The following is an 867,198-nucleotide window of genomic DNA, read 5'->3' as shown; positions in this document are numbered from 1 at the left end:
CTGTTTAAATCAAACCAGACAGCTCACCATGTGTAGCATATCATTATTTCATGAGCACAAATTGTACTAATTGAGTTGAGTGATCAGAACAATGTTTACTTCCTGTGAAAGAAAGCAGCTTAATGGCATATCTAGCCTTGTCTGACTAGGTGTTTCTCAGTCCACCTACAAAAACAAGGAGGCATCTGTGAAAGAAAATTATATCCCATTTTAGATCACAAAAGGGTACATCATTGTTAGACTTCTGGTTACACTATATAGTTGGAGATTGAGCAGTACAGGCCAGTGTTCCCTTTTTTGGTGCACAGTCCTTTAAGTAGCTGCATAACCCATTCAAATGTTCGAGCATATGTGGTTTCTCCTGTCTAAAAGTCAGTGAGAGGCCTATGTGGGACTCCAGACCGCTGCGCAGCTTAGTGGGAACATTGATGGCCATTTACTTTTTAGTACCAATGTATGCAAACAAAAATTTTAATTAAGGTTAAAGGTTTAAAAAAAGTGACAGCCAGCTCTTCACACAGCAGCTATACTACAACAGAAGCTGTGGCAAAGCTCTGGAGCACAGTAATGTGACAGCCAAGTGTAGCAGTCAGAGTCATGTTACAGTGCCACCTACGGGCATCACAGGGAAACAGCATAAAATGTAGACATCTCAACATTGCATTCCTGTAAGAATGTTTACACAGGATTTTGCTGTATAACACACCTGTATACTGATTTTAATGTATTACTATCTAGTCATGTTGCAAATGATTGGGCTTATACGTGCTGGAGTTTAGAAGAATGGGAGGGGATCTCATTGAAACTTATAAAATTCTAACAGGACTAGACAGACTAGATGGAGGGGAGTCCAGAACCAGGGGTCACAGTCTAAGGATAAGGGGTAAGCCATTTAGGACAGAGATGGAGGAATTTCTTCACAGAGTGGTGAACCTGTGGAAATTCTCTACCACCGAAGGCAGTTGAGGCCAATTCATTAAATATATTCAAGAAGGAATTAGATATATTTCTTAAGGCTAAAGGGATATGGGGAGAAGGCAGGGACAGGGTACTGAGTTTGGATGATCAGCCATGATCTCATTGAATGGCGGAGCAGGCTCGAGGGGCCGAATGGCCTACTATCTTATTTCTACTTTTAACCCCAGAAACGGGTGAGATGTTAATTTTAAAAACCTCAAACCCGCCCACTTACCATTTTAACTGGTGCAGGAAGCAGGCAACCAACGTGCTCCCAGGAGGCGGGTCACTTATTTAAATATTTTAATGAGGCTGCGTGTGCCAGATTTTATCTCTCTCCCAGCTTTAACGCTGGCTGGCCAGGTTTCCCTGGCCTCGGAAACCAACAGCTTAAGGGAGGCGTGGACTGCTGCATGAAAGAGGCAAGAGCTTTCCCCTTCACCCCCCCCCCCCCCCCCCAAACAAACCTAGTCCCCACTCCATGCAGTCAACACCCCCCCCCCCCCCCCCCCCCCGGGTGATCAGACAACCCCACTATGACCAGGTAGTGGGTGTTGCCACACTGAGTGGCAGGGAAGGAGCAGCCAACAACTGTAGGTTGCATTTTCCAGGAGTGGGTTTTGGGGATAATGCAGCTCCCTCCCCCTCCCCTATGTCTTTGCTTCCCCCATCACACCCTACCCATTCAAACTACCCCGCTCACCTTTCCTACCACATCTGCCATGAACTACCCAGTGAAGCATTGGTATCCTCACTCCACTGTCACTCAACTCATCATTAATCCTCCATCCATTCTCACCCACCCCCCACCAAAAGCAGGTGGCGAGGCCAAAAACTGTCCAACCCAGTCTTGCTTTTAAATTTCATCGATTGTTTTCAAATGTCACATTCGAATGGGAAAAACACCCCATTTTTGAAAAGTTGATTATTTTAAAAATCTTATTTTTCAAAAATAAGTTTTAGGATGAGGAAAAACCATCTCGGCTTAATACCTCCAAGATATTCATCGTTCCTCGAACTACTGCTCTCGCCGCATCTGAGCTCCACGCTCAACGCCATGCGGCGCCACATGAACACACTCGACTTCTCTCTTCAGCAACACCGGCACACTCGATCTCAAAGCTGTCCGGGTCCACAGTTCCATTTCATCCTTCGACTCATCCGACGCTTCAACAAAAAACTTTTCTTCTTCCTTTCCGATGTCAAGGATCGCAAGCTTCATCAACTCTTGGACACCAACGCCCCTCCGGAACCTTCTTCCCCTTCACTTTCCTCTGACCCCCCTTCCCCCAATCCCACCCCCTGCCGCGTTTTCACTATCCCCTCTGACCTTCCACTCTCTGACCCTGAACGATCAGTCCTCAGCAAAGGCCTGAGCTTCATCCCCCTTACGCCCCCACCTCAATGAATTTCGAGCTCGGCACGATGTTGAGCTCTTTTTCCGCCGCCTTCGTCTCCGTGCCCACTTCACTGGCCAGGAGTCTTCCCCCCGCACAACTGACCCTTTCTCCCGCTTGCAGAATTCCCGTTCTACCTGGACCCCTCCCCCTGGCCTCTTACCCTCTCTAGATCTTTTCATCGCTAACTGCTGCCGTGACATCGGCCGTCTCCATTTCTCTGCTCCCCTCACTCACTCCAACCTACCTCCCTCTGAACTTGCAGCACTCCATTCTCTTAGATCCAACCCTGACATTGTCATTAAACCCGCTGACAAGGGTGGTGCTGTTGTTGTTTGGCGTACTGACCTCTACCTAGCGGAAGCTGAACGCCAACTCTCCGACACCTCCTCCTACCTCCACCTGGACCATGACCCCACTACCGAACATCAAACCACCGTTTCCAAGACTGTCACTGACCTCATCTCCTCTGGAGATCTTCCCCCTGCTGCCACCAACCTCATAGTTCCCCAACCCCGCACAGCCCGCTTCTACCTCCTTCCCAAGATCCACAAACAGGACTGCCCTGGTAGACCCATCGTTTCAGCCTGTTCTTGCCCTACAGAACTTATCTCTTCCTATCTTGACTCTATCTTTTCTCCCCTTGTCCAGTCTCTTCCCACCTACATCCGCGACTCTTCGGACGCCCTCCGCCACTTTAACAGTTTCCAGTTTCCTGGCCCCAACCGCTTCCTTTTCACCATGGACGTACAATCCCTCTACACCTCCACCCCCCACCCGGATGGCCTGAGGGTGCTCCGCTTCTTCCTTGAACAGAGGCCCGACCAGTCCCCATCCACCACGACCCTCCTCCGCCTGGCTGAACTTGTTCTCACATTGAACAACTCCTTTAACTCCACTCATTTCCTCCAAATCAAAGGTGTTGCCATGGGTGCCCGCATGGGTCCTAGCTATGCCTGCCTTTTCGTGGGCTATGTGGAACAATCTTTGTTCCAGTCCTACTCGGGTCCCCTCCCTCACCTCTTTTTCCGATACATTGATGACTGTATCGGTGCCGTTTCCTGCTCTCGCCCCGAACTTGACAATTTCATTCACTTTGCCTCCAATTTCCACCCTTCCCTCACCTTCACATGGTCCATCTCGGACTCTTCCCTTCCCTTCCTCGACTTCTCCGTCTCCATCTCTGGGGATAGGTTATCGACCAATATTTACTACAAGCCCACTGACTCCCACAGCTACCTGGACTACACTTCCTCCCACCCCGCTTCCTGTAAGGACTCTATTCCATTCTCCCAGTTTCTCCGCCTCCGCCGTATCTGCTCCGACGACGCCACCTTCCACACCAGTGCTTCAGACATGTCTTCCTTTTTCCGCAACCGAGGATTCCCCTCTACTGTGGTTGACACTGCCCTCGACCGTGTCAGTTCTATCTCCCGCACTTCTGCCCTCACCCCTGCCCCTCCATCCCGGAACCACGATAGGGTTCCCCTTGTCCTCACCTTTCACCCCACCAGCCTCCACATTCAACGGATCATCCTCCGGCATTTCCGCTACCTCCAAAGTGATCCCACCACCAAACGTATCTTCCCCTCCCCGCCCCTTTCAGCATTCCGCAGGGACCGCTCCCTCCGAGACACCCTAGTCCACTCCTCTATCACCCCAAACAGCCCTTCCTCTTCGCCTGGCACCTTCCCGTGCAAGCGGAGGAGACGTAACACCTGCCCCTATACCTCCCCCCTTCCCACTGTCCAGGGCCCCAAACACCCCTTCCAGGTGAAACAGCGATTTACTTGTACTTCTCGCAATCTAGTATACTGTATTCGCTGCTCACGATGCGGTCTCCTCTACACTGGGGAGACCAAACGCAGATTGGGTGACCGCTTTGCGGAACACCTCCGTTCAGTCCGTAAGGGTGACCCCGAGCTTCCGGTCGCCTGTCATTTTAATTCACCGCTCCATTCCCACTCGGACCTCACCGTCCTTGGCCTCTTGTATTGTTCCACGGAAGCGCAACGTAAACTCGAGGAACAGCACGTCATCTTCCGATTAGGTAGTCTGCAGCCTTCCGGACTCAATATCGAGTTCAACAATTTCAGATCATAAGCTCGGCCCCCATTTCATTTTCTCTTGTAATTGTTCCACTCCTTTCCCCCCCCCCCTTTTCCTTTTGTTTCTCTCACACACCTGGCAGCTATCTTTTGCCCTGCCAGTACACTTTACACCTAATCCCAGCCTATTACTATCTCGTCTAGCTTCTAATCTCTTTTACTTCTTTTGTTTCTTTTATTCTTTTGTCCGATCGCAGCCCTGCCTCCGATCTAGTTTCTTTTCTTTCCAGTTTTGAAGAAGGGTCCAACCCGAAACATCAACTCAAACTTCTCTCCACGGATGTTGCCTGACCTGCTGAGTTTTTCCAGCATTTTCTGTTGTTATTTCGGATTTCCAACATCTGCAGTATTTTGCTATCGTACACTTGAAGCTTGAATTCTCTTGCTCTCAGCCCATTTAAAAAAAATCTCTAATACAGGTAGACTATCCTTTATCCGAAAACCTCGACCAGCCATGTTTCAGTTTTCAGAAAATTTCAGATTTTGGAAGGTATTTTATAAGGCTGGGAAATTTGTCGGGGGTGGGGGTCGGCTGGGGGTCGGGGTCGTGCGCACGACTTACGCTGAACGAAACCTTTCGGTTTTCAGAGGATTTCGGTTTTCAGAAGTGCAGATAAAGGATACACTATCCCTTATCCGAAAGGGTGGGGGGTCAGCGGGGGTCGTGCGCACGACTTACGCTGAACGACAAAACCTTCGGTTTTTAGAGGGTTTCGGAAGTTCGGATAAAGGGTAGTCTACCTGTACAGGTACTTCCTATCTACAAAACTGTACTTCCTATCTACAAAACTTTACATTGTTTTCACATTTGTGTCTCAACTTTTTCCACCTTTATAATGGAAACTGCCTCTAAACTTGTACAGTAATTACATTCTCCCAGAAATAGTGGCACTGCCACATCTCAGTTTTATATTGCAGAGAAATTCCAGTGTTCCAACTTTGCTTTCCAAATTGTTTTGTAGAAGAATATAGGAACAGGATTAGGCCACTCAGCCCCTCGAGTCTGTTTCACCATTCAATTAGATCACAGCGGAGCTATATCTTAACCATCTACCCACCATGGGTTTGTAACCCTGAATACCCTTGCCTAACAAAAATCTATCACTCAGTTTTGAAATTTTCAATTGACCTAGTCTCAACAGATTTTGGGGGGCAAGTGATTCCAGATTTCCATTGAAGTGCTTCCTGACATCACCCCTGAATAGCCTAGCTTTAATTTTAAGGTTATGCCCCTTGTTCTGGACTCCCTCGCCAAAGGAAATGGTTTCTGTCTACCCTATCAAATCCTTTAATCATCTTAAATAACTCAATTAGATCATCCCTTAATCTTTTATAATCCAGGGAATGCAAGCCTAGTCTGTGCAACCTGTCCTGACCCTTTTAACCCCAGTGTCATTCTGGTGAATCTGCACTGCACCCCCTCCAAGGCCAATGTATCCTCCGAGGTACAGTGCACAGAACTGAAAGCAGTACTCTAAATGGAGTCTAACCAGAGCTTTACATAATTAGAACGCAACTTCCACCCCTTTGTATTTCACCGCCTAATAATTTCCTACCCATATCAATAGATTGCCTCCAATTCCATTGGCTCTCATTTTAACAGTCTCTTATGTGGAACCTTATTGAATGGCATCTGAAGTCCATGTAAATACCATCCATAGACATTCCCTTAGCTACCACCTCAAATAATTCAACTAGGTTTGTTACACATGACTTACCCTTTACAAATCCATGCTGGCTCTCTGATCAGTTCATATTTGTCCAAATGCTCGGTCACTCTGTCCCTAATAATAGATTCTAGCAACTTCCCCACAACAGACATTAGACTAATAGGTCTATAATTTCCTAGTTTATCTCTCTTACTCTTAAATAATGGAGTGACATTGGCAATTTTCCAATTCAAGGGGACAATTCTGGAGATCATGACTAGAGCATCTATAATTTCCTCACCTACTTCTTTTAATACCCTGGGGTGGAAACCATTAAATCCTGGAGATTTGTTTATCTTTAGTCTCATTATTTTCTCCAGTACTATTTTTTAAAAACTTATTAAATCTAGGAAGTTCCTCCTGTTGATTTATTTTTACTTTTCCTTGTATTTTTGGTAGTTTAACCTCATCCTCTACTATGAAGACTGATATAAAAGTATTTAGCAAGACTGCCATTACCTGATTTTCAAATCCAATATTACCTACGTTGGTCTTTAAGGGTCCACAATACTCTTAGCCACCCACCCTATTTCTCTTAATATACTTGTACAAATCTTGGTGTCTTTGATATCCCTCGCAAGTTTTTTCTCATTCTCTTTTTGCAACTCTTACTACTTTTTTTATCCCTTTGCTGTTCTTTATTATATCTCTGTCTGTGGGATCTCTGCAGTTCTTTGCATTCACACAAGCCCTTTCTTTGGGTTTTATGCTATCTCTCACTTCTCTTGTTGACCAAGATACATACATAGTTAATTTTAATTATAAAGAACAAAATGTATGAGTTTAAAAATGGAGACTGAATTACATCTGCATGCTTTGGTCCAATTATTTCCCTCAAATTACTGATGCATCCCAAGAAACTGGGTACAAGGCACAACCTGAATTCAGCCAATGGCAAAATATCAAGTCCCAAGCCCATACATTCACATAAAAACTTTAATGACTGCATTAAAAGGCACAAAAGACATGGATCAATGTAATTGTTATTGTAAAATATATTTGTTTAAACCCTTATTTTAGACATTAGAAATCTCAGTTATTAAGAAAGTGGTAGATGAAAAATTCAGAAAGCATTTTGAGCAATTTGCAGGTAGATCACCACTCAATGGCTAGCTTGAGTAATTACAGATAACAAGTTTAAGTAGCTGGTTTCCATTGTAAATAGACATAGGAATTCATAGTTGGGGGGAAAAAAGTTGATTACAAATGTGGCGAGAACAGGAAGTAAGGTTTTGTACACAGCAAGTGCACAATGTTTAATAATGTAGAGATCGATGCAGCCTCACCTTCAGCGGCCGTCAGATTATCAGCTCCACAATCTCCCTCTCCACACCCACCCACTCACCACCTCACACTCTTTCCACCCCCAATTCTCTTCTTGTATTCTCTTCCCTCCCTCCACATACATGTCCCCCTCACACACAAATGCACTCTCCCCACAGCACTCTACTGTCCAAACACAGATGCATTCGCGCTCACTTTTATGGTCCCTTACTCTTTATTCACTTTCAAGGCAATGTCTAAAAAGAAAACACTTCTGTCCACACAGACAGTACCTTTAAACAGATGTTATTTTATTGCTATTGTAGATGATTATATAGTCCAGTAAGAAAATAAATCCACAAAAGCCACTCCACAATGTAATTCAATGAATTACTGCAATTGGATGTGTGTATATATACAGAACCTTTTTTGAAGTTATATTTTACACAGTAAAGACCAACACAATTTTGGTAGTAGTCATCTGCTTTGGTCCAGAATAGACCATCTTAAAAAAAAATTCTCACAGAACCCTGAGATTAGTAACGTGTAAAATGGATTCACATTACAATGTTTTTGTGAAACATATGCTTAACGTTGGAATGTAATTTTAAAATCTGCAACTGCAGCATTAATAGAAAGCTATGCACAATTAACAATAGTCAAAGCACGGGATCAATTTATTTTTGGCTTCACTTCAGTTATGGTTTTAAGTCCATTCCATATCTTTCAGCTTCTTTCTCAAAATTAAAGTACATGTCTTTCATACTTTCTTCATCAGACATTTTTGTCGAGTCTGAAGTATCGTCAGCAGCTTTTTGCCCACCTGTGAAGTCAAAAGAATTTTCCTCGTAGTCGTCGATGTCTCCTTGCTGACCTTCCATGTGTTCCGAATGGCCAATGTCCAACAAGCTCTCTGTTCGGTGGGGGGAAAATGTCAGAAGGTGTGAAGAAATGGTGGGATCACAAGTTTACAGTGACAGCACATTACACACACTTACAACTACAGGGCACATTGTACAATACAGTACAAACAAGAAGGATAATCAGAGAAGATGGCATATAAAGAACCAGAAGGAAGAAGTTTAACAAACCAACAAGCCTTCCAAGATTAATTCCGAGCCATTGTTTACATAGTAAGCACATCAGCTGCCTTTCCCCCTCAGCCGGGGAATGGTGGAAAGCCTCCAGTAAAAGGTACAGAGTGAGGGGAGAAAAAGCTTTCTGTTTAATATCATCATGGAGGATACAGTTGTGATCTACAATCCCATTTCCAAAAAAGTGTATTTTTCCTTGATCTACAAATAGATGTTTTCTTAATTTTCCAGGGAGGGGGTGGACAGAGAAAGCTGTGTGCTTAGTAATCGACTGATGCAGCCCATTTGACTAGTCAGGGCTGTGCTGAATCACCACCTCACAGTGTTTTCCCTGCTGGTGGTCCACAACTAGAAGAAACCTGTGGCCTCTCGCAAACCATCTCATCATTTTACATCAGTTCACACACTGAATTTGATGCTATTCAAATTAGTCACTACAATGCTGCAGATGAGTCCTACAAACTATTTGCCCAGGCCGAATGTCTAATAATAGTCAGACACACTCGGCTAAGTATCCCACAAGAATGCGCTCATCAAACCTTGTTCTGCAGTACCTAGTTCAGCCAGGGAGGAAGACTTGGGGCTCCAGAGGCACACAGAGCTTCAACCAGCATTGCTCACCAAGATGTGACATTTAACGGCCTCATAAACCACTTGACAGCTTAACGTCTCCAACACGCGCCAGCATCTCTCTCAATGCAGCGAACCTTCAGTACAGCATTGGACCGTCTTTAGATCACATGCTCAAGTCCTGTCGCACAGCTTGCGCCCACAACCTACTGACATACTCTACCACTAATCAATTGGGGAGGGAGAAAGAGGATCTTCTATATTGTGCAACTAAATTTTATGTGGTATCTTGGCCACACAGCTATAATAGCTGTACCAGGGCCCGGATTGAGCCACATTCATCCCCCAGCAGAGTTTTATTAGAAAATTTAAACGATTGCTTTATTAGGGGAAATAATCCTATCCCTGTACCTCCACAAGACCAAGTGATAATTTTTGAAATAGAAGGCTTTGATGCTGAAGGAGCCGTTGGAACTCATGGCACGATTAATGTGGATCCCCAGAACCAGGGGATACAGAATATCCTGTGGGATAATCAAACGAATACTCCAAATCCAATAAATTCCTTAATGATAAGGTGCACACCCGCACAATTGGGAGGCCTAATGAACGGTGCCCAACAAGGTGGTGGCAACCATGGCCGAATAGCAGGACCCAGAGCAGCCTATGCTCCTGGGGGGCCATGGATTCCAGTTAAGGTGGCAAGCTCATGATGAAATAAATGACCCCAATCTTCGAGAAAACTATAGACAGCTTAGAATCCATTATAATCAATGCCGACAGGCACTAGCTCACTCATATCTAAATGCTGGAGGTGCAATGATTAATGGTCCAGTAAACCAACCCCAGCAACCACAAATTGCACCCCTAGGTCAAGTAAACCTTAAGTTCTATCTACACAATGTGTGGTAGACCGGAAAAAACCTGCTGGATTCCAACTAACCTTGATAAATTGGAAACCTGTTGCCAAGATTGGAATGCCCAACACCTGAGGCAACTACTGCAAATGATACTAAGTTCAGACTTAATTCCCCCATTAAACCAGTGTAACAACTGGGTTCAAATATATACCTATGTTCTCGTGACAACTCAGGGAGGGCATGTAATGGGTTCCATCAGGGAAATACTCATTAATACACCACAACTAAAAGGCTGGTAGCTGCCTACAGATTAGGCAAAGTACTTACACAGGATAATTGGGACATTGGCCAGGCAACCATGAACAATCAATACCAAAATACAGCCCTCAAACTTGCCTGTGAGGGTGCTCTAAATGATTATCGCGATAACCAACAAAGATGGGATAATGTCAATCGCATTATCCAATTAAATCATGACCTCTTAGGTCTACCCCAAACTAAACCTATAATGAGATCAGAAACTAGGGATAAAAAAAAATGGAGAAGGTATCTTTGGTACTCAGAAAGAAGGACTGTATAGACCCAAGTCTCAAGTCCACCCTGCCCAGACACAAACTCATGGCTCGGGACCCCCAAGAGGGTATTCCAAAAGGTTTACACCCCCAACCCGCCCACAATATGAGACAGATTTCTCCCCATAAAGATGGGATAGACGAGGGGCTAAACCTCGAAAGGAAAGCAAAGGACAGTGGACTCCCTATGGGGACAGCTTTTACACTGGCCAAAGAGCCATGGGGAGGGTACCGAGAAAACCAAAATTGGGATCAAAAAGATTCCCGGCAGAACCAACGTCCACCTCAACAGGAGGATCGTCAAGAAAGTAAACGGTCCGATAAACCCCATCAGGGATCTGGAAAACATGAAATCCCCAAGAGGAAGAAACAAAAATCAGTTAAAATAATTGAAGATAAAGCAGCAAATGAACCTCAGCATTTTGAGGATGATCAATCCCAGCATTGAAGGCCTGGCACCCAGCCAGGACCTTTTGAATTCCCCTATGCCTTGACAACCTTGCCCACAAACGAACACAGCTTGATTAAACTTGTCCAGAAGGGGGAAGTAAAGACCTCCTTGAGCAACTCATTAATAAATATTATCTTTTAACTACAAAGCCATCCAAAATTAATGTGGAAAGATAGAATATCTCTCCATCATGGAGGATGATGAAAAGGAAGAGAGAATCAGATAAATACTCATAAGACCGCTTACAGAATACCATCAAGTTATTTACTGTGATGGAACGTCAATGGCGATTAAAAAAGACACCCCAGCAATCCTCAGCTAGGATGGGGATAGTAGTAGGGATTTTGAGATTCCTATTCTTTATATCCAAAAGAATTACTGTTTAAACCCCTTGGCCATAAGACAGTGCAATATGCTGAAGCCGCAGCATTACGGTATGTTTTAAAGAAAGCAGATTTTATTAAACCCACACTGAGGGAAGAAATTCTCCATTCGAGAATGGAGAAAAAGTGTCAGGTGATTCATATAAACGGGCATACCACTGGAACAGTACACTCAAAAGGAAACAGCTTTACAGACGAACAAGCGAAACGTTCAGTCTGCATGATACCCCCTCGAGAGGGGCCTGCCAATGTTAGTGTAATCACTAGGGCAGAACGGGCAGCTAATCAGGATGAGGAACTGATTCAGCTATTAGACCCAATAACAGAGAATCCACCAGAATGTCCACCAAGGTACTTTTACTCAGAAACCCCTACGGGTATTGTACTAGTTAAGATGCCCAAAGGAAACCGAGAAGTACCCCCGAGCAACAAACGAGAACAGCTTGTAAAAGCAGCTCACCAGGGCATACATAAGTCAATCATATTGTAGTGCCAGAATAACATTCGGCAAATTGACCCTCTTATATTGGTGGCCAGGCATGCTTAAAGCCTGTAAAACATAGGTGGCAAATTGTGAGCCATGCTATTCGACTAATAAGTCATCACTAAATTAAGCCACCACCATTGGCTCCTGTGAAAGCTGATGAGCAAATGGGAAAATTCTTTATTGAATTTATTTGACCACTTTCCCCATTTTTGGGATATAGGCTTGTTCTCGTTTGTGGGATGGATGCACTTCCTTCTGCTGACTGGTCCCCACAAACTGTTTCGGAAAACACACTCGCCAGGGCTATTTCTGATATAATTACTGTAGCTGGTGCAACCAAAATCTTGCACTCCGTTAAAGGCGGAGCCTTTGTCTCTAAGGTCTTCAAAGACTATTGCAAACAATGGGGGATTGGGTTAGAGCACAGCCACATCATCTGCAATCAGCGGGGCTGGTGGAATGTAAAAAATCGGGAAGTAATAAAGTCAAACTGTTGAGAATCAGGGAAATAAGTGGACCACCAGCATTCCGGAGGTACAGCTATCACTCAATAATGTGCCCACATCTGCATCAGGGACAGTGTCCCCCAAGAAATTCCATATTATCTGATGTATGGGGTTGAGATGCATACACTGCTTACCCATAGTTCTTTTATTGCCTCTACACACGGAGTCCTTGACCCAACAGCGACAGTTAGGAAAAAAAAAGTAAGAAAGGAGATTCATCGAAATGATCAGAAGGGAAGCAAATAGGCAGAAAAAATTGAAATAAAGTATGGCAACCCATAGTAAGAGAATGGGTACAGGAAAAGAAGTTCGAGCAGAAACCTGGTTTAAGACTGAAGTGGAAAAACCTGCTCAAATACAGTCAGTTATTAACGAAAGAACAGTTCAAATATATATTAACCAGCCGAATGGCGAGTCTATTTTTAAACCTGTCTCCATAGACAATCTCAAAAGATGTCCTGCGGGATACCGAAAAGGAGGAATACAAGGTGCAGTCGTACATTGTCTTTAAAGACCCAGCTTGGAGCACGACATAGGAAATGGATGCGATCGAAATACTGACGATGGGAAGTCAGAAGGGGTCATCGACACTTCTACACGTTGCTTGGCAACGCATCAGGAATTGGATTTGCGAAAAGCAACAACCGAAACAAGGAAAGATCAACGAGTTACTTCAGCGAAGGAGGAAGACACTGCGGATAAAGGAGGAATCAACTGAGTGCATGGCAAGGCCTTTACCACAACACACATCGGTACACACGCCGGATCGAAGGGACAGCGTGTCAAGCTTCCTTCAACTAGTTTCCACTGACATTTTCTTGACTCGTATGAATAACTCCTCTACAGAATGTACATCTACCGATTGGACATTTTAAGGACATTGCTGTTTCGCTAATAGCATGACTATGTACTTATCCTTTTAAATTGTGTACAATTTAAAAGACAAAACATTGTCCTAGGATGACTTCAAAGGAATTTTCATGTAGCACATGATTGTACATCTTGTAAAATTAATATGCTATTGTAACCTCATGAGCAATATTGACCAGACTCTGCCCTGAAGTTATTAGCTCATCTTTTGGTCAAGGCGGGGGTGTGAAGGAATAGCCATGATTCAGAGAAATACACGATACTATGAACAGAATTCTGATAATAAAAGACATACTGGGTTTAAAAGACACAAGTCTCAGCAGACAGGCTGTAAACAGAAATATAGGCTTCTGAGAAAAGGTCAGTTGATAACAAAGTTGTAAACAAGCTTTGAAATGGGAATTAGTTAAATATTCTAAAACAATGAAAGATTGAAGCAAACCATTGGTGCTTCCGAAAGGTCTAGAGTTTGGAGGTAACACAATGAAAATGCCCAGTTTAAAGTGTGAAGAGCTAACATGTAAAACAGAAATACAAACATTAAAAGAGGCATGTGCCTTTGAAACATGACATCAAGTAAAGAAACCTGGTCAAATAGTTTTATGTTAAACTTGGAAAACAGGAACCATAAGATTAAATATGCAACCAATTGAGATAGCTAGAAAACAAGTAAACACACAGTTAAAGTGGTTTTGATTTACATATTGTAAATATAATACCAACAAGGACACTTTGAAGATACGACTTCAATAGAGACACCAAGCAATTGCATTGTGTTTGTATTGAACTTGGAGCAGTAAGGAAAGACACAATGTCTGGTAAAAACCAGTGAAGCCAATATTATGAATTGAATGAAGAATCTTCGATAAGAATGACATCAAACAAAAACCATTGCTGTCATTGTTTTTATGATGGTTTTTGGAACACCTAAAAAGGTAGAGAAATAATTATGCATGCAATAGTTGAATTGACAGTAAGATGGAAAGCATTCGAAAGAGGTATCAATAAAGACAATTAGCTGACATCAGCAGAGATCAAAGAAGAAACCACTGCCAAAAGGGTATAAAAATAAGACCTTTTTTAACAGAAGTCAGAACACGCTGAACGGGCAAAGCGTTTCTCAACTTTCCAGAGGCATCTCTGTAAGTCTTTAACTATGAGTCTCGGGAAGTCAAAGTGATTGATTTTGGTGGATGTTCTGGATTTAGGAATAAGTAAGAGATAAGAAATGTAACGAAGTAAAGATTTGAGAATAAGGATCTCTGAGAAATAAGAAATGTAAGCTAATTGTATTTTGAATTGTTAATGTTGCGACTGAGTCAACAGATGTTAACTGAATGTCGGCTCTTAAATAAAACTATATTTTTAGAATTGTCTCAGAGTAATTCTGTATAAGCTCGCGAACCCACAAATTCTGTACACTCTTTTGTAAGGAGTTGCAGAATTCTGGGGGGTATTCCGGACCCTCAGAATATCCGGAAGGTTACAGTCTAGTTCGACTTATTAAAAGTACTATCTGGAGGACGGTAACATCTTCAGCTGTTCCGTTCCTTTAGGGAGAGATAGCCTGAACCTTTAGACCCATTTAAGCGTCTTATGGAATTCGGCTATCTCTAACTTAAGTTGAAGGTGAACGTCTGGGGAATACGCCTGATCTGGGATAGCCCAAAAGGGCTAGGACTGTAATTATCCCTTCAGTCCCTGGAAGAATATCAGAACACAGAGCTTAAGGCAGGAAGCAAGGCACAAGGCAAGCGCCAGCTGTGAGCGACTCGTACTGACCCCACTGCATTAGTTGTGTACAAGCAGTCCAAAAACAATGATATGGCCCCAAAATACACTCCCATCTGAAGTGATCTATTGGTATCCTTACCACTTCACAATTTTGCAAGATGGGAAAACTTGCCTTGGCATTGAACAGCGTCAACTTCACTCAATTGGCGTGACTCTCACTCAACTCAGGGTTGTGGGTTCAAGACCCACCATAAACGTGAGCTCAAGACCCACCATAAACTTGAGCTCAATCAAAGAAGACTCTTCAGTGCAGTACTGAAAGAGTCAAAGCTTCTGCCTTTTGGAGTCATTACACTGATTCCCTGTGACTGCATAGGCGAGTGTAAAAGATCCCATGGCACGATTCAAAGAGGAACAGGGAGTTTTCCTGGTGTCCTGGGCAGCATTCCTCTCTCAGACACCACCAAGTCATTCATTTGCACTTAAGTGAAGATGATTTGAGCCTTTATATCTCCTATTTAATCTGGGTATGGTCCCTTTTATCCTGTGATGTGTTTCCCCCCCACCACCAACCCCGCAATCAAGTATCCTCATCGTTGACTTTTCTATTCTTACACTGAATCTAATTATATTGCAAAGCATATGGGATCTTGGGCTTCATAAATAGGGGTATTGAGTACAGAAGTAGAGAAGTTATGCTGAACCTTTATAAAGTGCTGGTTGGGCCACAGCTAGAGTATTGCGTCCAGTTCTGGTCACCACACTTTAGGAAGGATGTGAAGGCCCTTGAGAGGGTGCAGAGGAGATTTACCAGAATGGTTCCAGGGATGGGGGATCTTAGCTATAAGTACAGGTTGGAGAAGCTGGATTTGTTTTCATTAGAGCAAAGGAGGTTGAGGGGTGATTTGATAGAGGTGTACAAGATTATGACGGGTTTGGATAGGCTAGACGGGGAAAGGCTGTTCCCACTAGTTGATGGTACAAGGACTAAGGGACACAGATTTAAGGTTTTGGGCAAGAGATACAGGGGGGGGATGCGAGGAAAAACTTTTTTACGCAGCGAGTGGCGAGGACCTGGAATTCACTGCCGATGGCAGTGGTGGAAGCGGAGACACTCAATGTTTTCAAGGGGAGACTGGATAGGCACTTGAGGGAAATAAACTTGCAGGGCTACAGGGATAGAGCGGGGGAATGGGACTGACTAGATTGCTCTACAGAGAGCCGGCACGGACTTGATGGGCCGAATGGCCTCCTTCTGTGCCGTATGACTCTATGATTGTGGTCACTGCTTCCAAAGTGTTCCCCTACCTTCAGGTCACCCAGGTACTCCACCTTATTACTTAGAGCCAGGTAAAGTTGTGCTTTCCTCTTTGCTGGAGTAGCAACACACTGACTGAGAAAACAGTCCTAAAAAATACTGCAAAGACAAAAAAACCTCACCTTTCTCACCCTAAATATCTCCCCTATTTTAGTCAGCTTTGGGATTAAAATCTTACAATTCTACTTCTCTAATTGGTCGACAAATTTCCTCCTTGATTGCACCGTATTGTGATTGCTCACCACTCCTCAGCTCTAGACAAAACGGACTGTCTGGATCACTTCTCTATTTAAATGCTTATGCTCCAGCGTTGACATGGCCTCGAATTACTAGCGCTACCCCCTCCCTCCCCTTACGCATTGTCAAACATGCTGTTCGAGTCAACGTAAAGATCCCATGGCTCTATTCGAAAAAGAGCAGAAACGTCGCCCAATGTCCTGGCCAACACTGCTCTCTCAACCAAGACCACCCAACAAACACAGAGCAACATCTGCTGGTTGTGGGACCTTGCTGTGCGTAAACTGGTTGCCATGTTTGTTTACATAAGTGACTGCATTTCAAATGTAATTCCATACCTGCGAAGCACTTTGGACATAATGAAGACAGGATGCGGCACCACATTAATGCAAGTTCCTTTCTTTGGTTCCCTATTCCTCCCCAGGTAATCCAGACCCAGTTTCTGCACTGTGTCTTATTCCTATTATATCATGACTTTCTATTGTAATAAATTACTATAGCTCCCAATGTTCTTTTTTATTTTCTGTCAATATTATACATACATTCAGTTTGGATTCCTTTGGTCTAGCAGTCTTTGTTTTCTCACATCCTGAAGAATTAGCTTATTTCTGCATTTAAGGCCATGAACGAACGCGCACACACAGACTTGAAACGAGAATTATTCATCAAGGGATGCAGAAAGGAAGCGAGAACGATTCCTGTCTGAAGACTTCAGTAAGCATCCCTCCAACCTTCCCAGCTGCATAGAATCATGGAAATTTACAGCACTGAAGGAGGCCATTCGGCCTGCCGTGCCTGTGCCGGCTCGTGCTTCATCCCACGCCCCCACCTTTTGTCCGTAACCCTGTAGATCCCTCGCCCTCCAGTACCTGTCCAACTCCCTTTTAAAATTAGTTATGGAATCAGCTTCCACCACCTTTTTCAGGTCGAGCGTTCCCAATCCCAACAACTGAGTGAAAAAATTTCTCATCTCCCCTCGAGATCTTTTTCCAATAATTTTGAATCTTGCCTCACTGAGTATGTGGAGAAGATCATCACAAATGACGATACAATCTTAAGAGGTTTCCAAAAGGAAGCAGCTGCCGACCAAACAATCCACTCAATGATTCAGAAGAGCACGCCCAAACAAGTGAGCTCCTTCAGATATGCCTCTCAGTCTGAACATCTCGGCTCTCGTCTCCCTCACTGCCCCTCCCAATGTTTCTACCTCCTCTTCTGAAGACGGACTCATAATGGATTGCAGTTGTACTCTCTTTTCCCTTTCTTTATGCACGAGCCTAGACAGAATCTATTGGACATTTATCATAGAAAGCATCAGAGCAGAGACTGTTCCTGTCCTCACAGCAGGCAAGTGGGTACGCATTCCACGGATAATCACTGGACACCCAGCAGGAGCAAAAATCCTGGTCTATTTTCCCCACCTTTGCATCGCAAAATTGTAGTGCCAACCCCCACAATTCAGCTGCCCAGTTGTGATTTAGCTAGTTCAGAACAAACTACGGATCAAACCAGAATTTCCTATGGCTGAGTGCCTGACTGTGCATTTACCCACTGACACCGAGCGGTCTTAGATCTTAGAATATTCAAATAAGTTAGTGTTAACAATTCATTAAAACAGTAGAGAGAGGGGGGGAGGGGGCAGCAGAGCGAGGGTGGAAAGAGAGTGAGACTTGTATGGCACCTTGTAACTATTGAAGTGGACTGACTTAGACAGGTAAACAGGGCAACCATTTTCGGCACAACAATATTCCATTAACCTACGACCAGTTGATCTGCTTTGTGACCGTGTTGAGTCAGGGAGCCATGTTGACCAGTATAATGGGAGATCTCATTGCTCCAAGTACCATGAGATTTGATTCCTTCTCTGAAGGCCGACACCGCCAACATTGCGGCGCTTGCCGAGACGTGCATTGGAGTGCCAGCCTACATTATGTGCTCAACTCTCGGCAGCGGGGCTCCCGATTCGGAGGCAAATGTGCAAAACCAACTCGTGTAAAAAAAAAAAAAGGATAAAACAGTGACGAGCTGCTCATCTCAAATCATGTACACTGCAGGATTTTGTGGCTTTGATAAAAGATGGCAAAGTGAAACTCGCTGAAGTCATTAAGTGCCTCACCAATAAACCAACACATGCAATGATTACGAGAAAGCATGACTACTCTACCTTGTCCATCGAGAATGATGTCCATGACGCCATGCTTGACCTTCATGTGCCGGCTTAAATTCCCTTTGAGGGTAAACTTGCTTGAACAGTATGGGCATTTGAAGGGTTTGCTGTCTGAATGAAGATGCATGTGACCCAGTAGATTGTACATCCGATTGAATTCTTTTCCACAGACCTGAAAAAAAAAAACATGAAAACACCCATTAATCTCATTTAAAGCAGAACCCCCCCCCCCCCCAAAATTAGAACACTGCCAGAGGGGGCATTCCACATATACGGCCAATCTTAACCTCTGCTTGCAATACATGAAAAAGTAATCTTTTTCCCCCACCTCTACTCACGTTCTAGTTTATTGGCTCATATTGAACAGCACAAAGCCGCAGTCCTCTTCAAACAGCAATGAGTTGTACTATACGTTACTGATACAAGTTGAACTACTGCAGTGACTGAGAATTAAACTTTGTCACATTGTAATATTAATCATACACGGCAACATACTTAGCGGTAGAACTATGAACACATTACAGAAAGGCATATATATGAGGGACATAAGCAGCTCTATTGTATTGTTAGTGCTAAAATTGATAAGAAATGTTACTGTAAAACTACTGAACTAGATCAAAAGCTCCCAAGAGTATTTATTTCAGTATTTGGACAGCTTTGATATTTAATTACATCAAATTATGCAGTTTGCTACAGTAAAGGGAACAGAGGGACTCAAAGGGTGTCAGGAGGGAGCAGGTTACAATTTGATGTTTCTCACAACCTACAATGCAATACTGACCACGGTTCCAGTTTCAATGTCCAATCTGATCTCCGGCAAGGCAGCAGTGGGCACTAGGATTAGTCGCAGTATTGGTAGGCTAAAAAACACCTGTAAGCCTTGGTCCTGATTACTACCCACTGAGCTTGTGGGAAAGTCAGCCCTTGAGGTGGTGACGGGTCTCGACATGGTTACACAAGACAGGAATGCACAGGATCAGAGAAAGGACCTTTGTGATCTATCTGACTAGTCACAATGCTCTCCTGCCTCTCTTCTTTCCCCATGTCCCCAATGGACTAGTCCACTGCCACCTATTGTACAAACTCTTAACGAATAGCCACTACAGCAAGCTACCAGAGGGCTGCCTGGGCCCGCAGAACTTGTTTTATATTCGTTCATGGGATGTGGGCATCGCTGGCAAGGCCAGCATTTATTGCCTATCCCTAGTTGCCCTCGAGAAGGTGGTGGTGAGCCACCTTCTTGAACCGCTGCAGTCCTGTGGTGAAGGTACTCCCAGTGCTGTTGAGGAGGGCGTTCCAGGATTCCAACCCAGCGGCGATGAAGGAACAGCCGATATATTCCCAAGTCAGGATGGTGTGGGGCTTGGAGGGGAACTTGAAGTGATGGTGTTCCCATGCGCCTGCTGTCCTTGTCCTTCTAGCTGATAGAGGGCACGGGTTTGTAACTGTAACCTTGCAGGAGTAAGTGCTTCAAGAAAAGTGAATTTTAAAAAAGTGTGCTTTCTTTAAATCCGTTCCTGGGACGTGGGTGAGACGGGCAAGTCCACAGATTGCCCATCCCTAGTCGTGGGCCTTCTGTAGTGATTTTTTTTTTTACAACCGAGTGATTTGCTCAGAATATTCCTCACTTCGAAAGCCACAAACTTAAAAAAAAGTCACAACAACAACTTGCATTGCTATAGTGTCTTTAATGTAGCAAAACATGCCAAGGCGCTTCACAGGAGCGTTATCAAACAAAATCTGACACTGAGCCACATAAGGAGCTATTCGGGCAGATGAGGTAGGTTTTAAGGAGCATCTTAAAGGAGGAAAGAGAGGTAGAGGCGCGGAGAGGATTAGGGAGAGAATTCCAGAGCTTAGGATCCAGGCAGCTGAAGGTACGGCCGCCAACGGTGGAGCGACTGAAATCGGAGATGCTCAACAGGCTAGAATTATAGATCTCGGAGGGTTGTGGGGCTGGAGGAGATTTCAGAGATAGAGAGGGGCAAGGCCATGGAGGGATCTGAAAACAAGGATGAGAATTTTAAAAACTGAGGCATTGCTTAACAGGAAGCCACTGTAGATCAGCAAGCACAGGGGTGATGGGTGAACGGGACCTGGTGTAAGTTAGGACACGGGCAGCAAGTTTTGGATGACCTCAAATTTACGGAGGGTAGAACATGGGAGGCTGGCCAGGAGTGCTTAGGTGTTAAGTCTAGAGGTAACAAAGGCATGGATGAGGGTTTCAGCAGCAGATGAGCAGAGGCAAGGGCGGAGACGGGCGACATTACAGAGGCGGAAATAGGCGGTCTTAGTGATGGCGCGGATATGTGGTCAGAAGCTCATCTCGGGGTTAAATACAACACCAAGGTTGCGGGAACAGTCTGGTTCAGCCTCAGACAGTTGCCAGGGAGAGGGATGAGTCGGTGGCTAGGGAACGGAGTTGGTGGCGGGGACCGAAGACAATGGCTTCGGTCTTCCCAATATTTCGCTGGAGGAAATTTCTGCTCATCCAGTCAGACAATTTAGAGACAGTGGAGGGGGGGGTCGAGAAAGGTGGTGAAGTAGAACTGGGTGTCAGCGTACCTGTGGAACTCGACGTCGTGTTTTCCGATGATGTCGCCAAGGGGCAGCATGTAGATGATAAATAGGAGGGGGCCCAAGGACAGCTCCTGGGGGGGGGGGGGGGGGACTCCAGAGGGAACAGTGTGGGATCAAAATACAATCGTTTCTATTTGTATTGATAGTTCTAAATTGCGTACCAGTCACAGAAGTTGCCGAACTACAACATATTTTTGGGGGTGAACTCGAGTAATCTAACAGTTCTTGCTCAGCTGGCACTGGTACCGAGCTGCAGCCAGCACTTGGGTAGGCCAGACCGGATAGGGATAGCAGCTTCCCTGAAGGACATTAGCAAACCAGTGGAGTTTTCAACGAGAATCATGGTCATGTTTCCGCCCGCAACCCCCCCCCCCCCCCACCCAACCCCTCCATCCTCACAACTCACAAATGATCAGATTTACTGAATTCAATTTCACAAACGGTCACGGTGGGAGGTGAACTCTTGGTTGCTAGTCCGGCACCATAATGACTGCACTCCCATACACTTATACTGCACTTCTTCCCAACTGTAAGCGAAATCAAATTCATTAACAGGTCAGAGAGCCATGGCCGACAGGACATCTTGTACTAACGGATTGTGGCGCATGTAAGAAAATAAAGTTTACAGGTATATCTCTGGCAGTGTTGTCCAATGCGTTAGCCACTAGGTACACGTGGCTAATTGCATTTCTGTTTAGTAAATTTAAAAAAAAAAAAATCAGTAATGGGCATCGTCGTTGGTCATGTGATCTCATTACTCATTCACACGGTGTGTGCATACGGTAAAAATGGAAAGACAGAAAGCAGAGTGCGAGTGTTTTTTGATCGTTGACTGCTTTACTTCCTTGGTTACTGGATGGTAGTACACGGACATAGGAACAGGAGTAGCCCATTTAGCCCCTCGAGCCTGTTCCGCCATTCAATAAGATCATTCCTGAACTGTGGCCTAACTCCATATACCTGCCTTTGCCCCCTATCCCTTAATACCTTTGGTTAACAAAAAATCTCTCTCAAATTTAAAATTAACAACTGATCTAGCATCAATTGCTATTTGCAGAAGAGAGTTTCAAACTTCTACCACCCTTTGCGTACAGAATATTCATGTAAATATACCCGAAGTACATTTACCTGTATTGTGAGAATGTGAGGCAGATTCTACTAAATTACTGCATGTGCCTAAAACGGTGTGGCCGTGGCCACGTCTGTGGCTAGTCAGCAATTTCTATCAGACAACACTATCTTGGGGAATTGTACCATGAACTATCTGCAATTCAGAAGGATTGAAAACTGTTCTGATGATTAGGAGTCACAAAAACAAGGCCCAAACAAAACTGAGAGGAGACTCTTGTCGTACAGTACTTTGTAATTTTAACAGTTTCCAATTCAACAATTCATTTAGATTTCTGCTCACTACGAGTGCCGGCAGCAGCACTGGGATGCCACTGTGCACAATGTCGGATTACTACCACCACCACCTTCTCAAGGGCAATTAGGGATGGGCAATAAATGCTGGCCTCGCCAGCGACACCCGCATCCCTTGAACGAATAAAAAAACTACCTGTTAGAGCACTCAAGTTCATCAAACAATATTCCACAGTTGTTTAGGAAATGTCTGTGACTAGTGCACCAATTTAGAACTGTATCAATACAAAGTACTAGAAAATGTTTATATTTCGATTACATTTGTTGTTTTGCCAAGTTTTTAAAAGGCCTGTGGTTTTCAAAGGCGAGGAATAGAATACTTGTCCACTTTTGGTATCCGGTGCCCTTGGTGTTCCCAGCTCAGTTACCCAATGGGCCCTATGTAGAACACTTCCATGATGCACCTCCGCACCAATCCCAAAGGAACACCTCCCATATTACCAATGGTGCATTTCTAATCTCATACTTGCCACCCCTCATGCCCTTAAATTAGCACAATGGCAAAGTATGAGTCATGTACTGTGACCTGATGCTCACAAGCAGCAGAGACCAGACTACCCAAACTCATTTCACACAGGCATATTTGTTTGAGCTGAATTTGACCCAGGTCACCAAAAGAAAGACAAGGTAGCATAATAACAGATGTTGGCACCTGCCCCCCGCTCCCCCCCCCCAACCCTCATGTCCAAAATAGCCCAGCCCCCCACAATTCCTCTGTACCAGACCTTTCCCACCCCCTGCCCCCATGTCACAACCCAAAACACTCAGCTAAGAAATTAGTAGGAATGCTGCTTTAGAAAGAAAAGACTTTCATTTATATAACGCCTTTCACAACCACCGGACGACCCAAATCGCTTTACAGTCAATAAAGTACTTTTTGGAGTGTAGTCACTGTTGTGATGTAGGAAACGTGGCAGCCAATTTGCACACAGCAAGCTCCCATAAACAGCAATGTGATAATGACCAGATAATCTGTTTTCGTGATGTTGATTGAGGGATAAATATTGGCCAGGACACCGGGGATAACTCCCCTGCTCTTCTTCGAAATAGTACCATGGGATCTTTTACAGCCACCCAAGAGAGCAGACGGGGCCTCGGTTTAACGTCTCATCTGAAAGACAGCACCTCCAACAGTGCAGCACTCCCTCAGTACTGCGCTACAGTGTGGGCCTAGATTTTTGTGCTCAAGTCCGAATGGGGCTCAAACCCACAACCTTCCGACAGAACTTTAGGGGCAAAAAAAGGACAAAGATGGGATGGACACAGCTACAGTTAATCAGAAGAAAACAATAAAACTTGTAAGCAACCCTTATTTTTCAAACATAAATGGCCATATTTACCCAGCACCAGCTAACACACTCCTCTACAGAACAGAGAAAGGATCGAGAACCAAAGCACACCACTGACCATCTTCTGGCTAATCAACATCTAAAATTGGACATATAGCATCAAACCGCAACTGTGTCATGCATCTGCGGGGCAATAAAATCACAAAAGCCCCCCCAAAAATCTTCAGTCAACTGCTGGGTCATATGTGCATACACCCCCTGCCCACATTGCTTTACTACTGGATGCCCTGCTCCTCTCTGCCCAGACTGGCGAGCTGCCTGTAAGCATCTGGCTGGTATTGGAGAAACAGGGCCAACTGAAAAATCAGCTGATTCCATCGGAAGGGCATCAAGCTGCCTGATAAAAGTCGCACCACGTGTTTACCCAATAACTTTTCCTGTAAATTTGCTTTTCACATTCTGGGGAAAGACATGATCTGTCTCACTGGCTGACTTATACCATGACCCCGAACTAAATAGTTGAGAATGTGTGAAACTAACGGAAAAAATTCATTCTGCGGCTGGTTTTCAAACCACTTGGTGAAACTCAAGCAAAGCGAGCGGCATGAGAGAGGAGGAGGGGGAAAGAGAGAAGCTGTATAAAATGCAAGGGAGCAGAAAGAACATGTGCAAGAGACAGCATGAGTGACAGACTGACACAAAAAGCAAGAACTAGAGACAGAAACAGCAACACGCACACAATAGACTTACACACAAGGGGGAGCGAGGGTCAGAGATAAACCCAGAGAGATAACAAGGGAAAGAGGCTAAATTGCAGCATGCTTCGTTTCTTTGCTTGCATTATTGTGGGAGGGGTCTCTGGCTGAATATATTTCCAAGTCACCTTTGGGATTCTCCGTAGGGAAGCTGGCTGAACATGACAATTGCAGGGGGATCAGTCTCTTGCCCCATTCCAAATATCCGACTCAAACTCAACCACCAGCTTTCAAAACTATCAAATGGCTCCTTTTCAAAGGTAATTTGAAGTGGTTGGCTAGCACTCATTTCCCAAGGCTCCCCTGAAATGGTAGCTCCTCCTGTTTCTCATCAGTACGTCTGCAAATACTTGCGATTTTCCAGCTGGTTTAGCTCCTTCAGACAAATCAACTCCTCACTATTAATTTGTTCTAATACGGTACACCCACTTGCAACCTGTGCCTCAACTATACATCTTCCCCTCAACATTATTAGTGGATAGAAATTGCAAAAAGTACCAGTGTGGTATTCTTTTCTCTTACCTTACATTTAAATGGTTTGACTGGTGAATGAACAATCATGTGGGTCTTCAAAGTTTGTTTCTGAACAAAAGTTTTGAAGCAGATGTGACACTGATAAGCTCTGACACTGGTGTGAATCAGCATGTGCCTCTTCAGGTTTGCTTGAAGGGTGAATTCACGTCCACATACCTCACACTTGAACTCTTTTACTCCCTGATGGAGGGGAGAAGATGCAGCAGGTAAGACTGGGGCCTTTAGGACTTAGAATCATTCGTCATTTCAATAAAAACGGATCACAATCCATAAATTTAGCAGATCATTTTGAAATACAAAATCGACTTACTCCTGAAAAATGAAGGTAAAAAGAAAAAAAGATAAAAATGAAATCAGAGTTACAAAATGGGAAGTGCACATGGGGAGGAGTAATAAGACAAAGAAAAGCAGATTGAGAGGTTTGCAAAGTGGCTGCAAAGATGCTACCACAGTGTAGCAGTATTGGGGGGACGAGGGGTTGAATGCATTGTCCCAGAGCGGAGATATATATTCTTGTGTCCACAGTGCCTCTACAGCGAGATGCTGATCCCAACCATACCACCAAACTGCAATCGTGTTCTTCGACAGAGCAATGAGAAAGTGGAATGCAAGTCAACTCGGCTGACTGTGTACCTCAGAGTGAGCTGAGAAGCAGATTCTTCTTTGCTGTAGAATGCTGGAGTAGAGGGAACAACATAAACCAGAATAACACTGCCACTGGACCACCCCAAGTAGACACAAATAGAATTTTGGATCTGAAATGAATGGTAACTCGACTCCAGCCAGTTGCCTGCAAGAGAAGGGTTTGAAATTATGCTACGAGTCAAGTTGAATTCAGAAACACTGATGCTGAAGATTGGAAAATTAAAGCTAACTGAAATGCACAGTATGAATCCAACACTAGACAGGCTGCTAAAAAATTCAGTGGCTCAGAGGAAACAATGCAATGGGAATTGGCCTAGATTTCTTTTGGAATTCTTTTGGCTTTCCCATGAGTTATTTATGGAAATTTAAACAAGTTAATGACTGCACTGTGCTGCTGTTAGAACCCTGGATGAGGAAAAAAAAATAGAATACAATCAGATCTAGATGCCGTGGGGGAATGGACCCACACTTGGCAGATGACATTTAGTGTAGATGAATGTAGTGTTATGCATGTGGCTGGGACTAACACCAAGCATGTACATACTATACAAAGCTCCGAACTAAAGTCTGTTGAGCAGGAAAGAGGCTTACATATTATAGTATGAGTCTCTAAAAGGTCTCTAAATCAATGCCATGAGGCTGTAGTAAAATCGAAGAGTATTGCTAGGACAACAACAACTTGCATTTATATAGCACCTTTAATGTAGTAAAACGTCCCAAGACGCTTCACAGGAGTATTAAAAGACAAAAAATTTGACACCGAGCCACATAAGGAGAAATTAGGGCAGGTGACCAAAAGCTTGGTCAAAGAGGTCGGTTTTAAGGAGCATCTTAAAGGAGGAGAGGTAGCGAGGCGGAGAGGTTTAGGCAGGGAATTCCAGAGCTTAGTGCCTAGGCAACAGAAGGCACGGCCACCAAAGGTTGAGCGATTATAATCAGGGATGCTCAAGAGGGCAGAATTAGAGCGCAGATATCTCGGGGGGTTGTGGGGCTGAAGGAGATTACAGAGATAGGAAGGGGCGAGGCCATAGAGGGATTTGAAAACAAGGATGAGAATTTTGAAATCGAGGCGTTGCTTAACCGGGAGCCAATGTAGGTCAGCAAGCACAGGGGTGATGGGCGAACGGGACTTGGTGCGAGTTAGGACACGGGCAGCCGAGTTTTGGATGACTTCAACTTTCCGTAGGGTAGAATGTGGGAGGCCAGCCAGGAGTGCGTTGGAATAGACAAGTCTAGAGGTAACAAAGGCATGGATGAGGATTTCAGCAGCGGATGAGCTGAGGCAGGGGCGGAGACGGGCGATGTTACGGAGGTGGAAGTAGGCGGTCTTAGTTATGCCGCAAATATGTGGTCAGAAGCTCATTTCAGGGTCAAATATGACACCAAGGTTGCGAACAGTGTGGTTCAGCCTCAGACAGATGTTAGGGAGAGGGATGGAGTCAGTGGCTAGGGAACGGAGTTTGTGGCGGGGACTGAAAACAAAGGCTTCGATCTTCCCAATATTTAATTGGAGAAAATTTCTGCTCATCCAAAACTGGATGTCGGACAAGCAGTCTAACAATTTAGAGACCATGGCGGGGTCGAGAGAAGTGGTAGTGAGGTAGAGCTGGGTGTCGTCAGCGTACATGTGGAAACTGACGCTCCAATATAGGACGATCCAATATAAAACAGAAAAGCATCATAACGTAGTCGCACGAGTGCTTGGTTCGGCCTCAACTAGAATACTGTGTCCAGTTTTGATCCTCTCACAGAATGGGTGAAATCGAAGCCGTGGAAAAGATTAGGAAGAGGGCCACTAGATTGCTAACTAGTTTTAAAGCCTTTAGTTATCATGATAGGCTTAAAGAGCTGGGTCTTTTTACACTAGAAAAGGGTAGACCTTTGTGGATAGAAACATAAAAGATAGGAGCAGGAGTAGGCCATTCGGCCCCTCGAGCCTGCTCTGCCATTCAATGAGATCATGGCTGATCATCCAAATTCAGTACCCGGTCCCTGCCTTCTCCCCATATTCCTTGATCCCTATAGAAACATAGAAGATAAAAAAAGGGATATTTGATTGAGTTATTTAAAACAATGAAGGGAGTAGACTGTGTCTGTGTGGAGAGACTATTTTGGATTAGGTTAGGGAGAACCAGAGGACATGCGTATAAGTTAAGGAAGCAGAGAACTAGGTTAGATGTCAAGAGGTGGTTCTTTTCACAGAGGGTCATTGACCTCTGGAATAAGTTGCCAGCTCATTCAGCGAGTTCAGATTCACTGCAACCATTCAACAGGGAGCTGGAGGAGTTCCTGACCCAGGCCGATACAAACAGTAGGTGGGATGGTGGGTGATGCACGCGGTCACTGCGGTCCCCTGGAGCTCGTTTTGATCCACTTTAACGGATTGGAAAGGGCTCTTTTGTGAATTATTCTTTTCCCTGAATTGGCCCATTTTTTTTTTTTTTTAATCTGTTTTTTTTATTTGTCCCTTTCAGGGGATGACATCACTACTGGTGGGTGGAAGTAATGGGGGGTCAGGATGTTTAATTACAGCATGACTGTATGGGACGGGCTCGGTGGACCAGCTCGTCTTTTCCTGTCCGTTATTTTCGTAGGATCATATCGAATTCTGTCACCCAGAGCAGGCTGCAAGTTTAAGACCAAGCACAATGAATTCTTCACTCAAAAAAGGTACAAGGTGTTGCAATAAGAAAAAGGTAATTAGACTGTAAGGTGAAGCAGTAACAGAAGGCCATGTTAGTGGTTAGCTCGCCCACTAAAAATAAGCGCACTTTTTTCCCCCCGATTCCATCCTTTCTTTTAGATTCTCATTCTTCATAACTTCTGCCCCAATGACTGTACTTTCCACAGCAAGGCTTCTGAAATATCCCATTTCTTCTGCTACAGTTTTGCCTCATCCACAGCCAACCCATTCCCTACATATCTGCACTCCTTTCACTTTCACCTCCTCTCAACCACAGAGCCTCTTGACCTGACCTTCCTTTCCACTAGCCTCTGCATGTACCACCTACATCAGGAGTCCCACCAGCCCAAGGGGAGCACTCCCTCCACGACATCTTCGTTCATCCTTCCATCATCGGCATTCCTAACTGCTTCTCCCTTTTAATTCCCCAGCAGATGCTACACCTACCCATTCATTCCTTTGCACTCCATTTTCTGGTGCTTTCCTCCCCACCTTTTCTAGCAATTTATATGCACATCTTGTGCCATGTGGGAACTGCAGGACGCTTTCGGTGTCCTGGACAACCACGTCAGCTGGAGGAGCTCAAGCTCCAGGTTTCAGAGCTTGAGCAGCAGCTGGCGTCACTGCAGTGCATCCGTGAGGCTGAGAGCTACATTGATAGCACGTTTCAGGAGGTGATCACCTCGCAACGTAAAAGTGTGCAGGCAGAGAGGGAATGGGTGACCGTCAGACAGACGAGGAGGACCAGGCAGGTAGGGCAGGAGTCCCCCCCCACCCCCCACTCTCCAACCAGTATACTGGTGAGGGCAATGGTTCCTCTGGGGAGCACAGCCAGAGCCAAGTCCACAGCACTATTGTACAGGTTGTGGAGGGGGGTGGGAGGAGAGGAGGAAGATTGGGAAGGCAATAGTGATAGGAGATTCGATAGTTGGGGGAATAGACATGCGTTTCTGCAGCCGCAGACGTGATTCCAGGATGGTATGTTGCCTCCCCGGTGCCAGGGTCAAGGATGAGTGGGGGAGGGTGAACAGCCAGAGGTCATGGTCCATATTGGTACCAACGACATAGGTAGAAAGAGGGATAAGGTCCTGCAGGCAGATTTTAGAGAGCTAGGAAAAAGATTAAAAAGCAGGACCTCAAAAGGAAGTAATCTCCGGATTACTCCCGGTGCCACAAGCTAGTGAGTATAGAAATAGGAGGATAAAGCAGGTGAGTGCGTGGCTGGAGAGATGGTGCAGGAGGGAGGGCTTTAGATTCCTGGGACATTGGGACTGGTTCTGGGGGAGGTGGGACCTGTACAGGCCAGACAGGTTGCACCTCAATGAAGCCGGGACCAATGTCCTCACAGGGGAGGGTTTGCTAATCCTTTTGGGGATGGTTTAAACTAATTTGGCAGGGGAATGGGTACCAGGATGTAGTATTAGAAAGGAGAAACAAGGTGCACAAAGGATGGGGAGAGACAGATAGCACTAGAGTAAGAAATAGTACGGTATTAGGTGGGGTCAGACTAAGAGAATACAAGAAGGTCTAAGATAGGTTTACAGTGCATGTGTGCGAATGCACGAAGCGTGGTAAATAAGGTTGGTGAGCTGCGGGCGCAAATAGACACCTGGGAATAGGATGTGACGATAACGGAAACCTGGTTCAAAAAAGGGCAGGATTGAGCACTGAATATTCCTGGATACAAAGTGTTCAGGAAAGATGGGGAACGAAAGAAGAGAGGTGGGGTGGATTGATTAAGGAGAATATTACAGTGCTGGAGAGAGAGGATGTCCTGGAGGAGTCAAGAACAGAATCTATTTGGTTAGAGTTGAGAAACACTAGAGGTGCCATTACACGACTAGGTGTATTCTATAGGCCGCCAACTAATGGGAAGGATATAGAGGGGCAAATTTGCAGGGAAATTACAGAGAGATGCAAGAACTATAGAGTAGTAATAATGGGGGGCTTCAACTATCCTAATATACACTGGGATAGTAATAGTGTAAAGGGCAGAATGGAGGAAGAATTTCTGAAGTGTGTTCAGGAGAACTTTCTTTATCGGTATGTTTCTGGCCCAACGAGGAAGGAGGCATTACTGGATCTGGTTCTGGGGAATGAGGTGGGTTAAGTAGAGCAAGTGTCAGTAGGGGAACATTTAGGGAACAGCGATCACAGTATAAGGTTTAGATTAACTATGGAAAAGGACAGGGAGCAATCTAGAGTAAAAATACTTAATTGGAGGGTTGAGAATGAATCTGGCCTGGGCAAATTGGAATCAAAGATTGGCAGGCAAAACTGTAATCTGCCTTTAAAGAGTAGATGGTTTGGGTACAGTCGAGGTACATTCCCAAGAGGGGAAAAAGTAGGGCAACTAAAGTCAGAGCTCACTGGATGACAAAAGAGAGAGAAAGATGAAGCAGATAAAGGGAGCGTAGGACAGATGTCAGGTTGCGAATACAAGTGAGAACCAGGCTGACTATAGAAAGTTCAGAGGGGAAGTGAAAAAGGAAATAAGACGGGCAAAGAGAGAGTATGAAAATAGATTGGCAGCTAACATAAAAGGGAATCCAAAAGTCTTCTAGTAAACGGGTAGTAAGAGGCGGGGTGGGGCCGATTAGGGACCAAATTGGAGACCTACACATGGAGGCAGAGGGCATGGCTGAGGTACTAAATGAGTACTTTACATCTGTCTTTACCAAAGAAGAAGCAGCTGCCAAAGTCATAGTGAAAGAGGAGGTAGTGGAGATACTGGATGGGATAAAAATTGATAAAGAGGAGGTACTAGAAAGGCTGGCTGTACTTAAAGTAGATAAGTCACCAGGACCGGATGGGATGCATCCGAGGATGCGGAGGGAAGTAAAGGTGGATATTGCGGAGGTGCTGGCCATAATCTTCCAATCCTCCTTGGATACGGGGGTGGTGCCAGAGGACTGGAGAATTGCAAATGTTACACCCTTGTTCAAAAAAGGGTGTAAGGATAAACCCAGCAACTACAGACCAGTCAGTTTAACCTCGGTAGTGGGGAAGCTTTTAGAAACAATAATCAGGGACAAAATTAAGAGCCACTTGGACAAGTGTGGATTAATTAAGGAAAGCCAGCACGGATTTGTTAAAGGCAAACCGTGTTTAACTAACTTGATAGAGCTTTTTTAAGGAGGTAACAGAGGACTGATAAGGGCAATGCGGTAGATGTGGTGTACATGGACTTCCCAAAGGTGTTTGCTAAAGTGCCACATAATAGGCTTGCCAGCAAAGTTGAAGCCCATAGAATAAAAGGGACAGTGGCAGCATGGATACTAAATTGGCTAAGTGACAGGAAACAGAGAGTAGTGGTGAACGATTGTTTATCGGACTGGAGGAAGGTATACAGTGGTGTTCCCCAGGGGTCGGTACTAGGACTACTCCTTTTCTTGATGTATATTAATGACTTAGACTTGGGTGTACAGGGCACAATTTCAAAATTTGCAGTTGACACAAAACTTGGAAATATAGTGAACAGTGAGGAGGAGAGTGATAGACTTCAAGAGGGCATAGACAGGCTGGTGGTATGGGCGGACACATGGCAGATGAAATTTAACACAGAAATGTGCAAAGTGATACATTTTGGCAGGAAGAACAAGGAGAAGCAATATAAACTAAAGGGTACAGTTCTAAAGGGGGTGCATGAACAGAGCGACCTGGGGGTATATGTGCACAAATCATTGAAGGTGGCAGGGCAGGTTGAGAAAGCAGTTAAAAAAGCATGTGGGATCCTGGGCTTCATCAATCGAGGCATAGAGTACAAAAGCAAGGAAGTTATGATGAACCTTTATATGTAAAACACTGGTTCGACCTCATTTGGAGTATTGTGTCCAATTCTGGGCAGCGCACTTTAGGAAGGATGTGAAGGCCTTAGAGGGTGCAGAAAAGATTTACCAGAATGGTTCCAGGGATGAGGGACTTCAGTTATGTGGATAGACTGGAGAAGCAGGGGTCGATCTCCTTGGAGCAGAGAAGGCTGAGAGGAGATTTGATTGAGGTGTTCAAAATAATGAGGGGTCTAGACAGGGTAGATAGAGAGAAACTGTTCCCATTGGCGGAAGGGTCGAGAACCAGAGGACACAGATTTAAGGTGATTGGCAGAAGAACCAAAGACGACATGAGGGAAAACTTTTTACGCAATGAGTGGTTAGGATCTGGAATGCACTGCCTGCGAGGGTGGTGGAGGCAGATTCAATCGTGGCTTTCAAAAGGGAATTCATCAGTACCTGAAGGAAATGTTTTTGCGGGGCTACGGGGAAAGGGCGGGGGAGTGGGTCTAGCTGAAGTGCTTTTGCAGAGAGCCGGTACGGGCTCGAAGGGCCAAATGGTCTCCTTCTGTGCTGTAACCATTCTATGATTCTATATGTACTTTGTCCAGTCCAGAAATGCCATACTCATTGTTCACAGTGCTGTCTCTATAAGTAGGGAAATAAAATGCAAAACAGAGTTTGCCAAACATCTCAGTTCCTGCTACAATGATGACCTTGGCCACCCCGTGGGTCATCTCTTCAGCTCCCCTCCCACCTCTAACCTTTTCATCTTCAGACTCCTACAGTGCTCAGCACAAATTTTTGAGGCAGAAGTTTGCCTTTCTTGTGGGCACTCTGCAGTACTCCGATTTGAAGCTTAATTTTTGTCAACTTCACACCTTTAGCTGTCTCCCTCATTTTCCTCTCCATTTCGCTCAATAGTTTTCTATTTTGCTCCCTTCCATTTGTGCTTTGTTTAAACTCACCTTTTATCTTTCACATGCCTGATTAAGATCAGGCTGATGAGTGTGTATATCATCCAGGATTTTTGTTACCTCTAGCTTATTTTAAATCTATTCCTAGGCTATTACATCTATTGGCAACCGCTCTTGTGCTGATTGATTCTGAAACATTCAGACGTTGATTAGAGAAGCGTGCAATAAGGGCACAGCAGTCATCATGGGTGACTTTAATCTACATATAGATTGGACTAACCAAATTAGTAACAATACTGTGGAGGAGGAATTCCTGGAGTGTTTACGGGATGGTTTCCTGGACCAATATGTCGAGGAACCAACCAGAGATCAGGCCAACTTAGACTGGGTATTATGTAACGAGAAAGGATTAATTAGCAATCTTGTTGTACGAGGCCCCTTGGGTCGGAGCGATCATAACATGATCGAATTCTTCATTAAGATGGAGAATGAAGTAGTTGACTGAGACTGGGGTCCTGAATTTAAATAAAGGAAACTACGATGGTCTGAAGCGCAAGTTGGGTAGGATTGATTGGGGAATGTCACTCAAAGGGTTGACGGTGGATAGGCAATGGCAAACATTCAAAGAATAACTACAGAATTTGTTCATCCCAGTTTGGCATAAAAATAAAACAAAAAAGGTGACTCAACCGTGGCTAACAAGGGAAATTAGGGATAGCATAAGATCCAAGGAGAGGACATATAAATTGGCCAGAAAAAGCAGTAAACTTGAGGATTGGGAGCAGTTTAGGATTCAACAAAGGAGGACAAAGGGATTAATTAAGAAGGGGAAAATAGAATATGAGAGTAAGCTTGCAGAGAACATAAAAACTGACTGTAAAAGCTTTTATAGATATGTGAAGAGAAAAAAACTGGTGAAGTCAAATGTGGGTCCCTTGCAGTCAGAATCAGGGGAATTTATAATGGGGAACAAAGAAATGGCAGACCAATTAAATACATATTTTGGTTCTGTCTTCACAAAGGAGGACACAAATAACCTCCCAGAGATGTCGGGGAACAGAGTCTGATGAAAGGGAGGAACTGAAAGAAATCAGTATTTGTAGGGAAATGGTGTTAGGGAAATTGATGGGATTGAAGGCCGATAAATCCCCAGGGCCTGATAATCTACATCCTAGGGTACTTAAGGAAGTGGCCCTAGAAATAGTAGATGCATTGCTGATCATCTTCTAACATTTGATGGAATCTGGAACAATACCCATGGATTGGAGGGTAGCTAATGTAACCCCACTATTCAAAAAAGGTGGTAGAGAGAAAATGGGGAATTACAGACCGCTAAGCCTGACATCGGTAGTGGGGAAAATGCCAGAGTCCATTATAAAAGATGTAATAGCAGAGCACTTGGAAAACAGTGACAGAATCGGACAAAGTCAACATGGATTTACAAAAGGTAAATCGTGCTTGACTAATCTACTGGAATTTTTTGAGGTTGTAACTGGTAAAATAGATAAGGGAGAACCAGTGGATGTGGTGTATTTGGACTTTCAGAAGGCTTTCGATAAGGTACTGCATAAGAGATTAGCATGTAAAGTTAAGGCACATGGGGTTGGGGGCAAGGTATTGACTTGGATAGAGAACTGGTTGGCAGACAGAAAGCAAAGAGTTGGAATAAACGGGTCTTTTTCCGATTGGCAGGCAGTGACTAGTGGGGTACCGCAGGGATCGGTCCTTGGACCCCAGCTATTCACAATATATATTAAATGATCTAGACAAGGGAACTAGATGTAATATCTCCAAATTTGCAGACGACACAAAGCTGGGTGGGCGTGTGTGCTGTGAGGAGGATGCCGAGAAACTCCAGGATGATTTGGACAGGTTGGGTGATTGGGCAAAAGCATGGCAGATGCAATATAACTTGGATAAATGTGAGGTTATCCACTTTGGTGGCAAAAACAGGAAGGCAGATTATCTGAATGGCAATAGATTGGGAGAAGGGGAAGTGCAACAAGACCTGGGTGTCCTTGTGCACCAGTTGCTGAAGGTAAGCATGCAGGTGCAGCAGGCGGTTAAGGCGGCAAATGGTATATTGGCCTTAGTAGCGAGAGGGTTTGAGTACAGGAACAAGGATGTCTTGCTGCAGTTGTACAGGGCCTTGGTGAGACAACAGCTTGAGTATTGTGTGCAGTTTTGGTCACCTTATCTGAGGATGTTCTTGCCATGGAAGGAGTTCAGCAAAGATTCACCAAGCTGATACCTGGGATGGCAGGAATGACGTATGAGGAGAGATTGGGACGATTGGGCTTGTACTCGCTGGAGTTTAGAAGAATGAGAGGGGATCTCATTGAAACTTATAAAATTCTGACAGGACTGGACAGACTAGATGCAGGAAGGATGTTCCCGATGGTCGGGGAGTCCAGAACCAGGGGTCACAGTCTAAGAATAAGGGGTAAGCCATTTAGGACAGAAATGAGGAGGAATTTCTTCACCCAGAGAGTGGTGAACCTGTGGAATTCTTTACCACAGAAGGCAGTAGAGGCCAATTCATTAAATATATTCAAGAAGGAGTTGGATATATTTCTTAAGGCCAAAGGGATCAAGGGGTATGGGGAGAAAGCAGGGACCGGGTACTGAATTTGGATGATCAGCCATGATCGCATTGAATGGCGGAGCAGGCTTGAGGGGCCGAATGGCCTACTCCTGCTCCTATCTTATGTTTCTATGTTGTTGCGAGCTTTACCCTAACCTTCTTGTTTTGGTTGGTCCTTCAAACAAAGCGCTTACCCTCCCTTTCCAGCTCTGATAAAGGGCCTTCACCCAAAATATTAACCTAGACATTCTTTCAGCTGTTGATGCATCATTTCAACATTTTCTATTTCGAACTTTCAGCATTTGAAGTTTTTTCACCCCCTTTTCCGAAACAGGAATTGCAACAAAGACTGTCCATGTTTCCATTTATACTGAACGTTCTAAGTGCAGAGCTCCCATCAGTAGCTGCTGATGGGCTTCACAAATGAAGCCGTATTCAGATTGCTTATTTCTAACCCAGTCGCCTTCAACTCATTTTAAACAAGGCCTACCTTCAAAACAAAAAGAGTTCGACTCTTCTACTGAGTTTTGTTCAAGAATGAGAAGAGCAGAAAAAGAGATGGGAGATCCTGTTTAAAGATACTTTAATTACATCACAACCAAGAGAAGCAGGGTGGCGGCAGTTAGATTTGATGGCCTGGTTATATTTTCCCACCCCTCCCCCCCCTTATTGTTCCTGCTCCTGACCCCTTGAGATGACTGACTCGTGCTGGAATACAGTTCCACAGGCAAGGGAACCAAAACCTAACTTTGCTTATTATAGCATAGTGGGGTGGGATGGAAGAGCAGCGTTCCCGCTAAGCTGCGTGGCCACGCAGCAGGGTCTGGAGATCGACCGCTCACCGGCTTTTATATGGGAGAAACTGCACATCCGCAAAAATGTGAATGGGCCACGCCGCCACTTAGAGACCGTGTACCAATAAAAAATAAGAGGGAATATTGGGGAAGAGGAGTAAGAATTTAAATATCCACATATTGGGAGTCTTTTTAAGGTTACTGCACACAGTAAAAGCAGTACAAGTAAAGGAAGAAGCTTAATATAAAATTCTACTGTATCTTCCCTCACAGCTCTGGGTCACAATTATATACGGGATTAGGCGGTCCTTGGTATGCAAGTGCTAGGTTTAGTTCCGCCACATAGAACCAATTTGAAAAAACCCCAGAAGTTATAACCAAATTAATTTAATAGTATTTCAAGCTTTTACTGAGTCAGCGTGATTAAATACGTGGGGTTACGGGGATAGGGTGGGATGTGTGTTGGTGTAGGGGTTACGGGGATCGGGTGGGATATGTGTCGGTGCAGGCTCGATAGGCCGAAATGGCCTCTATCTGCACTGTGGGGTTTCTGTGATTCTGTGATTACTAAATATGGCATTAACTAGCAGGACCAAAATCTATGCAGTTCCATTTCTGCAGTGTCATTGTGCTCTGGTATTGTGGTTGGCCTATTTGTTCTCATGCTGAAGAAATGTTCAGCCATCAAATTGGCAAATCTGCTTTAAAGCTACTTTGATGCCATTTAAACAGCCAACCATTCCCAACTGGCTGAAGTAATATTAAATCCTCTACATTGTGGAAACAATTCAAGCTTGAATCAATGAGGAGCGAGCTTGCACCATCTCTAAAAGGTAGTCAGCTAGATTAGGAAAAAAAGACAGCTATACTACAATGAACAGCAAGAATGGCTTTTAAAGTTCATCCATCTTCATTTTTGTTCCCAAGGTTTCTGCAAATCTCTACCGACAGGAATCGCTTCGATAGCAACTACGATTTACAAACAGAACAGTTGAGTGGTCTTACCTTGTGAGTAAGCGAATGCTGCTTCAGGTGATGAGGCTGGGTAAATTCCATTCCACATTCAGTGCAGACATACGGGCGGATATTCTGATGTTTCATCATGTGGTTCTGGAGCTGACTTCGGTAACTGAAAGTTTTGTTGCACTCTGTGCATTCATACGGGGTGGGGCCTTGATGTGCAACAAGGTGTCTCTTTAGCTGAATGAGGGTCACAAAATCCAAGCCACATTCAATACAAACATGACATCTGCCATTTTCATGCTTTGCTTCGTGGGCCTTCAGCTCACTGGGATAGGCAAAGCCACGGCCACAGACTCTGCAGCTGTACGGTTTGATGTCAGTGTGCAGTAACATGTGCCGTTTAAGGTGGCTTGTCTGCGTGAAGGCTTTGTCACATACCTCGCACTTGTGCGGTCGAATGCCTTCGTGAGTAAGAAGGTGCATCTGTAAATGACTTGGCTGCTTAAAAAGCTTGTGACAATGTTGACATTCATGAGGCTTAATGCCACTGTGGCCCAATATGTGAGTGACCAAGTTATATTTGGAAGTGTACGATTTTTCACACAACCGACACTGCCATCGTTTCTGCCCTTCCCCAACGTCGATGCAATAGGAGTCATCAATCTGTACATTAATATCCAACCGATCTATTTGAGCTCTTCTGCTTCGATCGTCCTGCTGAGGAACAGACATCTCTGCTTCATATGCCACTTGGCCTTGCCACACAAAGTTACGGTTCGCCTCAGTCACCGACTCTTCTTGAAATTGTTCTTCCATTTGGCCTAAAGTCGGCGATTTATTTGTTTCAAAATAGCCGCTCATTAGTTTTTCCCCTTCAGTTCCAAGCTTCTCCTGCTGATCGGCAGAATTACAGTGGAGGTTTTCCTTATAGTTTGGAGGAAAGGCAACAGTCTGAACATCTAGAGTCCTTTCACGAAGAGGGCGATGCATTTGTTTCCTTTTGAAGTTACTTATGTCAATCATTTTTATTCCATTTCTGTACAGAACACTATTGGACAGAATGCTATTGGACTGATTCTCTGCATCGTACTCCACCTCGACAGTTTCTTCCTTACAATTCTCATCATTTTTTTCAGCGTGTACTAGTTTCACGGGCTGCCTTTTCCTCCTCCTCGCCTGCCTTTCAAAAGGTACAAAGCCATTCTCCACCTCTAAACTGTCATCATCTTGTTGTTCATAACAGTCGGACGTGTGGATCTCATCCAGTCCGGGGCTTTGCTCTGTTGTCATGTGTTCAAGTACAGTATTCTTATTAATTGATGTATCTGGCATATGATAAATCCCATTCTCTCGGAATGGAAAGTTAAAAGGACCATTCTGACTAACAAGACCCAAAGTAACTGCTTGCGCAAAGGATAGTATCACAACAGGATCGGTTTGAGTTCCAGTATTTACAAGGTGATCCATGACTTTTCAATGCATTACCAACCGTTCCCCAAAGAGATATCTGAAAAAGTTACAGAAATATAGCCAAAAGTCAATTTATAAAAAAAATTTTTTTTTTTTTTTTTAAAGGCCTAATGTAACAATTTGCTGTTATTAAATTGATTTTAATATTATATTCAGGAATAGTAAAATAGAGTTCCTTTGTTTTATTCTAAAATATACACTGCACAATTAAAACTATACATTTTCCAATAAAAAAATATTTTATGCAAACTAGAGCATCAATCACATAGGGCCCAAAGTGTACAGAAAACAATTGAGACAACAGAATTAAGTGTACAAGTCTCTCAATTTTCCAGTTAAGTGCTAGTTATGCATTTTATAATGCAAGTTTCTGAAATTGTTATCAAGACTAAGTAATTATACTGAAGTTACACAGTTGATGTATCTGGCATGTGGTCCCTATAAAGACCACCACGAAATGCTCCAGCTCCCAAAACAGGATTGGAGATGCAATTTAGACATGGGATCTAAAGTATAATTTTCCATTATCTTTCAGTTAGTGATGTACTTGCCTCTGCATCAGAAGGTTTTATGTTGAAGTCCCATTTGTACCCATACAGAGTACAGATATGTGTAGTGTCAAAGAGGCACTATCCATTACATACAATGATGGTCTTATCTGCTTTTTCTGCTGGACATTAGAGCATCCTGTGCACTCACGAAAATTGGAGGAATTAACCTAGTGTTTTGCCCACTGTTCCCAGGAATAGCCCCTTAGGACCCTGCTTTCCCATAGGATCCCAAAGTGAATATATAAAACCGATTTGGGTACCCCAGACCAAATATTAATTTTAAATCTGCGATTCACATTTTTCTCCTTCTAGATCTGTGATAGTTTGCTTTCTGGACTTTGAATTTTCTAAAGCATAAACCAGAATACCAACTTGATTGTAAAGAAAGACTTGCATTTATATAGCGCCTTTCACGACCTCAGGACGTCCCAAAGCGCTTTACTGCCAATGAAGTACTTTTGAAGTGCAGTCACTGTTGCAATGTAGGAAACGCGGCAGCCAATTTGCACACAGCAAGGTCCCACAAACAGCAATGTGATAATGACCAGATAATCTGTTTTAGTGATGTCGAGGGATAAATATTGGCACCGGGGATAACTCCCCTGCTCTTCCTCAAAATAGTTGCCATGCGATCTTTTACGTCCACCTGAGTGAGCAGGCGGGGCCCTCGGTTTAACATCTCATCTGCAAGATGGCACCTCTGACAGTGCAGCACTCCCTCAGCACTGCACTGGAGTGTCAGCCTAGATTTTTGTGTTCCCATCTCTGGCGTGCGACCCACAGCCTTCTGCCTCAGAGGCGAGTGCGCTACCCACTGAGCCACAGCTGATACAGAAATCAGAAAGTATTAACATGGAGAAAACTGGGCCATTAAATTTTGGGGGGGGGGGGGGGGACATGAACAAAAACAAGCTCCATTAGGAAAGGCGAAAAAACATAACAGATACCCTACTTCCACCCCGACTAAGATCATCTCGCTCATTCCCACTTCACAGTCTTCAAGTTAAAGGATTAAATGTCCTTTAAAAAAGAAACCTTTGTTCGACACTTCAATTTCATGTGGCATGTAATTTTAAAACTACAACAGGAACATTTTGCTTACTATTCATTACTAATGCTTCACCCACAAGCGTACATGAACATACCAATGTGAAAGAGCACAATTCAGAAGAGAATCAAGAAATACTCGGGTATAAAAATATAATCAAAATGAAGCAGCTCTGGAATCGTGTAGTCACACAACTGTAGCACAGAACTGTCCAATACTGCATGCTCGACTAATACTGGTAGCCCGTGCACCACACAGTATGAAGTACAAAGTGAAGCATTTCACTTCAGAAATCAACAAAAACTGACAGTTCTGCAGCAAACTAGCCTCCAGCTGAAGAAAGACAGAACACCATTTACAACAGTTTCTTAATGGATCCAATACTAGAAAGATTTGGAATCCCAACCTATAGGCTAAATAAAAACAGGTGTAGACAGGGGAGGGGGGGGGGGGGGGGAAGAAATGAGGAAAAGGGGAAGGAGAAGGTGGGAGGAAAAGTTAAAGGGAAGTGTGGTTTTATCAAACCAGAAATAAAAACCTAGAATCAATGCAGCACGCCGTGTTCCATATTGGCTACAAGATTGCAGCCCTCCCCCAATAGGTACAGAAAGAGAAAAATTCCACCTTCTTCCATCGGGGGTTAATGTCAATCAGACACAATTTGTATGTTTATTTTCTTAGTTGTAACCAATTGACAAGAATTCAAGAGTAGAGATCAGCATACAGAGAATACAAACCAATCTTGAAGGATTGATTGTACCTTTGCTACAAAAACCAGAATATCCCCAATGATACAGGGAAGCTTTTTTTTTTGAGGGGGTGTGTAGAAGGGGGCAATGTAGGAGACTTCTTTACACAAGAACATAAGAAATAGGAGCAGGAGTCGGCCATTCGGCCCCTCAATCCTGCTCCGCCATTCAATAAGATCATGGCTGATCTTCTACCTCATCTCCACTTTCCTGCACTATCCCCATATCCCTTGATTCCCTTAATATTCAAAAATCTATCGATCTCTGTCTTGAATATACTCAACGACTGAGCCTCCACAGCCCTCTGGGGGTAGAGAATTCCAAAGATTCACCACCCTCCGAGTGAAGAAATATCTCATCTCAGTCCTAAATGGCCGACCCCTTATTCTGAGACTGTGACCCCTGGTTCTAGACTCCCCAGCCAGGGGAAACATCCTCCCTGCATCTACACTGTCAAGCCCTGTAAGAATTTTATATGTTTCAATGAGATCACCTCTCATTCTTCTAAACTCTAGGGAATATAGGCCTAGTCTACTCAATCTCTCTTTTTCCCCCCACCCCCTTTGCAGTTTTTCCACCTGCCCTCTCTCGAAAGCCTCGATTCCTTGCTGGCAAGAGTCTCCAGGTGCTACACACCTTTTGGCATCAAACCTAGTGGCCATTCTTCACCAATCAGCTGCAACAGTGAATGCTGGCTGGCTATTTCACTGTGGGAAACATCACGGCCAAATCCAATTGTGTCCTTACCTTTCCCGTGTGTAGACCTTTGGACAGCAATCAGGAGCAGGAACTCCAGCTGGTTGTTGGAGGAAACAAAAGGAAAATGTAGTGCCCCTATTCTTGTCCTAGCTGACATCAGCTAGTGCTAGCTCAGCATAGGCTGGCGATTAAACCGGAGACCTTCATGCCAAAAATAGGTAGAGAATTTCAAGGCACTGCATCTTCATGTAAACTTTTGATACCAGATGGTACATTTGGAGTTTCTTTTTAAAACAAAAAGGTACACGTCAGCATAGTTCCAAAAAAGTCTCGACACTTCGTTCCACACTGACGTATAAATGGAAATCTAACAGGAAGCGCTTCTGAACTTCCACTTCCTTTTACATACCCCCAGAAAGTTCATACATCACTGGTGACAGGGGCGAACTTTCAGTTCATTAGAACGTTTGATACAACGCACTTTGGTTTGTAGCAGACTACAGACTTATTACTGCATGTATATTCATGACACATGCTTAACAGATACATTAGGAATACTAATACAAATTTGGAGAAGTCTGTTATTAATAGGTTACAAAAGAATATTTATGCTAAGCTAGAATATGACTGCAGTGGAGCTGATTAATAGAACAGCATTTCTGAAAAAGTACAAGCAACAGATATGCTGTACGAGTATGGATTTTCAGTCCATACAATGAAAAAGAAGCAACTATGACAGTCTCTGCAATTTTTCAAGATAAGGAACAGTGACAAGACATGACAGCAACCTTACTGACAGCCTGTACCTTGCAACAAATGAATTCAAGGCAAGGCGGTCAGTTTACAGTTGGGTGTATGAAGGCATTAAGAAACCAATATATGTTTCACTTCAGAATGAAAGAGATCACCCCCCCCCCCCAAAAAAGGGAAAGGGAGAACCATAGGCAGTTTACAATACAGAAGGAGTCCATCTGACACATTGTGCCTCTGTCGGCACTTTGCTAAAGCAATCCAAAACTAATCGTACTGCCCTGTTCTCCCCATAGCCTTGTATTTTCCTCTACCTCCAAACGCCTTTAACAGGTAGCCTCACAGGATAAAAAGGTGCTGGAGACACCATAAAAAGATTTTTTTTTTTTTTAAGTTTACATTAGTTTTAAAAGACAGCTAGTATGAACTGTTAGTACTGTCAATTCACATTCAAATAGAATAGTTCTGCACTCAAAATGCAGTATTCATTATAGCTGAATATCCACTTGCTTAATGACCAGCAATCAGAGTCTACTTACTGTAATGGAAACACTTATGTAAATTCAACACACACAGAAAGTGATGGTAACTTAACTGCAGCGCCTGAGGGAACAGACTGAAGCAACAAAAATACAGGCTATGTAGAAAGGATACCAATTCTAAATCAAACGTACTGTGGTACAGCATAACTAAAGGGAGCACCTCCACTCTGTCATTCTCAGTGGGATCAGTTGTAAATTAATAATCACGCACTATTGATTTTTATTTGCTCAAGTAGAAATACGCAGATTTTTTTTTTAAACTTCAATCATTTTCTAAGTGAACCAATTCTAACAAGGGGGAGATACAACCTTGACTTCAAATCACTCGAGCAAACCTATTCCATTTTAGATTTAAAACTCTTACCTGTAATAAATAATTTTCTCCAAGTAGTCTGGCACTGACCTTGGGGTAAGTATTTCCCATTCAGGTAAAAATCTACATAGTGGCATTTCAGAGAAGACATTTTGAACACTAACTTTAATAACACTCTAGGGTTGAAGAGTGATGTTTAATTGGCCAATTAAACTATTGCATTAAAACTGGTCAGCAATGATACGCTTTAAAAAAAAGTCAACTACACATCGGAAAAGTTGTGAAATTTCCAATACTGTACATGAGAAAATACAGCAATCTCATGATTATTACATAAAATTTGTAGCTGATGGGGTTACAGTACATTGTCCTAGAAATGGAAAACTATTCCAACCACATCAAACATATTTCACTTTTCAAAAACTTGCAGTTTTCTTTTCAGGATTGGGGAAATGAAGGCCTTTAAATTACTCAATGCGTGGGGTATGGCATTCTCTCTCCACTATTTTAACAGAAGCATCAAACTTGTTTACTTTAGATGGGTTAGCGCCTCTTGAAATACCAAGAAGGAATTTCACACAAGTATGTAATTTCAAGGCCAAAATAAATTTCTATTCAGCTTCCTGTTTAAAAAAAAGTGTAGCGGCTCCTCCCCCTGATGTTGTACATTTTGTGGATTTACCTCACTACATTTCTCATAACACCCCCAACATCGAACTCCCGAAGCACTCAGGAGGTCAGGCAGCATCTGTGGAGAGGGTTAACGTCGCAGGTCAATCACCTCTCTTGTTGATCTAAAACATGAAACCTACCTTCCTCTCTCCACAGTTGCTACCTGACCTGTTGAGAATTTCAAGCATTTTCCTTTTGTTGTGTTTCAGATTTTGAGCATCTGCAGTATTTTGCTTTTCAACATCTCACACTTCCTGGTAGGATTTTGTTATGACTATAGTCAGGCTCTAAGAAATTCACAGAGAATATAAAAAGGTACTGATGTGCTAAATATGCTATTTCTCGAAAATCTACATCCATTAAGTTATAGGAACCACCTGATGTGCAGCTTTCATGTGCAGGAATACATCAAGACCACACTAACGTGAATATATTTTGAACATGTAAAATTATCAATGAAGCCTGAAATGCCCTTTGTGTTAACATACTGTAATGGTCTAAGATGGAACGCGGGGTATTAGTGCATGTCTTTTTTTTTAAATATGGAGGGGAAAAGTTTGACATTTTTTCTATTATACTTCATTCCCATTGCAGCCCTCCCCTACCATTTGACAGAAGACAAATATGAATGTAGATCAGCCATTCCTGCTCTTTTTTGTTTACCATCCCACAGATCAAATGTTTTTGTATAGAGCAGGCCAGAGGGAAACCTCTGGTTAGAACGTTGGAATTCAGCACAATCTGGCTTAGCCCCATCTTCTAGTCTCACTCACACCTAGTGAAACACTTGTTACAACCTCCGGATAAACCAAAGTTTCCTGTATGTCCGGAAACCTCGATCTACCGGCAGAAATCAGGAGCCGTTTTGTTAGGTTTTTTTTCCTTCTCGTGGCTTTGTTTTCAACAGTCGGGCTCTGGAAAGTCTCTCTGAAGCTGTTGCTAAGCTACAGAGACGCTTCCAAGGTACAGGCCGACTGTTTACAAGCTGTTGCTAAGCAACAGTGGTTGTTGTCAGATACGGAGATGAAAACCTCCGTATGCTTCAACATTAACTTTGTATGTCCGGCAGTTTTGATAGATCGGCAACAGCTCGGTCCCGTCGGTGCCGGATATAACAAAGTTTCCTGTACTTGGTAGCACTCTGCTAATGTCTTTTAAAACTAGCCTTTGCCCCCCCCCCCCCCACCCACCTCCCAGCCCCATCCCCATCTACAAAAAGCAGCAGACATTAAGCCCAATGTGCTGGCCATTGAAGATTTTGCCACGACATCGGTTGCTTAGCAGCAGCCTACCAGGAGACTTTGATCCATGTTTACACAACACCAACTCTGGATTCACTCTGGAATCAGCCTAAACTCCAGCAGAGATGGCAATGGAATTAAGGGTTTGTTACCCTGAGCAAGCTTCGGCAATTAAAAAAATCTCAAGCTGAAAAAATTAAATGGTTGAAGTCTCTAAACAGACCTTTGGAATACCAGCAGCATTTCCTATTAATTACTACAGTGAGGCAGAGTCTTTGGGATGAGACACTTTTTCCAGTTGTAAGAGAAAGCAAAGAACAAAGAAGTGAACACAAGGATTAATAAGAAATAACTATGAATCCAGCCAAGACAAATTTCAAAATACTAGTTTATATTTCTAGCAATAGTATAGAGAACAGCCCACACCAGGACACTCACTGTAATATAATCAAAAGTATTTTACTTCACTATTGAATCTATTATTTCCACTCATTTGGATTTAGGGACAAGTCAACTTAATCAGAAAATTAGTTTACTTTGCAAATGTAAACATCAATCTTTGCTTATTCCTGTCTGACTAAAAGAACATAACAGAAAGAACTTAAGAAAATCCAACTGTTGTCTGAAAAAAAAGTATTAAACAGGAAGTCATTTTGTTTGGGGAGCAGGGTGCTCAGATGCCAAACAAGCTAAAATAAACCAAGAAACTTATAATGGCCATCGCAATCCCGGAGATAAGATTACTACCCTGTAATCTTGCTCCATATAATAGCTCAACAGCACTGCAACCTCTACCATCAAGAAAGACATGAATAGAAATGTAATGGGAACACCAACATCCTCCAAATCACACAACACCCAGGCTTAGCCGTACATCGCCATTCCTTCCTCACTGTTGGGTCAAAATCCCTGCCCAACAGTACTGTGAGGGCACCATCAATGTGAACTGTAGTGATTCAAGAAGGTGGCCCATCACCACCTTCTCAGGGCTAGTAGGGATGAGCTAAGAAATGTGGCCTTGCCAGTCGTCCCTACGCCCCAAGAATAAATATTTAAAATATTTTTTTTGGAGGAGGCAGTATATTCATATTTCTGATCGCCCACTGCATCTACACCAATGAATTAACGGTTACATTATAACCAATGTGTATACACAGTGAGAATCCACAAGTGATTTCCAAAAGGAAAATGTTATATAGCAGAATAGTGACTGTTACAAGTTAAATAAAACTACCCTGTAGTCCATTTAAGAGCTACATTGATGCAGGTCTGTATGAAGATTGCCCATTGTTTTGCTGCAGATGGGAGAAGATGTTAAATATCCTAAGGAACAAGGGCGAGGGAGTTTTACCCTCAAGAAAAAGGTGTTGTACATTTGAGCGCAACTAAATACTAGATGCTACTCCGATGAGGAAACCGAACGTGTAAACTGCAAAACTGAGCACGTGCTCGCAACAAGTTATGAAAGCTACAAAGACAAAAAAACACCAAGTGGTTCAAGTAGTAGCAACAACTGAGAGACGAGCGAGACTCCATCCGTACTGTCGACTTGGAATGGAGGACAGTGAACCATTTGATGAATAGATCTGCAATCTCATCCTTTAACTCAACTCGCCTATCTCGAAGTCTCGGACACGTACAGGCCATCATCCATTATTTAGCTGATCATACTCTGGGCAATATTGCACTCTGATTGCAAAGAGATAGTGTGGAGCCTCTCGATTGGGGATGCCTTGACAGGTTTCAGAGTATCCCCCCGTGACATGCAATGGTTCACACTGCACTGTTCTTAATCACAGCCAAGACCAGTTCTAGTTTGTAGTGAAATAACAGTTTTGAGAATCAATACATAATCTCAACCTTCAATTCACTCAATTTCCCAGTATAGTACATTTCCCTACGTTATTGTTTGATGTACTTATCAAAAGTAAAATAAAGCCAACACCGACGACGACAACAACTTGCATTTATATAGCGCCTTCAACGTAGTAAAACGTCCCAAGGCTCTTCACAGAAATGTTATCAAACAAAATTTAACGCCGAGCCACATGAGGAGATATTAGGACAGGTGACCAAAAGCTTGGTCAAACAGGTAGGTTTTAAAGAGCATCTTAAAAGGAGAGAGGGGTGGTGTTCGAGGGGTTTAGGGAGGAAATTCCAGAGCTTAGGGCCCAGGCAGCTGAAGGCACGGCCACCAACGGTGGATCAATGAAAATCAGGGATGCACAAGAAGCTAGAATTGGAGGAGCGCAGAGATCTTGGAGGGTTGTAGGCAACGTTCCCGCTAAGCTGCGCGTCCATGCAGCTGTCTTGAGGTCCCGCACAGGCCACTTACTGGCTTTTTTTATGGGTGTGCAAAATTGTGAATAGGCCACGCAGCCTGGTAAAGGGACCGCACATCAAAAAAAATTAGGGGGAACATTGGTTGTGGGGCTGGAGGAGGTTACAGAGATAGGATGGGGCAAGGCCATGGAGGGATTTGAAAACAAAGATGATTTTAAATTCAAGGCACTGCTGGACCAGAAGCCAAGTATTTATCTTGTGAATACTGTATTTAAAGTTTACATCCAAGGTAATAAGCCTGAAAAATCAATTAGAATGGTATTCAATTTTCTACAGCATTTATCTCCAACTTTCTTTATTCAATTCATCTGGCAGATCTGTATCCCTATCAGCTAAGTTCTTTTCAGTCTCTAGCCATTAGATGCTGTGCATGGGTTATGTTTTTGGGTCTTTCTTACCCTTTACGCTCTAGCTTTTCCCCCCCCTAGATGTGTCCCAGCTCCCTATAACTTCTGAATATCTTCACAAGCTTTAATAACCTAGGTAAAATTTCACTATCATGGGCATGTTAATGAATAGAAAAACCTGTTACTTTGGCTACTGGAATTATCCTGCACCTTCGTGGGATTTTTCCTCCATCTACAAAAAATGTTGTTTCAGATTTGAACTATTAATTTATTTAACAATGAAATAAACATTTACAGCAAGTATATTATCTGGCTCCTCAAAAAGGAAAATAAAAGTTGCAATCATTATACTAAATAATTATTCTTTTGAATTAATGTTTCATATACAAAGGGATGATTTCTTATGCGTTTCTTAAAACTGCAGTAAAAGATTTGCATTTATATAGCACCTTCCACGACCACCGGACATCCCAAAGCACTTTACAGCCAATAAAGAACTTTTTTTGAAGTGTAGTCACTGCTGTAATGCAGGAAACACGGCAGTCAATTTGCGCTCAGCAAGCTCCCACAAACAGGAAGTGATAATGACCAGATAATCTATTTTAGTGATGCTGATTGAGGGATAAATATTGGCTAGGACACCGGGGATATCTCCCCTGCTCTTCTTCGAAATAGTGCTATAGGATCTTTTAGATCCACTTGAGGGGGCAGATGGGGCCTCGGTTTAACATCTCCTCCGAAAGACGCCACCTCCGACAGTGCAGCACTCCCTCAGCACTGCACTGGAGTGTCAGCCTGGATTTTTGTACTCAAGTCTCTGGAGTGGGACTTGAACCCACAACCTTCTGACTCAGTAGAAAGTGTAATCTATCTTTCTCTCAGGATTCCAACCAATCCTCTCAATTCTACTCACCTCAGTGTTTTAAAAACTGTTTCAGCTCTGTAAATAGTTTCTGGGGCTTCCTGGATTTAAATAACTGAACTAAATTCGAAAAGGGGATGCCAGTGATACCCACAATTGATCCATTCACACAGCAGTGCCAACATTTGAATGACATGGCTTAGTTCCTTTCTCAAGTCTTAAAGACAACTGACCATACCTCGACATTTGTATTGATTCAATCGGGGGCAAGATTTCAGAGTACATATATGTTTTATTTTTATTCTTTATGTATTGTGGCTGGATTTAGAGACAGTTATCAAATCAAGACAAAATCATTTTTGTCAACAAGTACTGTACTTTAACATTCAAATTACAGCCAATGTAGATGCAAATAAGTCACTTAAGATCTCTCTTCTGGTCCCCATCTGCTTTGTATGAAAGCAGGAAAGCTTTCTTTTTTGAGTTTCTGCAGCAATTTAAGCACAAACCCTTCCCCCATCCCAAAAATCTCAACATTATTCAGGAAAATAAAAAAGAAAGCCTGAATAGAGAGAGGGAAAGAAAAGAGAACGGGAACAAAAGAGAAAGAACTACAGAAAGGGAGTGAATGAAAGAAGAGAAGCTTTGAAAAGAGAATACAGACAGCTTGCAGACAGTGCACACAAAAGAAAGCTGAAAGGAGAGAGAGAGATGTAGAAGATAAAAAAAATTCTAATCACAAATAGCAGAAATTAAAAGAAAAACATTTTCCAGGCTCCTTCTAAAGTAACACATCACAGGCAGCTACATCTGAAGGCAACTAACAAAGAGAAATTAATTGTGACAATAAAAATGCAAACATCTTTATGAAAAGATGAAAGGCTGCTCTCATTCACTTGTATGTTTGGCTTTGGCAATTACGGAGTTTTCAGAAAGTTGGCTCCTTTCCCCACGGCCCTCTGCAATCCCTTGAAACCAAAAGCTCTGTCTCTCCTGGGATGAGTTTTCTCTCTCTCTCTCTCTCTCTCTGTGTGGAGACGCCATTTATTCTCTCTATGGCATGAGGGAATGTGGAAGTGAAAGACATGTTGAGGAGGAGGAGTAGGAGGAAACTGTCCTCTCCCCACCTAACTTAAAGCAGCCGCTGTCCACTAGCCCAACACACAGAGAGAGTGAGAGAGAGAGAGAGTGGGGAGGGGGAAACAAGGCACTAACCTGGTCAATGCAGGCGGGCGAGCCGCAGGAAACACCCCGTCCTCTTCGCCTTTAATATGAAGCCAGTGAGAAAGATCCGCACCGTCTGCCGGAAGGAAGGAAGGAGAGAGATTGGGGGGCGGGGGTGGTGGTGGTGAGATTAAAGGGATGAAGACACCGGCAGGCCGCCGGTCCCCCCCTCCACCCACCCAACCCTGGACCGGGGCCTGTGGGCCCAGCCCGGGCCCGACCCCGCCTCCCCCTTTTGTGCTGCCCTCAGCTGGGGGGTTGGGTTTTATTTTATTCAGACCGGTTCACCTCACAAGCCGGGATCTCATGTAAGCCCAGCCCAGCCCCTTCCCTCTCCTCCCCCGGAGGCCTGCGGCCCGCTCCCCGGCTAACTCAGCTCCGCCCGGCCGCCGCCGCCGCGGCCCGAAAGAGAAAAGGCAAGGGGAGCGGCAACCGCCGCCGCCGGCGTCTCCTCAGCCGCTGACATGGCGGGCCGAGCCGCTGCTATAGATTGTTTTTTTCTCTCACACACTCTCTCTCTCCGCTCCCTCCCTCACTCGGACTCGCACTCAGCCCCACAACCCAAGCTGGCGGGCCGGGTCGGGCCGCGCCGCTTAGTGACAGTCCCTCTCGTCCAATCGGCGCCGGCGGCGCTGACGTCGGCGACCAATCAGCTGGCGGCGGGGGCGGGCGCTTGAGGAGAGCCAGGTTCGGCTGGCACTGCGGATGTCGCCGTCTGGACAGAGAGCGTGTCCACAAATAGCAGACTGCCCAATGGATGAATATTATATATATTGGACAAATAGTGTAAAAGTTATATATATGTATATATAGAATCAGACAACACAAAAGGAAGCCATGTAAAAGATTATTTATACAAAAGGAGGCCATTCGGCCCATCCTGCCTATGCTGGCTCTTTGAAAGAGCTATTCCAATTAGTCCCATTCCTCACTTGCTCTTTCCCCATAGCCCTGCAAATTTTTCCCTTTTTATGTATTTATCCAATTCCCTTCTGAAGTCTGTTACTATCCTCCTCACTGTTTACTACATTTCCCAGCTTTGGGTCATCTGCAAACTTTTGAAAGTTACTATTGAATCAGCTTCCACCACTCTTTCAGGCAGTGCATTCCAGATCACAACAACTCACTGAGTAAAAACATTTTTCCTCATCTCCATCCCCCCCCCCCCCCCCCCCACTGGCTTTTCTTGTCAATGTATCTTAAATCTCTGTGTCCTCTGGTTGCCAACCCTCCTGCCAGTGGAAAGACTTTCTCCCTATCTACTCTATCAAACTCCTCATAATTTTGAACACCTCTATTAAATCTCCTCATAACCTTCTTTGCGCGAGGAGAACAATCTCAGTTTCTCTAATCTCTCCACATAACTGAATTCCCTCATCCCCTGTACCATTCTGGTAAATCTGCTCTGCACCCTCTCCAAGGCCTTGACATCCTTTCTAAAGTGTAGTGCCCAGAACTGCTCAAAAGCCTGAAAATAACAAGGGACCACATACACCTTAATTCATCCGACAGCTTGTGTTATTCCATACAATGCCCTCTCCACATAAATACATTTGCAATACTCTAACTGAGATCTAACCAGTGATTTATAAAGGTTTACCATCACTTCTTTGCTTTTGTCCTCTATGCCTCTATAAAGACAAGGATCCCATATTCTATTTTCACAGCTTCATTAACTTGTTCTGCCACCTCCAAAGATTTGTATCTGTGAGCCTCCTGGTCTCGCTGTTCCTGCACCCACTTCAAAATTGTACCATTTAGTTTATACTGCCTCTCCTCATCTGTCCTTCCAAAATTCATCACTTCACACATCCCTGAATCGAATGTCATCTGCCATGCGTCTGCCCATTTCCCTAGCCTGTCTTTGTCCTTCTGAAGTCCGTTACTATCCTCCTCACTGTTTACTACATTTCCAAGCTTTGTGTCATCTGCAAACTTTGAAATGATGCCCTGTATACCCAAGTCCAGGTTATTAATATATATCAAAAAGAGCCGTGGTCCCAACACGGACCCCCGGGGGACACCATAATATATAAATTGAACAAATAGTGTAAAAGTTATTATATATACACATGTACATTGCCATCCTTGAATGCGGTTCCATTCATTATGTCGCTGATTTGAATTTCCAATCAGAAAACCTCAGCACACGCGGATTCAGTGAAGCGTGAGGAACTGCATTCAATGAAATGCAAACTTTTCACCTCTAGTGCGAATTGTGGAGAACTGTTACTTTAGTCTAAAGACAAGCATAGTTAAGGTATTGGTAAATAACATTGGAGGGAATCTACAATTAGTGCAATTAACAGTTTTTGTCATTCGCCATTCTCTTCTGAAGTACATTACAAATGAACCCAAATGTGACAAATTGTAATAATCATTTATCAATGTCCATATTTCATAATTAAAAATTAAATAATTCTGGCACAATTCATATGTGATACTGTTACAACGAAATAAAGGAACCATCTACAATTATGCTAAAATATACTTTCCAATCACATTGTTTGGTAGGTACATTGGAATAAAACAATGAACTTGATTTAAATTGGTGTGGAGATGCCGGTGTTGGACTGGGGTGGACAAATGTAAGAAGTCACACAACACCAGGTTATAGTCCAACAGCTTTATTTGAAATCACAAGCTTTCGGAGCGCTGCTCCTTCGTCAGGTCACCTGCCGAAGGAGCAGAGCTCTGAAAGCTTGCGATTTCAAATAAAGCTGTTGGACTATAACCTGGTGTGTGACTTCTTACATTTGATTTAAATTGTTTTATACAACTGCTAGCCAAAAGCACTAAGTTGCCCCAAGGATTGTCTCTTTTTATCTGTGTCTATTGCTTCCTCGGTTCAGGTTCTTAGCCTATTTGCCTTCGTCCCTTGCCTGAGGCTCTGACTCTCTCTGCCCTCCTCCTCCTCTCCATTCGCTTCACCGCTTCTCTCACATGTTCTCCATTCATCCACACTCCCTCTTTCTTGCTCGTCATCGCCAACTTCTGCTTCACTCCTCTGTCCCCATCCCCACTGCCCTCCGTTTACTGAAATATCGTAACTTCTCCGACAACAACTATTACTTCCGGTCTTAACTTTTGTTTATTATCTTCTAAACTTCCTTGATTTATTTTACTTCTCTCACTGCCAGCTGTCTGCACTGACCTTGAACTGTTCTTGTTGATTCGTCTCTTTTTTTTAAACTACTCCGCTGACTTTTTACGTATCTATGGCGGGGGGGGGGGGGGGGGGGGGAGTTGTTGCTGTTTTTTGCTTGTCAATTTCTTTCTATTTGAGTAAACTGCCTTCACTTTTGATTATTTTTCTCTAACTCTACTGTGAAGCGTTTCAAAATACACCTTCTCTCTTAAACTCACTGGTCAGACTGACGGCCGGGAGCCTCGGCTCGCTTTACTGTGCAGGGACATTATCAGACCCAGCACACAAAGTCCTGGTTCAAGCTGTGTCTCTGCGCTCAGCCACGCACACAAGCTGCTCCATTTACCTGGCTGGCATTCGTAAGATCTCCGTTTCGGTGCTTAAGCATTGAGATGCTGGTCCAAAGGTTAAATTCGCACACTATATATAGAGAGGGAGGGAGAGAGGCTGAGAGATAGAGAAGAGACACAGAGAGGGGGAGGGAGACTGAGAGACCGAGAAGAGAGGGAGAGAGCAGGGAGCGACAGAGAGAAAAACAGAGTGAGAGACAGAGAATTAAAAAGATTCCATCGCCATTCTCTAAAGCATAAGGGGATTTCTTTGTGAGAAAATACTGTATCAGAGAGACAGACACAGAGAGGGTCAGACACAGAGAGAGAGAGAATACAACATAATCTATTACATTCTCTAGAGCATAAAGGAATTTCTTTGTGCGAAAATTCTGTATCAGAGACAAAGGGAGACAGACAGAAAGACAATAAAAATATTCGATCACCATTCTCTAGAGCATAAAGGAATTCTTTGTGAGAAAATTCTGTATCAGAGAGAGAGAGAGAGACAGAGAGGGAAAATAAAAAGAATTCTATCACCATTCTCTAGAGCATAAGGGAATTTCTTTGCGAGGAAATTCTGTACCATTCTACAGATATTTTCTCACAATCAAAGAAATTCCCTCAGAGCCTGGTGATAGATTTTTTTTACTGTCTCTCCAGAAATATTTATGTAATATACCAGTCGATCTCATCTGGTGTTGCACACGGAGAGTTGAGGCCAAGTGTAGTCTTCAAGTGAAGTAGGGTTAGAGGTGATTTGGACCAGTGCGTGCAGACGCAATTCAACTCCTATTTATAACTCATATAATTTTGTCCTCATTTTTATATTTCAATTATAAATTCCTTTGTTCTTGTTTATAATGGAAACTGCCTACCTTGTAATTATCTCTTTTCTTCTCTTAGGCAGTCCCTGGGAACCGAGGATGACTTGCTTCCACATTAAAAATGAGTTCTCAGGTGACTGATGAGTCCAATGCGGGACCTACAGTCTCTGTCACAGGTGGGGCAGACGGTGGTTGAAGGGGCGGGTGGGTGGGGGTGCTTGGGTTGACATGCGCTCCTTGCGCTGCCTGCGCTTGGCTTCCGCTTGCTCCCGGCGAAGAGACTCGAGGTGTTCGGCGCCTTCCCGGATGCTTCTCCTCCACTTTGTGCGGTCTTGGGCCAGGGATTCCCAGGTGTCGGTGGGGATGTTGCACTTTTTCAAGGAGGCTTTGAGGGTGTCCTGGAAGCGTTTCCTCTGCCCACTTGGGGCTCTCTTGCCGTGCCGGCACCCCCACCCCCACCCCCAGTCTCTATTAGTGGGGGGAAGGGGAACTGTAATTATAGTTCCCCTTCCATTGGCAGTTTCCATTACAAGTAAGGACATGAGAAATATAGTAGAAAAAGTTGACAGGAAATGCATGGCCAGTATGACAGCCCTTATGCACAAGGAAAGCAGAACCTATTTCACATACAGTAGTTAAAAACCTCACTAGAATTAATTTCTGCAAACCTTCTTCAATTGAAAAGAAAATTCAAAGAACTGCTATTCACTTTATTGGTCTTCAGATTAAGCCATAGCAATGTGACAAATCATAGTGGCATCAGTACCGCAGCTTTATATTTCCCTCTGTTCACTAGCTTTAACAAATCCATAACTGTCTTTACAAATAGCAGTCTTGAAATGATACAGTGAGATACTAGAATAGGAGCACTCAAAGGCCTTGTATGAAATTCCCTCCTGCACTATTTTAACAGAGGCTGATTAATGTTTCTGTCAAAAAAGTGGAGGAAGGAATTTCATAAATTACATTGAACATTTGTACGCCAGTATCCCATGGCCTAACTTCAAGACCAATGTGTTTGCAAATTCGTTAAAGCTAATAAGCAGTGGAAAGTATCAGGACCATTCGTGAATTATGGAATCTCCTTCACTTGTGAATTAAACATTCAGAAATAGAACAGCTTTCTATGTGTCTTTTATCTACCTCTTGGATACTGCTACACACACACAGAAACCAACTTTTTTCATGCCATGAAGAAATAAAAATGAACAGAAAATGTGATCATGTAATAGTATTTTAGGAACACTTTTTATACAAACATGGTCCCAATATGAATTGTGCTACTGTCATTTGCTACCACCCCACCTCCCCCGCACCCCTGTGATCTATTCGAATTATTTTCTAAAGATCTCTGATGGGTCTTTGCTAGTGTGTGTCCAAGTCTTTGATCTACTCAACATATAAGAACCTATGTACTCTAGATTCAGGCGACATGTCTGAGACATATTGGTGGGTGCCAACACACTATCATTTTGAATGTGGAAAGCACTGTACAGGGGAAAAAACACTAAAAAGAGAGCACTGAGGGCAGAACAGAATATGGCAGCAAGGAATCCTATCAGAACATGAGAATAACGTGAGTCAAAGGGAAAACTCTTCAGTGGCTGGAGTCACAACTGACATAAAGGAAGATGGTTATGGTTCTCAGAGAGCAATCATCACAATCCCAGAATACTGCTGCAGGAGTTTCTCAGGAAAGTGACGTCAACCCAACCATCTTCAGCTGCTTCAACAATGACCTTCCCTCCATCATAAGATCAGGAGCGGGGCTGTTCACTGATTCTACAGTTATCAACTCAATTCATAACTCCTAGAATAATGAAGCAGCCCATGTCAGCCTACAGCAGGACTTGGACAACTTCCAGATTTGGGCTGACAAGTGGCAGGTAACATTTTTGCTACATAAATGGCAGGTAACATAAGAACATAAGAAATAGGAGCAGGAGTAGACCAATCGGCCCCTCGAGCCTGCTCCGCCATTCAATAAGATCATGGCCGATCTGATCCTAACCGTCAATCTCTATCACAGAACTATCTCCTGAAACTAACAGAATTAGACACACGAAATAGGAGCAGGATCAGGCTACATGGCCCCTGGGCCCGCTCCGCTACCCACAGGGTCATGACCGATCCGAACCTAGACTCATGTCCAAATTCCTGCCCGCTCCCTGTAACCCTTAATTCCCTTTACTTCTAGGAAACTGTCTATTTCTGTTTTAAATTTATGTAATGATGTAGCTTCTACAGCTTTTTGGGGCAGCATATTCCATGGACCTACCACCCTCTGAGTGAAGTAGTTCCTCCTCATCTCAGTTTTGAAAGAGCAGCCCCTTATTCTAAGACTATGCCCCTAGTTCTAGTTTCACCCATCATCGGGAACATCCTCCCCGCATCCACCCGATCCAACCCCTTCACAATCTTATATGTTTCAATAAGATCACCTCTCATTCTTCTGAACTCCAATGAGTAGAGTCCCAATCTACTCAACCTCTCCTCATATGTCCATCCCCTCATCCCCGGGATTAACCGAGTGAACCTTCTTTGTACTGACTCGAGAGCAAGTATGTCTTTTCTTAAGTATGGACACCAGAACTGTATGCAGTATTCCAGGTGCGGTCTCACCAATACCTTGTACAACTGAAGCAATACCTCCCTATTTTTATATTCTATCCCCCTAGCAATGAAAGCCAACATTCCATTGGCCTTCTTAATCACTTGCTGCACCTGCATACTAACCTTTTGAGTTTCGTGCAACAGGACCCCCAGATCCCTTTGTACTTCAGTACTTTCCAGTTTCTTGCCATTAAGATAATAAATTGCTCTACGATTTTTCCTGCCAAAGTGCATAACCTCACACTTTCCAGTATTGTATTCCATCTGCCAAATCTCTGCCCACTTACTTAGCCTGTCTATGTCCCCTTGCAGGTTTTTTATGTCCTCCTCACTCACTACTTTCCCTCCCATCTTAGTATCATCTGCAAACTTTGATATGTTACACTCGGTCCCCTCCTCCAAATTGTTAATATAGATTGTAAAGAGTTGGGGACCCAGCACTGACCCCTGCGGAACACCACTAGTTACTGATTGCCAGTCTGAGAATGAACCATTTATCCCAACTCTCTGCCTTCTGTTAGATAGCCAATCCTCTATCCATGCCAGAATATTACCCCCAATCCCGTGATTTTTTATCTTAAGCAATAATCTTTTGGAAGTCTAAATACACTACGTCCACTGGTTCCCCTTTACCCACCCTATATGTTACTTCCTCAAAGAACTCCAGCAAATTTGTCAAACATTTATCTCCAACAAGAGAATGCTCAACCATCTCCCCCTGACCTTCAATTGAAGGGATAATTACTAGTCCTAGTCCCTTTCAGGCTACCCCAGATCAGGCGTATTCCCCAGATGTTCACTTTCAACTAAAATTTGAGGTAGCCGAATCCTAAAGATGCTTAATTGGGTCTAAAGGTCCGGACTATCTCTCCCTAAAGGAAAGGAACAGCCTGAAGATGTTACCATCCTCCAGATAGCACTTTTAATAAGTTTAGCTAGACTGTAACGTTTTGGATATTATGAGGGTTCAGAAAACTCCCTCAGAATTCTGCAACTCCTCACCAAAGAGTGTGCAGAGATTGAGTTTGCGAGTTTGATACAGAAGTATTATGTGAGACAATTCTAAAAATATATAGATTTATTAAAGAACCGACATGTAATTACAGTAGGTGTTTCAATTGCAACATTAACAGTTCCAAAAACAGAAACCTTACAATTCTATTATCAGAGATCCTTATTCTCAAATCTTAACTTCACTACATTTTTACAGTTCTTAGTCTTTATTCCAGGATATCCACCAAAATCAAATACATTTGATACCCGAGGTACAAAGAGGTGTAGACTTACAGAGCCTGCCTCTGAAGCCGAGAATCGTTTTGCCCCTTCAAGCGAGTCTATCATCCCATTTGAAAGTTCAATTTTTATACCTTTTTGCAGTGGTATTTCCTTTGAAGTTTTCTGCTGATGTAAGCTAATTATCTCTAGTCATTGTTCTGCTGACCCCTGCTAATTTTACAGTTAGATCAGCTGGTAGCATTAAGAATTATGTCTCTTTTTTTCTCTACCCTAGGTGTTCGAAGCTTATCATAAAAAACGGTGTAACCAGCAGGTGCATCTATTTGATGTCATTCTTACCAAGGTCTTCTGTTTGTGTCTTTTTACGATGTGTAAGTTGAAAGTCCTCAACCAGGGTGATCTATGCAATTCTTATTTACCTCAGCTGGTTGCAACACAGAATCGTGTCTCCTGTGTTTCATTTGACATAATTATTACGAAGGCATATGTTTCTTAATCTTATGTGATTCTTTCCAAAGTGTAATTTAGGACACCTTAACAGGGTGTACCATTGAGTTCTTTCCAAAGCTTCAGACTTCAGGAACCTTTAACCTTCTGTTTCAACAAGGCTATTGATTCAGTGTCAACAACTTATCTTATCTCAATAGCCTGTATGCTGTTTACAGCTTTAGATTGTTGAAGCTTCCAGATTTCCAGACCTAGTATGTCATGTTTTAATAAAGTCATAGAAACATAGAAACATAAAAGATAGGAGCAGGAGTATGCCATTCTGCCCCTCGAACCTGCTCCGCCATTCAATGAGATCATGGCAGATCATCCAAACTCAGCACCCTGTCCCTGCCTTCTCCCCATATCCCTTGATCCCTTTAGCCTTAAGAAATAAATCTAACTCCTTCTTGAATATATTTAATGAATTGGCCTCAACTGCCTTCTGTGGTAGAGAATTCCATAGGTTCACCATTCTCTGGGTGAAGAAATTCCTCCTCATCTCTGTCCTAAATGGCTTACCCTTATCCTTAGACTGTGACCCCTGGTTCTGGACTCCCCCGCCACCGGGAACATCCTTCCTGCATCTAGTCTGTCTAGTCCTGTTAGAATTTTATAAGTTTCTTAGAATTATTTTATAGAATGGTGTATTTTTCTGAATAGGTATATTGCTTATTCCTCCACACAATAGCACCATCATCACCGAGTCCACCACCATCAATTTCTTGGGGATGACCACTGACTAGTAGCTTAACTGGACCAACATTATCAACACTGCAGCTACAAGAGCAGGGCAGAGGCTGGGTACCCATGATTAATAGCTCACACATCCTGACATCTCAAAGCATCTTTGCCATCTACAAGGCTCGAGTCAGGAGTATGATGGAATAGTCACCACTTGCACAGAAGGTGCAGCCCCAATAATGCTCAAGAACCTTGATACTATTCAGGATACAGCAGTTTGCTTGTTTGACACCCTTGCTTTGGATTCATAATGCATCCCTCCATCACTGGGGCACTGTCACTGCTAGATGTACCATCTAGAGGATGCACTGCAGCAACATGCCAAGCATACTTTGACAGCACCTCCCTCACCTGCAACCTCTACCATCAAGAGCTCCAAGATCCCCTCCGAATCACATACCATCCTAACTTTTACATATATTGCCATTCCTTCATCATCGCTGGGCAATATCCTGGAATTCTCTGCCATTGTGGGAACACCATCAACACTGCAGCAGTTCAAGGAGAAGGCCCAGCTCCACCTTCTCAGGGCAACTAGAAATGGGCAATAAATGCAGCCTAGCTGGAATCCCCCACATCCTGAGAATGTCTTTCTAGTCCTGGTTAAACCTTTACGTCTGCTCTCTCAAGCAGACGTAAAAGATCCCATGGTACTATTTTGAAGAAGAGCAGGGGAGTTATCCCCGGTGTCCTGGCCAATATTCATCCCTCAATCAACATCACAAAAAAATACAGATTATCTGGTTATTATCAGATTGCTATTTGTGAGACTTTGCTGTGTGCAAATTGGCTGCTGCGTTTCCTACATTACAACAGTGACTACTCTACAAAAGTACTTCATTGGCTGTGAAGCACTTTTGGATGTCCTGAGGTCATGAAAGGTGCTATATAAATGCAAGCACGGCTTTCTTTTTAACAAGTAAAAGGAAAAGAACTACGAAAAAGACTCTGGGCATTCAGAAAACCATAAAGATCCCAGTGCCTCAAAAAATTATTATAGATACATGCCATTTAAAATCTTCACCCCTGCAATAAACTAGTTCAAAAGTAAATTTGTGTTTTGCTGTGCTAGTAATGCTTGAGTAAAATAATTTTATATTAATTGAGAACATTTTATTTGAATAGCATTTAATTTGATTGTGTGTTAAAACATATCTGTTGTATCTTGACAATGTGTGTTGAGCATTCATCATGCAGTTTCTACATGCACGTAACATTGTGTTATCATGAAGGGATAATTACTAATCCTAGCCCCTTTAGGGCTACCCCGGATCAGGCGTATTCCTCAGACGTTCACTTTCAACTAAAGTTTGAAGTAGCTGAATCCTAAAGACGCTTAATTGGGTCTAAAGGTCCGGACGATCTCTCCCTAAAGGAAAGGAACAACTTGAAAATGTTACTGTCCTCCAGATAGCAAGTTTAGCTAGACTGTAACGTTTCAGATATTATGAGGGTCCGGAAAACTCCCCCAGAATTCTGCAACTCCTTGCCAAAGAGTGTACAGAGATTGAGTTTGCGAGTTTGATACAGAAGTATTACGTGAGACAATTCTAAAAATATATAGATTTATTAAAGAACCGACATATAATTTACAGTTGGTGAGTCAATCGCAACATTAACAGTTCCAAAAACAGAAAGCTTACATTTCTATTATCAGAGTACCTACTCTCAAATCTTAACTTCGCTACAGTTTTACAGTTCTTAGTTTTATTCAGGATATCCACCAAAATCAAATACAGTACCTTTGATCCCCGAGGTACAAAGAGTTGGAGACTTACAGAGCTGGCTCTGAAGCCGAGAATCGCTTTGCCGCTTTAAGCGAGTCTACTATCCCATTTGAGAGTTCAACATTTATACCCTTTTTCAGTGGTATTTCCTTTAAGGTTTTCTGCTGATGTAAGCTAATTATCTCTAGTCATTTTTCTGCTGACCCCTGCAGTTCTTACAGTCACCTCAGCTGGTAGCACTATAGAACCATGTCTCTCCTCTAGGTGTTCTAAATTTATCATAAAAAACGGTGTAACAGCAGGTGTGCTTTACTTGGTATCATTTTTACGAAGGCAGATGTTTGTTACTTTTATGTGCTTCTTTATGAGGTGTAAGTTAGAACACCTTATACAGGGTGAACTATTGTCTTGTTCCCAAAGGTTCAGACTGTCAGGAGCCTTTAACCTTCTGTTTCTATAAGGTTATTGATTCAGTGTCAACATCTTATCTTATCTCTATAGCCAGAATGCTATCACAGCTTTTTCATAGTTAGGTTTCTAGATTTCCAGACCCAGTTTGTCATGTTTTAATAAGGCCAGAACTCTTTCATAGAATGGTGTATTTTTCTGAATAGGTTATATGGCTTATTCCTTCACAATCATACCTATCCCTTAGACATCACATTTCATATGCACTCACATACAGTGTTTCCGACCCTGTATACAGCTTCACAACAAATGTGACCAATACGTCAACAACATAAAATTTATACCAGACAGTGCAAAGAAAGACCTGGATGGTTTCTCTGTTTCATTTCAATTTTTAATGTTATTTATTCCATTATTATTTTCTTTCTCAAATTGTGACTAGTGAAAATGTAGATCAGAATTGAGTCCTTTAAAACATTTGAATCATTTTTCAGAGGTAGTTAAGATTTGTGTGCTGGATAAAGTCATAAGACAAGAGTGGGTCAATCCAAGAATTCTAGTGTTCTGTTTACATTCTGTGGCAGCAGTTGATATATGGTCAAGGTCAGATCATTCTAGCTCTATACAGAACCAATATGTGGATGCTGTTGTTTAAAATATAAAGGCAACATGGCAAATAGACAGCTATTATGGTCTGTTCCATAACAGTGTTTGGGCTAAACAGGTTATCTTGTCACTCCTTCATCTGCTGGTTGTAGAACCTTTCTGTTCTTTCCATTTCAGGCACCCAGTGAAAGCATTTCCTGGTAAAGAAAGAAAGACTTGCATTTATATAACGTCTTTCACGACCTCGGGACGTCCCAAGGCACTTTACAGCCAATTAAATACTTTTGAAGTGTAGTCACTGTTGTAATGTAGGAAACAACATGAGTCAGGTGCAGAGTTTTTCTATGTTAAAGGTGCTATATAAATACATGTTGTTGTATGTCATATATCACACACATGCTGGATCCACCCTCTGAATAAACAAAAAATACAAGCACATTCATAAAGCCACGATTAAACTCTGATTGACTGGGTTTACTTAGAGCCATTAGACTTTTAGCTTTAAAGGGACAGACCACTTAAACACAGATCCACCCGAGCAGCAGTCTAATACATGCAGCAATTGTATGTTATGTGGTATAACATGTCTGTCATTATAAAGCAGTGTATCATCTAATGTACTGTGAGCAATGCTGTAGGAGATCTAAGAATGCCTTACAAATTTGACCACTAGCTACAAAGGCAGTCAGATATCAGGTTTCAACTAAACACTTTGTTAAATAAAACAAACCAGTTGATCTCCTTATAATAAGTTGGATAAAATTGTTGCCTTTTTTTATACTTTTGGTACTTCAAAGTGTGACATCTGAAATCTAACACTCTCAAAACTTTTGTTTCGATAGATGTATACATTACAGTCTCAAGATGTTTTCGGTTACGCTAAAGTAACATTGTTTATTGAATTACTTAAAAAATACAATGTTTGTGAGCCTGTAGCACCTGAATGCTAGTTCTGACGAATCAAAGCTAGATGGGAAAGTAAGCTGTGAAGAGGATGCAAAAAGGCCACAAAGGGATAAAGACAGGTTAAGTGATTGGGCAAGAAGGCGGCAGATGGAGTATAATGTAGGGAAGTGTGAAATTATCCACTTTGGTAGAAAGCAGAATTTTTTTTAAAAGGTGAGGGATTAGTAAATGTTGGTATTCAGAGGGATTTGGGTGTCCTTGTACACAAATCATAGAAAATTAACATGTGGGTACAGCAAACAATTGGGAAGGCAAATGGTATGTCCGTCTTTATTGCAAGGTGGTTGGAGTATAGAGTATGGAAGTCTTGCTGCAATAATATAGGGCTTTGGTGATGCCACACCTGGAGTACTGTGCACAGTTTTGATCTCTGTACCTAAGGAAGGATATACTTGCCTTAGAGTGGGTGCAACGAAGGTTCACTAGATTGATTCCTGGGTCGAGAGGGCTGTCCTATGAGGAGAGATTGAGTAGAATGGGCCTATATTCTCCGGAGTTTAAAAGAATGAGAGGTGATTTCATTGAAACATATAAAATTCTTAGAAGGCTTGACAGGGTAGATGATGAGAGGCTGTTTCCCCTGGCTGGGAGTCTAGAACTAGAGGCCATAGTGTCAGGATAAGGGGTCATCCATGTAGGACTGAGATGAGGAGAAATTTCTTCACTGAGAGGGATGTGAATCTTTGGAATTCTCTACCCCAGAGGGCTGTGGATGCTCAGTCAATGAGTATATTTGTAATGTATATACCTTTAAGGGGGGGAACTACTTTGTACAGCTCATGTATACTGTAGTACCGGCAGTGACCACACCTGTATATAGCACTGAGTAGTAATCTGTACAGTCAGTTCAACTGTGAGCCACGTTGAGTAAACACCTGTTGTACCGTTTCTGCTGCAGTCTGTGTCTTATTATACCCAGACACAACAATATTCACAGCTGAGATCGACAGATTTTTGGGCACTAAGGGAATCTATGGATATGGGGATAGTGCAGGAAGGTGGAGTTGATGTAGAAGATCAGCCATGATCTTATTGAATGGCGGAGCAGGCTCGAGGGACCATATGGCCTACTCCTGCTCTTATTTTTTGTGTTCTTGTGAATATTTCTGTAAAAAAATCTTTCATATTTTTCTTTTCCTTTTCCCACTTGGTAAATATGATGCCAATGACATTTTGGTTTATTTTTGTTGAAACTGTAAGATAAATAATTGAGACTGGAAGGGATTACTTCTTTCTTTAGTGCAATGCTGGCTCTCTCCTCAGCCCACATGGCTCTTTATTCTCTCGCTCTTTCCTTTTCCTCTCTTTTTTAGTCAAGTCTCATCTCAACTCTTTTATCTTTGCATCGTCCCTCATCTATTTCTTCTCTGTTCTCCCTCATGTTACATTCTTGTTTAAACTAAATTCCCTCAGTTTCTTTCATGTTTTTTCCCAATGTCCCTGCGCTTTATTGGATTCCATGAGTACAATCAAAATATTGCCGAGGAACTATTAAGTAAACATATTAATACATGCCTGACTAATTGAAATGTGTTCAAAAAACAACAAACCTCTAGAATAATGTTCAGGAATGCTGGAAGGGTGGAACAGCACCATCAGTTTCTGATCTGCAGTTCACTATTAATCTCAGCACTGTAACATATCATTCATCAAATAACAGTAAGTAGAATAGACAATCTAAAAGAATGAAAGACGTGCATTTATATAGCACCTTTCACAACCTCAGGACTTCCCAAAGCACTTTACAGACAATGAAGTATTTTTGAAATGTTGTAATGTAGGAAACTAAACACCCAACTTGCGCACAGCAAGCCCCCACAAACAACGACGTGATAATGGCCAGATAATCTGTCTTTTGGTTGAGGGATAAATATTGGCCAGGACACCGGGGAGAACTCCCCTGCTCGTCTTGGAATAGGCCGTGGGATCTGTTACATCCACCCGAGAGGACAGACAGGGCCTCGGTTTAACGACAGTGCAGCGCTCCCTCAGCAATGCACTGGAGTGTCAGCCTGGATTATATGGCCAAGGCCCTGGAGCGGGGCCTAAACCCACACCCTTCGAACTCATAGGCGCGAGTGCTACCACTGAGCCATGGCTGGCACTTAATCTAGTAAGGAGAAAAGCTGACTGGTGAGGTCAAACTTTGTTTCGCATTCAGATTGGGCAGATGGTGGGCGGGGCATCCGCTTTGCTCACCCGACGACGTTGGCAGAAGATCTAATTGATTTTCGTTCTCGGGTCCTCATTTAAAGATGAGGGGCAAGCTGCCAGCACTAATTGCACTGACGATGGGCAGTTAGCTACTCATATTTAAATATTAGAAGGATGGGCGACTGACTTCAAAATCCACCACACGGCTGTGCAAGTGTGGACTGTGAGCAGGATTAGTTTCAGCATTTTTGGAATGAAGGAAGGAGGAGGAAGAATGGGCACAGGTTAGAAGATTGAACTGAATATATCTTTGACATCCCCTGTGTCAGTCTATGGCCAAGAGTCTGGGTAAATGACCTTCTCACAGACTACTACAAAGGCTGCGCTGTGGAGAAAAGGCGAGTAAGCGGAGTTGAGGTACAGATCCACCATGATCTAATAGAATGGTGGAACATTGGCTTGTGTGGAGCATAAACACTGGCATAGACCAGTTGGACTAAATGGCCTGTTTCTGAGCTGTAAATTCTATGTAATTCTATGTGACAGTGTGGAGGAGTCCTCTACTAACCCGTGGGAAGCTCTGGCACATGTGATTGACACTCTGCAGTCAACCATGGACCATGTGGTCACCTCAATGAATGCTGCATCTGAGACCTCTTAGCAGAAATATGTGGCACCAGTCGTAGCAACTCCAGGATGCTGGGGCCATGCATGCTCTGGGCTCAACCATCTCCTCCCCCACTGACAGGCTGGGAACCCAATACATTGGTGCTTCAGTCGCATCATGGATCTCCTACAGTCTGCTCTCCTGCAGATCAGTGGGAGTGTTGAGCCGCAGTCCCATAGCAAGGGCAGTTGTGCACTGGAAGTACAATATGTCGCTGTCTCTCAGGTTGAAAGCGTGCCTGCACCCTCGCCACGCCCTGAACCAATGCCTGCCCTCGTGCCAGAAAGCCAGCTGAGCCGGAATGCCCCGGTAGCCACCAAGATACTGCAGTTGGTAGCCAGGTCTTCTTAGGTCCAAGCTCCTAGAGGTCACAGAAAATGAGCACTTCAAGAGCCCTCATCTGAGCCACAGAAGCTTTCCACCTCCCATGCTGATGCCACCATGGGAACACCTCATAAGCATAGTAGAGTAGGTAAGAGATCACGTAAGAAAAGCACTATGGGCTCACACCTGGGTGATAATTAGTCTGTAGGAATTTTTGTAAGCCAGTAAAATTATAAACCGTGTTGAAACCTTTGTAGCATGAATGTTCTTGCAGTAGCTGGTGACCCTGCAATGTTAGATGACAAGTTTATCAACATTGGTTTTTGGGCGTAAGTAATTTATTGGAGGGCGGAAGGACTGGGACAGATTGGACCCCTCCGGAGGGTCGCTGCCCTAAGCTTGACATGTATGCTCAAGCTGTCAGGAGATGCATCAACGCCAGATTCATCAGCCGCACTCACAAGACAGTCCAGAATGTCACCCGAGCACAACGCAACGCCATCCACGCTCTCAAGACCAACCGCAACATCGTCATCAAACCAGTCAAAAGGAGGAGCCATCGTCATACAGAACAGAACGGACTATTGCAAAGAAGCATACCGACAACTGGACAACCAGGAACACTACAGACAGTTACCCGCAGATCCGACCAAAGAACACACCCGCCAACTCAACAGACTGATCAAGACCTTCGATCCAGACCTTCAAAGCATCCTACGCGCTCTCATCCCACGTACTCCCCGCGTGGGAGACTTCTACTGCCTCCCAAAGATACACAAAGCCAACACACCTGGACGTCCTATCATATCAGGCAACGGAACCCTGTGTGAGAACCTCTCTGGATACGTCGAGGGCATCCTGAAACCCATCGTACAGGGAACCCCCAGCTTCTGTCGCGACACTACAGACTTCTTACAGAAACTCAGCACCCACGGACCAGTTGAACCAGGAACACTCCTTGCCACGATGGACGTCTTGGCACTCTACACCAGTATCCCCCACGATGACGGCATCGCTGCGACAGCCTCAGTACTCAACACCAACAACAGCCAATCTCCAGACGCCATCCTACAACTCATCCACTTCATCCTTGACCACAATGTCTTCACCTTCGACAACCAGTTCTTTACCCAAACACACGGAACAGCCATGGGGACCATCTTCATGCACAAGTTCGAGCAAGACTTCTTCGCTGCACAGGACCTCCAACCAACGCTATACACCAGATACATCGACGACATTTTCTTCCTATGGACCCACGGCGAAGAATCGCTGAAAAGACTACACGATAACATCAACAAGTTCCATCCCACCATCAAACTCACCATGGACTACTCCTCAGAATCGGTTTCATTCTTGGACACACGAATCTCCATCAAAGATGGGCACCTCAGCACTTTCACTCTACCGCAAGCCCACGAACAACCTCAGGATGCTCCACTTCTCCAGCTTCCACCCTAACCACGTTAAAGAAGCCATCCCCTATGGACAAGCCCTGTGAATACACAGGATCTGCTCAGACGAGGAGGAACGCGATGGACACCTACAGATGCTGAAAGACGCCCACGTAAGAACGGGATATGACGCTCGACTCGTCGATCGACAGTTCCGACGGGCCACAGCAAAAAATCGCATAGACCTCCTCAGAAGACAAACACGGGACACAACCAACAGAGTACCCTTCGTCATCCAGTACTTCCCTGGAGTGGAAAAACTACGCCATGTTCTTCGCAGCCTTCAACATGTCATCGATGACGATGAACACCTCACTAAGGCCACCCCCACGCCTCCACTACTCACCTTCAAACAGCCGCCTAACCTCAAACAGACCATCGTTCGCAGCAAATTACCCAGCTTTCAGGAGAACAGCGACCACGACACCACACAACCCTGCCACGGCAACCTCTGCAAGACATGCCAGATCATCAACACAGATACCATCATCACACGTGAGGACACCACCCACCAGGTACATGGTACATACTCATGTGACTCGGCCAACGTTGTCTACCTCATACGTTGCAGGAAAGGATGCCCCGGAGCATGGTACATCGGCGAGACCATGCAGACACTGCGACAATGGATGAACGGACACCGCGCAACAATCGCCAGCCAGGAGTGTTCCCTCCCAGTCAGGGAACACTTCAGCAGTCAAGGACATTCAGCCTCCGATCTTCGGGTAAGCATTCTCCAAGGCGGCCTTCGAGACACATGACAACGCAAAATCGTAGAGCAGAAACTGATAGCCAAGTTCCGCATTCTTGAGGATGGCCTCAACCGGGATCTTGGGTTCATGTCACGCTACATGTAACCCCACCTGACGTAGGGTCATCCAGACTCGAGTCGTCGTTGGCTTGTTCTCGCTACACAGATGCGGCCGGACCTGCTGTGATTTCCAGCAAAAAAAATGTTTTTTTGTCTGTTTTTTGTTTTTCATACAGATCCCAGCATCTGCAACATTTGACCCCTTGTGACCCCACCTCATTGTTCTTTGATGTAATGTTTTCCTGACTGACCTGTTTGGACACCATTCACACCTTTGATTGCTGTGATTATCTCTCTGCCGAGATGTGATAAATGGCAGTTAGAAAGATTACCTGTAATCATCTGGCATTATTCTCTGACTATATAAGCTGTGTCTTTATGCATCTCTCCACTTCACCTGACGAAGGAGCAGCACTCCGAAAGCTTGTGATTTCAAATAAAACTGTTGGACTATAACCTGGTGTTGCATGACTTCTTACATATGGCTGTTAATGCAGGAGGAGGGGGCAGGTTTGTTCAGCTGAATTGCTCATCAGTAAGCTGCTGCTGAAGAGCTCTGGCTGCAGGCTGATGTTGGTGCCCTCCCAGTTCTTCACCATACTTGATGTCATCTGTGTTGCCTCCATCATCCAGTGGTGGCTCAATATGTTGTCTCCATTGCAGGGCAAAGTTATGCATCATGCAACAAACCACAATGATACAGGCCAGTCTCTCTCTGAGCTGTATTGGAGGAAGCCAGCAGCCCTATCAGGCAGTGGAAGTGTTGCTTGCGGACTCCAGTGGTTTCCTTGATGAGTGAATCTGGTTGTAGGGCAGTTCAGCCGGTGAGTGTCAGGGGGTAGTCATGACCCAAGTGTGCAGGGAATATAACCCTTGTCTCCGAGCCGCCAGCATTTCACTTGCTCTTCAGAGGAAAAGAGTTTGCAGGGGGATGAATGATTGTCGCAAGATAAAATCATCATGGCAGCTGCCAGGAAAGAGGACACAGACCGGTATGATGTACAGCTGGTGATCACACACCAGTTGCATATTAATGGAATTGAAACCCATGCGATTTGTGAAGGCAGCTGGCTCGTCTGTTGGAGTCTGCAAGCCGTTGCATATGCATTCAATGAGATCACGGACATGGGGAATCCTGCAATCCGCACAAACACCAAAGCTCTATCTTGCTGTTTCAGTTGTGATTGGGAACATGATGAAAACATTTCCTTTAGCAAACATGGCATCAGACACCTGCTTGATGCAAGAATGGATTGCAGACTGATTGACGTTATGATATTCCCTTTTGCAGCCTGGAAGAAGCCGGAGGCAAAGAAGTTGAATGCCGTCGCAACCTTGGCTGCAACAGGCAATGCAGTACCAGCTGTGGCAGTGGTTTACAGGTCTTGTTCCAGGAGGCAACATGGGTCTAGGACAACCTCCTTACACCCTGCTCCTCAGAGAAGTGTAGGTATGTAACTCTGAGCCTATACACCTTAGTGAGAGGATAAGGATGTCTCTTCCTCTGTGGTGTTCCTGTAGTGCCCAAGATGCACCCACCAGTCCTACACAAAAGAAGTGCCCTCCCATTGACCTCACATTCTCTGGAGTACGCAATCAGCAACATAACGGCCAGGATTGTGGCCCATTTAAATTTGGGGCCACTGTTCTTACAAACCTTCATCAGGAGCCATGAATGGGATCTGGATGAGCTGTTAAGGGTCTGTAGATGATGGGATATTTATGGAGGGAGGGAAAGATAAGGATAAGATTGTTAATGTAATGAGCAGATTTGGAAGTCAAGAGAAGATCCCCTGTATGAGAATGGCCGAATCTCTTCTTCAGCTGGAAATGGATTGTCCTTTGCATTCTCTTCAGGTTGCTGCTGTTCCTCTTGCTGATTGCTTGACTATCTGTCAGGGTCTTCCCCCTTTGGGGCCTCCATGATGAGGCATCTTTGTAAAGCATCCATCAATTGCTCCTCCTCTTCTTTCATTAAACAAAGACACGGGGGAAATCCCAATGGGAAACCCAGTGTGTTCCATCTGAAATGGAGGCGCAACATGGCAGCTCTATAGAAAATGGTGAAGAGCAGGTGGAAAAGTTGATGCCAAGAAACAAACCAAAAAAACGACTCCTTCAGGAATGAGATGATGCTGTAAATGTTGATCACGCGCTCCTTAAAGTCTCTTCCACCTTCTCCAGGGCAGCTAACACCCCTGGATGCCCGTTTTGTACAGGTGCAAAGAGGAAAAACACAAATGAGGTAGAAATGATGGTAATTGGGGCGTGTGACATCATGACATCATTTTTGCGTGGAACCGCCAATAAATGGAAGGGCACCTCCTGCAGCCAATGAAATTAATAGTGGGAAATGGAGCAGGAGCAAAAAGGCGCGGAGATGTGGCGAATCCAATTGGAAAATTTAGGCGGCTCAAGTGCCGTTGCACAGATATGTGGTAAAGAGCGAAAGATAAGAAGAAGCAAAGATTAAACTAAAGTTTTATATATTTCTTAACCTTCACTGTAGAAGGCTGTCCCCTAAATATATGGACAGTTAATATCCTGTCGTTTGTCAGAGAAAGGGAGGTAAATAGTTTTTTTACTACCTGTACTAGAGCTTCTTAAATTACTTGCGTTTGATAAAAACCATTCTGTCTCCTTTTCAGAAAATTACAATCCTGCTTTTAGAAAAACTTGTGAAGAAATGTAAATCGGCAAACAACAAGAATGAAACTTTTTTTTTGTTCGTTTGTGGGATGTGGGCGTCGCTGGTATGGCCGGCATTTATTGCCCATGAGAAGGTGGTGGTGAGGCTCGCTAGGCCATTTCAGAGGGCAGTTAAGAGCCAGTCACATGTGCTGTGGGTCTGGAGTCACATGTAGGTCAGACCAGGTAAGAACAGCAGATTTCCTTCCCTAAACCAATTGAGTTTCACAACAATCCAGTAGCTTCATGGCCACTTTTACTAGTACAGTACTAGCTTTTTATTCCAGATTTATTTAATTAACTGAATTTAAATTCCCCAGCTGCTGTGGTGGGTATTTAAACTCATATCTCACAGATCATTAAGTCCAGGCTTCTGGATTACTGGTCCATTAACATAACCACTATGCTACCGTACTCCTAAGGTACCATTTACCCAGAACTTCTTTACCCAGAGAGTGGTTAGAACTTGGAACACGCTACCACAAGGAGTGGTTGAGGTGAATAGCACAGATACATTTAAGGGGAAGCTAGATAAACACATGAGGGGAAAATGAATTGAAGGTTATGCTGATAGGGATGGGAGGAGGCTCATGTGGAGCAAACACTGGCAAAGACCAGTTGGGCCAAATGGTCTGTTTCTGTGCTGTACATTCTATGTAATTAACCAAGGTTAACATTCAAACAGAAAATCTTTGAAACAGGAGCTTGGGAACAGTGGAATTTACAGTGTTTTTTTTTAATTCAATTCTGTTTGGAAAATCCTGTCTGGCCTCTCCCAAGTTATCTGGCGTGGGAGTTAAATAATTATACATCAAAGGGCTCCTTTTGAAGAGAGCTTCAGTTACACTTTCAACGCCCTTTCCCTCCCAGTTGACTCAAAGAATTACAAGTGATGCAGAGACAATTAAAGGCAGCATCCGAAACACTTTACTCATATCTGTTCACCGCATGAGGGAAGCCTTCACTTACTGAAAGCTATCATTTTGTTAACTTCTCTGAGCAATTCATTAGCTCAATGAATTCTAACTTAAAGCAGGAACAATGCTGGCTACTACATGTAAAATTATAGGTTGCACACCAATAACACTCAGGCAAAAGGAAACTAAAACTACTCATTTCAAGGAACTCTTTATCATACCCAATGGCATTGATGTGGCTCTGGTTGCAACAAGGTCAGTAGAAGATTTGGCTGCTCATGGCATGGAAATGAGACTGACTGTGTGAAGCTGGTCTAATGAGAGAACATGAAGATTGTATTAAAGGTTTCACTTTAGTATTCTAAATCTGCATGTCAATAAATCTCTGTCATACTTTTAAATGCGACTTAATTAGAAGTTGACTCACCAAGTTCTATCCTAACTTCATAAAGCATAATATGGTAGAATTTCTGCTCCTTCTTGGGATGGAGGTCAGGTGGCCCGGGAGTTGAAGCTCTGGAAATTGTGGTGGGATCTGACTGTGACACATTCCCATCCTTTGAAAGCTGATACTGCGAATCTCAATGAGGGGAGGAATGAACGTTCAACCCTTTCCCTTCCCCTGTCATGACATCAGTTTGGGGTCTTTATTGAGGGCTTCCAACCCTCCCATGAAAATCCTGTTGTATAAACCAACAAAATGGCCACTAGAAAGTGGGCGAACACTGTTCTGGGCTACAAGTGGGCCTCACCACAACAACTTGCATTTATATAGCGCCTTTAATGCCCCAAGGCGCTTCACAGGAGCTTTATCAAACAAAATTTTACACTGAGCCACATAAGGAGATATTAGGGCAGATGGCCAAAAGCTTGGTCAAAGAGGTAGGTTTTAAGGAGCATCTTAAAGGAGGAGAGAGAGGCGGAGAGGTTTAGGGAGGGAATTCCAGAGCTTAGGGCCAAGGCAGCTGAAAGCATGGCCGCCAATGGTGGAGTGATGAAAATCGGGGATGCGCAAGAGGCCCGAATTGGAGGAGTGCCGAGATCTCGGAGGGATGTGGGGCTGGAGAAGGTTACAGAGATGGGAGGGGCGAGGGCCATGGAGGGATTTGAAAACAAGGATGAGAAATTTAAAATCGAAGATTTGAAATAGCAATCAATCTCAGTGACCCAAGGCGAGGAATGAAGAAGCTGTTCTGGGACCTTTGAGTCTTTGGCCAGACCAAGGACTATGTCCTCCTTCCATTGAGTTTTAAATCACACCCATAGTAATTAAAGCAGCTATTAAGATTCACAGCTGGATTTTGTAAATCTTTAACACATCAGAAACGGCTTCTGCTGCCACACTGGTCGCGTTCCTTTAAAACTGCCAGTGCTTGACTTTAATTACAGTCGCCAATAATCTTTGCAGTAGATCAATCTCAGTGTCTGCATCCATTTATATTATCCCATCTTTCTACCATTCTGAAGAGCTTGAGATTCAGAAAATGTCTTTTGAAATCACAAATGCACATATATTTGACTTCAGATGAAGCTAAAACTGAGCCAAGCAGAATTGCAATTCAGTTGAGTATTCCAGTCTGTCAAACTAACCCTCAGGTGGGATCAAAGTACAAAATCTGTTTAGAATTATATTTATTAAAAATCTTCCATAGGATGTACAATTCCTCTCTGCTGTCTCAATTTTTGGTCACGCTTTTGTGTTCACATCTACCACTGTAATCCATTATGTCAACATCCAATTATTCTCTGCGCACATTGTAGTTGCAGGTGCTGATCACTAGGTGACTCTGTGGAGCCAGTTTCTGACGTTTCTCTCCCAACTCAATCCCCATCTTGTAGATTAAAAAAATATATATTCAACTGACCATGAACAACATCACAGACAATTTACAGGTAATATATTCAAAATCTTATGCTTGCATGCACTTTGTTCTTCCTTTTTTAATGCTGATGTCCACATTTCTAATGCAAAGTGCATAAGTTAAAGATGCTCTATAAATACAAGTAACTGTTGTTAACTTGTCATGATGTATTTAATTCCCGAGCCATCAATTCCATCCCCTTCCCTGGCCACTGTCGCAGGCTGAACAGACTGTTCACAACTTCGGCGTCCTATTTGACCCTGAGTTGAGCTTCTGACCCCATGTCCTCTTCATCACATTGACTGCCTATTTCAACCTCCGTAATATCGCCCCTGCCTCAGCCGTCTGCTACTGAAACCCTCCTCCGTGCTTTGGTTACCTCCAGACTCGACTGTTCCAGTGGCCTCCTGGCCGGCCTTCTGTAAAGTCCGCGCCTCAATAATACACAGACTTCGGGAGAACAGTTTAACAGGTACTTTACTGAACAAGAGGCAGCGTGAAACTGAAACTACAGAAGCCTGCTAGGGCCTTTTATACAGGGGTGGTCACTGCCGGTACTGCAGTCTAAGACCAGTTATTCCCTTAAAGGTACATACACAACAATTCCTCCCCTTTTAGATAAACAGTATATAACATTCATTTAACAACTAAATAATAACTAATTACAATTACAATTTTCTCAGTAATATATACATCAACTGAAATAGTCATTTATAAGTTCAGTCTTTGAGGAGGCTTCCTGATCCGGACTGGATAGCGCCTTTCTCGAGTATCCTGTTCTGGCGGTAGAGTCAATTCTGGCTCATTGTCATTGGTTGGTTCGTCAGCTTCTAATACCCCTGCTTCTGAGGTAGACGCAATCTGTACTTCGGGCTCATTACCAGGTGCACATGCTTGTGGTACAGGTTTGGCTTGTTCCTGTGACTCTAGAATCTGGTCAGCATGGCGTCTCACGATGCTCTCTCCAACGTCCACTGTGTACATTAGTGGTCCCTGCTGTGTGCATATCGTGCCTGGCTGCCATTTTTCTGTTCGGTAGTCGCAGGCCAAGACTGGTTGCCCTATCTTGAAGCTCCTGGTTGGCTTCTCATTTATGTGCTGGAACTGCTTATCCTCAACATCTCGTCTTATGTTTGGTTTGAGCAAATCCAAGCGACATCTTAGTCTCCGGTTGAAAAACAGTACGGCTGGAGTTTGGTTGGTTACTGCATGTGTCGCATTCCGGTAAGCAAACAGGAAGTTATCCACTTTGTGTTGCAGTGGTATGTCGTCATTATACATTGCCTTTATGGCCTTTTTAAAGGTCTGAACAAACCTCTCAGCCAATCCATTTGTGGCTGGATGATATGGGGCAGATGTGTAATGTTTCACCCCATCATTCTTCAGGAACCTCCGGAAATCCTCAGACACAAACTGTGGGCCATTGTCGGAACAGATCTGTTCTGGCAACCCATTCCTGGCGAAGATGGTCCTTAGGACTGCAATAGTTTTCTCCATGGTGGTGGAGGACATTTTAATGACCTCTGGCCATTTCGAATGGGCATCCACAGCGATTAGAAACATTGAGTCCATAAATGGACCAGCGAACTCAATGTGTACCCGTTGCCATGGAGATGAGGGCCACTCCCATGGATGTAGCGGGGCCTGTGGTGGAGCGTTTTGGACCTTCTGGCATCCTGTGCATCTCTTGGTCATATCCTCGATTTCTTTATCGATTCCCGGCCACCACACAAACGCCCTGGCTAGGCTCTTCATTTTTACCTCTCCCAGATGACCCTCGTGAAGCTCATTGAGTACTCTATCGCTCAACTTGGGTGGTGTAATGATATCAGCAAATAGTGATGATATTTGTCTGTGTTTGATTACTTATGCCTTACAGCATATTTGTCTGTGTTTTTGATTACTTGTGCCTGACCAGCAGAGGTCATGTGAGAGACAAGCAGTCCAGAGGAGTTTTACTTTCAGTTTCATTCTAGATGCATCTCAGCATAGTGTGTTCTGTAAAAAGCTGTAGAAAGTCTTGAACAAGACTTTAGATTAAACAACATTCTCTTTCAGAAATGAGTCTTTATTGAACCCAAAAAGAAATCAAAACATGATGTCAGAAGTGGCTGAAAGAGAAAAAATCTGAAGTTAGCAACTTGATGGGGCAGTGAACGCAGTTGTGGCAAGTAAGCGAAATCAGCTCTCCACATATTAGCAAGCCAGAAGAGAACATCGTTGCTTACCATTAGAGAATAGCTAACGAAGTGAAAAAATGGAAGGTTTACTCCCACCGGCGACGCTTCAATTGACAGGTAATGTGGCTGAAAATTGGAGAAGATTCAAACAACGTGTAGGGTTGTATTTATCAGCAATCGGAGCTGATGATAAAAGTAATAAACAGAAATCGTCACTGTTCTTACATGTCGTGGGTGATGCAGCGCTGGAGGTATATAATAATTTCATATTTGCTGTTGATGGCGACAAAATGAAGCTAGATAAAATAATGGAACAGTTTGAGGCCTACTGCATACCTAAACGCAACGTGACCTTTGAGAGGCACAAATTTTTCACATGTGTACAGAAAATCGGCGAGACTATTGATCAGTATGTGACTGAACTGAGAAACTGAAGCAAATCGTGTGAATTTGGGGGACTGACAGACTCGCTGATAAAAGACAGACTGGTGTGTGGTATTCTAGATAATGGTCTAAGGGAAAGACTGCTAAGAGAGCAAGATCTAGACCTGGGAAAAGCCATAGCACTGTGTAGGGTTACAGAGACTGTGAAGTTGCAGGCAAAGGAGCTGTTCAGTGACAGTAGCTGCAACGTGGATGCAGTGAGAAAGAACGGATACAAACCGTTTAACAAAGAGAGCGCCAATGTGAAAAAAGAGACGTGGCCAGCAAACGAAAATGAAAGGGACAATCGGAAGTCATGTAGTCGATGTGGTACACAGCATCCACCAAGAAAGTGTCCAGCATATGGTAAAACATGCAATAGATGCAACAAAAACAACCATTATGCCCGTTGCTGTAAGAACCAAGCGCAACAAAGCAAGGTCCATACAGTAGATGAAAGTGAGATAGAGGAATTCAATGTAGATGTTGTGTCTGAAAACAAAAAAGAAGAAAGAGACTGGATATTGACACTAAAAGTGAATGACATACACATTCCATTTAAATTGGATACTGGAGCACAAGTTAATGTGATATCAGAGACCGATTTTAAGAGAATTAGACCCAGACCAAAGTTACATGGAATACAAGTGAAAGTGACCGGATACTCAGGTACTGATATACCAGTGAAAGGAAAATGCATTGTCAAAGTAACACACAAGGACAGAGAGCACACGCTAGCATTAATCGTGGTGCCAAAGGATGTGCAAGCCATACTAGGGTTAAAAGCCTGTGAGAGACTGAACCTGGTAAAGAGAGTCCTCGTTGTGGAAAGCGAAGGAGAGACAGTCTATGATGAACTCATGAAAGAGTACAAAGACCTATTTAAGGGTCTAGGCTGCATTCCAGGAGAACACACGATCAGAGTAGATAAAAGTATGACACCGGTCATACATCCATGCAGAAAAGTTCCGTTTGCTCTTCAAAAGCAACTGAAGGCAGAGTTGGACAGGATGGAAAGCCTGAACATGATTCAGAAGATAGATGAGCCAACTGAGTGGGTGAGTTCCCTCGTCGTAGTGGACAAAAAGAATGGAAAGCTCAGAATTTGCCTGGATCCAAGAGATCTAAACAGAGCAATAAAGAGAGAGCACTTCAAGCTTCCTACACGTGAGGAAATCATGGCACAGTTTGCAAATGCAAAATATTTCAGCAAGTTAGATGCGTCCTCAGGATTTTGGCAGATGAAGCTGGACGAAGCAAGTTCAAGACTGTGCACGTTCAACACTCCATTTGGCAGATACAGATTCCTAAGGTTACCATTTGGCATTGCCTCAGCTCCTGAAGTGTATCACAAGACTATCCATATGACCTATGAGCACCTGGAGGGAGTTGATACATCAATGGATGACATCATAGTATGGGGAACCACGAGAACTGAGCATGACGAGAGACTGGAAAAAGTGCTGGAAGCAACAAGGAAAACAAACCTGAAGCTGAATAGAGAGAAATGCCAGCTCGGGGTGACAGAACTGACATTCATGGGAGATATCCTTAGCAGTGAGGGCATCAAACCAGATCCCAGAAAGGTGTCCGCCATTGAGAATATGCCAAGGCCACAATGCAAAAAGGACGTGCAGAGGTTTAATGGAATGATCAACTACATGGGTAAATTCATATCCAACCTCTCAGAAAAAATAGCGCCACTGAGAAGACTAACTGAAAAGAACATAGAATGGGAATGGAATCATGAGCATGAGAAGTCATGGAGCGATCTAAAGAAACTGCTCACAGAGGAACCAGTTCTGAGGTTTTATGACCCAGCGAGACCCATCAAGATATCATCAGATGCATCACAGAGTGAGCTCGGTGCCGTTCTTCTGCAACAATATGACTACTGGCAACCTAATGCATATGCATCGCGCTCAATGACAGACGCGGAGACGCGATATGCTCAAATAGAAAAGGAGCTGCTCAGCATCACATACGCCTGTGAAAGATTTCACCAGTTTGTGGCAGGACAAGCAATCAGTGTAGAGACTGACCATAAGCCCTTGATTGCATTGTTCCAAAAGCCACTAAATAGCTGTCCGCTTAGAATACAAAGAATGATGATCAGGCTGCAACGCTATACATTGAATGTTGCGTACACACCGGGTAAGCTGATGTATACAGCAGACATGTTGTCCAGAGCTGTTGACCCAAGTGAGCCCGCAAACACCACAATGGATGAAAAAGTGAACGCCTACGTGGACATGATCACAAGTGCACTGCCCATAGCAGATGCAAAAATGGAGCTCATAAAGACTGAGACAAACAAAGATGAAACAATGAGACGACTGAGAAAAAGCATCTTGGATGGATGGCCCAACATGAAGCAAGACTGCTCACCTGATATAGCAGAGTACTGGAACTGCAGGGCGGAACTATCAGTGGTCGAAGACATCATCTACAAAGGAAGTAAAATAGTTATCCCAAAGAGTCTGAGAAGAGAGATGCTAAAAAAGATCCATGGAGGACATCTGGGAATCGAAAAGTGTAAGAAAAGAGCACGAGAGGTGATGTACTGGCCACGAATCAACCAAGATGTGACAAATGAGGTGTCAAACTGCACAATATGCCTGAAATATCGAGCAAGCAATCCGGTAGAACCACTAAAGCCACACCCAGCACCAGACAGACCTTACCAGAAGGTAGGCGCTGACCTATTCGTATGTCAAGGGAAGGACTATCTTGTCATCACAGACTATTACTCCCTGTATCCAGAGGTTTGTAGACTGTACACCACCACTGCAGAAGCTGTGATAAGAAGTATGAAAGCCATATTCTCCAGACATGGCGTGGCAAGCGAGGTCTTCACAGACAACGGACCCCAGTTTAACAATGCAAATTTCCGACACTTTGCCAAAGAGTGGGACTTTGTCCACACAACGTCAAGTCCTCACTATCCACAGTCCAATGGACTAGTGGAAAAATCGGTCCAGACAGTGAAAAGACTGATGTACAAGGCAAAAGACAGTGGAACTGACTTCTACCAAAGCATGCTTGTATACCGCACAACGCCGCTCGAGTGTGGTATGTCACCAGCCCAACTCCTGATGGGACGTCGGCTAAGGTCAAACCTACCCATCCCAGAGAACCTCCTGAAAACAAAAGAGGGGGAGAAAGTGAGGAAGTTCAAAGAGCAACAGAAAGAAAAGCAAAAGTACTACTATGACAGAGGAACACAAAACCTACCTGAACTCCACACTGGTGACCAAGTAAGGTTGAAAGACAAAACAAACACATGGACTCAGAAGGGAACTGTCCTGAGTGAAGTTCAACCAAGATCATACACCATTCAGACAGATGAGGGTGCTGTTCTGAGAAGAAATCGTCGAGATCTTCTCATGGGACCAGCCACAGCAGGTCAAGAGACTGATACTGGTGAACAACCTGATCACACAGCTGAGAACCAATCATCTGAGGCAACAACTCAGATTCAAGGACAATCAATCAGAAAATCCTCAAGACACGTGAAGCCTCCTGAGAGACTCATTGAGCAAATTTAAGGACTATTGTTAAAGAAGGAAGTAATGTTATCTTATTCTTTCTTCAAGTTCTAGTGTATTGACATATTTCATGTGAACACACAAAGCAAGGGTAAAAAACCTTGATCATGATAATGATAATGTAAGTTCATTAAATGTTGTTAGTTAAAAGTAAAATACTTTTGTTTTAAGAAAGGGAGATGTAATGATATCAGCAAATAGTGATGATATTTGTCTGTGTTTGATTACTTATGCTTTACAGCATATTTGTCTGTGTTTTTGATTACTTGTGCCTGACCAGCAGAGGTCATGTGAGAGACAAGCAGTCCAGAGGAGTTTTACTTTCAGTTTCATTCTAGATGCATCTCAGCATAGTGTGTTCTGTAAAAAGCTGTAGAAAGTCTTGAACAAGACTTTAGATTAAACAACATTCTCTTTCAGAAATGAGTCTTTATTGAACCCAAAAAGAAATCAAAACAGGTGGAATTACCACTCGGGATCCACACATCAAGGTTCCCCGGCACACTGACAGCTGTTCCCTCCTTGGCGAGAATGCTGGCAACAGTGAGTCGCCATATGCTGGCCATCCCTTCACCGTCAAATCATAGGCCCGAGAGAGTGTCGGGTCATTTCGGGTTTCCTTCTCAATACTTGCGTTTGTAACAGGCAACCATTCGACTATGGTCGCATGGAATATCTCCACAGGGTCCACTGCAGATGCTTCTTCTGCCGTAGGCAACGGTAGGCGCGACAGCCCATCAGCGTTTCCATGTTGTTTCGTACCTTTGTACTCTATGTCATACTGATGTGCCCCTAGAAAAAGTGACCATCTTTGCAGCCGTTGCGCCGTCATCACCGGAACGCCCTTCTTTGGGTTAAAAATTGAGACCAGGGGTTGATGATCAGTCAGTAGGGTGAATTTCTGCCCGTGCAGATAGTGATTGAACTTCTTCACCCCCCACACCAGGCTGAGGGCCTCCCTGTCAATCTGGGCGTAGTTACGCTTGGCTGAGGTTAACGAGCGCGATGCAAAGGCTATTGGCCTCTCTGAACCGTCGCGGAATTTGTGTGACAGCACCGCTCCAATGCCGTAAGGTGACGCATCACATGCCAACCGAATCGGTAGTGTTGGGTTGTAGTGGGCCAATACTTCTTTTGAAGTGATTTGGCATTTACATTCCTGAAAGGCACGCTTACACTCATCACTCCATTTCCATGGTACACCAGTTTGAAGGAGGGCGTTCAGTGGGTGCAGAATTGTAGATAAATTCGGCAAGAACTTATGGTAGTAGTTCACCAACCCGAGGAACGACCTCAGTTGCGACACATTTTCCGGTGCTGGAGCCTTGACTACAGCCTCAATCTTGTCCGGCGACTTATGCAACCCTTCCTCATCAATCATGTGGCCACAATACGAGATTTGTCTCCTGAAGAACTCGCATTTGGGGCGGTTGGCTCGTAGCCCATATTCCTGCAATCTCGTGAGCACCTGTTCCAGGTTGGCAAGGTGTTCATTGTCATTTTCACCCGTAACCAGGATGTCGTCCAAATAACACTGGGTCCCCGGGATCCCTTGCAGGACTTGTTCCATTGCCCTCTGCCACATAGCCGGGGCCGATGCTACCCCAAATACCAGTCGATTGTACTGGTAAAGGCCTTTGTGAGTGTTTATCGTGAGGTATTTCCTAGATGCTTCTTCTACCTCCATTTGTAGATACGCTTGAGCCAGGTCAATCTTTGTAAAACGTTTCCCTCCAGATAGTGAGGCGAAAATATCTTCTATCCGCGGAAGCGGATACTGTACTGTGTGCAGGACTGGGTTCACAGTCACCTTGAAGTCCCCACAGATGCGAACCTTCCTTGGCTCCCCAGGCGTGCTGCTAAATGCTTTCTTCATTACAGGAACGATGGGTGTGGCCCACTCGCTCCAGTCCACCTTAGACAGCACCCCCGAATGCTCCAGACTCTCCAGTTCAGCTTCCACAGCTGGGCGTATCGCGTATGGCACCGGTCTGGCCTTGAAAAATGTTGGGGTTGCGTTATCCTCAATCTTTATGGTTGCCTTTACTCCTTTTAGAGTCCCAAGTCCTTGTTGGAACACCTCTTCCGCGTCAGATAGAATTTGTGACAGACGTCCAGGTGCGACGTCATCATCTTTTTTGTCAGTCACAGTTAGTGCCAGAATGGAATGCCAATCCAATTGTAGTTTTCGGATCCATTCACGTCCCAATAATGGTGGTCCTCCATCTCGTAGTATATACATGTATAGTTTCTGTGTTTCCTTTCCGTTATATTCAACTGGCACCCTTATTTTTCCTCTGGGGTAGACCTTTTGCCCCGTGTATGTCTTCAATACAATGGACGTGTCCTTTAAGGGTATGTGTGAGAATAGCCGCTCATAGTCTCGTCGATTCATGACAGTTAGGGCTGATCCTGTGTCCAATTCCATCTTTACTGGGGACCCTGCTATCATGAGGGTGACCCAAATGGTTTGGTGATCTTCTTTTGTGATCACGTTGTGTAACTTTAAACAACTTAGTCGCCTGCTCCCGGAGTCCTTATCACTCTCCTGATCTTCTGAACTACTATCTGTCAGTTTCTTTACTTTCCTGTACTGTTCCTTAGTAGTTCTTGTCATGTCGGTCTTCTTTCCCGACCTGCAGGCTCTTGCTATATGTCCCATTTTCCCGCATTGCCTGCATATTTTGTCTTTAAACCAGCAGTCCTTCTGCTCATGGGTTGTTCTGCCGCAGCGATAGCACGTTTCGGCTCCATACACCATTTCGTTAGCGCTGTATTCTTGTGGTTTCTGTTGTATTTCCGCAGCTCCCCGTGCTGCTGCTTCGTAGGATACTGCCACGCTGAAAGCCTGTTCTAGCGTCAGGTCCTTTTTTGAAAGTAGTCGTTTCTGGGTTCCTTCACTCTGGAGCCCACAGACAAACTTATCCCGTAAGGTGTCTGCCAGTCCTGCTCCGAACTGGCAGTGCTTCGATAACTTGCGTAGTTCCGTAAGATAGTCAGCATTGCTCTCATCTTTGTGCTGGTTTCTTTTATGGAACTTGAATCTTTCTGCTATCAGCAGTGGTGTAGGGCTTAGGTGTTCCTGTAAGATATGAACAATCTCCTCAAAACTTTTCTCCATTGGTTTAGCTGGGGTAATTAAATTCCGCAATAGGCCGTACGTACTCGCACCCATCAGATTTAATAATACCGACGCCCTCTTTCCATCAGCCACCTCATTTGCCTTGCAGTACACTTCAATTCTTTCCACATACGTGGCCCAGTCTTCTACCTCGTTGTCGAAAGCAGTGATACTGCCACTTTTCGGCATCTTGGGCGATTTAAAATGGCGCCTCCCGCGCTTTTGCTTCTTCCCCGATGGAATAAAATGGCGCCTCCCGCGCTTTTGCTTCTTCCCCAACGGGATAAAATGGTGCCTCCCGCGCTTTTGCTTCTTCCCCTTACTGCCACGCTGCTCCTAGCGTTCTACGGGGTAATGGCGGCGACCCGCAGCTTCGGCGCGTCTCGCTTTCCTTCCCCCCCCGTTTAGTTTCTCTCCGCTGTCCTGTTCTCAAGCACCGACCGCGCCCTGTGCGCTCCACCCTCTCTCTCTTGTTTTCTTTTCCCGGCGACGCTGCGCGGCCTGATTTGTAGAGCCGCTCGATCTAGCTTGAGCCCGCCGCAGTCCGGAAGGGTCAGCGCGCTACCTGCTACCAGCACGATTCGCTGGAACCACAGTCTCTCCTGCAATTCTCCGAACACCGATGGATTCTTTGGGCGGTTGCCCTCGGTCGACACCCGTTGCTCAGACTACGACCTTCCAGGACCTTCCTTTCAGGCGAGATCCCCGTGAGATGATGCCACACTGCAGGTGAGTTCGAACTTACTCGTCGCCACTGTAAAGTCCGCGCCTCAATAATACACGGACTTTGGGAGAACAGTTTAACAGGTACTTTACTGAACAAGAGGCAGCGTGAAACTGAAACTACAGAAGCCTGCTAGGGCCTTTTATACAGGGGTGGTCACTGCCGGTACTGCAGTCTAAGACCAGTTATTCCCTTAAAGGTACATACACAACACCATCCATCTTCCAATCCTTCATAACCTTGAGCTCATCCAAAACTCTGCTGCCCGTATCCTAACTCGCACCATGTCCCGTTCACCCAGCACCCTTGTGCTTGCTGACCTACATTGGCTCCTGGTCCACTAACACCTCGAATTTAAAACTCTCATCCTAATGTTCAAATCCCTTCATGGCCTTACCTCTCCCTATCTCTGTAATCATCTCCAACCCTACAACCCTCCAAGAACTCCGCATTCCTCCAATTCTGGCCTCTTGTGCATCCCCAAATTCCTTCGCCCCTCCATTGGCAGGCATGCTTTCAGCTGTCTAGGCCCTAAGCTCTGCAATTTCCTCCCTAAACGTCTCTGTTTCTCTCTCCTCCTTCAAAACTCTCCTTAAAACCTACCTCTTTGATCAAGCTTATTAAAGGAGAGAGAGGTAGCGAGGCGGAGAGCTTTAAGGAGGGTATTCCAGAGCTTAGGGCCGAGGTAGCTGAAGGCGCAGCCGCCAATGGTGGAGTGATTAAAATCAGGGAAGCGCAAGAGGCCAGAATTGGAGGAGCGCAGATATCTCGGAGGGTTGTAGGGCTGGAGGAGGTTACAGAGATAGGGACGGGTAAGGCCATGGAGGGATTTGAAAACAGGGATGAGAATTTTAAAATCGGGGCGTTGCCGGACCTGAGCTAATGTCGGTCAGTGTGCACAGGGGTGATGGGCGAACGGGACTTGATGCAAGTTAGATACAGGCAGCAGAGTTTTGGATGGGTTCAAGTTTATGGAGGCTGGAAGATGGGAGGCCGGCCAGGAGTGCGTTGGAATAGTCAAGCCTAGAGGTAACAAAGGCATGGATGAGGGTTTCAGCAGCAGATGAGCTGAGGCAGGGGCAGAGACGGGCAATGTTACGAAGGTGGAAATAGGCAGTCTTGGTCATGGAGTGGATAAGTGGTCGGAAGCTCATCTCAGGGTCAAATACGACACCAAGGTTGGATGCATAACAAAATCGCAGAATCTCTTAATATTTCCCTAAGATCAGACCACCAAATCACAAAGAGCTCCTGTCCTGCTAATGAGAATCTTAGGAAAAGGTGTTTGCAAACAATCACATTCAAGGTGCATTTTTGATGGCGCTAACACAAACCAGACAGTGAATTTACTTACAATTCAATGACATGACAGATTAATGATATATTTTAACCATATTCAGGTATACCCTTGACACTGTAGTGTTGATTTGAAGCATATCACCTGGTTGCTTCCACTTATACCAGACAGCCATTATTGACAACACATGACCACAAAAGCTCAATTATGTCTGATATCAATCCGTAAAACCTTTCTTGTAAAAGAACTCCAGACACTCAAATATCTTTGCTTTTACAGGACACAAGGCTTCGCATTATTGATGACAGTTTGCTACCTATAAAGAGAATTAATAATTTTGTTAATGGGGATGATGTTGAAACATGGCGCAAAGGCTGAAAGCTCAGAATAAACCATCTTTCTATTAACCCCCTAGAATCATAGAATCTTACAGCAGAGAAGGAGGTCATTTGGCTCGTCGTGTCTATGAAAGAGCTTTGAACGAGATGTCCAATTTAGTCCCACACTCCAGCTTTTTCCCCATAACCCTGTACATTAGTCCTCTTCAAGTACATGTCCAATTGCCTTTTGCAAGTTCCTATGGAATCTGCTCCACCACCCTTTCAGGTAGTGCGTTCCAGATCTTAACAACCCTCTGTGTGAAAAAAATTCTCCTAATTTCTCCTCTAGTTCTTTTGCCAATTACTTTAAATCTGTAGCAAAATGCTGAGGATGCTGAAAATCTGAAATAATAACAGAAAGTGCTGGAAACACTCAGCAGGTCAGGCAGCATCGAGGAGAGGAGAAACAGAGTCAATGTTTCAGGTTGAACCCTTCGTCAGGACTGGAAAAGGTTCGGGAGGAGAGATTTATTAAGCAGGGGCAGGGAGGAGGGGAGGAAAGAACAAAGGGAAGGCCTGTGATAGGGTGGAAGGCAGGAGAGATTGAATGACAAAAGGGATGATAGTATAAGGCAAAAGGAGAGGTAATGGGACAAGTTAAGAAACAAAAGATGGCTCTAGATGATGTGTGGATGATGATGGCAGCAACACTAACAGCTATCATGTGAAGAAACATGAGAAAAAAAAGAAAGCACGACAGGGACCAATTTATAGTCTGAAATTGTTGAACTCTGTGTTAAGTCCAGAAGGCTGTAAAGTGCCTAATGGAAAGATGAGGTGCTGTTCCTCGAGCTTACGTTGAGCTTCGTTGGAACAATGCAAGAGGCCGAGGACGGTGAGGTCAGAGTGGGAGTGGAGGGGAGAATTAAAGTGACAGGCGACCGGAAGCTCGGGGTCACGCTTGCAGACTGAATGGAGGTGTTCGGCAAAACTTTAAATCTGTGACCTCTGGTTACCGACCCACTTGTCAGAGGAAATAGTTTCTCCCTACTTGCTCTATCAAAAACCCTCATACAGTAATTTTGAACACCTCTATTAGGTCTCCCCTTAACCTTCTCTGCTGTAAGGAGAACAATCCCAGCTTCTCCAATACGTCCACATGACTGAAGACCCACATCCTTGACATCATCCTGGTAAACTTCTGCTGTACCTTCTCCAAGGCCTTGACATCCTTCCTAAACTGTGATGCCCAGAAGTTTACACAATACTCCAGCTGAGGCCTAAACAGAGATTTGTAAAGATTTAGCATGACTTCCCTTGTTTTTGAATTCAATGCCTCTATTTACAAAGCCAAGTATCCCATACGCTTTCTTAACCACCTTATCAACTTGCCACCTACAACGATTTGTGAATATGCACCCCAGGTTCCTCTGCTCTTGCAACCTCAGCTCAAAATAGTACCATTTTTGGATACTGCCTTGCCATGTTGTTCCTCCCAAAGTGCATCACTTCACACTTATCCACATTAAATTGCATCCGCCGTGTGTCTGCCCATTTCATCAGTCTGTCTATGTCATCCTGAAGTCTGCTGCTATCCTGCTCACTATTTACTATGTTGCCAAGTTGTGTTTCATCCGCAAACTTTGAAATTGTACTCCCTATACCCAAATCCAGGTCATTTATATATAACAAGAAAAGCAATGGGTCCTAATACCAACCCCTGGGGGACCCCACTGCATACTCCTCTCCAGTCAGAAAAAAATCCGTTCACCTCTACCCTCTGCCTCTTCTCCCTGAGCCAGTTACATACCCAAGTTACCCCTTCCTTAGCTACAGCTGCTAATCAATATATTATTCTTAAATGGATAAAACAGCACAAATGTTACAATTTGTAGAAGTATATTTTAAAATTCCACTCACTGTTGTATTGCACAGATATTCTAAGTGCTTTCTGCTATTTACATTTGTATAATGCAAGTTGATAGAATATTGGGTGGGATTAAAAAGCTCAGGTGTTAGAGGGGTAAAGAGGCAAGTAGGGTTGGGGGGCAGTATGGCTAATCTTGCTGGGTAAATGACACATAGAAACATAGAAGATAGGAGCAGGAGTAGGCCATTCGGCCCCTCGAGCCTGCTCCACCATTTAATGAGATCATGGCTGATCATCCAAATTCAGTACCCTGTCCCTGCCTTCTCCCCATACCCCTTGATCCCTTTAGCCTTAAGAAATATATCTATTCCTTCTTGAATATATTTAATGAATTGGCCTCAACTGCCTTCTGTGGTAGAGAATTCCACAGGTTCACCACTCTCTGGGTGAAGAAATTCCTCCTCATCTCAGTCCTAAATGGCTTACCCCTTATCCTTAGACTGTGACCCCTGGTTCTGGACTCCCTGGCCATCGGGAACATCCTTCCTGCATCAAGTCTGTCTAGTCCTGTTAGAATTTTATAAGTTTCAATGAGATACCCTCTCATTCTTCTAAACTCTAGCGAATATAAGCCTAATCGACCCAATCTCTCTTCATACATCATTCCTGCCACACCGTAGTGTTGATGCCAGTTGTGTGGGTTGCCATTCTGAAATGAAGTGGTAAAACTTGACACGTTAAACCAGTCCTTCTCATGTCGTGTACAGGGATACACTGTGCAGGTTGGGCAGAGGCTCTATTGGTCACAGTTACAATGCAGAGTTCATATCTTCTTGCGGCCAGCCACTAAGCCTTCTCTCACCTTGGAAGAGCTTGGTAATGTTGCTTTAGCCCAGAATGCACAAATCAAGTGTTCCTAGGGGGAAGCAGGTGACTCTTCTTCAAAATAGTGCCACAGGATCTTTTACATCTCTCTGGGAGGGCAGACAGGGCCTCGGTTCAACATATCATCTGAAAGAGAGTGGAGCACTCCCTCAGTATGCACTGGAGTGTCAGCAGATTGTGGGGGCAAAATTCGGCTCCTTTGCATCTGCTGCAATTGAATACGGATTCAAGATGCAAGTTGAGAAACATGGGTGATGGGGAGAAGTCCCAGAAAACATCTTAGAATTAGTGAATGGAGGACAATAGACCTCAGAGGGTCAAATCAGGGACAGTTCCACACTAAGAACTGGGTTGAGGCTGCCCAAACTCATTTCACATGGGATTTTGGGAAGCCAACAAATGCAGGAGTCTTTCAACCAATTGGTTCAAGTTAGATTGAAACCCAGGTCTCAAAGGTGAAAGGTTAGTGTGCTAACCCATCGTGCCATGCAGTTCCTTATACGCATTATGTTTTATGTATGGTCTATACATCCCCTCTAACGGCAAAGCTTATCTGAACAAAGAAAATCCCACAGAATAGTGTGAAGCCAACAAATAATAGATACAAATGAGCTTGACGGTGAATTATCTTTAGGCATTTTTGAGGTTATGCCCTTCAGCCTTTCTTGTCAGACTGAGCTCGGCTATGAGCATGAAGAGGTGGGCAGTCTCCCACATCAGATCTCTGGGGGGTTGAACCCCTCTGGCACACAGTGGCCACCAGACAGTTTCCGATAAATCCTGGCACAGTATTGACATTATTACACTTTCACATACATTGTTCCAGGCTCACTTCAGGAGTGTGTTCAAAATCTTTCAGATCCCTTTCCATACACAAAGTGTCTTATCTGCTGCGGACATTTGGTTCCAAAACGAATGATTAACAACAGTTTCTGTCACCAGCAATATTACCTCTTCTGAAATTCTCTATCCCTTTGAAACCTTTTCTAGCAACTTCTGTTTGCCTTGTGTAAAGACAAGTGCATATTTATATTCAGAAACCATTTTTTTTTTTTTTTATTCGCTTACGGGATGTGGGCGTTGCTGGCAAGGCCAGCATTTATTGCCCATCCCTAGTTGCCCTCGAGAAGGTGGTGGTGAGCCGCCTTCTTGAACCGCTGCAGTCCGTGTGGTGAAGGTGCTCCCACAGTGCTGTTAGGGAGGGAGTTCCAGGATTTTGACCCAGCGACGATGAAGGATCAGCGATATACTTCTAAGTCAGGATGGTGTGTGACTTGAAGGGGAACTTGGAGGTGGTGGTGTTCCCATACGCCTGCTGCCCTTGTCCTTCTATGTGGAAGAGGTTGCGACTTTGGGAGGTGCTGCCGAAGAAGCCTTGGCGAGTTGCTGCAGTGCATCTTGTAGATGGTACACACTGCAGCCATGGTACGCCGATGGTGGAGGGAGTGAATGTTTAAGATGGTGGATGGGGTGCCAATCAAACAGGCTGCTTTGTCCTGGATGGTGTTGAGCTTCTTGAGTGTTGTTTCTTATTATTCGACCATGGCTTTTTCTTAGTTCTGATTACTGAGTGCAAATTTCCCTTGTGGGATTAGACAGTGGAAAGCAATTTTATGAATGTTTTTTCACAATGATAAACCTTTTCACACGGCAAAGGAAAACCAAGATCTGATTCTTTCTCGGTCTTGCTCCATTTCTGCATCTCTTTCTCGTGTTATCTATCTGTCAATCACACTTTGCCCAGTCTCTCTCTGTCTGTGAGAGTGTCTCCATATCTCCTCATGTCTATTTCTCTCTGCTTCTTCACAAGCTGTATCTGCTCTATCTTGGCCTTGCTGTCTCCGCTCCAGCTGCAGTGTGATCTTAACACAGGAAGAGCGTTTATCATAAGAAAGAAAAACCAAGGCAAGCTTGAAGCATGTGGTAGCCATACTGAATTTCCAAAGGATGCTCATATTTCAGCTTTATCTTGATGACATTGTGGCTATTAAGTAGCCTGAATATCAAGGCCACAGTCTACAATTGAACAAAACTGAGTATTGAGCCAGGAATCGGTGCAAAGTACCACTTGTGAGAGCTGTGTGCTTCACAAACAATAACAGTGTCGTTAAGCCAGTAATATTATGGTGAATTCACACATCACGGCCGCGATTTTGCCGGCGCTCAGAGTGCAGGTTCGGAGGCGGGTCCGCTGTCAAAATCGAAATGATTGACAGCAGGTTGGGAGCCCGCTCCGAACCCGCCTCCATGTAAATTTCCAAAGTGTCGGGTCTGCGATTTCAGAACAGACCCGACACCAAGCGGCGGGGGAGGCATTTAAGATAGTTAACTGCTTGATAAACGCTTGTTAACTAATATTTTGCCAGCCTATTTCTATTTTACCACTTTTTTAACGGGCTTCACGTCGTTCAGAGATCATGTCAGGTAAGTAGGTCGGGTTCTCTATGTCTCCCCATTGCTATGAATAGGTGACAGCTGCAAAAGTGGTATGAAAGCTACCATTTCTCAGCTGTTCACTTTCCAATGTCAGAAGCTTGAGCCTTCAGGACTTGGAAGACACTTTTGAACTTTTTGCAGTTTGGAAGTGTTTGGAGTAAACTCTCTATCCACTGTCACCTCCTTGGAGCAAGCTCTCTCACCACTGACAGATCGCTTCTGTCATCTCAACTTCAGCTGCCATCTACTCCAGCAACATTGGTGCCCTTAAATAATCTCACCTTGGTCCTCTGAATCCCTCCACGATTAGCCCCAACACCATCATCACCAGGCACACCAACATCACCAACCTTCTCCGCAATCACGCAATCACAGGACACAGGGCATCAGCACCTGATCATATTGCTGCCTGGGAGGCCAGTGATGGCATCAACATGGCCAGATGTACTTCACTTGACGCTGTACACCCTGACTGCCACATGATGTGCCAGGTTGACATCACCCCACACCAGCACCATAAAGCATCCCTATAATGTCCAAGCCATTCCTTTCATACTCATCACAATTGGTGCAGGCGTTGAGGGGGCGGGAGAGTTATGTCTCAACATTCACTGGAACTCACTAAGACACTTCCAAAGGTGAGCACAGATCTGTCCAATAAGGTAAAGTGTTGAAAATATAGATTTCAATGTTTGGCAACACATTAACAGAAACTTCACATGAACATTGGCTAAACCATCCAGGTGCCTACCCTTGTGTGTTGTTAGTTGGTGTGCTTGCAGTAGGTTGAGGGTGAGTGTGAGGGGTAGCTAGTGAGATGGGGAAGTGATAATGTAAATAGAGAGGGATGGGTGGAGGTGCAAGGTAAGTTAGTGTGAGTAAAGATGTGCAGGAGTAGGATACGGAAGGCAGAGTGATGGGGATGTAATGAGTGGCACAGCAGGATGAGGTTGAGCGTGGCTTGGCGGTAACGTTTCATGAGCTGCTCAGACCATTGAAAGGGTTGCGCCACTGCAGCCTGGTCCTCCTGACGACATCCCTGCTTCTGCCCTCCTGTGCAATGTGCAACCAGGCTGCGATGCTCTTCTGGGGAGGTCTCTTCCGCCCATGGGAAGGGAAGAGAACATCCCTGCATGCTGTGACTCCCTCCAGTCATGGAGAACCTGGGTGCAGCCGTGCACCTTTGTACAGTCATTGTCAGTGTTTGCAGCACCTCAATGCTGTAGAACACGGACAGCACAACTGTCAAGGTCAATTTGAACATGGCCCCTTTAAGGAAACCGGCTGCCAACACGTCATCAAATTATGTCATCAGACCCGCTTCCTCTAATTGGCCGGGAACCTCGCAGGGCGGGCTTAACAAGCCCAATCAACGAAAAATCGCTTGGAGAGTGCGGGCTGCAGTCGGCAGTGGGCTGGGACCACGACACCGACCCCAGTCGCCCCAGACCCACCACGGTCGGCGAAATCGTGGCCCACAAGTTTAGTATCAGTGGAAATTCGAAACCACTTCACACAATCACTAAACTTGCAGTTTAAATCAAGTGTGAAGCCTGAAATGACTGAAGTGAAACTCTGTCCGCTAACAAGTCCCTGTCCTCTGCTTTCCTCCACAATCCAGAAGCTGCTGTTGGAATTGTGTGCATGTGTGTGCACATCTGTGTGTGTGTGCATTTGTTTGTGAGTGAGTCTGTGTGTGGTTCTGTGTGTGTGTGTGTGTGTGTGTGGTTATTTGTGTGTGTTTGTGTGGACATCGGGTGAGGACAGGATTAGGTTTGGCTTTCACCCCACCAGCCTCCACATTCAACGGACCATCCTCCGCCATTTCCGCCACCTCCAGCGTGATCCCACCACCAAACACATCTTCCCCTCACCTCCCCTTTCAGCATTCCGAAGGGCCCATTCCCTCCGCGACACCCTGGTCCACTCCTCAATCACCCCCCAACAGCCCTCCCCCTTCCCACGGCACCTTCCCGTGCAAGCGCAAGAGATGCAACACCTGCCCTTTTACCTCCTCCCTTCCCACTGTCCAGGGCCCCGAACACTCCTTCCAAGTGAAACAGCGATTTACTTGTACTTCTTGCAATTTAGTATACTGTATTTGCTGCTCACGATGCGGTCTCCTCTGAACTAGGGAGATTAAACGCAGATTGGGTGACTGCTTTGCAGAACACCTCCGTTCAGTCCGTAAGCGTAACCCCGAGCTTCCGGTCGCCTGTCACTTTAATTCTCCGCTCCACCCCCACTCAGACCTCACCGTCCTCGGCCTCTTGCATTGTTCCAACGAAGCTCAACGTAAGCTCGAGGAACAGCACCTCATCTTTCGATTAGGCACTTTACAGCCTTCTGGACTCAACACAGAGTTCAACAATTTCAGACTATAACCTCTGCTCCTATTTTTTCAGTTGGCAGCTGTTGATGATTCTGCCATTCCCATTTACACCTCTTCTAGACCCATCTTTTGTTTCTTTTCTTGTCCCATTACCATTTCCTTTTGCCTTGCACCATCATCCCTTTTGTCTTTTAATCTCTCCTGCCTTCCATCCTATCACAGACCTTCCCTTTTGTTCTTTCCTCCCCTCCCACCTCTCACTGCCCTTGAACTTGCTTAAAAATCTGTTACATCTCCAATTTTTTCCAGTTCCGACGAAGGGTCATCGACCTGAAACGTTAACTCTGTTTCTCTCTCCACGGATGCTGCCTGGCCTGTTGAATATTTCCAGCATTTTCTGTTTTTATTTCATATTTCCAGCATCCGCGGCATTTTGCTGTTGTTGAAGTAATAATAGAGAGCGTTCAGAGCATGAGTGTGAGGACCAGCTTAATGTATAACTCTGATCCCTGCACCCCTCTCACTGTGATGAGCAATGATGAGAGAGCACTAGTTTGAAAGGCAAGCCTAGTGGGCAGGAGGACAACTTGCAGACACATCAAGTAGGGGAGAAAACATAGGTCTGGAAAGAAGGGGTCACATGGAGCATTCAGGAGGGAGAATTCCGAAATGGATCAGTGGGTGACGGGCATCAGAAGCACAGGCCTAGCATGAAGTCTGCTTGACGCAGATAAAGCAAGGGAGGATAGTTGGGGAGCCTTCCGGACTCAACATCGAGTTCAACAATTTCAGATCATAACCTCGGCCCCCATTACATTTTTGCTTATATTTTATCCACATCTTTCTTTTGGCCCTTTCCCCCCCCTCTCTTTTTTCTCTCTCCCACATGGCAGCTGTCTCTCATTCTGCCAGAACATTTCACACCTAATCTAGAGCCGTCTTTTGTCTCCACTAGTCCGATCACCATCTCGTCTCGTTTTGAATACCTCTTAATGTCTCTCCACTTCTTTCGTTCACTCCCAGCCCTGCCTTTCGATCTATTTCATTTCCTTTCCAGTTTTGAAAAAGGGTTTTGACCCGAAACGTCAACTCTATTTTCTCTCCACGGATGTTGCCTGGCCTGCTGAGTTTTTCCAGCATTTTCTGTTGTTATTTCGGATTTCCAGCATCTGCAGTATTTTGCTATCGTACGAGGATTGTTGTGGAGTGGGGAAGGATGGGATTGAAGCTTGGGAATGGGGAAAATCAGAGGCATCGCTATCATTTTTCCCAATTGATTAAATTCCAGGATTCAGATACTAACTCCTGTTATTGTGCTGCCGAGGGAGCCACTGCAACCTTTACTGCACCAGAAAAGCAGATGTGAACCATGGGATTCAATTTACTGCAAAAGATTAATAGGCACAACTGTCGACTCATTATCAATTCAGTGAGGTGCAAGACCCATGAAAAAGTTAATGAATTTCTTGCTCAAATGATACACGATCAAAAGAGTCAACACCAGCAGCAGTTTTAAAAAATAGCTTACTTATCTGGACAAAAGCAAAATACTGCGGATGCTGGAAATCTGAAATAAAAACAGAAAATGCTGGAGATACTCAACGGGTCAGGCAGCATCAACACCTCTAACTTTTTCCAGTTCTGACGAAAGGTCATCGACCTGAAAGGTTAACTCTGTTTCTCACTCCACAGATGCTGCCTGACCTGCTGAGTATTTCCAGCATTTTCTGTTTTTATTACTTATGTGGTAGTTCATTTGTAAACGTTTCAATGTCATCTCCCATATTCCCTATGCTGAACAAAAATAGTTGAATTCAGTAGTACTGTCATTCCATTCGACTATACTTGTTTGCCTTATTTAGCAATTGTTTTTTATATTAATTCACGGGATGCGGGCGTCACTGGCAAGGCCAGCATTTATTGCCCATCCTTAGTCACGCTGAAAAGGTACATTAGTGAACCGGTTTTCATGACAATCCGACAACTTCATAAAAACAGAAAACGCTGTAAATGCTCAGCAGGTCAGGCAGTATCTGTGGAAAGAGGAACAAAGCTAATGTTTCAGGTTGATGACCTGTCGTCAGAACTTTCATGATCACTTTTAACTGATACCACCATCTTTTAAACTGAATTTAAATTCTCAAACTGCAATGGTGGGATTCTGAACTACACATTCTGTGGATTACGAATCCAATTTGAGAATGCTTATCACACGATTCAGCTTTTTTTGTTGGGCCCTATGTTTGCGGATTCTATTTTGGTTCAATACACGATTCCTCTGTTTCTGTTCCTACACCTCGTATTTCTGCTTCTCTCAGTTCCTTTTATATTTATGATGATGATCTCTCAGAGGTTCCTTACTTCCCAGTGGTGGTTTCATCTGGGTTTGGAGACACTTTGCATCTGTGTTTCTTTCGGTGTCCGTTTATTTATACTGAACCCATTTCCGCTTGTATCCCTCTCGCGTGTATTATTTCTATCCCTCAGTTTTGGTGCTGATTTGTGTGCCTCTATCTTATTTTTCAGTCTTTATTTATACTGCTTCCTTTCTCTTTTCACAATGCCTTCTTCCCCTGTACTTTTGGTTTTGAAAAAAGAATCCGTTTCTACTTTCCTTCTCTTATTTCTCTTCCTTTGCCTCTCTCACAGAGCCTTTTTGTGCTACTTTTCTTTGGGTTCCCCATTCTGTGTTCCGTTTATTTTGCCTTTCTATTTTGCTATTAAGTACAGCCTCCAGTAGACCACAGTGTGGGATCTTCCTGCCCCTCTCTGCTCACAGGGGTGACAGCCCCTTGATCTCTGCTTCTTCTCCTCTCCATCAATATCATGAACGATAAGAAGCTACAATCTAAAGGTTCATGACTTTAACTCAAATCGCCATTCTTCACCGCAACAAACTCTAATAATTGAAACAAAGATGGCCGCAGCCACTAGGCCAGCAGCGGAGAGCACGGATTTGGAGACGCTAAAGGCAGCTCCACGCGGAAGGAAAGCGTGCTTCATGCTGCCGCTGCTCTCGTTGACTACTTCCTGGCTCACCAGCAGTTGATTTCCAGGCCAGCAAGTTACGCCACAAGCAAGGTCTGCCCACCTTAGGAGTGTGGAGGCGGTGATACAGAACACCAACAGTGGGTGGAAACTAAGAAGGGCACTATCTGTGACTCAGTGTGTCGCACTCTCGCCTCTGAGGCCAGGAGGTTGTGGGTTCAAATCCCACTCTGTGAGACTTCAGCATAAAATCTAGGCTGACACTAGTACTGAGGGAGCGCTGCACTGTCGGAGGTGCCGTCTTTTGGATGAGAAGTTAAACCGAGGCCCCGTCTGCCCTCTCAGGTGGATGCAAAAGAGCAGAGGAGTTTTCCCCGGTGTCCTGGACAATATTTATCCCTCAACTAACATCACTAAAAACAGATTATCTGGCCATTATCTCATTGCGGTTTGTGGGACCTTGCTGTGTGCAATTTGGCTGCCGCGTTTCCTACCTTACAACAGTGACTGCACTTCAAAGGTACTGCATTGAATGTAAAGCGCTTTGGGATGTCCTGTGGTCATTAAAGGCCCTGTATAAATGCAAGTCTTTCCTTTCTTTCTTTCTTCCTTTCTTTTTCTTTATTTCTTTCTTTCTTTCGTTCTTTCTTTCTTTCAATACAGCAAGTGCAGAGAAATCTCATGACGTCAAGAAAGTTGATTGCAATGGAACCAATATTGTGCGCTGTAGAACATCATAAAGAGAGGTCGCCTTTTTTTATGTTCAGTCAACAGGATTGGAAGAGTCCAGTTGCTATAGCTACAGGTGACAAAGATGGTGGGCCCTAAAAAGAAATAAAATGAATGAAGCTGTCACCTCAAAGGCAGACGATATAAAGAGATGGGTTCTGTAATTATGAATGAATGAGCACAGGAAACCTGCAGCAGGAAACAGCATATATGAGAACAATGTAGTGATAAAATGGGGGAAGGTCAGCTCATTTTTTCCTTCCTGTAGGGCTCGTGCAGGAATATAACTGACAAAACAAATCATATGAGAATGTGCAGCACAGTTAGCCACAGCAGCAGACATGAAACTAAATATATGCAACGTGCACCCTATTAAGCATCAGCTGTGGCTCAGTGGGTAGCACTCTTGCCGCTGGGTCGGAAGGGCGTGAGTTCAAGTCTCACTCCTAGTAGCACATACTCTAGGCTGGCATTACAGTGTAGTACGGTACTGAGAGAGCTGCAGTGGTGGAGGTGCCATTTTTCTGATGAGGCATTAAACTGAGGCCCTCTCAGGTGGACGTAAAAGATCTGTGGCACTATTCGAAGAGGTGCAGGGGAGTTTTCCTGCTGTTCTGGCCGTAATTTATCCCTCAACGAACACCTAAAACAGATTATCTGGTTATTTATTTCATTGCTGTTTGTGGGAGCTTGCTGTGCGCACATTGGCTGCCGGGTTCCCTACTTTCCAATAATGACTACACTTCAAAAGTGTTTTGAGATGTGAAAGGTGCTATTTAAATGCAAGCTCTTTCTTTCCTCACCACAATCTGTAACGGAGTGATCCTGCCATCATTCTGCTTGTTGTGGGCGAAAGTGGCAGATACAAGAGCAGGGGATGGAGTGGCATTGGCCAGTACTGTGAGAAACCGCTGCCCGCCTTGTGAAAAGTGCATGTTTGAATTTATTTAGCCCGCGGCAATCAGTGAAGTTTTCCCTCCCCAAAGGTAAGGAGTCACCACCCATGTTAGATCCGTGTATCTTAATGTTGTGTCCTTCAATAATCAGACAACAGACTGCAGGAAACGATCAATAGGTGTTTACTGAATGAGGGTTCAAACTGCAACTGACTGTACAGAGCACTACTCAGGGTTTATATACCAGTGTGGTCACTGCTGGTACTACAGGATACAGGAGCTGTAAAAAGTAGTTCTCCCCCTTAAAGGTACATACATTGCAACCCACAACCAGGTATGAGCTCGTGTTGCAGTGGGTGCCTAAAAGAGGATTGCAGGATTCAAATTTATGCAGGATTCCTTTCTACATTTCTAGTGTCAGCCATGGCTCAGTGGGTAGCACACTCACCTGAGTCAGCAGGTTGTAGGTTCAAGTCCCACTCCAGGGACCTGAGCATTAGGCTGACACTCCAGTGTAGTACTGAGGGAGTGCTGCACTGTCGGAGGTGCCATCTTTTGGATGAGACGTTAAACCGAGGCCCTGTCTGCCCTCTCAGGTGGACGTAAAAGATCCCATGGCGCTATTTCAAAGAAGAGCAAGGGAAGTTATCCCCAGTGTTCTGGCCAACATTTATCCCTCAATCAACATAACAAAAAAGGTTATATGGCCGTTATCACATTACTGTTTGTGGGAACTTGCTGTGTGCAAATTGGTTGCTGTGTTTCCCACATTACAACAACAGTAACTACATTCCAAAAATACTTCATTGGCTGTAAAGCGCTTTGAGGCGTCTGGTGGTCGTGAAAGGCGCGGTAGAAATACAAATCTTTCTTTCTACATCAATTGTATTGCTTTGATGGGAAATACATCGCAGCATGTATGCCACAGCTAACTTTTCCTCTTGTGTTCTCTTAGCAGATGAAAGCGCCACCCTAGTGCCATAGGAGGTTGGCAGTCAGGGGCAGGACATGTCCAAATGACCACAGTTGCCTCTACTGTCACTTACAGAGCACATCCCTTAGTCATAACAGCAGAAACAAGTTAGTTTCTGAGAACGGGTAACCCCGTAAAAGTAGTACAGTACAAGGTCAAGGGGTACAACTTGCTGCTGCTCCTGTGTTCCTTAGGGATGGAGACATCTGTGCAGATCCCTTGGAATGGAAGACGACCATGTGGGTGCAGAAAGGTCACATGGGACATTGTCACAGTGTTTAGGGAATGACTATGTGTTGTTGCAAGGGTGCTTGACCCATATGCTCACTAATATAGGCCAACTGGCTAGTAGCATGGAGCAGGAGTTAGCCCACATGCAGGCTGATATGGTGCACGTTACATCCTCAATCTCTGAGGGAAAAGATATGGCATGTGAAAGCTTGGTCCCTGCACAGACAGGTTTTTTTCATTATCAGGGTATGGACATTGCTGCCCTTGAGAAGGTGCTGGTGGGCTTTTTCCTTGAACCGCTGCAGTCCAAGTGGCGAAGGTACTCCAACAGTGCTGTTAGGAAGGGAGCGATATACGCCCAAGTCAGGATGGTGTGTGATTTGGAGGGGAACTTGGAGATGGTGGTGTTCCCATGCACCTGCTGCCCTTGTTCTTCTAGGTGGAAGAGGTCGCGGGTTTGGGAGGTGCTGCCGAAGAAGCCTTGGCGAGTTGCTGCAGTGCATCTTGTAGATGGTACACACTGCAGCCACGGTACGCCGGTGGAGGGAGTGAATGGTTAAGCTACAGGAAACTTTGTGCTATCCGGCACCGATGGGACCGAGCTGTTGCCGTTCCCTCAAAACTGCCGGACACACCAGCATTAATGTTGAAGCATACGGAGCTTTTCATCTCCGTATCTGACAACAAACACTGTTGCTTAGCAACAGCTTCTAAACAGTCGGCCCGTACCTTGGAAGCGTCTCTGTAGCTTAGCAACAGCTTCAGAGAGACTTTGCAGAGCCTGACTGTTGAAAAAAAAGCCACGAGAAGAAAAAAAACCTAACAAAACGGCTCCTGATTTTTGCCGGTGGCTCGAGCTTGCCGGACATTTAGCCTCCGGATAACACAAAGTTTCCTGTACTTTGTTAAGTTACGTTGGATGCAATGTTCCCGTTAAGCTGTGGAGTCCACGCAGCACTCTAGAGGTCCCACGCAGTCCACGCAGCACTCTGGAGGTCCCGCGCAGTCCACGCAGCACTCTGGAGGTCCCGTGCAGTCCACGCAGCACTCTGGAGGTCCCGCGCAGTCCACGCAGCACTCTGGAGGTCCTGCGCAGTCCATGCAGCACTCTGGGGGTCCCGCGCAGTCCACGCAGCACTCAGGAGGTCCCGCGCAGTCCACACAGCACTCTGGAGGTCCCGCGCAGTCCATGCAGCACTCTGGAGGTCCCGTGCAGTCCACGCAGCACTCTGGAGGTCCCGCGCAGTCCACGCAGCACTCTGGAGGTGTCAGGGTCCCAGCTACATGTTCCTCTGCTGGCCACCAGAGGGCGGTTTAGGAGGCCTCAGTACACTGCTGCCATGTCTCTGTACCTCTCTCCTCACCTGTGTCTCATTAGAGTAATTGTCTCATCACAGTAATCAGGCCCGTTATTTAAGCTGACTATTTCCAGCCCCAGTCACTCAGTCTTGAGTTCTCATGCCTGCAAGTCACAGGTTAGTTTCTAGTCCTTGCCCTGCGTTTTGTATACTCGCTTTGGTTTCTCTGAATTGTTACTTTGGTCTTTTGTGTGAAGAATTCTCTGTACGTCCTGTATTTGAAGAGCCTTCTGCTAAAGCATCTTTTGAGCTTTACTCCGTCTCAGTTCTCTGGCTGTCGGTCTGCACTTGGGTCCACTACCACACCCGTAACAGCAAGACTGAGCCATCAACATGGACCCAGCAGAAACCAGCCAGCCAAGGGAGGAGATTCATCAACTGCGCTCTGCTCTGATGAGCCAGGCAGCCACGGTTGGGAGGCATGACCGACTGCTGCGGGATTCACCGGGAGAGCCCTCGCTTGGGCCACGGCCATGTGGGGGCGACAAATCCCTGCCTGCTCCAACTGTCGGACGTTCACCGAGGAGATGAGGCGAGTCTTCGACCATTCAGTTAGCGGGCGAGAGGCGGCCAATAGACTGCTCCATCTCCATCAGGAGAATCATAGTGTATCGGACTACTCCATGGAATTCCGTCCTCTCGCCACGGCACTTTGAGTCACCTGGGCGTATTGAATCTCCTGGGCATATTGAATCACCTGGGCATAATGAGAAGTACTGTTGGGCTTTCTGGCTTTTGGGTGAACTGCAGGAAATACAGAGACAGAGTGATCTCCTGGACGAATTTCGATCGCCTAGATGGGTCGGAGAGGAATTTCCCAGATTTTTTCTCCCAAATTGGCCATTGGGTTTTTATCTGGTTTTTCGCCTCTCCCGGGAGATCACATGGGTTCGGGTGGGATGGAGAGTGGAAGTAAATTTGAGGGATCCATCCATCCTTCCATGTCTCCCGTCTCAAACCTGTGTGAACCAGTCCCCTATCTCCAGCCACCAGACCACCTCCAGCCCCTCGACTAGTAGGGGGCCAGCCCACCTACACTGTCCGCCGTCTCCTCTTCTCCCGTCGGGTCCTCGGGGCACTCCAGTATTTGGTGGACTGGGAGGATTACGGCCCCGGGGAGCGCTCCTGGGTTCCGGCTCGGGACATCCTGGATCCTGGGCTTATCCGGCAGTTCCACTGGCGCTAGCCAGAGGCTACTGTGGGTACGTCTGGTGCTGTCCCTAGTGGCGGGGGTACTGTCAGGGTCCCAGCTACATGTTCCTCTGCTGGCCGCCAGAGGGCGGTTTAGGAGGCCTCAGTACACTGCTGCCATGTCTCTGTACCTCTCTCCTCACCTGTGTCTCATTAGAGTAATTGTCTCATCACAGTAATCAGGCCTGTTATTTAAGCTGACTATTTCCGGCCCCAGTTGCTCAGTCTTGAGTGCTCATGCCCGCACGTCACAGGTTAGTTTCTAGTCCTTGCCCTGTGTTTTGTACACTCGCTTTGGTTTCTCTGAATTGTTACTTTGGTCTTTTGTGTGAAGAATTCTCTGTACGTCCTGCATTTGAAGAGCCTTCTGCTAAAGCATCTTTTGAGTTTTACTCCATCTCAGTTCTCTGGCTGTCGGTCTGCACTTGGGTCCACTACCACACCTGTAACAGGAGGTCCCGTGCAGTCCACGCAGCACTCTGGAGATTGCACGCAGGCCGTGCACCAGCTTTTATGAGAACATTTGAATGGGCCGCGCATGCCTCAAAAAATGAGGGAAGATTGTTTGGATGTGTTGGGTATTGAGGCCATCTAGGACTCTTTGGTGGGTGACAATCCTCGGGGATGGAATGTAAGAGCTGATGTAGTTGCAAACACTGGGAATCTGTCTTTTGGATTACAGAGCAGTGCCCATGCACAACAGGTCACATTTAGCACTCCTGATGGCGAGTCTCCTGTGCAGTCAGAGTCCGGAGCAACTATCATTCACGGAGGAACATCAACATCATTGAAAGAATTTTGAAATCAGCATTTTGTGAATTGATTATGTATTGAAGTGCTTCACTTACATTTATATAATTACTAAAAGTCACGTGTCTAGCAGGCACTTTTTGTTTATCATACATACTTCCTGTCTCTCAATTTTGTCAGACAGGGGTATAATGCCTGGTTATTACTTTTAATTGGAAGTTGTGTCTACTTACGAGGAGTGAGCCTTTTACTTGGTGGTAGTATACCCGCTACTGAATCAAGAAGGTGAGGGGATCGAGCCCCACTCCAGACAACCCGGGTGAGCAGAAATTAGAATATGGTCTCTATATACTGGACTCTGACTGCACAGGAGACTCGCCATCAGGAGTGCTAAATCTGACCTGCTGTTGACATCCAGTGGGGTACTCGTGTCTGGATGGAGCGGATACTGGCTTGGTGATAGCATTCCCGCCTCTCAGTCAGAAGGGATAGGTTTGCGCCCCGACCAGCGGAGACCGAACGCCTGGTTCAAGCCCCACTCCAGACAACCCCATCGAGTGGAGATTAGAACAGGGTCTCTAAATACTGGGTTGACATCCAATAAGGGTATTCTTGACCGATGGGTGCGAGTGACCACCCCACCCCTCACCTCTATCAAAGGGTAGATGGGGCTCTTTAGCCTTGGTTGCAGCCCACCTAGGAAAAGATACACGGAAGATAAAAACTGAGAGGAAGGCAACGGGAAACGACCTCCGCTACACTGCTCTAGTAAGTGCTTCAAGAATTTAATGTGTGAGACTAGAGTTAGGATCTGCTCAAGGGCAGAACACAATGGATAGACAGTTGGATGTACGCTTACCCTTCAGCCCTCAAGGCTAGGTGGTGCTGTTGCTCCTCCAAGCTTCAACTCTCAGCTCTGTTACTGCAGATAAGTTTCTTTTATTTAAAACTTACCAGCTTTTAATATTTTCTGCCAGGCAATTTTGATTTAAAGCTTATTTAAATGTATAAATTACTAGTAGTCAAGACCAAGTTGGATTTTTCAGATCAAATAGGAATAGATGACGGGGGAAGGCAAGGAATTGGCCAGGGGCATGGAGGGAAGAGGGCAAGAAAGAATTTTTAAAAATAATTGTTTATGGAATGTGGGGGTCGCTGGCAAGGCCAGCATTTATCGCCCATCCCTAGTTGCCCTTGAGAAGTGGTGGTGAGTCGCCTTCTTGAACCGCTGCAGTCTGTGTGGTGAAGGTACTCCCACAGTGCTGTTAGGGAGGGAGTGCCAGGATTTTGACCCAGTGACAATGAAGGATCGGGGATATATTTCCAAGTCAGGATGGTTTGTGACTTGGAGGGGAACTTGGAGGTGGTGGTGTTCCCATGCACCTGCTGCCCTTGTCCTTCTAGGTGGAAGAGGTCGCGGGTTTGGGAGGTGCTGCCGAAGAAGCCTTGGCGAGTTGCTGCAGTGCATCTTGTAGATGGTACACACTGCAGCCACAGTGGTGCAGGGAGTGAATGTTTAAGGTGGTGGATGGGGTGCCAGTCAAGCGGTCTGCTTTGTCCTGGATGGTGTCGAGCTTCTTGAGTGTTGTTGGAGCTGCACTCAGCCAGGCAAGTGGAGAGTATTCCATCACACTCCTTACTTGTGCCTTGTAGATAGTGGAAAGGCTTTGGGGAGTCGGGAGGTGAGACACTCACCGCAGAATACCCAGCCTCTGACCTGCTCTTGTTGCCACAGTATTTATGTGGCTGGTCCAGTTAAGTTTCTGGTCAATGGTGACCTCCAGGATGTTGATGGTGGGGGATTTGGCGATGGTAATGCCATTGAATGTCAAGGGGCGGTGGTTAGACTCTCGCTTGTTGGAGATAGTCTTTGCCTGGCACTTGTGTGGCGCAAATGTTACCTGCCACTTATCAGCCCAAGCCTGAACGTCATCCAGGTCTTGTTGCATGTGGGCATGGACTGCTTCATTATCTGAGGAGTTGTGAATGGCGCTGAACACTGTGCAGTCATCAGCCAACATCCCCATTTCTGACCTTATGTTGGAGGGAAGGTCATTGATGAAGCAGCTGAAGATGGTTGGGCCTAGGACACTGCCGTGAGGATCTCCTGCAGCGATGTCCTGGGGCTGTGATGATTGACATTCAACCACTACAACCATCTTACTTTGTGCCAGGTATGACTCCAGCCACTGGAGAGATTTCCCCCTGATTCCCATTGACTTCAGTTTTACTGGGGCTCCTTGATGCCACACTCGGTCAAATGCTGCCTTGATGTCAAGGGCAGTCACTCTCACCTCACCTCTGGAATTCAGCTCCTTTGCTCATGTTTGGACCAGGGCTGTAATGAGGTCGGGAGCCGAGTGGTCTTAGCGGAATCCAAACTGGGCATCAGTCAGCAGGTTATTGGTGAGTAAGTGCTGCTTGATAGCACTGTCGATGACACCTTCCATCACTTTGCTGATGATTGAGAGTAGACTGATGGGGCAGTAATTGGCCGGACTGGATTTGTCTTGTTTTTTGTGGATAGGACATACCTGGGCAGTTTTCCACATTGTCGGATAGATGCCAGTGTTGTAGCTGTACTGCAACAGCTTGGCTAGAGGCACGGCTAGTTCTGGAGCACAAGTCTTCAGCACGATAGCCGCGATGTTGTCGGGGCCCATAGCCTTTGCTGTATCCAGTGCGCTCAGCCATTTCTTGATATCACATGGAGTAAATCGAATTGGTTGAAGACTGGCTTCTGTGATGGTGAGGACCTCAGGGGTAGGCCGATATGGATCATCCACTTGGCACTTCTGGCTGAAGATGGTTGCAAATGCTTTAGCCTTGTCTTTTGCAATCACGTGCTGGTGAAGGGATAATTACTAGTCCTAGCCCCTTTAGGGCTACCCTGGATCAGGCGTATTCCTCAGACGTTCACTTTCAACTAAAGTTTGAGGTAGCCGAATCCTAAAGATGCTTAGTTGGGTCTAAAGGTCCGGACTATCTCTCTCCCTAAAAGAAATGAACAACCCGAGAATGTTATCATCCTCCAGATAGTGCTTTTAATAAGTTTAGCTAGACTGTTGCTGCTGATGGCCCACAGCACCTCATGGATGCCCAGTTTTGAGCTGCTAGATCTGTTCTGAATCTATCCCATTTAGCACGGTGGTAGTGCCACACAACACGATGGAGGGTGTCCTCAGTGTGAAGACGGGACTTCGTCTCCACAATGACAGTATTGGTAGCAGTGACCACCGCACAGTCATGGACAGATGCATCTGCGACAGGTAGATTGGTGAGGACGAGGTCAAGTAGGTTTTTCCCTCGTGTTGGGGAGGCAGACGATATAGGGGAGGATGTAGGGGATATGGAGGAAGTACAAATAAAGAATTACATAGAATGTACAGCACAGAAACAGAATGTACAGCACAGAAACAGGCCATTCAGCCCAACAGATCCAATGCCGGTGTTTATGCTCCACACGACTCCCCTCCCACCCCTCTTCATCTAACCCGATAGACATAATCTTCTATTCCTTTCATGTGTTTAACTTCCTCTTAAAGGCTTCTATGCTGCTCAACTCAACTACTCCTTGTGGTAGCAAGTTCCACATTCTAACCACTCTCTGGGTAAAAATTCCCTTTTCGGTTTATTAGTGACTATCTTACATTAATGGCCCCTAGTTTTGGTCTCGCCCACAAGTGCAGATGTCTTCTCTACGTTTACCCTATTGAACCCTTTCAGGTTTAGCGGCGCAAGGAGGTGTTAGGGAGGGGAGGGGGTTGGGTGCAATCAGGCAAGGAGAAAAGAAGAGGGAAAAAAAGAGAGAAAGCAGCAGAATAGAGAGAGAAACACACAACGGAAAGAGAGAAAGCAGAAGAGAAGCAAAAGGCGAGGAGGGGGGCGGGTGGGGGGAGAGAGAAGCACCAACAAGCGGATGACAGTGACAGGTAAGAGAGGCGGTTTGCTCCAACTTACCGTGAGCAACATCACAGCAGAGCCACGAGCCTCGCGTTCAGTGCACACTTCCTGCTTGTCACAGTTAGTTCCTGTGTCACGATGTTGCAACACCTGGTTTTCACGATTGAGTTGCATCTAGTGATCGGCGAGGAATGCTCTTGAACTTCTTAAACTGGGCATTCTGACATTGCAACAGTGACTACACTTCAGGAATAAAAAAAAGTACTTCATTGGCCATTGTGTTCTGGCCTCGGGCAGAACCTGACTCAAGTCCAACACATGTGATTTTTGAGACATTCTGAGGTGGTGAAAAACGCTATATAAACGCAAGTCTTTCTTCTCTAAACTGAGAACTGCGTACTGCACCATTCCTTACCTCTCAGACCTCCCAACACTAGGTGGCACTGCTGCTGCTGCAAGCTCCACTTCACTAGATGGCACTGCAGGCATATGGAAGATAGTTTTATTAAACTTTCCTTATTGTCCCCTGGACCTGGCTGCAGTGCAGGAAAGATTGAATGATCTGACCAGGACTGACAAGGTAAGGCTCTCCTACAAATCTCTCATACTCTCTGGACATCACTGCAGGACCCGACTTTAGCCTCAGCACAATCAATTCTTCATAGGAACAGGAGTAGGCCATTCAGCCCCTCGAGCTTGTTCCGTCATTCCATTGGATCATAGCTGACCGATACCATCATTCCATTTACTTGACTTAATTCCATATCCCTTACTACCCTTACCTATCAAAAGTCTATTAATCTGTTTTTAAATTTTTTATTGACCTAGCCTCAAGAGGCTTTTCGGGGAGAGAGTTCCCCAAAGTGCTTTACAGCCAATGAAGTACTTTTGAAGGAGACACTCACTAGAAAGAGACACACTATAAGGAGGTTGGGACCCAGGGGCGAGGCCGAGTCCCAGGAGCGAGGCCGAGTCCCAGGAGCGAGGCCGGGGCCCAGGAGCGAGGCCGGGGCCCAGGAGCGAGGCCGGGGCCCAGGAGCGAGGCCGGGATCCAGGAGCGAGGCCGGGAGCGGGGCCGGGGGCCGGGAGCGGGGCCCAGGGGCGAGGATGAGCCCAGCAGCGAAGTCGAGTCCCAGGAGTGGCGCAGCGTGGACCAGCAGCGGGGTCGGGAGGACCACACCGCAGCCTATGAAATCCAGGCAGAGAGGACCTGCAGGGAGGAGGACAGTAGGGGTATGTTTGTGCGTGTGTGCTAGGCCGATGATCCAGGAGCTAATAAGTCGCAAGCGCAAGGCATTCCCGATCTGGAAACAGCAAGAGAACTCGAAAGCAAGAAAGCAGCTCTACAGACGCCTGAAGGCCGAGGTCCAACAAAAAACTCGTGACCTAAAGAACAGATGGTGGGTGGAGAAAGCGTAGGAGATCCAGCAGCTAGCCGACAACCACGACGTGCATGAATTCTTCAGCGCAGTCAAGACCACTTACGGCCCAAGCATCCAAGGTCCTACCCCACTGCGGGCCAAGAATCTCCTTAACCGAGACTCTGTCTTCGACGTGAGTGTCCTCAACTCCATCCCGCAGCATGCTACCCGCCACCACCTCAGCACAACCCCAGCCTGACATGAGGTTAAAAAGGCCATCCGACAACTGAAGAACAACCAGGCCTCCGGAGCGGATGGAATCCCCGCCGAGGCACTAAAACATGGCGGAGAAGTACTATTGGCGTGAATACATGAACTCAGTTCTCTTATCTGGAAGGAGGAGAGCATGCCAGGGGATCTCGGACGCCGTAATCGTGACCATCTTCAAGAAAGGTGACAAGTCCGATTGCGGTACTTACAGAGGAGTCTCCCTGCTGTCTGCCACAGGGAAGGTCATCACAAGAATCCTCCTCAATCACCTTCACCCAGTGGCTGAAGAGCTCCTCCCAGAGTCGCAATGCGGATTCCGCCCATTAAGGGGCACAATGGACATGATCTTCACCGCATGTCAACTACAAGAGAAATGCAGGGAACAGCACCAACCACTGTACATGGCCTTCTTTGACCTCACAAAGGCCTTCGACACCGTCAACCATGAGGGATTATGGAGTGTCCTCCTCAAATTTGGCTGCCCTCAAAAGTTTGTCACCATCCTCCGCCTGCTTCACGACGACATGCAAGCCGTGATCCTGACCAACGGTTCCACCATAGACCCAATTCATGTACAGACTGGGTCAAGCAAGGCTGTGTCATCACACCAACGCTCTTCTCGATCTTCCTGGCTGCAATGCTCCATCTCCCCCTCAGTAAGCTCCCTGCTGGAGTGGAGCTAATCTACAGAACAAATGGGAAACTGTTCAACCTCCGTCACCTCCAGTCCAGATCCAAGGTCGTCCCATCCTCTGTTGTCGAATTACAGTACGCAGACGACGCTTGCGTCTGTGCTCATTCGGAGGTTGAACTCCAAACCATCGTCAACACCTTCACCGAAGCGTACGAGAGCATAGGCCTTACACTAAACATCCGTAAGACAAAGGTCCTCTACCAACCTGCCCCCGCCACACAGTACTGCTCCCCGATTATCAAAATCCATGATGAGGCCTTGGACAACGTGGACCACTTTCCATACCTCGGGAGCCTACTGTCAACAAGGGCAGACTTCGATGACAAAGTCCAACACCGCCTTCAGTGTGCCAGTGCAGCCTTCGGTCACCTGAGGAAAAGAGTGTTTGAAGACCAGGACCTCAAACTCAGCACCAAGCTCATGGTCTACAGAGCAGTAGTGATACCCACCCTCCTGTATGCCTCAGAGACATGGACCATGTACAGCAGGCACCTCAAAGCACTGGAGAGTTACCACCAATGCTGCCTCCGCAAGATCTTGCAAATCCATTGGCAGGATAGGCGCACCAATGTCAGTGTTCTCGCTCAGGCCAACATCCCCAGCATCGAGCGTGGTCAAAGCTTCGATCAGCTCCGATGGACGGGTCACATTGTCCGCATGCCCGGTACGAGACTCCCAAAACAAGTGCTCTACTCGGAGCTCCGACATGGCAAGAGAGCCCCAGGTGGGCAGAGGAAATGCTTCAAGGACACCCTCAAAGCCTCCTTGGAAAAGTGCAACATTCCCACCGACACCTGGGAATCCCTGGCCCAAGACCGCACAAAGTGGAGGAGAAGCATCCGGGAAGGTGCCGAACACCTCGAGTCTCTTCACTGGGAGCAAGTGGAAGCCAAGCGCAAGCAGCGCAAGGAGCGCACGTCAACCCAAGCACCCCACCCACCCGCCCCTTCAACCACCGTCTGCCCCACCTGTGACAGAGACTGTAGGTCCCGCATTGGACTCAGCAGTCACCTGAGAACTCATTTTTAATGTGGAAGCAAGTCATCCTCGGTTCCGAGGGACTGCCTAAGAAGAAGAAGACTTTTGAAGTGTAGTCATTATTGTAATGTAGGAAACGCGGCAGCCAATTTGCGCACAGCAAGCTCCCACAAACAGCAATCAGATAATCTCTTTTTTTGTGATTTTGGTTGAGGGATAAATATTGGCCAGGACACCGGGGAGAACTCCTCTGCTCTTTGAACAGTGTCAAGGGATCTTTTACGTCCATCTGAGAGCAGACGGGGCCTCGGTTTAACGTCTCATCCGAAAGACGGTACCTCCGACAGTGCAGCACTCCCTCAGCACTGCACTGGAGTCTCAGCCTTTGGGACGTCCTGAGGTCGTGAAAGGCGCTGTCTAAATGGCAGCTCTTTTGATTTTCTTGTATAAACAGAACGATTTTTCTTTCCGTTGAAGTGGCCAATTAGGAATATTGAATGCATAATTCACCTCACTGCTGTGTACTTACCCAGGCAGTGAGCTCTAGTTTATCATACTTCACTGGCTAGAGTCAACACGCTCTGGCCGATGTGAAACTCCTGCCTCCTAGTCCCAGGGTCCTACCAGTTTTCCTGAGGGTACTACGCACGTTCTAAATTTTCCTTTGGAAATCCAGCCAACCTAGTTAGGTCATACTTCAATCTGAGTAAACATTTAATCAGCGGGGGTTGAAGTGAGTTAGACCAATATGTAAGTGGCAAAATGATAGCATATGAAATGTAATAGTGTCAATTACTAACTGGTGGAAGAACAAAGTGGGTGGCACAAATACCTAATGAGTGCTGTTAAAATAACTAGGAGTGGAGTTGAAAGAGGCCTCACGGTATTTGACTTGGCACTCAGAGTGTTCAATCAATGCAGATGAGCAATCAACATAGCAAACAATACGCTGAACTATGCAGCTACAACAGCTGAGTACAATTTGGAGGAAGCCATGCTTAAACTGTCCAGTGTGCGGATCGGAACACATCTTGAGTACTGTGTCCCGTTGTGGTCAATGAGGTACAAGAGAGATCTTTACGTCCTGCATGCAATGTAGAAAAGAGACATGAGGCTGATCCTAGTGTCCGAGGACTCAGTTTTGTGAAAAAAGTTGAGAAATTTGAGACTTTCAGATTTTGAAGATCAATGAAAGGTGACCGTAATAACAACAACTTGCATTTATATAGTGCCTTTAACAACAACAACTTGCAATTATATAGTGCCTTTCACGTAGTAAAATGCCCCAAGGCGCTTCACAGGAACGTTATCAAACAAAATTTGACTCCGAGCCACATAAGGAAATATTAGGACAGGCGACCAAATGCTTGGTCAAAGTGGTAGGTTTTCAAGAGTGTCTTAAAGGAGGGGAGAGAGAGGTGGAGAAGCAGAGAGGCGAAGAGGTTTAGGGAGACAGCTGAAGGCACGGCCGCCAATGGTGGAGCGATGGAACTCAAAGATGCGCATAAGGCCAGACTTGTAGGAGCGCAGATATCTCGGGGGGGGGGGGGTTGTAGGGCTGGAGGAGGTTACAGAGGTAGGGAGGGGTGAGGCCATGGAGGGATTCGAAAGTGAAGATGAGAATTTTTAATTTGAGGCGTTGCTGGTCCGGGAGCCAATGTAGGCTCAATCAATCGCTTCTCCGGGTATCATCGCTACCTAGTTTGTAGCGCGAAGCAGATCGAGTGCGAATTAGCTGGAATCTAGTCTTAACATAGTAAAACGCCCCAAGGTGCTTCACAGGAGCGTAATCAAACAAAATTTGACACCAAGCCAATAAGGAGATATTAGGACAGATGGCCTAATATCTTGATCAAAGAGGAAGGTTTTAAGGAGAGAGAGGTAGAGAGGCAGAAAGGTTTAGAGAGAGAATTCCAGGGCTTCGGGCCTAGGCAGATAAATGCATGACCGCCAATGAAAATTTGGAATGTGCAAGAGGCTGGAATTGGAGGAGCGCAGAGATCTCGGAGGGATGTAGGGCCGGAGGAAGTTATAAAGATGGGGAGTTAGGATGCGGGCAGCAGAGTTTTGGATGAGCGCATGCTGCCGGAGGGTGCTAGGTGAGGGGCCGGCCAGGAGAGCAAATGTGCTAGAAATGGTCAATCTTAAAGACTACCTCAAATGTAATGGGACATGGGGGCACAGGTTCAAACTAGAAAACAACAAAATTAAAATGGATGTCAGGAAGTTCTTCGCATGAAGGCTCCCAAGTAGGGTCATGGAGGCAAACATTCTGGAATCATTGAAGCAACGGTTTGATACTGTATTGGGGGAACCGTAGTGATTGTCTGGATGGATGGGCTAGTTTGGGCAGAATGACCTGCTCCTCTGCTTCCGACTGAACCAAGTCTCAGGTTCGTCCAGTTGGTAGAGGTGTGACCTCGGGGGTCAGGAATTCGTGGGCTCCTCTATTCCAGGACTCAACCACGTTGTCGAATCAGTCCGAGGGGTTGTTGGAAATGCTGCCCTTCAGATGAGATGTTAGAAATGTCATGATACAGGAAGTTGGCTGGCACAGTGGGTGAGACACCGGCCTTTGGGTTCAAATATCTTCATCTTCTTAGGCAGTCCCTCGGAACCGAGGATGACTTGCTTCCACATTAAAAATGAGTTCTCAGGTGACTGATGAGTCCAATGTGGGACCTACAGTCTCTGTCACAGGTGGGGCAGACGGTGGTTGAAGGGGCGGGTGGGTGGGGTGCTTGGGTTGACTTGCGCTGCTTGCGCTTGGCTTCCACTTGCTCCCAGTGAAGAGACTCGAGGTGTTCGGTGCCTTCCCGGATGCTTCTCCTCCACTTTGTGCAGTCTTGGGCCAGGGATTCCCAGTTGTCGGCGGCGATGTTGCACTTTTTGAAGGAGGCTTTGAGGGTGTCCTTGAAGCGTTTCCTCTGCCCACCTGGGGCTCTCTTGCCGTGCCGGAGCTCCGAGTAGAGCGCTTGTTTTTGGAGTCTCGTATCGGGCATGCGGACGATGTGACCCGTCCATCGATGATGGGCTGAATGTTTCTTCTGTCTGCAGGGGTTCCATGTAAGATGGATTTGGGTAGTTGCAACCCAGTTCCCAGTGGACACGAACTTGCCAATTTCACCCAGGTGGGCCTATGGTTGATTGGCACGGAAACTGGGGGAAATTGCCACCCTGGTGCAGTAGGCAGTGAAGCTGGAGCTGAGGCACATTATTGGGGCACGGTAGAAGGAGCATTACTCTGCATCTGGCTGTGCTGTACCAACAAAGGAGTGCTGCTTTCTAACACTAGGCACCTGAAATGGCAAGTGTTCAATTGCCCAGCACTGTTCCCACTCACCTTGATGAGCACAACATTTATTTTTTAAAAAGGGTCCCATAGCTCAATGCAACAAGAATTCTGGCCGACATTGTTCCTTCAACCAACACCAACGAAAAGAACATTTGTGGAGTCCTGCTGTGCACGAAATAGCTGCCAAGTAGAAGTAATAAGCTCTGGTCTGGAGCGACAGGCAAAATGCGCATGGGACACGGGAAATTTGCGTTACACCGGCGTGACAAAGCTTAGAAGAGACATGGCCTGGTCATAAACAGAGGACCTTCCCCCCCCCCCCCCCCTTAATCCAGGTGCCTTGTATCTAATCGATCAGAAATAGTCACACTCAATACACTCGGTGCCTCAATGTTACAATAAAATGTTACTATATCTAATTAACCAACTGTCAGCCCTCAGTGGAAAACTTCAACAGCCTCACTGAGCACTAAATCACTCCTTAAAGCAAGGCTCACAAACCCAACAGAAATTGTCCTTTTTTTTTTCATTATTCGTTTCTGGGATCTGGGCGTCGCTGGCAAGGCCAGCATTTATTGCCCATCCCTAATTGCCCTTGAGAAGGTGGTGGTGAGCTGCCTTCTTGAACCGCTGCAGTCCGTGTGGTGATGGTACTCCCACAGTGCTGTTAGGGAGGGAGTTCCAGGATTTTGACCCAGCGACAATGAAGGAACGGCCGATATATTTCCAAGTCAGGATGGTTTGTGACTTGGAGGGGAACTTGGAGGTGGTGGTGTTCCCATGTGCCTGCTGCCCTTGTCCTTCTAGGTGGAAGATGTCGCGGGTTTGGGAGGTGCTGCCGAAGAAGCCTTGGCGAGTTGCTGCAGTGCATCTTGTAGATGGTACACACTGCAGCTACGGTGCACCGGTGGTGGATGGGGTGACAATCAAGTGGGCTGCGTTGCCCTGGATGGTGTCAAGCTTCTTGAGTGTTGTTGGAGCTGCACTCATCCAGGCAAGTGGAGAGTATTCCATCACACTCCTGACTTGTGCCTTGTAGATGGTGGAAAGGTTTTAGGGAGTCAGGAGGTGAGACACTCGCCGCAGAATACCCAGCCTCTGACCTGCTCTTGTAGCCACGGCATTTATGTGAGACTCCCCCTGCAGGTTCAATGGGTGCAGGCACTGATCCCTGCTCTGTGCTGAGTCCCTGATGGTTCACTGGGTAAAGGCTCTGCTCTTTGCTCCATAACAACGTGCTTTCCTCCAAGCACTGTGCAATCAAAACGTACAATGGTTTCACCAAATTCGTATCTGCATGTGTACTCTCAGAAAATTATTAACAACAACTACAACAATTTGCATTTATGAAGTGCTTTCAACGAAGAAAAATGTCCCAAGGCACATCACAAGAAAAATGGACAGTGAGTCAAAAGGAGATATTCGGAAAGGTGACCAAAGGCTTGGTCAAATAGGCGGGTTTTAAGGAGGGTCTTCTAGATAGACAGGGAGGAGAGGGAACTCCAAAGCGTTGAGTCTGGGTGGCTGAAGGCACGGCTGCCAGTGGTGGGACGATGGGAGTGGGCTTGTGGGAAGGGGGAGGCATGGGGATGCACAGGAGGCAAGAGTCAGAGGAATGGGAGAATTCAGGGTGTTGTTGGGCTGTAGGAAGTTACAGAGATAGGGATGGGGGGCGAGGCCATGGAGGGATTTAAAAACGAGGATGAGAATTTTAAACATAATAAATCTCACATCCATTTTAACTATTTATTCTAAGAGTTTTTCCTGATCATAGCCAAGCATATAACATGAACTACATCTACTGGTATTGCACAGTCTAGGATAAGAGCTGTATTTACTAATACTACAGGCTACACATCTAAACTGTAGCAGTGAGCCCATCACATTTGACACTGTGCCTAGTGTTGTTATGGAAACAGGGTCAGGCTGTAGAAGAAACACAATGTGCAGACGTATAATTGAATCCCCTCCACCAATATGGATTGAAGAGGAAGAAGATAATTTCTCCATCTCTCTCCCTCTCTTAACAAAGGTATTTTATTTTTTTTTAAACGAGAAAATGTTGGAGGTAAACAGCAGCTCCTACAGTCTGTGTGAAGAGAAAAGACAACTTAACATTTGAAAGATGCCGACTAACCAGCCGCAGATTTCCAGTGTTTTCTGTTTTTAAGGTTATGTTAGTAAAATATTAATGATTTTTACTGACTACTCAGAAAAGGAGCTAATTGCAGTCCACAATCAACAATTACATAAAATATAAAATTAAATAACTTCTAGCATAATAATCTGGGTGAAGTCTAATATTTAATCTAATTTGTTGAGTGCAAGAACTCACCCAGATCCTTATCACTTCAGTTAAACGGGTTCCAAGAACTCGTATTAAGAGCACATCAGGGCAACACATATAAAATCATTCCGATCTTTCCCCCACCTCACTTCATGAACACTTTCTTCGTCTGACTTAGCTACAGCACAATATTTCAGCGTCAGCCAGACAATACCATTTCTTTTATTCAATAAATATATCAAACGGAGTGGAATTCTGACTTATTCTTTGTAGATTATCTGTAAATACAATGCTGGTCCTGACATCGTAATAAATCTCCCTCCTTAAAGCGGTTTCCGAGCGTTCTGTGGTCCCACCTTGAGAAGCAATGGGGCAAACGAGGAAACCATTCTGCAAAGCTATATCCACAGCCATGAGATCCTCAAGAGCTGAGCACCATGGAGCTTCTGAAGGACATGCAGGGGATCCCACGAGTTCTGGACCTATTAAAGAGCACTAGGAAGAGTGACATGAATCTTGTCATTCATGTGAAAATGACTTATGTAATAATGCTGGGCGGCCTGCTGGTGGCGCTGTCCAGGGAGAGTATAAATACTCGGGCATGGGCCCAGCTTGCTCAGGACATTCTTTAACAGGAACTAGTGAAGGACACAACTAGATCTCCATGTTGAAAAACAGTTGATTAAAGCCTTGTTTAATACTCCGACCAAGGGCCTAGTAGTTTTCTTACATCAAATAGTAGCTAATCAGCTTTAATACTGGAGATGGGGGGGGGGTGAGGGAGGGTGGTGGAGTTAGATCAATAGTCTTGATTAGCTTTGGGAATCAGGGAGTATTTCTTCCTCCCTTTACCGGCAGTTTTCTCCCCTTGCTCTCCTCAATGAGCCATTGCAGAGTACGGTTTCACAGATAGGAAGAGGAGGAGGCCATTCAGCCCCAAGAGCCTGTTCCTCCATTCAGTTAGATCATGGCTGATCTTTACCTCAGCCCCATTTATCCGCCTTTGCCCCATATCCCTTAATACCTTTGGTTAACAGAAATCTATCAATCTCAGATTTAAAATTAACAATTGGTCTAGCATCAATTGCCATTTGTGGAAGACAGTTCCAAACTTCTACCACCCTTTGTGTATAGAAACATTTCCCAACTCCACTCCTGAAAGCCCTGGCTCTAATGTTTATGGTATGTCCCCTAGCCCTAGACCCCCCAACCAGCAGAAATAGTTTCTCTCTATCTATCCTATCAGTTCCCCTTAATATCTTGAAAAATTCAATCAAACCACTCCTTAATCTCCTAAATTCCTGTGAATACAACCCTAGTTTATTAACAAAAATCTATCAATCTCAGTCTTGAAAGCTTCAATTAAACCAGTGCCCACAGCCTTTTGGGGGAGAGAGTTCCAGATTGGTGTTAGAGACTGTGGGGTTGATTTATATCACACAGGAGGAGGTTGGTGTCCTTCACTCAAGGTACCGTACCCCATTTGCATTCCTCATATGCAAGTGTCAATGGACGCTTTGACTGTGGCGCACGTTACAACCAAGCCTGGTTCTGTCCTCACTCAGAGTCCACGCATACATAATTCCAGCAGTGATAGGTGATGTAATAAATCTCACTACGCACTTGGTTCGAGTATAAAGCAAGGCTTTAATCAACTTGTTTCAGAACATGAAGGTCTAGTTGTACTTCACTAGTTCCTGTTTACAAAATGCCCTGGGAAAGCTGGGCCCACGCCCGAGTATTTATACTCCTTGGACGGCGCCACCAGCTGGCCGTCCAGTGTTATTTCATGAGTCTTTCTTCATGGATCATAAGATTCATAACAATAGGGATCAAGAGTAGGAACCCTGGGCAATCGTAGCCTGGCAATTTCCTTGGACCTGCTCCTGCTTTGTCACCATAGCTTTGTCGGAGGTGTGTTGGAACCCCGTTTAAAGAAAGAACTTACATTTATATGGCGCCTTTCATGACCTCAGGATGTCCCAAAGCGCTTTACAGCCAATGAAGTACTTTTGAAGTGTAGTCACTGTCGTAATGTAGGCAATTTGTGCACAGCAAAGTCCCACAAACAGCAATGAGATAATGGCCAGATAATCTGTTTCTTAGTGATGTTGGTTAAGGGATAAATATTGGCCAGGACATTGGGGAAAACTCCCCTGATCTTCCAAGAGTGGCCCTGGGATCTTTGAGGTCCACCTGAGAGAGCCTCAGTTTAACATCTCAGCTGGAAGACAGATTTACACGTGTAAACAGGCCGCACTTCTGGCAAACCTACGGCAGCGATGCAGGAGCAGCTCCGAGGAAATACACCCCTATCGTGTTCTTACCATCAACCTGGCTCAGATCAGCCAACTCCGCATGGCCCAGCCCAGCTATTGAACCCAGGACCTTTCTGGTCTGTATGAGCTCACCTCTCACTGATTCAGCCAGCTGAACCACTGGGGAAGCACGTGAGGTAGTACTTAGGCGGAAAGTCTCTCGGGTAATTAAACAGATGGGCTACAGCCTATGATTGGGTAAATTGTAGGTGGCCTGTGGAAGGAGTGGGCTTCGTGGATCTGTTGGCTTCTCTTATTCCATGCTTTGATGCCTGTTGAATGTAATTGCAGCAGAACAAGCGTCTCCTTTCTGACCCGCAAGTCCCAATGATGGTTGTGTTTGCCTGTGCTCCTTAGTGTAGATGAAACTGCTCTTCAAGGGTGTGGCATAGTTTCTTTGCTTAGGAGAGTGGATAAGAGCATCTTCTATTTGGACCAACTTCTCACAAATGCCTTAGTTTAGGACAGACTGCATTAAGAGATAAAAACAGAAAATGCTGGAAATACTCAGCAGGCCAGGCAGCAACTGTGCAGCGAGAAACAGAGTTAACATTTCAGGTCGATGACCCTTCGTCAGAACTGGAAAAAGTTGGAGATGGAACAGAATTTAACCAGGTGCGGAGGCAGGGAAAGTGGGGGAGGGGAGGAAAGAACAAAAGGGACGGTCTGTGATAGGGTGGAAGGCAGGAGAGATTAAATGTTGCAAATGGGAATGGCAGAATCATCAACAGCTGCCGTCTGAAAAATGGGGGCAGGGGTTATAGTCTGAAATTGTTGAACTCAATGTTGAGTCCAGAAGGCTGTAAAGTGCCTAATCGAAAGATGAGGTGCTGTTCCTCGAGCTTACGTTGAGCTTCGTTGGAACAGTGTAATAGGCCGAGGACAGTGAGATCAGAGTGGGAGTGGAGCGGAGAATTAAAGTGACCGGCGACCGGAAGCTCGGGGTGACGCTTACGGACTGAACGGAGGTGTTCCGCAAAGTGGTCACCCAATCTGCGTTTGGTCTCCCCAATGTAGAGGAGACCGCATCGTGAGCAGCGAATACAGTATACTAGATTGCAAGAAGTACAAGTAAATCACTGTTTCACCTGGAAGGAGTGTTTGGGACCCTGGACAGTGGGAAGGGAGGAGGTAAAAGGGCAGGTGTTACATCGCCTGTGCTTGCACAGGAAGGTGCCGGGCGAAGGGGAAGGGGTGTTGGGGGTGATTGAGGAGTGGACTAGGGTGTCGCGGAGGGAGCGGTCCCTTCGGAATGCTGAAAGGGGAGGTGAGGGGAAGATGTGTTTGGCGGTGGGATCACGCTGGAGGTGGCGGAAATACCAGAGGATGATCCGTTGAATGTGAAGGCTGGTGGGGTGAAAGGTGAGGACAGGGGGATCCCTATCATGGTTCAGGGAGGGAGGGGAAGGGATGAGAGCAGAAGTGCGGGAAATAGAACGGACACGGTCAAGGGCCGTGTCAACCACAGTAGAGGGGAATCTTCGGTTGAGGAAAAAGGAAGACATGTCGGAAGCACTTGTATGGAAGGTGGCATCGTCATAGCAGATGCGGCGGAGATGGAGAAACTGGGAGAATGGAATAGAGTCCTTACAGGAAGCGGGATGGGAGGAAGTGTAGTCCCGGTAGCTGTGGGAGTCAGTGGGCTTGTAGTGGATGTTTGTCAATAGCCTATCCCCAGAGATGGAGACATAGAAGTCGAGGAAGGGAAGGGAAGAGTCGGAGATGGACTATGTGAAGGTGAGGGAAGGGTGGAAATTGGAAGCAAAGTGAGTGAAATTTTCTAGTTCAGGGCGAGAGCAGGAAACAGCACCGATACAGTCATCAATGTACCGGAAAAAGAGGTGAGGGAGGGGACCCGAGTAGGACTGGAACAAAGAATGTTCCACATATTCCACGAAAAGGCAGGCATAGCTGAGACCCATGCGGGTTCCCATAGCAACACCTTTGGAGGAAGTGAGTGGAGTCAAAGGAGAAATTGTTCAATGTGGGAACAAGTTCAGCCAGGCGGAGGAGGGTGGTGGTGGATGGGGACTGGTTGGGCCTCTGTTCAAGGAAGAAGCGGGGCGCCCTCAGGCCATCCTGGTGGGGGATGGAGGTGTAGAGGGATTGGACGTCCATAGTGAAAAGGAAACGGTTGGGGCCAGGAAACTGGAAACTGTTAAAGTGGCATAGGGCGTCGGAAGAGTTGCGGATGTAGGTGGGAAAAGACTGGACAAGGGGAGAAAAAAGAGTCGAGATAGGGAGTGGTTGAAGCGAATAGTATAGATGCATTTAAGGGGAGTGTTAGATCCGTGGTTCTGAGAGTATGATGTTTTTCAATAACTACACGGATGCTATAACTTAACAATCAACAGGTGTTTACTGGAGTAGGGCAGTCTCAAGACTGGGGGTAAAGAGGCATGCGCAAGGCTTATATACAGGTGTGGTCACTGCCGGTACTACAGTATACAGGAGCTGTAAAAGTAGTTCTCTCTTAATAAAGGTACATACACTACAATTCCTCGTGTTTTAGATTAGTAGTACCCATAATATTCAAATAACAATTAACACTTTAACATGTACATTAAACAACAATAGTCCATTTATAGATTCAGTCTTTGGGGCGGCTTCCTGATCCTTTCGGGATAGCACCTTTCCTGAGGTTCTTGTTCTTGGTGCGGAGGCGATTCTGGCCCCTTTTCGTCGGTTAGTTCATCGGTTTCCACTGCTACTGGTTCTGAGGTAGATGCTACTGGTATGTCGGGTTCATCCCCAGGTACTCGAGACATGGGGTTGACTCGTTCCTGTGACGCTAAGATCTGATCGACGTGGCGTCTCACAATGTTCTCCCCGACATCCACTGTGTACATTAATGGCCCCTGCCTTGTGCATATCGTTCCGGGTTGCCATTTCTCTGTTCGGTAGTCACGGGCCAAGACTGGTTGTCCTACATTGAAGCTCCTTGTCGGCTTCTCATTGATGTGCTGGAATTGTTTATCCTCAACATTTCTTCGCACATTTGGTCTGAGCAAATCCAGACGAGATCTCAACCTTCGGTTAAAGAACATCATGGCCGGGGTTTGGTTGGTGACTGCATGTGTCGCATTTCTGTAGGCTAATAGGAAATTGTCCACCTTATGCTGTAGTGGAATTTCATCGTTGCACATGGCCTTTATCGCCTTTTTAAAGGTTTGTACGAACCTCTCAGCCAATCCATTTGTGGCTGGATGATATGAGGCGGATGTGTAATGCCTGACCCCATTCCTTCTCATAAATTTCCGAAACTCTTCGGACACAAACTGTGGTCCATTATCAGAGCAAATCTGCTCTGGCAAGCCGTTCCTGGCAAATATGGTCCGTAGGACTGCAATTGTTTTCTCTGTAGTGGTTGAGGACATTTTTATCACCTCAGGCCATTTCGAGTGAGCATCCACTGCTATTAAGAACATTGAGTCCATGAATGGACTAGCAAAATCAATGTGCACCCGTTGCCATGGAGAGGAGGGCCACTCCCATGGGTGTAGAGGGGCATGTGGTGGTGCATTTTGGACCTTCTGGCATCCTGAGCAGCTCTTGGTTAGGTCCTCGATTTGTTGATCGATCCCCGGCCACCACACATAAGCCCTAGCAAGGCTTTTCATTTTCACCCCTCCCAGATGACCTTCATGAAGCTCATTTAGCACTCTCTCCCTTAACTTGGGTGGAATCACCACTCGGGATCCACACATCACTGTCCCCTGGCATACTGACAGCTGTTCTCTTCTGGATGAGAATGCTGGCAACAGTGAGTCGCCATGTGTTGGCCATCCCTTCACCGTCAAATCATATACCCGAGACAGTGTCGGATCATTGCGGGTCTCCTTCTCTATATCCGCGTTCGTTACTGGCAATCGTTCAATTATTGACGAATAAAATATCTCGATAGGGTCCACTGCTGGTGCTTCCTCTGCAGTAGGCAGTGGCAGGCGTGATAGCCCATCAGCGTTTCCATGCTGTTTCGTGCCTTTATATTCTATTTCATATTGATTCGCCCCTAGAAACAGGGACCATCTTTGTAACCGTTGTGCAGTCATCACTGGAACACCCTTCTTAGGATTAAAGATGGAGACAAGTGGTTGGTGGTCAGTCAGCAAGGTGAACTTCTGCCCATGCAGATAGTGGTTGAATTTTTTTACTCCCCATACTAGGCTGAGGGCCTCCCTGTCAATCTGGGCGTAGTTGCGCTCGGCTGAGGTTAGTGACCGAGACGCAAAGGCTACTGGCCTCTCCAACCCGTCTGGGAATTTGTGCGACAGCACCGCTCCAATGCCGTAGGGTGATGCATCACATGCCAAACGAATTGGTAGTGCTGGGTTGAAATGGGCCAACACCTCTTTTGATGTGATCAATTCTTTACACTTCTGGAAAGCTCGTCTACGTTCGTCATTCCACTTCCATGGTACCCCTGTTTGCAGTAGGGTGTTCAGTGGGTGTAATACCGTGGACAAATTTGGTAAGAACTTATGGTAGTAGTTTACCAGCCCGAGGAACGACCTCAGTTGTGACACATTTTCCGGTGCTGGAGCCTTGACTACTGCCTCAATCTTTTCAGGGGACTTATGTAACCCCTCTTCATCGATGACGTGGCCACAATACGAGATCTGCTTCTGGAAAAACTCGCACTTGTGGCGATTAGCTCGTAGCCCATATTCCTTTAATCTGGTGAGCACCTTCTCCAAGTTGGCGAGGTGATCACTGTCATTTTCGCCCGTGACCAGGACGTCGTCCAAATAACACTGGGTCCCTGGAATCCCTTGCAGGACTTGATCCATCGCCCTTTGCCAAATAGCCGGAGCTGATGCTACCCCGAACACCAGCCGGTTGTATTGATAGAGACCTTTATGAGTGTTGATCGTGAGGTATTGTTTCGAGGCTTCTTCTACCTCCATTTGCAAGTACGCCTGGGCTAGATCAATTTTGGTGAAGTGTTTACCTCCAGATAGCGAGGCGAAAATATCCTCAATTTGTGGAAGCGGATATTGTACCGTGTGAAGGACTGGGTTGACTGTCACCTTAAAATCCCCACAGATGCGGACCTCCTTTGGTTCCCCAGGCGTATTACTCAACGACCTCTTCATTACAGGAATGATGGGTGTAGCCCACTCACTCCAGTCTACTTTGGACAGTACTCCTGAACGTTCCAACCCTTCCAGCTCTGCTTCGACGGCTGGTCTGATCGCATAAGGCACTGGTCTGGCCTTAAGAAACCTTGGGCTTGCATTTTCCTCTATTTTAATCATTGCTGTTATGCCTTTTAGTGTTCCGAGTCCCCCCTGGAACACTTCTTTTGCGTCAGTTAGCATTTTTGACAGTCGTCCAGGTGTGACGTCGTCATCCTTTTTGGCCTCAACCTTCAGTGCCTGTATGGAATGCCAATCTAATTGTATCTTCCGGATCCATTCACGTCCTAGCAGTGGTGGTCCTCCATCTGGCAATACATATAAGTCCGTTTTAGGTATTTCCTGGCCTTTGTATATCACTTTCACCCTTATTTTTCCTTTGGGGTAGACTTTTTGCCCTGTGTACGTCTTCAAGACAATCTCTGTAGCTTTCAAGGGTATATGTGAAAATAGCCGCTTGTAGTCCCTTTGGTTTATGACTGTTAGGGCTGATCCTGTGTCCAATTCCATTTTCACTTGGACTCCGTCTATCTTGAGTGTAACCCAGATAGTCTGGTGATCCTCCATTTTGGTTACCTTATGTAGTTTCAGACAACCCAGCTCCTTGCTTCCGGAGTCTGTGTCACTTTTCTGTTCGTCTGAACTACTGTCCATCACCTTGTGTACCTTTTTGTACTTCTCCTGTGGAGGTTTCTTGCTGTTGGTTTTCTTCCCAGACCTGCAGACTCTTGCTATGTGTCCTGCTTTTCCACACTGTCTGCACACTTGGTCCTTGAACCAACAATCCTTCTGGTCGTGTGCTGTTCTGCCGCAGTGATAACACTTCCCTGTTTCATAGGACATTTCATTGGTGCCATATTCTTGCGGTCTCCGTTGTATCTCTGCAGCGCCCCTTGCGGCTGCTTCGTGTGATACTGCCATACTGAAAGCCTTGTCCAGCGTAAGATCCTTTTCTGATAGAAGCCGTTTCTGGGTTCCTTTACTTTGAAGCCCACACACAAACTTGTCCCTTAACGTATCTGCTAGTCCCACTCCAAACTGGCAGTGTTTCGATAGCTTGTGCAGTTCCGTTAAGTACTGAGCATTGCTTTCGTCTTTGTGTTGGTTCCTTTTATGGAACTTAAATCGTTCTGCTATCAGCAGCAGTGTGGGGTTTAAGTGGTCCTGTAGGATTTCTACTATGCTTTCGAAATTCTTATTCACAGGCTTCTCTGGGGTTATTAGGTTTCGCAGTAACCCATAAGTTTTTGCACCCATGGAATTTAACAAAACCAGTGCTTTCCTAGCATCTGGCACTTCATTCGCCCTGCAGTACACCTCAATACGTTCCACATATGTCGCCCAATCTTCGACTTCATTGTCGAACGTAGAGATACTGCCACTCTTCGGCATCCCTGGGTGTGATTTAACTGTCAAAAATGGCGTCTCCCGCACTTTCCCTTCTTCTCCGCTGGCACAAAATGGCGTCTCCCGCGGTTTCCTTTCATCCCGCGCTCACCCTTCTTCTCTGCTGCAGCTTCTAAAAATGGTGTCTCCCGCGCTCTTCCTTCTTCTCCGCGGCTCAATGACGTCTCCCGCGCTCTCCCTTCTTCTCCCCGCGGACACTGTTCAGCCCTTGAGCCCTGGCTGCGCTCTGCGTGTTTTTTTTTCTGTGCACCTTTCCCGTTTCCGCCGCTCCGTCCTGAACCCGGCTGCTGCTTTACCCTCTCTCTCTCCGTTTTGTTTTTCCTCGACGCCGCTCGGTTTTCAACCCCTGGCTGCGCCCTGTGCGCTTCACCGTCTATCTTACCCCGTCGACGCTGCTCGGCTTTTTCTCTGCCGTCGGTCGGCTCCAGCCGCCGCTGTCCGGGAAGGGTCTGCGCTGTACCTGGTACCTGTCGTCAGTCTGTTGCTGATCGTCGTGGCTGGGGAACCAAGCCCGGCTCTCCACAGCCTCCCCTGCGATGTTCACTCTCTGCCGGACGACTGGGCGGTTGCTCATGGTCGACGCCCGTGTTTCGGGCCTCGACTTTCTTCCACCGCCCTCCCGGAGCGAATCCTCGAAGGGAAATGCAGAGTTGCAGGTAGATTTGAATCGACACTCGTCACCACTGTTAGATCCGTGATTCTGAGAGTATGATGTTTTTCAATAACCACACGGATGCTGTAACTTAACAATCAACAGGTATTTACTGGAGTAGGGTAGTCTCAAGACTGGGGGTACAGAGGCATGCTCAAGGCTTATATACAGGTGTGGTCACTGCCGGTACTACAGTATACAGGAGCTGTAAAAGTAGTTCTCTCTTAAAGGTACATACACTACAGGGAGGCTGGACAAGCATATGAGGGAGAAGGGAATAGAGGGTTATGCTGATAGATTTAGATGAGGAAAGACGGGAGGAGGCTCGAGTGGAGCATAAACGCCGGCATGGACTGGTTGGGCCGAATGGCCTGTTTCTGTGCCTATGTAATGTAAATAGAGCACAGAATAAATACACATTCACACAAGGTTTATGTGTTTTTTTTTGTGAATACTCTTTCTGACCACTATTCCCACCGAATAAACCCACTGGGCAATACCGCTGCAATTTCTCCAGCAGGCTGGAGTGGGTATGTCTGGGTCTGGACAGCAAGGGGAGCTCCAGTCTTGTCTAACAGGGTTGTTGGGGCGGTGGGTTAAACCAGGCAAGGCTGACTCTCGGTGGGGCAGTGATTCTCGCTCTGCACCGAGGTGGCTCCTCGTCTCCACCTCCAGTATTACTATTTTTATTCTCCACCTCCCCAGGTTGATTTTTTCAAGCCAGTGCAGCCTCCTCAGGCTCGGCAGCTTGCAACCAACCTGCCCCCCGCTGCAAAAAAAAAGAACATTTCGGCATCCAGCCTCTGGAGAAGAGGGCAGCGTCGCTCCTTCAAGACCCGAAAGGTATGCAAAAGGCAGATTGCTAACTTTGCACTGCACGTGGACTATTAATTTTATTTGCACCGACATTTCCTGCTCGCATCACACACACACACACAAATAAAACCGAGTGAGATGCAATTGCAAATATAAAAGGGGTGGAGGGAGCCGGTTACCGGGCTGTAACACGCCCTGTGTCTCGGTTCACGCTTTGAGATGCAATCATTGTATTTTTTTGCATTTTTTTTAACGGTGCACTTTTTGCATTTAGATTTGTACAAGGTTCGTGTTCATTGTTATTGAAAGCATTTGCACAGCTCTCGCTCGCTCCAATTGCACCGAGTTACAAAGTCGTCATTTATAGGTTTCTTTTTAAGCATGGTCCTAACATGAAAATATTATGTGCAACAAAAAAGGTGCGAGTCGAATTGTTTTGTCTGACAATGCACATAATCCCCATGTTCTTTAAACATTGCTACCTCTCTGTGGTGTTATGGTGAGGGTCTATTAGGGACTTCTTTCAAATTCTACAGTGTTAAACCTAGCAACACACACAGTCATGCAATGAAATCACACACAATGCAAGCATCGTACAGCAAAAAAAACATGTGCACTGGACCTTTCAGATACCTCCATACATGCAGGGACCCGCACAAGCTGTAAATCAAATCAGGAATGGCAGCTCGACAGATTGCTTTATTATTATATAATAAAAAAAGAAGTGAGCTCTCCCGGTTAGCTCGTGTTGTGAATTATTTAAATCAGAGGCAAGCCTTTCTCCTTTATTATGCCAGCCAGTGGTTCAGTGGGTCTCACACCTTGCCTCGCAGGCAGAAGGTTGTGGGTTCAAAGTCCCACCCCAGAGACTTGAGCACAAAAATCCAGGCTGACACTCCAGTGGGAGTCACTGTCAGAGGTGCGGTCCTTTGGATGTGGCGTTAAACCGTCTGCCCTCTCAGGTGGATGTAAAAAATCCCACAGGCACTATTTCGAAGAAGAGCAGGGGAGTTCTCCCCGGTGTCCTGGCCAATAACTATCCCTCAGCTAACATGTGAAACAGGTCATTATCGGTTTGCTGTTTGTGGGAGCTTGCTGTGCGCACATTGACTGTTGTGTTTCCTACAGTACAACAGTGACTACACTTCATTGGCTGTAAAGCGCCTTGAGACGTCCTGGGGTCATGAAAGGCGCTACAGGAAACTCTTTGGTATCCGGCACCGACGGGACCGGGATGGTGCCGGTTGATTAAAATTCCGGATGACGGAGAGGGTTATCTACCGAGGCTATTTTTAACAAACAAAAATTTAAAAAATCAAGAAATGTGCAGTGTACAGTAATTGGGTACTCACCTACAGAATGTTGTGTTAAATGGATGGTGGAAGATGCTGGATTAAGTACAGTACTGCCAGTTGAGGGTAATCCATAACTCTTTAATGACTTCTGACAGCGCCAAGAAGCCGAGTAGTGGCAGTTTGGGGAACTACCCCCACTGACTAACTCGGCCACCGCGGGAGACTCGGACTCGGCAACATTGCCGGTTATTGAGATGTTGTTTTCGGAATATGAATTTTGCCGGTTATTAGAGAATTACGGATATTTAGGTGCCGTTTAAACGAGAGTTTCCTGTATATAAATGCAAATCTTTTTAATTTAGTGAAAAGAAATGAGCTTTCAGTTGCTCATGTTGTACATTATTTAAATTAAAGGTAGGATTGCCCCCTTTTTGTTTTAAATAGGATTAGTTTCTCTATACCTAAATTTTGGACTCTTAGCCTCACACTATCCTTGGCCAAGAGACCAGCTTTGTCAGTGTCACTTTAAAACCTGCTGGAAGATGGGATAGAGAAGCCTCGCATGACCTTTGAACCCCCCTTTTTTGGCTCTCTGTGCGTGGGGAAGCATTTAAATTCTGCTTCATCATAACAACCCCACTGAGAGCGGACGCCCGGTGGTGTATGGGAGGGGTGGGAAGGGTTAACACGCATGTTGTGTCCAGCGGAACTCCCCACTATTTCATAGGTTCTACCGCAGAAAAGGTCGCGGGGCGTGCCATCTCGACCAATAATTGTCTCTAAACTTTCAACCTCCCATAACCCACTAACATCTTTGCCTTTTTGCAATGGTGCTGCTAGTTGCTATGTATCCTTTGTTCCTTTTCCCTAAATATACAGCGATTTCCAAATTTAAACAGAAACTCTGAACCTGAAACTATCCCATGGGAAATGAGCAGATGAATGCTTAGGGGGAAAAATTCGGTTGGTTAACGCCTCCCGTTAGTGCCTCCGGGGGGCGCTAGCAACTTAGCGCCCAAGCGCGGTGACTTTAGCGCCGCTGACGAAATTGACCAGTCGTTTTGCTCTGGCGCTAAACACTACCGCCATGATCTCCTGCGCCCGCAGATCGTGACGTCAGTCGAGCGTGCAACGCCCCGGACTGGAAATTGAGTCGCGCCTTTATGCCTGCCGCTAGGAACGACAGGTGGAGGGGAACGTTTTCAAGTCGGGAAGGGGCTGGGGGAGCACTATTTAAAGGCGGGCACTTCCTGCCTTTTCTTGTCGGCAAAATTTTTGGTACACGCAGGTTGAGAGGGAGAGAGACGTCTGGAGAGATTTAACGCTGTCCTAAGGAGTTTTGGTCCTCAGCACCACTTTTGAGGTTCCTAAGCGCCGAGCTCTTTCCCTGGACCTATCCATTAGTGCTTCCAACACAATTGCTTTAGAGGTCTCTCCAGGCCGAGATTCAAGGCTGCAATGAGCAGGGTGTGGCTGGCCAGAAAGATGGCCCCTCCCCTTTAAGAACTGGACGGCGCCAATCTGTCTGGCTTCCATGGTAACGGACATCGCCTGAGCTTCAGTAGCGTTCTGAGGGAGCGCCTCGCTCCCTGACGTTAGCGCCTTAAGAGAGGTGTGCAGCGCCTGATTTAGCGCTCAAATCACCTCCAGGGGCGATAGAGACGAATTTTGCAGTCGGAGGCGATAATTAATGTCAGGCGCTAAACTTTGTGCCCGGCCGATATTAGCGCCCCAAAATGGGCGATACCCAATTTTTCCCCCTTAATCTCTAAAACCCCGGCAGAGGTGTTAACCTATTTAAAATAATGTATTGAAACCTCCGCTGAAGTAGTACAGACCAATGTGTTAGTGTTTGTAATTTCAGGGTTTATGGGGCTAAATTGAATAGCCCTCGAAAACAGGCACTGGGATTGCGAAGCATGATTACCCCATGTCCATTCAATATAATGCAGGCAGCTCACCATCTTTGTGCTATCTGCTCATTATCATGATTTCTGCATGCAGCCAGCACTGTTCATTGGCTGCCACATCAGCAGGGGGCCCAATATCATTACTTACCAGCACTGCTTAAAGCTAGCCTGCACCTCTTAAAGGGGAGGTGCATTGTGGCTGCTGGAGGTGTTGACATCATTTGGAATAGTGTACTGTGCCACAAAGAACAATGGCTGACCATGGGAGAGAGAGGGCACCAAGGTTTCCTGACGCTGCACTGGAGGTCTTGGTGGAGGAGGTGGAAAGGAGGAGAAATGTCCTGTATCCATAGGGGGGCAGGAGGCTCTCCAGACACATGTTGAAAAGGCAGTGGGAACAGATAGCCATGGAGGTCAATGCCAGGAGTTTAGCCCCGAGGACCTGGATGCAGTGCCTCAAGAAGTTTAATGACCTCACACGAGCAGTCAAGGTCAGTGAATGCATCTTCAAATACCATATCCTACCAACTGCAGCACTAGCCTCACACACTGCTCAATTCACCACACCCTCCCTCACTCACCTACCAACAATCTCTATCAGGGCTAACATTCATATGCTTCACCTCGCCCACACACACTTAGCACTGTTGCAAGCCTCACACCCACACCTCACAGCTTGCACACACTGTCAGCTATTCAACCATGGCAGCCACATCACCCAAACACATTGCCGACACTCACCGACACACTTCCCTTTCTCTTGCACGAGAAGGTGGCGCACAACTGAAGGCAGCAGGAACTAGCCAGGGAGGGAGAGGCACGCCTGCATGCTCCAACCCCCATGGAGGAGACGGTGCTGGCCTTTATGAGAAGGGCCATTGCTGAGGCCATGGCAAGTGGTGGGGCTGAAGTCATTGAAGATGAATGTGAGTGAGTGCAAAAGACAAGGCTGAAGGACAGAAAACAGCGAGTTGTGGTACATGGCTGTTTTTCAGACTGGAGGATGGTAGACAGTGGTGTTCCCCAAGGGTCAGTGCTGGGGCCACTGCTTTTTTTGATATATATAAATGACGTGGATATTGGAATACAAAGTAGGATTTCTAAATTTGCCGATGAACCAAACTTGGGGGTGTGGCACACAGTGATGCTGATACCAATCGACTGCAACAGGACATAGAAAGGCTCGCGGAATGGGCGGACAAGTGGCAGATGGAATTTAATACAGAGAAGGGTGAGGTGATGCATTTTGGCAGAAGGAACAGGGAGAAGCAATATACACTTAATGGCACAGTTTTAAAGAGTGTGCAGGGAAAGAGTTAATGTGCATAGGTCCCTGAAGGTGGCAGGACATATTGAGAGAGTGATTAGCAAAGCATATGGGATCTTGGGTTTCATAAATAGAGATATTGAGGACAAAAGTAGAGAAGTTATGCTGAATCTTTATAAAGCGCTGGTTAGGCCACAACTGGAGTATTGTGTCCAGTTCTGGTCACCACACTTTAGGAAGGATGTGAAGGCCCTTGGTGCAGAGGAGATTCACCAGAATGGTTCCGGGGATGGGAGATCTTAACTACAAGGGCAGGTTGGAGAAGCTGGATTTGTTTTCATTAGAGCAAAGGAGGTTGAGGGGTGAAATAACAACAGTAAAATGCTGGAGATACTCAGCAGGTCAGGCAGCATCTGCGGAGAGAGAAACAGAGTTAACGTTTCAGGTCGATGACCCTTCGTCAGAACTGGAAAAAGTTGGAGATGGAACAGATTTTAAGCAGGTGTGGGGGCAGGGAGAGGGGGGAGGGGAGGAAAGAACAAAAGGGAAGGTCTGTGATAGGGTGGAAGGCAGGAGAGATTAAAAGACAAAAGGGATGATGGTGCAAGGCAAAAGGAGATGGTAATGGGACAAGTTAAGAAACAAAAGATGACTCTAGATGAGGTGTAAATGGCAATGGCAGAATGATCGATAGCTGCCATGTGAGAGAGAGAGAAAAAAAAATGAAAAAAAAGATAGGTTATGGTCTGTACACCTGCCCTTTTACCTCCCCCCTTCCCACTGTCCAGGGCCCCAAACACCCCTTCCAGGTGAAACAGCGATTTACTTGTACTTCTTGCAATTTAGTATACTGTATTCGCTGCTCACGATGCGGTCTCCTCTACATTGGGGAGACCAAACGCAGATTGGGTGACCGCTTTGCGGAACACCTCCGTTCAGTCCATAAGGGTGACCCCGAGCATTTTCTGTTTTTATTTAAGATTTCCAGCATCTGCAGTATTTTGCTTTTGTATTAGAGATTGAGGGGTGATTTGATGGAGGTGCACAAGATTATGACGGGTTTGGATAGGCTAGACGGGAAAAGGCTGTTCCCAATAGTTGATGGTACAGGGACGAGGGGACACAGGTTTAAGCTTTTGGGCAAGAGATACAGGGGGATGTGAGGAAAAACTTTTTTATGCAGCGAGTGGTGAGGACCTGGAATTCGCTGCTGACGGAAGTGGTGGAAGCGGAGACACTCAATGTTTTCAAGGGGAGACTGGATAGGCACTTGAGGGAAATAAACTTGCAGGGCTACGGGGATAGAGCGGGGGAATGGGACTGACTTGATTGCTCTGCAGAGAGCCGGCATGGACTCGATGGGCCGAATGGCCTGCTTCTGTGCAGATGTGACTCTATGAAGCGTTTGCAACCATCTTCAGCCAGAAGTGCCGAGTGAATGATCCATATCTGCCTACACCTGAGGTCCCCACCATCACAGAAGCCAGCCTTCAGCCAATTCGATTCACTCCACGTGATATCAAGAAATGGCTTAGCGCACTGGATACAACAAAGGCTATGGGCCCCGACAACATCCCAGCTACCGTGCTGAAGACTTGTGCTCCAGAACTAGCCAAGCTGTTCCAGTACAGCTACAACACTGGCATCTATCCGACAATGTGGAAAACTGCCCAGGTATGTCCTGTCCACAATAAGCAGGACAAATCCAACCCGGTCAATTACCGCCCCATCAGTCTACTCTCAATCGTCAGCAAAGCGATGGAAGGTGTCATCGAAAGTGCTATCAAGCGGCACTTACTCACCAATAACCTGCTCACTGATGCCCAGTTTGGGTTCCGCCAAGACCACTCGGCTCCCGACCTCATTACAGCCTAGATCCAAGCATGGACAAAGGAGCTGAATTGGTGAGGTGAGAGTGACTGCCCTTGACATCAAGGCAGCATTTGACCGAGTGTGGCATCAAGGAGCCCTAGTAAAACTGAAGTCAGTGGGAATCGGGGGGGAAAACTCTCCAGTGGCTGGAGTCATACCTAGCACAAAGGAAGATGGTTGTGGTGGTTGAAGGTCAATCATCACAGCCCAGGACATCGCTGAGGAGTTCCTCAGCGAGAGTCTAACCACCTCCCCTTGACATTCAATGGCATTACCATCGCCGAATCCCCCACCATCAACATCCTGGGGGGTCACCATTGACCAGAAACTTAACTGGACCAGTCACATAAATACTGTGGCAACAAGAGCAGGTCAGAGGCTGGGTATTCTGCAGCACGTGTCTCACCTCCTGACTCCCCAAAGCCTTTCCACCATCTACAAGGCACAAGTAACGAGTGCGATGCAATACTCTCCACTTGCCTGGATGAGTGCAGCTCCAACAACACTCAAGAAGCTCAACACCATCCAGGACAAGACAGCCTGCTTGATTGGCACCCCATCCACCACCTTAAACATTCACTCCCTCCACCACTGACATACCGTGGCTGCAGTGTGTACCATCTACAGGGGAACACCACTGCCTCCAAGTTCCCCTCCAGGTCACACACCATCCTGACTTAGAAGTATACCGCCGATCCTTCATCATTGCTGGGTCAAAATCCTGGAACTCCCTCCCTAACAGCACTGTGGGAGTTCCCTCACCACACGGACTGCAGCGGTTCAAGAAGACCACCTTCTCGAGGGCAATTAGGGATGGGCAATAAATGCTGGCTTTGCCAGCGACGCACACATCTCATAAACAAATTTTAAAAAATCTACATACCTAATACTGCTCCTCCCATACCATTTCTCCTTCATCCTACAATCTCTTCTGACTTACAAGCTGCAGATGGAGTAACCATGCGCCTCTTACTTTCTCCTCTCCCATCACCACAACACTAGCCTTGTCCCTTTGTTCTTTCAGATACCCAGGAACAGCAACCTGGCCAGGCAGTGGAGGAAGACCAAGAAGACAGTGATGATGAAGACACACCAACACTTGATTTCACACTCGCAGCCACCAGCTCAGATACTGACCCTGCGCGTATCTTAGAGGATAGAATAGAGGCGGAATCTGCACGTGGTGAGACACCGGGCACAAGTGCGCTGCAGCCAGGGCAGGGGGAAAGGATAGCGCAGGTGCCATCTCGCCAGATTGACGTCACGATCCACCAGCTCTGCATACTTCCGGGGGACATTAAGTGTGTGTGCGCTAACCGCTTTAGCAAGTTGGCGTCCAGTGCGCTTCGAGTCAGAAGTGCGCGCGCGTGCCGCGGACGCCATTTTGGAACCCTAAGGGCATTCGTAGCACCCAAAAAACGGGCGCTACCACCGAGCCCAATTTCTCGCCCTCAGTATTTTAAATTTAAATCTGGGAAGGTTGAAACAATAAATAAACATTCACCCCGTAAAGCTAGTTTTGTCCACAGTCCAAGCATTATCTGCACTCTCGTGGACTCCACACCCCAGTCTCTGGTGGAGGTGAATAAACACAGGTGATATCTCCAAGGTAAATCTCTGGGTTTAGGGGAGAAATTTCAATCTGGAACATCAATCCAGTTCCTCAACTTGCACCACTGAACCCTGAGCAGTTACATACTAAAGCCAACTCCATTGTCTCAGGAACCACCATGCTCCTTACTGTACTTGATTATTACATAGAATTACATAGAATTTACAGCAGAGAAACAGGCCATTAGGCCCAACTGGTCCATGCCGGTGATTATGCTCCACACGGGTCTCCTCCCCTCTATCTGCATTACCTTCTATTCCATTTTCCCACATGTGCTTATCTAGCCTCCCTTTAAATGTATCTATGCTATTCGACTCAACCACTCCTTGTGGTAACGAGCTCCACATTCTCCCCACTCTCTGGGTAAAGAAGTTAAAACTCATTAAAACACAAGAACTATAAATCGCACAATACAATAGCGCCGAGTGAGGTCTGATCCTTACTCTCTTGTCTATTCTTATCCTTATAATCTTCAGTCTTACATAACATTAATTGCTTTTCCTGACACTCTGCTCTGTGTATGTAATATTCTAGGAGCCTGTGTCCAAATCTTATCAAGGCCTCGAATTTTATATTAAAGAGGGGTCCCCCCTATCTGTAGCTGGAATGCCTAAGCAAAGCTTAAGATTCATAGCAGGGACACCTTAGGAGAATTTGATCTCAAACTGGATAGTGCCTTTTTGGGTAGCTTGTCCTCAGTATAGGCCTCCTGCCCCCGTGATCTCCAATGCCCAATCAACACATCGGTCCTTCCTCTGGAGGTCATTGTGGTGGCCAGAGAACCTGACCTCTTTTTTTTAAAGGCAGCCAGAAACTCTTCGCACCGTGGCTGCAGTGTGTACCATCTACAAGATGCACTGCAGCAACTCACCAAGGCTTCTTCGGCAGCACCTCCCAAACCCGCGACCTCCACCACCTAGAAGGACAAGAGCAACAGGTGCATGGGAACACCACCACCTCCAAGTTCTCCTCCAAGTCACACACCATCCCAACTTGGACATATATCGCCGTTCCTTCATCGTCGCTGGGTCAAAATCTGGCAAGTCGCTCCCTAACAGCACTGTGGGAGTACCTTCACCACATGGACTGCAGCGGTTCAAGAAGAAGGCCCACCACCACCTCAAGGACAACTGGGGATGGGCAAAAGATGCTGGCCTTGCCAGTGATGCCCGACTCCCGAAGAGTGATAAAAAAAAAAACTGGCTGGGGGCTCCTGATAACCCGCCTGGGACCTCAGCGCTCACCCAATGCATCGTGTGCTCTGCACTGGGAGCACCTGCAAGCGATGCTAATAGACTGACCTCACATCATGGGGCGACGTCAGCTATATTGGACACAGGTGTTTGAAATGCCCGAGCAGCAATATTCCTAGAAACATATAATCGACCCAAAATATCTATAAAGTCATTTATAGAATCATACAACAATTTCCCCCTATTTACTGTGTCAAAACCCTTCACAATTTTGAATACCTCTAATAAATCTCTCATTAACCTTCTCTGCTCTAGGGAGTACAATCCCAGCTTCTCTAGTCTCTCCACACAATTGAAATCCATCACCCCATGTATAATTCTGGTAAATCTCCTCTGCACCCTCTCCAAGGCCATGACATCCTTTCTAAAGTTTGGTGCCCAGAATTGAACACAATGGGCCGGATTTTCCGATCGGAGGCTTCCTGCGTTCGGATGCCTCCGATCTGGAAATATCTACGCACTTATCTGCTGGTTCAGTAGGTCCCGAGACTTCCGATCCTGGGCCTCTCCTGGTCCGATCACGCGGAGGCCCAGGTATCCCAAGGGCGCAGTTGGTCGGCAAGCGTCCCTGGGATCACGTGGGTCATGGGGAACCAATCAAAGAAGGGAATCCCCTTCACACTTTTGACAGGTCTCCAAAGTATGAATGGGGATCATATTAAAAAATAGTTAAATATTAAATAATTTTTTTTTAATCACGTATTTAAAATTAGTTAAAATTACAAAAATTTAATCTTGAAAAAAAATTAAAGTTTATTACAGGGCTAAAAATAAACACCTCTTTAAAAGTATTTTAAAATTATAAATGAGTGAAATTAAAAAAAAAACTCTTATGCTGGTAAAAGCAGGCCTTACGCAGGCTTTTACCAGGCGTGAGATTTTTAAAGGTTTTCAGCGGGCGGAGGTTCTGCAGAAAGCGGAACTCTCTGCCCGCGGAGCCCCTTCTACCGGGCAGGCGGAGGATCTGTCAAGAGGACATTGACTACACCATGATAAGGTTCCCCTTGTCCTCACCTTTCACCCCACCAGCCTCCACATTCAACGGATCATCCTCCGCCATTTCTGCCACCTCCAGCGTGATCCCACCACCAAACACATCTTCCCCTCACCTCCCCTTTCAGCATTACGAAGGGACCGCTCCCTCTGCGACACCCTGATCCACTCCTCTATCACCGCCAACACCCCTTCCCCTTCGCCTGGCACCTTCCAGTGCAAGCGCAGGAGATGCAACACCTGCCCTTTTACCTCCTCTCTTCCCACTGCCCATGGCCCCAAAGACTCCTTCCAGGTGAAACAGCGATTTATTTGTACTTCTTGCAATCTAGTATACTGTATTCGCTGCTCACGATGCGGTCTCCTCTACATTGGGGAGGCCAAACACAGTTTTGGTGACCGCTTTGCCGAACACCTTTGTTCAGTCCGTAAGGGTGACCCCAAGCTTCCGGTCGCCTGTCACTTTAATTCTCCGCTCCACTCCCACTCTGGTTTCTCCGTCCTCGGCCTATTACATTGTTCCAATGAAGCTCAACGTAAGCTCGAGGAACAGTACCTCACCTTTCGATTAGGCACTTTACAGCCTTCTGGACTCAACATTGAGTTCAACAATTTCAGACTATAACCTCAGCCCCTATTTTTTTTCACATGGCAACTGTTGATGTTTCTGCCATTCCCATTTACACTTCATCTAGAATCATCTTTTGTTTCTTAACTTGTCCCATTACCATCACCTTTTGTCTTGCACCATCATCCCTTTTGTCTCTGAATCTCTCCTGCCTTCCATCCTATCACAGACTTTCCCTTTTGTTCTTTCCTCTCCACCCCTCTCTCCCTGCCCCTACATTTGCTTAAAAACCTTTTACATCTCCAACTTTTTCCAGTTCTGACGAAGGGTCATCGACCTGAGACGTTAACTCTGTTTCTCTCTCTACAGATGCTGCCTGACCTGCTGAGTATTTCCAGCATTTTCTGTTTTCACTACACTAAAGAACTTCATTGGTGTAAAGCGCTTTTGAGATGTCCTGAGGTCATGAAAGACACTATATAAATGCAAGTTCTTTCTTTCTTTCTTTCTTTCTTTCTTTCTTAACTGTAGCGTTGGTACGAACCAGTTTCATTACAGTTGTAGCTTAAGTCCAGAGTTAGGGTCCCACCGGACACTGGAGTGAGACTCCCCTTTGCGGGGAGAGCTTTGCTCTGCTTCGCTGTGGAGTCAAGTCCAGATTTACATTGCTCAAGTTGAGCAGTGGTGCGAGGCGGAAACCACTTCACACCAACTCTAACCTTGTACAGATACAGGAAACTTTCTGGTATCCGGCACGGACGGGACCGACGTGTTGCCAGTTCATCAACAATTCCGGATAACCGAACGCTATAGTTAAAACATACGGAGCTTCTGAGCTCCGTATCTAGCAACAAACCCTGTTGCTTAGCAACAGCTTCAAAACAATCAGCAAAGCTTGCAAGCGTCTCTGTAGCTTAGCAACAGCTTCAGTTAGACGCTTGCACAGCCAGAAATGAGTAAAAAAAAGTAACTAAAAGTAAAAAAAGTTAACTGAACCGACTCCTGAATTTTGCCGGTTAACCGACATTTCCGGTTATTTAGTGGCCGGTTATTCGAAAGTTTCCTGTACATGCATTCTAACACTACGTATATTGATACGGCTAACTGATGGGGCCAGTGCGCTTAAACCCTCAGAGGAGATGTTTGCTGACGCTCGGAATGTTCGCTAATCCCTGGCTGAAAGGCTCTCTCTGCGAAGCATCTTCTGAGGTTTGCAAACACGGGTCCATTTGATTACTTGCTTGTCGTGTAGTTATATAATCAATGTTCTAATTACGCTCCTGCTGTAACAAAATAATGACTACTTTAAGGGCAACAAAGAAAGTGATGTGAACGAAAGCCTGTGAGAATTACAGCTGCAACACGTCGAGTGTCTGCTGCTGGACAGATGTTCGCCGGCGGCTGCACATTGCAATTTTGATTCACACTGTTCCGAGGGCTGACTTTCAGCTATTGAGCCAAGCCAACAAAATAAACCAAAACAAAGACCCGATTTTAACTCGGGACAGGAATCGGGGTACGGGTGGGCCGAAATGGGGAGGCAGGGTGAATCTTCCGCTCTCCCTCGGAGCGTGAGGCCCAGGAGATCTTAACTCCTGGGCCTAATTAGTCTGCTCCGATACCGACCCCTGCCCGAAGCCGGCAGGAATAATGTCAAGTTTAGCTGGCTAGTGGACTAATTAAAACTGAGCGTAACCAGTTCAAGGCCTAGAAATTCGGTGGCCTGCGCCACCAGTTAGCGCCTAAAGAGGGGACCCAGTGGTTATAGCGCCACTGGCCACGCCTCCTGCGAAATTTAGTGGGGCGCTAATGGCGGCGTTAGCCTGTAGCGCTGCGCCACCACCAATGACGTCATTGGTGTGCGCAGCGCCCCGCTACCGCCCCGAACTCGATATTGGGTCGCACCCCCCCCCCCCACGTAGTGCCGGTCGCAATTCGCGACCGGTTCAGGGGGGCCTACCTGTGGCGGTAGTGGCGCTAATTAAAGGGGCGGTGCGGGGCGGCCATTTTTTTCGCTGGCTGCCTGCCAGCACCTCCTCGCGCCGCCGTCCCTGGCCTCCTGATCCCCCCCCCCCTGGGTAGTGCCGGCTGTGTCCCAAGAGCCCGGCATGTCTCCTTGGTGCCGGGCTCTTTTGCCGGCACTCGCGATCAGAGATCACGCTGGTGCAGGCCCCTCCCCTTTAAGAAGGGGAGGAAAGCCTGCAGTACCGCGCTGCGGCAAGTTGCGCTGTGATATTCAGTTTCAGCGCCCCAAGAGGGACGCGGGGCGCCTCGAGCAGCGCCCCGCTTCCGTTTGGGGCGCTCAAACTGAATATTCCGCTGGCGCTCCCGGCTCCTCCTGGGGTGGGACTTCCGGCGCCTTGGGGCGCCACCGAATTTTTAGCCCCAAGACTCCAAATCTGTAGTTTGATATTTTTTATTTTACTGCCAAATTTTCGCTGCGTCCCTCTTGCTGCACAACCTGGTCCATTGAATGTTGTGATGAGTGTCATCTGGCTCAAGAGACACAGTTAGAACAATGATGCTCCTTTTTAATTTTCCGGGACCACAGTTGATCTCAGGTTTTAGTTCAGCTTTGGCTCAGTCGGCAGCACGCTCACCTCTGAGTCAGAAGGTTGTGGGTTCAAGTCCCACTCCAGAGACTTGAGCACAATAATCTAGGCTGACACTCCAGTGCAGTGCTTAGGGAGTGCTGCACTGTCGGAGATGCCGTCTTTCGGATGAAATGTTAAACCGAGGCCCCGTCTGCTCTCTCAGGTGAACGTAAAAGATTCCATGGCATGATTTGAAGGAAGAGCAGGGGAATTATCCCCGGTGTCCTGGCCAATATTTATCCCTCAACCAACATCACTAAAAAAAAAATCCAGATTTCTCTACCACAGAAGGCAGTTGAGGCCAATTCATTAAATATATTCAAGAAGGAGTTAGATATATTTCTTAAGGCTAAAGGGATCAAGGGATATGGGGAGAAGGCAGGGACAGGGTACTGAATTTGGATGATCAGCCATGATCTCATTGAATGGCGGAACAGGCTCGAGGGGCCGAATGGCCTACTCCTCCTCCTATCTTCTATTAATTTGTTCATCAGAAATTTCTTCTTCACACAAAGAGTGAACAACACATGGAGCCATGTGGGAGTTTGCTTTGTGCATTTCCTACATTACAACAGTGGCTACACTTCAAAAAGTACTTTATTGGCTGTAAAGCACTTTGGAACATCCTGAGGTCATGAAAGGCGCTATATAAATGTAAGTCTTTCTTTAATACTCTTTGAATTTTACAGCACGGTCGGAGGTCATTCAGCCCATCACACCAGTGCCAGCTCTCAGAAAGAAAGGTTGCCGTTTAAAATGTTCCTTTTTATTTTTCACATATTCACATCCCTTTTCGAAAGCGTTTACGGATTCTGCTTCCGCCACTGTTTCTGGCCGTGCATTCCATATCCGAACGATGTGTGTAAAAAAATAAAAAATAAAGTCCCCTAGTCAGTCTTCATTCTTTTGGTGATTGACCTTGCGTTCACAGCTTCTAATTACCGACTCACTGACCACTGTTCATAATTTTTCCCAATTTATCCTTTCAAAACCCTTCACTAATTCGAACACTTCTATCAGACTTTTTGAACAGAGCTGCAGAATGAGTTCAATATCTTTATAGTGCCATCAAAATATTGTGAAACCCTTGTGACTACATTTCATTAGGATTTAAATTTCAGAGAGTATGCGGATTTAAAGAAATCACTAAAAAAAATTAAATTTCAATGAAAATTAATGTCACACCAAAGCTTGAAACTGGTAAATATATTCAAAAGCATTAAATTTGAACCTACAGATGAAATTATTTTGTTAATCAATAATATCCTTTCACAGCTCATGAGAGATGAGAACTCTAGTACACAGGGGAAGCTCCTGTCAATCATTAAAACCGAGGAGAACTTATAGATGATCGGCTGTAAAGTGACTCCTCTAATTAACAAAGCACTTTGGGGAAGGAATTCCATTTCTGCGCTCAACAGCCCGCGATTTCCTGGCCGTCCTATAATCAAATGGAAATTATGGGCTGGCAACGGCAGAACTGGAACGCTAAACAAGATCTCTTAATTGAAACGTGTTATATAATTCAAGATTATGAATGTAATACTTACAATACATTAAAAAAAATTGATTGCCTGTGTTCTTAATTAAACTGTTCCCCGAGCACATTTAAATTGCTGCAGTGAATATATTGTGTCACAATTCGGCAAAGTTACAAAGCCAGTTAGATTTTGAACCTTTTGTACATATTCGGTGTTTAGCTGCTTTGTTACTGGTTGTTGCTGCCTGGGGCATCGCCTCTAGCTCTACGCGATGAAAATAAAGCACACATACATCTTACTGAAAGGGGGTCATTAAACTCTGATAACTTGATAACTGCAATTAAATTTCCTACATTAGAACAGTGACTACACTTGAAAAGTAATTCAATGGCTGTGAAGCGCTTTGGGACATCTTGCGGTTGTGAAAGGCGCTATATAAATGCTTTTCTTTCTTTCCTTCCTTCCTCCCTCCCTCCCTCCCTCCCTCCTTTTCATAGGAGGGAGGGAAGAAGGAAGGAAAGAAAGAAAAGTGTGAATCAAAATTGCAATGTGCAGCCGCCGGCGAACATCTGTCCAGAAGCATTAGAGTACTGGACGAATGTTCCATTCTTATCTATCTAATTGTAGCCAGAGAATCACCTGCAACGGCTTCTCTTCCCGCTCCCGCATCGTTACCTCTGGTGTCCCCCAAGGATCTATCCTTGGCTCCCTCCCTATTTCTCATCTACATGCTGCCCCTCGGTGACATCATCACAAAACACAGCGTCAGTTTCCACATGTACGATGATGACACCCAGCTCTACCTCACCGCCACCCCACTTGACCCCTCCACTGTCTTTAAATTGTCACATCCAGTACTGGATGAGCAGAAATTTCCTCCAACTAAATATTGGGAGGCCTGAAGCCATTGGGCAGGATTTTCATTGGGCCATGGAGGCGGGATTGGAGGCGTGTGGGGGGTTAAAATTGCAAAAACTGGCGTGCGGGCCCAACCCCGCCTCCATGCAATTTTAATTAATTTGTGTCTAATGGTCCCGTCCGCGTCCCGCCTCCAAGAGGCGGGATAGGCTGTTAAGCCCCTTAACAAGCACTAAATTGCCTCTATAATGGCATTTTGAAAGGCCTTTGCAATTTTAACCTTTTTCCCACGTGAAACACGCCTGTTCTGAAACACGACGGTGAAACCTGGCGGGAGCGCAATTGGATTGCTGACTATCAGCTGCTGCTCAACCATTAAAGAGGAGATTTGATCAGCCATCATTTGCAGGTGGCAGGACTTTGTAGTCTCAGGTCTGGGGGAACTTTTAGAAGGCATAACCACAGCTGTGGAAGTTTGGAGCCTGACACCCATCTCCAGTGTGACCTCCTGGGAAACCCTTCTCACCACCATCACTGAGCGCTTCCTCAACTGAGGCATATACCAGAAGCATGGGAGCCATTTCTTTCCTTCACTTCTGTACATTAGATGAGGACAAACACCAGCCTCAGCACCAGCAGAACCAGGAACAACAGCAGCACCAACAGCAGCAGCACCAACAGCAGCAGCAACAACAGGAGCGCCAAGCTGCTGCTCACCCACCTGAAGATGCACAGGCCAGAAGGGGCCAGCGCATGGAAGCCCGTAGGCGCAGGAGATACCCCCCAAACAGGGTCTACAGACACAGGGTCAGCTACCTCAACATGTCTGAGCAGCAGTGCCAAAGGCGGCTCTGACTTTCACGAGAGGTAGTGGGTTACATCTGCGCAATGCTGCAACAACACCTGCAGGCCAGAGGACCAGGTGGACAACCCTTACCAGTGGCCGTCAAAGTCACCACCGCACTCAACTTTTTTGCTTCAGGCTCATTCGAGGGATCAGCAGCAGACATCAGCGGCATCTCCCAGGCGGCCGCACACACTTGCATCACGCAGGTGACCGATGCCCTCTTTGCCATCGCGCACAATCACATCCATTTCACCAAGGATCAAGCAAGTGTCACGGCGCGTGCGGTTGGATTAGATAATCTGGCAGGCTTTCCAAGGGTGCAGGACGTCGTTGACTGCACACATGTGGCCCTTAAGGCACCCCATCGCAATCCAGGTATTTTTGTCAACCGCAAGGGCTTCCACTCCCATAACGTTCAGCTGGTGTGTGACCATAAGAAGGAAATTTTGCATGTTTGTGCCAAGTACCCTGGCAGTTGCCATGACTCCTTCATACTGCGCCAGTCTAGTGTGCCTCCGCTATTCAGTCCACCAGACCAACTTAACGGATGGCTACTTGGAGACAAGGGCTATCCCCTGAAGACGAGGCTAATGACGCCATTGAGGAGACCATCCAACGAAGCTGAGGAGAGCTACAACTCCAGCCACATGTCCACCAGAGCCATAATCGAGCAAACCATCGGTTTGCTGAAGATGCGCTTCAGACGCCTGGATAGATCAAGTGGAGCCCTGCAGTACTCAGCAGCCAGGGTCTCCAGAATCGTCGTGGTTTGCTGTGCACTTCACAACATGGCACAGCGTTGTGGCTTGCAGATTCCTGAGGACCAAGTGGCTCCTCACATATCCTCCTCAGATGAGGAGGAAGAGACCGAAAACGAACATCTTGCAGAAGCCCATCAACCAGCGGCAGCAGTACGCGAGAACATTGCTGCCCGGGATGCAAGGAATGCACTCATCTTGGCCAGATTTGCTTAGCCTAGCCAATCAAGCACTTTTGCCTCGCAGCTTCTTACCTGAGCATCGACAATGGCCAAGGACCAGCGGATTACTAGCAATTGCAAGTAATCCTAAGCCCTCAATGTGAAAGTCCCATTCGTGAAATGACACGCGCCACAACTACAGCAGTAGCCATCAGATTTTTTATTTACATTATTCATCTGATGGCTTTTTCACAGAAAACATCAAATTTCACCCAAGTGACTACCCTTGTGACTATTTGTGCAGTATCTTTCTCTTAATGCGTGCTCCTACTTGGTGCTTCCCCTGTGGCTTCAGCAGATGTGGAGGCCCCTTGCTCGCTTTCCTGCTGCTCCTGTCTCGACACCTTTGGCGGGCGTCCACTGGGGTTGCGAACCTGTGAGGGTTCGGCAACAGTCTGCTGCTCCTGTGGCTGTGCAGGGGTTGAGACGTCGATCTCAGATGGGTGTGGACTCTGGTGGGACTCTGACTGAGGGCTCTGCAGTGCCATGGAAGTGTGAGCACTTGGAGAGGAGCCCCCACTTCCTTGATGTCTGCCACCAACTTCCTTCTCATGGGTCAGGTCCCCCTCAGCGCTTGCAAGTGTCTTGAGAGCACCTTGCTGCACATCAGGGTGGCCATGGGGACCCGTATCTGCACTGGCAGTCCTACTCAGAAGGACCTCCATTAAGGTCTGGTTTCTCTGTTCAATAGATGACCATCGCTCCTCCAGAGATGTCATTCTATTCTGAACACACACCATGTTTTCTGAACTCTGGCGACTTACCACCTCCATGGAGGTTGCCACCCTTTCCATGGTGATGCGTTCATGCGCCAATGACTCCATGAAGGCTCTGCTCATGTTCGCTATGGACTCCTCCATTCGCTCCACACTTGCAGCGACCCTGGAGACAAAACCTGCCAGAGACTCCTGCATCTGTTCCTGGAGTTCCAGCACCGCTGATCTTATGGATGGACCCAGAGGCAGAGGGTCGACATGCAGCTGAGCTGAGCTGGCAGAGTCCTGCGCCCTCCGACTAGGACTCTCCACTGCTCTCCCTGTCTCCACAATCTGCTGATGCTCACTTGTGAGCTGTGATACACCAGGTGACAACACTACCCTATGTCCCGAAGGTCCCACCGAGGTGTGAGTGTCTGTGCTGGTGCTGGGTGCGCTGAATTCTGCTGACGCTGCGCCCTCAGAGGTTGCAGCTTTTTCTAAGGAGTCTTGAGGCTCATGCTGTTCCTCCTGGCTAGTGGGGACGGGTGCTTGCGATGGTTCTGTGGGGGAGTAAAGGAAAGAGTCAGAGATGTGATGCCAAAGTTACATGCACATTGCATATTGCAGATGATCATTAGTCCATCTGTTAGAGCTTCAGAATCATTATCAGCGACTCATGCAATGTCAATGAGAGAGATGGAAAACTATTCTGTCACCAGCTTGCTGTGATGCACCCCTCTGTCCATCCCCCACTTGCGCATCGTCCTCCACTCCTACGATCTTCAGGACCGCCTCCTCCCAGGGGGTGAGGTGGGCTACTGAGGGTGGCCCTCCTCCTGTCTTCGCTCTTTCTCGCTTATTGTGAGCTCTCTTTTCCTGCAATGAGGTAGACAAGTGGAGGTTGAGTGAGAATGAAGGAGTGAGTGTAGAGATTCCATAGCATAGATACTTAGAAGGAGACAAAGATGGAGTGAGGTGGCAAGACCAAGGGCCCTCCCTGTCTGTTGTCAGTTGTTTTCATAGCATCAGAGTGATAGGGAGTGTGAGGGCTGCATAGTCGAATAGTTAGGTGAATGTGACCATAGTGTGAGAGGAAATGGGTAAGGGTGCACGGATGTCAATGTCAAGTGGGATGTGGAGGAAGAGATTGCTAAAGCTGAGTGCTGGTAAGGAGAGGCAATGGGGATCAGATTGAGGGTGATTGGAAATTCATACTCACTTTTCCAGTGCGCAGAAGGTCATGAAATCTCTTCCTGCATTGAATCCAGGTTCTGCGGGTTACTGATAATGATTTGACCTCATCTGCCACCTGGACCCACACAGCCTTGGTCTGCTGGGGAGGCTTCATCCTCCCTGAAGAAGGGAAGAGCACCTCGTTATGAGCTCTTGCTCCCTAAACTAAAGCCTGCAAGACAACGTCATCAAACCTTGGAGCAGCCCTAGCTCTCTCGCTGGCCATTCTGCCTCCAGGTCCCTGTAGCATGAAAGGCCAAAAGGTTGGCAGTCTGCAGAAGAAGCAAGGCTTGTTGCAGACCTTAAATGCAGCAGCAGTGATGACGTCATCGGAGGCGACATTCAGACTGGAAAAACTCATTGGCCATGGGTTCCCACACATTGGAACTCAATTGGCCAATCAAGTTAAAATCGCATCAATCTCCCACATCGATTTAGATTCGGGTGGATAACACGAAATGCGGATTATACGACCCCAGCCCACCCCTGAATTAAAATCCAGCCCGTTGTCTTCGGTCCCCGCCACAAACTCCATTCCCTAGCCACCAACTCATCCCTCTCCCTACCATTTGTCTGAGACTGAACCAGACTATTTGCAACCTTAGTGTCATATTTGACCCTGAAATGAGCTTCCGACCACATATCCACACCATCACTAGGACCGCCAATTTCTAGTCTGTATCATTGCCCGACTCCGCCCCTGCCTCAGCTCATCCGCTGCTGAAACCCTCATCCCTACCTTTGTTACCTCCAGACTTGACTATTCCAATGCACTCCTGGCTGGCCTCCCACGTTCTACTTTACGTAAACTTGAGGTCATCCAAAACTCGGCTGCCCGTGTCCTAACTCGCACCAAGCCCTGTTCACCCATCACCCCTGTGCTCGCTGACCTACATTGGCTCCCGGTTAAGCAACACTTCGATTTTAAAATTCTCATCCTTGTTTTCAAATCCCTCCGTGGCCTCGCCCCTCCTTGGCCCCGATTTTCGGCTTGTGTGGGAAATGGTCGGGTTTCCCCGAATGTGGGGTTTCTGACACACATAAAAAAGTGTCAGCCAGCTCCACGCAATTTTCCCTCAAGTGGCCAAATAATTCCCAGCATGTGGGAAGCCTTGCTAATTGTCCAATTCGAGTCAGAAATCCCCACAGTATGATGTCATCATTCGTGGTGCTTTCAAGGTCCATAGCAAGCACTGCATCCTCTGAAGGCTTCCAAACGAACCATACAGGATGGCAGAGGAGCCTGCAGCAGCTGTGGCCAGTGCCAGACCCCGAGCTGCCTCCAAATTCGACGAGGCTTCACTGCAGGCATTATTGCATGGGGTTAGGACCCACAGGGAGGTCCTCTTCCCTAGGTCAGGGAGGAAGAGGCCTCCCACTGAGACCAATGCTGCATGGATGCAGGTGTCAGCAGATGCCAACTCGCTGGGAGTCACCAGAAGAACCTTGGCATTACATCTCTAACTGCTTCCTTTACTCCCCCACAGTACCATCCAGAGCCCCCGTCCTCACTGTGGAGGAGGAAGAGGCTGTGCAGCCAGACTCCTCAGAGGAAGCTCCAACCTCTGAGGGCATAACGTCAGCGGAAGTAAGCGCACCCCGCACCAGCGCAGACACTCACACCTCGGGGGGACCTTCGGGACATAGAGTAGTGTTGTCACCTGGTGTTTCACAGCTCACAAATGAGCCTCAGCAGATTCTGGAGACAGGGACAGCAGTGGAGAGTCCTCGTCGGAGGGCGCAGGACTCTGCCAGCTCAGCTCAGCTGCGCTGCATGTCGACCCTCTGCCTCTGGGTCCATCCGCAAGAGAAGAGGTGATGGATCTCCATGCACAGATGCAGGAGTCTCTGGCAGGTTTTGTCTCCAGGGTCGCTGCGAGTGTGGAGCGAATGGAGGAGTCCATAGCGACCATGAGCAGAGCCTTTGTGGAGTCATTGGCGCATGAACGCATCACCATGGAAAGGTTGGCAACCTCCATGGAGGAGATAACTCGCCAGGGTACGGAAAACATGGTGAGTGCTCATAAGAGAATGACATCTCTTGAGGAGCGTTAGCCATCTGTTGAACAGAGAAACCAGATCTTCATGGAAGTCCTTCTGAGTAGGACTGCCAGTGCAGAAACTGGTCCCCATGGCCCCCTAAAGCGCAGCAAGGTGCTCTCAAGCCACTTCCAAGCGCTGGCCCCTTCTGGCCTGTGCAGCTTCAGGTGAGTGAGCAGCAGCCTGGTGCTCCTGTTGCTGATCCTGCTGTTCCTGGTTCTGCTGCTGCCGCCTCTGCTGCTGGAGATCCTCTAATGGCAAGAAGGGAAGGAAAAAAAGGCGTCCCATGCTTCTCGTACATGTCTCCGCTGAGGAAGCGCTGAGTGAGGGTGGCGAGAGGGGCTTCCCAGGAGATCACATTGGAGAAGTGTGTGAGGCTCCAACCTTCCACAGCTGTGTCTAAGCCTTGAAGAAGTAGCCCCAAACCTGCAACAACAAGGTCCTTCAACATACAAGTGCTGTCCCTTTAAATCGCAGCTTCTCCAATTGACCTGCAGCTGACAGCAAGCAAGCCGGCCAGCTTCACGCCAGGTCTCATCATCGGGGTTCCCCGCAGGCGTGTTTCAGGTGGGGAAAGCCCCAAAGTCGCAACGGCCCTGGAAAATCTACTTCAACAAGGTAATAATTGGTCATTAGTGTGCCGACGACCAGTCCCGCCAGCGGCGGCCGGGACTGAAGCGGGTCGCGCAGAAACGGCGGTCCGAAAGTCAGACGGGGCGGGGAATCAGGTGGGGGGGGTCCCGACCCGCTTTTTCGGTGAATTTCGGCCCCCGGCCGCATGAAAAGCCGCCCGACGGCTGCCAGAAAATTGACCCCCTTATCTCTAATCTCCTTCAGCCCCACAACCTCCCTCCCCCCTGCGCTTCTCAAATTCTGGCCTCTTGAGCATCCATGATTCTAATCGCTCCACCATTGGTGGCCGTGCCTTCAGCTGCCAAGGCTCTAAGCTCTGGAATCCCTCCCTAAACCTTTCCGCCTCGCTACCCCTTTCCTCCTTTAAGACGCTCTTTAAAATCTACCTCTTTGACCAAGCTGCCCTAACTTCTCCTTATGTGGTTCGGTGCCAAATTTTGTTTTGGAACGCTCCTGTGAAACGTTTTACTACGTTAAAGGCGCTATATAAATACAAGTTGTTGTTTACATTAAGTGTCGATCTTGGGAGTTTAATTTCAATATGCTTAGGGCACCAGGTAATTACAGCAATCTTTATACAGACAGCTTGGCTAATAAATGATATTAAGAGAATGATATATAAGTAAACTAGATTTGCATTTTTATTAAATTTTCTTCACGTTCCAGCCCAAATATGTAAATTAAACTAACCCGAATAATTGACACGTATATTTCTGTGCTTAGACTTTATAGTCGCATCATATTTCATTGCAGTCGCTCTTTGACTGATTTAAACCTCGTCGGTGACAGTTGAATTTGAATGTGACAGAAGTGCTGTCAGTGTGAATTAGCCGAACTTGAGACCATTATTGTGGGTCAGCTGAAGTGTGCCTTGCAGCTCAGTGAATAGTTTGTCACCCCCGTACTGTCATGTTGGCACGACTCCATGTGTTGTTTATTGGAGGTGGGCTCATTATCATCTCAGAGCAGTTTCACCTTCGGGAGGCTACAGAGTTAAGACTAATAAACGATGTTTAGAGCGAGTGATTTGTCGCAGTAATTGGTTTGTTCTCCTTCAGCAAATGCGGATGCTGGAAATCTGAAACAAAACCGGAAAATGCTGGCAAGCACTCAGTAGGGCAGGCTGCACCTGTGGAGAAAGAAACAGAAGAAGCTAGGGTCAAGGATGTCACCGAACGGCTGCAGAGCATTCTGGGGGGAGAGGGTGACCAGCCAGAGGTCGTGGTCCATATCGGTACCAATGACATAGGTAGAAAGAGGGATGAGGTCCTGCAAGCAGAGTTTAGGGAGCTAGGAGTCAGATTAAAAAACAGGACCTCAAAGGTAGTAATCTCCGGATTACTCCCGGTGCCACGTGCTAGTGAGCCCAGAAATAGGAGGATAGAGCAGATGAATGCGTGGCTTGAAGGATGGTGCAGGAGGGAGGGTTTTAGATTCCTGAGGCATTGGGACTGTTTCTGGGGGAGGTGGGACCTCTACAAGACGGACGGGTTGCACCTCAACAGAGCTGGGATCAATATCCTCGCGGGGGGGGGGGGGGGGTTTGCTAGTGCTGTTGGGGAGGGTTTAAACTAGCTTGGCAGGGGGATGGGAACCTAAGAATAGAGTCAGTAGGGAGGGAAGAAAAACTGGAATTGGAAAACATAAACGTAGGAAGTAAATTGGAAGGACAGAGGAATCAAGGGCTAGATAGTAGTCAACAAGGAGGTCTGCCTGTACTAAATGGTATTTACTTCAATGCAAGGAGTATAGCGAACAAGGCAGATGAGCTGAGGGCACAGGTAGATACTTGGGGCTATGATATTATAGCTGTTACAGAGACGTGGCTGAAAGAGGGGCAGGTATGGCAGCTCAACATTCCTGGTTACAGGATTTTCAGATGGGATAGAGAGGGAGGTAAAAAGGGAGGGCGGGGGGTCGCGGTATTGATTAAAGAAACTATTACAGCTGTGAGGAGGGATGATATGTTGGAGGGATTATCAAACGAGGCCATATGGGTCGAATTGAAAAACAAAAAAGGGGCGATCACACTGCTGGGAGTGTACTACAGACCCCCCAACAGTGAGAGGCAGATAGAAGAGCAAATATGTAGACAAATTTCTGAGAAGTGCAAGAACTATAGGGCAGTAATAGTAGGGGATTTCAACTACCCCAATATTAACTGGGATAAAATTAGTGTGAAGGGTATAGAAGGTGCGGAATTCCTAAAATGCATCCAGGAGTATTTTTTTAGCCAGTATGTAGCAAGCCCAACAAGGGAGGGGGCGGTTCTGGACTTAGTTTTAGGGAATGAAGCTGGGCAGGTAGAAGGTGCATTAGTGGGGGAGCATTTTGGTGCTAGTGACCATAATTCAGTTAGATTTAAGGTGGTTATGGTAAAGGACAAGGATAGACCAGGAATAAAAATTCTAAATTGGGGAAAAGCTAATTTTGCGAATCTCAGAGGGGATTTAGCCATAGTGGACTGGAAACAGCTACTTGAAGGTAAATCAGTGTCAGAGCAGTGGGAGGCATTCAAGGAGGAGATCCGGACGGTTCAGACCAAACATGTGCCCTTAAAGAAAAAAGGTGGGACTAACAAATCTAGAGCCCCCTGGATGTCTAGGGACATACAGGGTAGGATAAAGAAAAAAAGGGAGGCATATGACAGATACCGAGGGCTAAATACTGCAGAATCTTTAGAGGAGTACAGAAAGTGCAGGGGTGCAATTAAAAAGGATATTAGATAAGCAAAGAGAGAGCATGAAAAATTCTTGGCAAGTCAAATCAAGGAAAACCCAAAGATGTTTTATAAATATATTAAGAGTTAGAGGATAACTAAAGAAAGGGTAGGATCTATTAGAGATCATGAGGGTAATCTGTGTGTGGAGGCGGGAGATGTCGGTAGGGTTCTTAATGAATACTTTGTGTCTATTTTCACAAAGGAGAGGGGCGAAGCAGACATTGCTATCGGGGAGGAGGAGTGTGAAATATTACAGGAAACTCTCGATTTACCGGCACCGAAATAACCGGAAATCTCTGTTAACCGTCAAAATTCAGGAGTAGGTTCAGGTAAGTTTTACTTCATATTAGTGGACGTTCCTGGATCTGTGGCCGTGTAACCGGGGTTTCTGCACCTGTTGCTATGCAACAGGGACGCCTGGATCTGTGGCCGTGTACGGGGCCCTCGTACCTTTTACTATACCTCTCTGTAATCTGGACTTTTTGATAAACCGGCACCACGCCGGTCCTGTTGGTGCCGGATAAAAAAGAGTTTCCTGTAGATGAAATAAACATAGTGAGAGAGGAAGTATTAAGGGGTTTAGCAGCTTTAAAAGTGGATAAATCCCTAGGCCTGAATGAAATGTATCCCAGGCTGTTAAGCGAAGCAAAAGAGGAAATAGCAGAGGCCCTGACCATTATTTTCCAATCCTCTCTGGCTTCAGGTGTGGTGCCAGAGGACTGGAGGACTGCTAATGTGGTACCCTTGTTTAAAAAGGGAGAAAAGGATAGACCGAGTAATTACAGGCCAGTCAGCCTAACCTCAGTGATGGGAAAATTATTGGAAAGAATTCTGAAGGACAGGATAAGCCTTCATTTAGAAAAACACGGATTAATCAAGGATAGTCAGCACAGATTTGTTAAGGGAAGGTCGTGTCTGACAAACTTGATTGAATTTTTTGAGGAGGTAACAAGGAGGGTAGATGAGGGTAGTGCATTTGATGTAGTGTATATGGACTTTAGCAAGGCTTTTGATAAGGTTCCACATGGCAGACTGGTCACAAAGTTAAAAGTCCATGGGATCCATGGCAAAGTGTCAAGTTGGATTCAAAACTGGGTCGGAGACAGGAAGTAGAGGGTAATGGTTGATGGGTGTTTTTGTGACTGGAAGGCTGTTTCCAGTGGGGTTCCGCAGGGCTCAGTACTAGGTCCCTTGCTTTTTGTGGTATATATCAATGATCTAGACTTGAATATAGGGGTTATGATTAAGAAGTTTGCAGATGATACTAAAATCGGCTGTGTGGTTGATACTGAAGAAGAAAGCTGTAGACTGCAGGAAGATATCAGTAAATTGGTCAGGTGGGCAGAACAGTGGCAAATGGAATTCAATCCGGAGAAGTGTGAGGTAATGCATTTGGGGAGGGCTAACAAGGAAAGGGAATACACATTAAATGGTAGGACACTGAGTAGTGTAGAGGAACAAAGGGACCTTGGAGTGCATGTCCACAGATCCCTGAAGGTAGCAGGCCAGGTAGATAAGGTGGTTAAGAAGGCATACGGAATGCTTGCCTTTATTAGCCGTGGCATAGAATACAAGAGTGGGGGGGGGGGGGTTATGCTTCAACTGTATAAAACACTAGTTAGGCCTCAGCTAGAGTACTGCGTGCAGTTCTGGTCACCACAATACAGGAAAGATGTGATTGCATTAGAGAGGGTACAGAGGAGATTTGCAAGGATGTTGCTGGGAGCAGAGAATCTTAGCTATGAGGAAAGACTGGATAGTCTGGGTCTGTTTTCCTTAGAACAGAGGAGGCTGAGGGGAGACCTTATTGAGGTGTATAAAATTATGAGGGGCATAGATAAAGTGGATAGAAAGGTCCTATTTCCTTTAGCAGAGGGGTCAAAACCAGGGGGCACAGATTTAAAGTATGTGGTAAACCACTTTTACCGTTCACTATCGTTACACTATAGTTATCACTGTTAGATCGTTTCCCTATAGTTATCACTGTTCACATTGTTGTATCACTGTACGAGGTCGCCTCTTGTCACGCTGCTATACCTGGGCTGACCACTGCCGACTCCGCCCATGGCTCCACCTACCTGCCCAGGTATAAAGGTGGTCGACTGGCTGGTATTCCTCCTTCTTGGATCCGATCACCCACGAGGGTGGGCTCTTATTTAGTCAATAAAAACCTATAGTTACTTTCTTAACTCGTCGCTTTTCATTGGACGAATTGATAGGTATATCAATTTTATTGACTAAATTTTAAAATGTCGTCACTTGAGCAGCCAAACAACCAGTCAACGGAGCAGCCAAACGACCAGCCAGACGCCCAGCTACAACAGCCACAGCAGCCGGCTTGGCTGCGAGCCCTCAAACCACCGTACCTGGATCTAAACCCACAAGCAACAAACGCAGCCCTCGACTTCAAACACTGGCTGTGCTGCTTCGAATCCTACCTGGAAGAATCCGGCGTCCCTCAGAGATCCAAACTAAGAGTTCTGACCGCCCAAGCGAGCCCTAAAGTATACGCACTCATCCAGGACATTACTACTTACGAGGCCGCTATCAACTTACTGAAACAGCAGTACCGGAGCCCGGTAAATTCCATGTATGCCAGACACCTCCTAAGATCCCGCCCGCAACAGCCAGGAGAGTCTGTAGCTGAATTTTTACGGGCGCTACGAACACTCGGCAGGGACTGTGACTTTAAAGCAGTATCGGCTGCAGAAAACACTGAAGATAACATCCGCGATGCCTTCGTGAAAGGCCTTCGGTCCGACTACTCACGGCAGAGACTGCTGGAATCAAAGGACCTCGACCTGAACACAGCTGCAGCCTTGGCCTACTCCCTAGAAGTGACCCAGCGGGACCTCGAGGTGTATTCCAGGTACAGTTCGCGACTCTGGGACTCGGGCCCGACCCCGACCGCAATACCCCTCGTAGCGCCGCCCCCGGGACCTACCTCAGCGTCGGCGTCCCGGACCCGATCGGGACCGCCACCCCCGGTACCGGCTGCGACTTCGGACCCCCGCGACCGGGCCGCCGGCTGCTTCTTCTGTGGGCAGGCGAAACACCCGAGGTCGCGCTGCCCAGCCAAAAACGCGACGTGCTCCAGCTGCCTGAAGAAAGGCCACTTCGCGAAGGCCTGCAGAGGGAGAGCAGCAGAGGCCAGCAGTGCCTCATGCGAACTGTGGGGGCGGCCATCTTTTATCAAGGCCGCGTAACACCTGCGGCCTATCCACCCTCAAGGTCCTGCCACCTTCCCTGTTCGCTAACCTCACCCCCGACTGCAAACCCGTCGCTACCAAGAGCAGGCGGTACAGCGCCGGGGACAGAGCTTTCATTAGCTCTGAGGTGCAGCGTCTCCTGAAGGAGGGCATCATCGAGGGGAGCAGCAGCCCCTGGCGTGCCCAGGTTGTAGTCGTTAAGACCGGCAATAAAAACCGCCTGGTCATCGACTACAGCCAAACCATAAACCGGTACACCCAGCTGGACGCATACCCCCTTCCTGCATATCTGATATGGTCAATCAGATTGCTCAATACCGGGTATTCTCTACCATCGACCTTACGTCGGCCTACCACCAACTCCCTATCCGCCCCGAGGACCGCCAGTATACCGCCTTCGAGGCGAATGGCCGCCTCTACCACTTCCTTAGGATCCCCTTTGGCGTCACCAACGGGGTTTCGGTCTTCCAAAGGGAGATGGACTGGATGGTTGACCAGAACGGGCTGCAAGCCACGTTCCCCTATCTAGATAACGTCACCATCTGCGGCCGCGACCGGCAAGACCATGACGCTAATCTGGAAAGATTCCTCCGTACGGCCCAACGGCTGAACCTCACCTACAATAAGGAGAAATGTGTGTTTAACACCTCGCGCCTTGCCATCCTCGGCTGCGTAGTAGAGAACGGAATCATCGGCCCCGATCCCGAAAGAATGCATCCCCTCATGGAGCTACCCCTTCCCCACTGTCCAAAGGCGCTGAAGAGAACCCTAGGGCTCTTCGCCTACTATGCCCAATGGGTGCCGAATTATGCGGACAAAGCCAGACCGCTCATGAAGTCCACCTCCTTCCCCCTTACGGAAGAAGCGCGCGCGGCCTTCTCCCTCATCAGGGGAGACATTGCTAAGGCCACTATGCACGCAGTGGATGAGTCCATCCCCTTCCAAGTGGAGAGCGATGCATCCGACTTCGCCCTAGCCGCTACCCTCAACCAGGAGGGGAGACCGGTGGCCTTCTTCTCAAGGACCCTACAGGGCCCTGAGATCCGACACTCTTCGGTCGAGAAGGAGGCCCAGGCGATTGTGGAGGCGGTACGCCGCTGGAGGCATTACCTCGCAGGCAAGCGATTTACCCTCCTCACCGACCAGCGTTCGGTCGCTTTTATGTTTAATAACAAGCTGAGGGGTAAAATCAAGAACGACAAGATCTTGAGGTGGAGAATCGAGCTATCCACCTACGATTATGATATCTTGTACCGGCCTGGTAAGCTGAACGAACCCCCTGACGCTCTATCGCGAATTACATGCGCCAACGCGCAAATTGATAGACTTCAGACCCTCCACAACGACCTCTGCCACCCCGGGGTCACCAGGCTTTACCACTTCATTAAGGCCCGCAACCTGACCTACTCCATCGAGGAGGTCAGGACCATGACCAGGAACTGCCAGACCTGTGCTGAGTGCAAACCGCACTTCTTTAGGCCGGACAGAGCAAGCCTGATCAAGGCCACCCGCCCCTTCGAGCGCTTGAGCATCGATTTTAAGGGGCCCCTCCCGTCCTCTGACCGTAATGTGTACTTCCTCAACATTGTTGATGAGTACTCCCGTTTCCCCTTTGCCTTCCCCTGCCCAGACATGACCAGCACCACGGTCGTTAAATGCCTGAACGACCTCTTTGCCTTGTTCAGGTTCCCAAACTATATACATAGTGACCGGGGCTCCTCCTTCATGAGCGAGGAACTCCGTCAGTTCCTACTAGCGAGAGGCATCGCCACTAGCAGGACCACCAGCTACAACCCCCGAGGGAACGGCCAGGTGGAAAGAGAGAACGCGACGGTATGGAAGGCCGTCCTCTTAGCCTTAAAGTCTAAGGGCCTCCCAACCTCTCGCTGGCAGGAGGTCCTCCCGGCGGCGCTGCATTCCACCCGGTCACTACTTTGCACGGCCATTAACGCCACCCCCCATGAACGAATGTTTGTTTTCCCCAGGAAGTCGACTACGGGAACCACGCTACCAACCTGGCTGACCTCTCCGGGGCCTGTCTTGCTGCGAAAGCACGTGAGGGCCCATAAAACGGACCCCCTGGTCGAGAGGGTGAACCTCCTGCACGCCAACCCCCAGTACGCCTACGTGGCATACCCAGACGGGCGGGAGGACACAGTCTCCTTACGAGACCTCGCACCCTCGGGCACTCCGGAGACACCACCGCTACCCCCCCCCCACCACCCCCCCAATTCCAGCCCAGGTAGACGGTACGCCAGAACCCCAAGAGCCTTCGCCTACCTCGCAGACGCCAGCATTAACACCGGAGAACGCAACACCGCCGCTGCGACGATCAGACAGGCTTACGAGGCCTCCGGACAGACTGACATACCAGAACTGGTAGTACACTTCACCCCGCCGGACTCAAATCTAAACAAGGGGTGAATGTGGTAAACCACTTTTACCGTTCACTATCGTTACACTATAGTTATCACTGTTAGATCGTTTCCCTATAGTTATCACTGTTCACATTGTTGTATCACTGTACGAGGTCGCCTCTTGTCACGCTGCTATACCTGGGCTGCCGACTCCGCCCATGGCTCCACCTACCTGCCCAGGTATAAAGGTGGTCGACTGGCTGGTATTCCTCCTTCTTGGATCCGATCACCCACGAGGGTGGGCTCTGTTATTTAGTCAATAAAAACCTATAGTTACTTTCTTAACTCGTCGCTTTTCATTGGACGAATTGATAGGTATATCAAAGTAATTGGTGGAAGTTTTAGAGGGGATTTGAAGGGAAATTTCTTCACCCAGAGGGTTGTGGGGGTCTGGAACTCACTGCCTGAAAGGGTGGTAGAGGCAGGAACCCTAACCACATTTAAAAAGTACTTGGATGTGCACTTGGGATGCTCTAACCTGCAGGGCTACGGACCAAGAGCTGGGAAGTGGGATTAGGCTGGATAGCTCTTTGTTGGCCAGTGCGGACACGATGGGCCGAAATGGCCTCCTTCCGTGCTGTAACTTTCTATGATTCTATGAGTTAACGTTTCAGAGAATAGTGCCAGAGGACTGGCGGACAGCTAATGTGATTCCTACATTTAAATAGGGAAATAGAACAAATCCAGGGAACTATAGACCAGTTAGCTTAACGTCAGTGGTAGGAAAGGTAATGGAATCTTTACTCAAAGATGTAATAGAAAAACATCGAGAAACCGAAAATAGAATAAAGAGTAGTCAGCACGGATTCCAAAAGGGAAGATCATGTTTGACCAACCTTATTGAATTCTTTGAAGAAGTAACAGAAAGGGTATTGCAGTAGGTGTAATATATTTGGATTTTCAAATGGCCTTCGATAATGTAGCGCATAGTAGATTCATGGCTAAGGTAAGAACATGTGGAGTCGGGGGCCAAGTAGCAGAATGGATAGCAAGCTGGCTACAAAACAGGAAACAGAGAGTAGGGGTTAAGGGTGGCTACTCAGACTGGCAAATGGTGAGAAGTGGCGTTCCACAGGGATCGGTGCTGGGAGCACTGTTGTTCATAATTTACATAAACGATTTGGACTCGGGAATCGGAAGTACAATTTCTAAATTTGCAGACGACACCAATTTGGGAGGTGTAGTTTATACAAAGGAAGAATGCAACAAAATACAAGAAGACATTAATAAGCTTGCGGAATCGCCGTGCAATTAACAAATTAATTTCAATATAGAGTGAGGTGGTGCATTTTGGTAGGAAGAATAAGGAGGCCACGTACTGCTTGGATAATAAGTCTAAATGGGACAGAGGAACAAAGGGATCTAAGAGTACAGATACACAAATCACTAAAAGTAGCGACGCAGGTTAATAAGGCCATAAAAAAGCAAACCAAGCACTGGGGTTTATCTCTAGAGGGATAGAATTGAAAAGCAGAGAAGTTATGTTAAACTTGTATCGAACCTTGGTTGGACCACACTTAGTGCACAGTTATGGTCTCCATATTACAAAAAGGATATAGAGTCATTGGGGAAGTTGCAAAAAGAGATTCACAACGATGATACCAGAATTTAGAGGATATACTCATCAGGAGAGGCTGAACAGGCTGGGGCTCTTTTCTGTAGAAAAGAGAAAGCTGAGGGGTGACCTGATCGAGATCTTTAAGATAATGGCCCAGAAATTCGGGTCGGGGGCTTCCCGCGGGTGCAAGCCCCCGACCTGCACTTACTTTGCGCGCCGGCCATTGAGCAGTGGGCCCCGTGGGATTCCGATCCTGGGCCTGCTCCAACTGCCGGCGCGCAGTGCTTGCGTATCCCAGGGGCGCAGTTAGTTCGGTGCGTCCCCTGGGATCACGTGGGCCATGGGGAGCCAATCGGAGCAGGGAACGCTTCATTCATAAGTTTGACAGGACGTGCTGTCAAACTTATAAATACTATAAGCCCCAAAACATCACTAAATCTTCAAATAAATTTTTTTTTAAATCAAATTTTTTAAATAAACTATAAATTACATGAAATAACTATTTTAAACAATATAAATTTTTGAAAAAAATAATTAAATTTTCTAACGGGGCTAAAAATAAACTTACCTTTCTTTAAAGTATTTATAAAAATAATAAACCTGTGGAAAAAATGTTTTAATTTTAATTAATTCACCACTTACCTTGTAAAAAGCAGGCCTTGCGACTGCTTTTTATATGTGTAACTTCTGGAGTCTTACCCTCCCAGGAAAAACTGCAAAAAAACCGTAAGTTCGATGCGCACGCGCAGCCTCTCCTGTGCACGCGTTCGACCTCTGAACCCCTTCATTCAGGGGAACGGAAGTGCCGGTTTCCTGTGCATGCGCAGTGTATGCAGGAAACCGGCACTTCCATTGGGCCTACGGGTGAGTACCCCGTGCGTACTCACTCGTGGAGACCTGAATTTCTGGGCCAAAGAAAGGGTTCGAAAGGGTAGATGTCGAGAAATTGTTTCCGCTTGTGAGGGACTCCAAAACTAGAGGTCATACATATAAAAGGGTCACTAATAAATCCAGTAGGGAATTCAGGAGAAACTTCTTTATCCAGAGAGTGGCTAGAATGTGGTACTCGCCACCACAACGAATAGTTGAGGCAAATAGCGTAGATGCATTTAAGGGGAAGCTAGATAAGCATGTGAGGGAGAAAAGCATAGAAAGATATGCTGATAGGGTGAGATAAAATAGGGTAGGATGAGGCTCGTGTGGAGCATAAATAATGGCTTAGACCAGTTGGGCTGAATGGCCTGTTTCTGTGCTGTACACGTGATGTAACTCAATGTGAATATGGTGTATAAATGCACCTGAAGAGCTCCGAATCCCTGTTTCGACTGAAATTCCCATTTGGCTTTACTTAAGAGGATTGATGCCATTATGGATTTCGAGGCACATTGCATGACAGCGCTGCGAGACATGGATCCACAATCATTGCTAAACATCCAGGGAGTGGATAACCTTGCACCCACCAGCAACACCAAGAGGGATTTCAAATAAATAATGATTCAAGATTGGCCCTCACTTAAATCGCGTCTACAGAGCAACGTGAAGTATTTTGTACGTCCCACCTTCTTGTTCTTACAGCAACAAGTAGCTGCGGTCTGTACTGGCCAGAGGCATTCCTAAGAGGTGGCGGTTTCTTGTTACAACATCACAAGGCTTCAAACTGAGGAAGTGAGAGCAGGTATGGAAGAGCCAGTGTAAATTAGCTCCCCAAACCCGCAGTGAGCTCAAGAGTGATTCATTCTCAGTTTTCTTAGAAGTGTGAGTGCGAACTATGTCAGGAGCTGGAAGTTGCGTTGTAGCTCATGGGCTGTCGTGCATGCTTTTGGGAGGCAGGCACCTCACAGCCGATTCCATCACCTTGCCGAAAATTTTGTTTACACCGATATGATGAGCGTTTATGAAAGATTCTTCGGCACAGTTTCACTCTTGATATAACGTTGTAGTATCTTACGCTAAGCTTTCAATGTGTACTCCCGATCTGAATGTGTACAGCGGTTAGTTAGTTAGTGTGATCGACCTACAAATTGGCGTGACCTGCCAATAACCCCGCAGGATGTGAGATCAGCAATATTCTGTTGTGTTCTATTTAAATGGTTTGTAATGGAAATTACTGTAGGTTATGTTGCCGGACAGCTCCATGTGTTTTGACCATTCTACAGTTCTGTAAGCCAACTTGCTTACAGTTATATATAATCACCTCATTAGCTAACTATTAGCTTGTGAAATAATTCATTATTGGAAGACTAGCAACATATACATTACTGGGAGACTTTAAAAAAAAAATAATTCTTGGGATGTGGGCGTCGCTTGCAAAGCTAGCATTTATTGTCCATCCTTAGTTGCCCTTGAGAAGGTGGTGGTGGGCTGCCTTCTTGAACCACTGCCGTCCGCACGGAGAAGGTGCTGTTAGGGTGGGAGTTCCAGGATTTTGACCTAGTGACGATGATGGAACGGTGATATACGTCCAAGTCAAGATGGTGTGTGACTTGGAAGGGCAGTTGGAGGTAATGGTGTTCCCATGCGCCTGCTGCCCTTGCCTTTCTAGGTCACGGGTTCGGGAAGTGCTGCCGAAGAAGTTGTAGCGAGCTACTGCAGTGCACCCTGTACACGATGGTGGAGGGGATGGATGGTGAGGCTCTGTACTATTGGGAGACTGGCAAGATATGCATTACTGGGAGATTTGCAACATACACACTGCTGAGACACGGTGTCCTGGGCCCCTCAATCAACATCACCAGGAACAGGTTAACTGGTCATTCCTCTCATTGCTGTTTGTGGGAGCTTGCTGTGCACACGTTGGTTGCTGCAATGTCTACCTAACAACAGTGGTGATATTTGAAAAGTAATTCATTGGTTCTGAAGTGTCCTGAGGGTGTGAGAAGGTGCTATATAAATGTAAGCTCTTGTATAAAAGTAGCAAGGAAAGAGAACGTTCTATATCCTTTATTGTAAGTGAACTGTGTTTTCTAGACATCCTAAGGCTATATAGCGGAGAAGGAAGGTCCGTTAATCATATTTGCTGAAGGCCAATGAAGCCTTTGTTCTGTCTCTGGATAAGGTTAAACCACTTTGCATTAAGATTAACTTGGGTTTCTGTTCAACTGAGTAATCTTGTAAACCGCACTAAGCTGACCCAGGCTCTGAGTCCTGTGCCATTGCCAGTTTATCCTATTGATGGGAGAAGGTGACAGTGCAACATTGGTAGACAATTCATTTCATTTATTGGAAACGGACGTCCCAAAAACAAATGCTTTTGATTAGTTTAATTATCCCGAATATTTCTGTGCCCACTTACAACAGTAGCTTCTCCTCTGCGGTATCACCAGCTCTTAATGAATAGGTAATGTAGTAGCAATCCAGCTTGCCATAAACCTTGGTGGGGAGGAACTGGGTGATGCTCAACAATGATAAAAATCAGCACAGCGCTTCATCCCAAATGTTTAGCTGAATTTTTCATGGAATCTGGAAAATCCCAGATATGAGAATAGTGCATAATATGTGACAGTGACTTGTAGCGTCAGAGTCTGATGCTGTTTGAATTTGCTGCATGTTAATGACAAATGCATTTAGAGTCATAGGGCTGGATTTTACCAGCCCTAAGGAGGCAGGTTTGGAGGCGGGGCTGCTGGAAAAGTCAAAAAGAATAGAAGCGGGTCCCGAACCCACTCCTAACCCATCTCCAACCAATCTTCCTGGGAGTCGGGTCCTCGATTTGCGCTGGGACCCGACTCCTAGCGGCGGGAAGAGGATTATAGCCACTTAACTGCTTGTTAACAGGTAGTTAACACGCAGTTAAGAGGCGTTTCCCAATTTTTCGACTGCTGCTGCGGGCTTCCCGACGTCGGGGAACCCCGCCAGGGTAAGTGAGGCATGCTGTAGGTCTGTTGTTATGTTGGTGTCTGGATGACAGCTGCAGAAGTGGTGTGAATGAAGGATGCAATGGGACAGTGGTTAGTATAAGACGTAAGGAAATGTTGTGAAAGTAATTTTTAATGTGGTTAGATGTTTCTGCAGGTGACAAGCTGTGAAGTGTTTGTGTAGCCTCATCTCAAAAGGAGAAGTGACAGATGGCTTCTGCAATCTCAGCTGCAGCTGCCATCTGTTTTATCCTAAGGAGAGAGTAATTGGAGAGCCTAGGTGCAAGGGCTCACCTGTGTACAATGCTGTCAAACACTGTTAAGTCATCTGTCAAACAAGTGTGGTGCATATGCCTTTAAGAAAACCATCAGATGAAGCGTCATCAACTGATGTCATCTGACACCGGCTTATCCTTAATTAGCCGGCAAGCCCGCAGGGCGGGCTTAACAAGGCCAATCAGGGGAAAATAGCGTTTGTTTATCAGACGTCGCTGGGGGCGGGACTAGAACCCGGGAGGCAGCAGACCCGCCCCCAACACGTCTCGGTGAGTAAAATCCAGCCCATAGAGTCACACAGCACAGAAGGAGGTAATTCTGCCCATCGTGCCTGTGCTGGGTCTTTGGAAGAGCTATCCAATTAGTCCCACTCCTCTGATCTCTCAACATAGCCCTACAATATTTTTTCTTTTCAAGTATATGTCAATTCCCTTTTGAATGTTATTATTGAATCTGCTTCCTCCACCCTTTCAGGCAGTGCATTGCAGATCATAACAACCCGCTGCGTAAAGAAAATTCTCCACATCTCCTCTACGGTTCTTTTGCCAATTATCTTAAATCTGTGTCCTCTGGTTACTGACCCTCCTGCCAGTGGAAACAGTTTCTTCTTATTTACTCTCTCAAAAGCCATTATAATTTTGAACACCTCTATTAAATCCAGTAATGCCAACCCCACCGTCTCAGGAGACAAACTCTTACAAACCATGAGATTTGGTAAGAAATCATGACTTGCTATTTTTTGGTTTATAAGCCTCATTAGTGGCATTTTATATCTCTAACAGTTCACAGCTCTTCACCAAAAACAATATTACTGCATCTGAAAATGCTTTACAAAAAACCTTTAAAAAAATCCTACCCGTTACCACCACCCTTCGTGAGTTGAGGTAAATTTTCATTGAAAATCGTGTGTTTCACGATTAATTCGCGGGAGTTGTATATTCTATTTAATAAATAGCTGCAATTACTTGTGTTTGACCTTTTATAACGGGCCAGGTTTGAAGCTAAATAACACAAACGTGCACCAGATCTGACATTAAGTGCAAGTGAAAGCCACGAGAGGTATGCCCACTGTTGGTTTAAAAGTGTGAACCATTCATATGAAAGAAAGAAAGATGCATTTATATAGCGCCTTTCACGACCGCCAGACGTCTCAAAGCGCTTTACAGCCAATGAAGTACTTTTGAAGTGTAGTCACTGTTGTTATGTGGGAAATGCAGCAGCCAGTTTGTGCACAGCAAGCTCCCACAAACAGCAATGTGATAATGACCAGATACTCTGTTTTTGTTATGTTGGTTGAGGGATAAATGTTAACCAGGGAATAACTCCCCTGCTCTTCTTCGAAATAGTGCCATGGGATCTTTTACATCCACCGCAGAGAGCAGACAGGGCCTCTGTTTAATGTCTCATCTGAAAGACAGCACCTACGACAGTGCAGCACTCCCTCAGTACTGCACTGGGAGCGTCAGCCTAGCTTTATATACTCAGTCCCTGGAGTGGGACTTGAACCCACAACCTTCTGACTCAGAAGCGAGTGTGCTACCCACTGAGCCACGGCTGACACTTGATCCTCATGGACAAATCACCTCCCAGATGTTCAAGTGGGCGAGCAATCTTTCACTTCCCTTTGATGTAAAAATCTCACTCTTAACATTTCTTGCTGGCAGCAACCCTGTAATGTTTACACAGCAAAATAAAATTTTAAAAACCTACCAAAATCCAGTACTCGCTGTGTGCCCGGAGTCTATTTTTGATTGGCTATTGGTTCGAAATCCTCCCGTTGCTCCAACTTCCTGATTTAAACAATGGCGAGGAAAATGAAAATTATGACTTTTGATCGCAAGATCGCGAGTTGGAGCCAATTTTTATTAAAAATCCCGTGTCTTGCAATTAATTCGTGAGAGTTGGCATTACTGTAAATCCCCATTTAACCTGTGCTCCAAGGAGAACAATCCCAGCTTCTCTAGTCTCTCCACATAACTGAAGCCCCTCATCCCTGGTAGCATTCCATTACTGGTTGGCTACCTAAAGGGTTGAAGTGGATGTTGAAGTATCTGTGAGCTACAAGAGCTTTGATGTTTCATTGCCGTGTGAAGTAGAGAGAGAGAATGCTCCGCTGTCCCTGTTGCTCTATCCTGCTCTGAACATGTATACTTAGAGAGGGGCCTGGACATTTCCTTGGAGCACCCAATGCTATGCTAGCGAAGAGGTGTCGTTGATTTAACCACTTCATTTCAATTTCCTTCAACAGTGCACCTAAGTCAGTAAATACTTTTGGTTAACTGCTCAAAATTCCTTCACTTGGGCCTTTTCCTTTTAGAACAAGTTGTTTTCCCTCCACTTCACATATTCAGCTTTTCATGTTCCTCACCATTCTGCTTCATTTCCTCTCTGTCTCCAGACTAGTCACTGCTTTTGAGAGAGAGAGAGAGGAATGCCTCCTTAACGAATTGTTATTTTCACCCAACTGTCCTGTTGGGAGCAGCAGGCTCTCTTAACGTTACCAAGCTGTTCGCAGGCACTGTCGTCGGACTCTAGAACTGAAATAAGGGGAAAGAGAATCCACGTGGATTCAAATCTGAATGGCTGCAATGAACACCAAGGATATAATCACGAGTCAGCCGTATCAGAGAGGAGTCTGCAATTATTTTTGATAGTTTTACTTTTCTTTCAACCAGTATTGTCTATGTACGCTGATGGGGTGAGATGAAGAGGGGTGGGAGGAGGCTCGTGTGGAGCATAAACACCGACATGGACCAGTTGGGCCGAATGGCCTGTTTCTGTGCTGTAGGCTCGATGTAATTCTACGTAAATTTTATTGCAATAAGTTCTTAGTCCCCTTATTGTGTTTTTTTTATAACTCTGAACTAATTCCCTGATGATACCCTGCTGTGAATCATGACTTTATTCAGCAGTGATGACAGCAGAAAGTCTCCTACAGCCTTTGATGAATGTAGTTTTAATGATATTTTTAAGTGGTATTAGTTTTGTTTAAAAGGATTGAGGATAGAGTATATATTACAGTAGAGCAGGAGTATGAGGTTATGATTTTAAAATTGGCATTCAGTTGACAGTCAATGAAAGGCTAGAGCTTTGCTCCTGTTTTTATGATTTGTTATGAACCTCTGCAGTAAATTACACTGCAATTACTCACTCCAACTATCGTTAATTCCACATATAGGGGAAACTAGATCAACACCTGAGGGAGAAGGGAATAGAAAGTTGTGCTGATGGGGTGAGATGACGAGGGGTGGGAGGAGGCTCGTGTGGAGCAGAAACACCGGCACGGACCAGTTGGGCCGAATGGCCTGTTTCTGTGCTGCACATTCTTTGTTTCTGGTAAATCTCCTCCGCACCCTCTCCAAGGCCTTGGCATCCTTCCTAAAGCGTAGTGCCCAAAATTGGACGCAACACTTCTGCTGAGGCCTAACCAGTGATTTATAAAGGTTTAGTATAACTTCCTTGCTTTTGCACTCTGTGCCTCTATTTATAAAGCCTGGGATCCCGTATGCTTTTTTGACAGTCTTGTCAACTTGTCCTGCCACCTTCAAAGACCTTCCCGTATGTCTGTGGTGATTGCTAATGTGCACTTAATTATTAATGTGTTGTGAGACTGGGATCAGAAAAGAAGATCGCAACCTCTGCCTGTGTCTTTGAGTTCAGCTGTTCCAAGTTGCGTCTACCCTGTGCGCTGAATAAGTTTCCATTCTTCTTCCGATGGGCCAGGTGTTGGCTTCCGACTTGCAAACCCCTCGTATGGACAGTCAGAATTCGGATGCTCTGAGCCACGTGGGTTTAGCAGCGCTTGGACTCGGGACTGCCCGGGTTGAGTTCACGAGGCGGAAGGTACTAACTTACCAGCTGGTCGTTCCAGCTGAGACTTAGGGGAAAAATTCAGTTGCTTGCGCCTCCCATTAGCGCCTTAAGAGGGCGCTAATGGGGTGCAAAGCAACTAACGCCCGGGCGCAGCGATGTTTGCGCCGCTCATGAAATTAACTAGACATTTTGCGGCGGCGCTAAACACTACCGCCACGATCTCCTGCGCTGGCAGATCGTGACGTCAGTTGAGTGTGCAACGCCCCGTTAGCGCCCCAGACTGGATATTGAGTGGCGCCCCCTGCCTTACCGCCTGCCGCTAGCAACGACAGGTTGAGGGGAGCGTTTTGCAGTCAGAAAGGGACTGGGGGAGCGCAATTTAAAGGCGGCCGCTTCCTGTCTTTTTTTGTTAGTAGCATTTTTGCACCACGCATTCTGAGAGAGAGAGAGAGAGACTTCTGGAGAGATTCAACGCTGTGTGAAGGAGTTTTGAGTACTGAGCAGCACTTTGCAGGTTCATTTTGATTTGCCCTTCCTTGCATCGCCAGCGCTCTGAGGTAGCGCCTCACTCCTCGGCCTTTGCGCCTTAAGACAGGTGTGAAGCGCCTGATTTAGCGCTCCAATCACCTCCAGGGGCGATAAAAGCCAAGTTTGCCGTCGGAGGCGATAATTAGCGCCAGGCGCTAAACTTTGCGCACGGCCAATAATGGCGCCCCAAACGGGGCGATACTGAATTTTTCCCCCTTTGTGTCCTGCGGCAAGGAGTGTAGGAGATTTGCTTCAGCTATTTATGCCAGCTTGTTGCCAATTTGCTGCATCGCTGATCAGGCAGATTCTGAGGTCAGGAAATTAGATTTGGTTTGCGCCAAGCAGCAGAGGGTAAATAGCTCTGTGCTAACTGTGCCACGACCACATTCTGTGATTCAGCTGCAAAAACACATGGACGTGTACAACTGTGGTACAAGCAATGCTTCAGTAACCCTCAGTTATCCTGAGTGTGGCAGCGATGCTAATCTGAGCCTGACACGGATGGTTCCTGCACCTTTCAGCACGGAGGATTTGGCGTACTTTGGGTTACGCCACCAAGGCGGGTAGATGGAGCTAAGATACAGGTCAGCCATGATCTAATCTAATGGCGGAACAGGCTTGAGGGGCTGAATGGCCCTTCCTCTTCCTGTAGTGTAACTGCAGTGTGACTTAGCCATTCTGAGTCACACTTTCTGATTTTTAGATTTACTTGCCCGTTATAGACTGCATGAGGGCAATTTTAACCTAACTTGACCTCGTCCTCACCAATCTACCTGTCATAGATGCATCTGTCCATGACAGCATCGGTAGCAGTGACCACCGCACAGTCCTTGTGGAGACGAAGTCCCATCTTCACACCTGAGGACACCCTCCATCGTGTTGTGTGGCACTACCACCGTGCTAAATGGGATAGATTCAGAACAGACCGAGCAGCTCAAAACTGGGCATCCATGAGGTGCTGTGGGCCATCATCAGCAGCAGAATTGTATTCCACCACAATCTGTAACCTCATGGCCCGGCATATCCCTCACTCTACCATTACCATCAAGCCAGCGGACTAACCCTGGTTCAATGAGGAGTGTAGAAGAGCATGCCAGGAGCAGCACCAGGCGTACCTGAAAATGAGGTGCTAACTAATGTTCCCTCCCTGTAATTTTTTTTTGAGTCACATGGCTCCTTTAACAGGCTTCGCGGCCATTTCAAAAATCCGCTTATTTAAAAGCTGGTGAGCCGGCTGTGCAGCTTAAAGGACACATTGGGGCCAACTTGGTGAAGCTACAACACAGGACTACATGCATGCTAAACAGCGGAAGCAGCATGCTATAGACAGGGCTAGGCGATCCCACAACCAATGGATCAGATCAAAGCTCTGCAGTCCTGCCACATCCAGTCGTGAATGGTGGTGGACAATTAAACAACTAACGGGAGGAGGAGGCTCCGTGAACATCTCCATCCTCAACGATAGCGGAGCTCAGCATGTGAGTGCAAGAGACAAGGCTGAAGCGCTCGCAATCATCTTCAGCCAGAAGTACTAAGTGGATGATCCATCTCGACCTCCTCCTGAGGTCCCCACCATCACAGAAGCCAGTCTTCAGCCAATTCGATTCACTCTGTGTGATATCAAGAAATGGCTGAGCACACTGGATACAGCAAAGGCCCAGACAGTATGTAGTGCTGAAGACTTGTGCTCCAAGCTGTTCCAGTACAGCTAAACACTGGCATTTACCTGACAAAGTGGAAAATTGCCCAGATATGCCCTGTTCACAAAAAACAGGACAATTACTTCACCATCTACAAGGTACAAGTAAGGAGTGTGATGGAATACTCTCCACTTGCCTGGATGAGTGCAGCTCCAACAACACTCAAGAAGCTCGACACCATCCAGGACAAAGCAGCCCGCTTGATTGGCACCCCATCCACCACCTTAAACATTCACTCCCTCCACCACTGGCGTACCGTGGCTGCAGTGTGTACCATCTACAAGATGCACTGCAGCAACTCACCAAGGCTTCTTTGGCAGCACCTCCCAAAACCGCGACCTCTTCCACCTAGAAGGACAAGGGCAGCAGGCGCATGGGAACACCACCACCTCCAAGCTCCCCTCCAAATCACACACCATCCTGACTTAGAAGTATATCGCCGATCTTTCATCGTCGCTGGGTCAAAATCCTGGAACTCCTTACCTGACAGCACTGTGGGAGTATCTTCACCACACAGACTGCAGCGCTTGAAGAAGGCGGCTCACCACCACCTTCTCAAGGGCAATTAGGGATGGGCAACAAATGCTGGCCTTGCGGCGCCCACATCCCATTATCGAATTTTTAAAAATCAGTCCACTCTCAATCATCAGCAAAGTTATGTAAGGTGTAGTCGACAGGGCTATCAAGCTGCACTTACTCACCAATAACCTGCTCATCTACGCTTAGTTTGGGTTTCGCCAGGACCACTCAGCTCTAGACCTCATTACAGCCTTGGTTCAAACATGGACAAAGGAGCTGAATTCCAGAGGTAAGGTGAGAGTGACTGCCCCTGACATCAAGGCAGCATTTGACCAAGTGTGACATCAAGGAGCTCTAGTAAAACTGAAGTCAATGGGAATCAGGGGGAAAACTCTCCACTGGCTGGAGTCATACCTAGCACAAAGGAAGATGTTTGTGGTCGTTGGAGGCCAATCATCACAGCCCCAGGACATCACTGCAGGAGTTGCTCAGGGCAATGGCCTAGGCACAACCATCTTCAGCTGCTTCATCAATGACCTTCCCTCCATCATAAGATCAGAAATGGGGATGTTTGCTGATGACTGCACAGTGTTCAGTGCCATTTGCAATTCCTCAGATAATGAAGCAGTCCATGCCCATATGCAGCGAGACTTGGTCAACATCCAGGCTTGGGCTGATAAGTGGCAAGTAAGATTCGTGCCACACAAGTGCCAGGCAATGACCATCTTCAACAAGAGAGAGTCTAACCACCTCCCTTTGACATTCAGTGGCATTACCATCGCTGAATCCTCGACCATCAACCTCCTGGGGATCACCACTGATCAGAAACTTAACTGGACCAGCCACATAAATACTGTGGTAACAAGAGCAAGTCAGAGGCTAGGTATTCTGTGGCAAGTGACTCACCTCCTGACTCCCCAAAGCCTTTCCACCATCTACAAGGCACAAGTCAAGAGTGTGATGGAATACTCTCCACTTGCCTGGATGAGGACAGTTCTAACAACACTCAAGAACCTTGACACCTCATCCACCACCTTAAACATTCACTCACTCACTCCATCACCGGCGCACCGTGGCTGCAGTGTGTAGCATCTACAAGATGCACTGCAGCAACTTGCCAAGGCTTCTTCAGCAGCACCTCCCAAACCCGGTGACCTCTTCCACCTAGAAGGACAAGGGCAGCAGGCGCATGGGAACACCACCGCTTGCAAGTTCCCCTCCAAGTCACACACCATCCTGACTTGGAAGTATATCGCCGATCCTTCATCGTCGCTGGGTTAAAATCCTGGAACTCCCTCCCTAACAGCACTGTGGGAGTACCTTCACCACACGGACTGCAGCGGTTCAAGAAGGTGGCTCACCACCACCTTCTCAAGGGCAACTAGGGATGGGCAATAAATGCCGGCCTTGCCAATGACGCCCACATCCCATGAATTAATTTTAAAAAACCCGCCCGTCGGGAAACTCACGAGATCGGGTGCAACACAGGTTTTACACCCCGTCTGATTTTACTCTCCATTGATGTCAGTAGAGTACTATCGGGCAGAGTGGAAATCCCAGCGTTCCACCCGATCCCGTGGGTTTCCCGCCTGGCGAGTTAAGACAAAATTACCCCTGTGATTCTGATTCACTGTTGCAAAGCACAGCAACACTGCATGGATTGTCTTTACACTGCATGGATTGTCTTTACACTGCATGGATTGTCTTTACACTGCATGGATTGTCTTTACACTGCATGGATTGTCTTTACACTGCATGGATTGTCTTTACACTGCATGGCTGGTTTTGTTGGAAGTTAAGTAAAACTCTAAAGGGTAATAAGAAAGAAAGACTTGCATTTATATAGTGCTTTTTACGACCAGGTCTTGTCCAGGTCTTGCTGCATGCGGACATCCAATAAAGTACTTTTGAAGAGTAGTCACTGATGTAATGTGGGAAACGCGGCAGCCAATTTGCGCACAGCAAGCTCCCACAAACAGCAACGAGATAATGACCAGATACAGGAAACTTTGTGCTATCCGGCACCGACGGGACCGAGCTGTTGCCGTTCCCTCAAAACTGCCGGACACTCCAGCGCTAATGTTGAAAGATACGGAAGCTTTTGAGCTCCGTATCTGTCAACAAACCCTTAGCAACAGCTTCTAAACAGTCCAAGCGTCTCTGTAGCGTCTCTGCAGTTTAGCAACAGCTTCAGCAGACCTTGCAGAGCTTGACTGTTGAGGAAAAAAGCAACGAGAAGAAAAAAAAACTTACGAAAATGGCTCCTGATTTTTGCCGGTGGCCTCCGGATAACACAAAGTTTCCTGTAATCTGTTTCAGTGATGGTGATTGAGGGATAAATATTGGCCAGGACACCGGGGAGAACTCCCCTGCTCTTCTTTGAAATAGTGCCGTGGGATCTTTAATGTCCAACTGAGAGAGCAGACGGGGCCTCGGTTTAACGTCTCATCTGAAAGACGGCACCTCCGACAGTGCAGCACTCCCTCAGCACTGCACTGGAGTGTCAGTCTATATTTTTGTGCTCAAGTCTCTGGAGTGGGACTTGAACCCACAACCTTCTGACTCAGAGGTGAGAGTGTTACCCACTGAGCCACAGCTGAAAATAAGGCTAGAAATAGCCTGCCTGTATTTAAATACATTGGATTTTTCTCGTGGCCTGTGACAGATCACATGTAAATAAATAAATGCTGGACTCACACCAGATCACACTGAGATGCTGACACATTTCTTTTACTGGCGCTCTTCTGTTGGACTCCAAGGATTTGCAAATTAAGCCGTCCCTGGTCTTTACACCATTGTTTTCCTCCCTTGATCTCTGCCACTGATTCCCCCTTATATTAAAACTCTGTATTTTCAGCCTTTTTCAAACCTCCCTCTTGACCAGTGATGACCATAATACCGTCTGCGGGCCAAATGCCACCTGTCTTTTCACCTATGACCTTTAATTAGAGTAAGAAGTCACACAACACCAGGTTACAGTCCAACAGCTTTATTTGAAATCACAAGCTTTCGGAGCGCTGCTCCTTCTTCAGGTGAAGTGGAGAAATGCATAAAGACACAGCTTATATAGTCAGAGAATCATGTCAGATGTTTACAGGTAACCTTTCCAACTGCCATTTATCGCACCTCGGCAGAGAGATAATCACAGCAGTCAAGGGTGTGAATGGTGTCCAAACAGGTCTTTAACAGGGCTTTAATTAGAGTGACCGCTCTGTGTCTCATTCAAGGCCTCCCCGGCTCTTGGACGTTGCTGGAACTGGGAGTCAGTGTTGTCTCCTTTCGGTGAATAGGGTGGACAGGAGAGAAAGGAAAGGCAATGCGAGAGGAGGTAGCTGTACCTCAGCATCCTTATCAGAAGTCAAATGACCCTGGTGAAACCTTTGAACCTGTAGTCTTAATAGAGGCATGGGCCTAGAAATCCATCCTCGCACGGGCGCTAATTGGCCTCCTTAGCCTGCAATATGGCGGGCAGGAAGTGCACGCTAATTACGAGCTGGAAGTGCATCACCCGCCATGTTGGTAAAGGCCAACATATCGGTGTGCAGAGTCCATACCCGAAACAGGCGTTCGGCACATTGCAAATGAAAATAAGGTGCTTAACGCTTGTTTTGAGGCCCCCACTGCAAAATTGATTTGACCTGAGGCACCTGCTGCACTCAGGATTTTGAGGGGCTTAGAATAGAACTTGGGAAAATAAAATGGACAACAATATTGGCAGAATGGATTGTTAGCTGGCTTCAAGACAGAAAGCAGAGAGTAGGGGTAAAGGGTAGCTATTCACAGTGGCAGAAGGTGGGTAGTGATGTTCCACAAGGATCAGTGCTGGGACCACTGTTGTTCACAATTTACATTAACGATTTAGACTTTGGAATCAAAAACACAATTTCTAAATTTGTGGAAGACACCAAATTGGGGGGGATAGTTAATACTGAGGAGGACTGCAACAAATTACAGGAGGACATTAATAAGCTTGCAGAATGGGCATATAATTTGCAAATGAAATTCAACACAGATAAATGTGAGGTATTACATTTTGGTAGAAAGAATAGGGAGGTCACTTATTACTTGGAGGGTGTGAGTCTAGGTGGGGTAGAGGAGCAAAGGGATCTCGGAGTACAAATACACAAATCACTAAAAGTAGAAACACAGGTTAACAAGGCCATAAAAAAAGCAAACCAGGCACTAGGGTTTATTTCTAGAGGGATAGAATTGAAAAGTAGTGAAGTTATGCTAAACTTGTATCGAACCTTGGTTAGACCACACTTGGAGTACTGCGTGCAGTTCTGGTCGACATATTATAAAAGTGATATCGAGGCACTGGAGAGGATGCAGAGAAGATTTACAAGGATGATACCAGAAATGCGAGGGTGTACATATCAGGAAAGGATGAACAGGCTGGGTCTCTCTTCGCTTGAAAAAAGAAGGCTGAGGGGTGACCTAATAGAGGTCTTTAAAATTGTGAAGGGTTTTGATAGAGTGGATACAGAGAGAATGTTTCCACTTGTGGGGAAGAGCATAACTAGAGGCCATCAATATAAGATAGTCACCAAGAAATCCAATAGGGAATTCAGAAGAAACTTCTTTACCCAAAGAGTGGTGCGATGTGGAACTCGCTACCACAGGGAGTGGTTGAAGTGAATAGTTTAGATGCATTTAAGGGGAAGCTAGATAAGCATATGAGGGAGAAGGGAATAGAGGGTTATGCTGATAGATTTAGATGAGGAAAGAAGGGAGGAGGCTCGAGTGGAGCATAAACGCCGGCATGGACTGGTTGGGCCGAATGGCCTGTTTCTGTGCTGTAAATCCTCTGTAATCCTATGTAAAGCAGGCCTACATATGGCCTAACAGGCAGTCCTTAAAGGAACCGCGGCAGGTCGCCACCAACAAGGTAAGTGTTTAAAATATACTTACCTGAATGCATCTTCCGGCCCTACATGGAAAGAACGCGCGTCACTGCCAGTGACTGATCGCCGTCGTTACATCTCCCCACCACCCCCGGCCACCGCTGACACCCGACCTGAACGCCCCCCTTCCTCACTTACCTGAGGGAAACCACAACGCCCTCAGCAGCCCGACCTTCTATCGCTCTTCATCAGCAAGCTGACCCACCCAATAGAAATGAAGCCCGAGGCCCAGATTCGGGGGTGCCTCCTGCGGCCTCACCACTCAGGCGCAGGAATGCGCAGCGTGCGAACCCGAGTTATAGGTGCGGCTGAAATTTCTAGTTCTCTGTCACGCTATCAATTTCTACTCGCCTGGCTGAGGGGAGCCCACTTGAAGTTGGAAGCTCACTGTGTGGGGATAGCTGGGCACATCTCTGAGAGTGTCCGGCGAGGAAAGCACTCCCTCGGATTACAGCCCTTGACAAAAAGTTAGTGCAGGACGCTGTAAGTCGTGATTCAGTTCTGATCGTAGTGCCTAATTTCCTATAATTTAATCGTTGATCACTGTTACACTCAGTTTAATAATGACATCCTGGAGAACAGTGAATTGGAAACTGCATTTCCACCTCCGGGACCTAAGTTTGAAATCCATCCCAGACTTATGAATCTTTTGTTTCTTAATTCGTCCCATTACCATCTCCTTTTGCCTTGCACCATCCTTCCTTTTGTCTTTTTAATCTCTCCTGTCTTCCATCCTATCACAGACCTTCCCTTTTGTTCTTTCCACCCCTCCCCACTTTTCCTGAACTTATTTAAAAATCTGTCACAACGCTAACTTTTTCCATTTCTAACGAAGGGTCATCGACCTGAAACGATGGGGTCGATTTTCTGGCAGCCGGCGGGCAGCTTTTCATGCGGCCGGGGGCCGAAAATCAGCGAAAAAGCGGGTCGCGACCCCCCCCCGCCTGATTCCCCGCCCCGTCCGACTTTCGGACCACCGTTTCTCCCCGACCCGCTTCAGTCCCGGCCGCCGCTGGCGTGACTGGTCGTCGGAACACTAATGACCAATTATTACCTTGTTGAAGTAGATTTTCCGGGGCCCTTGCGACTTTCAGGGGTTCCCCACGCTAAACACGCCTGCGGGGAACCCCGCTGATGAGACCTGGCGTGAAGCTTGCCGGCTTGCTTGCTGTCAGCTGCAGGTCAATCGGAGAAGCTGCGATTTAAAGGGACAGCATTTGTATGTTGAAGGACCTTGTTGTTACAGGTTTGGGGCTACTTCTTCAAGGCTTAGACACAGCTGTGGAAGGTTGGAGCCTCACACACTTCTCCAATGCGATCTCCTGGGAAGCCCCTCTCGCCACCCTCACTCAGCGCTTCCTCAGCGGAGGCATCTACGAGAAGCATGGGACGCCTTTTTTTCCTTCCCTTCTTGCCATTAGAGGATCTCCAGCAGCAGAGGCAGCAGCAGCAGAACCAGGAACAGCAGGATCAGCAACAGGAGCACCAGGCTGCTGCTCACTCACCTGAAGCTGCACAGGCTAGAAGGGGCCAGCGCTTGGAAGTGGCTTGAGAGCACCTTGCTGTGCTTTAGAGGGCCATGGGGACCCGTTTCTGCACTGGCAGTCCTACTCAGAAGGACTTCCATGAAGATCTGGTTTCTCTGTTCAACAGATGGCCAACGCGCCTCAAGAGATGTCATTCTCTTATGAGCGCTCACCATGTTTTCCGTACCCTGGCGAGTTATCTCCTCCATGGAGGTTGCCAGTCTTTCCATGGTGATGCGTTCATGCACCAATGACTCCACAAAGGCTCTGCTCATGGTCGCTATGGACTCCTCCATTCGCTCCACACTCGCAGCGACCCTGGAGACAAAACCTGCCAGAGACTCCTGCATCTGTGCATGGAGATCCATCACCTCTTCTCTTGCGGATGGACCCAGAGGCAGAGGGTCGACATGCAGCGCAGCTGAGCTGAGCTGGCAGAGTCCTGCGCCCTCCGACGAGGACTCTCCACTGCTGTCCCTGTCTCCAGAATCTGCTGAGGCTCACTTGTAAGCTGTGAAACACCAGGTGACAACACTACTCTGTGTCCTGAAGTTCCCCCCGAGGTGTGAGTGTCTGCGCTGGTGCTGGGTGCGCTTACTTCTGCTGACGCTGCGGCCTCAGAGGTTGGAGCTTCCTCTGAGGAGTCTGGCTGCACAGCCTCTTCCAACTCCACAGTGAGGACGGGGGCTCTGGATGGTACTGTGGGGGAGTTAAGGAAGGAGTTAGAGATGTAATGCCAAGGTTCTTCTGGTGACTCCCAGCGAGTTGGCATCTGCTGACACCTGCATCCATGCAGCATTGGTCTCAGTGGGAGGGCTCTTCCTCCCTGACTAGGACATTCAGCCTCCGATCTTCGGGTAAGCATTCTCCAAGGCAGCCTTCGAGACACACGACAACGCAAAATCGTTGAGCAGAAACTGATAGCCAAGTTCCGCACCCATGAGGACGGCCTCAATCGGGATCTTGGGTTCATGTCACGCTACATGTAACCCCACCTGACGTAGGGTCATCCAGACTCGAGTCGCCGTTGGCTTGTTCTCTCTACACAGATGCGGCCGGACCTGCTGTGAGTTCCAGCATATAAAATGTTTTTTTCTGTTTTTTTGTTTTTCATACAGACCCCAGCATCTGCAACATTTGACCCCTTGTGACCCCACCTCATTGTTCTTTGATGTAATGTTTTCCTGACTGACCTGTTTGGACACCATTCACACCTCTGATTGCTGTGATTATCTCTCTGCCGAGGTGTGATAAATGTCAGTTGGAAAGATTACCTGTAAATATTTGACATTATTCTCTGACTATATAAGCTGTGTCTTTATGTATTTCTCCACTTCACCTGACGAAGGAGCAGCGCTCCGAAAGCTTGTGATTTCAAATAAAGCTGTTGGACTATAACCTGGTGTTGTGTGACTTCTTACATTTGTCCACCCCAGTCCAACACCGGCATCTCCACACCATCCCTGACTAGGGGAAGAGGACCTCCCTGTGGGCCCTAACCCCATGCAATAATGCCTGCAGTGAAGCCTCGTCGAATTTGAAGGCAGCTCGCGGTCTGGCACTGGCCACAGCTGCTGCAGGCTCCTCTGCCATCCTGTATGGTTCGTTTGGAAGCCTTCAAAGGATGCAGTGCTTGCTATGGACCTTGAAAGCACCACGAATGATGACATCATACTGTGGGGAATTCTGACTCGAATTGGACAATTAGCAAGGCTTCCCACATGCTGGGAATTAATTGGCCACTTGAGGGAAAATTGCGTGGAGCTGGCTGACACTTTTTTATGTGTGTCAGAAACCCCACATTCGGGGAAACCCGACCATTTCCCACACAAGCCGAAAATCGGGGCCGTTAACTCTGTTTCTCTCTCCACAGATGCTGCCTGACCTGCTGAGTATTTCCAGCATTTTCTGTTTTTATTTATGGGGATGTAAGTTTTTTCCCGTCTGCTAGTTCGAAGGGTCCTTTGTTAAATGTGTTAACTCCAGTTCCTAGTGGGCACTGGTCGGCAAACTCGCTCAACGAGGCCACAGTGCAAGAAATGGGTACCAATGTCACACAAGGTGCAGTAGGGGGTTTCTTGTGAGGTTAGGGCTGAGGCAGGTTGTGGGGGAAGAGCAGAGGGAGGTCAGCTCTGCCTCTGGCAGTGCTGCACCTGACCTGGTAGTACAGGAAACTTTTTTTTATCCGGCACCGACGGGACCGACGTGGTGCCGGTTCATCAAAAATTCCGGATAACCGAACGCTATAGTAAAAGATACGGAGCTGAGAGCTCCGTATAAAGCAACAAACCCTGTTGAACAGGTTCAGAACAATGGCCACAAGTTCCAAGCGTCTCTGTAGCTTAGCAACAGCTGCAGCCACACCCTTGCACAGCAACAGATCGAGGAAGGCAAGTAATAAAACTTACCTGAACCTACTCCTGAATTTTGCCAGTTAACTGAGATTTCCGGTTATTTAGGTGCCGGTAAATCGAAAGTTTCCTGTACTTGATACCTTCAATGGGAAGTATTCCAGTCTCGAGCTTGAACATCTTGAGTAAAAAGAAATTGACGCTCATTCTTCCTCATTGATTCTCCCTCCATTTACAGATTGATAAGCCATCACACACACATGGGGGAGTTTACTGGACTCTGTTTCTCATTAAAATGTTCCTCTTGTATCGGCCTCATCAGCTGAAGGCGGTCATGTGGCTTGCACTATACATAAGTCTTTGTTTTAAATTCCCTGTTCCCTTCTTTTCCAGGAATGTAGAGTGCTGGACAAAATGTGGAGCACTTGAGAGCAATGAGCCTATTCATTAAATGTAGAGGAGGAACCAGATTGCTAAGCTGTATCCAATTTGGTAATTTATCGTAATCAAGTCTGCACCAACACAGATGCTAACCTGGTGCATGTGGTAACAGATATTCAGACCCTACCGAAATATTGTCCTCTCTCTTCCCCCCCACCCCCTCCATAACCCTCAAAAAGGAACAAAATGGCAAACTGCTGTGTGTCTGTATCGAGTTAGGGCACTTTTCAAATGAACCCCATCAGCCCCCAAACTATCTATAATGATCAACTTCAGATCCTTAGAAATCTCTACGTGAATGTACATTGGATTTAAACATGGGATATAAAAACAAGTTATTTTCATAGCTTGCTGAACCTTTCTGAAATTGATCTACTTTCTTCCTTTACATAAAGGCAATGATAATTTTTACATTGGTACAAATGTTGAAGATGAGCACTGTCAACATCTTTGTATCTTAAGCAAACAGTGTTCAAAATTGGCAAAGGTCATGGCTTATAATACCTAATATGAACCAACCATGACGGCAAACACCAGCTGCTGAAATTAAACACTGAAATGTCAGTTAACTCTAGACTTGAAACATTGCAACTTAGGTTTAAAATCATAGGAACACAGCGAGGGGAAAATACTTTGCAGTCCAGTAATTTGAGACATGGAGTATTGTGTACAATTCTGGGCAGCACACTTTAGGAAGGATATCAAGGCCTCAGAGACAACGTTCCCTCTAAGCGCAGCTCTCTGCCGGTCCTGCGCAGCCCGGAACCGGCTTTTTCAATGTTAAAGTTTGCGCATGTGAATGGGCCGCGCAGCCCCTTAAAGGGGCCACGCACCCAAAAAAAAATGATGGGGAACATTGCTTAAGAGAGGATGCAAAGGATATTTACCAGAATGGTACCAGAGATGAGGGCCTTCAGTTATGTGGAGAGACTAGAGAAGCTGAGGTTGTTCTCCTTAGAGCAGAGAAGGTTAAGGGGAGATTTAATAGAGATATTCAAAATGATGAGGGGTTTTGATAGAGTAAATAAGGAGAAATTGTTTCCAGTGGTATGAGGGTCGGTAACTGGAGGAGTCAGATTGAAGGTAATTTGCAAAAGAACCGGAGGGGAGATGAGAATTATTTTACGTAGCAATTTGTTATGATCTGGAATGCACTGCCTGAAAGGTTGGTGGAAGCAGATTTAGTACTAACTTTCAAAAGGGAATTGGATAAATACTTGAAGGGGAAAAAAATTGCAGGGCTGTGGGGAAAAAGCAGGGGAATGGGACTAATTGTAAAGCTCTTTCAAAGCACGATGGGCCGAATGGCCCCTTGTTGTATGGTTCTATGACATGGACTTTGGACCTGTGGTTCCCAAAGCTCTCCACCACTGGGGATATACTCACCTCATGTCTGGGTCTGTTGTAGACTAATTGATAGAGATTGATTGTTATGATTCGTCAACAACTCCATTATCGTATCATGCGACTACCAGGATGGTAGAAGGCGAACTAGAGGCATCTCGGTCTTTTTTCATCTAGCAATTCCTATGTTATATCTGAATGATTCCAAAACCTATACCTCCGAATCACCAACTCTCCCAAATATCTGTTGAATGATGTTTAGATGATTTCAGATCCTGCCTCCCTGGGCACTCTGTTCCAGATGTTCATCATCATCTGTGTAAATTAGTTAAATCTAAACTGTCTGTGCCATTTCTATCTTTAGAACATAAGAACATAAGAAATAGGAGCAGGAGTAGGCCATTCGGCCCCTCAAACCTGCTCCGCCATTCAATAAGATCATGGCTGATCTGATTTTGACCTCAACTCCAGTTTACTGCCCGTTTCCCTAACCCTTTACTCCCCTGTAGCTCAAATATCTGTCTATCTCCGCCTTGAATATATTCACTGACTCCGCCTCCACGGCGCTCCGGGGTAGAGAATTCCAAAGATTCACGACCCTCTGAGAGAAGAAATTCCTCCTCATCTCCGTCTTAAATGGGCGACCCCTTATCCTGAAACTATGACCCCTAGTTCAAGATTCCCCCATGAAGGGAAACATAATCTCAGCATCTACCCTGTCAAGCCCCTTCAGAATCTTATCTGTTTCAATAAGATCACCTCTCGTTCTTCTAAACTCCAACGAGTATAGGCCGAAACCTGCTTAATCGTTCCTCATAAGACAACCCTTTCATCTCAGGAATCAGCCTAGTGAACCTTCGCTGAACACCCTGCAATGCAAGTATATCCCTCCTTAAATAAGGAGACCAGGGGGAAAAATTCAGTCCTGCCCCCTTTGGGGCGCTAACTTCACTGGGACGCTACTTTTAGCACCCTGGAAAAATTAGCTCCCCCGCGGCCACAATTGAGTGGTAGCGCCTAAAGAGGGAAGCGGGACGCTACTGGAAGCGCCCGCCTCCCTCTTGGGGCTTGCGAGGGAATATCACGGCGCTACGTGCCGCAATATTGCAGGCCTTCCTCCCCTTCTGAAAGCGCGACCCAGGGCCCAGCTGGGCCACCTGGGATCAGAATAGCGGCAAAAGAACCCGGCACTCAAGAGAAGTGCCGGGCTCATGGAGCGTAGCCGGCACTCCGCAGGGGGGGCGGGTCAGGAGGCCGGGGACGGGAGCGGAGGCAGGTGTTGGCAGGCGGCCAGCGACAAAAATGGCCGCCTGGCACCTCGCCTTTAAACAGCCCCACCCCGGCCGCAGGTAGGCCCCCCTGACCCCGTCAGACACGGCATCTGGTGGTAAGTCGGGGCGCTACCGAAGATCGTGGCCGGGGCGCGAGCGGGGCGCTGCGCACGGCGATGATGTCATTGCCGGTGGTGCAGCGCCACGGGGCGCTAACGGTTACCGCCGCTGCTATCCTCCTGCTGAATTTTGCGGGAGGCATTGGCAGCGCCGCGCCTGGGCACTAGTTGCTTTGCGCCTCCTGTTAGCGTCCTCTTAGGGCGCTAACGTGAGGCGCAAAGCAACCGAATTTTCCCCCCCAAAACTGTACGCAGTACTCCAGGTGTGGTCTCACCACTGCTACAGTTGTAGCAGGACTTCCCTACTTTTATATTCCATCCCCTTTGCAATAAAGGCCAATATTCCATTTGCCTTCCTAATTACTTGCTGTACCTGCTTGCTAACATTTTGTGTTTCATGTACGAGGACCCCCAGATCCCTCTGTACCGCAGAATTTTGTAGTCTCTCTCCATTTAAAGAATATTTTGCTTTTCTATTCTTCCTACCAAAGTGGATAACTTCACATTTTCCCACATTATACTTCATCTGCCAAATGTTTGCCCACTCACTTAACCTATCTATATCCCTTTGCAAACTCTTTGGGCTCGATTTTCCAAGCCCCGTGGAGGCGGGTTTGGAGGCGGGAGTGGTGGGAAAATTGCAGAATCGGGGGGCAGGAACCCATCCCGCCCCCAACCCGCCTCCGCGCCAATGTCCCAGGAGGCGGGTACCCGACCTGCGCTGGGAGCCGCCTCCCCGAGGCGGGAAGGGGATTAGTGCCAATTAACTGCCTGTTAACAGGTAGTTAACAGGCAGTTTTTTGCCTAATCCCTATTTTTAGCCCTGAAGTGTGGGCTTCCCGACGGCTCCGAACCACGCCAAGTTAGCGAGGCGGACCGTCGGTCTGCAGGGGTTGGAGGGGCAGAGATGTCCGTTGTGCAGGTGAGTGATGGGTGCATGTGTGCAGAGGTAAGTGTGTGAGGTGTGTGTAAAGTGTTTTAATAAGTTTTACTTACCTTTACTTTCTCCTGCAGGTTTCCTTCCTTCAGTTCTCGGGAGTCCCTCAGCTCACCGGCACAGAAAGCAGAACGGCCGCTGAACTGTCAAAAGCTGCAGCCTCTGCTTTCTGGTCTGGAGAGCTCTCTAAATGAGTCTGAGTAGAAGGATTCAAGTTAGAAGACAGATTGTCAGTGTTTGACAGCTTCACAGAGCTGTCAAACGCTGATTTTTCATCTGTCAAAAGCTCTTGACAGATGAAATGTCAATCGCTGACGTCACCAGTAACCAGGTGTCCCTTAATTGGCCTGCTGAGCCCGCTGGGCGGGCTTAACAAGGTCAATCAAGGGAAAATAGCGTGGGTTGGCCACAAGTCAATGGAGGCGGGACTCCAACCCTAAAAGTGGGAGTCCCGCCTCCAAAAGCTCCCCATTGATAAAATCTTGCTTTCCCACCTATCTTTGTATCGTCAGCAAATTTGGCTACAGTACACTCGGTCCCTTCATCCAAGTCATTAATATAGATTGTAAATAGTTGAGGCCCCAGCACTGATCCCTGTGGCACCCTGCTACTGTAGTTACAGTTTGCCAACCTGAAAATGACCCATTTATCCCGACTCTCTGTTTCTGTTAGTTAGCCAATCCTCTACCCCCAACCCCGTGAGCTCTTATCTTGTGCAGTAACCTTTTATGATCATCTTTGGGCAACAGTGACTCTGGCCCTCGATCTCCTTGCTACTGAGCAACGCTGATGCCACAGTAGGTTGCAGAAGATAATAAATGAAGAAGCTATGTCTGGACATTTCTCATAAATGATATGAAGATGGAAAATTCTAGTAATATCTATTCTTTATTAAATTTTGTGCATGGGGCATGCATTCTATTGAATACTGCCATGTACGCCTCCTCTAATGGGAAACCCCATTATAAAAGTGTCCACATTTACCTTTAGTACCTGTTATTCCTGTAGGTGGCACTGTGATATGACTTTCAAAGGTGACACAGTTTCCCTGTCACATAACGCTTGCCGTCACATAACACTTGATATCACACAAACCCTGACCTAATGAGAGCTTGATTAAAAAAACTGCTTTGTGTCTGCCTGTCTGAGCCCCCCCGCCCCCCACCCCGCCCCAATGTTAGCCATCTTGGTAAAGGTAAGTAAGTAGCAGGTAAGGACTACATTTTCCTTTAAATCTAAGCTTTTAAAAGTTTACGTTTCCTGGCACTCCCAACACCGCCATCGCTCCGTGAGGCATTTTTAGACCTCGTCTGTCCTGCTGCTGCTGGTCACGAGCCTGTCCTGCTATTGCTCCCACCGGCAATTTGGCCAACCTGTCTGATATCTAGCTCCCTTTCCCCCTTGGTTTGGTCGCTATTTTAAGAACATTTCTTAACTTGAATTCAAATTTACTTCATTTTTGTTCTGGGAACCACAGCCATTCTATGCATGCTCGTGTCTGTCAGTGGATCTGCTTGCATCATTTGAAAGAAGCACTGCAAAGTGTTCAACCATTGCAAAAGTTGACTTGTGACTAAATTTTAGACGACTTAAATACCAGTATCTTCCTCAGATGGTGGTAGATTCAAGTCCCACTCCAGAGACTTGAGCACAAAATCTAGACTGACTGAGGGAGTGCTGCACTGTCGGAGGTGCCGTCTTTCAGATGAGGGTTAAACCGAGGCCCTGTCTGCCCTCTCAGGTGAAGTTAACAGATCCCACGGCATTATTTGAAGAAGAGCAGGGGAGTTCTCCTTGGTATCCTGGCCAATGTTTACATAGGATTTACAGCACAGAAACGGGCCATTCGGCCCAACCAGTCCATGCCGGCGTTTATGCTCCACTCGAGCCTCCTCCCGTCTTTCCTCATCTAAATCTATCAGCATAACCCTCTATTCCCTTCTCCCTCATATGCTTATCTGCCTCCCCTTAAATACATCTATACTATTCACTTCAACCACTCCCTGTGGTTGCGAGTTCCACATTCTCACCACTCTCTGGGTAAAGAAGTTTCTTCTGAATTCCCTATTGGATTTCTTGGTGACTATCTTATATTGATGGCCTCTAGTTTTGCTCTTCCCCACAAGTGGAAACATTCTCTCTGTATCCACGCTATCAAAACCTTTCATAATTTTAAAGACCTCTATTAGATCACCGCTCAGCCAATGCAAGAGAAAAGAGACCCGGCCTGTTCATCCTTTCCTGATATGTATAACCTCACATTTCTGGTATCATCCTTGTAAATCTTTTTTGCATCCACTCCAGTGCCTCTATGTCCTTTTTATAATATGGTGACCAGAATTGTACACAGTACACTAAGTGTGGTCCAACCAAGGTTCGATACAGGTTTAACATAACTTTTCTGCTTTTCAATTCTATCCCTCTAGAAATGAACCAGAGTGCTTGGTTTGCTTTTTTTTAATGACCTTATTAACCTGCATCGCTACTTTTAGTGATTTGTGTATATCCCTCAACCAACATCTAAAACAGATACAAAACGTTAACTCTGTTTCTCTCTCCACAGATGCTGCCTGACCTGCTGAGTATTTTCAGCATTTTCTGTTGTTATTTCAGATTTCCAGCATCCGCAGTATTTTGCTATTATATTAACGTATGGTTCACTGCCACCTCTCCTCTAGGAATGCCCACCTTGAAGAAGTTCTGCTCTTCTCTCCGACGGGAGTTCCGTTTGTCTATTCAACCTTGTTCTTTTTCCAGTTCTGATGAAGGGTCCCAGACATGAAACGTTAACTCTGTTTCTCTCTCCACGGATGCTGCCTGGCCTGCTGAGTATTTCCAGCATTTTCTGTTTTTATTACAGAGTTAACGTTTCAGGTCGATGACCCCTTTGTCTGATGAAGGGCCATCGACCTGAAACGTTAACTCTGTTTCTCTCTCCACAGATGCTGCCTGACCTGCTGAGTATTTCCAGCATTTTCTGTTTTTATTTCAGATTTCCAGCATCCGCAGTATTTTGCTTTTGTATCTAAAACAGATTATCTGGTCATTTATCTCCTTGCTGTTTGTGGGACCTTGCTGTGCGCAGATTGGCTGCCGCGTTTCCTACATTACAACACTTCAAAAGTACTTCATCGGCTGTAAAAGCGCTTTGGGGGGTGTCCTGAGTTCGTGAAAGGCGCTATATAAATGCAAGTTCTTTCTTTAAATATAAAACAAATTGGCAAAGTCAAATCGCATTGTCGTCACATTGTGGGCTGAGGCTTAGATGTAAACAACTTGTTCACAGTGCAAGTACAGTTGGGTAAACTCCAACCAAACTGCTTGAAGCATTGTGGTGAGGTATGTGCCTCATTAGGGTCAGGCGTTGGTCTTATTTGTATGATTGACAGGAGACCACATTCCTTCTGGTTACTGTGGGGGAGGTTGTGAAACGGCTTTACTTTCTTTTACTTGTTCCGAAGTTTGACGACAGCATCCACTTAGAAATAAGCTCAGCATAATAATTGATGCAACATTTTTTTTTTGCAAAGTATTCTCAGATGCTAGCTCCTAATTCCTAACACTTGCCTCAAAATGTCTTCCTGGGGGGTAAAAATATCCTTTGAACAGTAATGGTTTAAATAATGAGTGTGTGTGATCCGAGTCCAAATCCTTCTGGCATCCTTTTAACGGTAGGGGACAGCAACCTAACGGTTATGGTCCCAGTCTGGCAATCTCGGAGGTCAGGAGTTCAGATCCCACCATAGCAATCTATGAAAGTGAATTCAATAATGGTGGGCTGGTAGTGGGAAATTAACTAAATGGTTAATGCCTTTCAGGGAAGGAAACTATCTGAAATAAAAACAGAAAATGCTGGATATGCTCAGCAGGTCAGGCAGCATCTGTGGGGAGAGAAACAGAGTTAACGGCCCAGAAATTCGGGTCGGGGGCTTCCTGCGGGTGTAAGCCCCCGACCTGCACTTACCTTGCGCGCCGACAGTTGAGCTGTAGGGCCCCGTGGAATTCCGCTCCGGGGCCTGGCCCAGCTGCCGGCGTGCTGTGCTTGCGTGTCCCAGGGGCGTAGTTAGTGCGATGCGTCCCCTGGGATCACGTGGGCCATGGGCAGCCAATCGGCACAGGGAAAAGCCCATTCATAAGTAGTGACAGGAAGACCTGTACAAATACTACGGCCCCAAAATAGTAGTAAACCTTCAAATAAATTTTTAAAAATCATCACACTTTTTAAATAAACTATAAATTACATTAAATAACTATTTTAAACAATTTAAATTTTTGAATTTTTTTTTTAAATATTCAAACGGGGCTAAAAATAAACTTACCTTGCTTTAAAGTATTTAAAAATAATAAACCTGTGGAAAAAATGTTTTAATTTTAATTAATTGACCACTTACCTTTTAAAATGCAGGCCTTACGCCTGGTTTTTACATTTCTAAAATCTAAAGACTTACTCTCAGGGAAAAACCTGTAAAAAAAAACGTAAGTTCAAAGCGCACGCGCAGACTCCCGCGCACACGCGTTCGACCTCTGAACCCCTTCGTTCAGAGGAATGGAAGTGCCGGTTTCCCGCGCATGCGCAGTACCCCGTGCGTACTCACCCGTGGAGACCCGAATTTCTGGGCCAACATTTCAGGTCGATGACCCTTCGTCAGGTCAGGTCGAAGGGTCATCGACCTGAAACGTTAACTCTGTTTCTCTCTCTACAGATGCTGCCCGACGTGCTGAGTATTTCCAGCATTTTCTGTTTTTATTTCAGATTTCCAGCATCCGCAGTATTTTGCTTCTGTATTAAGGAAACTATCTGGTTTGGCTTATATGTAACTCCAGCCTAGCACTATGTTGTTGACCCTTGATGCCCTCTGAAGAGGCCTGGCAGGGTGACCCAGTTATTAACAACCACTTTCAAGTTCAGTAATAAAAAAACACCCATCACTTACAAGGCCACCACCTTCCCTGGACAACTGAGGGTGGGCAATAAAGGAGACCTTCTCTGTGTAACCCATATTCCATGAGCAAACAAAGAAATGGCCATGTCCCTGAATTTCCCCTGTAAATAACAGCCCATAACTTAAATATAAAGCACAGCTCCTTATACTTTCGAAACAATGACCAGGTAACGTGGTTAATCTGCTGACTGTAGCCACATATTTCTTGTTCCACAGAAGCTGGAGCACTTTTAAGCTGATAAGTGACCATCAAAGCTACCTGTGTCTCAGGAGTTCACATGGAGGGTTTCTCAGCCACTGACACAGGACAACCTGACGATTTCACTCTATTCATTGAATCCCAGGCCTGCGGGGATGCAAAGGTGCCCGTATAACTCCCGAGTCAAGTCCCGATCGGACCCTGGAATGCAACGATAGAAAGAAGCAGCCTTGCAACGGCTAGGCCTGTACAACGCGCGGAGCATAACTGAGGTGTGGTGTCAAGCCAGGTAGGCCGCTGGACCTCTTGTCTATTTTATAAGTTTAAGCAGAAACCTCTTTGAGAACATGTTTACTCCCAAAACATTTCAAATTTACCGACGGGAGCAAAGCTGTATGGTGGTGGGAGCACGATTCGCTGACAGGACAGCCTGCAGTGTAACTGTTTTGTTGGTCGAGATTTGCTGACTGGTATAGATATGACCCAAAAGTATTGTCAATATAGGAACAGGAGGAGGCCATTCAGCCCCTTGAGCCTGAATCATGGCTGATCTGCACCTCAACCCAATTTACCCGCCTTTGATCTATATCCCTTGATAACCTTACCTAACAAATGTCTATCGACCTCAGGCTTGAAAGCTTCAATTCTCCCAGCACCCACAGCCTTTTGGGGCAGAGAATTCCAAATTTTTACTACACTTTGGGCTAGATTTTCAGGGAGCCGTCAGGCAGGGTTTCAGGCGTGGGGCGGGGGGGGGGATATCCCGAATTTGGGGGTCCTGGCACCATCCCGCCCAAAACCCCGCCCCACGTAAGTTTCAGGGGCGGCGGCTACCCGCCCCACACTGGGACCCGCCGAAACCAGGCGGGAAGGGATTAGTGCCAATTAACTGCCTGTTAACAGGTAGTTAACAGGCAGTTTTTAGCCTAATCCCTATTTTGAGGGATTTCGTGTGGGTTTCCCGATGGCTCCAAACCACGCCAGGTTAGAGCAGCGGGCCGTCGGGCTGAATGAGTTGGAGGGGTTGCGCTGTCGGTGCTCAGGTGAGTGATGGGTGCATGAGTGTAAAGGTAAGTGTGTTTGGTGTGTCTAAAGTGTGTAAAGAACTTTTACTTACCTGTACTTACCTTAACAGCGTTTCTTCCTGTAGGCGTCGGGAGCCCATCACTCAGCCGGCACTTAAATCTGAACGGCTGCGATCTGTGAAAAGTGACAGCCTTCAGCTTTGAGTGCTGCTGAGAGTTCTAACTGAGTCTGTGCAGAAGGACTCATGTTAGAACTCAGACTGTCAGTGTTTGACAGCTTCAAACAGCTGTGAGACACTGATATTTCATCTGTCAAGACCTCTTGACAGATGAAATGTCAATCCCTGACGTCACCTGTAACCGGGTGGCCCTTAATTGGCCTGCTGAGCCCGCTGGGCAGGCTCAACAAGGTCAATCAAGGGAAAATCGCGCGGATTGGCTGGACGTCGAAGTAGGCGGGTCAAAAACCCGAAAGGGGAAGTCCCGCCTTCTTCCCGACAGGTTCGGGAAAATCTGTGAAGCTGTCAAACACTGACAATCTGACTTCTAACTTGAGTCCTTCTCCACAGACTCAGTTAGAAATCTCTCCAGAACAGAAAGCTGAATGCTGCAGCTTTTGACAGCTCGTGGCCATTCTGCTTTCTGTGCCGGTGAGATGAGGGACTCCCGAGACCTGAAGGAAGGAAACCTGCATTAGTAAGTAAAGGTAAGTAAAACTTATTTAAACACTTTACACACACCAAACACACTTACCTCTGCACTCATGCCCCATCTCTCACCTGAACACCGGCCATCTCGAACCCTTCAGCCCGACGGTCCGCCTCACTAACTTGTCGTGGTTTGGAGCCGTCGGGCTGCCCACACCTCAGGGCTAAAAATAGGGATTAGGCCAAAAACTGCTTGTTAACTACCTGTTAACAGGCAGTTAATTGGCACTAATCCCCTTCCCGCCTCGGGGAGGCAGCTCCCAGCACAGGTCGGGTACCCGCCTCCTGGGAAACGGGCACGGAGGCGGGTTGGGGGTGGGAAGGATTCGTGCCCCCCTGATTCTGCAATTTTGCCCCCACTCCCGCCTCCACGGGGCTTGGAAATTCGAGCCCAATGTGTGTATTATCTTGTTCTTTGGTGAAATTTACATTATAGATACACTCAGTATTTGGGCTGTTTAATATTAATCACAGTTCTGTCATGTTCCTAGACAGTCATTTTAATCACCATTTATGGGAATTATGGCATCAATCAAGTTATGAAGCCACGACCAAAACTGAACACTGATACTGAAGGAGGTTAGTGAGGCGGTTGTGGAACACGAACCACGATGTTTCTTAATTCCTTTCAGGTGGGAGCTGTGCCAAAAGGCTCGAGGGCAAGAAATGTTATAGCTCTGATCGAACAAAAATGAGGGGGGGGGAAAGGAGAGGATTAAATCCCTGTCAGCCTTAAATCAGCAGTAAGGAAATTACTGAAGACAACAATTAGAGGTAAAATAAATGAATAATTAAAAGGGCACAGGTTGGTTGGGGATTTTTGAATCGTAAGTCACGTTCGACTAACCCGAAGGATTTTTCTGAGGGAATAACAGAAAATATGGACAGGGTTGTGGTAGATATCGCTCATAGTGATTTCTAAAAAGGTCGTACGGTCATCGGTTGGCGTGAAATGAGTTGGGCACAAGAACAATTGTGTTGTGCAGTCTTGTGAATTCTAACTGTGTCCTGGAGAGGCAGATATTTTGTGAGCAATTGTGTAGGAACATTCAGTTTAACTTCTCTCTTAGGCAGTCCCTCGGAACCGATGATGACTTGCTTCCACATTAAAAATGAGTTCTCAGGTGACTGATGAGTCCAATGCGGGACCTACAGTCTCTGTCACAGGTGGGGCAGACGGTGGTTGTTGCCTTTCCAGAAGAAGGTGTAACCATCGCCTTGCTCCTTGAGCTGGCCTTCCCCTGCCCACCGGGTCTCACTTAGGGCGGTGATGTCAATGTCGAAACGTCTGAGCTCCCGGGCAACGATAGCAGTACGGCGTTCCGGTCTGTCGCTGTTGGGGTTGTCCATGAGGGTCCCGAAGTTCCAGGTCCCGAACTTCATTTTAAAGGGTGGAAGATGCCTGTGCGTGAATTCTTTTAATGTGGGGTGGCCGTTGCACACCAGCTACCACACAGGTCTTGACAGAGCAAGGTCTTGGTTCAATGGCAAGGGGATCCAAGACGATTGGAGACCAGGCTCTGCTACAACGGCCTAGCACACACACACACAAATATACTGCTGCTGTCCTCCTCCCTCCTTCCCGCAGGCCCTCTCTGCATGGGTTTCGTAGGATGCATTGTGGTCCACCCTATCTCGCTGTTGGCCCGTGCCGCACCTTCCCTGGACCCTGACCCCGCTGCTGGTCCACGCTGCGCCACTTCTGGGCCTTGACCTCGCTGCTGGGCTCGTCCTCGCTCCTGGGTCCCGGCCAGCAAGTCACTGATGTTGATGCTAAATCAGTGTCTGCTCGAGCTGCGAGTATGCATGAACTTTGGATTCAATGCTTCACCTTATGTTCAGGTCATTTTACTACACTGGAAAACCTCTTGTGCAGTTTTACTGTTAAAGATGCAACAGGTAGTTATGTAACTTTTTAACAGATGTATACGAGGTATTTAAGGTGTCAGCCAGTGGCTCAGTGGGTAGCGCTCTCGCCTTTGAGTTAGAAAGTTGTGGGTTCAAGCCCCACTCCAGAGACTTGAGCACATAATCCAGGCTGACACTTCAGTGCAGTGCTGAGGGAGTGCTGCACTGTCGGGGGTACCGAGGCCCTGTCTACCCTTTTTAGGTGAACGTAAAAGATCCCATGGCAGCATTTTGAAGAAGAGCAAATGAGTTCTCCCCCGTGTCCTGGCCAATATTTATCCCTCAATCAACATCAATAAAAACAGATTATCAGGTCACTTGTTGTTGTAATGGAGGGAAATGTGACAACCAATTTGCGCACAGCAAGGTCCAACAAACTACACTTCAGAAAGTACTGAATTGGCTGTTAAGCACTTTGAGATGTCCTGAGGTCGCTATATAAATGTAAATCTGTTCTTTCTATATTGAATTGAAATTCGGTGGTAATTTATACAGCTGCTGCAGCAGGAATGGAATAAACTAGTTCTTTTGGTTCCATTCCAGCTCGTTGTAGATTCTTTTCAGCGGAGACCTCAGTCGCAGGCTCGGAATACACCAGGTGAATGGCAATTTCATTTCTCCCCAGTCCCAAACAACAGGAAAGCGGTACAACGCTCAGCGTGTAGCTCTTTTCAACACGGCCTCCCACAGTCTAATCTCCCTCCATTGTCAGCAATTTACCGTCACCAAACCCAGTCCAGTTTAAGTGTTTAGAGCTCATCCGTCAATAAAAAAAAATCAAGGCTTTAGCCTCCTCGTTGCTCAGTTTACTCTTTGCCTGTCCTGACTACGAAGGTTTAAAGGTCTGTTTGTGCACGTCATGAGGAGCCGCTGGGAGTGACTCCGGTTGCTTTCAGCAGCTGTGGTATTCCAACACTGGACTATAAGGTAGACTCAGGCCTCGATTCTAACTGCCCTCCGCCGCCCTCCAGCAAGAATGGTGCGTGGAAAGGGATAAGATTCGACCCGATTTCCCGCTCTCGCCCGTCAGCCCTAACACCAGACCTGCCGGTTTCGGGCAGGAAATTGTCCTGGATTGTTTAAATGGGCCGGGCCTCCCCCTGAGCTCCCTGTGGGAGTTTCCCTCCCGCTCGCACCCCTGCTTGTCCCAAACATGCCCCTTTGGTAAAGATCGAGGCCTCAGAATCGGTATTGAGTGATTGCTTCAAAGTACTGCCGCCAGGATCTATAGAGTGGAGACCAGTCAATTCCCCACAGGAATGTCTGGGAAATCTGAGTGCCAGTCATAAGAACGTAAGAAATTGGAGCAGGAGTAGGCCATTCGGCCCTTCGAGCCTGCTTCGCATTCAATAAGATCATGGCTGATCTTCTACTTCATCTCCACTTTCCTGCACTATCCCCATATCCCTTGATTCCCTTAATATCCACAAATCTATCAATCTCTGCCTTGAATATACTCAACGACTGAGCCTCCACAGCCCTCTGGGGTAGAGAATCCCAAAGATTCACCACCCTTTGAGTGAAGAAATTTCTCCTCATCTCAGTCCTAAATGGCTGACCCTTATTCTGAGACTGTGACCTCTGGTTCTAGACTCCCCAGCCATGGGAATCAACCTCCCAGCATCTACCCTTTAAGAATTTTACATGTTTCAATGAGATCACCTCTCATTCTTCTAAACCCTAGGAACTATAGGCCCAGTCTTCTCAATCTCTCCTCATGGGACAATCCACTCATCCCAGGAATCAGCCTAGTGAACACCTTGTTGTACGCTCTCTAAGGCAAGTATATCCTTCCCTAGGTAAGGAGAGACAAGACCTGTCTTGCTGACTTCCTACCAGCTGGCTAAAGCTAGAATGATATTGGCCGAAGCCTGGGAGTAGATTTCTAGCCTGTCCGCCTGATGGGAAGGTTATTTGGTGTGGGGAGAATCTTTTAAGGGAAAAAATTTTATTCTGATAATCCCTCCCCAGTCTTGGATGAAAAACAATCCTTCTTTATGCGTAAACCAGAATGTTTCTGCAGTTTCAAAGACTACTTACGACAGCACGCTAGTTAGTGAATGTGTTCTGTCATCCTTAATCCTCTGTTTTGTGGCAGCTAATTCTCAGTGGGTAGCACTCTCACCTCTGAGTCAGAAGGTCACAGGTTTAAGCCCCATTCCAGAGAGTTAAGCACAAAATCTAGTCTCACACTTCAGTGCAGCACCGAGGGAGCGCTGCGCTGCCGGAGGTGCCCTCTTTAAGATGAGACGTTAAAACGAGGCCCCAGTGTCCTGGCAAACATTTATCCCTCAACCAACATCACCAAAAACAGATTAATGATCATTTACCTCATTGCTGTTTGTGGGAGCTTGCTGTGTATAAATTGACAGCTGCGCTTTCCTACATTACGACAGTGACTGCACTTCATTGGTTGTAAAGTGCTTTGGGACGAAGTTGTGAAAGATGCTGTATAAATCCAAATCCTTTCTTCTAGTTGGTCATCCCTAGTGTAACTGGCTGGCGAGTTAAATGTATAATTTTGCCTCTGCATTTCAAATGCGAGTTATTTGAAAATTGCACAGAAGTTTGACCCTGTCTGACACTTTTAGATAAAGAGACCCATTGATTTTAGCAGTTCACTTTCAATAGTGGAATCATAATGGGGCTGAATATGCAGTGCTTGGCACCATAGCGCTAATGATCCGCACTCGGCGCAGGCAACCCATAATGATCAGGCAGTGGGACCTGCTGTACGTCATTGCGCATAATGTGGGAGAATATGGCAGGGGAAGTGCCTGTGGCTCCGAGGCCTGTGCTAGGTTCATTAACACGATTTTTGGAGGCCTTAATGGAGCTCCTTGCCCCAAAGTGCAATCTTGGCACCTGAACATCTTGGCAGTCAGTCGCTGAGGGAGCGCGTGGCACTGTCAGAAGGGCCGTCGTTCGGATGAGACGTTAAACCGAGGCTCTCTCAGGTGAACTTAAAAGACCCCCACGGCACTATTTCGAAGAAGACCGGGGAAGTTATCCCCGGTGTCCTGGGCAATATGTATCCCTCAACCAATACCACTAAAACAGATGACCTGTTCACTTATTTCATCGCTGTTTGTGGGAGCTTGCTGTGCACAAATTGGCGGCCACGTTTCCTACATTACAACAGTGACTATACTTCAAAAGTACTTGATTGGCTGTAAAGTGCTTTGAGGTCGTGAAAGGTACTATATGAGTGAAAGTCCTTTCTTTCTTTGCTGTCTGCCTGGAAATCCATCGTGCCTCATTTGCCAGTAAAAGAAATCAGTCTTGTTGCCACAACATGGTAAGATATCTGTAAAACAACAGCGACAGAAGTAAATCATATGAAAGTAGCACAAGTTATGTTTATTCTGACTCCTGGGAGAATGTGGGGAAAAGCGAGTTAATTGATGACAAATCTGCTCAGCGTTCCGGCCAAGTTGCTGCTTCATGCTGTATCAATCATGACGGAACTTTTGTGCGGAAGACTAAAGATAACACACAAGTGACAAAACAGAGCTGATGAGCTGTGTCGAGTTGGAGGTTGGTATTGCAGCTGAATACTGCTGCTGAATACAGTGCCACGTAATTCGGGTTGGTCCTGTCAGTTTTGGGTGTATTGGCTTTGAAAGTTTACCAGCTTTGTGTAGAGACAGCCTTTAGCTGCACTGTGATTATCTCCTATTGTCTGTACTGTGCATTACACTTATCTCCATGATGGCAGTTCTTGTACTGGTTTCTGATTTCTCAGCCTGTCAGGTCAATTTATGAGGAAAGGTCACATATATCTAGGCTTGTACGCCCTGGCGTGTAGAAGATGAAGAGGTGATATAATCGATGTGATAGGATAGAGAGAAACTATTTCCTCTGGTGGGTGGTGGGGGGGGGGGGGCGTGGGTGGAGTCCAGTGTGGGGGGGGGGGGGGGGGGGAGTCCAGAACAAGGGGATACAAAACATACAAGTGATTCGGCCGTGGTCTGCTCACAGAGGAACAGGAGGAGGCCATTCAGCCCCTCCTGCCTGTTCCGCCATTCAATTAGATCATGGCTGATCTGCATCTTAACTCCACTTACTTGCCTTGGTTCTGTAACCTTTAATACCCTTGCCTAACAAAAATCAAAAATCAATCAATCTCAGTTTTCCAATTTTCATTAACCCCACAGCCGCAACAAGTTTTTGGGGGAGAGAGTTCTGGATTTCCACTACCCTGTGTGTGAAGAAGTGCTTCCTGACATCCCCCCTGAATGGCCTGGCTCTAATTTTAAGGTTATGCCCCCTTGTTCTGGACTCCCCCTGTCCCCGTCCCCCCCCACCAGAGGAAATAGTTTCTCTCTATCCTATCACATCGATTATATCACCTCTTCATTTTCTACCTGCCAGGGCGTTCAAGCCTAGATATATGTGACCTTTCCTCATAATTTAACCCTTTTAGCCCCGGTATGATTCTGGTGAGTCTGCGCTGCACCCCCTCCAAGGCCGATATAGCCTTCCTGAGGTGCGGTGTCCAGCTCTGAATGCAGTACTCCAGATGCGTTTGAAATACTGTAATATCTACTGTTCTGACCTCCCACCACTGGTGGTGCTATGGTGTCAGTCGCCCAGGTCGGCCCACTATTTTGGCCTCTTGTAACAGACATAGCTAGATCACGGTAAGTTGGAGGAAGTATTGACCTCGGGTTACTTGAGTGTTCTGCCAGACTCCTGCCTTAACTCCGGAATCTACCGGAAAAGGGCAGGGACCCAGTTGCGCTGAGTCCCTGCTGAGTTTGGGAAGTCCCAGTTGGCCTTTAAGGGGCAGAGCCTCTGCCCTGCTCTTCCAAGGTCACTAATGCCAAGGGGGCAGAGCGAAGGGTGGGCACTCCCTACACCAGGTGTTCCCGATTCCCCTGCTCAGAGGGGGCCCGGCGCATTAATGGAGGCCGGTACCTTAGGAGAGATGATGCATGCTGGTCTCTGTGGGGGGGGCGGGGATGTTTCCAGAAAAGGGGCATGTCCTAACACCATACACAGAGGTCGCAGGAGTGATGGACAGGGTGCCGAGGGGTGGTGTGGAGGGAAATACATGGAAAGAGGCTTCAAGGGGATATCGACAGGCTCAGTGAGTGGACGAGAACATGGCAGATGGAATATAATGTGGATAAATGTGAAGTTATCCACTTTGGTAGAAAAAACAGAATGGCAGAGTATTTCCTAATTGGTGAAAGATTGGGGAATGCAGATGCTCAAAGGGACCTGGGTGTCCTTGTACATGAGTCACTGAAAGTGAATGTGCAGGTGCAGCAAGCCATTAGGAAGGCAAATGGTATGCTGGCCTTCATTACAAGAGGATTTGAGTACAGGAGTAAAGAAATCTTACTCCAATTATATAGGGCCTTGGTGAGACCACACCTGGAGTACTGTGTACAATTTTGGTCTTACCTAAGGAAGGATATACTTGCCATAGAAGGAGTGCAACAAAGGCTCACGAGTTTGATTCCTGGGATGGCGGGACTGTCGTATGAGAAGAGATTGAGTAAACTAGGCCTGTATTCTCTTGATATCAGAAGAATGATAGGGGATCCCATTGAAGCATACCAAATTATTACAGGGCTTGATAGGGTGGATGCTGGGAGAATGTTTCCCTTGGATGGGGAGTCTAGAACTAGGGCCACAGTCTCAAGATAAAGGGTAGGCCATTCAGGACTGAGACGAGAAGAAATTTCTTCACTCAGAGGGTGGTGAATCTTTGTAATTCTCTACCCCAGTGGGCTGTGGAGGCTCAGTCATTGGGTATATTCAAATCAGAAGTCGATAGATTTCTGACTAGTAAGGGCATCAAGGGATAAGGCGATAAGGCCGGTGAATGGAGTTGAGGCAGAAGATCAGCCATGATCTCATTGAATAGCGGAGCAGGCTCGAAGGGCCGAATGGCCGACTCCTGCTCCTATTTCTTATGCACTTATGTTCTTATGACATACACGCCCATGGTGGTGGGCAAGAGCCGGATTTTGCAGCTGCATGATGGTGGGCACCAGGGATTCGCCCATCATGGTGCAGCCACTGTCTGGCTGAAGCCCTCTTCCTTTACCTCCGCCCCCCATGAAATTAAGGTGCGCTCCCGCTAAGTCCAGTGAGGTCGGTGCTGGAGGGCACCGGTGGACATGATCCCAGCAGAAGTGCTAGGATCGCGGCCCACAGATTTCCGAGGCCATCGTGTCCTTTAGCTGTGTTTGTCATAACAGGCCAACATGGTGGGCCGAGATGGGCTACTCATGTCATAGCACCACCGGTGGTGGGAGGTCAGTATAGTAAACTTTACTGTGTTTCTCTTAACAGTAATAGAAGCGGGTGTTAGCATTATGCTCGGGACATTATGAATGTCAGAAAAGAGTTACAAAATTGTGACATTAGAAAATAGGCATGACAAACAGAAAGTCTCAAAGATTTGGTTGCTTGTATATATATATATATTATACAGGTAGACTATCCTTTATCCGAAAACCTCGGGACCAGCCGTGTTTCGGTTTTCGGAAAATTTCGGATTTCGGAAGGTATTTTATAAGACTGGGAAATTTGTCGGGGGTGGGTCGGCGGGGGTCAGGGTCGGCGGGGGGTCGGGGGTGGGGGTCGGCGGTGGGGGTCGGCGGGGGGGTCGGCGGGGGTCGGCAGGAGTCGGGGTCGGCGGGGGGGTCCACGGGGGGCGGGGGTCCGCGGGGGGTCGTCGGCAGGGGTCGGGGTCGTGCGCACGACTTACACTGACCCTCTGCTCAGCGTAAGTCGTGCGCCACTGGTCATGTCGTGCGCACGACTTACGCTGAACGAAAAAACCTTCGGTTTTTAGAGGGTTTCGGGTTTCGGAAGTTCGGATAAAAGGTAGTCTACCTGTATATATATTTATGTCTGTGTTTGGATCACTAATATGCTTATGTCAGAAGTAGTCTACTTTTATAAAAAATTCTCATCCTTGTATTCAAATCCCTCCATGGCCTCGCACTTCCCTATCTCTGTAACCTCCTCCAGCCCTACAACCCTCCGAGATCTCTGCGCTCCTCCAATTCTGGCCTCTTGTGCATCCTCGACTTCCTTTGCCCCACCATTGGCGGCCGTGCCTTCAGCTGCCTATACCCTAAACTCTGGAATTCCCTCCCTAAACCTCTCTACCGCTCTCTCCTCCTTTCAGATGCTCTTTAAAACCTACCTCTTTGACCAAGCTTTTGGTTATCTGCCCTAATGTCTCCTTATGTGGCTCAGTGTCAAATTTTTGTCTGAGGATTGGGAGCAGTTTAGGATTCAGCAAAGGGATTAATTAAGAGGGGGAAAATAGAGTATGAGAGTAAGCTTGCAGGGAACATAAAAACTGACTGTAAAAGTTTCTATAGATATGTGAAGAGAAAAAGATTGGTGAAGTCAAGCGTAGGTCCCTTGCAGTCAGAATCAAGGGAATTTATAATGGGGAACAAAGAAATGGATGACCAATTTAAATACATACTTTGGTTCTGTCTTCACAAAGGAGGACACAAATAACCTCCCAGAGATGTCGGGAACATAGGGTCTAATGAGAGGGAGGAACTGAATGAAATCAGTATTTGTAGGGAAATGGTGTTAGGGAAATTGATGGGATTGAAGGCCGATAAATCCCCAGGGCCTGATAATCTACACCCTAGGATAATTAAGGAAGTGGCCCTAGAAATAGTAGATGCATTGCTGGTCATCTTCCAAAATTCTATAGATTCTGGAACAGTTCCCATGGATTGGAGGGTAGCTAATGTTACCCCACTATTCAAAAAAGGAGGTAGAGAGAAAACGGGGAATTATAGACCGGTAAGCTTGACATCGGTAGTGGGGAAAATGCTAGAGTCCATTATAAAAAATGTAATAGTAGAGCACTTGGAAAACAGTGACAGGATCAGACAAAGTCAACATGGATTTACAAAAGGTAAATCGTGCTTGACTAATCTACTGGAATTTTTTGAGGATGTAACTGGTAGAATAGATAAGGGAGAACCAGTGGATGTGGTGTATTTTGGAAACATAGAAACATAGAAGATAGGAGCAGGAGTAGGCCATTCGGCCCCTCGAGCCTGCTCCGTCATTCAATGCGATCATGGCTGATCATCCAAATTCAGTACCCTGTCCCTGCTTTCTCCCCATATCCCTTGATTCCTTTAGCCTTGGACTTTCAGAAGGCTTTCGATAAGGTCCCGCATAAGAGATTAGCGTGTAAAGTTAAAGCACTTGGGTTTGGGGGTAAGGTACTGACTTGGATAGAGAACTGGTTGGCAGACAGGAAGCAAAGAGTTGGAATAAATGGGTCTTTTTCCGAGTGGCAGGCAGTGACTAGTGGGGTACTACAGGGATCAGTGCTAGGACCCCAGCTATTCACAATATATATTAATGATCTAGCCGAGGGACTAGATGTACAGGAAACTTTCTGGTATCCGGCACTGACGGGACCGAGCTGTTGCCGTCCCATCAAAACTGCCGGACAACCCAGTGCTAATGTTAAAACATACGGAGCTTCTGAGCTCCGTATCTAGCAACAAACCCTGCAACAGCTTCAAAACAGTCAGCCGTAGCTTGCAAGCGTCTCTGTAGCTAAGCAACAGCTTCAGCTAGACCTTGCAGAGCCTGACTGGAGAAAAAAAGCAACGAAAAGAAAAAAAACTTATCTGAATCGACTCCTGAATTTTGCCGGTGGATAGAGCTTTCCAGACATTTAACCTCCGGATAAATAAAAGTTTCCCGTAATATCTCCAAGTTTGCAGATGACACAAAGCTGGGTGGGCGTGTGTGCTGTGAGGAGGATGCCGAGAAACTTCAGTATGATTTGGACAGGTTGGGTGATTGGGCAGATGCATGGCAAATGCAGTATAATGTGGATAAATGTGAGGTTATCCACTTTGGTGGTAAAAACAGGAAGGCAGATTATTATCTGAACGGCAATAGATTGGGAGAAGGGGAAGTGCAACGAGACCTGGGTGTCGTTGTGCACCAGTCGCTGAAGGGAAGTATGCAGGTGCAGCAGGCGGTTAAGAAGGCAAATGGTATGTTGGCCTTCGTAGCGAGAGGATTCGAGTACAGGAGCAAGGATGTCTTGCTGCAGTTGTACAGGGCCTTGGTGAGACCACACCTTGAGTATTGTGTGCAGTTTTGGTCGCCTTATCTGAGGAAGGATGTTCTTGCCATGGAGGGAGTGCAGCGAAGATTCACCAGACTGATACCTGGGATGGCAGGAATGACGTATGAGGAGAGATTGGGTCGATTGGGCTTATATTCGCTGGAGTTTAGAAGAATGCGAGGGGATCTCATTGAAACTTATAAAATTCTAACAGACCTAGACAGACTAGATGCAGAAAGGATGTTCCCGATGGCGGGGGAGTCCAGAACCAGGGGTCACAGTCTAAGGATAAGGGGTAAGCCATTTAGGACTGAGATGAGGAGGAATTTCTTCACCCAGAGAGTGGTGAACCTGTGGAATTCTGTACCACAAAAGGCAGTTGAGGCCGATTCATTAAATATATTCAAGAAGGAGTTAGATATATTTCTTAAGGCTAAAGGGATCAAGGGATATGGGGAGAAAGCAGGGACAGGGTACTGAATTTAGATGATCAGCCATGATCTCATTGAATGGCGGAGCAGGCTCGAGGGGCCGAATGGCCTACTCCTGCTCCTGTCTTCTATGTTTCTATGATAACGCGCCTGTGAAGTGCCTTGGGATGTTTTACTATGCTAAATGCAAGTTGTTGTTGTTGTAGGAGCATGTCTCCTCATATCCAGCTCCAGGTAATGCTTTCTAGCAACTGCCAACTCAAGTCTCAGTTTCTCCTGTGTTATATGGCTGGTATCTGCCTTCCGCATGGTGGAACGACCCACACAAGGAAACATGCTTTGTGCCAGCCACCTTGAAGTTGTAGATGTCCAAATCCAGTGCTGTATACCAGGCTTACACATTACCAACTGCTTAATCTAGGTCCCCGTGCATGGGGCTTCGGCAGAAGCATGCCTCTCAAGCACCTGGACTTCCCTCCTTTCAGGTTCCTCAGTGGTCAGTTGGTGTAGAGTGGGGTGCTCCCTCCTTGCAGCCATTTCCCCTATTTGCCACAAATGCTTCTCACAGCTTGGTTCTGGATGTCGCGCGTAGACCGAAGAGGTTCTGGAACTGTGAAGGGGCCACAGTTTGGACCCGTGCCGTATACGCTACACCTGCATTGGGACTTTGCTGTCATTGAAGAACGACGAGCAAGACCAAAGTTCCTTTGCCCCTTCGGAGCGCAGCCCAGGCAGAAGTTGGAACCCGCCAGGATCCTGAGGAACTATCTTTAATCAACAATGGGAGTCTTTGTGAATGATACTCAGGAATGTGACTCTTGAAACAGTGCAGCCTACATCGGGGAGGAAGAGAGGGGGCTTGGTGAGGAGGTGATCGTCATTGTTTGAAGAGTTCCATCAGTGGTAAAACAACTGCAAATACTACAAAATCAATTAATAGTTTAATTATTAATCATGAGTTTAATCTTAATTGCATTTACAGGCAGGTGTAATCTGTGTTTCCTTATAGATCATCTATAACTGTCAATATTATCACAAGGCTACTAAGGGTATATTTTATTCACCTCTTCCCTAAAACACACTCTAGTTATTTTTACTCCCCTTCCAACATCAGGTGTTAATAGTGTCATTCTGGTGTGGTTTTGTGCTATTGGATTTTCATCTCCTCCTGCCATTATTTTCGACTTTACCGTTTCTATCCTCTCTCTCTCTCTCTCCCTGTATTATTCTCTCTCCAGCCTTTCTCTGTGTTAAATTCCATCATTGATTTTTCCTGACGTCTGCTTTCTTGAGATTTGCCTTCAATTTCTTATTTTTTTCACAATCCTTTTTGCTTTTTATCTCCAAGTCCCATCAGCCTCGCCTCTTGATCTATCCTTCAATGTCCTGTATTTCAATTCCTTCCTCCTTTCTGCCTATAAATGTCTACCACTTCCCCCATCACTGCCCTTCAGTATTTACTGTTTTCCCGCTGCCTGTCACTCTCAGCATCATATCCAATGCATTTTATGGTACAGTATAGTAGGCTGATGGAATTATCAAAATCTCCAGTTTGCAGAGCTGCAGAAATTTCAGTAGAAAGAAAATTTATCTTCAAAACCCAGTCACAAATATAAATTTATTGCAATCTGCTAACAATGGAAAAAATAAGAGAACAATTATATTTTTAAGGATGTGAAATCTCTATTTGGATCCCCACTTACCATCTGCAATGAGGGGTTGGGCTAGCAGTCTGCTCCTGGGACTTTGTAAATGTTTCTCTAAATAGTCACAGAGTGAAAAGTAGGAGCAACAGGTCCTTTTTGATTTTTTTCCTCCCTTTGGAATACAAAAGGGGAGGAAGTGATGCTTCAGTTCGACAGAGCCTTGGTCAGACCCCATCTGGTGTACTGAGTTCAGATTTAGGCCCCGGACCTCAGGAAGGAGATATTGGAGGCGGTGCAGCGCAGATTCACCAGAATGATGCACTGCAGCAACTCGCCAAGGCTTCTTCGACAGCACCTCCCAAACCCGCGACCTCTTCCACCTAGAAGGACAAGGGCAGCAGGCGCATGGGAACACCACCACCTCCAAGTTCCCCTCCAAGTCACACACCATCCTGACTTAGAAATATATCGGTCGTTCCTTCATCGTCGCTGGGTCAAAATCCTGGAACTCCCTCCCTAACAGCACTGTGGGAGTACCTTCACCACAGGGACTGCAGCGGTTCAAGAAGGCGGCTCACCACCACCTTCTCAAGGGCAATTGGGGATGGCCAATAAATGCCGGCCTTGCCAGCGACGCCCAGATCCCATAAGCGAATAATAAATCCAAGCTTTTTATCTTCATAGAACAGCTATTTCTCTATATGTTGATTAATCATGCATTAAAAGTCTTGCTCAGAGCATGCGCTTTCTATAATATCACACTTAACTTCCCGTGACACTATTTCTGTCACACTTCAACTTTCCTCCCAGGCGGAGATTATCGCGTTGTATTTCTCCTTGCTGAGTCTTCCCACTGGGTGGTGCTGTGGCTTCAATTAGCCGAGCTGATCATGTGACCGACTCCTGCCGTGGTCCTTCCCGCGGTGACTCCCAGGACCATCGCATTTGTCCGCCGTGGTTGCCAGCACTGCATCGCCCCTTGTTGCCTCTCGTCCCACCACCCCCCCGTTCTCCTTGCTGGTGCGTCCTCCTCCTCCATTCCACCAATGTATTTATCTTGCTCCAGTGGGCAAGGGAGACACTAATTGTTTGGAAAAAATTCAAAAAGAACATTTTCTTTGGACAGATCTCTTACGGATTCCTTTCCAAAGTCCTTGACCTGAGATGTGCACCCCCTCTCCCGCTTCCAACCCAGCATCACTTTGCAGCAATACAACCTCTGATCACTATGAGCAATGCCAAGTGGGATCTGTTAAATGCATTAAAAACTGAGAGCGTGCATCACACTTCAAATGTTGGACTTCAAAAGTTTCAAAAGTATAAAAAAAGAGGAAGAAAGACAGGTATTTCATTCTGTTTCTTTTTTCCCTGACCTGGAGCTGTAAATTTACACACGTCTTCCGATCTGGAAACTTCCCTCACTGGACAGCGATTGAACCCTGACTGACCTCAGGCTGGTTTTACTTCACAGCACTGAGGCTTTGTGGCCTTAGGAGAACAGGCCACCTTAAACGTACCTCCACCTAAGCAGCAGGTTATAATGGCTCCTGCCGCCAGTGCAACGGCACATCGTTCGACCTGAGTTCTCTCCTGGCCAAGGGAGTGTGATCCCAGCCAGGCAGTATAAATCGGGAGCTGCCGGCCGCAAATTCCTTCCCTGCTAACCAACCTCAGACTTGTAGGGAAGTACAGGAAACTCTCTTTTAACCGGCACCTAAATATCTGGAAATCTCCCTTAACTGGCAAAATTCAGGAGTAGGTTCAGGTAAGTTTTACTTCATATTAGTGGCCGTGTAACCGGGGTTCCTGCACCTGTGGCTGTGTAACCGGGGTTCCTGCACCTGTGGCCCTGCAACAGGGACTCCTGGATCTGTGGCCGTGTAACCGGGACTCCTGCACAAGTGCCGTGTAACCGGGGCTCCTGCACCTGTGGCTGTGTACGGGGCTCTCGTACCTTGGTAAGTATAGCTCTCTGTAATCCGGACTTTTTGATCAACCGGCACCACGCCGGTCCCGTTGATGCCAGATAAGAAAGAGTTTCCTGTATAACCACCGCCTAACTGACTGTACAGAGCACGTTTGCAGTTTGAAGGAAGGGTGCCTCTGTAAGAACTTCCACCATTGGAATACGAATGAATGAATTCATTTGTGAATGATGCAGACACCTTTTGGAAGGGCCCAGACCCGCATTACTCTTAATTAGATGTTGTATGTTACTGCAATTGTATGAAATAAAATGCCAAGCCCATTAGTTACTCAGCATCTCCTTCACATTCCTTTTGCATACGAGGTCTTCACTGCTTAAGCGTGAATGCGGGCAAATTGGAAATCCAACAATGAATCTTTTCAGCAATTTTTTTTCTGTTTATGGACTCGGTCAGATGTGGATTGAGGAAGGTTTGGAGGCAGGACATTCTCCCACAATTCCTTGTATTGTGTACCAGCGGAATGCATTGTTAGGTCAGGTGTGGCATGGGTCGGCCCAATTACTGCCGACCTCTGGGAGTGTTTCGTGCTGTGGATTTTGTCCCATTTTGAACAGAGTTTCACTTACTGTCAGAAAGAAGTGAAGAAGAAATAAAAAGATTTAAATCAAGGTCCCGGCGGGCAGGGGGGTGGGTGGGAAGCGGGGGGCGGGGGAGAAAACCGCACTGTAACAACAGCCAGGGAAGGGGAAAAAATAACTGCAGGGAGGTGGAGTTGAAGTGAACTAGAAAACAAAGACCAGCTGGGAAAGATAAGTGGGATCATGGAGTAGTACTTCATGCAACATCAGTGCCTTTTAATGATGTTTATCACATCTTAATGAACACAAGCTCTTAAAGCCAGAGCACTATCCACATTGTTTTAATCCTTTTTCATGAAACGCTGTGTGAGAGCACAGCAAATAAAGAATTCACTGTTCCAACTATCAGATATCCTGTGGTATTGCAATCAGGCGGATTGCGTGCTGCTTTGTAATAACAGGGATGGCACGCCATAAAATACAAAACGCATTATTCCAGTTAAGGGTAGGGACTTATTGCCGTACAATATCCTGCCATAAATTCAGAGATTTTCATACGTCAGCGCAACTACAGTTGTGCAGAGCCTTGCTCAGACCCAATCTGCAGTAACTGCGTTCAGTTCTGGGCACCGCACCTCAGGCAGGATGTATAGGCCTTGGAGGGGGTGCAGCACAGATTCACCAGAATGATACCGGGGCTTAGAGGGTTCAGTTATGAGGACAGGTTGCATAAGCTTGGCTTGTGTTCTCTTGAATATAGTAGATTAAGGGAAAATCTGATCGAGGTATTTAAAATGTTAATAAGGATTCAATAGGTAGTTACAGAGAACCTCTTTCCTCTGATGATCAACAACAATAACACCTTGCATTTATATAGCACTTAAAACATCCCAAGGTGCTTCACAGGAGTGTAATCAGACAAAGATTGATACCGAGCCAAAGGAGGAGATATTAGGACGGGCGACTAAAAGCTTGGTCAATGAGGTAGGTTTTAAGGAGGGTCTTAAAAGAGGAGAGAGAGGCGGAGAGGTGTAGGGAGGGAATTCCAGAGTTCAGGGCCTTGGTAGCTTAAGGCACGGCCGCCAGTGGTGGAGCGATTAAAATCGGGAAGTGCAAGCGGCCAGAATTGGAGGAGCGCAGAGATCTTGGAGGGTTGTAGGGCTGGAAGAGGTTACAGAGATAGGGAGGGCGAGGCCATGGAGGGATTTGAACACGAGGATGAGAATTTTAAAATTGAGGTGTTGACGGACCGGGAGTCAGTGTAGGTCAGTGAGCTCAGGGGCAACGGGACTTGGTGCGAGTTAGGATATGGGCAGCTGAGTTCTGGATGAGCTCAAGTTCACGTAAGGTGGAAGGTGTAAGGCTGACCAGGAGAACATTGGAATAGTCAACTCTAGAGGTAACAAAGGCATGGATGAGGGGTTCAGCAGCAGATGAGCTGTGGCAGGGGCGGAGTTGTATGATGTTATGGAGGTGGAAGTAGGCGGTCTTAGTGAGGGAGAGGATATGGGGTCGGAAGCTCAACTCGGGGTCAAGTACGACACCAAGGTTGCAAACAGTTTGGTTCAGCCTCAAGACAGTTGTCAGGGAGAGGGATGGAGTTTGTGGCGGGGATCGAAGACATTGGCTTCAGTCTTCCTTCAGTCTGCCCAATATTTAGTTGGAGGAAATTTCTGCTCATCCAGTTCTGGATGTCGGACAAGCAGTCTGACTATTCAGAGACAGTGGAGGGGTCGAGAGAGGCGGTGGTGAGGTAGAGCTGCATGTAGATGATAAATAGGAGGGTGCCAAGGATAGATTCTTGGGGGACTCTAGAGGTAACAGTGCGGGAGCGGGAAGAGAACCATTGCAGGTGATTCTCTGGCTACAACTGGATAGATAAGAATGGAACTAGGAGAGAGGAGTCCCACCCAGCTGGACGACGGAGGAGAGGTGTTGGAGGAGGATGGTGTGGTCAACCGTGACAAAGGCTGTAGACAGGTCGAGAAGGACGAAGAGGGATAGTTTACCAGGGTCACAGTCATATAAGGATGTCATTTTGATAAGGGCCGTTTCAGTACTTTGCCAGGGGCGGAAACCTGATTGGAGGGATTCAAACATGGAATTGCGGGAAAGATGGGCACAGATTTGGGAGGCGGCAACACGTTCAAGGACTTTGGAGGAAAAGGGGAGGTTGGAAATGCGGTAGTTTGCAGGGACAGTGGGGTCAAGGGTGGGTTTTTTGAGGAGGGGTTGATGACAGCAGATGTGAAGGGGAGGGGGAACAGTACCTGAGGAGAGGGAACCTTTAACAATATCAGCTAACAAGGGAAGTTGGGTTGTAAGCAGTTTGGTGGGAGTAGGTTCGAAGGAGCAGAAGGCGGGCCTCATGGACAAGATGAGCTCGGAGAGGTCATGAGGAGAGATTGGAGAGAAACTAGAGATAGATGCAAGTTCAGGGCTAGGGCAGGGGGGAACCTTAGAGGAAGTTTGGCCCGGTGGGCTGGGGAAGGGAGGGAAGCGGCAGAGGCAGTTGAATGGATGGTCTCAGTCTTAGTGACAAAGAAGCTCCTCGCACTTGTTGGAGGTGAGAGTGGAGGAGGCAGGGGAAAGGAAAGAATGAGGGGGGTCATAATCTTAAAATTAGAGCTTGGCCATTTAGGAGGGAAATCAGGAAGCACTTTTTCACACAAAGGAATAGAAATCAGGAATTCTCTGCCCCAAAATGCTGTGGAGGCTGGGTCTACTGGAGCTTTCCAGGCTGAGATCGAGAGATTTTTTGTTGGGTAATGTTATCAAGGGATACGGTGCTAAAGCAGGCCAATGGAGCTGAGGTACAGATCAGCCATGAGCTGACAATGGCGGAGCAGGCGCGAGGGGCTGAATGGCCCACTCCTGTTCCTATGTTCCCTGTCAATTTCTTTACTCAGTGGCACGTCGGTTGAAATCGGCCGTATAGTTTACAGTGCCAGTGCTTGGGCTCTCAGCTTGCTGGAGTGAAGGAAGTTCCCGGCTGGTTAGTGTAATGGCTGCTTGTACAGTCAGTGCACGCTCTGTTTAGTGGCAATTTAATCCACGCTCTAAATTGAAACAGTACCGGTGTGTTCAGCGCTTTGCGGACTGTACAGCCAGTTGTTCCGGTGACTGGCTGGAAACCTACTTCAAGGTTAGGTGGGCTGAGAGAAGCAGGATACGGTCACTATAAAACATGGCCCAGACTGCTGATGAGAGCTGAAGTGCCGGTGAGGGGGAAAACCAGACTGGTTCGCAAGGAATGTATTTTCCACAACGGCCCTCTGATTTACAATAATCTTTGCTGCAGCAAATCATTTTTCTTAATTAAAAATTATATCCTAAGGCATTTCACTGGACGTTTCTCTCCCTCTGTCGGTTTCAATATTCTCATCCTTGCGTTCAAATCCCTCCGTGGCCTCGCCACCTCTCCCGATCTCTGTAACCTCCTCCAGCCCTGCAACCCTCCGAGATCTCTGCGCTCCTTCAATTCTGCCCTCTTGTGCATCCCCGATTTTCATCGCTCCACCATCGGCGGACGTGCCTTCAGCTGCCTGGGCCCTAAGCTCTGGAATTTCGTCCCTAAGCCTCTCCGCCTCGCTCACTCGTTCTCCTCCTTTAAGACGCTTTTTAAAACCTACCTCTTTGACCACGCGAATGAAGGAACAGCAATATAAGTCCAAGGCAGGATGGTGTGTGACTTTGATGGGGAACCTGGAGGTGATGGTGATCCCATGATATTGATACTCTTGTCCTTTTTGCTGGTACAGGTCGTGGGGTTGTCAAAGTAAGCTTGGTGATTTACTGCATTGCATCCTTTTGGCTTTTCATACAGTACACTGATGTTTGGATGGGCTTTATCCTGGGTGGTGTTGAGCTTCTTGAGTATTTTCTCAGCAGCACCCATCGAGAAGAGGGGCAAGTGTTCCATCACACTCCTGACTTGTACCTTGTAGATGGTGGAGAGGCTTTGACTGGTCAGGAGGTGATTTGCAGAGTATTAACGGCAGCATTGGTGCAGTTAAGCTTCTGGTTCACTGATGGTCCTGTGATGATGGCGGGACTTGGCGATAGTGGTGCCACTGAAGGTCAAGGGGAGTTGGTTGGGATTTCTCTTGTTAGATAGGGTCATTACCTGACAATTATGTGGGGTGAATTTACCTGTCACTTGTGAGTCCAAACCTGGATGTTGTGCAAGTCCTGCTTTAGGCTGGTATGGGTTGCTTCAGTATTGGAGGAGTTGTGAATGGATTTGAATATTGTGAAATCAGTCATGAACAGCCCCACCCAGCTCTGACCTTATGGAGGGAAGGCCATTGATGAAGCAGCTGAAAATGGTTGGAACAAGGACACTTCGCTGAGGAACTCCTGCAGTGTTGTCCTGGGGCTGTGATGACCTATCCTCTGAGAACCACAACCATCTTCCTGTGTGTCAGGTGTGACTCCGGCCACTGTACAGTTTTTCCCTTGGCCGACATTCACCTCAGTTTTGCTAAAGCTATTTGGTGCCATATTTGGTTGAATATTACTTACGTCAAAATCGATAGTGACAGTTGGGTTTTCAACTGACCACCCAGATCACCACTTTCCCACACGTTATTTCAGCAGTCACTCCTCCACATCCAACCCACTAGTTTACAGAGGCAGTCGGTCCCTCCAGGCCCATTTTACAGAGACATTGGGGGTGATTTTAACTCAGGTGTGGGATGGTGTCGTGTTATCCGAATTTCGTGTTTCCCACACGAATCTAAATGGATGTGGGAGATTGATGCAATTTTAACTCAATTGGCCAATTGATTTTCAACGTGTGGGAAGCCTTTGCAAATGGGTTTTTCATGACTGAAAGTCCCCTCCGATGACGTCATCATTGCTGCTGCACTTAAGGTCCACAGCAAGCCTTGCTTCTTCTGCAGACTGCCAAGCTTCTTGACTGTGCAGTGTGAGGGAGCTGCAGTAAATATGACAAGCGGGAGGGCCAGATCAGCTCCTTGCTATGACGAGGTGACACTGCAGGCATTAGTGGATGGGGCTAGGGCCAACAGGGAGGTGCTCTTCCCTTTATCAGGGAGGAAGAGGCCTCCCACTCAGACCAAGGCTGTGTGGATGCAGGTGGCTGAGGAGGTCAACTCCTTGGGAGTCACCCGCAGAACCTGGATACAGTGCAGGAAAAGATTTCATGACCTTCAGCGCACTGGAAAAGTGAGTATGAATTTCCCATCACCCTCAATCTGAGCCCCATTGCCTTTCCTCACCAGTACTCAGCTTTAGTAATCTCTTCCTCCACATCCCACTTGACACTGACATCCATGCACCCTTACCCATTCCCTCTCTCTGCTCATATTCACATAACTATTCGACCATGCAGCCCTCACACTCCCTATCACTCTGATGCTTTAAACACAACTGACAACACACAGGGAGGGCCCTTGGTCTTGCAACCTCACTCCATCTTTGTCTCCTTCTAAGTATCTATGCTATGCAATCTCTACACTCACTCCTTCATTCTCACTCAACCTCCACTTGTCTCCCTCATTGCAGGAAAAGAGAGCTCACAACAAAAGAGAGCGAGCCAGGACAGGAGGAGGGACAGCCTCAATAGCCCACCTGACCCCCTGCCCCCTGGGAGGAGGCCGTCCTGGAAGTTATGGGAATAGAGGATGATTCGCGCGTGGGGGACGGACAGACGGGTGTAACACAGCAAGCTGGTGACAGAAAAGTTTCCCATCTCTCTCTTTGACATTGCATGAGTCGCTGATAATGATTGTGAAGCTGTAATAGATGGACTTATCAGCATCTGCAAAAAGCTATGTGCATGTAGCCTTTGCATCACATCTCTGACTCTTTCCTTTACTCCCCCACAGGACCATCACAAGCATCCGCCCCCCCTAGCCAGGAAGAAGAGGCTGAGCAGCCAGACTCCTCAGAGGAAGCTGCAACCTCTGAGGGCGCAGCATCAGCAGAATTCAGCGCACCCAGCACCAGCGCAGACACTCACACCTCGGTGGGACCTTCGGGACATAGAGTAGTGTTGTCACCTGGTGTATCACAGCTCACAAGTGAGCATCAGCAGATTGTGGAGACAGGGACAGCAGTGGAGAGTCCTAGTCGGAGGGCGCAGGACTCTGCCAGCTCGGCTCGGCTCAGCAGCATGTCGACCCTCTGCCTCTGGATCCATCCATACGATCAGAGGTGATGGAACTCCAGGAACAGATGCAGGAGTTTCTGGCAGGTTTTGTATCTAGGGTCGCTGTGAGTGTGGAGCGAATGGAGGAGTCCATAGCGAACATGAGCAGAGCCTTTGTGGAGTCATTGGCGCATGAACGCATCACCGTGGAAAGGATTGCTACCATAGAGGAGAGGATGGCTACGGCCATGGAGGAGCTTAGTCGCCAGGGTATGGAAAACATGGTCATTGTTCAGAATAGAATGACATCTCTTGAGGAGCGATGGGCATCTATTGAACAGAGAAACCAGACCTTCATGGAAGTCCTTCTGAGTAGGACTGCCATTGCAGATACGGGTCCCCATGGCCCCCCTGATGTGCAGCAAGGTGCTCTCCAGGCGCTGGCCCCTTCTGGCCTGTGCAGCTTCAGGTGGGTGAGCAGCAGCCTGGCGCTCCTGCTGCTGTTGCTGGTGGTGCTGTTGTTCCTGGTTCTGCTGCTGCCGCGGCTGGTGCTCGAGCTCCTCTAATACCCAGAAGGGAAGGAAATACATGGCTCCCATGCTTCTGGTATATGCCTCCGTTGAGGAAGCGCTGAGTGAAGGTGGCGAGAGGGGTTTCCCAGGAGGCCACACTGGAGATGGGTGTGAGGTTACAACCTTCCACAGGTGTGGTTAAGCCTTCTAAAAGTTGCCCCAGACCTGAGACCACTAAGTCCTGCCAACTGCAAATGATGGCTGATCAAATCTCCTCTTTAATGGTTGACCTGCAGTTGATAGTCAGCAATCCAATAGTGCTGCCGCCAGGTTTCACATTCGTGTTTCCCACCAGGCGTGTTTCATGTGGGAAAAGGGTTAAATTCGCAAGGGCCTTTCAAAATAGGATTATAGAGGCTATTTAGTGGTTGTTAAGGGCCTTAACGACCAGTTCCGCCTGTTGGATGCGGGACCGAGTCGGGACCATCAGACACATCTGAGTTAAAATTGCTCGGAGTTGGGAACCAGGGTGGGGGGGGATCCCGCCCGCCAGATTTTGCGATTTTAACCCCCCGCACGCCTCCAAGCCCGCCTCCACGGCTCAATGAAAATCGAGCCCATTGTGATTGCCTCCAGTTCTCCACCCTGTAAATAAAGTCATTTGTTCCTCTTCCAACACACACAGTTCATATTGGACTACACTGCACCCCCGCTCGGCCCGACCCCCAGTTCAAACTGGCACTCTCACTCCCCCCAAGTCCAAGCTTGATTCACCCTCCCAACACTTCAAGATCAATCTGACACTCTCCTCCCATCCAACCTTTCAATTAATATGGGCATTCTCCCCCTCCCTTATCAATTGATGCTAGAACCTTCCTTCCTCATCCCAAAGCACCAGTCCCAGCTTCTCCCCTCTTTCCTCTTCCCCATCTCCATTCCTCTTTTCTTCAAGACCCACTTTTCCTTTTTTTTCTCCATGCTGCTCATCCCTGAGTCCAGCCCGTGACTAGAATTGATTCAGAACACTTCCAACTGCAGGTGAGAGTCCCTGTCCTTGTGAGAATTCCTGGCTGCAGGATACAGTGGATGGAATCTCTTCTCTGGTTGGCACGACATTGAGAAGGGAGAGGACATGGTCCACAGTCTGCGCTGATTTTCATCCGTGAATGAGGATGTGCGGACTGGCCCCGCAAAACACTGGCATTTATGTCAAACATGGATGGTTGGGATTTACGGGTCTGTGAAAGTAATGGCCTGAATGGCCTTTTCGCATTCCTTGCTTTCTTATGTTCTTATTTGTCAATGATCTTTTATGGAGCATTGACCAATGGGAAACAATTCCATGGTGGTCAAATAGATATAAAGACTGCTCAAAAGTGAATCTGAAATGGTGCAAATTAGACGTAAGTGGGAACAACTTGCTCAAGATAGGAAAGCACGGCGAGTAACCATCCATGAAGGCACCTCCTGCTACGAGGCCCGTCTCATTGCTGATGCTGATGGTAAACACCAGCTGAAGAAGTCTCGCCTGAAAAATTGAGATCCCCAACCTGGTGTATCCGGGATCCACTGTTCAATCTGCGGACACTCATTCTGAGCAAAAATAAGTCTCATCGGACATCAAAGAACTGGCTACAGAAAATGAGATGAAATTTCGGCTGTCTCCTTTGATATCGAAGGATGAACGAACAATCAGAGAATCATACAATAGAATCCTAGAATGGTTACAGCACGGAAGAAGGCCATTCGTCCCATCTAGCCCATGCCGTCTCTCTGCAAGAGCACTTCAGCTAGTCCCACTGTCCCGCCCTTTCCCCGCAGCCCTGCAAATTTCTTTCCTTCATACACTTCTCCAATTCCCTTTTGAAAGCCATGACTGAGTCTGCCTCCACCACCCTTTCAGGCAGTGCATTCCAGACCTTAACCACTCGCTGCGTAAAAAAGTTTTTTCTTACGTCGCCTTTGATTCTTTTGCCAATCTGTGTCCTCTGGTTCTTGATGCTTAGAGTCATACAGTCATAGAGTCATAACGGCACAGAAGGAGGCCATTTGGCCCATCGAGTCCTTGCCGGCTCTCTGTAGAGCAATCCAGTCAGTCCCATTCCCCCGCTCTATCCCCGTAGCCCTGCAAGTTTATTTCCCTCAAGTGCCTATCCAGTCTCCCCTTGAAAACATTGAGTGTCTCCGCTTCCACCACTTCCGTTGGCAGCGAGTTCCAGGTCCTCACCACTTGCTGCGTAAAAAGGTTTTTCCTCACATCCCCCCTGTATCTCTTGCCCAAAACCTTAAATCTGTGTCCCCTAGTCCTTGTACCATCAACTAGTGGGAACAGCCTTTCCCCCGTCTAGCCTGTCCAAACCCATCATAATCTTGTACACCTCCATCAAATCACCCCTCAACCTCCTTTGGTCTAATGAAAACAAATCCAGCTTCTCCAACCTGTCCTTGTAGCTAAGATTCCCCCATCCCCGGAACCATTCTGGTAAATCTTCTCTGCACCCTCTCAAGGGCCTTCATATCCTTCCTAAAGTGTGATGACCAGAACTGGACGCAATACTCCAGTTGTGGCCTAACCAGCGCTTTATAAAGGCTCAGCATAACTTCTCTACTTTTGTACTCAGTACCTCTATTTATGAAGCCCAAGATCCCATATGCTTTGCTAACCACTCTCTCAATATGTCCTGCCACCTTCAGGGACCTATGCACATTAACTCCCAGGTCCCTCTGTCCCTGCACACTCTTTAAAACTGTGCCATTAAGTGTACATTGCTTCTCCCTGTTCTTTCTGCCAAAATGCTTGTGCCAATGGGAACAGTTTCTCTCTCTCTACTCTGTCCAGACCCCTCATGATTTTGAACACCTCTATCAAATCTCCTCTCAATCTTCTCTGCTCCAAGGAGAACAACCCCAACTTCTCCAGCCTATCAACGTAACTGAAGTCCCTCATTCCTGGAATCATTCTCACAAATCTTTTCTGCACCCTCTCTAAGGACTTCACATTTTTCCTAAAGTGTGGTGCCCAGAATTGGACACAATACTCTAGTTGGGGCCGGACCAGTGTTTTATACAGGTTCATCATAACTTCCTTGCTTTTGTACTCTATACCTCTATTCATGAAGCCCAGGATCCCATAAGCCTTTTTAACTGCTTTCTCAACCTGCTCTGCCACCTTCAACGATTTGTGCACACATACCCCCAGGTCTCTCTGTTCATGCACTCCCTTCAGGATTGTACCATTTAGTTTATATGTCCTCTCCTCATTCTTTCTACCAAAATGTATCACTTCACACTTTTCTGCGTTAAATTTCATCTGCCACATGTCCGCCCATTTCACCAGCCTGTCTATGTCTTCCTTTGAGGATTTGAGTAAGGACAGGAGTAAAGAAGTCTTACTCCAATTATATAGGGCCCTGGTGAGACCACACCTGGAGTACTGTGTACAATTTTGGACTCCTTACCTAAGGAAGGATATACTTGCCATAGAGGGAGTGCAACGAAGGTTCACGAGATTGATTCCTGGGATGGCGGGACTGTCGTATGAGAAGAGATTGAGTAAACTAGGCCTATATTCTCTTGAATTCAGCAGAATGAGAGGGGAGCTCATTGAAGCATACAAAATTATTACAGGGCTTGATAGGGTGGATGCTGGGAGAATGTTACCCTTGGCTGGAGAGTCTAGAACCAAGGGACACAGCCCAAGGGTAGGCCATTCAGGACTGAGATGAGAAGAAATTTCTTCACTCAGAGGGTGGTGAATTTTGGTAATTCTCTACCCCAGAGGGCTGTGGAGGCTCAGTCATTGGATATATTCAAAACAGAAGTCGATAGATTTCTGACTAGTAAGGGCATCAAGGGATATGGCGATAGGGTGAATGGAGTTGAGGCAGAAGATCAGCCATGATCTCATTGAATGGCGGAGCAGGCTCGAAGGGCCGAATGGCCTACTCCTGCTCCTATTTCTTATCTTATGTTCCTGAAATCTATCGCTCTCCTCCTCACTGTTCACTATACTTCCAAGTTTTGTGTCATCTGAAAATTTTGAAATTGTGCCCTGTACACCCACGTTCAAGTCATTAATATATATCAAGAAAAGCAGTGGTCCTAGAACCGACCCCTGGGGAACACCACTGTATCCCTTCCTCCAGTCCGAAAAACAACCGTTCACCACTACTCTCTGTTTCCAGTCACTTAGCCAATCTCGTATCCACGCTGCCACTGTCCCTTTTATTCCATGGGCTTCAACTTTGTTGGCAAGCCTATTATGTGGCACTTTGTTGAACTCCTTTTGGAAATCCATGTACACTACATCAACTGCATTACCCTCATCAACCCTTTCTGTTACCTCATATCCATACATTCAATACCTGTGGAATTCTCTACCACAGAAGGCAGTTGAGGCCAATTCATTAAATATATTCAAGAAGGAGTTAGATATGTTTTTTAAGGCTAAAGGGATCAAGGGATATGGGGAGAAAGCAGAGACAGGGTACTGAATTTGGACGATCAGCCATGATCTCATTAAATGGCGGAGCAGGCTCAAGGGGCCGAATGGCCTATTCCTGCTCCTATCTTCTATGTTTCTATGTTTCATCAAAAAACTCAATCAAGTTCTTGTGATGCAATGTGTGCACGTCACTGAAGAATAACACAAGCAATTCTAGGCTGAGAGGCTCGATGGGCTCCTTCATTGCTCTTCCAGAAAGTGTGACAGTGGCTAAGCGATGACCGCGAGTTTGCCTCCCTCGCTGTGAGGAGGCTTCTAACTTCCTGTAGTAGCCTGGCTGAGATCAGCAAGGATGTAGAGAATCAAACCTGTGCTGCAGTGCCTCCAATGGCCAGAGGTTGTAATTACTGTGTGACAATTTCTGTGGGTCTTCCCCCGATCTCCTACTGTAACTTTGGTGGAAACCCTGGAGAAACTGTGGCAAGAGCCAGTTACGCCGCTTCTCAGAGGGGGTGCCACCAATCTCCCGCCGGAGAATCCCTGGGGGAATTCCAGGCAAGGGACGGGCTTTATTCCCCGGGAAACAACAACAAAAACAGCTTGTATTTACATAGCGCTGTTAACGTAGCAAAACATTTCGAGGCACTTCACATGAGCGCAATCAAGCAAAATTTGACACCGAGCCACATCAGGAGATATTAGTACAGATGATCAAAAGCTTGGTCAAAGAGGTAGGTTTTAAGGAGTGTCTTAAAGGAGGAGAGCGAGGTCGAGAGGCGGAGAGGGTTAGGCAGGGAATTCCAATGCTTAGGGCCTAGGCAGCTGAAGGCACGGCCGCCAATGGTGGAGCGTTAGAATCGAGCATGCTCAAGAACTGGAAGAGCGCAGAGATCTCAGAGGGTTGTAGGGCTGGAGGAGGTTACAGAGATAGGGAGGGGCGAGGCCATGAAGGGATTTGAAAATAAGAATGAGAATTTTAAAATCGAGGTGTTGCCGGACCAGAGGCCAATGTAGGTCAGCGACAAAACGGTTCCCAATAGTTGTGGGACACCTCCTCTACATTGGGGAGACCAAGCGCAGATTGGGTGACCGCTTTGCGGAACACCTCCGTTCAGTCTGTAAGGATGACCCCGAGCTTCCGGTCGCCTGTCATTTTAACTCACCGCCCCATTCCCACTCAGACCTCACCATACTCGGGCTCTTGCATTGTTCCATGGAAGCTCAGCGTAAGCTCGAGGAACAGCACCTCACTGTCCGATTAGGCACTTTGCAGCCTTCCGGACTCAATATCGAGTTCAACAATTTCAGACCATAACCTCGGCCCCCATTACATTTTTACTTATATTTTTTATCCACACCTTTATTTTGGCCCTCCCCCCCTTTTTCTCTCTCCCACATGGCAGCTGTCTCCCATTCTGCCCGCACATTTCACACCTAATCTAGAGCCGTCTTTTGTCTCCACTAGTCCTATCACCATCTCGTCTCGTTTTGAATACCTCTCAATGTCTCTTCACTTCTCTTTTGTTCTTTCCCAGCCCCTAAACTGGCCTTTTAATCTGTTTCATTTCCTGTGCTTCTTCAGTCTTGACGAAGGGTTTCGACCTGAAACGTTGACTCTATTTCTCTCTCCACGGATGTTGCCTGGCCTGCTGAGTGTTTCCAGCATTTTCTGTTGTTAGTCATGGGACACTGTCGACAAGCTGTCCAGTGATCTATTGCCCAATGGCACAGCTGTACTAACCTGGCTCCATGACTAACTGTTCTTGCACGCGTGCTGTTGGGAGACTGATGCAGCGTCAGTGGCAGATGGTCCACCTCCCTGAACCTGCAGGTAGTTTGTACAGTACTGAGAACTGAGCATGATTTTAGAGGTGTCTTGTCTTTATCAAAATCTCTACGCAGCAGCAGCATTGACTGACCTTCATGGGGGGGGGTGGGGGGCGGTGGTAGTTGTGGGTGGTTGAAGAACTGAAACCTCAGAATGAAAGGTAATTTGGAGAACCTGATTATTTGAAGTGCAATAATGACACAACCCAACACAATTATACACACACACACACACACACACACGCGCGCGCCTACAGAATGTTAAATGATGCTGGATAGATATCAAAATAAACATGAGGCAGTAGACAGCAGCATTAGATCCCGTCTTTGTGTACTAGCCGTTCTTCTGATCGACACAGCCTTCAGTATTTAATGAAGTACTGTTCATTTTGTCATTTGTAAAATTCCCTTCGGAACTTTTATGCTGTCTCCAGACTGTACCTTCAGCTTAGCTGCCACATGCCAATTCTGCAGTGTGACAAAGACAGGGAGAGTGTAACCCCGGGGCTGTCAGACACGTATCGCACCTGGTTTTCATCTTGCATTGTTGCTATTTGCATTTGGGGCTAAAAGGGTTAAATTATGAGGGCAGGGTTGCACAGACTAGGCTTGCATTCCCTTGAGTGTAGAAGAGTAAGGGGTGATCTAACTGAGGTGTTTAAAATGATTAAAAGTATTAGATAGGGTAGAGAGAGAGAAACTCTTTCCTCAGGTGGGGAGAGTCTAGAACAGGGGTTCCCACTGGGTGTCAGGGAGACTCATTTCTGCAAAGGACAACCTCTCCAAACGCTCTCGCACTTTTTTTTACTGAAAACCACTCTCAACTCACTTTGCCTGGCACATCAGTTTCTGCTAGTCTTCCAGGAAACTTCATTTAAAGGGACAAGGCACCTTCACCTCTCATCATGACCACATATGGAGCAAGACTCTATGGGGGAGAAATTGGGTGAGTAGCGCCAGCTGTTAGCGCCTAAAGAGGCAGTCAGTGGCTGTAGTGCCACTGGCTGCGTCTGCGGCGATATTCAGTAGGGGCGCTAATGGTGGCGTTAGGCATTTGCGCTGCACCGCCACCGATGACGTCATCAGTGTGCGCAGCGCCCCATTCGTGCCCTGTTCGCGATATTTGGTAGCGAACGCCGCAGTTGCGCCGCTCGCTACCCATGCCCGGTTCACGGGGCCTTACTGTGCCGGCAGCGGCGCAAGTTAAGGTGGAGGTGCGGGGCGGCCGCTTTTTCGGCGGCCGCCTGCCAGCACCTCCGTCCCCGGCCTCCTAACCACCCCGCCCCCCGCAGCATTGCCGGCTGTTTTCCGAGAGCCCGGCACTTCTCCTTGGTGCCGGGCTCATTTGCCGGCACTCGCGAGCGGGGATCGCGCTGTTGCAGGCACCTCCCCCTTAACAGTGGGAGGAAGGCCTGCAGTACCGCAGCGTGCCGTGCCGCAGCATGTGGCGCTGCAGCACGTTGCGCTGCGATAATCAGTTTCAGCGCCCTAAGAGGGACGTGGAGCGCCTCGAGCCTCGCCCCGTGTCCCTCGAGGGGCACTGAAACTGAATTTCTGGCGATCGGTATTACTCCGATCGCTGCGCTAAATCCTGCGCTCCGCCGACTTTTGCGCCACTTTGGCGCCCCAACCCAATTTCTAGGCATGACACAAAAAGGCATGAACCATTGGCCGGAATTTGAATTTGGAGGCAGGCAGGGAGCGGGGTGGCTGGAAAGCAGTTGGGAAACCCGGGAGGACGGGTTGCCCTCAGGCTCTGACGAATTTAACGGCAGGACCTGATTAGCATTTTGATTCTCTGTTTCCCGCCCGCAGCCAGCCAGGTGGGAAGGCGCTCACCTCCTGGATCCAGCAGTCCTCGCCTCCCTTTAGCTGGCGGGTTCCCCGAGGCCCGGGAAACCTGACCAGCCAGAGTTAAATTTAAAATGGCGCTTCCAAATGAGGCACGCAGCCTCATTATAATATTGAAAGTGCCAAGCCGCCTCCTAGGAGCAGGTTGGCTGACCGCCCCCCCCCCCCCCCGCCCTCCCCCAGTCCCGCCTCTGTTAAGACTGGAAGTGGGCAGGTTGGGGGTTGGGATTCAGATTTTTAACTCTTTAATCTCCCACCTGACCTCAACCCACCCGTTTTTTGGGTTAAAATTCCCCCCCTCCCCCCACCCGCCATTGTCTTCTCTCCCTCCAAAAATGATGTCTTCTAACCAGCACCACAGAATGACAAATGGAGGGAGGGCCACCATCACCTGGCTCTGACTCCAAACTATCCTCTTCCATTTCCTCCTCCTCCTCCTGTTCATAACATCAAGATAACAGGGTTGCCATTGAGAAGTCTGTGTCTAGAGTGTAAACCAGGACTGAAAGGCGATGAGCAAAAAGTCCGGATTCACCATGCAAAAGTACTAGAAAGATCACTGTCCACAGCCTTTAGGAGAAAGACAGAGCAAGGCTCCTCAGTGTGGTATCTGCCTCAAGGGTACCTTGCTCTGAAATAGTGCCGGTAATTATTTGGGGCAGGTTTGGGACGGGAATGGAGGTTAAATGGGGGCAGCAGGGTTCGCCACGCTCCCTGGACCTCATTTAAATGCGATGGAGTTTGAATCGCCAACTCTGATTGGACGTATTCCTGGAGGATTCATCACCTGACCTCTCACCTTTAACCGCCCCGCCCGGTCAAACAGGCTTTTAATCCACCCAACGCCAATATTTTTATAACTAATAAACAGGCTATTAAAAATGCAAACCAAGCACTAGGGTTTATTTCTAGAGGGCTAGAATTGAAAAGTAGGGAAGTCTTGGTTAAGAAAGACTTGCATTTATATAGCGCCTTTCACAGCCACCGGACGTCTCAAAGCGCTTTACAGCCAATGAAGTATTTTTTGAAGTGGAGTCACTGTTGTAATGTCGGAAACACGGCAGCCAATTTGCGCACAGCAAGCTCCCACAAACTGAAATGTGATAATGACCAGATCATCTGTTTTTTTGTTATGTTGGTTGAGGGATAAATATTGGCCAGGACACACTTAGACCACACTTAGAGTACTGCGTGCAGTTCTGGTCGCCATATTATAAAAAGGATATCGAGGCACTGGAGAGGGTGCAGAGAAGATTTACAAGGATGATACCAGAAATGCGAGGGTATACATATCAGGAAAGGATGAACAGGCTGGGTCCCTTTTCTCTTGAGGGGTGACCTAATAGAGGTCTTTAAAATTATGAAAGGTTTTGATAGAGTGGATACAGAGAGAATGTTTCCACTTGTGGGGAAGAGCAAAACTAGAGGCCATCAATATAAGATAGTCACCAAGAAATCCAATAGGGAATTCAGAAGAAATTTCTTTAGAAACATAGAAGATAGGAGCAGGAGTAGGCCATTTGGCCCCTCGAGCCTGCTCCGCCATTCAATTCGATCATGGCTGATCCTCCAAACTCAGTACCCTGTCCCTGCCTTCTCCCCACATCCCTTGATCCCTTTAGCCTTAAGAAATACATCTAACTCCTTCTTGAATATATTTAATGAATTGGCCTCAACTGCCCTCTGTGGTAGAGAATTCCACAGGGTCACCACTCTCTGGGTGAAGAAATTCCTCCTCATCTCTGTCCTAAATGGCTTACCCTTTATCCTTAGACTGTGACCCCTGGTTCTGGACTCCCCCGCCATCGGGAACATCCTTCCTGCATCTAGTCTGTCTAGTCCTGTTAGAATTTTATAAGTTTCAATGAGATCCCCTCTCCTTCTTCTAAACTCCAGCAAATATAAGCCCAATCGACCCAATCTCTCCTCATGTGTCATTCCTGCCATCCCAGGTATCAGTCTGGTGAATCTTCGCTGCACTCCCTCCATGGCAAGAACATCCTTCCTCAGATAAGGCGACCAAAACTGCACACAATACTCAAGGTGTGGTCTCACCAAGGCCCTGTACAACTGTAGCAAGACATCCTTGTTCCTGTACTCGAACCCTCTTGCTACGAAGGCCAGCATACCATTTGCCTTCTTAACCGCCTGCTGCACCTGCATGCTTACCTTCAGCGACTGGTGCACAAGGACACCCAGGGTCTCGTTGCACTTCCCCTTCTCCCAATCTATTGCCGTTCAGATAATAATCTGCTTTCCTGTTTTTGCCACCAAAGTGGATAACCTCGCATTTATCCACATTATACTGCATCTGCCCAATCACCCAACCTGTCCAAATCATACTGGAGTTTCTCGGCATCCTCCTCACAGCACACACGCCCACCCAGCTTTGTGTCGTCTGCAAACTTGGAGATATTACATCTAGTTCCCTCGTCTAGATCATTAATATATATTGTGAATAGCTGGGGTCCTAGCACCAATCCCTGCGGCACCCCACTAGTCACTGCCTGCTACTCAGAAAAAGAGCCGTTTATTCCAACTCTTTGCTTCCTGTCTGCCAGCCAGTTCTCTATCCAAGTCAGTACCTTGCCTCCAATCCCATGTGCTTTAACTTTACCCGGGACCTTATCGAAAGAAAGCCTTCTGAAAGTCCAAATACACCACATCCACTGGTTCTCCCTTATCTATTCTACCAGTTACATCCTCAAAAAATTCTAGTAGATTAGTCAAGCACGATTTACCTTTTGTAAATCCATGTTGATTTTGTCCGATCCTGTCACTGTTTTCCAAGTGCTCTGCTATTACATCTTTTATAATGGACTCTAGCATTTTCCCCTCTACCGATGTCAGGCTTACCGGTCTATAATTCCCCGTTTTCACTCTACCACCTTTTTTGAATAGTGGGGTAACATTAGCTACCCTCCAATCCATGGGAACTGTTCCAGAATCTATAGAATTTTGGAAGATGACCAGCATTGCATCTACTATTTCTAGGGCCACTTCCCTAAGTACCCTAGGATGTAGATTATCAGGCCCTGGGGATTTATCGGCCTTCAATCCCGTCAATTTCCCCAACACCATTTCCCTACAAATACTAATTTCATTCAGTTCCTCCCTCATTAGACCCTATGTTACCCGACATCTCTGGGAGGTTATTTGTGTCCTCCTTTGTGAAGACAGAACCAAAGTATGTATTTAATTGGTTTGCCATTTCTTTGTTCCCCATTGTAAATTCCCCTGATTCTGACTGCAAGGGACCTACGCTTGACTTCACCAATCTTTTTCTCTTCACATACCTATAAAAGCTTTTACAGTCAGTTTTTATCCAAAGAGTGGTGAGAATGTGGAACTCGCTACCACAGGGAGTGGTTGAAGCGAATAGTATCGATACATTTAAGGGGAGGCTAGACAAGCACATGAGGGAGAAGGGAATCGAGGGTTATGCTGATTGATTTAGATGAGGAAATACAGGAGGAGGCTCGAGTGGAGCATAAACACCAGCATGGACTGGTTGGGCCGAATGGCCTGTTTCTGTGCCGTATATCCTGTGTAGAAGTGTTCAAAGAAAGTGGAAAAAAAGTTATTTTTATTTAATGCCCCCATATGATTTTTCTCCCGGGTGTTGCTCACAGCAGTGTCCTAGAGATTAAACTTTAATTCCTGGAGGCCTGTCACTATTTAATCCCCTGATCTTTCAGGCTCTTTAAATGCTGTTGATGGGCTGAGATGCCTTTTTGAGCCTTTCTAAAGACGCAGAATTTTTGTCACCCTATTATAAAAACACTTGCCTTTCATTGTGTCCATCCCTTTAAATTTCATTTACCCACCGTGCTCCACTCTCTGCCTCTAATCCAGACCCCACACCCACACAAACCTGCACCTGGCTTTGTGAATAATTAAACAAACCATGATGGATGAAACGTGTGTGCTATTAATAGCGTGTTACAATGTGGCGTCAATCCACACGGCCCCATTAAATTCTAGAAAGCTGGCACAACAACTTGGGGATGGGGAGGCCGTCAGGACCATTTCACTACTTGAAGTGGAGAATTAATCTCCCTTTTATTGCCAGCGGCAGAACGTGCAGTTAAACTGAAGTCCAAAGAAAAATGTTTTTGGCAATCAGGTCGTTATTAAAGGCGAAGGGGAATCCCAGGTAAAATATTGCCTTTCTTGTGGCAAAAAGAAAATCTGATGTGAAAGTATAAATGTGAACAGTGTGTCGTACGAGAGATTTACGTGTCCGTATCAAATCCGTCGGTCCGCTATTCCGATGATGGTCTTCACCAAAGTTACCACCTCCGTTAAAACAGACAAAGCAGATTGATCTGATAGTAACGTACAGTGGAACTTCCATCCCATAATGTGCTCTGTACAAAGGGAACATGCAGAGAGAGGGAACCCAGGCTGCTGGGAGAGGTCAGCAGTCAGTTGAACCCGCTTGTACAATTGCTACATAATTAATTAATTTGCAGCGACCCAGCATCTGTGTTACAGGATGGAATTCCATTTTTAATCCTACAGTTCATTTTCTTCCGTGCAAGCCGAGCCAGCACTATGACATGAAATTCAAGCTCGTTATCTTGTTTCTAGAGAGTAGATAGGTTGTTGTCAGCTGTGGCTCAGTAGGCAGCACTGTCGTCTCTGAGTCAGGAAGTCGTGGGTTCGTGGTCCCACTCCAGAGACTTGCAGCACATTAATCCAGGCTGACACACTCAGTTTTGTACTGAGGGGAGCGCCGCAATGTCGGAGGTGACGTTCTTCGGATGAGATGTTAAACCGAGGCCCCGCCTGCCCTCTCTGATGGACGTAAACGATCCCACTGAACTATTTCGAAGAAAAGGAGGGGAGTTCTCCCCCCCGGTTTTCTGGCCAGTGTTTATTCCTCAACCGACATCACTAAAACAGATTATCTGATCATTATCACATTGCTGTGTGTGGGAGCTTGCTGTGCGCATATTGGCTGCCGCGTTTCCTACATTACAACAGTGACTGCACTTCAAATAGTACTTCATTGGCTGAGGTCGTGAAGTCTATAAATGTCTTTCTCTTTGATTTTTGATTCAGATAATGTTATAGTAACAAACAGCATTGACATTAATTGTAAAGTGATTAGGAATAGATTAACATGGCAATCATGCAAGCAAGCCTGTGTGTACAGCACTTTTTAATATTCCTGTCAGGTGTTTAAACCTGTGAAGCTATTTTGCTCCCTATTTCGTGGAGAGATAATTTGATTCTGTTTTTTTTGCATAGTTCATAAATAAGGCAGATGGGAAAGTGCAGTCTCCACGGGTGAAGGGTTGGGGCCAATCATCTCTGTCAAATAGGACATCAATGTCCCCATGTGCGTGAGGAATAAAAATCAGATGTATGTGATCCAAAAAGATTCGAAGTAACAGGGTTTAGTATCTAGCTGAGCCTAATTACATCCATCCAACCTGAGTTACAGCTGGTTGATATTAGCAGAGCCACATAAAAATTCTAGAAAGAAAGACTTGCATTTAGATAGCACTTTTCACGACCTCAGGATGTCCTGAAGCGCTTCACAGCCAATGAATAATTTTTTTTTCGAAGTGTAGTCACTGTTGTAATGTAGGAAACGCGGCAGCCATTTTGTGCACAGCCGGGTCCCATTGAGCTTCCACTGAGATAACGACCAGAAAATCTGTTTTTAGGTGTTGGTTGAGGTATAAATATTGGTCAGGATACCGGGAAGAACACCCCTGCTCTCCTTCGAAATAGTGGTCGTGGGATCTGTTCCGTCCACCTGAGAAGAGCAAACGGGGCCTCGGTTTAACGTCTCATCCGAAAGGCAGCACCTCCGACAGTGCAGCACTCCCTCAGTACCCCGCTGGAGTGTCAGCCTAGATCATCTGCTCAAGTCCCTGGAGTGCAGGACTGATAGATACACATCCCAGCCAAATACCGATCGCTTGGAGGTGCAGCTCTGTGTGAGGTGGACCTGTGACTATCATTTTTTATGTCATTTTTAACAGTATATAAATGACAAGCTTCTTTGCAACCCAGTATTATATAAATCAAACCAACCCTTGCACAGAATCATGTTGATTCACCAAATGACACTGAAACTGACAGGGTCTAGGAAGAACACAGGGGTCATTTAATCTTTGATGTGGCATTTTCAAAATGACATATAATTATTTCTGCTCTTTCGATTGGTGCGCTTTTGACTGACGCATGTCGCAGCGATCTGGATAGTAACACGAAGCCAGTCACATTTTAAAACCGCTAACCCAAGCTGTATTACATAAATAATAAGAAAGAAAGACTTGCATTCATATCGCACTTTACAGCCAATGAAGTACTTTTGAAGTGTAGTCACTGTTGAAATGCGGCATCCAATTTGCGCACAGCAAGGTCCCACAAACCGCAACGTGATAATGACCAGATAATCCTTTTTTTCCCCATGATGTTGGTTGAGGGATAAATATTGGCCAGGACACTGGGGAGAACTCTAGCTCTGCCTCGAAATAGTGCCATGGGAACTTTTATATCCACTTGAGAGAGCAGACGGGGCCTCGGTTTAAAACCTCTTCTGAAAGGCAGCACCTCTGACAGTGTAGCACTCCCTCAGTACTGCACTGGAGTATCAGCCTTGATTTTGTACTCAAGTCCCTGCAGTGGGGCTTTGAACTTACAACCTTCTGACTCATAAGCAAGAGTGCTACCCACTGAGCCACAGCTAACGCTTAGAAAATTGTGAACGATTTGATTAATTTCAACAATTCTGCCTGATTTATAAAGGATATTTAAAGATGGGTTACCCGTTAAAGGATGACCAGTTGATGAACTTGTAGTGAGGCCTCAGTGATTTGAGAATGATTTGAGTTTGGGCTGTGTGTACGGTAGATGAAGATAACTGTGCATGTTTGGAGTTCGGAGCTTTTTGGGAAGGTGTCCTGCCAGCTGGTTGTCGGATGAGTTGAAACAGAGTCCCGGTTGCCTTAGGGAGTCTTCCAGTTGTCTAGAGGTAGAATAATTGACAATGGTGAAACTCAATTTTAATTGCATATCATGATCATGAATTTATTCATGAGCTGGATGTTGTTTTAAAAACAAAGTAAACAGAGCACGTAGCACATCAAATGAAAAGGCGCATTTCACTGTAGTAAGAACATAAGAAATAGGAGCAGGAATAGTCGACTCGGCCCCTCGAGCCTGCTCAGCCATTCAATAAGGTCATGGCTGATCTTGGGCTCAAAGCTACTAAGTACATAAACAATTTCATAAATCAATACTTATAAGTTTATGAATTATAAGTTTTAACATTATTCCCCTCAGATTAAGAAATGTTGAGTGCAGTTCACAATATGTTTAACAGTCCCTATAGGGAAATATTTGTGAGAGACTTCACTTCTGACTGTTGACAAGTTTGCGATTTTGTATGTTCATATTATGCATCATAAGTTAAGGTTCGCTGTAAAAATTCAGCATGCATTTCAGCTAGTAGAATTCTGCTGTCCCCAAAGTGTTTACTAACTGAAGTGACAGACTTTCATTTATGGAGTTTCCTTTTTTGATTAGAAGTTAACCATGTGTACAATAGCAAAATACTGCGGATGCTGGAAATCTGAAATAACAGCAGAAAACGCTGGAAAAACTCAGCAGGCCAGGCAGCATCCGTGGAGAGAGAAACAGAGTTAACGTCTCAGGTCGATGACCTTTCGTCAGAACTGGAAAAAGCTGGAGTCTTGACCATATGTCTTGGCCTTCCAGTTTGCCAAAGGGCACAATAACCAAGTGTTTCTAGAGCACATGCCCTGCCCTCCTCTCTCCCTCCTCCCCCTGTCCTCCTCTCCCTCCTCCCCATTCCCTCCTCTCCCTCCTCCCCATTCCCTCCTCTCTTCCCATTTCTCATCCTCATACTACAGCTGACCACTTCAGTGGTCAATGATCCTCGGGCACAAAGTGCTGGCTTGCCTCCCCCTAAAGGTTCACTCAAGATGGAGGTGCAGTAGCGCCTAACACTGCAACGGACCAAAACCCCACCCACAGTTCCGCACACTCCCAGCACAACACGCTGTACATGAATGGAAGCAAAATATTGATATGGGAAAGAGCTGAGCTCGCTCTTCGGGCCCAGGTCAGCTCACTCAGGCACAGGCTCCTTGGGAACGGTGTTCTCTGGCCTGTCTGGCCAGGATCAGATGATCAGCCCCTTCAAGCGGGCAATGCATTGGCCAACTGGAGAAGCATCATAGATGAGAAATGGGAAGAGAGAGAGGAGGGAATGGGGAGGAGGGAGAAGAGGGCAGGGGGAGGAGGGAGAGAGGAGGACAGGGAGGAGGGAGAGAGGAGGGCAGGGGGAGGAGGGAGAGAGGAGGGCAGGAGGAGGAGGGAGAGAGGAGGACAGGGAGAGAGGAGGGCAGGGGGAGGAGGGAGAGGAGGACAGGGGGAGGAGGGAGAGGGTGGAGAATGGGGGACGGGGAGGAGAATAGGGGATGGGAGGTGGAGCCAGACTGACAAATGATCTCAGTGGGATGGGGAGAACAAGGTGAGAAACCATTTAGGCAGGGATTGGGGGAGGTCAAGATGCATAAATTCTATCAGTGGGTAGAGGGCTGTTAATTGTGTAGATAGGAAATGTTGTTCCAAGGACATTTACCTCTCGCGTGGCCAGGATCACATTATCTAGGAAGGAGCGATGTCTTCAGTGTCTTTTAACATGGAACCATCTATGGATTTTACTCTAGTACTGCATAATATATAGAAATAATAGCTCCTCTCCCATGGCCCGGTAAAGGGTAGCGGAAGCCCAGAGTCCTTGGGCTAGAAAGGGAAAAATCAACGCACACGTCTCTTGATCTCTATCTGGTAATCCCACCTACCTCCTTCCCCATTGAAAAGTGTGTGAATGCTGCTGTTCGTCCCCCCCCGCCCCCACATTCACCCCACCCACACCAGAAAATCCTGCTGGTGATTGGTTGAATTCTTTGCTGTCTAGGTTCACACCTAAAGCATACTCACCAGGGTGAGGTTCTGGGGACCTGATGGTATTCATTGAATCAGAATGTAGAGGAAGCTGTCGCCTTGACAGACAAAAAATAATTCAGATTCAGCACGTGCCTCAAATTACTGATCAACGTACTCCACATCGAATCATGCAGCACAGAAGGAGGCCATTCGGCCCATCGTGCCTTTGCCGGCTCTTTGAAAGAGCTATCCAATTAGTCCCACACTTCCCTGCCCTTCCCCCACAGCCCTGCAAGATTTTCCTTTTCAATTATTTATTCAATTCCCTTTTGAAAATTGCTATTGAATCTGCTTCGACCGCCCTTTCAGGCAGCGCATTCCAGATCACAATATCAACATTAGTAAGAAAAAAAGAAAGACTTGCATTTATTTAGCACCTTTCACCACCACCAGATGTCCCAAAGTGCTTTAAAGCCAGTGTAGTACTTAACGTGACAGCCAGTTTGCGCACAGTAAGCTCCCACAAACAGCAATGAGATAAATGACCAGATAATCTGTTTTAGTGATGTTGGTTGAGGAAGAAATGTTGGCCAGGACACCAGGGAGAACTCACCTGCTCTTCTTCAAAATAGTGCCACCGGATCTTTCACGTCCACTTGAGAGGACAGACTTAGTTTAACGTCTCATCTGAAAGATGGCACCTCCGACAGTGCAGCACTCCCTCAGTACTGCGCTGGAGTGTCGGCCTAGATTTTGTGCTCAAGTCTCTGGAGTGGGACTTAAACCCACAACCTTCTGGTGTTGTGTGACTTCTCACATTTGTCCACCCCAGTCCAACACCGGCATCTCCACATCATGGCTACTTCTGACTCAGAGCGAGAGTGCTACCCACTGAGCCACGGCTGAAACCTAATGATGCAGACACTGCTTGTAATTCTGGTCAACTGCAGGCTGTGCATGGTTTTCAGCCTCTCTTGGGTTCTCCAGTAGATCCTCAGATAGTACAGGGGCTCCAGTCTTATGCTCGGTGCGAATCCATGTGCCGATGATTCACCAATTGATAACGGTGCAGGTGGCTCAGTATCTTTGCCGGTGTCTGTGGCGTTTGTGAGCGTGGACTATGGAACAATGTGTGGTTCTGTGGATGTCTGTACACCGCACGAGTCAGACATATAAGAACATAAGAAATTGGAGCAGGAGTCGGCCATACGGCCCTTGGAGCCTGCTCCGCCATTCAATAAGATCATGGCTGATCTTCGACCTCAACTCCACTTTCCTGCACTATCCCCATATCCCTTGATTCCCAAAAATCTATCTCAGCCTTGAATATACTCAATGACTCAGCATCCACAGCCCTTTGAGGTAGAGGATTCCAAAGATTCACAACCCTCTGAGTGAAGAAATTCCCCCTCATCTCAGTCCTAAATGGCCGACCCCTTATTCTGAGACTATGCCCCCTAGTTCGAGACTCCCCAGTCAGGGGAAACAACTTCTTAGCATCTACTCTGCCAATCCCCCTCAGAATCTTAAATGTTTTAATGAGATCACCTCTCATTCTTCTAAACTCCAGAGTATAGGCCCAATCTACTCCAACTCTCCTCATATGATAACCCTCTCGACCCAGGAATCAATCTAGTGAACCTTTGTTGCACAGCCTCTAAGGCATCACAGAATCCCCACAGTGCAGATAGAGGCCATTTCGGCCCATCGAGCCTGCACCGACACATGTCCCACCCTATCCCCGTAACCCCCGGTATTTAATCCCCTAACACTAAGGGTCAATTTATCATAGCCAAATCAACCTAACCCGCACATCTTTGGACTGTGGGAGGAAACCGGAGCACCCGGAGGAAACCCACGCAGACACAGGGAGAATGTGCAAACTCCACACAGACAGTCGCCCGAGGCTAGATTTGAACCCGGGTCCCTGGCGCTGTGAGGCAACAGTGCTAACCACTATGCCACCGTGCCCCCCTAATGTATGTCCTTTCTCAGATAAGGAGACCAAAACTGTGCACAGTACTCCAGGTGTGGTCTCACCAAAGCCCTGTACAAATGTAGTAAGTCTTCCTTACACTTGTACTGCAACCCCCTTGCAATTAATGCAACATGCCATTTGCCTTCCTAATTGCCTGCTAACTTTCTGTGTTTCCTGTACAAGGACACTTAAATCTCTCTGAACACCAACATTTAATAGCTTCTCACCATTTAAAATATATTCTGTTTTTCTATTCCTACCAAAGTGAATAACCTCACATTTTCCCACATTATACAGGAAACTTTGGTTTATCCGGAGGTTGTATGTCCGGAAACCTCGATCTACCGGCAGAAATCAGGAGCCATTTTGTTAGGTTTTTTTTCTTCTCGTGGCTTTGTTTTCAACAGTCGGGCTCTGGAAAGTCTCTCTGAAGCTGTTGCTAAGCTACAGAGACGCTTCCAAGGTACGGGCCGACTGTTTACAAGCTGTTGCTAAGCAACAGTGTTTGTTGTCAGATACGGAGATGAAAACCTCCGTATGCTTCAACATTAACTTTGTATGTCCGGCAGTTTTGATAGATCGGCAACAGCTCGGTCCCGTCGGTGCCGGATATAACAAAGTTTCCTGTAATCCATCTGCCACCTTACTGCCCACTCACTTAACCTGTCTGCATCCCTTTGCAGGCTTTTTGCGTCCTCCTCACAGCTTACTTTCCCACCTCACATTGTATCGTCAGAAAACTTGGATACATCGCACTCGGTCCCTTCATCTAAGTCATTGATAGAGATTGTAAATAGCCTCTAGCTGAGGCTATTTACAATCTATATTGATCTGACTTGATTTGAGGCCATTGAAATTAAGGAAAAATAATGGAGGAAATGCTTTGTTGTGTTCAGAGCAAACTACAGGAAACTTTTTTATCCGGCACCAACGGGACCGGCGTGGTGCCGGTTGATCAAAAAGTCTGGATTACAGAGAGATATACTTACCAAGGTACGATAGCCCCGTACACGGCCACAGGTGCAGGAACCCCGGTTACACGGCCACAGATCCAGGTGTCCCTGTTGCATGGCAACAGGTGCAGGAACCCCGGTTACACAGCCAAAGATCCAGGAACCCCGGTTACACGGCCAAAGATCCAGGAACCCCGGTTACACGGCCAAAGATCCAGGAACCCCGGTTACACGGCCACTAATATGAAGTAAAACTTACCTGAACCTACTCCTGAATTTTGCCGGTTAAGAGAGATTTCCGGTTATTTAGGTGCCGGTAAAAAGAGAGTTTCCTGTATGTTCACTTATTTCTAACCGGGCTTCTCCCAACAGCCTGACGTTCCTGTTGCAGTTGCCTGAGCAGCACATGTCTTAAGCTGTAGCCGATACCATCTAACGTATGTACCAGCTGAAGGCCGGCACAGTGTATACCATTGAGGGATCAAATTCACTTCAGATGAGGGTGATCTGTATTTAATTCACTCTCCCATATAAATGGGCCATACATCTCCCAAATAAAAGTCTCTCACAGACTTGGAAGGGTTTTGAAGTAAAATGACGACGGGATTAGAATATTTGCAGCTTACTTGCAGATAAATAGCAATGGCATAATTGAATAAACAATTCATAATGGCATATTCTGTAAGGGATGGCGGTACTACTGTGTATTTCATTGTATTGCATTGACCTTGTAACCTCAAAATGCAGATACTAATTTGAGTAATCATTAACTGCAGCTTCATTTTCTTTCTGCTGTGATCGTATAACAGGGTTCAGGAGCAGCACCACTGAGAAGCCCAGAGGAGGTTCCTTTGATGAAGGGCAGACAGCATTGATACTGTGTTGACTGAGAACTGCGGAGTTACAGAGCTCTCACTGTAAGTTGCTGTGTTCATTGATTGCGATCATTATCTTGCACAGACAGCGAGAGATCAGGCCTTTACCACATCGAGTTAATCCCAGTAACAGAGTCTGTTGACTGTGAAATCTGAACTGGAAAAGCTGATTAGCACGAGTGGGAAAGAATGAAGACGTTAATCCAAGTGAACCTTCATTCAGGGGCACTCGTTTACAAACTCAGCGTTTCCAAAACGCCAATTCGCAAGTTATTTTTTTACAAAGAATTACGTAGAGTTTACAGCACAGAAACAGGCCATTTGGCCCAACCGATTAATGCTGGCGTTTATGCTCCACACAAGCCTCCTCCCACCCTACTTCATCTCACCCTGTCAGCATAACCTTTTCTCAGCGAGGAACTTGATTATTTTCGTTAATGAAACCATGGAAAGATTCATTCTGCAGTATCGTTAGGGGGCCAAATGGCACAGCGAGTTAGGCGGGCTCTAGGGAACTCTACACCTAGCTACACCTAATCCAGGAACGATTGAATAGAAGGTGGTGAATGTTGCATTCACCAGCACTAATATCCTTCCCTTTTGAATATCCACCAACAAAATCAATGAATAAATTGATTAAAATGTAATGTTTTAAAATGTAACATTTGAAATGAATTTTGTTCATTCCAAACCAAACAGCCTTTGTCAACAGGATTGATTTTGGTCGATACATAACCGAGTGAGTCGTGAAATAAATTGCATTTAATAGAAACAGGAATGATCAACTAGGCATTTCAATTCAAGCCGGAGCTGCCCTTTGAGGGAACAACCTGTAAAATTAAGAGGTAGACGCAGAAACCTGGTACGTTGGGCAGCTGTATGGGAACTTCACCGATCAAAAGTTTTACCCTTTGACGTTATAATTATTAATTTAATAACTATTTAAGAATTTTATATATACAAGTGGCAGATGGAATTTAATACAGAGAAGTGTGAGGTGATGCATTTTGGCAGAAGAGATAGGGAGAGGCAATATAGACTTAATGACACAGTTCTAAAGAGTGTGCAGGGACAGAGGGACCTGGGAGTTCATGTGCATAGGTCCCTGAAGGTGGCCGGACATATTGAGAGAGTGGTTAACAAAGCATATGGGATCTTGGGCTTCATAAATAGAGATATTGGGCAGGATTTTAACTCAGGAGTCGGGTAGGAGGCGGGACTACAACTTTCGGGGTTGTAGTCCCGCCTCCATCGAGATGCGGCCAATCCACGCGATTTTAACTTGATTGACCTTGTTGAGCCCGCCCAGCGGGCTCAGCAGGCCAATTAAGGCCAACCGGCAACAGGTGACGTCACAGACTGAAATTTCATCTGTCAAGAGCTTTTGACAGATGAAATATCCGTGTTTCACAGCTGTTTGAAGCTGTCAAACACTGACAGTCTTACTTCTAACCTGAGTCCTTCTCCACAGACTCAGTTAGAAATCTCTCCTGTACAGTAAGCTGAAGGCTGTCACTTTTGACAGTTCGCAGCCATTCTGCTTTCTGTGCCGGTGAGATGATGGACTCCCGGGACCTAAAGGAAGGAAGGCCGAAAAGGTAAGAAAAGGTAATTTAAACTTCTTTAATCACTTTAGACACACCAACACACTTACCTTTGCACTCATGCACACATCATTCACCTGAACACCGACATCTCGACCTCTCCAAGTCCTTCAACCCGACGGCCCGCCTCCTCTAACTTGGCGTGGTTTGGAGCCGTCGGGAATCCCACACTTCAACCTTAAAACGAGGGATTAGGCTAAAAACTGCCTATTAACTACCTGTTAACAGGCAGTTAATTGGCACTAATCCCTTCCCGCCTCGGGTAGGCGGGTCCCAATGCGGGGCGGGTACCCGCCTCCTTTGAAACTCCTTTGAAAGGAGGTGAAGTTTCCTTGAGAGGGTGCAGAGGAGATTTACCAGAACGGTCCCAGGAATGAGGAATTTTAGCTACAAGGTTAGATTGTAGAAGCTGGGGTTGTTCTCCTTGGAGCCAAGGAGGTTGAAGGGTGATTTGATAGAGGTATACAAGATTATGACGAGTTTGGATAAGGCTAACAGAGAAAGGCTGTTCCCAGTAGCTGATGGTACAAGGACTAGGGGACACAGATTCAAGGCTTTGGGCAAGAGATATAGGGGGGAACGTGAGGAAGAACTTTTTTACGCAGGGAATGGTAATGACCTGGAACTTGCTGCGACGAGGGTGGTGGAAGCGGAGACACTCAGTGATTTCAAAAGGAAATTGGATAGGCACTTGAGGAAAATAAACTTGTAGGGCTATGGGGATAGAGCGGGGGAATGGGACTGACTGGATTGCTTTACAGAGAGCCGGCATGCACTCGATGGGCCGAGTGGCCTCCTTCTGTGCCGTAATAACTCTATGACTCTATGTCCACGTGCACATTTCTGTCTACAAAACCATACTTCCTGTTGTCATGTTTTTATCATACTTCTGTGTCCTGGCCAATATTTATCCATCAATCAATAACACTAAAAAACAGATTATCTGGCCATTAGCACATGATGTTTGTGGGAGCTTGCTGTGCCCAAATTGGCTGCCGTGTTTCCCACATTACAACAGTGACTACACTTCAAAAAAGTACTTCATTGGCTGTAAAGTGCTTTGGGACGTCCGGTGGTCGTGAAAGGCGCTATATAAATGCAAGTCTTTCTTTAAAATGGGAGTTGCCTATGTAAACTTTTCCTGCTGCAGTTACACCCTCCCACCAGTGGTAAGCATAGAGCAGGGAGGCTTTTGTAAGGATCCCACCCTTCAAAGATGTTGTTGGTGGTGCGGTAGCACCTCAGACTTGCATCTCCGAGCTCCCCACACTCACTTGTAGAGAAACACCTATGTTCCAATCAACTCTACTGCATTACTTCCCAGATTGCTACAAGTTTATGGCCATATTTAACGATAAGTAATAGTGCAAACTCAAAAGGATGAAATATTAGACCAAAAAGGACTCCAGAGCTTCACGTCACCGAGAACCAGAAGAGTAATTGGCGCCTGCACTAATTACAGGATCTGAAGTGCATGAAGGCTCGAGCATCTTTGAAGGGTGGGATCCTTACAAAAGCCTCCCTGCTCTACGTTTACCGTTCGCCTGATGGGTTTACAAGAAAGGAAGGGTCTGTTTTGTCAGGTTGTAGCTGAAGAGGTGTTTTGACTGAAACCATGGTTACACAATATGTTCTTAAAGGTGGAGCTTTCTCTGCCTATCCTCGTGCACCCTTTGGGGGCGGTTTTGGGAAAAAAGTGCACCGAAGTTAAAAAAAAGCCGAAACGTTTTCAGATGTTTATAATATATAATGGGTGACCTTCCACCTCTCTCTAACGACCCCCATTACCAGCCCATACAGAGATGGGTTTGCTGCTTGTCCTCCAGTCAATAAGCAGTGGGGTTATACCCTGCACACTGCAGTTTGAAAGTCAGTGGGAATGACCTGAAACGTTAACTCTGTTTCTCTCTCCACGGATGCTGCCTGAGCTGCTGAGTATTTCCAGCATTTTCTGTTTTTATTTCAGATTTCCAGCATCCGCAGTATTTTGCTTTTGTATTAGGAATGACAAGATGGCTGGTGGCGTAGTGGTTATGTCACTAGACTAGTAAGCCAGAAGCTTAGTCAAATGCTCTGAGAATATGGGTTCAAACCCCACCACGGCAGCTGGTGGAATTTAAATTCAATTCAATTTAATTCTGGAATTAAATGTTAGTCTTAGTAATGGTGACCATGATTCGATTGTTGCAAAAACCCATCTGGTTCACTAATGTCCTTTAGGGAAGGAAATCAGCTGTCCTTACCTGGTCTGGCCTACATGTGACTCCAGACCCACAGCAATGTGGTTGACTCTTAATGCCCTCTGAACTGGCCTAGCAAGCCACTCAGTTGTAAACAACTGACCTACACCATATGGACCTGCAGCGGTTCAAGAAGGCAGCTCACCGCCATCTTCTCAAGGGCAATTAGGGATGGACACTAAATGCAGGCCCAGCCAGCCAGCGACGCCCACATCCCATCAATGAATTAAAAAAAACATTTATTCGAACTGGTAATCCGTCTGGTGATGGTTTTTCATCCCCTATGGCCAGTGCCGCCAGCATGCAATGAGTGAGGGGGGGCCAGGAAATCGGGGATGGAGGTCGTCTCTCTCATCGGCTCCCAGCCCATTGTGTATCATCTTCCATTTGGGCCAGTCTGTTTTGGTCCTGCCCAGAATGGGCAAGAGCCCGATTTTAATATGCAAATCGACATTAATGATATTGAAATTAGCACAGGCACAGTTACCCAGTTTCCTTGCAAGGGATGTGCTGTGGATGTGCTCAGATTGCCATCCATGTATGGGCTCTTTGTAATAGAAATGTCTGGCCTGTTCAGTCTGCGGAACTCCCTGTTTGAAGGGGGTTTGGATCACGTATAAAAATGGACTTGAGCCGTAGGTTTCTGATAGCTGTTTAAGTGTTTGTTTTTGGTATTTTGTTTGTTTTTGAAGGATTTTGCCTTGTATTTTTTGCCAGCAATATTTATCATTGTCACAGTTAAAACTCTGGGCATTGCAATGGGCATTCCTCCCTTTTGTGGCTGCCTGGAGTCGGATGAAAGGAGGGATTCAGATTTATTTGCACCAGAGGCAGATTGCCCATACAGTTGTGTCTATAAATCAATCACGCCTGGGGAATGTCATGTGTGAGAAAAACTGTTTTTTGGAGGATGTACTTTACTAATCAGGTTGGTGATAGAAGTGCACCATCTGTTCCAAGCTGACCTGCAGACTACGCCCACCACAGGGAAGTGTTCTGTGTGAGGGCAGATCTCTGGGCAGCTCCCAGGACAGTGAAGCCCTGCATAACAATTCTCGCCGTCTGGTCCACTAGTATTAGAAGCTGGAGAAGACATCTTGCTGTAGACTGGAGCCCACAGCCTCTATAGCAACAGTAAAAAGTAAAGAAGAAAGACTTGCATTTATATAGCACCTTTCACCACCACCGGACATCTCAAAGCGCTTTACAGCCAATGAAGTACTTTTTTGAAGTGGAGTCACTGTTGTAATGTAGGAAATGCGACAGCCAATTTGCGCACAGCAAGCTCCCACGAACAGCACTGTGATAATGACCAGATTATCTGTTTTTTAGTGATGTTGATTGAAGGATAAATATTGGCCAGGACACCGGGGTTAACTCCCCTGCTCTTCTTCGAAATAGTGCCATGGGATCTTTTACGTCCACCTGAGAGGGCAGACGGGGCCTCGGTTTAACGTCTCATCCAAAAGACAGCACCTCTGACAGTGCAGCACTCCCTCAGTACTACACTGGAGTGTCAGCCTAGATTTTTGTGCTCAAGTCTGAGTATTCTGCATTTTGAGCATTCGAAAGAGATACAGTACTATGATTGGGCTTAGGACCTGCTTCACTAGAGGTCTCTCTACAGATGCTACATCCTCCTTGCTGGACTGCAGTCTGCACAGCTTGGGGTAGTGGGACTCTTCCAGTCACTGCCAGATCTTGCTGGGTACCTTGCCTGATCTGTAATGACAGGAAGAAACAATGGTGCTCAGATAGTGTCCTTTTAAATGTAGGGTCCATGATGCCCGAATGCTCGGGCTGTACAGGAGGGGAGGGATAGGAGCTGACCTTCTGGCCATCACGTTACTGCTCCTCTTCTGCACCCTCTTTTAACTGAATATGTAAATACAATGGGGTTGGATATAATTGAACTGGCGCTTGCTATAGAAGGAATGAGTGATGCAGGGTGTTATGAGGTACTACCTTCTGACCACTGACTGCAAAACATCCCTTCAATAACAGTGTCAGCCATGGCTCAGTTGGTAGCACTCTCGTCTCTGAGTCAGAAGGTTGTGGGTTCCAAGTCCCACTCGAGAGACATGAGCACAAAATCAAGGCTGACACTCCAGTGCAGTTCTGAGGCAGTGCTGTGCTGTTAGAGGGGCCGTCTTTCGGATGAGCCATTAAACCCTGGCGGTGTAATGCCCAATGTTTATCCCTCAACCAACACCTAAAACAGATTATCTGGTCATCATCTCATTGCTGTTTGTGGGAGCTTGCTGTGTGCAAATTGATTGCCGCATTTCCTACATTACAACAGTGACTCCACTTCAAAGTACAGGAAACTTTGTGTTATCCGGAGGCGAACCGTCCGGCAAGCTCGAGCCACCGGCAAAAATCAGGAGCCGTTTTTTATTCTTTTCGTTTCTTTTCTTTGCTTTTTTTGAACAGTCAAGCTCTGCAACGTCTGTAGCTAAGCAACAGCTCTGGAGTGTACGGCAGTTTTGAGGGAACGGCAGCAGCTCGGTCCCGTCGGTGCCGGATAGCACAAAGTTTCCTGTACTTTGTTGGCTGTAAAGCGCTTTGGGATGTCCTGAGGTTGTGAAAGACTCTTCCTTTCTTTCCTTCCTTTCTTTCTTGTAAATGAACATGCATCATGTGGGTATGTTGTGATATACATAGAATATACAGCACAGAAACAGGCCATTCGTCCAACTAGTCTGTGCTGGTGTTTATACTCCACACGAGTCTCCTCCCTCCTTGGAACAGAGGAGGCTGAGGGGAGACCTTATTGAGGTGTATAAAAATATGAGGGGCATCGATAAAGTGGATAGAAAGGACCTATTTCCCTTAGCAGAGGGGTCAAAAACCAGGGGGCACAGATTTAAAGTAATTGATGGAAGGTTTAGAGGGGATTTGAGGGGAAATTTCTTCACCCAGAGGGTTGTTGGGGTCTGGAACTCACTGCCTGAAAGGGTGGTAGAGGCAGGAACCCTAACCACATTTAAAAAGTACTTGGATGTGCACTTGGGATGCTCTAACCTGCAGGGCTACGGACCAAGAGCTGGGAAGTGGGATTAGGCTGGATAGCTCTTTAGAAACATAGAAACACAGAAGATAGGAGCAGGAGTAGGCCATTCGGCCCCTCGAGCCTGTTCCGCCATTCAATGAGATCATGGCTGATCATCCAAACTCGGTACACTGTACCTGCCTTCTCCCCATACCCCTTGATACCTTTAGCTCTAAGAAATATATCTAACTCCTTCTTGAATATATTTAAAGACTTGGCCTCAACCGCCTTCTGTGGTAGAGAATTCCACAGGTTCACCACTCTCTGGGTGAAGAAATTCTTCCTCATCTCTGTCCTAAATGGCTTACCCCTTATCCTTAGACTATGACCCCTGGTTCTGGACTCTCCGACCATCGGGAACATTCTACCTGCATCTAGTTTGTCCAGACCTGTCAGAATCTTATAAGTTTCGATGAGATCCCCTCTCATTCTAAACTCCAGCAAGTATAAGCCCAATCGACCCAATCTCTCCTCATATGTCATTCCTGCCATCCCAGGGATCAGCCTTGTAAATCTTCGCTGAACTCCTTCCATGGCAAGAACACCCTTCCTCAGATAAGGCGACCAAAACTGCACACAATACTCAAGATGTGGTCTCACCAAGGCCCTGTACAACTGCAGCAAGACATCCTTGCTCCTGTACTCAAACCCTTTCGCTATGAAGGCCAACATACCATTTGCCTTCTTCACCGCCTGCTGCACCTGCATGCTTACCTTCAGCGACTGGTGCACAAGGACACCCAGGTCTCGTTGCACTTCCCCTTCTCCCAATCTATTGCCATTCAGATAATAGTCTGCCTTTCTGTTTTTGACACCAAAGTGGATAACCTCGCATTTATCCACATTATATTGCATCTGCCACGCTTCTGCCCAATCACCCAACCTGTCCAAATCATCCTGGAGTTTCTCGGTATCCTCCTCGCAGCACACACGCCCACCCAGCTTTGTGTCATCTGCAAACTTGGAGATATTACATCTAGCTCCCTTGTCTAGATCATTAATGTATATTGTGAATAGCTGGGGTCCAAGGACCGATCCCTGCAGTACCCCACTAGTCACTGCCTGCCACTCGGAAAAAGACCCATTAATTCCTACTCTCTCTGCTTTGTTGGCCGGCGCGGACACGATGGGCCGAAATGGCCTCCTTCTGTGCTGTAACTTTCTATGATTCTATGATTCTCTGATCTACCTCATCTCAGCCTTTCAGCACATCTTTCTATTCCCTTTTCTCTCATGTACTCGTCTAGTTTCCTTTTGAAAGCATCTAAGCTATTTGCCTCAACCACTCTCTGAGTAAAGAAATTTCTCTTTATTTTCCTGTTGGATTTATTAGTGACTATCTGGTATTAATGGCCCCTAGTTTTGTAGGGTTTCTTTTTGGAATCAACTTTCCAAGTGCAGGGAAGTTCTCCCCGGTGTCCTGGCCAATCCTTATCCCTCAACCAACATCAAATTATGATTGAACAAACATAAAAATCAAATTATCTGGTGACTACACGTCAAAAGTAATTCATTGGCTGTAAAACGCTTTGGGGCGTCCTGAGCTCATGAAATGATCTATATAAATCCCAAGTTCTTTTCTTCCTTTCATGTTCATAATAAAGTGGCTCCTGCTCCAGCGTGGGTATAAGAACATAAGAAATAGGAGCAGGTGTAGGCCATTTGGTTGTGAGGCTTGGATAGAGCAAGTAGCTGCTGTGATGATTCAACAGGGAGGGAGGAAGTTGTTCACAGCACGCATAATTTATCCATGTACTTGGTACAGTGACTAGCCTTACCTTGACAGATCATCCTCAGGCTGTTAAGCTTCTTCCTCCTCCACTCCCACATCCTTTGGCTGCAGGCCCCAGCATTGGCTGTCACTTCCTGCCGCACAGACTGGGCGATGCTACTGTGGGGAGGGTGTCCCAAAGAGGACAAACCTCTTTTGCGGCACTTTCCTCGCAAGCACCACCAAAGCAGCGTCGCAAAATTGAGGTGTTCCGCCCTCTAGTTCCAGGTTTGTGCACAACAAGAATAAAGCATCCCTTTAGATTGCAGCTGCAGCCTTTTTAAGAGTTGCAGCCATGTGCTATGTCTTGCCTCTCCCCTTCCCACTGACAATGAGCTGCCGTTGGCATGCCAAGTCCAGTCTGTGCATACTTAAAAGGCCTACCTGACTGGTAAGGTCAGCCTAGCGTGGTGGGCTCTAACGTTGCAGCGTTAAAGGACTCGTTGCTTGCGTGCCAGAGCTGAAAATGGGCCATAATGATTTCAATTGAAAACGGCAATTGATGTGAGATCAATTGTTAATTTTAAATTGGAGACTGATAGCTTTTTGTTATCTAAAGGTATTAAGGGATATGGGCAAAGGCAGGGTATATGGCTTTAGGTCGCAGATCAGCCATGATCTCATTGAATGGCAGAACAAGCTCGAGAGGCTGAATGGCCTCCTCCTGCTCCTATGTCATAGAGTCATAACGGCACAGAAGGAGGCCATTCAGCCCATCGAGTCCGTGCCGGCTCTCTGTAGAGCAATCCAGTCAGTCCCATTCCCCCGCTCTATCCCCGTAGCCCTGCAAGTTTATTTCCCTCAAGTGCCTATCCGGTCTCCCCTTGAAAACATTGAGTGTCTCCGCTTCCACCACTGCCATCGGCAGCGAATTCCAGGTCCTCACCACTCGCTGCGTAAAAACGTCTTTCCTCACATTCCCCCTGTATCTCTTGCCTAAAACCTTAAATCTGTGTCCCCTAGTCCTTGTACCATCAATTAGTGGAAACAGCCTTTCCCCGTCTAGCCTATCCAAACCCATCATAATCTTGTACACCTCTATCAAATCACCCCATAGCCTCCTTTGCTCTAATGAAAACAAATCCAGCTTCTCCAACCTGTCCTTGTAGCTAAGATCCCCCATCCCCGGAACCATTCTGGTAAATCTCCTCTGCACCCTCTCAATGGCCTTCACATCCTTCCCAAAGTGTGGTGACCAGAACTGGACGCAATACTCCAGTTGTGGCCTAACCAGCACTTTATAATCAGCATAACTTCTCCACTTTTGTATTCAGTATCTCTATTTATGAAGCCCAAGAGCCCATATGCTTTGTTAACCACTCTCTCAATATGTCCCACCACCGTCAGAGACCTAGGCATATTAACTCCCAGGTCCCTCTGTCCCTGCACACTCTTCAAAACTGTGCCATTAAGTGTATATTGCCTCTCCCTGTTCCTTCTGCCAAAATGCATCACATCACCTCACACTTCTCTGTATTAAATTCCATCTGCCACTTGTCTGCCCATTCTGCTTGCCTTTCAATGTCCTGTTGCAGTCGATTGATATCATCCTCACTGTTTATTCCTATGTTCCTTACAGAAATCAGCATACGATCACTAATAATACTAATAGCAGAGGCAGATATACAGATCAGGCCCAAAGTAGTTACTGTACTGAAATAACAACAGAAAATGCTGGAAAAACTCAGCAAGTCAGGCAACATCCGTGGAGAGAAATTTGAGTTGACGTTTCGGGTTTGACCCTTCTTCAAAACTGGAGAGAAAAGGAACTGTTACTGTACTGAGTTTGAAATAATGACTGCTATTTTGTATCATGTTTATATTTAGACTTATCCTTATTATATTTTTTTCTCTCTCTGGCTAATTATAGTGTAAAATGATTCATACAATTAGCAGTTGGACATTTCACAATTTCATTGGACCTTTGTTGGTGTGACCGTCTGCACATTGGGTCCCGTGACCGGGGCGGGAGGTTGCTGGGATTGTTCTGAGGTACTTTGCTTGTCTCGGTGCCCAGACCACCCACTGTCAGCAGAAATGGGTAATAAGAGACCCATCTTTAGTCAAAGGAGAAGGTTATTGTAGAACTAGTTGATAGCCTCGTGCAGTTAAGCACTGTGTTGACATTTGTCTTGCTGAAGATTGCAGAGTGAACGGGGTTAATTTGGACTAATTTGGATAACGGTGTAAAACGGTGATTGTGTTTCGGCAGCCTGTTTTATCGGTCTCCTGTCCAATATTTATCCCTCAACCAACATCACTAAAAAAACAAATTATCTGATCATTATCACATTGTTGTTTGTGGGAGCTTGCTGTGCGCAAATTGGTTGCCGCGTTTCCTACATTACAACAGTGACTCCACTTCAAAAAGTACTTCATTGGCTGTAATGTGCTTTGGGACATCCAGTGGTCGTGAAAGGCGCTATAGAAATGCAAGTCTTTCTTTTTTCTTTTCATGGAAAATACAGATCGTCAGCAAGTAAACTTTTCTGGCTGGTGATTAAGCGCGGTAATGCTTTGGAATTTCAACAAATTAGGAGAGAAAATCATCTTTTTAAGCCAAAAGTCATCAGCGCTGGCATTTGAGGTGATTTCTGGGTCAGGTGAGCTGGCAATCTGGATGAAAGAGAAGTAAAACAATGCCTTGACATTCCGTTCCACTCATGAATACTTAAACCTGGCACAATGCACATTCCAGTGTGGTTTACGTTGGGACAAGGGGACCCTGGGCTGATCAGAGCACTGAGCCGCACCTCGTGCTTTAGCTCTCTGATGGGTCATGCTGCAAAGGGACATTCTAGTCAAACTAATCACTCTTTTGCTTCAGTAGATGGCCATGTTACTGCAATGACATTGTGTTCCTTTGATTGGTACATTTGCAGAGATGTGCACTGAAAATCCTATGTTTTCTGAGGATGCCATATCAGTGTTTTACTGTATTCTGCCAACATACTAAAAAAAATCTAATAAATATAATTCTTATATAATATAGTAAAAAAATCTTTCCTCTGCGTGCACTCCCTGTCTACTTTTCCTATTACAAATTTCTATAAAGAAAGACTTGCATTTCTATAGCACCTTTCATGACCTCAGGACGTCCCAAAGTGCTTTACAGCCAATGAAGTACTTTTGAAGTGTAGTCACTGTTGTAATACAGGAAACTTCGCGATATCCGGCACCGACGGGACCGAGCTGCTGCCGATCTATCAAAACTTCCGGATAGACCAGCGCTAATGTTGAAGGATACGGAGGTTTTCATCTCCGTATCTGACAACAAACACTGTTGCTTAGCAACAGCTTGTAAACACTTGGCCCGTACCTTGGAAGCATCTCTGAAGCTGTTGCTAAGCTACAGAGACGCTTTCCAGAGCCTGACTGTTAAAAAAAATACTAGGAGAAGAAAAAAAACCTAACCAAACCGGCTGCTGATTTCTGCCGTTAGATCGAGGTTTCCAGACATACAACCTCCGGATAAACCAAAGTTTCCTGTATAGGAAATGCGGCAGCCAATTTTTGCCCAGCAAGGTCCCGCAAACAGCAATGTGATAAATGACCAGACAATCTGTTTTCAGCGATGTTGTTTAACGTCTCATCTGAAAGACGGCCCCTCTGACAGTGCTGCACTCCCTCAGCACTGCCCTGGAGTGTCAGACTAGATTTTTGTGCTCAGTACTCTGGAGTGGGACTTGAACCCACAACCTCCTGACTCAGAGGCTGACTCTGATGGACCGAGAAGTGTAGACATAATTCAGCCCCCATTTTAAAATCATACATTCTGTCCTTATTGCTGTTATTAATTCCTATGCCCACATTTCTAATGGATACTGCCTACGCAAACTTGTCATGCTGTAGTGACACCCTCCCTCCCCCCATTTCAGCACTGCTGAAAAGAGGGTGCACCTGCAGCGCAAGCAAGTTACAGAGGAAGCTCCCATTATAAATGTGGAAACAGGAATTTATAATAGAAATATATAGAAATAAGGACAGCATGTCTCAGCTGTGGCTCAGTGGGTAGCACCCTCACCTCTGAGTCAGATGGCTGTGGGTTCAAGTCCCACTCTGTTATGTTCATTAATAACTAGTCGTTTTTATTAAGAACAGCTAGCTTTTGCTAGACACTTTATTGAGCACATGTGGACTAGGTACAGTATCTGTAGAGGCCTCCATCTTGACTGCTGCCTTGTGGGTAGCCTAGTGCATCCTGGGTAGCCCACTCTTATATACATACAGCACCACCTAGTGTACCATTCCAGAATGACAGGTTACTGATCATTACACACTCCAGAGACTTGAGCACAAAAATCTAGGCTGACACTTCAGTGCGGTACCGAGGGAGTGCTGCACTGTTGGAGTGTGCCATCTTTCGGATGAGACGTTAAACTGAGGCCATGTCTGCCCTCTCAGGTGAACGATAAAGATCCCATGGCACTATCTCGAAGAAGAGCAGGGGAGTTCTCCCCGGTGTCCTGACCACGATTTATCCCTCAATCAAACATTAAAACAGATTACCTGGTCATCGTCTCATTGCTGTGTGTGGGATCTTGCTGTGCACAAATTGGCTGCCGCATTTCCTACATTACAGCAGTGACTACACTTCAAAAAGTACCTGAGGTTGTGAAAGGCACTATATAAATGCAAGGGTTTCTTTATGTATGACTTTAAAATGGGATCTGAATTATGTCGGCAGACCTTGGTCCAATTATCCCCAGGGCTCTAACCCAGCTTCACCTGAAAACTACACTTGATCTTGACTCCCTGAGCGTGAAATTGGTCTTTGCAGTAGCCCATAGCAAATCGACATTCCTGTTTTACACCCCGCCCGATTTGCTTTCCCAGTGAAGTTAATGGAAAAGAACATCGGGGCGCAGTTTAAACGGGAATGCCGATTCGCCATTGCCCGTTTCGTGCTACCGCCCAAAACCAATTTTTTTTATTCGTTCAGGGGATGTGGGCATCGCCGGCAAGGCCAGCATTTATTGCCCATCCCTAATTGCCCTCAAGTGGCTTCCTGGGCCATTCCAGAGGTCGGTTAAGAGTCAACCACATTGCTGTGGGCCTGGACTCACATATAGGCCAGACCGGGTAAGGACAGCAGATTTGCTTCCACTAAAGTACATTTTGTGAACTCAATGGGTTTTTATGACAATCTGATAGTTTCATGGTCATGGCTTTTTGTTCCAGATTTATTTAATTTACTGAATTTACATTCACCAGCTGCCGTGGTGGGATTTGAACTTTTGTCACCGGATTAACTAGTCCAGCAACATTACTACTATGCTACCATTCCCTTTCACTCCCAGTATTTCCAACTAATCAGAGCCAGATCTCCAATTAAGCAGGTATGAATTTGTAATGTGAAATGATCCAAATCATGGCAATTCCAGTTCATTCACAAATATCCAAATTTGGATGAATGTTTTGGGGCTCTTTAAAAAAAAACTAAGTATAAATGCCGAGATGTGAGGTGTGTTATACACGAAACCTCTCTGTGGTAGTCCCCCTAGTTGGAGGTTGAGAGGTTTGACTGATATACTGACTCTGATTTCATCAGAGCTCACCCCTGTTTCACTCTGGTCCCAGTGGTATTGCTCTCGAGTACCTCACTTTACACGTACCCCTCATACTGATGGGCAGATGCCAGCTGAAGCAATGACGGACATTTCCCAAGCCAGTGTAGACCCATTCTACCAAAAGCAACAGAATAAGGAAGTAACAGACAAACAACTAACAACAACAACTTCTTACATTTCCTTTTAACATAGGAAAACAACAGGAGTGCTATCAGACAAAATCTGACACTGAGCCACATAAGGAGCACCAAGTCCCGTTTGCCCATCACCCCTGTGCTCGCTGACCAACATTGGCTCCCGGTTAAGCAACGCCTCGATTTTAAAATTCTCATCCTTGTTTTCAAATCTCTCCATTGCCTCGCCCCTCCCTATCTCTGTAATTTCCTGTAGCCCCACAACCCCCCGAGATCCCTGCGCTCCTCCAATCCTGGCCTCCTGAGCAGCCCCGATTTTAATCGCTCCACCATTGGCGGCCGTGCCTTCAGCTGCCTGGGCCCTAAGCTCTGGAATTTCCCCCCTAAACCTCACTGCCTCTCTACCTCTCTTTCCTCCTTTAAGACGCTCCTTAAAACCTACCTCTTTGACCAAGCTTTTGGTCATCGACTCTAATATCTCCTTATGTGGCTCGGTGTCAAATTTTGTTTTATAACGCTCCTGTGAAGCGCCTTGGGACGTTTTATGACATTAAAGGCGCTATATAAATACAAGTTGCTGTTGTTGTTGAGATGTTCGGATAGATGACCAAAAGCTTGGTACAGTATAAGAATGCAGAATATATAATAAGCAAGGAAGTTGACTACTGTGGTGCTGTGTATTGGCAACATTCAGTCAAATTTTGAGATATTTTATAGTTTAAAAATAATGGTCTAGAAATTGAGTGGGGTTAGCGCCCATTTTGAGGCGCTAGAGGGCCTAGCGCCGCAAGTACAGCCGATTGAGAAATTCACTTGGGCGCTGCCATCGGCGTTAGCCGGTTGCGCTGCGCCGGCACCGATGACGTCATCGGTGTGCGCAGCGTCCCGGTTGCCGTGGCAACGCGCCCGAACGCCGAAATTGAGTTGCGGCCGCCTCGCCCGTGGCAGCCGCAACCAACGATTTTTCAAAAGTTCGCTACGGGTCTTAGCGCCGGCGCATTAAGGTCGCGCGGCGGCCGGCCGCTTTCCCGGCGGCCGCCTGCCCGCACCTCCCTCCCCGGACTCCTCCAACACCCCCCCGCGGCACAGATGCGTGTGGGCCGCGAGCCCGGCACTTCTCCGAGGTGCCGGGCTCATTTTTCTCCACAGATCAACGGCCAGCGGTCGGGTGCAGGCAGCTCCTCCTTAACGGAAGGAGGAGGCCTGCACTTCCCCAGCCTGCCGCACCGCATCGGGTGCCGCAGCGGCGGATTAGCGCCGCAATGCGGCAGTCAGCGCCCATTGCGAGGCGCTGACACCCTCCAGTAGCGCCGGCAGCCGTCTGGGCGCGGCGCTACTGAATTTTTGGCGCGCGCAGGGGGACTTAGCGCTGGCGCTAAATTTCCGGCGCTAAAGCCCTGGCGCGGCGCCAACTCAATTTCTAGGCCAATGTTTTTTAAGGAGTGCCTTAAAGGAGGAGAGAGAGGTGGAGAGGTTTAGGGAGGGAATTCCAGAGCTTGAGACCTAGACAGCTAAAGGCACGGCCGCCAATGGTGGAGAGAAGGTAGTGGGGGAGGCACAAGAGGCCAGCGTTGGTGTTTATAATAGGAATAAATAATACACACAATGATATTTCCCTCACCCACACCCCTGATTTTAACGATGGAATTCCCTACTCACTATCACTCCTGCCTCATGGGACTTGTGTTGGTATTGTACTTTTATTAATGTTTAAATTACCCTTTAGATTACATCTTTAAAATTCATCGGCTGTGTGGAAATCAGGATCTTTTCCCTTTGACAAGTTAAAGCAAGCTGAGATCGCAAAAATAAGGGGTAATTTTCCGGGCCCACCTTTCCACAGGGACCCTCACCAGTTGGCAGCACGAACCGAATATTCAGACACGTGAGGCCCATGGAAATCTTGATCGGAAGATCACGGGGCAATGCCTGCCCAAATGTAGGATGTGGTCTCTTGGCAGTGCAGACTCCTGAAATTACTCCACTGTATGCACTGTGCATTCAGTGAGGCAGGTGGGCCAGATCGGTTTTTATAGTGCCATAATTTCAAAGAAAGGTGCTGGGCCTTTCCTTATTTCTTGCATATAAATAGTAATGAAGCAACATATGGTAGCAAACCAAACCCAAATGTGAAATAACTGATTGAAGAACTTAATTTAAAAAATCACTTTTGTCCTGCTGCAGCTAGTTATTTCTTCTGAGCCTTGGCCCAGTGGTTGCACTCGTGCCTCTGAGTCAGAAGGTCATGGGTTCAAGCCCCACTCGAGAGATTGGACATTTCGGTGCAGCGCTGAGGGAGTGCTGCACTGTCGGAGGTGCCGTCTTTTGGATGAGACGTTAAACTCAGGCCCCCGACTGCTCTCTCAGGTGGACATAAAAGATCCCATGGCACTATTTCAAAGAATAGCAGGGGGGTTCTCTCGGTATCCTGGCCAATATTAATCCCTCAACTAACAATTTGGAAAAAAATAACAGATTGTCTGGCCATTTATCTCATTGCTGATTATGGGACCTTGCTGTGCGCAATTTTGGCTGCTGCATGTCTCTACATTACAACAGTGACTACATTTAAAAAGTAATTAATTGGCTGTGAAGTGCTTTGGGACGCCCTGAGGCTGTGAAAGGCGCTATATAAATGCAAATTCTTTAATTATTTTTTCTTTCTTTTAAACATGTTTTAAAAAACTCCCATTTTACCCCTTTCACTGTTTTACTGCTCCACCACCATTTTGAAGAAGCTCAACCAGCTGTACCATGGACTCATGTATTTGCACCAGGGTACACCGGGAATTGTAAGGAAAAGATTGGGCTTAGCTATGATGCTTCATGTAGTTGAATAGCATGCTGACACTCATTTTCAAGACTCGTGTGTGAGTGAGGTACTGGAGGATCCTTGTCACCCATTGTAACCAAGCTAAATGTCAACGTGTTCAGCACATGAGGGGAGAAAATCACTGAGAAAAGTACACTAAAAAGAGTTGCTGATTCAAGAATTGTAGTCAGTGAAGACGCTGACAAGGAGGAAATGGAAAATGAAGGGAATGAGAAAATAACATGGAAATATTGAACAATCGATAAAATGGGTTGGAAAAGCAGGAATCAGCCTACGCCAAGAATGAAATATTCACAAAATTGGCCAATGGAAGATCACAGATATTAGTCTTACGGGCAGATGCCACCCACACTATTTACAAAGAGGTATTGAGCACTCCAACCTCAGCAAGGTGCCAGGACATGAGGCTCCGCTGGAAACAGCTGTAGTGGTGCCTGCTGGCTGTGAGGACAACAGCACTGCTATTAATGGTGTTGGAAAAAAGAATCTTGATGGTCACTGAACGAGAGAAATTCACAGCACAGAAGGAGCCCATTCAGCCCAGTGTGCCTGTGACGACTCTTTGCTAGACCAGTCCTTAAGGCTAGTTTGATTGTCTCCAAGATGGATTGCCTGAACCCACCCAGACACACACAGCTGTGTCTGTAGATCCAAGCCAACGTGGGAATGTCACACTTCGGACTATCTGAACTCAAGAGTGTACAGGTAAAAGGAATGCGGTGGATGAATTTTAAGAAGGTGTTTGACAAGACTTGTTATAACAATTAAGGCACAAGGTGATGTGGCTGCATAAACAGAGGGATGGCTGGGTGCCAGGAAACAAAGAGCAGGATTAGTTGAATGTTTTGTTTGAGGTTTTGGATTGTGGGTAGTAGTATGTGCAACAACAACAACAACTTGTATTTATATAGCGCTTTTAACGTAGTAAACCATCCCAAGGTGCTTCACAGGAGTATTTTAAGACAAAAAAGGGATCTGTGCTCTGTTTTCCATTTATATAAATGATTTGAACATAGGCACAAGAGGATGATATTGACACTTTCTGATGATACCAAAGTAAAGGGCATGGCAACCTGAAGAAGATTCAGGAGGACAGAGATAGTCTGGCAAAGTGGGCAGATAGGTGGCAGATGCAGTCAAACAAGAAGGAAAGACGATTTGCATTTATATAGCGACTTTCACAAACTCAAAGCACTTTACAGCCAATTAAGTACTTTTGAAGTGTTGTCACTGTTGTAATGGAAACTCAATGCAGGAAACTATGAAGTAGTACACTTTTGGGAAAAAAACAGTGAAAGAAATTTTACCGTAAGTGATAAGATTCTTAAGAATGGAGCAACAAAGATGTAGGGGTGTAGATGGATAAATCTTTAAAGATAGAAATGGACTTTAAAAAAGGCAAATGGGATTGTGGGATTTATTAATAGACAAATTGAATATAAAAACAAGCATGATATTGAATTTGTAGAAGATATTGATGATTCCACAGTTATAGTATTAGAGTTTTAGAGTGCAGTTATACAGTTAGTTCTGCGTGCAGTTCTGGGCACCCCATTATAGGAAGGATAGTAAACAATATTCAGAGTTAGGTAGTCAATGGCCACCTTGCATTTGTCGATCATTGCAGTGAGTGCAAGAAAAAGGTTGAGAATGAAATGGATATAGGAACTCAAACAAGGATGATGCTAATATTACTTTTGGATGGAAAGAACTATAGAAACACAACTTTAAAAGGAGATATTAGAATTTAAAGGGGGAGAAATTCGGTTGGTAGCGCCAGCGATTAGCGCCTAAAGAGGCCGAGAAGTGGGGCGCTAACCAACTAGCGCCCGGGCGCAGCAAACCCTGCGGCTCTTCCCATATTGAGCGGACATTTTGCGCCAGCGCTAAACCTTAGCGCCCGCTCACGGACGCAGGCAGATCATGACGTCATTTCAGTGTGCAACGCCTTTTGGGCGCCCCGGACCGGAAATTCAGTGGCGCCCCCCTCCGTTCCGCCTGGCGCTAACAAGGACAAGTTGAGGGGACCGTTATGCTGTCTGAAAGGGACTAGGGGAGCGCTATTTAAGGGGGGAACACCTCCTGCCTTTTTTGAAGGTGACATTTTTGCACCACACATTGTGAGAGAGTGAAACAGACTTCTGGAGAGACTCCACGCTGTGTGAAGGAGTTTTGCAGGTTGGTTTTGATTTGCCCTTGTATCGAATTAGAAGAGACTGTGGGGGCTGCACTCTGAGCTCTTTTCCTGGTTCTCTCCATTGTTCTTTCCAGCAGATTTGATGTACAGGTCTCTCCAGGCTGAGATTCAGGCCGAGATTCAAGGCTGCAATGAGCAGGATGTGGATGGAGAGCAAGGCAAGATCAACCCTCCCCTTTAAGAAAAAATCAGAAAATGCAGGAGAAGCTCAGCAGGTCAAGCAGCATCTGTGAAGAGAGAAACAGATTTAACGTTTCAGGTCGATGACCATTTGTCAGAACTCCCCTTTAAGAATTGGATGGTGCCAGTGTGTCTGTGTTCCATTGCTGACTGAAATCACATGAGCTTCGCCAGCACTGTGAGGTAGCGCCTCACTCCGCCGGGTTAGCGCCTTAAGACTACTGTGCAGCGCCTGATTTAACGCCGCAATCACCTTCAGGGGCGTTGCAACCCAATATCGCTCGAGGTGGCGATAAATTGCGCCTGGCGCTAAATTTTGCGCACCGCCAATACTAGCGTCCCAAACGGGGCGATACCGAATTTCTCCCCCAAAGTGTTTAATCCCCATTAGTACAATGTTCATTAATTTAGCAGCAATTCAAAAATGGTAAAATGCCACCAGACTTTACACCCACAAGACGGAAGCAGAAATCCAGAATTTCCTGCATATGGTACGAGATTCATTTCTGTTGCTCAAAGGGAATTCTTCCATTCCCTTTCTCTTAATGTCTAATTCAGTATTGTACAGAGACAATTTAAATTAAGTTGGGTGACAAAAGAATAGGATTGTAATTGGAAATGTTCATTCCATTGATCAATAAGTGAAAAAAACGAATCAAAAAATTGTTCTTCTGGGGTTTAGCGGCTGTTTTGTCAGGAAGCAAAAGCTCAGCTCCATGCAGGCCCAATTATAAGAGACTTTCAATCTCCATAAGGGTTTCCAACTCCACTGGGAACCTGAGTTTGTATTTATTGCAGTGCGATTCAGCTAAAGGTATTTTACCAGTAAAGCTCTTTAGGCATTGACCTGAAGTCTCCCTTGTCTGGCCTTGTGACCGATAAACACCCAGATTCACTAATCCTAAAGGGTACTTGATAACTCTGTTGCCCCAGAACTTTTGCGAGGTGGCCTTAACAGTTCCTAACGAGCAAAGCATTTTTTCCCCACTAGTTTTCTTTCACCCATTTTAGGACAAGAGTAAGACATCAGTTGTGCTAATGAAGAGCCCAGTGGCCATTTTTTGCTGTTTTTGGTTTCCTGTTTGCTCAAGTCTACTATTTTGAAGCTGGCTGGCTTCAGGACAGAAAGCAGAGAGTAGGAGTAAAGGGTAGTTATTCATAGTGGCAGAAGGTGGGTAGTGATGTTCCACAAGGATCAGTGCTGGGACCACTGTTGTTCACAAGGATGAACAGGCTGGGTCGCTTTTCTCTTGAAAAGAGAAGGCTGAGGGGTGACCTAATAGAGGTCTTTAAAATTATGAAAGGTTTTGATAGAATGGATACAGAGAGAGTGTTTCCACTTGTGGGGAAGAGCAGAACTAGAGGCCATCGATATAAGATAGTCACCAAGAAATCCAATAGGGAATTCAGAAGAAACTTCTTTACCCAGAGAGTGGTGAGAATGTGGAACTTGCTACCACAGGGAGTGGTTGAAGCGAATAGTATAGATGCATTTAAGGAGAGGCTGGACAAGCATATGAGGGAGAAGGGAATAGAGGGTTATGCTGATAGATTTAGATGAGGAAAGACGGGAGGAGGCTCGAGTGGAGCATAAACGCCGGCATGGACTGGTTGGGCCGAATGGCCTGTTTCTGTGCCGTATATCCTATGTAATTTTTCTTAAAATTAACAACCAGCGTAGAGTATTCCACTTTCACCTTGGTGACGGCATAAAACCAGATCAGGATGAAGCCATGTCAAACCACGTCACTTACACCAGCTGAACCTCTCAGCGGGATTTCAATCGTTGCCAGGTACAGGAAACTTTCGATTAACCGGCCACTAAATAACCGGAACGCTCTATCCACTGGCAAAATTCAGGAGTCGGTTCAGATAACTTTTTTTACTTTTAGTTACTTTTTTTACTCATTTGTGGCTGTGCAAGCGTGTAGCTGAAGCTGTTGCTAAGCTACAGAGACGCTTGCAAGTTGTGCCGATTGTTTTGAAGCTGCAACAGGGTTTGTTGCTTTAGACGGAGCGCTGAGCTCTGTGGGGGAGAAATTGGGTGAGTAGCGCCACCTGTTAGCGCCTAAAGAGGCAGGCAGTGGCTGTAGCGCCACTGGCTGTGCCTCCCGCGATATTCAGGAGGGGCGCTAATGGTGGCGTTAGCCTGTTGCACTGCGCCGCCACCGATGACGTCATTGGTGTGCGCAGCGCCCCATTCGTGCCCCGTTCGCAATATTTGGTAGCGAACGCCGCAGTTGCGCCGTTCGCTACCCGCGCCCGGTTCACGGGGCTTTACTGTGCTGGCAGCGGCGCAAGTTAAGGTGGAGGTGCGGGGCGGCCGCTTTTTCAGCGGCCACCTGCCAGCACCTCCGTCCCCGGCCTCCTAACCACCCCGCCCCCCGTGGCATTGCCGGCTGTTTCCCGTGAGCCCGGCACTTCTCCTTGGTGCCGGGCTCAAGTGCACCATCTGTTCCAAGCTGACCTGCAGACTACGCCCACTACAGGGAAGTGTTCTGTGTGAGGGCAGATCTCTGGGCAGCTCCCAGGACAGTGAAGCCCTGCATAACAATTCTCGCCGTCTGGTCCACTAGTATTAGAAGCTGGAGAAGACATCTTGCTGTAGACTGGAGCCCACAGCCTCTATAGCAACAGTAAAAAGTAAAGAAGAAAGACTTGCATTTATATAGCACCTTTCACCACCACCGGACATCTCAAAGCGCTTTACAGCCAATGAAGTACTTTTTTGAAGTGGAGTCACTGTTGTAATGTAGGAAATGCGACAGCCAATTTGCGCACAGCAAGCTCCCACGAACAGCACTGTGATAATGACCAGATTATCTGTTTTTTAGTGATGTTGATTGAAGGATAAATATTGGCCAGGACACCGGGGTTAACTCCCCTGCTCTTCTTCGAAATAGTGCCATGGGATCTTTTACGTCCACCTGAGAGGGCAGACGGGGCCTCGGTTTAACGTCTCATCCAAAAGACAGCACCTCTGACAGTGCAGCACTCCCTCAGTACTACACTGGAGTGTCAGCCTAGATTTTTGTGCTCAAGTCTGAGTATTCTGCATTTTGAGCATTCGAAAGAGATACAGTACTATGATTGGGCTTAGGACCTGCTTCACTAGAGGTCTCTCTACAGATGCTACATCCTCCTTGCTGGACTGCAGTCTGCACAGCTTGGGGTAGTGGGACTCTTCCAGTCACTGCCAGATCTTGCTGGGTACCTTGCCTGATCTGTAATGACAGGAAGAAACAATGGTGCTCAGATAGTGTCCTTTTAAATGTAGGGTCCATGATGCCCGAATGCTCGGGCTGTACAGGAGGGGAGGGATAGGAGCTGACCTTCTGGCCATCACGTTACTGCTCCTCTTCTGCACCCTCTTTTAACTGAATATGTAAATACAATGGGGTTGGATATAATTGAACTGGCGCTTGCTATAGAAGGAATGAGTGATGCAGGGTGTTATGAGGTACTACCTTCTGACCACTGACTGCAAAACATCCCTTCAATAACAGTGTCAGCCATGGCTCAGTTGGTAGCACTCTCGTCTCTGAGTCAGAAGGTTGTGGGTTCCAAGTCCCACTCCAGAGACATGAGCACAAAATCAAGGCTGACACTCCAGTGCAGTTCTGAGGCAGTGCTGTGCTGTTAGAGGGGCCGTCTTTCGGATGAGCCATTAAACCCTGACGGTGTAATGCCCAATGTTTATCCCTCAACCAACACCTAAAACAGATTATCTGGTCATCATCTCATTGCTGTTTGTGGGAGCTTGCTGTGTGCAAATTGATTGCCACATTTCCTACATTACAACAGTGACTCCACTTCAAAGTACAGGAAACTTTGTGTTATCCGGAGGCGAACCGTCCGGCAAGCTCGAGCCACCGGCAAAAATCAGGAGCCGTTTTTTATTCTTTTCGTTTCTTTTCTTTGCTTTTTTTGAACAGTCAAGCTCTGCAACCTCTGTAGCTAAGCAACAGCTCTGGAGTGTCCGGCAGTTTTGAGGGAACAGCAGCAGCTCGGTCCCGTCGGTGCCGGATAGCACAAAGTTTCCTGTACTTTGTTGGCTGTAAAGCGCTTTGGGACGTCCTGAGGTTGTGAAAGACTCTTCCTTTCTTTCCTTCCTTTCTTTCTTGTAAATGAACATGCATTATGTGGGTATGTTGTGATATACATAGAATATACAGCACAGAAACAGGCCATTCGCCCAACGAGTCTGTGCTGGTGTTTATACTCCACACGAGTCTCCTCCCTCCTTGGAACAGAGGAGGCTGAGGGGAGACCTTATTGAGGTGTATAAAAATATGAGGGGCATAGATAAAGTGGATAGAAAGGACCTATTTCCCTTAGCAGAGGGGTCAAAAACCAGGGGGCACAGATTTAAAGTAATTGATGGAAGGTTTAGAGGGAATTTGAGGGGAAATTTCTTCACCCAGAGGGTTGTGGGGGTCTGGAACTCACTGCCTGAAAGGGTGGTAGAGGCAGGAACCCTAACCACATTTAAAAAGTACTTGGATGTGCACTTGGGATGCTCTAACCTGCAGGGCTACGGACCGAGAGCTGGGAAGTGGGATTAGGCTGGATAGCTCTTTGTTGGCCGGTGCGGACACAATGGGCCGAAATGGCCTCCTTCCGTGCTGTAACTTTCTATGATTCTCTGATCTACCTCATCTCAGCCTTTCAGCACATCTTTCTATTCCCTTTTCTCTCATGTACTCGTCTAGTTTCCTTTTGAAAGCATCTAAGCTATTTGCCTCAACCACTCTCTGAGTAAAGAAATTTCTCTTTATTTTCCTGTTGGATTTATTAGTGACTATCTGGTATTAATGGCCCCTAGTTTTGTAGGGTTTCTTTTTGGAATCAACTTTCCAAGTGCAGGGAAGTTCTCCCCGGTGTCCTGGCCAATCCTTATCCCTCAACCAACATCAAATTATGATTGAACAAACATAAAAATCAAATTATCTGGTGACTACACTTCAAAAGTAATTCATTGGCTGTAAAACGCTTTGGGGCGTCCTGAGATCATGAAATGATCTATATAAATCCCAAGTTCTTTTCTTCCTTTCATGTTCATAATAAAGTGGCTCCTGCTCCAGCGTGGGTATAAGAACATAAGAAATAGGAGCAGGTGTAGGCCATTTGGTTGTGAGGCTTGGATAGAGCAAGTAGCTGCTGTGATGATTCAACAGGGAGGGAGGAAGTTGTTCACAGCACGCATAATTTATCCATGTACTTGGTACAGTGACTAGCCTTACCTTGACAGATCATCCTCAGGCTGTTAAGCTTCTTCCTCCTCCACTCCCACATCCTTTGGCTGCAGGCCCCAGCATTGGCTGTCACTTCCTGCCGCACAGACTGGGCGATGCTACTGTGGGGAGGGTGTCCCAAAGAGGACAAACCTCTTTTGCGGCACTTTCCTCGCAAGCACCACCAAAGCAGCGTCGCAAAATTGAGGTGTTCCGCCCTCTAGTTCCAGGTTTGTGCACAACAAGAATAAAGCATCCCTTTAGATTGCAGCTGCAGCCTTTTTAAGAGTTGCAGCCATGTGCTATGTCTTGCCTCTCCCCTTCCCACTGACAATGAGCTGCCGTTGGCATGCCAAGTCCAGGCTGTGCATACTTAAAAGGCCTACCTGACTGGTAAGGTCAGCCTAGCGTGGTGGGCTCTAACGTTGCAGCGTTAAAGGACTCGTTGCTTGCGTGCCAGAGCTGAAAATGGGCCATAATGATTTCAATTGAAAACGGCAATTGATGTGAGATCAATTGTTAATTTTAAATTGGAGACTGATAGCTTTTTGTTATCTAAAGGTATTAAGGGATATGGGCAAAGGCAGGGTATATGGCTTTAGGTCGCAGATCAGCCATGATCTCATTGAATGGCAGAACAGGCTCGAGAGGCTGAATGGCCTCCTCCTGTTCCTATGTCATAGAGTCATAACGGCACAGAAGGAGGCCATTCAGCCCATCGAGTCCGTGCCGGCTCTCTGTAGAGCAATCCAGTCAGTCCCATTCCCCCGCTCTATCCCCGTAGCCCTGCAAGTTTATTTCCCTCAAGTGCCTATCCGGTCTCCCCTTGAAAACATTGAGTGTCTCCGCTTCCACCACTGCCATCGGCAGCGAATTCCAGGTCCTCACCACTCGCTGCGTAAAAACGTCTTTCCTCACATTCCCCCTGTATCTCTTGCCTAAAACCTTAAATCTGTGTCCCCTAGTCCTTGTACCATCAATTAGTGGAAACAGCCTTTCCCCGTCTAGCCTATCCAAACCCATCATAATCTTGTACACCTCTATCAAATCACCCCATAGCCTCCTTTGCTCTAATGAAAACAAATCCAGCTTCTCCAACCTGTCCTTGTAGCTAAGATCCCCCATCCCCGGAACCATTCTGGTAAATCTCCTCTGCACCCTCTCAATGGCCTTCACATCCTTCCCAAAGTGTGGTGACCAGAACTGGACGCAATACTCCAGTTGTGGCCTAACCAGCACTTTATAATCAGCATAACTTCTCCACTTTTGTATTCAGTATCTCTATTTATGAAGCCCAAGAGCCCATATGCTTTGTTAACCACTCTCTCAATATGTCCCACCACCGTCAGAGACCTAGGCATATTAACTCCCAGGTCCCTCTGTCCCTGCACACTCTTCAAAACTGTGCCATTAAGTGTATATTGCCTCTCCCTGTTCCTTCTGCCAAAATGCATCACATCACCTCACACTTCTCTGTATTAAATTCCATCTGCCACTTGTCTGCCCATTCTGCTTGCCTTTCAATGTCCTGTTGCAGTCGATTGATATCATCCTCACTGTTTATTCCTATGTTCCTTACAGAAATCAGCATACGATCACTAATAATACTAATAGCAGAGGCAGATATACAGATCAGGCCCAAAGTAGTTACTGTACTGAAATAACAACAGAAAATGCTGGAAAAACTCAGCAAGTCAGGCAACATCCGTGGAGAGAAATTTGAGTTGACGTTTCGGGTTTGACCCTTCTTCAAAACTGGAGAGAAAAGGAACTGTTACTGTACTGAGTTTGAAATAATGACTGCTATTTTGTATCATGTTTATATTTAGACTTATCCTTATTATATTTTTTTCTCTCTCTGGCTAATTATAGTGTAAAATGATTCATACAATTAGCAGTTGGACATTTCACAATTTCATTGGACCTTTGTTGGTGTGACCGTCTGCACATTGGGTCCCGTGACCGGGGCGGGAGGTTGCTGGGATTGTTCTGAGGTACTTTGCTTGTCTCGGTGCCCAGACCACCCACTGTCAGCAGAAATGGGTAATAAGAGACCCATCTTTAGTCAAAGGAGAAGGTTATTGTAGAACTAGTTGATAGCCTCGTGCAGTTAAGCACTGTGTTGACATTTGTCTTGCTGAAGATTGCAGAGTGAACGGGGTTAATTTGGACTAATTTGGATAACGGTGTAAAACGGTGATTGTGTTTCGGCAGCCTGTTTTATCGGTCTCCTGTCCAATATTTATCCCTCAACCAACATCACTAAAAAAACAAATTATCTGATCATTATCACATTGTTGTTTGTGGGAGCTTGCTGTGCGCAAATTGGTTGCCGCGTTTCCTACATTACAACAGTGACTCCACTTCAAAAAGTACTTCATTGGCTGTAATGTGCTTTGGGACATCCAGTGGTCGTGAAAGGCGCTATAGAAATGCAAGTCTTTCTTTTTTCTTTTCATGGAAAATACAGATCGTCAGCAAGTAAACTTTTCTGGCTGGTGATTAAGCGCGGTAATGCTTTGGAATTTCAACAAATTAGGAGAGAAAATCATCTTTTTAAGCCAAAAGTCATCAGCGCTGGCATTTGAGGTGATTTCTGGGTCAGGTGAGCTGGCAATCTGGATGAAAGAGAAGTAAAACAATGCCTTGACATTCCGTTCCACTCATGAATACTTAAACCTGGCACAATGCACATTCCAGTGTGGTTTACGTTGGGACAAGGGGACCCTGGGCTGATCAGAGCACTGAGCCGCACCTCGTGCTTTAGCTCTCTGATGGGTCATGCTGCAAAGGGACATTCTAGTCAAACTAATCACTCTTTTGCTTCAGTAGATGGCCATGTTACTGCAATGACATTGCGTTCCTTTGATTGGTACATTTGCAGAGATGTGCACTGAAAATCCTATGTTTTCTGAGGATGCCATATCAGTGTTTTACTGTATTCTGCCAACATACTAAAAAAAATCTAATAAATATAATTCTTATATAATATAGTAAAAAAATCTTTCCTCTGCGTGCACTCCCTGTCTACTTTTCCTATTACAAATTTCTATAAAGAAAGACTTGCATTTCTATAGCACCTTTCATGACCTCAGGACGTCCCAAAGTGCTTTACAGCCAATGAAGTACTTTTGAAGTGTAGTCACTGTTGTAATACAGGAAACTTCGCGATATCCGGCACCGACGGGACCGAGCTGCTGCCGATCTATCAAAACTTCCGGATAGACCAGCGCTAATGTTGAAGGATACGGAGGTTTTCATCTCCGTATCTGACAACAAACACTGTTGCTTAGCAACAGCTTGTAAACACTTGGCCCGTACCTTGGAAGCATCTCTGAAGCTGTTGCTAAGCTACAGAGACGCTTTCCAGAGCCTGACTGTTAAAAAAATACTAGGAGAAGAAAAAAAACCTAACCAAACCGGCTGCTGATTTCTGCCGTTAGATCGAGGTTTCCAGACATACAACCTCCGGATAAACCAAAGTTTCCTGTATAGGAAATGCGGCAGCCAATTTTTGCCCAGCAAGGTCCCGCAAACAGCAATGTGATAAATGACCAGACAATCTGTTTTCAGCGATGTTGTTTAACGTCTCATCTGAAAGACGGCCCCTCTGACAGTGCTGCACTCCCTCAGCACTGCCCTGGAGTGTCAGACTAGATTTTTGTGCTCAGTACTCTGGAGTGGGACTTGAACCCACAACCTCCTGACTCAGAGGCTGACTCTGATGGACCGAGAAGTGTAGACATAATTCAGCCCCCATTTTAAAATCATACATTCTGTCCTTATTGCTGTTATTAATTCCTATGCCCACATTTCTAATGGATACTGCCTACGCAAACTTGTCATGCTGTAGTGACACCCTCCCTCCCCCCATTTCAGCACTGCTGAAAAGAGGGTGCACCTGCAGCGCAAGCAAGTTACAGAGGAAGCTCCCATTATAAATGTGGAAACAGGAATTTATAATAGAAATATATAGAAATAAGGACAGCATGTCTCAGCTGTGGCTCAGTGGGTAGCACCCTCACCTCTGAGTCAGATGGCTGTGGGTTCAAGTCCCACTCTGTTATGTTCATTAATAACTAGTCGTTTTTATTAAGAACAGCTAGCTTTTGCTAGACACTTTATTGAGCACATGTGGACTAGGTACAGTATCTGTAGAGGCCTCCATCTTGACTGCTGCCTTGTGGGTAGCCTAGTGCATCCTGGGTAGCCCACTCTTATATACATACAGCACCACCTAGTGTACCATTCCAGAATGACAGGTTACTGATCATTACACACTCCAGAGACTTGAGCACAAAAATCTAGGCTGACACTTCAGTGCGGTACCGAGGGAGTGCTGCACTGTTGGAGTGTGCCATCTTTCGGATGAGACGTTAAACTGAGGCCATGTCTGCCCTCTCAGGTGGACGATAAAGATCCCATGGCACTATCTCGAAGAAGAGCAGGGGAGTTCTCCCCGGTGTCCTGACCACGATTTATCCCTCAATCAAACATTAAAACAGATTACCTGGTCATCGTCTCATTGCTGTGTGTGGGATCTTGCTGTGCACAAATTGGCTGCCACATTTCCTACATTACAGCAGTGACTACACTTCAAAAAGTACCTGAGGTTGTGAAAGGCACTATATAAATGCAAGGGTTTCTTTATGTATGACTTTAAAATGGGATCTGAATTATGTCGGCAGACCTTGGTCCAATTATCCCCAGGGCTCTAACCCAGCTTCACCTGAAAACTACACTTGATCTTGACTCCCTGAGCATGAAATTGGTCTTTGCCAGTAGCCCATAGCAAATCGACATTCCTGTTTTACACCCCGCCCGATTTGCTTTCCCAGTGAAGTTAATGGAAAAGAACATCGGGGCGCAGTTTAAACGGGAATGCCGATTCGCCATTGCCCGTTTCGTGCTACCGCCCAAAACCAATTTTTTTTATTCGTTCAGGGGATGTGGGCATCGCCGGCAAGGCCAGCATTTATTGCCCATCCCTAATTGCCCTCAAGTGGCTTCCTGGGCCATTCCAGAGGTCGGTTAAGAGTCAACCACATTGCTGTGGGCCTGGACTCACATATAGGCCAGACCGGGTAAGGACAGCAGATTTGCTTCCACTAAAGTACATTTTGTGAACTCAATGGGTTTTTATGACAATCTGATTGTTTCATGGTCATGGCTTTTTGTTCCAGATTTATTTAATTTACTGAATTTACATTCACCAGCTGCCGTGGTGGGATTTGAACTTTTGTCACCGGATTAACTAGTCCAGCAACATTACTACTATGCTACCATTCCCTTTCACTCCCAGTATTTCCAACTAATCAAAGCCAGATCTCCAATTAAGCAGGTATGAATTTGTAATGTGAAATGATCCAAATCATGGCAATTCCAGTTCATTCACAAATATCCAAATTTGGATGAATGTTTTGGGGCTCTTTAAAAAAAAACTAAGTATAAATGCCGAGATGTGAGGTGTGTTATACACGAAACCTCTCTGTGGTAGTCCCCCTAGTTGGAGGTTGAGAGGTTTGACTGATATACTGACTCTGATTTCATCAGAGCTCACCCCTGTTTCACTCTGGTCCCAGTGGTATTGCTCTCGAGTACCTCACTTTACACGTACCCCTCATACTGATGGGCAGATGCCAGCTGAAGCAATGACGGACATTTCCCAAGCCAGTGTAGACCCATTCTACCAAAAGCAACAGAATAAGGAAGTAACAGACAAACAACTAACAACAACAACTTCTTACATTTCCTTTTAACATAGGAAAACAACAGGAGTGCTATCAGACAAAATCTGACACTGAGCCACATAAGGAGCACCAAGTCCCGTTTGCCCATCACCCCTGTGCTCGCTGACCAACATTGGCTCCCGGTTAAGCAACGCCTCGATTTTAAAATTCTCATCCTTGTTTTCAAATCTCTCCATTGCCTCGCCCCTCCCTATCTCTGTAATTTCCTGCAGCCCCACAACCCCCCGAGATCCCTGCGCTCCTCCAATCCTGGCCTCCTGAGCAGCCCCGATTTTAATCGCTCCACCATTGGCGGCCGTGCCTTCAGCTGCCTGGGCCCTAAGCTCTGGAATTTCCCCCCTAAACCTCACTGCCTCTCTACCTCTCTTTCCTCCTTTAAGACGCTCCTTAAAACCTACCTCTTTGACCAAGCTTTTGGTCATCGACTCTAATATCTCCTTATGTGGCTCGGTGTCAAATTTTGTTTTATAACGCTCCTGTGAAGCGCCTTGGGACGTTTTATGACATTAAAGGCGCTATATAAATACAAGTTGCTGTTGTTGTTGAGATGTTCGGATAGATGACCAAAAGCTTGGTACAGTATAAGAATGCAGAATATATAATAAGCAAGGAAGTTGACTACTGTGGTGCTGTGTATTGGCAACATTCAGTCAAATTTTGAGATATTTTATAGTTTAAAAATAATGGTCTAGAAATTGAGTGGGGTTAGCGCCCATTTTGAGGCGCTAGAGGGCCTAGCGCCGCAAGTACAGCCGATTGAGAAATTCACTTGGGCGCTGCCATCGGCGTTAGCCGGTTGCGCTGCGCCGGCACCGATGACGTCATCGGTGTGCGCAGCGTCCCGGTTGCCGTGGCAACGCGCCCGAACGCCGAAATTGAGTTGCGGCCGCCTCGCCCGTGGCAGCCGCAACCAACGATTTTTCAAAAGTTCGCTACGGGTCTTAGCGCCGGCGCATTAAGGTCGCGCGGCGGCCGGCCGCTTTCCCGGCGGCCGCCTGCCCGCACCTCCCTCCCCGGACTCCTCCAACACCCCCCCGCGGCACAGATGCGTGTGGGCCGCGAGCCCGGCACTTCTCCGAGGTGCCGGGCTCATTTTTCTCCACAGATCAACGGCCAGCGGTCGGGTGCAGGCAGCTCCTCCTTAACGGAAGGAGGAGGCCTGCACTTCCCCAGCCTGCCGCACCGCATCGGGTGCCGCAGCGGCGGATTAGCGCCGCAATGCGGCAGTCAGCGCCCATTGCGAGGCGCTGACACCCTCCAGTAGCGCCGGCAGCCGTCTGGGCGCGGCGCTACTGAATTTTTGGCGCGCGCAGGGGGACTTAGCGCTGGCGCTAAATTTCCGGCGCTAAAGCCCTGGCGCGGCGCCAACTCAATTTCTAGGCCAATGTTTTTTAAGGAGTGCCTTAAAGGAGGAGAGAGAGGTGGAGAGGTTTAGGGAGGGAATTCCAGAGCTTGAGACCTAGACAGCTAAAGGCACGGCCGCCAATGGTGGAGAGAAGGTAGTGGGGGAGGCACAAGAGGCCAGCGTTGGTGTTTATAATAGGAATAAATAATACACACAATGATATTTCCCTCACCCACACCCCTGATTTTAACGATGGAATTCCCTACTCACTATCACTCCTGCCTCATGGGACTTGTGTTGGTATTGTACTTTTATTAATGTTTAAATTACCCTTTAGATTACATCTTTAAAATTCATCGGCTGTGTGGAAATCAGGATCTTTTCCCTTTGACAAGTTAAAGCAAGCTGAGATCGCAAAAATAAGGGGTAATTTTCCGGGCCCACCTTTCCACAGGGACCCTCACCAGTTGGCAGCACGAACCGAATATTCAGACACGTGAGGCCCATGGAAATCTTGATCGGAAGATCACGGGGCAATGCCTGCCCAAATGTAGGATGTGGTCTCTTGGCAGTGCAGACTCCTGAAATTACTCCACTGTATGCACTGTGCATTCAGTGAGGCAGGTGGGCCAGATCGGTTTTTATAGTGCCATAATTTCAAAGAAAGGTGCTGGGCCTTTCCTTATTTCTTGCATATAAATAGTAATGAAGCAACATATGGTAGCAAACCAAACCCAAATGTGAAATAACTGATTGAAGAACTTAATTTAAAAAATCACTTTTGTCCTGCTGCAGCTAGTTATTTCTTCTGAGCCTTGGCCCAGTGGTTGCACTCGTGCCTCTGAGTCAGAAGGTCATGGGTTCAAGCCCCACTCGAGAGATTGGACATTTCGGTGCAGCGCTGAGGGAGTGCTGCACTGTCGGAGGTGCCGTCTTTTGGATGAGACGTTAAACTCAGGCCCCCGACTGCTCTCTCAGGTGGACGTAAAAGATCCCATGGCACTATTTCAAAGAATAGCAGGGGGGTTCTCTCGGTATCCTGGCCAATATTAATCCCTCAACTAACAATTTGGAAAAAAATAACAGATTGTCTGGCCATTTATCTCATTGCTGATTATGGGACCTTGCTGTGCGCAATTTTGGCTGCTGCATGTCTCTACATTACAACAGTGACTACATTTAAAAAGTAATTAATTGGCTGTGAAGTGCTTTGGGACGCCCTGAGGCTGTGAAAGGCGCTATATAAATGCAAATTCTTTAATTATTTTTTCTTTCTTTTAAACATGTTTTAAAAAACTCCCATTTTACCCCTTTCACTGTTTTACTGCTCCACCACCATTTTGAAGAAGCTCAACCAGCTGTACCATGGACTCATGTATTTGCACCAGGGTACACCGGGAATTGTAAGGAAAAGATTGGGCTTAGCTATGATGCTTCATGTAGTTGAATAGCATGCTGACACTCATTTTCAAGACTCGTGTGTGAGTGAGGTACTGGAGGATCCTTGTCACCCATTGTAACCAAGCTAAATGTCAATGTGTTCAGCACATGAGGGGAGAAAATCACTGAGAAAAGTACACTAAAAAGAGTTACTGATTCAAGAATTGTAGTCAGTGAAGACGCTGACAAGGAGGAAATGGAAAATGAAGGGAATGAGAAAATAACATGGAAATATTGAACAATCGATAAAATGGGTTGGAAAAGCAGGAATCAGCCTACGCCAAGAATGAAATATTCACAAAATTGGCCAATGGAAGATCACAGATATTAGTCTTACGGGCAGATGCCACCCACACTATTTACAAAGAGGTATTGAGCACTCCAACCTCAGCAAGGTGCCAGGACATGAGGCTCCGCTGGAAACAGCTGTAGTGGTGCCTGCTGGCTGTGAGGACAACAGCACTGCTATTAATGGTGTTGGAAAAAAGAATCTTGATGGTCACTGAACGAGAGAAATTCACAACACAGAAGGAGCCCATTCAGCCCAGTGTGCCTGTGACAACTCTTTGCTAGACCAGTCCTTAAGGCTAGTTTGATTGTCTCCAAGATGGATTGCCTGAACCCACCCAGACACACACAGCTGTGTCTGTAGATCCAAGCCAACGTGGGAATGTCACACTTCGGACTATCTGAACTCAAGAGTGTACAGGTAAAAGGAATGCGGTGGATGAATTTTAAGAAGGTGTTTGACAAGACTTGTTATAACAATTAAGGCACAAGGTGATGTGGCTGCATAAACAGAGGGATGGCTGGGTGCCAGGAAACAAAGAGCAGGATTAGTTGAATGTTTTGTTTGAGGTTTTGGATTGTGGGTAGTAGTATGTGCAACAACAACAACAACTTGTATTTATATAGCGCTTTTAACGTAGTAAACCATCCCAAGGTGCTTCACAGGAGTATTTTAAGACAAAAAAGGGATCTGTGCTCTGTTTTCCATTTATATAAATGATTTGAACATAGGCACGAGAGGATGATATTGACACTTTCTGATGATACCAAAGTAAAGGGCATGGCAACCTGAAGAAGATTCAGGAGGACAGAGATAGTCTGGCAAAGTGGGCAGATAGGTGGCAGATGCAGTCAAACAAGAAGGAAAGACGATTTGCATTTATATAGCGACTTTCACAAACTCAAAGCACTTTACAGCCAATTAAGTACTTTTGAAGTGTTGTCACTGTTGTAATGGAAACTCAATGCAGGAAACTATGAAGTAGTACACTTTTGGGAAAAAAACAGTGAAAGAAATTTTACCGTAAGTGATAAGATTCTTAAGAATGGAGCAACAAAGATGTAGGGGCGTAGATGGATAAATCTTTAAAGATAGAAATGGACCTTAAAAAAGGCAAATGGGATTGTGGGATTTATTAATAGACAAATTGAATATAAAAACAAGCATGATATTGAATTTGTAGAAGATATTGATGATTCCACAGTTATAGTATTAGAGTTTTAGAGTGCAGTTATACAGTTAGTTCTGCGTGCAGTTCTGGGCACCCCATTATAGGAAGGATAGTAAACAATATTCAGTTAGGTAGTCAATGGCCACCTTGCATTTGTCGATCATTGCAGTGAGTGCAAGAAAAAGGTTGAGAATGAAATGGATATAGGAACTCAAACAAGGATGATGCTAATATTACTTTTGGATGGAAAGAACTATAGAAACACAACTTTAAAAAGAGATATTAGAATTTAAAGGGGGAGAAATTCGGTTGGTAGCGCCAGCGATTAGCGCCTAAAGAGGCCGAGAAGTGGGGCGCTAACCAACTAGCGCCCGGGCGCAGCAAACCCTGCGGCTCGTCCCATATTGAGCGGACATTTTGCGCCAGCGCTAAACCTTAGCGCCCGCTCACGGACGCAGGCAGATCATGACGTCATTTCAGTGTGCAACGCCTTTTGGGCGCCCCGGACCGGAAATTCAGTGGCGCCCCCCTCCGTTCCGCCTGGCGCTAACAAGGACAGGTTGAGGGGACCGTTATGCTGTCTGAAAGGGACTAGGGGAGCGCTATTTAAGGGGGGAACACCTCCTGCCTTTTTTGAAGGTGACATTTTTGCACCACACATTGTGAGAGAGTGAAACAGACTTCTGGAGAGACTCCACGCTGTGTGAAGGAGTTTTGCAGGTTGGTTTTGATTTGCCCTTCCTTGTATCGAATTAGAAGAGACTGTGGGGGCTGCACTCTGAGCTCTTTCCCTGGTTCTCTCCATTGTTCTTTCCAGCAGATTTGATGTACAGATCTCTCCAGGCTGAGATTCAGGCCGAGATTCAAGGCTGCAATGAGCAGGATGTGGATGGAGAGCAAGGCAAGATCAACCCTCCCCTTTAAGAAAAAATCAGAAAATGCAGGAGAAGCTCAGCAGGTCAAGCAGCATCTGTGAAGAGAGAAACAGATTTAACGTTTCAGGTCGATGACCATTTGTCAGAACTCCCCTTTAAGAATTGGATGGTGCCAGTGTGTCTGTGTTCCATTGCTGACTGAAATCACATGAGCTTCGCCAGCACTGTGAAGTAGCGCCTCGCTCCGCCGGGTTAGCGCCTTAAGACTACTGTGCAGCGCCTGATTTAACGCCGCAATCACCTTCAGGGGCGTTGCAACCCAATATCGCTCGAGGTGGCGATAAATTGCGCCTGGCGCTAAATTTTGCGCACCGCCAATACTAGCGTCCCAAACGGGGCGATACCAAATTTCTCCCCCAAAGTGTTTAATCCCCATTAGTACAATGTTCATTAATTTAGCAGCAATTCAAAAATGGTAAAATGCCACCAGACTTTACACCCACAAGACGGAAGCAGAAATCCAGAATTTCCTGCATATGGTACGAGATTCATTTCTGTTGCTCAAAGGGAATTCTTCCATTCCCTTTCTCTTAATGTCTAATTCAGTATTGTACAGAGACAATTTAAATTAAGTTGGGTGACAAAAGAATAGGATTGTAATTGGAAATGTTCATTCCATTGATCAATAAGTGAAAAAAACGAATCAAAAAATTGTTCTTCTGGGGTTTAGCGGCTGTTTTGTCAGGAAGCAAAAGCTCAGCTCCATGCAGGCCCAATTATAAGAGACTTTCAATCTCCATAAGGGTTTCCAACTCCACTGGGAACCTGAGTTTGTATTTATTGCAGTGCGATTCAGCTAAAGGTATTTTACCAGTAAAGCTCTTTAGGCATTGACCTGAAGTCTCCCTTGTCTGGCCTTGTGACCGATAAACACCCAGATTCACTAATCCTAAAGGGTACTTGATAACTCTGTTGCCCCAGAACTTTTGCGAGGTGACCTTAACAGTTCCTAACGAGCAAAGCATTTTTTCCCCACTAGTTTTCTTTCACCCATTTTAGGACAAGAGTAAGACATCAGTTGTGCTAATGAAGAGCCCAGTGGCCATTTTTTGCTGTTTTTGGTTTCCTGTTTGCTCAAGTCTACTATTTTGAAGCTGGCTGGCTTCAGGACAGAAAGCAGAGAGTAGGAGTAAAGGGTAGTTATTCATAGTGGCAGAAGGTGGGTAGTGATGTTCCACAAGGATCAGTGCTGGGACCACTGTTGTTCACAAGGATGAACAGGCTGGGTCGCTTTTCTCTTGAAAAGAGAAGGCTGAGGGGTGACCTAATAGAGGTCTTTAAAATTATGAAAGGTTTTGATAGAATGGATACAGAGAGAGTGTTTCCACTTGTGGGGAAGAGCAGAACTAGAGGCCATCGATATAAGATAGTCACCAAGAAATCCAATAGGGAATTCAGAAGAAACTTCTTTACCCAGAGAGTGGTGAGAATGTGGAACTTGCTACCACAGGGAGTGGTTGAAGCGAATAGTATAGATGCATTTAAGGAGAGGCTGGACAAGCATATGAGGGAGAAGGGAATAGAGGGTTATGCTGATAGATTTAGATGAGGAAAGACGGGAGGAGGCTCGAGTGGAGCATAAACGCCGGCATGGACTGGTTGGGCCGAATGGCCTGTTTCTGTGCCGTATATCCTATGTACGTAGAGTATTCCACTTTCACCTTGGTGACGGCATAAAACCAGATCAGGATGAAGCCATGTCAAACCACGTCACTTACACCAGCTGAACCTCTCAGCGGGATTTCAATCGTTGCCAGGTACAGGAAACTTTCGATTAACCGGCCACTAAATAACCGGAACGCTCTATCCACTGGCAAAATTCAGGAGTCGGTTCAGATAACTTTTTTTACTTTTAGTTACTTTTTTTACTCATTTGTGGCTGTGCAAGCGTGTAGCTGAAGCTGTTGCTAAGCTACAGAGACGCTTGCAAGTTGTGCCGATTGTTTTGAAGCTGCAACAGGGTTTGTTGCTTTAGACGGAGCGCTGAGCTCTGTGGGGGAGAAATTGGGTGAGTAGCGCCACCTGTTAGCGCCTAAAGAGGCAGGCAGTGGCTGTAGCGCCACTGGCTGCGCCTCCCGCGATATTCAGGAGGGGCGCTAATGGTGGCGTTAGCCTGTTGCACTGCGCCGCCACCGATGACGTCATTGGTGTGCGCAGCGCCCCATTCGTGCCCCGTTCGCAATATTTGGTAGCGAACGCCGCAGTTGCGCCGTTCGCTACCCGCGCCCGGTTCACGGGGCTTTACTGTGCTGGCAGCGGCGCAAGTTAAGGTGGAGGTGCGGGGCGGCCGCTTTTTCAGCGGCTGCCTGCCAGCACCTCCGTCCCCGGCCTCCTAACCACCCCGCCCCCCGCGGCATTGCCGGCTGTTTCCCGTGAGCCCGGCACTTCTCCTTGGTGCCGGGCTCATTTGCCGGCACTCGCGAGCGGGGATCGCGCTGTTGCAGGCACCTCCCCCTTAACAGTGGGAGGAAGGCCTGCAGTACCGCAGCGTGCCGTGCCGCAGCGTGTGGCGCTGCGGCACGTTGCGCTGCGATAATCAGTTTCAGCGCCCTAAGAGGGACGTGGAGCGCCTTGAGCCTCGCCCCGTGTCCCTCGAGCGGCACTGAAACTGAATTTCTGGCGATCGGTATCACTCCGATCGCTGCGCTAAATCCTGCGCTCAGACGACTTTTGCGCCACTTTGGCGCCCCAACCCAATTTCTAGGCCTGTATCTTTTAACTATAGCGTTCGGTTATCCGGCATTGTTGATGGACCGGCACCAGCTCGGTCCCGTCTGTACCAGATACCAGAAAGTTTCCTGTATTTGCTATTCTCTGAGGTTTCATTTACTCTTTGCACACTGTGCATTAAATCATAGACTCATACAACGCAGTAGGAGGCCATTCGGCCCATCGTGTCTGTGCCAGATCTTTGAAAGAACTATCCAATTAGTTCTACTCCCCTGTTGTTTCCCCAAAGCCCTGCAATTTTCTCCTTTCCAATTCCCTTTTGAAAGTTACTATTGAATCTGCTTCCATCACCCTTTCAGGCAGCGCATTCCAGATCATAACAACTCACTGCGTAAAGAAAATTCTCATTTCCCCTCTGGATTTTTTCCCCAATTGTCTTAAATCTGTTTCCTCTGGTTCTTGACCCTCCTGCCAGTGGAAACAGTGTCTCCCTATCTACTCAATCAAAACCCCTCATGATTTTGAACACCTCTATTAAATCCCCCCTTAACCTTCTCTGCTCTGAGGAGAACAATCCCAGCTTCTCCAGTCTCTGCACAGAGCCACATTCCCTCATCCCTGGTACCATTCTGGTCAATCTCCTCTACACCCTCTCCAAGGCCTTGACACCCTTCCTGAAGTGTGCTGCCCAAAATTGGACACATTGGGGGTGATTTTGCCAATGGGGAGCTTTTGGAGGCAGGACTCCCACTTGTCGGGTTTCAGACCCGCCTCCATCAACTTCTGGCCAACCCACGCTATTTTTAGTTGATTGACCTTGTTAAGTCCACCTAATGGGCTTAGCAGGCCAATTAAAGGAAAGCCGGTTACAGAAAACGTCAACGTATGATGTTTCATCTGTCAAAAATTTTTGTGGGAGTTCCTTCACCACACGGACTGCAGTGGTTCAAGAAGGCAGCTCACCACCACCTTCTCGAGGGCAACTCGGGATGGACAATAACTGCTGGCCTTGCCAGCGACGCCCACATCCCATAAACGAATTTAAAAAATGAATTGTCATCATTTGACAGCTTTGTGAAGCTGTCAAACAGTGACATTCTCTGTAGTTTGATGAGGTCTTGAATTCACGACCTCATCAAACCTTTTTCTTTTGCAGAAATGAGATGGTTGTTGCATTGGAGAATGCAACGGTCATCTGTCATCTCTCCGCATACCCACCGACTGAAGCCTGCAGGAAGAAACAAAGGTAAGTACACTTTTTCTAAGACTTTCCACTTACCTCAGATACTCACCTCTCCACACTTGCACCCATCACTTACCTTCACTGCGCACTTTTGCACCCCTCCGCCTGCCGCAGACCCACTACTCGCCTCGGTGACCCTGGCGGGGTTCGGAGCCTTCGGGAAGCCCGCACTTGTGAGGGCAAAAAGGGGATAATCCTATTTTCTGCCTGTTAACTACCTGTTAACATGCAGTTAAGTGTCTGTAATCCCTTCCCGCCTCCAAGGAGACGGGAACCGGCGTGGGACGGCTACCCGCCTCCTGGAAAAATGGCACAGAGGCAGGTTGGGGGCGGGTTGGGCACCCTCCCCGAGATTCTGCCATTTTTCCAGCAGTTCCGCCTCCATACCCGCCTCCCCAACACTGGCAAGATCGCGCCCAATACTCTAGCTGAGGCCTGACCAGTAATTTATAAAGGTTTACCATGACGTCCTGGTGTTTGTACTCTATGCTTCTATTAATAAAGCCAAGGATTCTTTATGCATTTTAACAGCCTTCTCAACTTATCCTGCCATCCTCAATGATTTGTGTACCTACACCCCCAGGTCTCTCTCTTCCTGCACCCCCTTTAAAATTGTACCATTTAATTTATATTGCCTCTCACTTTTCCTTCCAAAATACATGATTTTACACTGCATTAAACACCATCTGCCATGTGTCTGCCCATTTCACCAGCCTGTCTTATGTCTTCCTGAAGTCTGTGCTACTATCCTCCTCACTGTTTACTACATTTCCAAACCTTGTGTCATCTGCAAATTTTGAAATTGTGGCCTGTGTATCCAAGTCATTAATATGTATCAAAAAGCGCAGTGGTCCTAATACCAACCCCTGGGGAACACCACTGTACACTTTCCTCCAGTCTGAAAAACAACCGTTCACCACAACTCTCTGCTTTCTGTGTCTTAGCCAATTTCGTATCTACGCTGTCACAATCCCTTTAATCCCATGGGCTTCAATCTTGCTAACAAGTCTATTATGTGGCACTTTATCAAACACCAAATGGGAGTTAGATTTTACTTGGGTTATTTTTACATACCCACAGGAACACAGGTTTACTCGCCATACATTCTCGGAGTTTGAAAGTGTTACAACTAACACACAACCGAGCGTTCATACAACGGAAGAGTCAGTAAAACAAATGGCAATAACAGTGCTGAATATCGTCTCGTAACCTCCTTCACAGACACATAAGGGAAATAACAGATTACAATGGCCTAGAAATTGGGTATAGCCCCGCTTGAGGCGTTAGAACTGGCGGAGCGCTAAGTTTATAGCCAGATGAAAGTTATCGCTGCCTGGCGAGATATTGGGTTGCATCGCCCCCAAAGGGGATTGAGGCGCTAATTCAGCCGTTGCACGGTGCTCTTAAGGCGCAAAAGTTCAGGCGCTACTCAATATCGACGCGGACGGGCGCAGCGCAGGTGATCTCAATTATGGGAAACCACGAGACCTCCAGGCGCCGGCCGGCTCTTAAAGGGGTGGGTCAATCAGCCTGAGCTTCAACACCCAACGCCCTGTAGGCCTCAGAATCGGCGCTCGCCCTTGTCTGGCGGTACAAACTTGTTCAGCATGGAGAAGGTTAGACAGAGAGCAGAGCGCTTCAGCACTGAGGCTCTGGACCACTTGGTGGCTGCAGTTGAACGCCGTCGAGATGTCCTGTATCCGGATAATGGCAAGAGGCCGAATCAGAAGGCTTACCGACGATCTTGGAGGGAGGTTGCTGTGAGGGTCAACTCCAGCAGCATGGCGACCAGGACCCCTGTTCAGTGCAGGAAGAAATTCAACGACCTCACACAGATCGTTAGGGTGAGTGATGGTTTAGCAAACTTCTGATTCCCTCCATCTGCAGCTGACTTCGGGCACCCTGCTACAATGATGCCCCAATGGCCATCTGTCAACATGCACCCATGGCCCTTTCTGGGCACACACATGGACAGATGTCTCAAGGCCTCATGTAAGGGCTCTTGCACCATGGGGGGCATGCGATGATGTCTCAAGGCCTCATGTAAGGGCTCTTGCACCATGGGGGGCATGCGATGATGTCTCAAGGCCTCATATAAGGGCTCTTGCACCATGGGGGGCATGCGATGATGTCTCAAGGCCTCATGTAAGGGCTCTTGCACCATGGGGGGCATGCGATGATGTCTCAAGGCCTCATGTAAGGGCTCTTGCACCATGGGGGGCATGCGATGATGTCTCAAGGCCTCATGTAAGGGCTCTTGCACCATGGGGGGCATGCGATGATCTCTCAAGGCCTCATGTAAGGGCTCTTGCACCATGGGGGGCATATGATGATGTCTCAAGGCCTCATGTAAGGGCTCTTGCACCCTTCTTTCCCCTGCAGTCCAAGCTGGCGATGATCCGAAAGGAGCAGCGTCGAACCGGTGGCGGACCTCCACAAGTGGTCACTCTCATGGATCTGGAGGAGAGAGTGCACCAGATACTTGGAGGACGTCTGTCTGGTCCTGTGACCACTGCATCTGCCGACCCCATTACCGACAGCGAGGGTAAGACTCTCACCTTTTTCACCTGTTGCCTTCCACTTGGTCCCCCCGCCAGCATGCATCCTCAGTGTGCAGCCATGTCAGAGCCTTGTCGCAATCTGGCATGCCTTTCAGCAAAGCTGTCCTTTTGCTAAAGCCACTCTTCCACCTCCCACTTTCAGATGAAGCAGCACCAACTCGGGCTCAACGCGCTGAAGCTGCCAGTGCCAGTGCCACCGGAGGCGAGGACCAGGAGGAATCCGGACCAGCCGTTGCAGAATCCGGGGAGCTGACACATCTGCAGACTGGGGATAGTAGTCCCCTGGAGGGGATGGGGGGGGCGCTCTGAGGATGAACCAGTTGCCAGACCAAGCGGCATGCAGCAACGCACGGGGGATAGGCAAGTTCGGCCACCGTCTCCCCGGAGGGCAAGGCAGGTCGTGATGACTGCTGCACAGAGTGCAGATGAGGTGCGTCGCCTGGCTGAGACGAGCAAACAGGCCCGGGTCAGACACACGAAGCTGATGGCTGCAGTCGAGAAGATGCCTGAGTCAATAGATTCATTGGCTAAGAGTATGTTGGACTTCGGGGCAACAATGGAGAGGACTCTCCAGGGCTTTGGGGCAACAATGGACAGGACTCTCCAGGTGTTCGGGGCAACAATGGACAGGTCTATCCAGGGCTTCGGGGCAACAATGGACAGGACTATCCAGGGCTTCGGCCCAACTATGGAGAGGACTGTCCACGGCTTTGAGTCGGCTATGGAAAGGACTGTTCAGGGCTTCGGACAATCCCTGGAAAGGTCTGTGCAGGGCTTGTCCGAGGCAGTGGAGCGGTCTGCACCTGCATTGTCCGAAGCAATGGGAAGAACTGTCCAGGCCTTCTCCGAAGCACTGGCACCTGGCACCAGGTCCTCACTGTTGCCACGCAGTCACATGCTGGGCTCCTCCACAGCCAGATTGACGCAACGCGATCTCTCACTGTAGCCACCCTCTCTGCATCAGTTAGGATCACCCCGGGCCCTTCCAGTCCCATACAAGGCCAGGAATCAGTGGAGCATGCGATTGTGGCGGATGAGCCGAGCCGCTCCCCTCAGATAGCCAGTGTGTCGTCCGACCATGGTGCAGGTGTCCTCTCTCGGCAGGAGACCATTGCACATGCCAGCGCTGGGACGCCTGCATTGCAGCTGCCACCACTTGCAGGCCACACTGCTTCCAGCCATGGTCACATCAAGCATCCTGCGTCCGCACCCTCCAAGCCCAGAGGTCGGCCAGGCCGTCCCTCAGGGGCTTCTGCGCTTCCAGACAGTCAGCAGGCGTCCCCCAGCCTTGAGGCCGCCACTGGGGTCCAATTACGTAGGAGCAGCAGGGAGGGAAGGGGCCGGGCGCGAAAGAGAAGTCGTTCTCCCTCAAGGGGCCAGTTGTAGAGGGAGGTGCTGAGACGTTTGTCCAAATTCAAGGACACCCTCACCTGTTGTTATATTTGCAGAAGGTTTGTTGAGTTTTGCGGCTTTGCCGAACAGTTCACAGTTATTTTGAAAGTTATGGTTTCTGTTGACATTACGTTGTTTAGCTGTAATGAAAGACTTTTGTGCCAATAAACAGAAGTTTCAATGTGGCATGGTGCATGTGACTAGTTTCAGTGATGCTGGCATTCAGAGGCCCTCAAACATCCAAAGTGCGCATGAGTTAAGACTCTCATCATTCCGCCACAGGGGTCTCGACACGAGTCCAGATGAGCCTCTGATGTATGGCCCTTCCACTTTCAGCAGCCCTTCCATCTTCCTCCTCCTCCTCCTCCTCCTCCGCCTGCTCTTCCTCCTCCTCATCCTCCTCCTTCGACTCCTCCTCTTCCGCCTCCTCCTCCTCCGCCTGCTCTTCCTCCTCCTCCTCCTCCGCCTGCTCTTCCTCCTCCTCCTCCTCCTCCTCCTCATACTCCTCCGCCTGCTCTGCTGGTCGTTGAGGGACAGCTGGAATTGGCTGGGTGCATCGATTCACCAAGTTGTGGAGCATGCAGCAGACGACGACGATGTGTCCCACTTGCTGCGGCGAGTACTGCAGGTATCCCCCCGAATCTTCCAGACATTGGAAACGCTTTTTGACAACACCAATAGTGTGCTGTTTACTGTGCCTGGTCGCCTGATGGCCGCTGCTGATCAGCTCTTCTGCTGGGATGTCGGCCACACGGAGTGTTGTCATCAGCCATGGCCAGAGAGGATAGCCCTTGTCCCCAGTAAGCCAGCCTCGTCTTCGAGTCAGCCCCTCAAAAAGGTAACAAACTGAGGTCAACCGCAGGATAAAGGCATCGTGGCTGCACCCTGGGAAATGCGCGGTGACTGCCATGATGATTTGGCGGTGGTCACAGACCAGCTGCATGTTGAGGGAGTGGAACCCCTTGCGGTTGCGGAAGTCCTAAGGATGATGGCAAGGCGCCCTCAAAGCCACGTGTGTGCTGTCACTCGCCCCCTGCACCATGGGGAAGTCCGCAATAGAAGCGACACCCTGCGCGCCCTCCGCCTGCTTGTGCAGGGTCCGAGGGAAGCTAATGAATTGACGCCTTCGCCTATAAAGGGCATCTGTAACTTGCCGGATGCAACAGCGGACTGCAGCCTGAGCGACAGTCGCAATGTCCCCAATGGCTGACTGAAAGGATCCGTTGGCATAAAAATGGAGGCCATCAGTCAGTTTAGCCATCACGGACAGAGAGGTTCTGCAGCGTTCACGCGGCTGCAGATCCTGACCAAGCAGGTGGCACAGATCAGTAACAATGTCCCTCTAGAATCGGAGCCTTCCCAAACACTGCTCCTCCGACATGTCAAGGCTTGTCACCTGCTGCCTAAAGACCCTCGCAGCTTCCCGTCGGATTGGCCGACCTCCATTGCCCCTCCTCCTTCTGGCCAATCCCGGCCCTCCCGCCATCTCTCTGCCCCTTCACAGTGTTGGGCGATGAGGCCGTCGCCCTCCAAACAAGCTCTCATTCTGATGCCAGTTGGTCAAAAGGCTTTTAGGTGTAGTGCTGCAAGTGCTTCGGACAGGTTTGAAGGTCCCAAGTACTGTAAAGCTAAATTCCCAGAACTCCGCTCCACATTAGCTCGCCAACTCTCTCTAGCAGCGATCGCAATGAGCAGGCCAAGTGGCAGAAGATTCTGCACTAGAGCTGTCCCCTTTAAATAGCGCCCCCCTACTCCGAGAAGGGCCTGTTAGCCCTCCCTCGAACTGTCACTAATAGCGCTGGGCGCTAAGGCTCCGGGCGCCACCCAATATGCGCTCAGGCGCTCCTAAAAGGCGTTGCACACTGAAATGACATCATGATCTGCTTGCGCTCGCGGGCGCGCGCAAACACTTAGCGCAGGCGTTAAATATCTAGTCAATATCTGAGTTGTCGCTATCTTCATAGCGAACGCCCCAACATAGCGTATCGCCCCAATTCTAGGTCTCTTTAGGCGCTCAGCGCCGGCGCTACTAACCGAATTTCTAGGCCAATGTGTTTCTGGAGTGACTGATTTCAGCACTGATGGAAGAATAAGGTGTAGGAAGGCCCACTTCACAGATAAGGCCATGGAAATCACAGGACTGAACAGATGACCTTCATAGTTCAGAACAGCAGTGCAAGAACAGAGCGGGCGTGGGAGTCAACCACATTAGGAAGTTTATGTGGATGGTGTTTGATTTAAAGAAAAGGCCCAGAGTATGGAGTAATGAGGATCGCTGTTGATTATTTTTTTATTATTCATTTATGGGATGTGGGCGTCGCTGGCAAGACCAGCATTTATTGCCCATCCCTAGTTGCCCTTGAGAAGGTGGTGGTGAGCCGCCTTCTTGAACCGCTGCAGTCCGTGTGGTGAAGGTGCTCCCACAGTGCTGTTAGGGAGGGAGTTCCAGCATTTTAACCCAGCGACGTTGAAGGATTGGCAATATATTTCCAAGTCACGATGGTTTGTGACTTGGAGGGGAACCTGGAGGTGGTGGTGTTCCCATGTGCCTGCTGCCCTTGTCCTTCTAGGTGGAAGAGGTCGCAGATTTGGGAGGTGCTGCCGAAGAAGCCTTGGTGAGTTGCTGCAGTGCATCTTGCAGATGGTACACACTGCAGCCACGGTACGCCGGTGGTGGAGGGAGTGAATGTTTAGGGTGGTGGATGAGGTGCCAATCAAGTAGGCTACTTTGGCCGGGATGGTGTCAAGCTTCTTGAGTGTTGTTGGAGCTGCACTCATCCAGGCAAGTGGAGAGTATTCCATCACACTCCTGACTTGTGCCTTGTAAATGGTGGAAAGGCTTTGGGGAGTCAGGAGGTGAGACACTCGCTGCAGAATACCTAGCCTCTGACCAGCTCTTGTTGCCACAGTATTTATGTGGCTGGTCCAGTTAAGTTTCTGGTCAATGGTGACCCCCAGGATGATGATGGTGGGGGATTCGGCGATGGTAATGTCGTTGAATGTCAAGGGGAAGTGGTTAGACTCTCGCTTGTTGGAGATAGTCATTGCCTGGCACTTGTGTGGCACGAATGTTACCTGCCACTTAACAGCCCAAGCCTGAATGGCATCCAGGTCTTGTTGCATGCGGGCATGGACTGCTTCATTATCTGAGGAGTTGTGAATGGTGCTGAACACTGTGCAGTCATCAGCGAACATTCCCATTTCTGACCTTATGTTGGAGGGAAGGTCATTGATGAAGCAGCTGAGGACGGTTGGGCCTAGGACACTGCCCTGAGGAACTCCTGCAGCGATGTCCTGGGGCTGTGATGATTGACCTTCAATCACCACAACCATCTTCCTTTGTGCTAGGTATGACTCCAGACAGTGGAGTGTGTAGTGTATGTGCCTTTAAGAGCCCCATATGTGCTGTAATGGCCACTCGGGCTATATAAGCCTGTATATTGTGTTATATCCGTTAGTACCCCTCCAGACTTTGCTTAGTAAACACCTATGAACCAACTCCTGTCTTCAGTGTCTCTATCAACACACGGACACTACAGTGGCGACGAAGTGGAAACGGACTTACCTGCAATTCGGCAGCACCTCAAGGACATCAATTCCTCTGGCGTCCAGAAGAATCAAGAAGTGAAAGAAGCTTTTGTTTCACCAGCTGGCCAAGCTGGTGGCAGGTACTGCGGTAATCCTTCCTGGGCGTCAGGCTGGGGCTCCAGCGGCTGGCTCTACAGCTGGGCCAAGCAGCGAAAGCGGAGGCAAGCAGTAACAGACGGGGAGGGAGCACTCGGGAGACGGCCGCGGCTGCAAGCAGGTCGGCGTTCAGACCTACAGGGATAGTCCGGCGGGAATGAGTCTCCAACTGTAAATAAATAAATAAAATAAAAAAAGAACGGAAACCGCGGGAAACAGCGTTGTCATCGGCAGCAGCGGCGGGAAAGCGCTGGAAGCGCCATATCTTTTCTGCAGAAAAGAAAGAAAAGCGCGGGAAGCGCCATATCTTTTCTAAAATGCCTAATTCTGGCAATATTGATGCTTTTGATAACGAGATAGAGGATTGGACCACATATGTGGAAAGAGTGGAGGTATATTGCACCGCAAATGGAATAGAAGATGAGAAAAAAGCTTCAGTACTTCTGGATCTAATGGGCGCAAAGACATACAAGCTGTTAGAAAACTTAATCACTCCAGCCGAACCGATGGACAAGAATTTTAAGGAGATTGTTGATACCCTACACTGCCACTTCGAGGCAGGACTGGCAGATTCTCTGCGAGACAAATTCGTCTGCGGTCTCCTAAGTGTAGGAACACAAAAAAGGCTATTTTCTGAGAAAGATTTAACACTGGACAAGGCTTTCAGTGCAAGAGGAGCTGCAGAGATACAGCAAAGGCCACAGGACTTCGGCACCCATGAAATGACACGGAGTTTCGAGAGATGTTATCGCTACGGCAAATCCACCCATGACCAGAGGGACTGCTGGTTCAAGGACAAAGCATGCAGGCAATGCGGAAAGATGGGACATGTTACACGTGTGTGCCGATCTGGAAAAAAAAAATCCACTAACAGGAAAAGAATCAATGAGGAAAAGCACAGAAAGGTACAAATGATGACGGACAGTAGCTCCGAAGACCAGAAGTGCGATAGCAACTCCGGGAACAAGAGACTAAGCTCTCTCAAATTACAGAATGTAATTGCCAAAGAAGATTACCAGACCATTTGGGTTACCCTCGCAATAGCAGGGTCCCCAGTTAAAATGGAGCTAGATACAGGATCAGCTCTGACCGTCATAAATCGACGGGATTACGAGCGGCTATTTCCGCATATACCTTTAAAAGACACATCCATTATCTTGAAAACATATACGGGGCAGAAAGTATACCCCAAAGGAAAAATAAGGGTGCCTGTTGTATACAACGGCAAGGAAATACAGAAGTTGTATTTATACGTTCTACAAGATGGTGGTCCACCGCTGTTGGGACGTGAATGGATCAGGAAAATACGTTTAGACTGGCACTCCATTCAGGCACTGACGGTGACCAGTAAGGAAAAAAATGATGATGACATCATACCTGAACGATTAAAAGACATCTTGGCCAACGCCAAGGAAGTGTTTCAAGAGAAACTAGGAACCTTGAAAGGCATCACCGCCTCAATAAAAGTGGAAGATGCAGCAATTCCCAAGTTTTTTAAGGCAAGACCGGTGCCATACGCAATTCGTCCAGCAGTCGAGGCAGAGCTGGAGAATTTGGAAAAGGCAGGCATATTATCTAAAATAGATTGGAGCGAGTGGGCAACACCCATCGTCCCAGTCATGAAGAAAGCATTGAAGAATGATAAATCTGAAGAACAGAGAAAAATTCGCATCTGTGGAGACTTCAAGGTGACTGTAAACCCGGTCCTTCACACGGTACAGTATCCTCTTCCGAGGATAGAAGATATTTTCGCCTCACTATCCGGAGGGAAACGTTTCACCAAAATTGACTTGGCACAGGCATATCTACAGATGGAGGTTGAAGAGGCCTCTAAAAAATATCTCACGATAAATACACACAAAGGTCTGTACCAGTACAATGGAGTGGTTTTCGGAGTAGCATCCGCTCCAGCTATTTGGCAAAGAGCTATGGAGCAAGTCCTCCAAGGGATTCCGGGGACTCAATGCTACCTAGACGACATCCTTGTAACAGGAGAAAACGACAACGAGCACCTTGCCAATTTAGAGCAGGTGCTCACTAGGCTGAGAGAACGGGGCCTACGAGCAAATCGCCCCAAGTGCAAATTTTTCCGAAATCAAATATCATATTGTGGCCACATAATAAATAAGGAAGGGTTGCATAAGTCACCTGAAAAAATTGAAGCGGTCATAAAAGCCCCAGCACCTGAAAATGTTTCACAATTAAGGTCGTTCCTGGGATTAATAAATTACTATCATAAATTTTTACCGAACTTATCAACTCTTCTACACCCTCTTAATGAACTGCTACAAACAGGAGTAATTTGGAAATGGAACGAAGACTGCAAACGTGCCTTCCATAAATGCAAAGACTTAATCACATCCAAAGAAGTTTTGGCTCATTACAACCCATCACTGCCAATCAGACTGGTGTGCGATGCATCCCCTTATGGCATAGGAGCAGTATTATCGCATAAATTCCCTGATGGCTCGGAACGGCCGATAGCTTTTGTGTCATGCTCATTGAACTCAGCTGAGCGTAACTATGCCCAAATCGACAGGGAAGCACTCAGCCTGGTATGGGGAGTAAAGAAATTCAACCATTACCTACACGGACAAAAATTTACCTTGTTGACTGACCATCAACCCCTCATCTCCATATTCAACCCTAAAAAGGGTGTTCCCATTATGACAGCGCAAAAGCTACAGAGGTGGTCCCTTTTTCTAGGGGCACACCAATACAACATAGAATACAAAGGATCAAAACAGCATGGGAATGCTGACGGTTTATCGCGCCTACCGTTGCCAACGGTAGAAGAGGCACCTACAGTAGACCCAATGGAGATGTTCCACTCTACCATAGTGGAATGTCTACCAGTAACAAATTCTGCCATTGAAAGGGAAACGAGAAATGACCCGACTCTTTCACGGGTCTACGATTTAACAGTGTAGGGATGGCCAGGACATGGCGAACCACTGTTGCCAGCATTCTCGCAAAGAAGAGAACAGCTGTCAGTGTGCCGAGGAACCTTGATGTGTGGATCCAGAGTGGTGATTCCACCCAAACTCCAGGATAAAGTGCTAAAGAAGCTTCACGAGGGGCATCTGGGTGGAGTGAAAATGAAGAACCTAGCCAGGGCGTTTGTATGGTGGCCAGGTATCGATGGAGACATCGAAGAAATGACCAAGAGCTGCCTAGGATGCCAGAAGGTCCAAAACGCTCCACCACAAGCCCTTCTACATCAATGGGAGTGGCCCTCATCTCCCTGGCAAAGGGTACACATCGACTTTGCTGGTCCATTTATGGACTCAATGTTCTTAATCGCGGTTGATGCACACTCCAAGTGGCCGGAGGTAATAAAGATGTCCTCCACCACCACGGAAAAAACCATCACAGTATTAAGGACCATATTTGCCAGGAATGGGCTGCCGGAACAGATCTGTTCTGATAATGGACCGCAATTTGTGTCCGAAGAATTCAGGAAGTTCTTAAAAAACAATGGGGTTAAGCACTACACGTCCGCCCCATACCATCCTGCCACCAATGGATTGGCTGAAAGGTTTGTCCAGACCTTCAAGAAGGCCATAAAGGCCATGGGTAATGAAGACATAAAACTTCAGCACAAGGTGGATAACTTCTTGTTGGCGTACAGGAATGCAACACATATGGTTACCAACCAAACTCCCGCCATGATGTTCTTCAATAGATGTGCGAGTTAGGTTGATTGGTTATGATAAATTGACCCTTAGTGTTAGGGGGATTAAATACGTGGGGATAGGGTGGGATATGTGTCGGTGCAGGCTCGATGGGCCGAAATGGCCTCTATCTGCACTGTGGGGTTTCTGTGATTCTGTGATTCTGTGAAACCTAAGATGCCGGCTGGATTTGGTCAAGCCCAACATCAGAAGGGACGTGGAGAACCGGCAGTTTCAAGGCATGAATGAAAGGCCAACTAGAACCTTCCAGATAGGTCAACAATTTTGGCCCGGGACTACCGTACCGAGAAATGGCAGCCTGGAACTATCTGCACACGACTAGGACCACTGATGTATACCGTGGACATCGGAGAAAGCATAATAAGGCGCCATGCTGACCAAATCATAGAGTCATCCGAAAAGGGACAACCTACACCACAACTCTATACGCCGAACGATGAAGTAGAGATACCCATATCTACCTCCGATCCGGTGATACTGGAACCCGATGAACCCGACACTGGCATTCAAGCCGAATCAGCCTTGCCAAAAGAACCTACTACACCACCAGAAACTACTACACCACCGAGGCGTTACCCGGACCAAGTCAGGAAGCCTCCAGAGAGACTGACTTATAATTAATTAACTACAGCAATGTGTATATTATTTTTCTTATAACATGTAATTAATAATTACTTAAAATATGATGTACTGGTTAGCTAAAAGGGGAGGAATTGTGGTGTATGTGCCTTTAAGAGCCCCATATGTGCTGTAATGCCGGTAATGGCCACTCGGGCTATATTGTGTTATATCCGTTAGTACCCTTCCAGACTTTGCTTAGTAAACACCTATGAACCAACTCCTGTCTTCAGTGTCTCTATCAACACACGGACACTACAGAGTGTTTTCCCCCCGACTCCCACTGACTTCAGTTTTACTAGGGCTCCTTGTTGCCACACTCGGTCAAATGCTGCCTTGATGTCAAGGGCAGTCACTCTCACCTCATCTCTGGAATTCAGCTCCTTTGTCCATGTTTGGACCAAGGCTGTAATGCGGTCAGGAGCCGAGTGGTCTTGGCGGAACCCAAACTGGGCATCAGTGAGCAGGTTATTGGTGAGTAAGTGCCGCTTGATAGCACTGTTGATGACACCTTCCATCACTTTCCTGATGATTGAGAGTAGACTGATGGGGTGGTAATTGGCCGGATTGGATTTGTCCTGCTTTTTGTGGACAGGACATATCTGGGCAGTTTTCCACATTGTCAAATAGATGCCAGTGTTGTAGCTGTACTGGAACAGCTTGGCTAGAGGCGCAGCTAGTTCTGGAGCACAAGTCTTCAGCACGATAGCCGGGGCCCATAGCCTTTGCTGTATCCAGTGCACTCGGCTGTTTCTTGATATCACACGGAGTGAATCAAATTGGATTGTCTTACACTGCTATATATATATAGAGAGAGGTATTGCTTTACATTGTTATTTGTTATACTCGTAGAAATCTTCATCTAAGAATTTGCCATGTTTTCCTGACTAGTTTCAGAGAAGCATTTAGTTAATCTATAAATGCAGAACAAAAGAGAGATAATGAGGATATTTCATAACTATTACAACAGGATAAGAAGGGTATAACATATTTAGAAAAGATAGAGAAGGTAAAAGGGGAGGTGGAGTAGCTGTACTTATTAGGGATAACATAATGGCAGTAGAAAAAAGGGGCGTAGATATCATCAAGACAAATATGATAAGACAAGAATCCATATGGATAGAGATAAAAGATAATAAAGGATCAATCACACTAATAGGTGTAGTCTACAGACCACCTAATAGTGGAAGGGAGGTGGAGGAAGAAATATGCAGAGAAACTAGAGAAATTAGTAAAAAACATAGAATAATAATCATGGGGGATTTCAACTACCCTGATATTAATTGGACAGAAGAGGTAGGTAAAGGGGATAAGGGAATGGAGTTTCTACAATGTCTATAGGACTCCTTTCTAACCCAATATTTAAAAAGCCCAACAAGGGAGGATTCGCTATTGGATCTAGTTATAGAGAATGAGCCAGAGCAGATAAGAGAAGTAAAAGTAGGGGAACATAAAGGCAATAGTGACCATAATATAATACGCTTTAAGATGACAATAGAGGACATAAGTGTGACAAAAACCAGGTTAATAGATTGGAGAAAAGCTGATTTTATGGGGCTGAGAATAGAACTTGAGAAGATAAAATGGGCAACAATATTGGCAAACAACGATGTAGAACGACAATGGGAAACATTTAAAGCAGTGTTCAACAGAGTGCAGGAAAAATATATTCCGCTAAAAGGAAAGAACAAACTAAACAATAATGAGATTCCATGGATGAATAAAGACATAAGGGAACAATTGAGGGTAAGGAAAGAGGCATACATTAAGTACATGGACAGCAGAGGAGTGCATGATAAGAGAGAATATGAAGGGATTAGGAGGGAAGTCAAAAAAAACAATTAGGAAGGCAAAGAGGAACTATGAAATTAAATTATCAAGGAACATAACACAAAATAGTAAAATATTTTACAGGCACATCAATAAAAAAGGAAGGTTGGGGTGGGAATAGGGCCATTAAGGGATAGACAGGACAATACCACAGGTAATGATAGAGAGATGGCAGAAATATGAAATAATTATTTCGCTTCAGTATTTACCAGGGAGATAGAACAGGTGGACATGACATTGGATGATGAGATGAGTAATGAGATAAGTGCATTTAAAATAAAAAAGGGGATATATTAAATAAACTAATCAAACTCAAAGAGGATAAAACCCCTGGTCCGGATGGATTGCATCCACGCATTTTAAAAGAATCTAGGGAAGAGATAGCAGAGGCATTACTACACATATTTAATAATTCATTAGAAAAAGGTGTAGTGCCAGAGGACTGGTGGATAACTAACGTAATACCTATATTTAAGAAGGGGGATAGAACATGTCCAGGGAATTATAGACCAGTCAGCTTAACATCGGTGGTAGGAAAAATAATGGAATCCCTACTAAAGGAGAGAATAGAAGAACATCTAGAAACGAAAAATATAATAAGGAATAGTCAGCATGGATTTCAAAAGGCAAAATCTTGCTTGACCAACCTCATTGAATTTTTTGAAGAGGTAACAGAGAGAGTAGACAAGGGTAATGCAGTAGATGTAATTTATCTAGATTTTCAAAAGGCCTTCAATAAGGCACCCCATAATAGACTGATGAACAAGGTCAGAGAATTCGGAGTCAGGGAACTAGCAGCAGAATGGATTTCTAGCTAGCTTCGAGACAGAAAGCAGAGCGTGGGAGTAAAGGGTAGCTATTCACAGTGGCAGAAGGTGGGTAGTGGTGTTCCACAAGGATCAGTGCTGGGACCACTGCTGTTCACAATTTACATTAATGATTTAGACTTAGGAATCAAAAACACAATTTCTAAATTTGCGGATGATACCAAATTGGGGGGATAGTCAATACTGAGGAGGACTGCAACAAATTACAGGAGGACATTAATAAACTTGCGGAATGGGCAAATAATTGGCAAATGAAGTTCAACACAGATAAATGTGAGGTATTAATATTTTGGTAGGAAGAATAGGGAGGTCACTTATCACTTGGAGGGTGCAAGTCTAGGTGGGGTAGAGGAACAAAGGGATCTCGGGAGTACAAATACACAAATCTCTAAAAGTTGCGTCACAGGTTAGCAAGGCAAAAAAAAAGCAAACCAAGCACTAGGGTTTATTTCTAGAGGGATATAATTGAAAAATAGGGAAGTTATGCTAAACCTGTATCGAACCTTGGTTAGACCACACTTAGCATACTGCATGCTGTTCTGGTCACCATATTATAAAAAGGATATAGAGGCACTGGAGAGGGTGCAGAGAAGATTTACAAGTGTCAGCTGTGGCTCAGTTGGTAGTGCACTCGCTCCTGAGTCAGAAGTTTGTGCGTTTCAAGTCCCACTCCAGGGATTTGAGCACATAAAATCTAGGCTGACACTCCAGTGGAGTGCTGCACTGTCAGAGGTGCCGTCTTTCGGATGAGCTGTTAAACCAAGCCTCTCGGGTGGGTGTAAACGATCCCATGGCACTATTTCGAAGAAAACCAGGTGAGTTATCCCCCGTGTCCCGGCCAATGTTTATCCCTCAGCCAACATAACAAAAACAGATTATCTGGTCATTATCTCATTGCTGTTTGTGGGAGCTTGCTGTGTGCAAATTGGCTGCTGCGTTTCCTACATTACAACAGTGACTTCACTTCATTGGCTGTAAAGTGCTTTGAGATGTCTGGCGGTCATGAAAGGTGCTATATAAATGTAAGTCTTTCTTTCTCAGGGCAATTAGGGATGGGCAATAAATGCTGGCCTTGCCAGCGACGCCCACAATGGGTAATAGTTCTGCCACTTTTCACACTGTTCCTGAGGTCCAGGTAGGTGATATATTGATGTTATTCACTTTGTTTCAGTGCAGTAGTGAGTCCTACCGCTGTGCCTCCTATAGCCTCAAACCACTGTCTTTTACTGTTCCTGCTCCTCCAAAGTACCTGGCCTTGAGATACTTGATGCAACACCCATCCTGCAGAAATCACCAAATTAATGTCCTCTTGATGAGTTCTGTCAGCTTTATCCTGCACAGCTGACCCTGTGTACTGTGCCAACTCACCTCGAGGCTTTCACACTAGCTTCAGTTTTTGCAAATTTAATATGATGTGCGAACCAAGCAAAACCTGAATAAATTTGCATGTTTCTTATTAATGACGGCTTAAGAAATAAAGAATGCGTTGGCGTCAAGTTAGTGTGCCAACGTATGTTCGGCCTCCTTACTCCCCTTCCTGGAGAAATGTTGGGCACACGTTAATGCCCGCTCCGTTAATGCCAACTTCCGAAATCACCAGCTTAACCTGCCTTCTGAGCGGCAGAGCTCATGTGCAAATGCTTCATAAAGCAGTGCTACATTCCCCAGTGTTATTTTTATTCAAGCATTAAACAAGTTAGGACGTCAGCCATGGCTCACTGGGTAGCACTCTCGTCTAGTCAGAAGATTGAGGGTTCAATACCCCACTCCAAAGACTTGAGAACATAATCCAGGCCGACACTCCAGTGCAGTGCTGAGGGAGTGCTGCACTGTCGGAGGTGCCGTCTTCAGATGAAGCGGTCTACCCTCTCAGGTGGACATAAAAGATCCCATGACACTATTTCAAAGAAGAGCAGGGGAGTTATCCCTGGTGTCCCGGTCAACAATTATTCTTTAACCAACATCACTAAAACAGATTATCGAGTCATTTATCACATTGCTGTTTGTGGGAGCTTCCTTTGCGCAATTTGGCTGCCGCGTTTCCTACAGTACAGTACAACAGTGACTGCACTTCAGAAGTACTTCATTGGCTGTAAGCGCTTGCGACATCCTGAGGTTGTGAAAGAAGAAGTCTTTCTTTATTTAATACCTGTCTAAAAGTCACACATACAGGTGGGTAGTACGAGCATGTATGTCATTTCTGATTGCTGAAATTCACACTCCAATTAGTGCAGGAACGCACATGAAACCCCTAAATAACTGAAACTCGTTAGCTGCAATTTTAATGCTGAACCTGGATTTCTAGGAGATGTAGTAGCAAACGACCTCTTGTTTGAAAGCCCTTTATGGGATGAAACTGCCCGACAACCCTCCGAGATCTATGCACTCCTCCAATTCTGGCCTCTGGTGCATCCCCCATTGCCAGCTGTGGCTCAGTAGGTAGCACACTTACCTCTGAGTCAGAAGGTTGTGGGTTCAAGTCTCACTCCAGGGACTTGAGCACATAAAGCTAGGCTGACACTCCGGTGCACTACTGAGGGAGTGCTGCTCTGTTGGAGGTGCCGTCTTTCGGATGAGACATTAAACCGAGGCCCCGTCTGCTTTCTCAGGTGGACGTAAAAGATCCCATGGCACTATTTTGAAGAAGAGCAGGGATGTTATCCCTGGTTTCTTGGCCAATATTTATCCCTCAACCAACATAACAAAGACAGATTATCTGGTCATTATCACATTGCTGTTTGTGGGAGCTTGCTGTGCGCAAATTGGCTGCCGCGTTTCCCACATTACAACAGTGACTACACTCCAAAAATACTTCATTGGCTGTAAAGCGCTTGGAGACGTCCGGTGGTCGTGAAAGGCGCTATATAAATGCAAGTCTTTCTTTTAATCGCTCCACCATTGGCGGCCATGCCTTCAGCTGCCTGGGCTCTAAGCTCTGGAATTCCCTCCCTAAACCTCTCCACCTCTCCTTTAAGATGCTCCTTCAAACCTACATCTTTGACCAAGCTTTCGGTCACCTGTCTTGATAGCTCCTTCTGTGGCTTGGTGTCAAAAATGTCTTTTTTGATACCGCCCTTGTGAAGTGCCTTGGGACGTGTTGCTATGTTAAAGACGCTATGTAAATACAAGTTGTTGTTGTTAGCATGCAAGCATGTGAGTCACCTGTAATTTCCGTGGCGGTTCTCCAGCGGGAGATTGGCAGAAACAGCACAAACGGCTAAAAGTGTCCGACTGTCTTCTCTCTAAGGGTTAAGCCAATCTGCCTCCAAAGTCACGGTAGGAGATCAGGAGCTCCCTGTGGAAATTCCGGGCCAATGTGTTTGTATAACATTCCGTGGTCTGCTATTTTAATTATGAATAGAGGAATTCGATGCCAGTGTGTGATCAAGTGCCCCTTGTGTCAGGATGGCCAGCACCTGTATCACCCCTTCGTGCTCTCGACACCTATTCACCCTAGTCCACTAAAGGCAGTTCAACACTCCTTGCACACTTTTATTGTTAGGTTCACAAAGACGCACTTATCACAGATCATCACACACGTCTCTGTGCTAATATTGCACAGGGCGATTTTAAGCCATTAATATGTGAGCTGTAGGAATAGTAATTCAGACTGTAAACTAACTTATCCTAGATCAATGAACCTTCTAATTCTCATAAAACGAATACTTGTAAGAAACACATCAAACTCCAGCTGTGTTCAAGTCGTTAATTACTCTTTGTCTTTGTACTAAATGCTTGTGGGTCTGGCACAGACTAAATGGGGAGAGAACCTTCACTCTCATTAAACCTTAAAAACATTTCATGTGGTATTAGTTACAAAAGTTAACTCTCCATTGATATTTTTGCTTTGTCATCATGTGCCCCCAGTATGTATGAAATTAATGGAGCTTCCACTGTTATCTGTTAGGAACATGGGAACAGGAGTAGGCCATTCAGCCCCTCAAAGCTATTGGCTTCAGTTGCTTCACTGCCTGTATCCCATTCCACGCCAAGTCCCGTTCACCCACTGTCCCTGTCCTCACTGACCTACAATGGCTCTCAGTCCCCCCACTGCCCACAATTTAAAATTCTCATCCTCAGGTATCCCTTCATGACCTCACCTCCCCGCCCATCTCTGTAACCTCTTCCAGCCCTGCAGCTTCCCCAGAAGTCTCCATTCCTCCAACTGTGATCTCTGGTGCATCCTCCCCTCCCGCCCGCCCCCCCCCCCCCAACTTTCCCCTACTGTTGCCGGTCGTGCCATCAATAGGCCCCATGATCTGGAATTCCCTCCTTAAGCCCTTCTGCCTCTCCACCTCTCTGTCCTCCTTTAAGACCCTCCTGAAAACCAAGCTTTCGGTCACCTCTCCTAACATCTCCTTCTATCCCCATGGCGCTATTTCGAAGAAGAGCAGGGGGGAGTTCTCTCGTGTGTCCTGGCCAATATTTATCCCTCAACCAACATCACTAAAAACAGGTTATCTGGTCATTATCACATTGCTGTTTGTGGGAGTTTGCTGTGCCGCATTTCCTACATCACACTCCCAAAGAACTTCATTGGCTGTAAAGCGCATTGGGACGTCCTAAGGTCGTGAAAGGCGCTACATAAATGCAAGTCTTTCTTTCTTGTCTTTGGCTCCACATCAGCTTGTTGTCCGAGTTATTCCTCTGTGAAGTGCCTTGGGATGTTTTCCTACAAACGTTGTTTGCAGACTCCCATCCAGGCAATACATCAGAGGGTCAACGATCCACTTCTGTGTTCCGGGTGCAGAACATCGAAATCCAGAAGCACGTTTAGGAGTTTTGAACATGAAGGATATTGCTCCTGTTATGAGAACCGATATAAATGGCTGGGGGTGGTGGGCTGGGTTGCGTAATGGGCATGCTACCCCCCCACACTCAACACTTCAATATACGTTCTAAGCATGCAATGGGAGCAAAGAAGTGGATAATTAGCCCTCTAATTGCCAGCATATTTATTTACATAAAACTGGTAAATGACTGACTCCATTAGATTTTTTAATTTACCTTTCAAGTCATACATGCAGACATTTCAAAGTCGACTGTTTGGGGAAATCTGTGTTTGTTCTGCTTCAGAGAAACGGGGGCCAGTGCTTTCTTTCTGTGCTGTATAACTCTATGACTCTGGTGGATGCTGTTTTATTCCAGCATTTATTTCAGCACTGTGCCCCTTCTGGGAGTGATGTATATGGACAGAATGTCAGTCGGGCTAAATCCAGTCACTCCCAGCAGTTCCATTGTGTTCTTTATTGAATTCTAAAGGCTTAATATGGTGTTGATGGGCAGTCCAATTGCTGTGTATTGTCAGACATCGTTAATTCCCCTCCCCCACTCGTCGCCGCTCCTCCATGATTACAAATGCTATTTTTTTCCCTTCAGCACACCCAGCTACAAGAGTGCGAGCTGTTCTGTCAATCTATGCAGTCCAATCCATTCTGGGAATTGCACAAGATTTACAACAGATATTTATAGTTAATATTATTGTGCAAAATCATAGTGAAGATTGTTTTCTTTCCTCGTGTTTAATGGATCAGTCATTGGCATCAGGTCAAGTGCTTGTTGCATGAAATATCGGAATAGGAATTCCTTTCTCTGAGGTAGACTTAATATTTAACTGTTATTGATTGCTAGCATAATCTGTGAGTTACACTACCATGGTGCTCATTCTCCACGATAGGCCTCGGTAAATCTCTTCAACACAGCAACCTGGAATCGGATGTGTCTGAATGCAAAGCTGTGAGATGAGTTGAGTATAGGTACCACACAGACACCCACATACACTCATACATACACACAGATTCACCCCCCCACACACAGACACACACTCACATACACTCACACACACTCACACACAGACTCGCTCGCACAGACACACACACACAGACCCACACAGATACATGCACACTCATACACACACACAGACTCGCTCGCACAGACACACACACACAGACCCACACAGATACATGCACACTCATACACACACACAGACTCGCTCGCACAGACACACACACACAGACCCACACAGATACATGCACACTCACACACACGCACAGACACACACACACAGACCCACACAGATACATGCACACTCATACACACACACACACACACACACACACACAGACACACACACACAGACCCACATAGATACATGCACACTCATACACACACACAGACTCGCACGCACAGACACACACACTCGCAGACTCACACATATACATGCACACTCGCACAGACTCGCCCACAGACCCACACACATAATCACACAGACTTACACACACACACACAGACCCACATAGATACATGCACACTCATACACACACACAGACTCGCACGCACAGACACACACACTCGCAGACTCACACATATACATGCACACTCGCACAGACTCGCCCGCAGACCCACACACATAATCACACAGACTTACACACACACTCACACACCCACACTCACAATCTAGAAAATGGCAGTCTGTGTCAATGAGAAAACCTGGCATTTTAAAGTAGAATAATTTCTCTGTGACACAGAGCCATCTTTAAACATGAAGCACGATGCACAAGAATGGCTGATGAGAAAGTGTCTCAATGGAAATAAGTTGATTGATTTCCTTTTTGAATGTGAAATATCTGGAACCCTGAAAGAACCCAACATTACTGAGTATGTGAAAGAGAGTACTTTTTCTCTCCCTGCTTCCAGTCTTTGTTATAGTAATTAATAATTGCTCGTCCTAACTGTGATGTAATGATATGCTCTTTTGTTTGTTGTAACACAGCAAGTTCTCGTCAATATGAATTATCAGAACAAATGAGAGTTTCCTTGGTGAATTATGGTAACATTTAGTATTTTTTAAACGAGATTATTTGCAGTTGATTAAAATAATTTCCCTGAGCTGGATGTAGCTCGCTCGCCTCAACATTACCCAGCTAAAAAATACAATACATATTTATAGGCAGAATGTCACTCGGGCTAATTTCGGTTACTGTTCGCAGTTCCGTTGTGTTATTTATTGATATTCTGTTGATGAACAGTCCAGTTGGCTTCTATGGTTTCAACCTTAAACCAGATTTCTTAAAGTACATCTGGGTAGACACATTGTAAAGTGCCTCAGTTAAAATTATGATTCCTATCTATAGTTGTTTCAGGCGTTGCTATGCCCTACCTGCTTTGACCATTTTGATTTGAACATTAAGTATTATAAATTAGCTTGAGAATTCTTACTGAGTTATATTGTAATAATCACTTGCCACACTGGAAGAGTTAAGAGCATGAGGAATAGGAGCAGGCCATTCAGCCCCTCGAGCCTGCTCCGTCATTCAATTAGATCGTGGCTGATCTGCAACTCAACTTCATTTTTTTTGCTCCATATCTTTTGATACCCTTACCGAACAAAAATCTGTCGATCTCAATCCTGATCGCTCCAATTATCCCCCAGCATCCACAGCCTTTTGGGGGAGAGAATGCCTGATTTAAATTATGTTGCAAGAAGCTTACTGTCACCCTTTGCTCAGTAGTACCAGTCTTGCTCTTGAGCCAGAAGATGACTGTTGCAGTGCAGGCTAATGCGACAGCCAATTTTCACACAGCCAGCCCCACAAACAGCAATAAGATAAATTCAATTCAATTCAATTTTATTTGTCATATATGCAGCAGACGTGTGTACTGCACAATGAAATGTTGATTTTTACAAGTCCTCCCAACATTGGAATAAATATGGCATAACAATGATAAATATACTAATAGAAATACAGTAATAATAAATAAAACAACAGTAATAAATAATAATAAATTATTCGTTCATGAGTCTTATGGCCTGGGGGTAGAAGCTGTTTCGAAACCTGCTGGTACGAGACCGTATGCTTCGGTATCTCTTACCGGACGGGAGCAGGGCGAAGAGGTTGTGGCTGGGGTGGCTCGCGTCTTTAATGATTCTCAGGGCCTTCCTCCGGCACCTCTCGGGGTAGATATCCTGCACAGCAGGTAGTTTAATTCCTATAGTGTGTTGTGCAGCTTTCACCACCATCTGTAGAGCCTTGCAGCCTGTGGCGGTGCAGTTGCCATACCAGGTAGTGATGCAGCCGGACAGGATACTCTCGATGGTGCACCGGTAGAAGTTGGTGAGAATCTGGGGGGCCATTCCAAATGACAAAATCATCTGTTTATTACTGTTGGTTGAGGGACATATATCGCCCAGGACTCTGGGAGAATTGCCCTGCTCTTCTTCAAGAATAGTGAATAAGATCTTTTATGTCCGTCTGAGCAGGCACATGGTGACCTCAGTTTTAATACTGTATCCAAAAGACAGCACCTCCGACAGTGCATCACTCCCTCAGTACGCAGTGAAGTGCAAACCTAGATTACATGCTTGAGTCTCTGGAGTGGGGCTTGAACCGGAGTTCTGCTGACTCCGAGGCAAGAGAGCTACCACTGAGCCAAGGCTGATGGTTACGAACATGCAAACTCTACAAAATTGACGAGCAGGAAAGGCCCAGCTGGTCCATCAAGCCTGTCCTTTTAGTCATTGCAAAGTGCTTCACAGCCAATGAATTACTTTTGAGGTGTGGTCAGAATTGTTTTGTAGACAAACGTGGCAGCCAATTTGGAATGAGAAATAAAAACAGTAAAATGCTGGAAATACTCAGCAGGTCAGGCAGCATCTGTGGAGAGAGAAACAGAGTTAACGTTTCAGGTCGATGACCCTTCGTCAGAACTGGAAAAAGTTGGAAATGGAACAGGTTTTTAAGCAAGTGTAGGGGCAGGGAAAGGGGGGAGGGGAGGAAAGAACTAAAGGGAAGGTCTGTGATAGGATGGAAGGCAGGAGAGATTAAGAGACAAAAGGGATGATGGTGCAAGGCAAAAGGAGATGGTAATGGGACAAGTTAAGAAACAAAAGATGGCTCTAGATGAAGTGTAAATGGCACTGGCAGAATGATTGATAGCTGCCATGTGAGAGAAAAAAATGAAAAAAATTTGGAGTGAGTGTTGGGCGGGAGGTCTCGCTGCTCTTCCTCGCAAAAGTGCCCTGGGATCTTTTCCGTTCACCAAGACAGGTAACATTTCCACCAACGCATCACTCCCTCAGTACTGCACTGGAGTGCAGACCTAGATTACATGCTCAAGCCTCTGGAGTAAAACTTGAACAACAATAACAACCTGCATTTATATAGCACCTTTAACATAGTAAAACATCCCAAGGTGCTTCACAGGAGCGTAATCAGGCAAAAACTAATATGGAGCCAAAGAAGGAGATATTAGGACAGGTGACCAAACGCTTGGTCAAAGAGGTAGGTTTTAAGCCATGTCTTAAAGGAGGAGAGGGAGGTGGAGAGGCAAAGAGGTTTGGGGAGGGAATTACAGAGCTTAATACCTAGATGGCTGAAGGCACGGCTGCCATTGGTGGGGTGACGGAAGTGGGGGACGAGCAAGAGGCCAGAATTGGAGGAGCGCAGAGTTCTCGGAGGGTTGTAGGGCTGGAGGAGGTTACAGAGATGGGGAGGAGGCAAGGCCATGGAGGGATTTGAAAACAAGGATGAGAATTTTAAAATCGAGGTGTTGGTGGAACGGGAACTCATGTAGGTCAGCGAGCACAGGTGATGGGTGAATGGGAATTGATGCTCGTTAGAACATAAGAAATAGGAGCAGGAATAGGCCACTTGGCCCCTCGAGCCTGCTCCGCCATTCAGTAAGATCATGGCTGATCTTGGGCTCGAAGTCACTTCCCTGCCCGCTCCCCATAACTCTTCACTCCCTTATCGTGCAAAAATCTGTCTATCTCCACCTTAAATGTATTTAATGACCCAGCCTCCACGGCTCTCTGGGGCAGAGAATTCCACAGATTTACGACCCTCTGAGAGAAGGATACGGGCAGCAGAGTTTTGATCCACAACCTTCTGATTCAGAGGCAAGATTGCTACTACTGAGCCAGACTAACACTTAAGTGCTGCTTTCTTCATCGCGCAGTTGTGTGCGCAGGCCCGTGTTTCCTGGGCCTCCGTGCTTTCTAAGTGTAGCTGTATGCGTGCTGCCTACTCCCATAGTGCAAACTTTGAAAATGAGGCTGACAAATGAATTCATTGTGGGAGAGACATGCCGAGTATTAGCAAGAAAGGAAATGATAGAACGATTCAAGTAGACATTCAAATTGTGTGTCAGATGTGCACAGCGAGTGAGACACATACAGAAGGGAGAAGACCGAAGAACAGACTTAACAAAGAAGACAAGGCAGAAAGAACGAGAAAGATTTGGACAGACAGGTACTGAGACCAGAAGAAAATTTGTGTGCGACAGACATGAAATGAATGCGAGATAAGGCTACCTAGTCAATGCTAAACGGCGTCAGCCATGGCTAAGTGGGTAGCACTCTCACCTCTGTCAGAAGATTGTGGATTCATAGACCCACTTCAGAGACTTGAGTACAAAATCTAGGCTGACACTCAAGTGCAGCACTGAGGGAGTGCAGCACTGTTGGAGGTGCTGTCTTTCAGGTGAGCCGTTAAACCCCGTCTGCTCTCTCAGGTAGATGTTGGAGATCCCAGGGCACTATTTCAAAGAAGAGCAGGGGAGAAAACACAAAGGTTATGGGTGAACGGGACTTGGTGAAAGTTAGGATACGGGCAGCAGAGTTTCGGATTCGCTCAAATTTATGGAGGGTGGAAGATGGGCGGCCAACCAGGAGAGTGTTGGAATCGTCGGGCGGAATGTCCTAGCTCCTCCCTGAGAAAATGACACGTTGAGCTGGCTCAGGGTCACTGAATGTGTGGGACCTCCTATCTTCCTGGGGAACAGTAAAATCCTCTATTAAAACTATAGAGCCTGTGGCCTAGAAATTCGGTGGCGCCCCGTTTGGAAATTCAGTTTGAGCACCCCAAGAGGGACTCGGGGCGCTGCTCGAGGTGCCCCGCGTCCCGCTTGGGGCGCTCAAACTGAATATCGCAGTGCAACGTGCCGCAGCGCCACACGCTGCGGCACGGCGCGCTGTGGTACTGCAGGCCTTCCTCCCCTTCTTAAGGTGGAGGGGCCTGCACCAGCGCAATGACCGATCGCGAGTGCAGGCAAAAGAGCCCGGCACGGAGGAGAAGCGCCGGGCCCTCGGGACACAGCCGGCACTGCCCGGGGGGCGGGGGGGGATCAGGAGGCCGGGGACGGCAGCGCGAGGAGGTGCTGGCAGGCGGCCACCGAAAAAAATGGCCGCCCCGCACCTCCCCCTTAATTTACGCCACTACCGCCGCAGGTAGGCCCCCCTGAACCAATCGCAATTTGCGACCGGCGCTACGGGGGGGGCGCGACCCAATATCGCGATCGGGGCACTGCGCACACCGATGACATCATCGGTGGCGGCGCAGCGCTACAGGCTAACGCCGCCATTGGCGCCCCGCTAAATATCGCGGGAGGCGTGGCCAGTGGCGCTAAAGCTACTGAGTGCCCTCTTTAGGCGCTAACTGGTGGCGCAGCCCACTGAATTTCGCGGCCTGTATGTTTATGGAAGACTTCCTCTACTGGGATAGCCCCACCTCTGTGGCGTTATCTGGGTTGCTCTTATTCCCCAGCGACAGAAACCATTGTTGCTTTTATACTGTTGTTTATTTATTGATATTGAAAGACCAGCATCCACCAGCGAGCCCTTGATGTCGAGACCGCAAAGTTCAACTCCCTTAACTCAGTGGCAGGATCGTAGACCCGTGAGAAAATGGGCCTGAGATGGGATGCCAGAAGATCCCGATCTCCACATGAGTTTCGTGTTGAATTTGGGAGAGTTGATGGTCTGCATTTAAGTGGTGCGACATTTAGCTGAGCCATGGAAGATATCGTCCCGCCAAGCAACAGGAACCCTTGAAGGGTTGCAGCTAACTACACAGTAAAATTGAGCAGTATTGCTACCACTGAATATATAGACGGAGCTAACGACTATTTGTTTTTGTATATCTTTTGTGTAAGCATATAATTAGTTTCCGTGGAATTAAAGGAGAGGCTGGAGTTTCAAACACCAGAGTAACTAGCTGAGATCATATTTGATCGCGGCCTTGTTGGCCCCAGAACTGCTTTGGCTGACTGTGTTGGCGGGGCCTGTGCTGGGTGTAGAGTCCTGGAGGACTGGGCAAGCTGTCTCCGTCTAACAGGGGCGGGGCGACTAGTCACAGGTGTGCTTGTCTCAGCCAAGGCCACATGTTTGTTCTTGACTTTTGCCGTGCATTTAATCAGAGCTTTCCATGGCTTGTGGGGTTTTTTCCAAAGCGATAGTAAGGTAGCTCCTGTTTGTTTTTTTGCTTCTTGCTGCTGGATGGAATGTGACTCATGCAGGTGTTGGTGGTAGAAACAGTGATAATCGCCCCGGCATGACAGTGAAGTTAAGACTGAACTGAACAGTGTTGAAAACCTAGTTTTTCTGTGGTAATTTAAGATGCCATTTTGGCTGCAAAATACAGAAAATGTAAATTAGTTTTTGCTTGATTTTTTTTTTAAATGTTGAGATGTATTTCCTCAGTCTAAATCTCTACAACAACAACAACTTGTATTTAAATAGCGCCTTTAACATAGTAAAACGTCCCAAGGTGCTTCACAGGAGTATTAAAAGACAAAAAAATTGAAACCAAGTCACATAAGGATAAATTAGGGCAGGTGACCAAAAGCTTGGTCAAAGAGGTAGGTTTTAAGGAGCGTCTTAAAGGCGGAAAGAGAGGTAGAGAGGCGGAGAGGTTTAGGCAGGGAATTCCAGAGCTTAGGGCCTAGGCAACAGAAGGCACAGCCACCAAAGGTTGAGCGATTATAATCAGGGATGCTCAAGAGGGCAGAATTAGAGGAGCGCAGATATCTCGGGGGTTTGTGGGGCTAAAGGAAATTACAGAGATAGGAAGGGGCGAGGCCATGGAGGGATTTGAAAACAAGGATGAGAATTTTGAAATCGAGACGTTGCTTAACCGGGAGCCAATGTAGGTCAGCGAGCACAGGGGTGATGGGCGAACGGGACTTGGTACCAGTTAGGACATGGGCAGCCGAGTTTTGGATGATCTCAAGTTTACATAGGGTAGAGTGTGGGCGGCCAGCCAGGAGTGCGTTGGAATAGTCAAGTCTAGAGGTAACAAAGGCATGGATGAGGGTTTCAGCAGTGGATGAGCTGAGGCAAGGGCGGAGACGGGCGATGTTACCGAGGTGGAAATAGGCGTTCTTAGTTATGCTGCGGATATGTGGGCGGAAGCTCATTTCAGGGTCAAATATGACACCAAAGTTTAATAAAATTAGGGGTTACAGAGTTCAGCAGAATAAAAGGGAGATTGATTGTAAAGCATAGAATACTTCTTTTAAGAAACAATTGTTGGCTAGAAATGACTGTTGTCGATATTAGTGGATGAAAGTTTAATCCATTTGTACGACAATCTTTAACATAGAATTACGCGGATGATGGGCCTTCAATAACCACAAAACTAGAAGTTATAGACTTAAACAAGTTGGCTTTTAATCACTAAGATCAGAGCTAACATCTCAACACGCCGACTGGTTCACAGGAATGAGTCATACAGATCCTGGGATCTTTATGTAAGAGAAGTCAGGGACGGAGCCAAGAGCCAAGACCTGGAACCTCCCAGGTTAGTCGGGAAAGAGGAAGTGAAACTATACACAGTGGGGGAGGGTAATATACATGAGTGCAAAACGAATACAGAATCAAGACAAACAGATTTCATTACATTCACCCCTTCTATAGATTTAATCCATCGGGGTGATGTTTCTTAAAAGTTGGTATAAGTGAGTCTGTCAGGAGGCTTTGCAGTTCTCAGTGATCGGCGCAAAGCCGGTTGGGGTGCCTCTAGGGGAGTGGATTCTGGTTCCTCCGCTGTCCGGGCCTCCACAGTGTCTTCCAGGTTATCTGCAGTGTCCTCCAGGTTAAAGTTGGGTATTGATACCTCTGGGCGTCCTGTCTCTTTGTAGTGTAGGTCTTCATCGGGTAGTCTCCCATCGTTCACTCCGCTCCCCGAGGGAGCGAGGTCTTTCATGGAAACAGTGTCCTCTCGCCCGTCAGAGTATTCGATATAGGCGTACTGAGGGTTTGCATGGAGGAGCTGTACCTTTTCCACAAGAGGGTCCGTTTTATGGCCTCTCACGTGCTTCCGCAATAGTACTGTCCCCGGAGACGTCAGCCACGCGGGTAGAGATATGCCCGAGGTGGATTTCTGGGGGAAAACGAACATCTTTTCGTGAGGGGTAGCGTTAGTGGCAGTACATAACAGAGACCTTATGGAGTGGAGCACGTCTGGGAGGACTTCCTGCCAGCGGGAGGTCGGAAGGCCTTTTGACTTTAAGGCTAACGTGACAGCCTTCCAAACAGTAGCATTCTCCCTTTCCACTTGCCCATTACCCCGGGGGTTGTAGCTAGTGGTTCTGCTAGTGGCTATCCCCTTCGAGAGCAAGAACTGGCGCAGCTCGTCACTCATGAATGACGTCCCCCTATCGCTGTGTATGTAGTTCGGTATGCCAAACATGCAGAATAGATTACAGAGACACTTGATGACCGTGGCATTGGTCATGTCTGGGCAGGGAATGGCGAAGGGGAAGCGGGAATATTCATCAATGATATTGAGGAAGTATACGTTACGGTCGGCAGAGGGAAGGGGTCCCTTGAAGTCCAGACTTAGGCGCTCGAATGGCCGTGTGGCTTTGATAAGGTGTGCATGGTCAGGCCTGTAGAAACGAGGCTTGCATTCCGCACAGATGCGGCAGGCTCTGGTCATTGCCCTGACCTCCTCGATGGAGTGGGGCAGATTGCGGGACTTTATAAAATGGTATAGTCGGGTGACCCCTGGGTGACAGAGGTCGTTGTGGAGACCCTGTAATTTGTCCGTATGAATGCTGGCACACATTCCCCGCGATAGGGCATCTGGGGGTTCATTAAGGGCTCCCGGCCTGTACATAATATCATAGTCGAACGTGGATAGTTCGATCCTCCACCTGAGTATTTTGTCATTCTTGATTTTCCCCCTTTGTTATTAAACATGAAAGCCACCGACCGCTGGTCGGTGAGCAGGGTGAAACGTTTGCCGGCTAGGTAGTGTCTCCAGTGCCGCACTGCCTCCACTATAGCCTGTGCCTCCTTCTCGACAGAAGAGTGCCTGATTTCAGGTCCCTGAAGGGTTCGGGAGAAGAAGGCCACAGGTCTCCCAGCCTGATTGAGGGTCGCAGCTAAGGCAAAGTCTGACGCATCGCTTTCGACTTGAAAGGGAATACATTCGTCCACTGCACACACTGCAGCCCTTTCAATGTCCTGTTTAATACTGGTGAAAGCCTCCCGAGCTTCAGCTGATAGTGGGAAGGACGTCGATTTAATGAGGGGTCGGGCCTTATCAGAGTAATTGGGCACCCATTGGGCATGATACAAAAAAAATCCCAGGCACCTTTTTAAAGCTTTGGGATTGTGTGGCAGGGGCAGTTCCTTTAGGGGGCGTAATCGGTCAGGGTCCAGTCCAATTACCCCATCTTCCACCACACAGCCGAGGATACAGAGACAGGTTGTGTTGAAGACACATTTGTCTTCGTTGTAGGTTAGATTCAGCTTTAGGGCAGTTTTTAAAAATCTCGCAAGATTTAGATCGTGGTCTTGCTGGTTGTGCCCGCAGATAGTGACATTGTCCTGATAGGGGTAGGTAGCTTGTAGTTTATTCTCGTCAACCATGCAGTCCATCTCACATTGGAAGACTGAGACCCCATTTGTTACCCCGAAGGGCACTCTGAGAAAATGGTAGAGGCGCCCGTTCGCCTCGAAGGCGGTGTATGGGCGGTCCTCCGTTCTAATGGGGAGCTGGTGATACGCGGAATTGAGGTCGATAGTCGAGAAGACTCGGTATTGCGCAATCTGGTTGACCATTTCTGATATGCGGGGTAAAGGGTAGGCGTCCAGCTGGGTATAAATATTAACAGTCTGGCTGTAGTCAATTACCATCCGTTTCTTTTCGCTATTTTTAACTATGACTACTTGGGCACGCCACGGGCTGGTACTGCATTCAATAATGCCTTCCCGCAGGAGTCTGTCCACTTCCGCCTTGATAAAGTGTCTGTCTTCCAGACTGTACCGTCTACTTTTGGTCGCTATGGGCCTACAGTTCGGAGCGAGATTAGCGAATCAAGAGGGCGGGCTGATTTTTAAGGTTGATAGGCCACAGACTGTGAGTGGCGGCTGGGACCCGCCATATGCTAGCGTGACACTTTCGTGGGGGCACTGGAAGTCCAGGCCCAAGATTACATTAACACAGAGTTCTGGCATCACGAGGAGTTTAAAATCCTTGTAGTCCGTGCCTTTTACAGTCAGTGTTACTACACAGTAGCCCAAAATGTCCGAAGTGTGGGGCTTAGCAGCCATAGCAATTCTGCTCTGTGTAGGGGTTACCGTTAATGAGTGCCGCCGTACCAGGCTAGGGTGGATAAAACTCTCGGTACTCCCACAGTCAATTAAACATTTCGTTAAATTCCCGTTTACCTGTATGTCCATCATGGATTTTGTCAACGGGTGTGGCCTGGATTGATCCACTGTGATCGAAACCACTGTTGGGCCCTGGGCGGCCGTTGAGTCGGGAAAAGATGGCGGATCCCAAGATGGCGGCCCACACGGCACGCACGAGGCGGTGACGGAGTTGGAAATCGGATTCTCCCTGCAGACTTTGCTAAAATGCCCCTTTTTCTTACGTTTGAAGCATGTAGCGTCCTTCGCTGGGCATCGTTGTCTGGGGTGCTTGGCCTGGCCGCAGAAGTAGCATTTCGGGCCTCGAGATATTGCCGCTGTAGTAGGACTCCTGGGTGAACTTCTGTGTGGGGACTCCGGCGGCGTAGAGCTGGTCTGAGACCTGGATGGGGAAGATGGCTGATTCCAAGATGGCGGCCCCCTCAGCGCGCACGAGGCGGTGAGGGCTGCATGGCCGGAAGAATAAGAGTCAGAGTTTTTCTGGGCCACGTCCAGCGATCGCGCAGTGGCCACTGCCTTTTTTAAGTCCAGGACCTCCTTCTCCAGCAGTCTCTGCCGGATATAATTCGATTTGAGGCCCGTGATGAAGGAATCGCGGACCAATTCGTCAGAGTACGCGTTGGCCGTCACGGCCTTGCAGTTACAGTCCCGGACCAGGTCCTTTAGGCCCTGTAAGAAATCGTCCATTGATTCCTCTGGTCGCTGCCTGCGTGTAGCCAGCAGATGTCTGGTGTACACTTCGTTTACCGGCCTCTGGTATTGGGCCTTCAGGATAGTGATGGCCTCTGTGTAAGAGGTGGCGTCCCAGATGAACGAATAAATCCGATGACTTACGCGAGTAGTCAGTAGACTCAGTTTATCTACCTCGCTAGCGGATGAGGCCCCCGCGAAGAGTTCGAAGCATTTGAGCCAGTGTCCAAATTGATTTGATGCTTCAGCAGAATGTGGATCCAAGTCCAGACGCTCTGGTTTTAGGAGTCGATCCATCCTGGTACTCTTTAGTGATTAAAATTGATGGGCCTTCAATAACCACAAAACTAGAAGTTATAGACTTAAACAAGTTGGCTTTTAATCACTAAGATCAGAGCTAACTTCTCAACACGCCGACTGGTTCACAGGAATGAGTCATACAGATCCTGGGATCTTTATGTAAGAGAAGTCAGGGGCGGAGCCAAGAGCCAAGACCTGGAACCTCCCAGGTTAGTCGGGAAAGAGGAAGTGAAACTATACACAGTGGGGGAGGGTAATATACATGAGTGCAAAACGAATACAGGATCAAGACAAACAGATTTCATTACAGCAGATTTTACAGCCCAGAAACAGGCCATTCGGCCCAACTGGTCCGTGCCGGTGTTTATGCTCCACACGACCCTACTTCATCTCACCCTATCAGCATGTCCTTCTATCCCTTTCTCCCTCATGTGGTTATCTAGGTTCCCCTTAAATGCATCTTTTTCTCCACTACTTGGAAATATTCGGCAGTCCACGTATTTTAAGATGGGTTACGGCCAATGTTCCCTTCTGGAAGTCCCGCGCAGCCGGCTCACTGGCTTTTAAAAAGAAAAGACGCGCACGTGCGGAATTTTGAATGGCCCGTTGAAAGGGGCCGTGCAGTCCAAAAAAAAATTAGAGGGAACATTGGTTACAACCGCCACTTGGTTAACAGGCAAACGTATGCAAATATCATTACCAGCTTATTTTTTGCAAGATTAGTGAAGTGCATCAATTTGAGAGCACAAGTGCACATCCAACTCATTAATTATCCCACTATTCGCTGAAGCAGTTGTATATTTGTATGCTTGATTTTCTGTAATGATTGGACAAACCAGCTCTTAATTCCTGATCAAAATTCGAGGTGAATGGCCATGAAAGGCAACCTGCTGTGTCACATTCCTGTGCTGCTGTTCACAGTTGCCGTGTTCTTAACCGCACACAGCGCCATGAGGGACAAGTTATTTTATCCACTCTCCCCAAGGGATCGTCCATTCAGAACTTTGCGTGGTTGTGAGGCGATGCTTGAACTCGGCACACCTCAATCAGCGGTTCAGCCTTGTGCCCAAGCCCATGAGCCGATTGTGTGGTGACAGATTTACTGTCAACCAGTGTGACGAGCCATTTTCTTGTTTCAACAGCCGTGTCACTGCATTGAGTAGACTAATTAGTCATCAAGATCAGGACGTTTTAGGAGACTCGTGCACTAACTTGGCAACCTAGCTGACAGAATTTGTTTGATGCAAAATGGCTGTTTGCAGTTACACAAATCATGGGAACTAGTCACAAGGTTCCTCACATCCGACTGATATCGGGGAGGAATTTTAACTCCTTCCCCTCCGCCTGGCAGAAGCAGGGCCGGGAGCAAGTTAAAATGGAGCGGAGAACTTACCCAGTGCAATTGGGGTCGATTTTCATTGACCCGTGGAGTCAGGATTGGAGGCGTGCGGGGGGTTAAAGTCCTGAATTCGGGGGTCCCGACACCATCCCGCCCCCAACCCGCCTCTATGTAAGTTTCAAAGGAGGCGGGTACCCGCCCCGCACTGGGACCCACCTACCCGAGGCGGGAAGGGATTAGTGCCAATTAACTGCCTAATCCCTATTTTAAAGCTTGAAGTGTGGGATTCCCGACGGCTCCAAACCACGCCAAGTTAGAGGAGTCGGGCCGTCGGGTTGAAGGACTTGGAGGGGTCGAGATGTCGGTGTTCAGGTGAGTGATGGGTGCATGAGTGTAAAGTGTGTTTGGTGTGTCTAAAGTGTGTAAAGAAGTTTAAATTACCTATACTTACCTTTTCAGCCTTCCTTCCTCTAGGTTTCGGGAGTCCATCATTTAACCGGCACAGAAAGCAGAATGGCTGCGAACTGTCAAAAGTGACAGCCTTCAGCTTTCTGTGCCGGTGAGATTTCTAACTGAGTCTGTGGAGAAGGACTCAGGTTAGAAGTAAGACTGTCAGTGTTTGACAGCTTCAAACAGCTGTGAAACACTGATATTTCATCTGTCAAAACGTCTTGACAGATGAAATTTCAGTCTGTGACGTCACCTGTTGCTGGGTGGCCCTTAATTGGCCTGCTGAGCCCGCTGGGCGGGCTCAACAAGGACAATCAAGTTAAAATCGCGTGGATTGGCTGCATCTCGATGGAGGCGGGACTACAACCCCGAAAGTTGCAGTCACGCCTCCTTCCCAACTTCTGAATGAAAATCACCCCCATTGTGTTCTGATCTGGCCGACTGCAGTTTTAAACTGTAGGCGGTAGGGTCATCTGGCCTGGAGCTGATGGGGTCCTTCTATAAATATGAAGATCGGGCTTCGATGACATCATTGGGGCCTGACGGCAATATTAACCTGAGGCCTGAGCGGGGCACTGGTATTGGTTTCCCTGACAGGAAGGTAAGTCTTTTATTTGTGGGCCGGGATAAGCAGTTCTCTGCTTCCCATAAGGAAATCTTGGGTCTCCTGTGACCGCAATCCCTGGCGAAACTCCTTCCTGATCACCAGCCTTAGTGCAGGGGAGCGTTCCCTCTGGCCTCCGACGGAGGTTTCCTGTTCCCCCCCTCCCTTCCCCAGACGGTAGGGCAGCCGCTTCCCGCAGACTTCCAGGCCGGTTTGGTTGGGAAGTGGGCCAGCGGTAAGCCAATGGGGCCCGGCCGTCAAATCGGCTGGGCCTCCCTGTTGCCGCTCCCGGATGGGTTGGCCAATCACTGGGCCTGCAACCCTCAGATCTCTCTTCCTGAGAGGGTGGCTAGGAAGCTGAGCCCCAGACCACTGCCAGCGACCTCGAGGAGGTAGAGGTTACTGGCAGGCTGCACCTGCCTGTCTGATCGTCACCTTCCCCTGATACAGAGATGTTGTAGCCTCTGTCCCGCATCTCCCTGCTTGGAGGAATTGAGTTGGTTGGTGATCGGACCTGTGATGCTCCCTTTCTGTAGGGCAGTTGATTGGTGCTCAATGTGAAATGCCATCTCCCCATCCCCTCCCCCATCAGTTTAACGGTCTTTCAGTCACATATTCAACTAAAAGAGAGCACAGTACGTAATGGAATGCAAAGCTGTCCAAATGTATAATTTGTAAGGTTGGAACTGTGATGCGACCAAGTGCTGTCATGTTGAAGCAGTGTGAAATACCATCCTATTTCTGTGGTCATGTAGAATGAATTAAATTACAAAAGCCCTGGGGAATTTTTACCTTTGAAATAAAGACTTGCATTTCTATAGCGCCTTTCATCACCTCAGGATGTCCCAAAGTGCTTTACAGCCAATGAAGTACTTTTGAAGTGAAGTCACCGTTGTAACGTAGGAAACACGACTGCCAATTTGCGCACAGCAAGGTCCCACAAACAGCAATGCGATAATGAGCAGATAATCTGTTCTAGTTATGTCGATTGAGGGATATTAGCCAGGACACCGGGGAGAACTCCCCTGCTCTTCTTCGAAATCGTGCCGTGGGATCTTTTACATTCACCTGAGAGGGTAGACGGAGCAGTCCCTTATTGCTGCATTGGAGTGGTAAGTTTAAACAATCTAAATGCAAAAATAAATGACACGACAAAAATGTATATCCACTTTATATTTTTAATCATTTTGTTTTGTTACTTGGGTGTTAGTCACTGCTGAGTGTGGTAATTTATTTCAGCAAAGATAAAAATTATGTCTGACTGTTCCCCCAAAAAATGGCCTCCATGTGCTGCCATTTCAAAGTACTGTACACCTGCGTAATAACTACACGGGATCATTGTCCGAGTGTTAGCTGATTAGAGAGGGATAGCTTTCTACATTGCACGTTTGGGAGTATGGGAATGGTATCTGTTGTCATGCTGATGAGTTAAATCACCCCACCACCAATGTTCCCGTTAAGCTGGAGGTCCCGCGCAGGCCAATAACCAGCTTTCCAATGGAAAAACCGCGCATGCGCGGAGACTTGAATGTGTCGCGCAGCCCTTTAAAGGGGCCGCACATTCTCTCCCTCCACCACCGGCGCACCGTGGCTGCAGTGTGTACCATCTACAAGATGCACTGCAGCAACTCGCCAAGGCTTCCTCGGCAGCACCTCCCAAACCCGCGACCTCTTCCACCTAGAAGGACAAGGGCAGCAGGCACATGGGAACACCACCACCTCCAAGTTCCCCTCCATCCTGACTCGAAAGTATATCGCCGTGCCTTCATCGTCGCTGGGTCAAAATCCTGGAACTCCCTCCCTAACAGCACTGTGGGAGTACCTTCACCACACGGACTGCAGCGGTTCAAGAAGGCAGCTCACCACCACCTTCTCAAGGGCAACTAGGGATGGACAATAAATGCCGGCCTTGCCAGCGATGCCCACATCCCATGAAAGATTTTTAAAAATTCACTAATAACAAATTACAGTCACCATTGCCCACCATTACTTTTGTGAGTGCTTAGTCTTGCAAGTTGTATCTTTATACAAACATACGGGTAGGAAAAGACCAGCTGGCCCATCAAGTCTGCTCCACGCTCGTGATGGCTGGAGCATCATGACGAGACACTTTCTACCCACCCCCCCACAACCCCTCCCCACCACAGCCACTTAATCTCCTGGGAGATGCAATTAAAAGAAACCCAGGGCCAATAAGGGAAATAAAACTCCTCTTCGACCCCCTCAGGTGATCGAAACTAGTCCAGGAGATCACACGGTCCATGTGTCACCTGTAAAACCATTTACCTTCTATAAGATGCGATCTCTCTCCTAGAAAGTATTAATTTCAGATTTAGACATTTTAATGCGTCAGCGTGTGGAATGAATGATCTTCATGTCATTTTTTATTACTCCATATCTGCTTTGTCTCTGCAGTGTGATAGATGCTTTGTTCAAGAAATAAAGAAGTATATTTAATAAAGGCCCTAAATCCTGACAGAAAACTGCTTTCTCCCTAAGCAGAACCAAGGATTGTTGTCCAGGTACTGAGAGTGAATACTAAATATTTTATACAGTGACTAATTTGTTTCTAAGCTCGTCTTCTCAAATGGTACGCAGAGGCCAAAATGGAGAAATCCTTTATCTTCACGCGCTCCTCACTTTCCATTGAAACAAGCCTTGTCCCCAGACCGCCGAGCGCTTGAACCCAGTATGATAGCTGTTTTACGGGGTTGGAACGGTACCAACTAGGGATAACAGACAACTTTCCAATAAGCAAAGCTAAAACATTTTAGCTTTACAACAGGGAGATATGTTGAGTAGGCAATTAAATAGTTTGATTGTTAAAGCATGTGCGTCAGTTAATCCACCCAAGGTCTCATTGTTGAGCTGTATAGTCAGTCAGGTCTCCACATGTAAAAAGTAGATCAGGATGCATCGTGTTTGGCTTTATAGCAGCTCCCTCCCTTTAGTCTCTTATCTGACAATTCAATTAAATAAAGAGAGGGTGAAAGAGCATTGGTGTGTCATCATCCAACTTAATTGGCAAAATGGATTTAGTCAAGTAACACACACTTTTAATTGAAGAATTGACCTGAGGGCTGGAAGGAAGGAAATGCTGTTGTAAGCTGAACGGAGGTAACTGGAAGGTGCATCTGAAAAGATGTGTTAGTACTGCTCCAAACCAGCTGGCAAAAACCGATGAGTTAAGTGTTATATCCGCTCGGGGATCAGAAGAAGTGTAGATGATTTTTTTTAAAAAGAGCTCGGCTATCTTGGAGAGCAACGTCTTCAAGAGCAGAAAGTCAATATCCTTCGACCCTTTGTTGAAATAGCAAAGGATGAAGTTGAACGAGACACAGACTCCAGAGACCTCAGCACATAATCCCGGCTGACACTTCAGTGCAGTGCTGCACTGTCGGAGGTGCCGTCTCTCTGATGAGATGTTAAACCGAGGCCCTCTCAGGTGGACGTAAAAGAGCTCACGGAGAAGAGCAGGGCAGTTCTCCCCGGTTGTCCTGGCCAACATTTATGCCTCAACCAATTCCTAAAACAGATTATCTGGTCATTATCTCATTGCTGCTTGTGGGAGCTTGCTGTGCGCAAATTGGCTGCTGTGTTTCCTACATTACAACAGTGAATACACGTCATTTCTAATTTTTAAAAAAATCTGTGGAATAATTGTGAATGGGAGAGCATTGGAAGCCTGTGAGACCCTCAAAAGCGCCTCAAAACCACATGGGAATCCTTGAGTGATTTAGAAATTCAGAAAGCTGCAAGTGTGTTAAAGCCCATGGTACTATGAACCTCATCATTAATAGCCATTGGAGTTTTAATGCTGTACCTGGTTGCTTGCTGATTACATTGAGGCCACCATTACCCACTAAGTGGAATAGCACCCATGTATGTTACTTATGACAGGAAGGGGAGATTCTACAGTATTATAGTACTCTAAATGAGAATTCTTCCCATAAAATTCCTTGGGAAATGAAAGGAACAAGAAATTTTCTTGTGAAATAATACACTGGCCTTTGCGGAGAAATAGCACGCAGGGTATACATTATAATGTACTTGAAGTATATGTCTTAAAATGAATACAGTTGAAATGGGTTTAATGAGATTCACTGAACTACAAGAAATATCGTTCTTTTGTACACCGAACATACAGTACACTAACTGAGACAATGGTGATCATAAGAACATAAGAAATAGGAGCAGGAGTAGGCCATTGAATATACTCAACGACTGAGCATCCACAGCTCTCTGGGGTAGAGAATTCCAAAGATTCACAACCCTTTGAATGAAGACATTTCTCCTCATCTCAGTCCTAAATGGCCGACCCCGTATTCTGAGATTGTGACCCCTAGTTTTATACCTCTTCAGCTAAGGGAAACATCCTCCCAGCATCTATCCGGTCAAGCCTCTTAAGAATTTTATACATTTCAATGAGATCACCTCTCATTCTTCTAAACTCTAGGGAATATAGGCCTAGTCAATTCAATCTCTCCTCATAGGACAATCTCCCATCCCAGGAATCAGTCTGGTGAACCTTCGTTGCACTCCCTCTATGGCAAGTATATCCTTCCTTAGGTAAGGAGACCAGAACTGTACACAGTACACCAGGTGTGGTCTCACCAGGGCCCTGTATAATTGCAGTAAGACGTCTTTAGTCTTATATGTCAATCCTTTTGTAATAAAGGGTAGCGTACCGTTTGCTTTCCTTATTGTTTGCTGTACTTTTAGTAGCCATGGTGTGGAGATGCCGGTGTTGGACTGGGGTGGACAAATGTAAGAAGTCACACAACACCAGGTTATAGTCCAACAGCTTTATTTGAAATCACAAGCTTTCGGAGCGCTGCTCCTTCGTCAGGTGAAGTCTGAGCAGCGCTCCAAAAGCTTGTGATTTCAAATAAAGCTGTTGGACCATAACCTGGTGTTGTGTGACTTCGTACTTTTAGTAACAACAGCATTAAAATTGGAAGCTTCAAAGAGCGAAGTACAAAGCTTTAATTCAGCAATCTTTAATTCCAGTCGACAAATTAGAAAGAAGGAAGAATGTAAATGCTGACCCTTATTAACAATAACAACAAATTGCATTTATATAACACCTTTAATGTAGTAACATGTCCCAAGGTGCCTCACAAGAGCGTCATTGGATAAAGAAATTGTCACCAAGCCAAAGAAGGAGACATTAGGACAGGTGACCAAAAGCTTTGTTAAAGAGGTAGGTTTTAAGGAGCGTCTTAAAGGAGGAAAGCGAGGTGGAGTGGTTTAGGAAGGGAATTTCAGAGAATAGGGTCTAGACACCTGAAGGCACGGCCGCCAATGGTGGGGTGAAGGAAGCCAGGGATGCACAAGAGGTCAGAATTGGAGGTACTCAGAGTTCTCAGAGGGGTTGTCGGGCTGGAGGAGGTTTCAGAGATAGGGATGGACAATGCCATGGAGGCATTTGAACACCAGGATGAGAATTTTAAATCTGAAACGTTGGTGTATCAGGAACCAGCGTAGATCAGCAAGAATAGGGGCGATGAGCAAGCCGGACTTGGTACGAGTTAGGATATGGGCAGCAGAGTTTTGGATGAGCTCCAGCCTGTGGAGGGTGGGCGGCCAGCAGAGCATTATTAAATTCTGGCTGTACTTTGCTGCATCAGATAATTCGGTATAAAAGTGCTTGGTGATGATGTTGCCGATGACGTCAGTGGTTTAAAGAAAGAACCTTTCTCCGTTGTGCATCCACAGTAAATGAAAGGCTCTGCATGAATCGAGGTGGCTTGTTTTTCCCAGGTAACAGAAGTTTTCAAGTGGCTGCTCAGTTCACGTGATCGAGCTGATGTCTGAGACACGAGCACTTGAACAGAAACATATTGTTCTGTGCTTGGTGATGGAGCTTTGTACATTTTTTTCATTAGGTCAATTTTTGTTTACTTCAGAAAAAAAAAATCCCAATTCATGTCATTGTTTTCAGAAATCCATGTGCAAAATTGAAGTATGACCATTTCAGATTATTGTTCACTGAAATATGGATACATGAGGGCTAATTTTACAAAATTAGGACTTTATAGTTGTCAGGAATGACCCAGGTTCTGCCTCGCCTCGCCACCAGAGGGCACCATGAACTCTTAATTGTTTCCTTCTTTCTTCCTAATCGTACTCCCCTGTGCATGGTTATATGCCTGCTATTTAAGTGGTGCTTAGTTTTATGTCCCGTGCTTAGTCTTGAGTTTCACACTGCCTTGTGATCCTCTTGCCGGCCTGCTAGCCTGTATCTGTGCTGTTGTTATTTTGTTTGTTTCTAGTAAAGTCTATCTTTGTGTTTGCAACCTGAGTTTGCCTTCCTGCAGTTGGGTTTACCCAGTGCCACTCGTCACAGCAAGACTGAGCCAAACATGGACCCAGCAGAGAGGGACCAATGGCCACGACGAGTATTTGAACATCTACAACTGATCTTGGATGAACTGCGGTGCTTCGCCACGTCGTTCTCCCGAAGCCAGAAACAGCTGGAGGCCCTCGTCATTGCTTTCCATCAGAGTTAGGCGACCCAAGCCCAGCACCGTTACCCGCTCCTTCGGTTTCGCTTCCCCCTCTGAAAGAACCCCGATTACCTGCACCCGAGCGCTATGACGGTAACCCTGGAGGATGTCGAGGCTTTCTAACCCAGTGTTCCCTGGCTTTCGAGCTGCAAGGTTCATTGTTTCCCACTGACCGTTCCCGAGTAGCCTACATCGTTTCGCTACTCACCGGCAAAGCACTTACCTGGGCTACGGCCGTCTGGGAACAGCAAACTCCGGCATGTTCAAACTACCAACTTTTCACTGAGGAAATGAGAAAGGTCTTTGATCATCCTGTCAGTGGGAGAGAGGCATCTAACAAACTGCTTCGGCTTCGCCAGGGGGCTCGTAGCATTGCGGACATCGCCATTGAGTTTCGCACTCTCGCGGCGGAGAGCCAATGGAATTCGGAGGCGCTCATCGCCGCTTTTCGCCATGGTCTCACGGATGAAATCAAGGACGAACTGGCTTCCAGAGATTCGGTGAGTGATTTGGAGTCTCTCTTCGATATGTCCATTTGAGTGGATAATCGTCTCCGTGAGAGGCGAAGAGAACGCCGCTCCTTTTTCACCCCACTTCCGGAAACAAGAGCCTTCCCTGCTTCGAAGCCATCCGAGAGCCTTCGAGCCATCCCGAGTCCATCTTTGACTGCTCCAGAGGAGCCCATGCAGTTGGGAGTAGCTCGTCTCTCGCAGCCTGAACGTGATCGCCGAATGAGAGAGGGATCTTGCCTCTATTGTGGGGAACCGGGCCACTTTCGCTCTTCTTGTCCAGAGTTGGTGGGAAAAGCCAGGGCTCATCCAGGACGGAGGGCCCTGAGATGAGCGTAACCGTCCCTCCCAGCCCCACTGTTTCTAGGGTCCTGCTGGCACCTTCCCTTTTCTGGGGCAATCAACAACATGATCTTAAGGCCCTGGTGGATTCTGGGGCCGATGGTAACTTCATGGACCTGGGTTTAGCTAAACAGCTCAAGATTCCCCTGACCCATCCAGTTCACCCCCTCACTGTTATCGCCCTGGATGGAAGACCCCTGGGCTCCGGAACTATCCACCATCTTACTGCCCCCCGTGTTTGGGCGTGGAAGGATAACATTTTGAGACCATCCAATTCTCCCTTATCCACTCTCCCGAGTTTCCATTAGTTCTGGGTTACCCTTGGTTGACCTGCCATAATCCACGCATGGATTGGGCCGCCGGCCGGCTTACGGAATGGGGCTCCGCCTGCCATACCACTTGGCTTCGCTCCAAGTCTCCTTCCCAGCCCCAGGAGCCCCCATCTCACACTGAATTGTCCCGAGTGTCTCCCGAGTATGAGGATTTAAGAGAGGTTTTTAGTAAGGTTCGAGCCACACCACTTCCCCCTCATAGGCCATATGACTGTGCCATTGACCTCCTGCCTGGGACATGCCCACCTAGGGGTAGGATCTTCTCTCTTTCTGCTCCAGAGACCGCCGCCATGGAGGATTACATCCGTGACGCCCTCGCCGCTGGCTTCATCCGTCCGTCCACCTCTCCTGCTGGTGCCGGTTTTTTCTTCGTGAGTAAGAAAGATGGAGGTCTCCGCCCCTGCATCGACTACCATGGCCATATCAAGATTACTATAAAGAACCGTTATCCTCTTCCGCTCATGTCGACGGCCTTCGAGCTACTACAGGGAGCCACAGTCTTCACAAAATTGGATTTCCGCAATGCCTACAACCTCATCCATGTCCGCGAAGGGGACGAGTGGAAGACGGCATTCAACACACCTACTGGGCACTATGAGAACCTGGTCATGCCCTTTGGATTGACCAACGCCCCTGCTGTGTTCCAGGCGCTCATCAACGACGTCCTCCGAGACATGCTGAATCGCTTTGTCTTTGTCTACCTGGATGACATTCTCATTTTCTCCAAAACTCTTCACGATCATGTCCAGCATGTAAGGCAAGTCCTGCAACGTCTGCTTAACAACCTCTTGTTTGTCAAGGCTGAGAAGTGTGAGTTTCACGTTTCCACAGTTTCATTCCTGGGCTTCATCATCTCCAGCGGCAATATCCAAATGGACCCTGGCAAGACCCAAGCTGTCCGAGATTGGCCACCACCCACCTCTCTCAAACAGGTGCAACGTTTCTTGGGGTTTGCTCATTTCTATCAGGAACTTCGGCACCATTGCTGCCCCTCTCAACGCCCTCACCAAAACCGCTTCCACCCGCTTCAGTTGGTCCGCTGAGGCTGCGCAGGCTTTCGAGGATCTCAAGCGGCGCTTCACGTCGGCTCCTGTCCTCATGATTCCGGATTCCTCACTCCCCTTCATTGTCGAGGTGGATACCTCTGATATTGGAGTGGGTGCCGTGTTGTCCCAGCGGTCTAACGACAACAAACTGCACCCTTGCGCCTTCTTTTCTCGCCGACTCACTCCTGCAGAGCGAAACTATGATATTGGAAACAGGGAACTACTAGCAGTTAAGTTGGCACTGGAGGAGTGGAGACATTGGTTGGAGGGGTCTAAACACCCGTTCATTGTCTGGACTGACCATAAGAATCTGGCCTATATCCAGGAGGCCAAACGGCTTAACTCTCGTCAAGCTCGCTGGGCACTGTTTTTCAATCATTTCGACTTTGTCCTGTCATATCGTCCAGGGTCCAAGAATCTCAAGCCTGATGCTTTCTCCAGGCAATTTGATCCACCTGAGCGGGAGAGACAACCAGAACCTATTCTTCCAACTTCTCGAATTGTAGCACCGGTTCGCTGGGGGATTGAGACGCTGGTCAGAAAGGCGCAACAGAGGGAGGCAGACCCTGGCAACGGCCCACCGGGTCGCCTTTTTGTCCCCAACACGGCACGCTCACAAGTTCTGCAGTGGGGGCATTCGTCTCAACTCACCGGTCATCCAGGCACATCCAGGACGCTGGAGTTTCTTCGCAGAAGGTTCTGGTGGCCCACCATGGAGGGGGACATAAAGGCGTTCGTGGCAGCTTGTGCTACTTGTGCACGAAACAAGAACCCTCAATCCCGCCCCCATGGTTTGCTGCATCCTCTCCCCATTCCCACCCGCCCCTGGTCACACCTCTCTGTGGATTTCATCACAGGCCTTCCACCATCTCAAGGCAACACTGTCATTCTGGTCATCGTGGATCGCTTCTCCAAAGCCTGTCACTTTCTACCCTTGCCCAAGCTTCCCTCAGCCCAAGAGACAGCCGAGCTCATGGTCCAGCATGTTTTCAGGTTGTTCGGTTTGCCTCTTGACATCGTCTCTGACCGTGGTCCACAATTCGCCTCCGGGTTTTGGAGAGCTTTCTATAAGCTCATTGGAACTACTGTCAGCCTTCCCTCGGGTTTCCACCCTCAGTCTAACGGTCAAACGGAACGGATCAATCAAGACCTGGAGACGACCCTGAGGTGTCTCGTGTCTGCTAACCCTGCGACCTGGAGCCATCACATCGTCTGGGCTGAGTACGCGCACAACACCTTGCGCTGCTCCTCCACAGGAATGTCGCCTTTCGAGTGCCAGTTCGGTTTTCAGCCTCCACTGTTCCAGGAGCAGGAGCTCGAGGTGGGGGTTCCCTCCACGGAGAAGTTTGTCCAGCGCTGTCGACGGACCTGGAGGAGAGCGCGGCTGGCTTTACAACAAGCTTCTTGGCAACGACGGATCCAGGCCAACAAGCGGCGCAGACCGGCTCCTTCATTCCGTCCTGGTCAGAGGGTCTGGCTTTCTACTCAGGATCTCCCGCTGCGGGTGGAGTCCCGCAAGCTGGCGCCCCGTTTCATCGGTCCCTTCACGGTGTTGAGGAAGGTCAACCCGGTGTCCTACCGTCTCCAGCTGCCTCGCTCCATGCGGATTCATCCCACCTTCCACGTCTCCCGGCTCCAGCCAGTGGCCATCAGTTCCCTGGCGCCCGCCATGAGGCCTCCCCCTGCTCCCCGCATCATCGACGGCCAGCCTGCCTACACGGTCCGTCGCCTGATGGACTCTCGCCGGGTTTGCGGGGGCCTCCAGTTCCTGGTGGACTGGGAGGGATATGGTCCGGACCGGAACATCCTGGATCGCGACTTGGTGCAGGACTTTCTTCGTCATCGCCATGGACCTTCTGGGGGCACGTCGGGGGCCGTTCCTAGGGGCGGGGGGTCCTGTCAGGAATGACCCAGGTTCTGCCTCGCCTCGCCACCAGAGGGCACCATGAACTCTTAATTGTTTCCTTCTTTCTTCCTAATCGTACTCACCTGTGCATGGTTATATGCCTGCTATTTAAGTGGTGCTTAGTTTTATGTCCGGTGCTCAGTCTTGAGTTTCGCACTGCCTTGTGATCCTCTTGCCGGCCTGCTAGCCTGTATCTGTGCTGTTGTTACTTTGTTTGTTTCTAGTAAAGTCTATCTTTGTGTTTGCAACCTATCCTCTGCCTGAGTTTGCCTTCCTGCAGTTGGGTTCACCCAGTGCCACTCGTCACAATAGTGGGAAATCGCGGGCAAGCTCCCCACAGTTTTCTGTCCATTAAAATGAACAGCCAGAAAATCACAGGCAGCCTGGCCACGATTTCCTGGTGTGAGCTTTCAAAGGGCGAGGCTCCGCACAGGGAGTGTGCGTTTGAAAAATCGACCCTCGAGGATTGTGTCGTGTCTTTGAAACCAAGGTTCTCAGCTCTTGGTGGCACAGCAGATCAGTGTTCTCACAGCTCCTCGGCTTCCCCACAAGTCCCTAAGTGATTAGATCACAATTTCAGCTAACTTGTTGGGTAATGGGAAAGAGACACAAATCTGCCTCTTTGCTGAAAGCAGTGGATGGGAACAATACACTAGGGAGGGGAAATAAAGATTTTTTTTTTAAAGAACTGGAGCCAATAATTTAGTTGAAACCCAGTGTCATAGAGTCATAGTCATAGAGTTATACAGCACGGAAAGAGGCCCATTGCGTCCGCGCCGGCCATCAAGCCCTGTCTAATCTAATCCCATTTTCCAGCATTTGGTCCGTAACCTTGTATGCTACGGCATTTCAAGTGCTCATCCAAATGCTTCTTGAATGTTGTGAGGGTTCCTGCCTCTACCACCCTTTCAGGCAGTGAGTTCCAGATTCCAACTACCCTCTGGGTGAAAAAGTTTTTCCTCAAATCCCCTCTAAACGTCCTGCCCCTTACCTTGAACCTATGCCCCCTTGTTATTGACCCCTCTACTAAGGGGAAAAGTTCCTTTCTATCTACCCTATCTATGCCCCTCATAATTTTGTACACCTCAATCAGGTCCCCCCTCAGCCTTCTCTGCTCCAAGGAAAACAACCCCAGCCTGTCCAGTCTTTCTTCATAGCTGAAGCGCTCCAGCCCAGGTAACATCCTGGTAAATCGCCTCTGCACCCTCTCCAAAGCAATCACATCCTTCCTATAGTGCGGCGACCAGAACTGCACACAGTACTCCAGCTGTGGCTTTACCAGCGTTTTGTACAGCTCCATCATAACCTCCCTGCTCTTATATTCTATGCCTTGGCTAATGAAGGCAAGTATCCCATATGCCTTTTTAACCACCTTATCCACCTGTTCTGCTGCCTTCAGGGATCTATGTACATGCACACCAAGGTCCCTCTGATCCTCTGTCTTTCCTAGGGTCCTACCATTCATAGTGTATTCCCTTGCCTTGTTAGTTCGTCCAAAATGCATCACCTCACACTTTTCAGGGTTAAATTCCATTTGCCACTGTTCCGCCCATCTGACCAACCCATCTATATCGTCCTGTAGCCTGAGGCTTCCCTCCTCGCTATTTACCACCCCACCAATTTTCGTGTCATCTGCGAACTTACTGATCATACCTTTTACATTCACATCCAAATCATTAATGTAGACCACAAACAGCAAGGGACCCAGCACCGATCCCTGCGGTACCCCACTGGACACAGGCTTCCAGTCACAAAAACAACCTTCCACCATCACCCTCTGCCTTCTGCCACTAAGCCAGTTTTGGATCCAATGTGCCAAGGCACCCTGGATCCCATGGGCTCTTACCTTCCTGACCAGTCTCCTATGCGGGACTTTATCAAAAGCCTTACTGAAATCCATGTAAACCACATCCACTGCACTACCCTCATCCACACACCTAGTCACCCCCTCGAAAAATTCAATCAAATTGGTCAGACATGATCTTCCCTTGACAAAGCTTGTCCTTCTAGGTGCTTCATATAGATGGTGAGGAAATGAATTAAAACTGCAGCAGGTTTCCCCTCACTCCCTGCGTAACTGGATTTTGGCACTAGCCATTTGTTGAACGAACCGGCATAGACATTGTCCTGTATTATTTCAAAGTGCTTGTATCATCTTTTACTTGAGCTAACATGAAAGGTAATTTGATCATTTTGGCACTCATGGCATTGCGATGTTCTGTGACACGTGGAGGCTCACTGTTCAAATTAATTGGTATTTTAGATATTTGAACTCGTGCAGTCAGTCTAGATAGTATCAACAAAAACACTCCAGTTTTTAAAAAATTCATTCACGGGATGTGGGTGTCGCTGACAAGGCCAGCATTTATTGCCCATCCCTAATTGCCCTTGAGAAGGTGGTGGTGAGCCGCCTTCTTGAACTGCTGCAGTCCGTGTGGTGAAGGTACTCCCACAGTGCTGTTAGGGAGGGAGTTCCAGGATTTTGACCCAGCGACGATGAAGGAACGGCGAAATATTTCCAAGTCAGGATGGTGTGTGACTGGGAGGGGAACTTGGAGGTGGTGGTGTTCCCATGCGCCTGCAGCCCTTGTCCTTCTAGGTGGTAGAAGTCGCGGGTGTGGGAGGTGCTGCCGAAGAAGCCTTGGCGAGTTGCTGCAGTGCATCTTGTAGATGGTGCACACTGCAGACACGGTGCGCTGGTGGTGGAGGGAGTGAATGTTTAAGGTGGTGGATGGGGTTCCAGTCAAGCGGGCTGCTTTGTCCTGGATGGTGTTGAGATTCTTGAGTGTTGTTGGAGTTGCTCTCTTCCAGGCAAGTGGAAAGCATTCCATCACACTCCTGATTTGTGCCTTGTAGGTAGTGGAAAGGTTTTGGGGAGTCAGGAGGTGAGTCACTTTGGATAGGAGGAGCTCCTTCAGAGCAACACATTGGTGCTAGGCATTGGGGGAAATCAGCGTAGCAGAAAGGGAAATTCAGGTGGGATGTCCTCACCAGACCACACTTGTGCACTTACGGTGTCAGCCTTGGCTCAGTGGGTAGCACTCTCGCCTCTAAGTCAGAAGAAGGTTGGTTCAAGTCCCACTCTATAAACGTGAGCACATAATCTTAGCTGACACTTCCAGTGCAGTACTGAGGGAGCGCTGCACTGACGGAGGTGCCATCTTTTGGATGAAACGTTAAACCGAGGCCCCCTCTGCCCTCTCAGGTAGGTGAAAAAGATCCCACGGTACTGTTTGAAGAAGAGATGGGGAGTTCTCCCAGTGCCCTGGCCAATATTGATCTCTGAGCCAACAGCACTAAAAGCACAGATTATCTGAGCGATTGTCTCACTGTTTGTGGGACCTTGCTGTGTGTGTAATTGGTTGCCTCGATTTATCCTCAGGATGTGGGTGTCACTGGCAAAACTGGCATTTATTGCCCATCTGACTGGCTTAACTGCCCTCTGAGTGGCTGAGCAAGAGTCAACCACATTGGTGTGGAACTGAAGTTATATATAGGCCAGACCAGGTAAGGATGGCAGGTTTCCTTCCCATTAGTGAACCAGTTGGATTTTTATAGCTTCATGGTCATTTTTACTGTATTTTGAGTTCAAATTCTCAATCTACCATGTTGTGGTACTAGTACAGGCCTCTGGATTATTAGAAACATAGAAGATAGGAGCAGGAGTAGGCCATTCGGCCGATGGGCCGAAGGGCCTCTTTCTGTGCTGTATAACTCTATGACTCTATGACTCAATGCGATCATGGCTGATCATCCAATTTCAGTACCCGGTCCCTACTTTCTCCCCATACCCATTGATCCCTTTAGCCTTAAGAAATATATCTAACTCCTTCTTGAATATATTTAATGTATTGCCCTCTACTGCCTTCTGTGGTAGAGAATTCCACAGGTTCACCATTCTCTGGGTGAAGAAATTCCTCCTCATTTCTGTCCTAAATGGCCTACCCCTTATCCTTAGACTGTGACCCCTGGTTCTGGACTCCCCGACCATCGGGAGCATCCTTCCTGCATCTAGTCTGCCCAGTCCGTTCAGAATTTTATACGTTTCAATGAGCTCCCCTCTCATTCTTCTAAACTCCAGCGAGTACAAGCCCAATCGACCCAATCTCTCCTCATACATCATTCCTGCCATCCCAGGTATTAGTCCAGTAACGCAACCACTACACCACGTACGCCAACATTACAACAGTGACTACACTTCAAAAGTACTTCATTAGCTGGGCAGCACTTTGGGACGTTCTGAAGCTGTGAAAGGCGCTGATATAAATTCTTTGCAATGACAGATGCCATTTTAATCTTTCCAAAGCTTATTGTCTCCCTCCTCTTCCTGAGGTTATCCAAAATGATGGCTTTTGTGTGCCAGGAATTTTGTTTAAATGCGATTCAAAACAAAGACTTTATAAATACTGACCTGTGTTTATTTAAAACAAGGGCAGAAAGCTCACCAGATCAGAAGCCACAAGCAGTCCCTCCCAAAATGACAGAATTCCTCGCTAGCTAACATATGTCTTCACATGAAAGCGATCATGTTTGTGACAAGCAACCTTCATCTACACATTCCATAGTGGCAATGTAGCTTCCATTGCTTCCTCATATCAAGATCTGCCTCGTGCACCAGATGTTCCCGCACTGATAATGTGTGCTGGCGTCCACTGAGCTTGAGCTTTGTGCCAGAAGGAAGAGATAATCAGATTTCCTTTTGGAGCAGCTGTGCACTGAACGATGAATGACGCCTTGTGTAGAAGGGAACGAAGACCAACCCCAAGCGTTGGCTTTTGATAAAAATCTTCAGCTCGTATCATGCGGGTTGCTTAGGATCGCTAGCTGGTGGCAGCGGAGTCCACTTAACCTTATCAGAGGGCTTGGAGAAGCCTCGTGTGGAGGCATTGTTCCCTAACTTTGGCCTCGTTCTGTTTGAAGTTCACTGCTGTTGAATGTTTGGGTGCATGGAGGAGTCACCAGTGCATGTCGAGAACTTGTAATCAGATGTCCCGGTATAGGGGGGTTGTGTGCGCGTGTAACCGAGATGAAAGGAGCAGAAATTGCTCACCTGCGCAGAGGTAAAGACTTAGATTATGAACAAGTTCAACATCTGTAAAAAAAAAAAAGTTAACATTAATGGAACCCTCTGGGTGAGGCTCCATAGTGGCCTTATGTACTATAACGGACATTTTTAAAAACAAGGAGGCGAAATTCAGATGTTTACTGGTGGGAAGCAGCAGTTTTGAAACATGCACTTTCTGAGAGTCCAGTTCCATTAGTGAGTTCATAACTACAGCCAGGCATTCTTCCTTTTTTTTTTAAAAGAAGAATTTCAACCGAGTGGATTTTTACCTTTGACTTATGTTTTATAGAATCTCCAGTCTCTCAAAGCTTAGAATCATTGAATCTTACAGCACAGAAGGAGGCCATTCGGCCCATTGTGCCTGCGCCGGCTCTCTGAAAGAGCGATCCAATTAGTCCCACTCCCCTACTCTTTCCCCATAGCAACTGTTTCGTTTTCCAGTCTATATCTACTTCCCCATTTGAAAGCTACGATTGAATCTGCTTCCACCGCCCTTTCAGGCAGCGCATTCCAGATCACAGCAACTCGCTGAGTAAAATTTTTTCTCATCTTCCCCCCCCCCCCGCCCCTATTTTCTAAATCTTAAATCTGTGTCCTCTGGTTACCGACCCTCCTGCCAGTGGAAACAGTTTCTCCCTATCTACTTTGTCAAAATTCATAATTTTGAACACAAACTCCTCATAGTTTTGAACATATTCCTGTAATATTCTCAAAATCCAACTGGAACATAATCACTGAAGGGGCTTTCACCTCCTGCTAAACTGCTTCCCGCTTGAGGAATTTCCAAAATTGCATTCCTTCGCTTATTTGTACAATGAAGTTTTAAATTTATTTTGGAAGCTCGAAATGTAGATCCATTTTTCCAATTACTTCATTATTAGTTTGTTAAAAACACATTGCTTTAGATAGCAGTGGAGTCATTGTATGTTTTTCAGGAGAATACACTGATATGGGGGGTGGGTCGACTTCGACCTTTGGGCGCAGGTCTGGCAGCAAAGAGGCTCCCCACCCCACCATTTTGTGGCCCCGTCCTCATTTAATTCTGGCAGGTGAGCTGCTGGGCGCCAAACAGGCCTCTCTCTGGATTGAGACCTCAAGATTGGGCCGGGACAGCTGTTAGTAATGTACATTGTGGGGGTGGGGTGGGGCAGGGGGTTTACGATCACGAAGGGTGGAGGTCCCGGGGCAGCAGCGGCCCAGACTATTTATGACGGCCCCGGAGGTGCTCCAAGGCCCACAGAAATAATTGGACTCTTTGGCAGTCCGTTTCAGTTCCATCACCTGTGGAGCTGGTCAGAGTGTACAGGGCGCAGGCGGCAGAGGTCAATGGGGAGGAGAATTGGACGCGGTGTAAAATGGGCTGCTGACTCGCTGCCGCCCCGTTTCCCACCCAGCTGGAACAGTTACAATCCACTCCCACGCCTTAGACACCATTGCTCTGTAGGGTTGTGTTGTGACATTTGCGAGGTGGAGTCTTGCTGTCTGGGCTTCCAGGATGGAAATCCAAATTGCCTTGGTACCTGAGGCTGAACATCACATAGAATTATATTGACAGCACAGAAACAGGCCATTCGGCCCAACTGGTCTGTGCCAGTGTTTATACTCCACAGGAACCCCCACCCCCGCACTCTAATTACCTTTTCGCACCCTGCCCCCATCTCTTTCTTTTCTCTTCTCCCTCGTGTGTGCATCAAGTCTCCCCTTAAATGCATCAATGTCACCTGCTTCAACCCCTGCAGCGAGCTCCACATTCTCATCACTCTCTGTGTCACTTGTTCCAACTGGCATATGTGTTGTTTGACTCGTATGTTTGTGCAGGATGCGAGATGGTGCTTCATCACAACAGGGGGTTGCACCTTCTCACCACAGCCTCTCCAGCATTCAGCCGTCAGGGAAGGGTGGTATTAGCAAAGTTGGTACAGTATATATGATGTATGATTTTGAGTGGCACCCCCTGTATTTTGTTGGATGTGGTGATTTGGGAAAGATTATTTCTAAACTTTCCTCCATACTTGCTCTGCTAACTACTGGCCTATATCTTGCTCTCAGTACAGGTAGACTATCCTTTATCCGAACTTCCGAAAACCGAAACCCTCTAAAAACCGAAGGTTTTTTCGTTCAGCGTAAGTCGTGCGCACGACATGACCAGAGTGGCGCACGACTTACGCTGAGCAGGGCAGCGGGTCACTGAGTTCCCTCCTGGGTAGGAGATTGCAGGCCGAGCCGGGCAGTTGTGAAGGAGGTATACCGGGAGAGTGAACCCAACAATACAGCGGCCTGTCCGATATTCTTTTCTCCCCCCCCCGCCGACCCCCACCCTTTCGGATAAGGGATAGTGTATCCTTTATCCGCACTTCCGAAAACCGAAATCCTCTGAAAACCGAAAGTGTTTTCGTTCAGCGTAAGTTGTGCGCACGACGCCGACCCCCACCCCGACCCCCCGCCGACCCCCACCCCCGACAAATTTCCCAGTCTTATAAAATACCTTCTGAAATCCGAAATTTTCCGAAAACCGAATCACGGCTGGTCCCGAGGTTTTCGGATAAAGGATAGTCTACCTGTACCTCCTTTGTACTTTCTATGAAGATTGATAACATGGCGATAAAGGCAGCATTTAAAGTTCAAGAGGTGTAGTTCTTAAGCAGTTGGTCTTGCATTATAGCTTGTAGAATGTTTTTGAACCTTGAAGAAAGTGGTTGATTTTGAGGTTCTAGAGCAAGTCCAGTAGTCCTGGAGTTTGTTTGGAAAGTCATGATCTCGTCCTTCATGTGCCAGCTTCCAAACTGATTGTAGTAATCAATTCCAAGAGTTCTTGACTTTAGTCTTCAACATTCTGATGCTCTTGGAGCTTGTGTTGGAGATCCCATAGCGCCTTCTTGTCTCTTGATAAACCTTTTTTTTTGGCCAAAGCACACAAACATACGAAAAGGATCGACGGGAAAAGACCAGCCAATCCATTCAGCTTGCTCCAGACAGTCGTGAGGTCTTAAGCATGATGATTCCCCCACCCTCCACCAGCCATATAATCCCCTGGGAGAGACAAAAATAATCCCATGGCCAATTTAGGGAACACAAAGTCTGGAAAATTCCTCTGCGACCAACTTAGGTGATCAGAACTAGTCCAGGAGATCATATTGACCATGATTTATATTTCTTAGTATTCCACCTATCCATTGTATGCTGTGATCTCCACCCCAGGCAGGAACCAGTCCAGTTCTCTATTGAAGGTTTGCAGCGAATCAATACTCAGCACATGACCTGGCCTACCGTCCTGACATCTAACCTAGTTCTGCCTTTTGTGTAACTTATACGCGTGACCCCCACCCCCTCTGACCTAATTAATTGAAAAATTGGTGGGGGTACGGTTTTAAGGAAGGGCGGGATTGATGTGGTCGGCGGGCAAAGGTAGAGGGGCGGCGAGGGAGATTTTAACCTCTGGGCCTCATCTGCACAATTGGCGTCAAGTCTCCCGCCTGAACCCGGCAGAAAGGGCTACGGCGGCTGGGAGCGGGATTCCCGGTGAGAAGAGGTTCCGGCCGGTGACCCGGTTGAATAGTCCCTGGCACTAAAGGTGAAGCGGTTGGCGGCGAGGTGGGGCTTGGACGGCGGAGGCGGGGAAGCTGTGGGCCACGGGAGGCCCAGGATTTCCTCCTCCTCCTTCTAGCCCCCACACACACACACAAAAAATTAAAGACACCTAACTTTCTTTTACATTCAGGAAAGGACGAGAGATAATTGGAAGTAAAATGACAGTGAAATGCTGTCACTGCTGATGTTTTTTTTAATCTTTACTGAATCACTCTGGATAGAACAGAGCGCTCGGAGAGTAACTACAGGAAGGGCAGCACCAGGGCCTAATGTGTTTGCACCGGTAATGTTCACAGATGCTGGGATTTATCAGTCAGAAATAATTGCTTTTTCAGCAACTCCATTGGAGCTTTCTTATCTAAATGATTTTTTAGGGGCTGGCACTGAAATTATTATTTCCACATATCTTCAGATGAAAGACTCTGATGAAGATAATTGAAATTCTCAGAGGTTTAACAAAAAAAATCTTGTAAGAAAAACAGATGATGACGTGCTTGCTCACTTGTTATAGATTATGGAAGAGGCTTCTTGTTAGTTAATGCTGTTGAGGGAAACTATGTGTTCACCTTTCATCCGAGAGCAGGATATGAATTCAGGTAGGATAACCTCCTCCTGCAAACACTAGGCTGGAACATTCTGTATCTGTACAGCACGCCGGGTGATTGGTATTTGTGAGCGTTCGGCTGGCCAATATTGTTTTAACATTTTCTCATTGTGTGAATAGCAGTAATAAAGCAGGAGATAAAGAGCAATCATCTCTCTGGTGGGAGTACCTTGCACAGTTTGTGAGCCTGGTAACTGTGTGACCGACTTCTGAAAGTCTGTCTCCCCAGAGTGACGGAATGCCTCATCGACTCCGCACCAATGAGAAGCTCTTCTCACTCTGGACGCTTCTTTCCTCTCAGAACAGTGGAACAGTGCTGCTGCAGTCTGATGGTTCCGGTAAATTTTATATCCTGCAAGTGTTAAAAGGATCAATTGTACAAGCAGGATGTGTTGGATCTTTGCTTGCTTGCATTTCTACAGCGCCTTTCATAACCTCAGGACATCTCAAAGCGCTTTACAGCCAATGAAGTACTTTTGATGTGTAATCACTGTTGCAATGTAGGAAACGTGGCAACCAATTTGCGCACAGCAAGCTCCCACAAACAGCGATGTGATAATGACCAGATAATCTGTTATTTTTTAGTGATTTTGTGGGATAAATATTGGCCATGACACAGGGGAGAACTTCCCAGCTCTTCTTCAGATATTGCCGTGGGATCTTTCACGTCCACCTGAGAGAGCAGACGGGGCCTCGGTTTAACGTCTCATCCAAAAGACGGCACCTCCGATAGTGCAGCACTCCCTCGGTACTGCACTGGAGTGTCGGCCTAGGTTTTGTGCTCAAGTCTCTGGAGTGGGACTTGAACCCGCACCCTTTTGACTCAGAGGTGAGAGTGCTACCCACTGAGCCACGGCGAGACTAACATTATTTCACCACATAAGGAGGTCATTCGGCGCTTTACGTCAAGTGGCAGCTTGGCTCAGTTGGTAACACTCTCACTTCTTCTGAGTAAGAAGGTTGTGGGTTCAAGCCCCACTCTGGGACGTGAGCACAGAATCTAATCTGACATTTCAGTGCAGTACTGAGGGCGTGCTGCACTGTCGGAGGTGCTGTCTTTCAGAAGAGATGCTAAAGTGAGGTCCCGTCTATCTGTTCAATTGGTCATTCGGCACTGTTGAAAGAATTGCAAGTTCTCCCAACCCCCCAAAAGCATATTAACTGTCCATTCATCTCATTTGCAGTTTGCAGGACCTTGCTGTGCACTAATGGCTGCATTTCAAGAGTAATTCATTGGTTGAGAGGCCCTTTGAGATGTTGAAAGAATGCCAGTTCTTCACATGGTGCCTGTGCTAGGTCCACATTCGAGCTATCTGCTTCTAGTTGTATTTCCCTGCTGTTTCTCCATTCTCTTTAGTGTTATTTTCATGCGGATCCTTGCGGATTCACATTGGGGGTAACACTTGGCTATTGGCTGATTTATAGTATCAGATTTATCGGGGGACTTCATACCATTCTGGTCCTTTTCCAGATACAAGTTCACAGAGGATGAAATGGACAGTTTGGAATTTTTTTTTTTCATTTGATGCTAGCTTTTGTTTTCTTCTTTACAAGAATGCATGTGTTGCTTGATTGGGTCGACTAGGCCTGTATTCACTAGAGTTTAGAAGAATGAGAGGGGATCGCATTGAAAGGTATAACATTCTGACAGGGCTAGACAGACTGGATGCAGGGAGGATGTTTCCTCTGGCTGGGGGGGTCTAGAACGAGGATACGGGGTAGGACATTTAGGACTGAGATGAGGAGAAATTTCTTCACTCAGAGGGTGGCGAACCTGTGGAATTCTCTACCACAGAAGGCTGTGGAGGCCAAGTCACTGAATATATTTAAGAAGGAGATAGATAGATTTCTAGACACAAAAGGTATCAAGGGGTATGGGGAGAGGGCGGGAATATGGTATTGAGATAGAGGATCAGCCATGATCTTATTGAATGGTGGAGCAGGCTCGAAGGGCCGAATGGCTGACTCCTGCTCCTATTTTTCTATGTTTCTATGTTGGAGCAACAGTGAGCCTGGGATCTTTTGAAGAGATGCGCGGATGTGAACCTTGGCCAAATGGTCATTGAATTCCTGGTAAGGTGCCTTGGTACACACGGTGTCCTTCCAGAGATCAGGGGCCAGACCCGCAGAAGGGTACAAGCCTGGAACGCTGACTGTCGGTTTCTTCCATAGATGCTGACTGACCAGCTGTGTGGCCCCCAGCCTTTCCTCTTACCTTGCTTCTCCCGAGATTCCTTCCCTGCTTAATCCACTGTTGGGAGCATCAGCAAATGCTGCCAGCTTTAGTCACGTTTAACTTGTAATGGTTTTGAAAAGCCACTTAAAGGTAACTCGTGCCAACTTCTGCAGCCCTTGACTTCATGCAAACAACAACAACTTGCATTTATATAGCGCCTTCAATGTAAAACGTCCCAAGGTACTTAACAAGAGCGTTATCAGTAAACCTTTTTGAAACTGAGCCACAGAAGGAGCTATCAGGACGGATGACCAAAAGCTTGGTCAAAGAGGTAGCATCTCAAAGGAGGAGCGAGAGGTAGAGAGGCGGAGAGGTTTAAGGAGGGACGTCCAGAGCTTAAATGAAGGAAAAAACCAACGCATTTACATTATGACCATGACGTTGGAGCAGACTTAGTCACCAGAGTCTGTAATGGTGGGTGATTATTATTTGGGTGTTTAACAGCATGGGTGGAAGGCAGTGTCATACTGGGGGAGAGAATGTTGGAGAGGGAACAGGATATATGAGGCACAGTAAGGAAAGGGTTAATCAGACTGTCCTGGCGTCTGCTAACGTTACACTGCTATTGATTTCTCTTTATATTGCAGCAATAGTAACCTTTAGCCTTGGCAGGGAAGTTTGTGTCAATTTAAAGGATCACTGGGCTATTAAGCCAGGGCTGACCTTAAAGCAATGGTCAGTTTAATCACTTCAGTAAACCTTATTAAAAGACAGTGCATACATTTCAGAGAACTTTAATCAGTTGACAAGTGCAGGAAAAAAAACAATTAGTTCTGCAAAGGAAAACTGAATCAAAGCCAGACATACAATGTTAAAATCTCACTTGGTGGAACAGCGATTGTTATAAATCTCATCATTCATCAGGAAACTACTCGTGAAATAACGCTGGACGGCCAGCTGGTGGCGCCATCCAAGGGGTATAAATACTTGGGCGTCGGCCCCAGCTTTCTAGGGACATTTTGTAAGACAAGGAACTAGTGAAGTACAACTAGACCTCCATGTTCTGAAACAAGTTGATTAAAGCCTTGCTTTATACTCAAACCAAGTGCGTAGTGAGTTTTATTATGTCAGCGATTATATGTAACCAGGGTGAAACTATAGACAGATAACAACCCTGGGGGGCTGAATCGGTCTACGGAAAAATAACTTGTTAAAACTAAAGTTACTGCTAAAGGATAAGTCAGTTAAATTCTCCTTATATGGAGTTGTATTTTAACTTTGATATAATTATGTAATGCAGAATTGAGTAGATTGTCATGTGGAAGGAGTAACAGAAATGTATAAAAATTGGCTGTTAGTAATGAATATTTGGAGTCGTAAAGGCCGAAGAAAGGCCTGAGCTCAGAACTGTAACACGTTTGAATCCCTAACCAGCCACCATTGGGCTTGGTTGTGAGTACAGTGAAACCTATACAAATGGACACCCCCAAAAAATGGACTGCTGCACAAAATGGACACTTACTGACGGTCCCAAATAACTTACATCGTAATAGATACAAGCTGCACCTTGAAACCACGGACATTCGCAAATTACAAACTATGGACAGCCTTCAATGCACCGTCCGTTTCCAACTTAAAACACGAGACATGCAGGTCAGCGCGAGGTGGCAACGAGTGAAAGAAACGGCTTTTGTGGAATGGCGTTCTCTTTACCCAGCATCTATAGCGGCAGAGAAACCGCTCTATCTCTGGGATTGAATGCTCGCACGGCTCAGTCCCAGGGATAGAGCGGTTTCTCTGCCGCTACGGATGCTGGGTAACGAACGCCTCATTCTACCTCACCTTCAGTTTACACTCAGGTGACCATTGCACTGGGCTCCACGGTGACATCACACCCACTGCCGCAGTGAGACGGGACCGGCTGTTCAGGACTCTGGGAATAATGAGCTACACGAGCACAGGTGTCGGGAACAATCGAGGGTCGAGAGTCAGGAGGAATCGTGGGGAGCTCAGGAGTCAGCAATCGAGGGGCCTCGGGATTTGGGATTTGGGGAGTGATGGAGACTGAGGAATGGGGGCTGAGGGAGAGAGGGAGACTGAGGAATGGGGACTGGGGGAGGGAGGGAGACTGGGGAATGGGGGCTAGGGGAGAGGGAGACTGGGGAATGGGGGCTCGGGGAGAGGGAGACTGCGGAATGGGGACGAGGAGAGAGAGGGAGACGGGAATGGGGGCTAGGGGAGAGGGAGACTGGGGAATGGGGGCTAGGGGAGAGAGGGAGACTGGGGAATGGGGGCTAGGGGAGAGAGGGAGACTGGGGAATGGGGGCTCGGGGAGAGAGGGAGACTGGGGAATGGGGGCTCGGGGAGAGATTTTGAATGGTGGCTCGTGATCAGGCATCACATGATCAGGTGTCACCTGGTCAGAGCATCGCATATCCAAACCTTCAGGAATGCCTCCAACCAGAGTTCGCAACCCCAGACATCTCACTCCACCAGTACGTCAGGTACTGACAGCCCCTACCCACCCCCGCAGCATTAGAAGCTGCTGGACACACGGAGGGAGGGGGGTCCCGGGCAGGGGCCTGCAGGACATTAATCCACCACCCCACCTCCCCCAATTTGGCTGTGACCTCCGAGGCACTCCGTCCCTACAGCAGCCAGCTTGCCCTGTGCAGGCTGCCAATGTAGCAGATGCCAGGATCGGCATATCCCTCCCTCGATGGAAAAGGACCCCAGGGTGGTAATGAACTGGGAAACCCAACAAACAGAAAATAGAAGTGAAATCACATCCTGCTGGCAAGGCTCCGGAATTAGGCACGATCCCAGGTGAGGGCGAAAAAAAGAAGGAATGATGCAGGAGATAAAGCCAAACCTGGGATATTTAGCTCATCTGGTTTACTGTACATACAATGATTGTTTTGAAAATAAGGACACCTGCAAATACCTGATGCAAGTCCCTTAGAACATAAGAACATAAGAAATAGGAGCAGGAGTAGGCCATTCGGCCCCTCGAGCCTGCTCCGCCATTCAATAAGATCTTGGCTGATCACTGACCTCATCTCCACTTTCCTGCACTATCCCCATATCCCATAATTCCCCTAGAGTCCAAAAATCTACCGATCTCTGTCTTGAATATACTCAACGACTGAGCCTCCACAGCTCTCTGGGGTAGAGAATTCCAAAGATTCACCACCCTCTGAGTGAAGAAATTTCTCCTCATCTCAGTCCTAAATGGCCGACCCCCAACATCCTCCCTGCATCTACCCTGTCAAGCCCTGTAAGAATTTTGTATGTTTCAATGAGACCACTTCTCATTCTTCTAAACGCTAGAGAATATAGGCCTAGTCTACTCAATTTCTCCTCATAGGACAATCCCCCCATCCCAGGAACCAGTCTGGTGAACCTTCGTTGCACTCCCTCAGTGACAAGTTGATGCAAGTGCGATGTTTGCTGAAAGCGAAACATTTTCTGTTAGGGTAGATCTGACGTCACTGATCCGTGCATTCATCGATGGGTATTCCATCTCACTTAAAAGTATCCCTTGCTAATGCTCCAACATCCATCGCACGGAGTCTGCTAGCAAGCAGCAGGGACTGAGCATTTCACAGCTTTCCGGCCAAGGTGGCAAAAGCTTGTTAGTTTTGCTAGATGTCCCTAATTTTCAGATTTCACTGTATGATCTTTTACGTGCATGTTTACATACCATTACATATACTGTACGCTCAAAAAATCTGTGATAGCTGATATTCAGTGTCCAAGCACGTAAAGCTAGGCTGACACTCCAGTGCAGTGCTGAGGGAGTGCTGCACTGTCGGAGGTGCCGTCTTTCGGATAAGACGTTAAACCGAGGCCCCGTCTGCTCTCTCGGGCGGACGTAAAAGATTCCATGGCACTATTTCGAAGAAGAGCAGGGGAGTTATCCCCGGTGTCCTGGCCAATATTTATCCCTCAACCAACATAACAAAAACCGATTATCTGGTCATTATCACATTGCTGTTTGTGGGAGCTTGCTGTGCGCAGATTGGCTGCTGTGTTTCCCACATTGCAACAGTGACTCCACTCCAACAAGTACTTCATTGGCTGTGAAGCACTTTGAGACGTCCGGTGGTCGTAAAAGGCGCTGTATAAATGCAAGTCTTTCAAGTCTTTCTTTTCAAGCAAAAACCTTATTGATTTGAAGAGTAAATTATAAATAAGACCACTGATCCTCCAACAGCACAATGACCGGACTCGCTCACACTCACGGCAGCAGAACAAGTTACCTGAACCTCCCAGAGGACCAGTGTCTGCGAAGGCTCTAGCTCAGCAAGGAAATTGTCATTGAGATCTGCCATTTGATAGGCAGAGTCCACCAGTTTCAGAGAAAGCCATTGAGGCCCTCAACCTCTATATCACAGGATGCTTCCAGTGAACCATAAGTTCACAAGATAGTTGCAGATGAGCAAGACCTTTTGCCCCATCTCGGCTCATCCATCCAAAAAAAACCTATAGTTCTCCCATCACAGCTCCAACTGTTTCTTGAATGAATCCAGGGTTAAAGAAGATCACAGGGACAGGAGGAGGCCATTCAGCCCCTCGAGCCTGTTGCGCCAATTCAATTCGATCATGGTTGATCTGTATCTTAACTCCATCTAACAGCCTTGGTTCCCTAACTTTAATATCCTTGCCGTACAAAAACCCATCAATCTCAATTTTAAAATGATTTAATGATTGTCTTCTCTCCCAATCTTTCTCATCCTTGTGTTGATGCCTTTTCCTCTTTCTCAGAGTAGAAGAGGACGCATGTGGAGGTGTGGAGGTTTTCCCCTGGCTGGGGAGTCTAGAACCAGGGGCCACAGTCTCAGAATAAGGGGTCGGCCATTTAGGACTGAGATGAGGAGAAATTTCTTCACTCAGAGGGTGGAGAATCTTTGGAATTCTCTACCCCAGAGGGCTGTGGAGGCTCAGTCGTTGAGTATATTCAAGACAGAGATCAATAGATTTTTGGATATTAAGTGAATCAAGAGATATGGAGATAGTGCAGGAAAGTGGAGTTGAGGTAGAAGATCAGCCATGATCTTATTGAACGGCAGAGCAGGCTCAAAGGGCCGAATGGCCGACTCCTGCTCCTATTTCTTATGTTCTTATTGCGTCCACCACCCTATCTGGAAGTTCATTTCACTTTTTGGTCATTCTTTGTACAAAGAAGACTTCGTAATACCGATCCTAAATTTGCCTTTCGCCAATTTGAACTTGTGCCCCTTATCAAACTGTCTTTTCTATATTGTTTACTATTATCTGTATCTCTATAAGGTCTTCTGTCAGTCACCTCCTTTCACAAGGGCACATGTCAACTGTCGACACTTTGAACTGACAGTCGGGGAAATTTTCCCAGCCCTGTGGAGGCGGGTTTGGAGGCGGGACTACCGGGAAAATGGCAGAAACTGGGAGCGGGTACCGACCCCGCTCCCAACCCGCCTCCGTGCCATCTTCCCAGGGACCCGTCTCCTCGAGGCGGGAAGGGGATTAGAGCCAATTAACTGCCTGTTAACAGGCAGTTTTGAGGCTTATCCCCATTTTACCCCTGCAAGTGCGGGCTTCCCGACGGCTGCGAACCTCGCCAGGGTCAGCGAGGCGAGCAGTGGGTCTGCGGGGGTGAGAGGGATCGAAATGTCCGCTGTAGAGGTGAGTGATGGCTGCAAGTGTGGAGAGGTAAGTATGAGAGGTGAGTGTAAAGTGTTAGAAAAAGTTTACTTACCTTTGTTTCTTCCTGCAGGCTTCAACCCTTGGGAATCCGGAGCTGCCTCATCTCAACGGCAGAGATGACAGAATGGCTACTGCATTCTCAGATGCAGCAGCCATCTGATTTCTGCTGAGGAAAGAGGTTTTGGTGAGTCTTTGTGCAAGGACTCGCCTTAGAACAGAGATTGTCAGTGTTTGGCAGCTTCTCTAAGCTGTCAAACGCTGACAGTTCATCTGTCAAAAACTTTTGACAGATGAAACGCCATACGCTGACGTCCTCTGTCACCGGCTTTCCCTTAATTGGCCGGCTAAGCACAACAAGGTCAATCAAGGGAAAATAGCGTGGGTTGGCCGGACGTCATTGGGAGCGGGACTAAAACACGACAACCAGCAGTCCCGCCCCCAACGCGCCCACATTGATAAAATACAGCCCTCAGTGTTTCATCCTATGACAGTGTTTTCACCAAAATTGGAGACTGTCAGTAACAACCTATCGGACCATTTGGAAGATGTGACTGGAGGCTTTACTTTCTCCCATTGTTGCATACAAACTGAGGGCACAAAAGTGACCTGTTGCTCTCTGAGTCTCGGCTACTGGTCTGCTTAATTAGCATTTGTTGCCAAAACAAGTCACATATCACAAATGAGCTGCTAAAAGGTAGTTTTTAAAAGCTTTTCACTTTCCTCAAAGGAACTTTCTGATGCATGCCCGACTGTTAGGTTGGGTGAAGATTTATTTTATTCCTGACTGGTTGCAACAAGATTTTTTTTGAGATAAGGGGGCTGTTCCTTGTGAATGCGGTATCTCACTTTATTCAAGCTTTCCTGTGACAAGACTCCTGGAATTCATAGGGTTTGGAAATAAAATGGGGAGTAGAGTTGGAGTGGTGACGAGTTTAAGAGAAACTAGACTGAGATTGCACTCACAAGTACAGCAGGCCCCAGAATAACGGAAAACACACCAAGTCAGGTGTCAAAAATAAACATTTCCCGGGAGGGCGGAGGAACTTTCTCCTAAACTTCTCTCCCCCCCCAGCCCACCCCCTCGAAAATAAATCATGCCTTCAGCACTCCTGTACCCCCGCCTCCCCCCCCCCCCACTCATCTCTCAGTCATTTACAAACCCACCACTGCTGTCACGTCTGCTGTGCACTGCAGTAACTGCAAGAACATACTGATGGCGTACCTTCAGTCTAACTCCTTATCTTCATGTGCCATAAGCCTGCATTCAGAGCTGTCAGCTTTGTTTTTTGAGGCTTGGTGTCGTCTTTTTTTAAAGCGGTTGGCTGGCTGTTCTTTCCAAGGTTGTTATGGGACTGCGCAGCCAAAGTATTTTACTTCCCAGTCTTTTCCTTGTAACCCATTGGTGATCCAGTCTCAAACTCTTTGCTATCCTGCTCCGTGGAGTGTGTCTCTGGGCGGCTGATCGCTTCATAGGAACATAGAAAAATAGGAGCAGGAGTAGGCCATTCAGCCCTTCGAGCCTGCTCCGCCATTCAATGTGATCATGGCTGATCCTCTATCTCAATACCATATTCCCGCTCTCTCCCCATACCCCTCGACGCCTTTTGTGTCTAGAAATCTATCGCCTTCTTAAATATATTCAGTGACTTGGCCTCCACAGCCTTCTGTGGTAGAGAGTTCCACAGGTTCACCACCCTCTGAGTGAAGAAATTTCTCCTCATCTCAGTCCTAAATATCCTACCCCGTATACTGAGGCTGTGACCCCTCGTTCTAGACCCCCCAGCCAGGGGAAACATCCTCCCTGCATCCAGTCTGTCTAGCCCTGTCAGAATTTTATACGTTTCAATGAGATCCCCTCTCATTCTTCTAAACTCTAGTGAATACAGGCCTAATCGACCCAATCTCTCCTCATACGACAGTCCTGCCATCCCAGGAATCAGTCTGGTGAACCTTCGCTGCACTCCCTCGATGGCAAGTATATCCTTTCTTAGGTAAGGAGACCAAAACTACACACAGTACGTCAGGTGTGGTCTCACCAAGGCCCTGTATAACTGTAGTAAGACACCCTTGCTCCTGTACTCAAATCCTCTTGCAGTGAAGGCCAACTTACCTTTTGTCTTCCTAACTGCTTGCTGCACCTGCATGTTTGCTTTCATTGACTGGTGTACAAGAACACCCAGGTCCCTTTGTACATCAAGATTTCCCAATCTATCACCATTTAAATAATACTCTGCCTTTCTGTTTTTCCTACCGAAGTGGATAACTTCACATTTATCCACGATGTACTGCATCTGCCATGTATTTGCCCACGCACTCAACTTGTCTAAATCACTTTGAAGCCTCTTTGCATCCTCCTCACAACCCCACCTAGTTTCAAGTGGTGATGTTGATTCAGTGTGTACTGTGATGAAGGTTCTTGACATTAGGAAGCACCTTCCTGGTCTGAGGCACCAAGGGATGGGCTTCGTCACGTGAGGTGCCGGCTTCATCTCCCTTGTTTTGGTTCGTTGCTGTCAGAGGAGAAGATGGATCATTATTGACGAGTACAGATAACAATATTGCGACAGCACTGTCATTACGTCCTATCTTCTGCGAGGCTGTTTAATCGTTGTCACCAAAACACAAAGGCCTAGAAATTCGGTGGGCTGCGCCACCAGTTAGCGCCTAAAGAGGGCACTCAGTGGCTTTAGCGCCACTGGCCGCGCCTCCTGCGATATTTAGCTGGGGCGCTAATGGCGGCGTTAACCTGTTGCGCTGCGCCGCCTCCGATGACGTCATCGGTGTGCGCAGCGCCCCGCTACCGCCCCGATCTTGATATTTGGCAGCGACCGCCTCTGTAGCGCTGTTCGCAAATGGCGCCCGGTTCACGGGGCCTTCCTGTGGCGGCAGTGGCGCAAATTAAGATGGAGGTGTGGGGCGGCCGTTTTTTTCGGCGGCTGCCTGCCAGCACCTCCATCCCCGGCCTCCTGATCGCCCCCCGCGGCATTGCCGGCTGTTTTCCGAGAGCCCGGCACTTCTCCTCGGTGCCGGGCTCTTTTGCCGGCACTCGCGATCTCCGATCGCGCTGGTGCAGGCCCCTCCCCCTTAAGAATGGGAGGAAGGCCTGCAGTACTGCAGCGCGCCGTGCGTTGCGCTGCGATATTCAGTTTCAGCGCCCTAAGAGGGACGCGGAGCGCCCCGAGCCTCGCCCCGTGTCCCTCTTGGGGCGCTCAAGCTGAATTTCCAGTAGTTGCTAATGCTCCAAACGCTGCGCTAAATCCGGCGCCCAGGCGAGCTTGGTGCCCCATTTGCGGCTCCACCCAATTTCTCCCCCAAAGACTTGCATTTCTATAGCATCTTCACAACCTCAGGACGTCCCAAAGCGCTTTCCAGCCACTGAAGTACTTTTGAAGTGTAGCCACTGTTGTAATGTAGGAAACGCGGCAGCCAGTTTACACATAGCAAGGTCTGTACTGCATTCATCAGTTGTGAAAACCTCCTGTTAAATGTTCCTTTTACTAGTTTGAACCCGTGTCCCTTTGTCCAACTCACGCAATGTACTTTAGCTCAGGGATGTAAACAAGTGCTGCAAGAATCCCTGGCTTAAGTAGACTGATGAACCAGTTGGAAAGTCAGACATTAGATCTATATCGAAAAGTCACTGCAGGATAATGGACATAGCTCTAGATTAAAGAATGTTAGGAAAACAGAAAACGAAGATCCATCAGTGTAGTGTTTCAAGTGGTGATGTTGATGCTGTGTGCACTGTGATGAAGGTTCTTGACATTAGGAAGCGCCTTCCTGGTCTGTGGAACTGCACAGTTCTTGTGTTTCTTTATCACTAAATGCTTATTTTGGCACAAAATTACTGCTTAACTTATTGAATGGGGTATTATGATTTTGGCCATGACCTTTTATCAATTAAAAAGTGAAAATGTGACTTTAATGCTGTATTGCGTAATATTTATTTGTGATGCGTTTTATACCTTTGGGGAAACTTTCAAAACGAAACTTCATGTCAAAAAATTTGCAAGTGGTTGATCCAGTAAGACAGGGTAAGGTTAGCTGTGTAAAGTGCTGGAAACGTGTCAAAATATAACATGAAGCTGTGCTAACTGGGTCACAGATGCCCTGGCAGAGAGCGTCGAGGTAGTTTCTTTAAGTGACACCACGTGTGCGACTGGCTGACACTGATATTATCTCAGTAAAAGCTGGATTGCATTTAATTGCACCAACACAACACCAAAGTCACAATTACCCGAAGCCATAGCATTTAAAGGGGCATTGCCAGCAGGAATTTCAGGCTTACAAACCCGAAATTACTGCCATCTAAAATGGAGCCAATCCAGGAGCACAGAAAATGGAGGCATCTGTGACAGACGACATCCTTGGAAAGGTACAAAAAGATAGTTATTATAAAAATGATGTCCTGCCCACATGTCTACAAGCCATTGTTGATGCTTCTGGACTGGGATCTACCTACAGGAGGGCTTGAAATTCCTGATAGCTGTGCTTTTTAACCAGTGATTTCTTTCAGCAGACCTCCTTGTTTAACTTACAACTTATCCCAGGAATGATGCCAGCAGCGTGCCTCCTCCTGAACTTTCTTTGAACTGGGAGAATCTGTCTTTTGTTTTTCCTCGGCTCGTGTTTTTTTTTTCCAAAGCCTCTCTTTCAAATAAATAAAGAAAGCGCTTGCATTTAACAAAGGAAGAGGAGTCGGCCATTCAGCCCCTTGAGCCTGTTCCGCCATTCAATCAGAGCATGGCTGATCTGTATCTTAACTCCATTTACCTGCCTTGGTTCTGTAACCCTTACCTAACAAAAATCTATCAATCTCAGTCTTGACATTTTCAGTCAATCCCCCGGCCTCAACAGCATTTTGGGGGAGAGAGTTTCAGATTTTCACTACCCATTATGTGAAGAAGTGCTTCCGGATATCATCCCTGAATGGCCGAGCTCTAATTTTTAGGTTATGACCCCTTATTCTGGGCTCCCCCCACAAGAGGAAAGTTTTCTCTATCTACTCCATTAGCTCCTTTAATCATCTTAAACAATGACCCCTTAACCTTCTATACTCGAAGGAATACAAGCCTAGTCTATGCAACCTGTCCTCATAATTTAACGCTTTTAGCCCCGGTGTCATTCTGATGAATCTGTGCTGCACCCCCTCCAAGGCCAGTGTATCCTTCCTGAAGTGCGGGGCCCAGAACTGAACACGGTACTCCAGATGGGGTCTAACCAGTTCTTCATATAACTGTAACATAACTTCCACCCCTTTGCGTTTATATAGTGTCTTTCACAGCCTCAGGACTTCACAGCCAATGAAGTACTTTTGAAGTGCAGTCACTGTTGTAATGTAGGAAACACGGCAGCCATTTTGCGCACAGCAAGGTCCCACAAACAGCAATGAGATAATGACCGGATAATCTGTTTTAGTGATGTTGGTTGAGAGATAAATATGGGCCACGACACCGGGGAGAACTCATCTGCTCTTCTTCGAATAGTGCGTAACAACTATCCAAACCCTATATGAGGTGAGGTTTTCCTTTGACTTCCCATTCCTTTATCCTCCTTACGCCATTGTGTGTCCCAAGAGGTGAGGGCTCGGGCTTGCTCAGTAATGCCTTTGATGAGCAGCAACGTCTGAATCTGAATTTTAGATCCGGATTCAGAATGCTGCTTTTCAGGATCTGCGAGGGCAAGGGTTGGATGCACGTCGCTCGGTATCTTCAGGGGCTAGCTGACGCAAAGCCCCACGCTCACAGCGAGCGCGGAAAGACCCACCCCCCCTCCCCAAAACTGAAGTGAACTGACCAACTTTCGGAAACCGAAACCCTGCGTAGGTCTGAATTAGCTGAGTTTGTCTCGGTTTGGATCTGGAAATATGTTGAAGCTCGTAGGAATATTTGCAGGTATGAAGTGATTGCGAGGTGTTTACATTTTTAGGATGTCTTGTAGATATTTTGCATGGTTTGAAAGGAACGGGATGTGCTGAAGGAGGCATCAGCTTTCACACCCATGAAAGAAGCAAACCTGACACTTGGGTTTACAGTCAGATTTTAGTGTCCATTATAAGATATTCTCTTTATAGATCTCATATCACTGAATTTATTTTAGTTTAATAAGATGCCGTTACTGGTGTAGGATGCAGATGCAGCCTATTGTGGGTGACTAGTTGTTACAGCACAGTGGAATCTCAAACGAGCGTTCTGTGGTGGGATAACACAGCTGGAAGTGACTGCTGCACAGAATACTGTCATCGGAGGAACAGCTAAACTAACTGCCAAAAATCTACCAACTCCGCATACTTTGGATATATTTATGTAAATGTATTACTTCAGGATTAAAGGGGTCTTAGTATGTGGTCATGCTGTTTCATTATGGATCCATCATCTCACTCCACTGCCTCCGAATTGTCGGACTGTTTGTTCATTTCCAGTCTTGGATGGGCTGCAGTTTCCTCCAACTAAACATCGGGAGGACCGAGCTATCAGCTTCAGCCCCTGCCACAAGATCTGTACCCTTGCCACCGACTCCATCCCTTTCCCCACAAATTGTCTCGCATTGGCCCAGACTGTTCACCACCGCGGCGTCCTATTCGACTCTGAGCTGAGCTTCTGATGCCATATCCTCTCCATCTACTTTCACCTCTGGACCATCAGCCGCCTTAGCCCATCCGCCACTGAAATTCATTCATGCCTTTGTCACCCCCAGACCCGACTATTCCAATGCTGTCCTGGCCGGCCTCTCCAACCTCCCCCTCTGTAAATTTAGTTCATCTCTGCCGCCTGCATTCTATTTCGTACCAGCTCGCCCCTGTGCTTGCTAACCTACGTTGGCTCCCGGTCCTCCAATGCTTCAAGTTTAAAATTCTCATCTTGTGTTTCAGTCACTCCTTGGCCCCTCTCTACCCCGTAACATTCTCCCGCCCTACAACCACTCCCCCCCACCCCACAGAACTCTCCACTCTTCTTACTCTGGTCTCCTGTACATCCCCCGTCCCTTTGCCCCACCATTGGCAGCCATGCCTTCAACCGTCTAGGCCGCACTCTTTGAAGTTCCTTTGGAGATTCTCTAAACCCCTTTGCCTCTCCACTGCTCTCTCCTTTTAAGACCCTCCTTAAAACCCACCTCTTTGACCAAGCTTGTGGTCACCCTTCCGAACATCTCTGTCTTTGTCTTTGGTTCGGGTGTCCATTTTATGATTATGCCTCTGTGAAACGCTTTGGGATGTTTTATTATGTTAAAAGCGATTTTTGTTGATTTAACTCACGCATTCAGCTTGATACGTTTTCATTGATTGCTATATTTCTAAACTGTCTTGTGATACCCAGATGACATTTGACCATACTTCAAGTTTACTTTGCAGTGTGAGATCACCTGTACTGTTGTTTTCCATGCTACCTGAGGAATGACTCAAATAAAATCTATACAAAAGAATGAAGCTGTGCAGGAACCTCTGAACATGTTACAGGAAAAGCAATAAATAGTTCATGTGCGTGCTTTTCTTTGCTTGTTTTACGACTGAACCTAAAGGATTTGAAGATCTGTAGATTAGCTGCATTATGATAAGGGTTGGCCAACATGCTTACCCACAGCATGTTATGATAAGGTTCGGACCGATTCCTGTTTGGAGATTAGCTCTGAGGTGTGGGTAGGTCCGACACACTAGGTGACACAGCGCTATACTATTTTGCCGCCAGCACGTGAGTCCTGTTTTGGCTAAAGTGACTAATTACGTGAGCGTGCAATACAGAGGAAGTTGTCTTTATGCAAATGGCTTGATTCATAGTTGAAGTGCTCGGGAGTGGGCATTAATGGTTGTTGCTAAGGAGCCGTGGAATATTATACTACTGGCAAACAAGGTCGAACAGGTAATTCAAGCAGTCAGCCAAGCCAGTTGAAGTAGGGAGTTGGAACTTGTAGCACTTGTTTGTTCTGTTCGTGCTGGTTGATGTTTTATTGGCTGTAAATGATCAGTGCCAAGGCATCTCTCAAGCTATGCAAATTGATTTTCTGGTAAGCACTGTGTCCATTTGCATCTGACGTTTGAACTAATAGAAGCGTAACTTGGATGGTCTTGCCCTGTGAGCTTGCAGGATATGTTTATGTTTGTCTTTAGTACACAATATTTGTACCTGGTTTAGGTGTAAATGTTAAAGAATGTTAAGTTAGCATTGTGCAAGAAATTTTGGGGGAAAAATTGAGTCAAGCCCCCTTTGGGGCGCTAACTTCGCCGGGGCGCTACTTTTAGCGCCTCGTAAAAATTAGCGCCCCCGCGACCGAAATTGAGTGGTAGTACCCCAAGAGGGATGTGGGGCGCTATTGGAAGCACCCCGCCTCCATCTTGGGGCGCTGCGAGGGAATATCGTGGCGCTACGTGCCGCGGTATTGCAGGCCTTCCTCCCCTTCTTAAAGGGGAGGGGCCTTGCGCAGCGCGACCCGGGGCCCAGCTGGGCCACCAGGGATCAGAGTGCCGGCAAAAGAGCCCGGCACTCAAGAGAAGTGCCGGGCACACAGAGCGCAGCCGGCACTCCGCAGGAGGGTGGGTCAGGAGGCCGGGGATGGCAGCGGAGGCAGGTGCTGGCAGGTGGCCAGCAACAAAAATGGCCGCCTGGCACCTCGCCGTTAAATAGCGCCGACCCGGCCGCAGGTAAGCCCCCCTGACCCCGTTGGACATAGCGTCCGGCGGTAAGTCAGGGGGCGCTACCGAAGATCACGAGCGGGGCGCTGCACACGGCGCTAACGGGAGGCACAAAGCAACCGAATTTTTCCCCCTTAATTTTTAATTTGATTATCACAAATACTCATCTTCTCTGTAAGATCTTGGGGTAGATTTTCAACTCGTTGCCCGGGTGAGAATAGCGTTGCGGATCAGGAACCCGTTATAGAATCATTTCCACTGATTCAGTTTTTAATTTAGTCAAACCGACTAATTGGAGGGCACTGCCAGGTTGGATATGGAGAGTTGCTAGAGCGCAGAATGTTCTGCTAAAGGAAATGGTTAAAGTCAAGGGCACTGCATCATTTAAGGGGAGATTGGATGAATTGTTTGAAACGGAGGACGATAACAGGCGGCTGATCGACAAGTTTTATGCCCGGTGGCACATTGAAAACCTGGCCCCTTGTGTTGTAGGAGTTTTCTCTCTTTGTGTGAGATGATTAGAGGTAGCATAATTCAATCCAGCCATCCCTACCGACCTCACTGCAGTCTCTGGTGCAGGTACAGTAGTGATTCTACTATACTGGTCCCTGTACAATGGCCGGATGGGCGCGATCATGCAATCCTCCGGGCCCTACAAGGAAAGTCTGGGTTCCTGCTGTCCTAGGCACCTCCCAACCACCAGCCGTGGGACCCTAGCAATACCCCCACCCCCGGACATAACCTTGCTGCTGGCAGCCTTCTCTTGGCCCCGATCCTCGCCCCCCACAAACCATCCACCGCCAGATAGCAGTTGCTTCCCGCCCTCACGAGGCCCAGCGGTTAAAATCACCGACAAAGACCCCCATGCAGGTTGTCGTCCGTTCCCTCTGGGAGTTAAAATCGTTCCCTGCAGTTTGAGGTCTATCTCCCCCCCCACCGCCTCCCCCATCTGAGAGCTGGGGAGAGAAAAGTGTCAGGGCTGAATAAAGCAACAAGCCCAACAACAAGATGTGGATTGGCCTCCTTCACCTCTCCCCCACCCTCCCCACAAGAGTCCAGTCCGCACTGGCTCCTACTGGTTTTTATTTTTTGCAATTAAATCTCAGAAGCACACAACATTTCCGATAAAAACTTGTAAAGTGTTGATTGCAGCTTAAAAAGAAACAAACTGCAAACAATAATGGAAGACTAAAAAGCAAATTATTATTTAAATGGAGAGAGACTACAGAATGCTGCGGTACAGAGGGATCTGGGGGTCCTCGTACATGAAACACAAAAAATTAGCATGCAGGTACAGCAAGTAATTAGGAAGGCAAATGGAATGTTGGCCCTTATTGCAAGGGGGATGGAGTATAAAAGTAGGGAAGTCTTGCTACAACTGTACAGGGCGTTGGTGAGACCACACCTGGAGTACTGCGTACAGTTTTGGTCTCCTTATTTAAGGAGGGATATACTTGCATTGGAGGCAGTTCAGAGAAGGTTCACGAGGTTGATTCCTGAGATGAAGGGGTTGTCTTATGAGGAAAGGTTGAGCAGGTTGGGCCTATACTCATTGGAGTTTAGAAGAATGAGAGGTGATTTTATTGAAACATATAAGATTCTGAGGGGGATTGACAGGGTGGATGCCGAGAGGATGTTTCCCCTCGTGGGGGAATCTAGAACTAGGGGGCATAGTTTCAGAATAAGGGGTCGCCCATTTAAAACGGAGATGAGGAATTTCTTCTCGCAGAAGGTCGTGAATCTGTGGAATTCTCTACCCCAGAGAGCTGTGGAGGCTGGGTCATTGAATATATTCAAGGCGGAGATTGACAGATATTTGAGCTACAGGGGAGTCAAGGGTTATGGGGAGTGGGCGGGAAAGTGGAATTGAGGCCAAGATCAGATCAGCCATGATCTTATTGAATGGCGGAGTAGGCTCGAGGGGCCGAATGACCGACTCCTGCTCCTGTTTCTTAGGTTCAATATTTTGGGGAAAGAAACAGTATTGAAAATTGGGAAATTGTTTTAAAAAGCCTGTTGAGAAAGTGAGAGCCGGTCAGAAAGCACCACTTCCCGTGAGAATGTAAAGCGCAGTCGCTGCATTACGTTGCATGGCTGGTAGAGAGTGTTGAACCTCCCTCCGTGGCCTCGTCACTCCCTATCTCTAACCTTCTCCAGCCCTACAACCCTCCGAGATCTCTGCGCTCCTCCAATTCTGGCCTCTTGCACATCCCTGATTTCCGTCGCTCCACCATTGGTGCCCGTACCTGCAGCTGCCGAGGCCCGAGGCGCTGGAATTCCCTCCCTAAACCTCTCCGCCTGTCTACCTCTCTCTCCTTTAAGACTACCTCTTTGACCAAGCTTTTGGTCATCTGTCCTTGTATCTCCTTATGTGGCTTGGTGTCAAATTTTGTTTGATTATGCTCCTGTGAAACACCTTGGAACGTTTTATTATGTTAAAGGTGCTGTATAAATACAAGTTGTTGATGGTGAACAAAGTACAGCATTTTGCTACAGATGGTTAACTAGAATTGAATCCCGATAATGCACAAAACTAACGTGCCAAGAAATGTTCTGCTTGGGTCGGGTTTACACTCGGTTCAGGGCCCCTGTACAATGGGAGCGAATTGGGAATTGATGCGATTGGATCAGAATGCTGCACGGACCACGGATGAGTTGGCCCAGCCTTGTTCGGTATGAATGAGAACAAAGTGTAGCTTCAAGCAGTTCATGTGGAAAGTGGCGGTGATTGTAACCGCGGTGCAAAAAAAATCAAGGTGGCTCGTTTAAAGCTCGATTTGTGTTGCTGTTTCCCCACCTTAAGGGTTAACGTTCAAGTCTTCAATACAATTGGGCTGATTAAAGGGAAGAAGTGAGACTGAGGAGTGAAGCATGCCCACCTGGAGCTGAAGGGAATCGTTTGGTGAACGACTTGGGTAAGCGTTTTGTTTCTGTTGTGATGATGTTTTATTGTGTTGGTTAATTCACTGAAGCTGTACACCCGGTGACATGAATCCTGTCATGTTGGTTAATTCACTGAAGCTGTACACCCGGTGACATGAATCCTGTCATTCATGTGGAAATGACTTATGAAATAATGCTGGGCGGCCTGCTGGTGGCGCTGTCGGAGAGTATAAGTACTCGGGCACGGGCCCAGCTTGCTCAGGACATTCTTTAACAGGAACTAGTGAAGGACACAACTAGACCTCCATGTTGTAAAACAGTTGATTAAAGCTTTGTTTAACGCTTAGACCAAGTGCCTAGTAGTTTTCTTACATCACCCGGTAATGCAGATGTTCTTGCGGATTTGTTCATTTCCTGACTCTCTGAAGTCGGATTGATCATCAGTCGGTGCTACAACTTTTATACAGACCCTTTCTGTCACAATAACAAAAATTGTAGGATTAAAATCATGTCCAGCTAATGAAGGTGATCCGAAAGACTGTAAATTATGAGGACAGGTTTTTTTTTCACAGATTCACAGAAACCCCACAGTGCAGATAGAGGCCATTTCGGCCCATCGAGCCTGCACCGACACAAATCCCACCCGATCCCGGTAACCCCTACACCAACACATATCCCACCCTATCCCCGTAACCCCACGTTTTTAATCCCCCTAACACTAAGGGTCAATTTATCATAGCCAATCAACCTAACCCGCACATCTTTGGACTGTGGGAGGAAACCGGAGCACCCGGAGAAAACCCACGCAAACACGGGGAGGATGTGCAAACTCCACACAGACAGTCACCCGAGGCCGGATTCGAACCCAGGTCCCTGGCGCTGTGAGGCAACAGTGCTAACCACTATGCCACCGTGTTGCATAAACTTGGCTTGTATTCCCTTGAGTTTCGGAGATCGAGGGGAGATCTGATCGAGGTGTTTAAAATGTTAAAAGGGTAGTTACAGAGAAACTATTTCCTCTGGTAGGGAAATCAAGACGAAGGAATTTAGTCTTAAAATTCGAGCCAGGCCATTTAGGAGGGAAATCAGGAAGCACTTTTTCACACCACGGGTAGTAGGAATCTGGAACTATCTTTCCCAAAAGGCCGTGGAGGCTGGGGTCAATCTGAGCTCTCAAGACTGAGTTCGATCATTTTTTGTTGGGTAAGGGTATGAAGGGATGAGGAGCTGTGGCAGCTCAATGGAGTTGAGGTACAGATCAGCCATTGAATGGTGGAACAGGTTCGAGGGGCTGAATGGCCTCTTCCTGTTCCTGTCTCTGGTAGTTTGAGCAAACAGTTCTGACTGCACCATACAAACATGCTCTTCATAAATTGCATGTTTATCAGTGTACTGTGTGTTATAGCGGTACCTGTGTATGTGAGGAAGGATGTTCTTGCCATGGAGGGAGTGCAGCGAAGATTCACCAGGCTGATACCTGAAATGGCAGGAATGACTTATGAGTAGAGATTGGGTCGATTAGGCTTATACTTGCTGGAGTTTAGAAGAATGAGAGGGGATCTCATTGAAACTTATAAAATTCTAACAGGACTAGACAGACTAGATGCAGGAAGGATGTTCCCGATGGCCGGGGAGTCCAGAACCAGGGGTCACAGTCTAAGGATAAGGGGTAAGCCATTTAGGACAGAGATGAGGAGGAATTTCTTCACCCAGAGAGTGGTGAACCTGTGGAATTCTCTACCACAGAAGGCAGTTGAGGCCAATTCATTAAATATATTCAAGAAGGAGTTAGATATATTTCTTAAGACTAAAGGGATCAAGGGATATGGGGAGAAGGCAGGGACAGGGTACTGAATTTGGATGATCAGCCATGATCTCATTGAATGGCGGAGCAGGCTCGAGGGGCCGAATGGCCTACTCCTGCTCCTATCTTCTATGTTTCTATGTTTCTACACTGATTAAGCTGTAGATATACAGCACTCCTGTGCGTATTAATGTGAGTAGTCCATGACTCTGTTAAATACCTAGTCAGGTAGGTGACATCCCAACAGATCGAATGGAAGCAGCTTTGAGCTTCAGTGCCAGTCTTGGCTGGCATTCAGACTTGCCGCCCATCCTTCTTGCTCAGCCTGTTAGACGAGCACTGTGTGGTAGTGAGGAGTTCCAGTTAAGAAGTGGGAGGAAAAACAGGCAAAAGCACAGTCATCTACAGACTGGCATTAACAGGGGGCACACACAGCACACATTAACCCACCCTCTTGGTTGAGTAAGGAACCGTGATATTGAGAGGCGAATGAATGGAGGCATAAAGAGGAGAAATGGAGAAAGGAAAAATATCAGTATCAACCAGATAGAGGGGGAGTTCAGATGATGGGGTGAATTTCCGCAGGGATTGCCTCCTCGACCACCATAAGTTTGGTGTAAGAGCTGCCGAAAACTCAGCTATATGGCACTTACGTTCTTTTTCCTGCGTTTCCGGGGCAATTTCTCCGAAATTTCAGTGAACGAATGAGAGAACCATGGCGGAAATTGACTGCCCAAACGCTTGCAGGCTGAATGGGACTGTCGTGTAATTGTATAAATACATTTTTCTTTTTGAAATAATTAACTGTAGAGTCACTGCAGGTTTGTAATTCTTCCACAGAATGGATGATGGGCTGGTTGATGTGCGTTCTGTGCTTGCATGATCAGAGCCTGTATCGAGGAGACCCCAAATCTATTCTCAGTGAGTGGAGGAGCGAACACAGTTCATTCTTTCACTCAGAAGGGCAGAATGAGTATAAAACGAGCGCGACGAGGACCAATTTTGAGGATCAACGTCTTGTGCCCTAAGGACACCTTGAAAGACGTCCAATCCGATAGGTCATTTTTCAGGCATCCGAGGCAGCTGCCTAAAATGAATATTAGGCCCCCTCCATATGCTAATGAGGGGCCTAACACCGGTTTTAGGGCCCCTTTGGGAAATTGGGCACCGGGCCTGTTCTGCTCAAGTTTCGCTGGAGTGGACAGAGAAACAGTTCATAAACCGGGCGCTCCGATTCTCTCACTCGGACTCCCGCTGGCCACTCCAGTCGGGCGGCGCTCTGCCGGGAGAGCTATATCGGAACGTTTACCTGAAGAAAAAATTGTTTCAGATTGATGTGGAGGCAGGAGGAGAGGGAGTGTTGCTCCACAGCACTCCCGAGGCCCACGGCCGGCCTGCGATCACCCTCTATCTGTTCTCCATCCCTCTCCTCTCCCAGTGCCTAGCGGAGGGTGCTGCCGGCAGGGCAGGTGGCCCGCAATTGGATCTCTCGACATGGGTGAACTGCCTCTGGGGACGTGACAGGCCCGGCAGCTTGCCCGAAATATTAAGTCGAGGCCTCTTCCGAAAACAGGCCCAAACCAATTACCTCCCAGCAAGTCTACAACAGTCATAAGGTCAGAAGTGGGGATGTTCACACAGTGTTCAGTGCCATTCGCAACTCCTCACACGATGAAGCAGTCCGTACCCGCATGTAGCAAGACCTGGTCGACATTCAGGCTTGGGCTGATAAGTGGCAGGTAACATTCACGCCACACAAGTGCCAGGCAATGACTATCTCCAACAAGCGAGTGTCTAACCACCGCCCCTTGAGATTCAATGACATTACCATCGGCGAATCCCCCACCATCAACATCCTGGGGGGTCACCATTGACCAGAAACTTAACTGGACCAGCCACATAAATACTGTGGCAACAAGAGCAGGTCAGAGGCTGGGTATTCTGCGGCGAGTGTCTCACCTCCTGACTCCCCAAAGCCTTTTCACCATCTGTAAGGTACAAGTAAGGAGTGTGATGGAATACTTTCCACTTGCCTGGATGAGTGCAGCTCCAACAACACTCAAGAAGCTCGACACCATTGGCACCCCATTCACCATCTTAAACATTCACTCCCTCCACCACCGGCGTACCGTGTCTGCAGTGTGCACCATCTACAAGATGCAGTGCAGCAACTCGCCAAGGCTTCTTCGGCAGCACCTCCCAAACTCGCGACCGCTTCCACCTAGAAGGACAAGGGCAGCAGGCACATGGGAACACCACCATCTCCAAGTTCCCCTCCAAGTCACGCACCATCCTGACTTAGAAGCATATCGCCGATCCTTCATCGTCGCTGGGTCAAAATCCTGGAACTCCCTCCCTAACAGCACTGTGGGAGTACCTTCACCACACGGACTGCAGCGGTTCAAGAAGGCGGCTCACCACCACCTTCTCAAGGGCAATTAGGGATGGGCAACAAATGCTGGCCTTGCCAGTGACGCCCACATCTCATAAACAAATTTTTAAAAAGTCAAGTGTAGGCTTGATTCCTGAGTTGAGAATACACTAGTCCGTGAAAGAATGACCATGGAGAGCAGGTTTATTACTGTGGTAAACGGTATATTTACCAGAAATCTTCCACTGCCAGCAGTAAGCTCTTGTTTTACCTATTGAAATACCCATTTGTTTTATGTGTCGGCTTTGGCTCGGTGGCAGCACTCTTGCCTCTGAGTCAGAAGGTTTGAAGGTGGCAGGACAAGTTGAGAAGGCTGTTAAAAAGTACATGGGATCCTGAACTTTATAAATAAAGGCATAGATTGCAATAGAAAGTAAGTTATGCTAAACCTTTATGAATCATTGGTTAGGCCCCAGCTGGAGTACTGTGTACAATTCTGGGCACTACACTTTAGGAAGGATGTCAAGGCCTTGGAGGGGGTGCAGAGGAGATTTACCAGAATGGTACCAGGGCTGAGGGACTTCAGTTATGTGAAGAGACTAGAGAAGCTGGGATTGTTCTCCTTAGAGCAGAGAAGGTTAAGGGGAGATTTAATAGAGGTGATCAAAATTATGAGGAGTTTTAATAGAGTAAATAAGGAGAAACGGTTTCCACTGGTCAGTCACCAGAGGACACAGATTTAAGGTAATTGTAAAAAGAACCAGAGGGGAGATAAGGAGAATTATTTTACGCAGCAATCTGTTAGGATCTGGATTGCAGTGCCTGAAAGGGTAGGGGGAGCAGATTCAACAGTAACTTTTAAAGGGAATAGGATATATTTTTGTAAAGGAAGCATTTGCAGGGTTGTGGGGAAGGAGCAGGGGGAGTGGGACTAATTGGAGAGCTCTTTCAAAGAGCCGGCACAGGCACGATGGGCCGAATGGCCTCCTGCGCTGTAAGATTCTATGCTTCGATTGTCGTATAAAGCCAACTGATTCACTAATGTTCTTCAGGGTTGGGAAGCTGCCAGTCCTGCCCAGCCTGGCCACAAGTGACGTCAGTCCCACATTATGTGGTCGACGCTTAACGTTCTCAGGGTAACTGGTGATGGGCGATAAATATTGCCTTGGCAGCATAGCCCACATCCCAAGAATAAATAAAAATGAAAGACTTGTCAAATGCCACTCTTTAGGATGGCTAAGTCTTCGTATTAGTTTAAAAATCGAACCCATTTTGAGGTATGTCGCTGTTAAAAAAAAATAAGAGCTCTAAATATTTAAATGGGTTTATAATCTGTATCATCTTACTGATCAGAAATATCACGCTATCATTTCCCCAGTGTCAACACCTCTGAATATAGCTCACAACGTAGTATACAGTGTATGTTGTGGCATTTAATGTTAATTCGCTTCCATCAAACAAAGGCTAGGTTATTCAGTTGAACGAAATGCAAAAATAAACCAATGATACTTCTGCCCTGCTTAACACGATTAGTCTGAAGTGTAAATAAGATTATTTTTCTTGTAACACTTTTAGAATGAAGTGTTAGTGGAGCTGAGTAACTTGTAGTGCAACTACAACTGTTAACCTTCAGTTGTTATCTGTTATGTAGTTCTACATGAGAGCAATTAAAAGCACTCAGTACATACTTTTCACTGTATCAAAGAGTACAACTCGACACAAACCCATAATAAGGTATAATGGCCTAGAAATTCAGTATCGCCACGTTTGGGGCGCTACAGCCGGGCGGTCGCTAAATTTAGCGCCCGGCGCAACTTAGCGCCACCTTCGCCGAAATTGAGTTGCATCGCCCCAAGAGGTTGCTGCTGCGCTAAAGCAGGCGATGCACGACTATCATAAGGCGCTAAGGCGGCGAGCCGAGGCGCTACCACCGAGGGCGGGCGCAGCGCAGGTGCGGCGAGTTCTCGATTGCAGGCAGACACGCTGGCGCCAGTCAGCTCTTAAAGGGGGAGGGTCGATTTGGTTTGCTGCCACGCCCTGCACACTGCAGCCCTGAACCTAGGCCTGGACAGACCTGCTTCAACAACGCAACGCCCAGGACCATGGAGAAGGCCAGGGAGCGAGCGCAGCGCTTCAGTGAGGGTGCCCTGAAGGTTCTGGTTGGCGCAGTGGAGCGCCGGCGACCTATCCTCTTCCCTGACAGTGGCAGGAGGCCGCTGCCCAGCGAGTACAGAGAAGCCTGGAGGGAGGTGGCAAACAGAGTGACCTCCAGCAGCTTGGTCCCCAGGACACCCACGCAATGCAGAAAAAAGTACAACGACCTCACTCAGGTTGTCAGGGTGAGTACCCTTTCCAGTTTCCTCTTCATCCCTGCATGTGCACCTCACTTTCTGGCCAAAGGGTCCTGAAAGCCCCAATACCCAGCCCTCATCCAACACCTATGGGACTCTCATGAAAATCACATGCACATTCACCACTTGACACACTGTCAGGGATATTGGCCCATGGGAGGCAGTGCAGGCAAGATCAGGGCTTGACACTGTCAGGGCTATTCCACCATGGGAGGCAGTGCAGGCAAGATCAGGGCTTGACACTGTCAGGGCTATTGGACCATGGGAGGCAGTGCAGGCAAGATCAGGGCTTGACACTGTCAGGGCTATTGGACAATAGGAGGCAGTGCAGGCAAGATCAGGGCTTGACACTGTCAGGGCTATTCCACCATGGGAGGCAGTGCAGGCAAGATCAGGGCTTGACACTGTCAGGGCTATTCCACCATGGGAGGCAGTGCAGGCATGATCAGGGCTTGACACTGTCAGGGCTATTCCACCATGGGAGGCAGTGCAGGCAAGCTCAGGGCTTTCCACTGTCAGGGCTATTCCACCATGGGAGGCAGTGCAGGCAAGATCAGGGCTGGACACTGTCAGGGCTATTCCACCATGGGAGGCAGTGCAGGCAAGATCAGGGCTTGACACTGTCAGAGCTATTCCACCATGGGAGGCAGTGCAGGCAAGATCAGGGCTTTCCACTGTCAGGGCTATTCCACCATGGGAGGCAGTGCAGGCAAGATCAGGGTTTGACACTGTACTGAGAGCCCGTCCTTTCTCTTGCAGGGCAAGCTGGCCCACAATCGGAGGCAGCAGCTACGGACCGGGGGAGGCCCTCCTGAACTTAAAGACCTCACCGACCTGGAGCAACGAGTGGAGCGGATTATGGGAGGCCGGCTGATTGGCCCCATCGCCACTGGAGATGCCGACCCTGTTCTGGACAGCAATGGTAAGGTCATCACCTTTTTGACCTCTCTCTTTCCACTTGTGCCTCACACCAGCATCCTTTGCCACTCTCGAACCAATGCAGTGCATTGCAGCACTCGTGCCTCCCTCGCTGCCGCCCTGTCTTCACTTTAAAGCAACTCTTGTGCCTCCCTGCTTTCAGATGCTGATTTGCCAGGTGAGGAGGCGGGCCCTCAAGCTGGCACTGTGAGTGAGTCGGAAGGCGAGGAGGAGGAAGAGGAAGCCGGACCATCAGGGCCACCCTCAGCCGAGGCAGCCCATGGCCATGATGGGGACATGTCTTCCCTGGAGGGGAGCAGGGGGGAAGGGTCTGATGACGGTGAAGCTCCAGGGCCCAGCAGGCTGCAGCAATGCGGGAGGGGTAGGGAAGCTCGGCGGCCTTCTCCACGGAGGGAGAGTGTGGCCTCCAGCCCTGCTACAGTGCGGCTCCTTGGTGAAATGGGCGCCCAGGCTGAGCGCAGGCACATTGAGCTCATGGCTGCAGTGGCAAGGATGCCTGACTCCATAGTCACTGGCAAGGAGTGTGCAGGAATTCGGGGCAGCACAGGCCAGGAGTCTGCAGGACTTCGGGGCAGCACAGGCCAGGGGTCAGCAGGACGTCGCTGCATCACATGCGGCTTCGAGCCAAGTGCTTAGTCGTGCCATGCATTCACTGGCTGGTCTGATGCAGGCACAGATCAGGGCCACACGGGCACTAACTGCTGCCCCCCTCGCTGGTTCGGCCAGGAATCGCCGGGGCCCTCGCCACGCTGCAGCAGCCCAGCAGTCTGTGCTTCAGCAGATTGCTGCGCATGCTTCAGTGCTGGCCCGTGCGAGTGCCAGTGTCTCGGCCGACCAGGGAGTGCCTGTGCTCTGTCAGGCTGGCAGCATTCCTGCTGCCAACACTGTCACTCCTCCACTGCAGCTGCCACCACCCGTAGGACAGACTGCTGCCGCCCATGCAGAGTTGGAGCAGTCAGCAGCCGGGCCCTCCAGGCCCAGAGCTGGTCCAGGCCGTCCCCCAAGGGCATCTGCCGACTCACTATGTGACCCTCAGCAGCCTTCCCCCAGCCTTGCTGCAGCCACTGGGGTCCCATTGAGGAGGAGCTGCAGGGCGGGAAGGGGCCATTCGCGCAAGCGAGGCAGATCACCCTCGCAGGCCAAAAAGTAGGGGTTGTGGCAAAATGTTGAGTTTTTTATGAAGGCTGAGAATGTTGTGTTGAGTTTTTTATGAAGGCCGAGAAGGTTATGTGAGTTTTTTATGAAGGCCGAGAAGGTTATGTGAGTTTTTTATGAAGGCCGAGGATCATGGTCATTTTTGTTTAACTGTTTTGTTGATTTCCACCAGGTTGTGAGAGCCAGTTATGTGTCTGACTGTTTTTTGGGGGGTTTCTCTGGTTTTGTTTGTCATGCGGGAAGGGCACAGAGTTTGTAAAATAAAAAATTGTCTTTATTCAGATTCTCCATGTTTGCACATTGAACTATTTGTTGCCTTGACCGCCTCAGGGTTTGCGGAGTGGCTCCATTCATGTTCTTTCAATGGCACAAGCCATTCCCTGAGAGGGGGCCTAGAACCGACTTGCAATAAGCCGCCGACGGACGGCCCTTGCACTTTGTGCCTCCTTCCCGTCTTGGTGCTCCTCCTCCTCCCCTGGTGGTCCTCCAATGTCTGCTGGCAGTGGCTGAGTCCTGAGGATAGCCAGGTTGTGCAGCATGCAGCACACTACAACGAAATGGGAGACTCGCTCAGGCGAGTACTGTAGGGCTCCCCCGGAATGGTCCAGACAGCGGAACCGTTGCTTCAGCACACCGATTGTGTGCTCAATGATGTTCCTGGTCGCTTGATGGCTGTCATTGTATCGTTCTTCAGCAGGGGTGCTGGGTGCACGGAGCGGGGTCATCAGCCAGGTGCACAAAGGATAGCCCTTGTCCCCGAGAAGCCAGCCTCCTGGGTGAGGCGGGGCTTCGAAAATGTCTGCCACAGAAGTCTGGCGCAGGATGATGGCATCGTGGCAGCTGCCTGGAAAGCGGGCATTGACAGCTAGTATGAGCTGCCTGTGGTCACACACCAACTGGACGTTCAGCGAATGGTAGCCCTTCCAGTTGCGGTAATCCTCAGCATTCTGTAGAGGCGCCCGCAAAGCCACATGCGTGCAGTCAATGGCGCCCTGGACCATGGGGAAGCCCGCTATTCTTGCGAATCCCATTGCACGCTCTCGCTGCTTGTCCAGGGTCATGGGGAAGGAAATGTACTGACGTCTCCTTCTGAAGAGGGCATTCGTCACCTGGTGGATGCAGCAATGCACCGCGAACTGGGAGATATTGGCAATGTCCCCAGTAGCGGATTGGAAGGAGCCGGTGGCATAGAAGTTGAGAGCCACTGTCACCTTCACTGCCATTGACAGAGACGTCCTGGTCCTCAGCTGTGGCTGCAGATCTCTCTGAAGCAGATGGCAGATCCCAGTGACCACCTCCCTTCTGAATCGCAGCCTCCGAATACACAGCTCCTCAGACATGTTGAGGTATGAGAACTGCTGGTGGTATACCCTGGGTGGGTAAGGCCTCCTGTGCCGACGCCTGTTGGCCCTTCTCCGTCTGGCCATGATTGGCACTCTCTCTCGGCGTCTCTGAGCCCTTTCAATGCAATGGAGAAACCCAACGTTTCCACCCATTGCAGCCCCCATTATATGTGGCGACTCAAGGCTATGGCACTGAAAGTTAAATCCAAGTGCAAAGCTCTGGCCTGAAGCCACAAGTACCTGTGCGAGCGCTGAGTCAAAGCAGAAAGCTCTCCCCCTTTGTCTCTCTCCAAATCTCTCTCTCTCACACAGAAGGAGTGGAACAGAATGGCTGCCACTAAGAATGCAGGAAGAGTCCCCTTTAAATAGCGCCCCCCGCGCCCCACAGCGACTGGGAACCGTTCCACTCAACCTGTCGCTGGGGGCGCCAGGCGCACAGAAGGGGGGCGCCACTGAAGTTCCGGTTCGGGGCGCACCAAGGGCGTTGCACCATGAAATGACGTCAGGATCTGCGCGCGCAGCTGAGCGGGCGCTGCGGTTTTGCGCCGCCGCTAATTCTTGACTGAAGTTCGCGAGAGGCGCAGATCACGTCGCGCCTGGGCGCTAGCCACCTCGCGCCCCACTTCTCGGCCTCTTAAGGCGCTAGCGGCTGGCGCTAACAACTGAATTTCTAGGCCAATGTGTGTTATGAGTGACAGTACACTTCATATAGTCAATGACCTAATGCACCTAAGTTGTCTCCAAATTGATCCCACATGACTAATTCACCTGTAATGTGCACCATCTCAGTTATTATGACTTTATCGGGGCCTACTATGTAGACTCTGCCATAACTAATCCAAGATTTATTTATAACTAAGGAGCTGCAATTTAAACACCACCAGAATCCGAGGCTGGTAAATATTTACTGTATAATCTCCAAGGAAATTCCCGACCAAAGTTTTTTTTGATAGTTTGCTTTTTTGCAATTTTCTTTGGAAGGAACTTTTTTAGAATGGAACATGGAAGGAATGCATGTAGGTTGGACAATTGAGGGAGGAATGTTAAGAGGATCACTGACCAAGTACTATTGATGAAACAGACTTGAGTGCATAATCCAGGCCAACACTCCCGTGCAGTACTGAGGGAGTGCTACACTGTCAGAGGTGCCGTCTTTCGGATGAGATGTTAAGCCGAGGTTCCATCTGCCCTCTCGGGTGGACATGAAAAAATCCCATAAAAGCATTTCAAAGAAGAGCAGGGGAGTTCTCCCCGGTGTCCCGGCCAATATTTATAACTCAACCAACATCACTAAAATAGATGAGCTGGTCATTATCACATTGTTGTTTGTGGGAGCTTGCTGTGCGCAAATTGGTTGCCGTGTTTCCTACATCACAACAGTGACTACACTTCAAAAATACCTTGCTGGCTGTAAAGCGCTTTGGGACATCTTGAGCTCATGAAAGGCACTATATAAATGCAAGGTTGTGACAGTGAGTTTGGAGGCTGAAGTTGAGAGAGGGATCAGCTATCAGATGAGAAGCTTTTTGAGTACTGTGTGCAGTTTTGGTTGCCTTATCTGAGGAAGGATGTTCTTGCCATGGAAGGAGTGCAGCGGAGATTCACCAGGCTGATACCTGGGATGGCAGGAATGACGTATGAGGAGAGATTGGGTCGATTCAGAATCACAGAATCACAGAAACCCCACAGAGCAGATAGAGGCCATTTCGGCCCATCGAGCCTGCACCGACACATATCCCACCCGATCCCCGTAACCCCAGCTTGTACTCGCTGGAGTTTAGAAGAATGAGAGGGGATCTCATCGAAACGTATAAAATTCTAACAGGACTTGACAGACTAGATGATGGAAGGATGTTCCCGATGGTCGGGGAGTCCAGAACCAGGGGTCACAGTCTAAGGATAAGGGGTAAGCCATTTAGGACAGAGATGAGGAGGAATTTCTTCACCCAGAGAGTGGTGAACCTGTGGAATTCTCTGCCAAAGAAGGCAGTAGAGGCCAATTCATTAAATATATTCAAGAAGGAGTTGGATATATTTCTTAAGGCTAAAGGGATCAAGGGATATGGGGAGAAGGCAGGGACAGGGTACTGAATTTGGATGATCAGCCATGATCTTATTGAATGGCGGAGCAGACTCCAGGGGCCGAATGGCCTGCTCCTGCTCCTATCTTCTATATTTCTATGTTTATCGTTACCTGTATCCATTGCTTCATTAATGAATTAATGAAATTCCTAAAACTTTAATGGCAGTAGCGTTGAAATATGTTTTTAACTGGAGGGCTCCAGTTTAGGAATTAGCGGGACTGGTGCAGGGTTCCCCACGACAGGAACGGAAGGAGAGGCACCAACATCAAAGCCCTCTCAACTCTTCCAGAGAATCGCGCGGGTCACAAAACGGGCGGTCCGATTCCCTCACGTGAACTCCCGCTGGCTGCTCCAGGCGGGCGATGCTCTGCGCCGGGAGAGCTACATCGGAAAATTTACCTCGCGATCATTGGGGATTCTGGCAAATAGTGAGTTTCCTGGATATTTCTAAAATCCTTTACTACAATAAGGATGGGAAGCGGACTGGAATCCAGTCGAAACGGATCAATTAATTAGTAGGAATTTTTTTCAGTGGAGTCTTTTTCTCAGTGAGCTATGATGAAGGTGAAGGGGGGATTTGATCGAGGTGTTCGAAATCATAAAGGGTTTTGATAGAGTAAATGAGGAGAAACCGTTTCCGCTGGCAGGAGGGTCGGTGACCAGAGGACGCGGATTTAAGACAATTGGCAAAAGAATTGAGGGAGATGAGGAGAATTTTTTTACGCATCGAGTTGTTATGATCTGGAATGCGCTGCTGAAAGGGCGGTGGAAGCAGATTCAATAGTAACTTTCAAAAGGGAATTGGATATATACTTGAAAAGGAAAATTTCTATGGGGAAAGAGCAGGGGATAATCGGATATCTCTCAAAGAGCCGTCACAGGTACAATGGGCCGAAAGGCCTCTTTCTGTGCTGTATAATTCTATTAGTGCCAACCAATGAGATCAGACAGCTGTTGACCCGATTGAAATTGGGTAACGTCACGGATGCCGGACTCCCAGGAAATGCTGTGCTCAATGCGGGTGCGGGCTCTAACACGCCTTTGAGTCTTGCCCCCCTATTGGCAGTGTGGGATCGGTGAGCTCATCCATATAATCCAACGCTGCTGTTAATGGTTAAAGAATGAATTCCGTGGGAATAAGTCTGGCTTGAAAGTGTGGGCCCCTCTGCCCAGGTGTGGTAGCGCCCTGAAGATGACCTACCGCCCCGCTGCCACCGTCACTGTGGCCGCGACAGTTTCCCTGTGGCCTGACGCGAATGGAAATTGGGGTCCGAGACGCCAATAGGACCCCGAGTGCCATTTTTGGGCTGATTTGGTGCCGTCCGTGATCGAAATTACAGCACAGGAGGGGGAGGTGGTGGAGCGGGGGTGGGGGGAGAGCGTCATCACCAAGCGGGTGGTCGCTCTTGGTGGCAGCCGGTGATGTCATGGGGGGGGCGCAGCGAGAAATTTAACGGGCGAAGTTCTGCCTGGCAGCAGTGCCCGGGAGATTCCTATTCGTGCCCCATTCTGGGATGAGCAGGAGAGCTCTTTCAGGCTCCAGCGATCCAGCCTGGGCCACTCCCTCCCCTCCAATCATTGGGCGCCAACGACCTCCGACCTCCAACCTACCTTCTTCAGCTCGAAGGCCGGGTGGGCTGTCCGATATCATGGCGGCCTGGCTCAGGCGGGCGGCCCTGGAACACTCGCATGCCGGCTGCAGCCCGCCATCCCAACGTAAATGAGGTCCAACCTTCAAAACGGACCGGGGTCTCCCAGCGTGTTCCGCTGGCCAGCTGCCCAAAGTCCTCTCTGTGGGACGGGGTGGAATTGATCCCCATGACTTTAAGGTCCTCAAATTAATTCACGTTCATTTAATGTTAAATTACAGAGCTCCTCGCTTAAATTCCTCACCCAAACTATTTGAAAATCATGCATTGCACTTTCTGAATGATTTAACACGAACGAATAAGCAAGCTCTCGATGAGGTTTGTGTGTGCGGGTTGCTGGAATAATGTTCACACAGATCTTACAAGAAGATTTCATTTGCATGTGAAAATTCAATATTTTCTCTGCTGTCGCACAGGGGCCGTATGCAAATCATATGTTAATCTGCTGCTGAGCATTAACATAAACAAGCTGCTATCTTTCGATAAGCATCGGGATTGAATTTCTGGTAATTAAATCCTTCAGTCTGCTTCAATACAGTGGCTTCCACCAAGACACCGCCAACATATTAAATATCAGGCGGGCATTGACTGTCACTGATCCTGACAGGTGGCATGGCTATAGAGACTGGGACTGGCACTGAAAACCGTGAAGTTGGTGATAGATGTTGGACAGATCTGGTTGACCACATCAGTTTCTGCCGGGCCTCAATCTCCTTTGCCAAAATCGCTCACGACTCCAGGATCATCCTGGAGAGCAAAGATAACCCCCCCGGCTTCTCTTCACTACCAACCGTCTTCTTAACCCCCTCATCACTGCTTGTTCCACTCTCATTTCCTAAAAACAAATCGAGAAGCTCCTCTCTCACTGCTTCTCCTGCTTCCCCGCCCCCCCACCATTCCCCATTGTCCATCAAGTCAGATCTTTCCCCACCCTCCGGGTCCCTCCCACCCTAGTTCTTGAAGCCCTTATCTCACTTTAGTTTCTCTCCCCATGCCTAGTCCAAGCTCAGCTCGACCATGAGACCCACCTCTTGCTCCCTCAATGGCATTCCAACTAAGCTCTGGGTTGGGGCTCGGGGCTGGGGGGAAGAGTGCCTCTGCTGTTACGGCAAATGTCATATTCAGGACACACTATCTGGATTGAAGTCAGGAGCAAGTTCTTTTGATTTGAAAAGTACACCAAGGTAAGAGATTACCAATAACTTAAAGGAGTAAGGTTTAAAATATGTGAAAGAAAGACTTGCATTTCTATCGCGCATTTCATGACCTCAGGATGTCCCAATGTGTTTACAGCCAATTAAATACTTTTGAAGTTTACTCACTGTTGTAATGTAGGAAACACAGCAGCCAAATTGTGCACACCAAGATCGCATAAACAGCAATGAGATAAATGGCTAGATAATCTGTTTGTGATGTTGGTTGAGAGATAAATATTGGCCAGGACACCGGGGAGAACTCCCCTGCTCTTCTTCGAAATAGTGCCGTGGAATCTTTTACGTCCACCCGAGAGGGCAGACGGGGCCTCGATTTAAACGTCTCATCTGAAAGACAGCACCTCCGACAGTGCAGCACTCCCTCGGTACTGCACTGGAGTGTCAGCCTAGATTATGTCTTCAAGTCTGTTTGATCAATACTTTTTGGTCGTCTTAACCTTCCATCCTCAAATGTTCTGCCCTACACTCACTGCTTCCATATTCCAGAATGTAGTGCAAATAACATTCCAGTCTCGGGAACGGAGTTGAATTAAAGCACGGGGCGTTTCCTTTATGACTTACTGGCACGCAGCACGCAAGATAAACAGTGTAATGCTTGTAAGGAAGGCGGAAGATACATTCTACTGCTTTTCCAGCAATGAAAACATCAAAATATTTTCGGTGAGTGAGTAGCAATTTTGTATATCAAGACTATAATTCTAATCAGTGATGCAGTTAGTGGATGGAGATATGAGAACGCTTCTGCTGTACCTGGATGTGCTGTATATCTAATACCAGCTTCTCATCCTTTGATTGAAGTCCTTGTTCGGACACTAAATTAACAGTATTTATAAACATTAAGGGGTCGATTTTAACTCAGGTGTGGGCAATTGTCGGGTTCCCCGAATTTCGTGATTCCCACACGAATCTAAATGGATGTGTGAGATTGATGCAATTTTAATTCAATTGGCCAATTGATTTCCAACGTGTGGGAAGCCTTTCCAAATGGGTTTTTCATGACTGCAAGTCCCCTCCGATGACGTCATCATTGCTGCTGCATTTAAGGTCCACAGCAAGCCTTGCTTCCTCTGCAGGCTTCCAAGCTTTCCCCTTATGATGGCACAGGAGCCTGCAGGAACAATGGCCAGCGGGAGGGCAAGAGCTGCGCCTAAATTTGATGAGGCATCACTACAGGCATTGTTGGATGGGGCTAGGGCCCACAGGGAGGTCCTGTTCCCTTCTTCAGGGAGGAAGAGGCCTCCCAGTCAGACCAAGGCTGTGTGGCTACAGGTGGCTGGGGAAGTCAACTCCTTGGGGCTCACACGGCGCACCTGGATGCAGTGCAGGAAAAGATTCCATGACCTTCATCGCACTGGAAAAGTAAGTATGAAGTTTCCATCACCCCCAATCTGATCCCCATTGCCTTTCCTCACCAGCACTCAGCTTTAGCAATCTCTTCCTCCACATCCCACTTGACACTCACATCCATGCACCCTTAGCCATTCCCTCTCTCTCTATGCTCACATTCACCTAACTATTCGACCATGCAGCCCTCAGACTCCCTATCACTCTGATGCTTTGAACACAACTGACAACACACAGGGAGGGCCCTTGGTCTTGCAACCTCACTCCATCTTTGTCTCCTTCTAAGTATCTATGCTATGCAATCTCTACACTCACTCCTTCATTCTCACTCAACCTCCACTTGTCTCCCTCATTGCAGAAGAGAGCTCACAACAGGAGAGAGCGAGCCAGGACAGGAGGAGGTCCACCCTCAAAAGCCCACCTGACCCCCTGGGAGGAAGCCGTCCTGGAGATTGTCGGGGCTGGTACAGATGCGGAAGTTGGGGACGGACAGACAGGTGCATCCCCGCAAGCTGGTGACAGAATAGTTTTCCATCTCTCTCATTGACATTGCATGAGTCGCTGATAATGATTCTGAAGCTACATCATAATGGACTTATGATCAACTGCAAAATGCAATGTGCATGTAACCTTGGCATCACATCTCTAACTTTTTCCTTGACTCCCCCACAGGACCATCGAGAGCCCCCATCCCCACTGTGCAGGAGGAAGAGCCTGAGATTCCAGATTCCTGAGAGGAATCTGCAACCTCTGAGGGCGCAGCGTCAGCAGAAATAAGCGCACCCAGCACCAGCGCAGACACTCACAACTCGGGGGGACCTTCGGGACATAGAGTAGTGTTGTCACCTGGTGTATCACAGCTCACAAGTGAGCATCAGCAGATTACAGAGACAGGGACAGCAGTGGAGAGTCCTCGTCGGAGGGTGCAGGACTCTGCCAGCTCGGCTCAGCTGCATGTCGACCCTCTGCCTCTGGGTCCATCCAGAAGATCAGAGGTGATGGAACTCCATGCACATATGCAGGAGTCTCTGGCAGGTTTTGTCTCCAGGGTCGCTGCGAGTGTAGAGCGAATGGAGGAGTCCATAGCGAACATGAGCAGAGCCTTTGTGGAGTCAGTGGCGCATGAACGCATCAACATGGAAAGGATGGCTACCTACGTGGAAATGATTGCCGCCACCGTGGTAAGGCTGGCTATGGTAGAGGAGAGGAGAGCTACGGCCGTGGAGGAGGTCAGTCGCCAGGGTATGGAAAACATGGTGAGTGTTCAGAATAGAATGACATCTCTTGAGGAACGATGGGCATCTATTGAACAGAGAAACCAGACCTTCATGGAAGTCCTTCTGAGTAGGACTGCCATTGCAGATACGGGTCCCCATGGCCCCCCTGATGTGCAGCAAGGTGCTCTCCAGCCACTTGCAGGCGCGGAGGGGGAGCTGACCCATGAGAGGGAGGTTGGTGGCAGGCCTCAAGGAAGTGGGGGCTCCTCTCCAAACGCTCACACTTCCATGCCACTGCAGAGCCCTCGGTCAGAGTTCCACTGGAGTCCACACCCAAGTGAGATAGACGTCTCAACCCCTGCACAGCCGCAGGAGCAGCAGACTGCTGACGAGCCCTCACAGGCTCGCCACCCCAGAGGACGCCCGCCAAAGGTGTCGAGACAGGAGCAGCAGGAAAGTGAGCAAGGGGCCTCCACATCTGCTGAAGTCACAGGGGAGCCACTACGTAGGAGCACGCGTAAGAGGAAAATAAAGCACAAGTAGTCACAAGGGTAGTCACTTGGGCGAAATGTTGTGTATATTGTAAAAATGCCATCAGTTGGTTCTTGTGCATAAAAATTCTGATGGCAACTGTTGCAGTTCTGGCGTGTGTCATTTTGCGAATGGGGCTTTCACGTTGAGGGCTTAGGATTACTTGCAGTTGTCAGGATGCTGGTCAGATAGCTAGGAATCCGCAGGGTTTGGCCATTGTCGATGCTCAGGTAAGAAGCTGCGAGGCAAAAGAGTTTGATTTACTAGGCTAAGCAAATCTGGCCAGGATGAGTGCGTTCCTTGCGTCCCGGGCAGCAATGTTCTCACGTACTGCTGCCACTGGTTGATGGGCCTCTGCAGATGCTCATTTTCGCCCTCCTCCTCCTCCTCCTCATCATCATCATCATCATCATCTGAGGAGGGTATGTGAGGAGCCACTTAGTCCTCAGGAATCTGCAAGCCACGACGCTGTGCCATGTTGTGAAGTGCACAGCAAACCACGACGATTCTGGAGACCCTGGCTGCTGAGTACTGCAGGGCTCCACCTGATCTATCCAGGCATCTGAAGCGCATCTTCAGCAAACCGATGGTTTGCTCGATTATGGATCTGGTGGAAATGTGGCTGGAGTTGTAGCGCTCCTCAGCTTCGTTGGCTGGCCTCCTCAACGGTGTCATTAGCCAAGTCCTCAGGGGATAGCCCTTGTCTCCAAGTAGCCATCCGTGAAGTTGGTCTGGCGGCCTGAATAGCGGAGGCACACTAGACTGGCGCAGTATGAAGGAGTCATGGCAACTGCCAGGGTACTTGGCACAAACATGCAAAATCTCCTTGTGGTCACACACCAGCTGAACGTTAAGGGAGTGGAAGCCCTTGCGGTTGACAAAAATACCTGGATTGCGATGGGGTGCCCTAAGGGCCAATTGTGTGCAGTCAATGACGCCCTGCACCCTTGGAAAGCCTGCCAGATGAGCTAATCCAACCGCTCGCGCCGTCACATTTGTGCGATCCCTGGTGAAATGGATGTGATTGTGCGCGAGGGCAAAGAGGGCATCGGTTACCTGCGTGATGCAAGTGTGTGCGGCCGCCTGGGAGATGCCGCTGATGTCTGCTGATGATCCCTGGAATGAGCCTGAGGCAAAAAAGTTGTGTGCGGTGGTGACTTTGATGGCCACTGGTAAGGAGTGTCCACCTGGTCCTCTGGGCAGCAGGTCTTGCTGTATCATTGCGCAGATGTCAGTCACTACCTGTCGCGAAAGTCGGAGCCGCCTTTGGCACTGCTGCTCAGTCATGTTGAGGTAGCTGACCCTGTGTCTGTAGACCCTGTTTAGGGGGTATCTCTTGTGCCGACGGGCTTCCATGCGCTGGCCCCTTCTGGCCTGTGCTGCCTCAGGAGGGTGAGCATCAGCCTGTCGCTCCTGCTGCTGTTGCTGGTGCTGCTGTTGTTCCTGGCTCTGCTGCTGCGGCGCCTGGTGCTCGAGCTCCTCTAATGCCAAGAAGGGAAGGAAAAAAATGACTCCCATGCTTCTGGCATATGCCTTCTCTGAGGAAGTGCTGAGTGAGGGTGGCGAGAGGGGTTTCCCAGGAGTTCACACTGGAGATGTGTGTGAGGCTCCAACCTTCCACAGGTGTGGTTAAGCCTGGTAAAAGTTGCCCCAGGCCTGAAACAACAAAGTCCTGCCACCTGCAAATGATGACTGATCAAATCTCCTCTTTACTGGTTGACCTGCAGCTGATAGTCAGTCAGCAAGCCAATAGTGCTCCCGCCAGGTTTCACAGGCGTGATCCCCACCAGGCGTGTTTTACGTGGGAAAAGGGTTAAAAATGCAAGGGCCTGTTAAAATGGCATTATAAAGGCCAATTATTGCTGATTAAGGGCTTTAAAGACCAGTCCCACCTGTTGGATTTGGGACCATCAGACACGCCTGGGTTAAAATGGCTCGGGGTCGGGAACCAGGCGGGGGTGTTCCCGCCCGCCAGTTTTAGTGATTTTAACCCCCCCGCACGCCTCAAAGCCCGCCTCACGGCTCAGTTATAATCGAGCCCTAAAGGTGAAGATAATCTCTGGGACAGAAGGTGCATTTATATCACGTCCTCAGGATGTCCCAAAGCACTTTACAGCTAAGGATTACTTTTGAAGTGCAGGTAACCTTTTATGTTGCATTGGTTGAGGGAGAAGTGTTGGCAGGAAGACTGGGAGAACTTGAAAATGATGTTAATATCCAGCTGAACAGGCAGGCAGGGCTTTGGTTTCCCTGTAACCGCCTCCAGCCTTACAACCCTTTGAGATCTCTGCGTTTCTCAAATCTGAACTCCTTGAGCATCCTCGATTTCTTTCGCCACACCATTGGTGGCCGTGCCTTCAGCTGCCGAGGCCCTAAGCTCTGGAATTCCCTCCCTAAACCTCTCCTTCTCTCCACCACTCCCTCCTCCTTTAAGACGCTGCTTAAAACCTACCTCTTTGACCAAGCTTTTGATCACCTGCCCTAATATCTCCTTAATAATAAATAAAGGTTCTGACGAAAGGTCATCGACCTGAAATGTTAACTCTGTTAATCTCTCCACAGATGCTGCCTGATCTGCTGAGTATTTCCAGCATTTTCTATTTTTTATTCCTGATATCTCCCTATGTGGCTCGGTGTCAAATTTTGTTTGATAATCGCTCCTGTGAAGCGCCTTGGGACGTTTTACTACGTTAAAGGTGCTATATAAATGCAAGTTGATGTCGGCTGTTCTTGCTGCTGAATGCATCACCCATCCATCCCGTTATATCAAGGTTAACATTCCAAGATCAATAGAATAAGGTAGCATTGGTCTGGACAGTGTGAATCACGGCCTCCCAACCCACATTCCAGCTCCTTTCCCACCATTACATTATGGTGTTGGAAAAACTAATATGCCTAAATTTACCCTTTGTTCACTTAGGTAGTAACATTCCCAACATCCCCAGCATCGAAGCTCTGACCACACTCAGTCAGCTCCGATGGACGGGTCACATTGTCCGCATGCCCGATACAAGACTCTCAAAACAAGCGCTCTACTCGGAGCTCCGGCACGGCAAGAGAGCCCCAGGTGGGCAGAGAAAATGCTTCAAAGCCTCCTTGAAAAAGTGCAGCATCTCCACTGACACCTGGGAATCCCTGGCCCAAGACCGCACAAAGTGAAGAAGCATCTGAGAAGGCGCCAAACACCTCAAGTCTCTTCGCCGGGAGCAAGCGGAAGCCAAGCGCAGGCAGCGGAAGGAGTGCACATCAACCCAAGCACCCCACCCACCCGCCCCTTCAACCACCGTCTGCCCCACCTGTGACAGAGACTGTAGGTCCCGCATTGGACTCATCAGTCACCTGCAAGCTCATTTTTAATGTGGAAGCAAGTCATCCTCGGTTCCGAGGGACTGCTTAAGAAGGAAGAAGAAGTAACATTCTCACCTCTGAGTCAGGTGGTCGTGAGTTTACACCCCACTACAGACTCACATAAGGGGAGCGGAGGAGAATTTGTTTCTTCCGCAGCGAGTTGTTCTGATCTGGAATGCGCTGCCTGAAAGGGCGGTGGAGGCAGATTCAGTAGTAACTTTCAAAAGGGAATTGGATAAATACATAAAAAGGAAAAATTTGCAGGGCTATGGGGAAAGAGCAGGGGGGAGTGGGACTACAGGAAACTTTGGTTTATCCGGAGGTTAACTGTCCGGAATGCTCGAGCCACCGGCAAAAATCAGGAGCCGTTTCGTTAGGTTTTTTTTCTTTTCGTTGCTTTTTTTTCACCAGTCAGGCTCTGCAAGGTCTTGCTGAAGCTGTTGCTAAGCTACAGAGACGCTTGCAAGCTACGGCCGACTGTTTAGAAGACAGGGTTTGTTGCCAAATACGGAGCTCAAAATCTCCGTATGTTTCAATATTAGCGCTGGTTTGTCCGGCAGTTTTGATGGGACAGCAACAGCTCGGTCCCGTCGGTGCCGGATATCACAAAGTTTCCTGTAATTGGATCACTCTTTCAAAGAGCCGGCACAAGCAAGTTGGGCCGAATGGCCTTCTGCGATGCAGGATTTTAAGACGGCGCCCAGGTCGATCTCTGTACCCGAGTTCCTGATACACGATCTCAGAGCACATAAGAACATAAGAACATAAGAAGTAGGAGCAGGAGTAGGCCATACGGCCCCTCGGGCCTGCTCCGCCATTCAATAGAATCATGGCTGATCCGAACCTAGACTCACGTCCACTTCCCTGCCCGCTCCCCGTAACCCCTAATTCCCTTATCAGCTAGGAAACTGTCTATCTCCGTTTTAAATTTATTTAATGTCGCAGCTTCCACAGCTCTCTGAGGTAGCAAATTCCATAGATTTACTACCCTCTGAGTGAAGAAGTTTCTCCTCATCTCAGTTTTGAAAGGGCAGCCCCTTATTCTAAGATTATGCCCCCTAGTTCTAGTCTCACCCATCAGTGGAAACATCCTCACCGCATCCACCCGATCAAGCCCCCTCACAATCTTATATGTTTCGATAAGATCGCCTCTCATTCTTCTGAATTCCAGAACCCAGCACCAGGAACATTCATTCGTAAAATCTACCCCAATATGTAATGCGCAAGACGACATGCTCTACTTAAGTGGTATCCAGAAATAGATATGTTGGCTTCAGTTTGATATATGGGAGCATTACTGCATCTGCAATCCTATAAAAGGCAATCTCGCCTTTGAGGCCATAAGATCAGCTTACGTGGGAAGTGGAAAGGTTCACACTGGCACAGTAAGGGATTGTCTTCTGAGATTGCAGCTAACGTGCGTTGCTGGGGCAGGGAGAACAGAGGCTGTCCCGGGAGAGCTTGATGCTAATACCGGATGAGATAGGTAATTGGAAAACCAGCTCTGACACTCCTCACTTTTGCTGTGTGCAAACACTCCCCCCAAAAATATGAATTAAAAATAAATTTGCCCTTTCCCTGGCCGTGATCACAAACATTTACTTCAGGAGAAAGGAAATTACATTTCCTGTGTTATAATCCATTAATAAATGTGAACAGAGACTTCAAAAAACACCAAGTAAATACAAACTGCCCCTTTATATTTAACTCCAATGGAATATACTTTTTTGGGAGAATTGATTTGTTTTTTATTGTTCATTACACAATCGTGCAACACAGCAGGAGGCCATTCGGCCCATCGTTCCTGTGCCGGCTCTTTGAAAGAGCGATCAGATTAGTCCCACTCCCCTGCTCCTTCCCCATAGCCCAGCACTTTTTTTTTCTTTTTAAGTATTTATCCAATTCCCTTTTGAAAATTGCTATTGAATCTACTTCAACCTCCCTTTCAGGCAATGTATTCCAGACCATAACAACTCGCTGTTTAAAAAAAAAAAAATTCTCCTCATCTCCTCCCTGGTTCTTTTACCAATTATCTTAAATCTGTGTCCTCTGGTTACTGACCCTCCTGCCAGTGGAAAGACTTTCTCCCTATCTACTCTATCAAACTCCTCATAATTTTGAACACCTCTATTAAATCTCCCATTAACCATCTCTGCTCTAATTCATTCTTGGGATGTGGGTGGCGCTGGGAAGGCCGGCATTTATTGCCCATCCCTAGATGCCCTGAGAAGGTGATGGTGGACCACCTAATTGAACCACTGAGTAGCAGGTTGGTACAACTGAATGGCCACATATAGGCCAGACCGGGTTAAGGACGGCAGGTTTCCTTCCCTAAAGGACATTAGTGAACCAGTTGGGTATTTACGACAATCGACAGCTTCATGGTCACTTTTACTGATACCAGGTTTTTGTTTCCATATGCTTTTAAACTGAATTCAAATTCTCAGACTTGAACTCGCTTTCTCTGGGTTACCAGCACAGTAACAGAAACCACTACAGCGAGTGGTTTCATTGTTCTGTCAGTCTCCAGGTAAAATAAACTAGCGGAGCTCCCTTGTCATTGCGCGCAGTGAGTCAGATAACAAACTGTTTATACCGACGGGTTTGTGGCGCTCCTGACACAATGGCCGGTGCCTGATGAGCTGAAGCAGATTCAGGACTCTGTTCCCTGTATCCTGAGGACTTCGATAGGCCTGGGACACTTGGTGCGGCTCAATGTAGCCGACCATTGCGGTACGGGAAACTTTTTTTTATCCGGGACCGACGTGGTGCCGGTTCATCAAAAATTCCGGATAACTGAAAGCTATAGTAAAAGATATGGAGAGCTGAGAGCTCCGTATAAAGCAACAAACCCTGTTGCTTAGCAACAGGTGCAGAACAATAGCCACAAGTTCCAAGCGTCTCTGTAGCTTAGCAACAGATGCAGCCACACCCTTGCACAGCAACAGATCGAGGAAGGCAAGTACAATATGAAGTAAAACTTACCTGAACCGACTCCTGAATTTTGCCGGTTAACCGAGATTTCTGGTTATTTAGGTGCCGGTAAATCGAAAGTTTCCTGTAGATGCGGAGAGCCTGTGGGAAAACTGTGCACAACACTCAATAAGAGCCTGAGAGATAATTCTAGTAAGGGGCAGCCTCCTCAATACAACCTGAGCTGCACGTCCTAGTTGCACTACTCACTTTGCAATGGGCGGTCTATTGATAACATTTTTTTCCCCCTTATCTGACCCTCCTCACAGGCCGCCATGAACCGTGGCTCAGTGTAGCACTCTCGCCTCTGAGCCCCAAGGTTTTTGGTACAAGTTCCGCTCCAGAACTCTGAGCACATTATCGAGGCTGGCACTCCATTGCAGGACTGAGGGAGTGCTGCATTTAGGGAGTACTGCAGCTCAGGCTGTATCGAGGAGGCTGCCCCTTACTTGAATTATCTCTCAGGCTCATATTGAGTGTTGCGAACAGTTTTCCCACAGGCTCTCCGCATCTACTGCAATGGTCGGCTGCATTGAAGCGCACCAGATGCCCCAGGCCTATCGAAGTGCTCGGAGATGCTGTCTTTTGGACTCGGGTGAATGCAAAAGATCACATGGCCCTATTCAAATAAGATCACAGGAGTCCTTCCGAGTGCCCTGGCCAACATTCAACTCCAACCAACCCCACAAAAAATAGATCAACTGTTCAAACACCTGACTACCGTTTGTGGCTCCAAGCCTGTGAACAATGTGGGACGTTGGTGTCGCTGGCAAGGCCAGCATTTATTGCCCATCCCTAATTGCCCTTGAGAAGATGGTGGTGAGCTGCCCTATTGAACCGCTGCAGTCCGTGTGGTGAAGGTGCTCCCACAGTGCTGTTAGAGAGGGCATTCCAGGATTTTGACCCAGCGACGATGAAGGATCGGTGATATACTTCCAAGTCAGGATGGTGTGTGACTTGGAGGGGAACTTGAAGGTGGTGGTGTTCCCATGCGCCTGCTGCCCTTGTCCTTCTAGGTGGAAGAGGTCGCGGGTTTGGGAGGTGCTGCTGAAGAAGCCTTGGTGAGTTGCTGCAGTGCATCTTGTAGATGGTACACACTGCAGCCACGGTACGCCGGTGGTGGAGGGAGTGTATGTTTAAGGTGGTGGATGGGGTGCCAATCAAGCGGGCTGCTTTGTCCTGGATGGTGTCGAGCTTCTTGAGTGTTGTTGGAGCTGCACTCTGATGTGCCTCAATAATTCCGAGACTCGATGTTAGCGAAAGAAAACAAGGCTTTTATTAACTTAGAAGGTAACACGTAGTGGAGAGAGGTATCTTCCATCCGGAGGGCTGCAGTACTGGATATGAGGCCAGACTGAGCTTGCTTACATAGGGGCCAGGTATGGGCGGAGCCCTACACACAACACATTCCAATATACAATACAATGGTGAGGAAACGGAACTGGGGGAAGGGAAATGAAACTGAAACCGACCACAGTCACAGGCAGTGATGAATGGAATATTTCATCACATTCACCCCTTCTATAGATTTAGTCTGTTCGGGGGTTTGATAGTCCTCTGCGACCGACGTGGCTGTTGCGGTGCCGCGGGTGTCGGCTGGGTGTCCCCGGTAGCCTCCTGGGTCTCTGCCGGGGGTGCCGCCAGGGTTGTTGAAGGGGTAGTTGGTGGGGGTGCCGTTGGTCGATGTTCTTCCGGGGGTGATGAAAGAGTAGTGGGTGGGTAAGAGTTGCTGCGATCGTTGTCGCTGCTATCGCCGTGGTTGTTGTCGTTACCGGCTGGGGCGACGTCTTTTATGGACACGGTGTCCTCACTTCCGTCGGCGTGCCGGACATATGCGTATTGGGGGTTGGCGTGGAGTAGGTACACTGGCTCCACGAGAGGGTCCGTCTTGTGGCCCCTCACATGCCTTCGCACGAATACCGGACCTGGGGTGGAGAGCCATGACGGCATGGATACGCCTGAGGTGGATTTCCGGGGAAAGACAAACATTCGTTCATGAGGCGTGGCATTAGTGGCAGTACACAATAGCGACCGTATCGAATGGAGCACATCCGAGAGGACTTCCTGCCAGCGGGAGATAGGGAGGCCCTTGGTCCTTAGAGCTAGAGTGACTGCTTTCCATACTGTCCCGTTCTCTCGCTCCACTTGGCCGTTACCCCGGGGGTTGTAGCTGGTGGTACGGCTCGTGGCGATCCCCCTGGACAGCATGTACTGGCGTAGCTCTTCACTCATGAAGGACGCCCCCCTATCCGTATGGATGTAGCTCGGCATACCGAACAGGCAGAACAGGCTGTTGAGGCATTTAATGACCGTGGCGCTGGTCATGTCTGGGCAGGGGAAGGCGAATGGGAACCGGGAGTATTCGTCCACAATGTTCAGGAAGTAAACATTGCGGTCGACGGACGGGAGGGGGCCCTTGAAATCTAAGCTGAGCCGCTCAAAGGGCCGTGTAGCTTTGATTAAGTGGGCTCTATCTGGGCGGTAGAACCGAGGCTTGCACTCAGCGCAAGTGCGGCAGTTCCTGGTCGGAGACCGAACTTCCTCAATCGAGTAGGGTAAGTTACGGGACTTTATGAAGTGGAACAGCCGCGTGACCCCTGGGTGGCAGAGGTCGTTGTGGAGGGTCTGTAGCCGATCCCCGGTGGCGCTGGCACACATCCCTCGTGAGAGGGCGTCAGGGGATTCGTTAAGGGCCCCTGGCCGGTAAATGATGTCGTACTCGAAGGTGGAGAGCTCGATCCGCCACCTAAGAATCTTATCATTTTTAATCTTCCCCCTCTGTTTATTATTGAACATAAACGCTACCGACCGCTGGTCGGTAAGTAGGGTGAAGCGTTTGCCGGCTAGGTAGTGGCGCCAGTGGCGCACTGCCTCCACGATGGCTTGGGCCTCCTTTTCCACGGAGGAGTGTCTGATCTCGGGCCCTTGGAGGGTCCTCGAGAAGAAAGCTACGGGCCGCCCCGCCTGGTTGAGGGTGGCCGCCAAGGCGAAGTCAGACGCATCACTTTCCACTTGAAATGGAGTGCTCTCGTCCACTGCCTGTAGCGTGGCCCGCTCAATATCCTGCTTAATGCTTTTGAAGGCGGCGTGGGCCTCAGCAGAGAGCGGAAAAGAGGATGCTTTCAAGAGGGGGCGGGCTTTGTCGGAGTAGTTGGGGACCCATTGGGAATAATAAGAAAATAACCCCAGGCACCTTTTCAGGGCTTTGGGAGTGTTGGGCAGGGGCAGCTCCCGTAGGGGGCGCAATCGGTCGGGGTCTGGTCCGATTTCCCCATTCTCCACCACGCTGCCTAGTATGCAGAGGCGCGTGGTGTTGAAAACGCACTTGTCCTCGTTGTAGGTGAGGTTGAGTTTTTGTGCGGTTTCCAGGAACCTCTCGAGGTTCGAGTCGTGATCCTGCTGGTTGTGACCGCAGATGGTGACGTTGTCGAGGTAGGGGAAGGTTGCCTGCAAGTGGTGGTCATCGACCATGCGGTCCATCTCCCTCTGGAAGACCGAGACCCCATTCGTCACCCCAAAGGGGACTCTGAGGAATTGGTAGAGGCGTCCGTTCGCCTCAAAGGCGGTGTACGGGCGGTCCTCTGGTCTGATAGGGAGCTGGTGGTACGCTGACTTAAGGTCGATGGTGGAGAACACCCGGTATTGGGCGATTTGGTTCACCATTTCTGATATGCGGGGTAGCGGGTAGGCGTCTAGTTGGGTGTACCTGTTGATCGTTTGGCTATAGTCGATCACCATCCGTTTCTTCTCGCTACCCCTTACCACTACCACTTGGGCGCGCCACGGGCTGTTGCTGCGTTCAATAATGCGCTCTTTCAGGAGCCTGTCTACCTCAGTCGCGATAAACCGCCTGTCCTCCCAGCTGTACCTCCTGCTTTTGGTCGCTATTGGCCGGCAGTTAGGGGTAAGGTTCGCGAATAGCGAAGGCGGCTTTACCTTCAGTGTAGCCAGACCGCACACTGTGAAGGGCGGCTGGGACCCACCGTACTTGAGCGTGATGCTTTGGTGGTTGCACTGGAAATCCAGGCCCAAGATCACGCTCGCACATAGATTCTTCATGATTAATACTTTAAAATTATCATATACAGTTCCGTTAACGGACAATTGTACCGTGCAGTAACCCAGAATGGTCGATGTCTGGGTTTTATCAGCCATAGAGATGGTACCCTGAGTAGGGACCACCTTTAGGGAGAGTTGTTGTGCCAGTTCAGGGTGGATAAAACTCTCCGTGCTTCCACTGTCAATTAAACATTTAACCCTGCACCCGTTTACCTCGATGTCCACTATTGATTTGGATAGCGGGTGCGGCCTGGTCTGGTCCACTGTGACCGATGCCACTGTAGGGCCCTGATCGAGACAAGATGGCGTCCACGCTGTCTGCTCATAAGATGGCGGACCCCACGAGGTCGGGCAAGATGGCGTCCAAGATGGCCGCTCCCACTGCGCGCACGCGGCGGTGGCGGGTTTTCCGGTGGTTGGTTTTCCGGCGGGGTTCCCTCTGCACACCTTCCCGAAGTGCCCCTTCTTACCGCACTTAAAGCAGGTGGTGCCTTTCGCCGGGCACAGGTTTCTGGTGTGCTTTGGCTGCCCGCAGAAGTAGCAGTTGGGTCCCCGACGCGTCGCGGCTGTCGTAGGGCTTCTGGGGGGAGAGCGGGGCCCCGACGGTGTCGGGCTGCCGGGCGGGGAAGATGCCTTCCAAGATGGCGGCGCCCTTGGTGCACACGTGGCGGCGTGGACGGCGCGGGCTGAAGAGTAGGCGTCCGAGTTTCTCTGGGCCACATCCAGGGATCGCGCGGTGTCCGCAGCCTGTTTCAGGTCCAATCCCGTTTTTTCCAGCAGTCTTTGCCGGATGTAAGTGGAGCTGAGGCCTGTGATAAAGGCATCGCGAACAAGCTCGTCAGTGTACACTGCGGCTTTTACATCTCGGCACTTGCAGTCTTTGCCAAGCATTTTCAGGGTGCCTAGGAACTCCTCCACCGATTCCCCAGGTCGCTGTGCGCGAGTAGCGAGCAGATGCCTAGCATACAGCTCATTCGTAGGCTGCTGGTAATGCGCCTTTAAGATGTCGCAGGCGGCCAGGTACGTGTCGGCGTCTTGGATGAGGGGGTAAACCCGGTGGCTTACCCAATTCCGCAGAATTCCGAGTTTCATACTCGCAGCGTCCATAGCGTCTTTGACGGCTGCGGAATTGTCCAGGAAGAATTCCATACACATAAACCAGTGTCCGAAGCGTGCTGATGCGTCCGGAGCATGCTGATCCAAATCCAAACGTTCGGGTTTCTGGAGTTGATCCATTGTGTTGAAAAATAAGTTATTAAAATTGATGTGCCTCAATAATTCCGAGACTCGATGTTAGCGAAAGAAAACAAGGCTTTTATTAACTTAGAAGGTAACACGTAGTGGAGAGAGGTATCTTCCATCCGGAGGGCTGCAGTACTGGATATGAGGCCAGACTGAGGTTGCTTACATAGGGGCCAGGTATGGGCGGAGCCCTACACACAACACATTCCAATACACAATACAATGGTGAGGAAACGGAACTGGGGGAAGGGAAATGAAACTGAAACCGACCACAGTCACAGGCAGTGATGAATGGAATATTTCATCACACACTCATCCAGGCAAGTGGAGAGTATTCCATCACACTCCTGACTATATTTGCCTACATAACACAGTGACTGCATTTCAAAACGCAAATCATTGAGTGTAAAATGCTTTAGGATGTTTCTGAGAGACACAATAGAACAATATAGAAATATAACAACTTCTCTTAGGTATTGAACTTTGAAATGTAGACATGAACACGATTAAACATTAAACTGCCAAGTGCTTCACTCAAGGACAAATCAAAAGGGACCACACTTCACTGAAGAGCAGTTTAATTTCCATGTGTGGCATTTCTCTCTGCCTCCTCCCATTTATTTCTGTGACACTGGTTATTGTTGTGTCGAAGTTTGTAAATGCATTTTTTCACCCCAGCTATGCTGCAGCCTAGTGACGTAAAGGGACATTATGTCCTTTTATCCCGTGGCTTGTACCATTACTTATTCACTAACGACTTAGAGCCACACAGCAATAGCTTCAGTTTGTGTAAACCAACAGTCTTCTTGAATAACACAAGCAGAAAAGTAATGGATAGGTTTTCTGAATTGGCACTCCCTGTGCAGAGTTTAAATGGATGGAAAATCATGCAACAACGTGTGTTTATATAGTGTCTTTAACGTAGTAAAACACAGGAATTTTTCTTTTTATTATTCGTTTATGGGATGTGGGCATCGCTGGCAAGGCCAGCATTTATTGCCCATCCCTAATTGCCCTTGAGAAGGTGGTGGTGAGCCGCCTTCTTGAACCGCTGCAGTCCGTGTGGTGAAGGTGCTCCCACAGTGCTGTTAGGGAGGGAGTTCCAGGATTTTGACCCAGCGACGATGAAGGATCGGCGATATATTTCTAAGTCAGGATGGTGTGTGACTTGGAGGGGAACTTGGAGGTGGTGGTGTTCCCAGGCGCCTGCTGCCCTTGTCCTTCTAGGTGGAAGAGGTCGCGGGTTTGGGAGGTGCTGCCGAAGAAGCCTTGGCGAGTTGCTACAGTGCATCTTGTAGATGGTACACACTGCAGCCACGGTACGCCGGTGGTGGAGGGAGTGAATGTTTAAGGTGGTGGATGGGGTGCCAGTCATACGGGCTGCTTTGTCCTGGATGGTGTCGAGCTTCTTGAGTGTTGTTGGAGCTACACTCATCCAGGCAAGTGGAGAGTATTCCATCACACTCCTGACTTGTGCCTTGTAGATGGTGGAAAGGCTTTTGGGAGTCAGGAGGTGAGACACTCGCTGCAGAATACCTAGCCTCTGACCTGCTCAGTATTTATGTGGCTGGTCCAGTTACATTTCTGGTCAATGGTGACCCCCAGGATGTTGATGGTGGGGGATTTGGCGATGGTAATGCTGTTGAATGTCAAGGGGAGGTGGTTAGACTCTTGCTTGTTGGAGATAGCCATTGCCTGGCAGTTCTGTGGCGCGAATATTACCTGCCACTTATCAGCCCAAGCCCGAACGTCGTCCAGGTCTTGTTGCATGCGGGCATGGACTGCTTCATTATCTGAGGAGTTGTGAATGGCGCTGAACACTGTGCAGTCATCAGCGAACATCCCCACTTCTGACCTTATGTTGGAGGGAAGGTCATTGATGAAGCAGCTGAAGATGGTTGGGCCTAGGACACTGCCCTGAGGAATTCCTGCAGCAATGTCCTGGGGCTGTGATGATTGACCTTCAACCACCACAACCATCTTCCTTATGAAACAAAATTTGACACAGAGCCACATAAGGAGATTGTGGGACAGGTGACCAAAAGCTTGATCAAAGAGGTAGATTTTAAGGGGTGTCTTAAAGGAGGAGAGAGAAGCAGAGGTTTCGGGAGGGAATTTCAGAGCTTGGGGCCTAGGCAGCTGAAGGCATGGTTGCCAATGGTGGAGTGTTGGAACTCGGGGGATGTGCAAGAGGCCAGAACTGGATGGTGTCAGGGCCTCCATAACTGAATTTCCCATATGCACCCCTGCCCAGTGCTCTCTGCACCCACAGTGCTGATTCACAACATCTACCTCGATGTTTCATCTTGACACTATTTTTCCCACATGTAATCTTCCTCTTATTTAATGACTGTATTTTAGGTTTTGCTGCAGTATATTTTGCAGTTTAGCCTACTTAAGCTAAAATGTCTTTATCACAGTGCGGCTGTGAAGCATAAGAACATAAGAAATAGGAGCAGGAGTAGGCCATTCGGCCTCTCGAGCCTGCTCCGCCATTCAGTAAGATCATGGCTGATTATACTTTATTATATAATTATAAATTATAATCCTTCCATTACAAGAGGATTTGAGTACAGGAGTAAAGAAGTATTACTCCAATTATATAGGGCCACACCTGGAGTACGGTGTATAATTTTGGTCTCCTTACCTAAGGAAGGATATACTTGCCATAGAGGGAGTGCAACGAAGGTTCACGAGATTGATTCCTGGGATGGCGGGACTGTCGTATGAGAAGAGATTGAGTAAACTAGGCCTGTATTCTCTTGAATTCGGAAGAATGAGAGGGGATCTCATTGAAGCATCCAAAATTATTACAGGGCTTGATAGGGTGAATGCTGGGAGAATGTTTCCCTTGGCTGGGGAGTCTAGAACCGGGGGCCACAGCCTCAGGATAAAGGATAGGCCATTCAGGACTGAGATGAGAAGAAATTTCTTCACACAGAGGGTGGTGAATCTTTGGAATTCTCTACCCCAGAGGGCTGTGGAGGCTCAGTCATTGGGTATATTCAAAACAGAAGTTGACAGATTTCTGACTAGTAAGGGCATCAAGGGATATGGCGATAGGGCCGGTGAATGGAGTTGAGGCAGAAGATCAGCTATGACCTTATTGAATGGTGGAGCAGGCTCGAAGGGCTGAATGTCCTACTCCTGCTCCTATTTCTTATCTTCTTATGATCTTCGACCTCAATTCCACTTTCCCGCCCGATCCCCATACAGGTACAACTCCGGTAATCTGGCACCCTCGGGACCAGGCCGGTGCCGGACCACTGAAAATTCCGAACCACTGAAAGTGTCGAAAGTCACCACAAACACCGCCACCACCTGCTCCTCCTCTTCCTACTGCTGCCCTCCCTGTGCCGCCGCCGACCCCGCCGCCCACGGGCTGCTCGGGCTCGGGCTCCATCGCTCCGCCGAGCCGTCGGTGATGCTGCGCGGTCCAGGCGCTGATCCTGACCCGGCGGCAGTCACGGGATCCGAGCCGGACCCATCCCAGGGAGGGAATGCGACAGCAGGACCTTCCTCGTGCCGGAACGCTGAAGGTGCCGGATCATCGGGTGCCGGATTACCGGTGCACTACCTGTATCCCTTGATTCCCTGAGAGTCCAAAAATCTAGCGATCTTGGCCTTGAGTGCACTCAACGACTGAACATCCACAGCTCTCTGGGGTAGAGAATTCCAAAGATTAACAGCGCTGTGAGCGAAGCCAGACATAAGGCCATGCGCATTCAAAGTTGTCATTTAAGGTTTATATAGTTCAGTTTTAACATGATCTGATAATGGTAATGACATTCTAGGATAAAGCTATTGTAGGCTTTACCCTGGAATGATCAGGATTACTTAACATTTTCAAAGTGAGGTAAACATACCATCCAGACACCATCCAGGACAAAGCAGCCCGCTTGATTGGCACCCCATCCACCACCTTAAACATTCACTCCCTCCACCACCGGCGTACCATGGCTGCAGTGTGCACCATCTACAAGATGCACTGCAGCAACTTGCCAAGGCTTCTTCGGCAGCACCTCCCAAACCCGTGACCTCCACCACCTAGAAGGACAAGGGCAGCAGGCGCATGGGAACACCACCACCTCCAAGTTCCCCTCCAAGTCACACACCATCCTGACTTGGAAGTATATCGCCGATCCTTCATCGTCGCTGGGTCAAAATCCTGGAACTTCCTACCTAACAGCGCTGTGGGAGCACCTTCAGCACACGGACTGCAGCAGTTCAAGAAGGTGGCTCACCACCACCTTCTCAGCGACGCCCACAGCCCATGAACGAATATAAAAAAAAGATAGCTAAACATAAGGGCCGAGAAAGTCGTCTCGGGCAGTGGGACAAACGGGCGGTATCGGATTGGCCACCCGTTAGTCAGTTATATTCAGTTCCTATCAGGCGCTGCGTATAACGGCGACTGATCTAATACCGCGCATTTCACCCCACCGCCCGAGACGAATTTCTGGGCCAAGAGGTTGTCCTTTTTGAGGTTTATCCTTGTCTGATGATGCCTTTCACCTTGTTATTTAAATGTGGAGTTTGCAGAGAAGGAGGAGCTTCAGTTGAGTGTGGTGAGGTGAGTAAAGGAAGGACTGTTCCTTTAGGAGACAGCTTCAGCCGAAGAACGAGAGAGTGGAATAATAAATAGGCGTAAACTGTGAAGGAGACTGCAAAACAACACAGGAACAATAAATAAACACTAAAACAGCGAAGGGGATAGGAAACTGGCACAAAGCATGAACACAGACAGTAAACGAGATAGCTGAACAACAAGCATATGGGCAGAGACACGGTGAAGGATAAAACAGATTGGCCTAGAAATTCGGGCTCCAAGCTCGCCTGGGCGCCGGAAGTTCCGCCCCGAAAGGAGCCGATTGCACCAGCACGATAATCAGTTTCAGCGCCCCAAACGGAAGCGGGGCGCTGCTCGAGGCGCCCCGCGTCCCTCTTGGGGCGCTGAAACTGAATATCGCAGCGCAACGTGCCGCAGCGCCACACGTTGCGGCACGGCACGCTGTGGTACTGCAGGCCTTCCTCCCCTTCTTAAAGGGGAGGGGCCTGCACCAGCGCGATCGGGGATCGCGAGTGCTGGCAAAAGAGTCTGGCACTGAGGAGAGGTGCCGGGCTCTTGGGACACAGCCGGAAGTGCCCGGGGGAGGGGGGGGTGTGGTGCTCGGGAGGCCGGGGACGGCGGCGCGAGGAGGTGCTGGCAGGCGGCCATCCAAAAAAATGGCCGCCCTGCACCTCCCCTTTAATTAGCGCCACTACCGCTGCAGGTCGGCCCCCCTGAACCGGTCGCAGATTGCAACCGGCGTTACAGCGGGGGACGCGACCCAATATCGCGATCGGGGCGCTGCGCACACCGATGACGTCATCGGTGGTGGCGCAGCGCTACAGGCTAACGCCGTCATTAGCGCCCTGCTAAATTTTGTGGGGTGTGTGGCCAGTGGCGCTAAAGCTACTAAGTGCCCTCTTTGGGCGCTAACTGGTGGCGCAGCCCACCGAATTTCTAGCCATCTGGTGATTATCACATTGCTGTTTGTGGGAGCTTGCTGAGCACAAATTGGCTGCCGCGTTTCCCACATTACAACATTGACTACACTTCAAAAGTACTTAATTGGCTGTAAAGCGCTTTGGGACGTCCTGAGGTCGTGAAAGGAATTGTGTAAATGCAAGTCTTTCTGTTCTGCACGTACAAGTGAGAACACACAAGGATAATAATGAAACTGCTTAAAAAAAAATATTCAGTCAGGGGATGTGGGCGTCGCTGGCAAGGCCAGCATTTATTGCCCATCCCTAGTTGCCTTTGAGAAGGTGGTGGCTTCTTGAACTTCTGCAGTCCGTGTGGTGAAGGTGCTCGCACAGTTCTTTTAAGGAGGGAGTTCCAGGATTTTGATCCAGCGATGAGGAAGGAACGGCGATATATTTCCAAGTCAGGATGATTCGTTATTTTTTTATTTCTTCATGGGGTGTTCACGCACGTGTGTGTATTTGTATATATACAGGAAAAGCAGTTTGCAGATACAGGAAACTCATATCAGGGGTAATCTTATGCACTGCTAGTGGTGGATGAGGTAAAGATCAAAAGATCACCCACGTCTTGTGCAGGAACAGATTGATCATGAGATGGGTCGACTGGGGTAGAAAAGTGAGTAAATTGCCCAGACCTACAAGGAAGGTCGGCCAAAGAGCAACACCCTCGACATAACCATAAGGTGGACTTCCTTGCGATTCTGACGAAAGGTCATCGACCTGAAACGTTAACTCTGTTTCTCTCTCCACGATGCTGCCTGGCCTGCTGAGTTTTTCCAGTGTTTTCTGTTGTTATTATAGGGGGACTTCCTTGTCCTTCTGACAGAAAAATGATGATGACGCGGGCGCCTAAGGTGGTGGACAGCTAATGGAGAGGGGGCCCCTTGCTGGTACAGTACTTTAGTTTCCAATTAATTAAAATGGGAACGCGAGTGTGCCAGCAAGTGCCACCCAACCCTAGGGCAAGGTGCATCTTTCTGCCCTTTTCTATTATAAATCAGGGAAGTGTGGAATTGGGAAATAGAACTCAATTTAGCAATGCTGAAAAATATTTTTGGCTACCTTTGCTGAATAGAAAACAGGGATACTGTCTGTACATTCTGAAAGATCTGATGAAACTCTCAGCATTTGCTAGACCACATTATTATTGTAATTGATGTACATTATCTGTTCTTCCCTGTACCATACACTCTCGTTCCATTTCTACACTTAATTGATCTCATTTAATTTAAGTATGAGTATTAGGACATAATTGCTGGATGATCTAGGAGAGGGCTCACACGGTGCTATCTGCATTGTCTGCTCTCTCTGTGTTTGCCTACATAATAGTCACTGTGCTTCGAACAACTTGAGTTGAGTATAATGCCTTGTAATGTAAAGGAAAGCCCCAAGGCGCTTCACAAAGAGACATCAGCAAATGGGCGCCAAGCCAGGAGAGGGCAAGACTGGTTGAAAGGATGGATCTTGAGGGGTTTTGAAGGTGGGGAGGTTTAGCAAAGGTGGGACCAAGGCAGCTCATGGCGGGGACACAGGGACGGGGAGGGGGGGGCGCACAAAAGGCCAGGATCAAAGGAATAGAGCTTTTGGGAAAGGAATTATAGTTAAATGTTATTAGATGTTTCTGTGACCTGGTATGGCTGTATAGGTGCTCGCCGTGGCTCAGTGGGTAGCTTTCTCATCTCTGAGTCAGAAGGTTGTGGGTTCACGTCCCACTCCAGAGACTTGAGCACAAAAATCTAGGCTGATGTGCCAGTGCAGTGTTGAGGGAGCGCTGCACTGTCGGAGGTGCTGACTTTCAGATGAGATGTTAAACCGAGGCCATGCCTACCCTCTCGGGTGGACGTAAAAGATCCCATGGCACTATTCAAAGAAGCACAGGGGAAGTTCTGGACAATATTTATCCTTCAACCAACATCATTAAAATAGATGATCTCATTATCATGTTGCTGGTTGCGGGAGCTTGCTTTGCACAAATTAGCTGCCGCGTTTCCTACATTACAACAGTGACTACACGTCAAAATTACTTCATTAGCTGTAAAGCGCTTTGGGACATCCTGAGGTCATGAAAGGCGATATATAAATGCAAGTTCTTTATTTCTATCTCTTATTTGTCAAAACACGATTGAAGTGCTTCAGTGAATTTGTGGAATTCAAAGTGCATGGGTTAAGTAATTCACTAATTCTTCACCATTGGCACACATTTAACGGAACCCCAATTTTGGTTGAGTTTGACACAGTGTTGGTGTCTGATGCCGTTTTCTACAGATAATATATATCGGAGAATTCTACAAGCATCAGCTCCACTCCTGCACTGCGTGTCAGCGAAAACTTACGTGAACATCTGCATTGAAAAGATTACTGCCAACCTGGGACATGTCTCCCAACAGTTTGACAGGTGTAAATGCGAAAGAAAAGCAGGTCATTCAGGAATATCAAGCTTTGCGCTCATGGTAATTGACATCGAACAGTGCCACGTCGATACCCTAATGGGCTATGGTTTATGGGACGAGCATTAGACTGCCGACTGTAGCATAATTTAACGAGGGATTGATTGCACAATTGTAGACAATACATTAAGATTTATTGTCCTGCTAAGAAGCAACGAGAAAGAAACAAAAATACATCTCAGCCAATCTGAATGAAAGGACCTGGCATTTAAAAAAAACCTGATAATTAATTGCAATCAGCAGTTTTCTGTATTATAAATTACAAGTGTCTTCAGTGCAGTTAGGATGAATTGAGTAAAAGAGCTCAGTGATGGTAGGGATAATATCAAATTCATAGGTGTGTAAATTGCATTTTCATTTTGCAAATCCATCAAATGCAACTGGCCTTGCAGCAAGGATTGCAGTGTTCGAGCGTCTGTAGTTTGCTTTAGCCTCAGACCCATACTGCTCCACTGGGATTCACCAATGAGAAACCGCTGGCAGGCTGTAGAGCGAGACCCTCGCCAGTAATTTCTGTGGAGGCTCCAATGTGCCTGGGAACAGCCCTTTTTTCTTCTGTCCTTGCTCCTGGTGGCAGCACGCATTCATCAGACAATCCAGAGGGAGTCCCACGACAAGCTGGGCTCCAGCCACTCCGGCTTTCCGGTAAGAGCGCGCGCTCCCCGTGAGCATCGATAGAGAATGATTGCCGGCTTGAGCACTTGCCCATTGTCGTGGCTCCGATAGATAAGGCTTTGCTGCAGCCTTTTAGGTACCATGGCGATAGAGTGGATCGCCTGCTGCTGTAGTAAGGTGCCGTAACCATGGTGAGAGCAGGGTTCCAGCAATTGCTAACGATTGATAAGGAGGGTTCCTCTCGTCCTGTCACCATGTGGAATTATCAGGCTTCTTTCATTAATAAGCTAGCGTTGTAGGTGCTTACAACTGCTCCAAGTGAAGTTGGATTACTCTGATGCATAGCCCCCGTATTATGGCAATCAGGCTGTTAAATGTAAGTATCCTTAAATGGCAAAAGGCTGTATTTGTAAGTCTGGGTGGGGGGGAGGAAAATGACCAGCTGATTTTACTATAGAGAATTTTTCCAGTTCATTCAACGCGCTGTCACAGATTTCTGAGGGTTTTCTATTCCAGAGACGCTTTAGAAATAAAATGCCCTCTTGCATTTTTCCCCACTTGTTAATTGTGACTGATAACCTGCCTGGCATTTGCAAATAAGTCATTGGCCTTTAATGCCTTGCTTTCTCAGTTTGATTTGCAACACAAATAAGCTACAGGGAAATCACCACCAGTTCTTCAGACTGCCAGGCAGTGGCGTCATTGTGGCTGTAGCAGGATGACTTGGGCTGGGGTGTACTGAGGCATTTCGCCCACCTCCCCCCCCCCCCGATCTTCTTGCTTATTGCATTTTTCTCTGATTATATTTCCCCGACAAAGCTTGAAATGAACAAACAAGAGGAAGTGAAGCGGCAGGTCGAATGTCCTCCCTGAATTGTGCCCCGTGCACGTTGGGGTGCTTTTGAGGCAAATAGCATAGATGCGTTTAAGGAGAAGCTGGTTCAGTACACGAGGAAGAAAGGGATAGAAGGATATGCTGATTGGGTCTGATGAGGTGGCGGGGGCGCGGGGGGAAGCTCATGTGGAGCATAAACACCGGCCAAATGGCCTGTTTCTGTGCCGTAAAGTTCTGTGCAGCCTACTCTGAAAATGTTGGTTGTATTTTCAGCCACATTGATTAATTTAGGTTGAGACTGAAAGGCGTTTATTTGGTCGTCGTGTGGTTTGTAGGAGTTGCACAACTTTTAAAATCATTAACAAAAACGTATAAAACATGTACAACGGCCGCATGATTCAGCTGCTCCTGACTAGTTGATGTTAGTGAGCTCGCTGTTCACAGGGGACACTTCGGGACCACAGCCTTGACCAATCAAGAGCTGTGACAGGGCTGGAAACTCCAGCGGTGTTTGTGGTGCTGTACACCAGGGTGACCCCTGCGTCCCCATTTTCTGGGGACAATCCCCGGATGAGGGACCGCGTACCCGGGCAAGCAGTGCCCCCGATTCAAGAAACTCATCCCCCGAATACGCGCGGGTTGAAATCAGGAGCCACGTGACCACGAGCTGCCCTGCGGTCAGTCAGTAAGGTGGGTGAGGCTGGGTGGGATACGATTGGTGGGCGGGATGTCAGTCTTCTGTTTTCAACCAGTAGAAAGGGTGGACTCACTGAGGAACTTTAATTTATGCAGTGATCGCGCTCAGTGGCCGCAGTACGCATGCTCTGCCCTCCCCCCCCCCCCACAACTATCCCTGGATAGTCCTGAGAAATAGGCCCTGGGGCCAAAATATCTGAGTAACGGGGGCCGCTGGTAATGAGCGGCTGGCTGGAGCCGGGCCGTGTGGATGCCCCAGGAGCCGTATTGGAGCGCGCTCAGCGGCCTCGGAAGTTGCGGATGAGTGTCGGGCAGTGAGGAGGGGGAGGAGCCGGTGATTGCGGCCGGCAGATGCCACGAACAGTGGCCGCGTCATCCAGGCGGAAAGTCTGGCGCCGCTTTTTTGCAGATTCAGTTTGCATCAAAATAACAAAATATTTTGCCTCGCTACGTTGCGCAATCTGCATTTTCCGTCCTGGCTACTTTGCTGTGCTCCCAACCTGCGTGTCCCCGGATTCGGATTAGAAAACACGGTCACCCTACTGTACACCGAGTATCGTACAATGTTGTCTTAACAGGACGAGATCAGAGTATAGACAGAGGTTGGTCCAATGAGGCCCTGCGCTGCAGCAAGTTGCTGTGCGGCACACTATTGGAGACAAGCTCACACACACTTTATTTCCCCACTTAAGCTACTTAGTACTTTTGACAGAGTCACAGAGGAGGGTGGGTGGAGGTGGTGTGAAGACAAATTAGTTACAGAGTCACTCATGCTGCACTTCTGCTAGCGCCTGACTCAAGAGGCATTGACAGAAACTCGGACGCAAGTCATCTGCCTGGACTGTCGGAGTTGGGGCGCTGGGGAAACAAAGAAAGATGAGATATTAAAAGAAAAGAACAAGATTCGAAGGATTAGGCTTCCAGGCTGATTTCCCAGTCGGGGGCTTCACATGAGGAGCTGTGCTCCCGGGAGCATTGGCCGGGGAATTGTGGGCCTGCAGCTCCTTGTTGGTTTAATTATTCATTCTCGGGATGTGGGCGTCGCTGGCAAGGCTGGCATTCATTGCCCATCCCTAGTGGGGTGTTAGAAGGTTAAGGTGTGATGTGATCGAAGTTTTCAAGATATTAAGGAGAACAGATAGGGTAGATAGAGAGAAACTATTTCCGTTGGTTGGGGAGTCTAGGACTGGGGGCATAGTCTAAAAATTAGAGCCAGACCTTTCAGGAGTGAAATTAGGAAACACTTCTACACACAAAGGGTGGTAGAAGTTTGGAACTCTCTTCCGCACATGGCAATTGATGCTAGACCTATTGTTAATTTTAAATCGGAGATTGATATCTTTCTGTTAACCAAAGGTATTAAGAGATATGAGCCAAAGGCGGGTATATGGAGTTAGGTCGCAGATCAGCCATGATTTCATTGAATGGCGCAGCTGGCTCGAGGGGCTGAATGGCCTCCTCCTGTTCCTGTGTTGAGAAGGTGGTGGTGGACCTCCTTGAACCACTGCAGTCCGTGTGGTGAAGGTGCTCCCGCAGTGCTGTTAGGGAGGGCGTTCCAGGTATTTGACCCAGCGATGATGAAGGAGCGGCGATATATGTCCAAGTCAGGATGGTGTGTGACTGGGAGGGGGACCTGGAGGTGATTGCATTCACTCATAATCAATGTTCCCTTTAAGCTGCGTGACCGTGCCGCACTCTGGAGGTCCTGCACAGCCGCATCACCGGCCTTTAAGTGGAAAAAAACGCGCATGCGCGGAATTTTGAATGGGCCGCGCAGCCCGTTAGAGGGGCCGCATAGCCCCCAAAAATTAGAGGGAACATTGCTGATCACCTATTAATTTTGAATGTCCTTTAGGAGATGTAGGGAGCAAGATAGGAAGAACTCTGTGGAAAGAGTGACGTGCGACCTACAGTTCTGTTTAATAATATATAAACCGATGACGCAGCCACTGTGTAACACTCTTCTCCAAGTTACGTCTTCGAGTGACAGTGGCAGACTTGCTGGTGCCGATCAGTGACTGACTCAGGCAGGATATTGCGATCGGTTTAATTAAAATTTAATTTAATTTACCCTTGAGTTCCTTAGTGGGCAGGTCTGTGTCTGAATTCTCTCATTTAAGGATGAATTTCAGCTCTTTTGAAATCCAGAGATGTTCTCCCGACTGAGCCGGACTGTTTGTTGGATGTTAAACTGCAGCCCAGATGCTTCTCTCTATTAGGAGCGTAATGATTTGAGAAGTTCATCTGGGAGCAGTATTCAGTGTGCTCCTTCCAACCAAACAATAGAGGATTAGAGCCAGATTTTCATTGTGAAACCAGTAATAATTTCATTATGACAGGAGTGCTATTACCAGAGTGATTTGCAATCTGGTGCTCCCAGAGTTAGAGAGTGGCCGCTAGTGTTCCAGCCCCATCTCCAGTTTACACTCCCTATGAGCCCAGCTCCCCACCAGCGCGCTGGAATGCAGCGATACCGCGGCAGTCACGGGGCTAAGGGTATGAGGACAGTGGCGGTGCCCGAGTCTCAGTTCACTATCCGTGAATCCCACTGCGGTAATAGGGCAGCCATCTGTTCCCTTCAGGTTCCACCGTCAGTCTTTATTGATTCCCAGAATCGTGCACGTACTTCCGAAGTGGGCCGGGATTTTAACCGCCCTCGCCCAGCGAGAACGGTGCGTTTGCGGGGGGGGGTTTAAAATTAGGCTGAGTCCATTTACCGGCCTGAGGTCGTTCCGTTCCCTCCTACGGGCTTTCAAGGTAAAAACAGAAGACTCATTTATACAGCTCCTTTCACGACCACCGGACGTCCCAAAGCGTTTTACAGCCAATGAAGTACTTTTTGAAGTGGAGTCTCTGTTGTAATGTGGGAAACCCAGCAAGCAGCCAATTTGCGCACAGCAAGCTCCCACAAAAAGCAATGTGATAATGACCAATATTGGCTCCAGGACACCAGGGAGACCTCACCTGTTCTTTTTGAAATAGTGGCCATGGGATCTTTTACATCCACCTGAGAGAGCAGACGGGGCCTCGGTTTAATGTCTCATCCGAAAGACAACACCTCCGATAGTGCAGCATTCCCTCAGTACTGGCACTGAAATGTCAGCGTCTCTGTGCTCAAGTCCCTGGAACAAGTCTTGACCCCACAACGGTCTGACCCAGAGATGAAAGTGCTGCTACCTGACACACTCGCTAAGCACAATGGGAGGTCAAGTAGCAGCGCTGTGAAAGTAGCTGCATTTTCTCAGCGATACGTCTTTTTGTCACCGAGTGACTCTCATCAATGAAGAATGATCTCTCGGTTTCTGTTTCTGAAATATTAGTCGGATGGGCACAGTGCAGCATATCCTGCAGTTTCAGTGTTACTGAAACACAATGAGAGCGGTACAGAAGGATAATGTTATCTGCCTTCTCCTTCCAACGGATGGGAGGAACCGCACAATTTATGAGTGAAATGCAGCCCAAACCGACCAAAATGTCTTTTTATTCTTTTGTAATGAAAGGAAATTTAACAAAGCTAATTGTGAATGTATTTTAATCACTGTGAAATCGGTGCAGTATTTACTCCAATGACGCACTTATTTGACCTACGATGCTGTGTATATCAGCCAAGGCAGTAATCGGCTGTTGTACCCGTCTTTCATCTTACGTAGAAACATAGAAGATAGGAGCAGGAGTAGGCCATTCGGCCCCTCGAGCCTGTTCCGCCATTTAATGAGATCATGGCTGATCATCCAAATTCAGTACCCTGTCCCTGCCTTCTCCCCATATCGCTTGATCCCTTTAGCCTTAAGAAATATATCTAACTCCTTCTTGAATATATTTAATGAATTGGCCTCAACGGCCTTCTGTGGTAGAGAATTCCACAGGTTCACCACTCTCTGGGTGAAGAAATTCCTCCTCATCTCAGTCCTAAATGGCTTACCCCTTATCCTTAGACTGTGATCACTGGTTCTGGACTTCCCCCATCGGGAACATCCTTCCTGCATCTAGTCTGTCTAGTCCTGTTAGATTTTTATAAGTTTCAATGAGATCCCCTCTCATTCTTCTAAACTCTAACGAATATAAGCCTAACCGACCCAATCTCTCCTCATACGTCATTCCTGCCATCCCAGGTATCAGTCTGGTGAATCTTCGCTGCACTCCCTCCATGGCAAGAACATCCTTCCTCAGATAAGGTGACCAAAACTGCACACAATACTCAAGGTGTGGTCTCACCAAGGCCCTGTACAACTGCAGCAAGACATCCTTGCTCCTTTACGAATCTGCCCTTCTTTCTTTATATTCGTTGATGGGATGTGGGCGTCGCTGGCAAGGCCAGCATTTATTGCCCATCCCTAATTGCCCTTGAGAAGTGTGTCCTCAGAGTCATGAACTCTGATTGGACATCCTCCTGGATGTTTCACCACACGGCCTCTCGCCTCCAACCGCCCCGACCGGTCAAACAGCCAATCCTCTTCCCCCCCTCCCATCTCCAATATTTTTATAACTAATAAATTAAAGTGTTCAACAAGAATGGGGGGTGGGGTGATGGGAAGGGGAACACTTTGTCAATGCCTCTATGATTTTTCACCTGGGTGTTGCTCACGGCAGTGTCCAGGAGATTAGTCTTTAATTCTTGGAGACACCAGGGCAATCCTGGAGGGTTGGCGACCCTGCTTTGTCCAGCATCTCCATAGAATCTGACAGCACAGAAGGAGGCCATTCGGCCCATCGTGCCTGTGCCGGCTCTTTGAAAGAGCTCTCCAATTAGTCCCACTCCCCCTGCTCTTTCCCCATAGCCCTGCAAATTTTTCCCTATCAAGTATCTTGAAGCAATAAAATTAGCAAAACATATTTTACACAAGGTTATTTTGTATGAGGGCGCTTTTAACCCTATCCCGCCGGGTAGAAACACGGCAGATGGGTAGTTAAAAATCGCCCCAGTTTTTTTTTACCAGTCCTGGAGCTGCCAGGTTCCGATTTTAACCTGCTCTCCTGAGCAGGCGACAAGCACAGCCGCCCAAAGCCAGCGGGGTCCTTTTTAACATGTGCACGTCGGGTCCTGATGACATCTTTGGGACCCTGGCTGGCAATTTTTACTGAGCGGGAAGCGGCAGCGAGTTTCTCGCCAGGCCGAACCCAGCGAGGTAGAGGATCGGGGCCGGAAGAGGCCCAAAAGGGGTATGTTTTTAAATTTTAAATTTTGCTCCTTTGGGCTCCATAAGGAAAGGTTAGGCCTCTGCTGCCGCGATCTCCCTCATCTTTCCCCCCGATCACAGGATGCCCGCGGGACGGCTAGGCAGATGATTCTGCCACCAACGGGCCACGCGATTTTCCACCGACCTCTTGGTCGGAACGGGTGGGAGGCCGGCTGGCCGGCGCGATTGAGATGAAGTCTGGGAGTTAAATTTACCTCACCTCTCATTTTTGGAGCAGTGAGTGAGTTTCTAACTCGCACCCCTGCTTGCCCACCCAAAGCTGGCACGGAGTTAAAATGGGGGCCATATGCATGAGATGATGAAAAACATTCAGAGGGTCGTTCAGAGAACTGAATCCGAAAACAAATGTTGACTTTGTCAGTGGAAAACATTCCGATAAGAAACATTGTGCCCAATCATTTTATTACTTGAAAGAAAATGCACAGTGAATTTAAAAAATGCTTCTGGGGAGCTGGGCATCGCTGGCAAGACCAGCATTTATTGCCCATCCCGAGTTGCCCTCGAGAAGGTGGTGGTGAGCCGCCTTCTTGAACCGCTGCAGCCCGTGTGGTGAAGGTACTCCCACAGTGCTGTTAGGGAGGGAGTTCCAGGATTTTGATCCAGCGACGATGAAGGATCGACGATATATTTAAAAGTCAGGATGGTGTGTGACTTGGAGGGGAACTTGGAGGTGGTGGTGTTCCCATGTACCTGCTGCCCTTGTCCTTCGAGGCGGTGGTGATTGTGGGTTTGGGAGGTGCGGTCGAAGAATGTGTGAATGTGCACTTTTAGCCAGTGTAGTGCGAGCAGTTTGTCGTACATTTTATTGAAATAGCCTCGAGCCTCGTTTTTATAATTAAGTCCATCTTCTAGTGTTGGGTTTGCTAACTTCGATCTCGTGCGACTGAAACCAAACCTCACCCGGGGACACCCTCACCCTTCGGCACATGCGTGCAAGGTGCACCGGTCCTAGATTGAAGCTCAGAGGGTAGTCTGTGGTCAGGAGCACATGTTGCGACGCTTAGCTCTGAACCGGGCCTGTCCCTTTAAGGCCATTGCTCAGGTACTTCCTGTGGGAATCCAGGTCATTGCGGCTGCTTGCGAATCTCAGGCTCCATGGGGTTTAAATTTAACATTGATTCTGAAAGGGCGCAACGGTAACCAGTTTATCAGGGCAGAGGCCCCGCCTGATCTGCACAGGGGTTTGGGCCACTGCTAAATTGGTCGGGGCCTATTATTAGGCGGCCCTGGCTCCTGCGCTCATTTCACACCCGGTCTCCCAAAATTGTTTGCCCCCGGCTCCACAAAACAACTGCGGGCCACTTAACACCTGCACTTCGTTCCCCTTCCTGATCGCCTCCCCCCGCTCCCCCCCCCCGCTCCCCGCCACCAACCCCTCACCTGGCCTGACCTCTGGGCCTCGGTGCTGGTCGAAATTCTTGCGGACCCCGACGGGTGAGCTTTGTCTGACTGGCACCCATATCTCGCCTGGTTTATCTTGATGAGGCCTGAGCATGAATTTACTTTGGTCCTCAGGCCTCTCCGTACCGGCGCCACGCTGGAATCGCACCCGATTTGGGGCGCTAGGGAATGTAGGTTCCCCTGGTCACAAGAACCCAGCTGATCCAAGTTCCCCTCCAAGTCACACATCATCCTGACTTGGAAATATATCGCCGATCCTTCATCGTCGCTGGGTCAAAATCCTGGAACTCCCTCCCTAACAGCACTGTGGGAGTACCTTCACCACACGGACTGCAGCGGTTCAAGAAGGCGGCTCACCACCACCTTCTCGAGGGTAATTAGGGATGGACAATAAATGCCAGCAACACCCACATCCCAAAAACGAATTTAAAAAATGACTGGTTTTCTTTTTTTTTAATGATTTGTTTTGCATCTATAGCAAAGATTGACACTTTTGAAGTGTAATGTCTAGAGTACTCTTTTATATATCTACCTAATTTATCATTAATCTTGGCCTCGCACACACTTCCTGTTTGTAACACTATTAAACAGAAGGTTTGCGTACTGAGCATTAGACTTAACGTTGTCCTCCGGAAGTTAGATGGCGCTCTGTCCTTGCCCATCTCCAACCGCCTTTCCCTCTTCAAAGTCCTGAGCATCTCCAGCAATGGCTTCTCTTCCCACCCCCACACCATTACCTCTGGAGTCCCCCAAGGATCTATCCTTGGCCCCCTCCTCTTCCTCATCTGTATGCTGCCTCTTGGCGACATCGTCCTAAAACATGGGCTCAATTTCACAGGTACGCTCATGACACCAAGTTCTGCCTTTCCACCACCTTTCTCGACCAAGCCACTGCCTCTGTGTTGTCAGACTGCTTGTGCAACATCCAGTCCTGAATCAGCCGCAGTTTCATCCAGTCAAACATTGCGAAAACCGAAGCCATGGTCTTCAGCCCTGTTATGAACTCTGTATCCTCACCACCATTTCCATTCCCATCCCCGCCACCGTCTCAGGTGAATCAGGCAGTTTGCAACTTCAGTATCCTATTTGAGCCCACGCTGAGCTTCCGACCCCATATCCTCGCTATCACAAAGACCTTCCATCGCCGTGACATTGTCCATTCCTTGCCTCTGCCCATCTGCTGCTGAAACCCTCATCCAGGCCTTTGTCACCTCCAGACTCGACAATTCCAATGCTCTCCTGGCCGACCTCCCAGCCTCCCATCCTCCATGAACTTCAACTGATCCAAAACTCTGCTGCCCTTATCCTCACCCACACCAAGTCCTGCTCACCCATCACCCTGTACTCACTGACTAACAATGGCTCCCACTTCCCCAACACCTTCAATTTAAAATTCTCATCCTTGTGTTCAAATCCCTCCATGACCTCTCCCTATCTCTGTAACCTCCTCCAGCCCCACAACTCTCTGTTCCTCCAACTCTGGACTCTTGCAACCACCACCCGCCCCCTCCGCCACCCACTCCCTTCCTCCCTTCGCTCCACCATTGGCGGCCGTAATTTCAACGGTCTTGACCACATCCTCTGGAATTCCGGCCCTAAACCGATCCGCTTCTCCTTTAAGGCCCATTTTATAACCCACCTCTTTGACCAAACTTTAGTCACCCTCCTAATATCTGCTTATTTGGCTTGCTATTGATTTTGTTTAATTACGCTACTGTGAAGCGCCTTGGGATGTTCTTCCATGTTGAAGGCACCGTATAAATGGGGGCTGTTGTTGTTGTGATGGTGTTGGTGGTGGTGGTGGTGCTGGTGGTGGTGGTGCTGGTGGTGGTGGTGGTGTTGGTGCTGGTGCTGCTGCTGCTGGTGGTGTTGGTGTTGGTAGTGGTGGTGTTGGAGTTGGTGTTGTTGCTGCTGCTGGTGGTGTTGGTGCTGCTGCTGGTGGTAGTGCTGGTGGTGGTGGTGTTGTTGCTGGTGCTGGTGGTGCTGCTGGTGGTGCTGGTGTTGGTGTTTGTGCTGGTGGTGTTGGTACTGCTGGTGGTGGTGCTGCTGGTGGTGTTGGTGTTGTTGCTGGTGCTGGTGGTGTTGGTGTTGGTGGTGCTGCTGGTGGTGTTGGTGCTGCTGGTGGTGTTGGTGTTGTTGCTGGCGCTGGTGCTGGTGGTGGTGGTGCTGCTGGCGGTGGTGCTGCTGGTGTTGCTGGTGCTGGTGGTGCTGCTGGTGGTGGTGCTGCTGGTGTTGTTGCTGGTGCTGGTGGTGCTGGTGTTTGTGGTGCTGCTGCTGTTGGTGGTGCTGCTGGTGGTGTTGGTGCTGGTGGTGCTGGTGCTGCTGCTGGTGGTGCTTCTGGTGGTGCTGGTGGTGGTGGTGCTGCTGCTGGTGCTGGTGGTGTTGGTGCTGCTGCTGGTGGTATTGCTGCTGCTGGTGGTGGTGTTGGTGCTGCTGGTGGTATTGCTGCTGCTGGTGGTGCCACTATGCCACACAGCACCACCTGCTTTACCTTCTCTCCCACTGCCTCTTCTCCATAACGCTGCCTGCCCGCCCACCCCGTTCCCAATGCTGCTTCTGGTTCCGTTTCTGCCCCTTCACTCCATATGCTTCTTGCCAGCCCTGCACTGTCCAGCTTCTGCTCCACCATCCTGGGCCTTGCTGTCTGGCCTCGGACTGCCCGGCCACACCTCCATATACATCCCCTTCTGCTCTGAGAAAGAGGGAAAGGAATCAACACAAGGATGACAGATAGAGAGAAGACAATCATTAAATAATTTTAAAACTGAGATTGATAGATGAGAACATAAGAAATAGGAGCAGGAGTCGGCCATTCGGCCCCTCGAGCCTGCTCCACCATTCAATAAGATCACGGCTGATCTGATCTTGGCCTCAACTCCACTTTCCCGCCCGCTCCCCATAACCCTCGACTCCCCTGTAGCCCAAAAATCTGTTTATCTCTGCCTTGAATATATTCAGTGACTCCGTCTCCACAGCTCTCTGGGGTAGAGAATTCCAAAGATTCACGACCCTCTGAGAGAAGAAATTCCTCCTCATCTCGGTTTTAAATGGGCAATCCCTTTATTCTGAAAATATGCCCCCTAGTTCTAGATTCCCAACGAGGGAAAACATCCTCCTTGCATCTACCCTGTCGAGCTCCCTCAGAATCTTATATGTTTCAATAAGATCATTATTCTAAACTCCAGATTTTTGTTCGGCATGGGCATTAAGGGGTAGGGAACCAAGGCGGGTAGATGGAACATAGGTCCAGGAATAGGCCAAGAAGATACATGATCTTATTGAATGGCAGTACAAGCTTGAGGGGCTGAACGGCCTACTCCTATTCCTATGTTCCTCTGACTAACTGTGAGCAGCATCATTGGACGTCCACTAGTGTGTGTGTGTGTGGGTGTATCTTTTTGTCCCTCTCTGATTATTTATAAATTGGATTTGGTTTCCCATGAAAACAGCCCTATATAAAGTGCTCTCCATTTGACAAGATTCCTGCATCTTTGGAGCTGTTCGTTTTAATTAGATCATCTTGAGAGGAACTAATGGTGATGCCCTGTTTTTCCCATTAATGCGCCACATGAAAGTTATTGTCATCGTCACATCGTTTGCAAACCTCTGAGGTTTCAGAATTCCAACTGCTACAGAATTGTGTCTTTTTGTACTGAGTGCTGACCTGCTTACAGCCTGATACTCATCGGTTATGAACATCGTGACTCCAAGCACTCTGCATCTCATGATTCGGATTCTTAAGGTGCGTAGGAGGAGACTAAATTGTACTTAGTCTGCCTAAAAAAGATTATAATTTGTAAACTGTTTTATTCTAAGAGAAAGGGGATCATGCAATCCACTGTTCTTTTGAGCCAATGTTGATGATGTAATTAGAGTCAATTAGGGAGAATACTTGAGACCAGCTGCAGAAATGACCCCATCGCCAAGAACTATAGTTGGCTAACCTCGCTCACTGCTTTCTTTATTGATCTAGGCTACAGTCCAATAGAGAAAGGTGAAGATGATCCATTATTGATGGCGTCTGGGACCGCGGCTTAAATAGGGTTTGGCCAATAAGAGACTTGGGGCTGGATTTTGTGAATGGAGGCGAGTTGGAGGCGGGACTGCTGCTTGTCGGGTCTCAGTCCCGCCTCCAACATCTTCTGGCCAACCGGCGGGATTTTCCCCTGATTGACCTTGTTAAGCCTGCCCTGCGGGCTCAGCAGGCCAATTAGGGGGAAGTCACAGACAGAGCACGTCAACGTCTGACGTGTCATCTGTCAAGATTTGAAAGAAGAAATGTCAGCGTTTGACAGCTCTGTGAAGCTGTCAAACACTGACTTTCTGTGTAGTTTGATGAGCCCTTGTGGTCAGGACTCATCAAACCTTTCTACTTTGTAGATTTCAGATGGCTGTTGGTTCAGAAGATCCAACAGCCAGTCTGTGAAATCTATAAGGAAAATGTCGGGACTCCTGATCCAGAGTAAATGAAGGCTGTAGGCAGAAACAAAGGTAAGTGAACATTTTTTAACACTTTGCACTCACCTTACATACTTACCACTCCACACTTACACCTATCACTCACCTCTACATTGCACATTCAGACCCCTCTGACCCCCGCAGACCTCCTACTCGTCTCCTCCACCCGGGCGGGGTTCCCTGAGGTCGGGAAGCCTGCAGTTGAAAAGGTAAAATGTGACTAATCCTTTTTTCTGCCTGTTAACTACCTGTCAACAAGCAGTTAAAAGGACTTAATCCCTTTCCCGCCTCGGGGAGACGGGACCCGGGTCAGGACGGCTTCTCGCCTCCTGGCAAAAGGGCACAGAAGCGGGATGGGGGCGGGTTTGCCAGCCGCCCCCACTTTCTGCAACTTTACCAGCAGTCCCGCTTCCATACCCACCTCCTCGGGGCTGACAAAATCCAGCCCTAAGCTTCAGTGGCTTTGAGTTTCCGCTAGATCGATACAATATTCAAGCGAGCACCTCTAGGAAGCCTGAAATGTGTTCAGAGAGAGGAAGATTAGATGGAAAAAGCAGCTCGGGTACAGCTGAGCTTGTGAACAACTTTGCTGTTGAAAATGTGGGATTGTGTTACGGTGATCTACTGTTGACCGGCCACAGATGTGGCTACAGAGGCACCATTTTAGCCACACGCACTAGTTTTAGTGGAAAACGCCTCTCACACACTCACACAGTACAGGTGGACGTAATTCACATGTAGATCTACTTAACAAACATCTACCACCCTTCAGTAACCAAGGAAGTAAAGCAGCCACAATGATAAAAAAAACACTGCTTTTCGTCTTATTACTTTTACCAACAAACACACAAAAAGGTTAAAGTCCACATGCATATGTCGTACGAATATGAGTATTGAGATCACATGATCAACGACGGTGACTATTACTCATTTTTTATTTATTGATTAGAAGTTCAACTAGCCACATCTGGATTCTCAATTAGCCACATGTGGCTAGTGGGACATGTATTAGACAACAATAACCTAGGGAAGCCCAGCTCTGCTGCAGGTTTATATATTACTAGTTGGGGGGGGCCCGGTGTTGTCAGGGCAGTTTAGAGGGCTGCGCGGTTGACGGCCGGCCGCTGCCGCTACCCCGCTCTGTGTCTCGGGCCGCGCGGTTGACGGCCGGCCGCTGCCGCTCCCCCGCTCTGTGTCTCGGGCCGCGTGGTTGACGGCCGGCCGCTGCCGCTCCCCCGCACTGTGCCTCGGGCCGCGCGGTTGACGGCCAGCTGCTGCCGCTCCCCCGCTCTGTGTCTCGGGCCGAGCGGTTGTGAGGCCCGGCCCGAGTGACCCCATCGGCCCGAGTGACCCCAACTCACTTCCCGCTCCGGCGGGCCGCCGCAGCTGGTAAAAGCAGGGTGAAAAAATGGCGGCAACGTTTCGGGAGGCTGCAGGATTAGGTCCCGCCCGTGACGCACCGATTGGTCAACCATCAGGTCACTGAACTGTAGGATTGGTCAACCATCACGCCACTCAACGCTAATGAGCGGTAGGATTGGTCAACCGCTAATGAGCGTATTTTTGAACGTTTTTTGTATACTGGCTGAACAATTTTTATCTGACCAAAAAGTAAAAATGCCTATGACATTCCTCTGATCATCAGCTTTATTTTGATATAACATATGTGTAGGTACGCTCTATAACTTTTGAGTGTATAGCGGACAGACAGACATACAGACAGACGGACAGACAGACGGACAGACACCACTATCCTTTTATCCTTTTAATATATATTAGGCAGATATGCTTCATAATGGCAGTGGATGCAAAGCACAGTATTGTCCATAATTAGGGGTTGTGCTAGTTTTGTGCTGCAGTAAATTGATTTTGCTTGTCTGAACTCCTCGCCATAGCAACAAGGAGTCAAAAGATCATGCACCATTACTCCTGCATCTTAAATCCCCAAGTGTATTGTGTCCTCTTCCAACCTACCTGACATTCAGCGAAGTGCTCATATTGATATTTTGTTCAAATCACATTTTTCACTGTGATATATATGCTGATTAGGATTTATGTTTCTATAATAAAAGGCATTTTAAAGTTTAATTGTCAGAGTCAACCTGTAATTGCAACTGATGTCCACTTAAAAAAGGTGAATCACTCACTGCGTGCTTGTCTGCACCTACCCCCAATTCCGATTTGTTGGAATTGCAGCGTTAGAACAGTAACCTGCCAGGCAAGACACCGTATGATGTTCCAACACAAAGGATCACAGAATGGCTCCATCACCAATCTGGTGATAATGTCGTATCACTGATCGAGCCAGGCTCTAAAAATGTGTGTTTTAACCCAAGAGTCTAACAAAATTTCAAGTAGAAATATGAATAGAAAGCTGCATTGAAAAGCTTTGTGCTGCGGTAAATGCACCATCATCTGTGGTGCTCGTCTCCAGCAGTGTTCAAAATGGCAGCTCTGCAGGGGGGGTGGGCGGGGTGGCGGGGGTGGGGGGGTTGGGCGGGGGTGGGGGGGTTGGGTGGGGGTGGGGTGGTTGGGTGGGTTGGGGGTTGGGGTGGGGGGGTTGGCGGGGGGGCGGAATTTCGGAGCCAGGAGATGTTGCTGATGGAAGACTCCCCAGTGTGGCAACAGTGTCCCTTTAAATCAAAACCCGGGCCCTTTTTAATCAGGAATAAAAACTTCTGTTATCATGCTTGGGGCTGTAAATTGAACAAAATAACAATTAAAATAAAAAGTGGCAGTACCTCACTTAAACCTTTTTTTAAATTCCTGCCGCTTTTTTAACTGCTTCTCACCCTGTGTTTTCTCTGTGTTTGTTCTGCCGCTTGCCCCCCTCATCGTTTTCTCTCATGTTCCTTAACTTTACGTAACCTCGCGGCCAAGGTTGGAGCAAGACCGACGCGCACTGATCGGGCAGAATTGATCAAAAAGGAGTGTGTGAGCAATGCATGCTCAATATGCAGCCTGGTTTCAACCGGCTAAAATACAGCGACCGTACTGTTAAACCCAAAGTTACTAAACCATTTCACAGATTAAATAAAGACTGTTCCTTACTTTTGCCGCAGAAAAAATAGAAAGAATTTGCATTGATATAGCGCCTTTCACGACCTCAGGACGTCCCAAAGTGCTTTACAGCCAATGAAGTACTTTTGAAGTGTAGTCACTGTTGTAATGTAGGAAATGTGGCAGCCAATTTGCGCACAGCAAGCTCCCACAAACTGCAATGTGATAATGACCAGATAATCTGCTTTTTAGTGATGTTGGTTGAGGGATAAATATTGGTGAGGAGAACGCCCCTGCTCTTCTTCGAAATAGTTCCGTGGGATCTTTTATGTCCACCTAAGAAGGCAGATGAGGCCTCGGTTTAACATTTAATCCGAAAGACGGCACCTCCGACTGTGCCGCACTCCCTCAGCATTGCACTGGGGTGTCTGCCTGGATTATGTGCTCAAGTCTCAAGGAGTGGGACTTAAACCCACGACTTTCTGACTCAGAGGTGGGAGTGCTACCCACTGAGCCACGGCTGACACCGATGGAACTGGGACTGACATTAGCGGCAGTGCAAAGATGATCTATGTGCTGGAAAAAATCCAGCTTTTTTTCCCTTGTTGAAAATTCTTTTCCAGAGATTGAGTAAAGAAAATAGAGCTGTTGTCGTTTTTGTGACTCTAAAAATCCAAGGGGGAAAAGTTGGGTTGCTTTGCACCTCCCGTTCGCGCCCCGGGAGGTTAGTAGCGGCGGTAGCCGGAAGCACCCCTCGGCGCTGCGCCTCCGGCGATAACATCATTCCCGTGTGCAGCGCCCCGCTCGCGTCCTGGCCGCAAACTTCGCTCGCACCCCCTGACCTACCGCCGGACGCTATGTCTGACAGGGTCAGGAGGGTGTTTTTGCGGCCGCGGCAACGCAAATTAAAGGGCAGGTGCCGGGCGGCCTCTTTTTTGGTCCGCCTGCCAGCACCTGCCCCCTCTCGCCTCCTCCTGCGGGGTGCCGGCCGCGATCGGTCAGCCCGGTGCTCCTCTTGAGTGCCGGGCTCTTTTGGCGGCTCCCCGGTAGTCCAGCAGGGCCTCGGTGCACATTGCGCTAGGCCCCTCCCCTTTAATCAGGGGAGGGGGGCCTGCAATACCACGGCGCTCCGTGCTGACGCGCACAGTGCTGTTGCATGTAGCGCCGCGATATTCACTTGTAGCGCCCCAGGAAGGAGGGGGGGAGCGCTTCCAGTAGTGCCCCGCCTCCTGCTTGGGGTGCTACCACTCAATTTACGGTGCAGGGGCGCTAACCTTTTTGGGGTACTAAAAACCCAGCGAAGTTTGCGCCCCAAAGGGGCGTGACCCAATTTCCCCCCCCCCTTCAAGACTTAAGAGCTGCAAGGAATAAGCTCAAATTTACATTTAGACTGAATGTTTAATGGAAAGCAAATTACTTTTCAATTATCCACTGGGTTATGTAAAATTCGTCAAGTATATTTAGTGGTGTTTAGTTCATATATCCTAACCTGGTTTAACAGCTCGATTTTCTCAGTAGCCCTACAGTTCAGCGTGCACCACATAAACGTTGCCATCTTTTGTGGTAAAATCTGACAGGAGGCCTGTAATCACTAACTGTAGCAGCCTCTGTTCCAGACAGCTGAAGCGCCAGCTCACCACTTCATTCATAGGGATGTGTATTGAAAGTTAGTGTGCTGTACAGGTTATAACAGGGTTTGTTCGGAGGTGGTGACAGCAACTGCACACGTCAGTGGAATTGCTGTGAGTTATGGAGCAGCTGGATCTCATCCATTGTACTCTACCGGATCGACAAACACACCCCTTTTGAATACAAGTCATTTCCCTGATAAATGTAGCTTAAAACCAGGTCTTCATTTTCCGTCACTTCTTCTCATTTCAGGAAGACTGTCACCACAGCTACAGAACGGAGCGCACGCATCAACATTGACTGCACAGTATAGGTAGCAGCAGTGTGAGGATACCGAGCCGCATAAGGAGATATTATTAGGACAGGTGACCATAAGCTTGGGCAAAGAGGTAGGTTTTAAGGAGCGTCTTTAAGGAGGAGAGAGAGGCGGAGAGGTTTAGGGAGGAAATTCCAGAGCTTAGGGCCTTGGCAGCTGAAGGCACGGCCACCAATGGTGGAGTGATTAAAATCGGGGCTGTTCAAGAGGCCAGAACTGGAGGAGCGCAGATATCTCATAGGACTGTGGGGCTGGAAGAGATGGTGAGGCTGTAGAGGGATTTGAAAACAAGGATGTAGATCCTAAGGCCAATCTTTTACATTTCACTTCTAAGTTACAAAACCACATTACAGGCTTAAAGAAAGATTCCTTCTGCACTGAAATAGGTCACATTTCTATTTGACAAGTTTCAATTTAATTGCACGTTCTTGGTCCTAATTATGTTCCAACGATATCGATCAATTGACTATAAGCCAAGAGTTAATTATATAGAGTCATCGAGTCATAACGGCACAGAAGGAGGCCATTCGGCCCATCGAGCCCATGCCGGCTCTCTGTAGAGCAATCCAGTCAGTCCCATTCCCCTGCTCTATCCCCGTAGCCCTGCAAGTTTATTTCCCTCAAGTGCCTATCCAGTCTCCCCTTGAGAACATTGAGTGTCTCCGCTTCCACCACTTCCGTCGGCAGTGAATTCCAGGTCCTCACCACTCACTACGTAAAAAAGTTTTTCCTCACGTCCCCCCCGAATCTCTTGCCCAAAACCTTAAACCTGTGTCCCCTAATCCTTGTACCATCAACTAGTGGGAACAGCCTTTCCCCGTCTAGCCTATCCAAACCCGTCATAATCTTGTACACCTCTATCAAATCACCCCTCAACCTCCTTTGCTCTAATGAAAACAAATCCAGCTTCTCCAACCTGTCCTTGTAGCTAAGATCCCCCATCCCCGGAACCATTCTGGTAAATCTCCTCTGCACCCTCTCAAGGGCCTTCACATCCTTCCTAAAGTGTGGTGACCAGAACAATACTCCAATTGTGGCCTAACCAGCGCTTTATAAAGGTTCAGCATAACTTCTCTACTTTTGTACTCAATACCTCTATTTATGAAGCCCAAGATCCCATATGTTGTAAAATTATCAATACAGAGATTTTCGGGACAATAATGCGAATCAGATCTGTAAGTTAGTAGAAACATAGAACATTACAATACAGAAACAGGCCTTTCGGCCCATCACGTCTGTACCGGTCAGATAAAAGGGAATAAAGTTAGAATAGTGAGCTGTACTTACAGTAACTTTACTCAAATCTGTTTCTAACATGGACCCTGGTCCCATCTTCCTTCCTCTTGAGAAGGGCAGCCAGCTGCCTGCTCTGTGTATATTGCTGGTAGTTCAAAATCATCTGAAATACTATCTCAATGTGCAGCGTCCCGAGCACACAAAGAGCTGGCACAAGATCACTTTTTACTTCTCCTTTTATTGACAATTGTCTCCTCCTGCTAACCTTGGCTGTAAAGCGCTTTGGGCTGTCCTGAAGTTGTGAAAGGTGCTATAAATGCAAGTATTTCTGTCTTTTTCACTCTCCTCTCTCGTCTCCTCCGCTCCTCTTCACCTAGAGGCAAAGCCTAGGTGTTAGCTGTGGTTCTGTGGTAGCACCCTCACCTCTAAGTCAGCAGGTCATGGGTTCAAGCTCCCACTCTTAAGCCTTGAGCACAAAATCTAGACTGACACTCCAGTATGGTACTGAGGGAGTGCTGCACCGTCGAATGTGCCATCTTTCGGTTGAGATGTTAAACCGAGGTCCCTGTCTGGCCTCTCAGGTGGACGTAAAAGATCCCATGGCATTTTGAAGAGATGGGGAATTCTCCTCGGTGTCCTGGCCAGTAATTATCCCTCAACAAACAGCCAAAACAGATTATCTGGTCATTATCATATTGCTGTTTGTGGGAGCTTGCTGTGCGCAAATTGGCTGCCGCATTTCCTACATTCCAACAGTGACTACACTTCAAAAGTACTTCATTGACTATAAAGCACTTTGGGATGTCCTGAGGTCATGAAAGGCGCTATAGAAATGCAAGTCTTTTTCTTGTTGCTGGGATGTGATACTCCAGGTGCAGCTTGTGCCCTCTCCCTACCCTATATTTTGCCCAAATAGCCTTTCTTCAAGTGTGAGTTTAGGCAGTGTCATTTTCTGTTGTTACTCTACCATCATGTTCGGCTTTGAGAGGACCGTTCTAATTCTGGACCATGAGATTGAAACCATCTCAAGCCAGTTGATTTGCTCTGAAGCGAAATTGGCAACCAGACAGCAGATCACGGCCTAGAAATTCAGTTGGCTGCGCCAGGCGCTAACGCCAAAAAAGGGCTATATTTCCGTCGATAAAGTCTTAGCGCCGGAATGCAGACCGATCTGCGCCGACGCCCAAATTCATTTGAGATTTAGCGCCGGCGCAAAGTGTTAGCGCCCGCTCGGGTGCGCGCGCAGCTTATGACGTCATATCCTCGCGCAACGCTGCTTTAGCGCCCCAACCCGGAAATTGAGTGGCGCCCGCCCAATGTGGGCGTGGCGCTATTAGGAATTGTAAAATGGAACGTTGCAGAGGCCCTGTGGGCCTCGGGGAGCGCAAATTAAAGGGCACCTCCACTGACCTATAAAGCCCAGCCATTTTGCTGCAATGACTTCACTGCTTTGGATTTCTACACAGAGACCAAGGGACAGAGATTCCAGATTTGGGACAAGATAGGAGAGGTCTTTCTGGCTTCTGGCCAGTGCTTTGACATTTGACTCTTGCTGATTTCACTGTTGCGACCTTGATTATGGGGGCTGCATGGGGGGCCAACATTGAGTTGTAGCATTATGTGCGGAGGGCTCGCAGACGCTGTGAGAGACGGGCAGCCATGCGTAGACACAGAAGGGCCATCAGGCGTCGCCAACGTAGGCCTTACGCACCCAGGCAATACCGGCAGCAGGTGTCCTATGTCACCATGTCTACGGCACTTTGTGTAAAGAGGCTGCGCTTCAGAAGGGAGGTGGTTGGAGAGATCTGCCAGCTGCTTCACGCAGATTTGCAGCCACAGCTCATGTCCACGACGTCTCTCTCGGTGGAAGTGAAGGTCACGGTGGCTCTCAGCTTTTATGCAAGCGGCTCGTTCCAAGCCGCTGCTGGGGACATCGCGAACATCTCCCAGTTCGCCGTACATCGCTGCATCCGGCAGGTCACCGATGCACTGTTCGCGAGGAGACACCAGTTCATCTCCTTCCCCATGACCCAACAGAGGCAGCAGCAGCGTGCAGTGGGATTTGGCAGGATCGCGGGCTTCCCCATGGTGCAGGGCGCCATTGACTGCACGCATGTGGCTATGCGGGCACCTATAGACAATCCCGAGGTTTACCGCAACTGCAAGGGCTACCATTCCCTCAATGTGCAGCTGGTGTGTGACCACAGGCAGCGCATCCTAGCTGTAAATGCCCGCTTCCCAGGAAGCAGCCACGATGCTTTTATCCTGCACCAGACTACTGTGGCTGACATGTTCCAGGCACAGCCTCCACCAAGGGGATGGCTTATCGGGGACAAGGGCTACCCTTTGTGCACATGGCTCATGACCCCGCTCCGCGCGCCCAGGACCCCAGCGGAGGACTCATACAACGAAAGCCATCAAGCAACAAGGAACGTCATAGAGCAAACCATAGGCGTCCTCAAGCAACGCTTCCGCTGCCTGGATCGCTCCGGCGGCTCTCTACAGTATTCGCCGGATAGAGTGTCCCAGTTCGTCGTCGTGTGCTGCATGCTGCACAACCTGGCTATCCGCCGGACGCAGGCACTGCCACCTGACATTGCACCACCACCTGAGGAGGACGAGCAGGAGGACCATCAGGAGGAGGAGGGGGAGGAGGAGGAGGAGCAGGCCAGGAGGGGGCCAGAAGGCCCAAGGGCCGTACGCCGGGGGCTTATTGCTCGACACTTCTAGGCCCGCTGTGAGGGAATGGCCTGTGGGAATGAGCGCACCTGAAGGCAGCCGCTCCGGAAGCCGTCAGCCGGTTAACGCAGCAAACACTTGAAACATGACACCTGGACAAGCTGAATAAATAAAATCCTTTATTTAACAAACTGAGGCCCCTTCCCACATGAAACTCAAAAACACAGAACACACCCAAAAAACAGTCACAAACATGTGTCACTCCCCCAACCTGGGGAGGACTAACAAAAGTTGGCCATCCACATGGCCTTCAACATTGGCCGTAACAAAAAAAGGGCCCCCCTCGCCAACAGAAAGACCCCCATAAAAACAAAAAATGCCTTCAATTTCGGCCATCCACAAAAATCAGCCCCCAAAACACAATCCCCCCCATATATACAATGCCGCAGAGACCACACTCTAGCGGCTGTGCCGAGAGGGCGAGTCCTTAGAGAGCCTTCCCCGGCCCCTGCCCGGCCTGCTGCTCCGCCTCAACGTGGGCCCTGTGGCGGCCTCAAGGCTGGGGGAAGGCTCATGAGGGCCCCCATGCGTCGCGACAGATGCCCTTGGGGGTCGGCCAACACGACGCACGTCCCGGGAGGGGCCGGCTGCTGACTGCTTCGGCTGTGGCTGGCCAGCATCAGTGGCAGCAGCAGCTCCTCGCACCCTGGCTGGGGGAGTGGCAGTGTCGGATGCTCCAAGGGGGGCAAGCTGGCTGCTGCCAGGCGCGCGAGGCTCAGCAGACACAGTGGCAGTCGTCCGGCCTGGCAGTTCAGCTGGCGCAGCTATGTGCTGGAGGCCAGCCCGCTGTGTTGCAGCAGGGCGGCGGGTGCGGGTGCGACGCCTCTGCGTCAAAGCGAGTGTGGCAGAAGTCAGTGACCGCACTGCCCGGGTATGTGCCTCCAGCTGCTGTGACAGTGTGTCGAAGGAACCACCTCTCTGGCGACTCTCCTCCTGCAGTGCCGCGAGTAGTTCGACCCCCCTGGCGTGCGCTGCGGCCGGTTGCTCCACCCCCCTGGCCTGTGATTGGCCGAATGCTGCCACACTCTGAGCCAGGGACTCGATGGCGTGCGGCATCTGCTGCACAACCCCCATGAACTCATGGTGGCGCCGGTCAGATGCCACTGAGATCTCTTGCAGGAGGCGCACCTCCTGGCCGAGGCCACTCTCCGGACTGGAGAGAGGACTCTGCAGCTGGGGAGAAGCCGGCCGAGCTGGCCGACCCCTGCTGCCTGCCTGGACCCCACTGCAAGCAGGATCTGCCCTCCCCTGCAACACCTCCCCCTGGCTCTCCTGCATGCCAGACGTCCCCCCTTCATTGCCATCCCCTGGCACGGCTGAGGGCTCGCCCGATGGCCCGGCTTCCTCTTCGTCCTGGACGTCCTCCTCCTCCAAGGGCCTGGCACCCGGCGCCTCAGGGACCACCTCCTCCTCAGCAGCTGAAAGCAGGAAGGCACAAGAGTAGCTTTAAAGTGAGGACAGGGCGTCAGCGAGGGACGCCTGAGCGGTGGCATTATGCGCATTTGTCCGTCAGTGGGAAAGGATTTAGATCGGAAGCACTAGGGCAACGAGAGAGCTGCAAGCGGTCATCTCCTTACCAGTGGCTTCCAGCACAGGGTCCGCATCCCCGATGGCTACAGGGCCAGTCACCCGGGGACGCAGGAGTCCAGCGACGCTCTCCTCCAGAGCACTTAGAGCCTGGTAGTGGGGCCGTCCACCACCGGTCTCCAGCCGGCTGCGCGCATTTCTTGCCAGCTTGGCCTGCAAGAGAAAGGACGGACTCTAAGTACAGTGTGGTGCCCTGTTGCTGTGTGTACTGCCTCCCATGGTGGAATAGCCTGGCCAGTGTGGTCAGTGCAGAAAGTGCTGCTGATGATCATGCCAGTGGCATTGCTGCGTGAGGAGGGCTGCCCATTATGCCTTTGAGGTCCCTTTGCCCATAGTGTGAGGCTCACATGCAAGGATGAGGAGGACAGTGGAAAGGGTACTCACCTTCACCAGCCGACAGAGGTCATTGAACTTTTTGCGGCACTGGTCCGCAGTCCTGGGCACATCTGAGTTTGAGGAGACCCTGCGTGCGATGCTCCTCCAGGCTTTCCTGAACTCTCTCCTGGGAGCCTTTCTGCCATTGTCCGGGCACAAGATGGGTCTTCTCTCCTGGACAGCATCAATCAGCACCCTCAGTGCATGGTCTGAGAAGCGCTGGGCTCTTTCACGGGCCATCTCCATCTGTTCTGGCGCTATTTTGTCCCACCAGCACTGTTGAGGCCTAGCAGCAGGGCTCCAGTGTGCAGGGCGTGGCAGCAGTCAAAGTTGACCCTTCCCCCTTTAAGAGCAGGCCGGCGTCAGGGTGTCTGCTGTCAAGCAACACATGACCGCACCTGCGCTGCGCCCAGCATCGGCGTTATCAGGCCGCAGCGCCGGTTTAGCGCCGGAACCGAGCATTGCAACGCCGGTTTCAGCGCTCGCCAAAACTCTTGGCCAAATCCACTGAATTTCGGCGTGGTTGCCTGCAGTTTCCGGCGGGCGCTAAATTTACCGAACGCCCGACTTTAGCGCCCCAAAACTGTGCAAACTGAATTTCTAGGCCCACAAGTTTTATTAACTTCTCATTCTTTGCTTTTCATGACCTTAGATGAGATTGACTATTTTTTTTGTGGCCAGACACAATCTTTGCCTCTTTCCGTTCAGATAGGCTAATTGTGCTTGCCAAAGTTGGTTGAAATAGATAAATCACAGGAGTGTCTAGTTTCTTGAGTAAGACGTTGAAAACTTAATCATCTATGCCATCTGGGATGACAGCTATTTAATTTTATTATGGCAGCTCTCCCGAAGCTGAGCTGAATTAAAGCTATGAGGCACATAAATTAAGAAAATCGCCGGGTTAATCCCCGTCTTGTGCTGATCTTAACTAGAGTGCCATTAGGGGCAGCACAATGGTTTCAGAGACGCTGGGATAGGATGAGGAAACTCGCAATGGTTCTCATACTAGATCAATACTCTTGCAGGAAGTGGGGAATACCATAACTGAGCTCATCAGTTGTCCAGTGTACACGTCCAGAAAAAGAAAGACAGACTTGCATTTCTTTATCCCCTTTCACGACCTCAGGACGTCCCAAGGTGCTTTACAGCCAATGAAGTACCTTTGAAGAGTAGTCACTGTTGTAATGTAGGACACATGACAGCTAATTTGCAGACAGCAAGGTCCCACAAACAGCAATGTGATAATGACCAGATAATCTGTTTTTTAATGATGTTGATTGAGGGATAAATATTAGCCAGAACACCAGGGAAAGCTCCCCTGCTTTCCTTCAAAATAGTGCCGTGGGATCTTTTACCTCCACCTGAGAGAGCAGACAGGGCCTCAGTTTAACATCCCATCTGAAAGACGGCACCTCTGACAGTGCAGCACTCCCTCAGCCTAGATTCTTGTACTCAAGTCTCTGAGAGTGGGACTTGAACTCACGACCTTCTGACTCAGAGGCAGAAGTGCTACCCACTGAGCCACAGCTGACACTGGCAAGAGTATCGATCTAGTATGAGAACCATTGCGAGTTTCCTCCTCCTAGCCCAGCACCTCTGAAACCATTGTGCTGCCCCTAATGGCACTCTAGTTAAGATCAGCACAAGACGGGGATTAACCCGGCGATTTTCTTAATTTATGTGCCTCATAGCTTTAATTCAGCTCAGCTTCGGGAGAGCTGCCATAATAAAATTAAATAGCTGTCATCCCAGATGGCATAGATGATTAAGTTTTCAACGTCTTACTCAAGAAACTAGACACTCCTGTGATTTATCTATTTCAACTAACTTTGGCAAGCACAATTAGCTTATCTGAACGGAAAGAGGCAAAGATTGTGTCTGGCCACAAAAAACCTAGTCAATCTCATCTAAGGTCATAGAAAGCAAAGAATGAGAAGTTAATAAAACTTGTGATCTGCTGTCTGGTTGCCAATTTCGCTTCAGAGCAAATCAACTGGCTTGAGATGGTTTCAATCTCATGGTCCAGAATTAGAACGGTCCTCTCAAAGCCGAACATGATGGTAGAGTAACAACAGAAAATGATGGAAACACTCAGCAGGCTAGGCAGCATCCGTGGAGAGAGAAACAGAGTTAATGTTTCAGGTCTGTGACCCTTCGTCGTAGAGTAGCAGCTCCTGACACGTCCAGAATCTTCACTGAACTAGAGTAAGTCAGGACAGAGAAAGAGCCTGGAGGTGCCTGGTGGGCACCGGCAGATGTGTGGCAGGGTAGAACTTCTCTTGCCAATCTGGGGGCAGGATCATTGGTATGAAAGAGTGGGCGACCACACATTTCACTGAGCAGCTGACCTTGCCACTGTGGGTTGGGGGCAGGAACAATCTATTTCAGGAGCAGCATGTTTCTGCTCCATGGAGGGGAGGGGTTGTTCCAGCCAATCAGCTGGAATTACCCCCCGCAAGATAAGCAGATTGGCATTTGTCAGTTTCTGAATGGTAATCGATTGGCCTGTTTGGGGCAAAGGAGGCGGGGCATCACCCCACCGGTGATGTCACCTCCTCTGGTGTGAGTATGGGGAGGAGGGCACAAAGCCCACAAACACTCCCCCCACCCACCATCGGAATTCATAGAGGACAAAAAACGGTGGTGGAACCAGGTCCCACCCCAAACTCCTTCCCCAAACTTGTCCAGTTAACAGTAACTTTGCATTGCTAGCACGGGGTCATTTACAGAGAAGCACAGGGCAGTTGTCTATTCTGATAAGGTTCAATTGGAAGGCAGCATGGCAAGTTTTGCCTGGAACACCCTCATGTTACATGTTCACATTTCACTGAAGGTCAGTAATTCCAATATGAATGTAAGCTTGGAGCGAAGAACTTTCCCAACAGTGGATTTACAACAACACCGTGCATTTATATAGTGCCTTTAACATATTAAAAAGTCCCAAGGAGCTTCACAGGAGTGTTATCAAAACAAAATTTGACACAGAGCCACATAAGATGATATTAGGACAAGTGCCCAAAAGCTTGGTCAAAGAGGTAGGTTTGAAGTAGTGTCTTAAAGGATAAGAGAGAGGCGGAGAGGTTTAGAGAGAGCATTCCAGAGCTTAGGGCTTCAGCAGCTGAAGGCACTTGCCGTAGAGGGAGTGCAATGAAGGTTCACCAGACTGGTTCCTGGGATGGGGGGATTGTCCTATGAGGAGAGATTGAGTAGACTGGGCCGATATTCTCTAGAGTTTAGAAGAATGAGAGATGATCTCATTGAAACATACAAAATTCTTACAGGGCTTGACAGGGTAGATGCCGAGAAGATGTTTCCCCTGGCTGGGGAGTCTAGAACTAGGGGTCAGTCTCAGAATAAGGGGTTGGCATTGAGGACTGAGATGAAAAGATATTTCTTCACTCAGAGGGTGGTGAATCTTTGGAATTCTCTACCCCAGAGGGCTGTGAAGGCTCAGCCATTGAGTATATTCAAGACAGAGATCGATAGATTTTTGAATATTAAGGGAATCAAGGGATATGGGGATAGTGCAGGAAAGTGGAGTTGAAGTAGAAGATCAGCCATGATCTTATTGAATAGCAGAGCAGGCTCGAAGGGCCGAATGGTCTACTCCTGCTCCTATTTCTTAGGTTCTTATGGCAAGGCTGCCAATGGTTGAGCGATGAAAGTCGGGGATGTGCAAAAGGCCAGAACTGGAGGAGCGCAGAGATCTTGATGGATTGTGGGGCTGGAGGAGGTTACAGAGATAGGGAGGGGTGGGACCATGGAGGGATTTGAAAACAAGGATGAGAATTTTTAAACCTACCTTAAAAGGGGAATGTGTAAAAAGTAGTATTTTCCATATAAACTCTCTGTTCTAAGTGTTAATTGGAGGTTGAGATGATGCGGGGAATCCAGATTTAGGCACTTCTGAGTCTGTTTACCATGAATGCACATAGAGGCCTTAAGCCAGCAAATAATTCATCCCCGCCCACCCCCAACAACCCAGCGTTTAGCAAACAATTCAGCCTTTATTGGGCCACATTGCTGAATTGACTCATACAAAAGCAAAATACTGCGGATGCTGGAAATCTGAAACAAAAACAGAAAATGCTGGAAACGCTCAGCAGGCCAGGCAGCGTCCGCGGGGAGAGAAAGAGTTAACGTTTCAGCTCGGTGAGCTTTCCTCAGAATGGACGTAAGGTCATCGACCTGAAACATTGGCCCGTGATTTCCGATAGGAGGCTTCCTGCGTGCGGAGGCCTCCTATCGGGAAAAAATCTACGCCCTTACCCGAGGGCTCCCGAGGTCCGGACACTTCTACTCCTGGGCCTCTCCACAGTCGAAATGCACAGAGCCCAGGTATCCCAGGGGCGCAGGCGGTTCGCAAGCGTCCCTGGGATCACGTGGGCCAGGCCAGCCAATGAAAGAAGGGAATCTCTCTTCATACTTTTGACAGATAGACCTGTCAAACATATGAATGGAGATCACCCCAAAAACACAGTATAACATTAAATAAATTAAAATTAAAAAATCATGTTTTTAAAATGAGTTAAAATTAGATTAAATTAAATATTTTAAACAAAAATTTAATTTTTTGAAAAAAATAATTAATGGCCCAGAAATTCGGGTCTCCACGGGTGAGCACACACGGGGTACTCACCCGTAGGCCCGATGGAAGTGCCGGTTTCCTGCATGCACTGCGCATGCGCGGGAAACCGGCACTTCCGTTCCCCTGAACGAAGGGGTTCAGAGGTCATATGCGTGCGCAGGAGGGGCTGCGCGTGCACATTGAACTTCGTTTTTTTTTTACAGGTTTTTCCATGAGGGTAAGTCTGCAGAATTTAGAAATGTAAAAAGCAGGCGTAAGGCCTGCTTTTTACAAGGTAAGTGGTGATTTAATTAAAATTAAAACATTTTTTCCACAGGTTTATTATTTTTTAATACTTTAAAGCAAGGTAAGTTTAATTTTAGCCCTGTTAGAAAATAAAATTATTTTTTTCAAAAATTTAAATTATTGTTTAAAATAGTTATTTCATGTAATTTATAGTTTATTTTAAAAATGTGATTTTTAAAAAATTTATTTGAAGATTTAGTGATGTTTTGTAAGAAGAAGGGGCCCGTAGTATTTCTAAGTCTTGACAGCACTTCCTGTCAGACTTATGAATGGAGCATTCCCTGCTCCGATTGGCTGCCCATGGCCCATGTGATCCCAGGGGACGTGTCGAACTAACTGCGCCCCTGGGATACGCAAGCGCTGCGCACTGGCAGCTGGACCAGGCCCCGGATCGGAATTCCACGGGGCCCTACAGCTCAACGGCCGGCGCGCAAGGTAAGTGCAGGTCGGGGGCTTGCACCCGCGGGAAGCCCCCGACCCAAATTTCTGGGCCATTTGTTTTTTACGTGGCTAAAAATAAACACCTTTTTTAAAAGTATTTTAAAATTATAAATGAGTGACATTTTTAAAAACTTTTTTTCAACTCTTATGCTGGTAAAAGCAGGCCTTACTCGTCCTTTTACCAGGTGTAAGATTTCTAAGGGTTTTCTGCGGGCGGAGGTTCTCCAGAAAGCGGATCTATCCGCCCGCAGAGGCCCTTCTCCCGGGCAAGCGTCCGATCTGTCAAGAGGATTCTTGACAGATCGGAAATGCTGGTTTTCAGCGTATGTGCTTCGCATGCCTGAAACCGGCATTTCCGATGTCCTTACGGGTGTGTACACAGCTTGTACCCACCCGCAGGCATCGGAAAATACGGGCCATTAACTCTGTTTCTCTCTGCGCAGATGCTGCCTGAGCTGCTGAGTATTTCCAGCATTTTCTGTTTTTGTTGCTCAATTGACTGACCAGTTTAGAAACAGGTTAAGGCAAGTAGCAGCTGATGCATATTTTACTATCTCTACTCAATTTGCATTGCATCTGAGGTACCTATTCTTGTTTTGCATAATATATATTTCATCATCTATACATATGTGTGATTCATTTGAACCTAAAGCCCTCTGGAAGATCTGAGTCAACTGGACTTGCTAATGCCAACTATTCAAATACCAGGCTGAGACTTGAGTGCAATACTGAGGGAGCGCTGTATACTCACAACTCCCGTCATTTGGATAAGACATTAAACCAAGGCCTGCCTGGCCATCCAGAGGTTCGGGTGGATGTTAATGATCCCATGGCCTTATTTAAAAAGTAGGGAGTCTTGGCAACCTCCTTCCCTTATTTATTTCATTTAAAATGATTGACAGTGGAACTGAGATGAATGTGTTTTTACTAAGAAACGTTTATTCCCATTGAGTAACGGGCTATTTTTCATCAGTAGAAGGAGTGCCAGGGATTGAATGGCATGCTGGATTTCATGTTGTCGGAGTAAACGTTGTGGCTTTGTATAATAAACACAACAGCAACAAAAGCCGTGACAAATGATAACATGATCATGAAGTGTGTGACAGTGTCACTTGTGACTGCGGCCTCTCTAGCCCTGATAATGTCCACATGCTCTCTTGACGTGTTTTGGAACTCTGCAGTAAACAACTGTCAACAGGGTGAAAGAAAAGCACCTACCGACTGAGGGCTTTAATCATTTCGGATGAATATTATGTGTAATGGAATGTAGGAGGTGGAAGCTGAAGTGAAGCTTTTGGAAGGGGCCCCATGAGGTGAAAGGGTAGTTTTTTGTGTAGCAACCCCAGTACACCGTGAGCGCTAGAAGTGGCTTCAATTGCCGAAGATTCCCCCATACGGTGAGTTACCAATCCCAGCAGTGCCGAGTGGGGGGCTAGAGACCTCTCCACAGCGGATGAGAGAAGGAGGAAGCGAAAATCAAGAGGGAGAGTGATCCCCAGTCTGCACATAGCTAGAAAGAAGTTGCATTTATATAGTGCCTTTCACAACCATCGGGACATCCCAAAGTGCTACACAGCCAATGAAGTACTCCAGACGTGTAGTCACTGTTATAATGTAAGAAACGCGGCAGTCAATTTGCGCACAGCAAGGTCCCACAAACGGCAAGGAGATAAATGATCAGATAATCAGTTTTAGTGATGTTGGTTAAGGGTAAGTATTGGCCAGGACACCAGGGAGAACTCTCCTGTTCTTCTTCGAACAATCCCCCACAGAATCTTTTACGTCCGCATGAGAGGGAAGATGGGGTCTCGGTTTAACGTCTCATCTGAAAAACGGCACCTCCGACAATGCAGCGCTCCCTCAGTGCTGCACTGGAGCGTCAGCCTAGATTATGTGGTCAAGCCTCTGGAGTTGGGCTCGAACCCACAACCTTCAGCCACGGCAGACACCCTCGCGACTGGTTTCAGTGCAGCACTGGCGGTGAACCTGAAATGGGGGGTCATCCTCCTGCCTGCTCTCTTCGCTGCTGATGGTGCCTGACAAGGGAATCCCTTGCATAAGTTTACCATCAAAAACAGATTAAAAAGACGGCTTCACGAAAAAGAGAGAAAGCAACCCAAAATGTGCAGGCATGGGCGGGTGAGGTGAGGACAAGGGGGCATGGACAGCAGTTCAGCAGCTGACCCAGTTCACTGGCTGCCGGAGTGGAGGTGGTGCGACACAAAGTGGTCACGGAGGGCGCGGGCTGGGTGGAGTGGGTTTGCCCTGTTTGTCGTCTCCCATGGTCAGCAGGGCATCATGCCTACAAAGAGATGGAGCAGATTGGAGGCCACGGCTGGACGATGCCAGGCCTCTGGTGGATGTTGGCTGCAGCTGCCCTTGCAGCAGATGGCACTGCTCCACATCTGCCTATCTGCTGACCCGGACCCCAGAAATACCCTCTCTCAAGGTCGTTGCTAGGCAGGGGTGACAATGCTTCAGTTGTTGGTATCTTGGCAGGTATGGCCAGTCGATCTAGTGGGGATGCAAATCCCACCGAGTGTTGGCAAGTTTATTGATGACTCGGATGGGTGGGGGGGTGCATTACACCCGAGCCCCAATACTGTCTACATCTGACTTTTGCACTTGCACTTCCAGGGGGGTGAATGGGTGGCGATCAGGAGCAGAAACCCTCGCCACTCTCCCTTCCAACCTGGTGGCACTGAGTTTAATTGCTGAAGTCAGCTACCTCAGCAGGCACTGGGGGATCGAATCTGAGTCATTGCTGCTCTGACGGCTCAGCTGCGACCAGATAAACCCACTCTGGCATCGTGAGAACCTTAATCTCTTAACTTGCTGAACATCAAAAGTAATTCAGTGCAGGAAGCGCTTGGAGACAGTTTGACGCGATAAAGTCCCGATATAAAAGCCAGAATTAGTTCTATATTTTTTAATCTTACGCATTCAAACCTTATTAACGATATTTTTTTTCAATCTGGCAGTGTACTGCTGGCTGAGCCCACACAGATAACCAATCACTTCAAAGCTGTCAAGCTGGCAGTGCTCCGGATAGCCAAGTGTTGGTGGAAATTCTCCACTCTCTGGAGAAAGTGGAATTCGCTGTGATGAGAAATCCCGAAATATAGGCTGAGAGCCTAAATCACACTTCATAACTTTATTACGCTTTAAATAAAGAAAAGACAATTTGAACCTTTTTTCACTGGATATATATTAAGATCAGTCGACTGAACGGCACATTTTCACTGATTTAAGGCTGTTCCCATTCATGGCAGTGCAGGGTTTCTGGACTGCGCTAATAACGGGTGGTGGGGCCCTGTTAAAGTTGTTGCCGTGATCATTTTATTCCTTTCACTGGGCACCCTGTCCCACAGCAGATGTAGCTCGGCTCAAGATGCAGAGTGTCCGTGACACATGCATCGTTTGCAGTTCCTTTAAAAGGAAAATCTACAGCATTTTCTTTTCCCCTGTGCCCCCGTGGCCATGGAAGAAATGGACCAATCGCTCAATCAGCCATGCCAGCTCGGGAAACATATTTAGATGAGTTCTAAAGTATCTGCATGCGCACACATGACAGTGCTGAATACATTGAAGCATAAGGCATGGGATTAAGTACTAGCTGGTTTTTGCTGTCAACACACATGGTAAAAATACAGTTAATCTGTACCCACAGTGAGTTGAATTAGTGCCATGTGGTTTGGGTTAGGAACGTGTTAACTGTTTGCATGACATTCCTCTGTGTCTGACTATAAATAAGAGGTTAACCAATTTACCATACGCAGGCTAATCACCTTGTGCTAACAATTTCAATTCAAAAGTCAGAATCTCCTGCACATAACAAGACAAGGGCAGCAATGCCATGGGAACACCGTCGCCTCCGATTTCCTTGCCATGTCACACACCATCCCGACTTGGACTTATGTCGCCGTTTCTTCACTGTCGCTGGGTCAAAATCTCGGAACTCCCTCCCTAACGCCACTGTGGGAGCACCTTCACCATACGGACCGCAGCGGTTTAAGGTGAAGGCTCACAGAATCACAGAAACCCCACAGTGCAGATAGAGGCCATTTCGGCCCATCGAGCCTGCACCGACACATATCCCACCTGATCCCCGTAACCCCTACACCAACACATATCCCACCCTATCCCCGCGTATTTAATCCCCCTAACACTAAGGGTCAATTTATCATAGCCAAATCATCCTAACCCGCACATCTTTGGACTGTGGGAGGAAACCGGAGCACCCGGAGGAAACCCACGCAAACACGGGGAGAATGTGCAAACTCCACACAGACAGTCACCCGAGGCCAGATTCGAACCCGGGTCCCTGGCGCTGTGAGGCAACAGTGCTAACCACTATGCCACCGTGCTTCTCACCACCACCTTCTCAAGGCAAATAGGGATGGGCAGTAAATGTCGCCATGCCAGCGTTACCCACAACCCGAGAATAGATGAACAAAATAGTAAATACAGTTTGGTTACTTCGCCAGTTAGATCTGTGAGGTACCAACCAATTTTTCTTAGGCATTGACCCACGACCTCTTCCACCTAGAAGGACAAGGGCAGCAGGCGCATGGGAACACCACGACCTCCAAGTTCCCCTCCAAGTCACACACCATCCTGACTTGGAAGTATATCGCCGATCCTTCATCGTCGCTGGGTCAAAATCCTGGAAATTGTTCCCTAACAGCAGTGTGGGAGTACCATCACCACACGGACTGCAGTGGTTCAAGAAGGCGGCTCACCACCAACTTCACAAGGGCAATTAGGGATGGGCAATAAATGCTGGCTTTGCCAGCAATGCCCATATCCCATGAACGATTAAAAAAAAAGGCCTGTGTGTGCTTGTTCCCATCCTATGGCTGATTTCATCCCATGTACCCGCTATCCCTTCTGCAACCTCCGCAGAGAGGCAATAACCAGAGACCCGCAGCCAATTCAGGAGTCCCTCTCCGACCCCATATGGATAATCAGGCAAACCCCAGAAGGCCCAGTTTCACATTGTTTTCCAGAATCATTACCTTCCATATACAGATCACTACATTGCCCATGCCTCACATAATCAGTGCAAAGGGTCTGAAGGTTTAAAAATTGCAAGGGAGGCACAGCACTAAAACTGGTCAGTCCCTTGGACAACAGCCATCAAACCTATAATTCCAAGTTGGATTTGCTCAGAAAAAGAACAATAGTGATAAGCGCTGTCCCTCTGCAAAGAAACATATCCTCACCTCTGTGGGTTTCGTTTTCATGAACAGGCTATACTTCTAATTCTGGTCACAGCTACAGGGTCAAGTTTTGTCTTCATCCCCTAGGCGTTAAGCATCGCTTGGGCAGAGGGCAGAGAGGAAAATCTTGCAGCGAGCCTTGCTGGTTAACAGAGTGTGCCTGGTTTTCCACTCAAAGTAATGGTGGAAAAGCCGTCGGGTTCCATAAAGAGCGCGTGATCTTTCCCCGCCAGATTTTCCTCTCTGTGGTAAAGACTGAAATCTGCCTCAGCGTATCTGCGAATGGGTTCACACCATTTCAATTCTGGAAATCTCCAAAGCATTCAATGAAAGGAGCAAAGCAAGGGGATAGTTGATTTATTGGTAGGTAATTTACTGACGCTTCAATCCTGACTTAGCATCAGCAGGCCGGAAAATCAAGCCGACCATGTTCACTGCTCACAAGGCCTCACAGCAGGATTGGAGCCTCAAACGATAACCCCCAGAACCAGGTACCCTGATGAAGCTGATTATTCAATTCAATTCAATTCAATTTTTTATTTGTCATATATGCAGCAGACGTGTGTACTGCACAATGAAATGTTGATTTTTACGAGTCCTCCCAACATTAAACGTGAGCCGCCTGAGTTTTCGTAAACAAAGTACAATAACTCAATTTCGTAACAAGTGACATAAAACTAAGTAAGGCTGCAATTTATATGAATTTTTAATATGTTTTTCCACTAGTACCAGTTTTTCAGCTTACCAAGTGGGTGAAGTCCCTGCTTGACTTTGATCAGTTTAGATTCAGAACTGTTCATGAGGACATGTTTTCTGACAACCAATGGAGAGTGGTGGTAAAAGGAGTAGAAATCTGGCAGAGAGTTGCTAGTAACTTCAGCTGGAGGTTTATTTTGCTAGTTGGAGTTTTCCGTTGTGTGAAAAAAAGAGTTTATTAGCACTAATGTTCTGGTGTTACCTTAACGCCAATTAAAGGCTTGTTAATAGTTCTTAATGTAGATTGGTGTTGTTTTCTGTTGGGTGCAATGAATTTTGCATTACATAGAAACATAGAAGATAGGAGCAGGAGTAGGCCATTCGGCCCCTCGAGCCTGCTCCGCCATTCAATGAGATCATGGCTGATCATCCAAATTCAGTACCCTGTCCCTGCCTTCTCCCCATATCCCTTGATCCCTTTAGCCTTAAGAAATATATCCAACTCTTTTTTGAATATATTTAATGAACTGGCCTCCACCGCCCTCTGTGGCAGAGAATTCCACAGGTTCACCACTCTCTGGGTGAAGAAATTCCTCCCCATTTCAGTCCTAAATGGCTTACCCCTTATCCTTAGACTATGACCCCTGGTTCTGGACTCCCCGGCCATCATAAACATCCTTCCTGCATCTAGTCTGTCCAGGCCTGACAGAATTTTATAAGTTTCGATGAGATCCCCTCTCAATCTTCTAAACTCCAGTGAGTATAAGCCCAATCGACACAATCTCTCCTCATACGTCATTCCTGCCATCCCAGGTATCAGCCTGGTGAATCTTCGCTGCACTTAGCGTTAGCGCCTGTTGCTCCTGATCTGTGTCAGAGTTATTGAGGTAGATCTTGACTTTGTGCGACAGTGTAAAACTGCCGATAGCGAGTCGGCCGCCCGCTTTACATCGCCCCCCCATTTTTATTTTAGCTGACTTCAAGGGATATAAAAATGGAGAGAGATGTACCCTGTCGCACAAAGTCAACATCCACCCCATTGTGTCTCGAGTAGCTACTTCTGCTTCCGACGCAAGGCCTCACTAGTGGCCAACGCAATGCACTATGTGCTGATCTGCTCCAGTAAAGGGGACGGAGGGCACAGTGGGAGCAATATCCTCCTGGAAGACCCGTGACCACCAGCACTAACATTGCCCAGGGTCTGGTATACAAGTCCAGTGTGTGTGGAAAGGCTGAACCGGTCCGGGGTGATGGTCACTGACCTGTGGCCTGCCCCAAATGAGCTGCTGGGAGTGTTTGGCTGTTACGCTAAAAAACGTTCAATTTCTATGAAAATTGGTTGCCTTCAGTTCCCAAATGGGAGCACTGTGGGGTTAACCAGAACACACGGATCCATTCAGGAAAACTTCTTTACCCAGAGAGTGGTTAGAATGTGGAACTTGCTATCACATGGAGTCTTTAAGGTGCATAGCATAGATGCATTTACGGGGAAGCTAGATAAGTACGTGAGGGAGAAATGAATAGAAGGGTGTGCTGATTGGGTGAGGTGAAGTAGGGTGGGAGGAGGCTCGTGTGGAGCATAAACACCGGCACAGACCAGTTGGGCCGAATGGCGTGTTCCTGTGCCGTACATTCTGGTGATTGATGCGCTCTTTGTCCATACCTATCACTTCGTCAGTATTGGCATGGAGTAGTATTGCAATCCCAAAGACTACTTGGCGCAGGTCCCTAGGGTTCAGGGATCGAGCGACTATACTCGCGGCCATCTATGCACCATCGGCACTCAGCAACACCGTGATGTTTTAAGTCGAAAAGCCTTTCACTGCTTTAATGTACAGATGATGTAAAGCCACCAGTTTGGGATCATACATTGGCAGTGCGCTCTTCCCTAGAGTGGCAATGATTTGCACATCCTGTGCCAACCTTTTGTTGCCAAACTATTGCAAGAGGGAAGGCTCGATGATTATGTGGGCAGTATGTTGCAGCTGTGGTCCAGTGATGCTTCTGCATAAACTGCACAACAGGGTTGAGCTGCAATGCATTGGAGTCCATGCTAAAACCGTGTAAGTGTGTGAGACCAATTTATTCGGTGCGCGTGCAAGCGTGTGCGTAAAGACTGCTGTCCTATTGTGACCCCAGTGCTCCTTCTCAAACCCGAAGATCCTAATGAATCACAACATGGTGTTGAAGAGATTCCTGAGATGATGTCCCTAGATTCAAGAGGTTGGCGGTATCTTATACTAACGCTGCTAAGCTTGGCGTTCACAGGAGAGCAGGTTAAAATTGCAGATGTTGTGATCATGGCGGCTTTCGGACAGGTAAGAGCCAGGGGCGATTTTAACTGCCCACCCGCCAGGTTTCTGCTGAACGAGTAGGGTTAAAATTGCCCTCCCCCCAGTGTCCAGCACATGTACATAGGTAGGCACATATATTCATAGGATTGGAAGGCATCCCCATATGAGGCGATGCATACCTAGAAAGTCTCAAGACAGCATCATCTCAAAGAAACTTTTTTCCCTTCTGGTGCCATTTCTGGCTTTAGCATTGTAATCCAATTTAACCCACAGCTAGCCAAATTCTAACTTTTAACATACGGGAACGTAGGAACAAGAGTTGTCATTCAACCTCCTCTGCCATTCAATTAGATCATGGCTGATTTGTACCTCAACCCCATTTACCCGCCTTTGCTCTTTATCCCTTAACTAACAAAAATCTATCGATCTCCGTCTTGAAAGGTCCAACTGTCCCCCAGCATCCACAGCCTTTTAGAGGGTGAAAAATTGCTTCCTGATTTCACTCTGAAACGGCCTAGCTCTAATTTTAAGATAAAGTCCCCTTCTTCTGGATCCCTCCACCGGAGGAAATGGTTTCTCTGTGTCTACCCTATTGAATAAGCAACATTCTTAATCCCTGAATGAGATCGCCCCTCAACCTTCTAAACTCAGGGGAACACAAACCAAGTTTAGGCAACCTGTCCTCACAATTTAACCCTCTGAGCACCGGTATCATTCTGAAGTGTGTACATGGTAGCTTCAAGCAAATTGTAAACCCATCGATAAGGAATATGATGTCGAATTTTCACGGTTGGGGGGGGGGGGGGGGCGGTTCCCCGATCTCCGGCCATCAATTTGACGGAAGAGCGTCAGAAGACCCGGAGAGACGGCGTAAACGCCCGTTACTCTGGCGGTTTTGCCCACGTTACGGCAAGCGCGCGGTAGAACCTCCCGCCCCCCCCCCCCACAGAAATTCTAGGCGCATGTTTCTGATCTTACTGTGTCTGTAGCCCAGAGGAAATCTTCCCCGTTGTGTTCATGAAGGAAGGTAACTGCTTTTTCTGCATGGGTGAGCCAGGACTACCTTTGCCATCCAAGTCCCCGCTGTGTATAGTGGGGCGGGCAAATTCAAACACAGGCCCGAAAGATGGTACGTCTCCGTGCTTTGTCCCCATATGATGTCTCCCTCTCCAATTCCAGAGAGTTACATGTCTTTATCAGAAAGTCTTGCAAGTATGAATTGACAGCTAGATTGAGTTTCCCCCAGGAGGAGGGTGTACTCTATTCGCAGCCCATTTGCACGTTAATTTCAGCTGTCATACCGTATTTCACCCATGTGATGGCAACAGGATATTGACATGAGCATACCATATATGGCCTCACAATCCGTATCTGTCGTAGAATCGTACAGCACAGAAAGAGGCCATTCTGTCTTTGAAAGTGCCATCCAATTAGTCCCATCCCCCCTGCTCTTACCCTGCATATATCAGTGTCCCCATTGCAAGTTACTATTGAATCTGCTTCCACAACCCTTTCAGGCAGCGCATTCCAGATCACAACATCTCCCTCCTGGCTTTTGATCCTTTTACTTACGTGTTAGTGTTGGTTGACGTACATCTGACCTCCCCGGAGTTCTGGGGGGGGGGCAGTGAAGGGAGGTGGCGAGGTGGGGGCGGTGGGCACAGGGTTTGCACGCTGTTAGCAATTTCCCGCCGAGCTTTGTGGGGGTTGACTTCTGCTGACCTGCAAAGAGCGTAGCACCAGATACTGCGCCCACGAGTCCAGGCAGAGTCCTGTCACTGAAACCAGCTTTCTGAGTGCGTGCTTAACTAGTTGCAGTCCCACAGTCGTGAACAGTGGCAAATGGAATTCAATCTGGAGAAGTGCGAGGTAATGCATTTGAGGAGGGCTAACAAGGCAAGGGAATACACAATAAATGGTAGGACACTGAGAAGTGCAGAGGAATAGAGGGACCTTGGAGTGCATGTCCACAGATCCCTGAAGGTAGCAGGCCAGGTAGATAATGTGGTTAAGAAGGCATACGGGATACTTGCCTTTTATTAGCCGAGGCGTGGAATATAAGAGCAGGGAGGTTACGCTTGAACTGTAGAAAACACTAGTTAGGCCGCAGCTAGAGTACTGCGTGCAGTTCTGGTCACCACATTACAGGAAGGATGTGATTGCACTAGAGAGGGTACAAAGGAGATTTACGAGGGTGTTGCCAGGACTGGGGAATTTTAGCTATGAGGAAAGATTGGAGAGGCTGGGGTTGTTTTCTTTGGAACAGAGGAGGCTGAGGGGAGATTTAATTGAGGTGTATAAAATTATGAGGGGCCTAAATAGAGTGGATAGGAAGGAACTATTTCCCTTAGCAGAGGGGTCAATAACCAGGGGGCATAGATTTAAAGTAATTGGTCGGAGGTTTAGAGGAGATTTGAGGAGAAATTTTTTCACCCAGAGGGTGGTGGGTGTCTGGAACTCACTGCCTGAAAGGGTGTTAGAGGCAGAAACCCTCATCACATTTAAAAAGTACTTGGGTATGCACTTGAAGTGCCGTAACCTGCAAGGCTACGGACCAAGAGCTGGAAGGTGGGATTAGGGTGGAGAGCTCTTTGTCAGCCGGCACGGACAAAATGGGCCGAATGGCCTCCTTCTGTGCTGTAAACGTCTATGATTCTATGAGCTGCCGCTGTTTCACCGACTCGTTAAGTGGCCAATAAACCACTTCAGAAGAGCAAACTTGCATTATCGGAGTTAAATTGGGATTGGCCAGATTGCTGCCGTTAACACTTAGTCACAAAGTGATGAAGGATTCATGGGGCTGGATTTTGTCAATGGGAAACTTTTGGAGGTGGGACTGCTGCTTACCGGCTTTCAATCCCGCCTCCATCAGCTTCTGGCCAACCAGAGGGATTTTCCCCTGATTGACCTTGTTAAGCCTGCCCAGCGGGCTCAGCAGGCCAATTAGGGGGAAGTCTGACGTGCCATCTGTCGAGATTTCTTGAAAGAAGAAATGTTAGCGTTTGACAGCTCTGTGAAGCTGTCAAACACTGACATTCTGTGTAGTTTGATGAGTCCTTGAGTTCAGGACTCATCAAACCTTTCAACTTTGCAGAAATCACCTGGCTGTTCGTTCGGAGGATCCAACAGCCAGTCTGTGAAATCTACAAGGAAGATGTCGGGACTCCGAATCCACAGCGGTTGAAGGCTGTCGGCAAAAACAAAGGTAAGTGAACATTTTTTAACACTTAACACTCACCTCACATACTTACTACTCCACACTTGCACCCATCACTCACCTCTAATCTCACTTTCAGACCCCTCCGACCCCCGCCGACCTCCTTCTCATCTCCTACACCCTGGCGGGGTTCTCCGAGGTCGTGAAGCCTGCACCTTGGAAGGTAAAATGGGAGTAATCCTATTTTCTGTCTGTTAACTACCGGTTTGCCACCCGCCCCCAAATTCTGCAACTTTATCGGCAGTTCCGCCTCCATACCCGCCTCCTCGGGGCTGACAAAATCCAGGCCATGGACTCTCATGCAAAAGCACTAGTGTTAATAAAACTGAAAAATAGAGATATTGATTCTCTTAAAATCAAATACAGGAAACTCTTTCGTATCCGGCACCGACGGGACCGGGATGGTGCCGGTTGATTAAAAATTCCGGATAACAGAGAGGTATATCTACCGAGGCTATTTTTAACAAACAAAGATAAAAAAAATCAAGAAATGTGCAGTATAATTGGGTACTCACCTACAAAATGTTGTGTTAAATAGATGGTGGAAGATGCTTGATTAAGTACAGTACTGCCAGTTGAGGGTAATCCGTAACTCTTTAATTACACGTGGGAGAGTCAGACCCCTGTTACTGAGGTGTTCGGATCGGAAGAGACTTCCGACAGCGCCAAGAAGCCGAGTAGTGGCAGTTTGAAGAACTACCCCCACTGACTAACTCGGCCACCGCGGGAGACTCGGACTCGGACACATTTCCGGTTACTGAGCTGTTGTTTTCGGAGTATGAATTTTGCCGGTTATTAGAGAATTCCGGATATTTAGGTGCCGTTTAAACGCGAGTTTCCTGTACATGCTCCATAATCCTATGTACAATTGAGTTTTCTCCGCTGAATTAAAGAACTTGCATTTAAACAGCGCTTTATCAAGGCCTCAGGACAGCCCAAAACACTGCATGACCAATGAAATGCTTTGAAGTGTAGTCACGGTTACCTAGACAAACACAGTAGCCAATCTGTGCACTGCAAAGCCCTACAAACAGCGAATGAAATGCATGACTGATTGAATCTGTTTTTGATGGCGTTGGTTGAGGGAGGAATGTTGGGCAGGACACTGGGCGAACTCCCTGCTCTTGTTTGAATAGTGTGGTGGGATCTTGCCCCCTCCACCTGAACAGGCAGCTCTTTAGTTTAATGTCTCATCCAAAGATCAGCACTTCTGACAATGCAGCACTCGCTCAGTACTGCAGTAAAATGCCCGGCTGGATTATGTGCTTAGGTCCGCATGAGCCCCTGAACTCACGGCCTTCTTCCTCGGGTGAGGGTGCTGCTAACTATAATTTGCATAATATACTGTGTTATTGTGCTTAGTCAGTATCAGTTGTTGGTGAACAGTAAAATACTGGAAATACTCAGCAGATCAGGCAGCATCTGTAGAGAGAGAAACAGAGTTAACGTTTCAGGTCGATGACCCTTCGTCAGTTGGTAACACTCCAGTGACCTGATCCCATAACCTAGGCTGACTCTCCAGCGCAGTATGAGGGAGTGCTGCACTGTTGGGGATGCCGTCTTTTGGATGCGATGCTAAACCAAGTCTGTCCTCTCGGGGTGGATGTAAAACATCCCACGGCACAATCCGAGGAAGAGCAGGAGAGTGTCTCCCAATGCCTCGGCCAACAATTATCTCTCAACCAACATGCAAAACCGATGACCTGGTCATTTGTTTCATTGCTGTTTGTGGGAGCTTGCTGTGCACAAATTGGCTGCTGCGTTTCCCACATTACAACAGTGACTGCACTTCAAAAGTACTTCATTGGCTGTAAAGCGCTTTGGGACGCCCCGAGGTCGTGAAAGGCGCTATATAAATGCAAGTCTTTCTTATTTTTACACAGTGTGTACCATTGAATTTGCAGTTTGCTTTCATTTTATTGCTTTCATTTGAATCAGACAAGAAACAGGAAGGGTTAACTGCATGACTCAACCGCTTCCTTTGTCGCTGGCTGTGTGTTTAGAAGCTCTCAGTGTGGCACTAAGCTGAATCTAAACTGATTGCTGTTTATTTGTCTTAGAATGTTGCATTTTTCTTTCAATGACTGATGATTATTTTATTACTGTTAACATTTTTATTGAATTGCATCTTTTGTTATGCAGCAGATTTGTAGATACGCTGTACAGAAGGGGAAATGTATTGATTGGACACAAGGCAGGCAGTATAAAACGAAGCATAGGTTATTACTAGGGTGCGGCCTGTTCAAACTTAAATGTACTGTAGTTTGTGTCGGTAAAGGAGATTCCAGATAAAGAAAGACTTGCATCTCTGCAGCACCTTTCAGGACCACCAGACGTCCCAAAGCGGTTTACAGCCAATGAAGTGTAGTCATTGTTGTAATGTAGGAAATGCAGCAGCCAATTTGCGCACAGCAAGCTCCCACAAATAGCAATGTGATAATGACTAGATAATCCGTTTTAGTGATGTTGGTTGAGGGATAAATATTGCCCGGGACACCGGGGAGAACTCGCCTGCTCTTCTTCGAAATAGTGCCATGAGATCTTTTACATCCACCAGAGAGAGCAGGCGGGGCTTCCGTTTAACGTCTCATCTGAAAGACGGCACCCTCAGGTACTGCACTGGAGTGTCAGCCTAGATTTTTGTGCTCAAGTCTCTGAAGCTTCTTAAAAGTTCTTTGCTTCTGTGAAGTTCGACACACATTTTCAAACTTTTGGAGAGTGCCTCCCAAGATATATGAAGCAGAAGATGTATTTTAAAAGCTAGCAGGGGCTTTTGGTACTCCAGGAGCCTCATTATCTATTGAGAGCAGAGAGATTTGATAACCTTTGTTTAGTTTATTGGCTATCTTATATTTATGACCCTTTTATGTTTTTTCCAGTCCCTGGCACCACAGTATTAAGCCCAGTGTTACAATTTCCGACTCGGTTTAACGTTTCATCTGAGAGACAGCACCTCCGGCAGTGTAGCACTCCCTCAGCACTGCACTGGAGTGTCAGGCTAGATTTTTGTGTGCTTATGTTTCTGAAGTGGGACTTGAACATAGAAACATAGAAACATAGAGATAGGAACAGGAGTAGGCCATTCGGCCCTTCGAGCCTGCTCCGCCATTCAATGAGATCATGGCTGATCTTCGTCTGAGATCATAGCTGATCTTACCAGTTCAGTACCCCGTCCCCGCCTTTTCTCCGTAACCCTTAATCCCCTTAGCCTTCAGAAATATATCCAATTCTCTCTTGAAAATATTTATTGAATTAGCCTTCACAGCCCTCTGTGGCAGGGAATTCCACAGGCTCACCACTCTTTGAGTGAAGAAATTCTTCCTCATCTCTGTTTTAAATGATTTGCCCGCTATTTTTAGACTGTGGCCCCTGGTTCTGTGCTCCCCGGCCATTGGAAACATTCTCTCTGAATTCAGCCTGTCCAGGCCTGCCATAATTTTATATGTTTCGATGAGATCCCCTCTCAATCTTCTAAACTCCAGTGAGTACAAGCCCAAACTATTTAATCTCTCTTCGTAGGTCATTCCCGCCATTCCAGGTATCAGCCTGGTGAATCGCCGTTGCACTCTTTCCATGGCAAGAACATCCTTCCGCAGATGGGGCGACCAAAACTGTACACAATACTCCAGATGCGGTCTCACCAGCACCTTGTACAGCTGTAGTAAGGTATCCCTATTCCTATACTCGAACCCCCTTGATATGAAGGCCAACATACCATTTGCCTTCTTAATCGCCTGTTGCACCTGCATGCTCTCCTTCAGTGACTGGTGCACAAGAACACCCAGGTCCCTCTGCACTTCCCCATCTCCCAATCTATTGCCATTTAGATAATAATCTACCCTCCTGTTTTTACCCCCAAAGTGGATAACCTCGCATTTATCCACATTATAGTGCATCTGCCACGTATCCGCCCATTCCCCCAACCTGTCCAAATCGCACTGTAGCCTCCTGACATCCTCATCAGAGCCCACCCCTCCTCCTAGTTTAGTGTCGTCAGCGAATTTGGAAATATTGCATCCAATTCCCTGATCCAGATCATTTATATATATTGTGAACAGCTGGGGTCCCAGGACAGATCCTTGCGGCACCCCGCTGGTCACTGCCTGCCACTCCGAAAACGAGCCGTTTATTCCAACTCTCTGTTTTCTATCCGCCAGCCAGTTCTCTATCCACGTTAATACTTTGCCCCCAATTCCATGAGCCTTAATTTTGCATGATAATCTTTTGTGTGGAACCTTATCGAAGGCTTTCTGGAAGTCAAGGTACACCACATCCACTGGCTCTCCCCCATCTATTTTACCAGTTACTTCCTCAAAAAATTCCAGCAGATTAGTCAAACACGATTTACCCTTTGTAAATCCATGTTGACTCTGTCCGATCCTTTCCCCATTTGTCAAGTGCTCCGCTATTTTATCCTTAATAATGGACTCTAGCATTTTGCCCACAACCGATGTAAGGCTTACTGGTCTATAATTCCCTGCTTTCTCTCTACCCCCCTTTTTAAATATTGGGGTAACATTAGCTACCCTCCAATCCACGGGTACTGTTCCCGAGTCAATGGAGTTCCGGAAGATGATCCTTAGAGCATCTGCTATCTCCAGGGCCACCTCCTTAAGTACCCTAGGATGTAGTTTATCAGGCCCCGGGGATTTGTCGGCCTTCAGTCCCCTCAACTTACCCAACACCATATCCCTAGAGATACTAATTTCTGTCAGCTCCTCCCTCTCATTAGTCCCTATGTTTGCCGATATTCCTGGGAGGTTATTTGTGTCCTCCTTTGTGAATACAGAACCAAAGTATGAGTTTAATTGGTCTGCCATTTCCTTATTCTCCATTATATATTCTCCCGAATCGGACTGCAAGGGACCGACTTGGGATTTTACCAGTCTTTTCCTCCTGATATACCGATAAAAGCTTTTGCAGTCTGTCTTTATGTTTGCTGCAAGTTTACTTTCGTATTCTATTTTCCCCTTCCTGATTAATCCCTTTGTCCGCTTTTGCTGTATCCTGTACTGCCCCCAATCTTCCGGTCTGGTGCTTTTTTTTGCCAGTTGATATGCCCTTTTTTTTGATTTTATGCTGTCCCTAATTTCCCTCGTTATCCACGGTTGAGTCACCTTTTTAGGTTTATTTTTATGCCAAACCGGTATAAACATGTTCTGGAATTCTTCCATTCTATCTTTGAATGCTTGCCATTGTCTATCCACTGTCAATCCCCCCAGAAACACCACCCAATCAATCTTACCCAATTCCCGTCTCATACCCTCGTAATTCCCTTTATTTAAGTTCTGGACCTTAGTCTCTGATTCAATTTCCTCACTCTCCATCTCGACTGAGAGCTCGATCATATTATGATCGCTCTGACCCAAGGGGCCTCGTACAAGAAGATTGCTGATAAGTCCCTTCTCATTGCACAATACCCAGTCTAAAATGGCCTGATCTCGAGTCGGCTCCTCGACATATTGGTCCAGATAACCGTCCCGAAAACATTCCAGGAATTCCTCCTCCTCAGAATTTTTACTAATTTGGGTAGTCCAATCAATATGTAAATTAAAGTCACCCATGATGACAGCTGTGCTCTTATCGCACGCTTCTCTAATTTCCCTTTTTATGCCTTCCCTCACCTCCATATTACTATTTGGAGGCCTATATATCACACCCACTAACGTTTTCCTCCCCTTGCTATTTCTCATTTCTACCCATACAGATTTCGTTTCATCTGAGTTAATATCCTTCCTTTCCATTGCATTAATCCCCTCCTTTACCAGCAATGCTACCCCACCTCCCCTACCTTTTTGCCGATCCTTCCTAAATATTGTATATCCCTGGATGTTAAGTTCCCAGCCTTGCCCACCCTGCAGCCACGTTTCTGTAATCCCAATCAAATCATACTTGTTTACCTCTATTTCCACAACTAATTCATCCACCTTGTTCCTAATGCTTCTAGCATTAAGATACAAAGCCTTCAGAACCCACAACCTTCTGACTCAGAGGCAAGGGTGCTACCCACTGAGCCATGGCTGACACGACAAAACGCTAGGCTATGCAATGGCTCAATAGCTGAGCCATTAGAACAGGATGGTCTGTGTGTTAACTGATCTCATTCTGGTAACTAAGGAGATGCCACTGTTAGCTTCAGCGCCCCTTGGATTAGGAAGGGAAAATCATGGTGGGCTTCCTAACCCTGATTGCTACCCATCAACGGCAACTTACATTTATATAACGCCTTTAACACAGCATAGCGTAGCAAAGTGCTTCACAGAAACGTCATCAGACAAAAATTGACACTGAGCCACATAAGAAGGCATTAGGAGAGGTGGCCAGACGCTTGGTCAAAGAGGTCGGTTCTAAGGAGGGTCTTCAAGGAGGAAAGGACAGGTTTAGGGAGAAAATTCCAAAGCTCGGGGCCTCGGCAGCTGAAGGCACGGCCGCCAGTGGTGGTTGTGAAGGAAGTGGGGGATAGGCAAGAGGCCAGAATTGGAGGAACGCAGAGATCTCGAAGGGTTGTAGAGCTCGACTGCTCTGAAAGTGCACGTGCATGGATGTTGGGTGTGATTTTCCCATTCACATGTCGACAATGTGATACCTTGGCCATCAACTCAGCATCTGTAGCCCAGCAAGTCAACAGCTTCAGGAGGGAAGGGGATAGCGAAGAATATAGGCACAACAAATTAGAAAAAAAATGAGAATGTTGCACGTCGATTCATGTACACAGTGCTTTGTGTTGATTGATCTAGCATTGACGTGTTTGTCTATGTATCCGTGATCAATGGCAGTGTTAGTGCAATACGGGAAGAATATGAGGCATAGGGTGGGTGACGCACTTTATTGGCACTGCAATAAATCACGTTGACAGGAAGGAAATTTCAGCTGCCACTATCGAGCAGATCTTCATGTTTTCAGTCCTATTCAGCCTGAATGGTTAGAAACAGGTGCCACGCTCACTCGATGGGAAATGCGCCGTTTTCATGCAATCTTTCAAGGTTATCTAATTATCATAATCGGGCACAGTTCCAGGTGCAGATTGGGATGTGTGCAGGGAGCGTACCAGTGGGGCATGTGGGAAAGTGCTCTGTACGTGAAACTTAAAAGGATAGGGACAACTAACGGCGAAAGGGAAAGGGTGCAGAAGTGACAGGCAGAAATGAATTGAAGGCAAATCCAACGCAGAGACCTACGTCTGCAGGCAAGTGACGGAACAACCCGGCACCAGGCCTCCTGTTTGATGGCTGCTGGTGGAGGTGGTTCTGTATGAAGTAGTTGCGGGAAGGGTTGTACCGTTGGCCTTTCCAGTGCACCATCGCTATAGGTCAACACTTCAGTGTGAAAAGAAAGAACTTGCATTTATATAGCGCCTTTCACGTCCTCAGGACGTCCCAAACGCTTTACAACAATGAATTACTTTTTCTCAAGTGTAGTCACTGTTGTAATGTAGGAAATGCAGCAGCTAATTTGCGCACAGCAAGTTCCCACAAACAGCATTGGGAAAATTACCAGGAAATCTGTTTTTTTTTAGGTGTTGGTTGAGGGATAAATATTAGCCAGGACACAGGTGAGAACTCCCCAGCTCTTGCTTTGAATAGTGCCATGGGATCTTTTACCTCCACCTGAGAGGGCAGACAGAGCCGAAAAGCAGCACCTCCAACAGATGCCGCACTCCCTCAGTGCTGCACTGGAGTGACGGTCTAGATTTTGTGTTCAAGTCTCTGGAGTGGGTCTTTGAGCCCACGGCCTTCTGGCATCTGAGGTGAGAGTGCTACCAACTGAGCCAAGGCCCCACCTCCTTGTAGACAGGTTGGACACCACAGTTGCGGCAGTTCTACATTACATGTTAGCTGCAGGTGCTCCTGCAGTAAATGGCACAGCTCTGCATCTGGGCGTCTCCTGGCCTGGACCCTGTGAAGGTCACGCCCACAGTCTTTGGCAGGTAGGTGCAACAATGGCTGCAGATATGGTTGGTGGCATCTTGGTTGGTGCGGCCAATCATCATATGCTAAGTGTTGACCACCTGTCATGACTTCTTTCATGGATTATGGCCAAAAACTGTGATTTATTTTTGGGAGCGGGGGTGCTTCTGAAGAACCATCCAGCATTATTGTTAGTCCAGTATTCCCATATCGTACTTGTGCCATCGGAGTTGCTGTCACAGCGCCCCTTGGGATAGACGCCTTTCCATGCACTGCCAAAGTGATGTATGTGCAAATCTGTCTGTAGTTACAGATGTGTGGGTACTGCAAGGTGGGCGGTGATCACTTCTGACCTGCCCAACATCTCTCTGACAGTCCTCCTCTTCTCCTCCAGAAAGATGAGATGAGGGTTGCCCATTGGTGACAGTAAAGGTGCTGGTGGGAACAAAAAAATTGACACAAGGGCTCCCGAGTGCTGGGAGAACAAGCCACCCCAAAGAATGAAGAACCGCCCAGAAGTGGCGGAAATGCTTACATAAGAACATAAGAAATAGGAGCAGGAGTCGGCCATTTGGCCCCTCGAGCCTGCTCTGCCATTCAATAAGATCATGGCTGATCTTCTACCTCATCTCCACTTTCCTGCACTATCCCCATATCCCTTGATTCCCTTAATATTCAAAAATCTATTGATCTCTGTCTTGAATATACTCAACGACTGAGCCTCCACAGCCCTCTGGGGTAGAGAATTCCAAAGATTCACCACCCTCTGAGTGAAGAAATTTCTCCTCAGCCCCATCCTAAAAGTCCAACCCCTTATTCTGAGACTGTGACCCCTGGTTCTAGACTCCCCAGCCAGGGGGAAACATCCTCCCTGCATCTACCCTGTCAAGCCCTCTAAGAATTTTGTATGTTTCAATGAGATCACCTCTCATTCTTCTAAACTCTAGAGAATATAGGCCTAGTCTACTCAATCTCTCCTCATAGGACAATCCCCCCCATCCCAGGAACCAGTCTGGTGAACCTTCGTTGCATTCCCTCTATGGCAAGTATACCCTTCCTTAGGGAAGGAGATAACTTAATATCAAATCAAATCAAATCAAATCAACTTTTATTGTCATTGTTAGTGCACAAGTGCAGTACAACGAAATGTAGGCTTGCGGCTCCCGAGAGTGTACATTTGGATTAAGACATTTAAACATTCAACATACATTTGGCTTGTAGTATATTAACATAAATATACTACATAAATAAACATGCCCTTTAAATAAACTTCCGTAAAGGTCTTAGTTGCTGCCAACCCCAAACTCCCATTTCAGATGTGCGTAATTTAGACTGAGCGTCCGGCACGTACCTCGCACAACTTAGTATTTAAATGACGCCCCTACCTCCCCCCGCCAGTTTCAGATGACCCCTTCCTGTCCTGACATTGCTGATGATGGAGATGCATAGGAGGTACAAAGTGATAGAAGGATCTCTGCCCACTTTTTGATCGGGCTTGCTTATTTCACTGGGCAATCTCGATTGGAAAATACCCCATTATGCCCCATGGCATCTCTTCTCATTGGGCAGCACTGAATTGGGGGAATCACCCCTATTATCCCACCCCTTTTAACACAACAACAACTTGCATTTATATCGCGCCTTTAACGTAGTAAAATGCCACAAGGCGCTTCACAGGAGCGTTATGAAACAAAATTTGACACCGAGCCACATAAGGTGATATTAGGGCAAAGCTTGGTCAAAGAATTAGGTTTTAAGGAGCGTCTTAAAGGAGGAAAGAGAGGTAGAGAGGCGGAGATGTTTAGGGAGGGAATTCCAGAGCTTAGGGCCCAGGCAGCTGAAGGCACGGCCACCAATGGTGGGTTGATTAAAATCGGGGATGCTCAAGAGGCCCGAATTGGAGGAGCGCAGAGATCTTGGAGGGCTATAGAGGCTGGAGGGGGTTATAGGGATAGGGAGGGGCGAGGCCATGGAGGGATTCGAAAACAAGGATGAGAATTTTAAAATTGAGGTGTTGCCAGACCGGGAGCCAATGTCGGCACAGGAGAGCCTTTGTTTTTCTGTTATGCCCTTGATCATCAACTCATCCACTGAAACTTAAATGAAGTGTTTGGCTGAAAGGAAACCGAAAGAGCTGCCATTAACTATAATAGATGAACAGGTACAGAAAGCAGAGATGATGCCAGGAACAGGAGGGCACTAATGGCTCTACATTGGTGTCGCTCACGTGCAGTCTGGAGCGCGATTGTGATGTTTAGCTGACTAACTTGCCTTATCCGCTTACGGCCACGGCTCCAGTACTCCCTGAGGTAATTGCAGCTGCCTGCAAATCGCTGATGTTAATTAGAGGTCAGTAAATTGGGATGTAAGTTTCAGGCTACAGATTAGAAGACCCAATAGGGCTGCTCACTCTGATTGGACATAATCCCGGAGGTTTGATCACATGACCTCCTACCATCGACTGCTCCGCCCCCACGTTCCCGCCATTGGTCGCCCGACACGCCTGTCCCACGCCAATCCGAAAGCGAATGGACTCTTCATTACCCCATTGGATGAGCTTTGACATCAGTCAAACTGCCTTTTCCTCCCCCCCCATCTCCAATATTTTTATAACTATAGTAGTAAACAAAGGTGTTCAAAGAATTTTTTTTATAAGAAAAGACATTTGTTAATGCGGCAGTGATTTTGCTCCCCGGGTTGCTCACAGCAGATTCCCGGAGGTTAGTCATCCATCCCTGGAGACTCCAAGGCAATCCGGGAGAGTCAGCAACTTTCAGAACCGAGAATGTCTTTCTCCTTGTTTTGAAAATTGTTTTGTATCCGTAACAAAATGTCACATCTTGGGGATGACCGATGTGTTCCCGACTCTATGAAGTAGCCAATCACCTGTGATATCTAATGGTGAGCTAACCATAGAAACATAGAAGATAGGAGCAGGAGTAGGCCATTTGGCCCCTCGAGCCTGCTCCGCCATTTAATGAGATCATGGCTGATCATCCACATTCAGTACCCTGTCCATATCCCTTGATCCCTTTAGCCTTAAGAAATATATCTAACTCCTTCTTGAATATATTTAATGAATTGGCCTCTATTGCCTTCTGTGGTAGAGAATTCCACAGGTTCACCACTCTCTGGGTGAAGAAATTCCTCCTCATCTCTGTCCTAAATGGCTTACCCCTTATCCTTAGACTGTAACCCCTGGTTCTGGACTCCCCCACCATCGGGAACATCCTTCCTGCATCTAGTCTGTCCAGTCCTGTTAGAATTTTATAAGTTTCAATGAGATCCCCTCTCATTCTTCTAAACTCCAGCGAGTACAAGCCCAATCGACCCAATCTCTCCTCATACGTCATTCCTGCCATCCCAGGTATCAGTCTGGTGAATCTTCGCTGCACTCCCTCCATGGCAAGAACATCCTTCCTCAGATAAGGACATCCTTCCTCAGATAAGGCTCGGTGACTTGCTGCTTTATAAGGACAGGGAATGGTGCCACATAAAACCTTGCAGTACGGTCACTTACTGACATGCAATTTCGGTCACGGTGTGTCAGCGCTCCTTCAATTTACAACCAAGTAAATGAAAATGGTTCGGAAAAAATGTACAAAAATACATATTTTTGAACAAATTCAAATCCATATCAGTCCTTTGTTCCTCGTAGAGTTGTGTCACACATTTTAAACTGTGGGTGTACAAGCAATGTTCCCCCTAATTCTTTCTGGGTGTGCGGCCCATTCACAGATGCGCAAAATGTAAACATTGGAAAACCGGTTCCAGGCTGCGCGGGACCGTCAGAGAGCTGCGCGACCGCACAGCTTAGTGGGAATGTTGCTTACAAGACAAACAGTGTGATCCTGTTGGGAAAAGCTGAGAAGTCATGCTCGGCCTACTTTACATATAATTTGGGGCCTGAATGAGGCTCTTGCATGGCGTGTGAGAGACTTCTACACTGAAAAAATTCACTACCGGGCAAAATACTGGGTTGGAATTGGGTGCGAAATAGGTCAAAGGCAACGGTGCCGGTGCACTGGGCAAAGTGGATCAGAAACATACCCATATGGATCGGTTTTGATTTCCATGTCCCCTTACATCACAACCCAGGCTCACTGTCCGTTCTCTGTAAGCTCTGCCTGCTGAGTGGGGTGAACCCTTTGTATCGGTAATACTATTCTTGTACCCTGTGCAGTCAAACCATAGGAAGAATATTCTTGCTTTCGACAGAATGCAGCAAAAGGCAACAAAGAGGATCACCAATCTCGCCAGTCTAACTTATGAGGAAAGGCTGAACAAGTTGAGCTTGCTCCCATGGGAAAAGAAGTGCTTGACTAGAAGTTTTCAAAACTATGACGGGGATTGATAAAGTCGATGCTGATTAATTAAAGAGCCAAAAACTGGGGACATCATTGAAATATTAGGAAATATGGTGCAAATTACAAAAGGGAATTGGATAAATACTTGAAGGGGAGAACATTTGCAGGGCTATGGGGAGTGGGATAAATTGGCTCGCTCTTTCAAAGAGCCGGTACAGGCACGATGGGTTGAATGGCCTCCTGTGCTGTATGATTCTAAATTAGGAACTTAGACACAACTATTTGACACGGATATTAACAAACGTATATGAAGTTAACAGGAGAGGACACTGAAATAAATTAAATAAACTCGTCGATCTCCCGTGGTGTTGCTCATGATAGGAGAGGATGCAACCGAGCTGGTGGCTGCAATCTGTAACGACAGTGTCACTGGAACCTGTTTACCAAAGGAATTCAGTGGCATTTTCAACGTTAAATATTGACGTAAAAAGCTTGATCAAAAATCGTGATAGTAGGAGGTGCGGTTTCCGGACAGGAAATGCATGAGTAAAGAGGAATGTTAACACGACATATAGATGAGTTCATAAAACAAGTGGGCATGGCTGTGGAGATGGAGGGGATTGAAGAGTTTTGGACGGCTGTGGAGATGGAGGGGATTGAAGAGTTTAGGACGAGGCAGGAAGGTGGATTCAGATCAACCAAGTGGGGATAGGGTTGTTGAACAAAATTTCTGATCTTAAAATTTCCTATACTCCTACCTAGCAAAATAATAATTTACGTTGACAGTCAAAGTTAGAGCATGTACGGCAGCAAACAGCAGACTACGTATATTCCCAATACCGTTTTTCAATTGAAAGCACATTCTGATAGATTATAACTATCAAGGAAGACTGAACAGGCTGGGACTCTTTTCTCTGGAAAAGAGAAGGCTGAGGGGTGACCTGATAGAGGTCTTTAAAATTATGAACGGGTTCGATAGGGTAGACGTAGAGAAGATGTTTCCACTTGTGGGGGAGACCAAAACTAGGGGCCATAAATATAAGATAGTCACTAATAAATCCAATTAGGAATTCAGGAGTAACTTCTTTACCTAGAGAGTGGTTAGAATGTGGAACTCGCTGTCACATGGTGTGGTTGAGGAGAATAGCAATAGATGCATTCAAGGAGAAGCTAGATAAGTACATGAGGGAGAAAGGAATAGAAGGATAGGGTTAGCTGAAGTAGGGTGGGAGGAGGCTCGTGTGGAGCATAGACTGGTTAGGCCGAACGGCCTGTTTCTGTGCTGTAAATTCTATGTAATTCCATGATAGGCTGCAGAAAATGTGCGCTAACACAACAAGAATTTGCAAAATGGGACAAACACCCAATTGAGATCCTACATGCAGAATTCTGTAAAAGTATCCTCCGGACTCAAAGGAAAACCGTAAACAATGCATGCAGGGCAGAACTAGGCCAATATCCATTAATAATCACTATCCAAAAAAGAGCCACCAAATTTTGGAAACACCTAAAAATGAGCAACCCCCACTGCTATCATTACGAAGCCCTGAAATGCCAAGAGAGGACCATAAAGAAGAATACCCTCAGTCAACTAGTCCTGGGACTCAGTGAAGTAACTACTAACACTACTAACAATAACCAGCCCCAGGACAGTGACAGCGTAACACAAAGAATTCGACCCAACACAATCGTCACTAAGCAAAAGGAAAAATATCTGTCATATTGGGCAGAAACAACAAAAACCCAAAACAAACTCAATTGCTACTTGGCCCTAAACAGACAATACAACATGGCTGATTACCTGACCATGGTAAAGGATAGCAAACTGAGAAAAACCTTGACAATGTACAGACTTAGTGAACATAGCCTGGCGATCAAAAAAGGTAGACACAGGCAGACCCGGCTACCAAGAGAGGACAGGATATGCTCTCACTGCAGTCAGGGAGTGGTGGAGACAGAGATGCACTTCCTCACAGCTTGTAAAAAATATTAGGGCATAAGGGAGAATTTCTACCCAAAATTCACAAAAATATGCCCGGAATTCAGAAATTTGAATGACGACCAAAAACTCCCATATCTACTAGGGGAAGAGAGAAATTGTGTAACCTTAGCGGCACACTATGTTACAGCTTGCCATAAACAGAGGGACAACCACTAAATATAAGAAAAGAGTATATACAAATTATATGAATGTATATTTATACACTCAGGGATATATCTGTTTATACGCTGTATGGATAGATCTGTATTTATGTGTTCAACCATGAATGTTTTTCGATGCTTTGGCAACATAAGATGTACCTTGTCATGCCAATAAAGCGATTTGAATTGAATTGAATTGAATTGCGTGATCCTGTTTTAATTATCTATTTGGATGTATCACCTAAGGGTGCTCCTGGGGCGGTGCCTTGTCTGCCAACAAGGATATCGAGACTTCCAGGTGTGCGGGGGTTGTAGGCGAGTCTCCCTGGCAGTGGCATGTGTTTGGGAAGTCAGCTCTGTAGCGTGCAGCTTGAGGTTCAGTGTACAAAAGAGCAATATGATGTGGACTCCAGCAACAGAAAAAAGCTCAGGCAGTAATCGCTTGAGAGAATTGCTCCCATTTCCCTTGCTGGGACTGTATAACTTTAATGGTATTGAGCTACCTATTGCAGTAGGTGTCATCCTTGGCTCAGTTGGTAGCACTCTTGCCTCTGAGTCAGAAGGTTGTGTGGGTTCAAGCCCCACTCCAGAGAATCGAGCGCATAATCCAGGCTGACACTCCAGTGCAGTGCTGAGGGAGTGCTGCACTGTCGGAGGTGCCGTCTTTCGGATGAGACGTTAAACTGAGGCCCCGTCCGCTCTCATAGGTGGACGTAAAAGATCCCACGGCACTATTCAAAGAAGAGCAGGGGAGATTTCCCCCATGTCCTGGCCAATATTTATCCTTCAACCAACAACATTAAAAAGAGATTATCTGATCATTTCTCTCATTGCTGTTTGTGGGAGCTTGCTGTGCGCAAATTGGCTGCCGCATTTTCCTACAATATAGCTGTGATTACTCTTCAAAAGTACTTCATTGGTTGTGAGGTGCTTTGGGTCGTGAATGACGCCATCTAACCTAAAACAGTGAACAATTTAGAGTAATTGTTCTGATCCTACATCCATCATCAATATATATCGCAAGATATTTGACATGTGCTGGCAGCTGGAAATGTCCCTCACTATAGGTGAGGACTTGGAAAATCTGCCCCTTGAAAGCATCATTTATGTACAGTACTGTGATCTTTATCTACTTCGACAGATTGACAATGAATGAGAGAAATAATTTCACTCAAAGATCATTATTACCCTAACAGAAACCTCTTGGCCTGATTGTAGAGTATGGATGCTTGTGGTCGAAATGCTTGTTTTGCTGTCTTGAGGAGTTTGAATGTTTCACTGAGACAGTACGGTGCCTGAGAGACAAGGCAATGTGTATTCCAAACTCACGCTGCGCTGGGAAAACAGAAAATAATTGTAACTACGTTGTCAACTGGCCATTGGAAAAATTGCAAGCGTTTCATCATTGTTTAGAATTTTTCCTGTGGTAAAAATGAATGTGCAACAACATGAGTGTCAGCAGAGAATCATTCTTGGGATCGTACACCATACAGGAAGAGAAAAACAAAGAGCTGTCTATGCGAAGATTGGTACCAGAAAATATTCCACACCTGCTTTGCCTGTAGGGTGCTTTGTGATTGTATTCTATTGTTTCACTGCTAGTTGTGAACTGATTTGTGTGTGTGTGTATTCCCTTAGGTCTCCATTAACAGCGACTACAGCCTAGAAATTAGTGTTGTCGATATGAGTGGAAGGATGCATAACGCTCTCGTATGTCTGTCATCATAGAGAAAGCAGGTTAACACTAGTTTAACATAGCAGAACTGTTCATCCCCTGATATTATTAGCAATAATTTCTAGGCTCTATTATATTAGTTAAAACAAAGGATGCAGCAATGTATCAGGCAACACAGTGGCATTACAACACCAGTGCTCAGCACCATTTGTGGGACAGGAGTTTGAACCTCTTTTCCTCTAAAGTTCGCGATTTCAGCCGTGCTGCTTAGGAGCAAGGCGCTTAGGGGTGGGTGGGGGAGGGAATCTCGGGTGAAGACTGGGACTACATGCCCCTCACTCCCCTGCCCCCGCCCCCCCCAGCGACTGGCTGAACAGCAACGTTAGCCGAGGACTGAGCACAGGTTGCCCACCCTGGCAGCTGCAGCAGGCGTGTCGCACAGTGAGAGATCTGCACAGTGTGAAGGAAGGTAAAGAGAAACTTGCCTCGGGAATGCATTGCCGGCTGGTGGGGAGGGTGCTGACTCTCTGTCTGCCTTCAAGAGGGAGCCGGACCGGTTCTTGACTGGGGGCAGAGATCACATCATATCGAGGGTAAGTGTCTTTATAGAGAACGCTCGGTCCGTGCGATCTCCTGGACTGGTTTCGATTGCCTGAGGGGGGCCGGAGAGGAATTTTCCAGGGTAGTTTTTCCCTTATTGGCTATGGGTTTTTCTCTCTTTTTTGCTTCTCCCAGGAGATTACACAGCCGTGGGGGGTGGGTGGGGGGGGGATGCTGGGGGGTGGGGGGGGGAGCTGGGAAGTGTCTAGTCCAATGTTCCCTGTAAGCTGCATGGCTGCACAGCACTCCAGGCAACCCGCGCAGCCGGCTTTTCGATACAAAAAACGCGCTGTATTTTAAATGACCCGGGCAGCCCCTTAAAAAAATGAGAGTGAACGTTGGTCTAGTGATAATACTCCAGCCACCGTGGTGTGGGGCAGGCTTGATGGACCAGCTGGCCTTTTCCTGCCGTCATTTTCACATGGTGGTGTATCAAGCACTCAAAGTAAAATGACAGAAACAAGTTTGCCACAGGCTATTAAACTTGTGCTCCTCATGGGAGGCGTTTAGTTAAGCCTCACTTGCAGGCTAGACTCTTCGCCAACTTAAGGCTATCATTATCTGATTGGGCTTACAAAACCCAAGAGCAATCTAGTTAATAAACTGTAACAAGCAACAAGTTCCAATGTGTATTTTGCCTTCACTCAACAATGGAACACATTGACGCTGGCCAGTTTATTTTGTGTTTATTCTTTCTGCTGGATGTTACGCTAGGACATGGGAATGGATTCCAGTCTTGGATGCCTTCCAGTTCATTATTGTTGGCCTCTGCTAGTCCCGAAGACCAGCGCGTTTAAACTTTTGCCACACACAAATCACACTTTATTATCTCCGAGGACCGTGACAATCTCATTTTTGCCTGCAAGTTGACATTTTCCCTTGTGAAAAATAAAAAGGCTAATGACGCAGAAAATGCCTTAAAATTGGCATAAAGCGGGAACTCGGATGACCAATTCCCCAGTGTCACTGTCTGTGCTTTGGAAAATGTGCTTGTGCTGTGTAAAGGGACTGTGTTAAAATTCCGGGTTGCTGTATTGACAACTAATCATTTTCAGCAACCAAATAAGGCATTAGATTTTTCTCAGTCTACCCACAACCCTACTGAATGCAAAATACTGCTTGAAAAGCCAGCAAATGGGTTAGCGCTGCAGGCAATAGTCTAATGAAGCCCATTAAATAGACGTGGCCACCCAGGAAGCTAAACCTCCCAGGGCTCGCAAACCTGCTATGTGAACCAATACAGGTCATTTAATTGCCAGTGATTGTATTATGTTCTCAACTACATAGTTTGTGATACTAGATGTAAATTATTAAAACACTTTGATGTGGCACTTTTATGAAATGTATGGTACATGAATGAGCATATTTCACAGGTAATGTTTATGTTTTTTTATGGCCATTGCACCATTAAAGTTGCAAATATTCAGAACCTTTTCACAGTTTATATCTCAGTTATATTAAGCTAATCGCACATGAAATGGATCGTGCGACTGTTTTACTTCCCTCCCCCCATGGAGTTAAGAAAGAACTTATAGCACCTTTCATGACCTCAGGACGTCCCAAAGCGCGTTACAGCCAATGAAAGACTTTTGAGGTGTAGCCACTGTTGTGATGTAGGAAACGCGGCAGCCAGTTTGCGCACAGCAAGCTCCCACAAACAGCAATGTGGGAATGACCGTCTGTTTTAGTGCTGTTGGTTGAGGGATAAATATTGGCCAGGACACCGGGGAGAACTCCCGACAGCTAAACTGTAGTTGATCAGATCACAATCAAAAGCAAAATACTGCGAGCGCAGGAAGTCTGAAATAAAAACAGCACATGCTGGAAATGCTCAGCAGGTCAGGAAAAGCGGCAGTCAGTTTGCGCACAGCAAGGTCCCATAAACATCAGTGCGATAATGACTAAATCATTTATTTTTTTAGTGATGTTGATTGAGGGATAAATATTGGCCAGGACACCGGGGAGAACTCCCCTGCAGTGATGCTGCCGTGAGTTTCCTTATGGTGTTGCGATTGCATAGAAGCTGTGGTGATCTGACTTTGACGGCCAGAGTTTATGAATCAGTCTGTGACTGGCTGAAAGGATATCTTGCGTCTACTTCCCTCACAATATCAGGACTTGGTTCACCAACCCTCCAGGATTGCCCTGGTGCCTCCAGGAATGAATCCTGGGCACTGCTGTGAGCAACACCCAGGAGAAAAATCATATGGGGGCATTCTAAACAATTGTGTTTTTTTTCATTTTCTTTGCGCCCTTTTGTTTATTAGTTGTAAAAAAAATTTGGAGCTGGCAAAAGAGATTTTGACTGGGCGGGGCATTTGGAGGCAGGAGGCATCAAGGATTTTGGGGAGAGAGCGGGAATATATTATTGAGATAGAGGATCAGCCATGATCATATTGAATGGCGGAGCAGGCTCGAATGGCCTACTCCTGCTCCTATTTTTCGATGTTTCTAGGTCACGTGATGAAACCTGCAGAAACATGTCCGACCAGAGTTAGCGACGCGAATCAGGACTCTGAAACAAGGCAGTGCGCTGGTTTACCTCACTACAATCATTGTTTCAATATTTGTTTACTTGATGCTTTTATTTGTCTCCCTGTCTACCAACATTATCCTCTAGCAGAAAACTAAGGGATAGATGGCTGTGCATAAATAAGGCCACTTTTAATTTCCATGAATTCCATCAGTTTTACCTGTGGCTTTAAAGCTAGAGATTCAGGGGGCAAAATTCGGTTGCTTTGCGCCTCCTCCCTAAGAGGGCGCTAACAGGGCGCAAAGCAACTAGCGCCCAGGCGCGGCGCCGCCAATGCCTCCCGCGAAATTCAGCGGGAGGTTAGCGGCGGCAATAACCGTTAGCGCGGCGCTGCGCCGCCGGCGATGACGTCATCGCCATGTGCAGCGCCCCGGCCGCAATCTTCGGTTGCGCCCCCTGACTTACCGACGGACGCTATGTCCGACCGGGTATGGGGGGCCTACCTGCAAACGGGGCAGCGCTAATTAAAGGGAAGGTGCCGGGCGGCCATTTTTGTTGCTGACCGCCTGCCAGCACCTGCCCCTGTTGCCATCCCCGGTCTCCTCTCCAGCCCCCCTGCGGAGTGCTGGCTGCGCTCCGTGAGCCCGGCACTTCTCTTGAGTGCCGGGCTCTTTTGCCAGCACTCCAATCCCTGGTGGCCCAGCTGGGCCCCGGGTCGTGCTGCGCTAGGCCCCTCCCCTTTAAGAAGGGGAGGAAGGCCTGGCGTACCTCGGCGCGACGCTGCGGCACGTCGCGACGCTGCGGCACGTAGCGCCGTGATATTCCCTTGCAGCGCCCCAAGAGGGAGGCGGGGCGCATCCAGCTGCGCCCTGCTTCCCTCTTGGGGCGCTACCGATGAATTTTGGCTGCAGGGGAGCTAATTTTTTTGGGAAAAGTAGCGCCCCGGCGAAGTTAGTGCCCCAAAGTGGGCGTGACTCAATTTTTCCCCCATAGAGTACAAAAGCAAGGAAGCTATGCCAAACCTTTATAAATCCTTTATAAATCACTGGTTAGGCCTCAGTTGGACATCGCCCATCTCCGCCCTTACCTCAGCTCATCCGCTGCTGAAACCCTCATCCATGCCTTTGTTACATCTAGATTTGACTATTCCAACACACTCCTGGCTGGCCTCCCACACTCCACCTTACGTAAACTTGAGGCCATCCGAAACTCGGCTGCCCATGTCCTAACTCGCACCAAGTCCCGTTTGCCCATCAGCCCTGTGCTCGCTGACCTACACTGGCTCCCGGTTAAGAAACGCCTCAATTTCAAAATTCTCATCCTTGTTTTCAAATCCCTCCATAGCCTCGCCCCTTCCTATCTCTGTAATTTCCTTCAGCCCCACAACCCCCCGAGATATCTGCGCTCCTCTAATTCTGCCCTCTTGAGCATCCCTGATTATAATCGCTCAACCATTGGTGGCCGTGCCTTCTGTTGCCTGGGCCCTAAGCTCTGGAATTCCCTGCCTAAACCTCTCTGCCTCTCTACCTCTCTTTCCTCCTTTAAGACGCTCTTTAAAACCTACCTCTTTGACCAAGCTCTTGGTCACCTGCCCTAATTTCTCTTTATCTGGCTCGGTGTCAAATTGTTTGTCTTATAATACTCCTGTGCAGTGCCTTGGGACGTTTTACTATGTTAAAGGTGCTATATAAATACAAGTTGTTATTGTGTCCAATTCTGGGCACCACACTTTAGGAAGGATATCAAGGCTTTGGAGAGGGTGCAGAGGAGATTTACTAGAATGGTGCCAGGGATGAGGGTCTTCAGTTATGTAGAGAGACTAGAGAAGCTGGGATTGTTCTCCTCAGAGCAGAGAAGGTTAAGGGGAGATTTAACAGAGGTGTTCAAATTATGAGGGGTTTTGATGGAGTAAATAAGGAGAAACTGTTTCCACTGGCAGGAGGGTCAGTAACCAGAGGACACAGATTTAAGATAACTGGCAAAACAACCAAGGGGGAGATGAGGAGAATTTTTTTATGCAGCGAGTTGTTATGATCTGGAATGCACTGCCTAAAGGGCGGTCGAAGCAGGTTCAATAATAACTTTCAAAAGGGAATTGGATAAATATATGAAAAAGAAAAGTTTGCAGGGCTATGGGGAAAGACCAGGGGAGAGTGGGACTAATTGGATCATAGAAACATAGATATATAGAAGATAGGAGCAGGAGCAGGCCATTCGGCCCCTCTAGCCTGCTCCACCATTCAATGCGATCATGGCTGATCATCCAAGTTCAGTACTCAGTCCCTGCTTTCTCCCCATACCCCTTGATCCCTTTAGCCTTAAGAAATATATCTAACTCCTTCTTGAATATATTTAATGAATTGGCCTCTACTGCCTTCTGTGGTAGAGAATTCCACAGGTTCACCACTCTCTGGGTGAAGAAATTCCGCCTCATTTCTGTCCTAAAAGGCCTACCCCTTATCCTTAGACTGTGACCCCTGGTTCTGGATTCCCCGACCATCGGGAACATCCTCCCTGCATCTAGTCTGTCCAGTCCTGCCAGAATTTTATAAGTTTCAATGAGATCCCCTCTCATTCTTCTAAACTCCAGCGAGTACAAGCCCAATCGTCCCAATCTCTCCTCATACGTCATTCCTGCCATCCCAGGTATCAGCCTGGTGAATCTTCTCTGAACTCCTTCCATGGCAAGAATATCCCTCCTCAGATAAGGCGACCAAAACTGCACACAATACTCAAGATGTGGTCTCACCAAGGCCCTGTACAACTGCAGCAAGACATCCTTGTTCTTGTACTCAAACCCTCTCGCTATGAAGGCCAACATACCATTTGCCTTCTTAACTGCCTACTGCACCTGCATGCTTACCTTCAGCGACTGGTGCACAAGGACACCCAGGTCTCGTTGCACTCCCCCTTCTCCCAATCTATTACCATTCAGATAATAATCTGCCTTCCTGTTTTTGACACCAAAGTGGATAACCTCACATTTATCCACGTTATATTGCATCTGCCATGCTTCTGCCCAATCACCCAACCTGTCCAAATTATCCTGTAGTTTCTCGGCATCCTCCTCACAGCACACACGCCCACCCAGCTTTGTGTCGTCTGCAAATTTGGAGATATTACATCTAGTTCCCTTGTCTAGATCATAAATATATATTGTGAATAGCTGGGGTCCAAGGACCGATCCCTGCGGTACCCCACTAGTCACTGCCTGCCACTCGGAAAAAGACCCGTTTATTCCAACTCTTTGCTTTCTATCTGCCAACCAGTTCTCTATCCAAGTCAATACCTTGCCCCCAATCCCATGTGCCTTAACTTTACACGCTAATCCCTTTTCTATTTTACTAGTTACATCCTCAAAAAATTCCAGTAGATTAGTCAAGCACAATTTACCTTTTGTAAATCCATGTTGACTTTGTCCGATCCTGTCACTGTTTTCCAAGTGCTCTGCTATTACATCTTTTATAATGGACTCTAGCATTTTCCCCACTACCGATGTCAGGCTTAGCGGTCTGTAATTCCCCATTTTCTCTCTACCACCTTTTTTGAATAGTGGGGTAACATTAGCTACCCTCCAATCCATGGGTACTGTTCCAGATTCCATCGAATATTGGAAAATGATCAGCAATGCATCTACTATTTCTAGGGCCACTTCCTTAAGTACCCTAGGATGTAGATTATCAGGCCCTGGGGATTTATTGGCCTTCAATCCCATCAATTTCCCTAACACCATTTCCCTACAAATACTGATTTCTTTCAGTTCCTCCCTTTCATCAGACCCTGTGTTCCCCGACATTTCCGGGAGGTTATTTGTGTCCTCCTTTGTGAAGGCAGAACCAAAATATGTATTTAATTGGTCTGCCATTTCTTTGTTCCCCATTATAAATTCCCCTGATTCTGACTGCAAGGGACCTACGCTTGACTTCACCAATCTTTTTCTCTTCGCATATCTATAAAAGCTTTTACAGTCAGTTTTTGTGTTCCCTGCAAGCTTACTCTCATATTCTATTTTCCCTTTCTTAATTAATCCCTTTGTCCTCCTTTGTTGAATCCTAAACTGCTCCCAATCCTCTGGATTACTGCTTTTTTGGGCCAATTTGTTGTCCTCTCCTTGGATCTTATGCTATCCCTAATTTCCCTCGTTAGCCACGGTTGAGTCACCTTTTTTGTTTTATTTTTATGCCAAACTGGGATGAACAAATTCTGTAGTTCATCCATGCGGTCTTTGAATGTTTGCCATTGCCTATCCACCGTTAACCCTTTGAGTGACATTCCCCAATCAATCCTACCCAATTCGCACCTCAGACCATCGTAGTTTCCTTTATTTAAATTCAGGACCCTAGTCTCTGAGTCAACTACTTCATTCTCCATCTTAATGAAGAATTCGATCATATTATGATCGCTCCGACCCAAGGGGCCTCGTACAACAAGATTGCTAATTAATCCTTTCTCGTTACATAATACCCAGTCTAAGATGGCCTGATCTCTGGTTGGTTCCTCGACATATTGGTCCAGGAAACCATCCCGTAAACACTCCAGGAATTCCTCCTCCATAGTATTGTTACTAATTTGGTTAGCCCAATCTATATGTAGATTAAAGTCACCCATGATGACTGCTGTGCCCTTTTTGCACGCTTCTCTAATTTCCCTTTTAATGCCATCCCCAACCTCCGCATTACTGTTTGGAGGTCTATATACCACTCCCACTAACGTTTTTTGCCCCTTGGTATTTCTCAGTTCTACCCATACAGATTCCACATCATCAGAGCTAATATCCTTCCTTACAATTGTGTTAATCCCTTCTTTAACCAGTAATGCTACCCCACCTCCCTTTCCTTTTTGCCTATCTTTCCTGAATATTGAATACCCCTGGATGTTGAGTTCCCAGCCTTCGCCACCCTGGAGCCATGTTTCCGTAATCCCAATCAAATCATATTCGTTTACCTCTATTTGCGCAGCTAATTCATCCACCTTTTTACGAATGCTCCTCGCATTAAGACACAAAGCCTCCAGGCTTGTTTTTTTAACGCTCTTAGACCTATTAGGATTATTATTTACTGTGGCCATGTTTGATTTAAACTGCTGATTTCTCTGACTGCCGCTTTTGTTTTTCTCCTTCCTATCTTTTGCTTTTATCCTTGTTTCCCTTTCCTCTGTCCCCCTGCTCAGGTTCCCAACCCCCTGCCATTTTAGTTTAAACCCTCCCCCAGAGCACTAGCAAACACCCCCCCAGGACATCGGTCCCGGCCCTGCCCAGACGCAAACCGTCCAGTTTGAACTGGTCCCACCTCCCCCGAACCGGTTCCAATGTCCCAGGAATTTGAATCCCTCCCCCGGCACCATTCCTCTAGCCACGTATTTATCTGAAATATTCTTCTATTTCTACTCTGACTAGCACGTGGCACTGGTAGCAATCCTGAGATTACTACCTTTGAGGTCCTATTTTTTAATTTCCCTCCTAACTCCCTATATTCAGCTTTTAGGACCTCATCCCATTTTTTACCTATATCGTTGGTACCTATATGCACCACGACAACTGGCTGTTCACCCTCCCCTTCCAAGATGTTCTGCAGCCGCTCTGAGACATCCTTGACCCTTGCACCAGGGAGGCAACACACCATCCTGGAGTCTCGTTTGCGGTCGCAGAAACACCTGTCTATTCCCCTTACAATAGAATCCCCTATTACTATAGCTCTACCCCTCTTTTTCCTCCCGTCCTGTGCAGCAGAGCCACCCCTGGTGCCAGGAAGTTGGCTGCTGCTGCCTTCCCCTGGTAAGCCACCCCCCCCATCAGTATCCAAAGCGGTATATCTGTTTGAGAGGGGGATGGCCACAGGGGACCTCTGCGCTACCTGCCTGCGCCTACTACTCTGCCTGTTGGTCACCCATTCCCTTTCTGCCTGTGCCACCTTTACCTGCGGTGTGACCAACTGATTAAATGTGCTATTCACGACGCCCTCAGCATCGCGAATGGTCCAGTATGTATCCAATCGCTGCTCCAGCACCGCAATGCGGTCTGCCAGTAGCTGCAACTGGACACACTTCCTGCACACATGGTCGTCAGGGACACAGGAAGTGTCCCCGAGTTCCCACATAGCGCAGGAGGAGCATACCACGGAGCCGGGCTCTCCTGACATGACTTACCCTTTAATTAATTGCAATTAAATTAAATCAAATCAATCCCACCAATTACACTACAGTTAAATGGTATATTTAAGGGCCCTAGTTTATAAACAGTCCCCGCTACACCACAGAGACTTTAGAAACTATAACCCACAGAGTTTAAGTTTAAAAAAGAGAGAAATACTCACCAACCAATCAATTACCTGCTTTCTGGTGACGTCACACTTCGGTTACTTTTTATTTCTCTTCTTCCCTCCCGAGTTCGGAGTTCGGTAAGCCTATCTGGTCTCTTGGAGCCTTTTATACAGCCGCCGCTCTGTTCCGCGATTCCCGCCGACTCTCGCTCCGCACTGAGGCCTACCTGGTCTCTTGGAGCCTTTTATACAGCCGCCGCTCTGCTCCACGATTCCCGCCAACTCTCGCTCCGCACTTTCAAAGAGCCGGCACAGGCACGATGGGCCAAATGGCCTCCCTCTGTGCTATAAGAATCTATGAGGTGTCACCTTAGTTAAATGGGCATCTGATATGGAATTGCATCAAAGCTCTTCTGAACATCCGGGAATAGCTCTGATTCACTCATTTAGTTTTCTCCTTGAAGGATTCCAGTCGATGTGTGAGATGTGACCCATTGCTTCTGAATTCATGCTGACCACAACTCAGGGCTACATTTTAGATGAGCATTGATGGTGTCCCAGAAAATGCTTTTGAGCCTTTTTGCCATAATGGATGTTAAGCTGACGAGCTTGTATGTGATTAATGGGTTCATGTCTCACACTTGTGTTAGATATAAAGATGACATACATTAATCTCTAGTCTGCAGGTACAGCTCCAATATTTATGGAAGTTCCTAATAATATTGGGTTAGATGTTATGAATTAGCCTCCCTGGAGCAGAGCGTCGTGCGATGGGAGTACATAGTGGGAATTGACTCTAGACTCCACTATTCCAATGCTCTCCCGGCCTCCCACCTTTCACCCTCCATAAGTTTAGAAGAATGAGAGGGGATCTCATTGAAACTTATAAAATTCTAACAGGACTGGACAGACTAGATGCAGGAAGGATGTTCCCGATGGCCGGGGAGTCCAGAACCAGGGGTCACAGTCTAAAGATAAGGGGTAAGCCATTTAGGACAGAGATGAGGAGGAATTTCTTCACCCAGAGAGTGGTGAACCTGTGGAATTCTCTACCACACAAGGCAGTTGAGTCCAATTCATTAAATATATTCAAGAAGGAGTTAGATATATTTCTTAAGGCTAAAGGGATCAAGGGATATGGGGAGAAAGCAGGGACAGGGTACTGAGTTTGGATGATCAGCCATGATCTCATTCAATGGCGGAGCAGGCTTGAGGGGCCTAATGGCCTACTCCTGCTCCTATCTTCTATGTTTCTATGTTTCCAACTCTGGCCTCTTGCACATCCCCGATTTTCAGCTCCTGTGCAGTGCCTTGGGACGTTTTACTACGTTAACGGCGCTATATAAATGCAAGTTGTTGTTGCGCCACGGGAGTCGTCATACCCTGCATGACATTCCATTTAATACACGAAAAATCACGTTGACATTTGCATCCAGATTCCCAAAACACGCTCCAATCGTATGAAGTCATGAGCCGGGGCACCACTTCGGAAAATCTACCACCAATGTTTCCTCCTTGTGACATGCAACCCATCTGGTCAGGGCGCCCTGTTGGAACTGAAGAGGCAAATTTCCTCCTGTTGGCAATTTTGACACAAAACTTGGAGCATGTAGAAAGCAGCACATCCCACCTTGTGCTCATGCAGATCTTTCTGGCAAAATTAGCGACAAAGGGATTATTTTGGCCTTTCAATCCCCCCCCCCTGCAAATTTCTTCATAGGTGTGTTCAGCTTGCCTACAGAAAGTTTAGTTAATAAAAGGTTGTCTTGACTTTGTTTGAATGTTTTAACTTGTTCTAACTTGTTCTCCGTGCCATATGTTGATAATCAGGGCAAAGAGAAGACCCACCCTACTGAAAATGATGTTGTGTAATATTAAGGATCTAACGTGTTGTTCCTTAAAAAGTGCTGTTTACCCAGGTAAAATGGTCATGATGAGTACGTGCTTTCTGAAAGTTACTGTGACTTATAATTTGCACAGGAAGGAGTAGGTGGCTGAACTCTCACAGCTGTTAGTCAGTATGATGTAGTGCAATAATATATCAACCACAAAATAAATTGCAGACACCCAGGTCCTCGGCAGTCATCCTCTTAAGGTCCTGTTGGGGTCTGTCTGTTGCAATTCTAGTTTGATGTGAAAAAGCACAATGTGATAATTTCCAAATCCACATTATCAAGGTAAAGGCTGTGTTATCCAGTTCATTTGCTATGAGTGAGATTCTGTAACTGCCCCTTCAGATTAGGAGCTGAACGCTTGGATCAGTGCCTCTTTGTTCTTTCTGTGTTTATTTACAGATTTCTTCCAAGATTTTCCAAATTGGATGAATTAACCAATTAATAAATAACCGGTGCCTGACTGGAGTTAATTTAGATGTGACCATAGAGTCGTTTAATAAATAATTACACTGCGATTAACTGATACTCCAGTTTGCCACAAGAGTTCCATATAATAAATTGTTCCAATCATAATTTATCAAATCACATGACATTAGCAGTGCTTCACAGAACCAGCTTGTTGTGCACAGTTTTGGTCTCCTTATCTAAGGAAGGATATACTTGCCTTGGAGGCGGTGCAACGAAGGTTCACTAGATTGATTCCTGGGATAAGAGGGCTGTCCTATGAGGAGAGATTGTAGAATGGGCCGATACTCTCTGGAGTTTAGAAGAATGAGAGGTGATCACGTTAAAACATACAAGAGTCTGAAGGGGATTGACAGGGTAGATGCTGAGAGGTTGTTTCCCCTGGCTGGAGTGTCTCGAACTAGGGGGCATAGTCTCAGGATAAGGGGTCGGCCATTTAAGACCGAGATGAGGAGGGATTTCTTCACTCAGAGGGTTGTGAATCTTTGGAATTCTCTGCCCCAGAGATCTGTGGATGCTGAGTTTTTGAGTATATTCAAGACTGATATAGATAGATTTTTGGACTCTAGGGGAATCAAGGGATATGGGGACAGAGCGGTGAAGTGGAGTTGAGGTCGATGATCAGCCATGATCTTAGTGAATGGTGGAGCAGGCTCGAGGGGCCGAATGGCCTACTCCTGCTCCTATTTCTTATGTTCTTATGTTAAGGTGGACACTACGACAGCAGTAAAGAGCAGGCTGAAGCTCGAGGGCTAATTAGCTGTTTGTCCGCCTTGCATTTCATGGGCCTAGAGGGTTTTAAAGGGCTGCGTTTACCTCTGTTGCCCCATTGGTAGATACATCCTGAATCAGAGCACCAAGATCTGTTAGGCTCAGCAACCTGAGATTATACCCAAGTTTATGGCACCTTTATTCAGCATCATCTGTCGCCCCTGCTGTATGTTCCTATGTGACCATTGAAGGCAAAAGCTTGGACATGTTGCGCTCGTACATTAACTGGTTATATCCATCTTTGTGCGTCATACCTGTTTTCGACATTAAGGAGATAGTCCTGCAATGTTGTCAATATTAACGAACATTATTAATAATACACGTGCATAGTTAGAAATCCAAAACAAGGTATAATAATTCAATCATTCAGTATCTTCGCCTCACCTCAAATAGAAATTTATTTTCAAAATGTCAGAGAACAGGGTTTAACGCTTGTCACAAGATTATATTGTTTCTCCTGCAATAGCACAAATGAATGTAATGCCCATTAACTGTTTCCCTATGGAGCTCAGTCACTGGAAATCTGTTAACAAGTCATGTGCAATACACAGAATGATGACTACCTCAGAGAGAATGGACGAGAAATTCCACCGCACAGCACCCGTATTCCAGGCACTAAACAGCCTCCTAAGCCTCCAATATGGCGGGCAGGAAGCACACGCCCATTACGAGCTGGAAGTGTGTCCCACTGCCATATTGGTAAAGGCCAAAATATAGGCGTGCAGTGCCCATGCCTGAAGCAGATGTATCCCTCTGCATATACAAATAAGGGCCTAACACCTGTTTTGAGGCCCCCACTGCAAGATAGATTTGCCCTGAGGCACCCGCTGCGCCCAGGAAAATCAGGCCTACATACGGCCTAACAGGCGATCCTTAAAGTGGCAGGTCACCACCAACAAGGTAAGTGCTTAAAATATATTTACCTGAGTGCACCTCCCGGACCCACATTCAAAGAGCGTGGGTCCCTGATGGACACCAATCCCCCCCACCCGATCACCGCTGCACCCACCCCCACCATCACCTAAGCCCCTCCCCCCCACTCCCTGATTGCCACTTCTACCTCCCGACCCGGTTTTCCCCCCTTTCACAACCCAATTGCCCCCTTTCCCGGTCACCCCCTTGCTCACTTAACCGAGGGGCACTGCGAGGCCAGCAGCGGCCTGGGTTCTTCAGTCTTCAATCCTGCCAATATTTGGGAGAAACTTCTTTACCCAGAGAGTGGTTAGAATGTGGAACACGCTCCCACAAGGAGTTGAGGTGAACGGTATAGATGCATTTAAGGGGAAGCTGGATAAGCACATGAGGGAGACAAAAATAGAAGGATATGCTGATAGGGTTGGATGAAGTAGGATGGGAGGAAGCTCGTGTGGATCGTAAACACCGGCATGGACCTATTGGGCTGAATGGCTTGTTTCTGTGCTGTAAATATTTTTCAACTTTGTATAGAAAATCAGATGAAGTCACGTTGATTAATATCACATTCTTGCTCTGTCAAACCAATGTGACTTTGGCTGAGGTTTTGTAGGCAGCCTCCTAACGTTCTGTCCACTCAGGTTTCACTGCAGAAGTTATTAATGTTCATTATTTAGTGACCTTTCACTGTCTGGGCTGACTCCTGATACGAAGCGGAGATTTCAGCTGACTCGGATCTGACTTTCCCCACTGGTTTGGGAGCCTTTCGATGACGATGATGACAGGAGACACTTTAAAGTAGATTATGCCGTGGTCGGCCCAAAAAGTCGGCCGAATGTCGTGTACATCTTGGATGAAGTCAAGCGGATGCCAGTGCTTCGAGCGAAGAAGGTTTTTTAATTATCAGCTTGGTGAAGTGAGGTGATTGTGACCACCAGCTGTCGATGAAGACACCTGGACTATAGGGAGAGGCCGATCCCACTGCGTGCTGACTAATGACCACCTACATTTTATGGCCCTGGTCTCCATGGGCATTAAAACCTCCAAGCTGTCTAACTGACTACATTCCAGATGTACACAGCACCCAGGTATACACAGCACCCTACTGTACACAGCACCCTACTGTACACAGCACCCTAGTGTACACAGCACCCTAGTGTACACAGCACCCTGGTATACACAGCACCCTGGTGCATACAGCACCCTGGTGCACGCAGCACCCTGGTATACACAGCACCCTGGTGTACGCAGCACCCTGGTGCATACAGCACCCTAGTGTACACAGCACCCTGGTGTACGCAGCACCCTGGTGTACGCAGCACCCTGGTGTACGCAGCACCCTGGTGTACACAGCACCCTGGTGTACGCAGCACCCTGGTGTATACAGCACCCTAGTGTACACAACACCCTGGTGTACACAGCACCCTGGTGTACGCAGCACCCTGGTGTATGCAGCACCCTAGTGTACACAGCACCCTAGTGTACACAGCACCCTGGTGTACGCAGCACCCTAGTGTACACAGCACCCTGGTGTACGCAGCACCCTAGTGTACGCAGCACCCTGGTGTACACAGCACCCTGGTGTACGCAGCACCCTGGTGTACGCAGCACCCTGGTGTACACAGCACCCTGGTGTACGCAGCACCCTAGTGTACACAGCACCCTGGTGTACACAGCACCCTGGTGTACGCAGCACCCTGGTGTACGCAGCACCCTGGTGTACGCAGCACCCTGGTGTACACAGCACCCTGGTGTACGCAGCACCCTAGTGTACACGGCACCCCTGCCAGGTGTGAAGCTGACTGTTGTGTAGATCATCACAGAATCTGCTTCAAGTTGTCTCTTGTCATCATCCCTCATCATTGTTGAAAGCTTCTCAAAACCATGAAAATGTCAGATCGGCATCAGTTGCATCAGGTTTAGCTGAAACACGATATCTGAGTGAAGCTGGTTTATAACCCCTCATTTAAAAAAAATTTCACTCTCCAGATATTAGCATCATGGTGTTCCCATCTGCCCATTGCCCTTGTCCTTCTAGGTGGAAGAGGTCGCGGGTTTGGGAGGTGTTGCCGAAGAAGCCTTGGTGAGTTGCTGCAGTGCACCTTGTAGAGAGTACACACTGCAGCCACGGTACGCCGGTGGTGGAGGGAGTGGGTGTTTAAGGTGGTGGGTGGATTTACAAAAGTCAGTAGCATGTTTGTCAAAAGTTGATGTCACAGATATATCTACCAGCTGCCAGGGAGCCTTGTTTTGTTTAAGGTGGGAATGTCAATATTGTATCAAGCAAGTTCTTTAACCAGTAGACCAGTCCATCTCTGAAGGGTTAGGATGTAGACAGTCCATGGTACGGTGATAAGTCATTTCCGTTTCCATGTGTCTCGCCTGCTGTGATGACCCATTAGTTGTAGCAAGCTAGCCAAGATTGTTGAACTGGACAATATTTAGCTACCTTTTGTAGCCAGCCTACATTCCTAAATAAGTAGATCTGCTCAGATATCCAGGTTGCTGCCAAACTCTGTTGCCACGCTGTTAGATCCGTATATCTTGATATTGTGTCCTTCAATAATTAGACAACAAGACTGCAGGGAACGATTCAACAGGTGTTTACTGAATGAGGGTTACTCTAGAACTAACTGTACAGATCACTACTCAGGGTTTATATACAGGTGTGGTCACTGCCGGTACTACAGTATACAGGAGCTGTAAAAAGTAGTTCTCCCCTTAAAGGTACATACATTACAATTCCTCCCCTTTTAGATTAACAGTACCATAACACTCATTTAAAAATTAAATATCAAACTAATTACAATTAACACTTTTAACATGCAACATTAACTGAAAATAGTCTATTTATAAATTGGGGAGGCTTCCTGATTCTTTCTGGATAACGCCTTCCCCGAGTGTGCGGAGGCGATTCTAACACCCTGTCGTCAGTTGATTCATCAGCTTCCAATGCTATTGTTTCTGAGGTAGATGCGACCTGTACGTCGGGTACCTCACCAGGTACGTATCGCCGAGACATGGGGTTGACTCGTTCCTGTGACTCTAGGATCTGGTCAGCATGGCGTCTCACAATGTTCTCCCCAACATCCACTGTGTACATTAGTGGCCCCTGCCGTGTGCATATCGTTCCTGGTTGCCATTTCTCTGTTCGGTAGTCGCGGGCCAAGACTGGTTGCCCTACATTGAAGCTCCTTGTCGGCTTCTCATTGATGTGCTGGAATTGCTTACTCTCTACATCTCTTCGTACATTTGGTCTGAGCAAATCCAGACGAGATCTCAACCTTCGGTTAAAGAACATCATGGCCGGGGTCTGGTTGGTGACTGCATGTGTCGCATTTCTGTAGGCTAACAGGAAATTGTCCACCTTATGCTGCAGTGGAATGTCGTCATCGCACATGGCCTTTACTGCTTTTTTAAAGGTTTGTACTAACCTCTCAGCCAATCCATTTGTGGCTGGATGATACGGGGCGGATGTGTAATGCCTTACCCCATTCCTTTTCATAAATCTTCGAAACTCTTCGGACACAAACTGTGGTCCGCTATCAGAGCAAATCTGCTCTGGCAAGCCGTTCCTGGCAAAAATGGTCCGTAGGACTGCAATAGTTTTCTCCGTGGTGGTGGAGGACATTTTGATGACCTCAGGCCATTTCGAGTGCACATCCACGGCTATTAAAAACATTGAGTCCATGAATGGACCAGCAAAATCAATATGCACCCGTTGCCATGGAGATGAGGGCCACTCCCATGGGTGTAGAGGGGCATGTGGTGGTGCATTTTGGACCTTCTGGCATCCTGAGCAGCTCTTTGTCAGGCCCTCGATTTGCTGATCGATCCCCGGCCACCACACATAAGCCCTAGCAAGGCTTTTCATTTTCACCCCTCCCAGATGACCTTCGTGAAGCTCATTGAGCACTCTCTCCCTTAACTTGGGTGGAATTACCACTCGGGATCCACACATCAAGGTCCCCTGGCATACTGACAGCTGTTCTCTTCTGGATGAGAATGCTGGCAACAGTGAGTCGCCATGTGCTGGCCATCCCTTCATCATCAAATCATATACCCGAGACAGTGTCGGGTCATTTCGGGTCTCCTTCTCTATACCAGCGTTAGTTACTGGCAAGCATTCAATTATAGTCGAATGAAATATTTCGACAGGATCCACTGCTGGTGCTTCTTCCGCAGTAGGTAGTGGCAGGCGTGATAGCCCATCAGCGTTTCCATGCTGTTTCATGCCCTTATACTCGATTTCATATCGGTGCGCCCCTAGAAAAAGGGACCATCTTTGTAGCCGTTGCGCAGTCATCACCGGAACGCCCTTCTTTGGATTAAAGATGGAGACAAGTGGTTGGTGGTCAGTCAGCAAGGTGAACTTCTGCCCGTGCAGATAGTGATTGAATTTTTTCACTCCCCACACTAGGCTGAGGGCCTCCCTGTCAATCTGGGCGTAGTTACGCTCGGCTGAGGTTAGTGACCGAGACACAAAGGCTACTGGCCTCTCCGAGCCGTCCGGGAATTTGTGCGACAGCACTGCTCCAATGCCATAGGGTGATGCATCACACGCCAACCGAATTGGTAGTGCTGGGTTGAAATGAGCCAACACCTCTTTTGATGTGATCAATGCTTTGCTCTTCTGGAAAGCTCGTTTACATTCGTCACTCCACTTCCATGGTACCCCCGTTTGCAGTAGGGTGTTCAGTGGGTGTAGTACGATAGACAAATTCGGCAAGAACTTATGGTAGTAGTTCACCAGCCCGAGGAACGACCTCAGTTGTGACACATTTTCCGGTGCTGGAGCCTTGACTACTGCCTCAATCTTTTCAGGGGACTTATGTAACCCCTCTTTATCAATAACGTGGCCACAATACGAGATCTGCTTCTGGAAAAACTCGCATTTGTGGCGATTAGCTCGGAGCCCACATTCCTTCAATCTAGTGAGCACCTGCTCCAGGTTGGCGAGGTGATCATTGTCATTTTCGCCCGTGACCAGGGTGTCGTCCAAATAACACTGGGTCCCTGAAATCCCTTGCAGGACTTGTTCCATTGCCCTTTGCCAAATAGCCGGAGCTGATGCTACCCCGAAAACCAGCCGGTTGTATTGGTAGAGACCTTTATGAGTGTTGATCGTGAGGTACTGTTTCGAGGCTTCTTCTACCTCCATTTGCAGGTACGCCTGGGCCAGATCAATCTTAGTGAAGCGTTTCCCTCCAGATAGCGAGGCGAAAATATCTTCAATCCGCGGAAGCGGATATTGTACAGTGTGAAGGACTGGGTTCACTGTCACCTTAAAGTCTCCACAGATGCGAACCTTCTTTGGTTCCCCAGGCGTATTACTCAACGACCTCTTCATTGCAGGAACGATGGGTGTAGCCCACTCGCTCCAGTCCACTTTGGACAGTACTCCTGAACGTTCCAAACCTTCCAGCTCTGCTTCGACGGCTGGGCGGATCGCATAAGGTACCGGTCTGGCCTTAAGAAACTTTGGGCTTGCATTTTCCTCTATTTTGATCGGCGCTGTTATGCCTTTTAGTGTTCCGAGTCCCTGCTGGAACACTTCTTGTGCATCAGTTACCATTTTTGACAGTCGTCCAGGTGTGACGTCATCATCCTTTTTGGCATCTACAGTCAGTGCTTGTATGGAATGACAATCTAGCTGTATCTTCCGGATCCATTCACGTCCTAGTAGTGGTGGTCCTCCATCTGGCAATACATATAGGTCCATTTTTGGTGTTTCCTTGCCGTTATATATAACGTTCACCCTTATTTTTCCTTTGGGGTAGACTTTTTGCCCCGTGTACATCTTCAAGACAATCTTTGTATCTCTCAAGGGTATATGTGAGAATAGCCGCTTGTAGTCCCTTCGGTTTATGACTGTTAGGGCTGTTCCTGTGTCCAATTCCATTTTCACTTGGACTCCTGCTATCTTGAGCGTGACCCAGATAGTTTGGTGATCCTCCGTTTTGATCACATTATGTAGTTTCAGACAACCCAGCTCCTTGCTTCCGGAGTCTGTATCACTTTTCTGTTTGTCTGAACTACTCTCCGTCACCTTATGTACCTTCTTGTACTTCCCCTGTGGAGATTTCTTGCTGCTGGTTTTCTTTCCCGACCTGCAGACTCTTGCTATGTGTCCTACTTTTCCACACTGTCTGCACACTTTGTCCTTGAACCAGCAATCATTATGGTTGTGTGTTGTTCTGCCGCAGCGATAGCACTTCACTGTTCCGTATGACATTTCATTTGTGCCATATTCTTGCGGTCTCCGTTGTATCTCTGCCGCGCCCCATGCTGCTGCTTCGTGTGATACTGCAATGCTGAAAGCCTTGTCCAGCGTAAGATCCTTTTCTGATAGAAGCCGTTTCTGGGTTCCTTCACTTTGAAGCCCACACACAAACTTGTCCCTTAAAGTATCTGCTAGTCCCGTTCCAAACTGGCAGTGTTTCGATAGCTTGCGCAGTTCCGTTAAATACTCAGCATTACTTTCATCTTTATGCTGGTTGCTTTTGTGAAACTTAAATCTTTCTGCTATCAGCAGTGGTGTGGGGTTTAAGTGGTCCTGTAGGATTGACACTATGTTTTCAAAATCCTTTTCTGCTGGCTTCTCTGGGGTTACTAGGTTTCGTAGTAAGCCATATGTTTTGGCACCCATTGAATTCAACAATACCAGCGCTTTCTTGTCATCTGACACTTCATTCGCCTTGCAGTATACTTCTATGCGTTCGACATATGTCGTCCAATCTTCGACTTCATTGTCAAACGCTGTGATACTGCCACTCTTTGGCATTTTTGGGTGTGGTTAGACTGGCTTAAAATGGCGTCTCCCGCGCTTTCCTTTCTTCCCCGCTGCGGCTTAAAATGGCGTCTCCTGCGCTTTTCTTTCTTCCCCGCTGCGGCTTAAAATGGCGTCTCCCGCGCTGCTGCCAACGCCGCTCTCGGCAGTCCTCGTGGCAAATGGCGACGCCCTGTGGGTTTCGTGCGCTGCTCCTGCGCTGCTGCCAATGCCGCTCTCTGCGGTCCTCGTGGCAATGGCAGCGCCTCGCGTTGTCCTGCGCGCCTCTCTCCCCCGTTGACGCTGCTCGGCCCTTGAACACCGGCTGCGCTCTGTGCGTTTTCCTGCGCGCCTCTCACCCCCATTGACGCTGCTCGGCCCTTGAACACCGGCTGCGCTCTGCTCTCTCTCACCTCTCTCCCCCGTTGACGCCGCTCGGTCCTGAACACCGGCTGCGCCCTGTGCGCTCTACCCTCTCTCTCTCCCCCGTCGACGCTGCTCGGCCTTTTTCTGTGCCGCTCGGTCGGCTCTAGCCGCCGCTGTCCGGGAAGGGTCTGCGCAGTACCTGTTGCCAGCCCGTTTCGCTGGACCACCGTGACTGGAAAGCCAAGCCTGGCTCTCGACAGCCTCCCCTGCGATGCTCAAATCTCCGCTGGATGACTGGGCGGTTGCCCGTGGTCGACGCCCGTGCTTCTGGACTCGACCTCCTTCCTCTGTTCTCCAGGAGCGAATCCCTGGGAGGTGATGCAGAGTTGCAGGTAGGTTCGAATCTGCTCGTCGCCAATGTTAGATCCGTGTATCTTGATGTTGTGTCCTTCAATAATTAGACAACAAGACTGCAGGGAACGATTCAACAGGTGTTTACTGAATGAGGATTACTCTAGAACTAACTGTACAGATTACTACTCAGGGTTTATATACAGGTGTGGTCACTGCCGGTACTACAGTATACAGGAGCTGTAAAAAGTAGTTCTCCCCTTAAAGGTACATACATTACACACGCCAATCCAACAGCAGAGAAGCCAAAATCTGAGACAACTGATCCACAGTTTCACAACTGAAAGGCAGCCATTCCTTCACATTCACTGATGGGAGACCACTGTCTAGTTCCATCTGGCAGCTTAGCCAAGGTTGACAAGGTGTGGCCACCAGCAGCGAGCAGGCAGTTACTGGCAGCCATATCAGTTGAGTGAGGATTAGTGTCAGGAGCTATGTGAAGGATGCCCTATATGTCTGGGGCACTTACACAGCACCATGGGATCCTTAACATCCACGGGAACAGGCAGCAGGGGATAGGTAGAGTAAATAAAGAGAAACTGTTTCCACTGGCTGAAGAGTCGCTAACGAGAGGGCACGGATTTAAGCTGATTGGCCAAAGAGCCAGAGGCGACAGGAGGGGAAACTTTTTTACGCAACAAGTGGTGAGGATTTGGAACGCGCTGCCTGATAGGGCGGTGGATACAAATTCAATAGTAGCCTTCAAAAGGGAATTGGATAAATGCTTGAAGGAGAAAAAATTGCAGGGATATGGGGAAAGAGCGGGGGAGGGGGACTAACTGGATTGCTCTTCAAAAGAGCCGGCGTAGACTCGATGGGCCGAATGGCCTCCTTCTGTGCTGTACAATTTTTTGATTCTATGTTACCTCTGGCGATGAGCATTCACTCATTGTCAGGCTAGATTATTAGCTCAGGTCCTGGAGCGAAGCTTGAGCCCACAATCTCTTACTCGCATGGTGAGAGCGGTACCTGCTGAGCACTCTAATGTTCCCCCATGAGCGCTGCATATTGTTGGCCTCTTTCACATTGATTATTTTTTTTAAACCCATTCATGGGATGTGGGCATCGCTGGCAAGGCAAGCATTTATTGCCCATCCTTAATTGCCCTCGAGAAGGTGGTGGTGAGCCGCCTTCTTGAACCGTTGCAGTTCGTGTGGTGAAGGTACTCCCACAGTGCCGTTAGGGAGGGAGTTCCAGGATTTGGACCCAGCGACGATGAAGGATCGGCGATATACTCCCAAGTCAGAATGGTGTGTGACTTAGAGGGGAACGTGGAGGTGATGGTGTTCCCGTGCGCCCGCTGCCCTTGTCCTACTCGGTGGTAGAGGTCGCGGGTTTGGGAGTTATTGTCAACCTCCTCAGGTCTCCAGTGACACTTTGCTCATTTGAATTTGCCCCAATTAAAGACATGAATCAAAATAAATAATGAATAAGATCCGGATTTCAATTTCCGACTGCTGAGCAGGCCCTTGGAACGGCAGGAACAGCATTTCATCACTGACATGGTTTATGAAATAATGCATCCCAGAGACACAAACACCAGGTAGCGTGCAGTTATTATCTTTGTGGTGCAAGGGAAGGTTAATGACTGCATCAACAGGCATATTTCATAATCTTCCTCTAGCATTTTCTCAGCCTTTCTCGCTTCTCCCACTAGGCTACTGGACTAAATCATGGAGATTTTCCAATATATTTACATTGAGAGATCAAATCAATCACTTCCTTCTCTCGCTACCTCAGCAAACCACGCTAGGTATCAGTAACAAGCTATCCCCTATATTTTATACTAGCAGGGGAGCCCGGCGTTGCCAGGGCAATTTTGGGCCGCGCGGTCTCTGTGCCCCTGTCTGTACCCCCTCTCTGTCCCTCTCCTTGTCTCCCTGTGCTGTCCTCTCCCTCCCTCCCCTCCCCCTCCCTCCCGTCTCCCTGCCTAGCGCCTGAGGCCCGGTGCCGTTGTGATAGCGGCCGCGCGGGGCCTAGTGGTTGAGGCGCGGCTGGGCTGTCGGGCCGAAACGGACCCGAGCTGAGCTCCCCCGCGGATCGCGCGGCTGACGGCTGGCCGCTGCCGCTCCCCCGACCGCTGTGTGTGTCGGGCCGAGCAGTTGCGAGGCACGGCCCGAGTGAGCCCAACTTACCTGCCGCTCCGGCAGGGCGGGAGCGGGATCGGGAGCCGGAATGTGGGGGTTTGTTTTGGTGCTGGTGTCCCTGTGGGGATGGAAAAAATGGCGGCGAAGTTTAGGGAGACTGGAGGATCAGGACCCGCCCGTGACGCACTGATTGGTCAACCATCAGGTGAGTGAACTGTAGGATTGGTCAAGCAGCACGTCAGTCAACGCTAATGACAGGTGGGATTTTTGAACCTTTTTTGTATATTGTCCTAACAATTTTTGTGTGACGAAAAAGTAAATACGCCTACGAGAGTCCCCTAATGATAAGCTTTCTTTTGATATAACTTATGTGTAGGTACGCTCTATAACTTTTGATTGTATAGCCGGACAGACAGACAGACAGAGAGACAGACAGAGAGACCCTGGGCTAAAAATTCAGTTTGGGGCGCCAAGCTCGCCTGGGCACAGGAATTACCGCTGCGCGCGGAGCCACTTGCGCCGTCGGGATATTCAGTTTCAGTGCCCCAAGTGGAAGCCGGCCGCTAAACAAGGCTTTTGGCGCCCCGCTTGGGGTGCTGAAACTGAATATCGGCGCGCAAAGTGCCGCAGCGCCACCCGCTGCGGCACGGCAGGCTGCGGCACTGCAGGCCTTTCTCCCACTGTTAAGGGGGAGGTGCCTGCAACAGCGCGATCCACACTCACGAGTGCCGGCAAATGAGCCCGGCACCAAGGAGAAGTGCCGGGCTCTCGGGAAACAGCCGGCAATGCCGCGGGGGGGTGGGTGTAGGAGGCCGGGGACGGAGGTGTGGGCAGGCAGCCGCCGAAAAAGCGGCCGGCCGCACCTCCACCTTAACTCGCGCCACTACCGCCACAGGTAGGCCCCTGTGTACCGGTCGCTATTTGCGGCCGGCGTGGAAGAGGCGGCGGTGACCTAATATGGCGTTCGGGGCGGTAGCGGGGCGTTGCGCACACCTATGACGTCATCGGTGGCGGCGCAGCGCTACAGGCTAACGCCGCCATTAGCGCCCCGCTAAATATCGCGGTGGTTGCAGCCAGTGGCGCTAAAGCCTCTGAGTGGCCTCTTTGGGCGCAAGCTGGTGGCGCAAGCAACTGAATTTCTAGGCCATACTGTTTTATATATATAGATATACATTCTCTCTCTTGTTGCTTGAAATAAAAATCATGGCAAAACCAACCCTCCCCCCCAGCTATATTTAGATATACTACAGTATTCATTGCACAGTCTGTCTTGTTTAACCCACTGCGCACTAAATCACCATCCTGATAATGTTAAACAAATCAAACCAGAGTCCGGAGAGAGTCTTTCCCTTACAGAGAGCAATCATTTACTTGTAAAGAAAAAATTGCAGGGCTATGGAGAAAGCACAGGGCGGGAGGGGTGGGGGGGTGGAGTGGGGCCAATTGGTTCGCTCTTTCAAAGAGCCGGCACGGGCACGATGGGCCGAATGGCCTTCTGTGCTGTAGGATTCTATGATTTGCCAAATAATTGAGGGCCACAGATTAATGACAACTCAAAATATCTGTCAGGATGTTAGCACCCAAATTGGGAGGTGTTGCCTGGTAGCCTTCACTACTGGTGCTGGAGCAGAATTGAGGGGGGCGGGGGCGTGGGTGTCAGAATATTGGGGGCGGAGATCGATCATGAGGATTTCTGCCCACTCTGTGCCACGCACGAGCCTCAGGGTGGGTGATAAGGCAGGTCTAAGGAGCTGGCAGTGAGACCAGTCGAGAGCTTCATTGTTATCTTTAAATTCATTATAATAAGATGAGTATTGGTGCGCGTGGACTCTCATTCTGTGCCGGATTTGCCCGCGTAAAGTTAATCTACCGTCACTGACATGAATCAACTGAGCGGCCTGCGGGTGGCGCTGTCCAGGGAGAGTATAAATACTCGGGCACGGGCCCAGCTTGCGCAGGACATTCTTAACAGGAACTAGTGAAGGACACAACTAGACCTCCATGTTGTAAAACAGTTGATTAAAGCTTTGTTTAACGCTTAGACCAAGTGCCTAGTAGTTTTCTTACATCAGTTACCATTCCCAAAACATTTAGAAAATGTACAAATCACTGTTGCATCCGATCTTTGCCCACATAATACAGCTTCATTACCTGGTAATTAGCAACAGTCCTTTATGATGACAGACCAAGTGACATTTAAACTGTACCACATGCTACATCTTAACGTTGTAAGAGAGAAATGACTTGAAATAAATTTGGGGGAATGTCGGGGTTTGAAATGTCGCATTCACCATGATGATTCCCTCTCCCCCACCACCCCCGCCTCCCACCGTCCCCGGCCCCACTTCCCACCCCTGAGCCCAGCATCCTGGGCCCGAGAGAGCTGTGCTGGAGCCTGCCACTGGCAGGCCTCGTCACAGGTTGTGACTCACAGAGAGCGTTGCCAGGAATACGTGGCTGTGGAGACTAATGCTCGGAGTCACTGGTTACTTTCACTTGGCTCTTGTGCCTCACCGAGTAATTTTCCTATTATCAGATTAAAAATGTACTTAAAGGTCGACAGCAGAGCACTCATAAAGTTTTGGCTGAGAAAGAATGCCGGGATCTTGTCCCATTAGCAATACAACACTAACATTGATAGATGTTGATGCGGTCTGAGAAAATGGTGTTTTTTTGAATGACTTGATCTGTTTCTCAGAATCATACAGCACAGAAGGAGGCCATTCGGCCCATCGTGCCTGTGAAAGAATCATAGAATCATAGAAAGTTACAGCACGGAAGGAGTCCATTTCAGCCCATTGTGTCCTCGCCGGCCAACAAAAAGCTATCCAGCCTAATCCCACTTCCCAGCTCTTGGTCCGTAGCCCTGCAGGTTAGAGCATCCCAAGCGCACATCCAAGTACTTTTTAAATGTGGTTAGGGTTCCTGCCTCTACCACCCTTTCAGGCAGTGAGTTCCAGACCTCCACCACCCTCTGGGTGAAGACATTTCCCCTCAAATCCCCTCTAAACCTTCCCCAATTATTTTAAATCTGTGACCCCTGGTTTTTGATCCCTCTGCTAAGGGAAATAGGTCCTTTCTATCCACTTTATCTATGCCCCTCATAACTTTATACACCTCAATAAACGTCTCCCCTCAGCCTCCTCTGTTCCAAGGAAAACAGACCCAGCCCATCCAGTCTTTCCTCATAGCTAAGAGCAATCCAGTTAGTCCCACTCCCCTTGCTCTTTCTGTAAAGTATGTGTCTATACTTAATCCAATAATGAAGAGACAGCTTGGAAGATTCAACGTAGGTCTTTACTTAATACCAACAGGCGGGAACTGAGGGGAGATCAGTACCCACAGTACTATTTATACCCCTATGGCCAGGAGTGGTACTACGGTATCACTACGCCCTACAAAGTAGTGCTGCCCTGGCCATAAGTTTAAAGTAACATACCTATTACATACACAACATTCCTCCCCTTTTAATTAAAACGTACCCGTGCAATTAAGTCAATAGATGCCCCATAACTAGGGCTAATAACATTTGGTAACACAATATACATAACATATTTACATCAAGAGTTGTCTACTTATATATATATAAACAGAAACATGTTATAGATTCAGTCTCTGAGGAGGCCTCCTATCTCGACTAGGATAACGTCTTTCTCTAGTCGGTCTCGGTGTAGGCAGCGGTACTTCCGTCACCCCTTCATCGCTGGACTCGTCGGTGTCTGATGGCACATCCTGTGCCGTGGAGATCACTGGAGTGCTGAACTCCTTGCAATCCTGAGACCTCTGTAACGACGAGCTGGGCCGTGATTCCGCTGTAACAATGTGCTGAGACGTTTGAGGTAGTGAATCAGTTGGGTTTTTGGACTCCACAAGTTGATCAGCATGTCGTCTGATTATGCCTTCCCCTGTCTCAACTGTGTACATCAAGGGTCCCTGGCGGGCCTTTATCGTACCAGACCGCCACTTTTCATTCCGATAATCACAGGCCAACACTTGCTGCCCCACCTCGAAGCTCCGTGTCTGTCTGTCAGGAGCCCTACGAAATACTCGGTTTTCCACATCTCTCCGAATGTTTGGTCTGAGCAATTCAAGGCGAGACCTTAACCTTCTATTAAAGAACATGACGGCGGGGGCCTGGTTGGTCACCGTATGTGCAGCATTACGGTATGCGAATAGGAAGTTGTCCACCTTGTGTTGTAGTGGCAACCTTTCCTCCCCCATCGCCTTGATGGCCTTTTTAAAAGTCTGTACAAAGCGCTCTGCCAGCCCATTTGTAGCCGGATGATATGGTGCGGACGTATAATACATACATAGATACATAGAAGATAGGAGCAGGAGTAGGCCATTCGGCCCTTCGTGCCTGCTCCGCCATTCGATGAGATCATGGCTGATCCTTTAATTCAGTATCCCGTCCCCGCCTTCTCTCCGTAACCCTTAACCCCTTTTGCCCGTAGAAATATATCTAATTCCCTCTTAAATATATTTAATGAGCTGGCGTACACTGCCCTCTGTGGCAATGAGTTCCACAGGTTCACCACTCTCTGAGTGAAGAAATTCCCCCTCATCTCTGTCCTAAATGGTTTAGCCCTTATCCTTAAATTATGTCCTCTAGTTCTGTTCTCACCCGCCAAGGGAAACATTCCTTCTGCATCCAGTCTGTCTAGACCTGTCAGAATTTTATACACTTCTATGAGGTCCCCTCTCAATCTTCTAAACTCCAGTGTGTACATCCCTAAACTACATAGTCTCTCCTCATAGGTCATTCCCGCCATTCCTGGTATCAGCCTGGTGAATCGCCGCTGCACCCCCTCCATGGCAAGAACATCCTTCCTCAGATGAGGCGACCAAAACTGTACACAGTACTCGAGGTGTGGTCTCACCAGTGCCCTGTACAGCTGCAGCAAGGTATCCCTGTTCCTGTATTCTAACCCTTTTGCTATGAAGGCCAGCATACCGTTTGCCTTCTTGACCGCCTGTTGCACCTGCATGCTCGCCTTCAGTGACTGGTGTACAAGAACACCCAGGTCTCTCTGTACTTCCCCCTCTCCCAATCTATTGCCATTTAAATAATAATTTGCCCTCCCGTTCCTGCACCCAAGGTGGATAACTTCGCACTTGTCCACATTATAGTGCATCTGCCATTTATCCGCCCAATCGCCCAGTCTGTCCAAATCGCTCTGGAGCTTCCTGGTCTCTTCCTCTGAGCCCACCCCCCCTCCTAGTTTAGTGTCGTCTGCAAATTTGGAAATGCTGCATCCGACTCCCTGATCCAGGTCATTAATGTAAATTGTGAACAGCTGGGGGCCCAGGACAGATCCCTGTGGTACCCCACTTGTTACTGCCTGCCATTCAGAAAATGAGCCGTTTATTCCAACTCTCTGTTTTCTATCTGACAGCCAGTTCCCTATCCACGCCAAAACTTTCCCCTTTATCCCATGAGCCTCAATTTTCCATGCTAATCTTTTATGTGGGACCTTATCGAAGGCCTTTTGGAAGTCCAGGTACACCACATCTACTGGCTCTCCCCCATCTATTCTACCAGTTACTCCCTCAAAAAATTCCAATAGATTAGTCAAGCACGATTTACCCTTTGTAAATCCATGTTGACTCTGTCCTATCCTGTCCCCATTTGCTAAGTGCTCCGCTATTTCATCCTTAATGATGGACTCCAGCATTTTGCCCACAACTGATGTAAGGCTTACAGGTCTGTAATTACCTGCTTTTTCCCTACCCCCCTTTTTGAATAGTGGGGTAACGTTAGCTACCCTCCAATCCATCGGCACTGTTCCCGAGTCTAATGAATTCTGAAAAATCATCCTTAGTGCATCCGCTATCTCTAGGGCCACCTCCTTCAGTACCCTAGGATGCATGTTATCAGGCCCTGGGGATTTGTCCACCTTCAATCCCTTTAGCTTCCTTAACACCATATCCTTAGAGATATTGATTTGCGTCAGTTCCTCCTTTGCCAATGTCCCTATTTTTCCCGATATCCCAGGGAGGTTTTTTGTGTCTTCCTTCGTAAAGACTGACCCAAAGTATGCATTTAGTTGATCTGCCATTTCCTTATTTCCCATTATATATTCCCCCGTATCTGACTGCAATGGACCAACTTTGGTTTTCACCAGTCTTTTCCTTTTGATATATTTATAAAAGCTTTTGGAGTTAGTTTTTATATTTTCCGCCAGCTTGTTTTCGTAAGCTATTTTGCCCCTCTTGATCATGCCCTTTGCCCTCCTTTGCTCTATCTTAAACTGTTCCCAATCTTCCGCTCTGGCGCTTTTTTTGGCTATTTTATACGCCCTATCTTTGGATTTTATGCTGTCTCTAATTTCCCCTGTTATCCACGGTTGAGTCACCTTTTTAGATTTCCTTTTATGCCAGATTGGTATAAACAATTTTTGCAATTTTGTCATTCTATCTTTAAATGTTTGCCATTGTTTATCTACCTCCAGTCCTCCCAGGAACGTTGTCCAATCAGACCTACTCAGTTCCCGTCTCATGGCATCATAATTCCCCTTGTTTAAATTCAGGACCTTAGTCTCTGAGTCAATTTCTTCGCTCTCCATTTCGAGTGAGAAATCGATCATGTTATGATCGCTCTGACCCAAGGGTCCCCGTACAACAAGATTACTGATTAGTCCCTTCTCATTGCACAGTACCCAGTCCAATATAGCCTGTTCCCGAGTTGGTTCCTCGACATATTGATCCAGATAACCATCCCTTAAACACTCAAGGAATTCCTCCTCCTCATTATTTTTACTGATTAGGCTAGTCCAATCTATATGTAAGTTAAAGTCACCTATGATGACAGCTGTGCTCTTATTGCACGCTTCTCTAATTTCCCTCGTGATGCCCTCCCTAACCTCTATTTTACTATTTGGAGGCCTATATACCACTCCTATTAATGTTTTTCTCCCCCCGCTATTTCTTAGCTCCACCCATATAGATTCTGTATTAACTGAGTTAATATCCTTCTTTTCAATTGCATTTATCCCCTCTTTTACTAGCAATGCTACCCCTCCTCCCTTTCTTTTTTGTCGATCCTTCCTAAATACTGAATACCCCTGTATGTTAAGCTCCCAGCCCTGCTCACCCTGCAACCATGTTTCCGTAATCCCAATTAGATCATAATTATTAACCTCTATTTCCACAGCTAATTCATCTACCTTGTTCCTGATGCTTCTCGCATTAAGGTATAAAACCCTCAGGCTTTTTTTATGCTCACATTTTTTATGAATTAGTTTGGCCCTTTGTTTTTTGTTCCTCACCCTTTTACCATTTATTTCTGTCTGCCTTTCACTTTCCTCTATTTCACTACATAGGTTTCTAGCCCCCTGCCATACTAGTTTAAATGCTCCCGAACTGCTTTATCAAAAATTACCCCGAGAACATCAGTTCCATCTCTGCACAGGTGTAGACCGTCCCTTTTGTATAGGTCACACCTACCACAAAACTGGTTCCAATGCCTCAAAAATTTAAAACCCTCCCTCTTACACCACTGCTCAAGCCACGTATTTAGCCTAACTATCCTGTTCTCTGTACTCTTACTTTTAGGAATGCTTGAAATTCTTCTGCCACAAATTGTGGCCCATTGTCCGAACAGACTTGCTCGGGCACCCCGTTTTGGGCAAAAATGGTCCTTAAGACTGCGACCGTCTTTTCGGCTGTCGTTGATGACATCTTTATGACCTCCAGCCATTTTGAATGGGCGTCCACTACAATAAGGAACATCGCATCCAGGAAGGGGCCAGCGAAGTCCACGTGGATCCTTTGCCACGGCGTTGAGGGCCACTCCCACGGATGTAGTGGGGCTTGTGGTGGTACGTTCTGTACCATCTGGCACCCTTGGCACGCTTTTGCTACTTCCTCAATGTCCCTGTCAATGCCGGGCCACCAGACGTAGGCTCTGGCGAGGCTTTTCATTTTGACACCCCCCAGATGACCTTCGTGTAAGTCCTGCAACACTTTATGTTGTAATTTTTGAGGGACCACCACCCTGGCTCCGCACATCAATGTGCCCCGGCAGACGGACAACTGGTCCTTCCTTGCCGAAAACGCCGGCAATGATGCGTCACCCTGCGCCGGCCAGCCTTTCACAGTTAACTCGTAAACCCTTGCCAATGTCGGGTCGTTCCGTGTTTCCCGCTCGATACATTGGCTGGTGATGGGCAAGTGTTCCATAACAGCCGTATGATATATTTCCACGGGGTCCTGTACTATCTCTTCGATCTCGGCAGGCAAGGGTAGCCGCGACAGGCCATCCGCATTGCCATGCTGTTTGGTACCCTTATATTCGATAAGGTACTGGTGTGCTCCTAAGAACAGTGACCATCGCTGTAGCCTTTGGGCCGTCATCAGGGGCACCCCTTTTGTTGGATTAAATATCGACACCAACGGTTGATGATCCGTCAGTAGTGTGAAACGTTGCCCATGCAAGTAGTGGTGGAATTTTTTTACACCCCACACCAGACTGAGGGCCTCCCTGTCGATTTGCGCATAGTTTCTTTCGGCTGTAGTTAACGACCTTGAGGCAAATGCTATTGGCCTCTCCGTCCCGTTGGGAAATTTGTGTGACAACACTGCCCCTATACCGTACGGGGAGGCGTCACATGCCAACCTCATTGGCATTTTTGGGTCAAAGTGTGCGAGCACTTCCTTTGATGTAATGAGTTGTTTACCCTTTTTAAAAGCAGCCTCACACGCTTCGTCCCAATTCCAGGAGACTCCCTTTTGCAGCAAGGAATTTAGTGGATGTAAAATGGACGATAAGTTCGGGAGGAACTTATGGTAATAGTTTATAAGGCCTAAGAATGATCGTAACTGAGATACATTCTCAGGGGGCGGGGCCTTCACTACTGCCTCGATCTTTTCCGGGGACTTATGCAGGCCTTCCTTATCTATAATGTGACCACAGTATGAGATACGTTCCTGGAAAAACTCACATTTCTGCTTGTTCGCCCTGAGTCCGTATTGTTGCAACCGCAGAAGTACTCGCTCCAGGTTAGCGAGGTGGTCGTTATCCGTTTGTCCTGTCACCAGGATGTCATCCAGGTAGCACTGCGTTCCTGGAATGCCCTGTAGGACCTGTTCCATGGTCCGCTGCCATATTGCCGGGGCGGACGCCACACCAAATACCAGGCGATTGTACTGGTACAATCCCTTGTGTGTGTTAATCGTTAGGAGCTTTTTCGAGTCCTGTTCCACCTCCATCTGTAAATAAGCTTGACAAAGGTCAATCTTCGTAAAGTGTCTACCCCCAGCTAACGATGCGAATATGTCCTCTATCCGCGGCAGCGGATACTGTATCGTGTGCAGGACTGGGTTAATAGTTATCTTAAAATCCCTGCAAATGCGAACCTTCTTTGGTTCCCCCGGTGTGTTATTTGCAGATTTCTTTATAACTGGGACGATGGGCGTGGCCCACTCACTCCACTCAATCTTTGTAAGGACACCTGCACTCTCTAAGGCATCCAGTTCTGCTTCCACAGCTGGCCGAATGGCGTAAGGCACCGGTCTGGCCTTACAAAACTTGGGGTTTGCGTCTTGAGCAATAGTTATTTTTGCTCTAATGTCCTTTAAGGTCCCCAGCCCTTGTTGGAACACCTCTGGCGTTTTTGCCAATATTTTCAACAGCCTGCTTGTAATGGTTGTATCATCCTTGGTGGTCTCCACTTTTAACTCGTGTATCGACTTCCAGTCGAAATGGATTTTTCTTATCCATTCCCTACCCAAAAGTGGTGGCCCACCGTTTGGTAGGACGTATAAATAAAGTCCTGGCACTTTCCTGCCGTTGTATTTAACTGTTACTTGCATTTTTCCCTTCGGGTAAACTTTTTGTCCCGTATATGTTTTTAATTTAATTTCCGTATCCTTTAAGGGAATGCGTTTGAACAGCCTGTTATAATCTTGTTCATTAATTACTGATAGGGCCGAACCCGTGTCCAGCTCCATATTAACTTCGACGCCTGCTACCTTCATTTTAACCCACATTGTGCTGTGGTCCTCCGTTTTGTCTACGCCATATAACTTGAGACATCCCAGACCTTTAGGCTCTGCTTTTGTGCCTTCCTGTGACTCGTCTGAGCTACTGTCAGACATCTTATGTATTTTTGTCCTTGCCTTGGTACTGCTCGGACTGCCCCCACTATTGGGTTTCGTACCCGACCGACAAACTTTCGCTATATGCCCCTTTTTTCCACACTGCCGGCATATTTTATCACGAAACCAACAATTACTTTGGTCGTGGGTGGTTTTGCCACAATGGTAGCATTTACCTTTGTGAAATGTCACCTCATGGGTGTCATAGCAGGTTGTGTTTTGTCGCATTTGAGCAGCACCCTGTGCTGCTGCTTCGTGGACCGATGCTATTTCAATCGCCTGATCTAGGCTGAGCTGTTTCTTGGCTAGCAACCGTTTTCGTGTACTCTCATTTAACATGCCACAGACAAATCTGTCTCTGATCGCGTCCGCCAAAAAGGCTCCAAACTGGCAATGTTTGGACAACCTTCTGAGCTCAGCTAAATAGGCTGCCTGCGACTCACAGAAATCACAGAAACCTCACAGTACAGATAGAGGCCATTTCGGCCCATCGAGCCTGCACCGACACATATCCCTCCCAATCCCCGTAACCCCTACACATATCCCACCCTATCCCCGTAACCCCACGTATTTAATCCCCCTAACACTAAGGGTCAATTTTTTTATCATAGCCAATCAACCTAACCTGCACATCTTTGGACTGTGGGAGGAAACCGGAGCACCCGGAGAAAACCCACGCAAACACGGGGAGAATGTGCAAACTCCACACAGACAGTCACCCGAGGCCGGATTCGAACCCGGGTCCCTGGCGCTGTGAGGCAACAGTGCTAACCACTATGCCACCGTGCTGCCCTCATCATTCCTTTGGTCGCGTTTGTAGAAGCGGTACCTTTCCGCTATAAATGGTGGCTTAGGGTTTAAATATTCCTTTAACGTATCAACAATTTGGGCATACGTTTTGTCTGCTGGCTTTTCTGGAGTAAGAAGATTCCTCAGCAGACCGTATGTTTTTGCCCCCATACAATTTAATAAGGTTGCTACCTTTTTGTCATCTTCCACCTTGTTTACTATGCAATAAAGTTCATGCCTTTCGATATAGGCATCCCACTCTTCTGTGTCCTCAACAAATGCTGACAACCAGCCTTCTTTAGACATTTTAAACTGCTGAAGAGTCTTTCCCACCTTTCTCCACTAGATGGCGTTTTTTTTATTTTTTTATTTTAAACTGCTGAAGAGAAAAAAAACTTTTCCCCTTTGTCCACTAGATGGCGTTTTTCCCGCCTTTTCTCCTGCTGCTGCTAACGACCTCTCTCCAGTGTCGTTATTTTTGGCCCTTGCAGCTCCCGTTATTGCCACCGCCGCTATTAACAAAGACCTTCCCCTCTCGTGGCTTGCTAGTCCTCGTGGCTCCGTTTGTTCCCCAGATCGCCTGCCCGTTCTGGGCCTTGCAGCTCCCGTTCCCCGGGAAGGATTTCAGTTTACCTGGCCCTGGATGGACTTTTGCCCCGTGGCTGGAGCGCCCGTTCAGCCTCTTCTCTCAGCTGCTGCAGCCTCCGCTGGAAACCTCTCTCTCTCGCTCCGTTGCTGCCGCTCCTCCCGAACCCGGAGTGCTGGGCGGCCTCCTTCGGTCGACGCTGGACTCTGCAGGCTGGCTGGTAAGAAGCCTCTCTCCTTCTCTCTCCGTACTGCTGCCGTTCCTTTGTTGCACCGTGTACTGGTGAGTTCGAACCTTACTCGTCGCCAGTGTAAAGTATGTGTCTATACTTAATCCAATATTGAAGAGACAGCTTGGAAGATTCAACGTAGGTCTTTACTTAATACCAACAGGCGGGAACTGAGGGGAGATCAGTACCCACAGTACTATTTATACCCCTATGGCCAGGAGTGGTACTACGGTATCACTACGCCCGACAAAGTAGTGCTGCCCTGGCCATAAGTTTAAAGTAACATACCTATTACATACACAACACTTTCCCCATAGCCCTGCAGATTATTCCCCTTCAAGTATTTATCCAATTCCCTTTTGAAAGTGATTATTGAATCTGCTTCCACTGCCCTTTTAGGCAGCACATTCCAGATCACAACAACTCGCTGGGTAAAAAACTCTCCTCATCTCCGCCACCCCCACCCCCCCTCGCCTGGTTCTTTTTGCACTTTATTTTAAATCTGTGTCCTCTGGTTACCGACCTTCCTGCCAGTGGAAACAGTTTCTCCTTATTTAATCCCTCATAATTTTGAACACCTCTATTAAATCTCCTCTTTAACCTACTTTTGAAAATATTGTCTTCACATCAACCATACACAGTTACTATGGGGCAGAAATTCCAATCCCTACGGGTGTGTACGCGCTGTGTACTCACCCGTAGGGACATCGGAAATGCCGGTTTTAGGCATGCACTGCGCATGCGCTGGAAACCGGCATTTCCGATCTGTCAAGAAAGCTCTTGACAGGTCCGGCTGCCCTGGAGAAGGGCCTCTGCGGGGGGTGGGGGGGGGAGAGTTCCGCTTTTTGGAGACCCTCCGCCCGCAGAAAACACTTACAATTCTTGCGTCTGGTAAAAGCAGGCGTACGGCCTTCTTTTACCAGGATAAGAGTTGAAAAAAAGTTTTAAAAAAAAATTTCCCACTGATTTATCATTTAAAAATACTTTTAAAAAAGGTAAGTTTATTTTTAGCCCCGTTAAAAACTTTAATTATTTTTTTCAAAAATTTAAATTTTTGTTTAAAATAGTTAATTTATGTAATTTCAAGTCATTTTAAAAATGTGATTTAAAAAAAAATGTATTTGAAGTTTTACTGTGTTTTTGGGGGTGATCTCCATTCATATATTTGAGAGGTCTTCCTGTCAAATATATGAAGGGAGATTCCCTTCTGTGATTGGCTCCCCATGGCCCACATGATCCCAGGGACGCTGTGAACTACCTGCGCCTCTGGGATACCTGGGCCCTGCGCACCGGCAGTTTGGAGAGGCCCAGCAGCAGAACTCTGCGCCTCCTGGGAGCCCTCAGGTCAGGGCGCAGATTTTTCCAGATCGCAGCCCTCCGCCCGCGGGAGGCCTGCGATCGGAAAATCTGGGCCTATATGTTATTTATTTTTACATTTCTGCTATGGAATATATAGTTAGAATCCTGTGAGAGACATTTTGAAAACTTCAGGAAGAATATTGATCACTTCCCATGGGCAAGATCAGCATATATTTTACAAGCATGAGAGGGAGAAGAATCAGCGATTTCTTATACATTTGTGCCTTGGTGTCATTGAGCACCATATGCGATTGGATTGTACAGCAGCTGTCTTTTTAAATGTGCAATATGTTTCTCATTCTCAACTTCCTGCTTTTGTCAACCGTCTGACTCAAAAGTTGCGTAGATATGTCCACTGTAGCACAGATTGAAAGAAGATTGAATGATGATTAAAACAGATGTACTAGGGTAAATCTGATTACAATATAAATTGGGCCTGCCAATGGTGTTTATCCTAATTGAATCTGATTAGGATAAATGCCATTTTCAGCTTACCATTGCGGGTCAGCTAACTGGATTTAAAAGGAAGAAACTCTAAGAAAGAACTTGCATTTATATAGCTTTTACAATCTCAGGACAGCCCAAAGCACTTTACAGCCAATGAAGTGTAACGTAGGGAAATGAGGCAACATGTTTGTACTCCCACTTGACGAGTCTCCTTCCTGGGAGTTTCTCACAGTGGCCCCTTATATAGAATTACTGATATACATAACTGATTTGATCTTCTTGTTTCTATCAGTTGCTTTCTGTCCGTCGTGGCTCAGTGCGTAGCACTCTCAGCCTCTGAGTCGGAAGTCCCACTCCAGAGACTTGAGCACAAAAATCTAGGCTGACACTCCAGTGCAGTGCTGAGGGAGCGCTGCACTGTCAGAGGTGCCGTCTTTCAGATGTTAAACTGAGGCCCTGTCTGCTCTCTCAGGTGGACATAAAAGATCCCATGGCACTATTTTGAAGAAGAGCAGAGGAGTTATCCCCGGTGTCCTGGCCAATATTTATCCCTCAACCAACATGACTTAAAAGAAGAGGATTATCTGGTCATTATCTCATTGCTGTTTGTGGGTGAAATAAAGAATAGATTGCCTTTCAAAAGCTAGGCTTTATTAACCTTAAAAAACCAGCAAGTACATGTTGAGCACCCAGTCTCAACCAAACTGTAGAAAACTGAATTTAAGATGGCCACCACAGGTCACATGGAATCAATTAACCAATAAGTTTACAGCATATATCTCAAGGCAGGAAAACAGGCAACCAATTACAATGCTTCTTATAAAACAAGAATAATCACCACATTCACCCCTCCTTTTAAAATATACTTCAACCTAGGTAGCCTTTACAGTTTACAATTAGTTATTTATGACTAGAGCAATACATGTATAATGCCGTCAACAATTTTAAAATTTTACTATTAAATTATTAATTATTTTAAAAGTCCATTTTTAATCGGTCGACCGGATATCTTGTTCGTGTCGACCTTCTTAGCCTTGGTGGAGTTCCTTGCCCTCCCACACCAGGAGACACAGAAATATCTTCTGCAGGGAGGCTATCAATATCCCGATTATCAACGGTTTCCGGATTGGAAGTCCCATTAGAAGGTAGACTGGGAGGGTCATGAACATCCATCGGGGGCAGACTAAGAGAATTGTAAGTGTCTGCAATAGGATTGGAAATGTTCGTAGTATCTGTGACGACATCAACATTATCTAAATTATGGCTATTGTTAATGTCCTCAGGAGAGGGCTGGCCACCACAAGGAGCTAAGTCTTTAACTGAAACCGTACTTTCTTTCCCATCTTGGAATCGAATATGAGCATATTGGGAATTTGCCTCCAATAGCTCCACCTCCTCCACTAAAGGATCATACTTTGACAGTCTAACATGGCATCGGAGCAGCACAGGTCCCTGCATAGTAAGCCATGAAGGTACCGAATATCCCGTAGTGGATCTCCGCGGATAGTTGAAGAGCCTTTCATGGGGGGTCACATTGGTAGCCGTTGAAAGCAATGATCTAATGGAATGCAGGGCATCAGGCAGTACCATTTCCCACTGTGTATTCTTACGGTTCCGGGATGTCAAAGCCAACATAACTGCCTTCCAGATCACCCCATTGTATCGTTCGCACTGTCCATTACCCTGGGGATTTTACGGGGTAGTTCTGCTAGTAGAAATTCCCCACTCTGGAGGTATTCCTTCAACTGGGAAGACATAAAAGAACTTCCCTGATCCAAATGGATATACGCAGGCATCCCAAAGATGACAAAAAGTTGAGTCAGACATTTAATAACTGTAGCAGCTGATACATCTGCACAAGGAAAAGCAAAAGGGAACCTTGAAAACTCATCCACAACAGTAAATATATATCGATTCTGAGTCGTTGAAGGAAGAGGCCTCTTAAAATCAACGCTCAGGCGTTCAAAGGGAGAAGTAGCCTTTATAAGATGAGCTCGTTGAGCCTTAAAGAAATTCGGTTTACACCGGGCGCAGACAGAGCATGACGAAGTCATCCGCTTGACGTCTTCAACTGAAAAGGGCAAATTCTTACTGTGTACGAAGTGTATCATCCTCGTAACACCAGGATGGCACAAAGCATTATGAAGATTAATAAGCGTATCTCCGTGAAGCACAGAACAATAAGCCCTCGACAGCGCATCAGCGGCAACATTATCCTTCCCCGGACGATAGACTATATCAAAATGGTAGCATGCCAACTCAATCCTCCACCTCATTATTTTATCATTCTTAATCTTTCCGAAATGTTTGACATCAAACATGAAGGACACAGATTTTTGGTCAGTTACTAACGTAAAATGTCGCCCAGATAAATAATGTCTCCATTTACGCAGTGCTTCTACTATTGCGTATGCCTCTTTCTCTATTGAGGAATGTCTCTGCTCACTATTGCTCAGAGTACGTGAGAAAAAGGCCACAGGTCTTCCATTTTGGTTCAGGGTAGCCCCAATTGCAAAATCGGAAGCGTCCGTCTCAATCGCAAAGGGAACCTGCTCATCAATAGAATGCACAACTGCTCCAAGGATATCCTTTTTAAGATTATCAAAACACATCCTGGCCTCCCATGATAGAGGATATGTCGTAACCCGAATAAGGGGCCGGATCTTCTGCGAGAAGTTTGCAATCCAATTAGAATAATAAGAAAACAGTCCAACAACTCGTTGCAAGGCCTTAGAATTAGTAGGGCAAGGTAAATCAATCAGTGGTCGCAGTCGTTCTGGATCTGGTTTAATCTTGTTTCCCGAGATAATATACCCCAGTAAATTTACCTCGGTGGTCGAAAAGATACACTTCTCTTTATTGAAAGTTAAGCCAACTTTTTCCGCAACTTGAAGGAATCTTTCTAGATTAAAATCGTGCTCCACCCTTGATTTGCCACACACCGTGATGTCATCTAAATATGAGAAGGTGTCAGAGAGAGAGTTATCACTTATAAAAGCATCCATTGCCCGTTGAAAACAGGCGACACCGTTAGTAACACCGAATGGTACTCGGCAAAACTGGTACAGCTTTCCGCCAACTTCAAAGGCCGTATATGGTTTGTCCCTCTTAGCGATAGGAATCTGATGATAAGCACTCTTTAGGTCAATAGTGCTAAAAACCTTATATTGAGATACTTTATTGATAAGCTCATCAATCTTAGGCAGGGGGTACGCATCTAATTGAGTATACCTGTTAATAGTTTGAGAGTAGTCTATCACCATTCGCTTCTTATGTCTCTCATTAGTGGTGACAACTACCTGTGCCCGCCAGGGCGAAAAACTAGGTTCAATGATTCCTTCCGATAAAAGACGTTGAACTTCAGAATTAATAAATTCTTTATCCTGACTGCTATACCTTCTTGACTTGGTAGCAATTGGCTTACAGTCCGGCATCAAGTTGGAAAAAAGTGATAATGGAGAAATGAATAAAGAAGTTAATCCACAAATAGACAAAGGTGGCTTGGTTCCTCCGAAAGAAAAACTGAGGGACTCATGTAATTGAAGCACATCATGACCAATCAAAATGTCCGCACAGAGATTAGGCAGAACGGATAGGCGTATATCAGTATACGTATTACCTAGGAGAATTAATTTCACAAGGCAACAACCAGCTACTTGTGAGGTGAGAGTCGTCTGAGCCATACACACCTGATAAGAAACAGGCGAAATTTTCAAACGCTTCTCCCTCACAAACTGAAGACTTATAAAGCTCTCAGTACTGCCCGTATCTATAAGGGCCTTCACTTCTAACCCATTAACTTGGGCCATAACTATAGCTTTGTTTAGGCCATGGGAAAAGGCGGCAGAAACTGATGCAATAAACGCCCTATCTAAAGGCTGAATAGTCGCAGAGGAGGCAACCGATTTGCAAACACGTGCGTAATGACCTCCCTTGCCGCATTTACTACACACAGCCTCCCGGGCAGGGCACTTCAGACGGGGGTGCCAGGCGTTCCCGCAAAAATAACACTTCTGAATCCTAGAGGCAACAGCTGCCGAAGTAGAAACTGTTTCGGAATCTGGTAAACCACTCCTATTAAATCCACGTAACTCCCTTTCATCCGGAACTGCCGAAACCACGGTCGCAGGCCGATCAAAAAGAGCATAAGAATCCGAACTTCTCTGAGCCAAATCCAATGTAGAGGCTTGCTCAAAAGCACTCTTAAGATCCAAGATCTTATTTTCTAATAACCGCTGACGAATTGATCTAGACAGTAATCCATTAATAAATGCATCCCGTACCGACTCTTCCCTATGTTCTTCTGCAGACACGGCCTTATAATTACAGTTAGCACCAAGGCGCTGGAGTGCTTGTAAATAAGCATCCAAGGATTCTCCCGCCTGCTGCCTACGGGCAGATAAAAGGTGACGTGCAAATACCTCATTTTTGGGTTTAACAAAAAAAATTTCCAACGTAGCAACAGCCAATTCATAAGTTTCACAGTCCAAAATATACTTATACACATCCGGAGCAATGTAGTTGATTAGTATATCCAACTTATTTAGAGATTGCTGATCCAACACACCCAAAAAGTTTTCAAATGTACGATACCAATGTTTCCATTGACCATCCACTCCTGCAGAATTAGGGTCAGCATTAAATCGTTCCGGTCGAAGATATCATTCCATTATAGCAAAAGGTTAATAAATTGAAATAAAGAATAGATTGCCTTTCAAAAGCTAGGCTTTATTAACCTTAAAAAACCAGCAAGTACATGTTGAGCACCCAGTCTCAACCAAACTGTAGAAAACTGAATTTAAGATGGCCACCACAGGTCACATGGAATCAACTAACCAATAAGTTTACAGCATATATCTCAAGGCAGGAAAACAGGCAACCAATTACAATGCTTCTTATAAAACAAGAATAATCACCACAGTGGGAGCTTGCTGTGCGCAAATTGACTGCTGTGTTTCCTACATTACAACAGTGATTACACATCAAAAGTACTTAATTGGCTGTAAAGCGCTTTGTGAGGTCATGAAAGGCGCTATATAAATGCAAGTCTTTCTTTCCGTCCCACTTCAAACATTAAAATGGAGATGAGGAGGAATTTCTTCTCTCAGAGGGTCATGAATCATTGGATTTCTTTACCCCAGAGAGCTGTGGAGGCTGGGTCATTGAATATATTTAAGGTGGAGATAGATAGATATTTGAACGATAAGGGAGTCAAGGGTAATGCGGAGCGGGCAGGGAAGTGGAGTTGAGGCCAAGATCAGATCAGCCATGATCTTATTGAATGGTGGAGCAGGCTCGAGGGGCCAAATGGCCAACCCCTATCCTGTTTCTTATGTTCATGAATTATCCTGGAAATAACAGATTAATCAATGATAAGAAATGAGAAAATCATCAAAGTGTTTGACATGAATCAACTGAGCGGCCTGCGGGTGGCGCTGTCCAGGGAGAGTATAAATACTCGGGCATGGGCCCAGCTTGCGCAGGACATTCTTAACAGGAACTAGTGAAGGACACAACTAGACCTCCATGTTGTAAAACAGTTGATTAAAGCTTTGTTTAACGCTTAGACCAAGTGCCTAGTAGTTTTCTTACGTCAGCGTTATTGGATGATGTTCCGGTGCTTTAATTGACTTTGGGATCACAAGAGCATACATTAGGTCAGTTAAATAGCTGCTGCTATATGAAAATTTAATTAAAATGTACGTTGGTATTGGAGAGCAACAGAGTCAATATTGTGAGCATGACGCAGGTAGCTGATTGTAGAAAGGTAGATCACCATTTGCTTTGAAGGAACACAACCCACGGAAGACAAACAGTAACAAATTGAAAATCGCCCTTTTGATCATCACAACAACATTCTTATTGGATTGTAAAACCTCACTTCACCTTTATTGCATTTTGTGCAGGCAATAATCAAGTTATTGAATTTTGTTTTTTAAGGACTATTGAGGCCTTGTTAAAGACCAATCAGGAGCAAGTTTGCGCAGAATTATGGTGGGTGGGCGGGGAGAAATATAAACAGGCCAATCGTGAGTGCTCAGCGAATGGGACAGATTCTGAGGATCACCATAACTGTAGCAGAGAGTTCAATAACCAGAGGGTATAGAGTTAAAGTAATTGGTAGAAGGATTAGAGGGGAGTTGAGGAGAACTTTCTTTCACCCAGAGGGTGGTGGGGGTCTGGAACTCACTGCCTGAAAGGGTGGTAGAGGCAGAAACTTGATTATTGCAATAAAGGCGAAGTGAGGTTTTACAATCCAATAAGAATGTTGTTGTGATGATCAAAAGGGCGATTTTCAATTTGTTACTATTTGTCTTCCATGGGTTGTGTTCCTTCAAAGCAAATGGTGATCTACCTTTCTACAATCAGCTACCTGCTTCATCACATTTAAAAAGCACTTGGCGATGCACTTGAAGTGCCGTAACCTACAGGGCTACGGACCAAGGGCTGGAAAGTGGGATTAGGCTCCATAGCTCTTTTTCCTTCTGTGCCGTAAATTTCTATGATTTGTGAAGAGTCGTTAAGGTTAAATGAACAGGTTAGCAAATGTTGATCCTTTAATCACTTCAACCAGTTTTGTTAGCTTTCCGTTAAAAAGATTCAGGAAAAGCAGCACAAACTCCCAGCATTTCATCAGCTTCCAGTTTAAGTTGGCAATAATTGCTGCTGTTTTTTTAAATGCTCCGATCAAGTCCAGGCACGTTTTTTATCACTTGAACTGAAGCTTTGAACTGATACTTATCACTTGGCCGATTATGACAAATGGCATATTATGAGGTTTTGACAGTTTGATTTGCATCCAACTATTAGAAAGTAAAAACAAAATCGCTGGAATAAAGTTGCTCCACAGAATACAATTCTGAGGACCAGTGTCAATATTGTTCGGTCTATTGTTTTCATTAGGCACAAAAGCCAGAACTGCCGACCGGCATCTTTTTACCACCTTTGGTAATCTGATTTATTATCAATGGGTTACAACTGGAATTGAAATGATGCTGATCAGAAAATGCAGACTAATATTAGGAATATAATCACGTATATAAATTGCAGCAATTTCCAGGCCTTTTGCAAAAATGTATAGTTAATATAGCGTAGGACTGCACTACAGTGCTAAACAATTGAGGCTCCTGTATTGAACTCTGGAGATCCTATCGAATCAACCAGCGTGGAGACTTTTAAAATTGTTTTCCTGTCGTCCATTCATAACAGCTAGGGCTGCTTTAGCTGCTCTGCGGAAGGGAATCCATCATAAATCTTGTAGCTCAGTGTAATATTGTTAAACGATGGTTTAATTTGGTTTATTCTATTGAAAATACAATATAAAATAGATTTTTGTAACTCAGCAATTTCTGTGGTAGAACTGCTGGATAATGAATTCCAAACATAGATAAGGAATATTAAAACTGAGATAACCTGCAGTGTTTGTAGATCAAACAAGCCGGTGATAAAGAAATCTGCACATTTTTTCTAAATTTCTGTTGTTGTCTGTGTAGAACGTTCTGAGAGCAACTTTGTGTACCTCAATTTGAGACCGGTCAGTGTACCTCAATCTGAGACCGGTCAGTGTACCTCGATCTGAGACCGGTCAGTGTACCTCGATCTGAGACCGGTCCGTGTACCTCGATCTGAGACCGGTCAGTCTACCTCAATCTGAGACCGGTCAGTGTACCTCAATTTGAGACCGGTCAGTGTACCTCAATCTGACCGGTCAGTGTACCTCAATCTGTGACTGGTCAGTATACCTCAATCTGTGAGTGGTCAGTATACCTCAATCTGTGAGTGGTCAGTATACCTCAATCTGAGACCAGTCAGTGTACCTCGATCTGAGACAGGTCAGTGTACCTCGATCTGAGACCGGTCAGTGTACCTCAATCTGAGACCGGTCAGTGTAACTCAATCTGAGACCGGTCAGTGTACCTCGATCTGAGACCGGTCAGTATACCTCAATCTGAGACCGGTCAGTGTACCTCAATCTGAGACCGGTCAGTATACCTTGATCTGAGACCGGTCAGTGTACCTCAATCTGTGACCGGTCAGTATACCTCAATCTGAGACCAGTCAGTGTACCTCGATCTGAGACCGGTCAGTCTAACTCAATCTGAGGCCGGTCAGTGTACCTCGATATGAGACCGGTCAGTCTAACTCAATCTGAGACCGGTCAGTGTACCTCAATCAGAGACCGGTCAGTGTACCTCAATCTGAGACCGGTCAATGTACCTCAATCTGAGACCGGTCAGTATGCCTCAATCTGGGACCAGTCAGTGTACCTCAATCAGAGACCGGTCAGTGTACCTCCATCTGAACCGGTCAGTGTACCTCGATCTGAGACCGGTCAGTGTACCTCAATCCGAGACCGGTCAGTGACCTCGATCTGACCGGTCAGTGTACCTTAATCTGAGACCGGTCAGAGTACCTCGATCTGAGACTGGTCAGTGTACCTCGATCTGAGACCGGTCAGTGTACCTCGATCTGAGACCGGTCAGTGTACCTCAATCTGTGACCGGTCAGTGTACCTCAATCTGAGACCGGTCAGTGTACCTCGATCTGAGACCGGTCCGTGTACCTCAATCTGAGACCGGTCAGTGTACCTTGATCTGAGACCGGTCAGTGTACCTCAATCTGAGACCGGTCAGTGTACCTCGATCTGAGACCAGTCAGTGTACCTCAATCTGAGACCGGTCAGTGTACCTTGATCTGAGACCGGTCAGTGTACCTCAATCTGAGACCAGTCAGTGTGCCTCGATCTGAGACCGGTCAGTGTACCTCAATCTGAGACCAGTCAGTGTACCTCAATCTGACCGGTCAGTGTACCTCGATCTCAGAGCACATTTGAGGTTATAGCGGGTAAAATGCAATATGGAAATTGCTGCCCATTAACAACGCAGATGAAAAAGAGCTGTCAACCCTCATTTTGTTAGTTTTGCACTTTTCAAATTCCACTGTCACTTATTATGTTCTCAAAGTTAATAACTTTTGGGGGATTTCCTCTGGTTACCATCTTTATATAATAAAAATCTTACATCTGCAAGCACTCTATGTCAACTGTTTCCATTATAAATTCCTAAGTCCATATTTATAATAGAAATTTTTACTGTCAACTTTTCACACCACGTATAATTACAGCTCCCCATCACAATGACACAATGCCACCACTGGTGGGGAAGTGTAATTACAGTGAGACAAGTTTACATCGTCAGTTTCCATTTTAAATGTGGACATAGAATTGATAATAGAAATACATAAAAAATAGGGACTTCAAGATGGGGACTGAATTACCCTGTGTGCCCTAGCCCAGCTATCCCCTGGACTGTAACCCTGCTTCAATTGAAGACAATTCTTGGTCTTGACTCCCTGCGTACGCTGCATATAGTGTAGAAATGGCGTTTTTCCCTTAGTCTCATTTTATAGGGAATCCTTAAAGAGTCAAGCAGTGTGAGCCCTGAGCATTGCCCCCATAGTGTCAACTTGACTCAGTTGGTAGCATTCTTGCCTCCCGGTCAGAAGTTTGTGAGTTTAATCCCCAACAGCACTCACTTGAACATGTCACCCACGGAACGCTGCGCTGTTGGGGGTGTGTGGTGATTATTCTTGTTTTATAAGAAGCATTGTAATTGGTTGCCTGTTTTCCTGCCTTGAGATATATGCTGTAAACTTATTGGTTAGTTGATTCCATGTGACCTGTGGTGGCCATCTTAAATTCAGTTCTCTACAGTTTGGTTGAGACTGGGTGCTTAACATGTACTGCTGGTTTTTTAAGGTTAATAAAGCCTAGCTTTTGAAAGGCAAGCTACTCTTTATTTCAATTTATTAACCTTTTGCTATAATGGAACGATATCTTCGACCGGAACGATTTAATGCTGACCCTAATTCTGCAGGAGTGGATGGTCAATGGAAACATTGGTATCGTACATTTAAAAACTTTTTGGGCGTGTTGGATCAGCAATCTCTGAATAAGTTGGATATACTAATCAACTACATTGCTCCGGATGTGTATAAGTATATTTTGGACTGTGAAACTTATGAATTGGCTATTGCTACGTTGGAATTTTTTTTTGTTAAACCCAAAAATGAGGTATTTGCACGTCACCTTTTATCTGCCCGTAGGCAGCAGGCGGGAGAATCCTTGGATGCTTATTTACAAGCACTCCGGCGCCCTGGTGCTAACTGTAATTATAAGGCCGTGTCTGCAGAAGAACATAAGGAAGAGTCGGTACGGGATGCATTTATTAATGGATTACTGTCTAGATCAATTCGTCAGCGGATATTAGAAAATAAGACCTTGGATCTTAAGAGTGCTTTTGAGCAAGCCTCTACATTGGATTTGGCTCAGAGAAGTTCGGATTCTTATGCTCTTTTTGATCGGCCTGCGACCATGGTTTCGGCAGTTCCGGATGAAAGGGAGTCACGTGGATTTAATAGGAGTGGTTTACCAGATTCCGAAACAGTTTCTACTTCGGCAGCTGTTGCCTCTAGGATTCAGAAGTGTTATTTTTGCGGGAACGCCCGGCACCCCCCGTCTGAAGTGCCCTGCCCGGGAGGCTGTGTGTAGTAAATGCGGCAAGGGAGGTCATTATGCACGTGTTTGCAAATCGGTTGCCTCCTCTGCGACCATTCAGCCTTTAGATAGGGCGTTTATTGCATCAGTTTCTGCCGCCTTTTCCCATGGCCTAAACAAAGCTATAGTTATGGCCCAAGTTAATGGGTTAGAAGTGAAGGCCCTTATAGATACGGGCAGTACTGAGAGCTTTATAAGTCTTCAGTTTGTGAGGGAGAAGCGTTTGAAAATTTCGCCTGCTTCCTATCAGGTGTGTATGGCTCAGACGACTCTCACCTCACAAGTAGCTGGTTGTTGCCTTGTGAAATTAATTCTCCTAGGTAATACGTATACTGATATACGCCTATCCGTTCTGCCTAATCTCTGTGCGGACATTTTGATTGGTCATGATGTGCTTCAATTACATGAGTCCCTCAGTCTTTCTTTCGGAGGAACCAAGCCACCTTTGTCTATTTGTGGATTAACTTCTTTATTCATTTCTCCATTATCACTTTTTTCCAATTTGATGCCGGACTGTAAGCCAATTGCTACCAAGTCAAGAAGGTATAGCAGTCAGGATAAAGAATTTATTAATTCTGAAGTTCAACGTCTTTTATCGGAAGGAATCATTGAACCTAGTTTTTCGCCCTGGCGGGCACAGGTAGTTGTCACCACTAATGAGAGACATAAGAAGCGAATGGTGATAGACTACTCTCAAACTATTAACAGGTATACTCAATTAGATGCGTACCCCCTGCCTAAGATTGATGAGCTTATCAATAAAGTATCTCAATATAAGGTTTTTAGCACTATTGACCTAAAGAGTGCTTATCATCAGATTCCTATCGCTAAGAGGGACAAACCATATACGGCCTTTGAAGTTGGCGGAAAGCTGTACCAGTTTTGCCGAGTACCATTCGGTGTTACTAACGGTGTCGCCTGTTTTCAACGGGCAATGGATGCTTTTATAAGTGATAACTCTCTCTCTGACACCTTCTCATATTTAGATGACATCACGGTGTGTGGCAAATCAAGGGTGGAGCACGATTTTAATCTAGAAAGATTCCTTCAAGTTGCGGAAAAAGTTGGCTTAACTTTCAATAAAGAGAAGTGTATCTTTTTGACCACCGAGGTAAATTTACTGGGGTATATTATCTCGGGAAACAAGATTAAACCAGATCCAGAACAGCTGCGACCACTGATTGAGTTACCTTGCCCTACTAATTCTAAGGCCTTGCAACGAGTTGTTGGACTGTTTTCTTATTATTCTAATTGGATTGCAAACTTCTCGCAGAAGATCCGGCCCCTTATTCGGGTTACGACATATCCTCTATCATGGGAGGCCAGGATGTGTTTTGATAATCTTAAAAAGGATATCCTTGGAGCAGTTGTGCATTCTATTGATGAGCAGGTTCCCTTTGTGATTGAGACGGACGCTTCCGATTTTGCAATTGGGGCTACCCTGAACCAAAATGGAAGACCTGTGGCCTTTTTCTCACGTACTCTGAGCAATAGTGAGCAGAGACATTCATCAATAGAGAAAGAGGCATACGCAATAGTAGAAGCACTGCGTAAATGGAGACATTATTTATCTGGGCGACATTTTACGTTAGTAACTGACCAAAAATCTGTGTCCTTCATGTTTGATGTCAAACATTTCGGAAAGATTAAGAATGATAAAATAATGAGGTGGAGGATCGAGTTGGCATGCTATCATTTTGATACAGTCTATCGTCCGGGGAAGGATAATGTTGCCGCTGATGCGCTGTCGAGGGCTTATTGTTCTGTGCTTCACGGAGATACGCTTATTAATCTTCATAATGCTTTGTGCCATCCTGGTGTTACGAGGATGATACACTTCGTACGCAGTAAGAATTTGCCCTTTTCAGTTGAAGACGTCAAGCGGATGACTTCGTCATGCTCTGTCTGCGCCCGGTGTAAACCGAATTTCTTTAAACCTCAACGAGCTCATCTTCTAAAGGCTACTTCTCCCTTTGAACGCCTGAGCGTTGATTTTAAGGGGCCTCTTCCTTCAACGACTCAGAATCGATATATATTTACTGTTGTGGATGAGTTTTCAAGGTTCCCTTTTGCTTTTCCTTGTGCAGATGTATCAGCTGCTACAGTTATTAAATGTCTGACTCAACTTTTTGTCATCTTTGGGATGCCTGCGTATATCCATTCGGATCAGGGAAGTTCTTTTATGTCTTCCCAGTTGAAGGAATACCTCCAGAGTGGGGAATTTCTACTAGCAGAACTACCCCGTATAATCCCCAGGGTAATGGACAGTGCGAACGATACAATGGGGTGATCTGGAAGGCAGTTATGTTGGCTTTGACATCCCGGAACCTTAAGAATACACAGTGGGAAATGGTACTGCCTGATGCCCTGCATTCCATTAGATCATTGCTTTCAACGGCTACTAATGTGACCCCCCATGAAAGGCTCTTCAACTATCCGCGGAGATCCTCTACGGGATATTCGGTACCTTCATGGCTTACTATGCAGGGACCTGTGCTGCTCCGACGCCATGTTAGACTGTCAAAGTATGATCCTTTAGTGGAGGAGGTGGAGCTATTGGAGGCAAATTCCCAATATGCTCATATTCGATTCCAAGATGGGAAAGAAAGTACGGTTTCAGTTAAAGACTTAGCTCCTTGTGGTGGCCAGCCCTCTCCTGAGGACATTAACAATAGCCATAATTCAGATAATGTTGGATGTCGTCACAGATACTACGAACATTTCCAATCCTATTGCAGACATTTACAATTCTCTCAGTCTGCCCCCGATGGATGTTCATGACCCTTCCAGTCTACCTTCTAATGGGACTTCCAATCCGGAAACCGTTGATAATCGGGATATTGATAGCCTCCCTGCAGAAGATATTTCTGTGTCTCCTGGTGTGGGAGGGCAAGGAACTCCACCAAGGCTAAGAAGGTCGACACGAACAAGATATCCGGTCGACCGATTAAAAATGGACTTTTAAAATAATTAATAATTTAATAGTAAAATTTTAAAATTGTTGAAGGCATTATACATGTATTGCTCTAGTCATAAATAACTAATTGTAAACTGTAACGGCTACCTAGGTTGAAGTATATTTTAAAAGGAGGGGTGAATGTGGTGATTATTCTTGTTTTATAAGAAGCATTGTAATTGGTTGCCTGTTTTCCTGCCTTGAGATATATGCTGTAAACTTATTGGTTAGTTGATTCCATGTGACTTGTGGTGGCCATCTTAAATTCAGTTCTCTACAGTTTGGTTGAGACTGGGTGCTTAACACGTACTGCTGGTTTTTTAAGGTTAATAAAGCCTAGCTTTTGAAAGGCAAGCTACTCTTTATTTCAGGGTGTGGTCCTTGAAATGAGACATTAAAGCAAGGTCCATCCTGGCTTTCTGCAGATTCAGGTGGCCCTTAAAGATCCCATGGCACTATTTGTAGAAGAGTAGTGAGTTTTTTTTTCAGTATCCTGGCCAACTTTTCTTCCACAGCCTCTTAAAAACAAATTGACTGGCCGTTCATCCCAGGGCTGTTTAATGGGACCTAACTGGTGCAAAATGGCCACCGCATTCTCCTGCATAACAGTTGCTGCACTTTGAAAGTAATTCATTTTGTGAAGTGCTTTGAGACATTTCAACGTGAAAGGCGCCACAAATACCCCTATATTATTATTTAGCAGATTTCCTTTACAATTCTTCCTGTGAATTCTTTACAGTCCAACGCTTTTTGTGGTTCTACTGGAGTTCTTACTCTCCACAAAGCTTTGTTGCATTGTTTGTTTTGAACAAGTGTTATGCACGCTACAACTGATTTACCAAATGTCCCATTGCTTGAAGGTGTTGAAGCAACATTATTATAGCGGCTTGTCATGATTGGCTGCCTTTCGGACATTCCCACTAAAGAACTCCCAGTTTCGCAAACTCAGCTGCAGCAAAATCACTCAATTTTCATTAGTCAATAAAATCTACAAAAAAAAGTTAGTGAAAACAAGAATAATATTTGGTTAAGAATGTCTCGGGATAACAGTACCACCTGATTTTGAAAACGATGGCAGGTTTCACCCAAAAGTCGACTGCAAACATTGAAGGAATTTGTTTAGGGAAATAAAAGCATGTAGTTACCAAACCATCGGAAATAACGGAAACCTGCCCCCACTCCCCCTCCCCCTCCCCCACCCCGCCCTTAATCTTACACAAATCTGTATTCCCACTTTGAATAAAAGCTTCTACTCGTGTCTAGTAATATCTTGGATTTCTGTTAGAGACAGAAAAGAAAGAAAGACTTACATTTCTATAGCACCTTTCACAACCATCGGACGTCCCAAAGTGCTTTACAATTTCTGAAGTGGAGTCACTGTTGTAATGTGGGAAACGCGGCAGCCAATTAGCTCCCACAAACTGCAATGTGATAATGACCAGATAATCTGTTTTAATGATGTTGGTTGAGGGATAAATATTGGCTAGTACACCGGGGAGAACTCCCCTGCTCTTCTTCGAAATAGTGCCATGGGATCTTTTACGTCCACCTGAGAGGTTTAACCTCTCATCTGAAAGACAGCACCTCCGACAGTGTAGCACTCCTTCAGCACTGCACTGGAGTGTCAGCCTAGATTTATGCGCTCAAGTTCCTGGAGTGGGACTATGAATCCACAACCTTCTAACTCAGAGGCGAGTGTGCTACCCACTGAGCCACAGCTGACAGGGGATCATTTTCACTCTGGACGCAAACAGAAAACTGAGGGTTGTGGATTGGCTGCCCCTCATATCACCTGCCCGATTTCCCTTTCTGCCAAAGTCAATGGAAACATAATGGGGCGGGGTATGTAGCGGGTGGGGTGTATAACGGGCGGGGTATGTAACGGACGGGGTGTATAACGGGCGGGGTGTATAACGGACGGGGCGTATAACGGGCGGGGTGTATAACGGGTGGGTGTATAACGGGTGGGGTGTATAACGGGCGGGTGTATAACGGGTGGGGTGTATAACGGACGGGTGTATAACGGACGGGGTTTATAACGGGCGGGGTGTATAACGGGCGGGTGTATAACGGACGGGGTGTATAACGGGTGGGTTGTATAACGGACGGGGTTTATAACGGGCGGGTGTATAACGGGCGGGTGTATAACGGACGGGGTGTATAACGGGTGGGTTGTATAACGGACGGGGTGTATAACGGACGGGGTGTACAACGGGCGAGGTGTATAACGGACGGGGTGTATAACGGGCGGGGTGTATAACGGGCGGGGTGTATAACGGGCGGGGTGTATAACGGACGGGGTGTATAACGGGCGGGGTGTATAACGGACGGGGTGTATAATGGGCGGGTGTATAACGGGCGGGTGTATAACGGGCGGGGTGTATAACGGGCAGGGTGTATAACGGACGGGGTGTATAACGGGCGGGTGTATAACGGGTGGATGTATAACGGGCGGGGTGTATAACGGGCGGGTGTATAACGGACGGGGTGTATAACGGGCGGGTGTATAACGGGCGGGGTGTATAACGGGCGGGTGTATAACGGGCGGGTGTATAACGGGCGGGGTGTATAACGGGCGGGTGTATAACGGACGGGGTGTATAACGGGCGGGTGTATAACGGGCGGGTGTATAACGGACGGGGTGTATAACGGGTGGGTGTATAACGAGCGGGTGTATAACGGACGGGGTGTATAACGGGTGGGTGTATAACGGGCGGGGTGTATAACGGACGGGGTGTATAACGGGCGGGTGTATAACGGGCGGGTGTATAACGGACGGGGTGTATAACGGGCGGGGTGTATAACGGGCGGGTGTATAACGGGCGGGGTGTATAACGGGCGGGTGTATAACGCGCGGGGTGTATAACGGGCGGGTGTATAACGGGTGGGTGTATAACGGGCGGGGTGTATAACGGGCGGGTGTATAACGGGCGGGTGTATAACGGGCGGGGTGTATAACGGGCGGGGTGTATAACGGGCGGGTGTATAACGGGCGGGGTGTATAACGGGCGGGTGTATAACGGGCGGGGTGTATAACGGGCGGGGTGTATAACGGGCGGGTGTATAACGGGCGGGGTGTATAACGGGCGGGTGTATAACGGGCGGGTGTATAACGGGCGGGGTGTATAACGGGCGGGTGTATAACGGGCGGGGTGTATAACGGGCGGGTGTATAACGGGCGGGTGTATAACGGGCGGGTGTATAACGGGCACGGTGTATAACGGGCGGGGTGTATAACGGGCGGGTGTATAACGGGCGGGTGTATAACGGGCGGGTGTATAACGGACAGGGTGTATAACGGGCGGGTGTATAACGGGCGGGTGTATAACGGGCGGGGTGTATAACGGGCGGGGTGTATAACGGACAGGGTGTATAACGGGCGGGTGTATAACGGGCGGGGTGTATAACGGACGGGGTGTATAACGGGCGGGTGTATAACGGGCGGGTGTATAACGGGCGGGTGTATAACGGGCGGGGTGTATAACGGACGGGGTGTATAACGGGCGGGTGTATAACGGGCGGGTGTATAACGGGCGGGGTGTATAACGGGCGGGTGTATAACGGGCGGGGTGTATAACGGGCGGGTGTATAACGGGCGGGTGTATAACGGGCGGGAGTATAACGGGCGGAAGTATAACGGGCGGGTGTATAACGGGCGGGTGTATAACGGGCGGGTGTATAACGGGCGGGGTGTATAACGGGCGGGGTGTATAACGGGCGGGTGTATAACGGGCGGGGTGTATAACGGGCGGGGTGTATAACGGGCGGGTGTATAACGGTCGGGGTGTATAACGGACGGGGTGTATAACGGACGGGGTGTATAACGGGCGGGGTGTATAACGGACGGGGTGTATAACGGGTGGGTGTATAACGGGCGGGTGTATAACGGGCGGGTGTATAACGGGCGGGGTGTATAACGGGCGGGTGTATAACGGGCGGGGTGTATAACGGGCGGGTGTATAGCGGGCGGGTGTATAACGGGCGGGGTGTATAACGGGCAGGTGTATAACGGGCGGGTGTATAACGGGCGGGTGTATAACGGGCAGGGTGTATAACGGGCGGGTGTATAACGGGCGGGTGTATAACGGGCGGGTGTATAACGGGCGGGTGTATAACGGGCGGGTGTATAACGGACGGGGTGTATAACGGGCGGGTGTATAACGGGCGGGTGTATAACAGGCGGGTGTATAACGGGCGGGTGTATAACGGGCGGGTGTATAAGGGGCGGGGTGTATAACGGACGGGGTGTATAACGGGCGGATGTATAACGGGCGGGGTGTATAACGGGCGGGTGTATAACGGACGGGGTGTATAACGGGCGGGTGTATAACGGACGGGGTGTATAACGGACGGGGTGTATAACGGGTGGGTGTATAACGGGCGGGTGTATAACGGACGGGGTGTATAACGGGTGGGTGTATAACGGACGGGGTGTATAACGGACGGGGTGTATAACGGGCGGGTGTATAACGGGCGGGGTGTATAACGGGCGGGGTGTATAACGGGCGGGGTGTATAACGGGCGGTGTGTATAACGGACGGGGTGTATAACGGACGGGGTGTATAACGGGCGGGTGTATAACGGGCGGGGTGTATAACGGGCGGGTGTATAACGGGCGGGGTGTATAACGGGAGGGGTGTATAACGGGCGGGGTGTATAACGGGCGGGTGTATACGGGCGGGTGTATAACGGGCGGGTGTATAACGGGAGGGGTGTATAACGGACGGGGTGTATAACGGGCGGGTGTATAACGGGCGGGGTGTATAACGGGCGGGTGTATAACGGGCGGGGTGTATAACGGGCGGGTGTATAACGGGCGGGTGTATAACGGGCGGAGTGTATAACGGGCGGGTGTATAACGGGCGGGGTGTATAACGGGCAGGGTGTATAACGGGCGGGTGTATAACGGGCGGGGTGTATAACGGGCGGGGTGTATAACGGGCGGGTGTATAACGGGCGGGGTGTATAACGGACAGGGTGTATAACGGGCAGGTGTATAACGGGCGGGGTGTATAACGGACGGGGTGTATAACGGGCGGGTGTATAACAGGCGGGTGTATAACGGGCGGGTGTATAACGGGCGGGTGTATAACGGGCACGGTGTATAATGGGCGGGGTGTATAACGGGCGGGTGTATAACGGGCGTGTGTATAACGGGCGGGGTGTATAACGGGCGGGGTGTATAACGGGCGGGTGTATAACGGGCGGGGTGTATAACGGGCGGGGTGTATAACGGGCGGGTGTATAACGGACAGGGTGTATAACGGGCGGGTGTATAACGGGCGGGTGTATAACGGACGGGGTGTATAACGGGCGGGTGTATAACGGGCGGGTGTATAACGGGCGGGGTGTATAACGGACAGGGTGTATAACGGGCGGGTGTATAACGGGCGGGGTGTATAACGGACGGGGTGTATAACGGGTGGGGTGTATAACGGGCGGGGTGTATAACGGGCGGGTGTATAACGGACGGGTGTATAACGGGCGGGTGTATAACGGGCGGGTGTATAACGGACAGGGTGTATAACGGACAGGGTGTATAACGGGCGGGTGTATAACGGGCGGGTGTATAACGGGCGGGGTGTATAACGGGCGGGTGTATAACGGGCGGGTGTATAACGGGCGGGTGTATAACGGACAGGGTGTATAACGGGCAGCCAATCTGCAACTGCTAGCTTTACGCTCAAGCCCAAAGTGAAAATGACCCCAGGAGATTGGACCATGAGTGTTTTTAAGCATGTTATGCTATAATTTCTGCCTAGGTACTGAGTAACCTGCTCACAAACCTCCTTTGAGCTATTGAGCCACTCATTGGCAAGTGCTGTCTGACCTCCCCACACATCATGCAGCTGAGAAGCAAGAACTTGCATTTACATAGCACCTTATCTCAGAAAGCATTCCATGTTGTGCAGTCGGTCTTGATTGGTGGGTAAATATAGCGGCTGTTTGGCTTGCACCAAAGTCCCACCAAAGGCTTTGAGATGAATGACCATTTAATCTTTTTTTTGTTATTCTTAACTGTGAATTGAATGTTGGCCAAGAAAACTTCCTTCGAATAAATTTGAATAGTGCCATGGGAATTTTAGCATTAAACCTGAATCACTGCGACAGGCAGACTGGGCCTAGAGTTTAACGTCTATCCTCTGAAGGATGGCACTCGGGGCAGTGCTGCTCAACTCGTAGCGTGGGTCTTGAACCACACACCAAGATTTGAGAGGTGAGAGTGCAACCAACTGAGCCAAGCTGGCACTGGATAAAAACATTTTACTTTGAAAACCGTGCCAATCTGTCCTTACACTCCAACCTCACAGAAATGCGTATTTGTATTTGGAATAATAGCCAGTAGTCAGAGCGATTGAGAATACAGCTCCAAAATTAAACAAAGCTGAAGGTTTAAGATCCCACATTGTGGAGATATTTTCATTTTATTTTGTAGTCAGTCAGGATTACGTAGGCTATACAGCACAGAAACAGGCCATTCGGCCCAACCAGCCCATGCCAGCGTTTATGCTCCACTCGAGCCTCCTCCCGTCTTTCCTCATCTAACTCTATCAGCATAACCCTCTAGTCCCTTCTCCCTCATGTGCTTATCTGGCCTCCCCTTAAATGCATCTTTACTATTCGCCTCAACCACTCCCTGTGGTAGCGAGTTCCACATTCTCACCACTCTGGGTAAAGAGGTTTCTTCTGAATTCCCTATTGGATTTCTTGGTGACTATCTTCTATTGATGGCCTCTAGTTTTGCTCTCCCCCACAAGTGGAAACATTCTCTCTGTGTCTACTCTATCAAAACCTTTCATAATTTTAAAGACCTCTATTAGGTTTATGACTTACACAAGGCCGTACCATATTTAAACGTCTCTAAACCAAACGAGTGAGAAATCCACGCCGGTAGAGCTTCTGTTTGCCCAATAAAGAGTGCGCACTCTCTCCATGGAGACACATCCCACTCACCACAGTCAAGAGTTATGGCAAGAGATCAGGAGAAATTTGGTGTCCATAGACTTTCAGCAAGCCTTTGACAAGGTACCACATGTGAGACTACTGGTGAAGATTAGGGGGTATGGAATTAGGGAGAATTTAGGCAGAATAAAATATCGGGTATTTTAAACACCTTGAATTGGGAACAATTCAGAAGAAAATATTAAATTTGTTGAATGGTAAATTGGGAGAAATGTCACTTGGACACTGAAGCTTCAGTTTCTCGTACATCCTCTGAGGTACTTTCCCAATGAAGAAGCAATGTCTGTTTATCCAATGAATGGTTGAGCTGCAGAGGCCAAGAAGGTGACGGATCCGATCCTCATTCAAGATGGTGGTAATGGACTGCAGCACAACTGAGCTGGGGAGGAGAAAATTGAGCAGGGAACCCCAATCGCGATCTCTGCTCAGTGACCTCTGCTGGGGTGTGGATGTCGGGTGAGGGCAGGGTGGGTCTAAGCTGTGCTGGCCCCTCACGGTTGAGATAAGCGGTCGCAACGCATGAAAGGAAATAATGCTAGCTCGGGCAAGGTTCGGGAGAGCACTTGGTACCCATGGCAACATCGCCAGGAGGAGAGGGGAGAAAATTGTCAAGACAGAAATAGAATCAGAGAAGCTTACAGCACAGAAGGAGGCCATTCGGTCCATCGTGCCTGTGCTGGCTCTTTGAAAGAGCAGTCGTGCTTAGTCCCACACCCCCGCTTTTTGTCCGTAACCCTGTAAGTTGCTCATCCTCAAGAACCTTAAAACTCTGGCCCGTATTTTCTGATCGGAGGCTTCCTGCGTGCGGAGACTTACGATCTGGAAAAAATCTACGCCCTTACCTGAGGGCTCCAGAAGTCGGGCCATTTCCGCTCCTGGGCCTCTTCACGATGAAATGCGCCGGGACCAGGTATCCCAGGGGCGCAGGCGGTTCGCAAGCGTCCCTGGGATCACGTGGGCCATGGGGAACTAATGGGAGAAGGGAATCTCCCTTCATACTTTTGACAGCTTAGACATGTCGAAAGTATGAATGGAGATCGCTCCAAAAACACATCAAAACATTAAAATAATATTTTTAAAATCACATTTTTAAAATTAGTTAAAATTACATTAAAATAAATATTTTAAACAAACATTTAATGTAAAAAAATTAGTTTTTTACAGGGCTAAAATAAACTTACCTTTTTCAAAAGTATTTTTAAATTATAAAAGTGAATTTTTAAAAAAACTTTTTAAAACTCTTATGCTGGTAAAAGCAGGCCTTACTCCTGCTTTTCAGTACAAAGAAGGTTCACTCGGTTAATCCCGGGGATGAGGGGATGGACATATGAGGAGAGGTTGAGTAGATTGGGACTCTACTCATTGGAGTTCAGAAGAATGAGAGGCGATCTTATTGAAACATATAAGATTGTGAAGGGGTTGGATCGGGTGGATGCGGGGAGGATGTTCCCGATGATGGGTGAAACTAGAACTAGGGGGCATAGTCTTAGAATAAGGGGCTGCTCTTTCAAAACTGAGATGAGGAACTACTTCACTCAGAGGGTGGTAGGTCCATGGAATATGCTGCCCCAAAAAGCTGTAGAAGCTACATCATTACATAAATTTAAAACAGAAATAGACAGTTTCCTAGAAGTAAAGGGAATTAAGGGTTATGGGGAGCGGGCAGGAATTTGGACATGAGTCTAGGTTCGGATCGGTCATGGCCCTGTGGGTAGCGGAGCGGGCCCAGGGGCCGTGTAGCCTGATCCTGCTCCTATTTCGTGTGTCTAATTCTGTTAGATTCAGGAGATGGTTCTGTGATAGTGGATTGGCAGTTAGGATCAGATCAGCCATGATCTTATTGAATGGCGGAGCAGGCTCGAGGGGCCGATTGGCCTACTCCTGCTCCTATTTCTTATGTTCTTACCAGGCGTAAGATTTTTAAGGGATTTCAGTGGGCGGAGGTTCGGCAGAAAGCGGAACTCTCCCCCCGCAGAGGCCCTTCTTGATCGGAAATGCCGGTTTTCAGCGCACGCGCTTCGCGTGCCTGAGACCGGCCCTTGCGAGGTCCTTACGGGCGTGTACACAGCGCGTACACACCTGTAGGGATCGGAAAATATGGGCCTACGCTTTAAACTTATTGATGGAATCAGCTTCCACCGCCTTTTCAGGTCAAGCATTCCAGATCCCGACAACTCTCTGAGTGAAAAAATGTTTCCAATGATTTTGAATCTGTGGCCCCTCGGTATTGACCCACTCGCCAGAGGGAATATTTATTCCCTATTTACTCTATCCAAACCTCTCATCATCTTCTATTGGTCGGCCAAATATTTGTTGTCAATTAAAGGGACTTTTTGAAGTCGGATTGGGCTGCGGTGTGTGCTCAGAGCCTGTAAAGTGAAGCACTCTGCTCGTTTCTCTCTGAGTTTGTTGCGCCAATTAAAGTTAAAAGCACTCGTTTTGTTTGGGCGTGTTCTTTGGCTGCTGTTACAAAGATTAAACAAATACTTCAGCCTCCTTCCACACACTGCGTCTATGGTAAACATTCCAACAGTCCCAACCCGTCAAAGGCTGGCATTTTATGGAAGGTTTTTACAAGTATTGACTCAATTCTTTGGGGGATTTATTCTGTAAGCAGCAAGAAAGAATTGCCGCGATTGTAACCCTCGGCAGCTCTCCCTTGTTTGACATATATTTCACCCCTCGCCAAGAAAACAAAAAGATTCATAAATGATGTGAGTATGCAGTGAAACGTTTTTGCTTTATGCCTGGAATTGATTATTTGCTTTGAGCAAGATTGAAGGGTGATGATCATGTATTTGAGACGTCTCATCTCCTTTTAACGCAGCATCAGTCTCTCATCTGCCAGAAAAAATTACTTGCGTTTGAAGAAGCAGCAAAAAGCCTGTTCAGAAGTGGCCTTTAGTGTGTAAGAAGATCTACAGCCTTTCCCAGTGCCTTCTCTGAAAAGTGCCTGTTATGAGTTCAGTCTCCAAAGAAACGCTGAAAAAAATCCTTTGCAGGACAGAAATAGTCCCTGCCATTCTGTACAGTATCATCAGCGGGGTCCTCTGGCTTGTAAACTGGGCCACAAAAAACAATGTTAAGAAACCTCCGCAAATAATATTCCATTGCTCAGAAAGGACGTTTATTTTGGTTTAATTTTTTTTCTCAAGGTAGACTTCTCTTGTGTTCACAACACTGTTTAGGAATCGTCAGTCAGTCAGTAGTAAAAACACTGAAGCAAGAGTTTGACACCGTGCCCATCTGATTATCAGTTTGTAGAGCACAGATTTATTTGAGACTTTAGACTCTATTTGTACAGCGTGTTAAAGTCGGACCTGTTGCTGCTCAGTGAACCGAGGATCTACACGTGCACAGTTGTCGCTAAGTTGGTAAGTTAGCATTACTAGGTCAAACTAACGCTGTCTCTTAGTATTTTACTGGGATTCACGTTATTGTGCAGTGCAAGTGTAAAGAACGCATGTTTACACTGTGCTGCGTCAAGCCGGTTTCTCAGAGAGTGGGGGAGGTTGATTGTGTATGTGATTGTCGTTATAACTACACGCTTACCGGGATTACTGTTTAACACGGAATGCCTTTTTATAAATCCGTGTACCTTCTGCGATTAAATGCTGCGCTGCGTTTATCACTGAACTCTGGATTAAGGAGTTAAATGAACCGCCAACATGTAAGCTGGTTCCACGCAAGGGTTCGGGGTCAGCTTTGCAGTTGGGTGCTACCCAGTTATTGGAAGCAAGTTTTATAAGTGGTGAAGTAAAAAAACTTTCTTTCGAGTTTGTTCCCAGCTGTGTAAATGGCTCGGCTGCTGTTGCAACAGTTCTGATTGATTTCCCACCTCAGTTCCTGTAGACCTCTGGATACTGCAAATGAACTTGTTCAGAACAGTGGGGGGGGGGGGGGGGGCATTAGCTGTGCTTTTATCTCCAAGGTTTTATCTTCAACAGTTCCAGACGATTTAAAATGTGTTTATTTGCGGGTGATAAAATCGGGCCACACAAGCAGGGTCTTTTATTTTAAACCCCGTGTGTTGGGGGGGGGACAGGGACGGAGGAAGGGGCTGGGCTGGGTGTGTTTGTTACTATAATTTCCCGAAGCCTGAGGAGATGTACATTCCACGGTGGAGGCAGCTGTATCATTTTAATAATTAGTGTTTTTGGTGGAATTTGTGGAAATAGGTTGAGTTCCTGTTGTGGGAAAAGGGTAATGGATCATTAATCAAACGTGTGCTTTCAACAGATCATTTTCCAAAGTTAATTCCTATGAATTACAGACATTTCCGTACGGAAAGCCATTCCACCCATTGTACCTGTACTAACATTCCCAGCAGAGCTACCTACTCTAATCCTGCTCTTCCCCGAATTGTACAATATTTTTATTCTTTAAGTGTTTACTTTGCTCTGCTGCACTGTCCGAGGTGCCGTCTTTCAGATGAGATGTTAAACCGAGGCCCCGTCTGCTCTCTCGGGTGGACGTAAAAGATCCCACAGCACTATTTCGAAGAAGAGCAGGGGAGTTATCCCCGGTGTCCTGGCCAATATTTATCCCTCCATCAACATCACTAAAACAGATTAGCTGGTCACTATCACATCGCTGTTTGTGGGAGCTTGCTGTGGGCAAATTGGCTGCCACGTTTCCCACATTATAACAGTAAGTACTTGCCATAGAGGGAGTGCAGCGAAGGTTCACCAGACTGATTCCTGGGATGGCAGGACTGTCGTATGAGGAGAGATTGGGTCAACTAGGCTTGTATTCACTAGAGTTTAGAAGAATGAAAGGGGATCTCATTAAAATGTATACAATTCTGACAGGGCTTGACAGACTGGATGCAGGGAGGATGTTTCCCCTGGCTGGGGGGTCTAGAACGAGGGGTCACAGTCTCTGGATAAGGGGTAGGACATTTAGGACTGAGATGAGGAGAAATTTCTTCACTCAGAGGGTGGTGAACCTGTGGAATTCTCTACCACAGAAGGCTGTGGAGGCCAAGTCACTGAATATATTTAAGAAGGAGATACCTGTAGATAGATTTCTAGACACAAAAGGCATCAAGGGGTTTGGGGACAGAGTGGGAATATGATATTGAGATAGAGGATCAGCCATGATCATATTGAATGGCGGAGCAGGCTCGACGGGCCGGATGGCCTACACCTGCTCCTATTTTTCTATGTACTTCATTGGCTGTAAAGCGCTTTAAGACGTTTGGTGGTCGTGAAAGGCGTGGTATAAATGCAAGTCTTTCTTTCTTTAACCTTCTTTGCTCCAGAGACAGGTCTTTAAGTCTCTCACTTCCATCTATCCTTTCATCCTTAGTGTCATCCGAGTGAATCGGCATTGTACAGGCCCGGAATTTCCTGGAACGTATCGGCGCAACTCCGGTGTAAGAGTGGAGTTGTGCCTTTTTATCTCCTGCGGTAATTTGCGCGTGACTGACTTACGCCCGTTTTACACTGAAGCTCTGCTATGCGGTGAATTTCCTCCATCGTTTGCCCCGGTTCTGTGGTAACTCTGCCGCTCATTAACATAGCCTCGCCCCCATGAAAAAAAGCCCAGCTCGCGCGAGTTTCCTGCATTGACGTGAATAATGCGCTGGTGTAAATTTACGCCCTACACAATGGTCACCTGACATTGACATCATTGAGCGGTTTCAGCCTCGGAAGAAGCTCCAAACATTGTCACGTTATTTCTGCAACTTCGCGGCAATTATTCTTGGGATTTTTGCCAATTTTTTTTTCCTTCGCCCCGCCACTAGCGGCAGAACCTCCAGCCCCCTGGGGTCCTTTTCTCTGGAGCTTTCCCCCCACACTCTAAACCCCTCTGTCTCTTCACCTCTCCCTCCTCCTATAAAAATCTTTTCAAACACCATCCCGTTGACCAAGCACCTCCTGCTAATTTGTCTTTTCCCGGATCGGCTCCTATTTCCTTACGGGAATTGTCTTGGGATGTTTTATACGTTACAAACAATGTATGAATGGAAGTTCTTCTTCTTGATCCTTTCCCTTCTTTTGAACAGGGGATGTAACATTTACAACTCTCTAGTCCTTTGGTACAATTCCCATTTTCCCACTGCTTTGTAGCTCTGTTAGTTTTTCACTCGCCTCCCTCAGTATTCTGGACTGTAGTCCATCCGGGCCTGATGGTTTATCATCGTTAAGCCCCATTAGTGTTTTTAATACTCTTTCCTTTTTAATATTGAGGTTTATTAGCTACTCTTTCATATCCTTTCTAGTGAATTTTTTGCAGCCGTTTCTTACACCATATATTAGAAGACTTTGCACCCACTTGTGCAGTAGGAACATAGGAACAGGAGGAGGCCATTCAGCCCCTCGAACCCCCACCACCATTCAGTTAGATCAGGGCTGATCTGCACCTCAACTCCATTTACCCACCTTAGCTCCATATCCCTTGATCTGCGAGATCCTGCAAATCCATTGGCAGGATAGGCGCACCAACATCAGTGTTCTCGCTCAGGCCAACATCCCCAGCATCGAAACTTTGACCACGCTCGATCAGCTCCGATGGACGGGTCACATCGTCCGCATGCCCGATACGAGACTCCCAAAACAAGCGCTCTACTCAGAGCTCCGACACGGCAAGAGAGCCCCAGGTAGGCAGAGGAAATGCTTCAAGGACACCCTCAAAGCCTCCTTGAAAAAGTGCAACATCCCCACCAACACCTGGGAATCCCTGGCCCAAAGTGGAGGAGAAGCATCCGGGAAGGCGCCGAACACTTCGAGTCTCTTCGCCGGGAGCAAGCGGAAGCCAAGCGCAAACAGCGGAAGGAGCGCACGTCAACCCAAGCACCCCACCCACCCGCCCCTTCAACCACCGTCTTCCCCACCTGTGACAGAGACTGTAGGTCCCACATTGGACTCATCAGTCACCTGAGAACTCATTTTTAGTGTGGAAGCAAGTCATCCTCGGTTCCGAGGGACTGCCTAAGAGAAGAGATATCCCTTGATACCCTTACCTAACAAAAACCTATCAATCTCAGTCTTGAAAGCTCCCATTGTGCCTCAGCCTTCACAGCCTATTGGGGCAGAGAATTCCAGATACCGACTACTCTTTGTGTGAAAAAATGCTTCTTGATTTCCCTCCTAAGTGGCCTAGCTCTAATTTTAAGATGATGTGCCCTTGTTCTTGATTCCCTACCTAAGGGCATTTGTCTTACTAGGAATTCAGGGTAAATAATTCCTTTGTATTCTATGCGTAAGACCCATCCCCATGGCATCATTCACCCGTATATGGAACAGAATTAGACTTTTACAGAGTGAACTATACAGGAATAGAAATCACCGGATATGTCACCTGAAGAGTTGTCCTGGAAACCCAGACGGCCTAAAGTGTAGGAGCACAGAGACAAGGGGAGTGAGAAACAGCCGAGGAGAGGAGAGGAAAGTGGGCAATTTAATGAAAGGAATAACCTTCCGAGAAAAAAATAAGTAATTTACGACAAAGTGTTTTCTTTAAGTTCACAGCGGGAGTGAATAGGAATGCTGTGGTTTGTATTGAGACCAGGTGTGAGGAGGAGGGAGATGGTGTGCAGAAGTTACACCCTGCCTGGAAGGGACAGCCTCAGTGGGCAGCTGATCTCTACATATCCTTCTTCGTATGTTCAAATGAATTAATCCAGACTCTACAATTGAATCCATTTTGAAACATATGATGGATTCATATGTGATTGCTTTTAAAAGCCAAGTGTGTGGCACATGTTAGAGTTTCAAACATAAGCGCAACACGTGCACGGGAAGACACTCAGTATAAATGCTCCACTGCCTCAGTGACTATTGGGCTTCTTGCAAAGGCCAACATAAACTATTTGCACATACGTAGGTAGAATGGTAACATGTTTACATGATTGGGTGATGGTGGACAGAGTATTTTCTCCCATTGGGTTACTGACGTGTGTGCTGAGTTCCAGCCAGACTCGAGACTGTGATCTGGTCCACTTCATGGAACTGAAGGGCCTGCACAGCATGAACATTCTTTTTTATCTGCAAAATTGTTTTCTTGTACGTGTCAGCGACCTAATCGTGCGTCGACTTGAATGGGGTATTTTTCAGAGCCACGTCCAATTTTAATTTGTTGATGTTCTGGCCAATTTGGAGCTTAGGCACACAGATTCGGAAGGTCCCAGTCTGTGCTGAGATCACAGCCCTCGGCTGGGGCAGAACTTGAGACACTACCATTGGTTACAGAGCCTCTGTGCCGTGGGGGGTGGGGGCTGGGGGTGGAAATGCACCAGAGTTCCTGCATCGCCAGGCAGTGATAACCTGCTGCAAAGTGCGCAGCTGTGGGCATTGGGTGAGTTGAGCTGGGCTGTTATTGGTTCCTCCTCGCCCCCCCCATCCCATAATCGGACAGTCTGTCAATGCTGACTGTCTCACCCGGCGCATGAAAACTGACCGTTTGGGTGTGGCATCGGGGGTACCCAGCATCCACGGAAAGATAGCACTGCAAAGAGGCAGAGGGGTAGAAATTGGTATCGGCCGGTAGTGCTGAACGGGCGGTATCGCACCAACCGCCAGTTCGCCGCCACGCTCTGTTGATCTGTTGAAGTGAATGGAACTGAATATCGGGCGGAGAGCATCACGGGCGGCAGACACAACATGAATTTCGATCCCAATGTCGGTGTGGGTGAGAGGGGCAGAAATTGGAGGAGGTTCTTTTTTTCAGAAGGGGAGGCTCATAGGAATCACTTGGCGAAAAAGACCAAGGCCCATCTAGTTCGCCTTCTACCACCCTGATAGTCACACGATACAACTCAACATTATTATCAAGCTCAGCAGTTCCTTTCTAGTGTTTAGGTTTAAAGTGCTAACCACTGGTTCCTGCTGGGTGGATATTGGGCTAGATTTTCAACTTTATCACCTGGGTGTTAAGCCTGGACAGAGCGGAGAAAGGAGAATTTGCTGGGAGGATCCCACGTCCCTTATTGACCCACTGGATTTTCCATCCAGAAACCTGTTTGGGGGGCCAGTTAAAGTAAGGGCAGCGAGTTACCCCCTCTGACCCCACTGCCTTCCCGACTGCAATATTAGTCGGAGGCCTGAGCAGGGCAGCAGTGACGCCAGGCCAGGTCTGCCGGGAGCCGGCTCGGTGGGCCGGAGGAGTCCTTGCAAGCTAAGTTTGAGAAAATCTTTCTAGTTTTCCTTGTGCTGCTCTGGGGGCCCCACCAGGCAACCTTGGGCCTCTCTTGCCCCGGGCTTCCCCCTCTCTTCCCCTATTGCGATCGGCCCAACCCCCCCACAAAGTAACCGGCGGCGACTTCCTTCCGCCCGATCTTCCCGCTCCCGCCCACTGGCCAGGAAGCCGATCTGGCCGGGTTCGGGCTGGGGCGGGCACAATGACATTTATGGATATGAGGCCGGGCTTTTACAGTCGGCCCGGGCCTCGATCGTTCCGGATGCTCTGCCCACTTTGGTGGTCACGCGTACCATTCCCCCCCTCCCCCTCACCCACACCCCCACCACCAGCGTTAAAATCATGTCATCGTCCTCACTGCTTGACACCTTATTGAGAAGAGATTTCCAAAACCAGAAACAGCTCTTGACTCCAAAGCTCGATCCCACAGTCTCATGCACAAGATGAAAAGAATACAGACTTAGCAGTGTGCCAGCTTCCAGTTGGAGTATTAAGTGTTGAATTTAATTAAAGTTGCAGTCATCTAGAAAACTAATTGCTTGTCATGGCTTTATTAAGCATTGGAATGATACAAACAACTCCTCCGTGAGATGAAGCCTTATCCTCCTCCTTCGCCCCCCTCCATTACAAAACATTGTGAAATAGCAATAAAATGGAATACCGTTTGATGCTTAAAAGCACATTTCCATACTTTTCATTCCTGCAGTCGTACCATCTGCAGACAGATGTTTGGCATACCTCACTTGGGCAGATGTTGTTGGTGGAGGCTCCCAGTGGCGCCACCATGAGATGTGAGCACTTGTTTTAACTCGTCTGTTGAAACCTTCTTCACGAGCCTCCCAGCGCCATGCTTGACGTGGCATTGCATGAAAGAAGGCATGCCAGGGCATCGAGGACCCAGCGCTGACTGTCTGCCTGGCCGCGCCTGCCACGGTGCCACCAAGCATTCCTGTGGGCACTGGTGAAACCCACTGAGAAAGGCTACGGTAACCTGCCTGCTCGGGGTTTGGAATTAGGCCGATGGGGAGCTGCCAATCTGCTGCGAGGACGCCGGTGGTTCTCCCCCGGTGCCCTGCGCCTTAACATTTCTCCCTCAGCCAACATCACTAAAAGGGCAGCTGTCTTTCATTCTGCCAGCGCAATTTACACTTCATCTAGAGCCATCCTTTGTTTCTTAACCTGTCCCATTACCATCTCCTTTTGCCTTGAATATCTCTTAATGTCTCTCAATGGGCTGGATTTTCATTGAGGAGTTGGGTAGGAGGCGGGACTACAACTTTTGGGGTTCTGGTCCCGCCTCCATCGAGTTCTAGCCAACCCACGCGATTTAGACTTGATTGACCTTGTTGAGCCCGCTGGGCGGGCTCAGCAGGCCAATTAAGGGCCACCCGGCAACAGGTGACATCACAGATTGAAATTTCATCTGTCAAGGCCTTTTGACAGATGAAATATCAGTGTTTGACAGCTGTTTGAAGCTGTCAAACACTGACAATCTGTACTCCAGGTTAATTCCTTCCTCTCAGGATGATTTAGCGACCTCCCCGGAACAGAAAGCAGAGGCTGCAGATTTTGACAGATCGTGGCCATTCTGCTTTCTGTGCCGGTGAGATGAGGGACTCCCGAGACCTGAAGGAAGGAAGGCTGTAAAGGTAAGTAAAGGTTAGTAGAACTTCTGTAAACACTTTACACAGACCGAACACACTTAACCTCTGCACTCATGCACCCATCACTCACCTGAACACCGGACATCTCGACCCCTCCAAGCCCTTCATCCCGACGGCCCGCCTCACTAACTTGGCGTGGTTTGGAGCCGTCGGAAATCCCACATTTCAACAATGAAAATAGGGATTAGGCTAAAAACTGCCTGTTAACTACCTGTTAACAGGCAGTTAATTGGCACTAATCCCCTTCCCGCCTCGGAGAGACGGGTCCCAGTGCGGGGCGGGTACCCGCCACCTTTGAAACTGGCATGGAGGCGGGATGCGGTCGGGACCTCCGATTTCGGGATTTTAAACCCCTACACGCCTCCGATCCCGACTCCACGGCCCAATGAAAATCCAGCCCAGTGTCTCTTAATCTCTCCTGCCTTCCAGCCTATCACAGGCCTTCCCTTTTCTTTCATCCCCTCCCCCCATTTCCCAGCCCCTACACTTGCTTAAAAACCTGTTCCATTTCCTGCTTTTTTCCAGTTCTGACGAAAGGTCATCGACCTGAAACGTTAACTCTGTTTCTCCCTTTACAGATGCTGCCCGACCTGCTGAATATTTCCAGCATTTTCTGTTTTTATTTCACTAAAAATATTATCTGCTCATTTATCTCGTCGTTTGTGTGATCTTGCTGTGAGGCAATCGGTTGGCACTTTCTCTGAATTACAAACATGACATAGGAAAACGCGGCAGCCAACTTGCGCTTCAGAAAGCAACTCACTGGCTGTGAAGTGCTTCGGGACATCCTGTCAAAGGCGCTGTATAAATGGCAGCTCTTTCCTTCCTACTCGTAGTCAGAAGAAAAAAAGCGAAGTAGGCGCTTGATTAAAACCTTTCACTGAAGTCCCTAGTCCTACGATCAGTGAAGTGAAGATGATATTCAGATACGTTTAATAAAAACAGAAAATGCTGGAAACACTCAGCAGGTCAGGCAGCATCTGTGGAGAGAGAAACAGAGTTAACGTTTCAGGTCGATGACCCTTCGTCAGGACTGGAAGAAGCTGGAGATGGAGCAGGTTTTTAAGCAAGTGCGGGGGCAGGGAAAGTGGGGAGGGGAGGAAAGAACAAAAGGGAAGGTCTGTGATAGGGTGGAAGGCAGGAGAGATTAAATGACAAAAGGGATGATGGTGCAAGGCAAAAGGAGATGGTAATGAGACAAGTTAAGAAACAAAAGATGGCTCTAGATGAAGTGTAAATTGCGCTGGCAGAATGAAAGGCAGCTGCCATGTGGGAGAGAGAAAAAATAAATAAATGGAAAAAAAAAGATAGGGGCCGAGGTTATGGTCTGAAATTGTTGAACTCAATGTTGAGTCCAGAAGGCTGTAAAGTGCCTAATCGAAAGGTGAGGTGCTGTTCCTTGAGCTTACGCTGAGCTTCATTGGAACAGTGTAAGAGGCCAAGGACGGTGAGGTCTGAGTGGGACTGGAGTGGAGAATTAAAGTGACAGGTGACCGGAAGCTCGGGGTCACGCTTACGGACTGAACGGAGGTTGTTCGGCAAAGATACGTTTACATCTATTAACGACTACTGGGATTACATGGCTTTTACTCCAAATTATCGGTTCACGTTTTCCTTCAAGCGCAGTGTTAGATTCAAAGAGAAGCACTGGAGGTTTTTCAGTGATGTAGCACATTAGCAGAGCAGATGGATATTATCAGGAAAGGGAGAATGCTAATTGTTTAAATGGTAGAAGTGTTATAACAGCTGCCGATGAGGCTACCTTTGATCCCAACTAAGGCAGATAACTGGAATGTGAAATCGAAACTCCTGAATCCCACTCGCCAGGTAAGCGAATATTGGCACACGGACTTTAGCAAGAGGTACAGAGTCTTTAAGAATGACACTGTGCCAAAATTGTAATAAGTTTAATTTGCATTTGTAATGTGTCCTGTAATGGAGATTCTGTAATAATTTATGAAGAAATTACTAATCCAAGTTACAGAGAATGACACAGAGTTTACAGCACAGAAACAGGCCATTTGGCCCAATTGGTCTATGACGGTGTTTAGGCTCCACTCGAGCCTCATCCCACCTCTCTTCGTCTCACCCTATTAGCATATCCTTCTATTCCTTTCTCCCTCATGTGCTTAACTAGCTTCCCCTTAAATGCATCAATGTTATTCGCCTCAACTACTCCCTGTAGTAGCGAGTTCCACATTCTAACTACTCTATGGGTAAAGATGTTTCTCCTTATTGGATTTATCAGTGACTATCTTATATTTATGACCCCCTAGATTTGGATTCCCCCCATAAGTTTGTTGCACTGGCTAGACAGTGTTTGTAATAGCAACGACTCGTTGGCCATGACTTCAGTTTTCCGTGAATGAGCATCAGTTGTGGTCCTTCAAATCTGTGGAAACAGTTAAGTTAAAGAGAACCAATTGAGCTGCAGAACTTGGTACGATCAGGAGCCTCCGTGTTAGTCTGTACGTTGATGGCAAGTTTCCTAAGCTCTTCGCCCTGCATAAGAAAGAAAGTACAGTCATTGACACAGTTTGATTTATGTCCTGGAGCTAAGTCTTGTTCCAGCAAGCCCATTAGCATCAGGAGCTAAGGAGCAGTCAGTGATCTGATACTCACTCTCTCTCTCTCTCTCTCTCTCGGTTGGGGGAGAACCACAAGATTGGAGGATAAATACATGGGGTAGAGTTTCCGCTTTGGGTGCAGTCGACGATTCCGACGCAAATTGCGCCGTTTTGAGAAGTGTTTCTCCCCCCCCCCCCGCCCCCTGAGTTTCCGCTCAAACTCATTTGCACATCGGCGAACGCAAAATCTGTCATGAACTGGCGCAATCGGGGAGCGTTTTAAACCATAATTAAAAAAAAAAAATTGCTTTAAATCTATTCTGTGATATATTTAAGTGCAGTTTGATTAATACAGCTGAAAATGGGTTTACCACAAAAAAATAAGCATTTTAAATCACAGTGTTAATCCACTGCCTGTGAGTGACCTGATTTTAAATTACTGAAAATTGCTTTAAAAAAATATACAGAACCATTTTCTAGTTAAATTGGGGTACAGTAGTGAGTTCCTTAGTAATTAAAAAAAAAAATCTTTCAAAACGTACCTATTAGTGTTCTTGCGCCCAAAACAACCAGCTTAATTTTTGGAGGCCCCATGGGTGGAGTCCATGTCAGACCAGCAGCCGGGGCCACGGTTTTGATTGATTAGCCCCCTTGCTCAGGAGACGACGCTCCTGTGGGATGTTTTTGCTATGTTAAAGGTGCTGTATAAATAAGTTGTTGTTGTTGTTGTGTACTTGACCACTTAGCATTGAGTTTCTGACTCCAGGTTATTGATGTCAAGTAGAAACAGGAGAAGTCCCAGCACGCCACCCAGAACAATATCCCCAATCCAGCACCACACCCCTAATGTGCTATGAGTCAACCTTATTTACAGGCAATCACTCAACTCCAGTGCAAACAAGTTGTGAAAATTTAATTTTTTGGAGACCCCATGGGTCTCTCACATGGCAGCTGTTGATGTTTCTGCCATCTCCATTTACACCTCATCTAGAGTCATCTTTTGTTTCTTAACTTGTCCCATTACCATCTCCTTTTGCCTTGCACCATCATCCCTTTTGTCCCTTAATCTGTTTTTTATAATTTGTTCCTGGGATGTGGGCGTCGCTGGCAAGGCCAGCATTTATTGCCCATCCCTAGTTGCCCTTGAGAAGACCTTCTCTTTTGTTCTTTCCTCCCCTCCCCCCCCCCCTGTCCCTGCACTTGCTTAAAAACCTATTCCATCTCCAAATTTTTCCAGTTCTGATGAAGGGTCATCGACCTGAAACCTTAACTCTGTTTCTCTCTCCGCAGACGCTGCCTGACCTGCTGAGTATTTCCAGCATTTTACTGTTTTTATGTGAAAATTTAATTTCCTTTAAGTCTCAGTTTGAATTTCAACATCTGAAATGTGAATATTTGAGCAGCAGAATCCAAATCCAATGGCAGCATTTATTAAATAGTTTGGGCACAGCCCGGCTATTGAAGGGAGTCACCTTTGTCACTGGTCCATCGGGCATTATATATCAACTATTTACTGCCACAAATGCTTTTTTCATATTAAACGATTCAGGGTAAATGAAATGGATTGAACGATGCCAACTGACATGCTCCAGTAATGCACGTGTTCAGCTCTCCTTGCTTGGGTACATGGCAATACTTTACCACAAAGCCTCATACCCACTCCAGACTGCAGGAAACTCCTGGGTATCCAGCACCGACAGGACCGGGATGATGCCGGTTGATTAAAAATTCCGGATGGCGGAGAGGGTTATGTACCGAGGCTATTTTTAACAAAGAAAAATTAAAAAATCAATAAATGTGCAGTATACAGTAATTGGGTACTCACCTACACCGCGGGCGAGTCAGACTCCTGTTATTGAAGTGTTCGGACTTCCGACAGCGCCAAGAAGCCGAGTAGTGGCAGTGTGGAGAACTACCCCCACTGACTAACTCGGCTACCGCGGGAGACTCAGACTCGGCAACATTTCCGGTTATTGAGCTGTTGTTTTCGGAGTATGAATTTTGCCGGTTATTAGAGAATTCCGGATATTTAGGTGCCGTTTAAACAAGAGTTTCCTGTAATAGGAAACAGATCCACCTCCAAGTTCCCCTCCAAGTCACACACCATCCTGACTTGGAAATATATCGGCAATCCTTTATCGTCGCTGGGTCAAAATCCTGGAACTCCCTCCCTAACAGCACTGTGGGAGCACCTTCACCACACGGACTGCAGCGGTTCAATAAGGCGGCTCACCACCACCTTCTCCAGGGCAACTAGGGATGGGCAATCAATGCTGGCCTTGCCAGCGACACCCGCATCCCATATAAGAATTTTTTTTTTAAATCTCACTCGGGCACCAACTTGTCATGTTTTTTTTATAATAGAATTTCAGAATTCCAACTTTATTGTTGCACCCAGTCACAGCTAACTCACTTCCTGTCAGTGAAATTAATTGTGGTCACTTCGTGTAGCTTTTTGAAAATGATTTGTTCATGGGATGTGGCAACACCAGCAAGGTAGCATTTATTGCCCATCCCTCGTTGCCCTGAGGGCATTACGAGTCAACCACCTAATGAGACAGGCGTCACACCTAGGCCAGGTAGGGTCGGAGTGGTTCCTTTCCCTGAAGCTCAATCCAGCACCTTTCATGGTCTAACCCACAAACCACCGGGTTTATTGAATACAAATTCACTTTCACGCCTGGCCATGGCGGGATTTGAATTCATGATCTCTGGGTTACTTACTGGTCCAGCACTTTTTTAAAATTGGATTTTATTCAATATTAAGAACATTTATAACATCGTGATAATTCCATTGTACAGGAAACTCTTTTTTATCCGGGACTGGCGTGGTGCCGGTTGATCAAAAAGTCCGGATTACAGAGAGGTATACTTACCAAGGTACGAGAGCCCCGTACACGACCACAGGTGCAGGAGCCCCGGTTACATGGCACTTGTGCAGGAGTCCCGGTTACATGGCCACAGGTGCAGGAACCCCGGTTACACGGCCACTAATATATAGTAAAACTTATCTGAACCTACTCCTGAATTTTGCCGGTTAAGAGAGATTTCCAGATATTTAGGTGCCGGTTAAAAGAGAGTTTCCTGGACCATACAAATCACCCTTTCCTGACTAAACCATAAACAACCCCACCACCATTCCGCCACTCTGCACAGTCGTTCCTCCACCACTTATTAACAGCAAAAACTGAAGTTTAATTTGTCTCCCGTGACTTATATTAATCTATTGTACTTTAAAAACTGCATTGCCGTACCCTGTGCATGTTGGGTACTTCCTGACTGGAAGTCCATACTTTGACCAGTTTTCCTATCAAGCTTGCTGAAGGGATCCGAGAATCCATGAAGTGAAGGATATCAATGGGAAGAACTGAGTACATAAAGCACAGAGGAGTGTAAAGAGTAAACTGAGGGCATATTAATCACAGCAAAACATTATGGGACCAATTTTCCTACCAGTAGCATCAGGAAACATTAATTACCCGGGTGCTAAGGACAGAAAATAAGGGCGATGACATATGACTTAGCCCCTTTACGTTGCCCTGGGATTTGCAGTGCTTCCCCACAGAGGTGGGACTGTAATGTGCAGGCCAAGCGTTCCCGGGGAAATGAGATGGAGGGGGCCTTCCTGGCTCATTTTTCCTGTTCTTTCTCTGGAAGGATGTCCAGACCAAGGGGCATTTGAAGAAGATGGCAGTGGGCCTTGCAACTGGCATCCTCTCAGATTGGAGGATCTGAAAGGTCCAGGCAGTAAAGTAAAGGTAATTGGCCCTTGTCTCTTGCAGTCCACCTCGTGCCCCCTCCCCACAACCGTTCTTCCGGCCTCGAGACCTTCAGGCTGCTTTTCTCGCCGGGGGTGTGACCAGACCATGTTAAAGAACTGGCCCACCATATTCAGGCATTCTCTAGCCTAGACGAGTGGAGTCCTCTGCCTGTCCCGAGCCCAGGGAAGAGCGGGGGCAGCGGGGCAATCGGGAATATTGACCCCAATATGTCTGATGCACAAGTGAGGAGGGGGAAGAAAGGGAGCCACTAAGTGTCACATTTTTGCCGCCACCCCTACCCCAAATGCAGCCTTCATTCCTTGGTGGTGGCTCCACTTCTCACCGCACCATGACACATCACCCACGCCAAAAAGACAGGAAAGAAAAACAGAGAGAGAAGAGGAAGGGAGAGACAGAACCAGAGGAGGGGAAAGAGTGAGAGAGAAACTGCAACATGAGGGCAGGTAAGGGGCAGAGACAGAGAGAGACCATGGGGAAAAATGCATGTCGCGCCCCCGCACCCAAAATTCACTGGTAGCGCCCCAAGAGGGAGGCGGGGCTGTGGTACTGCAGGCCTTCCTCCCCTTATTAAAAGGGAGGGGCCTAGCGCAGCACGAACCGGGGCCCAGCTGGGCCACCAGGGATCAGAGTGCCGGCAAAAGAGCCCGGCACTCAAGAGAAGTGCCGGGCTCACGGAGCGCAGCCGGCACTCCGCGGGGGCGCTGCATAGGAGGCTGGGATGGCAAAGGGGGCAGGCGGCCAGCAACAAAAATGGCTGCCCGGCCCCTCCTCTTTAAATATCGCCACCCCCGGCCGCACGTACGCCCCCTGACCCTGTCGGACACAGCATCCGGGGGTAAGTCGGGGCGCTACCGAAGTTCACGAGCGGGGTGCTGCGCATGGCGATGACGTCATCGCCGGAGGCGAGGCGCTATCGGTTACCGCCGCTAACATCCCGCTGAATTTCACGGGCCGCTAGTTGCTTTGCACCCCGTTCTAGGGCGCTAACGGGAAGCGCAAAGCAACCGAATTTTGCCCCTTATTCTCTAACTTACCACTTGCAGCACCACAGGAGATCAACCAGTAACAGAAGTCTTACTTCTGCACGCTCTGGCTATCCGTCTTTCATTAACACTGAAGTGGTAAATTATGTTGTTTTGCGAGTGCGGGTAGCTTCTTGTGCGGTGCGTTAACATGATTAGAGAAGCTAAAAGCAAAGGTTTTTTTTCTAAGTTTGAGAGCGTGCTGCTATTCCACTCTGGCGTGCTCCAGCCATTCCGCAACTACAAGGCTGGATGTCCGCAACCCTCCTCTGAGGTGATTCTTCAAAGTTACACGAGGATGGGATCCTTGAGGGGTCCTCCTCCTAGTTTACTGTGAAGAGAAGAAATGGCTAGCTTCCGCTAAGTATCCTGGCACCTCCACAGCAACACAGCTAAGATCAAGGAGGAAAAATTCAGTTGTTTGCGCCTCCCGTTAGCGCCTTAAGAGGGCGCCAATTGGGGCGCAAAGCAACTAGAGGCCGGGCGCGGCGATGTTTGCGCCGCTCGCGAAATTAACTAGACATTTTGCGGCGGCGCTAAACACTACCGCCACGATCTCCTGCGCCGGCAGTTCGTGTGTCTCGAAGGCCGCCTTGGAGAATGCTTACCCGAAGATCGGAGGCTGAATGTCCTTGACTGCTGAAGTGTTCCCCGACTGGGAGGGAACACTCCTGCCTGGTGATTGTTGCGCGGTGTCTGTTCATCCGTTGTCGCAGTGTCTGCATGGTCTCGCCGATGTACCATGCTCCGGGGCATCCTTTCCTGCAACGTATGAGGTAGACAACGTTGGCCGAGTCACATGAGTATGTACCATGTACCTGGTGGGTGGCCTTCGAGACACACGACAACGCAAAATCATTGAGCAGAAACTGATAGCCAAGTTCCACACTCATGAGGACGGCCTCAACCGGGATCTTGGGTTCATGTCACGCTACATGTAACCCCACCTGACGTAGGGTCATCCAGACTCGAGTCGTCGTTGGCTTGTTCTCTCTACACAGATGCGGCCGGACCTGCTGTGATTTCCAGCAAATAAAATGTTTTTTTGTCTGTTTTTTGTTTTTCATACAGACCCCAGCATCTGCAACATTTGATCCCTTGTGACCCCACCTCATTGTTCTTTGATGTAATGTTTTCCTGACTGACCTGTTTGGACACCATTCACACCTCTGATTGCTGTGATTATCTCTCTGCCGAGGTGTGATAAATGGCAGTTAGAAAGATTACCTGTAATCATCTGGCATTATTCTCTGACTATATAAGCTGTGTCTTTATGCATCTCTCCACTTCACCTGACGAAGGAGCAGCGCTCCGAAAGCTAGTGATTTCAAATAAAACTGTTGGACTATAACCTGGTGTTGTGTGACTTCTTACATTTGTCCACCCCAGTCCAACACCGGCATCTCCACACCATTTTTGCACCACGTATTCTGTGAGAGAGAGACTTCTGGAGAGATTCAACACTGTGTGAAGGAGTTTTGAGTACTGAGCAGCACTTTGCAGGTTCATTTTGATTTGCCCTTCCTTGCTTCGCCAGCGCTCTGAGGTAGCGCCTCGCTCCTCGGCCTTTGCGCCTTAAGAGAGGTGTGTAGCACCTGATTTAGCGCTCCAATCACCTCCAGGGGCGATAAAAGCCAAGTTTGCTGTCGGAGGCGATAATTAGCGCCAGGCGCTAAACTTTGCGCACGGCCGATAATGGCGCCCCAAACGGGGCGATACTGAATTTTTCCCCCCAAGAGTTCATGCCCTCTGTCACGTCGACTGTCTGTCTGGAAAGGATTCTTTTTGATGCACGAACCCATTAAGATCTCGAAGTATCAAACTTGCTCCTTCAGTAAAATGGTTGGTTTTACTGGTCGAGCAGATTTGGCACTTTAAATGGTGTGCTGTTCTGAAGGGAAGATTTGCACTCGAGCAGACAGCATAATATAAAACAAATTAAAACTAGGCTTAGAAGGACATAAAACGAATGTGTATAAGTGCGCTGTCACTGTGGGAAGCATTCTTTCCTTTGGAACTGATACTGAGTGATTGATTAATCTGTTAGTACGCTTAAACTGATTCCATTGCCTCAGTGATTTGGAAGCTGCAGTTTGTCCTCTTACACATTAAAAAATTCTTTTTCCCCGTTTTGCTTACTCATTTCGCGTCTTAAGCCAGAACTTAATTTTTGTTTTTTTCTGTTCTTTCTGCCAGTGTGATTATCAGCTTGTCAGCTCTGCATTTTTTATTATAATGTGTGTCGCTGCGCTGATTATATAAAATTACGAAGGTATGTCGAGGATTAGGCGGCAGAGCTCAGGCATGTAGTAGTATCATAAGAAGCTGAGCGTGCAAATTTGTGTGCCATCATTTGCGAGTCTGAAAAGCCGCGCGTTTGGTGATGATTACAGCACTGACATCATGGCCATTCAGGCTGCAAGGGCAGCTTAAAGCCAGCTGAGTCTTGTGTGACCGTGCTTGAACTGATAAGCGTTCCAATTATCACCATCCCATTTCACGGGCAAGCAAGACATTTAAACCACGTCATTCTTGGAACATTTTTTTTTAACTGAATAACAGCACAGGAGTGTTTTTTTTAAAAAAAAAAGCAATTTGCTACAGGAGGATCCTTTTTTAAATAATAAAACGTTGTGGACCGCAGTTTCAGGGGCCAGCTGATTAAGTGCCGCCGAATTGACAATTTGGTGAAATGGGAGAAAGCAGTAAGTTTAAATGAGTAAACTGCTGGATTCATTCAAAGTTGCTGCAACTGCAGCATTGACTCTTCTAAAGAAGGTCCTGCGGGCTTGGTACCTGCAGGCTGTGATTCCAGAATCGTAGAATGTTATTGTGCAGATGGAGGCCTTTCAGCCCATCACACCCGTGCTGGCTTTCTGAAAGAGATAACCGTTTAGCCCCGTTCCCCTGCCCTTTCTTTCCGTTCTCCCCTTAAAATATTTATTTTTCAAATATTTATCCTTTTAATTGGATTCTGCTTCCAGCACTGATTTTGGTCGGGCATTCCCTGTCCTTACAAACCTCTACACACAAATAAAAAGATCCTCTGTCCTAACCTGTCCCTTCATTCTTTGCGTGGTATTCTTAAATTTGTGTCCTCTCATTACTGTTTCACCAACCAGTGGAAATAGCTTTGTAAAAGTTACCCTATCAAAATCTCTCAGAGTTTTGATCAGCTTTATTAGATCTCTTAACCGTCTTTGTTCCAACGAAAAGAGCCCCATCTTCTTGAGCCTCTCATCCCTGGTATCATCTTAGTGAATCATATCTCCACGGCCATGACATCTTTCCTAAAGTATGGCTTCCTAAAGAAAGACTTGCATTTATATAGCGCCTTTCACGACCACCAGACGTCTCAAAGCGCTTTACAGCCAATGAAGTACTTTTGAAGTGGAGTCACTGTTGTAATGTGGGAAACAGGGCAGCTAATTTGTGCACAGCAAGCTCCCACAAACAGCAATGTGATAATGACCAGATAATCTGTTTTTGTTAGTTGAGGGAGAAATATTGGTCAGGATGAACTCCCCTGCTCTTCTACAAAATAGTGCCATGGGATCTTTTGCATCCATCTGAGAGAGCAGTCAGCACTTCCAACAGTGCAGCACTCCCTCAGCACGGCCCTGGAATGTCAGCCTAGCTTTATGTGTTCAAGTCCCTGGCGCAGAGACTTGAACCAACAACTCTTACTGATTCAGAGGTGAGTGTGCTATCCATTGAGCCACTGCTGACACTTCTAAACTGGCCCTGGCATGTTTCCTGTGGTTGATCAGGAATACGTGCTTTAAAATATCATCAAAGGAGCCAGTCAGGGAGTCACAACTGGATTTACTGAAACTGGATGAATTCTACTGTTTGATAAAAGAGAAAGGTTAATCTTCAGAGTGGATAAGCAAGGTGTTCCATAGTGCACTGCACCAGAATGTGGTAACACCATCTCCATCATTCTGTGATGCAACACAAGACATGCTTCTAGTCATACTGAATACTGCTTCTCAGTAACACCAGCCTCAAACTACCATGTGTGAGCAGTTTTCTTTTGTTGCCCTGCAGATTTCAGGTGAGTTGCGCGGTACATTTTCAGAGCTGGATTTTGGCTGCTGCAGAACGGCATTGGGTTCCAAAAGCATAGCAACTGGGAGTATAAGAAAATAATCCCGTGCACGGTCAGAGATCAGAGGCTCTATGATGGAAGTATATTCAAGACAGAGATCGATAGATTTTTGGATATTAAGGGAATCGAGGGGATAGTGCGGGAAGGTGAAATTGAAGTAGAAGATCAGCCATGATCTCATTGAATGGCTCGAAGGGCCGAATGGCCTACTCCTGCTCCTATTTCTTATGGAAGGCGCTTATTTCGATGAAATTCTATTAATTCCAATATAACTGAAGTGTCTTTTGTTTTGCTAAATGATAAGTGAGTGAGTGATCGCTGACTTTACTTCACTATAAGTTGAGTTTAGTAGACGTGCATTGCTCATTGGTTAAAAGCATACTTTTTGTGTAGGTGGAATGGGCATGTGGTTTGAAGCAGCAACTGTTGAGGTTTGACAAAACCATTACAGAGATTTCAAACAAAGCCTCACACTTTAGGGCAGAGTCCAAGCTCAGCTTCATGGGCCTTGGAGCCTCTGGAGACACTTACAAACCTTCACAATCCTGTTGCTCTTCATTTCCGTGCATCTCAAGCGGCTGAGGCTGAAGATTTTGGTGTTGCGAATTAGGATTTATCAAACGTTGAGGCAGCATTAAAACAGCCCTTTCCAAACCTCCACAAAGGTCAAACCGGACAAACTAGTGAATAAGCAATAGAAGCAGAAACAGGACTGAGATGCCTGGGCTTCTAGAGTTGGATTGTCAGGGCTCGAGGTTTGCATGTGACCCTCGGAGTGTAGGTTGGACACCCCCTGCGATAGAACCTTGGTTGGACCGCACTTGGAGTACTGTGCACAGCTCTGGTCTCCATATTATAAAACGGATGTAGAGGCACTGGAGAAGGTGCAGAAAAAAAGATTTACAAGCATGATACCAGAACTGTGAGGTTATAACTATCAGGATAGACGGAACAGGCGGGGGCTCTTTTCTCTAGAAAAGAGAAGGCTGAGGGGTGACCTGATGGAGGTCTTTAAGATTCTGAAAGGGTTTGATAGGGTTGACATAGAGAAGATGTTTCCACTTGTGGGGGAGACCAGAACTAGGGGCTTTAAATATAAGATAGTCACTAATAAATCCAATAGGGAAATCAGGAGGAACTTCTTTACTCAGAGAGTGGTGAGAATGTGGAACTCGCTACCACATGGAATAGTTGAGGCGAATAGCAGTGATACATTTAAGGGGCAGCTGGATGAACACATGAAGGATAAAGCAATTACAGGAAACTTTGTGATATCCGGCACCGACGGGACCGAGCTGTTGCCGTCCCATCAAAACTGCCGGACAAACCAGCGCTAATGTTGAAACATACGGAGCTTTTGGAGCTCCGTATCTAGCAACAAACCCTTAGCAACAGCTTCTAAACAGTCGGCCGTAGCTTGCAAGCGTCTCTGTAGCTAAGCAACAGCTTTAGCTAGACCTGGCAGAGCCTGACTGGTGAAAAAAAAGCAACGAAAAGAAAAAAAACTTACTGAACCGACTCCTGAATTTTGCCGGTGGATCGAGCATTCCGGACAGTTAACCTCCGGATAAACCAAAGTTTCCTGTGGAAGGATTTGCTGCTAGGGTTAGATGAAGAGGAGTGAAAGTAGCACAAACACCTGGATGGATCAGTTGGGCCGAATGGCCTGTTTCTGTGCTGTAAATTCTATGTAATTCTATGAAGAGAGAAATAAAAGTATATTTGTTTTCACAGATGCTCTTTAATTGGCACGGTAATTATGAGGGATGGTAAAGTAGATCATTTTCTACTTGCTGATTAGATGGAATGGGATCTAGTGACTGGCACATTTTAATACTTAAGCTGCAATAGAGCTGACTACTCAAAGGCTTTACTGAATGAGCCTGGAACCAATTTGATGTGAGATACCTCGGAATGACTAACATTAAGTCCATGTCTTAAATGGCAGAATGAGGCAGTGTTGCAACAACAGGCAGGACTGTTTTGGGGCTGTTTAAAATACACGGTGAAATGATGTTTAAATTGAGCACAACCATCAGAGTGCACGCTGAGACTGATTGATAAATAATACACTATAAGCTCACGTCAATAAGCAGTCTCTGTGAGCATGATTTTTTTCCCTTGGTGTTGGCGCTGAATCAATGAAGTGATTGCGACAGATGCATTAAGATGCAGCCAGTTTCATTTCAAAATTTGAAGTTAATTGTAATGGAAACCACTTGTCCTCTGCATTGCGACATCTCTTAATTGATGTTTCTGTCGACTTGGATTGGATTGAAAGTGGCCCAGGAGTTTTAATTCTGATCTCGCTGAGACTTTCCCAAGTATTTGAGGAGTCCGGTGCTCCATCTGTGCAACAATACACAGGGACATCTGCACAGGAATTCTGTTTTCTTCGCATTTCAACCTATTTATCATTTCTCTTCATTATCCTTTGTTCCCCATCGCCCCCGCCACCGCCCCCCCACCCCCCAGCCGTGGGCTTCTTACCACAATGCACCCTCCTTGAGTTAGGAAGGTACGACGCATTGAGCCACACACGTACATATAATACAGTCAAAGCTTGGCCAACAGGAGCGGTGGTTCAAAGAGACCTTCTTCACTCTCCCTCAAAAAAATTTTTAAAATTCGATTATGAGATGTGGGTGTCACTGGCAAGGCCAGCATTTATTGCCCATCCCTAGTTGCCCCTGAGAAGGTGGTGGTGAGCCGCCTTCTTGAACTGCTGCAGTCTGTGTGGCAAAGGTACTCCCACAGTGCTGCTAGGGAGGGAGTTCCAGGATTTTGACCCAGCGACGATGAAGGAACGACGATATACTTCTAAGTCAGGATGATGTGTGACTTGGAGGGTAACTTGGAGGTGGTGGTGTTCCCATGTGCCTGCTGTCCTTGTCCTTTTGGTGGTAGAGGTCGCGGGTTTGGGAGGTGCTGCCGAAGAAGCCTTGGCGAGTTGCTGCAATGCATCTTGTAGATGGTACACGCTGCAGCCACGGTACGCCGGTGGTGGAGGGAGTGAATGTTTAAGGTGGTGGATGGGGTGCCAATCAAGCGGGCTGTTTTGTCCTGAATGATGTCGAGCTTCTTGAGTGTTGTTGGAGCTGCACTCATCCAGGCAAGTGGAGAGTATTCCATCACACTCCTGACTTGTGCCTTGTAGATGGTGGAAAGGCTTTGGGGAGTCAGGAGGTGAGACACTCACCGCAGAATACCCAGCCTCTGACCTGCTCTTGTTGCCACAGTATTTATGTGGCTGGTCCAGTTGGGAGCACTTCAATGTCCAGGTGATGCTCCGTTTATCTTTCATTGGCAGGGACTTAAACCCACCATCCTTTGCTCTTGTGTTGATGCCTGCTGAACATGACTTCCTGTCAAGAGTCAGGAAAATGTTCGTTTCTTTTGTTGTTTCCTGTTTTTTCCCCCCTCCTCTCCTGACCTGTGCTGAGATATGGCACAGGTGCCATCCGAGTGGCCGTTCTTTATGTGGGAACCTAGACATTGAGTGTTGACAGGCTATTTTGACGGTGGCCGACATCACAGTCAAGGCCAGTCTTGTCCACCCGTACACACACATGTAATGTCCAGCAGGACTCTCTGGATAGTTATCAGGAACAGAACTCAGATTTCTTTTCCATCTTCTCTCTCCAGTCTTGGAACAGAGGTCAATATTGCAATGGCCGCTGCCCTAGCTAAGATGAACATAACTCAGCACATATCATGCACCAATCGTAAGTGGGAACTTTCCCGACTGTATGTCACGCATTATCTATTTCAAATAAAAACAGACCAGGCTGGAGATGCACTGCTAATCAGTCAGCACCCGTGAAGGGATAAAGCAGGCTTTGAATGTGCACCCTACATCAGGAATGAAGACCAAAGATAAACAGGCATTTTAGTAAATTGAGAAAAACAATAAAGAGGAAAGGGGGGAGGGGAAGAAGGGCGAGAATCAACTAATTACAGGCAGGGAGTGAATGAGTTGAGTGACCCGCACACTGCATTTACTTGCTGGTTTATCACAAGCTTGTACTTTCTGATGGTCCAGTTTCACATTGATGAATCTGAAAATAAGTTTCAGTTCAGTTCTGGATCCAAACATCAACCTGATACTGTTAAATTGAGAGTTTGGTCTATGAGAGACATGTCCCTTTGCAACTGATTCCTACAGCTCCGCATTTAAAACCATCTGACACAAGGTAAGGTTAGAATGTTAGAAGGAGAGGAATGCAATTTTATATTTTTTTATTCATTCTCGGGATGTAGGCGTCGTGGCAAGGCCAGCATTTGTTGCCCAGCACGGTGGCATAGTGGTTAGCACTGTTGCCTCACAGCGCCAGGGACCCGGGTTCGAATCCGGCCTCGGGTGACTGTCTGTGTGGAGTTTGCACATTCTCCCCGTGTTTGCGTGGGTTTCTTCCGGGTGCTCCGGTTTCCTCCCACAGTCCAAAGATGTGCGGGTTAGGTTGATTGGCTATGATAAATTGACCCTTAGTGTTAGGGGGATTAAATACGTGGGGTTACGGGGATAGGGTGGGATATGTGTTGGTGTAGGGGTTACGGGGATCGGGTGGGATATGTGTCGGTGCAGGCTCGATGGGCCGAAATGGCCTCTATCTGCACTGTGGGGTTTCTGTGATTTCTGTGATCCCCTAGTTGCCCTGAGAAGGCAATGGTGGGTAAATCTTCTTGAGCCGCTGCACTGCATGTGGTATTCTTCGTAATTGTGACCATCTTCAAGAAAGGTGACAAGTCCGATTGCGGTAATTACAGAGGAGTTTCCTTGCTGTCTGCCACAGGGAAAGTCATCGCAAGAATCCTCCTCAATCACCTTCTCCCAGTGGCCAAAGAGCTCCTCCCAGAGTCGCAATGCGGATTCCGCCCATTAAGGGGCACAATGGACATGATCTTCACCGCACGTCAATTACAAGAGAAATGCAGGGAACAGCACCAACCGCTGTACATGGCCTTCTTTGATCTCACAAAGGCCTTCGACACTGTCAACCGTGAGGGATTATGGAGTGTCCTCCTTAAATTCGGCTGCCCTCAAAAGTTTGTCACCATCCTCCGCCTGCTTCACGACGACATGCAAGCCGTGATCCTGACCAACGGTTCCACCACAGACCCAATACATGTACGAACTGGGGTCAAGCAAGGCTGTGTCATCGCACCAACGCTCTTCTCGATCTACCTTGCTGCAATGCTCCATCTCATCCTCAGCAAGCTCCCCGTTGGAGTGGAGCTAATTTACAGAACAAACGGGAAACTGTTCAACCTCCGTTGCCTCCAGTCCAGATCCAAGGTCGTCCCATCCTCTGTCGTCGAATTACAGTATGCAGGCGACGCTTGCGTCTGCGCTCACTCGGAGGTCGAACTCCAAACCATCGTCAACAACTTCACCGAAGTGTACGAGAGCATGGGCCTTACACTAAACATCCATAAGACAAAGGTCCTCTACCAACCTGCCCCCGCCACACAGTACTGTCCCCCGATTATCAAAATCCACGACAAGGCCTTGGACAACGTGGACTACTCTCCATACCTCGGGAGCCTACTGTCAACAAGGGCAGATGTCGATGACGAAGTCCAACACCGCCTTCAGTGTGCCAGTGCAGCCTTCAGTCGCCTGAGGAAAAGAGTGTTTGAAGACCAGGACCTCAAACCCGGCACTAAGCTCATGGTCTACAGAGCAGCAGTGATACCCGCCCTTCTGTATGCCTCAGAGACATGGACCATGTACAGCAGGCACCTCAAAGCACTGGAGAGGTACCACCAACGCTGCCTCCGCAAGATCCTGCAAATTCATTGGCAGGATAGGCGCACCAATGTCAGTGTTCTTGCTCAGGCCAACATCCCCAGCATCGAAGCTTTGACCACGCTCAATCAGCTCCGATGAATGGGCCACATCGTCCGCATGCCCGATACGAAACTCCCAAAACAAGCGCTCTACTCGGAGCTCCGGCACGGCAAGAGAGCCCCAGGTGGGCAGAGGAAACGCTTCAAGGACACCCTCAAAGCCTCCTTGAAAAAGTGCAGCATCCCCACCGGCACCTGGGAATCCCTGGCTCAAGACCGCACAAAGTGGAGAAGAAGCATCCGGGAAGGCGGCGAACACCTCGCGTCTCTTTGTTGGGAGCAAGCGGAAGCCAAGCGCAAGCAGCGCAAGCAGCGCACGTCAACCCAAGCACCCCACCCACCCGCCCCTTCAACCACCGTCTGCCCCACCTGTGACAGAGACTGTAGGTCCCGCATTGGACTCATCAGTCACCTGAGAACTCATTTTGTTAATGTGGAAGCAAGTCATCCTCGGTTCCGAGGGACTGCCTAAGAAGGAGAAGATTCTTCGTGGCGGTTGATTTAACTGAGTGCCTTGCTGGGCCACTTCAGAGCATTTAAGAGTCAACCACAATGGTGTTAACTTTTTTGTCTTATAATACTCCTGTGAAGCGCCTTGGGACATTTTACTACGTTAAAGGCGTTATATAAATGAAAGTTGTTGTTGTTGTTGGTGTGGAACTGGAGTTACATATAGGCCAGATCGGGTAAGGATGGCAGGTTTCCTTCCCTGAAGGACATGAGTGAACCAGTTGGGTTTATGTGACAATCCGATAGCTTTGTGGACACTTTTGCTGATAACCAGTTTTTTTATCTCCAGATTTTTTTGTAAACAGAATTCAAATTCTCATCTGTTTTAGTGATGTTGGTTGAGGGATAAATATTGTCCAGGACACCAGGGATAATTCCCTTGCTCTTCTTCAAAATAGCGCCATGGGATCTTTTACGTCCACTTGAGAGAGCAGACGGGGCCTCGGTTTAACGTCTCATCCGAAAGAAGGCACCTCTGACAGTGCAGCACTCCCTCAGTACTGCACTGGAGTGTCAGCCCAGATTATTGTGCTCAGGCCTCTGGAGTGGGACTTGAGACTTGAGCACAAGGGGACATTACAACTGACCAAAGTGCCTCTGGATTAGGGAGGTGCAAAACAGGCAGGGTTTCTGTTCCTAAGCGCCAGGCAATGATCTTCTGTGGCAGTGTGCAGACATTAGTTGAGGGTAAGTTCTGCTGTGGCCGTGATGTTCCTTGCAATTATATAGCTTGCTGCCATGCACTATCAAGACTCCCACTTGAATAATGCCCTTTTGGATAAGGTACCAGAGGACACCCAGTGTTGGTAGAACCGTACCTAGCGAGGAGTCATTACGTTTGTGGGGGGTGGGGGAGAGCAGTGAGGGGAGAATATATAGCAGGCAGGTGGTGCAGTATTCTACTGTATTTCATAGAATTACATACAATATACAGCACAGCAACAGGCCATTCGGCCCAACCAGCCTGTGCTGGTGCTTATACTCCACACGAGTCTCCTCCCATTCTATCCACCTCCTCTCAGCCTTTCAGCATATCTTTCTATTACTCATACAGAATGAACATGTACCTCTCTAAAAATGCTCCTTTAATATTCCAAATGAATGCACCTTTGGATGGAATCCTGAAAGGACAAGGTGCATCTTTATTTTGGCCTGTCCTACTCAGATTGTTCGACAGTGAGGGTGCGAACAGAGCAGAGAACAAAATATTGGTAGCACCCCGTACCCTGGGGGTGATTGAGGCTGAACCAAGCTGCGGAGGAGGGAAAATCAGAAGTCAAGTCAATCAGGAATATTCGTGGACAAAGGCAGCTGGTTTGAGAGCAGCTTTGGAAGAGACTTGGGAAAAGAGCTCTCTCGACCAGAAAAAAACCACAGAGGGGAAAAATCACTTGTGCTGTGTCTGGAAATACCCCACATGGCATTGTGAATGTCCTGTAGTCAGTTCCCATATGTTCACTAAAATGGCAGCCAGTAGAGATGCTGATAGGGATGAGTTAGTATAGTGGTGAGTATCCCTGCCTGTCATGTGGGAGACCGGGAAGGATAATTTTTAGAGTTGAGAAGAATGAGAGGTGATCCCGTTGAAGCATATAAAATTCTTAAGGGTCTTGACAGGGTAGATGCTGAGAGGATGTTTCCCCCTGGCCGGGGAGTCTAGAACCAGGGCTCACAGTCTCAGAATAAGGGGTCGGCCATGTAGGACTGAGATGAGGAGAAATTTCTTCACTCAGAGGGTGAAATTCTCTACCCCAGAGGGCTGTGAAGGCTCAGTCATTGAGTATATTCAAGACAGAGATTGATAGATTTTTGGATATTAAGGGAATCAAGGGATATGGCGATAGTGCGGGAAAGTGGAGTTGAAGTAGAAGATCAGCCATGATCTTATTGAATGGCGGAGCAGGCTCAAAGGGCCGAATGGGGTACTCCTGCTCCTATTTCTTATGTTCTTAAAAGTAAAACGCTTGGGACATGGGTCTATCCATACACTAATGGTACCCGAAGCTTTGAGCCTTGTTTTATTCATCAGTTATGTTTACATGACTGTAGTCCTTCGAGTGTTAATTCAGCTGCACAAAGCGATGCATTGGCTGAAACCATGTTCTTTCTGAGATTGGACTGGAAAATTGAACATCTTGACAGCTTTATTTTCCTAATCTAACAGTAAATCAGCACCAGCCAGATGTTAGCATCTGATGTGTGCAGGCTCTGTGGTAGACTCACCTCTCGCCAACAGTCAGGTAACCATGGAACCGGAGACAGTTGTTGCTGTTTGAAGGGATTGAAATAAGTGAAAACCTGAGCTAAAGAAAAAAGGCTGTCTGTTTATGGTAATCCAGTATATACTGTTGGCTGTATGTTTGTGGCGATTATTGCCTTCAAAATAGCTGTGTGTTTATGGTGATTTAATGTATGTAGTACACCAGCTTTATGTGCAAGATGGTACACGACATGGCTGCTATACTGGCTGGATTAGATCATGTTCCCAAATTGTGATTAGATTTGTCAAATAATATCATCTAATCTCAGGATGCATCCTGTTCTGGGGAATTTATAATTCAGTGTTTAGGAAAGCCAAAAATACAATCAAGCCCTGAGGCCCCAAATGGCCTCACTGCGTGATTTCGAGTATACTCTGGCTTTATATATATATATATTTTATTATAAGATCTTTGTTCTTGACAGACTCCTGCAACACCTGTGAAAAAGCAGGCCTATTACTCACGGGCTGTGCTTCATGCCTGTTAAGAACTTCAAAGAATATGACGTATAAGAAAGAGAGGTGTTTTTGTCTGAAGTCAGATATCCGGCTATCACTTTCAAAGCTTGATGCGTACAAGCGCAGCTTTTAACAATGACTAGACCTGTTACCCAGTTTACTACATAGGTTTTCTTGTAGATTTGACCATTTTTCAGGCTTTCCCCGAGGTACGGTCCAGTTCCTATCATCATACGGAAAATGATACTAAGCTGAAAGGGATAAACAAGAGTCCAGTGCCCAGTGAAGTACGCCTTTTTCGACACTTTCACATAAATGGACCGGTCTCTATCTGGATTCTTACCGTGATAAGATGCTAACCATCTTTTAAAGGAAAAGGTAAGAGTGTGGCGGAGCCACTAAGGGACTCCGATCAGTTGTATATAATTCCCTTTAAATAACATGTTAGCTACAGTCTAAGCCTGTATCTTTGTTTTCACTGTTTATCTGTACAGCGCGCGATCACTTTAAGGGCGCGGGTAAACGCGATGACGTCACGCTGTTCATCACGTGATCCCCGACCGGCGGGAAAAACGTGATGACGTCATGACGTCGGCCACGGGACCGCCCAAGCAGTCCCCGTTGTGCCTCCGAACTGACTAGACCTACATTCGATGTTCTCCTGTATTTATCCGTTAAACTCTGTTAGTTTCCATTATACCTCGTCGCCTGAGTGGACCTCAGTCTTTTGATAGGAACTAGACATTCCTACAAGAGCAACGCTTTTTAAGCTGTGGCGTTGGCCTTGTGTGAGCCAAGTGATCAGCAACATTGAGTGCCAAGCTGTGCCAATTTAGCTTCCTCGTGTTTTTGGGTATGGTTCCTTTGCAAGAAAGCAGAGGGTAGTAGTGAGTGATTTTTCAGACTGGAGGGAGGTATACAGTGGTACCCCCCCGGGGGTTGGTATGGAGACCACGGCTCTTTTTGATTATATATTAATGACCTGGACTTGGGTATACAGGGCATCATTTCAAAGTTTGCAGATGACACAAAACTCGGAAATGCAGCCACCAGCGAGGAGGAGAGTAAGATTCTTCATGGTTTCATCGACTGGTGAAATGGGCAGACACATGGCAGATGAAATTTACTGCAGAGAAGTGTGAAGTGATGCATTTTGGAAGGAAGAACGAGGAGAGGCAGTATAAACTAAATGGTACAGTTTTAAAAGTGGGTGCAGGAACAGAGAGACCTGGGGGCTCACATACACAAATCTTTGAAGGTGGCAGGACAAGTTGAGAAAGCTGTTGTAAATGTCGAAAAGACTTGTCAGTTCAGCTGTGAAATGCACCATATTTGTGGATAATGGCTCAGTGACACATGAGAAAATCCAGAGTTATCCGCCAAGCCCTGTAGGTATTGAAGAACTCTGTAGTGGAGGTCAGATATTTGGTGGGGAGATTGTCTCCCAATTGTTACGATTCAAGCTGCTCCAGGTACTTTTTCTCATACCCAATGCGAAACTCTGCTTCCATGGATAAACGCTTGCTCCCTGTTAATACAGATGTGGTCTTAGGCACAAAGTAATCTCGGCTGTAATGTGACCTGGGTGAACAATGTACTTAAGAACACAAGAATAGGAGCAGGAGCCCCTCGAGCCTGCCCTGCCATTCAATAAGATCATGACTGATCATCGACCTCAACTCCACATTCCCGCCTGATCTCCATGTCCCTTGATTCCCCTAGAGTCCAAAAATCTATCGATCTCAGCCTTGAATATACTCAAAGTCTCAGCATGCACAGCTTGCTTACGGTCAATATGTGTCCTGGAAAAAGTATGGGATATCACCACGCATCTCAGTCTCTCCTACTGACAGACAAGTAACACTCTGAAAAGTTTATCTCAGGCTAAATAATACAAATCAAGTTTATGACAAAGCAAGATTTAAAGAAAACAACAGATCTGACTAGATTACAATACATCATTTAACTTGCGGTATCTCTTTCAAACAATAAAAGGCTTGAAACTTCTCCCGTTCTCTCTGGTAATTTTTGCAACTTGTATCCTTGATGAGACGCTTTTACTTGACAAATTTCTAACACGGTGTGAGGGTGTAATTACAACGTGACAACTTTACGTAGGCTGTTTCCATTTTAAATGTAGACATAGAAATTTATCATGGAAAAAATTGACCAGTAGTGTGCACCGACAGAAGATTAAAAAAAATAAAGTATAGGTGATAATATCAAATCAAATATTACATAAATATAAGGACAGAATTTTTTATTTATTCATTCATGGAATGTGGGCGTCGCTGGCAAAGCCAGCATTTATTGCCCATTCCTAAATGCCCTTGAGAAGGTGATAGTGAGCCTCCTTCTTGCACCGCTGCAGTCCGTGTGGTGAAGGTCCTCCCATAGTGCTGTTAGGGAGGGATTTTGACCCAGCGACGATGAAGGAACGGCGATATATTTCCAAGTCAAGATAGTGTGTGACTTGGAGGGGAACTTGGAGGTGGTGGTGTTCCCATGCGCCTGCTGCCCTTGTCTTTCTAGGTGGGAGGAGGTCGCGGGTTTGGGAGGTGCTGCCGAAGAAGCCTTGGCGAGTTGCTGCAGTGCATCTTGTAGATGGTACACACTGCAGCCATGGTGCGCCGGTGGTGGAGGGAGTGAATGTTTAAGGTGGTGGATGGGGTGCCAATCAAGCGGGCTGCTTTGTCCTGGATGGTGTCGAGCTTCTTGAGTGTTGTTGCAGCTGCACTCATCCAGGCAAGTGGAGAGTATTCCATCACACTCCTTACTTGTGCCTTGTAGATGGTGGAAAGGCTTTGGGGAGTCAGGAGGTGATTCACTTGCTGCAGACTACCCAGCCTCTGACCTGCTCTTGTAGCCAAATTATTTATGTGGCTGGTCCAGTTAAGTTTCTAGTCAATGGTGACCCCCAGGATGTTGATAGTGGGGAATTCAGTGATGGTAATCCCGTTGAATGTCAATAGCAGGTGGTTAGGTTCTCTGCTGTTGAAGATGGTCATTGCTTGGCACTTGTGTGGCATTAATGTTACTTGCCACTTAGCAACCCAAGCCTGGATGTTGTCCAGATCTTGCTGCATGCGGGCACAGACTGCTTCATTATCTGAGTACTTTGAATTAGCAAATGAATTACATCGGCACACACTGGTCCAATTATCCCCCATACTTTAACCCCACCTCACCTGAAGGTTACCCTTAGCATTGACTCTATGGGGGGTAAATTCGGTGGCACCCCCTTTGGAGCGCTAACTTTGCCGGGGCACTACTTTTAGCGCCCTGAAAACATTAGCACCCCTGCGCTGTAAATTCAGTGGTAGTGCCCTACTGGAAGCACTCCCCCTCCTTCCTGGAGCGCTCCCAGTGCATATCGCAGCGCTACGTGCTACAGCGCGTCGGCACGTAGCGCTGCGGTATTGCAGGCCTCTCTCCCCTGATTAAAGGGGAGGGGCCTAGCACAGCACGCACCGAGGTCCTGCTGGACCACCGGGGAGCGGGGTGCCGGCAAAGCAGCCCGGCACTCAAGAGAAGCGCTGGGCTAAGCGATCGCGGCTGGCACCCCAAATAAAAGAGGGGAAAGGGGGCAGGTGCTGGCAGGCGGCCAGAAAAAAAATGGCTGCCTGGCACCTGCCCTTTAATTTGCGTCGCCACAAACGCGACACCCTGACCCTGCCGGACATATCGTCAGGGGGCGTGAGCGAAGTTTGCAGCCTGGGCACAAGCAGGGCGATGACGTCACTGCCGGATGGCGCAGCGCCGTGGGGCGCTACCGGCTACCGCCGCCGCTAACCTCCCGCTGAATTTTGCTAACCGGGGGCGCTAACAGGCGGCGCAAAGCAACCCAATTTTTCCCCCATGTGTTGAATGCCACAGGAGATCAGTGTGTGTGCCCGCGTGCGTGTTAATTAAACAGGACAGAGCTCTAAGCTGTGACAGAGGCAACAGGAGAATTAAAAAGGAAAAACTGCAAATTCTGGAAATCTGAAACCAATACAGAAAAACTCCAAGTCTGTGAAGGGAAACGACAGGTTGTGACATTCTGGGTGTGTGCGGCTGATCAGAACAGGTTCTGATGAAGGCTGGAGAGTTAACAGCTCGTCTTTTCTGTTTACAGATTCATTTGACCTGCTTAATGTATTCCCAGCACTTTCTGTTGTTATTACAGAGGCAGCGTGTCCCACTAAAAGACTGCACCTTGTGTCAGCTACTCCGAGGGTTTGGCAGCAACGTTCCCCCTAAGGTGCGCGGCCGGGCACCAATCGGGAGGTCCCGCGCAGGCCGCTCACCAGCTGCTGCGGCTGGAAAAGACACCGCGCAGCAAATTTAAAGGGACCGCGCACCAAAAAAACAAATTAGAGGGAACACTGGTTGGCAGGAGAACCAAAGTTCTGAACCAGTGGTAACAGCAGAGTCTGGGATCTGTTCCCTGTCAGTTTGGCTCTGGCTTGTTGTAGAATAGAAAACTCCACATAGAATCTGACAGCACAGAAGGAGGCCATTTGGCCCATCGTCCCTCTGCCGGCTCTTTGAAAGACCTATCCAACGCGTTCCACTTCCCTGCTCTTTCCCAATAGCTTGGCAAATGTTTCCTTTTCAAGTATTTATCCAATTCCCTTTCGAAAGTCACTATTGAATCCGCTTCCACCACCCTTTCAGGCAGCGCGTTCCAGATCACAACAACTCAACATGTTAGACAAAATCTCTACTCTGAACACTCCCTGAATAAAGCAAGCCAAGTTCAGTTAGCTCTGTTTTGTTTGACAGAGCACCACACCTACTTTTGATGTCTATACATTACGTAGAAGATTTATAATCAAATGGTGCTACTACTTTCTGGATTAATGCTGCTGTGGATTAGTACGGTTTACTCATTATCCCAGGGAGCAGTCAGTCTGCTTAACCGCTCCAGTATTTTTTTTTGCTGAGTTGGACTGACTCATTTCTTCAGAGCTGCCAATCACTTAACCAGCACTGATTCGAAATGAGATTGTGTCAGCGTAGAGTCACGGAGCTTGTGCTGCCAATTTCCTTTCATGCCTTGCACTCAACAGATCGTTCAGGTAAGGTCACAGTTCCCTTGTGCCTTTCTTGCACATATCGTCAGTCAGATAACCAGAGGGGAGCTTCTGTGATCCAGCGCTTCTGACGGAGAGGTTTGCTCACAGGACAGAGCGTAACTTGGGAGATCTGGACGCCCCGTCCCCCAGGACTCCCCATTGGGAAAACCGGATCATGGAATCGCCCCTCGTGCGTCTTCCTAAGAACCAAGTGTCTAAGTATTACAGACGTGATTAAGGTAGCTGTCGGAGGCAGTAAGTTGCTGATAGGGTTCATCCTTCTCAATGGTAATGGTGACTGGCTGTGCGAATGATGGTGTTCGAGTTAATACCCATGCAAGTTCATATTTTTTTCACATTTCTATTTCATGCCGTTCCGTTTATTTCTTCAGGCTGCCTGCAGTCATTGAGTGAGGGTTATTAATATGTGAATGATACGAGCAGGAAATTACAGTGACAAGATGGATTGCTTTCGATTGAACTACTGGAGAGATTTTTATTAGGTGCTTTCACAAGTGCTGAGAATCTGATTAGCCTCAGTAATGTAAATGGGAGTTGAGGTAGGAGTGAGCTGGACATGTGGATAGGAGATGTGTGAGGACAGTGGTTGGCTAACAGCTTTAGAACAGTTGATATTTTACTCAATTCACCGATTTTAGTGAAAGAGTAAATATGAGTATAAGGCAGTGTGTAGTGTAAGGCAGTGTATATATTATGTGGTATAAAGCAGTGAATGCAACATGCATTGCATACAGCATAATGCAGCGTGTGCAGCGTAATGCAGTGTGTGCAGCGTAATGCAGTGTGTGCAGCGTAATGCAGTGCGTGCAGCACAATGCAGTGTCTGCAGCGTAATGCAGTGCATGCAGCATAATGCAGTGCTTGCAACATAAAGCAGTGCATGCAGCATAATGCACTGTATGGAGCATAATGCAGTGCGAGCAGCATAATGCAGTGCGTGCAGCATAATGCAGTGTGTGTAGCATAATGCCGTGCATGCAGCATAATGCAGTGCGTGCAACGTAAAGCTGTGCGTGCAGCATAATGCAGTGTGCAGCATAAATAATGCAGCGTACGCAGCATAATGCAGTGCGTGCAACATAACGCAGTGCGTGCAGCATAATGCAGTGTGTGCAGCATAATGCAGTGTACGCAACATAACACAGTGCGTGCAGCATAATGCACTGTACGCAGCATAATGCAGTGCGTGCAGCATAATGCAGTGCATGCAGCATAAAGCAGTGCATGCCGCATAATACAGGGCATGCAGCATAATGCAGTGCGTGCAACGTAAAGCTGTGCATGCAGCATAATGCAGTGTGCAGCATAAATAATGCAGTGTACGCAGCATAATGCAGTGCGTGCAGCATAATGCAGTGTGTGCCGCATAATGCAGTGTACGCAGCATAATGCAGTGCATGCAGCATAATGCACTGTACACAGCATAATGCAGTGCGTGCAGCATAATGCAGTGCGTGCAGCATAAAGCAGTGCGTGCAGCAATAAGCAGTGCGTGCAGCATAAAGCAGTGCATGCCGCATAATGCAGGGCATGCAGCATAATGCGCTGTATGAAGCATAATGCATTGTGTGCCACATCATGCAGTATAATGCAGTGCATGCAGCATATTGCAGTGCATGCAGCATAATGCAGTGTGTGCAGCATATTGCAGTGTATGCAGCATAATGCAGTGGGTGCAACATAATGCAGTGCATGCAGCATAATGCAGTGCATGCAGCATAATGCGCTGTATGCAGCATAATCCCGTGCATGCAGCATAAAGCAGTGCGTGCAGCATAAAGCAGTGCATGCCGCATAATGCACTGTATGCAGCATAATGCAGTGTGTTCAGCATAATGCACTGTATGCAGCATAATGCAGTGTGTACAGCATAATGCACTGTATGCAGCATAATGCACTGTATGCAGCATAAAGCAGTGCGAGCAGCATAATGCACTGTATGCAGCATAATGCACTGTATGCAGCATAATGCAGTGTGTACACCATAATGCACTGTATGCAGCATAAAGCACTGTATGCAGCATAAAGCAGTGCGTGCTGCATAATGAAGTGTATGCAGCGTAATGCGGTGCCTGCAGCATAATCCAGTGCGTGCAGCATAAAACAGTGCATGCAACATAAAGCAGTGCGTGCAGCATAATGCAGTGCATGCAGCATAATGCAGTGCATAACGCAGTGCATGCAGCATAATGCAGTGTGTGCCACATAATGCAGAGCATGTATAATGCAATGAATGCAGCAAAGTGCAGTGAATGCAGCAGAATGCAGTGCTTGCAACATAAAGCAGTGCGTGCAGCATAATGCACTGTATGCAGCATAATGCAGTGCATGCAGCATAATCCAGTGTGTGCAGCATAAAGCAATGCATGCAGCATAATGTCATGCATGCAGCATAATGTAGTGCATGCAACGTAAAGCTGTGCGTGCAGCATAATGTAGTGTGCAGCATAAATAATGCAGTGTACGCAGCATAATGCAGTGCGTGCAGCATAACGCAGTGCGTGCAGCATAATGCAGTGTGTGCAGCATAATGCAGTGCATGCAGCATAATGCAGGGCATGCAGCATAATGCACTGTATGCAGCATAAAGCAGTGCGAGCAGCATAATGCACTGTATGCAGCATAATGCAGTGTGTACAGCATAATGCACTGTATGCAGCATAATGCACTGTATGCAGCATAAAGCAGTGCGAGCAGCATAATGCACTGTATGCAGCATAATGCACTGTATGCAGCATAAAGCAGTGCGAGCAGCATAATGCACTGTATGCAGCATAATGCAGTGTGTACAGCATAATGCACTGTATGCAGCATAATACACTGTATGCAGCATAATGCACTGTATATGCAACATAAAGCAGTGCGTGCTGCGTAATGAAGTGCATGCAGCGTAATGCGGTACCTGCAGCATAATCGAGTGCATGCAGCATAAAGCAGTGCATGCAACATAATGCAGTGCATGCATAACGCAGTGCATGCCGCATAATGCAGAGCATGTATAATGCAATGAATGCAGCAAAGTGCAGTGCATGCAGCATAATGCAGTGCTTGCAACATAAAGCAGTGTGTGCAGCATAATGCACTGTATGCAGCATAATGCAGTGCATGCAGCATAATCCAGTGTGTGCAGCATAAAGCAGTGCGTGCAGCATAATGTCGTGCTTGCAGCATAATGCAGTGTGTGCAACGTAAAGCTGTGCGTGCAGCATAATGCAGTGTGCAGCATAATGCAGTGTACGCAGCATAACGCAGTGCGTGCAGCATAATGCACTGTACGCAGCATAATGCAGTGTGTGCCGCATAATGCAGTGCGTGCAGCATAATGCAGTGCATACAGCATAATGCAATGCATGCAACATAAAGCAGTGCGTGCAGCAATAAGCAGTGCATGCAGCATAAAGCAGTGCATGCCGCATAATGCAGTGCATGCAGCATAATGCAGTGCGTGCAACGTAAAGCTGTGCGTGCAGCATAATGCAGTGTGCAGCATAAATAATGCAGTGTACGCAGCATAATGCAGTGCGTGCAGCATAACGCAGTGCGTGCAGCATAATGCAGTGTGTGCAGCATAATGCAGTGTACGCAGCATAACGCAGTGCGTGCAGCATAATGCACTGTACGCAGCATAATGCAGTGCATGCAGCATAATGCAGTGCATACAGCATAATGCAATGCATGCAACATAAAGCAGTGCGTGCAGCAATAAGCAGTGCATGCAGCATAAAGCAGTGCATGCTGCATAAAGCAGTGCATGCAACATAAAGCAATGCGTGCAACATAATGCACTGTATGCAGCATAATAGTGTGTACAGCATAATGCACTGTATGCAGCATATTCCAGTGCGCAGCATAATCCAGTGCGTGCAGCATAAGGCAGTGCATGCAGCATAATGCAGTGCATGCAGCATAATGCAGTGTACGCAGCATAATACAGTGCGTGCAACATAAGGCAGTGCATGCAATATAATGCATTGTGTGCAATGTAATGCAGTGCGTGCAGCATAAAGCAGTGCATGCAACATTAAGCAGTGCATGCAACATGCAGTGCATGCAGCATAATGCAGTGTACGCAGCATTATGCAGTGCATGCAATATAATGCAGTCTAATGCCGTTTGTGCAGCTTACTATTTAGGGAAATCATATTTAAGAATCATCAAAGTCAGTATAATCGCAGATGTTGAAAGCCATTCAGCCATTCAGAAAGACCATACAGTCTCCCAGTTACAGAATTGGGCTGGTTTTCACCTCTGCAACTCTACCAAAAGTCCATTCTGTGTGTTTATCGTCCATAATACTTCAAATTTATATCTGTTTTTAACTTATTCCTGTTATTCTTACCTGGCAACTTGATTTGACCTGGACGGCAAGGTGTTTGTGGTTTTCCTGGCTGTCAGTGATGTTGAACTCCTCAGTATGTCAATCGTCCTGTTTAATGGTGTTAAAGTCAGAGGACCTCAGATCCATCTTCATTTGACTCAATGAAAGCCCCGCATGGCGTTGAACTAACATATTTTATATATCTGTGTAACCTACGATTCAATAAATCGCCACACGAGCTGCATGTTCCCGGGCCTGCTACTGTCAAACGTTATGTACCATTGAACGAAACAAGTTCGCACTAATGGAACCCACAGCCAGTGAGGTAAGAGGAGCAATTCGGCTGCAGTCGCCTTGCACAGGTCTATCAATCAGGCCCCCATCACGCGGGAGTTGCATGCAGTATTTTACAACAGCGCTACACCGCGCTAGAGTTGCATACTATTTATGCAGCTGCTGGATGCGACGGAGATGCTGGAGAGCTGATTATGGCCTCCTCGATCACCAATACGAATACCGTGGTGAGCAAACAGTGGACATTTCTCAGTGGGATGTGTTCAAAAGTGGAGTTGGAGGAACACACAAGCTGTATAACGCCCAGTGTGATTGATCTGGTAGATCTTGTGTACAAGTGTCAACTAATCATTGCTCTAACTACCTTCTTAAGTACTTTCTATTTATAAAATTGTCGAACATAAAATAGCTTTATTTGAAGTGAGTTCACACAACAACTTGCATTTATATAGCGCCTTTAACGTAGTAAAACGTCCCAAGGCGCTTCACTGGAGCGTTATCAGACAAAACTTGACGCCGAGCCACATAAGGAGGTCCAGGAAGCTCCCTTTTAACCGGCACCTAAATATCCGGAAATCTCTCTTAACCAGCAAAATTCAGGAGTAGGTTCAGGTAAGTTTTACTATATATTAGTAGCCGTGTAACCGGGGTTCCTGGATCTGTGGCCGTGTAACCGGGACTCCTGCACAAGTGGCCGTGTACGGGGCTCTCGTACCTTGGTAAGTATACCTCTCTGTAATCCGGACTTTTTGATCAACCGGCACCACGCCGGTCCCGTCGGTGCCGGATAAAAAAGAGTTTCCTGTATTAGGATATAGGTGCCCATGTAGATGAGAAATAGGAGGGGGCCAAGGATATATCCTGTGGGGACTCCAGAGGTAACGGTGCGGGAGCGGGACGAGAAGCCATTGCAGGTGATTCTCTGGCTACGACTAGATCGATAGGAATGGAACCAGGCGAGGGCAGTCCCACCCAGCTGGACAGCGGAGGTTGGGCATCGGAGGAGGATGGTGTGGCGATGGTTTTGATGTAAGAGAATGGGCACTGATTAAATGTCGTGGCCATCAGGCGCTGTTGCAGCTTGTGAGCAGTTCGAAGAACGTTCAGACAGTCTGTGCCTTCAACACTCGATTATGTTACTTCTGTCGTAATCGATCTGATTCTTAACTTTTCCTTGCTCACTCTTTCTGTTGCAGGTTCAGCTTCGAGAAGTAGGAAAGCTGTTTGGATCTGGTCTGACTTGTGGAAACTGGTTTGGGGAATCACCACTGCCTGTTGTAAGTAGCATTCGTCCCAGCTCTCGGAACGCTCAGCAGTGCTGCTCCAGGCCGTGTAGCTTCCCTCTGGATTACAAATCGATTCCAGGCCTTTGCGGCCAAGAAGCTGGGGGCAGACGGGCATTAAGGTCCACTGCCTGTCTGTAGCCACCATGAACCTGGGCATCCTGAGTTACCTGTTGCTGACAGCAAGTACTTTATACACAACTGGATTCACACAGCCCGTTACCAAGGAGGATGATGTCATTCCGAGGATTGTCTTTAATTACAGTAAGTGTGCCCGCCAGTACTGCCCACTCCAGACGGTGGAGAGTGATATATGAAGTGACGTATAGTTAACTGCTGTGTAAAGTTTGGGCAGGAAGGATCAGAAACCAATGCTATCATATTTATATTTATATTTACCACTGCTCCTCTTGTGATATGAGGTGAGCCATTAATAAGAAGGGAAGGAAGTGAGTAGGAATTTATTTTTCTCTCCGACCGCATGCGTTAATTTAAAAAGCTGTACCCAGAGAATGAGTAACTGCTCTTTTATCCCCTCGTTCTCGGTAAACTCCGTATCTCAGTCCGGAAGTGCTCCAGTGAATGAAAAATGAACATTGGTTAGCGTGATTTTCTGATAGTATTTGCAGCCAGAGCTCATTATTGCAAGCTAGCAGTGTAGGCGTGATCCTCCAATTGAGATTTGGTTTCCTACGCTGATTAGAATAGTGAATTGGCTGGAAGTCTGCTACACCAGGCCTTTGTATAATGAGTTTTCACGGTACAGTTGTCCTGCAAAAACAAATTAAAGCTAATATCTGTGTATGTGTTAAGTTGCAGGACTGCCTGTTGCTTTCAGAATCATTAAGATGGATAGTTCGTTGTGACTTCGATGCATTTATAGAACAATCCGCTTTACCGGAGAATTCTGCATCTTAAATCAATTACGGTTCGGAGTCAAATTGAAGATGGTAATTGGCGGCTAAATTCCAATATTATTTGGCTTTGATTTGTGAGAGTCTTTAAGAAGTAAACGGGTAGAGGTTCATCTTTGGCATGACTGCAAGACTGGCGGCATCGAATCGGCCTCCCGTTATACTCCCCGCCAACATTCCCTGTCATTTCTTTTGGTGCCGCGTGGCCCCTTCAAAGTGCCCCGCGTGCGCGGTTTCTGCATTGAAACGCGGGCTGTTCAGGATCCCCAGAGCACTGCACGGCCGCGCAGCTTACAGCGCACGCCGCTCCCCACCCAATACTCTGCTCCATTGACTTCATTAGAACCGAACGTCGGGCGGGGCCTATAACAGGCAGCCCATGCGATACCACCTGTTTACTGCAACTGTCAAAGTCAGATTTCTACCCCCAAAGGATCGCATTAAGGACACACTTTTGGTTGGTTTATATCCAACTCCAGGTTTCAGCTTCTGGGCGTCATTGCTACTGATTACTGCATCTGTTCAGTAACACACCATTGTAATTTGCTGGCTCTGTGGAGGGTGGGAAGGGAGCTCGTATTGGAAATTCAGGCATGCACTGCCCCCCCCCGCCCCCCTTGCCCATCGTTAGGAGGGCGGCCTCTCCTCTTCGGGGTGGAGTTCAGGCGCAGCAGTACTTCCGCCCTGACCCGCCATTCCGCCCCGGACCGACCCTCCATTCCGCCCCGGCCCCGACCCTCCATTCCACCCCGGACCGACCCTCCATTCCGCCCCGGCCCCGACCCTTCATTCCACCTCGGACCGACCCTCCATTCCGCCCCGGCCCCGACCCTCCATTCCACCTCGGACCGACCCTCCATTCCACCCCGGACCGACCCTCCATTCCACCTCGGACCGACCCTCCATTCCACCCCGGCCCGACCCTCCATTCCACCTCGGACCGACCCTCCATTCCGCCTCGGACCAACCCTCCATTCCACCTCGGACCGACCCTCCATGCCACCCCGCCCCGACCCTCCATTCCACCCCGCCCCGACCCTCCATTCCGCCTCGGACCGACCCTCCATTCCACCTCGGACCGACCCTCCATTCCACCCCGGCCCAACCCTCCATTCCACCTCGGCCCGACCCTGCATTCCGCCTCGGACCGACCCTCCATTCCACCTCGGACCGACCCTCCAGTCCACCCCGCCCCGACCCTCCATTCCACCTCAGACCGACCCTCCATTCCGCCCCGCCCCGACCCTCCATTCCACCCCGCCCCGACCCTCCATTCCGCCTCGGACCGACCCTCCATTCCACCCCGGCCCCAACCCTCCATTCCACCTCGGACCGACCCTCCATTCCACCCCGCCCCGACCCTCCATTGCACCCTGGCCCCGACCCTCCATTCCACCTCGGACCGACCCTCCATTCCACCTCGGCCCGACCCTCCATTCCACCTCGGCCCGACCCTCCATTCCGCCTCGGACCGACCCTCCATTCCGCCCCGGCCCCGACCCTCCATTCCGCCCCGGCCCGACCCGTTCTCCTGGGTTGGGCTCATTGCCTGTGCACATCAGGCTCGCTCTTGACAGCAGGAAACCCTCCAGGAGCCAGTGGGTGCGAGGAAACGCTGAGGGACCTTAAAGGGGCAGAAGGGCGCCAAAGATCAGAAGGAAGGCTTCCAAGAAGGCGGAGGCTTTGACCAGGTCTCCGGAGGCCGTTACAAGGCCCTGTCCCACCCTTTAGGCCGCTCGAAGCCCTCACTGCCAGTTCTCGGGGCCTATTGTTGTCTTCCTCACGGTGGCCAGAGAAACAGCAGTAACTGGGGCGGAGGAAGGAAAATCCGCCGGGAGACCCGGGTCCTCCGCCATTGCCACCATTTTGCATGTGGCGAGCCGGGAACGAGCGACAGGCCAGGCGGAGGGTGGGAAATCCCAGTCACAGCGGTGAGGTGACAGCAGCCCTCGCCGGTCAAATATTTTCCGACATTCTGAGCCACCGTCCTGCCCAATTTCAGGTGGGATCACGGAGGAGAATTCCCTCCCCCCATGTTGCATGTTCGGCAGGTCAGGAAATCGCGAGCGGAGTGTGTCTGAATATCTGATCTGCGATCTTGGAAGTCGAGGCTGAAAATGCCAAGTCAGAAAATGACCTCCATCATCTTCATGTATTGCGTTTGGTAAACCGTATTTTATCTGGGGGGAGGGGGAAAGCAGGAAGAGCTGTGTGGCGTTTGTATGTGGTAATATCAGGTGTGGGTAACATGATGCGTTACAATCGTTGCATTTATAAACAACCATTGAACAGTTTGATGGTTTCTCATGAACAAAGTAATAAGTGACTGTTTTATAGAATCTTACAGCACAGAAGGAGGCCATTCGGCCCATCGTGCCTGTGCCGGCTCTTTGAAAGAGCGATCCAATTAGCCCCACACAATGTTCCCTCTAATTTATTTTTGGTGTGCAGCCCCTTTCATAGACTCACAGAATGGTTACAGCACAGAAGGAGGCCATTCGGCCCGTCGAGCCCGTGCCGACTCTCTACAAGAGCACCTCAGCTAGTCCCACTCCCCCGCCCTTTCCCCGTAGCCCTGCAAATATTTTTCCTTCAGGTACTTATCCAAGTCCCTTTTGAAAGCGACAATTGAATCTCCCTCCACCACCCTTTCAGGCAGTGCATTCCAGATCCTAACCACTCGCTGAGTAAAAAAGTTTTTTCTCATGTCGCCTTTGGTTCTTCTGCCAATCACCTTAAATCTGTGTCCTCTGGTTCTTGACCAATCTGCCAATGGGAACAGTTTCCCTCTATCTACTCTGTCCAGACCCCGCATGATTTTGAACACCTCTGTCAAATCTCCTCTCAACCTTCTCTGCTCTAAGGAGAACAACCCCAGCTTCTCCAGTCTATCCACGTAACTGAAGTCCCTCATCCCCGGAACCATTCTTGTAAATCTTTTCTGCACCCTCTCTAAGGCCTTCACATCCTTCCTAAAGTGCGGTGCCCAGAATTGGACACAGTACTCCAGTTGAGGCCGGACCAGTGTTTTATGCAGGTTCATCATAACGTCCTTGAACGGGCTGCGTGGCTTGTACGAATTTCCGCGCATGCGCAGTTTTCCCATTTAAAAGCTGGCGAGCCGGCTCCACGGAACCCCCAGACCACTGCGCGACCACACAGCTTCACGGGCACATTGGTCCCACAGCCCTGCTCTTTCCCCATAGCCCTGTAAACTTTCTCCCCTTCAAGTATTGATCCAATTCCCTTTTGAAAGTTACTACTGAACCTGCTTCCACCGCCCTTTCAGGCAGCGCATTCCAGATCCTATTTATTTGGAAAATCGCTACTGAAACTTAAGAATGAGAAATGATGAGGATGTGGCTGTGGCGTCTGAGGACATGATAGCTCCACCTCACCTGCGTGCAAACTCGATGAGTAATTGTTGCCAGCTTTTGCGGGAGAGATAGGCAGTAAACCGATTGTTTAAACGTGTGGGAGCAGCAGACACAGTGATTCTTAAGACAAGCCTGTGCAGAGTCCTCCTGTTCTACACATTGGCACAGAACAGACAGAACACACAGGGCTGAGGCAAGGAGACACAAACAGTAATCTTAGATAAATGGATAATCAACTTTGGCACAGTTTTAAGTTGGGCATGCACACTAGTTGGAGCAGAAGTCAACATGTTCCACAGAAATAGTTAGGGAATGTATTTGCATATAGAACATGGGGGCTCCCAACAGAACCAAAAGCAGTAAGGCCATGTGGTGGTTATGTGACTGGATTAACAATGCAGGCTAATCGTCCGGAGAACCTGCATGCTAAGCTCACTGTGGCAGTTTGAGAATTTGAATTCCGTTTAATGTGGATTTTTTTTTTTAAAAAGGTGGTATCAGTAAAAGTGACCATGAAGCTGGAAAAAAATAACTCAACTGGTTCACTCAACCTGCCACCCTTACCCCGGTCTGGCCTGCCTGTGTGTGATTCAAGTCCCACAACCAATGTGCTTGGCTCTTAACTGCCCCCTGAAGTGGCCCAACGAGCCACTCCAGCTAGAAGAAGGCCCACCAGCAATTTCTCAGGGCAACTAGGAATGGACAATAAATGGCGGCCTTCCCAGCCTGAGAATGGATAAAAGAAACAGTCAGACTGCAGCTGCGGAGCCAAGAGATACAGACAGAGAAAAAAAGAAAGACTTGCATTTCTATAGCGCCTTTCACGACCACCGGACGTCCCAAAGCACTTTACAGCCAATGAAGTACTTTTGAAGTGGAGTCACTGTTGTAATGTGTCAGGAGAACAAGGGGGCAATAAAAGAGAAACCAATAATGAGAGAAAAAGTTGGCTGCTTCATGGTTCAGTTGAACGTACAGCACGGTTAGTACTGAGCTTATAAAAACAGGAAGATTCCAGGTTTGGTCTTTGCCGAGTTAGCTGGTTTCGGAAGGTGGTAGTGGCACTACAATTGGCCCATCCATGCTGGGGGAGGGAAAGGTTGATTGGCCAGGCAGGGTTGCTACCCCTGATGGCTGCCCAGCCGCCCCCTGCTGTAAGTTGCCATGTTTAGACATCGGGTCAGGACTGCAGCAATGGCCGTCCAACGAAATAGCCTGCCAACGGCCATTGTTGGACAGTGCCAGTGGATCCACACCCCATGATAGTACCGCCTTTAGGGAGAGAGGCAGGCATCAATCTGGAGGAGAAAAATTAAATAACAGAAGTGATGGCGATAGAGTAATAGATAAGGAGAAATAAAGTAATGGGAAATATTAAGATAAAGAGAGATACAAAGAAAATACGTAGGGGAGAAGAGATTTTAACATGGGCCTCGCTCCCTCATCTTGTTGATGGTTCACACCAGCAGGGGGATTTCTTTGTTTATTTTTCTTCTTTTGATAATTAATTCTGGTGATAGTTCAAACAAAATACGCCATTTGTACGCCTTTCCACAATAAATGATTGTGCACTGGTGTGCAGTAATGATAAACTGACAGCCCATTTTTCTGTAATAATTTTCATATTCCTTGGGGTGATACATGTATTGGGCTAAAATTGGGGTTCTACCAACTGACAGGCAACATCATATAGCAGTCACATAAAGGCCCAGATCACTGCAGTCCTTGACATATGGTAAAAGCGGTGTGAATATCGAATAGCAAGGTGACAGTAGTCTTGATCAGGGCGTAATGCCAACAAATGGCTCATCAGGCCTTTGATTTTGTGTGCATGTTTCATATATACACACACACACACACACATAAACAATAGGACAGAATATATGCAATTACTTCAAAATCTGGGAAAGAAAGTATTGCATTTATATAACGCCTCTCACGTACTCGGGACATCCCAAAGCGCTTTACAGCCAATGAAGTACTTTTGGAGTGTAGTCACTGTTGTAATGTAGGAAATGGGGCCGCCAATTTGTACACAGCAAGCTCCCACAAACAGCAATGTGATAATGACCAAATCATTTGTCTTACCGATGTTGATTGAGGGATAAGTATTGGCCAGGATACCGGGGAGAACTCCCCCTGCTCTTCTTCGAATTAATGCTGTGGGATCTTTTACATCCACTTGAGGGGGTAGACGGGTTTAGCCTCTCATCTGACAGTGCAGCACTCCCTCAGTACTGCACTGGAGTGTCAGCCTAGGTTTTGCGCTCAAGTCTCCGGAGTGGAATTTGAACCCTCAACCTTCTGACTCGGAGGTGAGAACGCTATCGACTGAGCCGCGGCTAACACAGTTAGACTACTTTAGAACCTTGCCACGTGGTCGGGACAAACAACCAGTTGCATTCTACTTGCAAAAATAGAATTGGCTGTATCTGCAGTGAGTGTGTAGGAGGGCCAATTATATGAATGTGCAATCCTGGCAGGGAGCCTGACTTGGCTGGAAATCGTGGGGAGTGTGCCCACAATTCCCAAAGCACGCTCCCGGGGAACATACCCATGATTTGCTAAAATAGGTGAGGCTCTCTGACAGCGGCCTGTATTCGTAGAGTTCGGCCCAATGGTGCAAAGAGGGTACAGCAACTCTTCTGTTTGTGGGAGCTTGCTGTGCTCAAATTGGCTGCTGTGTTTCCTACATTACAACAGTGATTACACTTCAAAAGTACTTCATTGGCTATAAAACACTTTGGACGTCTTGAGGGTGTAAAAGACACTATAGAAATTCAAGTCTTCCTTCCTTCCTCCCTCCCACTTCTCTTCTCTTTTTCTTTTGTGTGTGACAATTACTGTCTCAATGGGCAATGACGGTAATTCCCAGCACTGTTCTTTGGTCTCCCTATAGTTTTAATAGGGAGCTTTCACGACTGCTGTGTATGTCGGGATAGCTCCACTTCCTTAACAGCAGGAGTTAACTTCCACATTCTTGTAGTGTTGGAGAGAAAAGTTTAAAGAGAAGAGAAAGAGAGAGGGAAAGTAAAATATAGAGAACAAGGAATAGAAGGTCAAAGAGAGAGGCAGAGTACACTATTGCCAGTTAATCGTGCCACAGGTCCAGCTTGCTACTTTTAACCAGTGTTTATTTTTTTGGCGTCAGGTGATGTCTCTCCGACTGAAGATCTCACATCCAGAATGTGTTTGATGTTAACTCCCGAACTTTGTTTAAATTCCACCGGCTGAATTCCCACCCGTTCTGCCTGTCGATGCCAGCTGGGTGACGGAATCAGCTGCTGGGGCTATCTTGTGTGGGGGGGGGGGGGGCGCGGTCTTGCGATCGGGCAGGGGGTGAGGCGAGTCCTCGTGGGGCTTTGGGGAGCACTCCTCCTCACCTGGCGAGGTCAGAGATCAGATGCGGGCATATTTTATCCTTCTGAATTCAGCTTGGCGGGAGTAGGTAGCACTCTCGCCTTTCAGTCAGAGGTTCGTTGGATTTAAACCCCGCTGTAGACTTGTGCGCATAGTCCAGGCTGACCCTCCAGTGCAGCACTGAGGGAGTGCCACATTGCCGTCTTTCTGATGAGATGTTAAACACAAGCTCTGGCTAAACTGCTCGGACGCACAGACGAGTTTAACGTCTCATCCGACAGCACCATTGACAGTGCAGCACTCCCTCAGTTCTGCGCTGAAGTGTCAGCTTAGATGATGTGCCCAAGTCTCTGCAGTGGGGCTTAAACCCCACAAACTTCTGATTCGGAGGCGAGAGAGCTGCCAACTGAGCCAAGGTTGACACCAAAGCAGGATATTCTCCCGCAAAGCAATGGATACCCCACACCTGCTTGAACTTTGCCAGTTCAAGCCAGAGACAAGAGGTAATCCTCTCTGGTCGGATTATCTCCCATAATCACATGACGTCACCGTACCAACCTGATACTGAAAGGTGGGATGGTCAGCAACAACGGTCAGCTTCCGCATATCAGAATCCAACCCAAAAACTGACATATTAAACGTTGTTATTTTATATAAATACACGTTGTTGTTGTTGTTTTAGCCTGTAATTGAAACATAGAAACATAGAAGATAGGAGCAAGAGTAGGCCATTCGGCCCCTCGAGCCTGTTCCGCCATTTAATGAGATCATGGCTGATCATCCAAACTCAGTACCCTGTCCCTGCCTTCTCCCCATATCCCTTGATCCCTTTAGCCTTAAGAAATATATCTAACTCCTTCTTGAATATATTCCAGTTCAGGTCACTTATAGTTCCTAATCACATCTGGCTCTCACCCCTGGTGTGTACTTGTAATACAAGTGCGAGGGATGGGAAACACTGGCTGATTTTTAGTGGGAAATGTTGCAATTTTAGACGTACTCTTACTCAAAGAAAGCCAGTGATTGCTCGTCTTACCCATTCAGGAAGTTGTATCTCTTGGTCACCATTGCATTGTGATTTGCCAGCCAGATTTAAAAACACATTTTGCAAACCAAGTCAGGAATAATTGCTTGGAAACACACAATGGTTCAATGTCAGTCACTGAGTTATCAGGTGTCAGCCTTGGCTCTCTTGCCTCTGAGCCAGAAGGACATGGCTTCATAGTCCCACTCCAGAGCTGTGAGCACAAAGTCTAGGCTGACACTCCACTGCCTGTACTGAGGGAGTGCTGCACTGTCGGAGGTGCCGTCTTTCGGATGAGACGTTAAGCCGAAGCCCCGTCTGCTCTCAGGTGGATGTAAATGATCCCATGGCATTATTTTGAAAAAGAGCAAGGGCGTTCTCCCTGGTGTCCTGGCCAATATTTATCCCTCAGCCATCATCATGAAAACACAGATTATCCAGTCATTATCATATTCCTGCTTTTGTGGGAGCTTGCTGTGCGCAAATTGGCAGCCACGTTTCCGACAATACAACAGTGACTACACTTCAAAAGTACTTCATTGATTGTAAAACGCTTTGGGACATCTTGAGGTTGTGAAAGACGCTACGTAAATGCAAGTTCTTTCTTTTCTTTCTATTATTCAGGGGGCTTATGGCTGTAATGCTCGGACGTGGCAGAGATCATTTACTTACCACATGCTGGAACTATTGTGCTGTTCCGAATAGAGTCCCTAATTTTAAAATTCTGGCAGGGTGTCTGTTCGGAGTTATAAATAAATACCATCTCATTTAAGCTGAAGTACCTCGCAGCTGTCTCGCAATTAGTTTCCTGATCTACAGGACAGAGCACAAGACGCCAGCTCGTTAAAGAGGCATGGCTATCATTCTTTTTTTTTTAAAGAAGTGTTTGGCAAATCTTTTTTTCTCCTGTTTGCAGTTATGCGAATAGCGGCAAAATGCACGATTGCGTCACGCGCGTGTGAGGTCACCGCGATGCGTTGCCCATGAGCCTCCTCTAACCCGGGTTTGGCGGACATTTTGTGTTTGAAAGAGATTTAGTCCCTTTAAATACTTCATCCATGATGGGGCAACGTTCAGATGTTTGCTGCAGATTCCAGTTGCAGGACTGCACACTGAAAGCTCGGGCTGCTGACTTCTGTTACATAGAATTACACAGAATGTACAGCACAGAAACAGGCCATTCGGCCCAACTGGTCCGTGCCGGTGTTTATGCTCCACAAGAGGCTCCTCCCACCCCTCTTCATCTCACCCTCTCAGCATATCCTTCTATTCCTTTCTCCCTCATGTGCTTATTTAGCTTCTGCTTAAACGTATCGATACTATTCACCTCAACCACTCCATGTGGCAGTGAGTTCCACATTCTCACCACTCTCTGGGTAAAGAAGTTTCTCCTGAATTCCATATTGGATTTATTAGTGACTATCTTATATTTATGGGTCCCTAGTTCTGGTCACCCCCACAAGTGGAAACATCTCTACATCTAGCCTATCAAACCCATTCATAATTTTAAAGACCCCTACTAGGGTTGTGAATCTTTGGAATTCTCTACCCCAGAGGGTTGTGGATGCTCAGTCGATGAGTATATTCAAGGCCGAGAGCGATAGATTTTTGGACTCTAAGGGAATCAAGGGATATGGGGATCGGGCGGGAAAGTGGAGTTGAGGTCGAAGGTCAGCCATGATCTTATTGAATGGCGGAGCAGGCTCGAGGGGCCGTATGGCCGACTCCGGCTCCTATTTCTTATGCTCTTATTAGGTTACCCCTCAGCCTTCTGTTTTCTAGAAGAAAGAGCCCAGGCCTGTTGGTTTTTTTTGCCCAAGCATTCCGTCTCTTTGACTTACAGGATGCACGAGGAAGACATGTAGAGATCAGCGAGGTGACTACACGGATTGGGCAGGCCCGGGATTGAGCTCGACGGTGATAATATAACATTTTAGCTCTAACGTTGCACATTTCAGGGTAATTATAGGAGCCGCAAATTGGCAGGGTAATGGCCACCCTGTGGTATCGTAGACAGACTAGGGATGAATTTAATCGTTTCTATTTGTTTTTGGTGGCGATGGTGCCAAGGGCCCTAAATTTGGGATTTGTGAAAGATCCCCAGGTCCCACATGTACCCCTCCCTCACAGAACAAGGAGGCGAAATTCCGGCCCCTGCTAGAATTTTATTCCCTCCCCCCCCCCCACCTTCCCAAAATTAACTCGGCATTTCCTGCCGGTGAAAGCTTACTTTGACAGCACCGCCTAGCCCAGCCACACCCACCAACGAGAAGGGCACGAGCAGCAATGTCATGGGAACGCCATCACCTCCGAGTCGCACTCCATCCCACCTCGGAAATATATCGGCCGTTCCTTTGTCGTCGCTGAGTCAAAATCCTGGAACTCCCTCCCTAACGGCACGGCGGGAGCACCTTTCACCACATGGACTGCAGCGGTTCAAGATGAAGGTCCACCGCCAACCTTCTCAAGGGCAACTATGGATGGGCAATAACACACATGCCCAGTGACACACATCTCGGGAAAAAAAGGGAACCGGGCACTTCAAAAATTACATCATTGGTCATTGAGAAAAAGTGCTTTGAGATGTCCTGAGGTCAGGAAAAGCACGATAGAATTGCAAGCTCTTTCTTTTTTCTAACCTACCACTTCACCTCCCCACCTCCATTGTATGACAATCCCCTGCACAGTCATTCTAATACGTACCTAGCTTCCCAGTGCGTGTCTAATTCGATCCCTGACCTCTTGCTTCGTAGACGTTCCACATTGGCTCTAAAATACAACCGTTGTTATCAGTGCTTTTATTGTGTCGGGGTGGAAATGATTGCCTCATAGATGGATGAGCAATACTGTGGCAACAAGAGCAGGTCAGAGGCTGGATATTCTGCGGCGAGTGTCTCAACTCCTGACTCCCCAAAGCCTTTCCACCATCTACAAGGCACAAGTAAGGAGTGTGGTGGAATACTTTCCACTTGCCTGGATGAGTGCAGCTCCAACAACACTCAAGAAGCTCGACACCATCCAGGACAAAGCAGCCCACTTGATTGGCACCCCATCCACCACCTTAAACATTCACTCCCTCCACCACCGGCGTACCGTGGCTGCAGTGTGTACCATCTACAAGATGCACTGCAGCAACTCGCCAAGGCTTCTCCGGCAGCACCTCTCAAACCCGCGACCTCTTCCACCTAGAAGGACAAGGGCAGCAGGCGCATGGGAACACCACCACCTCCAAGTCACACACCATCCTGACTTAGAAGTATATCGCCGATCCTTCATCGTCGTTGGGTCAAAATCCTTCAACTCCCCCCCAACAGCATCGTGGGAGTACCTTCACCACACGGACTGCAGCGGTTCGAGAAGGCGGCTCACCACCACCTTCTCAAGGGCAATTAGGGAAGGGCAATAAATGCTGGTCTTGCCAGCGACGCCCACATCCCATAAACGAATAAAAAAAATTGTTCAGACTGCTAGTAATGTCTTTTATTACCAGAGGGTGATGAATTCCATTGCAATTCGTCATCAGTAAACAAACTGATGCCTCGAGCAGTCCTGAGGCAATTTGTACCATGACCCAATAATCTGAGAGGTCACGTGCTTATTGCATCAAAATCTGACATTCCATGAGTTCCTGCGTTATTTTTTGAAGCCTCACGTCATTGGGTGCCACTAGCCAGCAGTGTAGTGGTTATGGTATTGGACGAGCAATCCAGATGGCACGCGTTCAAAATCCCACCATGTCAGTTGTGAAATTCCGTTCAGTAGTTTGTGGACTGGCATCAGGAAAGAAATGCCCATGAAAACTGCCAGAACATCATAAAAAATCCAACTGCTTCACTAATATCCTTCATGGAGGGGAACCTACCTGCCCTGCCTGATCTTGGCCTCGTCTAGACATAAGAACATAAGAAATAGGAGCAGGAGTCGGCCATTTGGCCCTTCGAGCCTGCTCCGCCATTCAATAAGATCATAGCTGACCTTCTACCTCAACTCCACTTTCCTGCACTATCCCCATATCCCTTGATATCCTTAATATTCGATATTCTATCGATCTCTACCTTGAATATACTCAACGACTGAGCCTCCACAGCCCTCTTGGATAGAGAATTCCAAAAATTCACCACCCTCTGAGTGAAGAAATTTCTCCTCATCTCAGTCCTAAATGGCCGACCCCTTATCCTGAGACTGTGACCCCCCTGGTTCTAGACTCCCCAGCCAGGGGAAACATCCTCCCTTCATCTCCCTTGTCAAGCCCTGTAAGAATTTTGTATGTTTCAATGAGCTCACCTCTCATTCTTCTAAACTCTAGAAAATATAGGCCTAAGTTTCCTCAATCTCTCCTCATAGGACAATCCCCCCATCCCAGGAATCAGTCTGGTGAACCTTCGTTGCACTCCCTCTATGGCAAGTATATCTTTCCTTAGGTAAGGAGACCAAAACTGTACACAATGCTCCAGGTGTGGTCTCGCCAGGGCCCTGTATAATTGCAGCAAGACGTCTTTACTCTTATACTCAAATCCTTTTGTAATAAAGGCCAACATACCATTTGCTTTCCTAATTGCTTACCGTACCTGCGTGCGTCCAACTCCACAGTAACTGGTTGATTCTTAATGTCCTCTGGAATGGCATAGACAGCCACTCAGTTGTAAAAACTTTGCTACAGTGTTGCAACCAAGGATGGACAATAATTGTGCCCTTACTAGCGTATCCGCATCTGGAGAACATCCTTTCCATTCCATTAGGCCTATATCATCACCTTTGAATTTACCTCAGTTTCAAGGCTATGTAACTGGAGCTGGGTTTGAATCTCAGCCTCATTGACATTTGCACTAAGCTTCCTTAGTAAAGGTGTACAGCATAGTACAGGCAGAACAGAGAGGCCTGTCCAATGGGAGGTCCGCCGTTCAATCTGACCAGGCATCTTGGCACAGAAAGCAGGTCATAGAGGTGCCTGCTGTCATTCACCAGGCCTCTAGAACAGAGGAGATGGAAACAAAAAGATAGACCCATACAGCACAGAAGGAGACTATTCGGCCCATCGTGCCTGTGCCGGCTCTTTGATAGAGCTCTCCAATTAGTCCCACTCTCCCCTGATCTTTTCCCCATAGCCCTGCACATTTTTAATTTTCAGGTATTCAATTCCCTTTAGAAAGTTGCTATTGAATCTGCTTCCACCGCCCTTTCAGGCAGCGCATTCCAGATCATAACAAGATAATAAAAAGGTTCTTCTGGGATACATCACAAAATAGTAGTTCTGCTTTGAAGACGTAATAAAACTTCACATCTTATTTATTGGCATCCATTTTTTTTCTGATTACGGCTCTGTGAAGCACCTTGGGACGTTTTTCCACGTTAAAGGCGCTATATAAATGCAAGTCATTGTAAAGGTGAAGAAGCAACAGCCAAAGTAAGGAAGAAAATCCTCTTTGTCTAAGAAGCACCAACCAAATGGGTGGCAGAGGATTGCAGGCAACAGGTCACCCCTGGAGTTTAGGAAACTGTTCAAGTTTGTTATCACTCTTAATGATACCTTCGAAATCCTCTTGGTTACGGCCTTTGAATCCACTCCTGCTGACCCTGTGTCCTCTGCGCTTAATTCAGCTTGAATACGCCCAATCTTACAACCACTAGCCTTGGAGGCTGTTCTCGCATGCCAAGATCCACTGTTTTTGCAGCTTAATTGTAGCTTTATCTTATCATTTGCGCTCTATTATATGCAATTTCAGCCATTGCCCTGCCAATCCCTGCCAGCATAAAACACATAGTTAGTGACTCCCATCACCTTATTCTGGTGAGAGGCGGAAACCAAGCTCTGGCTCCAGATTCCCTTCAATCCTACTGATGTTAAGTGGCGGCCCTTTGTTAGCGAGACCAGAGAAGAGGACGTACTACAAGGGGTTAAGTATTACATAGTCCCTCTTAGATGGCAAAACTCTCTCAGATGTGCCTGGTTGAGCAATTATGTTAATGGGCTGCAGAACGAACCCAGAGGGGGAAACAGTCATTCCCTGTTGTGCTCTGCGAATGTTAGCGTAGACATTGCAGATGGCGAGATCTAATATATATATATAATATATATACACTGAACGTGGAAATATGTTGAAATAGCAAATAAAAATGTGGATAGAGCTTGAAGATTTTTTTTTAAAACGATGTGCTTTTAGACAAATTATTAAGAAGTTCAACATCCTGAAGGGATTCACAATCCTCCGGATGCTGCCAGAACGATAAGGAACAAATTGTCAGTAGACAGGGAGCGATTGAGCAATTAAATATAATAAACAACCAGCAAAAAAGGCAATCTAAACTGGCTAGGAGTGTGGTGAAAAACCCCATTGTGCTGAATATTATTCAGCTGGAGAGCGTTCGTGCGTGCTGCATGCGCAACATTATTTCCCCAATGCACGAAACGAGCTTCGTGCACGCCGGTAGTCTTGTGAGTTATACAGCCTCGCAGAGAGATCATTACACATTGCTTCAGGACACTCCCTAAAACCTGGTGTGTCTCCGGGCCGCACCGTCATTGTTTGGGGGAGTAATTAACAGCTCATCGTTAATCTTGCTGCCGTTACGTAACATCGGTTGACAGCCGGGAGGAGACAGTGGGAGAAAATTACCAGACTTACTGACAACAACATAGCGCTGCGGTAACACCACTGCACAAGCTATCCTTCAGGTGCAAAACACTGTGACCTGAGAGTGGTAGAAATCGATTCACTTACTTTCTTCACCAACAGCTTCAGGACACTGAAAAGCCTGATGTAATTCTTCTTGTTCCATTTCAGTGCTTTGCAGAAACTTATTTTGAAACTTTTTTTTTTGGTGGGCTGTGGCGGGGGTGGGTGGGAGCGGGTATTCCACGTTTGCTTGCAGGAAGTTTTTACAGGACGATTTGTACAGATTTATGTTGCACGCTTGGCACATTTAACTTAAACATTCACTCCCTCCACCACCAGCACCGTGGCTGCAGTGTGTACCATCTACAAGATGCACTGCAGCAACTCGCCAAGGCTTCTTCGACAGCACCTCCCAAACCCGCGACCTCTTCCACCTAGAAGGACAAGGGCAGCAGGCGCATGGGAACACCACACCAAGTTCCCCTCCAAGTCACACACCATCCTGACTTAGAAGTATATCGCTGATCCTTCATCGTCGCTGGGTCAAAATCCTGGAACTCCCTCCCTAACAGCACTGTGGGAGTACCTTCACCACACAGACTGCAGCGGTTCAAGAAGACGGCTCACCACCACCTCCCCAGGGCAATTAGGGATGGGCAATAAATGCTGGCCTTGCCAACGACGCCCACATCCCATGACTGAATATTTTTTAAAAATTCAAGACTGAACAAACTTGCGAATACGAAGTAGAAGCAGAAACAGGACTGAGATGCCTGGGCTTCTAGAGTTGGATTGTCAGGGCTCGAGGTTTGCATGTGACCCTCAGAGTGTAGGTTGGACACTCCCAGCGTTGGGGTTTACGATAGAACCTTGGTTGGACCGCACTTGGAGTACTGTGCACAGCTCTGGTCTCCATATTATAAAACAGATATAGAGGCACTGGAGAAGGTGCAAAGAAAGATTTACAAGCATGATACCAGAACTGTGAGGTTCTAACTATCAGGATAGACGGAACAGACTGGGGCTCTTTTCTCTATATAAAATAAAGAAGGCTTAGGTAAACCTGATAGAGGTCTATAAGATTATGAAAGAGTTTGATCAGGTAGACGTAGAGTGGGAGAGACCAAAACTAGGCGCCATAACAACAACGACAACTTGCATTTATATAGCGCCTTTAACATAGTAAAATGCCCCAAGGCTCTATGTAAATGCAAGATAGTCATCAATATATCCAGTAGGGAATTCAGGAGGAACTTCTTTACCCAGAGAGTGGTTAGAACGTGGAACTCACTACCACATGGAATAGTTGATGCAATTAGCACAGATGCATTTAAGGGGAAGCTAGATAAGCACATGAGGGAGAAAGGAATAGAAGTGTATGCTGATAGGGTGAGATGAAAAGACGCGAGAGGAGCATAAACACCAGCATGGACCAATTGGGCCGAATGGCCGGTTTCTGTGCTGTTAATTCTATGTAACATGTAATTCCCTCAAAGCTTATAAAAAAGGCTGGAATTTTTAAAAAGTTGATGTCATCAATCTCTACAACATCAACTCTTAAAGGAGCACACAGCTGCTCCACAGAGTTATTTTTATCCATTCTGAGATTGTTCTTTATATCCAACAGCGCTTGACTCCTTCACTGCTGTTCATGGTGGCGTGCTCGTTAGTTAGTGCGGCTCCTCTGTCTGCCCATCTGGAACATGGGAAGAATGGAAACGGAGCTAAAAGCAAAATTCCTGTACAGTGAGCTATGTTTTTAGATTAAAGGACTACAAGGAGTTAATGACTATGAGGGTGATTATGTTGGTAGCTTTAGGCTCTCTGAGTCCATGAAGATTATGGGTAGAGATTGTACTATTTAGAATCAATGCATTATTTTTCCTTATACTAATTAAGGAGAAGTTCGAATTATGTGAGACTTTACTCTGCTGTGTAAACTGGAAGTGCATTCACAGCAAATGTGATTTACACCATCAAGATATACAAGCGTAAAGCAATTAATTTATGTTTCTGAAACAATTTCATATTTATTTTGAAATTATATCTATTCTCTTACTGAAGTTTGTTTTTCACACAAGTGGCAGAAGTGGTTGGATCAGACTGCAGTATCTTGTCTCATCCTTTTGTTCTCTCGCTGACTGTTGCCTCACGACTGTGCCATGCCGTGCCGTGCCGTGCCCCTCTGACTAATAACTCAGATACCATCTGGTGCTGTGTCCCTTTAATTGACAACCGCCTTTTCAGTTCTCTTGCCTAAAACCCCCTATTAATATGAGATGCCAAACTTCATCAGTTACTCCAGTGGAATTAGCAGATGGTTATTGACCATTACACATGCTAAATAGTTGAGCCTGAAGAATACTTTTCCTAGGACTCAGACAATATTTTATCATTTGTTCTAGTTACTGATATTTCAATTCATTTATGCTGGATTCTAATCTTCCTCTTGTAGCCGTCTCCATGGATTTTTTTAGATTATGAACATTATCCTTATTAAATACTGAACAGGCTGTTTGGGGGGAAGCAGTGGAAAACCACTCAAGCTGAAGGTGGCTGACGTAACCAGGTTGCATTCGTATGGTAACGGACTGTCCTTGGGAACAATGGGCCGAGAGGCCCACTCCCAAGTCATGAATAACAAGGCTGGTGACTCATTGTTTCTGGAGAAGATGAGCTCGTTAAGTTAATCGGCTGGGAGATCGAAACGAGATCTAAACCATCCAAACCTGGGAGGACGTCTGGAAACCATTTCCCTGAGGCCATGTATCCATTAAAACCACAGACAGCGGTCTGTGTCTTGGAGGGGTATATCAGAGAGCAGTTTGGATAGCTCTCTCTCTATCTCCTGCCCTCCACACAACGGAACGTTAAGAGGAGCTGAGCCTTGCTCTTCCAACCGAGACGGACTTCGACTAAGACTGGGACTCGCATGCCGCAAGGGTGGTACGGAACCAGGTAGCCGAGACGGACGGGAGGAAGTTACAAGCAAGATCAAGGGCAATCTAGGTGAGCATTGCCAAGCCTACACACCCACAAGATCATTTAGCTGTGTGAGGGGGTGCCTGTATGTTCCTACCAAACCAGAGGGGGTTTAGCGTTGGAAGGGTCCTGTGATAGTTTAGTTCACGGGAGGGTGTTTTTAGGCCATGGTAAGTCAGCACGGCAGGGGCTTGTTGGACAAATCAGAGTTTTAAACTACTGTTGTGTTCACACCACTCATACTGTATGCGAGTGGAGTGGTTTTGTCAACCTTAATAAACACTGTATGGGTGAGCCTGAAAACGCTGTCCGTGTTCCAATCTGTCCTCAGAACTTGTAGTAAGGGGGTTTGCGTGCTCGCTACGGGCGGGGCAAAACCATAGGAAATTGGCCACCGCAGAAACCGGTTACACTCTTGCTCACAGTTGTGATTTCCATATGAACAGGCCTTACAAGATAATGAAGAGCTTGCACTTACAAAGTGCTCGTCACATCTTCAGGCCATTTAAATTGTTTCACAATCAATTCATAACTTTTGAAGCATAGCCAATGTTGTTATATAGGCAGATAAGACAGTCAATGTACATTAGGTCTCACAAATAGCAATTAGATGAATAAGCATTTAATCTCTTATTGGTGACGTTGATTGATGGGCAGGATACTGGGAGAATAGCGCCGTGGGATCTTTTACGCCCACCTGAACAGACAGACTTGTACAAGTCGGACGGTTTACACCTGAACCAGAGGGGGACCAATATCCTTGCGGGGAGGTTTGCTAACACTGTTGGGGGGGGGTTTAAACTAACTTGGCAGGGGGATGGGATACAGAGTGGAGCTATAGTAGGGGGTGATTTACAGCCAAATACGGAGGAAAAAACAAGTCAGCTGGGAAGGCAGAGCAAATATGTGAAGGCAAAAGGGAATATGGCAAGGCTGGAAGGCATTTATTTTAATGCAAGGAGTCTTGCAAATAAGGTGGATGAACTGAAGTTGTTGTTGAACACATGGGAGTACGATATTGTTGCTATCACGGAGACATGGTTGAGGGAGGGTCAGGACTGGCAGCTCAATATTCCGGGGTATAGAATCTTCAGGCGAGACAGAGGGGGGTGTAAAAGGGGAGGGGGTGTTGCAATATTAATTAAGGAGTCAATTACTGCTGTAAGGAGGGATGATATATTAGCGGGTTCCTCTAATGAGGCCATATGGGTAGAACTTAAAAACAAAAAGGGGGCAAGCACTTTGCTGGGAGTGTACTATAGGCCCCCAAGCAGTCAGGGGGAGATAGAGGAACAGATATGTAGGCAAACCTCAGAGAAGTGCGAAAATAATAGGGTAATAATAGTGGGGGATTTCAACTTCCCCAATATTAATTGGGATAGTCAGAGTGTGAAAGGCTTAGAGGGTGCAAAATTCTTAAAGTGCATCCAGGAGAGCTTTTTGAGCCAGCGTGTAGAAAGTCCTACAAGAGAGGGGGCGGTACTGGACCTAATTCTAGGGAATGTAGCCGGGCAAGTGGTGGAAGTGTCAGTAGGAGAGCATTTTGGCGACAGTGACCATAATTCGGTGAGATTTAAGGTGGTCATGGAAAAAGACAAAGACGGCCCGGAAATAAGGGTTCTAAATTGGGGGAAAGCCGATTTTAATATGATAAGGCAGGATCTGGCCAAAGTGGACTGGGAGCAGCTACTTATAGGAAAATCCACATCAAAGCAGTGGGAGACTTTCAGAAGGGAAATAGAGAGAGTACAACGCCAACATGTTCCCGTAAAGGTCAAGGGTGGTACCAAGAAGCAAAGGGAACCTTGGATGACAAGGGATATACAAAAATGCATTAGGAAAAAAAGGGGGGCTTTTGGCAGTTACAAAAGACTAAAGACGGAGGAAGCCCTAGAGGAGTATAAAAAGTGCAGGGGCATACTTAAAAAAGAAATTAGGAGAGCGAGGAGGGGCCATGAAATAACACTGGCAAGCAAAATAAAGGAAAATCCTAAGATGTTTTATAAGTATATTAAGGGCAAGAGGATAACCAGGGAAAGGGTAGGGCCCATTAGGGACCAAAGTGGCAATCTGTGTGTAGAGCCAGATGATGTAGGCGGGGTTTTAAATGAATTTTTTGCATCTGTGTTCACTATGGAGGAAGACGATGTAGACATAGAAATCGGGCAAGGGGACTGTGATATACTTGAACATATTAGCATCGAGAGGGAGGAGGTACTAGCGGTTTTAGCAGGCCAAAAAGTGGATAAATCCCCAGGCCCGGACGAGATGTATCCCAGGCTGCTGTGTGAGGCAAAGGAGGAGATTGCAGGGGCTCTGACACAAATTTTCAGAACCTCTCTGGCCACAGGGGATGTACCAGAGGACTGGAGAACAGCTAACGTAGTACCATTATTCAAGAAGGGTAGCAGGGATAAACCAGGGAATTACAGGCCAGTGAGCCTAACATCTGTGGTAGGGAAATTATTGGAAAAAATTCTGAGGGACAAAATTAGTCTCCACTTGGAGAGGCAAGGATTAATCGGGGATAGTCAGCATGGCTTTGTCAAGGGTAAATCATGTCTGACCAATCTGATTGAATTTTTCGAGGGGGTGACTAGGTGTGTGGATGAGGGAAATCCTGTGGCTGTGGTATACATGGACTTCAGTAAGGCTTTTGACAAAGTCCCGCATAGGAGACTGGTCAAGAAGGTAAGAGCCCATGGGATCCAGGGTGCCTTGGCACGTTGGATCCTAAACTGGCTGAGTGGCAGGAGGCAGAGGGTGATGGTCGAAGGTTGCTTTTGTGACTGGAAGCCTGTGTCCAGTGGGGCACCTCAGGGATCGGTGCTGGGTCCCTTGCTGTTTGTGATCTACATAAATGATTTGGATGAGAATGTAAAAGGTATGATCAGTAAGTTCGCAGATGACACGAAAATTGGTGGGGTGGTAAATTGCGAGGAGGAAAGCCTCAGGCTACAGGACGATATAAACGGGTTGGTCAGATGGGCGGAAAAGTGGCAAATGGAATTTAACCCTGAAAAGTGCGAGGTGATGCATTTTGGACGGACAAATAAGGCAAGGGAATACACAATGAGTGGTAGGGCCCTAGGAAGCACAGAGGGTCAGAGGGACCTTGATGTACATGTACATAGATCCCTGAAGGCAGCGGATCAGGTAGATAAGGTGGTTAAAAAGGCATATGGGATACTTGCCTTCATTAGCCGAGGCACAGAATATAAGAGCAGGGAGGTTATGATGGAGCTGTACAAAACGCTGGTAAGGCCACAGCTGGAGTACTGTGTGCAGTTCTGGTCGCCTCACTATAGGAAGGATGTGATTGCTTTGGAGAGGGTGCAGAGAAGATTCACCAGGATGTTACCTGGGATGGAGCGCCTCAGCTATGAAGAAAGACTAAACAGGCTGGGGTTGTTTTCCTTGGAGCAAAGAAGGCTGAGGGGGGACCTGATTGAGGTGTACAAAATAATCAGGGGCATAGATAGGGTAGATGAAGAGGAACTTTTCCCCTTAGTAGGGGGGTCAATAACAAGGGGGCATAGATTCAAGGTAAGGGGCAGGAGGTTTAGAGGGGATTTGAGGAGGAACTTTTTCACCCAGAGGGTGGTTGGAGTCTGGAACTCACTGCCTGAAAGGGTGGTAGAGGCAGGAACCCTCACAACATTCAGGAAGCATTTGGATGAGCACTTGAAATGCCATTGCATACAAGGCTATGGACCAAATGCTGGAAAATGGGATTAGATTAGGCAGGGCTTGATGGACGGCGCAGACACGATGGGCCGAAGGGCCTCTTTCTGTGCTGTATAACTCTATGACTCTATGACTCTATGGGGCCTCGGAGTAACATTTCATCCGAGAGACGGCATCTCCCGACAGTGCAGCACTGCTTCAGTACTGCACTGGAGCATCAGCCTAGGTTTAGGTTCTAGAGTGGGGCTTGAACCCATGACCTGACTCAGGCAAGAGGTGCTACCTACTGAGCACTATGTACAGCGCATGGCATTAGTAGTTCAGACAACTGAGCTGGATATAAGAGGTCTATTGAGGATAAAATCTGTGATGTATTCCACAAAGGTTGAACGAGCTTGCATAGGAGTAGTGTCTGCTGCCACAGCCCTCCGAGGAATAATTTATTGATTCCATGTCTTTTTTTATCCTATTCTGTCTGTTAATGGATATCACCCCAAGTAATAGCCAAAGATGATAACACATCAGTACATCCAGCATAAAACTTTGATGGAGGTTTCATTTAAAAAAAAACAGCCCTAGTAAATCACTTAATGCACCATTATTTTATTGAAAATATCTAAAATTGGCAAGAAAGGCACTTATATAACATAACTCAGAACGTCTTGGCCATTAGCAGTCAGTGTCATTGCAACATATTCAGAGACATTTATTTGTTATCTCTTTTAACAGAGTTCAAACTGTGCTCAGATCAAACCTTTAAACTTTTAGCTTTTACTTTTGAGGACCATCGGAGTATTTTAGCAGCAAACTTTCTTTTTGGTCCGTTAGTAAGTTGTTTGTCGCATTGCCCACAGTCAGTTGACTATATACAAGATGGTGGTGAATTTGGGCGACAGAATTCAGAAACTCGCTCCACAGAGCCAGCTAGTGGCCAAAGCCTACAACTACATCGTGACAGTTGACATGACAAAATTGACTAGGAATTGTTTACACAACAATTTACAATCGTAACTGTTGACCAGAGAAGTGTGACCAAAAAATGTGACAAGAGGAAGTAAGACTTGTGGACAGGAAGTATGCATTCTACATAAGATCTTTAATAATATATAGATGCTGAATGTCTAAGATCTGTACCAACCTGCCCTTTTTCCTGCATCTGCTGTTATATTCAACACCACACATGTTCCAAAGCTTCTTTTCATGTAGGTTATGTGACAGGAAACGCAGCATTCACTTTGAAAGTTAGGAGGGTGCTTTGGTGTGTGGGTTTGAACTTAATTGACTGCTCCAGGCAAATTTAATTAGTTTTAAAGCTTTTTTTCATGTGTTCACTTTTTTTTCTGTCAATTATTTCTCCCCCTTCTCGCCTCCTGAAGCCTTTTCCTCCTTGTTGGGGAATAGTGTCACCGGGGACAGATTTGTCTTCTGGCGTCTTTGCTGAAATGGTCATAATGACCATCAAAATGTACAGAATCAAACCCACACACCAAAGATGAAAGCCTAGCATAGCAGCTAAGATCGGCCAACACAATACACTTTTACAATTCAATTCTAAGGTTTAAGGAAAAGGAAAAAAAACATGAAATAAAGTGGCAGGTCCGACTGTTCCTGAAACAAGTAACAACAACATGCATTTATACAGCGGCATTAACATAGTAAAATGTCCCAAGGCGCTTTAGAAGAGCGTTATCAGACAAAATTTGACCCGAAGCCACATAAGGAGATATTTGTACAGGTAACCAAAAGCTTGGTCAAAGATGTAGGTTTTAAGGAGCGTCTTAAAGGAGGAGAGGGAGGTTTATGGAGGTTTATGGAGGGCCTAGGCAGCTGAAGACATGGCCGTCACTGGTGGAGCGATGAAAATTGGGGATGTTCAAGAGACCGGTATCGGAGGAGCGCAGAGATCTCAAAGAGTTGTAGGGCTGGAAAAGGTTACAGAGTTAGGGAGGGTCGAGACCATGGAGGGTTGAAAACCAGGATGAGAATTTTAAAATTGAGGCGATGCCGGACCGGGAGCCTGGGGTGATGGGTGAACGGATCTGGTGCAAGTTAGGATATGGATAACAGAGTTTTGGGAACTTAACTTAATTCCCCAGTTTGGCAAAAATGGACTTTTTCTCCCCTTAGCCACAGGTCCTGGTCTCTGAGTGAAAGGAAATGTGGGAATTGTTGTCTTCACCGCCTCTGCTCGTGCTGTTTCCTGGTTTCACTTCAAGGAACACATAATGACCCCACTGAGCTCTCCAACTGGGGAAGTCCAGCCTTTGAATCAAGAGATATGGGGATCGGGTGGGAAAGTACAGTTGAGGTAGAAGATCAGGCATGACCTTATTGGATGGCGGGGCAGGTCGAAGGGCCGAATGGCCCACTCCTGCTCCTACTTCTTATGTTCTTATGTATGTTCTTTGAAGGTTAGCTGAGGTTGGAACCGAAATCTAGTTTGCCCGTGCGCTAATACGGCTTGTCTCTGCATTGGCAATCAAAGCGCTTTTAAGATACAATCAATACTTAGCTCTAAGGACTTACCTCACGTCAAGAATGTTTACGCTTTGAAATGGTCATAAATGAATACATTTTTCCCAATGCATTGATACTGAAACTTTTAATGAGCATGAAACAAAATCAAACTCCCAGAGAAGTCAACCATTAGGGATTTGAAACTGCAATAATGATGAAATTTGTGGATGCTACAGAGAACTTAAACGTTAAAATCTGGAGGGGCCTTGTTATTGTATGTGTGTTATGTCAGTTGAGAAATTAGTACTTTAGGAATCATCCTCTGGTATTTTGTTCTCTGAAATTCTGCATCTATCACCAAGCTTTCTATCTGATTATTCAAATTTTCATATATCCAATTCCTTCAGTAACTCTAAGCGTTGCACCCAGGAAATATTGGACTGGAAAGGACTGTCACGTTACATCAGAATAGTCCCAAAAATGTTTTACTGTGGTAAAGATGGAGCTTACTGGCAAAGATTAATTCATCAGAGCAAGTGTTCAAGGAAGTCCCAACCCCTCCTCTAGTGAGATATTAAAAGAGGGTTCCAGCCTGACTGACAGAAAGGAGCAAAAAAAAAGAATTTGAAAATGCATTGTGCTAAAGGTGTTTGAATGAAGAATTAGTGCAAGTTCATTCGAGTAAGAAGATATAATTGGGGGGGACGGTGGGGAACGAGGTGGTGTGGCGGGTTAGACACTGTGCTCTAGGATCTGGGTTCATATCCCGTCCAGTCTGTTTGCTGATGGTAAGGGTCCTATTTGAGTCTCAGTCCAGCTCGTGGAGGGCATGGATTTACAGCAGAAAACAGGGCCGAATTCAGCACTAATTCACAGTCTAACACAGCAGCCACAAGATGGCTGGCGTGGGAAATGGAGGGAATGCCGTACCAGTATAGTAAAGAGGGTGCTCCTCTGAGATTGAGACAGAGTAGATGGAGCTTTGACATCTCTGATGTCTGGCACTGGGAGTAGATGCTGACCCTTTGTCGGGGGGGGGGTTGAATTTTCAACTTCAACACCTGGGTGGTGACTTGGCAGAGCGGATCGCCCACCCCTTGTAGAACCAATGGAAAAATAATTGTGCGGGTTCTAGAAAGGGGCGAGCAGTTCACTCCGCCAGGTTACTGCCCAGGTAGCGTAGAAACATAGAAGATAGGAAAAGGAGTAGGCCATTCGGCCCCTCTAGCCTGCTCTGCCATTCAATGAGTTCATGGCTGATCATCCAAATTCAGTACCCTGTCCCTGCCTTCTCCCCATATCCCTTGATCCCTTTAGCCTAGATGAAAATTACACCCTGGGTGTCTGAAATGGAAGGAGTTTCATTCTCCAGTACGAACATCTTATTAAAAATAAATAGTTCTTACTGGTAAAAGGGAAAAAAGGAAGACTTGCATTGATATAGTGCCTTTCGAGACCTCAGGACGGCCCAAAGCGATTTACAGCCTATGTGTTGTAATGTAAGAAATCCCCATTTGGAAATAAAAAAACTTGTGATATTGCACTACTTGACAAAAATGAAGCCATTTTCTCTGACGATTTATTTATCTTGGCATTGACTTCTTTAATTCTGTCACGATGCATAAGCAATTTAAGAAACCAGCTTCACCCACAGAAATCACATCCCAGCTTAACTGGATAAATCTGCGATGATTCTCCGTAATGCTGCCGAACAATTGCTTGAGGGAGGAGCCAAGCCAGTCAATTTTAATCGGAACAGGCCGTGTGATTTGCCAAAACATGAGTCTGATTTGAATTTAAAGGCCAGTTATTTAAGTTCACACGCCGCTGGTCACTGGTTTCAGAGGTATTTTGCCAGCCCACCCCTTTGGTCCCGATTTTAACTCCCTGGTGGAAACTGGGTGGAAGGTGGCGGGGGAGGGGGGGCAGTTAAAATGAGGGCAGTAATTACCCTCTCTGACCCCACTGCCTTTCCGCTGTGTCCTGATGTTAACCTGCTCGAAGCGGGACACCCGCAGAAGGCAGAGCGGGGTCCTGTTAATATATAACATAGAAGATAGGAGCAGGAGCAGGCCATTCGGCCCCTCGAGCCTGTTCCGCCATTCAATGCGATCATGGCTGATCATCCAAATTCAGTACCCTGTCCCTGCTTTCTCCCCGTATCCCTTGATCCCCTTAGCCTTAAGAAATATATCTAACTCTTATAACTTAGCATTAGAAGTTGCCAACTATTTATATTACAAGAGGTGGTTGAGCTTAACATTTACTGCAAAAATCGGTTATTTTACGATTACAGTTTGCCTGTTCTTTTACTGTTTAATAAGTTTGTTTGGCAGCTCCAGCCTAAAACTAGCTCTAACATTGTGTTATTCTGTTGCCTTCTGAAGGGGAGGGCGATGCTGTGGGAGCTCAGAATAGGATTAGGAGCTGAAATAACCTCAAACAGGATCGATAGAGAGAAACTGTTTCCACTGGATGGGGATTCTAGGACGAGGGGGCAAAGTCTAAAAATTAGAGCCAGACCTTTCAGCAGTGAAGTTAGGAAACACTTCTACACACAGAGGGTGGCAGAAGTTCGGAACTCTCTTCCGCAAACAGCAATTGACGCTGGATCAATTGTTAATTTTAAATCTGAGATTGATAGATTTTTGTTAACCAACAGTGTTAAGGGATATGGCCAATATTTATCCCTCAATCAACATAACAAAAACAGATGATCTGGTCATTATCACATTGCTGTTTGTGGGAGCTTGCTGTGCGCAAATTGGCTGCCGCGTTTCCTACATTACAACAGTGACACCACTTCAAAACGTAATTAATTGGCTGTGAAGCGCTTTGAGACGACCGATGGTCGTGAAAGGCGCTATATAAATGCAAATCTTTCTTTATATGGGGCAAAGGTAGGCATATGGAGTTAGGTCACAGATCAGCCATGATCTCATTGAATGGCAGAACAGGTTCGAGGGGCTCAATGGCCTCCTCCTGTTCCTATGTCCGTTACTTCAGGCACACTATGAAACCGAGCGAGATATCGGGCAGATGAAAATACTCGCGAGGGCATGGGCAGCTAGGGCTAAACTGTGAAAGTGGTCTGAAACACGGCCATCAAAGTAAAAAGGGTAAAGGAAACCCAAAAGCGGAACAAGTGCCCCCTCCCCCGCCCCTCACACATGATCAGGTTGAATATCTCAATCAGCTTTATTACTCTTTCACTTGTATCGCGCTGCCTTTAACACACAACGATGCTCAGTGCAGCCAGTGGCAGGAAATGAAACCTTTAAATAAGTATTTGTGATGTATCATGTACAGTAACAGGTAGCTGGCAGCAGATTAGATGGACGGGCTTAGGCTGAAGGTTTTCCTGATGTTTATAAACAACTCTTGTGGAACGCAGTATTATCAAAACCCTTTAATTGGATGCCACCCTTGCAGCTCACTGTTATTTATCCAGTATCTGTTACAGGTCCTTGTTGATGAATATTTGTAACAAGACTTGAATACTCATTCCAAAACATATTGGAAATCCCATAGTGTGATCACGCTGGCAATCTTGACTAGTCTAACTGAAGCTTTGTACATAGAATTATAGAATGTTCCAGCACATAAACAAGCCATTTGTTCCATCTGTGTCGGTATTGTTCTCCACAAGTATCTAATCTAATCCCCACTCGCCTGCTCGCTCCCCATATCCTTTAATAGTCCTCTTTTTCAAGCAACTATACAATTCCCTTGTAGAAGTATTTATGGGTTTTGCTTCAACAATAGTTTGTGGCAGAGAATTCCACATTCAAACACTCTCCGTGTTTTGTAACCTTTAATCTTCAGGCTTTTAAAACGTGATCTACTTAACAGTCCCTGCAAGGGGCTTAAAGGCAAATTCTCCACTTTTAAAACATTCGTTCTCCTGGATGTGGGCGTCGCTGGCAAGGCCAGCATTTATTGCCCATCCCTAGTTGCCCTCGAGAAGGTGGTGGTGAGCCGCCTTCTTGAACCGCTGCAGTCCGTGTGGCGAAGGTACTCCCACAGTGCCGTTGGTTAGGGCGTTCTAGGATTCTGACCCAGCGACGACTTACAATTAACAGAATGTGAACCGCGGGCTGCGGGAACGCAGTTTCCCAAAATACATTCCCGAAGCGAGTAACCGGAAAATGTACCCTTTCCTTTCCTCTTAACACACTGATTGTGGATTAAACGACAGTTAATTTTTTCTCCTGTTTTTTTTAGAAAACACGTTTACTCCCTGCAAGTTCGTACACTCCCCTCCGCACCCTCCATGCCCTTCCCTTCCCCCCTCCATATGGCTGCACTTATTAGATGGACCTGCCAGTGAAGTGTAGAAAACAGCCCGTAAAGTGAAGCTTTAACAGTGATGAGACTGCAATTAGGAAAGAATGATCTGATAACTGTGAACAGAGTACTATATAATACTACCAAATCCTATTAAGTGTTCACATATTTGCTTTACAAAAAATGTTGAACCAGGCTTATACTTGGGTCAGAACGTGGATGCAGTGGGAGTGAATGGGAATGATGCATTCGAGTTCTGTTCTAATGTGCGGGCTACACCTATCCAGATCTTTAACCTGTTTACCAAGCTTGGATTGTGTCAGACATGCTGGGGGTGATTTTCATTCAGAAGTCGGGAACGAGGCGGGACTACAACTTTCGGGGTTGTAGTCCTGCCTCCATCGAGATGCGGCCAATCCACGCAATTTTAACTTGATTGACCTTGTTGAGCCCGCCCAGCGGGCTCAGCAGGCCAATTAAGGGCCACCTGGCAACAGATGACGTCACAGACTGAAATTTCATCTGTCAAGACGTTTTGACAGATGAAATATCAGCGTTTCACAGCTGTTTGAAGCTTTCAAACACTGACAGTCTTACTTCTAACCTGAGTCCTTCTATACAGACTCAGTTAGAAATCTCACCGGCACAGAAAGCTGCAGGCTGTCACTTTTGACAGTTCGCAGCCATTCTGCTTTCTGTGCCGGTTAAATGATGGACTTCCGAAACCTAGAGGAAGGAAGGCTAAAAAGGTAAGTACAGGTAACTTAAACTTCTTTACACACTTTAGACACACCAAACACACTTACCTTTGCATTCATGCACCCATCACTCACCTGAACACTGACATCTCGACCCCTCCAAGTCCTTCAACCCGACAGCCCGACTCCTCTAACCTGGCGTGGTTTGGAGCCGTCGGGAATCCCACACTTCAACATCAAAAATAGGGATTAGGCTAAAAACTGCCTGTTAACAGGCAGTTAATTGGCACTAATCCCTTCCCGCCTTGGGTAGGCAGGTCCCAGTGCGGGGTGGGTACCCGCCTCCTTTGAAACTTACATGAAGGCGGGTTGGGGGCGGGACGGTGTCGGGACCCCCGAATTCGGGACTTTAACCCCCTGCACGCCTCCAATCCCGACTCCACGGGTCAATGAAAATCGACCTCGCTGTGTATGTGCAGCATTTCCTAGCTTCTTAAAAGTTCTTTGCTTCTGTGAAGTTCTGTGATTCAGTATTTTTGACGCACATCTTCAAACGTTTGGAGAGTGCCTCCCATTGTTTTAAGATACATGAAGCAGAAGATGTATTTTAAAAGCTAACGGGGGCTTTTGGTACTCCGGGAGTCAAGGAGCCTCCTTTGCCTCACGACCTATTGAGGGCGGAGAGATTAGCCTGGAGGGATCTGATAAACTTTGTTTAGTTTATTGGCTATCTTATATTTATGAACCTTTTATGTTCTTTCCAGTCCCTGCACAATGGTGTTAGGCCCAGTGTTACAATTTCCAACTCGGTTTAACGTCTCATCCGAAAGACGGCACCTCCGGCAGTGTAGCACTCCCTCAGCACTGCACTGGAGCGTCAGGCTAGATTTTGTGCTCAAGTCTCTGGAGTGGGACTTGAATCCACAACCTTCTGACTCAGAGGCGAGAGTGCTGCCAACTGAGACACAGCTGACACTGGTTGCCCAGAAACTCTTGACGTTGCTGAACAGTTGCTCCTCTCCATCTAGTTTCTGTGTTAAGTTGGTATTATTTATTTATTTAAATTTGTTTTCATAGATTGCAAAATCTCATCCTTGTTTTTGCAACCATGCAGTAATGCACGTATGTTGAGAATATGTTACTTTTAAGCGTGTGACAAAATCTACATATCAGTGGTGTCCGAGCAACCGTTGTCACGGACGTGACCCAGACACTGGGAAGTACAGGAAACTTTCGTTTAACCGGAGGTTAAAAGTCCGGAAAGCTCTATCTACCGGCAAAATTCAGGAGCCGTTTTCTATCAGTTTTTTTACTTTTCGTTGCTTTTTTTTTCTCAGTCAGGCTCTGCAACGTCTGTAGCTAAGCAACAGCTTCAGCTCGAGACGCTTGCAGCTGCAGTCGACTGTTTTGAAGCTGTTGCTAAGCAACAGGGTTTGTTGATTCACACGGAGCTGAAAAGCTCTGTATGTTTAAACATTAGCGCTGGTTTATACGGCAGTTTTGATCTAACGGCACCAGCTCGGTCCCGTCAGTGCCGGATACCAGAAAATTTCCTGTAGCTGCTTGTGGTTTAGTAGGCCTTGGCTCCACACCTCAGATTAAAAAAAAATGAGCCTGAGGAATTTTGAGAATAAGTCAAACAGAACGAACTAGCAGCCAGTGGTAATGGTAACGAGGCAAGAGAGTTCAGCCCAGATAGTGATGAAGGACGAGTCCAATTCTGTTTGCTGCAAAGGGTTTTATCCGCCACCATGTGTCATGGACAAGTTCTCTCGCCCAGCAACACCATCACTGAGCAATGCCGGACACACTCAGCGGGTCAGACAGCATCTGTGGGGAGGGCAGAGGAGTTAACGGCCCGAGATATTCTCGAAAGTTGCGCCGATATTATGGCGTGATGCCAGTTTTCAGCGCAGAGGATCCTGGAATTTCACTCGTAAGCGACTCGTGCTGGGTTTTACGTTACGCCCGAGGTTCTTCGCTCTTTTGCGCCGATTCAGAAAAACCTCTGCCGCTCATTAACATAGCTCCGCCCCCCGCTCAAAAGACCAGAGGGAGCGAGTTTCCTGCATTTATGTTAATTTTGAACAGGCTGTAAATTTACACCCAGAATTGTAGGTGCAGCAGAATCGACAGTCGTATTTCTGCTGGTTTATGGCGATTTAAAAAAAATACCTTGTCACTGAAACTTGCTCTGTATTTTCTGTAACATTGAGTGCAGTTTTCTGGCATCAGAATGAGTTACATTAAAAATTGAATAGCTTCCATGAGTGCATGTTCTTAAACATGCTGTGCCTAATGTGCATAAACAATAGTTTTTTGTTATTCGTTCACGGAATGTGGGCCGTTAACTCCTCTGCTCTCCCCACAGATGCTGTCTGACCCGCTGAGTGTGTCCAGCATTTATTGCCCATCCCTAATTGCCCTTGAGAAGGTGGTGGTGAGCCGCCTTCTTGAACCACTGCAGTCCGTCTGGTGAAGGTACTCCCACAGTGCTGTTAGGGAGGGAGTTCCAGGATTTTGACCCAGCGACGATGAAGGATCGGCGATATACTCCCAAGTCGGAATGGTGTTTGACTTGGAGGGGAACTTGGAGGTGGTGGCGTTCCCATGCGCCTGCTGCCCTTGTCCTTCTAGGTGGAAAAGGTCGCGGGTTTGGGAGGTGCTGCTGAAGAAGCCTTGGCGAGTTGCTGCAGTGCATCTTGTAGATGGTTTGAAACTTTAATTTTCATACACAAAGAGAGACTTAAAAAAGGAATGCGGTGTACATTCCGCGCTTTCCCCAGGCCCTGATTGTTTACACCGGTTTTTAAAGTTCCGGCATATGTTAATGAGATTAGCAGGAATTTTCAGCATAAGTGCCTAGTCGGCAAGACTTGCCGGTTACGTCGTTCCAGGAAATTCCGGGCCAAGTGTGTGGATCCTTTGTCAGATTATTGAATACGGGCACAGACTAACCAGTTGGCTGGGAGATTTTGCTCAGTTAAATGATAACATCTTTGATAGCTTTGACATAAGCCCTCAGCAGCCTCGCAAAAATAGAATTTGCCTCTTTTATCTGAAGCTAAGCGTCTCGTTAAAAATAAGATCTAAAATACATACAGCACAGTCGGGCAGCTCAGAGTAGGGAAGCTTCACTCTGTACAGTGGACCTTTTGTCATTCACTGTATAACCACAAGCGCTGAAACAGCTCCAGAATATTAACACAAAGCTGCAGTCAGTCTAACATAGTAACGTTAGGAACAGGAAGAGGCCATTCAGCCCCTCAGGCCTGCACCGCCATTCAACTAGATCATGGCTGCTCTTCACCTCAGCTCCATTTCACTGCTTTTGCTCTGTATCCCTTGATACCCTAACCCAACAGAGATCTATCGATCGCCGTCTTGAAAGCTCTAATTGTCCTGCAGCGTCCACAGCCTTTTGGGGAAGAGAGCTAATTTTAACGCCCTGAAAAAGTTAGCGCCCCCGCGCCGTAAATTCAGTGGTAGTGCCCCAAACAGGAGGCGGGGCGCTATTGGAAGCCCTCCCCCTCCTTCTTGGGGCGCTACCAGTGATATTTCGCAGCGCTACGTGCAACAGCGCCACGCGCGTCGGCACGTAGCGCCGCGTCATTGCAGGCCTCCCTCCCCTGATTAAAGGGGCGGGGCCTAGTGCTGCGCGCACCGGGGCCCTGCTGGACCACTGGAGCAATCGCGGCCGGCACCCCGAATTAAAGAGGAGAAAGGGGGCAGGTGCTGGCAGTTGGCCAAAAAAAAATGGTCGCCTGGCACCTGCCCTTTCACTTGCGCCGCGGCAGCTACAAAAACGTCTCCCCTGACCCTGTCGGACATATCGTGCGTCGATAGGTCAGGGGGCGCAACCCAAGTTTGCGAGCGGGGCGCCGAGCGTGCAGCGATGATGTCACGGCTGGCGGCGCAGCACCACGGGGTGCTACCGGCTACCGCCGCCGCTAACCTCTCGCTGAGTTTCACGGGAGGCGTTAGCAGCGCCACGCCCGGGCGCTAGGAGCTTTGCTAACAGGAGGCGCAAAGCAACCCAATTTCCACCCCCCCTCCCTCCCCCGCCCAAGCCTCTTAATCTAATTACAGGACCTGCTGTTATGCAAGTTAGACACATCTGAGACAAAAAAGCATGATTAACAAAGTTCAGAATTATATTAAACATTAGATTGCTGGGAGGCAGAGGTAAAAAATCCAGTCTCACTGGGCCTGTCAATTTTAAAATTTTCAACTCACACTCCATGATACTGAAGAAAACATTAATATCACAGTAATAAAACTGAACTGGCTTTCTCGTTGTAATATTAACCCTATAGGCTACGAAAATAAACACCTAACTATAACCAAAGATGTAATTTTGTGAGGCTTTGCTCCCAACATGGGGCCTTGCTAGAATGGAGCACGGGTCAGAGAATTTGTGAGCCGCACTCCCATCTAACGAGGCTCCACGCTGGGAGACGAGGCCGACACAACTACCAATTCAAATTTAAACGCTTTTAGGGTAACGTTTTGCCTTCTCGTGCCGGGAGCACAGCTCGAGAATTAGTTTGCATGACCCATATAATATTTTCCATCCGTTGATTTTAATGGATGCAGAATTGTGGGTGGGGGAGGGGGGTCGCACATCCGAATCCGAGAAGGTTCACTAGGTTGATTCCTGGGATGAAGGGGTTGACGTACAATGAAAGGTTGAGCAGGTTGGGCCTATACTCATTGGAGTTTAGAAGAATGAGAGGTGATCTTATTGAAACATATAAGATTCTGAGGGGGATTGACAGGGTGGATGCCGAGAGGATGTTTCCCCTCGTGGGGGAATCTAGAACTCGGGGGCATAGTTTCAGAATAAGGGGTCGCCCATTTAAGACGGAGATGAGGAGGAATTTCTTCTCTGAGGGCCGTGAATCTTTGGAATTCTCTACCCCAGAGAGCTGTGGAGGCGGAGCCATTGAATATATTGAAGGTGGAGATTGACAGATATTTAAACTACAAGGGAGTCAAGGAGTATGGGGAGAGAGCGGGAAAGTGGTGTTCAGGCCAAGATTGGATCAGCCATGATCTTATTGAATGGCGGAGCAGGCTCGAGGGGCCGATTGGCCGACTCCTGCTCCTGTTTCTTATGTTCTTATCCCGATACGTGTGCTCAGCAAGCGAAACCCTGCACTAAACACAAAACCGCACCCCCTTTAAATGTGAACGATCCCATGACACTATTCGAAGAAGGGCAGGGGAGTTCGCCCAATGTCCTGGCAAATATTTATCCCTCAACCAACACCTAAAAAACAGATTGTCTGGTCATTATCACACTGCTGTTTGTGGGAGCTTGCTGTGCGCAAAATGGCTGCCGCATTTCCTACATTACCACAGTGACTACACTCCAAAAAGTACTTCATTGGCTGTAAAGCGCTTTGGGATGTCCTGAGGTCATGAAAGGCGCTATAGAAATGCAAGTAATTTCTTTCTTTACATTGGTTTAACCTTCCCTTCCTCATTCTTTTCTTAGAAATCTAACCTAAGCTGAGGTATCCATTTTAATGCAAAAGCAAAATACTGCAGATGCTGGAAATCTGAAATAAAAACAGAAAATGCTGGAAATACTCAGCAGGTCAGGCAGCATCGAGGAGAGAGAAACAGAGTCAATGTTTCAGGCCGATGACCTTTCGTCAGGACTGACCATTGACCTGAAACGTTAACTCTGTTTCTCTCTCCACAGACGCTGCCTGACCTGTTGTTTTCTGCTCCAGGTACCACCGTCTATTTTTGGAGATAGGAGAAGGTTCCAGAAAGAATTGGGTGTTGTCTGGCTGAAAAAAAAAACCCATGTCTAAAGAATGCCGTGGTTACATCACAGACAAAACCAGGCCAATCAATCTATGACATGTCAAAGCAGGAAGCCCGTCCAAGGGTAAATGAACATCACAGTGGCCCGCAGAACTTGTTTGACGTCAAATGAGTCATTCTGTAGCATGGCACTGATTCATTTATAGAATGACACTGGAATTTAATCAGATAGTAATGGGTATAGAGCGCCCGCTTAATGATTATCCCTCAGGAGGCTGTTTAATTACTGAGTGGTGCCAAGGTTGATGAACTTTTGCAGTGAAAGTGTAACTCGATTTTTTTTTATACCTGTGGCTCGGTGACAAATTTTGTCTGATGATGCACCTGTGAAGCGCCTTGGGGCGTTTTGCTGCGTTAAAGGTGCTATATAAATGCAGGTTGTTGCTGAAAGTGTAACAAGATTTTGTCCGAAACAAAGGGGGGGGGAATTTTAACCTTAAAAAACAGGTGGGTTGGGGGGCAGGGGCGGGGGGGAAGTTAAAGTATTAAAAATCTAAATCCCGACCCCAACCCGCCCACTTCTGGGTTTAACGGAGGCGGGACGGGACAGGCAGCCAACACGGGGGACGGGCAGCCAACCCACTGCCGGGAGGTGGGTAGGCACTTTAAATGTGACAATGAGGCTGGAAGCCTCGGATCTAACCTGTGCAGGTTTTACTGCGGCCAGCCGGGGATCCCGGGCCTCGGGGTTCCTGGTAGCTGCAGCGAGGCGAGGACAGCCTTGGAGAGCGATCTCCGTGGGCCAGGTGGAGCAGGATTGCTCCCTCCCGGCCCTCCCAAGCTCACCTATCATCAGCCCGCCCCATACCTGCGGTCGGGGATCAGAACTCCCCCCTTGGGTCGGGGATCGGACCCCTCCTCCCCCCCCCCCCCCCAAGGATCGGACCCCGCAGCTACCTGCCAAGCAGACGGGCCGACAATGCGTGGCAAGGTTTTTGAGGGGCCAGGAGGAAGTGGCCACAATCTTTCCGGCCGTGTTTTCTGAATGCCCTGCAGCCATCCCTTTAAGGGCCGCTGGTTAAGCCGCCCAGTGCCTGGCGCGCATGCAGCCCATTTGGTACCTCATTGATTGTGTCCCACACACAGCGTAGGACCCCTGATTAGCATATTAAATGTAACATCCCACCTGAAACAGGCAGGCGCTCCGGCCGCCCATTTTCAGGATGGCAGGGACTGGGGCGGGAACGGGGCACCGAGTACCACACCATGATTTATGGAACACCACCGCCCTATTCCCACCCAGCGGAGGCCCTGAAAATGGCTTCCAAAAGACGTGACGCTTCACTGCCTAACTTATACATGAGGTTTCATCAGATCCATAACATTTCTTGCTCATATCTTGACGGCCTTAGAAAAATAGATGAATCGAGAGCACCTCGGATACCATAGAATCACACAGCGCAGAAAGAGGCCATTCGGCCCATCGTGCCTTTACCGGCCCTTTGAAAAAAACTATCCAATTAGTCCAATTTCCCCATAGCCCTGAAAATTTTCCTTCTCAAGTATTTATCCAATTCCTTTTTGAAAGTTACTATTGAATCTGCTTCCAACACCCTTTCAGGCAGTGCTTTGTAGATCATAACAACTCGGTGCGTAAAAAAATATTCTCATCTCACCCTCTGTGTCCTCTGGCTACCAACCCTCTGCCAGTGGAAACAGTTTCCCCCTATCGACTGTATCAAACCCACATCATTTTGAACACCTCTATTAAATCTCCCTCAACCTTCTCTGTTCTAAGGATAATAATTCCAGCTTCTTGAGTCTCTCCACATAACTGAAGTCCCGCATCCCTGGTACCATTCTGATAAATCTCCTCTGCATCCTCTCCAAGGTCTTGGCATCCTTCCTAAAGTGTGGTGCCCAGAATTGAACACAGTACTCCAGCTGAGGCCTAACCAGTGATTTATAAAGGTTTAGCATAAGTTTCTTGCTTTTATACTCTATGCCTCTATATTTACAAAGCCAATAATCCCCTTTGAAGTTCAACCAGGAGCAAAGGAAATCAAAAGTGTATCTCTCAAAATTATATAAAGCTGCCAAACAAACGCATGCTTAAAGACAAGAAGCACACCTACAGTATCCATCCAGTAGATGTTAGACCAAGAGCGCCTGACTATAATTTCCTTTAGCACTTTTGAACCATAGTTCTCAATTGAAGGAGTTTTTAAACAAAATACACTTGCATTTGAGGGGAGGCTAGACAAGCACATGAGGGAGAAGGGAATAGAGGGTTACGCTGATAGAGTTAGATGAGGAAAGACGGGAGGAGGCTCAAGTGAAGCATGGACTGGTTGGGCCGAATGGCCTGTTTCTGTGCTGTACAGTAAATGATATGCAATTAGGAAGGACGCCGTGTTATTCGAATGATAATGAAAGCCAGGGATCTCGTCTGTAGTCGCCAGCGTATCTTCAGCTGAATACTGGCTGCGGCAAAACTTCAAGTTACTGTCGGTTTCCTGCACTAGATAGCGAAATATCGGGATGTTGATTGAAGATGAACTAATAAGTAACCACTTATCCCGTGACTGCAGTAGGGAACAGTGAGCCCCTCGGACAGACAACCCGATCAGAATTTTATCTCAACTGGCTCAAGCCTCTGAATTGAGGAGGGGCCGAGAAAATTCACTTTGTCCTCCAGCCAAGCAATAGCCAGCTTTCAAGATTAGCCCTGGTTCCAACCCTCCCTTTTATTATGTAAAAGAAATTAATCGCTAAAAAATTTTGCACAATATGTGGGTGTGGAAGTTGGATCAGTGGATCGGGCAGGTCAAGGCCAGTTTGGTGCTGTTCTGCCGTCATCGCCAATTCGCGAGCCACTTCTCCGATAATCAAGAGACTAAAATTTGTGCAAAAGTTTAGAAGTAAACCAGCGCGGAAAGCTTCTGAACTTCCTGCTTATAGATGGGAACACTGGGAGAGATTATTCATTGTATAAATTAAGCTTCAAAATGATTAATGATCGCTGAAACGGAACAAAAACATCTTGAGAAAGAACAGTAGCTCTTGTCACGATACACTGTAAGTGATGCACAGAAAACCCACATGGGATCACTTACAGCAAAAAGTGCTGTGTACAGTTTAGATCGCCAGGAGATTACCCAATACATTAATGATTTTTTAAATGCCTTGTTTCGGTGTCCTTCTGTTGCAGCAAGATGTCTGCGTGTTTGGATTCTACAGATGAGAGAAGGAGCTTTTCATTGACTTATGGAGCACGATTAATTAATAATTGTCATTCACTAGAAGATTTGGAATTTATTTTCTTCAACCGCCCTGTGACAAGAGACATTTTGGGCTGGATTTTGCCATGGGGCGGGCTGGGGTCGTGTCATCCGCTTTTCGTGTTATCCACCCGATTACAAATTGATGTGGGAGATTGATGCGATTTTCACATAATTGGGCAATTGAGTTCCAGCGTGTGGGAACCCATGGCCCAATTAGTTTTTTCAGTCTGAAATTCGCCTCCGATTACATCATCATTGCTGCTGCATTTAAGGTCTGCAAGAAGCCTTGCTTCTTCTGCAGACTGCCAACCTTTTGGCCTTTGCAGTGAGAGGGACCTGGAGGCAGAATGAGCAGTGGGAGACCTAAGTCTGCTCCCAGATTTGATGACGTCGCCCTGCAAGCTTTGGTGGAGGGAGCAAGAGCTAATAAGGAGGTGCTCTTCCCTTCTACAGGGAGGAAGAAGCCTCCCCAGTAGACGAAGGCTGTGTGGATCCAGGTGGCCCAGGAGGTCACCTCGTTGTCGATGATCCACAGAACCTGGCTTCAGTGCAGGAAGAGGTTTCATGACCTTCTGCGCACTGTAAAAGTGAGTATGACTTGGCCATCATCCTCAATCTGATCCCCATTGCCGCTCCTCACCAGCACTCAGCTTTAGCAACCTCTTCCTCCACATCCCACTTGACACTGACATCCCTGCACCCTTACCCATTCCCTCTCTCTCTATGGTTACATTCACCTAACTATTCGACTATGCAGCCCTCACACTCCATATCACTGTGACGCTATGAAAACAACTTACAAAACACAGGGAGGGTCCTTGGCCTTGCCAACTCACTCCATCTTTGTCTCCTTCACAGAATCACAGAAACCCCACAGTGCAGATAGAGGCCATTTCGGCCCATCGAGCCTGCACCGACACATATCCCACCCGATCCCTGCAACCCCCCGTATTTAATCCCCCTAACACTAAGGGTCAATTTATCATAGCCAATCAACCTAACCTGCACATCTTTGGACTGTGGGAGGAAACCGGAGCACCCGGAGAAAACCCACGCAAACACGGGGAGAATGTGCAAACTCCACACAGACAGTCACCCAAGGCCGGATTCGAACCCGGGTCCCTGGCGCTGTGAGGCAACAGTGCTAACCACTATGCCACCGTGCCATCTATGCTATGGATTCTCTACATTCACTCCTTCATTCTCACTCAACCTCCACTTGTCTCCCTCATTGCAGGAAAAGAGAGCTCACAATAAGAGGGAAAGAGCGAGGACAGGAGGAGGGCCACCCTCAGTAGCCCACCTCACCCCTTTGGAGGAGACGGTCCTGGAGTTCGTGGGACTCGAGGACGATGTGCAAGTGGGGGACGGACAGGTGGGTGCATCACAGCAAGCTGGTGACAGAATAGTTTTTCATCTCATTGACATTGCATGAGTCACTCATAATGATTCTGAAGCTCTAACACATGGACTTATGATCATCTGCAATATGCAATGTGCATGTAACCTTGGCCTCACATCTCTGACTCTTTCATTTACTCCCCCACAGGACCATCGCAAGCACCCGTCCCCACTGTCCAGGAGGAACAGCCTGAGCCTCCAGACTCCTCAGAGGAAGCTGCAACCTCTGAGGGCGCAGCATCAGCAGAATTCAGCCAACCCAGCACCAGCGCAGACACTCACACCTCGGTGGGACCATTGCGAGATAGAGTACTGTTGTCACCTGGTGTATCACAGCTCACAAGTGAGCATCAGCAGATTGTGGAGACAGGGACAGCAGTGGAGAGTCCTAGTCGGAGGGCGCAGGACTCTCCCAGCTCAGCTTAGCTGCATGTCGACCCTCTGCCTCTGAGTCCATCCTGAAGAACAGCGGTGCTGGAACTCCAGGAACAGGTGCAGGAGTCTCTGGCAGGTTTTGTCTCCAGGGTCGCTGCAAGCATGGAGCGAATGGAGGAGTCCATCGCGAACATGAGCAGAGCCTTTGTGGAGTCATTGGCGCATGAACGCAGCACCACGGAAAGGATGGCAACCTCCGTGGAAAGGATGGCTACAGTAGACGAGATGATGGCTATGGCCATGGAGGAGCTAAGTCGCCAGAGTGTAGAAAACATGGTGAGTGTTCAGAATAGACTGACATCTCTGGAGGAGCGATGGTCAGCTATTGAACAGAGAAACCAGACCTTCATGGAAGTCCTTCTGTGTAGGACTGCTATTATGTCCGTGTATGATTGAGACACGGACAGCAGGAGTTGAACAAAACAAGTCTTTACTGAATGAAGTCAATCGGGAAACTGAAACTACAGAGGCTTACTAGCGCCTTTTATACAGGGGTGGTCACTGCCGGTACTGCAGTCTGAGACCAGTTATTCTCTTAAAGGTACATACACAACAATTCTTCCCCTTTTAGATAAACTGTACATAACATTCATTTAACAACTAAATGATAACTAATTACAATCACAATTACGGTTGCTAGATACATTGGTTGAGTTTAAGCAATTATAAGTTCAGTCTTTGAGGAGGCTTCCTGATTCTGTCTGGATAACGCCTCTTTGGGGTACCAGGTTCTTCTGGCAAGGTTGAGTCGGGATCAATGTCGTTGTTTGGTTCACCTGCTTCCAATATCACCGATTCTGCGGTAGCTGCAATTGGTACGTCGATTTCATTGTCAGGTGTATCAGATCGTGGTGTGGAGTTGACGTTTTCCAGTGACCCTAGAATCTGGTCAGCATGGCGTCTTACAATGCTCTCTCCAACGCCCACGGTATACATGAGAGGTCCTTGCCGTGTACAAATCGTTCCTGGCTGCCATTTCTCAGTGCGGTAGTCCCGGGCCAAAACTGGTTGACCTATCTTAAAACTCCTGGTCGGCCTTTCATTCATATTCTGAAACTGCCTGTTCTCCACATCTCTTCCGACGTTTGGCTTAACCAAATCCAAGCGGCATCGTAGTCTTCGATTGAAGAACATCATGGCTGGAGTTTGGTTGGTAACCGCATGTGTCGCATTCCGGTAGGCAAACAAGAAGTTGTCCACCTTGTGTTGTAGGGGTAAATCTTCATTACACATTGCCTTGATAGCCTTCTTGAATGTTTGAACAAACCTCTCGGCCAATCCATTAGTGGCTGGATGATATGGGGCAGATGTGTAATGCTTAACACCATTGTTCTTTAAGAACCTCTGGAACTCTTCAGACACAAACTGTGGTCCATTGTCAGAGCAAATCTGTTCAGGCAGCCCATTCCTGGCGAATATGGTTTGTAAAACTGTGATAGTTTTTTCTGTGGTGGTTGAGGACATTTTTATTACCTCTGGCCACTTTGAATGTGCATCCACCGCAATTAAAAACATCGAGTCCATGAAGGGACCAGCAAAATCAATGTGCACCCTTTGCCATGGAGATGAGGGCCACTCCCATGGATGTGGAGGAGCTTGTGGTGGGGCGTTTTGGACCTTCTGGCATCCTGCACAGCTCTTGGTCATCTCTTCGATTTCTCTATCGATTCCCGGCCACCACACAAACGCTCTGGCTAAGTTCTTCATTTTTACCCCACCCAGATGACCCTCATGAAGCTCATTGAGCACTCTATCCGTCAACTTAGGTGGAATTACTACTCTGGATCCACACATCAAGGTTCCTCTGCACACTGACAGCTGTTCTCTTCTCGGCGAGAATGCTGGCAGCAGTGGTTCGCCATGTGCTGGCCATCCCTTCACCGTTAAATCATAGACCCGTGATAGTGTCGGGTCATTCCGTGTTTCCTTTTCTATGTTTGCATTCGTCACAGGGAGACATTCGACTATGGTCGAGTGGAATAACTCCATTGGATCCACTGCAAGGTCTTCTTCTTCCACCGTCGGCAACGGTAGGCGTGACAATCCATCAGCATTCCCATGCTGTTTAGTTCCTTTGTACTCGATGTCATATTGGTGTGCCCCTAGGAAAAGGGACCACCTCTGCAGCCGTTGCGCTGTCATTATCGGTACGCCCTCCTGAGGGTTGAAAATGGAGACAAGAGGTTGATGATCGGTTAGTAGAGTAAATTTTTGACCGTGCAGGTAGTGATTGAACTTCTTCACCCCCCACACTAGGCTGAGGGCCTCTCTGTCAATCTGGGCGTAGTTACGCTCGGCAGAGGTTAACGAGCGTGACGCAAAAGCTATCGGCCTCTCTAAACCATCAAGGAATTTATGTGACAGTACCGCCCCAATGCCGTAGGGAGGCGCATCACATGCCAGTCTGATCGGCAGTGCTGGGTTGTAGTGAGCCAATACTTCTCTTGAAGTGATTAAGTCCTTACTCTTCTGAAAGGCCCGCTTACAGTCATTGCTCCATTTCCATGCTACTCCCGTTCGCAGCAGGGCGTTCAGTGGGTGCAGAATTGTCGACAAATTCGGCAAAAACTTATGGTAGTAATTCACCAATCCGAGGAATGACCTCAGTTGCGACACATTTTCAGGCGCTGGGGCCTTAACAACCGCTTCAATTTTGTCAGGGGACTTATGTAACCCCTCTTCATCAATCACGTGGCCACAATACGATATCTGTTTCTTAAAAAACTCGCACTTGGGGCGGTTGACTCGTAGCCCATGTTCCCGTAGTCTAGTGAGCACCTGTTCTAGGTTGTTAAGGTGTTCACTGTCATCTTCACCTGTCATAAGGATGTCGCCCAAGTAACACTGAGTCCCCGGAATCCCTTGCAGGACTTGTTCCATCGCTCTTTGCCATATCGCCGGAGCCGATGCTACTCCGAATACCAATCGATGATACTGGTAAAGACCTTTGTGAGTGTTTATCGTGAGATACTTCCTAGAGGATTCTTCAACCTCCATCTGCAAATATGCTTGTGCTAGGTCAATTTTTGTAAAACGCTTCCCTCCAGACAGTGAGGCGAAGATGTCTTCTATCCTTGGAAGAGGATATTGTACTGTGTGAAGGACTGGGTTCACCGTCACCTTGAAATCCCCACAGATGCGAACCTTCCTTGGCTCCTCAGACTTATTGCTTAACGTTTTCTTCATGACAGGAACGATGGGTGTCGCCCACTCGCTCCAGTCGACCTTAAACAACACGCCTGCCTTCTCCAAATTCTCCAGCTCTGCCTCGACGGCTGGGCCAATTGCATATGGTACCGGTCTTGCTTTGAAAAACTTGGGAATTGCATTCTCTTCTATTTTTATCGAGGCGGTTACGCCTTTAAGAGTACCCAGTTCTTGTTGAAATACCTCTATGGCGTTAGCTAAGATTGTTGACAATCGTCCAGGAGTGACGTCTTCATCTTTTTTACCGTCCACCGTCATTGCATGAATGGAGTGCCAATCTAAGTTTATCTTCCTGATCCATTCATGTCCCAATAACGGTGGTCCACCATTTGGCAGTATGTAGAGATACAATTTCCGTATTTTCTTGCCGTTGTATTCGACAGGCACCCTTATTTTTCCTCTGGGGTATACTTTTTGCCCCGTATACGTCGTCAAGACGATGGATGTCTCCCTCAAGGGTATGTCTGAGAATAGCCGCTCATAGTCTCGTCGATTCATGACGGTTAGCGCTGACCCTGTATCCAATTCCATTTTAACTTGGAACCCTGCTATCGTGAGGGTGACCCAAATGGTTCGGTGATCCTCTTTTGCGATTACATTGTGAAGTTTGAGACAGCTTAGTCTCTTGTTCCCGGATTCACTATCGCTCATCTGGTCTTCGGAACTACTGTCCGTCATCTTTTGTACTTTCTTGTACGGTTCCTTAGTAGCCTTTTTGTTGTCGCTGGTCTTCTTCCCAGACCTGCAAACTCGTGCAATGTGTCCCATCTTTCCGCATTGCCTGCATATTTTGCCCTTGGGCCAGCAGTCCTTCTGGTCATGATTAGTTCTGCCGCAGCGATAACATTTTGCAAATCCCCGTGTCATTGTGTGGGTGCCGTATTCCTGTGGCTTTTGTTGTATTTCCGCAGCTCCCCTGGCTGCTGCTTCGTACGCTACTGCCATGCTGAAAGCCTTATCTAGCGTCAGCTCTTTCTCTGAGAGTAACTTCTTCTGTGTTTCTTCACTCAGGAGTCCACAGACAAATTTGTCCCGTAGGGTATCTGCCAGTCCTGCTCCGAGCTGGCAGTGCTTTGATAGCTTGCGTAGTTCCGTAAGGTACTCAGCATTGCTCTCATCTTTATGCTGAGTTCTCCTGTGGAATTTAAATCTTTCTGCTATCAGCAGCGGTGCAGGGTTTAGGTGTTCCTGTAGGACAACAACAATTTTGTTAAAACTGTTCGCCTTCGGTTTGGCTGGAGTAATCAGGTCCCGCAATAGGCCGTACGTTCTAGCGCCCATTAAGTTTAGCAATACCAATGCCTTTTTCTCATCGGCTATTTCGTTTGCCTCGCAATATACCTCGACTCTTTCCACATACGTGGTCCAGTCCTCTATTGTATTATCAAAGGCAGTGATACAGCCAGTCTTCGGCATGTTGAAAATCTAAAATGGCGCCTCCCGCACTTTGCCTTCTTCCCCGATTTAACAAAATGGCGCCTCCCGCGCTTTGCCTCCTTCCCCGCTGATTAAGATGGCGCCTCCCACGCTTTGCCTTCTTCCCCGCTGTTGCTAGCGCTGCTTTCCGCGGTTTCCGTTGGAACCTGCAGCTCCTCGCGGTTTCCTGCGCGTTTAATATTTCTTTTCTTGTTATTTTCCTGTCGTGGAACAACCCTGTGGGACTCTTGCCTCCCTCTTCTCGGGTCTGTACGCAGCCCGGCTTCATAGCACCGGCCGCGCCCTGTGTGCTCCACCCTCTCTCTCCTCTTCCCGACAACGCTGCTCGGCCCCGTTGCAAGCCACCCGCTCGAGTTCGCGACCGCCGCAGCCCAGGAAGGATCAGTGTACTACCTGCCACCAGCCCGATTAGCTGAAGCACCGTCGACAGGAACCAGGCCCCGCTTTCGACAGCTTCTCCAGCAATCTTCAACTCCGCTAACACAGGGGCGGATGCCCATGGTCGACACCCGTTTCTACTGCTTCTTTCTTCCTTCTGGCCTCGACCTTTGCTCACTTCGCTTCAGGAATGGATCCCAGGAGGTGGTGCAGACTGTAGGTAAGTTCGTATCTGCTCGTCGCCAGTATTATGTCCGTGTATGATTGAGACACGGACAGCAGGAGTTGAACAAAACAAGTCTTTACTGAATGGAGTCAATCGGGAAACTGAAACTACAGAGGCTTACTAGCGCCTTTTATACAGGGGTGGTCACTGCCGGTACTGCAGTCGGAGACCAGTTATTCTCTTAAAGGTACATACACAACAACTGCCAGTGCAGATACGGGTCCCCATGGCCCCCCTGATGTGCAGCAAGGTGCTCTCAAGCCACTTGCAAGCGCTGAGGTGGACCTGACCCATGAGAGGGATGTTGGTGGCAGAGAACAAGGAAGTGGGGGCTCCTCACCAAGCGCTCACACTTCCATGCCACTGCCAAGTCCTCGGTCAGAGCCCCACCAGAGTCCCCAGCCAACTGAGATCGGCATCTCAACCCCTGCACAGCCGCAGGAGCAGCAGACTGTTGCCGAGCCCTCACAGGTTCGCAACCCCAGAGGATGCCCGCCAAAGGTGTTGAGGCAGGAGCAGGAAGAAAGTGAGCAAGGGGCCTCCACATCTGCTGAAGCCACAGGGGAAGCACCACGTAGGAGCACGCGTAAGAGAAAGATGCTGCACAAATAGTCACAAGGGTAGTCACTTGGGTGAAATGTGTTTATTTTTAAAATGCCATCAGTTGGTTATTGTAAATAAAAATTCTGATGGAAACTGCTGCAGTTGTGGCGTGTGTCATTTCACTAATGGGGCTTCTACATTGAGGGGTTAGGATTACTTGCAATTGTCAGTATGGTGGTCAGAGTGCTAGGAATCCGCTGGTTCTTGTCCATTGTCGATGCTCTGGTAAGAAGCTGCGAGGCAAAAGTGCATGATTGACTAGGCTAAGCAAATCTGGCCAAGATGAGTGCGTTCCTTGCATCCCGGGCAGCAATGTTCTGGCGTACTGCTGCCGCTGGTTGATGGGCCTCTGCAAGATGTTCGTTTTCGCTCTCCTCCTCCTCCTCCTCCTTCTCCTGCTCCTCATCTGAGGAGGATATGTGAGGAGCCACTTGGTCCTCAGGAATCTGCAAGCCACGACGCTGTGCCATGTTGTGAAGTGCACAGCAAACCACGACGATTCTGGAGACCCTGGCTGCTGAGTACTGCAGGGCTCCACCTGATCTATCCAGGCATCTGAAGCGCACCTTCAGCATGCTGATGGTTTGCTCAATTATAGATCTGGTGGAAATGTGGCTGTAGTTGTAGCTCTCCTCAGCTTCGTTGGATGGGCTCCTCAACGGTGTCATTAGCCACGTCTTCAGGGGATAGCCCTTGTCTCCAAGTAGCCATCCGTTAAGTTGGTCTGGTGGACTGAAGAGCGGAGGCACACTAGACTGGCGCAGTATGAAGGAGTCATGGCAACTGCCAGGGTACTTGGCACAAACTTGCAAAATTTCCTTCTTGTGGTCACACACCAGCTGCACATTGAGAGAGTGGAAGCCCTTGCGGTTGATAAAAATGCGTGGATTACGATGGGGTGCCTTTAGGGCCACATGTGTGCAGTCAACGATGCCCTGCACCCTTGGAAAGCCTGCCAGATTAGCTAATCCAACCGCACGCGCCGTGACACTTGCTTGATCCTTGGAGAAATGGATGTGATTGTGCGCGATGGCAAAGAGGGCATCGGTTACCTGCATGATGCAAGTGTGTGCGGCCGCCTGGGAGATGCCGCTGATGTCTGCTGCTGATCCCTGGAATGAGCCTGAAGCAAAAAAGTTGAGTGTGGTGGTGGCTTTGACGGCCACTGGTAAGGGGTGTCTACCTGCTCCTCTGGGCTCCAGGTCTTGCTGCACCATTGCGCAGATGTCACCCGCTACCTCTTGCGAAAGTCGGAGCCGCCTTTGGCACTGCTGCTCGCTCATGTTGAGGTAGCTGACCCTGTGTCTGTAGACCCTGTTTGGGGGGTATCTCCTGCGCCGACGGGCTTCCATGGGCTGGCGCCTTCTGGCCTGTGCAGCTTCAGGTGGGTGAGCAGCAGCTTGGCGCTCCTGTTGCTGCTGCTGCTGTTGGTGCTGCTGTTGTTCATGGTTCTGCTGGTGCCGCGGCTGGTCTTCGTCCTCATCTGATGTCCAGGAGGAAAGGAAATAAATGGTTCCCATGTGACGTAAGAAAACTACTAGGCACTTGGCCTAAGCGTTAAACAAAGCTTTAATCAACTGTTATACAACATGGAGGTGTAGTTGTCCTTCACTAGTTCCTGTTAAGAATATCCTGCGCAAGCTGGGCCCATGCCCGAGTATTTATACTCTCCCTGGACAGCGCCACCCGTAGGCCGCTCAGTATTATTTCATAAATCTTTCTTTCATGAATGACTGATTCATGTCACCATGCTTCTGGTAGATGCCTCAGTTGAGGAAGCGCTCAGTCAAGGTGGCGAGAGGTGTTTCCCAGGAGGTCACACTGGAGATGGGTGTCAGGCTCCAAACTTCCACAGCTGTGGCTATGCCTGCTAAAAGTTCCCCCAGACCTGAGACAACAAAGTCCTGCCACCTGCAAATGATGACTGATCAAATCTCCTCTTTAATGGTGGAGCTGCAGCTGATAGTCAGCAATCCAATTGTGCTCCCGCCAGGTTTCACTGTCATGTTTCAGAGGAGATGTGAATCACGTGGGAAACGTGTTAAAATCGGAAAGGCCTCTCAAAATGGGAGTATAGAGGCAATTCAGTGGCTGTTAAGGGCCTTAAGGGCCTATCCCGCCTCTTGGAGGCGGGACGGAGACGGGATCAAAAACCACACATTTGGGAAAATTGCATGGAGGCGGGGTCGAACCCGCCCGCCACTTGTTGCAATTTTAACACCCCACACGCCTCCATTCCCGCCTCCTCGGGCCTGACAAAATCCAGCCCATTGAATTGGGAAAACAGAGCAGCAAAAGTGATTTGGCAGAACTAGTAGTGAAAGAACCTAAAGGGTCATTTTCTGACTTTCTGCTCCAGCTTGTTGGAGTTAAATACAAAAAAATGTGCATCTGTCATGATGCCCAATACATTCTTTTCAATTGTAACTTTGCTATTAAGGATCAAGAATACCTAATATATATACAGGTAGACTACCTTTTATCCGAACTTCCGAAAACCGAAACCCTCTAAAAACCGAAGGTTTTTTCGTTCAGCGTAAGTCGTGCGCACGACATGACCAGAGTGGCGCACGACCCCGACCCCCGCCGACGACCCCCCGCGGACCCCCCCCCCCCGCGGACCCCCGCCGACCCCGACCCCCCCGCGGACTCCCGCCGACCCCCCCGCCGACCCCGACGCCGACCCCGACCCCCCGCCAACGCCCCCGCCGACCCACCCCCGACAAATTTCCCAGTCTTATAAAATACCTTCCGAAATCCGAAATTTTCCGAAAACCGAAACACGGCTGGTCCCGAGGTTTTCGGATAAAGGATAGTCTACCTGTATATAGTTTAATCCTAATAAAGCCATATATTGTTAAAAACCGTGTGTAGGGTGCACACTTACGGGTGTCCACAAACTTACTTCCTGTTTTCACGAATTTTGTTCACATTTTTCTGTCAACCTGTAACATTGTAAATTGCTATGTCAAGATTTCCCATTCGGTTTTGCAATGTCAACTGTCACAGTGAAGTTGCAGGCTCTGCCACTAGGTGGCTCTGTGAAGCCTCTCTCCCAACCCCACTGCCATCTTGGATATGTCTTGAATTCTCTTCCCCCAAATGGCTGTGGGTGCTGGGGGACAATGGGAGCCTTCAAGACTGAGTTCAATAGATTTTTGTTGGGTTAGAGCATCAAGGGATATGGAGCTAAGACGGGTAAATGGAGGCGAGGTACAGGTCAGCCATGATCTAATGGAATGGCGGAGCAGGCTTGAGGGGCTGAATGGCCTACTCTTGCTCCTATGTATTCCTATTATTAAAAAAAGCTTATAATCATAACTGACTGTGGAAAATGCCACAGTTTGTTAGTATATGACTATTTTGCTAAGTAGTGTTTTTTGGATCAGGCTTATATGTGATTTGTTATTTTTTCATGAATGCATTTTTTATTTATTTTACAAATTGAACCATAATCAACAAAACAAAATAGTTTACAGTACAAGCATGGCCTGATTCAGTGTTTCTGCAAACTATAAATAAATATAGGCATGTACTTAATGTAGTAAATTAGGAGAAGCAGAAACAGCTCTAAATAACAAAAACAGGGATTCTGCATTCAAGTGATTACATTTCCAAATGCACCACTGTCTCTCGGTAAGATTTGATAGTTGATTGACTGTGGCAGGTGCAGTGAGATTGGAACTGGTCTTTCATCTCGGAGATCCTGGAATCAAACCCAGTCCAGACTGACAGAATGGAAGTCTCCTTTCTCTGAGCTGGCAATAAGCGTCCTGTCTGAAATGAGTTGTGCAGTCTCCAGCCACTTCCTAATGTCTCGAATTGCCTCGAATTTGGGATTAAATTGGCGCTCTCAGAGCTGGTGTGGGAAATAGAAACACATTTGGGGCAAGGCTGAGGTGCATTGTGTGAGCAGATGTCTGCTCTCCTGTCTCTAGTTGGTCTTGTTTAATGTTGACACCGATCGCTCAAAATGGAAGGCGTTCCATTTCAGAGCATGACCGTCCTTCAGCTTGATGAGCACTGAATTCACCAGAAAAATGTCCAGGAAAGAAATCTATAGAACGCAATAGAAGTGAATGGGAAGTGACGTGACACATGGAAATTCTGTGCTTGTATCGAGCACACTACTGATTTACCGCAGATTGACTGCGATAAAGCTGACATCTGATTGTATGACTGTATTTTACTAACTCTGCTGTAGTATATATTCAGCTAACAAAAGCTCCTTGATTTACCCAGCACGAGGGAGTTTTATCTTCGCCTCCTTGACCGAGAAAGAAAGAACTTGCATTTCTATAGCGTCTTTCACAGCTTCAGGACGTCCCAAAGCACTTTACAGCCAATGAAGTACTTTTGAAGTGGAGTCACTGTTGTAATGTAGGAAACGCGGCAGCCAACCTGTGCACAGCAAGCTCCCACAAACAGTAATGTGATAATGACCAGATAATCTGTTATTTTTAGTGATGTTGGTTGAGGGATAAATATTGGCCAGGACACCGGGGGGGTAACTCCCCTGCTCTTCTTTGAAACAATGTCACAGAATCCTTTACGTCCACCTGAGCGGGCGGTTTAACGTCGCATCCGAAAGACAGCACCTCTGACAGTGCAGCACTCCCTCAGTGGAGTGTCAGCCTGAATTTTGTGTTGCATTTAACTACAGGAAACTTTCGATTTACTGGCACCTAAATAACCGGAAATCTCGGTTAACCGGCAAAATTCAGGAGTAGGTTCAGGTAACTTTTATTACTTGCCTTCCTCCATCTGTTGCTGTGCAAGGGTGTGGCTGCAGCTGTTGCTAAGCTACAGAGACGCTTGCAACTTGTGGCCATTGTTCTGAACTTGTTGCTAAGCAACAGGGTTTGTTGCTCTCCGTATCTTTTACTATAGCTTTCGGTTATCCGAAATTTTTGATGAACTGGCACCATGTCGGTCCCATCCGTGCCGGATAAAAAAAGTTTCCTGTACCTCTGCTGCTTCTCCACCACCCCACTTAGCCAAACCTCCCTCCAATCCACCCCACCCTAGTTACCCTCATCTCTCTCTAGTGTCTTCCCCCCCAACCTCTCTGTAGCCTTTGTCACGGTTGATCGCACAGTCCTCCTCCAACACTTCTCCGTTATCCAGCTCCATAGGACTGTCCTCACTTGGTTTCATTCTTACCCATCCAATCTTAGCCAGAACACCTCGAGCAATGCTTTCAATTCTCAACCCCACATTATCATTTTCAGAGTCCTCCAAGGATCCAATCTTGGCCCCTGCTCTTCCTCATCTAGATATCTACATTGGCAACATCTGCAGGCATAGGGTCAACTTCCATTTTGTACACCGATGACACCCATCTCAACCTCTCCACCACTTCTCTCGACGCTGTCTCTGCGCTGTCAGACTTTGTCCGACATCCAGTCTTACGTGAGCTGCAATTTCCTTCAGCTAAACATTGGGAAGACTGAAACCATCGTCTGCGAACCCCCTCAACGAACTTCCTACCCTTGCCAGCGACTCCACGCCCCTCCCCAACCACTGTCCCAGGCTGAATCAGACTGTTCACAGCCTCGGTGTCCTATTTGATTGCAAGCTGAGCTGCAGACCCCATGTCGTCTCCGTCACAAAGGCCATCTGCTTCCACCTCTATAGCATTGCCTGCCTTTGCCCCTGCCTCAGCCCATCTTCTACTGAAACTCTCATTTGTGCTTTTATCAGTCCCAGACTCAATTACTAAAATGCTCTCCGGGATGACCTCCCACCCTCTATACACTTCAGCTCGTCCAAGATTCTGTTGCCTGTGTTCCATCCCACTCCAAGTAACGCTTGCCCGTCACACCTCTCCTCGCTGATCTATATGGGCTGCTGATCCCCAACACCTCAAATTGAAAACTCTCATCCTTGTGTTTAAATCCCTTCTCTATCACTATAACCTCCTCTAGCCTGACTTCCCTCCCCCCTCATAATCTCTCCCTGGTTTGGTTTCCACCCTGAAGTACCTTGGGACTTGTTCTAAAATGCAAAATTGAGAAACTATTTTTCTGCATTTTCATTTGAAACTTATTTTCTTTAATATAGTGTCGTGAACGCTTGTGGATAATTGAACCCATTGTCACGGTTATCACAAGTAGAGAATTATCCCGAACACCTGCCAGTACGTAGACCTCTCGTATATCCATGGAAACCAAACCAAACCAAGCCGAAAAGATTCACTAATAGAAATGCAGCTTTCATCTGACGGCCTCTTGAAGTTCTCATGTGAGGAAGACCCTAGGCATAGGATGTCACTGTAGCTTGATTGATGACTTATATTTTGTGATTTCTTTGTTACCAGCTGCAGCACAGGCACTGACAGAAAGTCCATACTCCTGTCACAAGGCCTCGCCACACTGCTACTTGCAGCCATTTCTCCTGATTAACTGAGTGACAACGGCTAATGGCCTCTCACTCATGCAAGTAGGTGAAGAACATGAACGTGGCAGGGGTGAGGCCTGTGCTTTCTTCGCCTCCGTAACATCACCCGTCTCCGCCCTTGCCTCAGCTCATCCGCTGCTGAAACCCTCATCCATGCCTTTGTTACCTCTAGACTTGACTATTCCAACGCACTCCTGGCCGGCCTCCCACATTCTACCCTACGTAAACTTGAGGTCATTCAAAACTCGGCTGCCCGTGTCCTGACTCACACCAAGTCCCGTTTGCCCATCGCCCCTGTGCTCGCTGACCTACATTGGCTTCCGGTTAAGCAACGCCTTGATTTCAAAATTCACATCCTTGTTTTCAAATCCCTCCATGGCCTCACCCCTCCCTATCTCTGTAATCTCCTCCAGCTCCACAACCCTTCCCCGCCCGCGCCCCCCGCCCCAAGATATCTGCGCTCCTCTGATTCTGCCCTCTTGAGCATCCTTGATTTTAATCGCTCCACCATTGGTGGCCGTGCCTTCAGCTGCTAAGGCCCTAAGCTCTGGAATTCCCTGCCTAAACCTCTCCACCTCTCTACCTCTCTCCTCCTTTAAGATGCTCCTTAAGACCTACCTCTTTTACCAAGCTTTTGGTCACCTGCCCTAATTTCTCCTTATGTGGCTCGGTGTCAAATTTTTGTCTTATAATACTCCTGTGCAGCGCCTTGGGACGTTTTACTATGTTAAAGGCGTTATATAAATACAAGTTGTTGTTGTTGATAAGTATATTCTACGGAAGTGAAAACAAAAAGGTGTCGGCCTCGGCTCAGCGGGTAGCACACTCGCCTCCGACTCAGGAGGTTGTGGGTTCAGGTCACACTCCAGAGACTTGAGCACCTAATCTGAGCTGACACCCCAGTGTAGTACTGAGGGAGCGCTGCACTGTCGGAGGTGCTGTCTTTTAGATGAGACGTTAAACCGAGGCCCCGTCTGCCCTCTCAGGTAGACGTAAAAAATACCACGGCACTATTTTGAAGAAGAGCAGGGGAGTTCTGAAGGTAAGTATGCAGGTGCAGCAGGCGGTTAAGAAGGCAAATGGTATGTTGGCCTTCGTAGCGAGAGGGTTCGAGTACAGGAACAAGGATGTCTTGCTACAGTTGTACAGGGCCTTGGTGAGATCGCACCTTGAGTATTGTGTGCAGTTTTGGTCGCCTTACCTGAGGAAGGACGTTCTTGCCATGGAGTGAGTGCAGCGAAGATTCACCAAGGTGATACCTGGGATGGCAGGAATGACGTATGAGGAGAGATTGTGTCGATTGGGCTTATACTCACTGGAGTTTAGAAGATTGAGAGGGGATCTCATCGAAACCTATAAAATTCTGTCAGGCCTGGACAGACTAGATGCAGGAAGGATGTTCCCGATGGCCGGGGAGTCCAGAACCAGGGGTCATAGTCTAAGGATAAGGGGTAAGCCATTTAGGACTGAAATGAGGAGGAATTTCTTCACCCAGAGAGTGGTGAACCTGTGGAATTCTCTGCCACATAGGGCGGTGGAGGCCAGTTCATTAAATATATTCAAGAAAGAGTTGGATATATTTCTTAAGGCTAAAGGGATCAAGGGATATGGGGAGAAGGCAGGGACAGGGTACTGAGTTTGGATGATCAGCCATGATCTCATTGAATGGCGGAGCAGGCTCGAAGGGCCGAACGGCCTACTCCTGCTCCTATCTTCTATGTTTCTAACCAACATCACTAAAAAAAAATGATCTGGTAATTATCACATTTGTTTGTGGGAGCTTGCTGTGCGCAAACTGGCTGCTCGCGTTTCCTACATTATAACAGCGACTCCACTTCAAAAGTACTTAATTGGCTGTAAAACGCTTTGGAATGTCACGTGGCTGCGATAAGTGCTATATAAATGCAAGAGGAAAATATGCAGGGCTTTGGAGAAAGGGCAGGGGAGTGGGACTAATCGGATAGCTCTTTCAAAGATCCAGCACAGGCACGATGGGCAGAATGGCCTCCTGTGCTGTATTGTTCTATGATTTAACATGCACTTTCCAGCAGCATCACTGGATAGCAGTCAGGAGCAGGAACGCTGGCTGTATTAACTGCCCTCCATTGGACTCTAGGGGAATCAAGGGATATGGAGATCGGGCAGGAAAGTGGAGTTGAGGTCGAAGATCAGCCATGATCTTACTGAATGGCGGAGCAGGCTCGAGGGGCCCTGTGACCTACTCCTGCTCCTAATTCTTATGTTCTGATGTATCTGAGGTCAGTTGTAGCTCTGTGACTGTCATCCTGGCTGAGATGACTTAACTCAGCCCCAACTGGAAGCCTGGATTTTTATTATTTATTTACATATGTGAGTCTCCTCATGACACAAATTACTGAAGAGAGACAGATACACACATGCCTGTGGATTGAACTTTTCTTGTCAGCCTTTACCTCAGTATTGATAGTACAGCTGAGAACTGATTTGCCAAGAAATGAAATGCCTCGATCCGAATCTCGATAAATCGCCGATAAAAACACCCGGGTTTCCAAACCTTTCTAACACGAGCTGCTTGTTCAGTAATTCACTCCAGTGAGAAACATTCTGTTAAACAAGGGAACGAATGGACCACAAATCATTTTGCTTGTACAGACTTTGATTTCCATTCAATTAGATCTGAACGTTTTAATAAGGTTCTGAACGACATTTGAAAGATTACATTCAAAGGACAAATTAAGTGCATGGGCTAAGGAATGACAGAAATGGATTAAATTTGGATTAATGATAGCCTCTTCAGATTAAAATATGAAACTTGGATATGCAAGGAATGGACCCTATTTTACGTTGGCTGGTAGCAGTTGTGGGATTGGGCCAAACCCGACTCCATTGGGATTCACCAAGTGCCTCTGCTCAACGGGGTGCCAATACCAAAATAACAGCGTGGGAGGGGTGGGGTGAGGGGGGGCACATGAACTGGTTCGAAACAAAAGTAAGAAGAAATACTTGCGTTCATAAAGCACCGTTCATGACCTCAGGACGCCCCAAAGCGCTTCACAGTCAATGAAGTACTTTTTGAAGTGTAGTTATTTTGTAATGTGGGAAATGCGGCAGCCAAACAGCAATGTAATAATGACCAGATACAGGAAACTTTGTGATATCCGGCACCGACGGGACCGAGCTGTCGCCGTCCCATCAAAACTCCCGGACAAACCAGCGCTAATGTTAAAACATACGGAGCTTTTGAGCTCCATATCTGGCAACAAACCCTGCTTCTAAACAGTCGGCCGTACCTTGCAAGCGTCTATGTAGCTAAGCAACAGCTTCAGCGAGACCTTGCAGAGCCTGACTGGTAAAAAGAAAAGCAACGAAAAGAAAAAAAACCTAACGAAACGGCTCCTGATTTTTGCCGGTGGATCAAGCATTCCGGACAGTTAACCTCCGGATAAACCAAAGTTTCCTGTAGTCAGTTTTGGTGGTGTTGATTTTGGGATAACTATTGGCCAGGACTCCGGGAGGAACTCCCCCCCTGTTCTTCTTCGGAATAGTGCCATGGGATCTTTTATGTCCACCTGAGAGGGCAGACGGGATATCGGTTTGACGTCTCATCACCTCCGACAGTGCAGCACTCCCTCAGCACTGCACTGTAATAGACCAGTGTTGTCCAATAGCAACTGCTGACCGGCCACAGACGTGGCTATGGCGACAACATTTTAGCCATATGCACTAATTATAGTAGAAAACACCGTGCAGACACCCACACAGTACAGGTAAACGTACTTCACGTGTGTACAGGAAAAGTTCTGATATCCGGCACCGACGGGACCGGCGTGTTGCCGATCTATCAAAAGTGCCGGACATGCAAAGTCAACGTTGAAGCATACGGAGATGAAAATCTCCGTATTTGACAACAAACACTGTTGCTCAGCAACAGCTCGTAAACACTCGGCCCATACCTTGAAGCGTCTCTGAAGCTGTTGCGAAGCTCCAAAGACGCTTTCCAGAGCCTGCCTGTTAACAGAATGCTAGGAGAAGAGAAAAAAACGAACTAAAACGGTTGCTGATTTCTGCCGTTAGAGCAAAGTTTCCGGCCATACAACCTCCGGATAAACCAAAGTTTCCTGTATATTTAGTTAACAAACATCTCCCATCATTCAGTAAACAAGGAAGTAAAGCAGTCACACCAATCAAAAAACACTCACACCCTTTGCATTTTGTCTCACCGTTTTACCAACAAACGCACAAAAAGGTTAAAGTTCACATGCACACACAGCATGAATGAGATCACATGACCAACGACGGGTGTCTATTAATTTTGGAGTCCCAATTAGCCTCATGGCTAATCTATTGGATAACATGTAATAAACCCATTGTTTGGCACTGTGTCTGACCATGCTGTTTCAGACAGGCACGATTGGAGTCACGTCTCTCTGTAACCTGCCTGCATGAACTGCACACCACCACCATTGGTCACAGATGAACCCTCGAAAGGAACATTCCCCAGTACACCTGAACGTGTTTCCAGCTGAGTTTGAGATTGGGTAATAGTTGAGACGAGCCAGCTACAGGCTGCTCCATGGCGACCACACCAGCAGAGACTAGAAGGCACGGAGAACTCTCCCTCATTACAACTGTTATCTGATTCAAACCCTGGGACCAATTCAGTCAATAAGAAGCAGTTTGAGAAAATCGGCCTCTGTGTAATTGGCTTCTCATTAAAATGTTTGCATTTTTTGTCGTGTTTGAGGTTCTGTTGCTGAATGAATGGTTGTTAGTTGCGCCATAAAGATACTGATAAACCAGATAAAATAGGGCAGAGATGAAACTCTGCGTGATAAACTGTTTACAGTATTCCACATACGATTGATTGCAAAATCCATCTTGCCTGAGTGCCAAGTCTGTATTGTTTACAAGAACTAGTCTGATTACATTCTAATTAGGCGACAGACTGTTCTAAGAACATAAGAATTAGGAGCAGGAGTCGGCCATACGGCCCCTCGGGCCTGCTCCGCCATTCAATAAGACCATGGCTGATCATCGACCTCAACTCCACTTTCCTGCCCGATCTCCATATCCCTTGATACCCCTAGAGTCCAAAAATCTATCGTTCTCAGTCTTGAATGTACTCAATGACTCAGCATGCACAGCCCTCTGGGGCAGAGAATTCCAAAGAGTCACAACTCTCTGAGTGAAGAAATTCCTCCTCATCTCAGCCTTAAATGGCCGACCCCTTATCCTGAGACTGTGGCCCCTCGTTCTGGACTCTCCAGCCAGGGGAAACAACCTCTCAGCATCTACCCTGTCAATCCTCCCCCTTAGAATCTTGCATGTTTCAATTAGATATTCTGTTAAATACTAGGCTTACGGGAGCTGTGAATATGTACCAGGCAGCTGAAGGGTTAATCCAGGCAACGTGATGGGATGGAAAGAGTCGAATGCATTGCCTTGAGGATAACTATAGTCATTGAAAGCTTTCCCACACGTGTAGAAGCAGAGTACAGCTGAATGGTTCCGACACATAGGACTTCGGAGTGCAGCGCTGGCCTGTAGCTGGACACTTTCTGATGAGTTTGAAATTGAAATGCTGTCAAGCCCTACCCTGGGAGTGCTGCACTGTCGGAGGTGCCGTCTTTCGGATGAGATGTTAAACTGAGTGGTGGACATAAAAGATCTCGCGGTGCAGTTTTGGAGAACAGCAGAGGAGTTCTCTCCAGTGTCCCGGACGATTTTTATCCCTTGCTGTGCTTAAATTTGCTGCTACGTTTCCTATGTTACAACATTGACTACACTTGAGAAGTACTTCATTGGCTGCAATGGCCTGAGGTCGTGAAAGGTTCTATATAAATTATTTTTGAGTCAGTGCAGTGTGCAGAATTCCCCAGTGTGCGTCTCTCCATATGCAGCTTGAAACATATCATGCAGCTGCACGATTTTTGAGTTTAATTATCCCGAAAAATGAATTTAAAAAACCCTTTTTAAAGCCAAATTTTAAAAAGGTTTTGCTTAATTTCACTAAAGATTGTTGCGGTGATATCTGATAAAAGAAAAATGCAACTAAGTAAAGATTAAGGGGGAAGAATTTGGTTGATTTGTGCCTCCCGTTAGCGCCCTAACTAACAGGGCGCAAAGCAACTAGCGCGCGGGCGCGGCGCCGCTAACGCCTCCCGCGAAATTCAGCAGGAGGTTAGCGGTGGCGGTAACCGCTAGCGCCCCGCGGCGCTGAGCTTCCGGCAATGACGTCATCGCCGTGCGCAGCTCCCCCTGACTTACCGCCGCATGCTATGTCCGACAGGGTCAGGAGGGGCGTACTTGCGGCTGGGCCGGCGCAAATTAAAGGGGAGGTGCCGGGCGGCCATTTTTGTTGCTGGCCGCCTGCCAGCATTTGCCCCCGTTGCTGTCCCTGGCCTCCTGTGAAGCCCCCCCCCCCCCCCCCCCCCCGCGGAGTGCCGGCTGCGCTCCGTGAGCCCGGCACTCCTCTTGCGTGTTGGGCTTTTTTGCCGGCACTCCCGATCCCTGGTGGCCCCGGGTCGCGCTGCGCTAGGCCCCTCCCCTTTAAGAAGGGGAGGAAGGCCTGCAGTACGCGCCGCGATGTTCACTCACAGCGCCCCCAAGAGGGAGGGGAAGCGCTTCCAGTAGCGGCCTGCCTCCCTCTTGGGACGCTACCAGTGAATCTCGGGCACGGGGTTGCTAACTTTTTCGGGGCGCTAAAAGTAGCGCCCCAAAGGGGGCGTGACCCAATTTTGCCCCCCTAAAGTTTTCCAAATTCTTGGCCTTCACTGCAAGAAGCCACATCTTCAACATCTGGACAATAAAGAACTGATTCTCCATATTAGATGCAAATATTTATTGATGTAACTAGTTTTTATTTACGGACATACCTGCACTGGATTAAAAAAAACACACCCTGGCCCCCAAAAGCCCATGGGTTTGGGGTGGAAATGCCGAGACGTGCCTGCACGCGATTTATGCCGCTGACCCCACTATTGCTTGTGGGGTCACGGGGAGGGTCTTTTGATCTGCCTGCCAGCATTGGGTACCTGTACCATTGATGATGCATCTGGGATGCTCACCTTTCTAAAAATGCTGGAAAATATGGCAGAGGTGGACCAGCCTGGTTGGAGGGGTATCAGGGGCCTCGGCCCCACCCCCGGAAGAAACTTATAGTTGCTCCTTTAGCCAAGGATATAATGGGATATGGAGCCAAGATAATAATAATAATAATAATCAACTTTATTGTCATTGTTAGTGCACAAGTGCAGTACAACGAAATGTAGGCTTGCGGCTCCCGAGAGTGTACATTTTGATTAAGCCATTTAACATTCAACATTCATTTGGCTTGTAATACATTAACATAAACATAAACATAATAAAGTGCATTGGCAGATGTGCAGGCTTTAGAGTTTATTTGTAGAGTTCAGTAGGATGACCGCCCTGGGAAAGAAGCTGTTCCTAAATCTGGTCGTCCGGGTGCGAATGCATCTGTAACGTCTCCCAGATGGCAGGGGGGCGAACAGACTGTGGCTGGGGTGGGTAGGGTCTTTGATGATGGTCAGTGACCTCCGTAAACAGCGTTTCTGGTATATGTGCTCTATGGTCGGTAACCAGGTGCCGGTAATGCGTTGGGCAGTTTTGACTACCCGCTGCAGGGCTTTCCGGTCATAGGAGCTACAGCTGCCATACCACACTGTGATACAGTTCGTCAGGATGCTCTCTATTGTGCAGCGGTAAAAGTTAGAGAGGATCGGGGGTGACAGGTTACATCCCTTCAGTCTCCTTAGGAAATATAGGCGCTGCTGGGCCTTCTTCACCAGAGAGGAGGTATTGAGGGACCAGGAGAGGTCTTCCGTGATGTGGACTCCGAGGAACTTAAAGCTTTCCACCCTTTCCACCACAGCCCCATGGATGTGGATGGGGGTGTGACTTCCGCCTTTAGACTTCCTGAAGTCCACAATGATTTCCTTGGTTTTCTTGATGTTAAGGGCCAGGTTGTTATCGGCGCACCACTTCACGAGATGCTGGACCTCCTCCCTGTAGGCTGACTCATCGTTGTTGGTGATCTGGCCTACCACCGTGGTATCATCTGCAAACTTGATGATGGTGTTGGAACCATGAACAGCCACACAGTCGTGGGTGAAGAGGGAGTAGAGGAGGGGGCTCAGCACACAACCTTGTGGGGCCCCCGTGTTCAGGGGCGAGGGGGGGAGGTGTGGTTACCTAATTTGACAGACTGGGTGGATGGAGTTAGGATACAGATCATCCAAGATCTCACTGAATGGAGAAACAGGCTCGAGGGGCTGAATGGCCTCCTCCTGTTCCTAATTTCCTAGTGGTCGCCTTACAAACTTTAAAATGTTTCAATAAAAAGATCCCATCTTTCCAGGTGGGCCCCACAGCCACCGGTTGTCTCAGAGATGCGCCCCGGGTCTGAGACGTACCTCCACTCCATGTGCCAGATCCCACTGAGACTGCAGGAGATGGGAACTCCTGATGTAGGGAGTCTTAACACCCCACACCCCCCTGCCCCCCCCCCCCCCGGCCCTCACCCCCTTAGGACGATGGCCATGGTTGACTCTTAATACCCTCTGACGTGGCCTAGCGAGACACTCAGCAGTAGAAACAATGGCGAGAAGAAGATCTCGCATCATCTTCTGGGGGGAACTAGAGATGGGAAATAAATGCAGCATTGACATTATCACCGACAGCCTGAGAACAAATAAATATATTAAAAAACTGCCCCTATCTGTCAAAAACAAGAGTACTTGCGACGTAGTGTGACTTGGGTGAGGTAGACAGCAACCATTTTATCTCAAAGTACCGCGGATGCTGGACATCTGAAGTAAAAACAGAGAATGCTGGAAACGCTCAGCGGGTCAGGCAGCATCTGTGGAGCGAGAAACCGAGTTAATGTTTCAGAGCGATGCCCTTTCATCAGCACTGGAAGAAGATAGAGATTTAACAGTTTATTTTACAGCATAAGCATGTTACCGCTTGACTGCAGGCTTCTTGTTGACGTGGTCATACTTGATGGCAGCTGAGTACTTGTGTACTTATAAAGCTAAACACTCACTCGGTTGGCAGATGACGGGCAGCAGATTGAAGCACAGCCAATCTGGGATTCCGATCTACAACTGCAGCAGTAGTTCGGTACCACAAAACCACAAGTGGTATGCAGTTGGACTGGAGCCGAGCTCAGGTTGTTGTGGGAGAGATGATACCGGATCATGTAACATCTCAGGAGATCGCCCTGTATTGCTGTACCAGGTGCCAGAGATAAAGGCTCCTTCAAATGTATTACGTTAGTTTATGTATTATGAAAATTATAAGGAGGCGGCCTCTAAATTTAATTTACTGGAGATTTATGATAGGCCTGGGTAATGTTTTTTCAGCAAGTGCAGAGATTTTAACATAACATAATACCCACTAGCCAGTTGCTGTAGATAGATTAACATCATGGCCTATAAGTTTGGCTGTGCAGCACCCCTTTTTTGGGCGAACTAGCATAGTAAGCCCCCAATATGGCCGGCAGGAAGCACACGCACATTTCCGGCAAGAAGTGCGGCACCCGTCATATTGTGAAAAGAAAGAAAGTAGGCGTCCAGGGCCCACGCCTGTGTGAGACCCCCCCACTCCAAGATTGGTTTGCCCCGAGGAAGACTGTGCTGAGTAAAACCAGACCTTGGGACAGCCTACGATCTACAAGATAAGATTTTCCCATTTACTTAACCGAATGTGGAGCGATTCGCTGGTGCCACCTCCTCTTCTGATCCTTCACCTCCCCCCCCACAATCTCCAGGCCTCTGATCCTTCCCTCACAACTCCCGATCCTTTAAACCCAAACCCATCCTTCAATCCTCCCCCGCCACCGCCCCGCCCCCGGCCTCCAGCACGCGGTCTCTTCTCCCGACCTCCATCCCCGGCCTCTGATCCTTCTCTCCTGACCCCGCCCCTCTCGCCCCCTAGCATCCTATCTTTCCCCCGTGACCTCCGACCCCTGGCTTCACTTACCTGAGGGCCGCCCGATCTGGTCTCCTCTTCGCTGGCTTTCTGCTTGCACCACGCCGTCTCCATTGAAACGAGGTCTAAGGACCAATAGCAGGGGGGCGTGGGGCCTCGGGCCTCACCATTCAAGTGCAGAGCAAGTATCCTGCGCATGCCTGAATTTCTAGGACCTTAGATCCAAAAAGGTAGTCCTTATATCACTAATATTATTATTTTGAACTTTCTTTTTTGTGCTTCTGCTGGGTGAATTTTACCCTTGCCAAGGTGAGGGATGTCATTGCTGGCAAGTAAAGCATTTAAACCCACCGTCAGCATCAGACAACAACAACAACTTGCATTTATATAGCGCCTTTAATGTTGCGTCACAGGAGCATTATCATAGAATTATAGAAATTTACGGCATAGAAGGAGGCCATTCGACCCATTGGGCAGGAATTTAACTCAGGAGTCGGGTAGGAGGCGGGACTACAACTTTCGGGGTTGTAGTCCCGCCTCCATCGAGATGCGGCCAATCCACGCGATTTTAACTTGATTGACCTTGTTAAGCCCGCCCAGCGGGCTCAGCAGACCAATTAAGGGCCACCCGGCAACAGGTGATGTCACAGACTGAAATTTCATCTGTCAAGAGCTTTTGACAGATGAAATATCAGTCTTTCACAGCTGTTTGAAGCTGTCCAACACTGACAGTCTTACTTCTAACCTGAGTCCTTCTCCACAGACTCAGTTAGAAATCTCACCAGCACAGAAAGCTGAAGGCTGTCACTTTTGACAGTTCGCAGCCATTCTGCTTTCTGTGCCGGTGAGATGAGGGACTTCCGAAACCTGAAGGAAGGAAGGCTGAAAAGGTAAGAAAAGGTATGTAAAACTTATTTAATCACTTTAGACGCACCAAACCTTTGCACTCATGCACACTCCTTCAACCCGACGGCGTGGTTTGGAGCCGTCAGGAATCCCACACTTCAACATCAAAAATAGGGATTAGGCTAAAAACTGCCTGTTAACTACCTGTTAACAAGCAGTTAATTGGCACTAATCCCTTCCCGCTTCGGGTAGGCGGGTCCCAGTGCGGGGCGGGAACCCGCCTCCTTTGAAACTGGCATGGAGGCGGGTTTGGGTGCGGGAAAGGGCCGGGACCCCTGATTTCGGGATTTTAACCCCCCCCCATGCCTCCAATCCCGACTCCACGGCACAATGAAAATCCTGCCCATCGTGTCTGCGCCGGTCGAAAAAGTGCCATCCAGCCTAATCCCACTTTCCGGTTCTTGGTCCGTAGCATTGCAGGTTACGGCACTTCAAGTGCATATCCAAGTACTTTTTAAATGTGATGAGGGTTTCTGCCTCCTACACCCTTTCAGACAGTGAGTTCCAGACCCCCACCACCCTCTGGGTGAAAAATATTCTCCTCAACTCCCCTCTAAACCTCCTACCAATTACTTTAAATCTATGCCCCCTGGTTATTGACCTCACTGCTAAGGGAAATAGGTCCTTCCAATCCACTCTATCTAGGCCCCTTCATAATTTTATACACCTCAATTAAGTCTCCCCTCAGCCTCCTCTGTTCCAAAGAAAACAACCCCAGCCGATCCAATCTTTCCTCATAGCTAAAATTCTCCAGTCCTGGCAACACCCTCGTAAATCTCTGCTAGTGCGATCACATCCTTCCTGTAATGTGGTGACCAGAACTGTACGCAGTACAAAGTTTGACACCAAGTCACATAAAGACATATTAGGACAGGTTGGTCAAAGCGGTAGGTTTTAAGGATTGTCATGAAGGAGAAGAGAGAGGCGGAGAGGTTCAGGGAGGGAATTCCAGAGCTCAGATTGGATACAGTATGGGCTGGACGCTGAATAAGGCTCCCCTCACTATACTCCAAGACTAGACTTTAAGTTCCAACTTAGAAAGAAAGGAAGACTTGCACTTATATAGCACCTTTCACGAACTCAGGGTGACCCAGAGCGCTTTATAGCCAATGAAGTACTTTAAGTGTCGTCACTGTTCTAATGTAGGAAACGAGACAGCCAATTTGCGCACAGCAAGCTCCCACAAACAGCAATGTGATAATGACCAGATAATCTGTTTTAGTGATATTGATTGAGGGGTAAATATTGGCCAGGACACCGGGGATAACTCCCCTGCTCTGCTTCGAAATAGTGCCATGGGATCTTTTACGACCACCTGAGAGGGCAGACGTTTAACGTCTCATCCGAAAGATGGCACCTCCGACAGTGCAGCACTCCCTCAGCACTGCACTGGAGTGTCAGCCTAGATTTTTGTGCTCAAGTCTGTGGAGTGGGACTTGAACCCACAACCCTCTGACTCAGAGGTGAGAACTTAAAAGAGCAACATCTGTTGTAGCAGTGCGAAATTTTCTCTGACCCAAACCAGTGGCCTCTCTGGTAATTATTGCTAAATTCTGAGAGTTTTCCGCCGTGGACTTGTGGTCAGCAGAGTCTTGCAAAAACATTTCAGACATCAAACTCTTGCAGCCATTAGAAAGAGGAGGTTTCCATTTCATCTGTTTGGGCCTGTTTTAAACGCAGGCCCCAGAGGTGAAGAGTCTTTTCTGATCCACTCCCCCATCCGGTCCCTCCCATGGTGTTCTGAATTTGAACCCATTATCACTAATTGAAAGCTCGAGGGAAATATTGTTCAAATAGCAAAGCTTTTAACACATTCCTGAATAACTTGTGTGGAAGCCAACAGTGTTTTATTATGTTGCCTTATAAATTAGAAGAACATAAAATGAAGAAATTCAATGGAATAAAAGGGACAGTGGCAGCATGGATATGAGATTGGCTAAGTGACAGGAAACAGAGAGTAGTGGTGAACGATTGTTTATCGGACTGGAGGAAGGTATACAGTCGACACCCAGGGGTCGGTTCTAGGACCACTGCTTTTCTTGATGTATATTAATGAGTTAGACTTGGGTGTACAGGGCACAATTTCAAAATTTGCAGACAACACAAAACTTGGAAGTATAGTGAGCAGTGAGGAGGATAGTGATAGACTTCAAGAGGACATAGACAGGCTGGTGGAATGGGCGGACACGTGGCAGATGAAATTTAACACAGAAAAGTACAAAGTGATACATTTTGATGGAGAGGAAATATAAACTAAAGGGTACAATCCTGAAGGGGGTGCATGAACAGAGAGACTTGGGGCATATGTGCACATGTCGTTGAAGGTGGCAGGGCAGGTTGAGAAAATGATTTGAAAAGCTTATGGGATCCTGGGTGTGGTGTATGTAACCTGTTCCACCTTAAGAGAACTACCTTAAGAGATGTACTACTTTCTCTTGGCTGCTGTATACTGTAATACTGTAATACCGGTGGTGACCACACCGGTATATAAGTGTTGTATAGGGATTTGCTGGGCAGTTCAGCCCTGACCTCCGAATAGTAAAGACCTGTTAAAAGTTATTCTTGTTGTCTGTGTACAGTGATTGATCCTAAACATAACTGGGACACACAGACTCAACACTGGGCTTCATGAATAGAGGCATAGAGTACAAAAACGTGGAAATTATGATGAACCTGTATAAAACACTGGCCCGGCCTCAACTGGAGTATTGGCCCAGAACTTGGTGTCGGGGGCTTGCCGCGCGTGCAAGCCCCCGATGTGCGCTCACCCTGCGCGCCGACATCTGAAACCTGGCCTGCAGTGGATTTCCTTTCAGTGGCCAGGTTCTGATGTCGGCGCGCTGTGCTAACCTGACCCAGCGGCGTAGTTAGTGCGATGTGCCGGCTGGGATCAGGTGAGCACTGTTCAGCCAATCAGGGGAGGGGAAACTTCATTCATAAGTTTGAGAGTAAGAACTGTCAAACTCATGAGAAGTACTGCACCCCAAAACACTACTTAAACTTTAAATAAAATTTTAAAAAACATCCCAATCATTAAATTAAGTATAAATAAGTTTAAATAAATAATTTAAACAATAATTTTTTTTCTTGAAAAAAATAAATTTTTAATAAAAAGGGCCTACAAATAAACTTACCTTATTGTAGATTCTTTAAAATAATAAACCTGTGGAAAAAAAAATTCTAAATTGCACTAAAACACCACTTACCTGTAAAAATAAATACTTACGTGTGCTTTTTACAAGCGTAAAGACTGGAGGTCTGGACAGAGTAGATAGAGGGAAACTGTTCCCATTGGCAGACGGATCAAGAACCAGAGGACACAGATTTAAGGTGATTGGCAGAAGAACCAAAGGCGACATGAGAAAAAACTTTTTTACACAGCGAGTGGTTAGGATCTGGAATGCACTGCCTGACAGGGTGGCGGGGGCAGATTCAATCATGGCTTTCAAAAGGGAGTTGGATTAATTTGCAGGGCTACGGGGAAAGGGCGGGGGAGTGGGACTAGCTGAAGTGCTCCTGCAGAGAGCCGGCACAGGCTCAACGGGCCGAATGGCCTCCTGTGCTGTAACCATTCTATGATTTTATGAATGTAACGAATCATCTACTACCTACAAGCTGTTAAAAAACTCTTTGCTGTATCAGAATCATAGAGCACAGAAGGAAGCCCCCAGCCCATCGTCCCTGTACCGGCTCTTTGAAAGAGCTATCCAATTAATCCCACTTCCCCGCTCTTTCCATACAGCCCTACCAATTTTTCCTTTTCAAGTATTTATCCAATTACTTTTGAAAGTTACTATTGAATCTGCTTTCACCACCCTTTCAGGCAGCGCATTGCAGATCATAACAACTCGCTGCGTAAAAAAAAATTCTCCTCATCTCCTCTCTGATTCTTTTGCCAATTTACTGAAAACTGTGTCCTCTGGTTACTGGCCCTTCTGCCAGTGGAAACAGTTTCTCCCTATCTACGCTTATCAAAATCCTTCTTCATTTTGAACACCTCTGTCAAATCCCCCCTTAACCTTCTCTGCTCAAAGAACAATCCCAGCTTCTCGAGTCTCTCCACATAACTGAAGTCCCTCATCCCTAGTATCGCTCGGATAAATCTCCTCCGCACCCTCTCCAAGGCCCTGACATCCTTCCTAAAGTGTGGTGCCCAGAATTGGACGCAATACTCCAGCCGAGGCCTAACCAGCGGTTTTCAATATAATTGCACGGAAACAAACCCTGAAATGAGGTGTCAGCAAAATGTCATTGGATTTAATGGTAGCATGTAGAACTAATCAGCACGCTCAATTATTAATCACTGTAAATCCATTTGCAGTTTAGTTTTGTGTCAGTCTGCCGGAACCCTGACTGAGCACAGCAGATCTTGCACAGCATTGAAAAGGGTAGTCATTGGCTTCTCAAGAGCAATTGAATAGGCTCAATAGTTGACACAAGTCTCTCTTCCTTCTTAGGTCAGTTTTCTTTCAACAATATATTTTTTTTAATTGAGAATGCCAGCGTTGCCATTGTGAGTAATGAGGCCAGAGGCCAGAGGCCACTGATAAATTAATAAATTTAAGATATGCATTAAAACGTCCCCTGTCCCCCTTGATACAGTGAGGTTACTGTAATTTAGTGATGATTCAGTGCCCAGAATATTGAGCCCGTTGTGTCCATATTCAGTAGATTGAATTTAAATCCAAGACTAACAGTTTACTTGTTTTTTTCATAACCTTAGTGCGAATGTGACATTTTGACAGCCATCAAAATATAATTAGACACAGGTGTCAATATTTGGAATAGAAAATGTAATGTTGCATAAATATTTAAGCTCACCATCTCCCTTGTGACAGGCGCATTTTTATAATGTTACCAAAGAGGGTTTTTTTATAACCAGAAGGTTCATTCATGGAATTAGTGTGGCTTTTGCACCTCGTGGTCACACCACAATGAGGCAGCTTAAACGAGAACAGTTTTAAAGAGTAACTAGTCGATCTCCCATGTCATTGCACATAGGGAGCCAAGGACACTTCAGTGTTCCGGTTAAGTGGGATTCGAGGGCGGTGGATAATTGAGCCAGGCCGTGCAGATGTAATCCAGCCCCCATTTTAAAGTCATGGGCCTGGAAAGTCGGCCGCACAAGTGCCCGTTTTACCTGGTAAGTATCTTGTAAGTGTCAGCTTGGCCGTTTTGTCGTCTCGAAGTCGGACGATTGTAGGTTCAAGTCCAATACAGACTAGTGCACATATCGAGTCTAAAACATCAGTGCGGTATTGAGAGAGTGCTGCAATGCCGGAGGTGCCGTCTTTCAAATGATCTGTTAACTCAAAGCCCCATCTGCCAATGTGGCGTTAAAGATCCTATTGCACTGTCCAAAAAAATAGGGAGTTCTCCCAACGTCTAGGCTAACATTGCTCCCTCGACCAAAACTAGCATAAACAGACCAGCTGGTCATTCATTCAGTTACAGTGACTGCACCTCAGAAGTTATCCATTAGTTGTGAATTACTTTGGGACGTGAATTAATAAGACGCAAATCTTTTCTTTCTGAATCCTTTCCTCTATATCTTTGAAAAGGAATCCAAAACCATTGTGTGCTCTTTTGAATAATTATTTTGACATGTATAATTAATTTAATTTTTAGATGAGGTACTTATCCTAAATCTCTCCGCCTCTCTACCTCCCTCTCCTCCTTTATGGCGCTCCTTAAAACCTACCTCTTTGACCAAGCTTTTGGTCACCTGTCCTAATGTCTCCTTGTGTGGCTCAGTGTCACTCCTGTGGGACGATTTACTACGTTAAAGGCGCTATATAAATGCAAGTTGTTGTGAATTGCCGAATGCAATCCATCAAGTGAAATCGAAAAAGGATCATGTGACTGTAGCATATAATCTATGTGACCATTGGTCTCATTACAGTCATTCACCAAACCAACTTGTTTGATATTGGCAGTGGCAGTAAATGTAAATTGCTAAGTAGCTGGTAGTCTTCCTATACTTATAGCGCCACTAGAATGAAATAAAGGAGGACACCATTTTTTCTCTAACTTAAAAATAAACTTACTGCATCCATTTGAACTTCAGGTATTTAAACCATTAATGACCCTCCATCCTGTTTAAAGTGAGACTTTGATAAGGCCAGACGGAGCCGAGCTTGCGGTAAGGAGCTGCTGTCAGCTGCCTGTCTTCCTTCAGAGGGAAGGGTCCTGTCACTTCCTCTAACCGGTGGGCTTCTTCTTTCTCAGATAGCACAGACAGACCTGTCAAGCATTTCTCCCGGGATGGAGTGTGGAACTACACCAAGCTGCTGCTGAGTGCTGAGAGAGACGTGCTGTACGTTGGTGCAAGAGATGCCATTTTCTCCTTGGATGTTTTGGATATTGCTCCCAATAAATTCAAAAACGAGGTAGGTGACAGGATGTTGTCTTGGTGCAGGGCAAATCAGTGTTTTCATATTTAGCTATTTCTCTTCCTATTTTCTTTCTTTTACACAGGATTACACAGAACATACGGCACAGATACAGGCCATTCGGCCCAACCTGTCTATGCCGGCGTTTATGCTCCACTTGAGCCTCCTCCCATCTTTCCACATCTCACTCTATCAACATAGCCCTCTATTGCCTTCTCCCTCATAGGCTTGTCTAGCCTCCCCTCAAATGCATCGATACTATTCGCCTCAAATAATCCCTGCGGTAGCGAGTCACCACTCTCTGAGTAAAGAAGTTTCTTCTGAATTCCCTATTTGATTTCTTGGTGACTATTTTATATTGATGGCCTCTTGTTTTGCTCTTCCCCACAAGTGGAAACACTCTCCTCTCTACTCCATCAAAATCTTTCATAATTTTTAAGACCTCTATTAGGCCACCCCTCAGTCTTCTGAAACTGGTGTTAGGGAAATTGAGGGGATTGAAGGCCGATAAATCCCCAGGGCCTGATAATCTACATCTTAGGGTACTTAAGGAAGTGGCCCTAGAAATAGTAGATGCATTGCTGGTCATCTTCCAAAATTCTATAGACTCTGGCACAGTTCCCATGGATTGGAGGGTAGCTAATGTAACCCCACTATTTAAAAAAGGTGGTAGAGAGAAAACAGGGAATTATAGACCGGTAAGCCTGACATCAGTAGTGGGGAAAATGCTAGAGTCCATTATAAAAGATGTAATAGCAGAGCACTTGGAAAACAGTGACAGGATCGGACAAAGTCAGCATGGATTTACAAAAGGTAAATCGTGCTTGACTAATCTACTGAAATTTTTTGAGGATGTAACTGGTAGAATAGATAAGAGAGAACCAGTGGTTGTGGTGTATTTGGACTTTCAGAAGGCTTTCGATAAGGTCCCGCATAAGAGATTACCGTGCAAAGTTAAAGCACATGGGATTGGGGGTAAGGTATTGACTTGGATAGAGAACTGGTTGGCAGACAGGAAGCAAAGTGTTGGAATAAACAGGTCTTTTTCCGAGTGGCAGGCAGTGACTAGTGGGATACCGCAGGGATCGGTGCTAGGACCCCAGTTATTCACAATATATATTAATGATCTAGACGAGGGAACTAGATGTAATATCTCCAAGTTTGCAGAGGACACAAAGCTGGGTGGGCGTGTGTGCTGTGAGGAGGATGCAGAGAAACTCCAGTATGATTTGGACAGGTTGGGCAGATGCATGGCAGATGCAGTATCATGTGGATAAATGCGAGGTTATCCACTTTGGTGGCAAAAACAGGAAGACAGATTATTATCTGAATGGCAATAGATTGGGAAAAGGGGAAGTGCAACGAGACCTGGGTGTCCTTGTGCACCAGTCGCTGAAGGTAAGCATACAGGTGCAGCAGGCGGTTAAGAAGGCAAGTGGTATGTTGGCCTTCGTAGCGAGAGGGTTCGAGTACAGGAACAAGGATGTCTTGCTGCAGTTGTACAGGGCCTTGGTGAGACCACACCTTGAGTATTGTGTGCAGTTTTGGTAGCCTTATCTGAGGAAGGATGTTCTTGCCATGGAGGGAGTGCAGCGAAGATTCACCAGACTGATACCTGGAATGGCAGGAATGACATATGAAGAGAGATTGGGTCGATTAGGCTTATAGTCGCGAGAGTTTAGAAGAATGAGAGGGGATCTCATTGAAACTTATAAACTTCTAACAGGACTAGACAGACTAGATGCAGGAAGGATGTTCCCGATGGCGGGGGAGTCCAGAACCAGGGGTCACAGTCTAAGGATAAGGGGTAAGCCATTTAGGACTGAGATGAGGAGGAATTTCTTCACCCAGAGAGTGGTGAACCTGTGGAATTCTCTACCACAGAAGGCAGTTGAGGCCAATTCATTAAATATATTCAAGAAGGAGTTAGATATATTTCTTAAGGCTAAAGGCATCTGGGGAGAAAGCAGGGACAGGGTACTGAATTTGGATGATCAGCCATGATCGCTGACATGAATCAACTGTGCGGCCTGCGGGCGGCGCTGTCTAGGGAGAGTATAAATACTCGGGCACGGGCCCAGCTTGCGCAGGACATTCTTAACAGGAACTAGTGAAGGACACAACTAGACCGCCATGTTGTAAAACAGTTGATTAAAACTTTGTTTAACGCTTAGACCAAGTGCCTAGTAGTTTTCTTACGTCAATCGCATTAAATGGCGGAACAGGCTCGAGGGGCCGAATGGCTTACTCCTGCTCCTATCTTCTATGTTTCTATGTTTCTCTCTTCATGAGAAAAGAGACCCAGCCTTTTCATCCTTTCCTGATAGGTATAACCTTGAAGTTCTGAACAGCCATTAATTTAGGTTTTTAATGGACAATTACTGCTATTGTAAAAAGTAAAAAGGTCTTTCGCCTGCAGACTCAAATCCATTGGGAATTGGATTTACACTGTCAAAACACATATCACTTTGAGCCCCCTGTCAGCTGTCAGACCTGTACATCCAGACACGGGGCGCAGGGTCACAGGGATACTGTTCTGTCACATCGCTTCACCAAATTCTCTCATTAGATGCTGGGCCCCTCGAGCTGGGAGGGTGACTGACAAGGTATCTACTTCTGTCACTAGTGTTGCATGATTACCGAACCAACGTGAGCCCAGCTTCCCAAAGGATGCGAAACCTAATCCTCTGTTGTCTCCCAATTTGGAAGGCCGACATAGAATGCCTCAGCCCAGATCTGACAGAGCTGATCCAATTGGCTCTGAGGACAGCAGGTCAGCCGCAGCTGGAAGTCTGTGTGAAGTCAACCAGTGCAGTGTTTTGGTTAACAATCCTGAATTGAATATTTATAATCCGAATTTCACGGAAACACCTTCCTAGAGAGCTAAATGAATCCTGTTAATTTTAGTCGGTATCTGTCTTGTACCCACACTGCCTGTTTCCACTAAAGCTATCCCTAGCATGTTCAATCCTTTTACTGACTGCAGATTAGTTTCCAAAAAAATTTACATAAAATGAAAAAACAAAGTACAAAGAGTTTTGTAGAAATGTATCTTCTTTACTGCTGGGAACAGGCCGTAGATTATCAGTCATTCAGCAAATTCTGTTAACTCTGAGAAAAGGACGGAAGTAAATCACTTATTACTGTATAATGGAAGTGGTCTTTCCAGCATGTCACTGAAACACAGTCTAGGATGGTTCATAACATCAGTGGGGGACCCTGTCCAATTTCTCTAGTTCTTTGTTAGATTCATTTCCTCATTGTTTTTATGTTGGGCCGAAGGATCCTTTTGCATAGTAGATGTTTGATGTCCGTTGCTTTTTTTTTATCTCTCAGGATACCGTTCTTTTTTAATTATTCCGTTTATTGTAACTAAAGACATTAGTGCATTTTTCAGTATTTTAGGACTAGACGATTAAACATTTTCTCCTGCTGACCATCAACTGAGATGAAACATGAGGTGATTCTCGGGGTTGTATTCGTAGATTGTCCAGATTGTGGTCACAAATTTTCAACAGCGTCCGACATTCTATTAGGACAATACCTGAAGGATTCTCGGACGGTGTTGAAGAGGGGACTGCGCGCATCCCAATGTGACTGTCGAGCACTAATGACGGCAGTCGCTGTAAAGGGTGGTCTCCCTGTTATAACAGAAGGCAGCCAAAGCACGATACGGTAATTGGCTCCTTCTCGTTCCACAATCGAACTCCCATGACCGCATTCCTCCCAGAGGAAAGATTTCAGCATTGCTCGTGTGGGTGCTGTTGAGTGGATTTATGAAGCCTAACTTGGCTGATCAAGGGGGATGTTGTGTGTGGGGGAGGGGGTGGGTGGCAGGTAGACGAAGAAATCTCGGGGTAGAGATTGGACCGCGTTGTGCCCAAAGGAGGCCTGGTAGATTCGCCCCGATATTGGGTTGGGCCATTTTCTAGGCGCCCCTGTCGTGCAAATGAGGGGGCCTAATGCCTTTGGGGCCAAAGGCCAATATTGGGTCAGGCCATTTTCTAGGCATCCCTGGCCTAAATAATGGGGGGGCCTAATGCCCTCACGCCTGAAACCTGGTACCAGCGAATCTCTACCCCCATTTTGTCAGCAGGGTATTAGTGCCTCCTGCTGCTAGAACCAGGCACGGTGCATTCGCTGCCTTCGACAGCAATCCAGCTGAAAGCAAGTGGGTGAAAGTGAGGAGTCTAAGGTTTGTTGTTATTTGCACTGAATGGTTTCTGTAACCGGTGTGTAAACCCGTTCTCAAATGTTAATGCGAGCTCTTTAACCATACTCAACTAACCCTTTACAGGTGATTTGGGAGACCCCAGAGCAGAAGAGGAAAGAATGCCACTTTAAGGGGAAGAGCCTGTCGGTAAGGCCCCTCACTATGAAAACAAACTGTTGAGGTACGTTTAAGTCCAATAGCCACAAGTTCTGACAAAATACTTTGGTGTTTGTCCGGTTGCAGAGTGACTGCTTCAATTACATCAAGCTCCTCCTCCAGTTGAACAGTACGCACGTTTATGTTTGCGGGACTTACGCTTTCAGCCCCACGTGTGCCTACATCGTAAGTGTTGACACTGCCGCCTTTAGATATTGAGAGACAAAACATTACCAGGTAGTTGCACAAAGTGTAATCCGTGATCTTTCCCTCGTAGCGTATTGCAGACTTCTCTCTTGCGCGAGGTCCCAATGGTAATCTGTTGACTGAAGACGGAAAAGGCCGCTGTCCCTTTGACCCGACCTATAAGTCGACTGCAATCATGGTTGGTGGGTAAAAGCAGCTTTCAAGCAGTTGTTGTTACTCAATATATTATTATAACTCATTACATGAGCCTGTAAAACCTATCAGATTATAGGGTTGGTGGATGGAGCACACTACTTACTCCCAGACAAGAACGGCGATTATTCTGCTGCTCAAACACTGTTCCTGCCACCTGGCCTCTACTCTGCCAGGGCTTTCTGTCGGTATTTCTTTCCCTTGAGTATAGAAATTTGAGGGGTGACTTAATCGAGACGTTTAAACTGATAAAAGCATTCAATGCGGTAGATAAGGAGAAAAACTACTTCCACTGGTGGGGGAATCCAGAACAAGGGGACACAATCTTAAAATTAGAGCCAGGCCGTTTAGGAGGGAAATCGGGAAGCTACTTCTTCACACAAAGGGTGGTGGAAATCTGGAATTCTCTCCCCCAAAAGGCTGTGGAGGCTGGGAGTCAATTGGGGCTTTCAGGACTCAGATTTTTTGCTAGTTAAGGGTAAAAAGGGATATGAAACTAAGGCGTGTAAATGGAGTTGAGGTACAGGTCAGTCATGATCTAATTGAATGGCGGAACAGGCTCGAGGGGCTGAATGTCCTCCTCCCACTCCTCAATTTGCGGGGTTCAGTGCTGCACCACACATTGAACCAGTGAGGTGCCACATTTCATGCTTTGAATAGTTGTGTAGTATGATGCAGAAGACGTTTATCTGATGATGGGGCAGTACTTCCTTGCTGTATAAGAAGTATGATTATGAGAGAATGCGACTAACTGTCCTTTTCTCACATCAATTCTTTATCCAATAAAAGCACTGCCTGGTTGTCTAAAATGTGAGTCACGCATAATAGCATTGAAGCATTTAAGTCAATATATAAAAATTCACTATTTTTGTGTTAGAGTAAAGTAGAATCTCCTGACAATTACTGCAGATTGGGTTCAGAGTAGACCATGATATTTTACATTTTGGATGGATAAATAAGTATGTAAAGATTATTTGTTAAATACCGAAGATTACAAAGGGATGGGTTTAATACATGTTTGTCTTTACTTTAACCAGAGGAGGAATTGTATGCAGGAACAGCCAGCAATTTTCAGGGGAATGAGCCAATCATTTCAAGAAGTCTGGGTAACAAACCACCCTTAAAAACAGAGAATTCTCTCAACTGGCTCCAGGGTAAGTGACAGGCAACAAACGCCGAGATGTGAGTTGGAAAGGTGATTGACTTAAACAACCAGCCAGCCCATGTCGGAAAGCCATCTTGTGGAGCAGTGCTGGTGGAGTGTAATAGTGGTGGGAGGTTGGGTCATGATTGCTGATCTCGGCTCCGTAATTAAAGGGAGGTGTAGAGGGGAGGTTAGATCCTGGGCCGCAAGGAGGAGAAAAATCAAGGGCGGGTCAATACTAGCAGCTAGATTAAGAAAGGGCAGGAAGCAAGGCTGTGCCTGCCTCTGCGGTGATGACAACTTGCAATAAGAGCTCCCGCCCCGCCAAACACCTCTGCCCCGCCAAACTCTCCCGCCCAACTCCCCGCCCAACTCCCCCGCCCCACCCAACTCCCCGCCCAACTCCTGTGCCCCACCCAACTCCCCGCCCCACTCAACTCCCCGCACAACTCCCCCGCCCCACCCAACTCCCCGCCCAACTCCCACGCCCCACCCAACTCCCCGCACAACTCCCCGCCCAACTCCCCCGCCCCACCCAACTCCCCCGCCCCGCCCAACTCCCCCGCCCCACCCAACTCCCCCGCCCCACCCAACTCCCCGCACAACTCCCCCGCCCCACCCAACTCCCCCGCCCCACCCAACTCCCCGCCCAACTCCCCGCCCAACTCCCCCGCCCCACCCAACTCCCCGCCCAACTCTCCCGCCCCGCCCAACTCCCCGCCCAACTCCCCCGCCCCACCCAACTCCCCGCCCAACTCCCCCGCCCCACCCAACTCCCCGCCCAACTCCCCGCCCCACCCAACTCCCCCGCCCCACCCAACTCCCCGCCCAACTCCCCCGCCCCACCCAACTCCCCGCCCCACCCAACTCCCTGCCCAACTCCCCCGCCCCACCCAACTCCCCGCCCCACCCAACTCTCCGCCCAACTCCCCCGCCCCACCCAACTCCCCGCCCCACCCAACTCTCCGCCCAACTCCCCCGCCCCACCCAACTCCCCGCCCAACTCCCCCGCCCCACCCAACTCCCCCACCCAACTCCCCCGCCCCACCCAACTCCCCGCCCAACTCCCCCACCCAACTCCCCGCCCAACTCCCCCGCCCCGCCCAACTCCCTCACCCAACTCCCCCGCCCAACTCCCCCGCCCCACCCAACTCCCCGCCCAACTCCCCCGCCCCGCCCAACTCCCTCACCCAACTCCCCCGCCCAACTCTCCCGCCCCGCCCAACTCCCCCACCCATCTCCCCCGCCCCACCCAACTCCCCACCCAACCCAACTCCCCGCCCAACTCCCCCACCCAACTCCCCCGCCCCACCCAACTCCCCGCCCAACTCCCCCACCCAACTCCCCCGCCCCACCCAACTCCCCGCCCAACTCCCCCGCCCCGCCCAACTCCCTCACCCAACTCCCTCACCCAACTCCCCCGCCCAACTCCCCCGCCCCGCCCAACTCCCCGACCCAACTCCCTGCCCAACTCTCCCGCCCCGCCCAACTCCCCCACCCAACTCCCCCGCCCCACCCAACTCCCCGCCCAACTCCCCCGCCCCACCCAACTCCCCGCCCAACTCCCCCACCCAACTCCCCCGCCCCGCCCAACTCCCCCACCCAACTCCCCCGCCCCACCCAACTCTCCGCCCAACTCCCCCACCCAACTCCCCCGCCCCACCCAACTCTCCGCCCAACTCCCCTGCCCCACCCAACTCCCCGCCCAACTCCCCCGCCCCGCCCAACTCCCTCACCCAACTCCCCCGCCCCGCCCAACTCCCCCACCCAACTCCCCCGCCCCGCCCAACTCCCACACCCCACCCAACTCCCCGCCCAACTCTCCCACCCCGCCCAACTCCCCCGCCCTGCCCAACTCCCCGCCCAACTCCCCCACCCAACTCCCCCACCCCGCCCAACCCCCCCGCCCAACTCCCCCGCCCCGCCCAACTCCCCCACCCAACTCCCTGCCCAACTCTCCCGCCCCGCCCAACTCCCCCACCCAATTCCCCCGCCCCGCCCAACTCCCCCACCCAACTCCCCCGCCCCGCCCAACTCCCACACCCCACCCAACTCCCCGCCCAACTCTCCCACCCCGCCCAACTCCCCCACCCAATTCCCCCGCCCTGCCCAACTCCCCGCCCAACTCCCCCACCCAACTCCCCCACCCCGCCCAACCCCCCCGCCCAACTCCCCCACCCCGCCCAACTCCCCCACCCAACTCCCCTGCCCCGCCCAACTCCCCCGCCCAACTCCCCCACCCAACTCCACCGCCCCGCCCAACTCCCCCGCCCCGCCCAACTCCCCCACCCAACTCCCCCGCCCAACTCCCCCACCCCACCCAACTCCCCCACCCCACCCAACTCCCTCATCCCACCCAACTCCCCCACCCCGCCCAACCCCCCCGCCCAACTCCCCCGCCCCGCCCAACTCCCCGACCCAACTCCCTGCCCAACTCTCCCGCCCCGCCCAACTCCCCCACCCAATTCCCCCGCCCCGCCCAACTCCCCCGCCCAACTCCCCCACCCAACTCCACCGCCCCGCCCAACTCCCCCGCCCAACTCCCCCACCCAACTCCCCCGCCCAACTCCCCCACCCCACCCAACTCCCCCACCCCACCCAACTCCCTCATCCCACCCAACTCCCCCGCCCAACTCCCCCACCCCGCCCAACTCCCTCGCCACGCCAGACTCCCCCGCCACGCCAGACTCCCCCGCCACGCCAAACTCCCCCGCCACGCCAGACTCCCCCGCCACGCCAAACTCCCCCGCCACGTCAGACTCCCCCGCCACGCCAAACTCCCCCGCCACACCAGACTCCCTTGGCCCATCAAACACCCCCGCCACGCCAGACTCCCCCGGCCCGTCAAACACTCCCGCCCTGCCAAACTCACCCGCCCCGGTACTGAAGACCAAGTTGCCTTTGAATCTCGGAATCACACACTCAAGGTTCAGTTTGGTAGTGTAACTGAGGTCGTGTACGTTGAGGAATGATGTGCTTTGACAGGGTGAACACAAATAATAAAAGAAAGTCAGATGCCTATTCTTCTTTACTGCTGCCTTTAACCAAACAAGTGCGATGTGCATCTGCAAAAAAAAGTTAAACATTTACCTCTGTAATTTTAACCCGTTAAACATGGCTCTCCAGTTCAGTTATTAATGAGTATATTGCAGCGTTCACTCTATAGAGCTGGGCCATGTAAAGCACTAATCTCCCTCTGGACGAACAATGGAGATATTTGAAAGCAGACTTGCATGAAAATAATGAAAGGACTACATAAAAAAGTAGCTCCATAATATAGCTGCAGACACCCAGGGCACCTGGAGAGTGGAGATGTCACTTCGTGCAACAGACTCCAGTTTGGACCCTGCAGCAAACTTCCACATGCACTTCGAGAGACTTAAGGGACGGTGGCCCCTGTCCACAGGCGGTGGATATTCTGGCACTTCTCTATTGATGACATTGTTGCACCAAGAATAGAAATAAACTTTCCATTTGGACTTGCCTTATCACTGGTGATGCTTTACTGAGCCTGGCTGAGATGAAGTCGAACATTAATGGTAACTAAGGTCCTGCCATTAAATGTTTTTGTTGCTCTCCAGACAGACGGGCGCTATATTCAGTGTAATGTGTACATTTACCCCTCTGTCTATCACAGATCCTTGTGCCAGGCTCACTATTATCTACAACGGATTTTTACTGCACAGCGAACTACAATAACCCTGATTTAATACAGGAATTTTACACCTGATCATTTTAGTGGGCAGGAGATCATGAGCTGCTGAACTCAGTAGGGAAAAAGCCAGGCCTTGTGATTCTACACAACATTTGCTATTCACCGTTTAAACCAATCCAGAATCAGTTCAGAAACAAAAGCCTCAGTTAGCTTTGTTGGTGGACTTCATGCTGTAGCTAAGAAAAAAAAATGTTAAAAGAGTGAACAAAACCGTGGAAATAAATGTCATTTTACTTAAAGAGCGTCAGTTAAATGTTAACGTTGTTTGCAGTAAGAACACCAATAATTTGTACTTAACTCATGGAGGGGAATATATTTTTAAACTGTCTAATTTTATGACATGTTTTACAGATCCAACGTTTGTAGGTTCAGAGTTTATTCAGGAGAGATTCTCGGAGAAGAATCCCGACAAAGACGATGGGAAAATCTATTTCTTCTTCAGTGAAACGGGCAAAGAGTTTGATTTCTTTGAGAACACAATTGTATCGCGGATAGCCCGAGTCTGTAAGGTAATCTCAAAGTCCTGGAGGGGCGGGAGGCTTGCCATTTCTAGCAACTGCTTCAAAGCGTATTTTCTGTAATGCAAAACTTACTGACCCTTTGCTCCTATTGAAGCCCTGGGAATTGCAGACCGCAAAGCAACATTTGTAGGACCACCTTCTTCTGTACTTTGACACTTGGATAGGGAAATACATTTTGCTGCGTTTGGTAGTGTGTAGTAGACTAGTAATGCAGAGGATATGAGTTCAAATCCCACCATGGGAGTTTGAAAAGTTAAAATCTAGAAATAAAAAGTTGTCAGTAAAAGTAACCATGAAAATAATCGTAAAAACCCAACTGGTTCACTAATGCCCTTTAGAGAAGGAAGCCTCCAGTCCTTAACCCGCTCTGGCCTATATATAACTCCAGTCCCACACCAATGTGGTTGACTCTTAGGGGGGAAAATTGAGACGTGCCCCTTTGGGGCAATAACTTTGCCGGGGCGCTACTTTCCCGGAAAAAGTAGCGCCCCCACAGCCGAAATTGAATGGTAGCGCCCCAAGAGGGAAGCGGGGCGCTACTGGAAGTGCCCCACCTCCCTCTTGGGGCGCTGCGAGGGAATATCGCTGCGTTATGTGCCACGGTATTGCAGGCCTTCCTCCCCTTCTTAAAAAACCCTCTTAGGGCGTTAACGGGAGGCGCAAAGCAACCGAATTTTTCCCCCTTAATTGTCAGGTGACGTGGCCTAGCAAACCAGTTGTCTCAAACTCTGGGATGGGAAATAAACGCGGCCATGCCAGCGATGCCCACATCCCGAGAATGAATTAAAAAGAAACGTGGACTGAGACAACATGACTGCTAGTGTGCATTCAGTAAGGACAGGATCTCTTTCTGCCCTGACTTAGCTTACAAAAAAACTCTCTCTACATGACACAAAAGTAAAATGTAGCATACTTTTTGTGTGCTACAGAATAATATATTTTTAATATAACAGATTTCTTAGATTAGCTGACCCCTTGTACTAGCTAATCAGTTTATCCTTTTGAGTAGTGAATTATGTGTCTTCTTTCCATCACATAGAACTTGTAACAGTGGTTTTTTAAAAAAAAATCCGTTTTGACTGATGAAGATCGTCAAGTGGGATAATGAAAGCATATACGGGTAGGTTTGCTGAACGCACGCCCCTGGTGCGGAGCCTCGCCCGCAGGGAGGGCGTGTCAGGAAACCACGGGCATCACTCCAGGGAACACTGTGGAATAGTGTCGGCTGCACTGTTATCCTGGAGGTTTGCTGGAGAGTCCGTGGAGGAATATCACTGAGCGTACACGTTTCACCTGTGAGTTACTCACCTAAGAACATAGGGACAGGAGTATTAGCCCCAAAGAATCAGTTGTGAGAAGACTTGTAGCCACGCCAAGTGTACAAGTTACAGCTGCACCTGATCGATATGTAAGGGAGGACGAGCAATATTCTGCTTGTACCAAGATCTGAGAAATTGCAAACAAAATACAACAACATGACACATTTACTATTTGTTATACAAAACCGGTGGAAAACAGCAAGTGATTCGCCTTCGCAAATAGAGTTAATTGTCAAAGAAATTTCTATATTTAGACGAACAGATTTGGATTGCATTTGCATACAGCTGGTAAACTCTACTGTTTTTAGACAGTGTCTAATAATTCCGACAGTTCTTCTATTTGAGGTGTGGGATTTTGATAGGACTAGTTGATGCAACGGAATAAAAAGGTAATCTTACTGAGTATCAAATGTGTTTGGAGACCGAGTCAAATCCAGCCTTAGGAGATGAGCGATTATTATTATAAGAACTAAGAGCAGGAGTCGGCCATTCGGCCCCTCGAGCCTGCTCCGCCATTCAATGAGATCATGGCTGATCTGATCCCGGCCTCAACTTCACTTTCCCGCCTGCTCCCCATAACCCTCGACTCCCCTGTAGTTCAAATACCAGTCTATCTCCGCCTTGAATATATTCACTGACTCCGCCTCCACAGCTCTCTGGGGAAGAGAATTCCAAAGATTCACGACCCTCTGAGAGAAGAAATTCCTCCTCATCTCCGTCTTAAATGGACGATCCCTTATTGAAGGCTATTGCTTACTGATAGGGATTAGAATTACAAGTAGACTTGTCCTATGACAGTCTGATGCTAGTTGATCTTAATCCTTAGAAAGTAACACCCCATTATATACAATTTTGGCTGCAGGAACCACTAATTATAAGCGTTACCTGAGGCACTGAAGGCTGAGGGATGCCTGTTAGGCTGAGGTGATAGGTCTTAGCAGTATCTTCAAACGCACAGTGCCTAGTGCAGAGGTGTCTGTGGTATTATGCTCCTGATACTAATCCTTGGCTGTCACCACCAGAAATATAAAAATCACCTATTAACAAATATCCACCATGAGTATTAGCTCTGCACCATTCCATTACAGCTCAAGTATAGCTCTTGTTTGATGTACGTTTGTTGTACAAACTGAGTTCTACCCTGTAAACGGCAAGTGGGATCAGTGTTTTCTACTTTGGTAGCCTGCGGATAAAGCTGGTGATAACGCGTAGCCTGAGGAGAACTGGGAGGACAGGTTGTTGACTGGTTACAATCTGTTGACTGGTTTGGCGCTATTAACCTGTCTTTACCGGGTATTGAAAATAGTGAAATAAAAACAGCAAATGCTGGCAAACACTCAGCAGGTCAAACAGCATCTGTGGAGAGAGAGAAAAAACAGAGCTCACGGGCTGAATCGTAACTCTCAAAAATGGGTGGATTGGGGATCGGGTCAGAGGTTAAAATGATGGTGGTCGGGGGGGGAGCAGACAGATAGCGGTGGGGGGGGGGGGGGCGGGGTGGGAGGAGTTTACTGGATAGCTTGTTGGGCCTGGAGTAAACACTCCAGTTCCTCCTGGATCACAAGCAGTGCTGTAAAGGCACTAACCTCATGGATTCAGCCCTTCTCGCCAACTTTCATCTGCCGGGTTTCCCGCAGCTTGGGAAACCCGGCCGGCATGAGTTAAAAATAGAATAACTATCAAAATGAAGGCAGGTGGCCTCATTATAATATTTAAATGACCAATCCGCCTCCCGTGAATGGATTGGTTGCCCGCCCGTCGTCCCACCTCCGTTAAAACCGGGTTGGGTAGCTGGTGCAAGGCAAAAGGGGGTGATAATGGGACAAGCATGGAAACAAAGGATGGATCCAGAGGAGGTGTAAATGGTTACAGCAGAATAGCAGAGGGGGAGGGAAGCATGGAAAACCTGGCAAAGAGGAGAAGAAATGACAGAGTATGATCCATTGAATGTGGAGGCTGGTGGGGTGAAGGGTGAGGACAAGGTGGACCCTACCGTGGTTCTGGGAGGGAGGCGACGGAGTGAGAGCATAAGTGCGGGAAATAGGATAGACACGGTCGAGGACAATGTTCCCGTTAAGCCGCATGATCGTTCAGCGGTCTGGAGGTCTTGCACAGGCCGCTCAACGGCTTTTAAATGGAAAGAAACGCACATGCACAGGAACATGAATGGGCCGGGCACCCCCCAAAAAATTAGAGGGAACATTGGTCAAGGGCCCTATCAACCACAGTGGAGGGGAATCCTCGGCTGAGGAAAAAGGAAGACATTTCAGATGCTGGTGTGGAAGGTGGCATCGTCAGAACAGATGCGACAGAAGCAGAGAAACTGGGAGAACGGAATCGAGTCCTTACAGGAAGCGGGGTGGGAGGAAGTGTAATCAAGGTAGCTGTGGGAGTCGCTGAGCTTGTCATAGACATTGGTGGACAGCCTATCCCCAGAATTGGAGATAGAGAAGTCGAGGCAGGGAAGAGAAGAGTCGATGATGGACCATGTGAAGATAAGGGAGGGTTGGAAGTTAGAAGCAAAGTTGATGAAATTTTCCAGTTCATGACGAGAGCAGGAAGCGGCACCGACACAGTCATCAATGTGCCGGATAAAGATATGAAAATAGGGGGCCCTGAAAATACTGTGCAGTTTTCCCGAGAGCGATATCCCTGCTTATAGTTCACAGATCACAGAAACCCCACAGTGCAGATAGAGGCCATTTCGGCCCATCGAGCCTGCACCGACACATATCCCACCCGATCCCTGTAACCCCTACACCAACACATATCCCACCCTATCCCCGTAACCCCACATATTTAATCCCCCTAACACTAAGGGTCAATTTATCATAGCCAATCAACCTAACCCGCACATCTTTGGACTGTGGGAGGAAACCGGAGCACCCAGAGGAAACCCACGCAAACACGGGGAGAATGTGCAAACTCCACACAGACAGTCGCCCGAGGCCGGATTCGAACCCGGGTCCTTGGTGCTGTGAGGCAACAGTGCTAACCACTATGCCACCGTGCTAAACGAGTAAAACATAATGTTCAAAGAGTTGAGACTTTTGGGTTTGTGGTACCCTTAGATTTGTTTACTTTCTGAGTTCTGTTCTGTGAGCATCACAGTTTTCTGATATAAAAATCTAATGAAGCGCTAATGGTGTAATTTAGGAATTGTTGCAGCAGGTTCTATAAAAGAACGCCATAATTCTCCTGCAAAAACAATTAGGATAATTAGTCAATCAAAAAAAAAGCTTTGAATAATCAGTTAATAGGATGGGTTTGGACTGTATAATGCAGCTGTAGGTTTCATTTTGCAACAGCTAATTATGATTCCATAATTGAAGGAAAAAAATATGAAAGGTTATTGGGAATGACCAGGGAAATGGAATCAGGGTAGACTTAAGGACATAAGAAATAGGAGCAGGAGTAGGCCATTCGGCCCTTCGAGCCTGCTCCACCATTCAATGAGATCATGGTTGATCTTCTGCCTCAATTCCATTCACCGGCCTTGTCGCCATATCCCTTGATGCTTTTACTAGTCAGAAATCTATCGACTTCTGTTTTGAATATACCCAATGACTGAGCCTCCACAACCCTCTGGGGTAGAGAATTCCAAAGATTCACCAGCCTCTGTGTGAAGAAATTTCTTCTCATCTCAGTCCTGAATGGCCTACCCTTTATCCTGAGACTGTGGCCCCTGGTTCTAGACTCCCCAGCCAAGAGAAACATTCTCCCAGCAGCCACCCTATCAAGCCCTATAATAATTTTGTATGCTTCAATGAGATCCCCTCACATTCTTCTGAATTCAAGAGAATACAGGCCTAGTTTACTCAATCTCTTCTCATACGACAGTCCCGCCATCCCAGGAATCAATTTTGTGAACCTTTGTTGCACTCCCTCTATGGCAAGTATATCCTTCCTTAGGTAAGGAGACCAAAATTGTACACAGTACTCCAGGTGTGGTCTCAACAAGGCCCTATATAATTGGAGTAAGACTTCTTTACTCCTGTACTCAAATCCTCTTGTAATGAAGGCCAGCATACCATTTGCCTTCCTAATGGCTTGCTGCACCTGAACATTCACTTTCAGTGACTCATGTACAAGGACACCCAGGTCCCTTTGAGCATCTGCATTCCCCAATCTTTCACCATTTAGGAAATACTCTGCCTTTCTGTTTTTTCTACCAAAGTGGATAACTTCACATTTATCCACATTATAATCCATCTGCCATGTTCTTGCCCACTCACTGAGCCTGTCAAGATCCCCTTGAAGCTTCTTCACATCCTCTTCGCAACTGACACCTAGCTTTGTGTCATCAACAAATTTGGAAATGTTACATTTAGTCCCCTCATCCAAATCATTGATATAGATTGTGAATAGCTGGGGCCCAAGCAGCAATCCTTGCGGTATCCCACTAGTCACAGCCTGCCATCCTGAAAAAGACCCGTTTATCCCTACTCTTTGTTTTCTGTCTGTTAACCAATTCTCAATCCATGCTAGTATATTACCCCCAACTCCATGTGCCCTAATTTTGTTCACCAACCTCTTGTGTGGGACCTTATCGAAGGCCTTCTGAAAATCCAAATACACCACACCTACCGGTTCCCCTTTGTCTACTCCACTAGTTACATCCTCAAAGAACTCCAATAGGTTTGTCAAACAGGATTTCCCTTTCAGAAATCCATGTTGACTCTGCCCAATCTTACTATTATTTTCTAAGTGCCCAGTTATTGCATCCTTTATAATAGATTCCAGCATTTTCCCAACTACTGATGTGAGGCTAACAGGTCTGTAGTTCCCCATTTTCTCTCTCCCTCCTTTCTTAAGTAGCAGGGTTACATTTGCTATCCTCCAATCTGCAGAATCTATAGAATTTTGGAAGATGCCAACCAATGCGTCCACTATTCCAATGGCCACCTCTTTCCAAACCCTAGGATGTAGGTCATCTGGTCCTTGAGATTTATCGACTTTTAGTCCCATTAATTTTGCTAGTACTGTTTTTTTACTAATAATAATTTCTTTAAGTTCCTCATTCTCGCCACATCCTTGGTTTTCTCGTATTTCTGGGAGGTTTTTTGTGTCTTCCTCTGTGAAGACAGAAACAAAGTATTTATTTAATTTCTCTGCCATTTCCTCATTCCCCAGTCTCTGGCTGTAAAGGACCTACATTTACCTTTGCCAGTCTTTTCCTTTTCACATACCTATAGAAGCTTTTACAATCCGTTTTTATATTTTTTGCTAGTTTGTGCTCATATTCCATTTTCCCTTTATCAATTTCTTGGTCCCCCTTTGCTGATTTCTAAGAAGATCCCAATCCTCAGGCTGACCGCTTTTTCTGGCAACTTTATAAGCTTCCTCCTTTGACTTAATACTAGCTTTAATTTCTTTTGTTAGCCATGGTTGGATCACTTTTCCTTTTGGTTTTTTTTGCCCTAGAGGAATATATGTTTGTTGCAAATTATGCATTATTTCCTTGAATGTTAGCCATTGTATGTCCACCTTCATACCTTTTAGTGTAGTCTCCCAATCTACCATGGCCAACTTGTCCCTCATACCCTTGTAGTTTCCTGTGTTTAGATTGAAGACCTTAGTTTCAGATTGGACTACATCACTCTCAAACTTAATATAAAATTCAATCATATTATGGTCATTTGTCCCTAAAGGCCCCTTTACCACAAGATTATTAATTAGCCCTTTCTCATTACATAGTACCAGATCCTGATACAGAGCTAGAATTGGCACAGATACAATGGGCTGAATGGCCTCCTTCATGACGACACTGTGACTATTTACAAACAGTGGCGGATCACGCCAATAATAGCTGTTGTTTTAAGACAGCAAGAACGTGTAACTGTCTGTGTACTAGGCAGAAAGGCCAGAGAGGGCCTTTAGTTCTGTGAGGAATGCAACAAGCTGCTGTGTTCTTTGGGCCCAGTGTCACTATAATGATGTGGTTACTCCCAAGATTGCAGTCCATATTCGAAGTTCCCAGTCCAGCAACGAGTGACAAACACGATTCATTTGTTTCTATTGATGGTAATTAAATCGCACTAAATAAATGAGTACGTTCCCACTTTCCCGACCATGAAAAGGGGAAATCTCCCTTTTGATCCTCATCTATTAAAAGAGATAATATTGCAAAGGGAACTATCAATAAAAAATTAATAGAGAGCTGTGCAATCCTCAAAGGACGAAGGAATCTGCTGCGGAGTATCCAGGAAATACTTGGTGATGTTCCAGTAAAGATATTTGTAAACATTTCAGAATTGGTCTAGATATTAAAGTGTTCATCATGTGATAGTCTTTCCAAGTCTTGCGTGAGAGGTGGTTATTCTGACTTAAAGGAGATCAGGACCAGTAGCAGGGGACTGTTCCCAGCCTCTGTTGGTCAACATCTCTATTTAGGAAGCAAGCCAGACCCTGTTCCCAAAATAAAACCTGGGTGATCCACTGTGTCCATTACCTGAGCCAGGAATCTTCCAGCCAGGAGGCTTAATACGTTACTGGAGTAAAGCAGTCCTGGTGTACAGTTCTGGAGTAAAGCAGTCCTGGTGTACAGCTCTGGAGTAAAGCATTCGTGGTATACAGTTCTGGAGTAAAACAGTCCTGGTGTACAGTTCTGGAGTAAAGCAGTCTTGGTGTACAGTTCTGGAGTAAAACAGTCCTGGTGTACGGTTCTGGAGTAAAGCAGTCTTGGTGTACAGTTCTGGAGTAAAACAGTCCTGGTGTACGGTTCTGGAGTAAAGCAGTCTTGGTGTACAGTTCTGGAGTAAAGCAGTCTTGGTGTACAGTTCTGGAGTAAAGCAGTCCTGGTGTACGGTTCTGGAGAAAAGCAGTCCTGGTGTACAGTTCTGGAGTAAAGCAGTCCTCGTGTACAGTTCTGGAGTAAAGCAGTCCTGGTGTACACTTCTGCAGTAAAGCAGTCCTGGTGTACAGTTCTTGAGTAAAGCAGTCCTGGTGTACAGTTCTGGAGTAAAGCAGTCCTGGTGTACAGTTCTGGAGTAAAGCAGGCCTGGTGTACAGTTCTGGAGTAAAGCAGTCTTGGTGTACAGTTCTGGAGTAAAGCAGTCCTGGTATACAGTTCTGGAGTAAAGCAGTCCTGGTGTACAGTTCTGGAGTAAAGCAGTCCTGGTGTACAGTTCTGGAGTAAAGCAGTCTTGGTGTACAGTTCTGGAGTAAAGCAGTCCTGGTGTACAGTTCTGGAGTAAAGCAGTCTTGGTGTACAGTTCTGGAGTAAAGCAGTCTTGGTGTACAGTTCTGGAGTAAAGCAGTCTTGGTGTACAGTTCTGCAGTAAAGCAGTCCTGGTGTACGGTTCTGGAGTAAAGCAGTCCTGGGGTACAGTTCTGGAGTAAAGCAGTCCTGGTGTACAGTTCTGGAGTAAAGCAGTCCTGGGGTACGGTTCTGCAGTAAAGCAGTCCTGGTGTACAGTTCTGGAGTAAAGCAGTCCTGGTGTACGGGTCTGGAGTAAAGCAGTCTTGGTGTACAGTTCTGGAGTAAAGCAGTCTTGGTGTACAGTTCTGGAGTAAAGCAGTCTTGGTGTACAGTTCTGGAGTAAAGCAGTCCTGGTGTACAGTTCTGGAGTAAAGCAGTCCTGGTATACAGTTCTGGAGTAAAGCAGTCCTGGGGTACAGTTCTGGAGTAAAGCAGTCCTGGTGTACAGTTCTGTAGTAAAACAGTCTTGGTATACAGTTCTGGAGTAAAGCAGTCCTGGTGTACAGTTCTGGAGTAAAGCAGTCCTGGTGTACAGTTCTGGAGAAAAGCAGTCTTGGTGTACGGTTCTGGAGTAAAGCACTCCTGGTGTACGGTTCTGGAGTAAAGCAGTCCTGGTGTACAGTTCTGGAGTAAAGCAGTCTTGGTGTACGGTTCTGGAGTAAAGCAGTCCTGGTGTACAGTTCTGGAATAAAGCAGTCCTGGTGTACAGTTCTGGAGTAAAGCAGTCTTGGTGTACAGTTCTGGAGTAAAGCAGTCCTGGTGTACAGTTCTGGAGTAAAGCAGTCCTGGTATACAGTTCTGGAGTAAAGCAGTCCTGGTGTACAGTTCTGGAGTAAAGCAGTCTTGGTGTACGGTTCTGGAGTAAAGCAGTCCTGGTGTACAGTTCTGGAGTAAAGCAGTCCTGGTGTACAGTTCCGGAGTAAAGCAGTCTTGGTGTACAGTTCCGGAGTAAAGCAGTCCTGGTGTACGGTTCTAGAGTAAAGTAGTCCTGGTGTGCGGTTCTGGTGTAAAGCAGTCCTGGTGTACCGTTCTGGAGTAAAGCAGTCCTGGTGTGCGTTTCTGGAGTAAAGCAGTCTTGGTGTACAGTTCTGGAGTAAAGCAGTCCTGGTGTACAGTTCTGGAGTAAAGCAGTCTTGGTGTACAGTTCTGGAGTAAAGCAGTCCCGGTGTACAGTTCTGGAGTAAAGCAGCCCCGGTGTACAGTTCTGGAGTAAAGCAGTCTTGGTGTACAGTTCTGGAGTAAAGCTGTCCTGGTGTACAGTTCTGGAGTAAAGCAGTCCTGGTGTACAGTTCTGGAGTAAAGCAGTCCTGGTGTACAGTTCTGGAACAAAGCAGTCCTGGTGTACAGTTCTGGAGTAAAGCAGTCCTGGTGTACAGTTCTGGAGTAAAGCAGTCCTGGTGTACAGTTCTCGAGTAAAGCAGTCTTGGTGTACAGTTCTGGAGTAAAGCCGTCCTGGTGTACAGTTCCGGAGTAAAGCAGTCTTGGTGTACAGTTCCGAAGTAAAGCAGTCCTGGTGTACGGTTCTGGAGTAAAGCAGTCCTGGTGTACGGTTCTGGAGTAAAACAGTCCTGGTGTACGGTTCTGGAGTAATGCAGTCCTGGTGTACGGTTCTGGAGTAAAGCAGTCCTGGTGTACGGTTCTGGAGAAAAGCAGTCCTGTTGCACAGTTCTGGAGTAAAGCAGTCCTGGTGTACGGTTCTAGAGTAAAGCACTCCTGGTGTACCGTTCTGGAGTAAAACAGTCCTGGTGTACGGTTCTGGAGTAAAGCAGCCCTGGTGTACAGTTCTGGAGTAAAACAGTCCTGGTGTACGGTTCTGGAGTAAAGCAGCCCTGGTGTACAGTTCTGGAGTAAAACAGTCCTGGTGTACAGGTCCGAGGTAAAGCACTATTGGTGTACAGTTCTGGAGTAAAGCAGTCCTGGTGTATAGTTCTGGAGTAAAGCAGTCCTGGTGTACGGTTCTGGAGAAAAGCCGTCCTGGTGTACAGTTCTGGAGTAAAGCAGTCCTGGTGTGAAGTTCTGGAGTAAAGCAGTCCTGGTGTACAGTTCTGGAGTAAAGCAGTCCTGGTGTACAGTTGTGGAGTAAAGCAGCCCTGGTGTACAGTTCTGGAGTAAAGCAGTCCTGGTGTACGGTTCTGGAGTAAAACAGTCCTGGTGTACGGTTCTGGAGTAAAGCAGTCCTGGTGTACAGTTCTGGAGTAAAGCAGTCCTGCTGTACAGTTCTGGAGTAAAGCAGTCCTGGTGTACAGTTCTGGAGTAAAGCAGTCCTGGTGTACAGTTCTGGAGTAAAGCAGTCCTGGTGTACGGTTCTGGAGTAAAGCAGTCCTGGTATACAGTTCTGGAGAAAAGCAGTCTTGGTGTACAGTTCTGGAGTAATGCAGTCCTGGTATACGGTTCTGAAGTAAAGCAGTCCTGGTGTACAGTTCTGGAGTAAAGCAGTCTTGGTGTACGGTTCTGGAGTAAAGCAGTCCTGGTGTATTGTTCTGGAGTAAAGCAGTCCTGGTGTACAGTTCTGGAGTAAAGCAGTCCTGTTGTACGGTTCTGGAGTAAAGCAGTCCTGCTTTACAGTTATGGAGTAAAGCAGTCTTGGTGTACAGTTCTGGAGTAAAGCAGTCCTGGTATACAGTTCTGAAGTAAAGCAGTCCTGGTGTACAGTTCTGGAGTAAAACAGTCCTGGTGTACGGTTCTGGAGTAAAGCAGTCCTGGTGTATAGTTCTGGAGTGAAGCAGTCCTGGTGTACGGTTCTGGAGAAAAGCCGTCCTGGTGTACAGTTCTGGAGTAAAGCAGTCCTGGTCTGAAGTTCTGGAGTAAAGCAGTCCTGGTGTACAGTTCTGGAGTAAAGAAGTCCTGGTGTACAGTTCTTGAGTAAAGCAGTCCTGGTGTACAGTTCTGGAGTAAAGCAGTCCTGGTGTACAGTTCTGGAGTAAAGCAGGCCTGGTGTTCAGTTCTGGAGTAAAGTAGTCTTGGTGTACAGTTCTGGAGTAAAGCAGTCCTGGTGTACAGTTCTGGAGTAAAGCAGTCTTGGTGTACAGTTCTGGAGTAAAGCAGTCTTGGTGTACAGTTCTGGAGTAAAGCAGTCTTGGTGTACAGTTCTGCAGTAAAGCAGTCCTGGTGTACGGTTCTGGAGTAAAGCAGTCCTGGGGTACAGTTCTGGAGTAAAGCAGTCCTGGTGTACAGTTCTGGAGTAAAGCAGTCCTGGGGTACGGTTCTGCAGTAAAGCAGTCCTGGTGTACAGTTCTGGAGTAAAGCAGTCCTGGTGTACGGGTCTGGAGTAAAGCAGTCTTGGTGTACAGTTCTGGAGTAAAGCAGTCTTGGTGTACAGTTCTGGAGTAAAGCAGTCTTGGTGTACAGTTCTGGAGTAAAGCAGTCCTGGTGTACAGTTCTGGAGTAAAGCAGTCCTGGTATACAGTTCTGGAGTAAAGCAGTCCTGGGGTACAGTTCTGGAGTAAAGCAGTCCTGGTGTACAGTTCTGTAGTAAAACAGTCTTGGTATACAGTTCTGGAGTAAAGCAGTCCTGGTGTACAGTTCTGGAGTAAAGCAGTCCTGGTGTACAGTTCTGGAGAAAAGCAGTCTTGGTGTACGGTTCTGGAGTAAAGCACTCCTGGTGTACGGTTCTGGAGTAAAGCAGTCCTGGTGTACAGTTCTGGAGTAAAGCAGTCTTGGTGTACGGTTCTGGAGTAAAGCAGTCCTGGTGTACAGTTCTGGAATAAAGCAGTCCTGGTGTACAGTTCTGGAGTAAAGCAGTCTTGGTGTACAGTTCTGGAGTAAAGCAGTCCTGGTGTACAGTTCTGGAGTAAAGCAGTCCTGGTATACAGTTCTGGAGTAAAGCAGTCCTGGTGTACAGTTCTGGAGTAAAGCAGTCTTGGTGTACGGTTCTGGAGTAAAGCAGTCCTGGTGTACAGTTCTGGAGTAAAGCAGTCCTGGTGTACAGTTCCGGAGTAAAGCAGTCTTGGTGTACAGTTCCGGAGTAAAGCAGTCCTGGTGTACGGTTCTAGAGTAAAGCAGTCCTGGTGTGCGGTTCTGGTGTAAAGCAGTCCTGGTGTACCGTTCTGGAGTAAAGCAGTCCTGGTGTGCGTTTCTGGAGTAAAGCAGTCTTGGTGTACAGTTCTGGAGTAAAGCAGTCCTGGTGTACAGTTCTGGAGTAAAGCAGTCTTGGTGTACAGTTCTGGAGTAAAGCAGTCCCGGTGTACAGTTCTGGAGTAAAGCAGCCCCGGTGTACAGTTCTGGAGTAAAGCAGTCTTGGTGTACAGTTCTGGAGTAAAGCTGTCCTGGTGTACAGTTCTGGAGTAAAGCAGTCCTGGTGTACAGTTCTGGAGTAAAGCAGTCCTGGTGTACAGTTCTGGAACAAAGCAGTCCTGGTGTACAGTTCTGGAGTAAAGCAGTCCTGGTGTACAGTTCTGGAGTAAAGCAGTCCTGGTGTACAGTTCTCGAGTAAAGCAGTCTTGGTGTACAGTTCTGGAGTAAAGCCGTCCTGGTGTACAGTTCCGGAGTAAAGCAGTCTTGGTGTACAGTTCCGAAGTAAAGCAGTCCTGGTGTACGGTTCTGGAGTAAAGCAGTCCTGGTGTACGGTTCTGGAGTAAAACAGTCCTGGTGTACGGTTCTGGAGTAATGCAGTCCTGGTGTACGGTTCTGGAGTAAAGCAGTCCTGGTGTACGGTTCTGGAGAAAAGCAGTCCTGTTGCACAGTTCTGGAGTAAAGCAGTCCTGGTGTACGGTTCTAGAGTAAAGCACTCCTGGTGTACCGTTCTGGAGTAAAACAGTCCTGGTGTACGGTTCTGGAGTAAAGCAGCCCTGGTGTACAGTTCTGGAGTAAAACAGTCCTGGTGTACGGTTCTGGAGTAAAGCAGCCCTGGTGTACAGTTCTGGAGTAAAACAGTCCTGGTGTACAGGTCCGGGGTAAAGCACTATTGGTGTACAGTTCTGGAGTAAAGCAGTCCTGGTGTATAGTTCTGGAGTAAAGCAGTCCTGGTGTACGGTTCTGGAGAAAAGCCGTCCTGGTGTACAGTTCTGGAGTAAAGCAGTCCTGGTGTGAAGTTCTGGAGTAAAGCAGTCCTGGTGTACAGTTCTGGAGTAAAGCAGTCCTGGTGTACAGTTGTGGAGTAAAGCAGCCCTGGTGTACAGTTCTGGAGTAAAGCAGTCCTGGTGTACGGTTCTGGAGTAAAACAGTCCTGGTGTACGGTTCTGGAGTAAAGCAGTCCTGGTGTACAGTTCTGGAGTAAAGCAGTCCTGCTGTACAGTTCTGGAGTAAAGCAGTCCTGGTGTACAGTTCTGGAGTAAAGCAGTCCTGGTGTACAGTTCTGGAGTAAAGCAGTCCTGGTGTACGGTTCTGGAGTAAAGCAGTCCTGGTATACAGTTCTGGAGAAAAGCAGTCTTGGTGTACAGTTCTGGAGTAATGCAGTCCTGGTATACGGTTCTGAAGTAAAGCAGTCCTGGTGTACAGTTCTGGAGTAAAGCAGTCTTGGTGTACGGTTCTGGAGTAAAGCAGTCCTGGTGTATTGTTCTGGAGTAAAGCAGTCCTGGTGTACAGTTCTGGAGTAAAGCAGTCCTGTTGTACGGTTCTGGAGTAAAGCAGTCCTGCTTTACAGTTATGGAGTAAAGCAGTCTTGGTGTACAGTTCTGGAGTAAAGCAGTCCTGGTATACAGTTCTGAAGTAAAGCAGTCCTGGTGTACAGTTCTGGAGTAAAACAGTCCTGGTGTACGGTTCTGGAGTAAAGCAGTCCTGGTGTATAGTTCTGGAGTGAAGCAGTCCTGGTGTACGGTTCTGGAGAAAAGCCGTCCTGGTGTACAGTTCTGGAGTAAAGCAGTCCTGGTGTGAAGTTCTGGAGTAAAGCAGTCCTGGTGTACAGTTCTGGAGTAAAGAAGTCCTGGTGTACAGTTCTTGAGTAAAGCAGTCCTGGTGTACAGTTCTGGAGTAAAGCAGTCCTGGTGTACAGTTCTGGAGTAAAGCAGGCCTGGTGTACAGTTCTGGAGTAAAGCAGTCTTGGTGTACAGTTCTGGAGTAAAGCAGTCCTGGTATACAGTTCTGGAGTAAAGCAGTCCTGGTGTACAGTTCTGGAGTAAAGCAGTCCTGGTGTACAGTTCTGGAGTAAAGCAGTCTTGGTGTACAGTTCTGGAGTAAAGCAGTCCTGGTGTACAGTTCTGGAGTAAAGCAGTCTTGGTGTACAGTTCTGGAGTAAAGCAGTCTTGGTTAACAGTTCTGGAGTAAAGCAGTCTTGGTGTACAGTTCTGCAGTAAAGCAGTCCTGGTGTACGGTTCTGGAGTAAAGCAGTCCTGGGGTACAGTTCTGGAGTAAAGCAGTCCTGGTGTACAGTTCTGGAGTAAAGCAGTCCTGGGGTACGGTTCTGCAGTAAAGCAGTCCTGGTGTACAGTTCTGGAGTAAAGCAGTCCTGGTGTACGGTTCTGGAGTAAAGCAGTCCTGGTGTACAGTTCTGGAGTAAAGCAGTCTTGGTGTACAGTTCTGGAGTAAAGTAGTCCTGGTGTACAGTTCTGGAGTAAAGCAGTCCTGGTGTACGGGTCTGGAGTAAAGCAGTCTTGGTGTACAGTTCTGGAGTAAAGCAGTCTTGGTGTACAGTTCTGGAGTAAAGCAGTCTTGGTGTACAGTTCTGGAGTAAAGCAGTCCTGGTGTACAGTTCTGGAGTAAAGCAGTCCTGGTATACAGTTCTGGAGTAAAGCAGTCCTGGGGTACAGTTCTGGAGTAAAGCAGTCCTGGTGTACAGTTCTGTAGTAAAACAGTCTTGGTATACAGTTCTGGAGTAAAGCAGTCCTGGTGTACAGTTCTGGAGTAAAGCAGTCCTGGTGTACAGTTCTGGAGAAAAGCAGTCTTGGTGTACGGTTCTGGAGTAAAGCAGTCCTGGTGTACGGTTCTGGAGTAAAGCAGTCCTGGTGTACAGTTCTGGAGTAAAGCAGTCTTGGTGTACGGTTCTGGAGTAAAGCAGTCCTGGTGTACAGTTCTGGAATAAAGCAGTCCTGGTGTACAGTTCTGGAGTAAAGCAGTCTTGGTGTACAGTTCTGGAGTAAAGCAGTCCTGGTGTACAGTTCTGGAGTAAAGCAGTCCTGGTATACAGTTCTGGAGTAAAGCAGTCCTGGTGTACAGTTCTGGAGTAAAGCAGTCTTGGTGTACGGTTCTGGAGTAAAGCAGTCCTGGTGTACAGTTCTGGAGTAAAGCAGTCCTGGTGTACAGTTCCGGAGTAAAGCAGTCTTGGTGTACAGTTCCGGAGTAAAGCAGTCCTGGTGTACGGTTCTAGAGTAAAGCAGTCCTGGTGTGCGGTTCTGGTGTAAAGCAGTCCTGGTGTACCGTTCTGGAGTAAAGCAGTCCTGGTGTGCGTTTCTGGAGTAAAGCAGTCTTGGTGTACAGTTCTGGAGTAAAGCAGTCCTGGTGTACAGTTCTGGAGTAAAGCAGTCTTGGTGTACAGTTCTGGAGTAAAGCAGTCCCGGTGTACAGTTCTGGAGTAAAGCAGCCCCGGTGTACAGTTCTGGAGTAAAGCAGTCTTGGTGTACAGTTCTGGAGTAAAGCTGTCCTGGTGTACAGTTCTGGAGTAAAGCAGTCCTGGTGTACAGTTCTGGAGTAAAGCAGTCCTGGTGTACAGTTCTGGAACAAAGCAGTCCTGGTGTACAGTTCTGGAGTAAAGCAGTCTTGGTGTACGGTTCTGGAGTAAAGCACTCCTGGTGTACGGTTCTGGAGTAAAGCAGTCCTGGGGTACGGTTCTGCAGTAAAGCAGTCCTGGTGTAACTCTCAAAAATGGGTGGATTGGGGGTCGGGTCAGAGGTTAAAATGATGGTGGTCGGGGGGGGAGCAGACAGATAGCGGTGGGGGGGGGCGGGGTGGGAGGAGTTTACTGGATAGCTTGTTGGGCCTGGAGTAAACACTCCAGTTCCTCCTGGATCACAAGCAGTGCTGTAAAGGCACTAACCTCATGGATTCAGCCCTTCTCGCCAACTTTCATCTGCCGGGTTTCCCGCAGCTTGGGAAACCCGGCCGGCATGAGTTAAAAATAGAATAACTATCAAAATGAAGGCAGGTGGCCTCATTATAATATTTAAATGACCAATCCGCCTCCCGTGAATGGATTGGTTGCCCGCCCGTCGTCCCACCTCCGTTAAAACCGGGTTGGGTAGCTGGTGCAAGGCAAAAGGGGGTGATAATGGGACAAGCATGGAAACAAAGGATGGATCCAGAGGAGGTGTAAATGGTTACAGCAGAATAGCAGAGGGGGAGGGAAGCATGGAAAACCTGGCAAAGAGGAGAAGAAATGACAGAGTATGATCCGTTGAATGTGGAGGCTGGTGGGGTGAAGGGTGAGGACAAGGTGGACCCTACCGTGGTTCTGGGAGGGAGGCGACGGAGTGAGAGCATAAGTGCGGGAAATAGGATAGACACGGTCGAGGACAATGTTCCCGTTAAGCCGCATGATCGTTCAGCGGTCTGGAGGTCTTGCACAGGCCGCTCAACGGCTTTTAAATGGAAAGAAACGCACATGCACAGGAACATGAATGGGCCGGGCACCCCCCAAAAAATTAGAGGGAACATTGGTCAAGGGCCCTATCAACCACAGTGGAGGGGAATCCTCGGCTGAGGAAAAAGGAAGACATTTCAGATGCTGGTGTGGAAGGTGGCATCGTCAGAACAGATGCGACAGAAGCAGAGAAACTGGGAGAACGGAATCGAGTCCTTACAGGAAGCGGGGTGGGAGGAAGTGTAATCAAGGTAGCTGTGGGAGTCGCTGAGCTTGTCATAGACATTGGTGGACAGCCTATCCCCAGAATTGGAGATAGAGAAGTCGAGGCAGGGAAGAGAAGAGTCGATGATGGACCATGTGAAGATAAGGGAGGGTTGGAAGTTAGAAGCAAAGTTGATGAAATTTTCCAGTTCATGACGAGAGCAGGAAGCGGCACCGACACAGTCATCAATGTGCCGGATAAAGATATGAAAATAGGGGGCCCTGAAAATACTGTGCAGTTTTCCCGAGAGCGATATCCCTGCTTATAGTTCACAGATCACAGAAACCCCACAGTGCAGATAGAGGCCATTTCGGCCCATCGAGCCTGCACCGACACATATCCCACCCGATCCCTGTAACCCCTACACCAACACATATCCCACCCTATCCCCGTAACCCCACATATTTAATCCCCCTAACACTAAGGGTCAATTTATCATAGCCAATCAACCTAACCCGCACATCTTTGGACTGTGGGAGGAAACCGGAGCACCCAGAGGAAACCCACGCAAACACGGGGAGAATGTGCAAACTCCACACAGACAGTCGCCCGAGGCCGGATTCGAACCCGGGTCCTTGGTGCTGTGAGGCAACAGTGCTAACCACTATGCCACCGTGCTAAACGAGTAAAACATAATGTTCAAAGAGTTGAGACTTTTGGGTTTGTGGTACCCTTAGATTTGTTTACTTTCTGAGTTCTGTTCTGTGAGCATCACAGTTTTCTGATATAAAAATCTAATGAAGCGCTAATGGTGTAATTTAGGAATTGTTGCAGCAGGTTCTATAAAAGAACGCCATAATTCTCCTGCAAAAACAATTAGGATAATTAGTCAATCAAAAAAAAAGCTTTGAATAATCAGTTAATAGGATGGGTTTGGACTGTATAATGCAGCTGTAGGTTTCATTTTGCAACAGCTAATTATGATTCCATAATTGAAGGAAAAAAATATGAAAGGTTATTGGGAATGACCAGGGAAATGGAATCAGGGTAGACTTAAGGACATAAGAAATAGGAGCAGGAGTAGGCCATTCGGCCCTTCGAGCCTGCTCCACCATTCAATGAGATCATGGTTGATCTTCTGCCTCAATTCCATTCACCGGCCTTGTCGCCATATCCCTTGATGCTTTTACTAGTCAGAAATCTATCGACTTCTGTTTTGAATATACCCAATGACTGAGCCTCCACAACCCTCTGGGGTAGAGAATTCCAAAGATTCACCAGCCTCTGTGTGAAGAAATTTCTTCTCATCTCAGTCCTGAATGGCCTACCCTTTATCCTGAGACTGTGGCCCCTGGTTCTAGACTCCCCAGCCAAGAGAAACATTCTCCCAGCAGCCACCCTATCAAGCCCTATAATAATTTTGTATGCTTCAATGAGATCCCCTCACATTCTTCTGAATTCAAGAGAATACAGGCCTAGTTTACTCAATCTCTTCTCATACGACAGTCCCGCCATCCCAGGAATCAATTTTGTGAACCTTTGTTGCACTCCCTCTATGGCAAGTATATCCTTCCTTAGGTAAGGAGACCAAAATTGTACACAGTACTCCAGGTGTGGTCTCAACAAGGCCCTATATAATTGGAGTAAGACTTCTTTACTCCTGTACTCAAATCCTCTTGTAATGAAGGCCAGCATACCATTTGCCTTCCTAATGGCTTGCTGCACCTGAACATTCACTTTCAGTGACTCATGTACAAGGACACCCAGGTCCCTTTGAGCATCTGCATTCCCCAATCTTTCACCATTTAGGAAATACTCTGCCTTTCTGTTTTTTCTACCAAAGTGGATAACTTCACATTTATCCACATTATAATCCATCTGCCATGTTCTTGCCCACTCACTGAGCCTGTCAAGATCCCCTTGAAGCTTCTTCACATCCTCTTCGCAACTGACACCTAGCTTTGTGTCATCAACAAATTTGGAAATGTTACATTTAGTCCCCTCATCCAAATCATTGATATAGATTGTGAATAGCTGGGGCCCAAGCAGCAATCCTTGCGGTATCCCACTAGTCACAGCCTGCCATCCTGAAAAAGACCCGTTTATCCCTACTCTTTGTTTTCTGTCTGTTAACCAATTCTCAATCCATGCTAGTATATTACCCCCAACTCCATGTGCCCTAATTTTGTTCACCAACCTCTTGTGTGGGACCTTATCGAAGGCCTTCTGAAAATCCAAATACACCACACCTACCGGTTCCCCTTTGTCTACTCCACTAGTTACATCCTCAAAGAACTCCAATAGGTTTGTCAAACAGGATTTCCCTTTCAGAAATCCATGTTGACTCTGCCCAATCTTACTATTATTTTCTAAGTGCCCAGTTATTGCATCCTTTATAATAGATTCCAGCATTTTCCCAACTACTGATGTGAGGCTAACAGGTCTGTAGTTCCCCATTTTCTCTCTCCCTCCTTTCTTAAGTAGCAGGGTTACATTTGCTATCCTCCAATCTGCAGAATCTATAGAATTTTGGAAGATGCCAACCAATGCGTCCACTATTCCAATGGCCACCTCTTTCCAAACCCTAGGATGTAGGTCATCTGGTCCTTGAGATTTATCGACTTTTAGTCCCATTAATTTTGCTAGTACTGTTTTTTTACTAATAATAATTTCTTTAAGTTCCTCATTCTCGCCACATCCTTGGTTTTCTCGTATTTCTGGGAGGTTTTTTGTGTCTTCCTCTGTGAAGACAGAAACAAAGTATTTATTTAATTTCTCTGCCATTTCCTCATTCCCCAGTCTCTGGCTGTAAAGGACCTACATTTACCTTTGCCAGTCTTTTCCTTTTCACATACCTATAGAAGCTTTTACAATCCGTTTTTATATTTTTTGCTAGTTTGTGCTCATATTCCATTTTCCCTTTATCAATTTCTTGGTCCCCCTTTGCTGATTTCTAAGAAGATCCCAATCCTCAGGCTGACCGCTTTTTCTGGCAACTTTATAAGCTTCCTCCTTTGACTTAATACTAGCTTTAATTTCTTTTGTTAGCCATGGTTGGATCACTTTTCCTTTTGGTTTTTTTTGCCCTAGAGGAATATATGTTTGTTGCAAATTATGCATTATTTCCTTGAATGTTAGCCATTGTATGTCCACCTTCATACCTTTTAGTGTAGTCTCCCAATCTACCATGGCCAACTTGTCCCTCATACCCTTGTAGTTTCCTGTGTTTAGATTGAAGACCTTAGTTTCAGATTGGACTACATCACTCTCAAACTTAATATAAAATTCAATCATATTATGGTCATTTGTCCCTAAAGGCCCCTTTACCACAAGATTATTAATTAGCCCTTTCTCATTACATAGTACCAGATCCTGATACAGAGCTAGAATTGGCACAGATACAATGGGCTGAATGGCCTCCTTCATGACGACACTGTGACTATTTACAAACAGTGGCGGATCACGCCAATAATAGCTGTTGTTTTAAGACAGCAAGAACGTGTAACTGTCTGTGTACTAGGCAGAAAGGCCAGAGAGGGCCTTTAGTTCTGTGAGGAATGCAACAAGCTGCTGTGTTCTTTGGGCCCAGTGTCACTATAATGATGTGGTTACTCCCAAGATTGCAGTCCATATTCGAAGTTCCCAGTCCAGCAACGAGTGACAAACACGATTCATTTGTTTCTATTGATGGTAATTAAATCGCACTAAATAAATGAGTACGTTCCCACTTTCCCGACCATGAAAAGGGGAAATCTCCCTTTTGATCCTCATCTATTAAAAGAGATAATATTGCAAAGGGAACTATCAATAAAAAATTAATAGAGAGCTGTGCAATCCTCAAAGGACGAAGGAATCTGCTGCGGAGTATCCAGGAAATACTTGGTGATGTTCCAGTAAAGATATTTGTAAACATTTCAGAATTGGTCTAGATATTAAAGTGTTCATCATGTGATAGTCTTTCCAAGTCTTGCGTGAGAGGTGGTTATTCTGACTTAAAGGAGATCAGGACCAGTAGCAGGGGACTGTTCCCAGCCTCTGTTGGTCAACATCTCTATTTAGGAAGCAAGCCAGACCCTGTTCCCAAAATAAAACCTGGGTGATCCACTGTGTCCATTACCTGAGCCAGGAATCTTCCAGCCAGGAGGCTTAATACGTTACTGGAGTAAAGCAGTCCTGGTGTACAGTTCTGGAGTAAAGCAGTCCTGGTGTACAGCTCTGGAGTAAAGCATTCGTGGTATACAGTTCTGGAGTAAAACAGTCCTGGTGTACAGTTCTGGAGTAAAGCAGTCTTGGTGTACAGTTCTGGAGTAAAACAGTCCTGGTGTACGGTTCTGGAGTAAAGCAGTCTTGGTGTACAGTTCTGGAGTAAAACAGTCCTGGTGTACGGTTCTGGAGTAAAGCAGTCTTGGTGTACAGTTCTGGAGTAAAGCAGTCCTGGTGTACAGTTCTGGAGTAAAGCAGTCCTGGTGTACACTTCTGCAGTAAAGCAGTCCTGGTGTACAGTTCTTGAGTAAAGCAGTCCTGGTGTACAGTTCTGGAGTAAAGCAGTCCTGGTGTACAGTTCTGGAGTAAAGCAGGCCTGGTGTACAGTTCTGGAGTAAAGCAGTCTTGGTGTACAGTTCTGGAGTAAAGCAGTCCTGGTATACAGTTCTGGAGTAAAGCAGTCCTGGTGTACAGTTCTGGAGTAAAGCAGTCCTGGTGTACAGTTCTGGAGTAAAGCAGTCTTGGTGTACAGTTCTGGAGTAAAGCAGTCCTGGTGTACAGTTCTGGAGTAAAGCAGTCTTGGTGTACAGTTCTGGAGTAAAGCAGTCTTGGTGTACAGTTCTGGAGTAAAGCAGTCTTGGTGTACAGTTCTGGAGTAAAGCAGTCTTGGTGTACAGTTCTGCAGTAAAGCAGTCCTGGTGTACGGTTCTGGAGTAAAGCAGTCCTGGGGTACGGTTCTGGAGTAAAGCAGTCCTGGTGTACAGTTCTGGAGTAAAGCAGTCCTGGGGTACGGTTCTGCAGTAAAGCAGTCCTGGTGTACAGTTCTGGAGTAAAGCAGTCCTGGTGTACGGGTCTGGAGTAAAGCAGTCTTGGTGTACAGTTCTGGAGTAAAGCAGTCTTGGTGTACAGTTCTGGAGTAAAGCAGTCTTGGTGTACAGTTCTGGAGTAAAGCAGTCCTGGTGTACAGTTCTGGAGTAAAGCAGTCCTGGTATACAGTTCTGGAGTAAAGCAGTCCTGGGGTACAGTTCTGGAGTAAAGCAGTCCTGGTGTACAGTTCTGTAGTAAAACAGTCTTGGTATACAGTTCTGGAGTAAAGCAGTCCTGGTGTACAGTTCTGGAGTAAAGCAGTCCTGGTGTACAGTTCTGGAGAAAAGCAGTCTTGGTGTACGGTTCTGAGGTAAGGCACTCCTGGTGTACGGTTCTGGAGTAAAGCAGTCCTGGTGTACAGTTCTGGAGTAAAGCAGTCTTGGTGTACGGTTCTGGAGTAAAGCAGTCCTGGTGTACAGTTCTGGAATAAAGCAGTCCTGGTGTACAGTTCTGGAGTAAAGCAGTCTTGGTGTACAGTTCTGGAGTAAAGCAGTCCTGGTGTACAGTTCTGGAGTAAAGCAGTCCTGGTATACAGTTCTGGAGTAAAGCAGTCCTGGTGTACAGTTCTGGAGTAAAGCAGTCTTGGTGTACGGTTCTGGAGTAAAGCAGTCCTGGTGTACAGTTCTGGAGTAAAGCAGTCCTGGTGTACAGTTCCGGAGTAAAGCAGTCTTGGTGTACAGTTCCGGTGTAAAGCAGTCCTGGTGTACGGTTCTAGAGTAAAGCAGTCCTGGTGTGCGGTTCTGGTGTAAAGCAGTCCTGGTGTACCGTTCTGGAGTAAAGCAGTCCTGGTGTGCGTTTCTGGAGTAAAGCAGTCTTGGTGTACAGTTCTGGAGTAAAGCAGTCCTGGTGTACAGTTCTGGAGTAAAGCAGTCTTGGTGTACAGTTCTGGAGTAAAGCAGTCCCGGTGTACAGTTCTGGAGTAAAGCAGCCCCGGTGTACAGTTCTGGAGTAAAGCAGTCTTGGTGTACAGTTCTGGAGTAAAGCTGTCCTGGTGTACAGTTCTGGAGTAAAGCAGTCCTGGTGTACAGTTCTGGAGTAAAGCAGTCCTGGTGTACAGTTCTGGAACAAAGCAGTCCTGGTGTACAGTTCTGGAGTAAAGCAGTCCTGGTGTACAGTTCTGGAGTAAAGCAGTCCTGGTGTACAGTTCTCGAGTAAAGCAGTCTTGGTGTACAGTTCTGGAGTAAAGCCGTCCTGGTGTACAGTTCCGGAGTAAAGCAGTCTTGGTGTACAGTTCCGAAGTAAAGCAGTCCTGGTGTACGGTTCTGGAGTAAAGCAGTCCTGGTGTACGGTTCTGGAGTAAAACAGTCCTGGTGTACGGTTCTGGAGTAATGCAGTCCTGGTGTACGGTTCTGGAGTAAAGCAGTCCTGGTGTACGGTTCTGGAGAAAAGCAGTCCTGTTGCACAGTTCTGGAGTAAAGCAGTCCTGGTGTACGGTTCTAGAGTAAAGCACTCCTGGTGTACCGTTCTGGAGTAAAACAGTCCTGGTGTACGGTTCTGGAGTAAAGCAGCCCTGGTGTACAGTTCTGGAGTAAAACAGTCCTGGTGTACGGTTCTGGAGTAAAGCAGCCCTGGTGTACAGTTCTGGAGTAAAACAGTCCTGGTGTACAGGTCCGGGGTAAAGCACTATTGGTGTACAGTTCTGGAGTAAAGCAGTCCTGGTGTATAGTTCTGGAGTAAAGCAGTCCTGGTGTACGGTTCTGGAGAAAAGCCGTCCTGGTGTACAGTTCTGGAGTAAAGCAGTCCTGGTGTGAAGTTCTGGAGTAAAGCAGTCCTGGTGTACAGTTCTGGAGTAAAGCAGTCCTGGTGTACAGTTGTGGAGTAAAGCAGCCCTGGTGTACAGTTCTGGAGTAAAGCAGTCCTGGTGTACGGTTCTGGAGTAAAACAGTCCTGGTGTACGGTTCTGGAGTAAAGCAGTCCTGGTGTACAGTTCTGGAGTAAAGCAGTCCTGCTGTACAGTTCTGGAGTAAAGCAGTCCTGGTGTACAGTTCTGGAGTAAAGCAGTCCTGGTGTACAGTTCTGGAGTAAAGCAGTCCTGGTGTACGGTTCTGGAGTAAAGCAGTCCTGGTATACAGTTCTGGAGAAAAGCAGTCTTGGTGTACAGTTCTGGAGTAATGCAGTCCTGGTATACGGTTCTGAAGTAAAGCAGTCCTGGTGTACAGTTCTGGAGTAAAGCAGTCTTGGTGTACGGTTCTGGAGTAAAGCAGTCCTGGTGTATTGTTCTGGAGTAAAGCAGTCCTGGTGTACAGTTCTGGAGTAAAGCAGTCCTGTTGTACGGTTCTGGAGTAAAGCAGTCCTGCTTTACAGTTATGGAGTAAAGCAGTCTTGGTGTACAGTTCTGGAGTAAAGCAGTCCTGGTATACAGTTCTGAAGTAAAGCAGTCCTGGTGTACAGTTCTGGAGTAAAACAGTCCTGGTGTACGGTTCTGGAGTAAAGCAGTCCTGGTGTATAGTTCTGGAGTGAAGCAGTCCTGGTGTACGGTTCTGGAGAAAAGCCGTCCTGGTGTACAGTTCTGGAGTAAAGCAGTCCTGGTGTGAAGTTCTGGAGTAAAGCAGTCCTGGTGTACAGTTCTGGAGTAAAGAAGTCCTGGTGTACAGTTCTTGAGTAAAGCAGTCCTGGTGTACAGTTCTGGAGTAAAGCAGTCCTGGTGTACAGTTCTGGAGTAAAGCAGGCCTGGTGTACAGTTCTGGAGTAAAGCAGTCTTGGTGTACAGTTCTGGAGTAAAGCAGTCCTGGTATACAGTTCTGGAGTAAAGCAGTCCTGGTGTACAGTTCTGGAGTAAAGCAGTCCTGGTGTACAGTTCTGGAGTAAAGCAGTCTTGGTGTACAGTTCTGGAGTAAAGCAGTCCTGGTGTACAGTTCTGGAGTAAAGCAGTCTTGGTGTACAATTCTGGAGTAAAGCAGTCTTGGTGTACAGTTCTGGAGTAAAGCAGTCTTGGTGTACAGTTCTGGAGTAAAGCAGTCTTGGTGTACAGTTCTGCAGTAAAGCAGTCCTGGTGTACGGTTCTGGAGTAAAGCAGTCCTGGGGTACAGTTCTGGAGTAAAGCAGTCCTGGTGTACGGGTCTGGAGTAAAGCAGTCTTGGTGTACAGTTCTGGAGTAAAGCAGTCTTGGTGTACAGTTCTGGAGTAAAGCAGTCTTGGTGTACAGTTCTGGAGTAAAGCAGTCCTGGTGTACAGTTCTGGAGTAAAGCAGTCCTGGTATACAGTTCTGGAGTAAAGCAGTCCTGGGGTACAGTTCTGGAGTAAAGCAGTCCTGGTGTACAGTTCTGTAGTAAAACAGTCTTGGTATACAGTTCTGGAGTAAAGCAGTCCTGGTGTACAGTTCTGGAGTAAAGCAGTCCTGGTGTACAGTTCTGGAGAAAAGCAGTCTTGGTGTACGGTTCTGGAGTAAAGCAGTCCTGGTGTACGGTTCTGGAGTAAAGCAGTCCTGGTGTACAGTTCTGGAGTAAAGCAGTCTTGGTGTACGGTTCTGGAGTAAAGCAGTCCTGGTGTACAGTTCTGGAATAAAGCAGTCCTGGTGTACAGTTCTGGAGTAAAGCAGTCTTGGTGTACAGTTCTGGAGTAAAGCAGTCCTGGTGTACAGTTCTGGAGTAAAGCAGTCCTGGTATACAGTTCTGGAGTAAAGCAGTCCTGGTGTACAGTTCTGGAGTAAAGCAGTCTTGGTGTACGGTTCTGGAGTAAAGCAGTCCTGGTGTACAGTTCTGGAGTAAAGCAGTCCTGGTGTACAGTTCCGGAGTAAAGCAGTCTTGGTGTACAGTTCCGGAGTAAAGCAGTCCTGGTGTACGGTTCTAGAGTAAAGCAGTCCTGGTGTGCGGTTCTGGTGTAAAGCAGTCCTGGTGTACCGTTCTGGAGTAAAGCAGTCCTGGTGTGCGTTTCTGGAGTAAAGCAGTCTTGGTGTACAGTTCTGGAGTAAAGCAGTCCTGGTGTACAGTTCTGGAGTAAAGCAGTCTTGGTGTACAGTTCTGGAGTAAAGCAGTCCCGGTGTACAGTTCTGGAGTAAAGCAGCCCCGGTGTACAGTTCTGGAGTAAAGCAGTCTTGGTGTACAGTTCTGGAGTAAAGCTGTCCTGGTGTACAGTTCTGGAGTAAAGCAGTCCTGGTGTACAGTTCTGGAGTAAAGCAGTCCTGGTGTACAGTTCTGGAACAAAGCAGTCCTGGTGTACAGTTCTGGAGTAAAGCAGTCCTGGTGTACAGTTCTGGAGTAAAGCAGTCCTGGTGTACAGTTCTCGAGTAAAGCAGTCTTGGTGTACAGTTCTGGAGTAAAGCCGTCCTGGTGTACAGTTCCGGAGTAATGCAGTCTTGGTGTACAGTTCCGAAGTAAAGCAGTCCTGGTGTACGGTTCTGGAGTAAAGCAGTCCTGGTGTACGGTTCTGGAGTAAAACAGTCCTGGTGTACGGTTCTGGAGTAATGCAGTCCTGGTGTACGGTTCTGGAGTAAAGCAGTCCTGGTGTACGGTTCTGGAGAAAAGCAGTCCTGTTGCACAGTTCTGGAGTAAAGCAGTCCTGGTGTACGGTTCTAGAGTAAAGCACTCCTGGTGTACCGTTCTGGAGTAAAACAGTCCTGGTGTACGGTTCTGGAGTAAAGCAGCCCTGGTGTACAGTTCTGGAGTAAAACAGTCCTGGTGTACGGTTCTGGAGTAAAGCAGCCCTGGTGTACAGTTCTGGAGTAAAACAGTCCTGGTGTACAGGTCCGGGGTAAAGCACTATTGGTGTACAGTTCTGGAGTAAAGCAGTCCTGGTGTATAGTTCTGGAGTAAAGCAGTCCTGGTGTACGGTTCTGGAGAAAAGCCGTCCTGGTGTACAGTTCTGGAGTAAAGCAGTCCTGGTGTGAAGTTCTGGAGTAAAGCAGTCCTGGTGTACAGTTCTGGAGTAAAGCAGTCCTGGTGTACAGTTGTGGAGTAAAGCAGCCCTGGTGTACAGTTCTGGAGTAAAGCAGTCCTGGTGTACGGTTCTGGAGTAAAACAGTCCTGGTGTACGGTTCTGGAGTAAAGCAGTCCTGGTGTACAGTTCTGGAGTAAAGCAGTCCTGCTGTACAGTTCTGGAGTAAAGCAGTCCTGGTGTACAGTTCTGGAGTAAAGCAGTCCTGGTGTACAGTTCTGGAGTAAAGCAGTCCTGGTGTACGGTTCTGGAGTAAAGCAGTCCTGGTATACAGTTCTGGAGAAAAGCAGTCTTGGTGTACAGTTCTGGAGTAATGCAGTCCTGGTATACGGTTCTGAAGTAAAGCAGTCCTGGTGTACAGTTCTGGAGTAAAGCAGTCTTGGTGTACGGTTCTGGAGTAAAGCAGTCCTGGTGTATTGTTCTGGAGTAAAGCAGTCCTGGTGTACAGTTCTGGAGTAAAGCAGTCCTGTTGTACGGTTCTGGAGTAAAGCAGCCCTGCTTTACAGTTATGGAGTAAAGCAGTCTTGGTGTACAGTTCTGGAGTAAAGCAGTCCTGGTATACAGTTCTGAAGTAAAGCAGTCCTGGTGTACAGTTCTGGAGTAAAACAGTCCTGGTGTACGGTTCTGGAGTAAAGCAGTCCTGGTGTATAGTTCTGGAGTGAAGCAGTCCTGGTGTACGGTTCTGGAGAAAAGCCGTCCTGGTGTACAGTTCTGGAGTAAAGCAGTCCTGGTGTGAAGTTCTGGAGTAAAGCAGTCCTGGTGTACAGTTCTGGAGTAAAGAAGTCCTGGTGTACAGTTCTGGAGTAAAGCAGCCCTGGTGTACAGTTCTGGAGTAAAGCAGTCCTGGTGTACGGTTCTGGAGTAAAACAGTCCTGGTGTACGGTTCTGGAGTAAAGCAGTCCTGGTGTACAGTTCTGGAGCAAAGCAGTCCTGCTGTACAGTTCTGGAGTAAAGCAGTCCTGGTGTACAGTTCTGGAGTAAAGCAGTCCTGGTGTACAGTTCTGGAGTAAAGCAGTCCTGGTGTACGGTTCTGGAGTAAAGCAGTCCTGGTATACAGTTCTGGAGTAAAGAAGTCTTGGTGTACAGTTCTGGAGTAATGCAGTCCTGGTATACGGTTCTGAAGTAAAGCAGTCCTGGTGTACAGTTCTGGAGTAAAGCAGTCTTGGTGTACGGTTCTGGAGTAAAGCAGTCCTGGTGTACAGTTCTGGAGTGAAGCAGTCCTGGTATACAGTTCTGGAGTAAAGCAGTCCTGGTGTACAGTTCTGGAGTAAAGCAGTCCTGCTGTACAGTTCTGGAGTAAAGCAGTCCTGGTGTACAGTTCTGGAGTAAAGCAGTCCTGGTGTACAGTTCTGGAGTAAAGCAGTCCTGCTTTACAGTTATGGAGTAAAGCAGTCTTGGTGTACAGTTCTGGTGTAAAGCAGTCCTGGTATACAGTTCTGAAGTAAAGCAGTCCTGGTGTACAGTTCTGGAGTAAAACAGTCCTGGTGTACGGTTCTGGAGTAAAGCAGTCCTGGTGTACAGTTCTGGAGTAAAGCAGTCCTGGTGTACGGTGCTGGAGTAAACCAGCCCTGGTGTACAGCTCTGGAGTAAAGCAGTCCTGATGTACAGTTCTGGAGTAAAGCAGTCCTGGTGTATAGTTCTGGAGTAAAGCAGGCCTGGTGTACAGTTCTGGAGTAAAGCAGTCTTGGTGTACAGTTCTGGAGTAAAGCAGTCCTGGTATACAGTTCTGGAGTAAAGCAGTCCTGGTGTACAGTTCTGGAGTAAAGCAGTCCTGGTGTACAGTTCTGGAGTAAAGCAGTCTTGGTGTACAGTTCTGGAGTAAAGCAGTCTTGGTGTACAGTTCTGGAGTAAAGCAGTCTTGGTGTACAGTTCTGCAGTAAAGCAGTCCTGGTGTACGGTTCTGGAGTAAAGCAGTCCTGGTGTACAGTTCTGCAGTAAAGCAGTCCTGGTGTACAGTTCTGGAGTAAAGCAGTCCTGGTGTACAGTTCTGCAGTAAAGCAGTCCTGTTGTACAGTTCTGGAGTAAGGCAGTCTTGGTGTACAGTTCTGGAGTAAAGCAGTCCTGGTATACAGTTCTGGGGTGAAGCAGTCCTGGTGTACAGTTCTGGAGTAAAGCAGTCCTGGTGTACAGTTCTGGAATAAAGCAGTCCTGGTGTACAGTTCTGGAGTAAAGCAGTCCTGGTGTACAGTTCTGGAGTAAAGCAGTCCTGGTGTACAGTTCTGGAGTAAAGCAGTCTTGGTGTACAGTTCTGGAGTAAAGCCGTCCTGGTGTACACTTCCGGAGTAAAGCAGTCCTGGTGTACAGTTCCGAAGTAAAGCAGTCCTGGTATACAGTTCTGGAGTGAAGCAGTCCTGGTGTACAGTTCTGGAGTAAAACAGTCCTGGTGTACAGTTCTGGAGTAAAGCAGTCCTGGTGTACAATTCTGGAGTAAAGCAGTCCTGGTGTACGGTTCTGGAGTAAAGCAGTCCTGGTGTACAGTTCTGGAGTAAAACAGTCCTGGTGTACGGTTCTGGAGTAAAGCAGTCCTGTTGTACAGTTCTGGGGTAAAGCAGTCCTCGTGTACAGTTCTGGAGTAAAGCAGCTCTGGTGTACAGTTCTGGAGTAAAACAGTCCTGGTGTACAGGTCTGGGGTAAAGCAGTATTGGTGTACAGTTCTGGAGTAAAGCAGTCCTGGTGTATAGTTCTGGAGTAAAGCCGTCCTGGTGTACAGTTCTGGAGTAAAGCAGTCCTGGTGTACGGTTCTGGAGTAAAGCAGTCCTGGTGTACAGTTCTGGAGTAAAGCAGTCCTGGTGTACAGTTCTGGAGTAAAGCAGTCCTGGTGTACAGTTCTGGAGTAAAGCAGTCCTGGTGTACGGTTCTGGAGTAAAACAGTCCTGGTGTACGGTTCTGGAGTAAAGCAGTCCTGGTGTACAGTTCTGGAGTAAAGCAGTCCTGCTGTACAGTTCTGGAGTAAAGCAGTCCTGGTGTACAGTTCTGGAGTAAAGCAGTCCTGGTGTACGGTTCTGGAGTAAAGCAGTCCTGGTATACGGTTCTGGAGTAACGCAGTCTTGGTGTACCGTTCTGGAGTAATGCAGTCCTGGTATACAGTTCTGAAGTAAAGCAGTCCTGGTGTACAGTTCTGGAGTAAAGCAGTCTTGGTGTACGGTTCTGGAGTAAAGCAGTCCTGGTGTACAGTTCTGGAGTAAAGCAGTCCTGGTGTACAGTTCTGGAGTAAAGCAGTCCTGGTGTACAGTTCTGGAGTAAAGCAGTCATGGTGTACAGTTCTGGAGTAAAGCAGTCCTGCTGTACAGTTCTGGAGTAAAGCAGTCCTAGTGTACGGTTCTGCAGTAAAGCAGTCCTGGTGTATGGTTCCGGAGTAAAGCAGTCCTGGTGTACAATTCTGGAGTAAAGCAGTCCTGGTGTACAGTTCTGGAGTAAAGCAGTCCTGGTGTACAGTTCTGGAGTAAAGCAGTCTTGGTGTACAGTTCTGGAGTAAAGCAGTCATGGTGTACAGTTCTGGAGTAAAGCAGTCCTGCTGTACAGTTCTGGAGTAAAGCAGTCCTGGTGTACGGTTCTGCAGTAAAGCAGTCCTGGTGTATGGTTCCGGAGTAAAGCAGTCCTGGTGTACAATTCTGGAGTAAAGCAGTCCTGGTGTACAGTTCTGGAGTAAAGCAGTCCTGGTGTACAATTCTGGAGTAAAGCAGTCCTGGTGTACAATTCTGGAGTAAAGCAGTCCTGGGGTACAGTTCTGGAGTAAAGCAGTCCTGGTGTACAGTTCTGGAGTAAAGCAGTCTTGGTGTACAGTTCTGGAGTAAAGCAGTCTTGGTGTACAGTTCTGCAGTAAAGCAGTCCTGGTGTACGGTTCTGGAGTAAAGCAGTCCTGGTGTACAGTTCTGCAGTAAAGCAGTCCTGGTGTACAGTTCTGGAGTAAAGCAGTCCTGGTGTACAGTTCTGCAGTAAAGCAGTCCTGTTGTACAATTCTGGAGTAAGGCAGTCTTGGTGTACAGTTCTGGAGTAAAGCAGTCCTGGTATACAGTTCTGGAGTGAAGCAGTCCTGGTGTACAGTTCTGGAGTAAAGCAGTCCTGGTGTACAGTTCTGGAATAAAGCAGTCCTGGTGTACAGTTCTGGAGTAAAGCAGTCCTGGTGTACAGTTCCGAAGTAAAGCAGTCCTGGTGTACGGTTCTGGAGTAAAGCAGTCCTGGTGTACAGTTCTGGAGTAAAACAGTCCTGGTGTACAGTTCTGGAGTAAAGCCGTCCTGGTGTACAATTCTGGAGTAAAGCAGTCCTGGTGTACGGTTCTGGAGTAAAGCAGTCCTGGTGTACAGTTCTGGAGTAAAACAGTCCTGGTGTACGGTTCTGGAGTAAAGCAGTCCTGTTGTACAGTTCTGCGGTAAAGCAGTCCTGGTGTACGGTTCTGGAGTAAAGCAGCTCTGGTGTACAGTTCTGGAGTAAAACAGTCCTGGTGTACAGGTCTGGGGTAAAGCAGTATTGGTGTACAGTTCTGGAGTAAAGCAGTCCTGGTGTATAGTTCTGGAGTAAAGCCGTCCTGGTGTACAGTTCTGGAGTAAAGCAGTCCTGGTGTACAGTTCTGGAGTAAAGCAGTCCTGGTGTACAGTTCTGGAGTAAAGCAGTCCTGGTGTACAGTTCTGGAGTAAAGCAGTCCTGGTGTACGGTTCTGGAGTAAAACAGTCCTGGTGTACGGTTCTGGAGTAAAGCAGTCCTGGTGTACAGTTCTGGAGTAAAGCAGTCCTGCTGTACAGTTCTGGAGTAAAGCAGTCCTGGTGTACAGTTCTGGAGTAAAGCAGTCCTGGTGTACGGTTCTGGAGTAAAGCAGTCCTGGTATACGGTTCTGGAGTAACGCAGTCTTGGTGTACCGTTCTGGAGTAATGCAGTCCTGGTATACAGTTCTGAAGTAAAGCAGTCCTGGTGTACAGTTCTGGAGTAAAGCAGTCTTGGTGTACGGTTCTGGAGTAAAGCAGTCCTGGTGTACAGTTCTGGAGTAAAGCAGTCCTGGTGTACAGTTCTGGAGTAAAGCAGTCCTGGTGTACAGTTCTGGAGTAAAGCAGTCATGGTGTACAGTTCTGGAGTAAAGCAGTCCTGCTGTACAGTTCTGGAGTAAAGCAGTCCTGGTGTACGGTTCTGCAGTAAAGCAGTCCTGGTGTATGGTTCCGGAGTAAAGCAGTCCTGGTGTACAATTCTGGAGTAAAGCAGTCCTGGTGTACAGTTCTGGAGTAAAGCAGTCCTGGTGTACAATTCTGGAGTAAAGCAGTCTTGGTGTACAGTTCTGGAGTAAAGCAGTCATGGTGTACAGTTCTGGAGTAAAGCAGTCCTGCTGTACAGTTCTGGAGTAAAGCAGTCCTGGTGTACGGTTCTGCAGTAAAGCAGTCCTGGTGTATGGTTCCGGAGTAAAGCAGTCCTGGTGTACAATTCTGGAGTAAAGCAGTCCTGGTGTACAGTTCTGGAGTAAAGCAGTCCTGGTGTACAATTCTGGAGTAAAGCAGTCCTGGTGTACAATTCTGGAGTAAAGCAGTCCTGGGGTACAGTTCTGGAGTAAAGCAGTCCTGGGGTACAGTTCTGGAGTAAACGTGTCCTTATGCACATAATTATACCAATATATTAATAATTTAGCGTTGACTCAGTAGTAAGGTTTTCAATCTGTAGCGATTACTAAAGTCTATCCTGAGGCAGTCACTGAGAACAGCTTCAACAACAACAACTTGTATTTACATAGCACCTTTAACGTCATAAAACATCCCAAGGCGCTTCACAGGAGCGTTATCACACAAAATATGACACCGAGCCACATGAGGAGATATTAAGACAGATGGCCAAATGCTTGGTCAAAGAGGTAGGTTTTAAGGAGCGTCGTATTAATCCTCTGTCTGTTGTGTTAATGGCCCTTCCCCATTCAGCTCAGACGTCAACATTTGTCTTTTCACAGGAAATGTATAACTTCACGTTAATTGATGTTCCTCTTTAACTATATAGTTTAATAAATGAAGCCAACCTATTTAAAATGTCCTGGAGTCAGTAAAAATATTACTCTCTTTAGATTGAATATGTAACGTATAGAACCAGTTTACGGGGGTGGGGGTGGGAATTTTAACTCGCCTGCCAGGGCCAATTACTCGCTCCACGGGGATTTTAACACTGCTTGTTGTGAGGTGCCCGCCTAAATCAGGCAGGAGTCTGATACACGCATGCAAATCAGGCTCGCGTTACATCAATAGGACCCCGGTGCCCTTTTAACCGCAGTCTGAGTAGCACGCCCAGCACGACCTCCCCCACTCAGTGCAGGCTGCTCTGAAGACTGAGGAGACCCCATCAGGTAAGTGTTAAAACCCTCCTTTGTGGAGCCGCACAGTGCTCTCCTGGGCCCCACAAGGAAAGTCAGTGCCTCTGCTGCCCCAGGCTGCCCACTCCCTCCACCCGCGAGACTCTGTTGAACCCCTCCCCCCCCCCCCGCCAGTTATCTTCCAGCCCGGTGGGGGGAGCCTACGGTCCACGCGCTTTTAACCAGTGGCCACTGGCCTGCTGCCTCTTTCCGCCCGTTTCACGCTCGTCCCATCCCCCACCCGCTGCCAGTTAAAATCCCCCCCCCCCCATAGTCTCTGAATATCTTGCACAGTTCAAAGAAGGAGCTGAAATTACCAAAAGGTTTCTGTGATATTCTGTGATTTGGGCATGAAGAATTGATCAAATTGTCTCAATCATCTGTTAACTTTTAGTCTTCCAATTGTTGTGGTCTCTAAATAGTCACAGTACAGTTGTTGACAAGGTGATTGAATTGCACTGTCCCCTTAATCATGGCACTCTACATGAAGCCCAGCAGGCAATAGAAAGCATTGAGAAGCCGGTTATTTGCCAGATCAACCATTCAAACCCTGTCGCTCCCATGAATCAGCTGCTATATGTCTCGCTAGTCTCTGTCATTTTCAGTGACATTATTGAACAAGATAATAGCGCTGTTATAAAGTTCACCCTTAAATGTGGGGCATTATTAAGCATTGATGTGATAATCATGGGGAACCAGTCAGCGACAAATTGCAGTTGCTGTTGTTGCTGCCATTGAGTTCTCCTGAGCTGCTGAGGGAATCATTAAACTTTTGGCTGCACCATTCCTTCTGTTTGTAATGGGAAAAAATGGGAACCTGAAGTGAAAAGTTTCGATACAAGCAAAATGTAACTTGTTTTTTACTTACTTTCTTGTTTCATTGTGCGTATTCACAGCTTGAATAGTCTCTTTCAATTACTGGAGTAAAGCAGTCCTGGTGTCTGTTGCTGGAGTAAACCAGTCCTGGGGCTGGATTTTCATTGGGCCATGGAGGCGGGATTGGTGGCGTGTGGGGTGTTAAAATTGCATAAACTGGCGGGCGGGCCCAACCCCACCTCCATCCCGCCTCCAAGCAACTTTAAATAATTCGTGTCTAGTGGTCCCGTCATTAAGGCCCTTAACAAGCACTAAATTGCCTCTATAATGCCATTTTGATATGCCTTTGCGATTTTAACCCTTTTCCCACGTGAAACACGCCTGTTCTGAAACACGACAGTGAAACCTGGCGGGAGCACAATTGGATTGCTGACTATCAGCTGCAGGTCAACCATTAAATAGTAGATTTGATCAGCCATCATTTGCAGGTGGTAGGACTTTGTAGTCTCAGGTCTGGGGGAACTTTTAGAAGGCATAACCACAGCTGTGGAAGTTTGGAGCCTGACACCCATCTCCAGTGTGACCTCCTGGGAAACCCTTCTCACCACCATCACTGAGCGCTTCCTCAACTGAGGCATATACCAGAAGCATGGGAGCCATTTATTTCTTTCCCTTCTGGGCATTAGATGAGCAAGCAGACCAGCTGCGGCACCAGCAAAACCAGGAACAACAGCAGCAGCACCAGCAGAAGCGCCAAGCTGCTGCTCACCCACCTGAGGCAGCACAGGCCAGAAGGGGCCAGCGCATGGAAGCCCGTCGGCGCAGGAGATACCCCCCAAACAGGGTCTACAGACACAGGGTCAGCTACCTCAACATGTCTGAGCAGCAGTGCCAAAGGTGGCTCTGACTTTCGTGAGAGGTAGTGGGTGACATCTGCGCAATGCTGCAACAATACCTGCAGCCCAGAGGGCCAGGTGGACAACCCTTACCAGTGGCCGTCAAAGTCACCACCGCACTCAACTTTTTTGCCTCAGGCTCCTTCCAGGGATCAGCAGCAGTCATCAGCGGCATCTCCCAGGCGGCCGCACACACTTGCATTACGCAGGTAACCGATGCCCTCTTTGCCATCGCGCACAATCACATCCATTTCACCAAGGATCAAGCAAGTATCATGGCGCGTGCGGTTGGATTTGCTAATCTGGCAGGCTTTCCAAGGGTGCAGGGCGTCGTTGACTGCACACATGTGGCCCTTAAGGCACCCCATCGCAATCCTGGTATTTTTGTCAACCGCAAGGGCTTCCACTCCCTCAACGTGCAGCTGGTGTGTGACCACAGGAAGGAAATTTTGCATGTTTGTGCCAAGTACCCTGGCAGTTGCTATGACTCCTTCATACTGCGCCAGTCTAGTGTGCCTCCGCTAATCAGTCCGCCAGACCAACTTAACAGAGGGCTACTTGGAGACATGGGCTATCCCCTGAGGACGTGGCTAATGACGCTGTTGAGGAGGCCATCCAATGAAGCTGAGGAGAGCTACAACTCCAGCCACATGTCCACCAGAACCATAATCGAGCAAACCATCGGTTTGCTGAAGATGCGCTTCAGATGCCTGGATAGATCAGGTGGAGCCCTGCAGTACTCAGCAGCCAGGGTCTCCAGAATCGTCGTGGTTTGCTGTGCACTTCACAACATGGCACAGCGGCGTGGCTTGCAGATTCCTGAGGACCAAGTGGCTCCTCACATATCCTCCTCAGATGAGGAGGAGGAGAGTGAAAACGAACATCTTGCAGAGGCCCATCAACCAGCGGCAGCAGTATGCGAAAACATAGCTGCCCGGGATGCAAGGAACGCACTCATCTTGGCCAGATTTGCTTAGCCTAGCCACTCAAGCACTTTTGCCTCGCAGCTTCTTACTTGAGCATCGACAATGGCCAAGAACCAGCTGATTCCTAGCAATTTGACCACCATACTGACAATTGCAAGTAATCCTAAGCCCTCAATGTGGAAGTCCCATTCGCAAAATGACACACGCCACAACTACAGCAGTATCCATCAGATTTTTTATTTACATTATTCATCTGATGGCTTTTCCACATAAAACATCAAATTTCACCCAAGTGACTACCCTTGTGACTATTTGTACAGTATCTTTCTCTTACACGTGCTGCTACGTGGGGCTTCCCCCGTGGCTTCAGCAGATGTGGAGGCCCCTTGCTCACTTTCCTGCTGCTCCTGTCTCGACACTTTGGCGGGCATCCTCTGGGGTGGCGAAGCTGTGAGGGCTCGTCAACAGTCTGCTGCTCCTGCGGCTGTGCAGGGGTTGAGATGCCGATCTCAGTTGGGTGTGGACTCTGGTGGGGCTCTGACCGAGGGCTCTGCAGTGGCATGGAAGTGTGAGCGCTTGGAGAGGAGCCCCCACTTCCTTGATCTCTGCCACCAACTTCCCTCTCATGGGTCAGGTCCCCCTCAGCGCTTGCAAGTGGCTTGAGAGCACCTTGCTGCACATCTGGGGGGCCATGGGGACCCGTATCTGCACTGGCAGTCCTACTCAGAAGGACTTCTATGAAGGTCTGGTTTCTCTGTTCAATAGATGACCATCACTCCTCCAGAGATGTCATTCTATTCTGAACACACACCATGTTTTCTGAACTCTGGCGACTTATCACCTCCATGGAGGTTGCCATCCTTTCCGTGGTGATGCGTTCATGCGCCAATGACTCCACAAAGGCTCTGTTCATGTTCGCTATGGACTCCTCCATTCGCTCCACACTCGCAGCGACCCTGGAGACAAAACCTGCCAGAGACTCCTGCATCTGTTCCTGGAGTTCCAGCACTGCTGATCTTATGGATGGACCCAGAGGCAAAGGGTCGACATGCAGCTGAGCCGAGCTGGCAGAGTCCTGCGCCCTCCGACTAGGACTCTCCACTGCTGTCCCTGTCTCCACAATCTGCTGATGCTCACTTGTGAGCTGTGATACACCAGGTGACAACACTACTCTATGTCCCGAAGGTCCCACCGAGGTGTGAGTGTCTGCGCTGGTGCTGGGTGTGCATAATTCTGCTGATGCTGCGCCCTCAGAGGTTGCAGCTTCCTCTGAGGAGTCTTGATGTTCAGGCTCTTCCTCCTGGCTAGTGGGGACGGGTGCTTGCGATGGTCCTGTGGGGGAGTAAAGGAAAGAATCAGAGATGTGATGCCAGGGTTAAATGCATATTGCATATTGCAGATGATCATTAGTCCATCTGTTAGAGCTTCAGAATCATTATCAGCGACTCATGCAATGTCAATGAGAGAGATGGAAAACTATTCTGTCACCAGCTTGCTGTGATGCACCCTCTGTCCGTCCCTCACTTGCGCATCTTCCTCCACTCCTACGATCTCCAGGACCGCCTCCTCCCAAGGGGTGAGGTGGGCTACTGAGGGTGGCCCTCCTCCTGTCCTCGCTCTTTCTCGCTTATTGTGAGCTCTCTTTTCCTGCAATGAGGGAGACAAGTGGAGGTTGAGTGAGAATGAAGGAGTGAATGTAGAGATTCCATTGCATAGATACTTAGAAGGAGACAAAGATGTGGAGGAAGAGATTGCTAAAGCTGAGTGCTGGTGAGGAAAGGCAATGGGGATCAGATTAAGGGTGATGGGAAATTCATACTCACTTTTCCAGTGCGCAGAAGGTCATGAAATCTCTTCCTGCACTGTATCCAGGTTCTGCGGGTTACCGATAAGGAGTTGACCTCCTCTGCCACCTGGATCCACACAGCCTTGGTTTGCTGGGGAGGCTAATTCCTCCCTGAAGAAGGGAAGAGCACCTCCTTATGAGCTCTTGCTCCTTCCACTAAAGCCTGCAGGGCAACGTCGTCAAATCTTGGAGCAGACCTCGGTCTTTCACTGGCCATTCTGCCTCCAGGTCCCTGTAGCAGCAAACGTCAAAAGGTTGGCAGTCTGCAGAAGAAGCAAGGCTTGTTGCAGACCTTAAATGCAGCAGCAATGATGACGTCATCGGAGGAGACTTTCAGACTGGAAAAACTCATTGGCCATGGGTTCCCACACGTTGGAACTCAATTGGCCAATTAAGTTAAATTTGCATCAATCTCCCTCATCGATTTAGATTTGTGTGGATAACACGAAATGCGGATTACACGACCCCAACCCGCCCCTGAATTAAAATCCAGCCCCTGGTGTCTGTCACCGGAGTAAAGCAGTCCTGGTGTCTGTTACTGGAGTAAAGCAGTCGTGGTGTCTGTCACTGGAGTAAAGCAGTCCTGGTGTCTGTCACTGGAGTAAAGCAGTCCTGGTGTCTGTTACTGGAGTAAAGCAGTCCTGGTGTCTGTCACTGGAGTAAAGCAGTCCTGGTGTCTGTCACTGGAGTAAAGCAGTCCTGGTGTCTGTCACTGGAGTAAAGCAGTCCTGGTGTCTGTCACTGGAGTAAAGCAGTCCTGGTGTCTGTTACTGGAGTAAAGCAGTCCTGGTGTCTGTTACTGGAGTAAACCAGTCCTGGTGTCTGTCACGGGAGTAAAGCAGTCCTGGTGTCTGTTACTGGAGTAAAGCAGTCCTGGTGTCTGTCACTGGAGTAAACCAGTCCTGGTGTCTGTTACTGGAGTAAAGCAGTCCTGGTGTCTGTTACTGGAGTAAACCAGTCCTGGTGTCTGTCACGGGAGTAAAGCAGTCCTGATGTGGTTAGACTGCAAAAGTCCTGACTATTGAGGGAAGACGTGTCCTATGAGAGTTACAATTAGCCTTAACAATTTTGAAGATTGTGATGTACACAATGTCTAAGAATATTGTTGTTTCTTTGAATTATAGCTATTTTATGATGAGTAACCATGTAATAATGGCCCAGATTTTACGGGGCCTATGATGGCATTCGCACAGCGAACGCTGTCATAAGTGCCTCGCACGTTAAGGGTTTCTGTGTGCGCTGTGCATGCGTGAAAACCCGGAACTTGCGATCTGTCACGTTTCTGCTCGACAGATCGTTCACATCCGCTGGAAATGGACATTCGCTGGCGCAGGGTGGGGCTGTTTGCCCAACTACTGCCCACAATACCCTTACGCCTGGTAAAAGCAGGCAGAAGGCCTTCTTTTACCAGCATAAGGGTTTAAATAAATGTTAAAATAATTTTTTTTAAATCATTTAAACATTCCCTTATATTTAAAATTAATTTAGGTTATTTTTGTCCCATTTAAAAATGTTTAAATTTATTTTTCAAAAAGTTTAATTTTTATTTTAAATGTTTAATTAAATGGTATTTTAATTAATTTTGAACCTGTGATGATTTATTTTTATTTCAGTGTTGTGAAATGTTTATTAGGGAATTCCTATTATGCTTATGGAGAATTCCGTGCGTAAGTGGAATTCCCATAAGTAGAATAGGAATCCCCCTTTGTCATTGGTTGGCCTGGCCCACGTGATCCCAGGGATGCTTGCGAACCGCCTGCGCCCCCTGGGATGCGGGGGGCCTTTACGCAGGCGTACGCCCGCAGGCCCAGGAGCGCGAGTGTTCAAAGGTCCGGAGCGATCAGGCACTTGCAGAGTTTCTTGCGGTTCGGAGGCGTTCGCCCGCGGGAAGCCTCCGACCGCAATTTCCACCCCATACTCTTCTAATATCTCTTGTAAAGTGTTTTTTTGTGGCTCTGTTAATTCTGTTAATAATAATCATGATTGAAATGTTTCCACAGGGTGACATAGGAGGAGAGCGTGTGCTCCAGAAAAGGTGGACTACATTCCTGAAAGCCCAGCTATCGTGCTCACTTCCCGATGATGGCTTCCCATTTAATGTTATTCAGGACATGTTTGTTCTCTCTCCTGGAAAAGAATATTGGAAAAACACAACCTTTTATGGAGTATTTAGCTCCCAGTGGTATGTGAATGCAACATTATCTATTCTTAACCAAGCTAGAATCCATAGCTCTCAACTGTCCCAATTTAATCAGGACATCCTGATCATGCAAGTCATTTTCAATAAGGTCCTGATTTTCCTTTGACTATTACAATCTTAAAGCCTTCTACTTGGAGTTACAAGGATGTGGGGGATGAAGGAATCATGGTATGTGCTTAAATTGTCCATCTGTCCCCACACTTCTCAGTCAGAGGGATGAGCACCTACTGTATTTTGATGGTACCTAGTTTAAGGCTTAAGATATGTTACCATGGGGGGAAAATTCAGTATCGCCCCGTTTGGGGCGCCATTATCGGCCGTGCGCAAAGTTTAACGCCTGGCGCTAATTATCGCCTCCGACGGCAAACTTAGCTTTTATCGCTCCTGGAGGTGATTGGAGCGCTAAATCAGGCGCTTCACACCTGTCTTAAGGCGCAAAGGCCGAGGAGTGAGGCGCTACCTCAGAGCACTGGCGAAGCAAGGAAGGGCAAATCAAAATGAACCTGCAAAGTGCTGCTCAGTACTCAAAACTCCTTCACACAGCGTTGAATCTCTCCAGAAGTCTCTCTCTCTCTCTCTCTCAGAATGCGTGGTGCCAAAATATCACCGACAAAAAAAGGCAGGAAGCGGTCGCCTTTAAATAGCGCTCCCCCAGTCCCTTTCTGACAGCAAAATGCTCCCCTCAACCTGTCGATGCTAGCGGCAGGCGGTAAGGCAGGGGGCGCCACTCAATATCCGGTCCGGGGCGTTGCGCACGCGACTGATGTCACGATCTGCCGGCGCAGGAGATCGTGGCGGTAGTGTTTAGCGCCGCAGCAAAATGTCTAGCTAATTTCGCGAGCGGCGCAAACATCGCCGCGCCCGGGCGCTAGTTGCTTTGCGCCCCATTAGCGCCCTCTTAAGGCGCTAACGGGAGGCGCAAACAACTGAATTTTTCCCCCATGAGTTTCATAGAGCGCAAGAGTGAAGAGGTTATGATAAATTTGAACATGGCAGAGGACTGTGTGCAGTTTTGGGCACCCCTTTGTAGAAAGGGCATTAAAGCCATAGAGAGTGTAGAGTAGATTCATTCGGGCGGATAAAAAGAAAAGAAAGCATTTCTATAGCGCCTTTCACAACCTCAGGACATCTCAAAGCGCTTTACAGCCAGTGAAGTATTTTTGAAGTGTAGTCACTGTTGTAATGTAGGAAACGCGGCAGCCAACTTGCGCACAGCAAGCTCCCACAAACAGCAGTGTGATAATGACCAGATAATCTGTTTTAATGATGTTGATTGAGGGATAAATATTGGCCAGGACAGCCCTATTCTTCTTCAAAATAGTGCCATGGAATCTTCTATGTACACGTGAGAGGGTTGACAGTGTCTCGGTTTAACGTCTCATCCAGTGATAATGGAAAAATGTATTTATGGGGAGCGATTTGAAATACAACAGCCATTTTCACTGGAGCAGAGAAGGCTAAGTGATTTATTAGAGGTTTTTGAAATTAGGAAGGATTTTGATGAGGCGAATAGGGAAAGACAACAACAAGGGGTCATCAATTTAAAATTGTCACAAGAGAGTCAGGAATGTGGTACAGAGATATTTCGTTTCTTCTTGTTAGACCATGTGGAATAGTTGACGCAGATACCATTGCATCTTTTAAAGGATGAGTAGATGGACATTCGAAGCTGAGGAAGATACAGGGCTATGGGGAGCGGACAGACAGCTGGAATTAGTTTCAGATTGTTCTAGCACAGGTACAATGGGCTAAACAGCCTCACTCTGTGCTGTAGACTTCAGTGGGAAGGTGTGATTGAGTGTGCGTAAAAAAAACCAAATGAGATACATTCTGGATCAAATCGCTCTTAATTTGTTTTTGAACTTGTGAGATAGACAAGATACACAAATAATAACATAGTACAGGTAGACTATCCTTTATCCGCACTTCCGAAAACCGAAACCCTCTAAAAACCGAAAGTTTTTTCGTTCAGCGTAAGTCTTGCGCACGACATGACCAGAGTGGCGCACGACTTACGCTGAGGAGGGCAGAGGGTCACTGAGTTCCCTCCTGGGTAGGAGATTGCAGGCCGAGCCGGGCAGTGTGAAGGAGGTACCGGGAGAGTGAACCCAACAATACAGTGGCCCGTCCGATAGCTGCAGTGGCCTGTCCGATATTCTTTTCTCCCCCCCCGACCCCCACCCTTTCGGATAAGGGATAGTGTATCCTTTATCCGCACTTCCGAAAACCGAAATCCTCTGAAAACCGAAAGTTTTTTCGTTCAGCGTAAGTCGTGCGCACGACCCCGATCCCCCGCCGACGCTGACCCCCGCCGACCCCCACCCCGACCCCCGCCACCCCCCGCCGACCCCGACCCCCCCGCCGACCCCGACCCCCACCCCCGACAAATTTCCCAGTCTTATAAAATACCTTCTGAAATCCAAAATTTTCCGAAAACCGAAACACGGCTGGTCCCGAGGTTTTCGGATAAAGGATAGTCTACCTGTACTAGGGATTTGAATATTCATGGTACCACATATTGTAAAACAAGTATTTCTGATTTTGAAAAGGCCCAAACCTTTAGGGCCTATTTTTCCTGACTTTGAAGTTTGCAGGTTGGGAGGTATACTCGAAGCTGTTTTAATATAAATTATATGCAACGTTAACTGGTATTTTTCAAATCATAAATTAAAGCTTGAAATGAGGACCTTTTTTGCTGGTGCTCCTATATTCACACTTCCCCATGGTCCCTATTTGACTTGTGTGAACAGAAAGGGCCAGTCGTTGGCGAGTTGGTCTTTTGTTTTGTAAAATTCCCTAAGAACTGACGATCTCATTATAGATTTTACCAATTAGCGCTCCCGTGCGGAGCTTTGTGTTTGTTATGGATTTGAAGGTGGAGGTCACTGTCACCCCTGCGGGGCTTTCCACACATCCCTACTAATGGACAACAACAACAACAATTAGCATTTATATAGCGTTTTTATCATAGTAAAACATCTCAAGGCGCTTCACAGGAGCGTCACCAAGCAGAAACTGACACCGAACCAAAGAAGGAGATATTAGGACAAGGTGACCAAACGCTTGGTCAAAGAGGTAGGTTTTAGGAAGAGCCTTAAAGGGGGAGAGGAAAGTTGAGAGGCAGAGAGGTTTCGGGAGGGAACTCCAGAGCTTTGGGCCTAGACGGCTGAAGGCACGGCCACCAATTGTGGGCGAAAAAAGTGGGGGTGCACAAGAGGCCAGAATTGGAGGAATGCAGAGTTCTCGGAGAGTTGTAGGGCTGGTGGAATGGACAGGAAAATCACACAGGCCGCCTTAACCTCTGCGCCCAAATTCCTGATGCGCGCTCCTGTGATGCAAAGCTGTTCACCGGAAGTGCGAACTCGTAAAGTCGACCCTATTGTTCAGGGAGTCTGGGCGACACACACTGCATCCGAAGCATGAACTAGCATTCTCGTGGGCTACTGTGACACAGCTGACTCTCTGTAACTGTCTTTGGGAGCAGTATAAAAGTCGCGTACTGGGGACAGAGGTGTTATAGAGTGAGGGGGTGAAATTCCCCTCGTTAGCGCCTCCGGTGGAAGGTGCTAACGGGGCACGAATGGCTTTGCGACCCTCCAGGCGATAACAGCGTCTCCCACAAAATTCCGCGGGAGGTTAGCAGCGGCGCTACCGGGTATCGCCCTGATCTTCTGCGCCCGGAGATCATAATGTCATCACCGGGCGCGGCGCCCCAGTAGCGCCTTGGAAGAAAGATTCGCAATTGCGTCCCCGCAGCAGCACCGGGCGATGTCACCAACTGCTGCAGGGATCGCGAACACTGAGGCCGGTCGCTCGCGGGCTGCAACTTAAAGGCGTGGTGGGCGGCCGGCCCAAATAAAATCTGCCGATTTTTTAAAAATATCTAATTTCGGCCAAAGGTCGCAGCGTCCATGCCGCGATCGGTCAGCCCAGGCACTCTGCATGAGCGCCGGGCTGATCACACGGCACTTCCGCTCCCCGGTGGCCCGCATACCTAAAAATAAACCTGCAGAGCTCGCAGCGTGGGGCCCGCCCCTTTAATGCAGGAAAAGAGCCCCTGCAACGCGGCAGCGCCACACTTGGCCACTTGTGGCGCTGCTGAGCATTTCGCCTCGGATCGGGACATTCCCTGCCTCTCGCTCTCCAAGAGGCGATCGGAACGCTTGATTTAGCGCCCCACTTCCCTCTTGGAGCAAAAAATGGGAATTTAACTAATGTTTGAAATGTTAACTTTCCAAACATTTTTTACTTAACGCCCCAAACGGCCCTCGAGTCGAATTTCACCCCCTGAGTGTTTAATCCTGTTTCCAGCAGAAATGCGCAATACATTGCCAGGGGTTGTTCTTTATCAGACGCTGTTATAATGAGACGATGCCACAGTATATTATTTTAACTTTGCCTTCCTTTCGTCGAAGTGGAATGTTTAACTTCAGTGACCCACTTCCACATAGTTGAGGGGGTTGACTTATGAGGAAAGGTTGAGCAGGTTGGGCCTATACTCCGTGGAATTTAGAAGAATGAGAGATGATCTTATTGAAACATGTAAGATACTGAGGGGGCTCGACAGGTAGATGCAGAGAGGATGTTTCCCCTCGTGGGGAAATCTGGAACTAGGGGGCATAGTTTCAGAATAAAGGGTCGCCCTTTTAGAACTGAGATGAGGAGGAATTTCTTCTCTCTGAGGGTTGTAAACCTGTGGAATTCTCTGCCCCAGAGAGCCATGGAGGCTGGGTCATTAAATACATTTAAGGTGGAGATAGACAGATTTTTGCAAGATAAGGGAGTGAAGGGTTATCGGGAGCCGGCAGGGAAGTGGCTTTGAGCCCAAGATCAGCCATGGTCTTATTGAATGGTGGAGCAGGCTCGAGGGGCCAAGTGGCCTATTCCTGCTCCTATTTTTTATATTCTTATATACTTGCTTTAAATAATTAATTAAATGCAAGGTCATTAAAAGTTAACCTATTGCTTCAGGATTTCTGGAATATTTGAAATGGCTGTCGAATGCAAGATGCTTCAGGCGACGAACATAACTCAGAACATTTGCATTTGAAGATATAGATATAAGACTAATGAAATTTGCTGCAGTTTAACAAAGATTCTCATTAACGAAGCGGAGAGGTTTAGGGAGGGAATTCCAGAACTTCGAGCCTTGGCAGCTGAAGGCACGGCCACCAATGGTGGAGCGATTAAAATCGTGGATGCTCAAGAGGCCAGAATTACAGGAGCACAGATAACTCGGGGGTGGGGGGTTGTGGGGCTGAAGAAGATTACAGAGATAGGGAGGGACGAGGCCATGGAGGGATTTGAAAACAAGGATGAGAATTTTAAAATTGAGGCGTTGCTTAACCGGAAGCTAATGTAGATCAACGAGCACAGGGGCGATGGGTGAATGGGACTTGGTGCGAGTTAGGAAACGGGCAGCCAAGTTTTGGATGACCTCAAGTTTACGTAGGGTGGAATGTGGGAGGTCGGCCAGGAGTGCGTTGAAATAGTCAAGTCTAGAGGTAACAAAGGCATGGATGAGGGTTTCAGCAGCGGATGAGCTGAGGCAAGGGCAGAGTCGGGCGATGTTACCTAGGTGGAAATAGGCGGTCTAAGTGATGGCGCAGATATGTGGTCCCATATTATCCATTAGATATACAATTTGTACTGAACAACGGTCCCTGATCAGTAAAATAAATATTTATTATTGTATCATGAAAAAAGTGGAGTCCAACAGAGATTCATCAAAGATATATATAATTATGTGACAGCTAATTAGCTGAGATTCTATGCTGCTCTTCCCTTTTCCAGGCTGCTGATGTTTGCTTTGGTAAAACATTTTCTAGCCGTTATGTCATTGTACAGAGACTGTGTCATTCTGCGTGCATCAAATTTAGAACACCCTGCTTAAATAAAAAGCAGCAAGTGAGAAATTAATCTTGTAAGTATTGCACATTTTTGCACCTTGCAAAATTAACAGTTGTTCTCTGTCACTTATAGTAACAGCTGCCATGCTGGTTTCCTGTAACTTGTACAAAACACCGTGGCGTGATTTAGAGGATCTTGTTGAATACAATCTATTTGAAAGCGGCAAAGGAGATTCAAAGTTGTAAGGACTGGAGAAAAAGCCACCGACTTGACCATTGTGCTGATTTACTGGTTCTCTTCTCAGGTACAAGGGTGGTGCAGCCTCTTCTGCTGTTTGTGCCTTCTCCATGGGAGATGTCAAGAGGGCCTTCAACGGAAGGTACATGGAAGTGAATCGGGAGACACAGCAGTGGTATCCCTACAATCATATTGTTCCAGAACCGAGACCAGGCGCTGTAAGTATCACTGATTTAAGACTAGCCTTATGAGGAACACATTGGCAGCTTTTATGCTTTATCGCAGTGCATTGACAAACTTGGTTCTCATTACATTCTGGAATATTCACTGATCTTTCTATCCGCCAATAAAAATCTTGCATTAGGCACCCACTTCCTGTCCACAAACCTTACTTACTGTTGTCATTATTTTTGATCATGATTTTCTGTCAACACCATTGTAAAATGCTATGTCAACATTTCCCATGCAATTTTACCCTGTCCGCTGTCACAATGTAGCTGCAGCCTCCGGGCACTTGGTGATTTTGTGGATTGAGTTTCGGACATCTCTCTCCCAGCTCCGCCGCCACCTTATCCTGGAATGCAAAGATAACTCCAGCTTCAGTTCTCCACTACCAACCATCTTCTTAAAACCCCTCTCCCCTGCCCCCTTCACCCTGACCTCCAACAACAAGTGTGAGGACTTCTTTGTCACTAAGATTGAGATGATCCATCCAGTTGCCTCTGCCACTTCTCTCCCTTCCCCTAGCCCACCAAGCTAAACTTCCCCCAAGGTTCCCCTGGTCCTAGCCCTGAACTCACATCTTTCTCTAGTTTCTCTCTTATGTCCACTCATGCCCTCTCTGAGCTCATGTTGTCCATGAGTCCCACTTCCTGCTCCCTTGACCCTATTCCCACCAAACTTCCCTGGCCCCCATGTTAGCTGATCTTGTTAACAGTTTACTCTCCTCAGGTACTGTCCCCTCCCTTTCAAATCTGCTGTCATCACCCCCGCCTCAAAAAACCCACCATGATCCCTCTTTCTTTGCAAACTACTGCCCGATCTCCAACCTCCCTTTCCTCTCCAAAGTCTTTGAACGTGTTGTTGCCTCCCAACTCCATGCCCATCTTTCCCGTAACTCCATGCTTGAATCCCTCCAATCAGGTTTCCACCCTGGTCACAGCACTGAAACGGCCCTTATCAAAGTCACAAATGGCATCCTATGTGACTGTGATCATGCTAAATTATCCCTCCTCGTCCTTTTTGACTTGTCTGCAGCCTTTGGCATGGTTGACCATTCCATCCTTCTCCAACGCCTCTCCATCGTCGTCCAGCTGGGTGGGGCTGCCCTCATCTAGTTTTGCTCTTACCTATCCAGTCGTAGCCAGAGAATCACCCGCAATGGCTCCTCTTCCCACTCCCGCACCATTAACCTCCGGTGTCCCCCAAGGATCTACCCTTGGCTCCCTCCTATTCCTCATCTACATGTTGCCCCTTTGCGACATCAGTTTCCACTTGTACACTGACGCCACCCAGCTCTACCTCACCACCACCTCTCTCGACCCCTCCAGGGTCTCTGATTTTTGATGCTGCTTGTCCAACATCCAGTACTGGGTGAGCAGAAACTTCCTCCAGCTAAGTATTGGGAAGACCAAAGCCATTGTCTTTGGACGCTGCCACAAACTCCGTTCCCTGGCCACCGACTCCATCCTCACCCTGTCTACCGTCTGAGGCTAAACCAGACCATTCATAACCTCGGTATCCTATTTGACCCTAAGCTGAGCTTCCCACCCCATATCTTCTCCACCACCAAGACCACCTAATTCCACCTCCGTAACATCGCCCATCTCTGCCCCCGCCTCAGCTCATCCGCTGCTGAAACCCCCATCCCTGCCTTTGTTACCTCCAGACTCGACTATTCCAACGCACTCCTGGCCGGCCTCCCAGCTTCCACCCTCCATAAACTTGAACTCCTTCAAAACTCAAATGCCGTCTCCTAACGCGGACCATGTCCTGCTCACCCATCAGTCCTGAGCTCGCTGACCTACATTGGCTCCCGGTCTGGCAATGCCTCAAATGTAAAATTCTCATCCTTATGTTCAAACCCCTCTATGGCCTCGCCCCTCCCTATCTCTGTAACCTCCTCCAGCCCTACAACCCTCTGCGATCTCTGCGTTCCTCTAATTCTGGCCTCTTGAGCATCCCCGATTTTCAGCGCTCTACCATTGGCGGCTGTACCTTCAGCTGCCTGGGCCCTAAACTCTGGAATTCCCTCCCTAAGCCTCTCTACCTCTCTCTCCTCCTTTAAGTCGGTCCTTAAAACCTACCTGCTTTTGACCACCTGCCCTAATATCTCTTTATGTGGTTCAGTGTCAAATATCGTCTGATAACGCTCCTGTGACTGGGAGCCAATGTAGGTCAGCGAGCACAGGTGATGCGTGCACGTGTCTTGGTGCGAGTTAGGATACTGGCTGCAAAGTTTTGGATGAGCTCAAGTTAGCTTTATTGCAGGAGACTTGTTCCTCCGCACTCTTCAAAGAAAGCAGATAGGCCTAATTTAATTGGACCAATCACGGTGACACTGAGATGCCCCAGTGTCACATGATAGAAATCACACCATAAGTGTCCCTTTTGGAGGGCACCATGAACACAAGAGTTAACAGGCGGTCCAAGCAAACTGAAAGATGCTTAAAATGAAACAACTAATAAAGATTTGAAAGATAAAGTCCGATTCCAAAAGGAAACTTATACAATTACATCATGATGTCATTGGTTATTTCTAATATATAAGCACGCTTACCATTGACGAATTCTATTTGCCATTTACTGAACTATTAAGCATTTATGGACAACCGGTGAGTGTGGGCATGGTGACATAATGTATGGTGCGAGTCGTAGACTGTGTACTTAATAGGAAGCATGTCAGTTGATCTGTGCAGCTGTCCATACTGATCACACCCAAAATCTTCAAGAGCCTTCCAATGAATTCCACAATCCTCTGTTCCTCTGAAGTGGGCGGTTTGTCCTGAGGAGATTTGCCTGTGTCCATTCCTCCGCCGGCCCCCTATTATGTGCGAGTTTTGCCTTTAGACAGGGTGATTTGCCACAGGGTCAATCATATAAAATTCTTAAGGGGCTTGACAGAGTGGATGCTGGGAGGATGTTTCCCCTGGCTGGGGAGTCTAGAACCAGGGGTCACAGTCTCAGAATAAGGGGTCGGCCATTTAGAACTGAGATGAGGAGAAATTTCTTCACTCAGAGGGTGGTGAATCTTTGGAATTCTCTACCCCAGAAAGCTGTGGAGGCTCAGTCGTTGAGCATATTCAAGACAGAGATCGATAGATTTTTGGACTCGAGGGGAATCAAGGGATATGGGGATCGGGCGGGAAAGTGTTGAGGTCGAAGATCAGCCATGATCTTATTGAATGGCGGAGCAGGCTCGAGGGGCCGAATGGCCTACTCCTGCTCCTATTTCTTATGTTACTATCTGTATCTCCATATGAGTATAGCAGTTTTGAAGTGCTTCTATGATGCCCACCATTTCACTGCCATGTATGTCCATTGCTGCTCCTTTATAGTACTATTCCCATCTTGTTGCTCTTTTTCAAGTCGTGAAACTGCTTTCAGATCCCATTGCAGCTTCTCTTAGTAGCCGAGCCCGTGTCCACACGCTGTGTAGGGTAGTTGCCTTTGGGGGCATGCCTGATCAAAAAGGTTCCTCTATTCCCCCATGATACAAATCCCCAGCACCTCCACACGGGGATCAATGATACTGTACAAGATTTTTGGAATTTGACACTGAGCCATCACTAAGAAGTTTTGACTGATCTGCAGCTGGGTGAACGATCTGTCCTTCATTTAAGGGGCTCATTAGCTGCTTGAAGGGTGTGAAGGAAGTATAATTTTACGTGTGCCATTAACTGTCTGATTCCCGTCACTTCCCATTAGCAAATTCATGGTACATGAAATCACCTGCAAAAAACTGATCTTCTCCCACACACCCGGTTTTTACTAGCAGCAGTGGGCAAAAAAGTAAGATTATATAACCTGTGACCGTGTAACTCTATTTGTGCACCCAGAGCTGAGCTGCTGCTGTTAAAGTAGCAAAAATCGTTAGCACCAGGGCAGCAGCAGTTTCCCAAGAAAAAAAAGGATGCGTTGCTGTTCAGAAACATAGGAACAAGAGGAGGCCATTCAGCCCCTCGAGCCTGTACTGCTATTCAATTAGAGCATGGCTGGTCCGTACCTCAAATCCATTTACAGGAAACCTTCGATTTACTGGCACCTAAATAACCGGAAATCTCGGTTAACCGGCAAAATTCAGGAGTAGGTTTTACTTCATATTGTATTTGCCTTCCTCCGTCTGTTGCTGTGCAAGGGTGTGGCTGCAGCTGTTGCTAAGCTACAGAGACGCTTGGAACTTGAGGCCATTGTTCTACGCAACAGGGTTTGTTGCTTTATACAGAGCTGTTAGCTCTCCCTATCTTTTACTATAGCGTTCGGTTATCCGGAATTTTTGATGAACCGGCACCACGTCGGTCCCGTCCGTGCCGGATAAAAAAAAGTTTCCTGTACCACAATTGCTGGACCTGTTTTGCACCAGTGTACAGCACCAGGTGAGAGAGAGGGAGAGAGAGGTCTCTCAGCTCCAGGTGACTCAAATAAGAGCCACAGAATACAATTATTGTTTACACTGCAATTTAAGAGGGATAGTATGCAGATCCACCTTTTAAAACCGGGCTTGGTTCCCACTGATAATCCTGTGGAGTGTTGGTATAGTTTTCGCCCAGCTCCTTCAGCAGTGATTGTAATATGTCAGATCCCTGAGGCTAGACGTGAATAGGGGACGTGAATAAAATTTGGAGAAAAATGTCTTGGACGTATAGGACATTATTATTTAAATGCGGTACGCTCTTTACCACAGAAGTATTTTGAGCCCAGCCGCTCTGATCTGTCTTGGTCTGCATTAAGACAGATCAGAACGGCTGGGTTCAAAATACTTCTGGGGTAAAGAGTGTACCGCATTTATATAGTGTCCTTCACGTCTTTCAGGATGTCCCAGAGCCCCTTCACAGCCAATAATTGCTTTTTTTTCGAAGTGGAATTATTGTTTTGTCTGTAAAAGTGGCTGCTAACTTGCGCACGGCACAGTCCCAAAAAACAGCAATAAGATAAATGAGCAGTTACTCTGTTTTGGTGGTGTTGGTTGAGGGATCAATGTGGGCTAGGACACCGGGAGAACTCCCTGCTCTTCAAGAGAAAAGTGCCACGGGATCATTTATGTCCAACTGAACAAGCAGATGAGGCCCTCAGTCTGTTGTCTTCTCCACAAGACAGCACTTCCATCGACCCAGCACTTCCTTGGTCCGGTGCTGAGATGCCCCTCTTGGTTCAGTGCTCAGCTCCTGGAGTGAGGCTTGACTCCACGACCCGGTGACTCAGAAGTGAGTGAGCGGCCAACTGAACCAAGCCGATAATTAACAAACTCAAACACTGATGCTGTTTGGGGGAGATGCCATGAGTCTGTGCTTCCAGTCGAGATCTGCACTTGCAGAGAGCAATAATCAGGACATCTCCAACCGATATTGCCTCCGAGCATGGTTTCCCCACTGACAGCGAGGGATCTCAGAATCGGCCCCCATATTTAAGTATGTGTTCTCCCTATAAATTTGTTACAGAGGTGATTTTGATTGTGATCTGATTGACTACAGTTTAGCTGTCGGAGTTCTCCCCGGTGTCCTGGCCAATAGTTATACCTCAACCAATGTCAGTAATACAGATTGCTGTTTGTGGGAGCTTGCTGTGCGCAAAAATTGGCTGCCGCATTTCCTACATCACAACAGTGACGACACTTCAAAAAGCACTTCATTGGCTGCAAGGCGCTTTGGGTGGTAAAGGGCGCTATATAAATGCATGTTCTTTTTCTGATTATCACTGGGTAGGAACCATAGAGAGCTCAGATAAATAATGCAGTAATACCGAAATGTAATTCATCATACCGCTATGTGTTACAGTGACACAGTTCACCACATGGAGAGTGCTTCCCACTTGTGTGATTATGTCGAACCAACAAATGGTCCTCATTATTTTATCCTCGGTAATTAGCAACCGCAGACAGAGAAATCATAGCGGTTGGGGCAGGCAATTAAAAGCATGAGTCCTCCTGTCAGACTCTAATTAGAAAGTTGAATCAAGGTTGTTTGGAAAAATCCTCTACGAGAACAGTTAGAATTCACCCAACTGCTTGAAGAAAGTTCAGAAATAATTTTCAAACTTTTGGCTATGAATAAATTTCTAAACCCTTGAAATGAAAGATGTATCGAGTGCAGTGCTCTCTGCCCTGCTCTATTCATTACTGCCGTATGATTCATTATCTGTAGTTAAGTGGTTTGTACTTTAATTTGCTAAACCAAGTTAGATCGCGAGGGTGATAGAGGGATGCTACAACACAGCTGGTACATATTAAAATCTCCAAATCTGCTGAAGACTGTCCTGTGAATTCTAGTGGCATTCCAAAAGGCTCGTTAAACATTTAAGCAGCGGAACTGTGATATTCCGCTTGTGGCTAGCTCAACTCAACCGCAAATCAGAGAATGGGATAAATATTGGTCACGACACCAGGGATAAACGCCCCTGCTCTTCTTCAAAATAGAGCCATGGAATCTTTTACGTCCACCTGGGAGAGCAGACGATGCCTCGGTTTAACATCTCATCCGAAAGAGGGCACCTCCGACAGTGCAGCACTCCCTCAGCACTGCACTGGAGTGTCAGCCAAGATTTTGTGCTCAAGTCTCTGGAGTGGGACTATGAACCCACAACCTTCTGACTCTGAGGCAAGAGTGCTACCCACTGAGCCATGGCCAACACCTTTAATGTGCATAGTCCACCTTTGTAATAGTCGCAGTTCCATACCCATGTTATATCACTCGAGCATTGGTGGATCAGTACCAGCAGGGCTGGCTGATTTACTGGGCACCCACCCTGGAAGAGAGAGAGTGACAGTTTCACACATGCAGATAGCTCACTTTGTGGGACCTCAATTATGTGGAGAGACCAGAGAAACTGGGATTGTTCTCCTTAGAGCAGAGAAGGTGAAGGGGGGATTTAGTAGAGGTGTTCAAAATCATGAGGGGTTTCAATAAGAGTACATAGGGAGAAACTGTTTCCACTGGCAGGAGGGTCAGTAACCAGAGGACACAGGTTTAAGATAATTGGTGTAAAACGGGCACCCGATGCTCCCCTGTCAGTTAGCTTAAAATGACACCTGGACAGGAGGCTACTATACAAGTCATTTTAAGCTCCTCGCACCCATATTTAGCGAGACTCCACGTCAGTAGCAGAACCTCCGAGAACTTTGCGTATCTCCAACTAGGGCCTCTTGCACATCCTCCACTCCCTTCACGCCACCAAAGGCGGCCGTGACTTCAGCTGTCTAGGCCCCAAGCTCTGGAATTCGCTCCCTAAATCTCTCCTCCTTTAAGAAGGTCCTTGAAAGCTACCTCTTTGACCTCACCTGTCCTAATGTCTCCTTAAGTGGCTCGGTGTCAGATTTGGGTCTGATAACGCTCCTGCGAAGCGCCTTGGGATATTTTACTACGTTAAAGGCGCTATATAAATGGAAGCTGTTGTTGTTACCCCTTAGACACGCTCACAGTTAATTAATTCATGCGGATTTACCTTTCTTGCATTATCCCTCACAGTGCATTACAAACGCAGTAAGAGCCATGAACATAAATTCTTCGTTCCAAATGCCGGACAAGGTGTTGAATTTTGCGAAGGACCACTTTCTGATGGAAGAGATTGTCAGGAGCCAGCCCCTGCTGGTGAAGAAGCACGTGAAGTACACCCAGCTCGCTGTGGACAGAGTCCATGCCATCCAGGGCCACTATGACGTGCTGTTTGTGGGCACAGGTACAGAGGGTTAATCGGACAGTTTCTCTCCGCCTTAGTTACCTCACGGAGAATATCTGGAAATTAAATGCTTCGTGATAACTCATGCAACAAAAAAAAGGCCCTTGTTTGTGTAGAATTCACTCTGCAGTGCTGCACCACTGCGTTATTCCTTCCCATTCCTTCCTGTGTTGGGGGCAGATAGAAATCAATAACATCAATAACCGTAGATGCAATGGTTGTGGCTTTGGTTTTATTTTATTTTTTATTTGTTTATGGGATGTGGGCGTCGCTGGCAAGGCCAGCATTTATTGCCCATTCCTAATTACCCTCGAGAAGGTGGTGGTGAGCCGCCTTCTTGAACCGCTGCAGTCCGTGTGGTGAAGGTACTCCCACAGTGCTGTTAGGGAGGGAGTTCCAGGATTTTGACCCAGCGACGATGAAGGACCGGCGATATACTTCCAAGTCAGGATGGTGTGTAACTTGGAGGGGAACTTGGAGGTGGTGGTGCTCCCATGCATCTGCTGCCCTTGTCCTTCTAGGTGGAAGAGGTCGCGGGTTTGGGAGGTGCTGCCGAAGAAGCCTTGGCGAGTTGCTGCAGTGCATCTTGTAGATGGTACACACTGCAGCCACGGTACGCTGGTGGTGGAGGGAGTGAATGTTTAAGGTGGTGGATGGGGTGCCAATCAAGTGGGCTACTTTGTCCTGGATGGTGTCAAGCTTCTTGAGTGTTGTTGGAGCTGCACTCATCCAGGCAAGTGGAGAGTATTCCATCACACTCCTTACTTGTGCCTTGTAGATGGTTGAAAGGCTTTGGGGAGTCAGGAGGTGAGACACTCGCCGCAGAATACCCAGCCTCTGACCAGCTCTTGTCGCCACAGTATTTATGTGGCTTGTCCAGTTAAGTTTCTGGTCAATGGTGACCCCCAGGATGTTGATGGTGGGGCATTCGGTGATAGCAATGCCGTTGAATGTCAAGGGGCGGAGGGATAAACTATTAGGAAAGACTGAACAGGCTGGGGCTCTTTTCTCTGGAAAAGAGAAGACTGAGAGGTGACCTAATAGAGGTCTTTAAAATTATGAGCGGGTTCGATAGGGTAGATATAGAGAAGATGTTTCCACTTGTGGGGCAGACCAGAACTAGGGGCCATAAATATAAATTAGTCACTAATAAATCCAATAGGGAATTTAATTCAGGAGATTGATTTACTAGATTGATCCCTGGGATAAGAGGGCTGTCCTATGAGGAGAGATTGAGTAGATTGGGCCTATATTCTCCGGAGTTTAGAGGAATTGAGAGGTGATCTCATTGAAACATATAAGATTCTGAGGGGGATTGACAGGGTAGATGCAGGGAGGATGTTCCCCCTGGCTGGAGTGTCTAGAACTAGGGGGCATAGTCTCAGGATAAGGGGTCGGCCATTTAGGACTGAGATGAGGAGAAATTTCTTCACTCAGAGGGTTGTGAATCTTTGGAATTCTCTGCCCGAGAGGGCTGTGGAGGCTCAGTCGTTGAGTATATTCAAGACAGAGATCGATAGATTCTTGGGCACTGAGGGAATCAAGGAATATGGGGATAGTGCGGGAAAGTGGAACTGCTGTAGAAGTTCAACCATGATCTTATTGAATGGCGGTGCAGGCTCGAGGGGGGCCGTATGCTGTTCTTATTTCTTATGTTTCAGGAGAAACTTCTTAACTGAGAGAGTGGCTAGAATGTGGAACTTGCTACCACGCGGAATGATTGAGGCGAATATCATAGATGCATTTAAGGGGAAGCTACATGAGGGAGAAAGGAATAGAAGGACATGCTGATGGGGTGAGGTGAAGTAGAGTCAGAGGAGGCTCTTGGGGAGCATAAACACCAGTAGAGACCAGTTGGGCCGAATGGCCTGTTACTGCGCTGTAATTGCTATGTAATTCTAACTAATTTCATTGCTTTTGTAGCTGTATTTAATGCAATGCATACAGAACATCAGAATACAAATAAGATACCGCTTGTGCTTACTGCTCGACCTCACTGCATGCTGGGGGAGTTGCACAGAGCTGTGCAAGTTGTAAATGTTCATAAACCTGAAAGCAATCACTTGAAAGTGGCCCACAGAATTCAGTCTGAAAGAGACCGGCTTTTTTTCTTACACTTCTCACTCGAAGGTTTACCTTTTGATGTTTCTGTAGAAGCCGATGTTTATACTGCTGAGATTTAGCAGAAAAAACACAAAGGCATTCTCGATTGCTGTGGGCTGTGCTTTGCTTCCATCCACTGTGTTGCCCCTCATTAATATTTATATTTGATAGCAGCGTTCTGTCTGTTTGGTAATGAGCCAAAACCAGAATCTTATTACTGAGCAAATGCTGCATTCAATGTAGAGACCATGCACAGGTGCAAAAATAACAGTATAAGTAAAATAAAGGCGAAACGCAGCGAGAGTGGGGACCTCACGGAGTTGACACACTCCTTTCACCCACAGGCGTACCCAGAATCCCGCCAATCCCTGGGCTAAAGTTGTAGGCACTTGTCCGTGACCAAGACCCATTTCCGTGCTCCCAGCCGCGAAGCCTATCTGGCTGTCCACGCGCTTGGGTTTACCATCTGTCCTAGAGACAGCACTGGGGAAAGCGGGGCCCCTCCACCTTCAGAGCCAGTGATCAAGTATGTGGCTACTGAATCTGCATACCGTGTCACCAACTACCAGACGTGTTCTCGCTCTCCTAATTGGTGCCCAGCCAATAGGAAAGAACCTTTGTGGTAAATTCAAGCCTACAGGCCTGAAATATCAGGAGTCATTTCCACCCTGGCTTGGAATTGAGAATCAGGCGGGTTCTGTAACAGGGAGGGAGGGGGAGATCAGCTCTGCCATTTTAGCACCCAAGGGGTGGTAAACATTACCCCCATCCTTTTCATAGATTCTGCTTTGCCTAATGCCGGTGCAATTGAGCATAGAAGGGTTAAACCCTAAGCTAATTTAGAGTCAAACGCCAGTAAATGAAAGAGGAGACCCCCCCTTTTGCCCTGTTCGGTAAAGCACTGTCCATGTAAATGTGGCTGTCTCAGTCAGATCATTGTCTGCAGAAATTATGGAGCGCAGTTCCTACCAGCTGATGGCTTTTAATAAAAATCTGTCTTTTGAGGGTAGTAATTCGATAACTTGTCACATGGTTTTAAAATGCTGAGCAGTCGAAAGAAGATTTAGGCCTAGAAATTGGGGTTTGGCTTAGCCAGGGCTTTAGCGCCGGAAGTTAGTGCCGGCGCTAAGTCCCCCTGCGCGCGCCAAAAATTCAGTAGCGCCGCGCCCAAACGGCTGCCGGCGCTACTGAAGGGTCTTAGCGCCTGGAAAAGGGCGCTAACTGCCGTTTAGCGCCGCAATTCCGGCGCTGCGGCACCTGATGCGGTGCGGCAGGCTGGGGAAGTGCAGGCCTCCTCCTTCCGTTAAGGGGGGGGTGGGGAGAAGTCCGGGGAGGGAGCTGCGGGCAGGCGGCCGGTGGGAAAGCGGCCGGCCGCCGCGGGGCCTTTAATGCGTCGGCGCAAACACATGTTGGACTCTGTTGCCAGAGTCTTAGTTGCGGCTGCCACGGGCGAGGCGGCCGCAACTGAATTTCGGCGCTGGGGCCCGTCGGCATGGCAACCGGGACGCTGCGCACACCGATGACGTCATCGGTGCCGGCGCAGCGCTACCGGTGCAACGCCGCTTTAGGGCCCCAGGGAATTTTTCAACTGGCCATAACTCTGGCGCTAGTCCCTCTAGCGCCTCAAAAGCGGCGCTAAGGCTAGTGAATTTCTAGGCCTTAGTGTTTGAAGTTAGATCCTTAATAGCCTGTGGGAGTGAGATCCTTGGATACTGTCAGACCCATAAAGGAATAAGACATCTTAATAAAAATGTCTCTTACATTCATTTAAGATGAAATATATTTACATTAAATGCCATTGGATTTTGTTGCCTTGCACTTTAAAAATTTACAATATTGTTATTATTTCCTTTTTTTTGACAGAAAATGGAATATTACACAAAGCTATAAATGTGAATCATAAGGTGCATATTATTGAGGAGATTGCTGTGTTTGCTGAACCACAGCCAGTGCAGAATCTGATACTGGATTCAAAACAGGTACACGTTTCATTAAGAATTACTCTTTTTTTTTCCCCCTCAAGGCGGCAGAATAAACAGCATCTCAGCCAACGCAGTAATAAATGCTGGGACACGGCTCATTTTCTCAAAAGCTATTTGCTTTCATTTCATTTCTCTTTCCAACAATCATTCACAGTGAGATTAGCAACGGTCTGCTTCCACCCAGAACGTGTGTCTCACTCCCGTGTCTGTTGCTTTTTTTGTGCTTAATCTGTGGGTTTTGCAATAAAAAAAAAGGTTGTACGCAGAGGCGCATGAGAGAAGAAATAGTAAATGAAATAAGGTAGAAATGGGAAATTTTAGATGGCTGTTGTTTTCCTATCTTCAGACTCTGCCCTTGGAGAATAGCACCAGACAGTGGAAGGGTTTGCAGGCTGATTAAAAGTCTGAGACACGGATGCTCCTTCCATGGGCAAAACTATCTTCATACCAGCCGATAGGATGGTTAGTCCTATATGGCAGGAGGGTTTTATGGGCTCCCACTACCCGTATGACGAAGGGGGTGGAGGGGGCACCCATATATCGCACTGGACATCAAACTAGAATCCAGAGCCGGTCTCCAGGGACTGTCTGGAGTGGCGTTCGAACTCTGTACCTTCTGGTTCAGAGGTGGGAACGCTGCCACTAATCCAAAGGCTCACTCGTTTTAGAGGAAATACGAACATACGAATTCCCTCGTGGGGGAATCTAGAACTAGGGGGCATAATTTCAGAATAAAGGGGCACCCTTTTAAATCGGAAATGAGGAGGAATTTCTTCTCTCAGAGGGTCGTGAATCTTTGGAATTCTCTTCCCCAGAGAGCTGTGGAGGCTGGGTCATTGAAGATATTTAAGGTGGAGATAGACAGATTTTTGAAAGGTAAGGAAGTCGAGGGTTATGGGGAGTGGGCAGGGAAGTGGAGTTGAGGCCAAGATCAGATCAGCCATGATCTTATTGAATGGCGGAGCAGGCTCGAGGGGCCAAATGGCCGACTCCTGCTCCTACGTCTTATGTTCTTATGTCTTATGTTAGGAGCAGGAGTAGGCCACTCGGCCCCTCGAGCCTGCTCCGCCATTCAATAAGATCATGGCTGATCTGATTACTCCACATTCCCACCTACCCCCATAACCTTTCACCCCCCCCTTGCTTATCAAGAATCTATCTACCTCTGCCTTAAAAATATTCCAAGACTTTGCTTCCACCGTCCCCTGAGGAAGAGAGTTCCAAAGACTCACGACGCACTGTGAGAAAAAAATTCTCCTCATTTCTATCTTAAATGGGCGACCCCTTATTTTTAAACAGTGACCCCCTAGTTCTAGATTCTCCCAAATAATGGAGTGAAGTTGTCCCATGACCTATGTTTTAATCTTGAATCTAAGCTTCGTATTGATTGACTGGCCTAGAAATTCATCTCGGTCGGTGGTGAAAATTGGGTGGTATCTGATCGGCGGTACCTGATATTTAATTCTAATAACTGCATTTGAATGGATTATCAGGCGCTGCTTATAACGGACCGCCAATCGGATACCGCCTGTTTTGCGCCATCGTCCTAGCCGAATTTCGAGACCAAAATCTTTTCAGAACCTGTACAACGTTTAGTAAAATGTTAGTGTCAAATGCATTTCTGTTGTACTGAATTGTTAGTTATTCTGCAATATTATTAATCTTATAATCATGAGCTGTGTTAATCAGTCTATTGGGTTAGATTGAAGCTAAGTATCTTGTCCTCAATCCACAGGGCATGTTATATGCATCTTCTTACTCGGGAGTAGTTCAGCTGTCCGTCTCCAACTGCAACATTTACCTGAGCTGTGGGGAGTGTGTCCTGGTCAGAGACCCTTACTGTGCCTGGGACAGGAACATATGCAGAGACATACGAGGACTGCAGTTAGATCCGTAAGTGGCTTCAGAATAAAAGTGCTTGGCATTCGCAAAAAGTAAATCTCTGATGAAGAGTCATCGACCTGAAACGTTGGGCCAATATTTACTGAGGCGGGTGAGGAGGGAGGGGGGGGAGAACCCAAAAGTACAGCTCTTTGAAAGAGCAGTAGGGGGGTGCCGGTAATCGCTGGCGGGGGGGTGGGTGGGGGTTGGTGATCGTGCGGGGTGTTGGAGGTCACGGGGGGTCAGGAAGAGATCATGGGGTCGGGGAGTCGGTGTTTACAGGTTTGCTTGTTGGACCAGAAGGGAACACTCCTCCTGGCCCACCAGCAGTGCTGTAAAGGCACCTAACCTCATGGATCCAGCCCTTCTCACCTCCATTTACCTGACGGGTTTCCCGAGGCCTGGGAAACCCAGCCAACATAGGTTAAAAATAGAAACCTTGTTAAAATGAAGGCTTGCAGCCTCCTTAAAAGGTTTCAACGACCGACCCGCCTCCTGAGAGCGGTTTGGTTGCCCGCTGCTTGTCCTGCTGCCATTAAAACCAGAAGTGGTTGAGGTGGGCTGGGTTCCTGTTTCAGATTTTTAACATTTTAAGCTCCCACCCGACCCAAACCCGCCCGTTTTTGGGGGTTAAAATACCCCCTGTTAACTCTGTTTCTTTTGCCACAGATGCTGCCTGACCTGCTGAGCGTTTCCAACATTTTCTGTTTTCATTTCAGATTTCCAGCATCCGCAGTATTTTGCTTTTGTTTTAGAGATAAATCTCATTGGCGTATATTTTGATATTAATATTTCACTGTAACAGTTGCTGATTTCCTTGTATATGGAAGTTATCAAACTTCTCAAAACTGTCCAGAAATATAAACACACAGATAGAGATAGATATGAAAACAGAAATAGCTGGAAACACTCAGCAGGTCAGGCAGCATCTGTGGAGAGAGAAACAGAGTTAACGTTTCAGGTCCATGACCTTTCGCCAGAACTGGAAAAGGTTAGAGATGTAACAGATTTTAAGCAAGTGCAGGGGCAGGAAAATTGTGGACAAATTGACTGCAAAAGATCCAATGGCACTATTTTGAAGAAGAGCAGGGGAGTTATCGCTGGTGTCCTGGTCAATATTTATCCCTCTTGCCACAGATGCTGCCTACGTATAGAAACTGGCCATCTAGCTTCTGTCTGTCGTATCTCTTATCTGTGAATTTCAGTGTCACACATCCAAAACGTATTGAGAAAAAGAAAGAAATCTAATCGTTTGCCGTATCCAGAGAAATTTCCGCAGCAAATGTTGGCTGAGGATCGACTGTAGTCGCTGATCTTCCTTAGCAATTACACTTTCTGACCTACAGCCTAAAATCTGCAATAACCTTCCCATCTGTCAACATCCACCAACAGAGAGCAATTAATCTCTGATTGACCTCAGTCTGTGCTCATTTAAACAGCAATTAGCTTCTGTAGCCTTTAAGGGGCATAGCTGCACCTTAGCAGCAGAATAATACACAGCGCATTACATAAGGACTCCTCGTTATATAACAGCGCATCAATGAACTGTCATAGAAAGAAAGAAGTTGCGTTTAAATAGCGCCTTTCACAACCTCAGGGTGACCCAAAGCGCTTTATAGCCAGTGAAATACTTATGAAGTGTAGTCGCTGTTGTAATGTAGGAAACACAGCAGCCGATTTGCCCACAAACAGCCATGTGATAATGACCAGATAATCTGTTTTAGTGATGCTAATTGAGGGATAAATATTGGCCAAACACCATGGATAACTCCCCTGCTCTTCTTTGAAATAGTGCCAGGGGACCTTTTGCATCTAACCGAGAGAGCAGACGGCGCCTTGGTTGAATGTCTCATCCAAAAGTTGGCATCTCTGACAGTGCAGCACTCCGTCAATAATGCACTGAAGTGTCAACCTAGATTTTTGTGCTTCAAGTCTCTGGAGTGGGACTTGAATCCACAACCTTATGACTTAGAGGCAAGAGCGCTACCCACGGATGACACTGATAACTGAAGGCATGAGCAATAGGATGGGAGATCTGCTAGTGTGCAGTTAAAGATGATGAACAATTTCTGCTAGTGTTCTTCCTAGAGTTTTTTGCGTATCAATATGCTTTCTGTTCTTTAGAAAGTATAGTTTCAACCCAAACAAAGATATTGGACTAAAAATTGAGTAGCGCCCAACTTCACCGGGGTGCTAAAAGTAGCGCCCCGGAAAAATTAGCGTCCCCGCACCGGAAATTGAGTGGTTGCGCCCCAGGAGGGAAGCGGGGCGCTACTGGAAGCACCCCGCATCCCTCTTGGGGTGCTGTGAGTCAATATTGCGGCGTTATGTGCCGCAGCGCCACACGCTGCGGCATGTCATGCTGCAGTATTGCAGGCCTTCCTCCCCTTCTTAAAGGGGAGGGGCCTTGTGCAGCGCGACCTGGGGCCCAGCTGGGCCCCCGGGGATCGGGAGTGCAGGCGAAAGAGCCCGGCACTCAAGAGAAGTGCTGGGCTCTTGGAGCGCAGCCGGCACTCCGCGGAGGGGGTGCGTTTCAGGAAGTCTGGGACAGGAGCGCAGGCAGGTGCTGGCAGGCGGCCAGTAACAAAAACAGCCGCCCCGCACCTCGCCTTTAAATTGCGCCTCCCCGGCCGCAGGTACGCCCCCCGACCCCGTCGGACATAGCGTCCGGCAGTAAGTCAGGGGGCGCTCCCGAAGATCGTGGGGTGTGAGTGGGTTGCTGCGTACGCCAATGATGTCATCGCCAGCGGCACAGCGCCGCAGGGCACTACCGGTTAGCACCACCACTAACCTCCCGCTGAATTTTGCGGGAGGCGTGGGCAGTGCCGCGTCCGGGCGCTAGTTGGTTTGCGTCCCGTTAGCGCCCTCTTAAGGCACTAACGGGAGGCGCAACCAACTGAATTTTTCCCCCATTTTCTCTTCTTGGGGTTCTGCAGCTAGAGGTTTGGTGTCAGCCATTAAACCCACCCAGCTTCTCCTCGCTCTCTAGTCAGGTGGCTGTGGGCCAATCACCATCACACACAGGCCCTGGGTTTCCTCCTCTGGGGAGAAAACGAGGCTAGTTTTCCCATTTCTTTCCTCGTGAGGCTAATGTCAGGTGTCGATATTATTAAATCATAGAAATAAATGAAAAAAATAACATGGTGCCCTATCAAAGTTGACTTCTTTTTGTGTGAAGGAAGGAATTGAGGCGCAGTTTTTGACTGATAAGCCCCTAGTGCAAAGCAGTGCAGACGAGGAGCGCTATTGAAATATTGCACATGGGATAGTGTGCCCGTTATGCTGCCCGTTGATTATCCGTTCATTAATTTAACTAGGAGGGTAATTGGGCAGGCTGGGTGATAGAAACGCTATCCTCTGTACCCAGTATTACAATCGCTCTGCCCGCCTTAAGTCCGCCATAAGTTAAAAGTGGCCTCGTTATCACAAATGCCACAAGTGTAATCAGAAAAATGGTGCAGTTTAAAATCTGAGGCAACAATCCGAGTGCGATGGCGATATTGATCCCTTTCACCACACCAATTGCGCACTGGCCGCTAATGCAGAATATTTTGTTCACAGCCAATGGAAGCAAGACATTGAGAGAGGCAGGCCGGAGCAGCACTGTCAGCAGCCTGATGGATCGTTATTAGGTCCCAGGGCCTTGCGGCCACATCGTAAGTACTTCCTACGCTTCCAGGTGGCACGTGCGCTGGAAGATAGTTTGTTTGAATTATGCACTTGTTCAGCTGTTTTAAACACTGCCGTTTATTTCATACTCAGTGTGGCGAATGGCTTGGTTCGCAAGTTAGAGAGAAACAGTTGTTAATAACGTACGGCATGCTTTGAACTATTGCGTGCAGTTTTGGGCATTCCGCCCTCAAAGGGTTCTCAATGTGCTGAGCGGGCTTCAGCCAGCAACAGGCTGCACCCTGGAAACAGCATTCAGTTCTAATCCACCATTGGCGGCCGTGCCTTCAGCTGCCTGGGCCCGAGGCTCTGGAATTCCCGCCCTAAACCTCTCCGCCTCGCTACCTCTCTTTCCTCCTTTAAGACGCTCCTTAAAACCTACCTCTTTGACCAGGCTTTTGGTCACCTGTTATAATATCTCCTCATGTGGCTCGGTGTCAGATCTTGTCTGATTACGCTCCTGCGAGGCACCTTGGGCTGTGTTATTAAGTTAAAGGCCCTATGTAGATACAAGTTGTTGTTAATTGTTCCTTAGACTGCAGTATTTTTTCTCGAATGCGCAGTTACTGGCAGGGAACTTCACACGGTGCCCGCATGTATTGGGCAGTCTCGGGCACACTGCCCACAATTTTGTATCCATTGAAATGAATGGATGGGAATTTGCAGCTGGGAGTCTATTCAGGCTGTTAGCACGCATCCATCGACCTGGCCCTAGGTCACTGACCTGTTGTGTGTTGGTCAATAATAAATCCAAGTGTAGGCGGTATCTAGTTAAATAGGCATTTGTTCATTTTTTTTTTCGTTCATGGGATGTGGGCGTCACTGGCAAGGCCAGCATTTATTGCCCATCCCTAATTGCCCTTGAGAAGGTGGTGGTGAGCCGCCTTCTTGAACCGCAGAGGGCAGTTAAGAGTCAACCACATTGCTGTGGGTCACATATAGGGCAGACTGGGTAAGGATGGTAGATTTCCTTCCCTGAAGGACATTAGTAAACTGGATGAGTTTTTACGACAATCCGGTACTTTCATGGTGACCATTACTGATACTAACTTTTTATTCCAGATTTATTTAATTGAATTTAAATTCCCCAGCTGCCTGTCATGGGATTTGAATTCCCGTCTCTGAGATCATTAGTCCAGGCTTGCTGGATTACTAGCCCAGTGACATTACCACGATGCTAACGTTCACGTGTATATAGAACAAATGTATTTAAAATCAAGAAAAGCCTCTGTAATCAAGATAGGCCAAAAGATGCTCGGACTGATACGTAATCCTGTGCTTTCCACTATTCTCAGCAGACTTTAGCTGCTTAGTGTAAAAGGAAAGACTTGCATTTATATAGCGACTTTCACGACCGCAGGATGTCCCAAAGCGCTTCACGGCCAATGAACTACTTTTGAAGTGTAGTCACAGTTGAAATGTAAGGAAAAATGTTCTATTTCTAAGCCCTCTGCCTCAGCTGTTTCCACGATGGGTGGGATTCTGTTTCGAAGAGTCTGTTCCTTTCAAGTGTACGTTGTTAAATTAAGCATTCATTATTTTTTTTTTCCTCCTGTAAACAGCTGCTAACCCCTGCGAGCCCGTCACTGTGTCACCCAACAGTTTCAAGGTGTTGCCGTGTAACGTGCAGTCAAATTTCGCCACCAGGAAGTGGACGCACAACGGGGCAGCGGCGGATGCTACGTTCATGGTGCTTCCCGACGGTGGGATTATCGCTACCGCCGAGCCTCTGGGCCTATACGAGTGCTGGGCCCTAGAAGAAGACTTCCGGCTGCTGGTTGCAAACTACTGCGTGAGATTGGCTGTTTCTTCAGAGGTCACGACCTTGCACGCATCGAGGAAGTCCATTCTGTCATCGAATGAAGGTCCTGGGCTGCAAGGGAACGGGATCATTATCAACCCGCTCAACAGCGAGAGCCGGTTTGCTCAGCACACCAACGGGAAGAATTACTGGACTGAATTTGTAACCGTGAGCGTGGTCTTTGGGTTAACGCTTGCGGTCTCATCTCTGGTCTTCTTGTACCGGAACAGAGACAGAATGAAGTCGCTGATTAAAGATGGCGAGTGCTCGAACATGCAGCAGAAGAAGCAAAGGAAGATCGAGATCCAGCACGAAAGCCTGCCTTTAAACGGAAACCCGGTGCAAGTTGTAGCCTCTGAGCACCACAGAGGCTACCAGAGTCTGAATGACAACCACATCTGCAGTACCCCCGTGCTGGATAACACTCTCAATGGCAAGGACTCCGGGTACCCTGAGTCGCCAAACAGCCAAACCAATCAGAAAAACTTGTACGTGGAGATTTCTGCACATTGCCCGCAACCGAGGGTGAGGATCGGTTCTGAAATCAAAGACTCCGTAGTGTGAAACGTGGAACGGCAGAGTGAGGTAGAACCATGCCACCGTGGCCTTCCGAAAAGGGACCAACCACACGAAATTGGACAGCGTAAAGCTTGGCAGCTTAAAAGACTAAAACTGTTGTACTGTGCCATTTAGACTATCTCTTCGGTATGTAAACCACATGCATGGATGGTTATTGGTGTGGCCATTGAGCTTTAGTAAACATGTGTGTCTGTGACCATCAGCTGAACAGCATGGAACAGTGCATGATGTATTGAATGACAACTTTCCCCAATCTGTTTGCAATTTTGGGCTCACGGTAACTGACTTTGGCTTTCTGCTTTTGGAGGGGGGGGTGGGGTGGTTTGGAGGGGTGGTGGGGAGTGGTCACAAGACGTCAGAGAGTGGAAATAAAGTAACGCCCTGTGCCAAATGAACTCGCTATTGTGTTTGTGATCAGACACACGTGCACTGTGGGCACGAGACTGTTTCCCTTGTGGTAGCAGTCAGCATAAAGGTCAATGTAATAGTGATCTTAATGGTGATAAAAATACAGTACTGGTAGCTAAACATAGGGGTTGCCGATAAGCAGTCGTGCTACCTATGGTTGACTCTATGATACGTACCAAACATCCCGTAAAGCATGAAATAGTCATTTTACAGCAGTGAGTGGATATTTCGCGCAGTGTATCCTACAGCGACCTTGTGAGTGCAGGAAATCTGTTCGAAACCCTTCCCTTCCACGTCTAATGTACAGAAAGAAAAAGCATTTCTCCATTTAAGTAATGATTGTAGTGAATCTTTCTTCTGGGGGGAAATGTGACAAAAAATGATACTGTGGTTGTAAAAAAAAAATCACTTGACAATTAGACAAATGGTTCTCCTATAAACTAACAAAATGTTTTTTTTTATATGTTTATTATTGAAAAAGTGAGTAAGATAATGGACTTTAGTTGTAGTGTAGCAAGCTCTTACTTATGTAGGCAATTGCAACAGTTGGTTGGGCCCACGTACATTTGGATAAGAAGCCCCATGTTTGGAGAGTATAGCCATGGGTCATTTGTGTTGTTCATACAAATGTTTGTGAAACACTGACCAAAATATGGCCTCTTAGTTGACCCTGTAAAGTCGTTACGTTGCTCAGACTGGGGGAAACTAAGTTTAATCGGGGAGGGGGGGGAAGCAACAGTAATGTTGTAACCCGGGACTGTGGATACGTTGGGAAGGCTCCACAACAACCAACCAACAGTTTGCACCTTCAATGTAGTAAAACGTCCCAAAACATTTCACAGAGCTGCACCGTAGGAGAAGAGCTAGGAGAGACGGTCAAAGACCTGGTTAAATAGGCAGACGCGCTATTATTGTGTTTGTGATCAGACGCACGTGCACTGTGGGCACGAGATTGTTTCCCTTGTGGTAGCAGTCAGCATAAAGGTCAATGTAATAGTGATCTTGACGGTGACAAAAATACAGTACTGGTAGCTAAACATAGGAGTGGATTCGGTAGAAGACAAAAATTTCAAAATAAGGCACTCAAGAGCCTACCTAAAGAGAGTAGCTCTGCTCCCTTCTTGAGTGACAGTGGTTGAGTATATAGTCCTGGTAAAGCACAGAGGCTGACTGGATCTTAAACCACGTCATTATCTTGAAAAATGTCCAAGTACCTCTGGATAAGTCACCTGGTATAAACATGTGAATTAGTTCATGTCTATTAAATGTTAATATTACGTCAAACATACGTGCACCCCACGCAGCATAAACTACAAAGTACTGGCATCATTACTGCAGCAGTTTTTAGGGTCCAACTTGTGTTCTGGGAGAGAAATACGTGCAAACATTTGGTGTGGTTCTGGCTATCAAGAGGGTACACTTATGATCACCGAGATACCGTCTTAATGTCAGTCTCCAGCTGTGTTTTTTTCCCCAGACATTACGCTTTGATTTACAATGTTGTTTCTGTTTTCTACTAATAAGCCTGATTTTTAAGGCAGATGTTTTGACGGTTCCCGTGTTACAGTGAGGATGTGTAGGTAACAAAAGAACTGGTATTGCAAGCTGTGCTAAAAGATGGTGTGGAAAATATACCTAACTCTAAAAAAAAGATTTTTATCAAATTGTTAATATTGATGGGAAATACACTGATATAAAAAAAAATCTTTAAGATGTGAAACCAGGCTGTTAAGGAAGGCTTGTCACCAGGCAGGCCAGTATGGTAAAGGAACTGCCCTTTTATGGAACAGGACATTTTAAAGTATGGTATACAGCCTATTGTATGCACATTGTTAGCTAGTAGGATGATCTGAAAAGCTTGGTAATTCTGCATAGAATTTATAGCACAGGAGGTGGCCATTCAGCCCCTCGAGCCTGTTCCGCCATTCATTTAGATCATGGCTGATCTGTATCTTAACTCCATCTACCCGCCTTGGGTCAACAGGTCTAGAAACATAGAAAAATAGGAGCAGGAGTAGGCCATTCGGCCCTTCGAGCCTGCTCCGCCATTCAATATGATCATGGCTGATCCTCTATCTCAATACCATATTCCCGCTCTCTCCCCATATCCCTAGATGCCTTTTGTGTCTAGAAATCTATATCTCCTTAAATATATTCAGTGACTTGGCCTCCACAGCCTTCAGTGGTAGAGAATTCCAGAGATTTGTGCCGGTGTTTATGTGCCACATGAGCCTCCTTCCCCCCCCTACTTCATCCGACCCTATCCTTCTTTTCCTTTCTCCCGCATGTACTTATCTATTTTCCCCTAGCTGGAGTTTACTTGCAGGTTTTAGCACACCGTATCCCTCCCAACTCCACCCACCCCGGTACCAGCGGATCCTGCTAGTTGGGCGTGTGTATCAGAACTCTGTTGCTACAGACCGCCAGGTTGAAGTAAGAGCGGTCAGTTTAACGACAGCTCCATTCGATCCTGAGCGACACCTTGAGAAATGTGACAAGCACATCAGAGAGGCATTTGAGTTTTATGTGACAGGTTATACTAACACCGTGGCACCAAGCTCCACTTGAGAATTAAATCTGTTGTATGTTGACGAGAGTATCTTCCTAATCAGTATGCATGCAGTGTTCTGTGTTAGCGGCTTTTTATAGTAAATATTTGAGGAAGTACAATTTTTTTAAAGAAATACAAAAACTCATGTTTTATGTTTTTCGTTTTTCTGGTGCAGAATAAAATAAGATTTTATGAAAGTACATTTAAACAAAGTTTTACCGAGGAACACTTGTAATAATTCTAATATTTAAGTTACAACACTCTTACTATACAATATTAACCACTTATACACAAACCACAACTCTCCAATAGTTGTTTCCTGAATTCCTATGCACTATGTATAAAATCTTTCTGTTGGGTACTAGTAACTACACATTGCCATTTAAGTTCTTGGGCTTTTTGCACATGTCTTGTAAATATTGTATTGATTGTATTTGTGTATTTTCTGTAAATTGTGATAAAGAGTTTTTTTCCCCCGTAGGTGGAATTTTTATGGCTGTTAAGTGTTTCGTTGAAAATGTTTATTTACCTTTTGTAAACCGAATTGCTCGAGAAATGTAATAATTTCAGTAGAAAATTGCCTTAACTTTGGCATTTTTCACTGTGTTAGAGGTAGGCTTGGCAGTCTTAAGTTAGACGTAGGACTGGCAGTCTTAAGTTAGACGTAGGATTGGCGGTCTTAAGTTAGACATAGGATCAGCAGTCTTAAATTAGATGTAGGATTAGCAGTCTTAAGTTAGACGTAGGATGAGCAGTCTTAAGTTAGACATGGGATTAGCAGTCTTAAGTTAGACGTAGGATTAGCAGTCTTAAGTTAGATGTAGGCTTGGCAGTCTTAAGTTAGATGTAGGCTTGGCAGTCTTAAGTATTTATGAGGAGGGGGGAAGTAATCCAGTTAGCTCCTTGGGGAAAGTCTCTGCTCTTACGTGTCTGTTTTTACAATCAAATGATATCAGAAAGCAATGACCAAACAAAATGTATTTTTAAATGTTTTTTCTAGTGTTGGCTCAAGAACATGATTGTACTTTATATTCTTGTCGAGTCTATAGTAGCACGTTTTAAAATGAATAACATTTTTTAGTATTGAGTGCGTCAGTGTGGCTGTAATGGTGGTAAGTGTTAGTCATGATTTAATATGGAGCTGGGATTGTTGAGGAAGTCAGAGAAAAATCAGTTTGGTTTAGAACACTAAAATCTAACTGAACGTAACTGTCTCAACCTCAACATTTACCCACAATATGAGCTTAAGTCTACATAAGAACACTTCGGAAGTAATACATTGGTCGTAAAGTGCTTCGCGATGTCTTAAGGACATAATGAGGTGCCATATAAATGCAACCTCTTAAGAAGGATTTATCATCGGCCTGTTTTATGGAATACCAAAGTTACTTATTATTATTAATAATAATGTGACTGACTTGTACGGGTTCAAGACCTTGGAAGCAGATGATTTATGCTGGTTACATTCTAGTTATTAAATTTTAAAAACGTTATCACTGACCTGCGTAATTTTTCTTAGTTTAAAAAAAAAATGTACTCAACTGGCACTTGAGTGTGAGAACAGTGAGATTTAGATCAGCGCTTAAGCATGAATTGTGTGTATGCCTGGAGCTGTCTGAATGGATCCTCTAATTGTACATTTAATGGAAATATAAATAAATAGGGGAGAGGAGAAATCTGTCTTTGAAAAATATATGGTACAAATGACGGTCTACACTTTCGTAGTCTACATTTAAATATTCATTTAAAAATGATACCAGAGACTGCCAAGCCTTATAGATAACACAAAGCAACAAATGTGCCTGTTTAGTGTTTTGTATGTTAATCTTGTAATTGTATTGTGTTATTAAAAAGGCACTTTATTACTTTTTTTTGTAATAAAACACAATAAAATTGTTGTATTTTGGTACCGAGATTTGTGGATGAATTTTGCGAATCTGACCCTGTAACCTAGGCGCTAGAGGCCATGCACAGTGGTCCCAGTCATGGCGCTCGTGTGCTTCAAGTTGATTGGAAGCTGAGGACGAAGTATTGGAGGAGAAATTCAACTTTAGCAGGAGTTGCAAAAACAGTAGTGGATGGGCTGCCATCTACACCAATGAAGACAACAGAAAGGAACAGCGGGCAGGCAGCCAATCCACTACTGCCCGTCAAGCACCCTCCCTGCCGATGTTGAATTTCACAGCCCTCCCCTTATATCAGAACAGATCGCAAATGGCCAGCATAAAAATGCACAAACAGGCTTTATATAGAAGCGGTTCCCTTTGCCTTGACTGCCAGTGCGGTGCAATCCATCTCACTTACATTGCAGCACGGAGTCCACAGTACTGACACATAACAAATAACTACACTCCTGAGTTAGCAGCAACTGCTGTGAGCTCAATGCTTTGGTGGGGAAGGGGTGCAGTACTCATTGTATTCACATGGCATGAATAATAATTTCTGGACAAGTGTTTGAAATAAGTGGATTGATGACTTTATTAAAATAACTCACAGAAATCTCTGTTAAAAAGCTCATCAATACTTTGATGGATGATGACCACCTCCGATCTACCTAGTTCTGCCCCACATGCATAGTCATAGACACATGGAAGATCGCAGGGCAGAGGAATGGGACTCAGTAGGTCCTGTGCTGTAAAATTCTACGAGTGTAAGACCACAAATCTAGCGCGTCTGCCTTCCTGTTGTCCCAGAAGTTGTATCCGATAATGTGTTTCCCATCAAGGCACTTTCTCAAAATTATCTTGTCATGTTACTAAATGGCGGAAGAACAATATCTGAAGACAGTACTACTTTTGTTATGCAAATAATCAATTATATTTTTCTACAGTTACATATGTGAATACCCATTTTCTCCACAACAATTTGAAGTCATCAAACGTGTATTTTATTATACTTACCTGAAATGTTGAATAAATAGAATTATAGAATGGTTACAGAACAGAAGGAGGCCATTCGGCCCGTCGAGCCCGTGCCGGCTCTCTGCAAGAGCACCTCAGATAGACTCGCTCCCCCGCCCTTTCCCCATAGCCCTGCAAATTTATTTCCTTCAGGTAGTTATCCAATTCCCTTTTCAAAGCCACGATTGATTCTGTCTCCACCACCCTTTCAGCATTCCAGATCATAAAAAAGTTTTTCCTTGTGTTTGGTTCTTCTGACAATCACCTTAAATCTGTGTCCTCTGGTTCTCGACCCTTCCACCAATGGGAACAGTTTCTCTCTACCCTGTCTTGACCCCTCATGATTTTGAACACCTCTATCAAATCTCCTCTCAATCTTCTCTACTCTAAGGAGAACAAACCCAGCTTCACACACAGAATCACAGAAACCCCACAGTGCAGATAGAGGCCATTTCAGCCCATCGAGCCTGCACCGACACATATCCCACCCGATCCCCGTAACCCCTACACCAACACATATCCCACCCTATCCCCGTAACCCCACGTATTTAATCCCCCTAACACTAAGGGTCAATTTATTATAGCCAATCAACCTAACCCGCACATCTTTGGACTGTGGGAGGAAACCGGAGCACCCGGAGGAAACCCACGCAAACACGGGGAGAATGTGCAAACTCCACACAGACAGTCACCCGAGGCCGGATTCGAACCTGGGTCCCTGGCGCTGTGAGGCAACAGTGCTAACCACTATGCCATCGTGCTGCCTAAGCTTCTCCAGTTTAGCCACGTAACTGAAGTCCCTCATCCCTGGAACCATTATTGTAAATCTTTTCTGCACTCTCTCTAAGGCCTTCACATCCTTCCTAAAATGCGGTGCCCAGAATTGGACACAACACTCTAGTTGAGGCTGAACCAGTGTTTTTTAAATGTTCATCATAACTTCCTTGCTTTTTATTATATTTATAAAGCATAGAACCATGATAGTCTTGATTGCACAAATGGGGCAATTTTGATGTTGGGTGATATCGATTTAGCCGCCTGTTATACATCTCCCAATTGAAGTCAATGGACATGAAAATTGGAAGAGATGTATAACGAGTGACTGAATCGATATTGTCCATTTTACACTGTCGCACAAAGTCAAAATTACCTCTACACTATTCCTATGAATCTTTGATAAGGGTGATTGTATTCTCAATGCCGGTTTTGTACCTGGGTATGCTCTTAGTAACACTACCAGGATCTACTGACACTCCCGAACTGGAAAATTTCATCATCTTTGCTTCCAATTTCCACCCCTCCCTCACCTTCACATGGTCCATCTCCGACCCTTCCCTTCCTCGACTTCTCGATCTCCATTTCTGGGGATAGGCTGTCAACCAAAATCTACTCTAAGCCCACCAACTTCCACAGCTACCTTGATCACACTTCCTCCCACCAACTTCCTGTAAGGGCTCTATTCCATTCTCCCAGTTTCTCCGCCTCCATTGTATCTGTTCTAATGATACCGTCTTCCACACCAGTGCTTCTAATATGTCTTCCTTTTTCCTAAACTGAGTATTCCCCTCTACCGTGGTTGACACGGCCCTCAACTGTGTCCATCCCATTTCCTGCACTTCTAGCCTCACCCCACCCCCTCCCTCCCAGAACCACGATAGGGTTCCTCTTGCCCTCACATTCCACCCCACAAGCCTCCACATTCAACGGATCATCCTCCGCCATTTCCGCTACCTCCTGCGTGATCCCACCACCAAACACATCTTCCCCTCCCTTCCCAGCATTCCGAAGGGACCATTCCCTCCATGAAACCCTGATCTAGTCCTCAATCATCCCCAACACCCTCTACCCTTCCCACGGCACCTACTCGTACAGGCGCAGGAGATGCAACAGCTGCCCTTTTACCGCCACCCTTCCCACTGTCCAGGGCCCCAAAAACCTTCTTCCAGGTGAAACCGATTTACTTGTACTTCTTGAAATTTAATATACTGTATTCACTGCTCACGATGCGGTCTCCTCTACACTGGGGAGACTAAACGCAGATTGGGTGACCGCTTTGCTGAACATCTCCGTTCAGTCCGTAAGCGTGACCCAGAGCTTCCGGTCGCCTGTCACTTTAATTCTCCGCTCCACTCCCACTCTGACCTCACTGTCCTCGGCCTCTTACACTGTTCCAACGAAGCTCAACGTAAGCTCGAGGAACAGCACCTCATCTTTCGATTAGGCACTTTACAGCCTTCTGGACTCAACATCGAGTTCAACAATTTCAGATCATAACCACTGCTCCCATTTTTTTGGACGGTAGCTGTTAGTAATTGTTCTCCTATTGCCATTTACACCTCCTCTGAACCCATCTTTTGTTCCTTAACTTGTCCCATTACCATCACCTTTTGCCTTAGCGCCATCATCCCTTTTGTCATTTAATCTCTCCTGCCTTCCACCCTATCACGGACCTTCCCTTTTGTTCTATTCCCCCCTTCCCGCTTTCCCTGGCTCTGTACTTGCTTATAAACTGTTACATCTCTAATTCCTTCCAGTTCTGATGAAAGGTCATCGACATTTCAGGCTTCCTAGAGGTGCTTGTCTTGAATATTGTGTCGATCTGGCGGAAACTCAAAGCCACTGAAGCATTGGCCGGAATTTTGCCAGCGCTCAGGGGACGAGTTTGGTGGCGGGACCTCCGGCAAAATCACAAAGATTGACAGCGGGCAGGAAACCCGCTGTCAACCCACCTCCAATCAATCTTCCCAAGTGTCGGGTCCCCGATTTGCGCATGGACCCGACACCTAGCGGCGGGAAGAGGATTATAGCCACTTAACTGCCTGTTAACAGGCTCTTTTTCAATTTTGCCACTTCTGGCTGGGGTTTCCCGCTGTCCGGACACCATGCCATGTAGGTGTGGCGTGTTGTGAGTTTGCTGTAATGTTTCTGCATTGATGACTGCTGCAGAAGTGGGGTGAAGGATCCAATGGTGCATTGGTGAGTCTCAGAGGTAAGAAAATGTTGGGAAAATCATTTTTAATGCATTTACACTTTTCTGTAGGTAACAAGTTTTGAATTGGCTGTCTAGTCCCACCTCATTGGAAGAACCTCTCTCACCAGTGACAGATCGCTTCTGTAACCTCACCTGCAGTTGCCATCTGTTCCAGCCTAAGGAGGGAGTCACTGGAGAGCCTGGGTGCAAGAGCTCACCTTTGTACAGTGATTGTCAGTGTTTGCAGCACCTCAATGCTGTCAAACACTGAGAAATGAGCTGTCAAAAAAAAATTGTGCATGGCCCCTTTAAGAAAACTGGCAGATGACGCATCATCAAATGATGTCATCTGACCAGCTTCCTCTTAATTGGCCGGCAAGCCCGCAGGGCAGGCTTAACAAGATCAATCGACGTAAAATCACGTCCGTGGGCCGGATGCCGTTGGGGGCGGGACTGGAACCCGGAAACCAGCTGACCCGCTCCCAAGCCGCATCCAATGACAAAATCACAGCCTCTGTTTCTCTCTCCACAGATGCTGCCTGACCTCCTGGGTATTTCCAACATTTCCTGTTTTTTTAAATCTCCTGATACTCTTGCCTGTTTATAGAATCATAGAATGGTTACAGCACAGAAGGAGGCCATTCGGCCTGTCGAGTCCGTGCCGGCTCTCTGCAAAAGCACTGCGGCTAGTCCCACTCCCCCGCCCTTTCCCCGTGGCCCTGCAATTGTTTTTTATATTTCCCTCACACCCTCGCTGCAGCTGAATAGATGGATCGTATTCTGAATAAAACAGCCAGGGCAGTTTCATTCTAACTCTATTAGGATATGGTTACATTACCAGACAAAGGGTGCCTTTTACTTACAGCGGGTGTGATAGTTGAATAAAATATAATTTAAATAAAGCTTTGAAGTGCAAATTTAAACTTGCCGTTGACTTCCACAGCGTTCTTCATCCGGAGGATTTTTAGCAATTTTCAATAGTGCTTCCAACTTTTACACAATAAATGACACTACAGCCAAGAATAAGCAGATATTTGGAAAAATAAAACTGGTATCTTGTTGTGCAGTGAGCAATAAACCACATGCACTGTAGTTAAATTCAAATGTCTGTAAAATTGTTATTAAAAGTTACAAACATAAAAATAAAACCCGGAACACGTTAAAAGACAAATTCAGGAAATGTGTTAGCTGTTCGTAGCTGTTGGAGGCAAGAATGATTTCATTGAATGAGAAAAGAAAGACTTGCATTTATATAGTGCCTTTCACGACCTCAGGACGTCCCAAAGCGTTTACAGCCAATGAAGTACTTTTTCAAGTGTCGTCACTGTTGTAATGTAGAAAATGCAGCAGCCAATTTGTGCACAGCAAGCTCCCGTAAACAGCAATGTGATAATGACCAGATAATCTGTTTTAGTGATGATGATTGAGGGATAAATATTGGCCAGGGCACTGGGGATAACCCCCCTGTTCTTCTTTGAAATAGTGCCGTGGGATCTTTTACATCCACCTGAGAGGGCAGACAGGGCCTTGGTTTAATGGCTCTGAATTTCCGATCGGAGGTGTCCTACGGGCGGATGGTTCCTATCGGAAAAAATCTATGCGCTTACCTGTTGGTTCCGTAGGTCCCAAGGCTTGCGATCCTGGGCCTCTGCTCTACGAAATGCGCGGAGACCCAGGTATCCCAGGGGCGCAGGCTGTTCACAAGCATCCCTGGGATCACGAGGGCCATGGGGAACCAATCAAAGAAGGGAATCCCTCTTCACACTTTTGACAGGTCTCTCCGCACAGATCTGTCAAAAGTATGAATGGGGATCACTTAAAAAACAGTTAAACATTAAATACATTTTTAAAAATCACGTAATTAAAATTAGTTAAAATTACATTAAATTAAATATTTTAAACAAAAATTAAATTTTTTGGAAAAAATAATTAAAGTTTTTTTACGGGGCTAAAAATAAACACCTTTTTAAAAAAGAATTTTTAAATTATAAATGAGTGAAATTTTTTAATTTTTTAAAACCCCTATCCAACTGGACGGAATCGTGGGACGCACGCAACATGAAGAACCAACACCTCATCACTGGCCCAACCCCATAATAATCAACTTTATTGTCATTGTTAGTGCACAAGTGCAGTACAACGAAATGTAGGCTTGCGGCTCCCGAGAGTGTACATTTAGATTAAGACATTTAAACATTCAACATACATTTGGCTTGTAATACATTAACATAAACATAACCCTAATAAAGTGCATTGGCAGATGTGGTCCCTGTCTTCAACCTTCCTCGAAGACAGTGGACGACACTCAACCGAATCCTCACAGGGCACGGATGATGCGGTCACCTGCTCCACAAGTGAAAGATGAGGGGCGACCCAAAGTAAGACTGTGGCCATGAGCCCCTGACCATGGAACACATCCCATCAAACTGCTGGGCCTTTTTCTAGACCTGCTGCAGTCCATATTCTGTTTTATAACAGTTTGATACAACTGAGTGGATTGCTAAGGCCACTTCAGAGGGTAGTTGGTGTGGGGCTGGAGTCACATATAGGCCAGGCCGAGTAAGGAGGGCAGGCTTGCTTCTCTCCAGTTGGGTTTTTACGACAATCCGACAACTTCATAGGTCACTTTTACTGATACTTTCCAGATTTTTTAAACTGAATTCAAATTCCAGATTGCTACGATAGGATTGTGAACTCAAGTTCACTGGATTTCTATTCCAGTAACATAAACATTTAATGGCGTGAAGTGGCTGTATTTGTGCGGTAGCTGTGAACTAAACTCGTTACAGAAAGTTAAGTCTTGTCCATTTCAGTCTAAGTACTCTTTTAATGATGTGATAAGTATTAATTACAGCCAGTCAACCTCTCTGGCACTGAAAATTAACTATTGCAAGTATGGAGTCTCATTCCTTCAGGTTTTAATTGTTGTTGGAGATGTTAAAAATGTAAAATTCTAAATTGAAACATTTTTATTACTTTTCCTTTCAGTCTCTTTCTCTATCTCTCTTACTCTGATTTTTATTTCATTCTCTTCATTTCTCTTTCTGTATTTGATCTGATATTGAATTCACTCACTCGAATTTACACTTCCCTCTCAGTCCTTGTGTTGTTAATTTTACAATCCTTCAATCTAGTTGGTTAAAGAAAGAAAGACTTGCATTTATATATCACCTTTCATGACCACTGGACATCTCAAAGTGCTTTACAGCCAATGAAGTACTTTTGGAGTGCAGTCACTGTTGTAATGTGGGAAACGCGGCAGCCAAGTTGCGCACAGCAAGCTCCCACAAACAGCAATGTGATAATGACCACATAATCTGTTTTTGTTATGTTGATTGAGGGATAAATATTGGCCAGGACACCGGGGATAACTCCCCTGCTCTTCTTCAAAATAGTGCCATGGGATTTTTTACATCCACCTGAGAGAGCAGGCGGGGCCTTGATTTAATGTCTCATCCGAAAGATGGCACCTCCGACAGTGCAGCACTCCCTCGGCACTGCACTGGAGAGACAGCCTAGATTTTTGTGCTCAAATCCCTGGAGTGGGACATTGAACCCATGACCTTCTGACTCAGAGGCGAGGGTGCTGCCCACTGAGCCACAGCTGATACTTAAGGAGATGCACAGTTGCTTGTCCTGTTCACTCAGGTCCCAGATGCCCTGTTTCCCTCGCTGCGACATTATTAACTCACACTTTCAGCAACTTGCCATGCAAAAAATGTAAAAACCTAAACATGCAAGGGCCAGTCTAACTAACAGCAGACGCCATTGGAAGCCCTGCCACAGCAAAATATGGGCCGACGATTCAAATCAATTTATTTACTTCACACAAATGCATGTCTCCATTGGGTGCACTTTGTGACTCTCCACTTGAGGTCTTGCTTACCTGGTGGGTGAAGGCGGCAGTTCCTGTTTTGATACTTTTTTCCAGGTTCTGCATCATTACCTCTGATAGTGACGTACTTGTGAAGAAAATAAGGATTTGCCCTGTGTCCAATTATGAAAATATATTACGTGCTTTCCGTTAGATAGTGGCGAGGTCAGGGCTCTGTTTTTTTTATAGATGGAATTCATGGCTGAATTTCCGTTAAATTCTCTTTAGTCCTCTTAGGTTCAGATCCTGTAGGTGGGGTGAAATATGCCTTTGTCTGGGAACATTACGTGTCAATGACAAATTTAAACTTGTTTCTGTTAATTGCATTTTTCATCAAAAATAATGGGCTACTGACTCACAAGAAGCGATTACACAAACAATTGATAATGGATCCAAATCTAATTACGTTGAACTCTTCTTTCTCCAAGTTTATTGTTATTTACATCAACAAGTTCCTTTTGTCTCTGGTTTGTCAATGCAGGGAGTTATTGAAATGCAGACAATTTTGATTAACAGTGAACAATACCTTTTCTTATCTTCCATATTGCCTGCATGGGCATGAAAAAAAAGAGAGAGCTATATATCTGAGTTGGTTCCCTATGATCTTCAGTTTCCTATTTTGCTATCCCACTAGCTCCCATAACTCCCCAACTTGTTCCTGGTGTGTGGATTGGTAGAGGAGGGTCAGCATCTCAGCTGAATATTTGCTGTGCTCCCGACCAATATCTTTCTGGCAATGACTAACATCTCCATGTTATTGAAACAAGCATTCTGGACAGTTTCTGAGGCAAGGCAATAAAGCTTCTTATCAGCACTGCATGGTGACCAGCTTGTCCCATATAATGGCAAATGGCCCATTTCATGCTTGTTGCGGTGCTAAACTGTGTTAATTGTGGCTAAACTTCATGCACGGAGCTGCACAGAGGAAATTATTACCTTCCTATTTACTCATGAATTGCTCACCTTGTACAAAAAGATTCCTCTGTTAAAGGCCCTATAATAGCTGGCACCCAGAAAATTGCGTTGCATAAGGTTTATCTGTCAGCTGTGGCTCAGTGGGCCGCGCTCTCACCTCTTGAATCAGAAGGCTGTGGGTTCAGATCCCATTCTCAGGGGCTATGAGTCACACAATCCAGGCTGACACGTCACTGTAGTATTGAGAGAGTGCATCACTGTCTGGAGGTGCTGTCTTTCAGACATTAAACCAAGGCCCTGTCTACGCTCTCAGGTGGATGTAAAAGATCCCATGGCACTATTTTGAAGAACTGCAGGGGAGTTCTCCCCGGTATCCCGGCCAATATTTATCCCTCAACCAAGATCACTGCTGTAAGAAAACTACTGGGCACTTGGTCTAAGCGTTAAACAAAGCTTTAATCAACTGTTTTTCAACATGGAGATCTAGTTGTGTTCTTCACTAGCTCCTGTTAAAGACTGTCCTGAGCAAGCTGGGCCCGTGCCTGAGTATTTACACTCTCCCTGGACAGCGCCACCAGCAGGCCGCCCAGTATTATTTCATAAGTCATTTCCACATGAATGACAAGATTCATGTCAGTCACTAAAACAGATTATCTGGTCATTATCTCAATGCTGTTTGTGGGACCTTGCTGTGTGCAAATTGGTGGCCGCGTTTCTTACATTACAACAGTGACTGCACTTCAAAAGCACTTCATTGGTTGTAAAGTGCTTTGGGACATCTTGAGGTTATGGAAGGCGCTATATAAATCTTTTCTGATCCTTAGAATCTGCAATCCCGTTCTTAACAAGGCATTAATCCAAATCCTTTTCTTTAAAAGATTTTTAAACCATCAAAGTAATAACTGTTTGCAATGTGAGTATTTTCCTCAAATCTTCTACTCCATGGGGGAAAAAAGTGAACAGATTCATGCATAGTTTTGCATTGTAATTCATCCCCTAACTCCCTCATTGTCAGAGGATCACAAGGCCATTGCAGATGAGGAAGGTCCAACTTAGTTTGTCCATCCAGAAAGGCCTCACAGGCCCCCATTGCAGCGTCCAATTGTTCCTTTAATGGTTTCAGGCTGCCTGCCTCCACTTCGCTATCTGGGAATCCATTCCAAGTAATCAGCACTCTTTGGGGTAGATCTTGACGTTGTGCGCTAGTGTAAAGTGGGTGATAGCGAGTGAGCAGCCACTTTTGCATCTCTCCTGATTTTAACCCCAATGAAAATAATAATCGGGAGAGAGGCTGCCAATTCGCTATCACCTGTTTTACATTAGTACACAAAGTCAAAATTTCCCCCCTTTTGTGAAGAAGAAATTCCTGACTTTCTTTTTATCTTTTTTGACATCAGCCCTAAACTTATCTTTTACTAGTTTGAACCAATGTTCCGTCAAGTTTTTTTTTGGCTGCGCGGCCCCTTTAAGGGGCGACACGGCCCGTTCACAGCCTCGCACGTGCGCAAAATTTAACACTAGAAAAGCTGGTCCCGGGCTGCACGGGACCGGCAGAGAGCTGTGCGGCCATGAGGCCGCGGAGCTTAGAGGGAACGTTAGTTTGAACCCCATGTCCCCTTGTTTTATTCTCACAATGTAATGTTCCGGCATTGTTGACTGATATCCTGCATTGTTTGCTCCACCATTGGCGGCCGTGCCTTCTGCTGCCAAGGCTTTAAGCTCTGAAATTCCTCTTTTAAACCTCTCTGCCTCTCTTTCCTCCTTTAAGATGCTCCTTAAAACCTACCACATCTGCCCTAATATCTCCTTATGTGGCTCGGTGTCAAATTTTGATTGATAATGCTTCATTTACTACCTTAAAGGTGCTATATAAATACAAGTTGTTGTTGTTGTTGGACACGATGAGCGTTGAACCTACTAAGACTTTTAGGTCTCTTTCAACTTTATCCTTAGCTATTTCAACATTGTTCATAGAGTACGTGTGCTGTTCATTTTTTCCTTCGATGTGCAATGCTTTACACTTGTCTGCATTAAATTTCATCTGCAATTGTTCTGCCCACGCACATATTTTGTCCAACTCATACTGTAATGTCTGAGCTGCCTCCTCCAATTCTTCTCCCCCCCTCCTACTTTGGTATCATTTGTAAATTTGACCAATTTGAGTTTCTGAATTCAAATCATTAATGTAAAGTAGTAACAGTACTGGTCCCAAGACCAAGCTCCGGGGGAACCCACTCAGTACTCCCCCCTTGCCCCAAAAGGACTTATGTTTATTCTTTCTTTGTCCTAGCCATGGTGCTTATCAAAGAAATACAATTCTATATATTCAACTTAACTCGACTGGTCCAGATTATGGATTGTGTCCCAGACAGAGATTTCTGTTACCATCTTGTCCCTCTCTCACCAGGGGAGGTATCCCCGGTGTCCCGGCCAATATTGATCCCTCAATCGACATAACAAAAACAGATTATCTGGTCATTATCACATTGCTGTTTGTGGGAGCTTGCTGTGCGCAAATTGGCTGCTGCGTTTCCCATATTACAACAGTGACTACACTTCAAAAGTACTTCATTGGCTGTAAAGCACTTTGGGACGTCCGGTGGTCGTGAAAGGCGCTATATAAATGCAAGTCTTTCTTTCTTTTTTCTCTAATCACGGGTTCTTTAATGAGGCAGCTACACCCAGATTAGGATGATGAGGAGTGGGCTGTTGGCAAAGGTTATGTATATATCTCGACAGGGAGGGATAACATTGAAGTCCAGTCATCCCAGGCCACTCTCGTACTCCGAGTAGCCAAGGCATAGGACTTGGGGTGGAGTCTGAGACATGGTCACCTGGTCATACTCTTCTCTGGGGTCTGTGACCAAAGAAGGACAAAGCATAGTTTAATAGCAGTGGATCTCATGTGGTTATGCTCGCACCGAGTTGGAGGATATGCTGTTTTATAATGTGGGCTCTCCAGGTCCTGACCTTAACTGTGGGTCCTCTAAGCCCTGACCCAACTATCCCTTCCCTTCCCAGAACAGCCATAGATGCCCCCACCCTCATTAAAATACTTCTTCTCTCTATCTATCCCCTTATTGACCCCCTCTCCTCCACCTCACTCAGTAGCAAGTTTCTCTTCGTCTTCCCTGCCTTAACATAAGTATAAGCAGGTGTTGGCTCTCTCCTTTCTCCAGAGCACGTCTCTTCTCCACATTTAATAGAATCTGGTCTTCCTGTCCCTCTGTCTCCCTCTCTCTCTCTCCACCCCACCAACTCCCACCGTAACCACATCCCCAAGAGGACCAGGAGTTTGTTCATCAGAGTGGGATTCCTGCACGTGTGAATATATTGGAATGATTCCCTAAACAGACACAGAAATTCACGGGCTGTGGGCCTGTGATCTCTTGACCAACTCCCTGCGAGTATTGTTCCTCATCACAAGTGCCTGTTTGGGGAACCAATCCTATTGTTTTTATTTGCCTTCAATTCTTCACTTCCCTTTTCCTCTTTGTGCTCGATTACTTCTTTCCCCCCTCGTTTCTCTTCATGTTTTCTTTTTCTCTCCATTCTAATTCTTTTACTTTGACGTCCTGGTCTGTTCTGCAACCCTTTCCACCCTTCATTTACTGCAGCGTTTGAACTGCCATGTGGAGAGACTGCTGATGTTGGTGGGAGGGGTACGGCCACTGAAGGAGCTTAGCTCTAAAGAGGATGTGGGCCATGCAAAATGTGTACAGGGATCAGGAGGGAGCAGACGACAGACATTACTTGGCGGCTGTGTAGGGGCTTCTGACCTTCTGAGAAAGGTAGAGAGATGCTCCAAGGTTTTGCTGCGTTTGTATTGAAATCCCGATCACCATATCCCCAGGGGGAATCAAGGGATATGGAGATCGGGCAGGAAAGTGGATTTGAGGTCGATGATCAGCCATGATCTTATTGAATGGCAGATCAGGCTTGAGGGGCCGTGTGGCCTACTCCTGCTCTTATTTCTTACGTTCTTGTCCCAGTGACTGCATGGTGGCCCCTGGGATTTGTAATGTAATATCTCCTGGGGGTTCTAGTCTTGAGTGTGGGATTGTGAAGCAGACAGTAAACTGCAGCAGATGGACTCGTGCGCGGGCTTGGGGATAAGGTCTGGCTGCACAATGGCTGTTGCGAGGTTCCTCTGCAGACCGACTCGTGTGCACAATTGGGGAAGGGGAGAGGAGGTTAGAGGACAATGGCCGTGTAATAGCTCCTGTGTGTTCCTCTGCTGTAGAAAGTCACAAGGATGGCAATTTAGTGAACAAATTTAATACAGACAGAATAGCAAAATACTGCGGATGCTGGAAATCTGAAATAACGACAGAAAGTGCTGGAAACACTCAGCAGGTCAGGCAGCATCGAGGAGAGAGAAACAGAGTCAATGTTTTGAGTCGGGGACCCTTCCTCAGAACTCAACAAAGGATTCGACCCGAAATGTTAACTCTGTTTCTCTCTCCTTGATGCTGCCTGACCTGCTGAGTGTTTCCAGCACTTCCTGTTGTTATTTCAAATTTAATACAGATGGTGCCTAGTTGTTTGCCAGGGGCGAGAGGATGCTCAGTTCAGGAAATGATGTGCCTGAAGTCCAGAACCTTCAAAGGCTACGATTTGTTTGTAATTTTTTTGAATGTTTCTGATGTGCTTAATTTTATTTTTAGAGCTATACACTGAGGGGGTGAAGAATTGAGCGAGCTGTATCTGGCAGAGTTTGTTTTGCTGCAGTGATTGGATAGAATGGAAAGAGAGTTCTGATGTGTGCTGCATGTAGCAAAATAATAAATCTGCTCTTTATAAATACATTCACAGTTTTGTCACGCAGAGGGCAAAGAGGAAATTGGCCCCCCGATATTGATTTGGTAGAATGTGATTGAGAGCAGATTTCAATTGGGGAGAAAGTTTTTACAACCGTAACAAAAGTAGAAAATAATCAATTTAGAAGAAGCGAAGCACAGAGACTAAATGAGGAAGAAGAAAATTGACAAACCATTCAATGCAGACATGACAGACCTAAGAATCTTAATTCTAATGTTCGTCAAACCCGACTGCAGGTCAGTATTTCTCTCTGTTCAATTTGGCCTTATGAGGCCTCTACTAATAAATTAAAAGACAAATTTTCCAACCAATGGGATGGTTGTTGCTGGTGTGAAGCATGGGCCAGGAAATCAGGTCCACATCGCCGCATCCCTGCCCAGACTACACAGCACAGAATTTTCTATCTGCCGTAAAGTGATGCTTTATTGTAAGACAATAACATGTAGGGGGAAAAATTGGCTCGCGCCCCCTTTGCTGCTTTTAGCGCCCCAAAAAAGTTGGCACTCCCGCACCCGAAATTGAATGGTAGCGCCCCAAGCAGGAGGCGCCCCCTCCTTCTTGGGGCGCTCCAGTCCAATATCGCAGCACTACGTGCAACAACACCATGCGCGCCGGCACGTATGGGCGCGGTATTACAGGCCTCCCTCCCCTGATTAAAGGGGAGGGGCTTAGCGCAGCGCGAACCGGGGCCCTGCTGGACCACCAGAGGAGCGCCGGGCTGACAGATTGCGGTCGGCAGAGGGGGCAGGTGCTGGCAGGCGGCCCACGAAAAAAATGGCCGCCAGGCACCTCCCCTTTAAATATCGCTGCCCCGGCCGCAAGCACGCTCCCCTGACCCCGTCGGACATAGCGTCCGGCGGTACGTCTGGGGGCGTGACCCAAGTTTGCGGCCAGGGTGCGAGCGGCGCGGCGATGATGTCATCGCCGGAGGTGCAGCACCACAGGGCGCTACCGGCTACTGCCGCTGCTAACCTCCCGCTGAATTTCACGGGTGGTGTTAGCGGCACTGCGCCCGGACGCTAGTTGCTTTGCGTCCCATTAGCTAACGGGAGGTGCAAAGCAACAGAATTTTGCCCCCGTAGTCTTTAAATTGAAGTAAGACTTGGCATGACTTTCCGCTGTTCTTGTGGGGAACACGCCAGGTACTTTGCTCCCCCATATCACATGAACAATGAAGGAACGGCATGTTCTGGGCTGATCAGGAACTGAGCGCCAAGAGACGTGTTGCTGGGTTGGAGAGATCAGGAATGAGTGGTGGAAAACATAACTTAGATGTAAAAAGGTAGATTGTTAGCCTTATTCATTCCGTTTACTACATGCGTAACATTATGTTTCGTCTCACAGAAGTCTGTGGGCCGACCGATGGAAGCTGCCTTTAGTGGCATGAGCAAGTAAAATGTGTGAGGAGGGAGCTGGAATTTTATGATGGTGAAAGAGGAGGATTAAGGATAGGCAGGTTCACTTGCACCACAGATGGACTGCCCGCTCCTGAGATGGATTCCCCAGATCAGAAATGGACTGCCTGCACCGGAAATGGGTTCTTCACACCAGGGGCTGAATTTTGCAAGCGCTCAGAGGGCAGGTTTGGAGGCGGGTCCGCTGTCAAACTCTAAAAGATTGACAGTGGGTCGGGATCCCGCTCTGAACCCGTCTCTGTGTCAGTTTCCCCAGTGCAGGGTCTGCCTGCGCTTCGCAGACCCGGCACTAAGCGGCGGGTCAGCCATTGAGATAGTTAAGAGGGTCTTTAAAGGATGTTGAACAGTATTTTACCACCTTCTAGCCATTTTCACAACTTGTCCATGAGGTTCCCGTTGCTCGGGGATCACGTCAGGTAAGTGTGTTGAGGTCTCTATGACTCTCCATTGCTGTGAATAGGTGACAGCTGCAAAATTTGTAGAAAAGCTATCATTTCACAGCTGGTCACTTTTCAATGCCAGAAGCTTGAGCCTTCAGGACTTGGAAGACACTTTTGAGCTGTATGCAGTTTGGAAGTGTTTGGAGTAAATTCTCTCTCCACTGTCACCTCCTTGGAGCAAGCTCTCTCACCATTGACAGATCGCTTCTGTCATCTCAACTTCAGCTGCCATCTATTCCAGCAACATCGGTGCCCTTGAAAAATTCTCACCTTGGTCCTCAGAATCCCACCATGATCAGCCCCAACACCAACATCACCAGGCACACCAGCAGCACCAACAACAACACCAACCTTCTCCGCAATCACCTGATGCTGCACAGGACAAAGGGCATCAGCACCCGACCACATTGCTGCCCGGGACGCCAGCGATGGCCTCATCATGGCCAGATTTACTTCACTTGATGCTGTACACCCTCGCTGCCACATGAAGCACCAGGTAGGCACCACCCCACACCAACACCATAAAGCATCCCTTCAATGCCCAAGCCATTCCTTTCACACTCATCACCATCGGGTGGGTGGGGGGGAATGTTATGTCTCATCATTCACTGGAACTCACTAAGACACTTCCAAAGGTGTACACAAATCTGTCCAAGAAGGCAAAGTGTTGAAAATAAATGTTTCATTGTTTGACACCACATTAACAGAAACTTCTCATGAACATTGCATAAAACACCCAAGTGCCTACCCTTGTGTGTTGTTAGCTGGTATGATTGGACAAGGATGAGGGCGAGTGTGAGGGTGGCTAGTGAGATGGGGATGTGATAATGTAGATAGAGAGGGATGGGTGGAGGTGCAAGGTAAGTTGGTGTGAGTAAGGATGTGTAGGAGTAGGGTAGGGAAGGCAGAGTGATGGGGATGTAATGAGTGGCACAGCTGGATGAGGCTGAGTGTGGCTTTGCAGTAACATTTTGTGATCTACTGAGATCATTGAAAGGTTTGCAGCCTGGTCCTCCTGACAACATCCCTGCTTGTGCCCTCCTGTGCAACGTGTAACCAGGCTGTCTTGGTCTCCTGGGGAGTGCTCTTCCACTCATTGGAAGGGAAGCGAGCCTTCTTGTGTGCTGTGATTCACTCCATATGCTTATGGAGGGAGTCATGAGAGAGCCTGGATGCAGCCCTGCACCTCTGTTTGTCAGTGTTTGCAGCACCTCAATGCTGTAGAACACTGACAGCATAACTGTCAAAATGAATGTGGACATGGCCCCTTTAAGGAAACCAGCTGATGACGCGTCATCAGATGACGCCATCAGACCCGCTTCCTTTTAATTAGCTGGGAACTTCGCAGGGCAGGCTTAACAAGCCCAATCAGGACAAACTCACTTGGAGGAGGCGGGATGAAGACGGGAGCGGGGTTTGAAGCAGCTGTCTGCTCCGGACGCACCGGACTCGCCACGGTTGGCGAAATCGCGGCCCAGATGTGGAATGCCCAGATGTGGAATGCCCACACTAGAGTTGAACTCCCTGCACCAGCCCTTTCCCATGTCTACAGACCCAGGCATGCCTACTTCAAAAGGTCCAAGGACACCTGCCCTGATGGACTCCGTTTCATCAGGTAGATAAAAGTAGAACTGTGCCATCTGATGAAATCTGGCCTGTAGACGGCCCCCACCACAGGGACAGCAGCCAAGGTTACCTCAACTTTTATATCTCAGGCTGTTCTAAGCTACTTGAAGGAACATCAACCACATGAGTCAATCTGCAGTGCAAGGATGTATCAAGCAGATCACCCAGACAAACAATATCATTGAAAACCTGCAGTACAGCGAGATGGTCCCACAGTTTTTCTTCATTAAAGGAATGCCTGAAGACCAGACTATTAGTAGGAAGCATGTATCCATCTAAGCCACTGCACAACATTCTCTGGACTTCACAATATACAAAGGCTTCCACTTCCTCAATTTCCAGGTGGTTGGTGAGCAGTAACACAGGGCCTTGCTTCCCAGGCATCAGTCATGATTCCTTTTTACATGGGTGACTTGAAGGAGAAACCAAACTGGTTTCTAGGAGACAACAGATACCCTGATCCCAACTTATGTGGGCACAAAGCTTACAGTTCACTGCTCCTGCAGCCTTGGCACTGAAAACGTATCCTGTGGCAAAACCACTAAGAGACTCTTACAGTGACTTACATAATTGTCTGTAACCAATGTTATTACCTCTAGCATTAATTGTCTGTAACCAATGTTATTACCTTTCAAGTTGGCTCTGGTTAAACAGAGCTAGATCGACAACATCGCGATCTGACACGGTGACGTCATCACGTGGGTCACGTGACGTCCCCTTCGGCAGGAAACGCGATGACGTCATGACGTCAGAGGTAGAGGGCGGGGCCAGCCAGTCCTCGTGTGGATTGAAAGAGAAAAAACCTGTTTTGAGCTTCTCCTGTAGTTTCTTGTTTTGTAAAGTTCTTAGACAATAAATTCAGTTTGTTAACTTCCAGTAAGTTATAGATTCTTTGTTAGGAGTGCAGAGACTCCTACAATCCCATAGTTTTACTTTTGAAGTCAATGCAACAGAATATCAAGGTTGGGATATAACAACAACAACAGCAACTTGTATTTATATAGCGCCTTTAATGTAGTAAAATATTCACAGAAACATTATCAAACAAAATTTGACACCGAGCCACATAAGGCAATATTAGGGCAGAAGAGGTAGGTTTTAAGGAGCGTCTTAAAGGAGGAAAGAGAGGTAGAGAGGCAGAGAGGTGTAGGGAGGGAATTCCAGAGCTTAGGGCTTTGGCAGCTGAAGGCACGGCCACCGATGGTTGAGCGATTAAAATTGGGGATGCTTAAGAGGCCAGAATTAGAGGAGCACAGATATCTCAGAGGGTTATAGGGCAGGAGGAGATTACAGAGATAGGGAGGGGCGAGGCCATGGAGGGATTTGAAGACAAGGATGAGAATTTTTAAATTGAGGCATTGCTTAACCGGGAGCCAATGTAGAGTACAAGCACAGGGGTGATCGGTGAACGGGACTTTGTGCGAGTTAGGACACGGGCAGCCGAGTTTTGGATGACCTCAAGTTTACGTAGGGTGGAATGTGGGAGGCCAGCCAGGAGTGCGTTGAAATAGTCAAGTCTAGAGGTAACATGGATGAGGGTTTCAGCAGTGATGAGCTGAGGCGGGGCGGAGTCGAGCGATGTTGCGGAGGTGGAAGTGGGCGGCCGATGTGATTCCACCAATTTTGTGCTACCGCCCGAGACGAGTTTCTACCCCATCGAGTCTGAACCTGATGAACTATTTCCACAATACGTTATGTGAGAAGTGCTGTGTTACATATATATAAAATATCTCAGCTTGACTGAGTGATGAAGAACTCATCATCAAATACAAGTGCTTGAAGCAAATATCCAATTTACCATTATATGTTATACAAATTTAAACAGCTATGGTTATCTAGATGATTGGTAAGAAATACGATGGGATTGAGAGACGCAGGCATTTGGTGCGAATAAACGGCCTGGAATTGCAAAATTAATTACAGTGCGTTGTACTGTGTACTGATACTTTATAAACCATTTTGTATTGACATATTTCACGTAATCAATGCATGAAAGTGCATATCATAAATTTGTAAGTACAATACAGAGGGTAGGGCTCACTGATTTCATCTGGAAGCTGTTTTGGAATGTTCTGCTTTTTAGTTTAATAACCTTTCATCCAGTCTCTGGTTCAAATCAACTTTGTTTTTATTGCGAGACATTTTTTCTCCATTGTTTGTTTTCAGAATGAACGGCTTTACTCGTCTGTAACACAATACATTGCAGACGTCCCTACTGGTAAAGCTAGTCAATAGGAGCTCTCCCAAAGCTCTTGGGATCCAAAGATCTTCAGTGCTGAGGTTTTATTTATTAACCACTAAAATACACTGAGTTCTGAGCTTGCAGTTTGTACAGTCAGGCTTCCTAGCACTGGCTCAACCCTGCTCTGTTTTTATAAGAACATAGGTCTCTGATTATTCTGATATATTTACATTATGGAATAAAAGAAACAGGTTAATGTTGATTGGATTGGAAAAGTATTGCACGGACTGTTATATCGGCCAGGAGTTTGAGTAGGAATAACGGTAAGGCTATCAGTGCTCACTGTTATTCAGGAGTAAATTGGACAGCAACTTCCAGCGTGCGCACTTGTGCAGTTGAACACGGAAATCCGGAAGTTGCTTCCCAAGTTGCCCTGCACACCCACAGGCTGCACTATAACAGCACCTCACCGAGAGACGCAGCATTCAAACACATGAAGGGCGTGAAGTTGCGATATTTACCCACGAGATACCCACTAAACACGCCAGCAATAGTTAGGCCTTGTCCATTCAAGTGTAAGTGAATTTTTAACGGCGTAATAAGTCATAATTACTGCCAAACAACCTCTCTGGTCCTGAAAATTTACTTATGCAAGTGTGAAGTTTCAATCATTCAAATTTTAATTATTGTTGGATATTTAACAAAAATTAAAAATTAAAATAAAAACATTTTTTTTACTTTTTCTTTCTGACTTTCTTACCTCTCTCTTTTAATCCCATGTTTGTTTCCCTCTCTTTATTTTGCTTTCTGTACATGATTTTACGTTGAATTAAATACTCTAACTTGCACTTCCTGGTTTAGACTCTGCGTGGCTCAGTAAGGATTCTTCAATGTGATTGGTTGAAGAGACGCGCTGTTGCTTGCCCTGTTCACACAGGCCCCAGATCCTCTGGAGAGGACGCCGTGCTGAAATGGATCTCTAATTACCCTAAATTGCCACTCAAAAGCCCATGAAGACTGTGGGCAGCTGTAAGCGAAATAAAGAGTGAGTGCTGTTGGTTCTCCGCTGACCGCAAAATCCGAGCCATTAATATGACTGAGCTTACCTACGCTTGTCTCTGGTATATATAAACTATTTTTAAAAATTTTAATTTTATCAACTAAGCTTGTTTTCTCTGTGTATGTTGTTTTTATACCAATATACCAATTTCATCAGCACCTCCCAAACCTACAACCTCCACCACCTAGAAGGACAAGGGCAGCAGGAACACCACCACCTGCGAGTTCCCCTCCAAGTCACATACCATCCTGACTTGGAAGTATATCGCCGTTCCATCATTGTCGCTGGGTCAAAATCCTGGAACTCCCTCCCTGACAGCACTGTGGGAGCACCTTCACCACATGGACTGCAGCGGTTCAAGAAGGCGGCTCACCACCCCCTTCTCAAGGGCAATTAGGGATGGGCAATAAATGCTGGCTTTGCCAGTGACGCCCACATCCCATGAATGAATTTTAAAAAGCGCTACTATTACAGTTCTAATGCAGGTTATTTTATACATCCACTTAAAAGAATGATTCCAACAAACTTATCATCGGGTCATTTATTTCAATTTTTTATTGGTGTAACCATTTTTACTTGTGCATTCTTGATTAATTCCTCCTTCAAAAATGGGGGCAATGTGACCTGCATAAAAAAACTACTGAAGGATATTAAATAGTTCATTATATCATAGTCATAGAGTTATACAGCACAGAAAGAGGCCCTTCGGCCCATCGCGTCCACGCCGGCCATCAGCATTTGGTCTGTAGCCTTGTATGCTATGGCATTTCAAGTGCTCATCCAAATGCTTCTTGAATGTTGTGAGGGTTCCTGCCTCCACCACCCTTTCAGGCAATGAGTTCCAGATTCCAACCACCCTCTGGGTGAAAAAGTTCCTCCTCAAATCCCCTCTAAACCTCCTGCCCCTTACCTTGAATCTATGCCCCCTTGTTATTGACCCCTCTACTAAGAGAAAAAGTTCCTTTCTATCTACCCTATCTATGCCCCTCATAATTTTGTACACCTCAATCAGGTCCCCCCTCAGCCTTCTCTGCTCCAAGGAAAACAACCCCAGCCTGTCCAGTCTTTCTTCATAGCTGAAGCGCTCCAGCCCAGGTAACATCCTGGTAAATCTCCACTGCACCTTCTCCAAAGCAATCACATCCTTCCTATAGTGTGGCGACCAGAACTGCACACAGTATTCCAGCTGTGGCCTAACCAGCGTTTTGTACAGCTCCATCATAACCTCCCTGCTCTTATATTCTATGCCTCGGCTAATGAAGGCAAGTATCCCATATGCCTTTTTAACCACCTTATCCACCTGTTCTGCTGCCTTCAGGGATCTATGTACATGCACACCAAGGTCCCTCTGATCCTCTGTCTTTCCTAGGGTCTTACCATTCATTGTGAATTCCCTTGCCTTGTTAGTCCCTCCAAAATGCATCACCTCACACTTTTCAGGGTTAAATTCCATTTGCCACTGTTCCGCCCATCTGACCAACCCATCTATATCGTCCTGCAGACTGAGGCTACCCTCCTCGCTATTTACCACCCCACCAATTTTCGTGTCATCTGCGAACTTACTGATCATACCTTTTACATTCATATCCAAATCATTAATGTAGACCACAAACAGCAAGGGACCCAGCACCGACTGGACACAGGCTTCCAGTCACAAAAACAACCTTCAACCATCACCCTCTGCCTTCTGCCACTAAGCCAGTTTTGGATCCAATGTGCCAAGGCACCCTGGATCCCATGGGCTCTTACCTTCTTGACCAGTCTCCTATGCGGGACTTTATCGAAAGCCTTACTGAAATCCACTGCACTACCTTCATCCACACACCTAGTCACCCCCTCGAAAAATTCAATCAAATTGGTCAGACATGATCTTCCCTTGACAAAGCCATGCTGACTATCCCTGATTAATCCTTGCCTGTCCAAGTGGAGACTAATTCTGTCCCTCAGAATTTTTTCCAATAATTTCCTTACCACTGATGTTAGGCTCACTGGCCTGTAATTCCCTGGTTTATCCCTACTACCCTTCTTGAATAATGGTACTACGTTAGCTGTTCTCCAGTCCTCTGGCACATCCCCTGTGGCCAGAGAGGTTCTGAAAATTTGTGTCAGAGCCCCTGCAATCTCCTCTTTTGCCTCACACAGCAGCCTGGGATACATCTCGTCCGGGCCTGGGGATTTATCCACTTTTAAGCCTGCTAAAACCGCTAGTACCCCCTCCCTCTCGATGCTAATATGTTCAAGTATATCACAGTCCCCCTGCCCGATTTCTATGTCTACATCGTCCTTCTCCATAGTGAACACAGATGCAAAAAATTCATTAAAAACCCCACCTACATCTTCTGGCTCCACACACAGCTTGCCACTTTGGTCCCTAATGGGCCCTACTCTTTCCTTAGTTATCCTCTTGCCCTTAATATACTTATAAAACACCTTAGGATTTTCCTTTATTTTGCTCGCCAGTGTTATTTCATGGCCCCTCCTCGCCCTCCTAATTTCTTTTTTAAGTATCCCCCTGCACTTTTTATACTCCTCTAGGGCTTCCTCTGTCTTTAGTCCTTTGTATCTGCCAAAAGCCTCCCTTTTTTCCCTAATCCATTCTCGTATATCCCTTGACATCTAAGGTTCCCTGGGCTTGTTGGTCCCACCCTTGACCTTTACGGGAACATGTTGCCATTGTACTGGAGTCACTAATTTGAAAAGCTCAGTATTGTTCAGAAGAATTATATTTCTTGATTAAAGTTGTTAAGATTAGATTCCAAAGTAATTCTACTTTTGATACACAACTATTACAAAATCCAGGCTGACACTCCAGTGCAGTACTGAGGGAGTGCTGCACTGTCAAAGGTGCCATCTTTCAGATGAGATGTTAAACCGAGGCCCCGTCTGCCCTCCCAACAGGACGTAAAAGATCCCGTGGCACTATTCGAAGAAGAGCAGGAGAGTTCTCCCCATTGTCTTCCCTCAAGCAATACCTGAAAACACCCAGATAATGGTGGTGGGGTATGTTAGCATAGTGGCTATGTTACTGGACAAGTCATCTAGAATCCTAGACTAATAATCCAGGGACATGAGTTCATAATCCCACTACTAGCAGCTGGGGAATTTAAATTCAGTTAATTAAATAAATCTGCAATTAAAAAAGCTAGTGGTGACAATGAAACTACAGGATTGTCATACAAAACCATCTGGTTCACAAATGTCCTTTAGGGAAGGAAACCTGCCGTCCTTACCTGGTCTGGCCTATCTGTGACTCCAGACCCACTGCAATGTGGTTGACTCTTAACTGCCCTCTGAAATGGTCTAGCGAGTCACTCAGTTGTACCACTACAAAAAAGTACCTTCACCACAAGGACTGCAGCGGTTCAAGAAGGCGGCTCACCACCACCTTCTCGAGGACAATTAGGGATGGGCAAGGAACCGTGCCTGTGTACAAATAGAAAAAGTGATCATTTATCTCATTGCTGTTTGTGGGATTGCTGTGTGCAAATTAGCTGCCACATTTCCTATATTACAACAGTGACTACATTTCAAAAAAGTACTTCATTGGCTGTAAAGCGCTTTGGAAGGCACTACAGAAATGCAAGTCTTTCCTTTTTCTTATTATATTGCAAATTACGACACCTGTATTAATTTGGATAGTAGTGGTTGTGTATCAAGTATTAGGCTTTAATGTGATAGTTTCCTTTAATTTATTCTCGGGATGTGGAAGATGCTGGCTAGCTGGCATTGATTGCCTGCCTCGAGTTGTGCTGAGAAGGTGGTGATGGGCGTTCTTCTTGAATGGCTCCGGCCCATGTGTGAAGAAATGCTTTCAGTAGCAAGTCAGCCTATTAACAGTGTGGAACACTGGTCATTTGTAGGCTTAGGGAAAAGAACAATGACAGAATACCTTTTGTTTAAAAGCACAAAGTGAGCGATGGCTCGCCCAGGCTTGACTCTATCACCCCCCACACCCCTTCCCCTTGGCCCGGCACCTTCCCGTGCAAGCGCAGGAGATGCAACACATGCCCTTATACCTCCCCCCTTCCCACTGTCCGGGGCCCCAAACACCCCTTCCAGGTGAAACAACAATTTGCTTGTACTTCTTGCAATTTAGTATACTGTATTCGCTGCTCACGATGTGGTCTCCTCTACATTGGGGAGTCCAAACGCAGATTGGGTGACCGCTTTGCGGAACACCTCCGTTCAGTCCGTAAGGGGGACCCCGATCTTCCGGTCGCCTGTCACTTTAATTCTCCGCTCCACTCCCACTCTGACCTCTCTGTCCTCGGCCTCTTGCATTGTTCCACTGAAGCTCAGCGTAAGCTCGAGGAACAGCACCTCATCTTTCGATTGGGCACGTTACAGTCTTCTGGACTCAACATAGAGTTCAACAATTTCAGATCATAACCTCGGCCCCTATCATACATATATTTTTTCCACACTTTTTCTTTGTTTGTGTTTTCTTTTCTTCTCTCCCACAGGGCAGCTGTCTTTCATTCTGCCAGCGCAATTCACACTTCATCTAGAGCCATCCTTTGTTACTTAACCTGTCCCATTACCATCTCCTTTTGCCTTGAATATCTCTTAATGTCTCTTAACCTCTCCTGCCTTCTATCCTATCACAGACCTTCCCTTTTGTTCTTTCATCCCCTCCCCCCTTTCCCAGCTCCGACACTTGCTTAAAAATCTGTTCCATTTCCTGCTTTTTTCCAGTTCTGACGAAAGGTCATCGACCTGAAACGTTAACTCTGTTTCTCTCTTCACAGATGCTGCCTGACCTGCTGAGTGTCTCCAGCATTTTCTGTTTTTATTTCAGATTTCCATCATCTGCAGTATTTTCTTTTTGTTTTGACTTTTATTGTATCTGGCTTTCCGGGTCAACGGTCGCAGAATGTTAAATAACAACAGAAAGTGCTGGAAACACTCAGCAGGTCAGGCAGCATCGAGGAGAGGAGAAACAGAGTTAATGTTACCTGTTACCGAGGCAGAGAAAACCACAATTTATGATACTCAGCAGATGCTTTTTGAAGTATGCTGCGGCCAAAATAAAATGTCTGCCCTATTGGTCTTGTATATGTTGTACATATGCCATTTAAAAGACATGTAACCCCTGATGTAAGAAAACTACTAGGCACTTGGTTTAAATATTAAACAAGGCTTTAATCAACTGTTTTTCAACATGGAGATCTAGTTGTGTCCTTCACTAGTTCCTGTTAAAGAATGTCCTGAGCAAGCTGGGCCCATGCCCGAGTATTTATACTCTCCCTGGACAGCGCCACCGCCCAGTATCATTTCATAAGTCATTTCCACATGAATGTCAAGATTCATGTCAACCCCGTTCCTAGATAGAATCCACGCACCTACTGAATCTGAAATGGCTGCTTGCGGGAGATGGCTGGAGTTTATGCTTCTCCGCTCACCAACCTGCGACTTTACAAGTGAATGAACGGGGCCTGGCAGATGCAGAAGCCGGAAAACCCCGACCTATTTGCCTGTCCCAATGCCACAGAAAGCTTTAAGCAAGAATTAGTCAAGATAAAAACTCTCTTTGATGGCAGGGGGTGGGGGAGGCGGGGGTGGGGGCGTGGTGTGACGGGAAGTGATATTAGAATGAAAATGGGGATATGTAAGTTGTCAACAGCCTATCAGTGTTTTAACAGCTGTTTTATCATTGTTTCCTTTTAATTAGGATTCTCGGAGCACAGTGCCCATGAGCGGGCATCTAGCATTTATGCTGTTGAATCTGTGGATAGCCAAGTGTCAGATTTGCAGACCCAGCTTTTACATATTTAGAATCAGTCCACAAAGGTTCATAGTTATTCTTCTTAGAATGGCTTTCTCACAGTCCAATAAGCAACAGGACTTCTGGCTGAAACAGTCAGGTTAGACTTTTGGTAGACCTTCAGGATGAGCAGTAAGTGGACAACACAACGTCCAGTTCACTCATGGAGTTCAGATGCTTTTGGCAGGAATAAAAGCCATGGCAAGGAACTTATTTTATGGTCCAGCCATTCATCTTCAAGTAAACAAACCAACCGAAAGTTTAACAGATTTGATACCTTGGCCCCGAGTTTCCTTGGGGCTAGGGTGGAGTTCCGGCGTAAGACTAGCGGGAGAAGACAGGCAAGGGTTGGAATCGGGACAAGTCCCACTTAACACTGGGGCCTAGAAATTCATTAAGGCGCTGCCAGCTTTGCGGCCAGTTACCGCCTAAAGAGGGCTTCTGCGCCAAAAAGGAGTTTGCGCTGATATTCAGCGCAGCGGTATTGGCGGCGGTAGCCGTTAGCGCTGCGCCGGCACCGATGACGTCATCGGTGTGCGCAGTGCCCCGGTTCTGCCCCGAAACTGGCCCGATCCCCATATTTAGTTGCGGCCGCCTCCTCTGCAGCGGCCGCAAACAGCGACCAGAAAACGGGGCCGTACTGTAGCCTTAGTGGGGTGCTTTAAGGTGGAGGTGCGGCCGGCCGCTTTTTCGGCGGCCACCTGCCCGCACCTCCTTCCCCGGCCTCCTCCACCCCCCCCCCCCCCGCGGCATTGCCGGCTGCTTTCCGCGAACCCGGCACTTCTCCGTGGTGCCGGGCTCATTTGCCGGCACTATCCAGCGGCGATCTCCCCGTTGCAGGCAGCTCCCCCTTAAGAGAAGGAGGAGGCCTGCAGTACCGCAGCCTGCCGCTCCGCAGCGGCTGGCGCAGCGGCGCCAAGAGCGCTGAAATTCAGTTTCAGCGCCCCAAGCGGAGGCGGGCACACCTTGGAATAGCGCCCGGTTCCGAATTGGGGCGCAGAAACTGAATATCTGACGATCGCTAATGGCTCCCCGCCCAGCGCTAACTTTTGGGCGCTAGCCAGCTGGCGGGGCCATAGTGAATTTCTAGGCCTGGGACTCTGCCCTGAAGAAGAATTACCAGGGATTCCTGCTGGAGGCTAGAAGTCTGTCCGCCCCATTGTAGGCCTGGTGTAAAGTAGGAGGTGGGGCCAATAGGATAACATCGCCCACTGGAGCTCCCACTGCTCCCGCCTCCTCTGCCCCAAGTGACCTGGACACTTTTTACCAATTATCTTAAATCAGTGCCCTCCTGCCAGTGGAAACAGTTTCTCCTTATTTACTTTATCAAAACTGTATAAGGCACCATGGTAACATGTCCTCAACCTTCCAAAGAGATGGGAGAAGCAACTCTGCCTTTGCACCACTCCAATTTAGCAATATGTTGTTCAGTTAGATTCTGCATGGACACAAATTGCTGAATATGTTATTTTAAGCAACGGTTCTAATTGGTAACAGCATGTTTCACATTTTCTATTAATACACAAAGCAGAAAATATCTTTTCATATGGAAAATCTTCATAGCCTGCCATCTATTATTTCACAGTAAAATTAGCTTCTTCCCTCACAGAGCCTGATTAGTAAGAGTATATTACTTTCATTATATTTCTGCAATGTTCCCTTTCACTTGAAGTGACTGCCAGAGGACTCCCAGGCTGCCAGAGCAACTAACAAGAAAAGCTACTGATATAATTTATATGTAAATTATATATGAACAGACCGATATTATGAATGCATCGTGCACTAGATTCTGATTAAGTTATAAGCCACCTGTGTATTTTTCTTATAGCTCATAGTGTTAAAGGAAACCTTTTATTATGTTATGGCTGATAAGACCTTAGTATTGTATTTGATGCGCAATGTACTGTAAAAGATTCCTCTGTGTCACGTCCATGCGACAGGAAGACCCTACGATGTTTATTTACTCTTCCTGTTACATCTTGATACCTTAGTCACAACCTGACAATAGCAGGTTGCTGACTGACTGAAAGATAATCGCAAGGTTCGCATAAGCCATGGTTTATGATGTCACTAGAGTCCCTTGTTTTGTTAGCAAGGTTGTCTAAATGTAAGATGGCAATCTCCTAACATGCTTGCCTGTGAGGATCCTGCATTGATTTTATATGCATCACCATCTGCTGCCTTGTCCGTTCTTCTATCTCCTCGCCCGTCTCACCAACTTCGACTGCCTCCGGGCTCTGCTCCATCTTGTTCGTATTTCTCAATGCGATTCCTTCAGTTGTTCTTTCTTCAAGCACCAGCTTCTTCTCAAAGCAGTTTACAGCAGCAAAAAAAACAGTGAAACTGGTGAGGCTCCACAAGATCATTCTTCTTCTTAGACAGTCCCTCGGGAACCGAGGATGACTTGCTTCCACATTAAAAATGAGTTCTCAGGTGACTGCTGAGTCCAATGCGGGACCTACAGTCTCTGTCACAGGTGGGGCAGACGGTGGTTGAAGGGTTCGGGTGGGTGGGGTGCTTGGGTTGACATGCGCTCCGTCCGCTGTTTGCGTTTGGCTTCCGCTTGCTCCCGGCGGAGAGACTCGAGGTGTTCGGCGCCTTCCCGGATGCTTCTCCTCCACTTCGCGCAGTCTTGGGCCAGGGATTCCCAGGTGTCGGTGGGGATGTTGCACTTTTTCAAGGAGGCTTTGAGGGTGTCCTTAAAGCATTTCCTCTGCCCACCTGGGGCTCTCTTGCCGTGTCGGAGCTCCGAGTAGAGCGCTTGTTTTGAGTGTCTCGTATCGGGCATGCAGACAATGTGACCCATTCATTGGAGCTGATCGGGTGTGGTCAAAGCTTCGATGCTGGGGATGTTGGCCTGAGCGAGAACACTGATGTTGGTGCGCCTATCCTGCCAATGGATTTGCAGGATCTTGCGGAGGCAGCATTGGTGGTACCTCTCCAGTGCTTTGAGGTGCCTGCTGTACATGGTCCATGTCTCTGAGGCATACAGCAGGGCGGGTATCACTGCTGCTCTGTAGACCATGAGCTTAGTGCCGGGTCTGAGGTCCTGGTCTTCAAACACTCTCTTCCTCAGGTGACCGAAGGCTGCACAGGGAAAGTCACTGCAAGAATCCTCCTCAATCGCCTTCTCCCAGTGGCCGAAGAGCTCCTCCTAGAGTCACAATGCGGATTTCGCCCACTAAGGGGCACAATGGACATGATCTTCACCGCACATCAATTATATGAGAAATTAAGGGAACAGCATCAACTGCTGTACATGGCCTTCTTTGATCTCACAAAGGCTTTCGACACTGTCAACCATGAGGGATTATGGAGTGTCCTCCTCAAATTCGGCTGCCCTCAAAAGTTTGTCACTATCCTCCGCCTGCTTCACGATGACATGCAAGCCGTGATCCTGACCAACGGTTCCACCATAGACCCAATTCATGTATGGACCGGGGTTAAACAAGGCTCTGTCATCGCACCAACGCTCTTCTCAATCTTCCTTGCTGCAATGCTCCATCTCCCCCTCAGTAGGCTCCCTGCTGGAGTGGAGCTAATTTACAGAACAAACGGGAAACTGTTCAACCTCCGTCGCCCCCAGTCCAGATCCAAGGTCGTCCCATCCTCTGTCGTCGAGTTACAGTATGCAGATGACGCTTGCGTCTGTGCTCACTCGGAGGTTGAACTCCAAACCATCGTCAACACCTTCACTGAAGCGTACGAGAGCACGGGCCTTACACTAAACATCCGTAAGACAAAGGTCCTCTACCAACCTGCCCCCGCCACACAATATTGCTCCCCGATTATCAAAATCCACGACAAGGCCTTGGACAACGCGGAACACTTTCCATACCTCGGGAACCTACTGTCAACAAGGGCAGACATCGATGACGAAGTCCAACACCGCACAAGATCATAGCAGAAAGACCACTCCCAAATCAACTCCAGCACTCACTCCCAGATGTCCTATCTCCAGAGGACCGATCTGTGCACCAAACGGTTAGTCATTCAACTTCCACATCCTCCTTGGTCTCTCTCCTCTGATTTCTCTGCCCCCCTATTTCCCCCCTTAACCTCATCCTTCAAATCAACTCCCACTGGGCGGGCTCAACAAGGTCAATCAAGTTAAAATCGCGTGGATTGGCCACATCTCGATGGAGGCGGGACAACAACCCCGGAAGTTGTAGTCCCACCTCCATCACGTCCCCTGAATGAAAATGCAGCCCAAAGAGTACAAAAGCCTGGAAAATATAATGAACCTGTATAAAACACTGGTTCGGCCCCAACTGGAGTACTGTGTCCAATTCTGGGACCCGCACTTTAGGAAGGATGTGAAGGCCTTAGAGAGGGTGCAGAAAAGATTTACAAGAATGGTTCCAGGGATGAAGGACTTCACTTACGTTGATAGACTGGAGAAGCTGGGGTTGTTCTCCTTGGAGCAGAGAAGATTGAGAGGAGATTTGATAGAGGTGTTCAAAATCATGAGGGATCTGGACAGAGTAGATAGAGAGAAACTGTTTCCATTGGCAGAAGGGTCAAAAACCAGAAGACACAGATTTAAGGTGATTGGCAAAAGAACCAAAGACGACGTAAGAAAAAACTTTTTTACGCAGTGAGTGGTTAGGATCTGGAATGCCCTGCCTGAAAGGGTGGTGGAGGCAGATTCAATCATGGCTTTCAAAAGGGAGTTGGATAAATAGCTGAAGGAAAGAAATTTGCAGGGCTATGGGGAAAGAGCGGGGGAGTGGGACTAGCTGAAGTGCTCTTGCAGAGAGCCGGCATGGGCTCGACAGGCCAAATGGCGTTCTTCCATGCTGTAACCATTCTATGATTCATTCTACGATCTTATTGAATGGTGGAGCAGGCTTGAGGGGCCGAATGGCCTACTCCTGCTCCTATTTCTTATGTTCTTACGTTCCTACTGTGAGCTTGTCCACTGAAAATTTCACTGGACCATGTCAACCATTACCATACTTTCCTCTCCATAGTCAAATCCTACTACTACTCCAGGACGATCCTGGAAGCTAAGAACAATCCATGACTCCTTTTCTCTACTACAAACCATCTACTTGGAGCCACATTTCTTTGCCTCTTTTAGCTTTATCTCTATCATCATGTGCAAGAACCTCACGCATTTCTTCATGTCCAGATTGAGAGCATCCACACAGATGCCTCATGTGTTACCAGCCCTCTTCTCTTATCCCTGCCAACCACTTCCCAGCCCATCAATCATCCTAATTCCAACTCTGCGTCACTTAGCAGTTCCTCCCCTTCATCCACCCACTGGCACCTACCGTGATCCCCTTTCCTACCCAAACCCTCACCACCTAACCACCTTTCCTGGCTCATGGACGTCCTGAGTCAAAAGCCGCTGGCAATATCCTCTGTGGCTGCAACCATGATGCATTATCTTCTTTGACTTCATGTCTCCTCCGTGGTCCAGGCCTACCAAGGGGTTTTCCTTTTTCTCTCTGACTCCTCTGCTCATCTCTTCGAAACCATTGTGGCTGTTTCTTTTAAATTCTATTACAAGCAATCTCTGCTCGCTGATCTCCATCCTCCGTTGTGGGCTTGTTTTTTCCTCCAAATGAACAATACATTTAATTATAGATAGATAGATAGAGAGATAGAGAGATAGATAGATAGATAGATAGAGAGAGAGAGAAATAGAGAGATAGAGAAATAGACAGATAGATAGAGAGATAGATAGATAGATAGAGAGAAAGATAGAGAGAGAGATAGATAGAGAGATAGAGAGATAGAGAGATAGATAGATAGATAGAGAGATAGATAGAGAGATAGAGAGATAGATAGATAGATAGAGAGAGATAGAGAGAGAGATAGATAGAGAGATAGATAGAGAGAGAGATAGAGAGAGAGAGAGATAGAGAGAGAGATAGAGAGAGAGATCGAGAGATAGAGAGAGAGATAGAGAGATAGATAGAGAGATAGAGAGCTAGATAGAGAGAGAGAGATAGAGAGACAGAGAGATAGATAGACAGACAGACAAACAGACAGATAGACAGACAGATAGATAGATAGACTGAGAGACAGACAGACAGACAGAAAGATAGATAGATAGATAGATAGATAGATAGATAGAGAGAAAGAGAGATAGAGAGAAGGAGTGATAGAGAGATAGATAGAGAGACAGACGGTTATAGATAGAGTCATAGAGTCATAGAGTTATACAGCACGGATAGAGGCCCTTCGGCCCATCGTGTCCGCGCCGGCCATCACGCCCTGTCTAATCTAATCCCATATTCCAGCATTTGGTCCGTAGCCTTGTATGCTATGGCATTTCAAGTGCTCATCCAAATGCGTCTTGAATGTTGTGAGGGTTCCAGCCTCCACAACCCTTTCAGGCTCCAACCACCCTCTGGGTGAAAATGTTCTTTCTCAAATCCCCTCTAAACCTCCCGCCCTTTACCTTGAATCTATGCCCCCTAGTTATTGACCCTTCTACTAAGGGAAAAAGCTCCTTAGTATCCATCCTATCTATGCCCCTCATAATTTTGTACACCTCAATCATGTCCCCCCTCAGCCTCCTCTGCTCCAAGGAAAACAAACCCAATCTGCCCAGTCTCTCTTCATAGCTGAAGCACTCCAGCCCTGGTAGCATCCTGGTGAATCTCCTCTGCACCCTCTCCAAAGCTATCACATCCTTCCTGTAGTGTGGCGACCAGAACTGCACACAGTATTCCAGCTGTGGCCTAACCAGTGTTTTATACAGCTCCATCATAACCTCCTTGCTCTTAGATACGATGCCTCGGCTAATGAAGGCAAGTATCCCATATGCCTTTTTTACCACCTTATCCACCTGTTCCGCCGCCTTCAGGGATCTGTGTACTTGCACACCCAGATCCCTCTGACCCTCCGTCTTGCCTAGGGTCTTACCATTCATTGTGTATTCCCTTGCCTTGTTAGTCCCCCCAAAGTGCATCACCTCGCACTTTTCCGGGTTAAATTCCATTTGCCACTGTTCCGCCCATCTGACCAACCCATCTATATTGTCCTGCAGACTGAGACTACCCTCCTCGCTATTTACCACCCTACCAATTTTTGTATCATCTGCGAACTTACTGATCATACCTTTTACATTCATATCCAAGTCATTAATGTAGACCACAAACAGCAAGGGACCCAGCACCGATCCCTGTGGTACCCCACTGGCCACAGGCTTCCAGTCACAAAAACAACCTTCGACCATCACCCTCTGCCTTCTGCCACTAAGCCAGTTTTGTATCCAACGTGCCAAGGCACCCTGGATTCCATGGGCTCTTACCTTCTTGACCAGTCTCCTGTGTGGGACTTTATCGAAGGCCTTACTGAAATCCATGTATACCACATCCACTGCGTTACCCTCATCCACACACCTAGTCCCCCCTCAAAAAATTCAATCAAATTAGTCAGACATGATCTTCCCTTGACAAAGCCATGTTGACTATCTCTGATAGATAGAGAGATATAGATAGACAGACAGACAGACAGATAGATAGATAGACAGACAGATAGATAGACAGACAGATAGACAGAGAGATAGATAGATAGAAAGACAGACAGACAGACAGACAGAGAGATAGACAGACAAACAGACAGACAGACAGAGAGATAGATAGACAGACAGACAGAGAGACAGATAGATAGACAGGCAGAGAGATAGATAGAGAGATAGATAGATAGACAGACAGATGATGATAGATAGACAGACAGACAGACAGATAGATAGAGAGAGATAGATAGAGAGATAGAGAGAGAGAGATAGATAGCTAGATAGACAGACAGATAGAGAGATAGAAAGATAGATAAATAGATAGATTGAGAGAGAGAGAGAGAGACAGAGGGGGAGAGGAGCGATCATAATATGATAGAATAAAATGGAGAGTGAAGTAGTTGACTCAGAGACCAGGGTCCTGAATTTAAATAAAGGAAACTACGATGGTATGAGGCATGAGTTGGATGGATTAGGGAACGTTACTTAAAGGATTGACGGTGGATAGGCAATGGCAAACATTTAAAGATCGCATGGACGAACTACAGAATTTGTTCATCCCTGTTTGGCATAAAAATAAAACAAAAAAGAAGACTCAACTGTGGCTAACAAGGGAAATTAGGGATAGCATAAGATCCAAGGAGAGGACATATAATTTGGCCAGAAGAAGCAGCAAACCTGAGGACTGGGAGCAGTTTAGGATTCAGCAAAGGAGGACAAAGGGATTAATTAAGAGGGGGAAAATAGAGTATGAGAGTAAGCTTGCAGGGAACATAAAAACTGACTGTAAAAGCTTCTATAGATATGTGAAGAGAAAAAGATTGGTGAAGTCAAGCGTAGGTCCCTTGCAGTCAGAATCAGGAGAATTTATAATGGGGAACAAAGAAATGGCAGACCAATTAAATACATACTTTGGTTCTGTCTTCACAAAGGAGGACACAAATAACCTCCCAGAGATGTCGGGAAACATAGGGTCTAATGAGAGGGAGGAATTGAATGAAATCAGTATTTGTAGGGAAATAGTATTAGGGAAATTGACGGGATTGAAGGCTGATAAATCCCCAGGGCCTGATAATCTACATCCTAGGGTACTTAAGGAAGCGGCCCTAGAAATAGTAGATGCATTGCTGGTCATCTTCCAAAATTCTATAGACTCTGGATCAGTTCCCATAGATTGGAGGATAGCTAATGTAACCCCACTATTTAAAAAAGGTAGTAGAGAGAAAATGGGGAATTATAGACCAGTAAGTCTGACATCGGTAGTGGGGAAAATGCTAGAGTCCATTATAAAAGATGTAATAGCAGAGCACTTGGAAAACAGTGACAGGATCGGACAAAGTCAACATGGATTTACAAAAGGTAAATCATGCTTGACTAATCTACTGGAATTTTTTGAGGATGTAACTGATAGAATAGATAAGGGAGAACCAGTGGATGTGGTGTATTTGGACTTTCAGAAGGCTTTCGATAAGGTCCCGCATAAAAGATTAACGTGCAAAGTTAAAGCACACGGGATTGGGGGTAAGGTACTGTTTTGTCAGAGAACAGGTTTGCAGACAGGAAGCAAAGAGTTGGAATAAACAAGTCTTTTTCCCAGTGACAGGCAGTGACTAGTGGGGTACCGCAGGGATCGGTGCTAGGACCCCAGCTATTCACAATATATATTAATGATCTAGACGAGGGAACTAGATGTAATATCTCCAAGTTTGCAGACGACACAAAGCTAATTTAGGACTCAGAACCCAGAGATTCAAACATGAAGTGCTTTATTGGAAGGAAAGGAAGTTCTGGAAAGTTCCGAACAAAGAGAGCTAAACTTAACCGAGAACACCCAACCATTTATCTCCTGTGACAGCGCCACCACAGGTGGGAGGAGAACACACAATACATAACACTGGGTGGGCGTGTGTGCTGTGAGGAGGATGCAGAGAAACTCCAGTATGATTTGGACAGGTTGGGTGATTGGGCAGATGCATGGTAAATGCAGTATAATGTGAATAAATGCGAGGTTATCCACTTCGGTGGCAAAAATAGGAAGACAGATTATTATCTGAATGGCAATAGATTGGGAAAAGGGGAAGTGCAACGAGACCTGGGTGTCCTTGTGCACCAGTCGCTGAAGGTAAGCATGCAGGTGCAGCAGGCGGTTAAGAAGGCAAATGGTATGTTGGCCTTCATAGCGAGAGGATTCGAGTACAGGAGCAAGGATGTCTTGCTGCAGTTGTACAGGGCCTTGGTGAGACCACACCTTGAGTATTGTGTGCAGTTTTGGTCGCCTTATCTGAGGAAGGATGTTCTTGCCATGGAGGGAGTGCAGCGAAGATTCACCAGACTGATACCTAGGATGGCTGGAATGACGTATGAGGAGAGGTTGGGTCGATTAGGCTTACATTCGCTAGAGTTTAGAAGAATGCGAGGGGATCTCATTGAAACTTATAAAATTCTAACAGGACTAGACAGATTAGATGCAGGAAGGATGTTCCCGGTGGCGGGGGAGTCCAGAACCAGGGATCACAGTCTAAGCATAAGGGATAAGCCATTTAAGACTGAGATGAGGAGGAATTTCTTCACCCAGAGAGTGTGAAAGGCTTAGAGGGTGCAGAATTCTTAAAGTGCATCCAGGAGAGCTTTTTGAGCCAACATGTAGAAAGTCCTACAAGAGAGGGGGCGGTACTGGACCTAATTCTGGGGAATGTAGCCGGGCAAGTGGTGGAAGTGTCAGTAGGAGAGCATTTTGGCGACAGTGACCACAATTCGGTGAGATTTAAGGTGGTCATGGAAAAAGACAAAGACGGCCCGGAAATAAGGGTTCTAAATTGGGGGAAGGCCGATTTTAATATGATAAGGCAGGATCTGGCCAAATTGGACTGGGAGCAGCTACTTATAGGAAAATCCGCATCAAAACAGTGGGAGACTTTCAGAAGGGAAATAGAGAGAGTACAACGCCAACATGTTCCTGTAAAGGTCAAGGGTGGGACCAACAAGCAAAGGGAACCTTGGATGACAAGGGATATACAAAAATGCATTAGAAATAAAAGGGGGGCTTTTGGCAGTTACAAAAGACTAAAGACGGAAGAAGCCCTAGAGGAGTATAAAAAATGCAGGGGCATACTTAAAAAAGAAATTAGGAGGGCGAGGAGGGGCCATGAAATAACACTGGCGAGCAAAATAAAGGAAAATCCTAAGATGTTTTATAAGTATATTAAGGGCAAGAGGATAACCAGGGAAAGAGTAGGGCCCATTAGGGACCAAAGTGGCAATCTGTGTGTAGAGCCAGATGATGTAGGCGGGGTTTTAAATGAATTTTTTGCATCTGTGTTCACTATGGAGAAAGACGATGCAGACATAGAAATCGGGCAAGGGGGCTGTGACATACTTGAACATATTAGCATCGAGAGGGAGGAGGTGCTAGCGGTTTTAGCAGGCCAAAAAGTGGATAAATCCCCAGGCCCAGACGAGATGTATCCCAGGCTGCTGTGGGAGGCAAAGGAGGAGATTGCAGGGGCTCTGACACAAATTTTCAGAACCTCTCTGGCCACAGGGGATGTACCAGAGGACTGGAGAACAGCTAACGTAGTACCATTATTCAAGAAGGGTAGCAGGGATAAACCAGGGAATTACAGGCCAGTGAGCCTAACATCTGTGGTAGGGAAATTATTGGAAAAAATTCTGAGGGACAAAATTAGTCTCCACTTGGAGAGGCAAGGATTAATCGGGGATAGTCAACATGGCTTTGTCAAGGGTAAATCATGTCTGACAAATCTGATTGAATTTTTCGAGGGGGTGACTAGGGGGGTGGATGAGGGAAATGCTGTGGATGTGGTTTACATGGACTTCAGTAAAGCTTTTGACAAAGTCCCGCATAGGAGACTGGTCAAGAAGGTAAGAGCCCATGGGATCCAGGGTGCCTTGGCGCGTTGGATCCTAAACTGGCTGAGTGGCAGGAGGCAGAGGGTGATGGTCGAAGGTTGCTTTTGTGACTGGAAGCCTGTGTCCAGTGGGGTACCTCAGGGATCGGTGCTGGGTCCCTTGTTGTTTGTGATCTACATAAATGATTTGGATGAGAATGTAAAAGGTATGATCAGTAAGTTCGCAGATGACACGAAAATTGGTGGGGTGGTAAATTGTGAGGAGGAAAGCCTCAGGCTACAGGACGATATAAACGGGTTGGTCAGATGGGCGGAAAAGTGGCAAATGGAATTTAACCCTGAAAAGTGCGAGGTGATGCATTCTGGACGGACAAATAAGGCAAGGGAATACACAATGAGTGGTAGGACCCTAGGAAGTACAGAGGGTCAGAGGGACCTTGGTGTACATGTACATAGATCCCTGAAGGCAGCGGAACAGGTAGATAAGGTGGTTAAAAAGGCATATGGGATACTTGCCTTCATTAGCCGAGGCATAGAATATAAGAGCAGGGAGGTTATGATGGAACTGTACAAAACGCTGGTGAGGCCACAGCTGGAGTACTGTGTGCAGTTCTGGTCGCCTCACTATAGGAAGGATGTGATTGCTTTGGAGAGGGTGCAGAGAAGATTCACCAGGATGTTACCTGGGATGGAGCGCCTCAGCTATGAAGAGAGGCTGGACAGGCTGGGGTTGTTTTCCTTGGAGCAAAGAAGGCTGAGGGGGGACCTGATTGAGGTGTACAAAATGATGAGGGGCATAGATAGGGTAGACAAAGAGGAACTTTTCCCCTTAGTAGGGGGGTCAATAACAAGGGGGCATAGATTCAGGGTAAGGGGCAGGAGATTTAGAGGGGATTTGAGGAGGAACTTTTTCACCCAGAGGGTGGTTGGAATGTGGAACTCAATGCCTGAAAGGGTGGTAGAGGCAGGAACCCTCACAACATTCAAGAAGCATTTGGATGAGCACTTGAAATGCCATTGCATACAAGGCTATGGACCAAATGCTGGAAAATGGGATTAGACTGGACAGGGATGGATGGGCGGCGCAGACACGATGGGCCGAAGGGCCTCTTTCTGTGCTGTAAAACTCTATGACTCTATGACTCTATGGTGAACCTGTGGAATTCTCTACCACACAAGGCAGTTGAGGCCAAATCATTAAATATATTCAAGAAGGAGTTAGATATATTTCTTAAGGCTAAAGGGATCAAGGGCTATGGGGAGAAAGCAGGGACAGGGTACTGAATTTGGTTGATCAGCCATAATCTCATTAAATGGCGGAACGGGCTCGAGGGGCCAAATGGCCTACTCCTGCTCCTATCTTCTATGTTTCTATAGACGGATAGAGAGAAAGGTGGATAGAGAGAGAGCGATAGATAGATAGATAGAGCAATAGAGAGATAGATAGCGAGACAGACAGACAGACGATGATAGATAGACAGATAGTTAATTAAATATTGCACTATCTACTGGTCACTGATTTCTGGTAGAATGAGCTTGATAAATCTCTGTTACGAACACCGGTTGAGTATATCAGGTGATGTTTGATGTTCTTCATTTTAAAAGCTCATTCCTCAAAGAAAATCTCAATTAAAGGATTTCTTAAAGCAGGCAGGGAACACTATTAATCTTGTAGCTACTTCATGTTCAAGATATTGCTCAGATTTATACAGACACAATTTTTGTTCAACAGCTAGCTAATTTGCAAAGGCACCTGCTGGCATTGCGCTGGCTTCATTCAGATTTCTTATGAAATAAATGTTCACAGGAGGTAACTGCAGACGGGTTTTATGCAAGTGTTGAGAGTGTGAGCTCTGAAGCAAATCAGTCAACTCAATCGACAGGCATTAATCCCCTTCTCCTGTGGGCTCCATAGAAGATTTCCTGGAGGCTTGTCACCGCTGCTTTTAAATATTAATTTTCCTTCTCCAGAACTCTCCTTTTTCCCAACCCTTTGTTCTAAATAAATTACCTCCCACCCTGAGTCCCACCCTGACAATAAATCCATTATTGAATGACATCAGCTGCTCTGAAGCAACGCTTGAGGCAAACTCTTGGCCTTATGACAAGTGGTTGGCCAATTCAACGCAAAGTTGGTTAAAATTTAATTTCTTCACGACTTGAGACTTTGGAATTTTAAGTTGAATGATTTTTTAGAAATATGCTTGCAAAGTCTTAAAGCTCTTTTCAATGTCACGTTCATAAATTTAAGTAAAATTCCACACGGGCAAAGTGTAAAACCTGAAGAGGCCTACTTTGCATTTCCTCAGACAAACAGTTTGGTTTGTTACCAAGGTGACACGATACATTGGAACACCTATGCATGCGTGACAACACATGGATTCGCATCCATACTTGCTGCACACGGGTTCCTGATCTCAGCCATGCTGCCCGGAGAGCTACCAAGCAAAGGTCAGTCATTTGCTCAGAGGCTGAAGAGGGTATATCAGAGACTCAGCCACCCAAGGAGGCTGTTACGCATCTCCTGTTAGTGAATGTTATGGTTTAGTGTTCTCAGGGCAGAGTTTCACGCAACAGGAGCGCATATATTAGGATTTTGGCTGCAGAGGTAAGCGCAGCCATTTAGAGGCCTACACGATTTTGTCCATTAACTTTAGTTTCAGAGCAGCTTTTGCCTGGAGATGGTATATGGTGCAGAAAGAATCAGAGAGGAGAATGGGAGAAACATATATACACTGTTCGCAAACTTGGTGTCGTATTTGACCCTGAAATGAGCTTCTGACCACATATCCGCAGCATAACTAAGACCGCCTGTTTCCACCTCCATGTCATCGCCCGTCTCCGCCCTTGCCTCAGCTCATCCGCTGCTGAAATCCTCATCCATGCCTTTGTTACCTCTAGACTTGACTATTCCAACGCACTCCTGGCTGGCCTCCCACATTCTACCCTACGTAAACTTGAGATCATCCAAAACTCGGCTGCCCGTGTCCTAACTCGCACCAAGTTCCGTCCACCCATCACCCCTGTGCTCGCTGACCTACATTGGCTCCCGGTTAAGCAACGCCTCGATTTCAAAATTCTCATCCTTGTTTTCAAATCCCTCCATGGCCTCGCCCCTTCCTATCTCTGTAATCTCCTTCAGCCCCACAACCCCCCGAGATATCTGCGCTCCTCTAATTCTGCCCTCTTGAGCATCCCTGATTATAAGCTCTGGAATTCCCTGCCTAAACCTCTCCACCTCGCTACCTCTCTTTCCTCCTTTAAGACACTCCTTAAAACCTACCTCTTTGACCAAGCTTTAAGTCACCTGCCCTAATTTCTCCTTATGCGGCTCGATGTCAATTTTTTTGTCTTAAATACTCCTGTGAAGCACCTTGGGATGTTTTACTATGTTAAAGGCATTATATAAATACAAGTTGTTGTTGTTGTTGTGTGTGCCTGTATATATTTGTGTGTATATGTTTGTGTATGCACATATGTATGCATATGTATATATGTACATGCGCATGTATATATGTATATGCAATGCACATCTTTACTGTCCGTGCTTCAGAAAAGAACCCCAGCACAAGGCATATGAATCTTTATTGTACCTGAGGTGGGGCAGGGGAAGGATGGGGGTAATTTTGACTTTGGGTGTAAGTGTAAAACGAGCAATATCGATTCAGTCGCCCATCATACAATTCCCCCAATTTTCAGTTCCATTCACTTCAAGTAGTAGAGAGGATTGATGAAGGGAGGGCAATGGATGTTGTCCACATGGATTTTCGGAAGGCGTTTGACAAAGTACCACATAGAAGGCTGGTTAACAAAATTGAGGCTCATGAATAGGTGGGTCAGTGGCAGCTTGGATAAAGAATTGGCTTAAGGACAGAAAACAGCGAGTTGTGGTAAATGGCTGTTTTTCAGACTGGAGGATGGTCACAGTGTTGTTCCCCAAGGGTCAGTGCTGGGGCCACTGCTTTTTTTGATATATATAAATTACCTGGATATTGGAATATAGAGTAGAATTTCTAAATTTGCCGATAACACCAAACTTGGGGGTGTGGCAAATAGTGATGATGATACCAATTGACTGCAACAGGACATAGAAAGGCTAGCAGAATGGGCAGACAAGTGGCAGATGGAATTTAATACAGAGAAGGAACAGGGAGAAGCAATATACACTTAATGGCACAGTTCTAAAGAGTGTGCAGGGACAAAGGGACCTGGGAGTTAATGTGCATAGGTCCCTGAAGGTGGCAGGACATATTGAGAGAGCGGTTAACAAAGCATATGGGATCTTGGGCTTCATAAATAGAGGTATTGAGTACAAAAGTAGAGAAGTTAACTGAACCTTTATAAACCGCTGATTAGGCCACAACTGGAGTATTGTGTCCAGTTCTGGTCACCACACTTTAGGAAGAATGTGAAGGCCCTCGAGAAGGTGTAGCAGAAATTTGCCAGAATGGTTCCGGGGATGGGGGATCTTAGCTACAAGGACAGGTTGGAGAAGCTGGATTTATTTTCATTAGAGCAAAGGAGGTTGAGGGGTGATTTGATAGAGGTGTACAAGATTATGATGGGTTTGGATAGGCTAGACAGGGAAAGGCTGTTCCCACTAGTTGATGGTTTTCTTCTTAGGCAGTCCCTCGGAAGGGGAGACTGGATAGGCACTTGAGGGAAATAAACTTGCAGGGCTAAGGGGATACAGCGGGGGAAATGGGGCTGACCGGATTGCTCTACAGAGAGCTGGCACAGACTCGATGGGCCAAATGGCCTCCTTCTGTGCTGTTATAACTCTATGACTAAGCTCCGTTGGCCCGGAGATAACTGTATAAAACCACTGCTTAAAAGTGCTTCAATGCCCAACAGTCTGAAAATAGTGGCATGTTTTGGCCAATATTACAGTCCCTGTATAACACTAACATGCCATCAAGTGGCTGGTTATAAATATTGCAAGCAGACAATTCCAGTAACAGGGAGCATGCTCAGCTTGATCCCCATCAGGAATCATTTAGCTATCTAATTAACCTATGTTGATTTTGAGTTCTCAATGTGAAACTATAACCACTTCAAAAGCAAGGTATCCTGGCGTGATTAAAGAATCATATTGCCAATAGAACATACTGCAGTTGTTCTAGCTTATGCGTTCCAATTTATCCTGCTGTTACATATCAATGACTTTCATACATGCTCATCTTAATTGGCGGATGTTCTAACCCTTCTCACATACTATAAAGATGTTTAGTTGCTGAATTAACCATCACTCTTGTGCTCTAAGTAAGCTTTCAAAATCCTAACTTGATTAAGGGCAATAGATAGGATTGACAAGACTCGAGAATGGTTCCAAGGAGAGAAAGGCTTTGTATTTCTTTGTTGAAAGATTGTGAGCATTCATGCCATTTCCTCAGCTGCCACCACCCCTTCCTCTCCATGTCCTGGCCACTACCCAGCACCCGTTAGCCCCTGACTCCGTGCCCCTCTGCAGTACCACTCCAAACTAATCTCTTCCACAAGACCCACCTCAACTACTCAAAAATCCCTAGTCCTTCACTTCAAAATCCCTCCATTGCTTCTCCCCACCCTATCTCTGCAACCTTCTCCACCTTTACGTCTGCTCCCGTGCTCTAGTCTGTTGTACATCCATCCCTCCCTTCGCTCCACCATTAGTGGCCGAGCCTTCAGCCGCTTTTGAACCAGCTCGCTGCAACTCCCTAAAACCCCATCACCCGAATGTTACCAGGGCTCCAAGGGTAAAATTATGAGGAGATATAAACTAAGCTTGTATTCCCTGGAATATAGAAGGTTAAGGGGTAATTTGATTGAGATTTTAGAATTTTGAAAGGAGTTGATAGGGTAGATAAAGAGAAACATTTTCCGCTGATGGGGGGAGTCTAGGACAAGGGGACATAACCTTAAAATCAGAGCCAGGCCATTCAGGAGAGAAGTTAGGAAAGGGTGGTAGAAGTGTGGAACTCTCTCCCACAAAAAGCAGTAGATGCTAGCGTAGGAATGGTCAAATTACTATCTAGAGATTGAGTTCGACGCAGGCAATCAATCAAAAAGGGTTTTAATGTCAAACTAACGAGTTTAAACAGATTGATGAAAGAGAACTATGAATACAGGTCTTAACAGATCGGAGGCTCCACGAGGACTGCCTGGGCAGTCCCGTGGATGGCGTCATGACGTCATGACGTTTTTCCCGCGTTTGGGTGATCACATGATTAGCGGCATGACGTCATCGCGTTTGCCCGCGCTCTTAAAGGGACCGCGCACTGTACATGCAAACAGTATATACAATGGTACAGATTTAGTCTGTAGCTAACACATCGTTAAAGGGAATTATGTACAGTTGTTCAGAGTCCCTCAGTGGCTCTGCCACATGCGCCCCCCCCCCCCCCAGAATTGTCTTTAACGGAAAAAGTCAAACGGTGAGGGGGTCTGACAAGCCTGTCAGAATGACTCCGGTATTCTCGAAGCGGAAGCTGTTGGACGGCGGGCGGTCTGGCGGGTGGTTGCACTTGTTCTGGCGTGATGACGCTGGGCGGCCGACCTCGTCTCGGTGGCTGTGCTGTCTCGGCGGGACGGTCAAGGTCCAGGTGTGCTGGCTTCAAACGGTCGACCGAAATGTGGTCCGGTTCACCACCGACATCCACCTTGAAGGTTTTGTCTCCTGCCTCTAACACGCGGAAAGGACCAGTGTATGGGGCCTTGAGCGGATCCCGGTGAGCATCGTGGTGGATGAACACTTAGTCGGCTTGTTTCAGCTCCGCTGGAATGTGAGAGCCCTGAAACCCGTGATGCGATGTGGGAACCGGCGCGAACCATCTGGCTGCTTCCTGGTGACTGTTAAGCTGGCGTGAGGCGGACCATGTCTCCGTTGGTGTTGGCAGGAAATCCCCTGGCACTCGCAGCGGCTGACCATAAACGAGCTCTGCCGCGGAAGAGTGAAGATTTTCCTTGGGGGCCGTGCGAAGGCCCAACATGACCCACGGCAGCTTGTCTGCCCATCCAGCATCTTGGAGGCTGGCCCTCAGTGCGGCCTTAAGCGATCTGTGAAAACGTTCGCACAGACCGTTCACTTGTGGGTGGTAGGCTGTGGTGCGGTGTAACTTGACACCGAGTCGTTGAGCCACCGCATTCCAGAGTTCGGAGGAAAACTGCGGTCCCTGGTCCGAAGAGATGTCAGCAGGCACTCCAAAACGGGTGACCCAGGAAGAGATGAACGCCCTGGCCACGTCCGCCGAAGTAGTAGATGACAGGGGAACCGCCTCCGGCCATCTGGTGGTGCGATCTACTATGGTCAGGATGTGCGTAAAACCATGGGAAGGTGGAAGTGGTCCTACCAGGTCCACATTAACGTGGTCAAACCGTCGCTCAGGAACTGCAAAGGTGGCCAATGGAGCCTTGATGTGGCGCTGTACCTTGGCCTTTTGGCAGACCACGCAGGTGTTGGCCCACTAGTCGCGGACATCTTTATGCATGCCCCACCAAATGAACTTAGACGACATTAGCTTCTGAGAAGCCTTCATTCCTGGGTGTGACAACCCATGTATGGCGTCAAACACCTTGCGGCGCCAGGCGACCGGCACAATAGGGCGAGGATCCCGAACGGAGACGTCACACAGCAACGTGGTACCAGCCGAATGGAACCTGACGTCAGCCAACTGGAGGCTAGTGGTGTTGGTGTGGTAAGCCTGCACTTCTGGGTCTGAGACTTGGTCTGCTGCCATGATGGCGTAGTCGATGCCCAGCTGGACCGCATGCACGGTCGCGCGGGAGAGGCAATATGCCACCAGGTTGTCTTTACCGGCCATGTGCTGAATATCTGTGGTAAATTCGGAGATGTATGTCAGCTGACGTTGTTGTCGAGATGACCACGGTTCGGCAGTCTTGGCCATGGCAAAAGTCAGTGGCTTATGGTCGACGAAAGCAGTGAAAGGACGTCCTTCCTACAAGAACCGGAAATGGCGGATGGCCAGAAAAAGGGCTAGTAACTCCCTGTCGAAAGTACTGTACGCCCGCTTGTTACGCCGCAGTTGACGGCTGAAGAATGCCAACGTCTGCCACGTCCCGTTTACCCACTGCTCCTGAACGGCGCCGATTGCGTAGTCTGACGCGTCGGTGGTGAGGACGATGGTGGCTCCTGGTAGCGGGTGCGCCAGCATGGTCGCATTGGCTAAGGCGCTCTTGGTGTCGGTGAATGCCCGGTCCATGTCAACCATCCAGCCCACTGGATCCTTGCCAGACTTGCCCTTGAGGGCCTCGTACAGGGGCTGCATGAGCAGTGCTGCCTTAGGCACGAAACGATGGTAGAAGTTCACCATGCCTAGGAATTCTTGCAGAGCCTTTATGTTCTGCGGGCGTGGAAAGTGTGTCACCGCCTCCACCTTCGCCTGCAAAGGAACCTCTCCCTCTGCGGTGATGCGATGCCCCAGGAAATCAATTTGTCGCAGGCCAAACTGGCACTTAGCCGGGTTGATAATCAGGCTGTGTTGGCTGAGGTGTTGAAAAAGGGTGCGTAGATGGCAAAGATGCTCCTCTTTGGTGGGGCTGGCGATCAAAATGTCATCCAGATAGATGAAGATGAAGTTGAGGTCCCGCAGCACGGAATCCATCAGGCGTTGGAAAGCCTGGGCAGCGCTCTTTAAACCGAAAGGCATGCGCAGAAATTCGAAAAGGCCGAATGGGGTGATGACTGCGGTCTTCTGGACGTCCTGCGGGTGCACCGGGACCTGGTGGTAGCCCCGAACGAGGTCGACCTTGGAGAAGAAGTTGTTTCCAGCCAAATGGACAGAGAAATCCTGAATGTGGGGGATTGGGTATCGATCAGGAGTGGTGGCGTTGTTTAGGCGCTGATAGTCGCCGCAGGGCCGCCATCCTCCGCCAGGTTTTGGAACGATGTGAAGAGGCGAAGACCAGGGACTATTCGACCTGCGAATAATCCCTAAGCGTTCCATTGTAGCGAACTCCGCCTTCACGACCGCTAGCTTGCCAGGTTCGAGGCGCCGGGCCCGCGCGTGGACCGGGGGGGCCGGTGGTGGTGATGTGGTGTTCCACACCATGTTTCGTGGCCGTGGAGGAGAACGTGGGCCTGGTCAGGTCTGGAAATTCACCTAGCAGGCGAGCGAACTCATTCGGAGTCAGGAAAGCGCAGGAGACGGTGCGCAACATGGTGTTGCTACGGTGGCAAGGGATAGAGTGAAACGTGGCCGTGTTGATCAGCTGCCGGTTCCTTACATCGACCAGGAGGCCGTTGGCGCACAGGAAATCTGCACCAAGAATGGCTTGCGAAACCTTGGCCGTAACGAATTCCTAGAAAAACCGCTGGCCGCCGAAGCACACCTAGACCCGCTGTCTGCCGAAGGTCCGAATAGCTCCGCCATTAGCCGCTTCGAGGGGGAGGCCGTGCCTCCCAGCCTGTACATCAAGAGCTGACGCTGGTAGAATGCTGCACTGCGCTCCGGTGTCGCACAGGAACCGACGACCGGAGAGGGTATCTGTGATGAAGAGCAGCTTGCCTGCATTGCCGATTGCCATCGTGGCCGCGGGGCACCCGTTAGGCCCGTTCTTCATTGGACGGAGTTGTTGTATTTTTTTTGAGAGAAGCTGCAGGGAGGGCGGCAACACCTCGCCTTCGCACCAAACCGCGCATGGTAGAAGCACAGCCCCGCGGGCTGAGGAGCTGGGGCGACGTCTGTGGGGGATGGGCGCCTCGTGGCAGCGCAGTACTGTTGCGTAACTGCGAATATTTTGTCTGCCTCGGCAGCGAGCGCTACGCAATCTTCGACCTCGGATCTCGCCAAGGCCGCTTGCACTTGCTCCGGTAATTGGCTGAGGAATAACTCTCTGAAGAGAAAGCATTCCGGTTCGGAGCCGAGGAGTGTGAGCATTTGGCTCATCAGCTCGGAAGGTTTGGAGTCCCCGATCCAGGGCATAGCGAGCAGCCGACGGGCGCGCTCTGATTTTGTGAGCCTGAAAACCTGTAGCAACCGTGCCTTGAGGGTCTCATACTTGCGGTCCGTTGGGGGTTCTCGAGAAGACTGACGATCCGCGAGGCGGTAGAGCCGTCGAGTGCGGAGACCACGTATAAGTATCGGGTCTGATCCTCAACGATGCCTCTCAGGGCGAACTGGGCTTCAACTTGGATGAACCACGAGGTCGCTTGTTGCTCCCAGAACTGCGGCAGCTTCAACAAAATGGCATTTGCCTCCATGCTGTGTTCCTTTTGCGAAATCCGTTCACAAAAGTCGGGGTCACCAATGTAGGAATGGTCAAATTCCTATCTAGAGATTGAGTTCGACGCAGGCAATCAATCAAAAAGGTTTTTAATGTCAAACTAACAAGTTTAAACAAATTGATGCAAGAGAACTATGAATACAGGTCTTAACAGGTTGGAGGCTCCACGAGGACTGCCTGGGCGGTCCCGTGGATGGCGTCATGATGTCATCACGTTTTTCCCGCGTTTGGGTGATTACGTGATTAGCGGCATGACGTCATCGCGTTTGCCCGCGCTCTTAAAGGGACCGCGCACTGTACATGCAAACAGTATATACAATGGTACAGATTTAGTCTGTAGCTAACACATCGTTAAAGGGAATTATGTACAGTTATTCAGAGTCCCTCAGTGGCTCTGCCACACTAGCTCAATTAATAAATTTAAATCTGAGATCGATAGATTATTGCTAGCCAAGGGTATACATGGATATGGAGCCACGGCGGGTGGATGGATTTAGGGTACAGATCAGCCATGATCTCATTAAATAGCGGGACAGGCTCGAGGGGCTGAATGGCTTCCTCTTGTTCCTATGTTCAACTAAGGTTTTGGTAATTTTGCCTACCAAAGACTCAACACCTGTTCCTTTCTTCCTATGTAAACGCAAGTTGTTGTTGTGACCTGATATCAATTGGACGCCATCCCTCCTGTCTGTCCCATGTGCAGATCTGATTGCAATCCCTGAATTTCGCAGTGGTGCTGAGGAAAACTGGGGCGGGGGGTTGATTACTTTCAGGCAAGCTGCTTTGCTCTATGACCCTGCAATGTCTACACTGTATGACAAACTCTGGGTGAGCCTCGTCATTGCCCGTCAACTAGCCCATCGGGTAAGCAACGAAAAAACAATAAACAGGCACCGTCCACAGTAAAGCATCACTTTCCTGCTTTGGATACGCGTGTAGGTTTTCCACTGCTGACTTATTTAAAACAAGACCCCGCACTGCGGGCTTTGTGCCTGTATGTCCCGCACACTGCCGACACCACTAGAGTTTCAAGGGGCTACACCTACCTTTTAAAGGGGCAGTTTTCTTGTGGTAGGCAAAAAAAACTGTCCTGAGTCTGAAAATAAGATCGGTGGTAGGCACTGCTGTGGAACTGCGGCTTCAGGAAGCGGGTGCATGGACGATTGCTCCTGTTGACGCTCCAGGGTATCCTCCGACCTTCCCCCACTGCAGGAGAGCGGTACAGACTATGTGGTGCAGAGGGCGAATGTCCTGTCCAAAACTTGTGTGCAGAAGAGAAAGAAGTTTTGCCTGCTTGTGAAAGTCCCCCATAGCGATTAAACCATTCGTGAATTCACAGGTAACATGAAACTGTGCCCACGAAAGAAAAAGAGACTTGCATTTATATAGCGCCTTTCATGGCCTCAGGACATCCCAATGCGCTTTACAGCCAATGAAGTACTTATTGAAGTGTAGTCACTGTTGTAATGTAGGAAAGGCAGCAGCCGATTTACGCACAGCAAGGTCCCACAAACAGCAATGTGATAATGACCAGCTAATCTGCTTTTAATGATGTTGATGGAGGGATGAATATTGGCCAGGCCCCTGCTCTTCTTTGAAATAGTGCCCCATGGGATCTTTTACATCCACCTGAGAGAGCAGACGGGGCCTCAGTTTAACCTCTCATCTGAAAGGCGGCACTTACCGACAGTGCAGCACTCCCTCAGCATTGCATTGGAGTGTCAGCCTAGATTTTTGTGCTCAAGTCTCTGGAGTGGATCTTGAACCCACAACCTTCTGACTCAAAGGTGAGGGTGTTACCAACTGAGCCATGGCTGACAAGGAGTTAGTAACTTGGACTAAATCAATAGGTTGCAGGCTGATTTAGAGAAGTTAGGGGAATGTTCCAGTCTGTGGCAGATGTCCTTCAATGTGGTCAAGTACAGTGTAATGCACTTGAGGTTGGGAAATACCATGTTAGGGTTACCCTTTAAAGGTAACGGATCAAGAAAGGAGCTGAGGGTAATAGTGATCACTCAGTACAGCTTATAGGGAAGGCATGTAGGGCCTTAGGACTGAGAATAAAGCATAGTGGTGGTGCCAGACTACACGATAAAGGATGCTCTCACGGTGGAGAAGCGAGCTTGGCCCCGATCTTTACTGGGGTGAGATTTCCAAGTTGGGGGTGGGGGAGGCGTTCTGGGGAACACTGTGGAGTTTTAACTCCAGCAGGCATGCTTTTTTCTCAATAGGTTCCCCACCTGGAAGACACCCTGATTGACAAGCTTGTCTCCCTGCCGGGCAAGGAACGCTGCAGAAGAAGCCGCAGCCCAGGAGCAGGTAAGTTTCCTGCTGCTGGGGTAGGGGTCGCGAGGTGGCGGGGGGGGGGGGCGGCGGGTGGGTACAGAGTGGTTTGGAGAGTTGGGGCTGATTGCAGGGTGAAAGGAGGAAGATTGGGGGCAGAGATGGGGGGGTCAGGGAGGACGACCGTGGGGAGGGAGTCGGTGATCATGGCAGGGGGCGTCCGATTGTGTGGGGGGGTTTTGATTGTGAGGGGGGATTCCGATTGTGGGGGGGGTCCGATTGTGGGGGGGTTCGATTGTGGGGGGGAGCGATTGTGGGGGGTGTTCAATTGTGGGGGTGGGGTCCGATTGTGGGGGGGGTTCGATTGTGGGGGGGTTCAATTGTGGGGAGGGGTTCAATTGTGGGGAGGGTTCGATTGTGGGGGGGGTTCGATTGTGGGGGGGTCCGATTGTGTGGGGTTTCGATTGTGGGGGGGTGTTCGATTGTGAGGGGTTTTGATTGTGGGGGGGTGTTCGATTGTGGGGGGGGTTCGATTGTGGGGGGGTTCAATTGTGGGGAGGGTGGTCCGATTGTGGGGGGGTTCGATTGTGGGGGGGGGTTCAATTGTGGGGAGGGGTTCAATTGTGGGGAGGGTTCGATTGTGGGGGGGGTTCGATTGTGGGGGGGTCCGATTGTGTGGGGTTTCGATTGTGGGGGGGGTTCGATTGTGAGGGGGGTCCGATTGTGGGGGGGGTGTTCAATTGTGGGGAGGGTGTTCAATTGTGGGGAGGGTGGTCCGATTGTGGAGGGTTTCGATTGTGGGGGGGGTTTGATTGTGGGGAGGGTGGTCCGATTGTGGGAGGGGTTCGATTGTGGGGGGGGCCGATTGTGGGGAGGTGTTCAATTGTGGGGGGGGTTTGGTTGTGGGGAGGGGGGTCCGATTGTGGGGAGGGGGGTCCGATTGTGGAGCGAGTCCAATTGCAGGGGGGTCCGATCACGGGGGTGGGAAGCAGGTTAGCTTGATGGGCTGGGGGGAAGCACTCCAGCTCCTCCTGGCCCACAAGCAGTGCTGGAAACCACTTAACTCTTCCATGCAGCAGTCCTCATCTCCCTTTCGTTGCCGGATTTCCCGAGGCCCAGGAAACCCGGCCGGCCAGTGTTAAATTTAAAATGGATCTAAAATGTGTGGCACGCAGCCTCATTAAAATATTTAAATGAGCACCCCGCCTCCTGGGAGCGGGTTGGTTGCCCGCCCCCTGTTCTGCCTCCATTAAGACCGGCAGTGAGCGGGTTCGAGGTGGGTTGGGTCCGGGTTTGAGATTTAAAAAATTTGTACATCCCACCCAACCCAAACCCAGTCATTTTTGGAGGGTAAAATTCCCTTCCTTGTCTTCACAAGGACTGTGCGGAAGTCACTTCTAGCAATCCCAAAGGTGTCTGAAAAAGGTCGGCTACTTTCTCATGCTGGTTCCCTCACCAGCTGTGTCCTTCAGGCCATTTTCTTACTTTCTTTCTTAAATGTAATTTCTTGTTTCGAGACATGTACAATGACAAAAGTCCTCAGCTATAAGGAGCAATCATAGAAAGTAGACACAGGAAGAAAGATCATAATGGGCCATATTTTGCGATCCCTATGGGTGCGTACGAGGTGTGTACACACCCGTAGGGGCCGCGCAAGTACCGGTAAAACCCGGCACTTGCGGTCTGTCAAGAATCCTCTTGGCAGATGATCCGCCTGCTCGGGAGAAGAGCCCCCCGTGGGCAGAGAGTTCCGCTTTCTGCACAACCTCCGCTCGCTGAAAACCTTTAAAAATCTTACACCTAGTAAAAGCCTGCATAAGGCCTGCTTTTACCAGCATAACAGTTTTAAAAAATTAAAAAAATAAAAAAATTTCACTCATTTATATATTTTTAAATACTTTTAAAAAAGGTAAGGCTATTTTTTGCCCCGTAAAAATTTTTAATTATTTTTTCAAAAAATTAAATTTTTGTTTAAAATATTTAATTTAATGTAATTTTAAATATGTGATTTAAAAAATATATATTTAATGTTTAACTGTTTTTTAAGTGATCCCCATTCATACTTTTGACAGATCTGTGCGGGAGATTCCCTTCTTTGATTGGTTCCCCATGGCCCATGTGATCCCAGTGGCGCTTGCGAACCGCAGGCACCCCTGGGATAGCTGGGCCTCTGCGCATTTCGTAGAGCAGAGGCCCAGGATCGCAAGTCTCGGGACCTACGGAACCAGCAGGTGAGTGCGTCAATTTTTTCCGATCGGAGGCATCCGCCCGCAGGAAGCCTCCGATCGGAAATTCAGGCACAAGACAGGACCTATTTTGCTGTTTTGTTTCCATGAGCTTTCCGTGCTGGTTAACTCCTGTGTGTTGTGTTATGTTTGTGTCTTCTTCTTCTTCTTAGGCAGTCCCTGGGAACCGAGGATGACTTGCTTCCACATTAAAAATGAGTTCTCAGGTGACTGATGAGCCCAATGCGGGACCTACAGTCTCTGTCACAGGTGGGGCAGACGGTGGTTGAAGGGGCGGGTGGGTGGGGTGCTTGGGTTGACGTGCGCTCCTTGCGCTGCCTGCGCTTGGCTTCCGCTTGCTCTCGGCGAAGAGACTCGGTGTTCGGCGCCTTCCCGGATGCTTCTCCTCCACTTCGTGCGGTCTTGGGCCAGGGATTCCCAGTTGTCGGTGGGAATGTTGCACTTTTTCAAGGAGGCTTTGAGGGTGTCCTTGAAGCGGTTCCTCTGCCCACCTGGGGCTCTCTTGCCGTCCTGGAGCTCCAAGTAGAGCGCTTGTTTTGGGAGTCTCGTATCGGGCATGCGGACAATGTGACCCGTCCATCGGAGCTGATTGAGTGTGGTCAGAGCTTCGATGCTGGGGATGTTGGCCTGAGCACGAACACTGACGTTGGTGCGCCTATCCTGCCAATGGATTTGTAGGATCTTGCGGAGGCAGCGTTGGTGGTACCTTTCCAGTGCTTTGAGGTGCCTGCTGTACATGGTCCATGTCTCTGAGGCATACAGCAGGGCAGGTATCACTGCTGCCCTGTGTAAAGCACTTTGGTTAATCCATTTCTTTTGTAAACTGATGCAGCTCTTACCGATGACAGTCAGGATTTCCATATGATTTATTTTATGTGAGCAGCAGAGTGGGGCAAAGTGTTGGAGGTCCGATCTGCGTAAAACAGATGTGTCTGGTTCACCCCCAGCAGTTCGGTAACCTTGTTACTATGGAATGACTTGTAACTAAATGAAGGCTTTGCCACATACATTGAGTTTCTTGCTGTTGGTCATTCGCATCCAAGCTGGTTAATGGTACGTACTGCAAAATGGCTTTAGTGAAGTTTATGACTCGTTTAATGGTTATGATCTGTACATAGCAGTCACTTTCCATGCAGATTACTGTTATCACAGAATCACAGAATCCCCACAGTGCAGATGGAGGCCATTTCGGCCCATCGAGCCTGCACCGACACATATCCCACCCTATCCCCGTAACCCCACGTATTTAATCCTCTAACACTAAGGGTCAATTTATCATAGCCAAATCAACCTAACCCGCACATCTTTGGACTGTGGGAGGAAACCGGAGCACCCGGAGGAAACCCACGCAGACACAGGAAAAAGTGCAAACTCCACACAGACAGTCGCCCGAGGCCAGATTTGAACCCAGGTCCCTGGCGCTGTGAGGCAACAGTGCTAACCACTATGCCACCGTGTCCAAATAAACACTCAAATCGGTGCGATAATAACAAACTGCTTTTATTTCCAGCCCCTTTAGATTAGTCCGGCAAAGAATAACAAAGTAACACAAGGAAGACATTGGAGTGTAATTGCTATAATATGCTTAATCCCATCAGTGAGCCATCTAGTGTTCAGTTGTAGCGGTACCACCGAATGTCCCTTACTGTACATAATTCTCTTTAACGTTGTTTGTATAGAGTTTGCATGTACGGGGCGTTGCCCCTTTAAGAACGCGACCTAATGCGATGACATCACGTCGCACATCACGTGGCTACCCAAACGCGGGCAAACGCGATGACGTCACGTCGCACATCACATGACTGCCCTAAGTGCGGGCAAACGCAATGACGTCACGTCGCACATCACGTGACCACCCCAAGCGCGGGAAAACGCGATGACGTCACGACGCAAACCTCGGGACTGCCCAGTCAGTCCTCGTGGCGTCCCCGTCGGGTGAAGACCTGCTCCACGGCTCTCCTGCATCGATCTCTGTTCTCTGCAATTCGTCGAATCTTACATTAAAGACCTATTTGATTCTTCTCCTGAGTCGACCTCAGTTATTAGTTAGGAATACATCAATACCTACATTGGTGACCCCGAATTCCTACATCGGTGACCTCTGACATTGGTGAATTCCTACATTGGTGACCCCGATTTTTTGTGAACGTTTTTCACAAAAGAAGCAGGCCATGGAGGCAACAGCTGATTCGCTATCGCTACCGCAGTTCAGGTTGCAGCAATCGCCCTCGTGCTTTATTCAGGTAGAAGCCCCGTTCGCTCTGAAGAACATCGATGTGGCGCAGACCACGTACTTCGATACGGTCTCCGTACTCGACAGCTCTACCGCCTCTCGGATCGTCCGCCTCCTCGACAACCCTCAATGGAACAGCAAGTATGAAACCCTTAATGCGCGGGTTCTGCAGGTTTTCGGGCCCACAAGATCGGAGCTAGCCCCCGCGGAGATGCCACGAGGACTCGCTCCTCACAAACCACGAGGATGCACTCCTCGCGACCCACGAGGACTCGCTCCTCACGACCCACGAGGACTCGCTCCTCACGAACCACGAGGACGCACTCCTCGCGACCCACAAGGACCCATCCCTTGCGAACCACGAAGACCCATCCCTCACGAACCACGAGGACTCACTCCTCACGAACCACGAGGACTTGCTCCTCACGAACCACGAGGACACACTCCTCGCGAACCACGAGGACCCATCCCTCGCGAACCACGAGGACTTTTCCCTCGCAAACCACGAGGACTCATCCCTCGTGAAATACGAAGACTCATTCCCCGCCGACGATGCACCAGCCCGTCAGCCTGCTGGTTGTGTTTTCTGCCACGCGCAGTTCGGCGCGAAAGCGAAGCGTTGCCGCCCTCCCGGCAGTTTCCCCCAAGAACGAAATAACAACCGACACAGCGACCAACGAGGTACGGGTCTACGGGCATCCCACGGCCATGATCGGCCACACGGGACTATTGCTGACCATACCTGATCACTGATCAACGCAGCAACTGTTAACTCGCTTCGGTGTTACCGTTGTAGCACTATGTCGCGCACCGTCTCCAGTGCATTTTCGACTTTCGATGAGTTCGCTCGCCTGCTCGGCGAGTTCCCCAACTGACAAGACCCACGTTCATTTCCTCCTGGATCGCCCGTTTTGGCGTTCCCACCGATATTTCATTCGACAGGGAACTTCCTAACAACACCGACAGAGCCATGGTCCGCATCTACCCAGTCTGCCAGTCACTAAAAGGCGGCCAGATTTTTCGCACCGGCGCCCACTTCGAACCACGGGCTGCAGAGGTCACACGTTTCTACGGTCCTTCACGAGGCTGAATACGTTTTATTCGCCACGACGCACGTAAGGATCCGCTCACGATCAGCACATTGAGACCTCCACCGCCCCGTCGGAACAGCACAACCACCGCGATGAGGTCGGACACCCATCAGCGTTACGGCAGCCCAAGTGCGACCGCCCGTCAGAACGCCAGCCGCCCAGCAGCCTCCACCTCGAGACTGCACGGCAGACCTCGCCCGCCGCGTCGAGACAGCACAACCGTCGAGACCACCGGCCACCCATCGTCGTTACGGCAGACCAAGTTCGACCGCCCGCCAGACCGCTAGCCACCCAGCAGCCTCCGCTTCGAGACTACAGGAGTCGTTCGGACAGGCTTGTCAGACCACTTCACCGTTTGACTTTGTCCGTTAAAGCGAATTCTGGGGGGACGTATGTAGCAGTACCACCGAATGTCCCTTACTTACTGTAGATAATTCCCTTTAACGTTGTTTGTATAGAGTTTGCATGTACGGGGTGTTGCCCCTTTAAGAACGCGGGCAAACGCGATGATGTCACGTCGCGCATCATGTGGCCGCCCTAAGCGCGGGCAAACGCGACGACGTCACGTCGCACATCACGTGACCACCCCAAGCGCGGGAAAACGCGATGGCGTCACGACGCAAACCTCGGGACTGCCCAGTCAGTCCTCGTGGCGTCCCCGTCGGGTGAAGACCTGCTCCACGGCTCTCCTGCGTCGATCTCTGTTGTTCTCTGCAATTCGTCGAATCTTACATTAAAGACCTATTTGATTCTTCTCCTGAGTCGACCTCAGTTATTAGTTAGGAATACATCAATACCTACATTGGTAACCCCGAATTCCTACATCGGTGACCTCTGACATTGGTGAATTCCTACACAGTTAACAATATGCAAGGGCCATACATATCAATTACCTCTTTACTTCAATTGGCATTAACCCTTTAAATATTGAGTCAAGTTTCAAAATGGAAGCATCTGTTTAATTAAATAGAGGCCGCAAAAAAGAATATCAGCAAAATGAGCGCTGTGGGAATTGAACACTTCCCATTTCAGCCCGATGCAGAGTACAATCCCTCCATGCTGGCCACACAATATGCCTCAACCTCAGAAAAACACCCTCTCCTGCACCAGAATGGTATTGCTTTAATATTTCCAACACCAACTATCCTTTGGGTCTGATCTGAGAGCAAATCAATGCTGAATTGGGTACAGTTTTGTGCTGTAGGACCTAAACCTACTGGGAACTGGATTGAGACTATCCCAAAACTCATCGCACATAGGACCACTACATTTATACCCTTGTGTTCAAACCCCTCCGTGGCCTCGCCCCTCCCCATCTCTCTAACCTCCTCCAATTCTGGCCTCTTGTGCATCCCCCACTTCATTCGCCCCACCATTGGTGGCCGTGCCTTCAGCTGTCTAGGCCCTAAGCTCTGGAATTTCCATCCATTATAAAATCATGAATTGTGCACCTGCCATTTCCCAGGTGCATTCTCTGCAAGTGGCGCTCCCTGCTGGGAGTGCTGGATGGTGGAATCACTCCTATCATGTGTTCATTACTTTGTGAAGAAATTCCCTGTCCTGCAGTTTCCCATTCCCACTGCTTGTGTCAAAGCTTAAAACTGCAGATGTAACACGTGAAAACTACCCACTATGACCCACCCAACCTCGGGGACGTTGTGGTTGGGCCGTGATCTATGTGGAACACCTGGCTCTGTGTCAGCCGGGGCTCAGTGGGCAGCACTGAGTCAGCAGGTTAAGGCTTCAAGTCCCGCTCCAGAGACTTGAGCACAAAATCCAGGCTGACGCTCCAGTGCAGTGCTGAGGGAGCGCTGCACTGTCAGAGGTGCCATCTTTTGGATGAGACGTTTAACCGAGGCCCTGTCTGCCCTCTCTAGTGGACGTAAAAGATCCCATGTCACTTTTCGAAGAAGAGCAGGGGAGTTCTCCCCGGTATCCTGGCCAATAGTTATCCCACAACCAACACCTAAAACAGATCTTCTTCTTCTTTCGTATGGTAGTAGCAATGCAAATCAAATGTCAATATCTCAGTCAGATATCCAGGCCAAAGCTTCCGGTGTAACAACGGGGATATCTTGTAGGCTGCCTGTGAATTTCCTCTGAGGGCAGTGCTGAATGATGTACTTCAGGGTCTGATTAGGAGCTCCACAGTCGCATGATGGGTATGCTTTAATCTTCCATCTATGGAGAAGGTGGCAGTATCTACCATGATCGGTTCTGAGGCAGTTGATGGTTGTCCACTGTTTGAAAGGAAGGTTTGATCCTTCAAGTTGTACTGTGGGGTCCTCTATAAGGAATCCATTCCGTATGTCACAGTTCATCCAAGCATTTCACCATCGGTCATCAAGGCTGAGGGGAGATCGTCGAAGGGCTTCGGCGACGGTCCAAAATGGCCTCCTAGATTTGAGACGGGTTGGCGGTAGGTTGTTCAAGTCGGCCTGGATCGGCATGTCTTTGCTGGTGTAGCAGTTGTATTCTCTGGAGACTGCATATTCGCGGCGTAGGTGTGGTGGTGCGATGTTTGCAAGCACGGGCAGCCAAGGTGTTGGTGTCGATAAAACGCGTACCGGTGATAATTCTCAGATTATCTGGTCAATTGCTGGTTTGTGGGAACTTGCTGTGCACAAATTGGCTGCCGCGTTTCCCTACATTACAACAGTGAGTACACGTCAAAAAGTACTTCATTGGCTGTAAAGCGCTTTGAGATGTCCTGAGGTCATGAAAGGCGCTATATAAATGCAAGTCTCTTTTTCTGGTGGATAATCAAAATGGAGTGATATTTGACCATTGTCGGCTGTAGATATAGGTGGTAGGACAGTATGCGAGGCACAGGGATGAAGACAACACAAAAAAACCCAAGAGGAACATCTTGCAGTTTTGTTCACCAAGTAAAAGAGATGAAATACAATCAATGACTTGCGGTCTGAGCAAAGCTGTGCCCCGTGACGATTCGAGCAGGTAATGGGCCAGAAATTCGTGAACGGGGCTTGCCGCGTGTGCAAGCCCCGTATATGCACTTACCCTGCGCTCCTGCCGATCAGCTCCAGGGACGCCTGGAATTGGTGTTTCAAACAGAAGAATCCCGGGCAGCGTATGACGTCACGCCGCCCAGGAGTGCAGCCAGCGCGAAGCCTGGAGCGTGCAGTGCAAGTGAGACACGCCCCTTAAGGTCTCATTGTAGCAGGACACGCCCCCAATGTTTCTGTCAAACTGCTAAGCATTTTTACATGCAAAGCAGCAGTTTAAATAGGTTTTTGGAAGTTTTTTGAAGATTTTGGTAACTTTTATAAACTTTTAAAAATGTTTACATTATTTTGAAGAATCTGAAGTAGTTTTAAACAGATTAAAGCAATTTAAAGACTTTTAAAAGCCCTAAAAGAATTTTTTAAATTCCATTTATTTATTTAGCAATGTCGTCGTCATACGTGTCTTCACACTGTTCCCTTTGGGGAACTGTATGAAGTGGTAGAAGGATTTATGGCCATGATTAACGCTCATTCCGTGACCGTAACCATCTTTGAACCAGCCATTAGGGCGGTTAGTCCTATGGCGGGAGGGTTTTACGGGCTCCCACAAGCTATACAAGGAGGGGGGGCCACCCACACCCACGGACGCAAATATCCCACTGGATGTCAACCCAGAATTTAGAGCCCGAGCTCCGACTCCACTTGCCGGGACTGTCTGGAGCGGGGTTCGAAACCCTACCCTGATCTGGCCCAGCGGCGGGGATCCTACCGCTATGCCAAAGGCCCAATCCGATTAGCAACGTGAAATGGCTGGAATGAGCACACTTCACGGCATTAAAAGAACTCACAATTGAACTGATGATGACCTCAGCAATCTCCTCAAGGAGGTGGAGGCGCAGCGCCTGCTCATCATTGGTAATGAGAAGTCAAAGGCACCGCAAAAAGGGCAGATGATAGCTTGGTCTTTCAAGTGGCAGCATAGGGCTCCAGTCACGGGGAGGGAAAAGGCGCAGGAAACGTATGGGTGTCACCTTTTGTGCGGAGTGGGCCTTTTGCGTAGCAGTAAGCATCCCCGCCGCTGGGCCAGAAGGAGTAGGGTTTCGAACCCCACTCCAGACAGTCCCGGCAAGTGGAGTCGGAGCTCCAACTATAAATTCTGGGTGGACATCCAGCGCGATACTTGCGTCCTTGGGTGTGGGTGGCCCCCCCCCCTCAGATGGGGTGTGGGAGCCCGTAAAACCCTCACGCCATAGGACTAACCACCCTAATGGCTGGTTCAAAGATGGTTACGGTCACGGAATGAGCGTTAATCACGGCCATAAATCCTTCCACCACTTCATACAGTTCCCGAAAGGGAACACTGTGAGGATACGTACGACGATGACCTCTTGCGCAATGCACCTCCTTGGACCCTCAGTCGCAGATGCGAGGGGGCAAATCGTGCAATTGTTAAGTTTCTCATTTTATTGACATGTGAAATGTTGGACCAGTAATTCCCTTCCAAATGTGCGAGTACGGTTGGGGTACTTACGCGTCTGGCCGGAGGAAATGCCGGTTTTCAGCATGCACAGTGCATGTGGGGAAAACCGGCATTTCCTGTCCTTTGAACGAAGGGGTTCAGAGGCAGAATGCGTGCGACTGCACAGGCAGCGCGTGCGCAGTAAAATTTGCCGCTTTCATTCATGCTTTCAGTGAGGTCAAGTCATTACAACTTACACATGAAAAAAGCATGGGTACAGTTGCTCCAGAGGCTGTGGAGGAAGATATTTTTTTATCGTGGAGCTTCTGAAAGTATGTATGTCTGTATATATTCCTTTGCGTGTTATGTATATATTCCTTTACTTATGTGTATGAATGTATTATTTAATTATGACTTTCAGAGAAAGTAACTTATTGGAAAACCATAATTAAAAACATACATTCATACACATTAGTAAAGGAATATAAAACATACATACATATACGTAAAGGAATATATGTGGACATACATACATAACTCATTCTCACATTCCATTCACACAGCCACAATTGCTCCTTCTACCTACCGTTCTGAAAACCCGTTTAAAAAAAAAATTTAAACTTTAAAACTTACTTAAAATTTCTTAAAATAACTTCCCTCCCTTTCCCAAACAAAAATATTGCATTTCAGAAGCTCCACGATAAAATATATCTTCCTCCGTAGCCTTGGAACAACTTTACACCTGCTTTTTTCAAGTGTAACTTGTAAGGACTTACCCTCACTGAATCCATGAATGAAATCTACAAAGTTCACTGCGCAAGCGCTGCCTGTGCAGTCGCACGCGCTGTGCCTAGACCTCGGGTCTGGAAATGCCGGCGTTCCCCGCATGCGCTGTGCATGCTGAACGCCGGCATTTCCAACGGCCAGATGCGTGAGTACCCCGACCGTACTCACGCCTTTGGCCATGAATTTCTGGCCCAATGTGGATGGTGGGTAACTGGAGTGTGAGTAAGGGAAGTTCCGGCAGAAAGGATGCGGGTCCTGTACTCGTCAATCTATCGCATTGTTAATAATCTCCATTATTTGGAATCTCCGGAAGCTGTAAGATTTCTCGCCAGAGCTCGTTTATTACGGTAGGTTTTGAGCCATTGAACAGCGAGCAAATACCGCTGGCCACATAACGACTTGGGGTAAAAGGTGAACCAAACAAAGCTCAGTTTCTACACTCTTTGGTGAAAAGATTCCTGTGTTAAAGCCCCAAGCCATGTTCTATATATATCTATGCAAATTACCCAGTAATTATAATAACAGATTTTTTTCAACAAGACATTTACTAAATTAAATTACCCAAATGAGCAACAGTTTATCTAAATTCCACATGTAAACAAATCCAAATCTGCTGCTATCCATCCCAAGCATGAACAGTCTTATGATTTTACAATAAATAAACATTAAATTAGCGTAGAAATAGGTTTATGAATTTCTCATTGATTGCACTAGCCTGTGAATCGTGTTATCTTTTAAATTAATTATTGCCATTTCCTTCAATTGTGCACGGCAGCACGGTGGCATAGTGGTTAGCACTGTTGCCTCACAGCGCCAGGGACCCGGGTTCGAATCCAGCCTCGGGTGACTGTCTGTGTGGAGTTTGCACATTCTCCCCGTGTTTGCGTGGGTTTTCTCCGGGTGCTCCGGTTTCCTCCCACAGTCCAAAGATGTGCGGGTTAGTTTGATTGGCTATGATAAAAATTGACCCTTAGTGTTAGGGGGATTAAATACGTGGGGTTACGGGGATAGGGTGGGATATGTGTTGGTGTAGGGGTTACGGGGATCGGGTGGGATATGTGTCGGTGCAGGCTCGATGGGCCGAAATGGCCTCTATCTGTACTGTGAGGTTTCTGTGATTCTGTGAATCGTAAAATCTCTGTTGTAATATTGACTATTAATTTCCCTCTACTGAAGTCTCTTCTGATTTAACTCATGCAAAATAATATGTTCCTGGGATACTTCTTGCTGATCACAGCTTCAATTACCCATTCTGGAATGGAATTCTTCTGTTTTCAATTACATTTCCTATCATCTATACCTCAGTGCTTATCCTTTATTAATTCAATGCAAAATAAACCTTACCCACATCCCCCGCCCACTGCCCCACACACACACAGGATGTTATCCACTCAAAACCTTCTCCTTTTCATTGAGCATGAATTCAGGATGATCTGAATTGTGAAATTAGTAATCTGTGAAAGATGTTCCCACTAGGGTTAGCACTGAGTGAGATTAGCCTTGTTGAGCTAATGCGTCCTGACATAATAAAACTCACTACACACTTGGTTTGAGCATTAAGCAAGGCTTTAATCAACTTGTTTCAGAACATGGAGGTCTAGTTGTACTTCACTAGTTCCTTGTCTTACAAAATGTCCCTGAAAAGCTGGGCCCACGCCCGAGTATTTATACTCCTTGGACAGCGCCACCAGCTGGCCGTCCAGCGTTATTTCATGAGTAGTTTCTTGATGAATGATGAGATTTACAACACGTCCTGTCCTCTGGAACTCGCTACTCAGTTCCCTCCACCTCACCTCCTCCCTCCCTGCCTTCAGCAGCCTCCTTAATCCCTTCCTCCCTCCCCGCTTGCAGCAACCTCCTTAATCCCCTCCTCCCTCCCCGCTTTCAGCAACCTCCTTAATCCCCTCCTCCCTCCCTGCTTTCAGCAACCTCCTTAATCCCCTCCTCCCTCCCCGCTTGCAGCAACCTCCTTAATCCCCTCCTCCCTCCCTGCCTTCAGCAACCTCCTTAATCCCCTCCTCCCTCCCTGCTTTCAGCAACCTCCTTAATCTCCTCCTCCCTCCCCGCTTTCAGCAACCTCCTTAATCCCTTCCTCCCTCCCCGCTTTCACCAACCTCCTTAATCCCTTCCTCCCTCCCCGCTTGCAGCAACCTCCGTAATCCCCTCCTCCCTCCCCGCTTTCAGCAACCTCCTTAATCCCCTCCTCCCTCCCCGCTTTCAGCAACCTCCTTAATCCCCTCCTCCCTCCCCGCTTTCGCCAACCTCCTTAATCCCCTCCTCCCTCCCCGCTTTCACCAACCTCCTTAATCCCCTCCTCCCTCCCTGCCTTCAGCAACCTCCTTAATCCCTTCCTCCCTCCCTGCTTTCAGCAACCTCCTTAATCTCCTCCTCCCTCCCCGCTTTCAGCAACCTCCTTAATCCCTTCCTCCCTCCCCGCTTTCGCCAACCTCCTTAATCCCCTCCTCCCTCCCCGCTTTCACCAACCTCCTTAATCCCCTCCTCCCTCCCCGCTTTCAGCAACCTCCTTAATCCCCTCCTCCCTCCCCGCTTTCACCAACCTCCTTAATCCCCTCCTCTCTGACTGTGCCTTTGGTTTTCCCCATCTGAGCCTCTGTAGTTACCTCAGGAATACTACTCTGTGGCATAGTGTTCTTTTTTTGTGAGGTGAGGGATATCAGTGCTGGACAATCGATTGCTTTCCACTTTTGGCACCAAGTATTAAACTCAAGCATGTCCTGTTCAGCTAAAACATGGACGTACACAGGGGAATGCTCCTTCTCCTTTGTTGCACCAATGCACCTTAATTCATAGGAATATAGTCACAGGACAGGCCATTTTGCCCCTTGAGCCTGTTCCACCATTCAATTATGGTTGATCTGTAACGCAACCCCATTTGCCCGCCTTTGTTCCATATCCCTTGATACCCTTCCCTAATAAAAATATGTTGATCTCAGTCTTGAAAGTTTAAATTGACCCCCGGCATCCACAGCCTTTTGGGGACTGAGAGTTCCAGATTTCAACTAACCTTTGTATGAAAAAGTGCTTCCTGATTTCCCTGAGTCAGAAGGTCATGGGTTCAAGTCCCACTCCAGATGCTTGAGCACAAAAATCTAGGCTGACACTCCAGTGCAGTACTGAAGGATGAGCGGTTAAACCGAGGCCACGTCTGCCCTCTCAGGTGAACGTAAAAGATCCCGTGCCACTATTTCGAAGAAGAGCAGAGGAGTTATCCCCGGTGTCCTGGCAAATCTTTGTCCCTCAATCAACATCACTAAAACAGATTATCTGCTCATTATCACATTGCTGTTTGTGGGAGCTTGCTGTGCATAAATTGGCTGCCGCGTTTCCTACATTACAATAGTGACTACACTTCAAAATAAAATAGTACTTCATTGGCTGTAAAGCGCTTTGGGACGTCTAGTGGTTGTGAAAGGCGCTATAGAAATGCAAGTCTTTCTTATATGTTAAAGAAGCTAAATTGCTCTCTATCCAAGGCTAAAGTTAGTGCTGGTTACTGGTTTGCATTTGTTCTATGAAGAGAAAAGAAAAAACTCAAAGTTTTCCTCGTACTTTTAATGGCTCCTCAATAACCGCAGTTGGTGTTTATTGTCATTGGCTGCATTATTTCAAATTAGGCAATGTGAGTACAACAACTGTCATTTTTAAGATGTGTGAACATACAAGATCATAGAAATCCTCGAGACTTTCTTTGCTAAGTGCCAATATTTGTTTGCGGTATGCTAAAGTTTCATTGTTTCAATTTTGATTGAATGTGGACGCATTTGTTGAACAGGTTGTTGATGTGACTTCATGTATCTGTGTGTAGCTGACCTACATGATGAGGTCACATTCCCATCGGTCACTCTTTACAGTGTCACGGTTTCTCGCCCATCTTCCTTTTCCTACCCGATTTACGCCAAACTGGGAGGGACTGCAAACGACAGGGAACAAGCTGATCAGATACAGAAGAAGCTGGATTGATTCAGTGAGGTGTCTGCATCTCCACGCGCACCACATTGTCCGTTCTCTGGGCCTCTTGTGCATTATGGGATATGCTTTGGAGTATCACAGCTGAAATTTTTGAGAGAAACAATATAAACAACCATATTGCAGTCCGTGACGTGTTCTGCCCAGAAATTAACGCACTTTTGAATGTGGGTGTATATTTCACGTTTTATGTCCTCGTGCTACATATGCCAATCTGACAACCAAATTTTGTTGCGCTCTGGGAAGGCTAACAAATTTACTAAGAAATATTATTCTTGAATCGGATCACTGTATCACTCATTTTGCTCATGTTTCTTAATAAGGTCATTTATCTACCCAACAATGTGGGAAACTGCCCAGGTATGTCCTGTTCACAAAAAGCAGGACAAATCTAATCCAGCCAATTACCGCCCCATCAGTCTACTCTCGATCATCAGCAAAGTCGACAGTGCTATCAAGCGGCACTTACTCACCAATAACCAGCTCACCGATGCTCAGTTTGTGTTCCGCCAGAACCACTCGGCTCCAGACCTCATTACAGCCTTGGTTCTAACGGCACTGTGGGAGCACCTTCACCATGCGGACTGCAGCGGTTCAAGAAGGCAGCTCACCACCACCTTCTCAAGGGCAATTAGGGATGGGCAATAAATGCCTCCCACGTCTCAGGAATGAATAAAAAGAAAAGGTAGACCAGGATTTTTCACCTGCAGCCTGTTCTGCAGAATAATACCATTATATTGCCACAGTTTAATATCTTTTCCTAATCTCATGACTTTGCATTTGTCCACATTAAGTGACATTTCCCGTTTTGTCAGCCCAGTTCCCAAATCAATCAGGCTCCTTCTGTATCTGATCAGCTTGTTCCCTGTTGTTTGCAGTCCCTCCCAGTTTGGTATCATCTGCAAACTTGGAGAGTTTTTATCTATCCCCACTTCTAAGCCATTTATGTGCACTGTAAACGGCAATGGACCCAGCATCTATCCCTCAGGTACCCCTTTTCACCGACATTCCCGTTCCAAGTATAACTACCCTTTACTTCCGATGCTTCAACCAATTTTCAATCCATTTCAGAGGTATTGCAGCTATGCAAGACCTTCCAACCTTGTGGACTAATCTCCTCTCTGGCATTGTACTGAAAACAGAGGTGTCCCAAGACAATATCTATGTCAGTATTTCAAAATGGCACACAGTCGTTTCAATCTCCTGCTCTCTTCCCACGCCCTAAGAAGTGGCACTTATCTTAACCATCTCAGAATGATATAAGGCTGAGAGAATCCTGTTGGGATATAAACCCCGGCTTGGTGGCCCTTAGTCCAACACTCAGTCCGCTGAACTACATCCAGTTATGATCAATAACTCCATAGTTGTTTTAATAAAGGGAAGGCTAGATTGATCTGTACTGATTATTGTTGTGTCTCGTAAGAGTTGTTAATTATCATCAATTGATTCTGCTTTCCGGTATCTTTAAAAGGCTTTCTTAGGAGTGTTTGAAGAGAAGTAGATGCTGAATGAATTGCAAGTCTGGGCAGAGAAGCCACTATTTACAGAAGCCTGTGTAATATGATTAAAGCGCAGAGACTTACAATGACACACACTTAAAACATATTCTGAGCACAATGTGCTTCTTTTTGGGCGCAGTGTGAAATTGTTTTCATACTTTTATATAACCATGATATTAATAATAATATCACTTCCGTCAAGATTGACAAAACAACTAGAAATTCTAAGACACAAGCTAACACTGACGCTCTCAAAGTTTGGGATTTTAGCTTCCGACTCAATCTGTAAATAATGTTTTAACATTTCTACATCTGTATCGATGGCCTGATAGTATAATATCACTCTGCACAGGAAAATCCCGTTCAACAAGATCCCAGTCAGGTTGCTGGGAAGCACTGATGTTACAAGCATGTCAAGACAGGACAATGTTGTGAGCCTTGGCATGACTTCTTACAGAACAACACAGAAAGATCTAGGAGTGGGTCAGCTTCTCATTCTCTCAACAGAGCTAAAGACTAACAGAAGAATAAAATAGTTTTAAGAATATAAATATTTATTTTATTCTCTGTGTTCTTCCAATTCTGGCCTCTTGTGCATCCCCAATTTCTAGCGCCCCACCATTGGTGGCTGTGCCTTCAGCTGTCTAGGCCCTATTCTCTGAAATTCCCTCCCTAAACCTCTCCGCCTCTTTACCTCTCTCTCCTCCTTTAAGAAGCTCCTTAAAACGTTTGACCAAACCTTTGGTCACCTGTCCTAATGAGAGGAATTTTAACCCTCAAAAGCGAGTGGGTTTGGGTCGGGTGAAAAGTTAAAATTTTTAAATCTCAAACCCGAACCCAACGTGCCTCAAACCGGCCCACTGCCAGGACATGGGTTGCTCATTAAAATCTTTTAATGAGGCTGCGTGCCTCAGATTTTATCTCTCTTCCAACTTTAACGATGGCCGGCCGGGTTTCCCGGGCCTCGGGAAACCCGGCAGCTAAAGGGAGGTGAGGACTGCTGCATGGAACAGGCAAGTGTCTTTCCAGTGCTGCTTGTGGGCCAGGAGCAGCAGGAGTGCTTCCTCTAGGCCCCCCAAGCTAACCTGCTTCTCCTCCCGGCGATCGGACCATCCTATTGATCACCAACTCACCCCACGATTGGACATCCCCTCCGCGATCACCGAACCCCCCGATCCCACCATCTCTGCTCCCGAGCTCTCTCTGACCTCCCGCAATCACCCCCCAGCCCTCCAAATCACTCTGTACCGCTGCCCCCCCACCATGATCTCTACACCAGCAGCAGGAATCCTACCTGCTCCTGGGCTGCGGCCTCTGCTGCAGCCTTTCCCCGCCGACAGGGAGCCAAGCCTGTCAATCAATGTGGCTTCCGGGCGGGGATCCTATTAAAAAAAATACCACGCACTCTGTCCAAGGCAAGGAGGTGGTTGAGCCCAGACCCTGCACGGCTCCAGTATGAGCATTGCTGAGAGATACTATGACTGGTGCCACAGACTCCTGCGGGGGAAGGGAGGGAGGTTAGCTGCAGCGACCACTGAGGTGACCACATGGTTCAGTGATGACAGCAGTGTTTCAATGCTATGCACCAGAACCCCACACAAGTAGGTTGTGAAGGCCACCATACGATATGACATGAACATCTCCTCCTTTGACGCATTGTCCATTTTTCTTTACGCCACTGTGTAGTGTATGTACCTTTAAGAGGAACTATGTTTTTGAAGCCCCTGTATACTGTAGTACCAGTAGTGACCACTCGGGTATATAAGCCTGTGTAGCGTCTTGTGTAGTTGGTTCACCTCCAGACTTTGTTCAGTAAACACTTGTTAAATCAACTCCTGCATTCCGTGTCTCCATTAACACACGGATCTAACACACTGTAAAGCATCTTGGGATGTTTTCTTCTATGTAACGTTCAAAAGAGAAGTGGGTAAATACTTGAAGGGAAAAAAAGTCACAGGGCTAGGGGGAAGGAGCAGTGGGAGTGGGAATAATTGGATAGCTCTGCTAAAGAGCCGGCACAGGCACGATGGGCCGAATGGCCTCCTTCTGTGCTGTCAGATTCTATGATTCCAAAGGCACTATAAAAATGCAAGTTGTTGTTAGTTTTGTTCTTCTTCTTCCTTCTGTCCTCTTGGCAGCCAGTCCAATGCATTGAGCAAATGCTGGTGCATGGAAAATTATCTTTCTTTTAAAGGCTGGGCCTCTGAAATCAGCATCTCCGTCCCCTTCAGTACAGCCCAGTCGTGAGCTAGCCCTCTGGTTAGTTCCTCCCTCAGCCTTCCTTGCCACCTTCACCTGCTCCTGCTCACTTGTGCTGCATGAATCCCACCGCCCCCCCCCGCCCCAGTGCATTTTTCCTGGGAGCAGATTTAATGAGCACTTTATCTGAAGTACTTTTTCCTATTTAAAATTTACACAAATAAGCAACCGTTAAGAAAACTCTTAGGCCCTGAAGTCCCACTGTGGAATATAAATGTACAAACCGTTAACATATTTGTCTAAAATTCCTCTTTCCACTATTTTAGCAGAGGCATTAATCCATTTATTTAAACGAGTATGTTAACCTATCTAGGCTGACACTCCAGTGCAGTACTGAGGGAGTGCCACACTGTCAGAGATGCCATCTTTCAGATGAAATGTTAAACGTCTGCTCTCTCAGGTAGAAGTAAATGTTCCAATGGCACTATTTTAGAGAAGAGCAGAGGAGTTCTCTCTGTTGTCCTGGCCAAAATTTATCCCTCAATCAACACCTACAGTGTAATCGAGCCGCTTGGTGGACTAGTGATGTACAGGAAACCTTGGTTCATCCGGAGGTTGTATGTCCGGAAACCTCGATCTACCGGCAGAAATCAGGAGCCGTTTTGTTAGATTTTTTTTCTTCTCGTGGCTTTTTTTTCAACAGTCAGGCTCTGGAAAGTCTCTCTGAAGCTGTTGCTAAGTTACAGAGACGCTTCCAAGGTACGGGCCGACTGTTTAGAAGCTGTTGCTAAACAACAGTGTTTGTTGTCAGATACGGAGATGAAAACCTCCGCATGCTTCAACATTAACGCTGGTATGTCCGGCAGTTTTGATAGATCGGCAACAGCTCGGTCCCGTCGGTGCTGGATATAACAAAGTTTCCTGTATATATTAATAAAGCCAGATGCAGTACAGTTCTTACCATGTTGTGCTGTTGCATATATATGCTGTAAGAACATATGAACATAAGAACATAAGAAATAGGAGCAGGAGTAGGCCATTTGGCCCTTCGAGCCTGCTCCGCCATTCAGTAAGATCATGGCTGATCTTCTACCTCATCTCCACTTTCCTGCACTATCCCCATATCCCTTGATTCCCTTAATATTCAAAAATCTATCGATCTCTGTCTTGAATGTACTCAACGACTGAGCCCCCACAGCCCTCTGGGTTAGAAAATTCCAAAGATTCACCACCCTCTGAGTGAAGAAATTTTTTCTCATCTCAGTCCTAAATGGTCGACCCCTTATTCTAAGACTGTGACCCCTGGTTCTAGACTCCCCAGCCAGGGGAAACATCCTCCCTGCATCTACCCTGTCAGGCCCTGTAAGAATTTTATATGTTTCAATGAGATCCCCTCTCATTCTTCTAAACTCTAGAGAATATAGGCCTAGTCTACTCAATCTCTCCTCATAGGACAATCCCCCCATCCCAGGAACCAGACAGTGAACCTTCGTTGCGCTCCCTCTATGGCAAGTATATCCTTCCTTAGATAAGGAGACCAAAACTGTACACAATACTCCAGGTGTGGTCTCACCAGGGCTCTATATAGTTGCAGTAAGACATCTTTACTCTCATACTCAAATCCTCTTGCAATAAAGGCCAACATACCATTTGCTTTCCTAATTGTTTGCTGTACCTGCATGTTAACTTTCAGTGATTCATGTACAAGGACACCCAGGTCCCTCTGACCACCAACATTGCCCAATCTCTCACCATTTAAAAAATACTCTGTTTTTCTATTTTTCCCACCAAAGCGGATAACTTCACATTTCTCCACATTATGTTCCATTTGCCATGTTCTTGCCCACTCACCTTGAAGCCTCCTTGCATCCTCCTCACAACTTACATTCCCACCCAGTTCTGTATCATCAGCAAACCTCGGATATATTACATTTGGTCCCCTCATCCAAATCATTGATGTAGATTGTGAATAACTGAGGCTCAAGCACCAATCCTTGCGGTTCCCCACTAGTTACAGCCTGCCAACCTGAAAATGCCCCGTTTATTCGTACTCTCTGTTTTCTATCCGTTAAACAACCCTCAATCCATGCTAGTATATTACCCCCAATTCCATGAGCCCTGTGTCTCAAGATAGCACAGAATTGGCGATGAGAATGCAATTGTGGATTCCCTAGCTGAAATTTTTGTTGGAGGATAATCCTGCCAACCGATGGATGGACTGTTAGAGATTTTTTGTTTTGCAGAAGGTAAATTTCGAGCAGACTTGGCTGAACTGTCGACGCCAGAGTCCAGATGGCCACACCTATGGGAATAATGGGGCGCTTGGGTGAGTTCCATCGTGACCGAGAGACCTTCGGAGCGTATGTGTAGCGGCTAGAAATGTTTTTCACTGCAAATAATATCGTCAACGTCCCCGATGATGTAAACCATAACTGGGCGGTTTTAGAAATGAAACAAGCTATTTTTTTGACTGAAACAGGCTCTGAGGTGTATGAAACCCTGAAAAATGTACTTGTTCCCGCCAAGCCAAAGGACACACCACTGAAGGAGATCCTAACCAAGTTAGAACAGCACTACAGCCCTGAGCCCCTGGAAATTGCTGAAAGTTATCGTTTTGGAACACGTGATCAATTAAATGATGAGGGTATCAGCGAGTACGTCACTGTCATTTCAGAAACTTTCAGGACCGAGCTTTGCATAACTGCTTTGTTTGTGCTTTGAAAAATGAACATATCAGAAGTAAATTGTTGACAACCCCAACTTGACTTTTGACTTAGCTTGTCAGACAGCTATGTCGATGGATATGGCCAACCCATACTCCCAAAGAGTTCTGTGCCATTTCCAGTTGTCAGACTAACCGAGGTGAATCGGCTGCAGGCTAAAAGTAAAAGGCAGTTGGGCCGCAAGGCCTCAGCAACTGGCCAAGGTAACAATGCATTGAAGTCGCGCTATCGGTGTCTGAGACAACACATCGCTCAAAGCTGTCCATATGTGAAGGCAGAGTGTTTCTACTGCAAGAAAACTGGGCATCTTACGAAGGCGTGTCGACAGAAGAGTAAACCGACTGGCAATGCTAGAAGTAGAAATCATCAGACACTACATACCGTTGAAGAGAAGCAGCAGGACAAGGAGTTTCTGGAGATTCACGTCATCAGGAGCACGAAGGTATCTAACAGCGATTCGCAAGGTATCGTCATCCAAGTAGATGTCGCAGGAACCAGGATACCCATGGAAATCGACACTGGTGCATCCGTGAGCGTAGTACCGGAATCACTATATCGCGACAAGTTGCGTGATTATCGACTAGAGAAAGCGAAGGTAGAGCTGCGAGGCTACTCAGGAGAGCAAATCCCTGTAGTAGGAAGTGTCACCATACCAGTGAAATACAAGGATCAGTGTCAGAGCTTGCCTCTCATAGTAGTGGCAGGAGACAAGCCTGCCTTGATAGGTAGGAATTGGTTGGGATCACTGAAGCTGGATTGAATGAGATTTTTCGTGTGGAAGCAAAATTTGCATCGAAAGATGTCATCAAGCAGTATCCGAAGGTGTTCAGCGAAACGGGCAGTCCGATCCAAGACTTCAAGGCCAGCGTCAGAGTGCAGAAGGACGCAGACCAGTTTACTGTAAGCGACGTCCCATTCCATATGCACTCAAGGAGAAAGTTGAGCAAGAACTCAAAAGACTAGAAACTGAGAACATTGGGGGGGAAATTTGGTTGCTTTGCGCCTCCTGCGAAATTCAGCAGGAGGTTAGCGGCGGCGGCAACCGTTAGCGCCCCGTGGCACTGCACCGCTGGCGATGACATCATCGCCGTGCGCAGTGCCCCGCTCATGCTCCGGCCGCAATCTTTGGTAGTGCCCCCTGACTTACTGCCGGACGCTATGTTCGACGGGGTCAGGGGGGCCTACCTGTGGCCGGGGCGGCGCTAATTAAAGGCGAGGTGCCGGACGGCCATTTTTGTCGTTGGCCGCCTGCCAGCACCTGCCTCCATTGCCGTCCCCGACCTCCTGAGCAAACCCCCCCCCCCCCGCGGAGTGCCGGCTGCGCTCCATGAGCTTGGCACTTCTCTTGAGTGCCGGGCTCTTTTGCTGGCACTCCGATCCCAGTGGCCCAGCTGGGCCCCGGGTTGCGCTGCGCAAGACCCCTCCCCTTTAAGAAGGGGAGGAAGGCCTGCAATACCGCGGCATGTAGTGCCACGATATTCCCTCGCAGCACCCCAAGAGGCTACTGGAAGTGCCCCGCTTCTCTCGTGGGGCGCTACCGATGAATTTTGGCTGCGGGGGCGCTAATTTTTTCGGGACGCTAAAAGTAGTGCCCCAGCGAAGTTAGCGCCCCAAAGAGGGCGCGACTCAATTTTTCCCCCATTATCTCTAAGATAGATCTGAGTAATTGGGCTATACCCATTGTTGTTGTACCTAAGTCAGATGGTAAGGTAAGGTTGTGTGGTGATTATAAGGTAACCGTAAACCAGGTTCTAGAGTGTAATCTACCCAAAACATTGCCAATGTGGAAAATTTCTTCACAATGCTGACAGGTGGCCAGATTTTTTCGAAGTTAGATCTAACAAACGGCTACCATTTGGAGTGTCTTCTGCCCCCGACATGTTCCAGGGGGTGATGAACCAAATTTTGCAAGGGATTGAAGGGGTAGAGTGTTATTTGGAATTTTTTGAGGATGTAACTAGTAAAATAGATAAGGGAGAACCAGTGGATGTGGTGTATTTGAACTTTCAGAAGGCTTTCGATAAGGTCCCACATAAGAGATTAGCATGTAAAGTTAAGGCACATGGGATTGGGGGCAAGGTATTGACTTGGATAGAGAACTGGTTGGCAGATAGAAAGCAAAGAGTTGGAATAAACGGGTCTTTTTCAGAGTGGCAAGCAGTGACTAGTGGGGTACCGCAGGGATCGGTCCTTGGACCCCAGCTATTCACAATATATATTAATGATCTAGACAAGGGAACTAGATGTAATAACTCCAAATTTGCAGACGACACAAAGCTGGGTGGGTGTGTGCGCTGTGAGGAGGATGCCGAGAAACTACAGGATGATTTGGGCAGGTTGGGTGATTGGGCAGAAGCATGGCAGATGCAATATAACGTGGATAAATGTGAGGTTATCCACTTTAGTGTCAAAAACAGGAAGGCAGATTATTATCTGAATGGCAATAGATTGGGAGAAGGGGAAGTGCAACGAGACCTGGGTGTCCTTGTGCACCAGTCGCTGAAGGTAAGCATGCAGGTGCAGCAGGCGGTTAAGAAGGCAAATGGTATGTTGGCCTTCATAGCGAGAGGGTTTGAGTACAGGAACAAGGATGTCTTGCTGCAGTTGTACAGGGCCTTGGTGAGACCACATCTTGAGTATTGTGTGCAGTTTTGGTCGCCTTATCTGAGGAAGGATATTCTTGCCATGGAAGGAGTTCAGAGAAGATTCACCAGGCTGATACCTGGGATGGCAGGAATGACGTATGAGGAGAGATTGGGTCGATTGGGCTTGTACTCGCTGGAGTTTAGAAGAATGAGAGGGGATCTCATTGAAACATAAAATTCTGGCAGGACTGGACAGACTAGATGCAGGGAGGATGTTCCCGATGGTCGGGGAATCCAGAACCAGGGGTCACAGTCTAAGGATAAGAAATGAGGAGGAATTTCTTCACACAGAGAGTGGTGAACCTGTGGAATTCTCTACCACAGAAGGCAGTAGAGGCCAATTCATTAAATATATTCAAGAAGGAGTTGGATATATTTCTTAAGGCTAAAGGGATCAAGGGATATGGGGAGAAAGCAGGGACTGGGTACTGAACTTGGATGATCAGCCATGATCGCATTGAATGGCGGAGCAGGCTCGAGGGGCCGAATGGCCTACTCCTGCTCCTATCTTCTATGTTTCTATGTTTCTTCATACTCATTTCAGCACCAAACAGGCAACTTCATGATGAGGTGTTGAAGGAAGTGCTCAAACGGCTAGAGAAACACAGAGTACAAGTGACCGCTCACAAGTGTGAGTTGTTTCAAAACTCAGTGGAGTACTTAGGGCACAGAGAGACAAAGATGGTTTACATCCAACTAAGGGAAAGCTGGATGCAATCAGAAATGCACCCACTCCCAAGAATATCTCTGAACTTCGATCATTTTTGGGTCTTTTGAATTATTACGGAAAGTTCCTCCCAAACTTGGCTACATTGTTACATCCACTGAATGAGCTGTTGAGAAAACAAACAGGTCCCTTGGAAGTGGTCAAAAGAGTGCGACACAGCATTCAAAGAGTGTAAAAGCCAGTTAGTAGAGAGTACCATGTTAGTTCACTATGATGTATCTAAGGAGATCAAGCTAGCGTGTGACGCCTCTCCGTACAGAGTTGGGGCAGTGATCTCTTATGTACTAGATAGTGGGGAGGAGCGGCCAATAGCTTTTGCTTCACGCACTCTCAGTGTCAGTGAGCGGACTTATGCGCAGATCAAAAGGGAAGCTTTGTCATTGATTTTTGGGGTCAAGAAGTTTCACAAATACTTGTTTGGTCATAAGTTTACATTAGTTACTGACCATAAGCCCCTGACAGCAATCCTCCATCCAAAGTCCCCAGTTCCAACCTGAGCTTCAGCCTGAATACAGAGATGGCTTTGATTTTGTCAGCGTATGCGTATGACATCGAGTACAGACAATCAGCTGATCACAGTAATGCTGATGCTATGTCCAGGTTGCCATCCCCACCACAAGTTACACCCAATAAGGAAAGAGAAGTGTGAAGTTGAACCAGAAGGTTAGAGTGAAGAACCATCACCATAAATGGTTAAAGTGGTTACCAGGAAGAGTAGTGAAGATGTGTGGCCCTCGCACATATTTAGTCAAGATGATTGATCATGGAAAGGTTAGGTTTGTTCACATTGATCATATCTTAGCTACAGATGTGAAAGGAGTTGAAAGCTGGGATGATTCAATTTATTCTGATGAGTCAGATAGTCTTGTTACAAGTAGAGTACCAGTAGCAAATTCTACATCAGACGTACCAGAAACAAGTCAAAGACAAAATCAGAATTTAAGTCTGAGCCCGAGTCAGGCAGACAAACAGTCTGAAAGTGTAGAGTCCAAATATAGATCAAGGTCAGCCCTTGGAGAAAAATTCTCTGCAGGCTCAGCCTAGAATGAGTCAAAGTCCTAGATCTGAAAGTTCTGTTCAAGAAAGAAGGTATCCTCGAAACAGAAAACCAGTGGTTAAGTTTAATCTGTAAATATGGAAAATAAGTTCATATCTTTTGTTTGTGTTACAGAATTCTAGAGTAGAATTTGGAAACATAAAATGGGTTCCATTTGAGAAATGTATACCAAGAGTTGTGTATACCATGCAAGTCATGTACAATTATTGTTTGCTGTGATTAACTTCTTCAATAAGGAGGGAGAAGTGTAATAGAGCCACCTGGTGGACTACTGATGTATATAATAATAAAGCCATGTGCAGTACAGTTCTTACCAGAAGCCATGTTGTGTTGTTGTGTATATATATGCTGTGTCTCAAGATAGCACATAAAGCAGATGGTCTGGTCATTTATTTCATTGCTGTTTGTGGGAGCTTGCTGTGTGCAAATTGGCTACCGCGTTTCCTACATTACAACTGTGCCTACATTTCAAAAGTACTTCATTGGCTGTAAAGCACTTTGTGAAAGGCGCTATATAAATTAAAGTCTTTTTTTTCTTTCTTTAAGAATTTGTACATTAGTAGCCCATGGATAAATTACAAGGCCTTAAACTTTCATAATGCTCATTTTATTGTTACCAGAAGAGGGCTCTCTTATCATGGACATTAGGTCCTAGCAAGTGAATCTTCCTGACTACCTCCCTCGGCACAGTACTGTACAGTTAGGCACTGACTTGCATGAAACATTGAGAGAGCAGCACTAAGGCACATTGTACCCGCACTGTCAGACCACACACCGCCAGCATCAGGTCTCTCCAATTTTCTTTATCGACAGCAAGCTTGAGTTAATGGCAGGTTAATGTTGTTTCCTTCTGCATTACAGACATATCTATTCTCATTTTAAAGGAAGGGCCTCCCTCACCCTCTGCCGTATTATACTGTCTCTATCACCGCACATGGCTCCAGTGTAAATGGATGCTGACTCTCCCTCTGAGAGAGATCAGTCTTGACTGTTCCCCGGCCATGCCCGTCACAGGCAGCCACCTACAGGCTCCAAACGGTGACCAAGTGTGCCTTACAGCCCAGCCCTGAGTGGCTGTGTGCAAAATTTGTTAACCACAAGTCAATCGACACCCTTCTTGCCATGCCGGTTGTACAAACCACAAGCTACGCTGGCAGGGAGACTGAGGCATCATCGCGGGATTGTTCTGTAAGTTGATCATGACAAATCTTAGAATGGCAGCGCACTGCACCCTCAGAATGACTATTGGGTTTACCGAGCCCAGTCAGAGCTGATGATTATGGAGAGGTGAACCAATGCCCTATTATAGAATCATAGGCCTAGAAATTGAGGAATGCTAGAAACCTGCTGGTAACATTGGTGGCCAAGGATAACGGCCGCCGGCCAAGAGAACGCAGGCAGTACTGGCATCTTGGTACTGCCTGCTCAGTAACATCAGCGTGGCGGTGACTTGCTAGTTTTCAATTTCAATTTCAATTTCAATTTAATTTGTCACATATCCAAATACAACAAGTGAAATCCAGTCAGTGAAATGCTTTTTCCTTAACGAGCCGAGCGCACCAAGCAGCAGAGGACACTTAGCTGCTGGTACGCACGGAGCCCGCAAGGACGGCAGCCATCTTCATCGGCACCATCACAATAGGGTCCGCTCTTGCCTCGCTCCGCCTTTCCCGCACTTCTGTCCATGTAATGCGCTTTTTGCAGCACTAATCTCAGACGGAGGCCAAAGGTCGCCTCTGTTTCCCGCTTACAGTGTAGGGCAGCGGGGAAGAAAGGAGCGACCCCAACAGTTGCCGTAACTGCTCCAAAAATATTAGCTGCCACCCAATGTTTGGTGATTTTTTAATAGTTTATGACATGAATGCAGATAAAAGAGATGGGCAGAAAACAAAAGCTTAAAAGAAGAAGCTTGGCAAAGGAGGCGTTTGAAATTCCGGCATCCATCTGAGGTGTTTTCCACTTGTCAGCGTCCAGCCTTGTAGCTCCTGACAGACTCCTTGACATGAATCTTGTCATTCATGTGGAAATGACTTGTGAAATAATACTGGGCGGCCTGCTGGTGGCACTGTCCAGGGAGAGTATAAATACTCGGGCATGGGCCCAGCTTGCTCGGAACATTCTTTAACAGGAACTAGTGAAGGACACAACTAGACTTCCATGTTGTAAAACAGTTGATTAAAGCTTTGTTTAATGCTTAGACTAAGTGCCTAGTAGTTTTCTTACATCACTCCTCATGGCCGTTACTGCTGCTGGAGCACCTTTTAGTGGCAGCACTCACTGGCGTGGTTTAGGCAATGCGAGCGGAGAACTCCAAAATGGATGAACTGGCGTCAACTTGGCATTGCACGCCGAATGATGTCATGCTCCAACTCATTCAAATACTTTCGCTGGCGGCAGGCAACGGCAGCACTGTCGACCTGTCGAAAATGGCGGCCGCCACGGGACCTGCCACCAGCTGACGGAAGAGCGGCAGCCACCATTTTTTCACCATTTCACGGCGGTAACGGGTGGCGTAAACCACCCGAATTTTCAGGCCGTAGAATCTTACCGCACAGAAGGAGGCCGTTTGGCCCATCGGGCCTGTGCCGGATCTTTGAAAGAGCGGTCCAATTAATCCCACTCCCCCCTGCTCTTTCCCCACAGCCCTGCAAATTTTTACATCTCAAGTATTTATCCAATTCCCTTTTGAAAATTACTATTGAATTTGCTTCCACCGCCCTTTCAGGCAGCGCGTTCCAGATCATGACCACCCGCTGCGTAAAAAGAATCTCCTCTGAAGTGAAATTATGGGGTGAATTTTCCCACTGAGTGGACTTCCGGTGATTAGAAGTGAATAAATCTCATGGTGATAGGAGAGAAATGCAGGTAAAACAGTTGTGCGTGATGTTCAGTGTCAGCAGGCAGATAATAATATGTTGAACCTAATGCCACCGGAGCTTTATAAATGTGCTGAAAGAACCGGAATCCATTTAATCGCTCAAGCAGCGGGAGTCACACACCAGCAATCAGAAGATCCATTAGGAATAGTAGGAACTTCCATTACCTGAGTATCTGCAATGGGCCAAGCATCATTTACCCGCGGAGAATGGGACAGTTGCTGCCAGCTATTGGCAGTTCTGAAACAGATCGCTAGGAGGAGCACAAAAGCAAAATACTGCGGATGCTGGAAATCTGAAATAAAAACAGAAAATGCTGGAAATACTCAGCAGGTCAGGCAGCATCTGTGGAGAGAGAAATGTTTCATGTCGATGACCCTTCGTCAGAACTGGAAAAAGTTGGAGATGCAACAGGTTTTAAGCAAGTGCAGGGGCAGGGAAAGGGGGGAGGGGAGGAAAGAACAAAAGGGAAGGTCTGTGATAGGATGGAAGGCAGGAGAGATTAAGAGACAAAAGGGATGATGGTGCAAGGCAAAAGGAGATGGTAATGGGACAAGTTAAGAAACAAAAGATGAGTCTAGATGAGGTGTAAATGGCAATGGCAGAATGATCGACAGCTGCCATGTGGGAGAGAGAAAAAAAATGATAGGGGCCGAGGTTATGGTCTGAAATTGTTGAACTCGATGTTGAGTCCAGAAGGCTGTAAAGTGCCTAATCGAAAGATGAGGTGCTGTTTCTCGAGATAGGAGGAGCAGCCTGATACGTGGAAAAACCAAATTCTTCCTTTACCAGATGGATTGGGCTTGTGCATTCTCAGCCCTCATCATGTTAGAAACATAGAACATAGAAAAATAGGAGCAGGAGTGGGCCATTCGGCCCTTCAAGCCTGCTCCGCTATTCAATATGATCATGGCTGATCCTCTATCTCAATACCATATTCCCGCTCTCTCCCCATACCCCTTGATACCTTTTGTTTCTAGAAATCTATCTATCTCCTTCTTAAATATATTCAGCGACTTGGCCGCCACAGCTTTCTGTGGTAGGGAATTCCACAGGTTCACCACCCTCTGAGTGAAGAAATTTCTCCTCATCTCAGTCCTAAATGTCCTACCCCGTATCCTATCGAGACTGTGACCCCTCGTTCTAGACCCCCCCAGCCAGGGGAAACGTCCTCCCTGCATCCAGTCTGTCTAGCCCTGTCAGAATTTTATACGTTTCAATGAGATTAGCTCTCATTCTTCTAAACTCTAGTGAATACAAGCCTAGTCGACCCAATCTCTCATCATACGACAGTCCTGCCATCCCAGGAATCAGTCTGGTGAACCTTCGCTGCACTCCCTCTATGGCAAGTATATCCTTTCTTAGGTAAGGAGACCAAAGCTGCACACAGTACTCCAGGTGTGGTCTCACCAAGGCCCTGTATAAATGTAGTAAGACATCCTTGCTCCTGTACTCAAATCCTCTTGCAATGAAGGCCAACATACCATTTGCCTTCCTAACTGCTTGCTGCACATGTTCTTGCCAATACTTTTCCAAAGCTTACAGTAAATCACTGACATTGAAAGAATGTCTTAAATGATTAGCTGCCCAGTGTTGCTACAACAATCAAATCTGTAACTAACACATGTAAAACAACCAACAACACCAACCACAACAATACTCAACGCTCTAAGTTACACATGTTGGGGGTAATTTTACCCAGAGAGTGGTTAGAATGTGGAACTCGCTACCACATGGTGTGATTGAGGCGACTAGCATAGATGCATTCAAGGGGAAGCTAGATAAACACATGAGGGAGAAAGGAATAGCAGGAAATAAGAACATAAGAAATAGGAGCAGGAGTGGGCCATTCGGCCCTTCGAGCCTGCTCCGCCATTCAATAAGATCATGGCTGATCTTTTACCTCAACTCCACCTTCCCACACTATCCCCATACCCCTTAATTCCTTTAGTTCCCAAAAGTTTAGCGGCCTCTGTCTTGAATATACCCAACGACTGAGTATCCATAGCTCTCTGGGGTAAAGAATTCCAAAGATACACAACCCTTGAGTGAAGAAATTTCTCCTCATCTCAGTCCTAAATGGCCGACCCCTTATTCTGTGACTGTGACCCCGTGTTCTAGATTCCCCAGCCAGAGGAAACATTTTCTTAGCATTAACCCTATCAAGCCCCTTAAGTATTTTATATGTTTCAATTAGATCACCTCTCATTCACAGAATCACAGAAACCCCACAGTGCAGATAGAGGCCATTTCGGCCCATCGAGCCTGCACCGACACATATCCCAACCGATCCCCGTAACCCCTACACCAACACATGTCCCACCCTATCCCTGTAACCCCACGTATTTAATCCCCCTAACACTAAGGGTCAATTTATAATAGCCAATCAACCTAACCCGCACATCTTTGGACTGTGGGAGGAAACCGGAGCACCCGGAGAAAACCCACGCAAACACGGGGAGAATGTGCAAACTCCACACAGACAGTCGCCCGAGGCCGGATTCGAACCCGGGTCTCTGGCGCTGTGAGGCAACAGTGCTAACCACTAGAGGGTCTTAAAAGCCCTAATACCCAACACTCATCCAACACCTATGGCCCTTTCATCAAACACACACGCACATTCCACACTTTGCATACAGGCACATCAGGCAAGACCATGGCTGCATACAGTAAGTGCTATTCAACTATGGGAGGCATTTCAGGCAAGGACCATGGCTGTATATTTACTCAGACACCGTCCTTTTTCATGTAGGCCAAGCTATCTCATAATAGGAGACAGCAGCAACGGACGGGTGGAGGGCGGTCTCAGCTGCAACCCCTCAGCGATCTTGAGGTGCGCATCCAGAGGATTGTGGCAAGCCGGGTGATTGGTCCGGTCGTCACTGGAGACGCCGACCCAGTTCTGGACAGCAATGGTAAGGTCATCACCTTTATGTCCTCTCTCCTTCCACTTGTTCCTCACAACACCAGCCTTTGACACTTTCAATCCAAATTACTAAGTCGCTGCACTCATGCCTCCCTTGCTCTTCTAAACTCTAGGGAATATAGGCCTAGTCTATTCAATCTCTCCTCGTAGGGCAATCCCCTCATCCCAGGAACCAGTCTAGTGAACCTTCACTGCACTCCCTCTAAGACAAGTATGTCTTTCCTTAGGCAAGGAGACCAGAACTGTACACAGTACTCCGGGTGTGGCCTCCCCAATGCCCTGTATAATTGTAGTAAGACTTCTTTACTCTTATACTCTAATACCTTTGTAACAAAAGCTGACATACTATTTGCTTTCCTAATTGCTTGCTGTACCTGCATGTTAACTTTCTGTGATTCATGTACAAGGACACCCAGGTCCCTCTGAATGCAAACATTTCCCAGTCTCTCACCATTCAAAAAATATTCTGCTTTTTTGTTTTTCCTACCAAACTGGATAACTTCACACTTCCCCACATTGTATTCCATTTGCCATGTTCCTGCCCACTCAGTCAACCTGTCTATATCTCTCTGCAGCCTCTTTGCATCCTCCTTATGTTGATGGGGTTAGCTGAAGAGGGGTGGGAGGCGGCTTGGGTGGAGCATAAACACCGACGTGGACCTGTTGGGCCGAATGGCCTGTTTCTGTGCTGTAACTACTTTGTAACACTTTGTAATTCTTACTCTTGCCGATAGTGTAAATGGGACGATATCGGATCAACCGCCCATTGTACATCTCCATCAATTTTCATTTTCCAAATGAAAATGTCATAAAAAAAACCCCACAAACTATTGAAACCAACGAAAAAGGTCCTGTGAAAAGTGGGAGGCAGGGAGAACCGTTCAAAGCCTCTTCTGTCTCACCAGCTCCAATTACATAGAAACATAGAAGAGTGGAGCAGGAGTAGGCCATTCGGCCCTTCGAGCCTGCTCCGCCATTCAATGAGATCATGGCTGATCATCCAAATTCAGTACCCTGTCCCTGCCTTCTCCCCATATCGCTTGATCCCTTTAGCCTTAAGAAATATATCCAACTCTTTCTTGACTATATTTAATGAACTGGCCTCCACCGCCCTCTGTGGCAGAGAATTCCACAGGTTCACCACTCTCTGGGTGAAGAAATTCCTCCTCATTTCAGTCCTAAATGGCTTACCCCTTATCCTTAGACTATGACCCCTGGTTCTGGACTCCCCGGCCATCAGAAACATCCTTCCTGCATCTAGTCTGTCCAGGCCTGACAGAATTTTATAGGTTTCGATGAGATCCCCTCTCAATCTTCTAAACTCCAGTGAGTATAAGCCCAATCGACACAATCTCTCCTCATACGTCATTCCTGCCATCCCAGGTATCAGCCTGGTGAATCTTCGCTGCACTCCTTCCATGGCAAGAACGTCCTTCCTCAGGTAAGGCGACCAAAACTGCACACAATATTCAAGGTGCGGTCTCACCAAGGCCCTGTACAACTGTAGCAAGACATCCTTGTTCCTGTACTCGAACCCTCTTGCTACATAGACCAACATATCATTTGCCTTCTTAACCGCCTGCTGCACCTGCATGCTTACCTTCAGCGACTGGTGCACAAGAACACCCAGGTCTCTTTGCACTTCCCCTTCTCCCAATCTATTGCCATTCAAATAATAATCTGCCTTCCTGTTTTTGCCCCCAAAGTGGATAACCTCACATTTATCCACATTATAGTGCATTTGCCATGTTTCTGCCCAATCACCCAACCTGTCCAAATCGTACTGGAGTTTCATGACATCCTCCTCACAGCATACCCTCCCACCCAGCTTTGTGTCGTCTGCAAATTTGGAGATATTACATCCAATTCCCTCGTCCAGATCATTAATATATATTGTGAACAGCTGGGGTCCTAGGACCGATCCTTGCGGTACCCCACTAGTCACTGCCTGCCACTCGGAAAACAACCCGTTTATTCCAACTCTTTGCTTTCTGTCCGCCAACCAGTTCTCTATCCAAGTCAATATCTTGCCCCCAATCCCATGTGCCTTAATTTTGCATGCTAATCTCTTATGTGGGACCTTATCGAAAGCCTTCGTAACGACGTAGATAGGACTAGGAAGCCGGTTCTGTTAAAGGAGTATGAGCAGCTAGGGGTCAAATTAAAAAACAGAACCTCAAGGGTAATAATCTCTGGATTATTACCTGAGCCACGAGCGAATTTGGCTAGGACAAATAAAATTAGAGAGTTAAATGCGTGGCTCAAAGACTGGTGTGGGAGAAATGGGTTTTGCTTCCTGGGACACTGGCACCAGTACTGGGGCAGGAGGGAGCTGTTCCGTTGGGACGGGCTTCACTTGGCCAGTGCTGGGACTAGAGTCCTGGTGGATCATATAACTAGGGCTGTAGAGAGGGCTTTAAACTAACTAGTGGGGGGGAGGTTCCTAGAGAGCAAATAATAAAAATGACAACAGAGAAGGTCATAGACTTAGGTAGCAGTGGGGAAATTAAAAACCAGAGCATGTCAGGAAGGGGCAGAAGGTATGGAGTAAAAGGTAAAGTAATAAAAAGGGCAAAAGCAGGAACTAAGTGTCACAAAACATATTTGAAAGTTCTCTATCTGAATGTACGTAGCATTCGTAACAAAATAGACGAGTTAGTGGCACAAATAACTACATATGGGTATGATCTTGTGGCCATTACAGAAACATGGCTGCAGGGTGACAATGCCTGGGAATTAAACATACCAGGTTATTTAACGATCAGGAAGGACAGGCAGGAAGGATGGGGAGGTGGGGTGGCTATGTTAATAAAGGAAGGAATCACTGTAATACAGAGAAATGATATTGGGTCAAAAGATCAGGATAATGAAACAGTTTGGGTGGAGGTAAGGAATAATAAGGACAAATCAAATTGGGCAGAGCAGCCTTGAGGAAGAGTTCATTGAGTGTATTAGGGATGGGTTTCTTGAGCAGTATGTAACTGAACCGACCAGGGGGCAAGCAACCTTAGATTTGGTCCTGTGTAATGAGACAGGATTAATTAAAAATGTCCTAGTAAAGGGTCCCCTTGGAATGAGTGACCATAACATGGTTGAGTTCCATATTCAATTAGAGGGTGAGAAGGTTGGATCTCAAACAAGCGTGCTGAGCTTGAATAAAGGAGACTATGAAGGTATGAGAGCGGAATTAATTAGAGTGGACTGGGAAAATAGATTAAAGGGTAAGACGGTACATGACCAGTGGTGTACATTTAAGGAGTTATTTTACAACTTCCAAAAAAAATATATTCCACTGAGGAAAAAAGGGTGTAAAAGAAAAGATAGCCATCCGTGGCTAAGTAAAGTAATTAAGGATAGTATCCGACTAAAAACAAGGGCATATAAGGTAGCCAAATCTAGTGGGAGGATGGAAGATTGGGAAGTCTTTAAAAGACAGCAAAAAATAACAAAAAGATTGATTAAGAAAGGGAAGATAGATTATGAAAGTAAATTAGCAAAAAATATAAAAACAGATAGTAAAAGTTTCTATAGTTATATAAAAAGAAAAAGGGTGGCTAAAGTAAATGTTGGTCCCTTAGAGGATGAGACCGGGAAATTAATGGTGGGAAACATGGAGATGGCAAAAACACTGAACAATTATTTTGTATCAGTCTTTACAGTAGAGGACACTAAGAATATCCCAACACTGGACAAACAGGGGGCTCTAGGGGGGGAGGAACTAAATACGATTAAAATCACTAAGGAAGTGGTACTTGGTAAAATAATGGGACTCAAGGCGGATAAATCCCCTGGACCTGATGGCTTGCATCCCAGGGTCTTGAGGGAAGTAGCGGTAGGGATTGTGGATGCATTGGTAATAATTTTCCAAAACTCACTGGACTCAGCAAAGGTCCCAGCAGATTGGAAAACTGCTAATGTAACACCCTTATTTAAAAAGGGTAGTAGGCAGAAGGCTGGAAACTATAGACCTGTTAGCCTAACATCTGTGGTTGGTAAAATGTTAGAGTCCATTATTAAGGAGACAGTAACGGGACATTTGGATAAACATAATTTAATAGGGCAAACTCAGCATGGTTTCATGAAGGGGAAGTCATGTTTAACAAATTTGCTTGAGTTTTTTGAGGAAGTAACATACAGGGTGGATAAAGGGGAACCAGTGGACGTAGTGTATTTAGACTTCCAAAAGGCATTTGACAAGGTGCCACACAAAAGATTATTGCTCAAGATAAAAAATCACGGGATTGGGGGTAATATTCTGGCGTGGGTGGAGGATTGGCTCTCTAACAGAAAGCAGAGAGTTGGGATAAATGGTTCGTTCTCAGATTGGCAACCAGTAACTAGTGGTGTTCCGCAGGGGTCAGTGCTGGGTCCCCAACTCTTTACAATCTATATTAACGATTTGGAGGAGGGGACCGAGTGTAACATATCAAAGTTTGCAGATGATACAAAGATGGGAGGGAAAGTAGTGAGTGAGGAGGACATAAAAAACCTGCAAAGGGACATAGACAGGCTAAGTAAGTGGGCAGAGATTTGGCAGATGGAATACAATACTGGAAAGTGTGAGGTTATGCACTTTGGCAGGAAAAATCATAGAGCAAGTTATTATCTTAATGGCAAGAAACTGGAAAGTACTGTAGTACAAAGGGATCTGGGGGTCCTGGTGCACGAAACTCAAAAAGTTAGTATGCAGGTGCAGCAAGTGATTAAGAAGGCCAATGGAATGTTGGCTTTTATTGCTAGGGGGTTGGAATATAAAAACAGGGAGGTATTGCTGCAGTTGTACAAGGTATTGGTGAGGCCGCACCTGGAATACTGCATACAGTTTTGGTGTCCATACTTAAGAAAAGACATACTTGCTCTCGAGTCAGTACAAAGAAGGTTCACTCGGTTAATCCCGGGGATGAGGGGGTGGTCATATGAGGAGAGGTTGAGTAGATTGGGACTCTACTCATTGGAGTTCAGAAGAATGAGAGGCGATCTTATTGAAACATATAAGATTGTGAAGGGGCTTGATCGGGTGGATGCGGTGAGGATGTTCCCAATGATGGGTGAAACTAGAACTAGGGGGCATAATCTTAAAATAAGGGGCTGCTCATTCAAAACTGAGATGAGGAGAAACTTCTTCACTCAGAGGGTGGTAGGTTTGTGGAATTTGCTGCCCCAGAAAGCTGTGGAAGCTACATCATTAAATAAATTTAAAACAGAAATAGATAGTTTCCTAGAAGTAAAGGGAATAAAGGGTTACGGGGAGCGGGCAGGAAATTGGACATGAGTCTGGGTTCGGAATGGTCATGGCCCTGTGGGTAGTGGAGCGGGCCCAGGGGCCGTGTAGCCTTGTTCTGCTCCTACTGTGTTCTAATTCTGTTAGATTTCAGGAGATGGTTTTATTCCTGTTCCTGGCTGGGGTGGAGATCGCCTTTACAGAAGGTAAGTACTGTAGAAAATATAGGGACAGAGTGATCTCCTGGAAGAATTTCGATCGCCTAGATGGGTCGGAGAGGAATTTCCCAGATTTTTTTCTCCCAAATTGGCCATTGGGTCTTTATCTGGTTTTTCGCCTCTCCCGGGAGATCACATGGGTTCGGGTGGATGCAGAGTGATAGAAGATTTGAGGTTAGGATCAGATCAGCCATGATCTTATTGAATGGTGGAGCAGGCTCGAGGGGCCGATTGGCCTACTCCTGCTCCTATTTCTTATGTTCTTATGTTCTTATGTTCTTAAAAAACACCAGTGGGCGTAGTCTATAGGCCTCTGAACAGTTGCAACTCTGTTGGACGGAGTATCAATCAGGAAATAGTTGAGGCTTGTAATAAGGAAACATCTATAATTATGGGGGATTTTAACTATCATATTAATTGGACAAATCAAATTGGGCAGGGCTGCCTTGAGGATGAGTTCATTGAGTGTATTAGGGATGGGTTTCTTGAGCAGTATGTAACTGAACCGACCAGGGGGCAAGCAACCTTAGATCTGGTCCTGTGTAACAAGACAGGATTAATTAAAAATGTCCTAGTAAAGGATCCCCTTGGAATGAGTGACCATAACATGGTTGAATTCCATATTCAATTAGAGGGTGAGAAGGTTGGATCTCAAACAAGTGTGCTAAGCTTGAATAAAGGAGACTATGAAGGTATGAGAGCGGAATTGAGTAGAGTGGATTGGGAAAATAGATTAAAGGGTAAGACGATACATGATCAGTGGTGTACATTTAAGGAGTTATTTTACAACTTCCAAAAAAAATATATTCCACTGAGAAGAAAAGGGTGTAAAAGAAAAGACAGCCATCCGTGGCTAAGTAAAGAAATTAAGGGTAGTATTCGACTAAAAACAAGGGCATATAAGGTAGCCAAATCTAATGGGAGGATAGAGGATTGGGAAAACTTTAAAAGACAGCAAAAAATAACAAAAAGATTGATTAAGAAAGGGAAGATAGATTATGAAAGTAAATTAGCAAAAAATATAAAAACAGATAGTAAGAGTTTTTATAGTTATATAAAAAGAAAAAGGGTGGCTAAAGTAAATGTTGGTCCCTTAGAGGATGAGACCGGGAAATTAATGGTGGGAAATATGGAGATGGCAAAAACACTGAATGAATATTTTGTATCAGTCTTTACAGTAGAAGACACTAAGAATATCCCAACACTGGACAAACAGGGGGCTAAAGGGGGGGAGGAGCTAAACACGATCAAAATCACTAAGGAAGTGGTACTCGGTAAAATAATGGGACTCAAGGCGGATAAATCACCTGGACCTGATGGCTTACATCCTAGGGTCTTGAGGGAAGTGGCGGTAGGGATTGTGGATGCATTGGTAATCATTTTCCAAAACTCCCTGGACTCAGCAAAGGTCCCGGCAGACTGGAAAACTGCTAATGTAACGCCCTTATTTAAAAAGGGCAGTAAACAGAAGGCTGGAAACTATAGACCGGTTAGCCTAACATCTGTGGTAGGTAAAATATTGGAGTCCATTATTAAGGAGACAGTAACAGGACATTTGGATAATCATAATTTAATAGGACAAAGTCAGCATGGTTTTATGAAGGGGAAGTCATGTTTGACAAATTTGCTGGAGTTCTTTGAGGAAGTCACATATAGGGTGGATAAAGGGGAACCAGTGGACGTAGTGTATTTAGACTTCCAAAAGGCATTTGACAAGGTGCCACACAAAAGATTATTGCTTAAGATAAAAAATCACGGGATTGGGGGTAATATTCTGGCATGGATAGAGGATTGGCTATCTAACAGAAGGCAGAGAGTTGGGATAAATGGTTCATTCTCGGACTGGCAATCAGTAACTAGTGGTGTTCCACAGGGGTCAGTGCTGGGTCCCCAACTCTTTACAATCTATATTAATGATTTGGAGGAGGGGACCGAGTGTAACATATCAAAGTTTGCAGATGATACTAAGATGGGAGGGAAAGTAGTGAATGAGGAGGACATAAAAAACCTGCAAGGGGACATAGACAGGCTAAGTAAGTGGGCAGAGATTTGGCAGATGGAATACAATACTGGAAAGTGTGAGGTTATGCACTTTGGCAGGAAAAATCGTAGAGCAAGTTATTATCTTAATGGCAAGAAACTTGAAAGTACTGAAGTACAAAGGGATCTGGGGGTCCTGGTGCACGAAACTCAAAAGGTTAGTATGCAGGTGCAGCAAGTGATTAAGAAGGCCAATGGAATGTTGGCTTTCATTGCTAGGGGGATAGAATATAAAAATAGGGAGGTATTGCTTCAGTTGTACAAGGTATTGGTGAGACTGCACCTGGAATACTGCATACAGTTTTGGTGTCCATACTTAAGAAAAGACATACTTGCTCTTGAGTCAGTACAAAGAAGGTACACTCGGTTAATCCCGGGGATGAGGGGATGGACATATGAGGAGAGGTTGAGTAGATTGGGACTCTACTCATTGGAGTTCAGAAGAATGAGAGGCGATCTTATTGAAACATATAAGATTGTGAAGGGGTTGGATTGGGTGGAAGCGGGGAGGATGTTCCCGATGATGGGTGAAACTAGAACTAGGGGGCATAGTCTTAGAATAAGGGGCTGCTCTTTCAAAACTGAGATGAGGAGGAACTACTTCACTCAGAGGGTGGTAGGTCCATGGAATATGCTGCCCCAAAAAGCTGTAGAAGCTACATCATTACAAAAATTTAAAACAGAAATAGACAGTTTCCTAGAAGTAAAGGGAATAAAGGGTTATGGGGAGCGGGCAGGAATTTGGACATGAGTCTAGGTTTGGATCGGTCATGGCCCTGTGGGTAGCGGAGCGGGCCCAGGGGCTGTGTAGCCTGATCCTGCTCCTATTTCGTGTGTCTAATTCTGTTAGATTCAGGAGATGGTTCTGTGATAGTAGATTGGCGGTTAGGATCAGATCAGCCATGATCTTATTGAATGGCGGAGCAGGCTCGAGGGGCCGATTGGCCTACTCCTGCTCCTATTTCTTATGTTCTTATGTCCAAATACACCACATCCACTGGTTCTCCCTTATCTATTTTACCAGTTACATCCTCAAAAAATTCCAGTAGATTAGTCAAGCATAATTTACCTTTTGTAAATCCATGTTGACTTTGTCCGATCCTGTCACTGCTTTCCAAGTGCTCTGCTATTACATCTTTTATAATGGACTCTTGCAGTTTCCCCACTACCGATGTCAGGCTTACCGGTCTATAATTCCCCGCTTTTTCTCTACCACCCTTTTTGAATAGTGGGGTAACATTAGCTACACTCCAATCCATGGGTACTGTTCCAGAGTCTATCGAGTTCTGGAAGATGACCAGCAATGCATCTACTATTTCTAGGGCCACTTCCTTAAGTACCCTGGGATGTAGATTATCAGGCCCTGGGGATTTATCGGCCTTCAGTCCCATCAATTTTCCTAACACCATTTCCCTACAAATACTGATTTCTTTCAGTTCCACCCTTTCATCAGACCCTATGTTCCCCGGCACCTCTGGGAAGTTATTTGTGTCCTCCTTTGTGAAAACAGAACCAAAATATGTATTTAGTTGGTCTGCCATTTCTTTGTTCCCCATTATAAATTCCCCTGATTCTGACTGCAAGGGACCTACGCTTGACTTCACCAATCTTTTTCTCTTCATCTATCTATAAAAGCTTTTACAGTCAGTTTTTATGTTCCCTGCAACATGGGACCTGAAATTGCAAGACTGCCCTCTCAGCTAAGAGTTTCGTTCGACAGGAGTTGAGAGCAGAAATTTGAGGACGAAGATCAGTGCTCCCCATTTAGACACTTCTGACTTCCCAATCCTTTAAAAACAATAAAACCCATCAAACAGTAGGCTGCACCAGAACCACAAGCTCACAAACTTAGTACAATGGAGCTTGATTTCAGCTCATTCAAAATAGGCTTTCAAGGCTAACAGTGCCATACCAATGAAAAAGGCAAGAAATCGGGCTAGGTACTGATTGAAATATCACTATTATATTAAAGGTCTAATGCATAGCACAAAAAGTTCCTGTAAGTGTCACAATTACTTCCTGTCACAGTTTATCTGTCATACAACCGATGTCACACTTCAGCATATCCTCAAGAGATCTGCTAGATTTAGAATAAATTCTGTGATCTTTGTGAGGCTTTTGACAAAATGCAAGTCATTCTTTCTTTCTTACACTGAGATGTAAGTCTAGTTTTCAGTCTCACTCCCAGCATATGCCTGGAAGTCCTGCCTATGTTCATTCACCCATCTATTTTTTGCCTATTCTACACTGTTTAATAAGACAGATAAACTGACAACATCCCTGGCATAATGAGCTCTGTATTAAAGCTTCTCAGTACCAGATTACAAAGGTTATTTTGTGTTTTGTTCAGGCTAATGAAAGCAGCTTTGGAAAATCACGTGATCAAAGCCTCGGAGTTAAAGGCTATCATCTATCAATTCAGCAGGACCCAGATGGCTGTGAGCATGCATGGAGATTCCTGAAACAAAACTGGAACAAGATGGTGGGAACACGAGTCAGCTACTTATCCAGTCACTGCATCGTCTTTGTATGTCACTACTAACATGTTTCATTACGGATATGCTCCTAGTGTGTTGCCTGATCTGTCTGCAGCTTTAGCTTGAGATCAATAATTCTCTTCAGCATCGTAAACTCTATAACATCAAACTTCATAACAGACGAGAGGTCCTTTTCAGTCCCAATTCCAGCACCTAGCTGAATATCCTGTTGATCATTCCATAGTTACAGTGCCCTTTAATTTGGGGACTTATATAGAGTCACCCTTCAAGTAACAATACAAAATGGCCTTGTTCGTTTTAAGAAGCTTTTGTTTTCAATTCTCTCCACCCGCAAATGTCCTTTCTTGCTCTCCGAAGCGCCTTGAGATGTTTTACTACGTTAAAGGCGCTAGATAAACACAAGTTGTTGTTGTTGTTCTTGAAGTTGCTCTTGTTGGGATACGGTTCCACAGTTACTGCCACGCCTCGGGTGCTCTGCTCAAGTGAGTTTTACCAGACACTTGCAGCACGGACAGTGTATAGCAATCAGGAGCTGGACACCCTGTGCTATATTTTTCCCTTAGGTTCACACAACGAGAAGAATAGGAATCAGCACCTTCAGTTACAAGGTCCAGGGAAGGCAGATACTTTTGCTCTAAATCCTCCAACTTATAAACTGTAACAAAAAAATGGAACCTAAGTCAACACAATGTAACCACGGAAACATGTTTGGTGCGTGCACTTCCATATCTTTCATTTTTGTACAAATATACAGGGCAGGAATAAATAAGGAATAGAATTTCAGTGGTGCAGTAGTGAACAGTTGAGAGAAGATCAGTGGAAACTGGGTCATCTGATAGTTGCTGTAATCCATCACTTGTGTTGAAAAGTATCTGTTGTTGCAAAAGTGCATTTCTGCCAAACAGGATTAAATTGTCTCCCACTCTGCTGTTGAATCCTAACTGTGTCACATGTCATTGTTAGGTCTTTCAAAGTTCAGGTAAATAATTTAATAGAACATGATTTCATACAGTTTTCTGTCTATCAGTCTATTTTTTATCCATTCATTCATCAAGCCACATTGTTAAGTAACATTCATTTTTTACAATACATATATGTATGACCTTGTTGAGATACCGCGGCAAACGTGGGAGTCGAGACCAGAGTTGATGGAACACAACTGCTTTAATTTACATCATGACAAAAAGAGAGCTTGAAAAGCCCGCGCAACCACTTAAATACTCCCCAGACAGGAAGTGCTCCCGGCAGCCTGTCCCTGCGGGAAACAAGTTGCCGGAGGAAAGGGCCCCCGGCTGGGGGCGGCTGCTGCCGGCAGTGCGCCTGCGTAAACTGTCCGTGCCGCCGTGAGCGGATTATGTCCAATGGTGGCGTGTCGCCACAGAGCTCCCCGCAGAATCCGCTTAGGAGGAGTGGACGAGTCGTGGCGGTGGTCTAATGGTTCTGCCGGAGCGGCTCTGAGTGGCCGCCGGTCTAGTTGGTGGGGCCGGGCGGTTCGCCGCCGGCTGTGCTGGCTTGACGGCCTCTAGTTGGAGGTCGGGCCACGGGGACCTGTTCCCCTGGTTCTGTGTGTGCTGGTTTGAGTCGGTCGATGGAGACTGTTTCGACCCTGTCGCCGAGTCGCAGCTTGAAGACCTTGTCCCCGGTTTGTAGTACCTCGTACGGACCGTCGTACGGGGGTCGCAGGGGTCCGCGGTGCGCGTCGTGTCGCACGAAGACGAAGCGTGCCTGCTGTAAGTTTGGCGGGACGTGAGGTGCGAGTTCGCCGTGTCGGTTGACCGGAAGTGGGGCGAACTGTTGAGCGGAAGAGAAAGAGTTGAGCCGCTGCTGTTCGGCCGACCAAGGCGTGGTAGCCTCCGGGAGGAATTCGCCTGGTACGCGCAGCGGTTGTCCTGCTGAGGACTGGAGGTCTTCCTTGACTGTGGTGCGTAGGCCTAGTAGCACCCACGGTAGGCGGTCAGTCCAGGTACTGTCCTGCAGACTGGCGCGGAGTGAGGCCTTGAGTGACCTGTGGAAGCGTTCACACAGCCCGTTGGCCTGCGGGTGGTACGCCATGGTTCGGTGGAGCGTCACCCCGAGGTTGCGTGCTGTGGCCGTCCAGAGTTCAGAGGTGAACTGGGCGCCTCTGTTGGAGGTTATGTCGGCCGGTACGCCGAACCTCGCGACCCAGGTGTTAACGAACGCCCTGGCGATGTCGGCTGTGGTGGTGGAGGTCAGCGGCACTGCCTCAGGCCAGCGTGTGTAGCAGTCGACCATCGTGAGGAGATAAGTTTGGCCTTGCGATGGCGGCAGAGGACCGACGATGTCGACGTGTACGTGGTCGAAGCGGCGGCTGGGTACCTCGAAGTCTCCCAGGGGTGCTTTTGTGTGCAGCTGTACCTTAGCCCGTTGGCAGGCGAGGCAGGAGGTGGCCCAAGTCCGAATATCTTTGCTGAGGCCGCGCCAGACAAAGCGCTGGGAGAGGAGTTTGACGGATGCGCGGGAACCCGGATGGGAGAGCCCGTGGAGCGCGTCGAAGATGCGGCAGCGCCAGGTTGCAGGGACGACCGGCCTGGGTTGGCCGAGTGAGACGTTGCAAGTGACTGCCGTGGCTTCGGGCCCGTGCGCGACCTTGGCTAGGCGTAGCCCTGGCAGGCTGGTAGCCGCCGAGAGGAGGTCTGGGTCCGTGAGCTGGGCCGCTAGGTGATTCGCGCAGATGGCGGGACGGGAAAGGCAGTCGGCGACAACGTTGTCTCTACTGGAGACGTGCTGGATGTCCGTGGTAAACTCGGACACGGCCGCAAGCTGGCGTTGCTGCCTAGCGGACCAGGGTTCGGTGTTCTTGGCCATCGCGTATGTGAGCGGCTTGTGGTCCACGTACGCGGTAAAGGGGCGGCCCTCCAGGAGGAACCTGAAATGGCGGACCGACAGGTGGAGCGCGAGGAGCTCGCGGTCGAAAGTAGAGTACTTGACCTCCGGGGGGCGCAGTTGGCGGCTGTAGAAGGCAAGTGGCTCCCACGCGCCATTGACCCACTGCTCGAACACGGCTCGGACCGCATGGTCGGAGGCGTCAGTGGTGAGCGCGACCCGGGCATCAGCCCTCGGGTGCGCGAGCAGGGTGGCGTCGGCGAGCGCGTTTTTGGTGGCGTTGAAGGCGGCTGACGTGTCAGCGGTCCAGACTACGGCCATCTTGCCGGATTTACCTCGGAGGGAGTCGTATAGGGGCTTCATGAGGGCTGCAGCTCTGGGGATGAACCTGTTGTAGAAGTTCACCATCCCGAGGAACTCCTGGAGGCCCTTGATGGTTTTGGGGCGGGGGAATTGCTGGATGGCCTGCACCTTGTTGGGCAGGGGGACGGCCCCAGCAGGGGTGATGTGGTGGCCGAGAAAATCGATCTCGGCTAGGCCGAATTGGCACTTCGCCGGGCTGAGGATGAGCCCGTGTTGGGCTAGGCGCCCGAACAGGATGCGAAGGTGTTCGAGGTGTTCCTGTTTGGAGGAGCTGGCCACGAGAATGTCGTCTAGATAGACGAATAGGAAGTTCAGGTCCCGGAGGACTGAGTCCATAAGGCGCTGGAAAGCCTGGGCTGCATTCTTGAGGCCGAAGGGCATCCTCAGGAACTCGAACAGGCCGAATGGGGTGATGACGGCCGTTTTGGGGATGTCCGGGGACTTGGTGGTAACCGCGCACCAGGTCGACCTTGGAGAAGACCAGTCGGGCCGAGAAGTCCTGGATGTGCGGCACCGGGTATCGATCGGGGGTGGTGGCGTCGTTGAGGCGGCGGTAGTCCCCGCAGGGGTGCCAGCCTCCGCCGGGCTTGGGGGCGATGTGGAGGGGCGAGGCCCAAGGGCTGCTGGAGCGGTGGATGATGCCAAGTTGCTCCATGGTGGTGAACTCGGCCCGTGCGATTTCCAGCTTGGCCGGGTTGAGTCTGCGGGCGTGGGCAGAGACCGGGGGGCCGGTGGTGGGGATATAGTGCTCCACACCGTGTTTGGCGGCTTTGGCCGAAAAGGTCGGGTTAGTGAGGGCGGGAAACTCGGCTAGTAGTGCCGAGTAGTCGTCCATGGCTCTGGCGAGGCAGTAGGTCGTAAGGCCGGCCGAACGGGCCGGGGTGAATGCGCCAGCGATGGGGGCCATAGTGTTCATGTCGACGAGGCGGTGCCTCGGAATGTCGACAAGGAGGCCGTGGGCGCGTAGGAAGTTGGCGCCGATGAGTGGGCAGAGGACCTTGGCTGTGAGGAACTCCCAGCGGTAGCGGCGGCCTGCGAGATCGAGCGTGACCATGCGGGTGCCGTATGTGCGGATGTCAGAGCCATTGGCTGCGGCCAGCGTGATACCCCGTGCGCCGCGTTGGATTTCGAGGGCGGAGGCGGGGGTGATGCTGTGCTGGGCTCCTGTGTTGCACAGGAATCGGCGGTTGGTGCTGTCGTCGGTGACGTACAGTAGGGGCCCCTTTTGCCCCGCGGCCATCGTGGGGGCCGGTGCGGGGGGGCGTTTGAAAGTGCACGGTGGCGTGCAGCATTGGGCCCTAGTGCCAAAACGGGTGTGGTAGTAGCAGTGACCCGGAGTGGAAGGGCGGTCGAGCCTAGTGGGCCGGGGGGACCGCGTGGTTGTTGCTGTGAGGTCGGGCGCGACGTCGCGGGTGGTCTGCACGGAGAGCAGCCGGTCGGCCTTTTCGGCTATCTCATTCAGGTCCGTGGAGCCAGACTCCACAATGAGCGGGCGGATGCTGGCGGGGAGCTGCCGAATGAAAAGCGTGCGAAAGAGGGCGCCGGGGTTTTTGTCGTCCGAGAGGGACAGTATGTGGGAAAGCAGGTCTGATGGTGAAGCGTCACCAAGGCCTGGGAGCTCGAGGAGTTGGCAGTTGCGCTGGTAAGAGGACGCCTGAAATTTTTTAAGAAGCGCGGCCTTCAGATGTTTGTACTTGCCTTCCTCTGGTGGATCCTGCAGCGCTGCCCAAACCTTGGGGACTGTGGCGCAGGTGAGAGAGGCGACAAGGTAGTCGTACTTCGTGGCGTCGACTGTAATGCTTCTCAGCCGGAATCTGGACTCGGCTTGAATGAACCAGGCCTCGGCCAGGTTCTCCCAAAAGTCCGGTAGTTTAACCGTGACTGCATTTGTATCCGCCATGCTAGCTTAGGATTCGTCCTGAGCGTCGGGGTCACCAGTGTTGAGATACCGCGGCAAACATGGGAGTTGAGACCAGAGTTGATGGAACGCAACTGCTTTAATTTACATCATGGCAAAAAGAGAGCTTGAAAAGCCCGCGCAACCACTTAAATACTCCCCAGACAGGAAGTGCTCCCGGCAGCCTGTCCCTGCGGGAAACAAGTTGCCGGAGGAAAGGGCACCCGGCTGGGGGTGGCTGCTGCCGGCAGTGCGCCTGCGTAAACTGTCCGTGCCGCCGTGAGCGGATTATGTCCAATGGTGGCGTGTCGCCACAACCTTATCTTAAACAGGAGAAAAACTTTTTTGAAACATCCACAGATTATCGCATTAGCAGGTGAAGTTAATCTTTCTTCCCATAAACATAAACCCACAATGACTTGCTCTTGGGTGGCTCCACCATATTAACCCTCCCCCCCCCCCACCCCAACCCCAGTTATCTGTTTAGCTGTATCCTTATGATAAGCGTTATTGGAAAGAAACGGATCCTCCCGAAACTCCTCGACCCCTTAGGTCAAGAAGGCAGAGGTGAAAATTGTTGAATTTATAGAAACAAATCTTAGATCAATTTGCGGAAACAGTGAGCAAGTGATCAAACTACGGAACAGGCTCCCAAGGGAGACGGGAGAAAAGCAGTTAGGGTTGATTCATTCAAATGTAAACTCGATAGATTTCTTTCAGAAAGTAATACTTCGGATAACTTTATGCGTCATTTGAGGCATGGCAGTTTGTGAGTGTAGCGTGCTTGGGAGGAACAGGAGACTTTGGACCAATGGTTCCTAAAGCTCTCCACCACTGGGGTTTTGCTTGCCTCGTGTCTGGGTCAGTTGTAGGCTCATTGATAGAGATCAGTTGCCATGATAACTCCATTATTGTTGTATCATGTGATTACCAGGGTGGTAGAAGGCGAACTAGGTGGACTTCGGTCTTCTTTCGTCTAGCAATTCCTCTGTTCCTATTAGCCAATCAAGAGCCATTACATCGTAAAGATGCTTTCACACTTACAGGAATGAAGAAATCAAAAGAAAAAATGAAAGATTTGCATTTATATAGCGCCTTTCACGACCACCGGATGCCTCAAAGCGCTTTACAGCCAATGAAGTATTTTGGAGTGTAGTCACTGTTGTAATGTGGGAAACGCAGCAGCCAATTTGCGCACAGCAAGCTCCCACAAACAGCAATGTGATAATGACCAGAGAATCTGTTTTAGTGATGTTGATTGAGGGATAAATATTGGCCAGGACACCGGGGACAACTCCCCTGCTCTTCTTCAAAATAGTGCCATGGGATCTTTTATGTCCACCTGAGAGAGCAGACGGGGCCTCGGTTTAACGTCGCATCCGGAAAACGGCACCTCCGACAGTGCAGCAATCCCCTGGAGTGTCAGCCTAGCTTTATGTGCTAAAGTACCCTGGATTGGAACTTGAACCCACAACCTTCTGACTCAGAGGCGAGTGTGCTACCCATTGAGCCACTGGCACTATCACTTACAAAAGTATTTCTATCCTTTTTTGCTGCTTTCTAGGGTATCAAGAGGTTTTTTTGAGATACTGTAACTAACGCATTTTGTTCAGCCTGCAGGTTGATTTTTCTCCAAAAGTGACATTGCTAACCTAGCATTCATCAAACAATCACTCGAGAAAATCAAAGTGAATGTCCTTTGGCTGAAGAGGAACAAGAGAAGAAACATATTCTTATGGATGGTTCAGCGGCACAATTAAAATAAATACACGCAGGAAAGTTACAACTTTGATTTCACTTTGATGATGACAAGCCATCTTTTCAGATAATCCATCTGCAGATTTTGAAAAGATCGACAATATTAAAATATACATCAACTCTATGCAAATAGGAGTGCGTTGTGGTCACAATGAGCTACAACAGTCTTCTGTCAAGTACATAGGAACCCAAACAAACCAACACAAGTATAATAGAATAACAACAGAAAATGCTGGAAACACTCAGCAGGCCAGGTAGCATCCGTGGAGAGAGAAACACCTCCATTCAGTCCGTAAGGGTGACCCCAAGCTTCCGGTCGCCTGTCACTTTAATTCTCCGCTCCACTCCCACTCTGACCTCTCCGTCCTCGGCCTCTTGCACTGTTCCAACGAAGCTCAACGTAAGCTCGAGGAACAGCACCTCATCTTTCGATTAGGCACTTTACAGCCTTCTGGACTCAACACTGAGTTCAACAATTTCAGACTATAACCCCTGCCCCCATTTTTTTCAGGTGGCCATCCCCATTTGCAACATATAGGGGTAAAAACTGGGTAGCGCCCCGAAAAAGTTAGCGCCCCCATGGACAATTTTCCCAGGCAATGCACCGAGAGGGAGGAGGGGTGCTACTGGAAGCGCCCCGCCTCCATCTTGGGGCGCTGCGAGCCAATATCGCGGTGCTATGTCGCTGTGGCACGTCGTGCCACGGTGCTGCTGGCCTTCCTCCCCTTATTAAAGGGGAGGGCCCTGGCGCAGCGCGTCCCGCCGCCCAGCTGGGCCACCAGGGATCGGGAATGCTGGCAAACAAGCCCGGCACTCAAGAGGAGTGCCGGGCTCACAGAAAGCAGCCGGCACCCCGTGGGGGGGCTTCACGGAGGCCGGGGACAGCAACGGGGGGCAGGTGCTGGCAGGCGGCCAGCAACAAAAATGGCCGCCCGCCACCTCCCCTTTAACTAGCGCTGCCCTGGCCGCAGGTAGGCCCCCCGACCCCGTCGGACATAGCGCCCGGCGGTAAGGCAGCAGGCGCCAACCAATATTACAGCCGGGGCGCGAGCGGGGTGCTGCACACGGTGATGATGTCATCTCTTAGGGCGCTAACGGGAGGCTCAAATCAACCAAATTTAGCCTCCTTAATCTCTCCTGCCTTCCATCCTAGCACAGACCGTCCCTTTAGTTCCTTCCTCCCATCCCTCCCACCCCCTTTCTGTTATGTCAGTACCTTTCTACCTAGACACAATTTAGGACTCAGAACTCAGAGATTCAAACATGAAGTGCTTTATTCAGGAAGGAAAGGAAGTTCTGGCAAGTTCCGAACAAAGAGAGCTAAACTTAACCAAGAGAACACCCAACCATTTATCTGCTGTGACAGCGCCACCACAGGTGGGAGGAGAACACACAATACATAACATATTCCTCCCCTCTTAAATGAAAGGTCCACATTATTCCTCAACAGGTAAGTTACTTTCAATGCACTCACTAACCAAGGGTAGAGGTAGACTGCCTCAAACCCTGACTTTACCCTGGGGTTTATTCTGCCCCAGTCTTGTGGGTAAGTCACTAAGCCTACAGATCCAAGCGTCTTGGAGGCCGCCGCTCTCTGACAGGATACCGGCGGTCATCGCTGGCTTCCACAGCAGTAGGCATTGACACAGGCCTGGATGGAGAAGGTGCCTGTGTCAGTCAAAAGTCAGGAGTTTGCACAGGTGGAACAGTCTCTATGACTTCCTGTGTTGGAGAAGAGCACTGTGGCAAAGGATGCTGGTTTGCGGTATCATCCGTAAACAGTTCAGGCCAACCAGCCGTTGGAGCCTCTGTGGCTGTCTCTGCTCCTAGCAACAGTTGATCTGTGTGTCTTCTCCAGACGACGTCCTCGGCAGTCTCAACTGTGTAAGACACAGGGCCCGTCTGCGCGATCACCGTAGCAGGAACCCATTTCAGTCCAGTGTTGTAGTTTCGAGCTAGGACGTGCTCTCCAGGGTGAAACCGTCTCTCCTTGGCTCTTTTCTCTCTCTTTTCAACTTGAGCTTGTTGTTGACAATGGACAACCTGTTCTGCCCTTGGAGGTTTGAGCAAGTCAAAACTTGTCCGCAACTGCCTCTTCATCATGAGCGAAGCGGGGGAAGTTTTGGTTGTGGCATGTGGCTCGTTCCTGTAGGACAACAGGAAGCTGTTCAGACGTTGGTGGATGGAGCCCTGACCTTGCGATGCCTTCAAGGCGTGCTTCAAAGTTTGCACAAACCTTTCTGCCAGGCCATTAGTAGAGGGATGATAGGGCGCAGACCTGATGTGTTGGACACCATTCACATGCAGGAAGGTTGCAAACTCCTGTGATACAAATTGTGGACCGTTGTCACTTACGAGTTGTTCTGGTGAGCCATAACAGCTGAACATCTCACCAAGTTTCTCAATTGTTTTCTCTGCCGTGGTAGACCTCATCACAGCGACCTCCGGCCACTTGCTACGAGCGTCCACAACCACCATAAACATCTTCTCTTTGAAAGGACCGACGAAGTCCACATGTACTCGCTGCCACACTTCTGCAGGCCAATCCCAGGGGTGCAGGGTTGCCAGCTGTGGAACATTCCGGACCCTTTGACATGGGGAACATGTTTTGGCTTTCTCCTTAATATTTCCATCAAGACCTGGCAACCAGAAGTAGCTTCTTGCCATTTCCTTCATCCGAACCATCCCACTGTGGCCTGTATGAAGTTGTTGCAGTATAGGTTCCCTCAGAGGTGGCGGAATGATGACACAGCGTCCCCAAAGAAGACAACCTGCCTGGACGGAAAGCTCATTTCTTTTTGAAACATAAGGTTTCAAACTAGGAGAATCTCCTATAGCTCTCCCTCGAATGACATTGTCCATTACCTCAGACAGGACTGGATCATTGCGGGTGTACCTTCGCACCTGAACTGCCGTGACAGGTGCTCCCTCCACTTGTCTAAAGTAGAAGATGTCTATCTGACGAGGCTCTGGGGGAGTAACAGGCAAGGGTAGCCTCGAGAGACCGTCTGCATTGCCGTGCAAGTCTGATTTGCGATATTTGATGTCATATGTGTGTCCTGACAACAGTAAAGCCGACCTTTGCATCCTGCTTGCAGCAAGAGACGGAATTCCGGTGTGGGGCCCGAAGATTGAAGTCAATGGACGGTGGTCCGTCAGGAGTGTGAACCTTCTCCCAAACAGGTACTGATGAAATTTTCAAATTCCAAAAACGATTCCCAAGGCCTCGCGCTCAATCTGTGCATAGTTACTCTCGGCCTTGTTCAAGGTGCGTGATGCGAAGGCGATAGGTTTCTCTTCACCAGAAGGCATGATGTGGGATATGACTGCTCCCACACCATATGGTGACGCATCACATGCTAGCTGCACGGGTAGCTTTGGGTCGAAGTGTGTCAGGACCTCCGATTTCAGCAATGCTTTCTTTGCTTGGGCGAAAGCTTCGTTGCACAGTTCAGTCCATTTCCATGTTTTGCCTTGACATAGCAACTGATGTAACGGCTTCAGCAATGTTGCTAAGTCTGGAATAAACTTCCCATAGTAGTTAAGTAGCCCCAGAAATGAACGTAACTGGCTCACATTCTGGGGTGCTGGGGCCTCCACGATCGCCTTGACCTTTGACGGCGCCTTATGCAGGCCAGTAGCGTCAATCACATGCCCCAGGTACTCAACTGAAGACTGAAAGAATTCACATTTGTCCTTATGAACTCTGAGTCCGTACTCTTTCAGTCGTTGTAGTGTCGCATCCAAGTTCAGAAGATGCTCCTCCTCATTTGTCCCAGTGACAAGGATATCGCCCAGGTAGCACCGGACTCCTGGCAGTCCCCTCAAAATCTGATCCATTGCCCTTTGGAATAGAGCAGGGGCCGACGTAATTCCAAACGGAAGGTGGCAGTACCTGTATAGCCCCTTGTGTGTCACAATTGTCAGCAGCTCCTTTGATTGGTCATCGACATGCATTTGTAGATAAGCCTGGCATAAGTCTATTTTGCTGAACTTTTGCCCTCCGGCCAGGCCCGTAAAAAGATCATCAATGAGGGTAAGAGGGTACTGTTCCGCAGACAGCGCCGGGTTAATAGTCACTTTAAAATCCCCGCAGATTCGAACAGATCCATCCTTTTTCAGGACAGGAACAATGGGTGTGGCCCATTTGCTCATGCTCACAGGCTCCAGGACTCCATTCTCGACTAAGGCCTCCAAGTTAGCCTCAACTTTTGGCCTAATTGCATAGAGTACAGGTCGGGCTTTGTGAAACTTCGGCTTGCTGTCAGGTTTAATGTCCAGTCTCACGCTGATCTTTTTCATGCTCCCAAGTTCCCCATTGAAGAGTTCTGCATGTTTGTTTAACACTGCAGTCAGACCTGACTCCCCTTTTGACATCATGCGGACTGCAGGCCAGTCCAGCGTGATTTTCTCTAGCCACGCACGTCCCAGTAGCGATGGGTAATTTCCCTTTACCACTTATAGTGGCAGTTTCGCAGTCTGTCCGTTCAATTTAACTGTCACCTCAATGGCGCCTCTCATGGCCACAGGTTCGCCAGTATACGTCTTTAGCACAATGTTTGTTGGCTGAAGGGTAAGATGCTTTAGCATTTTGTTGTAGACAGTGTCTGAAACAAGGGACACAGCCGTGCCTGTGTCCACCTCCATCCGCATTGATTGTCCCTCCACCAGTGGTGATACCCAGTAGCCATTTGAACCACCTGCAACCATCAGTATGTGCACCTCTTCCTCCTCAGAGGTGTCGCTCCCCTCTGTTTTGCTTGTTCCATCATACTGCACTGAATGAACACTCCTTTTCCTCTCTTGTCCAAATACAGACATCTTGCTTTCATGCTTCCCAGCTCGGTCTGTTCTTTTTTTACCTCTACAGGCGCGTTCAATGTGACCCTTTTTGCCACAATTTTGGCATTCCAGCTCTGTACACCAGCAGTCATTAGCGTGATGGCCCGTTTTCCCACAACGGTAACATGTGCCGTTCCGCGCACCTTTCGGCTCAGACAACACCTTGTGAACTCTCCCTGTTGAACTCAACTGGTGAGCCTCCTTTTCCGCCATCTCCATGGAGACACTAACTTCAATGGCCTTTTCAAGAGTAAGGTTGTCCTCAGTAAGAAGGCGCTTCTGTGCGGCTGCATTTTGCAGACCACACACGAGTCTGTCTCTAATGGTGTCCTTCAGCACCTCCTTGAACTCGCAGTGTTCTGACAACCTTTTTAAAGCAGCAATAAACATCGTCACTGATTCCCCCTCCTCTTGATTCCGTTTGTGAAATCTAAATCTCTCAGCAATAACCAGAGGTTTTGGTGAAAAATGTGCTCCAAGAATTTCCACTAGTTGCTTATATGTTTTCATTCCTGGCTTATCTGGCTGCACGAGGCTGCGAAGTAAATTGAATGTCTTCGGCCCCATTACACTCAAAAAGGTAGGCACGACCTTTTCGTTTGCCACCGCATTCACCAATACAAAATGGTCAAAACGTTCCGTATATGCTCCACATTTTCATCAAAATCACCAATGTCTCCGAATATAGTAGCCATCTCACGTTTCAAATTAAAATTTCTGTTTACTCACTGCCGTAATGTTAATGTGATGCTGCAATCTCTGTTCCGAGTGTTTTGTAGTCGAAAACAAGAAAGCTCCCACAACGCAGATTCATCCCATCCTCATCGCCACTTGTGTCAGTACCTTTCTACCTAGACACAATTTAGACTCAGAACTCAGAGATTCAAACATGAAGTGCTTTATTCAGGAAGGAAAGGAAGTTCTGGCAAGTTCCGAACAAAGAGAGCTAAACTTAACCAAGAGAACACCCAACCATTTATCTGCTGTGACAGCGCCACCACAGGTGGGAGGAGAACACACAATACATAACACTTTCCCTACCTCTGTACCTGCTTAAAACCTGTTTGATCCCTAACTTTTTCCAGTTCTGACGAAGGGTCACAGACCTGAAACGTTAACTCTGTTTCTCTCTCCACAGATGCTGCCTGACCTGCTGAGTGTTTCCAGCATTTTCTGTTGTTATTTCAGAATTCCAGCATCCGCAGTATTTTGCTACTGTAGAAGTATAATGGAATTGTACTTCCTTCTCCCCCACCATTGACGGCTGTGCCTACAGCTGCTTAGGTTACACTCTCAGGAATTCCCTCCCTAAACCTCTCTGCCTCTCCATTTGCCTCTCCTCCTTTAAGACCCTTTTTAAAAGCAACCTCTTTCATCAAGCTTTCGGTCACCTGTCGTAATCCCTCCTGCTTTGGATCTGCGACCATTATCTTCAAATTCCAGTGAAGCTCATTGGGACAATTTTTTACGTTAAAAACACTGTGACCGCGATTTTGCTCACCTCGGTGAGTCCATGGTGGGTGACGTCGGTGGCGGGTCCTGACCCCGCTACTGGCTCCATCCCGCTCTGTGAAATGATTTTCCCTTGATGGGGCTTGTTAAGCCCGCCCAGCGCGCTTCCCGGCCAATTAGAGGAAGTGGGTCTGGTGACGTCATTTGATGACGTGCCATCAGACAGTTTCCTTAAAGGGACCACGGCCACATTGAGTTTGACATTTGTGCTGTCAGTGTTCTACAGCACTGAGGTGCTGCAAACACTGACAAGCACTGTACAGACGTGCACGACTGCACCCAGGCTCTCACATGACTCCCTCCATATGCTTATGGAGGGAGTCACAACACGCAGGGAGGTTCTCTTCCCTTCCAAAGGTGGAAGAGACCTCCCCAGAAGATCAACACAGCCTGGTTGCACATTGCAGAGGAGAGCACAGACAGGGATGTGGTCAGGAGGACCTGGGTGCAGTGTTGCAAATGGTTTAATGATCTCAGTAGATTACAAAATGTTAGTACAAAGCCACACTCGACCTCATCCTGCTGTGCCACTCATCACATCGCCATCACTCTGCCTTCCCTACCCTACTCCTGCACATCCTTACTCACACCAACTTACCTTGCACCTCCACCCATCCCTCTGTATCTACATTATCACTCCCCCATCTCACTAGCCACCCCTCACACTCACCCTCATCCTAGTGCAATCATACCAACTAACAACACACAAGGGTAGGCACTTGGGTGTGTTATCCAATGCTCATGTAAAGTTTCTGTTAATGTGGTGTCAAACATTGAAATCTTTATTTTCAACACTTTGCGTTCTTTGGAAGTGGTTTAGTGAGTTGCAGTGAATGGTGAGACATAACCGTACCCCCCACAATGGTGATGAGTGTGAAAGGAATGACTTGGGCATTGTAGGGATGGTGTTGGTGTGGGGTGGTGCCAACCTGGCGCATCATGTGGCATCCAGGTTTAACAGCATCAAGTGAAGTAAATCTGGCCATGGTGAGGCCATCCCTGGCTTCCCGGGCAGCAATGTGGTCAGGTGTTGATGCCCTGTGTCCTGTGTAGCATCAGGTGATTGCGGAGAAGGTTGGTGTTGTTGGTGCTGCTGGTGTGCCTGGTGCTGCTGGTGTTGGGGCTAATTGTGGTGGGATTCTGAGGACCAAGGTGAGAGAGTATAAAGGGCACCCATGTTGATGGAATAAATGGCAGGTGAAGTAGAGATGACAGAAGCGATCTGTCAATGGTGAGAGAGGTAATGAAGTCAGACTGGATGGAGACTTGTGTAAAGACTTGCTGCATGGTGAATCTGTTGTGGAAATGCAGTGAGGAAGAGCTTGTGGCTGAGGGAAGATATCTCTAAGGTGGGAGCTTTTACTTTACATTTGAAGCTGTCAACTCAACAGGCCAGTTCTGACGAAGGGCCATTGGCCTGAAACGTTAACTCTGTTTCTCTCTCCACAGATGCTGCCTGACCTGCTGAGTATTTCCAGCATTTTCTGTTTTTATTTTTTTTAATTATAGCTGATTCAATGGCCACTGACCTCCCACCTCAGCTTGACAGATGTGATCCCCGAGCAGCGAGGACCCCATGGGCGAGCACATAAAATCAAAAGGTGAGCTCAAATGTGTTCTTAATGATCTCTAAACAAGGTCATAATTACTTGCTGCGTGTCGGGTCTGCTCAGCACTGACATACCTGACATCGGGGAAAGGCGCATGGCGGCGGGTTCACAGAGGGACCCTGACCCACTGGGGAGAAAAAACACTTTCCCACCCAACCCGCCACCGATCGCGCCTGTTGACCCCCCTGCAAAATCTCAGCCTATATTGTTGTTGTTGATGCTGTTATGGGTGAATAGATATCTGGAGCTCATTGGGCATTCAGTTTATTCTATGCATATTCACTTATTAGCATCTCAAGGATCTAGTTTTCCTCATAACTGTGCAAGCCATTTCCTTGGGTACAAGTTACAAAGAATTGCCACTTTGTTGTTCTCTCTCACTGTCGCCAACACAGGCATCCATGGGCTTTCCTCTTAATTTTAGTTTTTAAAAGAACACATTTAGAAACACAATCGTCTCATCTTAACCTCTGCAGCAATGGAACTTTTTTCTCTGATTTGGTTCAAAGGTTTGGCCCAAAGGCCCGAAACCTGGACAAGGTTGGTATTATGGGGTAGATTGGGGTAACTTCACGCTAGCAGCGAAGTACCTTGCCCACTGCCAGTGGGTATTGATACATCGTGGTCACACTGCACGTGAGTTTCTGTCACGTACTTGTGGGCAGAGTGCTATGCCAGCTTGGGAAAATTACCCTTACATGTGCACAGACAGTGAACGCAGCCACTGTCGGATGGAGTTATACATCTACTTACAGGGGGCAGGGGTTAACAAACTGCACAAAACCCTGTGCCGGGAACTCCTCCCATTCCGTTACTTCACCGGAAGTGTGGCAGAATCCCCATTTAAGTACGTCAACCAAAGCCTCATCCACTTTAGGTGAAATTCAACGGCTGACTGAAATTATGGACTACATCTTCATAAAAGAGTAACAAATCACAACTGGGGATGTAGGGAATGTATAAATTCAAAGTGAGGATCAGTACTGGTAAACTACCAATGAGGAAAGACTAAGGACAATGAACATAAAGATCAAGCACATGTAGTTGGCAACATTTACAAATAAAAGAATGGAGAAGCTGAACCATTCAAATTGCTTCCAAATAGCTTTTAAAGTCCTTTCAGCTGCCACCTGATTTCCACCACTAAGCTAAGCACTAATTATTTGTTTTGTAATAAAGACAAAAAAAATTACAAGATTAAATCTAACTTTACAATAGGCATTACTGTGTTTGGAAAACCAAAACAGTGCTTTCAAACTACATCAGAGGCCTGTGCCCGTGTTAGAAGCCTGAATCACTTTCCCAGACCCATGGCCGTTAGCTGAAGCGAGCAGGCTAAAGCTCCCAGCATGTACCTATGCATAAAACTTCTAGAAATGTTTATGATTGTCAATAGGATGGGCCAGTCATGCATGGTCAGCGGGATTGTAAACAGTGTCTTCTCCAAAACATCCAAGTTGAGGTGAAGCATATAATCTCTTCACTTTTTCTGAGGTAATTTTCCTGGGGAAAAAAATTGGGTTTACTGTATTAAATAGTTGCTTAAAGTGTGTTCAATATGTGATAAATAAAACTTTAAACAATGTCATATCTCAAAATGCAATCTTAATACTTTGTAATGTATTCCAGTTGTTTTCATTGATTGGTGTTCTTTTATTTGTTTATATTAAGAGCATCTATCAGGCCAAGCCCTCTCAGAATCTTATGTTTCAATTTTTTTGATACATTCATGGTTGTGGGCGTCACTGGCAAGTTATTGCCCAACCCCAATTGCCCTTGAGAAGGTAGTGGTGGGGCACCTTCTTGACAACTGAGTGACTTGCTGGGCCATTTCAGAGGGCAGTTAAGAGTCAACCACATTGCTGTGGGTCTGAAGTCACATATAGGCCAGACCGGGTAAGGACAGCAGATTTCCTTCCCTAAAGGACATTAGTGGGACACATAGGGGGAGAAATTCAGTATAGCCCTGCTTGGGGTGCTAACTTCGCCGGGGCGCTAGAAGTAGCGCCCCAGAAAAATTAGTGTCCCCGCGCCGGAAATTGGTCGGTTGCGCCCCAAAGGGAAGTGGGGCGCTACTGGAGGTGCCCCGCCTCCCTCTTGGGGCGCTGCGAGTGAATATCGTGGCGCTACGTGCCGCAGCGCCACACGCTGCGGCATGTCGCGCTGCGGTATTGCAGGCCTTCCTCCCCTTCTTAAAGGGGAGGGGCCTTGTGCAGCGCGATCTGGGGCCCAGCTGGGCCCCCGGGGATCGGGAGCGCAGGCAAAAGAGCCCGGCACCCAAGAGAAGTGCCGGGCTCTTGGAGCGCAGCCGGCACTCCACGGGGCGGGGGGTTCTGAAGGCTGGGGACGGGAGCGCAGGTAGGTGCTGGCAGGCAGCCAACAACAAAAATGGCCGCCCCGCACCTCGCCTTTAATTTGCGCCTCCCCGGCCACAGGTAGGCCACCCTGATCCTGTCGGACATAGCGTCCGGTGGTAAATCAGGGGGCGCTCCCAAAGATCGCGGCCGGAGCATGAGCGGGGCGCTGCGCACACCAATGACGTCATCGCCAGCGGCGCTGCGCTAACGGTTAGTGCCACCACTAACCTCCCGCTGAATTTTGCGGGAGGCGTGGGCAGTGCCGCGCCCGGGCGCTAGCTGGTTTGCGCCCCACTTAGCGCCCTCTGAAGGCGCTAACGGGTGGCGCAACCAACTGAATTTTTCCCCCATAGGTTTTTACAACAATCCGGTAGTTTCATGGTCACCATTACTGATAATAGCTTCTTATTCCAGATTTATTTAATTAACTGAATTTAAATTCCCCAACTGGTGGGATTTGAACTCATGTCTCTGAATTACTAGCCACTATGCCACTGTTCCCATAGAGATCACCTCTCATCCATCTAAACTCCAGAGAGTATCGGCCCAATCTCTACTCAATCTCTCATTGTAGGACAACCCTCTCATCCCAGGAATCAATCTAGTGAACCTTTGTTTCACCCCTTCTAAGGCAAGTATATCATACTGATTCTCTATCTTAATACCACATTCCCATGCTCTCCCCATACCCCTTGATGCCTTTTGTGTCTAGAAATCTATCTACAGTATCTCCTTCTTAAATATATTCAGTGACTTGGCCTCCATGGCCTTCTGTGGTAGAGAATTCCACAGGTTCACCACCTTCTGAGTGAACAAATTTCTCCTCATCTCAGTCCTAAATGTCCTACCCCGTATCCTGAGACTGTGATCCCTCGTTCTCGACCACCCAGCCAGGGGGAACATCCTCCCTGCATCCAGTCTGTCTAGCCCTGTCAGAATTTTATATATTTAAATGAGATCCCCTCTCATTCTTCTATACTCTAGTGAATACAGGCCTAGTCGACCCAATCTGTCCTCTTTCTACAGTTCTGCCATCCCAGGAATCAGTCTCGTGAACCTTCGCTGCACACCCTCTATGGCAAGTATATCCTTTCTTAGGTAAGGAGACCAAAATTGCACACAGTACTCCAGGTGTGGTCGCACCAAGGCCCTGTACAATTGTAGTAAGACATCCTTGCTCTTGTACTCAAATCCTCATGCAATGAAGGCCAACATACCATTTGTCTTCCTAACTGCTTGCTGCACCTGCATGTTTGCTTTCAGTGACTGGTGTACAAGAACACCCAGGTCCCTCTGTACATCAACATTTCCCAATCTATCACCATTTAAATAATACTCTACCTTTCTGTTTTTCCTACCGAAGTGGATAACTTCACATTTATCAATGTTATACTGCATCTGCCATGCATTTGCCCACTCACTCAACTTGTCTTGGAAGGGGAGGGTGAACAGCCAGTTGTCGTGGTGCATATAGGTACCAACGATATAGGTAAAAAGCGGGATGAGGTCCTAAAAGCTGAATATAGGGAGTTAGGAGGTAAATTAAAAAATATGACCTCAAAGGTAGTAATCTCAGGGTTGCTACCAGTGCCACGTGCTAGTCAGAGTAGAAATAGAAGGATATTTCAGATGAATACGTGGCTAGAGGAATGGTGCAAGGGGCAGGGATTCAAATTCCTGGGACATTAGAACCGGTTCTGGGGGAGGTGGGACCAGTACAAAACGGACGGTTTGCACCTGGGCAGGACTGGGGCCGAGGTCCTAGGGGGAGTGTTTGCTAGTGCTGTGGGGGAGGGTTTAAACTAAAATGGCAGGGGGTTGGGAACCTGTGCAGGGAGACAGAGGAAAGGAAAACAAGGATAGAAGCAAAAGACAGAAAGGAGAAAAGCAAAAGTGGCAGTCAGAGTAATCAAGGGTTTAAATCAAACATGGCCACAGTAAATAATAATTCTAAAAGGTCTAAGAGTGTTACAAAAACAAGCCTGAAGGCTTTGTGTCTTAATACGAGGAGCATTCGTAATAAGGTGGATGAATTAGCTGCGCAAATAGATGTAAATGGATATGATATGATTGGGATTATGGAAACATGGCTCCAGGGTGACTAGGGCTGGGAACTCAACATCCAGGGGTATTCAATATTCAGGAAAGACAGGCAAAAAGGAAAAGGAGGTGGGGTAGCATTGCTGGTTAAAGAGATTAACACAATTGTAAGGAAGGATATTAGCTCTGATGATGTAGAATCTGTATGGGTAGAGCTGAGAAATACCAAGGGACAGAAAATGTTAGTGGGAATTGTATACAGACCCCCAAACAGTAATGCTGAGGTTGGGGATGGCATTAAACGGGAAATTAGAGACGCGTGCAATAAGGGCACAGCAGTTATCATGGGTGACTTTAATCTACATATAGATTGGGCTAACCAAATTAGTAACAATACTGTGGAGGAGGAATTCCTGGAGTGTATACGGGATGGTTTCCTGGACCAATATGTCGAGGAACCAACTAGAGATCAGGCCATCTTAGACTGGATATTATGTAATGAGAAAGGAATAATTAGCAATCTTGTTGTGCGAGGCCCCTTGGGGCGGAGCGATCATAATATGATTGATTTCTTCATTAAGATGGAGAGTGAAGTATTTGACTCAGAGACTAGGGTCCTGAATTTAAATAAAGGAAACTACGATGGTATGAGGCGCGAGTTGGGGAGGATTGATTGGGGAATGTTACTCAAAGGGTTGATGGTGGATAGGCAATGGCAAACATTTAAAGATTGCATGGATGAACTACAGAATTTGTTCATCCCTGTTTGGCATAAAAATAAAACAAAAAAGATGAATCAACCGTGGCTAACAAGGGAAATTAGGAATAGCATAAGATCCAAGGAGAGGACATATAAAATGGCCAGAAAAAGCAGCAAACCTGAGGATTGGGAACAGTTTAGGATTCAACAAAGGAGGACAAAGGGATTAATTAAGAGGTGGGGGGAAGTATGAGAGTAAGCTTTCAGGGAACATAAAAACTGACTTTAAAAGCTTCTATAGATATGTGAAGAGAAAAAGATTGGTGAAGTCAAGCGTAGGTCCCTTGCAGTCAGAATCAGGGGAATTTATAATGGGGAACAAAGAAATGGCAGACCAATTAAGTACATACTTTGGTTCTGTCTTCACAAAGGAGGACACAAATAACCTCTCAGAGATGTTGGGGAAGATAGGGTCTAATGAGAGGGAGGAACTGAAAGAAATCAGTATTTGTAGGGAAATGGCGTTAGGGAAATTGACGGCATTGAAGGCTGATAAATCCCCAGGGCCTGATAATCTACACCCTAGGGTACTTAAGGAAGTGGCCCAAGAAATAGTAGATGCATTGCTGGTCATCTTCCAAAATTCTATAGACTCTGAAACAGTTCCCATGGATTGGAGGGTAGCTAATGTTACCCCACTATTCAAAAAAGGTGGTAGAGAGAAAACGTGGAATTATGGACCGGTAAGCCTGACATCAGTAGTGGGGGAAATGCTAGAGTCCATTATAAAAGATGTAATAGCAGAGCACTTGGAAAACAGTGACAGGATCGGACAAAGTCAACATGGATTTACAAAAAGTAAATCATGCTTGACTAATCTACTGGAATTTTTTGAGGATGTAACTTGTAAAATAGATAAGGGAGAACCAGTGGATGTGGTGTATTTGGACTTTCAGAAGGCTTTCGATAAGGTCCCGCATAAGAGATTAGCGTGTAACGTTAAGGCACATGGGATTGGGGGCAAGGTACTGACTTGGATAGAGAACTGGTTGGCAGACAGGAAGCAAAGAGTTGGAATAAACGGGTCTTTTTCCGAGTGGCAGGCAGTGACTAGTGGGGTACCGCAGGGATCGGTCCTAGGACCCCAGCTATTCACAATATATATTAATGATCTAGATGAGGGAACTAGATGTAATATCTCCAAGTTTGCAGACAACACAAAGCTGGGTGGGCGTGTGTGCTGTGAGGAGGATGCCGAGAAACTCCAGTATGATTTGGACAGGCTGGGTGATTGGGCAGATGCATGGCAGATGCAGTATAATGTGGATAAATGCGAGGTTATCCACTTTGGGGGCAAAAACAGGAAGGCAGATTATTATCTGAACGGCAATAGATTGGGAGAAGGGGAAGTGCAACGAGACCTGGGTGTCCTTGTGCACCAGTCGCTGAAGGTAAGCATGCAGGTGCAGCAGGCGGTTAAGAAGGCAAATGATATGTTGGCCTTCGTAGCGAGAGGGTTTGGGTACAATAACAAGGATGTCTTGCTGCAGTTGTACAGGGCCTTGGTGAGATAACACCTTGAGTATTGTGTGCACTTTTGGTTGCCTTATCTGAGCAAGGATGTTCTTGCCATGGAGGGATTGCAGTGAAGATTCACCAGACTGATACCTGGGATGGCAGGAATGATGTATGAGGAGAGATTGGGTTGATTGGGCTTATACTCGCTAGAGTTTAGAATAATGAGAGGGGATCTCATTGAAACTTATTAAATTCTAACATGACTGGAGAGACTTGATGCAGGAAGGATGTTCCCGATGGCCGGGGAGTCCAGGACCAGGGGTCACAATCTAAGGCTAAGGGGTAAGCCATTTAGGACAGAGATGAGGAGGAATTTCTTCACCCAAAGAGTGGTGAACCTGTGGAATTCACTACCACAGAAGGCAGTTGAGGCCAATTCATTAAAGATATTCAAGAAGGAGTTAGATATATTTCTTAAGGCTAAAGGGATCAAGGGATATGAGGAGAAGGCAGGGACAGGGTACTGAATTTGGATGATCAGCCATTATCTCATTGAATGGCGGAGCAGTCTTGAGGGGCCGAATGGCCTACTCCTGCTACTATCTTCTATGTTTCTATGTCTAAATCGCCTTGAAGCCGCTTTGCATCCTCCTCACAACTTACAATGCCACCTAGTTTGGTGTCGTCAGCAAACTTGGAAATATTACATTTGGTTCTCTCATCCAAATCATTGACATAGATTGTGAATCGCTTGTGCCCACGCACTGATCCCTGTGTGGGAGAGGGGGGCGGAGGGGAAGGAGGAAGAGGAGAAGGAGAAGGGGGAGGGGGGTAAGGGAAGGAGGGGGAAGGGGGAGGGGGAGGGGGAGGGAGAAGGTGGGAAGGGGAGGAGGAAGGGGGAGCAGGAGGGGGGAAGGGGAGGGGGAGGAGGAGGGGGAGGGGAGGGCGAGGGGTAGGGGGAGGAGGAGAGGAGGGAGGAGAGGAGGGGGATGGGAGGGGAGAGGGGGGAGGGGGAGAGGGGAGTGGGGGAGGGGGCGGGGCAGTGGGAGAGGGGTGAGGGGAGAGGAGGAGGGGCGGGGGAGGGGAGGGGGAGGGGAGAGGTGAGGGGGAGGAGGGGAGGGGAGGGGGGGAGGGGGGAGGGAGGGGGGAGGGAGTCAGAAGTGGGAGGGGAGGGGAGAGCGGGGGAGGTGAGAGGGGGAGGGGGAATGTTGAGGGTGAGGGGAGGGGAAGGGGAGGAAGGGAGGGGGTGGTGAAGGGGTGAGGAGGGGGAGGAGGGGGAGTGGGAGTGAAAGGAGTGTAGTGTCCGCGCGTTAATAATACACGGACTGCAGGAGAACAATAAAACAGGTATTTACTGAACAGAGAGTAATTCAAGACTGAAATACAGAAGCCTGCTGTGGCTTTATATACAGGGGTGGTCACTGCCGGTACTGCAGTATAGAATCAGTTCTTCTCTTAAAGGTACATACACAACAATTCCTCCCCTTTTAGATAAACAGTACATAACATTCATTTAACAACTAAATAATAACTAATTACAATTACAATTTTCTCTGTACTATATACATCAACTGAAATAATCATTTATAAGTTCAGTCTTTGAGGAGGCTTCCTGATCCTGACTGGATAGCGCCTTTCTCGAGTATCCTGTTCTTGCGGCGGAGTTGACTCTGGCTCATTGTCATTGGTTGGTTCGTCAGCTTCCAATACCACTGCTTCTGAGGTAGACGCAATCTGTACTTCGGGTTGATTACCAGGTGCACCTGCTCGTGGTATGGGTTTGGCTTGTTCCTGTGACTCTAGAATCTGGTCAGCATGGCGTCTCACGATGCTCTCTCCAATGTCCACTGTGTACATTAATGGTCCCTGCTGTGTGCATATCGTTCCTGGCTGCCATTTATCTGTTCGGTAGTCGCGGGCCAAGACTGGTTGCCCTATCTTGAAGCTCCTGGTTGGCTTCTCATTTATGTGCTGGAATTGCTTATCCTCAACATCTCGTCTTATGTTTGGTTTGAGCAAATCCAGGGGACATCTTAGCCTTCGGTTGAAGAACATTATGGCTGGAGCTTGGTTGGTGACTGCATGTGTCACATTCCGGTAAGCAAACAAGAAATTATCCACCTTGTGTTGTAGTGGTATGTCGTCGTTATACATTGCCTTTATTGCCTTTTTAAAGGTCTGAACAAACCTCTCAGCCAATCCATTTGTGGCTGGATGATATGGGGCAGATGTGTAATGTTTCACCCCATTATTCCTCAGAAATCTCCGGAAATCCTCGGACACAAACTGTGGCCCATTGTCGGAGCAAATCTGTTCTGGCAAGCCATTCCAGGCGAAGATGGTCCGTAGGACTGCAATAGTTTTCTCCGTGGTGGTGGAGGACATTTTGATGACCTCTGGCCATTTCGAATGGGCATCCACAGCGATTAGGAACATTGAGTCCATAAATGGACCAGCAAAATCAATGTGTACCCGTTGCCATGGAGATGAGGGCCACTCCCATGGATGTAGCGGGGCCTGTGGTGGAGCGTTTTGGACCTTCTGGCATCCTGTGCATCTCTTGGTCATATCCTCGATTTCTTTATCGATTCCCGGCCACCACACAAACGCCCTGGCTAGGCTCTTCATTTTTACCCCTCCCAGATGACCCTCATGAAGCTCATTGAGCACTCTATCTCTCAACTTGGGTGGAATTACCACTCGGGATCCACACATCAAGGTCCTCCGGCACACTGACAGCTGTTCTCTCCTTGGCGAGAATGCTGGCAACAGTGAGTTGCCATGTGCTGGCCATCCCTTCACCATCAAATCATAGACCCGAGAGAGTGTCGGGTCATTTCGGGTTTCCTTCTCTATACTTGAGTTTGTAACAGGTAGACATTCGACTATGGTCGCATGGAATATCTCAACAGGGTCCACTGCAGGTGCTTCCTCTACCGTAGGCAACGGTAGGCGCGACAGCCCATCAGCGTTTCCATGCTGTTTCGTACCCTTGTACTCTATGTCGTACTGATGTGCCCCTAGAAAAAGTGACCATCTTTGCAGCCGTGGCGCCGTCATCACCGGAACGCCCTTCTTCGGGTTAAAAATGGAGACCAGGGGCTGATGATCAGTCAGTAGGGTGAATTTCTGCCCGTGCAGATAGTGATTGAACTTCTTCACCCCCCACACCAGGCTGAGGGCCTCCCTGTCAATCTGGGCGTAGTTATGCTTGGCTGAGGTTAACGAGCGCGACGCAAAGGCTATTGGCCTCTCTGAACCGTCAAGGAATTTGTGTGACAGCACCGCTCCGATGCCGTAGGGAGATGCATCACATGCTAACCGAATCGGTAGTGTTGGATTGTAGTGGGCCAATACTTCTTTTGAAGTGATTAGGCATTTACATTTCTGAAAGGCACGCTTACACTCATCACTCCATTTCCATGTTACTCCAGTTTGCAGTAGGGCGTTCAGTGGGTGCAGAATTGTAGATAAATTCGGCAAGAACTTATGGTAGTAGTTCACCAACCCGAGGAACGACCTCAGTTGCGACACATTTTCCGGTGCTGGAGCCTTGACTACAGCCTCAATCTTGTCCGGCGACTTATGCAACCCTTCCTCATCAATCATGTGGCCACAATATGAGATTTGTCTCCTGAAGAACTCGCATTTGCGGCGGTTGGCTCGTAGCCCATATTCCTGTAATCTAGTGAGCACCTGCTCCAGGTTGGCAAGGTGTTCACTGTCCTTTTCGCCCGTATCCAGGATGTCGTCCAAATAACACTGGGTCCCCGGGATCCCTTGCAGGACTTGTTCCATCGCCCTCTGCCAAATAGCCGGGGCTGATGCTACCCCGAATACCAGTCGATTGTAAAGGCCTTTGTGAGTGTTTATCGTGAGGTATTTCCTAGATGCTTCTTCCACCTCCATTTGTAGATACGCTTGGGCCAGATCAGTCTTTGTAAAGCGTTTCCCTCCAGATAGTGAGGCGAAAATATCTTCTATCCGTGGAAGTGGATATTGTACTGTGTGCAGGACTGGGTTCACAGTTACCTTGAAGTCCCCACAGATGCGAACCTTCTTCGGCTCCCCAGGCGTGCTGCTCAATGATTTCTTCATTACAGGAACGATGGGTGTGGCCCACTCGCTCCAGTCCACCTTGGACAGCACACCCGAACTCTCCAGACTCTCCAGCTCTGCTTCAACGGCTGGGCGGATCGCGTAAGGTATCGGTCTGGCCTTAAAAAAAATTGGGTTTACATTATCTTCGATTTTTATCATTGCCGTTACTCCTTTTAGAGTCCCAAGTCCTTGTTGGAACACCTCTTTTGCGTCAGTTAGAATTTTTGACAGTCGTCCAGGTATGACATCATCATCCTTTTTGTCAGTCACAGTTAGCGCCTGAATGGAATGCCAATCCAATTGTATTTTTCGGATCCATTCACGTCCCAGTAATGGTGGTCCTCCATCTTGTAGTATATATAGATACAGTTTCTGTGTTTCCTTGCTGTTGTATTCAACTGGCACCCTTATTTTTCCTCTGGGGTAGACTTTTTGCCCCGTGTATGTCTTCAATACAATGGATGTGTCCTTCAAGGGTATGTGTGAGAATAGCCACTCATAGTCTCATCGATTCATGACAGTTAGGGCTGATCCTGTTTCCAATTCCATCTTTACTGGGGACCCTACTATCATGAGGGTGACCCAAATGGTTCGGTGATCCTCCTTTGCGATCACCTTGTGTAACTTTAGACAACTTAGTCTCCTGCTCCCGGAGTCCTTATCACTCTCCTGATCTTCCGAACTACTGTCTGTCAATTTCTTTACTTTCTTGTACTTTTCCTTAGTAGTTCTTGTAGTGTTGGTTTTCTTTCCCGACCTGCAGACTCTTGCTATGTGTCCCATTTTCCCACATTGCCTGCATACTTTGCCCTTAACCCAGCAGTCCTTCTGATCATGGGTTGTTCTGCCGCAGCGATAGCACTTTTCTGCTCCATACGCCATTTCGTTAGTGCGGTATTCTTGTGGTTTCTGTTGTATTTCCGCAGCTCCCCGTGCTGCTGCTTCGTAGGATACTGCCACGCTGAAAGCCTGTTCTAGCGTCAGGTCCTTTTCCGAAAATAGTCGTTTCTGGGTTCCTTCACTCTGGAGCCCGCAGACAAACTTATCCCGCAAGGTGTCTGCCAGTCCTGCTCCGAACTGGCAGTGCTTCGATAACTTGCGTAGTTCCGTAAGATAGTCAGCATTGCTCTCATCTTTGTGCTGGTTTCTTTTATGGAACTTGAATCGTTCTCCTATCAGCAGCGGTGTAGGGTTTAGGTGTTCCTGTAAGATATTAACAATCTCCTCAAAACTTTTCTCCATTGGTTTAGCTGGGGTAATTAAATTCCGCAATAGGCCGTACGTTCTCGCGCCCATCAAATTTAATAATACTGACACCTTCTTTCTATCGGCCACCTCATTTGCCTTGCAGTCCACTTCAATTCTTTCCACATACGTGGTCCAGTCTTCTACCTTGTTGTCGAAAGCAGTGATACTGCCACTTTTCGGCATCTTGGGTGATTTAAAATGGTGCCTCCCGCGCTTTTTCTTCTTCACCAATGGATTAAAATGGCACCTCCCGCGCTTTTCCTTCTTCCCCAATGGAATAAAATGGCGCCTCCCGCACTTTTCCTTCTTCCCCTTGCTGCCACGCTGCTCCTAGCGTTCTGCAGGGTAATGGCGGCGACCCGCGGCTTCGGCGCGTCTCACTTTTCCTTCCCCTTGTTTTATTTTCGCTACACTGCCCGGTTCTTGAGCACTGACTGCGCCCTGTGCGCTCCGCCCTCTCTCTCTCTCTTTTCCTCCCGACGACGCTGCACGGCCCCTTTGCAGAGCCGCTCAATCGAGCTCGAGCCCGCCGCAGTCCGGAAGGGTCAGCGCACTACCTGCTACCAGCACGATTTGCTGGAACACCTTGACTGGGGAGCCAAGCCCAGCTCTGCACAGCCTCTCCTGCAACTCTCCGAACTCCGAGGGATCCTTGGGCGGTTGCCCGCGGTCGACGCCCGTTGCTCTGACTTCGACCTCCAAGAAGCTTCGTCTCAGGGAAAGATCCCCGTGAGGTGATGCAGTACTGCAGGTGAGTTCGAACCTGTTCGTCGCCACTGTAGTGTCCGCGCCTTAATAATACACAGACTGCAGGAGAACAATAAAACAGGTATTTACTGAACAGAGGGTAACTTAAGACTGAAGTACAGAAGCCTGCTATGGCTTTATATACAGGGGTGGTCACTGCCGGTACTGCAGTATAGAATCAGTTCTTCTCTTAAAGGTACATACACAACAAGGGGGAGGAGGGGAAGTGAGAGGTGGGAGGGGAGAGAGAGGGGGGAGAGGGGAGGGGGAGTGAGAGCTGGGAGGGATATAGGCGGGAGTGGAGAAGAGAGCGGGTGAGGGTGAGGGGGGAGGGGTGAGGGGGAGGGGGGCGAGGACGGGAGGGGAGGGGATTGTAATGTCCGAGGATCAATAATACTCAGGCTGCAGGAGAACAATAAAACAGGTATTTACTGAACAGAGAGTAATTCAAGAATGAAATACAGAAGCCTGCTATGGCTTTATATACAGGGGTGGTCACTGCCGGTACTGCAGTATAGAATCAGTTCTTCTCTTAAAGGTACATACACAACAATTCCTCCCCTTTTAGATAAACAGTACATAACATTCATTTAACAACTAAATAATAACTAATTACAATTACAATTTTCTCTGTACTATATACATCAACTGAAATAATCATTTATAAGTTCAGTCTTTGAGGAGGCTTCCTGATCCTGACTGGATAGCGCCTTTCTTGAGTATCCTGTTCTTGCGGCGGAGTTGATTCTGGCTCATTGTCATTGGTTGGTTCGTCAGCTTCCAATACCACTGCTTCTGAGGTAGACGCAATCTGTACTTCGGGTTGATTACCAGGTGCACCTGCTCGTGATATGGGTTTGGCTTGTTCCTGTGACTCTAGAATCTGGTCAGCATGGCGTCTCACGATGCTCTCTCCAATGTCCACTGTGTACATTAATGGTCCCTGCTGTGTGCATATCGTTCCTGGCTGCCATTTTTCTGTTCGGTAGTCGCGGGCCAAGACTGGTTGCCCTATCTTGAAGCTCCTGGTTGGCTTCTCATTTATGTGCTGGAATTGCTTATCCTCAACATCTCGTCTTATGTTTGGTTTGAGCAAATCCAGGGGACATCTTAGCCTTCGGTTGAAGAACATTATGGCTGGAGCTTGGTTGGTGACTGCATGTGTCGCATTCCGGTAAGCAAGCAAGAAATTATCCACCTTGTGTTGTAGTGGTATGTTGTCGTTATACATTGCCTTTATTGCCTTTTTAAAGGTCTGAACAAACCTCTCAGCCAATCAATCAAATCAAATCAAATCAAATCAACTTTTATTGTCATTGTTAGTGCACAAGTGCAGTACAACGAAATGTAGGCTTGCGGCTCCCGAGGGAGTACAATTTGGATTAGGACACTTAAACATTCAACATACATTTATACATTTGGCTTGCAGTATATTAGCATAAATATGACCATAATAAAGTGCATTGGCAGATGTGCAGGCTTTAGGATGACAGCCCTGGGAAAGAAGCTGTTCCTAAATCTGGTCGTATGGGTGCGAATGCATCTGTAGCGTCTTCCAGATGGTAGGAGGGCGAACAGACTGTGGCTGGGGTGGGTAGGGTCTTTGATGATGGACCGTGCCCTCCGTAGGCAGCGTTTCTGATATATATGCTCTATGGTCGGTAGCCGGGTGCCGGTAATGCGTTGGGCAGTTTTGACTACCCGCTGCAGGGCTTTCCGGTCATGGGAGCTACAGCTGCCATACCATACCGTGATACAGTTTGTCAGGATGCTCTCTATAGTGCAGCGGTAGAAGTTAGAGAGGATCAGGGGTGACAGATTACATCCCTTCAGCCTCCTCAAGAAATATAGGCGCTGCTGGGCCTTCTTCACCAGAGAGGAGGTGTTGAGGGACCAGGAGAGGTCTTCCGTGATGTGGACTCCGAGGAACTTAAATCCATTTGTGGCTGGATGATATGGGGCAGATGTGTAATGTTTCACCCCATTATTCCTCAGAGAGCTCCGGAAATCCTCGGACACAAACTGTGGCCCATTGTCGGAGCAAATCTGTTCTGGCAAGCCATTCCTGGTGAAGATGGTCCGTAGGGCTGCAATAGTTTTCTCCGTGGTGGTGGAGGACATTTTGATGACCTCTGGCCATTTCGAATGGGTGTCCACAGCGATTAGGAACATTGAGTCCATAAATGGACCAGCAAAATCAATATGTACCCGTTGCCATGGAGATGAGGGCCACTCCCATGGATGTAGCGGGGCCTGTGGTGGAGCGTTTTGGACCTTCTGGCATCCTGTGCATCTCTTGGTCATATCCTCGACTTCTTTATCGATTCCCGTTACTCCTTTTAGAGTCCCAAGTCCTTGTTGGAACACTTCTTCCGTGTCAGTTAGAATTTTTGACAGTCGTCCAGGTGTGACGTCATCATCCTTTTTATCAGTCACAGTTAGCGCCTGAATGGAATGCCAATCCAATTGTATTTTTCGGATCCATTCACGTCCCAATAGTGGTGGTCCTCCATCCGGTATATATATAGATACAGTTTCTGTGTTTCCTTGCCGTTGTATTCAACTGGCACCCTTATTTTTCCTCTGGGGTAGACTTTTTGCCCCGTGTATGTCTTCAATACAATGGACGTGTCCTTTAAGGGTATGTGTGAGAATAGACGCTCATAGTCTCATCGATTCATGACAGTTAGGGCTGATCCTGTATCCAATTCCATTTTTACTGGGGACCCTGCTATCATGAGGGTGACCCAAATGGTTCGGTGATCCTCCTTTGCGATCACGTTGTGTAACTTTAGACAACTTAGTCTCCTGCTCCCAGAGTCCTTATCACTCTCCTGATCTTCCGAACTACTGTCTGTCAATTTCATTACTTTCTTGTACTTTTCCTTAGTAGTTCTTGTAGTGTTGGTTTTCTTTCCCGACCTGCAGACTCTTGCTATGTGTCCCATTTTCCCACATTGCCTGCATACTTTGCCCTTAACCCAGCAGTCCTTCTGATCATGGGTTGTTCTGCCGCAGCGATAGCACTTTTCTGCTCCATACGCCATTTCGTTAGTGCGGTATTCTTGTGGTTTCTGTTGTATTTCCGCAGCTCCCCGTGCTGCTGCTTCGTAGGATACTGCCACGCTGAAAGCCTGTTCTAGCGTCAGGTCCTTTTCCGAAAATAGTCGTTTCTGGGTTCCTTCACTCTGGAGCCCGCAGACAAACTTATCCCGCAAGGTGTCTGCCAGTCCTGCTCCGAACTGGCAGTGCTTCGATAACTTGCGTAGTTCCGTAAGATAGTCAGCATTGCTCTCATCTTTGTGCTGGTTTCTTTTATGGAACTTGAATCGTTCTCCTATCAGCAGCGGTGTAGGGTTTAGGTGTTCCTGTAAGATATTAACAATCTCCTCAAAACTTTTCTCCATTGGTTTAGCTGGGGTAATTAAATTCCGCAATAGGCCGTACGTTCTCGCGCCCATCAAATTTAATAATACTGACACCTTCTTTCTATCGGCCACCTCATTTGCCTTGCAGTCCACTTCAATTCTTTCCACATACGTGGTCCAGTCTTCTACCTTGTTGTCGAAAGCAGTGATACTGCCACTTTTCGGCATCTTGGGTGATTTAAAATGGTGCCTCCCGCGCTTTTTCTTCTTCACCAATGGATTAAAATGGCACCTCCCGCGCTTTTCCTTCTTCCCCAATGGAATAAAATGGCGCCTCCCGCACTTTTCCTTCTTCCCCTTGCTGCCACGCTGCTCCTAGCGTTCTGCAGGGTAATGGCGGCGACCCGCGGCTTCGGCGCTTCTCACTTTTTCTTCCCCGCATTCTATCCTCTCCATGCAGCCCTGTTCTTGAGCACCGACCGCGCCCTGTGCGCGCCACCCTCTCTCTCTCTCTCTTCCTCCCGACGACGCTGCACGGCCCCTTTGCAGAGCCGCTCGATCGAGCCCGAGCCCGCCGCAGTCCAGAAGGGTCAGCGCACTACCTACTACCAGCACGACTTGCTGGAACACCTCGACTGGGGAGCCAGGCCCAGCTCTCCACAGCCTCCCCTGCAACTCTCCGATGGATCCCTGGGCGGTTGCCCGCGGTCGACGCCCGCCGTTCTGACTTCGACCTCCAAGAAGCTTCTCTTCAGGGAAAAGATCCCCGTGAGGCGATGCAGTACTGCAGGTGAGTTCAAACCTGCCCGTCGCCAGTGTAGTGTCCGAGGATCAATAATACTCAGGCTGCAGGAGAACAATAAAACAGGTATTTACTGAACAGAGAGTAATTCAAGACTGAAATACAGAAGCCTGCTATGGCTTTATATACAGGGGTGGTCACTGCCGGTACTGCAGTATAGAATCAGTTCTTCTCTTAAAGGTACATACACAACAGGGATGGTGAGGAGGAGAGGGGAGGGGGAGGAGGAGGGGGAGGGGAGGAGGGAGGGGAGAGAGGGAGGGGGAGGGGGAGAGAGGCAGACGGAGGGGAGGGGGGAGGGGGAATGGGGAGGGGAGGGGGAGGAAGGCACGGAGGCGGGAGGAGGGGAGAGGGGGAGGGGGAGGGGGAGGGGAGGAGAGGTGGGGGATGGGGGGAGGAGGGGAGGTGGAGGGGAGGGGGAGAAGGGGGAGAGGGAGGGTGAGGGGGAGGGGGAGGAGGAGAGGGGGGAGGGGAGGAGGGGTAGGGGTGAGGGTGAGGGGAGGGGGAGAGGGAGGGGGAGGGGGAGAGGGAGGGGGAGGAGTGGGAGGGGGAGGGGAGGGGGAAGGGAGGAGGGGTAGGGGGTGAGGGTGAGGGGAGGGGGAGAGGGAGGGGGAGGGGGAGGAGCGGGAGGGGGAGGGGAGAGGGGAGGGGGGAGGGGAGGAGGGAGGGGAGAGAGGGAGGGGAGGGGGAGGGGGAGAGAGGGAGACGGAGGGGAGGGGGAATGGGGAGGAAGGCACGGAGGGGGGAGAAGGGGAGGAGAGGCGGGGGATGAGGGGGGGAGGGGAGGTGGAGGGGAGGGGGAGAAGGGGGAGAGGGAGGGTGAGGGGGAGGGGGGAGGAGGAGAGGGGGGAGGGGAGGAGGGGTAGGGGGTGAGGGTGAGGGGAGAGGGAGGGGGAGGAGCGGGAGGGGGAGGGGAGGGGGGAGGGGAAGAGGGAGAAAGGAAGAGGAGAGAAAATGTGCCAGAACATAGAAACAAAGGTTGGTACACACAGGTTGTGGTTATGACCATTTTCTTGCTCTAAATTTGTTTCTTTGTAATCCAACGATAATGAAAATGATGAACTTAATTAAGATTTTAAAACAACATCATGCACAAAGATCTCACAGCAGATCGCATCGTCCACTATCAAAATTCACATGCAGTACTCTGCTGGGAGCAATCTGCCTCAAACCTGTCAATGAATTGAAACATTCTCAGATACTGATTGATCAGTTATTGATCAGATAACTGATTGATTGATCAGATACTGATTGCTAAGGGAATGTTTCTAAATTACATCTCCAAATACTGTAGATATGAAATATTGACACAGAAACAAAGGAACATTTATAAATGCTCATACTGTGGGGCCGATGTTCCGGGCTCCCTCTGCCGCTCCAGTTGGAGCAGTGTCCCATAAGTGTGCCACACCTGTTCAGTTCCAAGTGGACCTGAATTTTCTGTCCCAGGCCATTAACATTGTGCTGAACTTCTACACTTCAGTGGACATTCAAATCTTTGGTTTAACTTCCTGATAAGCAGCCTTCTCCCTTAACTTTCGTGCCAGGAATGATTGGTTTGGCTGATGTTTGGTACCATTGTTCAGTATAAACTCAGGTCACTGTAGAATCGGGCCAGAGATACAACGCCATGAATAAGACTTGATACGCAAGGCTGATCAGTATAACATATTAATAGCTTTGCATTACTTCCTTGAATATTTTCCAGGTCATATGATGTAGTAATGTGATCACAAATTTTTTTGCTAACTCAAAATCTTATTTGCTCTGCCATTTCTTTGTATTGGTTTAAATCTTTACGACAGATTTCAAAGTGAATACTTTTGGGGTGAAAGCCCCTATTTAGGTGTTAGGAGCAAACGTAGTATTTCTGACTCATTGTGTAAATAGCAAAGGAGGCGGCTGCAACTTGGGACCTCCATTACTTGAATAAAAATAAAGAATGGGCCTCAAGATCAGGAACGTGTTTACAGAGAGATAATCCAATCAGAGCTTCAGGAATGCACTTTGGGCCGTTGTCAATTATTGGGGTGTAAACTCTTTGACGTCTGGTGTTTTGGAGCCACCTTTGGTACATATATACATGAGTCCAGGAATTGCTGGTGACAAAGATTGCTTTTGTCGAGGGGAGCAGGAGCCAGAAAATTGCCAGTTTGGCAAGAAGTTGAGTCACGCACCATGCTAATTTCCTGGACCAGTTGCCAGCCAATGGTGTGTAGGCACACACAGAATGAGAGAGAGCTTTCTTTCATAATTACGTCCCATGCAAATCAGCAACTAATGCGGGATGCCAAGAAATTTCTCTTGCACTCTCCCATGTCTATACGGTCTGAAATTGTTGAACTCAATGTTGAGTCCAGGAGCCAGTAAAGTGCCTAATCGAAAGACGAGGTGCTGTTCCTCGAGCTTACGTTGAGCTTCGTTGGAACAGTGTAAGAGGCCGAGGACAGAGAGGTCAGAGTGGGAGTGGAGCGGAGAATTAAAGTGACAGGCGACCGGAAGCTCAGGGTCACCCTTACGGACTGAACGGAGGTGTTCACTCAATCTGCGTTTGGCCTCCCCAGTGTAGAGGAGAACGCATTGTTACCAGCAAGTACATTATACTAAATTGCAAGAAGTACAAGTAAATCGCTGTTTCACCTGGAAGGAGTGTTTGGGACCCTGGACAGGGCTCCACAGGGCTCAGTACTGGGTCCTTTGCTTTTTGTGGTATAGATCAATGATTTGGACTTGAATGTAGGAAGTATGATTAAGAAGTTTGCAGATGATACTAAAATCGGCTGTGTGGTTGATAATGAAGAAGAAAGCTGCAGACTGCAGGAAGATATCAATGGACTGGTCAGGTGGGCAGAACAATGGCAAATGGAATTCAATCTGGAGAAGTGTGAGGTAATGCATTTGGGGAAGGCTAACAAGGCAAGGGAATACACAATAAATGATGGTAGGGCACTGAGAAGGAACACTGAACATAAGAGCATAAGAACTAGGAGCAGGAGTAGGCCCTTTGGCCCCTCGAGCCTGCTCCACCATTCAATAAGATCATGGCTGATCTTGGGCTCAAAGCCACTTCCCAACCCGCTCCCCATAACCCTTCACTCCCTAATCTTGCAAAAATTTGTCTCCACTTTAAATGTATTTAATGACCCAGCCTCCACAGCTCTCTGGGGCAGAGAATTCTACAAACTTATGACCCTCAGAGAAGAAGTTCCTCCTCATCTCAGTTCTATAAGGGCGACCCTTTATTCTGAGACTGTGCCCCCGAGTTCTAGATTTCCCCACGAGGGGAAACATCCTCTCTGCATCTGCCCTGTTTAGTCCCCTCATTATCTTATATGTTTCGATAAGATCACCTCTCATTCTTCTAAATTCCAATGAGTATAGGCCCAGCCTGCTCAACCTTTCCTCATAAGTCAAACCCCTCATCTCTGGAATTAACCTAGTGAATCGTCTCTGAACTGCCTCCAATGCAAGTATATCCTTCCTTAAATAAGGAGGCCAAAACTGTACGCAGTACTCAAGGTGTGGTCTCACCAATACCTTGTACAGTTGTAGCAGGACATCCCTGCTTTTATATTCCCAACCCCCTTGAAATAAAGGCCAACATTCCATTTGCCTTTTTGATTACTTGCTGTACCTGCATGCCAACTTTTTGTGTTTCATGCACAAGGACCCCCAGGTCCCTCTGAACTGTAGCATTTTGTAATCTCTCTCCATTTAAATAATAGCTTCTACATCTTGAGCTTCTGAGCCAATATCACTTCTCACCACTGCACTGATCCCATCTTTTACCAACAAAGCCACCCCACCTCTTAGAGATCTGCCTCTGTAGGTTCAGATTCAGGTAGGCAGATACCTCGTCATCTGCGGCATACTATGGAGATGGTACTGCCAATGGCAGTCAAGGTAACTGTGGCCCTCAACTCTTATGCTTCCAGCTCCTACCAGGCTAATAAGGAACATCTGCAATATCAGCCAACTTGATGTCCACTGATGTATCAGTCAGGTGGCTGGCGGATTGTGTAGCAGGGCCTAGTCCTTTCCCACAGTAGGGCTTCCGAACTGTACCAGACTGGAGCATTGCCCAAAGAACATGGAGTCATTGATGGCTTTCATGGTGCCATTTGGGACCCTTAGCACAACATGATGCCTGCATAAATAGAAAGGGCTTCTACTCCACGGGGGTGAAATTCAACATGGGTGAGGGCAGTCGCAAATCGGCCGCCCCTTATACACCCCGCTCAATGTTCCTTTCTAAATTTGAACCTCATGCTCCACGAATGTACAGTTACATTGGCCACACGTTTAGAATCAGAGAATCATAGAAAGTTACAGCACGGAAGGAGGCCATTTCGACCCATCGTGTCCGCGCCGGCCAACAAAAAGCTATCCAGCCTAATCCCACTTCTCAGCTCTTGGTCCGTAGCCCTGCAGGTTAGAGCATCCCAAGTGCACATCCAAGTACTTTTTAAATGTGGTTAGGGTTCCTGCCTCTACCACCCTTTCAGGCAGTGAGTTCCAGACCCCCACAACCCTCTGGGTGAAGAAATTTCCCCTCAAATCCCCTCTAAAACTTCCACCAATTACTTTAAATCTGTGCCCCCTGGTTTTTGACCCCTCTGCTAAGGGAAATAGGTCCTTTCTATCCACTTTATCTATGCCCCTCATAATTTTATACACCTCAATAAGGTCTCCCCTCAGCCTCCTCTGTTCCAAGGAAAACAGACCCAGCCTATCCAGTCTTTCCTCATTGCTAAGTTTCTCTACTCCTGGCAACATCCTTGTAAATCTCCTCTGTACCCTCTCTAGTGCAATCACATCTTTCCTGTAATGTGGTGACCAGAACTGCACGCAGTACTCTAGCTGAGGCCTAACTAGTGTTTTATACAGTTGAAGCATAACCCCCCTGCTCTTGTATTCTATGCCATGGCTAATAAAGGCAAGCATCCCGTATGCCTTCTTAACCACCTTATCTACCTGGCCTGATTATCTGGCAGATTAGGCAGAGTGGAAGCCAAAGCAACAATTGTACAGGTCCTTATGATTGATGAGAGATTGAGTGGAGCCCCTCCTGTGCAGCTGGAACTAACCCACTGTAACAAGTGAGTCCCAAGGGTGGCATCAAAGACTATTCCAGGCCAAGCTCAGAACCAAAGACCTGGGGAAGATCTTCAGTCATAGTCCAATTTGATAAAAATTGTAATATTGCATTACTTTTGGAAAGGAGGCAGAGATCCCACCCCATGTATAACCACTGCATGCATTAGTAGATTTATATTTTGATTTTTATTTAATGAATTCTCAGGATGTGGGCATCGCTGTCAAGGCTGGCATTCATTGACCAGCCCGAGTCGCCCTGTACAACCGAATGGCTCGCTTGGCCACTTCAGAAGGCAGTTAAGAGCCAACCATGTTGATATGGGACTGCAGTCACATTTAGGATTTGAGAATTCAAGTTCTCAGACTGCTATTGTGGGATTTGAACCTACATTCTCTGGATTATTAGTCCTGTAACATAACCACTACACCTGTTGTCAAAAAGTAGATGTTTCCCCTTATGAATGTTCTAAATAAAAGCTTATTACAAATGTAATATTTTTATTTAAATCCACTATCAATTAAAATGAAAGAGAAAAGGCCAGCTAATCTTAGACAAATAAAATTTTCTTTCATGTTCCTTCCATTGCACAGCAACAACTGACTTATAAAGATTTGCATTTCACAGCCTCAGGATGTCTCAAAGCGCTTTACAACCAATGAAGTACTTTTGAAGTCACTGTTGTAATGTAGGAAATGCGGCAGCCAATTTGTGCACAGTAAGGTCCCACAAACGGCAATGTGATAATGATCAGATAATCTGTTTTAGTGACGTTGGTTGAGGGATAGATATTGTACAGGACACCGGGGAGAACTCCCCTGCTCTCCTTCGAAATAGTGCCATGGGATCTTTTACTTCCGCCTGAGAGAGCAGACGGGGCCTCAGTTTAACATCTCATCTGAAAGACGGCACCTCTGACAGTGCAGCACTCCCACAGTACAGGACTGGAGTGTCAGCCTAGATTATGTGTTCAAGTCTCTGGAGTGGGAATATGAACTCACAACCTTCTGACAGAGGTAAGAGTGCTACCCATTGAAACGGAGCTGATACCAAGAAAGAGCAAGTAGAGAAGGTAGAAATCATAATCATAATCATAATAATAATAATAATAATAATCAACTTTATTGTCATTGTTAGTGCACAAGTGCAGTACAACGAAATGTAGGCTTGCGGCTCCCGAGAGTGTACATTTAGATTAAGACATTTAAACATTCAACATTCATTTGGCTTGTAATACATTAACATAAACATAACCATAATAAAGTGCATTGGCAGATGTGCAGGCTTTAGAGTTTATTTGTGGAGTTCAGTAGGATGACAGCCCTGGGAAAGAAGCTGTTCCTAAATCTGGTCGTTCGGGTGCGAATGCATCTGTAGCGTCTCCCAGATGGCAGGAGGGTGAACAGACTGTGGCTGGGGTGGGTAGGGTCTTTGATGATGGTCCGTGACCTCCGTAAACAGCGTTTCTGGATGATAATATGGTTTACTTATGTTGGTTGAGAGATAAATATTGACCAGGACACCTTTTATGCCTCATTTCCCACTTCATCTTCTCAACTAATGAATAATTTCCCACTCAGTGCTCCAGGACTGAACCATCGCCTCCCATAATTGATATACAATGCGTTAAAAAATTGGTTAGATTTGTAACACATAGGACGGAGCTTTGAACTTCGACAGGGGCATAAAATGGGCAGCACTGTTATAACTCTCTGCAAAAAGAAATACCTCCTAATAATTTACGGGGCTATGGGGAAAGAGCAGGGGGAATGGGACTAATTGGATAGCTCTTTCAAATAGCCGGCACAGGCACGATGGGCAGAATGGCCTCCTGCTGTGCTGTATCATTCTATGCATCCCCTGCAATGTTCCTGTCCATTTGACTTCAATATAAAGGAAAATCAGGTGGAGTGTTTAATGGGCTTATTCCACCCACATACACATGAAAGAGGAAACAACAGTTCTTTACAGCTCTGTCAGGGTTACAGTGCATTGCATGGCCACAGACATTTCTCTTACTTTTCTGCTGTCTGCTAACATCAATAGCAACCCCCAGCTTGCATTTATATTGCGCCTTTAATGTAGAAAAATGCCCCAAGGCACGTCACAGAGGCAACATTAAAAAAAAATGAACACCAAGCCAGAGGAGTGGCGGGGGTGGGGGGGGGGCGAGGGTTGGGGGGTTGACTAAAACGTTGGTCAAAGAGATGGGTTTTCAGGATCTTAATGGAGTTTAGGGAGGTGGAGGAGTTTAGGGAAGGGATTCCAGAGTGTGGGGCCTAGGCGGCAGAAGGCACAGCCATCAATGGTGGGGCAGAGGGAATGAGGAAGGCAGAGGCCAGAGTCAAAGAAAGTTGGAGTTTGGTGGGGAGGCTGTAGGTTACAGGTATAAAGAGGGTTGAGGCCATGAAAGGATTTAAACACAACAAGGGTGAAGAGTGAGCAGGACCTGGGGTGGGATAGGATACAGGCAGTTCTGGATGAGTTGAAGTTGATAGAGGATGGAGGTTGGGAGGCTGGCCAGAACGACCTTGGAATGGTCGAGTCTGGAGGCGACAAAGACACAGCTGAGGGTTTCAGCGACAGATGGGCTGAGACTGGGATGGAGACGGGCGATGTTACGGAGGTGGAAGTAGGCAGTCTTTGTGATGGCAAGGTTACAGGGTTAGACGCTCAGCTCAGGTTTGTAACAGTCTGGTGGAGTCTGAGACAATGATGTCCTGGTTGTCTTGACCATACACGTCTACGAATGATGTCGTCAAGGGGCAACATGCAGATGAGGAAGGGGAGGGGGCCAAAGATAGATCCTTGGGGGGCTCTGGAGGTAACAGCGTGGGAGCGGGATTTGCTGGAGATGCTTTGGCTATGATCAGATCGGTAAGAGTGGAACCAAACAAGGGCAATTCCTCTGAGTTGCACCACAGAGGAGAGGTGTTGGAGGAGGACAGTGCGCCATCCAGAAGTTCATGTGTGCAACATATACCTGGAAACAACAGAATATAAGTACAAGAAGTTTTAAGGTGTACAAGAATTAAAGTGTTTCTCAGCACTGTGCCTGAGTTGAAAAGTAGCTTAAGCTGCAGTATATTAGTAGGATTTTGCCTAGTGTTTTCCACAGTACCGAAACAGCTCACAAATGACATCCTTTGTGACTGTGACAAAGGTAAACTATCCCTCTCATCCTTCTTGACTTGTCTGCAGCCTTTGACACAGTTGACCACTCCATCCTTGTCCAACGCCTCTCCATCATCGTCCAGCTGTGTGGGACTGCACTCGCCTGGTTCCATTCTTATCTATCAAATCATAACCAGAGAATCACCTCCAACGGCTTCTCTTCCCACTCCCGCATCGTTACCTCTGGTGTCCCCCAAGGATCTATCCTTGGCCCCCTCCTATTTCTCATCTAAATGCTGCCCCTCGACGACATCATCCGAAAACACAGCGTCAGTTTCCACATGTACGCTGATGACACCCAGCTCTACCTCACTACCACTTCTCTCGGCCCCTCCACGGTGTCTAAGTTGTCAGACTGCTTGTCCGACATACAGTTCTGGATAAGCAAAAATGTTCTTCATTAAATATTGGGAAGATCGAAGCCTTTGTTTTCGGTCCCCACCACAAACTCCGTTCCCTAGCCACTGACTCCATCCCTCTCCCTAACATCTGTCTGAGGCTGAACCACACTGTTCGCAACCTTGGTGAAATTAGCTTCTGACCACATATCCACAGCATAACCACCTCCGTAACATCGCCCGTCTCCGCCCTTGCCGCAGCTCATCCGCTGCTGAAACCCTCATCCATGCCTTTGTTACCTCTAGACTTGACTATTCCAACACACTCCTGGCTGGCCTCCCACATTCCACCCTACGTAAACTTGAGGTCATCCAAAACTCGGCTGCCCGTGTCCTAACTCGCACCAAGTCCCATTCGCCCATCTCCCCTGTGCTCGCTGACCTGCATTGGCTTCCAGTTAAGCAACGCCTCGATTTCAAAATTTTCATCCTTATCTTCAAATCCATCCATGGCCTCGCCCCTCCCTATCTCTGTAATCTCCTTCAAGTCCCACAACCCCCCAAGATATCTGCACTCCTCTAATTCTGCCCTCTTGAGCATCCCTGATTATAATCGCTCAACCTTTGGTGGCCGTGCCTTCTATTGTCCAGGCCCTAAGCTCTGGAATTCCCTGCCTAAACCTCTCCGCCTCGCTACCTCTCTTTCCTCCTTTAAGATGCTCCTTAAAACCTACCTCTTAGTCCAAGCCTTTGGTACCCTAATTTATCCTTATGTGGCTCGGTGTCAAATTTTTTGTCTTAAAGTACTCCTGTGCAGCGCCTTGGGACGTTTTACTACGTTAAAGGCGCTATATGAATACAAGTTGTTGTTGTAGTGCAAGGATTGATTCCAGACACCACCTCTGATAAAATATAGAAGCCACATTCCTTTGCTCTAAGAACTGCACACTGTCAAAAACTCTGGTTCAGTACCTTCGGAATGAGCGATGAGGAATGAGGAACTGAGGCTTGGCTCCTGCCAAGGTATTTCTATTTATTATATGTAATTAATGAGGTAGGGTGTGGAAAGATAGATAGAAAATAAATGTGCATGATGTTGAATTGACTGTCACAGCAAGAGTTTCAGTGGAACTAATCTTTTTGTTTTAAATGCAAAATGACGTACATAAGAACTTTGTCTGATTTTACTGATAAATTTATGAAACTAACACCTCCCCATTTATGGTTATCCTTTATATTTAATAATGACCGACATTTCAATTGTAAGCTTATCAATAAGTCAATCAGGGGGAAAAATTCAGTTGTTTGCACCTCCCGTTAGCGCCTTAAGAGGGCGCTAATGGGGCACAAAGCAACTAGCGGCCGGGCGCAGCGATGTTTGCGCCGCTCGCGAAATTAACTAGACATTTTGCAGTGGCGCTAAACACTACCATCACGATCTCCTGCGCTGGCAGATCGTGAGTCAGTTGAGTGCGTAACGCCCCGTTAGCGCCCCAGACCGGATATTGAGTGGCGCCCCCTGCCTTACCGCCTGCCGCTAGCAACGACAGGTTGAGGGGAGCGTTTTGCAGTCAGAAAGGGACTGGGGGAGCGCTATTTAAAGGCGACCACTTCCTGCTTTTTTTTGTCGGTGACATTTTTGCACCACGCATTCTGAGAGAGAGAGATTTCTGGAGAGATTCAACGCTGTGTGAAGGAGTTTTGGGTACTGAGCAGCACTTTGCAGGTTTATTTTGATTTGCCCTTCCTTGCTTCGCCGGCGCTCTGAGGTAGCGCCTCGCTCCTCGGTCTTTGTGCCTTAAGACAGGTGTGAAGCACCTGATTTAGCGCTCCAATCACCTCCAGGGGCGATAAAAGCCAAGTTTGCCGTCAGAGGCGATAATTAGCGCCAAGCGCTAAACTTTGCGCACGGTCGATAATGGCGCCCCAAACGGGGCGATACTGAATTTTCCCCCCAAGTTATTCTGGCGAAGGATAATTGACCTATTCTAGACTTTTGTGTACATGTAGGGGCTACTTTTCTGAGTACATAATGGTGTTGGGGAGCCTTGCCCACTCTATCAGGAAACTGTGGGCGCACTGTCCCCAACCTCAAAACTGAGATAGATAGACTTTTGTTAAGAAAGGGTATTAAGGGGTATGGAACTAAGGCAGGTAGATGGAGTTAAGATATAGATCATCCATGACCTAACTGAATGGCGGAAAAGGCTCAAGAGGCTGAATGGCCTACTCCTATTCTTATGGTCCTATGTACCTCCCTCCGGTAGCATATATTTGGAAAATCAGCCCTATAGTGCAGTATTACTATTTTCTGTTTCATATTTTTTACCTAGCTGTAAATAAGTGTATTACAGGAAACTTTTGATTTACCGGCACCTAAATAACCGGAAATCTCGGTTAACCGGCAAAATTCAGGAGTAGGTTCATACTTCATATTACTTGCCTTCCTCGATGTGTTGCTGTGCAAGGGTGTGGCTGAAGCTGTTGCTAAGCTACAGAGACGCTTGGAACCTGTGGCCATTGTTCTGAACCTGTTGCTAAGCAACAGTGTTTGTTGCTTTTTACGGAGCTTTCAGCTCTCCGTATCTTTTACTATAACGCTCGGTTATCCGGAATTTTTGATGAACCGGCACCACGTCGGTCCCATCGGTGCCGGATAAAAAACAAGTTTCCTGTATTACTATTTTCTGTTTCATATTTTTTACCTAGCTGTAAATAAGTGTATTAGTGTGAAATCTGGCCTGTTTTTATTATCTGCCAATTCGAAGGACTAGGATTTATGGTGGACACCAATTGCATCCTGATCATATTTTTAAATAATAACCCTGAGTTTGGTCAGCTTGGCTTAGTTGGTAGCACTCTCGCCTCTCAGTCAGAAGATTGAAGGGTTCAAACCCCATTCCAGGACACGGGCACGTAATCCAGGTTGACAGTTCCATATTGAGGGAGTGCTGTATTGTTGGAGGTGGTGCCTTTCAGATGAGACGCTAAACCGAGGCCCAGTCTGCCTGGGTGTAAAAGCTCCCATGGCATTAGTTGAAGAAAGGGTAGGGAGTTCTCTGGTGTGCTGGCCAACATTCCTCCCTCAACCATCACCACCCATAATGATTACGCTTCAAAAAAGTAATTTATTAGTTGCAAAGAATGTCCTGAAGACATAATAGGTATGTCCTTTCTCCTGATTCCGGCAGCTAACTGGCACGTTAATACAGGTCTGACCGTACCTTGAGAACTGGTTCAGCAAATTTCCCAACACATTGTCATACCATTTATTGAACGTGGGCTGATTTGGCCTGGAATTCCCTCGGAGCTGTTCCCACTCCACTGCCGTAACTTTGCATGGAAACAGGGTTTTCCGCTTCACTTCCAGAGATGTTACAATGGGAGCAGCTCAGAGGAAATTCCGGAAAATCTCTCACTTTGATTTTTTTTCCTTTAAGTGGATTTTTAATCAAATTAGTGTGCACAAATTTACACTGAATCGTTATAATACAAGTTTAATGTTCAATGATCCACAAGTTGTTCCGCCAGCTCTTCTGCTTTCGATGGGAAAGACCATCTGATTAAACAGCAGCAATAAGCCTGAAGAATGCTATAGGCATCTCATTGTTAAAGCCTATGTAGGTCAGGAAGTATATCTTGCACATTGCAAGAGGTGCATTCCATCTTGATTATAACATTGCCACTATGGGCCAAACACTGCAGGCTAGAATGTGGTGTCAGTTACAATGGACACTCTGAAATACTCCACCACCTATAATGTCATCTGACACCTCAAAGACCTGTAATCCAAAGATTTACAACAAATGGGGACTGCATTCGCACCTTATGAACAACACTATCGCGGTGAGAAAAGGAAAGTGAGGAAACCATGTTTTTGCATCAGCCCCTCACATTTCAGCATGTTCAATGATGCAGTGCTGCCTCTTCCTGCTGAGAGGGAGAGGTAGTCTGATCCATCGACGTTAAACCGAGGCATCGTCTGCTCTCTCAGGCGGATCCCATGGCACTATTCAAAGAGCAAGGGGGAGTTCTCCCCGAGATCCTGGCCAGCATTCTTCCCTCAACCAATGGGGGCGATTTTCTGACATCAGAGGAGGCGGATAAGGCGGGAAAATCAGAATCAATGAGGTCGGGTTCGGAACCCGCCTCCGCGGGATTTTGCCGGTGCCGGTTTTGGAGGTCGGGAAACGCTCCCGCCTCCAGCTGGCCATTGCGCTAGTTAACATCATTAAATGCTCATTAAGGGCCTCTCTAAGCCTGTTTTGAGAGGTCCTTGTGATTTTTTGAGCTTTTCGGCGTGTTCCACGACCCTCCTAAACCACGCCAGGTAAACCTGGCGGGTTGACTTGTGGGTAGTCTCCTCACAGCTGCAGGTCCAACAATAAATCGTTTATTTCATCAAGGATTACTTGCAGGTGCCAGAACTTTGCTTTAAAAGGTCTTTGAGCACTTTTAGAAGACCTTCCGAAGTCGGAGGTGCTGCAGCTTAAATCTGTCAACTGTGGGACCTCCTTGGAAGACCCTCTCTCCGCTTGCAATGAGCGCTTCCCCAATGGAGGCATCTGCAAGCAGCATGGGAACCATTTGTTTTCTTTCTACATGGACCTCAGATGAGGATGAGGAGCATCCATGGCAGCAGCAGAACCAGGCAGCTCAGGAGCACCAGCAGCAGGAGCCCCCAACCTCCTGATCAACCACCTGATGCTGTACAGGGCAGAAGGCGCCAGCGCATCGAGGCACCTTGCCGCAGGAGATACCCCCGACAGAGGGTTTACCGACAAAGGATGAGCTACCTCAACATGAGTGAGCAACAGTGCCAAAAGAGGCTGAGACTTTCGCGAGAGGTTGTCCGAGAGATCTGCGGCCTGCTGCAGCAAGACCTGGTGCCCAGAGGAATGGGTGGATACCCCTTACCAGTGGCTGTCAAAGTCACCACCGCACTCAACTTCTTTTCCTCAGGCTCCTTCCGGGGATCATCAGCAGACATCAGCGGCATCTCCCAATCGGCCGCCCACAGTTGCATCACGCAGGTTACCGATGCCCTTTTCGCAAAGGCCCACAATTACATCCAGTTCTCAAGGGATCAAGCAAGTATAACCGCCCGTTCGGTTGACTTTGCAAATATGGCAGGCATGCCAATGGTGCAGGGCATCATAGACTGCACACATGTGGCCCTTAGGGCACCCCATCACAACCCAGCTATCTTTGTCAACCAAAAGGGCTTCCACCCCTCAACGTTCAGCTGGTGTGTAACCACAAGAAGCAGTTCTTGCATGTTTGCGCCAAGTTCTGTGGTAGTTGCCATGGCTCTTTCATCCTATGGCACTCTAGTGTTCCTCCGCTTTCCACCAACTTAACGGATGGCTCCTTGGTATCAAAGGCTAACCCCTGAACAAGTGGCTAATGACGCTGATTAGGAGGCCAGCTAACGAGGCTGAAGAGCACTACAACGCCAGCCACACTTCCATCAGGTCCATCATCGAGCAAACCATTGGGTTGTTGAAGATGAGCTTCCGATGTCTTGACCGATCAGGTGGAGCCCTGCAGTATACACCATACAGGGTCTCCAGAATGGTCATGGTCTGCTGTACACTGCACAGCGTCGTGGCTTGCAGCTTCCTGATGAGCAAGTGGCTCAGTTCCAGCCCTCCTCAGATGAGGATGAGGAGGAGGAGGCGGCTGAGGAGGAGGCGGAGGATCTGGAGGAGGAGGAGGAGGAGCAGAAGGAGGTCAGAGCGCCGGTGTATCGAACAGCAGCAGTGGCAGCGCACGAGCACATGGCTGCCCGGGATGCAAGGGATGAACTTATCATGGTCAGATTTGCATAGGTTGCCCAAGTTGGCACATGTCCTTGGCTCCATCCTAAGACATCATTGACAGTGGACATGACTCTCTGGCCTCCTTTCACTCAGGCCACCAACCTGACAACGCAAGTGTGGCAGTGCCCACAATGTGGAGCTGCCTAAGGCGAAAGAACAGATGCCATAACGCCAACATTTTGGCATCAAATCATTTTAATGTTTTCCAACAGGGATGGCATTTCATCAATACACAGAAACATTCTCCCAATCTGCACACAGATCTGGAGGTTATATCCCTTGCCAGCTGGACCCACACAGCCTTGGTTTGTTCGGGAGGCCTCTTTCTCCCAGATGAGTGGAAGAGCACCTCCCTGCTAGCTGTCACCCACTCAAACAACATTTGCAGCTCCTCATCCGAGAGCCTCAGGCTGCCCCTTGCCTTGGAATTGGACACAGTGGTTTCTCAGAATATGTTGCAGGTGGTGCAGCATAGGCAGAAATCCTGTGGAATGAGCCAAGGCAGCAAGGAGCCATAAAATCAGACTGGAAAAGTGATGTCGGCAGAGGCGAGTGTCAGTCCCAAAACACTAATTGACCAAGGGCATCCCACACCTCTGAAATCAAGTGGCCAATCAGGGGAAAAGCGCAATTTTTTGAAAACTATCAGTGGAGGCGGGTTTCAAACCCACCCAAACTGAAACCCGCCTCCATCTCGCCTCCAGTGAGAAAATCTTCCCTAATGTCACTAAAACAGGTTACCTGGTCATTTATCTCATTGCTGCTTGTGAGGCCATGCCGTGCACAAATTGGTTGCTGTGTTTCCCTACATTACAGCACTTCTAACAATACTTTATTGGCTGTAAAGCGCTTTGGGATGTCCTGAGGTTGTGAAAAGCGCTGTATAAATGCAAGTCTTTCTTTCCATTTTTAAAGCAAAGAGTTGGAAATCTATACAAAGTACTCGCTATTAACTGAAGTTAGAATATGAACACGTCTTTTAAGATTTTATCTGCTACCAAGAAAAATGAACGCTGATATTTTCATCTAGAAATGCCATTAGTTGCCCAATACTTTGGTTACCATGGCGACAGAACCTAATCTGCATGCTGTGTTTGATATGTTCAAATTCCTATTAGCATTAAACATTAATCGATCATGTAAGACCTTAGGCGTGCCAGTGGAAAAAAGATTTAAGCAGGATCTGGAGATGACCCCTGTTGCATTGAAACAGAAAACATCCTTAAGTGAAAATGCTTTGAAGAGATATTTCAGGATTCCACTAAAAAAATTTATACAGCAGTTAATAACAAGATAAGAAGATAAGAAATAGGAGCAGGAATAGGCCATTCGGCCCCTCGAGCCTGCTCCGCCATTCAATGAGATCATGACTGATCTTCTACCTCAACTCCACCTTCCCGCACTATCTCCATATCCCTTGGTTCCCTTATTATCCAAAAATCTATCGATCTCTGTCTTCAATATACTCAACGACTGAGCCTCCACAGCTCTCTGGGGTAGAGAATTCCACAGATTCACAACCCTTTGAATGAAGAAATTTCTCCTCCTCTCAGTCTTAAATGGCCGACCCCGTATTCTGAGACTGTGACCCTAGTTCTAGGCTTCCCAGCCAGGGGAAACATTCTCCCAGCATCTACCCGGCCTCCTGTAGCTGGGCTCAGCAAGTCTCCTTTGTTTCAGGGCCTATAAAAGAGGCTTTGAAGTGCGATTTTGCACTGAGTGCGGTTTCAACAGAGTGCTGCGAGTTGGGTGAGTCAGGGAGGCTTAACTGGTTGCTAAAATTAAACTTTTGTTTGTTTCACATTTACTTTTTTTTTGTTTCACATTTACTGTTTTTTTAAATTCTTTATTCAAGTAAAACAGTACTTATACAACTCATCAATTACAAAGTAAATCCATTACATCCATTGACCACAATAAGAAAAGAATAAAGCCTTAAAAAAACAGCTTCATGGTTAACAATATAAATGCAATGATAAATTTTTACTAATAAATCAATAATGTTTATAGTACTGTGGCGGAGCCACTAAGGGACTCCAATCAATTGTATATAATTCCTTTTAATAATATGTTGGCTACAGCCTGAGTCTGTATCTTTGTTTTCACTTTTTACATGTATAGAGCGCAATCACTTTAATAGCGCAGGTAAACGCGATGACGTCACGCCGTTCATCACGTGATCCCCCACCGGCGGGAAAAACGTGATGACGTCAGCCACGGGACCACCCTAGCTGTCCTCATGGAGCCTCCAAACTGACTAGACCTATATTCGATGTTCTCCTGTAGTTATCCGTTAAACTCTGTTACTTTTCATTAAATCTCATTTATTTGATCGCCTGAGTGGGTCTCAGTCTTTTGGATAGGAACTAGACATTCCTACATTGGTGACCCCGACTTTTGCGAACGGTTTTCGCAGAAGTTACTGAACATGGAATCGAACGCTGTTGCTTTGAAGCTACCACAGTTCTGGGAGCAACAGCCTGCCGTGTGGTTCATCCAGGCTGAAGCCCAGTTCGCAATCAGGAACATCGATGCGGATCAGACCCGTTACTATCACGTGGTCTCCGCCCTCGACAGCGCCACAGCCTCGCGGATCGTCAGCCTGCTTGGTAATCCACCAGAAGATCGCAAGTATGATACGATAAAGGCGCGGTTGTTACAGGTCTTCGGGCTCACGAAGTCAGAGCACGCCCGCCGGCTGCTCAATATGCCCGGCCTCGGGGACTCCAAGCCGTCCGAACTCATGAGCCAAATGCTCACGCTCCTGGGCTCCGAACCGGAATGCTTCCTCTTCAGGGAGCTATTCCTCAGCCAGCTACCGGAGCAAGTTCAGGCTGCCCTAGCCAGGTCGGAAGTCACCGACTGCGCAGAGCTGGCTGCCGAGGCGGACAAGATCTTCGCGGTGACACAGCAGTACTGCGCTGCCACGAGGCGCCCATCCCCCACAGGCGCTGCTCCAGCCCCTCAACCTGCGGGGTTGTGCTCCTACCACGCCCGTTTTGGCGCGAAAGCAAGGTGCTGCCGCCCTCCCTGCAGCTTTTCGCTCAATAAAAAAAAACAGCAGCCACCCTGTCGACAGAGGACCAGTTCTAACGAGCGCCCCGTGGCTGCGATGGCAATCGGTAATTCGGGAAAACTCCTCTTCATCAACGACTCCCTATCTGGTCGACGTTTCCTTTGCGACACCGGGGCGCAGTGTAGCATCCTACCCGCGTCAAATCTTGATCTATAAGTTGGGGGGCACGGCGCCTCCCTCCAGGCGGCTAATGGCGGGGCCATTCGGACCTTCGGAAGCCGGCGGGTCCAGGTGTGCTTCGGCGGCCAGCGGTTTTACTGGGATTTCATCACGGCCAAAGTCTCTCAAGCCATCCTTGGGGCGGATTTTTTGTGCGCCAATGGCCTCCTGGTGGACGTACGGCACCGCCGGTTGATCAATGCGGCCACTTTTCACTCCATCCCGTGCTACCGCGGTAACACCGTGGCGCGCACTGTCTCCTGCATATCCCCACCTCCGGATGACTTCACTCGCCTCCTCGGAGATTTCCCAGACCTGACCAGACCCACTTTCTCTTCCACGGCCACGAAACATCACATCACATCACCACTACTGGCTCCCCGGTCTACGCACGGGCCCGGCGCCTCGAACCTGGCATGCTCGCAGCTGCGAAAGCGGAGTTCGACACGTGGAGCGGCTAGGGATTATTCGCCGGTTGAATAGTCCCTGGTGTTCGCCTTTCCACATTGTTCCGAAACCTGGCGGTGGATGGCAACCTTGCGGCAACTACCGACGCCTGAACGACGCCACTACTCCTGATCGGTACCCGATCCCTCATATTCAGGATTTCTCTGCACATTTGGCGGGAAATACGATTTTTTCAAATGTCGACCTTGTCCGTGGCTTCCACCAGGTCCCCGTACACCCGCAAGACGTCCCGAAAACTGCAGTCATCACCCCATTCGGCCTGTTTGAATTCCTGCGGATGCCATTTGGATTGAAGAACGCTGCACAGGCTTTCCAGCGTTTGATGGACTCCATGCTTCGGGACCTCAAGTTTCTATTCGTCTACCTCGACGACATCCTCATCGCCAGCCCTAATAAAGAGGAGCACATCTGCCATTTGCGCACCCTCTTTAGATGCCTCAGTCAACACGGCTTGATCATCAACCCGGCCAAGTGCCAGTTCGGCCTGCAGCAGATTGATTTTTTAGGCCATCGCATCACATCAGACGGCGCAATTCCTTTGCAAACGAAGGTGGAGACAGTTACTTCGTTCCTGCGCCCGCAGTCCGTCAAGGCCCTGCAGAAGTTCCTTGGGATGGTAAATTTTTATCATCGGTTCGTCCCTAATGCAGCTCTGCTCATGCAGCCCCTGTATGAGGCCCTCAAGGGCAAGTCCGGCAAGGATCCGATCAGCTGGACGGTCGACATGGACCGGGCGTTCGTCGACACAAAAGGCGCTTTAGCCAACGCAACCATGCTGGCACACCCGCTGCCACCATCGCCCTTGCCACCGATGCGTCAGACTACGCCATCGGCGCAGTGCAGGAACAGTGAGTGCATGGGACGTGGCAACCGCTGGCGTTTTTCAGCAGTCAACTATGGCAAAACGAACGAAAGTACAGCACGTTCAACCGAGAGTTGCTGGCCCTTTTTCTGGCCATCCGCCATTTCCGGTTCTTGCTAGAGGGACGTCCGTTCACGGCTTTTGTGGACCATAAGCCACTAACGTTCGCTATGGCCAAGACCGCCGAACCGTGGTCAGCTCGACAACAACGTCACTTGACGTTTATCTCAGAATTCACCACTGACATTCAGCATGTGTCCGGTAAGGACAACCTGGTGGCGGATTGCCTCTCCCGCGCGACCATTCATGCAGTCCAGCTCGGCATCGACTATGCCCTCATGGCTGCGGATCAAGCCTCGGATCCAGAGGTCCAATCTTACAGAACCAACCCCTCTAGCCTCCAAGCGGCCGATGTCAAATTCCATGCCGCGGGCACTACGCTACTCTGCGACGTCTCCATAGGAGATCCTTGCCCTATCGTCCCGGTTGCCTGGCGCCGAAAAGTTTTTGACGCCATCTACGGGTTGTCACACCCTGGCATGAAGGCCTCACAACGGTTGATGTCGTCCAAATTCGTGTGGCGGGGCATGCACATGGATGTTCGCGACTGGGCCAACACCTGCGTGGTCTGCCAAAAGGCAAGGTGCAGCATCACGTCAAGGCTCCAGTGGCCACTTTCGCCGTTCCGGAACATAGGTTTGATCATGTGCATGTGGACCTGGTGGGGCCACTTCCGCCTTCGCACGGGTTTACTCATCTTCTTACAATGGTCGACCGCACCACTCGATGGCCGGAGGCGATTCCTCTGTCTTCCACCACTTCCGCAGACGTCGCCAGGGCATTCATCTCCTCTTGGGGCGCCTGCTTCGGGGTACTGGCGGACATCTCGTCCGATCATGGGCTGCAGTTTTCTTCGGAGCTCTGGAACGCTGTGGCTCAGGGGCTCGGCGTCAAGCTACATCGCACCACTGCCTACCATCCACAGGCGAACGGCCTGTGCGAACGATTCCACAGGTCGCTCAAAGCCGCACTGCGAGCCAGCCTTCAAGGCGCGGGCTGGGTGGACAGGCTTCCATGGGTCCTTTTGGGTCTTCGTATGGCACCTAAAGAAGATCTTCAATCGTCCTCGGCAGAGCTCGTATATGGCCAGCCGCTACGGGTACCAGGGGATTTCCTTCCGTCTCCAACAGAGCCATAGTCCGCATCCCAGCAGCTCATCAGCCACCAGGAGGCAGCCAGAAGTTTCGCTCCAGTGCCTACGTCGCATCACGGCTTGCAGAGCTCCCACGTCCCAGCTGAGCTGAAGAACGCCGACTAGATGTTTATCCGCCACGACGCTCATCGGGACCCGCTCAAACCCCCTTACACTGGTCCTTTCCGTGTGATACAGCCGGGAGACAAATCTTTTTCGGTCGACGTCAGAGGTAAACCGGAACACATTTCGGTTGACCGGTTGAAGCCGGCTCACTTGGACCTTGACTGCCCAGTCGAGATCGCACAACCGCCGAAACGTGGCCGACAGCCCACAGTCGCCGTGCCGGATCAAACGCAACCGCCCGCCAGCTCACCCGCCGTCCATCAGCTTCCACTTCAAGGCTACAGAAGTCGATCTGACAGGCTTGTCAGGCCTCCTCGCCGTTTTACTTTTGCCATTAAAGACAATTCTGGGGGGACGCATGTGGCGGAGCCACTAAGGGACTCCAATCAATTGTATATAATTCCCTTTAATAATATGTTGGCTACAGCCTGAGTCTGTATCTTTGTTTTCACTGTTTACATATACAGAGCGCGATCACTTTAATAGCGCGAGTAAACGCGATGATGTCACGCCGTTCATCACGTGATCCTCCACCAGCGGGAAAAACGTGATGACATCAGCCACGGGACTGCCCTAGCAGTCCTCGTGGAGCCTCCGAACTGACTAGACCTATATTCGATGTTCTCCTGTAGTTATCCGTTAAACTCTTGTTACTTTTCATTAAATCTCGTTTATTTGATCGCCTGAGTGGACCTCAGTCTTTTGGATAGGAACTAGACATTCCTACAGTACAAACTACCACTATTTCAATAAACCAAGAAAAAAAACCCGTATCACGCCAGTCCTACTGGCATCGTTTACCCATTCAATTGTTCAATCATCCGTTCGCTCGAGCGTAAGTTCCATTGTGCATGCATGCGTTCATGCGTATCATTTGTGTCTGCAGCGTGCGTTCACTCGAGCGTTCGTTTGATCCAGAACCCAGCCGTCGAAGTACTCAGATTTCTTACCAATATAATTTATTTTATCTATTTTTCCCCTTCCTTTTAACTTTCCCCTGTTTTTCTCCCTTTTGTAAAACATATCATTTACTAGGCAATGATCTCAAAGTAAATTCCACATAAACACTAATTAACATCACAATGTACAAAGTCCCATAGCCTTATCAGAAATCAATTAAAGTTTCAAGTAGACTGCTTTCAACCAGAAAACCAGAAACTTCGTCAACAAAACAAGTGAATACCAGTTCTACACCAGTCCTATTGGCAATCTAATAACTCCTCATTTTCACTTGGTGTTGTCTAACCATGTAATGTCACAATCCTTGTCCACGGTCTTCAGCTTTTCCACGGAAAAGAAGCCAACCACTTTCTCAAATCCCGTAAAATGACCGAGTACTCAAATTTTCTTCTACTTGCTGTTATCGCTCACAGGACCTAACCATCAAAATACTCATTATTCCTTGCCGATATTACTTTGTTTTGTCTTTTATCTTCCTTTTATTTTCCTTTCTTTTTTTCCACTTTTATTCCGTTCTCTTTTCCCATCTTATGGCCGCTCATGCGCCATGCTACAGATGGAAACAGTCTGTCTTTCCTCCACCAGAATGGCGGCGCACAAACCCGATCCCATCACCGAAACAAAGCCTCACAGCTGCCACCAGACGGAGCACAGATGGGGCCGCTGGAACTCATTCGGGCCCGAGACCGTTCTTCAACCTTAGAAACCGTACAGCATGCTCACCCACAGCATCTCCCAACTCCGCTTCTGCCGACCAGCCACTCCGCCCTTGGCCCCCTGCCTAGGGTCCTCCGTGCTGGGCCTCCCGCCTAGGACACTCTCCTCTGGATCTTCCACCCTGGGCCTTCTGCACTGGGCCCTCCGCACTGGCATTCCCCGCGAGCAGCCGAGGTGTGGAGCAGCCCATTCACACAGCACCGAGCAGAGCTAAGCTGCTGAGAATCTCACAGCCTGTATGTCTCTCTCCACATTTACTGTGACTGTCTACTGTTTAAAATCTAAATTTCCCAGCTTTAAGCAGGGTTATGAAGGGATATACAAGGCCTACAATTCAGAGTAGCTGAAGGCAGTTAATTAGGGAAACTAGATTAAGCTGGTTCTCCTGTAGCAGGGCTCAGCAAGTCTCCTTTGTTCCAGGGCCTATAAAACAGGCTTTGAAGTGCAATTTTGCACTGAGTGTGGATTCAACAGAGTGCTGCGAGTTGGGTGAGTCAGAGTTAGGTGAGGAGTGGAAGGAGGAGCTCCCTTGCTTCGCCTTTGTTTTTCCTAACTTTTCACCCTGTAGGAAGAGGCCAGTGTCGGGAGCAGCAGGAGAGTACAGTGAGTATTTAAACTTACTTTCGCAGGCTTATTTTCAAAGGCCGGTCAATCTCGCAGACCGGCATTCCAGAGCAACGTCACGATTCAAAAAGTGACACGGGCAAGAGGAAGCAGCTGATTGGGTGAGTACGGCCTGGTGAGTATTTATACTACTCTATATTTTGACAGTTAAGGTTAATAGTTTAGAAGGTCTTAATTTTTGTTGTTATAGTTTCTGAGGTCTCTGTTGTGTAGCGGGTGGTGCTAGTAAATAAGGGCCCTTGAGTATATCATTTAATTGTAGTGTAATTAGTGGCATTGATTTGATTTGATTTAATTTAAATTAATTAAAGGGTAAGTCATGGCAGCACAACTCGGCCCCGTGGCATGCTCCTCCTGCACTATGTGGGAAATCAGGGACACTTCCTGTGTCCCTGACGACCATGTGTGCAGGAAGTGTATCCAGCTGCAGCTACTGGCAGACCACATTGCAGCGCTGGAGCTGCGAATGGATACATACGATGCTGAGGACATCGTGGATATCACTTTAATCAGTTGGTTACACCGCAGGTAAAGGCTGCACAGGCAGGAAGGGAATGGGTGACCGCCAGGCAGAGTAGTAGGGGCAGGCAGATAGTGCAGGGGTCCCCTGTGGCCATCCCCCCTCTCAAACAGATATACTCCTTTGGATATTGTTGAGGGAGATGGCTTATCGGGGGAAGGCAGAAGCAGCCAACTTCCTGGCAACGTGGGTGGTTCTGCTGCACAGGACGGGAGGAAAAAGAACAGGAGAGCTATAGTGATAGGGGATTCTGTTGTAAGGGGAATAGATAGGCGTTTCTGCAGCCGCAAACGAGACTCCAGGATGGTATGTTGCCTCCCCGGTGCAAGGGTCAAGGATGTCTCAGAGCAGCTGCAGGGCATTCTGGAGGGGGAGGGTGAACAGCCGGTGTACCAATGATCTAGGTAAAAAACAGGATGAGCTGCTAAAAGCTGAATATAGGGAGTTAGGAGGTAAATTAAATAAATAGGACCTCAAAGGTAGTAATCTCAGGATTGCTACCAGTACCACGTGCTAGTCAGAGTAGAAATAGAAGGCTATTTCAGATGAATATGTGGCTAGAGGAATGGTGCAAGGGGTAGGGATTCAAATTCCTGGGACATTGGAACTGGTTCTGGGGGAGGTGGGACCAGTACAAACTGGATGGTTTGCACCTGGGTGGGACCGGGACCGATGTCCTAGGGGGAGTGTTTGCTAGTGCTGTTGGGGAGGGTTTAAACTGAAATGGCAGGGGGTTGGGAACCTGTGCAGGGAGACAGAGGAAAGGGAAGCAAGGATAGAAGCAAAAGACAGGAAGGAGAAAAGCAGTCAGAGAAATCAAGGGTGTAAATCAAACATGGCCACAGTAATTAATAATTCTAAAAGGTCTAAGAGTGTTTAAAAAAAAACAAGCTTGAAGGTTTTCTGACTTAATGTGAGGAACATTCGTAATAAGGTGGATGAATTAGCTGTGCAAATAGATGTAAATGGATATGATATAATTGGGATTACGGAGACATGGCTCCAGGGTGGCCAAGGCTGGGCATTCAACATCCAGGGGTATTCAATATTCAGGAAAGACAAACAAAAAGGAAAAGGAGGTGGAGTAGCATTGCTGGTTAAAGAGGAGATTAACACAATAGTAAGGAAGGATATTAGCTCTGATGATGTAGAATCTGTATGGGTAGAGCTGAGAAATACCAAGGGGCAGAAAACATTAGTGCGCGTTTATACAGACCCCCCAACAGTAATGCTGAGGTTGGGGATGGCATTAAACGGGAAATTAGAGATGCGTGCAATAAGGGCACAGCAGTTATCATGGGTGACTTTAACCTACATTTAGATTGGGCTAATCAAATTAGTAATAATACTGTGGAGGAGCAATTCCTAGAGTGCATACGAGATGGTTTCCTGGACCAATATGTCGAGGAACCAACTAGAGATCAGGCCATCTTAGACTGGGTATTATGTAATGAGAAAGGATTAATTAACAATGTTGTTGTGCGAGGCCCCTTGGGGAAGAGCGATCATAATATGATAGAATTCTTCATTAAGATGGAGAGTAAAGTAGTTGACTCAGAGACTAGGGTCCTGAATTTAAATAAAGGAAACTACGATGGTATGAGCCGCGAGTTGGCTAGGATGGATTGGGAAACGTTACTTAAAGGGTTGACGGTGGATAGGCAATGGCAAACATTTAAAGATCGCATGGATGAACTACAGAATTTGTTCATCCCTGTTTGGCATAAAAATAAAACAAAAAAAGTGACTCAACCATGGCTAACAAGAGAAATTAGGGAAAGCATAAGATCCAAGGAGCGGACATATAAATTGGCCAGAAAAAGCAGCAAACCTGAGGAGTGGGAGCAATTTAGGATTCAGCAAAGGAGGACAAATTGATTAATTAAGAGGGGGAAAATAGAATATGAGAGCAAGCTTTCAGAGAACATAAAAACTGACTGTAAAAGCTTCTATAAATATGTGAAGAGAAAAAGATTGGTGAAGTCAAGCGTAGGTCCCTTGCAGTCAGAATCAGGGGAATTTATAATGGGGAACAAAGAAATGGCAGACCAATTAAGTACATACTTTGGTTCTGTCTTCACGAAGGAGGACACAAATAACCATCCAGAGATGTCGGGGAACATAGGGTCTAATGAGAGGGAGTAATTGAATGAAATTGGTATTTGTAGGGAAATGGTGTTAGGGAAATTGATGGGATTGAAGGTCGATAAATCCCCAGGGCCTGATAATCTACATCCTAGGGTACTTAAGGAAGTCGCCCTAGAAATAGTAGATGCATTGCTAGTCATCTTCCAAAATTCTATAGACTCTGGAATAGTTCCCATGGATTGGAGGGTAGCTAATGTAACCCCACTATTTAAAAAAGGTGGTAGAGAGAAAACGGAGAATTATAGACCGGTAAGCCTGACATCGGTAGTGGGGAAAATGCTAGAGTCCATTATAAAAGGTGTAATAGCAGAGCACTTAGAAAACAGTGACAGGATCGGACAAAGTCAACATGGATTTACAAAAGGTAAATCATGCTTGACTAATCTACTGGAATTTTTTGAGGATGTAACTGGTAGAATAGCTAAGGGAGAACCAGTGGATGTGGTGTATTTGGACTTTCAGAAGGTTTTCGATAAGGTCCCGCATAAGAGATTAGCGTGCAAAGTTAAAGCGTATGGGATTGGGGGTAAGGTACTGACTTGGATAGAGAACTGGTTGGCAGACAGGAAGCAAAGAGTTGGAATAAACGGGTCTTTTTCTGAGTGGCAGGCAGTGACTAGTGGGGTACCACAGGGATCGGTGCTAGGACCCCAGTTATTCACAATATATATTAATGATCTAGACGAGGGAACTAGATGTAATATCTCCAAGTTTGCAGACAACACAAAGCTGGGTGGGCATGTGTGCTGTGAGGAGGATGCAGAGAAACTCCAGTATGATTTGGACAGGTTGGGTGATTCAGCAGATGCAGTATAATGTGGATAAATGTGAGGTTATCCACTTTGGTGGCAAAAACAGGAAGGCAGATTATTATCTGAATGGCAATAGATTGGGAGAAGGGGAAGTGCAACGAAACCTGGGTGTCCTTGTGCACCAGTCGCTGAAGGTAAGCATGCAGGTGCAGCAGGCGGTTAAGAAGGCAAATGATATGTTGGCCTTCATAGCGAGAGGATTTGAGTACAGGAGCAAGGATGTCTTGCTGCAGTTGTACAGGGCCTTGGTGAGACCACACCTTGAGTATTGTGTGCAGTTTTGGTCACCTTATCTGAGGAAGGATGTTCTTGCCATGGAGGCAGTGCAGTGACGATTCACCTGACTGATACCTGGGATGGCAGGAATGACGTATGAAGAGAGATTGGGTTGATTGTGCTTGTATTCGCTAGAGTTTAGAAGAATGAGAGGGGATCTCATTGAAACTTATAAAATTCTGACAGGACTAGACAGACTAGATGCAGGAAGGATGTTCCCGATGGTGGGGGAGTCCAGAACCAGGGGTCACAGTCTAAGGATAAAGGGTAAACCATTTAGGACTGATGAGGAGGAATTTCTTCACCCAGAGAGTGGTGAACCTGTGGAATTCTCTACTGCAGAAGGTAGTTGAGGCCAATTCATTAAATATATTCAAGAAGGAGTTAGATATATTTCTTAAGTCTAAAGGGATCAAGGGATATGGGGAGAAAGCATGGACAGTGTACTGAATTTGGATGATCAGCCATGATCTCATTAAATGGCGGAACAGGCTCAAGGGGCCGAATGGCCTACTCCTGCTCCTATCTTCTATGTTTCTATGTTTCGCCCCTTAAGAATTTGATATGTTTCAATGAGATCACCTCTCATTCTTCGAAACTAGGGAATATAGGCCTAGTCTCCTCAATCTCTCTTCATAGGACAATCCCCTCATCCCAGGAATCAGCCTAGTGAACTTTCGTTGCACTTCCCCTAAGGCAAGCATAAGCTTCCTTAGGTAAGGAGACCAAAACTGTACACAGTGTGGTCTCACCAAGCCCCTATATAATTGTAGTAAGACTTCTTTACTCTTATACTGCAATCCCTTGTAATAAAGGCCAACACACCATTTACTTTCCTAATTGCTTGCTGAACCTGCATGTTAACTTTTTGTGATTCATGTACAAGGACAACCAGCTCCCCCTGAATACCAACATTTCCCAATCTTTCACCATTTAAAAAATATTCTGCTTTTCTATTTTTCCTACCAAAGTGGATAACTGCACACTTCTCCACATTTATATTCCATCTGCTATGTTCTTGCCCACTCACTCAGCCTGTCTATATCTCTTTGCAGCCTTTTTGCATCCTCTTCACAACTTCCACTCCCACCAAACTTTGTATCGTCAGCAAACTTAGATATATTACACTCGGTCACCTCATCCAAATCATTGATATAGATTGTACATAGCTGAGGCCCAAGCACTGATCCTTGTGGTACCCCACTAGTTACAGCCTGCCAACCTGAAAATGACCCATTTATTCCTACTCTCTGTTTTCTGTCTGTTAACCAATCCTCAATCCATGCTAATATATTACCTGTTATTTAGCCTGTTGCTGTGAGGGTGATGTGTGTGTGTTTTTGCTTTCCATTTCCTATCAATGAAAATTTCTAAATCTTAACAAGTACTTTTAGAATTTGTAAATTGAGTTGCTAATTATCTGATACAAAACAAATATTTCAAAAGGCCTGAGCTTTGATTTGCTGACCAAAATAAACCTTCAAACTGTTTTCCGGTATCTTAGAAAGCTATACGATGTTATTTAATTGTTAAAATAAATATATTTTGCTGCAGGATATGACTGACTTGTGCTATCTCTGAGCTCAGACTTTTACAGGTACAATATTAAGGTCATGTAGTAACGTCACTGTCAGGCACATTGCGGCCTATTCCTCTCCCATGGTTACCGGTACTCTGCAACAGAGCTCCCCCACATCAGCATTGTTCAGGTGCAGTCACAAAATTGGTGAATAGACATCATCACCAAAGCATGTCGCTAATTCACTCTGATTTGTTCTGTCCGCCAACATGGATCATGAGGGGTTTTGATCGAGTAAATAAGGAGAAACCGTTTCCATTGGCAGGAGGTAACCAGAGGACACAGATTTAAGGCGATAGGCAAAAGAACCAGAGGGGAGATGAGGAGAATTTTTTATTTTACTCCACGAGTTAATATATTTCTTAATATAAAGAGTTGGATATATTTCTTAAGGCTAAAGGGATCAAGGGATATGGGGAGAAGGCAGGGACAAGGTACTGAATTTGGATGATCAGCCATGATCTCATTGAATGGCGGAGCAGGCTCGAAGGGCCGAATGGCCTACTCCTGCTCCTATCTTCTATGTTTCTATGAGTTGTTATGATCTGGAATGCGCTGCCTGAAAGCAGATTCAATATTAGCTTTCAAAAGGGAATTGGATAAATACTAGAAAAGGAAAAAAATTGTAGAGCTGTGGGGAAAGAGCAGGAGAGTGAGACTAATTGGGAGAGCTCTCTCAAAGAGCCGGCACAGGGACAATAGGGCGAATGGCCTCCTTCTGCGCTCTATGATTCCTCCAATTTTCTCTTTGAGTCACTCGATATGGTCAACCTTTCCTGATTCTTTTTGACTTTTCCTCACCAACTCGTTGGGATGAAGAGTGGATGGCAGATGCTTCTATAAATCACCGTATCATTTCCGGCCCTACAGGCCGTCAGCCAGGATTCAACTGGCCATATCGTGGTTGGACGCTTCTCGACCGCTTTCAAACTGGACAGGGACCGTGCGGCTCCAGTATTCACCTATGTGGCCTTCGTGATGATGACAAATGTCCTTGCAGACAAAGGCAAACCATGTCCCACATTGTTGGATCAAGCCCACTAACTAAACTATCTGGTGACCTATGCCCTTTACATGCAGGCGATGACAATGCTATAAGATGGCTGGGATCATATGCCAAGTCTGCATACACTAAATAACTGTGATGACAGCTGAATAAAAACCAACATGCCTTTTAAAAAAAAAAAACTTTACTTTTTAATTTCTGTTGTGATGTATTTGTGTTTCCTTTGGCCTGACAGCATGAACCAGTTACACTGGATACCTGGCAGAGACACACCTCAATGCATTTCTGTATTTATCCATTTAACCATGGCTACAACTTGGGAGTGGTTACTTACTAAACAGGCTTTCTTCAGTACACCCTGTTGACGTCACAGGTTCAATACTAGGCTTCCCGAGGGAGGATACTTGCACGTCAGTAGCTGTCTGTATTCCTCATCTCAAAACTGCCTTCTTGACTTTAAAACAGACCTGTTCAAATTCCCATTGTATTAAAGGTGGTGGCTTTTTATCACTTATGATTCAGTATCTAATTTTAGACAATTATTTATTGAATTACATAAACTTACACACAGAAAGAAGCCATTCGGCCCATCTGGTCTGTGCCAGTGTTTATGCTCCACACGAGCCTCCTCCCACCCTACTTCATCTCACCCTATCAGCATATCCTTCTACTCCTTTCTCCCTCATGTACTTATCAAGCTTCCCCTTAAATGTATCTATGCTACTCGCCTCAACTAATCCTTGTGGCAGTGAGTTCCACATTCTAACCACTTTCTGGGTAAAGGAGTTTCTCCTGAATTCTTATATTTATGGCCCTTAGTTTTGGACTTGCCTGTAGTGCATGTGCCTTTAAGAACCCCAGGTGTGCTGTAATGCCGGTAATGACCACTCGGGCTATATAAGCCTGTATATTGTGTATATCCGTTAGAACCCCCCTCCCCCCACACTTTGCTTAGTAAACACCTATGAACCAACTCCTGTCTTCAGTGTCTTTATCAACACACGGACACTACAGTGGTGACGAAGTGGAAACGGACTTACCTACAATTCGGCAGCACCTCAAGGACATCGATTCCTCTGGCGTCCAGAAGAATCAAGTTGTGAAAGAAGCTGTTGTTTCACCAGCTGGTCAAGCTGGTGGCAGGTACTACGGTAATCTTTCCTGGGCGTCAGGCTGGGGCTCCAGCGGCTGGCTCTACAGCTGGGCCAAGCAGCGAAAGCGGAGGCAAGCAGTAACAGACGGGGAGGGAGCACTCGGGAAACGGCTGCGGCTGCAAGCAGGTCGGCGTTCAGACCTACAGAGAAAGTCCGGCGGGAATGAGTCTCCAACTGTAAACAAATAAAAAAAACAAAGAACGGAAACCGCGGGAAACAGCGTTGTCCTCGGCAGCAGCGGCGGGAAAGCGCGGGAAGCACCATATCTTTTCTACAGAAAAGAAAGAAAAGCGCGGGAAGCACCATATCTTTTCTAAGATGCCTAATTCTGGCAATATTGATGCTTTTGATAACGAGATAGAGGATTGGACCACATATGTGGAAAGAGTGGAGGTATATTGCACCGCAAATGGAATAGAAGATGAGAAAAAAGCTTCAGTACTTCTGGATCTAATGGGCGCAAAGACATACAAGCTGTTACGAAACTTAATCACTCCAGCCGAACCGATGGACAAGAATTTTAAGGAGATTGTTGATACCCTACACTGCCAATTCGAGGCAGGACTGGCAGATTCTCTGCGAGACAAATTCATCTGCGATCCCCTAAGTGTAAAAACACAAAAAAGGCTATTTTCTGAGAAAGATTTAACACTGAACAAGGCTTTCAGTGCAATAGGAGCTGCAGAGATACAGCAAAGGCCACAGGACTTCGGCACCCATGAAATGACACGGGGTTTCGAGAGATGTTATCGCTGCGGCAGATCCACCCACGGCCAGAGGGACTGCTGGTTCAAGGACAAAGCATGCAGGCAATGCGGAAAGATGGGACACATTCCACGTGTGTGCCGATCTGGAAACAAAAAATCCACTAACAGGAAAAGAATCAATAAGGAAAAGCACAGAAAGGTACAAATGATGACGGACAGTAGCTCCGAAGACCAGAAGAGCGATAGCGACTCCGGGAACAAGAGACTAAGCTCTCTCAAATTACATAATGTAATTGCCAAAGAAGATTACCAGACCATTTGGGTTACCCTCACAATAGCAGGGTCCCCAGTTAAAATGGAGCTAGATACAGGATCAGCTCTGACCGTCATAAATCGACGGGATTACGAGCGGCTATTTCCGCATATACCTTTAAAAGACACATCCATTATCTTGAAAACATATACAGGGCAGAAAGTATACCCCAAAGGAAAAATAAGGGTGCCTGTTGTATACAACGGCAAGGAAATACAGAAGTTGTATTTATACATTCTACAAGATGGTGGTCCACCGCTGTTGGGACGTGAATGGATCAGAAAAATACGTTTAGACTGGCACTCCATTCAGGCACTGATGGTGACCAGTAAGGAAAAAAATGATGATGACATCATACCTGAACGGTTAAAAGACATCTTGGCCAAAGCCAAGGAAGTGTTTCAAGAGAAACTAGGAACCTTGAAAGGCATCACCGCCTCAATAAAAGTGGAAGATGCAGCAATTCCCAAGTTTTTTAAGGCAAGACTGGTGCCATACGCAATTCGTCCAGCAGTCGAGGCAGAGCTGGAGAATTTGGAAAAGGCAGGCGTATTATCTAAAATAGATTGGAGCGAGTGGGCAACACCCATCATCCCAGTCATGAAGAAAGCATTGAAGAATGATAAATCTGAAGAGCAGAGAAAAATTCGCATCTGTGGAGACTTCAAGGTGACTGTAAACCCGGTCCTTCACATGGTACAGTATCCTCTTCCGAGGATAGAAGATATTTTCGCCTCACTATCTGGAGGGAAACGTTTCACCAAAATTGACTTGGCACAGGCATATCTACAGATGGAGGTTGAAGAGGCCTCTAAAAAATATCTCACGATAAATACACACAAAGGTCTGTACCAGTACAATCGACTGGTTTTCGGAGTAGCATCCGCTCCAGCTATCTGGCAAAGAGCTATGGAGCAAGTCCTCCAAGGGATTCCGGGGACTCAATGCTACCTAGACGACATCCTTGTAACAGGAGAAAACGACAACGAGCACCTTGCCAATTTAGAGCAGGTGCTCACTAGGCTGAGAGAACGGGGCCTACGAGCAAATCGCCCCAAGTGCGAATTTTTCCGAAATCAAATATCATATTGTGGCCACATAATTAATAAGGAAGGGTTGCATAAGTCACCTGAAAAAATTGAAGTGGTCATAAAAGCCCCAGCACCTGAAAATGTTTCACAATTAAGGTCGTTCCTGGGATTAATAAATTACTATCATAAATTTTTACCGAACTTATCAACTCTTCTACACCCTCTTAATGAACTGCTACAAACAGGAGTAATTTGGAAATGGAACGAAGACTGCAAACATGCCTTCCATAAATGCAAAGATTTAATCACATCCAAAGAAGTTTTGGCTCATTACAACCCATCACTGCCAATCAGACTGGCGTGCGATGCATCCCCTTACGGCATAGGAGCAGTATTATCGCATAAATTCCCTGATGGCTCGGAACGGCCGATAACTTTTGCGTCACGCTCATTAAACTCAGCTGAGCGTAATTATGCCCAAATCGACAGGGAAGCACTCAGCCTGGTATGGGGAGTAAAGAAATTCAACCATTACCTACACGGACAAAAATTTACCTTGTTGACTGACCATCAACCCCTCATCTCCATATTCAACCCTAAAAAGGGTGCTCCCATTATGACAGCGCAAAGGCTACAGAGGTGGTCCCTTTTTCTAGGGGCACACCAATACAACATAGAATACAAAGGGTCAAAACAGCATGGGAATGCTGATGGTTTATCGCGCCTACCGTTGCCAACGGTAGAAGAGGCACCTACAGTAGACCCAATGGAGATGTTCCACTCTACCATAGTGGAATGTCTACCAGTAACAAATTCTGCCATTGAAAGGGAAACAAGAAATGACCCGACTCTTTCACGGGTCTACGATTTAACAGTGAAGGGATGGCCAGCACATGGCGAACCATTGTTGCCAGCATTCTCGCAAAGAAGAGAACAGCTGTCAGTGTGCCGAGGAACCTTGATGTGTGGATCCAGAGTGGTGATTCCACCCAAACTCCAGGATAAAGTGCTAAAGGAGCTTCACGAGGGGCATCTGGGTGGAGTGAAAATGAAGAACCTAGCCAGGGTGTTTGTATGGTGGCCAGGTATCGATGGAGACATCGAAGAAATGACCAAGAGCTGCCTAGGATGCCAGAAGGTCCAAAACGCTCCACCACAAGCCCCTCTACATCCATGGGAGTGGCCCTCATCTCCCTGGCAAAGGGTACACATCGACTTTGCTGGTCCATTTATGGACTCAATGTTCTTAATCGCGGTTGATGCACACTCCAAGTGGCCAGAGGTAGTAAAGATGTCCTCCACCACCACGGAAAAAACCATCACAGTATTAAGGACCATATTTGCCAGGAATGGGCTGCCGGAACAGATCTGTTCTGATAATGGACTGCAATTTGTGTCCTAAGAATTCAGGAAGTTCTTAAAAAACAATGGGGTTAAACACTACACGTCCGCCCCATACCATCCCGCCACCAATGGATTGGCTGAAAGGTTTGTCCAGACCTTCAAGAAGCCCATAAAGGCCATGGGTAATGAAGACATAAAACTTCAGCACAAGGTGGATAACTTCTTGTTCGCATACAGGAATGCAACACATATGGTTACCAACCAAACTCCCGCCATGATGTTCTTCAATAGAAACCTAAGATGCCGGCTGGATTTGGTCAAGCCCAACATCAGAAGGGACGTGGAGAACCGGCAGTTTCAAGGCATGAATGAAAGGCCAACTAGAACCTTCCAGATAGGTCAACAAGTTTTGGCCCGGGACTACCGTACCGAGAAATGGCAGCCTGGAACTATCTGCACACGACTAGGACCACTGATGTATACCGTGGACATTGGAGAAAGCATAATAAGGCGCCATGCTGACCAAATCATAGAGTCATCCGAAAAGGGACAACCTATACCACAACGCTATACGTCTAACGATGAAGTAGAGATACCCATATCTACCTCCGATCCGGTGATACTGGAACCCGATGAACCCGACACTGGCATTCAAGCCGAATCAGCCTTGCCAAAAGAACCTACTACACCACCAGAAACTATTACACCACCGAGGCGTTATCCGGACCGAGTCAGGAAGCCTCCTGAGAGACTGACTTATAATTAATTAACTGCAGCAAATGTGTATATTATTTTTCTTATAACATAATTAATAATTACTTAAAATATGATGTACTGGTTAGCTAAAAGGGGAGGAATTGTAGTGTATGTGCCTTTAAGAACCCCAGGTGTGCTGTAATGCTGGTAATGACCACTCGGGCTATATAAGCCTGTATATTGTGTATATCCGTTAGAACCCCCGCCCCCCCCCCCCCAACAGACTTTGCTTAGTAAACACCTATGAACCAACTCCTGTCTTCAGTGTCTTTATCAACACGCGGACACTACATTGCCCACCAATGGAAACATCTTCTCTACATCTACCCTATCAAACACCTTCATAATTCTAAAGAACTCTATCAGATCACCCCTCAATCTTCTCTTTTCTAGAGAAAATAGCCCCAGCCTATTCAGTCTTTCCTGACAGTTATAACCTCTCAGTTCTGGTATCCTTTGATAATTGCTTTCTACACTTTACCAGAAGTTGTTAGTTGGAACAAACTACCCAGGGGAGGAGACCCAGGGGAGGAGACCCAGGGGAAAACACGTAGGGGAGGAGACCCAGGGGGAAGAGACCCAGGGGGAAGAGTCACAGGGGGAAAGACCAAGGGGTAGAAACCCAGGGGGGAAAGACCCAGGGGTAGAGACCCAGGGGAAAGTGTTAATTCCAATTTGATTGGGAACCTGTGCAGGGAGACAAAGGAAAGGGAAGCAAGGATAGAAGCAAAAGACGGGAAGGAGAAAAGCAAAAGTGGAAGGCAGAGAAATCAAGTGTGTAAATCAAACAGGGCCACAGTAAATAAGAATTCTAAAAGGACTAAGCGTGTTAAAAAAAACAAGCCTGAAGGCTTTGTGTCTTAATGCGAGGAACATTCGTAATAAGGTGGATGAATTAGCTGCGCAAATAGATGTAAACGGATATGATATAATTGGGATTACGGAGACATGGCTCCAGGGTGACCAAGGCTGGGCATTCAACATCCAGGGGTATTCAATATTCAGGAAGGACAGGCAAAAAGGAAAAGGAGGTGGGGTAGCATTGCTGGTTAAAGAGGAGATTAACACAATAGTAAGGAAGGATATTAGCTCTGATGATGTGGAATCTGTATGGGTAGAGCTGAGAAATACCAAGGGGCAGAAAACTTTAGTGGGAGTTGTATACAGACCCCCAAACAGTAATGCTGAGGTTGGGGATGGAATTGAACAGGAAATTAGAGATGCGTGCAATAAGGGCACAGCAGTTATCATGGGTGACTTTAATTTACATATAGATTATGCTAACCAAATTAGTAACAATACTGTGGAGAAGGAATTCCTAGAGTGTATACGGGATGGTTTCCTGGACCAATATGTCGAGGAACCAACGAGAGATCAGGCCATCTTAGACTGGGTATTATGTAATGAGAAAGGATTGATTAGCAATGTTGTGCGATGCCCCTTGGGGAGGAGCAATCATAATATGATAGAATTCTTCATTAAGATGGAGAGTGAAGTAGTTGACTCAAAGACTAGGGTCTTGAATTTAAATAAAGGAAACTATGCTGGTATGAGGTGCGAGTTGGCTAGGATGGATTGGGGAACGTTACTTAAAGGGTGGGCGGTGGATAGGCAATGGGAAACATTTAAAGATCGCATGGATGAACTACAGAATTTGTTCATCCCTGTCTGGCATAAAAATAAAACAAAAAAGGTGGCGCAACTGTGGCTAACAGGGGAAATTAGGGATAGCATAAGATCCAAGGAGAGGACATATAAATTGGCCAGAAAAAGCAGCAAAATTGAGGATTGGGAGCAGTTTAGGATTCAGTAAAGGAGGACAAAGGGATTAATTAAGAGGGGGAAAATAGAGTACGAGAGTAAGCTTGCAGTGAACATAAATACTGACTGTAAAAGCTTCTATAGATATGTGAAGAGAAAAAGATTGGTGCAGTTAAGCGTAGGTCCCTTGCAGTCAGAATATGGGGAATTTATAATGGGGAATAAAGAAATGGCTGACCAATTAAATACATACTTTGGTTCTGTCTTCACAAAGGAGGACACAAATAACAGTCCAGAGATGTCGGGGAACATAGGGTCTAATGAGAAGGAGGAACTGAATGAAATCAGTATTTGTAGGGAAATGGTGTTAGGGAAATGACGGGATTGAATGCCAATAAATCCCCAGGGCCTGATGATTTACATCCGAGGGTACTTAAGGAAGTGGCCCAAGAAATAGTAGGTGCATTACGGGTCATCTTCCAAAATTCTATAGACTCTGGAATAGTTCCCATGGATTGGAGGGTAGCTAATGTAACCCCACTATTTAAAAAAGGTGGTAGAGAGAAAACGGGGAATTATAGATCGGTAAGCCTGACATCAGTAGTGGGGAAAATGCTAGAGTCCATTATAAAAGACGAATTAGCAGAGCACTTGGAAAACAGTGACAGGATCAGACAAAGTCAACATGGATTTACAAAAGGTAAATCGTGCTGACTAATTTTCTGGAATTTTTTGAGGATGTAACTGGTAGAATAGATAAGGGAGAACCAGTGGATGTGGTGTATTTGGACTTTCATAAGGCTTTCGATAAGGTCCCGCATAAGAGATTAGCGTGTAAAGTTAAAGCACATCAGATTGGGGGTAAGGTACTGACTTGGATAGAGAACTGGTTGGCAGACAGGAAGCAAAGAGTTGGAATAAACGGGTCTTTTTCCGAGTGGCAGGCAGTGACTAGTGGGGTACCGCAGGGATCGGTGCTAGGACCCCAGTTATTCACAATATATATTAATGATCTAGACGAGGGAACTAGATGTAATATCTCCAAGTTTGCAGACAACACAAAGCTGGGTGGGCGTGTGTGCTGTGAGGGGGATGCAGAGAAACTCCAGTATGATTTGGACAGGTTGGCTGATTGGGCAGATGCATGGCAGATGCAGTATAATGTGGATAAATGCGAGGTTATCCACTTTGGTGGCAAAAACAGGAAGGCAGATTATTATCTGAATGGCAATAGATTGGGAGAAGGGGAAATGCAACGAGACCTGGGTGTCCTTGTGCACCAGTCGCTGAAGGTAAGCATGGAGGTGCAGCAGGCGGTTAAGAAGGCAAATGGTATGTTGGCCTTCATAGCGAGAGGATTTGAGTACAGGAGCAAGGATGTCTTGCTGCAGTTGTACAGGGTCTTGGTGAGACCACACCTTGAGTATTGTGTGCAGTTTTGTTCGTCTTATCTGAGGAAGGATGTTCTTGCCATGGAGGGAGTGCAGCGAAGATTCACCAGACTGATACCTGGGATGGCAGGAATGACGTATGAGGAGAGATTGGGTCGATTGGGCTTATATTCGCTGGAGTTTAGAAGAATGTGAGGGGATCTCATTGAAACTTATAAAATTCTAACAGGACTAGACAAACTAGATGCAGGAAGGATTTTCCCGATGGTGGAGGAGTCCAGAACCAGGGGTCACAGTTTAAAGATAAGGGGTAAGCCATTTAGGACAGAGATGAGGAGGAATTTCTTCACCCAGAGAGTGGTGAACCTGTGGAATTCTCTACCACAAAAGGCAGTTGAGCCCAATTCATTAAATATATTCAAGAAGGAGTTAGATATATTTCTTAAGGCTAAAGGGATGTGGGGAGAAAGCAGGGACAGGGTACTGAATGTGGATGATCAGCCATGATCTCATTAAATGGCGGAGCAGGCTCGAGGGGCCGAATGGCCTACTCCTGCTCCTATCTTCTATGGTTCTATGATTTTATCCGCTCCAATTTAAATATAGAATCCTCCTAAGTTATTTTCTTCCTTTACTATCTCTCCTTGTCCCAGACAGCAACTGCAGATGAGAGCACAAGTGGATGTATCGCCAGGTTTGTCCAGATGTCACTCAGAATGACAATTCTTTCTCCCCTCCTACCTGTAGGAAGCAGCTGATCACTCAGTCCTGCCCACATCAGTAAGGCGAATTTGAGATCATCATTTTACTCCATTTCTCCCATTTTAAAAATGCTTTTGATTGAACTTCTGTGTCGATAATGATGAGAGGTATCGGTTCTGGGGGATTAGATAGTTTTCCACTTTTGCAACCCAGCATCAGTGTCCAAACATTCCCAGACCAGATACATCACAGGGCAGATACAGAGAAAAGCCCCCTTTAATCTGCCCCAACAATGTGCCTCAAGATAGCAACTCCTGCATCAGTCTGATGTTTCTATTTCCCACACTGCACCCTGTAGTCTCAGTAAAGAAACTGCCCCAACTGATACTGAATTATGAGTAGCTTCTGCCATGCTCCTGCACCCAATAGGGATTGAGCCGATAATACCCTGAATTCAGCCTGAGCTGGATTCCAACATCAATGGCAGAAGCAAAATGTCCATCACCAGTCCCCTTGGTTTCTCTCTCTCAATCTGGCCCATTCATTATTCACCTGACTGAGAGAAGGAGATGGACTTGCTACAGAGCCATGGCTCAGTGGGCAGCACCCTCACCTCTGAGTCAGAAGGTCGTGGGTTCAAATGCCACTCCAGAGACTTGAGCACAATAATCTAGGCTGAGCCTCCAGTGCAGCGCTGAGGGAGTGCTGCACTGTCGGAGGTGCCGTCTTTTGGATGAGACGTTAAACCGAGGCCATGTCCTAGCTCTCAGGTGGACGTAAAAGATCCCATGGCATTATTTCGAAATGATCAAGGGAGTTATCCTCAGTGTCCTGGCCAATATTTATACCCCAGTCAACATCACTAAAAACAGATTATCTGGTTATTATCACATTGCTGTTTGTGGGAGATTGCTGTGCCCAAATTGGCTGCTGCGTTTTTTACATTACAACTGTGACTAAACTTCAAAAAGTACTTCATTGGCAGTAAAGCGCTTTGGGACGTCCGGTGGTCATGAAAGGTGCTATATAAATGCAAGTCTTTCTTTTCTTTCTTTGCAACTGGCCATGGTGGGTTGGGGGGGTTGCCAGAAAGGCACTATTTATGACTGAATTAATATCACTATTCTGAATATATGAAACATTCTGAATTTTAATAAACACAGTTGAAGATATTGGATTCCTGAGGGCTAGCTGGAAACGTAACATTCAATACAATTGCTACTCCATATCTGTACATATCCTCTCAGAGTTTATATTTGTTGCAAATAGAAATGCTTATCCAGCTTCATAAATGATACTAGAATTCCACGAATCACTGCGATGGAAAATCATTAGGAAGACACAGATTTGTGTTTGAAATAATGGAACAGTTACCATTCCTGGGAGCTCAACATTCTCAATCCATCCTCCATTTGTTTTTAAATTTAAATCCAGGTTCGCTTTTTCTTTTTTCTTTGCCTCGTGGCACAATTGGCACTCTCTCTCGCCTCTGAGTCAGAAGGTCGTGGGTTCAAGTCCCACTCCAGAGACTTGAGCACAAAAATCTAGGCTGACACTCCAGTGCAGTACTGAGGGAGTGCTGCACTGTCGGAGGTGCCGTCTTTCGGAAGAAATGTTAAACTGAGGCCCCGTCTGCGCTTTCGGGTGGACGTAAAAGATCCTATTGCACTATTTTGAAGAAGAGCAGGGCAGTTCTCCCCGGTCTCCTGGCCGTTATTTATCCCTCAACCAACATCACTGAAAACAGATTATTTAAAAAAAGAAAAAAGACTTGCATTTATATAGCGCTTTTCACCACCACCGGACGTCTCAAAGCGCTTTACAGCCAATGAAGTATTTTTGAAGTGGAGTCACTGTTGTAATGTGGGAAACGCGGTAGCCAATTTGTGCACAGCAAGCTCCCAAAAACAGCAATGTGATAATGACCAGATAATCTGTTTTTGTTATGTTGGTTGAGGGATAAATATTGGCCAGGACACCGGGGAGAACTCCCCTGCTCTTCTTCGAAATAGTGCCATCTGGTCATTATCACATTGCTGTTTGTGGGACCTTGCTTTGCACAAATTGGCTGCAGCGTTTCCTATATTACAACAGCGACTACACTTAAAAAAAAATTAAAAAAAATCTTCATTGACTGTAAAGTGCTTCGGGACATCCTGAGGTCATGAAAGGTGCTATATAAATGCAAGTCTTTCCTTTTTTTTGGCTCTTTTCATTGGCTCCAGGTAATAAGCACAACCTGATTATCTATGATCAGGTGGAAAGTTCAACACATACTTTGTTTACTGCAGTTTCGCTGTGAACTGAAGTTTGTCACGTCAAACCTCTCAGAACTGTGTACAGTTAAAACACCCACAAACTGCAGGCTTTTGAAACCCAGGCTTGGCATCACTGAACCAAACCACTGCTGCTTGATTTATCCTGATCAATCTATCATCTATCTATCCTATTCTCTTTAACCTATCTTAATCAATCTATCATCTATCCTATTCTCTTTAAACTTGGTGTTGTCCTGCATTTGGCTCTTCACTTGGGTTTTGCAATATTAATAAAAAACATATATGGGCATCCCTCTTTTTCCTTCTCCTTTGTAATTCCCCCTCCCACATACACACACCACACACCGTTCTCTGTCAATATTGGGCAAATCTGAAGGTGAGTTTTTTAATTGAGTCAGCCACACACACACATAAGGTGCCACCTCACACCCAAATCTTGCCTGTCCTTTGCTCTGCATCTCTGTAACCTACTCCAGCCCTACAGTCTCCAAGATCTCTGCGTTCCTCCAAATCTGGCCTCTTGCGCATCCCTGATTTTAATCGCTCCACCACTGACGGCCGTGCCTTTAGCTGCCTGGGCCCTAAGCTCTGGAATTCCCTCCCTAAGCCTCTCCTCCTCTCTAGTTCTCTCTCCTTCTTTAAAACGTTCCTTAAACCCGTCATCTGTCCTAATATCTCCTTATGTGGCTCGTGTTAAATTTTGTTTGATAACGTTCCTGTGAAGCGCTTTGGGACTTTTTACTATTGTTAAAGGCGCCATATAAGTACATGTTGTTGCTCAGCTGTCACACTGGGGTGGGTCCTCTTTGAACTTCTACCATAGATCAGTAAGATGTTCGGACATGGACAGATACAGATAGACACAATGGGTCCAAGATTCCTATCAGTCCATTCCACTGGAAGAAGTGTGGCAGAAGTGGTTTTAAGTCCCCTTATGTCACTAGACAATGAGCTAATCCCAAATTATAAGGACAGGGTCATCTGCATGGTCAGGGTGGGTGGGTCAGTGCCTGTAAGGGTAAATCAACAATACCTGCCCCAATACAATAGCAAAATACTGCGGATGCTGGAAATCTGAAATAACAGAAAATGCTGGAAATACTCAGCAGGCCAGGCAGCATCCGTGGAGAGAGAAACAGAGTTAACGTTTCAGGTCTGGGACCCTTCATCAGAACTGGAATAAGCTGGAAATGTAACAGATATTAAGCAGGTGCAGAGACGGGGGGGGGGGGGGGGGGGGGAGAAAGGAATTGAAGGAACATACTGTGAAAATGTTGCAAATGGAAATGGCAAAATCATACAGCATGAAAAATGGGGGCAGGTATTATTATCTGAAATTGTTGAACTCAATGTTGAGTCCGGAAGGCTGTAAAGTGCCTAATCGAAAGATGAGGTGCTGTTCCTCGAGCTTACGTTGAGCTTCATTGGAACAATGTAATAGGCCGAGGACAGTGAGATCAGAGTGGGAGTGAAGCGGAGAATTAAAGTGACAGGTGACCGGAAGCTCAGGGTCACCCTTACAGACTGAACGGAGATGTTCCACAAAGCGGTCGCCCAATCTGTGTTTGGTCTCCCCAATGTAGAAGAGACCACATCGTGAGCAGCGAATACAGTATATTAAATTGCAAGAAGTACAAGTAAATCGCTGTTTCACCTGGAAGGAATGTTTGGGGCCCTGGACAGTGGGAAGGGAGGAGGTAAAAGGGCAGGTGTTGTATCTCCTGCGCTTGCACGGGAAGGTGCCAGGTGAAGGAGCAGGGCTGTTAGGGGTGATTGAAGAGTGGACCAGGGTGTCGCGGAGGGAGCAGTCCCTTCGGAATGCTGAAAGGGGAGGTGAGGGGAAGATGTGTTTGGTGGTGGGATCACGTTGGAGGTGGCGGAAATGGTGGAGGATGATCCGTTGAATGTGGAGGCTGGTGTGGTGAAAGGTGAGGATAAGGGGAACCTTATCGTGATTCTGGGAGGGAGGGGAAGGGGTGAGAGCAGAGGACAAGGGGAACCTTATCGTGATTCTGGGAGGGAGGGGAAGGGGTGAGAGCAGAAGTGCGGGAAATGGAACGGACACGGTCAAGGGCCATGTCAACCACAGTAGAGGGGAATCCTCGGTTGAGGAAAAAGGAATACCTGCCCCAATCCACCAGTAGTACTGAGGGAATGCTGCACTGTCGGAGGTGCCGACTTTCGGATGAGACGTTAAACTGCCCTCTCAAGTGGATGTATAAGATCCCGTAGGACTATTTGTAGAAGAGCAGGGCGGTTCTCCCGGTGTCCTGGCCAATATTTATCGCTCAACCAACAACACCAAAACAGATTATCTGGTCATTTATCTCATTGCTTTCAGTAGGAGCTTGCTATGTGCAAATTGGCTGCTACATTTCCTACGTTACAACAATGAAGCGCTTTGGGATGCCCTGAGGTTGTGAAAGGCGCTATGTAAATGCAAGCTATTTCTTTCTTTTGGAACGTCCCAAAGCACTTTACAGCTATTGAAGTACTTTAGAATTGTAGTCACTGTAAATTAATGTATTAACCACCTTTTGTTCAGGTGTCGCTTTGAAAAAAATTCATGAGATTACACATTTCTTTTAAAACCAGCAGCATTAAATTGAACTCTTTTTCCAAATCCATTCTGTGGAAAAATGGTCACAAAATCCAGACATGTGACAGACTACAACCGTTTCCTCAGGTAGCACTTCAATTTTGTACGAGCAATACTTGTAGCAGTAGTTCTTACTATTTATTTTTATAAACAATATCTATGTTTTTTCATAGATATTACATTAAATGAGCCAGAATGGAGGTAGGGCATGGAATTCAGTTAGCGTAACAATGACTATTTGCCTTAAGCTCCACTGCCTGGTTATAGCAGCACATCTCCAAATCAGTGTCACATAGGACCAACTACTGAGGGGTATATGGTGTGCACCGGCAGTGATGTGACTCCTGCAATTAAGGTGGATTATACTGCACATCAGTTTATGTTTGGTTTCAGTGACAATCCACTCTTCAACCAACAAAGGACAGAAATGAGGTGACTTAAGAGTCAGTGAGACAGCAAAATGTTCTCTCTTAGGGTGTGGGTAAATTGATTTACAAGGTCTGAGTGAGTTAACAACAGTGTAAACACTTTATTAACATAAATGCGCTACAAGTATTCCAAATAAATAGGACGACTTGTGGATAATATATATAAACATTTCTGCTGGTATGGAGCTGTTATAACAAGGTTGTGGCATCCCAGTGTGATGCCTCACTATAACTTCATGGATCCAGCTAATACTTGCCCTTTCAAGCAGTGGCAGTGGCACTGAGCTCGTCCAATGTGCCAGTGCCCGTGGGATGGTTGATCACCCATCACCCCTGTGCTCGCTGACCTACATTGGCTCCCAGTTAAGCAACACATCGATTTTAAAATTCTCATCCTTGTTTTCAAATCCCTCCATGGCCTCGCCCCTCCCTATCGCTGTAATCTCCTCCAGTCCTACAACCCTCTGAGATCTCTGCGCTCCTCTAATTCTGGCCTCTTGAGCATCCCCGATTTCAATCGCTCCACCATTGGTGGCCGTGCCTTCAGCTGCCTAGGACCTAAGCTCTGGATAGTGGTTAGCACTGTTGCCTCACAGCGCCAGGGACCCGGGTTCAAATCCGGCCTCGGGTGACTGTCTGTGTGGAGTTTGCACATTCTCCCCGTGTTTGCGTGGGTTTTCTCCGGGTGCTCCGGTTTCCTCCCACAGTCCAAAGATGTGCGGGTTAGGTTGATTGGCCATGATAAAAAATTGGCCCTTAGTGTTAGGGGGGATTAAATATGTGGGGTTATGGGGATAGGGCTTGGGTGGGATGGCTGTCGGTGTAGGGACCGGGTAGGGTTTGGATGATCAGCCATGATCTCGTTGAATGGCGGAGCAGGCTCGAAGGGCCGAATGGCCTACTCCTGCTCCTAGTTTCTATGTTTCTCCACCTCTCTATCCTCCTTTAAGATGCTCCTTAAAACCTACCTCATCTGCCCTAATATCTGGCTCGGTATCAAATTTTATTTTATAGCTCTCCTGTGAAGCGCCTTGGGATGTTTAAGTACGTTAAAGGCGCTTTATTGATACAAGTTGTTGGTGTGCCACCAGGGCTTTGATGATTATTCTGTTCAGTGGGGTGTGATTTGTGAAGGAGGAGGGTCTGTTAACATGTTACCATAGGTGGGTTAGGAACAAGGAGGAGCTTTCAAAGAATTTCTCTTGTTCCTGATCCAGCCGTGGAGTGTATAAACTTCTGGGACTGGATTTCTGTGGTTCTGCAATCGTTATTGACTAGGTGGTAATGTGTCCTGCGTAGTGTTGTTTGGATTGTACAGAACATAAAAGTGCAGTGATACTGTGCCAGCTGTAGAGAGATCTGGACCTGGCACTGGTAGAGAGATAAGTGGGATTGAGTTAAGTGATTACTTCATTGGCACAGGAACATTGTTGGTGCCTGTGTCATACTGGTACCATTATGGAACAAGCTATGCAAAAATAAAGTGTGTAATTATACAGATACTGTCTAATGAGGGAAAGCAGAACTATCCAGGACAAAGCAGCCTGCTTGATTGGCACCCCATCCACTACCTTAAACATTCACTCCCTCCACCACCTGCGCACCGTGGCTGCAGTGTGTACCATCTACAAGATGCACTGCAGCAACTCATTAAGGCTTCTTCGGCAGCACCTCCCAAACTCGCGACCTCTTCCACCTAGAAGGACAAGGGCAGCAGGCGCATGGGAGCACCACCATCTCCAAGTTCCCCTCCAAGTTACACACCATCCTGACTTGGAAATATATCGCCATTCCTTCATCGTCGCTGGGTCAAAATCTTGGAACTCCCTCCCTAACAGCGCTGTGGGAGCACCTTCACCACACGGACTGCAGCGGTTCAAGAAGGTGGCTCACCACCACCTTCTCAAGGGCAACTAGGGATGGGCAATAAATGCTGGCCTTGCCAGCGATGCCCACATCCCGAGAATGAATAAGCAAAGATGCACAAGAGATGAGCTCTACTCAGCAGCCCTCATTTGCCAGTATAATTTGTTAAATGAGAAAGGACCGAAAAGTTTCACATTTCAGCTTTATCATATAAGACACAAAACAATTTGGAAGAGTCGTGCTGTAGTTACACAGCTCATCTTGCATCTGTGCCCTTCAGAAACTTTCCACAGACACAAGGAGGCTGATATTCCTCCATTCATGTAGCTGTAGAAAAAAGTAGTTGTGCTTAAAAAATGCTGGAATAATGCTTTGAATGACTGTGATCCAAGTACCCCTGCTCCGTAAAAACACTTCTGACAAGTTGAATGCGTTAATGTCTAGTTAAAAGTCAGGAATGAGCAACTTGTCCAACATTCTGCGGAAACATATTGAAAGGCGAGTACTTTATGGAAGATCAGACCTGGGGTAAGTGAGGATTAAGAATATGAAGAGTTATGTGTTGCTAGAGAGCAGTGATTAATACTTGGAGTTTACTGACCTTGAGTATTGGTATAGCAACCATTGCTGGGCAGAGTGATGTGGAGAAGGGGGAAAGAATGACTGAAGAGCACAGAGGGCATGGGAAGCTCACAGGTCACAGCAGGTATGCACCCAGACAATGGGTCTACTACAATCGGAAGATACCTGGCCACAGCAGAGGAACAATGCATGAGTAGACACAGGTTCCCCAGAGAGAGTATGGTAAGGCGTGCCACAAAGGGACAGTCAACCATCTGCAATGCAGAGTGGCATCGAAGACATCACTTCCTTCAAATTTAATACCACAAAGACATTCCAGGCACTCAAATGGAACACTGCAGGACTCCTCTGCTTTCCATTAAGGAGCCAATTAAGGCCCTGTAATATCGTGAATTACCCAACAAGAACCAGCAGTATATCAGACACTACAGCCAGGAAGATAATTATTCCAATAATCTGTGCAATTGGACACTATTATAGACACTATTATTTACTCTTGGACATGCTTACAATCACAGAACTGGTGTTTGCCAACCCTATTTCTATTGCTGTTCACTGCATGTTATGTTTGGCTTGTGGGCAACTGATTTCATCTTTGGCGCAATGAAAGAATTCCAGAGTGCAAAATATACTGACAGTGACTTATTTTTATGATGTTTTCAGTACATGCCCAATGTTTTTCTGCCGCATTTGCTCTTGTGTGTGACGAGCGTCTCTGTGTTGGTTGTAGATGTAGCTCACCATTATGTGCTCTTCTAGTTGAAGAAGGGGTAATACCAGTGGATAGTTGAATAAGGGCCACATGGGAATACAGAAAGCCCGCTACCTGTCACTGAAATAAACCTCGAAGGATCTTGCACCAATTCAAAAGGTCTCTGGTTCTGTAGTTGCCGTGGGCTCATTTGCTTCTGAAGTAGCGCCAATTCCACCTGTGCAGAGCTATGTGATGGCACCAAACCCCTGCCAACATAATTGACAACTGTGTTACCAGTGTCACCCAACACATGCTATTGTGGAAGGCATTGCCCAGTGACCAGAGAATAGAAAAGCAAAATACTGCGGATGCTGGAAATCTGAAATAAAAACAGAAAATGCTGGAAATACTCAGCAGGTCAGGCAGCATCTGTGGAGAGAGAAACAGAGTTAACATTTCAGGTCGATGACCCTTCGTCAGAACTGGAAAAAGCTGGAGATGGAACAGGTTTTTAAGCAAGTGTAGGGGCAGGGAAAGGGGGGAGGGGAGGAAAGAACAAAAGGGAAAGTCTGTGATAGGGTGGAAGGCAGGAGAGATTAAGAGACAAAAGGGATGATGGTGCAAGGCAAACGGAGATGGTAATGGAACAAGTTAAGAAACAAAAGATGACTCTGGATGAAGTGTAAATGGCAATGGCAGAATGATCGACAGCTGCCATGTGAGAGAGAGGGGGAAAAAAAGGATAGGGGCAGAGGTTATGGTCTGAAATTGTTAAACTTGATGTTGAGTCCAGAAGGCTGTAAAGTGCCTAATCGAAAGATGAGGTGCTGTTCCTCGAGCTTACGTGAGCTTCATTGGAACAGTGTAAGAAGCAAGGGCGGAGAGGTCAGAGTGGGAGTGGAGTGGAGAATTAAAATGACAGGCGACCGGAAGCTCGGGGTCACCCTTACAGACTGAACGGAGGTGTTCCGCAAAGCAGTCACCCAATCTACGTTTGGTCTCCCCAATGTAGAGGAGACCACATCGTGAGCAGCGAATACAGTATACTAAATTGTAAGAAGTACAAATAAATCGCTGTTTCACCTGGAAGAAGTCTTTGGGGCCTGGACAGTGGGAAAGGAGGAGGTAAAAGGGCATGTGTTGCATCTCCTGCGCTTGCATGTGAAGGTGCTGGGCGAAGGGGAAGGGGTGTTAGGGGTGATAGAGGAGTGGACCAGGGTGTCACGGAGGGAGCGGTCCCTACGGAATGCTGAAAGGGGAGGTGAGGGGAAGATGTGTTTGGTGGTGGGATCACGTTGGAGGTGGCGGAAATGGCAGAGGATGCTCCGTTGAATGTGAAGGCTGGTAGGGTGAAAGGTGAGGACAAGGGGAACCCTATCATGGTTCCGGGAGGGAGGGGAAGGGGTGAGAGCAGAAGTGCGGAAAATAGAATGGACACGGTCAAGGCCCGTGTCAACCACAGTAGAGGGGAATCCTCGGTTGAGGGAAAAGGAAGACATGTCGGAAGCGCTAGTATGGAAGGTGGCATCGTTAGAGCAGACGCGGCGGAGACGGAGAAACTGGGAGAATGGAATAGAGTCCTTACAGGAAGCGGGGTGGGAGGAAGTGTAGTCCAGGTAGCTGTGGGCTTATAGTGAATGACCATAGAATAGAGGTCATCTATGAGTCTTTGGAATCCCTTTATCATGGGTGCCTCTAACTGTTCTCTAAGTGAATGGAATCTGGCCATGACTACTTGGAATTTCAACACTAAAGGCTCCATAGCAGCTATGTGAGAATTCATGAGTGGTGTGGCTATTGTGCCTATGGCCTGTCAAACGAAGGTCTCCATTACAAATGCTCAATGATAGACTGCAGTGCAGACTTCTAATCCTCCACAGCCAATATGGGAGATGGCAATGCCTTTCACGCTACCCAGATCATATCCCAATGTCAGGTGTATAACAACAAAAAACAGCTTTCATTTATATAGTGTAGAAAAGCGTCCCAAGATACTTCACAGAACCATAATCAGAGAAAAATGGATTCTAAGCCAAAGGAGATATTAGGGATTAAGTTCTGCTGCTGTAACAGTCTCCATTTGAAATCCTGGGGGAACTTGCACCTGAAAATGATCTTAAAAGCTGCCAGCTTGTGGTAAAAGCCTAACTGATTCACTAATGTCATTCAGGGAAGGGAAACTGTCCCTCCTGCTTGGTCTGGCGTACAAGTGACTCCAGTCCTACACTATGTGGTTGACTCTTATTGCCCTCAGGACAACAACAAATGGACAATTGCTATTGTCTTGCCCACATCCCAAGAACAAATTAAAAACTCAGTAAGGACTTGCATCATTTTGGGCTGCTGCCCTGTACCAGCCAACTTATCATTCACCACCTTTCTCATAGTGATTCCTCACCCTAATCTTCATCAGTATCAATATCTGCCACAATATATGTATCTGTATTGGCGTCTGCTTCGAGAGGGAGCTGTAACAAGTGCTGCTCAGATGTGTAATGCTCTGGGGTTGTGGCTAGTGGTTAACTGGGTTTTCCTTGATTTGTGGAGAGTAGATGGTATGTTATGAAATAATAAGCACACTTATCCATTTAGATACTGTGTTGTCATTTACACAATTAGTGTGTATCGACACATACATCAGATGAGAAATCATAGTATATCTGATTAATATGGTGATTACATAAGTTCTTCGTGGTATCCCAATCTCCACAGACTAAAACCTCTCCAGACACTCCTTTCTGGACCACAGGGCATCGCAAAGTGCCAATGAAGTACTTTTGAAGTGTAGTCGCTGTTGTAATGTAGGAAACGCGGCAGCCAGTTTGCACACTGCAAGATTCCACAAACAGTAATGTTATAATGACTAGATCATCTGTTTTTTAGTGATGTTGGTTGAGGGATAAATGTTGGTTGAGGGATAAATATTGGCCAGGACACCGGGCAGAACTCCCTTGAGTAGGACACAACAAGTACATGTTCAAGAAGTTATGATGGAGTGGGGTACCTCAGAGCTTGGAGCTGGGACCGCTACTGCTTCTAAGTTACATAAATGACCTGGATTCAGAAACTCAATGCAAAGTGGCCAAATTTTGAGATGAGATCAAAGTAGGAGGAGCAGTGGAATCAAAGTAAGCAGTTCAGAAATTTAAAAAAAAGTTGGATAAAATATGCAAGTGGGCAGAACAACAGCAGAACATTTAGTGTAAAGTGCTACTCATAGGAAAGAGAAATCGACGACACGCGCGCTCCATGAGTGGTGTTGAAATAACTAACGATGAAGCCAAAAGAGACCCAAGAGTCTCAATACTAAACATGTCCAACCAATGCAGAGCAGCAGTCAACAAATCTAATAGGATGTTGAACTATATCCCCAAAACCGTAGACTATAAATCAGAGGAGGTAATGATCAAACCATATAGCGCTCTGGTCAGACCGCACCCTAAATATTGTGTCCAGTTCTGATCATCAAGAAACAAGAGAGACATTCAAGCACAGGAGGCATTGCAGAGAAGAGCCACAAGGCTGGTCCACACAGTCAAGGGTCCTAGCTTCTAAGGAAAGATTAGAAAGACTTGGGCATTTCAGCTTGGAAAGGAGGCATCTGAGAGACGATTTGATTGAGGTATATAATTAAACTGTAGGATTAGAACTAGGGGACAGAGGTTCAAACCAGCAAAAGGTAATTTTAACACTTATATCAGGAAATTCTTCTTCACACAAAGAATGACCAACATGTGGGACAGTTAGTGTGGTGGAGGCAAAACCCCTGGAATCATTTAAACTACAATTAGGGGATGTTCGGATCTCTCTGGGTGAATGAATTAAGATGGGCAAATAGCCTTCCACATCCATAATTATCTTTTGATCTTATGAATATTTGAGCGTTGTACTGAGAAAGTGCTGTATTTTCAGAGGTGTTGCCCTTTGAGCGAGATGTTAAAACGGGCAAGAGAGCTCCAGGTGGGCAGAGGAAACGCTTCAAGGACACCCTCAAAGCCTCCTTGAAAAAGTGCAACATCCCCACCGACACCTGGGAATCCCTGGCCCAAGACCGCACAAAGTGGAGGAGAAGCATCCGGGAAGGCACCGAACTCCTCGAGTCTCTTCGCCGGGAGCAAGCGGAAGGAGTGCACGTCAACCCAAGCACCCCACCCACCCACCCCTTCAACCACCGTCTGCCCCACCTGTGACAGAGACTGTAGGTCCCGCATTGGACTCATCAGTCACCTGAGAACTCATTTTTAGTGTGGAAGCAAGTCATCCTCGGTTCCGAGGGACTGCCTCAGAAGAAAACTGAAGCCCTGCCTGATTGTACAAGTGGACATAACAGATCCCATAAGCACTTATTGAACTGGAGTTCACGTTGTGTCCTAATCAAACATTTCCCTCTCAATTAAAACCTCCAGAAAAAGAAATTAGCTGTCCATTTATCTCATTTGCTATTTATGCGACTTTGTTGTGTGCAAAATGAGCTGCTGTACTTCCCTACATCACAACAGTGACTGTACTTCAGAAAGTAGTTCATTGGCTGTGAAACACGTCAGGATGTCCTGAAGACGTAATAAGGTGCTACAGAGATACAACTTCCTTTTAACTGTTAAAACTATTTTTATCATTTTACCTAGACTGGATGATTGGGACAGATTTGACTGCAATTATAAACAAAATATTTTAATTTTAAAAGTTCCTCAATTTGTTTCCAGGGTTTTAAGAGTTTCAGTAAGCACACCCAGCCCTGAAACTATTACAAAGCAGTTCATTTGGAAAGGACATTCTTGTCATAGCAAAGGGCCTCACCTCAATATATTGGCAGTGCCCAAAGAGACAGCTCCATGTACAATGTCCCTCACCAATTCATTTCTTTTGCAATGAATAGGTTCGATTTTGACCTTTGGGTGAAAGTCGACCGCCCATTCCAGTTGCAAAGAGGCCCCCCGTCACCGCCTCCCCCCCACCTCCCTCACCCTCCACCCCCCCCACCCGCCCTTTGCCATTTTGATGCCCCGGCCTCATTTAAATCCGGCAGGTTAGCAGCAGGGTCCTGATGCAGCTCGCTGGATTGAGGCCTGAAGATCGGGCCGGGGCAGCCACTAGTAAGTTAAGTTGCCGAGGGGGGGGGGGGTTCCTGATCGCGGAGGGTGAGGGTCCCGGGGCGGCAGCGGCCTAGATTATTTTCGTGGGCCCTGGAGGTGCACTGTTAGTCCTCTGGGGCCCATAAAAATACTTTGACACTTACCTTTGGCGGGTCTCTTCGGTTCCATTGCCCATGGATCTGGTCGGAGTGTGCACGGTTAATTCACCGAGGTGGCAATCGTGATCCTATTTAGGCCATGGGGCACTGATTTCCATATTATAAGAGGCCTGTCGTCTGAATCAGGCAGGCGCTTTGGTCACCTGGCGGTTGGCCCCTTTCAAAATGGCGCCACCACTGGTGTTAATGGGGCGGTAAGTCTACCGACCCCATTCTGAGGCCGTTACCATCCAGTTGACCCCAATGTGTTTTTGAAACAACAGTGCTTCAAATAGGTAGTACATATTTGTAGAAACAGAGATAATGGCCACACCCCCAAATCCCTGCAAAAACAAAAGTGTTTTAACCCATTTCCCCTCAGAAAAAGAACTGAAAGAAAATACAGCGCCTTTCACAACCTCAGGATGTCCCAACGCACTTCACAGCCAATGAAGTACTTTTGAAGTATAGTCACTGTTGTAATGTAGGAAGCGCGACAGACAATTTGCGGACAGCAAAGTCCCACCTACAGCAATCAGATAAATGACCAGATAATTTAGGTGTTGGTTGAGGGATAATATTGGCCAGGACACCGGGGAGAGCTTTTCCTGCTCCTCTTCGAAATAGTGCCATGGAATCTTTTACGTCTACCTGAGAGAGAGAGAGAGCAGACGGGGCCTCGGTTTAACGTCTCATCAGAACGACGGCACCTCCGACAGTGCAGCGCCGGAGTGTCAGCCTAGATTTTGTGCTCAAGTCTCGGGAGTGGGACCCACAACCGTCGAGCTCAGAGGCGAGAGTGCTGCCACTGAGCCAGGGTGCAACAACGTTGTAGAATTAAGTGACAAAGTTAACTCGGACTTTTAAAACTATACTGGCAGAGCTCCCATGGGGTAGTCCAGGTGAGTCAGAGAATAGGTGACTGTACTGTGACAGGAAATAGGACTTATAGGAGGTGCTTGCAAGAGTTTATAACATATTGAAGTAAGTGATCTGCACTGCATTGTGTTGTACAATAGGATTGGAAGTGGTTTCACACATTGCATTAACAGTGCAACCTGAATCCTGACAAGCAGAGTGCTGCAGAGTGATCCTGCTTGTAGGAAAACGCCTGTTTGGTGTGGAATGATCGCAGCCAGTCCTGTCTAACCAGGATTACTCAGACTCACTCTCACACACACACTGGGCAATGCAATGCAAAGAGGCAACTTGACGTCAAGAGGCAGGGCACAGCCGGCAGCCAGGTGCAGAGCAGCCTGAGCGCAGAGTAACCCGGAGCCCGGGACAGCCGCATGGACACGGGGGCGATGACCCGGCCCGACCTCAGGAGACTTTTCTCCGCCTGCGACCTGAACCGCTCGGGGCTGATCGAGTTCGAGGATTTCTGCAGCGTGTGCCGGGAGCTGAGCCTGTCCGACCCGCAGGTCGCCCCGCTCTTCCGCAAGCTGGACGTGGACAAGGACGGTTCCATCAACTTCAACGACTTCACCGCCGGCTTCGAGGAGGTCTCCGAGATCCTGGACCTGTCCGCCATCGGCTCGGAGGGGGCTCAGGCCGCCCAGAGACTGGCCTGGGAGGAGTTTGAGGAACGGTTCGGGGATGGGGTGCAGTACCTTCGGAGGTAGAAAACTCTCTCACTACTTCTCCCTCTCCATTCCCTCTCTCTCTCTCTCCTCCCTCCCTCTGCCATTCCCCCTCTCTCCCATGCCCCCCTCTCCCTCTCTCCATGCCCCCTCTCCCTCTCCCCATGCCCCCCTCTCCCTCTCCCCCATGCCCCCCTCTCCCCCATGCCCCCCTCTCCCTCTCGCCCCATGCCCCCCTCTCCCTCTCCCCCATGCCCCCCTCTCCCTCTCGCCCATGCCCCCCTCTCCCTCATGCCCCCCTCTCCCCCATGCCCCCTCTCCCTCATGCCCCCCTCTCCCCATGCCCCTCTCCCCATGCCCCTCTCCCTCTCCCCCATGCCCCCCTCTCCCTCATGCCCCCCCCTCCCTCTCCCCCATGCCCCCTCTCCCTCTCCCCCATGCCCCCCTCTCCCTCTCTCCCATGCCCCCTCTCCCTCTCCCTCTCTCCCATGCCCCCCTCTCCCTCTCCCTCTCTCCATGCCCCCCTCTCCCTCTCCTCTCTCCATGCCCCCTCTCCCTCTCCCTCTCTCCATGCCCCCCTCTCCCTCTCCCTCATGCCCCCCTCTCCCTCATGCCCCCTCTCCCTCATGCCCCCCTCTCCCTCATGCCCCCTCTCCCTCATGCCCCCCTCTCCCTCTCCCTCATGCCCCCCTCTCCATGCCCCCCTCTCCCTCTCTCCATGCCCCCTCTCCCCTCTCCCTCTCTCCCATGCCCCCCTCTCCCTCTCTTCCATGCCCCCCTCTCCCTCATGCCCCCCTCTCCCTCTCCCCCATGCCCCCCTCTCCCCCATGCCCCCCTCTCCCTCTCCCTCTTCCCCCTCTCCCCATGCCCCCTCTCCCTCTCCCTCTCTCCCATGCCCCCCTCTCCCTCTCCCCCCTCTCCCTCTCCCCATGCCCCCCCTCTCCCTCTCCCCATGCCCCCCTCTCCCTCTCCCCATGCCCCCTCGCCCCCATGCCCCCCTCTCCCTCTCGCCCCATGCCCCCCTCTCCCTCTCGCCCCCCTCTCCCTCATGCCCCCCTCTCCCCATGCCCCCTCTCCCTCATGCCCCCCTCTCCCCCATGCCCCCTCTCCCTCTCCCCCATGCCCCCTCTCCCTCTCCCCCATGCCCCCCTCTCCTCATGCCCCCCTCTCCCTCATGCCCCCCTCTCCCTCATGCCCCCCTCTCCTCTCCCTCATGCCCCCCTCTCCCATGCCCCCCTCTCCTCTCTCCCATGCCCCCTCTCCCTCTCTCCCATGCCCCCCTCTCCCTCTCTTCCATGCCCCCCTCTCCCTCATGCCCCCCTCTCCCTCTCCCCCATGCCCCCCTCTCCCTCTCCCTCTTCCCCCTCTCCCCCATGCCCCCTCTCCCTCTCCCTCTCTCCCATGCCCCCCTATCCCTCTCCCCCCTCTC

General features: G+C 47.3%; 3 protein-coding genes across 7 annotated transcripts in view; 2 read left to right on the top strand and 1 right to left on the bottom strand.

The window, feature by feature from the left end:
- Window positions 1-7,724: 7,724 nt before the first annotated feature.
- znf710a (zinc finger protein 710a) lies at window positions 7,725-51,018 on the bottom strand. Of its 3 annotated transcripts, none has more exons than XM_085968836.1 (5): window positions 50,422-51,016; window positions 37,662-39,126; window positions 25,252-25,443; window positions 18,681-18,855; window positions 7,725-8,347 (listed from the first exon to the last, which is right to left on the bottom strand). In XM_085968836.1, exons 2-5 carry the CDS (start codon window positions 39,084-39,086, stop codon window positions 8,133-8,135), a joined length of 2,007 nt encoding a protein of 668 aa, XP_085824962.1. In that variant the 5' UTR covers window positions 39,087-39,126; window positions 50,422-51,016; the 3' UTR covers window positions 7,725-8,132. The 3 variants fall into 3 exon arrangements, with proteins under 3 accessions (XP_085824962.1, XP_085824965.1, XP_085824964.1); XM_085968838.1 differs by having other exon boundaries at window positions 8,089-8,347; window positions 25,257-25,443; window positions 50,422-51,018; XM_085968839.1 differs by lacking the exon at window positions 25,252-25,443 and having other exon boundaries at window positions 50,422-51,018.
- Window positions 51,019-231,275: 180,257 nt separating this feature from the next.
- On the top strand, window positions 231,276-684,818 carry sema4ba (sema domain, immunoglobulin domain (Ig), transmembrane domain (TM) and short cytoplasmic domain, (semaphorin) 4Ba). 3 transcript variants are annotated; one of them, XM_085968833.1, is made up of 16 exons: window positions 231,276-231,380; window positions 344,616-344,727; window positions 538,398-538,748; window positions 608,097-608,257; window positions 612,558-612,620; window positions 612,717-612,815; window positions 612,907-613,018; window positions 614,066-614,182; window positions 618,239-618,396; window positions 658,323-658,504; window positions 664,677-664,827; window positions 672,289-672,499; window positions 676,466-676,581; window positions 678,320-678,477; window positions 682,027-682,121; window positions 683,697-684,818. In XM_085968833.1, exons 3-16 carry the CDS (start codon window positions 538,631-538,633, stop codon window positions 684,497-684,499), a joined length of 2,544 nt encoding a protein of 847 aa, XP_085824959.1. In that variant the 5' UTR covers window positions 231,276-231,380; window positions 344,616-344,727; window positions 538,398-538,630; the 3' UTR covers window positions 684,500-684,818. The 3 variants fall into 3 exon arrangements, with proteins under 3 accessions (XP_085824959.1, XP_085824960.1, XP_085824961.1); XM_085968834.1 differs by lacking the exon at window positions 231,276-231,380 and having other exon boundaries at window positions 344,530-344,727; XM_085968835.1 differs by lacking the exons at window positions 231,276-231,380; window positions 344,616-344,727 and adding an exon at window positions 498,900-499,516.
- A 180,430-nt stretch (window positions 684,819-865,248) lies between these two features.
- The window catches only part of rasef2 (RAS and EF-hand domain containing 2), a 94,487-nt gene continuing 92,537 nt past the window's right edge, over window positions 865,249-867,198 (top strand). Inside the window, exon 1 of the mRNA XM_085968830.1 lies at window positions 865,249-865,807. Within this exon, the coding sequence (XP_085824956.1) occupies window positions 865,479-865,807 (329 nt within the window). The 5' untranslated portion in view covers window positions 865,249-865,478. The remainder of the gene's footprint in view (window positions 865,808-867,198) is intronic.

Source organism: Somniosus microcephalus, chromosome 27 (genome assembly GCF_052327205.1).
Source record: "Somniosus microcephalus isolate GS21.2 chromosome 27, FLI_Smic_1.0, whole genome shotgun sequence".
NCBI classification, from domain to species: Eukaryota; Metazoa; Chordata; class Chondrichthyes; order Squaliformes; family Somniosidae; genus Somniosus; species Somniosus microcephalus.
Note: the sequence above shows the minus strand (reverse complement) of the source record. Positions and strands in the feature narration are given on the sequence as shown.

What these genes read in the sequence shown, in the direction of transcription:
- sema4ba (XM_085968833.1), top strand. Translation starts at nt 538,631, where the DNA reads ATGAACCTGGGCATCCTGAGTTACCTGTTGCTGACAGCAAGTACTTTA. An exon ending in GAGGATTGTCTTTAATTACA is followed by an intron (nt 538,749 to 608,096) that starts GTAAGTGTGCCC and finishes CTTCTTTCTCAG; the next exon opens with ATAGCACAGACAGACCTGTC. An exon ending in TTCTCTCAACTGGCTCCAGG is followed by an intron (nt 614,183 to 618,238) that starts GTAAGTGACAGG and finishes CATGTTTTACAG; the next exon opens with ATCCAACGTTTGTAGGTTCA.
- znf710a (XM_085968836.1), bottom strand. Translation starts at nt 39,086, where the DNA reads ATGGATCACCTTGTAAATACTGGAACTCAAACCGATCCTGTTGTGATA. An exon ending in AGCATTCGCTTACTCACAAG is followed by an intron (nt 25,444 to 37,661) that starts GTAAGACCACTC and finishes CCCCTCCATCAG; the next exon opens with GGAGTAAAAGAGTTCAAGTG. An exon ending in TCAAACCATTTAAATGTAAG is followed by an intron (nt 18,856 to 25,251) that starts GTAAGAGAAAAG and finishes TTTTTTTTTCAG; the next exon opens with GTCTGTGGAAAAGAATTCAA.